Source organism: Larus michahellis, chromosome 1 (assembly GCF_964199755.1).
Source record: "Larus michahellis chromosome 1, bLarMic1.1, whole genome shotgun sequence".
NCBI lineage: Eukaryota > Metazoa > Chordata > Aves > Charadriiformes > Laridae > Larus > Larus michahellis.
In genome coordinates, this window is record NC_133896.1 from 217,356,063 (window position 1) to 218,509,495 (window position 1,153,433).

General features: G+C 44.2%; 12 protein-coding genes and 2 long non-coding RNA genes across 36 annotated transcripts; 4 read left to right on the forward strand and 10 right to left on the reverse strand.

Moving 5' to 3' along the window:
- Positions 1-3,444: 3,444 nt before the first annotated feature.
- INTS4 (integrator complex subunit 4) lies at positions 3,445-44,314 on the reverse strand. Of its 3 annotated transcripts, XR_012585206.1 has the most exons (24): positions 44,207-44,314; positions 43,016-43,210; positions 39,951-40,068; positions 37,320-37,426; positions 36,922-37,107; positions 35,203-35,253; positions 34,479-34,567; positions 34,038-34,158; positions 33,431-33,502; positions 31,706-31,880; positions 28,696-28,901; positions 26,354-26,496; positions 25,228-25,343; positions 22,681-22,814; positions 21,743-21,900; positions 16,636-16,729; positions 14,389-14,469; positions 11,864-11,994; positions 11,223-11,282; positions 9,369-9,528; positions 8,906-9,049; positions 8,068-8,188; positions 4,530-5,080; positions 3,445-3,982 (listed from the first exon to the last, which is right to left on the reverse strand). XR_012585206.1 is itself a non-coding variant. In XM_074572336.1 (23 exons), exons 1-23 carry the CDS (start codon positions 44,312-44,314, stop codon positions 4,887-4,889), a joined length of 2,964 nt encoding a protein of 987 aa, XP_074428437.1. In that variant the 3' UTR covers positions 3,445-4,886. The 3 variants fall into 3 exon arrangements, 2 of the variants coding, with proteins under 2 accessions (XP_074428437.1, XP_074428438.1); XM_074572336.1 differs by having other exon boundaries at positions 3,445-5,080; XM_074572337.1 differs by having other exon boundaries at positions 3,445-5,080; positions 43,016-43,207; positions 44,207-44,286.
- Positions 44,315-45,677: 1,363 nt separating this feature from the next.
- KCTD14 (potassium channel tetramerization domain containing 14) lies at positions 45,678-50,782 on the reverse strand. 2 transcript variants are annotated; one of them, XM_074573020.1, is made up of 2 exons: positions 50,560-50,782; positions 45,678-47,382 (listed from the first exon to the last, which is right to left on the reverse strand). In XM_074573020.1, the coding sequence occupies exons 1-2, from the start codon at positions 50,617-50,619 to the stop codon at positions 46,711-46,713; spliced, it is 732 nt and encodes a 243-aa protein (XP_074429121.1). In that variant the 5' UTR covers positions 50,620-50,782; the 3' UTR covers positions 45,678-46,710. The 2 variants fall into 2 exon arrangements, with proteins under 2 accessions (XP_074429121.1, XP_074429120.1); XM_074573019.1 differs by having other exon boundaries at positions 50,551-50,782.
- A 7,907-nt stretch (positions 50,783-58,689) lies between these two features.
- On the reverse strand, positions 58,690-60,264 carry LOC141737994 (mid1-interacting protein 1-B-like). Its single transcript, XM_074573021.1, has 2 exons — positions 59,780-60,264; positions 58,690-59,025 (listed from the first exon to the last, which is right to left on the reverse strand). Exon 1 carries the CDS (start codon positions 60,231-60,233, stop codon positions 59,802-59,804), a length of 432 nt encoding a protein of 143 aa, XP_074429122.1. The 5' UTR covers positions 60,234-60,264; the 3' UTR covers positions 58,690-59,025; positions 59,780-59,801.
- Positions 60,265-64,744: 4,480 nt separating this feature from the next.
- LOC141737995 (mid1-interacting protein 1-B-like) lies at positions 64,745-65,913 on the reverse strand. 2 transcript variants are annotated; one of them, XM_074573022.1, is made up of 2 exons: positions 65,395-65,913; positions 64,745-65,129 (listed from the first exon to the last, which is right to left on the reverse strand). In XM_074573022.1, the coding sequence occupies exon 1, from the start codon at positions 65,845-65,847 to the stop codon at positions 65,413-65,415; it is 435 nt and encodes a 144-aa protein (XP_074429123.1). In that variant the 5' UTR covers positions 65,848-65,913; the 3' UTR covers positions 64,745-65,129; positions 65,395-65,412. The 2 variants fall into 2 exon arrangements, with proteins under 2 accessions (XP_074429123.1, XP_074429124.1); XM_074573023.1 differs by having other exon boundaries at positions 64,745-65,141; positions 65,395-65,873.
- Positions 65,914-69,027: 3,114 nt separating this feature from the next.
- LOC141737996 (mid1-interacting protein 1-B-like) lies at positions 69,028-70,222 on the forward strand. The gene is made up of 2 exons (XM_074573026.1): positions 69,028-69,572; positions 69,838-70,222. The coding sequence occupies exon 1, from the start codon at positions 69,120-69,122 to the stop codon at positions 69,552-69,554; it is 435 nt and encodes a 144-aa protein (XP_074429127.1). The 5' UTR covers positions 69,028-69,119; the 3' UTR covers positions 69,555-69,572; positions 69,838-70,222.
- Positions 70,223-75,781: 5,559 nt separating this feature from the next.
- On the reverse strand, positions 75,782-79,583 carry NDUFC2 (NADH:ubiquinone oxidoreductase subunit C2). Its single transcript, XM_074572343.1, has 3 exons — positions 78,825-79,583; positions 76,919-77,062; positions 75,782-75,988 (listed from the first exon to the last, which is right to left on the reverse strand). The coding sequence occupies exons 1-3, from the start codon at positions 78,961-78,963 to the stop codon at positions 75,939-75,941; spliced, it is 333 nt and encodes a 110-aa protein (XP_074428444.1). The 5' UTR covers positions 78,964-79,583; the 3' UTR covers positions 75,782-75,938.
- Positions 79,584-80,979: 1,396 nt separating this feature from the next.
- ALG8 (ALG8 alpha-1,3-glucosyltransferase) lies at positions 80,980-93,736 on the reverse strand. 3 transcript variants are annotated; one of them, XM_074572344.1, is made up of 13 exons: positions 93,629-93,736; positions 92,892-92,970; positions 91,351-91,544; positions 89,920-90,029; positions 88,877-88,944; positions 88,205-88,331; positions 87,504-87,607; positions 87,268-87,388; positions 86,831-86,970; positions 85,870-86,009; positions 84,063-84,160; positions 82,955-83,027; positions 80,980-81,621 (listed from the first exon to the last, which is right to left on the reverse strand). In XM_074572344.1, exons 1-13 carry the CDS (start codon positions 93,706-93,708, stop codon positions 81,390-81,392), a joined length of 1,566 nt encoding a protein of 521 aa, XP_074428445.1. In that variant the 5' UTR covers positions 93,709-93,736; the 3' UTR covers positions 80,980-81,389. The 3 variants fall into 3 exon arrangements, with proteins under 3 accessions (XP_074428445.1, XP_074428447.1, XP_074428446.1); XM_074572346.1 differs by having other exon boundaries at positions 85,870-85,975; positions 86,831-86,929; positions 93,629-93,727; XM_074572345.1 differs by having other exon boundaries at positions 92,892-92,959; positions 93,629-93,717.
- A 1,323-nt stretch (positions 93,737-95,059) lies between these two features.
- LOC141737540 (uncharacterized) lies at positions 95,060-100,554 on the forward strand. Its single transcript, XR_012585207.1, has 3 exons — positions 95,060-95,169; positions 95,529-95,610; positions 100,464-100,554. It is a non-coding gene; the product is annotated as an uncharacterized LOC141737540 (long non-coding RNA).
- Positions 95,531-110,573, reverse strand: KCTD21 (potassium channel tetramerization domain containing 21). 3 transcript variants are annotated; one of them, XM_074572350.1, is made up of 3 exons: positions 110,435-110,573; positions 107,580-107,845; positions 95,531-102,321 (listed from the first exon to the last, which is right to left on the reverse strand). In XM_074572350.1, the coding sequence occupies exon 3, from the start codon at positions 102,289-102,291 to the stop codon at positions 101,509-101,511; it is 783 nt and encodes a 260-aa protein (XP_074428451.1). In that variant the 5' UTR covers positions 102,292-102,321; positions 107,580-107,845; positions 110,435-110,573; the 3' UTR covers positions 95,531-101,508. The 3 variants fall into 3 exon arrangements, with proteins under 3 accessions (XP_074428451.1, XP_074428452.1, XP_074428453.1); XM_074572351.1 differs by lacking the exon at positions 107,580-107,845 and having other exon boundaries at positions 110,435-110,568; XM_074572352.1 differs by lacking the exons at positions 107,580-107,845; positions 110,435-110,573 and adding an exon at positions 107,410-107,572.
- Positions 104,873-105,715, forward strand: LOC141737997 (uncharacterized). The gene is made up of 3 exons (XR_012585284.1): positions 104,873-105,013; positions 105,105-105,265; positions 105,385-105,715. It is a non-coding gene; the product is annotated as an uncharacterized LOC141737997 (long non-coding RNA).
- Positions 110,511-141,942, forward strand: USP35 (ubiquitin specific peptidase 35). Of its 3 annotated transcripts, none has more exons than XM_074572349.1 (12): positions 110,515-110,667; positions 121,602-121,696; positions 122,748-123,444; positions 124,579-124,714; positions 129,606-129,735; positions 131,265-131,366; positions 134,649-134,807; positions 135,243-135,436; positions 135,558-135,651; positions 137,219-137,325; positions 137,883-139,098; positions 140,357-141,942. In XM_074572349.1, exons 3-12 carry the CDS (start codon positions 122,763-122,765, stop codon positions 140,525-140,527), a joined length of 2,991 nt encoding a protein of 996 aa, XP_074428450.1. In that variant the 5' UTR covers positions 110,515-110,667; positions 121,602-121,696; positions 122,748-122,762; the 3' UTR covers positions 140,528-141,942. The 3 variants fall into 3 exon arrangements, with proteins under 3 accessions (XP_074428448.1, XP_074428450.1, XP_074428449.1); XM_074572348.1 differs by having other exon boundaries at positions 122,751-123,444; XM_074572347.1 differs by lacking the exon at positions 121,602-121,696 and having other exon boundaries at positions 110,511-110,667.
- A 7,107-nt stretch (positions 141,943-149,049) lies between these two features.
- On the reverse strand, positions 149,050-246,833 carry GAB2 (GRB2 associated binding protein 2). Its single transcript, XM_074572368.1, has 10 exons — positions 246,531-246,833; positions 189,752-190,052; positions 163,360-163,600; positions 159,184-159,770; positions 158,027-158,121; positions 157,013-157,295; positions 155,917-156,007; positions 153,978-154,080; positions 153,001-153,126; positions 149,050-151,206 (listed from the first exon to the last, which is right to left on the reverse strand). The coding sequence occupies exons 1-10, from the start codon at positions 246,600-246,602 to the stop codon at positions 151,063-151,065; spliced, it is 2,043 nt and encodes a 680-aa protein (XP_074428469.1). The 5' UTR covers positions 246,603-246,833; the 3' UTR covers positions 149,050-151,062.
- Positions 246,834-259,540: 12,707 nt separating this feature from the next.
- On the reverse strand, positions 259,541-318,242 carry NARS2 (asparaginyl-tRNA synthetase 2, mitochondrial). Of its 2 annotated transcripts, XM_074572382.1 has the most exons (14): positions 318,011-318,242; positions 314,786-314,895; positions 313,782-313,902; positions 313,009-313,149; positions 309,092-309,172; positions 299,579-299,679; positions 285,714-285,846; positions 277,545-277,643; positions 277,116-277,153; positions 274,257-274,323; positions 271,940-272,077; positions 270,706-270,803; positions 268,536-268,562; positions 259,541-260,366 (listed from the first exon to the last, which is right to left on the reverse strand). In XM_074572382.1, exons 1-14 carry the CDS (start codon positions 318,131-318,133, stop codon positions 260,222-260,224), a joined length of 1,422 nt encoding a protein of 473 aa, XP_074428483.1. In that variant the 5' UTR covers positions 318,134-318,242; the 3' UTR covers positions 259,541-260,221. The 2 variants fall into 2 exon arrangements, with proteins under 2 accessions (XP_074428483.1, XP_074428484.1); XM_074572383.1 differs by lacking the exon at positions 274,257-274,323 and having other exon boundaries at positions 277,116-277,148; positions 318,011-318,209.
- Positions 318,243-395,361: 77,119 nt separating this feature from the next.
- TENM4 (teneurin transmembrane protein 4) lies at positions 395,362-926,057 on the reverse strand. Of its 12 annotated transcripts, XM_074572369.1 has the most exons (33): positions 925,929-926,057; positions 817,579-817,676; positions 761,013-761,301; positions 753,727-753,996; positions 665,998-666,207; positions 615,925-616,177; positions 610,612-610,710; positions 608,302-608,537; positions 586,118-586,288; positions 580,985-581,199; positions 576,401-576,611; positions 557,055-557,156; positions 552,259-552,453; positions 547,809-548,009; positions 525,401-525,586; positions 519,013-519,039; positions 510,869-511,015; positions 494,053-494,269; positions 479,490-479,609; positions 471,685-471,946; positions 465,470-465,737; positions 463,180-463,323; positions 461,913-462,162; positions 459,238-459,258; positions 451,368-451,600; positions 441,880-442,034; positions 437,242-438,119; positions 426,019-426,191; positions 421,941-422,176; positions 414,291-414,587; positions 411,465-413,079; positions 406,968-407,110; positions 395,362-397,078 (listed from the first exon to the last, which is right to left on the reverse strand). In XM_074572369.1, exons 3-33 carry the CDS (start codon positions 761,233-761,235, stop codon positions 396,320-396,322), a joined length of 8,517 nt encoding a protein of 2,838 aa, XP_074428470.1. In that variant the 5' UTR covers positions 761,236-761,301; positions 817,579-817,676; positions 925,929-926,057; the 3' UTR covers positions 395,362-396,319. The 12 variants fall into 12 exon arrangements, with proteins under 12 accessions (XP_074428470.1, XP_074428478.1, XP_074428475.1 ...); XM_074572377.1 differs by lacking the exon at positions 665,998-666,207; XM_074572374.1 differs by lacking the exon at positions 610,612-610,710.
- Between the last annotated feature and the right edge of the window lie 227,376 nt (positions 926,058-1,153,433).

The following is a 1,153,433-nucleotide window of genomic DNA, read 5'->3' on the forward strand; positions in this document are numbered from 1 at the left end:
ATAAATAATTTGTTAAAATTACAGGTTTGTCGCCCAAATCATGGGAGTGCGCTTTTAGGGGGCAGGACTTCTCACATACGCCACTTTTCTGCCTCCCACCAGGAAAACGATCTCCCGGTCGGCAGTGAACTCCCACCCCGATGCTGGCATTAAAGCGGAGCCGCGGCTGGGCCGGCTGCCAGGAAGATTCCACCCAGCTGCTCCGCCGCCGAGCCGGCCCAGCCCCGGCCCTTATCGTTGTGAAGCAGCACACGCGTGAGCTGGCAGCCGGGAGAAACAGGCTGTGAAAAGACTCACAGACACGGCGAATGCAACACGACCGGCGTTGCCGAGGGACATCAGGCAGCTTTTGTGCAAAGCCTGGTATCTATGAGCCCTCAAACTTTCATTTCGAAGCCCTCCTAATATCGAATTAACAAATCGTGAACTAAAAAGCCTGCTCACACATTCCTAGTGCCTGCTACTAAGAATAAACTGGAAAACGCGAGTGAAATAAATTAAGATGAAAATGTAATTGGATTTCTGACTTGGTCAAAAGCTTTGAGAACTCAGACAAGCAAGGCAGGAATCCAGAGGAAACGCATCTTCCAAGATGATGTCATATGGTCCTGATTTTCTTTCGTCTTCCCAAGAACTTGCTCTGTACTTTTTGCAGGGACGGTACCCGCCCAGTTCGTTTTTCTGTACTTTGAAAACTCAGATACATGAAAGCCACACCAGGCTCCAGTTAATATCTCATAATCTTCAATGTCGTTCCAAATACATTTGTGCATTGTTTTGAGCGTTCTTGACTTGATAATTGCATTATTTACTTGCTAAGTTCTAAGAATTGGCCGAATGAATTTCAATGGCACTTCAGGATTCTGAATTTCCCCTTAAAAGCACTCAGAGCTAGCCTTCCCCCACAGGCAGACGCCATGTATAATTAAAGCTGGGGGGGGCAAAAAAAAAAGGGTAAACACGACAATACATTTTCAACCCACTAAACTAACATACGAGTTCAGCCTTTTCCTCTCTCTGCCAGATTCTTGACCTGCTTCCCTTAGGTCTAACTAGGAGGTAAAACGCGGAGGTGAGGGGTGTTTGAACATTGTTAGTTTTTAGCAAATTATTGGCCCTTGCTTCTAGATTGCTCGATCTCCCTGCAGCTGCAGCTCTGCCCTGGCACCGCGTTCCTACGCTGGCAAAGATCAGTGAGAACAGAATCTCCCTGTGCTTGGGTGGTTGTGATCCGAGTTCAAGGAAAAAGTCAACAGCTAGATTTAAACAACTACAACAACAAAAAAAAAAAACTCAGAATATTTACCTTTCATACAAATTTCCTTTCAGATTTTTCCCTCTGGTGGAACATGGTGTGAAAATGCATTTAAACGAGAAAGTAAGCTGAAATAGACGGGAGATCAAGGTAAGCAGTTTAAAAAAAGAACACAACACAAACACAAAGTAACAAAACAAAATCAAACATATATTCAGTAAGAAGGGAAAAGGTAGAGAATGGCCGCAAGAGAAAGCCCTATTAAAACATATTTATATAAGGGATGTTTTTCCAGGGTCTGTAGTGATAGGACAAAGGACAACAGTTTTAAACTGGAAAGCTGGGGAGGTTTAGGTGAGATCTCAGGCAGAAATTCTTGGCTGTGAGGGGGGTGAGCCCCTGGCCCAGGTTGCCCAGAGAAGCTGTGGCTGCCCCATCCCTGGAGGGGTTCAAGGCCAGGTTGGCCGGGGCTTGGAGCAGCCTGGACTGGTGGGAGGTGTCCCTGCCCAGGGCAGGGGGTTGGAACTGGATGATCTTTAAGGTCCCTTCCAACCCGAACCATTCTCCCCAGTCTGCTTACCCACATAGCAGGGAAAACAAAGGTAAATTTGAATCTTGGAAAGAGTACAGTATTAAGGAAACAGCATTTGACATTGAATTTTTAAGATCATCAGTGTTACAGAACACTTTTTTTTTTCCACGATGATGAATCAGTCATCTGCTTGAGTAGATGAAACTTAAGAAGAAAAGGAGAAGCTATGATTTCTTCTGTAATTCAAACTAAGACTCAGAGAAAAACTACAAGATGAGCTCAAGAAGAGAAGCCAACTGTGGAACACTCTCATTAGGAGATTGGAAATGTTTGTAGCAGTCTTAAATTTTCAAGTGGTTTTAGACATCTTGAAATTACAGATGAAAAACTTTTCTTCTCTGTGCCGACAGAGAAGGGTGGCATTCAGGACTGAACAGGCGTTCCCTCGGGCCCTGGTCTCTGCTCCAACTACCAAAGCAGCAGCTGTGGCCTGGAGCATATGGAAAAAAGGATGACTGAGGGGGATCTCATCAATGCTTAGAAATACTGAAAGGGCGGGTGTCAGGAGGGTGGGGCCAGGATCTTCTCAGTGGTGCCCAGTGACAGGACTGGGCACAAACGTGCAGCAACTTGAACATAGGAAGTTCCACCTCAACATGAGGAGGAACTTCTTTCCTGTGAGGGTGGCAGAGCCCTGGCACAGGCTGCCCAGAGAGTTGGGGGAGTCTCCGTCTCTGGAGACATTCCAAACCCGCCTGGACGCGTTCCTGTGCCACCTGCTCTGGGTGACCCTGCTCTGGCAGGGGGTTGGACGGGATGATCTCCAGAGGTCCCTTCCAACCCCTGCCAGTCTGTGACACCATTTAAATCAGAAGTCTTTACTGGGATGACAAACCACAGAAATACTGGTGAAGTGCAAAATGGAGGGGGGGGGAAGCATGTAACAAGCTGGCTCAACTCACCAAGGATCTGCATGGACCCAGCTTCATTAGAAGAGACTTGGAGGTTGTAGAGAAGTGGGGGGTCAGTCTCTTCTCCCAAGTAACAGGCCATGGGACAAGAGGAAACAGCCTCAAGTTGCACCAGGGGAGGTTTGGATTGGATATTAGGAAAAATTTATACACTGAAAGGGTTATTAAACATTGGAAGAGGCTGCCCAGGGCAGTGGTGGAAGTGCCATCCCTGGAGGTATTTAAAATCCGGGCAGACGTGGTGCTGAGGGACATGGGTTAGTGGTGGTTTGGGCAGTGTTGGGTTGATGGTTGGACTCGATGATCTGACAGGTCCCTTCCAACCCAGACGATTCCATGATTCTATACATCAAGCCCTGTCCACTGGGAATTGAACTGAGGGTGCCAACGAGAAATGGGCCGGTAACAACTTGGCTGTGACATGTGCAGGAGGCTGTCAAAGCAGCGCCCTAAAGCTGAGATCCCCAAAACCAGTTTGTAAGCGCAGCAGCACTAAGAAAGGATATTTAATTCAAGAACACCTCAAGCAGCTTCAGTAGTTTTATCGTTACGAGCCTTCGGACCACAACATGTCAGTGCTAAAAAATTAACTCAAAATCACAAAAAACTTACAATAATCTCTTATTAGCCCAGGACCAAGCCTGCATGAATGTTCACTCATATAATAAAGAGGGAACAGATTAGCATGAGTTTTCCAATTTTATTGTAGGAAAGCACACAAAGGGTTATTATTTACACTGATCTCTGTACAATTGGAAAGTATTTCTTCACTGCTTTTGTTTACTTGCTAAAAATGCACCTTTTTTTTTTTTTTAAAAAACAATTGATTTATGAACATAAGTAACATTTCGCAGCTGCACCATAAAGTTTCACACAGTAAGCGCTCCTACAAAATCCTACCAAAGGATCAGCTGCAAGTCACAGGAGGTTCCTCAGTCCGCTGAAGCCTCGCACACGGGAGCGATGCGCAGACGCGCATCCCACAGGAATGCCAGAAGGGCCACGTTTTTAGTGAGTTCTTGTCCCTCCTCCTCCCAGCTCACCTCCTTCGGGGAACACCGACAAGCTGCCCGCCTGCTGCTTAACTGGGAGCCTGTCTGGCTACTGCAGAAAGACTCCGGCTGCCAAAACTGCTGCTGAATGGGAAAACTGCGCGGATTTTTCTCATCTCGGTAAGAGCGGGTCAGGCCAAGATCACCACGTGGAAACAGATCCTGTAAAACTCTGTGGGATGGGGTTAGTAAATTTTCAACCCATGGTATTTAACCGCATTTTTCCTAAAGGCATACGAAGGCACAAGACACTTGGATTACAATTCAGAGATGTTTGACTCCATTTTATGTAAACAAACAAAAGTCAAGTTTTGTTGCTCTAACTCAATTAAACTCCATGTCCTGCTAATTGGAGCGCTGCTGCTTGCACCAACAGGTTCCTCCTCCCCCCTCACCGCAACCTGCGCCCTCCCCAAAACTGCACCAGCTTCAGTGCAGCTGTACGGGGTGTAAAACGGCTCGGGATTTACCCTACGGCAACTGGCAATTCCACTTTGAGGTGCAGCTCCTACACAAGAACAATAGCACTTCAGAATATATATGTATTTTTTTAAAACTAAGAATTTAGGTACCAATGCGCAAATACAAGTTTTAGACATTAAAAAAAAAAAACACAACTAAAAAAAACCCACACAAACCCCCCAAACTCCTTAACTTCATTGCAGAGTACTGTAAAAATAACATTGATTTCTGTGCCTAAGCATTTACACAGTAAATACCTTTGTAAATACAGAGCAGAAAACCTAGAGGGCTTGAAGAGAAGCTTTGGATAAGTGAAAACTGAAGATATGGCCCAATGAAACACCCCTGGAATGCCGGCTGAGAACTGTCTCGATTTTGTTGAGCCAATATAGAAACACCCGCATTTTCTTGAAACTGTCCTCAACAAGCTGAACGACTCCCGTAGTGGTTCAGCTGCTTCTCAACACAGGAGACCAATCGTTCTTCAGCAGCTTTATTTTATGGTTGACTTTTTTTTTTTTTTTTTACCCAAGTAGAAAACTGTTTTGGTTTGGTTCACTGTCGTTCCACGTAATCCAACAATCCCATAAATGTATTTATTTTAGCGACAGCCTTCACCGCCTGGCAGGTTTGGGCATTATGTACACTTTGACAGGTTTGCTGAAGGGTATGGTCCCCTCTATGCCGTTTTCAGATTGCGGGAGAGCCTCCAAGCTCTCGCTCCAGCTGGATTTAGGAATTTTAGCGGATGCCTTGCTCCTGTTGGAATTGTAGGCCAGCAGCAACCGCACTTCGATCTGACATGGCTCTGCAGAGGAAAAAAAGACGACAAGAACCCAAACATGACTCTCATCACACAGCGAACAACCGATACTGTACGAAACTTTCTCTCGCGTGTGCTGGGGAAAGTACAGAGCCCTTCTGGGCCGACCAGAATCCAGTCCGGTGTTCGAAAATACAACTTTGTTGTTATATTCAGCACAGCAGAACTAAGCACCAGTTTAGATCCATCCCCTCTCTGTAATAGCTGAAAAAAAGAATCTCACTAACAAAGAGCAACTTTCAACAGTAACCGTTAACAGTTATCCCAACACAATAATAATAAAATCATAAAAGACCACAAAAAGAGGACCTGCTACCTACATTTTTATGGCAGGATCAAGTAAATCCAGATGATTTAACCCAGGCTGGACGGGGCTCTGAGCAACCTGGGCTGCTGGGAGGTGTCCCTGCCCAGGGCAGGGGGGTGGAACCAGATGATCTTTAAAGTCCCTTCCAACCCCAACCACTCTGCGATTCTGTGATGTCTGAAAAGACTCCCAGCAGAGGAGATGACTTGAAGATTCTCTTCTGTTGGAGGTTTTTTATGCTGCACGACAGCCTGTTCCCCTCTTTTACCATCTCACCGGCTAGGCAGATATTCCTGATACTGTCCATAAGATGATTTCACTTTGTTCTTCTCCCAGGGGTCATAATGAAAAGAGGCTTTCACAGCCAGTGTGACTCGGAGCAGCATGCTGGACCACAGCCCCATCAAAATGTTCCTTTCTAAACTGAAAAACATGATCCCTTTAGCTTTTCTGTATGGGCTTGTACTGGTTTTGGCTTGAGATAAAGTTAATTTTCCTTCATAGTCGCTCGCGTGGTGCTAAGTTTCGGATTTGTGATTAAAACAGTGTTGGTAACACAGTGTTGACCAGTGCAATAGCCAGGAGTTCCCTCGCTTTTACCCTCCTGATTCTCTTCCCCGTCCCACCGGGGGGAGAGCGAGCGTGCACCAGGTGGTGTGTGGGGCTGAACTGGATCCCAGGTTCAAACCAAAACCAGGGCCACGTCACCGAAACCTAAATGAAACCTACTGAAACCCACATCATTTTAAGCTGCAATGCCCAGAACAGCAGCGGTCCCCCAGCTGGGACATCATCCCCCCCAGAGAGAACACGTGAAATAACCCTTCTCCCCACACTTAGCCCAGGGTCCCCGAGATTCACCTTTTCGCCACATTGTCACCTCTTACTTGCAGCTTGTAGTCACCGCTATCGCTTCTGCTACCCCTGCCAGTTAATCCGGGCTTTGGGCATTCTGCTTCCTAAGCACACACTTGTTACTGGCCTTCAATGATTTCACTTGTCTTGAACTCCGGCACTTTCTCCGTTTTGAATTCTGACCTCAGCCCCCGAACCCCTCCCAGCTTGGTTTCCTCGCCACATTTTATACACCCAAGTGCCAACGTCAAAGTTAATCGTTAAAATAATGGCAGGGGAGAGACCAGAACGGAATCATTTGGGGCCCTACTTAAAACGCCCTTCGAATGAGTGCTGCAGAAGCAGAAATAAGGATTTGATTCAGCTCCCTCTGGTACGGGATGAACCTTTAAATCCAGACACTCCCAGTCGTAGAAACAATACCATTTTTAACTCTCCAAAACAAAAAGAAAGATCGCAGGATGAACGAGCATACCATGGAAGCCCTGTATAAAAAGTACATGAGAGAACATGGCACTAAACAAAACTTTGTTGGTTAAGAAAAAAAAATAAGTCACCAAATCCTATTAATAACTGCTCAGAAAAACAAAAACACCCCGCGTTTCAAGAAATGTGAAGGGATTAAAAGAAAACAGGACAAAGGGAGCTGCGAACAAATGCTCTCCGCTTTTGTTGTTTGAAGTCCACAAGCCAATTACCGAAGCACTTCCATGGGGAAGCACCGATGCCGACTGCGACTGAACGTGAATGCTGGAGTCGCGTATTTCATCAGAGCTAAAGGATGTTTTTTTAGGGCATTAAAAGGGTGAAAGTTTAATCAGCAGTGAAATTATACCCTTGAGTACACACCGTTCCAAAGGTTCTCTGCCCTCCTCAAATACCTGTCAGATGTGAAACAATGAATTACAATGAGTCAGTTTACCATGACTCCTTGCCTTTAAAAAGGATGCAGACCTGACGCCTACAACCGATCTTGCTCCGCACTGAAACGGGTGAGCTCACCTTCAACATGGGCTCCCCTGTAAAGGCTCCCAGCGCCGGAAGACTGCACTCACAGCCCCCATGAATCACGGAATGGTTTGGGTTGGAAGGGACCTTAAAGATCATCCAGTTCCAACCCCCTGCCCTGGGCAGGGACACCTCCCACCAGACCAGGTTGCTCCAAGCCCCGGCCAACCTGGCCTTGAACCCCTCCAGGGATGGGGCAGCCACAGCTTCTCTGGGCAACCTGGGCCAGGGGCTCACCACCCTCACAGTCAAGAATTTCTTCCTGAGATCTCATCTCAATCTCCCCTCTTCCATTTGAGGAGTTTGAGCCATTCTGAAGCCATTTCCCCTTGTCCTATCACTACATGCCCTTGTAAAAAGTCCCTCTCCAGCTTCCCTGCAGCACCTTCAGGGACTGGAAGGGGCTCTAAGGTCTCCCCGGAGCCTTCTCTTCTCCAGGCTCAACACCCCCAACTCTCTCAGCCTGTCTTCATAGGAGATGAGTGGTTGGACTCGATGATCTTAGTGGTCCCTTCCAACCAAGACGATTCTATGCACCTTCCCTCCCATGACAGCAGCCCCTCGAGTCACCTACGGAGCAGTACTGCCCCATCCACTGGGAGATGTAACTGCTCAAAGGCTGCGAGAATCTGATCAACGCGAAGGGCAGCACCAACAACAGCTGTAGACTCCAGGATCCCCAAAGCCCCCAAGATTGTGGGGGGTACATCCAACGTGCAGGAGACTTGGATCAAGCAAGACACACTCCTATCACAGAAACGTGCGGCGACACAATCACATGAACTTGTATCATTAACGTTACCTGTCCAGGCTGTGTGCGAGAGGTAGACCTGAGTTATCAGCCTGTGCCTTCCAGGACCAGGATTTCGGAAGTCAGCTGGTTTAGGATGGATTATCTGTGCTTGTCCATCTGGATACAATACCTATAGGGGGAGAAAAAAAAAAGGAAACCACTAAATGACAGCTGGGGATTTGCAGAGCGTGCGTTATTTTGGTTTTTGCTGTTTGTGTTCAGGAAGGTGTGCTTTATCTGGGAGCCAGGAGCCCAGCTGCCCTAGATTTAACAGCCACACACTGGCCATTCAGACCCACAGCGGAGGGGGGAAAACGTACACCAACATCAGCTTCTTCCTCTGCAGTGTAAGCACAGAGGGTTTCATTTCTTTGTTATGCAGTCAATGTGCATGTTTCACTTGGCATCATACCACACCTACCTCCTCAGCCGCGTTTCAAACTAGCGATTCGGCAGCAGGAAGAAAGTTCAGCTGTAAAGAGGAAGAGCCGAGAGCCCGCACATTCCTGTACCGTTCAGAACAGCTTCTTTTCCTCCTCCTTCTCCCACTGCACAAGTTCACCAGCGCGTATTTGTGCTCACGGCCGTAACGTGCCCAGCGCACGTGAAAGCACAGAATGGCATCAGAGCGCTCAAAGCAAACTCTCAGGAACTGCAGGCAAGTCAACTCAGCGCGCTACGGACAATGCTGGACAAGCCAGTTTCAGAACATGTGTTCAAAACGCAGAAATCCAACACCGTGACTACTGAAGCGTACAATTATCTGCAGTTTAGAAGCGCTGACTTCCTTACACCAACTCCCCGTCAGACGCAATCTTGTTTGCATTTATGACAAGCCACTGCTCACCTGAACTTTAACGGTTCCTTGGGGATCCTGCACGTGTTCCAGCGTTGCGTCAACATCCAGCGCGACTACCAACCCCGACGTGAACCTCAGAGGATTGTCAGATTCACCGGTAGGTTCAATGATATTGGCAGTAGCTCTATGGAGCTAGTGGGGGCAAAGCGGTTGGCAAAAATAAGGCGGGGAGAAGAGGAAGAAAGAAAAAAAGTCCATCATTACTGTTCTTAACGGAGCAATCGTGCACGAACTTTGGATGCTTTTAGATACTGCCAGGAATTACTAAGTTCTTTGTATTTTTAACAGTAGTCCCGAGGATGCCAGGCAAGAAGAAGAAAGCCTTTGAAGGAATAACACTTGGAACTGACCAAAAACCTGAATCCTAAAAGCTTCGCGGTATATTAGGAACTAAGCAGACGCTGGGACAGCCTGCGGGGATATTGCGTTTAATTCTCTGTGTTAAACTGACCTGCTCTGGGAGAGGAAGGTGGAGGAAGGTACTTTGTCGCAGCGTTGTCTGAAGAATCTTGACCACTTCCGAAGGCTTAGATGTCACGAGTCTGGGCATTAAGTCCAGCAATTTATCTACAAAACTGCCTTGCATATGTGGGAGCTCAGAGATGAAGCACCTGTGTTAGGAATAAATGAAAAAAATCAAATGCTTTTTTCAATGTTTTCAACAGCATTGTTATTTTCCGCCGAGCTACTTAATCCTCACGTGTAGTTATAATGACAGAATTAGATACGTAGATTTCTCTTCCCATGCGTGTCTCATACATAAGATAAAGATTATTTTGGCTAGTGATGTTGGGACCATACCTTGTGCTCAAACTGACCACATCGTGGGGTAAGCAGATCTCAATTTTGATGTCCTTCATCCATACAGAGCCTAGCAGGCAAAGGAATCTGGATTCCCGAAGAAGGGAGCTGGAAATGCTGAGGTGCCCATCAACACCACGTTAATGAGAAGCGGATACTGTAGGGGTTTGTCCGCTCACATTACCCGTGCGGCTGTAATGCCATTTAGATAGTAAGAGTGCTAATTAAATGAGACTATGGGCAATTCCAGTACTCTGCACTCAATCTTGATGTCCCAACAAAGAAACAGTTGGGTGAAAGAGCCAATCCTGCTCGAGTTGCCTTGCAAACTTCCGAAATTGGTACTTCTCAGGGATGACGTGCATATGCCGAATTCTTCATGCTGTGCACCTGACTGACTAAATAGCTGACTCATCACAGGACCTAACATACCCGCGCACCCAACACGCGAGTTGTCTGACCTGCTGCTGCAGCAAAGTTTCCAGGATGGTTTTCCTCTAACGATATTTATGAGATGATTAATTATTGCACCCAGGAAGTGAAATTTTAATAGTAAACTACAATCAGTGGAGGGGGGGGGGGGGAAGAAGCGAGTTCTAGAGGTCAAGAACAAAGAATAGAATCCCTTCTATAGTTTGGGACAAAAGCCTCTCACAAGAAGAACATTTGATATTTCTTATTTTTTATACAGGAGTAAAATCAGGCTACTACTTTTGTGGAATTCCTCACTGCCTGTAGGAGTCACCTTCCTGAAAACAGTGACGAGTTTTGCTGCTCCCCAGACTTGGTGCAAGGAAAAGACACGAAGCAAAGGAAGGGCTGGATTCACTAGCTACCAAACGAGCTAAGCATTAGGGAATGGGTAGATTTGGTTCCCCCATCACTTAACCAGCCCCAACCACCAAGCACATGGACCACGAATAAATGGGACTTTAATCAGAACTAGAGACGGAATTCTGCTCAGCCAACTCTGGATACCTATGTCACTGGGCAAGCTGCCCAATTCCCTTCTGAGCATCCTTAATCTGACCTATTTTAGACATCCAGATTTGGACAAAATAAAAGAAGGACCTCTCCGGTGAGAGGAGAGCTGGGCACGTGCTTCATAAGCTGTGGTCTACAAAGCAAACGTCAACACCTGGGCGAGATCACTCCCACCTTGAGTGTGTAGACAGTTCACTCACTCTCCCATTTAAAATTTAGAAGTCGGGATGAGGAAAGGAGAAATTCCTTTTTTGTTATACTCCCCGGGAATGCTCCTCCGTTGATCCCACATTTAGAAGGGAATTTACTTCTTGCTCTATCATTATCTCATGACAGCAGGCCCCTGCGTAGGACAGCAACAGGGGAAGGGAGATGGGAAGAAGTGAAGAACAAATGGAATATTCCCTGATGAAAACAGTGGGGAGACCTTGATAGAATCATAGAATAGTTTGGACTGGAAGGGCCCTTTAAAGGTCATCTAGGCGTTCTAACAAAGGGAAGAAGCCATGGAGTTTCTCACCTCTGAAAGGAATCCACTTCTTGTAGGAACTTTTCACACATCCCAAAAAGGGGTTCCACTCTGGAATGAAGATGACATTCCTTGTTTTAGTGTTAAATAAAGAAAACTGGTTCTATGGCTATAAGCATTTAGGTGTTTTGGAATCCAGTTCAAGCTCCTAAAAACCACAAGATCTTACAATTTTGAGGCCAGAAAGGCTGAGTCGCACAAACACTAGTTGCGGTTCAGTCAAAAAGACAATTCTTTTCTGATGCTAAAACCTCAGTAACTAATACTTAATGAAACAAACACAATTAATGCATTGACACACAACTTTTCCTCGTTAAATAGGTCCCAAATCTCAACTCTAAGACACACTCTTCTGACGTTTTTAACCTATTTACATGTTCATAGCTGAGAGAACTCAACCCCCTAAACACGTCTTCCCAATAATTTTGTCATCTAATTGATTACCGTGCCACACTACAGCTACACCGAAGGCAAAAGAAGGCTCTTCACACTGAAGTAGTTTCGCAAATCATTATTGGCACGCCATGAAGTTTGATGCGTCTAATTTATCCTTGCTGGTTTTTTTAAACAAAGCCTGAGGGAACCAAGATACAGCGAACGCTAAGAAGGTCCTTTCACCAGGTCATCCTTACCCCCTAGTGGTCCGCGCAGTCACTATGAGCTGTAACGCCTTCGCCTGCAGTCTCATGTGGTGGATAATGACCACTTGTCTACTTTCCACGCCGCTGTACATGAACTCCATCTTATACGTTTCTTCCAAGATCTGTCAGACAAACACCACAGCGGTGAAAAAAACCCATCAGACTCTGCTAAAAACTCTTGCACAAGCACGATCACAGAGATTCTGGTATTTTTCCTCATACCAAGGATCACATTAATCCACGAGTCTCGTTCTTCTGGTGAAATTCTTCACAGTATAAAGTGGCACTTAATACTAAAAGGTTATCTTGGCTATATTAAAGAAACAATTCATGACACTTGGCCTGAAATCAAGCACTCCCTGCATTGCCAGTCTATCTTTTGACATTGCATTTTAAATTTCCAGGGGTAGAGCACTCGTCGACTGCCGCTGGCTACTCCGGAATACGAGACGTGAGCAGCACGACAGAGCAAGCCGAGTGGTCCTGCTCAGGTTTACATTTTGGAAGCTGATATGGGAACTATCACAAGATAAATACCGTGTATCTAAAATAACCCGGAATGGTAAAAAGCTTAGACAAGACATTGCGCAGTTTTACCCATCGTACTTTATCTGTCAAATAGACGGGCTTAAGTAGACAAGAGAAGTGCTCAAACTAACGCAGCTGAGCTCAGTGTGACTGTATAGAAGCCGAGAACTTGCAAGTTATCTAATAGGAAATATTCCCTCCCCTTGCGTTGACGGGAAGTGATCTACATGCACAATCACAACAGATAAAACTTCCCGGGGGATTCACACACTACTGAGAAGGGCAGCCGAGACAGACAGTTCAATTACAGAAGATTTAAAAAGCTGATAGGTTTTTGTTTCTACTCATCCCTGGGGACAGCTGTCAACAGCAGAGAAGGTTTCGATGCACAGCAGGACCTGCCTCTTATTACACCTTCATTAACTGAAGACTCAAAATGTCAGCGTAGTTTCCCAGCAGATCCATGAACTTGCTTTTACTCTGGATTTGTTTCTGGATTATTTAATAGCTTGCTTTCTCCTCTACCTTTGCTTAGGGCTTCGCTTCAGTTTTTCCAGGATCAGATCACTTCTACGTCACAGCATCAGAGTAACTCAGACTGGGTGGGACCTCTGGAGGTCATCTAGCCTTGTCCCATCCTCACAGCAGGTCTAATTACTTACTCAGGGCCACATCAAATTGTGAACACTTCCAAGGACGGAGACTCCCCTCACCTCTCTGGGCAACCTGTTACAGTATTTAACCACCCTTATGGTAGATTTCCCCCCACTTTGTATCTAATCAGAATTTCTCATCTTCCAATTTGTGTCCGTTGCCTCTTGCCCAGAGCAGTCTGGCTCTGCCGCATCTACATCCTATGATGAGGCAGTGGCAGACAGCAATAAATCCACCCTTCTCTTCTCCAGGCTGGACACGGCCCGTTCCCTCACCTCCTCCTTGCAGGGAATGTGCTCCAGCCTTCCACCACTTTTGGTCCTTTGCTGAACTTACCCCAGTTTGTCAGCATCTTCCTTCTACTGCGGAGCCCAAAACACAACACAGCTCTCCAGATGGGACCTCCCCAGAGGTGAATAGAGGGCAAGGATCACTTCCCCAGACCTGCTGGCTACGCTCTTGCTTTCTTAGCCCAGGATGCAGTTGGCCTTCTCTTTACTGCCTCACGTTCAACGTATTGTCCCATGCAGAACATCACAAGGCTCCTGTCACCCTAATTCCGCAGCCTGTCCACGCCAGCCTTAGCAGCCGTGCCCTCCAGCATGCCAACCGGCTCCCCAGTTTGGAGGAGCCTTATCACCCACTTACTCAGCCAGAATCACAGAACGTGTTGGGTTGGAAGGAACCTCTAAAAGGTCACCTAGTCCAACCCCCCCTGTAGTAAGCAGGGACGTCTTCAACTAGATCAGATTGCTCAGAGCCTCATCAAGCCTGGCCTTGTTTGGAATCCTGCCAGTTTGGTGAATTCCTTGTTTGGAATCCTGCCAGTTTGGTGAAAAGGAAACAATAGGAGACTGCATCAAAGGCTTTGCTAAAGCAAAAGCCCTCCCCCTCCACCGCCCTCCCCTCGTTCACAGCACCAGTCCCCTCATCATAGAGAGCAATGATATTGGTCAGGCACAATTTGCCCTCGGGAAATGCATTTTTGGCTGTTCCCATCACCTCCTTGACCTTCACTTGTTTAGAAATGGCTTTTAAAAGGAGCTGCTCCATAACCTTCCCCAGGAGCGAGGTGAGGCCAAGCACCCCACAGTTTTCTGGGTCTTCCTTCTTGCTCTTCTGGAAGTCTCTTGCCTTTTTACAGTTGTCACGAACCTCCACCACTCGCCTCCCGTCTTTTGAAGATGAGAGAGATTACTCCACTTTGGGGAACTAAGATTTACTCGGACAGACTACGGCAGTGAAAGGTCAGAAGCGTGTTATTGTTGCATGGCCAAGGGAGGGCTCGTATCCGAGGACTTGCCTCCAGGCAGACCCAGCTGCTTCCACCTCACCTGTTTTGCTGCAGCAGATGCTAACGCGTTCTGTTTCAGGTACAGAGGAGCTGCCACGTTCCACAGCTTCTCCTGCAAGGCCTACAGAAGGAAACCATGGAATCATGATAAATAACCAGTTCAGTCTAAAAGTCTAAACATTATAACCCTGCGCTAGATGGGCTTGGGAGCAGGGAAGATACCGTGCCCGTCGGCTGTACACCAACAGGCTGGCTGAAAAAACAGGCCAAAGGAGTCTTTTGTGCTTTTAAATACAACACGGGGAACCATGGCCTCCAAAAGATGTATTGTTGTATAAATGCACAGAGATACCTATACAACTATAAATATAAAATAAGACTTGAGAAAAATACTAACAAAACTATGAATTAGAGACTGAGACAAACGTTGTACTTTTGAAGGAGAACTTTATGCAGAATGCAGTCGCTTATTAGAAACACAGTAGCCCACTGTGCTATCACCTGCCTGAGGCCAAGATCAGGCCAACCTTCAACTGCAGGCAAGAAGTGGAAACAATAACAACTGTCCCCAGAAACACACCTACGCAGGCATATTTCTGAACGTTCCCGTTGATAGTCTCCTCCCCACCAAAGATTCCCCGAGTTCCTAAGGACACTGAGTGTAAAAATCACCTACTGATACTTGTATTTAAAAAAAACCAACCAAGCAAACAACACCCAAGCACACCCTGTTTGCTTTTGGACGTATGTTACAAAAAATTAAGAAAGCTTGACTAGCTGATTTATATCACCGCCTCCTTTTTGAAGCTGTCTGCCCTTAGATACAGCGACACACAGGCTGGCTGTAGCCACAGCTCGAGAACATACGGGCTATATCCTTCACGTAGGCTGGCCCAGAATCCCGGCTAACTACCCCTAAAAATCACGGGGTATGTAGAGCCTTTAAAGGTCTGGAACCTTTTGACCCCCAAGAGGCTGGGAAATGAAGATACTTTTTCCCCCCTCCAGCAGCTTCTTTCTGTTGGGGAAAGAAGCAATCGGAACGAAATCTACTGCAAAGGGCTGCTCTGACCCTTGGGTTCTCTCTGCCATATCAGAGCTTCGAATGGTGCGATATTACGAGTTACTTTTCATTTCAGCCGCACTAGTGGCTCCTCCACATCACTGATGTCCTGTCTGTTCTACAGCTCAAGCCAGGCATGGCTGGTGTCGTGTTTATCTCCTCCTTCCAAACCGAGCGCTCCTCTTTCCCAGATACACAAACCATTGTTCTCTCAGCTAACAGACACCGCTTCCTCCAGCCAAACCCCGGAGAAGGGCAACAAAGCCACCTCCACATGCTGGTCCTCTGCCTGGATAGCACATTTCACTCTGGAAACAGTTTTGGATTTAGCTAGGAACGTCCTGAACTGTAACACCGCTCACCTAAAATGCCTTCTTCGGGTGATAAATGTAATTCCAAAGATTTGAGGGTTGACAAGAGATATGCCAACTGGCAGTTCGGCAATTAGCAAAGAAGCTGAAATTCCTTCTTGGTTTTACATAACAAAGCTTCTATTAAGTCCCTTCTGGAAACTTGTTTGTTGCTTGCTTTAGTTCTTGCTTTACACGTGTATAAATTACATCCAAACACCTAAAGAACGCCAGGAGACTAACTGAAGCACCAGCTGATAGCTTGAGAAGCGAAGCAAGAAATGAGCTGCTGTCTGCAGCAAAGCAGCTGCCTTCGCAAAGGGTTGCTGCCCTGGTGTCAAAGCAACCACTTCATCCGCTAACGCCAAACAGACAGATCACTGCGGCACTGTAAAAGAAAGCGCGACTGATGTTTTGCTCAATCAAGCCTAAAGAATTCCTTTGGCACTGGTGCCCAAAGAGCTGTCTACAAAAGACTGTCTATAAAAACTCCACCTATAGCAGCAGTTTAGCAAAAAGCACTTCGGGTGGCCACTGGCAAAGAAAGGTTACTCTTGTAACCCAAAAGGCTACAGAGTAGTTGCCTCCATCCTGGTTTCGGTCAGAAAATAAACTCTGCATTGGCAAAAAGCACATGAACCAACACAAGCCGTAGGTACGACGGCAGAGATCTGCACCGCCGTACTCACCGGCAAAGCTACCGCATTAATTATTTGCGACAGAAGGGATGCAGGAATATCAGAAATCCACGGAACCCGCACTTTCATCACACGTCAGTTTTCAGCACAAACAGCAAAACGTGCAAGCGCGCCGCTAAGACGGACTGGGGCCATTTTTGAAGAGCAGCCCCAAAAAACCCCAGATGAAGTCAAACCTTGATGAGGAGCAGCTGACACTGAAGGTACGTTGCAGTGAAATCTGCCATCCCTGCCAGTTCTGACTGCAGTTCTCCAAGCCTCTGAAGGTCACTGAAGCATGTGGAAAAAAAAGGAAAAAAAAAACCCATTGAGACAGCAAGTTAATCTAAACACACTCAGAACGCAGCAACGGCAACGACGAAGCCAGCTATTTCTGCGCCTTGCTTTTTCTTATCCTCAGAAGGAACACCAGAAACAGCGGGAAAAGACGCACTACGGAAGAGTTTGTACCTTGGGACTCGGCATCTCCTTTCCTCCTGGAGGCTGACAGGAGCGGAGCAGTGGAAGCCGTAGGTCTGTCAACCCACGTTAGTCTGCAGCCCTGTGGGACCCACGCGGCGTCGCAGTCCCAGATTTAACTTAAAACACTCCGGCCTTTTCACAGCAGCTAACGACCCATTTGTGTTACACTGCTGGGACATCCAACTATTCGCGTTGGCTGGGAAAGGTTGTTGGGAACACGCCGGGCTCACACAACCAAGCGTATTTGAAATCTAGCTGCCTTTTTAAAACGAGCTGAAATCTGAGGTACTGACATTTGTCCAAGCAGCTGTTGCGCGTTGTCCGCTGTAAGTATTTCTTGTAAATTGTACAGCTATAGAAGTAGCTTTTAACTTCACATAAAAAAAAACCAAAACAAAACACCAAAACCCAAACCAGACAGTTAATGGATCCCAAAAAGGCTTTAGTTCTCTACTCTTAGACATGTTTTAAGATCAAAAGTGTCTATTAAGAAAACAAAACTCATTTTTTGTTACGGAACTGAAAATAGGTTATATGATGTGGATTCAACATGTCTCTGTTCTTCTCTGTATTTTGCTTTGATCCGAAGCGTCCTAAAATCATCACTCTACTTCCGTGTTTCCTACGGTATTATTAAAAAGAATACTTTTTCTTCAGATGACCCCTTCCTTTTGTTCATTTTAGATGTATCTTTGTATTTACAACGCAATTCTGGAACTTTGGTTTTGCCAAACCTGAGTGCTCCCACATTCCAAAAAAAAAAAAAAAAAAAAAAAAAAAGAAAAAAATCCATGAGATTATCTGTATAATTCGCAGTCAAAGAAAATCTCTCGGAAGCAGAGAGGCCGTGCCTTCCTTCAATGCCACAGCAGAGCCAGACTGAGCCCTAAATAGCGACTCCATTTCATCTTTTCCCAGAGAGAAAAGACCGGACTCCTGGATGCTTCACTCCCATGTCGTACTCAACGCATGACAACACACTAACGGGGAAGACGATCGTAGAATCATCATAGAATCATAGAATTGCTGAGGTTGGAAGGGACCTTTAAGATCATCAAGTCCCACCTTTAACCTACCCTGACAAAAGCCACTTCTAAACCATGTCCCTCAGTGCCCCATCTACCCTTTTTTTAAACACCTCCAGAGATGGTGAATCCACCACCGCCCTGGGCAGCCTATTCCAATGTTTAATAACCCTTTCAGTGAAAAAATGTTTCCTAATATCCAATCTAAACCTCCCCTGACTTAACTTGAACCCGTTTCCCCTCGTCCTATCACTTGTCACCAGGGAGAAGAGGTCAGCCCCCACCTCTCTACAACCTCCTTTCAGGTAGTTGTAGAGGGTGATAAGGTCTCCCCTCAGCCTCCTCTTCTCCAGGCTAAACAACCCCAGCTCCCTCAGTCATTCTTCATAAGGTTTGTCCTCCAGACCCCTCACCAGCTTTGTAGCCCTTCTCTGGACACGCTCCAACACCTCAATGTCCCTCTTGTAGCGAGGGGCCCAAAACTGAAGGCAGTACTCGAGGTGGGGCCTCACCAGTGCCGAGTACAGGGGGATGATCACTTCCCTAGTCCGGCTCACCACACTATTCCTGATACAGGCCAGGATGCTGTTGGCCTTCTTGGCCACCTGGGCACACTGCTGGCTCATATTCAGCCGGCTGTCCACCAACACCCCCAGGTCTTTTTCTGCCGGGCAGCTTTCCAGCCGCACTGCCCCAAGCGTGTAGCGCTGCATGGGGTTGTTGTGACCCAAGTGCAGGACCCGTCACTTGGCCTTGTTGAACCTCATACCATTGGCCTCAGCCCATCGGTCCAGCCTGTCCAGATCCCTCTGCAGAGCCAACCTACCCTCAAGCAGATCAACACGCCCGCCCAGCTTAGTGTCATCTGCGAACTTACTGAGGGTGCATTCGATCCCTTCATCCAGATCATAAAGATATTAAAGAGAACCGGCCCCAGCACCGAGCCCTGGGGGACACCACTTGTGACTGGACACCAACTGGATTGAACTCCATTTACCACCACTCTCTGGGCACGGCCATCCAGCCAGTTTTTTACCCAGCGAAGAGTACACCTGTCCAGGCCATGAGCAGCCAGTTTCTCCAGGAGAATGCTGTGGGAAACGGTGTCAAAAGCTTTGCAAAAATCCAAGTAGATAACATCCACAGCTTTTCCCTCATCCACTAAGTGGGTCACCTTATCATAGAAGGATATTAGGTTTGATAGGCATGACCTGCCCTTCACAAACCCATGCTGACTGGGCCTGATCACCCTGTTCTCCTGCATGTGCCGTGTAATGGCACTGAGGAGGATCTGTTCCATGACCTTCCCAGGCACCGAGGTCAGACTGACTGGCCTGTAGTTCCCCGGATCCTCCTTCCGGCCCTTCTTGTGGATGGGTGTCACATTTGCTAACCTCCAGTCAGCTGGGACCTCCCCGGTTGTCCAGGACTGCTCATAAATGATGCAAAGTGGCCTGGCGAGCACTTCCGCCAGCTCTTTCAATACCCTTGGGTGGATCCCATCCGGCCCCACAGATTTGTGCACCTCCAGGTGCTGAAGCAGGTCCCTCACCATTTCCCTTTGGATTACAGGGGCTTCATTCTGCTCCCCATCCCTGTCTTCTAGCTCAGGGGTCTGGGTGCTCAGGGAACAACTGGTCCTACTGCTGAAGACTGAGGCAAAGACGGCATTAAGTACCTACATAGCTTCACTACCTCTTTGTAGTCCTCTTGAGTGGCCTGCCCTTCCTTCCAGAGGCCATAGATCCTCTTTTTTTCCCCTAAATTGCAACACTAGCTCCCTGTTTAGCCAGGCCGGTCTTTTTCCCCAACGGCTTGTCTTCTGGCACATGGGGACAGCCTGCTCCTGCGCCTTTAAGACTTCCTTCTTGAAAATCATCCAGGCTTCCTGGGCTCCTTTGCCCTGGAGGACTGCCTCCCAGGGGACTTTGTCAACCAGGCTCCTGAAAAGCCCAAAGTCCGCCCTCCGGAAGTCCAAGGTAGCAGTTCTGCTGACCCCTCTCCTTGCTTCTCGCAGAATCGAAAACTCTATCATTTCATGGTCACTGTTCCCAAGTCCACGATGTCGCCCCTCAGCTAACAGCTAGGCAGATATTCCGTTTCCCAGTCTTCTACGCTTCCCAATTCCACTAATGCTATTTCCTTGCAAATCTTAACCAGATTTCAACATCCCCGCAAGACAAAAAAAAAAAAAAAAAAAAAAAAAACATGCCTGTTGGAGAGATGGAGAAACGAAACCACAAAGACCGATTTGCTAAAAAGCCCGTCTGGCAGAGTCAGCTGCAGAGCCTGGGGGAAGAGCGTCAGGCTTGAGCGTGGTTCGAAATGTACGTCCCCAGCAGACACCAGCTCCACGAGGTCTGCTCTACTTCCCCTGCGGACAGCAATGATGAAGGAGGAGGGAGTGACGTCCCACCGCAGAATCCACTGCTGTGAGCTTCTCCCATCCCTCTCCTCTCAGCAATCAAACCACTGGTGCGGGAAACTCCTGTCCTCTGCAAAATAACCTCCAACGCTTTTGTCTGTTTGTTTGATCTTAATTCCTTCCTTCTCTTAAAGTTGGAAACCAGCAGCTGGTTTGATACGGTTCCTGGGTGGCGATCCCAGCAGGGAAAAAGCCAAGCTAATAATTTCCACGATTCCTACACTCCGAATCGAAAACATTCACAGCCTGTGAGGTTTCCAGACCTTCATCGCGCTGATAAGACTCTGGATGATCTGCCAAGACATTACCTGTTTCAAGCATTTAGTGCATGAAATGCTTTGAGACTACATGATTCTAGGATTCTATGATTTTGGGCTGCACAAAGTAGCTTCAAAACAGCTGCGGACAAACCATACAGTTTTCACAGCTGGGTTTTCAGTGAGGAGCACAGTTTATTTGCCATCGCAGCGGGTGTGAAAGCGATTTACAGCTACGTATACAGCAGAGGCAGCTCTTTTGGAGGAAGGGGGAAAAAAAAAAAAAAAAGCAAAGCTTTTTGGAATTCCGTATTCCACACAAAGCATTTTAGATTGTTTTCCTAACTCTCAAAATAAGGCTCTTTTCCTCTTCCCAAGCAGAGGAATCATATTGAAAGGATTCTTTTCAAGTGTTTTGTTTGTGTAAATCAATCCAGAGATGAAATGGAAGAGGCAGCATAAAATCCACATTCAGAAGCCACGTTGTGCACCCTTATCTATACGGCAGCAGACAGCAACACGCAATAATGTCGTCTATTCCAGGAAAATCTCTCTCTGATTTTCAAACTGATGAAGAATGCCAAAGTCCTTTAGAAGTGGGACCAGCGATAACACCCAACAAAGCAGCAGAAGGCCCTCTCCTGCTGAATGAAAGGCCACAGGACCTGGAAGTTAGAAGAGCAAAGGGGACAACCTCTCTCTTCCCACAAAAGTGAAACAAACAAACAAACAAAAAAAATACCCTGAGCACATACAGCAGAAATAATACGATCAAAACGAGGGACTCGTACAGGGGCAGAGAACTAAGAACGACACACAAGGCTGTCATCCCTGATAACTGAAAGTGTATTTTACCATAAGCCAACAGTCCAAGAAGGTCTTACCATACTCTGAAAAGATGTTCCCCTAAACCACACGCTAATTATGCGGTGGGGCAGCGCCAAGGGCAGTTTTGTTTCAAACAGGCCATGAATACCTTTTTATCCCAATGCTCTCCAGAAGGCGGCTCAGACGAAGCGTCCGATGGCAAAGTACAACACTGATACTCAGAAGCAAAGCACCTGCTTCAGAGAAACTGGGAATCCTAACCCATCTTCCCACGACGCAGCCTTACCGGATGGTAAATTCCAGCAGCTCCTGTACGCCCTGCGGGTCGAGGTGCTGAAGGTTGTACACCCTCTCCAGGCTCTGATGCAAGAACTGCTGGGAAGGATCTTCATGCGGTGCGATACTGGGAGAGACAGGGGAGGACAGCAGCTTTCTACCTGGCAACTAAGCAAGAAGAAACACATGCACACGGGAAAGTCGAACACAAGTAACAACACTGCAAAATGCTGCCGCCTTATTTAACAACTACCGGTCGAGAGCTGGGATTTATTTCTCAAATTCAAAATTTCTATCAAGGATTTCAAGTCTACGTCTTTTATCTTTGCTAGTTAATAATCTCCATTTCATAATCCACTTGCAGCTAGAGATCTTCAGGTTAAACTTCAACATCCCTTTGAGGGAAACATCTTCCTCATCCACTAACCATGATACTGCGAAGTCCAAGACCACGCCAACCGCAATTCATTTTACGAGCTGTACTACGACTTACGATCGACTTCAGTCCCACCCGTACTTCCATGCAGGAACAAACACGCTTCAAAGCAGCGGAGAACATCTCACCCGTGAGTAAGTTGTTTAGGCAGGGCACAAGTCAAATGGTGGAAGATCTACAAAGGCTAATCTCCCCTTCCCCACGCAGTGAAAGCTACAGAAAGCTCCCAGGAATCCCACCCTCCCAGTGTTCTTTCCTAACCAGCAAACCATGTGCTGTTCTCACTTGAGAGCAATAAAGTTATTATTCTCCCCAAAAATATTACAAAATCCATACTGTAACAATTTAATATTTGGCTCTCCTTACTTAACGTACATTTGAATATTCATTCGCTTGGAGCTTGGGAGAAAAAAACTTTTTAGAATCCAAGTGTTACACGTGAACAGCCATGGGAGAGACCAGTGATATTTGTAACAGAGCGGCGAAGTGCAAACCAAAGCGGTTCAACTCACTCTTAACGGAGGGACCAGATGAGAGAGACTGTCCCGAAGATAGGCGTAATGTCTGAACGTGTGATCAGAGAAGAGGGCAGGCATTGTTGGGCAACTTTTCGCAGCGTTAAAAATCAGAACCAGAACAGCAATGTCTATTGAAATGGATTGTTAAAGGAAAACAGACGACAGCAAGAAGAGCTCCTCGGGGATGGCCACTTAAAACAACAACAACAGCTCAACAACCCCTTCTTTGCTGGAGACTGTTTAGGAAGTTCTTTACAGCTGGAGAATGCGGAGCAAAAACCCAAAGAGGCAGCTGTCTGAGCAGATGAAAACAAAGCAGAAAGCACAAACGTTACAGGGTGAGCCACGCTGGAGGCAGGATGTTCATGCCAACGTGGGATGGCTCAGAGGCGACACAAAGGACAGGAGCCAGGGATTATAAATGCAGAACGTGCTCATTAGGTGGAGTTTCACTCTTCCTCAAAGCTCACACTCTGCTTACCAGTTTGGCACCCAAACACCACCTAAAATTAAACATTTACCTCTGAGTTTTTGAAAATTGCTGCATTTCCTGCAACGCCCTGAAAAACATCTCTCTCACACAGACTTAAAAAAACCCAAAGAATCAGACACGGGAAGATGATTCTGCAATGGAGAAGACGTTTTCATAGTCTGAGAGCCTGAGAAATAGAGGGCAGCCAAAGGCTTAAATCAGTTAGCCCAAAGGCCGGGGCATTCTGGAGGGGTCTGGAGCACAAGTCTGGTGAGGAGCGGCTGAGGGAGCTGGGGGTGTTCAGCCTGGAGAAAAGGAGGCTGAGGGGAGACCTTCTCGCTCTCTGCAACCCCCTGAAAGGAGGGGGCAGCCAGGGGAGGTCGGTCTCTTCTCCCAAGGAACAGGCGATAGGACAAGAGGAAACGGCCTCAAGTTGCCCCAGGGGAGGTTTAGGATGGATATTAGGAAAAATTTTTTTACACTGAAAGGGTTATCAAGCATTGGAACAGGCTGCCCAGGGCAGTGGCTGAAGCACCATCCCTGGAGGGATTTAAAAGCCGGGCAGAGGTCGTGCTTAGAGATATGGTTTAGGGATGGGTTGTGTCAGTGTTAGGTTGATGGTTGGACTTGATGATCTGAAAGGTCCCTTCCAACCTGGGCGATTCTATGATTCGCCTGCACAGGGCTGACCCCAAGCGTAAGATCTCTAGCAGGAGAGGGTGAAAGGATCCCAAAGCAAAGCTTATGCTTGTCTGGGCACTCACCTGCACGGGGAAGAGGTAGGTTCAGCCACAGAAGGGACTGAATCCACATCTCCCACCTCCTGAAAAATCTTCTGCCTCTATGGGCTGCCAAGCATAAAGGTTTCCACTTGACAAACCAGTTTCTCCTCTTTACCCAAAAGCCTTTCCAAATTTTCAGCTGAAGCTATTCAGCTCGCCTGATTCAAATTTGCTAAGTGCTTTGAATCAAACAAAACAATGTTTTTAATTAACAGTTTACACTGGAAACGTACCATTGAAGCCTACCTTGTCCTTTCCGGCTCCCAGGCCTGTCTTCACATAATATATCTCCACAAAATACCTCCAAAACATTCTCTAAAATAACATTCTTTGGTTCAGGGCAGGAAGGTGCATCGAGATAAATAACAGCTTTCTCCTCACCGCAATGTTCCTTCAATTCTCAACTCATAGGGCAAGTTTACTTAAATTATTACTCAACCACCTGACCATGGATTAACCTTTCTCTCCACCCGATTCTAGACCTTTTCAATTCTCACAAGGTACATATTTAATCCGTACAGAATTTCTAGCTGATGGCCTGGGACTGGTAAGAGAAATCAAGAGTAGCTTCACAGAGGAAGAGAGCTGTTCCAGTCCAGCACGTCTCAGCATGCATCAGAAGTAACACTACATTCTGCAACCGCACAGAAGGCGAGCAAGGAGAATAAACAATGGAAAAATGGTATTTTGCATTTCCAAGGCATCTCCTATTGTTAAGGATAATGGTATTACAATAATAGTTTGTATTCTAAAGCACTAGAAGAAATAACATTAATACGAGGATTTCTGATTTGGAATTATTTCGAAGAGATGGTAAATTTATAACATTACAGGGATTCAGACACCGCTGTACTAAGAGACAGTGCTGTTCTGTACTCTGCACAACAGAGAGGATGGAAGTTTTACTTAAAAAGAAAAACAGAAAGAAACCCACTCTTCTCATTTAAAAGCTAAAGCCTCTTCAAAATTAGCACAAACTAGACAAACGTTTTCACATCAAAGCACTCATCTGCAATGCCTAAACCTTGACAAATTGCTTGATAAACAGATTATTCATCACAGTATTAAAAAAGGCTAATTATACCACATTGGTATTTACGAAGATGGTTCCAGATAACAGTTATTCCATCACTTGCTGAGCAATAAAACTAAGCAGCAAAGGGATTCGGAAATAGCTACAGGATTGTCTGCTACGGTTTGAAACGGTTTAACAAATGTGAGCATCAGGAAAATACGAATAAAATCTATTACAGTCAAAGCGATCAAGTGGCTTCATTAAAAAGATACAGGCTGGGTCATCCATGTCTGGTTCTGGCGTGTCAAAGAACGGATGTGTGCTCAGCAGCTCTGGGACTAACGGAAGCACCAAAGTGGGATGCCTGCTTCCCAAGAACTTCAAGCATCTGGAAACACACAAATTGAAATATTTCTTCATGTGACGTACATTGCAAAATACAACATTTTACAGCATTATTCCTTTATGTTGTAGCGGCGCTTGGAGCTGGTGGTCAGCATCAAAATCCTACTGTCCACGTCTACTGTCTCTTCACGGCTGAGTATTTGCATTAATGTTTGATAGGATCCAAGAAAACTGAGAAGACAGCTTGAAAAAGCAAGCGGTAATAAAAATTGTTTATTTAAACTGTCCAAGAAATAATAAACACCTGGAGCTGTGCAACCCAAGAAAATCTTTCATACTCTACGCTAACAAATGAGTGTATTTTTTTTTCCTTCGGAAATAAAGGAATGAGGAGGTAAAAACCCAATCAAATAACAAAACCCAAAACCTCCAAACTCACAGAGCAATGTAAGAGTACACTGGAACACCAAGACGACTAAAATAAGTGTTTCCAATCATACCCAAGAATTCCACCTCAGACCATGCGTGCTGGAGCATCCCTTCCTTTGTTACTTCCATTAAACAACCAGAAAAAAACCCCACACAAGCGTTCATTGGTTTTGCTCAGACAGAAAAAGCCCCTCCGACAGCACAGTGCCACGCAGCCAATCCGCTTGTCACCACTCATACAATCAACCGCTGGTAAATATTACTATTTAAAGCAGTGTCAAGTAAGCACCAAAGGACTAGTTGCGTAGAAGAGATGAGGTTTTAAACTGCAGGTTGAGTTAATCTTTTCCGGGAATGCTTTGAGTGCTTCTAAGAAGGCTCTTTCCAGGAGTTGTCCTCAGTTCTGGATTCCCAGTACAAGCGAGAACAACAGAGAGTTTCTACGTCAGTCACGAGCACCTACAATACTCGGTATATCCACTATTCCAAATATACAGAGAGTAACAGGATTGTATGCCTGCAATACCTGTTACCTCCTTAGCTGGCTCAGTATTTGCCTAACGCCTCAATTACTAAAAAGAATAGGAAAATAAGGAGACACACAAGGCCACTGAACACACTCACTTCCATATGGATTCTCTGTCCGTGGGATACTTCGTTAGGTTTTTCAGCAGCTCCACCAGTGCGAGATGGATGCCTTCTTTAGTTGAGACGTTGGTGCAACACAACAGTTCATGAAGCGCTTCCCGAATGTCCCTTGAAGAATCCTAGAAAAAACCAACCACTCAACCACCTCTGAGCACCGAGAGGGAAGACGTGCCTGCGCACACCTTTGCTCTGAAGGCAGCAGTTCCTGTTCCTTGGCTGAATTAGTACTAGAGGCGCCTGAAAAATAGCGCACTTCTCTAGTTATCACAGCTAAGCACGGATGAAGTGACAGCCCAGGCAACTGCTGGAGGGTCTCCTGCTGGTCTCATCCACCCACGTGCTTCATTTACTGGAATCAATGGGAACTACTTCACCGCTGACCTCCTCAAGCGGAGCAAAAATCACTATTTGGTTTGGGTGACGACGTACCCTTGACATGTCAACGGCTGGACAGAACAGGTTAACAATGATCATCTATAGGATCAAGGAACTTGACCTAACTACGGGTTTATAGACGGGCAATAAAAGAAAACAAACAAACACACTTAGAGATTTGGTCAGGAACTTTGTTACAATCATATGGGATCCCTAATGTACCACTTCTAAAGTCATATTGCGCCCATTTTATTTTTTAGGCCAGGGCGGGTTTGTACAGAGGAGCTTACGCAATCTCCAAGCAGTATTTTTAGAAGTGCCATGGCTGAACTCCAGCTTAATTAATTACATTCCTTCCGCCCAAAACCACCTTGCTCTTCCATATCAATGTATTATACTTCCTCGCTATCAGCATTTGTGTGGCACTGCTGGACAGAATGTGAAAATTTGACAGGATACAAGAACCGGCCACGTTTCAATGGTAGGTTTTTTTATTTTTTTAAAAATTATAATTTGCTAAGTATCAACAGCTCATTCATCACTGTCTTACACAAAAGAAAAAAGAGCAGCCCTCTTGTAAAAGCTCTTAAATGACAGCCAGCACACAGAAATGATCAAAGGAGGAAAGCACAGCAGGGCTGCTCAGCTGTTCCTGACTTGGGTGGTGGGAGGCAGACTGACCAAAGAGAAGACGTACTCTAAGGACTGGAATGAAACGACCATGGAGGTAACATGGGTGAGTTGCACGGACCACTGGAAGGGCAGTATGGAGACACGGGAGGCAGAAGAATACGAAAAGACAGAGAGAAGCACAACTCAACAGAACCGGAGACGAAGGACAACAGGAAAAGCCGAATATAAAGCCCAGTGAGAAAAGCGAGGAGTAGCCGGTAGAGTTAATCAGATAAAGTCAAAGCAGTGGGGTGAAAACAGAAGTTACCCCGTCCTCAACAGTTCCATATTTACATTCTTGGAACAAATTTAGGCACAAAATTTAATGCTGTTTTTCCAAATCCTTTATTTTGATACTGGAAGACAGATTTTACCAAAAGCAAGCAAGCCCCTTTCAGAATCAGACAAACCCATTGCAATATTAATCAGCCTCACACTTCAGCTATCCTAATACCTGATAATCACTACGATAATATAAACCATAACACAGGTATGATTTATCATACACGATAAGTCAGCGCAGAAGCGCGAGACAGAACCCCAGTCTAACTACGACGTTTTTATACCTTGATGCACAAGTCCCCGGCCTGAACAAATGCAAATGAACTACATAAAAATTTGAGGCACCTAAAACTTATTGCTGCGTCTGCAAATTCATAAGCAGTTTGGCACAACAACTGTTCAGAGAGCCAAAATCTCTTCTCCTTCCCGGATCAAACCCGTCAACCAGGAGAAGAGCAGCTGACTCGTGCTGTCCCCTGCATCCTGGCTGAGCGCTGACTGGAAGGCTGCTGGTTGGGAAGACCCAAAATTATACGTCAGATCATGCAAACAAACTCTCTGAACGCTCCAAAGAGAGATCTCAGGCCCGTGCCCTGTCTCTGCTTGGTGAGCAAAGGCGTCGCCAAAGCAGCTGAACAAAGGAACAGAAAGGAAATGAAGCTGTATTCGACACGAGGTGGCACAGAGCGCCACAGCTCAAAACAGGGCAGAAGGAAACACACGTGAGGCAACAGCACAGTGATCAAGGGATGAGTTTTTAATCTGAAATTCATCTATTTCAAAAGCATTTTGTTGTCCTGGAGATTACAAGCTAATAGGCCTTAGGAGCCTTTGGGGGTGTTCAAAGTGGAAAAAAAAAAAAAAAATAAACAGTAACAAAAAAGGTGGAGAGTTTCAGCTCAGAGGAAGGGGCTGATTAGCATTATATGATTATAATACCTCAAAGAAAGCAGGAATGCAATTTTTTTCCTCCCTCAAGAATTTCTTACCTCCAAGACAGCTAACACGGTATCCAGCTGGTCTTCCCGCAGCGTGATGTTGTTGGAAATTTTTCTCATTGTGTGTATCGACTGCAATCTCACCTCCTCAATTTCATCGTTAAACATGTCAACCAAAAAATCCAGGCACTTCTCCGCAAAAGAAGGCGAGGACTGAGCCAACATACAAAGGGCTTCAACCGCAGCGATCCGAACCTCTATTCAAAAAATAAAATGGGAGGGAATTCATCGTTAGTGCTGTTTAAAAGGACATAGTACCCAACAGCCAGGCCTCGTATTATTCAAGGACTGGGCTAAGGACAGGAGATGCTAAGGAACCCCTGACGACGATGGAAACTAAGCAGGGACCCAGGCCATTAGGGACCTTTTCCACAGGCGAGTCTTCAAATCTCAAGCTTCACCACTGATACAGCGTGCGCTGCTGCCGTAAGCGTCTGCGGAGGGACCTGCAGGTGAAAGAGAGGTCTCCTATCCCGCAACAAACGTTACCTATTTCGTAGCGCGTTTTGCAAGTGTAGCCATAACCCTGGTATCTTAAGCAAACTAATTTAGATAATTAAAGTCTGCTCGTTTTATTCTCCCTGGCGTTTTAATTGCTCGGAGTGCTCGCTGCATTTTTAACTTGCTAGGTAGCACTTTAGGGTTGCTGAAAAGCCCTAGAGTATCGGCGCTTTGGCAGTAAACAGAATGAAATTCCTCTGCTTCACGACTCTGGATTCCTCAAAAGAAAGGAAAAAGGTGCCTCATAATTATTAAAATTACTCAGAATTTAAGCAAAAAAAAGCATTAAAAGGTGTCCGGAGTGTATTCATACTGTAAAACATGGTAGGAATTTGAAGAATAGCCAAATATAACAAGCTTAAGTGGAGATGAGATTCTCTTCCCTGCAGCCATCCTCGCTAGCTTCCATAACATTTATGTGCCAGGATCGTAAAAAATAAGCATTAATCTGACGTCTTGCAAACATTATTGTTTTAAACATACTTTTATTTTTCGTTCAAATTAGCTCATCTTGAAAACATTTACTCAAACTCGCGTGTAGCTTTTAGGCCTATTGTTCTTAAAGAGCATATTCGATTCCTGATGATTCTGATTAAGCAGAAAAATGCAAACACAGCAAGAGCCCTGCTTATTCTGTAACGAAGCTTTTGTCACAACTCGGAGTCCCCGCCGTCATTAAGACCAAGGTACTAAGAGAAGAAAAAACATTTCACCGATATTGCTATCCTAAGCTGACACACTAATTCAGATTTAAGTTCCAATGTGGAATTCAAGAAATGAAGCAGCGCTGCAAGTAAGGAAGAAGAGAGCTCAACAGTGTTTAAAAACGCTGTAGTGGAGGGAGAGACCTACGTTATTTAAAGATCTATAATTTAAAGATCTTTCCATTTTACCGCCATCAGCCATTTTACCAATGGTGTACCTACGGCACAAGAAAGCGGAGAACGTGTTTCACAGGTCCATGGACTGAGCCAGTGAAAAGATTTTTACTGTTAGTCAGAAAAAGACCAAAAGTTGCATTTTCAAGCTTCGGGGAGAGTTCAGCTATTAGGAAAATGTGCTTTTATTTGCAGGAGTCGTGGAACAATAAACTGACTTTTACAACACAATCTACAGAGATATTTTTGTTATGGTGGTTTTGTACTCTCTCATTTAGCCACGTCGTTTCAGTAACACTAAAAGCAAATTGAGGACTAACGTTCAGAGCTAGGCATTTTCACGGTTCTATGCAAATACAAGCCATTCTCAACAGCCTTAAAAAAATATAAATCTTCCCTTTTCCATGGGAAAGTTGAGTTGGGAAGGGCAGCACACAGACTTCCCTGAGGCCGTCAGCATGGTCAATGCTACAGCCAAACCCCGGAGCTCACGAACGTCTGTGTTCCAGTTTGACACTCGTAATTCATCCTCTTTAAAAGAGGAGATCAGATCTAATCTGCTGGAAAGAGACTACGGCCTCCAAGTCCATCATAGGAAAACCACAAGAGACCAACACAACAGCACTATGGAACAGGTAAACGTGACCTCAGACCACAGCTATTTCCATTGAAGAAAAAGAATTATCAGTAACATCGCTAAAGAGGTAAGCAAGGCTTCACCTGAAATTTAACTACCTGAAAACACGCAGATCCAGTTACCAATTTTTGAGAATAATGCATTCTAGCTGGCCAAGAGGAAAGCTTTTAGAGCAGCAGAGACTAAAAGGAGCCCAGCCTGTTTATCCCCTTGCCACATGAAAGCTGTCTCTTAATTCATTAGGGAAGCCAAGCCCCGAGAGAAGCAAGGACTGTTTAATCTGAAACCTACCACTGGCTAAGAACAAACAGGTATAAATTGGATAAAATTGGGCGGGAAATTAGAAAACTTCTGTTTGCTGGAGCTGGCGGATTCTGAAAAATTTTGAAAAATAGGTGGGTTTGTCTCCATTAGTTCTACCCTTTGTTAGGATGGAAGCTGCTCTGTTTACAAAATGAATGATTACTGGACTCCATGGACACAGCTTCCTTGTAGTGCCATGTTTTAAACAAGTTCAGCAAATTTTGTTTTTCTTTCCTGCAGAAAAAACACCAAAGAGCAGCAACTAATGTTGCCAATTTAGAGCCACATGCAACTCTTAAATTTAAGTCAATAAAAAAAAAATAATCCCAGTAGCTTTCTGCATAATATAGTGATAATAATAATGTAACAACTTCTTAACAGGTATTTTACTAAAACTTTACCATTTCTAGGGAGCTATTTGGTTTCGGCTACTCAATGGAACGTTTCTATCAAAAACTCTGTGCAGCGCTGTAGCAGCTTTGAAACAAACACCGTACCAGAGATCACAACGGAATAAAACGCTACCACCCCGAAGTCCACAACTTATTAAAAAAAAACAACAACCCCACACAATAGCCAAGTGATCTAATTTGACACCAACCAACCAAAACCCAAACCAAACAACCAAAAGAGCCACCACACGCCTCCTCCTTCAGTCATTCCGTAGTAAGTTAACACTTACCATACATCTCATCTTCCAGGCCATGAACAAAGGCCCCGCAAGCTCCCGACTCAATCAAGTTTACAGCACCCGTATCGATTTCTTCTTTGGGAGCATCGTCTCCCCATTTTCTGCCACTTGAAAACTCCCCAGAGCTGTAGAGTTCTTTGGCTCTTTCGTGCGCAGTGCGCTTCCTCTGTCCAAACAAATTTTTCAATTAGAACCACATTACTTTAAATCACAGAATCGTAGGATGGTTTGGGTTGGAAGGGACCTTAAAGATCATCCAGTTCCAACCCCCTGCCCTGGGCAGGGACACCTCCCACCAGTCCAGGCTGCTCCAAGCCCCGTCCAGCCTGGCCTTGAACCCCTCCAGGGATGGGGCAGCCACAGCTTCTCTGGGCAACCTGGGCCAGGGGCTCACCACCCTCACAGCAAAGAATTTCTTCCCGATATCCAATCTAAATCTATCCTCCTCCAGTTTGAAACCGTTACCCCTCGTTGTATCATTACACTCCCTGATCAAGAGTCCCTCCTCATCCTTCCTGTAGGCCCCCTTTAGGTACTGGAAGGCCGCTATAAGGTCTCCCCGGAGCCTTCTCTTCTCCAGGCTGAACACCCCCAACTCTCTCAGTCTGTCCTCACAGCAGAGGGGCTCCAGCCCTCGGATCATCTTTGTGGCCTCCTCTGGACCCGCTCCAACAGGTCCATGTCCTTCTTGTGCTGAGGGCTCCAGAGCTGGATACAGTACCAGTACGACCAAACAAAATACTAAATGGTTTTCCTGGATTTGAAAGTAGATGTAGCCAGAGGCTTGGTTATTGACAGAGACAGGCAAATGCAGAGAAAAGCAAGTACTGCCTTCTCTTCTATGAATATTTCTAATTGCCAGCAACTCTTTGTACTTTTGATGTTGGGAAAGGATAACTACTACTATATTTTAATTAACATAATCTTAGACATCCATTATAAGAAAAGCCAAACTGGGTCAGAAGAAAGGCCCGTCTAGTTAAGTATCCAATAACTGATCTGCAAAAACAGATGCTATCACTTTGCAGCGCAACTTGTTAAACTGCAATTAAATACTTTAATGACTATCAATACTATACAGAGTTCAGCAGTGCTTAAAATGCGATATTCATTCGGCACGCTCGATCTCCTTTCCCTCCTCACTGCAAAGAAAGCTGTGCAGCACTTTCTGTAATAGACTTGCCAAAGCAGGCCACAAAAACTAGCAGCTCTAGCTTCATTGTTCTTTTGTAGACAGAAAAAACAAACGTAGTACCTCAAGCGAGTTGCTTAAGGAAGGAATTTCACTGAGAAGTTTTCCTCGTAGGGCTCAAGAGTCCCAGACTTTACCTACTCATGTCTCTTGAAATGTTTACGTCTACTGGTCGGATCTTGCAGGATGTTTCCATAAGTTCGCTCCCAAAACTAGGATGCGATCATTCCGTACACAATAAATAAAGCTTTTAGCCAAAAAGGCTGCCAGAATAACACAAACGTTTACCTCTCGTGTGCAAAACCTGAATAGCCTAGAGCTGTTTATTACGGGCTCAGCTAATGAAATCTAAAACTAGCAATTGCTTCATTGACTTTAATCTGAAAGAAAACCTGTCACCATCAATTAGCTCTCGGCAGCCCTGGGGCAAGGACATGGTAAACAAACACACTCGACATTAATGTACCTGTTGTGCGATTTTAGTACAATACACACAGTAAAAACAAAGCCAAACATTTACGTACCCTCAGATCTGACATGAGCTTCTTGTCAAGGGTCTGCTCTAAGAAATGGGAGCTAACTTGTTGCATAGAACCCTAAACAAAACACAAAACAAAACAAAAAACATCAAAAGTAAGAAACACAATTACTCTAAATTACACCATATAATTTCCTGATTTATCCCAACACGGCATCCGATATTATCCACTCATTCTAATGTCAAGCTTTGTTCAATGCTTGACACTACCGTATGTATGTCAGAGTCTGAAGAAGTTCACTTAAGATGGTCCAAACATCTTATTTTCCCACCGAGGCTAACATGGTCTTTCTTGAATTCAGTAGGCTGACATGTCCTGCGCTGGAGAAGCAGGGGGAGGGAATTGCACCAAGTACTTGTTGTTTTTCTGGGATACTCAACCCTCTACTCTCCAGGAAAGAGTCACTGCAGAGTTCAGCTGAGAAACTTTTGGGTTTCCTCGACCTCTCTCCCTTCTTTCTACTCAGAATTTTGGTAGCAATTTACCTCCCCAGTTTTTAATCCACCCCCCCCATTTCTTTTCAAATACATGTGAAAAGTAAAGTAACATAACATAACATAACTATTTTCAGATAGAAAAGAATACAGCTTACCAATAACTTAGCAGCTTGTACTCTAACAACCCAGGAACCATCGCTAACCATATGACAGATTTTTCCAAACGCATCATCAACCAAGCGAATTTCTTCATTGGAAGAAGGAATCGGGACGATGCTAACATAGAGAAACACGAATCAGTACGCTGATCTTACACCACGCTGGACTGCATCAAGTAAGAACTGATGAATTCCTACGGATGTGAAGCAAGCATCAGGGGGGTTGGACTAGATGTTCTCCGAAGCTCCCTTCCAACCCCAACCATTCTGTCATCAGGAACCAAAACTTCATCCGGATCAGTGCATTCTTATCAGGTATCAGCAATTTGCACACATCGGTTTTCTAACAGCTACTCCTGAGATGTACTAGCACAAAACTCTCAAGATTAGGATAATTACTATGCCCGTATTTTGAATCACTTTGCGTACGGTACATACCTTTCAGGGTAAAGCTGACTGAGGACCCAAATCAGCTGAACTGCGGCACTACGCACTTGCTCGTAATCGTCCGCCAACAGCTTGCAGGCCTGAAAGAAGATTCACGGTCCAGAATACCTGAAACATCTCCCCCTGAGCTGTCATTCGCTCCCCACAGCGCAATTAGTATCCTCACCACGAATCAGTTAGGACAGATTATAAAAATCGAGTCTTCCTTTCTACTCCCTAGTATTTCCAAGTTTGGTTAGGTAGACTAGTCCTAACAGAGTCAGTCAGGCACGCGCTGTAAAACTCCAGAACTGCCTGTACTGCGCAGGAAGCGCAAAATGTGAATCTGGAGGAGAATTAATTTGATACAGGCTTCAGTTGCGCAACCTTATTGACATAACAAACACAAGCTTCACGTGTACTCTCCAATGAACAAGGGTTTAAGACTTCAAGATTGCCAGATGACAGTAATAATTACATAGTCCCATGATTATCTCCCCCAATAAACAATACATTCCAATCAAAACATGCGCTTTAGTGCGTTTAAGCACAATAAGGTGCAAACCAGACTTTTATTGCCACTACCACAGGGCAATAAGGAATACAGACAACCTAAGTGCAAAATACTCCACTCCTGCTCAGTGCCCTCCCCCTCCCAAAGCACATTATCACAGAATCTAAAAGGCAAGATATGCAAACAAGTACAAAATAAATACAAATTAATACACGGTTTTACCTGACTGTAAATAGCCTGCTGTAATTTTAATCCTCTTTCGTGAAGCTGCAGCTACAGAAAAAACAAAAAAAAACAAAACAGAAGAAAGCATAACTATAGGTTTAAGTGACAGAGACTAAGTTTTCACTACTGTTTTTTCTGCTTTGAGTAAACCTAGTTGCTTGCATTTCTTGATTGCTGCTATAATTAAAATATTTCATTATCTTGGACGTAAGTATTTTAAATAAGAACTTTGATTTCAGTATAATTTCTTTAAACTTCACAGCTATTCATACCTTGATTGATTAGGAAAATACAATTTCTATAAGCACCGTCTGTCCGTTCTCCCAGCCTTCACACAATTGCTCAGTGTTAGCCATATTAATTACACGATTATAATAGACACAGGTAGCTTCAAAATGGTTAGTTTACTACTGTTCCTGAAACACAGATCCGAAAGTAGCATTGCCAATGAATTTTCATGCCCTGTAAACCTTTTCAATTGCCAAACCAGAGGAATAGCAAAAACCGTCCTACTAAACATTGTTTTTATCTGAAATAAAGTAGTATCACGAATCTGACTTATAGACAAAGGGATAAAATCTGGTTGAACGCGGTCGACAAGAAACAGTTGCATTTCTATATCTACTTCTTCAAAATGCAATAAGCCAGTGATAAAATTAAAGAAAAAAAACCACAGACCAGCAAGGAAAACCACGACCAAGAACCCCCGACATGGTTAGTGACCCTGAATTCATGCAGGGCGTTTGCATGCAAGAGCAGTTGTCTTTGCGCTGTAATTATAAATTCAAGGTCATAAATCTGGTTCTGGATTTGGTTGAACGCCATTGTGAAAGTCGCTCAAACGACTTTAAAAAACAATAATTGTACCAACAAAAATGCGAATGGAAAGAAAGTGATGAGTGCAGCCTCCAGCAGAGGGAGATCCCAGACAGATTCAAGTGAAATCTGATCTCCTCAAATGCATCCTGCTTCTTTCTTCGGAGTTTAATATCATTAATTCTAATTCCCTTAATTAAAATACTCTTGTTGACCATCACGTTAGCTGAGATATTGTTATAAACCTTAAGGGTAATAGAGAAACTTCTACATACCCACATACTCACAGGCTACTCGCATTAAGCAAAATTCTCAAGCGCATGGTCTTCGCTTGTGTTTCTGCAAAGCTAAAAGCTTCTGAAGGGTCCCCACGCTCCAGCCCACGTGAAAACCAGCAAGACTCATAAACAATTAGCGAGTGCTAATGAATATGCCCATGGGGCAAAACATAGAAGTTTAAAAACAAACAAACAAAATAAATTCTTTCTGGACTTATCCCACAGGTTTCCTGTCATCAGCAGCTCCCTGTTGCGTGTCAGAGTACTAGTGGCTTATTGTAATTACGGTAACCGATGCTGAATCGAGAAATACAGATTTCAGACTAAAAGTAAGAGCCTACATACACTTAAAAAAGTCTTCTACGTACACTCAAAAAAGCTTCTTCATCTATAGCTAAAACAGAAATCGTTATGAATCACTGAACTGCCCTTTGAGATCTCACATCACTCTCACATTTCAAGACCTAGCTTATTTTTCCAGGTAATTTTGATACGCTGGGTGGACTTTTGCTAAATTAATTAAATAATCTCTAATCCAAACCTCTCTGGATTAATTCGCAGCCCCCCACCAGCTTCTGTATATAACCTAAACAGTTTATTCCACTGTACCAGCAACACTTACCATGGCTTTTATAGCCGCAGTCCTAACACGAGGGTCCTGGTCATTAAAATGATCTCCTATTATCTTCTGGACATCTTTGGCAGCCTGGCTTTCAGCTTCTTTTGCAACACCTTTTTCCACTGGTCCGAGACAGCCAATTAACTGAAGACACTTATTTCTTACGCCATGGGAAGAATCTGTCAGATGCTGTGGAATGGAAGAGAAGAATAGATGTCACAGGATTCTTATCGTTCTTTCACCCCTTCGAAACAACAAATACTAAGATTCCCAGCAGTTAAAAAACCGTTAGTATCGTAACAGTTTGTTGAGAAAAAAGAAAAAAAAATTTAAGCACTGACTACATGAGTTTTTTTCTGCAGCAGGGAGAGAAGTTTCCTGCCCCAGGGAGGCTGCCTTACCTTGCAGGCCACCTCGACCAGTCTCATCCTGACAGATGGATTCTCTGGGAGTTTTGTGCCAATCACCAACAGGGTGTCCAGCAGCTGAGCAAGGACTTGGTGAGACTCTGCAAAACAAACCAGTGAAAGGCTGTGTACCTCTTTACTGAGCTCCTCACCAGCTATAAAATCACAGCCCCATCCAGATTGGAACGTCCTCCTGATGCCTTCTCCTTTCCAAGGCCAGAAACAGCCCAGTTCCCTCAGCTTCTCCTTGCATATCACGTACTCCAGCCCCCGACCACCTTGGTGACCCTCTACTGAACTCACTCAACCTTCCCAGCACTTATCTGGCACCGGGGAGCCCAAAACTGGATGCAGTATTCCAGATGTGGTCTAACCAGTGCTGAGTAAAGGGGAAAAATCTCTTCCCTCGACCTGCTGGCTACGCTCCTGTTGGTACAGCCCGGTACGCAGTGAGCCTTCACTGCTGACTCATGTTTGGCCTACCGAGACCACCACAGCATTCTTACCTTTAAACTGGACAGATATGGGTTTGATGGGTGGACTGTTCAGTGGATAAGGAATTGGCTGGATATTTGTGTCCAAAGAGTTACAGTCAATGGCTCAGTGTCCAAGGGGAAACCAGCAACGACTGGTGTCCCTCAAGGGACCATACTGGGACCAATACTATTTACTATCTTCATCAATGACATAGACAGTGGGATCAAGTGCACCCTCAGCACATTTGCAGATGAAACCAAGCTGAGTGGTGCGGTGACACGCCTGAGGGACAGGATACCATTCGGAGAGACCCGGACAGGCACAAGAAGTGAGCCCATGTGAACCTTCTGAGGTTCAACAAGGCCAAGTGCAGCGTCCTGCACGTGCATCGGGGGCAACCCCCAGTATCCATACAAGCTGGGGGATGAAGGGATGGAGAGCAGCCCTGCCGAGAAGGACTTGGGGGTGTTGGTTGATGAGAAGCTCAACATGAGTCAGCAATGTGCACTGGCAGCCCAGAAAGCCAACCATATTCTGGGCTGCATGAATAGGAGCGTGGCCAGCAGGGCAAGGGAGGGGATTCTGCCCCTCTACTCCATTCTCATGAGACACCACTTGGAGTACTGCATCTAGAATTGCGGGGTCCCCAGCACAAGAAGGACACGGACCTCTTGGAGTGGGGCCAGAGGAGGCCACAAAGATGATCTGAGGATCCGAGGGCTGGAGCCCCTCTGCTGTGAGGACAGGCTGAGAGGGGGGTGTTCAGCCTGGAGAAGAGAAGGCTCCAGGGAGACCTTATAGCGGCCTTTCAGCAATTAAAGGGACTTTATAAGAAAGTTGGAGACTTTACAAAGTCCTGTAGTGACAGGACAAGGGACAACAGTTTTAAACTGAAAGAGGGTAGGTTTAGACTTGGACCATTTAGACTGGTCCAGTTTTGGGCACCTCAATACGAGAGAGACATCGAGGTGCTGGAGCGAGTGCAGAGGAGGGCAACGAAGCCGGTGAAGGGCCTGGAGAATAAATCTTATGAGGAGCGATTGAAGGAGCTGGAACTGTTCAGTTTGAGGAAGAGGAGGCTGAGGGGAGACCTCATCACTTTCTACAACTACTTGAAAGGACATTGTAGAGAGGTTGGTGCTGGTCTCTTCTCACAGGTAATTAGCGATAGAACAAGAGGGAATGGCTTCAAGCTGCAGCAGGGTAGGTTTAGGCTGGACATTAGGACAAAATTCTTCCCAGAAAGAGTGGTCAGACACTGGAATAGGCTGCCCAGGGAGGTGGTGGAGTCACCATCCCTGGATGTGTTTAAGACTCGTTTAGATGTGGTGTTAGGGGATATGGTGTAAGGGAGAACTTTGTAGAGTGGAGTTGATGGTTGGACTCGATGATCCCAAGGGTCTCTTCCAACCTAAATGATTCTATGATTCTATAAGGAAGAAATGTTTTACGCTGAGGGTGGTAAGACACTGGCCCAGGTTGCCCAGAGAAATTGTGGACGCCCCCCATCCCTGGAAGTGTTCCAAGGCCAGGCTGGATGGGGCTTTGAGCAACCTGATCTAGGGGAAGATGTCCCTGTTCATGGCAGGGAGGTTGGACCAGATGACCTTTAATCATTCCTTCCAACCCAAACTATTCTATGACTCTATAAATGACATTAAAGCAAAATTAATCTGCATCAAGTAAAGCACGCACAAACTGTGAATGTACCATAGAACATAAAAATGGACTTAAATGAAGCCACAAACAGGATAACCCACATTTTACTGCCCATTACAAACCCAATGCTAAGAAACTAACGCCTTCTTGCATTAGCTCTGATGAGCTCCTCTTCCAACAAGATTCCACTTTAAGCAAGACTGTCCTCTAGAACAGAGCACTTCAGAAGCAACGGCTCTCACACAGAGATGCAAAAGCAAACTTTGCCCTCCCTTAAAATAAAGGTATGCAGCAGGCAGGTCTGAGGAACATTCTTCTCCTCCTCAGAGCGTGCTATTGTCTGTCATCATCCAGAAAAGCAGAAAATAAGTACTCTGAGCAACAATTCCCAATTATAAACTTCAGATGTAACTTAACACTGCCCTAAATGCTTAAAAGACAGCGTGATTCTGCCTTGATCTCAAGCACCACCTGAAAAGCGAGACTTACTCTCATTTTGAAGAGTGTTAATGGCATCATCCATAATGCAGTCTGGGGAAAATCCTGCAGTCTTCGATAACAAGCCCAGCAAGGAAGCAATCTTCAATCTTACAGAGGCATCGTTCTCCTGGAAGGAAACGACAGACACCCTCCGTCATTTTCCAGTTTGAAGAGCATAAAACATGACACGCAGGCAGGACCCATATATAATTCAGCACAAAGTTCTGAATTTTATCACGATGTAAATACAGAATGTTTACACGGCAACTTCCAGTACATTTCAAAATGATTCTTTTACTCATAAATCCTCAAAACTACCTTCATACTGTTTGAAAATCTAAAGTTTAAATAAATCAGGTTTTCGAGATGCCAGAAAATTCAGTGTTGATGTCTTTGTAAATTTCTAATGAACAAATGGGAGGGTTTTAGGAGATGAATTGAGACTGATGGTCTCTTGACTTCTGCTAAGCAGCGAGGTCTGTGGGCTACAGAAAACAACCGTTTCTCTTAGTGGTGGGGAGGAATCCTGCCAATCTGACAGCAATAAAAAAAAAAAGAGAAACCCAACACAGCAAGGTAAAAAAAATAAATAAATAGAAGCATATGTTAGCTGCATACATCTACTCATTTAAGCAACAGCAAAAGCTGGCACAGGTGATAATTACATAAATAAACTTCACAAATTAGTATTAATTTTAAAAGTTCGTGCATTTCAGAGTTATTATTTTCAGTCTTCTACAGACTTGTGCACACAAGACTTCTGGTCGTAACTAATTCATTGTATTGCCAAGGATATCCACTACAGGGTAGAAAGACAAAAGAAGCCTGGATTTCATGCTTAGATCTTATCAAGCAATTAATTGTGCGATGCTGAGGTGTGGTAATATTACAATTACAAATATTGCATCTTTCAACAGGTGCAGAAATATTACAGTTACAAATTTTATGTCTTTCAACAGTGTTTTGGAGAGATTTCAGTGTCACACACACCCCCCAAGTGACAAATGCGATACCCACGGGTGTAATCTCTTTCTCAGCTGAGCAGCATTTTCTCTTTTCAGGGTCAAAATTACGAGCTTGAACAACAGTTAGTGAATGCATGGATTTCTACAGTATTGCGGTGTTTACACATTTGGTGTTTACTCTCCATTACTCACATTCTTTTAAGAAAAGGACAACCCACTCCATGATTACAGAAGAAATCAATGAAAAGGGCACGTCTAAAGGCACTTTTAATAGTCTCATGAATAATGTCGGCAGTGTTGTTATTGCATTACAATCTTAGAATCATAGAATGGTTTGGGTTGGAAGGGACCTTTAAAGGTCATCTAGTCCAACCGCCCTGCCATGAGCGGGGACATCTTCAACTAGATTGGGTTGCTCAGAGCCCCATCCAACCTTACCTGGAACGTCTCCAGGGATGGGGCACCTCCCACCTCTCTGGGCAACCACCCTCATTGAAAAACATTTCTACAAGCAGCCTCCAACCCCAGGGAGCATCTTCTCCCTCCTTCTAATGGTTCGTGAGCAGGACATCAGAGAAAGTTAACCTTTTAACTTGCAGGTCTGATTGCCGTCTCCATGACCAAACCACCAGTAAGTGAAGGTGCCTCTAACCCCTCGTCCCAACCACCTTCAGGAATCAGGAAGGGACTTTCAGGATCACCTCAGGACGCTGTCTGAGGACACACCATCGCTGACAGCAACACCAGCTTACAGTATCCTGTCCCCCTGGCTTTCCCCCACACACTGCAACGCACCACCTGCTCAGATGTGTTAATTCAACTGTCAGCAGGGCCACGGGAACTACGGGTGGGAAAATGAATAAAAAAGGAACAGCCAGATTATTTTATTGTTCCAGTTCAGAGGCCTTCAGGACCGTCTGGGGACCATCCTATCATAATATAAAGCGATGAAGGAGCAGGAGGCTGCAGCACCACCCTAAACAAAGCAATGACACGACAAACAAATATGTTGTTACACAACTTCCACCACGGTTACAGCTTTCAGGGTTAGGTTTCTGAAAGATCAGTTCGAGTGCAAGTTTTCTGGAGATACTAAGAAATCAGTTCTTAAGAAAATAATGTCAGCCACAGGAGTGCAACGCTTTTTAAAAGCTGGTTTCTGTAACAGGCTGTGCACCAAAAATGTGACCTCCTCTATAGATCTGAGAGTCTCTCTTCTAACAGAGGCTACAAAACAAACTTCAGACACAAATAACCTGCATTATTTGATGAGGAACCACAGCTGTCTTCACAGAAGAAGGAATAGGTCAGGTTCCTTAAGCTGTACACTCTTTTGAGTGGAGGTCAGTCCACTGAGGAAAATAAGTTCCCATCAAAAAAATGTAAACCAGTCTCAACACACAAGCCAAAGCAGGCAGAGTACAGAAATAGGTAAAATGCAGCTTAGAGCTTTAGTGTAAGTTCAAAGCAAAATAGACTCAACTGGAAGACAGACAGAATAGCACAAGGACATTTATGAAAAATATTTCAGCCTCCTGTACAGCTCTGTCAGATGCAAAGAAGTTTTGCTTTATCAAGTGAAGGATCAGTATCTGGATACTACGAAGAGTATATTGCTTCTGTTATTTATTTGTTATTCTGCTGTTAAGATTTTTTTGTTGAAAAGTTTTTCAGAAGTGTGATTTTAAAAGTGCTTTGTTCGCACCATAAGCAATAGCTACAGAGTTTCTCCACTGCTAGAACAAATTAAGAGCAAGGTAAGGAAACATCAGTCAAGAAGGGTTCACATAACGTTGAACCAGCTTTGAACAGCTGGGTTCCCTAGAAAACCTCTTGTCATGTGTCATGTCCCTTGTTCAGTTAATTTAACACTAATCATACAGGCCACCTGCAGGGATAACAGTCACACCGTTGTCACAGGCTCCTGAAATCATCAAAGGGACCGAGTAACATGATCAGGAATCACTTGGGTAAGGAACTGTAGTCACTCACTCTCCACACACAGGGCTTCCAACAGCCCAGGCTTTTGGCAACCGGGTCAGGACCAGGAGGAGCCACATCCAAACCCAAGAAAACAAGACCAGCACACTTGGCTCCCAGCTTCATCACCTTGTAATAATGCTCCAGTAGGATCCTGACAACCCCTTCCACGCTCTCTACTTCCACGGGCTTCCTGGCAAACTGGAGCAGGTACTGCAAGGCATCTGCAGGTGAGGTGGCTTTGCACAGGTCGACATGGAGCGCCGCTGACTTACTGGGCTTGGTCAGCCGCAGCTTCTTAGCAGACAGGTCCTCATGCTGCTGCTGTGGGCAGAGGGACACAGTTCAGGAACACAGAGCAAATCCTGACCCACTGCTTCCCAGAGTGAACACTGGCTCAGCACCAAGCCTGAGGAAGTTCCTACACCCCGCAGCAGTCACTGGTCTCTCCCTTATCTATCTTAGGAACGAACACATCTTCAGCTCCCTGTAGCTGCTCCTATCATAGAATCATCTAGGTTGGAAGGGACCTTTTAGATCATCAAGTCCAACCATCAACCTAACTCTGAAAAAAGCCATCCCTAAACCATATCTCTAAGCACTATGTCTGCCCGCATTTTGAACGCTTCCAGGGATGGTGCCTCAACCACTTCCCTGGGCAGCCTGTTCCAATGCTTAATAACCCCTTCAGTAAAGAATGTTTTCCTAATATCCCATCTAAACCTCTCGCAGCACAACTTGAGACCACTTCCTTTTGCCCTATTGCCTGTTCCTTGGGAGAAGAGACCGACCCCACCTCTCTACAACTTGTCTTGCTCTGGCAGCCCCTATCCCCGGGAAACACTGTCTCTCTTAAATTTATGAGAAGCTGTTAAACCTACACAGCCAAATTCTGGCCCTTCCAACCCCAAACAACCAACCCAAGGCAAACGAGACTTCTCGCCTGCCCAACAGCCGGGAGCAGCCGAGACACTCGCTGCCATAAAACTCGCTGCCGTTCCTCTGCCCCCGGCAGTCATGACACTCCCCTGGCCGCCCCCTCCCCACCCTGAGGAGGGCATTCTCCCGCTCCCGCACACAACCTGAGCCAGCCCCCTTCCCTCCAGGCAGCCCCCATTTCCCTAAACCCGGGGCCAACCCCTCCCGCTCCTCACCGGCCACCCCGGCCCTGAGGCCCTCGCCCCATGGCGGCGGGCAGCGCTCCGAGGTTAGGCCCCAGGCTAGGCCGGCGGCTTCTCCCACAGCCCCGCGCCACCCGCCGCACCGCGGAGCTCGGGGCCGTTCCCCCCAACCCCGCGCAGCCCGGCGGTGGTGCGTTACCTGGACCACCTTGGTGAACTCCTCGTACACCCGCTTCTTCAGGTGCGCCGCCATGCCGCCGCCCGGCCCTCCGCGGCCGCCGTAAGCGCAACCCGGAAGAGAAACCATAGAGTCGCCAGCAGGGAGGCGGTGAAAGAAGCGTCCTCTCTTTCCAGCTGGAGGTCGCGCTCTATGGTCAAGCGGCCGGGCCCCGGACGGGGGTGGTGGTGGCGTGGCCTCCCGTTGCCATGGGAACGCGGGCTGGACATGGCGGCTGCGGCCTGGGCCGCCCCGCAACCGAACCCCGCCAGGGGGTCGGCCTTGTCAGCGCCGCGCAGTTTTACCCCAAAATACCCACCGGTTTCGTTATTATTTGAGGTTAAACCAAAACGGAATAATGGAATCACAGCTTGCTTTGGGTTGGAAGGGACCTTTAAAGGCCATCTAGTCCAACCGCCCTGCTGTAGGCAGGGACATCTTCAACTACATCAGGTTGCTCAGAGCCCTGTCCAACCTGTCCTGGGATGTTTCCAGGGATGGGGCATCTCCAACCTCCCTGGGCAACCTGGGCCAGTGTCTCACCACCCTCACAGGCAAGAATGTCTTCCTTAGATCTAGTCTAAATCTCCCCTCTTTTAGTTTGAAGCCATTTCCCCTTGTCCTATTGCTACAGGCCCTGCTAAAAAGTCCCTCTCCAGATTTCTTGTAGCCCTCCCCTTGAGGGACTGGAAGGGGCTCCAAGGTCTCCACGGAGCCTTCTCTTCTCCAGACTGAACCCCCCCAGCTCTCTCAGCCCGTCCTCCCAGCAGAGGGGCTCCAGCCCTCCCAGCATCTCCGGGGCCTCCTCTGGCCCCGCTCCAACAGCTCCGTGTCTCTCCTGTGCTGAGGCCCCAGAGCTGGAGGCAGCACTGCAGGGGGGTCTCCCCCGAGCGGAGCAGAGGGGCAGAATCCCCCCCCTCGCCCTGCTGCCCACACTGCTGGGGATGCAGCCCAGGCTGCGGGGGGGTTTCTGGGCTGCCAGCGCACATTGACGGCTCATGTTGACCTTCTCACCCACCAACACTCCCAAGTCCTTCTCCTCACGGCTGCTCTCCATCCATTCTCCACCCAGCCTGGATTTGTGCTCATGATTGCCCCCACCCAGGTGCAGGACCCTGCACTTGGCCTCGTTGAACTTCATGAGGTTCGCATGGGCCCACCTCTCAAACCTGTCCAGGTCCCTCTGGGTGACATCCCATACCTCAGGCGTGTCATCCCGTCCCCCAGGCGTCTCAACCACACCACTCAGCTTGGTGCCATTGGCAAACTTGCTGAGGTTGCACTCAATCCCACTGTCCACCTTGATTAGGAATTATTGAAATCCATTAGCATAAAGATAAAACTTCAGAACTAGAGGATTTGGGTGGGAAGATGTCAGTAAATAAAGCACTTTTGTATCATTCAAAGAGCTTTTAAAAGTTATTTATTTAATATCTGAGAGATTATTGTCCTTAACTGGAAGAAATCCATCTTATAAGAAATAAAGGAAATACGATCATAATCGAATTAGCCATTATGGTTTTCAGAGTGATTAAAACCAAGCTAACAGCCAACTCCAATATAAAAATAAACTTTCAAATACTAAGATTTTTAAAACACGATGTGGGACCCAATGCGTGTTCTTTGAAGGAGAATATGCACTGAAGTCCCAGGTTGTCGCTTCAATAGTGCTTCCTTCCCGTCAAATCCTGGTGGGTTTTCCCTATTCTTCCAGAAGCTTATATAGTTAGAAATAATATCGTAATAATAATGAATGTCATAAGAAAAAGATTAAAATAGTGCAGCCTGAGAGAGGAGTGCATGTCCTTAGGTTATAAACTCCTCTCATCAGCGCTGGTATTTTTGCCTTTTGTTGATCCAGGACCAGAGCTGAGGTTCTCTATCTTTTCTTCAGAATAAATAATAAATAACGGTAATAAATACATTGGCTAGAGAGTAGGCTGTCTTCTGGAGGAACAAAAAGAGAGCATGGGACACTGAATCCTTCTTTTTAACCTAGGTTCTAGTGTGGAAAGCAGTGAGAAGACGACTTTTTGCCTTCTCATTAAGGATCCAAATTTAAGTCGAGCATGTGTTAATGTACTGTCAGTGATTCCATTGGGAATTGCGCGTATGTGACCTGTTCCCATTTGCACTGAGAGACCGACTCCACGTGTCCACAAGACATAACTGGGATTATTAATTTCTCTTAGGTTGAGTGAGGTTGGCTTGACCCTCAGATCTCGCTCTCTGAACTTACCTAATAGTCAGCAACGCTGAAAGAGTAAAATTCCTCCTGTTTCTGATGCCTTTTAAATCGTACAGTTATCCCCGAAAGTACAAGAAAAAAGTGCTCTTTAATTTGGCAAACAACTGAAGGAGATCCTTTCATTGGGCCATGTGGTTTTTTTCCTGTCTATCAGGTAGTCCATGGCTTAGTCTCCGTGGCCCAAGTTAATTTGTTTAATAATCGCTTTCTTCCATTCCCCATCAATGGTGGCACTTAGCTACCACCAGGTGAACAGGAACTTGTAGAAGTAGTCATGCGATTTGAAGCGAAAACCTTTTTCAGCAATGTGGGGCTGAAAGGATATTTTATATCCTTTGGCTTCAACGTCCATTTGAATGCAGTCCAGCAGATCAGAAATACTTGGCGCTGCCTTCCAGGGGCCAAACTTCACCACGGATTTTTTATCCATGTCCAAGCTGTTCAAGGCATCCTGACATCTGGCCGCGTCCTCCTCAGTTTTGACCACGCACACGATGACGCCGGACCGGCGGGACGCGACCGCTTCCGCCCTGGCGATGCGGATCATCAGTTCGATGTTCTCGCTGTAGTTGGGCACACGAGCCAGAAACTGCTTCCTCGCCACGAGCTCCCCGAAGATCTGCGGGGAGTCCTCAAGCTGCTTGATTAGAGGTTCGATGTCGTAGAACAACGCTTCCTTGTAGACGTCCTGGATGCACTGGGTGGGCACTTGGTTACTGCGCAGGTACTCCAAGATGTATTTGAAATAGGTGCCGGGCCTGTCGATGAAGAACCTTCCTTCAGAGTCAGTCCGGAGTTTGGGCTGGCCGGTGAACATCTCTGCCAGCTTGGAGCCAGGGTGTTTCTTTAAGGTGCTCAGCGTTGTCGTGTACATCTCCCCACCGACGTTTAACTCCACAATTGGTGACAACTGCAAGTATCACAAGGGGACAAAAATCCATGTGCATTACCTGTCTGAGGCTGTCTATGTGGAGATGTCAAGGAAAAGAAAAAAAATGCCATCGCAGCTGGAAATTGGAATGGTGGTGTGAAGAGCGGTATGAGCCCCCACCTCTTGGGGGACAGGTGGGAACATCCAGCCCATCTGCTAAAAGCAGATGCAGGGTGTTTATACGGCCCTCATAACCAGAGCAGCAGAGACTGGGACATTTCTAAATGGCTGAGTCCTCACTACATCTTTGGGACATAGGAAAATGTTGTTTTCATAGAATCATAGAATGGTTCAGGTTGGAAGGGACCTTAAAGATCATCCAGTTCCAACCCCCTGCCCTGGGCAGGGACACCTCCCACCAGACCAGGTTGCTCCAAGCCCCGTCCAGCCTGGTCTTGAACCCCTCCAGGGATGGGGCAGCCACAGCCTCCCTGGGCAACCTGTTCCAGCGCCTCACCACCCTCACAGTAAAGAATTTCTTCCCGATATCCAATCTAAACCTACCCTCTTTCAGTTCGAAACCGTTACCTATCATTACACTTCCTTATCAAGAGTCCCTCCCCATCTTTCCTGTAGGTCCCTGTTAGGTACTGGAAGGCTGCAATAAGGTCTCCCCGGAGCCTTCTCTTCTCCAGGCTGAACAACCCCAACTCTCTCAGCCTGTCCTCATAGCAGAGGGGCTCCAGCCTCTCATCATCTTTGTGGCCTCCTCTTGACCCACTCCAAAAGGTGCATGTCCTTCTTGTGCTGCCCATTTTGCCACTAAGGAAGAGGGACAAGAAGTACCCTGCCCAGGGAAGCTGTTGGTGACTACAGGATTGGATGTCGATCTCCTAAATCCCACACAAGCATTGTCCCTGCTGGCCCCTGTCCTTCCAGTGAGGGCGATCTGAGCCCTCACCCTCCTCCCCGTGGGCAGAGGGACAAGGATAGAGCGCAAAGCTGTGCAGCTCCATTCCTCTTAACTGAGCTGGTGTTTTCTCTTCAAAGGAGGAACTAAAGCTCTTTGAAACTTTAGAAATGGGTGGAACTGGCTTCCACCCGTCTGAGGGTTTAGTTGTAAGTACTGAACCGAGACATGAAAGTCCAGCATGTCAGAGGTGGAGGACAGAAGCTGTTTAGCAAAGTGCTTTAAAAACGTATGATAGCTTTAGCTAGGAAGTAAAGGAAATACTTCATGCAACTGACGTGAATTAAAGAAGGAAGAATGTAAAGTTTGGATTTTTTTGTTTGGATCTATTTTACTTCACTGTGCATTAACACCACTGCCTGGCGTGCCTGGAAAGCTGGACCTGGTGCCTCTTCTGATGACCTTCCTGATGGTTCAGTGCTGAAGAGTTTTAAGAGTCTCCCTTTGCACTGAGTCATTTTTTATAACAGTCAACAGAGAACAAGAAGAGGGAAGAAAGGAGGCAGTTATTTCTCCTCCCGCCGTCACTGCTGTAATGCGAGTCACATGCTTGGCCAGGACCACACCTGCCATTGGGAAGGTGTGAGTCAATAAACAACCCTTTTTTCCAGGAGCTAACTTGCTCTTTCTTGGATCCGATCACACAAGGATCTGCTTCAGTGCTGCTAGTCACATGCCTCAAGCGAAGCATGGAGTTAAGTCCTTAGCTGGATCCCACAGGTGCAGGCCCACGGGATGATGTGAGCTGATCTCGCAGCTCACACCAGGAGAAGGGGGAGCTCCTGCTGCTCTCTCCCCTTTCCATCCTTGTACGTGCTTCTGTTGCTCACCTCCTGCCAGCTCTGCTTCTTCTTCATCTTGCTGAGCTGAATTGGCTCACAGAGGATTTAACAAGCACCAGAGCTGGCAAAAGGAAGGGACTAGGAACAGACAACCTGGAGCAAGGGGAGACCTTTCACTTGAAACAGCAGCAAGGGATCAGATTTAGCGGAAATTTGCTCACAGCCTAGGCAAGACAGGGAAAAAAACAGAAGATTCAGGCCAAAGACCCAGCTGGAATATTGCTTTGCCCTAGTGTGGGTGGCTTCGTCTCCAGGGCAATCATTTGCACTAGGGCCAAACAGATACAAAGAAAATTATTCTGTCTGGGACTATCTGGTGATTTCCACCCACTGAAGAACACAGCCCAAAGCCGTTTCTGTAGCGAAGGCTCTCAGATGCGTTATTTGTCCGAGTGATAACAACAGCTTTCCCTGGCAGGGATCATTTGACAGGAGGGTCTCATGTTTTTGAGCCTTTGCTCCTTTTTCAGATGGCAGGTCAGATGTTTCATGCCATTTGTCACTAATACAAATGGATAACATGTCCTTCATTAATACAGTAGCCCAACTAACCTTATGTTCCAAGATCTTTGATTAAGGGTTTTGGCCTGGGACCAAACTGGTTCCCAGCAGACTGGGAATACTGGCACCAGCTGATTCCCAGCTCTCTAATTAGCCAGTGAGGTGACGCTTAGGAAGTCATTCCACCTATTTGTGCCCCAGTTTCTTAATCTGCAAAACAGTTAACCTCCTTGGGGTAGCTGCAGTAACTTGCAATCTATACCTGAAAGGTGCAACACAAGGAGGTTGGATTTGTTAAAGACGGAGAGGTCAGGGGAAGAACAGAGAAAGCAAACTGGTTAGCGACAGACTGAGGGCAGAGAGGAAAAGGAAAACATCATCTGGTCTTGTCTCTGATTTCTGCCTGGTAGTACGCTGCTTGTCTTGAGATTGCCATTGATTTTCCTTAGACCTAGAAAAACTACTGCTCCCAGCTGATGATTCTGTATGTCTACAACACAGGGCAGCTTTTGTGTCATTAGAGACTGTAAGAAACTGTTGAACCCCCCCCCCCCCCCGCCAAAACTCACAACAGGCTTTTACTTAGGGGGTCTGATAAATTAAAGTTAACATCAAATTAATTCCACCTCTTCTCAAAGGAGAAAAAGAACCACTGTGGTTATTTGCTGTTGCCAGATCTTGCGTGCCTGCGAGGGACGTGGCCCTTTGTGTAAGCAAACTGGTGCAAACAGGTCGGAGTCAGGCACAGCTTTTTACCTAGAGTCGTCGTCTTGGTCACACATCTGGCAAGCCCCGGCGTCTTCAAAATAGCAGATGGGAGGTAAAACCCCCCTCTAACGTAGCCCAAAGGGGATTCTCTGATCCCACTGGAGGACTGTGTCCCCGAGCCCGTACCTTACTCACCGTGTGCAGGCTGCTGGTGACCTGCTTCCCAAGGGGCTTGTGCTCCGACGAAATGCTCATCTCCCCCGGGAGGTAATGGCTCGGCGTCGTGAGAAAACCTGCTGCTCTGCGCTCAGGTCCTGCCCCACACACAGGACGGCTCCTCGCCGCGCTTCAGTCCTCTTTCACTTGGGTTTTTCTTCCTTGGGTCTGTTTTTTTCCAAGCTGCCAGCCCAGACGCTGCCCCGGAGGCTCCAGTTTGCTCCAGGCACAACCCTGGAACAGGTCGCAGGTGTAGGGAGAGGGGAGGGAACAGCCTGAAAGCGGAAGTATTTGCTCATTAGTTTTCTGGCAACCAGCGAGGTGCTGGGTGGACTCGGGCTGGCTGCCAGCGCACAGCTCCTGTAATGCTATCTGCGCGGTGACTAAGAGACAAATAATCCTTTCCAAAGGAGGCCCAGTGCCCAGAGCACCTCCGAGGAATCCCGCAACGTGGGGTTCTGCCTTCTGAACCGATTGTATCGAAACCAGTAATCATTTTCACAGCCTTTTGGCCTCCATGCACTGCACGGTTTATCCCAAACCACCTCATTGATCCCATTTTTCATCGCCGTCGATGTCAGATCAGGACGTCTACAATCTGTCCGAGGTGGTGGCGTTTTCTTCCTTGCCAATACAATCTCCGGGCACTGTGTAATTTGTGCAAGGTAAATAAAACCAAACCTGAATCTCTGCTTGAGCCTGAACTCTTCTTTTCGATTGCTCATAAATATTTGATTAATATCTTTGCATGGCACTCTTTTCTAATATCCTGTATGCACCAAATATCGCAAGTGGAGAGCACCACAGATTTAGTGGTAGTGGGACTGTTTCTCGCAGCATTGAAACACTCACAAGGATGTCTGTGATCTTTACATTTTTTAAATGCAGAGGTTCATACCAGAGGGAGCCTAAATAACCTCTCCGGAACCATACCACAGGCCTGCAAAGTCTCCTTGGTTTTATTCTAGGTGTTTCTGAGTGCACTGTTGCTTTCAAATTTGTCTTCAGGCCACTCATTGTTTCCGCGTCTTTGTTCCGTTTGGCCGTGGACATGGTTGTCCAGAGGTGTAAGTCAACGTTTATGATGAGGCACAATATCTTTTATTAGATCAGCTCATAAAGGTGGATAAAAACATCTGTGCTTTAGGGCACATGAGGCTTTCTGAGGTCTGTCAGCTTCTGTTTCAGCTTGCTTGGGGGTTTTTTTTTCCCATTTTTTCCCAGTTTTCCAGTTTGTCAGTCTAATAAAAAGTGTTATCTCCTCTACCAACCTTGCCTCACTCTCTTCCATTTCAAGCTGCTTCCTGATACCAGCAATCAAAGAGAAAATCTCAGACAAATACAGCGCTTCCTAGGAATCTTCCTGGGGGAGATGTTAATGATGAAAAGTGACGGCGTGGTATATAAGGAAACCATTTGCACAAAATCTGTATTGTGCTCATAGACACCAGCTTTGCTGGTTTTGCATCCTCCGGGGGTTTTGCTGGATCTATATCTTCCCGGAATAGAGCATCAATCTGACCAGAAGCTTGAGGCACAGAGGAAAAAGTGTTATAATTTGCACTGATTCACTCACCTTGAGAATGAAGCCAGTCCTCATCCAAGGCTCCGTCAAAGCTGGACCCAGAGTCTTTTGAACACTTTGTGCATTTTGCTGCTCTGAAGCATCAGTAATAGCCTGTGTCTGAGTTACCTCTGCTGCTTTGAGTAGAAGGACTTGAATTTTCCCTTTGCCAGACCAGAAGAATTAATAGTGCTGGATGCACTAGGGACGGCTGCTTGGGAGCCCAGGGTTTGTGACTTGTCATAAATTTTTAAAAATCAATGCTTATTAGAAAACAGGGAGAGCCTGAAGATCTGCATCTTCTGCGTCTTTAATTCCTGCAAATCCCATTCTTTGGGCTGGCTTACGTAGGTGCTTCAGAAAATATCCCGGATGTAACTGACAGAGGTGGAGTTCAGACTCCTTCTACGCAGCACGTCTTCGATGCTGGAGGTGGTGACCTTTCCTTCTGCAGCTGCAGAACTGGATAGACAGGTGGACCGTCACCTCCTTGCTCCCACAAGCTTGTGACTAGGGAAGGGTGAAGAGCAGTAGAAGAGGTTCAAAAGCTCATCTGGAGGGCGTCCCTAAACCAGAATCAAGGATGGCTGATGGGGTTCGATAAGCAAAAGGACTAGTCATTAGCTGACGTCCACAAGCCTTTTCTACTGCTAGGCCAACCGCAGCTGGTCCTTCAGTCTGATGAACGTACTGGTCTGGTTCCCCCACTCTTTTGCTCCTTTTTTATGACTTGGCCACTTTTGCTAGCACATTATGGGACAAAGAATCATCCTGAAAGGCTGTGAAGTATTTTGGCTGGAAGTCACCATGTATGTGAAAAGTCTGATTGTTATTATTTGTGCTTCTTCTGGGACTTCTTAATCCCACCAACTGCATGACTTGCTTTAAGATGGCATTTTTCAGTCCTGCTCTACAAATTACTCCCAGTTGGACTTTTTTTCCCCATTTCAGTAAGGGTTTCATTTAAACTGCCAAATTCATCTGATCTCAAAAGAGACCTTAGGAAGAACTTCTCACAGCGCAAGCCACTGGCATATCGCTGCCTGCCCATGGAGATTTGGTGCCTTTTTTTCAGGTGGTCACACCAGAGGTAGCATCCTGGACCACACGTCTTTGGTGTCACAGCTTGCTGGGCGGGTGTCCGACTCTTCGTCAAAGCCCTGTGTGTCTGCACTAAGTGAAAACAGTCACTCTTGCAGTTTGTCAGTCCTCCTTTTACCCCATGGTCAAAGCCACGCTGAGGAAACCAGTGGGTGGGGGAGCAGCCCATGACAGGCAGAAGTGGGATCAGGGGTTTGGAGGGGACCGGAGGAGGCAAGGCTCTCAGCAGTCCATGCTGCTGGTAGCAGCTAGCTGAGGCTGGTTTGAATTTCATTCTTCCCTTGAGAAGGAAGTAAAAAGCCAAGACCATGAAAATCTCCATAGCCTCGGGCGACCAGGGTCCTGGGATTCCCACAACCGGCAGCTCCATTGTAGCTGCTGCTCCGCACCCCCTGGAGAGGTCTTGGCCACAGCTGTGCTGTTTCCGTGAGGTTAGTGAGGTTTCTCCCTTTGGGGAATGGGATTTGATTTGTATTAAGCTGGAATTTCCACCCAGGATCTCTGTTGGGCTTTATGTTTGTTACTAGTTGGCCTGGCTCTCCGAAATCCTTCATCCTTGGGGCCTTTTAAAGCTGCGTCTGATGCACTGGTGGTCTGTTGGGGATCCACCTGTTTGCTGTCGAGCAGAGAAAGAGAGCTTTGAGGATGTTTGTGGAGGAGATCTAGCAGGATCAGCAAGGTCCTGTCCTCAGAGGGGCGGCTGCTGAGGCCTATTGGAGAGGCCGGCTGCCCAAATGGCTCATGAGCCATGAGAAGGACATGGAAGAAGAACCACTTAGATGTTCTCCATTCCTCTCCTGGCTCCTCGAGCACAGCGATGCTTCAAGCCTCCTGCCTGTTCTGCTCGAGGTGACCATTGGCCCTGACATTTCTTTTGTAGGCAATTCAAAAGTAGATTTTCCTCTGCTCACGTGTGTTGTTTTTTTTTTAAGGAAGAGGGATATTTCCAAGATTGTAAGGTTGACAGGAAGGGACCATCCTTTCACTGTCTTTGTGGAAAGGATTAGCCTGTGCCTGGACCTTGTATGAGCAACCACAATATGAATCATAAGAATAATCATACTAATGGTGAGAACTTTGTGACTGCCAAAGAATGAATAACAATGACAGTGGCTTTGTGGGGAATAAATGTGTGGTTTTTGAAAATTGTATAAATATGTACATAACAATGAACTGGAGCATCTCTATGCTGGTGCATACATCAGCTCGGAAGATAGTATTATCTATAAAAATATTTATAACAGATTTATTTCCTTAACGCATTGAATTGACAGCTTCAGTTTAATAGAATTGGGTCAACGACATTCAGATTTGGGTTTTATGCCCTAGTACAAGTAAATACACTAAATCCAAGGGGAAAAAAAATAAGAATGACATGCTTAAAACAGGAAGGGAAATGAGCATTTTGGATGTGGGGAAGCAGCTGGGAGCAGCTCCTGTTTGCCTTTCTGCTCTTGTTCCCTCTTCTCCAGGATCTAGGTTTCTCAAAGAGATAAAACCCTTTTACTTTGGTCCGTTTTGCTGGAGCATGGAGGTGACAATCCATAGCTGATCTCCGGCCTTTGTGTTATATGCTAGCCGCTAGCGTTATGACTACTGAGAGTGATGATAGACCAATGGAAGGGGCACCTAAAGAAGGTGATTCCCAGGAGCCGTCTGCTCCAGGGCATCTTAGTGGAGGAAATTCCTGTGAAGAGCCAGGTTATTTTAAGCAGCGGTGGATGGGTTAGCAAAGAGGGGAGGCAACAGACTTGGTGCGGCTCTTCTGAACAGTAGGAATGTGGATAGTATTTGATCCAACTGGGACTTGTCAGGGCATCCCATTCTCTGTCCTGGAATTTGCCAGGGGATGCACCAAGACAAGCCAGGTCTCTCACAAAGGTCATGGGAAAACCAGATATTTTTTTTGTCTTCTGAAATACATTCACTGTCTCCTGCAAATTGCCAGGTTGCTCTGGTGACCTGCAGTCAGCCTGCACCATTTGTGAAAATTTTGCTGAAAAGCAAAACCATCAGCATTTTTCTTTAGGTCTGCTCAGGAATTGCATGGGTGCAGCCAGGCTGGTGGCTCTGCAGCCCAGGAGCCGCTCCTAAATCAAACAGCCGTGCGCTGCGCAAACACCATCGGCATTTCTACCCGCTGCCTTCCAGCCGTTTATCAGCTCCACACACCTTCGTGGACCTGGGGAATGCATGGCTGGTGGCTTGTATAGAGGTCTGAGCTGGCTTTGGACAGGCCCCACGACACCATCAGAAGCCAAGGAAGCAAAATGCCTCCTGGCCAAGCAAATGCATGCGCCATCCCCAGTGGATGAATGGGGGAAGGCATCCTCGGGATACAAACTTAACCACTCACATTGCCATCGGTTAGAACAACCCAACAGGCCCATCAGTGTTCATGTTCTCCTGATCCTCATGCCCATTGTCTTCTTTCCCGTGTTTATATCATGTTCAGCTTAGGTTGTTGGCTTTGCTGCAGTAAGGAGCCAAACTAGATACATCAGTGTTGTCTTCTCCCCGTCTTTATCTCCTCATGTGCTTTCCCTTCCTGAGCTCTCTCCCAGCCCTTGACATGCCACATGGAGGGTGTGGGGCAGAGCTGGGTGCCACTATTTCCAGGTCCCCGTCACACAGCAGTCCTACTGAACACGTTGGCATGGGTCCATTCAGCTGGTCACTCCCTCTTGAGAGACACCGGGTTGTCTGCAGTCCAAGTTCAGGCTGATGCTGTTGGTCTAGTCAGAAAAAAAAAGGTCAATCTGCAGAAAAGAGGATTATTTCAATGTAGTCTATGAAGGACGGCAGCCCAACCGGTGGGTTTACGCCTGGTCGTGTTGCTGAGGCTACAATGCGCTTCTCCCAAGCTGGCGGTAAGAGAGAAGAGGCTGGGCTAGTCATGGAAAACCAAGGCAGAGAGATAAGACTATTTGCTGCCAGCTCAATGCGCAGAAATAAGGAGGGAAAGAGACTGTAGGACAGTCGGTGCCTCCGGGGTGGTTTTGAGACTGGGCAGAGATTTAAGCATGACTGAATTCAAGATAGTGTCTACCATTGCTCAGGATGTCAGGGCAGGGGACGTGGTGGTGTTAAGGAATGGGGAATATTAGTGGTTCAGTTTAAATGAAATTAATCGCTTAGAGTTAATCACTTAGTGCTAGGCCGCGTTGGCATAGTACTTATCTAGAACTTGCTTAGCATTAGTAGCTAAGGTTGCTGAAGCCTTAGGCTGCAAGCTGAGCGCTTTCACCGAGATAAGTTGAATTCGTATTGAATTTCTACTTAGTTACATAAAGGAAGGCCCTGAGACCCATACAAACCAGGAGATAAGGAAGCTACAGCCAGCAGCAGAGGCTGCAACCCAATTAGAACAGTTAACGACCTGCCTGAAAACAGAGAAAGAATCCAATGAGGATGAAGAAGACCCCAGACCATAAATTACCATTGGACCAAGGGGCGCATGCAAGGCAGGTGAAGGACAGGTGCATAGATTGTAAGGGTGTGATTGCCCAGGAATTTCTTTGTTCTGGATGCCCCTCCAGAGGTACGCAGCTCGAGCTGTCCTAGCTGCCGTACCACCCAAATTAATTATTTCTTTTGGGATTCTTGCCTGAGACTCTGCTACTGGAAACCCAGGGCGAAGAAAACTTCTCTAACAGTGGGGGGATGCTTCAAAGCCACAGTGCGTTTTGTTATTACATTGTGAAATAAGTTTTATTTTCTGTTCTATTTATTTTCTGTTCTATTAGAGCTTCACTAAAATAAAAGCAAGAGCTGGAGTTCCTGCTTTTCTGTTTCTTTACAGTGCTGTGGACCTTCAGAGTGCTGCTGAGCAATCAGGGCCCTACTAAAGGGGTTAACGTGAGCACGAACTCATGACCAAGGCGTGGAGCTGCCTCTAGGTGATGGGAAGAAACAAGGGAACCCTCTGCAGAGCATTTGCTCATTTTAGACTGAGACTTTTAGAATGAATCTTTTTAGATGAGTCTGTGATATCAGTCTGAAGGATGTTATTTCATTCTTGCAGTGTGGCAGATTCACGCAACACGCGTGGAGCCTGCAGCCCAGGGCATGGTTGCAATCCTCCTCTCACCACAGATGCTCGGAGAGCTCCAGTTTCCTTAATCAAAAGTGCCAAGCCGATGGAGCACCAGGGTTTGTTCCGTCAAAGCAGCGCTGTTTCAACAGCTGAATTTGTTTTATAGTGGCCTGAAGAGGCAAGGGGACGCCTCCCTGTAGTGCCCAGCTCAGTAGGACTTCTGCAGGGTGGTGTGTCTGGGAGGGAAGGAGTCACCTGGAGGTGAGACCCAAATTCTGCTGACGGCTCCAACCCCCCTGTGAAGGGCTTCCAGCCCCTGCTTCCCCATCCAGCGAGGGCTTTGCTCCTGCTCTCCCCACAGCTCACAGGGATTGGAGACAAGCAAAGCCGTGTCTTATTACTCACCCCAGCTGAGCATCCCCACCTCCTCCTCTGCCCCGGCTCCGGAGGGTTCACAGCCAAGTAGGGAGGAGGCAGAATTGTTCCCTGGTGTCGCTGAGGCTGTCAGGGATTGCAGCAGATTGTCCCCAGGGCTGCGTGTGGTGGAGATCATAGAATCGTAGAATCATAGGGTTGGAAGGGACCTCTGGAGATCATCTAGTCCAACCCCCTGCCAGAGCAGGGTCACCCAGGGCAGGTTGCACAGGAACGCGTGCAGGCGGGTTTGGAATGTCTCCAGAGACGGAGACTCCACCACCTCTCTGGGCAGCCTGTGCCAGGGCTCTGCCACCCTCACAGGAAAGAAGTGCCTTCTCATGTTGAGGTGGAACTTCCTGTGTTCAAGTTTGTGCCCGTTACCTCTTGTCTCCTCACTGGGCACCACTGAGACGATCCTGGCCCCATCCTCCTGACACCCACCCTTTAAGTATTTATAAGCATTGATAAAGTCCCCCCTCAGTCTTCTTTTTTCCAGACTGAAGAGACCCAAATCCCTCAGCCTTTCTTCCTAAGAGAGGTGTTCCGGTCCCCTCGTCATCCTGGTATCCCTTTGCTGTCCCCTCTCCAGCAGTTCCCTGTCCCTCTTGAACCGGGGTGCTGGGTCTGAAGGGCTGGATGAATGTGGGCTGATGGAAGGGATGTGCAGGTACCGACTAGGTCGGGGAGCTGAGAAATTGGAAGTCCAGGAGAGGATGGGATGTTGGGGAAGCAAAAGAAGGACTTTGGGGAGCAGGTTGGGATCCCAGCACCAGATAATGTCAGGATTACACTAAGCTTTTGCAAGGTGTGAGAGCTGTAGGGCTGGGGGAACTTCCATCCTAAAACAAACCCAATTCCCACTCGCTGATGGAGAAAATCAGATCACCTCCCCGCACTGAAGTGTTGCCTCCATGGCCAATGTCCCCCCGGTCCTCATGGGCTGGGGGACAGTAGCTATACAGAAGCGACAGCTGGTAGGAAACACAGGACATGTTTGCACAATTCTTTGCATTTTATTTACATTATCAAAGAGACTGATTGGGAGGGTTTAGGCACACACAGGAAAAAAGCATCGCTTCAAAGTTACAGATACTTTTTACAAAGCAATAACACGAAACACTTACTTCTGCCCTGCAGAAATCCCCCTGGGACAGGGGTGAGACGAAGCAGCAAGGTTGCCGACAGGATCGGCCGCAGGGCGAATCGGATGGTACAGGCAGTGCCCGGCGGGCAGACGGCCAAGCTCTGCGCTCCTCACGAAGGATGTTCCTTGGTGGGACTTGGCGCAGGAGAAAAACTGCCGCTGGGCTACGGACAACAGATCACCCTGCGGGGATTACAAACACGGTTTGGCCAAGACATCCTCATTCCCGGCTGGGTTTCCTCCAAAACAAGGGTTAACATTGTAAAGTCCCTGTTAATGCTCCCTGTTGTTGCTGTCGCCTCTCTGTGCTCTCCGTGTCACTACAAGGACCTTGGCCATGAGCCCTGGAGGGGCACGGGGATTTCTCCCCAAGGTGTCTCAGGGGTGAAAGTCCAACCAGCATGGAGAATGGGCTTACTTTTCAGACTAGGGGAAGATTGAAGTGTCTGTGAGCTGTTTGCAAGTGGCATGTCAAATTTAGACATTTAGAGACCTGAAAGTGCCAAATTGCTCCCTAAAATGACTCTGTTGCATTTTCCATCAGAGAAAAAAGAGAAACAGCCAGGGCAGCAACATCTGACAGCTCCTGGAATCCAGAGCTCAGGGTCCTCCAACCACCTAGCCATTTTGTCCCTGGGATCTTTTGTGTCTGCCCAAGAGCAGTCAGGCATTGCCTGTGCTGTGAGCTGGGGTGTCTTGGGGACAATGTGGAGCTCACACAATGACCTTTGCTCAGGGGCACAGCTTGCACCAGTGGGAAACTGAGAAGGACAAACCCAGGAGCATGTATCTGTTGAGCAATGCAGACTCATAACTCCTGGGATTTGAGGGTGTGATGCAAACATTGGAAAACCACCCAGCTGATGGGGCGAGAGGACAAAGTATGTTACCCCTCAGCCAGCATCTCCCTGAGCACTGCATCTCCCCAAGCTCTTACCTCAGAGGCTGGGGGTGCAGGCTCAAGAGCTGGACTGATCTTCACTGAGGTTGATCTGCTCCAGGATCTGGCTGTACCTCCGGGTGAGGGCTTTGGTGTTTTTAGTGAGGTCTGTCAGAACCTGCTGCAAGCCATTGACGTGATGGGAGAGACGCTCTTCCAGATTGCCGTCTGTGCCCTCATCTAAGGCAGTATCAGCGTCAGTGACGGTCGCCATCGGGTCATTAACAGAGGCCAGGCCTTTCTCCACCACGGGCTTGATGGCCTTGAGGAGCTGGTAGCGCTCGTAGAGGTCCGTGTGGCCACCTGGAGCCGGGGCCGCCCCCTCCTGCTGCGGGAAGACCCCTCGGAGCAGGCTGGGGAACATCACCTCCTGCTCCATCTTCTGGGTGGCCGAGAAGTACTGCTCCATGGCCCCGCTCCCACGTCTCTGACTGTGCTGGTGTGAGCTCATCTTGGGGTGCCGCCTGCTCCCCGTCCCCACTGAGAGCTTTTTATGCAGAGCCGGGGACACGTCCCTCCTCTGCTGTCCCCTGCTGCCCTCTCCTGCCAGCCCCAGCCGGGCTGGATGGCTGTGGGGCCGGGCTTGGCTCCAGCCCAGCTGGGGCTCGGCCACGCCGTGTCCCTGGCTCTGTGCCATCTGTCCTGGCCCAGCTTCCCCATGGCCTTTGCCCGGGCTGGCGGGGGATCCTTCTGTGTCCCCATGCTGTGAGCGGGCTGGCGGAGAAGGCTGGTGGTGGGACCTCTCCCAACACATGCCATCCTGTCCCCACCATCACTGCTGCTCGTGAAGCACCAAGAGAGTGGGGGAAGTGCCTGCCCCCCAGTGCGGGCAGGCTGCAGGCAGCACCATGGGAAAGCTGCATTGACTTGGGAAGGTTTGAGGAAGGAAAGGAAGCGATGGGTTTTTCTGGAGAGGGGGAGTCCCCTGTGAGCCCTGCTCCAGCCACCTCCCTTCTTCAGGGCTGGCTCACACAGCCCACCCATGGAGAGTGGCCTTGACCCTTGCTAAACACAGAAGGTGACAACAAACAAGTCATACTTGTCTGAGGGGGGTTTGCCCCAAACTGGTTATGTTGAGGAGGAAGATGACCATCAAATGGATTCAACAGCAAAATGGGGACTTTGAAACCCGAGAAGGTGTCAGCCTGAAAGGAAGCATGAAAGCTGCCAGTGTGAGGGAGAGATCTTGAAGGGGCAGTGGCAGGGTCAAAGCCTGTTGGACACCGCCGAAAGCCAACCTGCTGGCATCCCAACTTCCACCCGGGCCTGGCCAAGAATCCTCCCAGTTGGCTGCTGTGAGCAGCGTGCAGCCATCTGCGGGCTGACAGCACTGGGGGGGACCAGGCAGGGACAGAGGCAGAGCCAGCGTTGGAGAGCCTGGAAGGCACCTCTGGGGATGGTCTAGTCCAAGGCCTGCTCAAGCAGGGTCATTGCTGGCACTGTGCCTGTTTGTGCTTTGGGTATCTGCAAGGGTGGAGACGCCACCACCTCTCTGGGCAGCCTGGGCCCGTGTTTGACCACCCTCCCTGAAAGAAACAGGAGAGGTTTCTCTTCTGCTCAGATGAAGTTTCCTGTGGTTCAGTTTGTGCCCATCGGCTCTTGTCTTGTCACTGGGGCACCACAGGGAAGAGTGTGTCTCCATCCCCTCCGCACACCCCGTTAGGTCTCTGTACCCCTGGAGAAGGTCCCCCTGAGCCTTCTCTTCTGCAGGCTGAACAGTCCCAGCTCCCTCAGCCCCTTCAGCCCCTTCAGCCCCTTCACGGCCCTTTGCTGGACTCTCTCCGGTACGTCCATGTCTCTCCGGGACTGGGGAGCCCAGGCTGGAGCCAGCGCCCAGCTGTGTCCCCCAGCGGGGAGCAGAGGGGAGGGATCCCCTGCCTCCAGCTCCTCCTGGCAGGCTGGTGGCCGTCTTTGCCCCGAGGAGGCCTTGATGGCTGGCGGCCGACGTGGCCAAGCAGGGAGCCAGACCTGGGGGTCGCGGGTGGGAATTTGTGGGGTGCTTCCCCCTGTCAGCGCAGGAGCGGGCGACAGGCAGCAGCAGGGGGTTGGGCTGAGGCCAGAGCACCCCGAAGGCAAAGGCAGGGGGTGCAGGCAGGGAACCTGCCCTGCGGGAGGGCTGCGGGTGCTGGCAGCGCCCCCGTCCTTGGGGTGGTGTGTGGTTGGGGCTTCTGGGGACTGGGGAGAGCAGGGCATTTGGAATTTCTTATTTATTTAACGTTTTGGGTCGAAACTGTACTTTATCTCTTGTCCTCCTGATACTGAGCCTGCACGCCCAGGTCACCGCTTTCTGGTTAATTAGATGTTGTTAAACAGCTATAAATAAACCTGCAATCCCGATTGGCTTCGCCAATGGGAATGGAGAAGGCTATTTCCCCGTGGCGGCTGGCAACAGCAGCGGTGCCGCGGGAGCCTTTCCAAGGTGACGTGGAGCCAGCATCCCCCTGCCATGCCGGAGAGGGCCTGATCTGCCGCGCCTGCCCTCGTCCTGCCAGGGACCGGTGCTGGGTGTTTCAAGGACAAAGACCTTTTCTGTGACCATCTCGTGTCTCTTATCGGCCCTGTCCAACAGCAGCGGCCGGCAGCAGGGCACCGTCGGGGCTTGACGCATCCGTGGGGCAGCGTGACGCAACGCCCTGCAATCAGATCAAGCAGAAGTTTCCCGTGAAACACCGGGGTCGGGGTTGACTGGCCAGACAGCAGCTCACAGAGAGGGACCTGGGGGTCCTGGGGGATTGCAAGTGGCTCATAAGTCATCAGCACGGCCTTCCAGCTGTCCCACGTCACAGACCATTTCTGGGAACATCTTGCGTCCCTCATCAGTCATGTTCCGCAGCGGTGGTGAGCGCTTCCCTGGATGTCCCACTGTAACACTTCCCTGGGGCAGCACCAGCCCCTGCAGCTGCCCAGTGCACTGCCCAAGCCAAAAGCCATTGACGCAGGCGACCACTATCGTCTCCATGTGACACAGCTCCTGTCCTTCAGCTCCAGCCAGGTAGACCACCAGAGGCACATCAGCTCCTGCATGGTCCTCACCTCACCAGGAAACGGCATCCCTCCATTCCTCATGGTTCAACGGGGGCAGAGGAGCTGCAAAGGCGGGTTGGAGACCAGAGAGGTGGTGGAAGCCCCATCCCTGGAAGTTTTTAAGGCCAGGCTGGATGGGGCTCTGAGCAACCTGGTGTAGTGGAAGATGTCCCTGGCCATGGCAGGGGGGTTGGAACTACATGATCTTTAAGGTCCCTTCCAACCCTAACAATTCTGTGATTCTGGTATTCTGTGTGAGACCTCAGTTCATCTTCCATCTCCACTTCTCTCCTAGGCTGTGCCATTGTGCCCCAACTTGAGGTGGCATTGCCATGGGGTTGGCTTAAGTGTCTCCCAGTATTCCCCTTGTGTTTCACTGTTTCTGGATAAGTCAGAAGGCTGCAGTGTTGCCAGGGCTGAGGAGCAACGTGGGGGCAGATCTGTTCTGAAGTCCTCACGCTGCCTTTGGGTAGTTGTGTTTGCCTGTGTTTTGGGGGGTCATGGTGCTCGACAGTCGCTTTCATAGATGCCGTGGTTGCCCTTCCCAGAAACTGAGAGGTTCAGGGGCTTTTGTCCTAGAGCCAGGGTGAGCACTGGGTCCTGTCTGCCCAAAGCTGGGCTGAACACCATGGGACCCCCTGACCTCCGTTGGGCAGCAGCTGGCCGTCTGCCCTTTGAGCAACATAAGCGACATTGCCCGGAGCTGTCTGGATGCAGTGCAGAGCAGGGTTGGTGCCAAGCCCCCAGGGAGGTGCAATGAGGTCCCCAAGTCTCTGTGGCTGCAGACCCAGCATTTTGGAAAGCCTACCCCCAACCCCCATCCTCGTGTGACACACATCTTCAGCTGTGGCTCAGGAGGGGGGACAATGCCACCACACCCTTTGCCCCGAGTGTCCCCATGTCATCCCTGGCACCCTCTGCTGCCAGATCCTGCCATGTCTCTGCCTCCCCTGACACCACCAGGGCTGTTCCTGTCCTTGCTCAAAGCCACCCAGAACCCTTTCAGGTGCGGGGCAGTGCTGGATCTGGTCCCCAGCTGCCCTCTCCAGAGCCCCTGTACCCCCACCTTCTGTCTACTTGGCCACAGGTGGCTGGGGTCCATGTCCCCACGGCCTGCAAACAGGGAGGACAAGCTAAAGCCAATGTGGTCTTGACTGCCAGGAGAAATGGCCTGAACAGGCGAGAGGAGATGGGAACCTCCAGCGGGACCCAAACCTGGACATGGGGATGGTGTCCCAGGTGTGGTTGCTTCCCAGAGAGGCTGAGACCTGCAGCTCCCCTGGCCCTCAGGAACGGTCCCCAGGCTCAGCCCCACTTAGGGCAGCTCGGAGGCAGAAACCCTGATGGGCAGGAGACAGGAGTGAGGGCCTTTGGGGCACAGGGCAGCACCAGCAGCGGTGGAACATCCCTGGGCAGACCTTTGAAGAGAACCCTGAACCTGGTGACTTTCCTATATGGGTTGATGTCTCCCTCCCTCCCTCCCTTCTAGGGGCACAGCATCAGCGGGGCTCAGTGTTGGTCTCACTGCTGCATGTCTGGGCTGTGCGTGGGCAGATTCACACCCTATTGTGCACGGAAAAGAGGTGACAGCTTTTGCCGGTGTTGCTGTTGACACGAGGAAGAAAGTTTTTGGATGAGGGTGGCGAGACACTGGCAAAGGTTGCGCAGTGAAGTTGTGGATACCCTGTGGTTGGATGAGGCTTTGAGCTACCTGATCCAGTGGAGGATGTCCCTGCACGCAGCAGGGGATTGGGCTAGATGGTCCCTGAGTGTCCCTTCCAACCCAGACCATCCTGTGACTCTGTGATTCTTTGTCCCTTCAAATTCGCCATCACTGCACTGGAAAGTCCCCTCAGGGCAGAACCAGGGTTCCCCTGCCCCACGCCGGGGCACTCCCCAAGGGCTCCAGCCAGGGCAAAGCACCACACCGGCAACGGCTTCTCAGGGCTCATTTTATTAGCAAAGAGTGGGGAAAACGCCCCTCAGAGTCCAGGTACCAGCTGGAAAAGGGCTCGGCAGTCGCAGGGACCGTTGGAGGTCAGAGCCACCGCGCAATGCCACCGCCTTCGTGCTGCTCTTTGAAAATAAAGAGGAGGGCGCGAGGCGTGTGGCTCTTCCGATGGACCTCCCAGCACGACCAGATGCTTCTTCCTATGAGGATAAGGCACCATCTGGTTCTCGGGTGGTTGCAGTTGTCTCTGGCGTGCGGCGCCCGTGCTGGGAGGTGAGGTGCCGCGGTGCGGGGAGGGCAAGTGGGGCTGGGGAAGAGCCCACGATGGTCAGCGATGGGGACGTCCTCTCCTTCGTGCCACCAGCACCCATCCTGCAACGGCAGCTGTCCTTAATCCCAAAGGCCATCCCAAGGAGAGACCCAGTCCACCAGCCCTGGGACCCCGGACCCTGAACCCCCGGAGTCTCTGCACGGAGGGATGGGATGAGTCCCCTCCTTCAGCATGGAGATGGAGATCTGATGGCATTTGAGGGCCGGCCCCCAAGAGCTCCTCACCCCTGCAGTCTGAGGGACCTCCCCAGGGATATCGGCCACCCCTTCCCCGCTGCCCCTGGGCTGCGTGTCCCCCAGCTCTTACCTGGTGGCCGCGGCAGGGTCACCAGCTGGGCTGCCCCTCGCTGGGGCTGACCTGCTCCAGGATCTGGCTATACCTGCGGGTGAGGGCATTGGTGTCCCTGGTGAGGTGGGTGAGGACCTGCTGCAAGCCAGACAGGTGGTGGGACAGACGCTCCTCCACCTGGGCATCCATGGTGTCGTCATCCGAGGATGTGTCAGTGTCAGCGTCGCTCTGAATCTGGTCGGTGATAGAGGCCAGGCCTTTCTCCACCACGGGCTTGATGGCCTTGAGGAGCTGGTAGCGCTCGTAGAGGTCCGTGTGGCCACCTGGAGCCGGGGCTGCCCCCTCCTGCTGCGGGAAGACCCCTCGGAGCAGGCTGGGGAACATCACCTCTTGCTCCATCTTCTGGGTGGCCGAGAAGTACTGCTCCATGGCCCCGCTCCCACGTCTCTGACTGTGCTGGTGTGAGCTCATCTTGGGGTGCCGCCTGCTCCCCGTCCCCACCGAGGGCTTTTTATGCAGAGCCGGGGACACGTCCCTCCTCTGCTGTCCCCTGCTGCCCTCTCCTGCCAGCCCCAGCCGGGCTGGATGGCTGTGGGGCCGGGCTTGGCTCCAGCCCAGCTGGGGCTTGGCCACGCCGTGTCCCCGGCTCTGTGCCATCTGTCCTGGCTCGGCCTCCTCATGGCCTTCGCCCGGGCTGGCCAGGGGTCCCGCACGTCCCCACGTGGGGAGAGGGGCAGCGAGGGGGAGAAGTGTCCAGGGCTTCTCCCAACCCATCCCATGTCCCCCGACACAATCACTTCTGGGGCACCGGGAGAGCGGTGCCAGCTCCTGCCCCCCGCTGCAGGCAGCAGTGCTGCTGGGGGGGCATCACCTCTCCCCTCTCCTTGCTGACATGCGCTCGGGACGTGAACACTCCGGGGACATTGAGCAACCCTCCTCTGCCACTGCTGGCCTGGAGGCGGTTGCAGCCGCCAGTGTGGGCAATCTCACTGGGGTTGCGCTGCCGCATGGAGTCCCATGAGGGATCCTGGGGACATGGGATGGGGCCGGCAGTGGGGCCAAACGTGGCGATGGAACACTCCCACGATCGCTGCCCAGAGCTATCTCTGCCCGTGGTGGAGCACAGACCGTGCCACCACCCCCCACCACCCCCATCCTGGGGCAGAGGCCACGGCTGGGACAACGGCCAGCACTGCCCGTGCCCACGTGTCCCTGCAGTGCCTGGCAATCAGGGAAAATTGTTCTATTTGGGGAAAGGCCACAGGGTCCCGTGTCCCTTTTGCAATCCTTGGTGGTGGCAGCTCTCCCACTCCCCCCCAACATGTCCCAGCCAGGTGCCCACACTGCTGCCCGTCCTCTGCCCCCCTGACCTGTCCCCTCTGCCTCTCTTGTCCCTTCCAGGGTGGCTTCAGCGTTTCTGGGTGTCCTGCTGTGTGGCCCAGCATTGCACTGAGGTGGGCAGGTGCTGCCAGCCCGATGCTCTTGGGGTGTCTTGGCCACCATGGAGCTTCCTAGAGGTGCACAGACGTCCTGGTGTCTCCCCAGGGTGGGCACGGTGAGCTGCATTCACCCTGAGGCTGGAGCTTCACCATGGAGTTCTTGGAGGCAATGTTGGTCTGCAGCCGCGAGTGACAGTCGTTCAAGCTCTGCTGGGAGATGTCCTTCCCTCTGGGGACATGTGGGCAGGTGTCACCCCAGCCAGCCCCTGGGAGGGGGCTCGATGCCATGACTCCCCGTGGCATGTGTTTCCTCCTCAGGCATGTCCTCAGCCCATGGGGACATCTCTGACCCAGCGTCTCCACCTCTCCCTGAGGCAGCTGGGCCAGGGCCAGCCCAGAGCAGGGCTGTGCTCAGCACCCCGGGGCTCTGGAATTTCAGTCCCCTGCCTCTTGCTGGTGCCATGGGGGGATGTGACAGCAGGAGCTGCTAGGGACAACACAGGGACACTTGTGTGGTGGCATTTTCCCCCCTCTCAGCCATGGCTGGGGACAGGCTCCCCAGGAGTTTGGTGGGTTGGGGGAGGCTTTCCCAAACACAGTGTCTTTGGCAGCACAGGCCCGAAGATCTTGTTGCACCTCCTGGTGGCCCTGATGTTGCTGAGCAGCTTCCCACGGGCCACCACCTCTGGGGCTGGACACCCTCTTTCAGCTCAGCTCAGCGCCAGCCCTCTCACCCTGATCCTGCCATCGCTGCTGGCAGTGGTGGCTCTCCCCAGCCCCTCCCCAGCCTCTCCCAGCAGGATGCGGGGGACCTGGTTTTGGCTGATGGGGTTCCTGGAGGCACAGGGAAGGGGTTTGGGGATGATTCATGCCCAAGGATGGGGAGCTGGGGAGTGACCTGGGGCTGCAGAGTACCCCTCCTGGAGTACTGTGTCCTGCTTTGGAGTCCTCAGCACAAGAAGGACATGGACGTGTTGGAGAGAGTCCAGAGGAAGCCATGATGATGATCAGAGGGCTGGAGCCCCTCTGCTGTGAGGACAGTCTGAGAGAGTTGGGGTTGTTCAGCCTGGAGAAGAGAAGGCTCCGGGGAGACTTTAGAGCCCCTTCCAGTCCCTCAAAGGCCTCCAGGAAAGCTGGGGAGGTACTCTGGATCAGGGAGGGGAGCCATAGGATGAGGGGGAATGGCTTCAAACTGGAAGAGGGGAGGTTTAGATGAGATCTCAGGAAGAAATTTTTCACTCTGAGGGTGGTGAGCCCCTGGCCCAGGTTGCCCAGAGCAGCTGTGGCTGCCCCATCCCTGGAGGGGTTCAAGGCCAGGCTGGACGGGGCTTGGAGCAACCTGGTCTGGTGGGAGGTGTCCCTGCCCAGGGCAGGGGGTTGGAACGGGGTGATCTTTAAGGTCCCTTCCAACCCAAACCATTCGGTGATTCTATGACAATGAACAGGTGGTACTTGTCTGAAGGGTGCTTTCCCCAGACCGATCTTTTTCAACCTAAATGAATTATGATTCTCTAAGAGGAGCGGTGGGGACAGGTCTGGAGAGGAGAGGGTGGGCCGGAGCGTGGCCCTGCCTGGGACATGTACGGGTGGTGGGAGAGCTGCCACCACCAAGGGTTGCAAAAGGGATGAGGGACCCCGTGCCCTTTCCCCAAATAGAACAATCTTCCCTGATTGCCACACGCCGCAGGGACACGCGGGGACAGGCAGTGCCGGCCGTTGCCCCAGCCATGGCCTCTGCCCTGGGATGGGGGAAGCGTAGAGGGGGGAACCATCCACACTCCCCCGAGGGCAGAGATGGCTCAGTGCTGTGGCCACAGGAGTTTCACATCACAGCGTCAGGTCCCCATCATCGTCCCCGTCCCCGTCCCCGTCAGGAGGGCCTGGGGGAATGGGACGTTTCTGGGGACAGCCATGGCTGGGACCAGCTGGCTCCTCTGTCCCCAGGATCCCACGTGGGATCACATGTTGCAGCGCATCCCAGTGGCGTTTTTCATACGTCTGCAGAAGGGAGTTGCTCAATGTCCCCGGATGGTTCACGTCCCGAGCGTGTGGAAGCAAGGAGAGGTGAGAGGTGACAGCCCCCAACAGCACTGCCATGGGGAGGACGGGCCAGGACAGATGGCACGGAGCCGGGGACACGGCGTGGCCGAGCCCCAGCTGGGCTGGAGCCAAGCCCAGCCCCACAGCCATCCAGCCCGGCTGGGGCTGGCAGGAGAGGGCAGCAGGGGACAGCAGAGGAGGGACGTGTCCCCGGCTCTGCATAAAAAGCCCTCGGTGGGGACGGGGAGCAGGCGGCACCCCAAGATGCGCTCACACCAGCACAGTCAGAGACGTGGGAGCGGGGCCATGGAGCAGTACTTCTCGGCCACCCAGAAGATGGAGCAGGAGGTGATGTTCCCCAGCCTGCTCCGAGGGGTCTTCCCGCAGCAGGAGGGGGCGGCCCCGGCTCCAGGTGGCCACACGGACCTCTACGAGCGCTACCAGCTCCTCAAGGCCATCAAGCCCATGGTGGAGAAAGGCCTGGCCTCTATCACCGACCAGATTCAGAGCGACGCTGACACCGACACATCCTCGGATGACGACACCATGGATGCCCAGGTGGAGGAGCGTCTGTCCCACCACCTGTCCGGCTTGCAGCAGGTCCTCACCCACCTCACCAGGGACACCAATGCCCTCACCCGCAGGTACAGCCAGATCCTGGAGCAGGTCAGCCCCAGCGAGGGGCAGCCCAGCTGGTGACCCTGCCGCGGCCACCAGGTAAGAGCTGGGGGACACGCAGCCCAGGGGCAGTGGGGAAGGGGTGGCCGATATCCCTGGGGAGGTCCCTCAGACTGCAGGGGTGAGGAGCTCTTGGGGGCCGACCCTCCAATGCCATCAGATCTCCATCTCCATGCTGAAGGAGGGGACTCATCCCATCCCTCCGTGCAGAGACTCCGGGGGTTCAGGGTCCGGGGTCCCAGGGCTGGTGGACTGGGTCTCTCCTTGGGATGGCCTTTGGGATTAAGGACAGCTGCTGTTGCAGGATGGGTGCTGGTGGCACGAAGGAGAGGACGTCCCCATCGCTGACCATCGTGGGCTCTTCCCCAGCCCCACTTGCCCTCCCCGCACCGCGGCACCTCACCTCCCAGCACGGGCGCCGCACGCCAGAGACAACTGCAACCACCCGAGAACCAGATGGTGCCTTATCCTCATAGGAAGAAGCATCTGGTCGTGCTGGGAGGTCCATCGGAAGAGCCACACGCCTCGCGCCCTCCTCTTTATTTTCAAAGAGCAGCACGAAGGCGGTGGCATTGCGCGGTGGCTCTGACCTCCAACGGTCCCTGCGACTGCCGAGCCCTTTTCCAGCTGGTACCTGGACTCTGAGGGGCGTTTTCCCCACTCTTTGCTAATAAAATGAGCCCTGAGAAGCCGTTGCCGGTGTGGTGCTTTGCCCTGGCTGGAGCCCTTGGGGAGTGCCCCGGCGTGGGGCAGGGGAACCCTGGTTCTGCCCTGAGGGGACTTTCCAGTGCAGTGATGGCGAATTTGAAGGGACAAAGAATCACAGAGTCACAGGATGGTCTGGGTTGGAAGGGACACTCAGGGACCATCTAGCCCAATCCCCTGCTGCGTGCAGGGACATCCTCCACTGGATCAGGTAGCTCAAAGCCTCATCCAACCACAGGGTATCCGCAACTTCACTGCGCAACCTGTGCCAGTGTCTCGCCACCCTCATCCAAAAACTTTCTTCCTCGTGTCAACAGCAACACCGGCAAAAGCTGTCACCTCTTTTCCGTGCACAATAGGGTGTGAATCTGCCCACGCACAGCCCAGACATGCAGCAGTGAGACCAACACTGAGCCCCGCTGATGCTGTGCCCCTAGAAGGGAGGGAGGGAGGGAGACATCAACCCATATAGGAAAGTCACCAGGTTCAGGGTTCTCTTCAAAGGTCTGCCCAGGGATGTTCCACCGCTGCTGGTGCTGCCCTGTGCCCCAAAGGCCCTCACTCCTGTCTCCTGCCCATCAGGGTTTCTGCCTCCGAGCTGCCCTAAGTGGGGCTGAGCCTGGGGACCGTTCCTGAGGGCCAGGGGAGCTGCAGGTCTCAGCCTCCCTGGGAAGCAACCACACCTGGGACACCATCCCCATGTCCAGGTTTGGGTCCCGCTGGAGGTTCCCATCTCCTCTCGCCTGTTCAGGCCATTTCTCCTGGCAGTCAAGACCACATTGGCTTTAGCTTGTCCTCCCTGTTTGCAGGCCGTGGGGACATGGACCCCAGCCACCTGTGGCCAAGTAGACAGAAGGTGGGGGTACAGGGGCTCTGGAGAGGGCAGCTGGGGACCAGATCCAGCACTGCCCCGCACCTGAAAGGGTTCTGGGTGGCTTTGAGCAAGGACAGGAACAGCCCTGGTGGTGTCAGGGGAGGCAGAGACATGGCAGGATCTGGCAGCAGAGGGTGCCAGGGATGACATGGGGACACTCGGGGCAAAGGGTGTGGTGGCATTGTCCCCCCTCCTGAGCCACAGCTGAAGATGTGCGTCACACGAGGATGGGGGTTGGGGGTAGGCTTTCCAAAATGCTGGGTCTGCAGTCACAGAGACTTGGGGACCTCATTGCACCTCCCTGGGGGCTTGGCACCAACCCTGCTCTGCACTGCATCCAGACAGCTCCGGGCAATGTCGCTTATGTTGCTCAAAGGGCAGATGGCCAGCTGCTGCCCAACGGAGGTCAGGGGGTCCCATGGTGTTCAGCCCAGCTTTGGGCAGACAGGACCCAGTGCTCACCCTGGCTCTAGGACAAAAGCCCCTGAACCTCTCAGTTTCTGGGAAGGGCAACCACGGCACCTATGAAAGCGACTGTCGAGCACCATGACCCCCTAAAACACAGGCAAACACAACTACCCAAAGGCAGCGTGAGGACTTCAGAACAGATCTGCCCCCACGTTGCTCCTCAGCCCTGGCAACACTGCAGCCTTCTGACTTATCCAGAAACAGTGAAACACAACGGGAATACTGGGAGACACTTAAGCCAAACCCATGGCAATGCCACCTCAAGTTGGGGCACAATGGCACAGCCTAGGAGAGAAGTGGAGATGGAAGATGAACTGAGGTCTCACACAGAATACCAGAATCACAGAATTGTTAGGGTTGGAAGGGACCTTAAAGATCATGTAGTTCCAACCCCCCGGCCATGGCCAGGGACATCTTCCACTACACCAGGTTGCTCAGAGCCCCAATCCAGCCTGGCCTTAAAAACTTCCAGGGATGGGGCTTCCACCACCTCTCTGGTCTCCAACCCGCCTTTGCAGCTCCTCTGTCCCCGTTGAACCATGAGGAATGGAGGGATGCTGTTTCCTGGTGAGGTGAGGACCATGCAGGAGCTGATGTGCCTCTGGTGGTCTACCTGGCTGGAGCTGAAGGACAGGAGCTGTGTCACATGGAGACGATAGTGGTCGCCTGCGTCAATGGCTTTTGGCTTGGGCAGTGCACTGGGCAGCTGCAGGGGCTGGTGCTGCCCCAGGGAAGTGTTACAGTGGGACATCCAGGGAAGCGCTCACCACCGCTGCGGAACATGACTGATGAGGGACGCAAGATGTTCCCAGAAACGGTCTGTGACGTGGGACAGCTGGAAGGCCGTGCTGATGACTTATGAGCCACTTGAAATCCCCCAGGACCCCCAGGACCCTCTCTGTGAGCTGCTGTCTGGCCAGTCAACCCCGACCCCGGTGTTTCACAGGAAACTTCTGCTTGATCTGATTGCAGGGCGTTGCGTCACGCTGCCCCACGGATGCGTCAAGCCCCGACGGTGCCCTGCTGCCGGCCGCTGCTGTTGGACAGGGCCGATAAGAGACACGAGATGGTCACAGAAAAGGTCTTTGTCCTTGAAACACCCAGCACCGGTCCCTGGCAGGACGAGGGCAGGCGCGGCAGATCAGGCCCTCTCCGGCATGGCAGGGGGATGCTGGCTCCACGTCACCTTGGAAAGGCTCCCGCGGCACCGCTGCTGTTGCCAGCCGCCACGGGGAAATAGCCTTCTCCATTCCCATTGGCGAAGCCAATCGGGATTGCAGGTTTATTTATAGCTGTTTAACAACATCTAATTAACCAGAAAGCGGCGACCTGGGCGTGCAGGCTCAGTATCAGGAGGACAAGAGATAAAGTACAGTTTCGACCCAAAACGTTAAATAAATAAGAAATTCCAAATGCCCTGCTCTCCCCAGTCCCCAGAAGCCCCAACCACACACCACCCCAAGGACGGGGGCGCTGCCAGCACCCGCAGCCCTCCCGCAGGGCAGGTTCCCTGCCTGCACCCCCTGCCTTTGCCTTCGGGGTGCTCTGGCCTCAGCCCAACCCCCTGCTGCTGCCTGTCGCCCGCTCCTGCGCTGACAGGGGGAAGCACCCCACAAATTCCCACCCGCGACCCCCAGGTCTGGCTCCCTGCTTGGCCACGTCGGCCGCCAGCCATCAAGGCGTCCTCGGGGCAAAGACGGCCACCAGCCTGCCAGGAGGAGCTGGAGGCAGGGGATCCCTCCCCTCTGCTCCCCGCTGGGGGACACAGCTGGGCGCTGGCTCCAGCCTGGGCTCCCCAGTCCCGGAGAGACATGGACGTACCGGAGAGAGTCCAGCAAAGGGCCGTGAAGGGGCTGAAGGGGCTGAGGGAGCTGGGACTGTTCAGCCTGCAGAAGAGAAGGCTCAGGGGGACCTTCTCCAGGGGTACAGAGACCTAACGGGGTGTGCGGAGGGGATGGAGACACACTCTTCCCTGTGGTGCCCCAGTGACAAGACAAGAGCCGATGGGCACAAACTGAACCACAGGAAACTTCATCTGAGCAGAAGAGAAACCTCTCCTGTTTCTTTCAGGGAGGGTGGTCAAACACGGGCCCAGGCTGCCCAGAGAGGTGGTGGAGTCTCCACCCTTGCAGATACCCAAAGCACAAACAGGCACAGTGCCAGCAATGACCCTGCTTGAGCAGGCCTTGGACTAGACCATCCCCAGAGGTGCCTTCCAGGCTCTCCAACGCTGGCTCTGGCTCTGTCCCTGCCTGGTCCCCCCCAGTGCTGTCAGCCCGCAGATGGCTGCACGCTGCTCACAGCAGCCAACTGGGAGGATTCTTGGCCAGGTCCGGGTGGAAGTTGGGATGCCAGCAGGTTGGCTTTCGGCGGTGTCCAACAGGCTTTGACCCTGCCACTGCCCCTTCAAGATCTCTCCCTCACACTGGCAGCTTTCATGCTTCCTTTCAGGCTGACACCTTCTCGGGTTTCAAAGTCCCCATGTTGCTGTTGAATCCATTTGATGGTCATCTTCCTCCTCAACATAACCAGTTTGGGGCAAACCCCCCTCAGACAAGTGTCACCTGTTCATTATCTTAGAATCATAGAATGGTCTAGGTTGGAAGGGACCTTAAAGATCATCCTGTTCCACCTCCCACTAGATCAAGTTGTTCAAAGCCCTGTCCAACCTGTCCTGGGATGTTTCCAGGGATGGGGCATCTCCCACCTCCCTGGGCAACCTGGGCCAGTGTCTCACCACCCTCACAGGCAAGAATGTCTTCCTTAGATCTAGTCTAAATCTCCCCTCTTTTAGTTTGAAGCCATTTCCCCTTGTCCTATTGCTATAGGCCCTGCTAAAAAGTCCCTCTCCAGATTTCTTGTAGCCCCCCCCTTGAGGGACTGGAAGGGGCTCCAAGGTCTCCACGGAGCCTTCTCTTCTCCAGGCTGAACCCCCCCAGCTCTCTCAGCCGTCCTCACAGCAGAGGGGCTCCAGCCCTCCCAGCATCTCCGGGGCCTCCTCTGGCCCCGCTCCAACAGCTCCGTGTCTCTCCTGTGCTGAGGCCCCAGAGCTGGAGGCAGCACTGCAGGGGGGTCTCCCCCGAGCGGAGCAGAGGGGCAGAATCCCCCCCCTCGCCCTGCTGCCCACGCTGCTGGGGATGCAGCCCAGGCTGCGGGGGGGTTTCTGGGCTGCCAGCGCACATTGACGGCTCATGTTGACCTTCTCACCCACCAGCACCCCCGAGTCCTTCTCCTCAGGGCTGCTCTCCATCCATTCTCCGCCCAGCCTGGGTTTGTGCTCATGATTGCCCCCACCCATGTGCAGGATCCTGCATTTGGCCTTGTGCAACATCACTCGGGAACAGAATCAGATCCTGGTGACAGGGCGAGGAGAGGGACCCAACTGTCCCACACCTCGGCACTGCACCGGGCACGAAGCAGAGGTCAGGGAATCATAGAATTGTCTATGTCAGGAGGGAACTTTCAGATCATCTAGTCCAAGCAGAATGGCCCCCAAAGCACAGCGAGAGGCTTCCCTGGGGAAGAGGCGCTGGAGAAAGTGCTTTGAGACACTGCACAGTGGAGGAGGTCGCACCAAGCGCACATGAGGATCACAGCAGCGCAGGAGGAAGCCCGAGGAGATGCTGAAAACCAGCGCAGGAGATAGGTAAGTTGATAAAAAAACCATTCACAACTGGAGCAGCCTCAACTGGAAGCTTCTCAAGCTCCAGAGGTGCTGAGCACCCTGCAGTGAAACTGAGAAGAGCTGCAGCTCTTCAGCACGGCTGGGAAACATTTGGGTTCGGTATGTGGAACCGGGAGCCAACAACCGAGTGAGAGAGTTGAAAGGTTGGACCCTAATCACCAGCAAAGAAAAAGCAACACGGGAATGCAAAATGGATGCGGGAATTAATTAGGGAGAGCATCTATTTTCGCTAGCAGGACAGAATTTATTTCACAGTGAGATTCTGGCTACAGCATCTGCAGGGGCTGGGCTAGAGCGTGCCCAAATGGCCAGGAGAAATGCCAATGAGAAATAAAAAGGAGGAATTTACATAACTACTTTCTGTTTTTTGAAAAAAATATATGCTGTACGAACAATCTTCCATTTTCACAATTAGAATAACTGAAAAAGTGGTGAATCAAAGTTATCCCATCACAAATCTCAGTCATGTATATATCAACACACCATAATGGAACAGAAGAACAAGTAACTAAACACTTAAATATTTAATCATAGCTTTTATTACGTGAAAGCGAGTAATGGTTCATTTTCCAAGCCATGGACGGTTGAACAGCTACAGCTGGCCCGCTGAAGTTCTCGGTGTGGAATGAGCTCAGCAGCTGCACCCTGCGACATGCCACCGCTGGCGAAATCCTCAGCGAACCGGGTAGAAATCCTCCAAAAGTTCTCCTATTTTCCTCTTTTCTGCAAGAGGAAAAGGGTGGGGGTGGGAAAACCTAATCAGCACTTGAGAGCGATTCTGAAGATTTTTAATATTAAGTCTTAAGGTTAACAAAGCCACCAAAAACCTGGTTTTTTTGCTACCAACAGCAAACTATTAGCTTGCTGCATAAATGAAACACATAACTCCTTTTCCATAGGGCTCTCCACAGACCCCCGTGAAGAGATCTCAATATTAACGGGTTTTTATTCCTACATATTCTTTCCAACACGGGATGATGTGGATCACAATCCAACAGCCAGAGTCACCTAACTGTGTTTTATTAGAAAATAAGACAATTTTCACCAAAATTTGCCATTGCATTGCTGGGCGTAGTGACTACATTCAGTAAAACACTTTCTTCACCAAGGCTCTAAGCCAGCAAGAGCCAACGGCGCTTCAGGTTTCCTGCCTTTTCTATTTATTCTTTTTTCACTTGCTGTTTATTTTCTGAATCTTCATCACACCATTTTAGAATCTACATAGACTGCAATTTTACAAGAATAAACGGTAAAGTTGTGACTTTTCAAGAATAAAACCCGTGATTTCTCATTTTCGTGACTTTGTTTCTTCTCTAGTGGCACAAATTCGATCTATTCTTTTTTTTTTTTTTGCCTCTGCCTTTTTTATATTAAGATAAGCTTTTAGGAGGAAGAGTTGGTCATCAAGGCAGCTGATAGCAACAGCTATTAGAATAGAAATAGCTAATAGAAAATATCTATTTTCATATCATAAAATCTTTAATACTGTTGCAACAGATTGTGAATAAGCAGGAACGAGTTAGCAGTCAGTACGACTTGCTAGAAAAGAACAGATTCCGCAAGCAGCCCAGCAAGATCTTTACATACATTAGCACTTACTAATCTGTACATTATGGCAGGCTGCGGACTTTTTAAAATACTAAGTTTTTATACCTGTTGCCTTAAAGTCTGCCGGGTGCTGCCTGACGTACTCAAACAACTCTCTGTCCAGTTTGGCATGGATGTACTCCGTGCGTTTAGCAAGGTAATAGCCGACAAACCATCCCACGGTAGTGAACAGGACCTGGCGGTGAACACCTGCAGCAGAAGGAGGAATGTCCCCCTGCCTCAGGCCCTCTCCCGGCCCCAGGCGGGCCCACCTGGCTTTCCCCAGGCCCCCCAGACACACGCTTCTCCCCCATGGTCAGCCCCTCCAGGTCCCTACAGCACCCTCACCTGCAGACCTCCCATGGCCCCTGCCAGCCCCCAGAGAGGCCCCCCCCTTACCTCAGGGCTCCTTCCCCATCCCGCCCCCACCATAGCCCTCAGGGAGTCACCCCAAATCCCCTCTGCCCCCATACGATGTCCCTTTCCCAGCTCCCCCACAACTACCTCCAACCTCTCACCTCAGGACTCCCTCCCCTTCGCTCCTGCCCCTACGACCCTCACAGAGTCACCCCAAATCCCATAGAGGATCCCCTTTGCCCTTCCAGCCCCTCACCTCAGGGCCCCCTCACCTTCCCCCTGCTCCTATATCCCTCAGAGTCACCCCAAATCCCACATATTCCCTTCCCCAGCTCCCCTCAATCCCCTCTAACCCTCCCGGCCTCTCACACCAGGGTCACTTCCCCTTCCCCCTGCCCCTATATCCCTCAGAGTCACCCTAAATCCCACATACCCCCTTCCCCAGCCCCTCACCTTAGGGCCCCCCCCTTCATTCCCACACCTACATCCCTCACAGTCACCACAAATCCCACGTACCCCCTTCCCCAGTCCCCCCACTCCCTTCTAACCCCCCCATCTCCTCATTTCAGGGCTGTCTCCCCTTGTACCCACTCCTATATCCCTCACAGTCACCCCAAATCCCAGATGCTCCCCTCCCCAGCCCCCTCAACCTCCTCTAGCCCCCCAGCCCCTCACCTCAGAGCCCCCTCCCCTCCTCCCCACCCCTATATCCCTCAGTCACCCCAAATCCCACATACCCCCTTCCCCAACCCCCTCTGCCTCCCCGTCCCCTCCCTGCAGGCCCCCCTCCCCTTCATTCCCGCCTCTACATCCCTCACAGTCACCTCAAATCCCACACAACCCCTTCCCCAGCCTCCCTACCCCACTCCCACCCCACAATCCCCTCTGCCTCCCCATACCCTCACCTCATGGTACCCTCCCCTTCTGCCCACCCTTATATCCCTCAGTCAGCCCAAATCCCACATACCCTCTCCTGCAGTCCCCTCTAACTCCCCATCACCTCACTTCAGGGCTGTCTCCCCTTCTCCCCACCCCTGCATCCCTCGGAGTGACCCCAAATCTCACATACCCCCTTCCCCAGCCCCCCCAATCCTCTCTGACGCCCTAGCCCCTCATTTCAGGGCTGTCTCCCCTTCTCCCCCCGTCTCTCTCACAATCAACCCAAATCTCAGATATTCCCTCCCCCAGCTCCTTCCTGCTCCTCCAGCCCCTCAGGGCCCCCTCCCCTTCTCCCTACTCCTATATCCCTCACAGTCACCCCAAATTCCACATACCCCCTTCCCCAACCCCCTCTGCCTCCCCGTCCCCTCCCTGCAGGCCCCCCTCTCCTTCATTCCCGCCTCTACATCCCTCACAGTCACCCCAAATCCCATATAACCCCTTCCCCAGCCTCCCTACCCGCCCCCCAACCTCCTCTAGCCCCCCAGCCCCTCACCTCAGGGCCCCCTCTCCTTCTTCCCACCCCTATATCCCTCAGACACCCCAAATCCCACATAACCCCTCCCGCAGCCCCCTCTAACCCCGCCATTCCCTCACCTCAGGCTCTCCCTCCCAACCCCCGGCCCCTCACCTCAACCCCCCGGCCCACCATTCCCCTCTCCCAGCCCCACCGCACCGGCTCGGATGACGGGCCGCTGGTTGAAGCCGTTGTCCAGCAGTGCCGCCAGCCAGCCGGCCAGCCCCAGCCAGGCCGAGCCCTTGTTGAGGAGGGGGGGAGGCGGCAGCGACCGCGACTCGTCCGGGAGGAACACCATGGCGGCCGCCCCGCCGAAGGTGACCGGGCGGAGCGGTGCTGCAGCCCGCCGCCTCCGCCGCGCCCGCCGCCGCGCACTCGGGTTCCGCCGCCCTTCGCCGCTTTTAGTTATTTCACCAAAAAAAAAACCCCAAAAAACAACAAACCACCAAAAAACCCAACAAAAGACCCCAGCACATAAACTCACCCCCTCACCGGATCGGGCGGCTTTAGCGGGGACCGAGTGCTGAGGGCTATGGGTGAGAGTGAAGCGGCTCGGCCCCACTGTGCGGTGCCGGGGAGGCAGGTCTGTAATTAAATTCGGGGTTTAATTAAACCCTAAAATCAAAAGACAGTTCCTTTTCAGAGCTTTTCTTGACAACAGATTAAAGGCTAACACCACAGTGCTGCTAAGGGTTTTTGTTTTTTTTTTTATTACTATAAAAATCACATTAAACCAGTTGCAACAGCACCAGGATTGACATGGAATCGTAAAATCGTCTGGGTCGGAAGGGCCCTGTCAGATCATCGAGTCCAACCATCAACCTAACACTGCCCAAACCACCGCTAAACCATGTCCCTCAGCACCACGTCTGCCCGGCTTTTAAATACCTCCAGGGATGGCGACTCCACCACTTCCCTGGGCAGCCTGTTCCAACGCTTAATAACCCTTCCCATGAAGAAATTTTTCCTCAGATCCATCCTAAACCTCCCCTGGTGCAACTTGAGGCCATTTCCTCTTGTCCTATCGTTTGTTACTTGGGAGAAGAGACTGACGCCCCCATGTCACTGCACCCTCTTCTCAGGTAGCTGTTGAGACCGAGGTCTCCCTTAACATAACCGTTAAAAAAACACAGGTCCTAAAGGTTTCCATCCTCTTTCCTAAGCATTTATTATTTAGCTTTTCTCCACAAAAGAGGAGTTCTGACTGTCACCGCTCTTTGGCAGGAGACACTGAAGTCAAGGCAGGCTCCTTGGAGGATTTGGGCTCTGTTTGTAAAGGTGCTGCTGGAGAAGAGCACGGAGGGGTTTTTTTGGGATATTACCATTCCCCTACCCAGAACAGCACCTATAGACGGATAAACACAAGCATTGCGGATGCCGTACCCTGCGCAGAGCTTTGAGGCTTAGACCAAAGGCAGAACGCAGGCGGAAGCAGCACTGAGGCACTGCCGGCAGTCACAGCACCTAAAAAGAGCATGGCAAAGTAATTCATGGAGTAAACAAAGCAGAAAAGTAATGAAAACTGGAGTGAAAAAAAGTCTGAAAATGAGCTCACTGGCCACAAAAAGTTAAAATGTGCACGCTATTTTGTTACACAAATGGCCACAGCGACTAGTCTACTGTCCACCCGCTGTCCTAACAAGACCCACACTGTATTTTAACATCCAAAATATTCAAAGAACACACAGAGCACAAACACGCCGTGGGTTATCCCTTCTGAAGGGGGCCACCTTCAACTAACACGGAAAGAAAGATAAAATCCATCCCTTCTCCCCTCCCAGTTTCATGTATCAGGGCTGGGCTCCAAACCGCACCCCCATTTCTAGAGCAAAATCTTGAGATTATTATTATTATTTTTTTTTTTAAATGAGGAAAAAGTCTGCAGAGGCAGAACACGATATACCTCATCCTCAGTTTACTAGGGGAACTATGGACACTTGGTCTTCTGTCATGGTTGCAGCGTTACATGAATTGCAAATAAATACGATTATCCAGGCACATTCTTTTATATTGTTTAATGATGTTAAAACAATAGCAAATTGAGGCATATGTCTGAAACGAGGCAACCTGGTCTACAAAAATAAGCATGATTACACGAATATTAAAACCTCTTTGCAAAGACTGTATGAAAGAAGGAGATCAAAGGGACACAGACATACAAAGCAACAAGCGTAAAGCTTCAGATTGGGGTGTTCAAGAGTTTGACAAAGCACCTCAGGACAAGTTTCCAGCTAGACACTACACCCTTACTCGTGCGGGCGTCCCTCAAAAAGTAGGGCTTAGACATGAGATAAAAAAAACCTGCAAGAAATGCTCAGACAAAAATATATAAAGTTTTTAATTTACATATTCCACAGATTGCAGTTACAACGCTCTCTTCTACACAGCAGTGATCCCTTGTAATTTGCCACAGTGATTTTTATTCAAATGCAAACAGTAACGGGAAAGCCGGGCAGGTTTTCCTCGGGACAGAAGTCTGGACCTCGTTAAGCTTCACAGTTTACCCACGGTAAGTGGCATCTCGCCGTGCCCCAGGTTATTGCGACAAGCGCTTCTGATCAGAGGTATCCTCGTTGGGCAGTACAGAAGTGTTGGAAGAAAGACTCGGCGCGTGGCGATGGTACACGTACGCTGTGTTTTATCGAGAGTTGTAAGTCCTCGTGACAACCCCTCACCGTGCCCGATAATCCCCTCAAACGTGGGACTGGTCCCAACACCGTGGCTTTACTCAGCCTTTGGTCTGACAGAAATTCTCTCAGTCAAGACGGAGATGTAGAGTTTCAGCCACGCGTACGTGACACCCAGGGCACAGTACACAGAGGTCAGCAACAGAGGGACGAAAGGGAACTGCCGTTTCCAGGGGGTCAGAGGAAATATAATTTCACAGAAGATTTCCAAAGGCACTAGTTGGATGAGGTAGATTGTTTCCAGCCAGTTAAGGAGAGGCCTCTCTCTCCTGTCAGAGGAATTGGAAAAAAAAAAAAAGTGTTAAAATACATGATGTTAACTAAAAATAACTATTGTTTTTCAGCTATCGCTGGTGACCAGTGCAAAGAATATCCCCCGGTAGTTCACAATAAGGCTTTAAATAAAGGAAAACATGTGATAACAGAGACTACAGCTAATTTCCTTATCATCTCATTTTTACACCGAGTTCCAAGATGCCCTGGACTCCAAGTAGAAACCTCAGCAGCTGCTCTGCTTCACCTCAACTGAACAGAGACCTTCACACACACGTCTGTGACACGGAAGTTGTTGTACGTCCAGAGACTGGAAATGTCACACTTATCTTAACCTCCGCCCCCTTCCCCCGCGCTTTCTGTAGTACGTACGAGCCAATCTCTCTTGCAAAGGACATTGGTGGTCAGGCTTTGACTGTGGGCAGTTTACAGGGAAATTCATGCTCTTCTGGAATTTTTGGGTTTTTTTTGGAAAGTTAGGAACAAGGAACTTGGCAAAAGCTCCATTTCTAGACAAAAAACTAATCCCCTACAGAGGTTTTTACTTAGGGCTCTTGAAACAGAATGATTGAATTCTGGAATACTAAGGGGGGAAAAAAAAATCAGACTGGTTGAAAGAGCAGCCTACAAAAAGCAGGTGACTGAAGTACTGCACAGAGGTTTATAGCATTTCCAACATCCTTCATTACAGCTTGGCTTTGCCATGAAACGTTTGGGAAACAGGAACATGGAGACTACAGGGGCTATAAGGACAAGCGCTGTCTTTGGTCAAGTTTTCAAGAGATCAATGGCCTGCAAAAATACACAGGATGATTTGGGCAATTACATGTTGTGACAACCAAGCATTTGCAGGAAATTTGTTGACAAATTACAGCTTGTAAATGCATGTTATTGTAACCTGCCCCTTCCACACATGAAAATACTAAGTACCACTCCAAAACCACACAGTAGTATTTGTTAACCATTAGCACTGACAAACAATCATCAGAAAACTCACTGTAATAAGTGTTCAAATATCAAATTAAATCCTCACAGGCTACAGCATTGCAACTTTGTGCTTTAACAGCGCATCAAGCGGGTGGGGATTTACAGCCTGCTGGGACTAACCAGGTAGTTCTCACAACTCAAACATAACAAGTACGTGCTATAATAATCCTAACTTAAGCCTTGCCTCCCGAGAAAAGAGGTAGCATCGTGTTTTGACGAGTAACACTTCAATTTGGTACTTCAGCATCATGTCGCTGCTGTTTGCCCATTACGACAACATTGTTCCCGGTGACAGAAGAAATGGTTTTGTCCTTGGCTTTGGGAACATGTTTCTTTAATTACCTGAATAGAGATTTCAACGAAGAGAAGCTATACACAGTAAACAGCAGCATAAGCAGTACTTTAATTGGAAGTTCTGAAAAACAAGGGACATAACGTACTTTTAAAATTAATTATAAAAACCTTTTGCCATATAAATTGCAGTATCTTTAAATCCTACCAGTCACACTTGCATTGTCCAATTGAATTATTTTCTCCAAACAGAACTAAATGTTTTACTGCTTAGGACACCTCAAAATAAACATAGATATATGCTAAAGCAAATGCCAAGCATTTGTAATACACTTGTTTCAATCATCCGTAAGCATACTGAACGCACTAGTTATAATTACAACATGACAGCACTGCAAATAAGATTTTCCAATTAAAAAAAATAAGTCAGGAATTACTGGGCTGGGAAGTTTAAAAAAATAAATGTGACAGCCAAAAATCAATGCTATCTAGTTCTAGGTTGTGGTAAATAAAAATTAAGTAATAGAGACGGCAGAGAGCTGCTCATTCCTCAAGGCAGCAGCTTCGCCATTGCAAATAAGCGGCATCATCAGACCAGAAGAGCGCGAGTGTCTGGATTTGACCTCTCCCAGAAGGATGACAATCAACACATAGTGTTATCGTAGCTAGGGTGGCCTAGGGTTTAAGTGAAGCAAAAGGGGAGGTGGGGGAGGAAGGAAGGAACAGCTTTTAGGTCACAAAGAAATCTGTCCCTACACATACTGATAACTGATGCTGCTGCATGATTTTTTTTTTTTTCAGTTTAAGCACGACAGCAGGAAGTAGTCACCTGGAAAACAGCCTGTCAGGTCTGTGGTTTCAAACTGCCTTTATTGCTTTTGCTTCACATGGTTGTGTTAGACAGGGGGAAGTATCGACTACGACAATTTCCCATTTCTATTTCAACTTAAAGCCTATGGCTCTTCCACTTTTTAAGCCAACGTTTCTTTTCACTAGTTGGAGTTCGGATCTATGGAAACAGGCCGACATAGAGCCTCCTGCAACTTTCAACTTATTATTACATAAAACAATCCAAAAACCATTACCTGCACATCATCTCTGGCAAAAAAACCCCAAAACAACAAAGCAGTAAAATGAAAGCACAGAAAGAACACTTTACCTGGTGATGTGAACAACAACGGAAAAAGTGAGAAGTGCCCTGTGGTTGTCAGAATCAAGTAGATGCCAGCATCCTTCGCTCTCTGAACAGACAACAAGCTAAAAGTGACAAGAATTTGTTACACTTCTGTCTTTTAGCAAAGAAACTTAACTTCAGCGAAACACTACACAATTCACAAGAGACCGAAGAACAAGTCAAACAGTTTCATAGTACCCCAGTCCCTGTGATGAAGTCTCCTGCTTCCAAACCACGTGGCCTCAGAGATAAAAATGCAGGAGAAAAATCAGCTGGGAAAGCCTTCCCCAGAACCACCACCCCCCTCCCCCAAAAACAACCATCAGAAAGGCCTGTAGTTTTCTACAAATGGTCTTTTTCCGTTGCCAGCTGGTTGCCAACATTGTCATCCCTACTTTTTCTGCTTCCTTTTGTTTTTCCAATAGTGTTAATTCCCTCCCTCCCACAATTCCCACTTCAAGGGTTTAAGCAGCGCTAAACCTCTCAACAGGAAAATACAGTTTGTAGCAATACTGGTCAGGCAGCTTACGAACTATAGCCTCACTGCTACCCACAACAGGCATCAAGTTCTTTCAGTAGAAACTGCGTACGGTTCTTGTCAAGCACAGTGCAGAAGGTCCCCTCCCTCAGCTGGCTCCTGCACAATCTACCTACTGTTTTAAATATGAACCAGAGCACTCATCGAGGCTTGAACTGCCCAGCAGCTAAAGGACTACAATATTTTTGCATTTGTCCCTGCCAGAGTAGATCTCTAAATTTAACTATTCAGAGAGAAAAAGAACTTCATTAACTACAAACGCTTGCCAAACTTGAGTATGACAGCAGTGTCAAATGCTTCCAGCCAGGCAAGCCAATTAATTTTTCTCTTCAAACTGCAAAGCCACAAGACGTGCAACAAATACACCTTGGACTTTTGGGGTGCGATGACTGTACTGCACAAATGCAGTAATAGGAGTGAGGAAAACAAAAGACCTTAAGAAAGCAGGCTGCTTTCGTCCACCATGTCACGTGAGTGAAACATTTTATCAAGCCTGCTCCTGAGCTGTCACTAAGAAAAGGAGGCTTCAAGGAGAAGCTAAATGAATTCTTTTAAGAGCACAGGTCCACACGCAGCCTAAAATCTAAACCCCATTCCTTCATAAGCACGGTTTGTTTTGACTTTGGCTTTATGGGTTTTTGGTTGTGTTTTTTTTTTCCCCATTATTCTAACAGCAATAAAGTATCTGAATTGAAGCACAGAGATTTTCTGTATACGATGCATCTTAATACAACGCAGCATTCAAAGAGACACAAAAGCGTACTGAGTGGGAAGGCCTGTGCGTCAGACTCCTAAACCAATGGCTTAATCATCCCCAAACCATACCCTTCTGTTCTTGTGATCATCTGTAAATTAGTACAAAGCTTTGCTGTGCCCCACAGAACTGATACAGCAATCAGCTACTCCCCATAAAGCTCTACTTAAAGCTTCTGTCAATGCAAACTATTGTGAAGTATAAGCCAGTGTTAATATGTCGTAAGACACTGTTTGTTTGTTTAACAGCACACCGGTTTCCTACATATGCTGTACTAGCACCAGCACATTCTATTGCCAAGGCAGCCACATTTTATTGTGCCTGAAATTAATTTACTTGAAGTGCACTTAAACTTTACAGCTTAAGGCATTCTATAAACATGCTCATTTTCTGAAATATACTGAAAACAAAGCGATCCTCTTTGAGGATTCCTTAACAAGTGGCTGCAGGTTCAGTCTGGCCAGCTACTATGTAAAAAAAAAAATAAAAAAATCACTTACCTTAAAGGCAGAATAGCAAGGAGTATTGCTTTTTCATGCACGTGCCAGCCAAACATGAAGGAGCTCAACGCACAAAGAACAAGGCACTGAAGAAAGCCTCTGGGCCCTTGAGGTTTAAACCAAAGACAGAAAACAGAGGGCTAGAAACAACAGGCAAAAACAGGACTTCAGTGAAAAGTCTGGCAATCCTGAACACAAACCATTGTCCAATGAGATTTTTTTTTTCCAGGTTAATAAACACCACGAGACCCAGTTTGTGCTTGTGCAGCACAAGCATTAGATAGCACTGGAGGAACCGTATCTATTTAGATATGTGAGTAGAGCCTTAAGGACTCCATCAATGTAACAGGAGCGGAAAAGTAGACTGAAAAACTACAGCCAACTCCCTGTTATTCGTGTTGCAACAACTGTCTTTGAATCTATGCCACTAAACTCCTTTTATCAAAGGTACTACATAAAGGTGCTGAAACAAAGGTTTCCAGCTAAAGGCTAGTTGCTCGTTATAGTGAAAAAGACTCTGTATCCAGGTAATTGCTTATTGAACCTTCAATTCTTTGCCTGTTACGTGAAGAATACTAAGCTTACCTGCAGGTAATGCTGTTAGCAACACCGTAAGCTGCCCAAACAGTTCCATCAGTATCTGTACTCACATCCTAGTTCAACTACCTTCTATCACAAAAGGTTACTTCTAGTTCAGCATGCAAAGTGTTTTTGATCCAACATTGCTTTTAACAATCTTTTAACCACTCTAGGGTTGACCGGGGCCATAATTTTAGCCATATTGTGTATCCAGAGAGATATTAATTCCACATTTATCCTAATAATTTTTTTATTTTTGTTTTTAAAGAAAAATTTTAATTACAGGGCAACAAAGAAGTTATGTGAAGTGCATGCTAATCAAATAAAATCCACGGGGGACAAAACATATCAAGTTTCCAAAAAAAATGTTATTTGTTCTTACCAGTATAGATATGAAAGTACAGATTAATGTTGCCAGTGGAGTCACAGAAGGAAGGACAGTATGCTGAAATTCTTGAACCAGCCCTCCTGTCATTGAGGCTTTAGGAATTTTTGTGGGATCAAGAAAATTACACTTTAAGCCTAAAAAGCAAAACATAAAAAAAAAGCACAAACTGATAAATGTTAACAAAGAAAGTGAAGTAGCTGAATTGAGTACACAGCCAAGTCTTTTCTTTTCAAAGGATAGCAGAGAGGAATGATTGAGTTCTGACCTACTGCTGGGAACTTATCATGTACCGGCTTATGGAGACAATCAGGTGATTTAAGGCAATCTGAAAATTTAATTTACTACCTGCATTTCAAATGGGGAAGGAAGATTAAAATCCAGAGAGGTCTATCTGCATTTAGGCACCATATAGTAAAATGAGCATACTGTACCAAAAATTGTTAGTGCTTTATCCATGGCATTGTACAAAGCCCAGAAGTTAGGGGCCCAATAAGCATGGCAGAGGCCTCGCTTGAAAGGAAAAAGCCGTGAGAGGACTTGAGGCAGCTGCCCCTACAGAAAACAAAAAAGAAAAAGATGGCCTTTTTTAGATGAGACATGGTTTATATTTTTATAACACAGTTTTCTAATGGTTCAGGGAAATAACAGGTGAAAAGGGGGTTATTACCAACACTATGAAGGGACCCAGTGAAAGAGCAGAAACAAGACAGACGATCAATCCCAGGAGGGTTACGTGAAGCAAACTGAAACTTCTCCACTTGAGGGATCCATCTACAAGAAGCACAGGGATCATGAAAACACTGTTGCAAGTAGAGAGGGAGACAAAAGGTCACACAGATGGTGAATTGCTAGCGCCTATCTAAAAGAAACATACAACCTTTTATGTCAGTACACTCAGCTGCTTCCTTCAACAGTTAGTTTGCATTTACTTTTTCCACACTGCAGCTCCTCCATTATACAAACTTCCAGTATTTTCTCTTTCAAGAGAAGCGCCTTCTCTGTTCATGTGAGGAATATCACACATGTTTTTCAGTGCTAAGAAGTGGAAAGGAACTCAAAGAAGGACTTCGAAATAGCTTCAGATGCTACCTAATCACTTCATAACAATAATTCTTATGGCATCAAACTGCCACCTGCAGGTTGTTCTTGTTGGTTTTTCTTAATAAAGATCTCCGTAGAAACATGAATTTTACATAAATGAATTTCAAAGATCTTTAAAGATCTTACTAATAATTCTGCTACCCAAGCAAAAATTTCATTTGACCCACAGACATTTCGGTCCAATGGTTTCTGCATATCTTGAATCTTCCCCAGGCCCCACTAATTAACACAATCCCCCAAAAGCAAGTGAATAAAAACCCATCTTACCTGCATTATTTGCAGTAAAACAATAGGATCGCAACAAATAAATGCCATATGCTGGGGCCACATACATGTAGATATGTTTAAAATGCAGAAGAACAGCAAATAGAAGAGCGCCCTCCAAGTATCTTTTCTAAAGGAAAAACAAAACAAAACCCAAGCTTTTTCTACCTGTTCTCATTTTGTACGAATTTCTAATGATTGTCTGTTGTACTCCCAAGGTGACAGGACGTTTGTCATAGGCATAAAAACAAATGAGTATTTACTTCAAATAACAAACTCAGTAGCATTAGGCACAACTAGTATGGAGAAGGAAACTATATTGTCACTTGGAAAACTGGGATAGGCTTCATCTCCCCGCAGCTTCAGAAGTACGTTTTCGAAGGACTAGTGACTTGGAAGAAGGTAAGATGGCAGGAAACCATGCTGCATTGCTCAGGTGTAACACAGAACTTCGCTTTCTCACAGGGAACTACAGTGCGACAGCATCAGCAAGCAATTATGGTGAGTTTCCAGTCCTCCTCTTCCCTCCAAACTCAAGAAATAGTTAGACATGCAGCTTCGTACACCTCAAACTTCCAACCGCTCCCAATGACTTCATTGGGCCGCTTATATTGAATGGAATTAATGCACCTAAAATACATATGGCAACAAAAGGAAAGAGCCACTCAAGTTTACCTGGCATAGTCGGGCAACAGAAAGAAGCATCAGCCCAAACAGAAAGCCATTGTACTGAAAGTGAATATCTGAACTTGAGTCAAGGAAGGAATAAAGCAAGCTTTCTTTACTACTATCAGTTCACCAGGGAAGACTCAAACTTATAAACAATAAATTCAAATTAAAATGGAACTTAAATCAAGAAAGTAGCCTTAAATTCACTCCACATAGACATAAAATTATTACTTAACCATACCCGTAAGCACAGACACAAAATCTAATACATTATCTTGATGAAAAGAAGCATAACAATCTGACCACATATATATCATGCAACTTAAATGATATAAACCAAAACAAATAAGAGGTTAATTCTCCACTTTTTGAGTTTTTAAATATTAGTTTCTGCCTCACATTGATTAATGGATAGAGGTGGCAGCCCTCACTTATCACCTACCACTTCAAGCAGGCAACTTCACAAAGACTGCGACAGACAAAATTACTCCTTTCTATGAAAGAATTACTGGGTTCCCCCCCGCCCCGTTCCCTCCCCAGCTCAATCAACGCATGTTGTGTCGAGACTGACGCACGATAAGTGGACTTTCCAGAGGTGTTTTTATATTCTCCTTAAAAAAACCCCTTGCTAATTCTCATGTAACATTAACCAATTGAAAACAGCCTGAACATAAAGGACTTGTAGAAGTTTTCCTTGCTACGGGACAAACCTAGAACCACACCCAGGAAAAAAGAGGCTCTCTGCTAATACTGTAGGCAGGCGCAGGAGGAGCAGCCAGCGGGAACAGACATGCTGCTGCCAGACTGGTCCTCCTGCAGTTCTGGCAAATTAGACCAAAAACTGAACAGTTTCTATTTTGCCAAATAATATTCTAATGAAAACACAAAGCTATTCAAGTAACCCCAGAAACACAAAGAATAGCGTTACTTGCCGGGATAGTAATAATAATATTCATGGGTTTGTGCCACACACTGTAACAGGTTGTTAAAAAAAGAAAAAAACAAACACCACAAAACCACAAACAACCCGCAATGGTTTGAAAGGATACGATCCACAATTAACAACCCAAAATTCCACAAGAGCAGAACGGCAAGAATGAAGGTTGGTTTTTCCAGGATATCCTTTGCAGCTCGTTTCCCATTTACACATCTGCAGCACCTGAACAAGAGCAGAAGAAACACAAGTCCTAACTGAAACAGCTAACAAAACATTGTTCCTTTCAAAAGTTGTCAACTGCACTTAACCTGAAGAAAACTATTTTACTAGGACGCAAGGCAATGATAAAATTGTTGCTAAATTCATCAAGAGAAGACAGTTTCATGAATAAATTTTCGTTAAAAAAAAAATTTTAAATTTCAATAGCTGTAGCTTTCCACATGCTAAAGCTTATGTTAAGTAAATTTAGCATCAGGTTCAAGACTCACGTTCAGTAATAACCATAACCTGCTTGCTATCAGCTTCTCCTGAATGAACAACATATTGCTACATCTGAAGACAATGTACCAAGTTGTATTTCGGGTCCTCAGTTGGACATTAAGCTCTTCCTGTCTGCCCCCTGCCCCAGCCCCCAATATTATGAGCTATTTCTGTTGGTTAAACAATATCTTATTGCTTCTCAGTGTGAAGCCGTACTGTCCATATTATTTTTGAAGGTAAGGTTAGATCAGATTAAAAAGTTGTGGATGGTTTGTGCTGAAATACTATTAGTAGAGGCACTTTAAGAAAGCCAGCTCCTGCACACATTTGAGTCAAAACAATAAAAGGAAAAAAGTCACAATGCAAAGCTAGCCTGTTTCAAATAAAGTAAATAAAGGAGCTTAGGCCGTTCTCTGTTGCATTGGAGCACTTTCTACTCATTTTTAGAGCAGACAGAATAAAATGAGGTAAGACTGTTACAGGTTAAGGCAGGCAACATAATTCTCAAAACATCTTTCCCCCTCTACTGTTTAGGTGTAAGAAACACTTCACAAAGTCAGGACACACTGAAAACATACAATCTTGTTAAATTAGACTTGACATAATCAGTTTATCATCAAGAATATCACAAAACACTGGAGTAATTTAGCATATTGGATGATACTGGCATTTTATCACAAGTTTCCATTATGCTTCTACTCTAGAAGAACAGAGTAATAAAAGTGACAGGAAGAAACAGTTGGGTGCACTCAAACTGTCCTGCAACTCCTAAAAAAGGAACCCAGTGACAGAAACAAAATACCTGTAATGTGAATCAGCAGCTAATGTCTGAATGTGCACAAATCTGACCACACGTACAGCAATAGCACCTCCAAGAACAACAAAAAGTTATCTTGTGTTTATCAGCGTGTTCCAAATTTCTCCTTGAATAGGTTACAGCAACTTCGATACTTCCATGCATTTATAAGCTTATTTGTACAAATAATTATTTGTTGTTACTGCAAAAAAAGTCCATATACTAGTGACTACCCACTGTCCTTAAAATTAGAACACTAAGACTTACTCACGAACTGCATATATGAAAAGGATATCTGTAAAGATGACAGAAAATCTTTGGAAAAAGACGGTTGCGCGACTGGTGTAATTCAGATTTTCAATAACCAACATCTTGGGGTCAAAATACTTGGCAACGTGCGAAAGTGTATATTCAAACCAAGCAAAAAACGGTGGATAATCCAGGGTCCATTCCGAAGTTGCCTAAAGACAAGATTAAATAGTTTAACACAATCCATGCTCTTTACAGTCCTTCAGGTACAACTCATCACAGCAAATCAGCTGATGTATTTCATCTCAGTAGCCTCTATTTCACAGAAACTACTTCACAATAAAATAGCCAGCTCTATGGTGCTGAACATGATTTGAGCTGTTCTTCTGCAGCACTGGTAGAGGGAAGGGATGTCTTTTGATTAGAAGAAAAAGATTGAAGGACATTTTGTGTACCTGCACCTAACCAGTATATCACTGTCTGTTCTTTATAAATCAACTTACAGTAACAGGGCAAACATTAAAAAAAAACCCTCAATACACATAAAATAGCTCACAGTGAATATCTGTCTACTTTAAAGGAATCACCAGCACAATCAGCCTTATTACAGTCTCAAAATTATTTTTACTTGTTACTAAACAAGTCTTAATTCTAGTTAGTAAGACCGTATCAAGATCAAATAGTATTATTTGATCTTTTCCCATATGGACTGTCATTATGCCCAGACCAATGATTAACTCCTTGGGTGTGGAAACAGGAGAGGAGGATGGAGGAACAGAGCAGGCTGGGATGGAGTATATTTGCCAGTGTGCATGTTCCCAAATGCTTATGTTCTGCTGCTGAAAGGCATCCTATGCTTTGGCACTGGGATCATGCTGGCGTCAGAGAAATTTGCTTTACAGCATTCGAACACCCTGTCAAAGTTCTGACTCGCACAAATCATTTACTCATGGATACACCGTTCCCAGACAAGGAGGAGTAATCCAGACTATGATATTTATTCCAGAACTCCAGGAGACACTGTAAGATAGACTCAGCCTACACAATTGTGTTTTAATCTATCATCAATTTAAAGGTGATTCATCTAGGCTAAAATCGATGCATGCTAGTAGTGCACCAGCAGAGGCTCAAAGCTTTAACACAGTGATTGATTTCATAATGTATGTATCCATTTATATACCTCATTCTTTATCATAATAATTGCATATCATTAATGACAAGAGCAAAGAGAGTCACAATTTAAGACTACCACGCAACTTGCTCCTGTGCTACGCAGCCTTTCTAATAATCCATGTGCCTTAATTGTCTTTTCCATTTTGCCTTCATAAGTACCAGCAACTTCCACAAACAATTCTCATTTTTTAACTAAAACCTACACAGGGCCAACAAATCGTGACTGGTATGTTTTTGAACCACTGCTGTACAGCTACCAACCATCAGTATGCACGGCACAAGCTTTCTGCAAATAAAAGGCTTTCTCCTCTTGCATTCACATAGGCTGACATACCCAATGAGCCTGTAATTTATAAACTGCTACAAAAACGCAAACGCATACTTACTTCATAGTACCACTGAGAGAGGGGTAAGTTGTGAGTGATGGCAAGCCAATTCCTATGTACTTCAAAATCTGTGGAATAACTACAGAAGGTTTATATTAAGGTCACATACATACACTTAAAGGACAAACATTTCAGAGCACATCACCACAGGCAGATAAAAAGAAAGCCCACATTGATCTGCCCTAGGACAAGACTTTGGTCAAGTATCTCAAACAGTAACAAAGATGCTGCCTGAACTTTGTGCCAAGAACATACACAGGTGACTACAGGACAATAATTATTTATAGCTTGGCCTTTTCTGACAATTAAAGCCAAAATACCAGGTTCTAACTGAATTTTTAATAGCAATTTGATTTTTTTTTTGAGGGGAAAAAAGCTGCAGTGTCTTTTAAAGACAAAAACCATTGTTTCAGAACATTTAAAGGCCCTCCCGAACAACAGCCCGGCAGAATGGACTGTAAGCACCTTCAGACACAAAACCAAAGCGGTTTCACACCGCTGAGAGGACGAGGAGGCAACGCCATCCAGCAGCTCCTCGCTCCCCACAAGCGCCCGAAGGAAATAAGGACCTTCAGGACACCGCGAGCACCCCCTCAGGACCCGCGGCACCAGGCCGGCCCGCGCCCCCCTCCCCGTCCCCGGCCGCCCTGAAGGGCAGTGGAAGCCAACAGCCGGCCCGGGAGGAGGGCTGAAAGGCCTGCCCGACTCCCCCCCTCAGCCCCAGAGCAGCTCCTTACTAGGCGGGGATGAGGAGGCACTTGAGAAAGGAGACGCCGAGCGCCAGAGCGCGAAACCAGCTGCGGCCGCCCGCCGCCATGACACGCCGCGCGCTGACAGACGGGACGGCGCGTGCGCGGCGGGAGCCCGCCGGCTGGGTTTAAAGCGCAGGCACCGCCCGCCGCGGCCGGTGCGCGTGCGTAGAGCTGCCCACAGACCCCCCCCCCCCCCCCCCCCCCCCCCCCCACACACACACACACACACACACACACACACACACACACCCCCGGCCGCTGTCTGGGGTGGGGGTCAGGAGCGAGGCGGGGTTGGGTGGTGTGGGGCCTGAGGGATGTGGGGTTGGGTGGTGTGGGACCAGGTATGGAGCTGGGTGGTGTTGGGCCTGAAGTTTGTGAGGTTAGGTGGTGGTGGTTCTGGGTGACATGAGGTTGGGTGTTGTGGGACCACCAGGGGGGTTGGGTGGCTGTGGGACCAGGTATGGAGCTGGCTGGTGTGGGGCCTGAGGGATGTGGGGTTGGGTGGTGTGGGACCAGGTATGGAGCTGGCTGGTGTGGGGCCTGAGGGATGTGGGGTTGGGTGGCTGTGGGACCACCAGGGGGGTTGGGTGGCTGTGGGACCAGCTATGGAGCTGGGTGGTGTTGGGCCTGAAGTTTGTGAGGTTAGGTGGTGGTGGTTCTGGGTGACATGAGGTTGGGTGTTGTGGGACCACCAGGGGGGTTGGGTGTCTGTGGGACCAGGTATGGAGCTGGGTGGTGCTGGGCCTGAGGGATGTGGGGTTGGGTGGCTGTGGGACCAGGTATGGAGCTGGGTGGTGTTGGGCCTGAGGGATGTGGGGTTGGGTGGTGTGGGACCACCAGGGGGGTTGGGTGGCTGTGGGACCAGGTATGGAGCTGGGTGGTGTTGGGCCTGAGGGATGTGGGGTTGGGTGGTGTGGGACCACCAGGGGGGTTGGGTGGCTGTGGGACCAGGTATGGAGCTGGGTGGTGCTGGGCCTGAGGGATGTGGGGTTGGGTGGCTATGGGACCAGCTATGGAGCTGGGTGGTGTTGGGCCTGAGGGATGTGGGGTTGGGCGGTGTGGGTCTCAGTGTGGAGTTGGGTGATGTGGGGCCTGGGTGATGTGTTTAGTGGTGTGGGACCACCAGCGGGGTTGGGTGGTGTGGGACCAGGTGTGGAGCTGGGTGGTGTGGGGTCTGGGTGATGTGGGGTTGTGTGGTGTGTGGCCTGGGTGATGTGGGGTCTGAGCGATGTGGGACTGGGTGGTGTGGGACCACCAGTGGGGTTGGGTGGTGTGGTGTCTGGGTGATGTGGGGTTGGGTGGTGGGGAACCACTAGTGGGATTGGTTGGCTGTAGGAGCTGGGTGGTGTTGGGCCAGGGTAAGGCGGAGTTGGGTGATGTGGGACCAGGTTTGGGGTTGGGTGGTGGTGTGTGTGGGCCAGAAGTGGGGTTGGCTAGTGTGGCACCAGGTGTAGGGTTGGGATGCTGTGCAACCAACTACAGAGTTTGGTGGTTTTGGGCCTCTCTCTCCTCTGGGCAGCTTCCAGGTATAAAGTGCTCTTTCAGAAGAAAAAGCTCAATTTTTTAATACCTGGAAGAAACTGCCAGCCGGAAGGTGGATGCATGCAAGGTTGATGCTTTTTTGTTTCTTGACAGCAAATCTTCATCTATCTAGGGATAGCATCTTGTAGGGGCTGCGTGAAATCATACAGAAAATACATAAAACATTTTTTTTTCCTGTATAGTAGCAATTTATGGTTTGTTCCAACTCAGGGACTAGAGGCAAGTTCAACAGTGATAAAGCATTAGGGTTTAGAAGGGTTTTCACTGAAGAAATGAATCCTCTGTTTAGAAATGTTTGAAACATAAATGCGCGGATGCATTTAAAATGGTTTTGATTATTTAGGAAGGCTTGTTCATCCAAGTTTTCTACAACTGCACTAGTTTTTGGGGAGCTTCCTACAGTTCTCGGCCACGGAGATGTCTAGGTAAGCATTGCGATGATGCACTTTTAAAATCCTTAGAGAGAGGAAAAGCTACAGATTCAGCAAGCATCGCTGCATGCACTTTCCTCAAGAAATGTACGTCAGGCAGAGCATCTCCTGCTTCATTCATGTTTTATTTAGTGTTTTCTAAAATACATATTAGTAACCGTTCACAAAGGGGTTACAGGCAGAGAAATGCAACCAGATTTTTAAATGTGATAGCCACATTTCTTACCACAAAAGTGGTAAGAAATAAAACCCATTTTTGACACTTTCCAAATAGTATTCATTCAAAACCATGGCTTTTAGTGGATTGGGGATCAAATTCTGATCAATGGCAAAATCCTACAGTTAGGAGTAGGAGCAAGAAAGTAAGAGGGAGGGGAATGGCAAGAGGAGGAAGAGAAAAGGAATTATTCCGTACAGCCCTCCCTTACAGCTCCTTTTTTTTTTTATGAATTCTTAGGGAAACCATCCCTTGTGTTATTCCCAAGTGAATCTGAGAGCGTGATCAGTATATTTGTGTTCGATTCAGCCATTCTCACACAGAATATCTACATGACTGCCTGTACTAAATCACATAACGATGATTTAGTACAGGGCCACATATCAGCACTGCTTGTACCCTGCATGTTTATATCCATCAGCGTGTGGATATGGCAGTCATTACAGAATGGCAGTTAAATTTCAAAATTTACTGAAATTCTGAGCAGTGACACCACATTCAAAGGGATGGGGTGAAAAAGAAACTCCCCAAAGGATCTTCTTCATAACTTCTCCGTTTAGCTGTGAAGTATCAGAAGATCCTAGCTTTATTTTCCGCGGTCCATGGCATGGACCCCACCAGCCTTTCCTAGAGTGGGAATAAATCTGATTGATTGCAGGTATTTACTGCCATTGAACTCATGCAGCAATTTATATTTAGCAACCCAGTTAAAATATGGGTAAGTACAGCAGGTGCATATGTTTGGTGATTTCAGGCACAAGCAAATTGAAGCAAAGCTGTCAACTCCTGACAAGTTACTAGCATAACTCTTGGCATGACCAATATTTAAGTTGCATAATAGGAGACTAAAACTGGAAGGGACCAGTGAGTCATTCTAATTGCAGCCTCCCTCCGTAGGAAAATCTTTGTCTCCGTTGTTGTCTTGCTGTTTTTTTTTCCTGAACACATGAAGATTTTTTATTCTCTCCCTTCTAAATCCTGGGTTTCTTGTTAACATGTGAATTCTTCCAGGTCTAACTTTTTACACCCATTTCTTTTATTTCCCAGCCATCACCTGCAGCAACAAACACTCCTCTCACTGACTCCTAATGACCTTTAACAACAGCTGCATGAACTAAAGATGTCGTAGTATTTATGTATGGTTTCAGTCCCTTCATTATAACTGGACATTGTTAGATATTTAAGAGCTATCAAGCCTAAAAACACAGAGAAATCCATGAGTGATTCTTTCTGGACTCCACTAAGATGCTTCATAATAATCTTTTAATCATATAAGAAATCCCACTGTGCTATGCACATGCTCATATCTGAAAACGCCATTAGACTACAGCTAATAACTTATTTATCATCTGCCCTAATTCTCGTATTTTTCTGCTCTAACACTATTGATCGCTCTGTTCAGCGGCTCTCTTAAGGCCATTAAAAAAAAGTGCAGGACGGCATCATTAGGGAAGTGATGGTGCCTCTGTACTCGGCACTGGTGAGGCCTCACCTCGAGTGCTGTGTTCAGTTCTGGGCCCCTCTGTACAAGAGGGACATTGAGGTGCTGGAGCGTGTCCAGAGGAGAGCTACCAGGCTGGTGAGGGGTCTGGAGACCAGGTCATATGAGGAGAGGCTGAGGGAGCTGGGCATGTTTAGCTTGGAGAAGAGGAGGCTGAGGGGAGACCTCATTGCCCTCCACAACTACCTGAAAGGAGGTTGTGGAGAAGTGGGTGTTGGCCTCTTCTCCCAGGTGAATAATGACAGGACCAGAGGAAATGGTCTGAAGCTGCAGCAGGGGAGGTTTAGATTAGATATTAGGAAGAATTACTTTACTGCAAGAGTGGTCAGGCACTGGAACAGCCTGCCCAGGGAGGGGGTTGAGTCACCGTCCCTAGAGGTATTTAAGAAACGTCTAGATGTGGCACTTCAGGGCATGCTCTAGTGGCAGAGATTGTAGGTTGTTTGGTTGGACTCGATGATCTCAAAGGTCCTTTCCAACCATGAAGATTCTGTGATTCTATGATTTTGTAGGGGAAGATATTGAGGGAGACAGGCATACGGCAGAATCAGAACAGGAGTTACGCACCCGATGTGGGTGAAAGCACCTTTCAGACTTCAAGGCAAAAAACCTCACTAGATCCTTTCCTTGTTCCCAGGACCTTACAGCAAAAAAACCCCAACAAGTTTGTTCCTAGAGCAAATATTCCACTGAACAGTGAAATAATTTTTAGATGTTACCGGCAATAAATGCCAGGTGCTTTTCATGACTAACGATGGGATTGCGCTGTACTTAATATGGCTTTGTGCATGTTCACTTTTTTCTAATTCAGGAAAACTCTTGAGAAGAAGAATCATCGGTGCTGTTGACTGGTAAACAAAAGCAAGTTACACCTCTAGGGCTCAGAAAAGGAAGGTTAAAAAAAAAGAGCCAGCTATCTAGAAAAAAAGGGAACAAATGTTCTGGAGAGAGAACATTCCTATAAACAGTCATTATAACGTAACTCTCAGACTGCAAAATTAAGGAGCAGATATAAATTTAGCTTAGTGTGTAGTTTGAAATAGCAACTGCTTTTGTATAACATATGTTTGACTGCAATCACAAGCGATTCACTTACTGCTTATTTCCCATACTCGATTAGCATGCAGAACGACTGCGGCATTCTAAATAGGACCTCACACTTAAAGATGTTTATTCTGCTTAGCAATTTAGAGGTATCTCAAGTTTTTCTCCCAATGCTTGTGTTCACTCCTGTCTTTATACTTTTTGGAAATGTTGCATCTTTTGCAACATATTTTGCATCTCTCTCCATATTAATAAATGATAGAGGTTTGTGGCCAGGCGTATCTTTGCCTGATATAGTTACCTGAGCACAGAAAAATGCATGTTCAAGTCATCCATCTTTTGCATACCAGATTGATGGGTTAAAGCACGCCAGGAGAAGCCGGGTTCAGTTGTTCCCTCAGTCTGTAGGGATTGAAACCCCTATTTCCATGTCAGCAGAATGACCCCAGTTACTGTCTAGGCCAGGTTGGGGCACTCTTCATTTCTTGTTTAGACTTTTAAGAAACTGCATAACTGCTTTTTGTGTGGGTGTTGCTTCAGTCTGAAGAAAAGAAAAGGGAGTGGAGGCAAAGGGGAACAGTAAATGCTCTAGATTAAGCTATGCATAGTGCTTTTACGGACTCTTGCTTGCCTTTCACCAGAAAATGCAGCAATGATTCAACTCTCCCAGGGAATGTTTTTACTTTGCTAAAACAGAATGGAGCAGTACCGATCCAGAGCTCTAAGATCAGGCTCCTTCCAAATGAGATTTAAGCCCACTGTTCTTACCTTCGGATAAACTCAAGCTGACAGGAAACAAATTACTACAGATAAGTATTATTTTACTCCTGACATACAAAAACCCGTGTTACAGATCATACTCTCGAGGGAGTGGGCTAAAAAGAAATACTGCCAACAGGCCTCAAAAGTTCTGTTAGCATAAATTTGGCAAAGGCATATCTGTTATAAGGCATAGATTTGATGAAAGAGGGTTCACGTATGGCATTTTACAGATCATAATCGTTATTACCTGCAGAGATTATCACTGTGAATGTCCATCTGAGTGGCAAACTCGTGTCAGAAGTAAGATTCACAAGCAGTTGCTTTGCTCTGTCAGTGGCATGGAGCAACCCCTGGAACAGATTACTCCCGCTTTATAATTCAGGACAGGGATGGGGAAAAAGAAGTTCTTCCTAATGCAACTAAAACTAGAAGAACATGGTGACTCAGGTTGGAATTTAGCCACAATATCCTGACAATCCTCAAAATTCACCAAACTTGCCAGGTTTAATGGCTTTTAGGGCTTCAAGCCCAGCCAGTGCTTCCTAACAACATGGTCCCATGTATATCATGCAGGTTTAGCACCAAGTCAGACAGGGGACGTGGTTTGCAACAGGCTGCCAATAGCTGCAGAATGTGCATTTTTACCATCAGCATGCTGATTTGCGTTGTTCATGCAATTACAGCTTGGGACAGTAGAAATATATTTATCTCGCTGTATTTTACAACAGTAACAAAACGCTTCTTTCTGCTTGTTCACAGGTCAGCTTAATGTAATGACAGACTAGTTACTTTGGGAAACTCGTTACAACGTGAGCAATACTGAGCTTTGCAGCCCTGTGCTAAGAACTTTTGGAAGCACTAGAATTCTAAACACAAAACTTGGTTATTGCATTTTCCCTTCTATCTCACTAGCGACAGTGGGAAACGTTCCAGAGGGTCTCTCATGCACACGTAGCAATCTGGTCAGGGAAAGACAGCTAAGATACTTTTAAACATAATTAGCTGAGGATGAACCACCTTCAATGTGGCACAAATGATGTTTAGAGCTAATACGCAGCTAGTGGATTATGCTCTTCATTGTAGCACAGACTGTGTGTGTAAGAAAGCGCTTGACCATTGTCATCACTTCTGGTTTCCCACTGCCTTACCTCCGACAATCTGACACTGAAGCCAAGCAAGCGGATAAAATGCTACCTTAGTGACCTGACCACTTCACGATGACGTAAAAAAAATGGCTCAATGCACTGGGATAGGAAAGGCAAGCCTCTGGTTCTGTAATGAAAAATACTAGGTGTAACCTGATGGGAAAATTTGTCTTTTCAGATGGAATCTGTCCTACCCAGAGAGCATCCCATGCACTCCAGGCACTGCTGAAGGGAGACGTGCCCAAAAGAAGGCCATACCCAGGGAGAAGAGGCTCAAACATTCAGAAGGTATTTGGGGACCTCTGCCCTCCTAATGTCTCCAGCTAAGAAAATGTTTTCAGCAGCATCCTCCAGACAAATACAACATTGTAAGAGAAAGAAAAGGACAAGTTGTCTTGGCTGCCTTTGGAATGTAAATGTTTCAGAGCATTCAAAGCAAAGTTCCGCACCAGTCACAATCTCCTCGGTTTTTACGAACACCATTCTATCTGCTATGGGTTCCTTGGTCGTTCCCCGTGCCAGTCACATCATTCAAACATGGTTTTCCTGACAGCAGAACAGAGCAAGGTCTTCCTCACAGGGTTCAGAAAATAAAGAGTCAGCTTCAGATGGTGAAAGAAAACCTTTGTTGAACCCAAACAGACAGGATCCCTTACTCATTTGTGGTTTGCACCATCCTTTACAGTTATTTTGAGCGCGTGCATGTGGGGAGGCTTCTTCTCTGTGGATCCAACCAAGCTTCTTGATGCTCTGCACAAGTGATATGGCAAGACATTGAAAAATGTGCCCCCTGGGCTGTCCTCTGTGCTGGAGCTCCATGGCATCTTTCACCGCATCTGATCTCCAGAAAGCCTTCCAAACCTTGATTACTGAACCCTCACATCACCCTTGCAATATAGGTTAAGGATCACGCCCATTTTCCAACTGGAAAATGTAAGAAGGACAGAAGTTAAGTGATTTTCCCCACAATTGTACAGCAGGTCAGAGGTGGAGGCAGAGACAGAACCAATCCTTAATTCAGGCGCTGGACAATATTCCTTCCGTCTAGAATATGGACATATTCTGAAAGGTCATATTGGTAAATACATTAAAGGAAAATCATCTCCCTGTTAGTGACTCTTAATCCAGATAAGCATGATTCTGAATTAGGCTGTAAGTGTGTTTTAAAGGGAAACACTTAACCTGTGTTATCTTCATGCTGGCACCATAATAAACAGCCATTCCTACTTGTACCGAATTAGGCGAATAATCTTATTATTCATGAAATCTGAAGTATGTGGATGAGAAGAATCTATGCAGAAACCATCACTCATGGCTATTTTTAGCACTTCTTCCACAAACACCTGGAAACTATTGATTTGCTTATTATCTGGCACCACCCAGAGTCTCTTTAAGTTCTGCCTGGTGTACTCCTCTTCTGGAAGGCCTTCCACACTTGCAACCCAATCCAAGGTCAAATGGTTGGGGTCCTGCAGGTAGCTGGATATTGAAGAGAGGTTTCCGTTGAAGCAATAGTAAAGTTTGGAACCAAGAAGCTTCAGGAACAGACATGACGTGGAGAAGATATGAGCACTGAACACTTCCATGTTGGAGGAAGACAGGCTGTAGATCTGGGGTGCTTCTCGGACAGTGAAGTGAACAGTCTGGGTCTTCTGATCGAGGGTGATGTTGAGCATGGCATTCTTCTCTGCTTTAGAAAGCTCCACCTCCTTCTCCTGCAAGGCCTCAATCAGTGGCTGAATTTGATAAAAATCTACCTCCCGTCGAAGTAAGCCCATTTCCTGAAAGTCTTCAGGGAGGTCCAAGTGAGAAGTTCGTAAGAAGTTCAGGATATAACGGAAGATTTTGCCATCTCTGTCAATAAAGCAGTTGCCTTGGCTGTCCTTCTTGGTTGGGATCTTCCCACTAAACATGGCCCCCAGCATGGAGTCTGGAAAGCTAGTCAGGGTGGACAGAGAGGTGGTATAGAGTTTTCCTCCAACATTGAGCGTGATGGGTTCTGACATGATGGAAAAGTCACGATGCTGGAACTAATTCTAAAAAAAAAAAAAAAAAAAAAAAAAAAGAATCCAACACCACACATTTAGCTGTATTTGAAAGGTTAAACTATAAAGATAGAGAGTCCTAAATCTATAAGGGTAACTACATGGCAAGAATTCGTTATAGAAATTAGAAGTGGAGAATTACTTTTCGAGGTTGTATCTTCAGAACAAGCATAATGATGTTTTTTCTCCTAACAGACCTGAACAGGACTTTGTTTAGTTCAGTTAGTGCCAGAAATCATGAGTCTTCCAAAACTTTATAGTCATGGGAGTCATGGGAGAGTGAAATCTCTCCTGCGGATGCCTACAGCAGAATGACTTCTGTCTTCAAAGCAAGAGCTGTGTCCTGGGCTCACCTGATCCCATATCCCTCATGAAAAGAGAATTTAGAGAGGAAAAAAAGGACAGGACAAGAACCAGTCACATCCCAACATCTTCCATGTCATCTGAAGATATAATTAAAGCAACAAAGCTGTTGCAGCAGAATCCCCTGACACACATTTGAGTGCAGTCAGCCTAGCAGGGAGCCAGCGAGCAGTGCTGCCGTAAGCATGTGACAGTCTGCGGTTCCATTCATTAAAAAAAAAATACTACCAGGCTTTCTCCTTCCAACGTGCTTTACCTTAGAAAACATTTCCTAATTAATTGGGGCCATATCCCAGTGGACGTAGTTGCCACGCAGCTTCTCTGCCATCAGCTGAGACGAAAGGAGGATGCGATTTTGTGGTGCAGTTAAGCATCACTGCCTCTGAAAGGGACGTAGCTCCCTCCGCCCTCCACCATACCTTGCTCCTCCCTTACGCCAGCTCTGGTACTTATTTGACCCCACAGTCAGCCAGTTTAGGGAGAAAACCCCATCATTTTCTTTTCAGGATATGTTTCTGCTACATCTTGGGAGCAGATGAATGCCAGGGCTGGAGCAAGGGAAGAGGACGGAGCTATGTAGCCCTTTCCAGTGCGGATCAGCTCAGCTGCCTTGAAAAGCTGGGCCCTCATTCCTGCTAGATGATGACCTGCAAATCAGTTTTTCCAATCAACAGTTAATTCCCAGTTTTATATTTTTCCCAGTTTTTATTAATTATATTAATTCCCAGTTATATATTCGGCAGGAAACCCATCAGTGTTTGCTTGCAGAGCTAAGAGGTAGTAGCTCTTGCTGCAGTAACTACGGTCACTCAACAAAAAGCTGCCAAACAGCTCCCTTAAAATGAAATTTAAATGCAGGCATTTTCCTAACTAATCACAGAATAATCATAGACCCTACAACACTATTATCAGCTCTGGAGTCTCAGCAAAATACAGATGGGAAGAATGTAATCTCGTGCTGGAATATCAGTTCTTTTATGGCTGCTAAAACCCAAACAGTAGTGGTAATGGCACCCTAAACCAAATAAACATCTAGATAGCCAGCACATTTTGCTATGAAAAACTTGCCCAACCTAGGGCAGCTAATGGACAGGTCAAATGAGAATCTGTATTTCATTTCTAGTTTAAGACTAACATTCTACTCTGTTCTTTAGCCCCTGGCACACGGTGTATATCTCACTGCACATTAATTAATGGAAAGAAGATCTCTAAATCCCCCGAGTGCTTTGCCTGTGTGTCCCGTAGTCCCACGTATCCAATAAAATTGGCAAATAAAAACGCAGGCGTAGAGCAACACAACACCCCCTCTACCCTCATGACCGAGATCATCCCTGTTACTAACTTCAGCCAAATATACCCTGGAAAAAAATTAATTCTTTCACTGTTAAACTCTCCTCAGTGCTGTAGTCTCAGGGTACTTCCCACTCTTGAAGACTTCTACCCAGTTTAGAGTCAAGAGCTGTTAAAACGGATCACATAAAGGCTTCCCCTGGTCTAATTTCTATAGGATGACTGACTGCCATGCATTTTTTCCCCTAAGGGCTTGCAATATGTCTGTAAAAGCATTGCTACAAGCACAACCTGACATTCACAAAACCAGCCTAAAATGGATTTATTTTTTTTTTTGGTCAAGTTTCATCAAGGAACAGAAACGTTCCCTGCAAATAACGCAGCCCTGACGATGACACCCAAAGGCCGTGTTCATGCTTTCCCTCCTCTGCTCCCACTCAGGCTGATTTAGACTAAACAACCCAATTTTTTTTCTCTTCTTTCTGCGTAGGTCATGCTTTCATTTGAGCCCAAGCCTGCTTATCTGCACCACGGGAGTAGTTTTCTCATGGTCTCCGCCAGCCTGAGCCAGACGCAGAGCGAGACGTTTCCCTCGATGTGTAGGTAACGGCCTTCACTTGGCAGAGCCCGTTGCCAAGAGTCATGACCTAAAGACCATGACACGGTCGAAATGCTCAGTGACAAGATACAGATTTTCATTCCAAATTCGAGACCCACCCTAGGTTTATTCTGATCCAGAGACTTGCTGGCTATATACGTCAAATGAGAGGCAGACATCTCAGTCCAATCTGAACAGATAACGTTAAAATATCTTGTAGCTGGTTTCTTTATCAGCAGTCTCAAAAGGGAGGCTGCCAACAAAATACCCCGACCGTTTCATTCTGCCGATGGCTACTCTGCAGTCCACAGACTCATCCAGCCTGGATTTCAGTCTCCCAGAACACCAGCCTGCTTTTATTTTGCCCCCGCACTGGGTTAGATTTCAGACATTTAATGGTGCAAACATCTGGCCCGTGGATAAGGCTGCAGGGTAACTATTGCGCAGCTGTTGTTCATAAAATGGAGTCAACATATGACAAGTTCACCATCTGCTTTTGCCTAATTCATCCCATTATTTGCAGGTTTATATCGTCACAGTGTGAAGATGAATCTGACAGCCGGGCAGCCTCGGAAGACCCAAAAACTGCAGCACAAGTGAGCGTGCAATACGTCTGCTGGATTCATCGTCAGCCTGGACTTAATGCGTTGGCCAACTGACGTTACTTCAAAGCAACTGGGGAAAGTAAGTCAGTCTGTGCTGCTTTCTTCTCGTAAACTTGTTTATGAAAAAAGCTTTTCATAAACCCGTAAAAATGAAAATTAAATGGGTTGTCAGTTTTCTCTCTTTGCTCATCCAACCAGCACTTGAAGTCCCTGCCTCGGTTCATCAGGCCTGCGTACTCCGCTAATGCAATATGAAGGTTCTCCAAGAATGCAGCGCGGAAATCACTTCTGCTTGGTGGCATTTCCGCAAAGAGGAGGTACCAAGAGGGCACCTCATGTGGGACATGGGTGGCTGTAACCTGAGGTCACCAAGGATGAGCACGACTTGGGTTACGGTTCTTGAAAGCCGAGAATTACAGGAAAGCCTTTCGTGTAGCTGCTCCCTGAGTAGCACTTAAAATGCATTCAGATTAGATCAGCTACAGATCTAATTTGAGAGTTGAAGATGCAAATTTAGCCGCAGAGCGCAGGATTTATTTTGTGCTTTTAGAGTGACTTGTATTTAAATACATCTTTCTTTTAAAACAGACGTATTTAGTATGGTGGGGAAAAATAATTGATTTAAAGCCATAGTCTTTTCAGGTGATGTAAATTGAGAGAAACAAGCGGCGGTGAACTTTTTGGAAAAGTCAAACTGCTGAGCAGAAGGTGCTGTCTGAGCATCTGAGCATTTCGACAGACCAGGGTTTGTAAATTTAAACGGATTTTATTCACATCCCCAGAGGGTACAAAGGGAACGTTTCTGTAACAACCTTCTCCCCTAGAATTTTAGCTCAGCAAATAATTGGTTCGAACCTGGGAGAGTGATGGGGGTTGTCGCAGCAGGAAGGCGTTAAAGAACGTGTGAAATGACAAAATCTACTTATTTTCACTTCATGTATTTAGAACCATCAGCTCAGTTCCTTCATTATCCGTAACACTTCCTTTGTTTACTAATTTTAAATGTAGAACAGCTTTGGATAAGCTTATTTCCCTTCTTATGTATTCATCGCATTTGAGAGTGCTTTAATTAGCTAATAAATAAAATTCTGCATACATAATTTAACTGAGTGCCTGTTTCGCCCAACTTGGCAAAAAACCACAAGCGTACAAGTAATCACCCAGAAAAAAAAAAAGCATCAGTCACGATTTGCCAACGTAAGTAAAATGTAAATAAACGGCCCAAATATTGCTACGCATTTAACCACTCTGAAAAACGGGTGCAGCGGTAGTCTACCCTTTTTAGCCAAAAAAACGCAGCTTAATGGAAAGTCTGAAGTTATAAATATGTTTATGTGGTTTTTAAAGAGACATGGATCTTTCCTTAAGGTATATATACGTATAAAGTCTGTCTGTCTGTCTGTCTGTCTGTCTGTCTATCTATCTATCAAGACAATTTTTATCAGGATTTTTCTGGTTACTTATTCAGATAAAAAGATAACTTAGATCATTCCAGTTCCATATAATCTACCCTGAAACAGCAAGTTTATGAAACACCAAAGAGCTGTGGTGTGCCTGGTTCCGTTTAACAGTCTCATCGAAGATCTGAAGAAAACTCTCTCTGCATTAACAAAATAAAGCTAACACCAATGTATCCAAAGCTATAAGTGCCAGCAGGGCAGAGACAAGGTACTAAACAAATCAGAAAACTAAAGAAGTTGTTTTTATTTGGGAAAATGTGTAGCGATGCCTTGATTTCCCTGACAAGTAAACCCTAATATGAGTATTTCTTGGGAAAATCTAGCTTGGGAAAAGCAGCAGTAATCGCTTGCAAACACAAATTTCACTTTACGAATGGCAGGGAAGGAAAATGAATTAATTCTTTGGGATTTCACAGGCAACGCCTATGATGGGGTTAACAGGCTTGATCCTAGTGTCGCTTAGAGAATCTCATTAATTAAATGAATTAAACACAGAGCAGCAGAGCAAGAGCGATGTGTATTTTGGTACAGACCAAAACTTTGGAAACCTGTATTGAAGACCATGAAATACGTGCAGCTTCGCTAAGAAACAGCTGAGGAGTAACAACAAAGTGCAAAATACACACACACCAAAAAAAAAGAAAGAAAAAAGGAGATGAATTATTTAGGCTGGCACAATGAAGGATGCTTAAGTGGCAATAAAATTAAAGCAAGCCGGGGAGCGTTTCTGCTAAGCATCAGGAAGAGCAGCCAGGCTAAAAACCTCTCTGGCTTTTTGAGCGTTGCCCAGGAGAGCTGGTGAAAGCCACGTCGGCTGGATCAATGTCAGGGGAGGCTGATCAAGGGACGCATTAGGGGAAGTCGGTCTGCATCGGGAGGGGCGGGATCGATTTCAGCTAAAAAGGAAGGATGAAAAAAGAAGTATCTGGGCACCTGTATGGCAGCCGGCGACTTTAAATGCGGTTCGGCAGGAGAAGATGGCTGTTCGCAGGATGGGGCTCCGGTCTGCTTCATTAGAGAGCGTTAACGGCAAACATAATCAGCCAAAACCACTTCTTTCTGCGTAATGCTCATTCCGCTTTGGGGTTTTGCCCCAGGTTCCTCACACTCGGCACGTATCGCTTTGCTCCATCGCCTCTTACTAAAACCCCCATTTCGGTTTGAGGTAAAAATTCCAGTTTCCACAGAACATCCGAGTCCTGAGAAAATAAAACCTGATGAAGTTGTGAGCTCCAGCCCCGGGCAACCCCAGCCCCGTGGCACTTGCTGTGACAGCACCTGCAGACAACTTTCATGCCTTGTCCCTTCTGGAGGGGACGATTTCACAGAGGGAATCCAGACCCTCAGCTCCCAGTTTGTGCCCCGCTGTGTTACGGGGACTGCAGACGAGGCAGTCTGAAGCCTGGGAGTCACGCGCCATGAAAGCAGAAAAATAACAAAAGAACAACAAAGGCAGGGCAGAAACACAATAAATAGTATTTACGGGAGAAAAAAAAAAAAAAAGATAAAAAACTCAGCTCACCACTGAGCAGCCAGCAGTAGGCAGCAGGTATCAAGGGAGAGCTGGATTTAAGGAAGATTTTGGGACAAAATCCGTCACAGGGACAGACTCACCCTCCCTCCACGTACCCCTGATGCATGTTTATTTATTTCAGCTCATCCTCAACCACAGAAGGTTAAACATTTACAATATGGTTTCTACACCCTATATGCTTATTTATAGTAATCTTCGAGAGGAAAACTCATGTTTTCCCATCGCTGCAGGACGGACCCACTTAATTTCAGATGCTCATTTAATATCATCCCCTCCAATAAACACAGTGCAGCGCTTAAAGGCTTAAAATTCAGCCAGCGAAGCAGAGCGTGGCGTGTCCGCCAGCAGCAATATATCCCGAAATGCAGCGCCGGAGGGGGGCCGGCAGCTGCTTTTTGTTTCGGGGCTGCTGTGAGCCGCTGGAAATTTCCAGCCGGTGTTTGGGGAAAAGGCCGCTCACCCCCGAGGCCGGCGCGGGGGGACACGGGTGACGAGCTCCGGGAGGGGACTCAAACTCCCAGCAGGCGTGTGGCAGGAAGCGACGGCTCACCCTTCCCTTCTCGCTCTAAGAGAGGATCGTCGTATGGATCTGCCGGCGGATGCGACACCCGGCGACAGACACGCCGACCATCCACCTTTCGGAGAGCAGCTGCTTACCCACCACTTATTTATATTTATTTATATTTAATTTTTTATATTATATTTAATTTTTTAACCGGGCTCCCTTAGACACGGTTAGAAACGCTCCTCTGCCAACGAGACGCACGAACGATGGGAAAGCGCAAAACGGCAGTTTCATAACGTCCCTGGTTTGTTGCGGGTGCGATGCTGTGGGTCCATCCCTTCCCAGACCTGCAACCTTGATGCTCTTGAGCTTCTCCTGGGCTGCTTCCTTAGGGATGCGGGTGAATGCAAAAGGCCGCAGACGCTGAATTTAAGCACTAAAGAGCTGGGGGCAGGGAGACGGGGGCAGGAAAATAGAGCTGGTGCCTGGTTAGTAAGAGGAAGGAGCAATCCAAAACAAAGGTCAGGTTCCTCTTGAGGAAGAAGAGGAGGAATGAAAGCAGCGGGGCACGGTGGGGAGGAGGAGACCAAAATGAAGGTTAACAGCTACTGAAGGAGAACAGCAGAAGCCACGATGGAGGGGGAGAGCGAGTGCAGAGCCAGAGAGATGCGGCTGCAGCGAGGTTTGGAGAATAAAAGCCAAAGTGCTGCGGTGCTCGGTGCTCTCCTGGTGTGACCTGGTGGCTCAGGGGCCACTGCATGGGCCATGCAGATTGCCAGGAGGGCATTGCCACCGGCTGCCAGGAGGGAGCCCGTCTGGGGTCTCATGGCAGCAGGAGCATCACTTTTCCTTCCAAGCAGCTGATGTAACCCTTCATACAGTCCAAAATACCAACTTAATGCCATCCCCGGCAAAGGTTTTCACTGATTTCTAATGTCCTGTGCCAGCATCCGCATTGGGTATCACTTGGCACCTCTGGAGTATCTTCCAGATACCCTTTATTTCGTTCCTGGACCACATCACCCACGCACATGGTAGCCCACCACCTGCACGCTGCTCGATGCAAGCCCAGGGTGGCTCAACCATCCAGCTTCCACCCCATCTCCCACTGACCTCCAGGGTACCCCTGCAATTAAGAAGGGCAGCTAATTGCCAGCCGGGATGCAGCTGCACGCTAGCAAAAAGCGCTCAGAAATAACACTAACAAGGTAGGGGCCATCCAAATTTAGACCCTTCGCAAGGTACATTGCCCAGCCGGCCCCACGCCACCGGCCGGGGCTGGCTGCAGTCTGGCTGGACCCAGAGCCAGCCCCGGTTGTGGGGAGCTTGGATGAGCTAAACCGCCGTAAATCCTTTAATTTTGGAGATGCTTCACTGAAAGCAGGTGAAAGGGGGGGATGCAAAGTTTGCAGAGTGGCGCTGAGCCCTACCCTGTTAAGGGCAACCTTAGGCTGGGCTCCTCCCCACGCAGCCAGGCGTTCGCGCTATGAAATGAGCTTAAAATACTAAAAAAACAAACAAACAAACAAAAAATAACCCCACGCAATAGGGGCTCACCCGCCCCTCCCCGCATCCCACAGCGTTTCCCCGCGGAGCGGCAGCCACCCAGCCACCGCTCCCCGTGCCTCAGTTTCCCCACCTCCGGGTGTGTGCCTGTGTGTGTTACGGTAGGGTGACCCCAGCCCCTTCCCACGCCCCCTCCCCCCGAGCAGATTCCCCCCCCCCTCCCATCCCCTCCGCCGTACCCACCTGCGCCCCCTCCAGCCGCCGAGCCCCGTCGCTCGCCGGGCGCCGCGGGAGGCGGAGGCGGCGGCGGCGGCGGCGGGAGGAGGAAACGGGGGGCGCGGCGTGGCTCGGCCCGGCCCGGCCGCCCTGGGATTTGTAGTTCACCGCAACCCTCGGCCCTGCCTCGGAGCTGCCCGCAGGACTGCGGCTTCGCTGCCGGCCACGCCGCAGCCTCACGGGCACGGCGGCGGCGGGAGGTAACGCGGGGCGGGTGGGGAAAGCGGGGGGGTAGGGGGGGGCTCGGAGGGGCAGTGAGGGGTTGGGGTGATGGGAGGGAGGGGTGCGGGGGGAAGGGGTGCAGGGGGGTGGGCTGGGGTCGGGGTGCGGGAGGGATGCTCGGGAAGGGATGCTGGAGGGGCGCTCGGGGGTGAGGGATGCGGGGGGGGGGCTCAGAGGAAGGGGTGCTGGAGGGATGCTGAGGGGAAGGGACGCAGGAGGAGTGCGCGGGGTGAGGGATGCAGGAGGGATGCTCGGGGGAAGGGATGCTCGGGGTGAGGGATGCAGGAGGGATAGTCGGGGGAGAGGGACGCAGGAGGTGTGGTCGGAGCGAGGGATGCAGGAGGGACACTCAGGGGAAGGGATGCAGGAGGGGTAGTCAGGGAAAAGGGGTGCAGGAGGGGTGCTTAGGGGAAGGGATGCAGAGGGGCGGCCTGGGGTCGGGATGTAGGAGGAATGCTCCGGGGAAGGGATACAGGAAGCGTAGTCAGGGGAAAGGGGTGCAGGAGGGATGCTCGGGGTGAGGGATGCAGGGGGGGGGGTACGGGAGAAGGGATGCAGGAGGAGGGGTGCTCGGGGAAAGGGATGCAGGAGGGGTAGTCGAGGAAAGGGGTGCAGCAGGAATGCTCCGGGGAAGGGATACAGGAAGTGTAGTCAGAGGAAAGGGGTGCAGGAGAGATGCTCGGGGTGAGGGGTGCAGCAGGAATGCTCCGGGGAAGGGATACAGGAAGCGTAGTCAGAGGAAAGGGGTGCAGGAGAGATGCTCGGGGTGAGGGGTGCAGGAGAGATGCTCGGGGTGAGGGATGCAGGAGGGATGCTCGGGGAAAATGATGCAGGAGGGGTAGTCGAGGAAAGGGGTGCAGGAGGAATGCTCAGGGTGAGGGATGAAGGAGGGGGGCTCGGGAGAGAGGATACAGGAGGGATGCTGAGGGGAAGGGATACCGGGGGGATGTTGGGAGGTTGGGATGCAGGGATTGCTTGGGGGTCGGTCTGCCCTTAGGGAGGGATACTCGAGGGAAAGGGTGCAGGAGGGCTACTTGGGGGTCGGGATGCAGGAGGGGTGCTCGGGGGAAGGGGTGCAGGAGATTGTTTGGGGGTTGAGCTGCTCGGAGGGAGGGATGATCGGGGATTGGGATGCAAGAGGGAAACTTGGGGGTCGGGATGCAGAAGGAATGCTCGGGGGTAGGGCTGCAGGAGGGGTGTTCAGGGGTCGGGATGCTCAGTGGGAGGGTTGCTTGGGGTCAGGATGCAAAAGGGAAGTTTTGGGGAAAGGGGTGCAGGAGGGATGTCCAAAGGGAGGGATGCTCGAGGGAAGGGGTACAGGAGGGGTATTTGGAGGTCCAGCTGCTCAGAGGGAGGGGTGCTCGGGGGGGAAGGGATGCTCAGGGGGAGCAATGCTTCAGGTAAGGATACTCGGGGATTGGGATGCAGAAGGGATCCTCGAGGTCACAATGCAGGAGGGATGTCCAGGGGTCGGGATGCAGGAAGGAGCTGGGAGTAAGGGGTGCTTGGGGGTCGGGATGCAGTTAGGGTTCTCAGGAACTGGGATGCTCAGAGGAAAGGATGCAGGGGGGGCGCGCAGGGGTTGTGATGCAGGAGGGTTAGTCAGAGGGATGCTTGGGGGTTGGGATGTAAGAGAGGGCTTGGACGAGGGCTTGGACAGGGGTTTGCAGGAAGGATGGTTGGAGTAAGGGGTGCCTGGAGGGTCAGGATGCAGGAAGGATGCTCGAGGGAGGGATGCTTGAAGGGAAGGGTTCTGGAGGGATGCTCAGGGGTCAGGATTCCCAGAGGAATGCTCAGAGGGTGATATGTTCTGTGGCTATGATGCAGGAGGGAACCCTGGAGGAGGGATGCTTGAGGATTTGGATGTTTGAGGAGGATGCTTGGAGGGAGGGATGCAGGAGCAACGTTGGCAAGTGGGGGTGTGTGCCTGCAGGGCTTTGCAAACCTGTTTGCAAGGCAGCATCGTGTTACGAGGAACTGGTCAAGATGGGTTCAGGTTTTCCCCAGGGAAGCTGACCTGGGGAGAGATACCCAGGGATGTTCCCATTCCATGGGGTTCCAAAAAGCCCTAATGGTGAGGGTCAAATTCAGAGCAGTCCGGATCCAAACCCTTTTCAGGTTAAATCTGCCCTGGCCTGGACTTTGTAGGTGTTACCCAAGGATAAAAGCAGATGTGGGAATATTTGCCACTTCTGTGGGCTTTTCAAAACGCTTTGGGAACCCAACTGTATCCTACAGTGTTTGTATCACGGAACTCATGGCAGAGAAAATTCCGCTTTCTGCCCTACCTCGGGCTGAACGGATGTAGCAAGGGGCTGAGCTTTCACCTGAGGGGGTGGATTCAGAATGCCACGGACATTTTGTGATGGGGTCCTTAAAGTTTGCCCATGGTCTCACTTCACCCTCCTGGTTTCTGGAGTGGCCGATACAAAGCCAAATGTGTTGGGGGCTGGAGGGAAACTGAGGTCTCAAATGAGTGTCATATCCCATTTTTCCTGAAGGCACCACCAAAAAATTGGAGATCTCTGTATCTCCAAGCAGTGAGGCAGCGTCCGATGAATCCCGGCCAGCGCTGGCAGTGTCGGCTCTCGGTCTGGTATTCTTTGGTGAACAGGACGTGGTTTTTTCCTTGGATTAGATCCAGGGGTTTAATTTCTATACACAGACAAAAGCAGACAGAAATCTGAAGAAAGAAGAGTGATGTTAATGCTATAAATACCTTCAAGAAAACAACCGGCTTTCCGGAGTAGATGTATTTACAGTCTCCAGGGACGATAATAGAAAGGACACTGGCCTGAAGGTCAGTGCAGGATCTGGGTGCTCCTGTTATCAAGCCTTATGGAAGTAAGGTAGCACAGCCCTGGCCGAGAGCTCTGGCTAAGGACGAAAGCAGAAGGCTTTTGGGGGAAGAAAAGGAAGATATCCTCATCTGCGGGATGTGAGGAGGAGCGACCACCCTGGGAAAAACTTACCTTGCACGGGCAGGATTAAAACCTTCGGGCATCCAATGCCAAATATATTCAGACAATGAAAAAGCAGCTGGGCTGAGTTATTTTTGTCTGTGGTTGGTGCCGGGCTTAGCCACAGAGCCAGGGGTTAGAGCGAGTCCTGCCTTGTCTGCCTTTCGCTGCTGCTGGTTTTCAAGGCAACGGGAGAGGGGAGTTTAATTCCTTGGGCCTGCATCCATACCAGGATGGCTGATCATACGCTAGCGATGGTTTGAGATGCTTTATTAGGAAAGGAGACCGGTACCTACTAGAGATGCGTGTGTGTAGCTGTTGGCTGGAGGGGAGGACCGGAGCTGGGAGGAGGAGTCTGTCCGGAGAAAGAGAGGATGAAATGTTAAGGCCTTGGGCTTTATTTGGTATTATTGCGCTGATTGCCTTGACATCCAGCCAAAGCCTGTTTTTTATTTGATAACTGAGTGCCTAAGAGCAAGAAACACAGAGCAAGAGAAGAGACTGGGGGGAGTTGTGTGCACCAAGGGGATCGAAGAAGCAGCGCTGGAGAAATAAGAGAGCAGGGAACGGAGATAGCTGGGTAGGACAGCCCGCCCAGCATTGTTGTCCATGAATTACGGCCGTGATAAGTCGCTTGGAGATGGCTGTTTGATAGAGTTGTGTGGTGTGGTTGGACGGATTGATAATGTTTTAGAGGAAAAAGGGATTGATGAAATACATGGTACCGCAGAAGAAAGGAAAAGGGTCTGCAGCGGTCTGTGAATCTAAAAACATCAACAGATTTCAGTGAAGGTAGGAACTACCATATGGTAACTTTAGGCTGATTGCAAACAGGTGTCTTTTGGTTAGTTACTTTTTAGGGACCTCTTAGAAAAGTGTGTGGCCACAGGAGAGAAACTCGCCGTTCCCAAGGTGGAGCTCCTGCTGTACAGCAAAGCCACGCCAAATGCCAACGGTCCAGTCGGGAGAGGACGCTCCAATAAATCTTTATTTTCCAGAGAGGACAGAAAGCTGCCGAGCAGGGTGGAAGGTCCTGCAGAGCGTGGGGACAACCTCCTGCTCCAAATCTGCTACTGCCTGCAGCGGAAGGGGAATCTCCACGGGTGCCGTGCTAAAGGGCGGTTCTGATTCAGAGCAACATGGGACAGGAACGCACGAGGAGCCTCGCCAGCCAGAAGTAATTAGCTCTAGCGAGTAGGAGACACTCAACACAAGTGCAATCTGTCGCTGGAAAGCAGTTTGGGACAGGAAGCGGAGAATACGTGATCTCCTTGAAAAGAGAAGGTGAATTTAGAAAGGCAGATTATAATTACGTGCAAAAAATTGGGCCAGGCTTCTTGTGCTGGTGATTTTCCCCTGTTATCACTGCAGATGGGCAGAGTCTCACTCCTCTTTCTAAAAGGGTATTTAGCTGGGTTTTTCTGCAGTTATTAGCTCTGGGTTTCTGCCCAGATCTCTTAAAAATGGACCTGATCCTCTGCTTTGCCGTGGCACTTTATTGAGCGCAGCTCTGACTGTGGCTGGAGTGAGCAAAGCAAGGTGGAGCATCGCCATTAATGTGTTTGCAGGTCTGGAGAGGTTTGGCCGCTGGGTCCACCACAACCTATTGCATCTCCTTGAGCAAATGGTTTGGTCTGGATGTGCCTCAGTATTTTATGTTGCTACAACAGCGTGATGAATGGGGGCTGACCTGCTGGAGAGCAGCTCTGTGGAAAGAGACCTGGGAGTCCTGGTGGACAACAGGATGACTGTGAGCCAGCAATGTGCCTTTGTGGCCAAGAAGGCCAATGGCATCCTGGGGTGCATCAAGAAGAGTGTGGCCAGCAGGTGGGGGGAGGTCATCCTCCCCCTCTACTCTGCCCTGCTGAGGCCGCATCTGCAGTGCTGTGTCCAGTTCTGAGCTCCTCGGTTCAAGAAGGACAAGGAACTGCTGGAGAGGGGACAGCAAAGGGCTACCAAGATGATGAGGGGACTGGAACACCTTCATGAAGAAAGGCTGAGGGATTTGGGTCTCTTCAGTCTGGAAAAAAAGACGACTGAGGGGGGATCTTATCAACACTTATAAATACTTAAAGGGTGGGTGTCAGGAGGATGGGGCCAGGCTCTTCTCAGTGGTGCCCGGGGACAGGACAAGGGACAACGGGCACAACATTGAACACAGGAAGTTCCACCTCAACATGAGGAGGAACTTCTTCATTTTGAGGGTGGCAGAGCCCTGGAACAGGCTGCCCAGAGAGGTGGTCGAGTCTCCGTCTCTGGAGACATTCCAAACCTGCCTGAACGCGTTCCTGTGCAACCTGCTCTGGGTGACCCTGCTCTGGCAGGGGATTGCACTAGATGATCTCCAGGAGTCCCTTCCGACCCCAGCCATTCTGTGATTCTGTGATACCTGCCACGTCGCTTGAGCGAGATACATATTTCCTTGTGTATATTCCTATAGATATATATAGATAGACATATAGCTAGTTTGTAGGCAAGTGGGTTATATTTCAGTTGAAGCCTCCGGGCATTATTACAGTGCAAATAATATATAAGGTAGGCTGAGGCTTTAGACAATAATGAGTTGCTGGATGCCCCGAGAAGTTGTGGATGCCCCATCCCTGGAGGTGCTCAAGGCCAGGTTGGACGGGGCTTTGGTCTAGTGGGAGGTGTCCCTGGGGTTGGAACTAGATGATCTTTAAGGCCCCTTCCAACTCGAACCGTTCTATGATTCTATGAAATAATTAAGAAAGAAGTAAAGAGAGAAGCAGCAGTTGTGTCATTGAGAGGACTCGAGGTAGAAACCACAGCATCGAGTCGCTGTGAGTGCTTGACGTATGCACAGAAGATCATTGAACTGGAATCACATCACTTATATTAATTAGGGTTATTTAGTCAGAAAAACTAGACCTCAGCTACATGAAGAGTATAACCCGATGTGTAAACTGTACTAGATCACGGGGAGGCAGAAGTAGGAGGTGCAGCAACACGGATGAGGGCCCAGCAGTGGCCTCTGTTTGATTATTTCCAACACTGTAGGGAAATTGCAATTTCTTCCTAGTTATTTAGAGGGCTTTTTAGCCTTTTAGAAAAATAGCCATAGGGAAATGATAGGAATGAGTGCCTGTGATGGTCCGATACCCGCTGCTCAAGCTGTATCTATCGGATGTGGTAGTGATGAGTTGCAGGCTGTGGTTTCTCCTCCTCGGCTGGACGAACAGGCAGGTGCTTTGGACCAAAAAAAAAACCCTTTTGCCTATATGAATCAAGGGGACATTTGTTGCCTGCAAAAAAATCAGTAGTACACAATTACTTTTCCTGTTCCTGGAAAACAGACCTAGAGAGGTGTGTGGCAACAGAGGCCGGTCCTTTTAAGAAGTTGTATTCCAAGTCATGGCAAATTTGGTAGAAATTTTTGAGAGAATACAGTATTTTCCGTGTGGTGTTTTGTGCTCTGGCAAGGCGCTGTGTGCGCTCGCTTCCAAACTGCAGCAGCTCAGCACGCTGCAGGATTGAGCCCTCATTGCCCAGCTGCCTGGAGGATGCAGTGAGAATAACAGTAATGTCTTGGCTGACATAAAGGAAACCATTTGAGCAGGAGTTAAGGACAATAAAAGGTGAGTCTCGTTTCTGTACTTCCAGACCTCCAGAGAATTCAGGGAAGCAGGTCATGATTTCTTCTTTGCAAGTAAGAAGCAACTCACTTTATTTATCAGTCTATGTTTGCACGGCGGGATTTTTTTCCTCCTTTAGTGGTATTTATCAAACTATATAGGACGCCATTGTAGGAAATGTGCTGAATTTATTACCAAGATTTCCTAAAGGTACATCTCAGATCTGTTTTTTCAGAGCTTTGTAGGATCTGGGCTGTAGGAACTGATACTGCGTTCTGCAAAAAATACGAAGGAGCGTTTACTGGAAATCTGCTGCTGGCAGGGATAGGGGAACGAATTGATTTAGAAGTAATTGGATAGACTTCAATTGAAATGAATCCTAATTAAAGAAAAAACACAGGCAGAAGGGAAATATTAGGACACCTCTGAACAGTACAGATTATGAAGATTAGACCCAAGCAAAGCCCAAGGTGACTTTTCATCCTGAGATTGGTTTTGGGTTGGGTTTTTTTTTTGCGGTTTACTCAGTTTGGCGAGTGAAGCTAAGCTGGTCAATGCTGCTCTTTCCTTATATTTCTTTTCCCTCTCTGGTTTCTAGAGCGTGGTTGGGTATCTGTCCTCGCAGGGACACATCTCATGGTAAGCAACGCCTGTTGCAAATGTTGGTGAGATACTTCATTTTATTTGTGGCTTTAGAGCACATTGCCTTGGAAACTGTGTCTGGGCACACGAAGGAGGAGGTGACTGGGAATGACCAGCATTATTTTACCGAGGGTAAAACATGCTTGACTTAAGTGATGGCCTTTAAGGATGGACTGATAGATCTGTGGAGGAGGGGAGAGCCATGGATGTTGTCTGCTTTGACTTCAATAGGGCTTTTAAGGTGACGTCCCACAGCCTCCTTGTATCAAAGACACAACAGAAACTGCAGTCTAGATGGGTGGACTGCTAACTGGGTAGAAAACTGGCTGGAACTATCCTGGGACATTTCCTTTTTAATATTTTTATTGACAGCCTGGAGAAGGAGATGAAATTCACCTCATCAGATCTGTGAGTGATGCCAAACTTGGGGGAATAGTCAATATGCGTGAGGGCAGGGCTGCCATACAGGGGGACCAGGACAGGCTGGGGCTGACACGAACCTTGTGGAATTCAGCAAGGACAAATGCCAAGTCCTGTACCTGGGATGGACTCACCTGGGATGGACTCACCTGGGAGGGGCTCACCTGGCATGGATTCACCTGGGATGGACTAACCCCTTGCACTGGTGAAGGCTGGAGACTGACTGATGGCAGCTCCCAGTGCCTACAAAGAGGTTATTCAAGAGCTGGAGCCACGTCAGGAGAATGAGAAAAAACAGACATCAATTGAAACAAGAATTTCCAAATGGAAATAAGGAAAAACTGCCCACTAGGAGCTAATCAGGCACTGGGGCGGGTTGCCCAGGATGATCTCCATCCTGAGATGTTTTCAAGACCTGAATGCACAAAGCCCTGAGCAGCTTGGTTTGATTTCCTCTTTGGGGGGGGGTTAGTCTGGAGACCTCCCAAGGTCCCTTCTCTCCTGATCCTGTGATTTTACCCACGTTGCTCCTGCCAGTCGTTCACCAGGGAAGCAGAACAGTTTTGCCATGTCATGGGATTATTTCTTTTTCACTGCAAAGCTCATTTTGTGTACTTTCTGTTTTATGTGAGCTACATAACAGATGGGAACCTCAAAGCAGCTCTTCAGATTAATAATTAACACTTTGACCTTCTACAGCATCCTCATGTGCTGCAGGAACTCGGTTCTCTTTACAAGCAGGAGTGAGCTGATCCTCCCAACTTTCTGTGAGTTATTATTGCCAGTGAGGAAGATGAAGTGCAGAAAGGTTGTTCTACTTCAGGAGCACTCATTATAGAAGCCTGATTATCTGAATGTTTAGTCTTTTTATTTCAGTATTAAACAGCGGAGTGCCAGGGACCAGATCTCCAAGGCAGCATTCGGCTGCCCAGCAATGAAACTGGCCTTCCCTCTTCTGCAGTTCCCTGGGTTATTTATGACACACTTCCAATTTCTACAACAAATGAGACAATGATCTTACAGACAACGGTCTCCTCCGCTGCAAACCCTGATTCATTCTCCAGGCAGGTCCTGGGGGGAAAAAAAATAAAGCAAGCTAACATGAGATCCTTTAAATAATATCTCTCTGAAAGCATCTGGAGCTGTGCTGGGGTTGAATTAGCCATCTTGATTCCTAACCTTTGACGTGTGAATAATCTTTTAGTATAGCATGTTCTCCTAGTGTAGTTTTAAGACTGTAATATTTATTATTACGTATTACAAAGCAACTAGAATGTTGTTTTAATATAGTTCTAAGATTGTAATATATATTACAAATGCCTCCTTTTTAGGGGCTCCCTGGCTAGCATCCTCCATCCTGACTTTGTCTGGCCCACACCCAGGGAGCAGCTTGGTGTACCCCGCTACACAACAGAAACGTGGGCTTGTTTGTCCCCTCCTGCTGACACCAGGGTAGTTGGAAAGGTGTAGGTGGGACTGTATTACCTAAAGCCCAACCTTGTACTGGAAAGTCCTTTGTTGGTGAGGAGAGCATGGACCCTCCACCACAAGGTCAACTCAGGTGGCTCTCCCTGTGTGTCTTCGAGGTCCTAATGTCAATATGAGACATTATGACATTTCCTAAAGAGGAAAATGGTTTGTCTTTACAATCCTTAGATACTCTCCAATGGGATTTGTCTGTCTGTTGACTATGGAAGGAGGTTGTTTCAGCCTTGTCCTCACCGTGCTATGTCAGATGAGACTTAGTTGCACTCCAGGCAGCAAAACTCGGGTGACCCATCCTCACGTCCCTGTCTGTGATCAGCCTGAGAAAGAACCAAGCTGTTTCAGCAGCTGCAAGTTTATCTCAAAATTCAGGTGGAAGCAGACTCTTTACATTGAAAATATGGGTGAAGCTTGGCAATGCTAAAGTAGGTAGAAGCCCAGTCATACAGGGGACAGCAGTGGGCAGCCATCACCCCCAAGAGGGACAGCGGGGCCACCCAACACCACAGCACCAGTGTGCTGTGGTCTGTGGTGATTTATGGGGTTAGATCTAAAAGGTCTGTAGTCCTTTTTTGACCATCCTGCCTGTGTGGTGCTTCCACGCTGCTCTGCCGGGCTTAACATGGATTGCTCCAGGGAAGAAACCACGTAACGGTGAGACAAAACCAGTGAGCACTGTAGATCCTCCTGTCTCCTCCTGGCCCATTATCTATCTGCCACGTGTCCAGGGTGTCAGGGCGCAGGCTGTGAAGCTGCAGAGAGGAGGGGAAGGGGATACCAGCTTGACTTCAGGTCTGTGCCAGTCTGGCCAAAGTGACTACTGAGCTACAGCTAGGACAGTCTCCATCTCTGGAGACATTTCAAACCCCCTGGACACGTTCCTGTGCAACCTGCTCTGGGTGACCCTGCTCTGGCAGGGGGTTGGACTGGATGATCTCCAGAGGTCCCTTCCAACCCCTGTCATTCTGTGATTCTGTGACAACTGTTCCTGGTCTGTCTGCAAGCCCCATCGGCTCTCCATGTTGGCTTTTAGCCTTTGCTGTCACTGTGGTACTTTAGTTTCTGTTTGAGGTGAAAATACATTACTTGGGGGCTTTTATTCTCTCCTCTCACCTTGTCCTCATTTTTACTGGTTTAATGCAGGCTGGTCCCTCAAGGGTCCTGCTTATGTCTTCTATCCTGTGAAAACAATGCGATGAGGAGCATTAGCTCTGCCATAGCTTGTTGCAGAGAAGGCAGCAGTGATGCTTGATGGGAAAAAATAAATCCAGCACATGAGCAGAGGACCGTATGAGTCAACAGACAGGAGACAGAAAGGCCAAGGTGGTGCCTGGAGAGCCATTGCAGCGTAGGCTGCTGTCTTTGCTGGATGGGAAGGTGGTCATGCATATACCATGGGTTGTTCTCATCCAGTGAGATTGTGCAGGAAGCAAAGATGAGAAGAGGTGATGTTTGGTTGAGTGGGAAGGCTTCCCAACCAAGCAGCTGTGAGCCAGAGCTTGAGGTTTGTATCTGGCATGGGTTTTCCTTCTCCAGCAGCAAGCAGCTGCCTACCAGGAGAGAAGATACTCTCTGGCTCAGATATAGGGGCTTACTCCAGGGATGGGATGGTCCGTGGATGGCATCCTCTGAGGTCCCTTCTGGATGTCATCTGTGAAAACCATACTCGGGGTACATGCCACCTGCGTGTATATCTTTCATTAATATAACACTAGCCATTTGAAAAACTTCAAATGCTTTCCAAGTGCTAACAAAGGAAGTTTCAAACAACCCCACCAGGAATTACTGCTGTGCGTTGTCCTCATTTCACAGATTAGGAAACCGAGGAACAGAAAGCTGGTGATTATTCTTCTGGTCAGACACATGTGAGCATGGATGGATCTCTCCTGGCTTGATCCCTCGTTTAGGTAACAAAGACGGTACCTTCCTTCTCCCTCCCCCATGGATCGTTTCAGGATATGGGCAGGAAGGGATGTTCTCCAAACGTGTATTTGTGCAGCACATCACACTGGGGGGACCTGCTGTGGGTGAGCCTTTACATAGTCCCTGTAATATGTTTTAAGAAATCCTGGCTGTCTAATTTTGTCACTCTGTAAGGGGGTTTCTTGTGCAGTAGTGCATCCAACACCTGGTTATAAATGTTCTGAGCTCTTCCAGGGAAATCCTTAGGGTTTTTTAAAGCAGTTTCTCCTCTAACGCTTTATTGCTGGTGAATTTGGGCTGTGAAGAATGGGAAACTTTGCCTGACTCTGCAGTTTCTCTCCCTTCTCACTTTGGTCCTGCATACAAATGCGGCAGGTCCCTGGGGAGCAGCCAAGACTGCACCACTCAGCCCGGGTGGTTGGCAGCACCGCGTAAATGTCACGTGTACACCTCTGCTATTGCACAGAGAGGCTGCAATCCCATCTCTCCTCTTCCTGGGGCTTTTCTCTCCTTCCCTGAATGTAAAGACAAGCACTGGGGGCATCTTTGCCTCTTGAGGACACGTGGATTGACACCACCAGTGGAGTGGAAGACCTTGGCTCCCCTAATTCCCCACTCAGCCCCTCTGTGGGTCTGTGGCAGGCTATCTCCAGTGGTGATTGGATTTTGTGAAACATGGGGCACCATCTTGAGTTGCTGAACCCATCGAGGAGAGGGAGCTCATCCATTCCTAGGGTCAACTGTAAGATTGCAGTCGGTTGTTTATAAGATAAAAATACTCAAATGTGTGATTAGTCTGAAGAAGTTCTGTATTTTTGTGTATTCATTCAGTTTGTGGGCTTTAGTCTCAGTCAAAGTTTGCCAGAGTGGAAACTTTTCCGAGTGCCACCACGAAAAGGGCACAAGAATTATCGTCTTCCTAGTGGTCCCACACAGATCTCAAGCTTGGCTTCTTTGACCTCCCTTGCCAACCTGGGTGTGAAAGCTCAGCAGAACCTGCTTGAACTAATCTGCTGCTCTGTTCCTCTCTTTCAGCAGCTCGGAGCAGAGATGGACAAGATACTGGAAGCTGTGGTGATGTCCTCATACCCTAACAATGTGAAGCAAGGGCTTGTGAGGCGCGTCATTGAGGCAGCGAAGCAGCCCATGGACAGCGAGCAATGTTGGTCCATGCTGGAGCTGTCTACCAAGCTTTATCTCACGGGGGACACCAAGTATAAAAGAGAGATAGGGAAAGAGGTTTTGGAGGTCTACGGCCACTACCACCCGGAGGAATTTGAGGAGTTCTTCAATGTCCGCTTCCTGCTGAGTCTCCTTCAGGAAGGCTATGGACCTCTGGGGAAGAGAAGCCATTATGTACTTGATTATATTCAGTTAGGACTGCAGTTTGTCTTGGAAAGCCCATCAGCAAACAGCATCTTCAGCTTATTGAGGATTGAGGTGCTCCGGAAAGTCTGCGAGAGGCCCAGCCCCAAGCAGTGTGCGAAGATCAGCAAACTCTTAACCCAGCATCCTCAGTGCATTCCCACGGGCAAACATCAGGTCTTGTTTTGTCAGCAGCTGATCCGGTGCATCGGGCAGTTCCAGTGCGTCTCCGAGGGGGAAGAGGACATCATGGAGTTTTTGGAGCAGGTAAACAAAGTGAGCGGTCTGCTGCAGAGGATCTGGAGGACTCAGACTTCAGCCATCCTGCCCTCATTGAAGGAGCTGTTCACTATCATTTCTTCAACAGGTAATTAAAAAAAAGGAGAAAAAAAAAAAGGCTGAGAATGTAAATGTTGGCCCTGATGAAGTCAAATTTTATTAGTTTGATGTCTTGCATGGTTCTCATCAACTCATTGTAGGTTGTTTTGTTGGACTCGATGATCTCAAAGGTCCTTTCCAACCATGAAGATTCTATGACTCTAGGATTCTAACTCCAGAAATGCAGCACAGCTGAAATATAATAAACAAATGTCCTTAAAAATTACCCAGGGCTTTAAGCTAGGAAAACAATATCCCCTGGAACCATACAGAGTCTGTACCCAGGAGTTCTTAACTGGGTTGAAATATTTGCAGCAAAAGTTTGTTTGTTCAGCACTTCCCAGCATCAGCTGGGTTTAATGGAAAGCAACTTACCTGCAGTAGGTTAGAGTGGGACTTGAAAGCTTTTAGAAATGTCGCTCTCTATGGCTGACTTGATGGGACCTCACAACCTGATTCTTACCAGAAACCTAGGGTAAAGCTAAGGAGTTATTTCTCACTGACCTAGAAGTAGGAAGCCTTACTATCTCTCTGGAGGGTGGTCGTATCTTAAGATGGGACAGAAAATGTTTATCCAACTTCTGGGGCCTTTAGATTATTACAGAAGGTCTCAGAAGATTTTTTGAGGTACTGGCGACGTGAAAGGCTGGACTCTCTGCCAGCAGGTGAGCTCCTGCTCCAGCTATTCCTAAGCCCAGAACGAGATGGGTTTTTCAGTGGCCCCTGTATGAAAGCCTCACCCTTTGGAAGACGCTCCAGGCAGGCAAACCTGCAGTTCCATCCCATTGCAATTATTTGCAGTACTTAGTATAAGAGCTCACAGAGGAAATTTGGGACTCAAGGTTGGGCCAAGAACGTTCTTGTGCTTTGGGCTGTATATGGTTTTATGCAACAGCCCAACTGCTACGATCCAACCTCGTTACGTGCTACACTCGGATTTGGGGAATTGTCCTCCTAGCACACCTAAATGTGAACTCCACATTGCTCATTTACACCAGCTGACTATCGGCTCCATTTACGTAGGCAGCAATGATCTGGCTTTTAGAGACAAGAAATGACCTCATGTGCCTGGTTTTCCTGGCAACTAACATCTTCATTGCTGGCGCTCATCCATGTCTTGCAGAGGAGCAGGAAGCACCATCCAACGCCTTGGCCAGCGTGGTCCAATTTGTCCCTCTGGAGCTCATGGATGGCGTCATAAGAAACCTAACCAACGATGACAGCATCACCGATGTGCAAATGATGACGGCCATTGGCAGGTAGGAGAAGCTACAATAGTGAACATCATTCTCAGTTTGGAAAAAAACCTGCCCCAAAGCTTCACTCGGTTCCTCTGCGTGGTTTTATCCCAACCAGTTTGTCTGGTGCTGTCTAGTGAGGAGTGTGTGGGGAAAAGGGGAATTTTTGGATCCTTCCTTCCAGCCCTAAGGGCCTAGAGAACTAGAATAAAGACTTTTTATTTATTAATTTATTATTATTTTAATTTTATTATTACTAATAAAATAATAGTAATAATAAAAATTATTACTAATATTATTTATTATTATTATTATTTGGTTGGTTTATTTTTTCTTAGAAATAAGTAGTGTTGTGGGATGCTCAACATAAAATATCTTGAAGAGTTTTGATTTTTTTCCAGAAGCTGTTGAGGGCCTTTTCTTCACAAAGATTTCCTTTACAGAATTTTATGTTGATCCCCGTCTCCCTTCAGAAGAACATCATCTTAAATCACCAGTCACAGCTAAAAATCTTGGAGAGGGAGGTACGCCCAGCTGTTTCAATGATCCCATCTTGACCTTGTCAGATGAATGGGATGCTGCTGGTCTGGATCTTGGTACTGTACAACGTTTATCCCTGCCCTCTGTGCAGGCAGAGTCAATGGAGACATCAAGGCATGATGAAGAGTAGTGGGTGAAATACTACCTGACATAGTAGACCTGGTCTTTGCAGAGCCAGTGCCCTCCTTGGCATCACCAGATCATCCTTGCACACTTGTGTCCAAGTCCTGCAGCTCTTCTGTGCTCCAGTGCCTTGCTCCAGACCTGCTTAGGAGCTTCTTCAACCCGTGCTTGCCTTAGAGCTTTCCATTTAAAAGGGTGACGTTCACATGCAGTAGCACACACACAACCCAAGAGAGCTGCTGTGACTTGATTTCACTGGAGACATCTCTTTTCCTCTTCTTATTACAGGATTTGTGTCCTGCCCCCTGATAAGGTTACATGACTGAAACACACGTTATTCCTAATGGGAACTTTATGGATGCAGAAAGAGGTTGCTTCTTTTTGACTTGCTGGAGAAGGTGATGGTTTTCCCAGAGTCCAGAGGAACCCAAGAGAAAAAATGAAGTTATCGGTTCAGTTCTTAACCCGCTTCTCCATCTTTTTCTCCTTCTGGGAACCTGCTGCTGCGAGCTCCAGGCGATAAATCCTCTAAAAGCACCAGTGTCTAAATATAGAGGTTGCAAAATCAGTTGCATCATTCTTCAAAACATTCTTTGTCACGCAGAAGGATGAGTAAATGATTACTCAGAGTTAGCCAAACATTAAGCAGAGCCTGCAAAATGTAATTAGGAGCACTTAGGAGAAATGCGGAAGTTTTGGCGGCGTGTTTATGGCAAACTGGTGCCCCAGGGAACTGCGCGGCTGTTGGCCGTTCAATGAGTGTGTGCTCCGTGCCTAGAAAATCAAAGAAAATGTACAAGTTGAACGGATCTTTCAGCTTCGGCTCCCTGACAAACCGGTCGCATAGAGAATTCTCTTCCTCCAAAGCCTGAGTTTGGGAGTTAGTAGCAGGGGATTAAACCGGGCGCGGGGTGGAGCTTCTGATCAAGCGTTTAAAGAACAAATAGTGGTAAAAAAAAGCAAGCCTGGCACCTGGTGGTGTAAATGTACACCACAATCTTTTTTAGAGAGTAAATTTCTTTTAGAGTTTGTCTCTTTTCAGATAAACTCTATTAGAGTGTATCCACGATTTCAGAAGTACTCACTGATTTGTTGTGTTAATTTTTTTTTTTTTTCCTGGGGGTGGATCTGTTTCAAAGGGCCCAGGTCCAGATGAAGAAGACATCTGCCATCGTGCAGCAGTGCAGGCACTTGCTACCTCTGGAAATCAGGATCTGAGCTTTTAAAAGTTTAGCATACCAAATCAATGGCTCCTTTGGAAAAGCAGGGCCTTGGCTTCCAAAACATTTGTGGATCTTGCAATGTGGAAAGCGCAATGTGGATTTAAAATGTAATTTCTTCCTACGTGTAGCAACACGGGCAGGCAGCAGGCAGGACTGTAACAGCAACTAATGTTGGTAAAAAATAGCTTAAAGGTTATTTTATGCCCGTGTAAATGAGGATAGGGTGATCTCTGGATCCATCTCCCTGCTTTATAGGCATTGACATTACAGACCCCTTCCATGAATGTTCAACTACACTCCTCAAAGCAGGAAAGGCTTTTGCTCCCAGTGCTCTTCTTTCATAGCTGTTCCACCGTTGGGTTGCTTTAATGGTTCGAATCTCTCTTTTAATAGTCAACCTACATATATTTCTGGCCATCTTATAGTTCATCTGCTCTTATGCCAGCGTAAATAGCTCTTTGCCTTCCCTGGTGTTTATTCCTTCAATGTATGCAGGCAGAGCAGCCCCTTTCCATTTCTGCTTCCCCGTGGCTGTGCTACACAAGCCGGCTTGTTTTAAGCTTTTCTCGCAGGAAAAGTTCTTCATTTCCCTGATCACCTTAACAGGCTTTTCCAACACCTGCTCCCACTTCAGTTCATTTGTCTTGGACATGGATGGTGAGGTTTGTGCGCCATGTTCCAGGTGCGGTTCATCATGGCCTTAGACAACAGCTTGAGAGGTCATTGTTTTGACATAGAAAACACCTTTTCTTTTGCACCACAGCATGGTGCTGGTCTTTTCCATGGCTACTGTTACACTGAGAACTCATAGTCACCCGGTGTCTGGCTGGTCGTCTTCAAGCAGATGAATTACTGTCATGTAGCATCCATTTCTTGTGCCTTACATGCATTTTGGATTGATGTATTTCCTCCCCGTTCTACATTTCAAAGCCTCAGGGCCTTCCTCGTGATACCTTGATCCTCCTCTTGTGTTGATGATGCCTCCCAGCTTTGCATCATCACAAATTTCACAGCCATGTTCAGGATGTTTGTGCTACCATCATTAGATTCCAAAGAACATTGCTTGTAACCTCCTCGCAGACAGCCAGTCAGATATGATCTGCTTCTGCCCTTTGACTAGAAATTCATATATCGTGACAAACATGACTTTGGCATCTATGGTAATCCCCTGGTGCATGCTAGAGAGGTGGGTGCTGACCTCTTCTCCCAGGTGAATAATGACAGGACCAGAGGAAATGGTCTGAAGCTGCGGCAGGGGAGGTTTAGATTATACATTAGGAAGAATTTCTTGACTGCAAGAGTGGTGAAGCACTGGAACAGCCTGCCCAGGGAGGTGGTTGAGTCACCATCCCTAGAGGTATTTAAGAAACGTCTAGATTTGGCGCTTCAGGGCATGCACTAGTGGCAGAGATTGTAGGTTGGTGGGTTTTTTTGTATATGTATGGTTGGACTCGATGATCTCAAAGGTCCTTTCCAACCATGAAGATTCTATGATCCCTTCGCCCCAGGTATCCCCTCATTGCCTGTCTCCATTATAGGAACTGTCTTCCTATTCTTCCCACGTAAATCACCATGCCAAAGTTAATAGAGTCATTAAAACTCACCAGAGTTGAATTTTACATGATGGCAATCACCACCTTCTCTTGCTCAGAGTTCACGAGCTCTTCATGTTTCAGTTTCATATCAATTGTTGTTGCTCTCGTTTCCACTCTTGAATCTTTTATCTGCCCCCTCTTTGTCACCCTGATCAATTCCTTCCTCTTGCTGAAAACAGAGGCAGAGGATGTGTTTAGTTTGGAAGTCACATCTAGAGGCCGAATCATATCTTTAATCACCATCACATCCTCTGTATACAGTGATTGCATGGCTTTCCTTATTCTCCTCTGATGCAAATGTCTGTGGAAGTTTTTTTGGTATTTACTTACTTATCCAACTTGGCTTGACTTTTGGTATTTCTCAACATCCCAACATATTCTGCCCTTCAAACTTTCTTTACTGGCTAGCCTTTTATTTGTCCAGTTCCGTGTAGACTTCACTTATTCCTGCGCTTTGCCTTGTGGTGGTTAGTTATCTGTGTTCCCTTCATATATTTTGCATAAGACACAGACTGATAAGGAAAAGGGACTGATAGTTGGACTGAGGTGGGAGACTGAAGATCCAGGATATCTTCAAATCAAAGGTACTGAAATGGTAAGCAAAGTTTGACCCTTGGAGATCCCAGGCCTTAGTTACTTCCCATTTTTGTTTAACATTAAATTTAAAATGAAAGGACCTGTCATCACGCAGTCTGAGGTTATTTTTTTTATGAGTGACTTCTGTGAAGTACTTACTACTTGCAGAAACATGACAACATTTTGGTTGAGTGGCTATAGAAGCAATTTGTTAGCTGTGACATTCGGGAATATCTGGCTTCTATTAGAGTTACCAGTTTTTGGCTGGGTTTTTTTAATGTGTTTTTGGACATGGTCCACACAGAGAATTTAAAGTTCTGAATCTGAGCGTTTTTTCCTTACCAGTAACAATGCAGAGATCATACCAGTATCAGTTGTTCTCTAACAGCGACAATGCAGAGACCTCAGTCAACACCTCATGCAGATACAGATATCCATCACTACCCCTTTAGATCGCCTTATGATTCTTTGAAAACAGAGGTTGTCCTTCTACTGTCTCCTCTGGAAGATATATTAGGAAACCCACAAAACAGAGCTATGGTATATAGAACACCATATTGGTGTTAAAAACTCCAACGCAAGTTGACTGAAATTAGTGGAAGAAACACCCGCTTTCTTCTATGGATTTGGATCAGGTCCTCTGATGAGCCACAGTGCGCTGATGACATTGGGGTAATTCAGCTTCAGGCTCTGGTGTGCTTTGAGTAACGTGTGAAATGCCTCATGTGGAGCCCACCTCTTACTTGGTCATCCCACTGACTGGACACAAATTTGGAGGAGGTTTAACCCAGAGCAGAGCTTGGGTTTCACGATATGTGCATTAAATTTACTTTAAGAGTTTGTATTTCATTTCAGGATGATCGACTGGGTGTCGTGGCCCCTGGGAAAGAACATAGACAAGTGGATCATTGCTCTGCTGAAGGGTTTGGCTGCAGTGAAAAAGTTCAGCATCTTGATTGAAGTTACTCTTTCGAAAATTGAAAAGGTCAGTGGGCTCTTTTAAAGACGAATGTGAACAGCAGACTTCTTGCACTGGAGATATCTTCTTGCCTCTCAACCGAATGAGGATGAGGTGTGAATTGAGATGTACTGAAAAGAGAAAAGGGGTTTTGATGGGACCGTTGTGCCCCCTGCACCCTCTGCAAATGCTGCATCGCTGTGCATGGGGTGGTGGGCTGATGCCATTTTGCGACTGGGAATGGTGCTCTCCAGAACAACCTGCAGTTCTTTAGGTCTTGGTTTGCAGAGGTACTGATGTCTTAAAGGTTATGAAATAAAACAGGCCGAGGATTTTCAAGCTGACCAGTTTTCTTACCAAACTATAGACTCTTGTTCAACCTGCCTTTGGGAATGTGACATGCTCTCCTTCAACTGTGCCTGGATCAGTGCTGGTTGGCATGGGCAAAATACATACCAGTGAGCATGTTAACAGTCTACACAGTCGCAGGTCAGGTTTAAAGCCGGTGCCCTGGCCATAGTTCATTTACTAGTGTAGATAAAGTCCCCTCTGCCATTGCCATCACCTGTTTCGGCAGCGAGTACTTTCTGCTCTCTGAAAACCATGTGGTGTTAGGGAATATGGTGTAGGGGAGAACTTTGTAGAGTGGGGTTGATGGTTGGACTTGATGATCCCAAGGGTCTTTTCCAATCTAAATGATTCTATGGTTCGATGATTCTATGTGGCCAAATGCTGAAGTTGGTTGCCACTTCAAAAACATTTTCCATGCTGTGATCCTGCTGTTCACTCCTTCATAAGACGGGGATAACACCTGCCTGAGCCTCCAGTGGATGTCACTGTAGAAGCTACCAATACCGTAATTATCAGTATCGGAACATTATCAATAACTGCATTTATCCCTGTGATCCCCCACAGGCATTGCGCAATGGGAGAGTAGCCAAGCATCTCTGGCTTTTCTTTATCTTACCTTTTGTTGTTAATGCATAGGAAAGGGACACAGCCCTTAAAATAACATGCGATTCTTGGAGACTCTCGGAAGTATGGTCTGAAAGGGGTAGAGGGCATTGCCAAACATGCCATTTTCTGTAAAGTAGGATAAACATCATTACTTAGCCTTTGAAAAGGGCCTTTGCTCTCTATCTCTTCTCCTGAAAGGTTGGTGATAAAGTTGCAAATGTCACACAATAAGAGGCACGTTTTGGAAAGTATAGCATCGCTCTGTGCTTGCACGGCCTCGTCCATCAGGAGGTATTGAGGCGCAGCGGTGTTACAGAGCTCTGCACCTCGCTGTGCCAGGCGTTGCACAGGCCTGAAAAAGTGAGGATCACCCACACGGTATTTTTAGGATGCCCTGAGGCCATGCTCTGGACAAGAGATGACCCTGGAGGACTGGCTGTAGGCTGCTTGCTTTGACATCTAGTGTGGAGTAGGGACAGACCAGTAGCCGTGGTAGATGCCCAGTGCCTCTCTCCTGTTGGCTTCTTCTCATGCGTGTTGTGGTGCCATCCTGACTTCTCGTTTGTTTTTTGTTTTTTTTTTTTTTTCTCCCTCACCAGGTCTTCTCCAAATTGCTGTACCCCATCGTGAGAGAGGGGGCTTTGTCCGTCCTGCAGTACATGCTGCTGAGCTTCCAGCACTCCCACGAGGCATTTCACTTGGTAAGGCTGTGCCTGGCACTTGGATGAGGGCATCACCCTGACTGTAACTATGCCATTGGGCAACATGGATGGGAGGGAGCCTAAGGTGCCGAGATATCGGGGGATATTTCCTTCATCTGCTTGATTTCACTGAGTGCTGTAAACCCAAACCTGTCCGTCCTCTTGCAGCCTGTCCTGGCAGCCCCAACAGCTTTTTGGGCACCACGGAGCTGGTGATATGGAGGCAAGTCCTGAGCCTAAAAGGAGTTGGTTGGCACAGACAGAGCAGCCATGCTATGTCAGAGAGAAGGGTGCAGAGGAGAAGGGAGGCTTTGCTTTCTCCTCTGATGGTTCCTCCCGTTTCTCTTGAGGCTTATCAGCTGGATGGCTCATCTGTGGGGATAAATCACTATAAAGTTGGGTGGGGCTTGGCCCTTCCAGATTTGAGGTGTGTGCAATGTGTGCATGCTCCGCTTTTTTTCTGCAGTGCTCTGCCAGCTGGAGGAGTCATCTCTATGGGCAAGTGCAGGGGGACATGGTCCTCTCTCAACTCCAAAGCCCTCCGGTCGAGGATGCAGTTAATGCAAATATATTGGATGTCCTGTTGAGCCACACTGAGGGTCTCATCAGCAATGGCTGTATTGCTCTTGCAGTTGTTTTAACCTGGTGTTTGCCAACGCTGCAGGTGGGAGAGGAGGTTCCCCTCTTCCCTGCTCTTGCTCTTAGACCACTTGCTTCTCCCAGCCACTCTCCCTTGTGCTGAGCCGTTTGTACGGCTATGTGCTGAACCGCGTTGTAAAAGGAGCCCGGGTGAAACCTAACCTACCAGAAAATCGTGATGGTCAGTATTGACCAGCTTGGTCTGGATCCACCAAGGGCAACAAAGCTGGTGAGGGGTCCAGAGCACAAGTCTTATGAGGAGCGGTTGAGGGAGCTGGGGTTGTGTTCAAATGTGGGTTTTTTAATGGTTATTTTAAGGGAGACCTATCGCTCTCCACAACTACCTGAAAGGAGGTTGTAGAGAGGTGGGGGTCAGTCTCTTCTTCCAAGTAACAAGTGATAGGACAAGAGGAAATGGCCTCAAGTTGTGCCAGGGGAGGTTTAGATTGGATCTCAGGAAGAATTTCTTCACCAAAAGGGTTATCAAGCACTGGAACAGGCTGCCCAGGGAAGTGCTGGAATCACCATCCCTGGAGGTATTTAAAAGCCAGGTAGACATAGTGCTTAGCGACATGGTTTAGTGATGTTTTTTGGCAGTTAGGTTGGTGGTTGGACTTGATGATCTGAAAGGTCCCTTCCAACCGTGGCGATTCTATGATTCTATGATTCAATTTCATTTGCCTGGAGAAGGAAAGGGGAGGAGGTGGAGGGGGCAGGAAGGTGAGCAGGGCTATGCTGAGCTGGGCTGGGTTTGGATGTAGTTTCAGGGTCAGGTTTAGAGGATACTGCCTACCCTTTCAGCTGAGGTGGTGTAGATATTACCACTCTGGCTTTGGGATGCGTTAGATGAAACTTTTGCGTTGAGCGTCTCGGAGGGCTCAGGCAGTGGAGGACAGGGAATATATTCTTAAACAGCCCTTGCTGTTTCCTAAGCAGGTGCCTGACTATCCCTTGGGCTCAGTCGGCCCCATCCCACTTGTGACTTCAAATTGTCGCCAATATGTGGCACCCATTACCAGTTCTTGAAGTGATGGGGCATCTTTCCAAGCACTGCACAGCATCAGCGCCATAAGACTTGAAGACTGAATCAGAACACTTCTGCTTCATGAATTCTCCACTGTTAAAGGCAAAAGACACTTTTCGCAGCATCTGAATCTCCTCTTTTCTTTTCCACAGTGATATTTTATATTTTAATTTGCTGTTGACACTAAAGCACAGCTCTGCTTCTTGTTGGTGTTGCCACTGGAATGCTGTAATTAAAAAGCAGAGTTAAAGGCAAAAGCATGCTTGCAATGATTGAACTGATGAGAGAAGCAATGGAAAATTACTCCTATTAATGTTTGATTTTATACTTTTTTCATGAAAGCCCTTACATTTGGCTTTTCACCTAAATTTCACAGAATAAACAGATAAGGCTGGAAAAAAGTAAAGCTAGCCAACATTTTCAACTGATGTTTTTTTCATTCCTCAGCTGGAGACACTGTAAACGAGCCTGAATTTCTTGAGAAACTCTTCGGTTTCTAAAAATAGAGTCGTTCCAACAGATTGTCTTCAGTTGGGCGTCCAGAATCTGAAACGCTCCAAAAGCTGTCAGTTGCTCTTGGCTTTAAGTTCCCATCTGCAGCCCAGCAAGCACAAATTTCCTCCCTGTTTTAAAAAAAACCAGGGCACAAACCTGTCTTGATTCTTATCTTTCTGTGTTTGCCCTGGCTCTTTGGAAGGGTTTTGAGAATTGTTCCCATCACAGCTTGGCAAAATATTGTTATAAAATGGTACTGTGATTCATTTGCTTCCCCAACGAAACTTTTCTGATGGAAAGGAAATAGTTAAAAGCACCAACATTTTGAGGAGAAAGAAAGAGAGAGAGAGAGAGAGAGAAAGAAGAGAGGAAGATGAAGGGAGGAAGGGAAGACCAGGAAATGGCCCGACTGGGGATCCTGAGACTTTACTCCAGGATTGTTCTGGGGCAAAAATCACGTAAAATATAAATATGAAAAAGATTGCGTAAGTGCCCAGGGTCACTCTAGCACATCTGCAGGGTTGCAAATAGGTTATTAATTCTCTGTGCAGCTGCGGGGTCAGCAGAGGGTGCCCGTGAGCAATGTATCGTTTGCGTTTGCGTTTGCATCTGCTTGTTCATTTTGCAATTTCCTAGATGAAAGCCAAATAACAAATGTGCTGTTTACGTGCCTGTTGCCACCCATCCAACCATACCAATTCCAGTTTAGTTTATACAGTATAAAATATAGCCCACCAGACAGCCCTTCTTGCAGGCAAATTCGTGTCTCTTGTAGGTTTGAAGCCCTGGAATTGGCAGTCAGCACGTAGTGCTCCTTTCCACCGTGGGTGTGTGTTTTAGTAGAGTCTGATCTGCACAAAGAATGGAAATCACAGCACGGCAGAGCCGCGGCACAAACATGCTGTGTGAAACCCGGTGAGGTCTATAGCGTTGGCACTACTGAAGTCAACGGAAGAGTTGCTGTCGAGTGCATAGGGTGAAGGATGGAGTCCAGAATGGGACTGATGTCCACTCCTGTTGACTGTCCTTTCTGCCTGGGGGTGAATTTCATTCTCCTGTATGTGTGTTAAAGCTCTGCGAGTGATTTGGAGCCATTTTTGATGTAGTCAATTTTCCTTTCCCAGCTGCTCCCTCACATCCCTAGGCTGGTGGCCTCTCTGAAGAAGGAGGACTCCAACTCTGCCGCTAGCTCCCTGGAGCAGCTAGCCGAGCTCATCCACTGCATGTTCTTCCGCTTCTCAGGATTTCCAGATCTCTACGAACCAGTCCTAGAAGCGGTTAAAGTAAGACACGCACCTCTTGGACATTTTTTTGTGTTTTCCATATGGAAATGGCATCTTAGTTTGTAGCCTAGTGCAGAGGGATTGTCCTACTGGTAAGGATGTCCTGACCTCAACACGTCAAATTGGGGTAGAAGAAAGGGTTTAAAATTCCAAGTTTGAGCCCCATCTAGGCAAGTTGAGGGAAGATGCTTCTCTTATGGTGGGCCTGCAGAAGTCCTGATCATGCCTGTGGGTTTTAGCTATAACTTTAATCTTCAATGCCTCTAAAGGACTAATTATAGCAGCTAAACACTTCCTTGCATGGATGCGTTTTCATGTGAAGAGCAGGGGAAATGAGTTGCAGGAACACCTCTAGCAGAGGAGTTTTGCAGTTGCCCGTTACTAATCTTTCACGTGGAAAGATAACGATTTGTAACACAGATCTCCTTTTCCAAGGCTCTTCCTATTCCAAACGAAGACCGGATTAAACATCTCCTGGGGCAAAATGCTTGGACCTCCCAGAAGAACGAGCTGGCCTGCTTCTACCCACGCCTGGCGTCCAAATCGGAGACGGGAAAGATTGGGTTAATTAACTTGGGAAACACCTGCTACATGAACAGCATCATACAGTCTCTTTTCATGGCTTCAGAGTGAGTTTTTGCTCCCTTGCTCCTACTCAAGACTGCTCCAGGGCTTGCTCATCGCACCGGCATTGTGTGCCCTGCCCTGATTTTCCATCCTACAGTTTGCATCTCTGCTTTTCTTTTGCAGCTTTCGGCATTCGGTGTTGAATTTAACCGAGGGCAACTCCCAGCCCCTGATGACAAAGCTCCAGTGGCTCTTTGCGTTTTTGGAGCACAGTCAGGTAATTATTTCATGTTCTAGTTATTTGTTTGGACTGTCGGGTGCGGAAAGGCTCGTCTCCAAGTTGCTTCCTGCCGACTCCAACGTGCTGATAAGGAGCTGTGGATCTTGGTGGGTTTTTATAACGGGACGAATTTTGTTTATATGGAAGAGGCTAATTTTGGGGATAGAGGAGGCAAGCTCTTATCCCCCATGAAAGCGAGCTGTGTTCACACCAGGCTGCCTGTCTTCAGCCTGTGGCCTTCCTGGGTTGGACTGATGTAATAACTAGTAGTTTTTGACAATGAAATCCATTCGCTAATAGTTTACATGTGTGGCCAGCTGAAAAGCCTGTTTGTATAAAGCAGAGGGTTTTGTTTCTTGCTGTGCAGCGAGGAAGAAGACTGGAGCAGCTCGCTTGTCGCCTTGGTTCACAGCAAAGCACAGGCCATTGACGAAAATTGATTCAAAAGTGGTTTTGTTATAAAAAACCCTGAACACAACCCCCCCCTATTTTAGATGCCAAATCCTGTGTATTTGAGGGAAAGTAACAAAAACCCACAAAACCAACCTCCACTAAATACCCTTAAACAAATTCATTATGAATGCTTTCTTGACAAACCTGAAATTTAACATGAGTGACACCTGGAGATACAGATAGGTCACATCAAGCTCCTCTCTTGAAAAAATATCTTTCTGTCCCTAGAAAGACATGATTTTGAAAGTCCAGTGAATTTTCCCTCGCTGTGAAACCAGTCATCTGCACTTCTCTGTTTTCCAAGCCTTGACTGATAGAGCTGGCTCGTTGCATTGTGGTATTATGCCATAATAGATGGCTTTGGGGGGAAAAATATAGACAACCTGTTAGATTTAATATTTGGTCATAGAGAAAGCTAGTTTTTGATGGCAGGTTAGGGTGTCTGTGGTCTCTGATGAGCAAATGTGGAAGCTTGTTGTGTAGTTTATGGTTAATAGTTTTCTGCTAATTTCCTAATAGCCTCCTAGTTATTTTTATTCTTTGGGCTGTCCTTAAAGTCACTTCTTTGCCAAAGATGAGTCTTTTTCTATGTTAATTAGACAGCAGCTTCCTAATGGCAATGATTACATTATCCAGTAATGCAGATTACCTGTCTGCAGTGATTGGAATGGTGGGTGGAAGTTTAGTGGATATCTTGTTTTGTTGTTTTTTTTTGTGAAAGGATTTGGTGAGAGAGATCCTGATCAGATTAAATAGAGCATCAAATTAAATTCAGGCTGAATTAAGTAGAAGTCTCTGGCTCAGGCCAATAAACCATTTTAAAATTGAAGGAAGAAATAAGCACATGGATATTTTATAGAAGTATATGTAAAATTATGGCTGAAATAAATCCTTACAGTCCTGGCTTTCAGCAAACCAAGAAAGTCTTCCTGTGTACTGGGATTAGCCCTTGTAGGGGAAAAAAAGGGGACCTTACCAGGCACGCAAGCACACCCTGCTCCCAGTGAAGCAGCCAGAAAGACCCTCCTCTCCCCTCTCCATCCCCCTATGTGAAGTGAGAACCAAATCCCTAGGATTAAACGCACTTCTCCTTCTTCTGTGTTGCTGCCAGCGACCTGCCATCTCACCTGAGAGTTTCCTCTCTGCCTCTTGGCCGCCCTGGTTCACCCCTGGTGCTCAGCAGGACTGCTCCGAGTATCTCAAGTACTTGCTGGACCGGTACGTGGTAAGCAGCGTGATTTCGGAGCCTGGTGACAATGGCATCCCTAGACCCAACGTAATCTTTAACGCTGACCCACATGCAAACGGGGCAAGCAGCTGAGATCTGGAGGAGTTGGGAGAGTGGACTCTTGGGGTGAAAGATGGTGAGACCAGTCCAGGGCTCCTTGATAAAACCCTGTTGGTCAGAACTTAGTTCAGCTTGAAAATTTCTGCCTTTGCTCTGAAGGCAAAGGGAATTGCACCAAGGTCAGAGATTTGCCTGACAAGCCACTCAACTTCCTCTGTAAAATTGATTTTGCCTTCCTAGAAATCCCAAATCTCTGGTGTCCCCCTAAGATGTGGGGGGTCAACGGCACACAGAGACCTCAGGTTCCCAAATCCTGCCCAAATCCATCCCACCTCGGTCCCTCAGCACCGTACATGGCACCAGACCCCTGTGCACTGGAGGGTTAATCCAGATTAACCCCTTCGAGTGAAGAACAGAAATCCTACTTTAGAAACTACCTATTGGTGTTGTATTGGTGGATAATGCAACTTCTTTTTCCCTGTCAAAGATTGCACGAAGAAGAAAAAACCGGAAAAAGGATCTACCAGAAACTCAAGGAATCCAGTTTGATGTCTCAGGCGGTGGAACATCATTACTTAAACAAGACATTGATTGAGAAGATGTTTGGGGGTAAAATGATGACAAAGATCCGCTGCTTGAAGTGTTTGAACGTCTCCTCCCGAGAAGAAGCCTTCACAGACCTGTCGCTGGCTTTCCCCCCACCAGACAGGCATGTGCGTGGGAGCACATCTGTTTTACCCGTGGAAGAAATTGGACCACAGTTTATTGAGCCTCCTGAAAACCCCAGCCAGCTAACGGGGTCTCCCTGGATCCGGAGGAAGCCCCCCATGGCTGGAGAACCTGCAGCCCCGCCGATGCTGGTGGAAACATTGGGTTTCCAGGAACCTGGAGAACAAGCAAATCCCTTAAGCAGTGATGCTGTTGGCGTGGACACAGCCAAAGACCCTCTCTCGGCTTTTGGGGAGCAGGCGCGTGCTCCCAAGGACTCCAAATCTGTTCTGGATTTAATTAACTATTTTCTATCCCCAGAGAGACTGACAGCAGAGAATAAATACCACTGTGAGAAATGCGCTTCCTTGCAGGATGCCGAGAAAGTGGCAGAGCTGACGGAGGGTCCACACTACCTCATCCTCACACTGCTGCGGTTCTCCTTTGACCCACGGACTATGAAGAGGAAGAAGATCTTGGACAACGTCTCCATCCCCGTGGTGCTCAAGCTTCCTGTCCTTGTCTCCCCGGAGGAAACTGAGGATGTTTGCCAGCGTGAGAAGGACAGGGCTGGTCCAGAAAGTGGCTTCATGTCTGTCGTGTATGACCTCTGCAGTGTGGTGGTGCATTCGGGCATCTCCTCTGAGAGCGGCCACTACTATTGCTACTCCAGGGAGTGCACCGACACTGTCCCCCATGCACAGCCCCGGGATGGGACACCAAAACCAGCCTCCGACAAGCAGCTGGACTTTGAAATCCAGTGGTACCTCTTCAATGACACCAGGGTTTCCTTCTCCTCCTTCGAATCGGTCAGCAACGTCACCTCTTTCTTCCCCAAGGACACTGCCTATGTCCTCTTCTACCAGCAGCGGCCAGGCAGGCAAAGCTGCCCACTGCATGAGGCTCTGGCCGAGGCTGGCCGCCTGCATGGCGAACCCTCCCTCCATAAGGACTTGATGGAAGCCATTTCCAAAGATAACATCCTCTACTTGCAGGTAACTCCCTCTGCCGTGCACAGCAGGGTGCAATCCCGCGGCTGCCCAGCTCATGGGCCACGTTCCCACCCATCCAGGCAGCAGCAGGGTTGCGTCCTGCGGATAAATCCCCACGTGCGGTTACCCACCCGCTCCCTGCAGCCAAATCCCTTTTCCTTTTTAGAACCCAAATGTAAACGGGTTGCAGTTTCGTGATGAAATTGGGTGTTGAGTTTCACAGAATCACAGAATCACAGAATGGTTCGGGTTGGAAGAGACCTTAAGGATCATCCAGTTCCAACCCCCTGCCCCGGACAGGGACACCTCCCACCAGATCAGGCTGCTCAAAGCCCCGTCCAACCTGTCCTTGAACACCTCCAGGGATGGGGCAGCCACAGCTTCTCTGGGCAACCTGTTCCAGGGTCTCACCACCCTCACAGGAAAGAATTTCTTCCTGATACCCAATCTAAATCTACACTCTTTCAGTTTGAAGCCGTTACCCCATGTCCTATCGTTACACTCCCTGATCCAGAGTCCCTCCCCGTCCTTCCTGTAGGCCCCCTTTAGGTACTGGAAGGGGCTCTAAGGTCTCCTCAGACCCTTCTCTTCTCCAGGCTGAACAACCCCAACTCTCTCAGCCTGTCCTCACAGCAGAGGTGCTCCAGCCCCCTGATCATCTTCGTGGCCCTCTGCTGGACCCATTCCAACAGGTCCATGTCCTTCTTGTGCTGAGGAGTCCAGAGCTGGACGCAGTGCTCCAGGTGGGGTCTCACCAGAGCAGAGCAGAGGGGCAGAATCACCTCCCTCGACCTGCTGGCCACAGTTTGGTGCAAGACACCTCGGGGTTGACTTGCTGTTGCCTGCCCCAGGCAGCTCTGCCTGAAATTTTCTCCTACGTGCCCTGGAAAGATGTGTGAGCTGGGAATACAAACCAGAGCAGATTTCATTGAACTGATGGAGGAGTTCAATGCTTTCCAAACAGCAGTGTCCTGTAGGACACGAGCAGCACCCAGGGGAATTTGAGGGGTCCCTCCTCTCCCAGAAGTGACATGGAAGGGCTGTTTTTTGATTGCTGGAGAGATGCAATGCTTTGCTGCATCCCTCCCACAGAGCTCTAGGGATGAACACATGGCCTTCACACCCCTGTTTAATTTGGAGAAGGCTCCCAGGGGCAACCAAACAGACTCCCGTCTCCTTGGGGAACGTGGGAGCATCCCCCTACCCAGGTCATTTAGCTGCAGATATCCTTGTGTTATTTCTCCCCCTTTCCTTCTCCCAGGAACAGGAAAAAGAAGCAAGGAACAGAGCCGCCTACATTTCCGCCTTGCCGAAATCCCCGCTGTGGTGGAGAGACTTTGACAGGGACAAGGACGATGACAACTCGTCGGGGGGCTGCAGCCCGGCAGCAGGCGGGGGCGGATCTGGCTCCTTTCATGGTCTCGTCTTCTAGCCAATGGCTTAAACCAGATAGTCAATGTCCACGGGGCCAACCCGAAGCCAGAGGCTCCTCTTCCTCACCCTGATGACAGTGAGCATCTTGGAGGAGGATTAGGGGAACATTTCAATGGAAAAAGACTCAGGGGTTGATTTGGAGGTGCCTGGAGGGTCCCACCGCTTCCTATGCACTTGGTCTTCACGCCTTAATGTAATTAAGCTAATGCGGAGATGAGCAGCTGCCGACAGCTCGGAGAAGTGCCCTTTTGCTTCAGCATAGCCGTGTCTTGCCTGCTGTGAGACATGCCACCAGCCTGGGAAGGGGACGGGGACAGGGATGGGGATGAAGAGGGACTCAGCAGGGCCCCAGGGATGGAGATGTCCCATGCACATCTTTGAAGCCCTTCCCAAGGCATTGAATTGGTTTTGGGGGGATATCTGCTTGGTTGTTGGGTTTTTTTAATGTGGTTTTGAGAATCCACCTTACCACACCTCTAAAAGCAGAAAAAGGCTGAAAAGGCTGAAAAATGCCAAGCAGCCACTGTGTCATCGCTGATCTGGTGGGGTGGTGAGCTTGCAAGCCTGCTTGGTCACAGCAAGCAGAGGCAGATTGACCAGAGGGTTTTAAGCAGCATTGCAAAGCACCCAAATGAGACCAAGGGGCACAAACCCCTCCAGCCAAGAGAGACTGTCCTGGTCCAGTTGGGGTTTTTTGGGCTCCAGCAAAGCCCCGTTGTGTTACTGATGACCTCTGGATGCTGCTAGTGTACACGGCAGGCACAGACACACAGCTGTTTTTCCAGACATATCTTTAGGACTTGGTTTGCCTCCTGCTGCTGCTGTCATCTCATGGCTTTCTGGGCTGGATCTGCCCTTTAAAACTTGGGCTTTCTTTTGGGATACCTTGAACTGAGCAGCAAATGACAGAGCTCCCCTAAACCCACTAGTTATTTTTTTTTTAAATGCTGATTTGCAAGGAGAGTAACCGAACCAGATATATTATATCAACCCAGTATAAATACCTACTATGTAAACCAATGTATTATATACATCAGTAATGGGACAGGGACTGATTTTGGTGGCAGGAGGTCAACCTGGGCAGCATGTCTACATGACCACGGCTCCCTCCCATGTCCCTCCCCAGCCGTTGTCCCTTCCTGCTTCTCCCTTGCGCCTGTAGTAGAGATTTCTCTAGCTCAAGTGGCAGAGATTTGTGCCTTAGGTCCTGGGTGCAGGGCCTAATCCTGACCGTGGGGTATCGGGGTGGGAATATTGTGTTGCCATGGAGGAAAATGCAAAGCACAGACATTGCTATGGATAATGTGAGCAGAAAGCCTGCTAGAGAGGACACTTGGGATCAAATCTCTGGTGTATACTATCGTATTCTTTTATTGCCTTTCCTATATATAAATAAAGGAAATTAATTAATTCAACATAGAGGCTTAGTGTCTTAATGCAATACTCATAGCTATTGGGCTGATGGGTCAAAAAAAGAGATGGGGAATCTGATGGAAAAGGAGCATCCAACCTCACAGGTGCAGGACAGCCCTGCAGAGTAATGGCTTGGAAGAGGGGAGCGGGCAGAGGTGGGATGGGGAGCTCCAGACCAGAGCTGGGTGCCCTCCGAATGCAGATCATAATCCTATTGGTGGGGTTTTGTAGATGGACAGTGGAGTGTGTTCACTGTATTTAAGTCTGCTAGATTTAAAGTGGTGCTAAGATGAAATAAATAGAGAATCACAGAGTCATTTAGGTTGGAAAAAAACCTTTAAGACCATCAAGTCCAACCATTAACCCAGCACTGCCAAGTTACCACTAACCCATGTCCCTCAGCGCCATGTCTACACATCTTTTAAACACCTCCAGGGATGGTGACTCCAACATTTCCCTGGGCAGCCTGTTCCAATGCTTGATAACCCTTTCCGTGAAGAAATTTTTCCTAATATCCAATCTAAACCTCTCCCTCCTAAATATGGATCTGAAGCTGAAGGTATAAAAAAAAAATAATCCAGTGTTTCCTGGTATAGTCTTTTATGAACGTCCTGTCCAGAGACATTGCCAAAAGCTTTCATGTTGCTGTCATGCGAGCTCCCTGCTTTGTGCTGGAGTGTCACCTGGAGGCATTTTCTGAGCCGCCTGCTGGATGGTGCTTTTGCAGGAGACTGTCTCTGCCTTGATGAGCTCCTAATCTAAACAATCAAGGCAGATAATCAACCCACCATGGAAAATGGAGAGGCTGTATCATAGCTACGCTCTTCCCTGAATATGTCTTGTTTTTTCCCCCAAGATTTTCTGAGATGAGCAGAGGCAAACTGCATGCAGTGCTCAGCACGGATGGCAGCCTGGACAGTTTCAGTGGTGTAACGAGGTGATCTGGTTTGGTCTCTGTTCGTTTCCTGGAATTCTTAGCACTGGACTTCCTTGATCATCATCTTCACTGAGCTGTTGACTGTAACTCTTTCGATGAAGCCACTCGGCCAATTCCTTATCCATTGAATGGTCCATCTATCAAACCTGTATCTCTCCAATTTAGAGGTAAGAATGTTATGGGGGACCATAGTGAAGGCCTTGCAGAAGTCTAGTATAGCATTAGTATAGTATGTTGCTATCTATGCTATACCAATTATAGTATATACTACATTAATATTCGTGTTAGTAATAACAGTAATATTTGTATATGGTATATTGGTAAAGTATATACTACAGTATATACGATAGTATGGCCCGTAGGTTCACACATGCCTCTGGCGGAGGAGAGCCCGCAGCAGAGTCCTCAGCTCCAGGTTCAGGATCCCAGATGTGCTGCAACACAAGGTGATGCTACTCTTGCTTAAAAAAGGGGGTTACAGGGGCTGTGCTGTAGGGAGGTGTCTTTCCCCAGGTGTCTTTTTTTTTTTTGAAGTAGATATAAGTGTCTTGAAGGGGGGGTGTTGAACTTTTAACTCTGGCGAAAATGATTTGTTCTTGTGATTAGGTTTCATGGGTGATTTGGTGTCCTGAGCTGGGGCTCACAGGTGCTGAGCTGCTGGTGGGCGAGGAAGGCAGCATTTGTCCTCACCCTGCACACAGCAAAGCGTATCCCTGGAGCAGATATGTGGTATGAAATTCACTTTAGCAGCTGAAAAACACAGTTTGGGTTCTGGTATCAAGAAAACACTCTACCTGCATCCTAAGGGCTCTCATTGCACAGAAAGGACACCTGAAGCTGTAGGAGATACTTGGTGACACACTGGGAAGATGCTCTGAAAGCTTTAAAGGTACTGCATAATTCAACTTGATCCAGTCATTAATCCCCTCTTTCTCTCCCCACTCCGAATCCATGCTGGGAGTTACCAGTGAGCGATGTCTTTTTATTATCATTCTTTTATTTTCCCGTTGCTTTCACGCTGCGGATACAGTACTTAAAAATGAGATCACCTTCACGTCAGGCATGTACCATGTTTATTAACAGCAAAAAAAGTATTATCTAGGCTTCACTCAAGACCGATTTACAGGATAAATAATTGTTTCCAATTACTTAAAAAAAAAAACAAACAACAAAACTCCAAAGAATAAATTAATAACTTAAGTGATTAGCTGTCCACAGTGATTTGAAAACTTAATAACCATTCAAACAGTGACACCACAAGAAGACACGTACTGTACAGTTTGCCACAGATTACTCTTGTCCTTCCTTCTACAAATGGAAAAAAAAAATTAAAAATACTCCTCTTTAAGAACAGTCATAGGCTTTGAAACACACAAAACATCCCTGCGAATTGGCTGCCGACGCAACGGCTTCAAAGCCGGGGCTCCGACCCCCCCCTCGCAGCAGGTTAAGAAACAAATGGGAGAAAACTACCCTAATTTGGCTGGGTCTGTTCCCACGCAACGATGCCCGAAGTCAATGGGGACCCGTTGACTTCACCAAGGGCTGGGTTGAGTGGGATGTAACTACTCTAAAGGTTTGGTCCTAACCCTACAGGATTCATCTGCGGGCTCCCCACGGAGCCCAGGGTCCCGCTCCCTTCCCCTCTCCGTGACGTGCTTCAGCCACCACGTCCAAAGGGCTCTCAAACAAAACGTGGTATTTTCAGGGTCAATGTGGAGCAGAATGCTGAAACTGTGCAAAAGGCTTTCTCCCCATCCCCCTCACTCAGGAGAAAATCCTGCCAAGATTTTCCCACCTCGGTAATTAAAGATGAGGGTTTTTTCATGAGTTTTGCAGAGCGGGATGTGCAGTGTCGTGTGTGATGCTGGGCATGACAACGGGGTAGCACCACATGCTGCCGGGCCGTTGCCTGCAGACTCAAACCAGCTCTTTGCATTATTCAATGTCAATTTATTACACCTCACGACACATCTGTGAGGTGGGGAAATAAGTACTAAAAATCTTCATTTCACAAGCCAGAGAGAAAGCGGGATACAGAGAGTTCAAATAAACCCCCTCGTCCCACCTGAAGATAAAGTGTGGTGTCATCCAAAAACGACAATAAAAATGATGGCTTCTTGTCTCCTGGTCTTGGGGCAAACCTCTCCCATATAGTCAACCCATTGGCCTACAAATGCACCCGTTATATGTTAGCAATGGGCTGCATTGAAAATTAAGAGCCTGCTGATTGGAAGCAAGTCCATTGAGGGGCTCTTCTAGCTCAAGAGATGGAGCCATGTGGCCCAGCTCCTGCTCCAGATGTTGCTGGCCAGTGTTGAAATTTGGACACCATCTCACCGTGGATTGGTGGGGGGAGACCTGTTTGGTGACACCTTGCTACATATCAACTTTTCTCAAGAGCAGCCACTGAAGTAGCAACCTGATTATCAGTACAACTCTAGGAGTTGCGAACAAGGAGAGAAAATTGCAACTACAAGGATGAGACACCAAGGACAAGCTGATGGAGGGATGAACTGCTCCAGGCCAAGGAGAATTCATGACTAAAAAGTGCACACCTCTATCTGCAAGAGCCTCACTAACAGTTGCAAGATCATTGTGTACACATGGGCAGGTTGGTGCTTTCTGAGCAGAGAAGACAGGCACACAGGGCCACCAGGGGCCCTAAACTGGTTTATTGTCCCTTGCGATTTGATGCTGGACTGGTCCCTCTGATTTTCTTGATGGCCATGCATGTCCTCTGGCTTAATCCCTGGCTTAGGCTGGGGTTAGGCTCTGCTCTTCACCATTCCTGTTACAAGTGGGGCTTCTCCATAGACACAGCCCCACTGCACCCATCTCATCCAGATGACATCCCTCCAATGGGACACACAGCGTGGCTGTCAACTTTTACATGGAATTGCAACGTCACCAGGTGGGAAAACAAAACCATAATGCAAGCGTGACTTGAGGAGACCATTCCCTTATTCCTCTCCCAGGCCAGGAGGATCTGACAGTACCTGAGAAGTATTTAAACATCTTCCTACTGAAGCCCATCACTGCATAAGACGTGGGCATGGCTCTACCCCTCCCAAGGAGCCATGGGTGGCTAAAAGGACACAACTCTTCCTGGTATGCTCAAGGAACTGGGACCCCAGAGTTCAGGGGCTTGCATGGGGCTCCAGAGAGCCCTGGGTGAATGTTTATTCTAACAAATTTAGAGGTTCGGGCTGTCCCCCAGTTGCTTGGACTGTGTGTCTGTGTCCTGGATGACTTGGCCTGGGCCAGCCAGCCCTCTCCTAGGAGCAAGGGATGGCCCCAGTGTGGATTAAGCCACCTTGCTGGTGGCTATGGCCTTAGGGGTTGAGCTGTGCCTTGCCACTTGGCTTTATGGCTGGAGAAGAAGTCCTGGCCCTGTTTTGGAAGCCGTAGGATTCTAGGTGCTGCCTTTAGCCCCTTCTCTCACATGGAGGAGTCTCCACTCAGCCCTGGCAGCACAGGGTCTCAGGGTAAATCAAGGGGGAGAGATGTCTCTAATCCCACCCCCTGCTCCAAGCAGGGCTCAGGGCTTGATCTAGTCTGGTCTTGATAAGCTCCAAGGATGGAGATGGCACAACTTCTTGGGACACCCTGTGAAGCCATGGCACTGCTGCCCCATGATCAACCCAAGGGAGCCCCAGAGCAAGGTGTCCCCTGGCATGGCCAGATCCCCGTCACCCTTCTGGTAGGGCTTCTCCTGCCCAGCTCAGTACTGGGCACATGGCCTGGGGCTCCCTGAAAGGCAGAGCACTGAGGCATCATGTTGTCAGGCAGGATGACCCCCTTGAGTGTGAAGCATCCTGGGTAAGTCCCAAGAGTGGTGGGAGCTCCCCTCACACCAGTACATGGCCTTTAATGAGCAAAACCCCTCTACACGACCCACAAACCTTCTCTGTAGATCTGACTCGAGACTCATGCCAAGGGAGGACATGGTGAGGACCAAGACTCAGATCTTGCTGGCAAACATTCTTTCCTTCAGTCCTCCCAATCTCATGTTGGACTAGATGACCTTTAAACATCTCTTCCAACCCGAACTATTCTATGATTCTATGTTCCCCCATATATAACCCTTGTCTGTGGCTGTTGGCCCTGGGTCCAAATCCATCCCAATTAGCCCCCAGTCAATTAGCCTTAGATACCTTTTGGTTCCTGCTCCGGATTTGGCCCTATCTACAGACACTCAGTTTTGCCCTGGCACAATCTGCACTCACAAGTATTTTCTTTCTCCAATTTGAGACTAAGCCTAAGCTTGGCATCCATTTAGAGTTGGAAATGTATTTCCCACCGAACACTCAAATGTCAGTTCAGAGCAAATCAGCTCCAAGGCAGCTGACACATCTCACCAGGCAGAGGAACCATGAACAGCAGTCGCACAGTCACAGCAAGGGATGTACGCTTTTGGAGACTGCTGCCTTTGAAACCACCAGCTCAGGGAGAGCTTTGAGCCATGGGCCTGGTACTTCATAAAACTAAATACTGAGGTCATGATGCTCGTTCTGCAGACAGCCCTTCTCCGTCAGCACACACACACATGCAAACACATCCCCTTTCTTAAGTGAGATCGTAGAGCTGAAGAGCAGGCTCTGACATAAAGACTCAAGCCATTTTAATTGCAATTGAAACGAATCATTTGCAATGTTCTCAGCTTCCTAAAATACCTATTTCTAACAAAAGAGTCAGTCATACTTGAGCATCCAAGTATAGAGTGGATGTGATAAACTCAGTGCCTTCAGGACAAAGTTCTTGGCAGTCCGTGTAATTAAACCAGCTGCTTTTCAATACGGTTTAAGACTAAATACTGCACAAACATTAATCATCAGGGACTGCTGTAATCAGCTCGGCAGCCGTCAGGAATGACTATTTCTACTGCAGCCATTGATTACTTAACGGCTTTCAGGAGGGGTTGATACCGTCATGTCTATATGGCAATGCCTGGAGTCCATACGCTGCTACTCAGTTTGAAGCGGCCATTTTGCTGCGTGGTCAGCAGAAAAGAAATTATGGAGGAATATATCTGTTTCTGGGAAGATATAGATGTCGCTGCAAAGCAAGGAGGGACCAGCAACCAGCAGCTGCAAAATAGCTACTTTTGGGCTGTCTTGGTCCTTGCTCTGGCAAATGCAAAGGGCCAGTGACTGGGGATGCTCATGAAAACGAATCATCAAAGCAGGAGGGCTGAGCCTGAGAAAAGAACTATTCCATGCCAGTGCCTGCCCCAGGAACAAATACAGACATCTGTGGGACGTGGAAAAAAAGGACGAGTTTGTCCAGTACCACAAAGGGCTTTTCCAATCTTCATTCACACTTTGGATTAAATGTGGAAGTGGGCACTGGATGCACCGAGTCCCAGAGCAGAAGCGCAGGGACTCAGCAAAACGCATCCCAACCCATTGTGTTGTCTCTCAAGCCACTGACCATCAGAAATGACCACTGCTGCTGCCTCCCAATTGCCTGCCCACTTTCAGGGTACTTTTGGGACTTGCTGAGCTCCCTATATCCCAGGTGGAGAAAAAGACTCAATCGAAGCATGGTTTTGAACTTGAATTCTCCAGGCTTTTGGTCCGGTTCAAGATTTTTTTGGCCTGGAACTGGGCTCAGTTTGATCCTGAGAATAGTTGCACTGTTTTACTGAGACAGACCCAAAGCAGCATAAAGGGCTATTCCCAAAACTGCTGAGATGGCTATTCCCAAAACCCCAGAGATGGCTGCGTCTTAGTGTGATAGGAGGAGAACAGCACAATTTTGGCAGGGAAATACATCCAGCGTGCACCATAACCCTTCTCCCGCAACCTCACGTTCCTTTGTGTCCGCCCAGCAGTTTACAGGATCAAATCGGAAAAAATCAGCTTCCCACTTGAGTCACATTTGCTTTTTGGTGGGGGTGGGGAGCTCACACCCAGCCGGGTGAACACACATTTCAGTGGGGCTCTGGATCAGGCCCAACATTTAATGTCCCCTGAGACGCAGTGATGAAAGGGGCCATAGAAATACAAAGCACTATACTCTGGTCTTCATTTCATTATCTCACCGTGCAAGCGTGCAAGCCCCCAACAAGAGGCAAAGGCCCTTACAGGGTGTAACACACTCCCCGACCTTCAGAAAGCATCTGGCTGTGCTAAATCTTCCCTTTTGTGTCTTTTTTCTTTTTTTTTCCCTCCTAGATAATCATAATTTTACCATGAGCATTAGGATATTTGCTTCATTATTCCTGTAAAAGGCCGGCACTTCAATATCTTAAAAGGTTTGTCAGGGCTTTTCCATGAATATCCTTCCCTTTCATGTCATGTGAGAAGAAAATATAAACTGGTGTTGGAAGTTCAAGACTTATTTTACCGGCACCCAGCCTTTAAGGGACTGGTATCCTGTCCCTGTGTGGGTGATGTCTGGCCCTTTCCAAACTGAGGCCAAGCTTAAACAAATGTGTTAACACTTAAGCATCACTAATCAATACAGCTTGGTGGTGTTGGTGGAATGTAGAGCCCGTGGCACTGGGAGGGGTTCAGCTTGCAGAAAGAATAGCTCCAGCTATTTAATAAATATTATTACCTAATCTTTCTAACGTCTCCTTCGTTTGGCCCTCGGTTTGTGCTTGGCCTGTTTATCCCTGTCAGCGCTCGCTGTCTGGCAATCAGGCTGCTCCATGGCAATCATTAGTCCTTCCTGTTTTCATGAGATCATGAATTATTATCTCCGCAATAAACCGCCTCTTCCTTCTCGGCTCTCTGCGCCTGGCAGCTGCCTGGGGAGCGATCCCGAAGCTTGGATGTGTCAAGGATGCTGGCAAGGGGCAACAGCAGATTCCCATCCATCATTAGAGCCTAGGGTCATTAATGTCAACAAGCCCCATTTCTGTGTTGAAGAAACATTGTTGAAGATGGGGAGAAAATACCTAGTTCAGCCCTTTGCACCCACCACAAACCAAACATAATGCTACGTTAAAGCTAATATTGAAACATCTTGCCCTGACTCTCCTGACCAGCCTCTTCTCAAGCCTAAGGCCTCACCATTAACCAACATTTCAATAACTCTACTCCTTTCCCCCAAGACACAGCCCACCGGACCTCCTCACCCGCGACCCACCTCTGCAGTACAGCATCCACCTTCTCCTGGTCCTCGCAACAGCCTCCCATTCCCTCCTCGTCACTCATCCTTGTGCCAGTCCAGATATTCAGCGTCTCCAGATCCTCCCTGTGCTCCTCATACTCAACCACAGAGCTTCTCATGACAGCCACAGATGTAGGGCTCTCACTCTACAGGCTTCTTTGGGTGCCACAAAGGGCAGATTTTGGTTCTTAGGGCCAGATTCACAGGCAATTGGTTTCGGACAGGCAATGGGTCAGGGCTTAAATTCTGCTGTCCAAAGCGAATCTCTCCATCCCATTGACTCTCAGAGATGCTGGAGAGCATCAACAGCAGAAGACACCCCAACAAACTCAGCTGTCTCGCGCACGCATGCGTGTGTGTGAGCATATGCTGGCATATATATGTGTGTGTATGATGGGGCAAGCCCTGGGCTTCCAAGTCATCTCAACAGGACAATCTGGATGCTCTTCAAGCTCCTAAAGGTTAACAACCACAACCAAAATCATGGGGGCTGTCCTGCCAGGAGGAGAATAGCCCTCAGAGGTTTTGAACATATTTACAAGAGATGGGACAACAAAAGTGATTTCAAAAGTAATGGTCCTTGCTCAGTTTTGGGATTGGGAGGAGGCAGAGAAGAGGGCAGCCATAAGGAGTGGGGAAGCTGAGCTGGGGAATGATGTCCTATGAGATGCTGCAAACCTGGGGGTACGGTATGGAAGAAGACGGGGAGAGATGATGCAGTGTTAGCACATACAAGGTGGCTTTAATAGCTGTAAGCAAAAGATGTGTAGGGTGAAACCTGGTATTGCTAAGTCAAAGTTCCTGGATAGTGCATCCAGCAGCTAAAGCACAAACCTAGCCACCGAACATAGTTGGTCTTTATCACTGGCAAACAGTATCCGCCAAGTCTTCCCCTGAAATTAAGTTTCTTTTTTGTCTTAAAAGAAAAAAAATAATGAAGACCCCCCTCCCCTTGGCAGACAAGTCTTCAAAGCCCAACCCAGTGGAGGTGGCAGCCCGGCGGGACCCCGGCTGGGGAAAACCACCGGGACATTTGCCTGTTTTGCTGCCTGCCCCAGGCGCTACGGCTTCGTGCTCTTGGCGGGCTCCGAGGACTGCCGCACATCAGTCCACTCCTGCATGGTGCTCTGCAGCGCCTGTGTCTTCTCCTTGTCCACTTGCACGTAATCGACCTTCTCATCCGAGGCGACCGACGAGGTGGAAGGCTGCAGGGAGGAGAAACACGGCCATCGCCTGGTCACTCGTCAGCTCCCTGCTCTTCCCTCTTACTCCTTCCCACAGCAGCACCATGGGTGCTGCAAGTCCACCGGCACCTCCCCTGCTTTCTTGCAGACTCCATAGCTCACCACCCTCCCTCTCACCTCCTGAAGGGTCTTGGATGAAAGATTTCAGTCTGCTCTGTGTCTTGCTTGCATGAGACTGCAGTGCAACGGGAGGAGAGAAACAGCACCTGGGTCCCTCCCTTCCCACCAACTCTGGGAAGTGAATGTTTGGTTGCAACTGTGGTATCTAGCTGTTGATATGGCAAATTCAGCGTTGCATCTTGCTCATTTTCTTGTAAAGGACTCAAGAACTCTTATAGATACACATAAAAATCCCAGCTCCATCCCTCTTAGCTGTGCTGACTCTACACACTTATGGCACTAGATTATTTTCATCCCCAAAACAACAGATGTGTTTGCAGGTTCAACCAGGAGACCTGTTGAGGAAGATGGAGATGATACTTTTTTCCATAGTTGCTTGAGTCCCGGAACAAATTCTGCCTCTACAAGCATTTCAGAGGACCCCCCAGCTGCTTGCAACTGGAGCCAGACGATGTTTTTTTAATGGTCTAAAATCACCTATCCAGGTTGGGATATAATTTAGATTGGTAATACCTGCAGAAATATCGCTGGGCAGAAAGAAACAATCAAGGGACAACTGCCAAATAATAAAAAGACTGAACCAGTGGGATGCTTTGCCTAGGAAACAAGGCGGTGTTTGAGAAAGTTGAGGCCAGCTCACCGGTGGTTCCTGCCAAGGTTTATACAATGCCTTGTCCTTCACCATCGCCTTGCTCAAGCGCTGCTTTGCTTGAGACAGTCTCTCCTTCCCCTGCCCAGTTTGCTCAGGCTGGCACCCAGCAGGACCTGCCTTTGGTCCCTCCCCAGCCCACTCTGTCACCCCTGGGTGTCTGTCCTCTTCAACTTGGTATGTGGCCTTGCTGGGGAGGTTGTGAAGTCTCCATCATATGAGGCTTTTAAGCCCTGTCTGTCACCTCAGGAGTTGGTTTCCTTTGGATGTGGGGATGCCCTGAGGTCCTCCCTTGCCCTGTTTTCCCACGATCTGCTACGTTTGCTTCCCCTCTGTATGAACCTGAAGAAAAGCCACCAATATTTGGGTCTTTAGGAGCTTCCCCTTCCACGTTTCCACATGACGCTTGGCAAAGGCATCCCATTCCTAAACCCGTCATCTTCTCCCCACAGCTCTTTCTCACCAGGCAACAGCTTGATCTGCTCAACATAATCTAGCTTTTAAACATCACCTTCACTTTCTGAAAGTGGTTTGTACTTTTCCTGCCCAAATGGCACCCTTTAAAAGCAGCTGACTGGCAGGAGACAGGTGCCCAGCATTTTCTGAATGAGCTCCTGAAAGTGTCTCAAGTGGAAAACCTAAGTCTGGTTTTGGAGGACCTGTTGCTCTGAAGGAGGTAAAAAAAAATAAATTTCTGGTACTTCTTGGGATACCTCCTGACAGCTTTTGAATATGCAATCTCCAGCTGAATTTCTGGTCTCGTCAGCATCCCTGAGCCCCTGTAGATCCATGCTTCTCGTAATCCTTCCAGCAAGGCTGCAGATACACAGCGGAGACCGAGTCTTGCAGGAAAAAGCACACCTCTGAGGTTACTGTCTCACTTACCAACCCTGCCCAGGGCTTTGGACCATGCTGTTGCCAATGTGCGTAAAAAACCCTTAAAAAATGCATCACTTTTAACCAGAAGTTTATAAAAAACCCCGTACCTTTCTGTGTGGCCCTGGTGAGCTTGGCTGGAAGTCCAGGGCCAGATAATCCACACTCCCCGAACTCTTTTTAGGCGCTGGGCTGTTGGTGCCACTAGGAACAGGAGAAGCAGAAATGGGGTTTTGCTAATGCAGGGAAGAGACAGGAGAGATAACGAGGATTAAAATGGGAAGAAAGTGAAAAAAAAAGGAATCAACACAAATCTGGCAACGAAATGCCTTGGTGGCACTTTTAAAAGCGGTCCCAGCCTGGATGTGTGCTCACCTGCCTCTGGGTGTGCGGAACCGCCGGGGGACTATAGATATTGTATATTGTGCTAGCAAATATTTCAAGCTCGTGCTCTTGATTTTATGGATCGGAGCAGTTCTGCTGCCTTTCTGATGTTTAATTCACATGCCTGACATGACACGTGGGCTTTGGCATTTCCCAGGAACCACACCTCAGCGAGGCCAGACCAGCTCTGGGATCTTCGCTAATCACAACCCCGCTACACAGAGCAGAGATTTCCTCTACCCACCCCCCTCCCCTTAGTTACACAGCCTCAAAAATATGCTTCCAGTCAGCAGCTTTGCAAAGAGAGACAAAATCCCCTCCCGGTAAGCAGTGCCGCTCCCTGCTGCTGCTCCGATAGCCCCTGCCCTCCACACAAACATGATGTCAGCAGCTCTTCGGGGGAAAAACATCAACTTAAATTAGCAAAATACACCCTGACAGTCCACAGGCGTTTTTATCCCCTCTTAATTCCTGGCCAAGTAGGTGATATATTTTTCTGCTCTCATATACAGTTAAAACCCCAATGGGACATGTCATTTTAGGAATGAAAGCCACTGTTTTGTGCATGTAGGGATGTACGTAAGGATGCACACCACACAGCGCTATGTGAGCCCTTCCATGTCATGAGCTAGGAATGTGTTTGCAGAGCTGGGGAACGTATATGTCTTGCCAGGACCGTATATCTTCACTGTGGGGCCCTTACCATCGCCACGTAGTTCTCCTCGCTGTCTCCCGAGTCAGTGCTGGTGATGCTCTGGGAGGAGACAGGGCGACAGTATTGCAAAGAGCCGGCGTTGAAGCTCTGGCTGTAAGGACAAGGGTCAATGCGTTAATGATGGCTGCAGGTGGTGCTCGTCCATTGCCAAGGAGGGGTGGGAGAGGGATGGCAGCACCTGACACCTCCAAACATCACCATGCTCAGACCTGGGGACTGGGCGTGAAGAACAGTCGGCAGCATTGAGGTTCTCTAACCTGACCTTCCCATGGGTCAGAAATCACTGGGTTTGGTTTTCTCTCATTTTTTCTTTCAAGAATACTTTAATAACAACTTGTTTGCTATGTACCCTTAACCCCCCTGCTGTCAGCTACATAGATCAGGCTCCATGATCCCCTTTATCTCACAGGAAATATTTGATTGTGGAGGACGCAGGGCCAGCCCCGGTGAAGCTTCTCACCTCCAGCCTCAGCGCAGCTCCAGGATTTGTTTACCGTGCAGGGCCCTATCCAGATTTTTTGCCGGAAAACAAAATCTCCGAGGCATCGTCTTGCTTTCCATTGGCCAAATCTTATTATACCAAATAACACAATGCAATCAGCATCTGGCATTAAAGCTCGCGTCTTAAAAAGCTATTTGTTGCCTTGCAGTAAAGGCAGGGTCATAGGATTAGCTGATAAGGGAAAAATCCATTAGCTTCTCTGAGGTCGGACGTCTTGTCAATCAAACCCCGCTCGCTGTTTCCCGGTGCGGTGATTTCAGCACACAGTGCTCATGCCCTGCAGTCAGTCTCCCCACAATCCAATTTATTAGAGGAGTCAGAGCAGCCAAGCTTTGCTTCTGCCTTTCATTGGACAACATCAGACCACGAATTAGCAGCAGAACTGGAATTGTGCGAATCCTGTTATTTTTGGCCGGCAGACTTTGCTCTGAAGTGCTTTGGTTTCATTTTGCAGACTTCCCTCAGGCTAGGCTTTGCTTTCAAGGCAATCAAAACACACCTCAGTCAGACCCTGTGAGTGTCACCCTGCATTTTGAGACTACAGAGGGGTTTTTTGGGGGGGAAAAGCTGGATGGGAAAGCGTGCCCCGTGCCCCCAGTGCGGCCGAGTCCGGGTCGCTCAGCTGGGTCATGAGTTGTGGAGGACCACAGGTCCTGCGTCAGAGCCACAGCTCTCCAGGCGGTGTCAGAACCCACAAATAGGAAATGTCTTCAAGGGATCTTAATTAGCTGCTCGGCCACATGCTGGGCTTTCCTGTGAAATCCTGACCTAAACAAATTTATCATCCTGCCACCGGCCGGGATGTGGGGACTCCGGCTCGTAGAGCTCTTGACAGAGCTCGTGAGGGGTCCAAAGGAGGATCTGCTCTACTTCAACAGCACCTGGCCCAGGTCCTAATTGTGGCCCTGATGTTACCAAGGAACGCCTTGAACCCCAAATCACCATAGCGTGGCAGGATATTTTTAGGAAAGAATTACTCTATAAATGCCCCTCTTCCCAGATAGCTCCCGCTGATCCCTGATGGGGGTAGTGTGTTGGGCAGGGTGGACTTTCAGCCCCGTGCAGACGTTTGCATGGCAAGACCCAGCTCTGCAGCTCCTGTTTCTAAAATTGACAAAGAACACAATGAGAGCTGAAGGGATCATCAAGCTTTTGGGGAAGTTTGGCTCTGCATCTAAAGCCTGGGCTCACTTCTAACTTGATTCAAGATGGTCCATGAGAAACATGCCCCTTCAACAAAAAGACATGGTGGGCCAGAAGAAACCTCTGCAGCAGAAAGGCAGCCAACATCCCCCTTACACTCAGACAGAGATGTTTAATCCATGGCGGAGGTGGCAGCGTGGCTACATGTGGACACAAGTGAGAGCGAGACCAGAGATCTGCTGTCGGAACAAAGCAAGAATTTATACCCCAACCATTACTCACCTTGGCCTGGACCAGGATTTCGTGACTGGCGATTTGAAAGGAAGCTCATCGATGACAGTGTTGTTCCTCAGGTCCAGCGGCGATGGCTTTGCTGGGGAGAGGAAAAGCCTTTTTTCAGAGGCAGCACGTTCCTACAATTCAGCGTCCATGACTGGCATGAGGTCTCCAACAAATTGTTGGCTGCTTCCTCTTCTGCTAATTAGCCCCCCAACTCTCCTTGCTGATGACAGATACCCCCAACCAAAATCCCTGCACTCATTTACACCAAGACTGGGGGAAAACAGTGAATTTCTCCCTCTGACCCGCAGCCCCAAAGTGGATGGGTGGCCCCAAAAGGGCAATGTGCCTCCCAGGGAATGGTGCTTTGCTAAACATGCCCAAAACCCAGAGCATAATAAACACTTTCATTAAGAAGCTGTGATAACCCATTAGATGGGGACAAGAACAGGCTCTGACAGCGCTGAGTTGCCTCCAGCCAGCGTGCTTCCCCATAGGCAGTGGAAAAGGACATCTGCAGGGTAACATGAAAGCTCTCCTCATCATGAGTGGTTCATTAGATGGAAGAGAAGACCGCTGCGCTCCAGCCCCAGCCCTCGCCTAGCATGCTGATGGGGCTAGGTGCTGACATCCTAATGATGGCAGCCCTCCTCCTTGGCATCTCCTTGGTGATCTGTTGGGTTTGGGGAGGGATTTGGAAGATGTAGGCAAAGCCCTGAGCGATGAGCTGTCTAGATCCAGCCAGTAGGAAACAGTAGGAGAAAGTCTGGTCATCTGAATACAACACAGGGATTTTGGGGTAGAGCATGGGGAGGGGTGCAGGGAAATGAGGGTGAGATCCTGCTTGTGACATGCATCTCCTGTAAAGGCCAGGAAGGGTTCGACAGGATCTGTTCAAGCACCACGAAAGCTGCATTTGCACCATAGTCTTCCTAAAAGAGGAAGGGGATGGGGAACATCTGAGGGTCTGACTGTGCTGGCGGTAGCAAATCACACCCCACGCAGGACTCCACTGAGTGTGCACAAGACGACAGATGTAGTCCAAAGTATTACAAGAACAGAAGGGTTCCTGGGAAGATTTGCCCACAAACATTCTTACCTTTCCGGTCGGGTTTGAGGTTGCGGTTGACTGGTGGGGGCTGGATTTCACTCAACCGTCTGTGGCACTGTGCCATGGCTCCTCCTTTATGCACGGGGAGGGTGGCCGAGGACAACCCCACCAGGTCAAAGTGATGCGGCCCAGGGCTCATGGGGATGTAGAGATTTTGGGCATTGTCGTTGGCTTTCTCAGTGTGGATCAGGGGTGAGGAACCGGGGTTCATAGGGACGTAGTTGTCCTCGGAGTCAGTGCTGTGGGAGCGGGCCACCGCTGCCTTGGCTTGCTGAGAGACAAGCAGGAGGACGTGCTGTGAGCATCAGACACTCCTCAACCCCATCACACTATAAATCCTTTCATCTCCAAACACACACCTGGGGTGAGACCTGCTCTAAAATCTCAGCACAGAAGGAAGGGATGGTCTGTTCCCTCCTTGGCCATCAGTTTGCGCTGAGAGGGTCTACCTCCACTGTTTCCAAGACATTGCGACATCCTGAGTTCAGGGAAAAGTCTTAATCGCCCAGAGTTGCGTTTCTTCTCATGCTCAGAGTAAGCTGCAGAAACATGCTTAACCTGGAAAGTAATTTTCCCCTGGGCTCTGGCCATGACTAAAATGCAATATGAAAGGCTGCTTTAATGTCATTTCCAGCTCAGGAAGTCTTAGAAAGCACACAAAAGAGGCTCTTCTGGCAACATAAAAATTCAACTCAGCAGCATCCCAGGCTTTCAGGAAGAAGCCAAACTCCTGGGTGCTTTTTTGGGGTCAAAGCTCCAGGTAGATACACTCTGTGGAAGCACCCAAAGCAAATATCTGCATGCGGTGCTGGGTTAGGTGGTTGTCCCTCCATCTCTACCCTGCAGGCCACCATGTTTTTAATTGAAATCAGTAATAAAACCCTTCTTGATTTAGCTCTGCAGGACTGGGCTGTGAGGTCCCACCTGGAACCAACTTGACTCTGAATCTACAAGGTGCAAATGGTACCTATAGTGTGGTGGCCGACACCGAAGCCAACTCACCAGGTAGGAGTTGTACCCGCCGTTCATCGACTCGACCGACTGCACAGTGCTGCCGCCCCCGTGCTGGGGGTATTCATATGTCTCGCAAGAAGAAGCTGCAACACAACCACAAACATACAATGTGTCCCAGCACAACTGCTAATAAAAGGGGCCCCTGAAAACAAAATCCAAGTACTGGGAGGGAGGTATTTATTCTTGATGATTGGACACTGGTGGGAGATGTGGTTTTTAGCCCATCACAGACTCCTTGCTATGCTCCCTCCCAATTAGCATCTCTCTGATGCGTCAACACAACTGCACGTGCTGCATGGACCTAACCTGGTTCTGTCAAAGTGCCGCAAAATCCCAGGGGTAAAGACGTCAGATAAGGTAGATCATGGTGACAAAACTGGGTTAAGGGAGAGCTCCGTTACAGCTCGCTCAGCAGACGTAAGGACTGGCAGCCTCCGTAAGGGGAGGATGGGGTGAGGATGGGGTGCTAAGCTCTCAGACTGGTCTGTCTACTGCTGAGCATGGGTCTGATCTCAGCCTAAATGTTGGTATTTAGGTAGAAGGAGATAGAAGAGGCATTTCAGGGAGCTGTGTGTATCATTTACAGTATGCTTTCCCTCCAACCACCTCTTCCAAGTTACTTTGCAACTATCTCATCCCAGGCACAAGGTTTGGAAAGGGCATGTTCATCCATGGCCCATCCATGGCCAATGGGAAGGGAGGGTCTGCTGCACTGGGGATGCTGGGTCTTGGAGATGTGCAAAATTGCAGCCCTGTCTGGTGAGCAAAACCAAGGCAGCTCGGAGCTGAAGTGCATTCCGATAAACCTGGTTATGAATTGAAGTAAAAGCAAGCTAAAAATGGCTGAAATCACCAAAATCTGGTGAAGGACTGCATGGGCAAGCAGGTTTGGGGTTTTGACTCAAAATACAACACAGCCAAGACCCAGCTAAGCAGCTCTGGTGGGCAGAGCCATGGGGATGCCTCTTCCTGCCTGTTGCACACAAAAGCCAGGGCCAGATCCTGACCAGGGAGAGCTTCTTTGTGTTCAACCCCCTGGTTGATGCCAACAGCCACCCCAGCCCTACTGCAACCCAGTGGGACTGACCAGTCCAAGGCTGCTAGATAGGACAAAGCCACCCCCAGCTCCCCATCCCCAAATTCACCTCGATGCAGCCTGCTGTTCTCCACCGCTGGCAGCGTGTTTCTCCGGGGAATGGTGGCTGCCATGGGGGCCAGCCCTAAGCTTTCACCAGGCTGGAGCCGTTGGGGTGGGCTACCCCACCGTGACTCTGTTTGCCCAGGTTTTGGGGGCCGCGGGGGTGGCGCAGCGGGTGAGTCACTGGCGGACACGGCCAGAGTGTTGTGGTTCTTGTCCAGTGTAAATGTCCTGGGAATCTGGTAGACAGAGAGTGGGGTGGCAGGGATGTCATAGGAGTCCGTGGAGAGCTCTCCAAACTCCTTGCATAGGGTGTTGTTGGGAGTCTTGTACGTGTAGACCTCCTCATTATCCGTTTCAGAGCTGGTGAGGCTCGACTTGGGGTGGGTGTAGGAACCAAAGGCGCGTGGGAGGTCGTACGCACTGTCCCTGAACTCCGAGTTGTGCCGGCTGGGTTTCGGCAGGCTGTAAAAGCCATGGAGCTGCCCGCTCACCCCATTCACGCAGTGCCCGTTGCCCTGCGAGAGCTTCTGGACCGCTGTGTCACTCCGCATGAAGAAGGCGGACCTCGTGGCTTGGGAGAAACTGGCACTCCTGCAGAGGAAGGGGAGAAAGGGGCTGAGATGGGGGGAGAGCTGGTCCTGGGGTGCACCGAGCTCTGCTTCCCCTGTTTGTCATCTTCCCAACCCACATTGCCCAACCCCAGGGCAACGGGAACATCTCAGACGCATCCAAACATGGTCACAACCCGTTCCATCCTGAAAGGCCTTCAAAAAGCCTCTGTCATGGGTGGGAGGTATGTGCACCCAGCTCCACGATAGGGCTAAGGGCACGAACGAGCCTTTTAGCCAGACATAAATTGGTCAAAAAGGACAATTTTTGCAACAGTTGACAATGACCCAAGACATGGCTGCAAAGAGGCACCCCATCAGCATCCCCATCATGCATCAATTGCTCGTCTGCAGTGCAGGATGCAGGCTTAGTCTCACCTCTGCCTTGCAAATGTGTTTGAGAGGGACTGCAAAAATTCCTGATGGGAATTACTTGAAAGCCTCCAGCCATGCCACCACCCTGCCCTCTTGCAGGGCAAGTCCTGGGGTGGTGAGAACAGTCCCCAGCTGGGATTTGGGGTTTGCAGCCTTGATACGCAGAGGAGGAGGAATGAACCTCAGGGCTGACTTCAGATTTATAAAAGCCCTCGAGTCCCCCGAGGTGAGCAGGGCACCACGGTCACTAGGTCCGTGACTTGCTAATGATTCTTCTATTTATATTGCGGTCACGCCTGGGGACACTAGCCAGGGTGGAGGGCAAGCACCAGGGAGACTTCAGTCCTCTAACGACTGCTCGTTAGCCACCGACCCTCCGCTGATTCCCTCTAAGGTGTTTCATCTCCTATTTTATCCCTCCTACTGCTTCCTCTTTTGACCCTCCAACATTGCAGAAGATGATAAGCCCCATGGGCTTGGCTTTCTGAACTCAGAACCCCGGCAGATGACATTTTCTCGAGTCAGGGGATGCCTCAGTTGGTCACTTGGGACTGTTATCTCCCCCATCCTCTACCCCTGCCACCACGAAGCAGCTCCCCGTCCCACGAGACTTGGGGAAACATGAGCATCGCTGTGGAAGTGCTGGGACATGAGGGCAAGATGTGGCAGAGCTGAGCATGGGTGACAACGACACCTTCCCTGAGCTGGCTGAAGCAGCGTGGAAGAACAAAATAAAGCAAAGCTCCTAAAAAGAGTTACCTTGCCATGAAGACCTAATGCATATGCACCAGGAGAGGATGAGAGGATGGGTGTTTTTGCTCGCAGAAGTATAACCATGCGTGGGTCAGGCTTTTGGGGACCACACGGTCACAGCCAGAAAGGGCTCCAGCCAACCCCATTTAAACATCTCCCCGTGGAAGGGAGTCCTGCCCTGTAGCAATCACTGCGGTGGGAAGAAGTGAAGTGGTTACGGGAACGGTTTCCAGTTGCGGCAAATCACTGGGGAAGTGCTAGCCCTATGGGAAAAGCTGGGAGATGCTGGTTTATGTGGCTCCGTCAGGGTTGATGCTCCGCAGGGACAACAGTCCCTCTGTTTCACGGAGCCAGCACGAGATGGCGCTCAGAAATAGGGCTTATTTGGGGAAAAAAACAAGTGATGCTGCGATATGACAAATGAATCCTTGCTCAGGAGATGTTTGTGCTCTGGCAGGGTCCTTTCGGCTGAGGACTTGAAGCATCTCATGGGTTAATTACCCAGCACTGCCCACCAATTAGCTACTATTACCCTCATTTTATGGATGAGTAAAGTAAGAGCTCTGGAGCTGAAAGGAGAGGGATTCCCAGCAGTCCTGCAGCCTGGCCCCATGCACTGGGCATCGATCAGGGCGATCATTTCTGGCCCAGTTGCAGAAGCTGCCGCTGGCCAGTTAGTCTCTACCCACCAAAGCATCAGTGCTTGCTCCCTCCTTCTCGGTGTCCCAGCTGTGGTCGGGCTCTCAGAGGGTGGCTTTTAGGTAACCTCACAGCTGGAGCGACGGAGGGCCTTTTTTTAAACACTGTTCCATTAACTCCATCTGAAGTTAATTTTTTCTGAGCCTTTTTCTGTTGTTGTTTTTCGGGTAGGGAAAGGCAGCTGCAGCAGGAAAGCCCAGTGGAGGCTGCAGCCTGGGCTCTGCTCTCACCTCACGCCAGCTGGGCTCCAACTGCCTCTCCATCCCTCCCTCCCTCCTCGCCGCTCTCGCGAGCCAGAACTCTTCATGCCAAAAAAACTCCTCGCTATTTAAGGCAACTGGCTGGGTCTGGAGGCGGGGAGCTGCCTCTCGCTCAGAAATACCACACCGTGCACCACGGGCTGCTGTGAAGCCCAGCAAGCTCTGGGCCACAGTAGGGATGAATGGTGCAAACCTTGCCCATCCTTCTGGTTGAGTTTTTTCTGCTTAAAGGTAGGAATTAGGGCCCTGTCTGCAGGATCACAGTCTCATTGAGGTTGGAAGGAACCTCTGGAGGTCATCTGGTCCAGCAATCCTGCTCAAGCAGGGCCACCTCTAGCCAGTTGCCCAGGACTGTGTCCAGATGGCTTTTGTATATCTCCAAGGATGAAAACTCCACAACCTCCCTGGGCAACCTGTGCCAGTGCTCGGTCACCCTCACATTGAGAAAGTGTTTCCTGATGTTCAGAGGGACCCTCCTGTGTTTCAGGTTGTGCCCATTGCCTCTGGTCCTGGCACTGGACACCACTGACAAAAGCCTGGCTCTGTCCGCTTTGCACCCTCCCTTGAAGTATCTGCTGAGATCCCCCAAGCCTTCTCTTCTCTAGGCTGAACAGTCCCAGATCTTTCCGCCTTTCCTCTTTGGACAGATGCTCCAGTCCCCTCAGTATCTTCATGGCCCTTTGCTGGACTCTCTCCAATATGTCCATGTGCCTCTTGTACAGGGGAGTCCAGCACTGGACCCAACAGTCCAGGCATGGCCCCACCAGCGCTGAGTAGAGGGGAGGGCCCACCTCCTTAACCTGCTGGCAATACTTTGTCTAATGCAGCCCAGGATACCATTTGCCTTCTTGTCTGCAAGGACCCATTGCTGGCTCGTGTTCAACTTGGTGTTCACCAGGACCCCCAGGTCCTTTTCTGACTAGATGCTTTCCATCTGGGTAGCCACCAGCACATATTGCTGCTTGGGCCTGTTCCTGCCCAGATGCAGGACTTCTTGCTGAACTTCATGAGGTTCCTGCTGGCCCATTTCTCCAGTGTGTTTGAGGTCCCTCTGGTGTACTGGTGACCCTCTGGTATATCAGCCATTCCTCCCAGCTTGGTGTCACCAGCAAGCTCTGTGAGGGTACACTCTGACCCATCATCCAGATCATTAACGAAGATGTTAAAGAGGACTGGACCCAGTATTGACCCCTGGGGTACAATGCTAATGACTGGCCTCCAACTAGACTTTGTGTCACTGATCACCACCTTTTGGGCCCAGCCATTCAGCCAGTTTTTAATCCAACCCAGAACGCCAGGAAAGCCGGGAGCTCGTGAGGTTGCCACTCCGGCATCCTCCTCCCTATCACGATGACATGAGACCATCACTCAGGGCTTTCTCCAGCTGAGTTTTGCACACCTCCAAGGATGGAGGTGGGTTGAGCCGCTCATGCCCAGCCCTCCCTCAGATGTCCCCAAGGTTTTCTCCCAGGTGGGCTACAATACCTTGCATTTTCTGACTTTCTGCTCATACACTGGTGGAGGAAAAGGTAGTCCTGGGGGGCGCTGGCGGACAGGGTGCTCTGGAGGTGGCTGGCGGGCGAGTCGAAGGTGAACAGGGTGGGCTGGCTGGAGTGGGATGGCGCCGAGGACTTGCGCTCTCGCAGCAGGTGGTGGCTGGCACCGCTGAGCTCTGCCGGGGAGGACCGTGGCGCATGGTTCATGGAGGCGAGGGTCCTCAGGGTATCTGTGGAAGGAAAAAACCCACACCGGTGAGCAGCTGGGTGCAGCAACCCTGCAGCCTGTGTTCCTGGGATTTTCCTTACTTAAATGCTCCAGCATTTATGTACCATTTATGTACCGTTATGGAGGATGGTGTGGCTTGCTTATGGCTCTGAATGATGCACTCAGCAGCAGGCTCCCATACTTGGAGCACATGCAACTACAGGCACCATACAGGGAAATAAATATTTCAGCGTATTTCATAATTTTATCGTATTTTATCATTTTATCATATTTTAACATTTTATCACATTTTATCAGAGGCTTAATGGCTTGCAAGGATGTCTGGGGGATGGCAGCTCAACTCCTGGGGAGCTCAGGGGGTTGTTAAAACCTAGTTAAAAAGGTAAAGGAAGAGTTTTTGCTTCTGTCTTTTCTTAGAGACCTTTTGTAAGTAGTTTTAGGGATGTGATTTAAGTCATACCCATCCTTCTGTGTACGGTCATCGCTGCCATCCTTTTACAGTGGGGTAAACTGGAATGGAAATATGGATGGACGCAGTGGCAGCAGAGAAGAAAAACATGCCCACTTTACTCAATTCTCTATTAGTTCTGTGACCTCAAAAGAGTTCCTGCTGTTTTCTGCTAGGAAAATAGGATTTTTCTATTTTCTATTTTTCTATTCAGACACAAGGTGCGACTCCCCTCCCCATTGCTCAGGGAGAAATTAACTTTAAAATATTAAATTACTTTCAATCAAGAATATCCCAGAGATTAAGAACAATCCAGCTACTCCAACCCTCTGATAAATGTGCTACAAGAATTTGAACCAGGAATGAATTTTTACAGCCAAGCTGTAAACCCCTATTAAAAAAAACCAAACTAAACACCCAGAAAACTTGCAAGCTGCAGAACATATTGGGAAAGCTGATTCATCTCTGGCTGCAGAAGACCATGTAGAAGACCATGCATGATCTCCCTGCCATGCATGCCCTCCTGGCATGTGAAAACCACTCACTGCGGTTCACTGAAGTCACCCTTTATAACAGCTGTGATTTACATTTATTTGGTACCGATTCAAAATGGAGAAAAAACCCAAACTCTAACAAAAAAGATGTCTTTCCCAGTGTGAATCCACCCATTTTTTGGCCATCACTGATTTAGGTTCCAGGTTTCCCCCAACACAATGTCCGTCTGCTCCTCAAATTGGACTTCAGACACCCATAAGGGCACCTGTTCCGACATGGTGATGAGGGGGATTTTACAGATTTCCAACATCTTTTTTCCATTCCTTCCCTCAAAGCCCAGATCCTACCAGAAATTTTGGGCCAGACCAAAATTACGCTGCAGAGAAATGAGTTCTCCGCAAAATGGTTGTCATGGCTTGGACAAGGAGATGCTCCACACGGGGTGATTTTTCACCAACTCCTGAATTGTGTCAAGATACAAAATCGATCTGTCTGCCGCTCGTTCACCGCTGCTACATTTTTTTTCCTGGCATTACTGCAAACTTCACCCGATGCAGAAAAAGTACATTAATAAAAGCCAAAGAGCGTGTCTCAACTCTGTTGTTTGGTTTGTGCTAAACACAGAAAGGATCAATATTTAACATTGACATTAATGGTGGGGGATGAGAGCTTAAAACTCTGATTCCTGTCTTCTTTGCATGGGCATTAAAGATCCCTTGGTGCTTTTCATGGGAGTAAATGGTTGTCTCGATGTCTTTGGACAAACCAGTGCCTTGACCCTCTTTCTTATTAAATATTTACCCTACAGCAGTGCAGACTGATCCCCATTGGAAAAGGAGTCGAGAGCTCTGTGAGTCCCAAATCTTAGTCCCAAATCAAGTGCTTTGAGCTCAAGCAGCATGGTAGAACCCATAACGACATTGCTATCAAAAACAGCGGGGCTGTACCCAAAATGCCTCTCAGGAACAGCCCCTTGCTGCCTCCTGAATCATGGTCAGGAATTGCCCGTGACATTGGGCTTTGGCCAAGACACTGCCAAGGATGGAGTGAGGATGGCATGTTAGTATTGTGTCCCAGCATGAAGGTCGCCTCTGGGGACAACTGGAGATCCTTTGAGTTGGGGTCCCTTTGCCCTGAGCAGTCCTCCAACACTATCCCTGCAGGCTCTGCACTTGCCACTGCACGGAAAAGCCATGGCAGGCCAAAATTACACCGATTTATTTGTACCAACACAGCCAAAGGGGAGAGCTGGGGCTGCAGGCAGGAGACAGTCCCCAGCATCACACCGGGGCACAGCAAATACAAATCAAGACACTTTGAGGAGCCCAGTGAATCCTACACCGCCAGGAGATCCTAATCTCGTCCCAAAAATCAGTCTGACTTGGGGAAACAGGAGAGCGCAGTGCAAAAGACACACTCACTGAAAGGGGGATGAATTACTCCGTGGCTACTCCAACCGCATAAAAGAAAACGGGGGACGAAGGGCAGCAGGCGGCAACGCCTGGTAAAAAGCACGCCGCTTCCCCGGGGGAAGCCGCTCTATCGACGGCCGCATTGATTTTCAAAATGAATTCCCAGCTCACTGCCCACAGCGACCCGGCCACCGAGAGCATTAGCAGGAGCCAATTCAGGACTCACGTACTCCATTAGGTCTGTGAGATGAACTCCATAATAGCAGGTGAGAGATGGATTGCTTCGCGGGGCTGGGAGGGTATTGCAAGGGCTGGGAAGATAAATCCTGCGGCTGTAGAAGGGGCCCGCCACGATTGCTCTGTATTTTTTATGTTGTGGGGGTTTTTTGCACTAGAACAAAAGGGCAGCTCGTGTGCCCAGGTTACACACTGACGATGGGTCCTGCCAGGGGGCAGAAAAGGAGGCAAGAAAGGAAAGAGAGGTGGAAAAGTAGTATTTGATGACTAGTACATGCTAAAGGGAAAAGTCAAGACATTTGTGTTCTTATGCTGGCCTGAAATGGAGAGAGGTCCCCATGAGGGTAAGGCATACAGGGTGAATGACAAGCCAGAGGTCCCAACGCCATTTCAACTTGCCACGCTGCAGTGCCCAGCTCCCAGGCCATGAGGACCGCCACTCCTTTCCCATGTCCATGCAGGGCACTTAGTGAATAACCTCCAAGGGGTCCCATCCAGACGCCTCCAAGCATCAGTCCCATCCACATCATGACCAAAGATGCTCAACTCATTCCGGCCACGAGCCAAAAAGAATGATTCATCTCCATTCCTCATAGCCATCCACCTTGGGGCCATGGATAAACCGCTGGCCCTCCTTTATTTAACAGTGTGGACGTAGCCTTCAAATCCCTTGGCTTTATGTTGAGATCTTGAGTTTATGTTGCCGGAATGTATCAAATACAGCCAAGGAGGGATAAGATCCTGTTATGGTTCCTATTGCCATTCCCAGTGGGGCAGAGTTAAGGTTATGTAGTGAGGCCATATGGGAAGTGTCATCTTAACCCCATGTTTCCTGGCTGGTTCTCATCCGAGTTCGGGGAATTGGACTCTCACGGTCTAGAAAAGGCGGCGTTGGACGCCCACAACTTAAAATTCAATGTCAGCGGCACGGCTTGCATGCATACATCTTGCTGGGCTCGTGCTACAGCTGTTGCGCTGGTCCCTGCGAGAAAGCAAGCCAGATGCTCGTTGGGAATGAGCCAGAACAGAGCTGCAAAATCCCACGGTGCCGGGCAGGCTTCAGTTGGCCGAAGGCTCGGCACTCACTAGTCCAGGTTAAGATGTGTCTTTTTGGCCACGTGTTGCAGCAAAGTGGGGGAAAAACCTCCTTGCGACTCCATCCCCGAAGCAAAAGTATGCAACTGTGAGCACAGCCGGCAACAGGACAGACTAGGCTGGGAGCCAGGAATTTTTTATGAATGTTTTCAATCCCCCAAAGTGGTATTTCCCTCCTTGCTGACAGCTCTGAATTCCCTCGCTCAGAGTGCTCGCCTGTTGCTGTGTGCACATAGCTTCGCACAATGTTCCTGGGCTTATCAGAGTGAAATAATTACTCAGCCTCCTTCGGAAATTGTTGCTCATAACGGACTTTTTCACCAGAGACGCGATGTCAGCTTTCCCCGCCTGAAGTCAGAGGCTGGGACTACAACTCCCTGTATCCCATGGACTTGAAATTCTGCCCCTGGGAAGGGGGCAATTTTTGGGTATAGCTAAATTCCTGCAGCCCTATTGATGGTCTCAGCAAAAGTGCCAGGTTTGCCTGGCATCCCCAAGAGGCGTGAAATTCCCTGTAGTGCCCACACCATGTTGGCAAGGGCAATCTGGTCCAAGGGGGCCTTGCAGATAAAAGCTCCTCAGATTTGTCCCGGCAAGTAAGGCCATAAAACGCCTCGGACCACACTGATGACTTTGTGCCAGTTAAAACTTATGGATTTTTTTTCAGGAGGGGATAGTAGAAATCTACCAGAAATAATCCCTAGGAGGGCATGGAGCAGGGTGTGCTCATGCGCTATCATCTTCCCCACTCTTTGGAGCAGCTCCATCATTTATTAGCAAAAATAGGGGGAACCTTCTCCAATGGGAATCTGCCTCAACCTCCACTTTTGCTGCCAGTTCGAGCACAAGTACAAAAAAATAATTAAAAAAATACAAACTACCCTACCAAAACAAGCCCTCCGCGTGCTTCTCCTGGCAGTGAGAGAACAAACAGCATGTCTGATGGATGAGACGCCATGTCACCGTGCTGCCAGGAGGCCCTGGGATGCCACGAGGATGAGTGTGGCACCTGAGGAAGGTTTATTTACTGAGCTTTCCCTATCGCCTCCGAGTTGGACAGCGTTTGGAAAAGCTGTCAGTCTGAGGATGCTTTGGCAGGTCGCCTTCTAAAGGTTTCCTCCAGCAGGTTAGTTGGAAAGGAAATCTGATTTGGATAATTTCCACTCTCTGGTTTCCATCAGGACGGGGAGATGCATGCAAGGACACAGGTACCTTAATATTTGGCATTGCCTGAGTTTTGAGTGCCAATTTTGAGTAGAGCTCCTCAAAAGTGATGATGGGGCAAGGTAGGACTCATCACAGCTGCATCCTCCACTGCAGAGGAGCTGAAGGGTGAGGACAAAAGTGACATCAATTGGGCTTCTGAGCTTGTCCTTTCCAGTTTCTGCCGCTTATTTCTATTTGCTTTCAGAAACTGGCCAGGGACAGACTAGCTAAGGGGAAAGAGGAACATCACTGCGTTACGGACAGGGATCTGCTGCACAGAGGGCTAAGGGCATGGTTTCTCTTAGCCAGTTTCAGCCATCTAAGTGATATTTAGCCTAAGCTCATCCCCTTAGGTTTCCTCTACCGACAATAATGAAACCCCCCAATTATTTAAGCATCCAACACAGGATGGGGAGAATTACCTGAGAAAGAGTTGATGGGAGAGACAGTGAGGCAAAGATGAGTGGCGCCAAATAGCATTGTCTCTGCCCATCAGTGTCAGCGCTCTGCTTGCATTTGTATGAAACAACTGAAAAATAGTGGTAACGTAGGAGAGTTTGCCTTGGATAAGCATGGGAACTGAGGGAAAAAGTCACAGCGCTGGAGAGTGAGTGAGTGAGAAGGGTGGGAAAGGAGCCAAGTCAGATCATCCTGACCTCCAAGCATTATATATCTCAGTTATTTTAACAGCAATCAATCCTTTGAAGGATGAAGGGGCAGAAGGGAGAGAGACTCCAAGAGAAACGATGTGATGCTTCTTCCTGGAGAACACAGGTTTGGTTCTGTGAGATGAGGCTCTGCCCAAAATCCCATCCCTGCCCTGGGCACCGTCTCCTGGGGGCAGTGACCCAGCTCTGTATCATATCAGCATGCCCCGCACATGGCGGCTACCCTTTAAAGAGCAAATCCGCCGCTTGATCGTGGAGCTCAACCTTTCATGTCAATATTTGGAGGTCTAACATTTGGCCAAACAGGGTTGTCTGGTGTGTACCTATTTATTTTTGTTATAAGGGCTTCAGTGCTGGAGATAAAAGCAGATGAACGTGGATTCTCAGAGCTCTGGCTTTTGTGTGACCTTGAGAATCCCACCTGGAACACCCTTATCTGAGAGCCCCGGAGTGGGACAACGAGCCACAGCCAGGGACGAAGGACAATCCCAGGGCAGCAGCATGGGCTGGGACAGGCTTCATTTGCTCCGCAGAGCCAACCTCGTCCCCGACCCTCTGCTTCATGAATCATCACCTCTGACATTGCAAAACCAATTTGATGAGGGACTGAATAGGGAAAAAAAAAAAAAAAGAAAAGAAAAGAAAAAAAAGGCTGTAACAGAGGTAAAGGGCAAAGATGCTGGGCTGTAACTGTACAAAACACAAAGTGGTCCCAAGGAGGGTATTTTTACATTTTTCAGGGCAGGGATAAGGTGCCAAAACCTAGGCAATGGGAACACGCAAAATTATCTGCTTTCTGTCTGTGGGCGGCACGTGCGATTCCTGCAGATGCCAGGGGCATCCTTGGCAAATCTGGCTGGAGGTATGAGACGTCTGTGGAGCCCAGCGCTGCAGGACAGGGCCGAAGCTGTTGAAAGCTAAGAGCTATGGAAAGACATGACAAATTTATATGAGAAAAGGTATTTTTCCCCTTCCAGAGGCAGCCCCAAGACAGCCCAGCATCAAACCAGCTTTCTTACTGTGTGAAATGAAGCTCTGGCATCTGTTTTGGAGGATCACATTGGTTATTATTATTGGTTGTTATTATTTACGATGACGACGATGATTAGCGGTTTTGGCATTTCCTAACTGGGCTTTCCCTTGGACTTCACACCAATGCAGCCCAGAAGCTAGTGCACCATCGATTTTGCATCCCCTAGCCAAGGAAAAGCTTGCTTTCAGGCCCTGAAAATATTCCTTCTCATTCTCCTTGTTGTTCACTGCGAGCAGTATGTGGGAGCCTTTTCTTGCTTGAGCAAACATGGGTGCACGCCTCACTTAGCAGGGATGGAGAAGGAGAAAGGATGAATCCCAGCCTAATCCCAGCCAGGGCTTCTTAACGGCTCGCTTTAAATTTTATAGCCCTTTTTATGGCGATGGGAGCACAGGTCTTTAGCGCTCCAGGAGAGCAAAGGAAAACTTTCGCTGGGAGGAAATGTGAACCCATTTTACTTATGCATGATTTAGTACCATTTTGATTCAAGGGAGCGCACGAAAGGCCCAAATATTTGCACTTTGTATTATAGAAGAACTGCCATTCCCAGCTCTTTACAGAAGTAATTTATTTCAATCTCTCCTTACCTTGGGGGAGAAACATTATAACTCCCGGTTTGCTGGGGAGTCAATAAAACAGCAGCGCGGGTAAGGGTCTGCTTTGCCACTGCTCAGCAAGGCAGCGATGGGGAAAGGCAGAGGATCCGAAAATTTCCCCTCTCAGAGCCCTCTTCTTCATGGGTGCATTTGCACCCGTGCGTGGGACCAAACTGCAGGAGTTTGGCCTCATTTTTCTCTCCTCTATCTGGGATTAATGTTTTTTTTTTGCTCCCACGGGGGTATTTTAGCCGATGGGTTAAAAGGAGAGGGAGGTGGGTAGTGCACGGCGGGTAGGGGACAAGACGGAGACAGGGGGTTGTGGTAGAGCCCCGAATTTTTCCGGTGAGCCCGGCATGCTCAGACGGGGCAGTATCAGCCGCATCAACTGCAAAACCCGAAAGAGGAGACAAAATAAGTCATTAACCCTCATGGCTGCAATACCGCGTCCCTGAACCAGCGAGCGAAGCGGCCTGGGGGTCAGTGCGAGCAAGGGTCAGTTCATCCCCAGAAAACATGCCCTTAGGGATGGAGACTCAAAAAAATAAAATAGTTTGGCTTGGGTTGTTTTCTTGCTGGAAGTTCAGCTCTCCCTTTTCCACCTCTGTATCCTTTACTCTCAAAACAAGCCCCTCTGCAAAGGTTTTCCATGCAGTTTTTCTTCATTCAGGGGTATGGGCATACCCTGTCCACATGCTGTAATCATGTAGAGAAGTCCTGAAGGCTAAACCATTGCTAAGATGTTGAGGGTAAGATGCAAGAAGAAAAATCTCTGCAGGCGATGGGAGGATTGTGCCTTCCACAGCCACTCTCCAGCTGGGCTCTGCCACACCAGCGCTCCAGCAAAAATGCAGACAGCTCAAAAAGCCATCCTGGATCTCTCTATCCATCATTAAAAACCTGAGTCCTGCCCATTAGACAGTCTATTAACAGTGCTCAGTGGAAGCAGAGAAAGAAAAGGTCCCTTCCAGGAGCTATTCTCATTGTGATGAGGTTACAAATGCCTGTGACCCCCAAAGCTTTATGCATTCAGAAATCATGAGTTCGCCCGCAGTAAAGGTCTTCAGTATTGGCTAAAACCTGGAGGTTTTTCTCTTCCTCTTCTTTTAAGATGCAGTGATGGCAAAAAGGACTTGGAATTTATTCCCTTCACATCGCCATAATCAAATAATATGCTAATGCTATTAGCATGAGACCTTGCATCGCAAATGACTTAGAATCATATTCTCTTTCAAAATACTAGAGTTTCATTTAAATTGGTCTCCACAGCAACCAGAAGCGAACAGGAATAATGTCAGATGAAAATCTTCCTGGCTGGGCATGGGGATCGAAGAATTTCACAGCGGGGACTGAGGGGAGACCCATGAAGACGGCTCAAGCCCACCATGGTTGGTGGGCTTGTGCCAGTCATCTTCTACTCAAGCAGTTATCAGCTGTGATAATGAACTCAAAGACAAAATGAACCTACGTGTCCAGGAGGACCTCAAAGCATCCTCATGGAAAAGGGGTGAGTAGATGTGAGGTTCACGTAGACATGAGGCTTTCTTGGTCCTGCTCCCCACGAATACTTTCTAAGTGGCCTCAGGGGAGATACAAATGACACTGGTTTCATGTACTGCTAAATCAGTTCTCATCTGTTAAGCTCAAACCTGGCTATTTGCAAATGGCCTGAGGGAACATAGCTCCTGATCATGGGCCAGACTCCCATACCTTGAGGTTGCATGAGCACAGACCAAGAAAAAGGTGTTTGCTGCTGACTTCACTCCATTAAAACAGGAGATGCTGCTCCTTGCTTCATCTCATCTGCTCTGCTCGCAAGCTCACCACGGTGGGCGGTCTCCCATGAGGATTCAGGATGAGAAGGACCTGCAGCATCCTCTGGCCGGTGCCCCCACCAGTTGATTGCATGGTTTTGTCCTATTGAAAACACTCCCCAAACCCATTCGAAAATGAGCTGAGCTTTGCAATGCCATGGCTGGAAAGCTGTTGGTTAGAAATCAGCTCTAATTTCCCATGAAAATGTTTTCCCAGCCGCTCCACTCTTCTTCCCTGCACTTGTTTCGCTCTGCGGTCACCGTTACGTCAGCGGGCATGGTGCGATCCTCATCCTAGTCGGGGGTTCTCAGCGTTCCCCTAATAAAACGAGTATTAGCAATGTGGCCCACAAAAATGTCTTTGAAAGCAATGTCAGAAAGTGGGAGGCGTCTCGCTTGAGAACGGCTGAGAGTTCAGGCAATGAAAAGAAAACAGCCCCGACCAGTCTCTCTCGGTTCTGTTTGTAATTATCTGGGCTCCGGTGGGTGTTAAAACATCTGTACTGGTTTGGCAGGGACTGGGGAGCGCGGCTTGTGCCAAAGGCAAGAACTGGCGTGGGTTGAAAGCAGCACAGCAATGTGTTAGCGTGGTATTCGCACTCAGAAATGCGGGGCTGGCAGCCTCTCCCGCAAGCGCTTTTGGGTTAGGGTCAGTCCCAGCACTGCCCTCATCCCCGCATCCCCCGTCCATCACGGCTTGCACCCCTAAGGGACCATCCCAAGGCAAAGCTGAAGGTGGTTAAAGGAGAGGCAGGGTTGGCTTGAGTCCTGAATCCTGCCGGGTTTAACATCCCTCTGGACTTTGGTCGCCATCGGTTCAGCTCCACATTATGCTCTTGCATTTCTTATCTCTGTGCACGACCGCTTCCACCTGGACAACCTCCACCTCCCCGTCACGTCTGATTGCAGACAAGCAAATCTCTCCCCACTGGGTATTTCTGCACTGAGCAGCGGGGTGAGCTCCCAGCATGGATGTTGCTATTTGAACCTTGTGCAGTAAAGCATGGGCTGGTTTTGTGGTTATTTTTAAGGCACAGCAGCAGCAGAGCTGGGTTTAGTGGGGCAATGGAGCATAACGTACAGCTTGGACCTCAGGAGACTCGGGCAAGACCAATTTATCACAACCTCCTTGAGGGCAATATTTCTGGATTTTGGCATTCCTCATCCCCTGACTCAGGAAGAAAACATCCTCCAGCATTCGAGGACTGGAGCAAACCCTCTCTCCTCTGATGCTCTCTCATGGGTTGGGAACCATCCCATGGGCTTATTCAGCAGTTCCTCACCCTCCTCTTCCTCACTCCAACATGGCTTACAAAGTGCAGTGAGCCCATCCTCAAAACCCAGAAGAGCCAGATTCCATTATCACCCTTGCGGCTGCACCCCTCCTCACACACACCACAGATGGTACCAGCACCCAGACCAAAATCAGCATCTTCTTGCCCGGTGCATCACCCGTGCTTCGCGCTTGGCTTAGGGCCAGCTGAAAATGTTCTGACATCCTCCAGCTGGAAAATGCCATTTAATCAAAATAGGAGCTTGCCAAGGGATTGCTTGCTGCCAGAAATTACAAGAAACCTTTAGAGGACGAAAGTGAATTTTAAGTAAAAGGAAAGAAGGTCAAGGTGTTTCAATTTATTCTCATCAGAGTGGATTGGTTTTTGGGGGTGGATCGTCCTGCTTTGACCAAAGATCATCATCGTGTGCTTTTTAGATATGAAAACGCAATTCTGAGCAGAAATCTTGATTTTTTTTTTCTTAAATTCATTCAAATTCAGAATGAAAAGGTGTGAATCAAAATTGACACTGAAAACGGATGAAAATGAATTCCGGCGAGTGCGAAAATGAACACGCTGAATTTTCACCACCTCTGAAGCAGAGTTTGTGATGGGCTCGTCATCTGCTCCGCTTGCTGGAAGGGCAGCGTTCCCCCAGTATCACCTTGCTCAGACTGCATACGTGCCACTTCTAAGAACTCTTCCTTCCTCGCAGGAATGGGATTTATTTTAGTTTTTTAAATTACCTAGATGACCTGTGTCCGAACTATTTGGCTACTGAAACAGATCTGGATGAGGTACAGGTTGCCCAGAGAAGTGGTGGAGGCCCCATCCCTGGAGACATTCAAGGCCAGGCTTGATGAGGCTCTGAGCAACCTGATCTAGTTGAAAATGTCCCTGCTCACTGCAGGGGGGTTGGGCTAGATGGCCTTTAAAGGTCCCTTCCAACCCAACACATTCTATGATTCTATGAGGTTCAACACTTGGTGCCCCTCTCATCACTATCACAGAATCATAGAATCATTTAGGTTTGAAAAGACCCTTAAGATAATCAAGTCCAACCATTAACCCAACACTGCCAAGTCCACCACTAAACACCTCACCACCACACCTACATGTCTTTTAAATACCTCCAGCGGTGGTGACTCCACCACTTCCCTGGACAGCCTGTTCCAGTGCTTGATAACCCTGGCAGTGAAGATATTTTTCCTAATATCCATACTTCCCTGGTGCAACCTGAGGCCACTTCCTCTTGTCCAATCGCCTGTTACTTGGGAGAACAGATCAACCCCCACCTCACTACAATCTCTTTCCACGTAGTTGCAGAGAGCGATAAGGTCTCGCCTCAGCCTCCTTTTCTCCAGATTAAACATCCCCAGTTCCCTCAGTCACTCGTCATAGGACTTGTTCTCCAGACCCTTCACCCGCTTCGTTGCCCTTCTCTGGATACACTCCAGCACCTCAATGTCTTTCTTGTAGTGAGGGCCCCCAAACAGAACACAGTACTTGAGGTGGGGCCTCACCAGTGCTGAATACAGTGGGACGATCACTCCCCTAGTCCAGTTGGCCACACTGTTCCTGATACAGGCCAGGATGCTGTTGGCCTTCTTGGCCACCTGGGCACACTGCTGGCTCATATTCAGCCGGCTGTCCACCAACACTCCCAAGTCCTTTTCCACCGGACAGCTTTCCAGCCACTCCTCCCCAAGCCTGTAGCACTGCATGGGATTGTTGTGACCCATGTGCAGGACCCGGCCCTTGGCCTTGTTGAACCTCATACCATTGGCCTCAGCCCATTGATCCAGCCTGTCCAGATCCCTCTGCAGAGCCTTCCTACCCTCAAGCAGATCGACACTCACATCTAACTTGGTGGTGTCTGCAAAGTTACTGAGGGTGCACTCAATGCTCTCATTCAGGTCGATAAAGATATTAAAGAGAACCAGCCCCAGTAACGAGCCCTGGGGAACACCACTTGTGACTGGCTGCCAACTGGATTTAACTCCATTCACCACCACTCTTTGGGCCTGGCCATCCAGCCGGTTTTTTACCCAATGAAGAGTACGCCCATCCAAGCCATGAACAGCCAATTTCTCCAGGAGAATGCTGTGCGAAATGGTGTCAGAGGCTTTACTAAAGTCCAGGTAAACAACATGCACAGCCTTCATACACTAAGTGGGTCACCTTGTCATAGGAGATCAGGTTAGTCAAGCAGGACCTGCCTTTCATAAATCCATGCTGACTGGGCCTGATTGCCTGGTTGTCCTGTACCTGCTGTGTGATGGCACGAAAGATGATCTGCTCGAAAATCAGGATGATCTGCTCCCTGAAGATCATGTGCTTCACCCATGGGACGAAATATGGTTTGATAACAAATACACAGTGCATTGGAGCCGTTTCTCTCCTCAGATGCCGGGAGCAATAAGCCATGATATAACGGATTTTGGCTACAACCACAGGAATGCAGGAATTACCAGGACCAGACTGGACCAGAAGCCAGCCTGCTCCAGCTTTCCATTTCCAAAGCTTTGGAGACAACTGAGAACTTCACAGGGATCACTCACGCAGCAACACACTCGTGAGGAAAACTGATTTGTGCCTCACTTCATCATTTATGAACCTTATTGAAGCAAATATTTGAACTTATCTAATACAACTGTGGGAATTCTTGCACTCATGGAAGTATTAATTTGTTAAGCCACTTTATAAAATGAATCACTCTGGTGTCATACATGTCTGTGAACATGGGGTTGGTCTTCCCTTCAGACTGCACCAGGAGACACTAGACAGCAGTGTGTTCTCATTACCAAGATATGTCAGTGGATTTTTTTTACTCGAGAAGCACTGCTTGTCCAGGGCTAGAACATCACAGACTTATCTGCATAAAAATATTAGTGGCAGGCAGAGGACAGGGTGGTCCTTCCAGCAACATGCCAAAGAAATTCAAAACATTCGCAAGCCCGTACTCTGAGTTCTTCTCAAAGGTAGCAGAAATGGTGGAAGTGAGCTTCTGGAGAACACAGAAAAACCAGCAGGATCTCAGACCTCAGAAGGAGTGACATTGATGCCAAAGAACAGAACAAAGGGCCGGAAGGAGGATCCGGGGAACTACAGGCCAGTCAGTCTGACCTCGGTGCCTGGGAAGGTCATGGAACAGATCCTCCTCAGTGCCATTACATGGCACATGCAGGAGAACAGGGTGATCAGGCCCAGTCAGCATGGGTTTGTGAAGGGCAGGTCATGCCTATCAAACCTAATATCCTTCTATGATAAGGTGACCCACTTAGTGGATGAGGGAAAAGCTGTGGATGTTATCTACTTGGATTTTTGCAAAGCTTTTGACACTGTTTCCCACAGCATTCTCCTGGAGAAACTGGCTGCTCATGGCCTGGACAGGTGTACTCTTCGCTGGGTAAAAAACTGGCTGGATGGCCGTGCCCAGAGAGTGGTGGTAAATGGAGTTAAATCCAGTTGGTGTCCAGTCACAAGTGGTGTCCCCCAGGGTTCGGTGCTGGGGCCGGTTCTCTTTAATATCTTTATCAATGATCTGGATGAAGGGATTGAATGCACCCTCAGTAAGTTCGCAGATGACACTAAACTGGGCGGGCGTGTTGATCTGCTTGAGGGTAGGTTGGCTCTGCAGAGGGATCTGGACAAGCTGGACCGATGGGCTGTGACCAATGGTATGAGGTTCAACAAGGCCAAGTGCCGGGTCCTGCACTTGGGTCACAACAACCCCATGCAGCGCTACAGGATTGGGGCAGAGTGGCTTGAAAGCAGCTCGACAGAGAAGGACTTGGGAGTGTTGGTGGACAGCCGGCTGAATATGAGCCAGCAGTGTGCCCAGGTGGCCAAGAAGGCCAACAGCATCCTGGCCTGTATCAGGAATAGTGTGGTGAGCCGGACTAGGGAAGTGATCATCCCCCTGTACTCGGCACTGGTGAGGCCCCACCTCGAGTACTGCATTCAGTTTTGGGCCCCTCGCTACAAGAGGGACATTGAGGTGTTGGAGAGTGCCCAGAGAAGGGCTACAAAGCTGGTGAGGGGCCTGGAGGACAAACCTTATGAAGAACAACTGAGGCAACTGGGGTTGTTTAGCCTGGAGAAGAGGAGGCTGAGGGGAGACCTCATCACCCTCTACAACTACCTGAAAGGAGGTTGTAGAGAGATGGGGGCTGACCTCTTCTCCCTGGTGACAAGTGATAGGACGAGGGGAAACGGGTTCAAGTTATGTCAGGGGAGGTTTAGATTAGATATTAGGAGACATTTTTTCACTGAAAGGGTTATTAAACATTGGAATAGGCTGCCCAGGGAGGTGGTGGATTCACCATCTCTGGAGGTGTTTAAAAAAAGGGTAGATGGGGCACTGAGGGACATGGTTTAGAAGTGGCTCTTGTCAGGGTAGGCTAAAGGTTGGACTCGATGATCTTAAAGGTCCCTTCCAACCTCAACAATTCTATGATTCTATGATTCTATATAATAGTATTTAAAAACTGTAATAAAGTTGCAGAAGTGTGAAATGTGCTTCAAGTGAAAATCACAAATCACACGACCCCATTCTTAGACTCATGGAATGAAGTTTGGGGATGAGGAAAAGCCATGGGAGTCAAGAAACGGGGATCGAGATACTTTAAAAAAAAGTGTAAAGACTGAAAGTGCTCTGCAGGAAAGAGAGTCTTCTGCTCTATCGGGAATTATTTTCATCCAAATCTCAAGAGAGGACGGCAGCATTTTCACCTGGAAGGTCATATGCTGACCAGGTTTTGACCCTAACACTAATCATCAAAGCAACCATCAACTAGCAAAAAAGACTCATCCTAGAATTTATGGATTTCAAGTGGGTATTTGAAAGACTTCATCATGAGTCATTTGAGAGCAATGTGAACTGTTACGGCAAGCCAGCAAAAATAATTACCATCATAAAGGCTTTATATCAAGGTTGAGCCTGTGCAAAGTATATGCAGGCTCGAGGGAACGGTTTCCACAGATAGCAATGTCAAAGAAGGTGGTGCTTGGCAGGGCAGGTGATCTGCCATGAGATAAAGGTGAGGATGGAGCCACCGGCAGTGCAATAGCCCTTCACTATGCTTTTACACGTGATGAAATATTTGCAAGTGCCCGAGTGCCCAGATGCCTGCCCGACACTTCAAAAAGAGGAGTCGTTGACGGTTATGAAAAAAAAAAAAAAAGCAAATGCAATGAGTCACTCAGCTCCAGCTTACCTTCAAAAAGCAACGGCGTACAAGAACAGGGGCAGTTTATATATTTGGCAGTAAAATGATGGAAGGCAATCATGCCAAAAATTGGCAAGGAGCAGCTGTGTTGGCCAGGATGGGGTTTGGTCACATGGAGCTGAAAGAACACATCATGAAATTTTTGAGGTGAAATGTTATTTTCCATCCTAATAAACAGATATAAAGGGTGGCAATCAATCAAAGGTGCAAACGAGTCAGACACATTCCTCAGCATGTGACAACGACCCAGTAAGGCTGAAAGGAAGCTGAGTCCCCAGCAAGGGCGGAGATGGGCCAGAGCTTCACCACCTGCCATGGAGCAGCTGGAGGACTACGAAGGACATCACACAGAGCAAAAAGGGTAAGAAAACATGAGTCTGGACTTACCCAGAGCCAAGGGGTATCAGACAATACACTGTGATATGGACTCAGATGAGGCAATGTCTCATCTCGTGCTCTGCCCTCCCACCTTCCTGGTGATGCTAACAGGGAACTACTCTAGCTTCACCTGCTGGGACTGCTGAGGTATCTCAGCTCCTCACCATACCCTGAAGCCTGGTGTTTCCCTGCAGTGTAAGTTCATAAAAATCACAGAATATTTGGGTTGGAAAGGATTTCTGGAGATAGACTTGTCCAAACCCCTGCTCAAATTAGGGGCAGCTACAGCAGCTCAGGACTGTGTCCAGTTGGGTTTTGAGTACCTCCAAGAATGGAGACTCAAGTTGAGGTGTTTTTTCATGATTAAGTATTTGCTTCATCCTCTGTAGCTTAAAGTAATCATAAGCATGGACCAACAGCTAAGCTGTTCATTGAATGACTGGTGGAAACTGTAACCCCCTCCTAGGTCTGACTCCCAGAGAGAGACGCAGCAGGCTGAGACCAAGGGGACAACAGGAGAGATAAATGACACCTCATCTTCCTGGACAGTCTCATTTTTCATCAAGTTTTTCACGAGCTGTGGCCAAATGTCCCTTTTAAGACCATTCCCAGCTTGGAGGAAGCAGATATCATCACCGAGCTACCTTTGTCAGCAAATGGCTACAGGCAGAAGAAAAGATGCACCAACATGCCATGCCTTGATGACGAGCCCCTTCAAGCAGAGCCTGCCTTTATGCTCAGTGCTTGTGCTGCGTAGCGTAGCAGAAGACTGGTTTCTTGGCTACATCTATACCCTGAAGGACCATGAGAGATGCCCTCAGCCTTCCTGGAGGGAGCCGGGATGTGGCCAGAGCACCCATGGGGCATCCCTGGATCAGGTGTAGCCCCACAATCCAAGTAATAAATCACCAACATTACAGCTCTGACATTGCACCACACTAAATAATGCAGAATATGTTTGAGAAGCAGGGAGTAATTATAACCGAAGCATAGAAACCATCTAGGGAAGAAGCGTTATCTTTACAGATAAAATCAGTAATAAATGCTACTGCATTCATAAATAAAGATCAGTCTGGAAACAAACCCTGAGTGGTGTCATGGAAAGTTCACAGCGATCGACAGCTTCATGGCTCCTTCCTGCTCCATGTGCCTTCACTCAGAGGCTTTAAAGGCTTTAGAAAGCTTTCCCTTTACTCAGGCTCAGTTTTAATTGGAAATATAAAGCAATACAAACCAGTAAACAAACAGGCACTGGGGTCCGGGAAATGAATCTAAATCTGTCCTGGCTTTTATAGGGTTTTACAAAGCACAAAGCAGTGCTCAGGGCATATAAACCGTGGCCCCTATCAAAGGTTTGGAGGGAACAACGTGAAATATATGGTGGGGAGAAAAGGGGAAATATGTTGGCTTGGGGGGAAAAAAGAGTCACGCTGTGAAAAACTGTCTGAAATTATCCACCATGAAGGTCGCTGTGATTTTCTCCCTTGCTCTCCAACTTGCTCGCACACACGTTTTGGGGTCCTGTGTCCGTTGTGTTTCCCAGCCCAGCCCCTACATGTTGGGCATCGCTTGCAGATCCGCATCCCATCCTGATGCCCGAGCAGCTTTGCAGAGATGGGGCACAGCTCCAGGAACCCCAACGCGGCACGGCTGGGGCACATGGGCTAAAAGAATCCCAGGATCCCTCTGGGAAATATAAAGGCAGGCGAATCTGACGGCGAGTTTCCTCCCAGCTGGACGACACCCAAAATGCCTCCCTCCCTCCCTCGGTTTTGCTCAGACAGTGCCGCTTCGCCGGTCGCTTCGCTCCAAGCCCATCAGCTGTTTTTGTTTCCAAAGGCTTTGCATGGTTTTGCTTTTTGATGTGCTGCTGATACCGTCTGCCGCACTCATTTTTCCACGGTCAGTAAGTCATCCAAAAAATTCCTCGGCGCCCATTAAACTAATGGGGCTGACCTGACGCACACAGGGCTCGTAGCGATAAAAGCCAATTATAAAACGAAGAATTATTTTAAATGGGTTTCTGATTCTGCGTACCTGGCCTAGGAGACAGCCCCGGTCAGGGCTGAGAGGTATGAACGCAGCTTGCCAACCTCTGCTGGGAAACCTGTGCTGGAAAGGCTGGGCAATGAGTTTTTGTTCTAAAAAAACCCACAAACCTCTTGAACTTCACATTTCTTCCTTCTCCTCCCAGCTCAAATCCCAGCCTCAGCTCAGCAAACCCAGTGGGACTTTGGCCAGGAAAGGGCAGGATTTTCCCCAAAGGCCCCAGTCCTCCAGCTCCATGTTTATCTTCAGAAGAGGCCGGTCGGATACCCTTGTGCTGGGCGCCTGCTGGGAAACAGTCAGAAGAACTGGAGTATTTGGCTGTTGGTCTTTTGGTCTTTTTTGAAAGCTGAGCGTAAATTTTCTTTTTTTTTTTTTTTTTTTTTTTTGCTTGTTGATGGTTTTATCATTTGCAGTGAGATAAGAGCCTTCTCTGCCTGTAAACCTGGTGCTCCCACAAACGGCCACATCCTCTGCCAGTTCCCATCGATGCTGGATAGGGTTAACGGGGGCTCAACTAACACGTCTCTCTTGGTGGTCTCTCTGGGATCGCACTGTTATGGGTTTGCAATCACAAAGATGACAGTTCCTCTGGATTTTTCCAGCCCCACCTGTCCAAAATGTTCACAGCCACAAAAAAAAATCTAAATAATAAAATCCTAAAAATTCCTAAATTCCCAAATTCTGAAGAACGTGTTGATCCAGCATTGCAAATCTCAGATATTCAGTTGTATCAGAGCCACTGAAGCCAGAAGCCTGGCATTCTAATCGTGTTTTTCTCTTGCTTTCTGGTTTCTAAAGCCCTCTGCATCCTTGCTTGACTCCTTTTCTTGGCACTCAGATGGGGTAGAAATCTGCTCTTGGTATTAAGGACCGTGACCATCACAGCAGCAGTGTTGACCCTGATCCTGCAATGCTTCTGGTAGCACACTGTGATGAAGAGCTGAGTACAGCAAGAAGAAGGTATGGAAGAACAGCAGGGGTTGATCCTCATCTGGTGTAAATGAAATGATGACAAATGACACCATTTGAAGATCCAAATATCTTAAAGGTCTTGACAGCAATGCTGAGATGGGTGGGATTCATCTCAGCAGAGTTTTAAGAGTCTACAAGGGGGATGTCTCCACCTGGGCTCATCAGTCCTGGTTCCCTGGAGAGGGATGGGGATGAAATGGGCGCTTTCGGTATGCAAATGATTTCCCTCATTTTCGACATCTTTTTCCACCATCTCCCCAAAAGTGGACCGATTATAACCTCCAGCAGATGTCTCACTCTCAATGACATCAGTTCCCTCTCCAAAATGCCCAGGGAATCACATCAAGGAGACCGTGACTGGTTGATAGAGACCAGCAGTGATCTCTCCCTATTTCTGCCTTCTAGGAAGCAAATTCTGGGTTGTTAGTGGCTCTCTGCTCTTCAGCAGACTCGTTGGGACCTGAACTAGCTTATCTCCAAAGGGAAAGAGGGGAAAAAAGGCAGCAGGCACTTAACTGCTCTCAAGCTGCTCCTTTGTGCCAAGACCACTCCATCTCCGGTATTGTTTACACTGAAATAAAAGCTGAACAGTGTCAGATCTTAAAATAACTTGCTGTTTGTGCAGCAGGAAAACCAGGGTCAGGGAAGTTTCGACCAAATTTAAAGAGGCAGGATGACTATGGGATGAACTGGAACTCAGACAAGAAGGTGTTCACATGCACCTGAAGTTCAACCATGAGCCTTGTGCAAAGTGAGTTGGGGTCACTGGGTCTCCCCCATCCATTCCAGCGAAGCTAGGTCAAGCCTGGGGCTAAGACATAACATCTTCATTTGTCCTCCCAGAGTGAATCTGCAGCCATGGCTGTTTCCCTTGTTAGGAAAACTCAGCACATGGTAGAGAAGGAGGGGTGGGACTGATCCAAATGCCCTTGAGATGTACAACCAGAGGGTCTAGATGTGACATACAGGGTTCTAAAAGGAGCTCCATGATGCTGAGTGAAGAAAGTATTGATGGGGCCGCTGAGGAAAAGGCTACATTTATACGTATGGTAGGACATTCTGTGAGAGGAAAGGGCTCCAAGTTCAGGGACTCAACACTGCTGTCCCAATGCAGGCCACCTCCAGGTCCCAAACAGGGCTGGGGACATTAGGTCTTCGGGTAGGTCAACAAGACATTGGAAGGTTGGATACATGGAGAGAGAACCCAACCAGGTCTGCCCCACCCACCTCATGGGTCAAGCTCAACTCAACCTTAATCTTGCTCATCACTTGTCATAGAGTGCTGTACTGTCTGCTGGGAGACAGACTGGCCTCCAGGTGAGCTGATACCCAAAGGCAACCCACACCAGAGCTGAAAGATGCCTTGCATCGACCGAATCTGAAGAGTCAAGGCCTGGTCTAGCTTGAGGGCACAAGGCTCCACAAGGGGTTGCCTGCTTGGCTGCCCTTAGGTGGCAGCGCTGCCTGCAGATACTGAAATGCAGCGTATCAGGGTTTGGGTGCTTTCAGGGACACAAGGACACCCCCACATCACCTTCCTTGCCCCCGTTTCTCAGCAACCATTCTTCAGCCCCTGTTTCTCAGCCCCTGGCAGGCTCCCCGGCACGGCACAGGGCTTGCAACTCATCCAGGGCTCGAGCAGGGAAGGAAGGAGGCGTGTGCCAGGCACAATAGCAAGGAAGTACCTGGCCTTGTGGCGGTCATTAGTGTTTCCCCTCTGCTTCGGGTCTGCCTGGCCATGGGACAGGCGACGGCAGCAGGAAAGCAGGGGCTGCCCCAGGGCTGTCACCTTGCTTGGGTTCCCCAGTGCCCCTCTCCTGCGTGTAGGGATGGTGAACACCAGTGATTCGGGGGGATTTGAGGAAGGTGGGTAGTATATGGCATGCAAACATATCTTTTTACTCTAGTCTTGCTACCTGAAGCCTCTTCACTGAACTTTTGGGCAGCTCCTGTCCTCCCAAGAAGTCTTCAGGGGTACCTTTCTGGTGTTTTTTCTCCAGCCCACCTCGAGCTCCCTTTGCTCACCAAACACCCATGCAAACCTGTCTGCAAGGAACCGACGGGGTGAGCGGCATTGCTGGTCTGATGCTGGGACTGACACTGTTTTAGGGGAGAAGCGAGGAGGCAACCATATGGGCTCATCGCACAGACTTTCAGGAAGCCCATGTGAGCAGGCAGCAGGTTGGGGAGCAACCAGCCAGTGACCCATATGGGACCCCCAGCCAAAACAAGCCAAGTGGGTGCTAAAGCAATAAATTTGCTCTTGTGGGTTGGAAGGGGGTAACCAGTGGAGGGTCTGGGAGCAGCAAAAGGCCAAGGAGACCCACAGCAGAGATCATGCACGTGGGATGTAGGAGATCTCATTAATGTGAGCGGAAAGTCACTGGTGGCTAGGGCTGATCTGGCAAACTCTGCTGGAGTGAGAGCGGCTGAGTTGAAGGAGGAAGAAGAGACACTCAGCTCTCCATTAAACTTTAATGCTCGGCCCTGACTTGCATTCAGCGAGATGGTAAAAGCCTCGAGATTGCTGGGGATCGATCCCAGCCGTGATGATAAACGCCAGCAATGAGCCTTGGAGATGGAGCAAGGAGCGAGCCGGAGCCCGGGACCGCCCTGGCGCAGCCCCCTGGCAGAAAGCAGAGAAATAAATAAAAGAAAGAAAGTCCCAGATGGAAAAGAAAAAAAAAAAAAAGGGAGACAACATGCCTGGGCTGGGTGGGAGAGGCCACCGCTGCCAGACACAAGCCATCGGGGCAGGAGCCCAGCACCATCCTTTTCCCACGCCCCGCTCACCCTCTCCGAGCGACGGGGGCCTTCTGCTCACAGCAAGGACATTAACTCACCCACAAATGTTCCCTTCCCTGCTTCCATGGCTGGGCTAAACCTCTAGCACAGGGGCATTAATGCGGTGAACAAATAAGCTCTTAAACGCCCCTGGGTGTTTGCTCAGCACCCACGAATCCAAGCCCCCGAGAAACTCTGCGCCCCATGGGGCAGGTGGAAGAAGAGCTGCCGGGTGGTGCTGGGGGTGGCACAGAAAATTGGGATGGAGTTAATAAAGGTATCGACCTCTCTGAAATAACCAGCCTGTACACAGACCCCCTGCAAGGACACACACACTGCAAAGACGCATGGTGGTTCATGAGAAATTAAATTATACGCTGATGTAGCTGCACCTCTGAGTTGTATCAGGAATGGGACACGGCAGGGTTTTGGCCAAAGGATCAGCTCCAGAAAGGGTTAACGGCACACGAGATATGTTTAGTGGGATTTGGTATCTTTGTTTTTTTTTTAAACTCCAACAAACAAAGCATATGAGAAAATCCAGTTCACAGCTGAGCCCTGGCTGTCTGCCCACTAGGGCAGGGAAAACGCAGATGGTTTGAGATACCCACACGCCTGCGTTTCTCCTTCACCCTGTGGCTCAGGGTCCCTGGCAGGTCTCTCCCTCCGTCATATTCACAGAATCACAGAATGGCAGGGGTTGGAAGGGACCTCTGGAGATCACCCAGTCCAACCCCCTGCCAGAGCAGGGTCACCCAGAGCAGGTTGCACAGGAACACGTCCAGGTGGGTTTGGAATGTCTCCAGAGACGGAGACTCCACCACCTCTCTGGGCAGCCTGTGCCAGGGCTCTGCCACCCTCCCAGGAAAGAAGTTCCTCCTCAGGTTTAGGTGGAAATTCCTATGCTCAAGTTTGTGCCCGTTACCCCTTGTCCTGTCCCCGGGCACCACTGAGAAGAGCCTGGCCCCATCCTCCTGACACCCACCCTTTCAGTATTTATAAGCATTGATGAGATCCCCCCCAGTCGTCTTTTTTCCAGACTAAAAAGACCCAAGTCCCTCAGTCTTTCTTCATAAGAGAGGTGTTCCAGTCCCCTCAACATCTTGGTAGCCCTTACCCCTTCAAGCCGGCCGAGGTGGCAGTGGTGCAAATGGCAGTGCAAAAGCAGCGCTGAGACAGGAGCAAATCTACTTCCCTCAAGCCCCACTGGCTTCCCTGGAGCCGCAGAGGAGTCGGGATCCTGCAAGGCTCCGCTTCTTCAAAAATACCAATTATCTCTCAAAGTAAATAGGTGTTAACAGAAACAAAGAGCTTTGCCGCAGTCTGGGTAAACACCTTAGAGTGAACTTAATATCCCTTCTCCCGGCAGATGCAATCGCGCTGCTCTACGATTATTTTCAGGTCGGGGCGGGGAACGAAGAAGCCACGGCGGCGGCTTTGCAGAGCGATACCCGCCACTTCACTGACATTTCGGTCCCTGAAGGCTGAAACGAGCTTCCTTTCGATGAACCAAATGTGTAATGCGGCCGGCGATCAGCGAAACCAGCAGCTAACCCCAGCACGATGTTAAACCTCCCTGAACGCCAGCCTGGTTCTTAATCCTTAGAGTCCCCCAGTCTAGACAGGACGTGAAGGACTAATGTGAAAACCAAGCAACAGAAAATTTACACTCTGCCGTCGAGCTGCAAACAGAAAGAAGCAGGAAAGGGTATAAATACCTTTGGCCTTTTAATTTTTTCGCCTTTTGGGAGCGTGGGCAGCACCCAAGCGCGATCCCACACTGGTGCAGAGGGTTTGCAGCCAGTTGGTATCACCGCGTGCAGCCGCTTTTGGGTTGCCCATTTGCTCACTGAATCATGCCAAAAAGCAAGCGAAAATCCGTCTTTTCCCTACCACTGTGGGGAGCTGGTGAAATAGGCTTTTACCCAAACTGCCCCAAAAGCTAACGAGTTTTTCCTCCATCACCGGTGGGTTGAAAGCAAACTCATTACTGGTGGCTTGGGCTCGGTGGATGCCGGGTTCCCTTCAAGCAGGAGGTAATTCAGCATGTGGTGGCAGCTGTAGTAAAAACCTTTGCCGGTGATGGAGCACTTCCCTGGCCGGGACGCAATTATAACCCAGCCAGGAACAGCCTGGCTTTGGGGCTGGACCCAGAGTGGCTTTTGGGTCAGCATAAAGCCGTCACGCACTCAGGAACAAGAACAACCAGAAAAAGGCGCACGGCGGCTTCCCAGGCAGTTTCTGATCTCGTTCCGCCACGCTGCCTGTCTGCTGGGAGAGGGAGGTTTAGTTAATTAATTGCTACAATTAGCATGGAGCTATTCCTGCCCATGATGGTTACCTTTTCCTCCCCTTTTTTTGGTGCATTCAATTACTGACTCATTCATTCTCCAAGGCAGAGGCTACGACAAGGCACAGAGAGGCTTGAGGATGAGGGGGTGAAGTCTAAGAAAGAAAAGTAAGAGGTCCCAAGCTCTATTCCTACCCAGGAACTGTCTCAATCTCATGCAAACTCCTCATCCTCTCCCTCCCATCAACCCACGGCTTCAAGGAGGCGATGAAGACGGAGCGCGGCAGTTACAGCTATTGCTGTGACCATTTTATTCCTCCCTCCAGCTGACCCATCACGAAGGATGGGTGATGGGCTCGTGTATGCCAAGATGGACAATACTCCCAACACCCATCACGCCGCAACAGTCCTGCAACCTCTCTGCCCAGCCTTGGGCCATGAGTCCTTCAAACAAACATTATCTACTTTGGGAAATCGATGATTTATTTGCCATTACTTAGCGGGGATGGTGAAGGAAAGGTGAGCGTGGGGTCACAGCTTCGGCGAGCACCAAAGCGAAGCACCAGCCCTGAATAATTCATGCTCCCTCTTTTCTGCAGCATCTGGACACATCTGCTGCATTTGCCGTCGCAGGCTTTTTCTCGGCTGACTCAGAAAATCACGCTTTGGCAGCTGGGTACTGTTTCAAGTGGGTACTTTCCCTACAGCATTAACGAGCTGTGATTTTGTTACAAATAGGGATTTTTGTTCCTCTTTTGCTGATGTCACTCCGTGATCCTGCAGGGAATAGCGCTCGGATCTCTGCAGCCTGACGAGCCCTATGTGCCCTTTGGGACAGATGTACTCGCAAGCGGGAGATTGTTTTTCCTTTTGCTGCCCAGTTTTATATTTCACTGAAGTCCAGTATCGATCCCGCTGCCGCTGGGCTGGAAGCTCATTTTACTAAATGGGAAGAAAAACAGTTCCCCCAGCTGAACGCATGTAAAATGGAAAATCCTCCAACAAAACAGCTCTTCAAAAAGGGGCCTGAATGATTTTGCTGAACCTCGAGGACTGCACTCCGACATCGGAACGGGATGTAATTTATTTAGCCTGACCTTTCCCTGCAAGATCGTGCTGGCGGCATTATCAAGGATCCTTTCTACCACTTGTACACCCATTGCCAAGGTGACGTCCCGTTTCATGCGTCAGTCGGTGAAGATCGCATCCGCGTTGCTGTGATGCTTTGTTTGCTGTCCTGCCTGACAAGCTCTTGGCAGGGTTTCAGCTCCCGCGGATGGCAGCTGCTCTGTGAGGGACCAGAACAGATTCGAGCTGAACGTCATTATGGAGAGTTTCACGTAGACAGAGCACGGGACTGGGTTCCCCTGGATAAGACTGGACCATGGATGAGATAAAGCAAAGATGCCCAGAGGTGCCATCAGGTGTAATGGGACCGGCAGGCGACTGCAGCGCTGCACCCCATGCTCACCCTCGTCCCATCTCACTTGGGATTTATGTGAGTCCTCGTGGTCCCAGGGAACCAGAGGGATCTTGCTGGTGCTCACCTGCAGAGGCTTGCCAAAGTGCAGCCGTTTTTGGATGGTGGAGCGCAACCAGTGGAACAGGTCCTGCTACTGCACAAAACCACCTCTCCCCTCCACCTTTTTCTCTCCCCTCCCAGTGCTTTCCCGGCGGGTCCCAGGAGGAGACAGAGATGCAGATGGGGAGGATGCATCAGCCCTTCACAAGAGATTGATCCTGTTGGTGGTGGGGACAGACACAGCGGGGAGGGACATGGTCGAGTAAAGCTTTTCCCACCCCACCAAGGGATTTTCCCTGCTCGTTCCCACAACTCTCAAAGGGACTTTGGTGATGGATGAGGACAATGGCTGCAGCTAAAAACATCCCCAGACCCCACCAACTTCTTATGACTCAGAAGTCTACAGTTATGGGGGGAGAAAATGAATTAGGTGGCTCACAGGGCCAAAGCCTGCTCTGCTTCAGATATCAAAAGTAGGAAAGCCGCATGGAGGTTTCCCACGTGTCCATCCATTTCCCACTCCAGCCCTCCTAGCCTTGTGGCAGGCTGCACCCCCCTCCCACAGGTCTGATCTGAAAGAGGAGCCAGGCCCCTTTGGGAGGACAGGAGAGGAGATGCTCTTGGCCACAGACATGGCTTTCATGGTACCTGTGTTCTCCTCGGACTGGTTGAAGCCACAGATCTGGCAGATGCTGCGAACCCACTTGTTCATATCGTCCTCGGTCTCGGCAACCAGGTAGAAGGTCCTGTCGCTGGTCTTGATGTCAAAGATATAGCTGTCTGCCAGCTCCTTCTTGTTGAAGGTCAGGCCCGCATCCACTTGCTCACAGAAATTGAGGTTGATCACACGCAAAGGTTTCTTGGAGTGGTCATTTTTGTAGTATTCCAGGACATCGGGGTCGCCACTCATCCGACCGCTGCGCAGGACGAACCAGCGTTTCTTCCATGCCTGCAACCAAGAAGAGAGGAAGCATGAACCCCATCACTCAAGTCATGAGGCCCAAGAAAGCCCTGCCAGGTACAGGGTGACACAGACGGACAAGACACCTCTCTGCCCCAGGACGCTCTGGGATGCTGCTCAGGACATCCCTGCAAGAGGTGCACGGACTCAGCTCAGTTCATTAGTTCAATAATCAAATCCCACCGGTTATCAGGGAAAATTAAATACTGAAATATCATAGAATCACAGAACGGTTTAAGTTGGAAGGGACCTTAAAGATCATCTAGTTCCAAACCCCCTACCATGGGCAGGGACATCTCCCACTAGACTAGCTGAAGACGACCCCAAGAAGTGCTAGTCTTGAGGCTTAGAGCAACCTTACTCCCTACAGCCCAGCCGCACTCCCAGGACCCAAATACCCTTTGCTCCTTGATGCGAGATAATCCGCAGGGCAGCAATGACCCACAATCACAGTGCCGAAATGCATTCCGGCAGCTCGGAGGAGCTCAGGCACTTCGGACGCAGTGCCTTGGGTATCCTGCCCTTCAGAGAAACCCCTGAAAGCATCACAGTGCGCATCTGCAGATACTGACCATGCCAATCCCATCTCTGTTTAAACGCCGGAATAGAAAGGCTAATAAAACCAACGGGGAACTGGTTTGTTTTTTTAAATATCAGGAATAAAGCCAGGGAGACCCGTGGAGAATCCAAGCTTTGTTTTTCAGCATCTTCTGCTCCCTGGTATGCTGGAAACTCTTTAGCAAAGGAAAAGGTTATCATTGATTCTTCCGAGCACTGCGAACAGTGGCTCCTGGCCAAACTACCTGGGGAACGGGATCAGAAGGTTACGGTGTTTGAAGCAAACTGGCAAAATAAATGTCGGCCATCAGCCCTGGCACTGGGAGCTGCTGCCCCTCTGCTCTCCCCACACCAAATGCAGTTGGGAGCCCACAGGAGGGGCAATAGCCACAATGATGATGTGCTAAATGCTACGACTTATATTACACAGAGAATCGTGCAGGTGTAACTCCCCATCCCATGGGCTGGAGGGATTTTTTTGGGGGAGTGGGCTCTGCACGAGCATCCTGGCACCTGCGGGAGGGATGCACAGGGTGAGGGACCACCATGGGCTGCTCCCCATCACAGAGCTATGCTGCCCTGCAGAGGGCTGAGCTCCCATGGCATATGGAAGGGAAGGACTATGTCTAAGAGTAGTCCTTAAAACATCTGGGTTTGTTCAGGCTCCCTTTGAAAGCAGTGAATGTTTGAGAGGTGCACAAACAATGTGGGCTGGATATGGCCCACGCGGATGAGCGGGATGATGCAGGATGTTGCCAGCGCTCCTGCACTACCTGAGGCAGACCTTGGTTTGCACCAAAGGACGCCACGGGAGGGGATGCAATTCCCACCATCCTGCTCTGGTTGCAGACTTTTCCTTGTTTTATGACCTTTACCTTAATTATTTTTTTTAAAAATCACCATTTGTTTGGGTTCATGTGATTATGAGAGGGTGGGTCATGAGGAAGCACATGATGTCCCTAAGAAGGAAGAACCAACAGCCACAAACACCTTTAGTAACCCAAGAGAGGCAGCAAGACAAGTGGTGTGCTGGGACCTCCACGAAGCTCCCTGGGAGGTGACTACAGCCCTGTGAGGCTTTACGTATTGGTGATGGGCATGTGTTAGATCTCAGCCACCCAATTGCATGAGGATCCCACAATTTTTGAGAATTTGGTGGCTGAAATAAGGGTAAGAAAGCCCTGTGATCTTTTCTCTGAACAGTCCAATTTGCACCACACTTCTAAAAGGCTTAAAAATAGCTTTTGCTGGTGTATTTGAAATTTGTATCCAAATTAGCGTTGCACTAATTCTCAAACTGGCTCCTGGTACCAGGAAAGCAACTTCAGTGCAATCTTCCAAATGCAGCGGAGCAGGAAATTGCTTAGTAAGAGGACATGCAAGGCTGGCAGATTTTGGTTTCATCCAGGAGATGCTCACCCACTTCTCATCAAAATGGACGCTTTTAGATGAAAAAAACAGCACACAGCGAAGCTGCGTCCATCAGGGAGGGAAAAAACCAATTTCACCAGGCAGCAGCAATAATTTGCTAGTCCATCTCCTCAAAACGGATCACCCAAATCATTGGAAAAAACCATCATGAACATTTTTTTTCTAGCTCTAGGTGAAAAATGTCCCATTAGCTTCTTCCTATTAACACCGAGCTATTTCTTTGCGGCCACTTGGCAGGACTAAGACATGGGCAGGACTAAGGCATGAGCTATTTCTTTTCAGCCACTTGGCAGGACTAACACATGGGCAGACATCAATGAGGGCATGTGAAAGAAGATCAAGTTGTGCAATCACATTAACGACCACCTGAATGAAGACACATCCGACACCAGCTCTTGCTACTTGGCTCGTTGCTTTCCAACCATTCGGAGTCAAGCTTTGCAGCTTCCCTTCATGGTGGAGAAGTTAAATTGAAGAAACCACAAAAATACAGAAACTAGACTCCAGAATTTAGAGCTTTCATGGAAAAAATAGGAGGAAATGCTGCAAGCAAGGCCAACGATGCTACCACGGCTTCCCTTTTTATCGCCAATGCGAGAGCCACAACTTCTCTAGTTCTATTCAGTCTGTCTGGTAGCAATGGAAAGCCCCACACAGTCAATATTTGGCAGAGAAAACAGTATAACATACAGAGTCTGGTGGTATTGAGTAAGTCCTAACATAAGCTGGTTGCAAAAGAACTGCTCTTGTCAGGGAAAAATTTCTTGGGAAGCTTCAGGAGCTGGAGTATCACTGGAGGGTGAGACCCTTGGACAGAGCAACAGCCCCACCAACTTGGGACGACCAGCCTGTCCACCTCTGCCTGGTGCCCTCATGATGATAAAGAGTCACCAGTGTTTTTCTAAAACAGATTTCTAAAACAGCTCACGGCAGCAGCTGCTGTCCTGGAGAGGTGGCTGCAGGCAGCACAGCTGGATGCATCTCCCACTGCACATCCACGCAGCAGGACCAGCCATTTCTGCCTCCTGAGATCAGCTTCTGAGCCAGAGGGATAAACACAGGCCATTAGAAGAGAATGGAAGGAAATAATAAAGAAATAGCCAGGAACGTTCCTATTTTTGTGGAGATGTTCCCCCTTTCTTTGAATTTTTGAGCACTGAGCTCAGCAAGCGTATTTTAGTTCTTCCCCATGGATTTGCTATGTCTCCATCAGGAAAAGGGCTCAGCTTGCGGTTGCCTGGCTGGGGTTGCTCTTGGAGCATCTCGTGGCACTAACGGAGCTTGCTTCAACATATAGGAATATGTGGCAAAGGATAGGCAGCCTGCAGCACATGGCCCATCCTCTTCAGACACCTGTTCATTCAAAACTACCAATATCATCCAAATCTTCCACGTTTAGGCTTCCCTAGAATATCACCTTCCTGCAAGGGGGTGACTTAAGGGTCTACCGACCACCAGCTGTGAAGCAGTAGGATGCACAGCATCCATATGTCCATGCCAAACCAGGGGAGGATGCAACTCCACATGAACCCAAAGACTTTGTTTCCAGGACCACGTTCTCCCACCGCGGGGCTGTGATGGCCAACACGTATCTCCTCCTCCACCTGAATTTTCCCTCTCTCCTAATTTCTATTTTTTCCCGGCTCCTTTGAAGCCCCTGTTGTTGTCAGCCCACTCCTGCCAAAGCACCGTGCCTCACCGACACGTGGTGTGAGCCAAGGGTTGTGTTTGTTTAACAGCTTTACAACGCAGAGAGGCCAACAGCTTAGCAGCTGTAAAATGGTGCCTTTGCGGCACAAATTTCCAGCTGTGTGGTCCTTTGCCTGCATCAGGTTGCTTCACAGTTAAATTACAGCCACTAAAGGCCCTTAATATCATTGAGAAATATTTTGACACTTGGCAAGTACTTCTTTTAAAGACTTGTTTGTTAAAAAAAAAGCCCATCATGCTGCCAGAGCAATGTAAATCCTCCCTGGCTGCTGAGAAGCGCGACTGCTATTTGATTGCTTTGCACCTCAACAGTGCTGTGGCAAGTTAAAGCTTCCAAAACTGACCCCTTCCCAGCTGGATGCTACCTGAAATTGGTTGTTTTACGGGTTGGCGAGTTGCGTTGGCAGAGATGAGGCAGTGTGGCTGGGTTCCTCGGTTGAGTGCACTTAGCAGGGATGCTCTGGGGGGCTCAGGCAGTGGTTGGGACCCTTCCTGTCCCCTCTGCTGGGTGAGGAAGCAGGAGAGCCCAACCGGAGAGGTGGCTGCTCTTGAGCAACCGCAATACTGTCATGAGAGATCTGGACGCGCCATGAATGAGGTCCCTGTGGCTGTCCTGACGGCGCAATGCTGTGACAGAGCTGGTGGCGTCACTGCAGAGGGCTCAGACTGTCCCTTGTCAGAGAATCTTGGGACTGCGTGTAACAACCCCAGTGCAATTAAGGACAGGTCAGACAGAAGCTTTATCAACTACGATGACAGTGAGAGGACAGTCGGACAGCATCTCCCCCTCTGCTCCCCTGTTCTCTGACAAGTGACTGCAGAGACCCAGCATATATATTGTTTCATAAGGAAAGAAAAGAGGAAAAGAATAATTTTGATGTTAGCAAAGACAGGTATCAATTCCCAGGGAGCTTGCTAACTGCCACAATCCTATGAAGGAATCAAACAGTAAATAATGTGTCAATATGGAGAGATGGCTCTTGGTGGGGCCCATAGGGGTGGCCCACCCAGTATTATCTTAGCTCAGAAGTGAGGAGTCGGAAACAGTCAGAGACTGTTAGCTTTTAGTTGAAAGGAATGTTCTTCCAATTAGAATAAATTTCTGAGCCAGACCTCTCAAATCTTTACAGCACATATAGGGGGAAGAGAAGAGGGAAGGGAAGGGAAGGGAAGGGAAGGGAAGGGAAGGGAAGGGAAGGGAAGGGAAGGGAAGGGAAGGGAAGGGAAGGGAAGGGAAAAGGAGAGGAGAGGAGAGGAGAGGAGAGGAGAGGAGAGGAGAGGAGAGGAGAGGAGAGGAGAGGAGAGGAGAGGAGAAGAGAAGAGAAAAGAGAAGAGAAGAGAAGAGAAGAGAAGAGAAGAGAAGAGAAGAGAAGAGAAGAGAAGAGAAGAGAAGAGGAGAGGAGAGGAGAGGAGAGGAGAGGAGAGGAGAGGAGAGGAGAGGAGAGGAGAGGAGAGGAGAGGAGAGGAGAGGAGAGGAGAGGAGAGGAGAGGAGAGGAGAGGAGAGGAGAGGAGAGGAGAGGAGAGGAGAGGAGAGGAGAGGAGAAGAGAAAAGAGAAGAGAAGAGAAGAGAAGAGAAGAGAAGAGAAGAGAAGAGAAGAGAAGAGAAGAGAAGAGAAGAGAAGAGAAGAGAAGAGAAGAGAAGAGAAGAGGAGAGGAGAGGAGAGGAGAGGAGAGGAGAAAATAAATATGTATTTCCCAGGAAATCTCTCTGCCCTGCTCCTTCTCCCCCCGCTGCCACCTTTGTCCCTGGGAGCGCAGCACACCACCAGTGTGAAATAAACCTTCCAAAATCTGATCTGACACAAACCACGGGATCTAATCCGAGCTGGCAGGCGGGATGAGTGACCTAGCCATGACATCGGGCAAATTTCTCACACCACTTCAGGGACTGAGGGACTCGAGCAGGAAACCCCACAGTGGGGCAAGTGTGTGCTTTTGTCCCAGATTTGCCCAGAGCCAGTGAAACCCTTGCTGCAGGATGGCTTGTGAGAAGGACCATGAAACCTGGAAAGGCCTCACTGTTCTTCCCAGCCACCGTGTCCCCTTGCTGTCCCCTCCCAGCTACCACCATTTTAGCCATCCTGGCAAGATCACCCCTGAGAACGGGGGATAGGGACGATGTGGGTATCCTGAGAGCGTGTTTTGGGTGGTTTGGCTTGCTCAGTGGTGTCATTGTTTTTGCCATGCTCAACAACAACTCCAATTGTAGCCATCGGACTGTGTTACCCCACACTGGGGCCGACCCTAACCCGGCCACCCCATCCCCACAGTCCTGCACAAGGGACACAGTCCCCTACTGCGGCCGGTGCTACCGGCATCGGAGAGTGAAGCCTCGTACAGGAGGATTGTAGAATAACCTATTGGTGACCTGCATAATAATGTTGTCTTCCTCTATGCCCCTAGGGGCTTTTTATCTCATCTGATGGACGTGAAGGATGCTGGTTTTATTATTCATGCAAGAACGCCTCTCCCCGCTCTGTGTTAGCGCTAACTCAAAGAAAATGCAGCTTGGAAGAAGATTTGTAAGCAGTGAGGAAGCCCCCCCCGTGTCTGCTCAGGTAACGGTTCTGCTGGCTGATTGCCGCCACAAAGCCTCGATGTTCCCAAGCCCAAGAGCACACAGGAGCTCCCTGAGCCCCCTCTTGCCCTTCCAGATCCCCCCATGGCTCTCCAAGCACCTCCTCCATGCCCACTGCCTGCTCATGGCACCTTTTGACATGATGCTGGGAACGGACAGGTCCCAGCCCCGCTCCTCTCACCCTTGAAAAGGATGGAGACTGATCACCGCTAATCATGCGTCTGCCGTGGCTGAGTTCATGGCGAGTTCGTTAGCGGCATTACTTTGGGGGAGGCTTGATTGGCAGCCGTTAATAAAGCCGCACCGCAGTGGCGAGACCCTGCAGGGCAAGGGAAACCTTGCTGGGGTACAAGGCGGCTCTTCTTCAGCTCGCTGGGGGATTGGGGGAAGTAACGACGATGCAAAAAAAAACCGCAGCTCAGTGTGTATCTCAGGCTGTCAAACTGACCTTCCCTCCTGGGATTTTTTTTTTTCCCACTGTCGGAGGTGTAATTAGGCTTCAGAGCACACGCTGAATTGCTACGTGTGAAATCCACCCCACAGCGGCGCAGACAGTGCAAGACCTCCAGCACCAAGCATCGCTCATGGATGGCTGAGATTGGGCTATATGGAGGTGAGGCTCAAGCACGGACTAAAACCTATTCACAAGATCATTTAAAAACCTGTAAATTTCAAAAACAGCTCCTGCCATCAGAGATTTGCTACCAGGGAAGGAAGGGGTTGGGATGGCTCGGAGCTAAAGGGACGCTGGTGTGAGCTGGAGGGCCCACTCCCCACCACTGTGCTCTGTGAACACGATGGGCGACGAAGCAGTGACACAATGTGGAAAACATTTCCCTCCGTATTTATTTTACGGGAGTTCTCTGGTTGGAAAGATTTCAGTAGCTCAGTGCTGCTCACGGTCAATCTTAGGAAAACAAAGATGTCTCTCTGGGACATGAGGGCGCCGACCATGTTTCTGCTGGGATGATGGAGCGTCTGATTAAGGTTGGGATGGAAAAACAAAATACCAAGTAGTGAGGTTGTACTTACACCACCAGACAAGCTGTGACTGTCTGAGAAAGGAGGACACAGGGGAAACCCCGGGATTGGCTGGGTGTGATTCTACCTGGAGGGTGTAGAGAGGATGGACCCAAACCCTACTGGGAGATGGATGGGGACAGCATGAGAGGCAATGGGAAGGTCCCATTAGATGGAAGGAAAAGGCTTCACAATGAGTGGTAGGAAAAAAAAATAAAAAAAGATGGGGTGATATCCATCCTTGGAGATATTCAAAACCTGCCTGGACAAAACCAGGAGCAATGTGATTTACTCCAGAGTTGGCCATAACTTCAAGCTGGCCCCACTTTGAGTGGGAGGTTGGTCCAGAGACCTCCAAAGGTCCCTTCTTGACCTCAGTTATCTCCAAATCTAAATTACTTTTCCATAATTAGATCCAGCTCCCAGTGAGCAGTGTTGAACTTGTCATACAGAGACGTGATGAGACTGCTCAGACGCCGAGCCCCGACATGGGACTGGCGCAGCCCTCCACCGCGCACCCGTCCTCATGAGAAAGGGCAGCATTGGCATTTTTTAACTCTCTCTCAGTAAAGCAACCTTTTCTGAATAATTCCTTCTGCTGAAAGCTGCAATGTGCCTTTGCAAGTGGGAAGATGTTGGCAAAGCATGAGGATTCAAGGAGCAAGCTGGAGCTCAGCTCCTGCCCCAGGGCTGGTTGCGAATGGTCCACGTGCGGGGCCTCCACCGCGTCCCTGCCACTGTGCCATGGATTTTGTTATCCGTAAGTATTTCCTGCTATTCAGCCCTGTTCTGTATTCCACTCTGTTATTCCTAGCCGAAATCTCTCCCCCCGCCCTGCCACAGCACACCCTTTGCGGGGGGACCAGAGCGGCACCTGAAGGAGGTGCAGCAGATGGGTGTCCCTGCATGGGGACGGACAGAGCTGGTGCCTCCCCAGGGATCTGCAGGACACTGGCAAAGGCATGAGGTGACACTGCCATCGCCTCTGTCACAAGCCCCAGTTGGCCACCCTGAGAATAACAGCAGGGCGAAAGGGACCACGTCCTACAAAAGCAACACTGCAGGCAATACCGGGGGGCCCCAAAGGGATTGCAGCGAGTCTCCAGCCAACTGTTTAGTCTGGGTCTGATCCAGAAGCCGGGGCCACTAAAGGGATTTTTCACCCTCAGCCTTGAGGTGCTTTGTTTTTTGCAGTGCTGGTTCCTGGGGTGCTTCTCAGCCCCTGCACCTGCCCTGGCCAGATCCTGACTTGATGCTGGGGCAAGCCATGGGGTGATGGCACTGCCATATCGCCTCGCGGGGCACAATCACGTGGCTCTGCCGCACGAGTGATGAACTGAGCACAAAGATGCATCGTCCCCATCCCCCACCATCACCATTCCCAACGCAGTGCCGTGGGGGCTGGCTTGCACCTCGCTCTTCTTTGGAGGCTGACATGGACAAGGGGCTGCAACAACCAAACAGGATGCCCCAGTGGCTTATTTTGTGATATTATATTTATCATATATATTATGATACTATAGTTATATATATTTTACACGACACATGTCGAGAGCGGTTCTTCTCAAGTCTGTTTCAACACCCAACAACCACCATTGACTACACTCAACCCTACGGAGATGAGCAAGAGCCAACCAACACGCCGGGGTAAGTCATCCCGCGCCACGCGAGCACACCAACAGCGAGAGTGGAGTTTACTTTGCTTTTTTCAACTTTGGGTTTCTGTAAGAAAAAGCAAACTGCTCGGAGACTTTTTTTTCTCTCCCGAGACTTTGGTATCAGGCTCTGATAAGCGCTTTCCCGGCCATTACACAAGAAGGGCTGGACATGGGAATGCGGCATGAACAAATGATTCCGAGCACAGCGTTTTGATAACTGAGTTTTTCTAGCTTTCTGGCCCCTGCAAGAGCAAAACAAATCCCACAGCACTGTCAACAATTTCCCCTTCCCTCACCCCTAGCTTTGGGCTACCCCAAATTGCTACCTCAAGAATAGGGATCTGCCCCCCAAAAGCCACACATGGTGCTGGCAGGGGCCATGGATCCTGCCCTCGACTTCCTCGGTGAACGTACGCCAGTTCCTGCCCACAAAAAACTCATTGCAGGGATGCTTCGCCCCATGAGCGCCCAGTGATGGGCTTCACGGGAAAAAACACATGGCTGCCCATCTCCTCCCCCACTTCCCCTCCCCTCCCATCTCTCTCCCACCCTGTGTCACCTCTCACCAGCCCTCTGCGACATCCAAGAAGATGCTCAGGAGAGGACAAGGTTAGCTTTCACCGGGCTTGGGCTTGGCTGTAAAGTATTTTCCAGGCAGGGCATTGCATTTTGGTTTTCTTTTGTCCCACTTCCATGAGTATCCCTGAGCCCCAGGGGGAGATGGGGAAGGGGCTGCTATAAGAAACAGGTTTCCTAACCTGTGAACTCTTTCGAAACCCTGGACGCTGCTTGTGTTTCAAAGCAAAGCTGGTTTAAAACAACACTTTTGAACCAAGAAAAGAATCTGAAAGAGCCAATTTGAGGCTTAGTTTCAATCATTTGGAGATAGGCACCCGTGTCAGCTCTGGGAGTGAATCCTGTAACTAAACTGCTCTGCCCTCAATCTCTCAGCTGAAGGCACATGGAAATACAGATGGACATAAAGGTGGACAACAGGAATGAGAGGTGTGTCAGGACGCTTCCCCCTTCCCTTGGCATGCTGCTTCCTTCGCTTAAAGGGTCTTACAAGGTGATACTGAACGTCTTCTGAGTTTAACAGGCTCCGCAAAAATCATCATCCCCTGTTTGGTTTGAGATGGTGAGCTGCAGGTATCACGGGGCTGAAGACGATAGTAAGTGTCAGGAAGTTTCTCCCGTCATCTAAAGGACTCATCTGCTGGTTTCTCTGGCTTGTAGCAGGATATTTGGGATAGGCTTGCCTTCCCAGGGATTATTTCTAATTTTAGAAAAACTCCAAAGCTTGTTAATTTTCAGCCAGTTTATTGTGCTGTCCTGTTGCCTCACCGTGTCACCATTTCCAGCTGGACCAACCTCTGCAAGAGTGAGATGATGTGACAAAACTGCACTTCTTGAGCATCGTGGTGCCCAACTACTTTTTTGAGAGAAAGACAGTTGCACCACTGGGACATCAGTTGGGAGCGGAGCAAGAGGTGCTGCTCTCCCAGTGGCCAAAACTTCCACCCAACATGCAGGAACCAGCACAGGGCCCAGTCGTACAAGCTTTTGCAGAGCTTAGGTTTGCTCTGGTGAAACGCACTTCCTCAAATCTCTCTTTTTTTACCTTCCCCAACACATTCCCACAAACTCTCTGGAAAATAACGCCAGATCCCTGGGAATACCATGGCAATTGGGCATGTTCACACCTTTACAAAATTTGCACTTTTATCTCCCCCTGCTGCCGCTTTTTTGTCAAGGAAACATTACCGTGGTAGCCCCAACATGAGACATTATCCAAAATCTGGGACGCTTTGTGCCAGATGCTGTGAGAAACATCATTAGCTCAGAGATGCCAGACTGGAAGAGAAAAGGCAGATGACAAATGAAAGAAGAGAGCTAACCCAGCCAGCACCACTCAAATCTGTGCCGGCAGTGAGGCCCTTACCTTGCCTTCTGCATGAGCTGTTTGCTCACAGCAATAATAATTTTTTTGACACAAAAAAATGTGCTCATCTCTAGGTGTTGGTTCAGGTATTTAAGTGGCTTTGGCGCACCCAGACAGATTCCCTTTTGGAGGAAACGAAGCCATTTATCCCTGTCCAAATGTTTTCTGACTCTAGTGGAGACACATACATAGGGCTACTATGGGGTTGGACCACTAGTATGTCCTCCAGTTGGTAATCAGACCCAGAAGACACTTTCTGTCCCAAAATACAGGATGCAAAAGGAGGTTCAACACCTTCAAGCTACTGATCTGCTCTTGTGGAGGCAACGTGCTCCCTCCTGACCATGATAAATGGTAGACTCTGTGTCCCCATTTAGATTATCATCAATTAAACCCAAGCTTTTTGTGAACAGGTTAGGATTATTCAAAATTGAGCAAAGTTGCTACAGCCTGAGCCAAACCCAGGCCTTTTGCAAAGGCAATGGTGACAACAGTGTGTTCCTGGGACTTGGCACAGAGCATACATCTCAGTATGGGCTTTACTAGAGATCTGGGCACCTTTTTGGGGGACTGTGGGGTGGAAGAGAGAAGGAAACGGGAATACTTTTGTCCAAAGAGCGAGCAAATATCTCATCAGTGGGTCGGGGGCAACCATACCCAGAGACCAATGTGCGCCCAACTCAGTGGCTCAGTGCTCCTCCTGTAGCCATCCCGGAGGGAAAACAACACAAACACATAAATGCACACCAGAAACATTAGAGGATCTTTTAGATGAAGGGGGAAGAGACGCAGCCCTGTTGTATCTGTAAACTATGGAGGAATTTGCCTGATTTGGCTTGCGTTGAACTCTCATTCTCCTGGACAACCATTTGCATCCCATGGTGGTTAGCTGAGCAGCATGGCGAGCATCACAGTTGCTGGCACAAAGCAAGCAACAAGGATGATCAAAGGTCTGGAACGGCTTCCCTGCAAGGAACTATTAAGTGAGACAGGTCTCCTCAGTCTGGAAAAGAGTCGGGATAGGAGAGAGGCTGAGCAACCATCAACGTCAGGGAGAAGGTGGTGGAGATGAGCTACTCGCTCTCGCCTACTACAAAAATGACGGGGCATCACAGGAAGGTAACAGGAGCCAGGCTCAGGGCACACAAAAGGACAGTTTCCTTTGGGCAACACAGAAATGACCCATGGGACTCCTTGCTGAAGGATGTTCTGGAGGCTTCATGTTCAGCTGTCCCCAAGCGAAGACTGAACAAGATCACAGAAACAAAATCCCCCAAAGGTTACTGGGTGCCGTCATGCATAGCAATGGAAGTCTGCACTGAAGACTGTTGACAACAGCAAAAATATTAGGAGGAGGAGGAAGGAGTCTTCCCTAGATGCCTGCTTGCTGACCACTGTGCAACTTTCAATGCTAGATGGACTTGGGTTTGACCCTCTGTGGATGTTCTTATGTGCTAGGCTTGGAAAGAGGAAGGGAGGCAGCATTTTCCACACCAACCCTCATCCGTTACAGCTCAACTATCATGGATTCACATGCTGCCCTTGATTTCCTTTGGGAAATGTGCGTGAGGTTGGTATTTTGGCAAGGCAGAGAGGCAGGAGGTTGTGAGACCAAACACATGAAATGTGGGCAAAAGTGAGAAATGGACTCAAAAGCCCCTACGAGAAAGACAGCTCCATGGAGACCAGCACCAATGGCACTCACACGTGGGCTGGTTTCTCATGGCTTACTTGATTTTGGGACCTGGGGTTCATTCCTGTGGCTTAAAAGGGCACCCTAACAAGTAGATTCCCTGGTGCTTCATAATGTGTAAGCTCATGCGGAAGCCTTTCCTTAGCTAAAAGAGGAGTTCTCTCCTCTTCCAGCTCACCCTTTTAGATGAAACTCATAGAGACCTAATTATCCCATCCTGCTGTCAGGCCCTTCTGAAACCTGCTGAGGGATTTACTGGTTTCCAGGGCACACTCACAAAAGGCACGTGCACATCCAGACACTCGTCGAGGCTCTCCATCAGTCATGCCAACCTCACAGCCCCGACCGCTGGTCTCCTGGCAGGCACCGTGCTCAGGCAGTTCCGCTCCTGGGCTGGAGGGCAGCGGAGGATAACTCTGGGTGTACACGGGGACCACCTCAGATCTGCAAAATGCAAGGGTCTGAATCTCACTTGTTGCGCAGCTGGGTTGAGGGTGGCCAGCTAGAATACGCAGATTTCTGGTTTCAACCTGCCACAGTGAGGTGCATCTCTCCAGACGACCCCAACAGCCGAAACATCTGTCAGTGACAGCAGTTGGCTGGGGTCTGTTTTGAGTTCTTACAACCCTGTGCCTACAGAAGGAAATTTTCTCCAGGTTCCCCCCTTACACAGAATCACAGATTCGGGCAGTCCAGGTCTCCCGAGGTCCCTTCCAACCTGATTTATCCGATGATCCTATGACTGTAAACTGATTTTTTCTATATCACGGGCTCTTAATTAAATGCACAGTTATGCCCATATGGACCCCAGTAACCCCCCATTTGCCCTTGTATTTAGCCACCATCTGCAGAAAGAAAAAGCACAGAGGGGGGGTTACTTCCAATCTGTGACTTTGCGGCTTTGGCATCTTGCAAAGGGCTCTCGTGATGCCCTTTTCCACTAGACTGGAGCACCCTTAGCGCCTTCACGGGGAGAAAATCTCATAGTCATCTGTGTACTCCAACCTCTCGGCTCTTCCAAAAAACAAACCAGCTGCCAGCCTAAGCATTTTCTGTGCTAAACACTATTACTGCAATACTTTCATGGCCCCTTTCTTCCTTTTCAGCATCGACATCAGTGGCCAGCTATTCTAACACATTTTGCCATTGCTGTATATAAGGAGAAATAAATGCACCTCCTACCCGTTCATTTAGACATCAAAGGTGGCAGTAGCTGTTTCTGCCTCAGCCTCAACTCACGTCAGGAGCTGCTTGTGCGGTTTCTGTCTACTAAACCCAGAAAACCCTGCGTTTGGTGATTCACTGCCCCTTTCTGTAGGAGCAATCTTAATTTCTTCTCCTTTGATGTACAATTTTGCATTGGGCTGTCTTCTAACTTTTTTTTTTTAAATGGGTTCTGCTTGCCAAGTGATCCAGATTGCCCCGTCTGATGAATTAGTCTTCAACATTTACTGTTTCATTACCCTTTGTGCCACTGGCAGCTTCTCCCTGCAGGAGCCATCGGACCTGCTTCACTTAGAGAAATGCTGAGAATTGTTATTAATCCCTGAAAAACAGCCAGAAGAAAAGCCACTTTCGAGGGTGAAATCTTCCTGGGATCTATCAGGTTTTAATTCACTTGCCCCGTGCTCTGGGCTGTACGGGCTGCCCTCACTACCCTATAGCTGACCTGCCATTAACAGAACATCGGTTCCACCGTTTGGCCCAGCGTCGATGCTGGGCATTGACCTTTTGCTGCCTAGGGAGTCTTTTCTGAACATTTCTTCTACCCTCTGGATTGGAAGTAACTCCCTTATTGAGAATTAACCTAATCCCTTTTTCCCGATATCTGGAGAGCTGTTGTCTTCTTTTCCCAAGCTTTTGTGGAAAGGCAAGAAGATTGCTGCTTCCAGGACCTCTACGAGCTTCCCTGCAGAAACTTTACATACTGCTCTGCTCACCTCTTCCTCAAATACCAGATTTTCAAATCTCTCCATGGTCCTTCAGTGATGGGACCCCTTCTGAAAATCAAGGGGAAGTAGCAATTGAGAGTTTTGGTTGGGGCAGATGGCTTTAGGAGAGGCAATCTTCAGAAATCATCCACACAGAATTTGGAAGAAAGCAAGGAAAGTCCTGGGCTTCCTCACAGGAAGGAAGAGACCTTCTCCAGAAGGTAAGCACCCCAAAGGCGGCTGGGGTCTGATGGATGCTGTGGTGGTGTATGACTGTGTGTTGGCAGAGTCCACCATGGCCTTCAGGAACAGCAGTCAACGTAGTTCTGAGGGACTTTATTAACCACGTCTCTGCCCTAGCCTTTGCCTTCTGCCAGCAAGCAAAGCCTGAGGAAGATATTCCTGAGCACAAATAGTCTATTTGGCTTTGGGAACTCAAGTGCATTATCAGTCACTTGAAAAACAGCCGTATCATTTAGCCAACAGAGATGAGAAGGTGAAATGGATGAGAAGATGGTCTACTCAAAGATAACCTACTCCTAATGGCAGTGCTCATTTCACTATTGTCTTCTAAAAACTAGAGCCTATAGAAGTTCTTGCAATAGTGTATTTGGGATGCTACAGGATTTCTGATCATTCCTATTTCTTGCCTGACCAAAACACAGTGAGAACAGGCTCTTGACATCAAATATTTCTCCTCTGACCCAGAGAATGCCCTCAAATCTGGCTGAACAGGGCAGAAAATCACCTGGCGTCACGGTAACACATTGCCTTGTTTAAAGGCTTCTTTAAAATCAAGGACGCCAAGGTGAATAAATCAGTTGAGGTGCTGAAAAACACTTTACAACAGCTGAGGAGCTACTGGATCAACAGGACCATTCAGTGTGACCTCTGTGGATTAGCCTTTTCTCCTTAAATTTAAATTATTCCATTAAAAATGGCCACAGCCAGACACAACTGAGGTAGTCTGCTGTTCCCCCTGACTGATCACACATCCTCATATTTTTGGTAACCCAGCTGGAAGCCCATGTGCTTCAAGCTTCAGAGGAGCGGACAGAAGGGTGGATGCTAATTCCACCCCACCACCACCCCACAGCAGCCCCTCCATCTGCCTGTTAATGTGTGTTGAAAAGCCATTAACAACACTTATATCAGTGGGTTGAAAAGGTGGTAGCTCTATTTTGGCCTGACAGCACAGATACGCTCATCGGTGAAGGGTGATACCCACCACCTCTCCCTCCACTGGAATCCCAATGGCTGCCGACCCAGCTGCTGACCCCATCAGTAGCTGAAAAGCCTTTCCAAAAGCAGTGAACCTCTCTCCTTTCATGTATTATTAAAATCCTCACTGGTTAATTTATTACGGTACTTTGCGCTGGGAAAAATGACCTCTTTGTTGACCCACTTAAACATGCTCCACTCCAACACAAAACCATCAGAAGGGCTAAGGGGAGAGCCGGGGAAGTTGTGCACAGACTGATGTCCTTTGTCCCAGCGAGACAGCTCCAGGATGGAAGTGCCGGGACTCCCTGGCACGAGAGCAAAGGGCTAGACACAAGCCTTCACAGACCAAACCACAAAGGAAACATTCAGCCCATACGCTGCATGGACACAGCCAGAGAAACAAGACTCCCCAGTCCTCCTTCCTACGCAGTGCTCATCCCTCCCCAAACCTGTGGGTTTGTGGAAGAAACCTTGAGTCCTCCCCATGTTGGCTCCTCTAAAAGTGCAAATGGAAAACATGATGATGGGTGGTGGATGAACCCATCCACGCGTGCTGGGAATCACAGTCCTCATGAGACAGCAAAGGTGCACCCTGGACATCCTTCAGCCGAAGGTGTCCAGACCTGCACTTGGACTGTGCTCTTCTCTGCTCCTGGGTTTCTCCAGCAAGGGAATCGCTAGATTTGCTCCACAGCAATCCCTGATTCAAACTAAGACGTATGGGGTGTGGAGGGCGCCGCAGGGCAAAGCTGGATAAGCCGAACTGACAGCATCAACACCACTTGGCACCAAAAGTAGCCCTGTAAGTGAAACGAGCAGGATTAGCTGTCATTAGGTCTTGTTTTTCCATTAGTGTCATAAAGATAAAGCCGCTCTCCTTCCATAAAGGCGGCCTGCAAAGTGCTCAGACTCTACAGGACTCTCAGGCTATTAGAGAGGACACAAAGGCTCCATTTGCTTCATCACGGAGAAAGCGCCTGGAAAGTGCAAGGACAACAAAAGGATGCTGCGAGGTGCCTTCAAACCTTGAGGGGTTGGGAGCTCCATCCTGTGCCCTGCACCTTGCCCTGACTATCACACCAGGTTCATGCTGGAGAGTGTTTTAAAGCCCAAATGCTTTGCTAGGGCTCATTCTCACGTGATGCTCTTTATCTCAAGAAAATGGGCTGCCAATTAACTTCGATACTAAGGGGGTATGTAAAGAAAGGTTCATGAGGACACCTAAACAGTGTGCTGCTTAGGAGAAGACCTGGAGAGAGGCATCTTGGAGACAGACACGGAACACAATAATCCCTGCTTATTCTTAGCTTCATAAAGCTCATATATCCTGGGTGTTAGATGAGATAAAATACACAGAATGGAACTAAACAGAATAACCTGCAGCAGGAAGCTGAACGCAAGACCAGGAGGTACAAATTTGTGAGATCCAATGCTGCAGCTGCCATTAATCTGTCAAAAACCCTTGGAGAAAGAGGTTTTACCCTACTGTGCTGCAGTCTTCCAAGTGTCAAATCAAGACCCAATCTCAGATGAATGTTAAAAAAAGTCACTGAGCCTCTATCTGCAGAAATACTTTGGGGGTGGAAAGTGTAGTTATATGATGGGTGGGGAGTAATTTTTCTGCCTGCAACAGTTCTGCAAACCGAGACATAGAAAACAGCGCGTGGGAACCTGAACCTGCAGCAAAGAGGGGTGGAAAGAGCAGTAACTGATGAGTTTTATTGCAGCATGTGTTAATCATCCCTCTAGAAGAGGGACTGGGGTGGGGGTGGAGGACTTGGCAGCTGGGGGAAATGAGGGTTCTGAGATGTATTTGTAATGCTAACTCACATCTGGGATCAATCCTGGAATGGGAACACACTGTCTGGTCCAGGCAAGCCAGAAGGAAACATTCTTTCTGGCCAACCTGCATATGAAGGACCTGACCCACTGAGCCAAGCGTGGCCTTTGGAGGTACCGCTCAAACGACCCAGGGTCGTGGACTACCGCAGATGCTTTCCAAAGGGAGCGGAGAGTTTCTCTGAGTGATTTTTCTTGGAGGCTGTGAGGCAAGCTGCCAGAGAAGAACAGGCCCACTCCTCAATGGGAACCTTTGTCCCCAAATCCTTTAGTGGGGCAGGCTGAGCGTGGCGGCCTGGTGGCTCAGGCAGGCGCACAGTGAAGTTGAAAGATGTTTTCCCCTCCGCTTTGGGACGCCGCAACTCCATCCCAGCATTTCCTCATTCAGATTTTCCTGCTTATCTGATCCCACCTCCATGTCTCTCCCACCAGAACAACCTCCCGTATTTCAGCGCAGCTCTCCCTGGCTCACAGCAGCGAGCGGGGGACCGCGGTGTGGGCACGAGCAGGCAGGCACGCCACGACCAGGGATTGCACCTACAGGCACTGTGATAAAAGAGTCACCGTGTTGCCACACAGGACCTCATTTGCAAACTGCTTTGGAGGCAGTTCATCTTCAGAAACCAACGTTACTAAAATATGGGACCTTTCTGGCCGTGCTGGAGGATGCATGGGGTGTGTGGCTTTCCTGCTCTGACTTGCATAGGCTGTTGGGTTTGGGGAAGATGGGGAGCCTGCACTGGGCTGAAGAACACCAGATTCCTTGGCTGGGTCTTTCCAAGGATATACCCCGTGCCCCGCAAAAGTTTGAGCGAAGCCACTCTCTATTACGTTACCTCCTGATGTGCAGGGGATCCTGCGCTTTGCTTTCGCTGTGAACTTCCTAAACCCCTCGTGCATCCCTGTGCTCCCTGTCCGGCTCTGTGGGGTCTGATGCTGCCCCACCATGCTGCTGCAGGCGGTTTGTGTTGACACAATTACTTTCTGCAGCTGAGTAAATAGGAGCTAAGCCCATTGTGGATCCCTGCCCTTGTCTACACGTGGCTTCCTCATCCTCCCACCAGCAAGGCTGAGCAACAAGGACCCTGCTGGGTTCTCCACCCTGAGCAAACACTGGCGAACAGCTCTCCTTCCCGACAAGGGTGGGCTCCGTGTGTAGCCCAGGCGCTCCTGATGACCGCTCTTAGTGTCCATGAACGCAGAAGAAAGGAAGTCCAGTGCCAAGCCAAGGGTGTCTCCTTGCTTCAGCAAGAAAGATCAAGTAATAGATTATAGCAGCAGGGGCATGGAAGAATGAAGGCTGGGGAGATGGCAGCAGGACCAGGCTGGGCTTCAAAAGCTGTATCATTATGTCTAGAGATAAGGCTTATTAGTGTGTTTTGGGTTTTTTTACAGGGGAAAGCACCTATCCACACACATAGATGAGTTGGGGGAGAAGCTCTGATGACCCCTTGGGCACTGCAGGTCTGCAGAGGGGTTTGAGCCTGGCAAAGCTCAGTTTCCATCTTCACTAAGGAGAAGACAGGCCAGGGACAGGCCATCAGACACGCACCCACGGACCTCCACAGAGAGTGGTCCTATATTAGCCTATCCCTGGGTTCAGCCAAGGGGACATGGGGCCACCTCCAGTCTGCACTTACTCAAACAAGGCAAGGAGGCATCTAGACCACCATGAAAGCCAGCACCCCATCTGGCTTCATATGCCATAGGCACCCAAATTCTCTACCCACTGCTCAGTTTTCTGCACCTCCTGTATCACCATCAGGGCCAGGTGCCACGATCCCAGAAAAATATCAGTAAACTGGAGGAAATTCAGAGAAGAACAAAGCAAAATATTATTACGGAGTCAGAGAGACTGACCTTCTGAGCTAATGTGTTTAGCTTGGCTTAACGGCAGCTTAGCAGGGGCTCAGCAACTCAACTGTCTGCAAATATTTGAAGGGTGTAAACACCAAGGACGAGAGGAAAATCACTGAGGGGGGTTTACGCACTAGAATGAGCAGGAATGAAGTGAAGGCACTAACCCACCATGACTGCTAACTGATTGCTTAGATTTCTTCATACACGATTTGCTCAAGCTCCCTCATCTTATAGCTGCTCCACAGGTCTCCATAGCCTCCGCTGTGGCACCACGGGACTCAGAGAAGCACACACAACCCTTACATCGGGTTACACCTCTGCGGATGCCAACAAGGAGAAGGTTTCTAGATGTTGGTGCGATTTAAGCTCACCAGGGCAAGGGCGAGTGGTAGCGAACATCACACAGACCTCCTCCCAGCAGGTCTTCAGGCTGCTCATAACAAGCACGTTTCCCCACCTACACCCTGTTTTTCTCTTCTATCACCACCAGCTTCAAGTCTAAAGCACAGGGATGGGCAGTGATATTTTTAGCTGAAATCTTAGGACAGACACGGCAAGAAACATTTTGCTAATCCATATCAATTCTGCAAAATTATTTACTTGGAGAGAACAGCCTTTAAACCCCCCTCCAAGCCCCCGAAACAATTAATTTTAGTGTTTCATAACTATGTCTGGATTTTTCAGTTCAAAGTAACACTTACTTTCAAATTGGAAGGGTTAAAACAATAGCTCCATATGAAAATATTTAATTTACAGTCAAGGGAAATATTTATTCATCTTTCAAGTGAAGTTCTCCTCCAGCTTTGCAGAACTTCCAGAGAAACCCCCTAAAACAAGCCATTATGTCTTATAGGGTGACTCCAAACTGCTTTGACTCCCCGTAGTGACGTTGCTAAACCCCAGACGAGAAGGCTATATCCCAGTAGGCACCAAAAAATTGCTTACGGAAGGGAAGATTCAAATTTAGAGTGGCTGCCTATCTATAAATAGTCTGCAGAACTAAAATACATTCCACTTTGGCTGGAAATGCCTTTGGCCTTGTAGTCATAAACACTCCTGCCTTTTATAGTTGAACCAAATATTTGGTTTCTATAGTTATAACTGTGAGTACCCAGTGGTCTTTATTTTTAATCTGCACGGTGTTTGCATGAAAAGCAGGGCAGCGGTTTGTGGAGACCTCGGCGGAGTCTGGACCACAGGTGCATCATTAAAAATAAACCTGCGAACAGCAGAAAAAGCTCTCCCCGAAGCATCCAAACGCACCGAGGTTTGCTTGTAAACAGCACTTGGCTTTTAGATGCTGCACTAAGTGCACCGAGAGTGAAAAAGGCCAAGGAACTGGTGATTGCTAATATAATAATGAGGCTCTGTCCCACTAATCTGATGTTCTCAAAGCACTTTGCAAGCATTAATCATCCTCCCAGCGGGGCAGGTTGGGGATGGTCGCTCTGAGCACGTAACACGGCGCAGGGCAGCTGGAGGAGAGCCATGCTCGGCCCGAAATTGAGGGTGTCCCCCATTGGGGATGTCCAAGGAAGGCGGGGGGTCTGCATTGCCTTATATATATAAAAAAAAGTCATAGTCACCTCCCAGAAATTTGCCTTCAAAGGTGCCTGTTTATCTCTCTGACAGCAATACACATGAAAGCCCTATTATTCACAGCTTAATAAATCAAACACCCATCCGCCAGCAGTATTGATGGAAGGAAAAGGAAATTAAAGGTGACCTGCTTGGCTTGGAGATCATAGGATGTTTCCCCATCCATTTACAAGAATTTAAGGTGGTTAAATCCTGCCTGGAAGAACTAAACAGGTCTCAGTTATCTTCATGTCCCACCTTAGGGAGGATCCCGGGGAGGGAGACTGGGCTTCCCAAGGGATGTCTGGAGGTGATGGACCTGACACCTCCGTCCTCCCAGGCAGTGAGCCTGCAAACCCAGCCGTGCACATGGGCCGTGCTTTCCCTGGAAAATGCCTAAATTCAGCTTCTTAGCAAAGCCACAGCTGTTTCACTCAACACGTCTGAATTTATTTTCATGCTGGACATGCCAAGAGGGTGACGGGGCAGGAAGGGTGAAAGGTAAATCACCGTGACCTTGGTTTTGGCAGAGCTGGTCTCATGCTGGTCAGCAAAAGACCCGTTCCCCTTGCTTATGCCCAGGATTGAGGGACATCCTAATGCCACATCCTATACTGCCTTCTGGCAGACGCAGCCACTCCTGCTTGCTGACGTACGCGTGGCACACTCCTGTGCCCGTTCCTGATGGGTTGATGGATGTCAAGGTGCCAGCTGGTTGCGTGAAGCTGTGTCCACCTGGGACAAACCCCCATTTCAGCTGTTCTACACAGCTAGAGAAAGCCAAGGGAAAGCCGCATCGAGCAAAAAGCACCTGGAAATCACAGGGATTTATTACGAGAGGGAGAATCTTTCAAATTGCCCCAAAGGGGCAAGTTTCTGCGTGACTCTTGCGGTCTTGACCTCTTGCTCTCTTGGGGCAAAAAGGTCTTGTGTTACCCCAGGCCAGGGCTGTCTGCACAATGCTGGATATGAAAAATGGATAATCGTGGGGGAAAAGAGCTGGTACAAGACGCAGCTTGTGGCTGGGGGGCCGAAGACACCTGAGCGCATCCACTCATGGCAGGAGAGGAGCCACCGTTCCCTCCCTTAAATTCATCCAGAAGAGAACAGGTATGTCCCAAGTGAGATTAAAACCCTTTTCTCCATCTTCTTCTTACTCACAGAGTGCTCTGGGCAGAATTCACCTGGCACTTTTTGCTCAGCAAAGGGAGTTTAGGCATCCCCGCCACCCTGTGCTCTCCCAGACCTGGCTCTTAGCTCTTGCTTCAAGGCAGAACCACTGGAAGAACCTCATTGCCCTGCTGCAGGCAGGCTGCCCGTCGGCCAGAGTGGGACATCTCCGAAGGAGATGTGACAATGGTGCATGGACCTGTTGGATGCCTGGAGCCAGGCTTTCAACTCTCAGCACTTGCTTCTGCCTTAATTTGCCAAAATTAAGGTGCCACAGAGATGACCTCCTAAAAGGCAGAGGTAGCACTGGGTTCACCAGGATGCCAGTCGTGCAGCCTGGAGCACTTGTGCTCCCTGAGTCGCTGCAGAGATGCCACCACCTCCCAAAATTACGCAGAGTTTTAAAACCCTCTGAGCACTGTGCATTTGCCTCAGGAGCTAATGAGGCTCTGACGTGTTGCTCATTAGTGTGTTGCTACCTGCAAACAGCACGTCTTTGGCTTCTGGCATCCCTCCCTCCTCTCCTCTGCGGCATTAAAATGCCTTGCGCTTGCTGCGTCACTGATTTCCAAACCTGTGGTCGCTCCGCAATATTGATATTCTCATATTTACCAGCAGCCGTCTCGCAGCTGCGTGGAACGGGCCTCCAGTAAATTGCTCCCGTGATTTAATTACCCCCTTGGATTCACGATGCTTTTGCGAGCAGCGGTGGAGAAGCTGAACATCCCTGCATCAACCCAGTGCCGCCGTTTTGAAGCCAAACTCCTCTCCCCATCCCCAGCTGCGACAACCTCATCTCACTCCGGCTGTAAAACCTGATGTGTTTTGGGGTGCTTGGGGGCATCAGATGGCTGCATGTTTGGCCCAGTGGCCACGAGAGGCTCCAGGAACCCATGTTCATGGCTTTGGGGGCAATTCTTATGTAGCGGTGGAAGGGATTTTCTCATCTGTAGGTTCACAGAGAGGCAGTGTGGCTTCTAGGATGGGACACCAATCCCCTTAGGGACTACAAAGCAAGACAAGTGCCCAGTGTTTGCTACACGCAACAAACCCCATTTCAAACCCACTTCTCGCGTGGTTCCTACAGCAGCTGGGAAGCTCCTCCAGGGAGCCCTGAGGTTTATTTGGGCAAGAATGTGAAAATACTGAGGATTACAATCATTACTTCATCATGTGTCACCACGCGGAGCATCCGGGAACCGTCCACGGTTACACCAGAAGAGCACACAAGAACCGCACCCCAGGAAGGATTTGTTTGTATTTCCTATGGACAGCCTCATAGGATGAATAAAATGTCCTTTGCTTACAACTTTGTTGATCAAGGTTGGATGAAAAGCTTGTCCAGGATGCCATACATGAGCAAGAATTGATGGCTATTCTCAGAATAAGACTCTTGTACCCAGACTATAGCTCAGGTCGGGTCCAGCAACCTACTCTCTTCATGTCCCAGTCTCTCATATGTCCAAATACTTTATGAAATTTGGAAAAATTCAAGGAAATGGGATTTTTTGCATTTTTCAAGACAGTAATCATTTAACTAGAGAAGTTTAAAGCGAAGCTAGGAGGATGTGACTGCTCTCAGAGAGCTCTGGGTCCTGGGATGGGATGAAGGATGGGTAGTGGGATGGTGATGCCCTCATGGGAGGGTCCCAGTAGCAGAAGCACCAGGGAGAAGATGTAGGTTTTACATGGAACAAGCTGTGATTTCAATAGCCAAACCTGGTCCAGCCTTGCCCAAGTCACTACTGCAGCAGGAATACACATTTAGGGCCAGATTCTCATCTCAGATGCTCAGGCTAACATCCAGACAACCTCCACTGGTTTTAAGTTCTCCTGGATTTACGTCTCCATCAAAGAGAGGTTGCAAAGATCACCATGGCCATTGAAAGCCGCAAACTCTCCGTCACTCTTCCGGGTGCTGCAACAATTTCCCTGTCACTTGCCTCAGCCCTAATACTGCTACAAGAAATCTCTCTCTCAACAGCAGAAATCTCCCATCTGCTGACTGGGTGACGCCCCCTGGTTTTCTAGGGGAAGATCTGAAAATGTGCTCGGATCTGGGAGAGGTTGGCATGGGGATGCTGAACACTCAATGCTCAGTACGTCCTCCCATGGACCACCCGTGATCCGCTAGCCTGGGTCATGGCCAGAGGTCTTCCAGCCTCTACCTTGTCCCCAAAGCACGGCCGGTACTGTACATCCCAGGGAAAGGTGGAGGAATCCCCAAAATGGTGAAATCGCCTGGTTTTGGTAAAAGCATCCTTCTAATCCATGCAGTGGAGGACATGTTCAGCACACGGGGCAAAATAGCCCCCTGACTGCAGCTGTGGCTGTGTGATCCACAGGGAAGTGGATCAGATAACAAAGCTTTTTGTCTATATCTTAACATCATTAAAAAGTGGATAATCTCCTCCTCCATAAAAGCACTGACTCCCTCCGGGAGCCTCTTTGGCTGCCGCGTTGAGGCAGAGCAATCCCAAGGCCAGCTCTGCACCGAAGCAGGAGACGTCAATGAAAAGTGGCATTTCAAAAACTCAACCCGGGGTCTGCAGGGACGGGGCTGAGCTGCAGCAATGGAGCTGTGCCCCTAAAAAGCTGTCGGTCATTTATCTAACATGCAGTCGCCCCTCCGGTGCTGGTGCCACGCGATCCCAGCTGGAAGGACTGACAATTTATTTTCTTCTCTCCTTGTTTTTCTCCTTTGTCACGAGTGTTTTGGAAACTTCACGGTGAAATTTTTATTATTATTACTATTTTTTTTTTTCCTTTTGCAAGAAATGACTGCTGCAACAGACAAAGCTGGGAATCATCCTTAGCTCTTTGCCTGGTGTTATTTTGCCTTTTGTGGGTTTTTTTCTGCCAGCTCTCTGAGGACACGAAGAGGGTGGCTATAGGAAGCGCCCTTTCAGACGAGCGTTGGGCATGGCAGGGCGAGACGGCGAGAGGAGCTCACCCCTCACCTTCTGCACCCAGACCTCACCTTGCTCCCCCTTTCCATCGACGGACAGCAGCAGGAGAAAGATGAGCAGGTAGCCAGGTGGTGCAACATACTCCCACTTGCCCATGCTAAACGTCAACACCCTCAAAATCCCAGTTATCACACGATTTCACCTGCCAGTCGCGTTCCCTGCGGCACTCCCTATTGCTCACCAACCTTCACAGCATCGACACCCACGGAGTCGCATTTTGCTCTCCGATACGCAATGCCCTCAGACTCTGCGAGACGTCCCATCTCACTCTCTTTATTTCTAACCTCTTGCCTGGCACGTGAGAGCAACCCAGGATTTCTCCCAGCCCTTTCCTTTTTGCAAACACCTCCCTCCCTCCCCGTCACCTCTGATGACAGACCTCTGGATATTTTTGGAGCTGGGGGGAAGGAGGGGAGAGGAAGAGTCAGTTCTGCTTTGGATCAATGCATCGCCATTGAATGAGGACTAGAGGGCTGCAGTGGATGTGCCTTCGGGAGCCGGCTGATCCATCCCCCGTCAAACCCGAGGGTCCCCACGGAGGAGCTGTCTGGTGAGGCCAGGCAGCTCCCGGTTATTTTTAGGAAGAGCTTCCCTCCTCTGTTGTCTCTTTCATGCAGCAGGAAATCTTTTCTTGGACATTTTATTAAAAAAAAAAAAAAAGAGCACAAAACAACCAAAAAACCACCTCATTTCCTGGAATCTTCCTCTCCACCTCGCTTCTTTCTTCCCATTTTCCCTGCCTTGGGGAATTTTTTTTAGGGCACGACATTCAGCAGCTTTCACTCTACCTGCAGCTCCAATCCTTGCATGCCAGCATGGATCTAGGGGGGCTGGAACTAGATCATCTTCAACATCCCTTCCAACTCTAACCATTCTATGATTCTATGATCTCCATTGCATTCACAGCTGCTGCATGGGAGGAATCAAATGCCCTGAGCACCCTCCGGCACACGGAGAACATCCTCAAGAAGCATCCTCATGCAGGTCCTACCCCAAATGCCACTCAACACGTGAAGCCACCCCATTGACTTTGGCCAACGGTGGAGCTGGCCCTCAGGGCACCGGCAGAGCACGCGCGGGCTCCTCTTCCACATCCATATGCTCCATCCGGAAACATCAATTCTCTTTCTATAGGAAGGTAGGTTATCCTGGGGCAGAGGAAATGTTTCCTCTTCCCGGCAGGATGTTTGGAGTGAGCCCAGAGTGAGGTATGTATAGAAACCTCCCGAGGCGGCTGTACCTCTGCGGAGATTTCAGCAAATATCTCCCAGAAAAAGACTTTAATCAGTGTTAGTGCCCTCAGAGCAGATGAGAGCCAGCCCCAGGAAAACATTGAAAGACAAATGTAAAAAATATCCTCCTACCCTTGCCAAAATTAGGCAGAAGGTCCCCTAACTAGCCACAGTGGGCAACAAAGCTGGGAGGGATCCCTATGGGGAGATCTCCACACTTGGGACACCCTGAATCCAGGGAGATGGTGCCCAAGTCTGGCCAGAAAGGAGTTTTTATTCCCCCCCTTCCACTAAATTTCCTTCTTGAGAAAGGAAAAGTAAAGCATCTCTGTAAGCTTGTTGGTTTTTTTTTTAATTTTAAATTTTTCTGACCCCAAAAAATGATTTATCAGAAAATCCTACCTTGGTCTATTAAAACAATTGAGATTTCAGCCCTTCATCTAGTTTAAAGCGTAACTCCTGATGCGCAGCTCCCTAGGGTTAAAGATAAGTCTCTCTTCTAGGCTCTGGGCAAGGTACCCGACTTCAAGGTTTGCAGACAAAACTTTTAAGAAAATCAGCCCTTTAGCAGCCAGAAACTTCCCTCGGCTGCACAAAGAGGTTTCGAGAGCTCTTTGACAAGAGCTTTGATCCCTCTTCTTGTACAACACACTGAAGGTTTATTGGAGCGCTCTGGAGCACGGTCTTTGGAATAGAGAAAATAAACCCCAAAGAAATTCAGCGCTCAGGAAGGAGTTTTTCCCATGCGACTACAATTTAGGGATTTGGGAACTTCAGCTCCAAGTGCCGCGTGGGGTCATTAAATAAAACAGAGCTTCACCCTTTTGGACATCAAATCACATCACCACCACTTGCACGAAGAGGTAAAGTAGTAGCTGAGCAATAACCTCTTTTGGATGCTGCAAAAAAAAACACCCTTTAGGTGCTCTCTCCTAATCCCTATGTGGCTGCAATTATTTTATTTGCCCCTATTTCCCTTTCAACATGAGTCCAGTCCGTGTGAGACCCAGCACGGTGCAGCTCTGCCACTCTTCCTGGCTCGTAGTTTTCAGGGATGAAAAGCAGGGAGTCAGAGGGGTGGGATGGGGAACCATGAGCTGCCCATACCCTTCAAACTGTTTTGATACTTCAGGCAAAAGGAAGTAAACTAGATATTTTAGAAGTCATCCACAACACAAATAAAAATAAACAGTTTTGGAAAATGTCTCTCTTTTTTTTTTTTTCCCCTCTTTTTTTCTTTTTTTTTTTTTTCTAAGTAAATCATTCCTACGTCCTGTTACCCTACTGCGGGATGTGCCCATAGTGGTGCATAGCTGGTTTTACCACTAATGATGGGTCAGTCTGTCGAGGTTTTATTTTAATTTTACGACCTTTACGAGAAACTCTTGTGTAGCGATGATTAAAATAGCAGCTGTCTCCTGTTTGTGCCGTGGCAAAACTGTCTGCCACCGACACAGACATGCCACCAAGCTGAAAAACATCACCCTTTCTTATTTATCACATAAACACTGTCTGCCTAAACGCTTCAACCCAAGCAGGTGTTGGACTGACCCGGTCCTCCTGGATGTCCCACCAAGCCCTGCCCATCCATGCAGGGGACCCAGCAGAGTATTTTCCCATAGGGATTTGTAGAGGGCAGGGATGGGGAGGATGTCTTCCTTCATGCCAGGTGGCCAGAAGCCTCCAAGACACAATGTGCTTATTAACCGTATCTCCGATTTCTGCTGTACCCATCCCCAGGGCCGATCCTCACACGTCCTCATCGTTGTCAGGGTGGAAACTCAGACCCACCAAACATCAGCAAAGCCATTCCTCCTGCATGAATATTGTACCAGCCCCATGTGAACACGGAGCCTGGCACACGGAAATACGAGTGAGTGGTGGGGCTGTGGGAAGGGACGGAGACTTGCTTTGCTAGCCAAAATTTTCAAAACCCTATACTAAAAACAATAATAATTTTCAGGTACTTGATGTTCAGAAAGGACCAACCGCCTCCATAAGGAAAACCAGGTACCTCCTAGCACCAGTTTGGGATGGCTCCTCCTTCCAGCCTTGGTAGCTAAAAGCTGTAGTTGCCCTACTTGCGTTTCTTTTTTTCTTTTTTGGAAACACTCACGTGAACAAAGTTCTGTTTGTGGAAAATTACATCACTTGGGCTGAGGAAGACTTCCTGCTCTTCTCCGTCTGATCATCTCATGACTGCTGTCTCTCTGCAACACACTTGCTTCGGTATTTTGGTTTTTGCTACGCCAGTGGGATCAGCAGTCAAGGGGGTGTGCAGGCACGGGACTGAGGGCATGAGGGACAATGTTGCCTTCTTGGCTAAACTTTTCCCTTCTCGTCGCTTCCCCACAACCTACTGCTTTTGCCAAAAGGCACGAAATTAAGGGGACAGGTTGATGGGGACATTTCAAAGACCTCAGCTCAGGTCCTACCCCAAAAGCCACCCAACGCAGGAAGCCACCCCATTGACTCTCAGGTCCTGGGAAATTATAGAAAAATGTGGAAAATCCACATCCTCTTAGCAAATCGAGCAACCGGCTCCACTTTCCAAAGGCTTGGGCTACAATCCCGGATTTCATGTCCTCCCAACTTCACACACACAACCATTGGCTCAGTCAGGAAGACGCGCAAGTACCTGGCCCCGAAGGCAGCTGAGCTGCTGAAGCAGAGGGCTTAAAAAGGTAATTGGGGACAGATTTCAACCTCCGAAAGGCTTCAGATACTTACGCAGAGCTAATGTTAAGATAATTCAGAAATATTTCATACCTGACAACATAACATACTAGCTCCGGCTGCAATTTAGTGCGTGTTATCAGGTTTTTCATTGCTTTTCCCTTGCTGTGATGGATTCCAAGCTTGCCGTTATTACAGCCATTACATGCTTGATTTTAATGGGGGGTACTTGCAGCTGTCACAACGGGCTGAAAATATATTCTTTATGTCAAACTGCACAGGACACATTTCCTCCTTGAGTCACTGACAGGTCACCTCCCCAAACCAATTAGCTAATTGTCTCATATCGCTCCCTGAAGAGCAAGAGAAATGAGTGACTTGCGAATGAACTCTGCCCATAGAAAACGCTTGTTCTCTCTCTCCCTCTCTAATTTTTTTTTTTTTTAACCTTAATTTAATCTGTCGGCCATTCCAACAAACGAGGCAGTGTGCCTGCCCATTCCTTGCATGCTCACTCCCTGCCAGGCTGTTCTATTTATTTATTTATTTATTTTTTAAATAAAGGGGAACAAAAATCAATAGTGTTTCTTTCCTAGGATATCTAGACAACTTGCTGCAGCAAAGGGGGGGTCATCAGCAACCATTAGCTCATGCCTGGGTCCTACTCCCAAATCTGCCATCAGGTCTTCCTGGGTTCAACCTGACCCTCGAGAGCTGGCGAGGCTCTTGCTTAATGTCAGGACACGCTCGTGCCTGCTTTGGCTTCAGTCAGCCGGGTTAGAAAGCGTTACTTTACTCGGCAGAACTGCTCCTCAGGCAAAGCCCCTCTTGGCCGTTGGCTTCACGAGCGTACCGAGCTGTCACTCTTATTTCTATTTCTCTTAGCCCTGCAAAAGCAATGCAAGGAGGGGAAAATAAAGAAAAAGAAAATAAATTGCTCCCCGCTGCACATCAACTGAGTTGCATGTTGTGTTGCATGGAGGACAGAAGGGAGATGTGGCTTCACGTACAGCCGCATGGAGAGAGGAGTCTTGTTTTCCTGGCACGGACGGGGATGTGAGTGGACCAGGAGATACGTGCTGGCCTCAGCACACTCATTATAGGTGCAGCCATAGGGGCAAATCCTGAATGATAAACTCCTGTGTGCTGCTGAGCTCCACAAAGAAGACCTGTGCCTGCCCAGGGACACCTCCCCTGCTGCTAGATGTTACTAAAGCATGAATATCATGGCTCCAACAAAACTGAAATACCTGTTGCAGCTATCACTATGTCACCTCAACCTTCTGCAATCCCCTCTGACCCCCACGCACCTCTGTAGTAAGACCACTAAATCATCCTTGACCAACCTGGTAGACCTCTACAGGGAGCTGACTGGCTTGATGAGTGCAGTGGGTGCTTCTTATCGGGATGATAGTAATGCTTTCTTTCAAAATATCTCCCATAAGGTGCTCATAGACAAACTGGTGAGGTATGGGCGAGATAACTGGACAATGAGGTTGTTCTCACTGGGACTTGGCTGGCTGGAAAGCTTCTTCATCCACCAGACTGAGGGGTCCTGGTGGAGACCAAGTTGTCAGACAGATATGGACGTGCTGGAATGTGTCCAGAGAAGGGTCACGAGGATGATCAGAGGGCTGGAGCACCTCTCCTATGAGGACAGACTGAGAGAGTTGGGGTTGTTCAGTCTGGAGAAAAGATGGCTCCGAGGAGACCTTATAGTGGCCTACCAGTATCTTAAGGGGGCCTACAAGAAAGCTAGTGAGGGACTTTTTAGGCTGTCGGGTAATGGTAGGACTAGAGGGAATGGATTAAAACTAGAGACGGGATGATTCAGACTGGACGTTAGGAAGAAGTTCTTCACCACGAGGGTGGTGAGACACTGGAACAGGTTGCCCAGAGAGGTGGTGGAAGCCCCATCCCTGGAAGTTTTTAAGGCCAGGCTGGACGGGGCTCTGAGCAACCTGATCTGGTGGGAGGTGTCCCTGCCCATGGCAGTGGGGTTGTAACTAGATGATCTTTAAGGTCCCTTCCAACCCTAACAATTCTATGATTCTATGACCATGAGCCATTAATGTGTCCTCACAGCAAATAAAGTCACCAGCCTCCTGGGCTGTGTTAGGCTGAGTGTCACCAGCAGGTCGAGGCAGGGGATCCCTCCCCTCTGCTCAGCCCTGGTGGGACACATCCAGGGGCTGGGTCCAGGTCCGGGCTCCTCTGTACAAGAGAGACATGGACACGCTGGAGTGAGTCCAGCAAAGGGCTACAAAGATGATTAAGGGACTGGAGCATCTGACATGAGGAGAGGCTGAGAGAGCTGGGACTCTTCAGCCTGGAGAAGAGAAGGCTCAGGGGGATCTTATCCATGTGTATAAATACCTGATGGGGGTGAATTAAAAAAGACCGAGCCAGATTCTTCTTGGTGGTGCTCAATGACAGGACATGAGGCAATGGGCACAAACTAAAAATACAGGAAATTCTATTTAAACATAAGAATAAACTTTTTTTAACTGCCCGGCTGATGAAACACAGGCACACGTTGCCCAAAGAGGCTATGGAGTCTCCTTCCCTGGAGATGTTCAAAATCCTAAGCAATCTACATTTGGTGACTCTGTTTTAGGAAAGGGGGTTGAAGTAGGTGATTGCCAGAGGTCCCTTCCAGCCTCACTGATTCGGGGGTCCAGTGGATGATCTCCACCACGTCATTTCCTACATCATCCTTCCAACCTGCTTCCAAGTCCCTTCCCTACAGTCACGTCTCAGAAGACACCACCTTCCCACCCTCCAACCTCAACAGAGGAGCTGAGACCCTCGATGGAGGAGGAACCGAATGAAAACAGCAGCTCAGGAGTCAGCATGTCCCATGTGAAAGCTGGGTACCCCTAATGGTACAAATTCAGCCTGATGCTTTGGCTTGGGCTTCTCCATAATAATAACCTGGGAAAATCATGATCCACCTGAAGCTTTGCCTTACAGGGATGTGAAAAGGATAAACACAATAAAGACCCTGATTTACTGAGGTACAGCTCTAATGGAGGTGGTAGGAATATATCTCAGACGGACAGAGATGGTTAGGACAGGGATGTGACCTGCCAATTCATTTTTCAGGCTAGGCATTGATGGATTTGAAATAAAACTAATAATCAGCATAGCAGAAACACCCTATAAAATTTCCTTTGTTGACTTTACTGGGTTTTTGAAAGGGTGAGGGGGGAGATGAAATAAACTGACAGCAGACGGTAAAAAGACTTAAGGTCAGGAGGAAAATGAAAGTAGTGAGAAGAAAGAAGGAAAAAGCCGGTCGTCGTGATCCTAGAAACACTCCCAGCAGCTACAGATTTTAATCCCTTTTTGAGCTCCCCCCAGATGGGCTGAACTTGGCTTCCCGCAGCACCCTGAGCCCCTTGGCAGCAACCCAGCTGGCCGACGCTCAGTGGCTGCTCGTTAAATCGGCATCCGGAGGGTTAAGCACATTAGAAGAACCTGCCTTGACACATTGCTATCCACAGTCTCTTTTTTCCTTCGGAAAATGCTAAGTCACTCTTTAGCAAGAGGCCAGGCGAGAGGTTGCTTAGGAACTAAATTACTTCTCATTCTTAGACAGTGATGCTAGCTGGCACCCAGGGCAGTGTGGAAGCATTCAGAGAGGGGCTGGAGCGCTGGGAAAGCTGCAAGCAACGGCTGCAGGGTCATCCCAAAGACCAACATCAGCCACAATTACTGCTCCCTGCTCCTCTAGACAACTGCCCCGGGCTCTTGCAGGACACCCCTTGGGCTTGCTCCAAAAAAGCAACCCTGCAACGCAAGAGAAGTCTAAATTAGAAAGGTTTTGATAATATCAGAAGAGGTGGTGCACGAGCTCGCGTACAGTGTCAGGGTTTCTGCTGGCCCTGTGTCCAACGGGAGGAAGGAAGGACATTTCAGGATGTCTGACCTTTAATCTGGGATTTCAAAACACTTTAGAGTCCCAGATGACACGCAGTACACAATGTTGTCAGCTGTATCTTCGAGTCACTCACAAGACCTGTCCTCCTTTAGCTAAGAACACTGCTGAACACCTTCTGAAAAAGATTTTCCTCTAAATGTGTTTAGAAAAAGTTAAAAACCTTTTAGAGACCAGAATCACCCCGAAGGGACCAGCTGCTCCGGCAGCTTCTCAGAGAGAAGTTGTGCCGACGAGGCTGCCCGGTCCTCATGCCGTCTGCCCAAGGGAAGCTATTTCAAGGGAATCACGTGAAGAAAGACTGATGAGTCAACGCTTCAGACCCGATGAAGCAACGAAAGCTGCAGGAAGAAGCCAAATCGTCAGATTTCCACTGTGTGCGCTCCTGGGGAAAAGACTGGTTTGACTGAGCCATGCAGGAAAACTTCGGAAGCGGCAAGGTAGGGATATGAGAAGTGAAAGTCCCTTTCTCCTTCTCTGCTGAGATAGTCCAGCAGCTCGCGTTGACAGCTCTATTCAAGATTTTACACCATTAGCACTTGATGTAAAACATTCCCAGCTTCCAGGCTTTGTAAGAACGGAAATCCCCCATTTCACCCAGCAGTTATCTGGGATATGCAGTCCCCGGAGGCTTAGGGCTGGAGGTTTATTCGAGAGATGAGCAGTTGATAAGGACCTGTTGCGGTCAGAGATAAACTGTTGTTCCTGCATGATTTTCTAGATGAACATAAGGGAGTTGGATGTCCATCTTCTGCTGGATTTCCCACCCATCTTCAGAGATACATTTGAAAAGTCAGTCCAAACCCATCATACTCCAAGATGACATGTTGCAGCCACTGACATTGGACTGGACCATGTCCTGCTGGATCTTCCTGCTAATGTCCGAGTTGGTCCCTTTTACCCCAGATCAGCTTTGTACTCTAGCAGATGGAGTTTCCCCAAAAACACTTGAACAAACAAACAAGTAAAAAAAAAGCAATCTGATCTAGTTAAAGATGTCCCTGTTTACTGCAGGGGGGTTGGTCTAGATGACCTTTAAAGGTCCCTTCCAACCCAACACGTTCTATGAGTCTATGAAAAAAAACCCTCAAGAACAAAGTTAGACAATGTTTTCTGAGAAGCACCTTCAGAGATGGTACTTCTCAGCACCTTCAAAAGTGGCAGACAGCATGAAAACATAAAGAAAATCACACTACAAAACCAAATTTTTTCAAAAGACTTGGCACCCTTGCCCGTGTATCCCTGAGCCCGGCAGACTAGCCCAGAGGTCTACCATGTGGAGAGGATAAACCTTCATTGCAGAGACCACAGTGGTGATTTACAGGGGTGCAGAGTCTATTACAAGAAGGTCAGGGCACCCAACTGGGTCCCTTCACGTGTCGATCCTGTACTGTTTTTGTCGAGCATTGTGGCTGTGTTCAGGATCCAGTGGAGTTTGGGATTAAACATGGTATGCCCTGGAGGCATCCTCTCCCGTCCTGCAGAACTCAGATGGGAGAAGCACATGCTGAAGCAAAATCATTCCCTACTGGACAAAACCACAGCTCACCGACCCGAATGAGAAAGAGACGGGGACGGTAAGCTGGTCCTCTCTCCAGTACCCCCACTGCCTCCCTCCTGAATTCCAGTGGACCATGGATTCACGTGGGACCATCGCCTTTTACCCCAGGGTAACCCAATGACCTCAGCTCGATCCCACAGCAAGCGCAAGAGAAACTGTGAAGTCCCCAGGACAGCCAACTAGGAGCAGCTAGAAACCAGCTCATGGGAGGTCCCATCCCGGGCATGGCTCGTACACATAAGGGCCACAGCTCTCCTCACAGCAGTATCATGTTCAGACCCTCCCAGATGGTGATTTGGCTTGCATGCCTGTAGCATGATCGAGTCAAGATGAGTCAGTCCCCTATTAAATCCTCATTTAGTGTCCTCATGTCAGCTCCAGGCCAGAAAACAACATAACTGTCTAGAGAAAGAGCCCAAGGAGAATTCATCTGGCTACGGCAGGTGCTTGAAACTCAGTGGAATAAGCCACATGCAAACCCTCGTCTCCGTCTTTATCTGGGTCATGGATTTTTTTGGCCAAGGCAGCACAGATGTCAAGGAGTAGCAGATGCAGCAGTGGTTCTGCATCACTACCTCTCCACCTTCCGGAGCAATACCCTCAGGCTCACTTTGCTCAGGTCCATCACACCGGCTGGAGACATAAGCTGGAGCCCTCCAGACTCCTTGGGCGGTGTGAATTTATCTTCACAAGGTGGTTCGATCAGCGAATAGTCTCCGTGTTATAGGAAAAAGGATAAAGCCAGAAGGCAGCCACCTTCTACCCTGCTAACCCACTGCCCCATGCCAGATGCATCCATAATATTCTGTTTTTCTCTCCAAAATTGCTATAATCCTGTGGTTCCCTCTTCTCCTAACACCCCTCCATCCTAGCAGCTGTCTCGCCATGCTCAGGGTTTTCAGGTAATATATTTTTACAATATTTTACAAGCCTCCACCTTGCTACCAGCCAACCTTCACCGGTCCTCCTCGGAATGCACCATCCTAGGGTAGACAAATGCGCATCCATCCCTCCTCGTCCATATCCCCGGCAGTTAGAGGCGATTTATTTCTCACCCTGTTGCCACCGTTTAAACCCAAGGAAGGGTTTAGCACAGATTCATTTTGCACATCGGCACCTGCAACCAGCTTCACCGAACGGCGCTGCGCCATCGTTTTCCCTTCGAGAACAACTCTGCCCACCCCAGCTCGTGGCAAAGGGTGGAAATCATCTGCCCAGACTTTCAAGCTGTTCCCCAAATAACCCGCTTTGGCCTGCCAAAGGCAGATGACATCTGCGGGGCCGCCATCGCTGTGCCGAGGGCCGGCGTACCCAGCCCCGCTCCCCGCAAAGGGCATGGGAAAAGGCAGCGGGGATGGCGCACAAAAATGCGCGGATGGGAACGTGGCGGGGGAAGGAGTGGGAGAGTTTGACCTGAGATTTGTTTGCTCAGCATCTCGTCTCCGGATGAAGCAATGTTTCCCTGGTGGAGGGCAGGAGAGAGGAGCTTGTGTGCAAGAATAAATTTGGGATAGAGGGAGGGGGGCAGCTCTGCTCCCCAGTTTTGAAGTCCAGAAGCCAACTTCTCTTGCTTCTTGCCCTTTTTTCCCCCCACAACGACCAGTCATAGGGCTAGAAAGGAGGGCTCAGTGTGACGTTCCAGTCCGTTTCCTCAGGCAGGGACTTCTGGGGGTCATGGGAAGAGGATGGGGACACTGTGGGGGACAACAGTAGCTTAAGGTAGGGGTTTTAGATAAGGCTTTTAAAGACTTCCTTAGACTCTGCCATCTTCGTACTCATTCATCCAAAGAAGTAGTACGAAAAAGAGAAAAAAGAGGCTGGGAGAACTTGCATCAGGCAGAAAAGATTTCCCTCCCTTGTATTTACACAGCCCAGCGTCCATCTGAAAGGCATCACCCCCACCCTCCTCACATGATTCCCAAGCTCTCAGATATGCTTAAAAAAAAAAAAAAAAAAGGAAAAAAAGAAAAAGAAAAAATAAAAAAATAAAACAACCAAAACCCCAAACCAGCACTCAGCAAGCAATATACTACAAGGACACATGTTTTTGTGCTCACTCGAGCTAAAACCTCCTCCACAATTTTTCCTTTAGCCAAATGTTTCTGAGTAGGAGCGCTGGAAAAATAAACTCCCCCGGCGCAGCGGGACGTGGCCGGGCTGAGCCCAGCACCGGGGGCTGGCGGCTGCGGTCGAACCCCCGCCAGCCCCTTCCCAGTCCCCTCCCCAGCACGGGTTGTGGGCTGGGGGACGTTTACTGGGAACAAGTGCCTATTGTCCCCTGTCAAGACTGAGAGGCAGCTCAGCAGGGTAAAAATATAATAAAATGGGACTTCAGCCTTCCTTTTTGCCCTTTTGGCTTTGCTTTTACCTCCCAAGTCGGCATAAAGCCCCAGCTTTGGTCCTTCTTGCCTGCGTTTCTTTTAAACCCCGATGAGCGGCTCTGAAATGACACCTTGAGAAAATTATTCTCATTATCATCTCCAGAACAGGACTCTCCTATTATTTTTCCCTTTTTCACCTCGCGGCACTGCTCCAGCCCATCACGGGCTGGGGCAGGGGGGGGTGTGTTTGGGTGGCGCAATGGGAAGGGAGTAAGGCACGTCGCAGGACTGAAAGCGGCACGGAAGCCGGCAGGTTTGCTGGAATAAAGACCTGGGTACCACCTGGTTTCCAGGGCACGGCTGAAGTTGTTCAAAGCAAGCGTGTGCCAACGATCGCAAGGTCCAAACTGCCTTTTAGGAAGAAATCACGGTCAGCTGCGTCGGGGCATGCCTGCCGCTGATGCCCATCTGGTTTCTTTGGTGCCTCCGATTCCCCACGAGGGATAAATACACCGATTTCTCCAAGGCAACGGCTTCTGCGATCCTCGCATGACATTTGTTACACATATGCCAATTAATACTAATAAATATGCTAGCACTATTGCCGAAAGGATACACAGAGCGATAAAAAACAAACAGCACTTAGAAAGGGCAAGGAGAATAAAAGATGGCAAAGGAAAGCAGTAGCGTGGAGTTAATGATCTGAGATCAAACTGGAGGAACTAATGGCCCCGTTTTCACGACGTAGTTAAGTCTATGAATATTGAAAACCTTGTACAGAAATCCTCCGGCAGGGAGACCCACGGCAAGTCTAACAAGTCAAGAAAAAAACCAGCAGCTGCTTCCCCTGGGGAAACAGGGACACTGTTAGAGGCTGGCTCATGAAACGGCCACGGGGATGAGAAAACCCTATTATTTTCAATATCCTGCTGCAGGATGAAAGCTGGCCCTCAGCGGGCACAAAACCCCGGCATCCCCGGGGGCAAAAGCGCCCAGAGGCCAAATTCCACTCAGGCTCAGCAGCATCCTCCCCATCCGCATCCCCCGCCAAGGGCGACGGTCAAGGGCTCTGCAGCGCGTATCCATCACGGAGCCATTTCAAGCCAGAGGAGGACCCCGAGCGCGTATCGATCTATTTTATTTCCAGCAGACAAGGCCTTCCCCAACGTTAAAAATAAACCCATAAAGGCTAATTCAGCGTATCGCAACAAGTCGGATGAATCCATCCAAGCGCACTGGTACTGCCTGGTCTTTTATCCTCGATATCCCTCGGTCCTGAATCCAGACCAGGCACGCAGTTGAGGACTGGCTGCTGCACGCAGATTGTCCCCCTGACCTCGCTCCAAAGCATCTGCACTTGCAATCAGACATTCTTACAGCTAGTTCCTTTTATTTTTACGGCGTCTGCCATTGAACAAGCCTAATTAATGCAACAGGAAGACGAGGTTCACCTCGACTTCGTTTAATGCTGGGTACCAGCAAATCTTAATCTGCACGGGAGGAGGTGAGGTCTTTGGGCGCATCCTTGGGCAGATGCTGCCCAAAGCGTGTCCCAAGCAATCCCCGGGAGCCGACACGGACTCCAGTGCATTTTGGGGAGGATATTAAAAAGCTCATTTTGCCTTAGAGCAAGTATTGCTCTGGCCTCGATACTCATCTGTTGATGATATTCCTCCAGCGCAGGAGGGAAGCGCGGCGATTTCTACACAACATGGGAAGATGCAGAGAGGTGAAGGCTGGTGTCTGGGAAAGCTGATGAAGAAACCAGATTCACCGGACAGGAACCACTAGCCTGCTGCTTGGCTGGAAGCAATCAGAGTCGCGGGGTCTCCAGAGGGATCTCTGCTTTCCCGGGAAGGCCAACGTTTAAAGACTCAAAAAGCAGACACAGCACTTCTGAGCTCCCCAGGATCTTCCGAGCTTTTTTTTGGGGTAGTTTTGGCTATGCAAATGATTTTGGTTGCAAAACCTGATGGTTACAGACCCAAATTCTGATCCTGATGGCAAAGAACAAAGATTGCCTACACGTTGAGTAAATGACCGTGATTGTGGGTTGTGTTTGTACAGGACCACGGAGTTAGGAGAGGGGTTCAGCAGCACCTTCACTTGATCAAAGGATCCTTCACAGGTCACAGCAACCAAAGATTTGGTCCCGAAGCTTTACTGAAGTACAGGCTGAACTGACCCAAAATGAATCAGCCTCATCTCTACTCCCGGCTTGTTGCTGGATTTACCCTCCCAGTTTAGGAATGAGTTGAAATTCGGTTCAGTTAAATAAACATAAGCCCGATGGAGACGCACGATGTGCCCCCGCGCCTTCCTTGCCTCCAGGTGAAGATGACTTAGAACACCTGCTCCTCATAGTGCAAGGGCCGGTGGCTCTGGTGTGGTGCGTGAGAGCCTACGCCACCATGAGCCCCGTCCTCCCGCAGCTGGATGCTCACAGGACTCTCCTACCCACTTAAAAAATGCTTTTTGGATGCAAACCCCCATGAAACACCAGCACCGTGGACTCAGATTGCAGTTTCTCACCCCATCACACGCTTTGTGGGCTGGTGCAGTACAGCTGAAAGTATTTTAAAAAAGCAACTAAGCATCTTTGAAGTCCTACAGCGGGATTTATGTCAGCCAGGAACTGAATACAGGTCTCTGAAAGGTATCGCTTGATTTATTTCAAGGAGAACAAAGGAGGTTTTAGAGAAGGACACGCAGGTTACGATGAAAAGCACACTATGGGCAGAGCTGAATCACAATCCCAATATCGCCCTGTTATTGATATTCCTCTGTTGATGGTATTTGTCCAGCACTGGAGGGAAGCGTGATGATTTCTAGGCAAAATGGAAAGACGGAGCAACGTGAAGGCTGGTCCAGCCACCTGCAGCTTGGAAGCAAACTCACACTTGCATTCAACAGGCGACACACTCAATCTGCTAAGAGAAGCAGAGACAGGCTGGGTAAACTGAAAATGCCACCAGCAAACTCAAGCCCTGAGTCCCTTCGGGATGGTCTGCTTTAAGCAAGCTAAAAAAAAAGACAACTGACTTAAAAAACTCACTTGCTTCAGCGCTCTAGGACCTGGCTTTTTATTACAAAATGGTAGAAAAGGACAGGAAAAAAATAATCAGCCTTTTTATTTAGTAAGAGCTCCCAAACCACTCCAAGGAATCGCAACTGCTGAGGTGACTGTCCTGATTTCAGAGAGGACGGGGGTGGGTGGCACCTCCCGGCACGGAGGGGACGTTTGTGTTGGCAGCCGAGGCAAAAAGCCTCCACGCAACCTAGGGAAAAGGAAAAGAAAAAAAAAAAAAAAAAAAAAGAAGAAAGAAAGAAAGAAAGAAAAAAAACCCCATCCAGCAAATAAACAAAAGCATTCCTAATAAACTGGAAATGTCATACTACATCAGGGATCACAAGATCGAGCCCAGAAAGGTCCAAGTGGCAAGAACACGCTGTTAAAAACAGATGGGAAAAACAAGCCGGGAAAGGTTGACATTGTGTTTCTGAACTTCTGTTCCCGACACGGCTTTAGAGCTGGTGCTGGTGTGGCTGGGGAGAAATACCAGCCACCAGCATCGTCCCAGTCATCCCTCCAGAAACCTTAAAGCGAGAGGACGGCGGAAAGAGTTTTACACTAAAATCCCTAATCAACCACTTTGGGAATGTAGAATTTTTCCAGCTTCCCAAGCCCAGGCTCGCCACATGTTGAGTCAAGTTAGGAACCCCACTTTTTTGTATCTTGGCCTTGGTTTTGTGGAGTCCTGCTTGGAACGGGGGGTCGCTCGTCATGGGATAGCTGTGTGTTGAGGTAGAGGTTCAGGGTGGGTTTCTGGGATGCTCTGCAGCATGGGATGGCCACGTTTAGCCCTTTCTGGGCTTATTTGCTCATCTGAAGATGGACTTGCAGAGGTGGCAAGTGCCTTAACACCAGGTCCTCAGTGAACAAAATACAAGTCGCACGCAGGGAAAAGTGGGTTCCTGCTGACAACCCCCTAAATGTCAAGAATTAGAAGAAAAGGAGAAAGGAAGACTAACATAAATTGGAAAGATGAGGGCACCAAAACATGCAGCCGCAGAGAGGAAACCACCCAGCCTGCCACCTCCGAGGCAAATGGAGATAAAGCTCCTGATGACAAATTCCTCAGATACACCAGATGGTATCAGCTATTCCTTGAGACTGTCAGAAGCCTTCCAACATAACAAAATAACAGAAGTTTGTCGTGTGTTTTTCTTCTTTTTTAATGCAATGCCTTCCCCCCACTTATGAGCACATGAAGACAGAGCTGGAGCCAACACAGCTCTGGATGCAAGGAGCTCTGTTTGGGGTCCACACTTTCCAGGAGCTCAGATGCATTCAAGCCAAGAACTATTATTTATAGAAAGAGGGTCTAGCCTGGAAGATCTCTAAAACTTTTCAGCTCCAAAACCTGGAAGATCTCAAAAATATTTGTAAATATTGGGGTTTGGCTCAGGTGCCTTTCTACACAGGAGGAGTGGGGGAGGGAACGCTTTCCGAAGCTCAAACCAAATGCTCTTCTGAAATTTAACAAGTTCAACTCATTTCCTCTATTATTTTGCATTCCTTTATGCTCTAGGTTCCAGGAGATGCCTAAGTATCCAAGCGCAAAGGCTGTCAGCACAGCTTTTCCAGCCCAGCAGGAAGTAGGAGATATCTCCAGGGAGAGCCTATTTTTGGAGAGCTATCCAATTCCAAACTAAGCCTTCAAAGTTTTTGTTGTTATTATTCGGATTAAGACAGCAGAGTAGGAGAGCCGAGGCATTCCCACAGCAGATCACATCGCTTTTCACACTGCCTGCTTCTCAGTGGTGGAAGGGAGGTCTTTGTATGGATGCAGGACATGGCTGGAAATCCATGGCTAACATCCTGGAGTTCTTTTGAGGTCCTGAGCTGATACGTGGGCACCTGGACGTTCAGATGCGGTTGTGTTTAAATTTCAAAAATCAGTTCTTAAATCTGCATAACTTATCCTGCATGCGGCCAAGATGGATGGGAAAGACTCTTTTCTCTTTTACCCAAAATATTCCAAGTGAAAAACATGTATATGACAAAGAATTGCGTTCGAATAGCGCTGCATGTCACCCAACACTGTAGTATCATCAGCCAAGAGTAGGACACCCCAGAGCCCCACTGCTGAACAACTGGATTATGCTAAATTAATTGCATCATCCACTGGTTGTTTTTTTTTCTTTTTCTTTTACAGCTCCTATTTTATATGTTAAAAAACACTTAATAGCCATCCCTCAGCTTATTCCTTAAGATTAATAAGTCAAAACAGAAACACCGGGGAGTATGCAACAACAACAACAAAAATTACCAAAAGCCCCTTGGCTGAATTTAATATCTATTAGAATCCTTAGTCACGATGGAAACATATTTATAACGACAAACCTCCACTAAATTATCTTAACAGCCTCTAGCTGTTGTGCTTGATGGCCAAAACAGCGCAGTAAATTAACGGCTCACTGTACAAAATTATACGCATCGCTATTATACCGCGTTTTAGTCCCAGCCTCTCAAAAGCAGAGCAAGATTTACCCTTATTGCCCAACCGAGTTCACCTACCAGCACACACGTGTGCCCTGCCCCATGTTTACTCCCAAAAGAGAGTAAATCCACCTATTTTTGCAATGTGGTACAAACCCACTGCCAAGCCCACAATGAACGCAGCGCCGGCAACAACCGCTCGCTTTTTCCCCCTCCTTTCCCACGTCTGATTGACTTTCCGCTCATCAGATTTTCCTGTCTGGCAGCCGCCCTGAGTTTTTAAACAGGCTGAATTCACTCCTAACCTCCTCCGATGGACAAGGCACATGCGAGATGAAGTTGGCTCAGAAAACTTGGAGTTTCTCAACATGAGACTGCAGGGACAGAGCGTGCCGGGACACAACTCGGAATTGGGTAAGATGAAGATGAGACTGAAGGACGTTGGTGTCTGGCTCCCAGCTCTGCGATGGACTTGTTGCAGGCCCTGAAAGAGGCACTTAATCCCTGTACACTTTAATTTCCTATTTATAAAGCAGGGACAGCAAAGATCCAAGAGTCCATCAAGCAATCCGGCAGCACAAGGCTTGGAAACCCATCGAGTGTCCAAGCCCTGGCACCAACTCTTTGCTCTGTTAGGATGTGCAAGGCTAAAATCATTTGTGTTTGCAACCCACCTCGGTGCTATGATGCCAAGACCCTGTAATATTCAGGGATGAGAGAGTTGAAAGTGCAAGGACCAAAGCTTGGGGGAAAGAAAATGAACCCAAGCCCAGCCCACGCCACTGGGCTTTGGCTGAAAAAGGATAAAGGTGGGAAAATGGGAGAAGCAGATACGACAATATCCAGGAACACGCACCGACAGGGAATGGATGTCTGAGACACAACTTGGAGAGCACCGCAGCTGCGTTTCTGATCGTGCTTTGGTGTCTGGTTTTCTAGCAAACTGATACGTTATTTTTTTAAAAATATATGTAATTAGTCAAAACTCTCCCATGCTCTGAAGGAAACAACTCCAAGGTTTTGACCAGGCCCTTCCAAACCCAAAAAAGAAGGTTAAGCCTTGCCTGCATTACAGCTGATTCAGCAGTAACGCACACAGCAGAGGGGAGTGTGTAAACCCCAAACACGTCGTTCTGGCTTCTCACCTTCCTCCGCAACCCGAGCTACAGTTGGTTGGTGGGAGGCATCAGGTAGAAAGAAATGCAAAGAATAGGCCTTAAAAGCTCTTCTTCTTAATTACAAATGCAAATCTTGAGGCTTCTCATCCCCAAGCGGTACTCAACAACTCGATCCTATCTGAAATTACTGGAGCGTCAGAGCAGCAGGTCCACACTTCACCCCAGCTAGCTTTAATGACAGCATTTAACGGCATCGAGTGGGCCATGGCAGACGCCTCCAAGAAGCAGGACGGACAGAGAAACATCACTAATGGAATATTTTAATCAAATGCCCTGGTTATACTAAAAACTCATACAAAAAGCCTTGGAAACATCCCATGCGTAGCACAGGATGCATTTTGATTTATGTCCCTTTTTCAGTTCCAACCCAGACCAATGCACGAGGTCCAGTTTCCATCTGCCCCCAAGACAAATATTCATTTTCAGCCCCACTATCACAACCTACTGAGCGTATTCTTTGAAGCACCATCCACAACAGCAATTTGTAAGATGCCCTCCCTTCTGCTGCATGTGAAGTGTCTTCAGTATTAAAAAACACAACCCTGAAGACAACCCTTCTTCTCTACACACGACTCCGTCTTCAAACCTCGCTCCTCAGCACACCTCCCTGTGACAGCACATGATGCATCAGCCCGTCTGCACGCCAGCTGGCTGTACTGATTTGATGCTAAAAAGAGCGTATTGATCGATTCCCAGTCGAAGCCTCAGCCAACGTGTTTTGCAAGCGTTTGAGACAACGGCCTGATCCTTTCAGGCCCTCCCTGGGGTTGACTTTGAAGGGAGTGCAGGGCAGGAGCTCAAAAGGCATCTCTGGGAGCAACTCCATGGGTATGGTGCTGGATGTAGCTAGTCTCAGACCAAAGCACACCCTGTTGCAGGTGGAAACTCTCTGAAAAGGCAGGTGGAGGGAGCCCCATCACTCGCAAAGACGTATCCTCAACTGTTTGGCTGGTTTAAACCTCAAAACACCCAACTGGTTCCTTTCCAGTGTTTTCTTCATGGTATCAACTTCTACAGTTGCAGATATTCGCATTACTCATGTCTCATCTCCTTTAAAAGGTGCAAATTCAGACTCGGTAGGAGGAGGCATGTTTCTCCCCCATCACACATCTATAGTGGAGGCAGAACTTGCTGAAGGATGAGGAAACAAACAGATCTCACAGACTTTAACATCTGTGACGAGCTCCCCTTCTATGCTGAGGGACCAGAAATTCCTTATCACCTCTCCTGAGCGCAAATCTCACCTCTCCGAGAGTGGTTTCAGATGATGGGGTGGGACACCCCCCTCTTTGCTGATGCGCCAAACACTTTGGGCCACCTCCTGGCAGAAGGACCCTGGGGTGCTCCCATAAGAAGTCCCACAAGCCAAGCAAAACTGCTGCCCCCCCTCTGCACAGAGGGGCAGCCCCGCGGGCTCATTCACTTTCTTTGGAAGGTGGCCGTCCCTCGCTGTTTCGGAGGCCTGTCGTGTAAAGCTTTCCCAGGCTCCTAATCGCTCTCGTCACCCTTCTCCAAAGGCTCTGGTGTCAGGGGTCCACCCACACACACGTTGCTGCAGGATAAAGTCCTGATCGCTGGCAGGAAAACACCCCGCTCCCTGTCTCGCCTCGCTCCATGCACGCAGAGGGCTCGGAGAGAGATCCATACGGTCAGGGCTAGGTTCAAACCTCAATCCCCGACTTCTAGCCTCCTGCAGGGACCAGCCCGCATCATTTCTCAGCATCTCCTTCCCCTTGGCACAGCCAGGAGAGCCCCATGCACTCCCTGCCATCTCCCGCATCCCATGCGCCTTTCTTCTTTTTCTTTTTTTTTTTTTTCTTCTCTTTCATTTATTTTACTTATTCCCCTCCCGCAAAGGTTTTAAGCCTTCCACAATCACGGACCGCTCACTGTCTGCACGGCTGGCGCTATGGATAACGTATGACTGGGCTGGAGGTAGCAGCAGGGCTCAGGCGCCAGCTCCGCTCCCCTCTCTCCTGCCGCCCCGGCTCTGTGCCCTGACCCCCAAAACAATGAGCCCTTCTATTCCCCAACGCCCCGCTGGAAACTCCACTCTGACGTTTCGTGCGGCGGGCAGTGGGCGAGGGAGGCAGGGGAGGCGAGAGGGAGGGAGGGAGAACACAAGCCTCAAGCCATCAATTCTTCTTGGGTCAACGAAGTTTTGGGAAAACGAAGTTTTTCCTGGGAGCTTCCTATCTGGAGGGAGTCATTTAGGAACAATGCAGAGACCCAGAATCAAAGGAGCTGTGTGTGGCGCTGATGGCCTGGAAGCAGAGCGGCTATTTTCTGCTGTCGATAAGCCAGAAGGGGCATTTATTGTGTTTGCCCCTTCCTGGGCTGGATGGCTCTCAAGCACAGCACCCGTGTGAAAGTAGCATGAGAAGGATGGAGATCTGGAGGCACCAAGGTGGCCTCTCTAGGGGTGGGGAGTGGGACTTTACAAGGGAGAGGCAACTAAGGAGTATCGAAACCCTGAGCTGAATTACACAGACAACCTTCCCTTTCCCATGGGGCACTGTGTCAAGCCAAGAGCATCCAGGGAGCAGTCAAAACCCAGGTATCTCCCCTACAAATAAACAATAAAAAAAACCCCAAAAGATGCTTAAATAAGTACGTGGATGAAGATCTGCAGAACAGATCGGTAGCAATGACTAATAACCCCATTTAGCATGATTACTGACGTTATTAGGAGATAGAAAAATGGAGACGAACATACGTATCGCCCAGTTCAACAGCAGCACGCAGTGCCAGACATACAACGTACGTATCGCACAGCTCTTTGAAGATGAAAATTTAGAAAACACCTCCAAGTCTTCTCAAAGTCACCAGAAAAAGGAAAGGAAGGTTTACAAATCAGTTTTGTAAACGAGATGTAATCCCCGTGCGGGTATTATGTTAAGTGGCCAACGAGTTTGTTTAGCAAGTCAACTTGCGTCTTTTGGCAGTCACACGACAGTCCACGGGGATGTTCAGAAGGTCAGCGAGGAACCCGCACGGGCGAGGCAGCAGCTGCGAGCATCAGCAAAACGTAATCACTGAAAATGTACAAAATTCAAAAGACCACAAATCTTTGACTCAAAATGTTATTTCCATCTTACCATATGGATGCGGGAACTGGAACTCCACCAAAGAGATGTCTAAATGCCTTCCAAAGCAAACGCCTTTGGAAAATACCAGGTTTAAACGGAATAAGATGAATAATAAGTACAGAGATGCTATCAGGACAGCATCTTAGATCCAGGAGACACGATGGAAATATTTTGGAGGTGTCCAAAAGGCACTGAGAAGCAAAAGAAATAATTAAAAAAAAAACCAAAAAAACCAACCAGAAGATATTTCTGTCAATACATTACAGGAAAAAGAGAGACCGGACAAACGGGATTTAAAAATTCAGGGGCCATGTGAAGAAGAGCCCAGAGTAGGCAGAGATGGAAATGCTTTCCAAGCAACGGAAAGGAAGAAGCAATTTGAACGCTTAATACAGAAATGTCTAAGAGCTGTTCTCAACTGGTCCTGCCTCAAAGCCAGATTTAAACTATAAATAAAAATGTCCCATTTCTGGCCCAAGAGTGAACCTCCCATCCCGAACAGGCATCATTTTGGGGTGAGAATATTCACATTTGGACGGAGAAGTTCATTTCTAGGTATTGCTGTAATGCAGACAACCAGACTGATGCAAGATTTCCCAGATTCTAACCTTCTCCAGGAAAACTGCGCAAGAGGCTCAGAAAAAATAAAAAAATAATAAAAAAAAAAAGGCAACCAAAGACGAAAAGAGAAATCCAGAGATGAAGTCGCCCCCCCAGGTTGCTGGCATCAAATTATTCCAGATTCATTGGAGAAACAGGCACCGCTGGCTATCTTACGCAGCAAGAAACATATGCTTCCAGCACTCATATTTTCCTCCCGTTCTTTAAAGGCACAGCTTACAAGCTAAAGACGACTATGAGCTCTTTCTGGACGGAGGCTGAGTTTTATTTATTTTTAATATTTTTAATTTTTTTTTTTTTTTAAATTTAAACCCAGCACAGATTTAAATTGCTGTATGGGTAGATAGGATATAGACGAATGCACGTAGGACTGCGCTGACCTTGAGGAATTCCTCTTTCTACATTGTCAAACCAATACCTTAGGTGGGAGCGTGTCTGCCGGGAGGCGCGCAGGCGGGCTGGATGGCTTCTTGAGATCTCGGCTCCGCTCTCTGCGATTGATTTCACGTGCTGAATACTCGCCTTTTCTCCGGCTAGCGGTGAATAAGAGAGGAGATGCTCTACACTGACTGCCTCCCGCCAGTTTGCTGCTGGTTTAAGCTGCGATAAGCACAAAGATGGTTTCACTTGGCAGTAAGGTGTCCAGGTGATGATCCAGTTTCTCCAGATTCAGGCTGAAAAAGCCTCAGTAGGAGCAAACTGAAGGAAGGTAGATCTACATTGGATCTAAGGCAGAAATTCTTGGCTGTGAGGGTGGTGAGGCCCTGGCCCAGGTTGCCCAGAGAAGCTGTGGCTGCCCCATCCCTGGAGGGGTTCAAGGCCAGGTTGGATGGGGCTTGGAGCAACCTGGTCTGGTGGGAGGTGTCCCTGCCCAGGGCAGGGGGTTGGAACTGGATGATCTTTAAGGTCCCTTCCAACCCGAACCATTCTGTGATTCTATGATAAACCCACCTCCCCCTCTCCGAGAGTCAGACTTGGACCATGTTGCACCAGCATCTCCAGGCCAACAGCTCTGAAAGCTTTTGCCTAAAAGCATCCAGCCATGGTGGGTTATTAAGACAGCGGTGTGCAAGGGCGTAAACAAGTCATTCCTAACACCGCTGACTTCTCAGATGGGATGAGAGACTGGAAAAGGCAAACAAAAACCCAACCCAGCCTCTCCCTGCTCAGCTCCTTTCAAGCCACAGCGCTGCGTGCTGGGGAAGGACCAGAGACAGGGCACAGAGATCATCTGATGGACAAACAAGAACGACGGTTTTCCCCTTCTCAAGCTATTTTCATTATTTGAACAGAACAACAAGAGCCACTGCTAGGCTGTGGAGACACCAACTGAAACGTTGGAGGGCAGGTCTGCTCCCAGCTTATTCATCCGCATGAGGAGCGCTGCTGTGGGTGCTGCTCAAATGACCCATAGCAGAGGTCCAGGATGCTCCAGGAGACTTTCTGGATGCTCAGCAGCCTTGGGAGCCTCTCCGTAGCCAGATGCCCCAGCGGGTGGCATGGGCCAGGCCCTCAACAGCTCAGAGCCAGGCTTCCCGCTTGCAGCTCCAGATGAGGAAATCGCATCAGCCTGTATTTATGCAACGCCTCTCAGCCAAACGATATGCCTAGGTGTGCCGCAATTCAAATTCCATAAAACTACCCGGCCAAAGGACGGTGTGGGATGATAAGAATTTGCATATTGTTGATCCTGGGCTTAACATGTTTTTGCCCAAATCCTTGGCAGGATGGGTCTGTCCCTCAGAGAAGGGCTCAGAGGTGAAGGAGAGGCCGCGCAGAACAGCGGCAGCAGCAGGTCGGAAACCTCTTTCAGCTCCATTGCTGCTCTCCACGTACCCTGAAGTAAATCAAAGTCTCTCTTCCTCATTTCCCCCATCTCCCGAGACAGGGATAAATGTCCTTTGCCACCGCTATTAGGTGCTGTAAGATCCACCTAAGCATTACGATAGGGAAGTGAGACTTTAAAGATTTGATAGGAGCACTGAAAGGAAAGGCAGTTTATATTAAAAGCAGTAATTTTCAAATCTACTGCATCAACTCATCTCAGAGAGCCCCCAGATGACCTTGACACTCTCGCCGTCTAAATCCCTGATAGAAGGACCATCTACTTCTGTGGACTTCCCTTTCCGTAGCTTCACAGATCGCCACCAGCCTGCGAGCAACTCGGAACTCCCTGGCTCAGGTAGAAACGATAAAGCCAAGTTGAGTTCCCAGGTATGGGAATGACCCACAGCCAACCCACTGACTTGCTCCGTGCCTCAGTTTCCCCATCTGACCAGACCCTTCAGGGCAGACGTGGTCTCACCAAACACCCAACGCATCGAGCCCCAGTCCCAGTTGCCTCAGCTGCTACTGTAATCCAAATAAATAATATTTTCTCTGCCTTTGAGTCACGACTATAAATTATGTGCTTTGGTCTGGTAAACACTATTACATCACCTCTTGCATCTGACACTTGCTAAAAGAAAATGAGAAAAAAAAGAAAAGGGTTTCAGTATCACTTCTGCTCTCTTCCCAAGAGAAATGAAGCCAGCTTCCTGTTACACTTTCCTTAAGTATTGTTTGTCTTTCTTAAGTTCAACCTGTGCTTTGCCACCATCAATCTTTTACATCTCCCGTGGACCTTGCCAGGACCATCGGCCAACTCTGAAGTCATGACAGACAGCTGATGATTCATTCAAGCTGTCTTCGCAAAGCCAAAGCACCAGGAAAATACACCGGTTTCACTCCCCGCACGACACGTGGACTCCTTACCTCTACGGGCATGTCCACCTCGGCCGATGCAATGCCTCAGGTTAGCCCTGACCAAACCAGTTTGAGTTTCAGCAGCTGAAGAGCTGCCCTAGATCAGCACTTCTCCCAGGTTCCTTGTGTTGGTAGAAAACAAAACAAGGACTATCCACCCGCACTGGGAGCTGGGCTAAAGCAGCTATATTGCTTCCTAGATTGGTGGCTCCACGCTGCGCTATGCCATAGAGGTATCAGAAATGTTGGGATGGAGGCATCTCGGGAGGTCTCTAGTCCAACCTTGCATTTGAAATGTGACTAGATCAGGTCAGCTGGGATTTTCTCTAGAGAAGTTCTTGAAAACCTCCCAAGACTGAGGCCCTGCAGCCTCTGCAGGAACCTCTACACCATGACCTTCCTACTGGAGGAGCTTCCCCAAGACCCAGCCTGAACCTCCAAAGTTGGGTTGTGGTTGTTGCCCCTTATTTTGTCACCTGCTCAAACTGAGAAGACTTTGATTCCATCATCCCCATAACCATCCTTCAAGAAGCTCCAAGTTATTACATCAAGAGTATCACAATGGCAATATACCACCACCCGACTGCCCCTGGACAGCAGAGAATCATAGAATGTGTTGGGTTGGAAGGGACCTTTAAAGGTCATCTAGTTCCACCCCCCTGCAGTAAGAAGGGACATCTTCAACTAGATCAGGTTGCTCAGAGCCTCATCAAGCCTGGCCTTGGATGTCTCCAGGGATGGGGCCTCCACCACCTCTCTGGGCAATGTGTTCCAGTGTCTCACCACCCTCAGTGTAAAGAACTTCTTCCTAATGTCTGATCTAAACCTGCCCTGCTCTAGTTTCAGACCATTGCCCCTCGTCCTATCGCTCCATGCCCTTGCAAACAGCCCCTCCCCAGCTTTCTTGTAGGCCCCCTTTAGGTACTGGAAGGCCGCTATAAGGTCTCCGCGGAGCCTTCTCTTCTCCAGGCTGAACAACCCCAACTCTCTCAGCCTGTCCTCACAGCAGAGGTGCTCCAGCCCTCTGGTCATCATATTAGAATGGGCAAAGGAACGCAGCCCCAAACCCAAACAAAATGACCCTGAGAGAAGGTTGTGTATTTTGACTCATCAGCAATGATGCAGCAGAGAAACAAGCTGCGGAGCGTGACCTTTGTGCAGCGTTGCGCAAGAGAGGTGGTGCTGCAGGGCTGCGTGCGGGCACTGCCCTTGCAAGCAAAACGCACCCCCTGACCTGCAAAACCTTCTCCGGTGGAGCAAGTGCTCATCCCTCCTCTGAATCATGGGGCAGGTGACAACAGCTAAAACATCTGATGGTCTTTTTGAACCAAGCCTGGCGATTACATGGGAGGAGCAGGGTGCAGCAAGGCAGCCTGACAGATGGAGTAAGATGCAAAGTCATGAAGTTCAGTGCTGTCAAAACTTCCCACAGAAAACTTGTTTGCACTGGGCCAGAGCACTTCCCTGAGTCCCATCAGCAGATCCATGTGACGCGATTTGTGCCCTAAAGCCTCTTTGCTATCCCTCCCAAGTTCAGGCTCAAAAATCCATAAATTCACCTAAACCAGCTCTGGAAGGGACTTTTGGAGAATTTGTCAAATTTATTCCACTGCCTCAAAATGGGATCAGCTCTCCTGAAGTGCAGTTTGGCCAACCTGCCCATCGAAACTTCCACCGACGGAGAATCCGAGCCCATCCTGAACCATCTGTTCCACCGCTCCACTCCTCTGGCAATCAGAGGTTAGGAAGTTTTTCCTAACACTTGTTTCCCCTGCTGCAGCTTGAGCTCAGCACTTCTTGGCCTCCCACCCCTGGCCACGGAGAACAGTTACTCCCTTCCCCTCCACAGCTACCTTTGACGCGCTCGAGGACTGTTATTTCTCCTCTCAGCCCTCTCATCCCTAGACTAAACAACCTCATTGCCTTCAGTCTTCCCACGTTTTCTAGGTTTCTGCTCAGTTTTCGGGGCTTTTCTCTGGAATCTCTGCAACCGTTTCCTACTTTTGGTAGAGGGGAGCATCCCGAATCAGGCACGGCACAGCTGAAGATGAGAGCTACCCACTAAAATTCCTTAGGGAGAAGAGAAAAAAAAGAGATCACTTTGCTTAATACCCATTTCGTTGTATTTTGCTGCAGAGTTAAAGGGATGTCCTTTCTTCTCCCCCTGCTCTAAAATTTCCTCCCGATTAGCACTGTGCCAAACCTCACCTGGTACCCCAATGTTTTGAGCAGTGCAAGACTCCTCTGCTCCGGTGGTCCTACTTCAGCCCACATCCCGCATCCTCGTTTAACAAGGATGCTGGGCTTCTTCAGGTGGGATACGAAGGACCTACTTCAGGGACCAAAAGAAGCTCTTCAGCAGGGAGTCCCCCCTAGGAATAGGGCTGCGATCGGTAAATCAGCCTCTTGACCCCCCTTAACCTCTTCTGCTCACCCCACAGGGGACAAGCGGGTCTTCCGATGACCTTGATTAAACTGCTTCTGCTTGATGTAAAAAACAACCACCGACGCGCAGAGCCAAACTCTCCCCCCAGTTGAACCAGCGAGGGGAAAAAAAAAAAAAAAGCAGGAAAGGATTGTAAAAACCAATCCAAGACGAGAAGCTTTTGTTTTAGTCAGAATTGCAGACGTACATCTCAGCCAGACAGAAAATACTCTGACTTCACGGCACATAAATGAGCAGGCAAAGCGCGCTGATGTAATGATGGGAAGCTAAGAGCTCCTCAGCCACGACAGCAATTATTTTTTACATCGCTTTTCCACCCGAGAGCCCACCCCCGAAGCCCATCGTGCCGGGCAGCGGATAGACACAAAACACCGCTCTAAACCCACGTCTAACTCGCGAGACAACAGACAGGCACGTCCAGCGGGAGAGCACCAGGAGACAGTGAGTCAGTACAGACCGGCACAACACGCGCCGGTCTCGGCTCGGCGGTCACACAACTAAAGCCAAGGGGTTTGTTTAGGGATTGGATTTTTTTTTTTTTTTAAATTTTTTTTTTTCATGGGTGTTTTAAGGAGGAGCCAGCAGGATAATTGAAGGAGAGCTCTGTGCTTTGTGGCTGCGTACAAGGAGACCCTTCCACGCATGAAAGTCAGAAGGAGAGAAAGTGGGGACCTGTTGCCTTAGGACAAGGGGGAATGGTTTTAAACTAAAAAAAGGGAGATTCAAACTAGATTTAAGGAAGACATTTTTTACGCTGAGGGTGGGGAGACACTGTCCCAGGTTGCCCAAAGAGGTGGGAGATGCCCCATCCCTGGAAACATCCCAGGCCAGGTTGGACGGGGCTCTGAGCAACCTGATCTAGTTGAAGATGTCCCTGCTCATGGCAGGGGGTTGGACTAGGTGGTCTTTGAAGGTCCCTTCCAACCCAAACTATTCTGTGATTCTATGAAGGTAAGAAAGTGCTTGTCTGGAAAAAAAATATAAAAAATAATAATCAAGCGAGCAGTCAATGGAGCTTGGTGTCCCAAACAGAACAGAGGTGGAAGGTGTCTTTTGATTTCTCTGTTACTTTTGACCTTCAACTCTTTGGTTACCTTTTATTATTAATACTACAGTAGGATCTATAGGGCTCATCTGCGATCATGGCCAAACTCTCTAAGGACTATATGAACCCCTGTCCCCAGTTACGAGGCAGAGAAGAGGCACAATTTGCCTCAACCTTGAAGCAATCATTGTTTGATCAGATGAGCGTCACCCGACAGAAAAGAAAACCTGGAGCCTGGCATTTCCCAGAGCATTGCGCAAAGAGGTCCTACACAAAATATCCCACCATCTCACATAAACACAATCCTCTAAAATGAATCTGCGCGGGTACTGCTGCAAATGCAGATTAATGCTGCGAGGATCGGGGGTGGAGAAGAGTCCCCTTCCCCAACCGCTCGGGGTGGAAGTTAGAAAGAAAATGTAGCACCTTCCCCTCTTGCCAAGGTTCTCCTTGAAAAGTAAAACCAAAACAAAGCCAGGCTTATAAAAGCACGGCATTTCAAGGACAGCATCAGCAACACACCCATGTGCAGACACGTACATTTGAAATGCACTTGTCAAAGAAAAAAAAATAAATCTATCATCTTCCCTGTGTCAATACAGCCAGAGCAGGAACTTCAAACCCGATTAGCAGCATCCTGCAGCCTGAGATTCCTCCTTTGAGGTCTCTAACCAGAATATAAACCAAAGGCACAAGGCAAGTGGTGAAGCCAGCGGCGCAGCGCCTTCCCTTTGAGTCCATGCAAAAGCCGGTGTAACAGCGCGGTGGCGGAAAACGCGCCTTTTGTGCATGAAAACCAAAGTCCAAGCGTGTGGGCTTGTTGCAGATGAAGGCAGGTTTTAGGGGAGCAAAGCCATCAGCCTCAGGCTCTACCACATCTAGCTGCTCTGCACCACTATCGAAGAGCGCAACTCGATCGACGCATCGACACCCTGGATGCACAATGCACTTACAGAAATATTATTATATTGATAATAATGCATTAAAAAAGCAAGGGGATGGGGCACCACCAAGACAGTTAAAGGTCAACATTTTCAAATCCAGCCCCCGATGCAGGAAGCCAGCGTGACTGGAAGGGAAGTCCCACTGACCACAGCGCTGGGACCGCTCCGGCACAGAGATTCCCCTCGAGTGACATCTGCCGAGCCATGGCTTCCTGCCCCGCCGGGGCTGCGTGGGACGGCCGGGCACATCTCAGCACAGCCGCGTTTCCTCTTGGGGGAACGAGGATGTTTTGAAAACATAGGTGGCTTGCAAAGCACTTTGGGATGTTATCTGGATGAAAAGCACTCTTACGCACATCGATAATTAGCGCTAACCGCCGGCGTGTCACACCCTCGTGTAGAGCATTTAGCAGATTTATTCAGCTCTCGCCGGAATGCCGGAGCACAGGCTGGATATTCAGAAGGCGATGTGAGTGCCCTTTCACGGGGCAGATGCTGGGGAGCTAACGATGTTTGATGAGTTAAGGCCACTGGTGACTCAGGATCAGCAATTAGTTGATTTCTGCGGGAGGAAGGTGCTTTGCTCCATTAAGCTAAAAGCATCCTCCACAGTTCAGCATGCACAAAGTCATTCTGTCCGTCTCCCAGAAAGCCTGCCGACATACATCAGGGGTTTCATATTTCCCATGTAAACACCCAGTTTTACCATTGTCTCAGCACATTTCGGGGGGACAGGGAGCGAAAGAACCGGATTCCCTCGCAGCTCCACCCAAGCCAACCTGATCGTCCCTCAAAGGGGACCAGGCACACAAGGAAAGGATTGCCACGAGCGACCGGGCACGCGGTCTAACGCAATGGGATGTGGCACTGCTGAGATCTGCGGGGCTGCACCCATTTCGGACAGGGCTAATAACACCGGATCACAAATGGGATATTCCTCCAGCCCTGCGCTAGCTTGTGATAGAGCACTACAGACATCCACCTCCCTCTCAAGGGTAGGCAGCGATGCTTCCATCAATCAATAGCAGGCACTGGGGAGACACCAGCTGCACTTATTCTCCCTGCCGTTCCCAAAACCCATGCCGGCAAAAGCAACTGGATTAAAGGACAATTTGGCTGGTGGCCCCCTAGGGAGAGCATCCAGCTCTCTCCCGGAGGCTGCTCCTAGCCACCCGAAGCCTGGCCGAGGTTGGTCACTGGAGTCAGGGAGCGGGACCCCGGCTTCATCCCGGGGAGCAATGTGCCGAGTCATAGGACGGCAGCTCGACGTTGCCGCGTTTCTGAGCTTTAAAGCTCGGCGAGCCCGTCAGGCGGAGGGCGCAAAGAACAGTTATGTCTTTCAATGAGTGGGGAATGTGACAGAGCCGGCATTTGGACCCTCTTTTTACAACTTCTTTGAAGTGTTTGATCTCTGCCGCTAATGACACAACAGGCTATCGAAGCGCTACTGGTGCTATCTTCAAAGGGTTTCAACGTTAAATCATTAATAGGAACCGTGCGCGGGGAGGGGGCATGCGACCGTTATGGGGGTGTTGTGGCGGGGGGGGGGGGGGGGAGGGCGGGAGTAAGATCCGAGATGTATTATCACCTTTACTCTTTGGAACAAAGGTATTCCCAACCTCCCCTAAAAAAAACCAACACGACTCCAAAGGCGGGGGTGTGACAGTCGCAGGTCCCGGCTGAGCCCGGCCACCGCGGGGCGCAGCGAGAACTGCCCCCAAACCCGCGTCCCGCTCCAGCCCGAGCTTGGGGGGGGGGGGGTGTCTCGGAGATGCTTCCACCCCCCTTTTCCCCCAGCAGCTGGGACCCACCACCAACCCCTCCCAGCCCGGGCAAGTGCCACCCCCCCTCTCCTTGCCCAGCCTCCGCGGCGCCGGGCGAGGCGGCTGCAGGTGCAGCGGGGCGGGCGGGCGGGCGGCGGCTAGGGGAGGAAAGGAGAAGGAAAGGGAAAAAAAGAAGATCCCGGGGTAGAGAGATGAGAAATGGGGAGGGTTGAGACTTACGTATCTCCTTAACTTCTTCTCCGGCGGTGACTTTCGGAGCCAGCCCGAACACACGACCTCCCCGCCGCTCATCGCGGCGGCCGGGCGCTGCCTCCCCCGGCGCTCAGCGCCGGCAGCGCCGGCCCATGGAGGGCGATGGGTGGGAGGATGGATGGATGGATGGATGGATGGGTGGGTGGATGGATGGATATGGGGGGGTGGTGGTGGGGGGGGGGGGGCGAGGAGCGCCTCCCCCCCGCCGCCGCCGCCGGGCTGCGAGCGGGGAAAGCAGGAAACTGGCTCCTTCCCCGGCTCACCACGCCTCCCGCCCCGCCAGCCCGCTTTAAAGATACAAACCCCGCGGGGAAGAGGGGCTGCCCGCCCCCCCGGAGGCTTCCCCGCCGCCCGGGAGGGGCTGCTTCTCCTTCCTGACCGCCCCCCCCCCCCCTTCCCGCCTCCCCACCACTATATAGAAACTTTACACATACCGCAGCGCTCCGTCTGCATGGCAGCGCTGCCTTCATCAAAAAGTCGCCCCCCCCCCCGCCCCTTACCCTCCACCAAACCCGGCCGCTGTGAGGTTTAATCACCCCAGGACCCTTCCCCTCTCATTGATGGAAAAGACCCTTCTCACCCCGAAAAGGAGATGCTGGCTTTCGCCCCGCTGCGCCCAGGGGCTCCTGTGCGAGAGGAAGGTGCCATAGGAAAACAAAGAGGTTGAGTAAGAAACAGCCAGACACCAGTGATAGCAAAAAAAAAAAACACCTCCTGGATGAAAAAATAAAAAATAAAAAAAAAAAAATGAGGGGAATCGATGAAAGCTTCATATTTTGTTATTGATTTTTAAATAATGGAGCTGTGCCCACTGAAAGGGGATTTGACTGCCACTGGAGTCTCATGCAGACAAGCCACGTTTCGTATTACAGCGTATTATACCCCGGCTGAGATAAACTATCATATTCCACATCTAGAAACACTGTACATTTAAATGTCTGATCCTTTCCCCAGCTCAGGTAGCGAAAAAACTTCCCTCCACAGCCCTGCGAGTGGGATTATCCTTCTGCTGCATCCTTAGAACCAGAAACCTGGGCATGGCACCCGTAAAAGCCGAGTCCTCCCAGCCCACGCCACGCTCACGGAAAATACGCTTATTAGGAAAATACAACTGGGGGTTGTTTGCTGGGGATGGATTTCTGAGACCTGTCTGTATACGGCAGCTCTGCCCCAAACCTGCTCGGGCACATTCAGTCATTCCTGCCTCAACTTCCCGGCCTGTCCAACCTCCTTGGGCAGGGACGGTCTCTCCTTTACGTGTTTGTGCCGGAGCTGGTGCAATAACAGCTCCAACGCTGGCTGGATGCTCTATGGTACGTCAAAAAAACAACAATCTTTTATAGAATGCCGCTCACGCGAGGATCTTGCATCACTTGAGAGCAGTAATTACAACTCCCGGTGCCTCTGGGAGGTAGGCACGGCACCTCTTTGCAAGATGGGGACAGCACAGTTAAGCCATATGTTGTTTATCATCTTTGTGAATACATAAGAGAGGGGAATAACCCCTTAAAGAGCGAGTATGTTATTTGTGAGGAATGTATTTTTTCAACAGCTTTGTTTTTCTTTTCCTGCCAGTGAAACGCAAAGGCTAGAAATGATTTTTCTACCTTTTCACTGCCCAAAGGAAGGGCTTGATCTGAGTCAAGCGCTGGGAAATCTCTGTGCAGACGGTGGCTATGGTCAGCTCAGCTAACCCATCTCTGCCGATGGAGTCAAGGGCAGGGGAGGATGGAGAGGCCAGTTCTGCACCGGCACCAGCCGGCATCGCCTTACTCAGTGCTCTGGAGTTCCATCCATTCACCCTGCACGAGAGCGAGAGTCTCAGCCGCAAACTCTCCCGGGTTAGAGGCCACTTTGCGCATCCACAGGGAAAACTGCCTCCTGGTGACCTGCGCTTGAGAGATCTTCCCCAAACCCAGGGCAGTTTCAGGGAGGCCAGTGACCTACTGGCGATTTATGAAGACCTAACTGAGAGCAGAGCATCGCGATTAATGCGTAGGTATCGTGCAAAGCCGTTCCATGGGGTGCGTTAATGATTCACAGGTCAGGAATTCGCTCATACTGACACCAAGGCAAAGCGGTATCAGTTTGAAAACCAGTTGCGGAGAACCCCGTCCGCATTTTTATGTTAACAACTTTCACCACGCACACTTCATTTGGGCGATGGATGTTTTAAACAAATGCTCCATAATTATTATCGTGTGAATTGGAATGGATTATTCTACATATTCCGTCGCAGCCTTTGGTTTATTACCCTGCTCCCTTGCTGTGCTCTCCTTTCTCTCCACTCATCCCCTCTTCTGGATCGCATTTACTGACTTGATTATACCACAAGATATATCTGAACGGTGTCCAAAACATGAAGCACCCCTGCAAATTCTTTTTTTCATGCCTTTGGCGATGCCTGTTGCAAAAACCTGACACATGTAGCTCAGATTGCCGGGACTTTGGGGCTGGGAAACAGGTTGCCTTTTCTGTATGCTTAAGTACGTTGCCATCTCAAATGTGAAATATGTTTAAAACAAAGACGCTCCATGTGAACATGTCTCCCTAATTCCACCGTGGCTGTACTCAGGGTGGGAACAGCGAGTTAATTCTGGCCTCGGGCTGCCAGATTACATATGATCCAATGTATGTAACGTTGCAATGCCTTATAATGCTGGCCCCGCTTAAAGCATTTGGCCAGAAATACAAATATTACTCCCAGTGCCTCTAGGAGTTAAAGACGATGGATGTCGTGAACGCGGCTCTGATTTGGCAGCGCTTGCACGTTCGTAACAGTTTTACCAACTTCAAGCTGTTCCTCCAACCGGCAGCGGAGACTGAACTCGGGCTGGCCCCAGCTGACTGCGTAAATCTCCGGAGTCTGAGCTAACAGCCAGCAGCCTTGGCGGAAAACTGTGAAAACCACATCCTCGTGTTGGAAAAACGCGATGAGGGAGTTATACGAAGCCATTGAGAATTTGTCTCTGCCAGCAGGAGCAACTGCAGAGGGAACAGCAGAATTAGCAGGCATAGCAAGGGAGAAATTAAGAGATGCCATGTAAGAAATCATATTCCTCGCACAAGGGTAGGGCAGGAAGAAAAACATTTTTCCAAGGAAAAAACCCCTTGTGCCGCGTGTTTAACGTGCTGGGGCGCACGAAAAAGATTACACTTTGTCCTGCAGAAACCTCCGGGGTTTTTAATCACAACCTTCAGTGTGCTTCCTTGCTCTTGGCTGAAACCGAAATCTGTGAAAGATCAGAACTTCTAAGAAAGAAACCACAATGCCCACCGCTTCCCCGGCCGGCTCCAAATTTATTTAAATGAGCTGTGCCATCTACCGACCGAAGGGAGGGCTGCAGGCAGAGCAATTGCCCCCCTGGCCGCGGGTCGCTGGGGCGAGCAGCGGGGATGGATGGAGACGCTGGGCATTTCCTGGGGATTAGGGACCAGCTGGCCGAAATGCTTCGGGCTACTTGCCCCAGCCAGGCACTAATCCCTTGGAAATGCCCTGTACTGAGGTTAATATAAACTGAAACATGCCGGGGCGGGGGTGGGGGGAAGCTTTAAAAATCTGCTGTGCTGCTTGGTGCTGCATGCCCGCTTGTCAATTCCGAGCGAAGGCTTGGTCTCATGAGATCCAGCTCCACAACAATAGGACCTGACTTTATCTTCACGAGACAGTTCCTGCGGCAGAGCTAGATGGAAGCAGCTTTTTTTTTTTTTTAGTTCATGAAGAATTTTCAAGGTTAAAAAAAAAAAAAAAAAATAATCACCTCTTTCAAGAACTCGAGTCTTTTCAAGCCGGCCACCCTCCGTAAAGGAGCAGAGCGAGGCCCCCAAAAAACGCCGCGAGCGAAGCCAAACCACAAGACGGTCCTTTCCTCGGGGTGACAGACAGTGGCTCCAGCAGCACTGGCTGCTTTCCATGAGCGGGAGGAATAGTAGCACAGGATGCTTTGATCAGATAATGAGACAGTTTGAAGCATCTTCACTACAGCGTTCCGGCAAAGACAGGGGCATCAGAGCTCCGATGCCTTAATGGAGACTCAAAAGAGAGAGAAGGGAAGAGATGACTCGCCGGTGTCCGAGGCGCACACGCTCCCTTGGACTTGATGGCCCAGTTGCTAGTGGTGGCGATGGGAAAACAACAGAGAAAATCTGCTTTGTCCTCCCTCTGGCAAAAAACAGCACATCCCATCGAGAATGGACGCAGGACCGCCGGGCAGCACGGGGAAGGGACCGGGATGCTGAGCCGGACGGTGCCTGTGGATGCAGACACTTCCAGTCCTTGCCCTTGAAGATAATTAAATGGGTTTTCCTATTTGGGAACAGGAGTCCAAACTGAAGCCCAGTCCTTGCTTCCCTCGGGAAACTGGACAGTTAGAAGTAATTTTGCCTGGAGCTGAGCTGGGGCAGAACGCTACTGAAATATTTCTCAATTTTGGACCCAGAGAGAGCTTCTTCGTGCCTGCTCCTTCCTTCTAGGATGGATGAGTTCCTCATGCAAACTGGATCCATGCTTGGATCCAGATACATTTTTGGCAGCTACCTTTACCCATTTTATCCCCGCCCCGCCCCCCCCCCCAATTTATGCAGTTTCCGCCATGGAAGAGAAAGAAACTGGGAGTTTTCCTATTTTTTTCTCACCTTCTCAAAACAGAAAACCATTGTAGCGTTGCTCGGTGGAAAGAGCACCAGGCAGTGCTCCAGACACGGCCCCTATTCTGATTTAAGCATAAAGGCCACTTCATCCTTGTTGTGGTGTTTTTTGGTTTTTTTTTTATTCCTGATGAGCCCAGAAGCTCTGTATGGAAAGGACTCCCTCTACGGACACTATTTGGCACAATGGGGCTTTGACTGCAGCTGGGCCCAGGGCAAGCAACCATAAAACAAATGATAATAAAAGAAGGAGGGAGAAATCTTCGCCAGGCTCCCCTGCCTGTTTACCCGACCCCGGTACACTCTCACATCCTTAGGCATGACTTCAAGAGCAGATGGTGCTCTGTGGTAGAGCAAACGAGCAATTATCCTCCTGACACCCCGCAAGGCCACCCCGCATGCGATCGCAAGAAGTTACTTCACCCCAAGCTAAGAGCTGTTGTCTGGCTTTTCAGCATAATTGGATGTAATCAAATTTAATTTGGTTGGTGCCGTAACTCTGAAGACTTTTGTAACTGGATTACTGTCAGCTCAACGGTCATGTGCCATTATATTTGCTGGTCAAAACAGAAGCCAGAATAAAAACAGATGCTTTCCTCCTACTCCTCCTTCCAGCGACACCCCTTCAGGATATGAGCTTGCACTGCACAGGCAATATAATGAACTAAAAATTCTATTAGAAGAAGGAAGTCATTGCTGTGATATGACGTTCAAGCCCATCCTAGAAAGTGTAAATTATTTAGAGTATGTATCTATGTTGGTTTACAATTGTGGACTATGCACAGCTTAGAGCTAAAACTACTGGAGCATAGACCTATGACGCTTTGAGACATATAAATCTTATTATTCTTACTGTACAAGTAGGGAAGCGGAGACCATGAGCAGGAGTGAATGGCTGACGAGGAAGGAGTCCCTCGGTTTCCACTGCACGTCACCAGCTGAGAATAAAGAACACACAAAATACTGTGTTTACAGCCGGTTTAGAGCTCTACTACAGGTAATCTATAGGTGAGAGCAGCAGCTGATAAATGTGGCGCAGCCAGCAGCACAGACCTTATTTTCAGACCCCCCAGCTCCTACCAGTACTAAGTCACGGAAGCAGCTTGTGAAAGCCTGTTCCCATCACACTTTGGGTCAAATTTTGCAAATTCAAGAGCCTGCGGTTTTTTTCTAATGCCCCCGGAATGCTGAGGGTTAAGACACACCGATATCCTCCCGACAGATGCTGAGGCCGGGCAAATGGAGACTGAAATACGGCACTATTTTAACAGCGAAAATAATCACTGGAGTAACGCGCGGAGGTGATACGCTCTTGTGGTTTCAAAGCGTTTTAGGCCGTTTGGAGGCATAGGAAGCCTATTAGATGTCTCACTGAAATGTCGATTGCATTTTAAGCAGACACCTCCTAAAAATCGGTTCAATTTTGAACTGCAGATCAACCGTAAAAAGAGTAAAAGTGCAAAGAGACTTCCCTGAGATCTGCGGCAAAGGAAGCTCTTCAGCTCCAAAAGCTACAGAGCAGCCACCCTCCCAGCTGAACGCTGTTACGCCGTAGAGGCGGGCGTACGCATCTCTGGTTCTGGCCAGATGGCTATTTTGAGTTTCTAATGATCTGGGAAATGAACACTTGATAATATTCTATCTCAGAGGGCTTAGCACAAACTTTCTTCCTTTTTTTCCGTACCAGCACTGTTACAGATGGTACCGGATCTCAACCAGGGACTGGAGTAACACGGTCCTAAAACCGCCGTGTTTTAGCATGTACTCCAAGGAGTCGGGAATGCAATCCTGCCCGGCAAGTCATCCATCAAGTTCGTTAACAAATAGGCTCATTAAATTCGTTGAATACTTGAAACCCTGTACTTTCTAAATCACCATAAATGCTAATAATTTATTAATGCCGTTAATAATAATGGAATTTGAAAGGCTGTTTGAAGGCATTGTATAACCCAGGCCCTCAGATTTGATTTGCATGGTTATTTGGGTTTTGCGGGTGGCAGCATTCAGACGCGTAGGGTGATGTGGAAAAGCACCACCCGTGAGTATTTACGGAGAGGCACCTAAAGCACTCCCTTCCCAGCACGTCAGCTGCTGGGCACAGCCCCTTCTCGGCGGCTACGATGCGGTGTACGCACTGTTGGGCAAGCCTGAACGACACACGGCCATTTCTCTATACTAAACCACTGTGGAGGTCATTTCAAGTGCTTCATGGAGATGCCATCGTGTGACTCCAACGTGCCAGAAATGAGGCCTCACCGGGTACAGCGATGCCAGAAGCTCTGCAGTAGGTAAGCACTCCCAGCTGGATCTCCTGGAGCTGCGAACTGGCCACTGCCTGAGCACGGATTTTAGAATGGCTTGGGTTGGAAGGGACCTTGAAGATCATCTGGTTCAACCCCCCTGCCCTGGGCAGGGACACCTCCCCCTAGACCAGGTTGCTCCAAGCCCCGTCCAACCTGGCCTTGAACCCCTCCAGGGATGGGGCAGCCACAGCTTCTCTGGGCAACCTGTTCCAGTGCCTCGCCACCCTCACAGTAAAGCATTTCTTCCTAATATCCAATCTAAATCTCCCCTCTTCCAGTTCGAAGCCATTACCCCTCATTCTACCACTACAAGCCCTTGTAAAAAGTCCCTCTCCAGCTTTCTTGTAGGCTCCCATTTTCTGTAACTTTCATGCAGAAATGGGAGAAACCTGTTCTCAACTCAGGCAGAGGAGCCTGGAAATCTAACCCTGATCCTAACTCCGGCTTTGCTTCCCTCCGTAGCTCCGGCAAGTCCCTTCATCTGCACTTTTCTGCGCTCACCTGGAGCACCGGGTTTCTCACAGCTGTGTGAAAAGCCCTGGCAGCACCGCCACAGAGAGCTCAGTAAGCCCTGAAGTTCTCTAGGGTGGGTGTCCCGCTGTCGCCTGCTTGGACAGGCAGCCTGTGGCCACGCATTCATCAACAGAGCGGCCGCAAAGCCGAGGGACACGCAGAAAACGGGAGACCTGTGTCTCCGAAAGATACGGATCGCAAGCCAGATTCACAAGGCTTAATCACGGTGTACTGAGCGCTTAGAGCCCACGATCTTCAAAGCGCCATGCAGACGGCACTGAATTAATGCTCAAAAATCACTCTGGAGGTAAAGACATCATAGAATTATCATTGCAAAGTCATTGTGTCCGTTAAATACAATTATTTTCCCTTGTGGCTGGAAATCTAGCAACTTTTGGAAGTCAAGGCAGATAGTACAGAATATTTCAATACGGAAACTTAGGCGTTTATCTGAATTATCAAGGCCGCCTCCCAGACCACACTAAGATTTTTTCTGGGCAAGTTGTGTACTCTTTTGCCAGCAACCCATACAATCGGCGACTTCTGAAAATTTAGACCTCCATTTTTACAGCACATAAAAGTATCGGTGCATCAACCCGCTGAAGACAGTGAGAGATACAGCTATTGGCGAAGAGCAAAAAGCGAGATCAAGCTTTGCAAAGAAAATTGAAGATGTACTCTGTTGGCTGCCTCAATTTATTCACAAAAAAAATCAGTTGTAAGAGTAATAAAAATAAACAGCAGGATTGCTATCTCTGAAGGGCCTGGGGACATACAGGGATAGATAAAAGTCACTGAAGCACAGTCTAGGATCTTAGAAATGCCAAAAATGCGTCTGAAACCGGATCAGTTGCAAACATCCTGCCTTGCTCCTGGTGTGGCAGAGAACCCAAAGGCAAACAGAGGGAAGTCTCGTGGGGAAGCGCCGAGCAAGGATTGGGGTGATTTGGGTCAGTTCCATGGTTCTGCCGCCACACGTCTTCCATAACCTTGGGCAAGCGGCTTAATTGCTCCATGCCTCAATTTCCCCGCAGTAAAACAGCGTCGGCGATAAGAGCAACAAGGATCCTGAAGTCATTTCATCCACATTTCACCCATTATCGAGCCCGCAATTTCTGATGGAGCTAGCGTATGTCTTTTAAATGGCCACACCGTCCTGTCTCTCTCCTGCCCTTTATGCGAAAGCTCTCCCTTTACAGCATCTTTGCCGAACACCTTGTGCAGCCGACACCGAGACACAGCTGTAGGACAGATAATAATACATTTCACAGCAGCAGTAAAACAACAGGAGCCATAATTTCTTTGAACTCTGGGTCAAACTTGTTGTTAGCCAAGTCTGTAAGAACTCGTATAGTAAATTACATACGTCTCTTTACCAGCAGGATCATAAAATAAAACTTTACAATCCTTCCGAAGGTCACGGCTCTGGAACGAGCAGTAAGACAAAACAATAAATTCACCCCTGAGACCGCCATTCTTGTGGCTTCGGCAGCTTTGGTTAGATCTGAGGAAATTAGGACTTTGTCAATCTTTATACAAAGTCTTTCTTCTTTCTCCTTTGGACCCATCTCCCAGTTCTCCCTAAGCGTAAGGCAGAGGCTAAACCAACAATAATAACGACTGTTATTGGTTTCAGCAGCAGCAAAGCCACATTTATCTCTATACGCACATTTAATGGAAACAATGACCAAAGTGTTTCTTGGCAAATTATTCCCCTTCTCCCCCCGAAGCAAAACACATCTATAAGCTATTTCCAAAACAATCAATATTAGTCCAGCAAGCAAAAACTGTACGTTACGTTTCCCGTCAAAGTTTTGGCATTCCCTCAAACAAGTGATGCTTTATAAATGACAACGACTGCCAAATACAGGGGAGAGAGGACCGCTGAGCTGGGCACCTTGCTGCTTATCCCTCAGGTCGACGGGCTGGAATACGAGTAATTCAGTTAAAATCCCTGCGCCGGTCTGCTGGCCTTGAAACTTTTGGCCCAGTCATGTATCTTTTCCTTTCTGCTTGTACAGGAGCTAGTACAACGGTCCAAGATCTAGACACTGCCATGGTATCACAACATAAATCATAAGGGAGAGAACAGCAATCTCTACTACAACCTTCAGAGCACGCATTTGCTCTCCTTTGGATTTAAAAGCGAAAAGGCTGAGTCATGGTGTTGCTTCCATGGGTATTATTTTTTAAATTAAAAATAGAGTACTTCAGGATACTTTGATCCCGCACATAAAAATCTTAAGTAAAGGGATTGTCTGATATTCTTCGAGTGAAAATAAAGGTTTTCCTCTAAACACTCCTCTGAGAGGCTGGCATTTGGTTATGCAAAGTTTATGGCATTGCTCTTTTATTCCCAGCGGTGTTGCTCTCCCATCACCCCGTCCTAATGCTGCAAAGCCACAGACGCAGTAATCAACGACACCGATTCTTTCTTCTGAAGCTCAAAGTGAAGACAAACCTGAAAAGAGGCAGTGCCGGCTGCTGAGGAACCGAAACTTCAAGAAATACTTACTGAAAGGACGCTAGAAGAGACCGTGCTGGTCACCTGGGCTCGAGAGCTGACCGCTCACCGCACTGCGAACACCCCAGTACTGCTGTGCACGTTCAGGCTAAGAGATGATTCCTGTGTGCAAAGAATAACAGGGTTTGGTTTTTTTTATTTGAAGAACAGTCAGAGGTTTTATCTGGCTTCAGCCATTGCCGAAGCGCAGACTCTAAGCGAAGATGTAGCAAAGAAAATGGCTTAAATCGAAGAAACTCGGAGTGCGTTTCCCTGCCTACACGTCCAAGAGGAACGACCTCCCCTGTCCTCCAGATTAACTTCCGTTTCACTCTGGGAGAGGAGATTCGAAGGAAATACATGACATTCCACATGGAAATCCCAGGGAAAACATGTCGCATTCCTCGGCAATACCAGCCGATGTTATATATACATAGCACGAGGCGAACAATGCCAGCCTGGAGGGAAAGAGCGGCCCCCACCCTTGCTGGGTACCCATAAATCAAGCTTCTCACACTAACGTCAATCCCGGTATTAACCCTAAGCGGTGCCATCATACACGCGGACCTCAGCCTCCACCTTCTTCTCTTTCCCACCACTAGGAAAGACAACGCATGTTGTTGAAGGCTGTTTCCAAGACTGGACAACCCTTTCTTCTCCCTTTTGAGCCTGAACATTCACCTGGTTAGTTTTGTTGGGAACAACCCAGCCCTCCTCCTGCTTATTCTGCCAGATTACTGATGGTAGTGTTTTGGATGAGCTTTTAGACCCAAGGGCAATGCCCCCTTAGCTCAACCCTGCCCATCGGATCTCCAACTCACTGAGTATATTTGAATGAAACAGAAATACGTGTAGAAGACTGGGGAGAACGCTCCTCTTGGATGCATAGTCAGAAACGCACCCAGAAGCACTTATGGTGCATCGTTGCTACATCTTCCTTAAACGTGGGCCTTCCTGCAATGGTTGCTACCAGAAAAAAACAAACAACAAACCAACAAACCCAACCCCAAACCAAAACAAAAATCCCAAACTTTTGACATTCTTTCATATACCTACCTATCTATAAATCAAAGGTTCAAATTTTCCTTCTGTCCTGCAACAACCTTTGATCAAGGCAAAGAATGAAGGGTGGGTCATACCAGTCCTTGGTTCTTGCAAGCTGTCACCTCATATAAGGGCCTGACAGCCACTCTGCGAGCCTGTTTGAAACAGTCCTCCTGTCCTTCCCTGTAACTTGTGACTCACGCCACATCATCCTACAACTTTTTGGCACCTTCCATTGTCTTCTTCTCTACACCTTGTTTTTCACCTGTTGTTGTTTAGCCCCACCCTGCCCATCAGGGCTGGCGTCTCCCAGGGTGATCAACCACCTCCTGCTGACACCAGCCCAGCCGATGCCAAACCCAACAGAGCCAGCCCAGAGCTGCCGTGGGGATGAGGGAGCAGAGTGGACGGGAGATGGTTTTGCCAGCCACCCACTCTCTTTTCAGCAGATGGGCTTCCAGTTCAAGCACTCTCATGTACAGCAACTGTGACAGAACCAGTGACTAAGGATCTCAATAACGACATCTGCTCATGGCGAGTTATTTAGCAACATGGTGTGGATGGGGCTGGTTGGCAGCTGTACTCTTTCCACATCTTTCTGCTGAGAGAAGTAATTCCAAAACATAAAAGCCAGCAATAAGAGTTAAAGCAATGCATTGAAAGGAATCAGAGAAACACAGAATGTGTTGGGTTGGAAGGGACCTTTAAAGGTCCTCTAGTCCAACCCCCGAGAGAGATGGTCCAAATGCAGGAAGGCACTCGGGTGTCTGATGTAGGAACTTCTCCGTGGTTTCGAAGGCAAGGCAGGTGCTTGAACCGTTTCGTGGAAGCAGACTTACCAACTCAGGCTGTACCAGGAAACGCAAACCAGCAAATGCACAGTTAACACCTGTCTAATCAAGCAGATGAAGGAGATACGAAAAAGAATCTCGACGTGCAGGGAACGTCTCAGTGCACGGAACAAACACCGCAAAGCAATGACCTTGTGGTGATGTTCGCGTGATTGTAACACGTAAGAGTCCCAGCCACGGACCAAACTGAAACGTGGCAGGTGCCACGTGACATAAATACATATTTTTAGATACTCCAGGTGCAGTATTATATGGCCCTTCCAGAGCGAACTGTGACTGCAATATTACCAGCGCAATGCTATTTGATTACTATTTTTCAATCTCTTTCATCTACTTGTAAAATAAAGTCTTCAGGGCTGTTCTGCAGCCACTTCATGTCATATGTGGCAATTTGCACGGGGTTCGTTAGCAATAAGGCCGTTACCTTGCTTTTTCTCTTTATATATATTGTTTATACTGCAGCTGTCTTGGGCTCCCGAGTAGTAAGCACTATGCAAATGACCATTTGCTGGATTGCGATAATTTGGAAGGGAAGAGGGATGCTGGAAACACTCCGTTCAAGTCCCAAATAAACCACTGGTTTCCAATTGCCTTGGGCAAGTCACTTGATCTGCCCTTACTCCCGTCTTCAGAACAGAAATGAATATTTCTTTACCTGGCAAGGAAGCTGAGGGCATAAACCCACTGACGGCTGCACGGAGTTCAGATCCTATGGTGATAAGGAGTTCAGATCCTACAGTGATAAGCAATTACTTAATACACATGCGATGCTTGGGAGCACATGTTGGTTGTTTCAAAATATAGACAGAACTGCTTGGTCCGATGAGCACATGAGAGATTTTCTCAGTAACAGCAACAAAAAAGCAAAGCAACAACAAAGAAACCACCAATAAACTGCAAGTTGGCTCCGGGGAGATGAATGAATTTCTCATCTAACTGAACATTTACTTCTGCTATGAACATGTGCTCTCTTGGAGACAGAAAACAGCTGTCTCCCACAGAAGTTGTGCAACTAATTTGGGTATACAGAAAAGGAAAGAGCTACCAAAGACACTGAAGGAAACACTGTGATGGTGAGCGCTACAGTTTTATAACAGAAGAAGAAACCATACAGAGTTACGAAACAACCCAGCGTACATCTTTATTGATGATTCACAAAATCAACATCATGCACCTAACGCGCTCCAGCAGTTCCAACGTGACATTCTTCCTTGCTAGGTTTGGCTGATTTCGCCAAGGTAAATAATATTTGCTTTTAACTCGGAGTGGGGAGAACCATGCTTTATAGTAGCTATTTCATAAGAGCAAGTGCATCACAGCCATAACAATACTTCACCGTTTTATAACACTCTGTCTTCAAAGCACTGTGCAGGCATTTAATTAAAGCCTATTAAAGCCTCACAGCAGTCCTGGCTCCCAGACCATTTTAGGTCACACCTCCTTATTAATATTTCACATAAACCCCCCCACTACCTCCCAACAACACTTATTCAGTACTTCAATGTCTCGTACTGGTCTCGCGAGAATCTTAACCCTTAAGTTAAGTGGGATTTATTAACACTCCTGAAGCGCACTGAAGACATGAACTGCCATCAAACTGACTGCAAGTGTGCTTCCGTAGTCTCAACAGAACATAATTTTCAATATTCAATTCGATTTTCAGTATTAAATTTACCAAGGGTTTCGCTGATATAAAAATTAGCTTGATTTCCTATTAAAACACACTTGTTCGTATCCTAATACGTTATATACGTATCGTCGCACCAGCAGTTTTCTCCACCTGAGTCAAGTGCCGAGCTACAGGAGACAGGAGTGAGAAAACCTGGGGAAAGGAATAACGTCTTTGATATTGTCAACTCCCAAGATGTACTGCAGGTAGCGTTCAAATCCCATTCCGAAGCCTCCATGAGGAACTGAGCCGAATTTTCGGAGGTCTAGATACCTGTAATTTAAACAGACAGTTACATTTGCAGCACGGTTATGCCGATGTAATTACAGCCAGCTTTCTATCTAGGGTTTGGCTTTCTTTCCATCTTAATTACTTCCCTTTGACCCTAACCACTCTGGATTTCTGCCAACACAGCTGGCGTTGGTCAAGGGTGTGAAGAGGTGCAGTTCCCTGACAGGCGGAATTGTTTTAGCAGAAACCCCAAGTGTAAATGCATTTTAACCAGCGTAGCTCTGCTTTGCCAATACACTAGGGCCTGTTTTCTTTAGGAGCAAGAACTCATTTGGGTAAGGAGAACAGTTTTAACATCACGCCTATGCTCACACTGAGAGCATCTTTGGAAGTTTTAGTATCTACAATATTCCTAGCAGAGGCACAAACCCAGGTTCCTACAGAATCACAGAACATTTCCACCGCCGGAGGTGGGAGTCGCCTGCTTGGGAGTGTTTAGCCTTTGCCATGCTTGCGCTGAAATCTGCCCTACAATAAATTCTTTCATTTTCTGTTTTCTTTTCAATAGTCTAAGTCATTTCACTTCCCGTAATTTCTTCAGAAGCTTAAATAGGTCTTGCCGTCTGCTGAATATTCCTTCAGATTTTTTTTTTCCTTTTAAGGTTAATTATGATGGCTTTTTATTGCTTTTTCCCCAATCAACTCTTACAGACTGATTCATCTACTTCCACGGTACGTCAGCAAAAAATCTTGGACATAACTTCTCCAAAAATGAGCTCTGGAACAAGACACTTCATTTTGGAGAACAGCACCTGTTGTGTACAGAAAACTCAGAAAATGTTTGGAAGCAGATATTCCAAATATATGAGTGTTGACAAGATATGATGGGTCTTCTTTAGAGTTCCCCATTTCCCAGCTGGACTGTAGTCGATGTGATACACCGGAACAATATTTACAGCTATAAATTGTCACCAACAGTTTTATTTTAATAGGGGGGAAAAACATCTCAGTGGTTCTATTGATTTATGGGGCCACTTCTGAGCTCGCTGAGGCCACAAAGTTATTCTTCTTTATACGAATGCACGAGGAAGGGATTGAGTGACTCCAGATGTATTACACCCCTCGAAACTTCGTGTTTGAATATTTCTTCATCCCAGTTTAAAAAAAAAAAAAAATCAAGTACATTTAAATATAAGTATATAGGTATGTTTTAACTAAGAGTGGAGGGGAAAAAAGCACTGTGAAAAAAAATTAAAATTGGATTGATTGCAATAAATGGCTTCCCAAATTTTAACTACTGTTAGTGAAACGCAAGGAAGAAGTGTATTTTATAGTCTGTGTATATATGTATTTATATATGTATATATACATATTTATATGCAAAATATACATTATATATATTTAAGTATACTTGCTTAAAAACAGATACATATATAAAGTGTACTTGCTTGGAGTTGCATGTGCTTCAGAATTTTGTTGGCTGGAGAGACTACATTTTAACAGAGTGAAGCCAAAGCAACGCCACTGCTCACCTCTACTTGCAAAATAGAAATATTCTCCAGCAAATTCTACAGCTGCAGGAGATCACCCTGGCAGACTCCGTTTGACAGTATGCTTTTTATACCATGAAATATTATTTTTCCTTGCAGTTCATTAACAGTAGTTAAAATTTGGGAAGCCGTTCATTATACTCAATCTTCAGGTGTTTTTTTCCCCGCAATGTTTTTTCTCCTCCGCTCCACTGACCAAGCACTAAAACCAGAAGCAGAACTTCACAGAATCATAGAACTTAGAATATGAATTCTTAGTACATGGAATATGAGCCAGCAGTGTGACCAGGTGGCCAAGAAGGCCAACAGCATCCTGGCCTGTATCAGGAACAGCGTGGCCAGCGGGACTAGGGAAGTGATCGTCCCACTGTACTTGGCACTGGTGAGGCCCCACCTCGAGTGCTGTGTTCAGTTTTGGGCCCCTCACTACAAGAAAAAACACTGAGGTGCTGGAGCATGTCCAGAGAAGGGCACCAGAGCTGGTGAGGGGTCTGGAGCACAAGTCTTGTGAGGAGCGGCTGAGGGAGCTGGGGGTGTTCAGCCTGGAGGAAAGGAGGCTGAGGGGAGACCTCGCTCTCTACATCTCCCTGAAAGGAGGTTGGAACCAGATGATCATAGAATCATAGAATCATTTAGGTTGGAAAAGACCCTTGGGATCATCGAGTCCAACCATCATCTCCACTCTACAAAGTTCTCCCTTACACCATATCCCCTAACACAACATCTAAACGAGTCTTAAACACATCCAGGGATGGTGACTCCACCACCTCCCTGGGCAGCCTATTCCAGGGTCTAACCACTCTTTCTGGGAAGAATTTTTTCCTAATGTCCAGCCTGAACCTACCCTGCTGCAGCTTGAACCCATTCCCTCTTGTTCTATCGCTAATTACCTGTGAGAAGAGACCAGCACCAACCTCTCTACAATGTCCTTTCAAGTAGTTGTAGAAAGTGATGAGGTCTCCCCTCAGCCTCCTCTTCCTCAAACTGAACAGTCCCAGCTCCTTCAGTCGCTCCTCATAAGATTTATTCTCCAGGCCCTTCACCAGCTTCGTTGCCCTCCCCTGCACTCGCTCCAGCACCTCGATGTCTCTCCCATATTGAGGTGCCCAAAACTGGACACAATACTCAAGGTGTGGCCTCACCAGTGCTGAGTACAGGGGGACAATCACCTCCCTCCTTCTGCTGGTCACACTATTTCTAATACAAGCCAGGATGCCATTGGCCCTCTTGGCCACCTGGGCACACTGCTGGCTCATGTTCAGGTTCATGTTCATCTTTAAGGTCCCTTCCAACCCAAACCATTCTATGATTCTATGACAAGAGGAAACGGCCTCAAGTTGCACCAGGGGAGGTTTAGATTGGACAGTTGGAAAAATTTCTTCCCTGAAAGGGTTGTTAAACATTGGAACAGGCTGCCCAGGGAAGTGGTGGAATCACCATCCCTGGAGGTATTTAAAAGCCGGGCAGACGTGGTGCTGAGGGACATGGGTTAGTGGTGGTTTTGGCAGTGTTAGGTTGATGGTTGGACTCGATGATCTGAAAGGTCCCTTCCAACCTAGATGATTCTATAATTCTATAACTTCATACCTCTTCCTACTAGCACTGACACACAAGGTGCAGTTTTGCCTACCCTGCAAGTTGAACAGCAGGCTTGAGAGTGGGACATACTTTCTCTGATCCCTGTGACCAACATGCTTTCTACCTGTGCTGCTGGGTCTTAGCTTGGCTTGCTGAGGCTCAGTTGCATCCACCCCACACCTTGTGATGAAGATTATGCTTAGGATATGAACATGAAAGCTGTGCAACAGCATGGTGGTCTTCATCTCTATCCACTCCATACAGACTGCATTAAGAAGAGCTTGAGTTTCCACGAATACACTGGGAATTGTCCCCGGGGAGCTCCACTAAGCAGCTTTTCAAGGGTTTGCAAGGAAAATGATGGGCAGATCTGATGCGGAGGGTGGTGACTTGCAAAATAGGAAAGACCTCGTAAATGTGAGGGATACGGGCGCTGCCCGTGGCAGACCAAACCGTACCAGCTCAGGAGTTCTGAGGAGAACTGGCAAACCAGAAGGTGACAACTCTATCTGCAACTAGCAATATAAATAACAGCACAAACGTTTCTGATGACATCTATAAGCATATCTCAGCCTGTGCAAAGACAGTTGAAACTAAGCCTAGCATCTTTTCTCCCCTTGTGCTGGCAACAGTTTACAATGTCATTGTAAGGAGATGAAATAACTCAGCTTCTTCCAGATGAACAATAATAATAAATTCTACCCTTGCTTATCCAGGGCTTTCATCTGGAGATCTCAAAGCACTTTGAGAAGTCATTTTGGCAAAAGGAGCGAAACAAAACCCATTAAAGTTAATGGAAAAAGTCCATTGAATTAAACGTGCTGAGGATCAAGCCTGTGAATCCTTTCTGACGACCGTGCTTAGAAGCAGCAAAGGAATTGAGAAACTTTCCATTCTTCCCAGATGAAAGAAAAAGTAACTGCCTGCAGATGAAGCGCAAATTCCCTTTAGGCTGAAAAATGCTCCCTGAGGTTTTCCTTCATTCATTAGTCTCCAGACATCGGATGCTTCTCACCTCAAAACCAGTCATGAACTCGTCTAGCTATTTCTCCCAGTAGCTCACACTTAAGAGGAGAGTTGAGCCCTCCATTAGCAACTGGGGGACTGTGCAACATTATTCCACCGGGGAAATAAATTTCTGCGACCCAAGCTAGCCCCAGAGTTCACATTCTGGACCTGGAGGCCTTCTTCAGAGATTTGAATCTTACTAAAAGTATGTGTTGCAACAACATCCCCTGGCAATACATTCCAGGAGCTTGTGATGTGCCAAGTTAGAAAAGCATTTCCTTTTATCCTTTTAAAAACCTATACCCTTTTATCATCATCATCGTGAGCTCCTGTGCTGCACAGCAAGGCCCTATGAAGATCAGTGCTCTCCCAGTGACCATTGATAAGCAGAATGTATTCTTTTCAGCCTCCTTTCAAAACAAATACAATCTTGATCTTTTGTGTAACCCTCTTGTTATACTAAAGCCTCCGCAGCCAGTCTGAAGAAAATAAGGCTGAAAGAACAAAGATATTGCAGTCTATGAAGTTGGATATTCTAATGGAAAAAAAAGGAAAAAAAAGTGAGGGTAATGAAAAACTACTAGTGAAATGACATTTGAAAGACCGTTTTGTTGAACGTTTCAGGAAATAAACACGCAAAGTATCACCAGGTTCTGATGCTGGGTAAAATGCCATCTTTGGTTTCAGACAGCTTCTGCTCTGCTACAACTTTTTGGGAATCCACAAAAAAAATGCATTCAAGGAGGTCAATCTAAAACACTCCCATTGACACGAGTGGGGTTTGGGCGTGTTTTGGCTGCCTTTAGCACCGACTTTCTGCCTGCCTCTGCATGGCCCAGCACAGCGCTCTGGTTTCTCCCCAAAGCAGGAGTAACAGGACCAGGCACCTGCCAAGGACAGTGACGGGCTACCTGTTTTCGGTGGGCTCTGAAGGATGTTAAAGGACGATACGAATGCTGTCACTGGCCATGGATTGCAAGTGGCTCACCAGCGCTGCTGTTCCTTAAGTCCAACTCTTCCTTTCTATCTTGCCACACAAGGACCCATCAGAACACTCCAGCATTCAAGCTTGAAAGAAAATTAGAAATTAAAAGAGCCCAACACGGCTCAGTCTTCTCCTGGAGCAGGAGCAAGGCCAAGGCAACGTAGTAATATCCATTCTAAGACAGCAGATAACACCTGCTCTGCCACTGCGTATTTCCACCAGTGTTACACCAGAAGATCAGAAATGTTTCTGGACTGTAAAGGGTTCAGTATGAGGCCATCTTCTCCACTGATGCACACGATGATAATCAGAGTGAGGAAATGTGTGCCTTACACGTCTAAAGACTGTCTGAAATGCTGCTTGTCCTGGTTTAACCCCAGCTGGCAACTAAACACCACGCCGCCACTCGCTCGCTCCCCCCCGGTGGGATGGGGGAGAGAATCACAAGAGTAAAACTGAGAGAACTCATGGGTTGAGATAAAGACAGTTTAATAGGGAGAGCAAAAGCCACACGCACAAGCAAAGCAAAACAAGGAATTCATTCACCGCTTCCCATCGGCAGGCAGGTGTTCAGCCATCTCCAGGAAAGCAGGGCTCCATCACGCCTAACAGTTACTTGGGAAGACAAAATGTCGTAACACCGAACATACCCCACTTCCTCCTTCTTCCCCCAGCTTTATACACTGAGCATGATGTCATATGGCATGGAATATCCCTTTGGACAGTTGGGGTCAACTGTCCCGGCTCTGTCTCCTCCCAACTTCTTGTGCCCCCCCCCCCCCAGCCTACTTGCTAGAGGGGTGGTGTGAGGAGAAGAAAAGGCCTTGACTCTGTGTAAGCACTGCTCAGCAATAACAGATCCCTGTGTTATCGACACTGCTTCCAGCACAAAAACAAAACAGAGCCCCATACTAGCTACTACGAAGGAAATTAACTCTACTCCAGCCAAAACCAGCACGTTGCGCAAGCTGATGGTAGTGGGGACATGTTGTTCATTACGAAGTACGAGTTACTGCTTGTGCTAAGGTGGCACCTGGAGGCTGCAAACAGGATCAGAATCCCCATTTACGTGACAATATACTCATTACTGCCTGGTCACAGAGAAAAAGAGTGACTTTGCAGCGTAAATTCTGATTACCCGACTTCACCACCACAGTTCCACAGACCTCTCCAAGTCTAGCCAAGATCAGCATCTACAGCACTGAGCTCTTTTCCATCTACAGTTCAAAGGAAGGAGCGTGAAAATAAATCTGCAAAATCAAGCCAAATACTTCAGCAATTCATATTCTTTATGGAAAGAAACCTGCACAACAGGAAAGATGTAGCGAACTGAAGAAGATTCAGAGGACTTTGACCACATCCCTTTATTTACCTTTTTTGAAAAGCTTTCTAAAAGGTAGGAATGGGCAAAAGCACAAGAGTATTTCAGATCACCAGTTGCCTCTTTGCCCAGCGATTCTCCCACAGACAAGCTGTCCCAGAGGTAGTGACCCCCCCCCCAGTATTCTCATGCTTAGTGGGAGAAGAAAACAGGTAGAAACAGAGATATGGCAATATATAAGGGATTTCAAAAAGGGACCACATCTCATACAGCTGCCCATTCTAAAGTCAGCAAATATTATATTTAAAAAGGAATGACTCAACTGTTCTTCAAGGAGTTTGTGAGACAGCTTTGGAGACTAAATTCAATCACTAAATTGGGGGAGATTAATTTCAGCCTCTCCTGCCACCTCCGCTGAAAAGATGGATGCTGGCAAACCACCTACCTTTTTTCTGGCAGATTCTGGACTGTAGTCCAGAAGCATCCAGGATTATTCCTATCCTGCACCTTCCTAGGACACCAGACCCTGCTATGGCAGGGGGTAACAACAGTTTTCATCTTCTCTATGAAGTTACATAGAATCACAGAATGGTTCAGGTTGGAAGGGTCCTTAAAGATCATCTAGTTCCAACCCCCCTGCCATGGGCAGGGACACCTCCCACATTATCTGTGATGGAGTGGAGGGAACAGAGGGGGAAAGAGTCTCCAAAACAAGATCACAGGAGGAAAGAATTTCCGGAATCTGATTGCTACATATCACATGAAAATGCAAAAGGAGTGATGGGCAAGGTCTTAATCTTCTCTCTTGAGGGCAGCATGAGGCAAGGCTGAGCTGGAAGGCTCTGCCGCTGAACACCAGACTTCCTCAGGCTACATCTCAGCATCTAACCACCCAACTGATCATCCTTGGTCAGGATAATCCTGCCCTCACATGAAGGGATATGGTGTATTCTGGCCCATAAAGGCAAACAATAAAGGAAGACACTTTATTCACCCTGTTTGCAGAAGGATAATGTAAAGCTCTGCCATGCACTGGGCTGTTCCTAGGCAATATCATATTGTGGGAAGAGGAGAGTGAAGAATCCTACACTACTCTGCTTTTTGTCAAGGCAGCCTCCCTAATGATGGTTCCAAATAGTGCAGAGTATTTGAATATACTCTTCTAAATTTGAAATTCTCTGCACTATCGCCCTTTTAGTAGCTATGACAAAGTACATACCAAGAAACACTTGTCACGAGGAACACTAAGATCCTTCTGTCGTTTTAATAGGCTGAACCATTAATTCAAAGGTTGTTCTGTCTCCTTAGCAGGACAGTTTTAATTGCTTCAACCGCTGTTAGGGGAGATTTTTTGACCCAATTGCCCTGTCAATTGCAAAGGGAGTTATTCACAGAGCTGTTAAAGGTCACAAATGGCTTGTGGTTCTGTAACCTGTTTATCTCATGCCACGGTGGTCAGAATCTATTCAACATGGAACACAGCTTAATGATTTAATATCAAAAATCATTGATGGGTTGTAAATTAACCCACTTCACGCAATCTTGAAAGGAATGACCTGTGCTGTGAGTTTACAAATTGGGAAGATAAACTAAGTAGCATTAGATTAAACTTTGTTTAAATGAACTGGCTGTTCCATTTAGACTGGCAGCAACGGCAGGGCAACTGGGCCAAGAAACGTTCCCTCAAGAACAGGATCAAAAAAATGAAATAGTTATTCAAAGACTCTCAATAACAGAAATAGAGCTTGCAGACCAAGACAGTGTCTTACCATTGGTAGGCATCTGCGAGTCCTAATCTGTGGAACAAAAAGAAAAACTCCTGTAAGTAAAGGAACAGAGGAGATCCGCACAAGCAGCACTTGCCTGGAAGAGAACGCTACAAGAAAAAGGAGGGTCTGATGATTAAACTCAGTCCAAAAAGGAAAGGCAGGAAATTAAGGGAAGACACAATCAGTGGCTGTCAGTTCCGGTAATCAGCAGACAATCTTGAACAGATTCCTAACATGCTTCTTAAAAGGTAAAGTTTGTTTTCTCAACATACAGGGTTGATCCCAGCTTCATGCAAAGACTTGTGCATATTCTTAATTTTAAGCATATCAGTAAGCTCTGCCTGTGAATGTTTGGAGAGTACAGGCCTGAATATTAAATTTACAATGACACGCAGCCAACCTCATTTATGAGTGGGTCAACAAATCTCTTCACGTGTGTGGCTACGTGGTTCCCCTTCTGTAGGGCATAAAACCCCTGAACTCCCATAGCTTTAATAATGTGTGTCAACTTCTGTAAAACTACTAAACAAAATACTTCTTTTTCTATTTGCCACCAGTGCATCCTCTCTCCTTTTCCTGCCCTGGCAGAACCAGAGCAAAGTTGTTGGTTTTTTCTTTCATTTCTCTGAACACGAACAGAAAACACTGTAGGGCAAAGAGAGACCACTTCTCTCATCTTCAGTGCACTGCAGCTGTCCCTGACTGGGACTTGAAGAGCTTTTGTGTGAAGCATGTCTAAGGAGACAAGAATCCCGTTCTTTATCTCTCTTAGTTATGCCGGGTGCGCAGGAAGTAGAATTTAAAAGCCTTAACAAAGTAGTTGGGCTCAGCAGATCAGATCCTGAGTACTCAAAATTGAGAAAACCACGCAAAAAGAGGTGTTATTTTTCCAGGTCATCTTCAATGCAGAGCTGTACTTCAGGGTCACTGAAGACACACCCCATTTGTAGCTTGAAATACTTCCTATGACTTTCCTGACAAACAAGAAAATCTCTTTTCAGCCTCCAAGCAGACGGCTCCTCCAGCCTCACACCTTGAGTGCTGTGGACTCTAGATCTTACTGGCAAAAATTTCAAGCGAAAAAGTGCAGCAGAGTACAAAACATTGTATTTTGTTCAGCTGAAGCATGCCTGCTGCGGGAGAGTTTGCAGGGAGAGTAACACGAAGCACAGGGAATAATATCATCCTGCCCCACAAATTGAGACCCAGCGTTCTGGTGATTTTAATTGCCCTGCGCCTTTTGGATTCATCATGCTGAAATGGATTTTCTCCACTGAGCAGATATATCTCTGTGAGCATGGGGCCGATTTAAGCAACAAATTCATTCCCAATGTGCAAATGGTGTTACTCTGGGATTAATCCTCCTCCAAAATTGCTTTCCACAAGTGTATGACTGGCCCAAATGGAGACAGCTGAGTTATGAAAGGTTCTTTTGAACAATCAGAGAGGATCCAGGGAGTAATTGCCTATGGAGAATTACCCCATCCATAATGTTAATTATTGTTAACTAAACAGCAGCTTTGATATTCTGACACCGAATTTAGCCTAAAATTGCTCAAAGTCACATGATCCAGAACCAAGCAGCAGGGAAAGAGCCCATATGACACAGTACAGGTCCCAGGCACTCCCAGTGAAGCGTCCCACAAAACTGGTAGCAAAGAACCATATTCTCTGAAATGGTGCCACTGAGGCCAGCTGCATCACAGCTCGCAAAGCTTCTGACCAAAACTGCAGTTCCTCAGTTACACAACGTGATGACAAATACATCTAAGCTCTGTCTACGCAACAACTTCCACCTTCGCAAGCCACTCTCAGCCACAAAAGTCGTGAAGAAAAGGCTCGAGGATGAAGTGCCTCATATCAGACCCTGTTCCAGATAGCCCCAGCAGAGACAAGGCATTCTGCTGCCCTGGCCTCCAAGTGTAAAATAAACTTCTTCTCTGATGAGCTAAAACAGAGGGGCAGCGTGCATACCTACAACAGAAACACAAGAACTTCTTCACCAGTTAGTGATTACCTACTCAGATAAATAGATATCTCAAAGACAAAAATAGGGTTTTTAAAAATAGTATTAGTTGCCTTTCCATTCTTCCATCTTGCCAACCACTGAGAGCCGCTGAAACACTCTCTTGGTTGGATTAGTCTCCTGGCACCTGTGGGTTTTCCGTACCTCTGTAAGCGTGATTCGAGGAAGGGCAGTCGCTCCTCTCTCAAACTGCCTCCACACAGCTCCCCTACTCCTGGTACGAGGAGGTCAACAGCTGCAACCTTAAAAGAAAGAAACCTAACATAAGTCATGCCACGTAGCCATACAGTCTACAGCAGAAGTACAGTTGACACCGGACGGCTGTTTGTAAAAAGCTACTGTAATTCTTTTATTGAGAGCAGGACACTTAGGTAAGCATTTGCAGATGCTTGAAAAGTCCCTTGTTGACAGGAAAAGGCTGGGAGGGAACTTTTACAATGATAAAAGTCAGTAGGCCTACAGAAAACCTGAACAAGTGCAGTGACGTCCCAGACTGAGGACTTCCACTGCAGGTGGTCTGAACTGAATCCCACCAGGTTACTCCGGTGACAACCCGTGCAGGTAGGCAAGCCTGTGCTGGGTATAGAGAACCCAACAGCAGCTCACAAGGAAGCAGAGACACACGGGGAAGTTTCCTGAAGCCACCATTCCCTTAGAGTTTAAGCTGCTGTGATGCGTGTATCTTGTGTTTACCCTGTACGCCCCCATTCCTTGAGCCAGCTCTAGTGGCAATGATACCAATTGATCAACGGCACTGATGTGCTGATCCAAGTGTTAGGGTTCCAGTTTTACCACCTATGCTGTTAGGTGTGGGCTGGTTTTCTTCTCTGTTTTGTTTTGTAGTTACTTCTCTTATCCCACAGCTGAACTGTGAAATGACCGTGGCACACGGTGGGGTAGTAGCTCTTTTTAGTAGAAGCAATGTTTCGGATTGTCTCAGTTCAATTGGGAATTCACACCTTCAAAGCATGAGACTTGTGGAGGAAGAGTTTACGTCTTGTGTCCATCTACTACTTGACAATTACATGGATGGTAGATTTGAACGACAAGAGAATCACGGGCTGCTTGGAGCTATGCATTTCTAGGTATTTCACCTAGTAGTACAGAAGTCTACCAGGAAAAGAAATCACCACAAATCTGTCTTAAAGGACCTAAGCAAAAACTTAACACTATCTAACTCCTGAATCCTCCTCCTCCAGGAGGATGTGGGAATTACTTCTACAACAGGAAAATGACTGAACAGGACCTGATGGTCATGTCTTATCTTGGACTTCTGGACCGGAGGCCCAGCAGAAGACTATCCTCATCTGTCTATCTCTTGTAGGCTAAGACACACACCTAGCCAAAAAAGAGGTGAAAGCATGACCTATGGACTCACCGTGTGTTGAGGTCCATCTTCATTGTCCCGCATGTAGAAAGGTTTGAGGTCATACGGGTAGTTAATCACAAACACGGGAACGTCACCACAGTGCTTCACCAGGTACTTTTCGTGTTCTGTTTGGAGGTCACAGCCCCACTGTAAAGACAAGCAAAAGGGACCTGGGATCCTGCTTCGGCGCATCCTGCCTGTGGCAAGAGACACAGCAAAATCCCTGCATAGGAGAGACGTGCAGCTTTGAATAACATGAAACCAAGCAGAGCGACCTCTCACACAGGCCACTGGGAAAATCTGCTAAGCAGCCAGAGTTTTACGGGTTTTAAGGTAGAGCAAAGCAATGAAAATAACATGGTTTAACTTCCACAGAACAGGGCTAGATCATCCCTGCATCAAGCCCAAGCATCTGGTATCAAGTCATAAAAAAAAAAAAACAAACCACCCCAAAACAAACAAAAAAAACCCCCAAACCAAAACCCACACTCTGCATAGCTTACGGGAAACAGGCACCTATCCAAAGTCAGCTTACTCAACCCAGCACGCCGGCCTTATTTCAGTATTACCTTTGGTATACAGAAAGCAGCTTTGCTAGGCTGACCGCTCTCTTCCCTGCTGTGTCCTGTTACATGCTCCATTAATTCCCACTTAGGAAAACCCAGCATCCTATTAACCAATTCTTTGTTATCAGAAGCCTTGAAAATTTGCAATGTCCTTCACTTCTCCTTTCTTCCAGTGACATTACAAATTCTGTGGCTTTTGCCTAGGGCCCTCCAGTCCATTATACGATGTGCAAAGAATATTGGGGAGTGAAAGGGGAAGAGGGGAACAGATATTCTGCAGACTCTCCTCGTGTGAAAATAACCTGAGTTTGCTGTCTCAGATCAAGGTAGTACAGATACAGGATTTGAAGATCTACACCCACTTGTACACAGAGACGAGACAGCTACCCAACTGGCTACGAAGGTGGCTTCAGCCAGAGGGTTATCTTCCTCAAAGCATCAGAATGAGATAAAGATTAATCAGTGTACACATGAGATGAGCACCACCAGGAACGTTCTCCCTACTGGTGTGTGTGTTTGAAATTGGGCAAAATACGATTTTTAGAAAACCATAATCTAACAGTGTTAGAAAGACTAGCGTGTGGCTTTTTTTCCCAGTCAACATCTATGCTTTGGAAAGACAAGGGATTCCCTTTACCTACATCTAGATGATGTGGTATTTTGACATGGTTTTGGCTATTAGTCCTTGTCAAACTTTTGATGCCATCCTAATATCATTCCTTTATTTGAGGACTATCAGAGCAGCTCTCCTTAGATGATTGCTACTGAATCCACAACACACTCAGCACTCCTTGCACATGGGAAAAAGAAGCTTCTTTGCTAAAGCCTTGGTCTTTCAGCAGCAGACTCATCACTTCCTTTCCTTCAAATGTTACGTGTTCTTCTGCTACACCTCACTCCTCACGCTGCTCCCATTTCGACCCCAAAGGGCAAAAGTTATACCTGGGTGTCCTGGTTTGAGCGACACAAGACTAATTTCTCTTCTAATGCTTGTGAAAACTGCACTTTTAGAAGACTCTAGTGTCTGACTTCGTGAAAATATTTACTTTATAGCCAGCTAGGCTATGTTGGATTCAAAGTCTCGGTGTTTTCAAGCCTTGCCAGCCTTGCCAGGTGCAGGGATGAGGAGGACCAAGGCCTGGGCACTTGACCCAGGCTGGCCAACAGGATTATTTCATACCATGAACGTCATTCAATATAAATTAGAATGTTTGCTGCGTGGTCTCTCTCCCCCTTGATGGCGGCAGTCCAGAGAACTCCTTGCCCTGGTGCCGGACCCCTGAGCCCTTTCCTTCCTCCCGAAGCCGCAGCGCTCGCAGTGTCCCACATTTGCCATCCCTGCTGGGAGTGCACAGCATCCTGCTGATGGAATTGGCTGAGTATAATCCTTGTGTATTTTCTGTTGGTATCAGGATTGATACTGGTTCTTTAGTATTAGTAATGTTAATTATTTAATCTTATCCTATTAAATCTATTCATATTTCAACCCTTCCGTTTCTTTCTTTTAACTTGATTCCCCTTCCTGGGTGGGGAGGGGTCACTGGGTGAGAGAATAATTGTCTAAACGACAATAAATTGTTATGAGTTTCTCAAACCATAACAGTGGGTCACAGCTGAGCAAGCACCCCAGGAGGCAGATGATAACCTGCGAGAAGTAACAACTCTCATGGTATCGGAAAGAGAGAAAGGAGATCAACCAAAGTTCAGGCTGGCTGCGGACATGAACGGCCACAGGGACAAGCCACTGGGCACCTACCTACCTCTGGCTTGAAAGTGAAAGTTTGAGAAGCTCGCTTCAAAGTTTCCACTGCTTCATTGTAGGAAATTCTGCAAGAGGGGAGGGGGGAAAAAAAAAAAAAAAGTCTTTAGGATAACTATGAAAGGAATAACAAGAAAGTTTACTGGCTAAGTGCCGCACTGGAAAATTAAGGAGGCATTTCCCCACCACCATGCCAATTTGTGCTGTGATGTCAGACTTCCCAGCAATGCTTCTTTGGACAGAAACCAAACCCCATTTTATATGGCAAGAACCCTGTGTCTTCCTGCGCCTCAGCAACGTGCAGTGCAGGAAGCGCGAAGCTCCCAAGACACTTCTGTATTATTGCAATGTTGCATTGCACTCAGAAGTGAGGTCTATAGAGAACTGCTTCATAGAAATGTGGATTTTTTTTAAGAAAACAACGTGCCGTCGTTGGCATACCTCCAACAACAGAGAGCTACTGTTCAGGATGGTGTGAGGTAAAAATAACAGCCCAGCGCACAAAGGGCTTGCAGCTCAAACATTTTTATTTTACTTTGCAAAAACCGAGAGATTTATTTGCAGCACTGTTTCTCTACTCCTCTGACAGATCTGAGAGCAGATTCTCCAATGACTTCCTGGAATTGGAGGCCTGTAACTAGCACTGTTCCCCAGGGGTCAGTTCTGGCTCCAGTCTTATTCAACAGAGTCATCAATGACCTGGCTGAGGGGACAGAGTGTACCCTCAGCACGTTTGCTGATGACACAAAACTGGGAGGAGGGGGTGACACACCAGAAGGCTGTGCTGTCATTCAGAGTGACCTGGACAGGCTGGAGAGTTGGTCAGAGAGGAACCTAATGAAGTTGAACCAGCGCAAGTGTAGAGTCCTGCACTGAGGGAGGAAGAACCCCATGCACCAGTCCAGGTTAGGGGCCAAACTGCTGGAAAGCAGCTCTGCAGAGAGGGACCTGGGAGTCCTGGTGGACAAGCTGACCATGAGCCAGCAATGTGCCCTTGTGGCCAAGAAGGCCAATGGTCTCCTGGGGTACATTAAAAATACCGTGGTCAACAGGTTGAGGGACGTCATCCTCCCCCTCTGCTCTGCCCTGGTGAGGCCACATCTGGAGTCCTGGATCCAGTTCTGGGCTCCCCAGTTCGAGAAGGGGAACTACTGGAGAGAGTCCAGCAGAGGCTATGAAGATGATCAGGGGATGGGAGCACCTCTCTTCTGAGGAAAGGCCGAGAGCCCTGGGGCTGTTCAGCCTGGAGAAGAGCAGACTGAGAGGGGATCTCATCAATGCTTATCAATATCTAAAGGGTGGGTGTCAGGAGAATGGGGCCAAACTCTTCTTAGTGGTGCCCAATGACAGGACAAGGGGCAATGGCCACAAACTGGAAAACAGGAAATTCCATCTCAACAGGAGGGAAAAATTCTTTACTTTGAGGGTGGCAGAGCCTTGGCACAGGCTGCCCAGAGAGCTCATGGAGTCTCCTTCTCTGGAGATATTCAAAACCCGCCTGGATGCGTTTCTGTCCAACCTGCTCTGGGTGACCCTGCTCTGGCAGGGGATTGGACTGGATGGTCTCCAGAGGTCCCTTCTAACCCCTACCATTCTGTGATTCCACCAGGACAAAAGAATGGCATCGTGGCAGAGGAAACAAGAAGTGCAGTGAAAGATGCTGCAGGTTTGATAACTGGAAATCAAGACTCAATGGAAGATACTTTTGCTGACAAGTTTTCCATACACCAAGCAAATGTTGTGGACAGAGAAAAGAAAGAATAACGTCACCATAGTAATTTAATCTCTCTGTATCATTGACTAAATCCAACTATAATCCAAATTCCCTAAAGAGCACGAGCTCTTTACACCCAGCTACGAGGTTTCACTAACACAGGGAAGGCTTCTGGAGGAAATAACTTGGGAAGGAATATATGGCTCCACGTGGTTGGGTTATGCAAGGCCAAGGTCCAAATGAGGTGTATCACTGCCACAGGTTCAACGCATGTAACTGATGTAAGCCAGGAATGCCCCCGATCTGCCAGCAGTTGAAGAAAGAGACAGAGAGGGAGAGATGGGCTGACTCGTTTTATTTTTTCCTTGGACCATGGGAGAAGCTGAGTTCAACTCTGTCCTTTCAGGAATACCAGTTAGGTCCAAAGAGAGAAGGACTGATACAGGGAGATAGTGACTTCACCGAAGGCTCCCACTGTGTCTGTGCAAGCACAAGGCCCAGAGAGGATTTATCATGAATGATCCTGTTGCCCAAGCACGGCTGTAGCTGCTTAACAGGAAAACCAGTGCTGGGCTGAGCAGCCCTACAATGTTCTGTGGGATGAGTAAAGAGCACCGCTATTTGAAGAGAGCGCCAAGACCAAAGAAGAGGAGGTATATTCTTGGGGGCCAAGGAGAAAAACGAACCCCCTTCAGCTCTTTAGCACACAAAGAACTGGGAAAAGGAGTTGCACTAGCAATGGGGAATAGAAAACCGAATAGGATTTTTAAATATCAAAAAATAGTTTCATAAAAAGAGAGCCACTGGAGTGGAAGTGTGAAGGAAGGCAGAGCACCAAAGCCAAAACCAAGCAAGACAGCGAGCAAACCACTGCACAGGTTCATGCTGGAAGGGGGATACCCTTATAGAAAGAGGATCTTGTCTAGGGAAGCAAAAGCCAAAGGCAAGGGGATTCAGGTACCAGTCTCATGCAGAGATGAAAGGGCAACGGGTGAACAGTACAAAGGGAACTGCAGTTCATGCTCTTTTGGAGACGTTATGCTAACCCAGAAGACTTTGAGCTGGGAAAGAAAAAGAACATATACAAAACAGGAACTCTTTCCCCAAAAGCCCTCTTCCAGATCATTTTGAAATAGAAGTACTTACGTCACAAATTTGTTCTTCAGCATTTGTTCCAACCTGTCCTTGGTCAAAACAAGAGAAAATAGAAATGTAAAGCTACTCTTAAGGATTCAGGAGCCCAGAGTAAACTCAGAATAGCTACCGCCCTCTAAGTTTTAATTTATAGGTCCGCATTGTGATGTAGATATGGGTCAAAATCCACTCCTGGCCGTTCAGTGCTAAAAGGGTACCCGACTATTGGAGCTGATTATTCAGAGGCTACTAGATGATGCGTGTCCTCTCCTGTTGGCCTGAACAATCACTTAAGCTCGGGCCGACTTTTAGTTCTTCACAGTTTGTTAACATAGGACAACACAGTAAAAAAAAAAAATAATAAAAAATTAAGCCTCCCTATAGCCAAGAGCCCCCAAAATGCATAACAGGATTGCAGCTCTTTCTTGTCACATTTATTACCTTCTGGGCAGGAGCTATGTGTTTATGAAAAAGCTCAACATCATGAGGACATCTGGAGAGCACGGTGCTTGTTGCCGTCTTGAAAAGATCTTCCATAACCTAAGAGAGAAAACAGGAGCGCAAGAAAAATTAACACTGCTTAGATGTCCCAGACTATAAATAAAACACGGTACACATCAGCCAAAGGGTCCAGAAGGAGCTTCTGTCCTTCTGCACGGTTAGACTGCATAAGAGGGTACCAGCTTGCTAATGCTCCTAAGTAGCAGGCTTGCTCAGTAGCTGAAGAGGCTGGGAACCTTTGTTTCTACTATGGGTTTAGGGCTTCAGTGTCCGCTGATGGCCTCAGTATCTTCAGTCAGGTATCTCCAGGGGAAAAAAAGCACAGCTAAAATATTCAAGCAACAGCCAGACACAAATACACACATTACAACCATTCGCAATGACAGGTCTCAGTTTAATTTTTAGTGAGGAGTCTGTCCTGAAATGAGCAATTCTGGTTTTCTGCTTTGTTCTTAGAAGAGGCAGAACTAAAGAAGAGGAGAAGAAACTTGCACTGTGTAGAGCCTACCCATCAAACAGATCCCAGCTAAAGAGACTTTGCACAGTAAAATGAGTAGAGAGCTACAGCAGAGGATTCATTAATGCAGGGACGTTTGCGAAACTAAAAAAAGATGTGGTTTCATTTCCCTAAACTAATGTGGATTAGCTAAATGACATTATCATCCAATTTGTATACACTTATCCAGTAAAATGGGCTTCACCCATGAAGAAAGTAAAATGCTATTTTGATTCTAAACTAAATAAATAAAAAAAAAAAACCCCACGTGGGATGCCACTACATTTTGACCAACCCGTTTTAAGAGTAATTTTCCCTTTTGGTTAAGCAAAGCTGACCATCCGAGACACTTGTTGTGCAGATTAAGAGTTCCCATGACTCCTTGTAGCCTCATGCCGGGCACAAAGCACGCAGCTGATACCTGTGTAGTACTGGTGATCCCAAATCTTCACAATCAACCTCCTCATTCTCATCTCCTTTGGAAGGAACAGAGCAATGCAGCAGGGCTGCACGTCATCTCAGCCTGGAATAGGACCAGGTTTTTCCCAACACGCACCACCTCTGGAAGTCCTGGCACATTCCTGTTTTTTTTTTTCTGTGAGCATACCAACTGCTTCATTCGTTGCAGCTAGGTGAGTAGCAGTCCCTAGACCCTGCAAAGTCCAGGGGACACTAACTGTGAAAAGAAGAACCTGATGTTCAGCCAGCAGATCTGAGGAAGAGGCAGGTCTCTGCCTTGCAAGGAACCAGATCTTACAGGGTAAGAGGAACAAAAGGCACAGAAAAGAAGAAGCTGGTCTACTGACACTGCCAAGATGAGATTTCAGGCACGTTGTTCAAATTCTCATATTTAGAATGTTCTTCATCACCTGTCCCAAACTGCTGAAACACTGCTCTGAGCTGATGAACAATCTCTGCATTCCACCAGCCCAGAGAAGCCAGTAAATCAGCCCATTTTGACTCCTCTGGAGCCAAACTCGGCCTTCAGACTCCTGCATCAATCCGGGCCCTCTGTTTAAAACGGGAAGATCCAAATAAAGGAACAGCATTATCATATGCAGATGAAGAGTTTTACCCCTCCTGGTACTCAAACTCGGAGGAAATGAAAAGCTAGCGTTCCTGCTGCTGAGTGGCAAATAACCAAACAGTCAGCTTTGAACTGCCTTCAAAGTAGCTAGAAAAAGGCTTATGCAAATGAAATTAGAAAACTTCTTGGCAATTCATCTGGTTTCACCAGGCAGAGAGAAGGGATTTTACATTAAGCTTCCTCTTTCTAGAAAATGAAAGTATCATCTGGTTTCAGAAAACCATGTTGTTTAATTAGCACTTTTTTTCCCCCCTCGCTGTGCGATAAAGTAACAATTAGGTTCCCACAGCATTCAACATAAGCAGCTTCCTCTTGTGGAAAAAAAGATGTGGGTGGTATGGGAAAAAACAATCTGAGAAATATTTCCAGGTTTGCGACTGAGGTTTTATCCTGGCAAGAGAGACAGACACGTGGGTCATGCGTTGGCTTCCTCGTTGCTCGTATTTATGCCAAATGTGTACTAGGCACGAACAGTGGAGGGAAAAAAGAAAAGGGGAGAAAAAGAAAAGAAAAAGCTCTCCAGCTGAGAAGTTATGGCTTTAAGCAGATAACATAATGAAGGACTAGAAAGTAGGCTATATGAAAAATGAGCGGAGAAGGACAACCTGCTGGTTTGAGGGAACGCGTGAGCTGGAGATATAGGCCAAGTGATTGGTCTGAATGTATTTTGTAAGAAACATGTCTGATAGGAGACTTACACAGGGAAAAAGCCATGGGAATCACAGCAAGTGGCTCTTCTCAGAGGTGGGACTCTTGGTGTCCAAAACCCCATTAATTTGGTTGCTTCATGGAACAGATCCTTCTCAGTGCCATTACACGGCACATGCAGGAGAACAGGGTGATCAGGCCCAGTCAGCATGGGTTTGTGAAGGGCAGGTCATGCCTATCAAACCTAATGTCCTTCTATGATAAGGTGACCCACTTAGTGGATGAGGGAAAAGCTGTGGATGTTATCTACTTGGATTTTTGCAAAGCTTTTGACACTGTTTCCCACAGCATTCTCCTGCAGAAACTGGCTGCTCATGGCCTGGACAGGTGTACTCTTCGCTGGGTAAAAAACTGGCTGGATGGCCGTGCCCAGAGAGTGGTGGTAAATGGAGTTCAATCCAGTTGGTGTCCGGTCACAAGTGGTGTCCCCCAGGGCTCGGTGCTGGGGCCGGTTCTCTTTAATATCTTTATCAATGATCTGGATGAAGGGATCGAATGCACCCTCAGTAAGTTCGCAGATGACACTAAGCTGGGTGGGCGTGTTGATCTGCTTGAGGGTAGGTTGGCTCTGCAGAGGGATCTGGACAGGCTGGACCGATGGGCTGAGACCAATGGTATGAGGTTCAACAAGGCCAAGTGCCGGGTCCTGCACTTGGGTCACAACAACCCCACGCAGCGCTACAGGCTTGGGGCAGAGCGGCTGGAAAGCTGCCCAGCAGAAAAGGACCTGGGGGTGTTGGTGGACAGCCGGCTGAATATGAGCCAGCAGTGTGCCCAGGTGGCCAAGAAGGCCAACGGCATCCTGGCCTGTATCAGGAATAGTGTGGTGAGCCGGACTAGGGAAGTGATCATCCCCCTGTACTGGGCACTGGTGAGGCCCCACCTCGAGTACTGCGTTCAGTTTTGGGCCCCTCGCTACAAGAGGGACATTGAGGTGTTGGAGAGTGCCCAGAGAAGGGCTACAAAGCTGGTGAGGGGTCTGGAGGACAAACCTTATGAGGAACGACTGAGGGAGCTGGGGTTGTTTAGCCTGGAGAAGAGGAGGCTGAGGGGAGACCTTATCACCCTCTACAACTACCTGAAAGGAGGTTGTAGAGAGATGGGGGCTGAGCTCTTCTCCCTGGTGACAAGTGATAGGACGAGGGGAAACAGGTTCAAGTTAAGTCAGGGTAGGTTTAGATTGGATATTAGGAGACATTTTTTCACTGAAAGGGTTATTAAATGTTGGAATAGGCTGCCCAGGGAGGTGGTGGATTCACCATCCCTGGAGGTGTTTAAAAAAAGGGTAGATGGGGCACTGAGGGACATGGTTTAGAAGTGGCTTTTGTCAGGGTAGGTTAAAGGTTGGACTTGATGATCTTAAAGGTCCCTTCCAACCTCAGCAATTCTATGATGCATAATAAAAATGTAGAAATTGCGCTGGTAGGAGGGTAGAGGTAAAAGCTCTGCCTTCTCCCTCATCCCTCCCAGCCTTTATCTCTTGATTTTCATCTCTTGAAGAAGTTCAGCAGTATCAGTCCCGGCCCTCCCCTGTGTTGCTGTGGAACCAAATGGTTAACTGATTTTGATCAGGTGCGGGTCCCAACTGTATTGTTTAATTTTAATCTGGGTATTTTCATACTGCAACTTATCCTCTTCCCAAATAAAATCATGATCAGAGTTCAAACAGAGGGAAACATCAACAAAAAAGTGGTAAATGTCAGCAGCGGCAACTGAAGGTGCAGTGCACTACAAAAAGGGTTCAAATCGTCACCTGTATCACACAAGACACTTTCAGAAAAAAAATCACAAAAAGGATTTTTGTTTATGCATTTACCTGGGACATGCATATGGATGCAGTGTAGATCACAGGGTATTTACATATGAAACATTCACGAAGTGGACCATTATTTCTCACCTTCATGCTTGCTCACACACACTGGACGTGTGCGCACATATACAGACAGACAGAGGGGAGATCCGCGTCTCGTCTTGGTCATAAAGTCTCCTCTCTCAGCTGTATAACCAACAGCTCAGGACCCGCTCTAGAGAGATGCTGTTGTTATGAAAGGAAGGAGACTCTGGTCTGTCAGATCACTGCTTCACTGACCATCAAAGCTGAACAATAAATGGTGGTGGAAGTTTGGAAACCAAGCCTCAGCTACGGCAGCTGCGTGCCACTTCAGAGAGGGAACCTATAGCCCTGTGGGTACCTGATGTCCCTAAAGAACGCTGCACAAGACACTTGGAACAAACCTTTCCCATGTGATTACCAGCATTTGTTCCCTTCAGACTGCAGGGAGATTTGCCCAACTGTCTTAGCCTTGGCACTGAAGACAGAAAGTACCTGGAGTGCAAACCATCCTGGAAATCAAACCACACCCACGTTTCAGATCTAAGGTCCCTGAAACTGGCACCCAAAATCAGTGCTACTGCTGATTTCATTTCATGCCTGAATTCCCTTCTGTAAAACGGAGCCCATGTCACTGGGCTGTAATGACAGCAAATTAATTTTCATGAAGTACATAACCAGGGGAAGACCATACTTCTGCCTCCAGGACAGAGCTCAAATAATGTATGTAAAATTGTATTCTCCATCTTAAGGAGACGTATCCTCCATCTCTTAAAGAGACAGTGGTGCTAGGATGTGATTTTGCTAAGGAAGACTAACGCTATGCATAACTCCCAGAAGTGCCCTCAAGAAAGCTTCCTTCTGGCATTTCCTAACTTTACTGCCTAAATAACGTGTGGGTTTTGGCATGGTTTTGTATGTGTGTTGATGAAATTATATAATGACTGCATCATATGGCCTTTTTGAGACCTCATTAGTGTCATGAGTGAAGCGGGATCCTTTAAATCCACTGCACTACCAAGAGAGTGGAACAAAAAATAGAAGATAATGATCTACAAATACAGCTACACACAGCACTGAAGGGAGAGGGTGGCAGCAGGTATCTCGGAGGACAGATGAGACCTCAGAGGACCTTGGACCTCCAATTCAGGGACCGGAGGTACGATGGCTCTAAGTGAGTCCAGACCCTTCCGTACAAATTGGACCCCTTCCACTGTCTTACATGACCACCTTCTAACTCCCTTTCTTTCTCATCCAGTTTGGAGGAATAGTGCCTTGGGGCAACTTGACTCAACTTCTTGAGTAGACTCTTCTGGAAAGAGGCCACAGAGGCCTCTCCTTAGATAAACTTACATACGCCCTGGACGCTAAAGCAGTAACGCTCTCACCCAGCCTCGCGGTGCGGAGTGCTGCACTGTGCACAGGGGGCTTTCCACAGAAGGCATTGTGAAACCTGTATTGCAGGAGTTTAAGCTTCTTTGTAGCACTAAAATACGTTTTGGCACAGAAAAGAAATTTAGATTGCATGATCAAGACACACGAGACTTCACAAGAACTGTGCTACTTATTTAGGAATAACTGAGCACTACTCTGTGCAATTACAGTGAAGAAAAAAGGCCATTGCTCTAAGATTTCAGGCCCTTTGTGCCCAAATACATGTAATTTTGTTATTACATCTTCTTTTTCCTTTTATTTTGTAATCAAATCCCATGTTTCTTTTGTAGCTTTGGTTGAGAGAAAGATCTCAAGCCTCATCAGTGAATGGTAAACCTGTAAATCTTTGCAGCAAGGCTCTTTAATGGTGTGTAAGCAAATACTTCAAGATGTCCCTGAAGAAGCTGAGCATTCCCAGCACACTAACTTGCTAAAGTTAGAGGTATTCAGTCCAAATGTTGAATACCAATTTTAAAAATAAATTTTAAACAATCCGGCTCTTTATGTGAGGACAAAGTTCAGATGCTAACCCTGGCCAAGAGCCCCCAAGGCTTTCAACTGGGCATTTTGCACCGAACAAAGAACTTGCAGATGACGACAAACAGACAAACTGCCCAACGGACAGATACATGAGAGAACACTGAATTTAGGTCAGTTATGCGGGGAAAAAGAAACTTAATTTAGGCTTTAGAGCAGCTGTCAGGTTTTGGTGGTTTGTTTTTTTTTTTTTTTTTTTTTTTTTTTTTTTTTTTTTTAAAAGAGAGATTGCCCAATGACTTAAAAATAAACAAAACGGGAACTCCACTTCTGCAAATGAGAACATCCCAGAAGTAAGCGTGTTGCAATGTCGACTCACTATGAGGAACGCAAAGCGATGGCTGCTAAGAGACTTTCTGTTACAGGGAAAGATGCTTGTCAAAGCCTTTGGGACAGAGGGAAGAAACGAAAGAGGAGAGCACAGGCTGAGACTTCACAAGATGTTTAGCAACAACAAAAGGCAAGCCAAGGAGGGAAGTTCCTCCTTTCCCCTACAAATAAAAGCCCTACACATTTCAGAACAGTTCTCAAATCTAATTCTCTGATTTGTCTGAACTGGCTGTCCATACTTCAAAAGCGAAGAAATGAGGGTCCTCAGCAGAAGAGTAGAGATATATATGTTCATGCTGTGTTCAAGGGCTCAAACACCACTTAACAGAAGACCCTGCTTCTTATACTAGATAAAAGCACTGACGATTTCAATCAGCTCCTGATTACCCAGAGAAACAGGGGGCTCAAGGATTAAGGCATAAACACATACATATGCCATGCTCTAAGAACACACAAAGTTGTTCTGGAGAAAAGGAAAGAGAAAAGAAAGAGCGGGATGCTATTTATGGTGGACCACAGAGATACCCAACGGGTCAGCCCGCACAGCCCAGTGTCACCCAGACGTCCAAGATGCAGAAGCAGCACGCACAAGAGCCAGAGTATGTCAGCTCTGCTGTCAGGCCACACTGACCCAACAGACTGTGTATGATCCAGGCTGAAGAAATCACCGCCTGGTTGTTGTTTCATATATATCCGTAGCCAGTGCCTCAGGTCTTTTTCTTTTTAAGGCTGTTTCTCCAGTAGCCTTCCAAGGACCTTATCTGATATATGAGAGCACATGTGGACGTTTACTCAAAAGCCCTCCCGGGCATAAGCTAGCTTATGCTGAGACTAGTAAAATGCATTAGCATCCATCACGTCGTTAAACTGCAACCGAGAGGTCAATCCTGAAAAATCAAAAGCTAGCTGACTAAGGATTTCCTTCAGTCTTCTGCTAAAGCCACAGTGAATAGAGTACCCCAGGACCTGTTGTTTCTACTTGAGATTTCAATGCAGGTTTCAAGAAGCTCTTTAGAGAGCACACCAAGCGACACGCTGCATAAATACTGCTCAGATTCACTGGAGAGATGCTGAAGGTTTTGAAGGGAAGAGTGCCACTCTCATTAGCACCAGCCAAGCACATTTACACATGGGGCCTACAGAAAAGCTGGGGAGGGACTTTTTACAGGGAGAGTAGCGATAGGACAAGGTTTTAAACTGAAAGAGGGGGGATTTAGATTAGATATTAAGAAGAAATTCTTTCCTGTGAGGGTGGTGAGGCACTGGAACAGGTTGCCCAGAGAAGCTGTGGCTGCCCCATCCCTGGAGGGGTTCAAGGCCAGGTTGGACGGGGCTTGGAGCAACCTGGTCTGGTGGGAGGTGTCCCTGCCCAGGGCAGGGGGGTTGGAACTAGATGATCCTTAAGGTCCCTTCCAACCCAAACCATCCTATGATTCCCCAGCAACGCAGGAACTGTGCAGCCTCCCACTCAAATGGGGGCTGCGTTCACACCTATAACTTCCTTTCCAAATCCCCTCTGTGGCCTTACCTCTGCTGAGCAAACCCTGATCCTTGGGAAGTCCCTGTGCAACCTCTGCCTGGCTCACACAGGGTGAAAGGAGCTGCAGCCTCAGCTGACGGGAGCATAGCTTGGGGAAGAGGGGGAAGTTCTGGCACCAGTCCTGCATGGACAGTTGGAATGCCCACCTGCATGATGTCTTGAAGGCTTTCAGTGAAGGACAGCTCAGCCTCCACCATATAGAACTCCGCCAGGTGCCGGCGACTCTGCGAGTTTTCCGCTCGGAACGTCGGGCCAAAGGTAAACACATGGGTAAAAGCCCTGCAAGGCAACAAGAAACAGGTAGGTCAGGCCCAGCACACAAGCGAGTCTGTTATACTTAAAGCCTTCACTTTCCTCAGAGGATCTAGAAACACTCATGTTTCCATTTCATCTTTGACCAGTTTAATGGCACTGCTGGGTATGCTGCTGTTACGTTCCTTCATCCAGGCATGGAGAGGGGTTATTCACACCTCTCCAGGACTCAGGGAGGTTTCACAAACCCTGTTCATCTTTCCCTGAACACCATCTGTGCTCAGGACGCTTTTTGTAGCTGTGTGGGAATAAAAAAAAATTACATTCTGCAGAACTGGATCACTGGAGAAGCAACCAGACACCGCACCAACCAGGCTTCCCTTGAAAATGTCCCTTCACATTTGTTTGGCTGCAAGGTCTGACCTTTATGGGTGCTCTGACACCCCAGAGCCCAACAGAGCAGAGAGGGTCCTGCTGCTGGAGTTGCCCGGCTGGTGTTAGCACCGAGAGCTGGCCGGCGAAGCCCGGCGGCACCGAGGCGCGAAGCCCGGCGGCACCGAGGCGCGAAGCCCGGCGGCACCGAGGCGCGAAGCCCGGCGGCACCGAGGCGCGAAGCCCGGCGGCACCGAGGCGCGAAGCCCGGCGGCACCGAGGCGCGAAGCCCGGCGGCACCGAGGCGCGGTGCACAGCTTGCAGTCCCCCTCTAGTGGCAAGACCAAAGGTTGTTGTCACAAGAGCCTTCGAGATAAAGAACTGGGCTCCTTCCACACGGCTGAAACCAGCGCAGCTAAAAGGGGTCCCTACTGCAGAGAACACATCTGGGATATCATTTTATGCCAAAGCAACCACTGCATTTCCTCTTATGAAGCAATTTCTCCAGCAACCTTTTCGGGAGCCTATTTAAATACATCCTCTCCTGTTCTGCAGTCACGTCATGCTGTGTTACACAGGATACAAAAGCCTTCTTGATTCTCCACTTCCTTCAAAAAATCCTTCCTACCAAACAGCAACACACCTTTAAAAGTTTTATTTTTACTGTGAGGAAGCTGCACTCCAAGCAACACCTTTTACACTATGGGCTATGAGCACTCGGGACATCCTCAAGCCAGGGAGAACTTCCCAAACAGCTGCCATGATATCTGTTTCCTCCCATGCTGCATGGGAAGCAAACCACGACAGGGGAGAGAGCGAGCTGCTTCAGAAAAACCACGGACTGGGCAGCTGCTATCTTTGGTACATCTTGAACTTGACATTATTTTTATCTGTAGACATCACGTCGGAGAAAAAGAACTTGATCAGTAGAGATTAAGCACAGTTTAACACTCATGAAAAGAAGCGTGCTAATTGCTGGGGTTGGCATTTGACTTGCATCTAGCACTGCAAGCTTTCAACTTCAAGAGGATGTTTGCTGAAGTTTCTGCACAGGCTAATTTTGTTAAACTGAAGTTTAAATAAACAGCGCTACAAAAAGCGGCGTTTTTCCTTTGCCCCTCTTATGGGGGCATCTGCGCTGCAAATAAAGGAACACACACATTCTGCTTCACTCATCTGTTCCCTCACGCCACATGACGGTTAAAGGTTACGATTCAGAGAAACAGCACTTTCTTTTTCCTTGAGTTGGTAGTAGTAAACACACCAGAAGAAAGTTCCAGGTCAAGACTTTGAATACGTAGCCTGCCTGTAGGTTTCTTTTCCCCACTGGCCCTGCTTTCCCTGCTCAAACAAATAAACTAACTTTCTCTACTTTGCTCCTGTAGCTGTACTCTCTCATACACGACCACAGCATCTACAATGCTAACCAGATTTTGCTGCAAACGTCTTTCCTCAAGCATCATTTTCAGCATGCCTCTTCTCCCTCTGACGCCTTTCTCGCTGGATGCGATGTTACTGCCGTCACTTCATGATCCTCCTTCAAACTGCCCTTTGCTATAGTGTCTATAAAACCTCAGCAATGTTTAGATAAGTGATGTACCAAGACTATTACTCACTGCACAGGTCAGTATTATCTCATCAGTTCCTTGTGCTCCCCCATCTGTAGCCATCTGTTGTCTTGGGTTACAGAGAAACGCATGTCCTTCCTCACAAGGCTTTTTTGTTTTGGTTTTTTTTTTTTCCCCATGTTCTTACAGCACCTGGCACAACAAGGTCTTGGATCCAAAGCTTAAGAGCCTCAACTGCTATAGCAATACAAACAACAAATATGAAACAGTGAGTCACTCGGCCAAAATTGTTCAATGTTTAAGGAAGAACTGGTCAAAAAACTTTTGCTTACCAGGCCATGGAGGTTGGCCTCTACTGGGAAACAGGAGATGCGGACTCTTGTGCCACCTGTGCCCATGTTTCAGGTTTTTGCTGAAATATTTCAATTTGGGGCTCTCCAGTTAAAGAACAAATTATTTTAGTCACAAGTTCAGACTGTGACTGGGCACAGGACAAAAATATTTTGAAAAGCTTGCAATTGCTGAAGTACCCACCCAGGCCTGCTGGGTTTGATGTGCAGGTCTCTAATTTCTCCCTGGCATGAAGTTCTCAAAAAGCGACGCTTAAAACTCAAGTGTGACACCAGCTGGCTAGCGGGAGATCCTGTCCCACAGAGCAGCAGTCTGGCTTCAGCGAGACACACTTTTCTCAGCTGCTCTCCGGGCACGGGCACTGACACGTCTCTCAGCGTAGGTTACTGTGGCAGATGACAGTCTCCAGCAACGTGGGCTGCTATGAGCACTTTGAGCTGTGCTTTTTTCCTCCTGAATAGCAGCCCAAGCATGATGACTAGATACTTACCTTCCAAGGGGCTCTCTGGCTGCAAGATACCTAAAAATAATGAATAAATTAAAAAAACCCCGTATTGCTCCAAGATGTCAACTGTGGTCAAACACTTCACAGTCACAGATCAATTCTGTGCTGCAAGAATAAAACCTCTCTGTGCCCAAGACGGAGCTTTTGGGAGGACAAGTGCAGCACAACTCCCACAGGAACCGTTTTTAGTCGTTTCTCAGCTCTAGGCATCCCGCCGGGACCAATCTTCTCTAACTTGTACACTGAGCACCACCTACATCTACAAAACCAACCACTAGCCCTACAACTTCATGGACTATCCTAAGGTGCCCAACAACAGCAGGGATAAGGGCTTTGTGATAACCTGTAGAGAACGTAACGTTGCTGGTGCAGGGCTGAATTTGCCTGCCTGCTCTTTGGCAGGATAAAAAAAAAAAAAAAAAAAAACACAACACCACCAAAACCACCCAAATCCACATCTGTGGGGAGGAATCCTTCATTTCTCAGGCTAATTGTAAAGGGAAAAGATAGATACAAGTAACTGTGAGAACTTCCCCACGACCCTGGCACCCTGGCAAAGGGAAACAAGCCAGATGTCACGCTGGCAAAGCGATCAAAGGAGCGCAGTAAATGCAAGTCATCTGGTAATGGCAATGCAGCACTGACCAGAGGCCTGGACACGCCAGAGAAACACAGCTAAAAATACGTATAGTCACTCTTATCAGCTCCAAGTGCGAACAATTATTTTTCATCCAGGCATTTATATACTGTTTATCGTGTTCTGCCATTCAAGACATCAAGCAAACGCGCGCTACACAAAACTGACCTTTATTTGTACTTCATCTGCTATTTAAAAAAAAAACAACCTGTCCGTGATTTGATACACTGCTACGTCACACTGAGCATGTATAAATATATTAGAAAAAAGAGGGATGGGAGCTGACTCCGCTCCGATTTCACGGTACTGAGGGCAAAACCAGTCATTTTGTTCTGGGTGCATTCAGCACCTAGCACAATGGAGCCTCAGTCCAGGGCTGTGACTCCTATGCTCTACGATGCAAATAATCAATCATTTAACATTCCCAGACCTCAGCGAGACTTCCAGCATTTAAAAATAACTTCAAAATTCCAGCTAAGCCTCCAGAAGTGCCTAGGTCAGTTGGGGTTGCGGGCACTCAAGAGTCTTTAAAAAAAAAAAAAAAAAAAAAAATAGTGCTAATTCCTGATCTCCAACAAAAGCACACACACAGGAGGGGGGGGAAGAAAAGGCAAAAAGCAAGTCCAATAATCTGTCGAGCCCTTTTCCTTAGCCATTACAGGCAGAGCAGTAATGTCTGTAATGCTGTCCTTGTACGTGCTACCAAAGAACACAAGAGAGGCTTTGAAACGAGTCCCTTTGCAGTCAGCTTCAGCCAGATCAGAGCTCTGGACAGCAAACCCCAGCGCATTGATGCAGTTCACAGGCTCTGCTGGGGTCAACACCAGAAGGCGGCACAGAGCTGCTTAATTAATTGCTCCCTTTCTGGGGCTGCATTTCGCTCTGCCCAGTTCTCCGGGAAAATCTGAGAGCTTAATGTGGAGGCCAAGAGAATACTCACAGTGCTCCCTCCGACACACTGAAATGCTGCAAAACCCAGGGCCCCATCCTGCAAAGCGCTCAGTTTCCTCGCCCCAGCCCAGCAAAGGGCTTCGCCACCTTCTAGGGAGAGGCTCGCATGAGTCCCTTTGGAAGCAGGCAGTAAGGCTTGGATGCGTTGCTGGAGCACAGCTGTCCTCTGCACGGACAATCGCTGAGTGGAGGCTCATTCTTACACAAGCTGCATTTGTGATTTCCACCCTATGAACACCCAAGAAAGGAGAAACAACTTCTTTTTCCCCCTTATTTTACACACTGCTAAAACCCTCTTCAGAAGTAGCTACCTCTCCCCGCTTTGAGAGCTTTATGCCACGCAGAACGAAAGCTCATTTCATTTGAGCTCGTTGACAATTCATTATTGAGACAGTGATAGAAACCAATAGAGAAGTATAAAGGATCTGTGCCCAAAGCTGCTTAAACTCATCCTTTTAATTAAACTCAGGCAACGTTTGTAGGCCTGAGCATCTCTGCCTTACTGGCAATTTTTACACTGCAATCCAAATACAATTAATTGTGCCGATGGTTCCCAAGCCAGGAATGGATTGTGCTCCTTTTCTGAGCCAGGACTCCATGCTGCTACCGGGGTAATAAAGACTTATTTGTGCTGTCGAACCAAGGGGATATAACTCTGAGCAAGGCCATTAATCAAGAAGATGCAATCCCTGCACAGTCGGCTTCCAGCCCGTGCCAAGGTCACACCACGCGGTAGTGACACAGCTGGAGGCAGAAGCTGGTTGCTGTGACTCAGGACTAAGCACCAAACCACACCAGTGCACACAGCTATTCATCTGTAAGGTGCCCTTGTTCTCACCCCAAACTACTACAGGTGTCTGCATAAACACAAATACGGTGATTGCTCTGACAATTTCTGCAGTGGAGTTAAGCTGCAAAGGTGATTTGTGCCAAATCTTATCTTTGGCCATGCTAAATAAACACAACATGTGACCCTTCAACTCCTTATGTTCCCCCCACCACGGTCCACCGACACCCTCCCGACACGTACACGCTAAAATTCAAACTGCAAGAAAATCTAGATTGCAAGAAAAATCCAGAAACAATAGCTTCTAACCCAAGGACAAACCAAACCATGATGTAAGCAGAGGAGGAAAGGAGAGCAAGGTGACTCTAAATCCCAAGAGCTTAGCTTTGTCAGCCACGTTGCCCTTTCCCTTAGGAAGCTAAGAAATTAATAAAGCGAGCCATCTAATTCAATTCCACCCTGTTCCAGCATGACCATATCCATTTTGAGCATGGAGGACCTGCCCGCTCCATCAAAATACGCCGATGACTTTGCTCGGCTGCCAGGAGACACCAGTTGGCTGCAGCGCTTGACCCAAGCACGACTGGGATTGTTCAGGGATGCTGAAATTTGTATGTTAAAAGACGTTCTGGCCCGACACAAGAAACCACGCGCACGCAGACAGCCGTTCAAACATACCGATTCAATGCCTCCAGGGTCTAGTTTTTGGAGGAGCTGGAAATCCAGGGCTTCTAACGATGCTAGTGAGGTACGGGCGCCCAGCAGTTTGGAGAAGAGGGAGAATGATTTACACCCTTGCGCTGGCCAGACTGTGTTAAAATGAAACCTCAGAGTTGGACAGAAGTACCTGTTGTTTAACCTCAATGTAAAAATACTCCCATTAGTATTGTTTGGTGGTTTGGATGTTGCACAGTGAAAACACGCATGTTACTGTTGAAAAGGCAGCGGGGCGGAATGAATTTTATCCAGAAAAAAAAAAAAAAGCAGAAGAAAAGATTTTAAAAGATTCCTCGTGGAACATACCACTTCTGTCCGCCCTCTGAGGAAGCGCAGATGAGAAAAGCTGCATCTTGACAAGGGCTTTTATCGGAGTACGTTGAGGCTTAGGCCGGGGCAGCAGAGCTGGCCTGCTGAGTGCTAAGCTTTCAATTCACGCTGCAACGAGATGGGACTGTACTTCCCTTTGTAAGCAGCCAAAAATAAATACATAACTTTAAAAAAAAAAAAACCAAACCCACACGCTGTCTAAGTTCCCAGACGGGACTGGGAAGTGCCAAACTTCCCCCCCAGCCACTCAGACTGAAGCAACGCAGCAGTTCCCCCTTGCTGCAACCTCCAAAGGGCAGTGTCCTACCATGTCCGCAGGGTGGGCTCTCCCCCCTGCCACGTCCTCTGCTCCGGCTTCAGTGGGAAGAGAAGGAAAAGATGGGCCAAGGATCCTCCCCGGGTCATCCGCCTCTGCTTGAAAACCATCCAGGCACACTTGAATAATTAACAACGTGACCCATATACGCTAATTATCTGGCAAAGCACCCCACATTTTGTTTATTAAACCTCACAGCACACCTAGACACTGTATTGTGAATTTACAGATGGCAGGAGAATAGGGAAGAAAAAAAAATAATAAAAAAAATCGAGACACAAAGGAAACAGTTACCCAGAGCCATACAACATCTTCTGCTCCAGGCTCAAAGATCTCATCAGCCTGGGTCCTCCGCCCTTTTGTGCGACACTGTGGTACTTTATTCTCAGTGGAGTCTTGTTTTGTCCTAGTTTTGATATTATTACTTGTAATTAAAGTCAATAAAACGACTGGTTAGCAATGATAATTCAAGCTGGGCTGATGAAAGCTACCAGAGTCATCAAGCATTTATTCAAATAATCATTTCCCATGTCCTAGCTAACAGAGATCGTCTACAAAGGAGCGATATAAAATGTTTTAAATAAAACAGGGAGCAAAGATCTCTTTCAAAACTTAATCTTCCCAGTGACTTTGACTCTAAACCATAAAAATACATTACCAGCGTGGGGGGAGGAAGGGGAAGCAATCTTTTTCCTTTCAGAGTGGAAAACACACATGTTCTCCACAAACTGCAATATAATAGCTTTGAGGAGGATTTTTTTTTTTTTAAAAAAATCAGTTTTTTTCAGCTGGACACTGGTTCTCCCAACTCCGCAAATAAAAATCACAGCAAGAAACTGCATCGGTGGGTGCACTGCTGCATGAAGAGAGTCATGATTCAGGCCACATTTCAGTTTGGGTGTAGCTATTTAAAATTTCCAAGGCCATAAGTTCTACAGTAACTAAAGAAAGTAAATAACTGCATTAAAAAACAATTACTAAAAGCTATATTAAACGCAACGTGTTCCAGCTGACCATGACATGTATCTATAACCATATTCTGCTTCGGTGCGAGGACAGCAAACCCTTGAAGAAATTCAGGGCCCACACTATTGGATTTGTACATCTACTTTAAGGAAAGCCGCGGGAGCAAACAGAGATGGAGCTGCCTGCCTTAGCGTCTCATACTGGAGCCAGTTCTTGGGCTACAGAGGCTCCCTGAGAAGCAGGAGCTGCAGCCTGAACACAAGGCACATTCATGCTCTCGTAAGCAATTAAGTTTGCCACGGCGTCGTAAGCCACCGACGGTCAGCTGAGCTGCAGTGGAAGACTTGCCTCACCCAAAGTAAAGCAAGTTTGCAGAAGCCACCATGAATGTGGCTACTATGGCACGGGGAACACGCGGGCAGAGGGTTATAACAGTCCCATTGTAACTCAGAAAGCCACAGTTTCTCAACCCCCTGCAGCTCTCGAGGTTTTATGTCTGGGCAGACGCATGAAGCTGAGCTGCAAGGCCCTACACAAACCTGGCTGCTGGGATCTTCTGACATGGATCCTACAGCACCTACTTCTGCTTTGAATAGGGATGACAAGACGTTCAGAGAAGGAAAAGGGACCGTGCACTGGATTCAAGAGTGAAACAGAACGGCTTAGCTTAGCTTACTTGTAAAAGGAGGACCAAGTATTTCAGCTGATGACACCTTTCACCAGATGAGCGTAAAACCTGTTCTTCTGGTGCTACCTGCACTGGATTTTTGCAGTCAGGAGATGAAATAAAAAGCACGTAGTCCAAGGCAGTGCTGGGATTGCATGCACGGATCCCAGGGATGTGGCCGATCTGCAGCTACTCTCAGCGCACTCACCATGCTTCTGGCAAGGGAATTACCTGCTTCTCCTCCCAAAAAACACGGAGAAGGAGAAAGGACCAAGACATGCAGACGGTAGAACTCCAGCCAGCCGAGCGACCCTAAGCCCACAGCTGTACCTACAAAGTTCATGCATCGAGCCTCGCAGTAACACAGCGTCATTAACGACACCGCAGCAGTCATGAACCAGACTGAAGCATGTGGTAATTGATTAAAAACAGACATGTCATGGTTGCTTTTTATAGCTCCAATTAAGTGTCAGCCTAATTAATGGAAGTTAGTGTGCTAATTATAAGAGTCTGCGTCGTGAGTCAGACTCAAACAAATGTTGTGCAAGAAAATGTCAGAGATTTTTTTTCAGGCTTCCAAGATAAATAATTACACTTATTTTTGTTAATTCTTAGCAACAGGAATGTTACACAACTGGACATCATTCCTGCAGCTGCATTCAAAAGTATTTAAAATTGTACAATGGAGAGCAAATATTTGCTTGAAGACAATGCGATCTGTTCCATCATCAGCAAGTCATTTTGGAATCCAATTTTAAGGCTGCATTTGCCAGACTGCTGAAAACGAAGCCTCTTTTATGGACTGTGGCCTCAAATACATCTCTTTTCAGCTCGGCAGCGTTTGCTTGAACACCAATCTGAAGTGACAGCTATCTCTCTCCATCTCTTCCATGCTTTGAAAAGCAGCGAAGCAGTGGCATTTTAAAAGTGAAAACCGCGTGATTTCAGCACCTTCTGAAACCAGCAGGAAATTCACTGCATTCAGCTCTCCACTAACTCAGGCAGACACAGCTAAAATGGTCTGGACGACTGAGATTTTTTTTTCAGAGCCTCTCTACAACCAGAAAAACCAGTTGCAGGACTGCAGAGAATATCTGGAATAGACTGAACAGTAGCAAAATCCACGATGGTTTAGAAATCAAGGGGATGTGCTTGAGGGGAGGGGAGTGGGATTAATTATGATGCAACTAAACCAAGTTTGATAGCTAGACATTAACAGGCAGATGTCGGGCCGAAAGGCTAAGATTTTACGTTAGGCAGAAAAATACGGGTCCTGGGGAGAGAGGCTGAACTGAAAGTGAACCAGAGAGATAATTCACCAAGATGGTTTCGTGGATGAGACTGATGCAGAGGAAAATGAGAATGAAGCCGAGAATAAACTAAGAAGGACAAAATAATTCAGGCTGGAAGGGACCTCGGGAGGTCGCTGGTCCAGTCTTCTGCTCAAAGGGCGAGCGACATGGCCAGACCAGGTTGCTCAAGGTTTTATCTAGTGGGTCTTGAAAACTTCTAAGGATGAAGAGTGCGTAGTGCCTCTCAGCAACCTTTTCCAATGCTTGATGGATCTCTTAGTGATTTCCCCCCTCACCCCATATCCTCTCAGAACTTATCTTGTTTCAACTTATTCCCATTGTCTCCTGTCCTCTAGTTGTTCACCATTGCAGAGTGGGCTTGTCTTCTTGATAACCCCCTTGCAGGATGCTATTTGGTTGCCGCTGAACCTTTTACTCATTTGCAGGGAACTTCAAGAGTATGTGAGACAAACAAGAGAGGAGAAACCTACTGAAAGCCTGATAAGAGAAAAGAAACAAAAGCTAGGGAGGGCAAGGAGTGAGGAGAGAACTTATTCTGTGATTTAAGGTGGGGATAGCCACCAGAGCTTTTAGGAAGAGCAGTTTTAGTTAAGCTCACGGTGCAAAAGGCGGCACAGACAGTGCCTGGGATGAAACGTGGCGCAAGGAAAATCAATGCAAAACAACGACGTAAACTATTAGCAAGAGCAGCGTAAAGGAGAGGAGCAGGTAGAGCTTGTTGGAAGCGCAGACGGGTGAAAGGAGAAAAAAAAAAAAAAGAGTAAATACAGCCAGTGAGCTGTACTTGGCCACAGTTGGTTTTGGCTGTCTCCAGTACGCCTCTGAATCATCTTCAGCTGTCACAGACACTCCAGCCTAGTTCAGGTCCCCAAAGGGGTCTTTATACTCACCAGAGGATCACGGGGCGAGGAAATACCACAAGGACTTCACAGCAAACCAGTGACATTTAAAACCAGTTATCGGGCGACACACAATCCTAACAAACTTCTACCACATGCATCGGTTACTGATTCAGCCAAGACCGAGAAGACTAAAGGGGAGAGCTGTATTACTGAATAAAGACTTTTCTGGAGACCTTAAAGAGCCTATAGATTTATAGCAGCTGACAATGACTCAGACACCCTGAGCAGTCAACTTAAATGCTGCCATTGCAAAGATGAAGTACAATGAAATGAGAAGTTGTGCCAACTAGGCCATTCGTGTCATGCTGAGAGACAAGATGGAACTTCTCCGACCTTGCCTTCAATAACAAGAATACACAGCCGACAGTCAATAAACACAGGAACACCTCTCTTCCCACTTTTCCTCAAAGAAAAAGGTTGAAAATTCACAAATTATAAATGGCTCGCTGTTATCGGGAATAGCACCAAGCAGCCCTGACATAAAAAGGAGTCCTGAGCTCAGGACAACACGCAGGCATAGGTATTCAGATGATACCCTCTGGGTGTCCTCTCAGCAAGGACAGCAGAAGACTTGGTTCTAGACACAACTGGTAAGTCTTCTCCATGCCTTCCCGCCCAGTCTTTTCCAACCACGGCTTGGAGGTTGCTCATGATCTTTGTAAAGCTAAAAGCTAACTCCAGACAGACATGACTGCCTAGCTGTATTTCTGTTCCCTACTACATAAACCCCATGGACAAATTCCTCCCCACCTCTCATACCTGTCCTGTTCCACCCCTGGTTTCTAATAGACTTCTGCGGGATCTGTCTCCGTGCTCCCATGGCAAGTCACAACAGGATATGGGCCAAGACTGGATGGGGAAGGATCTTCCAAGCATTTCTACCTTAGTCTCTTCCCACAAATTCTTAGGGACCAGTTGTTTCTGAAAGTCTTAAGACTGCAGCAAGTCAACATGTAATTTAAGCTAAAGGGAATTTTTAAGAATAGTTCCTTTTCTGAGCATGAAAAAAAAAAAATATCAATCTGGCTAAAACAGTTGGTTGCTTTGTTTATTGGCAAGACTAGAACATTTATGGTTTTGGGGGAGGACTCCCCCCGCTTTTTACTACTCTGAAAACATCATCGGAACACATTTGTCTGCCAAGCCGCTCTGGTTACTAATATGCATTTACGTTCTTTCATCACGTAGGAGTCCCATTCACAGAGTAAGTCCCAACTTGATAAACACAAATAAAACCTTCACAGTATCTAAAGGGTTTTGCAGTATGTAGAGGGTTAATACTGTGCTGCATCACTACGGTGCTTCTGCATCTAGAAGAGCTTGATCTATTTTTGAAGACTGAAAGGATTCAATACCACTTGAGCTGTAGGCCTCAAAAACTCAGTGTGCTTACATAAAATAAAAATAAAAGGACTAGGTTCACGGAACAGCTATGCCCCATTATGAATAAACACAGCTTATCTAAATTTAGATGGCACTGGATCAATTTAAAATGCCTGTAAAAACAACACGCTACTGTAAAATAGGACCATGAAGCGTGATGTGATGTACTCCATGCTGAAGTGCATTGATTTTTTTTACCCATCTCTAGAGAACAAGGTGCGCCTGAGTGATATCAATGGAAAAATTATTTAGCAGACAGGTCTTGCATCTGCCCAGTTTAGCCTTCTGCTCCATCCCAGAGCAGGCTGTGTACTATTTAAAGGAACAGTCTGATGTAAGAGAGTGAGATTGTATTTCGAGTTAATTACAATCCATACTTTTTCTTTGGACTTATTTGATTTGTGGAATTACGTCTTTCAATAAAGGTCAGAACGCATAACAGTCAATTAAATCTAACACGTACAAATGCACGTCATCCCTTCTTCTTTCAGGGATGCAAAACCTCCACCACCCCTACAGTTAAACAAACCTCCTCCTCATTAACTTTCCCAGCTAATGTCTGAAATGACACATCAGCCTTGGGCTGCCAAGTGACCTTTACTTCTGTCACAGCAGCCAGGGCATCATATGAGAAACATCCTGCCCATTGAGAACCTTTAGCTTGAGTATTTTGGCCGACCACAGCCGTCTAGGTGGTCTGAGAAGAGACGCTGTCTCTCAGAGATAACAAGCCAGGCAGAAAACAGCTTTCTGAAGAAATTTATACCTTTTGATTTACAGACAAAACTTGCCCTTTGAACAATTTCACTGCAGCTCTTTACCAGCAGCCTATTAAACTGTGCAACAGTGATTAAATGAAAAAAAAACAAACAACCCAACAGCTAAACATTTATTATTTGTTTCTCGACATTGCCTAGGAGGCATGGACAGCAAATACTAAGACTGTTAGAAATACTCATCAGAACCTCCAGGTGAAAAAGCAGATCTTCCAAGTTCACATTTTCTAAAGCTAGGGTTTCAGCCCTCTCACCTTCAGGAGACTTGCACTGGACAGTAACTAATCACTTTGAAAGCGATTTTAAAGTCACTGTAAGTGCCTCATGAATGCCCTTGCCAAGTGGCACCTGCCTGAGACCTGGTTTCTGCCAGGCTTTATCGGCCATTCAGTTGGCAGGCAGTGATTTGGCTCAAACATCACGCTTAAGGAGAACTCATGTTGCAAGGGCTCAGAAAACTGTGCCTTCAAATAAAGGATTGTGCTGATTTGAATCCATCTGTTTAATGTACTAATTTTGTTTATTTATTGGGAAGATTCAGCGTAGATGAGGACCAAACCCCCTAATCAAAGGGAACTGTCTCTCTGTCAGACTGACACTTTCACCCCAAACAATCTCAGTGAAATATTACAGTTAAAAGCTTAAGGACAACTTTTTTTTTTTTTTAAATGAAAGTCAGTATTAACTATTTGACTTTGATCACTGCAGTGGCTAGAATGAACAAAGTATCAAATATGAAAGCCATCAAACAGAAGTGAGAATTGGCAGAAGGAAGAAACACAACAGGAAGACTGAAGGAGCCAGAAAAAGGAAGCTCGGGATAAAAAGGAGAAAAGAGGAAAGGAATGCGATAGCTAAAATGAAAAAGATTTTTTGCTGACATACGCCAGGTGTGAACAACAAAAAGACACTTCAGGTACTACAGTTATTAGCAATAATCCCACAGCCATTCCCATAAAGATTATGTCTCCATTCAATATTCCCAATCCATGGCAAGTGGAAAGAGACTCCTAGGATTTAAAACCAGTTCATAGACCAGATTTAAAAAGCCATCTAGTTTTCCCCTGCCTCGGCTGGCTTCTCACACCATCACCCAGCCACTGCTGCTCAATTTGTTACTGGCATACACGTGGCAGATACCTAACGGACATCAACGGGGCAAAATTACCAACCGAGAAGATCCCACAGATCAAGACAAAAACTTCTCATTTTGCTCACCCCGCCATCACTTCCAAATGGAGCTGGCCAGAAACCGTCAGGAAGGCAGGAACATTGAAGAAATGAGTCTTTTGCGCAGATTCCCTTGTCTCATGTGACATCTGTAAGTAAAAAAAAAAAAAAAAAAAGGAGCAAGAAGTCAAGAGTATTTGTGTTTGAATGAAAAGCACAGCTCCTGGCTTATTTTCCCTTTTTTCTCTTAAGAAATTACATGAGATTCAACCAAAACACTGCTGAGATGGAATCCAACAACATGGTAAGTCGTAATATGACGCTCCCCATCTTTGCTCAGACTGCTAACAGGCTCTGAAACCTATTCAAGCAAAACATTTTAAGAAAAAAAAAAACCCACAAGATAAAGCATTCTTGGGGACTTCTCTTTCTAGGGGTCCGACGCAAATAATGTGCCTGCGAAGCGAAAAACCATATTTTTAAGTGGGAAACACCACAGCTCCCACTTCTACTTCCAGTGACTCATGAGGACATGGGTTGTAGGTATCACAACAACTTGCCGAACAAGTTTGTGAAGGGTGGCCCCAGTGTCACCAGCAAAGCTGGAGCCAGTCAGCGCGGAGCAAGGATATGCAGTTCTTTCATATGTTTCTCAAACTAACAGGGATTGTAAACTGGATCCCCAGTAATTAGCTGTTATCGGTTCAGTTGGGCAGGAATTAACTCATTAACATGACACAGCTTTATGGAGTTTGACTGTTTGCCCAAAACTTCGCAGGCAGCACAGAGTTCATACAAAGCTAGAAGAACTTTCAAATCTTTCAACTCTCAACTCTTGCCTCTGCTTGTGGGAATGTCAGGAGCTCTAAATTTTACTCAAAGAAAAGAACCGTGTAACTTATGTGTTTAAACATCCATGAGCTGAATTAGGAATGACGTTGTAGAAAGGAAGGAGGTAACAAAACGTAAAATAAAACATCAGGAAGGACACATTCACCACTTTGCAAGCAAGTCTGAGAACAAGAATGGTAAAAATTTTCCAGAGCAGCCTCTGATTTTTGGCACCCCAGTTAAGTAACACGTATATAGCGAAGGGCTTGTCTACCAAGGAGTTTGTGAGCGGGCAGAGAAATCACATCCCATGTTTCTGGGAAAGGCAGACATAGAAAATGAAAATCCCTCTGGAACATCCGTTGAGGAACATTTTGCCCAGCAACGCACAAAAGAAAGATGCCAGCCTATCAACCCACTCTCCAAATATCCTACCAAGATGAAGGGTGAGGGGGGGAAGGAAGAAATCTCCAGTGTTTGGAAGTTCGAAGCTTCACGCGGCACTGCCTTCAAAATTCAATTTCAAGTCTGATGAGAAAATGGAAGAGTATTTTCTGTGTCAGGTGCACTAACTTTTAGCACACTTAAACCCAGTGCTATTTGCTTTTCATGCACAAATGAATTTGTTTCCATTGCAAAAAAGACCAACAGGAATCAGTCAAAAAAAAAAAAACACCAAAAACCAAATGCAATAGCCTCTTAAGACTTGCTATTCAGTCTTCAAAAAAAAAGCAGAACTGAAACTATATGGAGTTGGAAACATCACAGCTTAGAAATTATATATGCACTGAAAAACAAACTACGTTTAATTTCAGCTTTTGCATATTTTTTTCAGGTCACCAGATATTTTAAGCACAAAAAACTACGAGTAATGGCAAATTTAGCAAGGTCAGTATTTCATTTTGAAAAACAGTCTAAAAAAGTCCCAATAAAGTGATGGTATATTTTTGTTTTTTTTTTTAATTTACAGGCACAAAAGAAAAATTAGCAGACCTCTGCGTCGAGCACTTTAGAAGTCATTTGAGCGTAAGGACTGTGCTTCACCATTTCCCTGGTCGCCACCAAGCTGACCAGAAGACAGCAAGGAGCCCTCATGGCCAAGAAAGTCACCAGCCTGCTGGGCTCCCTCCCCTCTGCACTGCGCTGGTGACTCACCAAGGTCGCTGGGTGAAGTGCTCACCTCCCCAGTAGGAGAGAGACGGACGTACTGGAGTGAGTCCAGCAAAGGGCCACAAAGATGATTAAGAGACTGGAGCATCTTTCATATGAGGAGAGGCTGAGAACACTGGGACTGTTCAGAGAAGATTAAGGGGGGATCTTCTCCATGTGCATAAATACCTGACGGAAGGGAATGAAGGACAACACTCATCTCAGCTGTGCTCACTGAGAGGACAAGAGGCAACGGGCACAGGTTTTAAAAAAGACACATGACAAATTTCATCTGAAAACAAGAATAAGCTTTTTCTTATTTACTGTAAGCATGGTCAAACACTAAAACAGGTTGCCCAGAGAGGCTGTGAAGTCTCCGTCTGGGGAAATATTCCAAACTCATCAGGACAGAGTCCTGGGCAACTTGCTCTAGCTGACCCTGTTTGAATGCAGTCAGATGGATTAGACAATCTCTAGGGGTCACAATCCTTTTGAAAAAAAAACAAAACATGAGATTTTTGTTTCAGCGTTTTCTATATTTCAACATCATCCCTAAGCTTTGGAGAAGTCAAAGGTTTAGGAGAAAGACAAAAGAAACGTTGAAGCTGATCTACATTCACTTCCAAACTTCTGACATAAGTTTGAAATACCCACTTCTCAAAGTCTAGTTCCTAGGAGTGACGCTAAGCGTTGCTAGCTCAGCTAAGCATGCCGCTGCCTGCAGCCACCCTACTCCCCAGCTTGCTTTGTCACAGGGAGGTGGTTGTTAGGCTCAGGCTTGTTTGCCAGCCTTTGATATTCTACAACCTGCCATTTTTCCTCAATGAGTCGGAAGGTGTTGCTTTTGTTCTCAAAAAGCTCTGCTGCTCATCGCAAAGATAAAACAGAGACTGCCAAAGACCTCAGATCACAAGGCAGTTTTATCTCTTCACAGCATCAAGCTAAAGAAAAGAGCAAGTTTGCCTTGCTCCACAGAGATCAATGGAAATATGACAATTTGTGGCTGTAACCCCAGGACTGCTTCCTTTGTTTCATGTTTTTTGCAGTTCTAAAAAAACCAAACAACAACACCCAAGGATGTAGAAGCAGGCCCCTATTGTTTTCTTCAAATAAACCCAGAGTATTTGCTCAAAAACAATAAGGATATTAATAAACATACAAACATCCACATACCACAGCCCCAGATTCATGGCCAGAACACTAAAGAGAAGAGCCATGTACCACTCCGGCTTCTCCAACCGCGAGCTTAGTTCAGCTACATTCCTTGTTCCACCAGTGAAAAATCCCACCTAATCCTGTAGGATGCAACTTCTAAACACTGAGAAAAGAGACAGACTGGAAGCAGGAAAAGAACAGAAGAAATCAACCATGAAATCTCAACACTTCCCCCCAAATCCACAAACAGGATACAGCTGTCTCCAGGAGCTGGGGCTTGATTTATTTATAATGACTTTGTGTCATTTTTCATTCTTCAAATCAGATGTAATCTCAGGGAGGCAACGAGAAAATAGACACAACAGTGAGTGACTGGAGGAAGAGTGTGAGAAAGTCTTAGAGCTCAACTGGACTTATAAAAACCTGCAGCCAGTTTGAGAGGCCACTGAGAGATCCCGAGATGCGCGTCTAAATCACGAGCAGCTCCTGGGTGGCTTCCAAGAGAAGGTGAAGAGTGAACATAGCAATATTTAGATAAAGTTTTACTGCCCCATTATCATCCCACCACTTCGCCTCTCCACAGTTGCCCACTTCCTCTCCCTCATTTTGAGACATAAAGCTTGACAAATGGGTTTTGTAAGCTGCAAAAAGCATAGAATCATAGAATGTGTTGGGTTGGAAGGGACCTTTAAAGGCCATCTAGTCCAACCCCCCTGCAATGAGCAGGGACATCTTCAACTAGATCAGGTTGCTCAGAGCCTCATCAAGCCTGGCCTTGGATGTCTCCAGGGATGGGGCCTCCACCGCCTCTCTGGGCAACCTGGGCCAGTGTCTCACCATCCACTTGCTACAGAGGGAAAAATGTAATGCCTCCTTTTCCTTCAGAAGGGACACCTTCAGCAAGGAGGTGTCCCATAATTAGCAACTTCACATTTCACATGTACAAATAAATATTGACTAACCCACCAGAGGTGGTTCCTCCACTTTAAACATCCAAGCACAGGATGAGGCCAATGTTTTCAAGTGCCTGTGCCCCAGATTTATGCTCAGCCTTTCAGATCAAGCTTGCTTCTTTATAACAAACAAAACCAGTCACTGGCAGAAGACAAATAATAAATAGTAGGTGATATTATCCCTTCACTGCTGACACTGGGAGAGATTGTTTTTCATGTTCATGACTAGCAGAATGAAGCGACAACACTGTGGTGCTTTTATTTCAATTAGATGGACTTTTCTCCAACTTCCCAACCCCAAAATACCTGCTTGATAAAGGATGAGGAGGGAATAATGTGTTTGCTTTCAAGTCCTCTCCATTCCCTAGTCGAAAACTGCCCCAAAAAATAGGGAAAGAGGGAGGGGGAGTCTGCATGAAGCATCTTGATGTCTCAGAGTAAATGTGCTATAAACATACTAGGATTCAACGTCAACATCAAAGGCTTTTTATTCTTATTCTAAATACGAGAACAACTGGATTTAGTACCTGTTTTGTTCTCCGTCTCCTCAAACGTCTAATGATTTAATTTAAAATGATTCCCTTTGATGTCAGCCTTGTATTAACTTCTATTTGAGGCAATTAGCTTCAGGAGAGTATAAACGGTTTGATTCCATCTTTCACTCCATGCAAGCCAAATGCATGAAGGGATCAGAGACAACTGGAATCGCTGCTGTAGCTCTAGCCCAGGCTCACAACACCGTGCTGCTGAAGCTTCATAGCACCGCATCTCTAATCTGGACCTGCCCCCTGTGATGTCCCATTATAAACATGATTGGGTTTTCCTTTTTAGACAACCACTACAACATTCATAACTTCCAAGAAGTCCTCCTTGCAATTCCAGTCCTAATTCTGATCAGCTGGACTTGCATTGGGCAACAGCAGCTGGTTCTGCTGAGACAAACATCTCATAAATATGGACTGGAATTACAGGCAGAGATGAAGCAGGTAGGAAGGAGCAGAAACTTGGAGATCCAGAAAAGGCAAGAGCAAGCCCCCCCTCAGCTCAGTTCCAGCTTACCCCCACATCCTTGCTGAGCACCTCTCTGAAGTCCCAGTCTCCCAGGGACTGGTTGCCTCCCAGACCATGATGCCTCTCTGAAGTGGAAACACCTGACAGACACTAATACTGTTGCATCTAACTGTGATTCTCCCCAGCACATCCCAGCTTTCCTTGGTGCCAACAATGCTATTTTTCAGCAGTACCAAAGAAAGGTAGGAGTAAGTTTCTGCATCTTCAGCAGCAGGCATGTATTTCTGGCTCCGCAGTAGGCACAGCCAGGTACTTGCACCCTTCAGAGACCTAGAAACTTTTCCATTCACTACTGTGAGCAGGTGGCAAAAAAACCAAACACCATACCACCTCTGATCTCTGGACACATTTTAGGTAAGAACAACATCTGGATGATTTTTCAGGTTTACAGAGATTTAGATGAGATATCAGGAAGAAATTCTTTGCTGTGAGGGTGGTGAGCCCCTGGCCCAGGTTGCCCAGAGAAGCTGTGGCTGCCCCATCCCTGGAGGGGTTCAAGGCCAGGTTGGACGGGGCTTGGAGCAACCTGGTCTGGTGGGAGGTGTCCCTGCCCAGGGCAGGGGGGTTGGAACTAGATGATCTTTAAGGTCCCTTCCAACCCGAACCATTCTGTGATTCTATGAAACAGCCTGATCCGGACCCAGAGCTCAGTCAAACACCCAGGCAATAAGGTACGTGTGTGGGGAGAGACAAGTCTGATATATAACAAGTATTACTTCTGCTGGAGCCAACAGGTAGAGCGCAGCACTCCTTACACATAGACCACCATCCCCAGGAAGGGATATGGCCACAGGCAATACAAAACACATGTGACATCTCCTTTAAAGAGCTGTGAATGCCAATACAGCTGTGTTGTGTTCTCTAACTCATTGCACGCTGAGTTCTTTTAAAAGGCTGTGGCTGGGCAGCAGGGAAAGCAGATGCCCAGGCCCTCATCATACCAGCTGGAGTGTCTTAGGCCAGAAAGACTCTTCCAGAGCACAAAGGAGCCTCCACCTTCTCCCACAGCAGCTGAGGGCAGTCAAACAAGGAGATTTGCCAGGGAGCAAAGCGAAAAAGACAGAGCATGAGACCCAGAAAGCAGGGAGCCTTCAACACTGCAGACAGGGTGGGAGGCTACTGAAAATAGCCGGGAACAGACGTGCAGTCGGGTCACAAAGACAAAAGAAAGGCAGATTTCCTAGGAAGCAGCCCCAGAAGGGGAGACTGTGTAAAGTTTCTTGCAACATACAAAGCTGCTAAGTATTTTAGACTTCAGAAGAAAAAAAGAAAAATGTGAGGAAAGAATCTGCCCTAAGGTGCCGAGAGAGACGGTACAGAGGAACTATTCTCAGATTAAATTAAAATAAAACTAAAAGGGCCATCTCAGCCTGCTGATCTGAGTTCTCCTCATTTCAAAAATTACTTCGTTCTACTTTGCATTCAACTAAAGCCCAGCTTTCAATATTAAAAGCTCTTTTGGCATTTTCAGTAAGTTTACTTTAAAGAAGGCAGCACAACGCTTCCCCCCCTCCAGGCTTCCACCAAAGGCAGACACCGTCAAAGGGGCAGAAATCCACAAGCTGGTGTTGCTGATGTTCTCCATGTGGGCTGGGGACTGCCTGGCTGTTCTCACACTTCTGGCATTTTCTTCTCAAGCTTCTCAAACCTACACTTCTCAGATATAAAAAGCCTCAAGTGCAAAAGATTTCTCTGGAGTTCCTACCATTATGTGATTTATTTATTTTTTAAAATCTCCTCTGCTTACCGCTCTTTTTGCTGTTACAGTACTTCATTTTAAAAATATTTAGCCAAACTGATTTGCTGAGCAGAAAGAGAAGCGACTCCCATCCCAAGTATGAGAACATCCCACCAAAGCTACGTACACACTAATTGGCGTGACGAAAACCAAACAAAGATAATGAGGAAGCTGAACATATAAACAATCACAAATCCTACAGGATTAAGAAGCCTAGGAATCAGAGATCATATGCCTTCAAAAAGCTTTTTCCTTCTAACTCAAGATATTTTTTTCCCCATCTTTTCAAGTCTCATGTAAAAACAGATTCCTACCCTCTTCACTTTCCACCATTTCCAAAGAATGCACGGGCCCGAGCAGCCACCAGACATTAGTCAGAGGATTAAAATTCTGCCAGTCGGGAGAAGACAGCTACTAAAAGGCGATGGTTCACAGGGGGTGCAAAAGCAGCCTCTACTTGGGTCCGAAAGGCTACTCAACCAAAATTGTCAACTTAATTCACCTGCAGCAGGACAGCTAAACTGGAGAGATTATCAGTTTTATACACCGCCCAAGGGAGCTAAAGAAAAAAAATAAAAAGGGCAGAAAACCCAACCTGCAAGCAGCAGGTGTGCTGTAACTACTACAAATTCAGGAGCAATAGGAGACCAATTTATGTTCTGGTTGCAACCGGAGGACAGGTCTTAAAACTTTAACTACAGGATTTAAATTGAAGAATCTAATTTGCAGGATGCTTTCACTGATTCCCATCACCGTAATTCTTGGCTACTGCTCAAATATAAGAGAAACGGGAATTTATTTTTTCCCTTGGCCCATGCAAGCAGTGAATTAAGGGCTAGTTTAAAGGTGAGTGAATACAGCAGATAGGGAATGCGCTGATGCTTGGTTTGATTAAAAGCAGATAGAGATTCTGGGTTTGCTGCGAATATCACACCTGTATTTTTATGTCTGACACCCTTATGTCACCCTTATTTTTATGTCTGACAGCTTCACATGCACAGCCCAAGGAAGGCTTAATCTTCCCCAGATTTCTGCTCTCAAGAAACAGTGTCACTGCTCCAGTGGAGCGAAGTGGTCACGGCAGGATAACAAGTGGTCTTGGATCTCTGCTTGCCATGACCAATTCTGAACAGAGCTTTGCAGAAACAAAACCAAGTCCTAAATTAGGCCAGACAATGAAGCAGTGCTCAAAGAAGAAACAGGAAGTCAGGGAGAACTTCCACTTCCCACCAGCAAGTGTGTTTCTGAAGCCCTTTACTTGTGGGATCTGCCTTGGCATTTACGCCACACCTTTCAAGCACAGCTGTCATTATATTTCTCCAAGACAGGTATTATTTACACTAAGCAATCACACTGGAGAGAGACCAAGAAATTTGCCTTGACCTATGCATTTAGTTAAGATCCAGTTTACACAAGCTTCAGCCTCACAGTTTAGCACCTCAATCAACATTTGCATCCGTGCTTCTGCTACTACCAGCCACCTACGCTGTAGTCCTGCATCCTTTACAGCTTTCAAGTGGATACAATTTGTACCAAAGACGCAATACACTGTACAGCTGCAAACTGTATAATGTTCTCATCATTAAGTGTCACTTGTTTTCACATCTTAATTTGCATGCAACAGCCTGGAACGAACCTTTGGTAGCATTAAGGGATCTCAATTAAACAGGAACCATTTAGTTTAGCTAATCAAACTCTATTGTCCCAGCAAGCAAAAAGCTGAGCTACGTGTACTTGTCTGGAAGGGAATCACTAGTAGTACAGGTTAGACCTCGAGATCCTGAAGAACCAGAACACGGAGGCTTTTTGTCACAAGGCCGTGCAGAGAGTGGAAGACGTATGTGATCCCGCAGCAAGCAACTGCTACCTCAACAGTTTTTCTTTTGCTTACAGATGGATTCACCAGCAAGGCTGGAGCCAGTAAGCATAAGTGGCAATGGATGTAATTGTCTGAGACAGAAGAGTGAATTTCAAATACAGAAGTATAAAAGGCAGATGGAATTTCTTATGATTCATGGATGTGGGGGTTAAGAATATTTTAGTAGTTATAGCTGCATTTAAGTTTCAGAGGAGGATTTGACCCAAGGTGTGAAGTACTTTATATAATGGTGGATTGTGTCAGTAATTTGGTGGATGGATGGACTTGGCAATATTGGGGGAGAATTCTGATGTACAACGGGAGTAGCTTGTAGGGAGGAATATGGTGAAAAGGAGTTTTAGGTATTCCTGACTTTCTTTTAAGGAGTTACCTCATGGTGAATTATATTCTTCATTTCAAAGGTAATAAATCTTTGTGTCTAGTAGGCGGTCCTGGATGTCCCATCCCATCTCTTAGGCTCTTAGTAAGCAGAAAGATGTGATGATAACATGTTCCATCTCCCTCTGTTGTTCTTTGTAAACTTTTCCACAGCACCATGGATAGACAAAACTCATCAGTATAAAAGGTGCTCATTAATGCACAAAACAGCAATAAAACAGAGTAATGCATCTGCTTAACTCTGTCTGAATTACTAGTTGAAGCAAAGGACTGCTATATTAAAAACATAATCACAGAAGTACATAAAGGAAAGGTTTTGTAAAGACAAGCATTTCCTCTAGCCTTCGGTAACTCCAGAATTGCTCCACAAGCAAAAATCAAAACAAACTTAATGAAACCCAACTTACCTCAATTTGAAAGAGTTCCCCGGCACCTTCACAGTCATTTGATGTAATTATGGGAGTATGAATATGCACGTAGCCATTATCCTGGAACAAACAGAACACCAAAAGTCAACTAGCTAAAGATATCAAATGTCAGCTTCAAGGATGACATCAACCAGCACACATTATAACACAGCTATTAGCCCCCAACCAGTACGGCATATGTACTCCTTTAGGCAACTTCTGCCTTACCGGGACAAAGACAGAGGACTAATTAAACGCTAGGATGATTTACAAATCAATATTTACTACTTGTGCTTTTTCCTCCACGTTTCATAAAGAAATAAGATTTATGCCATTGCTATGGGTGTTTGCAACTGCCCATCTTCACACCTTTGCCCTTTCTTCTCACCTCCTCCAGTATTTTTATATTTTTGGGCAGTTTCCATCAAATTCACCCTACAGCCTCAACACTTCAGTTTCTTCCAGCTTTTTGGAAGCTGGTGGTTAGGCAGAGGACACTCTCTTAGTGTTCTCCACTAAGAGAAATGATCAAGTGTGTTAGATGACAGAAATCACATACTGCATGCGAGAGAGACCTTAAAAACCACCCAATCACCATGAAAATGTCCGTCCCACCTCACATCTTCTCAGATATCAAAGTCAAACTGATTTTAAGAGATGGACTATACCCTGGCTTGGTCACCTTCTAGGTACCTGGAGAATTACCCGCTCACACAGCCAGCAGAGGCCTTGGAAAGCAGAAGGCTGCATGAAGGAGCCCCTATTCTCTGGGTTTCTCTGCAGTGCAGCCATAGGCTTTTAAACCAGCTGCAACCCAATTTTCAGTGGATGCGTACATCAAGCAGATCTCAGACAATCCCATACGGCATGTTAGAGGCAAAATCAGGAGCAGAACTCTACTAGGCGTCAGCTTCCAAATTGGTCTCACTACACAGATCACTGGTGGAGCAGAGAGATCACACCTATGCACGTCAAGGTGAACCAGAACCTGGAACTAGCTGATTTCAGCTGTGAATAAGGATTTGTTTTCTCTGGCATCACTATAATGTCTAGTACAAAGGGAGTCCCTTTAAAATCAGGGTGTGACAGTATTACGACAATATAGGCAATGATGTAGCCTAACCCATTGTCTATTTACACAAAAGACTAATAAAAAAACCCATAAAAAAGCAAATGTTTAGTTTCACAGCTTTTACCACAATAATATAAATCAACCATTCGTGACAGGTCCTGGTCCTTAATGCTAGCTAGTTAAAAGGCTAAGACAACAGGAGCAGTATTTACTGGCCATCCTGAGAATCAAACTGAAATTAGTTTGGACCAAAGAGGTCGTATGGACATGCAATGCATTTTGTGGAAGTACCATAACAGGAACAAGAGGGAGCAAAGTCCCTGTAGTCAGCTCTAGGCTACCTTGGTGCAAAGACCTTGGCTTGCTGAGCACCCAGCAGGAGCTCCTCACCGAGATCCAGTTACTACACGGAAAGAAGTTTTGGAGCCAGAACTATTTTCTTTGCCCAGGGAGGGCAGTTTTAGCCTAACAATACAAAAATGCAGGTCTCTGCCACAATCCCATGCATACTTTAGAGACGTGCTGGTCATGCGGCCTCCAAACCCTACATGAGGTTTTGGAAAGTTGTCTAAATTATAGCAACCGCTGCCACTGTATGAAGAAAGAAGCACATTTCACACAGAAGACCCCTTACATGCTTTGGAAAGGGATGTGAACCACACAGGTCTGAAAGATGAGAATCCCATAAAAACCTCTTGTGTAGATCCCCTTATAAAAGCTCCTAAAATACATCAGGTCACATTACTGGCTCTGGCAAACCTGGAAGTTAGTTAATGTGCAAAGCGGAGGTTGCCATTCACATTGCAACCATTTCACTGTGCCTAGGAACAATGTTCCTATCCCACACAGACCACAACACTCAGGAGAAGATTTAAAGATCACATTTTAGCCTTCAGCATCCAAACCAAAGGCATTTGGAATTAGACATTCACTGCTGGAAATGAATAGGCAAAAAAAAAAGTTTTTAAAGTTACAGAGAGTCTACCTAATTTTGAATGTGTATACAAAAACCCCATTTATTTTCTTTCAGCATTAAGCTCTTTACAGCTTTGCACAGTGAAAACACTCTGATTATTCTTTCTAGTTATCATTGGTTCTGACATTGTCAAGTTGGAAGTCACAATATTCTTGGGATGATGTAAGTGGCAATTTAAAAAGACTGCTTTCCTTCCATCAGAAATGGAGCAAACCACAGACATTCCTGGTACCAGTAGAGTTGTGACACAAGCATTCACAAACATCAGATCTGGGACCAAATCTTCCCTATCCCTTTAAAATTAACTTTAGTGTAGCTGCTGCTGCTAAATTAATGTTACTTTATTTTTTTTAATACTGCTCAGCTCTTGAGTATTTTAAACAGGAAGATATGTCAGAGTCTGAGCTGGAGTCCATTTGGAGAAGTAAAGCCTTTGTCAGAATAACAGGTTGGTTTGTATCTCGGCTGGCTCCCTTGCGCAGGTTTGAAATCACAAATTGTTGTGGGCAATGCCATCTAGCGGCGCGACACCAGCAAAGCCCGATCATAGAATCATAGAATTGTTAGGGTTGGAAGGGACCTTAAAGATCATCTAGTTACAACCCCACTGCCATGGGCAGGGACACCTCCCACTAGATCAGGTTGCTCCAAGCCCCGTCCAGCCTGGCCTTAAAAACTTACAGGGATGGGGCCCATGGACCCACCACCTCTCTGGGCAACCTGTTCCAGTGTCTCACCACCCTCATGGTGAAGAACTTCTTCCTAACGTCCAGTCTGAATTGTCCCATCTCTAGTTTTAATCCATTCCCTCTAGTCCTACCATTACCCAACATCCTAAAAAGTCCCTCTCCAGCTTTCTTGTAGGCCCCCTTAAGATACTGGTAGGCCACTACAAGGTCTCCTCGGAGCCTTCTTTTCTCCAGACTGAACAACCCCAACTCTCTCAGTCCGTCTGATTCCCAACAAGAGTTGAGTTCTGTCTCATGAGCTGGCAAAATACGGACACCACCAGCAGCTTTACTTGACACAGTATTTCTATTAAGCTCTTAAAAAAAAATATAACTAATCTTCTAAATACCATGCAATTCCATACAGATAACTCTTGAAGCAAGCAAGTCTTCTTTGCCCCTGCAGGCGAAAAATAGCAGCGTACTCAGGACCAGAAATTCCATCTCAACAATTCTGACCTGTTCTTTGTGTCACATTAATTACTACATATGAATTTTGTAATCAGAATGCTCTGAATATGATTCTACTCAAACTAAAGCCAGCTTATCCAAACTAAATCATGTTTATTTCAACGAAAGCTTTAAAAGAAACAACTCAGGTGTGCTAGAGGACTTGCTACCTTAAAAGAAATGACTCCGGTGTGCTAGAGGACTTGCTACCTTTCTTTACATGAAATCCCATGGTCTCAATATAGCATCTGGAATCAGAGTTAATTCACTGAAGCTCTGAGTCAGTTTGTCAGTAGCTTTCCCTGCATCACAGATTTTTCTGCGTGGGAGGAAGCTTGTGTCCAAGGACCGTAAGGTCACTGCTGAGGATGGGTTACTCAACGCCATATTATGTTGTGTTCCACAGACCACACACACTCGCAGCAATTATACTGCAACTTAGTGAAAGGGATAAAATAACTAACAGGAAATGGGTGGGAAGATGCTAACAAGACCACAGATGTGCTAATCTGATCATAAGCAACAGCCTGGCCAAGGCTTCAGTCAGGTCCAGGCCTGGAAAGAAAACCACCATGTCCAAAATCTATACCCTGCAGTCAAGACATCAGGCTCCTTCCCTCCTGACATGCTCCCGCGAAGCCAAACTGGGGGAGTGTTTTTTACACATAAGGCTCGGTACAGAAGGGACTACCTGGAAGAATGAGTGGATGGCTGCAGTGGCTTCACTGCGGATTCTCAAGAGGGAGCCAAGCGTGTTGTTTCTGCATCGCAGGTGAGGGAACTGTCGGACATACTCCAGTGGGTGCCTCTCCTTCATTTTCAGGGGGAACAGCTGAAAATAACAATGCAAGAAAAATAAGAGGATGAGAACTTGGAGTCAATACAGTTTTATTGCTATCCATGGAATACCATCTCTGCCTACTAAAACTCAATCCAGAGAAGAACTAGATGTTTTTGCATATCTAGATATTTTGCGTAACACAAGAGAAGGCAGCAGCCCTTTGAAATGCTCCATCTTTTGGATGTTGAGCCCCCTTGAACTGTTCATCTCACTGCTGCAATAGCAAGCTGCTTCCAAACGTGCCCGTGGCAGATAACGGTTCTTCCACCTGCACAATCTGGAGCGTTTTGCCAGTCCCACCGCTGCTCCAATTCGTATCCCAGCCAGACTTACCAGGTAAACCACCTGGCACAGGTAACCGCTTCAGGGTGGGACAAAGGCGCACTCTTAGCTGGCAGCATGTGTGCCAGCTTCCACACAGAAAAGCTCTACCTCCGAAGAAAGCTTTCATGGTGATCCTACGTTTCCATACCCTATAGACACCACTGACAAATCAAAGCCTGCAGGAGCACTCAGGCTTAAGAGAAAATACAGTTTGAAGCATGCTTTGCTGGATACTTGGACCTTTTGAAATTAATTCCCAAAGTGGTCCTACGAGTTGGACCCCTGGTGCAGTGACATACCCAAGTATCACAAGGTCCCACCACACGGATGGTTTCAGCTTTCAGCTCCGTGTTTTGGTTCTTATGAGGACTTTTGACCAGTTTTCCTCGCACTTCCACTGCGCTTCCAAAAGTCAGGTCTCTAAGAAGCCAAGAAAAAACAACAGCTTAACTAGGAACTGATTGAAAGTCAACTACATTCAGAAGAGATTCCTGTTAATTTACCTGGACCACTTGAGATCATAAGAGATACTGTAGCCATAAAACTTAACTGATGAAAGATTATTAAGTGCATAGGTGGAAATGTGAATGGATTCACAAAGCTGAAGATTTTAGGACAAGAAAGGAGTGTTGGGCAAGTGAGGGGAAACGGCTTTTATTAGAAGGGGCTATCGATGGGGACAAACCAGGCTTATAGAAAAAAATAATAATTAAAAAAGTTTTAAAAAATAATCAAGTTATGTGGAAAAGTTTCCTGGATCATGACGAAACTCCCAATACTAGCCCAAAGAACAATCAAGAGAAACAAACAAGATGAAGCTGTAAAACAACTGCATTATTTTATTATCTTCTTATAATAGAACAGGCACACCTATTTAGGGGGTGTGCCTAACAAGCCAGCCCTCAAGTTGTTATGGGAATAGCAACAGCGCCCTCCAAAAACCTGGGGGACAGTCATCCCTGGCTATGTTGTGTGATTTCCAAGCAAGTCCAACAGTAGCCCAGAATGCCCGTGCTGCTACAGCTGTTAACGAAAATGTGGTCCAAATTAATCTCACAGGACAAGCGTCTGAACCACAAGGCCTCAAGTAAGTGGGAACAGAGTAGACAGACACTCTCCATCCTAAAAAAACACATCCAGTGACCTCCAGACCACAGTAGCGCCTTTCCCATAGTCAGGTGCTAGGTGCTGGGGGTTCAACCAGCAGCATGGTGACTCACTGGGACAGGGAAGGAGGCCTGAGCAGACCCCTCCAAGCACTGATCAACACAGATACTTCTCCAGGTATCTCAAATTGACCAACCTATCTTCCAGGCTGGGATCAGCAACCACCTGGAGGCTTTCCAGAGAACTCCCATCGTTTATATGCAGGAACAAAACTTCCTTCTGGGATCGGACAGAGCGGACCCACCCCTAGAGGTAAAAGAAAAAGAAATTTGTTATTTCTTGGCAAAGACTCTGTGTAGTTATGCTCCTCTTCCAGCTGAGCTGGACAAGCTGCTTCAAGCCTATTTCAACTTCTTATTGAAATAAAAGGAAATATCTCTTTAGGGGCAACAAAAAGAAAATATAATTAAAAAATTGTCATCAGCGTCAGTTTTTTTATTGACTTCAAAGCAAAAAGGAACAAATCCTTAGGCAGAGATATCAACTCCCCTCCCGAGTACAGCAGGGATAACTAAAATCTACCTGTGCCTCTGGGGAGCTGAGAACATGGAAAGCAGCAAAGTGCTCTGAAGATGAAAAGCATTTTAGCAAAGTACATATTAGTAGTGATGTTCCTTCAAAACACTTCTTACTGCAACAGAAGAGACCAGTAATGCGTAGTTCTTTACGATGACACACTCAAGACTGTTTTGATGATTTTTAGTACCAATTTTTGTTGCTGTTATCACCTGTAGGAAGGTTCCAACTGAAGTTTGTTCACTAGTTGTTTACATGCCCTAAGTCATTGGACTGCTAAAACAATGATGCTGCGGCAAATAGACTCAGGTAAAAAAACTACATATTCACGCAAGACAAAAATCAAAACTAATGCCCTGACAATTTTGGATGTTTCTCCTTACACCTCAAAATCAAGACTGCTACACTGTCCCCATGGAAAAAGAAATAATAAGAAAAAAAAAAGATCTAGACGCGTTCTTGTCCAGTTTGACTAAAAGAATTAAATAGTAACACAGAAGTTCTTTGCAACAGCAAAACAGTAGAACTGACCATGTACATGTCAGGATAATGCCTTGAGCTTTTAAATATGAAATAACATTTCCGTTAAAAAGAAATTTAAATTTAAGTCAGTACCACAGCACCAAGCAAAAGCAACAGCATCCAAAAATTTAACTTCCTTAGTTGCTTCCCAGCTCACAAGAGCCGAGACAAAGCTGCCCTCAAAAGCAAAACTATCCCCTGGGGATCTTCCAGCTCATCTTATAATAATACCGTAGAGAACAACCAAGAACAATGCTGATTACACAACCAAACTGCTTTTTATCCAATCAGTTTTATCTTTTGCTTAACTGTAAGTGCCCAAGCAGCTCCAATGACTTCAGACTGCAAAAGTGCTTTATGGATTTTATACCAGACAAACCAATGTGAATTCATTTACTTCTGTTGTCTAGACTGAACAAACTGCAAGAATTTAACAGTACCAAAAGTAAAGCATTCTTAAAACTACAACATGACCATAGACAAGGCATTACACAGGCTTGTATAACAGGGGGAGAACAACTGCATACAAAAGCTATGGAGGATTTTAAAGCCATAAACCTATTGATTAAAGAAACTTCACCTTTTGCTCCAGCCTCACAATTTCAGACAGGTGCAGGGTGTTCTACCTGAGGCAAGAACTAAGAACAAGAGTTTAAAACTGAAGTCTGATCATTTGGGCATCCTCATATTCTTACGGCTACAGCAACAGGTGTTTAAAAGGTATTTCATACAATAACACACCTGAAGCTGTTGTGCCTACCCTCTGTATTCCAGTAAATCCCCAGCATGTGTCACATACACGTTATACTTGATGGATGATTTTAATGTATAATGGCAGATGTTCTTCTTTCTTTCCTCATAAGCACTCCTTAACAAAACACACAAAACCCCTGAACAAAGAAACATTCTCAAGAGCTTTTTTTCCACCTCATTAGGCTGTTCTGGGATCTGTCAAATAAGGAGATGAGTCTTGCATCCTGCAATAGGAAATATGAGCATATCCTCAGGCTTGTACTGGAGCAGCAGAGGCTGTGGCAGCATGGTTTTGACCACTTTACACCATACCAGAAGCAACATTTAGAGACAACCCCGACTCAGACCAGACTGCACATTCCAATAACATGGCCATAATAAGGCTAGATTTAAGCCAGACCAGGTCCCCAACCCACTTTACTGTAAAAAAAAAATTTTGCCAGCACAGGAGAAGAGCAACAAAGCAGCAAGGAACTGGGGCAAAAAAAGAAGGGGTATTGCCAATTTAAGCATCAGCTTATTACAGCTTGCGTTATTCATAACGCTACAGCCGAAAAGCATCTGTGCTGGATGAGCTTCTTCCTACCTTATTAGGGTTCATCTACATGTGTGCAGGAATACCAGTGTGCTACACTGATTTTTGCGCCAGCAGAATCACAGGATGGTTTGGGTTGGAAGGGACCTTCAAAGGTCCAACCCCCTGCCACGGGCAGGGTCATCTTCCATAAGACCAGGTTGATCAAAGCCCCATCCAACCTAGCTTTGAATACCTCCAGGGATGAGGCAGCCACAGCTTCTCTGGGAAACCTGTCCCAGTGTCTCAGAACCCGCATTGTAAAGAATTTCTTCCTTTTAAATCTACCTTCTTTCAGTTTAGTTTAAAACTGTTACTAAGCACCCCAGTCCTTTACAGATCCAGAAATACTAACTGCACAGTTCTAGCCAAGGGCCTTGCAATAAAACAGGGACTATGTTCTTGCAACCACTGCTCTGTCAATCAGGAACACCAAAAAACATGGCTGCTCACAACCCTGTACTGAGGAAAAAAAGGGGAAAAGCTCCATTACTAAAAAGCCAATTTATCCCACTCTACTTTGATTCAAAACAGGAGCCAGACATGAACATCAATGAGACTGTTATCACTGTCTTTACCCGACACTGCTATAAACCTAGATGTGGAACGAGACCTAAGGCAAATTTTTAAAAACAGCACAGAGGTTCACTCTGTTCACTCTCCCAAACCAAAACAGGTGATAATACCAAAACCGGACAGAGCACAGTTCAGTATAACCCACCACAGCATGTCTTTCCCTGCACATACCCCGAGTACCTCCAAAGCTTCATACCTGATATCACAAGGGCAAACTGAACACATACAGTGAGAGCTGCCTCTAGAGACTGCAAAAGAGATCAGTAAGTTTAGTAAATCACGCTGCAGAGGTTCTAGCTTTTCTCCCTAAGGCACGGGTAGCGGAACCGGCGTGGCCCACGCCGCTCCAGCTCCTCTCCCTTCGGCTGAAGCGCTGGGCCGGGTCATCACCGGGCACACCCCGACCTCCCGGCCACACACCTGCACTTTAACCTCGCCAACCGGCTGCCGGGCTCCCAACGCTTCGCGGACCCGTAGCCGCACCGCCCGAGGCAGGGAGGAGCAGTGGCGAAGGGCCTGCCACCCGCCCCGGACCCCCAGCATGGCGGAGGCCTAGCGAGCCTGCTCCCTCCGGCAGCCCAGCCTCATCCTGCCCGCTCCCGCACCGCTCCCGTGAGGCGACGCGCCCACCGCCGCCTCACGTGACGGCCTCACCCAATGGCCGCCGGGGGGACAGCCCCAGCGAGCCAATCGGAACGGGGAGAGCACGGCCTTTTCCGCCTCCCTGGAGCGCAAACGCTGCCGGGAAATGTAGTCCGCGGCGGGTGGGTCGGGGGGATGAGGCGGCGGGTGGAGGAATTCTCATGGCGGGGTGTGAAGGGATCCCCATGGCCGGGCTGAAGGGATCCTCCTGCTTTCTGGGACCTCGGCAGCGTTGTCGCTGCCTCTTCTGTCTCAGGAACCTCAGCTGGGCTCCCGCCATCTCCATTGCATGAGGCAGGCAGGGGATGGGCCAGGCCGAAGCCTCTGGGGAAGAAGAATGCAATGGCGGCTGGGGTCTCAGACAGGGCAGGCTGCAGCCCTGCTCCCCCTCGCCCCCCCTAGCCCTGGGAGCGGGCTGAATGGAGAGGCAGCCCTCCTCAGTAACAGCAGAGCCTGGGGACAGCATGCTGTGGATTTCAGGGACCATCAGCCATTCTCCTGTCCTCCTGGGGCCATCTCTGGGGGAGTAAGCCCCATGTTGGCCCATGCTTTTCCTAGTCAGGGACACAGGACTCTGTTCTACTCTGCAAGCCCCACCGGCAGACAAGACCCTTCTGTCTCCCCCTGCAGTGCTGCCTCCAGCTCTGGGGCCTCAGCACAGGAGAGACACGGAGCTGTTGGAGCGGGGCCAGAGGAGGCCCCGGAGATGCTGGGAGGGCTGGAGCCCCTCCGCTGGGAGGACGGGCTGAGAGAGTTGGGGGGGTTCAGCCTGGAGAAGAGAAGGCTCTGGGGAGACCTTACTGCAACCTTTCAATATTTAAAGGGGGCCTGTAGTGACAGGACTAGGGGCAACAGTTTTAAACTGAAAGAGGGGATATTTAGATTGGGCATAAGGAAGACGTTTTTTTATGATGAGAGTGGTAAGACGCCGGCACAGGCTGCCCAGAGAAGCTGTGGGTGCCGCCGTCCCTGGAAGTGTTCAAAGTGAGGTTGAATAGGGCTTGGAGCAACCTGGTCTAGTGGAAGATGTCCCTGCCCATGGCAGAGGTGTTGGACTGGATGATCTTTAAGGTCCCTTCCAACCCAAAACATCCTATGATTCTATGAAAAAGGGGTAAAGTCAGTGCTGCTGCTCCACACAGCCCGGATTTTGCCGCTCTAATCTGCCCTTTGCCTGAACATCTCTTTTCCGCGCAATCATGCTGCAGGAGGGCAGCGGCTGAACACGTCTGCTGTGCTTGTGGTCAGAGGTTGTCCCATTCCTGTGCATCGATCTTTGGAGTACAGTGGCTGAAACAAGAGACAGCAGCAGTGTGATGCCCCAGGGCCAGGAGGTGCTGGGAGGCAGCTTTGTCAGTGACACTGCTTGTAGGGAGACAAATCCCTGCCTCGCTGCAGAGTCTCAGAGAAGAAAAGAATTGCTGGCCAGAGACCTCATTCAAAAAGAAACAAGCAGGGCTCATGGGAAAGAGAAGAGCTTTGGTTTCAACTTTCCCCTGTGGTGCTTTTCATCTGTGCATGAAAAGCTTCTTGTCCTCAAAGTCCCCATGCTGCTTGCCAGGGCCTTCCTTCACCTCTGCCTTTGCTCCCAGTAAGCCGATGTCCCCACCTGTGGCGCTTAGTTTAGACGTGAGCTCCGACCTGCCTTGAAAGGCCATCCTGAGGAATTAGACCTGGAGAGCAGGGGCACGGGCATAACTGGGTGGATGAGAAAGACGTTCAGAGGAAAGACAGGAGACTGCAGGGAAGGGTAGGTGAGAACTGGGCTAGAAGTGCATCCTCAGCCAACGAAGACAACTTGTCCAACATCTGCCCTCTGTGTCGCTGCAAGGAATCAGGCAGGCTGCCTGGACATACGCAGGTTACTGCCTCAGTGCTGGACGGAAACACAGGGATGCCCGTGCCTTTGTGCTCCTGACTGAGCAAAGTTAGTTTTGTTTTAATGCCAGTCACCATCCCCTCCTGTAAGGGCCAGCACTGAGCTTTGCTGGGTGTTGGTACAGCGTTGTGATGTGGTTTCTTGGAGAATCACAGCGCGGATAGGAGCTGGCACTGCTGCGGTGTCAGGCAGAGATACAGGATGTAAATTGCTAGGAAATTAGGGCTCTATTGTTCAGGAAACTCCTGGCTTAATGTGACAATTAAATGAGTGTGTAATGACTGTTCAGTGCACGTTACGTGTTCTCTCTGCCCGGTCACAGATGGTGCATTTGTTACTGCTCTCAGATATAGGTTTTTCCGCTCTTATTCCGCTCGTACTGCGCAGAATATTTCTTTCCAGGGTTATTTGACTCATAAAACCCTCTCCAGGCCAGATAAACAATTAATTTAGAGAATAATTAGGGAGTAACACCAATGACAGTGTCTAAATACACCAGGAAATGGGTAACATCCTTCCCCTCAGACCCGTCTGCTCCAGGGCCACCTGTGGGTCTTTGGAGGGAAGCGGGTAACACAGGGAAGTCTGGCCTCAGGTTTCTAGGACTGGACTTGAACTTTTCCCAGCTGGCTGAATATCCTTCCTTTGAAAGACCAAATGGTATTACTTTGGTCCATCGGTACTCACAAGAAAATGAGGATGAAGCACTCGCGGAGTGCAAAGCTGATGGCCTCTCAGGTGGCTTTTCTACCCTTGGAGCTCAGCTCTACATCAGCTGCTGCTTCATACACCCTGATCTGCTCCGTACTCCCTTTCCTCACCTGGGGCTGATGCTGCCGGGATTTACTTACGTTGCTGTGAGCCCTTCCAGACTCCTGGACCACAGACAGTGGTCATGTGCTGCCAGGCACAGTCTCCAGCAAGTGTTTTTTAAGATGATGGGGACGGACAGGGGTTACTGTATTCCCAGAGCTCTCCAACAAACATCGATTTGTTCCCGACAGATCTGACCATCCTCTTTTCACTGCTGGATGCTGTCCTCACTGGCCAGCAATTTGGCAATGTCAGTACCATGAACCGTAGCCCCAGTGATGACCCCAGATGTCAGTTTCTTTCAGTACTTCCATATGGGTCCATGCAGTACTGGAGCTAACTCTGTTCCCTCTCTCAGACGCGAGCTGGGTGTTTCAGAGGCAGTTTGGGTATCTGCAAACGACACAATGGTGTCTGAATGTATATTTTGTTTCCTTCCCTGCGGAGCAGAGCTCTTCTAAAAGCTCTCCAGAGGGCACCGGTGCTGTTTGTGGATCAGATTAGTAATGAAAGTCTGGGCTGGGAGGCAGGAAACTGGTTGTCAGGGTGTTTGCAGGGAGGGAGGTTTAAGGGATGGTGAGAAATAATGATTCTCCTGTACTCCCAGCTGGGTGCAGGGACTGTGGAGAAAGCACGGAGCAGTGGTGGGAAAGGGCTTCCAAACAGGCAGTGTCAGTTTTTGGGTGGGAGCAGAGAATCAGCCTTATTCTTGTAGGGCACCACCTCCTTGGCATCATCCATGTGGCGATGTCCAGCCTTCACCTGGCAGGAGAAGTGCTCTGAAATGCCTCTTCTGTGGATGTTTCAGCCTGGGGCTTTAACTCCGGACTGTCTCTGCATGGAGCCTCCTCACCCATACCCTCTATATCTTTCTCTTCCTTCACTTTGTCTTTTTAGCAGGGGGAGGAGGAAAGGCTCCACCCAGTTCTGCCTTTGAAGTGAATCTGTCCTTGTTCCCTTCTGATTCTGAGGCTTTTACCCTCAGATCCTCCAGATCTGGCCAGGGAGTGGGACTCCTAAGAAAGGCAAGGAACAGGGTGGGAGTGGTATGAAGCAAGAAATCAAATTTTGCCTCCCCAAGATGACTGTCATCTGTCTGGTGCCTGATGAGATGAGCCTGGTTTGTCCACATAGTTCAGAAATGGAGGCGCTGTTACAGAAAAACTCTCCCCTCAGGGCTGGGCATGAGAAAATCTTTTCTGTCTCTCCTTCAGAGAGCCCTGAAGGTGTATTTATAGAATCATAGAATCACAGAATAGTTTGGGTTGGAAGGGACCTTAAAGATCATCCAGTTCCACCCCCCTGCCCTGGGCAGGGACACCTCCCACCAGCCCAGGTTGCTCCAAGCTCCGTCCAACCTGGCCTTGAACCCCTCCAGGGATGGGGCAGCCACAGCTTCTCTGGGCAACCTGTTCCAGTGCCTCACCACCCTCACAGCAAAGAATGTCTTCCTAATAGCTAATCTAAATCTCCCCTCTTTCAGTTTAAAACTGTTGCCCCTCGTCCTATCGCTCCACTCACTGACCAAGAGTCCCTCCCCAGCTTTCCTGTAGGCCCCCGTTAGGTACTGGAATTTCCCTGGTACTGATAATTTTAGGAACTGGTACATTTCCCAGCAATGGCATCTCTTTCTGATTTGGAGGGCTCTTTCAGTGAGGGCTTTTATTAGCAGTGGTGTCCACTGTTCATGGACCTCTGCTCTGAAGTCCTCAGCATCTCCAGAAAGTCCAGCATCCTTTTGACTACATTGCCAGGAGATCAACTTGTGCCTTCAACTTGAAGCTCAACATAGTGCCTTCTGGGCAGATAAAGGACTGCAGGGCACGAGTACGTCCTCCCAAAAGGAAGAAGAGTAAGGCAGATAAATCCTTGTTAACCTGCGGATAACATGCAGTTCTTCAATCTGCCAGTCTCCCCACAGTTCTGAAGTCTTCTCACTGTATCAGTGGATGCCCTTTGGTGTCCTTAAAGGTCCTAGTTTGAAACTTAGATGCACAAGATAGTCAACATCCTGCTGTGCCTACGATATAGGAATGGGAACACTGTGATTAGAAAGTGCTTTTTTTTTCAGTGATATCTTGGTAACACGAAATGAAGCACATTTCTCTTTATTCCAAAGTAAAGAATTTGTATTTCTTTGTTTCGCAGCAGTAACTTTCCAATGAAATGAGATATAATATGTAACACATTCCTTCCAATAAATAAAGTTGATTTTCCCCAAGCAAACTACTAGTTTAGATACTTCATTCTTTCTGTCTCAACTTCCAGGGTTTTTTCTGAACTCTTTGCTGAAAACAAAACCAAAGCAGATGCAAAAATTGCTTCTTACCATGCCTTGCTTTTCACCGTGACCTTCAAAATTTTCTTTAAATTTCCCAGCAGGTGAAGAAAAAGGGAGACCTTGTCCTTCTGTCAGAGGGTAACACATGACTTGGCCTGGCTGACTTTAGGTTTCTCGACAGAGCCAGCTTCGTGGTGCCAGTCTTTGCCCAGGTTAGTGGGCGAGTAAACCCCATGCTCAGAGATGCTCTAATCTTGCTCTGCTGGGGCTAGGCTGTATTCACAGTCCTCTGAGAGCACCCCTGGCTCCCGGGAAGGAGCCAGCCTAGGGGTAACACCCCAAGGCTGGGGCCCCGTGAGTTGTACAGCACTATCTGAGCTGCTTTGTTGACTGTTCTGCTCTGATAGCACTCATTTGTGGTGTCTGCTGGTGAAAGCCTTATTCTGCCTTCCTCCAGAAAAGATTCTAGTGAAAGGCGGGAATGGAATCCTTTCCTGTCTGGTTACCAGTGATGTTGCCCAATACGGGTACTGAGTGGATCCATAGACCCGCTACTGAGTGGATCCATCTGAGTGGATCTGAGGGGCTGTCCAGTCCTCTCAGTGTATGGGAACTTCTTCAAGTTTCCTTCAGTCAGAGCATTGCTGAGAAGTTCCTGTTTTGATCTGCGATGTGTTTGTTAGCAGTCTGACTCTCTCAAGCTTTTTTTTTTTTGCCTCCTCCCCCTCTCTGGCGATTCCTAAGTTCAAATCCTCCTGGTTTGTGGCTCTGATAGGATGATGGGGATAAGGAGCAACATGGCTCTTCATACAGACCCTCCAGGTGAGCAGAGATCCTGGATATTCTGGGACAAGGGATGGCAGCAGCAAGATGTCCATCCTGACCTTGTCCCATGTGTCCTACATGAATGGCACTCAACAGGTGAGGTAACTGGACAGGTTCATCTGGGACAGGCAGGAGATCTGTTCCCATGATAGTGAGGTGGGCTTCTATGGGGCCCACATAGAGCGAGGACAGGCAATTGCTGAGTACTGGAACAGGCTGCAGTGGCTTAGCTACCTGCGGGCTTCAAGGGAGAAATCCCACAGCTATAACTGGAGGAGGACTCAGATGTGATGGACAGGAGAAGTGAGTCTTTGGAGGGGAGCAGAAGAGGGGAGTGGTGTGGGGAAACTTGGCTTCCCCGGCTTGGGACCACATTTACCTGCCTCCGTCAGCTCTGTGTTTGACAGCCACTGGATTTCAAAGGAGCTTAGTGGATGGTGGGAGATAGGTCCAAGATCAGTGGGGCAGGAGGAGAGTAAGTGCCATGGACTGGAGCAGTTAGCATCTTTATTATGAGTCAAAGACTGAAGAAAATGACTTGCAGGAGCCCTGCAGAAAAGCGTGGGACAGGACTCTCGAGCCTAACAAATGCCCCTCCTCTTCTGCCTATTCCTGGAGCAATGGACCCACCTGAGATGTGGGAGAAGACATGAAATGCTCCTACTAGATGTTTCTTGTGGAAGCAGAGTTCATCGTCTGTGATGGTCCTTCACTGAGGTAAGAAAGAGGATAAAAGGTGAATGTGGCTGGAAGACGTGATGCGAGGTCATGCTGAAGGCAGTGGGTCTGGATGAAAGGATGCTTTGACAAATGTGTTTGGAGGACAAATCTGTATGATGTCCATTCGTCCTCTTCTTAGGAATGATTCCTGAGGAGGATGGGCCAGCGCTCTCCATCTCTCTCTCTTTTTCAGTTAAACACAGAGTGAAAATTTCTCCCATGCAAACGGAGCTGTGGGGCTATCCCAACCAGCTGGTTTGTTCTTCAACAAGGTTTTATCCTTCTGAAATGAAGATTAAGTGGTTCAAAAATGGGCAGGAGGAGATGGACAAAGTTGTGTTCGAGGACCTCCTCCTAAACGGAGGTTAGTCTTTCCAGATCCTGGTCACTTTGGAAGTCATGCCTAAGCAAGGGGATGTCGATGCTCACCAGGTGGAGTATGTCAGCCTGCCCATGCCCATCACCATGGCCCGGGGTAAGCGACTGGAAATGAGGAGATCAGAAAGTCTTGAGGAGAGTCGCTTCTAGCTCTATGGGGACAGCAGGAAACTAGAAAAGATATTTTTGGGAAAAGCAATGTCTAGCCTGGCCCTCTGCTTCCTGGACTGCTCTTCCAACAGAAACATACTCTGGATCTGCTGTGAGTAGTACTCATCATCTATCAGAAGAAAAAGAAAGGTGAATTATTCATGAGCTATGTAGAAACCCATTCTTAATGACGCTGCAGAGAGATGTTTTAAAGCCTATAAGGCTTCACTAGAATTTAGATTTACCATGATAATTTCCGTGGGTTCCCAGCATTCAAGTGGGTTTTATATGGTCTAATGCAATATCCGCAGAAGCCAATGATAGCTTTTAATTTCTTTTAACTGATGTTAGATTGGGCTTTCAGTGATGAGAAACCATTTTAGAACTATCACCAGCTGCTGAAAGGTCAGTCCAGTCCTCTGAGATACAGTCCTAGGCTACGGTTATGGTTTCTTATGAGTATGAAATTAGCTGCTTCATTCCCAAATGTCTCCACATTGCTTTGTTGCAGACATATTTTGTAACCTCCAGAAGCAAATACATTCATACTTATTTATAGAAGGATTAAATACCTTTCTTTTGAAACTGTGCAGGGGAAAAAAACCATTATCTTCCAGAAAGCTCTGCCTTCTTGTTCTCAAAATGTTGGTTTGCTGAGTAACAGCATCTTATCCTAGCCTTTGCTTTCTGCTTTCTAATAATTTAAGGTTATTAGAATCACAACCAAGTAGTGGGTAAAGTCATTGTTGTGTAATCTTCTTTCATAGTGCAACAAGGAATATCCCTCAGCTTAATCCTGTACTGTTATTTTTTCCTAAGCAAACTGCTGTGTAGCCCTTCGCTCCCATAAATTCTCAGCCTGTGGGTTTAGGTCACCAGCATCAGGAGGACCTGAATGCCCTGCCCACCACTACACCTGTTAATAGCTAGGGAAGAAAAGGCTTGGTGCTAAAAATGCTGAAACCTCCTTCCTTAGACCCAAACATCAGTTTCCCAGTGAACTATGGTGAGAACGGTGTATAGATTTTGGCTCTATAGGAATCAGTTTTCCAGCCTACCCAGAGCCTGGGCTTGTTGGACCTGTGTTTTTCAGGGCCCGGCATTATCCAGGTGATAAATGCTTTGAGTCGGTCTCCAAGGTCATCTCAGAAACTGGATTCCCCTGCCATAAATAAATCATCTACCGGAACAGCCTCTGGCAGGGCTGCCGTGGGCTCTCTGAAGCTCGGCTGACCCCATGGATCTTAGCAGCTCTGTGCGGTGGGTTAGCACAGGACTGCTGCGCAATTGGAGATGATGGGGAGAAGCAGCAGGCTGGTAGCTGCTCCAGGACTTCAGAGCAGAGATGCATCCACGGACTGTTAGGATGAACATGGAAACCCCAGGAAAATCATCTAGGGGGTGAACGTGGGAGAGTCTGCCAACAGGAGCCTGGAGGAGCTTGCCCTGTCCCTCAGTCTAGCTGGCACCATGACAGGCAATGCTCCAAAGCCTGTGTGAGAAGTTCCTCCACCCATTTCTGCTCTTTTTTCCTGCAGAACTGCCATGCCTGTCTGCTGCAGCCACAGAGGGAGGTGACACTGAGGTGGAGGTCGGTCTCCTCTCCCAAGTAACGGGCGATAGGACAAGAGGAAATGGCCTCAAGTTGTGCCAGGGTAGGTTTAGACTGGATATTAGGAAAAATTTTGACACTGAAAGGGTTATTAAGCATTGGAACAGGCTGCCCAGGGAAGTGGTTGAGTCACCGTCCCTGGAAGTATTTAAAAGATGGGTAGACATTGTGCTTAGAGATACGGTTTAATGATGATTTTTGTCAGTGTTAGGTTGATGGTTGGACTCGATGATGTGAACAATCTCTTCCAACCTCGGCGATTCTGTGATTCTGTGACACAGAAAGGGACACACTGCTGGGTGACTAAGTCTACATCAAACCTCTGTGAATCTGTTTCTGTCTCTCAGAGTTAAGAGGAGCTGTTGCTCCCTGCTTTTTTCCAACACTATTCCCTTTCCTCCTACTGTTGCCCACGTTAGCGGGGTACTGCCTCTTCCCCTCCCAAAAGAATGGCGAATTTGCAAATTGGCAGGCTTGCAACTTCAAGGGTAATCTCAGGGACCAATGCCCGGCCATTGAGGCGAGGATAGACTCTGCTCCTGCATGAAGCTGCAGGAGGAAAGCTAAGAGCTTCCCATCCCTGCACACACCTGGAGAGAGAAGAGGGGAATAAATAATAGCATTTCTGAGGAATGTTTTGTACTTTGAGCGATTTATCTAAGGGACTGAAAGGATTTAATAACTGAGAGCTAATTAAATGTACTAATTAACCCGGTGTTTAATCTCAGCTCTTCGCTAGCTTTCTCTGCTGCTGAAGCAGAGACGTAGTCCCATATATCATGACATCCAGCCACTTTGCTTAATTGTGATTCCTCTGCACATGGTGCAGGCGCTCAGCCGCTAAGGTGATGAGAGGAACACGAAAGCCCACGTACAGGAGAAAATTAGAGGGGTGAAGCCAGCCCTGTGTGACTAACAACCTGTGAGATTATTTCCATGAAGAGGATATTGACAGTCTAATTTGTTTCCCCTCCCCATTGTCACTGGTTTGTTCTCGTTGACGCCACTGTTTTGTTAAGGGGGATGGGAACAATCTGCTTCTGGGCACCTGATGACAAATGGCCGTATTATTCTGTGGTCCCATCCTTGTCACTGTGGCTCCAAGCAGCTCTGATACAACCAGGAGTAGGAGGCTGCTGGCTTTCTCTTCTTACCACGCTTCCCCATGGGCTTGGTTTTCTGTGAGGGTTTATACTGGTGCTACTGGTACTATTTTGGTGTACAACCCACACATCCAACTCTTAGATCTCCATGAGCTGTTTCCTCAGTGCTACAGAAGGAGGGACATCTGAAGTGACCACCCAGAACCAGCTCAATCCAGCAGTAGATCAGGAGCAATGTGACTTTTCTGCTTCCAGGGTTAAATAATTCCTCCTGGCTCTGGAGCTGTTGGGGACCCTGGAGCAGGTTGGTTGGTTGGTTGGTGGATCATGGTGAGCCCAGGGAAGGTGTTCTCCACAGGAGAAACAGAGACGGAGGACTCACAAGGTCCAAAATCCTGGCACATCATGAAGGGCATCACCCGCTCCTTGTGGGTGCAATATTTAGTGTGGGACATCTGAAATCTTGTCATTTCTTCTTCTCACAGCTGTCATGGAAACTGTTCCTGAGAAGTTACCAAGAACCACAGTCTGCCCAACCTAGGGCAGAATAATTGCCCTCAACAGCACTATTTAAGCCAGTGGCTTCAGTTTGCTCCCGGCTGTAACTCTGTCTCCACACCGTTCATTTATTACTGTTAACATAAACATGGGGTGGAGGTGAGCTTCTCTCAGGCTCATGACCTCAACTTGGGGTCATTACTCCTTCTTTAGGAGCTACTAATTCAAATATGGTTGGAAATGAGTCTGCATGAGCATGGGGTCATTAAATTAGCCAGGGAAACAGGCTGCTGTGGGGGAATGAGGTAGTCACCTTCATTGGAAATCTCCAAGGGAAAGCCAGGCACGGATATCTCCAGGATGTCTTAGGAGAATGAATCAGACCTGCCAGGATGTGGGGAGAGGGGGGAGACGACCCACCGGGGGCTTTTTTTCTGAACTGAACAAGCAAACGATTTTACAAAACCGGCAATCCCCCAGTGTCTCCTTGCGCAGCCCTATGCAGCCAGCAGAGGAAATTGGTAACTGTACCCAGCAAGCCTGTTTTTAATTAACAAATAATTATCTACAAATTGCTGTAATTATTGCCTTGGATTCCAGAGGATGGGGACGTTAGCGCGAGATGAGCACAGCTTCCTTGCGAGTGAAATATTTTCCTTGCCTTATCTCCAGCGCCCTGCTGCTGTGAGGTTTGGGGACTCGGCAGCGCTTTCCTTTTGAGAAAGTGATAAAACAGCTCAGGCTGGCTGGAAGGGGAAGCGCGGTGGAGAAGGCACCGAAGGGAGGGCAGTTTCGTACGTTTATCGGGTTGTCCGCCCTCGTGCTGGAGTGGTTTGCGGGATGCCAATTAAGACATAAACCCCGGCACCGAATGCCAGGAGGAGGATGCTTGCACATTGGTGAGCCAGTGGAGCAAAAGGAGCATAGAATCATAGAATGTGTTGGGTTGGAAGGAGCCTTTAAAGGTCATCTAGTCCAACCCCCTGCAGTCATCAGGGACATCTTTAACTAGATCAGGTTGCTCAGAGCCTCATCAAGGCTGGCCTTGAATGTCTCCGGAGATGGGGCCTCCACCACCACTCTGGGCAACCTGGGCCAGTGTCTCACCACCCTCATTGTAAAGAACTTCTTCCTAATGTCTAATATAAACCTGCCCTGCTCTAGTTTAAGACCATTGTCCCTCATCCTATCGCTACATGCCCTTGCAAATAGCCCCTCCCCAGCTTTCTTGTAGGGCCCCTTCAGGGACTGGAAGGCCACTGTAAGGTCTCCCCGGAGCCTTCTCTTCTCCAGGCTGAACAACCCCAACTCTCTCAGTCTGTCTTCATAGGAGGCGTGCTCCAGCCCTTTGATCATCTTCGTGGCCCTCCTCTGGACCCGCTCCAACAGGTCCATGTCCTTCTCGTGCTGAGGACTCCAAAGCAGGACACAGTACTCCAGGAGGGGTCTCATGAGAGCAGAGTAGAGGGGGAGAATCGCCTCTCTCGAACTGCTTTTAGTGAGGAGGGGATATAAAACCAGGTTTGGAAAATTTGGGTTCGTGTTAATTCAGATCACATGGAGCTGCTCCGAGCGTTCAGCACTGAGCGATGCTGGTCTGGAGAGGGTGCAGTGCCGGCCATGACCTCCTGGACCACATTTCGTAGGGAGAGTGGTGCACACAGAGCCCTTCCACCACTTTTCTTTCAGGCTCTGCTGCCAAGCCTCATGGTAGATACCCACAACAATGACCTTTTCTGGTTGCAAAGTGTCTCCCCCATGGTAGCCTAAGTAATAACACACAGGGAGGTTTATTGTCCCGAAGGATTTATACCCTTTCAACAGATCTAGCAGGCAAAAATCCACCCCAGTTTGCAGGGAAAGTACAGAAAAACTGTGATATGTCCCAGGCTGGATGGGCAACCTGCTGAAGAGTTCACAAGCCCAAACCTCAGCCTTGCTCGGCATGTTTAATCTCTGAATCCTGCCACCTCACAGGAAGCCATGCCCTTTTTTCTGTCACTCCTAAGCGATTCCCTTAAACGATGCTGCTCACTGCCAGGGTTTCCATGACAGCCTCTGCTTCAAGCAACCGGAGTGCTTTTTATTATTCATCCGTGGCATATTTACCTGAGGTGAGCTGCCTGTACCATGTGCTGCTGTGAAGCGTTGCCTTTGTTTACCGCGTACTACATCTTTCCACTTCCCCCTGCAGATATCGACCATTTTGGGCTGTGGGGTCCTGCAGCCCCTTTCAAGGTGATGTGGGGTGCATTGCCGACTCTTGCAGCGTCCGTTTGGCTGTAAGAAAACCATAAGAAAACCCCTTCTTGGCGAAGAGATGTTGTTTCTCCTTGCTGCAGAGGAGCATAAAGAGCAGGGCAAGCTGAGAACTTGGCCCTGCCCTCACCCTCAAGCTGCCTTTACCAGCTGGACAACATAAGAGCCCTTAATCCTGCTCAGAAATATCCCACTTGACCTGAAAATATAGACATGGCAGCTGATTTTCTGCTACTTTCTGGGGTAGAAGGAGGACTTTGTTTGGATGCATGAACCTCTGTCACTGCTGATGCTCAATGTGGTCCCCAGCATTGGCTAGTCTCGAGGAGCTTCATGCTCTTCAGACCCCTTCAGGTTTAAGCACCTGGCATGAGCTTGTCCTTTCAGAGCTCACGTCGGGACCTTGGCAGGCACAGAAAGGTGTTTCTTAATCGTTTCAGGGCTTCTTGTTGAGTTTCACTTGATGATCGTGTGAGCGAAAAATTACCCACTGTGAAATCTTAGTCTTTGCCCTTAGCATGGTATCCTAGATGCTGGGACCTTGTTGAGCATCCGTAATGTTCCTGCCTTATTCAAGGCATGGCCGTGCCTCGAATATATAACTCTAGCAGGAAAACAAAGAAAATTGGACCACGCTTTGGTGTTAGGATCAAGCAGTAGCTTTTTTTCTCTCTTTTTTTGTTTTTTTTTAAAATACCCACCCCTCTCCCACGCACTGTGGCCTTTAAGTAGATGGTTTCTAATGAATGGAAATAGTTGGACACAGACAAAGAAGCTGTCACAAGACATGATTGATTGTGCTTAATATTTTATTTTCAGGACTTAAAAGGAAATCTCTGAAATATCCTTTGTCAGGTCTGTGAACCTAATGAAGTGATTCATGGAGATACAGAAGGAACCGAGGGCCCGTTACCAGCAGAGCAGGTCAGCGTTGGTAGCGTTTCATGCCCACTTTTGCAGCACAGCTGAAGAATACTGTGGGGGAAAGGCAAACAAAGACAAAATTGAGATTCAGTTGCTTCATCCCTGCAGACAAGAAGAAAACTAAGCCTTTCTAGCCACTGTGCGCCCATAGTATTTAAAAAGTAGGGAGAGGAAACCAGCTCTTTGTTGGTAAAACACAAATTTTCTTTGAAACTGGAGTATCTGCAGGCTACTGTGCCCAGCATCACTGTGGTGTTTTAAGCCACCAAACTTTAATGCCTTTGGAGATTTCCCATGGGAAACCAGTATCCTGTTGTGCTACTGGGCTACACTGGTGAAACAACTTGTCCTAAATCACACAAAAGGTCAAGGTCATGCATGGGATTTGAACTACGACCTTCTGATGTCTCGTTCTGTGCACGCACCATCAGCTCTTGTTTTTCTCATGCCTCATTTCACTCCAGATAGCTTCTTCTGCCTTCAACCTCTCCCAGCTGCTAGTCATGCTCTTTGCTGCCTCCAGCGTGTCCCCACAGGGGACATGTCCCCATAGAGGACGTGTCCACAAAGGGCTGGAGGACATCCTTGCTCCACGTGAAGGAAGAAGCCGCCTCGTGGTCAGCTGCTCTGTGGGATAGCCAGTTTGAGTTTTCCCCCTGCAAAATCAGCAAAGGTGAGATTAAGGGATAACAAGGTTTCTGGAGACATTCTGACCTGTTCTCCAGGTGAGTGTCATCTCCCAGTAGTCATAAGGGACAGCAGCCATCTCACCTAACTCTAGAGCGCTGCCGTGCAGGTGTCTACATCTGAGCTGCTGGGCACACTCTCTTTACAGCTGATGGAGACAAATAGGCTCCTCTAAGGAGCAAGATGTCCCATCCAGAAGTTGACATCTAATATAGTGTAGGTGCATGCTCACTGGATGGCAGTCTCAGGTGGTGAAGCCTCCATGGTTGGGAGAGATGTAAGTTAGTTCGTATCTTACAGAACATCTCAAATGGCTCTGCGTGTACAGGTGAGACCTCACTGCTGCTAGTGAGCTCCAGGTGTTCAAAGTACACTGTTTTCTGCTTCCCCCATCATAATTCTAGTGGGAGGTGTTTCTGCCCATGGCAGGGGGGCTGGAACAAGATGATCTTTAAGGTCCCTTCCAAACCAAACCATTCTGTGATTCTGTGATAACGTGTGCTGACATTTCTTTCATCCGAAGATTTTCCTTTCTTTTTGGGTTACTTCTTCCTTTTTGTCACTAGATGACAGCAGAGGTCTCATAACATCACACCAAGGAGCACTCTGAACCCCGGGCTGGTACCACTTCTGTACCAGGCTGTTCATGTCTGGGACAGCCTGCTGTGTGTCCGAAATCATCCTGATGACTTTTAACAACTCTTTATCTACTTATTTATCTGGCAGATTATGTACAAATACACTATTTAAGCCAAAAATGCCACCTTTTTTGTGGAGCTACTTGAATCCATTTTCCTGCCTCATCACCTCTGTCATCCCTGTCCTATTTTTAAGAATTTCGCTCACACCTACTGGATGCATTTTGTTTTAAACTAGAATTGTGTTTTCCAAAGATGGACACTATTCACCTCATTTAACTTAAAGGAGCGCTCACAGGGCAATCAGAGCTGGAAACTGGGACACCCTCCAGCCCTGTACAGCCTGCTCCTATACAACACCTACAGACACAGAGATGAGCTCCCAAGGAATAGGTGGCTCCTGAGGCGAGGATTTCTGTGGTAATTGGGAATTGGCACCTAAATATGAGCATAAATATTTCAGATAGGATGGATGGATGGATGGATGGATGGATGGATGGATGGATGGATGGATGGATTTTAGTGCGTGCAGTAATTGTAATAAATAAATGCAATTGTAATTGTAATAAATAAAAGCACAAGTCCATAGGACCCAATAGGATACACCCATGGGTACCGAGGGAACTGGCGGATGAGGTTGCTAAACCGCTCTCTATTACATTCCAAAAGTCATATCAGTCTGGGGAAGTCCCCACTGACTGGAAAAGAGGAAACATAATCCCCATTTTCAAAAAGGGAAAGAAGGATGAACCAGGGAACTATAGGCCAGTCAGTCTCACCTCTGTGCCTGGTAAGATTATGGTGCAGATCCTCCTGGAGGCACTGCTGAGGCAGAAGAATAACAAAGAGGTGATTGGGTACAATCAACGCGGCTTCACCAAGGGCAAATCGTGCCTGAAAAACCTGGTGGCCTTCTATGAGAAGGTCACAACATCAATAGACGGGGAGAGCAACTGACGTCATTTACCTGGACCTGAGCAAAGCCTTAGACAACTGTCCCGCATGACATCCTGGTCTCCAAGCTGATAAAATATGGCTTTGATGGACTGACAACTCAGTGGATAAAGAACTGGCTTGGCGGCCGCAATCAAATAGTGGCTGTCAATGGGTCCATGTCCAAGTGGAGGCCAGTGACAAGTGGAGTCCCTCAAGGATCAGTACTGGGACCGGTCTTGTTTAACATCTTCGTCAGCGACATGGACAGTGGCATAGAGTGCACCCTCAGCAAGACGACACCAAGCTGTGTGGGGCAGCTGACACACTGGAGGGAAGGGATGCCATCCAGAGGAACCTTGACAGGCTGGAGAGGTGGGCCCATGCCAACCTCATGAAGTTCAACAAGAGCAAGTGCAAGGTCCTCCATCTGGGTCAGGGCAATCCCAAGCACTGATATAGGCTGGGCAGTGACTGGTGTTCAGCAGCCCTGAAGAAAAGGACTTGGGGGTGCTGGTGGACGAGAGGCTCAACATGAGCCGTCAGTGTGCACTAGCAGCCCAGAAAGCCTGGGCTGGCTCAGGAGAAGCGTGGCCAGCAGGTGGAGGGAGGTGATTCTCCCCCTCTACTCCACTCTTGTGAGACCCCACCTGGAGTACTGCATCCAATTCTGGAGCCCCTACTACAAAAAAGATATGGACATGCTGGAACGTGTCCAGAGAAGGACCACGAGGATGATCAGAGGGCTGGAGCACCTCTCCTATGAGGACAGACTGAGAGAGTTGGGGTTGTTCAGTCTGGAGAAAAGAAGGCTCCGAGGAGACCTTATAGTGGCCTACCAGTATCTTAAGGGGGCCTACAAGAAAGCTGGAGAGGGACTTTTTAGGATGTCGGGTAATGGTAGGACTAGAGGGAATGGATTAAAACTAGAGATGGGATAATTCAGACTGGACGTTAGGAAGAAGTTCTTCACCACGAGGGTGGTGAGACACTGGAACAGGTTGCCCAGAGAGGTGGTGGAAGCCCCATCCCTGGAAGTTTTTAAGGCCAGGCTGGACGGGGCTCTGAGCAACCTGATCTGGTGGGAGGTGTCCCTGCCCAGGGCAGGGGGGTTGTAACTAGATGATCTTTAAGGTCCCTTCCAACCCTAACAATTCTATGATTCTATGATTCTAATTACTTCTCAGTGGAATATAGACCGGATAATTGAGAGAGTTAGATAAGGGGTGGAACGGGGAATTTTAAAAAAGAATTATTTCATTCTAAATGATTTGGTTATCAGGAATGCCTTTACCAAGTGCAGATAACAAGGAACAAAAGGCTAGGGTTTTTGAAACATGAGTCAATCGAACAAGTGATGTCTATACCTGGGATACTGTGGAGGGGGCTGATTCAGGCCGTGGTCGAGCAGAGAGCTCTGCGTGAGTGCACGGACCTTGTCTGATGATTAACTGAACCATGTCTCTGATCCATATAAAGGTATTCTGTGGGGGAGGGTATGATCTATGCTCTTAGGAGAGGCCAGGACACTTTAGGAGACATTCTGTGTGATTTATCCGTAGTTTCATAGGAGATTCTGGGACAATATTTCACAAGGAGGATTTTCATTACAAAATTCTCAAACCTAAATCCCCAACAGCAATCTTCAGTGCCTGCAGCTCTTGGGCATGGTCCAGGATTTTGTCCTTGTCAAAACCAGAGCAGGGGAGATACTAAGACCGTTTGAATCTTTCAGATATTGCAAAACCAGAAAACGTATTTCAGCATTCTTGTCAGCGACTAGAAGATGCTTCCATGTTGTTTCCTGTAGAGATTGTGGTTGTTGCCTTTGTTTTCCCTGCAGTATAATTTTTACTCTCAAAACCAATCAGTCGTTGGCCCTCTGCTCCTATTGACTTGAACTGTGCAGGATCACAGCCCTAAAGAGCTCTTGTAGTGCATTATGATGGAAAACTAAAACAGCGTTTTCATTTCTGATGACTCTGTCTCCAGCCCACAGCTGGATGAAGGAGAGAGATATTGTTTCTTTGGTGTCATGCTCCGATTGTTCCTGGTGGTGGAGATGGAGGTCTCTAGGGAGTTATGCCCCTGAGTTCATTGTAGCCATCTAGATATTAGGCAGTCAAACTAAGCTCACGGTATAGGATCCCCATATGACAAAGTAGCCGGGTAGATAACTCCCCAAAATGCTTCTGCCCTTCCCAAGATGAGTGTCTAAAATAGGAGTTAGGAGGCGTCAAGAGAAGCTTGTGACTCTCAGTTGGCCATGAAGGGAAAGCTTAGATGAGTCACTTAGAATAAATCCTGATGCTCAGGTGAGATGAATCCCATCCCTGGGAAGGAGGAGCTCAGAGATCGTTTGCTGTGTGTCCTGAGCAGCCCAGTGTGTGTCCACCCGAGTCCCATGGCATAGGTCAGGGTAGGGTAGGGTAGGAGAGCAGAGGATGGTATGGGTTGGGATGGGATGGGATGAAAAGAGATAGGATGGCACAGGCAGACTGAGAAAGATATTTAAGAGCCTGCAGCTATAGGTAGGCGGAATATTCATGAACAACCACGCAGATACCTCATTCCCACTGAAGTCACTGATTATGCTTTTTCCCCAATGATGTCACATGCTTCATCCTCAGATTTAGGAGCTGCCCTATTCTGAGGACACATGGCTCAGGTGGTGGCTGATGGATCATGGGGAGAGCCTGGCTGTATTTGGGAACTGACCCATCACCAGTGGAGGACCTTGAACATCGCTTGACATGTCCCAGGGCATGAAGCAGTTCCCATGTGAACCAGCTGGGATCTGTCCATCTGTTTCACGTCCTTTTTTAGAAACTGTGGATCAAGGTAAAATCCAGCCTCGAGGTGACAAGTATCTAGGTCACCCTGGCCATGTCCACAGCTGGCAGAGTGGTGAAGAGAGGGGAGAAGGGTGACGCTCGCTGATGAATTGGAACTGAAAGAAGACCTTTAGAGAGACTGGTACAGCCTGAATGTTACAGATCAGCCACTGCTGACCTAAAACATTCACCTTGAGGTTCAATGGATGACTTCTAAGCCTTGTTACTGGAGGTTTGGGACTAAAAGTGGTCCCCAGAAGCCCCCACAGGCAGAGTCTCAGCAGAAACAGCCTGCAGTTAGGCAACTACGTGTCTGTGGTACCAATCGAGCTTTTAAATCTGGAAGCATCTGCCCCAGCAGTGATTTGATTTTATGCAATGTGTCTCATGCTACCGTATTGCTGAGCATGTCACTAAATCCTTGCACATCAAAGGAACAAAGTAAATCAAGCAAAACTGCATAAGCCACATTACAATTCAGTTTTGGCAAAAGGTGCTTAGACAACCCTGGAGGCTGCGGTCCTCTAGCTGGCAGCAAAACTCACATAAGCCCAGAAGCAGTGCAATTTTTCCTGTACCAGCAGGCAAAAGGCTTGCAGCTAAGGTTGAATTAGGAACTGGCCTGGAGTCAAGTGGTCCAGAGATCTAGTCCTGAGTCTGATCATCGTTTTCCATGTGGATTGAAGCATTATACTTAACCTTTTTGTGCTCCTATTTCCTGGTCCATAATATTTTTCCCCCGTGGGGGAAGATGAGGTTGCCCCGAGAAGCTGTGGCTGCCCCATCCCTGGAGGTGTTCAAGGCCAGGTTGGACGTGGCTTGGAGCAACCTGGGCTGGTGGGAGGTGTCTCTGCCCAGGGCAGGGGGGTTGGAACTAGATGATCTTTAAGATCCCTTCCAACCCAAAACATTCTATGATTCTACGATTAGATAAGGCTGTGTAGTGGAGACCACAAAGCTTTGCAATTGTTAAAGACTCGGGTTTGCCCTTTGCTAGGCCAGCTCACTTGCATTCCTGGGAGTCAGTATTGCAGTGCAGAGTTTGACTACAATATTACTGTTAATATTCACTATTTGTACTCCCATTCATATGAGGACTGATGCTTTTTGCTGCTTTGCGGGTGTTGGTGGGAAAAGGAAATGGTACATCAGAAGTCCAGCAGCTATCTCACTCCCGTGGGGCACGTGCCAACAGGAGAGCAGTCATTCAACAACGCACACTGAGATAGAAGTCCCTGGGACAGGTTATTCATTTGGGTCTGATGGGTGACAAGCGTGGACAGACAGCGTGAAGGCTGGGTAGAGGCCACCACAGGCCATAGTAGAGAGGATGCTGTGGTGGCTGTGGTGGGGAAGATGCAATGCAGAAATTGGTGTGACTGAACAATGGGATGAACATCTCATTGTTCCCTCCAGTGATGATGGAGGAAGCCCAGGGGGCTGGCTTAGACTAGATGTCCACTACTAGATGGTCTGTGTTAAGGCAACGGAGGTCTAAGGCTCATTGCGTTGCCTGGGTGGAAGCTCTTAGTGCAATACAGAGGTTGTGGGGTACCTGGGATATCTGAAAGGGGACTAATAGGTCAGACACAGAATCTGTGGGACACTTGTACAATTCTGGATGAGCAACTGGTGTCCAGCTAGGACACCAGAGCATCTCAAATGCCCTGAACACATGGATGCGCAGCTAAATAAAGTTCCTAGTCAATGGAAGCAGACACCTGCATCTTCATGGCTCAGTTACTCTCCTGATTCCATGAGTGCCCTGATTAGCTCTTCATGTACCTCAGCAGGAACTCATACACGTGGCTAATGTAGACATCTGCACATAGATACCTATATATGGAGCTGAAACAAACCTCTAGGTTCCTTCTAATTCAACTCCAGCAGCAATGCTGAGATCCTCCACAGAAGAAAAGAGAGATCCACTCTGGGAACTGACCGTTTTTCCCTTAGCAAAAGGAGGTAGGAGAAAGGTTCTCAAGGGATTTGTTCTTGCCCCCAGATAGATTCACGTTTGAGACTTTCCAGGTCAGGAGGATTAGGGGATGCCCAAGCCCTCCTGCCCACAGCACTCTAATTCCCTAGATTTCTTCTCTTTCTCCCTGAAGTCCTCTCCATCCCAAATCTAACAGAGAAACTCAAGGCCTGTGTTCCAGACATCCCAAGACGTCTTGTCCCGTACCAACTCTCTACTCTTCTTTTTGCCATAACACATTGATAATGACGGCTGTAGCACAATAAATAGACTGCAGTCACCAATCTCATTTAACATGGGTAGAGTCAAATGCAGTTGCAATGACTTTTGGTCACTCCTGGACTAGAACATGTTGACATTTATAGACCACCATCCCCATACAAAACACAAGAAATGCAACACGTCTCCCAGGGATATTTTTCTCTAGAGAATCCGGATGCTTTCCAGGCGCCTGGTAGCAGTACAAAATAGTCTGCCATTAAAATTCAAAAGCAAGTAAAATAGCCCTTCCCCGCAGGCATTCTTTCTATGAGGCAATTCTGATGAGAATCCAGAGTCTCTGCAGAGGCCTGGCATACGAAATCCAAATTATATAGCTAGCATCCCCCTCTTTAGAAGTGGCTGTGTGAAGCACAAAATCCCTTTGCAATTCCCTCTGGTGATGAGAGGCAGCTCCTTATGTTCAGACTGCTCCTCTCAGCGTGCCTTGGGCTGAAGGCCTGCGAGGCTTGTAGCCCAGGAGCTGCCTCTCCTTCCCATGGTCCTCCTGGCTCAGGGGAGAGCCCGTTTCCTACATCGTTCAGAGCGCCGTGGAAGGTCCACATGCAGAACCACCCTCTTGCTTTCTCCAGCTCCCTGGAAACACCCCGGGACCGCATCTGTGTCTTTCTGTCCCCATCTCTGGAGCCTTCCTGCTGACATCTGAAAGGGCACGTCTACAGCGACACATTTTGGGCTATTTTGTCATGGGGATAGGTTAAAAATGAGTCATGGTCATTTTCATGAATTACTGGCACAGCGGAGTTTTTCCACACAGTGAGCCATTATGAACCCATAGGTGGAGAAGATAATTATGACTGGTGTAAAGCTGTGCCTAATTTCCCACTCCATAAAGGGGAGACAATAACTCCCTTTCCTCATGGAGGTGTGTGACGATTTAATCACAAGGGGAGCTCTGTATTTATAGATTTTAAAGACACCACTATGATTATGTAGTCCCACCTTCTGCATAACAAAGCGCAAAGAACATCAGCCATTAACGTCTGTGTCGAGTTCAGTCATTTTTTGCTTGAGTTTGTAGCACATGTCTTAGAAAGATATCCATGTGATAAATCTGAATATATGCATGTCAAGTTATGAACCCCATTTTCTTTGTTGACTTACACACAGCATTGTAATTTCCATTTATAAATTCAGCTTGTGAGTAAAATACCCATTTTCTGTTATCTGTTGATTTTATGCTTACATCCTGCTCACTGCAAGGTCGGAGTAATGTCACCCAGTCAGTGCCCTGATCAAAGAACGACTCTGCCACATCCCTGAGAGATCATCACAGAGAAATTGTGGATATAACCGTGTATAGCCCCGGCACAGCAGAGCGATGTGGCAGAAAATGTTCTTCCTTGGGCTGTGAATGACATCAGGAACTATTACTCTTTGCAACTGGATGGGTCTATGGGTTTAGCCCATCTCATACATCATTTGCTTTATGTTCCTGTACCAAATTAAAAAGGACAAAGGTTTGACTTTGTATTGTTCCCAAGAAAGTGAAGATAATCTTAATGTGATGACCTCATGCATGAGCGTAATACTGGCCGGGATCTCTTGGTAGGAAGGTGTATGGAGGGGACAAAATCAAATTTATAGGAAAGGTACGCCCACGCCGCTGTGAGTCCAGTTCAACAGACAATAAGAATATACTTGGTGAAAGAGCTGTCTCTTGAATTAAAATGATTTGCACGCAGTGAAAGACTTGTTATTTTGAGAAATCAGTTTAACCTGCCATGTTTCAAAGGAGGGTCGGTTTTGTTGCTTGGCAGTGACAGGCAGTACCGTGCTGTCCCCCCACGTTTTTTTTATTCTATTGGATGTGAGATCACTGTCACAAATTTGAGGGCTTCTTGCTCCCCTACTCTACGTGGGAGGAAGGGATGTGCTTCCTGGCAGGGCACGTGGAGAAAATGGACCTGTGACTAGCTGTGAGAGATGTAGGGCTCTGAAAAGAAGTTTATCCCTTGTCATAATCAAGAAAGCTGATCTGAAGACACAGATGCGGGTTGACCTCTGAAATGCCAACGAGGTCTGGCCCAGGAGGACAGCATCCTTGGAAACCTTCAGTTATTTGGTGAAGGTTGTAGAACTCTAGTGCTTTCTAAAAGTGATGTGACACAGTCAAAAAAATTCCTATGCCAAATGTGTTTTTTTTTCTTTTACTTGGTGATCATTGTGTCTTCTAAAGAGTGAAACCAGGAGCAGATAGGCTGAGTGGGGTGGGAGTCAGGGGGAAGGCGTGGAGGCTAAATGCAGAGCACTATGCCTGGAGGAAAGGCTGAGATGAAAGGGCTGTTCCTGAGCATCTGCCCCAGGAACCCAGAGCCAGGTGGACCAGCTCGAATCCAGACCAAAGGTTCTCTGAAAAGACTTAAAATAATTTTTGAAGCAGCTTGTTTTTGTATCTACTTTTGGTGATCTTCCTGAAGCCACCAACACACACCAAACCATCATTTAAAGACTCCAAGTTTTGGAGAAGCAGTTGTATTCGTAGGTAGGTCATTTCCCAGGAACCCCCTAGGAAAATCACTCCCTATTTCCATCTGAACTTTTTTTCTGGCTTGACTTCAGCATCTAACCACCAGATGTCATTGCTCCATTCTCCCAGGCACGAAACCTGACTTGAACATGGTCAAACAGGGGCACTCTGCTAACTCGCATCACAAAATACAAACTCAGTAGCTGCTCGTGGTCCCCAGGTATTTTCCACCGGTTGTCAATTAGAGGACAATATTACCCACAGGACATCCCAGGACTGATAATAGCGAGGTCTACACCTGGATGAAAAAGGACATACTCCTTGGAGGACCAGTGCAGGGTAACAGGTGGAATAATAAAACCAATAAGGCCACTGAAGCAAAGAGCAAAGAGAGGTTTATGAGACAGCTGGACGTTTTTATGGAGAAAAATGGAATTAAGGGACACGGTGACAAATCAGAGAGGTGAGGCTGAGGCCCACAGAAACCAGAGAGGCAGAGGAGAGGGGAAATAGCTTTTTCTTGTTCAGTAGTTCCCTACATGCCTTTTAATGCCCAGCAGAAAATGTTCCTTGTGGGAATGTGTTTTACACAACTTCATGGAGGAACCTGAGGTGGCCACAACCTTGTCTCGTAGACTCTAGAAGTGGCTCGCTCTGCTCTCCTGTCTCTTGGCCAAGAATGTGGCACCTTTGCTGTGCCTCTGGGCTGCGGGATGCTCACTTGGCAATCAAAAAGTCATCTCTTTGCTTTCTCCTCCACTCATCAGCATCCTTACGCGACCCAGGCTTCCTCCCTCGGCTCCAGCCCCCTCCCGTACCTTAATGTCTTCTTGAAAACACATGGCACCAATTTGAAAGAAACGTTGAAAATCAAGAGTGATGCTTTTAGCTTTTCATAAGGATCTAGAACGTTTGACCTATTTTCCTCCCACTTGGTTACTTCTCTCCTTTTAATAAATCAAATAAAACTGTAGGAGCACTGCATTTCATCTTGTCTGGACTGTTATATTTAATCTCCTGAGTGGGGGAGGTAGGTATGTGTGGAGGGGAACGGCTCAGAAGCCTGAAAACATGAGAGATGACTCTCTTAAGCTCTTCTGATTTCACGGAAACTTGCCAGATAGGACTTTAATTAGGGCCTATCAAAACCAATCAGGAAAAGAAAAAGGTTTGTCAGGTCGTTAGCTGCTGCTAAGCTTTTTAGAGTTTGTAGGTTGTGGTGTTTGGTTTTGTTTTTTTTTTTGCGTTGTGCACAAATTTATTCATCCTAACGATTTTACAGCTGTGCTGCCTTGCTTACAGCGCATCTCTCTGCATGAGAAACCTCTTCTATCATCTTTGCCGCTTGCTCAATTGGTAATTTTCCAGCTGGGATGGGCAGGAGCACTCAGGCGTTGCCAGGGTGGAGATTAGATTTTTCACTTTGCACTTTTTTTCTGGTGCTAAGAGCATTTTACTCGTGTGCTGATAATGCCATGATTTCTGTTTCATCTGCAAAGTAAGTTTGGAAGTCAACAGTGCTTGGTATTCATTTAGTGGTGTAAAACACAGGCATGATAAATAATCATATTATATAGCCTGTTAGGGAAAAAAGGGGAAACCAGCACAATTTTAAAAGAAAAATTAGAACTTTTCCTTTACGAGATTTTAGTGGAAAAGGTTTTTGGTTTTTTTTCCCTCCATTTTTAATTCTACAATGTGGTTCACATTATCTGTGGAATTATCTGCTCTGTTTTTTGGGTTTTTAGAGATTTCAGTCAATAGGGAGTGATTCAAATATTGAAAGTTAGGAACATCTTGAAGTATTTTGCTGGATCAGAGCTTTCATTATCAAGATACTGGTCACACTAGCCCTCACATCCAGGAATATTTCTTATTCAAAAAACACAATTTCAAATAAAATTGTTAACTTGCGTGTCTAATACAGCAGCTGAAGGAAAATATGTGACAACTGGAGGCTGTAAAAACAGAGTAGGATCACTGAAGACATCTGGAAATACTTTAATTACTGCACGTTCAACTTTGAACTACTTGGTTCCTATGTAAACATAAGACTAGTAATTAGAGTACAAGATTTAGCTCGTGTGGATTGCCATCTTTTAACTACTGATTTGGAGAAGGGAGGGGAAAGAGAAGGGGTAATTTTACATTTGTAGATTTTAAGGCCAAAAGAACCGTTAGATGTGACTGGATGTGTAACAGACTGGTGAATTCCACCCCGTTACTCCTCTTTTGAGCCCAAAGCCTGGTGTTGACTAAAGCATATTTTCCTGAAAGACACTTAATCTTGGTAGGAGCACATCAAGTAATGGCGTTACACCTTGGAGAGTGGAGCGAATACTTACTTAATGAGTTTGAAGAAAGCATAAAAGTAATTAAAAGCTTTTCAAGTCCTTTTTTTTAAACAGTTTAAGGATGCATGACATTTTAATTTGATTTGCAATAAACCAGTTACAAAGAGCCATGGTTTTATCTGTAATTAATTATATATTTAATTTAAGATGTGTTAATAAAATAGTAATGGAGGTCTAAAGGATATACAGTCAAAAATCAGTTGGCTTGCTAAATTATTCAGAGGCATTACTTCAGATAGGTTTGAATTCACTGACTGTGCCACGAAACCTTGCGCAGTTGGCTCAAGATGACGAATGAACTGCGCTGTAAAAGTACAACTGCTTTAAATATCTTTTTGTTACATTAAGGAAGCTGCATGGAGAGATGAGTATTTCTTTTCACAGTATTAGGGAGTGACTCGTCTGCTGGCCACCATTTTGGGTCAGCAGGTCCTTTCTATCTATGGGTTGCTGGGTAGTCTGCGTGAAGGCAGCCTTAGACCTTTCTACAGCACATGCATCAGCTCTCAACAGACTACCAGTGAAACCAGTGCCAAACCACAGATGATACTGCACAGCATTGCCTATCTCGTCTTGAAATGCTGCACACTTTGGCTCTTCTGGATTTGCTTCTGCGCTCAAAGGGTATCTCCGTGCTGTGCTGCTGGAAGCTAAATGAAATGCCTTCAACTGGTTCACCAGGATACTCATGATCTAGCTTGGCAAAAGAGGGCTCTGTGGGTATTTGAGACTGGACCAATCCCTCCCTCTAAACGATTCTTCTCCAGTCACTGTGGAAGTTGCCCAAGTAGCTAATTGTGACCACCTGTCTAATTTTTTTGATGGTTAAAATTACATGAGGGAAACCATATTCCTTATGGCTGACATCATTACCTAAACAGATACACCCTACACAGCACAGCTAGTCCATCTGCGGCTAAAACCAAGGCAAACTCAAGGTGGGCAAAGCCACGTGAGCATTCTAGGCATAAAAGCAGCAAGGCTTTTATAAGTCCGAATGTCCTTGGAAAGCCAGGACTGAACAAGCCAAGGAGCCTGGATGGGTGTGCTAGTAGAGAGAGAAAAACCTGTAAAAAGACTGACTTCTGCTGTTTCTCCTCTGCCTGCCTTTTTTCCCCCTTCTGGAATCTAATGTAGAAAACTTGAAAATTTGTGGAAATGCCGGAAAAGCACTTTATGTGAAATATAACCTTCAGAATAAAACCTTGAAATTTTTAAAGTAACTATTATGATATTACTGCTACTGCACTTCTGCCTTTTACTAATAAATATTCCCAATGATGTCACTGTATATAAAAATGTATAGTATTAATAGCAATGATTTCCACAGATTTTACTTTACTACTGATATTTCACTGTGCTTTGTTATACTGAATTATACTGAATATATATAACGATGCCATTTTTCCCAAGCTTTCCTCTTAAATGATGACTTTATTCTCCATTTGCATGACAATGTAAGAGGATGTAATCTTTCATTTTTGCAAGTCAACAATATTGATGCTTTTTATTTTCAAGTTTGTTATTTCCCTACCTATTTTATCAGTATTTATATAGATAAAACCTATACAAGCACTCTAGTGTGCAGCACTGCTGTATGTGTCAGTTGTATTTGTCATTATTGGGAAGTAAAGAATTGAATTGAATAGCTCCATCAAAATTTTTATGTGATATATAATGATAAAGGATATATTGTTTATTAGAAAAGAAATTAATTAAGAACAGTTTCAATAAAGTGAATACCAATGCAGATTTATTTATTTGAAATTTCAAGGGAATATTTAAAAAATAAATGAATGGATATTTGGAATCGAAATTTTTGTTCAAATTTCCTGCTGCAATCATGGGCTAAAAAACTGCGCAGCGATTTGCCACAAGGTGATGGAAAACACCAGGAGCTAAGTGTAGGCTAAGGAAGGATTAAAAGGGGCATTAGAGAAAGGACTAAAGTACAAACAGTGAGCTGCAAAAGGAGAAAACAGGGAAAATGGGAGGATAGAAAGGGCTTGGTCCCCGTTTCTTTAGACACTTGTTGCAGAAGACACAAAACCCAAGACATATGCGGTCACGTTCCTGGGTAGATCTCCTTCTGCAGCTGCTAAGACTTTACCTTTCAGAGCATAACCTCATGCTACGGGATCTCCCAAAGTGAAAACACGGGACGGCTGAGGAATACCGGTCTCTCCCCGGGATCCCCGTGGTGGCAGACCCACCGGAACATCAGTGATACCAGGAAAGGGTTTGCATATTGCAACATCTCTTTGCATATCTCATTGCTTGGCGAGCAGAGGCGTTTTTGCAGCTCCTCTTATACTGTGTCTCATGCGTGTCTCGAGGAGGCCTCGCCGGCTTGCACGGTACGATAACGTTGCAAAAATGTGAGATTGTGAAGGGATGCACTCAGAAAAACCCATCCTAATTGTACATATACAGCGATCGGCTCTGAGCTGACCGTCACCTCTCAGGGCTGAAATGGTAATAAAAATTTCTAGAGAAAGCACCACCTCAATGCGCAAAAGCTGTCAAAAAAAAAAAAAGAAGAAAGAAAAAAAGCAAATTGAATCTTAGGAACTGTTAGGAAAACAATACAGATCAAACCAGAAGATAGCATCGTGCTGTTGTGCAAAACCCTCTGAAATGCCGTGTGCATTTCTGCTTCCCTTGTCTCAAGACTGATTTAATCGAAGTGGAAAAGGCAGGGAGAAGAGCAGCGAGGATAATGAAAGATATGGCATGGTTTTTGTATGAACAAGTGAGGAGGAGACAGGAGTCTATAAAATCACAAGTGACAAGGAGAAGCGAAATAGGGAATAGCTAATTGTGGTTTCCAGTGCAGGAATCATTACACTGGAATAATGGGAATATTTCACCATTTAAAATGAAATTACAAGGAGCCACGTTCCCAACACGTACAAGGATTTATTTCTCCCCCCAGCAAGCAGGTGAAGTGCTCAAGTGTCTGCTGCAAAACACTATCGGTGCAAAAAGTTTGGAGTTCAAAAGGGTGTGGTCCAGTTAGACCTTTGGTCTGCTCTGATACGGCATTTCTTATGCAACCATTGGGATTTGGTAAAAAATTCTTATTTATTTGGACATGCTGGACTGGAACGTCACTATGCAAGCATGTCTGGTACTGGGTCTTCAGATGAGACATTTTATTTATCAGTTCACAGGTGACAGGTTGCGGCAAAAACCTGACTTTGGATACCATAAATCCATAGCATCGAAAGGACTGACTGATAGAACTCTGCCATAATGCAGCGTTTGTGGTTCCAATGTCAGTTGTAGGGTTTGAAGTAGAGAATAAACCAAGAAAACAACTATTGATAGTAGATATACTCCTGAGAGTATTTGATCAGGCTGTACTTGAAACTGACATGGGGAACAGTGTCATACATGCACGTTTGATCAAAAAGAATTATCCAGTTTCAAAACCAACGTGGAATAATTTTACAGAAGGTGCAGCAGAGGGTAAGGCATCTTCCTTACCATCTTCCCTAAGGGAAGGGAAGGGAGGAGAGGAGGACAAGACTATTTCAGTTGGAATGGAACAACAATGACCACCTAGTCCAACTGCCTGACCACTTCAGGGCTGACCAAAAGCTAAAGCATGTTATTAAGGGCATTGTCCAAATGCCTCTTAAACACTGCCAGGCTTGGGGCATCGACCACCTCTCTAGGAAGCCTGTTCCAGTGTTTGACCACCCTCTGGGAAAAGAAATCCTTCTCATTTCCAGTTTGAACCTCCCCTGGTGCAGCTTTGAGCCATTCCCACACGTCCTATCACTGGATCCAAGGGAGAAGAGCTCAGCATCTCCCTCTCCACGTCCCCTCCTCAGGGGGCTGTAGGGAGCAATGAGGTCACCCCTCAGTCTCAGTTCTCCAAACTAGAAGAGCCCTCAGCCGCTCCTCAGAGGGCCTGCCTTCCAGCCCTGTCACCAGCTGTGTTGCCCTCCTCTGGACGCATTCAAGGACCTTCTTCAATGGTGGGGCCCAGCACCGCACACAGTGCTTGAGATGAGGCTGCACCAACGCTGAATGCAGCAGGACAATCTCCTCTCTTGACTGGCTGTGCTGTGTTTGATGCACCCCGGGATGGGGTTTGCCCTCTCGGCTGCCAGGGCTCACTGCTGGCTCCCGTTGAGCTGCTGCCCACCAGCACCCCAGACCCCTTTCTGCCGGGCTGCTCTCCAGCCGCTCCTCTCCCCGTTTATATTTGTGCCTGGCGTTACTCCATCCTAGGTGCAGAATCCGGCATTTGGACTTGTTAAATTTCATCCCATTAATCGTAGCCCAATGCTCCAATCTATCTAGATCCCTCCGCAAGGCCTCTTGTCCCTCAAGAGAATCTAAAATGAACTATTCAGGCCCAAAAATGCAAAGCGGATGTAGAGAAAATTGTGAAATCTGCTGAAAACTGCAGTGCAGACAAGAATGTGTGCTGATAAATCAGGAGTTGTTGAAGCCACGGTCCACGTGTGCATGATACTACAGTGACTATTGCTTGGTTTTGGCTTATTCACTCTGTCCTAGGATTGCTTTAGTGAAAAATATAACACTAAAACTATCATCACTCATGTTAGTCTGACATTCGCCAGACATTGGATTGCAGCAATAATTGCAAGCAATAACAACCTGCTGGTTCAGTGGACAAGACTTCAAACAGTTTGCAATTGCTCATGGTTTTGAGTTCTTCTCTGTCCAAAACCATGCAGAAATCCTGGCGGAGGAGATCTGCAAAGGTAGATGTCTGCACTATGGACCCCAAAATCAGGCGAGAAGAACCCAGGGGTTCCAGTCCCTGCAGTTGGCCTACACGTTGGTACTGCAGAGGCTCAGATGGTTGCAGAGGATTCGGGAGATACAAACTCCTGAGGAAGATTTGTGGAAGAATCAGAGCGCACTTGCAAGCTATCCCGAGTAAGAGGAATAGGGTTATGAAACCTGCAGAAATAGCCCTAAAAGTAAAGGAAAAAATTAGAACGTTGCAGAGCTGTAAAGGAATAAGCAGAGGGACAGAGATGGATGGGCCTCTTAGAAGAGCAGCCAGAACACACAGTGCTTCTGGGAGCTCCTGAGAGACTTACTGAGTGCTGTTAAAACAGTTAAAGTGGAGCTGAATGTGTTTTTTTTCTAAGTGCTGTAATACAAATTACAATGTGAGCTAATTTGCTGCTGAAAAACGGGGAGTTGTGTTATGAGGATATTGACTATTTCCAGTACAAGAAACAAGGTGATCCTGGCCAGAGATGCCCAGAAAGCAGCTGGGAGGCTTCTGGCATCAGGTAAATGTTTTAACTATAACTTGACTGTTCTACAGCAAGTTCAGCATCAGGCTGCCTTCCTGATGGGACCCGTACTTGGTGGTGCCTTGGTTCTTTCTCCATCAAAATCACTGCCCAAAACGTTCCCTTTGAGCATCCCAGGCTGGTGACAGAGCAGGACATGGCCTCTGGCTTCCTGTCTTCTGTCTGCCAGTCATGTAACCCAACTTTTGATGTCTAGAGTGGAAGTGTTACTGGTTGTTTTAGCTTACCTCTACAATCAGAGGACAGAAATATGCCGCTCTGGTGGTGTCCCCTTGCACATTTTTCTGCCATGGCTTGATGCTGAGCTGAATGGCAACAAGAAGATTTCCCAAGGATTTGTGCCGGAGCCAGACGTAACGTGGGGGAACGAGCACTGGTATGATCAAGATCAGACCCACAAGACACAGATTATGAATTCTTGAAATCGGGTAATATCTTGTTAAGTGGGCGAAGTCCTCTTCAGCCCAGCTGAGTGAGCTCAGCCTGTCTGAGATCCACCATCTGTGGATCTTCACTTATCTACAGGCTTAGGTGGTAGGATGCTCAGATGTTTTTCACCTCATCGTTATTCACCTCTTGGCAAAGTGCTCTTCAACTGCAAAAACACACGCATCACTCAAGGAAGGAGCCCAGGTATCCTCATCTATGCACCTTCCCACCCCAAGTTACTGCCTGGCTGTTTACCACACTCCACGCACCATTAGACGAGCATTGATTATCTGGCTTTAGCACCGTCAATATTCAGTCCATCAATGTGCAAATGGTACGCTGGGAAATAAATATCCGTAACTCATTTTGCTAAAACTCCCAATCAAAATAAGGGCAGATGATGCTACGAAGTGAACTGTACAACTGATTGGAAGTAAGAGCTTCTGAAATAGCTTCTTGATTGAGAATATATGTCTCATTTATCTTTTAAACAGAACGGCGTAAGCTGAGCATGAAAAGATAATGGAGCCCCCAGCAGCACCCTTGGCCCTGCCCTTAGGACAAGGGCTGGCAGCACTTGGGCCTGATTAAACAAATCATTTAAGTGGAGACTTCATTTTCTGGAGGCTCTTGAAATACCACAGGCTGTGTTTACTGAAGGGTGTAACTGCCCTGCAGGCAACGGGATGCAAAATTGAGATCCTCCTACTGTCCTGTGTGGTAGCTTCTCTTTCTCCAGGTAGCCATGTTCTTCACAGATGTATTTTTTACTAATTAACCTCCCTTAACACCCCAAATTTGTTCCTGGTCTAAAGATCCCCAGTATTGGGAGCAGTGAGTGTGAGCTGAGGTTGAGAAATGATGTGGACCTTGACTATTTGGCTTGTGCTGTTTTGCTCCACACTGAGCAGAGCTGGAGGAGTGGGTGATCCCTACCTCCACCGTGTGGTGGTTGGGGCACCCCTCCAGAGGGAGACACACATTTGGTTCCTCTTCCAGAGGGCTTTGCATTTGGATTCATGGCTGTCATCGTCCATTTTTCCAGGGTTAGTGCTCTCAGCGCCTCTCACTGATATTGTCCCATGACATGTGGGGGCATCATGTCATCTGGCCTGAGCAAAAATGGGGGTCAGTTTGTAGCCCTGCACCGAGGGAGCTGCCGGGGGCAGAAGGAGCCCAGAGCGTGGGCTCTGCTTCAGCACACGTTTCTCTTTTGTGTATCATTGTCTTCACAGAAGAGACCATAACTGGGTCATCCATCTCAAGGTGATTCTGGATTCTTGCTAACTTCTGGCTTTCTGTGTTTCAGCTGATGTAGTCTAGTCATTCTTCACCAGGTGAAATTGGGAGAAGTGAGATTAGTTCCACTACAAAACATCCAAAACCGAGGTGTCTAGAAAAGCCATTGAGGTGCCCAGATTCGGACAGAGGCAAATCAGAAGCTGGGTTACCCACAGCTTGGATGAACACCCCCACTGCTGTGTCACGGCTGTAAGAGGGACACGGCATCCTCCCAGACTGTAAACACAAACAGAGCTTGGGGGCTGTCCTGGGAATGTTTAATTCCTTGGTATAGGCAAAGCCTTAGAGATGTTTGGTGTTTCCATGCTCCCTTCTCATCCTATTATGAGGCCAGGAGCATTTCTGAACCACTTGATCATCTCGTGAATACATAGCACTCTCCTTTGGCTGTAACCTCCAGTGAAGACACTGCCAATAGCTCACAGGAGTCTTGGCAAACCGGTAGACATGCCTTTCATTCCCATTTACACCAGTGAGTCATATTATCTTTGGCTGGTTGGATCACTTTGATGTTTCTCCATTTCCTCAGGTCCTTGAACTCAATAGCCCAAATGTGGTATATACATTAAATTATTAACTGCCGTGGTTGCTTGTCCTTAACATGAATTCAGACATAAACACTTTACAAATTAGTACAGAACAAACAAAGCCGGATTAAAAGAACAGCTGAAGCTTTTCCTCTCTCCTTTTTTTGAAGTGTGGTTTAGCAAAATCAATTCTAATCTCTTTTTAAAACATCATGCCGATAGCAAAGTCCTTCTGAACTTTAACGAGTATTTCCCAAATATTGCTGGGAGACTCCTGCTATTTTCACTTGAACAACGAGTTTGGCAGAAGTTTTTTTTGTGAAAATAGATGAAATATCCTGATCATAAACAGCACGGGATAAAATAAGGATCTTCTAAAGCAGACTGAAAACTGACTGCTCTGCAGTGCAGCCAAGAGGCTAATGTTTGATGAAGGTTGCCTGCAGTGAAAGTCTGTTGGGCTATCATTTCTTAAATCATAGTGGTTTGCTCGATTTTCTTTTGAGGGAAGAGAAGGGGATGCGTAAAATTAATGTCAGCAGACCCCTCGTCTCTACCAGCAGAATGGGCTGTAAAGTGCATCTTTGCTGTTCTCCATCTTCCCTCTGGAAATGGAGGATATTCTTCTCCCTTTATTGGGTTGCTGGAAAGCCAGTTTATTTTGCAATTCATCACGAGATTTTTTTTTTCTCCTTTTCCTTTTATTTTTATCGTCCTGTGATGGCACGCTGCAAAACCATAACATTGTCTCTTTGAGTCACTGTGGGGAGAATCTAAGCGACCCATGGGTATTTGTACGTAGAGACATGTTTGCTATTCTGCAGGGCTCTGCTTGTTACCACCATAAAGCATTTGACCCAACACCATTTCTTTCTTAAAATGGCCTCTTGCAGTATTTCAGTCTCAAACGTGGCTCTGAATTTGCTGATGACATCAATTACAGTTACAGATGGGGCCACACTTCCAGTTCATTGTCCCTTTGTGAGCCCTTAAAGAACCCAATAGCGACTGGACAGTGCGATGTGCCAGGTAGATAAATCTAAGTGTGATGGAGGACCTGTGGTCAGTAACACTGCGGCACAGGGCGATGAGCTTGAATGGAAAGGAGGAGAGCAGAGACCAGACAGAAATGCTGGATCGCATTGTGCAGGTGATGACGATTTACATCCACAGAAGATTTACAGCTGTTGTGTGCCCAGCTCAATGCAGGCAGAGGAGTCCTTGTTCTCCATCAGAGCCAAGACGTCACCTGGGGTCTTTGGGGGTTTCTGCACTGATTTCAGTGGATTTTAGATCATCATGGGATTAAAGTTGCATCCTCTCCACTTCTGATGGAGCTCACCTGTAGCCTCCTAACGTGCTTCTCAGAGGAGATATCTTCCCTCCCCTTTCATTTCCATTCCTGCCCTTTCTGCCCTACTCCTCTTCCCTAAGGCTGGGGAAAGGGAGCTCAGGGCGCTTCATCTGCCATAGAGTTGGCTGAAACTTGCCAGATTCAGAAAGAATGTTTATGGACATTCTGACTCAAGCCACAAGCAGTGAAACAATAAAAAAACCCCAACCCTGCAGATGTCTAATGATTTACCATTTTCTCCCCAGTTGTGAAGCCACTTACAGTTTGGGAATACTCATCAGAAATTCCAAATGCTATGAAAAAAGGCAAATAAAAAAAAAAGGGCCTGTGACTTTTAGGGAATGTTCTCCTACCTCTGTACCTCTTGTTGTCCTGAGATCTTTGTTTCCCTCCCTGCATCGAGGGGAGATCTCAGCCGCAACTCAATGACATGGGAGAGACCCTGACGCTGGAGGAAAGCCAGACTCAGGAAAGGGTCATAAAGGCAAAGAGAGGGACTGCAAGTTGGTCTTCTCACAGCTCATCCCCTCCCTTGTAAAAGCCTCGTTTCTACTGATGTCATTACTTTTTAAATCTTGTGGTTTGTTGGGTGTGCAGGCATTGCAGGAGAGGGTGCGATGAGGACCTGCAGACTCCATCTGACGTTGTCCTTGACCTTCTGCGAGACCTCCTGCTGCACACCCCGTCCTCCTCCTCCTTGCCCAAGCCAGTTAGACAGTAATACCCAGCACAATAGGTTTTGAAAGGCCACTGTAATAACAGGAACAACGTAATTGCCTTTGTTTATCATAAATTTTCTTTTAGCTAGTTTTATTAACGCTCTTGGGCTTAGGTGCTGATAAATTAACATAAATTGCCATCTTATTAATGGCTCCCGCTCTAATCTTCCTTGTGATGAGAAAGATTGGGGTGAAAATTCTCAGCAGAAGTTGCATTTTCTGTCAGGTTGTTTTATTACTATTATTGTGCGGTTGTTTTGGGTGGGGTTTTTTTTGCTTCTGTCTAATTGTAATGAACTAACAGTTGAGAAAGTCAGCCTTGCTGTGTCACCTGCAATTGCTAGGGTCCGAGCTGCAGCTGTAATTTAGAGGGCTGGAATAATCACGTAATTACTCTGCAGTGATTGTGGGAGACTTGCATGGTCAGTGGATAAGAGAGATTAAATGGCAGTGGGAAAAAAGATGCAGACTTATGTTGCTAGTTAAGTTAACCGCTTTATATTAATCCTGGCCCGCGAAGGGAAAGTGCCATACTTCTGCCAGAGGACTGGATGCAGAAAATCCTTGCCCAGACTGCGGGGAGCATAAAGGCCTGGTGCCCTGGTTCCAGTGAGTGGGAAGATTAGTTTTAAAAGAGGGAAATAGGAAGTAGGAAGATTAAGTCCTGGAGTCAATTTTCTTTTTCTTTGTTCTGGCATTGTTAAAGCAGCCTTGTACACATTTTCCTTGGGATGGTGATCCAAACCTAGCAGGCTGCAGCAGGAATGGAGCACACTGGTCTGGAGCAAGGTCTGGTGCAGTGTTTGGCCCAAGAGGGCTTTGAAGAGCCCCTAGGAGACAAGTAGTCCAATGACCAAATCATGTTGCTTCTTCTTTGTTGTAACAAGATATTTTAAACTGTTTCTGAATGCTTGACAAGGCAGGTTGGAGGGGCTTGAGTCAGGTGGGGTTTTCCCAAGTTGTTTCCCATGCAAAGGCAGAAACATGTTTTTATGGTTGTTACTGATTCTTCGTTAAAAGAACGCCTGAAAAATGTGATTGCTTTTGTTAATGGAAGAGGGAGAATAGTGGGAATGTAAGGAGATGCTGAAGCCCTCCTTTTCATATGAGAAACTGTTAGGGGCATGTTTGTTCCCACCCCAGCTGGGCAAATGGGACCAGCAAAGCAAGGGTCAGCGTGGAGTCACCGTTCCCCTTTACTTGCCCCGGGGTTCACCCACAGGTCTGATCCTGCACAGAAACATGTGTCTGAGCTGAATGCCTGTGTGGCAGGTTGAGGTTCAAGGTGGCCTTGGGCTTCAGAAGGTCTTTGTGGGCACAACGCTGTAGCTGTACTCCCCAGGCACCCTTGGGATAGAATAGAATAGAATAGAATAGAAATTTCTGTTGGAAGAGACGTACAATGATCATCTAGTCCCACTGCCTGACCACTTCAGGGCTGATCTGTTAAACTTTAAGCGTGTTATTAAGGGCATTGCCCAAATGCCTCTTAAACACTGAAACACTGCCAGGCTTGGGGCATCTCTCTAGGAAGCCTGAACACATGAGCATCCTTCCCTGCTCCCGGCCTTCTCCTGGCTCCTCTGTTCATGAAACCTTTTTCAGGAGGGTAAATCCACTCATGGAAGTGTCCATCCAGAGCTGCTGTCAGGGTTGACCCGGGAAAGCTGATGAGGGTGACCACCATGCATGAGGACAAGACTTGGCCGCGAGCAGGACGTTCCAGCTGCTGCACAGAGGTGACCGCTGGAGATGTTGGCAAAGACTGTGTTTCCCAAGGGGGTGGCTTACTTTATTTCCCTAAAAGTTTAAGGCAAAAAAACTGCAAATGAGATAGAAAAACTGCTTTAAAACATTGTTGGATGGGCTCCCTCTGTGGGGAACAGGGGCTGTCTGAAATCTGCTTCCCAAACACCACTATATTATCAGTTGCACAGGTACAGTGTACACGAGGTTAATGAAGACAGGATAGGAGGGGATTAGTAGCGCATTGCAAACAAGTTTGTGCTAAGTGGCTTAGGGTTCATCCTGTCCCACTTCTAAATACTGATTTCTGCTGTTTTCACCTTCCAAAGCACATAAACTGTTGATTTTGATTAGTAAATGAATTTATACAGATAAGCTTTAGCCATCTGCTAACAAGCAAGACGTGCCCCACCACCTCGTCCTTTGACATTCAGAACTGAACTTCAGTGGTTTTGGTGCACGGTGTCCACACTGATGTGTATCTTAACGGCCAAACACAGCCCCATCCCTGGGCACCCCATCCATTGTATGAGAGTGTGTAGCACATTTCCCTGCTCCAAAAATCTGTCCCAAGTCATACAACTCATTCTCATAAGCCTTCACAACCAAAGTAGGACTACTCCGCAGAAAAGGACGGAGAGAACTGAACAGCTCCATAGTTCCCATGGCCTTGTCTCTCTTTCTGGAGATCCTCTGCAACCGTTTAGGTCTGGAGTGACTAATAATAGAAGAATAACTATACATAACTATTCTAGAAGAATAGAAGAAGTAACTAATAACAGAAGTCAATTAACGCTGCGCTGGCACAGTTCATATGGAGGGAAACAGCATTTCTTCAGGCTGAGTCTGGTTCTTGGCTTTGCCTTTCAGTGAATTTCTTACTACTGTTTTCAATGAGAAAGGACAGTTGCATCACATCTAATATTCAATGGGAAGCTTGAAAATATTCTTAAACTCCATATCACCCTTCTGCATGCCCTGGGCCCTGCTTGATTTGATTATCCAAATCCACCAAAACTCTCAGCCACAGAGTGGATTCAGAAGCAATTTAAGAGCTCATTACCTCTAATTTGTTTTTAATTCTTCTCTCTGAAACCCAGAGAGCTGCTAACAGTCTCAGAGTGATTATAGGGGTCTGCTCCCGGTAAGTAAAACTCCTTGGAAGGAGGCAGAAGCTTATTTGCAGGATATGGGGGGCATTTCATGCTACCACTTCCAAGTTGACCCCTTGCAGCATCCCATTCAGGTTGTGCCTGTGCAAGAGAGTTTGGCAGCAGCCAACAGTCTTCAAGTGAGCAAGTCAGACTTTTCCCCACTTTATTAGGACATTTGGGGCCTATGAGCTTTTCTGTCCTTTGCAGCAAGGGATCTGGTGGCTTTTGACCTCCTAACACAGGCTTTCAGCACCTTCATCTAGCCCGTCCTCCCTCTGTAGCACATTGTAGGGCTAAATGCTTTGCTCTAATTAAAGTCATCCAATTTAATATAGGCAACATGTGGGAAGGCGATGAGCCTGTGACATATGGGAGAGGGGCCTAGTTGACCAAATATGCTTTTTCTGGTCTTGAACTTGGGTATTCTCCACTACCAAGGCGAAGGGAAGATCTTCACCCTTTAATATTTGTCCATGTGCTCCTGTGCTGAACCAATGCCCCTATGCTCCTAAAACAGATGAGCATCCAGGCTGTCCCCTGGCAAGGGTAGCGCCACCATCCCCACACCCAAAGCTTGCCCATTGCGCAAGACCATGGCAAGAGGCTCCAGAATGGTCCCATCCCTGTGAGCAATGGCTGCAGCCAACCTCCTCCTACCTCACAGAGATGTTCTGACCCATGTAGATGGAGCCAAGGCGCCCAGAGGACACCACAAGCTACGTAGTCATGGCAGGTAATGGGGCATCGCCTGTCATCTCTTCCCTCCCATAGACCATTGCTCACCCAGTAAAATCTGCCATACGCTCAATATCCACCTCTGCAGTGCCCTCTGTAGACTCTGGTGGAAGGGACAAAGCAGACGTCACTGAAAATGGTCTGGTGGAGCCATAATGGCAGGAAATGCCATCGCAATAAAAGAGCAGCATCTGCAATACATGGGGAAACGTGTAGCTTTCCTGATGAAATGCAGCGTACCCTGGTTCCCCCACATCACTCCTCCAAGTGCTAATGGTCACGTCCACCCTCTCTGCTTTCCACCTGCACGTTTAAACTCCAAACCCACTTCTTAGAAAACCTCTCCAGTCTCCGTAAAAGCTGGAGATGGAGCCATCAATTCACCTTCCCCGCGAGATGATTATTTCTGGGGTTAAAATATCAAACCCAAGCCGATCTCTGGTGGATGCCCTGGCATCGGGGCTGCCCACCCCGGGAGGTGGCAGCCTTGCACAGCGCAGGGCTCTCGGGTGCTCAGCTGATCCCACCCAGCTATTTGGAAGGAGCGTAAAATATTTATCTGCAGATATATTTGGATCTGATTTTTTTTTTTTCTTCCCCCACCACCTCTTTGTATCTGAACGATCTCTTTCTAGCCTTGCCGGCACAGCGGTTTTTCAGAAAAATGAGACCTTGCAATTTTGTCTACTTTCTCACTTAAAGCCTGCAGGGTTGTGGGGTTTTTTGTTGTTTCACAGTCGGGGGGAAAAAAAAAAAAAGAGAAAATAAATTACTGTTAAATGCTTTAAAGCTAATCTGAGGTACCCATTAAATAGAAATCATTAAAATCCAGCATGTTTTACAACAGAAAAGGTGAAGTGAACTTGCAGAGTGCGTATTTTCCCTTCCCCGTGCTCATATTAAGGCTTTCTCATAATATTGAATGAGCCTTTTGGCCAGAGACGTGCCGAGCCTTGCCCCTGTTGATCAACAGGGATTAAAAAAGACGCCTGGGACTGCTCACGCCAAGGTAATGAAACAGGAATCCGAGGGCTCTGGAGAGCAATTTGGGAACTTTCCTTTCTTATTGCTAAGGCCGGGGCAGGCTTTTCCCCAAATTTAGTATTCTGTCTGAGAGAATATAAAATAATGAGACTCCTGCTGCTTCCCAGGGGAGACTCTTGAATTGCCTTAGAGATATCACTGTCAGCCTGAGGTTTTTTCCTGTCTAAAGCTGACCTGAAAAAGGGGCGAAGAAAAAAGCAGAGGGAACCTGTGCCTGTTTTGATGCCTTCTGGCCGGCAAAAAAGACTTTTATTGTTTATTTTTTTTTTGGGGGGGGGGGGGGGGGGCGGGCAGGAGTTGTTTGTTGGTTCACTTTGTGTAAGAAACACCACGATTATGGAGTTCACTATCGAAAGCCTTTCTCTTTGGAAAATGAGAGAAGAGAAGCAGGGGATTGCTCACAGCCCGCTCTGAGGGCCTCTGAAATCGGTGGGGAAGGGATGCTACGAGGCTGGAAAAGCGCAGGATGTTTCACAGTTGTGCATTGAAGGGAACAAAAGCTGGAATGATAAAGAAAAAGAGAGCAGCTGCTGGAGCGTTTGCAGGAGGAGAGGCTGGCTGTGAGGTGCTGGGGCTTGCAACAGGGCGGCTTTAGGGCATGAGGAATGCAAATGCCCAGGAGGTGCTAGAAAAAGTCCCACCGACATATTCCTTGTGAGTCAGGAGGAGGAAAACCAAAGTGCCCCGTGCAGACGGCTGGAAAAAGCTGCTAAGAAGGAAAGCAGGTGCTGGCAGGGTCTGGCTGGGGTTTTCCAGGATAAGTTATTGCTGCTAGCCGGGGAGAGGAGAGAACTGAGCATGAAGAGCAGAAGTCAATAAGGAGACACCCAACACTGCATTGGCTTGCTTGGCTCTAAAGCTGCCCCGGTGCTGAACGCGGACCTGTTGTGCCTCTGGTGTTGCACCTTGGGCTTGCGCTGTTGGCTGCGATCACCAACGGTACCCCAGGAAAGCCCTTATTTCACACATTTATGGCACATCAGGGGCTGCTCGGTGGAGCAGAGCTCTGCCTGGCTGCAGCTGGGCTTGCAGACAAGGTGAGATGGCAGGTGTGCCTCCACAGTGGCCTTTTAATGGGGCCCTGGGTGCAATTTAATCCTACCACACAGCCACCGACCCCCCCCAACCATGCAGAAGAAACGTGAGAGGTTTGGCACCATCTCTGTTGACAAGTGAAATGGGGAGCTGGGCAAATCACAGAATCATAGAATGGTTTGGGTTGGAAGGGACCTTTAAAGGCCATCTAGTCCAGTGCCCCTGCAATGAGCAGGGACATCTTCAACTACATCAGGTTGCTCTAAGCCCCGTCCAGCCTGGCCTTGAACGTTTCCAGGGATGGGGCATTTATCACCTCTCTGGGCAACCTGTGACAGTGTCTCACCACCCTCAGTGTAAAAAATTTCTTCCTTAAAATAATAGCCTGACTTATTGCATGAATTGCTGCTGGCTGTTTGGATGGTGGTGCCTGGAGGTTGCTCATCTTTCAGTTCGGATGGACCTGGAGTTTCAGGCACTTGCAGCTGCAGCTGTAGGAAATGCCACCCAAACCTGGCTGCTTTTGGCAAGCTGGTTCCTGAGATTTGGGGTGGGAGAAAGTGTGCTGGGGGCACTGGTCAGCTGTGGGACACCAGAAATAAGCAGTGGCTTCAAAGTGGTTTAGAAGGTTGGATCACGTCTACCCCAGAGGATGGGAAAAGTTAAGAACAGAATTTGAAAACAGTGTTGGGGACTCAGGGAAGGAAAATCCAAGGATAAATCCCCAGTGAGAGCTACTTCCCAGTCTCTGTGTCCCTCTGGATACAGGAGAACCTAGTCCACGTGCATCCCATTGGGATGCTCTTAGGAGCAAAACCTGCTGTGCAGCTTGTGGATGATGTGCCGGCTTTCTGCTGGGTATCCATCTTTGTACGGGCTGGTACGGAGCTGGCACGTCTCTCTCATCACCCTGGACCCTTTCTGAGCTGCTCTTTTGTTCGCTGGAGCAAAAAAAAAGAGGTCTCATGTGAGGGGCAGGGCAGCTGTGGCCACCATCTGAAAATAAAGGGCCCCAGGGATAAAGGAGAGCTCGCGCAGCGCTGTTTCACACAAAGGGGAATAAACATATGGAATAGGTTAACAAGTGAGGTGGCTGAAGCCGCGCTATAAATAAGACTATAAATAAGTTCAAGAGGCATGTTGACAGGCTGCTGGGGGAAAAAAACAGCCGGTGGGGAGGAAGGGATTGAGGATATTAGATGGGGGTGGAGGGACCCAAAAGGCAAGCTTATGATAAAGGGAAAATAAGATGGAGAAGCAGTCTGGTGTCTCCTTGTTCCAGCTGTGCTGTGAGTCGGAGGAGAGAGCCGTTTCTGACCGATGCGTTTGAACCAGCAGTGATCGGTCCGTTCAGCAGGAGGCAGGTTTTGCCCGTAAAATTGGAGGGTGTTGCAGAGAATCAGCAGCATGGTGTAAGAAATTGGGTGTTACGTGCCTCTGGTTTTGGAGCTGCTCTAAGGTGTGGATGTGTGGGAGTGGATGTGTGGGTTTGGAGGCTTGTATGAAATCCATCTGCAAGGTGGGGATGTCTCCTGCACGGCATCCTGCTGAGAGGGGAGGGGATAAGGGCACACAGGGAAGGACCTCGGCTCTGGGGAGCACCTTGGGGAGGAGCAGTGGCAAACGAAGCGTGAAGAAGTCATGTTGTGATGGAGCGAGGTCTCATGTTGGGAGAGGAGCGTCACTGCAGTGGTGCCTGAGGACTGGTAGAAACATGGAGGTGCAACACTTGCGTAAGACAGATCAGAGCTGACTCCTCCCTCAGCCCCCAATAACGTTAATTTCTCTCTGTTTAGAGGGATACGTGGTCAACAGGCTTGGGGAGAAGGGAGAGATGAATTCAAGTAAACCGCTTGGTGTAGCAGATGTTGTTTGGTTGCCTTGGCCAACCAGCTCTTAAGGAACTAAAGTGTGGCCAAAGTCCACCAAAGCCACCAGTCTCCAGGATTTTAAGTAATCTTTTTTTGCTGCCTAACAGACCTCTTGAATAACTCCGCACTGGAAAATCCCAGCACTTAAATCCAGCAGGAGATGCGTCCTGAGCTTTGCAAAGGAAGATGTTTCTAAAATCCTCACGTGGACAAGCATCCCCTGGCCAAATGGAGAAAACAGCCTATGCTGTGATACTTACAGATCCGGTCAAACTGATTTTATCGGCTATAGCAGCCACCATTTTGTCTGCCGTGGTGGGAAACGAGCTGGGAATCTCCAGAGTGAGAAGCCAAGGTTTACTAAACCAGGATGTTAAGTCATGTTAGTGGTGGGTTGCACTTACAGGGAATGCAGCTGATGGGCTTTAGGGGATTTCTGATGCTTGTCCTGACAACAGACTCTCAGTGTCCGCTCTGACTGCCTGGAGCCTGGCATCATTCACAACAGAACGGAGACATTAGATCCCCTGCATTGCTTTCTTTGAAAATGAAGCTCACTTGCTACCCAAGAGAACACTATGGAGATCCGTCTATCTTGCAAAGCCAATAGTGCCTCTTTTCATCATCTGGGTTGGGACTTCTCTCCCCACCTTGGCCATACCAGGCCTTTCTGAGTTTTTAGGCAAAAGAAAGCCCCGTTTTGGGATGCTATTGCAAATACTATTACCTACAATCTGAACAGTGTGACCTAAGGAGCAACATGTCTCTGGGGAAACTTGCTGGTGAAAATTGGGGCATTGAAGGAACATTTACGGCAATGACTCTGGTACCTGTGAATGCTGAGATGCCTGGGCAAGTAGGTCTGGGTTTTGTTAGCCACCATATTTTAGAATCATAGAATTGTTAGAGTTAGAAGAGACCTTAAAGACCATCTAGTTCCAATGCCCTGCCCTGGGCAGGGACACCTCCCACCAGACCAGGTTGCTCCAAGCCCCGTCCAACCTGGCCTTGAACACTTCCAGGGATGGGGCAGCCACAGCTTCTCTGGGCAACCTGGGCCAGGGTCTCACCACCCTCACAGCAAAGAATTTCTTCCTGATATCCAGTCTAAATCTCCCCTCTTTCAGTTTAAAACCATTACCCCTCGTCCTATCAATACCCTCCCTGATAAGGAGTCCCTTCCCATTTTTCCTGTAGACCCCCTTTAAGTACTGGAAGGGGCTCTAAGGTCTCCCTGGAGCCTTCTCGTCTCCAGGCTGAACTCTCAGCCTGTCCTCACTGCAGAGGTGGTCCAACCCTCTGGTCACAGAATCGTAGAATCATAGAATGTGTTGGGTTGGAAGGGGCCTTTAAAGGTCATCTAGTCCAACCCTCTGGTCACAGAATCGTAGAATCATAGAATGTGTTGGGTTGGAAGGGGCCTTTAAAGGTCATCTAGTCCAACCCCCTGCAGTAAGCAGGGACACCTTTAACAGATCAGGTTGCTCAGAGCGTCATCAAGCCTGGCCTTGAATGTCTCCAGAGATGGGGCATCCACAACGTCTCTGGGCAAACTGTTCCAATGTCTCACCACCCTCACAGTAAAGAATGTCTTCCCAGTCATCTTCGTGGCCTCCTCTGGACCCACTCCAAGAGGTCTATGTCCTTCTTATGCTGGGGGCTCCAGAGCTGGATGCAGCACTGCAGGTGGGGTCACATGAGAACTCTCAAAAACCTTATGAGATTTTGGGACTTCTGAAATTCCAGCTCAACTGAAATGCAGGCATGTAAGTCCCTTCGCAGATTTGTCCCTTGCCTTGGCACAAATGTTTCAGTTCAAAGTTTTCCGTATACATGTCCAGAAAGTAACCTCATGTGATGTTAGCCTGTAGATACCATAGCCCAATGAAAGCATCATCAGATGGTTCCTCAGAGTTAATTCATCCATTCATTATTAATGTGTGCCTGGAATTTCAATTTACTCTCATTAAAATGTGATTGATGGTAAAGATACAGCAGATTACAGTCACACCGCACCGTCTCTTTCCTTGCACTCAGCAGAACAAGCCAAGCGCTGCTTCGTGGACAAAATCAGGCCTTTTGCTTTGCTTTCTGTGCAAAAGTGGGGCTTTGCTGGTCTTTCTGCAGTAACTGCTTTTCCTTTGCCTCTTTCAAAACAAAAATTGCTGCTGCTTCATTGCCATGCTGTAAATTGACAGGAATGGAGAGAAATGCAGAGAAAACATATGAAATGTCACTACTGGGCTTGCAGTTTTAATGGAGGCACAGTAAAGAGATGCTCAAGGGGGTGACAGTGACGCCCCGATGCCTGAAGCTGGCGATGAGGACTTCTCCGCTGTTAAACGGAGCAGTCTCACTGTGCCACGCGGCCACTACCACCCTCCTCCTCCTCCTCCTCCTCCTCCTCCTCCTCACTCGGGCGGTGATTTCCCACGTAGCCTGGCCAGGCTCCAAGCTGTGCTCTGAGCCAAACCCTGGCCTGTAGTTATACAGGAGTTAAGGCCTCATTAGTTTCTTATTCCCATGTCAGCAGGCTGTTAGCAGGCTCTGAATTGGCCAACCAGTTTCTGGAGGCGAGCCAGCCGTCAGCCGCGCGGGGCACGGTCCCCCGCAGCAGGCGCTGGTGCTGTTGGAGAGATGCATTTCACATGCGTCCCATGACATTGGTCCCAGCTCTTCGTCTCCTCAGGGATCCCGCTTGAGTGGAGTTGCAAACTGGAGGGTCCCAGGAGCTCCATGCCAGACTCCACTGTTGATGCAGGCTCACGGGGAGGTGTTTCTCCACCAGCTACTTTTCTTCTCGTCTGTCCTCTGCTCTCCAAATTCCCACGTGTCTTGATGCAGAATAAGCTCTTCTTGGCTGCTTGGTCCCCCGGAGAGCTGTCTGTAATCCTGTGTGTTGTGTTGGATGGTGCTCTCCTTTGTGAAGCAAACATCTAAAGGGCTGTCTACCCTTTCATCTCTGGAGCCAAATTTTCAATGCTAAGTCAGAGTCAGCGGGGTCTAACCTGGTCTTCAGATCTTCTTCTGGGCAGCTCCAGCCTCAGCCTGTAAAGAGACACTCTTTTCATCTGGCACAAAATGCAAAACCCACTGGCAAGAGTTTTTCTTCCTTTACGTGCGGGTGGGGGGAGCACCGTTGCAAATCATGCTTAAAATTCAAGCTGGCAGGAAAGCTCTGAAATGCCTTTGAAAGGCTGAGCAAAACATTTATGTAAGGCTGTGTGGCCCGCCCCTGGAGAAAGGAGAACTACTGGTGTCCCAACATGGTGGGGTTTTTTCACCTGTTCCCTCTTGATCTTGTTCATGCCTTTATTTTTTCTTTTTTTTTCCCTTTCTTTTTTCTGTGCTTAGATCTCCTCGGTAATATGGTCCATATGTTTATTATCCTTCCAGTGAAAGCGACACCAGTGATCCCATCACACATTTCTACCTTGCAGTGTTTTCCCGGCATGCAGCGGTTTGCCAGGAGGAATTTCAAGCCTTTTCATAATTTCCAAAGGTGGCAATTAGATCACTGCCTCCCAACTGCCTCTTGCAGTGAAAATAAACTCCCATTTCCTTTACTCTCCCTCATACCAATACCCAGGAATTTCTGAATGCTTTGAACGCTTTGGGTCATTCTCCAAAGCTCTGTCCTTCCAGGGTAATTGCAGAGTATCTGGGACAAGGTCATGAATCACGTATGCAGTTCTCTAGGTGAGATGTAGACATTCCTTTGCAAAGCAAAACCTCTCCTTGCCCCTGATTTACACACTCTTCCCGTTGCAGCTCGACGCCACCTTGGCTGCTTTCTTTTCTGCAGCGTTACAGATGGGGAAGGTTTTTTGCCCTGGGGAATGAACTGGTTTAGATGCCACACGAAGAACATGGGTATTTGGGTCCTTTGTGTCCCTCTTTCTCTGTTGACTTTCATCCATTCCTCTGGTCAAGCAGGAGATGATACAGTTACTAAGCTCCATCTGGTCCTCTGCGTGCTTCTCACGTGAGGAGGTGGTGGATTTGTTAGGGATGTACAATTACAGATCTAGAAGTGGAGGAGGACTTTCCAGGCTGACTTTGGTGTCATCGATGACCATTTACTGAATCACACAAAGTCCCTCATTCAGGCAAAATTCCAGCTCAGGACGGCAAGCTTTTACAGACTTAACTTTTACTGTGTCTCACTTATTTTTAAGAGATGGACTCTGCAATGGTGTGAGCTTACAAGGGTGTTTCTGGGTGTCTCAAGACATTCAGTGTCACTTTCTGAAAAGCTATGAAAGCTCAGCAGAGATTATATCAAATTTATCTGCAGGTAAATCAAAAATACAAAGACTGTAGGAGCTAAGCAGCTAAACAGGAGGAGAGAATCCAAAGAGGCTGTTTATGAAAAAGTTTAGTAAATCCCAGTTAGAAAAACCCAGCAATATTTTGGGGTAAGTGAAACAGAGATTTAGTAGGAAGAAAATATCCCACGTACTGTGGAGGAGCTCTTCCTACCCAGAAGTCTTGAGCAAAGGGGATCAAGTACAGCATTTCTTTCAGAGTCAGAAGAAATTGCTGCTGAAGGCAAAGATATCAACAGTGTGTCTGAGTAGCCCTACAGATTGCTGTTCATTCGTGCTAATAACTTCGAACAAAGAGAACGCAACAGAAATTTCACCAGCAAGTGGCACTCCTTCCAGACCTGTGCTGTCGGGCAGGAAGCTCAATACAGATTTGAGATGTTTGGGTCTGAAACTTGAGTAATACAGAAGACCTAATGGCCTTCCTGTCAGATTCTCTAAATTACAAAATTCAAATCTTCTCGCCACTGGCTGTGGCTTCAGATATGCCAAAATTTCATTAACTGTTTCTTTAGATTCCTTTTCCTGAGTTATCAGTGTGAGATGGGAGCATTATCACAATGCCTTCATTTTGAAGAGCTGACACTTCTTTCTTTACCAAAAGAAGGGGGTGCAAAGTTGGGAACGCGATAAGCCCTGTGGTTACCCACAGGTTACCCTGTGGAAATTTCTGTCCTGGTTCAGGAAGGGTTTGATGGTTGCCTTGTGCACTTGAGTTTTTTACAGGTGGACAGTAAATGCACAACCTCTGAGATCATGATGAACTGTTTTTGACTTCCTGATAAGTTGCTTTCTTTTATAATGAACTTTTGCCTCATACAAAGGGAAGCCACATGACCAAAAATGGGTGATGGATTTCCTTCTCAACTGATGACAGCCAATGAACCAACTTTCTGATGGGTATAGCACAGCACTGAAAAACAACATGAAGTAGCATTGACTGGTTTGCTATTTCAATAGCAGTTCTGGTTTAGGCCCTTAGAAGGTGTCCTCTTTTTCTCTCATGTCCACACTGTCTGTCCAACAGTAACGTATGTGTACCACATCCATGGTTAAGGTAGAGCCAAACTCTGTGGGCATCAAGAGTGAGGAATCAGGCTTAGCGTTTATTTCACACTGGTACCATTCTTGAGCATTTAAGCCACCATGCAAAAGGAAACTTTAACTTGAAGAAAGTGTCGAGAAAGAGACTAATTTTCATGTTTCAGGTGGATTCTGAACTTGATCAAAAAATATTAGCTGATCTCAAGAAAATGGAGCTCTTGCATTGCAATGACTCTATAAGCCGAGCAGCAGAGGAAGCGGGGAGATGTGGCTTGCACTGTCATGAAGGACTCACAGCACAGCCACCAGCTTCAGCTTAAGCCTGTGGACTACCCACTTATTGGAAGTGATGTCCCAAAGAGCCGGCTCTTCTCTGAATTACACAAATAGATATGTCATGGCTTGCATGGAATAAAAAAAAAAAAGCCTTCACTTCCCAAAGGACTCTGGAAAGATCCCATTTTCCAAAGGTGCTGATGGAAGCTCTGATGCTCAGCCCTGTACCTGATCTTATGCTCAAGGAATATTTTATACTCCTCGTGGACATTTTATATTCATGGAGTGTGAGTTTTCTGTGATGCGGCTCTAGAAGAATATTGATTTCGTAGTGCTCTCTGGAAAGTTGCATTCCTCCTGCACTTTGGAAGGGAAAAGTGCCGAGTTAAAGTGGCTACAAAACCTTCATCTGTGCCACTCATGAATATGGACTTCTATGGATTGTGACCATGCTTTATCCCCTGGATTAAAGCCTTCTTCCTTGGCGTGTGAGGTGGCTGCAAAGGAGACATGCAGAAGCATGTGTGAATGCACACTCACAGTCAGCTTGTTTTGTTGCTCTCCCACCATAGTTCATTCTTCACGCACAAGGCTGTGTCTGTCTGTAAAAAATATCGGCTGGCAAGGGAAGGAAAACCTAACCCGACATAAAGACTTAAAAGCTTCCTTGGAGCATGCCAGCTCCAAGCAAGCTGGCAAGGCTGCCTTCTAATTTTGAACTTTGGCATGCAAAGAGACATCTCAGTCCCAGCAAGCGGAGAAGCTCTCCTTAGGTCTAGGTGTTAGTGTCATGGGAATGAATACATTGGATTTCTGTTTCCATTTGCCTGGGGACGTGGATGAAAATCTGAAACAACAACCTTCTGACTGTCAAATCTGAATGAACGTCCCGTGGGTGGAAAAAAAGTGGAGGAGAAGAAATCTACTGCTACATTTGCCCATATTTTACCTTTGGCACTCATCTATTTGGTAAAATCATCGGCTCTCTGGGAGTCTGCCTATTGCTTAGCAGCAGAACAGCTCTCCTGATGCTCTGGAGGACTCTATCTAGGGACACCTCAGAGGAAAAGATTTGGCCATTATTGCTCTCAAACGGCAGGCTTCTTTTTTTCTTTATCCATGAATTATAACAGCGAGAAATTTCCAGAGAAAATACCTTGTTCCTCAGTAATTCAGTTTCAGGATGTATAGAAAGAGTAAGTACTGTGTTGTCTTATTTAGAGTACTGTGTTATTCCCAAAATTTATCTGGGTCTTCTTGCTGCCAATGCTATCATGGGCAAGTGTTTGCACATTGAACAAGACATGTGTATCGTTCTGGTTTGTTGATAGCCTCATGGATCAATAGCTGTCAGTGGCTTATAGATAATCCGTGCCTTGCATTATTGCTTGTGGGGGAAGGGTGTGTGTGTTTTCAGAAATTCAGATAACACGATAAATAAGTGGGCGTGTGGGCATTTGCTTTGTTCTGCATTGACATCCGGCTAAGCCACGGGTACCACTTTATGGTTTTCCAGCCGCGAGGATGGCACAGAAGAAACAGTACAGGGGTACGTACTGGCTCTCAGCACAGAGATCCAAAGTCACTTACACCATTGTCCTCTTCCTGAGCACCCCAGAACAGACATGTGCACTTAACTAATTGTAAATCCCTTTCTGTCTCTTCATAGTCCTGATCGGCCAAGCCCCATTTTGGAAGGTATACAAGCTTTCACCCAGCACAGCTGGGTGCAGCAGCTGAAGTAGCTGATGCTTGAGCAGATAATGAACTAATCAGTTCAGAGAAAACAGATGGACACATGGGACTGGACTGGAACAGAAATCCAGCCTCCACGCAGGTGGCCAAGTCCTTACAAGCAGCACTAAAATCACATCGTGTGTACTCTATGCTTTTCTACCACCTCCTCTTGGAAAACTTCATCCAACTTCATCCAGGTGTTCAGTCCAGTGCAGGCACTGCACCTTCTGCAGACTGCTCTTAAGGCATGCAAATTCCTGTTGGCTGATCTCAACGTCAGACATGCTCTTCCATAAGGTCCTGTGCCTGGTGGCTGGATGTGCAGAGTGCCACCACGGTTCTTAGCACACCACCCCTGACTCCTCTCGGGGCTGAGCACCACACTGGACGATGGTGTCTTCTTGCAGCTCAGCTTCCTCCTGCTGCAGTTCGGTGCCAGAAGAATTAGAAAATCCCATGACTTCCCAACGGGCCTTCAACCCTGTAGCACAGCTTAGATGGGGAGGTTGTCAACCTTATTTACCCTGGGTACCAAAGGTTGCAGAGAGTCCTGGCTCTGGCCCAGCCCCTCCTTTGCATTGCAGCCCCATTGCAAGCAGCCAAAATCTGCCTCTCTGGTTCCCTGCTGTCTCCCGTGCCTGTTTCCTATCTATCTCTGCATGTGATGTTCCTCATTTGGAGCAGACCTTCACCTACTGCCTCCCTGCCATCCCATCATTAATCCAGGAGCCAGTGCCAGCCCTGTTCACCAACTCGCATCAGTTCCAAAGTACCTCCTGTTGCTTTTCCTCGGAAGAAGAGCCCACGGCCTTCTTTCTCCCACTTGAGTTTTTGAATGTGTGCCCCAAACTCGTAATTTTTTTTTGTTTGTTTCTGATGGCCAGCACACACCTTCCTGTTGGCCTTGGTGCAGCAGAGCAGACGGTACATGGATTGACACCTGGCACGCAGCAAACAGGGTGGACGGACATCAGCTTTCTTACCCAGTTACTCTGGGATGTGTTGGCATCTGTTCAAGCAATTTCTTGCTCAACCTGGAAATTCCAATATACTGCTGTAAAGGCAATGGGTAATGTTATGCAGCATTGAGGATAAATTCAAGGCCCAAATGATTCCGTGTCGTAAAGAGGTATTTTGGACTTCTGGCGTTAGATTTAACTGATGGCACCCGTTTGAATCGAGCATGTCGCTCAACACCAAAGCTCACCTCTTCCAGCTGGCACGGGGAGATCTGGCTGTGTTGAGTCTGCTTTGCACCTCATCAGCGGCGAGGATGATGCTGGAACCAATTTAGGTGGTGATGTGGTAGACAGCGCGTGAGGCAGAGCAGGATGTTGGGAGTGGCTCCGCATCTGTCTCCCATCACGGGGTCTGGCTGGGATTTTTTGGCTGTCTGTGAGAAGAGCAAGCTCAGAAATCCAGGAGCACATTGCACCCGCAATGCACAGTGGCGCCTGGGATTGCAGCTGGGGAGGGAGCGGCGTTTAACGAGTGAGGTTATGGCATGGGGTTGGGTGTCACAAGAGCTGAGCTCTTCCACTGTGTCTGTGTCGCTCACTTGTGTGATTTGGGTTTGTTGCTTCAGCCCAACAGAGCCTTAAGTTCTTCCTCTGGTTCTTAAAGTGCACAAAATGATACCGACGGGGTGTGGTGCAGCTTAGCATTTGGAAAGAAATGTAAGGCTGGTTTATTGGTGAAAGGAGCCTTCGGAAAGGCAAAGCATTATTATAACCCTAATTCGTAGAGTAATTGAGGTGGAAAGGGACCTCTGGATGTCATCTGTCCAGCCCCTGACACTCAAAGCAGGGTAATGCTTGCTTGTTGTACTGCTAGCTTGCAGCATATTCTTTACTGGTTGTGCGCAGTTAAGTGAATTCTGAATTTTTGGATATTGTTTCCTTGCAAAATTCTTTCCGTTGCTTGTCTGGTCTGCCTATCTCCTGAGTTTGAAAGAGCTGCTTGGGCTAAATTGTGCCAAACTGCAGAGTGGAGCCTTTCCTCTGCACTCCCTCTGCTCCATGGACAAATGCCTGGAAAATAGCCTGATTCAGAGCAGATTTCGAGCCTGTGGGTCCTCAAAGAGGGACATGGTTTATATCTGAGGGCTCTGGTGCGTGAGGGAAGATGGCACTGCATGCATAGAGATGGCTGAGCCACGCGAGGGCCAGCTCCTAAACTGGAGCAGATGCCACCCGTTTGGCTTTGCTGTGAAAACCTGTGCTATCAACAGCCCTTGGTTGGGCAGATGGACCCCCGGCGGCTCTGCCGTCCTGTCAGGCAGGCAGAAGTGAGCAGCTGGAGGAGGTAACTCCAACAGTCATAAATCTGCCCACGACATCCAGGTCTTCAACGCAACTCAGGCCTTATCTCACAATGAGACCTGTTGAGGTGTGCCCTTGATTTGAGAGGGACCTCTTGGACAGCCTAGGCTGAGAGGGTTGGGGCAGGTCTTTGTCCTCTTCTTCAGATCTGTGTTTCCTGGGCTTTTGAAACTTTCCTTCAACCCATACCCCTCTTAGAAGCCCTCAGCCATTCCTTAGCCCTCAGTTTAAATAATAATGCGACCTTTTTGGTAGTTATCTGCCTCCTACTCAGCACCTCGTCAACGGGGCACAGAGCTTATGTCTGCTTCACGTGGCCAGGCACCCTTTTTTTTTTTTGCAATCTATGAAAGGCTAACAGAAGAAAGCTGGTTGCTATCTGTGCTGTTGCTTAATCCTCAGTCTCCAATTCCCGTTATCAGCACTATCAGCAAGACTTTTCTCTCTGCCACCATGTTGCAGAACGGCAGATAACATAATCCTAAATCCGAGGTACGATTTTGACCCTTCCGCCGTACTGAGCTTATTTTTGAAAGCAAAGTCTCTTGCATCAGATGAATCACAGCTGGTAATATTCTCCTTCAGCCTATATTTCCTTAGTATCAAACCAAGCCCCATGTGCTTTCTGCTGCCTTATTTTCTGAAACTATTTTCAGTTTTTATTTGAAAACCTCTTTTAATGTGGCCATGCATGTAAGACTTTCTGGTAAGAGGAATCAAAAAAATTCCATGATGCATCTTTCCCTCCTAAAGAGCTTTAATTTACGACTAAGAAGAATTATTCTTGCTGCCCATAAAGTAATATTTCCAGCATGTTGGTTACACACAGGGTAAGATTAGTTCCAAATCCAGATAGCTGTGGATTTATCAAGCCATCTAAAATGCACATACACATACACATGCACATATGTTTAAAAAAGATTTGGTGGGGCAATTTTTTCTGTTACATACAGTAAATTCAATCAAATTCATTAAGTTGCCTTGGCTTGCTACCAGCGGAGTTGAGTCTGGGATTTGGCCCAGGGGCTGCATCTGTGTAGGTATTACCATGATCACCTGCACTTCTCTTAGAACCGGACTTTTTCACTGTGTGCCAACTACAAAACAATAGTAATATTATATGATTTATTTTATCATAGAATCATAGAATTTTCTAGCTTGGAAGGGACCTTTCAGATCATCTAGTCCAACCATCAACCTAACTGTGACCAAAACCATCACTAAACCATATTGCTAAGTACTACATCTACCCATCTTTTAAATACCTCCAGGGATGGTGCCTCAACCACTTCCCTGGGCAGCCTGTTCCAATGCTTGAAAAATGCCTTATATTAACATATATGGTTTATTTTATATTAACATGCTCTCGCAACCATAACGTCTGCTTTATTTACAAACTATAAAGTCTTATAGGAACATACTTCCATCCTTAACTGCATCACAGTGAAGGCACAAGATTCATGATGGTATTTTTTTGGAAAAGCCCGAGTGGTTTGGGTTTAAGCTGTATGGAAAGTTATTATGAGTCAACCTCCAAAATCCCGTGGGTGCTCATGACAACTGTTCAGGGAAAGAATGTGGCTGAACTTCATGGGATAATGAATTAAGTAGAAAGGGTACGAGGAGGCCTTTTTCCAGGGAAGGAGTAGATGCAGCGCTGGGTTTTCATGGAAGCAATTGTGACCCTGCCGTCTCCAGTCATGTAGGTTGGCTTGGAAATCACAAACATTATTGGCTTGTGTGTGTATGTGGGTCTAAAATCTTGTCCCAACATCCTTAGAGCGTGTTTAATTCTCCCACAAGGTTAGGAAATTCTTCCCCCCACCCCCCCAACATCTCCAAGTTGTGATGCCCGCTTGACAGTGTGACTCCAGAAGCAGGAGCTGGAGAAAAATCCCCACACATCACAGGTTTGGGATTAAGGATCCGGTACCCATGTTGTTACCTCTGAACCATCCCGGTCCCAGGCTGCTGCTCCTTAAACAGTTAGTTCATGCCACTGGCACATGGAGGGCTGCAAGGAGCTCGGCAGGTTCTGGCTGCCACGGTTAATCCTGGAAGTGCCAATGGCACCTCCAGTTCAGGATTTGACCTATGTAGTATCTGTTGTAAAAAAAAAAAAAAAGGAAAAACCTCCTGAGCAACCCAGTCCTGTCCTAAATTATCTCGGATTGCTGTGCAGAAGGGTTTGACCTGTAAATTAGGCAGTAATTTAGATAAAAACTTGATGTTTTACTCCTTAATGTGGTCACATGCTGCTAATGGGTTGTTGTGTCCCATGCACGCTGCAGTGCCTGATGGCACCTCCTGCTCTTGCAGCTGCCCACCATCAGCGGCTGCTGGAAACCCTTTCTGAGCCCTAAGCTAGTGCCATAAAATGGGAATAAAAGTTGGCTGCTTTAGAAAAGCCACCCAAAGTGGCTTCTGCATCCCTGGTATCTCTCCTTCTCAGCACAAAATGAAGAAATCTGAGCAACCTGATCTAGTTGAAGATGTCCCCACTCATTGCAGGGGAGGTTGGACTAGATGGCCTTTCTGATGGAAGGACCCTTCCAACCCAAACCATTCTATGATTCTATGAAATGATTGCTTAAGTAGTTTGAAGGCATATTTTGAGTCAAGTCAAATAAAGCACCAAATCTAACTGGAGCCGGGATTTTCCAAACTTGTTTGGGGTATTTCTAGTTTTGGGTACCTGACTTGTGATCTCCTCGTGGACCAAAAGCCTGTGCTGTGGTCCCATTGGCGTGTGTCAGGTTGCTCACACAAAGACCTCTACAGTTTTCCAGTGACTGGAAGATCTTGCTGCGTGCTTCTCTTTGTAAATGCATAATACAGGATTATAGAACGCCCACCTTCTGTTTCAGGTATTTCAGGGTGGAATTAAACCAAGACACACACCACAGTGTCTTTTTGGCACTTCATACTTAAACATTATTATTTTCACCCTTGGAAGCAGAAGAGGACAAGGCAGTGATAACTGATGGCAGAGGAATTCGAGCAGATGGAAAAGGGTAAAATCCAAGAAAACAGTGAAGCTCTGGTAGATTTTCTCTCCACCCTGGAGTCTGAATAGTTTTTCCATCCCACAAAAACAGTCATGGAAGGGAGGTGCTTTTCTCTGCTCCCTGTTTGACTGTAACAAGGAGCATGCTGTGAATAAAAGGTGCTTCCAAGAGCATCTGGAAATATTTCCCACCCCAAGCAGAGACTGGTGGCTCCTGCTGCGAATGCTTTACAGCATCCAAAAAGCCGAGAAAAAATGTGAGGGGAAGAAACTCAGCTAGGACATTTTCATGGATGGGATGGCAGCAGGTGGAAGAAACAAGGGCTGGATGTCGGGGACCAGCGGGCGCCCCGTGGTGATGCCGGTATATTCTGCTGTGAATGCCATGCCACTGAACCTGAGCATCTCTGATGGATCACACAGGGTTTGTTTCCAGCTGTCCTGGCGCCTTTTGCAATGGGGACAACCTGGTGAAGAGCTAAACTTGGGCTGCTGAACCTCTAGTGATGGGGGATGATTCCCACTTGGGTGGCAGGTTGGCAGTGGAGGGAACCCCCCAGGTTTTCACTTGCGAATTTCATCCATTCATTGGGCTGCCATTTCTGTGATGTTCAGCTGTTGGTGATACCTGACCATGGCCAGTTTGCAAAGGGGACAACAACCTGCTGAACTGATGGTAAGGATCACTTTGGTGTGTCTGATAGATGGATTCACCCCCTTGTATATCCAAATCTCTGCCATGGGCAAGTGGCCCTTAAAACTGGAGATGCAGTGAGATCCTGGGACTGTGCTGCCTCTCCCAGGCTGTTCAGGAGGAGGTCGATCTCTCACCTGACCCCCTCTTATTTTTAGGGGTGGAAGTTTTTGTAGTCAGTGTGTGAAATTGCAAGAACTTGGTGTTCCGTTGCCATGCTCTGACACAGATTTTCTTGGTCCAGTTACTTGATCTCAGTGTTTCATTTTCCTATGGGAATATTAAGGCTTCCCTTACCTTAAGGACACGATCCTTATTGTCTGTGAGGGCCTAGGAGATCATGGGGGAGATGGATGCAACATGACTTGGCTATAAACAGCTCTCAGCAAGATGCTTCTCCCTTTTCTTTCTCCAAGCACGTACCTCGCTAGCGAACTTGCTGTTCAGCCCGGCTTGGTTGCAATATTTTTTTTAAGAGCGGGTAGATATGGCCATCTAATGATGCCACTTTTAGAGAACAAGATTACCTTCGGAAGATGCATAGCCTGGCCATGGGCTCATCAGTGGGTCACAAATCTTGTCCACAAGGGCACGGTTAATTTACCCCAGCTGCTAGAGGTGCTCCAATATCGCCTTGTGCTCCAATCCTTGCTGCCCCTCTAACCAGGGCGTGTTGGGTCTATTACTCTTTCCTGGACAATGTCAGCTGAAGATCAGAGGTGGGTTTTTTTTATGACTTGCTTCATGAAAGCCTGAGATTTTCTGAGCCGAAGACCAAATAGCTTCTGTAACCTAACAGAGGCTGTTCGGCACAGGCTGTTCACTTTTGCTGGCTTCCCAGTGGCAAACTCCCAGCAAGGGCCTCTGAGAGTGATATGTGGAGAATAGATAAAAGACATAATACGGCAGAGAAGAAAATCTGAAAGTTTTCTCATGCGTGTGTCTGTCTGTTGAGATGTATTTATTATCAGTTTCATATAATTTTATATTTTCCAATGTATTTCAGATATATGGTATGATATAAAAATATGGACTCTCACGACAGTGTTATAAATGATTGGAAATTACCAGCTGGGAAGTTTGTCATCTGCAATATATAACACAATGGAAGCCTGTTGTATTAAAAAAATCTATATTTCAAAAATAAAATAATAAAAAAAGAAACCCTTGTCAGAAGCAATCTGTTTTCCAGGAATATTCGGGATGTAAAGTGGAGATTTATAAACCCTGCAGTGTGTGCACAGAAAATGGATGAAAACACGAGCTGCTGGTTGGTGTTAAGCTGCGGTGGCATTCCTGCAGCTCTCCGCGTCCAAGCCATGTGTACAGCATGGACCGCTTCCAGCCGGGGATCCAGCAGTGCTGCCTTCCTCCTTTCCAAAACTTCGGAAGACTGCACTTCCCTGGCGGGGTTTGCGTGGGTACGGGACAGATGTTTGCTAGTCAGCAATTGGCCTCCCTGAGCTTCGGACATGATTCTGGACTTTTTTTTTTTTCCTCTTTCTTTTTTTTTTCTCCCCGAGTCTGGGAAATGAATGGACTTAATTCAGATGAGGCTGTGACGAGCTGCTGTTCATCACGAAAGAAGGAGACATTTGCATTTATGTGAAGGTAACTAGATTTTTGACGAACATATATTTCAACACAATTGTGCATCCATGGGAATACAATTCACGTTTTTCTGCCAAATATCCAGACATCTGTCAATTGAAATAAAACTGAGTGCGTTTGACACAATAAAGAGCAGGCTGTTGTTGCTAGGACTTGCCACCCAGAGAAGCTGTGCTATGCATTTGGCTATTGATAACTATTGGTGTATGTGACAATAGCAATAACCAAACTGGCTCATGGAAAAATGAAAAAATCCCCAGACTTTCATCCCAGGTTTGGAAACAGGTGGTATCTACCATTCTCACATTAGCCAACACACAGAGGGATGCGGAATGAGCGCATAAAGGGCCAGAAGTGATGAAAAACATACTTCTTATTGCATTTCTGTGAAAAATCACCTGCGAGAGTGTGGTGGTGGGAGAAATGGGCCCACTGACCTGACCAGTAAAGACCCACATGAGTGGCAGCCAGGGGCTTGACTGGGGCAGGGATATAAACCTGCTTGTCTTGGCCTGAACAGATCGATGCTGGTGAATGCCATTCACCAAGAAAAGGAATACCTAATATTTTAATTCAATGGATAGCCTGATGTAGCCTGTTCCATTTTATGGCATCCTCAAAATATCCATTTTTCCCAGTCTCTTAACCATCTGCTAGTCATTAATATCCCTTTAGAAAGCCAGGAATTTCTTTTCCCCCCAAAGACGCATAAGTTTCCATGCTGCTTTGACTCTTCACAGACCCTCCAAGAAAATCTCTCCCAGCTACTTGCTAAAAACTATTTTTAGGGAATAGATTTACTGCTGAAGAATAATTCAGGTTTTTCCTTCCATGCACTCATCTTCTGCAAGGCCAGGCACCAGTCTGTTCACTTGGGTGGGATAAGAGCACATGGCCAAGGTTCATCTCCAGGAGCTGTCGGTGAGGGTGAGACTCATGGCAGCCAACAGCAACCACCATCTGAGCTCAGCTTCACCTCCCTTTATAGCCAGTGAAGAGAAATAGTCACTTCCAGAGTGTGAGGCATCTGCCCTGAAGTAGCCATCTGTCTTAGAATGAGATGGATCACGGCCCAATTTCTCTTGACTGACGGTAACGAGAGAGTAGGGCAATGAGTTGAATGAATGGTGATACTTCAGAAGCCTAATGGTGGACAGGATGGACACCTCCTTTGATCACTTCCATTGGAGAAGGAGCTATAACTACTGTATGTAACAGGTCTGAAAAGGATCAGTGAGAGCTTTGTGTTCAAGTGTGCATGAAACTTTATCTATGCTCCTGGATGGCTGGTGGCACAGTGACCTCAAGGCTGGAACAAAATCCCGATGCAAAATAAATACCTGAAAATGGACAGGGAGGTACTTATGGGGCTGAGAGTGGATTCATTCAGTCCTTTTCGAATATGCTAAAAATAAGCACAAACACTAATGGTCTCTTCAATGCTTGGAAAGATATTATCGTTAATGGACTTCTGTGCTCACTGTCCACTCTCCACCTAAGATTTTGTTGGCGTCATTGGCCAAAGTCAGACAATATTGCCTAGGCTAATTCTGTCGGAGTGAATTAATGGGCAACATGGGCACTCCTCTAGAGATTTCAGGTGGCAGAGCTGTACAATATTTCGTGAGATAAGGACTGATACTGTTTCAAAATAGTCCAGAGCAACACATCAAAACCAATTTTTGAAATGCCAGAACTATGTCCCCTGCATATTGGTGTATTGGTGTATTTTCTGCCCCCTTTTTTTTTTCCTACAGAAATAGCCCTAGAGATAAAAAAAAAAAAGGGAAGAAAGAAAGAGAGAAAAAAAGAGAGATAGAAAGAGAGAAAGAGAGAAAGAGAGAGAAAGAAAGAGAGAAAGAAAGAAAGAGAGAAAGAAAGAAAGAAAGAGAGAGAGAAAGAGAGAGAGAAAGAAAGAAAGAAAAAGTGAAAGAAAAAGAAAGAAAGAAAGAAAGAAAGAAGGAAAAGAAAGAAAGAAAGGAAGAAAGAAAGAAAGAAAGAAAGAAAGAAAGAAAGAAAGAAAGAAAGAAAGAAAGAAAGAAAGAAAGAAAGAAAGAAAGAAAGAAAGAAAGAAAGAAAGAAAAGAACGAACCTCTAAAGCCTCTAAAGCCAAAAGCAGGAGGATTTGATGGATCTATGTAAACCCTGCATTTATTTTATTCCAGCTCCCCCTTTTTCTTTCTGGAGGCGGAAAATTTTGTCCTTGCAATTTATAATCTTGCAATATTACCTTTGCACAAAACTGGGGAAGGTGGGGGAATGCATTTCTGGTAATATCTAGCTGCTTTTATTAGATCATAGGCTAATTCCCAATCTTTGTATTACGTGGCCTTATTTACACTACATTATCATTTCATTTATGGGCCCTTTGGAGCTCTCAATCACTTTGGGGAGCTCTCTAAATTTGCCTTTCATCACGTATTAATGAAGTGTTAATAGCTCACCCATGCCATTTTTGAGCAAATACCACGTGATGCGTTTGTTTTGTGCAAACAACCCGTGTGCTTTGCTAATATATGACCGGTGGGGACATGGCATACGCCACCTTACTGCTAATTTCTTCTTCCATTGCTTGCTTTGCTTGCAAACAACATCCCAGCCCTTTAGGGGTCAATGTGGACCTCTCTGCAGCAAACGAGAATCCTGAAGCTCTGAGCACCACGGCTGGTGGTAGAGGCCAGGAGAATGAGGCAAAGTTGTTGAAAATTGGGCAGTTTCTGGAGGCTGGTCCAAAGCAAGAGATCTACTAAATTTGCACACATCTGGCAGATGGCTTGCCATCTACCATGGGGTAGAGCATTGCCTGGAGGAGCGAGGGTGGTGGATTTGAAGATGATGAGGGGACTGGAACACCTCTCTTATGAAGAAAGGCTGAGGGATTTGGGTCTCTTCAGTCCGGAAAAAAGACGACTGAGGGGGATCTTATCAATGCTTAGAAATACTTAAAGGGTGGGTGTCAGGAGGATGGGGCCAGGATCTTTTCAGTGGTGCCCAGTGACAGGACAAGGGACAACGGGCACAAACTGGAAAACAGGAAATTCCATCTCAACATGAGGAGGAACTTCTTTCCTGTGAGGGTGGCAGAGCCCTGGCACAGGCTGCCCAGAGAGGTGGTGGAGTCTCCGTCTCTGGAGACATTCCAAACCCGCCTGGATGCGTTCCTGTGCCACCTGCTCTGGGTGACCCTACTCTGGCAGGGATGGATCTGGGTTAGATGGACTAGATGATCTCCAGAGGTCCCTTCCAACCCCTGTGATTCCCTCTTGCTGCCCAAATTGGTGGGGCTGGAGGTCTGAGTCTGTGTTGCGCTCTTCAGCGTGTTCAGGGATTTGGGGATTTTGACTCGCCTGTTACCGCCTGTCCTCTGGCAGTTAATTCTGTCAGTGTGTTTGCTTCTGGTTATTGATTTCTGGTGTGTTTGTCCATCCAGACTGAGAGCAAAGTTTCCTGTTGTTTTGTTTGTTTGTTTCTTTGTTGCTTTTTGTTTGTTTGATTGTTTTTGTTTTGGTTTTAAAATGACCTCAGTGAATTAATTGAACTGGATAAAAAAGGAAAATTTGCATTTAAGGGCAACTTCATTCTTTCTTTTTTTTTTGGCAAAATGGGCAAGTTCCAAATGCAGGGGGAGAAATCCACCCCTTTTTTGACAATTCTAACTATGAGTGAGCGTTTCATCACCTTTTTTTTCCCCAGTAGTCGTGAAAAATCTATTTTCCAACTTCCCTTCCACATTGCCTCTTGTGAGGTCTCCAGTTCAGGTGGGTTTGCTGAAAAGGAGCAAGAGGGTGAGAAGGGAATAAGAAACTACATAAAATGTGTTACATTTTCTTACCTTCCCTTGTTTTTGTCTTCGGCTGCTGGCTGGCACCTTCTGCCCTGACCTGGCAGTGCTTTGGGTTAGTTCTCCTGAAATACAGAGAAGAATAAAATCTGAAACTCCAGAGGAATCTGCTCCTGGGCATCACGCTAACCAAGTTGCTGCAGGATCAGGCTGTTGCACTCACGCAAGCGATGGGAAAAGGTGCGGTGATGTATTTTAAAAACTTTCAGGAAGAGCTTATTGACAGGTCGTTAATAAATGCTCCAAGCACATTTCAGTGCCCTGTGAGAGAGAGGGTGATAAGGCTTCTGCAGGAGGTTTTATTGTTTATTTTATTTTATTTTATTTTATTTTATTTTATTTTATTTTATTTTATTTTATTTTATTTTATTTTATTTTTATTGTTTATTTTATTTTTTTATTGTTTATTTTTTATTGTTTATTTTATTCTTGGCTGTGAGGGTGGTGAGCCCCTGGCCCAGGTTGCTCAGAGAAGCTGTGGTTGCCCCATCCCTGGAGGGGTTCAAGGCCAGGTTGGACGGGGCTTTGAGCAACCTGGTCTGGTGGGAGGTGTCCCTGCCCAGGGCAGGCGCTTGGAACTAGATGATCTTTAAGGTCCCTTCTAACGCAAACAATTCTATGATTGTCCCTAAAACAACCTCCCTGAGCAGTCCCCAGCATCCCCTTGCTGCCAAGGCAGTAGGACAGGGCAGCAGGGAGCAGTGGTGGGGATAGCGGAGACCCTTGTTCTGTGTAATGAACCTGATCGCTTTTGAGGGACTTGGAGACACGCCTTCCTAATGAGCGGACCTCGTTACTAATTCACCGTTCCTGTTAGCAAGAAATGACATTTGCAGCCCCCTCCAAAGGACAGGGATGTGTTTCTCCCAGCCTTTGCAGCCCTGCCTGGGCCACGCTGCGTTGCAATCCACCGTGGAGCTCAGCTGAAGGGATGTTGTAGTGTTTAAATACATTCAAAAAGCACGGTGCCTCCTTTTTTAATGCACCTCCCATGAATTCTCTAGGATATGTGACAGGATGCGACCCTCTTACAGCTGACCTTTTAATAACAATGAAATCACTCAGCGGTGCACTTTATTTTGATTTATCATTGCACAACATAAAGGGATTATATATCAAAGGAGGCACTAAAATGATAAGACTAATAAGAAGAGACCAAAGGAAGATGGGGAATAGTACTGGAAGAAGTTTCATTGGTATTTTCAGTCAAAAGAGATAGGAAAACACGGCTTATCTTGAATGGCCCTGGGAAGGATTTTTTTCCTCCTTCCCGGCAGCTGAAAATGCAGAGATCATGTCAAAATAAACTCATATTCAAAAAAAATGAAGAGGCTATGTAGAAACTATCTCCAATAATTGGACTACTGGACATTTTCTACAGGCTTCAGCTATGATATTTTTTGCATTTAAATTATTTTCAAAAAGGAGATTTATCCAGAGCCTTCGTACATTTTTGATTTTATTTCCTTTTTATTATCCGGGCACTTTGATCCATTGGCATAGCAAATATATAAAAAGTTAAACTGACAAACACTGAAAGATTTTAAGAGAAGAAGTTATGAATGGAGTGATTATTGCTCAATAACTGCTATTTTATGCCCCTTCCAAACTTTGGGAATAAATACTGGGGAGAGGTTCGTGTCCCCACAGGTGATTTGTATGGAGTTTGTTGCTGGGGAGACATTCCCAGCTGAGGTTGAGCAATTCCCCTTGTCCTTGGTATTGAAGCAGGGCCTGAGGACCCAGGTTGTGGCTAGATGCTGCACAGTGGTACAAGGTCTCTCTGTCGGATCTTGCCATGAAGCACAGCCCATCTGTGCTGGTGTGGGTGGTTGTCCGTCTCTTAGCACCAGCGCATCCACTGTTGAGTCTTTGGGCATGGTGTGGAGCACCCACAGAGAGCCAAGGAAATTATATTAGAAGAAAATGGAAAGTGGCTGCCCCATCCCTGGAGGGGTTCAAGGCCAGGTTGGATGGGGCTTGGAGCAACCTGGTGTGGTGGGAGGTGTCCCTGCCCAGGGCAGGGGGTTGGAACTAGGTGATCTTTAACGTCCTTTCCAACCCAAACCATTCTGTGATTCTATAAAACATGAAGGTAATCTGTTAGGTTTGAAGTAGAGCCCACTGGGGTTCAACATTTGTTTTGTGCATGTGTCATTGAGTATAGAGAGCGCAGACGTCGCGCCAGACTCGGCAATCAGAGATACCCCAGCAAGTTCCCCAGCTTCACTGCACGAGGTGGTGAACCAAGGCCAGGAGAAGAGCTGGTCCCGAAGGTGGACCCGCAAGAGCCAGGGCGCTCTGCCAGCTTTGCAGGTAAGAGGCTGAAGCAGAGAGATAGCAACCACAGTGTTTGGACCAAGAACGTGCTTGTCAAAGTGACATGCATGGCAACCAAAATGACTTGTGAATGTGAGTTATGTTTGATTTGTTTCAGTAAAAGATGCCAGGAAACCTTTGGAAATGTCAAAACATTACTTTTTTTTTTCCTTTATGGATTGCTGAAAGTGAGTATTTTGCATTTTAAAGTGATATTTAAAGAAATCCTCAGTCCATAACAGCCTTTTGGTTACAAAGATTGACTTATGGTAAAAGATGATATTTTTTTAGAACATGGTCCAGTCATTCCGTACAAAACTAAAGGTTTGGAGTGAGTTTTTTGTCATCGTTCCCCAAGAACCAGTCCAAATCTCCCTTCCAGTTCTACCTGACCTCCTTCCTCCTCCACTTTTTTCAGCAGGGCAAGAACTGCGCCAGAAAAGCTCTGCTACCACGAGGCTAAAATTCAGCTCATCAACATAGACATGGGAGGTCACCTCGTCCAGCCTCTTTCTTCTACTGTAAGCCTTAGAAATTACCAAGCATTAACGTTTCATCAGTTAAGGGATTTGGATGGCAGCTCGCAGAGTAGCCGTCTAAAAGCAATACTGGCTGCGCTGCAAGTCGGCTTTTCCGAGGGTATTTTGAGTGCGGCTGCTGTGGTTAATTCAGGTGCCGGTTGTGTCTGTAAGACCATGGAGCCTGACCAGTCCACTAATGTCACAGCTGGACTGCGGTCCGCTGCGTGCCTAGAAAGATGTAAATCCACTGGAGGCTGTGAAAAGGAGCAAAACAAACAAGAATGAGGTGTGAAAACACAAGGAGGAAGGTCTTGTAAGGAAAGAAAATAAGTATTTCTAAACAAGGTGATGTGTCGTGGTTTAACCCCGGCTGCAGCTTGGACCACGCGTCCACTCGCTCATTTTCCCCTGGTGGGATGGGGGAGAGAATCAGAAGACTAAAAGTGAGAAAACTCATGGATTGAGATAAAGACAGTTTAATAGGGAGAGCAAAAGCCACACGCACAAGCAAAGCAAAACAAGGAATTCATTCACCTCTTCCCATCGTCAGGCAGGTGTTCAGCCATCTCCAGGAAAGTAGGGCTCCATCATGCCTAACAGTTACTTGGGAAGACAAAATGCCGTAACTCTGAGTGTCCCCCCCTGCTGCCTTCTTCCCCCAGCTTAAATGCTGAGAATGGATTCATATGGTATGGAATATCCATTTGGACAGTTGGGGTCAGCTGTCCTGGTTGTGTCTCCTCCCAACTTCTTGTGTGCTCCCAGCCCGCTCGCTGGTGGGGTGGTGTGAGGAGCGGAAAGGGCCTTGAGAAAAGGCAACAACCAAAACCACCAGTGCGCTACCAACACTATTCCCACCCCAAATCCAAAACAGCACTACACCAGCACTAGCAAAGAAGTTAACTCCATCCCAGCTGAAACCATGACAGGGTGGCATGCTATTTCATGGGCACCCGTCTTTGAGAAATCCACAGACAGGTGTGAAATGAGTGTTAATGGGGCACTGGAAGCTCACTGACACTGGGATGATGAGGAGGAGGTAGACAGCAGCCAGAGATGGAGAAAAGATCCAGGTAAGAGTAAGTGAGATAAAAGCATCTGAGCGAGTACTGGTGGGACTCTGATGCTCATTGCAGCCCCAGCTGAAATGGATGCTTCAGCCCATTCTTGAATGAGGACGTTCACGAAAGATGTTTTTGGCTTTGCAATTTTATCCCGTTGGTAGTTTAGGAGCTGAGTTCCTCACTGAGTGTTTCTTGCTATGAGACTGAGGAGCATTTAACTTCTTATTCCAAGAAGGGATAATAAAAGATAAAGATGAAATGTCTGAGTTCAAAAGGTTGGGTTGGGTTTTCTCCATCAAGTTCAGCTGACTTCGTTTTACTGTAGAGCTGGTTCATCTACTTATCTGAGGTGCCTGCCTGAAGAGAATGGTCCCATGGGCAGACAGATGGCCAGAAGACACAACCAGCCACCTAAGACCTCAATCACTTGTTCTCTGTTGGTTGTAGAGGAGTGTGTGGCAGTGAGCTCTTCCTCTGCGCACTTCAGCTGGAAGTAAAAATTGAGGAGGATGAGTTTGGCCATCTCTAAGTAGTTTTATGTTGCAAAATGTAAAAAACAGGACTGCTTTTTATGCCTTCCCAAGGGTTTTCATGGTGGAGTCTGCTTTTCCCTACTTGATCATAGAAAACATCCTTGGACCTGGATCACTCTCTTGCACAGGTTCACGGCCAGAGACAGAGCTTGTGCCAGCACAGATGGTGTTGTTAGACATGTGAGGGGAATAAATTAAAGAAAGAAAAAAAAAAGACAAGAAGAAAAGTGCATTTCAAGAGTCGTCAGCCTCCAACTTTGAAGTGGCAGGGCATGTTTGCTGCAGTCATTTCTCAAGGTCCCCACAGAATTGCTGAGAGGAAGAAAGCCGTGTTTAGAAAAGCTGCCAGATGACGAGACCTGGGGATGTAGGGCACCGAGCAATCACACGGTGCGTTGCTTGCTCAAAGCACACCTGCAGGGAGGAGAGGAGGGATGGGGGAGCGGGTATGTGTCTTTGTGGGTGTGGGGGGAGAGCAGGAAGGGGTGGAAGATTCTCCTAAACGCTTACAAATACCCGAAAATCCATCTTGTGGCTGCTCCTCTTAGACATAGACATATATTTATATATGTACATATATTTCTATGTGAATATAGAACTCTCTCAGTTGTGGGCTGTGAGCAGCCCACTGAGCTGTGTGCCGTCTAGGTGTGAAGCCCTGAGTTTCCCGAAGCTGTGGGCATGCAGGTGAGCATCCTTGGTGCTGTCTCACCTGGAGACAGCAGGACACCTGCTGGAGGTGGCTTTTTCTGGTGTGACATCCAGAGGCATGTGGAGACTTGGGGGGGCAGCGTGAGGGTGTGGAGGAGAGGCAGAGTGATGCTGATGTGCAGTATCCTATTGCTCCAAGTATTTGCCCCAAAGCAGAGCTGGCACAAGCAACAGAACGGGACAAGCTGTGAACAGAAGAGGACCCTAGTGCAGAACATGTCCAGAATGACAGAAAAGTCACTCTCAAAGGGTCTAACTTCTTACAGCTGCTATTTTAGGCGCCTAGACCTAAACCCAGTCATCACTGAGATCCACCAGCTAGCATCGAACGCTAGGGGTTGTATTTACACCGGTGAAAAAAATTCTTCTGTGTCTTGGTGCCACCCACCCGCTAGCCCCTGAAGGTCTCAGTGGCAAGTTGGTGAGATCCTCAGGGTAGGTAGACCCATGGGCCACACCTGGGACGTGCTCCTTGACTGTTGTCAAGGTTTGGTGTTTTTTTCTTCCTGCCCCAGGAATGCTTATCCTCGGCAGCATAAATAGAGAAGCTTTTTAGTTATAGAAACAGGTAAGTCCTGACTGCCCCTTACTCATGGCTTTACTCCAGTGCCTCCTGCCATGAGCTGGTTCATGTCTACATGCTGACTGTGACTGCCATGTGCTGGGTTTGGACATCTAATAAGGAAGTTGTTCAAGCATCTTCTGAATTTGGAAAATCAGGAACTCCAGATTGTTGCTGTTGATGAATATTTTTCTCCCATTTATAGACAAGCTCCATTCCACAGTGAAGATTACACACAGGAAACCAAAAGCAGCCAGTTCTTCTCTAACAACTGGAGGCTGAAATGCAGCAAACCCTGGGTTTCAGTCCCATCCTGGTGCGAAGAGGACCCTGCTCACCTCCAGCGATGGGAGACCTGCCCAGCCCAACGGCGGGCAGCAGGGCTGTGCTCTTTAATCCTTGCAGTCTGAAATCAGCCCCTTTCAAATGCTACTTTATTACGGGGGTGTGGGGGTAGCTCTAATTAAAAATGCCATGACTCAGATAGCAAAGTAATGAGATACGATGGGAAGAAAACTCAGCCCAGAAGAAGTCACGCCAGTGAGCGAATGGCACAGGGCCGCTGAGTCATGGCCTTTTCATTATTTATCCCCCAACTGTGTGATCTCAGGCCAAACATTTAACCTCAGTGCCCTATTTGTCCCACTTGTAAAATGGAGGTAATATTTTCTGTAACTGGAAGGAGATTTCTGACGGGAAACACAGCACAGGTACGAAATGCAGCTATTGCAAATGGCTGCAAAGCCCTTATTTCTTTATATGCTTCATTTAAAAATCAGTTTTAGTCCATTTTTTCATGAAAATCTACGACCACACGGAGGAAGATTTGTTGAAGCGATTTCATGAATGTCTTTCTGGCTGCATCACAGAGGGTATTCGTACAACCTTCCACCAGCCTGTGACCCGCTGTGGCTTATTAACCCGCTGCCTTGATTATCTCCGTACCGCTGATGAACAGTCCTGCTTGTTACGGATGCTTTTCTGCCAGGCTTGTCACACTCCGGCTTCAAATTTAAGCCTTGAGGGTTTTGGAGCTCAGACTGATGGTGGATGATGAGGTCTGGTTATGCAAAACTCCCGGAGGACACGAGTATCTCCCGGATGGAAAATAACAGCGTAACGATGGGCTAACGGAGCCCTCTCATCTCCTGCTCTTGGAGGCAGAAATCAAAGCCGTCGCGTGGTCCCGCTGGCTCGCAGCATCTCACTTGCGGGACCGGCTTTGCTGAACAAGCTCGCTGTAATGATCTGGCCACCGACTTCCCCTTCGCCTTCTTTCTTCCCCGAGAAACCCCTGGGGTAAGAAAACATTTTCCGAACTTGTGGTTAAAAAAGTCTGCCCTGTGACGCAAGAGGTGGACTCAGAGCCGCTCGACCAACCTGAGCAACACAGCTTTTTCTTTAGCTCTGATTCTGTTTTATTTAATTCAGAGAGTGGGACATGAGCTGGTTTTAAGCCCAAGCATGCTGGGTCATTAAACGCAAGGACACAGTGCTTGCCCTGTTCCTGTATTCCTCCCCATCCTTTGCCGAGTAAATCCTGACAAGGATGTGCTGGCAGGGCTTAGGAAGGCTCATGTTTTTACAGACAGTATGCTGGAGGAGAAGGAGGTGCTTAGGCTTGTGGTTTATGAAGTGGGCTGATGGTCGGAGCAGTTTTCCAGGCAGAACCCAAGAAATACAGCTTTTAAAATATCCAAAATCACCATAATTCACACTATTTCCTTGCCCGGGCTGCTGCCGTTTCAGCAGGCTGCACTCAAGGGAACTCCTCTCACCCTGGAAATTTCTCTACCAATGATCGCCGTGTGACAATGACTGTTCCAGACCAGAACTTTCATGTTTTGACAAAGACTGAGCTCAGTTGCCTCAAAGGACGAACTAACAACCAGGTTATTTTTTAAACCAGGTCACTCTTTGCAAAAGAGTCTCCATCCCTGCTCTCAGCAGCGGCTCAACGTTTCTGTGTCTTGAACCTGCATCTTTCCGTCGGGGAGCTGAAGGCATTGGGAGCATTAGGTTGCAACCCTGGACTTTCCCCCAGCCTCCAGTTGCAGCATTTTCCTGTCCTCGTTGTGTGGTGGAGGGATGGGAGGCTGCTGCAGCTGGTAACTACCTGCCTGGGCTGTTGCGTTGCATCGCTCCATGGGTGCATAACCCATCACGCAAGCTAAAAAGTCCTGGAGGGACCAGTATTTCACCCGGGTTACGTGAAGCACTGTGCCAGGCAGCGGCCCTGGTTTTGGCCCTGCAAAGAGCCACCAGTTTCACCAGCTCCAGGCTGGAGCATTTGCACCTACAGGGATGACCCACCTGAAGGCACATCACTTGTGTTCTCCATGTGCCCATTTCTCCCATCTGGATATAACCACCATTCTTTTTTTTCAGCGCTTTTCAAATATGTATGAGATGTGGTTTGTGGTTCAGGCTTTAGTTGTTTTCTATGAGGAATGTAGAAAAGGACAAATTTTTCTTTGCTCTGAGCTTAAGCACAAGGAGAGTCTCCTAGCAGTCTCCTGAAAGATAAGCCAGAGGCCTCTGGCTATGGCCCCTATTAAAGACACGATGTGATAAGTCTACTCTGGCCTATTGAACTGGCATGGCAGGGCGGCTCTCCCGAAAGCACTCGATTTACTACCCATAATATTTTGATTAAAACATTGGTCTTATCTGGCACGACCGCAAGAGACAGAGCCAAACCTGGTTCACCGGCAACTTAAAACGTTGCTGTTTCCTTTGCTGCCCTCGGGGATTAGTCCTTGGTCCAATGCACTTCAATATAGTTATCAATGATTTAAAGCAGGGTCTTTTGCGATGATAAACCGCAGGTGGCATGACGAGTGATGGACGTCGGGTACCGGGGAGGGCAGGTCACTGTCTCAGGGTGATCTGAATCCCCTGGCTAAGCACAGCCCGAGAAAATGCCCGTGAATAACAGGCCGGTGCAAACCAATGCATCTGCCTCAGAGCAAAGGCTGCAAATCAGACCCAGGGGAAACCAGAGGCTCCGGGGATGACGTCAAGGTCGCCATACAATTGTCTCAATAGGCACTTTCTATGGCAAGAAGGAAGGGACTAACCCCTTCCTTGAAGGTAAAAGTCTCTCACAAGCGCAGGAGCAAGACCCTGTCTTCGTGCGCAAGGTAAGTGCAACCCCCACGCTGAAGGAAAGGTGGCCAAACACGCCAGAGGGTGGAAAAATTAAAAATATCCCACATCTGGAAAGGGAAAGTAGACTTCGTGCCGTGAGGATGAAGGAGTTTATCCTGCGCGGGACAGCAAAGAGGGGACTTGGTTGGTGTCAGGGGGACATTTGCTTTGCGGGATGGCTGGAGAAGCTGCACCAGGTTTGGTGGCTGGAAGCTGAAGGCTGAGAAACTTGGCCCTGAGACAAAGCATACATTGGTGGTGGAGAGGATAACATCCCACCAGGAATGGCCAAAAATGGGTAGAAACCTAAGGGAAACCTCCTGCGTGCTAATATCCACCAGCAGTTGGATAATTTAACTCTCACTTAACTTAAGACACCCACAGGGAGAGGTCTGAACTGGCCCTTCTGGCTCTGTTTGGCCCCAAAGGAGAAAGAGAGATGCCATTTATTAGCCCTACCACAGTCACCTACATTCAAGGAGGGAAATTACACCCAGCAATTTGCTTGACTTGACTTTTCATCCTAAAAGACCCAATTTCACCTGGTTTTGGAAAGCAGAGCCATGCCAAAGCAATAAATCTGCATGACCATGGAGGGACTCCCCCTCCTCCTCCAGTGACTGCCACCCAGCCCGGTGCTTCACTTTCCCATTAGGTCATCCCCAAGGACCACGTAGGAATATTTTCCTCAATACGCATCTAGCCATGTTTTCTGAAGTTATCCTTAATATTTTCCTGCAGCATCAGAAGAAGCCACCGGCTGGGCTGGACCAGGAGGTATTAAGGATCACACAAGGGTTTTCCTGGATCACTGTGGCAAGTGCTGCAGTGGCTTTTCTTCTCCCTCTGGATGAACGAGGGTCAGATGCACGTCTCTACTGGAGGTATCATAAAATCTAATGATATCTTGATTTTTTTACTCTTTTTTTTTTTTTTTTTTAATTTTTGGAAGGGGGGTGATAACTTGATTTTGCTTGTGCGCAATAGAGTTTCCCCAGTTTGCTTACCTTTGTGCTAGGATGGGGGCTTCCCCGGTGCCCCAGGGATGCTCCGAATCCCTGGCATTACCTCCCGGATGGGCAAATTACCTCCTGGATGGACCCTGCACCCCCCGTAGAGGTGGGGAATTCTCCCGAAAGTGCAAATTGAAGAAGTGGGGGGACATTTTGGTCAACTCCTGCGCCAGGTCCATCTCCCATGAAAGGACCAAACAGCTGAGGTGAAGAAATTCAGCATTATCACAGGAATAAAATAAAATAAAAAAAAAGCAGCGTTATTTAAACACAAAATATTCTTTTATTTGTCACCGAAGGCTACACACGGTCACTTCTGTCTGTTCGCTTTTCTTTTTTCTAGAAGGTATCTACATCTGCACTTATTTACAGCCTGGTTGTATTTACACAGTCAAGAATACAGTATTAGAAACACAAAGTGTTGAGAAAAAAAATTTCTCAAAAAATTAGTTCCAGACTTCAGGAAAATTATTACGCAGGGTAATGACAAGAGTCTCCAGTGCTGGGCTTACAGGCGCAGCTCTGATACAAAGTCCTCTTCTCGGCTGGAGCTGCATGGGAAGTCCTCACACAAAATAAACTTTTTTTTTTTTTTTTAATATAAAAGTGTGATTCTTTGATTGGTTGTTTCAACAACATCCGCAAACGGTCCAAAGGTTTTAGTTCTCTTTTTGGAAAGTTCTATTGTTTGCTTGAACAGTTTCCAGCTCTGAGGAAAAAAAGATTTTTTTTATATATATATATATATATATGTATATATATATTTAGTTAATTTTCACTTGTGGTTTTCTACGCTGCCCTGCCCAGAAAGCTTTGACCTCTGGGATGGGAGTTAACAGTTGAGCCATGTAACATTTTGTCAGGAACACAAGGTTTTGTGGTAATTAAAGGAAAGCAGGCAAGAGACACAAAAGGTTTCCCGTGGGCAGGCCGGGTTGTTTCCAGTGCGGGTAGCAGGGGGTGGAAAAACGCCGCCGGGAACGGCCCCCCGGGACACGCGATGTCCCTTCATCCAGGAGCGACATGGGCGTCCCTGCGGTCTCTGTGTAAAGTTTGCTCTACAGCCGCGAGTAATTTTATTTAAATGTACCCTAGAGATGGAAAAAAAAAAAAAAAACAACCACAAAAAAGCTGTTTGGGTTTTTTTTGGTTTTTTTTTTTTTTTTTTACAAAACTCATGAAAATTCATCTGCATAACGAGGGGATTCAAATATCTAACTATTTAGTAATCGTAATAAAAAAAGAGTGATTATATTAAAAAGAGATGCTGAAAAACTTGCTGTCCTGTGGAGGACTGTAACAACAGGAGCAAAAACGCCCCGGGGCCGCGCTTGCTATGGGATGGAGGACGCCGCCGGCCAAATGGGAGCTCGATTTTATCCCACCGAACCCCAGCCCCGGCACGGCAGCTGTATTTCCTAGGTTCGTCAGCGCCGTCGGAGCGAGGAGATAAACGGAATAAGATTTAACAAGCACAGCAATTTTTTTAGCTCCATTATTAATGTGATGGGCGCTTATTTCTCCTCCCCGTTTAAAAAGCGGCCGTAGGACTAACCGAGATCCCTGGCCCTGGTTTCAATTACGCAGAGATTGAATCAAAACAGACTGCTGTGCCGTAAATACGAGGGGGGCCCTCGCTGTAAGTCGTAAAATTGAATTCTAAAATTTCATGTTAAGAGCCTTGTCTTTGCATAATGGATTGCACTGCCATCTATCACGGTGACACTTACAAGTCGCAGCTGAAAAAGTACTTTATTAGATTCTTTCTTTTTTTTTTTTTTTAAACAATTTTGATTTATTCTGGTTACGCTGTCTGTATAATAGACTGAGCAGAATCTCATGCCGATCCCTGCGCTCAATAAAGCATCTACAGATATATTACAGAAATCCCTCACTGTTTCTCAGTTATGGCCAAATGGTGTCTCAGGGACTGCTCCCAATCGTCTGTGTCTTTGAAACCCGAATCAAGCGTAGGGGCTCTTAACGACCTTCGTCTCATCGGCTCTCGCCTGGCATTGTTTAGAGCTGTTGGCCCATTTTCATCGCGGCTCTGATCAATAGCTGTGATGACAAAGATATGATGAGCTGCATGATTCCCTCCGGTCACCGCTGCTTAATGATTTTTCCAAGCTCCAATCTTCAGTGGAAAGGGGGGGAAAAAAAAAAAAAGAGCTCGGAGGGAACAAACATTGCAGCATTTCTCGCGATGCCAAAATTAGTCTTGCTCCTCTCCCCTCGGGCTGAGCACGCAGGATGTTTCTCAGCTGCAGAGCCCTCATGGCACGGACTCATGCCTGGATGCCACAGCAAGTTGGTCCCATCACCGTTGTTCCTTCAAACAGAGGATGTTTCGGTACCAGCACCAGCTACTGAGGGCTTGAGCCATTGGTCCTTACCCACCGCTCACCCCTGGAGCCACAGCCCCTGCTCCAGACTGTTGGACTTTCTCCTTCAAGCTGTGAGATTTGACCATGATCCTTCCCACCACCCTTCGGACTGGAGACAAGCTCAGGAGTTCAAAGTGACTCAAGCTACGCCTTTGCATTTTGAAGGGGAACTCCTTTTGTCGGAGGAGCGTGTCCCTCTTTTTGGGCATCAAGAAAATAGCGACTTCTCAAAGTCAAGCCATAAAAGCACATGAATTCACGGTGACATTTTCCCTTGGAGATGGTCTGGCTTGCAACCAGCCTTTGAAAGAGCATCTAGAGAAAAGGGACACTGGGGTTAGCGACATGGGGTTCGCACCCAGGACCTCCCAGTCTTACAGACGCGAGGATCTGCTACCCCGCTGCCTATGAGCAAAGCAAGAAGGGTCAGGCAGCCACGGCCCGGCGCTGTGGCGTGGCAAATCGGGCAAGGCAAGGGCTGGGAAGGGGCTGTGGGGCCACCAGTTGAGTGGAAATGCTTGTGGATAGCAGAGTGCGGTCCCTCGGGGAGGGCACGGCTCTTGGTGTTCACAGCCCTTTCCTGCAGCTTCCATGGGGACACACTTGAGATCCTGCAGAAAAAACATTTTTCAATAACGAAAGGGAAAATTTAGAGCTTCAGGACTGAAAATGCTTGTTTCTGGTTTTGCTATCTAGGTAAAGTGGAAAGGGTGAAGATTTCACAAAGGCTGAGGATTCACAAACTGTCTTTGGACAGGTTCGTCCCCAGCACTAGACAGCCATCCCTTTTAATTTTTTTTTGGTTAAAGGCTTTTGATAAAGAGAAGAGCAACACATACATATATATACTTTTACATATATATTTTTCCCCCCTCTTTTTTTGACACAATGTCCGTAGTTCTCATGCCAGGAGAAGACCCCCCTGGCCCTGGTGGGCAGCCAGGCACAGTCACATCCCACCGCGGCTGGAGGACGCTGAGAAATGCAACCCGGGCTGTCTTTGCCATGGCGCAGAGCGGGATGGCTCCCGGGTCTAGCCATGCCGTACGTGTGCGGCGGGACCATAAGACTCTTGAAAAACGGGTGAACTCCTCAAAGTCATTAGCTCGTGTAATAACCTGAAGAGTCTGTGTAAGGCTGTCGAGGTGCCATCTCGGGCTGGCAGGGTTCCAGTAGGAACATTTCACACTCGGATCCCTTTCCTTGGCTGCGTGGAAAGGTGGCCCATGTACTCTTGCACTACTCCTCTTAGCATTGTAACACATGGACGGGGATGGATATAGAAGCACCACTTCTCTTCGGAGCTGCTCGGGTGGGAGCAGTGTAAATGGGATACACGTTGAGCTCTCCCCGCACCGCAGGTCTTCACCGGGGTTTATGCCTTTCGACCCAGTGTCCTAGGGCTCTGTTTTGCTCCGTGCATGCTGTTTTAGACACTGAAAGCCATCACAAAGTTGAGGTTCTGGAGGGATTTTTCCCTGGTGTGACTCAGGAAGGGGGAAGCAGGGAGCTGGGGAGCCCTGGGAAGAGGGTGCTGCCCCCTTCAAGTAGGTGGCAAACGTTGGTTTGGCTAATGCTGCCCCTAATCCCCACCAGCGCGTCCTCAGGGCAACCAAGTCTTGCCAACAGTTTGATACCGGCAACGCAGGCGGTGATGCCACGGCCTTTTAACCATCCCTGGCAGGCAGCTGCCCAATGCAACCGCTCCCTCGCCAAAGCCTAGAGCTGGCCTGGCCAACGCGTCTCCTCCCAGCCAGCTCTGCCGGAGCTGGATACCCTTCCTAGCCCAGCTGCCTGCGATTCACTCCTGCCAAAGTAATAAAGGTTGCGTGCTGCAAGGGGAGGTTCAAAGTACGGGACCTGGGCTACAGCACCAGCAATGTCACCCTTGCTGCAAGCAGGTGGGACCACCAGAAAATCAGGACCGTACCAGCAGGTGACCCCAACGTGGGTCAGCCCTGGGGCTCTACAGCTGCCAAAAGTCTGGCCAAAGGTATTAAGGATTGGGAACTGGAGGAGGAAGAGTCTGTTGGGGGATTTTCCATCCCATCACCTTCCTCCTGGCAAGCACTTGGGAACAGACAGGCGAGGCAGCCGGAGCTGGCAGCCGGCATGTACGGGGAAACCGCCGTAGCCTGGGGGCTGCCAACGTTTTTCTGCTGGAGGGGTGCGTGCCCAACGCACGCCCCTGCTTTATCCTGGGGGCTGGAGCCTGCAGAGCGGGATCAGGCTGTGTTGGAGGATGTCAGTGGTGGTAGCGGGAGCGCAGAAGAGCTGTCTCTGGGGACACGGGTGCATTGCGGGGCTCCGAGTAAGGAAACAGCCTTGGCACGGATTTGCACGTCTCGGGTTATCTCTCTGCAGAACCAGGAAGCAAAAATCAAAGCGGATGGGATAAAAAAAAAAAAAAAAAAAAATCAAGACAGAGATTGTTCCCAGAGAGACACGGTGAGGGCTCTTAGAGTCAGGATACGTGCAGGTGTCAGTGTGATAGAGACGTCTGTTTGGGAGCAGGGTTGGCCATCTCCAGCCGGAGCTCCAGAGGTGGGGTAACACCTCTGCCCGCGGGAAAGGCCCTTGCTACCCCCGGACTGTTTCAGGCAGGGAAGCGGATGCTAAGCTCATCCCCGTGTTCCCTTGACTTTCAAGGACTCTTGCAAATACCAGAGCACAGAGGTTATGTGAATACAAATTACATTAGCATGCCGAGCAACTTTGTCAGCAGTTTCTTGTTAAAGCACCTGGTCCCCTCCGCAGTGGGCATTTCCATTCAGCCTCCCCCTTCTTCACTGCTAACAGTCAACTGGGCTCTCCCGTTAACTCGAGCTCGTGTAAGAAACAGTGAGAGGGTTGATTCCAACATTCCCCTTCTTGTCCCACCATGCACAAGCTGTTGCTACTTATTAAACATTTTAAAATCCCTGCTGCCAAAGTCCCCGGGAGACATTTATCTGCCATAGTCATAAACGACTTGCCAGCGTGCTACTCAAAACTGCGTTTCCCAGCCAACAAATACAAGCTCCAGAATCAGGAAAAGCAGGGTTTGGCTTGCTCTAATTTTCAGTGGTATGTCACTGGGATACTATAACTACTTTTAAATTCAAATCAGCTTCCTAAAAATTAACTGGTTTTATCAGATACAGCACAGTGGACTGTTAAACACGTAGCCTCGTGTACTGAAACACTATACATTTAATGAAGTTATGCCATTAGCAAATGTACAACATGGGTGCATTAAATCCACCTATAGAACAGCTCTACGTATGAGAGAGAGGATTTATTTTAGCTTTTCTCAATAGAGCAGGAGTCCCTTTCTTGGCTTTTGCTAGGTTTTTTAACTAAACCCAGGATTTGCGCATTCACAAAAAAACCCCCAAAGTATCTACTCTCATAATGAAAAAAGACTGATTTTTTTTCTTTTTTTATTCCAGTTCAGGAAGGAAGAGAATCATCTTGCAAGTTAATATAATCAGCTCCTTTGCCTCTATAATCTACTTCTGCTCAGCAGGAGCCCCCCAAAAAACACTTTATGTCCCAAGTGAAACGAGAAAACTACTTGTAAGGTCTCTTTTGAGGCACATGGTTCGGATGGTCACTTTTGGAGTATCGGAATCAGCGTCATCTTCCATCTCCTTTCTTCTCGGGAAGAGCTCTCCGGCATGCCGCACGCTTCCCGTCTTTCGGGTGGAAGGCTATCTGTCCCTGCCCCAAATCAGAAAGGGTTAGGATGACACAAGTTAGCACAGACACCCATTTCGCACTTCACACCTAAGGACGTACGTTGACGACTCCCCACTTCAAATTCCTCACAAAGGGTGGGGGGGGGAAAAATCAACCCAAAATCAAAAAAGGACAAGAGACAGTAAATTTCACTGTGATCACACTACGGCAAAACATACCTTCTGTTCATTGCAAAAAACGCGTGAAGGCCAAATTAAAGAGGAAAAAAAAACCAAAAACAGTATGTTGCATGAGTTACAGTGCAACCGTATAATTCCTTCTCTTTCTATTTTCCTCCCCCCCCTGCCTTGTTCAGTTTAGAAAAAGGATTGAGTACAACACAGTCAGGTAAGTGGCCACAAAAGAGTAGCTGTCTTTGGCAAGAAGTCACCGCATCGACCCTCTCTGTCACCTTCTGCCCATTTCGCTCTGTCTCATGAAGTGGATGTTGTTGGCGCTGTCTGAGAGTTCGGGATACTGCTCCACTGAGATCACAAAATAGCCGTCGTAGCCCTGTACCCGGCCCGTGTTTAGCACTTGCTGCTTCTCCCCTTCTGTCCACGAACGAATCCCCTCCTCCCCATCCCGCAGTCTCTGCTGTTCCCGGGACCAAGCTTGGGCGACAGCGCGCTGTCGGGCCAGCTCCAGGACGCGGGCCTTCTCCTCGTCCAAGGTGGTCCCGTAGCGAGTGTTTAGACACAGTGCACCGTACTGGAGCTGGATGTCCGTGTAACGTCTAGTCCTTCCACTTAGCACTGTGTTGATCTGGGACACCGTCACATTCACGCCGTTCTCCAGGGTCCTCCGCCCACCGCTGAGGCCCAAGATGGAGAGGTCACCCTCCGATGGCCCTTGCTTAATGAAATAGTGCGTGTCCACCCCGTCGATGGTGAAGTGCAAGTTCTCCAGGTAATGGGCGTTGTTCAGGATGGCTGCGATCCTCCGCCCATCCTCGTTGGCCACACTGATGATGTCAGTGGCCACACGCCCATCCTTCATGGCAAACTTCACGCCTTTGCCAAAGATAGAGCCTCCAGAGGCAAAGTTCTTGTTCTTCCTGACCTGCCGGCACCCGGCGATGCTGGAGCTGTAGATCCGTTCGAAGCGCTCGAGAGTGACAAAGGCCTTCAGCTGCTTCTGCACTTCACATTGGACCCCCAAAATTGACTGAGCACGGAGAGAAAGAAGAGAAAGATGTGTTAGAAAGAGAAGTCTGATCCAAAGGCATTATTAGCATGTCGGAGGCCAGCAGAACATCTTGGAAACATCTAATGAGGAGATCTTATCAACTTTTATCAACTTTTTTCAGATTTTTAATTCTTTTTAGTAGAAGAGGCGTGTTCATAAGTTATTCCCCCTAATGCTCGTCGTTTCAATAAACTGAACTGTATTTAATCTCACAGACTAAAGGATGTAGAGGTAGAAAAGGATTTTGTGCCTCAGTGGTGTGAGGGTCTAGTTTGGACATGCAATTATTTTGTGCTTCAGTGTTCTTCATCTGCACATAAGAAATCACTCACCTTGTGGCCGTGATGCTTTATAAAATGCTTTCAGATTTTCTGTGAAAAAGTGTGGAAGTATTTGTAAAAGTTCCCTCCATTATAACTTCACGTTGTAACTCCTTGTGCTGTCTTCAAAAGCCCTGCATCACAGGTACGACCCTCAAAGAGGCCATAGCCTGTCTATAGCCCATTTCAACCTGGCCAAAGCAGGTTGTTCAAAACTCAAAGCAGGCCCTAAATCCAACTCCAGTTTCCTGCAAACCTTCTACAATGGTTCATGCTCCCTGAGCTAAGGCCAGCCCCACCTGATGGTTGAGTTTTTGCTTATACTGAAGCAAAAGTGCTGAGAGACAACAGCCTGGATCATTTGCAGGCAGGTACAATACAAAGTCACTTTTGCTGTTAGCGTATAATGGAGCAAGCACACAGCAAGTCAGCAGCTCATCATTACTGCAAAATGTCTTTGGAAACGCTCTCATCAATTCATGGCAACGCAGCCTTCTTACAGACCCCTGTTCACGAACAATTATTTGCTCAAATTTCACAAAAGCAAGAGGACACTACGACAAAACTCTCCTGGCACTGCCAACGGCTCAGTTCAATAATGTAATGACATCCAGGATTAAAAATAGGCTACAAAGAAAAGTTTGCTTCACTCCAATTATTTCGAGGAAATTTAACATCCATGAAGGATATTGCCTTAAACCCATCCACAAGCTAAAGGCTCACATCCTTCCCTGGGTGCCAGAACACAATTCAGATGATGCAGGCATTTCAGCGCGGACCTCTCAACTAAGACTTGTAACATGGCGAGGGAAGGGAAATAAACCCTCATTCCCATAGCGGCCCTTTCCAGGGAAGGGTCTCAAGGCATTAAAGAAATAAAATAAAGGATTTAGCATTGCAACTTGCTGAGAGGTTATGAGCAGCTTTGCTCTATAAAGGAGAAAAAAATAAAGGAACAGAGGTACACAAGTTCAAGAGCATGTTTTGGGTTGCAAAGCACTGAAATGCCCAGGACTGACTTTTATTCGAAGTGCCAAGCAGGCTGGCGTAGCTCCGCCTTTCCCCCTTTTGATTAACAGCATAGTAGTTGGAGCAGGAACCAGTAACCTATGGAAGAGGAGCTCTTTCTGGTTCTCCCCATACTGCCTGTGGGGGATCTCGCACACAGCCTAGAGAACGATATAATTAACAAACCAATAGGGAGCCAAACCCAGCTCCCCCGCCAACTGCACAAGTGCTCTAATTATGCAAAAACTGGACATAATTAATGTAGATGTCACTGATGATGGACATGAAGCAATTAGGTTTCTAAGCTCTGTGAAACACTGTTCTAAATAAGTGTATCCTGCACAGGCTTGGTTAGATATTCCCTCTTCAGAGAGGTTTAAATGGGCAGGTATTCTTCACAGGTGCATCTCATGTGGATTGACTCTAGGTGGTCCCCCCCCACCATCCAACACGCCGCATTCCTCAGATAGGAAAGGGCATTTCTCATTATTCATGTTGAATCACCGTTGGGTGCGAGCTCCTTCATTCAACGATGTAAATCAGGTCTTCTGCACTACATTGGTATGTCCTGTGCTCATTTATATATCTCCATCTATGTATACATCACCACGTTTACCAACAGGTGAGTGATAAGGGGTCCCTGGAATTAACCGCACCATCTGCCGATTGTCACCTTGGGGAAGGGAGCTCTGGGAGGTCAGACAGCACTGGGCATGGGAGAATTAGTCCTATCAGAAATCTCCCCCATTCCCCTTCTATTTTGTCTTCATCGCCTTATTCTTGATGAGCTGCGGGAACTCTTATCGCCTTTTCATTTCTGAGCAAATTATTAGGTACAGCTCCCCTGTGAGTACCTCCAAATTAGGTTGTCCCAACAAACCAGTAGGACTGGACACCACTCCCTTGTGTTTTCTTCCGATCCCAAATGAACAGTGAGTTTGCAACAAGCTCTGAAAACCTGCTGATGCTGAAAGACACCATGATATGACAATCTACTGTGCTTTGGAAAAGTGGGACATATGGTTTGTAACCACATGTTTATACTGCTAAATATAAAATAAATATTTTATAAATAATATAATTTTATAAAATTTTAAAAGCAAATACTGCCAAAGAGAGTGAGATGTTGTATTTGCACCTCTTATCATTCACACTGGGTAATTTTTACTTTAACTCCTGGTTTGGTTTTGGACTCCAACTGCTTTCTCCAAGACATGTTTCCTAACTCTACAGGTCACTTCTACCTAGCCTCAGGGCCAGAGATTGGTCTTGGACTTCTTTTAGTTAGCTGTAGAGGCATACTCTAAAATGGGGTTAGGGAGCCTTGTGAGGACAACAAGTTTCAAGCGTGGATGGTGTCCTTGGGTTTGCCATTAATTCAGTAAGGATTGTAACCTAGTTGGCACAAGCTGTGATACAACAGGTATCACAGCCAACAGCTGTGCCATGATCTACCATCCTCAAGGTCCATAGCTCAGTACCTGGGACATTCTGGCCTGAGGTAATTTTCAATTTTCCATTTTATGGTCAAATTCTCCATAGCTTTCCATTTCAGATCAGTAATTGCCCGATATAAAAGGAAAACCTGATTTTTAAAGTTTGGTTTTTTGTTTTTTGTTTGTTTTTTTTTTTTACTATTTATGACCCAATAATAGAACACTGGACCTTTCCTTGATCTAGTTACATACTGCCTTCATGATATTATATGAAGTCATACAATTTCCACAGCTCCACTGTTCATCTGGATGCCATTTAGAAAGAAAATAAGCAGCACCCACCCTGCTACTGGCAGGACTTGGAAATTTAAGGGATTACACATGATGTAACAGCAATGTCACTGTCATTTCCTGCCTAAGGACACCTAGGGCACCAGGCCAACTGCCTTGTTGTTGTCCTCTTGGTCTGCATCCAGGACAGCTCCTCCTCTATAATGGGAAAGCATTTCTCATGTTGCATGTGCAACTGCAGGACTGTCACTGGCACCGTTCCTGGTGGCTGAAACACAGATAAAATGTCTGACTCAAGCCACAGAATTAGGAATCTCTTGACACCGAGTTGTGTGCCCGCTTAGAGACACTGTAGGTGGGAGGTTTGTGAAGTTAGGGGCTTGAACCACCTTCGTTGGCAAAGAAAATGAGACCTGTTAATCTGTGTCTCTCCCAGCCTTCCGTGCTGCTTCTCATGCACAGCGTAGTCAGTGTTGACTGCAGGACCGTTTCAATTGCCCATACATGGATGCCCAGTGTGGTCTGAGATGCCCCAGAATGCCTTCAGCATCCCCACAGGGCAGTCAGAAACCAAAGAAGATCTGGGAGATGTTTGCCTTCCTGGAGACCACTTTCCTTACCTGGTCCCTCTATGGGCAACTGAATCAAACCCCTACTTTAGGGTCAATGGATCCTACACAGTCAATGGATCCTACAGCGTGTTCAGCTTGGTCTAAAATTAATGCCTAGCAGGTGGACAGCCCTTTAAGTGAGCTCCACTGCCTCTATGAACTAGACATTGACAGACTACAGTGGGTGCACATTTCTAGCACTCATGGAGACACCTAGTCATGGAGACACCTTAGTCTTGAATTCAGTCCTAGCTCCTAGCATCTGATCATCTGAACTGTCCTTTGGCCTCCACTGACAAATCACCCAAATGGGTGGTGTTGAACATCATTTTTGACGCTACAGGGAGCCCTGCTGGGCCACCAGGTGTTGCTCTAGAAGGGTGCAGGTAATCCATGCTGTGGACATGCTTCCATGAGGAAGTTCAGGAAACACTAGGGTATCTCAAATGGCACCAGCGAGTGAGTTCATTGTAGGTCTCTGCTGGCTATTATGGAAGCTTGGATACCAAATTCACAGACAGGGACCTACATTTAGGTGTCTTACTCAAGAACAAATTCACATCCAAAGGGTTTTTCACTGGGGACTGCTTACAAGGCCTTCTGGGCTCTCCCCATCTTTTGTCACATAGGGAAGTGGGAGACCAGACATGTGCAAAGCTGTAATACTGAACATCGTCATCACTAAACTATTACAACAACTAAACACATCTCTGTTACCTTGAAAATGAGCCCAAGATGGCTTTGAAATGACTTTTTGAGTGCATTTCTTTGATAGAAGAGTGTATTTGGGAACAGCACTTTTTTAAAGGAAAAGAAAACGCATCCAACGGAAGAAAAAACAAAACCCAACAAATTCAGGCAAACCAGAGTACAGTTAGCTCGTATGTGCTGCTGGGAATATAAAGGGGGTGGAGGCAAACAGATTATATGCAGTTCAAAGAGGCAGTGTATCCCTGACTTTGAAATTACCATTTCTGTTTCATCTTAGAACTCATTTTAATGAACTGGCAAGGAAGAGAAACAGAAAATTTCCATCCAAGGCTGCAGTGGCATGTGGTATTCTCTAAAAAATGCTGCTGCTTTTAGCAACTGTAAACCAAGGTATCCATAACACCAGTTTTACGGAAGAAAGAAGGGAATTCATAACTTATTTTATTTCAATATTTGTTGCTAGATGCCAGTGACAAATATGCTGGGTTTGTTTTTCCTCACAGTCTTTTTTAATCAGATGTCCTTAGGTGACATTTCACTTTATCTAGCAACAACCCATCGGAGAGAAGAGAACGACCTTCATCATTTGTTCGCTGCTGCACAGAGCTCCAGAGAATGGCACATTACAGAGATCTCTGAATAGCCTCTTGCATTTTGCCGGCCCCTCTTGAGGATTCGAAATACCATAGCCAGATACTATCATCTGTTGTTTTTAAATACTGCCTTCCAGTGTGAGACTGAAAGCTTTAATTTCCCATCACAGATCCAAGATGTGAAATACGTGAACATGTTTCCAAATTTCTCTATATCCTTGTGCCATTATACACAGATAGGTGTTTCTCTTACCACCATATGGCTTACAACACAGAAAGCTACTTCTTCTGAAAGGCTTGGAAGTTATGACTTTGAAATGTTCTTCATCATTAACTCCTTCTTATTTACCCCCTAGCTCTCTGTTAACAAAACCACTCTTTAGAAATCAGCTTCTTCCCTCCATTCCACCTGGCCATCGCCTGAAGATAAGTCCCCATTCGGATGTTCCCCACCAACTCGCAACTGGCGGAGGAGCAGGAAGAGACCTTCAACCACCACAGCTTATCAAGCCCCTACCCATCAGCATGGTTACACTGCACACGGGTTGGCTGGGAGGCAATGTGCCTGCTTAGTGACCTGCCAACCATGAATTCAAGTGGGATGACGGAGCTGAGCGAGTTTGGGGTTGTTCAGCCTAGAGAAGAGAAGGCTCCGGGGAGACCTTATAGTCCCTTCCAGTACCTAAAGGGGGCCTACAGGAAAGATGGGGAGGGATTCTTTGTCAGGGAGTGCAGTGGTACAACGAGGGTAACTGTTCTAAACTAGAAGAGGGGAGATTTAGATGAGATATCAGGAAGAAATTCTTTACTCTGAAGGTGGTGAGCCCCTGGCCCAGGTTGCCCAGAGAAGCTGTGGCTGCTCCATCCCTGGAGGTGTTCAAGGCCAGGTTGGATGGGGCTTGGAGCAACCGGGTCTAGTGGGAGGTGTCCCTGCCTAGGGCAGGGGGGTGGAACTGAATGGTTTTAATGTCCCTTCTAACCCAAACCATTCTATGATTCTATGATTAATGTCTTTGAGGCTTCAGCTCCCTTCCCCAAATCAGATCCAGTGAAAATTTGCCACTACTTTTGCAAAACATAACTAGGGGCTGATGGACAGGCATACAGACAGCATGATGGCCCGAGCCCAGGACAAAGCACCCGCAATGTGAGGATGTCCTCCCTGAATGATGAACACTGGCAGAGCCATTCCCTCCAACAGATTGTCCTTGGGAGAAGCTCTGCCAGAAAGCACAGCCCTCCACTCACTCCCTGGCTGAGCACCCCAGAGCAGCCCATGCCTCCAAAACGCTGCTCCATAAGGGATGCCAAAAGCTGCTCCTCCAGCCCAGCATGCAATGGGCACTGCAGAAAAAGGACCCTTCTGGAGGCACCGTGCTCACGGGATGGAGAGAATGGTATTTAGAAATATGATGTAGTTAAGGATATAAGCACTGACTCCAAAACACCCCTCCCTGCAAATAGAGTTGTTCTGGCTCCAGCAATTACCTGACAGTTCAACAAGACAAAAGAGAAGAAAAAAAAAACAAACACAAAAACCAACCCAAAAAGAGAAATTGGATTCAGATGCAGCAGCTCCACAATATGCCAGAGGTCACCCAGAGTCCCCTGGTGGCCAATAACACTGAACTTGTTCAACAAACAATTTACTGACAGCCCCACGGTCGTAGGGAGGAGGGTGGTGGTGGGGGAAAGTGCTGCACGACAGAGTATTGGATTTTAAATGTCACTCCAGAGCTGCAGGGGGTTAGCGCAAGGTTTATGACATGCTGGCTGTTTCTAAGCTGGTGGATGCTCAAAATCAGAATTATCTTTCCCATCTCCCAGCCCTGCGAGGCAAGTACCAACAATGTTTTGGAAGGAGATGCTAGAGCCCTGTGGTTATGCACTCTGAAGAGATACGAAGCAGCCATTTATGGGGAGTAAGCTGCTTTGCTGATGTGCTCCTGTTGTTCATTCCTCTCTGATAAAAGAACTGACTCAATCTGCTGGGCCACAGCTTTGATCAGCGAAGTCAGTGGAGTAACTCAAATTTACTTGGGTCTATCGCAAGGAGATATGGGACCCAGAGAAACCAGGGATAGGATGACAGAGAGATAAGAAAGCTGTGGTTCATCACTCAGAGAATATCCCTGGATTTCCAGCAGGATAGGCACTGTCCAGTGCCTTGTCCAGGCTACTTTTCAATGACAAAAGATCTGGAGCTTCCTCTATATGCTCTGGAAGATCACTTCCCAGTTTGATCTGAAAATATTGTCTGAAAAAATGTTTCATTGTCTGAAAATATTTCCTGTGCTTTCATTTAACTTTGTTTAATTCTGTCATTTGCTATGTGAAATTTTCAAGAGTTTATATTTTCTTCCGCATGCTTCATCAATAAATACAGAGACAAGCAGTAGGAAGGAGGGCTGGATCGTGTCTGGGAGCGCGTATGTGTGCCTGGAAGGTTTGGGAGCGAACAGAACTACATGTGAAACATCAGTGTTGAATGCACGGACAGGCTTAGGAGAAAATGTGTTCAGGTACCATATGGGACTGAATTTATTTTATGCAAATATATGCCTATAATATGCTGGATGTGACAGAAAGGAAGGGAATCCTGCTCTACAGCACTTGAGAGCCACTTGCTATCACAGCATGATCCTGCAACTGCAGACTGAAATAAAAATGCTCCTGTTTTGTTGCTGTCATAACACAGGGGAAGAATATGAAACAACCTGCAACGGTTAAATTCCACTTTCAACACGTGAGTGTAAAGTGACTCATCTGGAAGCGCAGTGGCTGCATAAAGCCCTCTTTTACCAAGCAGGTCCCTGCACAGTCCTCACTGCAGCTCCTTGCTTTAAAAACCTGAAAGGGATATGGAGATTTTCATTCCTTCTTATTGCTCATTCAGGCAGATTCACCTAAAGTGGGTGGACGGAAGGGAGGGCTGGTTGGTTTTATTTTCAGCTCAGCTGCCTGTATGAGCCAGTGTCAGTCTTCATCTCAAGCTGTCACTCAAGCTACTTGGCTATTCAATAAGCCTAATAATAATAATGAACAAATGATAAAATAATGATATAATAACACCACCACCACCAATAATAATAATTCCTGTTGCAGTTCTGCAAGAGTTATTATCTACAGCACAAAACAATTTAGAGACAATCTTTTGTGCAGTCTCTGAACGAGCCTTCCCTGTTTGCCTTCTCCTGTACGGCTTTGTCTGGGGAGACTGTGTCACATCAGAGAGGAGGAAAAATCCTGAGGCTATTTCTCATCAGAGAAATCGTCTCTATTAGCATCTTATTGTTCAATCCAAGGCAGAGAGAAACAAAAAAGGAGCCTTTGAGCTCCAAAACACAACCGAGTGACTGCGGTGTAATGGTTTTCAAGAGTCAACTCAGCCATGGTAGCAAAACGCATAGTTCGTTTGGTCCCCCTCTATTATGAAGTGATATGTCTTAATAGAAATCTCTCGTTGAAGTTGAAGCTGGTACATTTTAGCTTGTGTTCACCATAGCTATGAGGCTGAGTATCAAGGGTGGGCTGACATATGACTCTTTTATTAACCCACAGTACCTTGTTCGTACTTCTGAGTGATAACTTTTGTGGCTGGGGAGATGCGGCATTGTATTTTACCTCCTGGTTTAATACGTGTACAGGACCTCAAGATTTCAGTGAGCTCGTAGATAAAGAGGCTAGGAGGGCAGCTGGGATCAATTCCACTTCCTACCATTATCATTTCATTAGCAGAAATGTTAAGAGCATACCCTGATCTCCCCAGACAAATGGTGCCGCACTGCTCTCGCGATGTTCGAATACACAGCAATAGCAAGTGGGAATTCAGACTAAAGAGGATTCAGACTAAACAGATGAAAGCAACCCCAGGATAAAATCAGGCTAGGCGATAAAAGAGTATCCTGAGAGGCAAATGACTTTTTCAAGGTCATATAACCAATAAGCAGTAGGGCTGGGAGTAACCCAGGGCTCTCAGATCCTGGCCGTGTGCTGACCTTTAACAGCGCTGCCTGCATCTTTCAGCTGAATAATTCCCAACAGGAAGAGAGGGGGAAACGATTGGGCTGTAAAAGCTTTTTTCTTGCCAATTTCCTCATTGACTTTTGTGCCAGCACTTACCAAAATGGCTTGTGATGCAGGCCTGTTTTTAAAAGCAGGACACAGTGACTTGGAATTAAACTCAGGGAAAAATGAAAGTTAACTATCAGCTAAAACTTCTTTCTGGTGACACCCACTGCAATGCGGAACAGTTTCCTAGGGAAGTACTGGGACTTGTTGTTTAAGACATTTTAAACCAGACTGACTAAGTTTCTAGAAAAAAAACCCAACTCTGTAGAAAATGCTCCTGTATCAAGATTTGCTTTTTTTCACTCCCAAGAATTTTTGGTGCAAAGGCCGTGAACTTAGCCTACAATATGTGATAACTTGGCCTCTTGCGGGAGAAAGAAACAGTAACACACCATTTCATTGCGCAACCAGCAGAAAACATCATAGAGAAAAGCACCATAGAATCATAGAATGTGTTGTGTTGGAAGGGACCTTTAAAGTCCATCTAGTCCCACCCCCCTGCAGTGAGCAGGGACATCTTCAACTAGATCACGTTGCTCAGAGCCTCATCAAGCCTGGCCTTGGATGTCTCCAGGGATGGGGCCTCCACCACCTCTCTGGGAAACCTGTTCCAGTGTCTCACCACGCTCAGTGTAAAGAACTTCTTCCACCATGACAGTAAGGATCTTAAGATGTGATTATTCAGGCAGATTTCACTGGGGACTGATTGTCTTAATCTCCCAGCGTATCTGGGAGAACATGCTAAGAGAGGTTTTTTTTAATAAAGATTTCAACTGGATAGTTTGCTGCTAAGTGTGTGAGATACAGTATGGAGTTGCATGGATCACCTTGCTATTGTCCCATTCTTGGGTTTTCATCTGTGTGTGGATTAGCTCATAGGACGGCTCCATTGCATCCATGTCTGGCTTGGGGTAGCCGGGGATGACGTTGTGCAGCTGGAACCCAAAAGTAAGCAGCCAACTGTTGACATCTGGAAGGGAAGAGAAGCATAAATCAAGTTATCTGATCTCCCAAGCAGGGTTGCCCAAGAGAACGGCACAGAGGAGGACCCTATGGTGCCCGATACTGTAGCAGTCTGGCCAAAATGATGAGGTTCTGCTTTGTGTGAAGAGCACAAAGCTTAATGGTCCTTGAAAGAACCATGTGCCAAAGCTGGGCTTTCCACCTCCAACCACAGTCCAGTTCTGCAGTTTCCCAGTTCTGAAATAGAAGCATTGGCAGTGACCACATGGCCCAAATCAAAGCCAACTCCACATCTGCCCTTTGTCAAGCAGGAACCGGGCGCTGCTCTAAGGTGATGCAGGAGAAGCACAGGAACAACACCACATTAATGGAAGCTAAGATGCTCCAGCCAAATGGGAAGTGTTGTCCAGTCCTATAGTCGGCCCTGGACATCTCAGCCTCACTACTTCTCTTCCTGAGGCGTCTCAAAGGGACTGCAGGCTGAAGACTAAATTTAGAGCTACGTGAGCCAGAATACCAGGATATCCAGGAAAAACAGCATGGTCATTCAGCAGGTGCTCATGGAAGAGGCTCTGGATGTATCCTCTGCTTGTTCCATGGCATTTCCACCTCAGTCCTGAGTTTCTTGGCATTTTTCATAAGAAGGTGTAATTTGAGTATTAAACCAGTGAAAAGTCACATGTCATCTTTTACAGCGCCATTTAAATCAGCCTCCACACTGCCTGCAAGGTATATTATAGTGCCAATAAGCGTAATGATACAAGACTACTTTGCTTGGGTACTTTTCACAAACCCCTTAGAAAAAAATCCACGGATGGTGAGAAAACTGCTGGCTTCAAGCGATTAACTATTGTCCTATGCAAAAGGGGGACCACTGGCACTGAAGGGAAACCCAGCCATTTGGGACATCATTCCTGCATTCACTTGACGGTACAGACTGCGAAGTCTTCCCTGATTTTTGATCGCACAGCTATTAGGAATAGCAGCTGAAGGTTAATCCGCTGGAGGAAATAATGAGCCTGGCTAACTCCTAGATCTGCTCAGAATCAGCATCCCTTGATGATCTCACCTTGTTTGCCTTCACTGAACTCTAGAGAAGGACACACCTGCTACAGTCCTCAAGCAATATGGTGCGCATTTGGGACACAATTGCAAGAAAAAGAAAAGTATGAAGGTAAAGTTTAACTAATATCAGCTCCCAACGGTCTAAAGTGTTTTGGATGTTACTGGGATTGTGTTGGTGATTGCTCTGCTTCAAGCCAGACGTAAAAGGGGCTTGATTTTCATTTTGCTAAACTCAATAAAAGCTGCTGAAACAATCTGAAAAAGGGACCAATTTAAATAATCAAATATGCATCTTTGAATATTTTTTCTCCATTCCCCATGAGACCTAAATGAGTGTTTTGAAGAGCTGGTCGGAAAAGAAATTATGGATGCAAGCGGCAAATAAGGCACTTCCAGATGACTGGAGAACCAGGAGCCAAACAAACACACTATCTGTTGCTTGTTTTCTTGCAGGCCAAAATGTTGAGATTGGGCAGATGGCCAAAAAGCCCTTACGACAATCCATGTGGAAGGGGGAGGATTTCTGTAATAAAAACACTTCTGTTCACTCAATGTACAGATTGTTTTTGGAGTGTCTTTGAAACAGAGAGGCTGGGGGGTGGGAAAGAAATTAAAAGGCTCGTTTGATTATTTTTTTTTGCCTAGCGCTAAGCCAGCCTGCTTCCCAATCCTTCTCACGTGAAATGAAGACCTTTGATGTACATATTGTGGACCAGGTGGTCAGGAGAACAAAGTAAAACGGTGAAGGTCGGCATTGGTGCGGGACGCATTTTCCAAGCACTTCACAAATGCTAAAAAGGATACAGAACAGGGATGCTGAACAGCCGAAAACTGTGTAACGTGTCTGGAAAGACTCAAGAGAGGCTTTTTTTTGCTACTTCTCAGAAAATCGACTTTCAAAACATTTGCAAACAGGAGTTTGTTCTTTTTGGGAAGAGGTGTTGGAATACCCAGAACAAAAAAAAAAACAAACCCAAAAAACATGGGAGGAAGGTGTGGAGCTGAGAAAACAGAGGGGAAAATACTCATTTGCCAAGAGGCAGTGACAACTTTTTTGACAGAAAAGTACATTTCACATCACAGAGGTTTTTTTCAGCTACAGTAACCCTGCCAACACATTTCGCAGTAAATTCATTTGAGGGCAAAGAAAAAGAGTGCTTAATGCAGACACATGTAATGGAAATGTCAGTTCAATCCATCAGGATAGCTGAAGCTGGCAGCAGAGCTCTGCGCCATGAAGTGTACAATCGCTAAAATATTCATGTTTGACAATGGGCCTCTCAAAACGTAAATACCTGCTTCTGCTCTCCCCTCCGCACGCCTCCAATTTGTACCCACGAGCTCAGAAACCTCATCGGTGGAGACCGACGCGTGCGTCGTTTGCCTGTGTCCTGGGTGCTGAGCTCTTTTGAGGACAACACGTCCCGGGGCAGGGAGGGAGGGAGGGAAGGAGGGACAGAGAGAGGTTCCCTCTGCCCGAATCTGGGCTGATTTGGTTATGATGACAAGGACACGCTCATCGCAGGTCCCGTCCATGGTGTGCCTGAAAGCTTCAGCAGAAAGAAATGCCCGAGCAGCAGCCTTGCGCGACGGCACTCATCCCGCTACGTGACCTGTTTCTTCCATGCACTGGGAGAGGAGGAACTTAAAAAAATGTATTTGGGCTCTGTATTCTTAAAAGACTAAAACCAGAACTTTTAAGACAGTGGAAACAGTTATTCGGTGCATAAAAAAAATTAAAGTATCAGATTTGGACATCTTGATGTAATCATCAGAGCTGGGTGGGAAACTGTTCACCTGTTCCAAGCCAGGATGGGAATTTTTGTCCTGTCTTAACTTGAGCGTGAAAATAAAAATCCGTTAATATGTCATGAAGCCACTCTTCAAAAACTAGATCAGTTCAAGACAACGATTTCGAATTAAGATCTTCCATTTTGATTTTGACTCCTTAATTTTTCTTTTCCAGTTTTCAAGCATTAGTTTACACTGAACTTGAAAAGGTTGAAAACCAAAAAAAGGAATTTTTCTTTTAGGCTGTTTTGGAATTTGTCATTTAGACAATTTTGAGAGCTGTTTACAGCATTTCTGCAGAGAAATCTCTCAAGCTCAACCTTCTCCCATAAACAAATTCAGTTTTGACAAATGAGCATTTTCTGATAGGAAAAGTTATCTCAAAGAATTCCCTGCCAGCCTTAATTATCAGAGTGAGGCCAACACACAGAATTTTAGTCCACGTCTTTTGGCATAGTTTACTTCCCTCATGGCATCATCTTCTCAGCTCTGGAGAAAACAGCTTTTCATTAAAAAAAAATACAATCTAATCGTTAGGATTATTGCAGAAGAAAAACAAGCGGAATAGAACAACCCAGGATTTTTATTTTGTAACATTTTTTTTTTGCTATTAAGCCAATCTCCTAACTTAGGGGAATGCAAATATTGTTGAATATGAGAAAGGTGTGATAGATGCAGCAGGGGCATTTAAAAATTAATTATATCGCCTTAAGAAGTACGTACGTTTAATTTGTGATTGTTTCACCTGGTTTTCCAATGGGAAGAATATAGAAAAGAGCCTCACCAAAAGAGTCCTCTCAAACATCACTACCAACGTTGCACAAAGTATGAATACAGGAAGGACATTTAACCTACAGAATGATTTGCTGTATAAAAAACAATACATAGGGCTCATGTTATTGCCACTTTACAAAGTCCCAGGGGAAGCAGTTCAGAGGTGACGCCGAGCTGTGGGGTAGGTATGCCCTAAAATCTGGCCTTTGAGTCTAACGCACCTGCTTTTATTGACTTTTAGTGGAAACTGTTAATTCTGTGGGGCGGATTAACTTTGAACTACATGGTTAGTGTAGTGTGCTCGGAAACGGCTGACTGTAATTAAAGGTTTAAGGTGCTGTTGCCATTCTGCTAAAACAAATCTGCATGTCATTTGTTTAGTTGCAAATAAATCTCGAGGCAAAGCTGTGTAAACAGCTGCCCCTCTACAAAGAGAAAGGTTATCAGGACATTAATTCGTAGCTAAACTTGGGATAGCGGCGGGAACGAAAAACTAGAAGTAAAATAAAGAGAACAAACACCAAGGAAGAGAAAAGGAAAGAGCTTTGGGAATTACAATCTCCATCTACGCTAATGAATTAAACATACCCTGGACATAGGGGTCAACTGGCAAAAAAGGCTTGTGTCCATTATATTAAACACTGGGAAAACTCGTGGTGACCAGGATACTGAGAAAGAAGTGGTCATTGGTGGCAAGCTTGTGAATATGTTAATTAATTTAAATGTCTTACCTGTCATGTAACATTTGATATCCTGAGAGTTGCTAATGGGGTTGTTGTTTTTGAACATATACAGGTTGAAAGGCATTATGTTATTGCTACTCAGATGCTTCCACATATCGTGGTCTGGACTTGTCCACCGGCCCGCTAGCACGTCATAGTCTCTCCGTCCCATGTGGATAAGCTTTGTGAGGGGATCATACAGTCCTCCGTGGTAGCCGATGATGATCTGGAAGTTGGGATTGGTGTCCATATAGATCTCCCCATATGCCGTGTACAGTATCTGCTTAATCATTAAGCCAGTCCCACTGAAGACAGCCAAAGGAGTGCCAATGTTATCGCAGGCTATGTAGAATTCATCACCGCTGCTGAGCTCCATCGCAAAGAGGTGGCCTTGGAGGTCATAGTAGAGGGAGGTGATCTCAGAGCTTGAGTGGTTGTATAAATGGGTGACCTTGGTTGGGTTGGTCAGGTCTGCGTAGAAGAACTGCAAGTGATGGCCATGGCTGGTTTTGCTAGAGACTCTCCTTCCTAGGCCATCATAGCGGTATTTGACACTCCACCCACTAGCTTTATTGTAGGCTTTGATGAGCAGGCCAGCTGAATTGTACTCAAAAATATCATTGCCCCTTTGCTTCAAGAAGCCGTCTTCATCCATTTTGTACTGCACATCCCCCAGTCTAGTAATCCTATCCCTGAGGTCGTACCTGAGGGGTGTAAGGCGGGCACTATTCCCTGGACTCAACAAATGGAGGTTTCCGTTTAGGTCATAGCTGTAACGCCAGAGTGGTTTGTCATTGATAGACACTGTCTGCAACTGGCCATCAGCATCATACTCATATGAATACCTAGTTGTGTTCGCATAAGGGCCAACCTTCAGCTCTTTCTTAACCACTCTCCCCATGTTGTCATACTGCACAGTCATCCAGTACATCAGCGACCGGAATATCTCGTACTGGACCTCCTTCATCCTACCATAGGCATCAAAATGTTTAGTATGAGTCATGACAGCAGTGGTGATAATCTGGTTGATATCGTAGTAAATGACTCCGAATTTACCAAATTGCTCAGTTTTGCCTGACACATCATCGTACCTGTAGAGGTCAATGGGTAAAGGCGTCTCATTGATGACTGCTTGCATGCTGGTGACCCGAAAGCTGTTGTCATAATTATAGTCAAAGCGTGCATTCACCATGCCTTCCTCAGTGAAGCGGAAAATCTGTCGATCAATGAGGGGTCCTATCTGCCTGTATCTGATTGTACATGTGAACCCTTCGTTCTGCAAGTTTATTGTCTTCAGCATGCCAGCAGTTTCGTCATAGGTGAAACTGATCTTTGTGGTGTCGTAGAGCATCTCGGCTAACTTGGACAACTTTCCATACTTGTAGATGACACGTCTCCCTGTCCCCAAGTACAAAGTGTGGAGGAGCTGCTCATCTTCTGTGAAATCCTGAATTACCGAGGCGTTGCCTTCCGGTGGCCGGTAGATGTTCCTGTAGTAACCAATGGAACGAATGGTTTCTAAAGTCTGACGGGCAACATTGGGCATGGTCACCGATGACAACCGGTCGTTCTTATCAAACTCAAAGATGTACTGTCTCTGGCTGTGAAGGAGCAGCACCATGGACTGGATGGGAAGGAGAAAAGTATAGATTATATTCCTGGTTTTCAGGCAAAATTATACTCTACTCTCGTAAACCCCGCACGATTCTCCAATCCAAAGAGCAGGGCAAGTGAAATAAATCTCTGCACTCATCGGATTAAATGGTGAGAGGCATGCAGCTGCACAGCATATCGAGTATCTCCAAGCAGGAGTGGGTCAGAGGAAGAAGCAGTTAATGCAGTGAGGAAGGTCTAAGTTCAGAATGCTCAGTTGTTCGAATCGATACCCTGTAGCTAGCTGTCTCTACACAAATTCCCTGTGCCAATAGCTTTTACAGACTAAATAAATAAAATTGGTAGAGCTACTTAAACAACGCTTGAAAAAGTACCCCCTGACACCTTCCAATGCCTAATTAATTCACTGTGTCTGCGTATCTTCCGTTCCTCCCTTCCTGCAATTTTCTGCCTGCATGCTTATTTGTTCTGGGATTTTTTTTTGCATGTAACAAACAATTCACACATATTGTATAATATGAGGGGCAAGTCAATACTTTTTGCTTTTTAAAAGCTATATTACTGTAGTTTCCTTAAACTGCTGTAGGGATAGTCTCTGTGCAAAAGTCAGAAACAGAAAATTCCAGCCCCAGGTATGCAGTATATGGATCTACAGGACACGGGGCAGTGGAATGATGGATGTTAATACCCAGAAGAATTTAAGTCCCATGCCAATCTACAGAGTGTAGGCTATGGAAAACACTGCAAAGTGTGCTACAACAGTCTGGCTGGATTCATGCCTTGCATTTTTTAATTACATTTATTTCCTACAAAGCAGGAATGTGCCACTCGAAGAAGGCAAGCTGCATGGGTTGTTTTCACACAGAAAATCCTACTGGAAATTCCTACTTTTCACTCCCCTGACTTTACCTGAAGATATTTTCTATTACAGCTAGCTCAGCAGAGGAATGTTGTACTTAAAAAAGTCAAATGCCAAAGTTTCTCAGCGTTAAGACATGCTCTCAGTGTGACTAGGAAGAAACTTCTCAGGCTATTTTCAGCTGCTTTATTGTGGTCTGGCATTAAAGTTACTATGTGCACCTCAGTGTAGGCAGGAGAGGAGTATTGGACCACAAGGACCATCAGTCAGCTGATGTGAAGAAGTGCAGCTGTACTGAAGTCAAAGGAGTAAAGCCCATTTGCACCAAATGCACCATCTCTGGGCAATTAGGGGATTCTTACCTTCTCCAAGTAAGTGTAGCTCCATGATTTGCCATCAGCAAAGATCCTGGATGTAATTCTGCCAGACTGATCATACTCCATCCTTTCTGACATTGTGCCCCTCTGAATCCCTGCAATGTGTCCTCCTGGAGAGTAGGTGACATTGACCCCATTCAATCTGCTGCTGGGCGACCAGAGACTGGGCCTCCCTGCCTGGTCGTAGAGGATGCGGAGCGTGAATTTGCGGTGGTCATCATAGATTTTCTCTGTCCTTGTTACACGATCAAAGTCGAGGGACAGCAGGTTTCTGTTGTGAACCTACAGGAAAGAGACAAAGAATTAGGAAACTTGGAAACAGTTTAAGTTACAAAGACTAGCCTTGTTTCACCAAACACCTCTTTAGACCACACTGGAGAGTATCCAGCTGTTCATTGTGTCTGGATAAGAGCAATTTTCAAAGCAAGGAGTTGTCCTAACGTTGCATCTGTTGACTTCTCTGAGGAGAGAAGCAGAAAAACAGAGGGTACTTTTGAAACATCAGCGTGGTGAAGGAAAACCTAGTAAAAGCCAAGTCTAGCCTTAGGACTGCTACAGGAGATGTTATTATAGCCTTCAGAAGATGTTGTGGGAAATATTTGTGAGGTACTCTGCTTATCAAACCTGGAGTATCACAGAATCATAGGTTACCAGGGCGGAAGGAATCTCAAGGATCACCTGGTCCAACCTTTCTTGGCAAAAGCACGGTCTAGACAAGATGGCCCAGCACCCTGTTCAGCTAAATCTTAAAAGTGTCCAATGTTGGGGAACCCACCACTTCCCTGGGCAGATTATTCCAAAGGCTGATTGTTCCCGTTGTGAAAAACTTCCCTCGTGTCCAATGGGAATCTCCCAGGAGTAACTTGTACCCATTACCCCTTGTCTTTTCCATGTGGCTCCTTGTAAAAGGGGAGTCTCCATTTTCTTTGTAGCCACCCTTTAAATACTGGAACGTGGTGATAAGGTCTCCCCTAAGCCTTCTTTTTTTAAGGCTGACCAAACCCAATTCTCTCAGCCTTCCCTCATGTGTCAGGCTTCCCAGTCCTTGGATCATCTTGGTGGCCCTTCTCTGGACCCTCTCCCACTTGTCCACATAATTTTTGTATAGTAGAGACCAAAACTGAACACCGTATTCCAGGTGTGGCCTGACCAGCACTGCATAGGGTGGGATAACGACTTCTTTATCTCTGCCGGTGATGCTCTTGTTGATGCAACCTAGCATCCTGCTGGCTTTCTTTGCTGTAGTAGCACACTGCTCACTCATATTGACCTTGTTGTCCATCTCTCTTTCCGCAGAGCTGCTCCCCAGTCAGGTAGATCCCAGTCTGTGCTGCACTCTTGGATTATGTTTTCCCAGGTGTGAGACCTTACACTTGTCCTTGTAGAACTTCATAAGGTTCTTGTTAGCCCACTCTTCCAGGCGTTCCAGATCTTCCTGCAGGGTGTCTCTCCCTTCTAAAGTGTCCACCTCCCCACTCATTTTTGTGTCATCAGCAAAATTCATCGGGGTACACTTGGTCCCATCATCCAAATCACTTATGAAGATATTAAACAGCATTGGGCCCAGTATCGATCCCTGGGAGACCCCACCTGTGACAGGTTGCCAATTTGAAAAGGAGCTGTTGACCACCACCCTCTGGTTGTGACCCATCAGCCAGTTCCCCACCCACCACACAGACCACTTGCCTAGACCGTAACCCATCGGTTTCTCTAGCAGGAGGCTGTGGGTAATTGTGTTGAAAGCCTTCAAGAAATCCAGGATATATAGTCTTTTGCTTTCATGCACATCAAAAAATAACACTTGTAGAAAAAAAGATGGATGTTGTGTCAACATAGTGGAAATCAGAGCTTTTCTCTGAGTTTACTGAATATGCTGCATGCACTGGAGATTAAGCCTTTCCCCTGAGATGAAATATGGAAGCCTTGACCACTGTAGATGTTACACAGAGCAGGAACTTTTCTGTGAGAGATGGAGTTTTAGCTCCATTGTCCTGGGGTTATTCGGTGTTGCATAATTACACTCCTGTTACCTCCACTGCCTCTGCGTTTCCAAAGATCAAAGGTATCTACTTCAAAGGTGAGCAGGAATACATTTTGATTCAGGGACTGTAGCGTGCAGCAATACAAAAAGGAGCTGATTGATAATACAACTGATGTTTAGCCGCATGTGCAAGGAGCCTTACAAAGCCACATCACCACAGCAGCGAAGTACTGCGCAAGGACCAAAAACTCACAATCCCAGTATGTGGGCCAGTGAGGACAGCTCTTTCTTCATCCCACCACTTTCAAACCTCTTTCAGCTGGCGAACCCCTCTTTTGTAGAATGGTGAAGATTCTTATCGGATGAAATTCAAACTCCAAATGGCTGACTTGGTTTTCAGTTCCCTTTGCAGCCCTTCGGCTGCAGTCAATAAACTTCTGTTTGCTGCAAGGTCTTTAGATCAAGTTAAAAACAATGCCTTATCCTGCTCTGAGTAAAGCCAACACTCCTGATCTGAGTATTGTTCTCAGCCCTGGTCCAGCTTTGATCTTGGCCATTACTTTTGAGTGTATGACTGAATTCCCACTATGTTTTGAGGGACGTGGGAGTATCTGAGAGCTAAACAGTGAGAGAAAGGATGGGGTGGAACCAAGGGAGAAGGGGTTCCTCAGCCCTGGCGGAACAGGAGAGGGAAAGGCAGGACTGCTGCATGGGAAGATGTCTGTGCTGAAACCTGGAGAACGGGGACACCGAGAAATCAGAATTCAAAAGGCGGCATGTCAGGAACTGGGGTTGGAAGAGGCAAAAGCACAGCTGAGAAAATGTGGAAGCGAGCTGAGGGTGCGCGTGGCCAGAAGAGAGAGAAGGAATCGGTGCCATGGTGTAAGTGTGAAGATGATGTAAGAGGAGGCAACGGCAACAATGATTTTCAATTTATGAATAACAATTGTAGAAGGCGGGTATGACTTGAGGAAAGGAACATTGTGGAAAAGAAGATAATGGCCCAATTAAGTATGTGTAAAATAGAATGTAAATGGGCGATGGGAGAAAGAGCAAATCAGCCAGAAGCCCACTGTAACAGGCAAGCTGGGAAATAATTAAAAAGGTATCAATTAAAAAGGTATCAAAACTCTAAGTACAGATGCACATATGTAACTAACAGAGCAATTTGATCTCTCGTAGGTGCTTGCTGCTATAAATGGAGAAACAGAAGTGGCAAATGCTTGCCAAAAAAAAAAAATAAAAAAAAATAGCAAAGCAGGAAGGAATAGCATCTCTGCCTTCCGCCTATGCACAGAGCAGCTCCAGCCCGGCAGCTGCAGCTGCTCCTGCTCCTGGTCTCTGCCAAGAGAGCTGGAAAGAGCTCTTCCAGGGCTGAAAGTGGCCTCCCTGATCCGTACGCCAGCAGCGGTGCCATTCACCGTGCTGGAAGGACCAAATAACAGGTCCCAGGATAGCTCTTAAACTCAGTCCAAATCTCTGCATCCCATTACTGGTGTCCTAAGTCATTCCACCCTCCCCATGCTCTGGCAAGCAATTTCTGCAGGTCTAGTTGGAACCAGTCTCCCTTTTCATGATTTTTTTTTTTCCTAATGATTTGTTTTCTCCTGCCCTCTCCATGCAATCTCTGTTTTCCCCGAGAAGTGCTGCAGTGCCAACAACTGCCCCTCAAGGTGACGGGCAAAGTGAACCCTACCCTGCCAGACAGCCTCTGAACAGGGGCTAAATCTTTTTCATCCTTGTTCAAGGGCATGCCTTGAATAGAAGTGAATTTTCTGCAGCAGCACTGACAGGGCTGCAGGCTTCAGTCCAATAACTGTGTTTTATGGTGTGCAGCTAAATAAGGTGCCATCCTACATCCCGGAGTCCTTATCCTGGAACAGGGTCTGAAAAACTCCTGCAAAAAGCTTTTGCCTCTCAGAGTGTTTGACAAGCACAGGACTGAGACAGGTTAAAATTAAATCCATAGTTCATAGTGTAATTGACCTCTCCTCTGTAATGTGTGAGAAACAAAATTTAGCCCCAAACTCAAATTCCACAGAACTCTGTTCAATCCCTTAGCTCGCTTTGTAAAAGCAAGAGGATAAACATGCCACCATCTCTGATTTCTCCAATGCTTCTTATGGAGCTCTTAAATTATAATTAAACAACATACATTGATCTCCCTGGGAGCACAAGAGCACAAAAAAGGAAGATTTCTCATGAAAACACTCTGGCAACCTTCAGCAGAGGAGGGCAAACAATACATCTGCAATGAGAACTCCAGGAGCCAACAACATCCCTGTGATAAACGGCCGCCTACAAAGCAATTTCCCCAGTGAATTGCTGAAACCGTCGGGGTGGCCATATCCAGACCTCGACACCTTGCAGAAATCGTGAAGGTGATGCTGGACTGTCCCCGTTAGTCAACACACCAGGAATGGTCAGCAGAATATCCCAGGAGACCTCGCCGGTCACGCTGGTTCTGGGGTTGTCTGGGACACCAGGTCTTGATGCCACCATTAACCTGCTGCCACGGTCTTGGGAAAAACAAAGTGAATTACAACAGGAGTTTCCATGGTTAAATAAATAAAAGAGCTGAGCCAGCAGCTCTGTCTCTTTTGGCTGTCCTATTTGTTCTACTGTCAGAGATAATTTTACATCCTTTATTGAAAAACTCAAGTTTGTTTTAAAAAAAAAAAAAGGAGAGAGCTCAGTTCCTTGGAGCAGAGTTTACCGAACGCTCTCACTGCAGATGGAGACTGTGTTGCCGTTGGCCAGCGATGGGTTCATTGGTAGCCAGCCAATTTGCAGAGATATCTCACTGCTGGGTGGCTGGATCAGAGCATCGCAACTTTCCGTGGGGTGTTTGGGATATGAGAAGGAAAAGGGGCTGCTTTAATATATTTGTGTTGCTTTACTGTTGCCTGGCCGAGTGCAGAGCCAGGTCAGCATTGATGAGACGGGGAAAAAGGCATTAGGGTTGGCTCCTTCCCCTTCATCCATGCAGAAGTCCCTGCCCTGTGCCTTATCCCTGCAATAAAGGAACACGTGCATTGTACTATTTCTTCTGGAGGGTCAAGGAAGCAGCTGTGAAACTGGCCTCATCATGCTGGGAGCTGGTCGAGCTCATGGCATCAGGTCACCAGTCCCCAAGGACACCCTGCAATCATGGGAGGAAGGGCCACAACTCATAAAATGTGGATTCATGTAATGGCAGCAGAAAGGATGTTGGTTTCGGGGCAACTCCCTCTTTTACAGTGGTCAGATCCTGTTCTCCTCATCTTAAAGGCTTCACGGAGCGATGCAGCAGCCTCTTTGGGCATGGTCTTTCCCCACGGAGCACCGTGTCTTTACTGCTGCCTCACGGGAGCAGTGGGGTGAGGGGAGAGGGAAAGTGGTGATCTACTCACATATGGCAGAAAATGGTAACATTTCCCAAAATGAACAAAACTGTGTTGAACTTAACTTCCCTAAGCAGCAATTACCAGTACGAGGGAAGAGGAGAACATGACACACAGAATATGTTAAATGTCGGGCAATCCCCAGGGAGGCAATTAGCACCTTGCAGGTTTATGTCTCCGGGGTGCAGATGCTGCCATGCAGGTACGAACCGGCAGCTTAAAACTTCTCGTACAGCTACTTTGAACCCCTGAAGAGAGCCATAACTGAGTCCTTCAAGCATGTAAGACGCTCTTCTGCTACACTACAAGGGCCCTGATAGGCTCAAAATGTGAATAAACAGTGGCAGATTTATAGGCACAAGTATACACAGATATAGACACAAGTAACCAGCCTAAAAACTCATTTTGCAAGTGTTTTTCCAACTGCAGTACAATCTAAAACAAAGACGCATTGCGTGTTTGAATCTACTGTGAAAATTTTGGAAGATAAAACTGACACGGGCAGCTGAGCTGCAGCTAAATGAGTGGAAACCGCTTTGAACACCAAATAGCTGTGACACAGCTGCAGATTTCAGGAGGCTCTCTCCTTTCAGAAGAAGGCCTGTCTGGTAATTTCATTAGTTATTAAAATAAAATAAAATAAAATACCCAAGACAAACCAAACAAGAAGGCTGATGGCAACTGATCTGCAGATGTACAGCAGTTCCCACTGAGGAAGCAGCTTCAGCTTTCACTACTGTTTGCGGTTTTTCTCCTGGTAACAAAATATGAGGTTATTAATGTAAAGGGAAAAGAGCAGAGGCTGGGCTGGAGAGGGTGAAGAGCAATACTTGACAAGTGTGAGCGAGGAGAGACGGAAGAAATCACACCGTGGTGGCAGGGGTCACACCGCGGGGAATAGGGAGAGGTGAGGAGCAAGGACTGGGAAACACATATTCCAAAACCAGAGCATTAATATTTCCTGCAAAGCTTAAGTGCGAATAAATAGCTGCAGACCTTTTGCTGTGGTGGCATTAGACAGCACTAAGCGTTTTTTCTCAGAGGGTCTGAATTTGCCAGGTGCTGAGCAGCTTCCCAGGAACCGCTCATCAGCCCGTGACTCTGAGGCTAGCAAGGTACAAGGTGACGGTGCAGGACTTGCTATTACAAGACACCAGCCTTGCCAGCAGTTAGCAGAGGAATTACAGGCTTATCGGGCAAGAACTTTAAACAGCCCTGATAAGTCTGCGGTGCGCTGTGCGGAACAATGTTTTCAAATCACATCAGTCTCAAGCACAGAAAGGACCCTGCGCTCCTGGAGGAGAAAGTACCATCAGGCTGGAGCCGTTTATAACACTTTTGGGGAAAAACGGCAATTTTGATGCTGTGTCCTGTGAGTCCAGCTCTACAACAGGCTCAACAGATTGGCGAGTTTCAGGAACGTAGAGATTTTTCTGAGTCTGCCTAGTGAACAGTAGTCATAAATTTTAGAATGGTTAGAGTTGGAAGAGACCTTAAGGATCACCCAGTTCCAACCCCCCTGCCCTGGGCAGGGACACCTCCACTAGACCAAGTTGCTCCAAGCCCCGTCCAACCTGGCCTTGAACCCCTCCAGGGATGGGGCAGCCACAGCTTCTCTGGGCAACCTGGGCCAGGGGCTCACCACCCTCAGAGTAAAGAATGTCTTCCTAATTTCTAATCTAAATCTCCCCTTTTTCAGTTTAAAACCATTCCCCCTCATCCTATGGCTCCCCTCCCTGATCCAAAGTCCCTCCCCATGTCTCCTGGAGCCCCTTTAAGGGCTGGAAGGAGCTCTAAGGTCTCCCTGGAGCCTTCTCTTCTCCAGGCTGAACACCCCCAGCTCTCTCAGCCTGTCCTTATATGCTAACAAAACTTTTGATGCTCAGGCCTATTACTGTCAGCAGCACAGGTAGAAAATACCTACACTAATTGGTGCAGTATGTTATAGTTATGATCATTCCTTGCCTGCTTAAACAGCCTGACCTGATGGTTAAACCCGCGGTGTCTGACGGGAGGTCACACGTTCCCAGTGACGCAGAGGACTTGTAGGCAAATCAGCAATGCTGCCCGTGATGGGTAGGAGAATGTCAGCACATAAGGAGGCATGAGGATATAGTCAAGTCATAAAGGTTGGGTCACTGAGGATGAACACAGCTGGTTCTCCGTCCCGCAGCCTCATCCCTATTGCAGACAACACGAATCATCCTCGTCCCTTTCTGTCATGAGACTGGGGACTGATGGAGTCCCAAACTGCTCACACTGCTCACTTACCCTCAGCCGACGTCCAAAGACGGTGACCTGCCCTCTCGCTTGCTCCTTCCTCTGCCTCCACTCCACGAGGTTGAGGCCATTGTCGATGGGCAGGGTGACATTCCTCTTCCCCACCGTGGGGTTGACGGTGCCAGCCAGCAGATGCGGCTCGGTTTGCAGGGCCACCTCCATGCCGTTAGCGAGCATCAGTCTGAGAGAGCCGTCAGCACCAATGTAGTAGCTGTTTCGGACTTGGTCTGAAGAGAGAAAAGAGATCTTTTCAAATGGTTGCCCAATGATACAGCTCCAGCCTTTCGTTTGCTCCCTCACCCAAGGCTTTTTCAGCGTTTCTGATGGTTGTAACCAAACGCAGTCACTCACCCATCCCACTCACAGTGAGTAAAACATTTGTTTCACCTGTGAAAGTAAAGATGGACAACGTCTTTTTCATTCTGATGAGGTTCTGCACCTCAAATTCTTGCAGAAAAGTCTTACACAGGTTAAAAAAGGCACCAGTGGCAGAGCCGTGTAATACCCTTGCCAAGGACATGGTTCAAACCTCTTCCTCTAGGCTAAAACGCTGGGTGGTGAGATATTTGTTTTAAATCACAGTCTGGCTGAAAACCTTCCACGCTTTTATATCCTAAAGATCCCAATTTCACTACAATATATGAAAAAGCGGGGCCACCTACTTTCCCCAGCTTATTCACCATCTCACAAGTGACAGGAAATTGCACCGCGAGTTAATGCTAACCAGTTCCCCAGACAACAGCCAAACCCTCTCACTCGGGAAAGCTTTCAGGAGGCAACCCAAGTCCTCGTGTTTGGAGAGAAAGCAGAGGCACTAAGCTCCCACACAGCTCCGTACATCTGGCCTCCACCAGCTCCTGAAAGATCAGCAGGTTTTGAGGCCAGGATTTGGGAGTTCAGGAGTGGAAGAGAAGTACAATATCCCTTCCTTATCCTTCAGGAACTAGGCAGGCTGCAACCCTGTCCTTTGAACCTCCAGCTGGCATTGCTCTCTGCACAGAGGAGCTCATGAAGAATAAGAAAGCATGAGACTTGCTCAGTGCAGAATGACTTTAAAAGCACATTATACAAAGACTGCCTTATCTGAAGCTCCTCAAAAGCTGGAAAATATTACCATTTTTGTCTCCCAGGCTGCCATAAATACCTAATTGTGAATAAAAACACCCTGTTAAAAATTCATGTCAATTGTTTTTCCGTTCTAAGGCAAGTTGGGTTTTGTTCACTAGTTGCTCTGCCATAGCTCAGCAGGAAACAAGGTCACAGCGAAATTATCATCTCTCGTCTGGATGAAATAGATCAGCAAAGAGCACAGTTTGGTATAATTAGGAAAGGAAATCTGACACCAGTTGGGTCTTTTTTATTGTGAGTCTGATCCTGCTGGTGTTGGAGCCAGCTGGAGTCTTGCCACACTGATCTCAGCAGGGCCACAACTCAACCTACTGTACACAGTAGTGATGGTGTGGAACTGCTATGGCACTGGATTTTGCCACTATAAACATACAGCAGTGGTCCACAGTGTAGATCCAAGTTATTTTAGCTGTAGCACTGAGTACTTAAGTTGATGGTCTTTTGACATAGACTCCAGCAGGATCAAACCCACTCCACACCTCATTCTGCAAATGGAGAGAAGGGGGACAGTCAGCTGTTTGTCACACTTTTGTTCTTAGATGCTTGGTCTGGTGAGAAAGTGGTAGGAGATGCGCTTTAAATCACATCAGTGAAATACCTCTGCACAGCTCATATATTCCTCTCTCCTTCATCCTTCACCAGGAAGCAGGGGAAAGCTTGAGCGTCTGGACATGTGATGTTCCCTTTGTGCCACATAAGCACTGCAGAGGGTTACGGTGGATTGTCACCAGCAGCGTGGTACAGTGTGGGGAACGTAAATCCTCTACCTTCAACCTTTTCCCAAGAGAAGGCTCCTGCCGGGCTTTGGAATGCTTTTTTTGAGAGCTACGTGAAATCCAGGTGTCACTGGATGCTGTATTTTATGCTGCTTTGGCAATAGGGCACTCGTGCCCAATTTTGGCCTTGAACAAATGCTCACTTTGTCATTAGTCCAGAGGACAAAATCCCACAGAGGTGCTGAGGTGCCTGTTAGTTGTAGAGGCTCCCAAATCCACCCTACAGGAATCTGTAACCTTCTGAAAATGCCTTCTCAGATCTCACCTGTGATCACGGTGTGATCCAGGTTTCCTGAAAGGTTCGCCAAGGATTTGTGAAAGCTGGCCAGAGCTGTGAGTCCAGAAGGAAAATGCAGGAGCACCTCTCATGCAAAGGGAATCTGCAACATGCGTTTTCCCTGGAGAACAAGAGTGAGCAAGACACTCACAGACCTTGAGGACAGCTCCAGCTCCATCCACTGGAGAGGCACTTGGAAGGCAAATTACATTTCAGCTGTGCTCAATACGTCTCTGGGCAACTCCAGTGGCCAGTTTGTGCAGTGCTGCCGTGAACAAAGCGCTACCTCAGTTCGGGAATTCACAGTCCCTAAGGCCTGTGGGAAAGCCACCCTCAGCAGGTCGCAGGCCACCACTGCTGCAACGGTATCTAGGTCTTCATTTTAAGACAAGTGAGTTTCTTCAGACCCAAACAGCTTTCGTAATTTTATGCTTCCGAAGATGGTTAAGCTGTTTGTAATACTGCATGTCCCGATGGCAAGAATGCCCCTGTGCTGGAGGGCAGTACAATGAGATAATTGACCGTGGCACCATTATCTAACTGTGCCTTCAGCTCTGGGTGCATAAATCACATTGCAGTCAATTATCTCACTAACGGGCCCCCAACAGCGGGCTCTATTGCTTAATTAGGCTCTTGAGGTGAAGCCAACCTCGTGTCTGTGCGGTTGCCAGACGTTTTAATGTGAGTGGATGGGATGGGGCGGGGTAGGTTGGATCTGCTTTGCGGGCTGAAGTAAAGAATAAGAAAGTCATTGTGTACCCCTCCAGGAACAGTGAGTATGGCTTGGAGGGGCTGGCACCCTCTCAGCCACCCTCTCCAGAGGCAGGAAAGGCAGTGTTCAGGCATAGCAGGCGCTTTCTTTTAGGAAACCTTGCTGCTATTATAGGGAGGGGGAGGGAAATGTGTGTCCCAGAGATGTGGGAACAAATGTGACTCTGGGACATGTTGCTCTCACTTGGAGCACTTTGTTCCTCACAACGACGAATGATGCTTGACACCCCATCGCCGTCAGGCACAGACTACAAGTGGATAAGAGCTGGGGAGTGAAGAAAGCAAAGTCTGATGGTCCTTTTCCTTCCTCCAAGCCCCAGGGAGCAGGAGGGAAGGCTCACCCTGACCTTAAGGCTTCAGCCTTCAGAACTTGGAGATCCAGGTTGTCATGGCTTGTGCCCTACAACTTCTGCCCCTACCAGTATGTCAGCACAGTGCTCCCCTGCTATTTATTCCTCTTTTCTTTCCCACTTCATCCCCTTTTCTTCCAACTCATCAATCCTCTACATCACTGGCAGAACTGTGCTCATTTCCAAGAGCCACAAACTGGTCCCACCAGGCCTACCCTGGCTGCCCACCTCTCCATCCTCCTTTGTGCCTCTTCATACCATCCCTCTACTTAAATGCAGGCCGCCTGGGGACAGGGATCGTCGTTTTTCTGGATGTTGTCTTGTGAATGTTTGAACGGCCAGTGAACAAAGAATCAGAGAGATCTCCAGCAACCAGCTGGAAGCCTGTTCCACAAGGAGAGTAACTGTGAAGTTAGAAGCCATTAAGAGTATGAAGCAAAGGGGTCAGCTGGAAGCGCGGCTAGATTTATGCAACCCTTTTTGTTATAACAGTAATGGTAATGATGATGGAGGGCTGTACGGCATGAGGGCTGCACGGCAAGGAGACTGGTTGAGAATGAAGCAGAAAACAGCTGCAGAGCAACCACGGCGCTAGGGAATACGGCTAAGTAGGTGTGAGTGTGCATCTGCACCAGCATGTGGGGAGCTCTGGGGCGCTGAGAATGCAGGTGATTTTTGGTGCTGGGATTATCAAGATGATGCCTGTTTCCTGATGGATAATCCATAGTGTGCAGGTTGGCCGGGAGAAGGACGGTGGCCCAACTCACCTTGGAGCAGGGTGTAGAAGGCTCCTGATGCCGACAAATTGGTTGTTATCGTAACATCATCCTTGCTGGAGGTTTCCACCTGGACATGCACGGAGCTGTCGGTATCGCTGCGGAAGCTGCTCACTTGGCCAGTAGGGAAGGTCACGTTGGTCAGGCGCCCAAAGCTGTCATACCTGAAAGGGAGGATGGAGTGAAGTCAACAGCATCAACAGGGTGGCATAGAGGAATCATCCTACAAAGCACAGACCAAGTCTTGAAGTCTTCACCCAAATTATTCCCAGAGGAAAAAGTATTGTCAGGCTGTCAGGCTGTCTTGACTTTTTTGGCCTCATGAGAAGAAAATCACAGCTTTTAGCTGAAGAAAATCAAGTAAGGAACAGAAAATTACTAAATAAGTATTTTAACAACATTTTTCTGATACTTATCACCTGCACTGTGCTTCTTGTTTACAAGAGTAACTTTTTTTCCCATCCACTGTGCTCTGACTTATGGAAAAGCACAGGCCCGTGCGTCCTGTCTACCTGAACCAGGAGTTTCTGAAGGCCACCAACTGTTTTGTCTGCTTGTGTCCTGAGCTCTTCAGCAATTTTTTTCTAATATATTTTTTTTCCCTATCTTATTTTAAAAGCAAATGTTAAGGTAGAAGCAAGGACCTGTCAGATTGGTCACATCAGGTAGAGAACTGTCTATTGCGAACATGGTGTAGAGCCCTGAGCACAGCTGAGACTCCCATGCCTACCATTTACTGTTCCCAGGACCATCTGGAAAGACCGATTTAAAAGTGTAACAAAGCAGTCCAGTTTTCACCCCTACTGTGTCCTTGGCTTTTCCAATGAGGGAGTCAACATAACCACCATCTGGGAAGAATTCTCTGATGTGGACACCTGTGTACCAGGACCCAGATGAAATAAGCTACATACATGCAGGTCCCACAGCAGTTAACAATCTGGGCGGTTATTTTTCAATCAAAGGAGAAGCAGACATCTGTGTCAAGCAGCCTCCTGAGTTGACAGAGCAAACACACCGTCCTGCCTCCCATTTGCAGCGTTGCAAAAAGGGTGCCCTTGGGTCAGAGACTGAGCTAAGAGCAGAGGGTTGGCAAGGGACCTTTGTGGTGTAGACTGAAATAGGAGAGCAGCAGGAAGCTCTACTGGCTTATGTCTGGAGAGCTGTTGGACCTTCTGATGAGATGGACCTTCAGGGAAAGGATATTTAAATAGTTAGGGAGAAATAGTAGAAAAATTCCAGCAAAAGCAATCAGTGACAAATGTTTGACTTTTTTCAAGTGCTGCCCGCATATCATTTAAGAATGATTTATATGATATATAAGAAGATCATATCAAGAAAACATATCACTCGGGGATGCAAAGCGAATGGTGGGTGAGCAGAGAGGACTCGTTCTCCTGCAATAGCCAGTGGTAAGCCTTTGGTGGAGCACAGCGTCCAGTGAAACGCACCGCTCCTCAGAATGATAAGGTAATGTAAATAATACATTAAGAATAAGAAGCTTAGAAAATATGATCTAAGAGCAAAAGCCAAAAGAAATTAGTTGATTTAGAAGAGGGGAAACAAGGAAGTGGGAAGATGCCAACCTGACAATGGCTGTTCTGAAGAGGATTATAATTAATTGTTTGTCATGTCTACTGAGGATGTGACAAAAAGTAACCAGCTTGAATGGAAACAAGGAAGGTTCAGGTCAGAAGATGGAGAACATTCTCCAGGCCCACGGTTGCTCCAAGCAGCGGACCAACACTCTGGAGTGCTGGAAACCCCACTGCACGATGCTTTTCAGAATAGGTGAGAGAAATGTGTTAGAGAGGGTCTGGATACAGTTGATCAGACCTTTGAGGGAGCAGATGGTTGAGGAGCTCTTGATCCTCCTCTTCAGGATTACTCTGAGCTGGGGAATGAGACAAAAAACCCCCATCTAATAACAAAAAAAACCCCAAACCAAACAAAAAGAAAAGAAAAAAGGGAAGGGGAAGGGGAAAGGAGAGGGGAAGGGGAAGGGGAAAGGAGAGGGGAAGGGGAAGGGGAAAGGAGAGGGGAAGGGGAAAGGAAAAGGAGAGGGAAAGGGAAAGGGAAGGGGAAGGGGAAGGGAAGGTACAACCCATAAGAGACCCAGGAGTAGCCATTGTACAGGCAGAGAGAAATTCGTCTCCTCTTCCATTGTCTTTTTTCCAGATTTGTACACAGTGCTGATACCTCGCTTGTGACAATAAGCTGGCAGTGACTTAGTGTGAGGAAGGGCTGGTTGAAAAGGTAACTTTTGCCCAAGTTTAACATTTAGTGTGTAGCGACTAAGTGGGTGAACTCATTGCAAGTCTCTCCAGCCCTTGGGTTTGGAGACACCGTCATGTGAGGCTTTTCTTGCCCACTGGGCAAAGGGGGAGGCAGGAAGGTAGAAGAAAACATTTGGCCCTCCGCAGTGTCATCCCATCACTCATGGGATTATCCATGCATGGAGGACGGAGCAGCCTTGCCCTTTCCCTCCACGATCTTGGCGATCAGTCAGCCACTTGTGAAATGGAAAAGAAGAAGGAAAAAGGAAAAAAAAAAAAAAGAAAGGGATGAATTCAGGACTGCATTGCAGGAGTTTGGCAGGGACCAGTTAAAGCTTTTCCAAGCAGCTAGCAGCACACAGCTTGGATCTAAATGGAATCTTGCAGGAGCCAGGACTGAAGCGCTCTCAGCACCAAGCTCTTTGCTCCGTGGCTGTGGCTGCCCTGTTTGCACTCAGGTACGTGTTTTGGTTGTGCTTTCTGCACAATCATCTGCACGTCTCCTCCTAAACCCGTACGTGAGTCTTAAACTGAAAACATCACAGGAGATAACTTTACCTCATCTGCTCAGACAGGGCACGAGGGACACGATTTAGTCTCTCCCTTGAGCAGAGAAAATGCTGCTATTGCTAAAGGTGCATTGTGTGACACCTCAGATTCTTTCTACCACGACATCAATAGTTCTATATATAAAGCAGTCTGAACCGTAAGGGTAGACTCAGATCCCCAAAACTCCAAAATTTAAGGAAGATGGATCTGAATTTAACACCACGGTCTAGAGGAGGGCCACGAAGATGATCAGAGGGCTGGAGCACCTCTGCTATGAGGACAGGCTGAGAGAGTTGTGGGTGTTCAGCCTGGAGAAGAAAAGGCTCCAGGGACACCTTCTAGTGGCCTTCCAGTCCCTGAAGGGGGCCTACAGGAAAGCTGGGGAGGGGCTGTTTGCAAGGGCATGTAGCGATAGGACAAGGGACAATGGCTTTAAACTAGAGCAGGGCAGGTTTAGATCAGACGTTAGGATGAAGTTCTTCACAATGAGGGTGGTGAGACACTGGCACAGGTTGCCCAGAGAGGGGGTGGAGGCCCCATCCCTGGAGACATTCAAGGCCAGCCTTGATGAGGCTCTGAGCAACCTGATCTAGTTGAAGATGTCCCTGCTCACTGCAGGGGGGTTGGACTGGATGGCCTTTAAAGGTCCCTTCCAACCCAACACATTCTATGATTCTATGACTTCTGTTTTGGTGGTATTAGCAACTGTAAGGGATTTGTTTGTATTGCTCTATTTAAATTTTAAGAAATGAGCTGCTCCTGAAACAGAACCTGATTCACCTCCTAAAAATAATGGCACAACTCTAGATGTCCTGCACTGAAGTCTGCAGGGTGAGTTTGGTGTAATACCGGTGTGTGAAAGGAAGCAGGTCTGCGGATCAGGGAAAGAAGGAGAGCAAAAGCCAGGATGGAGGCAGAGAGCTTGTTCATGTGATGGACATGGCTGCTATTTCACATTTAAGTGCCGAGTCAATGTCCTCTAAGTCATATGTTTTATCCTAATTGAACAACACACAGCATCACGCTGAGAGTCACCACAAAACCTTACATGCTCCAAAGAAAGCCTAAAACCCCTGTAGATACTCAGTTTAAGGGGCCCAAGAAGCATCAGCAGACACCAAGCTCTGTAAACTCTGTTCCTGGACATCCAGCTCCCAGCACCCTCACAAATCAGTCTCCAGCTCTCCGTTGGGCAAATACGCAACATTTGCAAATATGCAAATAGGCAAATATGCCAGTAACCTCCTCCTGTGCAAAATGGGTAAAAAAGGCAAGAAAAAAGACCACGAAAGAGTGTGACGGTGCCTAGACCTTCGTGCACATATTTTTCTTTTTAAGTCAAAATGACGAAGTACATATGCATAATTTTCACGGTTACGTTTTTACAGCTGTACAAAACTCACACTACACGGGACAACTTCACCAAGGGCAAGGATTTCCATCTGGGACTTTGGGTCCTGAGAAGTCAAGGCTCTTTTTGGGCCAGAACAGTCTGGAAGGGCGTGCTGGAATTGGTTTAAGATGTTTGCAAGTGTACATTAGAATTTTGGCACCTCCTTAGTCACCCCATCAGCCTCTGTCAGAAGCAACCTGGGACCATCTGTGTTTTCTGCATTTGCAAGAGCTGCTGCGATTCTGCCCAGGAACGAGGAGGGGACCTTCCAAGCACTCGCTTTTGGGGTGACAGCTCACCTACTTGCAGCTGGAAGGAGGCCATGCCTTACAAAGGGAGAAATGCGAGAAGGTAGCACAATTAGCCTGTTCCCATTTTTATTATTATTATTTTTAATTGGTGGCAGATGAAGTGTAAAACACTCCCGTCCAGACAGAAGCTCCTTTTAGCACGGTGGTGGCAATGCACAAGGAGGTGCGGGAAGCCAGTTAGCACGGACACACAGAGCACTCTCCTCTTGGCAAGCAGTTCCTTTTCTCTTTTCTGTTTTTGCTCAGGACTGGAGCGTTTTCCCTTTTTCCCTTGATAGAAATCACGCAGCACATACCTGAGATCATCTGTCACATACCCACAGTCTCCCAGGACGCATCGGCTCGAAGGCTGCCACATGCCAAGCAGATAATGTGCTTAATGAGTTAAACGAGTCGGTTCCTTCTACCTCTGCTTTCAGCCCTATAAAGGTGCTTATAGGGCACATCCTCAGCTGGGAGAGGAAGGCCAGGCTCTCACGTAGCTGCAGGCGCGCCCTGGTATTTGCAGTAAGATAAATCTCTCCTAGTCACCTCATTTTGCAGCTAAGCTGCCTAGGCCTGTTTCCACAGCCTCGGGATTTAGGGGTGGGCCAGTTTTCATCGCAGCCTAAGACTCCTGTGTTCTCCAAAAGCTCTGAAAGCACCAGAATTAAGGCAATGCTGAAACACAGGAGCGCACACAGCAGCCACTCGGAGAAATGAATTCATCACCTGCTAACACAGCTGCTGCCTCCCATTCAAACCTGCCGCAAAGACTCCGCACTTACAATTACAGTGACAATTATTAGGCCAGCAAAGGAAGCCGTTGCCATCCATTCCCAATTGGAAACGTATTTAGCTAAGGTTCAATGCACAGAATTAAAATGGTATTTGGTGCTTATGAGGCCTAATTGTTAGCTTGTAAACATTCAGAGCTTTCATTTATCACATTACCATTGTGTAGAGACCTGGCCCTTGGGAATTACAGAGAGCATCCTAAGTACCGTCTATTCAGAAATCAATTCCTTGCCCGAGTCTCTCGGTTTCCTCATTTTAGCTTTTTCACATTTCATCAGCCTTTTAAAACTACAAGTCAAATAGATTGGAAAAAAAATCACTATAATAATATTGCATTTAGTGCCAAAGCGTCCTAATGTACTTTGCAAACTATATTTTGTGTGCGATTATACAGACATGCACCCGCCGACTCTTCACAATTTTTCAACCAACATTAAACACAACATTAAAAATAAATCTGTAAGAGAGAAACCGATACTACTCAAATATGTATGAAGGCAAGCCCGCTCCCCAATGACACCAGGCCAGGTTACAGCCAGTGCCTGCAGAATTTTCCGACCGCCCAAATGAGAAGAGGAAGATCTCTCTCTCCTCTAGCTTTTATGATACTCATAATTCCCTTGGTTCTCAACTAAACTCTGACACCAGACATTCATTTCAGGCCAGGCCAATGGCTCAAAACACAACCTCACAACTTAGCGAGAGTACTGCAGAAGTACTACTTTATGTGGCACTTACCAGAGTTTCACTGTAACTTCTTCAGAGGCACGATGAAGAGAATCTAATTATTTTATCATGAAGAAATTGTGGAGCAAAGAAATCTTGCTAAAAGAGGAGGGAGAGCAAAAGCCAAAGGTGGCTTGTGTTTCTCGTACTCTGCTGGAGCAGAAAGAGCCTCACTTGAACTACTCTAAACCAAGGACGTCGCCAAATCCCATAAAACTCAGTGTATGACCTGAGGTATCATCAGGTGATAAAGGGATGTTATTAATGCAGTAAGCTAGCTTTTCTCTGAGTCAAGAGGTGGCTGCTCCTCTAAAGCTAATAAGAGTTATTTATCTCGGTTTTTTACTCAGAGAGAAAAAATTGCAAAGCCTTTACGCCAACTACAAGGCAGACTGAGTCTGCATCTCACCGTGGGGTAGATGCTGACCATGATGCCCAGTTCTGGTACCTCAGTTGACCAGACCAGGGCATTGGCTGGGGCACCAAACACTGCTGGTGCTGGGGTTGGACCTCTGCTGAGTCCTGAGGGTCACTGGGAAGCCATCCAAGGTCCTCCTGCATGCTCAGTCCGGCTGGCTCCTACAGCATGTGAGGTTTGGCAGAGTTGGTTCTCTGTAAAACAACGTTCTACGTTATGGGTCAAAGCTCCCCTTACCGCCCAGATGAAGATCTGGCCCCTCAAGACCCTTCGCCCTCCAGGCAACCACGAGCCACTTCTTGGTCAGTCCATGAAAAGGTTTTGAATTTTTGGGCTTGGCTGCAGTGATGTGTAAGTATTTCATTCTGTATGGGAGGAGGTGACCTTCGAAACTAACTGGGCACACAAAAGACCTAAGAGAAAGAGCCTCATTTGGGCTAAATAATGCATAGAAGATTTGACTTTGTCTCAAAGGGAAATTGAGTTAACGTACAGTGATACCATCTCAATGAGCTAATCAAGATAATTGCTGTATTCTTGATTTAAACAAATATATTAATAAGAATTTCCGGATTCTGAAGTAGATAAACAGCAACTGCTAAGAAACTTTGTAGAGGCTGGTAGCAATCTTTTTAGGTCAAGTGAAAAAGCAGCAATAACAAAGAAGCAAGTAGTCACACAGCATCCTTTGTCTTTGACTCGAGGAGTTGAACAACAAGAAGCTGTTCCCCTGGCAGAGTTTCCAGATCAACTTCCTTTGCTGCTGATTATCACTGTCACAGGTTTGATGGGAAGGCAAGTCTTTAACCCAGTTACTGGACAAGCTGAGCTGCACTGAATTAATTGACAGCGAACGTCAAGCCCTCTGCAGAGGCAGAGAAGGCCTATATGATGCTAAAACCCTCAAAGAAGTCATAGACGGGCCTTTGGGGACAGGCTAATTACTGCAGGGAGCTAAGTTTCACTCTCAAAAGAAAGAGAAACTACACACCATTATACACTGAACCTTACTCAGTGCCGAACCCAACAGAGGACTGTTACAGCAGGCTTTCGTGTGGGCTGTGTGAAGGGAAGAGCTGTAAGTGCTGTGAGCAAGTCTGCCACCACCTGAAGACACCACCTGTCTCCTCCCCCTACAGAAGTGAAGGGACAATGTGTCAGCCCAGCCTGAAGCCTTGGAGGACCCAGATGTGCCCTGAAGGTAGACCCCCAGTACTGCCTCAGTGTATCCCACCTCCTTATCTGCTCTCCAGAGTCCCACCAACGTGCCCATGTGTCACGGCTCTTTGCAGCCTTATGATAAAGGCTGAGAAATGCCCGGGTGAGAGCAGCAACTGAGGGAGAACCAGAGATGCTGGACATGGACACATGTTGTGTTGCCACTCTTGCAACACCATTGCTCTTTCATGTTGGGTGTCTGGTTTATGGTCCTCTGTAGACAGTCAGGTAAAGGTAAATCTTATAAAGATGTTCTTCACGGGCCCACTGGTGCAGTGTAAACTTGCCAGCTGGATTTACGTTTACTCTTAACTTTTTAAACAGTGGTGTCCAGCCTGCCCTAGCCCATAAACAACTTTTTTGTGCTGTGAGAAACATGAAGCTTTTCCTCAGAGTCAGATTTGATGTCTTTATTTCCTTGGCCACAAGTAAAACAGAAATACGAGCTCCACCTTCCCCCTCAGCCAGGACTGAAAACTACTCACAGCACCTTCCAGCTGTTTCTCTAATCACTTAAACTTCCCCAACGTAAGCTTCCTGATGTTCTGATACACAAAGCAATAACCTGAAGGTATCGAATGCTGATTTCGTTTACACCATCTTCTTTGGCTTCTTGGATATCAGCGAACTTAGATTTCATCCTGCCATGGCCTGCCGTCATCCCTGCATTGAGTTTGACTCATGCAAATCTGGTGAGAATATATTTTATGAAAGGCATCCAGAGTCATGATCTGAGATACCAAGAAATGGAGAATATATTGCTTCTCATGGTTGGTTGCTCTACTGGTTAGGTAATCTCAGCCTTAAAAAGTCATGCCTTCCTGTCAACTTGAATGTCTCAAGCTTTGCTTTGCAGCCTCTTACCCTTCTCAAGCCTGTCTCTGCTAGATTGAGTCCCTCTGTAGGTGATAGTTTTGGGCTGACATGCTGTGATCTAGACATGTCCCAGCCTTCTTCATGTTAAGATAAAGAGATCAAGACTTAGTTCTCCAGCATAAACCACTTTCTGCCCGCGAATGCGTATCTCACCTTTATTTACTAACCTTCTAATTTTATCAGCTCAGATTTTATTTTTCCAGATGATGCATGCAAAACCTGGGTAGAATCAATCCCTGCCAATTCACCTGAAACAACCCCCTTGGACCATTCCCTATTGCTGATTACCTTTTGAGGGCTACCACAGAGCAAGTTCTTGAGCCATTTGATAAGCACGTTTCGCTGCTGAGAAGAACAGACCCATCTGCTTTCCAAGTCCCCAGTGGACGGGTTAGGACAGGATCTGATGGGATTGGATTGTATCAGATCGGGTCGCATGAAAAGTGCCAGTCTCCGATTCAAGCAAAGAAGATTTAGATTGAGCATATAAAAAGCTTTCTAACGATAACAATAAGATAGGTGAATACATTGTTATCACTAGCAATATTTATGAATAGCTTAGATGACTTTGATAGCATCCATTTTGTAGACCAAAGTGTAGACATCTGCAATGTAAACATCCGTATGTGGGCTAATCATTCTGGACTACCTTTGCGGAGAGAAACTTTAAGAATACAGCTCGTCTCATCTCACCCTAAACCTGACATAACTCACAAGAAGCTCACCTTGAAAGTGCCTGTTTCTCTCCATTGCCTATAAAGGGAGGCTGAGGTAACAAATTCAGATACAGCCTTTTACCCTGTAGTTCTATAAAGTTGCATCAGAATCTGTCAAGAACAGTTAAATAGGGATAACTGATCACAGGTTTGGATGAGCTATCTCTGAAGACACAGTCCTAATTCTATTTTCAGTGATGCTGTGCTATCACATAGTGCTGACTAGCTCAAGTCCAGATTTCCATAGTCTAACCACTGGAGAATACTGTCATCCATTTAGCTCTAAAAAGCTTTCTTATGACTCTTCTGAAGTGCATAAAAGGACCAGAATGATGACTTTCACAAATGCTCTATTTTGTTGGATAGCAAGAAATAATGGATCACTGCTATAAATATATCCACAGAGCAAGTTGGATTTTAGCTTCTGTCTCATTTTATCTCCTTTATATTTTCAGTCACACTTTTAAATAAAAGATTATGTTTGAGGTATAAATCTGACCATTATTAGCTGTAATGTTTAGTTTGCATCACTGTCCGCAGCTACATCTGTTTTGAAGCACAGGAACTATTGGGTTCTTTGCAAAAAGAAAATATCTCCTTGATTTAGCACAATGGTCCTGACAATATAGCAGGCTCCCACTCCTATAGAGAAAACCCCCCCTATCTTTCCTCCCTCAAGCCTCCCTCAAGCAAACTCAGTGTAAGAGATGGAAGGGCATTAACTTTGATTCGCGGAGGAATATTGCTATAGTAATTGCAAGCAGAACATTGACGGAATGCAAATAACCTTTCAAAAGATTCATCACAGAGTTTCCATCGGTTCTTTTTGAGGCAGGAGGAGTAACAGTGAGTATTAAAGCAAAGAAATTTGAAACTGGGCCTGGAATATTTTAAAGAAAGAAACAAAGCAACTGCATGGGTAACACACAAATATGTGGGTTTAGCCTGCTCTCCTTCCCCGAGTCTCTTTTTTTTAAAAAAAATTCTTTTTCTTTGTAATCTTGGGAACTGTCTATTCTAGCCAAACTGGACTCTTACAATGGGTCTATTATTATGGTAGCTGAACACTTCCATGTAACCATTCAAATCATACGGGAAATTATGCACTAAAAGGAGCGTTTCAAAGAGGCTAGACTTGAAAATGAAGATGAAACTAAGGAAGAGGGAGGGGAAAGGGTTCTCAACAGCAGGATGAATTTGCAGACCATCCTTCTAGATGCCCCTCATTCAGTTATCTACCTTTTTCCTATTTGATATCAGAAGTGTGCTGTCTTCATGGTACTTATGAGCAGGGGCTTGCTAACAGTCATACAAAAAAGAAGTAAAAAAACTTCCATTTCTGGGTTTTTCAATGCAACCTGTCTTCTCTCAGCTTAAAAACTCTTTGGGGCAGGGATGGTCTTGAACAGTTCTGAGGCTATTTTTAAAGCTTAGTGAGGCCAATTTCAACAGTAGAAATCGAGCAGTCCATTAATTACAGAACCGTTTTCTGAGCAAGCTGTCATTAGTCATTGCCAGTTGTCATTCTACATCAGACATTTCAAACAAGCTCAAAAAAGACACCGCAGCACAGGAAGTAGGTGAAAAGCCGCAAAAAAAGAGGCTCTGGTGGAACTTTCACACTTCCAAGGTTTTCAAAGCCAAGCAAAATTCTCTGACATGCAGCCTAAATCCCCGGTCCCAACTACAGTTAAGGAGAACCAGGTGTCCAAATTACTGAGCTGATTTAGACAAACTCAGCAGAAACTCTGTCTGACTCTTGACTTGGTAGAGGGCGCTTATTCAAACTCTAACGTGTTTGCTTCTAGTAAGAAGCGTTTGCGTGAGATCTAATATTCTCTGTTCTCTCCATTTTATTTGGACAATAATTCTGTTTGGGTTATTAAATTCTGTCAATCCTGCATGGCTCAGAGAATACCGAATGAAGTCAGCAGCACAATATTCATAATACACTTACTCGTAAAATGTTGTCCAACCATTTTCATTGCTTTTGGTGGCGAGGAGACCGGAGTTGCCGTGGTACGTCATCATGGCCACTTCATGTCCCTGTGTTGTTACGCTCTTGAGTGCGCTGTTGGTACCAATTGTCACCCAGTAGACTTGGCCATCGGGGACCACCAGCCAGAGGGGCATCCCTGTGGAATCTCTTCGGATATTGACTAAGTTGCCATTATTATCAGTGATCAGGGTTATATCTCCATCTCCGGAATAAGTAAAATTGTAAAGATAATCTCCAGTGGTAAGGCTCTGAGTATAAAGGTGCTTACCACTGGTGTCAAACAAGTAGAGTTCCTGGTCTATGGGTGAGGATAGCTCATATAGATTTTGTGTGTTGAGGAATGGCTTGTTTTTCCGAATGAAGCGGATTCGGATATTTCCAAGATCAGCAACATACAGCTCCCCATCTGCACACACCGCAAGGGAGGATGGCGCATTGAGTTTGGCATCCTTGGCATAGCCATCATCCCCCGAGAAGCAGTCACAGTTAGCATCGTTCTTGCAGTCACAGCTGCTTGGCGCACCAGCAACGAGGGAAATCTCTCCATTGGTGGTGACCTGCCTGATGCGGTTGATCTTTTTCTCATCCGTCTCGGCAATATACAAGACCCCATTATGCGAGACGGCCAGGGCAGTAGCAGACTCCAGGGTGGCATGGATTGCCACCTTGCTAAGGAGAAAGTGATCCATGCCTGGCACCTGGCAATGCATGGGCCTCCCCGCCACGATGCGTACTTGGTGGTTCTCAGATATCTGTAACACAACATTATTGTCGAGCACATAGAGTGAATTATCCATCGGATTGACTGCCAGATCCGTGGGCCATTCTAGACGAACCTTAATGGTAAAACAACACAAGGAAATTATTATAGCAAGACCTTTATTCACTGCATGATTGCTGTAAATCAATTGCAACGAGGATGTTTCAATGTAGATTAAAGGGAGAAAGGGTAAAAGAAACACAGCTAATTATTACTGATTGATATGGTGGCCATAGAGGACACAACTCTGGTGTGAGTGAGGGGGCTTAGATCCCCGTCACGTGAGGGGGGACACACACGGACACCCACGCTCTGCATTGTAGCAGTGCTGGGAGCCAAGGTGATAGGCAGAGGTAGACCCTCCTCAGCTTTTGCTCTGCTCCATGGTTCTCTCTGCTTCTCCACCTCGGTGTGAGGTGTCAGGGGCTGTGGGAAGGGGCACCAATGCCCGGGGAATGCAGCAGTAAACACGAAGACCCAAAGATTCAAGTGGGATTTGCCCTCTCCAAACCATGCTACGCTCTTTGAATCGATAGGGCCTGGGCCTGATTCCAGGGACTGGGAATTTTGTTGTGTGAAGTGCTGTGAAATCAGTCAAAGAAAACAATAATCCTTTCACTAAAGGATTTTCCAGACAAGTGGCCCAGCTCCTCTGGGTAAATTACGAGAAGGTTAGACACAAAACTGGCAGATGTGTCAGCATGTGTATATGTCTAAGTTATAACCACCTATTTTCTGCTTGAGGCTGCAAAAATGCAAAATAGGAATTCACGAGAAATTCAGGCAATTTCAGTTCATGGAATAAAATACTCGTGTCTTCACAGTGGTTTTCACGTATTTTTTTTAGTATAATGGAAGAAAGGGCTTAAATAATAGTGACACATCACAGCTCTATACTGATAATTCATACACACAAATAATCTGAAAAAGTGACTGGTAACACCGTAAGTGACTGAGCATGAGGAGGTCTCTATTTTTTTTTTTTTTGTTGTGTGTATGGTTGGACTCGATGATCTCAAAGGTCCTTTCCAACCATGAAGATTCTATGATTCTATGATTTCTAGCTCTACTTCTGCGATACATTGTCTTTTCAAGCGAGTCTACTCTTTTAGTTGCCAAACCTAAAAAACGTTTGCCAACAGAATTGAGGGTAATTTGATTTTTTTAATAAGGAACTGTAAGGTCTGCACTTTTTTGGTTATTATAGTTTACTTCATGTTTATATAGGAAAAAAAAAAGTCAACGTTGTGCTGATGGGAACCAACCAATGCTTAAATGTTTTCCTAATGGTGTATCTTCCCCATAGTAGAGGTGTGAAGGGTGACTGGAAATGAACAGCTGTGAAGAATGCTCTTGGTCGCCTCCAGCCAGGCTTTTAAATAAATTTTAAACTACTTGGAAAGAATAGCTATTCTGGTTGGATATTCCCTTTCAGTCAGCCAGGCAACTCTAAGCTAGAGCAGATGGACTTGATATCTAGCAGTTAGATGAGAAACTCTGTGCCACTCTCCCTGCACCCGTGTGGTTTTTTATTCTGTACCCAAATGCATGATGTGCTGTGACTGAGAGCTCTGGGATTTGGGCACACTCAAGGCTGTGCAATTCCAGGATCTCCCTGTTTCTTTGTTTCAAACCGTCCTCTCCCACCATCCATCGTCTCAGTTGCTGCTGCTTCTCATCTGCTAAGTTTGGTGGCTAAGTTTGGTGGGGTATTTTGCATCTATAAGGTGGCAACCCTATTGGGAGGAGGAGGCTCAAGTCCAGCAAACCATCTCTCACTTTAGTTTTATTTAAAACCAAGAAGAGACCAGGAAAGCTCTAGAGGCACACAGGAGATTCCTGTTTTTAAAGCCTGTAGTTGAACACCTCTGTCACAGCCATGCTTCACTTTTGATGCTTCTATTCATATTTAAATCCCTTTTTGACTTTTTTTTTTTAAAGAACCAGATACAAGGTATTTAGTTTATTGTGCCTTCTAATGGCTGGGCTTGTGAAACTGAATTTTCATGGCTAAGCAGTATGCTGAGCTCTGCCTAGTCCTGTTCTCTGCAAAATTTCATTCCTTTTCTCAGCTCCTGGCCTATTTTAACCCTTCCTGTAGTAAAACATTATAGTCTGTGGTTTTCTCTTTAATAATGCATGCTTCCATCCCTTCCAGTGGTCTTTAAGCTCTGCAGCCTTGAGTTAGCATCAAGAGCAGAGTTTATTCTGAACTGACAAGGGAATTTTCAATTTCTTAAAAACCATTCCTCGTCAACATCGGTAGCTAAATATTTCATGTCCTCATGTCCCAGGGAGCCTCAGGGACCTGACAGAAAAGGCCCTTCTAGCCACTGTAAATGATGAAAAGCTACTTCCAAGGCTGGTGTTTGGATTTTTTGCTTGTTTTGGATTGTTTTGCCTTTTTCTTTTTTTAAATTAAACTTGTCTTCAGTACGTTTGTCCAGAACAGTAGTGGTTAATCTGCCCATCACAGTACAGGTACAGGTTAATCTAAAAATGGCTCCTGTCATTTTATGAAGGGAAAGAGTCTTCAGCTGATACACTTTAGCTCATCTCAGAAGTGTTTAAACATGACATTGGTACGCATATAACCCACATAACCTGCAAGAAAATAATTTTTAAAGCCTGAATCCACAATGGTCTTGTTGTAATTGCCCCTGCAATTCAGATAAAGAAAGAACTATGCCTGTAAGATGAGAAACATACTACAAGACGGCCTTTAACCAGCAAAATTTGCTTCTATAGAAGGCAGGAGAGCTTTTAAACTCATAATTTCAGCTTTTTCACAAATTGAGGACAGTGGGAACCAGTTGCAAAGAAGGAAGAATAATCTTTTCAAATCAGAGGGAAAAACAAGAAGAACAGATTCCATATGGGAGCACGGAAATTATCTAGGTAGTTACAAAAAGGAAACCCCATTGACATCTATTGTGGCTGAATAACAGTACTTAGCCCTCCAGCTATGAACTATATTTTCACAGGGGAAGGGCAACATTCTTGCAGCCAGGCAAACAACAAGTGGCACAAAGGTTTCAAAGGACACTATCTCTAAACTGGCACAATTTGACAGGTTGGCCAGTGCCCCACAAAATTGAGTGCTGGACTGCAACAGATTTCTCTTCTGCGCCATCCAGAAGCAAAGCAATCATCAGATTGAGATTTCTTTTTCTCTTTTTTTTTTTTCTTTTCTTTTTCCCTCTCTCCACCTTTAAGCAGCAGGACTTAAAAGCCCAGCATGACGGTAGCTGCAACCAATTTGCAATCTGATGCAATTCAAGATTCGTGTTTTCCTGCTGTTGCTAATTTTGGCACCACAGCCTCCAATCAGTATTTCCTAGATGTTAATTTGATTCAGGTCTAAAACTGTGTTGGGCCAAATTAGGATGGGGGGAAGCAAAGGAAAAAAATACACTTTTATCTAAGCTGTTATAACAGGGCATGCCATATAGCCCTACTAAAAAGAGTACTGCTGTCTGGTCTTTTTCGTTTAAAACAACTGATTTTTTGAGAAATGAGCCTAACAAAACCTGCCTTCCCAGGAATCTGTGTCTCCCAGCTGATCGGGAGCTCTGAAAGAAGTCTCTTCTGTGGCTGGGACACCTTGAACATCTCTCTCCCCAGAGGTCTCCAAGTTAGGTCAGTTTTGTCTTTCCTTCAGTCTTTATAGGATCTTTCTTTTTGACCCAGTCATTTTCATACCACAAAGTATGTAGAGATTTAATTCTCCTTGAGGCCTTACCTCTTTATCAAACCTGGGGAGGCACACAGACATGCAGATAGGGTGCAGGCATAGGCTTCCATTCTGTAGAAACCCAACCAAAACATTGTCTTACCTGAGAAATGTCCATGACAGAGTCACAGCTGAGAGGCCGAGCAGACGTCAAATCATTGGAACCCAACACAGTTGAGATGATCCCATTCTGATCAATCCGCCTGATCATAGTGCCATCCACAAAGTAAATCAGCCCAAACTTGTCCACGGTGATGCCTGGGGAGGGAAAAAGCAAGACAGTCAGAAAGGAACAGCAACCTGACAATTTTGAGATGAATGGAAGATGATGTCTGGTTTGACGCTCAGAGTAAGACTGCTGGTTTGGTTGGGAGCAATATATTTCACGTCATTCAAAAGGGATGAGATGAGACTGGACATGTGGGAGTCCTGGTTATCAGGAGCTTTGAATTGGCACCATTCCATGGAAGGCACTTCCAACCGGCATACAAAAATCCCTGCTCGCTTCTGGAAAAGGGCACGGCATTCGGTGAACCACTGAAAGGAAAAGATTTTCTAATAACTACGTGTCTGGCATGTTCGGAAACATGGTGTTACTGTTCATGGTATGAATATTAAGCCATGCCCATGAAAATGTGACACTGTGAATCTTTCATAAATGGCAATGATAAAGGCTGCGTAAGATCCATCAGGTCAACCAAAGTCCAGATGGATAAAAGTGGAAGGGTTTTTCCTAGGATCATCCTACTAATCTAGAGTATTTCACCTGTTTCTGAACTCTGCTAGGTGATTCCTTTCATTGTCCAAACGTCCTTTGTAGGCATACTCCTGTCGGTGGGTTTGAGGTCTGATGACAACAGTTAGAGAGTGCCGATTCCCGTTTCCTCACCTGCAGACATGTGCCATTTCACTTCCCCCTAAGCATCGTTTCTCAAGTATTTGTTATGTTAGCATAACCTCCTTTAATCCTCTTTATCCCAGCCTAGCTATACTCTGCATCTTCCATCAGAGGATTTCATAGCGCTTTACACTTACTAATTAGACCTCACAGCAGTCTGTGAGTGTGATCATCCTAATTTTACATATCAGGAAAATAACAGATAAAGCAATTTTCACAAGGTCACGGAGAAAGTCCATGACTAAGGCAGGAATAAGACGTTAAGGGCCCCATTCACCTCTCTTTTATGCTAGTATAAATTAAAAATAACTCCACAGATACTAATAGAGTCATCCATCTCTTCTGCCCTACAGTGGCAGAATGCCTCTCGGCATAATATTTAAGTGTCTTAAAGACACTAAAACAATGTAAAGGAACAGCAAAAGAATGTAGTAGCCTGTAACACCATTTTCTATGCAAAATTCTACTTGGAATATATGAATATCAGGATCTTCCTGTTTGGTTTCTTTCACTAGCAGGGTAGCAATCACTTGGCAAAAAGCAGATATCTGCATTGTGCATCCAAGCAAGTATCTGGAGCTTTTCCAAACAGAGGAGAGAAATACCTTCTCCTAGGGTGCAGTTCATATCACCCTAAAGCAGATATTCATAAGAGATTACACGAGTCCTTCAAGAAACACCTTTTCCTCCCCATTGGCTATAAAAAGGGACTAGAGCAAGTATCTCCAAAGCAAACATTTATACTGTAGACATGAAGTTAGTGAGATGAATCCTCACTACAATGTTTTTTTGGCTGTCATCATGGTGACAGAAATGATGGAAAATCTGTTTCGGATAGAAAGCTTTGTGAATGTTTCCGAGAAGTGATCAGATCTTGTGTTTCGCTGTTTTACAGCCAGATCCCCTCATTTGAAACATTTACCTTCAGTCTTCATCCACTGTGAGCTATGCTGTGAAGCACAGATGCAGCAGTTCACAGATCAGAAATTTTAGGTTTTCACGTAGCAGGGACTAATCCCCTGACTGCTTTGGCAATTAAAATCATGGCCTCTGGCCAGCACTGTAACTATTGCATGGGCTGGAAGCCACGGAGGTGGATGATATGTGGAAAAACATATGATATTTGGTCGTACAGAAATCCACAGAAGACAATCTGGCCTGCAAGTAACGGCAGCAAAACCTCAGGACTAAGTCATTGTTTGAGAGAAAGAACAAATTTCTCCGTTGAGCTGAGGTAAAGGAAGGGATTCAGGCAGGGCTGCAAACTGTTGATTCAAAGTTGATTAGGAGTCAGGGAACTGGTGTTTCAGCTCACTGAGTTGAATGGGAGCGGTGTATTTTTGCTAGGAGGTAAAACCAGCATTTTCCTCAGTCCTTCGCAGCATCTCCCTGTCTGAAGGGCATCATTTTGACCTGGATTGGGTATTCGACCATCGGAGCAGCGAGGTTTCAGAACAGCCTCTAGGGCAGCGAGGAAAAAAATTACTTGCTGCTTTTAAGATGAAGTTCATTAATTTTGGAGGGGATTATATGACAGGATTGCTGAGATAATGGATGACAGAACTAAATGACCCAAAAGATTGCTTCTAGTCCTACATTCCAGTACCTGTGTTTAATTCATGCCAAGACAGGACTGATCTTTGCGGGACCATGAAACAAGGACCTTGAAGAGGAGCGGTGGGTACCTGTTGCATATCTGAATGCTATGGGAGAAGACACAGCAGTGGTGGCCGTTTACTCTCGCTATACAATATAAACACATCAGTCGTATCTTAGCACTTTGTCAAAAGCTTGCGGAGGGATCGGGCGGCATAAGCATCAATCTCTCACTGGCACCCACGGCTTTCAGGAAGTTGTCTTTACCTGCCGTGAGATCTTGTCAGCATTTTGCCCCAGTTGGTGGCACAACGTTCAATGAGTCATCCAGGATACTGGCACATGTCACCTGTCACTGGCATCTGCTGTTGAAGGTTACTGCTCCTCTAATTATTTTGCCCACCAAATGGCAAGTTCTTTAGTGTTTGTTGGTGTTTGCTTGACAGCCGGGGACACAATTGAGCTCTTTAAGCAATGTGGTTGGTAGACGTGCTTTTTCGGAAGAGGCACAATAGAAGGTTTAGTTGATTTTAATTGGCTTTTGTCAAACACAAGGGGCTCTTACCCATTCCTAGGTTCACAATGAGTATTTTTCAGGGCGCCTGTCCATTAGTCTGTGTGACAGGCCGAAAGCCAGTGAAGGGTGGCAGGCTGGATAATGTGATTTTAAATGAGGCAGAATGTTCTCTCTTAGCTAGTTCCATATGTATTGGATTGGATTTATCAGCAGTGTGTGGTGACAGTCGCTCACGGTGCTCCGTGCCGAGGTCTGATGTCTGGTCTGATTAACCAGTTACAGTAATAAGAACCTGTAGGTACTTTGGCTCTCGAGCCAGCTCTGATGAGTTGATAGAGCACAACTTTATTTTGCATTCCAGCTTAGACAAAGAGCTCGCACACCCGAATAAGTTGAAGCAGGATAGCAAAGTTACCACTTATCATCCTGCTCCAGGGCAATGGCATGTGCATGTGTTCTTATCACAGAGCACTTTGCTTATCCCTCTTTCGCAGAGGCTAAGCAATCTCAATTGCCTGGCATTTCCTAGGATGTTCTGCAGGGGAACACAGTTTTCAGTCTGTCAAAGCCATAAATTCCCATTTGCACATGCCCCTCACAGAGCAACTGCTCCAATCCCTTCCTGCCTTTAGCCGATTGTCTTGGAATCAAACCTAATTACGAAAAGGAGCCCTGGTCTCCCACAAAGTGTCTTTGGATGGATGACTTCTGCGGAGAGGGAAAGAAGCATCTCACGGTTTCTTTGCAGCAGATCGCAGAGGTTAGATTGGACTTTGCTGTGTTTGCTTTCTGATGATGGCACAGTTCCAGTGCTGGGAGCTGGCTCCTGCAAATGGGCACAGAAATGGGTAATTCGCATGTTACGCATGTAAAGCCAAAGGCCTTGGCTTGCTTTGGCAGGAGGCTCCTCTCATGTTTCCATAGGAACATAAGGGAATTAAAGATTTTCCGCATACAGCTCGAAGTTCAATCTCACAGTTACTGAGAGAAAACATCTGCTGCCGCTACCCAGGTAGTGTTGCAGATCCAAGCTTTAAGCTCTGAGATATGAAATACATACGTTATGAAATCACGCTGGCACCTCTTGGATGGTCGGAGATCCCATAAGAAACAAGAACTTGCAGCACCACGTGCATCGCACCAGTGAGCTGTGCCGACAGAGAGCTGTGCCGCGATGACATTTGCTCGGAATGTCAGGACCTCGTAATGTGAGGAGGTGACGGCACAACATTACGCTGCAAATAGCTACTGGGACACGGTGGGTTTATTCTAGAAGATGAACCACTAAAAGTGATTGCATTGCACACGTAGCTCTACTGAGGAAAAAAAAAGGGGGGGAGGAAACTCTTTTAAGTTTCCTTCCAAGTCATCTGAGGAGAGGCTGAGGGAGCTGGGCATGTTTAGCTTGGAGAAGAGGAGGCTGAGGGGAGACCTCATTGCCCTCTACAACTCCCTGAAAGGAGGTTGGAGAGAGGTGGGGGTTGGCCTCTTCTCCCAGGTGAATAATGACAGGACCAAAGGAAATGGTCTGAAGTTGCGGCAGGGGAGGTTTAGATTAGATATTATGAAGAATTACTTCACTGCAAGAGTGGTCAGGCACTGGAACAGCCTGCCCAGGGAGGGGGTTGAGTCACCATCCCTAGAGGTGTTTAAGAAACGTCTAGATGTGGCACTTCAGGGCATGCTCTAGTGGCAGAGATTGTAGGTTGTTTGTTTGTGGGTTTTGGGGTTTGTTTTTTTTTTTTTTTTGGTGTGTATGGTTGGACTCGATGATCTCAAAGGTCCTTTCCAACCATGAAGATTCCATGATTCTATGATTCTAAGTGAAAAAAATAGGGGCTAAAGGAATCCAAATTTGGAGCTTTCTTGTCTGGCTGGATGCTGAATGAGTGAGTGATTCAAATGGCAGATGAAAATCAAAGTCAATAAGTACAGAGGAATTCACAGGAGAAGGTGTGAGTCTAACTACCCATATGCAATGACAAGCTGTAAAATAGCTCGCAGGAGAAAGATTTCGGAATTCCTGTGAAAAGTTTTCTGCAAAGATCAGCTTTGTCCTCAGCAGTGGTCAAGGAGGGAGGCAGAGACAGGAATGGATTAGGAAAGGCACAGAGAAAACAGAAAACAACTATCTGGCCTCAAAAAGACCACACTTCTGCAGCCCGTAGCTAAAAAATGTAGAAATTATGAGTTTATTAAGTGTTCAGGGAGGTTTCTGGATAAATTGATGGTGGCATCTAAGCACAGGTCCAGGTGCAACCTCTTCAGAAAGTGCCCTGAATGTCTATGACTAGAATTTGGTGTGTTAGCAGGGAAAGGCCATTCTGTCATTGCCCCTTTCCCTATGTGTCTTCTCTGGCCACAATAAGAGACATGTTATTTTGCTTGGTCAGCCTCTGGTCTTCCCTGAAATGGCCTTTACATTATTATTTGACAATAAAAATGTTAACAGATTGTGGAAGGGTGAGTTTCTTCTTTTAATTCTCTCAGACTCATGAATACTTATTGAACAACTGAGATTTTGTTTACACATTCAGCCGGCCAGAGTGAAGGAAGCAATCTGTCCCCAAATTAATGACTTCATTTTGCATTGTTTTTGTGGTGCTAAAGGAATGAGATGCCCCCTCCCCTCCATGTCCCTTCTTCCTATTGTGTCAGACTTGTCACTGCAGTCTCTCTTAATTGCAGGCTCCTTGGTAATTTCTGTGCCACAACATTTTCCCGAGGAGAACCACTGGTGAGTACTCAGATGAAAACAAATGGTCTGACAAGCTGGAGTTTTAATTTTTCTTTAGATTGCTTGTAGAAGGGGATCATTATTAGCAGATGATAATTAGAAAGTGGTAACACTTTAATTTGCAAGGATATATTGAAATTCATTAGCATCTGAAAGCTTTGCTGTGCTCTGTGGCAAATGAATTGGAAGAATCAGACTGGTTCCTAATAGCTATGATAAATACCCTGACCAACCAACTGCCACCACTGTTGCATCTGTTGATCCACCTGTCCTGTATTTTTTTAGCCTACCTTTATCAGAGAAGCCAAATACAGGGCAAGGGTGAAATTCCTGGGGTAGGTTTTATCCTCCTAATATCTTGTCTAAGCTGATCCTCTAAAGGGAGTTCTCTCTCCTTCAATGGAGAGAGACAAGAACTTATATCCAGAAGGTATTTCAGATAAATTTATTGATAGGACAAGGACTAACGCTTTTGAACTGCAAGAAGGTAGATTTAGACTGGTTATGAGGAAGAATTCTTTTGTGACAAGGGTGGTGAGACCCTGTCCCAGGTTGCCCAGAGAAGCTGTGGCTGCCCCATCCCTGGAGGTGTTCAAGGCCAGGTTGGATGGGTCTTTGAGCAACCTGATCTAGTGAAAGATGTCCCTGCCCATGGCAGAGAGGTTGGACTAGATGATCTTTAAGGTCCCTTAAACAATCACATCTTTAAGGTCCCTTAAACAAACACAAACCATCCCATGGCTCTATGATTCTATGAAATTATCCATTCTGAACTCATGGGAGGTGAGCTGGGACCTGGCAGAAATGATCAAAAACCGTGGAGAAAAGGCTGCTGCTCAAAAAGTGGAGAACCATTCTGAATGGTGTTAGCTGGGGCAGGGACCTCATCCTTCTGGCTATTGTCTCCAGGAGGAGATCAGCACTCCCAGAACATGGTTCAACCCACCCTGGACACATGCATAGAATGAACCACCTTCAAGGTACCAGTTTCTTGCAACTGAGAAGAGAGCCAAAAAATCTACTTAGACCAGATGCTTGACTGATCCAAGAGGCTAAAGGTAGATGCAAAAATACACCTCGTGACTGATTCTCCAGCCTTTAAGAATTACTGTTTTTCATCTAGCAGGAGTGTATTGACTCAGTATTTTCCAGCAAGTTGCAATTATCAGCTAATTAAAACATCCTGAAAATGGAGGCGACAGCTTTTTTCCTTATAATTTTCAAACAAGTGTGAAGATGTCCTTAAAATACAGAAATCCTACTTTGCATGAAGTAATTATCCTCGGTCAAAAAAAAATATCTTTATCCTTAAAAAGTAGAGTCCTGTGAAGAGTGGTGATTCTTGAAGAACTGAACTTTCCCAGTCCTTCCCTGGCCAGCTGACATCTCTATAGTCACAGAATCGTTTTCCAATTTCCTCTGACCATTCACTTATGAGTCTTTATTCCCCTGCCAAGATAGGGAAGCAGAGGGTAACCTGAGGACTTCTGGTTACTTGTACCATAAATCATTTTTATTTTGAGCTATTATGAAATACAGTCTCATGAAGGAAGAGCATTTGCTGGATTTTTCTGCTAGGATGAACTGCCGTGAAGGTATAAACAATGCTGACATTACATTGTCAGTGAGACTTTTCACTGTTCATCATTTATTGAGGTGAATGGGAAGTGAGTCACACCTGCCAAAGCTTTTGTCTCAACAGATTTTGCAAACTCAGGCTAGAACGAGATCAGGGAACACTGTTTACGAACTTTCCATTGGCAGTGTGGGCTTTCTGGATTATTATTTTCTTGTTGCCATTTTGCTCCGTGTCATTTCCTCTTTCACCCTCAATTTACTTCTGTTTTGTGAAATTTCGGAGCTGTGAGGAATGAATGCATGCATTTTGCCGTTATATGATTGAGGTGGAAGAACGGCCTCATGAGAGCTTGAATTGCCAGCAAGAAGGATTTCAGTGCTGAAAGCTTTGAACTCCAGAGCTCTGTTTCCCATAGCAAGGCAGAAACATAAGTCATCTAAACCTTGCAACATCCACCCATGTAGGGAAATGAATAATATTCCTCTTATCTTGTACAAGGGAGAACAGAGGTCCAATAAAAGTTGTAGGCTTTTTTTTTTTTTTTTTTTTTTGCATTGGTTGAACATCAAAGTGGTGCAGAAAATTGGATTACAGATTTCTGGATTCCCTGATCTCATGACTCATCGGCTGGACTGCCTGAATCTCTCTGCCCAAGTCACTTAATTTTCTTTTCACTCAGCCCTCTCGTTTCGGTGAGACAATTTCTACACCGCAACCTGACCACTGGTAGCTGTTCCCTTTCTATATCTATGCCTTTGGCAATACTTTATCCCAATATAATGGTCACCGCATGGGAGTCTGGAGTGCTTGGAAACAACGCTGAGCCCCTTGAACGTTATGAGGGTAGCGGTTTGGCTTTTGGAGCTTTTTGCCAAAAAGCAAGTCTCCCAAGGTATATTTTTCTGCATCCTGCCAGGAAACAACTAGACCACACGTAACAAAAAAAAAAAATCACAACTAGAGCTGACACAAAAGGTCGCTAAATCAGTTTGGGTTTCTTGGAATCAGTAACAGTAATGTCATCTCTGTGTCAAGAAAAATAACTTCCTGAGAAGTCTAGCCAAGAAGAGAAACAGCAGCTCAGCTGTCTTCATCTTGCCTGCAGTTTGTGAAATAACTCGTGAAAGGATCCCCAGGTTTTGCTGAGGGGTTGCTTTACAAAGAGCTGGGATAGGCTTGGAAATTGCTGTGGTGAGGAAGGAGGGACCCACCACTCCCAGATGGAAGGAAAAAGGAAACCGGCAGCACATTGATGCTGAAGCCAAGAACTTATAAATAACTCCTTGCAATCCTAACAACTGGGCAAGACGACATACAACAGGCAAAAATGCCACATTTCTAAAAGCATTCCTGCATGAGTGTCCTTCTTGCCCTTCTTCACAAACACTGCAGAAGGCGCGTACACCGGCAGTATCTTCCACTTCATCTCTACCCCCTCCGTGTGTTTTTTTTTTTCCTGAGGAGCTGTGGACAGCTGGGAGGAGCGACATCCTCCATATGCAGAGCTTGTTACCTTGAGACTGCCAGACTGAAGTCTTGGCTGCACACAGGACTGCATATGTTTGGCTAAACCTGTTTCGAACAATTTAGTTCACAGTCATGAAGGCTGTGTGGTGCTTTTATTCTCATTTGACTGCGCTTTTATCACATTAAGTAAGCTAATCAGGAGCCAGGTGAAGTCGTGCTGAATTAGGCCATTCCTGTATTGAATTAGTATCCATCCCCCTATAGGATTTAAGCTGGATGCCATGATGTATAATGTCAGTGTATAAACCTCAATTTACTTATCTCTGAGCTGTATGCTGGTTTTGTTGCTATTTTATATATATAGCAATGCTTACACAGCTTTTTGATCTTTTTAATGCCAAGAAAGCCTCAGTGCACTGAATGTTAAGTGAATCCAGTCCAGATTGGGAAGGACCAAACACAGTTAGTGGCTACGGAGGAGTAGTGCCTAAGTGGGTATAAAATTGATGGGTGGTTTTATTCTACTGCCCTTCGGTGTGCCCATAACTACAGCCCTCTGGTCTGGCGCTCCTCCCAGCCACCTCAATAAGAAGAACCAGGACTGGATGAGGGTGAGACAGACCCACTTATCTCCAGAGGCAAGCCTTCAGGATGTGTTTGTGGGCTGACTGGGGAGGGCTTGCAAAATCCGAAGGCATTTTGTGAATTGGAGAGGAGATCAGTCTCCAGCATGCCTAAACAAGCCCCTTTGAAAAAAGACCCCTTTAAAAAAGCCTGTGGAGAAGAAGCAGTCTCACCCCTGGGATTTGTAAGGGTAGCATCAGTGCCTTTGCCTCCATCGCCGCAGCGGGTATCATCGAACGGGAGGCACTGATCCCCGGTTCCAGCCAAGACCTCTGAATTCTTCACAATGTCCTTCACTGATGTGGTTGACTTGATTTTATAGATGCGTCGGCTGTTGGTGTCGGAGAGGTAGATGGAGCCGGTGATTGGATCTGTGGTCAAGTAATACTTATGAGCTGGGCTGTGGCTGAAAAACAAGGGTATGAAGTTATTATTTTTTTGGATGGTTTGTTTCCTTAAGTCAAGAGGCAATGCAAACACTTTAGAGGATAAAAATGCACAGGGCAGACAAACTGGGAAAGTGAAGCAGTGCTGTATTGGACAATGTTAGTACACGGTGTGTTACAGCACAGGATCCGGAGCTATATCTGTTCCCAGTCGCTGTGCCTGGGGTGCTCTATGGCATGAAGAGCAGTTACCAAGGGAAAAGGCTCGCTGGCCTGAGCCCAAATCACACCAGGAACTACGACAGTTTGAGTCCCGCTGCCTGAGTTCGCCTAATTTACTTAATAAAGACATTATCCTGAAACTGGTGTTAGTGCCGTGCCAGAAAGTGAAGGGAAAGCATTGTACACCCAAAAACAGACTCCTGAGTGTAAAGCACTTGAAGATACGCTCTTGAAGATCATGGGTTGTCTGGTGCTCTTGCTGATTCCAGCAAAGACCCTAGAGTCCTGTCCTGCCCTCACGGAGACTAGGGGAAGTCCTGCCACTGAATTCAGACGGGTCTCAATGAAGAGAGAAACAAAACGGTCCTTGGAGTGTCACATTTTGCCCCAAGTAAAACATGAACTAGGAGGAGGGCTGAGGATCCCGAATGTCAGTCCCCTGCTAAACCCCACTCACTCACTGCTTCCTTGAAAACCAGGAAGGGTGGCTGAGAAAATGGGGTGAGCAGACAGAAAGATAATGTTTTTAGCTCCATGACTACAACATTAAATGAGCCCAAGCCTGAAGAAATGAATAAACTAGCATCCACTTCACGGACAGCTTTCGATGGTACTGGCCAGAAAAAACAATCAATCAGATGAGTTTAGACACAATTTAAAAAATTGTCTTTCAAGGATTCTATCTATAGATATTAAACTTGTTAACTTCTTTATTAAGATTAAGTGTTTACTACTAGTGTGTATTGAGCTGCATCTCTTCTAAGCCTGAAACCAAGGGATTTAACTTGTAACACCTGCTGCCTTAGCACAGGTCTCCTTCCTCCTAAGAAAGGCTAAGTAGTAATTAGGCCAAGTAGGAAAAAGCCTCTACTTTTCTCCAGAACACCTTCAAGCTGTCCAAACTCATCAGGTCCCAAGAATTCATAATAAACGTATAGGCCATAGTTCACGATTTTGCACTTAGTGGAATTGTTCCAGGAGAAGCTGGTTAGAAACTTGAGTGTCGATCACAGTTGACTCTATCCCTCATAATAAGAAATTTCCTCTCTCTTTAAATCTTTATGTTAGGAAAATTAACCCCTCTTCAGACACATAAAAACTCCTGAATTGTTCTCTGCTTAAAAAAGCTCTAAGTTGGTTCTTCATTCAAATTACTTAATACTTTTTTGGGAAAAAAAAAAGCCTTTCTGATTTATTCTGGAATATCCCTTGTGATTTATCCTATTAAAGTCTGAACAGATTTCATCTCCACAAATGACACTGATTCTTGCTAAATAAAATGCTCTGACCTTCAAGACAGCTCCAGCCTGACAGTTCAGTCTCCATCTGTATTCCTTTCCAATGACAGCAGGCTGGGAGGGCATTATTTCATTTACCTGCACGTCACTCACACTAAGCAAGTGGCTTCAACCCTGGTGGAAGAGGTTCCCTGTGGGAATCCATCATCCATTTTGATCAGGGCCTTGCATTTTCTGCTGACTGTCCAAACAAAGCCCAGCTGAATGTCAGTCAGCTTTTGAGCTGTTCATAATCTCTATTTTACATGGGAGGTGGACAAGAGGAGGACTTTTTTAATGGCACTTTGCAATTCTTTAACATCTTTGCCTGGAAAGCACTGATAGCTTTCAGAGTCTTACAGCAGGCCGTTTGCAGATGGGCAAAGGCAAATGACTTTCCCAAAGATGGAGAAAAATGGTGCCAGAACCGGAGGTTCCTGCTCCCCTTTCCCAGCACTATCATTGTGATTTATTTTCTGGATTTTGTAGCCTCACTCTGATGGATTTTATTTTTGATTACAACCTTCTGTGGAAGAGAGTGGTCTTAAAACTATATTCTAATCCCACCTCCTGTGTAGACTGGACACTGAAACCAATGCTGGTCTCTTTTAACCGCAGACCAGAGAACCAGGTAAAAGCAAAACATTCACCCACCAGAAAAGCTGAATGGTACTTCCACCTAAATTTACTAAGTAAAAAAACCTGTCATACTAAGGTAACACTTTGAGTAGCTGCTGGTAACCCGAGTTTAGTTTTATTAATGATGTCCTAAATATAGATGCCGCAAAAAAGTAGGCAGGAGTTCAAAGTGCAAAATCATTAAAAAATTAGCTCTGACTGGTTAAATTTTTAATCTTTTGCATAGCCTGATGCCACAGAGGCACATGTACCTTTACCACCAAACGTGCTTTGGAAGAGGTAGAGGTAGAAATTTATGTTGGTTAAACTTATGTTGGGGTTGGACTAGATGATCTCCGGAGGTCCCTTCCAACCCCTATCATTCTGTGATTCTGCGAATCTACCCGTGGTATGGTAATAATCTTGGGTCACTTAAAACCTGTTCTGGATTTCACCTGCTGAGATGATTGCAAAAGTCTCCTAAGACATCCAATTACTTTTCTAAACGTAATGTTATTAATGGTATCGTCAACCCCAACACAAACTCCATCTTTTCTGCTGCATGGCTCTGTGTGAGTGATAGGAAGTGCTGGTTCGTTTTTATCGGTTAGACTTTTTATTTTTATCAACATGGCTTATCGTGGTCTCTTACACACCGTGCCATGCAGAGGGCTTTTGTGGGCGGAAGGGCCCCTGGGGTGGCTTAGGCGATGGAGTATTTAACCTGGACCGCTTTGGAGCAAGGATGGTAAAACACAAACTGCAAAAAAGCTTAAATTCGTTGGCCTCTGCCGACAGTTTTCACCAGGAAGGTGTCACGCTCTGCCCTTGCACGAATCACGTAGCGTTATACACTGGAGCTTTTGTTTAACACTTTGAGATACTTCAGGAGGAGAGTTGCTAAATAAACATACATTAGTAATGTAAAAGTTCCCAAACTGCTTCCCTTCATCTGCGATAATGCATGAGCACTGGAGCCAGGAACACTGAGGCTTTGCTTTTTATTTAAAGCCACAATCAATAGGCAAATCCAAGTGGCAAATTGGACTGAACTGAACAGCAACTGAAATAAATCTGCCTGGGGCGAAGCAGAGAAGATTTTTTTTTTTCCCTTTCATCCTGTCTCATTGCTCAGTTAGATAATGGACCAAAACAAAAGACGGGACTTTTTACTATTCAGAGGACTTAATCAGTTACAGTATTTGTAGTCTTAGAATATTTATCCCCCATATTGACCTGCCACCACCAGAAAAGGGCTGCGGGTGAAAAGCTGACTTCCCATTCCGTGTGTTCCTTTTGCTATTAAGGATTTTTAGAAGAAACCCTGAGCGCTGCACTGATACTTAATTCCCTGAAGCAACCAACCAAAGTTGCAGGGATGGGGTGGGCTGGTCCCTAGCCAGGAACAGACACTTAAGTGGGTTTTAGTGGGCATGATGGTGTAGTCAATGGGGATAAGGACAGCTTCATAAGCATAAGTTCTGCAGGCCAAAGTGAAATGGAGGTGAGATGGCTTCCTTGTACACTTGTGATACAGTGACGCGCTGGGAAAGCACAGGGAAACCTTCAAAGTCCACAGCGACCCCAGATGTTTGAGGTAGCATATAGGCTCTCCCATACATCTGCCCTGTCCCTTTCCTTTCTTCGTTCTCATTATTTGGACAGGATAGCACCAGCGCCTTCCGGAGAGCTCGGCAGATATGTTAAGAGATTCAAACTCCATTTTAAAGTGCTTATGCTTTACGTGACTCCTTACACACAGGCATGAGGAAGGAAAGTGATAAGAAGCTGGGCGAATAGGCAGATAAGTGGTGCTCACGTGGATTGCTTCAGACATTGAGGTGCTAGAGGTGTCCAGAGAAGGACAATGGAGATGGTGAGGGGTGTGGAGCACAAGTCTGGTGAGGAGCGGCTGAGGGAGCTGGGGGTGTTGAGCCTGGAGAAAAGGGGCTGAGGGAAGACCTTCTCGCTCTCTGCAACTCCCTGAAAGGAGGGGGTAGCCAGGGGGGGTCGGTCTCCCAAATAACAAGTGATAGGACAAGAGGAAACAGCTTCAGGTTGCGCCATGGGAGGTTTAGGACAGATATTAGGAAAAATTTTTTTACACTGAAAGGGTTATTAAGCATTGGAACAGGCTGCCCAGGGAAGTGGTGGAATCGCCATCCCTGGAGGTATTTAAAAGCCAGGCAGACGTGGTGCTGAAGGACGTGGGTTAGTGGTGGTTTTGGCAGTGTTAGGTTAATGGTTGGACTCGATGATCTTAAAGGTCGCTTCCAACTTTGATGATTCTATGATTCTATGTAGTACTATAATAGATGAACGAGCTTTAAGCAAAGGTTGATATTATCCTCTTGGGCCCAGAGTCCATGTTTTGTAGGAGTCTGAGGAAGGAACCTCCTACTCCAGAGTGGGAAGCCAGACCCTAAGGAATAAAGATAAGAAAAGGGAGATGGTCCCTGGTTTCAGCGGGTTCCCTACAATGCGTCAGTATGGCAGACTGCACCTTGTCATCGGATTCTGTTCAAAGCCAGGGGACTCATCTCACCAAGCTTCAGATGGTTGCAAGGTGGATCCTTACATCTGAACTGGCCGCCTTAACTCCCTTCATAGGCAGTGGAGAGAAACAGCATCTTTGGGGGTATGATTTGTCTGACTTATTTTCAACTTTTATCTTATAAGATGAACTGCATCTTAGTTTCTCAAACGCAAGGGCATCTACCATCTCCTCTAAAGGACAACTCCTGTTAATGGTAACAGCGTGGCTCTGGCTCCCACGGTGGTCAACAGACAGGAGCAGTCACAGCACCAAAGTTAGTTACCCATAACAGCCGATCTGAATAAATCCCTGGGGCTTCTTTGGATCTGATGTCTCTGTTTAAGGACATGAAACCACCTCCGTAAAACTTTCTGTGCTGGCTGCCCTCTTCCCCTCTTCCCCTTGCTGGCCACATGCTTTTGCTGGTGACTAAAGAACAACCGAATTCTTGCAGCCAAGCGTTTTTTGTTCGTCGGGTCTGTGTTTCCATGGCTCCATGCTAAGCACCCTGCAGCTCACAAACAGAGGATTTTATTATAGCTTGTGTGAGGTACTGGTCTTTTTTTTTCCCTGGGTGACATTCAATAGATTAATACATAAGGAGGCCACACAGCGCAGTGAGCTGAATTTACACTTGGCCTTTTAGTGTTTTCAGTTTGTGTGCGATGCCCAAAGCTCTTCTAGTGTCACAGGCTGGATAATAAAACTTCACAGCAATGCCATAAGCCAACCCAGGGACTGCAAAGGACTTTTCATCTGGCAGTTTTCTAAGACACCTCTCTTTCCCACTACTTATAGATTTGTCTCTCTAAGGTATGAATGGAAAAAAGAAAGGAAGAATATATTCAAGTTTGGCCACTTTTTGCATATTTGCAAGAAAGAAATGCCTCACTGCTGTCCATGCTGTCCTCTGTTCTTGCAGAGAAAAGATCATTAACTGCAAATTATTATTTCCGTGCCTGGAAAAAAGTCATTAGCTTCTATAAGCCCATCAAGACAAGGCCATACACAGACATACTGGAGTAAGCTCCTATTAATCTATTACCGAATGACAGATGGGTCTAAAATTGGGAGGGTCTAAAATCGGTGATGCTTTTTGGCTTAGCTGACATCCCCCATGTTGACACACAGCCATTTTGGCTGTTGCAGAGTTAGACCTTGGCTACCTACACTGTACTGTAGAGCCAAGCCTCTTAGTTGGTAGCTCCAGAACCTCTGCTCACCACAGGCTACGTAGTAGGGAGGAATCTTTTCCCCTGAAGAGAGGAAGCTTCTGCATATGGATTGCAGCTTTTCCAAACCACTAAGATTCAGTCCTTTGCAACTGTTGCCTGCCAACGGTGTCAAGCTTAGGACCTTCTGGAACTCGAAGCACTGGGGATTTAGCTAAGACTACACCCACTCATTTCCCTGTGGCTCAGGAACGAAGAGGCTTCCTAACAAGAAGAATTATGGCAAATGCCACAGAACAGCTGCTAGCTCACATGGATGACTCCCTTAATGTAGTCACAGATGGGAGTAGTTGATCTGGAGCTCCTCACCTCCTTCCTCCCTCACTCGTCCCCTTTGGACTGCACTGCAGCAGGCATGTCTTGGCTTGCTTTCATTTCATTCCTTAGATTTTAGGAATCGCCTAAAGGCTGAAGCCCTGCCAACTCTGTAAGGCTCTGGTGGCATCTGCAGCATTCGTGGCCAGTCCATATATCTTCACTCAGTTATTGCCTTCATATATAAAAGCTCTTCTTGTAACAGGTATTCAGCTGCTGCCCTTCACTGTCAAAGCAGGTGCACTTTAGTGGCTGTGTATTTCTCGGGCATTAACGATACAACCTGGCTGTTCTAAAGAGAAATGAGTTTTTCTATTGCCTTAAAATGATGTGAAAGAGGAGCTGGGGGGCTGGAACTCGGCCTGATGAAGACAGTCAGTGCAGAGGTCTCGTATACCAACCTCCCAGCCCTGCTAATAGATGCTTTGGGCCAGTCCATTATGCCGTTGAAGCTCAGCCCTTCATTAATGTTCTGGCAATAAGACAAAAAAACAGTTTCTACTCTACTGCATTTCCAGGCATGCGGATAAAATGAACATTTCTGGTTTCGCACAGCCTCTATGAAGTCAAAGAAACAGTAAATAAAAAGCATGTAGCAGAAAAATCACCAATCCCAAATGCAAAAAAAATACCCAAACAAAAAAACCTATCCCAATTCCACAGTCTAAGCTTCTAATTTGGCGAGCAACTGGGGAGAAGGATGGGGAACTTGTCAAAGCCAGAGAAGTCCTTGCAAACACAGACAGTGACAGGAGGTTGACATCTTCCTGAATGCAACTGATTGGATCAAACCCACTGAAACTCCAGTCAACCCAAATGACAAATATTCTTAGTGACAAAGCTCCAATTTAGGAGTCTCTCTTTCATCTTGTTTTCTTGTCACTACTCTTTCTCTTTTTTATTGCATTTCCTGGCTAACGTTCTGAGTCACGCTGCCTCCTACCTGAGCCTGACATACTTTCACATAATGCGAAGGCTCTCTGTGAAGAGCTCAGCCTGAGTTAGAAAAACTTACCTCCCTACATGGGCGATGCTGGGGTACGTCTGGCCCTTCGTTATGCCTCTTATGCTCCCCAAACTCAACAAGAAGACATTTCACCACATGAGAATTATTTTTCCATCATAGCTATTCCAGTGACCTGTATCCTGACGTTGTCCCCAGTTTACTTTTTTTGGTAATTCCCACCCGTTTTTCCGTCCACCCTCCTCCTCTTGTTACCCTCCTTCTCGTGTCTATACTTCCCCTGTCTACAGCTATAACAGCTCACGCGGAAGTCTCTGCGACTCTGCTCCATGATTAATGGCTCCCAGTTCTGATGACTGATTGCCTCCGCCAGTTTTAATCACGCCGGCTTCATTTGCTATTGAATCATCTGGAAATGGCACTTGTGGCTCACTGTGTAACAACATGCAACAAGACAGGGAGCGGCATAAGAATTCTCCACTGGTTGGCTTACCTATGTCTGAAATCTTTATTTCTGACAGAAGACAGGAAAGCAGGGAATAGAAGAAAGAATGAGGTGTTAGCAGCTCAGTTCGATGCATTATTAGCAGATTGAAAACTTGACAGTAACTGTATCATACAATGCAATAATAAATAAAGACTTAGCTGGAATGACACTGATATATTTTATATTAGATATTACTTGGCAGTGAGCTCACTTATGTACCGCTGCATATCACAAAGGAAGTGTGATCTCACCTGCTTGGAGTTATTCTCTTATGCAGGAGATAGGACCAGGCAGACTTTATCATTCAGAGCAGTACTGAGCTAAATATATGTAGATGCAAATATCTTTACAGTCTTTTTCCGCTCTCAGGGAAAGCAATACCTTGTGATTTACAAAGGTAACTTAACAGTTGCACAGTTATGGGTGGCAGTTCATTGCCACAACCTCTTGAACTCCAGCCCAGAGGACTGAAATTATGCCGAGCCGGACATTTTTCATGGGTCTAGTTACATACTCAGCTGCAGTTATCTGCGACCCACAATGCATTTGCTTTTCTCTCTGCAACAGAACACTACGCTCAACCCCCTCCTCCCCAAAACAAAACCCCAAAAGCCAAATAGCAAGGGTGTTAATCTCCAAGGAGATGCTGATTTGAGAAGACACAAGCAAACTCCATTTAGTCCAAAAGCAACGGCTTTCCTCCATAGCTTTTAGTCAGCCGGCATCTGAACCCATTTACTTTATAGCACACCAGAGTGAAGAAATGTTTATTAGATCCAGTAACCTAAGTGTTTGCACAGATGAAGCAGCAATCGTTCCAGCAGATTTAACTCTGGCGTAAATTTAACCCTGTGGCTCTACACAAAAGCCAGCAAGGCTACTCTGTCAAGGCTTCCAATTTTCCCTTTTCCAATCAGGAAATACTCTGCAAAACCTCCGTTGGGTCTGGTATTTACACTGACAATGAAACAGGGATCGGGTTTTCAAAATTGTACTTCTGGGAATGAGATATTAATCCCACTCAGTTGCAGTGGGATTTGGGCCCCAAATCACCTAGGCTCTTCTGGAAATCTCACCTTTGGTCGTTAAAATAACTTTCTGGCACTGGAAGAACATTACATTCTTTAACGTGGACCAGGTCTCAAGATTTATCCCAGCTTCCCACCTTACAAATGTGAGAGACGTTATCTCATGTAATAGAACAGCAAGAATCAGGTTCTTGCTTATTTACTCAAAAGGTCCCCCAGCCCTCTGAGATGTGACTGTAAATATCTCACCGTGGGCTTCCAAATTCAATGATTCCTCCTGATTTCCTTGTTGCCCTCTGAGCATGCCAAGATAGTTATTCTGTAAGTGCCAGCCTTGTTGTGGCTTTCTGGGTTACTTTTCTCATACACCATGATCTACAACAATGGTTCGTTGTGCTAAATAGGACCTTCAGCAAGGTCTAATGACTGTGGTGTGTTTGTAACAAGGGACTAACGGGATCTTGCACCAATTTTGCTGTAGATCAGCTCATTCATTTTTACCTGTGGCCTTGTGGGGCAAATGGGAATAGAAAGCAATGCTACAGGGGACCCTGCTCCTCTAGTAAGCTGTCTAGTAACCTTCCACATGGAGTCCTTGCAGAAATGGAGCCTTACTTTTGTCCTCAGGAGCCAGGACACTAAATCTGAGCAGAATAGGGAGGTTCTTTCCGGAAGATTCTCACTTTCAAGTCCAGATCCTGAGAGGTAAATGGGAATGTGAACCTTCCTACCATGCTAACCTCATATTGACCTCTCAGGACTTTAGGTCAGGTCCTTCAAGCAGAGAAGCCTCATTCACAAACACTGCTTTAACTCTATTGACTTTCCTGGAGTGAGTCTCGTCTGGTCGCAGACTTCAGAATTGGGCCCTGGTGCTTTGAAATGGGTAATTGTATTTGTTGTGGAAATTTTAGGTAGGAAAAATATCCCCAGTGAGGTCAATTCGAAATTTTGATTCAGTCACAATCTATGTCTTTTCCCCAGAACTTGTGACAAATCTATACTTTTCCCTCCCCTTCTTTGTTTTTAATGGATGTTCCTTCACAATCCTCCCTATTTCTCCTAATATATTTTTTTCCTTTGTTATTTGGGGTTACAGAAACACTTCACTTACTTTCAGATGATCCATCTACAAGTTCACCCTGACGCTGCTGTTCATTTGGGAACTGAGAGGGGTCGATAGGTTTGTCTCTAAAAAAACAACTACAAAAACCCAGTTTGTGACTCCCTAGGTGATCACCCTGTCTTAATTATGAATGATCATCTGTCCTGATTAACCTCTACATATCATCATCAGTGCTGTGTCCTTCCAAGTTTAGGTTATCTCAGAGGCTCATTATTAATTTTAAGAATTCCCACTGGTGCCTATCTACACCAAAAGGCAGACCTCAACACAGTTTGATTTAGCAGCACAGAAATGTGTCAATATATTTTGTGTGTGATTCAATTCTGGAAGAACTTGTTAGGCCTGTGTTTCTCTGGTGTAAATCAAAGTCAGCAGAGTTGCAGAGGAGGCAAATCTGGACGGCTTTTTTTTTTTTTTCTGTTTTGCTGTGGGTTTTTTTTAAGAGTTGCTCATTTTCCTTTTGGGTACATAGGATTTCTGCAGAATTTAAGGGCATAATTATAATGGCCACACTCAGCACAGTGTACCTCAGCTCCAGGATGTTGGTGACATTGCCAGAGGGAAAGATCCTTCGGATGTAGTTGAAATCTCCAACATAAAGACTTCCATCAGACCCACATGTTAGGGCAACCGGAGCCAGGAGTTTGTTCCCATCTGCAAGACCATTGCAGCTTGGACAGGAAATGCTACGCCTGCGGCCGTTGCCCATAATGCTTCCAATTACAGGCGGCTGCTGGGAAATAAACTGGTTTTCCCCATTTCCTTTATGCAAGATGCCTAGAGAGAGAAAACAGTAATAAGGAAATTAAAGAGAGATAGGGAAACTGAGACCAAAGGGAGCCCAAGCTGGCAATGCTGGATGCCAGCTGGGGAATTTGTCAGGTAGCAAAGAGGTTTATCACCTTTCATAATATTTTTTTGTGATGGGCTCAAATGAGGAGCCTGTTATCTGAAGTAATTATTCTCTATAGACCCATTACATTTCCTGCAGAATAAAAGTATGTAGGGAGAACAAGGCTTTTTTTACCTTTGAATGAAATACACTTTTCAGCATCTCATGAATTTTTACCTGCCCTTTCTGTCCCTCCTTGCCCTGTAATTTGCAGCATACCAGGCAAAAAAAGAAATGAAATAGCTCATGGAAAGGTAAGGGACAGAAAGACCACGGTGCATTCTCTGGAGAAACGTTTCATCTGCAAAGCTTTAGAGGAGCTCCTCTTCTGTTCCCTGTAAGTGCAGTGTTTTCAGCAGTGCTGTGGCCTGAATTAGACGTTTGCTCCCATACCCCTGCTATCATCCAGAGGGACACAGTGCTTCCATCTTTTGAACGTGTTCTGATCGGCTTTCAGGCCTCCCTGCTGCAGTCTTGAGCAGCCTTCAAGGACTCCGGCACCTTCCATTTTCCCTTATGACCCATGAGGACTCTCGTTCCCGCAGTACACTTCACATTAGAGGATGTGTCTGGGTGGATTTATGCTCAGTAGGTCCAACCTGAATAGGCTCCCCCTTGTTGTTTTAGGAATATTTTCCTTGTTAATACCCTTCTTTTAAGACACTACAAAGTTAGACACGCCAACATTCAACTGCTTCATGATGGCCAGCTTCTTTTGCATTTACACACACCAAACTGCTTCTAAATGTAGATTACTAGAAATAACTAGTTAGTAAAATACATGAGAGAATATATGTGTTGATCGGGTTTCTTTCCTTTCGTTTTCTTGAATTCTTAGCGAAAAGAAGCAACTGTGGCTTGCAACACCGCATTCTTCCTGTCATGTGTTACAGAAAACCTACCACTTTGAATGTTGAGGGCATGGTGTTTGTCCAGGGACCATCCTCCAAGTTTAGAAGCATCTATTTCATAACCCTGAAGCACAGCTGTCCTCTTCTCCCACAGGATCAAGTCAGGACAGGATTCATACTCATAACCTACTGAAACTATGAACAAGAGAGAAACAAAAGACCCCCCCAAGATTAGTAACCCAGAAACGCACAGTCAGCACACACAGAGTTTCAACTGAGCAGGGGTAAGAGCATTTCTACAGGCAACTGCCAATGTCATTTAAAATGCCATCATTGTAATGCAGGGTCCTAATATTTTTCTCTTTAAAGGCCACCCTGCATTTAAAAAGGTCAACACAGTTGTAGATGTTGGGCAAATGTGCTAAATATTTAAAAGGCACTGTTATAAAGACATATCTTAAAACAATGGGTATTCAAGAGCGTAAGCCACTGCTGGACTCCTAAATGGGAGCATTTTACTCCTATCTACTATTTTTGATCAAAGACTGCACGTCAGGAACTTGCTAAAAATCATGGCCTTTCCTGGAAGTTAAAGACTTATTCAAATGAGGCATGGGGCAGCAATTCCCTCGGAGGCAGCCATCCTGGACCAGTTTGACTTGTGGTCATTGTTAATCTCAAAAGGGTTTGCTTGCCATGATGTCTAATCAGCGCCCTTCAAGAGTAACTCTGCGGAACACATTGGAGTAGCTTAAGAGTAAAATGATGTCCGTAGAAGGAAAATCGTCTTTTTGACAGCATAATGTGTCCTTTATGATTTTCTCAGAAGAAGCAGGACCAGTTTCATTGGGCTGCTTTTCTTCTGCATTACCTGATCTTTTCAGTGCTAACAGCTGAAGCAGAGCAGAACTGCAAGTTCTACACAAATGAAAAGCAATTACATAGCTCTCTTTTTTTTTTCCCACTAGATAAAAATAAAGGTCTGATCTTACAAGTTTCCCAGCCTCCTTGAAAAGTGCTGAGCACTGAGCGAACTCAGGATCCCCCATCAAATATAGCCTTTTGCAGAAACAGACAGTATCAGAGGAAGATGTAATTTAGGAAATGAAGGCTTGATATTTCCCACTGTTCTAGAGGTGGGGAATATTGAAAACCTGAATGCTGATGTCCTCAGAGCTGCTACTCTGGGGCTGCAGAGCTGCACCATGGAGCACTCTGGGACCCCACCGCTAATCTAGCATCTTAAAGAGCATGTAAACGTAGTCTTTCAGGACGCACTACCCGGACACGTTCCTCAGTATGGTCTCCAAACTGGGTAAGGCTCAGCAGGTTCTATCATCCAGTCTACTCGAGGCAGCTGAGCCTGAGTGAGAGGAAGGCACCCATTCTTCCTCTTAGAAAACAAGGCACCCTACAGCTCCTCTAGAGAGACTTATCTTCAGCTGGGCTACGAGGCATCAGCGAACCACCCTTCTGTCAACAAGAGCTCCATTTCCTTGGCAGCCTGAGGGGTCTAGTCTAGATTCTATTGAACACCTGTAACTACTGTCCTCTGGTTGTTGATCGGATGGGAAGCAATCACCGCAGAGCTGCACCACCTCTGCTCAGTATACACTCAAAGTTCCCCCTTCCCTCTGGCACCATCACACAGGGCTCACTGGGTGAGGCCTGAGATGGCAGCAGGAAGAGGAATGAAGTGTCTCTTTGCGCACATCCACAGCACATCCTGCCCCACCACGGGCTTCAGCTTCTGCCCCTGTAGAGTGGGTGGCATGGGCCATAATGCTTGGTGCTGGGGACGTGGCACGTTGAGTACGCAGACCCTTCCCTTTCTCTGCCTTGCAGCTTCTAAGTCTTTTGCAGATGTAAATGAACGTACAAAGTAGGAGAAGACCATCATGCCCCAGTTTGGGATGGCTTTCTTGAATGGGTAACGAAGGGGAAACTAAGACTAGAGCAATCCTGAAGGTCAGGCAGAATGAGGAGCAGAGATCAGGGCTCAGTTCTAGGGATTTCTTTCAAAGCAGTGCTGACAGCTTTTGGCTATGGGTGAGAGGCGGCCAAACACCTCTAGTCCCAGTTCATTCCTTCTCTATGAATATGATGGTAGCAGCTCAGGGTGTATGTGCTGGGCCATGAGCCAGAGAACAGATAAATATTCATCTGTTGGGGAAATGTGTGCGGTCTGAACAGCTGGGCCCAATCCTCTCCAAGGAAACAGCAGGGAACCATCAGGGACCATTTTATGCGTTAGCAGTTGGACCATACCGATCCAGGACAAGGTCTGTGGGTTGCCTCTTAGCTGCTTCTAAAAAGAGACACAAGCCCCGGGGTCACTTACCAAAAGCTTCCGAGAGCCCATACACCTTCTGGCTGTAGACATCTGTCTTATCCCAGATGAAATAATAGGACAGGTCTGGAGCAGCTGCAAACCACTTTCTGAAGAGGCGTCCCTCGACGGCCACCATGAGGTGGACTTTCATGAGGTTGAAGGGGATGGTGGGGTGGGTCATGCTGATCCTCAGGACTGATTTGTAGCCAGCTGTGCGACTGCTCAGGTAACTTACTTTTATTTTACTACCGGAAACGTTGATCTCCTCCTGTAGAGCCTGTGGAAAAGCAATCCAGGAGGTGTTAAATCAGCAGCGAGCAGACAGGAAAAGGCAGCGAAGCTGTAATTTATCAAACACACCTTTATAAAAGCTCTGGGAGACACGTCTAAAAAAGCACACCTACTAGGCATCAAGTATGAAATCATATATGTAATTTATAGGGTTAGTTGTGGAAGCCAAGGAATGCCCCCCTCTCTCCATCTCCGTTACATGGGAGAACGGGAGACTGAAGTATCACATTAAAGTCAGTGTTTACAGTGGGACTCACTGTTAAAAGGAGTCCCAGGAGTCAGTGTTTACAGTGGGACTCACAGGACCCATGGTGAAAGGAGCCTGGGGTCTGAGATTATTCCATCCCATCAGTTTAGCTTCCGTTTTCTGTCTTCTATTTGGTTGGTTTCGATGGCTGCTAATTTTTGTACCCTGGCTTCTTTTTCCCAGTAAAATATCAAGCCCTACTTGGCCTGTATCCTTATGGACGTTCCCTGGCCCTGATCAAAACCTGCCATTCTCTCCAAGTCATTAGTGAATCCTGCTTCCACCCTCCCTCGATGATGACTTACCTATCTCTCCTCCTTTGAAACTGCTCCTCTCCTACCTCAGCTCTGACCCTCTTTGTCTGATCCACCTCTATCTCACGGGTCTCCATTCCAGTACGAAATTTCACAAAAGACTGGAGAAAGAGCAGGGAAAGTTTTGCCTGCCCCTGTTCTGCTTTGAGAATAGAGAAGTCTCAGTAAAGACGATATTTGCAGCTAATTTACCTGCTAAATTATAACCAGATCTTGAAATGTCTTTGTTTTTAGTTGGAGAAATGCAGGGAAATTTTCTGTAAAGTTCTACAAAGTGTGTCCCCGACACCATGCTGGTTCTCCCATGCAAAATACTGCTACAAAAGGGCATTTCTTTCTTAAATCTTAGGAGAAAAATAAGAAGAGTTGTTACTTTCCAGAAAATTTCACTCTTAGGTAAGGACTCAACATGGACATTTTCAGCACAAGCCGGCAGCCTTTGGCAAAGTTTGAAAGACGAAGGTAGAAGCTTAGCAGTGAGCTGGAAAAATTGGCCTGATAATGGGATGTGTCAGAAGGTCACAGCTGGCACCGTTCTCTCCTGCACCACTTCTGACACCACTTTGGTGTGCTGGACCCTAAATGAGCTGTGAAAACACTTCCCCAGCAATAATCGGCTTTTGTAATACTAAAGGCACGGAGGCTCGAAGGCAGGTGGGTCAAGAGATCCACCCCTCAGGAAGGGATCACAGCCACCCTGGTGTCCTCCAGGCCTCCTGGCTCCTTTACTCAACTCCTCCTCTGCGGGAGCAGCAAAATTTCCCTGGCATGACACGTTGCTCATCTCTTACAAGTTTTCCAGCTAGCGTTATAAATAACGACAAATCTTGTAATCTGCCCCCTGAAAAGACCTCTTCTAAGCTATTATCCGAGGCCCACCGCTTCTTCAAGTGATAACTTACAGCCTCTGAGCGTTGCAGCGCTTGACAAACGGACACATCCAGAAGTTAAAGCACCGTTCCACCGTGCTCATAAATATTTACTTTCTCTAACGCAGCCTTTTCAATTTACATATCTCAGTGCTTAGGAGGCTGAAAAATGACAGAACTGGGAAAACCCATGATTTTTAGAATATATTTTATGAGCTCAGCAACAAGCTGGGCTGGGACCAGGCTCAACCAGAGACCAGTTGGAGTAAAGGTGGTCCCTTGTATCAGATCTGTCTTCAGATGGAACCCCCTCTAGGAAAAAGCCAGGCAGAAATAATTGTCACGGAGGTACTATTTGCAATGTCTGGTTCAAATCCCCGTCAGAAATAATTATTTCCCTCTGTCATGATCTGTCTCTGCTGTCTGCCATTCCGGAGAAAGGGTCAGCACAGCAGTACCGAGGCGCTGAGCAGCACGAGGGGCCGTGTTTAAAGGCGCCTGCTGGAAGAGCAGGTTCAAATGGTAATTCAGATTATCCGAAATGCATCTGGAGTTTGTCAGTAGTGCCGAACTGGCAACACGGCAGGGCATTGATGGGAGGAATATAATCCAGTAGGACACTGGTGGGAGAAGAGGGAAAAAATAAGCTTTAAAATACTCTGAATGCACCAAAAGTAATGACAGCTGAATTGTGCCTTTATTTCTACTTGATAATTGCCGTTTGGACTGAATAAATTCATATGCTGTGTCTGGGGCCCTTGTGAAGGTCTAGTGCTCTTAAGAGTTTATCACAGCCTATCCAATATAATCTGCTCTTTGAAAGTGGTCCAGCCACCAGGCTGGTCGGGCTGAAGATCTGGTCCTTCAGTCTTACTAGGGATTTGCACAATTTAGCAATTTTCACTGCCGTGTTCCATTCGGTCCTGGGTGTTGATCTACGCTTGTGTTAGTAGCAATTCTTCCACTCTTTGCATGAGACAATGAGGAAAATCTTGTTTCTGTGTGCTGGGTAACGCATTTCTCTTACAGCTACTCTTCACTCTGCCAGCAGAGAAGGCAAGGAAGAACAATCAATCTTTTTTTTTTTTTTTTTTTTTTAATCTGATGGTCAGAAGGAATATTGAGAAAGAAAGGCATTTAGGGCCTGAATCAGGGGCCTTAACATAGGCACCTAGTGCTTTTGAGATGTTCGATGGTATCCAAAACCTCTGCAAAGGGATGGCAGATCTGATGTGGACCTTCTTGAGATCTCTGCCTTTCTGAAGCTACAGACGGAGGCCTGAAGGGACACTTCGGGGCATCTTAAATGGCACCAAATTTGTCTTTAGGCACCTGAATCAAACACTTAAAATGTATTATTTGCTCTTTGGAATTAATCCAGTTAGAGGACACTGCATTTATTTGTTGAAGCTCATGTGGTTCCTATCTGCCCACTTGTTAAAATCCCTTTCCCAGCCCTGCCATCCACTTGTCACCTCCTCCTGGCTATGTGCTCACACCTTTTATATTTAGCATTTCTCTACTGAAAACTGCGCATTATAAAATGCAGCCGCAGAAACTGACAGTCAGGTTATTTTTTATTGTATATATATCCAGTATAGGAATGAAAAGTAGTCCATTTATGTACTGAAGTACAGTCAAGACTCTGCCATAAAATCAGATTCTCTTGTATATTCCTGTACCACAAACTTCATTAATCTTCAACTGTCAATATTTGAGCTGGAATACTGTTTTACAGGTTTTAGCTCCATCATTTGGCACGTGGGAAAAGTACTGCTCACGATGTACAGGATTCATCTTATCTAAACTTAGGAACCTAAAAATTAGGAGTCTCCTCTGAACTACTCCTCTAGGTGTCTTCATGGCCAATGGGCAGAGACAGGCTCTTTAGAAGGTTGGTGTTGCCACGTAAACTTAAGAGTGGGATTCAATTCCAGTTTAAGGCATCTAAATCCAAAGGTCGACATGTAAGTGTGTGCATGTGAGGTAGACACATAAGCATCAATCGTAGTCAGTGGAGATCTAACTGATACTGTCAGTGGGAACTAGATACCTTCAAGATGGCCAGCTTAATTGGTCTGTAGGCTCCGCTGATGATATTGATTAGGTTTCTGCCAGATTTAATGGGAGCTCAGACATCTAGCACACATCCAGATGACTCCGTGCGAACAGCTTATTTAGGTGCCATAATCTTAAAATGATTCCCACTTAGATCTCAATTAGATTCCATAACTACAGGTGTCTAGTGTGATTTGGGATGTTCAAGTTACCTGTGACATTCACAAAGGGCTGGCAGGTATAATGCAGGACACTGACAGGGGGATCATTGGCAGTTGAAGGCCAAACACGATATCTGCAGGATATTTCAAATGGCACTAAACATCTACGCTGAGGGTGGTGAGACACTGGAACAGATTGCCCAGAGAGATGGTAGATGCCCCATCCCTGGAGACATTCAAGGTCAGGTTGGACAGGGCTCTGAGCAACCTGACCTAGTTGAAGATGTCCCTCCCCATGGCAGGGGGGTTGGACTAGACGATCTTTAAGGTCCCTTCCAACCCAAACCATTCTATGATTCTATGATCTGTCATCAAGAAACTCTATCAAACTATTGCTGATGATCTACATCCCTGTCTGCTTTCACAGTCGACAGACAGACACGCCCTCTCGTTGAAGAGGAGTTTTAGAATGTTTTAGTTCAAATAAATATAATTAACACAATCTAACGAGTATCTTACACAACAATGAGTGAGGTTATGATTATAGTTTCACTGTATCAGATATTTGCTTTTTTCCTAGGCAGCGCTGAACATTACCTTTCATGGTGGTTGTTGGTTTAGGAAACAAGAGATGTGAAAACTGAACCAAGAACTTTCAATCTGATGGGCATTACAAGAGATGGGACTTCATTAGTAATTATGCTGGGACAAACATGGTGACTGTAATTGGAAATTAGCGTGAAAAAGGATCACAGGCTTTAGTCCAGAGGGAAAGGTAAAGACGCTACTAGCTTTATTTGTTTCTGGGTTCAGTACCTGGTGTATCAAAATTAGAAGATAGAAAGTGCCTTCGTTCCTCATTCATGCTACTGCAACTCCAATGGAGTCAAGTAGGAAGCAGATAATTTCTTGCTACGCTTGTTGTTATTTCTGCCTTGGCAGACTATTATTTGTCACTAATAATGCCAAATGCTGGCATGTAAAACCCAGAAGGAACGGAAAGCTTGAATGCTGCTACATCCATGTATTTTAACACAGTGAGTATTTTTAAGGAAGATGGACAATTCAGTTGCTTGGACAATTCAGTTTAAAACCCATCTTTCCTTTTGGCAAAATACTTCCAATCCACAGCAGGTTGTTAAACTACTTTATCCGACTCGATCTTCCATAAAAAAAAAAGGAAAACGGGGATGAGAAATTCAGTGTAACCCTCTCGCTTTCCTCACCTACCCCAAATGTCATGAAATGCAACAAACCCCAGCTGCTCAGCAGCCTGGCCACTTGCCAGCTGTCTGCTGGCTGACTGCACATCTCAGCAGCTTTGTAGAGAGAGGTGTATGCCTTCAAACCCTGAGAAACTTCACACCTGATGCTCCACCACCCAGGTCCATCTCGCCTGGTGGGTGAAATTTGCTCGTGAACAGGAGAAAGGCATCAGAGCGTTAAGAGGTCCATTGGCTTCGCGCTGGGCATGTTGAATGCCAAAGGGCTGCCCGAAGGCTTGTTGTGGGCCAGATGGGGGTCCCAGCCCACCTCCTGCGGATGGGAAGTGAAAGCAAAGCAGAGCCAACGTAGGTTTTTGCTGTCGGCCATGAGCGCTTTGCCTCCATCTCTCAGGCATAAGGGAAAAGAAACCTTCTGGCTGCGTGCTTGTGAGACAGAGCTCCTGGCAAACGGCTGAAAAATGGTGCAACAAGCACAGAATCATTCATTTAAGGGCTACCAAGATGATGAGGGCACTGGAACATCTCTCTTAGGAAGAAAGGCCAAGGGATTTGGGTCTCTTCAGTCTGGAAAAAAGACGGCTGAGGGGGGATCTTATCAACACTTATAAATACCTAAAGGGTGGGTGTCAGGAGGATGGGGCCAGGCTCTTCTCAGTGGTTCCCAGTGACAGAATAAGAGGTAACAGGCACAAACTTGAGCATAGGAAGTACCATCTCAGCATGAGGAGGAACTTCTTTACCCTGAGGGTGACAGAGCACTGGAATGGGCTGCCCAGAGAGGTGGTGGAGTCTCCGTCTCTGGAGACATTCCAAACCCGCCTGGACGCGTTCCTGTGCCACCTGCTCTGGGTGACCCTGCTCTGGCAGGGGGTTGGACTGGGTGATCTCCAGAGGTCCCTTCCAACCCCTACCATTCTGTGATTCTGTGATTCTGTGATTTTAGCAAAGCAGGGGAATAGGGAAAGACACAGAACAATTGCATTCACGTGTCTCAAAGCAGGCAAAAGAAGCACAGAAAGGAGATGGATTATTTTCTCCTCGGCTCAGATGATTCATACCTGGATTTCAGGAACGATAGGACCTTTCTCTGAGCAGGAACTTGCAAAAGCTGTCAGCGGGGATGGAGAGACCACGGGGTTGGGCCGGGCAAAGTTACTGAGGTCACAGCTCGGGATCTCGTTCTCCTCGTGCCTCATGACTATGGTTTCCATCACGAAGAAGCGGTCCCACGGCAGCCACAGTGTATGCTCCTGGGTGATGAAGGGAGCCCGCTCAAAGTGCAGGATAATGGAGATCCCACCAATGGTTACGAGATCGAAGCTGTTTTAAGAGATGGGATACAAAGTTAGTGCAAGCACCACCCCGCCTGTTTGTAACAACTCCCTAGCAAGGACCCCCAGAAAAATAACTGCAAGAAATATCATCAGCCACATTTTACGAGTGTAAAACCTACGGCCCAAAGAGGCTTTGTTTGGGTAAGAGCAAGTGGCAGAGGCAGGAGCACAAACTCAGCTTCTTTACATGTTGTCCTCATTTATATTAAAAACACACCCATCCCTTTTTTTGAGACAAAAGTTTATCTTTGTTAGTGATTTTCTAGTGTTATTTGACCATACATACTCACTTTTTTTTTTAAAAAAAAAGTGTTTATCACCCAAACGCAGTCACAGATTGGATCAATTCACACGATGAAATAAACGATTTGGAAAGTGGTTTCTCCGACACACCACCATATAAATCGCCTTGGCATCGCTGCTAACCCGACTAATACCTAATGCAGCCCAGGGAAGACGTGGAGCCCAGTCATGGATGCACCATGCTAGGCAGGTGGGAAGAAATGGACACCACGCAGGCAGCGTCTCTACCACAGCACCCCGCACATAGTCTTTTTCGACTCTTAGTCCTCCAGAGCAGGGCAGATAGATAACTTACTGCCTATGGTCTGCAACTTTGTCCTACGCTACCTCCAGCCAAGTGGCTTTTCTGCCTGCGTTAATGTTGGATAATATTATGTCGGGCTAACAGACAGCCCTCCAGAGCTGTATGAAAGGACGTTGCCTCCATAAGGAAAATATTCCTCCTCTTAACATAAAGATGTTGGAATAGGGTTTGGTGTTACTCTTAGATTTGCACTTACATTTCACATCTTGTCAGAGATGGAGAGTTTATGAAGTACCACAGGATGTATCTACTATGTATAGACTCAAAAAAGAGGTGTTAACTGTGAAAGGAAGAGATTTCAGCACAATTTGAAGACCTCTCGTTTTTACTTCTTTGTTGTTTTTTTTTCCTCAGTATCTATTCAGTTGTGTTGACAAATGTGTGTTTCAGAGGAAGACAGTTTTCTCATCCCTGCTTCTCGCTTTCAGTGCTTGGCACTAGTGTATGACATGGATTTTAAGCATGAGAATAAGCTCGCTGGCTTCAGGGGAGCTGCTCATGTGCTTAAGAGCCACGTGCTTAAGTACTTCCCTGTGCATGAGAAACAGCACTCTGACAGCCCACAGCCAGACTTGATGCACCTTGTAGTCACAAGGTAAGAAAGAAGCTGAAAAAAGTATTTAAAATTATTTTTAAAATTAATTATGAGGGCTTTCAGATTGGCTGAAAAAATCCCCAAGGAGCAAAACCGGGTAAGAACTATTTCTAAAAAAAAAATAATAATTCTTTGGCAAGCAATCGTTCAGGAGAACCTTTTTTTTTTTTTTTTTTATGGCTGATAGCTTGAGGTGCCATTTAGTAAATATAGTTATGAAAAGAAAGTTATTCAGGAAACAATGTTAAATTGAGTCCACGGGAGGGAGTGGAAAGCATTTTAAAAAGCTAAAGACATGTTTGTTCTACCACTCAAGTCGGGGCATCAGCTTCCCAGACCTACGGAGCTTGGCTCCCAACAGCCTGACGAGTAACTTGCTGGTCCTTGCCAGCAACGCTACGCAGCGTTTGCGCTTTGATGTGAGAACATTTTTAACAGTCAATTAGCATTTGGCAAAGTCCTTCAGCTGGGAGGGAGAAGCTTGCCCTGCATGAATCCAGGCGCTGAAAGGGGCAACGGGAGGAAAGAAACAAACATTGCAGATGACGCTCAACAAGTTTTTAGGCAAGTGGGAAAGAGATTTTATTTGGAAACGCCTCCGTTTCACTCCTCTGCGAACAATCCTTGGTTTCATTGAGCCTGGGTCAGGGATGGTAACCTGCTGAGGGGAAGCATCCTTGCCTCTCCTGCATCCCCAAAACAGGACGCGGGAGGGAAAGCATCCCCTCCACGTCAGGCTCCAGCAGCTGTGAAAACAGGGACAGGCAGCATCTTTTTAGCAGGCGCTGCTGCTCACGAGCTGTTTTTGCCAGAGTCACAGGGTGCAGCTTTGAAGTCACCTTGATGAACCGAACAAAAGCTAAAACCAAAACCCAACAGAAAAACCCAAACTGAAAACACCTTCCTCCCAGCTTCCCTTAGTGAAATTAGATTTAGCAAGAGCAAAAACGTCTTGGGATTGAAGGAATGAGATAATTTTATTTCTGGTTTTGCTGCTGATCTCTGATGTCTTTTTTATCACTCTAAAAAATCATACTTGTTGTACAGTCTTATTCTTCTGTTTGTCTCAAAAGACTCTGGAGAGACAGGCCGAAGAAGGAAATTCTCTATTTATCCACAAAACAAGCTTAAAAAAAAAAACCCAAAAACCAAGAAAAGTGTAACGCTTTCTCATCTCTTCGCTCTGGAAGTCCATATATTTGGTCTTTCTGAGAGAGCCATGTCAAAGTTGCTAAATGTGATGGCAGGTACACAATACTGAAAGTCTGGAGACTTTCCCGCTGTTTTATTAACACTATGCTTACAACAACGGAATACTGAGGACTTGCAGCCTTTATAAACTACCAGTTTAATCAAATTTAATTCTGTATTTTAAAATGTGGTTTGCACCAATACTTTGATCCATCTATGAACTTTGCTTTACAGAGAAACCATACGTGCAAGAGAGTGGTTTTAGATCTGTCATTTTCTCTCCATGCCTTGTTACCTGAAAAAAGTTTGTGTCCCAATAATTAGGCTAAAAGCACACGCAAGCCTTGAAGTTATCAAAGTTTTGCTCAACGTAGGATCAGGATTTCACCATTAGAGGCTGTATCTGAGTACTGTAATAGGAGTGAAACCTACTTGCAGAGACTTGTGAACCCACTTACAGGGGTGGAATATTCAGTGTACTGCCATTCTGAAACTGAAATTTTACTTACAATACTCATTTTGAAACTTGGTCACGCCAAAAAACCCCACAAAACCCAAACCTGAAGCAACAAAATCAGCTTAGGAACCAATCTAGCTAAACTGATGCAATTCTGTCTTTAATCTCCCTTACTTTAAAAACACAGTTATTGCCCTGCTATCAATAAACTGATTTGCTAAATCAGTTTAAGGCAACTCAGTGCACCTTTTCAAGAACAGATATTCCTATGGTGAATATGCCAAATAATAAAGGCAGTGAGTTTTATGCCGTTATCTCATAACCCTTGGAACAAGGTAATTCTTGCATGCGCGTTCCCATTTTTCATCCAAACCAGAGTGACACCAAAGATGGTCCAGTGACCCAATACGACTGCGCCCTGCCACGGACCGGGAATGCGTGCAGTCTGCTACTGCAGTTCAGGAGGAGTCACTTCTTGCTTAAGAGCATCAACATCTTAAAACAAAGTGCCTCAATCACATGAAAACTGCACTGTGAAAAAGCTGATGAGAGTCACGGTCTCTTCAGAAAATTACCGAGAACCATCAAAACACAGAATAGAAATTATAATAGCGATAATTCCTTATGTGATTTTGAAAGTGCTTTACACATAGTATTTAATAAATGCTATAACAATCAGTAAAGAAGGCAGGTAAATGTTATCTCCCTTTCACAGGCTGGTTGGCTGGCCCAGGAAGGTTAAGAGATGCATCTAATGCTACATGATAAATCAGCAGCCAGACTAGGATTAGAAATAAGGGGAAGTGTTTTATGCCCTGACAATTAAAGTTTGAATGCTCTTAAAGACTCCAAGGTAATTTTTAGAAGACCTCACCCCTGAGGAAGTCGCTGGATTCCAATACTCTTTAAGAGACGGGCTTTCACTTGTCCATTTGTTACCTCCAGAGCACACAGACGCACTGCTGTGCCCATTCATTTGAGAAAATATCTGCATGTGTGGCTCGGGCAATTTCGGAAGGTATTTTTATGACTCAAGAGACTCAGAAGTGCAACTGGACAATTTACTGAATGTCAGTCGTGCGCCAGACCTGCACAAGGTTTCAGCAGATTGATTTGAGGGGAAGGCGAAGACAGAGAAATCAGAAGAGCTGACACCAGGCAGTCTGGGCTTAGAGTGACCACCAGCAGCTGCCGACAGAAATCCCAGCTTCCAGATGAATCCCACTCGGTCACACATTCCCGCGTCCGAGACAGCGGATCTCTCTCATTTTTTATCCCTTGGAGCTGAGGATCTGTCAGGGGCTGAGTCAGCAAACCGCAGCACTGAGCTCCTTGAAACTAATTTGAGTTCTGAAGGCTGGCAGCCGGCCACGAGGAACCAGCGGCCCTCTGCAGACTGGTGGAGCATACTGATGCTCCAGCCGCATTGCTTTCGGCCCTGGGTCCCCTGCTTGGCTGGAAGTTGGGGAGGACGTGATGTGGAAGGAACATCCCTGGCTTCAGATGCCAATAGAAGTTGGTTTACATCAAGGGGGGGATTTGCCTTTCACCACCCAGGAACTGGAAAGAAAAAGTTATTCAAATATTACAGAGGTCTGGAGCTTGGATAGCAGTGCTCACCTCTGTGATGTGGTCCTGTTTCAGCAAGAGCTGGACAGGCTGGAAAGAGAAACCTTATGAAATTCAATAAGGGCAAGTGTAGGGTGCCGCACCTGGGGAGGAATAACCCCATGCACCAGTACAGGTTGGGGGGTGACCTGCTGGAGAGCAGCTCTGCAGAGAGAGACCTGCGAGTCCCGGTGGGCAACAGGATGACCATGAGCCAGCCATGTGCCCTTGTGACCAGGAAGGCCAATGGCATCCTGGGGTGCATCAAGAAGAGCGTGGCAAGCAGGTCGAGGGAGGTCATCCTCCCCCTCTACTCTGCCCTGCTGAGGCCGCACCTGGAGTGCTGTGTCCAGTTCTGGGCTCCCGGGTTCAAGAAGGACAGGGAACTGCTGGAGAGGGGACAGCAAAGGGATACCAAGATGATGAGGGGACTGGAACATCTCTCTTAGGAAGAAAGGCTGAAGGATTTGGTCTCTTCAGTCTGGAAAAAAGAAGACTGAGGGGGGATCTTATCAATGCTTAGAAATACTTAAATGGTGGGTGTCAGGAGGATGGGACCAGGCTCTTCTCAGTGGTGCCCAGTGACAGGACAAGAGGTAACAGGCACAAACTTGAACATAGGAAGTTCCACCTCAACATGAGAAGGCACTTCTTTCCTTTGAGGGTGGCAGAGCCCTGGCACAGGCTGCCCAGAGAGGTGGTGGAGTCTCCGTCTCTGGAGACATTCCAAACCCGCCTGGACGCGTTCCTGTGCCACCTGCTCTGGGTGACCCTGCTCTGGCAGGGGGTTGGACTAGATGATCTCCAGAGGTCCCTTCCAACCCCTGCCATTCTGTGATTCTGTGATTCTGTTTAGCTTACTGGTATGTTTGCTGCCTAGAGGTGAAGTTTAAGATAAAGCCCCTCTGTTCTAGGTACAGCACAATTACAAAACAAAGAGATGGTCCCTTCCTCAAAGTACTTGTAATCTAAATGAAAGATTACACACCGTAGTTGGGTGTTGTATATATGACAAGGGAAGAGATGAAAAAAACTTTATAGCAGTCATTATTGTCCAGGAATTTTGCAGGCAAATTTATGTGTTCTAACAGACAGAGATTTTGTGCTGGTCTACACACAGCAATGTGATCTTGAGAGTGCAGTTTGGATCTCACTTTGACGCAAAGTAGATTCGAAAAGGTTGACAGAGATACTCAAGAGCATAAATGTGCAAGACTTTCTCCTTTTTCCAGTAACACCGAAGCTACTGGCAATACAAAGGCACCAGCTTCAGAGGCATCCTTTTCCAAAGGAGATCACTACTTTTCCAGGAATGCCTCTTTATTACTTGTATTTTAATGTCATATCATCCAAGAGGTGGAGCATCACTCTGAAAGCCTCCTAGTCACCACCAGCGTTACAGAAGGTGCAATGAACCCCCGAGCATGAACAAGGCAGCACTAAGCACACGTTGCCAGCACGTTACTCTCTTTCATTATAATTCTATCAGCCTCTCTGGCCAAGTCAAACCTTTAATGAAAGTTGTGGATTGGAGAGGTGCTAAAATCTATAAATCCTCTCCCAAGTGCTAGTGGTTAGTAGTCAATACATAGAGCATGTGCAGCTGGAACCCCTTATGTTTCATTTTTTTGTTCTTACAAGAAAGGGAGCCAATTAGCACTGACAGACAAAAGATAAGATGAAAGACATTCCCAATTTGCAATGCTTTTGTTTTGGTTGAGCGTGATTGCTCAGATTTTAAGCACTTGTCTCTAACACAACCATAATCTTAATGACTTCTTCATAATCATTTCAACATGAATTAGCAAGAACAGAGCTGTTGGGAGCAGGAGACATCTTTTCTTTACGTGCGTGGGCACTGCATTGCACAATTGTTGGCTAAAGATTATAGGTGATATTGCGATGTTAATAACAATTAATAAAAATAAGACTAGACTGACTAGACTAGACTAGACTATTTCAGCTGGAAGGGACCTACAATGACCATCTAATCCAGCTGCCTGACCACTTCAGGGCTGACCAAAAGCTAAAGCATGTTATTAAGGGCATTGTCCAAATGCCTCTTAAACACTGCCAGGCTTGGGGCATCGACCACCTCTCTAGGAAGCCTGTTCCAGTGTTTGACCACCCTCTGGGAAAAGAAATCCTTCTCATTTCCAGTTTGAACCTCCCCTGGTGCAGCTTTGAGCCATTCCCACACGTCCTATCACTGGATCCAAGGGAGAAGAGCTCAGCACCTCCCTCTCTATGTCCCCTCTTCAGGGGGCTGTAGGGAGCAATGAGGTCACCCCTCAGTCTCAGTTCTCCAAACTAGAAGAGCCCTCAGCTGCTCCTCAGAGGACCTGCCTTCCAGCCCTGTCACCAGCTGTGTTGCCCTCCTCTGGACGCATTCAAGGACCTTCTTCAATGGTGGGGCCCAGCACTGCACACAGTGCTCGAGATGAGGCCGCACCAATGCTGAATGCAGCAGGACAATCTCCTCTCTTGACCGGCCGTGCTGTGTTTGATGCACCCCGGGATGGGGTTTGCCCTCTCAGCTGCCAGGGCTCACTGCTGGCTCCCGTTGAGCTGCTGCCCACCAGCACCCCAGACCCCTTTCTGCCGGGCTGCTCTCCAGCCGCTCCTCTCCCCGTTTATACTTGTGCCTGGCGTTACTCCATCCTAGATGTAGAATCCGGCATTTGGACTTGTTAAATTTCATCCCACTAATCATAGCCCAATGTTCCAGTCTATCTAGATCCCTCTGCAAGGCCTCTTGTCCCCCAAGAGAGTCAACAGCACCTCCCAGTTTGGTATCATCAGCAAACTTGCTAATGGTGCATTCAACTCCTGCATCCAGACCACTGATAAATATACTGAACAGGACTGGCCCTAAGACTGAACCCTGAGGAGCACCTCTGATCACTGGTCACCAGCCAAATGCATCCCCATAACAATTAACAGTAATGCATCAACACCTTCAAAATGCATCAACAATAAATATGCTCTTGGAAGGAGTTTCTCTTTAGTGTTGATGGTAATAATGCCGTAAGTGCTGCTTGAACACTGTAAATCCTATAAAGACACCCTACCTGCCGTCTTGTCGGCTGATTGTGTATCCAAAAAGAGGATTGTTGACAAAGCTGATGTTCACTCCAACTAGAGGGGTCCCATCTGCTGTCATCACCTGGCCTCGAATCACACATGCGTGCCTGCAAGGAGAAAAATGGTAAGACATAGTAAATCTGTTGACAAATTCAGGTTTTTCCTCTACTTCTGTGGCTGGGAATCCTATGGATTAGAAAGCCCAGGCCCTTATGTTCTGGAAAGCTGGGGGCCATGTTGTGTGTCTTGATGGTGGGATGCTGCTCTTGAAGACTTTCTCAGGAGTTGTGTAAGAAGATTCAATACCTAGAATAAGGTTTACTTTTATCCTACTCTTGAAAAGCAACTGCTGCAGCATATACTTCATTAACTGTGGACTTCTCTAGTGTTCGCCACATCACTTTGGAATTTGCTATAACCGAGTCTCACAGTGTCTTGACAATATCGCCCTAATTAAGGGCAAAGCAAATTTTAGAATCAAATGGAACACAAACCTACCAAGCACCGCATGGACATGCTTAAGGCAGAAAAGCCACAGAAACACCCTGACCAAGGCTTGACGGCTCATTTCTTCCACGCTTGGGAAAACCACGACAGATAATTTGCTAGGTTCAGATAGCTTCCCTACAAAGTGCTCGGGGAACTGAGCATGCTAACAGGACAGGCTTTTTCTTCCCGTCTTCTTTCCGAGTTTGGTAGATTGCACTATTTTATAGGCTACATCTATTCCAATTACTCTATGCTCTGTAATGTGCTCTTTTATCTAAGGATTTCAAGGATCTTTACAAACATTGATTAATACTGCAAGATAGGTATTTTACAGAGAGAGGAAATAAAGCACAGAGTGATTCTCAGTTGTCCAAGGTCAGTCAGAAAATCTGCAGTAAAGCCAAAGACAGATTTTCTAGGTTCTTATTCCAAAGTCTGTTTCCAGACCTCTAAGTCATTACTACATTGCTACCTTAGGAGCTTCCTATAAAGACAAAGCATCACACGTCTCTAAGAGTGTCTGAACCCAATTTTTGGCTGAAGGTAACTATTTTTCTGAGCTGCAAGAGCAAATTGTGGTGTCAGCGTGCTAACGTGACCCAGTGAGTGATTTTCCTAACTGCTGTCCTGCTGCAGAGCAGAGATTGAAAGGCAACGTTTCTACAGGTGCAGGACCAGATCTCAGCTAGACTAAATCATCCCAGCTGCACTCGCTACCTACCCACTTCAAGTGAGAAATGTCGCTTTACTGGTTCACTGAGGCAAAGGATGAGATCTGCAGTGTTTTGTGAAGATGATTTCATAAACATGGATCATCAGGGAAAGATGAAGTTATTTTCTTACAGTCCACCTAAAAATCTGATATTGTATAATGCAACGAGATAAAGTAGAACTTCATGTTCTATGGTATGAGGTTCAACAAGGCCAAATGCCGGGTCCTGCACTTGGGACACAACAACCCCATGCAGCGCTACAGGATTGGGGCAGAGTGGCTTGAAAGCAGCCCGGCAGAAAAGGACCTGGGGGTGTTGGTTGACAGCCGGCTGAATATGAGCCAGCAGTGTGCCCAGGTGGCCAAGAAGGCCAACAGCATCCTAGCCTGTATCAGGAATAGTGTGGTGAGCCGGACTAGGGAAGTGATCATCCCCCTGTACTCGCCACTGGTGAGGCCCCACCTCGAGTACTGCGTTCAGTTTTGGGCCCCTCGCTACAAGAGGGACATTGAGGTGTTGGAGCGTGTCCAGAGAAGGGCTACAAAGCTGGTGAGGGGCCTGGAGGACAAACCTTATGAGGAACGACTGAGGGAGCTGGGGTTGTTTAGCCTGGAGAAGAGGAGGCTGAGGGGAGACCTTATCACCCTCTACAACTACCTGAAAGGAGGTTGTAGTGAGATGGGGGCTGACCTCTTCTCCCTGGTGACAAGTGATAGGACGAGGGGAAACGGGTTCAAGTTACGTCAGGGGAGGTTTAGATTAGATATTAGGAGACATTTTTTCACTGAAAGGGTTATTAAACATTGGAATAGGTTGCCCAGGGAGGTGGTGGATTCACCATCCCTGGAGGTGTTTAAAAAAAGGGTAGATGGGGCACTGAGGGACATGGTTTAGAAGTGGCTCTTGTCAGGGTAGGCTAAAGGTTGGACTCGATGATCTTAAAGGTCCCTTCCAACCTCAACAATTCTATGATTCTATGATTCTATTTAAAAAGGGCTGCACTATTTGTATATTCCACAGTACAGAAAACAGACCATTTGTCGGGGAGTCTTAAATAAAACTCCTACTGATCTAAATGGAGAGCTCCAATATTAACAAAAATTGCCGAAGCGTTACCAGAATGTGTCGGCAATCTAAAATGTGACTGCATTCATATACAATTTTAGAATGGGCCACAAGAAAAGGAGATAATGGAAATTATTTTTCTGTCACTGAGTATCCTCTGATATATCATCACTGACTTGTTAGAAGTCATGTTGGAAAAGACTTGAGCCCAGCTCTGGAGCTAATAATGCTCTTCATACTTTTATTGCTTCTTCCATTGAAGGCTCTAATTCAGCTTTCCATACGCTACAAATTTAAGATAATATTCTGGTACGGCATTATGCACATCACACTCTAACAGGCAGGCAAAGCATAACTCAAAGGGTGATGATGCCATGGAAGATGCTTGGCAAGATGTCAATGCTTGGAATAACCCCATTGAAGTCAACAGGTCACCAACTGGAGTGAAATTTTGCACAAGGTGAGTGTGTCTAACCATGTGTCTGAGCTAAGAGCAGAAGCAAGGCCGTCTCTTCCCAGATTTTTCCATGATCCCCTCCACCTGCCCCATCTCCTTTTCCATCCTTTAGAGAGAACTGACAAAGGGTTTGAAACTGTTTTCCCTCAGCTTCTCACCGAATGGCTGCACATTTTGTGAAAGGCGAGGAATCACCACAGACTGCTGCAGGAAGACTAAGACCTGAGTGTGAGGGACCCGGTATTCTGAATTACTGATAACATACTGAAGCCAACACTGGGACTAGGAATGTTTTAAAATTCTTGAGAGATAAGATCATACATTTTTGTGAACTAAAAAGAATACTTCCGCCTGTTGCTTCTTCTTTCCAAGAGTTAAAAGCAACCAAAGGACAAAACACAACATGTTGCAGATGTCTCTCCCGCTGTCCTACATAAAACACATGTCCAAGCAGTTGCAAACTTCTAAGTAATATTGCAAGCACTTTGGCCTCAATCCTCAGCTCATCTTAATGGGGGGATGTGCTTTATATCAGCAAGCATCTGGTCCATTACATATCACTGACAAGTATTTTTTCAATAACAAGCACCAGCACAACATGGACCAAGAAAGAGCTTCCTCTCGCCTTGGCAGCTGTAACAAATGCATTTGAACTCCCACCTTCCAGGAAGAGACTCGGTTCCCATTCTAGACGATGCTTTGCAGCACTGCACTCCATCTACGTGCTGACTAACTCGGATCACGCCAGCACCTCGTCTCAGAGAAGCAGCTCGTCAGCAAGGCCAGCTGCATCCACCATCCTCCCGAGGACTATAACAATAGCTTTATTCGCATGCTATAAGGAAAGATGTTCCCACAAAGGGGACATCTTTCCCAAACCACAGCGATAAAAAGAAGCTGGAGCAACACACAGAAACCTGAATTCGGTTAAAACCAGGGGGGATGGACACTGGAGGAAAACCAAAGCCCAGACTCTGCCTGATTAGAGTCTCAAATCTTCTCCTTCCCTGGGTGACAAAATTTGCTCCGCTTGGGAAAAACGGTTAATACAGTGCGTTGGAAGCAGCTGGCTTCTCTAGTGTCAAGATGTCCTTTCTGGAGGCAAGATCGACTACCCACAACACATCGAGCCCCCCAGGAACCTGGTTAATGCTAATTTAGTCAGCCATTTCCTTCAGAAGACCTTGGTCTAAATGCAATTACACTGCAAACAAGTTAAGTGGTACTGCTAAGACGCTCAGCTCCGCTAGAAGGTCTCCCAATATAGTTACATAAAATTATCTCTCATGTTAATAGAAGAGATTTATTCCATCAGTCTAGGCCTGCCAGTTCAGAGTGTTTTCCGCAGTTGAACACAATTGAATTTCTCATAGCCAGAGCCTCATCTTCCCATTGAATTATTAAAAGATTCCACCTATTGCCTCTGTTTTCTGGCTTATTTTTGTTAGGTTTGTTTCCTTCACTACTTTTACATGAGGCTGCATGGATTCTTGTTTTACAGTGAAAAGCAGTCTGCTCTTTTCTTCTTCAATTAGACTTTTCCTTTCTTTTCTTCCTCTTTTAAAAAAAAAAAAAAATTGTCCATAAAAGCTTCCCTGAAAGACCAAATCATTGTAAAAATGCTATCTAGAATGCCAGATAGCATATCAGACAATTTTAGACCACCGCTTTCTGAAGTCATTCTTTATTTCCTAAGAAATTAAATTAAGCCTTCCTGGTAAGATCTGGGCCACAGTGGCAAAACAGACAGGGATGCACCGATGGCTTCACTTTCCCATTGCTCAGATATAAAGAAAGTTTGACAAAAAATTCAAGCAGACAAAACCAGCTTTAAAACAGAAGCCAGAAAAGGAAATTCCCAAGAAGCCATTTCACTTTATGGGAGTACATTAAAGATTTTTCTTTAATACTGATTCTTATCCAATGGCTCATAACTTCGACATTGGCCCTTCCAATACTTATTCATAGATGTTTTCTGCTGATGCTGCACTTGGCACCGGGAAATAGACAAAAATACTGCTTCTGCTAAACATTTTCATTGGGAAAAGAAAATTCCATGCATCCTAACCTCGCTTTTGCCACAAGAAATGTATATTCTTTCCTTGACTGAGGATAGGCGTCATGGGAAACCTCACTCCAATGAATTTCTGCAGCTCCTCAAAATATTTCCACCGTAAGTCATTGTGCCTTTTCCTCTGAAGGTTTCAGATGTGTGGAGGTGGTTATCATGACTGCTTAGCCTTCCTCAGTCAAATTATTATTAATAAGTATTTTAATTTGACACTATAAATCTCTTCATCTCTTTGGACATACCACTTCCATATTTTATTGGTATATGTGTACTTACACAACACATATGTGTATATGTATGTCTGTGTGTATATAGATAAATATATATCTATATATATATATATATACGGGATTTATCCTTCTTCTCTGGGCAAAACTTCAACAGAGCCTCATAGACTGAAAATCCAGAAAGTTATTACTCATTGGGAAGAGCGTTATTAACGAAATTAGGTGATCTCAGTTCCGTTTCTTCCTCTGCTACAGACTGGTGTGTGACACTGGTCATGGCTAGTCTGGGTCTTTGTACTCCACCTGCAAAATAACACTTGAGGCACATCCCCTCCTTACAGAGACATTAGAAAGATAATAGTAGTAATCTGCTAATCCTTTGCATAGGGATTTTTAATTCTCATGGCACTTCATCTGTGATATGCTCAGACCTTGCTCGTAAGTGCCTATAAATACAGTCATTTGTTACAAACACAATCTCAACGGCTTTAGCTGCTGTGACCTTTTTTCTTGATAATAACACAGGATGAAGCAAAATGTACCTCGTCCATTCTGGGTTGAATGCACCTGTCTCATGTTAGACACCCCCAGGGCAGTCAAGTACTAGGATAGATAGAAAAATTGGTAGAATGCCAGGTAAAAGCTAAGGGCATCGTGATCAAACACATGGACACAGAGAAAATGCCTGAGTTGACAGATGAAGGACAAAAGAAGAAGAGGAAACAGCAGAAAATACAGACCTTCAAGTACATTGCTCGTGGCAGTATTTCCCTCAAAGGCTGTCTGTAAGAAAAAAGACCTGCCCACTTGCCTCTTAACTGCACAGAAAAAAGTCCTAATATTCTTTTCTTGATCTGAGTCAGTCCCTGCCTGGCTTCTTTCGTTCAGTTTAGCTGTAGGAAAAGCTTAAACTTGAAACCTACCTACTGATCTTAGCTGCCATCTGAATTAAGGAATTAAAGTTAGGAAAAAGAATGGAAAAGATCCTGCTGAAGAGTTCCTTGTTAAACAAGAAAGGCACACAAATGAAAAAAATGGAAATTAAAGAGTAGTCATCCAGGAAGATCCCCCACACCACCACGGATAGCACAAGTGAGTTTCTGAAAGGGTTTGGCACATGTTGGGCAGCTGGGATACCAATCGTTAATTAGTCTGAGCAGAGAAGCTCTCCAATAAGGGGAGCACCAGAATGCCAGGGTCAATCTGACAAAAGGACTAAATGCGCTGACATTCGACCAAGTCCCAAACGGGGACTTGCTAAACTAGCGCTGGCAGATGTGGTTTGCCACAGATCCTGCCACTCAACCTTCTGAGCAGCTGATGGAGTGGGAGACCCAGGAGAAAAAGAGTGGATGATGAAGTGCAAAGTTTATAGAAGCTCTGACCGGGTTCAATAAGAGAAAGTCAATTCTAAGTTGTCTGCAGCAAGAAACAGTATCTGCTCTGTTTGTTTAACCTACTCAGTGAAGCTGTTTGTAAGGTCTCATCACTGAAGGGTCAGGAGATGCTGATGATTCTTCCTGTGGGTATGGCCCTTAACTGTTAACCTTTTGCAGGAAACCTTCTACAGTCTTTTAGATATTCTTCAAAACACACAGTAAAGCCAATGGAATGAAATGCTCCAGTGAAAACCCATTACTTAAATTGTCCTAAGAAGGATGTGACTAATGAAGTTGGTATTTGAAGTACAGAGGAAAGAGCTTATTAATCAAGATTTACAATAATACTTCTAGATGCAGATTTTTATTCCTGTTGTCTCCTCAGAGACTAACCTCACAGTATCAAAACAGTGGGTCTTCTTCACCTGATATTTTTAGTATTCATCGGCAAGATTGGTTTTCTGACCAGCTGCCGTCCAGTTTCTTGAGCTCCCCCCTGCATGCATCTGCCTGAACTCTTCTCCATGAAGACTTACAAACTGATAGTTCAGAAGCCTCCTTTGGCATCATCTTTGATAGTGATATTAGTGACTGCTAGTTGTAGCTCCTCAAAAGGGAAAAGAAGGCATTTTTATTGTGTGACAGTTCAGTAAAAACATGCAGCATCATTTTAGCATGACCTACCACTTCTAGAAACCCCACGATCGAATGATCATTGGTCTCAAAACACTTCCCTGCTGGCTCCATTCCTGAAAGACTCAGGCCCTTATTGCTTTGAAAACTTCTCCCAAGATCTGAACCTCATTCGCCTACTTGATATATGTCTTTTTTCCTCCTTATGAAAGCACAATCTTCCTCTCTGCTCTGCCAAGCAATCTGGCCACTGTTGGAAAGAGATGCCACTTCTGCCGTCCAAAACATCTTGGGTCTCTATGCCTCATTGACTCACGGTTTTTGCATCCCAAGATTTCTCAGTTGAGCTATAACAGGAAGGTGGGAGGATAAGGGAAGGCTGCTTAGCAAATAGGAAATAAAGAGGAAAACCCGCTGATGCTGCTCTGTGAAGACTGGCTCCAACTATAATATTTAAGTGAAAGTATGTTAGAACAGAGTTTTATAGCAACTGCAATGCATAATAGAGTTGTGCTGCGCTGTACTGCAAATTTTCAGCAAAAAATTCTTTTATTCACAATGTGGTTCACTAAGTCGTGCTTTAAAAGTTGATGACTCCTTCCTTTACTCCAGTACAACCAAAGAAACACTCTCTTGCTTTGCGCGAGTTCTCAAAGAAACAGAATCACACTCCTGGTTTTTCAGGTCTGTAAAATCCAAGCCAAGCGTTCAGTAGCTCGTAAGGCACAAGACAATTTTTCCACCTAATACTGAATTATGCTCATTTCATAATTTTTCGGAAGTGATCCTATAACCATTATTTCTATGAGAGGTACGGACTTTATGATGTAATAACTTTCAGAGATGAATAATGTATTCTTGTCAAGTCTTCACAAAAAATGTCTGCAGAATGTACCAGTTCTGTATTATCCCAGTATTTTACGTCTGGTATTTATTTTGTAAGCTGTGGCCAGGTAGTCAGCTCTGCAGAAGACCCAAAATAAAAGCAATTCCTACCAATGAATTTGAGGCACCAAAATTGAGCAGAACAGAAGGAAAAATACATTATTTCCAGGTTAATTATAAAAGGAGCTCTCTTTTTGATGATCATAGGGAAAGTTCTTTAACTACATATAAGCTGTCTGATAGCTTTGTAACGATCTGAAGGAATTAGGCAAAAAAAATGGTTCAATAAAATACATAAGATTTTATGATTGGGATTTTGAAATTGCTTTTTTATGTGGGAGGTTTCGACCAATTTAGCAAGTAAATGTCACATTCAAAGGACAGACGCTTCCTGATATATTGCAAAGGGTTGAAAACCCTACGTGGACTCAGCTGTTGGCATCCGACGGCTGGAGGCGAGTGCCCCAAAGCTGATCTGGCAAGGCAGAACCTCACCCCACCAGTGCCAAGCCAAGAGGATGAGCCCACACCAGTTTCCCCTGCAGGTTTCAGTGGGAAAGGAGATTTTGCACTGAGGTGGACAAGGGGTGCTCAAGCTCTCCACTCTGGTCTGGGGTCAGTAAATCTCCTCAGAGGCGAGGCAGCAAAGAGCTTGGGGCAGAAAGCTCCAGCTTTTTGGAGAATGAACATGCTAGAGTCTCACGTGAGAATCATTACAGCAGTGAGCCGGTGTTTAATTTGAAGAAGCCTTATGCAGTAATGCAATAATGAAATCTCTCTACTAAATGGGATGTGCTGTTTCCAGCGACGTTATTATACTGAATGAGGCTACTGACTCAGCTCAGAGTTATCACACCAGACGCGACCATCAACGAGTAATGTAAAACAACGGGCACGTGGGCTGCTCCTTCTTTCAGAGGAATGTACCTTGGATATTGAATAAATGTTAATGAAATATCTATGTGCCAGATCCAAGAGAATACATCAGCATCTATACCGTAGTTTAGACCCCTAAAACCAAATGTGCACGTCAGCACCTGCGTAACCCGGGAGGTACTTAACTCGTTGGTTTTGTTTTTCTGCTTGGGAGTTTCCAAGGCTTGAGTTTTGCTTTCTGCACCCTCCAAGAGCTCCTGGGTATGCAGGTATCCCCCGAGACCTTTTACTCCCAGGTACAGGATGGTGCAGCATTTATATCAGCTGCCGCGCCTGATCCTGGAAGCAAGCCCAAATCACACTAGGAAGATCCTACTCAAGGGTTTGTGCTGGGTAATAAATATCCAACGTTTTTTTTAATATTTGCTAAAACCTGCAACCCCAGTTTCTCTAATGACTGCACACAGGACTTCCTTCTACTGCCACGTGTGAAAGGGGAATTTAATTACGTTACGATTACACTATCTATGTTATGGAAAGAAACAGGAAAACGGGTAAGAGCTTTGCTTTCATAGACTCCTGTGGGTACAAACTCCACAAAGTGGATGTAAGTAGCTGCATATATTGTGCTAGTTCATTATACGGAAATAAAGCCATACTCAACTCAAAAAATCACTTGAAGCTGAAATAATGCTACAGCATATAATTTAAAATCAAAAGAAAAGGGCAAACATTGAAAAGGCATATATTTATATATGTCCTGTACACTGAAAAGGTAAGTTTTAAAAGTATGCTTTCTTGTGTTTAAAAGAAATAATTACCAAAATAAAAAATGCTACGTCTTTGAAAATTCCTCATTATTCTTCTATATTTCAAATAGCTCTGATTTGTAGCTAATAAGTAGTTCATTGAAGAAGAAAGCAACAAAAGCAGAACTATGCGTTTGGAAGACAGTAACTCTGGGAAGGAGAGAGTTTGAAGAGGTGCTATGTTATCTTGGTTTAAAATATGGAAAAATATGACCTTGTTCTCATCGAGGTAGGTACTGTGCTGTGCCAGGAGTGCTCACTCGCAGGAATGCCGGATGGTGTCTAATATCTATGCCACAGTCTTAAACAGATGCAGCATTTATCTTCCAAAGCTGTCCTAACCTGCGGAGCTGCTGTGCTCCAGGAGCTCCTGCATCACCTCCGGGGTAACCTGCACTTCAGTAGGTGCATCCAACCCAACGGAGCCGTATCCTGCTGGAGCTGGGCCAGAGCCATGGGCTGGACCAGCCAACTCGGGAGAAATCATCAGCAGAAAGCCACACCTGGCGAGTTTGCGTTTTTTGACTTCTAGCTTTGTCTTCAGCTAGAGAAGAAGCGTTTCTTAATTCGCTGTACCCAAATGACACCAGGAGTCTTGAGGGAAAAGTACAGAAACGACAGAGCACTTTGGTTTCTCTGTGAAGGAAGCTCAGGAAGATCTGCGGGGGTGAACCTGCAGCCCTCCAGATGTGGGAAGAAATGAGTGAAAGGAAAAGAGAATGTGCTTTGAATGTCTTCCTTCAATGATACTAAGATATCATCATAATATTCTTCAAAATCACTCAGAATTGAGCCAAATAGACTACCAAAGCATTTTGAAAGGCAATTTGATCCTCCCCTATTCTCTTACTTGTTCTTTGGCCATGGTCAATACTCACAATTTTGGTTTTGATGGGGCCTGGGATCGATGCAGTTTAACTGTGACAATAAAAACCATCCCTTTATTTATTTATAGTAAAATGGATTTATAGCAAAACGGATTTATAGCATACCTGTCTATCTTAGCATCTAACAGTGCTTGTGTAACCCCCCCAGCTGGATCAGTAAGGTACGTTGTACAGCCCGGCACACAAAGAGATGGAGCGACTTGTTTACAGATACCTTGTCACTCAGTGGTGGAAAAAGAAACGTGCAAATTTAATTCTGATCATAATTTTAAACCATGAAAACTTACTACTGTTTGTACTTAGACTACTGACCTGGGGGCAATAAGGGACTAGTCTTGCAGCTGATAGTCTTGCTGCTCTCTGATGTGTCTTTATAACTCAGCTGGTTATTTCTAGCTGCCCATGTAATTGGGATGGGTTAATATTGCTGGCAGCAAGTAAATATATGCAACCTGTCCCAAAAAAGAAGGGGTATAAAACACACCTACTTAAAAATCGCCTGATTTCTTTTTGAATATTCCTGACAAAAATGCCAATTCTGCACATGGTTTTCTGAGGTACTTTAATCCTATGCCAAGATTTAACATGAAAGACCCCGTGCATCAGGACTTTTCCTGTTCTTGCAATTTTCTGACACTGTCCCTCAAGAAAGAACAAATATATCAGGTGTCCTACTTGAAAGTCAACAACTTGACACCACTGCATCTTGTGCTGCTCCTTACAGTGATGGACAACTAGGAATGGCTTAAAAATACAAAGCAAACAGCAAGAGTAAGTGGTTTCAAAATCAATACAAGAACGATCGAGTAGCAGAAGAGTACTTGTTATCTGTTCATCAAAATGATGTGAAAAGACATTCTGTGCATTCAGAATTTAATTTAGCTACTTGCTTTATCATCATAAACACTCATTTCAATATGGACAATGATTATTTTTTCTTCCCAAACATGAATAATATATAATTGCTGGTATTTTGGAGGAGACAAGGTCTTTACCTTTATCCATCAGGGTAATTTATCATTGTCTTTCTTTTTCTTCTGCAGTGGTGAGAGAGCTTGTCAGCTCAGCTTGTTCTTAAAAAGCTGGAGCGTAATTCAATAATAAATTCACTCAAAGGCTAGCTGTCATGAGGCATTCACTTATTTGTATCCATTAGGTGATCTGCACTGCTGTTCTCTCTAAAGGGTAGCTAGGCTGCGTTTCTGAAGCCCAGGAAATATATTGCACAGATATTCAGTCATCTCCTTCACACTGCTGCCACTTCTGCAGAGGTCGCGCAGGAACGCAACTCGGCTGTGGCACCCCCAGGGGTGATAATCAGCCAGCCACGACCTGGTAAAGTTCCGCGGAGTACGTTGTGGTTCCAGAAATCCCTGGCCTGAATGATGAGTGTGCCTGTGCCACAGGTGTCTCTGCAGGACAACAGATGCGCAGGACACAGAGGTCCACGTCACCTCTGTGTTGCCTGCTTATGGGGGACTGCCCACAGCAAGTGGCATGGATCTAACCCCAATCCTACCCCACGAGGATGATGACGCTGGGACAGAAAGATGTAGGACGTCCCGTGGCCAGCAATCTACAGTCCTGATCTACATTGAGAAGGAGGCGGCTTCATGAATCACAGCAGCAGCAACGGAAGGGAGAGGGCTGTCCTAAGGCAGGATGTTGGAGCCCTCCATCAGAACAAAAAGATCACAGAATCACTGAACGGTTCAGGTTGGAAGGGACCCTAAAGATCATCTAGTTCCAACCCCCTGCCACAGGCAGGGACATCTCACACTAGACCAGGCTGCTCAAAGCCCCGTCCAACCTGGCCTTGAAGATCTCCTGCCCTCTCCTGTTGGACAAGCTATTAAGCCAGCAGCTGGAAGGAGAGATGAAAACGGCTCATCTTGCCCCCAGCTGCTGCTCTGATCTTCATGGAGACACCGAGCAGTTCCTTGGATAAGAGGGATATTATCACCTGTCTGTTGTAAAAGCAACCGGAGGAGACTGACCAGTGAGCACACTACTGAGGACACGGCATATCCACACGTGCAAATACAGTCAGTCTCATTTGCCCAGACTAATTGGGTCCCAGATGGTCCCAGTCCATGCTCCTCCATGGAGCTGTCGCTGTCTGACCACTGCTGAAGCGCTGCCATTTCCAGGGTGACAAAAGAGCTGTTTTTAAAGGTTCAGCTTCCAAGGTGGTGGAAACAGACAATTGAAACTACAAAGAGAAGCCAAGTAAGCAGAAAACACTTGCAATGGTGATTTTATCCAGATCTATAGGATCTTTAAGAGCTAACGGGAACGTGTGATGTCTTTTAACATCCCAAAAGAGTAATGGCATTTTTAGCAACCTAACAGACCGATGAGCCGGGACTGCGTGCTGTGATGCTGTCTCAGGGGAAAACATACCTTCTGCTGAGGTCCTTCACTGTTATTTGTAACCGCTCTTGTGATGAGTCAAGATATTTACCTTGAGAGATGCCATACAATCACAGCTTGAGGTGACGTATCTGTAGACCACACTTAGTGATACACACCCTCTGGCAACCTCATAAATCATCCCTATCTCTGTATAATTCTTTGTGTTAACTTAAATGGAACAAGGAGCCCCATTTATTAATTCCACTGCAGTTAATGAAGAGCAATCATTAAAACCCTTCCTATTGATTTGAGTCTTCACATTCCCCTCACTCTAGTAATCTATATGCCAGATAAACATTTCTGCTAGCAGGTGCTCCTTTTGAATCACGAATCTTCCTTCAGCAGGACATCTACAGATGGTTAGTGACTCCTTCCTACATAGAGATATACCATCAGACCTGTGAAACACGTGTAACTCCTGTAGGAGTTTATCTGGCCCTAAATGACACAGGCTTTCGCTGGTCCTCTGCTGGCACTCCCAGAAACAAATTCACTGTATAAATTAGAATTTCCCATTATTTTCCCCCACCTCTGTGTGCTGCTGAATGCAAGCAACCTTTAAAGAGAAGTTGCAATTTTTTTTTTCATCATACATGTGTGAAGACTCTTATAGTTCTTCAGTTATATGGAAAAGTTCACTAAACACGGACTTGCGTCTACCAAAACTCTCTACCTGTCAGAACAGACACACATGGATCTGACAGCAGAGTCCTCTGTGGAAAGCTGAGGAATTGCAACCCTAAATGTATCAGAAAAACGAAACTGTGAGTGTAATCTATTTTATATTTTGAGGCCTGATTTTACATCTACAAATCACAACTACTGACAGCAGAGAATTCACTGTGCTAACACTTAGTCCAGAGCCTGGATTGTTCAGTATCCAGAACCTGCAATCTTCAGAATGCTGACGAAGTACAAGAGTTTGCGACATAATGAGCGTGTCGTGGTTTAACTCCAGCCGGCAACTAGGACCATGCAGTTGCTCACTCACTTCCCTCCCCCTGAGTGGGGCAGGGAGAAGAGGGAGAAACAGAAAAAAAAACAACCAACTTGTGGATTGAGATAAAGACAGTTTAACAGAACAGTAATGGAAAAGAAAAAAAAAATGGTAAAAGAATATATAAAATTGTGACACAATGCAATTGCGCACCACCCAGTGACCAATTGCCCAGCCCGTCCTGAGCAGCAGTCGCAGATTCCTGCCCCCTGGACAACCCCCATTAATATCTTCAGCTCTTTTGAGACCTGTAACAGTCATACTATAGATTGTAAATATCATTCTAGTTTCCCTCCCTTTTGGCTCTGTCAATGGAAGAAGTTCTGCCATTGGTGTTTACTAGATACTTCTGGAAATGACAATCACTTGAACTGGAAGAGCCCTGATGAACGGATGGCTTTCACTCCTTGAAATAAGAGAAGGCAATTGCCCATGCGCATTGGGAGGGAAGCATCTTGTCTTACTGGCTGGTAGGACGTTGCAGATGAAGAGACAGTCAGTAGAATTACATCAGCCACAAAATTCTTCAGATACCCACTTCCCTTAGACAGTTTCCATGTTCTGCATCTTGCTGCCATTCCACATCTTGCCATGGCCAAGTGGCTCCTGCTTCACCTCTTACTGAATGAGAACCAAAATTCACTTACCCTCCTTCAAAGGGATTGTCTCCTGGGATGACGTGAGTGCTGTCCTTGCCAATCAGGAACTTGATCCTGTCGTAGAACGAATGCAAGCTCTGCTGGATGACAGGGGCTTGTGTCTCCTGGATGATATCCAGGGGGTCTGGGGAGCCCAGGCACAGCGCGTTGACGTGGCACAGTGGCTGCAAGCAGCAGTCTGGGTCCATGCAATCCACCAGGCCATCTGCAGAAGGGTAAGGAAGATTTAGAGCTATGGTAACACAGAGTGTTGCAGACTTCAGAGTGAAAGAACTTCTTCCAACGGAGAAATGCACATAGAATAAGGCATGTTTCCTTAAAGCCCCAATAAAGAACCTCAAATATGCATTAATATGTGTATATATAAAACCATACGCAAACACATGAGATTAGAAGCTAAAAAAAACATGTTTGAGGTTGGTTCTGGGATAAGCCATTTCACATCTCAATCTCTCAGACAACTCCAGAGCCCCAGATGGTGGGTTTTTTTCTGTGCATATACTAATGGCTTTTGTACATCCATCATGTTTCCTCTACAAACCACAGGCACATTGCATCATATCAAATCTATTAGGGTCACTTTTAGCAGGACTAAATAGTAAAGAAAGCCACGGTTTCAGAGAGATCCATGCATGCGACCCACTGAAGATTCTGGCTAGACAGATGAGAAGGGAGATTTTGCTGGGAAGGTTTGGTCTCTTTCGGCTTTTGTCACCTTTATTCCACGCAGACACAGAGTAACAGATGACCTCCAACTCTCAGGATACAAATCTTATACTTTCAGCACCACTAAATTAATAATAACAAGAAGAAGAATAGCGGCGGACGTGCATGAGAAAAGCTTGCCGAGTGTACTCTAGTAAAATGAGTATTTGCTTATCTGTCAAGTCACCAAACACAAAGCCAGTCCCGATTTCCCCTCCCACAGCCTCAGCAGCGTTCCTCAGTTCATTCTGAGATGCCACTGCTCATTGCAAACAGCTTAGTAAAAAGCGGTGACGGGAAAGGAAATCCAAAAAAAAGCTCAGAAGAGTTTTGATGAAGCATCACATTTAGAAATCAAAGTTGGTAGCATGTAGGAGAGATGGATTTTTGAATCAGATAAGGGAACTGGATGTTTTTGTTCCGGGGTAATGGGATATGGAGCCCTTCACTTCCAACTCATCAGTTTAAGCACGACGCTTTGATAGGGAATGAAAATTGTTACCATGTGAGGGCTGTTCAAAGACCTACGTGAAATGAGCAGCTGGTCTCAGTGTAGTTGCTGGGAGCTCTACACATCAGAGAAGCCACCACCTTTACAGTCAGCATCCTTCTGACGGTTTCAGCATAAAGGCAAGAAATGAATGTGCGTGGAGAGCAAAACTGTCCTGAGAGGTGGGTCTCTCCTGAAGCGGGATGAGATTTGGAGTTGTCAGGATAATGTATTTTTTATTTCAAAGAAACGGTAAATTAAAACAAGCCCATTTGTTATTATTACAGATCATGAGCTTCAGTTTCATCCCACTTATACTAGTATGAATTAGAAGTCCGTTCACTAATGTTGTTCCCATCACTTTGAATTTACTGTAATATAAATAGGATGAGAATCTGATCTGTTATTATTGCTGTAGCACTTAACGACGGCTTACGTGTCATCGTCCAGGATTCTGTTGAGATATACCTGTGCCCTTCTTGGAAGATTTTAGTGCCATAAAACATCACTGGCAACATCATTTCAAGTGGTTTCCTATACACGGAAAACTGAACAAAAAGCCTGTCCAGCGTTCCCAGAGCTTCCAGTCTACGTGTGGGTCGAAGTGCAATGAATATCTGCCCCACGTAGATGCACACACTCACACTGAGTCATTTTCACAAGTGCCCTGCACCTGCCATTAACGATAATGGCAGCAGTGTTAGATTAGCAAAAGGGCTTTAGAAAAATCCCATCCATTATCCTTACCTCTGTCTGTTCTGATATCTCTACATCTTTATAACTCCTTGCAAAATCGCCACAAAAATTTATCAGCTCGGGCACAAAACCTACCCATCTGCCTTTTCTCTTGATGACTAGTGATAATGAAAAAGAACTAATTACATTTTATTTGCCTATTAAAAAAATGACTTGCTGCAGACGATTAGGCCAGTAGGATTCTGGAAGGTCAAATCTCAGATGGAGTTTGAGAGATCGTTCACAGAATAAAGACCTGCACAGATGTGATACGCTTATCCATAGCTACCTGATAGAAAACAAAAGAGACGGAAAAGAAACAACAAACCAGCCCTGTTACTATATCGACTCTAGTTTCAAGCAAGATAAAATGTTGTCATTTTCTCCCACACATTAATAATGTTTTCTAAGGCTACAGACACTCTGCTGAGAGGACGGAAAACCAGCTGGACCATACCTCTTCATTACCCTGCCTTTATTCCAGGCATCAGAAACGCTTTTTGGGACCTGAAGCTGCAAGACAGCAAGGAAATGTTGCCTTTGCAGGAAACAGTAGATAAATGTTTGAAAAACAGATGCACAGGACAATGTTTTGTACAGGTGGGAATGCCAAGGACTCATCTGCAGATAAGCCTTTCAACTAATGTGTTTCAGGCCTGTATGGAATAAGTTGGGGGTAATTACACCAGAGAGGTTTGTCACTGACATCCTAAAGCCATTAAGGTCCTCAAGAGCTGGAATGGGGTTTAGCTACTCAACTCCCTCTAATATCAACAGCAATTTCAGGGCAAAGCACGTCTTCAGCTTAGAAAATGTAAAGGCCATTTTTATCTGAGACGTGGAGAACAGCAAGAGTTAAGTTAAAAAACAGATCATAAATAGTGATGTCACCATCTGAATATTGTTTTCTTGTCTTTTTTTTTATTGTGTGGTCCACAAGCGATCCAAGTGGCGCCCTACAGCAAATTTTAAGGAAATATAATGAAATTGTACACATCTATGCCCTGAGATCTCTCACTGGATCCATCAGAAGAGTAAGGATAAAGTGACATTGTCAAGAAGCTCCCTACCCATGAAGAGCGAGGCGTTCAGGGACCTGCATGGATTAATAGAAAATAAAACCAGAGCAAAATAAAACTCACGCTTTAATGGTCCAAAGAGACAAAACTAAATGTGGGAAGCCAGCCCCAGCAGCTAAGGAAACTACAACAAGGTATGACCCCACAGAACAACATGAAGTCATAATACAAAACACCTTTGAAATTTATAAAGCATCAAGGTGAATCCTCCTCAGAACACATCGCAAAATTTTCGGAGAGAGGTAACAGAAGGAGGTGAACACGGGATCAGTGGATTCTGCACCCCAAGTTTTGCAGCAGCAAAGCCACAGAGAACCATGATCTGTGTGTGGATTCCCAACTCCAGTAGGTCCCAGCGCGCAGATAAGCAGCACAGTAATTTCTCAGTTATGGCCATGTTTATACAGCTCTCGGTTTTAAAAAGTGGCTGTTCCCTTATTCTACATATAGCCATAATATGACCATGGCACTTCAGACCAGAGGACAAGTGTGTTGCTGAATTATCTCCGTGCAAGGTTGAAAGTCCTGTGTAGATGGATTACGGTACTTAATATGCTTTAAGGTCAAAGATGCTACTACGATCAGCTTGTCTGACCTCTCATATACAAAGGATGTTCATTTTTTTCCCCCAGAACTGGATTAAAGCCTGTCGTTTAGAAAGATATCTCTTATATCAAAGACAGCTGGTTACAGTGAGTCCACCACTTCCTCTGGTAAGCTACTGAAATGCTTAATTACTTCTAGGAAACTGCATCTAATTTCAAGGTTGAATTTGTCTAACTTCAATATCCCACCACTGGAAATTGTTTTGCCTTTGTCTGAAAGGTTACCAGTGCTTCCTTCTGCCCTCAGATGTCTTGTCCAAGTGCAAGTCCCTCCACACAGAGCAACAATCCATTCCAAACCTATTCTCTGAACAGCCGAGGAAGATTAAACTTCCCATCGTAAGGTTCGTTTTCCGGATGCTGGATTTTTTTTGGTGTGTGGCATCCTTTGATCTCTTTCCATTAATTTCACATCTTTTGTTATGTGTGGGCACCAACACTGGACACGGAACTGTGGCAGCAATACTAGGTACAGAAGAGAGACCACTTCCCAACTTTTGGGGTTTTTTTTATACTTCTAGGGTTCACAGTAGCCTTTTAACAGCAGCCTTGCACTGAGAACTCATGTTGAGACAATTATCTCCAGTGACCTCTAAATCCTGTTCTGAGTCATTGCTTTTCAAGCGTCTCCCACCCCGTACGTATAACATGCTTTCTTTGTTCCCAGGGGTATTATCTTGCATTTTGCTGCATTAAGACACATTTTGTTTGATTGTGACCTTGTGGCAACGTGAGTCAGACCACTCGGTATCAGAATGATCTGGGTACGTTATTTACCACCATACCAAGCTTTAGGTGCCCTGAAGATTTTACCAGGAGAGATTTAAACTACATTCTAAGACAATGATGAAAATGCTGAATAGGGTTGGATACAGCAACCAGTTCCAAGGGATCCTTTCAGAAACAGCTTCAGTCATGGTTGCCTTTCAATTAACAAATTAATTTGGAGATCTGACACTGAGCCAGATTTTAAGCCATCTCTTGTTTTCCTTATTATTTCCATGTAATAAGACTTTTAACATCTTTGAGACACTTTATGCCTTCTGTATAGACACACATGTCCTTAACACCCAGGCTGGCATTACTGCCAAAAATAAAACTCTTTTCTACGACTTCTTTGTGTAAAACCATGAAATAAGGTCCCTGCTGACTGGAAGCTAGCCAATGTTATTCCAACCTACATAAAGGCCATGAGGGAAGACCCAGGGAACTACAGACCAGTTAGTCTAACCTCAGTTCCTGGAAAAATTACAGAGAAGATTATACTAAGAACTACTGGAAGGCATTTAAAGAATAATGGAATCATCGGGGACAGTCAACATGGGTGCACACAGGGAAAGTCCTGTTCAACTAATTTGATATCCTTCTACGGTATGGTCACCTGCTCAGCAGATGAAGGGGAGAAAGTAGATGTAGTTTTTCTGGATTTTAGTGAGGCTTTTGATACTGTCCCTCACAGCATCTTTCTGGACAAGTTGTCCAGCTGCGGGATGGGTGGGTTTATGGTGAGTTGGGTGAAGAACTGGCTGAAGGGCAGAGCTCAAAGGGTTGTAGTGAATGGGACTACACCTGGCTGGTGACCAGTCACCACTGGCATCCTTTGGGTCCAATACTAGGGCCACTCCTGTTCAATATATTTATCAGCGATCTGTATGTGGGAGTTGAATGCACCATTAGCAAGATTGCTGATAATACCAAACATCTGGTAAATAATACGATCAATGGGCAGCATCTTTAACTACCAATCATGTAATCATAGAATAAGTAAGACTGGATGGGACCACTAAGGTCATCTTGTGAGGCCTGTCTCCTTCCCTTCAGAGAGGGACAGACATGAAGGAGAATGAATGGGATCAGCAGAAAATGTTCCTTTTCTGCCATATAGGATTAAGCAGCTCCAATTTATTCAGTTAACATTATTTTTTAGGGGACCAAGTCTACTTTGATCACATAATCTGCCCTCTGTACATCACCAGACAGCCAGTTTTACTTTGGGATCACTGCATCTAGCTCATTTCTTGTAGGTGGAGTTGGAATACTGTTTTTAGAAAGATGTTCTATCTCATATTAAAGATTGCAAATCCACCGATCTCTTTAGTGAGCTCTTCCAAACACTACCTTAAACTCTAAACTCTTTGGGAGCAGAGACTGCCTTTTTATTTTCTGTTCACAAAACACCTGTTCCAGTCCCACGGGGCTCTGATGTGCCAGCACAGCCCAATGAAATAACCACAATTCTCATTAAAGATCTGTATCTGTAGAGTATCTTCAGCCTGTTCTCCATGCAAGTATTGCTTCAGGCAAGCGACTAGACTCTGAAGCTAAGAAGCCTAACAAGCATGACACTTGCTTAATACCAGCTGTAAATCAGCTGGTATTAAATGACTTTAAAAACTCTCACTGTAGAAACTCAACTACCTTAGACAGTGACAATAGATCTGAATGCTGACCTTATTCAGAAGGAGTTTCACAAAATAGTCAATGTCATAATGGCCTTCGATAGTCACTTGGATGCTGTACTTAAGATGACCTAAAATTACTTGGCTTTCAAACCCTGCTTGTGACCCATCACTTTCTGCAGATCGTGCCCCTTTTGATGTTTAAACAGCATGCAAAAAAATACAGCCACCCAAACCAACCAGAAATTTTGAAAAGCTGGAGCTACTGGGGTCAGTGTGGAGGTCTCAGGGCTGTGTCTTGCTTACTCTGCCCACCAGAGCTTCAGTATTTACCACACAAAGATTTGCAGGATCCAAGCCAAAAGTGGAATCATAGTATCATAGAATGTGTTGGGTTGGAAGGAGCCTTTAAAGGTCATCTAGTCCAACCCCCCTGCAGTGAGCAGGGACATCTTCAATTAGATCAGGTTGCTCAGAGCCTCATCAAGGCTGGCCTTGAATGTTTCCAGGGACGAGACCTCCGCCACCTCTCTGGGCAACCTGGGCCAGTGTCTCACCACCCTCATTGTGAAGAACTTCTTCCTAATGTCTAATCTAAACCTGCCCTGCTCTAGTTTAAAACCGTTGCCCCTCGTCCTATCGCTACATGCCCTTGTGAACAGCCCCTCCCCAGCTTTCTTGTAGGCCCCCTTCAGGTACTGGAAGGCTGCTATAAAGTCTCTCCTGAGCCTTCTCTTCTCCAGGCTGAACAACCCCAAATCTCTCAGACTGTCCTCACAGCAGAGGTGCTCCGGCCCTCTGATCACCTTCATAGCCCTCCTCCACAAGAAGCACACGTCCTTCTTGTGCTGAGGGCTCCAGAGCTGGATGCAGTACTCCAGGTGGGGTCTCATGAGAGCAGAGTAGAGGGGCAGAATCACCTCTCTCGATCTGCTGGCCACGCTTAATTTTCTTCTCAAAAGAATTTTCTTCTCAAAAGAACCAACAAATAAACTGAACCTGTTCCAGGAGTTTATGACAGAAACAAGACCACCACATCTGCCAAGTGGTCGGTTAAATGAGACATGCTCCTTCCCACCCAAGCATGCAAGATGGGGCAGGTGCTGAGTAACTAAAGGGGTTTTGTGACTGTCCTCCTTGTCTGTAAACCTTCATGTCCAGACTCCCTGGCTTCTCTGAAAGCCTCCTTTGCTAGGAATGGATTTAGATCTTAAGGCACAAAACCAGCCACGAACTGATAGGAAAAACATTGTGCCTATTGAACACCACTGCTTATTAGGAGAGGCAGATCTTTTGCCTTACTACTAAACTATGATGAGATGAGCATGACATATTCCCTCCCCAGAACAAAATCTAATTGTCACGTTGACAGCCACCACTATCCTGCAAAATAATTACTATCCAGCAGCAATGGGGCTACTGTCCCTGCATTCCTGCAGTTGCTGCTGCACTCGCTGGCTGCAAAGTGCTCACAAATCCCAAGCAGTCTCGTTCCTCTCATTCCTCTTTCAAGTCCCATGCGGTCTAGCTTCCAAGTCACTCGCCCACCACCACGCAGCACCAACAAGGTGTCACAGATCAGAGATTCGTACAGAAGCAAAGGGCTGGTTTTGAGAGACTGCTTCTGCAGTAAACAAGATCAGCCGAGAGCTAATAAAATTTCAAATTAGCTGTGACTTTTCATGGCCCCACAATTGTGTTGGCTGATTTAATGGGCAGCGTCTTAGCTCGCTGAGATTGAATAATTGAACATTTCTACAGAGTTATGGATGCTGCAACAAAAATCCGTCACGCTAACGTCAACAACGGAATGCAAATACCCTTCAGCCAGAGGCGTTATTATGTGTTTAAGCAGACTCTGACAGGTGCTGCATGTCAAGTGTCGGGCTGGAACAGGCAGGCCACAGGTAGGGACAGACCTGTTTGTACACAGAGAGCATCCCGTGGACCGTGACATGCACTGGGAACCCCGGACACACAGGCAGGCAGGAGGAGGTAAGCCTAAGCAGCCTTATTAGGGTAAATCTGGGAGATAGTACATGACAAACCTAAGGATTGCTCCTGCTGAAGATGATGAGAATTTTTGCAACTGACTGCAGCAGGAAGAGCCTCTGTGAGCTCTAGGCAAAGCAAAACTAAGAAGAAAAATAACAATAAAACCCGTGGAACAGGCTGCCCAGAGAGCTCGTGGAATCTCCGTCTCTGGAGATATTCAAAACCCACCTGGACGTGTTCCTGTCCAGCCTGCTCCGTGTGACCCTGCTCTGGCAGGGAGTTGGACTAGATGATCTCCAGAGCTTCACTCCCCCCATTCTGTGATTCTGTGATTGTCTTTCAGGAGTATTTTCATTGCCAATGAAAGCATAAAATGCCCCGATGACACAAATAATTGTGTGTCTCTCCTCATCCAGTTCTTACCTTTCACTTTTCTTCCTGTGCCATTCACCGGGCAACATTATCACTTTTTGTGGGGACACTGTCTGTCTTGTATGGCTGGGAGAGTTTGGATGGGGAGGGCTTAAAATACAGATGCTCAAGGGCAAAGCTAACAAAGTGTTAGTCTCACCCTTGAGCAAATCAGATTTTCCCCTTCCAGCTCCAGTCTCAACTCTGGTGAAGGAAGACTTTAAAGGAATGGCTCAGTACTTTTGCACAAAACACAAATCATTGTTCCTGTGAAGGCTTGTGATGAAGAAGGTTTACAGGAGAAATGATGTTCCGCCCTGAGCTGAGGACCAACGCTCAATTTACTTCAACTGAATTTGGGAAACAAGTAGGTTTTACTCCTGCGTTTTGCAGAGAACAATTTTACCTATTCAACAAAAGAGTCGTAGCTTTTTGGCCCCACCGTCAGGAATCAAAGGAAAAAAACCCACAAAAGTAAGGGACAATAGCAATGTGACTGTCAATGCCCTGTGATGATGTTACCTATTAATCTTTTCTGTCCCACCTGCTCTGTTTTGATTTTGCCTGAATAAGGTTCTCACTGGTTGTATCCTGGCTCAATTAGATTGCTGGCTGCCTGGGAAAAGGTTCGTCCTCACATCTTTCTCCAAGTGCTCAGTGCATGTTTGCAAGTTCAAAATTATACAGCCATAAGGACTAGTAATCACATATTTGAATTGCAGGCCTCCTTGGGCGCCAGCGCGAAGCAGAGCTCTGCAGTGCTAGTCACTACAAACACACTTTGTGAAAAAGTCCATCCTAATCCAGACCTACACCCTTGTTTCACAAAACATCTGAAAACAAAAAGATGGGAAGAAGAAGGAGGAAATGGCAGAAAACACATGATAATCACCACTTGCTGGGCATGAACCAGAGCTATAATAATTTGTTTAGAGTCTACAAGTTCACAGCATCCCCCAACTCACCATTGCTTTGGAGGATACAGTTGATGCAGCTGCACGGGATTCCTCCTTTCTCCAGGCAGGCTTTTAACAAAGGGATTTATGCATTGCACGACCAGCAAACAGCGCAGAAACCAGGCAATCTATGTTTGGAGTGAAATTCATGAAGCTGAGCAAGGCACGTGAGGGCCCTTCTCCGCAGAGGAGGGACTGGCATTTAGGCAGGGCAGTAAGTCCAGGTTGCTTAACTTGACCATGGTCATGCAACATCGTACCTGAAACTCCCTCCTTCAGGAGCCAAAGCACCTCTCAAAAGCGATTCTTCTGAGATAAAAGGTCTCAGAGCTTAGAATTTTTTTGTGGGAGCAACAGGTTCACACCCTCAGCAGCTGAGATATCCTCGTCACCAAGGTCTCTCGCTTTCCTGGCAAGTGTTGTAAGTGTTAAGCTGCTGCTGCAAAGTTCACCTCAACATATTCTGTTGACTGAATCCAAGGCAATTCGACCAATCATCTGAGCACAGCTTGGAAAGCGGTCTCAGATAACTCAGACATAGGCATGTTTCTCAAAGCCTGGTCAAGAGGAAAGTGGCCGTGCACTCTATGCACCCTGAGCACACCCAGGCGCAAAACTTAAGGTTTCTAAGGGGACCGTCTGCCCGAAAGGGGAGGCAAGAGTTTGCCTCAGGTGGTAAAGCAAGTCTGGCAGAGCTTTCCTGAATTTAGCATTGGTGCCCAAACTCTCTTTAAGCATCTTTTCTGGTGCAGAAATGCTTTGTGAAATGCGTGTCCAAGCCTGTCTTTTCTGAAGATGGTTCGTGTCACCTTTTCTAACATCTTATACAGCAGCAGTGCCTCCTTCCTTCCCATCAGTAACTTCCCTCATCTCAGCAGACAATGGTATGTTTCTTGCGACACAGAGGACAACTTTAATGGTTTCTTTCTGAATCTATTAATCAAAGGCATTTCATTAAGGACTAGTCAAAAGTACCAGGGACTCTCCTAAGCTGCCACGACAACCCACAATCTCTGCTAGACCCTCGGTTCACAATGCATCATCCTCAGTAATGGCACAACCAACACCTGCCTCTGGGTGCTGTAATACATCCACCGGGTTCACATCGCCCTCCTGACAGCCCCGGTGCTAACAGCCGGCCGCGGGTGATACCCAAGTGTTACCGTCCAACACAGAATCAGCAAAGAGCTGAAACCTGGAAACGTGAACTACTCATTTTGTTCTCTTACTTGACGAAAGGTGGATTATCCTATAAACAGAGGAAGCGAAGCTGGGTGATTTATAACAAATCATACCAGCTAGCCAATCTTTTCAGCTACAGCCGACTTTCTCATCTTTTTAGCAGTGCTTTGTGGTTCCTCCAAGATGGCCCTGTTGTTTGACTGGATCTGTCTGTGATGGTAAATGCTAATTTATGACGGCTGTTCTCCCAGGTGCGTTCAGATCTCAACACTTCTCTTCCTAAATGTAGCAAGCACATTAATGCATCATTTTTTATGGTTTCGAGGAAGCAGACAGCTCCCATACCATGCCCAGGAGACAATCTTCTCGTGCTATAAAAGCCTTGCAGGCATGAAGTAAAGGTTCATAACAGTGTGCAAAACCAAAAAGAAAACATCTGAAAGCACCTCACCACCTGGTCTGCAGCTCGAGCATTTGCAAAGACTAAGGTTTGCATTCTGGGGTTCTCCTGGATTCTTTACAATTCCCTTTACAGCCCTGATGCTACCTTCAGGTGTAACCCTACGTACTGGCAGAGAGCAGTGCGGACTCCTGCCAGCTCTCTAACGCGTTCTTTGGCATGTGGCGGACAGATGGTGGACACATGGGTGTTAAGAAGGCCATTGTGCAGAGCCAAAATTTCTCTTGCCAAAGAATTTGAAATGATGCTGTCCCAAAGCATTATGCAAGTCTCCACCTTCCTGCAAGCACTACCTGATCCTTGAATGGGGCAAGCAAGACACGAAGCATTACTCTGTGGAGTTGCAGCAGTGGGCTACGGTACAGTTAAACAAATAACATTGATTTCACAGAATCACAGAAAGGCAGGGGTTGGAAGGGACCTCTGGAGATCACCCAGTCCAACCCCCTGCCAGAGCAGGGTCACCCAGAGCAGGTTGCACAGGAACGCGTCCAGGTGGGTTTGGAATGTCTCCAGAGACGGAGGCTCCACCACCTCTCTGGGCAGCCTGTGCCAGGGCTCTGCCACCCTCACAGGAAAGAAGTTTTTCCTCATGTTTAGATGGAATTTCCTGTGTTCCAGTTTGTGCCCATCGCCCCTTGTCCTGTTGCTGGGCACTGAAAAGTCTGGCCCCATCCTCTTGACAACCACTCTTTAGATATTGATAAGCACTGATGAGAGCCCCTCTCAGTCTTCTCCAGCCTATACAGACCCAGCTTTCTTAGCCTTTCCTCAGAAGAGAGGTGCTCCATTCCCTCGATCATCTTGATTTGCCCCAGAGAACGCATTCCTGAATTACATGGCCTCTGACGCGCGAGTTGGTTTCCAGGGGCAGCAGTAACGAATACTCAGGGCTGCAAGGAAAGGCAAAAATCTCACGTGCAGTGCCTTGGCGGCTCTGACTTGCTCACTGCTCCAGGGTCTGAAGACTAAGGCAACTTTTAGTTATTCTGGCCCAGGAGGATAGAGGGAAGGACAGCATATGGATTGCTCCACCTGCTAGCTCTTGGGTAGTGTCTGGTGGAGCACGGATTGAACTTGCAAAGGCAAAACGGGGCCACATCTACGTTGGGACCCTGTGTTTGTGCTAGGCTAAATGCATTGCGTGTACCTGTCATGAATAAGACATAAACTGAGGGGCAGACACTTCGTCACTGCAATTCTTGCAGAAAAAGAGAACAGGATGGTTTATCTTCTTCTCTCCCGAAGGAAGGTCATTGACCAGGTGACATGTAAGAAAAAACAAGTTGCTCTACTTCTATGCAATAGTGTGCAATATATGTGAGGATAGGCCAGCATTATTTGACTGGGAAGATTATCTATCCGTCTGTCTGTCTATCCATCTATCTATCTATTTAAATTATCCTGCAGCAATCACTAGCACAAGCCCTTGGACTGTTTAAATTGGGAAGAGGCAGCAGAGAGCAGCAGACAACTGAACATTGACCTCTAATGAATGTGGAGGGTTAGATAATACTAGGAACATTTATAGTCCAGACAAATTTTTCATCTGGGAAAGACTCTTGCCTTTCGAAAGTAAAGTCGATCCACTTTGTTTGGGGAGAGTTCAGCAGATGTTTAACAAATAGAATTGTTCCAAGCAGGAAAAGGAAGATGCAGCAAGATCCGTTGCCTGGAGAACCAGCAAGCTTTGCCCTATCTGGAAAACTTGGCTACTCCGGAAAAACCCAAAACAAGGACAAAGGACCTGAAGTGAAGTTACCGTGTTGATCAGACAGAACTTTTAGACCAAAAGAGTAATTTAGTTTAATATCTGTAATTCTCCTACGGTATGAGGACAGTGGGGTGTATCCAGGCAATAATATGGTGAATTGGCCAACTCTCTGGCTCTCAATATGGAGGGAGTCATACAGTTAGATGATTTCTCTGGAGCAAAGATGGTTAACACAGCTTTGCTGCCCAATAGTATATGTGTGAGACTGTGAAGAATATCCTCTCCTCTTCCTCTCCATTTTTCCTGTACGCTCTGTTCCTAACAAATGCAACCGAGCTCATATTTAGCCTATGGAATATCAGCCTCTTCTCAAGGCTTTGTCAAATGCCATTAACTGCACTTCTAGGACTTGTCACAGAAGATAATTTCCTTGGTCTTTAAAACCTTCAAACTTCTTATTCTTCAAGCACATGACAGCGCACTCAGTGTGGGGTGAGAAAGGACTACTCTCAGGTAGTGAGTGTTTGCAGCCATGACTTCGAGAGGCTATTTTCTGCCAAAGAGAGGCAAGAACCACTTTTCTCAGCTTCTTTTAAGGAAACGCCTCCCATTTGTTGCAATACAGGTGGCCTCTTAGGTCAAACGTGCAAAATCCTAGCCTGTTACCCAGATTGTTAAAGCTCTGTCACTGCAGTGTTTCCCCTTGACTGATACTGGATGATCACCTGCTCGTAGTTACTTGCTACAACTCCTTTCAAGTTGACGGGCTTTGTGTTTAAAAGTGTAAATAAAGTGGACCACGGTGTGAAACCTAAGTGCTAGCTTTGACAAATGACACATGTAGGCGGAGAGGGCATTGCTCTCCCAGACACCTTTTTTCTAAGCTGAACCGGGATTGCATTTCACCGAGTCGCTCTCTGAGTGACTTCTTGCTTAGCTTGTTTTTGTTTATCCGAACGGCCTCCAGATGTACGAGGCAAACATGCCCTGTAATTTGGTACCCGTCTCCCTCAGGGTATGATTAGGCTGGGATCTGATGAAAAAGATTCTGACTTCAGCTCCCATTATCCCGAGGAATTTCCGGCTGCAAGGATCTTGATTAGTAGACATATGATACTACAGTGTGGGAACCGGCTTCCGATGAGCTCAGGCAGAAGGAACCACACCCCCCCCCCCGCCCCATAGTGTGAACGGCCCCAGCGTGGTGTCTCAGCCTCAAGAGATGCTGCTCTGAGCAGAAAATTACTTGAAGGGCAGTGGTCACCAACCAAAAGTAGGCACTTACGAGGCAATATCTGAAACAGCTCAGAGGGATGCTGCCCTAAACCTATTTCTCTCCACTGATGGCACCCACAGTGACTACCTCAGATACTTGACTTCTAAAGCTTTATGAAATGACTCTCATTTCCATTGTCTACTTTCCTGTGCGTATGAAGACAAATTCAGCAAGTGGCCCTGAAATCCTTCATGGTGAACAGTCAAATAAACCACCTTTTCCAGCTCTGAGAAGGCATCACTCCAGAGAGAGTGATACGACCCCAGAAGAGGGAGAAGCCATAGTGCTCATACACATACTACATGCTCTTTCAAGAGGCTGTTCAGGCCTACATCTCTCCAGTGCTCTTCAAAGCACAGCAGTTTCCCAAGGTATAATGTCTGTGGTGACAAAGTGGCTGCATCAAATATGGGCTCAATTCTGCTTCCTAAACACAGCCGCCTAGTGTTATGTGACTTGCCTTTGGATATCTGAGAAATCCAAAGGCAGCTGTCACACGTGAAACATATATATATGCTCTACTAGATGTCCAAGCTATTTTGAAGGGGAAGCTAGAAGCCAACTGGGGTACTCTAGGATGTCTCAGACAGTGCTGGAAAAAAGGCAACAGACATTAAGTTGGAATACGGAAAATTATGATTAGGTATTAGGAGAAAAACATTTACTATAAGGATGGTCATATATTGGAGCAGGTTGCCCAGAGAGGTGGAATCTCCATCCTTGGAGGTGTTCAAGAGTTGACTGGACACAGCCTTGAGCAATTTCATGTAATTAGACCTGGTTGTAATTAGACCTGGTTGAGCAGGGGGTTGAACTAGATAAACTGCTGGAGGTCCCTTCCAACCTAAATTATTCTGTGGATATTCTACAAAAATCTCCAGCTGTCTAGCTACAGAAATCAGCATAAAAACTAAGAAACAGGTCCAAAATCAGCCTTTCTTCAAGAATCCATGTAACTAAATTTGAATCCTTGTGCTAAAGAAGGAACTCGGGCTTCAAACCAGAACTGCCCCACCACTGCTGATGCCCCTACAACTCAGGGGTTGAAATTCTAGATTTGAGCCCACAAATACAAATGATCCATGAAAATGTATAAAAATGAAGTCAAGAAGGTAAAGGTATTCCACCGTTCCACTTTTCAGCTGAGGAGAGTCCTTAGCAATAACACAGCAAAATCAAAGGAATAGCATAGTGTATGACATGGATTATTTGTAAACTGTAATGCACACCACGTACACGTATTGGGTTTTTTTGTGTACCAAGAATAAAGTCAACACTCATTTGTGGGCTCTGACACATGAATAAGCCGTCACAAGGCAATATGTTACAACCTATGAGTTGCTTTGCTCTCGCTGTGTACACCACTGCTCCACACACGTTCACCAAATGCAAGTTAGCAGCTGATGTGCACCAACTTGTAAACATGTCGATGCCTTTTGTCTCCTGTCTACATCTGCTGTCCTGCAGGCTAGCAAGGTGACAAACAGCTTGTTTCAAGGTGAGGGTAACCCAGTTACAAGATTAGCACCTTGAACCAGGAGGTACGAGGAGATGGGGTTCCACCAACTCTTTTTGATGTTATACAGATGTGGTCTACATTGTACGTTAGGCTGGATTACTCCTTCTTCCCTCTCTTCCTAAAAACTTCACAGGGTTTTTGTTGGGTTATTTTTTTCCACGGAAACTGGGATTATCCTTGGCTCTATTTACCATATTTTTACACATCTGATGTGATGAACTTTATTGCTGCCCTGTGCCAGCTATAAATAGGAAAGAAGAGTATAGTGATATTGTTTCACGTGAGGCAAAAAGCGACCTTTGTTTTATAGTGTGTACTCTTTGTATGGTTCTCCAATTTTTTCCATCTTTTCTACAGGGATAATTTGGTCCATTTGCCATGCCAGATGTGCAGAAGTATTTTAAATATTCAATCAGAATCCCAGTTGCTGTGAAGCAGATAATCACAGTCTTGGCTTGGCTATTTTTTTTTTTTTAAATGTACTGTTCTTGTGAATATGATAAAACAGAGGCTTGCAAAATGCAGTCTCCACTTCACAGTTTGGGTCCTGGCCCAGACTTGTGGTTTACAAAGCCTTTCGCTGAGTGACAACAAAACAAATTATGCAGTCTCCCTTATGCCTTAAATTTAATATCTCATCTCCTGCCCTCTAATTCAAACCTTCACACTGCACCAGGGTTTCCTTTGTAATGAGATAACTCTGAATATTAAGCTTGCATTATGCAGAGCTATTATTCACATGCCTGACATCATTACATATGGAACCATAATCAATAAAACATGGTTCGAGAGAGATTGGATGGCTTGTGGGCATGAGGATCAGTCACCGAAGCCTCTAAGTTTCTGCAAAACATCCATCCCAAGTCAGCAGTGACCTACCAGAGAGCCTTGATGAAAACCACAGGCGGTGAGGCCAGAGTTCGAACAGTCAGGGACATTTGCTGTCTGAGGTGGTCCCATCGTGTCACTGCTGAGCCACCCGGCCAGGGTGGAACGACAGGACGAGAGCATCGCCTCTGCCTGCTCTCTGGTACATGGACTTGATTTGAGGATAAACAAAAACCTCCCTCTTCAGCCCTGGCAGCCCAAGTCCAAATCCATTTCATTTGAATTCAAATCCACTCTGGCTGAGTCAGCCTGGCAGATTTCGCTGTCTGTTCTCCACCAGCTGTCAAAAAACAATCATCTGCCCTGCAGAATCAAGCCCAGCTGACTGTTCACTGTGCAAGGTTTACAGGCTCTGCGAAGCCTGACATCTCGCATGTGCTCATGTCCTACCTCCGTCGTTGTCTTTCCCATCGCCGCATGCCGTCTCCATGGAAGTATCGCAGCCTGCTCCCCTCCAGCCCAGCTGGCAGACGCAGTGCCAGCCGTTCATGTCCAGAGTGCATCTGCCGTTGCCGTTACACAAGCCAGGGCATCCCTCTGCAAGGCAAACAGCCACACATTCAAATGCGCTGGAAAGACAAAGCAACGCAGCCTTGAAAGAGGCCAGTTAGACAGCTTTTTCCCTTTGCCTTCAGCTTATTTCTCCACTCTCGCTTGCTGGCTTCCCACCTGAAGCGAACTGTCCCAGTTTGGTGTTGGAATGGTGGTGACCACTCAATGGGCTGCTGTCTCCCAGGAGGTCATCACAGCACAGCCTCACTAATTGGATCGAGGGAACGGTGAGCTTCAGGGAGGCAATTAGATCTTCCTGCCCTCTGAGTCTCTCAAAGCATTTGCTTTGTAAGACGAGGATTTGGGGTTACCTAAATTACTTGGGGTGTTAAAGTTCCCAATGCCCATCAGGATAAAGCAGCTGGCTTTCAGCAATACTGAGACTGGTAAGCAGTCAAAGCTGGCTAGAAGAGGAAGGCACTTCCTACGTTAGAAAATATTTGGAGAACGCCCAATTTCTCTACTGTTGTCATTTTGGGTGGGATTCATCTCATTTGGTTCCAATTCACCCATAATGGAGATACCTTCAACCCTCTCTGTAGTCAGCAGAGGAAAAGACTGTCCCATGGCATAAATCCCCTGGTTAGATGTTAGACGCCCGTAGTGATGAGCAGAAGCCCGCTCTGGAAACACTCATTTCTCCCCACTGACTAGGGAGAGAGCCCAGCCCAGAGGCAGGCATTTCTTTTTTCAGCAATAAGACTTAGGGAGGATGAAGACCAAGCTCCCAGTCTGCTCACTAGGGTTTGATTCTCTCATCTGATGACCTCTCGTCGAGCTTTCAGCCCTTTTTTATCCCTCCCCAAGAAAACAGCAGAGTGATTTCCACAGTAAGCAGTGGTGTCAGGGAGGCTGCTCAGCTTATACAGTTCTGGGGGCTTTTTACCTGCAGAGCTCAAAACATCTTTACCGAGAAGCAGTCAGAAACGTAAGCCACATTTTACTGCTTAGGAAACTGAAGTGCAAGGAGCTGAAGCGACTGTCAAGGTCATTCAGCAGGACTGATTATACCAGGAACACAATTCAGTCTTCCTAAACCCTGTTTTAAGGCCCTCTCTATTTATATGTGTGTTGTGCAATCCCACTGCGTAGTCTGAGGTTCTCCAGGCCCTCAGCTTCGCAAGACAGGTTTGTGACGCTCTGCAAACAACACAGGCTGATCCTGTCCTAAAGGGCAACAACAGGATGGTGAAGAGGACTGACAGGTATGTGTGCAACATCTGGCATGGTGCAGGAGGGTCTGCCCAAGAAGAGGTGAGACACCACGCCATCGTGTGTCCTGCGCCAGAAAGAAGTCGTTCAGAAATGCCTTTTAACTAAAGAATTCTTTCAGGGTGAAATTCACATCTTTTCTAGCATTGTTTTTCTAACAAGGGACGGGTTTACAGGGACCAAATGGGAAAAGGAATGAAAGTTTTAAGGAAAAGGATCTTCAAGAAATTTTTCACTGACAAAGATATTCGTTGTATTTCAGTCTTTTAAAATGTGTATTTTCGGAGGGGGGACATGTAAGGCGTGTGTGTATGTGTGAGCGTGCTTGTGTGTGTGTGTATTTTGGTATTTATATACCATATTAGTATTTATATACTACAGAAGAACTATTTATATGCAAGGCTACTTGAAATTCTCCATTTTAATATCCTGCCTTCAGTTACTTACAACATTGCCAAACTTTTAACCATTTAATCTGATTTTTTTTCCATGTTAGAGCTGATTTATGTGTTTGTTCCCTTTACTTACTTTCAGTACAAGCTGAAAGCATTCAGCTGTTTTGGAGAATGAAAGAGGAAGAAGTGTGTTTCTTGTTAAATAACCTGCTAAAATTACTTAGCTAGGTAGGGCAGGAAAACCCACTTTGGAGTAGATAAATTCAGTTTGGATGGGACCATCCTGATGGCAGAGATAGGACTTTTTTTTTTCCTTCTTTATAAATCTGCCTGAATTTGTCTAGCTGAAAAACCTCTGAAGAAATCTCACTTTATGTGTATTCTGCAGGGCTCCATTAGAGCTTGGCTGGTGCATCACCACTGCGCACACCTCAGGTTTTACTGCTTGGACTCTTTATAACCCATCCTAAAAAGTTCTTTTTTTATCCTGCAGTTGCAGAGGCTGAACAGGAAACTCCTTGCAAAGGTGCTGCAGCGTTGACCTGGACAGGATCACCGTGAGAACCAAAAAGAGTTGGGTGATGAGAAGTTGAAGACCCCACTGTAGAAGGATGAGAGAAGAAGGGTTGGATACCACTAGATTTTTAACCCATCAAGTAGTGGAGCAGACACTTATTTTCTGCAATGGGAAGAAGATAGGTTTTAGAAGTTTTTGCTGGGAGCTGAGAGAGCTGGGGTTGTTCAGCCTGGAGAAGAGAAGGCTCCGGAGAAACCTTATAGCAGCCTTCCAGTCCCTGAAGGGGGCCTACAAGAAAGCTGGGGAGGGGCTGTTTGCAAGGGCATGTGGCGATAGGATGAGAGGCAATGGTTTTAAACTAGAGCAGGGCAGGTTTAGATCAGACATTAGGATGAAGTTCTTCACAATGAGGGTGGTGAGACACTGGCCCAGGTTGCTCAGAGAGGTGGTGGAGGCCCCGTCCCTGGAAACATCCAAGGCCAGGCTTGATGAGGCTCTGAGCAACCTGATCTAGTTAAAGATGTCCCTGCTCACTGCAGGGGGGTTGGACTAGATGGCCTTTAAAGGTCCCTTCAACTCAACACATTCTATGATTCTATGATAAAGACAAAAAAGCCTCCTGGGTTTGGTTCCAAGCCATATAGGAACAGGGTTCGAACCTGGAAACAGTTCAAGTTAGGCTGATGAGGTTTCACGTGATGAAAATTCAGAGGGAAAAGAGGGATTTCATTTTGTTGTTTTTGTTTGGATTATATTTTGCATTTTATAATCTTTGGAACAAAGATCTCAAAAGCAAAGATCTAACATTATTAGACAGAAAAGATACCATAGTGATTGATCGCTTGGCCTGAGACTGAAAAAAAGCAAATGATCTTCAAAAGTCTCATATGAGGAGTGTCCAGCAGGTACAAGGAACCATTAATATAACGGTGAAAATTAGGAGCTCATGTGGAACTGCATGTGCTCTACTCTCCCAGGCCTAGGAAAGGGGGAATTTGGAGTGGCAGAAAATGGTGGATATAATTAGGATGGGAACACCTTCTGCACCCGAGGAAATGAGAAGACCTTGATTTCTCTACTCTAGCACAGCAAAGGCTGAAAAGACTATGATTGTTTTCCACAAATTCATGAAACAGATAAACAGTGAGAAGGGAAAACAGCTATTTAAGCTAAAGAGAATATTGCTGGCATAAGAACAAATGGACGTAAACCAAGCATGAATAAATTTTGGCTGGAAATTTGAAGGGGAAAAAAATAAAAGGCATTTGCCAGGATCAAAGGAAGAAAGTTTTGGAGTAGCCTCCCAGCAGGAGTATTAAGGAGAAGAAGCATCACTGATCTGTCCACAGAGCTTGCTAAATTTATATAAAGTTTTATACAATGTGTCTGACCTTGACAGTAGAAGACTGGACTCTAACTGAGGAGACCTCTTTCAGTCCTATCCCTTTCAATTTTGTGTGCAATTCACTGTCTTTATGAAATGTATTTGAGATCACCCAAGTGGACTTTTGTGATTTCCTTTGAATCTCATTGATCTGGACCCAGAGAAACTAAGGCAAGCATCTCAGAAGGCAGACAGACAGACAGAGGAAAAGCATCAGTCAAGAGAGGAAAGACAGAACAGAGACTCTCACGAGGTTATGCCTTCCCAAACTGTCTCTTCCTCTTCTTAACTATTAAGGGAATCCAGCGTGACCAGATGAGATACAAGTATCGAGGCTGTAGATACCTAAAGTGGGATAACTCCCAGCTGTAATGTCATACTCCACTCTCTTGGCATCTTTCAAGTCTAGAAAGCAAGTTTACCCCTTCCCACCAAGGAGAGAGTCATCTCTGGTTCCTAGTGAGATAAACCTCTTCCAAGGTGTCAGAGAGAACTGTTTCCTAATGAGATAAACTCTTCTTCACAGATCCATGAACATAAAGGTTTTCAGATATTAACCATTACGTTACAAGGTATGGTAAAATGTCAGTGCTGTGAGTATTAAATCGTACCTTTCCGGTGTCATGGGTTTGGTAGGAGAGCAGACAGCTTTCGGAAGTAATGAGAAAGGGAACCATTAATAGAAAATACCATAATTAAACAGCAGCTGTTAGCGAACTCGTACCTTCAGAAAGTTAGAAGATAACATGGACATGTAGGCCAATATATATAGGAGAATGGACCTATAAGTACTACCATTTCTGAACTGGTTCACTGCATAAAGACTGGACCATCGCTAACACTACAGAGATAGGAACACACAGTATTCCCCATTCCACAAACAGTGCACTTCAAAGCACTCGACGAAAACACGATACAAATAAACTTTATCCTCTCCTTGCCCCCACGCTGGGGAATAAAGCAAAAAAATCGTCTTGTCTCCAAAGTGCTTCTGAATATCAGCACAGCGGGATAGCTTCTTAATCCTCACAGATTTACCCCACCATAATCTTGCAGCTCTCATTTCTCATAGCTAGAGTCACTCATGATCCATTATTCCTGGCTGTGTTTGTTAACTGTATTTGGGTGACTCAGAGAATTAAATATATGAATAGGGCTTTTTGAGGCGGGGGAGGAGGGAAACCCTTTATGTGAGTTACCAACTGAAGGACATAAAAGCGCTGCTGAAAGATGATGATGCTGTGGGACATTCACAAAGGTGTCAGGTCTGCCATGCAAGAGACAGTACAGACCAGGGAAGCAATATAAAAATGGGACTAATTTTGAACTAGACAAGAAAAGAGTATTAAGAGTCAAAGGACATTGCCACCAGTGTAAGAAATTATCCTGCCATTTTAAGTCTGTTGGTAAAATAATCTGCCCTTAATGATCTCTACAGTTAAGGCCTCCTCTAATTAGTCCAATTATAAACCATGTTCAACGGGATTTTTCTTCAGGCCAAGCCTCATTGCCACTTGAAATTGGACTTACAAGATAAGGCTATTATCTTTCCTCCATTGTCAGCAGGAAAGCACTGATGGATGTTCTAGCAAGTCCCAACATACAGCGCTTGAGCTCTGAAGCGAGTAGGACACGGCTGAAGGCAACATGTGAGGATGCAAACACCCGGAGCTTGAGAGAACAATCAGTAAGGGACCTGCAGAAGTTCTGCAGGACTGAAAGGGAGGAACAAAGCATCATCTGATCCCTGCAAATTATGAGAAACCCGGTAAAGCGTCCTGAAAAACACTCAACTCAAACAACCGCCATGATGTTTTGCGATGCTGGGAATCCAGAAACACTTAATCAGATGCATTCTGTAAAATGAAGATTAAAAAAGTTACTTGCCAGAGCTCCTATTGCTCATAACTCTACAAAGGAGGGAATGAGCTGTGGTCAGACCTTGGGTTCTCGCTGCTTCTCAGGAGCAGCTCAAACCTTGCAGCCATCCTTGAATTCAAATGTTTTTCAGCATCTTTGCATTTTAGTCTAGCTGTTTGTACGCCTCACTACAGCGTCAATGTGGCTACTTTTTAAGAGTGAGAATTGATAACCAACAATAGAAATTAATAACGTGGAGGTACCGTCAGCTCCACTGGTATTCTGGATGGAGAAACGCTCTCTAAGATCAGCACCTCTTTAATAGCCGGCACCTCTTTCCATTTTAAGCATTACCAGTGTTAATTAGGCCTTGGTTTAGAAGACTCCACTCCAATTCCAGTTAGAGCTTCTTGTTTTAATCATGCAGATGTTTGCTATTGAAACTTGCCCTCCAATTTAGAAACAGTTCCGCATCTTCGCTGACTTACTGGTTTCTTGTAAAGCTGTCGGAAAGATTCAGCAGTAAATCAGGCTCACCCTTGACAACCCAGGATTACTGGGAAGAGATTTCAACCAGAAAGATGTTAATAATTAAGAAAGCCAAAAGGGCATGAGTAATTTAGTTTTGAAAAATGCACACCATGCAGTTAGCCAAGTAAAAAACATGTACTTTTAATGTTTCAGCTATTGCTAATCTTCCAAAAGAGGCCACGCATGGTAAGAGACAATCTTTTATTCTTAGCGTGTTGCTTAACCTGTTACCCACTGAAATACTCAGTAAATATAATGTGTCTTTATTCTTGGGCATAAAGGCTATCCAGAGGAAAAACGACAGCTACAGAGGACTTAGTAAAAAAAATTGGGCCACTGAATGGGCAAATCAGTACCGAAGATCCCTGGACCCAGCCTCTGCAGGTTGATTTCTCATCTTTTCTATCCCCGTGGTGCTTATCTGCTACCTTTTGGTCCAACCTTCCCCAATACCTGTGGAGATGAAAAAGGAGTCCTGGGGTTTTGCGATGTAAAACACTGGGATGTGGAAGATGAACAGGAGGTTCTGATCGCACTCCCTAGTGATGGCCCAGATCTCCCTCTAAGGATGCCAACCACTATTACTTCATAAGGGTACAACAATTGACCCTCTTTCCTTGATCTAAGAGGAATATAGTTTTTTCTCTTAATTTCAATAAAGTGAAGCATGTTTTACTGATGCTAAGCAATGAGAGAAAACTAACTGAAGTACCACTACCACTGAACAATCCACTGATCTATCAACAGGAGCCCAAGGAGAGCTACCAGTTGCTGCATTACACTGAAGATGAAAGTCTCCTTATTTAAACTGTCCATTTCCTTATCATTAATATTTGTTTGCCTGTTCAAAGTTTGTCCCTATTTGCATTTGTACCCAAACCTGCCTTTAAGCCTCCATGGGAACAAGGGAGAAACATTAGATTGTAAATTTATCCAGAGAAGGGAAGTCAGCAGGGCAACCGTGTTTCTTGTCACACCACAAGAGCCCTATATGGCAGAGACTTCATTTTAACCGGACAAATATTTTGGCATGTCTGTCCTTCTTCATCAGCCTCTCACAGCTGCTATTTCTGATTGCTCACAACCTGTAAAGGAGGGTAATGCTATGGAAGAAACTGATTTGTTCAACCTGATTTTTTGGTTTGTTTAACCAGCAAACATATGATGCTGTGTGGTGTCAGCACTGTGCTGCTGTTAGCGTCAAATCAGCCGTGTAGAAAGATATTTGCGTCCAACTCAATCATATTTATTGTCAGGTTGTTGTATTTAACTAGATGTGTGCTATTTCAATATTTTTAGAAAGCTAAGTGCATTGTGGAACTGTCTATTTCTACTCAAAAGTCCTAAATTAATGTAGATCATTGCTCTGATCAATAAATAACTGAGATTTTTTTTTAAGATAGCAGACTACCTCTATTCTGTAACTGTTCAATTCCTTTTCTTCTTTGCTGAAGAAAGACCTGGGTCCTAGACTCGCTTTAATTTTACAAATAGGAACATAGGGTTGGATTTTGTGGCAGCGTACATTAATGCAACGTCAGTGATTTCAATAGATTTTGCGGATTTATACCACCAGAGGCTTGGAAGTCATAACATTTTTGTATTAAGAAAAAAACCAATAAACCGTTACTCAAAGTTCCCATGTAAGACTTTGCAGCCATGGCTCAAAAACATGAAGACTCCACACAGAAAGTGCACTCACCTGCTTGTTACAAAACGGATCATAGACATTTAATTAAAATACATCACTGCACAGGGCTCCTGCTGTACAGACACTTCACAGACACTTTCGTTTCCTCCTGACTTGCCTTACCTGGGTAGGAGGGGTGAGGATGAGAGATGATTTGGAGGGGAGGGCAGAGACAGGGGGACGGGTAGGAACACTCACATGATGTTAACACAGGGTCACGGCACTTACGGAGGTATTTCCTACCTAAATGACTGGAAAGTTCCCCCTTCCAGACATTAGGGAGCACTTTGGTGACAATGAGGAAGAGATGCAACCTCAACACAGCATGTTCACGGTGCATTTTTTAAAAAAGAAACACAAAGACAATAGGAAAAATAGGAAGGAAGAGCATACCTTTCACTACCTTATCCAGATAGTGAGCTTGGGAGATAAAAGACAGGACATTTAAGGTAGGATTGAATAAGTGCATTGCGGCTTACTACGAGACTGTGCAGGTGCTAGAAAGGCAAAGGAGAGTTCGCTGTGATATGAAAAGAAAAACCTTGATTATGAGGAGAGAAAAAAAGGAAGAAGGGTGGAGCACAGCCCTCCTCAGTCAAAGAGCTCAAGAAGGCTGTGTGTAGGCATCCAGTCATCTTTGCTCATTAGGATCAGGAAGAGAAACAGGAAAGTTTTTTATATATATATATTTCTGTGATTTTTTATATATATAGGTATATATATGTATAAATATATATATATATGGCAGAATATTGTAATTCTCTGCTCATTTGCAACAGTCTACCTCTGTTTTACTGACTGCTTTTCTTTTCATCAGGAAAACCAGATTCATTTGAAGGTGCTCCACCTCACCTGATTGTCTTACATTTTTCCGCACAAAGAGGCACAGTTCTGTGACCTTACCAGACTGGGAGAGGCTTTTCCCTGGATCTTCTTAATGGTAATACATCGCATTTATACAGCATCCTCTAGCCCCAGATCAAATTACTTTACAAATATTAAATTAACCTCATGGCAGCTCTACCAGATAGGTCAGTATTAATATACTCATTCCAAGGAGGGCTAAAGAAAAAAAAAGAAAGTTATAGATCTAGAGGGAGCAGTCATGTGCCCAATTCCCATGGAACATTAATTTGGAAAACCACCTTCTAATTGATTTTCTGGGGTCAAACAGAAAGTTGGTGGCAAAGACACACACAGAAGGCAGGAGTCCTGCCTCAGAGAGCCCTTGTGCGTGCCAGCAGGCGGCACTCTCTGGTCTTTATGAATAAATAAGAGGTGCCGAGTCGTGCATTTCTATCTTTCATTACCTGCTTAAACATTATTTCCCTTGTTCTCTTGTCTGCTCCCTGCAATCTCTCCCTCAGTTGTGTCCTGGTACCCTTTTGAAGAGGTTTTTGTTTCAGGTTCGTTCACGCAGACCGCCCACCCAGGAGTTCACAGCTGTCGCAGGAATCATTTTTCCATGCTGTGAATCTAATGCATCCCTTGAAGCACTACTCTAAGTACGTGGAGAGGGCTGGGAAGATCAGAGCTAACCTAGTGCAGGGCAGTTATGAAGCTTGGGAATGAGATTAACTAATCACCCCGGTGCAGCAGTAGCGATGTGGGAAGCAGGGCATCGCCATCTGCTTGGACGGTGGCTAAAGCCTGGGAACGGGTCTCTTGAATCTTGACATCCGGAGCAGCCCAACCAGTAAACCTGAGCAGCAGGCACTGTGCAGATGATGGCAGTGGAGGTAGTTGCCAATGCCAACCGTATGCCAGTTCTGTGTCAACGTTTTCTTGTAATTTGAAAACTAATGGAGGCCACCTATGGGAATATTCCATGGTAGCATGAATCTTTCTTCTCTAGACCTATATAGTCTCATTCCCATGCTATACTTCTGGCATTAAAATATCATCTTATTATCTACAGATACTCCTTTGCAAGCCCTGCAGGCATGTGAGACGTGCTGAGGAACTATACAGGGCTACTTTTCTAAGGTGTCCTTTGCACGGCACTCAGCTCCATGGCACCATCCCCGTTCCTGGAAAGCCACTGTCCCTTCATACCTGCTATGGGGGGAGCTCATGTGACAATTTTTTAGTCCGAAAATCCTCTCATTTCACCAGTCTGAGCTAACTTGGTTTGCTTTGTCCAAAACACGTTGGGAAAGATCACATGAGCATTTCTCTTGGCCCATAGAGAGGAAAGAGAGAAGTAAGAGATGCTAGGAGCAGGTCTTCAGGTAGGACTTCTTCCCCAGCACACTCTCCTTCATTTTCCAAATATTCTTTTTCCTTTTATCTTCCCCATAGGGAGAAGTGGACAGAGTGAAAAGACTGGAGTTAAACTGAGATCACACAAATTTGAAGGAGAGGAGAAAGCGGCCGTTCGTTGTTGAACCAGTGACGGCACAAGTTTATGCCACAGGGGCAGGGAAAAAGACTGTCTTTGAAGTTCATCTGCGCTTAGCATTTACTGTCAAATATTCTGCCAAAGTACTTAAGGCCAGATTACCTTCAGCTTGATGCAAAAACATGTCGGAACAAAGCAGCATGCACATATTTTCCACTGACTGCTATAACCATGGCCTTGTCTTGCCCCAAGATACCCATCCCCACAGGGCAGCGTGGGTGCCAGAGGGGCAAACACAGCTCAGCTTCCGCTGCGGAGAAGGCTGAGCGTGGCAGAGAGCTGACTGTCTCCTCTGTTGGGCTGAGGGTGGTAGCAAGAACCTTCACCAGACACTGGTGGGCTTATTTCAGGTTGGGCTGCACGTGGCCCGAGCTGCTTTATGGATTTAAATGGCACAAGTGACTTGTTGGAAAGACGGGGAAAAGAGACCAGGTTCCACCTGTAACGTGCCTTGTCTGGATTCCAGCTGCTCCAGCAGAAACCGGGAGGCACTGATTACAACCCTGGCTATTCAGAACATGTGTGATTATTTATGCAAGAAGGCTGATGAAAGGCAAACTTAAAGGGGCAGATTTCCGAAAAAAAAAAAAAAAAAAATCAGAATTTTGCTAAGTAAACCAAAAACCATCCGGATGGCGCCATAAGCAGAAGCTCCTGTGGGACGGGCTGTCTGCCTGTCTGTCTGGGCACTGGTTATCGCACACATCACCAGTGCGTGCCAGGACCAGATTTCCAAAAGGAGTTAAGCACGCAGCTTTTGCAAGAGATCAATGGGAATTAGGCACAGAGGTGCTTTGAAAATCCTGCTAGGTAGATCGTTGGGTGTTTGGGGAGCTAACTGCTGGTCCCTCAGTGCTCTTGAGACCCTGTAGTATTTGGGTGCAGCAAGTGAATTTCAAGGGATGGCTTTGGTCTTGTGTCCAGGCTGTTCAAGGATGATGAACATCCCAACCCCACCACACAGGGAAGCCCTCTCTGCCATTATATTTCTAAATCATCTCAATATGAATCAAAGGATTAAGGCTCCTTGCTAGTAAAACATACAGAGAGCTTCACATATCGGGTAACAATCTCAGTGCACAGCCCACCTGCGAAGAGTGAAGTCTCCTTTTGCTTCTCTGAGGTGGGACACACAGCACCTGGGGCACCATCCAGGCCATATCACCAACTGCATCAAATTTGAGGCCAGGCTGTTACAGCCCTGGGAAATTTCTGGAGTTGTTTATTAAACCCAGGAAATTTTCAGTGGTGCCACCTGTGAAGCAATCCCATAGAGGAGCCCACCACAGAGGTGAGCTGTAATTTGGCCTTTTAGAGCCCACAGTGAGAGGCTTTATGTCACCTTTAAACTCAACGCTCCTAAAACCCACCATGATCCCTGGATGTGGTTTGGGCTAGAATAGAAGAAAGCTGAATTCTTGCAATGCCTCTAACTGGGGGCAAATTTGGAATACGCTGGAGAGCCCATCATAGGAGCATTGTGGCTGCTGTCACGTGGTTTTTCTCCTTTAAGAAATTAGAGTAAATCAGTAGAACCTTTCTGCTGGGTTTCAGGATTCCTGCGGTTATATCATCAACTTTCTGTTCTACTCCTTTGCCTGGATGCGCTAAGTTCGCTGAATTAGGATGATGAATGGTTGGGAATTATCTGGGGTTCCTCTAATGAAATCCCTGAATGTGAGCAATCAAGCTAATATATTTGGTAACACCACTCTTTGTATGAGCAAACCAAATTAACCCACTGGGATCAGAGTTCCCTCGAACACCGTAAGAAAGAGCCTCCTACGACCTACAAAACAAAAGGGTTTCTTACTCTCAAACATGCTCAACAGGAAATGGAAGAAGTGTCCTTTACTTGTACCACCCATTTCCACCATGTCACCTGCACACATGGCAAGACTGTTAAAGCATCACTGCAGCGATGGGGTTTTATGCTTGTCAGTGCTAAAGCAAACCGGGCCATGACACAGACAGATAAGGAATTACTGTCAACAGAACAAGTTGCCATGCAGGGAAATTACACAAGGACAGGGGGAATGCTTTCCACGTACTTAATGTAATTCCAAGTCAATGTCCTTTCATCTGTGCCAATATAACTAGCTTATTACTCCTTCTAAAGCCATTCAATTTTCTTGGATATTTATGACTTTGCCAAATCTCCTTTACATTCTGCACATTTATCAATGAAATATTCTGTAGGAAATACAATTTACAGCTTCAGAGGCGTGAGACCACGTACAAATTTGTTGCTAAATCACCATGCAAGAAGATCAGGTGTGTGTGGGGGGGGGTGTGGTGGAAGCGAAAAGAAACAGAATTGCTCCAGCGCTCAAAGTATTAAAGAATTATTCCTAAACCAAGGTGGCGCTGCAACAGGAAGTCAGCACCACGCGAAACGATAGCACGCACCAAGAAAATCTCGATGCTGACTGCACTGCGGTGCTGGCCTTTCCCATGATAACGTGGACTCTTTATACTTAGAGTGAGGAATACCACAAATAACGGGGTAAATTTAATTACCATGAAAGACAAAAGCTTGTTGTTCGAAAACAGTCTGGGCATATCAGCTGTGTGGAGAAATATCATATACCGAACTAGCGGCACTTTGGTTTTGCAGCAGGACGAATAAAATGGCACTGAGTATGAATCAGGCTTTTTTCGTGCATGAATGACTTTCATATAAAATTGTCCCCGGGATTTGGGGCTTTTTGCTAAACATTTTTTTTTTCTTTTAAAACCCTTTCATGAACCTGTGTTGCTTTCTAAATCAAAGTACTTGAACAAAAGGCTATAAAATAATATTGTAGAAACACAGGATTCCAATTAACAGAGGACTGCTCTCTTTTTATTTTAGAGTCATTTGAGAGAGGGTTTTTTTTTTAATCCCTTCCTCATGAAAAGAAATGAAAGCTGCTGGGGACATAGAAAAGAAAGCAGAATGCAACATCTAATGAGACAGAGGAAGTTTTAAGAGCTAGATATTTTTCATTAAGGGATGCATGTGGAGATCATAATGTGGTAGGGTGACATTAGCATACATAAATGATAAGTAGAATTGAGCCACAGACATGGTTTGTACCATTATCCTAATGCCAGAATTAAAATATTGTGATCAGGCTTCATTTCCTGCCTGTCTTTGTGTGGGCAAACTTACCTGGTGTTCAAGCAAAAAAAGTGATGTCTACAGATAACTAAGTTGATAATCCACATGGATAACTATGCCGACACTTTCCCAGGTACTGCTAGTGGTTAATTTTGATATAGTGTGATTTATATGTATCATGCCACAATGAAAGCAACATAGAGGTAAATCTTCTTATCTTTAAAAGAAGCCAATTAAAACAAAATGACTGGAGGAGAATTCTCACTCTGGAATAACCCTTCTAAAGTTGACTGATTTTTTTCAGGTCCACCCAGTCGTTATTGAGAGCAGAACTGGATTCGCTAATTTAGTTTTCCATTAGTGTATAATAAATGGTATCTGGGGAGTTTGAATGCTACTGATTTTATAACATGACTACGAAATGGAGACTAAAGTGGTTGAATGCATGACAGTCAGAAGAAAGGGAAGATCTATCAAGGAGTTAAGTGAAATGAAGGAGGAAGGAGGAAGGTAAAGCCAAGGAGTTCATTAATGATGCTGCAAATTGCTTAACCTGAGAGCTGCACCTCTTTGCATGATTTTGGCATATTAGTGGCACCTTAATAATAATAATAATAATAATATAATAATAATAATAATAATAATAATAATAATAATAATAATAATAATAATAATAATAATAATAGACTTGACACTGAGAGTTCAAGTGCCAGGAAAACAGAACCAAAGAGAGAGGGAAATGCAATGGTTAGAAGGGTAGCGGAGCGGACAAGGGATAAGCAAGACAGAGTTAAATACCAGCCAGAAATCATCTGACTGCACTTTCCTCTTTTATACTGGCAAGCACAGTGGCAGTGCAAATAATGGAGAAAATAAAAGGAAAGAAAACTTGAAATCAGATGCATATTTCTGAAAATGCTCCTGCCATGGGAGAGAGAAATCTTGGAGGCCACAGAAAGACCTTTCGAGAGAGGCGAAGTGGGATGTTTTTAAAAGCATCCACCTGACATTTGACGCCTTGTCTCTATGAGATCAAACACCACATAGGTGTACTTCATGTCAGATAATAAAATATATATATATAGCCATGTCATCAACAAATGAAAGGACATTTTGTCTTGTTCCCACATGAAAATGTATGATGTCAGAACTTGAAATCCAAGAACAAAGGTGCTCATGCTACACTAAGTCACACATATTCAATTAAGCATGCACCTTTTCTCCTCCCTGATCATCAATAATTCTGTTAAAAGTAGTCGTTTTTTCTTTCTCCCTACCAATAGTGCAGTGCTCTCCGTTCCAGCCCGGGCTGCATTCACACTTGCCATCCCGGCATGTCCCGTGCTCATTGCAGCGTGGGTGACACGCTCGCTGATCACAGGCTGTGCCCATCCATCCCTCCTCGCAGCGGCAGGTGCCTCCGACACAAATGCCGTGTCCTCCGCAGTCGGCTGCACAAATCTCTGTGGGAGAGGAGAGAAGAGAGAGGAGGGGATATGGGTGGAGAGAAGGGAGAGGGGAGGGAAAAAAAATCCAGAGTGTTATTGTTAAGAAAAGCAGCCACACTTCACTACCTCGCCTTACGGAGCAATGAAAGGAATTCCTGGAGCTCATAACACTAATCCTTCCTGACAATAAGAATCTAATAAGTATATTTCAAAAAAGAGACGGACATGGATTGCAGAGGTCTGCTGTGATTGATCCTCCTATTTGCTTTCTAATTCGCTTGCACTCCTTGAGCTTTTGTGATCACCAAATCCGAAGGGGAAGGCTCTTCCAATAAACAGAACAAAAGTCACATTTAATTAAAATCTGGTTAAGCGTGGAAACAATGTGCTGATAAACTACTGATGCTAAAGTTAAGCCCTGGTTTATGGTTTGTTGACCTACGGTTCTGGGGACAGGATTTATTAAAATACTTCTTCTCTCTTTAAAACTAATACAGAATATTTCTATTTTTACTGAGTCTGTGCATCTGTTATGTCTCTGTTCCCCTACCATCCCATTAAAAATCCCCTCTCAGGCATTCGAAGGTACCACCATGCTCTTTCTGTGAGCTACGTGAGCTGGAGTTTATAGGATGGTGCTTGTTCCCAGGTCTTATTGGAGTTAACGGAAACACGGAGTCGCAGCTGGCTATTTCGGTACTTACCTCCAAAAAAGAGAAGAGCTAAAGGACATTGGCTTTTCAGAGGTGCTGCCCTTTCCACCCTCCATGAGCCCCAGTGGGCATAAGGACACAAATATACATAATATTTTTACCCAGCACTAGACTTCTGGCTAAAACTTGGCACGGCCTTGGCATGAATTTGGGAGACTTCATGTTTCCATCTGCACTGTATTTGTCTGGAAAAATCAAGGCTTGGTGGATAACAGGTACCCAAGAGTCAGGTGTTAAAGTGCCTGTTACCGCCATTACTATGCAGGACTGATTTCAAGGAAAAAAACCAAAACCAAATACAGATGTGGTGTTACACTGCAGATGAAATGAAATGAATCTATTTCTTCTTCAGGCTCATCACCTGACTGCTCACTTTCAATCTCTCATAAACCATGACCGCGATCTCCTCATTCGGAGGAGAGGCAGTTCAGACTATATTTCAGGCTATCAGGTCTCTGACTTCTGCCTGGTGCATCTAAATTGCATCAAACTTTCACAAATGCTTTGGACTCAAGCCTTCTGCTTGACTGAGCCATTTTATAGATTTTACAGGGTAGGGACACAGTTCTTCCCTACGGAAGAAATGCTGAGTAAGGCTGGGCTGGAAGCCCACAGAGGGGTACCAGAGTACTCTGCAGAGCACATTTTCTCACTCTTCCCCCAGATATGTACCCCCAAAATTAATATCTCAGACACCAACCCATCTCCGCTGCCTCTCTCTGTGCTTCTGAGCATATTAAGAGCAAGATTCTGGCCTCGAGGCTTGTGGTGGAGGGGCGACTGGTATTATACAAGACATTTACTTCGGGTCACTGGCTGCACATAAAATATTCAAAACCACTCAGCCTGCATTAGCATCACACCTGACTGAAATTCAGCCTTAGTAACGTTGCCTTTAGTCTTTTGCTAATTAATACCGCCAGTAACAGGAAGCTTAGGCTGCTCGGGGGCTTTTGACACGCTCCTGATGTGGGGCTGGAACATCCACTTCAACTCCAGGAGGAAGGTTTTGCGTCACAGGGGAGAGCTGGAAGGTCTTCAGCCCTTTACGCTGAAATGGACTCTTCTCTCCAAGAATCAGAGAGCTCTTTAGACAGTGGCAACTATGACAGTAATAACAGTAATGCTTTGCATGTCTAGAAAACACCTCATTTTCCAAGTGCGACATCAACACAATATTTAGCTCCTGGTTACTACAACTCAAGGTGGTGAAGCAGTTTCCTGTCAAACTCCTTTTGTTGCAGTGTCTCGGATGTCTCCAAACCCTCTCACACATTTAGTCTTATCTATCTAAATTTCTAATGGAAGAACTTTGGAGTTCAAATGTTCTTAAGACACTCAGGAACTTGTCTGTCCCATTTAGAGTCAAGTTTTCAAAAGTATTTGGGCAGCTTGGGTGTTTAAACTGATGATCATAGAATCACAGAACCATAGAATTGTCCAGGTTGGAAGACACCTTTCAGATCATCGAGTCCAACAATCAACCTAACTCTGACAAAACCACCACTAAACCATGACCCTCAGCAATATGTCCACCCATATTTTAAATATCTCCAGGGATGGTGATTCCACCACTTCCCTGGGCAGCCTGTTCCAATGTTTGATAACCCTTTCAGTGAAGAAATTTTTCCTAAGACCCATCCTAAACCTCCCCTGGTACAACTTGAGGCTGTTTCCTCTTGTCCTATCACTTGGTACTTGGGAGAAGAGACTGACCCCCCTGGCTACCTCCTCCTTTCAGGCAGTTGTAGAGAGTGAGAAGGTCTCCCCTCAGCCTCCTCTTCTCCAGGCTCAACACCCCCAGCTCCCTCAGCCGCTCCTCACAAGACTTGTACTCCAGACCGCTCACCAGCCCCGTTGCCGTTCTCTGGACTCATCGCTTTTGTGGTGAGGGGCCCAAAACTGGACACAGCCCTCGAGGCGGTGCCTCACCAGTGCCAAGTACAGGGGGACGGTCATTGCCCCAGTCCTACTCACCACACAGGTGGTGAGTATGGGCAAGATGTGCACATATCTGTGGCCTAAATGTCACAGAATCTAACGTAAGCTTTATTGGAAGTCGGTAGAATTTACCTCATCACTTAAGACACGACTGAGGAAGGCCTCTTGAGCTGCTGTCAAAAGTTTTTACTTTGCATCTGGCACTGAGACACAGATTTTCACAGCTCCTAGATGTGAGGGAGGTAATACCATACTACAGTGCCCGTTATGAGCATAAGGGATGGGCAATTATCGACTTGCTGAAGGGTTGGAGCTCAGCCGTGTGTTTCCCCAACTGCCAGACAGCACTGCAATGGAGCGTGGGCCGGTCAGGATGGTATGTGAACACTTAGGACCTGCAAGTTAGCTAACGTAGCAATAAAGCTGCACTAATAAAATAAAATAAAAAAAAATTAGATCTCTCTGGCTGACCTGATGAACAAAGTCTGGGGGAGGATAAAGGAAACAGCAGATGAAAAATAAAAAGCTAGATTTATGGTACTAAAATTTCAGCAAGCTGAGAAGAAACACACTGAGAAAGTACAAAGTCTGAGAGTGCTGGTATTTAAAACCAAACTAGAAAAGTATTGTTGCAGTCCCTGGTGCTTCCCAGCAGTTTTTCACCGTAGGGCTACTCTAGCGTTGGACTGAAACAGCTCCTGTGGTTATTGGTTTACATTCTTTATTCATACGTGTTGAACTTTGCACCTCAGAATACTAAATAAAATGTAATTTTTCCTGCTCCCAGTTCACCGAGCAATCCAAAGAACACCAGCTTGGTTACTTCACGTCTTCATTATGTCCCGTTCCCCAGCTGTGACCTTCAGGGTCCCATCTCCAAATGGAGGACAGCACTGGTATCCTCAAGCCCAGTGACATGCACTGTGAATAACCTCCACTGCTGACTGTGAAGCTCTGAAATTCCAAAGTGACAAACGTCTCCAGCGATGGACAGGAAAACTGGCATCTTGAAGGACTTGGCCCCTTGTGACTCCAAAGTCCATGTGAACATCTTAAGGACCTTACTATAATTTACTTAATATTTTATCTTGGTTGGAGAATATTAATGAGTCCGGCTGAGTACCAGGGGTTATTTTTTTGATGTTAAGATGTTATTTCTGTTTTGACAGATAAAGTAAACAAGGCATAAAGAAGTAAGAACGGTCTACAGGTATATGTGAACTCTGTGACAGGCACAGGACCTCCCAGATGTCCTGATATCCAGCCTCGTGCCCTGTAGAGAAGTCAGGGAAATGTCCGTAGGTCAGACATCTATGGTTTGGTGGTGCAGGAGAAAAAAACAGGGACAAAAGGAATCTATTTTGAGTGATAGTCAGAAGCCTTCCTGGAGTTATTTAAAGGTGTGAAACTAGGATAATGGAGTGACATTCAAAAATGGTGAAGAGAGAAAAAACCCACCACTTTCTGAAAGGCAGAATCTCTGTGGAGCCATTCCTATGAAAAGGGATGGAAAACCCACTGGGACATTTACATCTTGATTGAAATATTTCCCAGACAACATGCTGCCAAGGAACAGTTTTGCACAGGCGGGCCAGGGATTGCATGATTTAAATCAAACAGATCTTAGGCTAACCCAGGACGGGAAGGCTGGGAACATTTTGGGTTCCATCTCCCACCCAGGTGAGACCCCAGCCATACCACCACCCACGCGTGCCAGAGGGTGCAGGCTCCAGGTTCGGAATGTATAATTCATATATAATGGATATACATAAGGTGGTTTGGATTCCCAGGCCCCAAGAGCTGTAACAAAGACGACCCTCAGCTGTGAAAAACACTTGTGAAGCAAACTGCTTCCGACAGTCTCCCTAAAATGTAGTTTAATTATTTCTGACAGGGAACCAGGAGCCGGGAACTCTCAAATCTAAATCTTCCATTTAGCTGCCAGTTTAAAGATAGATGGGGACCATAGAATTTAAATAGCCTTACAACACACATCCTGCTGTATGCCCTGGCCCTTTATAACATGGAGCTCTTAAACGCTCACAGGTTTCTAATGGGTGATTAAATAGTCAGAGTAGCTTTTACTTTTCTGGTGGCACTCAAAGAAATGATCAAAATGGATTTCAGATTAAGTTTCCACTTAAATACAGGTCTTTTCAGGCAGCTCAAGATGACTAAGGCTGATTTACAGAAAAGGGCAGGTGAACTGTTCCTTGATCATTCGGTCCCAGGGACAGAATTTGCCACCTCTGTTCTTATTACAAGCTGCTTTTTTTTTTTTTTTTTGGTACATTTCCCAATTCTGTTGTTAAAATTAGAGGACATGATTAGCTACCATCTGAGCTGCGTGCGCAAATGAGAAGGAAAGCTTTTAATTCTCCTATTACAGTATTCATAGACTGGCCAGCTGCACTATATCGCTCCTGCCTGTTCAAGCTTAGTTAGAACGCTGCGCTTGTGCATAAAAGACCTGCCTGTTAAATATTTTCACACCAGCTGTTTCCAAAAGGTGACTAAATATTTCCTTTCATCTTTAATCTCTTCCACTGTTTGTATGAACAGCTTAGCCATTCCTTATCCTTTCCTAGAGGTGCACTGTGCTTTACTTCATCTTGCCGTGCAGCTCTCAAAGCCGCCTGTAGTTCCTTGAAGGAAGGGGACCTTCTGAGCAAATCTGGTGCCCAGTTCTAAGAGCAAATATGAGGCTTACTGTCCTCAAAAGGTACAATCATAGAATCATAGAATGGTTTAGGTTAGAAGGGACCTTAAAGATCATCTAGTTCCAACCCCCTGCCCTGGGCAGGGACACCTCCCACCAGACCAGGTTGCTCCAAGCCCCGTCCAACCTGGCCTTGAACCCCTCCAGGGATGGGGCAGCCACAGCTTCTCTGGGCAACCTGGGCCAGGGTCTCACCACCCTCACAGTAAAGAATTTCTTCCTGAGATCTAATGTAAATCTACCCTCTTTCAGTTTAAAACCTATGCACCCCTGTGGGAAATATGTAGACTTTGAGTAATACCCTATATTTTGCTCCCCAACACTTGCACTTAACAGAGGGCACTGGTGGACATTAATTGATTCATGGGCTCAGGGTTTTATCTACAGAATCAAGTTCATTTCCATTCTACCATCTGTTTTTTTGCCATGTTACTGTCTAGGATTGGTGTCTTCCATGGCCTGGATTCCACCTCACCTGATGTCATAGAATCATAGAATCATGTCACACTCTTACGAGAAGAACTGCACTGAGTCTTAGTTGCCCTCTGTGGGTCAAGGAGGAAAGACAGGTAGCTCCAGAGGATGATTCACCTGAAAGCTCTTTCATGGAGAACTTCTGGAGCAGACTGTGCTCAAGGCACCTTTGAGTGTTGGGTGGTTCACCCAGGGGTCTCAGGTTCATTGTAAGCATTATCCTTAGAAAAGGATAATGCCATTCCAACAGGATTCTGATTCTTTTTCATGCAAATAATCAAAAAAGAAATGACTCATCTTCAGTTTCAGGACCTGCTCTGTTCCATCACTGCTCATCCCCACCGGGAACGAGTCCATGAAGCCAGCCTCCATTGCCTGATGGCTAGTTTTTAGACAAATGTCACTTTTTTTCTCATTATCCCCTTATCATTGGGTGAGGGATTTCCCTCTGGTCCGTAAAGGCTTCCAGAATTCCCCAAGGCTCTCTTAAAAATCCTAATATGCCTCGAAACCTACCCAAAATCTTGACAATGGCTACTGATGTGCCTTAACTTCTCCATATTGCGTTGACAAAAACTGTCTTGTAATTTTATTCTACCTCCCTCAGCACATCTCTGTCTGTTGTTGTTCAGTTAATGCTTAAAAATCTCAGCTATCTGAGGCCAAGATTATCCTTTTTTGTTCTGCGTTTGCGCCGTGCCAGGTGTAATGAGGTCACAGTCTATTAACAGCACTTCAGAAGTAAGAATACTAAAGCAATTACTCATACAAATAAAAACCTTGTACCTGAGTCTTTCTTTTTTTTTTTTGTGCTTTTTGCATATCCTGCTAAAAACTAACCCAAATCTGTCCCCTTAAGAATAAAAAGTCTGCTGTGTTGCCTTTGATATTTCAGAAGAAAAGTGGGAAAAGATGCCTATCACACACTAGCCACCAGTGTAATGCTTTGTTCATGGCCCTTTTTAATTGATATAACAGACACGGTTGCTTCCAACACAGGAAGTGGCATAATCCAGAATTTCGTATTATTTTCACAGTACATTAAAGAATTGGGTTGGGAAAGGGATAATGATGTCAATTTGTGCTTCATTTATGGCAAATCCATTTTTACATGTTTACCCCTATCCCCCCAAAATCCTAAAATTGGCTTGACAACAGTTTAAAGCTCTCCAGCTTAGAGAAGAGCAATGCAGATGAAAATTTTTCTTTAGCATTCATGTGATGTGAGGGAGGTTGCCCAGGGAGGTTGTGGAGTCCCCTTCTCTGGAGATTTTCAAGACCCGCCTGGATGCAGCCCTGAGGGATGTGCTTTAGGCAGTCCTGCTCTAGCAGGGGAGTGGGACTAGATGATCTCTAGAGGTCCCTTCCAACTCTGAAGATTCCGTGATTCCGTGATGCAGAATCGGAGATTTAGCTGCTTCTGACCTGCCTGCTAAATCCTTTAATAAATATGGATTTAGTGCTAAAATATACGATCAGGTGAAATTGCTCAGAGCTTCTTGAAAACTGGGGCAGTTCCACTGACCTTCAACACATTAATAGAAAATTTAATAATTAATAATCTGTCTTAACTGGGATTTTCCCGTTTCAAGTTGGCTCATCTGAAGCAATTTCCAGCTGGAGACAGATCTTTGCAGGAAAGAAGCCGAGGAGAGAGGCACTGCACAGAGCTAAAAGGCTGAGCCTGGTGAGGAGCTAAGCCTTGTTTTCGCAACCTGCATTTGCTTTAGAAGGCAAGTTACGGGCAATATCTGGGAAAAGCATCTAATATAAAGATATGGATGGAAAAACCAGAAGGTTCATGGTAGGCATGACTTAGTTAGCAGTGAAGTGCTAAATATGTCGTTCACAATGAAATGCATTTTGTGGTGTTATGAAACTCTCATTTATGTGATTTGACAACCCTGTAGTGACATATCAACTCCTCTGTTGGAACTGAAGAAGATATAAAGCTCGTTAGCTTTTAAAACTGTCCTTTTTACAAATGTTATGAGGAAAAGTTCAAACGATGGAGCAAGTCAAAACCTGAAAGGAGAGATCTAAATTTTCTGTCCTCGCCAGTACCAAATCTGCAGCATGAAATCCTCTGAAAACCATCTTGTTTCTGTAGCGACTGGGGAACGCTGTGCAACTTGTGTTAATGTCACTAATTGAAGGTCATGTGTTTTTCAGAGATCATGTCTTAAAAGCAAGTTCTGCACAATTTAATGCCTTTATATGAACAATCTGTTCACCTATTTTTAAAACATACATAAATTATGTAAGTATTACTAATGTAGAAAAAATAATTATTATTTATGTCAATAAATATAAACCCTGTTTACTTTTATGAGTATAATTAAACTTCTGGTGCTGAGATGACTGTCCACTCTGCTCAAGGATCTCAACGCTTTTTACATAGCTTGGAAAACTGAACACACATGAAAAGTAAAAGTTATTTCTTTTCTTTCCGTGGATGAGGATGAGGAAGTTTCTTTCCAGGGATGAATAAATTAAAGGATGGTCTCCAGAGACCAAAAATGAATCCATCAGCTTTGCTATCATCCCTCATCAGGAAGAACACTGACCTTCAGCAATGGTTTTGAAACGTGACTCAGGACACCAGAGTTTTCCCCTCCTGAACCTGAAGCCCTGAGGAGCGCCCTGAAGTGCCTGCACTGGGGAACGTGTATGCAGCGTTACAGGTGACCCTAACGAGGATACCCGAGATGGCCTAAATGCTGAGTCTTGCCAGGCTCTGCAGGAGGAGGACTGAGCACAGGTCTTCAATACACGTGCAGAAGGGACAACTCTGCACTTGCAGAAAAGGCCGGGTATGCACAAAGGAGGTCTAAAACATGTGCATGACAGAAGAGGAGAGAGTTTTTACGCTAAGCGGTTGAGCTGGCTTTGCTGTCTATCTCTAGGAGAAGGGTTGCTGGAAATCCCTAATAAAAGAAAGTACCCTTCTCTGGCCCTCACCTAGACACAACAGATTAACCCCACTTCAGCCTCTTCCCCTGTTTTCCTCCTGCTTTTTAGTTTTTTGCTTGCATAAGCAGCTTTGAGTTTAACTGAAAGGCTTCTGCAAATCCTCTTCTCGGTCTCATCTCTCTCTGGAGATTTAAATCAGGAATCTAGGTGGCTCCAAGCTGCCTAACTTGGAGATGAAGATTCCACAGAGTAGCTGCTCACCTGGTGCTGAGCAGATCCAGGAGATCCCATAACGGCCCTGAAACCCACCTTCCGCCTCTAAAATGAGTAATGAATGAGCTTGGCACAAGTAATAGATTTCAGCTGATGTCTGTCTGTCCTCTAAGACTGAGCCTCTTACTCTGTAAACATACAGCACCTACCACTATGGGAATCTTGGGAGTTCTTGCTAGAAATAGTAACAGGAGCAGCCAAGGTGCAAGGTCCTGCATCTGGATCACAGCAGTCCCAAGCACAAATACAGTCTGGGTGGAGAATGGCTTGAGAACAACCCTGAGGAGAAGGACTTGGGGGCGTTGGCGGATGAGAAGCTCAACACGAGCTGTCAATGTGCGCTGGCAGCCCAGAAAGCCAACCACAGCCTGGGCTGCATCCCCAGCAGCGTGGGCAGCAGGGCGACGGGGGGGATTCTGCCCCTCTGCTCCGCTCTGGTGAGGCCCCACCTGGAGTACTGCGTCCAGCTCTGGAGTCCTCAGTACAAGAAGGACAGGGACCTGTTGGAATGGGTCCAGAGGAGGCCACGAAGATGATCAGAGGGCTGGAGTCCCTCTGCTGTGAGGACAGGCTGAGAGAGTTGGGGTTGTTCAGCCTGGAGGAGAGAAGGCTCCGGGGAGATCTTAGAGCCCCTTCCAGCACTTAAAGGGGGCATATAGGAGAGATGGGGAGGGACTCTATGAGGGAGTGGAGCGATAGGATGAGGGGTAACAGTTTTAAACTAAAAGAGGGGAGATTTACATGAGCGCTTTCCACATATTTCCCACAGAGGTGCATAGGTTTTAAACTGAAAGAGGGGAGATTTACATTAGATCTCAGGAAGAAATTCTTTGCTGTGAGGGTGGTGAGACCCTGGCCCAGGTTGCCCAGAGAAGCTGTGGCTGCCCCATCCCTGGAGGGGTTCAAGGCCAGGTTGGACGGGGCTTGGAGCAACCTGGTCTGGTGGGAGGTGTCCCTGCCCAGGGCAGGGGGGTTGGAACTGGATGATCTTTGAGGTCCTTTCCAACCCAAACCATTCCACGATTCTACAATTAGCAGTCCCTGTGCTAATGGATTACAGCTCTTGCCCAACCTGTGCAGCTGTGCAACGTGCAGTGGTACCAGCTGGGATGTCTGTTAAAAAAAGTCTCACTTCTAAGTGCCATTTCAGCTTGCTTCATATTTGCATAAAGGTTTTCCAGCTCCTGTCTGAAAAGCTATAACTCTGTGAGATGAAATTCCATTAAACTGATCTGCTGCCTTTTATCAGCCCCTGGTTTCTACAATATTTATACCCTATTTTCAGTCTCGCCTCAAATGCTAGGGACTGACCATCACATTGTGTCTAAAGCATCTCCTCTATAGCTGTGATTTACTTTTGTGCTTGTGTCAATCTTCCCTTTATTTATTATTCTGAACTTTATTTTAAACTGTCTCTTGCTGTTGAATAGCAGGACATGAAATGCCAGGTATTGATGGACTTGAATCTTGGAGCTGAGATTTGTTGAATAAAAATAAATATTCCAAAGTGCAGGATTGTTTTCCTCTGATGCTTAATTGGATGTCTCTGCTTTCGGGGATGTGAGTTAAAGCTTCCCAGAAAAGAAACAATTCCTAATGTATTAAATGAAGTTTCTAACAAGGATTCTTCTCTGTACCAATTTGAATTTCCTCTCTGTGTCCATAAGGAGGAGATAATTTGACCGTAGGAAAGCCTTTTGCTCATGCTCACAGTCATTAAAAAGCACTAATTTCTTTTCTAATTCTGTAGTTTGGTTTTGTCTAAAATAAGTTCAACAGAGCATGTACAAATGTGTGTGCTGAAGTAATCACAAGCTAGATTTGCTTGGGATTCCCTTATTCAGAACTTGGCACTACTACACAGACAGTCCCAACACGGTTTCCTTTTGCTTCAGACAACGTTTCACCAAGGAATTTAGGAATTTTCATTGTTATTAATCTTGTTCAAAAGGAGACACAGAACATGTATGAAATGTGCTGGGCCGACATATCCAGAACCTAGATGTCTGTCTACCCACACAAATGGGATGCAGTGGCAGCTGCTCCAAAAGCTTTGTGTCTGCTGTGCTGTCCAGATGCCTCAACGCCGGTGCGGAAGGATCACCTTCACAGGAAAGAATCAAAGCTCTCTCCACAGCCCTTTCAAAATTTCATCTGTCAAGATTATTATAAAGGTTCTCATTAGTGCAAATTGTGATGATCGTTTTTAGAGTATGAACACCTTGCAACTTGGAAGGGGGCAGAGAGGCTATACTAAATCCAGCACATCCACTTCAGACAGCTTACAAAATCATGGGTTTTTTGGCCTTCAATAGCCACCGATCCACTGTACGACAATCACTGGTCTTACATTATTGTCCCTTGCTCATTTTTTATGTTATTCTGTTTTACTGGCTCCTAGATTATTGTCCCTATTATTTAATCTCGGCCGTTCCAAATTGGAATGAAACATGATTCGATGAAGCTGAAAGCATCCAATAAACCTTTGCGGAAACTGTGATCATGATGAGCTCCAGTTGGGTCGGAGTATAAGGCCAAAGTCACGGGAAATATCCACCAACAACAGTGTGAAATTGACTGAATGCAAGTGGAGAAGGCATGACGTGGAACCTACGGCCATCCTCACTGAGCCAAACGAGTGAGGTATGAGAGGACAGTCTTGATCCAGCCTAATCAAGGTAGATCGAAGGCAGAGCCTGACTACACACAATTATCCACCCTGCTGATATTCCAGCAGCATTCTGGTTAAAAGAGGGAAGAGTCAGAAGCAGAGGTCTAGACTCACAAAACTAAGAGGATGTCTACACAGTCTTCTGTGAGTTGGTTACAAATTAATTGGCCAACCTTATTGAACGTCATGTATCTCCAGTTCAAAAGCTGCACAACTGCCATAGGGCAATTATTCTAAGCCTCCAGAAATACACACTCATTCCTAGTTTATGAGCATGAGCTATTCCATGCAGTGACTATAATGTTTCAGATTCTCAGCTGGCTTGATCAGCTTGGTTTTATCTCCAAGAGAACTTGTAGAACCAGTTCACATCACTCTTGCAGGACAGTCATTTTGTCCTCAGTGACAGCTGGATTACACTTACAGTGTCAAAGGACTGATTTAATATTGTTTAAAAAAGCAGCAACTTCATGACAGATATTCTATTGTAGAGAAGGGGCTAAATTATGAGCAGCCCCCATGTTGGCATGATGTAAGTCCAGAAAATGTGAGGACTCTAAGGCTCTTCCTTTCAAAAGCAAAGTCAGACAATAAGCCAATATTTGTCATCTGAGACTTACAATTTTTCAGTGATACAAGCAAACATGCTAATTGCTCAGCCATCCTCAAAACACGCTATTTTAATGGTGGTCTGTTTTAACTGTGGAATTTAACAGCTTATTGTGGTGCTGTGAAACATCTATTCTTCAAATTAGCCAAGTTAACATGAACCCCACGGAGTCTGGTACATCGCTGCTGTTTTCAGTCTGAAAAGTCCGCAACACAAAGCATAATTGATACAAACAAAAAGAACTTTTGAGCTCATGGTGTGACTGCTGAGGTCACATATGGAGATGGGGAAGAATGCTGAACTAAAATTGGCATGCTGGGAATTAGACCTAATTGTTCTAGAAAACAAATAGGGAATGGAATAGTCTACCCATTGCCCTTTGAGGTGGTCTGTAAATTGGCACTGACGCTGGAACAGCTGATAGGAGATACAGAAGCTTTACTCATCGTAGTATGCCTAAGGTCAGAGAAGACCAGGGATTGCTTGTTACACCACTGGACATACACTATTCTCAGTCTGAGACATGACCTAATCGGACCAAATGTTTTGTGACCTAATGGTCAGAGCCAGACTGATGATATCATCATTTCCATTGGTATTGGCCAAGTTTGAAATGACAGCTAGAACGCAAGTTTTCAGTTCCTTTAATCTCTCCCTTGGTCATTGTATCTGACCAAGACTGCATGGACTGCTGCAAACAGAGAAGTGGCTAAAACTAAGATCCTAAACACATCCTGAAGCTGACAGAAGTTTGATGGATCTCTGTTTGACCAGGGAAATGTGCTAAGACAATTTCTCAACTATCAGATAGAAACATAGAATCATAGAATTGTCTAGATTGGAAGGGACCTTTCAGATCTTCTAGCCCAACCATCAACCTAACACTAACAAAACCCATCACTAAACCATATTGCTTAGCACTATGTCTACCTGATCTTTTAAATACCTCCAGGGATGACGATTCCACCACTTCCCTGGGCAGCCTGTTAGAATGTTTGGTAACCCTTTCAGTGAAGAAATTTTTCCTAAGATCCAATCTAAACCTCCCCTGATGCAACTTGAGGCCGTTTCCTCTTGTCCTATCGCTTGTTACTTGGGAGAAGAGATGGACTCCCACCTCGCTACAACCTCCTTTCAGGGAGTTGCAGAGAGCAAGAAGGTCTCCCCTCAGCCTCCTTTTCTCCAGGCTCAACACCCCCAGCTCCCTCAGCCGCTTCTCACAAGACCTGCGCTCCAGACCCTTCACCAGCTCCGGTGCCCTTCTCTGGACACGCTCCAACACCTCAGTGTCTTTCTTGTAGTGAGGGGCCCAAAACTGGACATGGCACTTGAGGTGGGGCCTCACCAGTGCTGAGTACAGAGGTACAATCACTTCCCTAGTCCTGCTCACTACATTATTCCTGACACAGGCCAGGATGCTGTTGGCCACCTTGGCCACCTGGGCACACTGCTGGCTCATATTCAGCGGTCAGTCAACCAACACCCCCAGGTCCTTTCCTGCCAGGCAGCTCTCCAGCCACTCCTCCCCAAGCCTATAGTGCTGCATGGGGTTGTTGTGACCCACGTGCAGGACCCGGCACTTGGCCTTGTTGAACCTCAGATTGTAAGTAGGAATCCGTATTTGAAACATAAGTTGTATTTTCTATCTTATTGAGAGTTTTCTCTCTCCCTTTAGTACGTCCTTTTCATCTGCTGACCACGATGATATTTGGACTTTTGAAGAATTGCACTCCCCACAAAAATAACTACGGCTCAACTACTACCTTTTTTTATCACCGCACCAGGGTCTCCTTATACACATTTTCAATGCGCAAAGGGAAAGGCAGTAAAAGGGCATTCAAATGAAAGCCTTCCTGAATACTTTTATTTCAAATATTTTGGCTGGTTTTAGTCTTTTATTGCATTTTTAATAAAAAGCTTAGAAGACTTTAAAGGATAAGTTCATCTTGGCAATGGGTAGGCTAAAATCTGTACTCACAATCCAATCTACATCAAAAACTTTATGTTTTGTACAGTGATAGTTCTTGTTAACACTGTTCATTCTCTGGATTCACTTATTCCTTCACAATTCACAAAGCAGATACCCGCCCGGCAGAGCCTGTGATAGCCTTGTGTAACAGCACTGGGCTGCGCATACTTTATTCCCTCAGAGAGAAAACTTCTCTCCACGCAAATAAAATGGGGAAGATCACAAGTTCACAAATCAGCATGTTATGGTTCTGCAAGGTTGAGGATGAAATCCCTGCTGGTACAAAACACTTCCTGGCCTTCGATGACTGTTAAAGACCAAGTTAAGGACTTCAGGAGTGGCTTTGCAATTTTAGTATTGGGCCAGAACAGATTTTGATGGTATGTTCTGAAGCCCAGCTTTGAGAACCCTGTACTCCCATAATTTCAATTGCCTCAGACTAATGTTTCTCACTACACTGCAGGGGTAGCGAGATGAACAAGTTACAGGCTGAAGAAGGATAATTCGAAGTGGTGTTTGATTACAAAGCTGTGCCTGATAACTTTTCCTTAACTCACTAAGATCTAAAATATACGGATGTTTATCAATTTCACCTGTTCTATCCTGAGGTTTAGTTTTCATGTTCTTCCCCACGTGTTTTAAAGCTAAGAAAAAGACAAACCAGTGATTTCTCAGGCATTAATGGGGGCCCTAGTCTGAAGTAAGGTACAAGCCTGTATCATGTGATGGCTGATGTAATACCCACCTTTTACAGAGAAATTTTTACCCCTTAATGAAGAAAATTACGACTTAAAGGAGGAACTATATGAACATTTTCCAACGATGGATTTTTAGCTTGGTAGCCTTGGGCATGACATGAATTTAACATGAGATTTTGCTTTGTAAGCTTGACACCAATAAGCCCAAGGAAATCAATTTTTATCCATGTGTTGCGTTAACCCTGTTGCTATTCGACCAATAGGATATGAAGTTGTCTGGCAAGGTGTATGAGAACTGTGTTTCTGTGTGTCTGTATGTGTGTATGTGCAATAATCTGCACAATTCACAGAATCACAGAATCACAGAATGGCCGGGGTTGGAAGGGACCTCTGGAGATCACCCAGTCCAACCCCCTGCCAGAGCAGGGTCACCCAGAGCAGGTGGCACAGGAACGTGTCCAGGTGGGTTTGGAATGTCTCCAGAGACGGAGACTCCACCACCTCTCTGGGCAGCCTGTGCCAGGGCTCTGCCACCCTCACAGGAAAGAAGTTCCTCCTCGTGTTGGGATGGAATTTCCCATGTTCAAGCTTGTGCCCATTACCTCTTGTCCTGTCACTGGGCACCACTGAAAAGAGCCTGGCCCCATCCTCCTGACACCCACCCTTTAAGTATTTCTAAGCATTGATAAGATCCCCCCTCAGTCTTCTTTTTTCCAGACTGAAAAGACCCAAGTCCCTCAGCCTTTCTTCATAAGAGAGGTGTTCCAGTCCCCTCAGCATCTTGGTAGCCCTCTGCTGCACCCTTTCCAGCAGTTCCCTGTCCCTCTTGAACTGGGGAGCCCAGAACTGGACACTGCACTTCAGATGCAGCCTCACCGGGGCAGAGTAGAGGGGGAGGATGACCTCCCCCCACCTGCTTGCCACGCTCTTCTTAATGCACCCCAGGATGCCATCAATCCCTAATGAAAAAATACAGTGGAAGGTAAAGGTGCATTTGCTCTAGCTTTTCTCTTTAAAAGTTCATTCTTCTTGGTCTCCTTATCTACTAATTGGAATACAGAAAATACGCCTGTTTCAATGAACTGTACAACCTTGTGGTGAGGAACTCTGTTGGGCGCTATCTAAAAGACTTTCTCCATTGTTAATTTATACAACTAAATTGGTATTAAAAATTTCAGTCATTACCATTGGCTGATACAGAATCTTAAACCTAATCATTGTTTGTGCATGGGCTTGAATTGACCCATACTCCTGCAAAGTAAACAGGAGCTTTTCCATTGACTTCAGTGTGCGGTACAATAATTTATAAGAATATGGCTTCCCTGCAATCAGAGACGTGGATACACACACCATGCTAGATTTATCTTAAATCCAGCTTCTCGGCCTACCAAATGCAGTAAAGCCATGGAGGACTGTTGTACAACTGGTGGGTAAATACCTGGTCTTTTGCCAGCCCTATGCATACCCACTCTATTTTCCCACTGTGCTTGGAGGATGGATTTATCTAGGCATATCTGCAAGGACCACGATCACTACATGGCAGTCTGAAGCCCCTCCTAAGCTGTTTTTAACTGATCACACAGGCTAAAAGGGCGTTTTCTACTTCTTTATGTTAAATGCACAGTCCTGTAATTGCCTCTCTCTTGAGGAATGTGTGATCGTGACGCCTGCTGAGCCTTCTACAGTTATTTGGTGGAACTGAGCATCTCTCAAAAGCTGAAACCCAGACTGCTCTAAAGTAACCAGAAGCAACCAAACAAGAAGGCAGTCAAATTGATGAGAAATCAGTTAAGCTCTCTTGCAAGGATTTCCACTTAACTAAAATCTGAACAGCCCTCTACAGAGGTTTCTCTTCTCTTCTCTGGAGGTGTCTCTAGACAGCTATCCCACTAAATGGGCCATGACATGAGCCAGCAGTGTGCCCAGGTGGCCAAGAAGGCCAACAGCCTTCTGGCTTGTATCAGCAATAGCGTGGCCAGCAGGAGCAGGGAAGTGATGGTGCCTCTGTACTCGGCACTGGTGAGGCCTCACCTCGAGTGCTGTGTTCAGTTCTGGGCCCCTCTGTACAAGAGGGACATTGAGGTGCTGGAGCGTGTCCAGAGGAGAGCTACCAGGCTGGTGAGGGGTCTGGAGACCAGGTCATATGAGGAGAGGCTGAGGGAGCTGGGCATGTTTAGCTTGGAGAAGAGGAGGCTGAGGGGAGACCTCACTGCCCTGCACAACTCCCTGAAAGGAGGTTGGAGAGAGGTGGGTGTTGGCCCCTTCTCCCAGGTGAATAATGACAGGACCAGAGGAAATGGTGTGAAGTTGCGTCAGGGGAGGTTTAGGTTAGATATTAGGAAGAATTACTTTACTGCAAGAGTGGTCAGGCACTGGAACAGCCTGCCCAGGGAGGTGGCTGAGTCACCATCCCTAGAGGTGTTTAAGAAACGTCTAGATGTGGCACTTCAGGGCATGCTCTAGTGGCAGAGATTTTATGTTGTTTGGTTGGACTCGATGATCTCAAAGGTCCTTTCCAACCATGAGGATTCTGTGATTCTGTAAATTGGTAATGTGATGGAAAGCCTAAAAGCAGGAGGGGATGGCACGGAACTGGCAGGAATCCAAACCCATTTTTTTTTACTGTCCACTAAAGACTTTTGTAACATTTCTAGCCAGATTAAGCGTGGTCAGGATGAGTGCTGCAGTGCCGGAAATCCTGCGGAGATGGACAGTCTGGAACTCTCTTCCTGTCACAAATGACAGGCACTCTGTGCTTTAGAACAGTGCCCATTTGACGTTAAGATTTAGGGCATGAATCCCCTTCCTGAAGTTTGGTATCCCTTTGGATTGGCCCAGCCAGTTCATTCTTCTTTTTGACATGGCTTCTTGTAGCATCTGCACTGACGTGGTAGGTGGGATACTGTCCCAAGAAGTGAGAGAGCATCTCCAATGATTTCTCAGCCTGAGGAGACACCTGCTGTGGGTGCCACTGCAGAAATTTAGGAACTTAAGGTAGATTTCCAGTAGAGAGCTGTAGACAGCAGGATGTCTCAGAAGCTGAGAAGAGGTTCTCTGCAAAATTCTAGTAAATGTAGATAATCTGCATTTGCTTAAGGTAAATTGTAAATGCCTAAATGTCTTTGTCATCATAGACCTTAGTAACAAACTTTGGCAACAAGTCACTGGGAAGCAGTATTTCCTCCCTGTCACAGAGTGGTAAAAAGGTAGTCACAAAGTCAAATTACATATCCTCAGGAAACACTGTTAGCAGCAGAAGTGATGGGAGAAGCTACGAATAGGATCAAACTACTTGATTTCATGAGATACGGTCATGCAAGTTTCGCCTCAGTCTCTGGCCAGGCATGCTCTCTTAGCCTTTTCAAAATGTGAAGTAAAACATCATAACTTACAATTTCTTTACTGCATCCCAGCTTCCAGTTCCCAACTCTTATCATTAAATTTACAGCCCATGATTTTCCACCTCCACTGCCAATTTAGGACCACCATATACAAAGTACTATTCCTATTACTACCCTTCTCCAGCGTACTTCTAAGGATCTCAAAGTACTGCACTGGATGTCAACCGTGCATAAAACGAGTCATTACGAACGAGTGATTGAGAAGGAATCCTCATCTCTATGCAGGTCAATGTACAACCACTGTCAACGGCCCAGGAAAAGTCAGTACGCTTATTACACAGAGAACATAATCTCTATTGCTGCTTTCCGATGATTCTGGTGAATATCATGCATGTCAAGATGTCAAATACCAAACAGAGAACAGTGTGAAAAATCAGTGATTTAAATTTAAGGAGAGTGAAGGAGACCACCAGATAACTTAAATCCTTTAAGAATGATTTTGGATCCAAGTATGACACTGTTTTGATGGGCCTGGGATTGCATCGATGTATCAGTGAGATCCCTCTGGGAAACAGTACATTCCCCAAATGCAGATAACCTGACTCACCTATTCATCGCACTGCACTCAGCAAGTATGTCTTACGGTACGTGTTTTGTTGCCTGTTCATTAGCCAGAAATACTTGGTCCAGTTCAAATAGGTCAAGAGTGAGACTCTATCACATATTGAGTTCTGTTTTATGTTGCAGCACAGGCCATTTCCTTCTTCCCGCTATACTCGGACAATAAAAGGTTAAGAGAGCTGCCCTATAATGGCTTCGTTAGTTGCCATGCTTGGAGAATGAAGTCCTTTGCTAGGGATCATTAAGAGGTGAAGGGAGATAGCACGCCAAAAGCCTGGGATACAGAGGATGTGTGATGGCAGACCCTGGAGAAAAGGTGTTAGGATGAGTGTTTCCTTAATTATCGTTCTTGTACTAAGCATTGCTTTGGACATTTTAGCTGAACTGGGTTATAAAGGACCTTTTTGTATATGCTTGTGCAACAGTACTAAGATGCAAAAGCAAAGGGATTTAATTCTCCCATGGAGAAATCAAAATGCCCCTTTTGCTGCTCAGTATGGGTTATCTCTGGACTTATCTCTGCAACTTTCACTAAAAGACTGTAGTTGGGAATCCACCAAAAAAGAAGTGCATACTGAGGGAAAGGAGATCCTAAGAAACTATCCCTTGTATGAAAGGCTGAGGCGTGTTTAAGAAGCATTTTTCCAGAGTGAAAACTCTGAGGTAGCACGGCAGCAGCCCAATCTCACAATACACTGGCAGGGGGCACACACATAAAGCAAAAACCCCCACGTCATTACATCTTCCTACAATGCAGTGCAGACAGGATTTCACAAGAAATTGAATTGCACAGCTTGCCTATGAAGACACAGGCTAAGTGGGATAAAAAAAGGTACTATAAACAGGAAGCAGGAATCTCTGTAATATTATTATCTTGTGAAAAACTAAGGGTTTATCCAGCAATCTGTGTTCCTCTAAGTTTCCCGCTAAAGGCAGGTGAAATCTACCTACGTAGCCGAAAGACTGAGTCTAAGGTTAAAACATAATCTAATCTTATTTTCTACATGACAATCCACAGACTTTCACCCAGCTGCTTCCATACTGACTGACACCTTCTAGATGAACACAGCATTCCGCATTTCAGACAGGAGTTAGTCTTGACTTCAGGGTGTTAAAGGCTGTAAAACCTACTGTGCCTCCTTGTATATTATTTTGTTTTTCCAGATGATTAGCCTGTTCTCAGGGTCGGCTTCTCAATGTGGTTTATGAAGGGGGCTGCCCTTGGCGTTAGCACACGTAGGCACAGCCCTATAGATTTCACTGGGACTGAACACAGTCCTGCCTGCTTTGCCGACCTGAGGTTGATTTAGGCAAGCGCTTAATTCTGTCACTTAATTTTTTTTTCTGTTCCGCGTGTCCTGTTTCATAGGACAATAAAAATCTGTCCCCTTTAGGCCCTTCTACAGAACCTCCACCCCACTAGGTCAGTCAGTCTGTTGTTATGTGTACTAACGTGCTTGCTCACTCTGTTTTAATCATGCAAGAGGAGTACCGCGCACCCTGTGAGTAAATCTGTCTTTCAAATCAAGCCATCAATTCAGCGGAAAGGTCCTGGTTAGAAATGGAAGTTTACAAATCACCTTAGCTGTGATTTTAGCTGTGAGGCACAATAACCCGAATGTTACAAGCAGCTCGGTGAGGAAAAAGGTCTTGGAATGATGCTCAAGTTTGTCTCAAATAACCTCACACTGCCAAAGAAAGTTTGCACTAGATGGATTTATAAAAGCAGTATAAGGAAAGCTTATAAATCATCCGCACATGACCCTGCAGGTTAACAAAGGGAAAGTGAATTCTGTTTGCGTGTAGAAATGAACGTTGTTCCAAATCCATCCCTGCAATCCTCAAGCCTCCATATAAACTCAGAATAATGAGTCAATTACGAACTATGCTGCAAAATCACTAGAAATACACCACTACCTTTCCCCTTACGGTGGTCTTATAAATGAACTCATAGAGTGTGGAATTGAAGATGTTAATATGGGGAAAGGAAAAGCTTGAGACCGAATTTATCCTCCTGTCAATGCAGGATAGCTTCCCCCCCGCATCTGCAAAAGTTTTGCTCAACCTAGTTTTAGCCCCGGGCAAGCAGGCCTCCTCTTCAGCTTATTCTTCAGCCCAGTCAATTTTACTTTATGACAAGCTCCCTAACATCTAACCTCAATGATGACTGTCGAAAAGGTTTTCTTTTTATATCCTCTGTACCAGTTTATTCAGCTTGCCCCATCCTTGGAAGTCAGTCTCTTAAAATACTTGCAAGCAGTTAACCTGGTTTTCTTTACACATAATAGTAATTCCTCAGTAAAAATGTTGTTTATGTGATTTTTCTACTATGTGCACTCTCCTAATATATTTTTTTTTTTGTCGCTTTGCCGAAAATTCATTTCATTTCATTTCATTGCCTATACTGAGCTGCCCTGGATACTTGGCCTAGTTCCACCCCAGCTGTGTACGGGAAAGAAGCCGTTAGTGCTGTGCTCTCTTGTTTGTGAGCACAATATAGCACAAAAGCCAACTAATGTTCCATAGGTTCTGCCTATTTAATGTACTATAGCATTTCTCGGTGTGGCATCTAAAAGCTAACTGCATTTGGAAGAAAAGAAAAGGCTCCTGAATAGTTCTTCTTTAGCCTTCATTTCAGATACCTGATGCAGATTTTTTGCAAGATGCCCATTCAGCTGAGGAATGAAGGAAGGTCACCAAAGTTCCACAACTCTACACAAAACTGCCCATAAAAATCTGTCTTCTTGGTAGGTGCTTGTACTATTAAAGACTTCTACTCAGTAAACTGATTTTTTACTTGATAGAGGACAGTGCTTACAGTCTTTTAATATGAACCGCATGCGACACTCATCCTCCTCTAGTTGAGCCTAGAAAATCACAGCGCCGAAACTCTGAAGGGAAACAAGACCTGCAGGATTGCCACCTCTTCCTTCTTGTTTACAGCCACCTAAAGAATATTTAGTCATCTCCTAAAAATCAAAACAGACCCTTTGGTGGCCACCGGGATTCATCAAGACCTAACACCAGAACACGCAGTTATATGTAGACCATCAATTACATTCATAGCAATATAATGAACGATAGCAAGCCTGGGTGGCTTTAATGGGGTTATTTATTATATTACTCTACGCTCAGTAATGGAAGCAAAATTATTTATGTAGTTGAGCTCTGGCATTTCTGCTTCCAGTCATGCCCAACATGTGCTTTACTGGAACGCGTTTGCAGATCTGAGTCTGAATATTTTACAAAGTTTAAAGAAAATAAAAAACAGCAATAAGTCACTGCTGACATTACCTATTGAGCAATCATGCCCGGTCCAGTTGGGATCGCAGCTGCAGAGTCCAGTGTCCGGGAGGAAGGTCCCATGACCGGAGCATTGGTCCAGACAAGTGGCTCTTGGGGTCTCACAGTTTGTTCCTCCCCAGCCGACCGAACAGTGACATTCTCCTCGCACGCACACGCCTCGTCCCGAGCAGGTAGGATCCATGCAGTCCACTAGATGCCATAAGGAAGAGGAAGTAAACAGGGAAAAGAAATGGGAATTTCAGAAAAAAAGCTGTCAGACATTGTGCCATCTACACTAACTTATTTAGATAGTATCTCCAGGCTCCAATTAGGAATCAGAGCCCCGTTGTGCACAAAACAGGTGCTTCATGCAAGAAAATAGTGTCCCAAAAGGGCAGTGAGACCGAAAACACTCACATGAAAAACAGAGAAAAATGTAACGGTGAAATCCATCCTTTTATCCAGGCCTACACTAACGAATGATCTTTCTAGTAAGAACAGGCTAATATCAATTAAGAAAGAAATAAGAATAATATTCTTTTGCACACATATTGCACCCCCATTTATTCCATTAGAATAACCTAAATTGCTATTACTAATGAATTCAAAGCTGAGCTCTGGTTTTCTGAGAGAGAATTTTGCATAAAAATTCAGCAGAAGTTGATGTCCTTATTCAGCAAAACACATGCTTAAATTGAAGAATGTGCTGAAATCTATACAGGTCTCACAGACAGATAAATTTCATGTTAAACATAGCCTTAGTCAGTCTTCTGGAGTAAGGATTAAAATAAAATCACGTATTTTTGGATATTGGGGTTTTTCTGGTTTTATTTTTGATCAGCTAATACTCTTTTTTAAATGTTTGTGGGTGTTGGTGGTTTTTTTCCCCAAAGAGGCACGTTCCTAACAAGATTGGAGACTGTTTGGTTAGGTGTATGGTATAGCAATGTGCACCAAAAGACCAAATCTGCTGCCTTATTCCTGAGTTACGTGTTTTGTAGGCAACCATCAGCTCCTTTGCCCGTGGGGGAATTTCACCCAGTGGTTGAAAAATATGAAACGCACTGGACACCTTCCCAAAAAACAGTCTGGAGGAGTCGATCACCTATTTATATATAAAAGCATACAGGACAATACAGAGAAATTCTTCCCGTCTCTTGAAACGGCGTGTGGCAGTGCCCTGGGGAGCGGTGACAAGTGTCAGCCTGGCTGAGCAGCACGAGAAAAGCTGCCCAGCTCCCGACTCTCCTACAGAAGAGCAGAACGCGGCCACCGCACACGCAGCAGGCTTGCAGTTCACTTCTTCCCCCCACCGTAAAAAGCTAATAAGAATCCCAATGACCTGTTTAAGATCCAGAAACCTTAAAAGGAAACGCAACAGCTGCTCTGATAATTCCCTGGATTCTCAAAACCATCTCAGCCTGACAAGTAATGGCTCAGCAATTACTATCCCAAGGCATGTGAGAGCATTTTCTGTTTTGTTTGATTCCTGGAGCTCTGCTCATAGCTGGAACAATCCTCGAAAATTGTAAGAGGCTGGAAAGGATGAGTCTATAAATCTCCTTTACTGCTAGCGAGCTGGGAGCTGGGGTGCCAATTTTAGCATGAGACCCTTGGAGCCCTGGCCCTGTTCTTTCTCAGCAGTAATAAGTAGGAAAAAGGACTAAGAAACGGACCAGCAGCCTCGTAGGTTCTCAGCAGATGGTTTGAACGTAGAGAACAAAGATCACAGGCTAACTGACAAGAGGCTACCTCCAGGCAATTAATCATCCCCTCTGAAGGTCAATTGGGAAAAAGGTGAGTTTTACGGGGGGCTCCATCACAGGAGGCAGACAATCTGCTATCTCAGCTCTAACACAGACGATTATAGGAGGGGAATGTGCATGTCAGAACCCCCCATTTATCATAATCCCAAGGCCATTTTTCATGTTGAAACGAGCCCTTTCAGAAAATGTCACACACAATGGCTACTTTAATCTCAGCCTCACTAGCTATATCTCTTTAGGCTTTCTGCACCATCGGAAGGGCCCTGGGACAGGATTACGGGCTTCTGCTTTCTTCTTAATCAATTGCTTAGTGGATTTGGAGCACAATGGTATATTTTTAGGGAGTTCTGCTTGAGAAATTTAGCTGCTCAGCTCTGGGAGAAGCGGAGATGGGGAGTGGGGCAGGAGGGCAGAGCTGACAAAATCTAGTGTACTTGGGAAAAGAAAAATAAAAAAAAGAGTTTTGCATATATATCTGTGTTGCTGCTTGGAAACTGTCCCAAGTGGTCTAATTCCTGGTTGGAAAATGCCCCATTTATAGTTCAGCCTTGTGCAGAACCTTTGCCAGGGAGATAAATCATGCAGCAAGCAAAGCTCGCGCCTCTTCTACACTTTTCCCCAATATGCTTCATGCTTCATTGGTCACACAAGTTATTAGGCTTATTTGGTACCCAAAGAGTAACTTCTCATTTTTCACTGCTTAAATTTGCTCCCCTCCCTTTAACGTCTCGCTGGCTTAGCCCGTGCCTTATAAAATATGGGCCAATAAACGAAGCAAGGAGAAAAGAAAAACTCATGTAAGATTGTTGGCTGATGTTTTATAAACATTGCTGAACTTCTACGGGGGGAAAAGAAAAGACAGAAGAAACCCTGGAATGAAAACCCATTTTAAACACGGACTAAACAGTGAAGCTACAAGAACTGAGAAATAATAAAAAGTAATCAATACCAGATGGTCCTTCTTAGAAGAGAAATTAAAAAGTAAAAGCAATTTAAAAAACAGTATAAATCAACTTTTTTACTAGATCTAAATATATATATGTATGTCCTGAAGATTTCCCACATGGCATATTTCTGAGTTATTTCCCCCCCTCACAACACAATACAAATTATGCCTTGAATATGAAAAACAAATGCATACTTGGAAAAATACTAAACAGTTCATAAGAAAAATCATGTTCTCTTTATTCTTCATTCTTTTTTCAAGCTTTTACCTAGTGGGACTGACACTGTCCCCCACTACATTGATAGCATAACATAACTGAGTAGTGTCTGGCTTTTCTGCTTTAAACGTGACCAGGGGAAAAAAAGGTTCCTGTTAGAAAAAGGGCAAATCTTACTGTGATTTACACACATTAAACACGTCTGGCTGCAGGCAAAATCAGGATCTTTTCATTTCTGTTTATCCAGTAAAGATATGATCTAGTAAATACGAGGTCTACGGAGATGCTTTAAAGATACTTCAGTAGTCACCATCTTTGGGTTTCAAACGCCCCACGGCTTCATTGAATTGTGCTTTCTTAAGTCCAAATGAAGCTGCCTCAAGAGATGGCTTATTGTCACAGAGCTGATACTGTCTTCAGCCCTAACATTTACTGACACTGAAGCCGTGTTGCATCAGAGATGTCCCACTCCAATACGTTTTAACGCATCAAAAGAATTGCTAGATTAGATGCCATTTGAACGTCTGAATCCAATTCAGCCTATTTTCATTGTCCGTAAAATAAAGCCATTTCAGATAAATCTTTATCCCACATACATGAAGACAACCGTAAATTAATTCAAGCCATTGTGATTCTTATTCATGTATCAAATCGATGTCTTAAACTATCAGGTTGTGCAGAGGCCTTATATGTATGTATTTGTAGAAGCATAATATAAACGTAATTATTTTTCAGGTCATCTGCATAGGATTTTGAGAATAATTTTCAGAAGTGCTGAACATTATTCTGTAAATCAGGCACTTTTTGGATGCGTTTTTATAACTGCCCAAATGATTTGTACGCTTACAAAACTGTTCACTTTTTCATTTGGCAATATGAAGCAGTCACAGACTCAGCAAGATAAAGGTTTATGGTGGCAGGTGACTTCCTACACAAAAAGATTAAAGATAAGTGCTAAAAGGCACCGTATTTCTGAGCCACAAATCTAAATGTAAATGAAAAATGTTTAGGGGCTAATGTGAGAAAAAAGCTATGGAAGAGCCATTAAAATAATATCTGATTTTGAAGCCAAATTTAATTCAAGTGCTGAGCATTTCTAAGCTTTTAAAGCTGACAAGAATCAGGGACTTTCTCTCACACGCCACCATTTTGTGTATGTAAGCAACTGAAACCGTCTGGCACAGCACGGCAGAGAAGAAAGCACTGGAAAAGTAATTATACGTTTAGATGTGTAAATGGAAGCGATGCTTTAATAAGAACATTTGAACATATGATTAGATGTTTTGGTCTTTCAACTGGATTTGTCTATCTGAAGCATTTGATGGCTTTTCATCCAATTATTGAACAAATATGATAGCTAACGACAAGTTGTTACAACTTATCATTTTTATGTTGCTTCCGTCTATTGTATCTCTAAGGTGCCCATTACTGTTCTGTTTAAGTGCCAGTCCTATTCTGAATGGCCTCCATCCACGTAATTATACAACGGCAATCAAAGCAAAAGGCTAAGTGAATGTATCTTGCAAATACCTTCTTCACAGCTCTCGCCCTTGTATCCCGGGTTGCAGATACAGGTGCCCATGATGCACGTGCCATGGTTGCTGCAGGAGACGTCGATGCACTGGTTCGTGGGGACATCGCATTCTGCTCCTTTCCAGCCGCTATGGCACAAGCACCTCCCCTTCATGTACTGCCCATTTCCACTGCACAGCACTGGGCAGGAGGCTGGGGAAAGATAATAGAAATCACATTAAAACCCAAGCGTACGCGGCTCTCGCTTCAAAAAAGAGCACAAGAGACCAGCATGGGATTTATATTCTCCATGCACAGTCTTCAGTGGGATATGTTGTTCTTTTCTTTGCCAAAACCAATTCTTTTACGTGGATGACACCCAGCTGTTAGCTGTATTCTCCTACGAGCGTTTAAAACAAACAAACAGTGCTCTTGAGTTACAATATCTCCTTGCTTTGTGTCTCTGATACTACGAATTCAGAATTTTCTTGTATTCTGACTTCTCAGTGTACCGGTGTCTTCTTTCAGCAGCGCCACTGACCTTACATTGCTTATCCCTATCCCCGACCCTCTGCCAGACTTCGTACTTTCCTTGGCACTGCCTCCGTGCTGGATCTCAGCTGGCTACAAATCACTCCCCTGTTCGTCTGTCGTGATTCTCAGCTTTACGGGTTTCAGTTGCTGTGCTCAGAGTCCAGAATGCCACGTTGAGACTATTTCCCCGATTTAGCTCATTTCATGCCATCACTTGAATCTTCAGCCCCCCCACACACTTTTTTTTTTTGGTTATCACCAGCACTGGATTCCATTCGCCATCAGACATAATGTAAAACTGGCCTTTAGTCTTTCCAAGCTCCCTGTAATAAAAGTTCTCCAAATCTAACCTCTGACCTTTGTATCAGTTTATAAAGGATTTTTTAACTATCCTTGTTTCTGGCAAAGTTGGCTGATTCTCAAGGCCAACCAGCTACAGGATTTCTCCCCTGTGACAAAGGGGAAAAGAGGAAGACGACAAGCTCAAGCTGTGGCATGATGGATCCCGGGATTAAACATTTTCTGAGCTGAATTTGGAAAATATCAGGCAGAGTGGGATGGGGTGAACTGAAGGATACAGAGCAGGGTCCCGAAGGAAGGAGAGATCATCAAGGACCAGACCACAGCCTCCATGACCAAAGCTTTTGCTGCTCTCTAAGCTTCCTTCAGCTCCTCTCCGATTACGTCTTCTCCCTTTTCCATTCTCCACACCTGCCACCTTATGCTCCTTTTGTCCTCTGTTCTGATTTTTCCAGGGAAGCTGCTGATTTCTGTTCCTCAGAAACAATAGCCTTCCCCTGTTCACTATCTCTTGAAATTTCTTCTTGCTTAAGCCCTGCTCTCTTCAATTCCATTTTGCTGAAACTGAGCTGCAAGGACACATATTCAACACAGACTTCTCTTGTTCACTGTTGCACATCATCCTCAGGTGAGAGCAGCTGGGCTTCTCATCTGCCCCTCAGAAAGGCAATTTATGAACAATTTTTCTGCAGGACAAACGTGAAAGGAATACTCCAGTCTGCTGCTTAATTCAACTGCGTTAGGTACGTGATGAATACAAGGTACCTCTTTTGCTTCATTCCTGACTCTGAGTATTCGCGGGAAGAGGTATTAACATGGTTAAGGGCAACATTCCTCCCCTTTCTCCACCTTTCCGGATAGCAATCGTGTAATGCCCATCCTGTGTTGTCTCCATGTGTCGTTATAGTCAAGTCTGTCTGAGCGTTATAGAATTTTAGCAATCTCAATACAATACAAAGCATTGCCAGCTCTGGCTGTTAAGCCAGTTTGATGTGCAGCGAACTATATTTGCCTGACCAAGATAAAAGAGGTCTAGAAAAGAAAGGAATTTGGCAACTGTTATTACTAAGGAGCCCCCTGTTCACTTTAAAGGAAGCAGACTGTAGCGGCGTGTTTCAAGTGCATCATTTGCAAGGAGATATCTACCTATACAGTACGAGACACAAATTGTTTAAGATACACTGTGTTGTGTGCATGGTTCACAGCAAACTCACTCTGTAATTTCACTTTTCAGCTAGGCTGATGGAATTTTCCGCCCCCTTGTCTCAAATTTCAAATGCTCGGTAACGGAGCCTGTCCTTTCAAGGCACTGGAAGAGGATAGTCTGCCGCTCTTTTCAACAAGAAGAAAGAATAATTGCCTTTAACCGGTGAGAGGTGGCTGAGAAAGACTTACATGTTTTCTGACAAGGCAGCTGATCACTCAGAACAAGATCAGATAAATTACCGGCCATCTGCAATGAGACTGGTACGCTACAGAGCCCTCTGTGGAGAACACCTTCAGCATAACCTGGGAAGCGCTGCTGCAAATGTCAAAGCAATGGCAAGAACAAGACCTCCTTTGTAGCATACCATAATGAATAAAGACAAAAGAGGTTTCTGGTTTTTTTCCGCTGCTACTTGTGCAACTCTTTTCCTTTATTTTTTTTGGCATCCCAATGGTCAAACAATAATTATATAGAACCTATGATTCTATGATTCTATATAATTATTGTTTGATCACTCAGATGCCAAGAAACAATATCTGAGATGCCAAAATTATAGTAATCCTTTAGTGTGGTTATGATAGCAACAACACAAAGGCACACCACTTTTCTTCTAAAGTTTAGTATCAGAGAGTAAGACCATTCGTTTGTTTACTTTATACAGGACTTTAAAACACCATCTCCCATGTTCATGGAGGCCTTCAATACACCTCTGGTGATTTGCTCTCATTTACTTGGTTTAAAATAATTGGCTAATAATACATTAATAATTAGCTATTATTAAAAACAGAAGGGCTTTCTGCTCTGCGGTTCCCACTCATTTGTACGGTGAATTACAAGGCTGAGTTGAAACAAAGGCACACCCAGGAAATCTATAACCTAGAAGTCTTCACGTGGGCAGAGACCTGCTTATTTATGGATTACTGCTCGGTACAGGGACCAATATACGGCTGCAGACAGATACTGTAGCAGCCTCACACATGGCGCGGTTGCTGCCCTCTGAGGGATTTGTAGGTCAAAAGCAGCATCTTAGATTCCCTTGAAAACCAACAGGAAGCCAACGCTGGGGCCCTTGTACCTCATGCTCATGGCAAAATGATCCATTTAACAAGCCCACTGGAAATGCATGCACAATTAGCATTTTGACACTCCAGGTATTAATGCGTCCTCCTAAAGATGGGCAGTAATCTGTGATCTAAAGCCTCTGAACCGAAAGACTGACTCGAATAGCAGGTGCTCATATCAGCCAGAGGAAGCTCCCTGGTGAAGTGGAAGATACTCACGTGGCTCAACTGAAGTGCCTGAGAAAGCTCGGTTTATAACCCACGAAGGGAGGTAAGCTCCTCTGAAAGTGGATTCAGAACAAAAGTTTAAATATTCTGACTCACAGCGAAGGAGATTCTCCTTCTCCACTGACTCTACTGGGAGCCTTGCGGGGAACAAAGCCTGAACTTCTGCCCCTACCTAAAGTTAGGAGGTGTGAGTAGGAATATGCTGTGGGAGATGGAAAGAAAACTCCTTTTGTCTCCAGCCCTTTGGATTTGAAAAGGAGCTTGGAAATGCAAACCAAGTGTAAGGAAATGCAAACCAAGTGTAACCTGAGTCAGCAAGAAGTTTGACATAACAGCTCTCGGGGATGCAGACTGCCACATCCATCTTACTGGGCTGTGAACTCTGAGACACCTCTGGGGTTTTAGCCCGGACCACACCGCCTGAGCAGCGAGCTCCCCGCCTGCGGGGTGTGCGGCCGTCCTTATCTCTTGGCTGGGCTACAGTGATGTGACCCAAGCTCAGCTGGAGGGGGAGAGGACGTGGGGTTGGAGAGAGTTGAGCTCTCTCTCTTGGGAAGGAGCCAGCCTGCTTTCCGGAGAAGCAATGAATGGGCTGGGGTGAAGGCCTGACCTGTTGCCTTAGCAAAAGCTCCTTGTGTGGGCACTAACTTTTTACGCTATCATCTCCCTCCCCAGATGTATAAATCTGCATTCAGTTTGTTGGACTGTTTGAGCCAAAAAAGGCCTCGAAAAGGTTGATGCACGGCATTCTGGCATTTCCCACATGCAACGTTTTCATTTCTCGCTCTGAAACATGTTTTTACTAAAAGTACTTCAGTTTGTTTTTTAAATGTTTAAATAACCTAAAAATTTCAGGTCAAACGAAAACCCTTCCAAAACCATTTATTAAAAATACTTTTCACCTGAGCATAAAAATGTATTATATTGTTGCTGGGGTAAGCCTCCTTCCCAGTCGTCCCAATGTTTTCATTTTTGGCCAGAGTATCCAGTTCTTCCTGCCACTACTTCACTCTCAGCCTTACTCTAACCCTGCCCTGCTCCCCACAGCCAGGCTCTCAGCCATCACTTAGAGCTCAGGCAGACTTGCAAAGCTCACAGCAATGGAAAAGGTACTTAATTTTTTTTATATCTTAAAAGACAGTATCATTATGGGGTTGCACCACACAATGACAGAGTGCTCTGCTAAACAAACAGTAACGCCATGTTTTTAAGTGATGTTTTCTAACGTCGCTCCCAGATAGAAAATTCCCAGCGTGACATTTTGTCTGTCCTTACGCAGCTCAGGGCTTGTGCTGTTGCGAAGGCCACAGCAATCATGACTAGTAGCAAACAAATCCACAGATCCCACTCGTTTCCATTCTACCGCAGCATCCCCAAGCTGGGTGAGGTGCACTTTGAAAAACGCACGGGCATGAATATAATTTTCACAAGAAAAATGTTACCGAAGGGGAGAGGGGAAAAGTTAATCAAGTATAAATTCCTACCTCTGCCACAGTCAGGGCCCAGAAAGCCAAGGAAGCAATGGCAAGTCCCAGACACGCAGTCTCCATTCCCATAGCAATTACTGGGACAATTATCCACTGATTCTGGAAGACAAAAGAGAATTCAGATACTTCTTTAGGCCAGAAAACACCTCTGAATTTGAGAGGGCTCTGGATGGCAGGACAGCTGAAACCTCACAGCAATGGCGGCACGTGGGGCTGAAAGCATCAGTCTGAGCTCCACTAAACAGCGCTCAGCCCTTTACACCAACGGGCGGCTCAACCCTAACACATCAGTGCGGAGCGACGGCAAAGCCTGTGATTAAATCGCAGCTGCTCAGCACCCGCCAGGCTTTGTCCTCACTCAGGACCTGAAAACTTCCAAATGTCTTTTCTTTCTGCTTATTTTTCCAACCGTCTTCCCTCTTTGAATTTGCTGGAGAGGAGCAACACGCACCGTTCTCGTGGCGGAACATACACCTTTGGTCCATTTTGTTGACTCATGTAAGTGAATTTGGGGGGTTTATTTGTGCCAAACAGAGCTGAGCTATAATAGAAATGATCCTCTATGAAGTTCACTGAATACAGACTCTTGGGTCACCCTCTCTGCCTCTTGAAGGATTATTTCTAACCCAATGCCTTCTGGTTTGTTCCGCAATATTATACAAATACCCCAAAGCAGCGGGGCTAATACCGTATCTTGGTGGAACAGCAATGGGACTATTCACACTTTCTTCTGTTTCTAGTTATCATCTTAAATTCCCTGACCTTGGCAAAAACACTGGATATTCATCTTTCAAAGAAAGTTAACAGGTAAGCAAAATGTTATCTAGCACTTTTATTTTGAGGATAGTGCAGAATATTGGGGCTAAAAATTCTTTCATAAAAGGAGAACACAAGATGGTAAACCTTACATATCAAAAAGAGAACGAAAATAATTTTATTTACTTGACTAAACTGTGAGTGAAGAGTGAGTAAACACGAGTAGGGCTTGGAAAGACAATGGAATACCATGGTTCATTCCACACTATTATTTCACATTTTCTCAGAGATGTGTATCAGATTAAAACTGGATTCAGTTACGCGGGAGGGGCTCTGGTGGTGCATCTGTCATGGAGTGGGGTGGAAAACTCAGCCACGTGAATAATCACTGCGTTTTCATAGACATAACTTCACGAGGCTTTATGGTGGCAAAGACATTTGTAAACTCCCTATCGGTGAAAGGGAAGAGAAGCAGCTGCAGCAGAGATTGTGCAGATTAGTTTCTAATCACAAACGAAAGGAAGCCTGTCTCTGGATGGGCGTTCTCCAAACAACAGAGGTTTCTGAAGGACATTTTAAAGGACGTGGTGTAATTTCATCATTCATAAAGGGCAACAGCAGTCGTAAATAATAAAAACAGTTTCAAATATTTATGTTTTAAGTCTCGGCATCAGGTATCTCATAATCAGATCGCTCCATGCAGCAAGGAAGGTACAAAGAAGTACTGTCAGTTTTCTGACACTTAAGGTCTCTGGTTAAGCAGATATTCACTTTACGGTGCATGGAAATACATTCACAGCATGCAGTCAACACTTTGAGCTTCAGCTGCCATCTTCATTCCCATCAAACAGCAGCCACGCTTCCTAAAATAAAGGAATAGCAACTCCGGCCTTGTGTGTTTATACTGATATTTAAGTATACAAACTCTCACTTCGTAGCAGGTATAAACACAAATCTATCCTGTAAATGAAAAGTTAATATTAGCCGGTATGTATGCAATCGTCAGAACTTTGTGATTTTTTAATTTCACCACTGAAAATAAAGAAAATAATTTTACTTTATGTATTTTTTCCTTATGCCTTTTTTTTTTACAGTCTTTATATCCTTCTTGTCTTCAAGAAATATATGCAGAAATTTAGGAAAAAAAGTTATTAACTGATGCACATGCACATATGAAGAACATAGAGAGAGTAAGTACTGTGAAACAAGATAATGAGATGGGTAAGGAGATTTAACGGCTCCTGTTGCTGAAAGGGTCAGTCCTTTTCCTCTAATCCTCTCATCCTAGGCACAAGTCTAAGCTCCCTCTTCTTGTGCAGACCCTTCAATGACTTGGTTGACCCTTCAATGAGTTGGTTGAGCTCAAAAGGTGGCAAAAATATTAATGCAGCAGAGAGAAAACACAAGTGAACCATTTTCTACTGCCTGAAAACTGGTCTTGTGAAGCCCCACCACCACACTCTCACTTGGATGGGGGTTTGCAAGCTGTACGACACTGCAGAGAGGTTACATGTGCACGGCCTTTGAAGTCAATGGGAAAGGCTGCGTCCGTGCTTGATGCAAGACAGGCTCCTAGCGTTATGGCAACACCTCTAGTATATTAAAACTTTTTTTTTTAAAAAAGCTTTTCTCAAGCTTTTGCTTCAAAGCACTAAATTAAGTCCTTGAAAAGGAGTAAAATATCCATACAACTTTCTCGGTATGCTTATGTAATATACTAAGTAATATTTCTGCAAAATAAGAAAAAAATCAAAGCAACATCAAAAAAGCAGTGTAGCATCAGGCCTGGCAGCTGTTCCAAAGTGTAACAATGCACCACATCAGCTAAAAGGTAATCTGTGTTACCGGAAATAATATTTTCCATGTATAGCATGGTTCAGCTGATGCACTTGTGATGCGTAGGACAAGACCGGCAATACTCAGTACACCAACTCGATGTCTACTGTAGGTTAAACTGAAAGACTCTCGTCCACTATACTGACTAGGTATGACGAGATCTAGAAATTCAGACTGACCACAGAAATGCAGCACACCTGTGTTTAGGTAACCAAACTTTCCAGATTCTTAGGGTGAATCCATGTAATGAACTTTACTCCAGTAGTGCTTCCTTTCCTCCTCTGACTCGTTCAGATGTAGATATTGTCATTAGATATCATGTAGATATTGTTAGGACAAGAGGAAACGGCCTCAAGTTGTGCCAGGGGAGGTTTAGACTGGATATTAGGAAAATTTTTTACACCGAAAGGGTTATCAAGCATTGGAACAGGCTGCCCAGGGAAGAGGTTGAGGCACCATCCCTGGAGGTATTTAAAAGATGGGTAGACATAGTGTTTAGAGATATGGTTTAGTGATGGTTTTTGTCAGAGTTAGGTTGATGGTTGGACTTGATGATCTGAAAGGTCCCTTCCAACCTAGGCGATTCTATGATTCTATGAATTCTATGATTAAAGACACCTATAATTGGTCAGATCCCATCCACACTGACTAACAATAAGGAATGTCAAAAAAATATTAATGTATATTTTGGGGTTCATCTACAGATCTGGCATTCTGCTTTCCAAAAATGCAGTAATATGCACAGTTATCACTTTGTTTATCACTATCTATCTCCTCAATTCTTGATTTCCCAGACTCTTCTTTGCAAGTGTGCCCTAACTGCATCATACCATACTGTGGCCAACGTAAAAGGAATAAAGAAAACAGGTGATTTAAACCCATTGTACCTTTTTCACTAAAGCACCTCAGTAACTCTTAATTGTGGCCTGGACACCCTACACTGTTAATAATAGAGTAGGCTCTTAAAAATCCCTTCATTCTACTTCATTGCTTCCTCTGATGCTCCTTATTTTTCTAATATAGCCAAAAGTAACATTTCTAAGGTGCTCTCATTTTATTCTAGCCTCATGTTGCCCTGGAATAACCCGCCTGATAGAGACAAGATGAAGTGAAAAGAAACTTCCCCCCAGTGTCTGGTGCCACTTACCATTTTTCAGCAATTAAGGATACAAACTTGTCTGGTGGGACTCTGGGCAATTAAGGTCTCTGCACACTCCCCAAAGTTCTTCACTACTGAGAACCAACTCCGAAAAGCAATGAAGACTCATGTGGTACATGCCCTAGTAAACTCCCCACCCTTCCCGTAGGCCCCTTTAGGGACTGGAAGGCTGCTATAAGGTCTCCTCGGAGTCTTCTCCTCTCCAGGCTGAACAACCCCAACTCTCTCAGCCTGTCTTCATAGGAGAGGTGCCTTTGATCATCTTCGTGGCCCTATCTAATGGTGCTTAGATAGAAGAGAGCAAACTCTAACATTCAGGGAGCCCCTAAGTTAGTGGCACAAAGTAACTGTCTGTCCTTTAAGTATGTCCACAGTCAACATTGCTACAGAGGTGACAAACTGTCAGTCAATAAATAAAAACAGGTCACTGCAGTTATGGCTAGGTTCTAGTCTCCATCTGTAAGCTGTTCGTATAATTATAAGAATATTTTACAATATATACAGAATTCCGTATGGTGTTTTATGAATAGTGCCATGGGAACTGCTTTAGAGAATCATGTCAATGTTTCGTTTTGTTTTGTTTTGTTTTATTTAATTGTCAAAGTTCACTGTGAGACCATGGACAACTGTTTTTTAGAAAGAGATATATGTTCTCTGTTTTCAGTCTGACTCCCACAGCTTTCCCTTGGCTCCCAGATCTCTGAAGTGATCTGATTGACACCAGCTGGCAAAGGCAAAGATTATTAATTGGAGGGTCAGCCAATGGATGATGCATGATGCTTTCACAGGGCTTTGCTGTCATGTCCAAAGAGACCATTGAAAATTCAGCTCCCATGCCACCTTTCGACAACCACCGGCCGCAGGAGCAAACCTCCTGAAAGCAAACAACTCACACTGGGGCCAGACCTGCAAAGCTTGAGGTGGTGTGGCTTCTGATGGGGACTGCAGAAGCTTGCGTATGGAAGTGATTGTCCTGTCAGCTTCAAAATCTAATTACCAACTGAAAAAACAAGTCGTTTCCTGAATAAATATGGTAAACATCCAGATCTCCTCTGAGAGGAGTAAATGACATCACGAGACACAGTCTTCAGACCCACGCTGTCTCCTTTTGGACAATGGTACAGCAAATGCCCTGTCTGACACAGAGGTATTCCCGACCCAAGTCCAGCCTACCTCACTCAGGAAAAGGAGGATGTACAAAAATGCTTCTATATTAATAAAAATGAGAGATGGAAAACATCTATTAAGTGTGAAAGCCTAGACTTCTCCAAGAGCAAAACTCTTCTTCTGAAGTACTCTTTAAGGTCCTTCCCGCTCAAGAGCTTTAATTATCAAAGCAGAGAAAGAAACGTATCATGGTCTGGAGACAAAACAGCTTTACTTCATGCACCATGTTGACTTGCAGCTGCTGAGGATACTTTGGGATTTTTGCCATTTGTCTCAGGGGACTTTTTTCAGTATGAGTAATCCCACAGCTGGTAGACTTTGAGGGAAATTTGGCTGAAACCTTTCTCTCATTGCTTGCTTTCCCACTGCAGTCACTCCTTATCCTGAGAGAAGCTACAAACCGGCACGATCCTGCCCATACCCATAATAAGACCTCACACTACACTATCATTTAAGGATATCATAGAATCATGGAATCACAGAATGGTTTGGGTTGGAAGGGACCTTAAAGATTACCCAGTGCCAATCCCTGCCCTGGGCAGGGACACCTCCCACCAGACCAGGTTGCTCCAAGCCCCGTCCAACCTGGCCTGGAACCCCTCCAGGGATGGGGCAGCCACAGCTTCTCTGGGGAACCTGGGCCAGGGGCTCACCACCCTCACAGCAAAGAATTTCTGCCTGAGATCTCATCTCAATCTCCCCTCTTTCAGTGTAAAACCCTTCCCCCTTGTTCTATCGGTCTACTCCCTGATCAAGAGTCCCTCCCCAGCTCTCCTGTAGCCCCCTTTAGGTACTGGAAGGGGCTCTAAGGTCTCCCTGGAGCCTTCTCTTCTCCAGGCTGAACACCCCCAACTCTCTCAGCCTGTCCTCACAGCAGAGGGGCTCCAGCACCACCTTCATGGCCTCCTCTGGACCCACTCCAACAGGTCCACATCATTCTTATGTTGGGGGTCCCAGAGCTGGAGGCAGCCCTGCAGGGGGGTCTCCCCCGAGTGGAGCAGAGGGGCAGAATCCCCCCCCTCGCCCTGCTGCCCACGCTGCTGGGGATGCAGCCCAGGCTGTGGGGGGGTTTCTGGGCTGCCAGCGCACATTGCCTGCTCATGTTGAGCTTCTCACCCACCAACACCCCAAGTCCTTCTCCTCAGGGCTGCTCTCCATCCATTCTCCACCCAGGCCGTATTTGTGCTTGGGATCACCAAGTTCAATAGGAAATTGCTAATTGTTACCATTCCCATTTTTTTAGGCGGGTAACCTGAGGCATAGACAAATACATTTCATATCATAAACTGACTCATGTGACAGTGACAAAGCTCCCAGGCTAATGGTCTGCTCAAGGGACCACTTTGCTGCTGACAAAAAGCCCTGTGAAAGCCAACTCTGCTGTGGTGAGCTCTATAAAGATCCGTCAGCCTGGCTTACAATTACCTACATGAATTACCTTTATCCAGATGAAATACAATAAACATGTTAAGGAGGCAGACAAATTGTTAGACTCTTGATGGACTTCTTTTTCATATACTCACCACGTTTGTTGGTCAGCAGTATAGCTACTTTAACAGAATTTCCGCCTTATTTATTTACTATGCAACATCCAACTTAATAGCTTGTTTCTATATCTTTGGGCCAGAGGCCAAGGCAGATGTTTGCCTGACACCAAATCCTATTAGAGGCTGCAGTAACACAATTGTGTGTTAAAGATAAATATTTTATAGCCTACACTTGCCACCAAGCATCATCATTCCCTAGGCCTTTAGAGGCAACTATCTATTGGCAAAGAAAAAATAGTTATCTCGCTGGCAATTGAAGGCAGTAGCTTTCCTGGGAGTTAATAAGTACCAGGACTGCTTTCTAAGAACTGATTAAACGCCATGCAGTGCAGTGTTGTTGTATGAATTCAAATGTAACTATTTCCTTCAATAAACTCAAAGAGTTGTTCTGGAACTGTCAGTGTTCGGTATCAGAAACGTGTGGGAACAGCACCGCAGTGGAAGAATTACGCTTTAATGAATCAATGCTGATCTCAGTTTCTGAAATGAAGGTTCAAAGAAAATGAAACTTGTTTTACCAATGAGAATATTAAATATTAGAAGTGAAATGCTAAGAAAAAAGCAGGGTTTTTCAGGTAACCTCACTGTTTGACCTCTTCAGCTAGTAGTCTACTTTGCCTCCGCACAAGAAATGGCCTCAGAATCTTTTGCTCTGGGCTGGTGAGCAGATGCATGAAGCGGTTGAGCCTGCAGTAAATTGCCACATCTTCCAATCTACCAACCCAGGGAGATACAGTATACATACTGCTGGGTGTCATAAAAGGTTTTACCCTTTTCTTATAAATGTCAACCCTCTATAGACACAGTTGCATTAATTTTAAAAAGGTAAGTGAATTAAAAAAAATACTGGAGGTTAAAAAAAAGTACTTAGAGGGGAATTGCTTACTGTGTCAAAGGAATACATACATTTAATGTCACACAGAAAGAAATTGTTCCTGACTGTCCACTGACTTATTTTCTTCCTAGTCACATTCCCCTGGGTAAAGAAGATGCTTTGGTGGGAGGGAGGGAGCACACATAGAGCGGGGCAGCAGGTAGGTAGATTCCATGGTTTATATCTAACCTTGAAATCCTCTGTGGGAGCCACATCCATGCAAAAGGAGCGCACAGCACCCCTCTCACGCTACGATGAATTACGTCCCATGGGAGAGGGATGGGACACCACATTATTTCACCTTATTCTCTGCTGCTGCACCAGAGCAACCACAGCAAGCCACATATTCTTTCTCCTAGACCTGCTGGTCCTGGATAAAGCTGTCACCTACAAGCTCATTGCAATAACGTCTCTCTTTCACAAAAAAGCTCCTGTCACTGCCCCGACTACGCTAGCAATAATTTTAATAGGAAGTCAGGCAGTATAACATGAAAGGCAAAGAAGATTCTGAAGCTCTGTGAACACATTTAATTTACTTCCCAGTTGCAGAGCTTGCAGTCTTGTTTATTTTTCAAAGAAATGATGCTACTCGATTGAATTTCACTGCAGGGCAGGTTGGATTCTAAGCCTAGAGAACTGTCACCTGCCCTTGTAATTGTGATAACAATGCCAAGGGAGACGCAGAGGTGAGAGGGGATAAAACAGGTTTCAGATTTCTCAAAATATCAGACTTGACATTATGAGCCACAAAAAAAGAAAAGGGAAAAAAAAAAAAAAAGCCCTGGAAACAAAGGAAACGTGGAAACGCTGGGTCTGGTATTCTCTTGCTCCTCCTCTTCCTTCCTCAGCTGAAGTTCGAAACCACTGATTCCTTCTTATGGTACATCCTCACCTGCTGAGATTTCAATTTTGTTGCTTCATTTGTGTTTTATAAGGCTTTTACATTTCTAGCTCAAGTAATCCACACCTGGCAGCCAGGGATGTGAAAGTCTTGACAGCATCATGGAAACTCAGTCATTATTTCTGAGTGCTCTTTCACAGCTTCCTCTTCTGTAGGGCACCTAGTGTGATGCTGATACTGCTAATGCCACTTGATGTTGTGCCAGATTTTGATTTTTTTTCTCTTTTTCTGAAGGCTGGGAGGTCTGTTTTAATTAAAGACCCATGCCTATAACCCTCTTTGCTCCCATATCCCCAGTGGAGCTCTAACCTTCACATGCAGGTATCAGGATGCTAAATTAGGAGAAGGGCAACAGGCAGGCAGTCCTTTAAACAACTGCTTAAGTCTCTCCTGATTCTGCAAAGTCAGAGTGAAGTACAGCAATCACAGTATCCAACCGCGTGTTATTCTCCCCCAACTCTTTTTCTGTAAGAGCTTTCAAAACCAAAGCCATTTGCAGTGGCAGATCCCCCACATCTCCATCAGCGGAGACTGCAAATACTTGCTCAAGCCAGCGGTGACTCTAGAGGCTGGAGGGTTTTAAAAGGTGATGGTGAAGCATACAAGGTTTGGCGTTCAGGATCACTTTGGGTTGTTTATTGAAACCATCAAGAGCTGCTGAATTTGCCAAATTTGACAGTACATCATGTGAGCACATTTTCCCTTGAGATGTCTGTACTTTTGCTTCTATGCCTGGCTTGAGATACCTCTCGAGGTACTCGGGTGGCTCTCACCGCAACAATGTCAGTCTCTCAAACTATTTCAAGCACATTCAACTCCAAGCCCAGCTGGAAACACTACAAACCCAGCTTTTTGGTGCCCTATTTTTGAACTTCTGTGCTACAGAAACAGGGACCAAGTGGGAATAGTTTGGGGAGTAAATAAGGAAGAGAACAAGCCCAACGATTTCAGAAGTTTATGCCACATTTGGTCTGAATTTGGTTTGCCCTTTGAGAGCGAGCTGTATCTCCCTGATTTATTCCTTTCTCTTACTTCATCCTTTTTAAGAAGAAATTTTTTCAGTGCAGAATGGCTTATAATCTAAAGCTATCAGATGGTTGAAAGCATAAGGTATAATGGGATTTCAAAAGCACTTGGGCACTCGTCTATGTATACCACCATTTAAGTTAATGGTAAAATCTCCTTTGACTTCACTGGGACCAGAATGAAGGCAACATTTAGAAAATCCTGCTAATGTATTTCTGCTGTTCATCGGGATATACAGGGAATGCTGTTTTCTGCCCTGAGAATGTGAGCAATGCTAAAAGCATGAAAGGGTCTATGAAATACAGTTCTTAAGGAATCGTACATTGACCATCTGAAAAACCCCTCTGTTCTAAATCACTTGAAATGTGATCACAGGTTAGAAGCTAGCTGGGAAAAAAAAATAAAATCGGTGAATGATTTTAAACAAAGAGTAGCTGTGGGCTGAAGACTTCTTCTTCCTTCAACAATGCAGCTTCTAAGCACAATAACACTTTAATCCCATGCTTGGAACATACACATGACAAGGCTGTGGAGATCTAGAAAGACACCTTGCGAACATTTCTTTTCTTCCTAGTTTTCCTTTTTTGCAGGTGGAATATTTTTAAATCTGAATTTTGCTCCAGTAAATGAACCTCTCATACCCCAAATTTGCCCAAGGGATTGCAAAGAAATTATTTTTTTTTTTTGTTCCTTCCCACTCTCATAAATTGTTACAAACTAATACAGGAAACAACAATTATTCAGCCTTCAGGGTTCAACTTGTGGAGCTGCACTAGCAAGCGGGAAGTTACTTCACATTCAGTACATGACAATTTCTGCTCTTGTAGCTCAGGGCAAGGCTAAAGCTGGCCTTGACTTTCATTTTAAATGATGTTGTAAGTTGGTGTATTCTAGGGGAAAAAAACCCAAACCATTCTTGCATACACACATGGGAAGGGCCTCAAATGTGATCTCATTTGGTCAAACAAATGCCATGAAACCTTGGTCATGTTCTAATTTTGGGTGCGTTAAAGATCAAGTTTCATTTTACATAAATTCTTTAGCAAATATATCCAGCTGGATAAATAAGGATGTACCGGCTGGAATGACTGATGTCTGAGGTGCAGTAGGTAGGTGCCTGGTGCTGGGGACATGCTCTCAAGTATGATGCCTGGTCTGCAGCCACTGCTACAGAAGGACCTGAGTCTCCTCTAGGTTTTACGTCAGATCTGCCCCCCTCTAGAGATGCCCTCAGTGCCCTGGGGCATTTCAGGTGCTCATAGATGCTTGTGCTCAGGCAACGGCATTGAGCTCTCGGTGGCCTTTGATCAGGGCCAGAGAAAAAGCAGAACTCATGGCTCCGTTTCTGCCTCTAGCAGACTCGTTGCACAAACTTGGTCAAATCAGGTTCCTTCTCAGAGCCAACAGTAAGCCCTCTAGAAATCACATTACCAGAATTCATTTAACTCTTCTTCTGAGACAGTTGTAGCACTTACTTAGATAAAGAAATCAGTCACGCATCCAATACACAGACCAGCCACTATAATTTAAAAAGACAACATACGCCAGGAGTTATTGTACAGACGATGCCCTTCTCATCCCACCCCATGCGACAGTGGGGATTGGTCCAGTAACTCTTGAGGTGCTGATGTTCTTGGCTTCTGTTCCCTTTTGTGGTCTTACATGCAAGTACATACACTTTAATGCAGCCTTAGAAAATGAAGTCTTAAAAATTCTGTTGTTCTAGTAGAGAAAGGGTTCTCCTTTTGTTTGCCAAAGTGGACGAGTAACTCCCACAACCTTATTTCTGTGCTTTAGCAGGGGAGCATTCACAGAATGAAAAGCCTGCCCAGAGCTGCTCCAGCAGCTCGGTAATACGACACGGGAATAAAACAAGCTGTGCTTACATTAGCCTGCAGTCTGGGGTGCACGGAAAAAGCTATATACAAAAGTGTAAAAACGAAAACCATATGCACTGTTTTACACATTTCTCCAGAAACCCTCCGACAGCACTATGTGCCATGTTATTAAGGCAGAATTCTGCTGTTCTGAAAAAAAAAAAAAAAAAAAGAACTGAAAAAAACAGGACAGAAATAACAGAAAGAAAGAAAAAGGCTTTAACTTCAGTATTAAATAAACCTTTTCTTGACCCTAAAACTAAAGTAATTACCCCAATCAATAAACCTTTTGTACAAGCTCTGTCAGATCAAGAGAACTTGCCTGCCTGCAACCAGCACGCTGACAGGCAAGTTCAAGGCTACCAGCCCATGCAAGTACAGATGGAGGCAAAGGTTTCCAAAAAGACAAATCTACCTTCATTTTTCTACCACTTTAAAGCACGATCGAAACCCGACAAAATCTGGATCATTAAAGACATTCAGACATCTAATTTCTACTGAGATGAATACTTGTTGGCATCCAAGCAAACTTCACAAACACGCTTACTTTCTTTTGCACAACAATATAAATGAAAATATGTATCTGCTTGTCTATTTTCCCCACCCAAATTATCACTTGTAATCGTAAGAGCTACTGAAAGAGGAGTGCACATATACAAACCAAAAAAAAAAATAAAAAATAAACAAACCAAGGAAAAGCTCAAGCGTAACATTAAACAAACTATTTCATCTCTGTTTTAAAACTAAGCTAGCTTTACACACTGTAATTTCCTACTGCTAGTTTTTACTCACGGAGCGTCAATGAAGAGACACACTCTGTATGGAAAGAGCAGCTGTGGAAGATTTTACAGCCAAGTATCCGACCTTTAGAGGCTTTTTATTATTTAATTATCTTTGAGATGTGTCCCTAATTTCCCCTTTATTAGAGATGCCTTACATCTTCAAAAGAAAAATCCTGAAATAATAATTTTGCCTGCCATTACGGCTTGGGAAGCAGGGTTTTTATGTAAGAATTGTTGCAGACGCTTGCAGAGAGAAAAAAGGTCATCACAAATAACACGTAGATTTGAAACGATTGGTCTGACTTCAGGTTTTTTGGAAGTGCTGCAGCTCCAGCAGAAGCAGGCAGAGAGCTGCAGGCAGCATTTAGGGAACGGTGAACGGTGTGCCGTAGGATCACGTACAAACATTACTGACTGCAGCTGAAGGGGATTGAAGAACCAGGAGCAACAGTTCATCTGTTAGGAGTCATCCGAAAAGGCAGACAGGGAGACACGCTCATCCCCTTGGCTCACTTCACTGGGAAATGAGACTGTTCATCAGTTTTGAGGAAAAAGGTGAAAAGATTAAGGAGGCACTGATAAAGGTATTGTTGATTCCTAGGTGCTGAAGTGTTACGGGCTGTATCACTATCTGTCTAAAAACATCATCACTGTTTCACCAAGAATAGCAAACAGAAAACCTTTGGGCGCGGGGGGTGCAAAGTAATATGAAATGTTTCACCTCTGCACAACCCTCCTTCCATTTCCAGATGAAGGCTCAGGCTATGTTTGCTTTTTATTAAGCCCTATAAAGCAACCAGATTAGATTTACACATAGGCTGGATGAAAAAGTGAAATCTCACCAAGCACACGACTACACCTGCTTGGAGAGGGGGATTCTTGCATCTCACAGAAAGCTCAGGCAGAGGGAGTTCACCCCACATTTCTGTCTCCCCAGGTGATACCCCACCTACGTGACTGGGCTGGATTTGGCTAGGATGGAGATCACTCTACTCTGCCCCGGTGAGGCCGCATCTGCAGTGCTGTGTCCAGTTCTGGGCTCCCTGGTTCAAGAAGGACAGGGAACTGCTGGAGAGGGGACAGCAAAGGGATACCAGGATGATGAGGGGACTGGAACAGCTCTCTTAGGAAGAAAGGCTGAGGGATTTGGTCTCTTCAGTCTGGAAAACAGATGACTGAGGGGGGACCTTATCAATGCTTAGAAATACTTAAAGGGCGGGTGTCAGGAGGATGGGGCCAGGCTCTTCTCAGTGGTGCCCAGGGACAGGACAAGAGGTAATGGGCACAAGCTTGAACATGGGAAATTCCATCCCAACATGAGGAGGAACTTCTTTCCTTTGAGGGTGGCAGAGCCCTGGCACAGGCTGCCCACAGAAGTGGTGGAGTCTCTGTCTCTGGAGACATTCCAAACCCACCTGGACGCGTTCCTGTGCCACCTGCTCTGGGTGACCCTGCTCTGGCAGGGGGTTGGACTGGGTGATCTCCAGAGGTCCCTTCCGACCCCAGCCATTCTGTGATTCTGTGATTCTGTGGGGTGGCAATCTCTTGTCGTCTTGCCATCATTCTGCATGGACTAATTCAATTCTCACCGAAGGACCTTAACTCCTGTGGCCAGCTGGATGTTTAGTGGAAGACACCTTGTAGTGCTGCAGCTAAACCTGGACTTTCTCTGTGGATAAGTGTAAGTTTTCAATCAAGCAGACCCATCAACCTAATGTTATCCATGAGACCAAATTCACAAGGCATAAAAAACCCCCTAACACAGTCTAGCAGGGACTCATAAATGCCCTTTTTGCCTCCAACCTGAATTGAGTGACTGTATCTTTTCTAAATACTACCTGACTGAGACCTACAACCTTTAACGCACTCAGAGAAGCTGGGTAAGAGCAGAAAACAGGAAACAGAGCATCAAAAAAAGGGAGCAGCAACAAGAGGGTAATCAAAAAAGGCACTGACCATCTGATAGAGTGTCTGTCAAGCAAGGGCTTGTAATGGGACACACAGCGCTGGAGGCAAAAAACTATTTGCAGAGCATGCAAAGCTCTGCTGTTATTTTGCAGGAGAGAGATCAATAACATCAAAAGCGGAGTTGCGATTTTCCTCCCCTGCCATGGTTCTCATATGCTGCTATATTTCTTTTTCTGTGCAGAGCAAGAAAAAAGTTGTGAGTCTGGGAAGGAAAAGGCTACTAATTAATTATCTGTAGAGCATTACCACAAGGTGGAAGTGCTCAGAAGTCCCTCTGTGAAGTAGGGGAAGGGCGAAGATGACCATATTCATACGGGAGAACTACACTTGTAATAACTGAGCACTTCCGTGGAGCAGCTGGAGTCCCATTTACAGTTAAAGGGACAGTTAAAATTTAGCAAAATACTTGTTAAACTTTCAGCCTCTTTTGCTGGATATAGCCTAAGGAGAAGTGCAGAAAAGGGTAGTTGGGACATTAAAATCCCTTTTCCTCACTCAGAGTCCTGAAGATCTAATCATACATGGGGGAGTTTTAAGTCAAGCAACTCAGGCATTAAGGAGCTAAATGAAAGTGCAAGCCAGAAAAGATGACACCCCGTGTTAGTCTGCACACTATCCTGCCTCCTCAATATTTACATGAAACCAATTTAGACTTTTCCAGACATTGGCAAAGCAAGTGTAAATAACGTGAATGGCTTCGAGACCGTAAGTGGATCACACTTATGCATCCCCCCTAAATTGGAAGTAGATAGAATTTAAGTTAGCCTACATACAAGCAGCAAAAGTAAGAGGAGCAAATCTGAGCTATTCAGGCTATTCTTTCTCCCTTTGCTAAGAACAAGCATTTCCACTCAGAGCTAAGGAAGAGTCATTCTTGTCACCTCTCACACAAGGAGTTCCCAGTCCCACACTTGCCTCTGTGACCTGTAATTTCTCCTTTTCTCTCTAAGCTCAGTCTACTGCGAAGTGCTCCTCTGTTGGTATCCTCCTTGTGCGTGAACTGCTGTCCCGGGGACTGGATGGGGGTGGGTTATATTTTAGGCTATTGCAGGAAGGGAACTTGCCTTTTGACGTATATTGCGAAGTGCTGTATGTGCCGGCGGCCCCTTGTAAATAACACCTCCAGCTCGCTTTGCGCTTTGATGGAGGAAAAGTACTTACGGTAGTTTTCTTTATGGGGAGTGGAGGGGGCAGGAGGAACAACGGTCCTTTTCTTAAACTTAAGCCTTGTGTCTTGCAGAAGATAAAAGCGAGATAAAACCTGGCATCCTACCATGGGTGTTCTACGTGTGTTCCCTGTTGCTTGTTGGGTGACATGCTGGTAAACAGAGATGCTCTCCTCTCACAGACAGCTGATTTTGCTTTTCCTTTTGATTACTCAGTGGCCCTGCGCAGCCAAGCTTGCCTGAGCTCAGCAGTAACAGCTGCTGGAAGACGCGTTCTCTCTGACTGTGGATGCTGTTTTCAGGCTTTCAGATGTATCTTCCTTCCACTGAGCAGATTTTTGGCCAACATCTCTGTCTCAGATGTGCTCATTCCAGCTGACTCCTCAGCCTACTATTTTGCTCCACTTACACAAGATTGCCCTGAATAAATCACCACTATCAAGCAGAGGTGAATCCACAAGGCACTTTTCAGAGAAGTGTTTCTATTAGAAATTGCAGAGAGTGCCACCAATGTAATTTACAAAAAGGTTAATTTATTATTGAGAGACCTTGATTGTCCATTCCTTTATAACGTCTTGCATTGTAATTCAGAGGAATGGGATATAAAGATGCTATTAAAAGATGAAAACTTTCCCAGAATAATCTTTTATTTTCCCCTCCACATGAATTGCCTGTATTATGCAGAAGTATAAGCTCTGACAGGCGTAACGATGCTGTATTTTCCCCAGGTTTACGTGCAGTGGAATGTAACAGGCACACGATTTGACACTACCTAACTCTTTAGTCAGGATGATTCCACATCCTTTTAGAAAACAGGCTAAACTGCCATCTCCTGCCCTCAAAATCAGCGCTAATATTCCTGAGTGGATTTAGTTATAGCTATATCCAGGTTCCAAAATTGTATGATGGACAGCCTTACAATTTAGGAAATTAACTGTCTGTTATCAAACCGGGAATACAGATGCTTTTTTCCCATTTTCCTCCAGTTTTCTCTAGAATAATGGAGGCTAAATCATTCCAGACAAGCGCTGCACAGTAATTGCAGCAGATATCGTCATACAGAGCCTGCAATGATTTTGTTGGCTCTGAAAAGTTCAGCCTGTTGGAACATAGCAGATATACTGGGAAAATCAGCACCCGTTCCATTCAACGTTTTTACGGCTGGAGCAAAAGCGATGGTCCTTTTCTCAGGTGAGTCCTCACTCACAGCGGGGGTTCCCCGAGGAATGACTGCATGGTTTGGCTTTATGAACTTATCGTTATGATCACCATTATCAATTTTGTGCTTTCGACTATTATCCGTGATTATTAATTAATGCTTAATGCAGTTTCCCAGCAGTTCTATCAACTTCGCAGCATCTCTGGGGAAATGTCATTCTCCTCAGTTTTCCATGGTGGGCAGCTGAAGCGTGAGCCTGGGCTGGGTTGGAATTAGCACACCAATCAGAATTCAGGAGTTCCAGGCTGCTGGTCCTCTTCTCAGATCACCGGATCCTACTTCTTCCTGCAGCTATACTTTTCAAACACACTCTCACTGTAAGCACTATGTCTGTGCAATAATAAAGGGAGATTTTTCTATATGCTCCTGCCACAAAAATCAAATTAAAATGGCAGCTTGCCTCTGACAGTCAACACAACTCCTCTGCAGGTTCCTCACCCCACACAGAAAGATCTAAGGCTCACATCACGTGTGACTTGATTTATTTGTTTGGCATTGCAATTTTACACCCTGTTTCATAAACACTGTGTCAGGTTGCTGTATCCTCTTTACTCTGGCACCGACAAAAATTATAACACTACAGTACTATAGTATTTATAGACTTAAAATCTAGCAACCATGTCTTGCCAGACCTCATGAATACACTAGAAAGGTTCTGAAGCATTACAGTACATTTACACAGAACACCTGCCTTGATTTATCTTTTTTGTTTTTTTAAATAAGCTGTTGAAATATAGGCTAAGAAAAGCACCAAGTTATTAAGGCTATTACATTTTTTTATGGTACTTATAAAAGTGCTGCACTTCTCTGGCCAAATTCTAGCCAAGAAACCACATCTTCCTATCTAAAATTTTTACTTATCTCAAGTGAGTTTCAAAGTGTACAGCTTGTACCTAAACAGTTTCCTGTACACTAGAGCTTTGTGTTGCTATACAGCTGCCAGTGGGCAACGTGATTCCCACATATATAATCACAGAATGGTTTGGGTTGGAAGGGACATTAAAGATCATCCAGCTCCAACGCCCTGCCCTGGGCAGGGACACCTCCCACCAGACCAGGTTGCTCAAAGTCCTGTCCAACCTGGCCTTGAACCCCTCCAGGGATGGAGCAGCCACAGCTTCTCTGGGCAACCTGTTCCAGTGTCTCACCACCCTCACATATAGAATCATAGAATGTGTTGGGTTGGAAGGGACCTTTAAAGGCCATCCAGTCCAACCCCCCTGCAGTGAGCAGGGACATCTTTAACTAGATCAGGTTGCTCAGAGCCTCATCCAGCCTGGCCTTGAATGTCTCCAGGGATGGGGCCTCCACCACCTCTCTGGGCAACCTGGGCCAGTCTCTCACTGCTGCGAGGGCCAAGCTCTCTCTTGTATAGCAAAAGAAAACTTCCTTGTAATGAAAGACAGAATGATTCAAGGTCAAACATGGATTGTTCTGCTTATCATATGGTCATGAAGGTACAGTGGAGTGTAAGCAAAAAAAAAAATAGGATTGTCTTAAAGACAGTCTGACGCGCTGCTCACCCACACAATTCCCCTACTGTTGAAAGGCAAATTATGAATGTTTTGTCCTTTCCTCATCACCTCATGTTAGTGCAACGAGGCCAAGAGAAAAGTCTGGCTAGAACATCACTTAGCATCACTTTGAAAACAAGAACTAGTGACTGTGCTTCCAAAGTGTTTTCTGCTGTGACAGCCTTACTGATTTTCCTGTGATGGGAAATTTTAAACTGCAGACATTCTTAGACAAGGAAAAAAAAGTCACTTTCAGAAGAATACCTCGAGGTTCTTTTGGGCAGAAGGTGGTCAGTGTAAGCAAAAACTCAAATTGCTAAGGCAAACTAAATGAAAGTAAATCTGCATTCTATAGAGCAAGACTTCAATGTCATAAGCTAACATGCAACTGTTTCTGGTGTTGCTTAACTATGAACAGGATTGAACATGTGCATTTCCAGGTTTTAAATTTAACACTGAGTGTTACAGCAGTGTTTCCACTTCTGCATTAAATAAACTTTAGTGCTAAAACGGAATATTGGGATCTTAATGACTTTGCTTTAATAAGACTTAAACTTTTAATTAACCTGCCAAGACAAATTACAGCCCATAGCTCTTAGGTAACTATTGCAGACAGCTGAGACTCAGCACCAATGCCTCTTCTGGGAGGGGGATTAATGGCAGCTTTGGAATGAGTCTGCCTTTTTCAGCAAAGAAAAAAAGTCCATTAAACAATCACTGCGGCTAGAAGAAAGCTGAGTGCTAGCTTTATGGAGCAATCCTTAAATTAGAACCGAACGAATTTGGGTATATGAAGTTTCAGCAGGTCAGTCAAATTTAAAATGAAATATTATTGCATCAGAAACAGAAGAAGAAGACCCAGTGTGCTCAGCTGTCAGGCAGCCCACAGGCAGCATCCTTTCCTCCTCGAACAGCAACACATCGGTGCCTTTGCGCTGAACTGGCAGCGCACTTCACTGCCAGGGAAACCGAGAGACCTGTTTAGTTAATTTGTTCTTCTTAAGAAATCTCAGCTTCTTTCTGTTAGCAAGGAGAAACAAAGATTCCTGTTATAGTGGCTCCTATTATCAAGCCTTGCAGTGCTCTTTATTGGAGTTTCAAAGCCAGTAATCTGCCTGAACTCCAGCTTGAGTAGTTTTGACAGCGCTCAACGGCAGGACTGTCTGTCACACAAAACTGTTGCACGGTGCTGCTGTGTGCTCTTCAATCATTCCTACACCTCTGCTCCAGAAAGAGAAAAAGCCCAACCAACCAAATAAAAAACCTAAATAAAAAGGAAGATCAAAGGAATAAAAGGAAGCAGAGAATTTCAAGCTTGTAATCCATCTTTGGCACTGGGTAGAATCTCGTTACGGATATAGTTACTAAAAAGGCCTACAAAATAATTACGAGATATTTATGGCCTAACGGTATTCAGCCTGTTGCTAAATACATCCCCTACAAGCATTCTCTCTGAAACCACACAAAGCTACCCTGCAATTTGAGTATGTGCGTTAATACCTGGCCTCAAGGCATATTTAGGCGCTTAGGAATAATACAGGAAATCCTTACCAATAGCAGTAGTAAGAAAAGAAACCACTTCCGATTCCTTGCCATCATTGTAGAAGGCTAAATGCCATATTCCTGAATCTAAATACTGGATAAAGCCTGTCTCATGGCTGGACAAGGGCACAAAAGCTCGGTGTTGCCGTTGAGGTCCTTCTAAGCTTCTCGCCTCCTGTGTCAGTAGACGTCTTCCATCAAGGAGCTCGACAAAGTCAAACTGAAACATAAAAAAGAGTGATGGTTGTATCTGTTTCAGGCTTCCTCACGCTTAGTCTCTTGGTCTGGGTCTGTCTTATGAAGGAGACAGACACACTTCACATCAACTATTAGAAACATACATCTACAGAAGCATCATAAACAGGATTTTCTCTGGTAAAACTCAAGCATGATGATGGATCTCCTGAAAGTAACCATTTTGGAAATAGCTCGTATATGAATGTATGTTTCTGTAATTATACGAATTGAAAAATGATCTTTATTTAGAATGTGACTTAGGGCATATTGACCCTACTGATGTGTTCTCACTTAGGCAGGGAAACATGAGGTCCAGGTACCATGCCTAAATTGCACTGTAAGTATGATGACAAGAAGCTTCTTTTTTAGCTTCTTTGTGTCGTGGATAATAAGGAAAATAGACAGCAAAATGTATCTAGCCTAGCCCGGGTTGTTTGCCAGAATTGCTATGGGTGTCCAAGAAAAAGAGAAGAGGTATTTGTAAGTAAATTCTGGTAGAGGTTTTCCAGAAGTATCTTGCTTAGCCAGCAAGGGTTAGCAATAGCAAAAGTGGTTTAAAGATCATAGAAGATGAAGATGGAAAAGCGATAAAGTGATATATAAAAGTCCCATTTAGGGGGTGGCTTTTGTTTTCCTAAAAAGGACATATTTATTTTTCACCAGGGTAACTTCAGCTGAACAACTACTACGGTTTTGCTACTCGTATTGCAACTACATTTAGTTCCCTATTTAAATAACTTTCCACCGACTTTCTGCAATAATTGTATTTTGTCTGGTAATATATCAATGGGACGAGTCAGATAGAAAGCTAGCAGACACCGCCGATGTTAAGTGAACCTTCTCTAGCACGACTTTTATCGTGTGTGTAGGTGAACAGGACATCCTGCGAGCAGAACCCAGCAGCTGAGGCACAGCTTAGATTTTTCTGTTCCCTGACTCCACTGGGTTTTGCTTCTTTCATCCAGTTGGTCAAATAAGCTCATACCCAGCTACGGTGAGCTGCTGCTGTTACAGTCCAATTTGGGTTATGCTTGCTTAGGATTTCCTACCAAAAGTGAAAATTTATTTTTATAAATATTTGCAGGATGCTGCTGTGGATGTTGATGACTTTGCAAAGTTACTAGTTACTAGCTGTAAATATTAATTGAACCACACATGGATTGTGCTTTATTGCATTTTAATATATTCAGAGATTTGTAATATGCAATTAGAGTTATTGCAAGCAAGGAAATTGTAGAAAAAATATCACATTAATCAATTCAAATCATACAAATGGAAAAATGCCTCCCACACGCTGTGATGGCCAATCCCTAAAATTTATGATTAACAAAATTTGGCCTAGGTTAAAAAGAGTTTAAAAAATTATTTGATCTAGGAATATTAAATCTAATAGACTATAATCAAATTGTGTAACTTTTATTATGATTTGTTGAGAAGAATGAGAAGAAATGCCTTTAGTTAACAGTAAACTATTTTAGGCTTCTGCAGGATCTATTTCTAAGACTACGGAAATTTGGAGCTCGCAATTTCTTCCTACTTATTGGGGTCCATGGTTGTTGGCAACCTTGACTAGAAGATAGATCACCACAGGCAGAGAAAGTTTCTCAACTAGAATCTGGAATAGTTTGTTGTTTTAGCATGGGTAAATATGGCTTTTAACATTTTACCAAATCCAGGAATATATACTAAGGCTCACACTACAGAAGATGGATTTTCTAAATGGAAGAAATACCTGATTAACACAGAAGAAAACCTCATTATCAGCTAGAATTTTACTACTGCCATCAACTAGATAGGTTGGGGAAAAATAATTCACCCTTTATTAAATTCATACAAGGGAGACTGTATCACTGATCTAAGTAGACATTTTGCCAAAGTCTTGTTTACGAAATTCCTTACAAAATTTGGAAATATAAAACTCATTGAGTACATTTATGGGGTGCAGGAGATACTCTGGATTATGCAAAAGAAAAGATGAGATTTGTGTAATATGTATTAACTGTGACAGACAAGTTTACAATTTCAGCACAGAAAACAGGTTACCTATTTAATGACTCCTAAGACTCCTAAGACTAATAAACTATGGTGAGATTGAACATCATATAAAAATATACAGAAGGAGAACAATGTTTTTTATTGACAGCAGGTTTATAAAATAATAAATCTACAAAAAGGGATAATTTAAAACCAAAATTAAATATTAACAAGTAATAAATCAACATTGGTTCAATATCTGCAGCTTCATTGAGTTATTTCTTCAGAGCAGGACCAGTTTTATATCCTATCAGTGTACTATGATTTTTATTGTTTGAATAAACTCTCCCTCTGGTTATTTTTGGTGATATTTTGGTCGAGAGGATGATTTTTTAATAGACTTGGCAACTCTCAATTAGTGGCTACAGAAAAAACAGCACTTACGAGGATTCTGAACAAGCGCATCGCCTCCTCCAGAATGTAATATTGACAAACAAGTGCCACATCCCACATTGAACATCTCATTCTCAACTGAGGCGTCAACTTAAACACAACCACTGATACACAACCACGCTGTTTTAAATGGGAAAGGTCCTGACTCTGACAAATCGCTCAGAATATCCCAGCAAAAATGAGGTGAAAGAAAAAAAACCAACAGCAATGGTGAAGTCGTGTGGGCTTCTTAATTGCTGATGGCATTACTATGGTTGGGTATAGTGTCCTGCTAAAAATAAAGATTTTGTTTTAAGGTCAATAGACTTGAGGTTTAGGTGTTAAATTTTACATTTGTTATTTAAACAACTGAAACTATTAATGTAATAACTCCTGATCCATAACAGAAATTAATAATGATAAAAAACAAGTAAAATCAATACCGACTTCTGATCTACAGTTAGTATTATGCAACCATGACTTGAGTTTTTATTTAAATAATACAGGAGCTTTAAGTTTTAAACATTTGAAACTCCCTGTAAAAAGAGACTGATTAAAAATGGGCAATAACAGCACTACTGTGTCACTGAATTTACGACCTGCTGATCCTATTGAAATATTTTAATTGTGCAGAAAAATAGGCAGAGGAAGTGTAGATTTATGACACCTCTTTGACATAAATAAGTTGCAGGTGTGTTAATATGTAGGAAATACCATATTACCCAGAAAGATTGTAATAAATATATTTGTTTGTTCAAAAAGAAAGAAAAAAAGGCAGGGTATTTCTATAAATCTGAAATAGTTGTGTTGGTTGCTAGGCTTTTCAGTTAATAATGGAGGCAAGGGTATGTTATGAAATTAATATAAACCTGGTAATACTTTGATAACTTGCCGATGCAAGTGGGAGTAAGATGCTTTGCATTGCCAATGAAAGTTATGCCCTAATGTATTAATCAATCTGGTTAAGAGCAGCTTAGAAATTGAAATGGAAAGTAGAGAATATAATATACAAAATCCTTATTTAAGGGATCTTCGGAGTTTTTCCCAGAAAGTCATTTCTTGACACGGTTTTTGACAAGGTGTGTCAAGAAAAGCAACTGCTTTCATTTTAGTCCTACAGAATAATAACTAAATTTTGATTTCTGCCTAAGATTTTGTTGGTTACACACCAATTACTGGGCCCTGACCAATCTCGATCTAACCTGACAGTCAACATGCATGATGTGAAGAGTTGGCTCAAGGCATTTCAGTACAGAAGACACAAGTGAATCTTGCTCCCGTGAGGGTAAGTGACTGGGGTCCTGCTGCTCTTACCGTGCAGGGGGAAAGGCAGAGGCTGAAAGAGGGAGACAGACCCGAGATCATAGAATCATAGAATGTGTTGTGTTGGAAGGGACCTTTAAAGGCCATCTAGTCCAACCCCCCTGCAGTGAGCAGGGACATCTTCAACTAGATCAGGTTGCTCAGAGCCTCATCATGGCTGGCCTTGAATGTGTCCAGGGATGGGGCCTCCACCACCTCTCTGGGCAACCTGGGCCAGTGTCTCACCACCCTCATTCTTCAAGACTGCTTAATAGATGATTCTTTTTGATGCAGTTGCAGTGTGGCTTGCTGCTGCAAGGGGCACTGGATGGAGAAGGTGGTATCTCATGCCGCTAGGAGCAACCGGCTGCTACCCCCAGTGACCAACAGCCCACAAAACCCTTTTCCTCCCCTGTCAGCTTGCTGCCTTAGGCAACCGCCTGCTCTGCCTGTGCCTACAGCCCACCAGGTTAATGTCTGTAAATTTTGCAACTGTCACTTGTTTATCTTTCTCCAGGTGGATGACCTTTAACATCTTGCAAGAAAGCAACAAATTCTTGAAAGAAATAGCAGAAATAAAACAATAAGCCATAAAAAACCCACGCAATTTAAGACAACTAGTATTTAATCGAAATGAGGTCCCATTACCTGTGTATGTGACGGTGGGAGGCCTTTTCTGCCATAGATGCCAACCAGAGCAGCCTTTCCTAAAGACACGTTGAATTTCAGATGCACTGGGTGGTCGATGAACACCTGAGATCTCCAAAAGATACCAGGAGGGATCTTCTGTGTGGCTCGTCTGCCAACATCAATTTCTCCCGAGTCTATAAAACTGTCGTCTGGAAAGAAACTACTGGGCTTTCCTGCCAAAACACAGGAACAAAAATCTTGGATTAGCCTGAGATCCTAAAAGTAATCCAATCATACTGGTATTTCTGAGAAACAGCCTATTAGTGTCCTCAGGTCTTCAGAGTACTTCGTATAGACAATCCATATGATTATGGGAGGAAAAACTGGCTAGGTTATTCCTGGCTTCAGTAACTGTTTTGTTTGAAAACATGAATGTGGGAAGAGCCACCTGGAGAGAAATGGCCTTTTGTTTAAATTGTAACATCAGAGAGTGTGTAATTACATTGTGGAGATAAGAATAAATCATCTGACATTATATCCTAAGTGAATACAGGCTCACGGATGGAGAAGTCATTACTAAATTAGCAAAGAGAAGTGTAGTAATAGTGAGGTAGACGCGTGTCACAGAATGGAATGGTAGTGTGGAGAACAGCAGCATGAACGATGCCTAAGTGGGGAAAGGAAAATGTTTCTCTATTAACTCAGTTCTTGACAGTGGTAACAGTATTTGAAATTTGTTCAACAGTCCATAAAAAGCTAAAGAAAAAAAAAGGACTGAGAGAAATGAAGTAAATCATACCCTGCACTTGAGTAATATCTGCTAAGAAACATGAGAGGTTTTAATTGGGTTTCAATACAATCCGTAAAGTGTGTTACGATTATCCATCTTCTTTCAGAAGATGAACAAATGGAGGCATCTGTTTCTTAAAGCGACCACCGGGCTGGAGAGCCGGGGTATCCGGATGGCAATCGGTACATGCCATAACGTCCAAGGGAGTCAGCAAGGAGCTCAGCATCCCTGAAAAACACGTCTGAGAAATTCCAGGTTAGAAATTCATACACTCACAGTTCTCCAAACTGGTGACCGCTTCAAAAATCAGGACCCAAAGGAAGTCCAGGGAATGAAAACTAAATGCCTTTTCAGCCTTTGCTATAAGCAGTGGCCACGGCTTTACCTGCAGTGCATAAACACCATGACAAAGGCAACTGCTTAGCAAACAGCCTTTATTTAAGGACACTTCTAGTTAAAAAGTATGCAGTAGTGTCACCTGAAATATTTTGGCTTTAGTAAGGACAGCATCATGTCACCAACAAGGACTAATTATTCATTTTAGAAATTCAAATGATTTTGTTGTCTTATCTCCCTGCCGTTACAGCAAACTACTCTCTGTTTCACAGATCAAGCGATTCTAACAAAATGAGAAGGGAACTTTCAGAAACACACAAGCTTTTGTAGAAAAATCACATTGTCAGATTTTTTTTCTTCCAGAACTGACATTTGGGAAATGGGAAACAAAAATATCTTTTCCCATCCATCATGAATTCGAGTCAAATAATCTTAGAATTTACTTGTCGTGTTGAAAAGGTGATTGGTAGAACAACCTTTCATTTTATTGTTTCAAATGATAATATTTCCTTTAATATTATGTAATATTAATGATAGTATTTCCTTAAACTTCTCTATATTTCACCCCAATATAAACTCTCCAGGAGAAACAGACACAAATTGTTTCTGTAAAATCCCTATAGAAATTATATGCATATTAACTATTAACAAAAGAAGCCCCTGAAGATGTTTCTTCATAGGATGGAGAATTTTTCTCTCTTTTTTTTCTTTTTTTTGTTTTGTTTTTACTTATGTAAAACTTTTTAGCAGAACTTTTGGTCCACGTAAGACTAAGCCCTTATTTAAAGTTAGCAACTGCTTAAGTGCACTGTGGGAGAGGGGCTTGATGGCCTGTTTCATTTCTGTGCTATCTTGTGGCAGAAGTATTACACATACCAGCACAGTCCAGAAAGCAAAGGGTGTACATGTGTTCATAGGAAAAATGCTACTGATAATTTTATAAGATCCTCACTTATCTTCCTATATCGCATTCAAATAAATACAGGGGGGAAATGTGCTGACTCTTTAACCTTTTTTAGTCAAAGTGTATATTAATAATCAGAAGCAGCTTAGGTAAACGGACATTCCTTCCAAATCATTTTGTGCTGACAGAGTTCAATTGTCCAATGAAAATCAACTAGCTTGATTCCGAAGGGGATTATTTTATCAACTGGACTGTTAATATTTATTTGGCGTACTAAAATTACTTTTCACGCTGGCAGGATTAAAGGAAAGTTCCCATGCCTTCATGCAAAGTTTGTTATTCCATTATTGTAAGATGGAAAGATTCAGGATTCTATTAAGAAAGAGCTAAAGACACCCTATGTTTTGGTTCAAATGAAGGATATATTTTTCTGATTACCACTGACATGCTTTATAGATTCTTAGAAATTCAGATGAAAACCTAAAGCATTTGATATGATTGCCCATTAATAAAGACCGTACAGCGGAGTGAATCAGGGAAGGTGAGAAGTGAATACGATAGACGTTGCTATGCAAGGGGTAGCCTGCAGAAAGTGAGCACAGCACGGATTCTGCCTGTACAGAGAGCGGCACTTGCTCCGGCGAGCAAAAATGCTTCTGCGATTGATTCAATTGCACAGAAATAATTGTTTGTACACGCAATTACAAAGTTCATGTCTCCTCTTGGTGGCCAGCTGTACGCCTGAGAAGCTGATATCCTAAGAGCTGTTATATCATGTTGCCAGCGGGTGACATTTATCCCGAAATAGAAGCCCAAAGGAAGGCTCTCTTCACCAGGCTGAATTCAGCCCCTGAAATCCATCCCTCTTTCATCAGGTTTAGCCTAGAGTAACATCAGGCCCTATGGACTGGATACTTCATAAAGAAAGTACAATAAGAAAGCCATTTCAGCTCCTAACCAGAAATTAGGTTTTAATCAGAATATCTGACTCCCTAAAATTAACTTCAGGTCTGAATTCTTAATTGGGCTGCCAATTACTTTGCTCTTTCCACACATTCACCTTGAACTTTCTAGTTGCCGTAGCAACTATTCCTAATTTATTTGGATATCAAAATGAACTATTTCATTTTGATGGATCTGCTTGTGTTTTTGACAGCAAGGTACCCTGACTCATCAAAACACTTAAGAACTGGCTTCCATTTCTCTGACTTCAATTGCAGTTAATTACATGCTTAAGTATAAGCATGTGATTAAGTGCTTTGGTAAATAGGGATGGGTTTAAACACAGGTAAACGCAGTGCTGGAGCGGAGCCACAGATGAGACTGAATGTGGAGAACTGGCAAGACATCGGCAATGATTCATTCCCATCAGCTGTACGGAAATTCTAACACGTTCCAGCTGATCTCACTGGGATCAAGGAGACTTTCAAATATATTTCAATGCATTTTTTTTTTTTATATAAATTTCAGCATTCTGCTTTAGAATAGCAGCCATGCAACACTGCTAGTCCAGAATTAGTTATATGGTCATCTGATGGGGAGAGCACTGCCTTTGAAGGCTGGACACGATACTCCTGCAAGAAAGACCTTCTCCTAATGTGTTTTTTAGTCAGGACAAGTTATTCTCCTCTAAAACCCACAGATTCCCTAAGATCTGTACAAAGTACTATCTTAAGGGGTCTTCTAATGACATAACTAGGGTATTTCCCAGATTTCTCTTTTAGCAGAGCTTTTTGGCAGCAATTGAAACTTCTACTGCTGTGACGGTAAGCGTGGCTGAAAAAGAAATCAAGTGGAGGTCTTTGACTTGGACGGCAGTTTGGGATACATCCATTTATTTTCATTTGGACTTTTAAAAGGAAATGGACAGATCAAAACTAGATGTTTCAAAAATAAAACATAAGGCAAGTTGGAGGGGAAAAAAAAAAGGATCTGTCGTGAAGTATTTTTGAATACACCAGCAGGGACATCTGCAGCTTGCTGGAGTGTCTGGTAAGGTTTGCTGAGAATATCCCACGTAGCTGATTTTTCCTTGTAGCAACTTGATGTCAGCCATCAGTTGACAGTAAATACACTGTTTTAAGGAACACACATAATTATGGCCTTTGTTTGGACTAATAAAGACAGATAAGCTCTTAAAGAAAAAAAAAAATACTACAATTAATTTAAATTAAACATGTAAACACAGGCTTTCAGCCAAAGTCTAGGGAACTCTGGAAACTTTTGAGTTCAATGAGTTGCCAGAACAGTAACACAATTCCTATCTCTTACCTACAAAACTTCCTCCCCCAAAATAACTACCAAAAATAGCCAATGACTTCGATTTTACTGGAATCTGTTAGCCTCATATAAAGAAGCGTGACATACAAACAAAAGAGCTTTCTGAAAATCTGAATTTCTCATTTCTCCAGCTAAGTCTTGGGAATGATAAAACACCTCTCCTTTGCAGAGCTTGCAGGTGGTTTTGGCAGTGCTGCCTCTATAGAAAGCCCAGTAAGATGTAAAGCTGCTGGATAATGCACTGCTGAACTGACAAACCAGAAGTTGCTGCTAATTTGAGTTAAAATTGCAAGCTGTCAACATTGTGACAGACTCCTTTTATCTGGCCACTTTTGCAAAACCATGTCCAACTCTGGAGTGACAAAACTCACAGTGTAATAGCTCTTAGTAAATATTTTGGTCCTCAAAACATTTGGTATTAGGTGGCAATGAGTAGGCAAACCCAAACACTTTTGTACTGTTGTAGAGAAAGCTTGATCCAATGCTCATGGAATCATTTAATTTTCATGACATGTTTTTTTCCCATGAAAACAGCCACCTGAGGCAGGGTTTTCATGATGGCCTTCTGTAGCCTGTGAGATATGGTGCAAACGGTTCCACCTTGAGAATGCCTTAGATGTGTGGTGAGGGTTGCACACAGTTTTATCACATTAGTTGACATCAGAAGAGTATGAAACTTAGAAACATATGGAAACACGACCGACGACTACTAGTTCTAGATGTGAAAGACTGGAAAAAGCACCTGATGATGTCAGCATTGAGGGTAATGGAACATGAGATTGGATGGCTGGAGTTCAGAGGCAGACAGAAGACTCACAACATGGACACACACCAACCATACCTTCACTGGCTCCTTTGCCTTTCCTGTCAGGTAACTCTAACCCTGTGCCCCCCGAAGGATATAAGGAGACGTCCGTTGGCACTGGCCAACTGCTGGCTGTGTCTTCCGTGATTTCATACATCTGCCCTTCCATCGGCTGCAGGTGCCAGTTTAGGCCAAACAGGTGCATGGCTGTGGTGAGTAATGAGAAAAGTCATCTTTTTCTGTTTGGGAGAGTTTCAGAACTACAGGGGCACTTTCTAAACCCCGGCTCCACTGCCTTATTAGCGGTCAATGCTTCAGGATAAGAATGGGATTAATGTAATTAGACAGCCCCTGCTGCTTTTACCATACCAACTCCCCAGGTCTCTCCACCCACTTAAACTCATTTTAGATCAGCTGTACCAATCCACTCCGCTTCTTCCAGTAGAACCACTCCTGACTCATGGCCTACGTGAGAGAATAACCAGGCACAGTGTTTCAGAAAGCTCCCAATCCTGGGGTGACAATGCAGTGAACACAGAAATACAAGGAGTATTATTTATCAACATACCAATACATCCCAGGAAACTGCACTTTGGTTTGTTTTGCTGTATTCATAGCATTATTTTTCTTCCCCACCAATTATGCACAGAAGCTCTTACAGACATCTCTGTCAGTTTTTCCTGAATAAGACCAAGTGAAAACTAAGGCAATTTAAAATCCATCTTGCACACGTGCCTTTGTGTTCAGCACCACAAAAGCGAGCGACTATGACTGAGCATTCCTTGGCACAACTATCCTATTCAGATCAAAGCTACAGCCTCAACGTTGGAAAACAAGCAGCACCATTTAGAGCTGTGTGATATCAGGGCATAGCTCTCTGTAGGTTTCTGGGCCATGCAAAGTCATCCAGCGCACATCTGGATCTATTTCAAGGCATTCAGTAAAGACAAGTGACGTTAAGGAACAAGACAGAATACTTAAAAAGCAAACACATGTATGAGGAGTATGGAAAATCATATGCTTATACAACTAATACTTGCCCCTTGAAAATATAAAGCAAAAGAACGTGGCTTCCCATATCAGTTCTTCCGTCCCCAACATAAACATTTCATACTCAATCAGCATCCAGTTTAGCTTCAGGCTCTACACAACTAAATGATCCGATATTTGCTACACTTGTAATGACTTTTCTTTTTTAAGGGAACGCCTTGATATTTTACACTATAATTTCTCCAAGAAACTCTACAATGACACTAGCATCATTGCCATTTAGCATAAACAAAAAGAGTAAAAAATAGAGCATTTCCATTGCCTGTAGTTCTCATTTTATTCACAAAGATACATCTGAGCTTGGCAAACATTGTCAGGGACAAGTGGTTAGTGTATTTAAACCTGTGCATCAGGAACAATCTTTTCAAGAGGACTGAAAGGTAATCTGAGCAGTTTTCCAAAACCAGCATGTTTAGGCAATTTAGCAAAATCAGTGATTTTTTTCCACTTCAGTCTCAATTAGGTCACCTATCATTGACTAACATGAATAAGCTTGTCTTTGCACTACTACGACATCACAAAACAGGAGAGCAACGCTCTCCTTTTACCATGTAAGAGGAGAGTCTCCCGAGGACCTGCCTAAAACTCTAACATATTTATACGCGTACACATACCAAGAAGGAATGCCACAAACACAACTGGTAATTCAACCAGGATACTTTAGGCAGGGGGGCCAGTATTTTTGTCTCAAAGGAGTATATTTACTTGGCAGAGAAACTGTGCAATGGAAGAGAGGAAATCAGGCTGGGAGCAAGGAATTTGCATCAAGTATTTGGCATTGCTCTGCTTGCATAATATCTTTGTGCTTATACAGCCCGCATCATCAGAGTGCCTGGGCACTTCGTAGCTATTAACCTCATAAAACCTCATCAGGTAGGAATCTGCTATTTCTACTTCACAGAAAGGAAAACGAGAAGTACAGCAGATTAAAGGACTGACTCAGTTCACTTGTTTGGGCATCAAAATGTGATTGTATGTTAATTCACTTAACTTACTCTACGCTCACAGGCCCACAAGCCCCAACAGGCATTTCATGCTCCCCTCCGCCAGCAGTTTTTGCGCTAAGCTCAGTACTGGATGCTGCCTGGGAATGCCATCCAGGCTGGACCTCTCCATGGACCAGAGAGTTACCCAGGTGCTGCTGAGCAGCTACAGAGCTCAGGGGCTTACGTGCTCTGAGCACGCACAAGTTCTCATGTTTAACCACAGGGACGTTTGTAGTTCCAAGCAGAACGAAAACTGTACTGTTCACTCCTCCTCTGCTGGCCCTAAGTGCTTAATCCCAACTCCACCTAACAGATGTCTTCATATTACAACTTGCGTGAGCTTATCCCAGGCATCACTGGTTCAGGCAGGAATTGAGCCAGTGTTTTTTTTTCCCACTAGATCATTTGAATTGCTCTACCCTTTGGATATCATAGTGTAAGTGCCACATACACTCTCTTAGGAACTGAGAGGCCATTGTTTCCCCGAAAGGACATTGTTTTCCCTCCTCTCCTTAGGAGGAAGTTGTTGCTTGTACATCATTATTTACTGCAAGAAAGTGAAGGTGAAGAACTCAGCATTGTTTCAGGTGTAGTGGGAAAGCTGTGAGCATTTCTTCCAGGCATGCAAAATGCATTTAAAAACACCTGAGAGGACATGTCTTATGAAGGCAACATCTTGCTTCAGTGTAACGACAGAACTGGTAGCCTGGAAGCTACAGCTTTTCTGCACATTATCCATCCCCTTGAGCAAGTGAATCAACCATTCCATGTCACCAATCATTCCTAAATGTTTGCAAAGCGTCTTACAATGTCCCAACATAGAAAATATGACAGAAATTTCTGTACCATAGGTACTGCTTTATCACACAGAGATAAAAGGCCTGCATTAATATGTTAACTTTTGTCTTTGACTAGAAGATTTTGTCTAAAGCAAAAAGCTTCTTGGGTACATTGATCCCATCATCACACAGATCATAGAATCAAAGAATCATACAATAGTTTAGGTTGGAAGGGACCTTTAAAGGTCATGTAGTCCAACTCCCCTGCCGTGGGCAGGGACATTTTGCACTAGATCAGGTTCCTCAAAGCCCATGCAACCTGACCTTGAAGACTTCCAGGGATGGGGTATCCACAACTTCTCTGGGCAATCTGTTTTAGTGTTTCACCACCTTCATAGTAAAGAATTCCTTATATCAAATCTGAAGCTCCCCTCTTTTCGTTTAAAACCATTATCCCTTGTCCTGTAACTACAGCCCCTGGAAAAAAGTTCTCTCTCCACCTTTCTCATAAGCCCCCTTTAAGTATTGAAAGGCTGTAAGAGGGTCTCCAGTGATGACCCATGAGAATGAGATCTATACACAGCATGCATACGAAAGCGCAAAAATCTGAGAAACACAGAGAATTATTTGAAGAGCATTTTGATTACTAAAAGTGGCTTAAAACTAATCCAGAAAACTGAGTGCAGAAGTTTGGAGCTAATGCACTATTTGGGGTTTCTGATTTGATGTTTCTAAGCACGAAATAAAAGCCTCTAAATATTCCCACCCATAAGGCAAACGGACATCACGCAATTTCTGCTGCAGGTAGGAAATAACCACAAAAGCCTTCCTGAAACCAGAAAAAAGAGTCTGATTTACTTTGGAAACACACTCTTGTAGCAGGTATGTTAATAGGAAATCACCTAATTAAGTGTTTTTCACTAGTATTTCTATGATTCTACGGAATACCAGTAGTGTCTGATTGGCAAGGGGGTGGAAGATTTCTTCTGCTTGCTCCTCCCAGCTGCCATAGTCATGCTAAAAAGTCAAACGGTAACAGCAGCAGATGTTTTGGGTCTCTACATCTCAGTGCGATGTGTAAAACTGTTGATGCACACAGTTGTTTAAAGGTTTTAGGAGAGGCACAAATCAACCTGGTTCTTTGCTAAATTGATGAAAAGTCCTTTCTTGTAGAAAAAAGAAAAAGAAGGCCATAAGCAGGGAAAAACCCTGGAACCATGGATAAGAGGCACAATCATGTACTTTGAAGTGTTAATGTTCCTAAAAGTAAAGTGAAGCTGTAAAAATAGTTTGAGATTCCTGATGTTCTCAGTTTCCAGGTCGATTGAACCCACTGTTGACATTTTCTCTGGCTTTTTTTGCTTTCTCCTCGGCTCAGCCAGATGTGAGATGTGGCTCACAAAGAGCAAATGCCCTCCTAAAAGCCCCCATGTCCTTCTCCCACTCCCTCCTCAACATGATTCTCAGTAGATACTCAGATATTGAAGGCTCCCCATGTATTAAAAGAGCACACTGCAATTAACGATCATTAAAGTGTACCCTTTTGTAAAATACCATGTAGCTTTCACTGCCTAGGAAGCCTCATGACACGCTCTTTGCAGAAGCTTTCATTATATTTCCCATGGCTAATAAAACTCTTTTGTCTGCCTTCTCTTGGAATGGAAACAATACTTAGGGGAAACCCTGCCTGTGTCCTCTCGCGGCTGTTTCAGCACCAACAACTTAGATGATACAAAGGCATCTGGGGCTCATGTTTGACATCAAATCTTCTGCTTGCACAACCTTTTAATGGTAGCTAAGTGCTAGCAAAAAGTGCCCTGAAACTTGCTGAGTGGGTAACAGAATTATCCTCAGTCCTAAGTCACCTCAGGCCTTCTTGTTGGTGGGGAAAAGAAGGAAGCCGAACTCCAGTCCTTTCAGGGTCTGGTTACTTCGCTGAGTTCAGCATTTCAACCACAGCAACGCGATGTGGCTATTCCTTTGCTGGACTCAGATTCACTTTAGCAAAGCAAATTTACAAATACTTTAGCATCAGTGGAGCTATTTAACCATTCAAATAAATCAAAGTTCATAGTGGTGGAACCAAGTATTCAGGATCATGATTCCTTAGGTTTTAACACATTATCTCATCCTGTACTGCGTTATTCCTACCCCATAGCTGTTTGTGGAGGCCATAAGCAACATTATCTGATGCTATTAAGCCAAATAAAGAGGAACATTGTTTCCAACTTTGTTTTGAAGATATCCAGGCTTTTTGGTATCTTTGTATTATCGCCACTTGCTTATGACACAGCAAAACACCAAAGTCAAAATAACTTACTCAGCAGAGTAGAGAACAAAGAAACTGCTACAGCATTTAGAATGAAAAAGGACAAACAAAGATAATAATTCACATGGTCAACAAAATGGACATCTCTTGGGACAGGCTGATGGAGCGAAGGAGTTAGCAGAGAGAGGCAGATGATTGTGATAGATCACAGGGAGAAGAAAAGACGAGACGTGCTTACTGAAGCATATGAGACCCCCAGAAACCACACCAGTCAGCAAAAAAATTGAAAAACACACTGCTGGCCCTTTATTAGCTTGTTGCTTTGCCCACAGCAGCAAGCTAAGTGTAATAAATAACCAAACCAATCAATTGCGATGTTTGAAATTAAGGCTACGGCTGAAGCCACCAGCTGCTTCGACAGTGTTGTTAAATCCATTCTCACAGCAGCTCACAGGCGCTGATGCTGCCTTCTGCCTCTCAGAGCTACGTCCCGCAGGTAGGGCTGCTGGCCTGGTGATCCCTCACCCGGGCGAAGCTCCTAAAGAAGCTAAGGAACGAATAAAATGACAACTGTTTTACAGTTACCAACTGATCTTGCCCCGAACGATGAATAAAGAGTTTCTCAGAATGGAAACTCAACAAAAACACCAAGTTAATCATCACCACCATGAGGCTGGTGCACAGCCTGGATTTACAGCTTGCCCAGGGAGTAAATGGCACGCAGGCAAGACAGAAAGTCTTTTGGGCTTCTCCTTTGAAAAACCAAGTCAGTCTTTTTACACTAAGAATGCTCCACATTTTGAATCCATATTTATCTAAGGATGTCAGTATATTTTGCATAAATAACACAGGGGAGTGCACAAGCTTTAGGAAAGCCAGGCTTCTCTGCACAACCACTCCACCCTCCTCAGCTCAGCTGAAATAACATTGGGCTCGACCCAGAGAAGAGTTTGGTTCTACAAGCACTGGTTTCTGCAAGCACTGGTGACAGCAAAGCCAAAGCCAACACAAGCCAAAGGACCACTCCTGGTAGGGAGAATGGTTTTCCAAAGCTCCCCCCCGGGTGCGGCATGGGGCAAAGGAGAACATGGGAAAAGACAGCTTGAGAAGAAAGAGCTGGAATGATCAAGGATAAAAATGAGAAAGGGGAAGAAGGTGAGAAATATACGGAACGAGAGAAACTGAGAAAAAGAAGGAGGTTAGGAAAGAGCAAAGGAAAGCTAAGAAAAAAAGTAAAAGGGGCTTGGAATAGGAAAAACAGCTGAAGCTCAGTCAGTGGTTGGGAAGACATTTATATGGCTTGTTTCTTTGCTCTCCCCTCTTTTTGTGGAATCAAACATAAGATACGTGGTGGCTGCATTTTCCTCTTTAACCTTCAGGTTCGACAGTCGGACTTACAATAACACACTCTCTAAAATGAGACCTGAGGTTTTGCTTTTTCTCCTAATTGAAAAAAAGCTGAATTCCACCACTGAATTACTCAGGGCTCATTTTGACTCAAGTAAATGTATTGCTTTCACTCCTGTCTCTGAAATAAACTTGACTGTAATTATCTGGATAACTGTCTCTCTCTACACTGAAATTATATGATTTCTGTAAAGTGGGAGAATTGACTGTTGCAGAATTAATCATATTTTTGTGGCATTCAATGTTATGAAAAGGAGCCTTTCAGCAGGAAATAATCACTGGTTTGTCAATCTTCAATAAATCAAGGAAGAGGCACGCAAGATTAAGGAGAATAGACAGAGTAAAACAAACAATAAAAAAAGAAATCAACCTGTTTGTTTTTCTCTTACAGCTCTGTTCCATTTCAGTGCTGGACGAGGGTCCGGTGTCCCAGGGTGGCAGGGCATACCAATGCAGCAAGGGTCAAGGACTGAAGTGGCTTTATGGCTCTACTGGTGTCAGAAGAGGGTAACAGCAGCAAGTCTGGGTGCTGTATATTGTACCCCATCTCCTTGTCTGTAAGATCAAGTTCGGGACCAGACAGACCCAAGCTAGCGTTGATCTAAGGGCATGGGACATTTTCAGTGTTGGAGTAATTTAACATCCAAGTGCCTAACAGTTTCTCAGGTCTGGAATTGAAATCTAGGATCCTGCCCAAAGATCCCAATGGCCTGTAATATTGTGAATTCACACCATTTACACATACATACCGCGTCACTGAGCCAGAGGCTGTGGGGCAAGGAGAGAGGGATTCCTGCATGGCCAGTTCTTGCCTGGACTTCTGCAGTTACCTGGTGACCGAAAACTCTGCACAGCGCTCTGTGTTTCTAGCATCTAAAATTATTTCCTATGAGTAAATACTCTCCTTCCATGGTGTGAAGCTCTTACTTGAGGAATGAAAAACCTGATTTCTGAAATCATCCTCTGCCTGAACGAACACACACACAGCACTCGGCGCAACCCAGCTGGATCGGGGCCGCTGTGCAGCTAGACATGTAAAATTAATAGGTCACAAAGGAACGGAGCCCAAAAGGCAGCTTGATTACATGTTGTTTAAGTGAAGGCTCTCAGCTTGTGGCTGGGAGGTCCCATGGCTCTGCTTCCTGGCCTGCTGATTTATTTGACACAAGACAATAGTTTAGAAATATAAAAAAAAAGGCACAGGGAGGGACATTTAGGGTAATGCTCACTATTGTAAATTCCCCAACTGGCCCCCTTCCTGACTGCTCAGTGATCCACCTTCAACGAGAAAAAAGGCTTTACAAGCCTTCTTCACAGGCTGGGGATAAAGACACTGTGCCAGGCTGGGCTGTGAGTTCTTCATGCTGAGAACTGGAGAATCTGTATCCCCCCATCCCTGAGTGAAGGGATTAGGATGAAGCATTTAGATGATAAAAGAGAGAGATACCTGCATCGTGTTTGTTTGCGGGGTTTTTGAGGACCTCAGATGTCCTACAGTAAGTGGTAGGTGCTTTCACAGCCAGCCCAGTACAGACACAAGCTATGGGATACAGCCAGATTCCTGGGATCCTGCCTGACCACTCCTTCACGTTCAGAGCTCAAACTGTGCAAGTACCCGAAGTGGTTCTTCCAGAGATAATTCAGGTTTCTTCCTTCCCTCAATCAGAATCACCATGTGCAAAGGAGAAATTCAAATGATGGAGAGCTTCCTACCTCTTAAAATTTTGCCACCAGACTGGGAACTGCCTCTAAGGAAAACCAAGCATTGTGGTAATCACCCCAAATCCCGGCTGTAAATGCTTTTACTTGCTTGGATTTGACATAACCCAGTTATTCTTTGACCTCTCCTGACTGAAGAGCTGTATCAAAGATTTCCAAGATAGAAGCAGATGGTCTACCGAATAGTATTAGTTGCTTCTTAGGAGAACACTTTACATTTTAATTTAGTTGCCAATTGCTCTTAATAGGGAAGAAAAAAAAAGCTTCCAGCAGAAGCATCACATTTCTTTGAAATCTTCAAGGAAGAGACTAGAAAGGCGTGTTATAAAACGAAGCAGTTAAACCCAATGTTTGTTCAATGCAAAGAGTCAGCGCTTCCTATTCAATGTCTTCCTAATTACCCCCAGGGATCAAACACTTTCAAGTGATTGTCCATTCACACCACTAATAAATGATCACTGGCCCCTCCAGTGCTACAGCAGCTTGTGGCAGGAAAAGGAAAATGCAGTTTTAAATGGGTATATTTAAATATTTTTATGGGTATTTTTAGGAGGATTTTTTAAAGTGTAAACCTGTAGGAAAAAAAAAAAAAAAAGATATAAAGGTGGTGTAGCTTATCCAAGGAGCCCTCTGCTTAAATACAATCTGTAATTTCCTTCACCTTCTACATCACTGTGAAAGTAGAATAGGAAGTTGGAAGATTGACCCCAGCAACGTTTTGCTGCTATAAGGCAGCTTACTGCACTGAAGAAGCTGATTTCAGCCCCCACAGCTCTACTAAATTTGGTGTTACACACGCTCAGGCCTTTCTCAGTAAAATAATATTTTCCCTTCTAGATACCCTTTCTGGCAGAGACCGTATTACTATAAATATTACTGAGATATTTCTTCAAGATCAAAGTCAATTATAAGACAGTCCCACTGTACCTCTAAATGGAGTTTTAATTTGTGTATATAATACTAGAAATAATGGTTTTCCCATTTGGGTACTCACTTCAATTAGAGAAATGAGGACAGGCAGCCCTACCAGAGGGCCTCCTACCTTGCTTTGCAATTACTAAAATTCTGGGCTAGGCTGTTGTGGACACTATAATTTTACGAATGCCATTTCATTACACACATATAAACTGTGAGACCCTAATTAAAAAGGGTGTAATTTACATAGGTAAATCAACAACCTCTCACATGCTTCCTTCCTTATTATCTCTGCCAGATATTGTCATAAAACCTGCTTTCCAAAATTAATACAAGAGGCTGCTTGAAGTCTAAAAAATACAGTTTGCTGTTTAAAAGTCACCAACGACACCTGTCATCTTCTATCACCCCAGCACAAGAGAGGTGGGATCAGAGTTTATGTCTAGTATCCCAGTTTAAGGGTTAAGATCTAAATATTGTTGTAGAATTTGATGCTTGAGCTGGTCCCCAGATAGCCGTCTGCTCATCTGTCCTTCTGAACACGGACATGATTTTATTATAAAGACAAGTACATGATTTCAGAGTGCTGCTCGTGACTTAATCCTAAAATCAGCTGAAAACTGCATTAGTGTTATTAGTCACCATGCATGTTCTAAGAGCACCAGAGCCCCAGTTGGGCTGTGCTAGTTGATGTAATAAAAATTAACAAAACGACAGTCTCTGAATCCCTTGATGTCCAAAGCACAGGTTTAACTTGAGCTTTACTTAGCCTGAGTACATCTTGCAACTTCAAGAGCGTGATGGAGGTGCTTCAAATTCAGTACGAATATACACATTTTGGAGATCAGGGCCAGAGGTCTCATCAGCATCGTCAAAACTGAGCTCTAAAGCAAAACCCTACCGGCTTGGTGACTTTTTGAAGAGATCTGAAAAAATTTAACCTGCATGTGTTCAGGAGCATCTCATTGTTTTAAATGCTTTGGATGACAAATACACGGATATGTTTAAAGCAGGCTAAGAATCTTTTCATTTATTTTCTAATTTTTCTTTACATAAACTTGTTCCAACATTTCATATGGAGAGGGATTTTTTTTTTTTTCCTGTATAAAAGCTCGGCAAATGGATACAAATGTAGAGTCTGGGAAAGCTGATAAAGTGGGTGACACACCACAATTAATGACACTAGAAATTTTTTTTCTGTCCAGAGACCACGGGCAAAATCCAGCACAGTACTTTCTGGTACTATAAATCTAAGCGAACGGTTCAGATCAGTGTGAAAAGCTCTCTCAATAACGAAACTTAGCACAACCTGATGATTTGTTCCCTTGGACTTAGAGCTAAATCCAGCACATAGATTGAGGCAAGAGCTGGCAAGTGCAACCCACAGTGTTCTCTTAAAAGGCCCACAGCCATCTTTATGTTTAATTACACCTAAAAAAAGCATTTGCTAAAGAAACTCAAAGTTCGCCAAGTCAAGCACTCAAAAGTGAGCAAAGAACAGAATTAAGATTGCTTCTGTGATTTTAGATCAGCCCCTCTATGCATATGTACTCTGTAATAGCCTTTAATTCCCTCATCACAGGCTATTTTTTTTCCACTGGCCCAACGCTGAGCAGAACAATTGCACAGAAATTGCCACTCAACCCTGGCAACTCCAGCATTGAAGCACGTTCAATTGCTTTCTAGGGATGCCATATGTGCAGCCTGGTTGGTAGCAGTAGGAGGGGGTTGGAAAGGGAAGGAATACACTCAGTGCAGACAATTTTTGCTACTGCACTCTAAATAGGTCCCTACCAAGCATGCGTGAACTCCGATTTTCTAGTTCTGTGTCAGCCAACCCTGGGTGGATCAGGGATATGATAAAGCACACACCATTGCTTGTTCTTCCTAATAGAAAAGAGGTGTCATGATTCTTCCTTACCTCCACGCTTCTGCAATATGAATAAAAAATAACAGTAGATCCAAGAGTAGCATTTTGCACAAGACCACACTGGCAGTAGTAATCCAGACCCCACCTCTCACTGGTTCCCTTGAGATCACTTAGGCCATGATCATTTTGTCTCATCGTTAAATATGGATTTATCAAAGTTCTTGCTCTGGGACATAGTACACTGCCTTGTTTCATCATCCCCAAAGACTATGTTGATAGTAGTGAATTAAACAGTGCACAGCAAAGGAACTTGACAGTCTATAACACTAATTTATTAGAAAGGAGCTGACAATGATTTTAGCCCTGGTCAGCCAACACCTTCTGAATTCCTGTGCGCAGTTCAGCTAGCACGGACGAGAGCTCACTCTCAATAGATAGTTTGGGTGTGACCATCCATAAGAGTTAGAGAAATGCACCCGTTCTGGACCACCTGGATGCCCAGAATGGTCCCACGTACATGTTTCACAACCCGGAGTAGCCCACGATCCAGCTTAACCGGAGAAGGTACACTAATACAAATGAACTCTTACTGACCAGCATTTGGAATATCATTATGCTTAGATTGTGGTATTTATTTTTTTTTTTTTCACCAAAAGCATCAGGAAGCCCTTTTCATTATAATGAAATAATATTTCATTATAATTTCTGCCATAATTAAACAAGATTCTGCTCCACTGATAGTCCAATTAGTTTCTTTCGAAATACTTAGTGTAAGCATAGCCATCATCTCTGCTAACTGCCTTGTCCTGCTTTGCTTTTTAAAGAGTCTCTTTGCATAATGAAGTGCTGCTCCAGTTGTCCAAGGCAAGCAAGGTGCAATGTTGCTGCTGTGTTATGCGCTACCATATTTGAAAACAGCTAACATATGCTGTTCTCATCATCTTTCTAGGCAAAAGCTTCTGACTGCAATAAGGGCAGGCTTGTAAGTTAAGGTACAATAAAATCAAATAAAGTGGCAGATAGGAAAAGCTGGTGATGGTGGGACAGTTTATTAGTTTTTCACTTAAACACAGAGATTCAACAACCTCTAAATACCTATTTATTGAGCATCAGATTCTGATATCTCACGGTGAACTGCACAAGTGGTTCTTTTGAAGCGTTTAAGTTTCAGCATAAACAGTGGTGGTGAAATCTTGTCACAGAGGGAAAGAGTGGATTGCACTTTTTGTTCGTTATTTTACAGGTCATCTGGTATGTTACCTAGGCAGTATACTTAACAACACCACTTCACTTAACACTATAAAGATGTATATCTACCACATAGCTCAACTTTAACTACAGGTAAAAAACCTTAGAGAATGCATCGCTGCACATATCCAATAGAAATGTATGACCCGGCTGCAAATCAGGCTTTGAAGCCATCTTCTAATTTATGCTAGAAAAGGATGGGAGAGAAACGCTGAACTATAACTGAGGAATATTGTTCGCTGCCAGTGACATCCCTAACCGAGCTTACTCTTATGACCAGTTACCCACAAAAATGTATGGTATTACAAAACACTGAAAGAAAGCCCATTACAGGAAACATTTCTTTCTGTCTCTACTTAACTGCAATTAAATTATGTTATTTCACACTCATTAGTATGAAATAAAACAACACGGACTCGAGGAGAACTCTTTCCAGTAGATATTAAGATCTATAAAATTGATTCCTTTTCAGCGTCTGTGTGCAAAGGTCAATCTAAGCCGTGAAATGAAGATTATAGCAGCACATCTGTGTCACTGTCATAAAGGCAAGGGCAGCACATTCGCTGTGAGAATGCTGTTATTTTCTTTGCTGGGGGCTTATAACAAATATAAAAACTCACTAAAAGCAACTGATAAAAGCTTATAAAGCTGAGAGCCCTTACCTTACCATTTAATAAAAACAGATAAAATTAAACTCGTTCCTCCTTGTTATTAAAGTTTCTTAAATTTAAGAAAGGATCAGGCGACTAAAGGGCTAAATTGTGATGTAATGTGACTGATGTGTGGTTTCAGGGCGCACTGATGCAAACTCCAGGATCAGCTGGAGCCCTCTGGATATACAGCCTCGACCTGCTTTCGGCCAGTGAAGGCATCAGTCGTATTGGTGGTCTGCTTCTAAATGGACGCCATTCTTCCAGAGATCTCACAATGATGAAAGAGGATAAGGCGTTGACAAAAGCAGCTCTTCATTCAGTGTCAAAATAAAACAATAAGCAGAAATAAAAAAAAATATATATATAAAACCAAAGAACAATAGGGAAACAGAGAGTAATCTATATAAATCTAAGACCATGCATAGATAAAGGAAGCTGAAGACATGAAGAAAAAAATACACAGCTTGAAAAAAACAAAGAACAATAGAACATTTTTAAAGTACATTGAAAGCTAGTAAACTGAGCAACAATACAGCTATTTACTTGATGGAGATGGGGAAATTGTTAATAATGTTATAGTAAAGTCTAAGATGTTCAGTAAGAATTTTTGTTCTGGTTTTTGGAAATAACTATTATAACGCAATTATTTCACAGGAAATAAGTTTTTTTTCCAGGCCATTAATAACCAAGAATTATATTAAACTACATCTATTCAAGGACAAATATTTTCAAATCTGCAGGCTCATTTAACGTGTACCCAGTAAATGAGACGAGCTAGCAGAAGAGGAATCTCACTCACCGATTAATACTGAACCAGCTACCAAGAGATTAGAAGAGGGTTAGTGATGTACAAATATTTAAGGAGAGAAAAAAAGAGGTTGCAAGTCACTTAGATCAGGCAGTCTGACATCTATTACAGACAAAACAATGGAAAAAATAACACAGAATTCAACTGACGACGAATAAAGAAAGTGAATGTGTGGTAACTCAGGCCAACCATTGCTTTTCTGAAAAATAGATCTTAAGAAATAAACAGTTACTCATTTTTTGACAAGATTACAGTTTAGTGAGACATATGATTTAATTTGGTATGACTTTTTTGATTAAAGAAACAAGCTCTTTCCAATGGCAAAAAGCAATGTATATGTGTGCTTAAAAATTAACTTAAAGACCTTAAAGTCATCCTCACTGGTGAATAACCATCACATGTTAAAATTCCTTGTGAAATTCAACGATTTATAGTCAGCCTGAAGTTATCCACCATTTACATCAATGTTACATAAGTAAATATAAAAACATGCGGATGACTAAACGTGCAGATGACTCAAAGACTATTCAAGTGACAAATACAATGACGAGGACGAACAGATAAATAGAAGAGCTGGACAGCTACTTAAAGTTGAATGATTCAAACAAAACGTGCTTCATTTTCAAACAAAATGCATCAAAGGCCAGACAATGGATCTCAAGTTCATGGAATCATAGAATCATAGAATGGTTCGTGTTGGAAGGGACCTTTCAAAGCCACCTAGCCCAACCCCCCTGCCATGAGCAGGGACATCTTCAACTAGACCAGGCTGCTCAGAGCCCCGGCCAACCTGGCCTGAGATGTCTCCAGGGATGGGGCATCTCCCACCTCTCTGGGCAACCTGGGCCAGTGTCTCACCACCCTCAGAGTAAAAAACTCTTCCTTCTGTCTAGTCTAAATCTCCCCTCTTTTACTTTAAAGCCATTACCCCTTGTCCTATTGCTACAGGCCCTGCTAAAAAGTCTGTCCCCATCTTTCCTGTAGGCCCCTGTTAGGTACTGGAAGACCATTATAAGGTCTCCCTGGAGCCTTCTCTTCTCCAGGCTCAACAACCCCAACTCTCTCAGCCTGTCCTCACAGCAGAGATGTCCGTGGAATGGGACACTGGCTTCTAGAAAGCAGAGACTGCAAATGACTTAAGGAGTAGGCACAAGAAGATGCCGTATAACAAAATCCTAATGTAATTTCTACGGCCAAAAAGAGCTAATGAGATCCTTACATGTGTAAGTTGGTAAAAAGTGAACTGAAATAGGTATGTAAAATGGTAGAGAAAGTAGCCGGAGTTTACGAGCCTTCAGTGTCCTAAGAGGTCAGCCTACACGATCTGACAGTGTTTACGGCTTTTAACGTTGAAAATTAAGAAAAATATTTAAATAAAAATTATGGGAACCTTTCTACTTCTTCTGGCTTCCAATAAACACCAAATTAGTTCCTAAAAGACGCAGTACTTGACCAGGCTCTTTATCAGTGTAGACTTTGAAGAAGTGTTAACCTCTTTGCCACTGAGTTTCAGAACATGTTGCTATCAAACAGAATACCTAAATTTTAATACTTCCCAGTTTACCCGCACTGGGCAACTCTAACAAAATTAGTGGGTTTATATTATCTTCTACTATCCTTTTCCAGTAATATTTTCTGTCAGTGTCTCTCTTTCAATAGTGTATACATCATCGTATATTTCTCCTATCCTAACACGTTTAATGTCAGGTTACAGATCTTATTTAGGTCGAAACAGTGAATGTTCTTTAATGGAGTTTCTACGGTGAGTTTTTTAGCACCCACCTGAATGAATTGATCTTCACAAGAATAGCTTTAAAGTGGGATCTTGTACCTTCATCACCTTTATTTTAAAGCTGCGGTTAAATCACTTGTACTTCCTTTATTCTACACTATAAAGCTAACAGGAGCTGCTATCCAAACATACAGTACAAAATCCAAATCAAAAAAGATGCGGACAATCCTCTAATAATACAAACAGCTCTTTCTGACTTTGCAGATAATGGAAAATAAGATCTGAGTTAAAATTCATACCACCATGTACCTAAAGCTGCAACTAAAGACAACAAAACTGGGGGAAATATAGGACCAAATACAGCTCGTCTTGGTTTTAATTTTGTGTCTTTCTCATCTCTCTGACAATTATTTATGTACAGGCACAGTGCTAACAACCAAATGCAATTTCTTGGTCGTGTCAGGCAAAATCTATACATAACAATCCTTAATGTAGCTATCCTGAGCTGTACTTTGGGGATCTATCTAAACACGAGGAGGAGCTTCTTTCCTGTGAGGGTGCCAGAGCACTGGCACAGGCTGCCCAGAGAGGTGGTGGAGTCTCCGTCTCTGGAGATATTCCAAACCCGCCTGGACGCGTTCCTGTGCCACCTGCTGTGGGTGACCCTGCTCTGGCAGGGGGTTGGACTGGGTGATCTCCAGAGGGCCCTTCCAACCCCTGCCATTCTGTGATTCTGTGATCTATCTGTGTTTTATACAACACTGTGTGTGCGTGCATGGGGAGAGGAGGAAGGGGGAATGTCAGTAAAGTGACTGGGGCTGAAACATTTGAACGATTCACTAACTCTTTCTGAATCTGGCCAGGGAAAGTTTCTTTTGCCAGACTCCCCCAGGCAGCTTTCCTGAGCTCAGCGCCACTCCACCAGCCTCTTGTAAACTTTACACGCAGCAGCTGCCCACACGCGTTCCTCAACAAGAGTGAAGCGTGACTGAGACTAACACAAAGCACTGCGATCTTCCCATCTCTCGGGGGGGGGGGGGGGGGGGGGGGAGATGCAAAAAGATTCCTGAAACTTGTCTGAAATCATGCACTTTTGAATGATCAGCTGGAAGCTCACGTTGATGGCATCCACAGGGCTGAGACTATTTTAATGTTTTAGCTTTCCTGAGATAATTTACAGGGGCAAAATCCGGAGCTCAACAACCAAAAAGAGAAGAAAATCATTCCAAACTGGATGGCAGGGTCAGTGTCTGTCTTGACGTATATTAGGTATTTAGTCAGGTCAATCTCCAGAATCGGGAATACATAAAAATATACGCAGACTTTTCCAGGGTTGGTCCAGCTCCAGTTGCAGACACTGGGACCAAGGCCGTCGACTCTGACCGTATTTGAACAAGCGCTAAAGTAAATGGAGTAGCTCCAGTTTAAGAGCTTGTGCGAGAGAAGAATAAAGCCCGTATTTCCCAAATGTCACTGGGTATGAAAGAAAGAGCTAGATGTCATTTAAACTGCACGAGTTAGTGAGGGAGTGGCACTAACCATGCTTGTATGCATTTGGTACAATGAGAACCAGCTTTAACAGAAAAAAAACACATATTCAAGACAGAAATGGTAGTGTTGGGTTGTGATGATGGTCTCTCTTAACCAGTACCCTGAAATGTTGTGTTTCCCAAACATATATAGTATATAAAGATATTACTGATAATACTATCGCACCTTTCAGACTGGATCTCACAGTTTTATAGATTAAGGGTAAAATGAAGTAAATGAGACCCAAAGTTACCGAGTGAACTGTGTGCAGTAATTTTGTGAAGATGTGAAAGTACCAGGAAAAGACCCGGAAGCTCCTCTTTAGGTGACAGATTGACTTCATAATGTAAAGGCTTTGCTAGAACAGATTGTTTAGCTACCATTTCTGCATTTTATCCGAGATAAGATGGAAATAGAAAACATTGAAAGATCCCTGTAAATCAAAAGAACAAACGGCAACACTAGCAAAATAGAACTTAATCTGGGATCAGAAAAGAAATATTAAAGCAGAAAATGAAAGAAACTTGTTGGCAGGGTAATAAATTGGTTTATATTTTAACTTGAACAAAACCCTTAATATCAAGGTATACATGTAGGATTAATAGATATAGCTCAAGTTTAATAATTAAGCATTATCAACTTTTCCTATTGATCTCAAGTGGCATGTAAACACCATGGTAATTGGTATGCTATACATCCACAGCTAACTAGTTAGATAGCTAAGAGCTTTGGAGAGCTGCTTTAAATTGGGTTTATAACATAGCATCAAAGACCCATGGACAAACTGAGCTAAATTTAGCTTTCAGGGTGATTTTTAGACAATAAAAAGAAAGACACTTTATAAACACATCATAGTCCTAGCACAGTTTTACTGTCAAAGCATTTTGCCTGTAGCAAGCAACACTGTTCTTTAAGTGAAGCTGCATCTGTACAGAGTTCAAATGAACACAGAGCTGAAAAGTAGAGAGAGCTCTGACTCCAATCAAACGAATGACTGTTTTGGCTGCATAATATGTTTTCCAGCCCTAACTTTAATCTAAATCAAATGCCCATCTTTCTTGCTGTTCATGCAATGCAACCGCAGCACATGCTTAAGTATAGGAAAATTGCAAGTGCCTAACTACATCAAATTGTACTTCCATCTAGTCTGGAATCTACATCAGGCAGAGGATAATACCTTCTGTTTCAGAAGAAAGAAACTATTCTCCATCACTAACTCATTTAGAAACTGTTCCACGCATTGAGCCAAGCAGCTGCTGGGCATGGAGATCTGAACAATCAAACGGGTCTTTTCTGTTTCTAAACTCACAAATCTTCCTCCCGAGCAGTACAGCAATGTCAGAGATTCTTTACAGTGCTATGCTAGCAGGCCTGGCATCTACCAGGTACAGAAAAGCTGGCAAAAGTTTTTTGGATAGCAACACACCACGTGGTGTTATCTCTGCCACAAGAATCTGGCTATAAATTAGCCCTTCAAGGCAGCACTCCATGGCATACGGACCCCTTCACATCCCAGCAAAAGTCATGAAAATTTTCCTTGTCTAGCTGTCAATTGAATGGACAGTCCTAAAATGGGAAATATAATTTTAAAGTGGTGTCTCTCCACGACCTCCTGGAACCGCAAATTCGCAGGTCAGTTACAAGCTGCTTAAAAAGGCCTTTTATTTCAGTGGTTCCAGCCGTTCCTGCCATTTTAATGTTACAGCCCCGATCTGCCACTGCTTTTCTCTTTGGTCTTCTCGCTCCACGGAGACAAGCTTCTGTGGAGCTCACGAGATTTGCATAAGCTCTGTGTGTGCAAAACTTTGATGTGCATTGTCGCCACTGCCTTAGTGTGTGTCTCGGAATATTTGAAAAGGTGGCAAAAGTCAATCAAAAGCTGGTTAATTCAAATGAAAACCAGCTTCTGGTGCTTAATACACCCTGTTATATTTTGTTTGTCATTATCTCTCCAGACCAGTGATTCAGCCCTGTAAAACCTTCCGCTTGATCACAGTGTTGACACATGATACCAGCCGTTCAGCTTCCATGGACTTCTATTTATGCCTCCTCTCCTCTTCTTTGAAAAAGCCCAGCAAGATAAATGAACCTGACTATTAAATAGCATAAAGACATTCATAAAATAATAAAAACTCTGCCTTTTACCGTTAAACAAGCTATTTTGCCAATGCTTCAGATGAATTAAAAAAAATGAAGTGGCTTCAGCAAAGACCTTCAGAAATAACCCAATGCCTTGTGGTTTCCATGCAGCTCTGCCTGCCTCACACGGCCGTCCATCACAGGTGTGTCTGAGCATCTCTCACACAAAACGCATCGCTAACAGCAGAGTCTCTCCTGGATCCCCTGATGTCTCCAGCTCCACACACTTGTACAGGTAGGTAAGGCTTGCAATGGGTAGTTTTTGATATTTAAATCATAGAATGGTTTCAGGTTGGAAGGAACCCTAAAGATGTTCTAGTTCCAACCCCCCTGCCCTGGGCAGGGACACCTCCCACTAGACCAGGTTGCTCAAAGCTCCATCCAGGCTGGCCCTGAACACTTCTAGGGCTGACTGTGACATGCCTGATGCTGTGAAGAGCATCCTGAAGCCCTGAACATTATTCTGAAGTATTTCCGTTAACCAATCAGTGTATAAAAATATAGAGTAAATGCCAAGCCACTGCTACGGGACCCCATCCAAAGTCCATTCACTTAAATGGGAGTCTGTCCAATGACCTCAGTTTGCTTTAGAGGATGAAAATGACCATTAAAAAGATAATTTCTATGGTTGTTTTAACTAACAAAAGCAGGTGGAAAGTAGCCAAGTTCCCAACGCTCGTGAGCTGTTATATATAGATTAGACCTTCTTACTCATGATTAAGTTATACCTTACCACTCAAATAGTCCCCATAGCATCGAAAAGAGCAAGACACCGCTTAAATGAGGAAAGGTATCTGTAAGAAAATGCAACTACGCAAATATTGGGGAAAAAAAAAAAACCTGGAGGAAAAACAGTAATTTGTTTTGCAAACAGACCAGGTTATTGAAAAGAATACACAAGTTCCTGTTAAGAACTGCCTAGTTTTTATGGGAACGCAAAATGTCTCAGCTTAACTTAGTGAAAATACAAACATTTTGACTCCCTGATTCCTTTTTTTTTTTCTTTTGGGCTAGGTGATACAATTCTCATCTGCAACTTGACAGGATGTAGAAAATAATTACAAATGAAAAGGTTATTCATAATTTTTAAATGAGTTAATTAGTCAACCCCGCCAGAGTCACTCATTACAGTAATTAATAATTGATTATACTTGAAATTAAACACAATTTTTCATCAAAATCTAATTAAATATCTGCCTTTTTGCTTGTTGATTAGAACACTGGGTCTGGTAGAGACAATCTTTGCTAAATATGTTTATGCTGAACTGAACCATCGAATTTGATTTTTAATAATTGATAGTTCCTTTAGAAATTAGTCATTATGACCCATAATTACAGCAGTTCAACCTGATCAGCATTTCTGGCACCTTGCCAGCCATCCGTGGAGCCTGGCAAATGCCACAGAATTCATCTGAATGTGGAAGAAAGAACAGGAGAGCACTCAGTGAACCCACCTTTTAACCACATTAACTGCGATTTTAAACAGGAGCCTCATCTTTTCAGAACTCTGAAAAAGGGGTTTGAATTGGAAAATACCGAACGGCAAACCAAAGTCTTCTTAATCTATCACACACCTCCTCCGTCAGAATTAACAGGCAGCGCTATTCTGAGTTATAACGATACTCCTCTCACACACTGAGATAATGTCCAAAGGAACGATGTTCAGGGCATAAGGAGAATACCAGACAAATGAGAAAGGCGAGTCCAAATATACGTAGTAAATGATGAAAATTGACTGCATATTTCATCAAACTGCTGCTGATTTAATGTGGGTTAATTAATCATTCCTGCTCCTCTTACAGGAGGCATAAAAGTGACCAGAGCATGATGCAAGGCAGAAGTGGAAAAGTATCAGTCATTAAAGAAGTGTACATAAAAGGAACGCAGTAAAAGCAATCCTTTGTGGTAGTGCTAATTATACTCATGTGAAATGAAAGCAAAAATCTTTCGATCCAGGCGAAGATTTGTAATTCTAACCACAACCTTTTATAGATCATTACTGTACAGGAAGTCACAGCGAAATCAAAAAGACTCATTTGTGCTATGAGAAATGGGCTTTTTTACCTATGATCACATCTGTAAGTGTCTGACAACTACAGTTTGCACCACTGACAGTTTAAAATAGCAGTCTAGGACTGGGCCTTTGTAAGACATTTGTAACACAAATATCAAACCCAACTGAAGAAAAAGTAATGGTAACACCCCAACTTTACAGGCCAAAAAAATGTAATTTTCACTTCTAACATTTTAATTACTTTTGCCACAAACACTGAGACCACTTTTTTGCAGTGAACAATGACAACCCTTATAAACCAAAGAAATTTAGATTATGCACAGCACAAGAAAAATCCACTGCTGCTCCACCCAAGTAGCAAATTTCCACAACTCCCGTACTCAGTGAAGGTTCTGTTGGACCACAATCTAAACTCAGTCCTTCCCCGTCTTCCAGATCACCCTGTGAACTTCAATATAATTGATTAAATGGCTATGATGTGCCACCAAAAGACAGAATAAAACCATATTTTTAGGTGTCAGGACCCTGCTCCTGTCAAAGTCAACGTCAGAGAATTCCCACGGACCTGGATGCGACTGTGACTGGGACATGGAGCTCACTGCCTGTTTTAATGGGTTGCTTTCAGAAAACCTGGTGGGTTTGTCCTGTGCCAGGTACACTTTCCTCTGCAGAAAGTAAACACTCCATGCCATTAAAGGGAGGGCAATGTATGACTCATAGAATCATAGAATGGTTTGGATTGGAAAGGACATTAAAGATATCTACTTCCAACCCCCTGCCCTGGGCCCGGACACCTCCCACTAGACCAGGATGCTCCAAGCCCCGTCCAACCTGGCCTTGAACACCTCCAGGGATGGGGCAGTCACAGCTTCTCTGGGCAACCTGTTCCAAGTTCATGTTTTACTAAGCTCTCCTGGCTCTAGGACATGTGTTAGGCTCCCTGCCATACCACTGCAACCTCAATTAAGTCAACAGAGGCCTTATTTCCCTGTTACTTTGTACCACAATATGGACTCTCCAGTTCCCAAATTTTAGCATTATGGGTGGGTTTGTAGAGAAACAACAGAAAAGCAGAGAAATAAAATCCAGAAATAAGCTTACCTATGAAATATGCCAGCAGGATCACCAGCGTGACCGAGATGACAATGGCACTCAGAGCAGCGCACTTCCAGTTACAGTACTTATAGGGTTTCTTCAGGTTAAAGGCAGGCCTAGAGAAGGTACTTCTGGGAAGGGGCCTAGGGGGAGGTGAGTACACAGTGCTGGACGTCAAGGGATATCCCGGCGACGTTGTACAAAAAAGGGGAGAGGTGCCTCCAGGTTTGAACAGGAAGTGCCTGAGGGAAGAAAGACCAACAGCAAGTGATTCCTCACACAGATCGAAGCCGAGGGAGACGTGGGGTAGGAGGATGGCGACTGCTGCCGGGACGAGGAAAGCAGCTCCACACAATGCTGGCTACGGACATGGACGGCATGCACGAAAGAGAAGAATAAAAATCAAAGGCAAGTCACACAGAGTAAAGGAAAACAAAACGAAAAAATCACAGTGCCAACAATGCCACAGAGAACTCCTCAAGGGCAGGAGTCCCCTCTGTGGAAGAGCTGGCGTTAGAGCGAGATGAATACCCCAAGCACAGCTACGACAGACTGGTGGCACGGGCAGCACCGGGGGCCTGCTCACGCTCCCACAGAAATGCCCTACAGAGACTGAAGAGGAGCATGGATCGGATTAAAGAGGGGAGGGCGTTTACCAATTCATTGATCACTGCATGAGAGCTTTTTTTGTATGGCGTCGGTGAATGGAGATGGGGAAATAGAGCTTGAGCCATTCCATAGCACCCAAATTGTCACAGAGGGGAATATTCACACTGTCCCCGCCCAGCAAATTTAAGTGACGGACAATGGCACTGTTAAAGCATCAAAGTCCAGAATTCAAGTCTTGCGTATCGCTAGTGGGGAGAGGCACCTGCTTCCAGAAAGCAGTCCAGAGCACCACAGTTTGATGCCTACCTTTAAAAAGTGTGAATTACTGTCAAAGGCAACAGCGTTTCCTGTCCAGTGACACATTGGGAGGCACTGCATTTTACCCGTTACTACAAACGCAGCCTGAGAGCCAGCCTATGAGGACTTTGTATGAGACTCATGAAAGTCAGCACAAAAAGAATCCACTGCAGACCATGAGCTCCTGAAATGAAATGTCCCAATGAGAGTTCTCTCCACAGGAATCCTAAATGAAAAACCTAATTTTGGTGGGACATCATGAAGTACGAGGCATTCAAATTCCGGGAATGAAATTGGGAAACAGATCTGACTCGTCTATCACCATGCTGATATCACATAAAAATGAAGCTTGTGAGGACTGAGAAACAGCCCCAGAGCAGTTTGCACCTTCTCCCATGGTTTATGGGGACAGATTTGCAGCCAGCATAAATGCCATCAGCATGGGCCCATGGGAGTCAGTCAAGCCAGTGGGTTATATCAGATGAAGACGTGACTCTCTTTTCCCCTTGAAGCCACTTGTGCAGTCACGGGGGGGAAACGACACATGCAGAAACGTCACCATGCAGAAAAGCCACTGATTCATGCAGTATAAAGTAACACATAATTCTCCAAAATAGGTGTTTGTAGTATTACAGCCATGGTTTTATTGGTACTCTAAGCATGACTGCTGAGCATTAGAGAAAGATTCATTATTTCTACTAACGCTCTACATCAAAACATTCATTTTTACAAGAGTCAGATACTTTCGTGTTTTGGAAAGTACTTATTTAGACACAGATGTATCTGTTCTGAGCAAAGAGGTACCTGCAGTGTTCACATACACCAATTAGATCTTCAGTTAATGATGGCTACCAGATTAGAAACTGCGAATGTAAGGCCAACACTACTGGCATTAAATGTCAAGTTAAAACCTGCTTATAACTTAAAATTTAAGTGATCAAAAATTAGATAAAGATGCCAGAAAGGGTGGTTAAGTCAAAATCAAAGGTTTGGCTTACATACACCACTAGTGGACACTTGTAAGATAGTGTATGTGGAAATTCAGTTTAACAATGAACTATCAGGCTGCCGGTACAATAATGGTTTAAGATTTTTGCAAAAATTAAATTAATCTTAGTTTATATGGGACTCAAAATTGCTGTAGGTACTTCTTACTAATGAAATGACTTTCAAAACAACAAGGGAAAAAAGCAAATGGCATGCTGTGGCTCACTAGCATATTAACGAGTCTGCCATTAATATGTACAGGACACAGTGCTCCAAGCTCCAGAACCTCATGTTTTTTAAAGCCATCTTGGAAGAGGCCAGCAATGGTGTTGCCCTTAAACATCATTGATGTGACCAAATGCTTTCATGCAAGGATCATAATGACTGTACAGTAAACAGGAAGACCACGTAAGTGTCACATACCCATCATTGTAAGCACCGTCATGTCGGGAGGAGGTGAGAATGTCCATCTCAATGAGGTTGTCCTGCAATGTCTCTAGGAATGTCTGCTTTGCTATGTTTCTACATACATATGGAAACATGAATGAAGCCAGTGAGTCATGCATATATGAAGTGTGATCTTATAAACCACAATGGTTACAGTGCAGTTGTGCATGGAATTAGAAGGATGGACCATATATTTATATGTATAAGATGCTACACATATACATATATAGCTTTTAAGAATGTTCACTTCTCTCTCTATACACTATATATATGCATATACACACATATAAGCACACACGCCCATGTGCATGTATAAAAAAAAGTTGATGTCTTTGTTCATTTCACACTATTTATTGCCAGTGACACGTGAAACCTTCTGAATTGCTGGATTCAAAAGACCAGAGTTCAATCCAGCACAGCTGTAACCTCGTTAGACTCCTGCGTCCGTGTTACTGTTACTCTGAAAAGGCACAGCACAGAATCTATACCCCACTGTGGCCAATACCTTGGTAGCACAGTTCCATCTAACATCCTCATGGATTTCCAGCAAAAATCTGTCACTCCTTTGCTTACGTTTCAGTTTTGCATTCGAGAACTTTTTAATTGCCAATTTGATTAATTTGTTTTCCTTTGTGGAACAATAACGTGTTATTTAGAAGTTTCAAAATGCAAATTTTACTCAAAATGAGTATTCCAAATAAAAGTTCCTCGGTGATAAGCAGATAGAAGCTGGAAAAAGTTCTGTGGTAACCCAAATTCCAATGCCAGAGAATTGGCTGTAATCTGGATAATAGAGGCAATAAGAAAGATTGTATGTGAAAAAGCCTGGTTTTGACTTTTGCACACAATAGTGGAATTCCGCAATATCTTGCCTCCCCAGCATGTACTTTGATGAGTCACATTTTGACCCATATATGCTAAACTGTTTTGTACCTTTTGAGGAGAATAGCAGGAACATAAAGAATTAAGTCAGAGGCACAGCTGGGAACAGACTGTGTCTTTCTCACCTTCAGGCTTGTTTCTCAAGACCTGGCAAAAAAATATTCTTCCCATCTTTTTTTAAAACAAAACAAAAAAAAAAACCAGTCCTGATTTGGCCCATGTCTGTTTTCAGCATTAAATTCCCTGGCCAAAACTAGCAAAAGGAACGTAACAGCATTGTGACACTCTATCACTTACACAGGATTAAGCGCTTACAGGATGTAAGGGACATGATGTGAGCTCAAAGAAGAACTCCTCTGACAAAAAAACTGGATCCAGGTAACATGCCCTACCACGAGAAACGAGCCCTCTCACATTATGGAAACCTCGATACCGTCTCTTCTAAAATGTCCTCAACCTTAATTTTCATTTCTACTTCCTCCTCTTCCTGCTGCTAATGCCAGCGCTTGTTTAGCTCAACTCCCTGCTTTTGGAGGCCTCTGGTCTGCTTCGACAGAACAGATCTACTCCTCCCTCTGAATGAAAGTAAAGTGACTCCTATTCATAGCTTTGGACTCAAGTGGGTCGACATGCATGAGCTGTGTGCCATGGCACTTGAGACATCAATCCATCCCCAAGTGTTTGCGGCTTCCTCACATTCCCTGGGAATGCAGGAAAGGTTGGATGTTGAATTCAATGCAAAAAGAAGTAACATATGTGCATGCGCTGAGCATTTAATGGGTAAGAGGCAAGGCATCTAGCAACACACCAATCAATAAAAGTTCATCAGTAGTTAAAATCCATGTCAAATTGGTTCCATGAATTTCAGTTGCGGGTTGTCAATAAAACAGAAGAGGGGAGGGTTATATAATTTTAAAATATACGTATTTGTAACAGAGAGGTCGCTGGGTCGCTGAGGTGACTAATGCATGACCGTCCTCCTCACTGAAGGCTGGCCAGAGGCTGCTCCCCTGGAGATTACCTGTGAAGAGCTGTCTCGTTACAAACCACTCTCCCTTCCCGTTATGAGTTGTGGTGGCAGAGTCTGACCTTACGTGATTACCACATGAAATTTCCTGGGAATGGAAGTCTCCTGAAAGCTGTTGGTTTGTCAACTAAATGTCCATCTAGTCGGCATTTATTTGTTCCTGCAAGGTTAAAATGTAAAGGAACAGGCCGCAGAAGAAGGAATAGTGAGGAATAAATATGGGGGGAACTGACTTACCTGTCAGAGTGACTGCTGAGCAAAGATCTTCTCGTCACACCCTTGATAATATATTGCTTTTAAAGCAACAAAAAAGAGAGCAGACAGGAAAAGAAAGAGGAAGGAGAAAGGGAGAAAAGGGAGTAAAGGGAAACTAATGGAAAGAAGGGAGAGAAGAGGAGGGGGCTCTTCCTCTTGCAACATATAAAGTTCTCAGACAAAGGACATGCTTATTGTGTTGTAGACTCGTGCTACACATCTCTGCTTGCCTTTGCAAGGATGGAAATTTCCAGGCAATGCCAAACCATCCTAAATTCCCAGTCCTGAACACTGCCTGCAGTCCACAGCAGTCAAAATCGAGCCTCTTCAGACTCTGGGGTGCTTAAAATCTATAACTGCAGGCACGTTTCACAGCCTGTGACAATCCCTGTTTAAAAGACGTAGCTTTTTCTTGGTGTTTTCTCTCTCTGTTGACTAATACGGGATTTTTAAAAATCGGATATTCAACAGAAATACAATTCCATTTTTGACATGAGATTACTATAATCTCCTATTGCTTTACTTCAAAGGCCTTAATTCTTGGATTAATGTCTCTTGGCCAGGATTTATTTTTTTACATATTGGACATGTTGTTCTCTTAGGTGGAGGTCTTTTTTTGGTTCTAAAAATCTTCGCAGTGGGGAAGGTCGACTTCCTGGAAGAGGTGGAATGGGGCATCCAACTTTGCTAAACAGCTCTGCAGCCTGGTCTTTTATGCCTACAGAATTCCCACCAAAAGAAACGGAAAAATCTCTGCACGTCGGAAGAGCAGACTGCTAGAGTGGAGATTTGTCACAGATTTACTGATCATCTGTGCAGCACGGCCTCTTTGCATTATGACACCATTATAACACGTTTTATTTTCTTGATGCTGTTTAGTGAAGCAACAAAAGCCTGTCAGTTGTGCTCTGTAAATGTGTTCATTTGTTGTTTGGCATAAAATTACACATTCTTTTCCAACATCTTCATTATCTGAAGGGACACTGGGCAAAATTACACCATTCCCACTAATGTGTCAAAAGCCAAAACATCAGTCTTGAGATGACCTGTTAATGTGCCTAATTAATAAAATGGTTAAACTAAGGATCAGTTACAAATGTGACTGATTTGTGAGGCAAGTGAAATCATCAAATGATGCAGAAGGATCTCTTCATGCAGGTAGAACTCCAATGTTCAGTCTGGTTAACAGCAATAATGTGACCAACCCAACTCGCAGCAAGAACGGTCTGCTTCAGATCTTGAAAACATTTCAGCCACAATGATTTCATGGAGAAGAAATGAGAGAGCCTTTAGGGATGTACTCATTTACAGTCCAACAGGAGCAGTCCAGGACTAGCAGGTAAGTGTTCTGTCTATGAACTCCTGCGTTTATTACCATGTGGTAGGGTTGTCCCTCTCTGATTGCCAACAGGATTGGACAAATGGGGGCAGGATGTTTTCAGTAAAGATCTTTTATCTCTGACATTCCTCAACTGATCCGGCAGCAAGGACGCTCCCTCTCAATTGGAAGGTGGTAGGTTCTGAGAGACTCCAGTCACATGTGAGGATGAGGCACTATTAGAACTGTATATCTCCAAAGAATTCACAACCTGGTTTTGGAAAAGGCACGGGGCTTCCTCCAGAATTATAGTTGATTATTCACAAAAGGGCTGCAGGAGTGGGGCCTAAGTATTTTTTAATGTAATTTCTTTTTTTTTGTTGTTGGGTTTTTTTTCAAAAGAAATAACACATAAAAGTCACTGCTTGGGTATATATGCTCAAGAATTAGAAACACAATATAATTACTGAAACTGTTGCCAAATCACACTTGCAGTACTTGCTTGTAATTTTGTCTTAATCTTTTGGATACAGCTTCTTAGTTGGGTCTTTTTAATCAAGCAGTCGCAGAGAAATTAATTATCCTTAAATGCCATCAAATGTTAGATTGAGGTCTGTTTTGGAAGTTTCAGCGGGCCAGCAGACATAGCTCATTCTCAAAAAAGATCGACAGACACGTTCATTTTTAAAAACTATTTTCTTAGCAGAAGCTGGCAAAACTGGGTACATTTTGTCCCAGGATACAGACACAGCTACCACTGATCTCAGTGAGATTCCCGCAGGCATTGACGTGACAAATTTGGCCCCTGTCTCAGTTTTAAGTTAGTATATATTTTTTGCTGTCTAAAATCTTTCTTGTTGTTTTGAAAAGGTAAGACAAACGAGGGGAAAAAAGGCAGCTAAGTGCACAGTGTTAGGCCTGGCAGACTTCTCTCCAGGCTGAAAAAGATACCATTTATGGGGGCTAATGCCTCCAGCATCTCCAGTGGTTTCTCATAAGCAAAGGAAATGGTGAAACAAAACCTCGGGAAAATGCAAAAACTGAATTTCAAGTGGGACAGCAAGAAGTAGATGCACTCACCGTTGGATGGGAGGACTGAGGCTGAGGAGTATGACAAGTGCCTTTTCCAGAACCTACATAGAACCTAAACAAAGCTACGAACTAGAGCAACTCAGTGCACCTTTGCCACATTCTTTGTGTGTTGCATAGCTGTAAATTAATTTAAATGCTAAAGGGAAGCATCATTAATTGACTGATGCCCTGCTATCCAGTGTTTCATGCTTCCTGGAGCAATGTTGTAGGACAGTAAAATGCTGCAGCTGACCTCTCCTCATTAGGTAAAACAAGATCAGCCTTTCCTCAATGATGTACTACAAAAGTATCTGCTTGATGAGGCACAGAGAGAAGGCTAAATTTTTTCAATATATTGACTGATTTCAGTTTCTTAAATAGGATATTGATTTATCCTACCACATAGGAAGAAAGACATTAAAGGAAAATAAAAGAAAGAAAACCAAGAACATTTTAATCTATGATCCCAATTCCAATTCTAAATGAGGAAAATAACCTTATGAGCAGCTGTTAAAGACAATATTTTTAGTTTACGAAAGAAGAACAATTTCCTCTTCTCCTAGTCCAAATAAAAAGACAGAAGGAATAATAAATACAACATAAAATACTTAAGCCAAACACCAGTTCGCAGACTGAATGGCTAGCTGTACAGATGTAGAAATACAGATGTTATTTTCCATAACATCCTCAGCACGCACAGTCAGAATATTTTAAAGTATTAAAGAAAATTACCTACCTAGTCTCCAGTGGGATGTTGCTGTTAAGTAACCAGTTGTCCTGAGCATGGGCTGGCTCTTGAGTGCTGGCTGGTTGTTCTCCAGAAAGAGAGTGGTCCGTAGGAGCTGGACTGGGGTTGCTGCGTGGAGTGAAGTTCCCTCTGTTTAGGGAATTGATGGAGGCCGCATGATGTTGATTTGGGGTGTGAGCATGTGATATTGGAGGTGGTGGAGTTCTAAGTCTTGAATGATTTTGAAGGTTTGGAGGATGATCTAAAACAGAAGTAAAATATTTTTAAGGTTCATGATTTGAGTTGTTCAACACATTTCTGTCGAGGCACTCCTAAAAAGTGTGAAGGCTGGGATGCTACATATCCTAAATCAAACTCAAAAGGGTAACAAAGCCTTATTCCATATGCTCTAATGACACATGCATTGATCCCCCAGCTGGTTAGAAAAGAATAGTTCAGTTTCATGCACAAAAGTTATGAAAGCTTAAAGCACTGCAAAAAAGCTGTCCTGACAGCCAAGTTAACTCCGATGAACAACTGCAGGTTGCAAACTGCAATCTGTCTGTGACGCTGAGTTGTGATAAAGCATGAAAAATACAACCACCCTGGACAGATAACACTTTAGAGCAATTTTATGATGGATATACAGCTCCCAGTGAAGTTTATTCTGCCTGTTTTGCCAGACAACTTTCAATAGTTAAGTCAACAAGAAGACTGAGAATACATTTAATCATAGACTGAGTTTAGGTAAAGCCATAAAACTGTGTGAAGGTTATACAATTTAACAAAATCCAATAGTTTGTATTGTTAGAGACGTACTCAAACTGAGTAAAAAAATGTATGAGGCATAAAAACTGAGGTGCCAGGAAAATGAAACAACATATGGTGAAGAAAGATGTAAAGATCAGAGATCTCAAACTCAAAGTATTTGTTAGCCAAGAGGTAAATTGGGGAAGGCAAACATTTAGGAAAGACCAACCTAGTGCTGATTATATCAGTATTTTAGGTTTTTTTATTAACCACCAAGGGTATTTTTTCACATGCTTTCTGTAAACAAAGAAAAACTAAAATATTTGATGGAACTGGAGGGAGACTGACAGTTCAGCACACTGGATGTGGGATACAGGAAACTTATTCCTCTCTGATTTTAGTAGGTTTATGCTTGTAAGTCATTAATGCACAACACATATCTGATGCCTTATCTAAAAAAAAGTATATGGTATCAATCTAATACTTACCAGACAGACTTCTGTACCATGAAAAACTAACACTCATGTACTAATTAGAGATCTCAGAAGTGAACAAACTGTACACAGTCCTAAATTACAATAAATGGTATCAAAAATTACCATGACATTTAATGATACTTCTGAAATCTGGATTAGGACTTGGACTCAGGAGAGGAACATTTACGATACCGCTGTAGCCTCTTGGATATTTAGACACATAAAATACAAAGATGTGTGAGCTACATCCCATCCCTTCCCTCCTCACCCGGTATTGACTCACACTACCTTGCCATTAACTATGGCTGGTTATACCAAAACCTTAGGGTGGCTGAGGGGATCTAGCCAAAAAAAGAAGGTGTTAATTACAAAGGTGCCATTAGTCTGCTTGAACCTGTATCCACCTCTGGCTTTGTGAGGTTAGACATGGAACTAGGGTGTATATTCCACGGGAGAACTGAGTGGTTTTAGGGATCCAATTCATTTTACCCTATACCCTGAAAAAGGTCAGAGGAACACCTTAAAAGTGCTGTTCTGTCTACTGTATATGAATACAATAGAGAACAAGCAGCTCAAAAAAAGAGGTCCATACTGGTCACCTACATTTGGACAGACAGATTATTCCCAGGAATCTAATGGAGTATTCATAAGTCTGACCTAGGAAAGCTCACCCAAAATTAATAATGCCATACTGGATTCGGATTTAATACTTGTTAGCCCTGAAAAATTCTGTACATCAGCCAGCAAACTAAAGGGAAGGACAGAGCAATGACCATGGAGTGTACGGACAAGGAATATCAGAACAAAATCAGTTCTGACCTCAGCTCTGCAGCACCATGTGAATCAAGGCATCCAACCATCCTTGGACTGAATATTACTGGGGACTGTCGCTTAACTGAAGCCCTGACCATGGAGGTAATAAAAACAACAGTGGAAGAATCCTACTGCTGGCTTAGCTGATTTGGTGACTCATTTCCCACTCAACATGCAGCAGCCATGACTGCTTGGCTAAGTCCTCTGCTGAGAGGCAGAGGAACATGGGAAGATAGTCAAGGAACGCACCAAAAAACTGCAGTCTCGGGAATGTGCTGGTTGCAGACAAAGGAAGACAGGAACAGTGTATTAATTCCAGTCTGAGAGAAATGAACATAAATAGAGGATTTCCAGTTTTTAGGGCTGTCAATCTATCACCGTTCACAAGAACTTAATTCATCCCAGAGAAAATGACTTGTCTAATCAGGACCAACACACCAAACGTTTCCAAGACCAGTTATTTGAGTTTTTATTACAACTGATGCCAGAGATGAATACTCTGCGCAGACAGGAAAGGGGGGCGATGGGTGAATCCTGGAATATGCAATAGGTGGTTTGTGAAGTTCTCCTGCTATCGGTTGACTTTCGCTACTGGAGATACCAATTTCAGACTGTGACTCAGAGCCTGTTTCCAAAGATCTGTTATGTAAATTCCAATTTACACCCTATTATTGCAGACACATTGCAGATGCTATTATGGATAATGCTTTTGAATCAAGTAAAAATGTGTCATTTTCATTCTCTATTTGCATACCCTCTGTGATTTCTTTGCTAAGTACAGACAGCACATCTATTTTACTCTGGTCTATGTGATTTTTCACAGGATTTTATAGCTTGTATTTCTTTTTTTTCTGACATTTAGGTAGCTTTTCCTCCCAGAATATTTTTAATTTCATTCATATACAAATTCTGAACGTTATGTCTGAGCATCACTGAATTTAATATACCTTGACTAGGATTAGCAACTATTTCCCTTGCCTTACAATCCCTTTTTTTTCTTCTTCTCAAGTTAAGGAACATTAGAAAAAAGGTGTAGATGAAAGCACAAGCTATGAAATCTTCCTACGGAAAATTACTGCAGCTGTGCAGGATTTTCTTGACGCGACAAAACTATTGAGGTTCTTACCCTCTGCAGTCACCAAAGATCTTATGGGATTTGCAAAAGATAAGGGAATCCCACAAAGTGATTTACTTCTTGATTTCCTAAAATTGCAACTGTCCCCTTATTTGAACATGTTCTTTTTAACTTGTTCCATAATGTTTGAGTGATATAAAGTGTGTGGTTATATTTCCCCACAGGAAGGAGAACCTTAATGCGGGCTGCAGTGGCTCTCTTAACATCATGTATGCGCGTGAGTCTTATACAGTGGGAAGATGCACTGATTATCCTGCTATATATTATATTTCAATGCTAAATATTTATATAAATATTTATATTTGTAGGCAGCACTGAATTTTTGCAGATCCCACCGCATCGGTAGGATACATGGGAAGTCAGATACAGCTTTCTACATCTAACAGCAAGCCTTTATTGGGGCAACAGCACCACAGGAATTCAGAATCCTTTATAGAGGAGCAGGACATCATGGCTTCTGCACAAATTGTACTAGGTTCCCCAAGATCTTCCTTAAGCAGCTATAAGATGACTAACTGTGACTATTTGGAAGTTATCTTGGCTTACTCCAAAAGAGGTATTTTTCAAAATTTTCCTCCTCGCAGATTTCCTCTTTGATTTCCAAAAAGACATGCAGTTTATCATTCCCTCTCTGCTTCTTGTCAGAATGAAAAACCCAAGAAATGCTATTCAGAAGGGCCAGCTAAGCTAACAAAGCACCGAGGAATAAAACAAACACCTTGTAAAACAACCACCCCCTCCAAATTTCCAATAGCCTCCAGCGTCGAGCCTATGGGATGATTTCTGCTTTGAAGGGACAGCAAAAGAGATCTATCACAGCAAAGGAGTCCTCTCAGCCTTGGCCACCAGGTGCCAATGAAACAGAGTTCCAGAGATAAAGTCCAACATTTCTAGAAGACAGGCTGGCACCATGGAAGTCTAAATAGCTCAGAACTTAATAAACACCCCTGTAAGCCTCATTTTCTCTAATGGGGCTCCAAAGCGTGTCAAACATGAAATATGTAAGTATTCAAATGTAATGAAACACTGGAAATCTGATTGCAAAAAACACCAATAGACATGTAGTTGCCTTTGTGTTGCTTTTTTGTTTTGCTTTTTAACATTAAAATGTCATTGACTAACATTGGCTTGGTAACCACAGATAACGCAGAGCTGAAAGATAACTCAATTAATGAAGCTTGTACTTGGCACATATTAGAGAGCCTTGACAGAATCCTGTGAATGAAGTATTGAATAAATGTGAACCATAAAATGATTACCAATGAGGAGCTAATATGACAAAATTTGAATAAAAGGTCTGAACCCCATGTTCCTTTTCTTTCCCTTAATCTTTAATGAGTAGTACTGTTTTGAAATTAGTCTATGTAACAATTACACTTTCTGATTCATTAGGTTTTGGGATTGTGTTCAGGGCAAGTGTGCTAACCTCAGCGTGAAAAATACATTCTCATCTTTTTTTTCCCAGCTTCTCCTGTTCCTCCGCACATTTGTCATTTGTATGTCTGCTCATATTCAGACAGCCTGATGCCTGACTGGTGTCTGGGTTAGGTACAGGAAATATTTCTCTTTACTCACTGCATATAGTGCCAGGTGGAATGAATCACTCATTGCTCCCTTGAACTTAAACTCCACAGTAGCCGTGATGACTAACTTGGTAGTGTGACTTTGGGCAATTGCACTTGTACCCACACACAGGGAAAAATCCTCCCTCCACCCCCTGTTGCAGAGAAAACAATCTTTTTTAAAATGATGAACTCTGCATTCAACTGACAGAGCAGCTAAGAGCTTTGCTCAGCTCCAGGACCATGTTTCAGCCTGCTGCAGATGTACACTCGCAGCACTCACACCCCCAGCCAGCTGAAATTACCTTCAGAGGCTCCCTGTCCCTTTGGGTGACATTGGTTATGGGACCTGGGGTGCCTTCCCTAATTAATCTGATGAGGCACCTAAGGTCAGGTGGACCATGAAAGACTGAACTGGGTCTTCCTCAGCACCCTTGTAGGGGGGCACAGAGAGTTTGTTGTTAAAAGTAAGACAGCTTGTCAGAAACAGGTTCCCTGTCAGACACATGGCAAGCCAATGATGGCATCTGCAAAATGAAAAGCAAGCAGAATATTTAACCTCCAAGTTGGCAGATAATGGAAAAATATGAGGATAAAGATCATAACGGGAGATGTTGTCTGCTCAGAGGGTACCTTGGTGGCTTCTGGTGACAGCCAGGATCAACTACATGGACTATATGATCTGAAAGGTTCCTTCCAACCTAGGCAATTCTATGATTCTATGATTCTATGAACTCAACTGCAGACCAAGCTTTTCTCCCATTTGCGTAGAATCCAGCTGAATATACACCATATGGACTGAGCTGAAGCCATGTGCAAAGGTGGCACCTCTTGTACTAAGCAGGTCCATCTCAGGGCTGTTACTGACATTCTGCAATCTAGAGATGAATTTCCTCCTTCAAGAAATGTCCAACAACAGGCTCTGTCTACATGGCACAGTGAGACAGCCTGATGAGGAAGCCACGCTGCAGGATGGTGACAGAGATGGAGAGAAACAGGTCACTCAATATTCAGATGATTTAGCTGCAGAGAGATTTCTGTTTTCCCTCACTAGCACTTAAAAACTGGAATTAATGATACAATTTGAGTGACTGAATCTCTCCTTAAGAAGCATATCCACTGAATTTGACTTAAGACTAGCTTCTCCTACCCTCAAGAGGAGTGTGAAATACATCTTTCAATGTAGCAACATCTTGTGCTGCTGGTTTTCAAAAAGCTAAGCCACAAAACGAGAGCAAATCGTAAAAGAAAACAGAGAACTGATATATAATCTCCATTAAGTCACAAAACAACAATATGAAAGCTACCTTGATGTTTTCTCTCTATTTTATTTTAAGTAACAGCATAATAGGGAGCTGCTGTTCCATCAAGGACTCTCACCACAGAAAAGCGTAGTCCTCACCATGCAGTTAAAATCAGCAGCATGTATGTCCTGGTTCTAGAGAGTATTCTGGTTCAAAGGGTCTTCTCAAAGTTGACCTCTTTGAATCCCAATCTTTACAGCCTTGTATCTCACTGGTACTTTGTCATGCTATATGCATAGACGCACAACTCACCATGTTTCATGGATGATTAAGGCCAAAGAAAAATCTTCCTGTGCACACCTGTATTATAAAATTTGTGCAGTCTTTTATCTAGAAAAATCTCACAAGCATTGGAGGCTATTTAATGGAAGAAAACATCTACACAGATGTAAATAGTTTTGAGTGTTTTTCTAAATCTGCAAGTTGGACACTGGATTTGACATAACCAGTGCTACAATAAGTGGATATCAAAAAAGCTGCAGAACATAAAAACCACAGTGAATTTGCATGACAACACTACCTGCAGTGTCCCTGTGAATGTCTCCAGCCACTACCCACAGCTATTTCAGACACTGTTGGTACAGCTACATATCCCAGGACCAGTGAAAAAAGGACTCTGTAACTATAAAAATCTAAACTTGAACTCCAGCAGTGTACAATGTATAAAAAATGCAATCATTCTTCCTCTTGCAAACAGACTGTTAGCAGCAGCAAGTGGAAATGGAGGACCTCAAAACCAGGCAGCAGATAAAATGGCACCTTGTTGCTGATTGACAAGTCTAGGCTTTGGAAACTATGAGGACTTCATTTTGAAACGTTTCCAGTTACACCTATACTTAAGTAACTTCACTTGTTTAGATGAATTACAGCGAAAGTCAGGCCCACCTGGATGGTATGTGTGCACATGTAAAACTAGTTGCAGCTCCTCTCCAGCTGCGCAGATTAGCACTTCATTGGTTTTACTGCTCCTAGAAATCAACAGGTGCATCGCATCAAGTCCAAACAAGCCATCTCCTCTGCATTTTTCTCATCAAATGTGTACATTACATGCAAACTTTCCCCCCAAGTGCCAAAGTGCCTTTGCAAAAGCAAAATATTGACTTTTGGGTTTTAAATCAATTTTTTGTTTGATGCTAGGCTGTCAAGCCTTGGCTGCACATAATCAAGGAGAGCTCTGGGTGGTTGTTTTTTCATCAGTGCGCATCTGATTGAATTGAACACTCTATAAGTAATGCTTTTAAAAAGGTCCTGGTCACTATCAAAGGATGATATGCAGACTTTTAACCCACGGTGTTCATTATTTAATTTAATAAAAGGGAATCACAGAGTAATAAAATTAAGGCAGAGAATTAGTATTTAGACTCTGACAGTTTATGAAGAATCATTGTCTTGGAGGAAAGTGGACAAAATCCCAGAATATCTAGCAGAGTGTAAATAAGTTACTTAAATTTAAATAACATATTTAAGTTCTTAAATGAGTAACTGGAAAAATGGGAAAATAGCCTCTACGCTGCTCTACTAAGCAAATTTTATTGCAACCCTGGAGACTGGATTTTCTGCTGGGCTTACTGAAAAGGAACACCTTTTACTACCCTGACACTATACGCTGGAGGCAACAGTCGCCTTTGAAGGCTCACACTGTTGAACTGATGGCCTTTTTGGTCTAGGCATATGAACAAACAAATAAACATATATTTCTATATATAACAATGCATCACGATAGCTCCTTCTCTTTCAGAAATGCCCCAAACACAAAAACTGACCATGAGCCTCACCACTCTGATGAGATGCTGCCGTCACCCACGTTGTGCCCTCAGCCCCTCAGGTGTGGGTTCTCATGTCTGGAAACCCATAGTTACAACTCTTTAATTTTCAGGAGGATGCTCAGATCACTTTGCTGTGCCATTTTGACAGCACTCATGGCTTCCATGAGCTCCCTTCCAGCTAAGTGACCGAGGATAACCCCTCTCCACTGCATCTTAATGAGGGACAGCATCCTAATGTGCGGTGAGAAAATCCATTGGCTTGAGTGAAAGATGGCACATCCATGCTCTGATTTTGAGTTGCTACAAATCACACTCATGGAATGTTTCTAAACACGTGTGCCTAAAACTGCAACCTACCTCCTGAAGGACTGGGAGCCTGCAGCTCTCTCTTTTCTAAGAAAGAGATGTAGCAAGTCAGTACTTCTGCAAATGTGTGCCTTTTTTGAAGTGTCAAAAGGTGTGTTCAGTTCCCCACATTTTAAACGTTGCAAAGTATGCTATATCAACCCTAAAACCCATCTGCAGTCAGCCAGGATAGCCCAGTGGCTGAGGATTAGGCAATGCCTATGCCACTTGGACAATTACCCCTCATGAGTCTCCTTTCAGTAGTGTCCAACTTGCACAGGCTCAGCACAGGCTGCTGGGTGCCACTCCTCATGCATAAAAGGCCTGGAGAAATGGAAATAACTCTCAGGGACACCTCCCACTAGATCAGGTTGCTCAGAGCCCCGTCCAGCCTGGCCTTGAACACCTCCAGGGATGGGGCTTCCACCACCTCTCTGGGCAACCTGTTCCAGTGTCTCGCCACCCTCATGGTGAGGAACTTCTTCCTAACGTCCAGTCTGAATCATCCCATCTTTAGTTTTAATCCATTCCCTCTAGTCCTACCATTACCCAACACCCTAAAAAATGCCTAAAAATGCCGACAGCCTAAAAATTTCCTACAGTAACATATGGTGACAAATATATAAACAAACAGAAAACCCCACAGTTCAGCCTTGTCCAAACCAGACATGATTAGCTGGTATAGTTACGCTGGCAAATTTCTGAATTGTTTGTGTAAAGCAGTTCCCCAAACTAAAGCACATCCACAAAAGGTGCCTTTGGCTGCTGTAATAGTGAATAAACTTAGGATTTTGCCAGCACAGCTCTGTCAAATATTATTGGCTTTTTTGTTTTTTTTTTATATCTATATTGGAAAAGCTTTGAAATATAGACCCGATCTTTGCCTGTTTCTCCCTAAAAATAAAATGAACAGTCTGTATTTTGCTTACGCCCTTCAAAAATCTTATCTAAACTGCAGCGCTGGTGTGACTTAGCTGTACACAAACAAACAGGACTGACAGATCCCCAGCTCCATCAGCAAAGTTGACTGTATACAGTAGCTGAGGAAATAGTCTGTTTTATATAATTTTTAGATCCAGAGACCATCCTTTTGCAATTATGAAGTGATACAACTTCCATGCAGTTCGACTGGGTGACAGGACCGGGTATGCACTCTTAGTGGCCAGGGTGAAAGATTATTATGCTGCAAAAACACTTAAAAAATTTACTGTATTCAGTGTTAACTTGCAAGCTTTGGGTCTTGATCCTGATCTCCAAGGGGCATGTAATTCCCAGAGCCACCAGGGAGTTGCACAGCACAGACATCTGAAGGAGGGGTTTGTCCCCTTCCTTTTTGTTTGCACTTGTCCCAGGGCTTGTGAATAATCAGTCTCTGGAAACACACAATTCCATTATTTCACAGCAAAGTGCTTATGGAATGTGACATGATGTGGTGTAGCACAATGCCAACAAGCACCAATGATTTTAGTTATTTACTCTAGAGCAAGAAATAGGGAAATTTCACATTGGCAGCAACTGAAATAAACTATTTCAAGTCTTTGCTGGCAAACGCATATTTTTTCATTACTTTGGATCAACTTCTGTACATACTGCACTAAGATGCCACCAAGCAGAGCTACTGCACAGCACAGAACTGGTTCGCCAGTTTTTCTTTTGTTACCCCTTCCTTACACCATCCTCCTTTTATTTATTTATTTTTTTTCCTGCCTTTAAAGTTTTAACAAAGACTTGTCTGTTAAATACCTCCAAAGCCCAACATAAACTGGTGACAATTCTATCTGACAGCTGTGACTGACATGACGTCTGTCACACTGATTAATACCTACGTCCCCTGCCCCATCCACTGCGTATACAAAAGCTGACTGATTTCCTTTGGTGAAAACCATGGGTGCAGTTAAGTGTAAAATCTCTCTGCACAGGTGGAAAACCTTCTTCCCTTTGGCACAGGAATCTGATTTGTGAGAGCTGGGCTCCATGACCTTTCCCTTCAGGTTCTATTTGACATTCTCGGAAGCACGATGGCAGAAGGCTGCGCTCCAAATAATTCTGAAACAGACATAAAACTTTTATATTTTTATTAACACTTGAAGAGGCCACTAAAAGAAAATCAAAACTATGAATCTGTCAAGACACCTCTCAGCAATGCTGCACTTTGTTCACAAAAGTACCATGATGGAAGGGCAATGATGTAGTTTATCCAGTGCATATGTTTGTCTGTCTATTCGTAACGCCTCCACCCCTAAATATCTCAGTACTAATTAATACAGTCCCTCTGGCAACACACTTCTGAGAGGAAATATTCACGATGAGTCTCATTTACGTTTAGTCTCATTTATCACGTTCGTTATTTTTGCTTCTACGTTTTTATCATATAAATCTCTAGCATGTAACAAATATCAACAAAACTATAAATACACATACACCTAAATATTAATAGATCATCAAGACATTTCTATATGTTCTGATGTTAATTTTTTACCCTGTGTCTCTGAATGTACCTTTGTATATCTATCTGCCTTGTTACAGACAGACAGATGTGTACAAATGTATATGGTGCTACAGAGACAGAAAAAGCATGTTGTAGTTAAAAGATTTTGATCTCTTCTTAATTCCTGCTCTTTTTTGTTCCCCTACCAGGAGCTACTGCCTTTACTGGCATCGTACATTAAAGTGATGCTTGCTGCCCATCAACTTTCGTCTGGGAAAATGGGCTAATTTAAAATGAATAAATAAAAAGGTTTCTGGTAGAACAAAAAGACTGCCTTAGCTTTTCTGAAAAAAAATTGCAAAAAAAGTTGTTTCACAATTATTCTTTATTATCCTAGTGCTTAGTGAGGTTTTCTTCCGTACAGAAGAAACTGAGAAAAACCACTGTACCAGGCTATACAGCAGTTATTGTCAAGTGCAGAAGACAGAAAAAAGTTTAAAAGAGGCCTAACTATTTCTGCAAGCCATACTTTGTAGACACAAGGCTACAAACTGTCCACGTGTGAAACTGCCACTGGATTACTGATGGCTCCAAGTATGCCAGTAGGGAGATTTTCAGATGCCCAAACAGAAGTTAGGTACCATCTCCCATTTATGCCTGTGGCACTGTGCCACTCGGTGACATCTGCGACCTTGAAAAATTCACCAAGAAAATTTTAAAATCAAGCCCTGAATTAACAATATTAGTGCAGACTCCTGAAGACTTTTGTGAGCTTGTTTAATAACGTGCTTTGGAAATAGCTAGTCCTAGCATTAACTGAAGTCCAATATTAGCTGAAGATTCCCCCAGCATGTGGCTGTTGAGGAGAGTGACAGTGCACTCAGATAACACTTTGGCATGAAGTGTGCGACTTTAAAGCTCAGTCAGATTATCGTGAAAGATGAATTTTCTAAGGTTCTTTTCATTACTTTCTGTAAGTGCTCTTGACATTCTCTGAAGCAGTTTAGGAGCTTCCTAGGAAAAATGTCAAAATAAAGTAATAATTTTCTTATAATATTGTTCAACAAAATGTGAGCACGGCGTGATTTAGCAATGAAGATCAGCAACTTATGAAGACGGTGCACACATGCACACACCTATATATTATCGAGGGCTTCAGTGTGATCAAAACAATAAACAATAATTTCATATGTGCATTGTCAAAGGACTAGAACAACTGGTCGTCGGTGTAGAAAGGGGATTTTATATGACCTTCAAGTATCCCGACAATATACATTTCAACTATATAGGAAACTTCCATTTCAAACACTGGTAGTTATTCACTGAGCAAAACAATTTATACTGGCTTCGTACTGGAAGCATTTGCTATAAAATTTATACCCCTCCTAACTCTTTTTAAACAGAACAAATCAAGTTCAGTATGGAGTCGTATTAAAATACTGCCTTGCTTTTTTAGGGACAATCATGTTAAAACTAGTTTACTATCTGCCACAGGCAACAACTGGCACAACTCTGTGAGGGTGACAACATTTTTTGGTTTAATTAAAGAGATGATCATAAAGATATATTTTACTATCTGTAACTCAAGAACTACGTGTGATAAAGGTTTGGTTTTTTTTGTCCTCTTCATAGTCGCAGAGCCTCCCCTGCCCCCTAGCTGAATGATGTATGGTCTGGAATGGACCCATCATAAACCGCAGGCTGTAAATTAAACAGTGGGATGAATAACAGGCTGGAGGGTTTCAGGAATGCTAACATAACACATGTTATTCAGTCTACTGTGAGGGAACTTCTTTCAAAAAATACACTTCTGAAGTAGAAGTACAATTACTTAATACCATAATTTAAACTAATAATGACTGGATATTTTAAGCTATATGGCTTAAATTTCACGGAATATGTTTATGCATAGAACTCTGGATTACTCACTTTTACCCTAAAGGTTCCTAAAGCACTTCACATATTTAGCAAATTGATATCCAAATTACAGGAGAGAATCATTTAACTCATCACTGGAAGGCCATCACGTCTGTTCAAGAACAAGAGAGCTGCTGCACGAAGGATGAACCCCTGGCTCCACTGAAGACAACTGCAAAACTCTGAAAGACTTCAGTAAGGTTGGAATTTTACAACTCGTTTTCTGAAAAAAAAAACCCCAATCTTAATACTTGAGGGGAACTTTAATAGTGGAAAAGAGACAGGACTTTATTCTTCAGTTCCAGTGATCAAACCATGACAGGGACAGATCTGCGTTTGCTGTTACGAAACTAGCAGCTTAGCTCCCTGTCAGTGTAACCATTTGGAAAGAAATGTGCAGAAACTCCCACAGAGATATACTGCCCTTGATCTGCAGCAAAACTCCTGTATTGTCAATACTTGCCTTGATCTGCAAGGTAACTCTTGATGTCAGCGGCAGTTTTGTGCACAGGGTGGGCAGTATAGGGCTCCCAAGGAAAGGTTTAGAAGCTGGGGATGCATTGAGATTAATCAGCATTTGATGCCTCACTGGAGAAAAACAAATGAGCGGGGTTTGTGGATACAGTCAGTGAGGAACATTCAACTGCAGCCAGAAAAAAAACCACAAACCATCACACTGAAAAATACAAATGAAGCCAGAGAAGAGGAGCAAGAGTGAGGCAGGGGAAGGTTAGCCTTGAAGAAAGGATCACTGACAGAGGAACCAGACTGTCTTAATCTCTTCCACAGTTTTTCTTCTGAAATACCAATTTGCTTCTGGAACATCCCTGATCTTCCCCCATCAGCCAAATCTGAACTCCCCAAGCCCTGCCAAACCCTCCTTAAAGCCATATCTTATAAGCTGTACAAACTAGGGGGTTGGAAGTGGATGCTCAAATTTCCCTGCACGTCCCTCCCACCCAATCCAGTCTGTTACGCCCTGGAAGATTCATAGGCAAAGCACCACACTGCTCCCTGAAGTGAACCCAGGGACCCAACTCTGATGGGATCTTCTGGGACAAGAGATGGCCTGACCTCACAGAAAAACTCTGGGCAGCAGGGAATTTACACTCCCCGTTTCTTGAAACTCACAGTAGTAAAGCCGCCAGTTACAAACCCAAAAGCTTCTGTGTAATTGCACAGTGTCTAGTGGAGGAGTAAAGTGACATTCTCTCTATTTGGGACATGATGCTTTTACAATAATCTATGTGTTATACACCGAGAGCCAGAAACATAAATAATATTTTTTACTCCATAGCAACTTTCACCCTCGATTATCCAAGTAATTTACAGCATTAATTAGTTAAGAGCATCTGATAACAGGACTCCATATTAAGATGATTATTACTATAATTAAAGGTAATGAAATGATGAAAGGACCTGTGCTCAATTTGTACATTAAAATAGTGAACTCTGAAGTAACAAAAACAAAGTCGAGCACAAAGATTGGTGACTAAATACACATGAACTTCATTTCCAGGCCGATCCTGCCTCTAGCTAGGAATATGTGTGGGAGATCCGAAAGATTTGGTAAAAGCTTTGTGGTGGTACACCAAAAGAGCAGCAAAAAACCGAGACCAGTAAGGCACGCAGGGTTCTGTGGTGGCAATTCAGATTGGATGACTGAGCTCAAATATTTCAGGCTTTCCAAAGGAACTGGTTTGGATGGCAGTAACAGGAATTCTTCAAGATCTGTTGTCCATTTTGTTTCCAGTATTGGTGGACATACATTGCATGCATTCAGGATCATTATCTTTTGGACAGATACATTTCCTGAGACCAAGGATGCATCTTGAATAAGCTTTTATTCCCATGTGTGAGGCACAATGGGCAGTGTGGACCAGCAGTTCCATGGTCCCTCTGCAGCTGCCGAATCCAAATACAACATGGTGCTGCTGTGGCAGGGTAAGAAGGCTGTCCAAGAGACAGCTTTCCACAATGGTCAAGAGTCCTTCAAATGCAGCGAGGAGAGAAAGCACAGAATTACAGAGAATACCTGTCTGAGATTATGGCTGGAACCCAACTTTCTGGAGGTATTTTCATCATGACTCTTAGAAAAAAGTTATTTCCAAACCAGCAGAAATGATAATGTGTGGCTTTCCGAATGGCTGGTTGGTAGCACACATGTTTTGGCTGACCTGCAGGATGCTGACAAAAAAAACGGGCATTGGTGTAATTCTCCTTGTCCTTTCTTCCACAGATTCCCTAATTTAGATCATGCTGCTCTAACCCAGTTTCCAATTTCTAGAAAACTTGTAGGAATTTGGTATCTTAGAGATCTCTGTTCTCCCATTAAGCAGACGAAACTGGCCAACAGCTTAAAAAAATATGTGCAGGGTGTCAGGGAGACGGGCAACACAATTATTTAGGCCTTAATTTCTTAGGAAATACATTTGAAAATTAAGGTGATTTCATCAGGAGGACAAATACAGGTTGTTAGATGATTTCTGAAACATTCCTTAACAAACCTGCCAAAATTATTGCTTTTCTTTAGTCACTACTTATGCAGACAGTGTATGGTCATCTTTGGGTAAAATGCTGCCTCCATCTTGATGAGTTCAATATTTTATGGTGAGAAAAAGAAAGTGGTGACAATCTCTTTCTGTCTTGGAGGAAGCTCCATTTTTTTTTAGGACACTTAGCTGATGTGTCCTTCACCTGAATGTTTTTCAGTGCAAAAAGAACCTTCTTTTTCTTTCTCCCTCTAAAAGACTTAGGATCTCCCTGAGATCATCCACAGAAGATAGCATAGACTTTATGATGAGGGACTTCAGTCAAATGGCCTCCTCATAATGATGAAAGGTGCCAAAATTGTGAATGAAACACTGAGATTCATAGAAACATAGGGAGGGGGTGTATTCTCTATATGCATACTACAGCCACCAAAGTTTGTAGTAATTCTAAACTTCCCTCTGCAGTCCAGTGGGAATCAACGGATTCTGAGAATTTACATTAATTAAAAGTTTGTATCACCCCACAGATGTCTGATAATTAGCCATTTAGAATTGAAGGCTGGCAGATGAATAACACTTGTATCCAAATAAATCAAGAAACTTTGATTCATCCTCTCCCGAAGCTGTCTCTGGCTGTCACTACAGGCATCCTTTACTAGAGACCACTATCTCTAGCAAATCAAGCAAGGATCCATGCACAAGTATCAATAGTATTTCTGTCTCTCAGCTGGCTTGGATTTACTGATAAACATTCTTGTGACTCCAAAAGGGTTTCTACCTACAAAGCATGCCGAATGAACAGGTACAGAAGCAAAAGGAAAGCTCTGGTTGACATGGAACAGCGTTGTGGGTCAAACAGCTTATCTGCAGATGAAGGCAACTTAGCCGTTGGAGCTGTAGGAGCTGTGGAAGGCTATCCAGAAACTCAGCGTCTGGCAAAACGAAGAGAACAGAGTGGTTTTCTGAGGGAAAATTAGCAAAGACTCCAGTTCACTAGTGATGTGAACAACTTTTCATAAGCTTTCATATGCTGTAAGTGTCTGATACAGACATACAGTGCTCTGGGACGTGGTGTGCAAGTGTAGAGCCTGCCCCATCTGCCTGATGCTTAATGCACTCACCTGGGGAAAAGAGATTGCTACCGAAGGAGTGAGGGCTGCAGCAGTTGGCATAGAAGTGTTTGATGATGGGGTATGATACCAGGCTGGTATCTACCCCTCAGATCTCAGTACCAGAAGCAATTGGGTTTTAGCTCTGAGACAGTGTCAGAATTACGCCAGCGTGATTCCTCCCAACTCTAGTAAAACATAGCTTGAGCCACAGGGACCTTTGATCAGCAGCAGGAAGGAGAATTGTGCCTCTTTATATGGAAAAATCCCAGGGGGGGCACTTGCCTTTTTTTTTTTCCTTGTAGCTGCAAAGGCTACTCTATAGATCTGCATACCTTATTCTTATGCTTTTCCTTAAGCATTTGGTCCTTGGGCATTTCTGAAGACCTGTTTAGATACTGCTGTGACACGATTTATAGAGGTAATACCCAAGGCTAGACAAGTTAAGATAAGACTGGAAAGAGGACTCCAGCAAGATGCGAAGGCGGAGGAAAAGGAAGTGGGTGGAGTACTCCAGAACTGTCAGGCATCCAGAGCAAAGTATTCTGAACTCATACAAACACGTGAAATCATCAGACAAAATCTGTGCAAAATTGTGTTAAGATACTATTGGTCAAACACCTGCTTCTACATCAACATCGAGCAAAGATGCAGCTTAGGAGAATTCCAAAAAGAATTGTGGGGTTTAGTGATTTTTTTTTCATTTCAGATGCTGATTTATGCTACACCTACTCCCACCAGCTCCAGTTTATGAAACAAATAAGCTGACTGGTGGAGCAACTGAAACACATGGAGCAGTCATGTTCTCATCTTTTGGCTACTACTATTTCCTTTTTCTAATTTATGTTACTAAGTTGTCAAGAAAAGAGTACTCTCTTGGCAAATACGAATGAATGCAAAGGAGCAATCGACAACATCTATAGCACACAAATCTTTGCACCTAGCCTCCCAGGGACTGGAAGCAAGTTCAGATTTAGACAGAATATCCCCAGGGATTTACACCTATAAATATATGTAATAAACTTGGTAAAAACATGAAGTGTGAAGTAAGCACTTCATCAAAGGCTTATTTTGGTTTTCAACAAATAGGAAAATTAAAACTCCTGCTGCCCACATGAGTCTGTGTGTCTGTATCTTTCTTGATAGATAAAATTGTTCATGGTATATTAGAGCCTGTCAGTATGTTTAACCAGAAAAAAAGATGTATCATTCCTCAAGGAGATCTAAACAACTTCATTATAAAACCTGTGAGGGAGTCACAATACATTAGGAAGAACAAATGTAGTCTGCAGTGGTTTCTCAGTTCTTTCTACATCATTGACTTACCACAGGAAAGTACTACTAATTACACCTACTTGCATTGATTTTTTTTTTTCTTCAGGATGGATTACCTTGTCCTCCCCCGAATCTAATGATTTAAATTAGAATGAAACTGCAATCTGATGGAGGAGGAATCTGATGAAGGTTGGAAGTTACCCTTGAAAGAAAGACATCAAACATGACATTAAAAAAAATGCTTTTTTCCTATTAACTGCCCTTCCAAAACAGGCTGAGTAAGTTTCAAGTGATGAGATTTAGCAAATACTACAGCGACATAATATACCACACATTACAGGAAATGCCAGATATATTTCTCGTGGCTAGATAAGGTTCAGTGATCCAGATCTGGATCAGATATGGTCCTGTTTACACCAATGTAAATCCAAAATAAATTGCACTGAAGCCAAGGTATTACTTAGATCAGCATCTAGTTCATTAAATTGTAAATGATTACATTCTTAGGCATACTCTTCTTATCTGTCTCCTCCTTTTCCCCTTACAGACTCCCCAGTTTAGCTGCCAGGACCATGAGGATCATCTAAATGAAACTCATATGCTGTGGGTCATAGAATACCTCCCAATCATTTCTACATCAAACCCAGTCATTTGCAGTTGTGATAGAAAAGATCAAACATTTCTGCTGATTTTTCATTTGTTTTTCATTTGTACTATCCCTGTGAGAACTCACTAATTAAGAGACAATTGCCATGGTAACATATTACGCCCAAACTTGATCATAATCAAATCAGTGGCAAAATTTCTATCGGGTTCTTCTTAACAGTCTCCCTGTACTCATCCAAGATTGTATCTTTCCTGCCAGTCTGCGACTTTTGTCTGACCCCGCTGTTGTGAGGTCAAGCTGAGAGATGGATCTTGAAAGAAAATTTCCTGACTATTATGTTCTTCATCACTTACAGGCTATTATAGCAATTACAACTTTCGTTTTCCATCCCCCTCCTCCTCATACCCTCTCCCTAGGTATTCACAGATCATTCTGTGCCACCTTTGCCATTTTGTAATCAATGACAAAATACTTCTTATTTCCTGGCTCTATATTCTTTGCTCAGACAGTTATAGTGCATACTTTCCCATGTAATAGCTACTATTAATCCATTAAAATGTGAAAACATTACAGCTGCTCATTCATTTATAGTGTTGGTGCAGACGCAATCAAAAATCCCATGAAAAACAAGGACACTACAACAAATAGTCCAATATGCATTTAACGCCACTGATTCAGTTGGGCCTTATATTGTAACCTGACACAAAACGGGCAGTCTCAGAGGTGTCAGCAGCGTATTGAAGGATTTGGGGGGACAAGGGGATGGAAGACACTACAAAAGCTTATCTGGATATTGCATAGAACATATACGAAATGACAAGTAAGAGATCTGATAGTCAATACATAGCACAGGAATCAATATATACCAAAGGAGGAACAACAAGGAAACAAACAACTGTTAACTCTGAAATGCCAAAGAGTGCTGAATCCCACATGTAGTTAGACAAGCGCACACATTAACCTCAGGCTGGTGTGGAGCTAATGTCATTGCCTGGATAAACGCACATTCAAGTGCTTTTTTTTTCCGTGTCATCATAGTATCATAGAATGTATTTTTAGATTTTTTTTTTCTTTTTTTTTTCCCTTTATCCTGCTCTGTTAAATTGGCAATAAATTAAATTCATTTCCCCAAGCTGAGTCTATTTTGCCTGTGGTGGTAATGGCTGAGTGACATCCCTGTCCTTATCTCGACCCACGAGCTTTTCATCGTATTTTCTCCCCCTGTCCTGTTAAGGAAGGGGAGTGACAGTGTGGCTTAGTGGGCACCTGGTGGCCAGCCAAGGTCAGCCCACCACACCATCAAACCCACATCTCTCCAATTTGGCGACAAGGATGTTGTGTGGGATCATGTCAAAGGACATACAGAAGTCAAAATAGATGACAAGTTTTGGGCCCCTCACTACAAGAAAAAACACTGAGGTGCTGGAGTGTGTCCAGAGAAGGGCAGCGGAGCTGGTGAGGGGTCTGGGCACAAGTCTTACGAGGAGCAGCTGAGGGAGCTGGGGGTGTTCAGCCTGGAGAAAAGGAGGCTGAGGGGAGACCTTCTCGCTCTCTACAACCTCCTTTCAGGTTGTACTACCTGAAAGGAGGTTGTGGAGAGCTGGGCGTCAGTCTCTTCTCACAAGTAACAGGCGATAGGACAAGAGGAAATGGCCTCAAGTTGCATCAGGGGAGGTTTAGACTGGATATTAGGAAAAATTTTTACACTGACAGGGTTATTAAACATTGGAACAGGCTGCCCAGAGAAGTGCTGGAATCACCATCCCTGGAGGTATTTAAAAGACAGGTAGACATAGCGCTTAGAGATATAGTTTAGATTAGTGATGGTTTTTGTCAGAATTAGGTTGATGGTTGGACTCAGTGATCTGAAAGGTCCCTTCCAACCTAGGCAATTCTATGATTGTATGATTTGCTCTTCTCTTATCCACCAACGCAGACACTCCACCATAGAAGGCCACCAGATTAGTCAGGCACGATTTGTGAACCCATGCTGGCTGCCTCTAATCACCTCCCTGTCATCTATATGCCTTGACATAGCTTCCAGGAGGATCTGTTCCATGATCTTACCGGGCACATAACTATCTGACTGGTCAACAGTTCCCCGGGTCCTCCTTTTTACCCTTTTTAAAAATGGGTGTGATGTTTCCCTTTTTCTAGTCACTGGGGACTTTGCCTGACTGCCATGACGTTTCCAATATGATGGAGAGAGGCTCAGTGACTACATCTGCCAGTTCCCTGTTATCTGTAAGTCATTATCATATGAATAATAATGCTCAATATTGCCCTATGGGATGAAAGAAAACATGAGAAAGTCCAGGCACTGAAAATCAGGGACAGCCTTGACCTTATAACAAAGTTCTATTTGCCTTGACTGACCTCATGCATACTTTTTGCTTTCTTTTTCATATATTTCTATTTTCTGCAGCCCCCACTAGCTTAAGCATTATATAATCAGTGCTTTGAAAGCTGGCAGAATTACAGGCTTCTGAAATCTCTTTCCCTGTAGATTATTTTCTTCATCTGGGTGATCTTAGTGACATGTGTAAAACTCATGCCCTAGATTTTAATGATGGTGACCTTTGGGAGTTACAGTTGAGTCAATGCCACTTTAAACATGAGTCTGCTACTGTATTATAACTTTGCAGCTGTAGCCAAGTGAGAGGGTGAAAAGTGTAATTACCAGCTCTTTCTGTGAAGACTCCTCGTCTGAGAAAATGCAAGAACTTTTACAGAATGAGTGCATGGATGTGCCACGACTTTATATCACTAGCACAAGTGGAAGTATTTTATTTTTCACCAGTTTCAAGGTCAGATGCATTTGGTGTAGAAAACAGAAGTATACAATACATAGTCAAGAAAGTTAAAATGTATGGCATTATACACTATTACATACATTTGTGTTCTCTTGGAATTAGAAATGCTTTCATAGAATTGCTTTAAATTGGTATTTTGGAATACTTGCAACAGCATTCAGGTAGAAAATAACACTGTTTATAGTTTCACATCAAGCATGCCCAGTTTACAAGTTTAACTTTACAAACCACCTGACATAACCTGGACAGCAAGAGCTAAACTGACTTGTTTGAACATACCATCACCAATAGAACATCTGAAGCCAAACTGATGTAAAGACGATTTATTGATTTTACTGGGTCTACTCAAGTGTATGTGATTGGAATGTGGTTAATTATTCTACCAAGGCAGCCCAAGACAGAATAGAGTCTGCAGAAGCCTCCAGATGCTATTCCTTCCCTCCTGATCTTCTCTTTCACATTTTCTTCCACCAGCCGGTGGTGGCCCTGAGGCACCTACATCACAGCATTGAAGCTGCTGTCAGAATGTCAAAATCCTACTGCTGCCTCTGTGGGAGGTACCTGTTTGCAGTGAAATAAGTGAGAAGAAAATTTAGATTTCCATCTAAACTAAGACAAAGTGTTTGAGAATGTATCAATGTTTGAAAAGTTTCAATAATGAGGACTTCTACATTTATCAGCAATTTTAGAACATAGAAAATTATCTCTATGGTGCTAAATATTTTAATCAAGTTTTGATCCAGCACTCCATGTCTCTAACGACAATGACAGAAGTATTTTTAGCATCCACAGAAAGACATTTTTAAAGGTAGGCCCTTGAGCAACAGTATTTCTTAAAAACTAGTACAACATGCACGCGCAGGGGAAACTACAGCTGAAAAGGAATTTGACAAGTGCTGCTGCAAGGTATTTCTCAGAGATGTTAAATGTCTCCGTTCCTGCAGAGTTTGGGTTTTGTTTCAACATCCTTTTGCTATTCAGTGTCAATGCACAGACTAATTGTACTTTACTGTAGCAATTTTCACTGTGGAGCTATTTCACATACTGCATCATATTTTATAGTAACTTGCATAGTTATTACTGGGTCTGACCAGAGGAGAGCTTGATGGTATAATGAATTCTGTGTGAGAGAGAATCTGATCTGTGGCACACTTAACGTTAGTCTAGAATAAATCTGTTAACTTCAGCAGACTGGCGCTGGTATAATTCAGACGCAAGTTAGATCCACACTGGGTATTCATAAAACCGCTATCTGCTGGAGGGAATCAGACCTGCTCATTACGTGTCGCAGAGCCTACACCGGTACCAGTCCTATTGCCAGCACTGTCCTGTCCCAGACAGCGAGTGGGAAGATAAACACGTTCATGTGAAGTGCGTAGATACTACTTTGCTGACAGAGACCGCAGAACTACCCAGTAGCAAGCAAGAGGCTCAGCCATACTGGTGACACTGGGCTTTACTCGCCCAGTATCTCAAGCACATAGTGGTTACAGTCAATCGCAGTCGCTCAGTCCCTAAAGACCGTGTCCCTCGGGTTGATGTGATGCTCTTTCGTTTCCCCTTGCTCCAGTTTCCCCTTGCTTGCAAAGCGCTGAGAAAGTTCGCAGGCTGGACTTCCTCAAGGGCTACTGCAAGTCACAGAAAAATCATAGCTGAGGTCCTACAGAACTTCTAGTTAAATTTTAAGTAAAAGTTAGGATTGCTAATCGAAAATCCAAGGAACAGCACTGGTGAGAATTATACAGTCCCATTTATATAGGACAAGAGGAAACGACCTCAAGTTGCGCCAGAGGAGGCTTAGACTGGATATTAGGAAAAAAATCTACACTGAAAGGGTTATTAAGCATTGGAACAGGCTGCCCAGGGAAGAGGTTGAGGCACCATCCCTGGAGGTAGTTAAAAGATGGGCAGATGTGGTGCTTAGAGATATGGTTTAGTGATGGTTTTTGTCAGAGTTAGGTTGATGGTTGGACTTGATGATCTGAAAGGTCCCTTCCAACCTAGGCGATTCTATGATACTATGACAGTCAAATGATTATGTTGGTGTTAGCCACTTACAGACTAGCCCTCTACTCTCAGCCAGTTCTCTAGGCTTCTACAGGTGACGGAAAGACCCAAACATTATCAGATGCTTTTATAAAATGGCATGAACCACCTTAACTTGTGGTTTTTGACTACATAAAGGACTTGCAACCCATAAACTTGGCGTTTATGTGATTTTACTTGGACAAGAGGATAAATTAGCTTCTTGTGGACAGATGGCTGAAATGTTTTTTCAGCAAGGATGTGAAGGAGGCGGGTTAGTAAACATGGCTAACCTGGGCAGATATCCTGAAGCCATCAGAAGGACAGGAGCGCCTGCAGAAGAAGGTGGCACTGCAGCTGGCATTACTGGCAGACTGGAAGGCTTACAGGTCAAGGATAAGGGTCTGAACAATACTCTGGGGCTTGAAAAGCAAGTAATGGAAAGCCATTGGAAGAAGCTAACGAAGAACCGGCGATAAACAGTATTAGCCACAAAGCTCTGAGTAGGCAGAAGGGAATCCTCTGTGGGTTGAGGAGCCCCCCCAAAAAGAGAAGGCTAGAAGAAAACAGAAAAGGAATAAAGAAATGTGAGTAAAGCAAAGCAGCATAGACAGGAAAGCCCAGATACTGCATTTGGTCACAGGCATTGAAGAGTTCATGAAAGCTGTGCACTGGTAACCGCAGGCAACCATCAGCTCTGACATCTGCATTGCCATATTCCTACACTTTTGGAAGATAAATAACTTACTTTGAAGGGAACACTTCAAATAATAGTATAGATATTGCTGTAAATCACGGTCTTATTCCTCAGCTGTATTTCATCAACTTTACCTTATGTATCATCTTTCTATCATATGCCAGACACAATGTTCCTCTATCCTATTACCTGCTAACAAACACTCCTAAATTCAGTATTTCATAGTCCTCTAATTCTGCTGTCTTTGAACCCATCTATAAATGTCCAGTTCTATAGGTGAGTGGTAATATTTCTATAATTGTCCCCAGCAGCTCTCAATGCCAACGCAAGGATGAATAGAGTGAAAAAGCCTCGCTGTACAGGGCATTCTGAGCAGGCTTTCAATGCTTTGTAGCCATCAACCTAAATCACCATTCTTATTTCATATTTTTGATGTATGTAACTCTCTTAATGCTTCAAGAATAACTAGAACGAGAAGAGTGCCATCAAAAGATTTTTTGTGTGTGCCTGTATAGTTTGCTTTTGAGTGAAGGAAATATTTATTATACTTATTAAAGTTCAGCAGCATAAGATCACAAATTCATGTACCACCCAAGTTTAATTACATGACTGAGCCTCTTGCAGATTGGGTCTCCTACAACGAAACACAGGACAAGTCAGGTCCTTTTGAGATTTTTGAGAAATGGGGGTGTTGATCAACTCTGAAAATCAGGCTTTCTGTGTCAAAAAATCTTGATGGGACATGATTTGCGTCCAAGTACAAAACAGAAAAAAGACATAAAGCATGCTTATGAGGCATTTTTAATAGCATTTCTTGACCTAAAATGTTGTTTTCATACTCCTCGTTCACTGCTTACTCAGTATCTGCATAGTAAATACAGATAAGCAATCCTGAAATGTATTCTAGCTGGTCTTAAATGTAGCCTTCCTTTTTCCATGCTGATTTCAAAACTGCAAGACTGGCATCATCTCTGCTTGAATTTTAAAAACTTTGGTCCTTGAGCAATCACCCTTCTTACCATGTAAATCCATTATAGTATTTCGCCTAATCCTTTTGTCAAAAGGATTCCTGGGAATACCAAGAGGCAGCTACTTTTACTATGTTCTTATTCTAGGCAGTGCCTGAAAACTGGATGTGGGGCTATTAAGAAAGTAAAATTCACTCAGAGAGAGCTCCAAATAAAGAATAATCTCCCACATCATCATTTCTGCAAGTCTGCAGGAGTAGGTCTAAGGTTCAGTAGGTGTCCTAGAGCTTACAACCATGCCTCTTTGTTTCCCTTGCTTGAATAAACATTTGAGAAAGGAAAGATGAAGAGAAATGTTAATCCTGAATTTGTATCTCAAGACATGCAAGGGTGAAAGGGAGAGAGACAGAGAACTGGCCAGATTTTCTTACAAGGTTATAAGAAAAATAAATCCAAAGATACTAATCAGAGGAATTATCTCTCCTCTTATCTAAACAGCTACTTTAATGCAAAGTCAAGAAATAACTGGCCTTCCAGGAAGACTTACGTTTGCATAAAAAGGGAGATATACAGGCCTACTCAGCTGAAAAAAAAAAACCCAACAACAGCGAAGAATGGGGACAGCTTCAGAAACGTATAGAGTTTGGGGACAAATCATGGAAGAGGCTGAATGGCCCCAGAGATTCCTCCAGCAAATTACTAGTTGAAAAAGGTCTAAACATAAACCAGGGCAGCATGAGTCCTTCTCTCACCATTGACTGTGACTATCCTTGTAGTCCAAGGCAAGCTATTTAACCCATATAAATCTTTCCATCTGTGCAATAGGTTAATAATATTTACCTATGCACGTCTTTGGGATTAAAACACTATTATTTTTAAAGTACTTCAAAGATGAATCATGCTATGTGATTGCTAAATATTATTATTACTAAAAATGTGACATATTGTTTGAGTTAAAGAAAAACGTATATCTTTATCTTAAGAACCTTGTCAGTGCATAATGAACTGAAATTGTGATTGCTTAATATAGTTACTGCAATTTCTAGTCTGAATGTTCTGTATTTATTGTTTGCATTGCATTGACGTATATTAAATTAACAAGATTATACTGTATGATTGCTCTCCCCTTGAGACCCTTAGGAAATGAGGCTGTCCTGGGGAGCACAATTTTTAAATAAATATTATTTTATGTATTAGTTTATAAGCATGGACTGTTGTTTTTCTGCATCTTCAGATGTGTTTTTAATGTTATCTAATTCCACATTATGTTTAAAGGAAACTTCATTGCTTTGAACATTAAAAACAAAAGAGTACAAAATATATAGAAATGGAACTGCAGGAAATAATGCTGCAACGGGAGCTGAAGGGACTGATTGTTCTATTTCATTTTTTCTTTTGTGAATTTCTATTCTCTGCTGTACCATTCCTACCTTACATACAATTAATACACAGTGGAGAAAACAACGTTCTCGCTCACTTACGCATTCACAAAAGCATTTCCTATTCTTTTGATATCACTGAAAGAAGCACATGTTAGAAACCCATCACCCTGACGTCTGACTGCACACCCACTGGCACACCGCTTCTGTTAGTGGGGCGGACGATATCACCAGCATTTTCTGCTATAGTTTTGGCCACAGATGATTCAAGAGATATCACAGTCCAGGAGCAATGCCTAATGGCCTGTGCACACCGTTTTCTAGGCTAGCAGATTTACTTGCATGGATGCAGGTAGTTCCTCGACACCTGGCCTCAGTGCCCAGGAAATTTTCAGTTCCGAGTACAGACATAATCAGACTGGAACCTCTGGAGAGGGCTGCACGAACAGACCGATGGCAGCTGTGGCTCTCAGAACACAGACACCGCTATTTAGGCATGGCCAGAACTAAGTTAAATACAGTTGGAGTCAAATGCTCAGTTTCCTGGCTTAAACAACACTGTTACCATATCCCTGCATTTGTCAGAGTGTGTGGAATCATTATTCAAAGTGTCGGTGGTTTCCATACACTTTCTGCGGCATATTCCACAACTTTTTATTCTCGTTGAATAGCATTTACTTCCCATATACCCCCAAACGTTCTACTCAAAGCAAAGGTTAGAGGAGCTGGTCCTCAGTATGTAAATACAGAAGCCTTGCATTCCACTCTTCTGTGAACTTAGAACTATGTTTTGCTCTTGTTTTAGAAGCTTTTAAGGCTGCAAATAAATCTAGACCACCCCGACATGGCTCCCACTGCATAAGCCATTCATCTAGAATAAACTCAGCTGTCATTTAAAGTTGAACTAGATCGGACAAAGAAGCCGCAATCAAGCCATTTCCATGTGAGGCAGGTAATTACAGAATCTGTTAAATTATAGTGATTAGACGCTGCTAAGAACAAGCTTCAAGAAATCTCAAGCAACTTTTGAAGCGGGGCCGGGGCGGGGGGGGGGGAAGTTTAATTAAACAGCTGCAGGGCTCTTGCAATTGATTTGATTTTTCCTTCCCCCCCACCCCTACAAAAAGCAAGCAGGTTAACAAGAGACAAAAGGCAGATAAGGGAGTGTAAGTGGATCAAGGGGAGCCTTGGGAAATCCTCAAACAATAGGTCTGAATGTGGCATTAAATGGTTCATTTGGTGGTAAGTGATTAAATGGGAGAGGACTTTCTTTATCATGGAAATTGGTCCTCTATCCTGTTGGACCTATGCTAATGATCTGAAAGGAGAGAAAAGGATGACTGTGTTATAATCGTGTATAATACACTACTTCGTGTTGGACTAGGAGGAACGTTTGCATGAATACAGTCATGCAAGGAATCTAACAGCAAAAGATTTTTGTTTGGCAGGAATTATTCTCAGTGGTGTCAAAAGTTCACAACCTAGAAAACGCTGGCTGGCTATACATCACCTTAGAGCAAAATGTGCCATTTTTAGTCACAACACTGAGAACACAAAGGCCCTTCATGGGATCCTATTTTACTGAGAAGTCTCCATTTCCAAGCCTAATTAAAATTAGCCTGGTGATGGGAAAAATTATGCTGCAATCATTGGGGGAATCGCAAACCTGTATTTAAACCATTTAAAGCCTTTAGAGCCCTAATTTATATTTTACAAGGTAAGCTATGTCAACAGTGATATTCCTTCAAAGAAGGAAGGCCTCCTTGCTCAGCACATCAGCTAAGAGTTTCAGAGCTATCGGAGCTCCTATTTCCAAATTCATTTGCTAATTCCCTTGCCACTATGAGTGACTTGAATTTAAGCTCTCACCATATTACTTCAAATGACTTCATATATTCATGCAAAATCTGGGAAGGAGGGCTGAAACACCTTTAATGTCTCACTGATGCAATACCAAAAATACTTCAAACTTTCAAGTGAGGAAAAGGCTCTTTCATGTAGTTGTATGACCAGACCTTGGATGGAATCAAAAATAGTAACACATTCAAACCCTTAAAAAGCCGGAAAGCATCATTAAAAGGTCATCCCTTTCTGCTTCGGCTTCCTAGACGCCAGTGGAAGAATAACAAATGGTTATGGTTTCATTTTACAGTGTAGCAAGGAGGATTTGAGAATCCGCAGGGCCTCATCTGCTGTTTCTTAAGCAAACATCTAATGTAATTTTAAATTTCACTTCATCATTGTGATAGCTTCAAGCAAGCCTCTCCTGTGGGCTAACCTTCCCTCTCAATGGCATACAGTCAGTGTTACAGAACTGACAGAAACAGCTCCCTCTAAATTAGCAGCAGCTCCCCTATGGCTGTGATTTGTGACACAAGGTACACTTGTAGGGACACAGCTCCTCATTCTTTTTCATTTGCTTTTAAGCAGCACTTGGTAGTTTGTGTGTACAAAGTGCTGAAGCTAGTTATTGTCACGGTGGTAAATTATCAGGTTTAATGGGGTGCAGGGCTGGGTTTACAAAGATATTTAGGCATGTGAAAGTGCAAGAGATAAATGATGAGGTTAATACTTCTATAGCATTGGAGATGTATTTTCTTGAAAGCTTTAGGCCCAAGATAGGCTTCATTTTTAAAAGTAGTCCATGCATTTCAGAGTCTAAGTGTTCCCAAAAGTTACTGTGACTTAGGCTCGTACATCACTTTGGCACTTCTGAAAAGCATACCTTTAGTAAAATGTATAAAAGTGTCTGTACCAGCAAGATACCTCTCTTTAAGTGTCAGGAGAGCGAGGCTACTTGCCTGCTAGGCCCTTTTTATAAACCCCCTGGGAATCTTTCTGCATTTTATGTGTGTAAATAAATCTCACCTAGTCCTCTAGTGTCCTTTAAAGCAACAGGACAACTCATCTGAGGCCACTGTGTGAGTATCGATAAATCCCTGATAATCAAATCTCCTAGTGATTACTGATATGGACTTGCTGCTAAGGCTGGAGCAATGCCAGCTCCAACGCAGCCTCCCAGCCTCAGCAGCCCGATTCGACCTACAAGTGTTAAAGCACAGGACACAGACATCTAGAAGGTGATCTGCAAAGATGAGAAGAGTTCTGCTAACAGGCGCATCTGGCCAGCCTGATGGCTCTCGCCATTGCAATGACCATATTCCTCTTGATGTTCAATGAATGCACAGTGAATAAGGGCACAAGCACTAATTGTTGCTCTTGGTGCCTAAGGAGGTCTGACGATGTACTTTCCTGGGCTCTGAGCTGGAGAAGTAAAGGCACCATGAGGACAGCATTTCTCTGGTACTGGCATCCCCACCATGACAGAACCCCTGTGCCACTCGGTCTTCCTGAGATTTCCATTCCTTTACAGTCACAATGAACTGGACAGAAACCTCCTTCCTCTTTAAATCAGATTGTGACGGCCGCTGTTTGAACACAAGACTTTTGCCTCTACACTAAATCTTCCTAAAGACAATGGAATAAAGTTCTGAACACTGAAAATGAAATGTTAAGATTCAACAGCTCAGGAAAATTCTTTGCTTACCACTTGCCAACTACATACCAGCAGGCCACGCTTGCTATTTCTTCAGCAAATGAAGATTTACAGTCTCTGCATAGTCTAGAGAGAACGGAGTAGATAAAGGAGGGGGGAAAAACCGCAAACATGCCCCATCAGTTCTCCCTTAAAAGAAAAAGTACCCAGCTAAAGCCTTGTTGGCCCCTGTGTCTTTTTCTGGGTTATCTGACACTAAGTATGTGGCTTCAAGCAGCAAATGTGAAAGTAAAAAAAACTCCCCTGAGATGAGTTGCAGTCTAAAATTGCAGCCTGATGTTTGCTCAAAACTGACAAGCAAAGTCCCAACCTCCTCTGTTTCCCTGGTACTCATTAAACAAACAGCATAAGTGAGTGTGCGGGGCAAAGCCAGAGTTGGCTGTGCCCGGGAAGCGCCATTCAGTCATCACAAGCTCCCCTTTACTTACACAGACATAGTAGGGCGCAAGAAAGAGAGAATTACAAGGGCAGAAAAATGATTATTGAAAATAATCATCGTGGGTTTTTATGGAATAGCTGGTGGTGGCTCGAGTTCTAAGGGTGGAGGGGAAAGGATCTCTAAATTAAATTCACGTGATCCACTCTTGTTCATTCACATGGTTATGTAAGCTGCCCACTGGCACAAAGCAGAGTGTTTGTAAATTCAAAGGAGAAAATCATGCCATCTTAGTAAAAATAAATTTTGCTGATGAAGACTATGTATGGTAAAGTCGATGACATGGTGGGGCAGGACTTCAACTAAACCCTTGTGGACTTTAATCTCTAGTTCCATTGGAGCTTCCAGTTTAACAACATAGCTGGGGCATATTGTCCTGCACAAAGGAGAATGAAAACAGAATGCAATGAGTAATTTCTTAATTACATGGTCTATCAGACGCAATGTCCATTGACTTTTACAAGGTATAGTTGGACAGAGACAAAATTATGGCAATAACTCTGCCCTAACTCACAGAGGGAAATGCCTTTCTTCTCTGAATACCCAAACTTTGAGCCTTCTCCATTCTTAACAAAGACAATAGGAATTCTGCTTTTGATGTAAACTTGAGTAGACCAGACCCTCCAGAACAGCAAGCACAGGACAAATTTTGATATAGTTATATACAGACGTCAGACAACATCAGGTCTCATGGGTGGGCATCCTGGGCTAAGTGCAGCCTTAGCAGTACTACCCAAATCCTCACAATTTCATAGCAACAAGGTTCAAACCCTTCATGCCTCAAAAGCTATGAAATAAAGCAAAAAAAAATAAAATCACAAAATAGGAGCTAAGTCTAAATGCTGAATGCTGTTTTCCACCTAATATTGATATGCTATAGGTTACCCTGTTAACTGTGAGAGGAAGCATTTGGGACATAGCACATATAAACACAAATACCCCAAATACAGGCAGTGTGATAATAAGTGGGAGCCTATTATAGAGAATTTGTGATTCACTAACTCAGGCTCCATATGACCGCTGCAGGATACGCACTACAATCTGATCTCAGTGTTTGTCACTTGTCAAAAAATTGAGAACAAAGAGCCAATTAGCTGTGGTTTGTTTTCTTTTATTTTGCTGGAAATAAAAGCTGAGCTATGATACAAAAAGAATTCCTGGTGTGTGTATGAGGCAGGGAGAGGGGAAAAAAAAACAATAAACAAACATTTTTACAAAAACTCAAATCATTGGACTTGCAAAACAAGGACAGCTGGGATGCATAATCAAGAGCATTAGAAAGATTTTATTTTATACAACAGAAACTTTCCTATTCTGGCATTTGCTCTCTCAATATACAGTACAACCACTAACTCCTACCAAAAATCTGCATAGATTTTAAAGGCAGCCTAGCTGGAGTGAGAAAGGTTTTCGGGGATGTGTGAAAGGCAATTATGGGAATATAGTGGCCAGGTACTTTTGAACCATTAAGATAACACTACTTTGCATTTGGTTAGAGACAGTATCTTATACTGTTTTGTGACAATTTAATTTACTGCCCTTCCCCACCCTGTTCTGTAGCAGGTAGAGACACTGGAGACACATCACTAGCATTTGAGTGCGTTTGCAGTGAAACACATTGCAGCTGCAGAAGACCGTGAAACGGCACTGCATAGATTTGTTGGTCTAAAGATAAAAAGAACCACCTGATTTTCTAGTCTTATCTCCTGGGTAACCCAGTCCACTATGTTTCCCTCCACTGAACAGTAAACCAAAAGTTTCGAATACAAATCGGAAAAAAAAAACCAAAAACAAAAACCCCAAAACCCCTACTTCCACCAATTGCAAAGAGAGGGAAAATCTGGAGGGGTGGAATAGAATTACTGAAATTAGAATGTAACTAGGACAGACGAGTCGATACCTATGTATTACAAAGATGACAAGAGATCTTTAAGCAACCACAAAAAAGTGGTCAAGATTTTGGTTTCATGTCTCAGTTAAAGAGAACACCTGATACTGGCCCGGAGTATTGGCTCAGCGCTGACTGGTAATGAAAACTGATCGTTCAGGAAGTACCAGCAACAATTCAAGCAAGATCGGCAAGCATTCCTGAGAGGTTTCCCATTCAAAGATGGATCCAGTCCAACATCTGATAGCTTCAAAGAAGATAATACATGACCAGTTTATTAGGACAACCTGATCTAACTCAAAAAATATGTAACCGGTGCTGCGTAAGGTGAAGGAGGTAGCATGTAATTTGCTAAGCACTCTACACACAGAAAAACAATTAGCAAATTAATTTACAACCCAATCTGGAATCTAGAAATGATAAGAAATATACTTCAGTATTGATATCTTGTTTTATTTTGTCTAAGGCATTGGCCAGTTACGATATGACTCTTCCCATTCCTACTGATACTGATGGGACGATTTTATGACTGACAAGCGCAGTGAGTCTTTTCATGCTTTTTTTAGGCTTTATATTGAATGAGGAAAACCTGCTGCTTTTCCGACTATCACAACTCTTTGTCGCTCAGTGTGCTGTTCATGAACTACTGAAGCTTATTACGTTTAAATAATAAAATAATGCAAAGCAAGGGAGTGATTCTGTACAAACACAGATTAAAGTTCTTTACCTAGAGCCGTGCGTAGGTCACTCCTAAGGGAGGCTGAAGGGAACAGCCTGGGTGCATAGGGGAAAACATACTTCGTGGTTAAGGACAACTGCCTTTCACACTGCTGCCTTTTAAGCAGCAATGGGAATCAAGCAATGCTGATTTCTAAGAAAAAAAAAAAAAATCCAAATTTGCTTTCGAGCACAAACAGAGATAATTAAAGTACTTGCTCTAACAGGAAGCTCCATTAGAAAACAACTTTGCACTTTTGAGGATGGCACACTGTGTTTCTTGTTACGCCAATTTATTTTAATTAATCAGAAAAACATTTGTTTGAGGTATTAGCAATGCTAGTGCTTTTCCTGTCATTTTGCCTCCCCGCTAAATGCCCAGAATGGTAATTCAAAAGCAGAGCACATCTGGCACAAGGAGGAATCCCTTCTTCTGGCACATCAATAAAAAGGAGCATTATAAATTCAACGGGCCAAATCTTTGTCCTTCCACTCATCTGGAGTAGAGCTGAGCTATGCTTCATAGTGTTATGGAGTTCATCACTGCAGAAATATATGATTTAGTGGAGTGCAAAGTGTGGCACTGCAGGAGCAAGTTCGTGCTTTCCAGGGAGGAAGAGTATGCAGCTGACAAACAAACCACCTCCCAACAGACAACCTGTAACTTGGATTTAACCTTGGAATGTCACATACGGTGATAGATGGCCCAAAGCCCCACTGGGAGACAGAAGGAAAGCTGACAGTATGGGATGGCTGTAAGGACCAGGCAAGTTTAGACTGCACCCAGGTGGTAGTCCTGGAATACAGAGGGAAGATAAAGATCTTCCAAGGTATTTAAAGACAAAAAAGGAATGAGAAGATGACTTACTCTCCTTTCTTGCTTCCCTACTCCATCTCTCATTTCTGAAATCACCACTAAGTATTATAATATCTGCACAAGCAGCTGTTTCTCTCCAGAAGCATCTGGAAAATGGAAATGAAAGATAGCATCTTCCATGTTCTTTTTTGCAGGTTTCATTCAAATAATCAGAGTAACTGCCCTGCCCTTACCAGCTCTTGTCCCTTACCTTATCTACCCAACCCAAAAGAGTTGAGTAAACCTTCTCCAAAAGAGGTGGGCCCCCAAAAAACATGTGATTGACATGAATTCTTAAAAATTCATATTTCTGAAGTTTAAAAATGTAATTATAGTTGTTAATATTTCAATGTTTTTCATTATTTAAGTTACTATTAAGATATATTTTAATAACCGATTTTGGATGTTGTTTATTCCTTTTCCGTTTCGATGTCTGTAGCTGAGTCCCATGTTTAAACCTGTTTTCCACAATGAAGAGCACTAGAAACTTCATTTTACTCTTCCTTTAGTTGGACTGAAGCTATTGTGTTATTGGAAAATTCCAGGGGCTGGCATACCAAAATAAGCACCAAACATCTCTAGAGCTAGCAAAATCAAATGCAGGATTTGCCCTGAGACATGCAGAAAAAAATGCTACTAATATCGTCAGTAATATCGCCTAACTGGAACTATGTGTCTTACCAGAAACACTAACAAGCTGGGGGAAAAAAAGCAGTTTTGACAGTTGCATAGCAACCAGAAAAAGGCAAGGTGGACATTCCCAGAGGATGAGTGCGGCACAAACAGGGGGCAGACAGTAACTTGGCTCCAGCTGAGGTTTTTTGGGTGGTGCCAACCTGACCTTAGACCAGCTACAATCCAGCAGGCAGCGACTCCCTGCCAGCTCTCTGCCACTGCCTCTTGCATGCGACGGGGCCAGCTATTAGCATCCAAATGGGATGAAAACTCTCAGAATAAATAAGCAAGAAGACCAAGTCAAACAGTACGTGTGAAATGGCAGCGTCAAGCAAGAAGTTCTCCAGCTGAGGCAGTTTTATCACTGGAACAGCTCTGCGGTACGGCATGTAAGGAGCTGCTGGATGCTACAGACTGAGAGCAAGAAGTAATCCATCCCAGACTCACAATGTGACTGCCCACAAAATCATCAGAAGGAAAGCTAGCCTTTCCAGGAGTTACTTAAAAAAAGAGCTGAAAATGCCGGAGTTTGCGTATTTTGCTCACCTTAAACTCTTGCTAAAGTCATTGAGATCCAGCCCTAAGTCACATTCAAGTGCTGATTTACTCTGTGAAGTATTCTCCTGTTAACACATAAAAACCTATGACTTGTAACCTCCACAACTATCACATGCTGCTGTGACATTGCCTACGCTGCCTAGTATGTTTGGTACATTATAACCATTACCAGTAACCATTACTAAATTATCATGTTGAAAAATTTACCATTTACCATTCATTTAGCAGAAGAAGGAAAAAACCCTGTATGTTAAAACTAATGAAGAGCTGGCTTTTCTTTTAATTACAAACCAGTGAAGACCAAGCAACCAGAGAAGTGTAACCAAGGAGAAAAATTTGCCCCTAACCTTTCATTCTCTTTCACAATAATCTTATTTTTTTCTCTTCGATTTTTAACCTTCTCTGTCACCAACAGCACTAAAAGCTGCTTTTTTCCCCCCTTTTGCTGGAAGAACAAACAAACAGTTGCCATTTCAGCCAAAGCAATGTTATTCTTTGGCTGGCTGGCACTGGTTTCAGCTCACAGGGCGGTCAGTTCCTTTGGCTCCCGTCCAGCAAGCTGAATAAACCATTCTGGCAGTAAGTGCAAACTCTGTTTGGGCTCAGAAATCACTGCTTCAGACCTGTTTCCAACCTGAGCGCTTCCAATTTACAGCACTCCAACACCACAGGAAGTACAGCAGGCCAATCTGAAACTCAAATATATTTGAAACAAAGCTTTCTTCAGTGCTCTTAGGTCTTTCTCTACCCTCTTCTTCCTCCCCTCTTTAATGTTTGCAGGTTGGAATTTAATGCTCTTTTTTCTGCCAGAAGTTTGGCTTTTGCAATAAGGACTTCATCCAGGTGAGCCATTTCCTCCAAAATGCACAGCGGTGGCAGAAATCACAGACAGATCCATATCCTTTTCCCTTTTTCTCACTTGCCACCTTTTATATGGAGCACTCTGAAAGTCAAGAAGAATCTTCCTGAAATTACAAAACTCATGTTTTTATAGACATGCAGTCACTCAGGGCCAGAGTTTGGATTCTCAAAGTGCAAAATGGAAAACACAAGGGAACTTACAATATAAGAGAAACTACGGTTCAGTAAGTGCAAAGGCTAGCTGGACGGATTAAAACTGCTGGACTAGGCACTTAAGACTCCCCTTATGCTCTGCTCTCTGGCAGAATAACTCTAACAGCAGAATTATACTTTACTGGGATAAGGAACAGGGCAAAGAGCTGCCTGTGAAAAGGGCAGCAAATGTGAATGCAAAGTTTGAGAAATTGTACGGAGCATTGTGTTTCAGTGCTCGGTTTCTTATTTTCTCTTTCCTCCCCTCATTTTTCACGCCATTAAAATTCCACCTCAGACACCAGACTCAAAATGAACAAACAAACATGCATTGTTCGGTATCAAAATCCACCGGCGCTCCCGCGGCTGCTGCTGAAGCTGCAGTGACACTTGAGCTGGGCCAGCAGAAACCACTCAGGCAGTTCACGGAGGGAATGCCAGAGTGACAGACAAAGTACAAAACTAATCCACACGTTGTGTTTCTACTGCACAGGTGCGTTCGGGGATTATCTTTCTGCCACGCAAGTCACTTATGCCAATCTCTTTCCTTTCTCTTTCCTTCAGTTCCTCAGTCTATCTGACATAAGCTTTCCATGCCTACTCTGCTGAAAAACTTGAAGGAAACTAGTTCTGTAAAACTTCAAATGTCATCATTGCTTCTTGTACACAATAACTTATCAATCATTGTAGCATGCAAACATCCATCTCCCTGAGCAGATGAAAATAATCCACACTTTTTAAAGGGACCTTAAATATTACCCCCTCCCACTGCCCTGCAAAGAACAATTTGGAAAAAAAAAAATAAAAATGAAAGCTTTAAGACCACCTCTAAATCCTGCACATAAATATTACGCTAAGCAAAGATGAAGACAAATAATGAAAAAGATGCAAGAGCCCTGAGATGTGTTTGAAGTTGTCAGATAAAAGTTAGCACATACAAACTCCCATTTAGAAGCAGAAGTAATTTGAAGAGGTTCAACTTAATGGACGGCACAGCGAATATGGGTTCTGGTTTCCAACAAAAAGTGACATGCAGTAAAATATTTAGGTGATCTTTTGAGGACTACGTAGCATTTCATAAATTAAGGGGCTTTAGCCAGCTTTCCATGTGACAGCAACCAACCCGCAGCTCAGTTAGAGGAGAACTGTTTGTGATTTATCCCAAGATGGATTGGAGGAACTTCTGGCATGGGCTGACACTGATATAAACCGCTCAAGAGTTTTTACTGAGAAGAAATGGAAAACAAAGCAAACTGTTTTAAATAGAAGCTACCATAACATTCAGCTAAAGCCTAAATTCCCTGTTCAGAAGTTCATGTGACTAAAAACTAAGACACAGTTCTCAAATAGGTAGTTAAGGTGCCTTTGCAAATTTCACAACTATGTTTAAAAATAATTTCTTTCTCATTCCTTTAGCAAACAGGATATTTCATGCAGATCTCTAGATGTAGTACTTGGATGTCTGTCCATATTTGTGCATTTTATATGAGTTCCATGCACGAACATTGTGGTTGTCTGTAAACGGGGGAAAACTCCTGATCACACTAAGCCATTTTCAGCAGGTGAAATCAGGTCTGGGAAGTGGCTCGCAGACTGTTAGAAATCAATTGAACCGAAGCGCTCAATTGTGTTAAGTGTCTCTGTGTAGCTTTTGGGAGAGAACATAGTGTAGTGGTTGTTACAGAAACGGGAGAATAAGGGGAGATGAATCCTGCCGTGATGGTATCGCAGAATGCCTGGGTGACCTCGGGCTAGTCACTTGTGACCTCTGTAAAATGGAGATAATCACACTTATCTGATTCAAGGAGGTACCAGGAGACCTACTGTTACCTAATTGCTTAGAGATATACACAGGATAGGCACAGTATAACTACTTCTGCTATTAAAAACAGTTACATGGGTTAGGTTTCTGGAAATATCTACTGGTGACACAATAGATTTTACCCATCTGTGTAAAAGCATCGAGCACTGCTATTATTTTGACCTCATTGATAAAGAAAGGATGGGTGGTCTGGTAGACTGAAGGACATTTTGGCTGGAAGCTATTACCCTTTGAGACGACCTCTTGTTTCAAGTTTCATTGGTGTATCAGAAAAGTTACAGGCAGCAACAGTAAGAATTCCTGTAACTCATTCTACAAAAACACTAAAATCTGCTTTGTCTCCTCTGACTTGCTACGCCTCCGTACTAACCCTAATGATATTTTTCCTAATCAAACATATGTTAATGGCAGGAAGCAATATCACTCCCTTCTGTTTTTACCTGACCTTTCTTTCTTTGGGTATTCATTGCATATGTGAAGCTATACCAACCTCAGTTGTCCCACACTATTAGAGAGCTGTAGAAAAACTGACAAGGGGAGCAAAAATTATGGTAATTTAAGAGAGGGAATGAATTTAAAAACAAGATCCCTGGATGAGGAACTATATGGCTTGAGGTAGATCCTTGTGATGGTCTCATGTAGCCATTCAGTTTTAGGGACAGAAGTTGTTTAAGGTGCTTTGGGCAGGAGTTATGTGAACTGAGTAGCAAGGAAAAGAGATGATTTACATTGAAACATAGCACAAACAACTATCAAGTGGTAGTAGTTTTACTGTTGAAACGAGACTCCGGAGGATTTTTACAAAATCTCCACATTTGGCCAGGCAGGGTAAGGCAAGTAAGGGGTCAATGCATAAGCATTAGTTTTAACCTGCAGTAATCCATGCTGATTTTCGTTTCACCACAACAATTTTATACCAGAAATACCTATACAGAATTGAAATATCGTCACCTCTGTGTAAAGCGCTCATTTACTACAAAGTATCCTTGTTTTACCAGCTCAGTGTGTTTGCCAGGATGAACCACTCTGTCATTTATATCAGTAATGCAACCCCCACCCACGTGCTTCAACACCGGGCTTGACTAATGCATGAATCTTTATGCCGTGCTCCTTATGAAATGCTGTGTCCTATCACGTTGCCACGATACTGCCACTAGATTTATAGCTATAACTAAATCATCTGATCATACCACTTCTGTGCTGTGCTTCTTCCATTACCACCTAATGTATCAAAAGCATCGATTTTACACTTGTGAGCTTTCCTACTGAAGCACTCCAAGGTCTTGCAGCACTTTATTATATCCCAAGCCCACTCCCATAGCTGTCATGCTAATGAGGCATGTGTCGCTACTTTAATTTTTCTGAAGCGGGTCACAAAGCTCAATTCTCCCCTCATGTGGGAGAGCCTGGAGTCCAATTCCTGAGCTGTCATGGCTGGCTGATTTTGAATAGTGCATATGATGACACAGACTCTCCTATTACTGGCCTGGCCACCACAACACCCCTTCCCCCCAAATGCTGAAAAGAAATACGGCCACTTATGGTTTCGGAATGCTTTTGCCTATTTGCAGCATGTTGTACTTATTGAACGCCTATTATCCTGAGGTGTTCAAAATGCTGAAATTATAACCTGCCTAACCTCAATAATTCTGAGAGGCAGATTTCGGTCTCGACAATACAGGTCTCATTTAGATAGGAAAGAAAATGAAACGCAGCAAGATTAAGAGACTAAATTGGCAGGACATCTAGAAATACCCTGAAAACCTACAGAAATTTAACATAAAGGAAAAAGGCCCAGATCATCTAGAAAGGTGCAATATATTTTAAGACAACAGGTAAAAATTGCCGGTAATTTAATGCCCTGCCAGAGCATCTTGAGTTAGGACAGGTAAGAAAGACAAGAAGTGACAATAGTAATTTTTTTGGCTACTCTGAAAGGCATCCCAAATGCCCTTGCTATATTTTGTGGGGTTAATTTTTGAGTAAAGCTGCTGTCCTAAGAAGTGAAAAGTTAGGAATAATTAGGAGGCGATTAATGAGGGTGAGTCTGGCCTTCTTATTTTGAACACTCTCACCAATAAGACTACTTGCTCATTGAGACAGCTGATGAGTAAAGGGGGCAGATGAGGGCTCCGGTAGTTCAAGTAACGTGGAGTCACTGGTTTTTTGCCCCACCATTGCTGCCCTTAGTGAATGGTTGTATATTTCCATGCTATTTTCACATGTCAACATCAGATGACGTCCTGTAAGCAGAAATGTGATATACCATATGTCTGAATTTTATCAGCTTCTGTCTTACACTCTTATGATTTGAACCACTTCGTCTTTTTGCTACACGTCTGCTTTATATGGAAAAGGCTTTAATTAAGTAGGCTTCCCTTAATAGGCCTAATTATTACACAGAAAGAGAAAAAAGATCTATTAAATCTTCCCTGTCAAAAGACATGTCACAAAAAGGGTGCCTAAACTTTGCGGCATCACCATCCCTTACCTATGGAGATGTGAGCACATGTTAAAAGCTGGCAATAAAGCCCTGCAGTGTTGTGGATATATCAGCAGAATGGAGTGGGAGCACAACAACAGTACTTTTCATTTTCACTCAAGAATGTCAAAATTTCCAAAGCCTGCAAGCATTGAACAATCATCGTTATCCCCCACTTTATTAATGGAAGAATCAGGCAGCAGCACTGAGGTCACTTGACCAAGGTCACAAACTGCCACCAGTTTTCTGACTCCCATTTCCAAGTATTACTTACTACAAAATATTGACCTTGTAGTCGTAGACTTTGAGCTAATGCCAATCATGCATTCAAAACATTATACCACTATTCCCTCTTTATTTGGGGCTTTTGTCTCAATTCACATGGCAGGAACTAAAAACAAACAGAACTTTTAACCCTTCAAATTCTGGTGTTTTCCTAACTGCCAGCAAAACTAATTCTTATGTGGGATGCATATACTAGGGCTTGTAGTCCTCAAAGGCTTAACCCAATTGACTCTTAAGGAACTGTGACAGTCTTTCATATAAATCCCTCCAAGATCAAAGGCTTCTCCTGTGCCATAACTGTCTATCACATCAGCTTTACTACCAAGCATGGGCACTAAGGGCCTGGTCCTGCTGTTAGACACACGGTTAAGGATTGCCCTCTCTTGAACAAAACAACCCTACTGCTTTGCACCCAGGTACACATGGGAAGTAACTTCAAAGGATACACCGTGGTTCATACACACACAGCAAGAAGCTGCACTATCCCCTCATGTCATGTTCCAAATATCATTTTTCAGAAAAACTTGCACTGTATCCACAGAAGGCACTTTCTTCTCTGAGTTACTGCCTCAACCATTTTAACCCTATCCTTTCCCTTCTACTCAGAACCTCAAAGCTTCCCCCCAGAATACCTAAAGCTATCACTGCTTTAGTTGAAGAATTTGTTGGGGTCATATAATGGTTTGAAAGCTGTGGTTGTGATTAATAGCGTGTTACAATAAACACAGTGAATAATGCAAAGCACAGAAACGATGGAGGAGGAAGGGGGGTAGACATCTTCTGAGGCTGTGCAGTTATTGGATGTTTAGTTTGAACGAACACACAGGTCAGAGCGAGAGTTCTGGCATCTTCTCCCTTACAAATTAATCACTGGTTCACAGTGGCCAGCAAATTTCAGCTTATAAATAAAGTTCAAAGCCCCCAGGTCCTCATTTTAGAATGGAGACATATGGCTTGAAAACAGCTAATGGAACAAGCCTTCCCAAAGTTTGAGCTCATTCCCAACTGAGAGATCCATTTCACAGTAATAACACAACTCAGCCATGAGCACACGAACATCAGACTTCCTTCCTGTATTTTATAATACTTTGCACTTCCACACTGGCTTTTATCTGGTGAATGGATAAAGTTCTGATGAACCTCAGCTATGACTTTTCAAGTCTAGAAGACAGAACCCTGCAGGAACTGAGAGCACACACTGCCTCCACAAGATCCTTAGCCATACAGGCATCGGCTCAGAGGGGATACATACCCAGAAATTACATGTTCTATGCTGTGCACCCAGAAATCTGAAAAGATTTAGAAAAAAAATTAGCTTATTCTCTGAAACCTGATGTCTGCGAGTATGGAGCCATGGCTCCCTTTCTGTCTACTCGTTCACTGTAGTGTAAACCACGGCTAGCTGCAGTAATATCATACAGATGAGGAAATAGTTTGGAAGGATACTGAAGCCAACGGCTTGCTATATCCTCCATTTACAATGGAGAACACTGAGGTTAAGTTTTGTTGCTGAGAAGCTTGTGGCAGAAACCGAAATGCTGAATTCATAGTACTCTTTCCAATCTCTGGACAACTCTGTCTTCAATGTTTTGTTCTTCTAAAGCTGACCAGAAGCATTTTTTCCACACAGAATCTGCTCCTTTGGGGGTTTTGTTTCATGTTAGTCACAAATCTCTCAGTATAACATGAAGTAGACCAAAACACTGGCAGTCCTGCAGTGAAAAAGCATCTAATGGGCCATAAATTAATGTTTCATTTCCTTTAATAGTGTAATGATTAATTCCTTCTTCAGAGCAAGATTTTGTTGCACATTTGATAGTCACGCTATAAAGAAAGAAATGGGGTTTTTTAACATCGAAAAGGATCAAAGCCAAAATGCTCCTATTTTTGTTTGTGCTCTTGTAGCTTGACTCTTCAAACAGATTTTTCTCCCCAATTTTGTAAAGAAAAAGGTAAAAAACATCCATCTCAGATGAGACCTTACACAGCTTGTCAAGTTTCAACCCACAGTGAATTTTTACTGCAGATATAAACCTCTGAAAGTAGGGGTTTCTAATGGAAATGCTGACATAACCTTAACTATACCAATGCTGCTGTAATGCTCAGGTTACCAGGAATATTTCTGCTGCCAATTCAGTTTAACAAGTCTGAATGCATATAATTTGTTCCAGTTGTCTTTCCTCAGAGTGGGGCTCCTTTGTGCACACTTTCCAATGTGGCTTGCATTAAAAGAAAGAAAAAAAAACCCTACTCCTATGTAAATTCATATACACACTGATACGGTTTTATCACAGCTAAAAAGCTATAAATCTGCTTTAACTGATTCAGTGTGTTCCCTACTGGCCTGGAAAGGTGACTCATTTCATTGCTGCCCTTCACTGAATGTGACAATCATAACTTTGCTTTGTTCTCTTTGGGATATTTATTCTTTGCAAAAAAAACCCAAAAACCTCAGCCCTGACTTGTGTGTATTCATATTATCCACTCCTGAACAAACCTCCGCCTGCTTGAGCCAAAAGGATTTTAGCTGGGTCAGGATTTGACCCTCGTTATGCTAGGAATCTAATCCAAATGCCTCCCACTGATATCAGCGATAAGAATCTAGTCCTATGGCAAATGATTTGCTTCTCACCTTTGGCTCATCCTGAAGCCAAACAACTGCCAGGTTAAACAAACACTCTCAGGATGCAAAGTGAATTCACGGGGCAGGAGCTTAAGTGGTCACTTCTAGAGCTTCATGTCCTCCAAAAGATCTGCAGCTTGCACACTGAAAATCTTTCTGATCTTTCCTCCTGGTAGGAAGAATGAAACTGGAAGAATGAGAACTCAACAGGACGGCTCCACCGCTCAGTGAGTAGGAGCAGGAATAATTCGTGATCTCATCTTCCTGACCACATCTGCCAGTTTACAATTTCTTACTTTGTCTTCCCACGTCTAAGAGACAATGGTTGATGCTTGGGAATTCAAAACTTGAATCTTATTGTCATGTTTACAACAGAATAAATTTGGAGGAATGATTTAAGGACAAATTTAAAATATGCCAGTCAATTTCTGGATAGTTTCAGTGATTTCAAGTAGATGACAACTGTGCAAATCAAGCCAAAATGACCAGATTGAGGCTCCCAACTAACTTCTCATGCTCCTATGGACTCATAGTCAGCCACAGCTCTTTCCACAATGAGTGGAAAAAGGGGAATCTCCTCAGGATGATTCAGACCCTGATAGCCTGAAATGCTTCAAACTAAATTGAAAGCTTATGATTAATATGTCTCTTGTTTAGTATTCTGAGTAAAATTAAAAGGGAGGAATTTACGTCACGGTGTCCCAGGCTGAACTCTGAAGATGTTCCCAAATTAGAGGATAAATTCAGTGAAAAATTGCGTAAAGCTGCTTTTCAAAAGACTTTCAAAAGACCTCTCCAACCACCTTTTTTTTTTAATTGCCACTGTTAAAAAAAATGTTCCTTTATTAAAGAATATTTTAAAACTATTGCTAAACTAGACATCTTTTTAAGCCTTTCCTCTCCTTAAGATGTTTTTTCCCCCGAACTTCTGAAATGTTGGGGGGAGGTGGTAGTGTTAAAAAAGTTTTAATAGGGAAAACGATAATCCAAAGAACATTTTTCATTTTTTAAAAGCCACCTGGAAAATGATTGGCTATATTCCTCTGTTTCCCTTCTGTAATTATGAATTACCATTATGAGTAACACTGACTGCTAATGGACTCTGCAAATCTCTGATAAAGGATGCAGAGATTAATTGTTATTCTTACTTAACACGCTTACTCGAGTAGTAAAGAAAGAAGCAACAGAAAGCACTGTGCAAGGACGAAACACAGAGAGAGAACAGACCTTCCATCCACAAGTCTTTTTGGAAAAGAGAAAAAAAAAGCCTTACATAAAAGAAAATTGAATTTAATTGGGATTTATTATTAATTATTACATGAGCAAAATATCAATTATTAAGATTACATTATCAAAGGTTCTTTTGCTCTCCTCAGTCAGATCCCTGAAAATTCTCCACTTCTAAGAGGCGTTACATGGTACCATTCTTTCTTTGAAATGCTTTAACATTCTGTATCTTTTGGGCTCCCTGCTGCAGTTTGATTTCTGTGTGACTGTCTCTTCCATCCCAGTGCTGTAAACACCTAATCCTGTGCTTGAGCAGGACTCCTACAGGACAACTCATGTGTCTGAAGTTGGAACTGAAGATCAGAGGAGTGATGCCTGATGCAAAGCAGGCTGATGAGAAGTTCAGCCTTTCAGTTAGTCACACGAGGCTGCAGAATGAGTCTGAAAACAGCAGTGTCTGTGTAGCAGAGTATACAGCACCAAACACAGCAAGGATACTAAAGATACTAAAGAAATAAACGCTGAGCACACACATAAATTAAAAACTTTCAGTAGGAAATCCCCTGTATTTCTGGAAGATGACTTCCTTCTAGATACTGAAGGAATCCAGCCACAGCGGCAGTAGCGGCAGATGATCTGGTCGGTTACTCGCTGCAAACTACCAGCAATCCACAATTTATATCAAATTAAATTATTTGACAAAACACAAATAAGGCTGTAGTAGTCCTCCTCAGCCTTTTTGTGAAGGATTTATCTGCATAAATCTGGGTCAAACCATTTAATAAAAAGGTGGAAAGTTCTTTCCGAAGAATAGGAAAGGAAGATTAGAAATGGTGATTATCTTCAACAGCTCAAGGCTGATCATTAAAGATAAAAACTTAGGTTTTTAACCCTAACTTTCTGTTTCCTAAACAGAAAACAGGACACATCCTTTAGTTTACAAACCAGGAGGTCCAGGCTGGTACAGTTCAGTTAGAAATGAGAAAGAAGATCTTAGGGAAACCTACTGCTTCAAATTGTCCAGCACTCTAAACAAAGAAAAAGTGGCAAAGGCAAGTATACAAGTCTGCATTAACTCCCTGACTGCTGATTTTCTTTGTCCAAGTTCATGCAGATCTCACTAAGGGGAAGCAGCACATTGTGGGTTTTTTGACTTCTGGGGTCAAACTGGTCCTGTTTTGGCCAATTTTCCACTGAAATCAAGGATCCTATGGAAGTCACACTCATCTCCTAGGATCTGACCCTGGATATTTATGTACGTACTCAACACGATTTTCCCTCCTCCCATCCACTGACAAGGCAATCTGTGCCTGAGGTGAGGGCTGCATTGTCCATGCTTCACACAACACTGAACACTCCTCCTGGAATTCAAAGTCTAATAACACAGGGAATCATGCCTGCCTCCCATCTCTCTCTCTCTCTCTCTCCAGCTGCAATGTCACTTTGGGTGACTGGCAGAGTGACCTTCCACTGCTGCTTTTTTTGTGTATAAACGCCCTTAGTGGTAGCAAAGGAACAGGATTGGTTCAATCAGTGGGGAGCAATGGAAGTTGTTGGAATAGGGATGTACTTGAGGGAGAATCTAAAGAAATTGGGGTACACATATTCAGAAGTGGGTGATAAGACTCCAAACTGTATTAGTTCCTTCCTCCAGAGACTTTAGTAAATGTTACCTCCAGTGTCACCTAAGTAAAGTAATTTCTAGGACTGAAGAGTCAGTTTTAGATATTCTTACAACTTTCTCATATCTCCTTCTGATAGAATGAAATAAAATCCACGTCCTAGTCTCTGAAATTGGTTTGAGAGTATTAAAATGCCCAAAACGAGAGGTGATTTTGGATTTTGTGGCTCTCATCCGCAGAGCTTGTTTCAAATGTCTACATCCAGCCTTCCCGTCTGCCTGATACGAGCAATTCAGAGAAACACACCAGACCCCACAAAATGACAAAAGCACACTTCATGTTGAATGCCTGTTCGCTGATGAAAGAGCTGGAAGAAGTCATGCACTTCGGCTTTGACTACAAGGCAACACGGTCAGCGTTCTCAAAGGAATTTAGATGTCAGCTTTCCACAGATTTCATATATTTTTCAAAATCTGTTCTTTGTCACTCTGCACATCAACTCCTCAGGGGATAACAGCCACTTCCCTACCTCACAGCTGTGCTAAGCAGAGATGTACCTGCTAACGTCCCCAGTGTTACAGCTGCGGATGATGAGGGAAGTGGACAGCAATGGTCAGGCTGATGTGCTCTTCCTAAACACCATTCCCTAAAGCAGTTTGATTTTTTATTTTTTAATTTATTTTTCATGTTATTTACTGGTTCAAATGGAAGAGAGCTGCTGCCTCCAAGCCAATCACTAATCTCCCCATCCCTCTCCTTGACTGGTGCCTCAACCTTTCTCAGCCAGTCGGCATCCTCCCTACAACACCACTGGTGCATGCTTCTCCTCCCATACCACTGTCAGAGACTTACATGGACTGATGTTATGATCCAACACAGCATTTGTTAGTTTCTTAAAACAATCAGATTAAAGATTGAATGCTTTCAGGCCCTTCTGGCTTCTCATCATATACATACATACCTACACACCAGTAGATACATATACTGATTGATGAGAAACCTGAAGAACTAATTAGTGTTTCTGAATGCCCACCAAGATACTCCCAAGGCAGCCTACTTTTCAAATAATGCTGAAATCCTCAAATCAGGAAATTTTAAGATTTCTGAAAGGAAACATCCTAACATGTTTGAGAGAGTTGGGGTTATTTAGCCTGGAGAAGGGAAGGCTCGTGCACCCTTTAAATACTTTAAAGAGGCTTATAAGGAAGATGGAGAGAAACTTTTTACCAGGACTTGTAGTGATAGCACAAGGGTTAACAGTTTTAAACTCAAAGGGTATAGATTTAGATTTGTTACACGGAAGAAATTATTTACTATGAGAGCGGTGAGACACTGCAACAGGTTGCTCAGAGAAGCTGTGGATGCCCCATCCCTGGAAACATTAAAAGTCTGGTTTGACAGGACTTTGAGCAACCTGATCTGGTGGAAGATATCCCTGCCCACAGCAGGGGCTTGGAGTAGATGATGTTTAAAGGTTCCTTCCAACCCGAACCATTCCGTCATTCTATGAAATGGAGACATTCATGTTCTAGTTACTTTGGGTAAATATAGGTAAAATAAAAAGTCTTCTGGTGTTGACATATATAAAAATAAAAGCACAAAGGTCCAAGCCTGAAAAGTCTTTTTTTTCCTTCAAATTAAGTACCTACTGATAGTATAGGTACAATAAAAATTGGGGATTCTTGATGTTCTAAATTAATTTTACAAGTAAAAAAACCCAAACAATGCCTTATAATATATCCAATACAAAATTAAAAGACGTAACAGATGCCTGCATATTTATATACTTATTAGTTTGTTTCAGCCTTCATTTGAAAGTTTAGTTGGACATTTTCCTGGAAGTGTAGAAATAATATTATGGGCATTATTACCTTTCTGGAATGAAAGGAACTTAGATAAAGAATAGCCTACTGTATCTTCAAAAAGTAGCATGTTTCTTAAGTTCCATGTGCATTATATTTGCAATTTACATGGGGATTTGTAACAGCGGTGCTGCTCCCTGGGTGTTACTTACTTTGGATGGACTTCTCTAAGGCTGAGTTTACACAGCTGTGGAAAGAAAACCTAGCCACAATCAATTAAAAAGTGCAACACAAATCCTTTGGACAGCATTCTCAGGCTGTCCTGCTGTTGAGACAGCTACTATTCTCCAAGAATGAGTGCTCTAACTGTATTAAACTTAGTCCTAACCAAAATAAGCTTTTACTAATTTTCACCATTTAAGGAACATAAAGACCTGCCTTTGTCATTTAAAGTTTAAGCTGACTAAGCCTCATAGAAACGGAACAGTTAAGGAACTAAAGCAATTAAATCCATTTACAGAGGTCAGAAGAGTCTCTGGGTTTTCGAGTGATGGATTTGTATGGCCTGTGCTTCTTATTCATGTGAACTCTCAGATTATGGGTTGATAGGTGGCATAATAAGTCACCTTTGTTTTCCTCCTGATAGCAGAGTGATGCTGAGCGGATCCTAACAGGTCACCAGTGTGCTGGCATTACCTGCACTTCTGATTACTGAACAACTAGAATAAGCACGCAAATGAGACCCCAGATGCCCTGTCTTTGTGTGGGACATATTTATTACCAACCTGCTGAATCCTACACACAAAGAAGGCCTCAGGGAATGCAGTATGTCTACAAGCCGATGCAAAAAGCACTGAGAAAAAAGAGGATAAATAACAAGGCAGCTGAAAAGCCTAGAGTCTAACTCACTCACTAGTACATCAATAATACAATAATGTCATCAGCCCACTGTGGACTCTGAACAATGCTTTTTCTGTTGTTCAGCTAATTAGTAAAAGAAGAGATTAAGGTCTTTCATCTCACTTGTTTTCTCTTTCTTCCCTCTTTTTACCTGGAGGGCGTGCATATATATTCCCTAAATGAACAAAGAGAAAGTACATACATTATGATGTTGAAAACCTAAGGTGGAGTGTGAGTTTGGCTTTATTTCCAACAAGAGGGTCATCTACATGATTTCAGATTTCAATGTACTGCAACTGCAAGGAGTCAGATGGATGTGTGTGTGTGTGTGTGTGTGTGTGTGTGTGTGTTACAGGGTGGGAGGGGAGGGGGGAAGCTGAACAGAGGATATGAATTTTAAACAGTTTTCTGAATGAATACGACACTGTATTTCCCCCTACTCTCCTTAGGATGACAATTCAGAGGAGATAACCTTCTCCTTTGAAAAACCCTGAAGGAAAAGTTTGTTTTTACCATAACAAATGCAACAAAAGAAAAGAAGAGGGAAGCTGGGAAAGGGGTGGTGGTGGAAGGGGGGACAAATTAAATGTCAAACTTTCTCTCCTTACTTGTAGATAACAGCATACTAGGAAACCTTCTTAGAAGCTTAACATAAATGGAGTTAAGCTGTTGCCAGCTGCAGTAAACCTCTCTCTCACCTTTCTTTCTCTCTTTCAAGATATCTTTGAATGCCTTCTCCTTCATCATAAATCAGACCTGTGAGCAATTATCACTCAAGCCGGATGGCAGCAGCCTGAGTGGCCACTGCTATTCCACTGCTGTAATCTGCACTTCGTCAGGTTACACTACCCTTGATGAAATTTCACGTTTCTTTGCCAATGAGCGTTACCTCTCCGTTTACAACTCATTGTCTTTGCAGCAGAGTACTGTGAATCTCATTCCTCCTCTTGAAATTTGTTTAAGCAGCATGGTCTGGAGCACCCTCACCTCCCGATCCGGGAGCCTCAGAGCATCCCAGAAGCCCAGGGTTGTGCTGCTGCCTCAAATACTTACCCCTGAGGGCATCGCTCAGCCCCTCTGAGGGAGATTCAGACGCAAACACCCTCCTTTGGCCTCTGAGGCTGAGCACACGGCGCTGATGCCACTGTCACAACTCACAAGGAAACTCTTGGGTTTCGGCACTCCCTTTTCCATCCATGTTCCCCTTCAGTGACAGGTTTCTGACAGCGGCGGGAGCCTCCAGGCCGCTCTCAGCCCACCTGGCCACCCTCCCCTCAGCCCTGCGCCCCGCCAGCCCCTCACAGAGAAAGGGCGTTCTTGAGTGAGTTTTTCAGCCAGAGGGAAAAAAACAAAGCCCCAAACAAACACAAAATCCCTCTCCCCTAAAAAAAAAAAAAGAAGGGAGGGGGCTCCAGCCTTCAACTCAGGTGAAGTTTTTGAGCTCATCTCTTACCACAGCAATGCACCCAGCGGCCAGCACGAACCTTCCCATTGCTGCATTTTTACAACTTTTATGAGGTATTTTTCAACCTTTATGAGGTGATTCCCCACCTCCCCCCCCCCGCTTTTATCCCCCTTCCCCAATTTATTTATTTTTGTTATTTTTAAACAAAATAATACCCCCAAATCAACCCAAGGGGCACATCGCCAGCCAACCTCCACCCCCGCTGTCAGACCGAGGAAGTAAAGTAGGTAGAGAGAGAGAGAGGAGTCACTCACCGTTGGCGGCGACACAGAGGTTTCCAGAGCCACTTTTAACTAAGAATGAATTAGGGACAAACTCTTCCTCAGAGTCAGAGTCGGCGGCCGGCTGGGCCGCGCCGTTGCCCAGCAACCGCCCCGGGCCCTCATTGGCCGGCGGCGAGGGGGGGGGGGAGGGGGACTGCTCGGGGGGGGTGGAGGAGGCGGACGAACAGCGCAGGGGGGGACCTGCGGGCCACAAGCACACACGGACGGACACAGAGAGAGAAAAGGGGCGGGGGGGGGGAACAAACAACAAAACAACACAAAAAATAAATAAAATGAACAAAAAGCGACAAAACACAGACAGAGAGACAAAAAAAAGTTGAGCCGGGGTACTAGGGAAGGCCGCCCCCCGCCATCAACCCCCCCCCGCCCCCCCCCAAAATGCGTGAGGGGCGGCCGGCTGCACGTATCTGCCCGCCGGCTGCTCTGAGGGTAACAGTCCCCTAAAACTCATATCCATCGTTTTGGTTTTTTGTTTGGTTTTTTTTTTTAAGTTTTTGGCATGGGAGGGAGCCCCGATAATGTTTCGTGCCACACCGTGGGCACACCCGGTCAGCGACGCCAAGCGCCGATGCCGGGCTGCGTTGTACTAACGGAGAAGTTTTGCCCAGCGTGTTGTGAGGTAAATTATTTCAGATTTCACGTGGAAAGGGTAAAGGTCTTGTGGAGATTGGGTTTAATCATGCCGTTATCGGGTTTATGAGGCAAACAGCCTGAATCCTGCCGCAGGCGGGCGGGAGGTGGAGGAGAGGGCCAGTCATCGCTGTGTGGTGTTGAAGGATGTCGGCGAGCTGATACAGGGCAGAAGCAAAGATCAGGGCAGACAGCGTCATTTAGTTGCTCAGATCTTGAGAAATGCCGCAGATGAGTTTCTTACATAAAGCTGCGCCTGATCAAGGAGGAGCTTCTACTGACTGCGAGGAAATTGGATCAAGTACGTGGAGGTTAAGTAGATCCAATTCAAAAAGCATACCGTAAATAATTAATGGTTATCGGGGCCTTATTCCAATCAGATTTTTAAACAAAACTAGGAAATCAGAAACCCCAAACTGGTGAAAAAACTATCAGGCAAACGTGGAGGTCAGATATGTGCAGTACATCAATAAAAACAGGGGGAATATGAACGCAGACATGTAATAGGCTAAAATACAGGACAATGCATTTAAACATGAGCTTTTCCCCTTGATACGTTTGATCTGAAAGTCATAATGATTAATCTCCCGCATTTTCCCAAGTACTGAAATGTTACCATGCAAAATCCATCAAAATAATAACAGTCAGCACAAGAAAACTAGCAAACTTAAAAAACGATCAGTTTCTAAAAAAACACATTTTAAACATAACATAGCACAGGACGTAGCTGTACAATATTTCTTAGTAAACACAACATGAACACTTGAGAAAAAGACACAAACCCAAAATAATAAAGCGGGTTCAACATTTAAATCCCCCAAAGCTTGTTCTGCTAAGTTTCTTTCCACCTTGGTCATCAGTTGTTTTTTTTTCTTGTGATAAGCCCTTGGATGTCACCTCCCTGGCGTATGCAGATCTTATAAATTGCTGATTATAGTCAAAGGTAGAAATTGCGGCATTGGAGGCAAAGCCTGGGAACCGGGGACAGTACAGGGCTGTACCTGTGCTCAGAGGCACTCAATTGACCGCGGCCACCCAAAGGAGAAGACAGCCTTGGTGGAGAGCCTACGCTTTCTGGCATGAGCTGCAGTCGTTAAAGCATGTGAGCTGTAAAGATGTGAGCCCTCTGTGTTTTCTTATGATCAGCACTGGAGTTGTCTGGGTCTCGCTCCTTCTGACAACCCTCCAGACAGAGAAGTTCCTCCTTTAGGAATGCAGCTTTTAAGGAATCTGCAGCCTGCTTCACAGTCCCTGACCCTTTTTATGGTGCCAAGGCTGTAACCTTCCCATTGTGTTAACTACCCGTAGGAGCTGGAGAGAGACAGCAAAAAAAAAAAAACAAAAAAAAACGGGGGAGCATGTGCAAGTGGATGAAAACTGCTTTCCCTGACGCAGACCCTGACACGCAAATGGAGGTTCAGCTCTGACTCTGATGTGCTGCTGTAGGAGGAGGACAGTCTACTCTGCGTCATCCTCATTGCAATGGAGATTTGATGAGCCCTAACATGTAGTAAAGTTTAAATCATAACTTTGATTTGCTCTGTGTTTGTCACAGAACAGGATGACATGTATTTCTAATACTGTGTAGTCAGAGCCTGAATTCCAGCGTGACAATGAGTGAAATGGAAAGAAAGTGTTAAACCTATGTCTTCCTATAGACCCATACAGTTTTCCAGTGTACTTTGTAACTTGAAGACACATTTTTCCAGCCATTGAGGGATTAAACTAGATTTAAAAAATTATTTCAAGCCTCTGACTTGTTTACCCAAAAAAACATAAAAAGGAGGTTGATGGTGTGACTACCCCTGACAAAAAAAAACTTGTGTGGTAAATGATAGTAGGCCTTCAGTGCTCTCCCTGTGTTTTGGTCAGACAGCATGCTTGGCATGAGCACTGTAGTCTGGACATAAAGACCAAAAGCAGAACGAGCTGAATTTAGATTGGTAAACCTAAAAGCAAAGTGTCAGTGCTTCTGTCAGCCCGCATCAGAAACTTCCCGCCATTTCCATATGGCTGCAGGTCAAGATTTTTGCTATAGCCTTTCCCCATCTCCCGGTATTGCAATTTTGGAAAAAAGAAAATTAATGAGAAAAAACCCTAAAACCTCTTCAATGAAAACTTTGGGTTTTAATCAATTGCACCCTTGCAGAGTGCATGTGAGAAGTTCCCGTGGACTTTCACGGTCATTACACACACTTCCAGTGCTGCAGGAGCTGACCTTTACAAGGGAGGGTTCCCTAGGAATCGCTCACACTAACCACGTTCCTGAGGGCTGTAGTGCTGTGGAGGGCACTGGCACATACCACCGTGTTTCCTGGAAAATTCCCTTTTGGGCACGCGATATTGGGGTGGACGCAACAGGAGATTTTACAAGCTGCTGGATGGAAAGTGTGCTCTGGTCAGCTGTGCTGACAACAACCAGTTAAATTACATGGGGAGCAAAGCGATACCTTCCTTTTTAACCTGTCAGCAACTCTGTAAGACAAGGGTGTCTTAAGTTGCGGATCCTTTAAGAGAATTGCCTCTTTTTCTCTGCTTGGACAGAAAAGCAAAAATTGGATCTGAGCTTTTCACAAAAAAATAAGCCAAGAGAGAGATGAAAGATACAAGTCCATATCCTTCTCAGACAAGTATCTCATTGAATTTACTGCGACTGCAGGTCCAAGTAAAACAAGGAGGATTCGGCCCATAAGCTTTCATTCCAGCTGCCAGAGCAAAATTTCTAATTGATTAGTACAAAATGAATTCGCAGCAATACCGGGTTGCTATGGAACCTGGGCAAGTAGGCCAAGTCACTTTGTGGTATGTGCTGTTTCTCCTTCAAAAACACAAAACAGAAGGACTAGATAACACATTCATTATGCACACTCTTGCAATTTGGAAGCTAACTCAAAGAAAAATAAAGCGCATTCCAAGTATGGGCCCCTTGGCATCAATTTGTAACAATCTTACGTATCCGCTTGCAGTGAACAGTCAAAATTATGTTCTTTGGACTTGAGGCAGGAATAATACAAGTTGAATGTCTCTGTATGAATGATACGTTACTTGCACATATTCAGAGGAAAACAGAACCTAAACTTCTATTTTATCTATGTGGCAGTATTTCAGATTAAGATTAAAAAAAAAAAATCAGGGGAAGATATGTTACCGTCTCTGGTAGATTTATGAAAGTACTTAGGAAACACAAACTTTGGAAATAGGTTAACACAAAGAATCTGTTTCCCAGCTTAACTAAGGAACTCTGCAAAATTCAGGCAACCACTTCAAATTTAGGGAAGAGACAGACCAGAGCAGACTCGAAATAGGGGAAAGAAGGACAAACAATAAACATGCCTTTGTTTTATGCTACACATTTGGCTGTAATATCTCAGAATACTGTGTTTCTAGAATTACTGTGTCTCTTGCAGGATTTGGTGGCCTTCACAGATCAAGAGCTGATTTAAAACGGGTATATTCATGCTAGTGTGAATAGAAGGGCTGCCAGGAATACAGAACACTCAAGGAGATACTTTTAGATGAAGGACAGTAAATTGTTTCATAGACTATATTTAGCGGATTATACTCATATGTTTACAATTTGTCTCAAAAGAGGTGAAAAAGAGTAGATATACTAATGCTGACTTTTCACAGAACCAATACCACCAGGCAATGGGATTTAATAGTGTTCAATATACCCAGAATGCTATTATCTGCAATCAATGAATCATTAATATCAGCTTTTATCCCATCGTACTTTCTTCTGTCAAGCTTCAGCCAAGAATCTTTAGGAGCTTTACAAGCATTGAGTGTGTAAGCTTTGAAATACTGTTGTGGGATCTGTTGGGATCTTTTATCAGATTGGCTGATAAGTTGTCTGGGGAGCACACTTACAGATCTGACAGCTAAGGAAAATGAGGCACAGAGAAGAGAAATAATTTGCTTCAAAATGCTAATGTTTCCTGTATCTGCATACTGTATCTTTAGCCACCGAAAGAGTCTAAAATGCTATTTGGCACACTCAAAATATTTTGAATTAGCAGAATTCCCACCATGGAAGAAGGACAGGGGAAGGCGAGCAGAAGTACTGTCATCACGATGACCTCAGTCCAGCAACTACAGCAGTTCTCACGTAAGAACTTTAGCATTAAGTCATGCCGCTGAAAAATGCTTGGCCTTTATACAACCTTAAAATATGAAAGTTTGTAACAGCGGTATCGGTGCACCAGTGATGGCAGGCACTGCTACGCACAAAGTACATCACAACACAGCTCTGGCCTTTAAAATGTAGGGCACCAGTGTGCACTGTGGGTTCAGTGATAGCAGAGTGTACTCTAGTGTGCTGGCTGGGTGTATTATCCTGTCAAAAGACAGAGAGTGTAAACAGATGCACTTCTGTTTTTGTCTACCCCTCACTTTGCACAGTGGTTTTGAGTGATTTTTATTGACATCGAAACTAAATCTTATTGATCTATATTAAAACTGTAGCTAGTCCTGGTGCTGGAGAAAACCATGACCTGCTTATACAACGGAAACACTTAGCTACCTCTGTCTGATAAAAGAAATTAATTAATACATAAATCTAAAACTCAAGCAATTTCATCCCGCACCACATCTGAGTGATGAAGACGCCACAAGCATGAAACAGCGCTGCAGGCCTGAGATCTTCTTATGCGAGAGGGCCATATTTGAAAGGTGACAGACAGAGTGGGCATGGGGACATCCCCAAGCAGCGCCTCTGAGATGGATTGCTGACAACGTACGGGATGAGGTGGGAAGGGCAGTGCCCTGCCTGCTTGGCAGTGTTCCATTTCCCGCAGAATATAAAACGCATTGATTTGCTCCACTAGTATTTCAGGGCGTCACAGTCCTGCTGGGTCGAGGAGGGGAGTGGGAGAATATCTGGCATTTTGCTTTTCAACGTGAAGGGGAACATATTATTTGAAGACGAGCCCTGATTATCACGTGGTAAAAGACTGCTTTCTTAGCACCCAAGAGCCTCACTCCCTCAGAGGTGAAAGGAGAAAGAAGGAATTTTCCTAAGGGACAAACAGCATTCACGCCTCTCATGGCAGCATATCATGCCTTTCCTGTGGACAGCGTAAAACACCTCTGCAAAAAGAGCAAGCTCAACTAGCTCTCTGGCAAAACATGTCAGTGAATCATAGGAGTAAGGAATTGTTGCACAGATTTATTGCTGTTCTTTAACAATAGGTGGTCACAACATTCTTAGTTTAACAGGGAATATATATCTTGTGTTTAGAATTGATTAAAAAAGCAGCCTTGGAAAAATACTCTTAGTTATTTATATTTCCTGAATTTCCACCTGCACTTATGTTTATTTTATTTAATTTAATTTTGTGTATTTGATTTATAGCTATGGAGCCAGAGGGGAAAATAAATGAAATAAAGGGGGCAAATGAATATCATCTTAACAAGAAAAACCTGGGCAGCTGCCATGTCACCAAAATTAAGAAATGAGTAGTTGGGCCTCGAAAATGAGAAATAATCACATGCCCTGTCTCAAGACTGGCATATTGGGGGAAAAGGGCCGTGCAAGGTTAAGAAGGAATGAATAAATTCACTTGGACTGAAGTGGAGTATGAAGAACATATGTTATGTGGACTTCACCTGCCTTGTGGGTGATTTGTCTTACTCTTCCAAATTGTGTTTTTCCCTCCCCTATGCTACGCAGATATGCAATGATTTTCTTTATCCGTTTGCCAGGATGGTGTATTTTCTTATCAAGGAAGTCACAAAGTCACTTTCAGCAGGAACTCGGGAACATTCTTGTTCGTGCAGGACACACTGCAGGAAGATCTTCCTTTGGGTGGAAAACGTCTAGAGGGGTGGTGTCTCTGTGAGGGACGGTGTGATGCTGGGATATATAAAAGCAACACAACTGTATGTCTCTTATCTGCCTCTGTCCCAGCACAGACCATGGACTGAGCGTTTGGGCCTTCTGCAGTTATTCCCCAAATGAAGCAGAAGGAAGAAAGGGACAAGAAATAACCCAGACCTCAGATCTCCTTTCCCCCCAGCTCCTGAAGTTACTGACCTGACCCAAACCAGCAGAAAACAATTATCGATTGAGCAAGATGGAGAGGAGCAGGGAGGAAATCGTTCCCCTCTGAAACACAGTTCCTCCGGGGCTTGGGGTGCTCCGGGAGCAGCACTTAGAATTTTTTGCCAACACAAGAAAATAATTCGGCAGATTTTCAGAAAATTACGTGGGCAATTGCCTGAACCAGAAAGTCAGCTTGCTCATTTTTAGGCACAACAGTGGAAACATTGTGTAAGTTAGCTACACAATTTTCTAAAACAGCAGTCTCCAAGGCTGAGATTGTGCTGTTATTCAAAAGCACAAACAGGTAATGTAATTTCCAACTATATGGGAGATTGCTTGTATCTCTTTCAAAATCAAAGAACCAAGGATCAAGAAAGACATACTCTCTTCCTATAGAGACGGTATAAACAATCCTAATCACCACAGAATATTTATATCATTCCTTGTGAAATATTTACGCAAGTAATTCACATCATCTAAAGTTTTAAGGGAAACGTGAGCCCCTAATTAGGGATCAGCATTACAAAAGCTTGTGCAGCTTTACTCAGACCCAACTTGTAAAAGAATAATGTAATCAGGAGGAAGGCTGATGAGCTGCCCGTGAAATGGCCTCTCTCAATCTGACACTAATGCTCTACCTGATCCAAAACACCCAATAGAAAGTATGAAGTTCTGTGTGAATGATTACATGCAAATCTCCTAAAAGGTCCGTTTTCCTTTATTTGAACACCAAACTGTAGGCTTTGTAGAAATTGCTTTCGCTAAGCTTAATGCTAATAAAAAGGTTTACACTAGCCTTGCAAAACTTTCCTGATATGCTTGGGGAAGGCAAAGCACCCTCTCATATTCCTGTTGCCCTAGCAAGGAAGTGTAATTATACATGGGCCACTGCAAGACTTTTTCACCTGCCCCAGCAAATAACATTTACACAAATATCTTCTGCGGTGATTTGCCCTGATTTTTTAAAATTAACTTCTGAAGTAATGCCAGAGGAGTCGAAACGGTGAAATGCTAGAAACCAACCAAAATTGCATGACATTAGATCCTATAGGGAGCAAAACTAAATCATCCTATAGCCAAAGCACCAAAAAATCCACAAGTTCAGCTCATGATCAGTGGTAGACTTTGGGACCTTACTGGCCAGTGGGGATGGGGTTTACATACATTGTATGTAAAATAATGAAGCAAACTGTGCTGTTAAGGAATAAAATCTGTATTTCCCCCTGTTAACTAGACAATCACAAAGGAGCATCTCTAGAAAGGAATGAAAGTTGCAGTTGTTAAGAGAAATCCAGGACTTGTTTGGGGAAACAAAAGGATAATGTGCCATCGTGCAGCATAGTCACTGTAGGGTATCAGGGAAGTGCAGCCGTATCTCTCAGAGGCCACTTATCCACAGTTTGCATTGGAGTGTCTTATTTCTCTTCATTGATTACGCAGGGAGCCTTGGGTGATCCTAACTCAGGTGCCTAAGTGAAAGTGGCATGAACCCTGGGCTTCATGTCTAGAACCTGCCTGAAGATAAGGCAATCTCACTGGCACATTTTTGGCAGTGATATTTCAGTTTGCTTCATAATACCTAAAGCCCCATCACACGTGCAGACTTAACGCTTCCCTTCCACGCTCACAGACAAAGGTGCTCTATAGTAGCGATGGAAGTGGAAACTAAATGCATAGGCAGCTGGACATAAAAGTTGCAGTGAAGGAGAACTTCGAAGCAATGATATTTTATGCTTCTCTTGGGAAGAAACATGGTCTGCCTGAGTAAGTACAGTCCAAGGAAAACATTCGGCTGCAGATCTCTGGAGCGTGACAAAGGGGTATCGAAGTTATACTGCAGTGAGAATCCAACCCGTCTATCCGTAAACTCTCTGGGGAGGAAATTTGGGGTGAGAGGGATGTTGCCTGAATAAAGAGATTGTATCTGTTCCTATTTTTGTTAAAATTACTGTTGGCTTTGGATTTCTCTGCTGCATAAAGCTAATGAACGTACTCGGTTAGCCTCTTACACTTACTGGGACAATTTCCTCCTGATCCCCCTCTTTATCCCCATTAGGGTTGGATGCTTGCATCCCTAAAATTGTATGGAAGTCATTTTCCGGTGACTGTTATTTCTTACATTCTAGACAATCTCCCTTAATTTTGGGAAGACCTTTTTTTCCAGTGCATGGTTTCAAACAAAGCAAACAGCCTCCCTTCAACATCTAAGAGTCACGGTTCAGAAGATCATTCTCTTTCTTCAGCTGAGAAAAAAGATCAAGGCAATCTAGTGCTAAAAGACTCTTCTTCGATGGGCTTCTAAAGGGATCTGATTAAGAAGAAAGGTTATTTTCCATAGCAGCTTCTTTCTGTGAGCTCGCCCTGGGTCTCTGGACTTGAAAACAGTAGAAAGTGTGAGTCTCCAGCAGAACGGGAAGCAGCAGGGCTGCGCCAGAACAATGCTGAGCCTGAATTAATGTGCTCTAGACACAAGCAGCAGGGCATGGTGCCGTGCTAACGGGGCTGCACCTTTGCACAGCGCTCTGCTGTGGACGGGCCAGCCTGCAGGACCCCTCCGTCTGTCTCTCTGCGCCCAGGTTGATGGTGGGTGTAATTCCTTTCCCTTCAACTCTGAGAGAGACCTACTGTGTAACCCGGGGAAGAACTCTTCAGACCTGTCTCGTCTGATCCTTATGCATTGGACTCTCATTTGACTTCCACCTTATGCTCCCCCAGGAACCCATTTGAGTCTTGCACATACCCTGTGCCTGGCACAGCTCATTAAAAAATCAGACCTATCCTGCATATTACAGTAATTTCGATCTTTTTTGTCTATTTATTCTGCAAGCTTTTCAAGACATGGGCTGCTTGTCCTCTTGTGCATGTGAAGCTAGAGAAACAGCAGGACCTTGATCTTGTGTTTGGCCATTAGGTGTTCTTGCAACGCAAGCTGTAAGAGTAGGGAGGTTGTTTGTGCTCGAGTAGCTGTAATTATTGTGGAGGAGAGCTGTTCACAATGTTCTGCAGGCAGTGAGAGGCTGAGAGTGTCCCTTTGCTACAAGCTGAAGGCTACGCTTCCAGGGAGGTTGAAGTGAAGACCACACGCTTACTGAAAAACCTGCAAAGATGCACAACCCTCATTGCTCTAATCTAAAATTGTCCCTTATAAACCTGCACTTCAGCTTTGTTTTCCCAGAAAACTTCCTGAATTCTTGCTAAGGCGAAGAGCCAGAATATCGCTATGCTTCTGTAGGGGATGCTGTGCTCTCCTAGGAAGGATTGCCAGTCAGTGGTATTGCCCGAGAAGGTAATGGAGGAATATGACAATATTATCCTAGAAAAAAACTGATATTGCACCAAAAATTGTGATTTGCTTTATATTTTTTTCAGGCTTATAACAACATTAGCAAGTAAAGAGCAACAGTCACCTGCAAGCAAAAAGTAATTTGGTAGAGACAAAGTTTCAGGGTATTGAATGGTATTTCCAGTCCTAAAATGGGAACAATTATTTTTCCTCCAAAGTGACTGTATGTCTTTCAACAGACAACAAACCAACTTGCAAATGCAATAGCAAAACTTCAGAAACTTTCAGAGACATCATTGATGTTATTGTTTTTTTCTCCAAAGCCTTGATTAAGATCTTTAAAGCTGCAATTTGAATACCTTAATCATTGCTTTACTGACTTCTGCCTCATAAGAAAAAAATCTTTACCTTGACTTTTGTTCAGTTCCCTGCTCAGTGAAAAATGTGAAATTTTTCAAGTCACTATGCAAAGAAAGGTCTCAAGTAAAAGCGATTTTCTGGATAGAGGGAAGGTAATGGTAATTCAAAACACATAAAAGGCACATGAAAATTATTTGTAAGAAAAAATAAATCCCAGTCGTTCGGACAAAGATTCACAGCAACGTGGGCTATAATCAGTAGAGCTAAATACAGGGGAAAGTATACCCATGGTCTGATTCACTCAACAGTCTCTCATTCTCCCAGCCTCTGTCTGTTTTTCTGAGGGATAGTTAAAGGAATTGGTTATCTTGAAGAAAAAGCCATTTTAGAAAGATGAGGGCAGTGTTAAAAAAGAATTCAGTGCTTGGAAATACAGCACCTGAACCCATGTGAAAATGTGCTACAGGTTTTGCCAGAACACAACAAACTTCCAGTCCACCTGATCTACCAACCTTTCCCCATCACTGGATAATTCCAGCCCTGCAGTGCTCCCATAAGGCAATTAATTACACCCTATGGTAGAGGGAGAAATCTCTTTCTGATGCTACATAGTAATCAAAGTTATGTGAGAAAGCGAGATGACTGACAGTCCTTATTTTTTTTCCTGAGTGCTGAAACAGTATGTGCTATGTGTATTCCAACTCATAGGTAATTATTTTTCTCAGCCTAAGGTGTTTACCCCCAAATTAACATGTAACTAGTGATGAAATATTTCCTGCTTTCTTTTTTTTTTTAAATGTAACGGGTTTTTTTGTGATATAATGCTAACGGGAGCAGAGAATCTTTATGTTTTGTGTGACAAACAGCCCTTGTTGGTTTTCTTGAGGTAGTTATTCACTACAGCATAGAAGTCCTTTCTGTAACAAGTCTAATTTTAAATTCCTGATCAATTAGGCTGGGCAACCTGTTCCAGGGTTTCAAGAGGTCTAACACCACCCACTCTCAGATGTGCTTATGTTATCCTGCACTGAACACTCTTCGGTAGGCTGGGGAGCAGACTAAGTAACATAGTGGTCTCTTTTATCTCTAATTTTGATGATTACCTGCCTGACCTCTTTGACAGGTTTGACCTTCTGTACACTATTCAATATTTTATCCAGCTATTTTCTTTCTTAAAATTCTTTTCAAACTGAAGGCCCCGATCTGCAAGCACCGTGCAGACCCAGCTGCCTTTCATCAGGTTGCTCTGCAGTCCACATGTGTGTCGGCCAAATGACTGGAGTGGAGAAGCTCTTACTAAACAGCCCTCGAGGCATTTCTGCAGACGTTACAGCGGTTCCACCACACTTTAATGAGCAACTCTGGCTTCAGCTTTGCCCTAATTTTTACCTTTTGGCTATCTCTGCACACATTCTTATGAGCTGTTTTCCCCATGCTCTTTTAAAGTTTGATTGTGCGGCACCGGCACGCACAGAGGAGAGGCTCTTTTTCTCTCCTGGACAATTTTTTGAGTGATGTATTTCCTTTAAAAAAAACACCAAAACAACACCCCCCCCCAAAAAAAAACCCAAACCCAAGCAAACCCAAAAAACAGGTAAAACAGGTCAATCTAGAGCCCAGTTTTCCACAAGGCTATTATAATTCTCATGGGAGAATTGCATGCAATCTTGTATTAAAGTGTTTTCTGGTCCTACATACAGAAAAATCCAGTAGCCATGTTATTTCTCTGAGCTGTTTCTTCCTGATGTCACATCCGGTACAGTGATCCTATTAGTGAAGACAGTATTATAAACTTAGCCCCTACTTGAACTCCTAAAGTGTCCCTTTGTCACATCCTTATGAAAACGCTTGGAAAATACATTTACCAGCCAGTTCTGAAGCATTTCACTGAATTACCTGGAAAAATTCAAAGGCTGTCTGGAAAGAAATGCTAAGAATTATTTGGAGAAATTTAAACAAGCATAGCAGCTACTGCTTATCAGCAAGAAGAAGGATGAAATAAGCAAGGATTTTTGTGTTAGGATAATTATCCAGACCTTTAATTTCCTTACTTGGTATATTTATTTAGGCACTGCAATCAAGCCATTTAATTGCTCAGTATCCTCTAAGAACTGACCTTGATGTGTAAAGTAAAAGGATATTAGAACAAGATAGGAAAGAATAACTAAAACGAACTTGAAAAGTCTAGAAGTGGAAAAAGCTTTTCAAAATGTATGACTTTTTTGCTCTATGTATAGAATCATAGAATCTTCATGGTTGGAAAGGACCTTTGAGATCATTGAGTCCAACCATACACACCAAAAAAAAAAAAACAAACCCCTACAATCTCTGCCACTAGAGCATGCCCTGAAGTGCCAAATCTAGACATTTCTTAAATGCCTCTACGGATGGTGACTCAACCCCCTCCCTGGGCAGGCTGTTCCAGTGCCTGACCACTCTTGCAGTAAAGGAATTCTTCCGAATATCTAATCTAAACCTCCCCTGCCGCAGCTTCAGACCATTTCCTCTGGTCCTGTCATTATTCACCTGGGAGAAGAGGCCAACACCCACCTCTCTCCAACCTCCTTTCAGGGAGTTGTGGAGGGCAATGAGGTCTCCCCTCAGCCTCCTCTTCTCCAAGCTAAACATGCCCAGCTCCCTCAGCCTCTCCTCAGATGACCTGGTCTCCAGACCCCTCACCAGCCTGGTAGCTCTCCTCTGGACACGCTCCAGCCCTTCAGTGTCCCTCTTGTACAGAGGGGCCCAGAACTGAACACAGCACTCGAGGTGAGGCCTCACCAGTGCCGAGTACAGAGGCACCATCACTTCCCTGCTCCTGCTGGCCACGCTGTTCCTGATACAAGCCAGAATGCTGTTGGCCCTCTTGGCCACCTGGGCATGCTGCTGGCTCATGTTAAGCTGGCCGTCCACCAGCACCCCCACGTCCTTTTCTGCTGGGCAGCTTTCCAGCCACTCTGCCCCAAGCCTGTAGCGTTGCTTGGGGTTGTTGTGACCGAAATGCAGGACCCAGCACTTGGCCTTATTAAACCTCATACAATTGGCCTTGGCCCATCGATCCAGCCTGTCCAGGTCCCTGTGTAGAGCCTTCCTACCCTCAAGCAGATCAACCTAGTTTGGTGTCATCTGCAAACTTACTGAGGGTGCACTCAGTCCCCTCATCCAGATCACTGATAAAGATATTAAACCAAACTGGCCCCAAAACTGAGCCCTGAGGGACACCACTGGTGACCGGCCGCCAAGAGGATTTCACCCCATTAATCACAACTCTCTGGGTATGGCTGTCCAGCTGGTTTTTAACCCAGCCAAGAGTACACTTGTCTATGCCATGATTCGCCAGCTTCTCCGGTATGATCAATTGTCTTTTGTTTGTAAAGTGTTAAAAGTCACAGGAGACAGCAAAATGAATGTAAGTGGTGCTGGGGAGATTCCTGAAGTTCCAGATGGTCAGCAAACTTGATCACTTCCAGGGACTACCCAGTTGTGTAGGTTTCTGTGCTCATTAAGTGTCTTGCTACTTAACCTGCTGCTTCCCTTATTTTTTAACATTAAAATAAGTACTATAAGAGAGAGAAACCTGTCTCTTGTGCAACCTTGCTGGAGTGCACACTGAGATGAAGACCCCTCTTAAATCCTCAAAAGGCCTAAAAGTAGCTGATCCCACCCAAACTGAATGGAGCCTAGAATCAAGTTTTCCCATTTCTTGGGGAAAGGCTCCAATTCCGAAATTATTTCAGAAGGGATGGGTGGTGTTGTCACACACCCATTCTCAGAAGATGGCTATAAAAACTGACATTCAAAGGCTTCCTACTAGTTTCACTGGAAGACTTAGGATATTCATGTGGGAAAACACATAGGAGACACCCAAGTTTCCTGTGCCATCAAGATGGGAAGGGATTCCATATGGTGGGTTGACTGGAATTCCCTCTGCTTATCTTCAGGGCCATCTGCCTCCTTCAAATTCCGCTATAGAGGAAGCATAAAAAGCAAAATTTAAATGGCTTTCCCATGTAGACTGGACTGGTCCTAATCTGTTTGGGACCGAATATCCCAAATTTCACCAGGTTTCTTAGGCTTCTAAGTTATGTGTGATGGAGTGTGTGTAAAAGTCCTGGTTTGCAGAGCTTGGTCCTTAGACCAGAGAACCAAAATTCACCTTTCTTTACTTAAATGGAAATGCTGAAGTCACTGAGTGTTGAGGCCCTGACAGCAAGCAGATCGGGATTTTTTGGTTATGTTGGAACTTGATTTTTTTGTAGGTGCAGAGAACCCAGAGCTCATGGTGAAGACAGTAAGAGGATTTTGGTGTGTGGCCGTTTATATAATCAATCAAACAAACAAAATTATGCTTAAGAGCCAATGCTTGAAATTATTAACACACATAATGATAAACGTGGGTTATTTCCAAATGTGTCTTAAATGGTCAAGAGTCACCTGCACACAGACTTTGTACAGAAAGAATGAGTTGTATTTTTAGTGCCATTGGCTGAGAAAAGCTGCTGTCTGTCCCTGTGCCTTTGGGCATAAACTACCCCACCACACGCCCGTGGGAAAACAACACGCATTTGGAGATGTTTTAAGGAAGACAAACGCTCATTGCTCCCTGTCATAGGCTCAGCGTATGCAGAAGCTACAGTAAAACTCGTTTACGCTTGGGATTCTAGCAATGGGCAGGTAAAGGCGCTGTTGACAAACTCTTTTGCATCTGAAGCTTTCCAGAGTTGCTTGTCTAAGGCTATTTCAAAGTCAGCTCTGGTTGGACCTGTCTGCTCTTGCACAATAACTGTGCTATCTTCTGTTTTTTCTTTTTTTTTTCTTTTCATTTTCTTTTATGCTGAAGCTGATGCAAAGATAGATGTGAAAAGGCATGACATTTCCTTTTTGTTACACGCTTGTGATGTTTATTATGCATGTCCCTGAGGTAGCTAAACCAGCACCTGGCACTGTTTGAGTATTCTGGTCTTCCAGTCAAAGAAAGCGGAGGCTCTGGAGTCTGGCAGCAGTAGAGCTACTTCATAATCAAAGTGGTCATTCTGGTGTGAACAGTAAAAGTCCTGACACACGCACAAAAAAGGGTTCTGGTAGCCATTATTCCATGCCATTTACCCTGCAAAAATATATACACTTGTACAAGCTCTCTTATAAACTCTAAGCAATTTCTCTAAGCTTGCACTTAGCTGTGAAGTCTGCTGCTTCTGTTTCAGGTTTGAAGAAAGCTTGTCTACATTTTCTGAGTATATCACTTGTAATAAAAGATACTACCTGTGCCTATAAGTGTTTTCTTGACTAACTCCTCAGATTATCACACCTACAAAGATATTCCAATAGGCTGATATTTCAAGGTCTCAAATGGCATACAGATGTTAGCTCATTTTAAGAAATAGTTTTCTGCTACAATATCAGGTTTATAACTGTATTGGTAAGAGTTACAATCATTTAAAGCTCTTCAGGTAGTAAAGCACCAAACAGATTTCTCTACATCCACCCATTTTTGATTGGGGGAACACGCACATCGAGTAATAAAAGGATGTGAAAATCTGACGTGAATGACATGAAATAACCCTATTATTTAAAATATAAGAAAATCTACCACAGATCTCAAACAGCACAGATCAAAAGCGAAGGTCAGCAACCTGAATGTGTCCATTTATGGAACGATCTATACTTTGTACACAGATTTCATTTCCGACCTTTGTTGTACTGTATCACTGATGCCATCTACGTCACCGCGTAAACATAGGCAGCAGAAGCAAAGGCCATTTGGACTACTTTGAACAAATGGAGAGCTGAAAGATGAAAACACAACAAGCACAGTGGCTCTAGAGGCTAAATCTACAGCAAACAGAGCAGGAGAGACCACCAGGAGCTGCTAGAGAAAGCTCACAGGCTACGGGGAAGAGACAAAAAGATGGGAGAGTTTTTTATGCATTGCAAAATATGATGTACAGGAGGGGAACTGGTGAAACAATGGTGATGAACTGGGCCATCAGACTCACAAGATGGGAAGGTGTAGCATCTGCAAATGATTTTCTCTCTGGTTTTCTTCGTGAAACATATGCGTGTTCAGAAAACGCGTCATGGGGAAAAAACCTTCAGCTGCTGTAACCTGTGAGCTAAGTCAGGTAGAAGAATACAGGTTGGTCTGTGTCTGAAAATCTCCACAGCAACAGGCGTATCTGCTGCTTTTTTAAATTCTAGTTGGAAAATGGAAGGGGCAACATTTTGTTTAGAGAACGCAGTTGTGTCTGGTTATACAGTAATACTAGTTTAAAACTCAAACAGGCATGGATTTTCCCTGACTGTGAAAACAACTCTTTAAGTCATTAACTTATGTGGTTCCTCAAGAAATAGGTATATTTAAAATAATTTCAAACCTACATGGCCAGCCATTGTTAAAACTATTGCTGATTTTAGTAAAATAAAAATAATTCAAGGACTGCGTTTGCTGTGGGCAAAGGGCAGTTGGAGGAACAGGAAAGGTTTTGCGATGTATTCCATTCTCCTTTCTTACTTGCTGTTGCTGTGATGCTGTGGAGTCAGCCAAGAGATGGATCATGAATATCTTCTTTGCGCTTCCCATTTTATCCTTCTCAACGGAACAAGGTGGCTGTTAAACCGTGTAATGGAAAAGTGGACTGGAAGAGTGATTTCTGGCTGATCACTGATGGAACTGGAATTATAGTTCTTGGAGCATGCTTCTCAAACCATTACATTTTCCCAATCTCATTTGTTCATTAATTCAGTAGTCTCTTTCACCAGGGCAGTACTAAAATCCATACAGAAGTGATCCATCTAGCAAATTGCAGATTGCTGTACAGGCAGGAATTACTCCCTTCAGATCCCTGGCAGGTGATAAGCACATGCCCTTGAGCGTGAGTTTTTTTGCAAATCCCTGTTGCATTATGCAAATCTGTAGAACTGATTCGAACATTTTCTGAATAACATCATCTTCTTCTGCCACCTGTTCACCAAGGCCTTAGGAGTCAATGGAAAAAACTCAAAATTCCAAACTCAAATTCCAAAGCTGTCCCAGCAGAACAATGCTTAGTGTTTACACGTCACATTTTATCTGACAAACTGTTCAACAGAAGGAAGTTTGCTGCTTAGAGGAGAAAACGGATGGGCAGTAAAGCTACCAGGCCAAAATCTTCCAGTGGATCAGATAAGAGCACAACACATCCCTCGATTCCCACCACAGGGCTTTATCCACTTGATCATCCCATTTGCTTAAGAAACCTTAGTATTATTAGAAAGAGTGGCATCGAGACTGAAAAGAAAGCAAATGAAATCAACCTACCCCTCACACCTTGACGTGTAATGGGAAGCTGTAATGAATAGATGTGGTTTGTGAAAGGTCTGTTCTAATAAAACCTGCCTTCGTCTCAAAAGGGACTAGAACTTGAGTGAAATGAGCACTAATAATACCAGCTTATCGACTATTCTGTAAAGTCCTATTTATAAGCCTATGGATGCTAATTAACTGTCTCACAATGTCAAGCAGAAATGTGCATTATTCCCAAATGAAAGAGCATGGAAAGTGTTAAAGAAGACACCACTGATTAATGTCTAAGCCAGGCGTTTTGTATATCCAGACTCTTCCTGTCTGACAACTTTTTTCCCATTATTTTGCCTTTTTATGTAAGGCTCCTGTGAACTTTCTCAATAGCCATTTTTGTCCTTTCCTAAAAGACCACAACTTGGCAATAGCACAGTGAGCCTCTGAGATTGTCCCAGAGCCTGAACTTGCCAGAAATCAAGTAGAAGCCGCTATGAATAATAAAGTGGAATGAGTGCATTTATGATCGACCTTTGAAAAAAGATATTATCTGGTAACAGCGGTAAAAAAGATTCTGGCCTTTCTGAAAAGACTTGCAGGTAGAAACGTTCACTACAAGAAATGCATATGTCTTTATAAGCACCATGACAGAAATGTGTAGCTACAATGTAAGATTGACCGAGTAGGCTTAGAAATGGTCTGCGAGACACTCAGAAGAAGATGGAGACGCACACAGCTGGCTTCAGACAGGTCAGCTCTGGAAATGAAAAAGCCACATGGATAAAAACAGGATGCTACCTCGTAGCTACCTTCCCATGGTGTGTCCCTGAGCTAAAAAGCGAAGCCTTGGCTCTGTAGGATTGCCAAGGACTAACGGGACTCAGCGGCACAGACTTAGTGCCATCACAAAAACCCGATGCACTGTTGAGTGACAGATATAAACCCTCGGGCTTTTCAGGTCTCTAGAGAAGTACAGACCAGGCTGAGATTGAGATCTTTCAAGGTGTGCCTACATACTTTGCTGGATAAGGGCTTGGGAAGGAGGTGGATTTGTGAAATTCTCGGTTTGAGGTCCACCACTGACAAGTTTGAGCATCTGAGCTTTGCTTCTCTTCTGCAAAATGTGTATCATGCCTCGACAGAGCTGGTTACCTAGGGTCATTTTCCACATGGACCAATCTTATTGATTTTAATTGAATTACTAATAGCATAAGGCACTATTTAATGAGACCCAGGGAAAAAGAGGGTTGGAAATCACTGTGTCCCAGATCATGTTGGCTGTGTTCATGCAGAGGTGCGTTTATTCTGTGAAAAACCCCACTGAAATCAATGTGCATCCCTGTAGAATAACATTTTGCCCAGTCTGATTGAGAGAAAAAAAAGAAAAAGTCTTCTTCAGATGAGAAAAGTTGCAAAGAAGTACAGCCTTATTTTTATACTTTCTTATTAATATATTAAACCCCCCATCATTCTTCTGGAGAGACGAAGCACACCGGTGCTCGACACAACTATAGGTTACAATCACCCATGTCATTCTGTCAGATAAATGGCTTTTCCATGGTGTATCCTAGACGGCCAAAATATCAGGAGGATAATTTGTCTCTAAATTATGGCTGTTAGTAATTAATCCTCTTTTGCTCCGGACTTGAATGACCTTTATAAAGAAGCAGTTTAAATTAAAAAAAAAAAAAAAAGAAGAGGGGAAGAAGTGAACCATCCCTCCAAAAGCAAATATGCTTTTGTCTTAAACTTGCAGTAAGAACTACAAAAAGACTCCAAAAAAAATAATAATACAACAGACTCAAAATATAACCCAGAAGATGTACGCTAACCCAGTTCTGCTGTATTTGAGGATAAAAAACTTTCCCGTAATGGCAGTGGGAAGCCTGTGACCTATCCAAGGCTTGCCAAAGCCAGGTCATCTCTGTGATAAACTGCTCAGTCCTGCATTTCCATCTTGAAAAGTTTCCTGATGAAGTGAGAAAGAAAATGTCCGGCCTCTGTAGATAGGGTGTTTCTTAAAACCTTGATCAAAATCAAATGTCTCCCTCCCTTTATTAGGAACGCTAAACAGAAGCAGCTGTGCTGGGGACATGGACGCTGTCAGTGTGACCTTCAGAACTGGTACCTGCTCACTGGTAATTACATAGCGATAGCTGTTGATCATATAGAAAGTGAATCCAACACCTTGTAGGAAATGCCTTTGAGGAAACACAGTCATGATGAAATGCTGCCCTGCTTTATTTTTGTGAGTGAATGCTAGCATTCATAAAAATAAACGACTACCATGACAGATAAGAAACAGACATCGTTTTTGTGCAGATTTTGTGCAGACTATTTCAGGTGAGACATCTCTGCCTGTTTGTGTGATTGTCTTACTTGCAGATTTTTGGCTTGGACCGTTCCTTTTGTTAAAAAGGAAGGGAGAGACCGTTCTGAAACTGTCACAAATGTGTGGAGAAGGGCAACCTGTTAACATAGTTTTTTTAAAAAGACATAGCAGAATAAACAAAATGATTTCTGGTAAAACCATCCCTGTGTCTGAGCTGCCTTGTTTTTTTGGTGGTAGGCAATTTGGGCAAGTAAACAAGGCAAAGAACAGGGGCCTGGTGAGTCTGGCTGGGAAAGTTAAGTAGGGAAAACCCTTTTTTGCAATATTTATTTTTTCTCATCTGAAAATCTAGGAGCTTATCTAAAGAACAACGGCGACTTCTTTTTCAGATACAGCAATCTCTTCCGTCTCAGATTCGTTATATGTGATTTTAAGCTCTGTCTAATTGAGACTGCCTTATCTATGTTATTCTTAGACACCAGAAGTTAATCCATAAGAGCTACGAGTTTATCTTTCTCCTTTCTAGCCACATCTCAACTCGAAGAAGCCCATGCCATCACCGTGCTCTGCCTCATTTATCAAAATAATATGGCAGCTAATCCTTCTGGAAGAACATAGTGTGAGATATGCAGGGCAGGACACCCATGTTCCCAGGGCTCTTTTTGGGAGCGGGGTTCTGGGTGCCCATGCTACATCCCTGGGGTGCCTAGGAGGTTTTCTGGGCTGGTTGGGACAACCAAATGCTAACGTAGCATGATGGGAGAGAAAGCAGCCTGGTAGGACCTGAACCCCCTCCAGATCCCCATCTGAAAGCCTGTGCTTAGGGAAGATGACCAGAAATGATCACCTCTCCATGGGGACTCAGAAGACAAAGATGTTCTCCCCTAGTCCATCACTACCTCATCATACCCTGTCCTGTTTTGCGAATGAATGCAAATCATCAGTTTTCAGGGTTGTCAGCTCAGCACTGGTTGCCTGCATTTACTGCACAGAGAAAGCCCGTCCTGCTTCTCTCCCAACATCCAGCGTATTCAAACCCGAGTCAAATGTCCACATGGTAAATATTAGGTGTAAAGGTTCCCTTGGAGAACTGAGACCTGTGTTTATTTGCAGAACAGGTGAGGTCTGCTATTCGGGTTAAATGGGGGAATGGGATGTTTGAAGCAAAATGTTTAAATAGTTTGGTTCAGTGAGTGCAGATTCCTCGTAAGCACTGTAACAGAGGTGGATAAAGGATGCTGGAAAATTAATTGCTTGGCCGGGTTTAGGTGCAGCTTTAACCCCTTTTAACAATTGCTTTCTCAAGCAATTGTTCGGTTTTCTGAGTATAAGTATGGAGTGAAGCAAGTTTCCTACTTTCTTAAGAGTGTGGTCACTTCTGAATTTTCTCATACAGACTTCTTGTTTGTTTTGGTCATGATGAAGCAACAAAACCAAACAGCTCCCAGGGATGTGAGTGTGCACATCTAATGCATCCAAAGCTTGGGTCAGGTCTCCAAATATGAAAGGACCAATTCAAATACGTCAAACCAGTTTATTCCCAGCACTCAGGGTTTTCCGATTCAATTATGTCACAGAATGTGATATTTTAGTCCTCATCCAAAGCTACCAAAATACACAGTGGTGGCCCATTGAAGGAGTGGGGTTGTCTAGAGAAATGGTTAAAAAGCATGTGTCAGGGAAACTGCACTATTGGCATGGTGGGGAATATGTGAACTTCAGCATAAGCCAAGTCCTGAAGCACAAAAAGTGCTTTAAGATCAGTGAGTTGGACAATGTTGTTGATCCCTGGAGCAAAGAGGAAAGGTTTGAAAGAGCAACAACTATATGAATGGCCCAAACATGAGTACTTAGTTGATGGTTCACAGAATCAGAGGCATGAGGAATGGGAAAGACCTACAGGGTGAACTGTGATTATTCTGCTTCAGTGCTCTGTCCTGTGCTTCAAACTGGACACGGACTTCTGTGACCCAAATGTAGATTTTAATATCTGTCTCGTACAATCACTTTGATTTAGGGTCCTGAGTCAATCTTTTGTAGAGGCAATATTAAACTGCAAAGCATGAACAGGGGGGTTTGGTCTGGGTTTTTTTTGTTTGTTTCCCGGTGCCTTGCCTTACCTACCCTTTCCTCTTTTATTTTTTTTCTTTTTAATAGGTTTTGAACACCAGCATGCATTAATCTATCTGCAAGGCCAAACAAATACTCTCTTCTGGAAGGGAAACATTTTCTTTCCATGGTGTTTGAAACAGGTATGTACAATGCAGTGATTCACACCAAACAAAAAGCTGCTAAACTAGTTGTTTCACCAGCTGAATGCAGAGTGCAGATCCTTTACCCCGGGACATGATCTTTAGTGGTAGAAATAGCGAGGTATGTAAAAAAAAAGGTGAGATTTTACAAGAACAAGAAATTGCTCCAAGTCATCCTTTTGGAATCAGGGACAGAGGGGAGGAAGGAAGTGCAGGAGCATGCGAAGAACATTTCTGAGAAATTTCAGCTAGTGGCCATGTGTGGCACTGATAAGCTCAATATGTGGCTATATCATATGCGCTGATTTACACAACCTGCAGGAGAACTTATGTCTGAAACAGAGTAGGAGAACAATACCTATCCCAACATTTTCTTGTATGACATTTCAAGGCAACCAACTTGCAAAATTAGAGGGAAATTTCAAGAGAAGTCATAAGAGCCATCGCTATACGTGAAACAGTGCTAGCCTTTTATTCTCAAGAGGTCCAGTGTTTTATTGCCTTTCAGAAACCCCATGAAGCGAGCTATCATTTTGATTCTGGAGACCGACCTCTGATCAAAGTTTAACCTCAGCTTTTCTCCTTTTTGACAAACACCCTGTCTTCACGTGCTGGGCTTCAGCCTTTCTTCCAAGTCTGTTACTTTATGTAAAAGTTTGCAGACAGCAGGACGAAGGCAAGCTGCAGCCCTCTTGTCTGGCAGCAGTTCGAGACTGTAGAAAATGAAGGCACAAGATAGGAGCACAAGTACAATGCCGGTTAGTCTGCCTAAATTAATAGCTGTCCTAGCTGCACCCTTGAAGTAGAAAGAAATGAAATAAAATCTGAAAACAGAACACAGAAATTTTTTACACTGAGGGTGGTGAAACACTGGCACAGGCTTCCCAGAGAGGTGGTGGATGTCCCATGCTGAGAAACATTCAAGGTCAGGTTGGACCATGCTCTGGGCAACCTGATCTAGTTGAAGATGTCCCTCCTTATGGCAGGGGGAGTTGGACTAGGTGGCCTTTAAAGGTCCCTTCCAACCCAAACTATTCCATGATTCTATGATTTCCACATTTCTCAAGACCCTGACTGTGTTACGGTAGTTGCATTCTTCCTGACGAGTGTGCTCTCTTTCCTTCTTAGCCTGGCTTAAACCTGAATTGCTTCCAAAGCAGATTGATTTGTCTAGTGAATCCTAAGGCTGAGTAATCTCCTTGTTCTTCTTGTGGCAAAGGCCAATGGTCTGCTAGGGTGCATTAAAAAGAGCGTGGCCAGCAGGTCGAGGGAGGTCATCCTCCCCCTCTGCTCTGCCCTGGTAAGGCCACATCTGGAGTACTGGGTCTAGTTCTGGGCTCCCCAGTTCAAGGACAGGGAACTGCTGGAGAGAATCCAGTGGAGGCTACAAAGATGATCAAGGGACTGGAGCACCTCTCTTATGAGGAAAGGCTGAGGGACCTGGGTCTGTTTAGCCTGGAGAAGAGAAGACTGAGAGGGGATCTCACCAATGCTGATCAATATCTAAAGGGTGGGTGTCAGGAGGATGGGGCCAGGCTCTCTTCAGTGGTGCCCAGTGTCAGGACAAGGGGCAATGGGCACAAGCTGGAACACAGGAAATTCCATTTCAACATGAGGAAAACCTCTTTCTTTTGAGGGTGGCAGAGCCCTGGCACAGGCTGCCCAGAGAGCTCATGGAGTCTCCTTCTCTGGAGATATTCAAAACCCACCTGGACGCGTTCCTGTGCAACCTGCTCTGGGTGACCCTGCTCTGGCAGGGGGTTGGACTGGATGATCTCCAGAGGTCCCTTCCAATCCCTGCCAGTCTGTGATTCTGTGATTCTCAGAGTCTCAGGCTAAATATGTCAATACCTATTTTGACATAGTCTTTGCAATAAGACCTGGGCTTGGTCTGCCCATGCACCAAACCCACCAGAAGCAGTTTATTCATGGACGTCTCTTTTACCGTGATTTAACTGGTTGGCCTCAGCACTGTGGTACATGGCTGCATGGCTTTAAGGTTTACAAAAGACGTGCATGAGGCTGGCAAAGAGCTGGGGTTGCACGAGGTTACGCAACAAGCCACTGTAATGTGTTTACTATCTCTGAACCTGTTTAGAGTTTCTTTGGATGGGAGGCCTTTGAGTGGGAGAGAGCCTTGGAAGAGATACTAAAGAGAAACTTGCCAAACAACCTAACAGATGACAAATGTCTCCAGCATTGAAAACTAGAGGTGAAAAAGACCATTTGCATCTTGTTTACCTCTTCCTACCTGAGATCGGCTGTGACTCTATCCTCATATATTTTCATGTGCTTTACTGTGATAGGCTTTAAATTACTCAAGTGATAAGGTCTATACACCGTGCAATATGCTGTACGGTAATTACAGTATTTTTTGAATGAACATTTATATTCTAGATAGCCTGATAATAAGACTGTTAGCGATGTAGCTGAGGGGGTAGAACACTGCTCACTTTTTATCAGGCTGGCCTTTAGTCGGATGGAACTGTAATTGTCATTAACAAAAGCAACAGAATGCTGTACACAAGGTACTTAAATACTGCCACAAAAGAAAGCATCTATCCAAATGCTCCTGAAATGTATCCCAAAAGATGTTTCTGTCACCACGGTTTATTTCTAGCAAAGGCTGGACTGATTGCTGAAGAAGTTCACCTCGCCTTGAAAATCATCTGCACAAAAAGTCAACCTTCAGGGGAGCAGCAGAAGAGATTGCATCAAAAGTATTAAAAAAATAGGAATATGGTCTATCCAACTATTCTCTTCTATGTGCTAAAGATATTTCAATAGTAGTCACATTTCAGCCGTACTGGCCATCCAGCAGAGATTTTTGCAGACGGTTGCTGTTCTTTGATACTCTGATGAGAATCGTAAAAGTGACTTTAAGATAATTCAGGCTTCAAACCTTTTCTGAGAACGTGCTCTAATTCTGGTGACCAACTGCTGCAGGCTAATGCCTTCCATGAAGCAGGCATTTATATCTGAAGGGGAATCAACCCAAAAAAAGAAATCCAAGTTACCCTGTGTCTTCAGGCAAACTGCATAATATTCAATCCATAGCATTGGAAGTGCTCTTCCAACTTTCTGATTTCAGGTATTTGACACTCTGCCTGAACTCGTGCCAGTGATTATTTGCATCGCTTTCCAACCTGCAGCACTCTGTGACTGCTACCTGAGTTACCGTCACTACCTCTGTGAAGAGCACCGAGACCCATATGGCCGGATTTACTGCTTGACAGAATTAAATAAGCAGCACAACATCCACAAAAATCGGTGCTTTTCAGAAAGGTCCTAATGATTCTCATGTGATTCCTATCCAGTCCGACTGATCCAGACTTCCCTCCCCGCCGACTGATCCAGACTTCCCTCCCCGCTAAGCAGTTTTCCCGTTACTGAATATATCCTGCACGTACCGAGCCTTTTTCCGTGGCAGATCTCTGAGCTGATCCCCGTGCAGCCTAACCCCTAGAATATGTCCTATGTGCTTGCTGAATTTTTCATGAATACCACATTAAATCTGCAGGCTTTGAGGTGCACTGGGGAGCTGACATATTTACCCTTCCAGATCAGCACCGCCGTTATCTTTCCTCAGGAAGCACAGGAGCACCTTTGTTTTCCAAAATACGAGTGGGCAAGGGAAAGACTGTGGTCCTCACCGGTCACTCAGCTGCCACATCATCATTCTCCCCAAGTGCATTCCTTATGCCATTTATTAGCATTGCTAATACCAAGCACCTCATTTTTATGCCGCTAGCAGTGATTGTGAAAGCCATACTGAACTTTCTAATCCATTTATCTATTAATTTATTATCTAATTAAGGCTCACAATGACAGTGCTATTTGTTTAAAAATGCCCTCAAACTAAACCAATACAAAACACACATGCATTCAAATCAATTAAAATGGTACTTGCTAATGTTTTCCTTAATCAGTTGGTAACTGTTCCACTGCCGTTTAAAGGAAGGCAAAATTCATTTTAACTTCATCATAATCGTGTGACCTACTTGCACAGTGCCAAACTGATACAAATGGATGTTACTGTCATGTCATAAGGGCATGGAATAGTACCAGCCATGAATTTTGCAAGAGCCACCCTAGGAATGAGGCTTTTTTGCATAAAAGGGCCCTAGAACATTCGTTTAAATGCAGTCACTGAAAGGCAGGCAGGCAAAATGGAGATTTCTGAAGAGTTTATTAAAGTTTACATCACACCTCGTGCTGCATCTTTGTGATTATATTTTTCTCCCAAGAGTTGTGTCTTTTGCACAATAGTGGCAGAGTCTGGTGCCATGTGCTTAATGCTTCATGTTCATTACAGCGAAGAAAAATATATACTGGTCTTCCTATGTTGCTTAAACAAAACCTGACCTCATTCTTTAGCCACTGAGCTATGTCAGAGAGACTTTCCACCATGGCATCCACATGGAGAAATCCTGCATAATGCCTTAATGCCATTTGTTTTGGCCACTGACTTCAAAAGCAGTTGCCCCTCTTGTTTGGATGCAAAACGTGCAGGCACCGCACATCCAAACCGGGTGCAGACGTTACACCGTGATCTACCTTCCTGAGACTGCGAAAAATCAAACCTGTTGTTAATTGCTTACCATTGCAGAGGATTTCTGGGGCACAGCTGGAAGAGAGCTCTGCTCCTTCACCTCTGTCCCTGCCCCCAGACCTTGTGGAAGTAACAGCACAGATTATCACGCTGGAGAGAGTTGCTCCATTTCGTTATTTAGAAATATTTTAAGAGCATCTTTCAAAGCCCGCAGTAATGCACATTGACACCGCGGTCTGAAACGCAAATCCCTGTGGACTCAGTCTGTCCTGTTGAGCCTGGAAATGCATGGAGGGACATTCATTCAGTCTCGAGATTTGTGTTTGAACATGATTAAGGACAACCACTGCTGTTTTTCCCCTCCCGCATGAAGCATCGCTTTCCCTTCTGCTAGTTATTTATAGTATGGCATAAGATATTTTTAAGATAAGGAGAGGCAGAAGAAGCCAGATTGAAGATACATGTAGCTATAATTTCTTTAAGAATGACTAAATAATGTTTCTCAAGCAATTTACATCTTGAAAGTTTTCTTTTTTAATACTACAGGTAGCCAAAAGCAAATGGAACGTAATAAACAGGGTATTTTGTACTCACTACAAGTCAACGCTTGTATTAGCAGAGTTTTAAAACTCCAGCTCCACAGTGACTGAAATGACACAGCCGTTCCTGTGATGGAAATCACTCACTTTGCCTGAATTTTACGCAACCCTTTAAAAAGTGAAGAAATAAATCTAAAGAGACTTCTTTTCCTTTGCAAGGGAAAAGAAGGGAGTGGGAGAGAGCTCTCAGGACCTGACCTTGCTCCTTCTGAAGTCCAGAGGGGACTGTATCTCTGAGCTTCAAACCCTCGCTGCCTTCCAGCACAAGTGTCAGCCCACGGGCTTGCAAGCTGGGTTTCAAGCGACAGCTAAGCCACCTGAAGAGTTGCTCTGCTTTATCAGTTCAGTGGGGATTTGTTTGATCAGGTTTACTGGAGGATGTCTGCCTGAGTGACAGCCGTGGGTCTGAGTAGCAGATGTGTGTTCAATAAAGCACGTTCCTCTCCCAGAGCTTATTTCTTTCCTTTTGTGCCTTATTTACCTTGGCTGACATTATGACACTCAATTAGTCTTAATATTGGAAATGTTTTCTGGATTAGAGATTTCTGTTTAATAAAGCCTGGGAGGAAGTGCTAGGTCTGATTAGTGATGCCTGACTCAAAGGAAAATAAACTCCCTCAACAGCCTACTGACAGCTAAGCTCCAATCCTGAATAATGCTGAATGGGGGCGGGCTGGGAGAGGAAACCAGCACCACAAAGGATCGGGACTTATCACCGTCCAACCCTCGGAACAGGGACCATGTAGGAAACCTCTTACTCATGGGATGACTGATGGCTCACATGAGCAGCCTGGAGGTTTTCACTGAAAAGGTTGTCAAGCATTGGAACAGGCTGCCCAGGGAAATGGTGGAGTCACCATCCCTGAGGGTATTTAAAAGACGTGCAGACGTGGTGCTGAGGGACATGGTTTAGTGGCAGACTTGGCAGTGTTAGGTTAATGGTTGGACTTCATGATCTTAAAGGTCTTTTCCAACCTAAACAATTCTATGATTTATAAGGTGAAGCTGCACAGTACGGTTCCGGTAGCAGAAGAGGCTGTGCCAAGCTGTGGCCGAGCTCTCCCTGGGTCCTGTTTCTGTGTCACGGTTCACTGTCTCTGTTAGCTGCAATGGGGATGCTCTCTGTGGGACGGTGCTGCTCACTGCATTCCTGAAATAGGTCAGCTCAAAATCAGGCAAAAAATAACAATTTAACTATTATTCTGTCCCTTAGGATCTTTTCTACTGAAGGGAACTGAGCAGCAGCATTGCCGCCCTCAGCAGAGAGATCTCTGCTAAAGCCCATGAGCAGAGGAAGAGGAGGAATTGCTGCTGGCCTGGTAGGCAGGGCCTGGCAACACCTCCACGAACAGAAAGGGCAGGACAAAGTGCAAGGACAGTAGTTCATGAAGAGGGCAGTGGCTGGAACCTTGTCTGAAGGGATGGCTGGAGAAGAGCCTGGGGTAAATGATGACGGAGAATGCATGCTAGAAAGAGAAGGGTCTCCCCATGAAACGAAGGGTCTTCTAAAGGCTGAAAGAGCTGGGACTATTTAGCCTGGAGAAGAGAAGGTTGAGGGGGGACCTGATTAATGTTTACAAGTATCTAAAGGGTGGGTTTAAGGAGGACAGAGCCAGGCTCTTTTCACTGGTTCCCAGTGACAGGACAAGGGGCAATGGGCACAAGTTAGAACATAGGAAGTTCCGTTCAAATACACGGAAAAACTTCTTTACGGTGAGGGTGACAGAGCACTGGAACAGGCTGCCCAGGGAGGTTGTGGAGTCCCCTTCTCTGGAGATTTTCAAGACCCGCCTGGATGCAGCCCTGAGGGATGTGCTTTAGGTAATCCTGCTCTAGCAGGGGAGTTGGACTAGATGATCTCTAGAGGTCCCTTCCAACTCTGAATATTCTGTGTGATTCTGTGATTCAGGAGGCCAGACAACAGGACCTGACCTTTTTGGGGAACTGGGCTGCCTGCAGTCCAGGGTCCACTTAGAAGTGGACCTTATGGGTGCTGTTACAACTCAGTCATGCAGTGGTACAGTCAATGGCGTTGGCCTTGTCTCTCTGGCTATCACAGCTAACACACAGCAGAAGGCAGGTGGGTGCAGACAGAAGGTCTCTCCTGTGCGCAGCCGCACCGTTCCCTTGGATCATGCTGTTCTGATCCCGTGAGTACGCTCTGCAGGGAGGTTCTTCACGTGGACCAAACTCAAACGTGTATGTCTATACTGCAACTTAACCACTGGTGAACGAAAGGCAGAGGACATGCCAGCATCCTGCAAACCCAAAAGGTTGACCATGGCCAGGCTCATGGCTGTGCTCGCAGGTTTGTGCCGGGTGCAGCACGTAGGATTACTCTTGAGAGCAGCCTCAGGGTTCAGAGGTATTTCATTTCCAGCTCTGAATATATTTTTGCAGAAACTTAGCAGTAGCAGAATGCAAACTTACTTGGGAAACAGGAATATGGAGGGTCATGTTCTGCTTCTCCAAAATAGTAAAGTAAAACAAGTCTACATCAGGGGAGGTCATTCTCCCCCTCTACTCTGCACTGGTGAGGCCACAACTGGAGTACTGTGTCCAGTTTTGGGCTCCCCAGTTCAAGAGGGACAGGGAACTACTGGAGTGAGTCCAGCGAAGGGCAACCAAGATGATTATGGGACTGGAGCACCTCCCTTATGAGGAAAGGCTGAAAGAGCTGGGACTCTTTAGCCTGGAGAAGAGAAGGTTGAGGGGGGACCTGATTAATGTTTACAAGTATCTAAAGGGTGGGTTTAAGGAGGACGGAGCCAGGCTCTTTTCAATGGTTCCCAGTGACAGGACGAGGGGCAATGGGCACAAGCTAGAACATAGGAAGTTCCGTTCAAATACGCGGAAAAACTTCTTTACGGTGAGGGTGACAGAGCACTGGAACAGGCTGCCCAGGGAGGTTGTGGAGTCCCCTACTCTGGAGATTTTCAAGACCTGCCTGGATGCAGCCCTGAGGGATGTGCTTTAGGCAGTCCTGCTCTAGCAGGGGAGTTGGACTAGATGATCTCTAGAGGTCCCTTCCAACTCTGAAGATTCCGTGATTCCATGATTCCGTGATCAGCGTTTAAATGTAATAATAATAACATATTAATACTTTAATTAAGTCAATAATAAGCTGTGGAAAGGATTGGTTGAAGATTTGAAAATAAATAATTGCAGTGGCACCCCCTGCCTATATTAAGATCATTCTGAAAAATTATCGATACACAATAACACATCTGTCGATACACAGTTGCGACATCTATATCAATATCTTCCTATATCAATATATTGGGTGAGGGAATTGTGGGAGAATCCTTTTCGAATATTGCTGGGGGGTAATTGCTGACAAAGAAATCACTGACATTTAAATGGAGTTTCTGTACTGCAGATAATTCCAGGAATGTGCTATAAGAAAAGTAAAAATCTCCTGTTGTTCAGTTTTCGATTTTCAATTAATTTTATACTGCAAGTGATGCTGTGCTCTAGAGAAGCCGACATAAAAACAGGTTATTATGGAAAATTCCTACAAAATGTTCAGCTAGTAGTGTTAATTCTGTTTTAAAACAACTATCTCCCTATGCAATTATATTTCAATAAGCAAAAGGTTATCTCTGTTGTAAAGACACATAACGGAGAAAACACTCAAACTGTTGCGCTGTTATCGCTGGAATTTATCCTCCAGCGTGACTATGTTCTCAATTACAGCAGAACAAATGTATTAAATATCATTCAGATAGGAACATCATCCGGTAGCTGTCTATTTCTGAGAAGTTTTTAGATCCCAAGGAAAGAAGACTTTTTTCACCTACTTTATGCTCAGTTTAGGAAAATAAAATAGAAACCAAATGGAAACAGCTGTGAAAGAATGGGAAGAATCTCCACGCTATGACCCAGAAGGGGAACCCAGGATTTCTATTTACTAGAATTATTATTGGTATTGTTACAGTATCATCCACAGTGCTCCAAAACCCTTTTAGCGTGAACTTGTGCAAGTCACCAGTCGCCTATGATTCACTTGCCTCGTCTATAAAGTGGAAATAAATGTCCTTCCCACAGCTGGGTCTTGTAAAGACACATTTGCAGGATTGGAACGCCAGTATAAACCGGTTTCTTATTCAGGGCTTTATAAACTGTAATGAAAAAAGGCTGAGTAATCACCAACAACGTTGATGTCTTATCTGAGATTCCCCCCGAGATCCTCCTAGTCACGGGAAAGTGACAAATTATTTTTCTTGTGTTTCTAATAGAGTCAAAATGAGCATGGCTCTTTGTAATAGTCAGTTCCTTAACAAGCCCTTAAACTTTCATTATGTCTTGCTCAGCCGAAATATTTTTGCTGCAGACCCAGACATCAAAGATATAATATAGCTCTGGACACCGAGGCTACTTCACCAACTGCTGCTCTTAGGTTATCTGTAAGAGAGCAACATATTGTTTTGGTTTTATGAGATCCTGTAAAAGGAAAGCTGGTACTTAGAAAAAAATGAAATGCTGCAAGCAATATATTGGCTGGATTAAGTTCACCTCCAATACTTATAATTTCAAGGAATCTATACCAAGTTTCAGTATAAGCACATTGTGGCTGTGCTCACACGGAAAGTACAAGAGGGTGCAAGCTCCAATTCACGTGAAGTAAAAATACTTGTTGGTTCTGACCCATCTCATTGAAATAACACCTGCAGATAGACAACATTTTTCCGAAAGTTGGTAGCCAGTATCTTGTTAACAAAAGGCAACTCTGCACCATCCCTAAAGCAATTTTCACAAAACTGCTTGATTGTGCCGGGGAACAGAGTACGGTACTCGGTTTTGCTTAGTTTAGAATCAGAGGAAAAATTAAAACCTGCCAGTTATTACCTCTTGTAGGGATGCATTCAGAAATGCTGTTCTGACAAACAAGTGTCTCCTTGAGATGGAAGGAAAAATGGATTGATATGTATTTCATCTCACACCCCACTAACGCTACAGATGGGCACTGACCAGCAGGGCAAGAGGGGTACTTGGAAGTGACAGAGACATGCGTTTCCTTGGAGCAGAGAATCAATAATGGCTGGAAAACAAGGCAGCAAAGGAAATAAGAAAGAAAAAGAAAGAAAAAGAAAAGAAAACCACAGTTGATGTAATTCAGCTTCTGGGAGGATAGGCTGATTTGAAAAGTTATGTGAAATTAATCAGAAGTAGGTCTGTACTTTGATAATTAATCTCAGTTATTAAGTTTTGGTCCATGCACCCAGTATTTAATTTTTGTTTTGGTACGTTTTGAGAGAGTGGAGGGAGGGAGAAGATTACGGGATCTTCAACGCAGAACGAGACAAAGTGTTAATGGGAAAGATTACCGCCGTATAATCCTTAGCAAATGGCATAAAAGCATTAGATACCTGCACTGCCACTACGCCTGCCTGCAGAGATATGGCATTGCCAGAAATTTAGTTGCTCTTTCTATGCCCTCTGTAGCAGTAAGAAAAATTCAAACTAAAGCTGTTATTCTGTAAGGTCTCCTTGCAAATCCATTGGATTTTGCTCACAGGACCATAAAAATTGCCATGCTGGGTCAGATCAATGGTCCATATAATCCAGTATTCTTTCTCTGACAGTGACTAATACTATATGTTTTGGTACATCACAGGAAAATGTAAGAAACCTTTCATGACCAATTATGGAACAACCTTCCCATAGAAGAAGGCTCATCCTAACCTCTGGCAGAAAATAAAGCTTTTTTGCTTAAAGCCGGAAGGATTTCTATTAGCTCCTGTCTAACCTGACCTTGATTATATTCACTGTTCATATAAATACCTCTTCCTCTTTCAAATCTGATTAAGTTTTAGCTAAAGATATTGTGTTGCAGTGAATTTTACAGGTTAAATTGTCTTTAGAAGTATGCCCTTTATCACTTCTAAACTTACTGCCCTTCGGTTGCACTGGATGATTCTTGTTTTGATTTTATGAGTGGGAGTAAATAAGGCTGCCAATTTGCCTTCTCTGTAGTACTCAGGATGTAATATACTCCCATGAAACACCTTTTTAATCACCTTTTCTTTCAACTGACTGCTCCTGCTCTTCTCTCTCTCTCTCGCCTTTGCATTCTTCCTAACACTTTCTGGGCTGTGGGAGGCTTCTTCCACCCTGAAATCCTATTTCTTTAAACATAAAATAAGTTATTTATTTAGATCTGGTTTATTCTTCTCTATTTTATTTAGAAACTGTAATGTCTTTGGTGCTGAAATGATTTCTGAAGGTCTAATTCAAAATGCTTTGTGCCAGTCACTGTATTCCTACCAAGGACCTGCCCCCACAGCCAGGTGTGCTATCTGGCCATTTGTGGTGTTATTCTTAAATACAGTTTTAATATTCTAACAACGTATTTGCTTTCATAAACGCAGTTCTGCACTGAGTGCAGGATTTCCCTACTTCATGGGGACCAATTGATTCTCCCCTAAAATCCGCCAGAATCGAGCAATGTGCTTGACCCTCCAACCTGTGTATTTTCATCTCTGAGATTTTCCCAACTGCGTTTCCTCGGACGATGGGATGGTTGTTCCCTTGCGCTGGGAGATGGCTCTGGATTTCCTCCTCAACCTCCTCTAGCCCCTCTCTAATTCTGACTTCTGTGCCTTCTGCCAGTGTTGCCCCTTCCCCCTTCGCTGCTCTTCCACGTCAGTAAAGGGCATATTAAATAGTGTCCATTCATACTCCTTTTCCTCAGTATCTTCTGTCAAAGGCTTTTTTTTAGTAGTTCATGTTAAATATAATCAACTGTCTTTTTATCCATTTTTTTGTTATGTTCAAAATAAGAGTGGAAAAGACGAGCGGAGCCCAGGTTTACATCTGTTCCATCGTGTACATATGACTTGTTTGTAATCTTTTATAACACTGTTATAACACCATTTACTGTTCTAGAAAACTGAATAAGGTTCATTAGTCCATCCTTCAGAGTTATGAGTTTCTTTTTTAAAGAAGCAAGAAGAAGATGTTCATCCCTCCAGTCCCCTAAGCTCAAGGAAGAAGCTTCCCTTTCCGTGACCGACATCGGCCCCATTTCCAGTATCAGTCAGAGGGTGAGCACCTCTCTGTTAGGAGAGACATCCAGTGCACTTGATTTTAGCTGTCTAGCCACACCAGCAAGGCACTGTCTGTAACAATAAGAACAGAAATACTGTAGCACCTTTGGAGTGTGAGTTGTTCCCCGAGGCACTTGTTTGGGTGACAGAAATCACCCTCTGGAGATACTGATCTCTTTCTGTTGAATACCAGGACTGCCTAGAGGACCAGCTTGGATCTAATGACTCAGTTCTGCCTGAATAAAGCTGCCTGAGATGGTTCCTGCTCTAAGTGACTTGAGAATTTTTAACGTAATGCCTTTTTTACAGTCTTTTCTGGCATTCAAATTCAACTCTGATGTTATTATTAAATGCGTGAGGAATTGCAGGGCTCAGAAGACTGACAATAGGCTGTGGAAGCTGTTAAGAAAGGAAACACATTTTTACTGGGAGATTGACCAAGTGCTGGAACAGATTGCCCAGAAAGTTTGTGGAGATATTCGAAAGCCATCTGGTCACCATCCTGGGCAACTGGCTCTGGGTAGCCCTGCTTGGGTTGGGGAGTTGGACTGGGTGATCTGCAGAGGTCCCTTCCAACCTCAACCATTCTGTGATTCTGTGATTTTGAATTAAACTCTGTTTGGGATGGCCTGAGCACATTAAATTGGTTGGTTGCCTAGTTTGTAAATCTCTCAGTAAAAAGAAAGGACTTGACTTAAGAACCTGCCAGCATAGCTCCATATCTCAGAACCTTGTTGGCAACGGTTGTTAGAGTCCTGAGAGCTGCAAACCATCCTCCCAGAAATGCTGCCCGACTTGTAATGGAAGGACAAAGGTTTTAAAAGTACCGTGCTCTACTGTACACAATATATAGTCAGTCACAGAACTTCACTCCAGGAGTCTCTGCTGGATGCTTTTCAGGAGAACATTTAGGATGCATTTACTTTAAAGAATAACAATTGGCTAATGGTGTTTTTTATATTTATATATATAATTATGTGTGCGTGTGTGTGTAAATAAAAAACTTAGGAGAGTGTTTCATTGACTGTGAATATTAAGTCCCAGTAGTTAGACACATAGCAAGGAAGTAGTTAGACACATAGCAAGGAAATTGTGTTATGTGATGGGATGAGAAAAAACCCTAAGCTGTATGTCTCAGGAGAAATCAATGCACTGTGTCTTTTAATGTCATAAAAAATACCTCCCAACAAGATGTATTCAGAGTGGTATTAGCAGAAAAGTGAGCTTCTAATGGCCTTATTGATTAAGGCAGAAACAGCAGACAATTCAGAGGATGCTGCTGTTGTAGGAAACAATTGGAAGTACCATCGCCTTACTGTACTCAAGTAGATTTAGTGAGGATGCCCCAAACTCATATCCGCAGAACTGCCACCGGAGTAACCGCAGCCCTTTGCTTCAGTGAGAAGGTGATTTGTTGAGCTTGAAAGAAGCTTCCCTGTCACCTTTTCTGAGATGCTCCTCTTTTCACCCCCCCCCCCCCCCAATTTTGCTTTTTTCTTCAGTGCAAACCCTCCTTTGTCCTTCTCAAAGACTTCCTTAACCATCCTGTTCCCCTCCTTAGCATCCCTCAGAAGTTTGCACGGGGGAATGAGGACAAGAGTCCCCTTGAGGGACAGCAGCCCTAATGACTTGTGCCATCCATCAAGAAAAGATGACTGCTTTGGGGAACAAATCCGCAGTGACTGTGGGACTGTCTCTAGGAAAGGACACACAGTCAAATGCAGCTGAGTTATGGAGGCCTAATAGCACGTCATCGGTTGTAACTCAAAAGGGTGGGTGCAGGTCCTGTGTGTCTGGAGGGGACAATGTTGGATGATGCAGAAGTGCATTGCACATTGGCTGATGCTGAGAGGGACAGAAATGCACTCGTGATATCTGCCTGCTCGGTAAATCTGCTCCCGTCTGGAGGCACGCTCCTAGTTGTGAGATGGAACATGTTGCTTTGCAATTCTTTCCTTATGCGAAATTCCTCTGTTTTACAGGGAGTGAGCTAATATAACGCTGCCCCAGCTGCACGGTGGCAACGTGTCAAGCTATAGCGATTCAGGGAGCTTTGACTCTGTGACTGTGTCCTCCAAAAAAAACCCCTCATGATCGGCACAGACCGTGTCGGCGGCCTCTTGACTCGCCGCTCTGCTGCATTATTGAGATGAGAGCTGCTGAGAGCCATGGCCAACGGCATTAAGGGCCCTGCAGCGCGTCTGAACGCCGGCCACACAATGCTGTAAATGGGCCAGGACGGATGTTTTGGCCAGGGGCCAGATCACCGTAAAATCCAGCCAAGGAAACCGGTTTGCGACTAGCCCCTCGGTGAACGCACATTTATTCGGTGCAAGATTAATATACCTAAGGTAAACAGAGAGACAAACAGACAGACTCTGGAGCAGTGTGAAGAGGTGACAATAAATAGGGATGATAAAGAGCATTAAAAAAAAATATAATCTGCAGCCAGCTGTAAAAATTCCCACTCCCCAATGGCTACTTTACGGAGAGCTGTTTTTCTCTTGCAAACAATAAATAATGAAGGCAGGTTTTGTAGCGGGGTAGAAGGGCACTGAAGCAGCGTCGGGGGCTGATCAGGAGGAGAAAGGTGCTAAGCATTGCACGGGGTACGCAGACTGGAAGCGGAGAGCATCGCTGCTCTTCCTGCTGCTCAAAACACTGGAATCCCCCCAAGCGATTGAGCCCTTGCCAAGTAATTCACCGCTGTGTGGACAGACTCTGCTTCTTGTTCGTGTTTGCTGATCTGATGCAATTCCTAGTGCTTAGTGGTTTAACAGAACTCTTCGGGAGACACTCGATTTATCACTGATAAATCACTGATGAAATCTAAAGTTCAGTTATGAAGTGAGGGCTCAGCCACAGCTGTATAAAAGGCTTTCCCCTGGCTTAGAAATACACTGGAGAAGATACTTAATATGATAACCCTGCACAACCTCTGCACCGTTCAGTCCTTGTTTCAGGCTTTTGTTCTTAAGGCATAATTATTGTTTCTGGCTAATGATAGAAAAGATCTGCACAGTCATACCATGCACGACCAGCCTCACCCTGTCCTTCACCAGCTCTCCGCTCCTTTGTGCACACCACAAGGCAGTTAAACTCAGCAGCTAAACCTTGGTTTTAATGGAAGCATTTTGCGTTTTCAATACCGCTGGTGCCATTGCCGCCTTTCCATGAAATAGATCAGTGGCTGGATGATGCAGAGGTTACTGTCTTCTGATATTTCAGGGGTCCTTTCCATTTGTAGTTCAAACGATGACCCAAAAGCAGTGAATTTTCACCCTTTCCAATGCAAAACCTTGGCAAGTCCCCTCATCTCACTCACTCTACATTATGCTTCAGATATGGAGATGGTGGTGGCTTCCTTTTCTTGGAGGTGTGGGCTGAGGATAAAGCCCATGAAACATTTTAAAGCATTCAAAAGAATTCTGGACCTGCGTTTGAACTACATTCTCCACCCATTTGCTTTTCAGATGCTCAAATAACAGCCGATGGCACAAACAACTCTGCAAACTCTCTTTTGAGCTGCACTGGGTGTGCAACTGGAACCTGGAAACATCACAGAATAGGGAAAAGGACCACACTGCAAATATTTTTTTTTCCCCACGCCTGCAGCAGCCATCATACAGGCTCTTGAAACCTGCTGTAGACATCTCGCTGCACATCAGACCCACATCTCTAACCCAGCACATTTACCTGGACACCACTTGAAAAGCAGGTTTTGCCCTTTGCTCTTTCATCCAAATGCACACGGAAACCAGTAAGAGATCTGCAGGGCAAAGCCCAGCCTGGTTACTCCTTTCTGTGTACCTGTTATTTCCCAATAATGTGCTGCTGCTCTGGATCCTGACCTCCATTATACCGATACACTGCAGCAGCTCTCCCGACTTCCTCATTTGTGTTGTCCAGAAAGGTGCTGCGGTACGAAACGCGGCCCTGCTATGCATTCCTCTTTCATTTCTATGCATTCCCTGGCTGATACCGGAGTGGAAATAACACCAGCACAGTTCAGCCTTCACCTCTTCTTGGGATGATTTATGTGCCTCATACAGCAGCTCTAGGAGAGATTATTCTTATTTATACTATGCTCCAGCACGGTTTCTCCTCAAACTAACTCGGATACCTCGAAATAGAAGCAACACCAGAGCAGAGAAATGAAACGAGAGTTGAAACAGTGGGAAACGAAGTGCCCGGCACCACTGCATTAAAAGAAAATCCCACACTAAGACCGTTTCTGCTGTGGTGTCTGTTAAGGGTGCAAACACTCTGCCTGTGGGATCGCATTGCGACCTATACCTGGTTTTTGATAAAAAAATGGAAATGGATGGGTGATGTTTACAGCTTGTATAATGATGCTGGGAATCTGGTGGGGCTGAAGGTTGGTTTGAAATGGGACGTAAACCTGAACCTAGCCTTATTAGTCAGCTACGTGCTAGCAATTGAAGAGATGTGCCAGTCTGTCTTCCTTCCAAGCTCCTTTTTAACACTGGCTAGGCTGCCTGTTGTTAGAGGAAAGGGTATTTTAATTGCAAGTAGTAGTTTAGGGGTGTTTTAATTGCAAAGTAGTGGGGAGCACTACGTCAGGAATAGAGTTTCATCAGTGTGATGTTACTTGAATGTCAAGCCACGACGGGTGTCTTATTCTGATTTAGGTAAATTTTCTCCTAAACAAATGAAGTTAAATGACAATACAGCACTTGTAAACAAACAAACCAACAAAAAACCCAAGGAAAAGAACTACCTGTTAAGCTAACTTGCTTTGCCCAATATAGGAAAACGAAGGCTGAGAGGAACATGCAATATTTCAAGTGGGTAAACACTGGCAAGAGAGAAAAACGACTGAGCTAAAAGAGATTTTTGGCACCAGAGTAAATTAGTATAAAATGGTATGAATAATGTGAGGCTCAAAATGAGATGAATGTTTTTGTGCATCCAAAGAATGAATCAACTGTTTCCAGTGAAAGCGATGGGAGTGAGGCATTGATTCAGCTCCAAGACAAAGAGTTTATTCCTGTCTACAGTGTGAGTCTGGGTTTGGTGAAACAGTCGGTGTCTTTGGGTGTCAGGAATGACAGGGCACAGTTCGCAAAGGTTTGGCCAATTTCCCTTCTGCAGTGTCATCATCAAGATAATTTTCAAAGAGGGAAAAAAAAAAGAAGGGAAGGAGGAAGGAGAGGAAAGAGAAGGAGAGAGTGTGAGACAGAGAAGGGAGAGAGGGAGGGAGGGGGGATGGAAGGAAGAAAAGAAAAAAGAAAAAAGAAAAGAAAAGAAAAAAGAAAAGAAAAGAAAAGAAAAGAAAAGAGAAGAGAAAAGAAAAGAAAAGAAAAGAAAAGAAAAGAAAAGAAAAGAAAAGAAAAGAAAAGAAAAGAAAAGAAAAGAAAAGAAAAGAAAAGAAAAGAAAAGAAAAGAAAGAAAAAAGAAAGAAAGAAGAAAGAAGGAAAGAAAGATAGAAAGAAAGAGGAAGAAAGAAAGGAAGGAAGGGAGAATAGGAACGAAAGAGTAAAAAAAGAAAGAAAAAGAAGTAAAATGAAAATAAAAATTAAAATGAAAGAATTAGAGGAAAGGGGAAGGAAGGAAGGAAGAAAAGGAAAGAAAGAGTAAAAAAGAAAAAGAAGTAAAAGAAAAACGAAAATTAAAATGAAAGAATGAGAGGAAAGAAAGAAGAAAGAAGGAAAGAGGGAAAGCAAAAAGAAAAAAAGAATGAAGGAAGGAAGCAAGCAGGGAAGGGAAAGGAAAGAAAGAAAAAGAAAGAAAGAAAGAAAGAAAGAAAGAAAGAAAGAAAGAAAGAAAGAAAGAAAGAAAGAAAGAAAGAAAGAAAAAGAAAGAAAGAGAGAAAAAGAAAGAAAAAGAAAGAAAGAAAGAAAGAAAGAAAGAAAGAAAAAGAAAGAAAAGAAAAAGAAAAGTGTAATAACCTTTTAAACCAAAACCAGCTACACCTAAAGCCCAGATGACTTCAGAGAAGCTGATTTACTAAAGCTTTCTAACGTTTCACATAATCAATTGCATCTCACCATTGCTTGACTATTGTTTAACATACAAGAGCAATATAGTTCCAGACCTTGCTTGGGGCAGGTAATGATGGTGTGTTTGTGTGGGATGGAGTAGTAATTCATTTCAGACACGGAGGTAATTCATTGCAGACACTCTTTAAGAGACTTGGGGGAGAAAATAAAATGACAGATGATTTTACAATAGTTCAGGATTATTTTTTTTTAACTGCTGACCCTGGAACTGGTAATAGCAGGAAATGGAAAGATTAGCATAAAGAATGGTCATTGATACTTGAGGCCTGATGGCCATTTTTGCTCAGCCTCTATACTTATTTTGAAAGGAATGAAGCATTAAAAACAGCCAGCGTTTTCTTTCTTGCACATATAGAGTATTACAGCTCTTATGGAAAGTGTAAAATGAGTGAACAGGAATTATGCCAAAGGGTTTCAAAGGAATAACTCTGAACTCACATAAAACATGACAGAGAATTAGATCTTTTTTTTAGTTCTAAATTCAGTCAGACTTCTCAGAAACCTGTAGAGAAGGTGTTATTTTCTATTACATTCTTTATTTTTCTATATGAGAAGAAAGGATAGATTTTGTTTACTGTCTACTTAGTAGTAGAAAGTTGTTCTGCACAGCAAATGAGAAGAGTGGATATTCATATCCAGACAAATAGTCTAAATATTAAGAATATAGAAAAGAGATTATTCTAGGGAAATCAGAGATGGGTTTGTGGGAGCGTACAGGGAATCCACCTTAAACATGGTAAGAATCAAGATGACCCTTTAAGATGTGCCCTCAGAACTTGTTTACTTTATGGACAAGTGACCATTAAAGGATGGTGTAGGGATCATGATTTATTGTTGGGTTCTGCAGTGCAAAGATGTCTGTCCAACAGAAACTCAACCAGAATTACTCTGTATTAAAGATGAACAGAAGTGGATTAGACTCATTCACACCTGATCTGCTCAATTCAGCCAGCAGATTTACCTCCCACCTCAAACAAGACACTCCTGCAGCTTAACCTCGAGTCGGAACATCTAGCTGTGCCTTTTCCCTATCACCATTCTGAATTTACTGGGCAATTTTAGTGGTGCAACAGGTAATCCACCTCCCCTTTCCATAGCTTTGCAGGTTAAATATACAAAATGGGTGATGTGACTTGAAAGACGTCCTAAATAACCTTGTATTCATTTGCTTTTTCTGACCACAGGAGCCTGGTGTGAAAAGTACTCATGGAAGGATGAGTCTAATTTGGGGGAAATATCATCAATGGGTGACACGAGCTAAAGAAGTGCTAACAGTTGCACTGAACCAAGCAGTTAACAAAATTGATGTGATTAATAACAACAATAGAAAACTGCTTGTGTGACTTTGGATCTTGAGCTCTCTGAGTTCCCACAGGAGCCAAGGTGAGGAGACGCTGGATAAGGAAATGGGAACTCCTGAAAATGGCTGTTTTTCTTTTCCTGATACCAAGTCTAGGAAAACCCTGCAGCATTCTCACCATAATGTGAAGAATAAAGCGGTCAGATGTCATACTGCTGTCTTAATTGTGGTAATCATGCTTTTTTTTTTTTTTTTCCAGGCAAAAGAAGAAGGATGCTGCTGCTTCTACATTAAAGGGAGAGTGAGTTTTATGAGTCATAAAAGAGGAGGAAACACAGTAATGGTAGCTCAAGGGCTGTAAAAAAAAAAAGGATGTGAAGACTTTTAGGGCTTATCCTGAATGACGTGGAAGCTGAAGGTGTTCAGCAGTTCTCTGGATCAGGCATTTTGTCACGGGGAGTAGCGGTGATGACAAAACACTTTGAGTTGAGGATTTGTCCCGGCATCCCTAGATGTGAGCAACAGAGGAGTTACTGCAGCAGGGCTAACTAGGACACCACTTAGGAAGGGACTGTACGTCTGCAGCCGCTGAGGCGCAGCACATCACCCAAGAAATGTACAAAAACATGTGTGCCCAGGAAATTTCTTCCTTTCCTCGTACGCTGTTCACTTTAAAGCCCGTTTCTACGAACACTTGCTGCTTGACTTGCTTCCTGACACCACGAGGAGTCCCATTTAATTAACCTGGCAGCCTAGAGTGGTGAAAATAGATTGGGGCTTGTAAGCGTGGAGATTGACAGTCTCCGCAAGCTGCCCTGGTTTGCTTAGCTACAGAAGTTATTGTTTCTCTGTTATTTTGATCTCATGATTCCAGGTTGTACAGCCAGTGGCTGGCTGCAGCTGGAACAGGAGTTGAGGAGAGGGAGGGAGGGGGAATGGGACTGTTTGACAGGGAGCATCAGCCCTTCACTCTCCCATGCCTGTATTACATTGGGTATTGAATTGCCTCTGGCTAATCACAAGCCTTCTTAACATTTTCCTCTGAGAAAACAGATGATCAAATGCAAGAAAGCCTACTCATTAAAACAAGTACTGGGAGGGTTTTGTTCTTTTCAGACCCATCCCTGTGTTTGAGTACCTAGAGAACCAAGCACTATTAGCTGAATAGCATCTGTTTACCATCAGCTTTGTCTGAAACTTTTCTTTTTTTTTCAAGTTAATAAAAACGGAGTTTGAAAACTGGTTCTGATTAGGCAGGTCAAATAGTGAAAATACTCTCTAAGGCCAGAATATTCCTGAGGATCCCATCGCAGAGCAAAACAGCACACAGAAATCACCAGAGGAGTTGCAGATCAAGGCAGACAGATGCGGTCTACTGGGCGCTAGTGGGTTTGGAGCTGCCGCCATGGTGCTGCAAATGGAGGTGCAACAATTGTTGGTAAGATTCAGCCATCTGAATTTCTGCATTAGGTGCCAAGGCAGTAGCACTAGGGCCTGGGGAGGGCAAACAGAGAGGAAGATAAAAAAGATACTCCCTTTTGGTTTTTTTTTAAGGAAATATTGTGAAGTTCACAAGAGTCATGGCAGCCCCAGCAAAAGTTTATTTTCTGCATTGCTTTCTGCCTCTGTCTCTTGTTGGGGCTGCACCACGCTCCTGTCTCCTCAAATGAATGCGACATTGCTGTTTTAAATGATGCTTACAGCAATCAAATCCTTTTGCTAACCTTATCAACAGCTGAGACAGAGCGATGGGGACACACTCAATTGCTGTACACCACTTCCACTACAGTATTTTCTTTCACACTGTTATTAAGAGAAATTGCCTATTACCAAAGTAGCTCTAAGGAAGAGAAAAAAAAAAAAAAAAAGGAAAAGTGTATTTTCCATCACAGTGCAGTTCGATGATGTTGTAATTGTCAGCACAGTGGGTATGTCACTCCCACCAGGTCCCTTGCCCTGCTGATCGAGTCTGTTCTTTGCGCGAGATGCTGCTATTTGTGTTGGTTCATGTGACTTTCTCTTTTAGCCGGGCTGTCTTTCCTTTCGTTGTAGGAGATGGACAGCCAGGGGGAGGAAAGGCAGTTGTCGTCTCCATTTACTGAAGCTAGTACCGCTGCAGTAAACGTGATTCCTTCTTAGATGTTTGTGCAGTTTTGTGGGTGCTGCAGGGTGAAACTGTAAATTCTAGTTATAAAAATAAAACATGATGCACAGGCAAAGCAGGTGAGACAGAGCGAGCTGTTGAATGCTGGTATTTGGATGCTTGGGTGGGTGCCCATGTTACAGAAGCTTGTCAGAGACGTGGACAGCTTCCAGCTCCTACTCTGGGGGACAGGACCAGCATCCAGAATTTCTGATGTCTGGACTCCTGAGCAAAACCATATCTGTTTCAGACGACACCCCACAGTGACTGGCTTGTCTCTGTGTTACGCTCCAGGGAAGGACACCTGCATCCTGCTGCCTACTGATGTGGACTGGCCCATATCTTTGCTCCTCGTGCCCAGCTGGGACAGACAGCTTGGCCACCCCAGAGAGGACCTGAAGCCATGCATGGAGTCTACCCACACCTTTGCACCTCCTTGCCATGCCTGCCAAATCTCATCATGATTTTGTCTCACTCTTACTGCTCTTAACATCTTAAAAAGGACAGGCAGCACTGCTAGGGAGTGTTTGAATCCCTCACGTAGGTGGCCAGGAGTGTGAATTCCTCCCTTCTCCATACATCTGGGATAGCTCAAGGTACATTGCTACAAGGGTCCACGTTTCCTCCTAGCTCCTTGTGGTTTTTCCTTGGGCCTTGGACAGTTGAACAGGTTTGTTCAAGTCATTAAAGAATGAATATCTCTTTATAGCATGCCCAAGAAGGCTGCCCCATAGCCAGCGTATCATTGATGATGAATATATGAACCGTCCTATCGATATTCCTACTGGACCTGTCCTTGAACCAGTCTAGCCGTCAAAAGTCTTTGGATGCTTTACTCCAAACGTTCTCCTGTGTGCTGTCTGTGCAGACCCTGCGGTGAAACAATCCTCAATCCAACACCATAGACCCACCCCATGAGGCATTTTCAGAGACAAGAAGAGTACTTGGCTCTCCTGGCTCCCAAATTCACATGAAATCCACAGGCTGCGCCTTTTACGTTAAGTAGCCTGGAAAAGCTTCTCTCTCCAGCAGGCAGAAAGTTGCTTTCAAAGAAATATTTGAAATAAAAGCTCCTTTCTCAGTATCTAATATAGTGCAGATTTCTTCACCGAGTTTGTCTGCGAGGAGCCCGGGGTCCCAGAATCTTTTATCCACATCCGACCAGAGCCAGGATTTGGAAATGCCGTGACTAGACTAAAACATGGTTTTGAGAAATCATAAGATGTCTGTGCCAAGTTTTACAGAGAAATCTAATTCTCAGATTTAAGTATAAAAACTAGGTTTAATCCATTACTGGCATAGACTTAAAAACAGCGTTACACTTTCTGTATTGTCATACCTCCAACACATGCACACAGATTATTCCACTTTGTAAGTGCGGTGTATTTGAGACTTACTGGAAGCTACAGAAAAATGCAGAGGTTTATCTACCACAAAAATGCAATCAGCATCTCCACGCATCTTTTGGGATTTAAAAGGAACTTCTTCTTAAAATTAGTGTTGCTACTTAGGAGCTAGTTTTCATTTGCATCCATAGAGAAATTCGGAGTCACCAGGAAGGATTACCGTATTGTAACACGCAAGGCAAGATGTACAGTGGCTGTGAGGCTGGATTTGCAATTTTTATTTTGTAGTGTAAATGCTAGCATAAAACAGGAATACATATGGGCAAATTGAGTCCAATATGAAGTGTATAATAGCACCAGACACTCGTGCAATGTAAGGACTTTCTTTAACAATAATAATGTTAACAGTTCATTAAGTAAACAGAAGCAAATGGAGTGTTTGATGTAATATATAAAATAGGATTGGAAAGAAATCTCATCAGGTGGATTAAAATAAGCACAAGCTAAGGGCAAGGATAGTTCAGTGTACTAGATGCACAGATTTTTCTTCAGAGATCTCTTGCTTGCGTCCAACACAAAGTAGGTTAAAAAAAAAAAATAACTCTTATTGCAAAGAGTCATTTCTATATGCAGAGGCATAGAAGCTGGTGGCATTGCTCTGATCTATGTCTATATTCATGTCTAGGTGATCAGGTGTATGTATGTCCTTCATTGTAACTCAGAAATAGGATTTTTTTTTTTTTTTAAATTAAACCTGCCACTCACCAGAGTAAAAAGACAAAATCCTAAGGGAAAAAGAACAATCTTTGTAACATGTCACAATAGAGGAAAATACACTTGTTTTCATTCAGAGATGTCATGAGCCCACAGAAAAATTAAAGGGCTAAATTCAAGACCTGTAGAAGTCCATGGAAGAAAATGAGCCTTCACGGCATATATGGGTATATGCACTGGGTATAAAATCTCACAGGGCCACAAACAATACAAACTTTCTTTTCTCCCTGCTCCAACCACTTCAAATCTATTTAATGTATTTTTCTAACATACTAACAAAACTAATAAGCTTATCTCACGTGGAAAAAAATAAAAGGCATAAACACTGCTATATCTGTGGTAAAAATGCTCTTGCAATCTGCTGTGGTCAATTGCCAGCCCCTGCACCCCATGCTGGCAAGAAAACAGCTACGGGAGAGAAACCCCATATGCACTAAGGGAGAGTGAGCTGAAGGGTCTCCAGCTCCCTCTCCGCAAAGTGAAAATCGTCGTAGGAGGCTCTAATTATCCTGCAGCAAATTAAATGGCAAAAGCAGCGTGAGCCTCTAAGACTCTGTTGTCGAGCGGAGTTTCTGGTGGGGTTTTTGTTGTTTTGTTTTCACGTTCTAGTTTAATGCACAGGTCATCGTTACCAGGCACTTGGGTTTCGCCTGTACGTTGCAGTCCGGGTCAGGAATCACGTGGGTGTGATCAATATATTTCACCTTGAAAGCGTGGGAAAAGCAGTGTGTTTTCCTGGGCAAAACAAACAAGTAATGGAGAGGAAAGTTCCTGAAAACTATCAGAATTAAGCTGAATTATTCTCTCAGCATCTTTGGTTTGAGATTGGCTCAAGGAGCAAAATGCCGTGCAGCAAACAGGTGGACCACAGTGACAGAACTGGGAGTTTACCAAACCATCTAGCACACACTTGTAGTTTCCTTCTCTTCTTGTTCGCGAAATCCATACAAAGTCACAATCAAATATAAAAGCGAGTTATCTGATGAGGGGAAACCAAACATCAGCAGTCTGGCTCTGTGCTTGGCAGTTGGGTTGTCTTCTCTTCAAGGCTTCGCAGTGCCTTCGGTGTATGAGCTACCTGCGTTGCCTGAACTGCTAAGGCAAACTATCAAGGACTGAGTAAATACCTTGTCTGAGAGACTTAACTTTTTGTAATAATAGAACATGATACAAACGGCAAGCTTCAAAACTAACAGAAACAGAGAGGTTTTCATGTATGTGTCAAGGTGCAATTTTATATCTATCTTTAGCTGTAAACATACACACAGTGTGGTGTCCTGGCAGCATGAGCTGCAGAGCAGAAGCACAGCAGCCCCATGCAGGGTCCCGCTCTGAGCCTCCTGGCATCAGTAGGTTTCGTCTTATAGAAAGCAGGATTGGGCCCCGGTATGTAAGAACAAGATAATGGTGCTGCTCAGTTTGGCCTCACTAATCATAGAATCACAGAATCGTCGAGGTTGGAAGGGACCTTTGAGATCATCGAGTCCAACCATTAACCTAACACTGCCAAGTCCACCACTAACGCATGTCCCTCAGCACCACATCTACCCAGATTTTAAATACCTCCAGGGATGGCGATTCCACCACTTCCCTGGGCAGCCTGTTCCAATGCTTGACAAACCTTTCAGTGAAGAAATTTTTCCTAATATCCATCCTAAACCTCCCCTGGTGCAACTTGAGGCCATTTCCTCTTGTCCTATTTCTTGGTACTTGAGAGAAGAGACTGACCCCCACCTCGCTACACCCTCCTTTCAGGGAGTTGTAGAGAGCGAGAAGGTCTCCCCTCAGCCTCGTTTTCTCCAGGCTCAACACCCCCAGCTCCCTCAGCCGCTCCTCACAAGGCTTGTGCTCCAGACACCTCACTGTCTTCGTTGCCCTTTTGTGGACCCTCTCCAGCACCTCAATGTCTTTTTTGTGGTGAGGGGCCCAAAACTGGACACAGCCCTCGAGGTGGGGCCTCACCAGTGCCGAGTACAGGGGGGACAATCACTTCCCTAGTCCTGCTGGCCACTGAGAAACTGGTAATAACAAATATGAAATATCATCAAAAAGAGCAATTGGGATTCAGAGGGCCTGACGTGGAGGAGAGTTGGGCGCGTGGAACCTCAGCCACTGAGCCAAACCTACACCTGATGTAAATCAATATATACCTTTTCCAATCAGACACTTTAAAAAAAGTGTGTGCTTGCATGTGTACACACAAACACATGTTTTTACCTACTAAGGGAATTTGAGCTTTTTAACCTTATTTGCTATTTCGTATAAAACACTGGCTTTAGCTCATGCTTTTAAGGTAGGCAGGTTAACTTTCTCCCTTCCTCTCCCATCAGTTTCCTAATGGACGAGTATTAAAAAGATTCATTTCTCTGCTTTGCTGGGTACCTTATAACTAGCACCGTGTCAATATTTGCTAGCTGGAACACAAAAGAGTCATTTCTGGCAGTTAAAGCATCTCTCTTATATGTCCCTGTCCCTCTCCTCCTGCTCCAGGCCAGCTCCCTGTGCATGAGATAAGACAGTGCTGTAAACTTCACAGTTGTGCTGAAAATCTTGGTCTAGGCAACAATTTCTTAAAACTTTGGCACTTCCCTCAGTCGCCGGACTTTGTAGGGCTTTTTTGTTGGTTTACAGGAGAAAGCCAGAAAATACATGCTTGGCAAGCTCAAAAATCAGAAGGTAAAGAGAAAGAGGCAACCTGTATTCTCATTATGTTAAAGTCTCATGATTGTATAGTGAATTTCATGACTTTTTAAAGCAGATTTGGGGTCTTTGAATGCTGGTCTTTGGCAATGAAGACAGCAGTCATTTTAACCACTTGTTTGTGAAATGAAAGCAAGTTTCCCACCAGAATTTTCAACCTGTGGGTTGCAAAATTTCCTCTGTTTGAGGAGTTATGAGCTTTTAAGTTACTTCCAATCTATACAATAGGCAATAATGTAAATCCAATAACGCCTACTGCTGTCTTCAGTGCTCTGATCCTTTTCCCTTGCAGCGCATAATTTAACATAAAGCTCCATCTCCTATAGGATGTAATCTGGCATGCCAGGAAAGTGCACTGTTGGATGGCAGTTATATCATATTGTGAAGGCTGAAAGAAGTATATTTTTTTTCCCTTGCCAGGTTCATGACACTGTTTTTATTTATTTTTCTGCGATGCTACAACAAGTTTTCTTCCGAGGCATGAAGCTGCAGTTTTTCTTCCCTAAGAGCCAAGGGCTGTGCTCCCAAAGATGCTATATGCGCTGTCTGGGATGGAGGGAGAAAAATGACCCCGGCAGTTCTCCTCACCTACCTCTGGTCAGCTGGCAGTGACTTTTGGGAACAAAGCACGGATCAGAAATGATGCAATGTGCCTTTTCCTTGGGGTAGCCAATTTGTTTTCCAATGGCACAAACTGCTGTTGGGTCACTGGAAGTGGAGCCACAGAGACCAGCATCAGGTGAGGACATGGTCCTACTGTCTTTGATATTGGTTAGGTCTCACCTTCCTCCCCTTTTCATCCTTAAATGAGAATTTCACCAAAATTTCTTTATCTTGAGTTAAACTTCCCTGCTACATAGTGACTCCTCAGAGTAATTGCTCACGAGATTTGGGAACTGCCACCCCTAACAAGGGGTTCAGCTGCAGGATGGGTTGGTGGGTCAGGACAGAGCTATTAAATGCCCAGTGTCTAAGTGATGATTTCTGGCTTTTCAACCACGTTTCTCCTTTGTGGTGTTGCAACAATTAAGACTGAATGACCAAAATCCATGTAAAACCTGATTTTGATGTTGACAGAGCAGATTTCCATTTGAAAAGGAAACCAGAATGGAAACATCCTCTTGATCTGGAATCCATAGAAACAAAGAAACGCAGACAAGCGCTTGATCCTTGTTAAGTGCACAGGTGGAGTCAGGCAATGATGAACTCTGAATTTTGGCTGCTGAGGATGCAAAGGCCTCTAGGATGGGAGGGAGGAGGCGGGAAAACACAATGAGAAACCTTCCACGAGAAGGTGGCTCAAAATCCCAGGACAGGATGGAAACTAAGGGGAAAATCTCCTTGTTGGGAGGTCTAACGACCTGGTCTAAAGAGGAGGTGGATGTGTTTTATGTCACCATGTGTTACCGTTGTGTGTGTTACCATCACTGTGTGTTACCGTTCTGTGTTTGTCTGCTTCCCCCCCCTCCGACTTACTGCAACCTTTTAACAGTGAGATATTCTCAACCATACATATATATATGTATGTATACATATATATGTATGAGCATTGATCTACAGATTCTGAGGTAATTTGGGAAGTGCAATAAATATTCCGAGGTGGAATATAAATTAATTCTTCTGACTCAGAAAAGTTAGCAACATATGGTTTGAAAGAGACTGCACGCCTTTAAGAAAAGCAAGTTCTCTGCACCAAACCTCCCACGTGTCTTGAATGGACAAACAGGGAAGGAGACGTGGTGACCCAAAGACCCTAAACTGGTCCCTCTGAGGTCAATGACAAAACTTCTCTTAATGTTCATACGGAACTCAAATATAGTATAGTTTAATGTATGTTTAAACCAAGACCTACTTTTTATTTCTTTCTGCGCTTGTTGGCATCACCAGGATGCCTGGGCTCAGCTCGTCTGATGTTGGCACCTATTAAAATACACACTTTAAAGAAAGGTGGCTGAATAGAATAAAACTTGGGCTGGCATCATTGAAATATGATATGCGAAGAAGAAAAGTACACAAAGCCCCAGAGTAGGTAGGATCAAATCACAGACAGCATATTGTCTCTGTTTTCAAGTGTTTTGAAAGGGGCAAACCAACCAGGATGCCGGGATAAGACTTTGATCCTCTCTTTGTAACAATGCCATGCTTTTAAGTCTTTTTTTTTTTTTTTTTGAGCAGCAAACCACTCATGAATTAAGAAAGTACCACAGTGCAGTCCAGCATGAAAAAAAACCAAACCCCCCACACCCCACACCAAGGTATAAATAATTTACTGCTGCAGAGAAAGGCTGTGGCGTTACGGGGGAAAGTTGATTAGAGAATTCAGTGATAGCCTTGGTAAATGTGGGCATGAAGGTTTTATACGATAGTAACAGTGGTGCTAACAAGAGGGAGTGCCTCTGTGTGTGTTTCACGAGGCTAGAAAAGACTGTAAAAGGCTCTGCAGAGACCCCGCATGTTTTATTTAGAAATCCCAGAATACAGCCCAGGAAATCTGGCCTCTTGGAATAAAGACGCGTTAGATGAGAAGAGCTCCTGAGCCGCACACGAGACAAAGGGGAACACATTCCAGCGGCGTTTTTTCAAGGTATAACAAGGACCCTGAAAGGCTGATGAGTAAACAAAGAAAATATGGTGAAGGCCAGTGGTGGCTCTTTCGCCTTTATGTTAGACTTGACTGAAAGAGAAGAAAAAGCTCTAACGCTGGAGGATCTCTAAGAACTCATCCCCGCAGCGTCTGATGTGTTTTGTCTGTGTAATTGTGCTTGCGTAGCATCTACTGCAGCTGGCAAGAGCCTGCACACTGACCTTAAAACCCGATAGGAAACCCAGGCACAATGCCACTAAAAGTCTTCAGCAAGGGATAGCCATGAAGGTAATGGCAGAACCATGAACCAGTTGTCTGGGGTTTTGATCGCAAGACCTTATTTTCTTTCCTCTTGCACAGACAAGGGGAGATACTACATTTTTACAAGGCATTTAATCACATCAATGGCTAAAGATAAAAAAAAAAAAAACAAAAAAACAACCCACCCCAAAACCAGCAGTGAAGCTAGGGTGAGCCTCATGGATCTTAAACTTTTATGGCCCAGATTGATCTTCCCCACTCCCAGAAATGCTGTGAGCTGGAGCAACAGTTAAGGGCAGCATCCTCATTTGCCACAACATTTTTAATGATATGGGCATTTTTGGAAACTTACCTTTGTGGCGCAAGACATTGAGCACTTCTCTGTTGGCCCAGCAACATCCTGAATGCAACTCTGGTAATCAGAAGTAGTAGACCATGGCTAACTGACTTGATAAACAGGAATAAAAGAATCTTGCTATTTTTCTGTTTGATGATACGTTCTCTGAAGGCTGGATTTTGCAACTAGACGGCAAAGTGTCTGGGCTATGGGTTGCCCTTTCTAACGGAGTGTATCACACTCTGCACAGCAGGATCCTGATAATTGCTTGAGGGCTTGAGGTGCTACTGAAGGAAAAGCCATCACTAAAGTGCCAAGCACAACAATTAACATTTGAATCATTTACAGACTACAGGTGGGCTATCCATATATGTCCGTCCATACGCTTATAATCTCCTTGGTATTAAATTCTTAAATATAGCTTTTTGGAAGTTGAAACGCCGCATCCGTGGAATAGGTTCCCATGTGAGCCGAAATGGGGATTCAAATTAGAAATGCACTTAATACTCAAGGAAATTAGGGCTTGGCATTTAGGGTCACATCACCACCGTTAAGGCAGGAAATGATACAGCCTCTCCCTGCAATGAGAGCAGAGACAATCCCTCTATCCCACGGGCTGAAAGCCTTGATCCAGCGTCTCTGTGCCCAGCCTCCGATTTCTGAGCAAAAAGACAAAACTGCAAGCACAAGAGCCAAGGCAGGCACAGAAGGAAAGTCCAACAAATTTGTAATCGAAGTGGTGTGTTGCTGTTTTTAAAATCCTAACAAACAAAATGTAGTGCGGCAAAAAAAAAAAAAAAAAAAAAATAATTGCGGTGCAGGGTAATTGTGCAGTGAAAAGCATTCAGCTGTTTACATTTCAAGGGCTGTTAATCCGAGGGAGCGGCACAAGTGGTATTTTCACCCTAATTGATAGTCTAGCGATATTGCAATCTTTTGAGTATTAAAAGTATAGAGGGAAGAAGGGTCTCCATGTCTGTATCCATCCATCACATCCACACACATCCATCACCCATCTGTGGTCTGATCAGGACCAATCACCATAGTAACCCCAGAAATCCCCTACCACTCCCTTGAAACTATCCAGATCTCAAAAAAAAACCCCAAAGAGCACAACCATCCCTTCCCAGCTCAGCTCATAGAGCCCTGCATCATTAGCCATCAGGTAATGACCAAGCCGTAACTGCTTCCCCCCCTTCAGTATATGAAGGTTGTTTCAAACAGCTAAATACAGTGCTTGGAAAGAGCAACCCCACTGAAATGGCCTGTTAATGAATGATTTATTAGAGTGGCGGCAGCAGCTTTCGCTGGGATCGTTTCTTAATTAACAACCACTAACTAGTTGATGTCTGTGTAAAAAAAAGAAAAAGAGATCTAAATGTATTGCTTTTTTGTTTGGTTTGGTTTTGCTTTTTTTCCCCCTAAGGTTTCAGAACTCTGTTGATGTTCCATGCGGGAGCCATCCTGACCCAAATGTGCCTGAACAACTTGAGCAGAGATCCGTCTTGCTTTTCCCGTCCCCGTTTTGTTCATCCCCATCCCTGACCAGCCATGGGGCAGGAAATCACAGCTGGATTTCTGGTAAAGAGGCAGAACCCAGGCTTTAACCAGCAGGTTTTGCCCGTGTAAGCAGCACTGGCACTTAAGTTGCCACTGACTAAAAACGAGAGAGAAGGGTAGTGGGAAAGATGCCCCACTGCCTCAGGTTCAAGGCCTGGATCACCACAGCAAGAGCTGGAAAGGCAAACAAGGTTGCAGAAGGGGTTGAATTATCCCTGCAGAGATGAATCCAGCTTCAAAGCAGAATATCTTGTTAAGGATGGGGCTCTATATTAAGGTATCTGATTCAGCACTTAGATCCCTTATGGGATAATTGTCCTGACAGGCTTGGATGCTTAATATAAAGTTCCAAAATTTGAATATGCAGCAATAATAATCCCTGTCTGGAGCTGCTGAGAAAGGCTTTGAAGTACAGGAAAGTTAGTCCTGGGTAAGGAGTTAGTACGTGTCAGCTGCTCCCCAGGAATCCTCTGAAATGTATGCAGCCCATTTTAAAACCCTAAAGTCGTCAGAAACCTTATGTGGCCAGTTGTGAAACAAGAATAAACAACCTTGCATTTACCGGGAGATGGGAAGGGGTGCATGAATCAAATGGCTGCTTTGCCAGACTTCCATGAGAACGTTGTTGGCACAAGAAAGCTGTTCCACCAAGCATCTCCTACCGGCTTGCCGTCTGGCCACGTTGTCGCTGTCAAAAATGCAACCATAGGTATTTCTGATCTGCGTGGTGTATGTTTATTTGTTTCTGATGGTGCCTGCGGTGTACCAGACCCACCAAGCCGAGAGGGGAAAGAGGGGGAGGTCTTTGCATTGCCAAGGTAGAACCTCCTTTTTCACAGCTCCCATTCTTCCAGAGGTCCTTCATCTGACACAGAATCTGTTGGACCCACCCACTTCATTCCTAGAGGAGACCGTGGGCTGATCCATCATTCCATAGGGCATGAACCTTTGCGGAAGTCTCCAGTGGGAGCTCTGGGAGGCCTCTTTCTAGGGTTGCATCTAATTGATGGGGTTGGAGCCCCAGCAAACGCAGCCTAATTTGCAGGGAGAGGGGATGCTGCTCTCTGGAGGGTGCTGTAAGAGGGAGCAGAGCTTCCCTGTGCATTTGCAGAAAGCCAGGGGTGCCCTGTTTGATATACCGTTGACCAGCAGACTTCATTAAGAGCATAAAAAGACCAGAAGTTTGCATGATGTCTGCTTACGCATATATCTGCTTATCTATCCCTACCAATTCTCACTTACTCTCTTCACCCACTCCTCCTCCCCACTGTAAATCCCATTTAGGATAACTGAAGACAAGAGGAGGTCATGGATAGTGCACAGACAGAGATTTAAGGCTGGAAAGGCTCTCACAAATAAATGCGAGGAAATATAAAGGAAGCCCATAGACGACAATGGTTTGTCCGCCGCGCTTTTATGAGAACTGTGTGCGTGGAAGCAGGTTCAGACCCAATATTCTGTATTGGCCACGCATTACAAATGTGTTTATGGGAATAATACAATCAATGGATTGATTTTTATAATGTTTCCTTGCCTTTTAGTCAACTCTCCAGTCAAGAGCAATCAGCATTCCCCTATTGCCAATCGCGGGCTGCCAAATTACCTCAAAGGCTTTTGAGTATTTGCATCCCAAATGAAGCTGGTTTGATGCTGGTACGCAAGCAGGGTCTCATGTAATGCTCCCATCTGCTTCTGTATTCGGAGAGCCTTTCTCTGCCCAAGTTACCTTCTCCTGCCCTAACCAAAACTGCCCTAAAGCCTCAACTACTGGTTTGCGACACAACAACAAAAAGTACCTCGGGATGGGAGAGAAAGGAGAAACTCTGCAAGTTTGGAAGAGAAGAGCAGCAACTGAAATGTGAACACAATCTGCTCTCAGTGGGACCGGCGAGAAAACCTGATTGCCTCCCAGCTGTACAAATGAACTCCCGGTAGGATGAAATGGGAAAGCAAAATGATGGGAAATGGAGCCCTTCTGTGGTTGCTGGGACAGCCGGGAGTTTGCCTCTAAGGCGTGGTAATTGCCATTAACTCTGTGCCTTGGGTTGTGTGGTTGGAGGTGGACAAAGCGCCAAAGCCTGCGTTCAGGTGCTCCATCGTCTGCCTGCAATCCCAGTTTGCTAAGAGGACCTGCCTTGCATGGCCATCACCCAGACGCCTGCCTCAGCTTGCCTGGGCGCAGGGAAAAGCAATTTATTTATTTCCCCTCCTCTGAATTGCATTTTGACCTTTTTTTCCTTTTTTCCCTCCAAAAATCATAGCTCAAAGGAGCCAGAGCAGAGAAATATTCCTATAAAAGGGCCACTAGCAACCACATCAATTTGCATGGCTGAGCATATCTCAAAGCACTTTGTGGCGTCTTGTACCAAGCCTGGAGAGATGCGCAGGGAGAGACTTGCTGCGAAAGGAGAAATTTAAGGGTTGCTTTTGCTTCGCTCCTCTCCTTTTCCTATTGCCGCACGGGTCATGTCAGGTAGGAGCAGCTCTACCGCCCCTCACCCACACTCTGTGCAGCTTTAGTGCATTCAAATGGGGATGCAAATGATTTTTCCAGGGTCATGCTGCGACGCAGGGGCAAAGCAAGGAAATTCCTGATAGGGATTTCATGACCTAGCTAGAAATAAATCCCTTCACTGCCTGGGAAAGGGCAAAGCGGAGCTAAGTTCCTCTTTATACCTAGGGAGAAGGAGAAGATAACGCACAATGAGACAGGGTTGTTGAACGATGGGCTAATGAGAAAGAAGGGGGGTAAAACCAGTAGCACCAGTGCAGTCCTCTGTACGCAGTAAGGAGGGGAAAGGGTATTGGAGGTGGGAGGCCAATGTGGGATTTCCCTACCTGAAGGGTGGCAAGGTTTAATGTAGGAACCTGGAAGCTGGAGATGGAGCAAAATGGGTCTCGTAGCGGTGAGGGAGGTTTGTCTGTGCGCGAGCGTGGGTTTTCAGAGGTGACTCAGCGCTGCAGCATCAGCAGAGGGCTGGGACCGGCGCGTGTCTCCGCTCTCCTTCAGAGGCAGCTCAAATCCGCTCAGCAGAAAACATCAATCTTGCTGTCACTGTGACATTTTTTGACTTAAAATAAGGCTTCGTTTTATTTTGTCTTGGGGCGTGAAACTAACTTCTTTCCTTGTCTGGACCTAGCTCCGGCGCAACTGAAAAATGCCTTGCAAACTTATCGGTTTACATATGCTAATAAGATGAATTCTCAACATGGTCGAGATGAGGCGAGTTTTGTAATACAAAAAAAAATAAATTAATCCATTTTCAATGACATGGTAAAATCACTTTCCTTGTAATAATGAAAAAAGGCCATAAATAAATTCTACTTCACTCTTCTTATCGGTCATGTTGCATAGAGTTATGCAAATGCCAGGACATTTGAAGCACAGCGTTTACTAACTGTGAGAAACCAGCACAGACCTGAAGCTAATTTTTTCTCTGTATTTCTTCGCCATCCTGACAATAGCTTTTGGATGTGGGGTTTTCTTGGCCATGTCAAATAACTTAGAAAATGGAATTCTTAATAGTTTTGGAAGTGCCTTCAGCTTTTCAAAGCCCTGGATGTTAGACAACTTCATAGTGAGTGCTTTCAACAAGCCTCAACTTACTCTGGCAGTGATGGGATAATGAACAATTTAAACAAAATGAATGAGAAAATTAAAATTAACAGTCCAGAAAACTCTAAATGATGAGGGAAGAGCCTCTGATGAGTTAGAAATATTCACGCTTTTTGAAGGATTTTGAGTATTTGTCTGTGAGTGTGTGTGTGTATAAAAATTCATAACCTTGTTCATAATAACCATTATTACTTGATAATCTTGAGAGCATACAGACTCTATTCCACATATTGTCAATAACCTCTCTTCTGTTTATGGTTGCACACTGGAAATTACATTCACGCAGACACAGGAAAATTATTTATATTAACTGAATGAATCCAACAATCTTTTATGTCTTTTGCAGAAGTAATTTTTTTTAATTTCTTGTCAAAGACCGACTCATGTTTGAGCCTGGGCAGGTGTAAGACAGGGTCATTAAATCCCTTCGCATGTGATTGAATGCTCTGAAAGAACCTCTTTAAAGAGACATAAGAGCGTCTAAGAGACAAATCGTTATCTATCAAAATGCAGCTACTTCTGGAGTTGGGCAGAGTGTCTAGAACAAACAGTGCTTGAGATTAGGATAAAAAGTCAAGAGCAATATATGCTCAGTGGAAAAGAAATGCAGAAACACTGAAACAACGCAGGGAAATGTCATCTACATTCTCATTAACTTATTCCATCTATTGTCGTCTGGACTTTACTGGAGAAAACGAGAAATATCCAGCATTTTTGTTCCCAAGTTGTATCTAGGAATGTCAGATGCAGAGGATCACAGAATGTAGATATAATAAGCCTAGTTTACAGCTCCCCTATCAACTTAATAACAGTATGAACCGGGACGATGTCCAAGACTCAAATGCTCCTTGCAATTAAGCAATGAGAGTTACCAGCTCCTATAGAGGATGGCATGGCTTGAATGTTATTGTTCTGGCACTTTTAAAATAGATTTCTGACTCTAAAAGCCGCACACAAACTAAAAAAAAAAAAAAAAGGAAGAAAAAGGAAAAAAGGTGATTATCAGGCAGCCCTAGCAGATGTTTGTGAAAACGTTTAGTTGCAAACCCAGCACTCAGATGGGGTTTGCCAACAATTGCTCAGAGGTTTAAGAATGCAGACTGAATCTGGACTAAGTCACAGTATCTATGACTGTGGAGGCAAATAATTCAAACGTGGTGTTTTCGTCTTGTTTCAACTAAAGGTAGTTTAACCTCCTGGAAGCTGAATGGCTGCAAATCTGCTACACGCCATCCCGTGTCTGCAAAATGAGACTGGATTTATGAATCCTTCCTTTCCTCCCCTGTAATCTGCACTCCTCGGGCCAGATCCTCAGCTAATTTGGCAGAGCACAAGGTATCCTGAGAGCCGTTGACTTAAAAATAAAAAAGGTTCAGACGTGATTCTCTGGTTCTTTGCAAATGAGAAATCATTTATATTGGTGCAAAGCGAGTTAAAATTGAACTAAAACGCTCCTGTATCAAACTGAACTTTTAATACCGACTCTGAACCTGAATTTTACTAATATACAGCTAGTTAAAGTACAAGGCAATGAAAAGTCTGCTTCTATATGGGTTTTTTAGGTTCCAGCTGGTAGCACCAGAAGAATCCTTCGGAAGCTAGGCTGCTTCCCATTCAATATTAACTTTACACATGGGAAGCCTGATCATGTGCTATTAAAGTCAATAGGATTTTTATCATTGACTGTAATGAGCACACCATCAAACTATATGCCTTCTTCTCTCCCCTCCACTCTGCTTCTAAGTTTCCTGTAATCCTTCTTCAAATGCCTTTTCCCTGATTTTCGGGACTTCCTTTCCCTTCAAGATTTCTGCCGTCAATGCCCCACATGCAAAACCAGCAGTTGAATAGGAACCGTCGCGATTCTGTGCTTTAAAATTGCAGCTGAAATATTTTTCCACGTTTCCAGACAGAACTGGGCAGGTTGTGGAGCTCTCAGCAGAGCGCCTTTGGAGGCTTGGTTTTCGTTCAAATCAAATTGAAACGGGGTATGAACATGAGTGAACTAAGAGCAATCAAAACCAATATAACACAGCTGGAGAGGCCAGCTTGGCAAAATGCTGAATATCCTACGCTCCTGATGATTAAATGAACCATAAAGGTTTTTGGCATCTTGCAGCATTATGCTTTGAGGTCCTGATCTTGCAGAGGACTTCAGCTATGCCTAATTTTAAGCTCTTGCTTATATCCCAAGGAGATCAACAGGCTTTTGCTCCAGATTCGTGCCATCTGACTACAGGCACTTAACTGAAGCAGAGAAGACAGGAGCAGTGGTCCTTGGCTTCACTGGAGAAGGACAGGCAGCTCCAGGATGTTTTCTGTGTTTCGCATTAAAACTGTTGGAAGCGCTTTACGCGGTGTGAATACTTATGAAAAACGATGACACTAAAAGGGCAAACCCAGATGATCTCAAACAACATCTCAGGGACCTTGAACAGAACTTTCCTCCCTCTACTGTTGTACATGCATTAGATCCCAAAGCGTGTGCAGACACTGTTATGCCAAGTACTCAGAAAGCTGGATCACAGAATAAAACACTGCTATATCAATATGCAACATACAAAGAGATGGTATAATTCTGGCATAAACCTGGTCAAAATTCTTTATAATTAAGGAGAAGAAATGTTTTGGCACAGAAACAGAAAAACTAGAAAACCAAGCATGCATGCAATCTCATTTTCTTGCAGGCTGTTTGTATCAGTGGAAGGAAATGATCTAATTAGTTTATGGACAGTGTTTGTCCCTGAAGATCACAGCCTGGACTTGGGGGAAAAAAAGTTCATCTGAAGCAGCTCATGTTTTTCATATGCTAAGTGAGTTCTGGTATCTGTGAAGTGAGTTATGCAAAGTAAAAATAATGCTTACAAAATCTGATATCCACCCAAAACCTGGCTACGGTGGAGGAAATGAGGGCAATCAGTTCAAAAGACTCTAAAAATAGTTTTGTTTCCAGGTTTGCATAGGGACTTGTATGGACAGAAAAGTAACTAGTCCCCTACAGCCCTTTTTTTGGTATACAGCAAATGATAAGACAAACCTCTTTTTGGATGTGTATTCTTGGGGGGACCCAGCAACTCAGTTCTGTGCTTTTAAATGGCCTCCATGTGCTCAAAAAGGGCAGCCAGAGGCCACATTTTTCTAGTTGTGTTGGAAGAAGCAGACTTGAAGTTTGACAAGAACATGAGAACCCAACATAAAGGGTGGACTCGTCTCTGGCTGCTTCTGCGTCTCGCTCTCTTTCATATTTCTCAATAGATTCATCTTTATCACTCAATTAATGCATCTAAATCCTCATTTCCTTATTTGTGCTACTCAGTGCTTCCAAAACATTTCTAGGAATGGAGATGACAAATGGGGTAACAACCACTGTGTCGCATCCTCCCTTAACCTTGATGGATAAGGCAACAGAATAATTTTCAAAGGTATGTAAAAACACCAGGTTTTTTGTTTGTTTGTTTGGGTTTTTTCTTTTTTTTTTTTTTTTTTTTCCCCCCCCTTTCTGATGGTTTTTGTTCTGGTTGTTTTAACTGGGACTTGAGAATTGTTGTGGTGCAATTCCTGGGCCATCAGGGATCATTGGTGGTTCTTGTTCTCATTTCGGCTTTCTAGGATGCTTTGCAAGGATACTCTGTCTTAGGAACTTGTGCATATCCCTCTTTTGTGCTTTCTGCACTCTTGATCTGCCTGTACCCTGAGAGCTCATGTTAGCAAAGGAGAAATTGGAATTTGTAGGGCGCGGAGGGCATGGGATTGCCTTAAACAGGTTCAGGTTGTAAGGCCAAAGCTGGCATTGTGGAAACCACTGGAAGTGAGATGAGGCTTCACTAAATTCTGCAAGAACTGAAATTAAAGATGTTTGTGTTTCCCCTGATAAAATTAAGCAGCTGATCTCTGCCCTGTAGATGACAGGAGCTTGCCTAGTCCATTATCACTTGAGCTGGCATTTTACATAGTCAGACTTCAGCAAAATATCTTCCATACTTTTCAGCCACTTACACTTTGTATTTATAATGACTTCTTTCTTCCTAACTTTCAAAGCCTTAACAAACACTTGCATATTTAGTTTCACATCAGTTCTTTGGGTATTATTAGACCCAATTTAACACTGAATAAAATGAAAAGTTCAACCCCAGAGCACCTAGTAAGTCAGCTTCACAGCTTGGATGAGACGGTGGGAGTCCTGACTACTAGGCTGTTATTTTAACCACTAAACCACATTCCTTTCTTTTGCCTTATGTCTTCTGGGAATCATCCATCAAATAACTTCCCTGCATTTCCTTTTATTGCTTCCCAGGTAATGTTTATTGCTTTGAAAGTAACTAATCGTTGGTTGGGCTGTGTTCAGATGCAATTAAAAGAATATTCCACCCCCACTCTTAAAATGCAGAGCATCTCTGAGATTCCTAATCATCTGAGTTTTATAACTCTGTTTTATTACTTTCCAAATATACAATGCTCATAAAAAAGGTAATTGGGTCTTTAGAATAATGCCATTTCCTAATGTTCACCAATGAGGGAAAATTATCATCATGTAGCAGAATATTATGTTTTAATTGTTTTGCTCTCTTATCCTGTGTCAAAAGTTTTGAGGGCAAATGCTAGGTATAAATACTAAGCCATCACTACTGAAGAAAATGGTCGTCGGGGGTGATGATAATTCTGTTAAGCGGGGAGCATCAGTGATGAAGGGCGGAAGATAAAAATATGGAGACTGGATAGCTTGAAATAGTAGAGAAAAAATACGAAATAGTAAGCGTTCAGATTAAAGTCTTATTAGATGGGAAAACTGAGCACCACGTTTTTGCCTTAGTTCTTAAACTACATAGTGCATGGCCAGGCAGCTCTGCCTAATGGAGGCATGTTGAAATCCTTTGGTTTGCTCTGTCCTGGGGTGGGTGGGAAGTGGCTTAGATGGCCACCAAACAGGAGGAGAAACACACTGCAGCCGGGGTGGTAGGTTGGGTCCGGGAGTCAAAAGGTTTAAGAAGCAGAACAGCAACACGTTTACTGAAAAAAAAAAAAAGCTACCATTTTTTGGTGTCAGGCTTTATACTCAATTGCTCGTATTTTCGGAGAAGCTGAAAGTAAGATTGAGCCTGTAAGGGCCCAAGTTGAGGCCATTTTTAGAAATATAAAGCCCTAATGAAACCCTGTTGCAGTTCCCCACGTGTGAGGTGGGGACAATAACCTCTTTCTCTGGCAAGCTTTGTAATTCCTTTAGGACGAGGATTGTTCCTTATCATGAAATGAGCAGCGCTTCGCCCAGCAGGGCTCTGGCTTTTCATTGAATGCCTCGAATTTGCAACGACGCGAAAACACATAAACTGAAAGGGAAGCAGTACTTGGGTAGATGAATTTCAAGCTACTCTCGAATTTCCCTTGTTCTTGTATATCTGTGCTGAATGCAGAGACATCCTTTCTGTCTGGGATAGTTTGCAATTAAAAAAAAGCTCTCCGGTCTCCTACACAGGAAGAAAGCCTTCAAATACGGGTCGTCTTTGATCCATACCCACCGCGGTGGCTCTCAGCCCTGTGAACTGGCAGTGTATTAAAACAGGGGCTGCAGGATGAAGAAGTGACCTGTGTGACACAGCTCTCCCTGGCATGTTATACAGGACACCGCAGGCGTTGGATGACACAGAAATGAAAGAGAAATGTGGGATTAAGAGGGATGTTCAAGGTCACCAACTCTATCCCTCAAATATAAGAGGCAGCGTCCCATATAAGCCTGCTCACACCTGTCTTAAAACTAAGTTATTTCCTTGTCTAATCTGACTGGGAAAGAATTCCAGAATTAATTCTCTAAACAGTTAGAAATTTTCTAGTTTCCTGTCTAAATTTATTTTTGGCCTATTTATAGTCGGCTGTTCGTGTGCCAACATCATCTTTCAGCTTAAAGACCTCTGCTCCCTCCCTGGTGTTTACCTGGCTGATGTATTTAGAGTCTGCAGTCGTACCCCTTCCCTGCCTTCCTCCTCCAGCCCTGGCTGTGAGAGATGAAACCCAGACAGGCTTTGTAGTAACCCCAGGTTCCCCGGTGCCATAGCCATCAAAATTGCCATTTTTTTGGCAATGGTTTCAGTTTTAATTCCTCTTTCTTGAACATGCTTGTCTGTAGATGGGTGGCGGGAAGAAAAAAGGGTTAGAGTCAGTATTGCCTTGAAGGAAATGAAAGTCCAGAGAGAAAAAGAGATTTGTGCACGGTGGCACAAGAAGTGGCTGAAGCAAGAGGAGAATTTGATTCCCCTGATGCCAAGCCCACTACCTTTAAACACTTTTATTCGTGGCGTACCTCCGTCATAGCAAAAGGTTATTAAGGTGTGAGACACTTGGATGTCAAAACCAGCATTTCACCCTGTGATCTTCCAAGTCTCATCCAATTTGCTCATGAAATGAAAATCTAGCAGGAAGTGTTTGATGGCTGTGCATATTAATACGCGCTAAAACAAGAGCTTTCATTATCGTCTTCAATGCTTGCTTTTCCCTTTTGCCACTGGTGTAGTGTGAAGGTTACGGTTAAGGTCAACCGCAGTCCATGTTTATTGGTTTATTCCCAGATTTTGAGTTATTGATATTGAGCTTGTCCAGGAAATCAGTGCAGCGCAACGTAAGGGTAATCAATAGCTTGCTGCTCTTTTTGCATATTAAAAAGATAACCTTATAGAGTAAAATAAATTTTTAAAAGAGAGCTTCAATGTCTTTCCACTACCAAGTCAAAGCTTTACAAACTCTTGGGCAGCTGTTTTCATTTATTTCTATGCTGTCTTTTCCCTAAAGCTATCTTTAATGGTCAAAGCAGGTTTCGTTCTTTCCTTTTTTTTTTTTTTTTTCCTTTTCTCCTGAATATGAAACAAATGCCCACTGTACAGATACTCAGATAGTATTCAGATAGCTCTCCCACTTGGATTTGTTCCATGCATATTTCTAGAGTGTCTTCCAGCTCGCTGGGTCCCAAGTATGGAAACAGCATCATGGTATCAGCAGGGCTGTGACCTCTGGCTGAGGGCTGCCTCCCCCGACCATCTCCCTGGTGGTCTCTGTTACTTGTCCTTTACTTAAGATTCACCTCAGCCTGATACATCACAGCCCCTGTTTTTCGGAAAACCCATAAATTCACCGAGACTTTGCTTTCTATGCTCCTACCTGCCCGCATTGCCTCCTGCCTGTGTGTTTGGTTGATGTGCAGCTCCCCTCCTTTTCCTGTCCTAATGTTGTTATAGGATATTGCTGTTTGCTAAGGAATGAAAGATGATATTTAAAAGGATGCTCGTACTAGCTTGACTGCTGTTGAATTTCAGAGTCGCTGGTACAAATGCTGAATTGTATTACTTTCACGGTAACGGTCTCCCCAAAGGATTCTCCTCTTGCCTCAGATGCTCAGTCCCCGGTCAGTTCAGATCTGATTGCTCATCTGTTAGATGTAATAATAGTATCGTGCTGTAGCTCTACGGTGCCTTTCATCTGATGTGTTTTACAGAATCTGGGCAGCTGTTGTAGAGAAGCAGGTGGGAAGCCGAGTGCTGAGGCTCTTTCTAAAGTAATTTCAGTTGACATATATTTAGTGAACCCATCCTGCTGATAAAGAGGTACAGTGTGTATTATATATGTGTATATATACACACAGCTAATTAAAATGACAGCGCTGGCACCAGTGGCCAGCTGGGGCAGATCTCTTTCCACGCCACCTTTCTTCATCAGCCCCCGATCCCCCAGCTGGTCACCAGTCCCTGAGGTGCACCCGCCATCGCTGACGTTTCAGGATGTGATTTTTGCAGTCTTGTGAACACTGAGGGCATCTGTCCACACACAACTTGGGAATTTTGCTGTGTTTCATGAAGTTGCCATTTCTCCATTCGCTTTGATGTACTGTCAGTGAACCAAGACCAGCCCATGGGAAGAATGATTCTGTTTGCCCAGAAAAAAGTCATAAATTCATGAATGCAATAGCCATGTTACTGGAAACCTAAGAGAAGTTGGTAACTGGAGCAAAGAGGGGTGATCACATTTATCTGCAAATGACTGTGCTTTTGGAGGGTAGAAAATTGTCTCAGAGAAGTGTCCAGAGACTCTCTGGACGTATCTGCTTTGCTCAGCACAGCTGAACTTGGGACACCCCTGACTACCGGGCCAACACACATATAAATGATGTAGCACAGTGTCCTCCCAAGGTATTATCTGAGCTTTTCAAAGCAAAACTAACTGGTCTGGGCAATAGTTGTGACTTACTCTGCTGAACGGCTCTGGTCGCACCAGAGTCATCTCATGGGTGCGGGATGCTGCAGCTCTCACTAGCCCAGGGCCAAAGCCCCCAGAAGTATTTTCGTACCCAAAATGCAAGTTGTTGTGCTGGAAGACAGATCCTGAAGCCTGATGAGCCAGAATGAGAGTTCAGGTGAAACTGTGACAACTGTGACCAACTACACTAGGAAGGAGGTCGGCTTTTTTCAAGTGCTGAAACTGTACCAGTACAGACCCTGGTATGGACACAACGGTCTCCATGGACTGTGATTTCCCCTTCCCGTACAGGAATGGGCTATATTTCACTGCTTTTGATCCATTAGTAGGAACTGATTCTTGGAGAGCTGTTGCCTGTTATGATTTTGCAGTGATTCAGGTGTGAGTGGCTGAGACGTGCAGGCCAGGGGGAAAGAGCAAGAGAAAGTGAGAACGGTGGTGACCTTGTCACATGCTGAATGGCAAATTCGTGTTTTCTAAAAATAGTATCTTGTCTTTCCCATGACACTAACTTGCGCTGCAGCTTCGGGTTTGCTTGTAAATCTCCTCTCGGTCACACACGAAACCACTTGATTCAAACGTGGCAATGCAATAAATTTGAAGTGAGCTGCCCAGAAGTATATATAAGATGAAAGAGAGCAGCATGACACATCAACTGCTAACACTGACCGTTGTCTAGCGTGCCTCTCCAGTAATGCCTGTCCTCCAATACCTTCCCACAATTCCCTCCACATCCCCAGAAAATACAAACAAATTCTTTTACCATTTCTTTAAGAATTTAGGGTGAAGCTCAGTGCTAAAAACCAAAAGACTTGCCCCCAGTAGTCCTAAAGCCATGCACGTAAGTTGACCGTGGCAGCATGGGCACCGGGATTCAGGAGTTATTTTACGGTAGTGCTGCTCTTCCTCCAGCCTGGCTACTCGCAGTTGAAATGCAGTTTTTCAGCAAAGACAGATGCTAAGAGCGAAAGACCCTTCTGTTGTGCATGTGGGGGTGACCAGCGTGACTATACATTCATGGAAACAGATGGAACAGTTTATACTACGGTACTCATGCATATTTGGTTTGTATTTGAACGCGGACTAACAGATGCAATGTGCTATTTTATTTTTTAGGAAATATATGATTAGATATGGTTAATTTGCAGAGGGTAATGAGCTACATGCCCTTATTAAAAAGTCATATATTTATGTACATTACTAGCAGAAACATCTTTCTCTTGAAAAAGGAAGCTCTCTGTTAAAAACAGAAAAGTTGACCTCCTTGGATTTGTCTGCTGTATACCTGCTCCTTCTTTTCAGCCGTTGCTCTCTGGTGTTTATTAAGAAGTCCAGAAAGGGAGATACTAAAGACTGAATTGTGATCCTTTGGAAATTTGCTCTCTGCAGTTGGTTAGCTGGTTTTGGTTTTGGTTTTTTTTTTTTTTTTTTCATATAGCTTTATCAAAATAATTTTATTTGTTCTTGAGAACATCTGCAGGAAAATTTCATTTCATTCTCACTATGCTGACAAAATCTTCAGCATCTTAAAGCTGGCTGATCTTGATATTTCAATCATCATGTAATAAAACATTAAGTGAAATATTATTTGGTGGACACGTTCTTCAAGGCTGTCACTTACTTGGGCCTTAAGCAACTAACATGGTACTTCTATTTTCATTAACAGCTACTTTGGAGTATGTTTTCTCTTCCTGTCAGTAAAAAAGACAGCTGATATACAGGTGCTTTTCCCCTGAATTTAATAAATCAGATTCACCATCTACCAGAAGCAGAAACCTTTTTTTCAGTCTCATAAATTCAGTGGACTGACCGTGTTAGGCGTGTACACCGTCATTTCTTGAGTGTTTCAGAGGGTTGGAGTCAGTAGCGCGGGATCAATTCCTGTTCACTGAGGATCTCAGTAGCGCTTTGGGTAGATTCAGGGGACTGGGTGTCAGATCCCTGGACTCTAGTTCCAGTCTTACCAATGACAGAACGTGCAACATCAGGCAGATAGAATTAACAGGCTGAGAGGTTTGGGTTGTTCAGCCTGGAGAAGAGAAGGCTCCGGGGAGACCTTAGAGCGGCCTTCCAGTAATTAAAGAACCACTACAAGAAAGCTGGAGAGGGACTTTTTACAGGGGCACATAGTGATAGAACGAGGGGTGATGGCTTCAAACTGGAAGAGGGGAGATTTAGATTGGATATCAGGAAGAAATTTTTCACTGTGAGGGTGATGAGCCCCTGGCCCAGGTTGCCCAGTGTCCTGGTTCCGGTGGGGATAGGGTTAACTTTTCCTGGTATTCCATGCCATGTGAGCCACGCCCACCCTGAGCTGCCGGGGGAGGGGGCAGGAACTTGCTGCTTAAAAGCGGGCTGGGGCGTCCCGGGTCCGGCCGGTCGGCGAGCGGCGGGGAGCGGCGGAGCGGCGGTCCCGTAATCGCGTTTGTATATTCCCCTGTCCGTGTTGTTGTTGTTTGCCTGTTCCCTTTGCTGTTCTGTTAAACTGCTTTTGTCCCAACCCAAGAGTCTTGCCTTTTCTTACGATCCTTCCTGTGTTAGGAAGGCACGTGCGAGCGGCACGTGGTTCTTTGTTGCCATCTGAGGCTAAACCACGACACCCAGAGAAGCTGTGGCTGCCCCATCCCTGGAGGGGTTCAAGGCCAGGTTGGACAGGGCTTTTGAGCAGCCTGGTCTAGTGGGAGGTGTCCCTGCCCAGGGCAGGGGGTTGGAACTGGGTGATCTTTAAGGTCCCTTCCAACCCGAACCATTCTATGAGTAGGGCTGGAAGTGCGTCCCAGCAAAGCACCTCAGCTTGCAGCTGCCCATGCACGTGCACACTGAAGGCTTGCACATCCTCACTTTGCAGTCTTGCACATTGCCTCTTTGCAACAGTTTCTTGAGATTTACTTCTCTTAACTTTTAGCAACAGGCAGTTTTGACTACTCTAGGATGTGGATGCCTGCAGTGTGGAGGACGGGATCCAGTTGGTTCAGTGCTAACTACACGCTGCTGCTGAGAAAGACACCTTAGGACAAAACACCTGGGTCAGCCTTCCCATTAAAGCACTGTGAGATTTTTTAACATCCATGCAGAGCAGATGAAATCAAAGTCTCCTTCAAAGCAGCGACTGACAGTGCCACGTAACTGTGTTTTCCTGTCCTGGTGGGATGAAAAGCCGAGCAGACTCCGCTGACGAGTTCAGTCCAGTGGAAGTGTGAGTCCCTCCGACGTCTGGCCCAGGCTTCACCGATTCTGCTCCGCTGTGGGAACAGCCCTCCCTCCAATTCATTGAGCGGAAGCGACCTGGCCTTTTTTGGGGTGTGTATTGTCAGATCAAACCTATCTTAAATAAATCACACCGGCCCACGGTGTCGCCTCCTTCAACCCGCTTTTTGGGTGAAACTTCCATCAGCCAAGCTTACATGCACTGAATTTGCACAATGGGTAGTTTGCCAGGGAAAAAACCAGCACAAGACTTGGCCTTTATGTGAGAGATAGCTTCCTTTGTCGGATTGGGAAAGGAGGAAGGATTGTGATAAACATCATTACTAGCAAGTAATTTTTCCCTTTCTGATGCAGCTCTGCAGTGAGTTTGTTATCTGCCTGCATGAAAGATCTTTTCAAGATGTTTCCAGTCCCCGAGGAAGTGAGAGACTAACAGATTCCTCCCAATAATAATACAGGGGGGGATATCAGGGGGGAGAAGATGTCTCTCTTGTTCCTCTAACACTTGACAAAGCACTTTCCTCCCCCTTCCCAGCACTACTCTCCTAAGCAGTTCGGAAGGCGAATGAGTTTGCTTGCAGATATTTTTGTTCTCTAGCTAGAGAAACAAACGCGTTCACTGAATATAGCTCTGCCAAGAAAATAAGAACATGGGCAGGACTTTGAATGGAGTCACTGATGGGAATGAAGGAGAGGAACAGTTTGCTGTCTGTCTGAATTGCTCATCAGGAAGAAATAAAGGTGAAGAAAGGGAGGGAGGAAATAGAGTTGTTTGAGTAAGGATACTGAACGCAAAATCTGAGTTGAAGAAACAGTAAATGCTAAGGAGAAGCTGGATGAGTCTGAGGCATGCAAATTATTTGTTTTTCTGAGCTGTGTAAAACAGACGTTGCAACAACCCACCTTGGAAACCTTTCATGCAACGGCTATAGGAAAAATGACCCGGGGGCAAGGTCATGCCTTTTTTTGCAGGGCCTGGCATAAGGGCTAGTGTGGAAGAATAGGTGATGCCATTTTCGTGGGGGCAACGGAAATCTCTCCACCAACAACTACCCTTCAGTAACAGATGGATAAAGCCAGGCTCTTCTGCTCTTCTCTCTCTTGGCCAAGTGGGTTGTGATCTCAATGTGTTCGAGTGACATCTCGCAGGTTTTATGGCATGTCATGACGATAATTACTGACTTCTTCCTAAACTCCCTGCAGGCTGCATAGGACCTCGACAAATCCTAACTCCTGGTCTTCCCATACTAGCTTTCCTGACACAGGGATATTTTCGAAATACTCCCTGCTGCTGACCTTCTGAATTCCCTGTAATTCCTAACACTCTTACTTCACAGTATTAGAAAACAGAGTCACTAACCAGTTTTCAGACAGTATTTTTGCAAGTGGAAGGTATGTCTGCATACTTCAGAAAACATGCAAGTAAAGAATCTGTTAATTTTTAATATATTTTTTCATCCTATTCTGGAATCCTATTCATAGGCTTATCTAGACTTGGAAATGTACCAATATAATTATTCCTGGAAAATTATTTGGAAATACTCATTTTGAAGTAACTCTCTACATGGAATCAGAATGATCAGACAGATACTTGTGCCAAAAGAAACGATGCTGAAATAATTTCATAACAGCCATATCAGTAAATTTCCAATTGGAGAGGATCTCGTGTACACAGGAAGGAAGCAAACCCGATTGTCTCCCTCTTTCCTTCCAGCCCTTGTTTTACAGCCGAATAAGCAATAATGAGGCTGTAGATCTATGTCTTCTTCTTAGAATCCAAAAGGCTTTACAGAGTCTGTTGGATGAATTTCAACACCCTGTTCAAGTCCAAGGAGGAAATAAGCTCTTCCAGAAATTCACCAGTCTTCCTTTTTCTTCTTTGAGTCTGGCTGTAGCTCAAAGGAACCTTATGGACCATCTGTCCCTCCTATCCTCTCAACCCCACATGCCACCATTGATAAGACATCAATCTGTGAAGCAGCTCTGGGAGAGATTTTTTTAGTAGTTTCTCCAGGAAAGCATCCGAGTGATTCCTGTGCAGAATCTATCTGCTCTTTGTGTCTGCTGGGGAAAAGGGCTATTGACATCTTCCAGTCTCTACCATGGTCTGGACATTCTTCTCTTGAAGGACGCAAATGTATTTGCAAGAACTTTAGACAAAGCCAAGAATGAATTAACCAAATCCAATTCAGGGAGGACAGTGATAAACAGGGCATGGCTTATGAGAACATTAAAGGTTTGGAAAACTTTACTTGCAGTGAGACACTTCAGAAGAAAAGAACTAGCAGAAGGTTAAGGACTCAGTTCGTCACTGTCTATGGGGACATGAATCTATTGGGGTACTGCTCAGGGGCAATAATAGATGCTAGAGTGTCTAGGATGTCTTTGACAACACTTCCTGAATATCTTCTCTTACCTTTTGTGCTCATGTGGGACCAACCATAATCTGATGCTGAGAATGCAAACCTCCGGTGCCACTGAACTGAGATAAAAAAGATTGGGGGCTGCGTTTCCTTCAGAGTCCAGACTGCGGCTCTTCCTAAAAGTTTCCCAAAAAAACTTCTGTTCTTAGGTGGTAAAATACCTCCCTAGGAAAAAGCACTAATCCCCGCTCAAATATACCTTTGGAAAATGATCTTTTCAGTAGCCAGGTGGCTTACAGAGAGAATTACTCTGAACTCTTCTGTATCACAGCTGCTTTCACCCAGTTGTCCTGTTCATTTTCTTTGCCTTCCAGGAAGACATCCAGGCTTGAGTTGAAAGACACCAAGAGCATCGCAGAGAGATGCTGCTGGGAGGCTGCTTACTCTGACCCCATGACGCTCTACAGAGCCAAGACCTCCGGGCTGTGACCCTGCTGCACACAATAGCTTTCCACTCCAGTACAGCTGTAGGTCATTGCATCTGCCTGCATTGTACTGTGCCTGTTTCGGCCTTGTCCTTATAGTTTTTTATTTGTATTGTTTTACTACTCTGTCTAGTTTTAATGTCCACGCACATTATCAGCTATGGGTTTAAGTTTTTCACTAGATAATCACTAAAATGTTGAAAAGTGTCATACTGAGCTCCAATACCTATGGCCCCAATACCTCCCCTTTTGGCCCCAGAAACTCTCTATCCAGTACCTACCCTTTTGGCCCCAGAAACTCTCTATCCAACAATTAATGTATCAATCTCTCTTTTTTTTTTTTTTTTTTTTTTTTTGTCAAAACAGTACTAGTCTTTGACCAAATAAGGACTTGGTTCATCCATTTACACTAAAGGGGTAGGACTGTCCACTGATGTTTCACCAGGGCTCTGCTTCAATTCACACAAATGCCAAGGTCTAACAGGAGCAGGAAGAGGGTTAATAATCAAAAATCCATATGGAATCCAGCCTACTCGCTACCAGCTCACATGAAAGAAGATAACCCTCCACAAACAGGCATGACCCCCATCAAAGGGAGTTATGAAAATAACCCGTTCAGCCTTAATAGGAGCCATGGAGTTTTTGGGAGTTGATGTCTGCTTTCTGCTTTCTCCATTGACAGCTTCAGCAGAAGGAAAATGACCAAAGAAAGCAAATTTGTCATGATTTGGGAGCGGACAGCATACCAGTGGAAGGGGTCCAGTGCAGACAGAATGTCAAGGACTCTCCTCAGGGGGAACCACACTTGATGGACAGTCAACAGCCAAAAATATTCAGGTGTGGCCGAGGGACACTGAGACTTGGGAAGGGACAAGGAGAGCACACTTCTCCTTCTGCTGTGTATCACAAGAAGTCTGGTTTAGGAATATAATTTACAAATATATACATCTATACTCTCTTTGCATAAATGTCTAGGTCAACCTTTAGCTAGATGCCTGAGCCAATGCCATGCAGAACTCAACACTTAGCAAACATGTAAGTACCCCTCTCTTTATCAACCAAACTTATGTTTAAAGACTGAAGCCTGATTTGCCTGAAAAGATTTGTTTTCTCTATAACTCCATCAGATGGCATTCCTCTTAAACCCTTTCCCTATTCGTTAGTTTGTAGACTGATCCCATGCCAAGTTTTCTACTCTCCTGATGCCAGGGTAAGCGTTCACAATGCCCAAGGTCATCAGCTTCTTTTTCCTGAGAAGCGGCCCAAGATTAACGCTCCTTCCGACTTCTTACAAACATAGCGCTCATTTCATGCCAGTCCCCAGACATACGATGGGTCAAATCATCAGTCTGGGAAACAGGCTTTTTTAAGGAAAGCTGAAGAATGCATCCAGCAAACGGCGCGTGTGCTGCATTTACCTGCCACCTCTCCCAGAGGGAACATTGTGTATTAAATGCCAAGGAGGAGTAGAACCAGCTACATGAAAAGTTTGCTTTGTTGAGCATTAATAAAAATAATGGGGTATGTTTATGTAGCACCTTTCATTCCAAATGATCAAGTGCCTTGCTAGCCTTAATCATTTCACCCATCACTGAACTGCAGACACCTCTGGGGTGGAACATTAACAGCTGCTCGGTAGAGCACAGCAGCAAAACAGAGCAATTTAATGGAGGAGAAACACCCCATCCAACTGCAGGTGTAGAGGGAATTTTGTTAAGTGGAATGTAATTATCCAAAGCAGTAGTACCTAGGAGAGAGGGAGATGTTTCCCTTAATACTCTAATATTGGGCTATGGCTGCTTTTCCAGCATGTTACTGGGGAATCGGCATCGCAGCCTGGCTCCGGGGTTGCGGTTGAATCTCTATTTAATTTCCACCCCAAAAGAAAAGCTTCCAGAAGAAAAAGCATCTCGGAGATTTTTTTGTGGGTTTCCAGATTCCCGCTCTTTCAGCCGAGGATTGCCGTTTGCCTTTTCCAAACACCCAAATCAAACTAGAACCAAACGAAGAAGGAGATGGAGGCTCAGTACATCCACGTTCCTTACAAGCAGCACGAGGCTCCGCCGCCTGTAAAACCCGCACATTTTATAAGAGGGAGAAATCATTGTCCTTAAACTATTCGTGGCAGGGTGGCTTGATTTAAATTGTAATCATGGTTTAAACGAGCAAACAGAGAATCTTGATTTAAATAATCAGTTTTAATCTTGTTTTGCATGTGTGCTTTTCAGTTATTTTCTTTTAAAACTGGTTGATTCTCACTGATTGGTATAATTTGCTGCTCCTTTATGCTAAATCAAAGAATATCCTATATCTATACATATTTATTTCAGCAATTATATAGTTTAGCATGCATTTATTCAGATTCCTACTTTTTACATTTTTTATGAAGGGAAAATGGTGAACAACAGATTTCTTATTCAGTAGATGATTGCTGGATTTTTTTTTTTTTGTTGTTTTTCATTTATTTGGAATTCACGTCAAGCTGCATTTAAATGGAAACAGGAATTCAGTCATAATTTCACTCCCCTCCTCCCAAACCGAGTGTAATAAAAGTACTTGAACCTGCTGGAGATACGAGAAGAAAAATAAGTCTTGCACAGAAAATGAGTTGGCATTAACAAAGACAGCGCTAGCTGTCGCTGGGGAACTGGAGCAGAGGTGTATTTCCAAGAGAGGTCAGCAATGCGTCTTCCTGGCTGGCAATTCTGGCTTAAATAGCTCCCAGGTGTTTTCGCTACCCCACCCTGAGCCGCTGGCCTTTATTTGACCCAAATTGGGAAAGTTTTCTGTTGGGTGGGATTTCTGCTGCTCTACCCTGGGGTTGAACTGATGTGGGATGGTGGTGGTCCCACAGGAGTTGTGAAATCATAGCTCTGTGCGCTGACACCCTGTCCTTGAGGAAAGGCTTTAAATCACTCTTTTTGAGGGGTAAATCAGAGTTGGACTGCATGAGCAGTTGGAGCAGCATGACCACGGGGATGAAGAGCCCCTGCAAGAGCATGGGAACGGGTACATGGGGTGGCAACCTCTTAAACCAGTTGTCTCCCCAGTTTTAATGTGTCCTGGAAGTTCCTATAATACATCTCATCTCTAGTTTTATTTGTGCAGATCTTCCCCTCCCCTCCTTGTCAACTGCTGGTGGATTTCTCATTTCTGTACACGCTCATTGATTTACTTCATAGAGTCATAGAATGGCTAGAGTTGGAAAGGATCTTAAAGACCATCTGGTTCCAACCCCCTGCCCTGGGCAGGGACACCTCCCACCAGACCAGGTTGCTCCAAGCCCCGTCCAACCTGGCCTTGAACCCCTCCAGGGATGGGGCAGCCACAGCTTCTCTGGGCAACCTGGGCCAGGGGCTCACCACCCTCATAGTGAAAAATTTCTTCCTGATATCCAATCTAAATCTCCCCTCTTTCAGTTTAAAACCATTCCCGCTCATCCTATGGCTCCCCTGCCTGCTCCAGAGTCCCTCTCCAGCTTTCCTGGAGCCCCTTGAGGGACTGGAAGGGGCTCTAAGGTCTCCCTGGAGCCTTCTCCTCTCCAGGCTGAACACCGCCACCTCTCTCAGCTTCAGTCACGCTTATAGGACTCGATGTGAAAAAAATCTGCTTTTCTACCTGCAGAAGAAGCAGCTGCTGTCAGGAGCTGATCCGGCACCTCCATGGCCCAGCTCTAGGTGCTCGCCCAGCGACTGCAGACAATTCACTGTTTGGACTTTCCTTAAAACTTTGGCAGTTAAGACATAGCGGCTTGGAAATGATCTGAAAATTATTTACAAGTCTTTAACAGATTATTCTGAATTTAAGCTTTAGTTGAGGCTGCCATAATTTCCCATTTTTTTAAACAGTTTAACTATTAAAAGAAGAAATATGCATTTAACTTAAGTTTAAAAAAGCCCCACATTTCTATCTCCCCCACTACAAAGCGACCAAACCGGGGCAGAAATCAAAGTGTGTGTTTCTGAATACGGCAGAAAGCTGTCGTTATGATGAAGCAGTTCATTTCTGACTTTGCCACCTCTGAAGCTGGTTCTGGAAGCCCTGTAGTGCTTTGGGGAGGGTCATTAAATACAGCAGGGAGAAGAGGGCTGCTCTGGCTGCCAGTTTGCGCTGCTTGGCGTGAAAAGGTCTCGCCTACGGAGAGAAAACAAGGGGAGAAAACAGCCACCGCCTGGGTGCTGCGGTGAGGGAGAGATGGCACATTTCAGAGCCTTTTGTGCTGTTTTCAGTGAGGGCCCTGGGCGCCTGTGGCCATTAGAGGACCCGGGAAGCTCTTGTGATCTCCAGGAGAGCTTTTTGTATAATGGCTTGTGATGCACGGTTTGTATGACACTCTTCATCTCACAGTCACTCAACCCACGGCTTGTAAATAAATGCAGCAATAGTAACAACAAAAAGCAGATTGTTTTTGTTTTTTTGTTTTTTTTCACGCCCCAAAGATATTCTGTGTGTGTTTGAAGGGCTGCCTAAGCCAGTATTTTAAACATTTCAGCGCTGAAAACTCACTTAATGCCTTACCAGATAGGACTGGAGTACATTTGCTTTATTTGCTGCTATTCATATCCATTTCTTTGATGAGCTAATATTGGGATTCACAATTTAAAAGGGGGTGGGGAAAAAAAAAAAGAAAGAACATCCTTATTTTCTAACATGGAACTGAGATAAAGAAAGAAAGAGAAATTAAACGATACAGTCAAGGTTAAGTACTGGCTGTAGCAAAGCCACGTATTAAATCTCTTGAACTGGAGTCTAGTGCCCGTCCAAAAGCGGCCCTTCTCTGAGTCCCATAAAGTGTCTGCTCCCCAAATGTCTCTGTATAATTTAGACATGTGGCAAAGACTCATTTTTGATTGAGCCATAACAAAGTTACAATTGTAAAATGTTTACTCTACATGAATACCAGATAGGAATTATTATTTTCATACGTGTTTCGAAATGGTCTGTGCTGCGATGGACAAAACAAAACAACAACCTGCCTTAGAGCGTATAATTAGGGTTTTTAGGGGCAGTTCAAAGGAACACTGAAAACTCTGCAGAATTAGGGCAGTGCTGCATTTTTAATCACTGCCCTGGATAGAATAAAATGGCATTTTTGCCTAAAAGTTAATCAAAAGCCTCTGAGAAATAAAGCAATGAGATTTTAATGAACGAATTCTCACGGCAGAAGCTGTGCATTTCTTTATTTGGAGCTCAGTGCACACCTCTGGGCATGGGTAAAACAAAAATAACATTCTCTTTCCTCTCCCTTTGTTCTGCTTATGGGTGGAGACGCATCTTCACTGGAGAAAGCGAAGCCAGATACCTCGAGGGGCACTGGAGGGGAATGGACCAGATGTGGACTAAGTCTCAGTGGGCTGGATCTGGAAGCAGATGCAGTGGTCCACGTGGGAATTCAGAAATACAGACATGAGCATAGAATCATAGAATCGCCTAGGTTGGAAGGGACCTTTCAGATCATCGAGTCCAACCATCAACTTAACTCTGACGAAAACCATCACTAAACCATATCTCCAAGCACTATGTCTGCCCGGCTTTTAAATACCTCCAGGGGTGGTGCATATTTTTCCTGTGCACAAAATAGTCCTGTACCTCTTTGATAGATGGGATGGGATAGGTGGGATGGTGTATTGACATGTCCTGCCTGTTGCAGCTTGGTGTGACCCCTCCACGGGCAGGATGAAGCAGAAAAAGAGGGAAAGGCAAAGGGAAAACAAGCTTTGGTTCCCTGGTCCATGCTTAACCTGCAGGCTTAACTCTGCAGGGCAGAGTTCCTTCCACTGCAAAGATAGATATCAGACCATTTTGAGCCTTCATCCATCACCTCTTCCTCGTTTGGATTTATTGTTCTCTATAATCCTTTGCTTTTCTCCACATTGCTTCTCTGTCATCCATCCCAGGAGGGCTCCATCCTTTTCTTAGGGTGGAGCTCATGTCTGGCCCTAAAAGCAAAATCCCTCTCCAAAGGCCCATCGAGCTGCAGGCCCATCATGACCCAAGTGCTGATGTCCACGCCAGCTCTGATGGCCCTCTGTGCCCTGACCATAACCCTCACTCCATGGCATTAGCCATTCCTCATTGGCATTGCACACAAATCCCACCCTAAAAGCAGGCTGGAATCAAAATATTGGTGTTAAAAGAGCAATAGGTCTTTTGTCCCGGAACCCAGTTGTGTTCCCCCTTGGAGGTTTCACACCGAAAGAAGCTATTTATGGCACTCGGAAATAGTGTAAAAAATGCACAGATTTACTTCCAGAATACTTGGCAGCTTGCCTGTAATATTACTAAACACAATTATTTTCCTCCAAAAAAAAAAATCTTCATGACAAGGCAATTTAAAGTGGCAAAGGAAAGGACAAAAATTAACAGCATAATTGAAAAGAACAGTAAATTCTTACCTGTTAATGTTGTTTCTACATGCCCTCTCTCCCAGTATCCAGGCTATTAATGAGTTTCTAGAGTTTGGGCCTTTTTTTCCTGCATAATGGCTTCACCATCATCATCATCATCATAATAACGTGAAACCTACACACTAACCTATATTGAACTGCAGTTCATTACAGCAGAATAACATTGTGAAGGGTTTTAATGTCAGCATCCTTTCAGACGCAGATTACAGTAATACAGAAAATACATTCTCTATGGGACATACCGTATGGGAATAAAAATAATAAAAAAGGACAATGGAAAGACTTCTTTTCCTCTAGAGGCAAACACGCCAGTGATGAGATAGATCAGCCCTGGAAATCAGTGGGAATTCTTTCACTGTGGAACAAAATCAAGGTACTGATCACTAATGCAGCAACTGAATTATTAAATTGAGATTAATCCTGTGTACCTTCACCTCCTAAATTGGGAGCGGGAATGCTGCTGGCTCCCTCTGTAGTCCCTGGGGTGAGCTAGGTGATACCAAGGGGACAATCAGCCCTTGGGTGGGTTGAATCCTGCCTGAGAGACAGTGGCATCCACTGGATTCCTCATTTGAAAGGCTGTTTGACACCCAGAGGACAGGGGATCGGTTGAATGTGGAGGGAGATTAAGGGTCTGTTGCCCTAAACTCCATCAATTTATTGCCCCATCAGGGTAAAACTTTCCCTGAGACTGTTATGAAGAAGTGAGGTGGTGCCTCAACTTCTCGCTTCCAAGAACCTTCTCAGGGCTAATGTCTAAAAAGCACAAAAAAGGCAAGAGGACAGAAAATAGAAGGAATCCATCATCAAGAATGTCAGTGGTTAGAAAGTTGGATCACAAGTAAGGAAGATGTAACAGCCTTCAAGGGAGCCATTTTTCAGTGGAGAATGTAGCGTTTGGGATGGTCATGTAGCTAAAGTCTCCCTTTTAGGACTAATATTCTTCATAGGAATATTAGTATCTTTACGGTTGGAGAGCCTGAAGGCGCATTCCTTTCCCTGACCTTCACATTTCAAGTGATCCCCAAGTCTCTGAATATCTCCATAAGGCAGCTTCAGTGGGCTGCAATATCCAAGCAATTTCCATGTACTGTTAAAATGGGGAATTTCTTGCAAATCCTACCTGGGAAGGAGCAGGGTAAGGATTTTGAGGAGCTGAAACAGGGAAAGGGATTAGTGAAAATTCCCTTCTGGATCTGCTACTTGTTTTTGTAGTTCTTCACTAACTTCTGCAATTGATGATGGATCTTTAGTGGTAAGGGTTCTGGCTAATTTTCATTTCAAGTTTAAACATCTTGTTAATATTAAGGTTACAACTGATAGGAGGCAAGTGAAAGATGACAGACAGCAGATGCCTGATCTTGACCGGGTAATTCTAATTTATTCTTGTCTTCCCCTGCTCAAAAGGCATAAGGGAAGCTTAATAAAGTATAGCTCATAGCACATTCCTTTTTCATTTTTTTATTTATTTATTTATTGTAAAAAATGGTGGGTTTTTTTAAGATCCCTTTTATGAATTCTCCAGAGTCTGAGTATCACATTTTTACCTACATGGTTTGCAGAAGCCGCCTGTCTGAAGTACACACTCATTACTGGAAGTACTTTATAATGCACTATTTAATTCAAAGGAGAAAAAAAAGAAAAAAAAAAAATATGATGTTGTTGCAACCACGGTAACAATATTAACAGTAGTGTGTATGAGCCTGAAAGGAAATTACTCAGCAAAACATGGTAATAAAAAGAAAAGTCACCATGGATTATCAACTGGGGTATTAACAAATAATTTGTAATGCTGAGATTACACAGTAATTCTGGCACTGCTAATTGCACTGATATATTGAATTGTATTTTGGGCCAGTGATTTGGGTCAACACAATTTGGCAAACAGGAAGGTGAAAGAAGACTGAGTAAAAATCCTTCCTCTGCAGAAGTTCAGAGCTATTTAGGAGAACCTTGCACGGCCTCTGGTAGCAAGTATAGACAATATTAGGAGATGAGCTCTCGACAACCAAAGTGAACAAGAAAAGCACACAGAAATAATTACTGTTTGCCTAGAGCTCCCCCAGCTATTGTAAAACAGCTCCGAAGACAAAATATTTGGAAAAAGCTGATGAAATTCTGGACCATGTGGCTTGATCATTGGGATGGCTTTCTGATTTAATAAGAAGACGAAATAAGAACAAGAAAGCTAGCGGTGAACAGCATGTTGCGGTGTATTTAACCAAGAGCACTGGGATTTATACCACTCTGGCACGCTGACTATTTTGCAACAACAGCTAGTTACCACTATATAGCAAGGACATGTTCTAACACTGCCAACGGCAACGGGAGTATTCAAAGGCTTCAGTGAGGTCTGTAGCAGACACCACTGAAAGCCTTAGTTAGATTTCTTAACTACCCAGGAGATAGAAAATTATATCATTTCTTTGGTGTTCCTTGTTTGAAAGACTTGTCTTTAATTATTTCCCGCTGTAATGTACCTCTGTGCTTCTACATGTCTTCTATAAGCATTCAATTCTATCGAGCCCTAATTTCCTATGCAGTTTCTCAAGCACTCCTTCCAGCAGCAGTAATGGCTTAAGCAGTGTAGAATCATAGAATCATAGAATCTTCATGGTTGGAAAGGACCTTTGAGATCATCGAGTCCAACCAAACAACCTACAATCTCTGCCACTAGAGCATGCCCTGAAGTGCCACATCTAGACGTTTCTTAAACACCTCTAGGGATGGTGACTCAACCCCCTCCCTGGGCAGGCTGTTCCAGTGCCTGACCACTCTTGCAGTAAAGGAATTCTTCCTAATATCTAATCTGAACCTCCCCTGCCGCAACTTCACACCATTTCCTCTGGTCCTGTCATTATTCACCTGGGAGAAGAGGCCAACACCCACCTCGCTCCAACCTCCTTTCAGGGAGTTGTGGAGGGCAATGAGGTCTCCCCTCAGCCTCCTCTCCTCCAAGCTAAACATGCCCAGCTCCCTCAGCCTCTCCTCACATGACCTGGTCTCCAGACCCCTCACCAGCCTGGTCGCTCTCCTCTGGACACGCTCCAGCACCTCAATGTCCCTCTTGTACAGAGGGGCCCAGAACTGAACACAGCACTCGAGGTGAGGCCTCACCAGTGCCCAGTACAGAGGCACCATCACTTCCCTGCTCCTGCTGGCCACACTGTTCCTGATACAAGCCAGAAGGCTGCTGGCCTTCTTGGCCACCTGGGCACACTGCTGGCTCATGTCAAGCTGGCCGTCCACCAGCATCCCCAGGTCCTTTTCTGTTGGGCAGCTTTCCAGCCACTCTTCCCCAAGCCTGTAGCGTTGCTTGGGGTTGTTGTGACCGAAATGCAGGACCCGGCACTTGGCCTTATTAAACCTCATACGGTTGGCCTTGGCCCATTGATCCAGCCTGTCCAGGTCCCTCTGTAGAGCCTTCCTACCCTCAAGCAGTGGGTAGGAAATGCAGGACCCGGGGGAAGCAGAAAGTGTGGCAGTTACTGCAAGAAATGCTCTTTAAATCATGTATTATATCAATTGAAATGGCTAAGAATTGGGTCTGTGTTGGTAAAGCAGGCAGAGCCATCGTGTGAGCTTCCCAGCTCCTGATATGCTTCAGTTTTACAAAGGACTATGAGAAAGGCAATTTATTTGATGCGAAAGCAAAAGTTAACCGTAACATACCCACTACCTTTCTGGTCAAGTTGGTAAGGCTTGGAGAGCAGGAATAACCCCATGCACCAGTCCAGGTTGGGGGTGACCTGCTGGAGAGCAGCTCTGTGGAAAGAGACCTGGGAGTCCTGGTGGACAACAGGATGACCGTGAGCCAGCAATGTGCCTTTGTGGCCAAGAAGGCCAATGCCATCCTGGGGTGCATCAAGAAGAGTGTGGCCAGCAGGTGGGGAGAGGTCATCCTCCCCCTCTACTCTGCCTTGGTGAGGCCGCACCTGGAACACTGTGTCCAGTTCTGCAGTCCCCGGTTCAAGAAGGAGAGGGAACTGCTGGAGAGGGTGCATCAGAGAGCTAGCAAGATGATGAGGGGACTGGAACACCTCTCTTATGAAGAAAAGGCTGAGGGACTTGGGTCTTTTCAGTCTGGAAAAAGGAAGACTGAGGGGGGATCTTATCAACACTTATAAATACTTAAACGGGGGTGTCAGGAGGATGAGGCCAGGCTCTTCTCAGTGGTGCCCAGCAACAGGACAAGAGGTAACGGGCACAAACTTGAGCATAGGAAGTTCCACCTCAACATAAGGAGGAACTTCTTTCCTGTGAGGGTGGCAGAGCCCTGGCACAGGCTGCCCAGAGAGGTGGTGGAGTCTCCGTCTCTGGAGACATTCCAAACCCACCTGGATGCGTTCCTGTGCCACCTGCTCTGGGTGACCCTGCTCTGGCAGGGGGTTGGACTGGATGATCTCCAGAGGTCCCTTCCAACCCCTACCATTCTGTGATTCTGTGATTCTGTGATTTGGGTATTGGGCTGGCTGTTTGCTTGGCAGTTTTAAAGCTCATTTAAATGCATCCCAGAACAGTAGTGACTAAAAGAAAAAGTCCTCCTCTCTGTAGGATGTGGGTCCAGCAATGAAAAATGAATTGGTGCTCTTAATCTTGTCACCAGTGACTAAGTGTCTGTATTGCTGTAGTCACCATACCACTTTTGGCACTGACTGGTGATTTCAGAGGTGAAGCCCAAGACAAATGAACCTTGTGATTAAACTGCTCTTCCTGAGCAGAGGTGACCAAGAGATGCATGGTGGAAGTGATGGGGCTCATCGTACCTGTGTCCAGTTCATTGTTCAGTGGGAGATTCGAGTCTGGCAGTGCCGTTCTCATCCCTTCTGCATGCAGAATTGTTTGCAGGATGACATTTCCTGCGTATTTTTGAAATTGTGAAGATGGAAAGAAGCAGCACAGCGCAATTTAACAGCAATGGTCCTGCAGCCTGAATTTTGGCTTCCAGGTGGTTAGATCTGAAATTTTACTTCACGTCTACTAATCTCTCGGTCCACTAGATAAGAAAATGCTGCACTTCAGCAGCACTTCTGCTGCAAGAATTTCTTTACACAATATATCACAATTGAGCATCTCCAGCATGGTTGAACTGTCTCGAGCCATCTGATGTTACTCATCCTGCCTGTGAGATCCTTCTGGCCTCTTGATACTGCCCACATTCTTCCCAAGAGGAGATGACGACAGGGAGAAACATCAGCTCCACTCTCCACATGTACACAGCATTAATCACTGCTGACTTGTCCTGCTAACGCAGAAAACCGCTCCCCCTCGCTCCTGCTCCTTCTCACATTTAACCAACTACATGCCTTGGTGGATCTTAACGCTGACCCCAGATTTAAACCAAGGTGAATCCTTAGGTTGCCTCAACTTCTTTGGAACAGGTGAAAGTTAAACTGTACTTGGTTTTTTTTGTTGTTTTTTTTGTTGTTGTTGTTGTTGTTGTTGCTGTTTTGGGTTTTTTTTGTTTTTTGTTTTTTTTTGGTTTTGTTTTTGTTTGTTTGTTTGTTTTTTTCTTTTTAGAAAAGGGCTTCAACTACAGTTTCACAAAGATAAATTTTTAAAAATGGAGTTGACCCAGGTCTAAAGTAATCCTGCAGCGATTCCACTGAATAAAGCTGTAAGCTCTTCATCACATTGAAGGCAGAGAAAAACGTGTTGTGGTTTGGTTTGGTTTGGTTTGGTTTGGTTTGGTTTGGTTTGGTTTGTTGGGTGCTTACACACAAACACTGTCCATCCCTACATCTGATAGGAGCGCGCTGGGCAGTACAAAAGCCTGAGGTGCTCAAAGCTCAGTCTGAACAGTTCTGCATGGCCCTGAAGTCAAAGAAATCTCAGCAATGCTACAAACTATTGAAACTGGAGAAAGAGGGATGCTCAAGAGGCCAGCATGTACAGCCAGTCTGACTGAGGCAGCATCCAATATAGACCGTTCTCAGCAGCTATTTGTGTCATTTACACTTAAAAACTTTTTGGCACTGGAGTTCCCCACACTCCTCTGACCATCTCTCCCAGTGCCTAAATACCTACAAAGCGTTTACAAGGAGAGGAGGATCTGGGTGGCTTTGTTCAACTGAGAGAAGAGATGGCTAAAGGGAGATCTAGCTGCTGTCTTTTAACTATTTTATAGTGGTGATATATAGAAGATGGAGTCAGACTGTTCCTGGAGATGCTCGGTGAGTGGATGGGCAATATACACGTGTTGTGGCAGTGGAAATTTTAACTGGCTCTTAGGAGAAGAGTCGTTCACAACAAGCATGGTCAGCAGCAGAACCGGGACATAGAGGTTGTGGTCTCTCCATCCTGCGAGATACTCAAAGTGTAACTAAGCAACCTGATCTGACCTCAAAGTTATCCCTTCTTTAAGCAGGAGACTGGACCAGAGACCTTCAGTGATGGCTTCCAACATAAATTATTCCGTGGTACTGTATTTTTATGATGACATCTTTATGATTAGAAGTATTTTGCTTTTAGTATGTGACTGACTTGCTGCAAAATAAGTCAATTTCTGGAAGACTGTTACTTTGCTCTCCTTCATTGTGCTCTTCTCTATATTAAACAATTGCTGGCTCAGTGGAAAGCCCATGCCGGGTTATCTGAGGTAACGCCCGTTAACTCCAGGCTCTGCTCCAAATGACCATTTCAGGAATTTTTGCCTGAATCGGTCTCGCTGAGAAACAGTGCGAACTAGTGTAGGAAAGAGCTTCTCCTAACTTCATTGCTAGACTTCCAGGAGCCAAACTCCTCCCACTGCACGGATCTGAACTGTTAATGGGAGCTCACAATTTCAGCTTAGATTAGATGGTCACGCTGTGGAATAACCGTACGTGAAGTGCCTGCTATGTTAGCGGCAGAGAGTGATTGCGTTATCCCTGGATGAGGTGTCCCCTCTGCCCCCATACTCTGCAAAGTGACTGTCCTGTGCCCAATGGAGGGGAACCCACTGGGGCTGTTTGGGTGTGGAGGATCAGAGCTCAGGGCAATGCTGGAATTATAACTCAAGCTAACTCTTCAGTGAAAACAAACTCTTAACCTAGTAAAAGTATTCAGCCTCCTGGACAGCCTGGGAACAGTTTAGATAAAACAATGCACGGCTTTTCATGCCAGCTGCCTGTGCAAGTGATTTATGGACTGTAATATGCCATGGAACCAGACCACTTCATCGGTTTCCTTAAAGACAGAGGGGTGGGTTGCGGCTGCACTTACAGAGCAGTGTATCTGTTCCTTCAAGGCATCACCACACCTCAAATAAACGCAAACCTCCTTTTCGAGAGAGCCAGACCTCTCATTTTCTAAGAACACAATAAATGTCTTGGTAGAATTGTGCTTCGACAGCTTTGGATTTACAAACATGAGAAGCAAATTTTGATTATTTATTTTGGATAAATAATGAACAGCATAAAAATCGCTGACGTTAACCTTCGTTGGAAAAGTTGGTTTAATGGGTCCCATAAAATCTTCTATTGATGGCAGGTTCATAAAGCTCCATATTGACTTCAGCTAAAGGCTATAACTTCTATCAATACTGTCAACAATTAATATTGACTAATAAAGGTATCCTGTAAACTGAGTCATAGCATTATGTTACTTTATGCTGCCATTAGCAAAATTTCATGTCTTCTTGAAAACATTTCTCCTATAAATCTGTGATTTCTCAAAATAGCCTGTGTGACAGCTAGCAGTGGAGGGCCCTGAGTAACGCTGCTTCTGTGCAGAGGGAGAAAACACAGAGCAATACACAAAGAGGATCTCGGGCTTCATTTTCTCCAACAGCAGGTTTCAGGTTGCAAGGGGTTTGTGTGCAAAAGTTTCTTACACATTTATGGGTGCCGTGCAATTACAAAGTGAACGTTTTTTGTACAGTTAAGGCTTGTCCTTAGTCCTTCATCTCTTCTTCCCCTGCAACCTTTGTTTGGATACGTTTATACCATCAATTCAACTGCAGTCCCTACACTGAAATGATATTGTCTTTCAGCTGTGGACCAGTTTTCCTGACCTGAACCTGCCTGATGTCTCTCCCGTCTTCCCAGGGAAGTCTAAGCAGCAGATGAAGCTCCCTAACAGCACAGTTTGGATCGTAACATTTTCCTTCAAGTTCCACCACTTCTTTTTTGTCAATATGAACAATACAATGACATACTAGCCAGCACCGCTCTCTAAATTTTATTTATGCTACACAGACTTTGTATTTTTGAGTATGATACAGCCTTTCTCATTCAAAACACTCAACATTTAAGACTGCAAATACCTAGGGTCCTAAGAAACTCCTTTTGCATTTGTACAGCACTTAAAAAACCCCGCAGGTATGTTCTCTACCTTTCTGTCTTCCCTTTTCTAATTGCAATGAAATGGTGGTTCAACAAATGGTTAGTGTGTCATTAAATTTAAGGGAAGAGGAATTAGAGGTTGTCTCAGTCCTGACATGAGCACTACTGCCTCTGTTATTACTTTCAGTAAAGCCTTTCAAGGCATGTGCTGTTGCTAATGTGTTGTTGCTAATATAATTTCATTTGTAAGTGATCTGTAGGTACAAAGTTGCATTTGCACACATAGAGATAGCATTACGGAAACTGGTGAAAAAGAATCCAGCAGCTAATGCAATTCTTTTCTCTTAAGAAAAAAAAAAAAATAAATAAACAGACTAAAATTCGGGACTTTGCTTTTCTTAGTAGGTGTGGAAAGAAAAATGTATGGGATAGGGTCACAGCTGCCCAGACACCATCATGGAAAGCACAAGAGAGCGCTTCGGATACGGGAGAATGGGATGGAAGTGCGAGGTGTTTGCTTTCGGTTGTTTTCTGACAATTTCTTGGGAATGTTCAAAACTCCAATTGGCCCCGATGACCCCTCTGTTTTTTGATCAAAACACAAGACTTGGAAGGAAAACAGTATAACCTGGCACTGCGTGTCTGCCTGTCCTGGCGGGCGCAACCTGGTAAGATACTACGCTAAGAAACTGAAAAAAATGTTGTAAAGATAATTTCAAAAGATTCTTCTGTACATCCTTTAAACACAAGGCCGTTTATCTTTGAGCTTTGCCTAATATATCATTATCTCTGAGCAGAAACTTAATAAGCTTCGGCTGTAATTTTGTTGGAGTTAAACATGAAATCATGTGGGTGGTGTATGTCTCACCGTGTCATGGCTTCCCAAGGAAAAGTTATCATCATTTGTCACTATAATACGGTGGCAAAAAGCATAAAGAGAACAAGCAATACAGTCATTTCACATCAGCTTTCTGTGCTGAGCTCGAGCTCCCGATGACTTGTACGCAGTGGCTATATTAAGAAGCAGGCTGTGCCATAATTGAATTAAAGGTGCAAAGGCATATAGGGCTGTGTGAACCCCCCGGGTCAAGCTGCAATTGAATCAAAATCCTCTCTCCTTCCTACACTGCTTGGCAGAACTGCTGACCAAAAGGTTCGCAGACCTACAAAACGCACGCAGGAGTCCCCCCGCAGCTGGGGACGCACAGTTACGGAGATAAAAATCCTGTGACCTTCAGCTTCTATTTCACATGAAGAAAAAGGCTTCTAAAAATATTTCACCACCGTTTGCCTTCAGAGAGCAGCCAGCCGATTTACATAAATGAAACGGCTCCTGTCAAGGAACCGGTGAGGAAAAGAAGAAAATTATCTATCTGCCCCGAAAATCTGTAGCAAAGATAAGAGCAGCATCAGCCAGGGGAGGGGAGATTTAAATGCTTTCTTGTCTGAAAGGTCGCTACAAAAAGCAGAGAGAGTATTACAGCCACTTAATGATCTCTGTCGCTGTGATAAATAAGTAGGAGCCTCTCCAGCAGTTTATTAACAAACACTCCGTAGGACAGTACAAAAGGCCACGACATGGGGCTATTAGAAGAGTGTTTTCACTGGGTCTGATAAAAAAAATAACCAAAACCAACACAAAACCTACGGAAGATTAAGGTGGAGTGGTAAGAAAAGGCATTCCTGGTAGAGCTGACATTGCATGCGCGGTCACCACTTACCGGTTTCGGTGTTCTCGTGCTCCGTGTCGGTGAGGGTGAGGTTGGAGTTGGCCCGGCTCGACAAGCAGGAGCTGCGTCCGGACTTGGTGTTGCGTCCCCAGAGCCTCACGGGGTGCTCGGGCGACATGACCACGTCTGCCTCCGTGTCGGCATCCGAGCCGGCGCTGATGGAGTAGCCACAGTGGGGCAGTCCGATATCAGTCCGGTACAAAGTCCCGTGTGTGGGCGTCACGTCTTCAAGACCCAGCTCTCGCAAAGAGAAGTTGGCTCCTGGGAGAAAACACAGCAGCCTGGTTACTCTTTAATAGGGGATGCTTTCATCTAGCACAAATCAGTGGCAGAACCATTCGTCCTGTGGGGGACAGCAGCTCTCAAGTCCTGATGTCATACCAAAAATTCCCCTGTTTTATGGCCTTAGTTAGTGGGAGGCCAAGTGACCACGCCAAGACCAAAAAGCAGCTGGATTCCTACTTATGGAAACTGACAAAAACTCAACGTGTTCAATGAAATCATCAAATTTTAAAGCAAAGACAGATGGAGAAACGGTGGAATTCTTTAGGAGAGGCAAAAAGTAATCTTCTTGGGAGGAAAGCAAAATGAGGCATGCAATGATTAAAAGTCCTACCGTACACCTGGCAACTCTACTACAATAGGAAATTTGAGTGAGTTCTGCTCGTTGAAATCCCTGAAATTACATACTGGGGATTTAAATTTCCTTTGGCGATCTCACTTTCCCCTTGCTGACCACTCACACCTTGACTCAGTTTAGCTATTCATTCTGATACAGTCACAGCAGAGGTTATTTGGCTGCAAATAGATGCAATTGTTTAGCTGGCTAAAAATATAACCTGAAAAATTACTTTTGAGTTCATGTCTAGTTACCTGCAGAGCTTCAAAATGAGACCAAATCGATAGGAATGTGTATTCAAATATTAGCACACTTTGTTCGGAAAGTTGCACGGGAAAGCTGGGGAGAGCAATTAGTGGCTCCATTTTAATCCACATGTATTTATGAATGCGTGCTTTTCTTTTTCAGCCCTGAATGTCTTTAAAAGATTTTTGGCCAGCCATGAATGCCTTTAGCTGCACTGTGCATTTACACGGCACAGTGCACCCCTGCTCCTGTTACGCTACGCCTTGATGGGGCAGATTAAGGAACTTTATCTACAACCGGTAGGAGGCATCAGGCCCTGGATGGTGTCCAAATACCAACACCGGTGATCAAATTCAGTCTAGCTGGCTTTTTCCCGTTATTTCAATAAGTAAATCCCCTGCAATAAAAAGAGAGGTGGAACCTGCCAAGTCTATGCACAGGCCGCAGACTCAGTTTTAGAGCAGTGTTTGCAGCTCAGGCATGTTTCGACAAGATAAATCTGAATGCGTGATCTCCAGGAAAGTTCAGGCCCAAACCTACCTTTGAACAGTGAAGTTCATACCTACTCACTAACATCAGGTCTGGACCTCAAGGTTGTACCCAAAACTCAGTTGTGATTCTCTCCCAGCTCAAAACCCCAAAAGTGTGTGGCTCTCTTCATGTTTACATTTCTTGATGTTAAATATGTCATGGTGCAAAATGTGCCTCCAACAGGAACCGTCAGATTTCTACTTTTCCAAAGTCTGGTTTCACGCTTGGGGAAACACCCTGGCTTGTCCCTGAGCCCTGCTGCACAGGGAAGGTCTCGTGTCATAGCACACATGCATCGAATGGTCAGCTGGCCCCAAGGAGATGCTGTTTTACTACACCTTTTCATTCAGTTGACTTTGCAGCTCATAGTGAACAGAGAGAAGATGTTTGAATGCAAGGTGAATAATGGGAGTGGACAACATTTCCATGTAAAGCTCAGAGAAGGAACTGTTTAACTGTTTAAAGGAAATAAGCATGGCTCAGCTGGTTATGGATCTACAGCTCAAACTACATAAAGCATATAAAGCACTCATGAACTTCACACCTTTTTAATTGACAGAACAAGACTAAAGCTTTCAGACAGAGTGGACAGATAAGGTTGCTTGGGGCTCACACCTCTGTCAAATCCTAGCGCCTTGCTCGGGGAGCAGCATGCAAGCTTGTGGCAAATTAATCCATTTAACTTGATCGCGAAGCGGTCTGAGAGAGCGTCCTCTACTACTCCATGGCGTGAGGCAGCAAATGAACTTGACCTAAGTTATAAACACCAGGAAGCAGTATCTCCCCAGAGACCTTGCTCTTCTCTTCCAGTTTTGACTTTTGTGCAAGGCCAGGATAATTTTTAAACCATCCTCCATGGAGTACTGGAAAATGCCATCTTTTGGTTTTGCTCGTGCACTGGTGGCAAGTTCCACCTTCCCCTGAAACAAGCCACACTCAACATCGTCAGACACATCAATGTGCAGCACGACTGATGCTCTCCAGTAACAGCAGCTCATAAATTATGAAAAATGACTACTACAATTAACTGAAAATCAAATTTATTTGCAATAAACAGCAGGAGATGCATCGATTTTCATATTCTATGCTCACTGTTGCCTTTTAAGCTGGAAGAACTCAAGTCAATAGAAGGAAGATAATAAATATCTGAGACTTTTTAATTCAGATCTGGTCTATTTTTTCCTGTGCTGACTTGCACGTTTGCTGGCACTCTTACTCTAGCTAAAACCATTTAAATGCTGACTTGTTTATTTACTGAATTTATTTGGTCATTTCGAAATGTTTCCCTCCTCTGCCTTCCAAACCAATGCAGGAGAGAAATCCACTTTGCTGTGTTGATGTTGAGCAGGCTAATAAGGCTTGGTCTCAGTTGGCATGAGGCCAAGCAGCACCACAAAGCGAGGTCCATTCATGGCTTTCTGCCAGTGGAAAATGTGGCACAGAAAGTCTGGGGTTATTGTTAACACTCTTCAGGCCATTTTTGGGGCTCTCAGGATAAACTTGGAGAAAATTATAAATTGAAAAATCTGCGGGTGATATAGCAGAAGTAGAACTGGCACCCTGGCACGGTTAATCTTAGCTTCTTCTCAATTAATTTCAGCTACTTAGACCAGTGGTTGTTACTATTTCTCAGTATAACCTAAAAAATTTTGCTAGGGAAGTATGAACTGGTGCATAAGAAATTCATACTCCCTGTCAATAGACTGTCTTTTCTTATTTATCTTTTGTGGGCTTCTTAGGAGAAGGCCGTGGACCTGCATGGCCTCATAGACCCTCAGGTTGAGAACCGCTGACCTGTACTAATTCACGTCTATCCTGCATGGTGAATATATTGTCTGAAGTGAGCAAACTCAATGACCTAAAAGGTTCTCTTCTCTTTATAACTTCGTAGATTCCTTAGAGAAGATGAAGTACTTCAGAGTTGCTAAGAAGGAAACTCCTTTTATGATTGCAAAGTATTACTTACAACACCTACTGGCCCTTTTGTTAATTATTGCCTGTTGCGGTTATCCTGAAATACAAACACCAAAGCTACTTCTGCGAGTCATTTTGCTTGTGCATGCCTTAAAGATGAGTCTTGCACCAAAACCACAAGTGCAGGGTGTTTGAAGAGCGAAATTAAGCAGCCCCCAAGTTAAATGAGTGCATTAAATGCATCCCCTTTGAGGAATCAGCTTCTCCAGACTGCAGAGGGTGTGCTTGGAGCAGCCTGGGTCAGCTATTTTATGTTCATAGTCTGGAATGCTGCCTACTCCATTTGACTTGCTTTGCCATTTTATGCCTTTCTTGATGGACTTCTAAAAATAATTTATGTGAAGCCCTGCTTGATTTCTGAACTAAGACACTTGTGTCTCTACAGAAAAATGAAGATGAGACTGTAGCAGGGGCCAGAAATCTACCTCACGTAGACAGCAGCAGCAGTGAAAATGTAACTACCCTGACTTCAGGCTAGCAATAAAAGGGAGAAGATCTGGAATCTCTATTAGGACTCTGGAGCCCGTGCTAACCCTAAAATCCCAACATGTTCACAACTACGGTCACCCATATTCACCAAATCAACTCCTGTAAATTCTGAAAGTGGTTCTTTGCCTAACCTCTCATATCCATCTCAGCCCTACAGCCTGCAGGCCACGTACAATGCCAAGGGTGGTTTATCCCATCTGCAGCTCAATTGCTTCCCTCCTTCCAGGCTTCTTGGGTTTTGCCGTAGCCCAGATGGATAGTGCAAAGAGTGTCACTGTCCCCTCATTGTCTTCTGCCTCGGCATCCCTGTTGACTTCCTTCATCACGGAGCAGGCACATGACATAGTGTCATGGTTTAACCCCAGCCGGCAGCTAGAACCATGCAGCCTCTCACTCACTCCCACCAGTTGTGATGGGGGAGGGAATCAGAAGAGTAAAGGTGAGAAAACTTGTGGGTTGAGATAAAGGCAGTTAATTAGGTAAAGCAAAAGCTGTGCATGCACCAAAGCAAAATAAAGAATTCATTCACTGCTTCCCATTGGCAGGCAGGCCTTCAGCCATCTCCAGGAAAGCAGGGCTCCATCATGCAGAAACTGCTTGGAGAGATCCCATGGGCTGGGGCTCTGGAAGGCAAAGGGGCTCAAGAAAGCTGGTTGGTATTCAAAGACCACTTCCTCCAAGCTCAGGATCGGTGCATCCCTAAGAGAAAGAAATTGGCTAAGGGATGCAGGAGACCTGCATGGTTGAGCAGGGAGCTTCTGAAAAAGCTCAAGTGGAAGAAGGAAGTCTACAATAAGTGGAAGAAGGGACTGACCCCTTGGGAGGATTACAAGAATGCTGCCAGAGCGTGCAGGGATGAAATAAGGAAAGCCAAGGCTGCCTTGGAATTAAACCTGGCCAGGGATGTCAAGCTCAGCAGGAAGGGCTTCTACAAGAATATTGGAAGCAAAAGGAAGATCAAAGAAGTTGCGGGCCCACTGTTGAATGAGACAGGAGCCATGGTGACGGAGGATGCGGAGAAGGCGGAGTTACTGAATGCCTTCTTTGCTTCGGTCTTTACTGCTCGGCCCAGCCCTCAGGAGTCCCAGGCATTGGGGGAAGTAACGGGGAAAGAAGACAACTTCCCTTGGGTTGAGGAGGATTGAGTGAGGGATCAATTAGATCAATTAGATATTCACAAGTCCATGGGCCCCGATGGGATGCACCTGAGAGTGCTGAGGGAGCTGGCAGAAGTCACTGCTGGGCCGCTCTCCATCATCTTTGAAAGGTCCTGGAGAACAGGCGAGGTGCCTGAGGACTGGAGGAAAGCCAATGTCACTCCAGTCTTCAAAAAAGGCAAGAAGGAGGAGCCGGGGAACTACAGGCCGGTCAGCCTCACCTCCATCCCTGGAAAGATGATGGAACAGCTCGTTCTGGGCGTCATCTCAAGGCATGTGGAGGAAAAGAAAGCTATTAGAAGTACTCAACATGGATTCACCAAGGGCAAATCATGTCTGACTAATCTGATAGCCTTCTATGATGGCATGACTGAATGGATAGATGAGGGGAGGGTGGTAGATGTGGTCTGCCTTGACTTAAGCAAGGCGTTCGACATGGTCTCCCACAGCATTCTCATAGGGAAGCTTAGGAAGAGTGGGCTTGATGAATGGGCAGTAACGTGGATAGATAACTGCTTGAAAGACAGAGCTCAGAGGGTCGTGATTAGGGGCACAGAGTCTAGTTGGAGGTCGGTGACGAGTGGTGTTCCCCAGGGGTCAGTACTGTCCAGTCCTCTTCAATATATTCATCAATGACCTGGACGAGGGGATAGAGTGCACCCTCAGCAGGTTTGCTGATGACACAAAGCTGGGGGGAGTGGCTGACACACCGGAAGGCTGTGCTGCCATACAGAGAGACCTGGACAGGTTGGAGATTTGGGCAAAAAGGAACCTTATGAAATTCAATAAGGGCAAATGTAGGGTGCTGCACCTGGGGAGGAATAACCCCCTGCACCAGTACAGGTTGGGGGTGGCCTGCTGGAGAGCAGCTCTGCAGAGAGAGACCTGGGAGTCCTGGGGGACAACAGAATGACCATGAGCCAGCAATGTGCCCTCATGGCCAAGAAGGCCAATGGCATCCTGGGGTGCATCAAGAAGAGTGTGGCCAGCAGGTCGAGGGACATCATCCTCCCCCTCTACTCTGCCCTGCTGAGGCTGCACCTGGAGTGCTGTGTCCAGTTCTGGGCTCCCCGGTTCAAGAAGGAGAGGGAACTGATGGAGAGGGGACAGCAAAAGGCTACCAAGATGGAGGGGACTGGAACACCTCTCTTATAAAGAAAGGCTGAGGGACTTGGGTCTCTTCAGTCTGGAAAAAAGAAGACTGAGGGGGGATCTTATCAATGCTTAGAAATACTTAAAGGCTGGGTGTCAGGAGGATGGGGCCAGGATCTTCTCAGTGGTGCCCAGTGACAGGACAAGAGGTAACGGGCACAACATTTAACATAGGAAGTTCCATCTCAACATGAGGAGGAACTTCTTTCCTGTGAGGGTGGCAGAGCCCTGGCACAGGCTACCCAGAGAGGTGGTGGAGTCTCCGTCTCTGGAGACATTCCAAACCCCCCTGGATGTGTTCCTGTGTAACCTGCTGTGGGTGACCCTGCTCTGGCAGGGGGTTGGACTAGATGATCTCCAGAGGTCCCTTCCAACCCTATGATTCTATGATTCTATGATTCTATGTGTAATGGTTACTTGGGAAGACAAACAAATGCCATAACGCCAAATGTCCCCCCCTTCCTTCTTCCCCAAGCTTTTATTGCTGAGGATGACATCACATGGCACGGAATATCCCTTTGGTCAGGTGGGGTCAGCTGCCCCGGCTGTGTCTACTCCCAACTTCTTGTGCCCCTCCAGCCTGCTCACTGGCGGGGCAGTGTGAGCAGCAAAAAAGGCCTTGAGTGCTTAGGAAAAAATAAAAACATGAGTGTTTTACCAAAACTGTGTTCATCCCAAATCCAAAACATAGCAATATATCAGCTGCTAGTAAGAAAGTCAGCTCTGTCCCATCTGAAACCATGACACATAGTGAAAAGGTCTCCTGAGCAGGCAGGGACTTCCCACGCCATGTCAGTACCGTGTAGCGTGTGCACAAGGGGGTCTAGTCTCATGGTGGGAAGTGGCAAAGGGCTGTTGGAAACAGAAAGACTAAGACACAGAAAATGTGTCTACGTAGATGCTAACGAACACAGGCTAGTGGTATCCCACTTAAGGGCATTGGTTTGCACGCATCCCACATCTGTGCATCTCATCTGTTCCTTCCTGCTCTTTTTCCACATATCTTTCTTTTGGCCTCAGAGTCTTTCAAAGGTAGCCTCCCACCCAGCCCCAACTCTCAGCTGATTGACGCTTGCTGCTTACCACAGCATCTGCTGAAATGTGCTCACCTGCTCGGCAGAATTCATCGGCCTCCTGGTGCACCATGTCTTTAACCCGATTGCTGTAGGTCAGCCTGGAGTCTTGATCATAAGCCTTCAGGGTCTCGCTGGAGCTGTAGGACTTCTGGGGTACCTTGCTGTCCTCACTCTCGGCGGAAGAGCTGGTGTAGCGGCGCTCAGTGTCACGGCGCCGAGTCAGAGATCGATACGGTTTCCTTTCTTTTACATCCATGGCACCCTTGTCTGAGTATTCAACATTAAAATAATGACGTCCCTGTGGTGATCAGATTGGAATAACCTGAAAGAGAGAAGAAAAGAAATAGCATCTAGGTTCATGCCTTTGGGCACCTGAAGGTTAATTTGCCTTCTTTATGCATTCTTGCACCGAACAAAAGAGAGGTTACTTAATGGACTGCAGGAAAACCCTCTTAGAACAATTACTGATGGAAAGCAAGTCTCAATTATGTGTGAGTCATTTAATAATTGCCACAGCTAGCGGGACACATACAGGCAGCGGCCTGCATCTGTCTGAACTGGGCATGCACTTGGGGATTTCAAACTGATTGTGATTTTCTGTGTCTTCTTTCCACGGGAAGTGATTCAGACACCTCCAGGAGGCACGTATTTGGTACATCAGTCACCTAATCTCTGGGAAATCAGGCCATGCTGAAATGTCTCAGCCGGAGGACTTTGGAAAAATGCTGTCCTATAGTTTTCAAAGTGTTTTGATAGATTGTGGGTTTAGAAGCAATGAACAAAAGAATAAGAGACAATGTAAGAGGAAAGTGGGAAGGGAGAGGGAGGAAAGAAGAATAAAAGGGTGGCATATGGATGGAAATTGTATAAAAAATATCTTCCTATTCAGAGGGTTTGTCTTTACTCAGATGGAAATGTATTAGAACTTAGCAGAGTTGAGAAAGTGTAAATAAATGATAGTGCTCTGCTTCACGTAACAGCGTGGCCTGGGATTTATGCCTGTGGGAAAAACAATGTATATACGCACTGGTGTACAAGCATATATACCTGCACACAGAGAAAATTGATATCAGAAGTAAAACACGTATTAAAAGTGTTTTTGTCAAAATAATTAATAAATTGTATTTTCACTTTAAGTTTATTAAATGCAACAGAAGGCACAGGGGAAAAAAAGTCAATGACTTGCAGCAAGATGATAAAATATGTTTTTGAATACCTAAACTGGCTTATGAGGAAAAATACTGATAGAACCCACAAACCAAACACTGAAATCTGTAATTACAGGCTGAGTTTCTCAGGAATTGAGTCTTCCTGACCGCTAAAGAACAGACGCTGAGCCTCTAAATGCCATACCAAAATAGTGTTGTTTACTAACAGTACTTCAGAAAGGAAGAGAATCAGAAAACACCCATCAGTTCTTCGTCTTTTTCATAGCAAATCTCTATAGAGATGCATTGGCAAGGACTGAATCACATGCTGTTGGCATTTCTCTCTTGAAAGGCTAAATCCTGAACATCCTGATGAAATCTTACTCCTCCGTGACTCTGAGACCCCAGCCTGGCTGCAGACACTGTGCCCTGGGTTTGTGGAGCAGCACAACGCGGCTACGGCGCAATAGCGGAGGATGGATGCGCTGTGAGCTTTGCAGGTCACCTTAAAGGGATGTGGCGGAACGTAGCGTTTGTGGCTCTCAAAACTATGAGCCTGTGAGGGATGGAAGACCCGAAGCACAGGCCCTGGTAGCCCACAAATCGTAATACTAATGCAGAAGCTTGAAGACAACATTTTATTATGAATTCCTCACTCGCTGAGCTATCTGGCACAAGCATAGCTAAGCGAATTCTTGAACTGAAGGGAGGCTGCAGGAGGGAGCAAGGCTGTGAGAAACACCTGCAGCTGGGCAAAGAAAGAGAGAGTCCCACTCCTATTTCTGCAATTCTGACTTTGCTAAGACTGGTCTCAGGGTTTTGTCCCTTTAACCTCCAAAATGAGCTTTGCAATGACAGAACCTGATTCCGAGGGCTCGTACGGTTTCTGTGGCAGTCTTCCCGGAAATTAAGACACTACTTAAAAAAAAAAAAAAAAAAAAATCCACTTAATTCTCTCCCAATCTATTCCAGTGATGGCAGCAGACCAAGTTCACCCTTCTTATTTGTCAGCAAAACGCATAGAAACTATTGAACACAAATGGGAAGATGGGAGGGAAGAGGAGAGTGTCTTATAATCGAGCTTTACTTAAGTCATCCGCAGAGATTCGAGCACCACTTTGATTTCAAACATGTGTTTAAACCCTCGGAACTCACTGACTTAAATTCATTCATGAACTATGTAAGTACAATACGGTGAATGCAAATGGGATTACTCACCAGCCAAAATTTACACACGTTAAATGTTTTGCAGAATAAGGGTCTGGAAGGTGCAAAAACTAAGGCCTGAATGTAGAGGCAATAGGGAAGGAAATGGTGTCATGCTAAAGGGCCAATTTAACATAGTAATAGTGTGTAAGAGATCTACCAAATATTGGTAGATAATTTGCTGTGTTGAATCAAACATGTTGGTACTTTCACACTGGAGAGTAGTATCAGGAACTGAACATCTGATTGCTTTTCAGTGCGCTTTCTTCCTCCCTTAAAAAAAAAAAAAAACAAACCAAAGCTTTTTTTGGCTTGAAAAATTGTGACTTTTTTTGGCAAATGTTATTGAATTGCTTTCTCTCCTTTATACCTTCTCTGTTTGTGTGAAATCCTCAAAAGGAGCAGGTTTGTTATACCTTTTAATAAAACACCTTAAAACAGGTTCCTTCGCAACGGCGCTGTAGTAAGAGCTGTTATAATGAACACTGAAATTGAGGTTTATTGTCATGGGGGACAGAGATAGCAAAATGTGGGTGAGAAGCGGTTACTATACTCTATAAGAAAGAGAAGAGGGAAGGTGGCTTCTCTCTGCTCATGAGTATTGCAGCAATTCCTACCAAGGCCAGTCATTTAAAAACCCTCTAGCGGGAGAGGCACACGTGCCAAGAAAACCCTTCTGCACAGTTAGAGCCACGAGGTACAAACAGGGTCTGTAATTACCATTAGTAACCTTGCAACTTAGGAAATGGCCAAAAAAACATCAGGAAATTGACTGAATTCCCACCAGATGAAGGTTTTTCTTTTCGCAAAGAAAGGTGCTGAAAAACTGAAATTCCTCCTACAGTTCATCAAAAATAGCCCTGTAAATTTGCACCATTCACATGCGCATTCCTCTATAACAGTGCTTCAATTCCCAATTCATTCATGTCTTTATAAATTTAGCTCTCCTCAGCCCTTTCTTTCTCTCTCTCTTGCCGCTTATAAGGAGAAACTTTTCAACTAGAAAGGTCACCCCCAAAACACATAATGAAGATTTTTTTTTAATTTTTATTAGTTTTAAAGAAGGAACTGTTGCATTTAACTGACTGAAGTAAATTTCCAGCACCTCTCCATGGACATGCAGTTCTTGTCGTCTCATTTTTATGGCCCAGTTCCCAGATGGTTTAGATACCTTGCCTTCAATGGAGTTGTGTCGTCAGGGGATTTGCTTCATAGTGTTTCTGTGATAGATTATTAGTTTTTATCTGCTACTCCTTGTAGCAGACACTCCTTGTGTCTTGATTTCACCTCTGTTACAATTTCACCGTTGCCATCAACACCTCACATTTTTCCTGACTTCTCTGGCACACGGTGAATACAAAGAATCACGCTCGTCTCAGTTACATACTCAGCCACCAGTTTCTTTCTGCCTCTAGCTCATGTTTGCTCCTCATAATTTTAAAAGCTTCCATAAACTTGCTGGACCTGATATTAAAAAACAAGGCTTCTAAATATTTTCCTTTCCATCCCCTCATTCCTTCTCCCTCCATAAAAGCACAAAAGCCTTCTGCTCTGCACCATTTCTATTTGAAAAGGACTTTCTTGTCCTATAATGCAGTGTTTCTGGCTTGCTTTGATTCTTTCATCATATTGCTGTCTGCGTAACATATCAAATTTCACTTTTTTCAATTTTTTTTCCAGGCCACTTAATGGCAATAGCCATTCTCACTTTTGTGAGTGTACAATCCCAGCTGGACCACAAGCTGCTTTGGAGCACGATTCACAACAGAAGCGTCCTTCAGGCTTTACTTATTCAACTCAGAAAAATCCCACTGACCCCAGAAAGGGTTACTCACCATGCTAAAGCCTGTAAAACCAGACTCCTTGACATAGCCATATTTTTCAGAGGTGTGGGACTCTTCTCGCATGCTTGCATATATGTGAAGAAGCGGAACAAAAAAGCAGCTTTCTAGTGCTGGTGCAGTAGTGCAGTAAACGCAATGCTTATTTGCAGCTCTTTTTATTTTGCTTTTGCTTTGGTTGGCTTCCAAATAATCCTTTTTATTATGTTTTATCCTTTATATCTATCCCTCTCATTCTCGGTTCTGTTGCTTTTTGTTGCTCTTTGGAGCTTTGATTAACCACACCGGCTTTGTGCTGCAGAATTGCACTCAATGAATGGCAAGGGGAATGATTTATTTTCTGAGTCACCGCTCAAAAGACAAACTTCCATCAATCAAAACCCAGACAAGAGAGTGTGACACCACAAAGCGATATGCTAGGAGGCGCTTACAGCAAAAGGGACAGGTGGTCTTTGATAGCTGACTTACATTGCAGGTCACTAATCACAGAGATTAGCAGCAAGGTGATAGACAACGCCTGTTCTGGAAGGCAGCATGTCATATCATCCAATTTTCTGTCAAAACGTGAGGGTTTAAATGGTGGAGATAGCTTTATGTGTTTCCTATATAGTTATGGCAACAGGGGGATTGAGAAAGCTGGAAGAGTGAAGTACCTTGTCTCCATGAAAGCGTGAGCATGAATCCTGGTGGGTTGAATCCGTCCACCTTTGTGCTGGGGGAAGCAAAGCTATTTCCCGTAGTCGTTTGTTTTCCTCTGCAAAACTGCCTATGCAAAAATGGCGTCGTCTTACTTGGCAGGGCCTGCTTTTTGTCTTCTTAAAGCAGATCTTCTCATTCCGCTGCTCAGGGCAATTTTTTCCTCTATTTTTTATTGCTGCTGCCCTTTATAGAATGAGCACAGCCACAGAATACCGAGCAGCAAGCTGGATTTTATTTGCAGTCCTTTGGGCTCCACAAATCGAATCGTTAACTAAGACCTAATGCTGGTAAGTAGTGAGCAAGTATCCTTTTCTTCACTTTCTAGAGGGAGAGATGAGGCACGGGAAGTCAAAGTGACTTGCTTAAGGTGGTACAAGAAGAAAGCAACACAACTGAGAGCAGACTCTTGATCTCCAGGGCAGAGTCTGGTACTGAGCCCTGGATTTTTTGAGGATCAAGTCACCTAAGCACAGCAGAATACTTAATTTAAAAAATCTTGGCCAACGCATGTTTGAAGTCTTTGTGTGAGAAGAGTAGTATGAACCTCAGGTATTATTAACAAGATGCTCTTTCATGTTTTGACAGTGCCCTTCAGTCAGAAAGACTGTGGAGCACGTACAATTGCAGTTGTGTCTGACCAGTGAAATCCCATGGTGAATGATGAAGACTCCACTCAGAGTCAAAAGAGAGGCAGTTTTATGCCACATTGTACGTTAGTCTTCTCCAAAACACCAACAGATATTGGGGTCAGGCCAGCAATGTTGTTTGGGAAGTTAGCTTCAACTCAGGATCCTAAGTTGCAACCAAAGATGTTGTGAGTTCAGATGCTTAAATGACTTTGTGGCTGCGGTTATTAATATCCTACACCAAGTTAAATCATCACTCGACATTTAACATTTTATTTGAAACAACGCAGTGCACCGTGACAGTCCCACCACACTTCCATGATGATGCGAATGCCTGGTTTGAGGTTCCATATTCTGGTTTCATTACACAAAATGTTGAACCTGGGAAATCTTATTTGGCCATTTCCATTTGTCCAGAAAATCTGTGATACACACCTAGTCTAAAGCACAAAGCCAGCGTAAATGTAGTATTGAATGTTCTGATGTATTCAACAGATATTTAGGCATGTACTTAGGGGTGATTCAAATCAAATTTGTATTGCCAGGTGATCAGAGGCTGCAACTATCTTATCTTAGCAAATATACAACCATGGCTTAAAGAGTGTGATGCTATTTACCAGGTTTCTGGGAGATTCTTCTATAACATAAAAGACCCCTGTGTTTTTTATTAAATTTTAAGCTTCAGATTTATAACAGAGGTTCAAATCCCAGGAGGTCTTTGTAGGAAATAAATTAAGCTGTAGGTATAACATCCTCTCAGGATTTTGGCAAGGGCTTTGGAAAGAAGCAGGCACAAGAGAGAAGAATGAAGAGTCGAGTTAACACTGCTTGGCTTCAACCCAGTGCTCGAAGAAAGTAACAAAAACTCCCTTTTCTGGTCTCAACCACTAAGCATTTCTTCTACTGGTAAGAGACTTGCAAGGCAATTGGTAACGTCCTGTCCAAAAGATGTGGTTTGTGACCTTTTCGTAAATAAATCTAAAACTGCAATGAGCTGGAGGCCCAGAGAAGCTGGAAACAGTAGTTGAGATTTGAAGCACGCTGGGAAAGCATGAAGGGGGCTGGCATGCAATTATCTCAATTATTTCTGGTTTGCAAACCCCTAAGTCTTCCCTCATGGGCTGCAGCCTTTAGCCTCTGCTAGGGGAAGATTTTGGGGCCAGAAGTTAAAAAAGCTTTCAAATAGTTTTTGACTAGTATAAGCAGGTTGCAGCTGCAGTCATCAGAACCCTGCTCTGGCTTCCCGTAGAATGGAAATTTCTTTGGAAACAATCTTAGTTTTATATTGAAATACTCTTTATTAGTCTATTTAGTCATTCTTGGAGGAAGTGAGGTTTTTTTCAGAACCTCAATTTAATAGATAATGCATAAAAGGTATTTAAACAATAAATGCCAGAAAAAACAGCCTGACAACGTAGACTTATTTAGGTTCAGCCTGCAAATTTTTCCTGTCTCGTTATGTCAGACTCAAGGTTTGGGTGTGTGATGTGCCAGAGAGCCACAAACTGTGTGAAACCAGCCTGTGTATCAGCAAGTCCCGGAGTGAGAAAGAGCTGATGGCATCAAATGCAGGTAGTCACTGAATGAATCCCACAAAAATATCCCCATTCTTCCTCCATCACCCACCGTCCGCTGATTTGGCCTCTTACCTGGCATACAGGAGAATAAGATTTAAGTCTTTAATCTGAACCAGACTGGATGAAGTCTTGAATATCATAGAATCATAGAATCTTCATGGTTGGAAAGGACCTTTGAGATCATCGAGTCCAACCATACACACACAAAAAACGCCCCTACAATCTCTGCCACTAGAGCATGCCCTGAAGTGCCACATCTAGACGTTTCTTAAACACCTCTAGGGATGGTGACTCCACCACCTCCCTGGGCAGGCTGTTCCAGTGCCTGACCACTCTTGCAGTAAAGTAATTCTTCCTAATATCTAATCTAAACCTCCCCTGCCACAGCTTCAGACCATTTCCTCTGGTCCTGTCATTATTCACCTGGGAGAAGAGGCCAACACCCACCTCTCTCCAACCTCCTTTCAGGGAGTTGTGGAGGGCAACGAGGTCTCCCCTCAGCCTCCTCTTCTCCAAGCTAAACATGCCCAGCTCCCTCAGCCTCTCCTCAGATGACCTGGTCTCCAGACCCCTCACCAGCCTGGTAGCTCTCCTCTGGACACGCTCCAGCCCTTCAGTGTCCCTCTTGTACAGAGGGGCCCAGAACTGAACACAGCACTCGAGGTGAGGCCTCACCAGTGCCGAGTACAGAGGCACCATCACTTCCCTGCTCCTGCTGGCCACGCTATTCCTCATACAAGCCAGAATGCTGTTGGCCTTCTTGGCCACCTGGGCACACTGCTGGCTCATGTTAAGCTGGCCGTCCACCAGCACCCCCAGGTCCTTTTCTGCCGGGCAGCTTTCCAGCCACTCTGTCCCAAGCCTGTAGCGTTGCTTGGGGTTGTTGTGACCGAAATGCAGGACCTGGCACTTGGCCTTATTAAACCTCATACGGTTGGCCTTGGCCCATCCATCCAGCCTGTCCAGGTCCCTCTGGAGAGCCTTCCTACCCTCAAGCAGATCAACACTCCCACACAGTTTGGTGTCATCTGCAAACTTACTGAGGGTGCACTCAATCCCCTCATCCAGATCATTGATAAAGATATTAAACAAAACTGAGATAGATATTAAACAAAACATTAAAAGACAGATAGATATTAAACAATTAGATAGATAGATAGATAGATAGATAGATAGATAGATAGATAGATAGATAGATATTAAACAAAACATGAAAAATATGTCTCAAACATCCTAGGTAAAAGCCCTAGGCATAGGTTTCCTCAATCTGCTTGGGGGAGTCTTTCCTTTTTCCTCCAGAAAAGAAAAAGAGAACCTGTTTTTTCTTCTGAAAAACAACAAAATGTATTTGATAATCTCTAGTCATCCCCTAGACAATAAGAAAAGACTGTTACGAATCACTGTACTGGGTCAAAAGCAAGGACCATCAGGCCCTGTATCCTCTCTCCCAGTGGTGGGTGCTTGGAAAGAGCAGAAGGGGAAAGTGGTTGGGAACAGTGGTTTAAGGAATCAGGTTTGTCCTTCCCCTCGATACATTTCCAGAAAAGTGGGGTTCAGTAAATATTTTAGCTGGACCACTGTGTTTGATAGTCCTTCGTGGACCTGTGTTCTGAGAGTTTGTTTAATAAGATTTAAAATTTAAATATTTTTGGCCTTTGCAACGTCTTGTGGGTGGTCCTAGAATGTGATTTTGTGTTGTGTGAAAAAGCACTTGCCTCCTTTAAACTCGCTGCCTGCCGTGTACAGGTCTTGTCTCTTCCATGGGGATCTTGATGAACTCACAGCCCTTTCCATAAGAACAAAGCTTTAAACTCATACCCACTCTCAGATGTACCTTGTTTATCACTATTGTGCATTATTCCTGCTGTCACAGAAGAGAACTGAATGAAGGCTGGGACTCTTTTGGGAAAGAAGGCATGTCTGCCTTTCCTCCCTGCAGTCCCCACTGCAGGATCTAATCCTGCCTCTAAAAACATTGGCACTATCAGGAGTGGTTGGGTTTGCTGCAGGAAAACTTAGAAAGATAAAACCATTGGTAGGTAAAGTTTAAAGCATAAACCTCGTCACATGTCTGTATCCTTTCGTAAAAGTATCACGACAGTGTGCACCTCGTGAAACAGCTCAGAGCCCGTCTCCTGTTCTACATCCTTTGGATGCAGCCCGGTGTCTGAGCTGCTCACAGGGTGGCAGCTTGAACTGAAGGAAAGGTCTAATGTAAAACTTACAATATCATAATTTTTTTTATTTTTTTTTTTTTGGCTTGGCTGTGAAAATAATAGAATAGTGGTTTATGCGTGCATTAGCTTTCACTCCTGCTATTGAATGACCGGGGATGTCATAGGCTGAGCTGGATTTGGAGGAATATGCTCAAAAATCATAGCTAGGAACAGATTCATTTTATACCTGCCTATTTATTAACACTGTTTGTATAGACACTCTGCAGACCTCTTTGACCGAGAACTTCCTGCGGCAGGGGGAAGCTCTCACCTAAACAGGCAGGACAAACAGCACAGGGAAAAGAGTATTACCATCCCTCTTTTGCAGGTAAAAACAAGTATCTTGCCCAGGTCCCAGGCTTCAAGTAACTAACACCCAAAACTCCTGCAGGATTAGTTACAAGGCCAACCTGTCCTTGTCTTACTACGGTATCGTGTGTAAAATTGTCCCTGCTCGTGTCGCAGATGCTGTGGTACCGGCTAGTCTGTCCTTGCTTTCCTTCAGCAGGGAAAGAAACAAGCCTGTTTTCTTGTTCTGATAAAATCCCCCAAAGAGTCCGACTTCAAACTAAGTTTATTAAAATATGAATTATCTGCAAAAGGACTGCAAAGGCCCATGAATTGATTCCTGATTTTCTATGGACTTATTTTAGGACTTCTCTGTGAGATAATCAGAGCGCATTGAGAGATGTTAGAGATTGATTAATCAGTATAACTCCCACTGTGTCTAAAGCTTCACTTTCAATTACGCATCAAGCTTATACAGTAGGCAGTATATTTTTCTTAGGTAAAATGCCTATGGGGGGAAAATGGAGAGATAGAAATAGTAAATTAGAAATAGAAAATAATTGCTATTTGTTTTTTTCCCAAACAAAGGGCTCCCTCATTGGAATAACAAGGAAAGGTATCACCCCTAACAAAGGATTTTAAGCAGATGCAATCCCTCATACAAAGCGAGAACTCCATCCGACATCTCCACAAATTGCTGTCTGCTTGACACAGACTATGCTCTGGCAAGGGGACTGACACCTGATTGCTGGGTGGCAGCTCAGCACATACATGTACTGCCAGCGAACCGCCAAAAATGACCTCGCTGCACTCTTCCAGATGTACAAATGCTGCAGGACTCCAAGATGTGTTACGGAGGGCACTTAATAAGGTAATCATAAGGGATACTGTAGCTCAGGTGAAAAGATAAAACATTGCATTTGTATTGTCCTTGCAAAATTCTGCCTTTCTACTTGCCCAAAGATATCGGAATAACAGCAGGGTTTATTTTTATTTACTTTTTTTCTTTTTTTTTTTTTACCACCATGGTAAAAACTCAGAAGGTAAAATTTAGAATCTGATTTTATGCTTCAATTGTAAATCTACATGGTGGGGTGAACAGGCTGCCCATAAAAGTAGAATTTGTCTTGCTTTTATATCATTTAACAAAATGAGTGGATAGGCTCCCTGGTCTGCTGAACGAGAGCTTTGCTACCATGCTTGGGAAGCCAGTTTGAGGAATAGTCAGCAAAAAGACATTGTGGGAAGAAATGGCAAAAACGAATGAGAGGAGAAGGCAATTGAAGATGTAAACGGCTCTTCTTAGCCATACTTTTAATGACTAGTTAGACCAAAGATTAGAAGTAATTGAACTAGCTCTCAGTCAACAAAAGATGCAAATAGATTGTAAAGCAGAGTAGGATTACATTAATTTACACTAAACCAAGAGTAATTAGTTAGTGTTTGTGCAGTGCTTAGAAAGCAGAAAGTGCTTTATAAATGTTAATTATTACTATTTGTTTCAAATAGATGCAACACACACAATCTTCTATACGTTTTAGGAGGTAGAAGACAAAAAAGCAAAACTCAGTTACAGGCTCCACCATTTCACTGAGACCTATCAGAGCATTTTCGGGAAAAAACACAGAATCTTTTTCAGTGGATATCTCTGAATTGTGAGCATTTCATTGGAAGTCATAAGGTGACTTTCTGTCTCTGGAAAACCTGTCTTCTCAAAAATAAAAAAAAACAAAACGCACCCAAAACACCAAGGCTAGATGCTTAACGTGAGGCCACTATCTCTGCCGCGGACTGTGTGCATTTCTGACCTTGCACAAGGTCAAAAGGCAAGAGAATGTAACCCATGTAAACATGGGTTTAAGCAGCGAGTAAACCATCTTCATTTTGGACCATGCAATCGTTCCTGAGATGAAGAGATAGTCATGTCTACTGCTGAGAAGCAAGTCTGGGAAACAGCACCAGCTTCTCTTACGCCTAGCTGTACCACTAATTTATTGTGTGATCCTGGACAAGGCATTTAACCTTTTGGGCCCATTTTATGAAAAACAGATATAACCATTCTTAGCTGTTTCACAGCCAAGCAAAGGGTCTTGTTTGATGCTTTTAAGCATGCCATTTCAATAAATAATCTATGAGACATGTATCACTATTAAGAAGATGACCGAGAGAGTCTAGGAGTCTAACAAGAAACTTATTAGGTGAGATCATACAGTTTCAGGATGGATTCTGGGCCATGACATGCTAATGATTTGCAAAGATTATTAGGCTTGTCGGAATCATGGACATAAAAGAACCCTAAAGTAAAATGCTTATCTGCTTTTTTGCAATAAATTGTTGACCCAATTTCCTTCCTACCTTGGCGAACCCTTGCAGAGAAGAATGATAAATAGCAGAGGTCCAACCGCTTTGTATGTTTTTAAAATCACAAAGGATAATTCAATTTAAAAAGTAATTTGTATGGAAGAAATATTTTGCCAGAATATGAGCTAATAAAAACCTATATTTAGTGCTCACGGTTTTCGAAGCGCTATACAAATGTTAATTTATTAGCTAACCATTATATCTGTAAAGAAGATATCTGTAAAGAAGGAAGTGGTACAGATGGAGACAGAGGAGACAGCAACATCCTCAGTCATAAGCTCCTGAAGCCAAATGTCTCATTGTACATATCATCGCCCAAGTGGAGCTGGATCAATGCTTACATCTGTTGGATGCAGAAATCTGCAGGAAATCCAATTGCCAAGAACCCTTTAAACCTAAGTTTGTTTTTACCAAAGTTCAGGCTCCTGGGTTTGAAAATGTCAACTGCAGTGAAGGAACGGTTCCACGTTTCAATGTTTCGGATGACAAACGCGGCTTGAGATGTTCCCTCCTGCTAGGGCTCAGCCACCCTGCTGCTTGCTGCCTCCCTGGGGATGCGGATGCAGCTGTTTGTAAAACCACACCATACGCAGATCAGGGAAACGGTCTGGAAATAAAAAGAAAAAAAAAAGCCCTTATCTGCCAAACCCTTACCTTTTTATTTTTTTTACCCTACCCCAACTTTAATTTGGCTAGATTAAAAACAATCTGGTTTTATAGTGGGGTTTCACATGTATTTGCACTGGCTCAGGCAAGAGGGCAATACCCTGTGAGGGGGAGGAAAACAGATTGGGAAACTATTTTCTACCATCTAAACTGGAAAACGGACCCATATCTATTTCAGGTCATGGCATGCAGTATCTCACCTGATCTAAAACCTGTATTTCTAACCAGTTTTCAAGCAGTAGAACAGGGGGTTTCAAACAGCCCTCCTAATACGTCTTTTCCAGCTCTAGCCCCTACCACCCGTGATCAGATGTACATTTTGTAACTCTGAGCGATAATATCGCTCCATTTCTGCCAAGAGAGCTGCTGCTGCTTCGTGGAACCTGCCTTGCTGAAACCTCTCTGCTTCATGTCCACACTTCATCCGTTTCTGCTTGCTTACACACCAAAGTTTCTCTGTCTTTAATAGAAATTTCGGTTGATACTTTATTCTCTCTGCAATGTCTTTACCACACTGTTTCCCAGAAAAGCTGAAAACTGTTGAAAGCAAAACAGTCAGATGCAGTCAGCATTTTCCTCCTCTTTTTCTTCCCTTTAATTTCAATAGCAATTATTGGTATCCCATATAGGAGAAATTAAAGTAAAAAGAAAAAAAAAAAAAGATTAGACCTTCCCTGCTTCCTTGGAGCTTTTTGTTTTGTAAATCACGCTGCGTGTAAGCTATATTTTAAGAAAAAACAAAGCATTATTTTTTCACTGTATTTCTGACCAATAAGGAGGGAATTTGTTGGGTCATCTCCTGACGGGCATTGGATTTTACACCAGCAATAGCTTTTGTGAACTGTGCATCTGATCCAAAGCCCATTAAATTGCATGGAAGTATTTGCCATTCATTTTGCTTGGGGAGTAAAATGGGGCTTTATAAGCTCAGCTCCCCGTACAAAACCTTTTAACGTTTGCATTTATGGTATGGGCTGCACTGCATCATATTTCAGCCTTCAAAAATGTCAGCGCTGAGGATGAAAAGGAATAAAATTAAGAAATTGGAGTCTTTCGGAAATCTCCTTCCCAGAGCGAGCCAAAATGAGCCTATGAAGAAACACATAAGAGAGCACATTGGCAATTTTTTCAGCTTGTGACCTTGGGAGACGCCGATTTTCAAGGATCCCCCCAGGGACCTTCAAAGGAGCCTGGGTTTGATGGAGCAGGTATTTCTCCAAAATTAGGCTCCTTTCTGGCATTATAAGCATAATGCCTACTACAATTAAGGCATTTTTGAAAATTTCATTCCATAATTATATGTAGCTGGGGTCTGGGGCAACCTCGCGTTCAAGCTGTCACTAAACACGTTCAATGCCGCGTTGGGTCATTAGGCTTATAAACAGGTTGAACCTCAACCCTGGGGCCTGTGCATTTAAGCTGATTTCTTGGGTAGGTAAAAGAGATATTTATATTTTCATGTAGCTTGAGTGATACCAGCACCTGCCACTCGCTCTAAACAGAGCAGTTAACCCATAACTCCCTCTGTCAACTCCTGTTGACGGAAAGCAAAGCAGATAAATTAATGGTTCCCCTGAGAGGAGCGAACGGAGAAGACTCGTGTAAACAAATACCTCACAAAATACAACTGTATTAATGTGAATGGAAATGAAAGAGAAAACGCCTCTCCCCAACCTCGATAGGCACAGCAGGCTGGAGGCAAACACCCGCAATGATGCTAAAGGTGGGGAACATACAGCAGACACTTCGCAGCTGCCGCAATGGCAATTAATGCATCCCCAAAGCCGGGGAAATTGTTTCAGCCCTGCCAAGGCCAATGGTCGGGATGTGTTTGCATCTTTCTTGAAGCGTGTGGATGTGTAAATACGACCCTTGCCCCTCTGCGCGGGCATGCACACCAAGTCCTGCTGCTGGCAGATGCGCCAACGGTGATGAAAAGCAAAAGGAGGGGGAATATGCTATTAAAAATCTGTTTTGCTCTTGAGTAAGCACAGAGGCTGACCCGTGCTCCTTGGCTTCTTCCCTCATCTGAGGATGGGTTCAGGATCTTCAGCCGCTCGGTCCCAGGCGTACTGGGGACGTGGTGCTGTGACACAAACTGCAGAGCATGCAATTATTTCCTCTGCCAAGGGACAATAGTGAGACATCTAGCGATCCTAGTGATGGCAATCTTATAAAAAGCCAAATCAGTAGGTCATTTGATTGGGCCCTAGTCTGAGGATTAATCTAATTAAGTAACAGACTTCCACCACCCCCTCCCCCCATCTCTATGATGTTCCTTCTCAAATCTTCTTCTCCTATTTTCCCTGTGATAGGAAACTCCAAATTTTACTTTCTTTTCCTGTGATTGCTGATTTAAGCTTCTGAGTGGCCCTGGGTACCGTAGAGTTTGTGCACCTCACAGCCTTCCAAGATACAGAAGTATTTGCATAGACAAAATGTTAAAGCGAAGACCCTTCCCTGTCTCACCCTGACTAGTCATTTTTGCCTATGCTTGTCTCCTTCCTTGAGATAACACAAGCATCTGTGTCACTCTCATCTGATGTAAAATGATTGCAGAAATGAAAATAAATGCATTTTTGCAGACCAGGCATCCAATTTGTTTCACCTCTGCACAGTGGGACAGGGCGTAGGGCAGCCAGGATCTGCTGTTGGCCAAAGCTATGGGCTGAGGGAGGATTTATGAGAGACAATAATGCTGCGTTTAGGGTAAAGACAGGCCCCACGTCCCATCACCCTGCTGTGCTGGTCAGGATGGCACCGTAACTCCAGTCTGCTTTACATCCCCAAATGTTGCAACATCTGGATGGAGAGGGTGTGAAGATTTTAGCCAGACTGGAGGATCTTAAGCGTCTTTTTGCCTCCCTCGCACCTCAGCTTGTCCAGGAATGCGGAGGAGAAGCCCGTAGCTGAGCTGAGCTTGTGTTAGGCTACAAATTGTAATTCAGGGAAAGATGTGTGTAAGGGGGGATGAGTACAGCATCAAAGCGAGGAGCTGTAAATGGAAATCTTATTCACATGTGTTTTACCTCCTACCCTGGCATTGTTTAGTGTCTGTGCGTTGGCTTGGACTGAAGCCAATGAGTCAAACAACATTCTCCGTGTAATTATATGCTTAATGGAAACAAGCAGAGGTCTCCATGGCCTAGCTTTGGAGAGGATTGTTTCTTAAGTAGTTGCCTCTGAGGAAGAGGGGAGGGGGGAACATGCAGAAGCCAAGGGCATAAAGTGACTTTGGAAAGGCACCAGTCGCGGTGCGAGCACATGGTCTAGGGGCTCTGCTCTGCTCCCCAGCCTGCACTAACAGCAGCCAGTGGATGCTACGGCACCTCCTCAGATGGTAAATGAAGAGCAAGAAGTTGCACCAAGTCGTCATCTTGCCCTGCTGAGGGCCTGCCAGCTGCAGCTCTGAAAGCACCCGGTGGCATCGATGCCAAAAGCAGAGACCAGGGTGGTGACAGAGGTGATCTGGACAGTCTTGCAGTAACATGGAGAATTTCCCTCCCAGTCCGGTTTCCCGCATCGCCCTTTCTTCTACAGGTTAATGGTCCTATAAGGGCAGCAGCAATAAATACATTTGCCTACCCCAGAGGCTCATTAGTGTAAAGCCCAGCACTATAATTCAATTTATTTACCCTGCATAAGCCAGGTTGACATGAGGATGGCAGGCATGGGCCTCCTTCGACCTTCCCTTCCATCATCTCTGCTGCGGCAATGGCAGGAGAGCGGGCAGAGAGCTGGGCTTGGTAATATTTTGAGCCTCTAATTTTATGCTGCTGTGCAAAGCTGCCCTCGACAGGAGGGTTCTGCATAACTGTGCAGGGAAGGGGGTGTTAGGATCACAGACAGACACCGTCGAGACCCTGGCCTAAGGCAAACACGCCTGTGGCTCTCTTGCTTCATGCTTTTCAGCTCAGATTAGCTGATCCGTATCGGAGTGGGCAGCTGTTTCATGGGGGAAGGAGGAGAGAAGGTGTAGACCATGTATCTGACTCCAGGATTTTGGAAGCAAGGTAAATGTGATGGGGAAGGGGCAGAGGCAGCGGTTGGGATCCCAGCGCTGGGCTCAGGGTCTGTCCAGCCCTTTCTCCTATAGGACCGCAGAGGGAGAAACACTCCGGGAGTGTGCTTAAGCAGTGTGTTAATTATGTCAATATTAGTAGCTAGCCTCTCTGTGTCCCTTTCTTAGCTGACACCTCACAACCCTTTTCTGTCCTGTGTTTGCATTTTATAACCTGGTATGAGAACTACAGCAGCTTTCCAGTTGGCCCAGGGTTTTATATAGGCTAAGGCTGAAATTAAAGCATTTCACTAAGACATAAGAAATGGCCTCAGTAATTTGTAAGTTTGGAAACAAATGGATTTAAAGTTGTTTTGTGGTTTTTTTTTAAACAAGCAAACAAACAAACAAGCAAGCAAACAGCAACAAAAGCTCTAAATGTCTTTGATGGTTACATTTATTGCTAAAGAGAAATACTGGTCCTCAACCAGATTTTTCACCAATCTAATCTGGGAACAGCTGTACTGAAATCGGAGACACAAAGGAGGTATCTACACTAGTAAATGAAATATTTTATTACAGTAAATAACAGTCTGGGACTGTTCCCTGCTACTGAGGCCAACTGGCATGGAGAAGCCTTCATCTATGTAATAAACCCTCCTAGTATCCAAAATATGGTGGTTATAGTCTTCTGCCTTTTGGGACTGGTCCCTGGCCTATGCTGATGCCTGAACCATGATCAGAAATTGTTTGGCCCAGGTCAAAACATTGCCAGGAACCTCTATTAATTGTTTTTTTAGCTGTTATTTAACAATATTAACAATAACTCCCTGGTACTGCTTAATTTACTAACACAGCCAGAGCCAAATCTGCAGGTGGCCAAACTGTAAGGAAATAGGTACGTCCATATTTACAGTACTCTTTGGATTCTTTTGTAAAAGAAAATGTGCTCCTTGTTGTGATTATAAATTAATGATGCAAGTCATTAAATCAGTGTGATATCCTGCTCTTTAACCCATGCTAGCATCACCTTACATGCATTGCAGAGACCTTGGAAGAGCCAGGTAGTGGTGGTCTCACAGCTGACAGGCTCGAATTTAACAATAATTAGGACCTTGGATTTCTGTTTTTAGAAATTTCTGCTTCTTCCCTTTCATCCCAAGATTGTTAAGCAGTGTAATTTTTCTCAGTATTCAATTTAATTTTCTTTTCTTTCTTTCTTTCTTTCTTTCTTTCTTTCTTTCTTTCTTTCTTTCTTTCTTTCTTTCTTTCTTTCTTTCTTTCTTTCTTTCTTTCTTTCTTTCTTTCTTTCTTTCTTTCTTTCTTTCTTTCTTTCTTTCTTTCTTTCTTTCTTTCTTTTTTTTTTTTTTTTAAAGAGTAAAAAGAGCAAATGTAATGGAACTGATCTTTCATTAGAAGTCCATCGATGGAGCAGATATCATTTAGAGCAGGTTGTCTAGAAGCGAAGGCAATACCAGCCAGAGGAGGAAATGTTGCCAGTTTGCCCTCCCGACTCTAATCTCTGATTTCAAGCTATTACATGAAACCCTGCAAATCAACAAACAATGCGAACAATAATGAAGGGGTGTTTAAGAAAGAAAGATGCCATTTGGGGGGATTACTGGATGTGAATGCTATCTCTCCCGGCTCTTGGCAAAGAGCGAATTGGAATTGCATTGCTGTCAAATCAAATATTCCTAAAGCACTCCTAGGGATTGTTTTGCAATTTTGTTAATATTTTAAAAGCATCCCTTGATCTCACCCATGTCCGTGTGCAGCTATGATTTCATTATGCGCTGAAAACAGATGTCTTTCTCTCTCTCCCTCCTTTCCCTCTCTACCTTCAACTTCAAGTTTTCACCTTAATAAGGTGCATTATAGACAATTGATTTTGAAGCATGTGGAATCCACCAGGAGACAGAGCACTTTAATCCTGCCATGTTTGCAGAATTGGCCTTTTCGTTAACGCTGGCCAGCCACGAGTATAAGAAACTTCTCAGAGGAAAAAACAAACAAAAACCAAACAGAAACCAAAAAATGCCTTTCCCTCAGAGCCATAAGACAGAAATGCAGAGCCACAATTGTTCAGAGCAGCTTGGCGACCTGATTCTGAAAGCCTGTCTCCAAGCCGAATTCCCGACATCATCTTAAATTACCTATACATTACCCATAACTCTCTTTTTTGAATGAAAGCCAAATAAGCAAGTATTGGAGGGGCATAACAATGAATGAATGAAAGCCTGGGTTCTTTGTACATTTTTCGATGAACAAACACTTAGCAGAGCCCTAACAGGATCAAGGCTATCTACCTCAGCAGTATTTATGCTGCTGTTTATCTTCGGGATGGTTGACATAGAGGTGGGCTCTCCCTGAAGGCCAGGGTTTTGACTTTGCTTGACATCCGTAAAGTGCCATCCATCAAGTGAATTAATTGTGAATCACAAGATGATAGAAAGTGTGGGCAAGGAAGGTCAAATGCTCTGGCCCTGGCCAAAGAGCAGGTAGCAAAGCAGTGCTATTCCTAGCAACGACCCATGCTCCTGCCTATCCATCAACATGAAAAGGACTGGCTTGTTTTCTGTCCAAGCCCTTTCTATGTATGAGGTTCTGTTTGTTTTTATCAATTTTGTGGTTCTTGGCTATGGATATCACACCAAGGTAAACAGAAAGGTAGAATAATTAAAGGACTGTGCACTCAGTATTAGTAGAAGTTTCCTTGTCTGTATTAGAAATAAAAATGTGTTCTCAGTAAAGAAGTCTGTGACCACAGATGGTGTGTTGGGATGCAGAGCTCCAGGTACAGCTGGGGAAGCAGAGGCAAAGAGGAAGAAAATTTTGACAGGACAAGAGGTAACAGGCACAAAATTGAACATAGGAAGTTCCACCTCAACGTGAGGAGGAACTTCTTTCATTTGAGGGTGGCAGAGCCCTGGCACAGGCTGCCCAGAGAGGTGGTGGAGTCTCCGTCTCTGGAGACATTCCAAACCCGCATGGACGTGTTTCTGTGCAACCTGCTCTGGGTGACCCTGCTCTGGCAGGGGGTTGGACTAGATGATCTCCAGAGGTCCCTTCCAACCCCTGCCAGTCTGTGATTCTGTGGAAATTGAGGGACAATCCCATGTGGTGAATCACTCAATGCCTCCGCTGGCAGCAGAACCAGGAACTGAATGGGGATTTTCTGATTCCCCATCCAGATCTAGTCTAAGTCTTGCAGTTAGACTAGTCTCAACTTTGAGATGTTTATGCTTTTCTGTCACTATGGGGGAAGCGTTATCCACTGGAGAGCACATTTTCATCCCAGTCTTATAGGCTTAACAGCTAAAATCCCTTCCTCCCTCCCCTTGCCACATGTCTTGGCTTTTTTCCTTCCTAGTTAAGTGTATTAAAATATGCAGATGCTTCAATGAACTCAAGAGTGGATATTTCAGTGGTGACTTCACACGTTCCTTCTGAATTTGACTATTAAGCCATTTTCTTTCTTTAACTGTCTTTTAAATAAAACAGAGCTGGATTGTTGGACATTTCTTTTTATCTCTATTGCTTTTAAGGCCTCATTTAATATGTAGACTCCAGACAGCAATTTTCAGACATATGTTTTACCTCTCTAGAAAGACACCAATTTGACAGCAGGGGACTGTGCAACTTCGTAGGTTGGAAGCAGCCTGATTTACACAGTAAAATAACTGCTGCTATTTCAGATCAGATTAGCTCTAAAGACCATCCAAAGACAAATCTTGTCTCTGGCAGGCACCTGCACATGGTGCCTTGGTTGTAGGGATCCTCCGTAGAATCATAGAATCATTTAGGTTGGAAAAGACCCTTGGGATCATCGAGTCCAACCATCAGCTCCACTCTACAAAGTTCTCCCCTACACCATATCCCCTAACACCACACCTAAACGAGTCTTAAACACATCCAGGGATGGTGACTCCACCACCTCCCTGGGCAGCCTATTCCAGTGCCTAACCACTCTTTCTGGGAAGAATTTTTTCCTCATGTCCAGCCTAAACCTACCCTGCTGCAACTTGAACCCATTCCCTCTTGTTCTATCACTAATTACCTGTGAGAAGAGACCAGCACCAACCTCTCTACAATGTCCTTTCAAGTAGTTGTAGAGAGTGATAAGGTCTCCCCTCAGCCTCCTCTTCCTCAAACTAAACAGTCCCAGCTCCTTCAGTCACTCCTCACAAGATTTATTCTCCAGGCCCTTCACCAGCTTCGTTGCCCTCCTCTGCACTCGCTCCAGCACCTCGATGTCTCTCTCGTATTGAGGTGTGTCCTGGTTCCGGTGGGGATAGGGTTAACTTTTCCTGGTATTCCATGCCATGTGAGCCACGCCCACCCTGAGCTGCCGGGGGAGGGGGCAGGAACTTGCTGCTTAAAAGCGGGCTGGGGCGTCCCGGGTCCGGCCGGTCGGCGAGCGGCGGGGAGCGGCGGAGCGGCGGTCCCGTAATCGCGTTTGTATATTCCCCTGTCCGTGTTGTTGTTGTTTGCCTGTTCCCTTTGCTGTTCTGTTAAACTGCCTTTGTCCCAACCCAAGAGTCTTGCCTTTTCTTACGATCCTTCCTGTGTTAGGAAGGCACGTGCGAGCGGCACGTGGTTCTTTGTTGCCATCTGAGGCTAAACCACGACAAGGTGCCCAAAACTGGACACAATACTCAAGGTGTGGCCTCACTAGTGCTGAGTACAGGGGGACAATCACCTCCCTACTTCTGCTGGTCACACTATTTCTAATACAAGCCAGGATGCCATTGGCTTTCTTGGCCACCTGGGCACACTGCTGGCTCATGTTCAGCCGCTTGTCAATTAGAGCCCCCAGGTCCTTTTCTGCCAGGCAGCTCTCCAGCCACACTTCCCCAAACCTGTAGCGATGCATGGGGTTGTTGTGGCCCAAGTGCAGGACCTGGCACTTGGCCTTGTTGAAGATCATTCCATTAGTGTTGGCCCATCAATCCAATCTATCCAAGTCTCTCTGTAGAGCCTCCCTATCCCCATGTAGATCAACACTCCCGCTTAGCTTCGTGTCATTTGCAAACTTGCTGATGATACACTCTATGTCCTTATCAAGATCATCAATAAAGACGTTAAACAGAAATCGTCCCAACACTGAGCCTGAGGAACACCACTTGTGACCGGCCGCCAGCTGGATTTAACTCCATTGACCACCACTCTTTGGGACCGCCCATCCAGCCAGTGCTTGATCCAGCAGATCGTATGCTCATCCAGGCCATGAGCTGCCAGTTTTTCCATGAGAATTCTATGGGGAACAGTGTCAAATGGTTTTCAAAAGTCTAGGTAGACAATATCCACAGCCTTTCCCTCATCCAATAATTGGGTCATCTTGTCATAGAAGGAGATCATGTTCATCAGGCAGGACCTGCCTTTCATAAACCCATGCTGACTAGGCCTGATCCCCTGCTTGTCCATTATATGACTTGTAATGGCACTCAAGATGATCTGCTACATGACCTTCCCTGGTACCAAGGGTGTGGTCATGTTCCACAGTTTCTCTTGAGGAGGACATTGTGATCCTAGGACAACATCTGAAGGTCCCGCCTGCAGGACTCAAATCTTAGCAGAAAACATTTTCATATCATCTAATGAGAGAAGTTTATGCAGAGGCTGAAGGACTTTGCTCATTTGGCAGGCACAGAGATATAATAAGACACACACTAACGAGGGGAAGCTAAGGAGAAACCTTCAATGCGTGTGGACTCTTTATAGCGACCATGGAGTTTACCTTTCCAAATCAAGAGAATCAGCCTCCAGAACACTGAAAGGAGCAAACAGAACTTGAAGGTGCATAGGAGTTTATAAAAAATTGAGTGCGCTCCAGGATCTGAAATGTAAGCGGGAGAAAAATTTGATGTTGGAGCTGTAAGAGGGAGTTAAGGTTGCTCAAATGAAGGAAGAGACTGGCATGGTGGAAGAGCTACCCAGCAGAATTGTGAGATGTGTATCAGGAGCATTTGTTTCTTTAAGGCTTAAGCAGCTTGAGGCTGGCAAGCCCTGATAACCACTTGCGAGCTGGCTGATAAATGGGTCAGATGCGTTCTGTCATGCTTGGCTGGGGATGCTGGCCATGAAACAGAGAGGGGGGTTTACGTGGAGTAGAAGGTCCATGTAGCCCATGCTGTTTGTGTCACTGCTTTGTGAGTCATTGCTGAAGATAAGAAATAGGACCTTGAAGAAGAGCCTGGAAAAGACTCTGCAGTGGAAATAATCCATCAATGCCGGCTGCTATGTGATGTTCTTCAAACTTCCCTTACTTTATGACCTCAGCCACTGAAATGCATGTCAAAGAGCGATAGCAGGGTACTAATGTAATGATATTATCTTCTCAATTATAACAGAAATATTATAGGTGCTTTCCTATTACCTTAAAACAACAGCAGCAGCAACAAAACTAGTCTCTATCTGTTAGCTTAAGGTGGGGAGAAGGGTGCACATATTGCAGAATTTGTTTTGGGAATAGAAGAAACAGGTGGAGGAAACTGTGACGTTGTCATGGCACATTAGAAGCTCTGAGGTCTGGGGAAGTTGACTTAATCCATCCAGAAAGGTTTGTTACCTTGTCCCAGATCATAAACATTGACCTAATCCAGTTCAATTGAGTTCCAGTGATTCCAGTGCAGGGCATGTAAATCCAGGCCCTATTACGAATGAATACAATTAAAATGGTTTTATTATCTTTGTGTAGCCCAATAACTGCAAAGGCCTGCCTGAAATTCTGCTTTTATCTTCCACACCTGTAAAAAAGGAGGTAATCTTAAAAGCAGACCAGAACCAAGGACTGCTCATTCCTCTATATGTGCTCCACAGTGCAGAGCACAGGTTGTGGTTATTCTTTTTCTCTTTCTCTATTAATCATTCCCTGTCTTTGTCTCTCCCAGAGACAATCCCACCCCTAGATTTCCTGCACTGTTGCTTGTTGATGGGTATGATTTCTGTTACGGGAAATGTGAGTTTTAAACCCTTCAGGCTGAAAGGGAGTGTACACCAAGGTCTCCTGCTTCTCAGCACATGTCCCAGCTGCTCCGCTGCTCTCCAGCATTTGGAAAACAAATGGGGATGGCACAGTGAGAGGGGTTCACTCCCTGTATTACACTCCCGCATCACAGTCAGGCTACAGGACGTGAGGAATTGTAACAGGGGTGGTGTTGCTTCCTACATTTGATGTAAGGTGTTCATGGAAGGGCAGATGGGGAAGGCAGAGTGTCCTCCTCTATTCAAGTCACAGACCTGGTGGCATCACAAATTCTTTACAGTTTCATTAATACCTCCTACAGCAGGGATGTGTGTGTCTCTCTCTACATGATTCTACTACGAGCAGGCTTGGAGTGTGTCATATATCCCTAGGTGGTTACCAAAAATATATCAATATGCTGAAGAGAGTGTGTGTGGAGGAAAGCATAAAGGGAATGGGTAAGAACTGATCTATTAAACATCTGCAATAAATGCACGCCGATTGGCAAGCAGTAGAGACAAAGGAGTTATAAAAATCCACAGAAATCTGAAGGATTCAAGCATCAAGCAAAAAAAGAAATGGATATCACTGCTACTGTTTAATTCAGAAGAAGAAGATTTGATTAAGAAATAGGAAATCATAGAATAGAATAGAATAGAATCATAGAATAGAATCTTCATGGTTGGAAAGGACCTTTGAGATCATCGAGTCCAACCAAACAACCTACAATCTCTGCCACTAGAGCATGCCCTGAAGTGCCACATCTAGATGTTTCTTAAACACCTCTAGGGACGGTGACTCAACCCCCTCCCTGGGCAGGCTGTTCCGGTGCCTGACCACTCTTGCAGTAAAGTAATTCTTCCTAATATCTAATCTGAACCTCCCCTGACGCAACTTCAGACCATTTCCTCTGGTCCTGTCATTATTCACCTGGGAGAAGAGGCCAACACCCACCTCGCTCCAACCTCCTTTCAGGGAGTTGTGGAGGGCAATGAGGTCTCCCCTCAGCCTCCTCTTCTCCAAGCTAAACATGCCCAGCTCCCTCAGCCTCTCCTCATATGACCTGGTCTCCAGACCCCTCACCAGCCTGGTAGCTCTCCTCTGGACACGCTCCAGCACCTCAATGTCCCTCTTGTACAGAGGGGCCCAGAACTGAACACAGCACTCGAGGTGAGGCCTCACCAGTGCCGAGTACAGAGGCACCATCACTTCCCTGCTCCTGCTGGCTCTCTCGCCAGCTCCCTGAGTACTTGGGTGAATCCCATCTGGCCCCATAGACTTATGTGCGTCTAGGTGCAGAAGCAGATCATTGACTACTTCCTCCTGGATTATGGGTGGGTTGTTCTGCTCTCCGTCCTCATCTCCCAGCTCAGGAGGCTGAGCACCCTGGGGATAGCTGGTGTGACTATTGAAGACGGAGGCAAAGAAGGCATTAAGTATCTCAGCCTTCTCCTCGTCATTGGTTGCAACTTTCCCCCCAGCATCCAGTAAGGGATGGAGATTCTCCCTGGCTTTCTTTTTGTTGATGTATTTATAAAACCTTTTTTTGTTGTCTTTAATGTTAGTGGCCAAGTTGAGCTCCAGCTGGGATTTTGCCTTCCTAATTTTCTCTCTGTATAACATAATGAGATCTCTGTACTCCTCCTGAGTTGCCTGGCCCTTCTTCCAAAGGCAGTAAACCCTCCTTTTATTCCTAAGTCCCATCAGAATTTCCTTGTTCATCCAGACTGGCCATTTTCCCTGCCCTTTAGACTTGCGACACCTGGGGACAGCCTGCTCCTGGGCCGTTAAGATTTCCTTCTTGAAGATTTATGATTCTATGATTCTAAGAGCATCCAGCCTTCCTGGACCCCTTTGCCCTTCAGTACTATCTCCCAAGGGACTCTCTCAACCAGTGTCCTGAGCAAGCCAAAGTCCACCCTCCGGAAGTCCAAGGTGGAGGTTTTGCTAACCCCCCTCCTTGCATCGCTACATATTGAAAACTTGACCATTTCATGATCACTAAACCCAAGACAGCTTCTGACCACCACATCTCCCACTAGTCCTTCTCTGTTTGTGAGCAGTAGGTCTAGCAAGACACCTCCCCTGGTAGGCTGCCCTACCAGTTGTGTCAGGAAGTTATCTTCCATGCACTCGAGGAACCTCCTAGCCTGCCTGCTCTCTGCTGTGTTATATTTCCAGCAGATACCCGGCAGGCTGAAGTCCCCAACCAGAACAAGGGCTGGCGATTGCGAAACTTCAGCCAGCCGCTTACAGAATACTTCATCTGTCTCCTCATCCTGGTCGGGTGGTCTGTAGCATATACTCCCACCACAACATCTCCCTTATTTCCCTTCCCCTTCAACCTTACCCATAAACACTTGACTTTATCATCACTGGAATCTAGCTCTATACAATCAAAACACTCCCTAATGTACAGAGCCACACCTCCGCCTCTCCTTCCTTGCCTATCCCTTCTGAAGAGCCATTCATCGCAGCATTCCAGTCATGACAGTCATCCCACCACGTCTCCGTGATGTATCCTGCTGCACAAATGTCTGATTAATCTTACGAAATATTTTCCTAATGATCAGATCCCTTAGGGAAGTGGAATTATTAAAAAGTAAAAATCAAACATCTGAAACTGGACTTCCCAAAGCGCTATAGAAACACATATGTAAATGAGCAGCCTTATATTGGATTGGGGATGGAATAGCCTGGTAGATTCTCTTTCACGTCTTAGGCTTTCTATACTGGTTAATTCACAGTGGAGGAAGATAAATCTGTACCAATGATTGCAAAAGCCTGTTTCTGTTTCTCAGTACGCAAACTGGGCAGATGTGGGCCAAGCTCCTAACCACTTTGCCACCACCCAGTATTGTAAGGGAAAAAGAAAGCAAGCTGTTTCCATTCAATGGAGACCCATACGCATATCACAATGCTTTGGTACCCTCCACACAACCAGAATGCAATTCATTGACCCAAAGCTAGCCTGAATTCATAGCCTTGGCATTAGAAGGATTGATCCTCTGTAAGGAAAACCTCTGGAGCTGCAGAATTGCTGTACAAGCCTCCTCCCCCGGCTTCAAACATCTGCTTGTTATTTGTCTGGAGCGTGGGCTAGATTCTTTACTCTGTGGCAATCCCCAGCAGTTTGTAATGGGCCCTAAATAATCCTTAACTTATCGCAGCAGCTGTTGGAAGGTGTCCCAGGAGGGCGGTTGAGATGATAGCTCGACTGAAGGCAGGAGATGCTTCTCATAGCAGCTTTGACGGCGAGGAGAATCAGAGCCACCAAGTAACATCACTAAGCTTCGAAATATCCCAGTGTTCTTGCGTTTGTGAGGCATATTTGTCAGAGATCTGGAAATTGTCAGCTTGTTCCAGCTCTGTAGTACCCTCAGGGAGGAAGCAAATACTCTGCTGACTATGAAGATGTGCAGCTATAACTGCAGTAATTCGATGGTAACAGTGAGTCAGGGCGAGCAGACCTACCACTACAGAGAGGACAACAGAACGGAGAGACTTTTAATTGGCAGATGTGCACTGCTTAACTTTAGTGAAGACAATGAAATTTCACATTCGTGAGCATTAATGCAGACTTTATCTGATCTTCAGTATGTCTGTGCCTTAAATTTCCTCTAGAACACAGCTGGGTGTAAATCCCCTTTTCATGTTATACCCCTCTCTGGCAATGAATACACTTGTCAATTAAAATATGTTCTTTGAAGTTATTTCAAGCTTTCCAGAGTAAAGAACTGTGAATTCTCACTATGACCCAGGATTAATTAAGAAGGGCCAAATTTGATCTCATTTATGGGAGTGTAAATGTGTTGAAACTCTATTCCCAGCTTAGCAAGAGAAGACATTTGCTCATGGTTGTTAATTTTTTTTAACAATCTTTGGCCAGGAAAAGAGGAGACGGCTTTATCCTGCAGCTGGTACTCAGTGGACTCCATCTTCCGATGGATTTCAGTGTTGCACAGCTACAAATACTTGCTTTTAAATAAACCCACCTCTGAGACAAGTTATTCAGATGACCACAACATGCAATCTGCTGAAATATTTACAATAAAATGAAAGTTTATCTTGTTTAATCACTATCTTTTGAAGTGTTTCATCTCTAGGCATCTCTGCACTGCATCTGAACTAAAAATCTTTCCACTGATTGGTGTGAGTGAGGTCAACACAGAGTTGACAATCACATCCTCATATTCCAATTTGTGCTTTTATTACATATGCCATGCCAAAATGGGATGCAATCAATTGTTCATATCAGGTAACTATGTGATTTATGATGAGATGTTGTTTAAAATGACCATGACTATACGTTGTGTCTCAAGGAGAAGAATGCAGAAGCGAATATTCAAAGTGGTTCTGTACGGGCGTGAAAACTCTCACGGTGGACTACAGACAGTCATAGAGACGCCCAGTTCAGCATCAGATGTACTGGCCTCTGCCACACGAGTTGAAGACACAATTCCTCAGATGCGAGCCAGCCGCCGAAAAGATTCACGATCATTTCCAGTGAAGTAGTGATGGCAACCAGATCCTCCACACTTGGCTAAAGTCGGGGTTTGCATGTGGAAAACATGCTGCATAGGCAAAATCTCAATGTGGCATGGAAATTTTGCATGTGCAGATTTGCGGGAGCTATTAAAGACAGCCCTTGACAAGCTCGCTAGTGTGCTACTGGGAAGATCTGGAGAGCATTTGAAGAAAAGAAGGATGTAACAGAGATTGCCCTCTAAACTGGTAAAAAGAGAGGACAATGAAGGCCAGTCCTGATGATCAAACTAGTTTCATTACATATTTGAGATGTCTCCAGTCATTGGAAAGGGCCGGGAAGGATCTGTCCAGGAGCAGGGGAGAGCAGGGAGGAGAGCAAAGCCATGCTGCTGGTGACGGCAAAAGCAAATGGAAAGCTGTTGCCTACCATTCCCATCTGATAGATTTTTTATATAATTTTACAAAAGTAAATAAGCACAGAAAAGGGAAAGTGGCGAAAAAGGGTCGATAGTATTTTACAGTAGAAGTTCAATAGTACAGCACTGCTCTTTCAACAATATAGAAAGAAAACCACTGAAAAAAGAAATCACCAGCTGAGTGTTTGGACATATTCCTTGACTATTTCATTAATCCACTCTCGTTTATTTTTAGCTTGATAGTGTGATCCACAGCAGTTGATTAAACTGTAGAGAGTGGTAATTTGTTCAGCTAATGTGAAGTAAATGAAAGATAAGCAGACATGTTACATGAGTCTTGCAAAATTTAATATAATAATCTCTAACTCTGTGTGCCTTCTTCAAAACATTAACGAAGTATCATTAGACTTCTGTATTGAACTACCACCAGGTATTAATGCCAAGACATGGAAATGAACAGAAGGATTAGAGGATCGGTGATTTCCCCAGGAATATATCTGAAAAACAAAGTATACCAAACACCCTCATTCACCTTTGTGTTAGTCCTGTGTTTATGCAATTAAATGTCGGTGCTTTAGGAAGGGTGGGAATGTTAATAATTTCATTTGGTATTTATGTTGCTTTCATCACGGTATTTTACTGCAATGAAACAGTAATTTAAAAAAATCCAAACATGTACAATAGAAAATAAAAACAATAAACTTTTTTGTGATCTAGTTCTCTGAGTGACACTTTTGAATATTATCCATCCCTGGAAGTTTTTAAGGCCAGGCTGGATGGGGCTCTGAACAACCTGATCTAGTGGGAGGTGTCCCTGCCCATGGCAGGGGGGTGGGAACTAGATGGTCTTTAAGGTCCCTTCCAACCCTAACAATTCTATAATTCTATGATTCTGTGAATATTTTAATGCTATTTACTGATAGACTTATGTGGCATTCATTCCACCAGTGTAAATGGAAACAGCATCTAGCTCCCTGTTTTAGGATGTTTGTGTATATTATTTTTTAAGTGGAAGCTGGTGGAAGAAAAATCAGTCCACTGGGTTACTTCAGATTTATTTCCAATGGGTTTCAGCACTTTAAAGTGCTTCTAAAATTATATTAACTGAAACTCAAGTAGAACCCTGTTGAGTACACTCATGGTGCGGCAGCTACAATCGCGAGGCTGAGAGAGCTGTGTTTCACAGACATACACAGCCTTGATGTCTCTAGTGCCCATATAATGTTCTCCCTTTTTCTCTCCGCATGGTTTCTCTCATGGTTTCTTCTCATCACTAATTTTTCTTATTGTATTTTATTTTATTACAAGGGAGAGGGGAGGGAAAACACAGAACTTGACTCTCGCAGAGCTGCAACGTGGCAAGACAAATCTCAGAGGTGGTCAAGGCTCAAAGGCAGTACTGCGCTTGCTGGGAAGCCTGTGTCTTTTAGCTTACTGGTCTCTATTATTTCTTGATGAGCACTCTTCAGTATTGCCTTTGGGAATAGAAAAGAAGAAGGAAGCTGTACATTGGGCTGGCTCGCTCTACGGTATCTTAAATAGCAAGTCCCGTCGTAGCGGAAATGCAATAACTTCTTGGTGGTACTTCTTTACACAAAGAAGCAATTCACTATAGTCACCAGTCGTTTGCAAACTACCCCTCTTCTGAAAACCAAGATCTGCTTCTTGGTCCTTCTCAAGGCCTGTCTCTATTCTTTTCCTACAGCAGGTGTCTGTCATCAGTTCTTCCTAAAGAAGGTCCTATTCAAATCCTTTCCCTGACCCTACACTCACTGTGTGCTTTTATGAATTCTTTTGTTACCTGACTTAGCTTGTCAGCCAGAGCTTTGAGGAAGGGTTTCAAAGACATGGGCTCCCAGGTAGGTGACCTATTGCACTCTACCACTACCCTTGGGCAAGTCAATAGCAAATGGGTACCACTAAAAATCTGTATTTGCCAGTATTTAATAGTGCATGTTATTTTAAATGTCACTACAACTTCTGCTCACTGTCACGGCAATAGTCTGTTTAAACTATATCCAAGCAGTAATAATAGAGTGGACAAGAACTTTCCAAAGTTTGAAGAATAGCACAAAAAGAAAGGGAAAAAGAAAAAAAAAAAAGCGGGGGGGGGGAGAGGCAATCGGGAAACAATCGAGACAGGAATCAATCTCAAAAAGTTGCAACAGAAGTTAAATGGTTCAATTTTAATGAAGGACAACCTCCAAAAGTTTGGGAAAGAGTAACTCAAGCCAGAAGTTTTTATTTGGAAATAGGATAACTGAGAGACTTCAACTGTCAAACTACCATGCCGAGTACTAAAACACAGCCAACAAAGTGAAGAGCTAGAATACACTGTGCTCAGGAAATGTGTCATATTTTTTTTAGTGTAGCAAACTCCCGAGATGTGAGACTGCAAAATATCTTCTTAGCAGCTGGATCCCCACTGAGGGTTCTCTAAAGTTGACCATGAGACATCAAGCTTTGTGAGATGCTGAGGCCCTCTCCAGTTCCCATCCATCTGAGATACTGTTTCCCTGGCTGCAGAATGTGATCTGAGAATTGGCCTTAGTGGAACTCAGATTCCCAAAGCAAAAAGCAGGGGAAATGGTGAAATATAAAGGAGTTGGAAAATAAATTTACTTATAAACTCCAGGCACAGATTTGATCACTCACAGAATCATGGGCTCCTTTGGAGAAAAAGGACAGCATCCTGGCAAAACAAACTCTGCAGGGTTTGCAAAGCTTTTGTTCTGTTACATACAACTTAATTGTTGGGTTCTTCTCTAACTTGCCTTTCTGAGTCACTTGTTTTTAATTAAGTCTCTAATTGCCACATTTTCTTGGATCTTGCTATTGTGTCACTGAAAACACCATCTATGTTCAGAGTTTACTTCCTACTGTTCTTATCCTGAAGAAAAAAGCCATGTTGTGGATGTATCCGACTCTACCTCTTTCTGCTTTGATTAGGGGAACTGACTGTTGAGTGTGAACTGAGCACAACCCATTTTGTCTCCTTTTGTCATTATATATCACTTTCTAAAGGTCTCACACATATTTAAAGGTATCTCTTGGCCAGATCCCAGCCTCCTAGGGTTCAATATACCGTCATCACAGACATTTATAGCAATCTTGGTTCACAGAAAGATATGGAAAAACAGAGGTTTTATTTGACAAAGGAGCCAGGTGCACTGGAGCTAATTCCCTACAAGTACACTACCATATTTCATGGTTTCTGCCAAAGATAGGCAGTTTTCATTCCCCTTGGGAGCTAAGTGGAAGCTTCACCACCAAATGCTGGAAAAACAACACACTGAACCCAGCAAAGATGTGCACTTCGGGAGCAATCCTGCCTCCTTTTTTACTACCCTGCAGCTGCTCACAGCTGCACGTCCTCCCCCGGAGAACGCCTGCCCATTGCTACCACCCTGTGCAACCTTATCGCAACATCCCAGCCCTTAACATTGCAGACCTTCCTGATCCAAACACAGCCTTGGGTTGCTGTCTAACAGGACAAAGAGCAGCTCTGGAAGGGAATAACAAACATTAAAAAAGCACACTGTAAAAAAAAAGAGAATTTGTGATTGGGTCTCTCCTGTGTATAGATGTAGGCTGGTTTGGATTTACAGACTGGCAAAACCAGCAGCAACGCATAGGTGAGGGGAGCAAACGTGATATAAGGGAACACAGAAATAGTTGGGGTTTTTTTGTTTTCCTCTGGTAGCACTTTGCACTAGATCACTGTAGAGTGCGTGATCCCGTGGAGTAGAGAGCAGTAGAGATTTGGGTCCCTGGAGCCCAGGGCTGGGAAAGGACCTTTGTCTGGTCTATAGATAGATGGATGGAACACAGAATGGAAGAATATAAAATACAGCAAAACACACAAAGAAACTTAGCTGTGCTTAGACAAAGGACTTGTGGTTACTTCTTTCTCACCTTCTCACTCATGACTGCATAGAAAATAAAAACAGTCGTGGCTATAAATAGAGCCACCGAGGAAGGAGGACAAACCCTGCATCATTCATGAACATGAGTCTCAGACGTTCTGCCAGAGCATAACTTAAACATTTGCTTACATCAAAGTGGAGCACGATCAAAAACTGCAGGCTTCCCTCAAGGCTTTCATTCAAAGGAGAAATAGTGAAAGAAATGCACTCTACCTCTGTTAGTAGATGCATTGTATAAATGAAAATTAGTGTAAACAGTCTGGAGATAACTAAATATTAAATGCGCACAGTTTATATAGCTTGAAGGAAAACAGTAATTGGTTAAACTCATGAGAGAGCTGAAACTCCACACTTTATTGTTTTATTCTTTAGCAAACGCAGAAATAATTGGGTAAAAAAAAAGAGCTGCAGCACCATTCATAAGTCATCATTATCACCCTGAGTACCAGGAGGGACTGCCTTCATGTTTAGGCCCCTACAATCACAGGCAATTATGTCAAAGGCTAAGACCCACCTAAATTAAGGTGCTCTGTTGATGCATCCGTCTTTCCCCCAGGGATCAGCGTAGCCCACATCAGACGCAGCGAGCCCACCCCGACGATGCCTCATTTGGGGGCAGGAAGGCTCCAAATGCAAACACCGAGTTATTCAGCAACAACGCTGAGCCCTTGCCCACACAACATCCACTCGCACACACCAAACACAAGTCGTAAATCACTCCTCTGGGCAGTATAACAATAGTAAAACCTTCAGTATCTATAACCACAAGAGGTAAAATCTACACTGGGCTACAGATAAAAAGCAGGGCAGACTACAGGCACGGCCAGTGTTGTCAATCCCCCGTAAGGGTGAGGAATAAGGGGCCATCATGAAAATGCCTCAATGGACCACCCCCCTTTTCAGAAAAGCTTTGTAATCCCTGCTAATATCACCCAGGGAAAATTCTCTCCCAGCCCCGAGTCTGGGTGACTCTCAGTGTCCCAGGCACATCAGCCTGCTCTGCCAAAGATGCAGTCTCCAGTCAATCAGTTAATCCAGTTAATGAATGATTACTTAAGTATCACTGCAAACTTAAGGATAGGATCTTCCAGAGAGCTCAGAGGACTTGCTTTTCTCCCTGGGCTGCTACTGTCTATAGCTTTGCACAGCCTTTGTGTCTGAATCCAAACATTTTCCTATTTATCTTACATATTCTTCGAGGCCAAATATGTATCTTACGCTAAGTTTGTACAGTGCTGAGCACGACCAGGCTTTGGTGCAACTGTAATGCATATTTGCTAGGTTTTTAGTAAAAATTCCCACTGACTTGAGCAGACAACCGTGCCACAGAATTGCTCTTTAGGACCTCCTGGTTCGTACTAAAATCTGAAGGAGGAAGAAAGGGAACACCTCAGATCCCGCAGCAGGTCACCAAATACTAATAAGAATATTTCTAAAGTGTAATACCCATCATGGATGGGTAATTAGAGGAGCTGAACTTTTGGGTATGATGGGTGAAGATACTGGCAGATCTCCGTTTCCTGAGACAGCCCTCCATCTTTCTGATACCAACTCAGTTGCCTGCAGCTCCTTGGATGTGTGTTTTTGTTCTTTTCCAGATGAGGATTGAAGTGTCACTAAATTTGTCTGGGTTTTGCGAACTTTAAAGAACCATAAGAATTCTTCTGTTAAAAATAATTTTTCCAATGTTTGGTAAAAATTCCTGTCTCTAATCATTTCTTTTTTACTTGTAAACCTGCTCACCCCCAAACAGTGGTAGGTCAACGACACGTGAGCAGTTCATATGAAAAATCTCTAAAGTTCTTTTTAAATAGAAGCCAGTCTAGTAAATAACAATCCTTAAGGCTGTAGGTCTAGCCAACAATATCAGCTTCTTCAAAGCAACAGGATTCCGCCTTATCGTTAATCATTCCTGCTGATGATCAGTCTATTGATGTTTGCGTTGTGCTACCAGGTCACCGTGCAATCAAACACTCCTCGCTATTTGCAAATCCCTGGTGGACTTTGCCACTGTTCCCCAGTTAGCTGGCTCAGGCTAGCAAGTTATAACCACTGGAATATGCCGTGATGGCACAGATGGAAAGCAATACAATTTATAAGCTAGTATAGTACAAGTATGTATAAGTAAGGCCAGAAAATAACAAGTACTGTAATGATCTCTGCATCATGTATGAAACCCAGAGAAATGAATTAGGTTGCCTGTCAAGTAAGGAGTAACACTTATTACTTCCAATACTTTTCTCCACTGGATTTTCCCCCTTTTAATCTGTATATTTTATACCCACCTATACATAAATATTATTTTTAATATTAAATCAACTAGACAGTAACCTCCACCTAGTCCTAACCTCCAGCTAGTCCTACTCAACAATTTAAAACTAAAACATAACATAAATTCCTTGCATGTGTTAAATTGAAATATATCTGATTTATATTCTGGTGTTGTTACCTAGGAAAGTATAATATGATAGTCTAGTTCCCCAGTTTAAGAATATTGAGGTTTCTCTTGCCTTTTAGAAATTTTATTAATGTCTCCTCATGAACCTATAGCTCCATATAAAGCTACATAAGTAGTGGGGAAGGAAAGAAGGGTGTGCCCAATGGAAGTGGACATCTAAATTCAGCGTAACTCAGTACTACAATGAAAGTTGGGCAATTGGAAGGACAGGAATTGCACAGGGAAAGAGAAAGGAAAGGAATAAATTTTGAAGTACAAGGAAGCTGCAAAGTTGTACAGAGTTTTGAAGGTGAAGACAACAGGGCTGAATTTAATTGTGAGGGGGACTTCCCTATCTACTGATAAGAAGCAATTAAAAAAACCCAAACCAGCTAGCATTTATGTGAAGGCCTTTCTGCAAAGGCAGGAGAGATGAAATTAAATAACAGGAGTGATAAAGAAATCCAAAAGCCAGTCTAGTCAAGATGCCAAGGATTATCCAAATAAGATCTATTTATCACTGATAGCTGAAGTATCAGCTGAACATGATTATGGTGACACTGGCTTCTTCCCTTCCCTGTCTCCCACCCTACTGATAGTTACACATCGCTCTGGTCCAGCCAATACAACTCATACTATAATCAATGAGGTTTGGTACCGTGTATAATTTTACAACTCCTGCTCATTTCAACAGTTCTCCATTGTAAGTGGGAACAACATCTTTGCACCTCTGGGATACAATAGATGAAACAATGCAGGTCCCAGGATGGTGCTAACCAACACTGATGAGCGTGCAAGGAAGTTTCAATTCAATTTAATGAAACTCTTTCTCTTATTTCCAAACGTAAAATAAAATAAAATAAAAAAATCACACTGCAATTTTCAGATTTCTGTAAGTGACAATAAGGCAACCACAAAAGGACTTGTTCATTCTTATTCATTGAAATCCCGCGGAGAGAGGGATTTCCCAGGACGCCTGCTTTAGATGCCAACTCTGCATGCAGACTGTGAAGCATTCAAGGCAGTTCTGCATCCGTCTTTGGGTGAGGTCCTGTGAGACCTGTTCTTCAGCTGCAATAACTGCCCAGTTTCCTGTTCTGTGCCCTGAAATCAGATTTAGGAGTCCTGACCTATGGACCTATGGAAACCAAACCCATTTGGGGTTGATTTCTTGGCCAATGTTGTAAAGATTCAGAACACAGAAGAGTGTTCAGAACACAGAACAGAGAATGTGACCTCAGATAAGTCCTGTAGTATGATTACTTTTCATTTTTCATTAGCCTAATTCAGAAGCAAAAGTGCATCAAGGCAAGAAAGATGCTCATTTAAAGCACATTTGAAGTCATCATATGTCATTTCATGGAAGAGGAGGTAGATTGCACCGAAGTCAACCTCACTAACCAAACAACTTCCGACATTTGAAGAATTGTGGTCTTGTCTCCTCTAATGATTCTCTGCCTGAAGTTTAATCATGCCCTATCTCAATTACTCATTCTGTATCAGTAACAGTCAAGGAGTCAGAACATGTTTGTCCAAACCTATAGCTCTATTTATTTTTTCTTATCTCATCTGGCTCAAAAAAACATTGAACTCGACACAAAGTGAGCCAATTCCATATTTTCTGTATCATATAATTATTATTCTGCATTCAATTTTTCATCCTTATTACAGATGTATTTTACAATGTGTGTAATTATCTACAAATAACAATCCAATTGGATCAATACCAGAAACATATTTTCCAGTTAACCATACCAATAATTCTCCTTTGATTTATCTACCTATGTCAGTGAATACCTGAAAAAACTATTAATGCAATGTCGCTGTGGAACTAAAGAAGTAAATTGACTTCCAAAGCCGGGGAATTTTTGGTGAAAATAAGATTTTAGGAACTACTAAATAAATTAGCCGTTGTTATTTAAAAGTTAAGCTTACTTATGTGAAGCTTGACAAAGCCCTGTCAATAACCTCTCCTAATAACTACCTACTTCTATGAGAATATCATGATCATAGAAAGGTGGTGATAAATAATAGCCTGTTTTATTTTCCACCGCAATGCCGTTACTCACCCATATTTATAACATGCCATTTACTGAAGTGTGCATGTTTATAGGCTCTCTGGAAAAGTCTGATAAGGGCGGTGATTGGTGGTGGGCTACGCTCCAAACGGCTGGTGCTCAAACTTCCTTTCCCCGCCAACGCCGGCTTTCAGCGAGGCCGGAGCGGAGTGCTCTGCATCCTTCAGCGGTTCGTTTTCCGCGCTCTCCTTCAGCGACGCGGCAGCGGGCGCGAAAGGAATGCAAAGTCACGCTCTTGTGCGCTGCTCTTCGGCTTCGTTATTTACTTTACACTCTTCTACCTGAATGCATCAGAAAAGGCTCTTTTTAAGACTTTTCCCTCCCTGCCTGCTTTTAGCAGGAGCCTGCTGCGTGGCAGTGTTACTCTAATTTAAGCTGGCGGGAGGGCACACTTGATGGTTTCACCAGGTGCTGGGATGGAGGGGTCTCCTCATTGCCATGGTCTGAAAAACTTCATTATTTTTTCCCCTTTTTCCAATGCCCACCCCCCCTCCCCCACCTTCGGCATGGCGATTCTTTAATTGCAGCTCAGGCTTAACTCAAATTCTTCCTGAAAGCATTTTTAGCCAGTTCCAGAGCTGCTTTTCAGTTACGAGGGCTGAATGGTAGCTTCAGCGGCATACGTATATCCAGCTTAGCAAAATGGGTGCATAAAGGAGGTAAGAAAGGTCTTTGTTGTGCTTTCAAAGCTTCGCTATAAAACTTCAGCTTCTGCCAGTGCCACAGGAATTTTTCCAGAGCAAGAAATAGCCTAAATAGCTGCTCCACTGATGGCTAATACAGAGAACAAGAAATAATTATGAGGAACGAAAGCATTATAACTTCAGCATGAGGATATTGTGCAGGGTCTACTGAAAGTGAACAGCAGAGAACCGGCCCGAAACTTATGTCAGAGCTGCCAAACTTTGGAAAGCTGGACCGAGAGCTGAAACAAAAGCCATGCTGGTATTACGCTCTGCTGATAATGTCCTTCCATCAGTTGTGTGGCCCTGAAACAACCTCATCAGACGGTCGTTTGTCAAAAACAAATTTAAAGCAATCTACCATATGTAATTTACAGCCGTGGCTTGACAACATACTGCAGTTATCCCCAGCAGACACAACTGTTTACATTTTATACACATAATTGGGTCTGGTTCAGTAACATTTTTCGTTGGTGTGTCTGCCAAAATTATTAAGCTATTAGTACATGCTGAATCGGTGCCAAGCAAAATATTTGCCGATAAAAATGGCCTTATCTGTATAAATGCCAAAAAGGTTTGTGTTTTTTGGTGTGCGTGTGTATTTTTAAGACTCTACTCCATATAGATATATGTATATGTAAATGTTTAACAAAGCTATGACTTGACATTGATGTAATGTATTAGATCAAGATAGCCCAGCGTTTGGATGTGGCCCATGGGATCGTGTCTCGTCTGCCACATTTTCTGCTGTCGCCACAGAGGAGTCATACAGTGTCCAGTAGTAAAGCCCATGGAGGAATCTTCGTCCTAAACCATTTGATAGCAAGGTGTGCAGGACTAGCCATCATATCCATACTGGGCTTGTGGGGCAGAGGCGTCCTCAAGCTGGCATTCAGCCCCCAGCATGCAACGCTCAGCCCATCCTTTAAACACAAACACGCAACACCATGCGGTTCAGATCATCACATCCACTCTGGCATCCATCATAGAATCATAGGATCGTTTGAGTTGGAAGGGACTTTAAAGATAGAACCATAGAATCATAGAATGGTTCGGGTTGGAAGGGACTTTAAAGATCATCTAGTTCCAACCCCCTGCCCTGGGCAGGAGCACCTCCCACCAGACCAGGTTGCTCCAAGCCCCATCCAACCTGGCCTTGAACACCTCCAGGGATGGGGCAGCCACAGCTTCTCTCGGCAACCTGTTCCAGTGTCTCACCACCCTCACCATCCTTCTGTCTAACTCCTCAAAATGGGTATTTAAATTCACATCCAATCTTCACTACCCACAAGGAATTACAGAAGCTCAGCTAGTTGCATTTATCTTTTTTTTAACACAGAGTTTTGGAAATCTTAATGTGCGTTGGTTTTGTGACTGGTCACAGGAATCAACAGAAAAAGAGCAATTTTGTTGTTGGGGGTTAGACTTTTTTTTCAGTACTATCTGCAGCTTCAACACTGATTCAGGAAAATGCTTTCTCAAAACCACTTACCCACACTGCGTCTCAGCTTCCCAACTGAAGAGGAGGTGTGCTATGTTATTTAAAAATGCCTCTTTTTAAATCTTGTGGAGAGGAAAATGGTTTGTAAGTGGCAACTTTTCAGGAAAATTTTCTCCCACCTCCTCAGGAAATAGGCAGTTTGCCATCATATTCTCAGCTCTTCTTATTCAGACCATCAGAATATGTCCCTTAAACTCTCCAACTCCTCAAGCCCTTTCCTTCCCCATAGCCTACCCATGGGAAGCAAAGATTAACCTGAAATTTAAATAGGAGTCATTGTGGCTTAAATTTATGGGGAACAGGGGTGATTATTAGTATTAAGCCTCCTGTGAGGTTAAAGAGCAATGCTGAGATAAAGAGCAAAGGCACAGGCTTTACTCTTCAATGTAGTTGGATATCAAAGATTAACACTTTTATTTATTTTGGTTAAAAGATACGTAAGCAACATAAGAAAGGTAGACTACAGAGCCCAGAAAAACAGGGGACACAATGATAACATCAGACCTCAGTTCAAATAATGAAAAGGGTGCAAATTTTCCACCCACATTAAAATGTCTGTCGTACAGCTATCTACATGTGAGCACATGGGTTTTACAGGTGCAATTAATCTTATCCTAATGTACACATATAAAATACACCAGCTAAAGAGCTCTGCTGAAATGTCTTTCCCTTCATTGACTGTAGATGAAGTCCAGGGTAACAAGGCAAAATGCAGATGTTTGCACTGCAGAGAGCTAAAAAATAAGGCAAGGCAAATTCTACCTCTATGAATTGCTAAGTGCTTTTTGAAATTTGCTAAATTCCTCCCGTCCCAAAAGTTTGATTGGTCTTGTAAGCATTCAACAAGCCCACAGGAGTTATTCAAAGTCTGGGAAGATCCATGTGCCAGTATTCTATTATTTGATTAAACTGAAAAAAAACATATTCAGTTTAACACCTCCAGATCATGTGTTTCCCTGGGATGAGGATACAAATGTCAAGACTTTAAAACCAAGTTTAATTCCTCTGTGATTTTAAAGGTTTTCGTATCATCACATTCCAGTATTTTTACTGCTTTTTGTTTGTTTGCAGTCTCCTTTTTAAGATAATCTATGCTGAGTTGTGCCAATTCTCTGCTCTTTGGATAACATTCCCTTAAAGTCATCAGTATGAAAGGACAACAAGTCAGCTTTGATCTCACCTTCTCTATATTTGAAATAGGGCCTTTATCTTAATATTCTCAAGTTGTGTGTCCTACTATGATTAATACACCCGTTAGCCCTTGCTTACTTGTAGTTTTTTTCAGTCAATCAATGTGCAACACTCATCAAGAAGCCTTGAGGTTAATTTTAAAAGATTTTTCCATATGGTAACCAAGAGACGGCGTTCCTGAAGTGAAGTCTGTGTGGCTGCACACTGTGAGGTGGACTTTGTCTTGGGGAAGGCAAAGAAAATGCTACGGCGTTGTTCACACCTGCATTGCCTTTGGCCAATAGAGGGTTCGGCTTTATCTCACCCAACCTAGCTGATGAGTCTAGGTAGGAAGATAGTTTGAGATTGTTTGGCCTGGATTTTCCTCCATTAACCAGTGCAGACAGAATGGAAGCTCCTGAGGGTGGTTTCCTCATTAAGACCTGTGAATCTCCTCTGGAGGTGTCTATATATGGAGGAAGCCCAAGGGACGTAGGAAATGGGATTCATCTCATGAGACATCTGCCCCTTGCTAGTTTTCTAGACTCTACTTATGTATAGAAAATAGCCAGAAAGTTACACTTTTGTGCTCAATTTAGCCTGTTTTATATGTTCACTGAAGGTAAGAGGAACTGGCCATTTAAAATGCCTTTTTCTTTCTGAAGCTTATATGAGACACTTAAATTTTTTTAGGTGAGATGAATACTACCTCAAATAGGATTAAGCAGGGTGATTCCAGGCTGTAAGTCTTCTATTCATTATTTTACTGCATTGTGAAAATGGAAATTCATTGTTTCTTCTAATCAGAAAAGGGTTATTAAAATCCTATGGAAAAAAGTGTTATAAAATTTCTATGAATAAAAGAAACACGGGACAGTTTTGCTGGAAGGGAGGACTGCTCTGATTTTACTCTCCTATGCACTACATCCCTTCTCCAGGACATGTCCCTCTCCTCTTGTTCAGTTTCCAAGGGTTTTGCAGCTGCTCTAAGAAAGAAGACACCACCCTCCATGCAAGGGATGACAATCCCTTAGCACTCCCATCTCTCCACCCTGACAACTGCTGACCATGAAGGGTGCAACACTCAGAAAAGAATTGCATTTATTATTGTATTTTTTTTTTTTAACATCATCAAAGAATAAAACCCTCCACCTGCTATTGTGCAGCTGAGTGTCTAATCTCTGGTGCCAGCTGGGAGCCAACCCTGAAGCAAGAGAAAGCAGGGTCAGGCACGTATGGGGCAGGACGGCCGTGCTGATGTGATGCAACACATGCACATGTCTACAGCACCAGTAGAGATAGCCCCAGTTGTTAATCACAGAATCATAGAATGGTTCGGGTTAGAAGGGACCTTAAAGATCATCCAGTTCCAACCCCCTGCCCTGGGCAGGGACACCTCCCACCAGACCAGGTTGCTCAAAGCCCCATCCAGCCCGGCCTTGAAAACCTCCAGGGATCCACAGCTTCATTAATTGGTGGGCAAAATTCATCAGTTCTCCCATGGGCAGCATGTCTGGACTGCTTTCAGCATGCTTGGTTATAGAAACTTGAGTGAAAATTATTTCACTTGATTTTTCTATGGAAATACGTGGTCGGGGATTTTTATTTTATTTTTTTTTATCATCAGCCATAAGGAGGTGGCAACTAATCCCAAGGGATAACTCCACATGTCAGTGTTGGCTCCAGCTATTGGTGGGACTGATAAAGGAAACAGAATATGATCCTGCCCGGCAGGCAGTGGAGCCAGTGATAATCTGATAATGAGTGCTAATTATTAGGTGCTTTTCCATGTGTTTTCTTTGATTTAGATTTCAGGCCCTAAATACCAATTTGTTCACATTATCAGCAAAACAGTTTGCAAGTCCTTTCGGAGACCAAGCAAGCAAATGCTTCCAGAGCCCCCTGCAATTCTTATTTTTCTGGCCAGAGCTCATTTGTCCGCAGCACATTTGGGTGACAAGCCTGAGAAAAGTCACCTTCAGCTTACGCACAAAGCCAGGCATTAAATGGACTCAGAAGGTGCTGCACATCCACTGTGTTTGATGGTTACTAGGGGCCTCTGCTCTCCAGACAATTAAGCCTGAAATATTGTGACAGCTGCCACTGGGGACTGAGCTAAACATTTGAGTATCAAAAGTGAAGGTAAAGAACTGGCACTGTGGGGCCATCAGTGGCTAGATCGTTTTACTCCTGAAAGCGGTGAGAAAGGTGCTGAACTTCATGCATTGGATGGAAAATGACCTCAGTTTTCTTATCTGTAAAATAGGTCTAATTCTATTTGTCTTCCTCCAGGGGAGCACAATGCATTTAGTTTACTAATGGTTTTGGGTGCGTCAGCCTCCTTAGGAAGTATGAAATACTCAAGCAGTGACAGAAGCGCTGGGAGCACAGGCGCGCCCTGCAGTATACACTATGCATCCAATCCATATCAGATGCTAATGCCAGTTCAGAGAGGAAAAGTAAGTCCTGAACAGATTTTTTTTTCTGAATTAGGAAGGACTATGAGGGTGTAGTGGAGTTTGAAAGAATTTCAAATGAGGCATCAAACCGAATTTTATTTGGTTTGGTCATTAAATTCCCAAGGAATATTTCATGAGAGTGAAAGTGTTGAGGCTATCCCTTGACTTTATTATAAATGTGTTCATTATTTATGTGATATTCTCACCTGCTCAAAGCTTTCGTTTGGACATGGTTCTTCACTTAAAAAGGTGATTTTCTTCACTCCCAGCGCAGGTCTGTTTTAATAATGGGTGCAGCCACACATGTTGAGATATTGGGATGGACTCAGAAGATCACCTAACACATCTGTTTGCAAAGCACTCTCAGGCTTTTTAAATGGTTATGGATGAGGGCAGGTGTTCCTGACTCTCGGATATGACCCATGAAGTCAACTCAACCTCAGAAAAATAAAACGAGCCAGAGAAGGGTGTACTGATTTTGTCTGGGAAAGAGCTAAATTTCTCCATAGTGGCTGGTATGGTGCTATGCTTGTCTTCCCAAGTAACCATTATGTGTGACGAAGCCCTGCTTTCTGAAGACGGCTAAACATCTGCCTGCCAATGAGAAGTAGTGAATGAATTGCTAATTTCACTTTCCTTGCACACGTGGTTTTTGCTTTGCCTGTTAAACTGTCTTGAGCTCAAGTCATGAGTTTTTGCAGTTGTACCCTTCCAGTTCTCTCCTCCATCCCACTGGAGGGGAGTGAGCGAGCACTTGTATAAGGGTTAGCTGCCTACTGGGGTTAAACCACCACAATGTGTTGACCTGGAAAATACCACGGTTGAAATTAACAGTGATTTCAATCTTGAAAGCCCATAAGGGCACAGAATTTTGTCTTATGGTCAGGCACATAGTCACTGGGCAAGTGAAGGAATTTTAGCTCTTTTCTCTACTTAGCATAACTCAGGACACTTGTCCTCTGATGGGCTTACCAGCATCTATCTACAAACCTGTTCCTATCATTGCTTACTAACTTATGCCTTCCTTTCTGTTTCCATTATATATATACATGCACATACATATCTTCTGAGAGGAAGGGAAACTTCCAAAATTCAAGAGTATCGCAGAGTAATTTAGGTTGGAGGGAATCTTTGGAGGCCGTCTAGTACAACCTCCCGCTCACAGCAGGGCCAAATTTGAAATTGTATCTAATTGGGGAATTAGGTCAGGTGACTCAGGGACCAGTTTTAAATATCTCCACGGATGGAGTTTCTTCCTGTGCCAGTGTTTGACTAAACTCACTGTGAAAATTATTTTCCTAATCTCTAAACAAAATTTCCCTGGACCAGAACGAAACCTGGGAGGCTTCAATTTATTTCCTTAAAAGGCTCCCTCTATGACACTGCGAGAGTCACAGATCTCCCTCAGACCACATTCCCCACTTGCAAAACAGAAATAACATTCCTTAACAGATGCACTTTTCTGTCCATTTCCTCTATATAGAACAAAAGTATTTGGGGATGGGAAGTCCAGCATTTAGTGCAAAGGGTCTCTGATATAGCTCACACTACCAGATAATTCTATACTGAAAATGCTAAGTGGTCATGGCGATGAGAAATATACGAGAGAAACATCTCTATGTGCTTCTGTTTCCAAGAGATGTGGCTGTTGGAAACCTCCAGAAATTTAAAAGTACATTCAAATCTGCAAGAACAATACTCATTTTGAGTTTTGAGAGGTTTTGGGTACAATTTTAGTAAAACGTATTTTCCTTATCAGATAAAAGCCCCTCAGAAATCACTCTTGTCTCCACGCTGATATAACTTCAAAATGCCACACACGAAGCACTCCAGCATCATTAACTGGTGTGCAATGTTGATTTTCACACTGTAAATTTGATTGAAAACAGGAGTTTATCAGTGTAATGCTGAAATAGCCTTGAATATGGGGAAGTGAATGAGTCTAATTGCTGATGGGTTCTTTTTATTATCAAGGAGTCTTGATTATAGCTTCATAGACTTAAATTATGGCAAATCTAGGACAAGATCAATTTAGGATCTAAGCAAATATTTATATGACGCTGGAGATTGGCATATATCGATCCGTTTATAAGGAGCATAATTCTGTCTGCAAAATGCATTGGCATTGAGCAGCGCTCTTTCCACTATGCGCTTCCTCAACAGCAAGGAGCTGCAAGTCATGAAGAAAAAACAAAACACAATTTGGGAAGTCAGAGGGCTCATCCCAGTCAAATGGAGCTGCGAACTCAAGCCAGTGGCTAAGGACCACCCTTTAGACGGAGACTGATTAATGCTGGGGTATGTATTGTAGATAAATTGATAACCAGCTCATGTAGCAAGTCAGAAATCCTGCTTGAAGGAAAATAAAGCATTCAGAGTATCTACCAGAGCCTAATTTGTCAAGCTGGCAATTGTCCATGGGTAACATCACCCAGGGCAGAGCTTCAGTGGCAACATCCCGAGCCTCCCAGCTTTCATGAGAGGTCGCCTTGATATAAAGTAGAAAGCATTTCTAACTTGTGGGACGAGGGATCCTTGTGAAATGATGACCCTCCCCAACAAAGGCTCCTTTTGTTGCAGGAAAAGGCGGGTGTGGGGGCAGGGAAGAGAAGAGGCCGGATTACCTTTTGTTGCATTTGACAGTTGAAAAGGCCCTGGTGAATAATTACCCTTAAAACTAACAAACAGGGAGAAAGAAAAAAAAAAAGCGAAAATGAGAAGAAAAAAAACCCCTTGACCCCGCCCTGTACACAATACCTCCCTTTGAAATAAAAACAAAATAAAAATGACTTGTAGGGGAAAAAAATAACTTAATTTGACTTTCCCTTCTGCCTTTGGCAAATGTCCACACACACATACAGACACATATACAATCAGAAGGCTCCCACTGTCGCACTCATCTTAAACTTTTCTAGGCTCGGTCCTTTCGGCAGCAAATCTTACGCAAAATGCCATAAAAAATCAAGGGAAAATACAGCAGCAAAAAGCGCACCCTGGGTTGAAGGCCCCATTGTTTTAGTCACAAAAGAATGATTCCTGGTGAGCAGCAGTTGTCATCTGTTTTGCATACTCTTTATTTTGCTCTTAATTGCCATTATGTGGAAACTTATCTAGAAGGCCATGGGAACCAAAAGGCATCCCTTGCCCCTCCTTCTTTGAGCAAGCAGAACCCAATTAAAGCACAATTACCTCTCTTTTGCTATTAGAAGCCTCATCTAACAGATAGACATGGAGAGGAGAAACGTTATTAGTCCAAGAGCAGCTACCTTTTCTTATCAAAATTCTTGTAAAGATCATAAAGAAAATAAAGGAGGCACAAGCTGTCCAGGCTCGGTGAGCTGAAGTGCAGTGTTTTTTTAAAATATTTGATCTGCATCTCTGGATGATTTTCTAAATACATTTCTTTTCACTGGGGAGTAACTGACCTAAGACTCAAATTGCATTTGTGGAGTTTGGATGCAAGCCTGGAAAAATAAAGGAGATGGCCAAAGAAGAAGAGGAAAAAAGGACACAGGTGTCTTCCCAGAAAGCCCAAGCTGTCTCAGAAAGCCACAAACTTGACAACTCCACTATGGTTCCTGTGGCATGACAATGGAAAAATATCTCAGGGGAAGCAAAAAGACCCCTTTTCAAATTGGGGCCCAGAATCGACTCTCAAACCCATATCCTGCTGCTGAATATTACTAAGCTACAGCAAACACATCAGTTCCTGCAACCCCTACACCCGCCTGGACCTTCAGCACTCCAAGATGGCCATGACGTGGAGAGGCTTCCAATGACATCGCCCTTTGGCTTGTCTTCCTGCTTTTTTTTTTTTTGATGCAATCTTTGAGGTGTCCTTGGAGAATGAACACCCACTGCTGATCCCAGTTACATACGTGCCTGGCTATTCCAGACTTCAAAGATAGCTCTGCATACCTTCCGTATCAGAAGCCATCCCCAAGTTAGCAAACATTTGCACTACCACTCATCCTGTCTCATCAGCAGCTACTAAGAATATGCATGTGTCAGGAAACGTCATGCATTTTATCGCTTCAGCAAGTCATGCCATCACGAAGCAGTGCGTGCCCCAGTTGTATCCCTCAATTTTCACCCTGGATGTAGCTACAGGCTTTACAAAACTGAGCAAGGAAACAAACTAATAAACTCCCTATTTTTTATTTTTATTTTTTTTTTCACTCCCTAGGATATTCCAATGCCTTGTTTTCACACGTGGCAGGTCCAGCTAACATGCTTTGGTGAAGAGGAATCCAGTGTGCCAGTGCAGAGAGCAGGATACACCTCTTGGAGGTGCCGTAGAAGTTCCTGTCTGCTGACCCAAGGTGAATCAGCAAATCTCAATGTTAATATTTTTGAGATGTTCAGTTTTACACTCATGGCATGGGATTGCTAATTGAGCTTATTTCCAAAACAAGTTAACAAAATAAAGCCTGGTAGGATTGGTTTTGGGATGCCATCAGCTCTTTGACCTCACACAGCAGATCTCCTGCCTGCTTCCTTCCCCGCAGAGCTCGATGCTGCAGCTATGCAATTTTCCTGCCGAAACAGAAAACAATGTCACTGCATATGTGCTTTTTGCTTTTGTCATTGCACACACGCTTTTTTGCTTTTGCCACAGCTGGCCAGTGCATTGGGAGGGAGAAGGGCAATATCCTCTCTCCAAGAGCCACCTGGAACAGAGGTGGCTGCCACAGACTGACTAAATAGGCAGGGCAATTGCAAACAGGGGAAACAGTCCCACTTGTACACTCGTCAGTTGATTTATTCTCAATTTTTTTGGAGCTTCTGATAGTGGGGTAAGCGTGCTAACAGGTCACCAAGGACCTGGTAAGGAATTGGTTAAAGAGGTCAGAGAGGATCAAACGAGGGGGAGCGACGTGGAAATTGTGCCACTGCATTTAACTACAAAAATACAAAATTTCCTCTGCGCCCTCCCATCATGTAACAGCCAGGGGCTGCTCCAAGAGCAATGGAGTAGGATGAGCAAATCCCTGTCTCCCAGCACAAAGATGAAACCTGCAGGGAGACAGCTGCGGTGGAAAAGATTGAAATTAATGTCAAGCAATAGATGAGATTTTGGTTGAGATTTTGATGAGATTTACTGCTGCAAATGTTTTCCCTGGCAAATGTCACACCATTAAAATGCAAAAAAAAAAAAAAAAAGCCCCAATAGAATTAAGAAAATAAAGCGAAACTCAGAAACACCGTCCAAATAAATGACAGCTTGAAACTCAGACTCTCAGGGTCATGGATGGCCTCCTTTGTAAGCAAGTGTTCAGCAGAAGTGCTAAACAGTCCTTTCGCCTCATCACGGCCACCACCTACGACTGCAGAACACGCGCTTTACGGAGAGCAAGGACCTTTCGCCAGCATCCTTCGCAGTGTGGCTGACTCTAACTGGGAACGTCACTTGGAGCAAATTCTGCAGTTGAGCACTGCCCAACACAGCTGCAGTTTTTCACACGTGGTCTAATATGGGTGAATTAAGATCCTGCAAAAATAAGCAGAATATGTTGCGTTTGCCTGTTGACTAAGTTTCTTAGGGAGCCTCTCTTGTTCTGTCCTTGATGGGACTGCCAGAAGAGCGACTACTTGTGCCTGGTAATTACATTTAAAAGCGCCAGATCCCCAGCCCCGAGGGTGAGAATTAAGGACTGCAGGTGGGTTGTCTGCTTGCCTTGAACAGGGCAGCAGCTCTGCACGAGGCTGGCCAACCTAATTTTTATTTTCCCAAAAAGGACCAAACGCTTGGTAGATCTGAGTGCGTGCCTTAGGCGTGCAACCGCCTTCCCCTCCCCACAAGCACCTTACATTTGGCAGTCCTTGGGGAAAACAAATAATTTCTTTCCATCATGCCGGGATGAACAAACCTGGTGGCCAAAAAGGCCAATGGCATCCTGGGGTACATCAAGAAGAGTGTGGCCAGCAGTTCGAGGGAGGTCATCCTCCCCCTCTACTCTGCCTTGGTGAGGCCGCATCTGCAGTACTGGGTCCAGTTCTGGGCTCCCCGGTTCAAGAGGGACAGGGAACTGCTGGAAAGGGGACAGCAAAGGGCTACCAAGATGCTGAGGGGACTGGAACACCTCTCATGAAGAAAGGCTGAGGGATTTGGGTCTCTTCAGTCTGGAAAAAAGATGGCTGAGGGGTGACCTTATCAACCCTTATAAATACTTAAAGGGTGGGTGTCAGGAGGATGGGGCCAGGCTCTTCTCAGTGGTGCCCAGCTCAGGACAAGAGATAACGGGCACAAACTTGAACATAGGAAGTTCCACCTCAACATGAGGAGGAACTTCTTTCCTGTGAGGGTGGCAGAGCCCTGGCACAGGCTGCCCAGAGAGGTGGTGGAGTCTCCGTCTCTGGAGACATTCCAAACCCACCTGGACGCATTCCTGTGCCACCTGCTCTGGGTGACCCTGCTCTGGCAGGGGGTTGGACTAGATGATCTCCAGAGGTCCCTGCCAACCCTATGATTCTATGATTCTATGAAACCTCCTTGAGCCAGATGTCCAGCTCAGAAAAACATTTCTCCAGCCTTTGGATTCTCTGTGCCTGGGATGCTGTTCTCACAGGCACTAGTACTTCTTGTTTCGGCTAGATTTGGAAGATCCTTGCGAAGGCTGCCAGGTGCTGTTACTTGTCTTTTCTGAGCTGAGCTGTAATTCAGAGGTGCTGATCTCTGTATTAAAGTCTAATACACTTATCTTTCCCAACAAGGCCACATTAGGTTAATATACTGCTAATAGTATGTGTTCAGGATAGTACTTTCAGCTGAGTCAGACTGTCCATTCCTGCTATCAGGTTAAATGTGTTAAAATAAAGAACTTGCTGCTTTGCCTAGACCAGATAAGAGTCATGTCTGCTTGGCATCCATTGCAGAAAAATAAACTAGACTTAATCTAGCAATGCAGCAAAAAAGGTGATTGCTCCACTTCAAAGGCACATAAACCTTACCAAATTTATGAGTATCCATTATTATCACTGGTAATACTATGCTGTTATTATAAAATGGAGTCAGGGGAAGGATCTCACCTGTTGAAGAACATTTTAAATTGCCTTCCTTATTTAAGCCTGTCCTTCATGTTAGGACTTAATAGGGCTCCTCGCAGGAGCTGAACACGTGCTGAACAGTTTTGTGGCAACAGTACTCAAGGGTGCTTTCTTGTACCAGGTGCAGACAGATCTTATAACTCACTTTCATTTATTTTTCCATACTTCTGTGTTTTGGGTTATCCTGTTCCATGAGAGATGAATGCCTCTTACTCACCTTCCTGTTGGTTTTGCCTTATGATGCGCAGTGGCTTCTTAACCCCAGTGAGAAAGCATGCAAAACCCAAACTTCCCCAGCAGCGAAGTCGAGGATAGAGTCACACACAGTTGAAAAATTAGCATTAAAATTGGATGAAAAAGCTGCTTTTTCATACAGAAACATTTTGTGCTCTCCTGCAGAATGGAAGCGGATTCTTATGCGCCCCAAAGCAAATTTCGCTCCCTCTTCCCACCATCCTTTCCACCCTATCAGTCAACGTCTAATTAGAATCTGTAAATTAAAACAAGTCTAGCCTGGGACAACCAGAGCGTTTGAAAGCTTTACCATGAACAAAATTAGTTTACCTTAGCCAACATGGATGTGGAAAACGCAAACTAGGATGAAAATCCCTGGATGCGTAGTTCCCACTGGAGCCCGCAGTGAAGTCGTCTGTCTGTATCACGGGTGTGGGTACAAGCCAGGGCTTGCACAGAGTCTCCAGGGGTGGCACCATGGGCCACGCTGCTCAATCAGAGGTGCAAAGTGAGGAGTGTTGAAGAGCTTTGGCCACGTTACAGTGGCGTTCAGGCTTGTCTGGGACAGTGCTCATAGGAGCTACACAACTGCTGCAAGGGGGAAAGGTAATCAGCGATGGAGAGGGAACAGAGGATGCTGCAGTGGCATCTGAACTGTCCGGTGTCACAGGCCATGACTGTAGCACTTTCGATGGGGCCAGGCTCTTCTCAGTGGTGCCCAGCGACAGGACAAGAGGTAACGGGCACAAACTTGAACATAGGAAGTTCCATCTCAACATGAGGAGGAACTTCTTCATTTTCAGGGTGGCAGAGCCCTGGCACAGGCTGCCCAGAGAGGTGGTGGAGTCTCCGTCTCTGGAGACATTCCAAACCCGCCTGGACGTGTTCCTGTGCCACCTGCTCTGGGTGACCCTGCTCTGGCAGGATGTTGGACTGGGTGATCTCCAGAGGTCCCTTCCAACCCTGACCATTCTGTGATGTACGGGCTGTGTCAGCCTCATGCGTGGCACTGTTAAATCTGTCTATAATGCACACTGCGAGATTATGCAGAGGTTCATACGGAAACACTGAAAGAAACTCAGTAGGATCCTGAAAGCAGCAAAAATGTGCTGGAGCGTCTAGACAAGTCATCCTGTTCGTGGAGGTGAGTGGTATGTGTCTGTGTGGACACGGTGTTGCATTTTGCAGGCTGTGGGTTAAGCCTATGTCATTCACGCTCTCCAAATAGCATAGGTTTTCAGAAGGAAGATGCTACAATATTCTGGTGTATTATTAAGCTACAAGGCGATGAGCAATAAGTATCCCCAGGGCAAGATTTCTCCGAGATACTCCATATCCACAGCTAAAGGTGGTTCCACTGCTATGAAGTTACCTCTTTTTCCAAACCATGTAATGATGGGGTCTTTGTTATGGCATTGCTGTTCTTTGGAGGGTGTGAGATCACATCTCCTGCATGTCACAACAGGAGGAACAAAACCTAGGCTGAAAATAGCTCTCTGCAGCAAAGCAAAAGAAAAATGAAATCCGATGTGTCCAAGAAACACATCTGCAATTCACTCGCAAAACTGAACAGGGAGAAAATGATTGACTGACAACATACAAACAGTTCTCGTATTAAACTTCTGATTTCGTACCGGTTTCCCCGCCGTGAACCCCACAGCCAAGTTGCTAATTACATCCTTCCTATTGTTTTGCCAATTCCTCCTCTGACAAATAATGGGAGGGGAGAGGATTATGGAGAATGATGCACTTGACAGCAAAAATAAATAAGCAAATGAATACATAAATAAATAAATAATGCCTCTAGTAGTCGCAAAGACAAGCCTGTTTCATCCTTCCTCCAGTATCTTGAGCCAAACTTCAAGGGTTATTCAAGAAAAATGATGATCTGGTGCCTCAGAGAAATAAATACCAATTAATGCTTAATTAACATTGCATGACAGATTGATTTGACTAAACAGAACCTTTTAAATGAATGTCTCTCTATATTGTGGGTTGAAACAAGATGCCTTCTGGGGGAATGAGCAGCCTACTGTTATTATATACCATCTTTATAACTGTAGCACCTGGAGGCTTTAAGTGCATCCCTAGCCCAACGTGTTAGATGCTGTATAAATATACAGTTGGTAAAGATGCTTATCTTGGATTTGTAGTGTAAACAAGAAGATATGCCGTGTAGATCCTGTGACAGGTAGATCAAGGCTAAGAAAACAGCGGACTTAAGGAAATTTGAAAGGATGTACACATTATCTAGCAGTTTCTCATTAGCCAGACAAAGGGGATTTTTTACAAAAACTTATCCCCAAAAGCTTATTCATATAAAGTGTTTGTAAACATCCCAAAATACATAGGAGATGCCTTATGTGGTTTAACAGGAAAATAGACAGGAAAAGAGTGCACAGGTTGCAGCAGAATGGCATGAAAGCCAACAACCGCCAGCATTTTCAAGCTGGGGAACCTAATGCCAGCCAGCTAATGCTATCTTTCCTCACCTGAGTAAAAATAGTCTGATCAGCAATGAACCACAGTTTCCACTGAGGGTTGCAAGTGAGCAGCAGCTCTGAAAATCAGCCCGTTTCCAGATCAGTGGTGGCGGCTCCAAAGCAAAGATGTTGGCTGAAAAGCACCCTGAGAAGTACCCTAGGTACCCTCAGGCATTTTGTTCCTTTTAACAAGACAGTAAAATAACAGCCTCTATTCTTTGTACTGTTCATAGCCATTTTCCGTGCATGTTGCCTTTTGCCAGCTCCATTCGCCAGACAGCACTGGACCAGCATGGCGTACCTGGGAGCTGGCTGTGGACCAGCCTCTTGAAGTGGAGATGCGATTGCCACACAGCTGGCATCGCTGACTACACTGACCAGATGGATATAACTGGGGAAAAATGCCATGATTCCACAGAAAATAACTTATTTGGGGTCTATTATTAACCCTCTGAGCTTTTGTCGCTAATCAGATCACCTGGCAGCAAAAAGGTTATTAAATGCATCAAAGTTAAGAAGAACTGAGTAGCAACATATTTTTTAAAAAAAAATCTTCAGATTATGTTGACAAATAAGAATTCACCTTCAGTAAAAAGCCATCTAGATATCTCTTGTGAACTAACCCATCTCTTAGTAAACAAAGCTTGTCATGTTCAGTAACTCCCAGCAATTTGGGGAGTTTTATTTTAGAGATTTCCTCTCCTTTTCCTCACTCCTCTCAGACTGCTGTAGGCTGTCACCTCATTATACTGTTACCACTTACCATGAAACCCTGACTTTCAAAACACTTATTTTTCTGACAATTTTTCTCTTTTTTTTTTTTCCTTCTTTTTTTTTTTTCTTTTTCTTTGATGCATAGTCTTTATCTGAAGCGAGATCTTTCTCAGGGCTCAACTTTTTGAATCCTGGCTGCAGACACAACATTTCAGCTCACACCAGCCCTAATACTTCCAAGCTACCCGAACCCCAACACACTGTTTATTTCATTTGAGTAGGCTAGATATGCATATATCCATGTCACATATATATATATATGTGTATATATATATACGTATGTATGTATGTATGTATATGAGACAGGGTCAATTCCCAATGAATTCGTGGTGATCAATTTAATTCCATAAAGCAGGAAGCTTTTCCTCCCCAAAGATTAAAGAACAAACTCCTGGACATAACCTACAGGCAGAGTTATCATGCTTTGGAAACTGCCTCCTATTATTTATGCCAGTATCTGTACAGCATTGTCGATTAAAGCACTGGTGTTCACTAGCCACTTCCATTGTATCTTGCAAGTCAACATAATTCTGCATCAATTTCATTTAAATATCACTTTATATTCAGGGCTATGAGTTTTAGGACTCCCCCTACCATACTTGTAGGTTTTTTTCACTAAAAGCCATTTCATTCTCTCCATTCATCGGTAATGTCAAGACTTTCAATGTTGAGATGAACATTTCCTGCTTCTTTACACCGCAGGAGCCTGTAGGTGCCCTAGCTTTCGTTTGTAGTGCTAAGTGCTGTATGCACACCTTCCAGGTGAAAAGCTTTTAAAATCTGAATAGAGAAGATAAATATCAAAGGGGGACTTTGACCCCATGTCACAGATGAGAAATAAGGGCTTAAGGGACATTAATTCCTGCATTCATCCCATCTAGCTTTGGGCAATGGCCATGCATAACTCAGGTGTCTAGTTGCCCTAGAGAGTAGTCTGCAAGGCAAGAGAGAGGAAGAGAGAGACAGACTTCTCCACAAGCAGTTCATGTGCTGTATGGACTAAATATTTTAGAGAGATACAACATTCTCCCACTGCCTGAACAGAAAGACCAGATTACTCAGCTCTTAATTTAGGTCTCAGTATCCATTTTCAAAATATCTGCACAACCAGCTATTTCTCTCACCTGTTGAAGTACCTCTGGGGGGAAATCTGATCAGATCATCTTTCCCAACTGCTAAATCATTCTCTTCAGTTCTGCCTATTACCCACTTAAAATCTACCTTAGCTTTCTAGCCTAAATGCAAACTTCTGAAAACTGTACCATTTTGAGTCTGTCTGTGGGGCCTCCCATTCTGGCTGTCTCCACCTCTCTCTACATACAAGATCTTACCAGTTTCCTTCATGAGAAAACTGCCTAATATAACAATACTTCCATTATGTATCACTTTCCAATCCTTTCCTCTGATTGCCTCATCTTTACTATTTCATCTGAGATCCAGCACCTTCTTCTTGCTCCCTTCTTGGACCTTCCATTTGCCCCATTTTGTCCCATCCCTTCCAAAACTTCTCATTCTCCACTTGTCCTTTCAAAATAGAAAACCACCAGACTTTCCAGCTAAAGACAGCAATTCCAAAAACATTGGTTAACAAACTTCCTCTCCTCTCCTCTCCTCTCCTCTCCTCTCCTCTCCTCTCCTCTCCTCTCCTCTCCTCTCCTCTCCTCTCCTCTCCTCTCCTCTCCTCTCCTCTCCTCTCCTCTCCTCTCCTCTCCTCTCCTCTCCTCTCCTCTCCTCTCCTCTCCTCTCCTCTCCTCTCCTCTCCTCTCCTCTCCTTCATGTCTAACTAAAACCAACACATTCTTTACAGCTACTGAAGACTTCAACATCCAGCTCCATTTTTGACCTTCTCCATTTGCCTTCCATACCTCACATCTCACTGAATCCACTCTCCAATATCTCTAACGAGTGAGTGTCCTTTGCCAGATCTTAAGAACTTGCTTTTCATACATTTCCTCCCTATTTTATCAGCTGCCCGAAATAGCCAATTATTCAGTCTCTCATTTTTGATGTTTTGCCCTCCTTTGGCTACCTCAGTTCTTCTCCAGGTTATCTTGTTTGCCATTTTCTCCTCTGATAAATCTGCCTTATTCCTCCTTCCAGCTCTGAATGCTTTGGTTCCTTTCTCTTCTCTCACTACTGGGTAAAAAACTACACTACTCCTCAATGGGTAAAAATCTGGCTGGATGGCTGGGCCCGAAGTGTTGTGGTGGATGGAGTTAAATCCAGTTGGTGGCCGATCACAAGTGGTGTTCCTCAGGGCTCAATATTGTGGCCAGTTCTGTTTAATATCTTTACCAATGACATGGACGAGGTAATCGAGTGCACTGTCAGTAAGTTCACAGATGACACTAAGTTGGGTGGGAGTATTGATCTGCTTGAAGGTAGGAAGGTTCTACAGAAGGATCAAGACTGGCTGGATTGATGGGCCAAGGCCAATGGTGTGAGGTTCAACAAGGCCAATTGCCGGATCCTGCACATGGGTCACAATAACCCCATGCAGCGCTACAGGTTTGGGGCAGAGCGGCTGGAGAGCTGACTGGCAGAAAAGGACCTGGGGGTGTTGGTCGACAGCTGGCTGAATATGAGCCAGCAGTGTGCCCAGGTGGCCAAGAAGGCCAACAGCATCCTGGATGATATCAGAAATACTGTGGCCAGCAGGACTAGGGAAGTGATCGTCCCCCAGTACTCAGCAGCTGTCCCTATAGTCCAGCAGATATAGTGCTGATTTCCTTCTCCATTTACATCAAAGCTAGGCTGTCTGCATCCAATCAACCCACACAACCATTTTTCCAAAGTCCACGTGCTGGATTTTCAAATGAGTGCTTTTGTATTTTCTTTCATGCTGCTCCCCATAAATATCTATAAAATAACCTTGTTATTCTCTTCCTTTCTCTGCTGTAATATCTAGAAAGCACCGAGCGGCATTAGGCTGCAGATGCTCTATTAGCATTGCCTGTCATACTGACCAGCACTTTCTTATTACATCCACGGGTCTCCATCTGTCTGTCACTATCCATGGCTTCTTGATTTGTACTTAGATGTAAGTCATGTCATGCAGAGAATGTTTATGTTTCTAGAGTGCCTGGCACAGTAAAAAAGAGTCCTTGACTGGGACTTTAATGCAAAGTATTATTGTCAGATAGTAAAAATAAACACAAATCAGTAGCAGACACGTTGTAAAGAAATTAGTGGAATTCCTCACAACTCCAATTAGAGAAATCTGCACAAGAAACATTGCAGCCATTAGAATTTGATTTTAAACAACAAAACGTAACTAAAACATCCAAGGCACTGGAATTAGTACTCACTTTTTGTATTCACCTTCTTAGAAATATCTAGGAATAATCCATCAAATACGTCTTGTAGGATACAGTTTTAACCTGGACATGTGCTGTTCTCAGTCTACCTGTAAAAAGACACAGACAAAAAAAATAGTGTTTTGTTTAGTGATTTTTAACTTACTTGTTATTCTAAATGAATTAAAAACAACGGCTAACAGTTAGATAGGGCACATGAAACAGTCATCAATGCACACGTGGTTCCTAGTGTAATGTCACATCAGCACTGTACTAAGGTATGCTCATTCATCCCATGGCAATAAATGTATCTGTTAAATACAAACTAAGGTTTTCTGTACAGCACTTAAAATTAAATACCCGTCCTTGGCTAACCATGCAAACATCCGTCCTTTTGCCGAAAGACTAATTTAGCAATTCCTCTATTGTAGTTTCAAGGGTTTCTGAGTAACATGGTAGTTGTTCCTTTCCTGTTGTGTGATTTTACCATCCTCAAAAGGTGAAATAATTTTTTCCTATTTATGTGGTTGTCCCAAATATTTCCTTTCTTAAATCTTAGACCTTTGCTAGAGAGAAATGTCTAAGGTCTTACACAGATGCTTCTCATATTTTCCACTCACATCAGTAAATTCTGTCTTACCCGAGTTGCTTTTGGTATCAAAGAGCCTCAGTTTAAAAGTAACGATGCTTGTGTGACAAACCTTCCATGACACAAGCAGGAGGTTCGAAAAGGTGTAGCACTCTTCGCTTCTGCCTCTCGTTAGCTGATTAGCCTCAAGCCCCCTCTCTTAGCTCCTTTCCTTGTCTTGGGGAGACAAAGTCCCGTAGAGACTGTGGAGGTTCAGAAGCAACCGTAGCAACTGGGTGTGCATGGTTTCATTGAAAGCCTCACTTGCCAGGGCCAGCAACTCTCCCAGGCTACCCGTTTTGCTTGATATGCATCTATTTTACATACAGTCTGGTGCACAAGGTCTTGCAGAATTGGAAAAAAAAAATCAGTAAGTCTGAATGATGTGGTAGCAGGCTATTATAGAGGTGGGCTTCCACGTCTTTCCTTGGCAACCTGTTTCTGCATATGTGGTCCGAAACTACATTGACCTTTTAATCTTGCCAATTGTAAATTAATTTTGAATCCAAGCTGTCCACTGAAAAGGTACAAAGGTCACTTTTAAATAGCTGCACTGCTACATTGCCCTTTACTCCATGGTCCACATCCCTTGGCTTCCTCCCATTAATTCTGCTTCTTGAACAGCCCTCTTTCCTGCTGATTGTGTCCTCGTACAGATTATTTCTCCCTCACATGCGTCTTTCAAAGCCGCATCTCGTTTTGTCATTTCCTGCTTAAGGTTTCTAATCTCTCTATCTTCACTGATTTATGCAGTGCCTCCCAATTTGGATCATCTGTGATTTTAATTAACATGTATTCTTTTCCTGTCTTTTGGCTAATGAATGAAGATGTTTAAAGACTGGACTCAAGACTGCTGCTTGATGTTCCCCCACTAGAAAACTCATGCGATTGGACGCATTTTCATTTATTATCTCACTTTGCTAATGGCCCTGTGGATGGTTTTTAATCAAGATCACAGGGTCCTTATCTAAGCCAATCTGAATTAATTTTGTGAGTCTCTTCTCTCGCTGGTGTTCACTTCAATGAGAGGAAAAACAAAAGCAGAAGAGGCTATCGCTCATCAGAATGCTTTTCTGGGAGTTCTGGAAACGAGGAGGAGGTGAGAAGAAATTGTTCATTCTCCTCTCTCAGGACTTTGATACTCCTATGGTCCCCCACCGCCATAATATCTATACTTCACCTAATTTTTAATATATGTATTTTTAAACTACTTGTCAAGGTTGGGAAGTGCTATTATTCCTATTTTTGTGAACAGGCTCCAGCACAGAGAGAATAAGGAGGTGGTCAGCTCTGCTTCTTTAGCAGTCATGTTTAAAGCTTGAGAGATTATGGTTGCTTTTGCATTTATACCTCTCTCCTGGAAGTTACTGTGCCATGCCTGTCTGTGTATCTCTGAGATGACCTGTCAAATCATAGAATCATAGAATCACCTAGGTTTGAAGGGACCTTTCAGATCATCAAGTCCAATCATCAAGCTAATACTGCCAAAACCACCATTAAACCATGTCCCTCAGCACCATGTCTACACATCTTTTAAATACCTCCAGGGACGGCAATTCTACCACTTCCCTGGGCAGCCTGTTCCAATGTTTGATAACCCGTTCAGTGAAGAAATTTTTCCTAAGATCCAATCTAAACCTCCCCTGGTGTAACTTGAGGCCGTTTCCTCTTGTCTTATTGCTAAAATAAATTTAAAAAAATCTATGTTTATATGTCAGTACATACATATCTATATCATAATCTAAATGCCATTTTGAAAGACTGAGCCCAACTAGATGTAAAGTGATGCCAGAAAAAGTGAGCATCAGGTACCCAGAGCATGTAACTGCTTAATCCAATACCACAGGATATAGAACAAGACATACAGCGATATCTGTTGGATCTGGCCTGGAAACTTACTTGGGCACCTCCTCCTCACTCAGCTGGATGTTCAGATATTTCTGAAGACCTGGACCAAAGTTCTTTCCTTGATGTTATAGAGAAAGTTTGGACTGGATTTGAACCCAGTTCTACAAAGTTTAAAATGCCCACCTAAGGACATCTCTCCTTTCCTATGAAGATGACAATAATGTCATGTGATGGACATTTAAGCTCCAGTCACATCTCTGTGACTTCACTTTCCTGTTACCCAAGAAGTAGGGTCTCACCCTGTCCACATGCACAACTTCCTCCACTGTGACCTCCCGACAAACAGTTTTCATGCGACCGTTACCTTCCTTTTATATGAAAATCAAAAGCACCATTTTACTACAGAAAAAAAAGGTTAGGAAAAGCATTTGTAGTATGGACTTACTTTACGTGTGTTATGTATTTTCTGAAATATTAATTGATGTTTCTGAATCAGCTCTGAAATATTCTAAGAAACTTCAAGTTTATGTGTTTTTTAATAAAAGCCAGCAGGATTTAAAAAAATTACGATTATCTTCTCTTCTCTCCCACCCCCCTCACCAATCAAAACTCATGGGGGAAAAATGAAAAAGAAAAGAAAAAGAAGGATAAAGGAAAATTACCAAATATTTCCAGGACCGTCCTCAGTCATAAAGAAACTAATAATGAGCTAAGAAACGATCTAAAGAAGCGCAGAGGAAGGTAAAAACATGAAGAAGACAATTTAGAAAACATTTACAGGAGCAAAATTTATAAATATTCATTTTATTTTTTAAACAGATGTCAAAATTAATATGTGTTCTTGATTTTGCCTTTCTCATTAATATATCTAGTGCCAAAAGACATGCAGGACAAAATGTTTGCAACCAATATTCTCCTTATATTAGGAAATAATTACACCTTTTTTTTCACTCCAAACTTTTAAATGTGGCCTAGCTGGAAATGAATTGCCTTTGACTTGCTAAAAATAAGTATAAGAAACTTAGACTCAAAGTCCATTGCCAGTGCAATTTATACTATACACAACTTCAGTGAGGTGTAATTAGCAGCGCATTGCAATAATTTATTATTGGTTTAAAAAGCCTGAACAATCAGGACCTTACAGCAAAATGGGAAAATGGGAAGCTATGTGCCAGAGACATATTATTCTGGTTTATATTAATTCAGTTATTTTACCTTTGGTGCACATTCATCTATCCATACAATGCGAATGGTCCGTTGAAAAGGATGCTGAATATTGGACCTTTGGCTCAATATGAAATACGAACTCTGAGGCAGAGCTGCAATAATACTTCTATTTGCATTATTATGATTAACATTTCTCAGAATAGGAAGCATCCAGCAATATTAATTGCAGAAATAGTGAGATTCCTATTGTCATAAATCACTGTGCAGTGTAAAGCAAGCTCTCCGAAAACCTTATAGAAAACCTCTTTTTTTTGTGTGTGTTTTTTGGAGTTAATTTCAACCTCATTTTCACCAGGCTTTCCCATTTGTGTCTGTTGACAAGACAGTAATTATGCTTTTTCTCTTGATTAACACATTCTTTTCAGTAAGGTCCCAAACAGCTTTCACATGAAAGGCTGAATTCAACAGAGCATGGTTTTCTCATTAAAGACTTAGCATTCACCCATAGTTAATTTATCACACAGATACTTCCTGTCTCATAGGAAGAAGGGTGGCCTTGAAGCTAATGCTCTTGATTTGATCAGAAGTTTTCTCCACAGCAGTTGAAATGAATGCCTTTTCAAATATGATGATTCTTGAATTCATTTAATAAGTGAAAATAGGGGGAAAAATGGTATACAGTTTCTCTACTACACCACAGATCCAACTGACTTTGTACTAAAAAAAAGTCTTATTTTTTCCTTTAGCACATGAGGATCTACCTCACAACAGATATACCAGGGAAATTTCTCCTAACTCGAAGCAGTAGAATCTCTAAATCTATACCAACTTATTGAATCTTCATCTATATATTTTTATCTTTGTATCAAGTCAATGTTTCCCCATTCACTACCATTTCTTTCCTCAACACTGCTAGCAAAATTGGCAATATTCATCGATTCATCCAAATGAGCAACCTTGACATTTGGTGCATCAGCTTTCATTCGTAACAAGAGTACAATACAATGACCTATTTTGATGTAAAGAACATCCAAAAATACAAATGCTTTCATTATCAGTGTTGTGAAAACAAGGCATCAGCATCAGGGACCACACACAAGGAGAGAACAATTTCTTGCCACCTGTGCTCTTTAATCCAGACTTTTGATGGTTGGATTGTTTTGGGGTTTGCTTTCTTGTGAGCTTTTCGGATGTGTTATTTCCAAATGCATCATATAATCAAAAAGCAACTGAAGGGGTCTAAGCAGTGTTCAGCCCTAGAAATAGCAGAGGTTTTCCTGACTAGTGGGCTGCTTTGGTCCATCCTTGATTAACTCACAGTAGGTGAGATGTCCCCAAATTACTACGGTTCCAACTGAATTCCTAATGACAGCGTCCGCTCTGCAAGAAAACACCCCCCTGAGATGGCAGCAACTAGTGCCATCCTCAACAGCACAAGAAATGGTCGTAGATGGCCTGGTTGCTGCTGGGAGGCTGAGGGAAGGAGGTAGATCATGGATATGCCCTCACCAAGGACATTAAGACTAACTATGAACTTCTGGCCAGGAATACTTTAGTCCCCATCTCTGGGCCTGATCTGAGGATCCTGCAAAGCAGTTGGACATGTTAGTCCTCTCCATTCCCAAATCATGCTGTTAGCAGGCGTTTACTATTAAGCACAAGTTTAAGTCTTGCTGCAGTCAGCAGAGCTTCAACATGTGCCTGAAGTCAAGCGTTCCCTCAGAGCACAGTGACTGAGCGGGGACAGCCTGATGAGTTGGAGACACTTACAACCAGGACAACTTCTCATTATTTTGTTCCCCCAAGGAGAACAGAAAGGCACGGCTGATGTATTCAGAGATCATAGGCATGTTCCAAAAGTCAGCAAATAAAAGCAGAAGTGAGTCTTGCTGGGTTCAGCAGAGTCAAAGGACATCTTTCTTTAAGGCAGTGTATTCCTTTGGTGACTGAAGCCCACCACCACCATAACCTTATCTCTCTCTACGACTACCTGGGAGGAGGTTGTAGGGAGGTGGGTGCCGGTCTCTTCTCCTAAGTAAGAAGTGATAGGACAAGAGGAAATGGCCTCAAGTTGCGCCAGGGGAGATCTAGACTGGATATTAGGAAAAATTTCTTCACTGAAAGGGTTGTCAAGCATTGGAACAGGCTGCCCAGGGAAGAGGTTGAGTCACCATTGCTGGAGATACTTAAAAGACGTGTAGATGTGGTGCTGAGGGACATGGTTTAGTGGTGGACTTGGTAGTGCTAGGTTAACAGTTGGACTCGATCATCTTAAATGTCTTTTCCAGCCTAAATGATTCTATGATTCTATAATTCTATGATTCTATGAGCATGCTCCAGACCTGCACATCCTCTGTTTTCGCACCAGATCAACACGCCAGGTAGCAACATTTATTGGCTTTGGCCTAACATTTCATTGCCATACACTGACAGCTTGTAATCAGAAAAAACAAATTATTATAATCATGATCATGATCATCATCCGCACAATCATCCCTTGGCGGGAAATACATGGGGACAGCAGGGCTTAGAAATCTAGCAGGAGGTCCTTCATAATGAACCCATAACAAGTGATAAGATTTGCCCGGAGGGACCACAGAATCATTGAACGGTTAGAGTTGGAAGGAACCTTAAAGATCATCTAGTTCCAACCCCCCTGCCATGGGCAGGGACAATCATCCCCATCATCCCCCGGCACTGATTCAGCTGGGAAAGAGTTAAGCCTTTTTATCCATCCCTCTTTTTGGATGAAAAGGAAAAATGGAAAACCATTAGAAGTTGGATAGACAGTGCAGGCTGAGCCATCCTGGGGGAGGAACTGCAGAGGCAGTTAAGCCCGGAGAGCTGCTCTTTCCAGAAGCACCTCTTCTTTTTAGCCCACAGGTCAAGACAATTTTGAACCTCATCAGCCAGGATGGCTCCCGGTGGAGTGAGTGTTTTGCACATCCCAATCTGTTCCAATTATATTGTAGGGGCCATTTCACAGTGCTTTATCTCTGCTGGTTTTTTTTTTTTTGGTTTTTTTTTTTAGGAAGGGTGATGTTGGTTTTTAAGCAGTTGGAGGACTACATTTATAGAGCAGGTTGGAAAAGGCTACACAGTGGAGGCTTCTCAGAATTAAGATAATTTTCTCAGTGTGTAATAATTTGATGTGAAAAATTGGATTTCTGGGAAATGGTACCAGAAGTAAAGGATGTGGAATGTGTCCTGTTGAGCTTTGGCTGAATTACATTTTAATGTTCATCAAAGAATTACTGTCCTGTGCCCTTTGTGTACGAAGCTCTCTTCCTCACTTGTTGCAAGATCACCAGATATGCTTTGTGCAAAAAGTTGGCTTTCATGTTCTATTTTCAATTGTGCTATATCTAAGTCTCATTTGCTTGCATATGCTTTGGTCATCACAGATTTATCTATCTCAGCTAACTTTAGACATCTACATATTAGATGTTGAAGAGCTATCAAACTAGATGATGTCTAATTTTTAGTTGCATAAATTAATAGCCAATGAGTCTCACCCCAAGCTATGTTTTCTCAGTCCAAATGAGTACCTACCTCTTCAGCCAATAATTGTAATATCGGATATTGGCTTGACAAAGGGTAAGCAGCATTTCAACAAAACCACAGTTCAAAACATTACAGTTGACCACGATAATAAGCCCAGTGAAAACTTATTTTACCAAGCCAGGAAAACTTGAGGACAGAATACTCAGTTTTGTCCAACTATAACAGAGAAATTTGGCATTTTCATTAGTCTGAAGTGTAGTGACATTAATTGAGTTGCTTCTGCTGTGGGAATTTGATTCGTTGAACATAGATTTCAGGTAGGTTAAGCAATTGTACCAAATTGCAACAGCTTCCCTGTCGTAGTGAAGTTAGCCCTGTAGTTGCAGAGTTTAAAATTAACATACCTATCTGATCGAGGCTTGTAAAGCAGTTTAGAAAGCCAACTTTCATAAACATATAAAACCTTTCTTTAGAGTTTACTGCAAAATTTGCTTTGAAATGCTTATAGTCCATATCGCTAAATTCAAAGCATTAAAATCTGTCTTTTGTGTAATGGTATCTCCAAAATAAATATTTTCCTGGTCTTCTGTGGGGGGAAAAAAAAAAGTCTTCTTTGGCTTCTGGATCTTTTTTTTCAGCTACCACTTTTTCAGTGGGAAAAAAAATTTTTTCTGTCGGGTTTATTCCATAACTAAAAACATTTCCCCTGGCCTAGTTGAACTGTACATTAAAAACGTCATTGTAGAAGAAAGAATTTCTGTGTTGCCTAGAAAAGTATCACAGTATGTTTCCCAGTTCACAACAGATGTTTCTATAGTTGTTGCTCGATTGTCCTGTAACGGCTTCAGGTCTTTCAGCACAGACTTGACCAACGATAAAACATAATCTCACCATCAATACACTGTTCGTTAAAGCTGTTAAATGGAAGCAGTAATCTTTCCCTTTATCCAATGGCGATCTATAATCCCAAACCCTTCAAACGCTTTGCCAAGGAAGGGTAATTGCTGCCCCTGGTTTTTTTTTTGCCAGTGGGTAGGTAAGCTGACATTGAGAAGTTTACAGGAGCACAGCTATTGAGCTCAAGGATGGAGAACTTGACCCTAATAAAGGCTGGCAATTGTGGACTAAGCGATGCGGAGGCCATGTTTCTTCTAGACTGTAACCACTCCTGCATATCACCTTATACATGCTATCTGGTCGTTTTGTAGGTTATTTGTACATCTGAACTTTGACATAGTCTGGCTTGAAAATATTTGACTTGAGGAAAATTGCAATTTCCTTGCAATGTTTTTATCCCACTTGCCACATTCTCCACAAAAATTCCACTGAAACATCTGTGTTTGGAAATTTCTTAACAGCAGAATAAGCACAAAAAAATGCCAGACACCAGTGATTAACAAGGTGTTCAAAGCAAAAGCTCCCAGTATAACCATTATAACAAATTAATGGTACATGAAATGGATATTAAATAATCTTTTAACACATTTTTAAAAGCTGTTTTCTCAGAAATGAAAACATGTAGCTGCTGGCGTGGACCAACAAGTACATTGTGTTAGATAGTTCTGCGCTGCTTGCGGGCACGTCGTGCCTGAAATGTGTTGCTGAAACTGTTCCTTAATTTGTAGTTGATTTACTGGTGTAAATCAACTGGTTGTTGCATTACTGAGGCCAGTGCCATGTGAACAGAGGGCAAGGACACTGCTCCTGAAACTCAGTGCTCTGGGTTGGGAGGATGTGCTCCTCACCCTTGTTTCCTTGCTTCCTGGGGTGTAACACTGCTGGGGAGGGTGTTGAGAAAGGGGTGCGCTCAACGTGGACCATGGAGGGACTTCTTCACATATCATCCCCTGTGCCTGTGGCACAGCCTTTCTCCTGCAGCTCAATGTGATCATACCCCAACATATGACAGATCCAGAGAGGAACAGGTAGTGGTTCTCCTGGGACTAACCAAGGGTGCTACTGATCCTGAGAGACACCACCACTCTCCAAGGCATCTTCTGGGCTAGCAGGTCTGAAGCAGCATTTGAGAAAAACCCGCACCTTTCCAAATCAGCAAGGAGAAGCCAGGTCAGATGTCCTAGGATAACCCAAATAAATCAAACCTTTAATCCATCAGAGAATACATTCATAACTGTATTCTTTCTCTGCAGCCTGTCACATGCTACATCTACTCCATTGCTGCGTGCTTGGTAGGCTGTCCTGCTGGCCATCATGCTGAGGCAAATGTAGGCATGCTGTGATGCCCTCTCTGGAAACCATGGAAGAATTTACTTCCTGCATTTAGGTGGCGTATTGACATTTGAATGGCTTTAATGAGGGTCCCTACTGCAAAGGAGCAATCAGGGGTAGAGCTATGAAAAGGTTGTCATTTATGGTAACAGAAGAGGTCTGTGGCCTCTAAATGCCCTTCCCTCCCTCCGTTGCCTGTCCTGGAAGCCCAGAGTGAATAATTTCGATACTTCTGGAAAGTCTCAAGAATAAGGCAGCATTAAAAAAGGTCAAAGCACACACTTTACTTATGTGGCTGGACACACACACACACAAATGTAACTACATGTATATATGTGCACATGCATAGACACACATAGTCAAATTTGCTGTTATCAAAAGAACTACAAATACCAAATGAGGGCTGAACAGCTGGAGCTAGATTGGCATATTGTACTGTACTGCGATGACACGGCACAGGAGTATTTAATTTCCTCCCAGAGGCAAAATGTCTCTCCTCGACTGTAAAGGCTGGGGTGGCTGAGCTGCCTTCGCTTGTTACTAAGGTGATAATGGTACTAAGGGCTCTACTTTTGTGAGGAAGATGCTTTGGGTCAGAATTGCAGTGTTTTTCTTAATTTCCCTTAGAATAAGAAAAAAACAGGCATTCCTGTATTAGCTATACAGAAGAACTCAGACCTCTCAATATTCAAATGCCAAAATCGCATTCAGTTCCTACCTCTGCCAGAAACAACTTCTGTGCCACAGGAAAAGCCCCATCACTAACTTTTGCTTCAGACCTTCTTTCTACTTGGTCACAGAATCATAGAATCGCCTCGGTTGGAAGGGACCTTTCAGATCATCTAGTCGAACCATCAACCTAACTCTGACAAAACCCATCACTAAACCATATCTCTAAGCTCTATGTCTACCCATCTTTTAAATACCTCCAGGGATGGTGCCTCAACCACTTCCCTGGGCAGCCTGTTCCAATGCTTAATAACCCTTTCAGTGTAAAAAATTTTCCTAATATCCATCCTAAACCTCCCCTGGAGCAACTTGAGGCTGTTTCCTCTTGTTCTATTGCCTGTTCCTTGGGAGAAGCAACCAACCCCCCCTGGCTACTCCCTCCTTTCAGGGAGTTGCAGAGAGCGAGAAGGTCTCCCCTCAGCCTCCTTTTCTCCAGGCTGAACACCCCCAGCTCCCTCAGCCGTTCCTCACAAGACTTGTGCTCCAGACCCCTCACCAGCTCTGGTGCCCTTCTCTGGACACGCTCCAGCACCTCAATAATGGTCCCTTAATAAAACAGGAACACGCCTCCTGTTGCATGCTGGGACTACAAGGAGGAATCTGTCTAATGAGATGCCGTAACATCCCCTCCACCAGACTTGCCACAAGTATCTTTACAGCTGCGATTGTACCAGGAATAGTTCAGTGGATTGTTTTTTTAAAGTACAACCAGCCCCATTATTCTCCACCCTCCTGCCTAATTAATAATTTCTATAAAAATAACATTTCCATTCTTATAGAAAATTTGGAATTCTCGGACGGCAATAGCCCCCCTCCCCACTCTCCAGGCTGCCCCCCAGGGCAATATGTTGTACAAATACCATTAAGGTTCGACTTTGCGCTGCTCTTCCTCATTTCATTATTTAATGCATCTCAAGCAAGGCTTGAAGCTAATGCTGTCATCTTGAGCAAACTGATGGGATCTTTCACTGCACAATAGAAGCTGAATAAAAGCAGAGGGTCCTCATGTCCCCGCCTTTGCCCACGCTGCAGCTCTGCTCCCAGCAGCTCGGTCCCTCCTGACGGTGCTGGGTACTGTAGATCAGCATTTTACCCCTTATCAATACATCTCCATCATTCTGTGAATGAGAATGACATTCCTTCAGACCTGTTTTTGTAAAGTGAACCTATATCCATAGGAGCAATTAGTCCCCCGCTGTGAGTTTCGACACGCCAGCTATACTGCAGCTGCTCTCTGTTGCCAGCACTAAATTTCCCTCGGTAGTGGATCAACGTGTTTAAACACTTTGATCTTCTTTATCTCAGCGACGCGATTTGAAAGCCTCCTGGATGAACAAGCTTTCTTTCGGGTGCAACTCCATCTCATCCACCATTTCGGTGCTGACCTGAAACTTCTGTGCTTTATTTACTGGAGAGGCGTCGTCTTTTGAAATGGCTTCTCACATCCTCACAGAAAGACTTTATTATTTCCCCCCCCCTCCCAACACCGAGCTTAAGTAACGGTACTTCAAAGAGCAGATAAGAGGCACAAAGGGGACTCAGTCTTATACACAGCAATTCAGAATCATCTTAATCTCTGTCACGCACTTTCTGATTCTCTTTTTAATCTCCCTCAGCACAGTGCGCACCAAACACAGCTGAGAACTTGCTATTTAAGCTGCCTTATTACTGTTACGCTATGAAAGCTTAACTAATGTTTAGAATACATGAGCACAAATAAACTGAAGCGAGGGAACACGCAGCTCGGATGTGGGTACAATTATGTAGATGATGGGAGATAAGAATTAGTGTCACCATCCTCTTTCTGGCGGGTTGAAGCTGCCTCTGTTTTCTCACCTCTCCAGGAGCCAGGAGCGAACAATTAGTGATGTGAAACTGCTAAGCAGGAAAAAGCATGAGGTGGCTGTCAGCTTTATTCCTCCAAACACTGCAGAATTCCTGATTTTCCTACCCAAAACAGCTCTCTGCCCCTTTGCCCCCCAGGGGGTCGGTACAGTTGCAAACGGAGAATCCAGCTCATATCTCATTAGTAAAATTACCAATCTGAGTTTTGGACTGTAGATTGGCTTAACCCCAAACTGACCTAATTTACTCTCGTGTAAAATGTTACCTCCTGTGATAAAGGCAAGAGAGTTACACTCCTCGTAAAACAGATGGGAAGAGATGAAGGAGCCGAGAGAGTTTAATTGATATTACAACTTTCTGGATGTTAAGACTAAATTAACGGAGGGCTGCGCTCTTATCAAAATACTTGCTCGGAAATGCAGACAAGGCATTTTCCCTCTTTTGGTGCTGGCAGTGACACAGCTCTACAATAAACAGCATAATTAGAGACTTTTTTTTTTTTTTTAAATGAAGGTTTGCTCCCTAGGCATGACTTTAATACCACAGACAACCAGAGGAGCTGATGGGGAGACAGATAACTGAGTCAAAATTTAGCTGAAGACTATTTCTGCTGTGGTTTGAGTGCTCCCACCCTGCACCGGCTGGTTTTATTACGCAGGTGGATGGAATGTGCTCCGCTCCATTTCCAAGGGAGCCACGCAAGCCCGGCGTAAATCAGTCAGCAAGTACCTTGAACCGCACGTATTAGGAATGCAAGCGAGAGGAATTCCAAAACGAAGCATGTTTAGACAAAGAGGCGATTATGGCACGGAGAGAAAAGGAGCGCAAAAATTTCAGCTGGAACCAGGGAAGGAGCACAGTAGCGCAAGGAGGTGGAAAGTCTGATTCTGTATTTATAGAGCCTCATAAATGGGGTGATTTTAATCTCCTGAATGTGATAAAGCGATATTGATTGGAAGTGAATATCACAGACTAGTTCCCAAAGAGGGCTTTGGAGACTGGTCTTCTAATATCCATGCAGTCCAGAGAGCCAGATTCTGGTCTCGTTTACAAAGGGTCTGCCCAGGTGGGCTTTTATGGACGTCAGGGGAGTTACACAGTGCCACGCTGAACGGCGTCAAATGATCCCGTTGTGTCCTGTGCTTGCACTGCAGAAAAAGGAGGGGAGAGCAGAGGGGTCGGTATCACTGTGTGCTGCAAGTCTGACCATAAAAACACACTCCTAGTGGGTCAGCACCTGTTTAGATAAATGGTTTACTTGAAAAACACAATGCAGTAGAGCTCGCACATTTATCCATATGGCACTAACACGAACTGCCAGCTGTGGCCAGTCGTCCAATATGTTCTCTCTCCATCTATGACATATGAAACCATATGGAATCATCTATCCATTAGGAAGAGATCATTTTCAGACAGGAAGGTTTTCTGACACAATTATTAGCTGTGGCGTTCCTGACCAGGAACAGGCTGAAACAGGCAGGGAAGAAAAAGGGGCTTATGTTGTCTTAAAGGGTCATGTGAAGAATTTTCTGTTTTTAAATCATCTTTCAAGATGGTCCTTTTTTAAAAAAAAAACCAAAAAAACCAAACAGCACCTTTTATCTCAGCTTAATGTCATTCTGCTGCATGGGTTGCTTTTCCCCCCACCCATTTCTGTGATGAGTGATCATGGCGCACGAGGGCTACTGGTTTCCCCTGAGTTTGGGTTTGATTAGGGATAGCAGACAGGTACGTGACTTGCTAGAAACAATCTGGTTTAGGAGCAACTGCTGCAAACCCTATTCGCAAACAAGTGGTCCCAGAACTGGGGACTCAACCCTGTTTCCTTCCTCGGTGACCTTCTCTTCGCACGCGCTGTGAGCTTCGCTCTGAACCAAAGCTAAACACGGCGTATCAGCATAAAATCAAAGGAAAACAGTGACAAAACAGAGTCACTGGCTGAATTCAATAATATCTGTATTGAGACAGAAAATCCTATTAGGGCAGTTCGCCTGCTCTCAATCTGGAATAACTCAATTACTCTCAATTTGCACCAATGCAAATGAGATGAGAATCGGCCCCCAGAACACTTGCTAGCTGTGCTCGTTGACATGATCAGAAGTACAGTGTTCCCTATAATCAGCCCTGGTTTACCTCTAATGGATATAAGCAGAGGCAAGAGCCTCAGGCATGTCGGGCTCTGCAGTGAATAGCTGATCCCTGTCTGCCTGTAGAGTATGCAGATTATGTACGGAGAAGCTGAGAAGCTGATTTTGGAAATGACGCAGCCCCCAAATCAGTCTGAAATCAGGAAATATTTCTTAACAGTAGCACTCGGAGATACTGGACCTCTCCCCTCACATGCTTTGTACCTCACCTAACCCGGCAGCAAAACTTCTGAGTTAAATCAGCGTGAGATGAAAATCAGCTCTGACCTGGTATACATCATGGACTATCTAAGGAAGATAAAGATGGCATAGTTACTGCTAATATTAGAAACAAATCTGAAGTAAGAAGTCCTTTGGTCTAGCACCCTGGTACTTGATTTGGGCTTTTACGCACTTTAGTGATTCTAGAGAGACACCAGTTGGTACACATCAATTCAAAACTCAGTTGTGCCAAGTACAGACTTGATAGATGACATTAAACACAGGTGAAATTTTGTAAAGTGATCGGTTACTACCTTCAGTTTAATGCAACAGTGGCCCATCTCCAGTCCTTTTATTCCCCTTTTCTTACGGGAGATGGTCACCCCTGAAAGGGTCTGGATCTGGGTAGCAAGTTTTGTGCTGTCCTGCTGACACTTTCTTATCATGTGTTCCGGGAAAGAGCGATCAACAACTGCTTGTGGTCCCACCACAGCCCACAGCTATGGGGAGCCAGGAAAAAGGCAATATGTTTTGTTTTAAAGTAATCTTGCACAACAGTCGGTGGGTCTCTGCAAATGTCCAGCTGTTTGGGTGTGTTTCCCACAGACAAATAATGATTTTCACACAGCATTTCCCTTCTCGCCAGCTGTGCCGGTTTCTGTAGAGTCATAGACCCGAAAGCTTCCAGTGTCCACAGTGATGGTTATCAGAGCATTAGTGAGAAAACACCAACCGAGGACCTTTGCAAGCAGGCTACGAGTTACTCACGCCATAACAGGGCCATTTAATGTGTAGTAAGTGGAGGTTTCAGACAACTTTTTCCTGGCTAGATGGCCACACACAGAAGGTGACCATAACAGATGCGGTAAGTTAGAATTCATATAATACACTTCAGAAGATTTTAGGCACCTAATTACATGCAACACAAAACACCTGAAGTGGGGAACCTAAATCCTCTGCCTAGTTAATGGAGACATTTCTAGATAAAGTACGTTTAAAACTAACATTTAACTAACATTTAACTAACATTTAAAATCAGATGGCGTGAATGCACCAGTAATTATCCACTTTGCTGACAAAATCAACAAGAAGGTAATAAGACTCAGTCTTGCCTAGAGACAGAGCAGTAACTGTGAAGCAGGGTACATGGATTTGTTCCTACCTATATTGAATGACCTCCATATGTTAATCTTTCCAGGGATATTAGCCCACAGTTTTCCAGTCCTACTTTGCTGGGACTCCAGTTCAGCTAATAAAGGATGCTGTTGCCCATCTCCTAGTCACAAACAGTTGTTCCAGCACTTCTCTCTTTTCCCACCACCAGGGACACTTTTGTGATGAATCTGACGCTGAGAAGTTTCTAGATAAGTTAGACTTTCCTGAGCTACAGTACTGACCAGCACTGTCATACTGGCATCTCAGGAGGTTTCTAGTGCTTCAGCAGTCCAACCTGAAGTTTGTGATCCCAGTTTCCTTTTGCAGTCATTTGTTTATTTTTATGACATTGTGACAATCGTTCTCCCACTGATGATTTGTTTTTCTTTGTGTCCTGTAGCCACTTTTACTTCAGCAGCACGTCTTTATCATGCATACCTGACCTATTTTGAAGCACCACATGCAAGCACCTCACCACACAAGCAGTTTATCTCAATGCCATGCCATACCATGCATTTAATAGTTCAACCCCTTGCTTTCTCAGCTTCAAATCCCTAGCAGAAATTTTTTCACTTATATTTGTCACCCATTGTCAGCCACCAAGCCAGCATATCACTTTAGCTCTGACTTGTATATCTCTGCTTTAGACTACAATCTGGATCAGATAGCTCCCTAAATCTACACAGTTTATTGATTAGGACTATAGAGATCATAATCAACCAGGAACTGATAAAGCAAGCTAATCCATATGCTTCGATACATCTATATGTACAGATGCGTTGTTTAAAAACAGATCCATAACAATATTTCACATAGCCACCAAAATTTTATAGGTCTGCTTTTGCTGCTTTCATAACTGATTTTGAACAAAACATCCCAGAGACGCAGCAAGACTTAAAGGTCGCTGTTCCAACCTGGCATTTTTTTCCTGGGGACTGATAGGGTTATTTGATTTGTTCAGTCTTTCCTGATGCTTCTACACCTACTGCGAACAAGTGCTATGCCATCGGTGCCGACCTAAAAGAGAATATCCTGAGAACACGGTTGATAGTAACAGAATTTGTCTCCAGCACAAAGCTTTGTGGATATATGAAGCGCTAACAGAGCCCACACGCTGCACGGATCAGGCTACCAGTCTCGAGTCACTAATCTGTTCTACAAAAAAAGTTGCCGTCCCAGTTGCAGGATCGGCAAGCTCCAGGGCTGCCCATCAGTCAGCCTCAGAACCACTGCATTAAAATCCTTGCGAAAAAGTCAACAGAAGTTGACTGCTTTATTATTTGTCACTCCGAGCCTTGAAGAAAATTCTGCAGGAGCGTTTATTCTCACGCTTTCTTGAGCAACCTCTTGTCAGAAGTTGAAGCCAACTTGCCTGTTGGCAGAATGTGGCAGAAACTACATCAAACTCTAAGAGGAGCTGATTTCTTTCTTATTTCTGTTTTAGTTAGTGATTGGGAAGAAGATGCCCAAGACACCCCTCAAGACGGATCAGGCTATAAGTGCTCTTTCAGGCTGCCAAACTGAGGTGTCAGCCAGCTACTCTTTGAGAAGCCCCTGGCACGTTAACTCCCCAGAGGTGAAGATAACAAACCAGACCTTTAGACAAGCGGGGCCTAATTACCCCGACTTTTCATTAACTTTGGTAGAGATACATTGACTCTGACGTGGAATTAGAGCGAAGGCTAGTTTGTCTCCTCCTATAGCCGGCAAATGCCAGCCCAGATCCAGGGATGAGACATGCACCTTGTCCAGCGCCGCCGTTCCACAGGTTTATGACGCATTTATGCCTCTGATTCCTTTCCCACTTCTTTCCTACTGAGACGTGACGCCTTCTGGGGAAGGGTCCGTCTTACACGCATCTACCTGTGGACTGATGTTGCCTGAAACTATAGCAGCTTTATACTGCCGCAGCTGCATTCAAATATAAATACTCAAAATGACAGAGAAATGATTGCACCCGCATCAGATCTTTCCTGTGTGGGACGGGGAATAAGCTGCAAAAGTAGAAGGCAGGTCTGCTGTGGTGCAATACTATGGCTCGTAACAGTACAGCTATTTTAGTGGGACATTTATATTCTCAGCTGAAATACTGCTAAAAAATTCCAGTGCTGACCCAGTCTGTGCTGGAGCAGAATCTCTCACAATGCTGCTGCAATCCTGACCGGTACCTGTGGCTGTTACTGTGATGCAAATAATGACTAGTAAAAAGTAATAATTGGGCATGAACTGCATGCACTGTGCTGTCATGGGCAGGCAATATAAATTACTTGCGGAAATTTTTCCTCCTCCCCTGTATTCTGCTCTAGGTGACAGGCTCTTTGTTAACTTTTCCTTCACTGTTAGCAATGAAAATGTGCTTATGTGGCAGCTAGTAACTCAAGCTTCCCACGGGGACAGTTAATCCTCTGCTCCTTGGTCCCGCGCTTAGTTCCCTCAGTCACTTTCCCCCTACGGATCCAGTAACAGAGCAGGAGAAGACGTGCCGGAAAGAGAATGAGGAGAGCAATAATTAACCACAAGGAATGGAGAAACAGGACCGGTTTGAAAGAGCAAGAAACAATGGCACGTCAAACAGCAAAACATCACTGCTTAATGGTTTAAACAAGTAACATGAAAGCCTTGTTCTTTCTTGTCCAACGACACAGGAGTCTCCCTATCCTCAGAAATATCTCTCTGTTAAAGGATAACATTAAACAATCCAATCTTTAATAAGCCACTGGAAACCTAGAGGCACAATACAGACCCCCTTTGTTTATCAGAGACCTTATATGCCCAGAGGTCTTCAGATGAATGAGGTGCCAGACAGCAGTCTGGGAAGGCTGGGGGTGTTAACTCAACACCCTCCATCAGCTTCACAAAACCATCACTGCTCGCGCCCAGACTCCACCCTGTCTTTCCCACAGTGGCTGAGGATAATGAGGAAGTTATTCCAAAACTATTAAAAAATCTGAAACAATTCTGCTTCTATCTGAAAGTCAGGTTTTATGCCATATATTTTCTACAGGATTGACATGGAGAGAAAAAAATCTTAGTTTTGATGAGTTCAACAGTGAAATTCCAAAAGACTCAGAGACTCGCCTAGGTAGGGGCACGTGGTCCTGTTTGAGATCTCCTGGGGTATCCCACAGTTTCTTGCTCATCTCATACGCGTTGTTGGAATACCTTGTGGCAACTCATACAGAATGGCTATGTCTAGGTACCTGAATTGCTCTTCGGTCTACACTGGGCTACAACTTCACCCTAAGGCTAATTTGGGATGAGATAGCAGTGTTTGCAAAAACTTCCTTTTCTTGCCTGGATCACAAGAGCAGTCAGCCCTTGGAGAACAAAACACTGCAGAGGCAGGATGAAAATGTGTGACTAGCATAGAGCTCGTTTACCCTCTCTGGCTTGCAGCATAGGGAGCAGATTGGGCATTTCAACACAAAGCAAATGTTAGAAGAAAAAAACTTAGGTGTGGATGTCAGGTCTTTAAGATTTTTCTAATTTGTAATCTGAAGATTCAAAACTGTAACCTCTTAAATAGGGATTTGACTAATGCCTCATATAAAGCCACTGAGTTCTGCTCTAATAACGGCTCTACACCTGCATGATAGGGTGAGCTTCCACATTTGCACCACTGGGGCACCAACTCTACATTAATTTCATTGCAAGTATTAAACCTAGCTGCAGAGAGGCAGTTTCAAGACTGAGAGCTTTTGAAGATCCATCCAAATCCTTGATTAAGACATGGAAAGCCCAAGCTACCTGTTTAATGTTTTTCTTTCAACAGCAAACTAACACAAGGGGAAAAAAGTGAGCTTTCTGTGCTTTGCGTGGAGGCTGGGCTGGCAGGTTCTGCTCAGGGCTTTCTTCACATCGAGCTCCAAGCACAGCCACCTGGGAGTCACTTGACTCCCATACTTGGTCAGACTCATGGCAACTTCCCAAGGACTCATATGCTTGTTCTAAGAAAAGAGATCCACTGCTATCTTTAAAATTGAAGCAACCCAGAGCTCTGTCCCATTAGCTCCGCAGGACAGATAAGTTCAAAAGCACTCTGGCAGAGAACGCATATCTGACACCTTTCCCTTCCGTGATGCCTCTCCAAGTAGACTCCTAAGCTAAACCGCAGTCTTTGATAGGACATTTGGTAAAACAGAAGGGATTCGGGAAACTATCTGGCAAAAATCTGTCCCCGTTCCTGGAAACATTCAAGGTCAGGTTGGGCGGGGCTTTGAGCAACTTCATCTAATTGAAGATGTCCCTGCTTATTACAGGAGATTTTGGACTAGATGGTCTTTAAAGGTCCCTTCCAACCCAAACTATTCTATGATTCTATGAAAAATGGCCTGCTAAAGAACTGCTTGTTAATGCACATTTTGTCCAGAAAACTCCTGTGAGCTTACATTTCATCAAGCTAGATGATTCCTTATGTGACGGGTAATCTAAAAAGGTGGTGAAGCGCATGCAAATAGGTAAGTGAATCCCTGCACAAAGTGCAACCCCTCTCTGAAAGGCAGTATGGAGAATTAAATACATACGGGCTGGGTCAAAATTCTTCATTTGCACCAGGACAAGAGTGTTTAACAGCCTCCTTTGCTCTTCCTCACACTTGCAGAATAAAGATTCCCAAAACCTGTAAAGCTGCCAGCGTGGTGTTTACACCTTGCTGCAAGGAGCAGCGAGCAGCAGGGGTTTGATCAAGAAAACCTTCTTCGGCGAGAGAAAACAGGTTGACTGTAGCTGTGATAGAAAAAGATACTATGATTTTTCTTGAATTTATGGAGTTAATCTATGAGGATTTACAAAACTGCCAAGCCTCTAGGAAAATCCCTGGTGTAGGACGAGTTTACACATGATACGTTTGCCCTTCCTTCTATTTTCCCCTTCTGCCAGACCCCTTAGATGGATTTACCAGGCAGATGGATCTGGGTATTTTTTGGAAGGAGGCATCATGGGCAGGGAAGGGTTACAACCACAGATGCCCCACATTTGCAGTGCTTCTCTAAGCCTCCTATGCACACAAACAAGAGACGCTGCTGTGCCTCTCTCTTCATGTTAAGAAAGATAAAATCAGGTCACTTAAGACAGAGAGAAGAGAGAATGAAACAAAAGCGGAGCTCAGAAATCAAGACTACGGGAACATCCTGCACATGTAAGAGTAACGCAAAGGGAGAAGTGAAATTCCTGCCGTCGGACTCCAGTTCTTGCGCCAATTCCCTCTGTTGCCATGAGAATGTGGGTTTTTTTCTGCCTTTGTTTCCCCACCTAAAAAAAGGGGACAGTACTTACACAATCAGTTCGCAAAGTGCATAGGAGGATTAGCTATTATTTATCATATAAACAGAGCTATGAAAGTGAGAAGGAATTTTTTTAATAAATAGCTCATTACTTCATTATGTTTTTGACTTCAGTTCTTCCCAGGAAGGTCAATCAAATGTGATTTTTCTTCCACCTGCCCCAAAAAGTGCAGATCCCTTAACCATATCGTCCCTGATTGGCTGCCTTTACCTAAAACGACTTACACACAACACCTGCTTTTATACGATGTGCGTCCCTTGGTCAGCCATGTGTGTGAGTCACAGTGAACAGCACATTAAACAATAACAGATTGATTTGTATTTTAATAATCTGACCTTGCTTTAGCTGGACAGGCAATGATGTTTTACATCCCGTCGTGCTGCAGACACGACAGGTTATGGATCCTTGTTACGCTGTTGTGAATACTGAGTGACTCCGGTGAAGGCTTCAGAATTCTACCACAGAAATGGAGACCAAAATAACTTTAAATAATTTGGGGGATTTAAATAACTCGGAGGTGGCTGCAGCCTTGCTCTTCAGGCTTTAACCTACACAAGCTTGAGAGATTTTGTACCCTTTGCAACTAAGGACCAGGGCAAATTTCTTTTCCAGCGTACCCGAAGCCTGTTTTATTTGTTCTAATCAGATTGACCTGGATTCAGTTGGCTTCCTCCAAGCAAAATTCACTGTAGTGCTCAAGAAAGAAAAAAAAAAAAATGCCCTCACAATATCTGCCAGATGTAGTGACCCTCAGCTAAAAAAAAAAAAAAAGAAAAAAAAAAGAAAAAAAAAGAAAAGGTTTTCATCAGCATATTATTTTATTTCTTCAGCTGATTTGCTTTTGTCTCCTAAAAGCCTGTGGGACACAAAGACGGCACTAACTTTCCTCCCCATCACAGTGCTCAGCGATAACGTTAGCTGACCCACTTCAGTGCTGCAATGAGTTATGCTATAATGTGACTGAAGGCAAACCATCTCTCCTGTCTTTTCACAATGCAAGTCTCAATACATATGAAAAAACTTATTTCTCTATTTTTGTCATTATGAGGGCTTACCACTTACCAGCGAGTGCTTTCTAGGGAGAAGGAAGCTGCCATATGACCAGTGTAAAGACAGTGGATAGTAATTTAGTCTGTTTATTTTGCACATTACCCAAGAAAATGATTATAATAAGTCTGGATTAACAGCAGAGGGTTACTTGACACTGTTTTCCTGTCTTTGGCCAACACTCAGTGCAGAAGGACAGGTGTGATGGATGTGGCACCTGGGCTGTGCTGCAGAAGTACAAATGGCAGCTTTAGAAAGGAGCCAGAGTCTAACCCTGATCCAGGTCTTTCCATGGGCTTTTCCTAAAGGTGGCTCAACTGCTTTCACAATAGAAAGATGATAGAATAACTTCTGTTCCTATTTTCTGGTGCCACCTCCATCCCAGAACAGGGTGCAGCCTATGGCAAACTTTGCTCATACCAAAATACAGTTGTCTGCCCTCTTTGCTTCCTTAGATATTTAAGTCATTGCACCAGATGACTGGATCCACTCCTATTCCTGAAGTGTCTGAAAGCCCCGTTCACCGTTCTACCATTCCTGAGTTGAAGGCTCACTCATCCTCCTTCATCAGGCTGTGGCAGATGATCTTCTTCCTCCCTCTCTTGTGCACAAGGGATCCAGAAACAGAAATAACTGTTTGCTTTTGAACCCTTGTGAGCACATGCAGATCTCAGCAGCTGCTCACGGCTGTGTGCAGCATTGGCTCCTCCTCCACTTTCCTCTAACACTGCCCAGGTAGGAGGTGGAGTTTCCTCCTTTTCCTGTCCTGCTTGGAGGGAAGCATCGGCCTAAGCTAGACTTGTCATTAAATCTTATTGGGCTTGGAAGTAAATGGTTGCAAATGTGCTGCTTTGAGAAAACAAAGAAGCAGTTGGATAGTCCCATCTGTTCCCCCTTGAAGTCTAGAGAGATACTTGTCTGATATGAGATGAAGAGAAAAATTGGGATGAAAGGCAACTGGCTTTGGGCTCATTTTAAAGAAGCTTCCTCTTTCATAAAATATTCTTATTATTCACGGCAGGGTTGGTTCAGAGATGGATGGGTCTTTCAGGGCTAAGGAAGGGATGGTCTCCATCCACGGCTTACTTGTAACCAGAGGGCCCACTGCACGCTGGCGTTTAGTTAGGCAAAATGGAAGGAAGGGAAGGCTATCGGCTTGGTTAAATTCATTATCAATCCATTGTTAATAGGCTTAATTGATAATGATGGCTTTTTTCTCCACATCAGAAGGTAATTCATGCCAACAGAGTGTTATAATGAGAAAAGGAGAGCAACATTTCCCAGATCAAAGTAGATGGGCACATATTTTGAATACCAGTCTGGGGGAAGGGGAAGATACCTTCATGGGTTGGGAACTCTAACAAGCAGGATGGGGTTTCCAATGATTGCACTGTAAACTACATGCTGGGCATGTATTACAGTAATCTTGATCACTAGGGACTCACTAATTGGACATTTAAGAGCAGGCACATAAATAAAATACCTCCAGATTGTAGACAGATTACATGCATGTATTCAATTCTGTTATGGCTACACTCTCTTCATGATTCCTTTTACATGGCCCACTGATAGGATTTTAAAATTTAATCCCCCAGGCCAGTGAGTCCAGAAAGTACTTCCTAAATAACATATTGCCAATACTGAACTGAATTAAGACCAGCCTGTAAATGCTGTACCATGCAATTGATTTGGCTTTGCACTGATTGGGTTTTTTTCTTTTCTTTCCATTCTTCCCAGATGATATAAAACAATAAACGCATTTCAGAAAAAAAAAAAGAGAAGGAAATCATTCTTATTTTGGTACTCAATTGAGGAGCAAGAGTAATACCTCTGAGGGATTAAAAGAACACTGTTAAGCAGTTTAAGATCACAATTTTAGTTTTGTGAAAGCAATGGTAGTAACAGTTTACATAGCTGGAGTGCCTTTCGTTTCAGAATATCCTGAAGATCTTTGCAAATTGAAATTTGTGGAGAAGTGTCATACAGCAATCTGACTAACTTTGGCAACTCTGTACGAACACTTAGCAACAAGACAGTGAATTCTGTGAAAAAGATTGTTTGGAACCAGCTGATCTTTAAGGTCCTTTCCAACTCTAACCATTCTACGATCCTATAAAAAGGCCCTGTTCATGTACACTGTAAGGTGACTGAAATATACCCAGTATCTCAAAATTAATTCAATTTTTTTAATGCATGTATGATAAGTGAAACATTCTTTTGTCCAATGAAGCAATTTTCAATTCTTCAGTGGATCAGAATTGATTGTTCTTTACAATTTTTTGTAGATTTGCCAAATCTTGACAGTTTCCTCATTTCAATAGTGATCCATAACCGTGTAACTGACAATCAAATGAAAAAGCAGCAACCAAAGCTGATGGTATATGGTCACCAGCTCTATAAGTTGGTTGTTCTTATTTCTAAACAAAAAGATTTCAAACTTTCCTTGAAAATAAAGTCCTAGATTATTAATTTGCTCTAGGTTATTCACAATATTCTTTTTCAAAAGGCTTAAAAACTCTAAAAGGATGGAGGCATTTTAATTGTCCCCAAATACATGCGCTTGTTTTTTTTCACTAAGCAGTCTTTTATGTATCTGCTTTAGGTTCTGCTTGACACACTGCTTCTACCCTCTATTTTTGGAACATTAGGTGAATCCCAAACTTATACACAGCTGCACTGTTTCATTCCTTCTTGCTTGAGGCTGGGGAGAGCATGCCTGCACAGAGCCTGAGCTCTCCTTCAACACTTCTTGGTACGTACAGGTGGCACATGAAATGTTGATTATTATGTTGCTTTAGCTGTAGGAAAAGAGCCAGGCGCGGAGGAAATTGTGACTCAGAGATGAACAGTTTGTAATGCTTCTGGGCTTCTTCAGGGCTGGTGTAACCGACTCATGATGTGCAGCCCTTGCTGAGGGCTGTACACTAAATTGGGTGACGCTTTCACTCGTGGTGGATGTCAGTACAAAGCCCCTGAGTCGATGAGTCGACAGGGTGATGCTGACTTGCACCAAGGCGGAGAGTGGCCCAGGCTCTAACCCTCGTCTGCCAGATGAATGCAAGCCTTGTCCCAGGTATCGCAGGACACACCTAGAGTCTTACAGCGACAGGAGCCAGGGACTGAGCTCCAGCACTGGCTCCCTGACTGCTACCGCTGCTTGGCTGCTGGCGCTCCATAGCCATGTTTTGGACCATTCCTACTGGATGTCACCAAAACAAATCAGCTGCTGGGGTAGCAATGAGCATGGGAGCTTCTTGTCACTTGTCCTTTAGGCTATTGCTAAGTCCCTAGCCCTCTTTTTTCTTTTTTTCTTTTTTTAAACAACATAGACTACAGTAGAGATTACAGACGAGACATCTTCTTCTAGGGGAGATTTCCCCAAGCGTACATTTCTCAGCGTCTTCCTTTTTTTTGTGATCATATTTATTTTTTTCTTTACCTTTTTTAAATGCATATCCTACCGAAGCTGTACCACTGACCTACTTTTTAAAATGCATCATAGAAACCCCTGGTTCTTCGAACGTTTTAATATAGAAGTTATACTGCAAAGGTTAGTCCAAGCAGGTAACGGACCAAAGCAAACATTTACTGTAGTGTGTGTAAAATGGAAAGATAAAAAGAATATATAGATTTTGTCTGGCCCATGAATAAGGCAAACAGCGAGCGAATTGTGTCAAAACATAAACCAAGCAATTCTTTTTAGCCATGCAAATCTTTCATAGCCGGTCTGAAGTCTCAGTCGCAAAGCTTTTTCCGGGATGTTAAAGAGAAGACCTTCCTTTCACGGCAGAGTGATAAAGAGGCACTAAGCCCTGCTCTGTCGTTAGTCACAAGTCATTTTAATGTGGGTCTGTAACACTGTGAAAGATGACCTGCAAAAGGCAAGTGGCAGGCTATAATTCTGCGCCTTGGAAGGTAACACCGGGATCTACTAGCTGATAATTGACTTTCCTGTTATACACTTATCATCTGTAACACTTTTAGACCCTCAGTGGGTCCTTGCTAGCAGTGTGTGTGTTAATCCCTGCGATAGGGACAGAGCAGTAAACTGTCCCTAGCATGGAAATGACTGTCCCGTCCTGGCCAAAAGCAGCAGCAACAGCCACGTAGCTGTGAACCCAACTCCAGTTGCCAGTCACAGGCCGCTAATTATCATTCTTTTATATGATACGAGCACTATCTGGCCTCAAAATTGTGTAGGAGCACAGTGTAAGATATTGTCTCTGCCCTGAAGAATTTATAATCTGATCAGGCAAAGGGCTGGAAGGGTATTTGGGAAATGCCACGACATTTGTGCCCTGTTTTCAAACACCTCCCTGAGCGCTGACAAGTGGCTACAGTCAGAGGCAGATAGGAGGCTGGATGGACCTTTGATTTGCCTGGTCTGAGTGTTAAGAGCAGCCAGAGGAAATCCGTGCACTGAGGACTCGAGGGATTTGGCCAGAGCCAGGTCAACAACCGAAGAGGGCAGAGAGTCCAGGGGTTGCAACCTGGAGCCCAGGCTGGGAGCTGCTGCCTTGCATCCAGCCGGGTCTTCTCCTCCTCCTCCCTGTGCTCTGCAGACAGCCTAATAAGACTTGTATCCGCTTTTTTTAAGAAAGGATTTCCAGACTGAGGCAGGAGCACTGACACAGACATTTCCTGGGCTGCTTGCATCACTGCTTCTACACATTCGACGTTGTCGAGTGGCAGGAGTAGCTGCAAAAGCCAGCCTGGTTAACACGGATAACGAACCCGTCTGCGTGTACCTGCTCAGAGCAAGCAGTGATACCTTCACATATGTATTCCAGTTACATCCCGCTTGTGGAGTTTGATATTCACCTTCCGTGTGATGAGACAGCCTTGAAGGCATCGCTGCTGGAATCAGCACAGCCCGCGAACTGCTCCTCTACAGACTCCTCCAGATTTAAGCAGGGAAGGAATACCGCCAAGGCAGGCTGAGAAGACAAAATACAGCCGGGCATTTCTGTACTGCTCCCTGCGAGCCTGGAGGAAAGCATCACGGGTGTAGGAACACGAGCCAGAGGCATTACTCAGCTTCAGAATTACAAGAACAGATAAAACCTTGGCTTTCCTCTCCCTTTGCTGCCTTGATGAAGGGTGTCTCCCACCTGTGATTCCCAGTTTGCGCCGTAATCCTCACCTGGCTTAGTGTGTATATTTTGGATACAGACTTGAAAGTTTTGATGATATCTGGTTTTCAATAGAGTTTCCCCAGCCATACCTAGCAGGTAATTTGGCTCTGGTTTGTTTTGTAAATTTGATACATCATCTCTTCCTAAGGCAATTAGATGTGTTTTGTTTTGGAGAGTAGAGAAGGAAGGGGCAGAGAAAAGGGATGGGAAGATTTAGCAAAATCTACTTTTAAAAATGCTAAAATCCACTAGATGTATGGACACATTTTCCCTCGTTCGTCTTTGGTTTCTTTAACATGAATGACGAACTAACACTGATTTTTATCTGGTAACTCATTTGGGATGCTGAATTTGTGATGAATCCCAGAGCAATAGGTTTTATTATTCTAATTTGCTATTACTAAACTGAGTTTCACCAAAGCAAGCTGGTGGATGTAGAAAAATGTCTCCAGCCAGTTTCAGTTCTGAACTAGACCATGAAATTATAAATAATAGTCATGTCTTCTACAAGCCAGTGAAAATATGTCTGCAAAATAGTTCACTGTTGGGACACAGCTGAACTTGGTCATATGAATGTAGTTTAGAAGGACTGCATGTGAATGCCTGTGTGTGGAGAAAAAAATTGAAAAGTATCTAGAAGTGGGTTATGATCCTTTATTTAACTCCATCACACCTGTCTTCTCGGAATTAGGTACCCCTAAATGCCTGTGAAGAACTACAGCTTTTTGAAATCACAATGCCAAACTGAAAAACATCCTTTCACCTTGAATGCAAGAATCAGTATTGATCCCCTTTACCATGTGGTAGCAGATTGCAAGGTCAGTCTCTCACTGGCAACGTGGAGCCAGGATAGATACTGCAGTGCCAGTCATTTATTTCCATTTTTCCTCATTTATCTGGAGCAAAATATGTATGAGCTGTATCTTGGCAATTCCCTTTTTCCCAAGCAATTCATATACCACAGTCCTGAAACTCAACCGCTTTCTCCCTTGATCTCTTCCCTCTTGAAAATGTCCTGTCTCCGTTTATCTGTTTCTCTTCCCAGTATCTTCTCTTTTAAGCTCAGGATTTCCCTCACCCAAACTCACAGCCCTTAGTAACATTTCTGCCACAACTAATCAAGTTTTTGGAATTCAGGTTCAATCCACCACTGGGAAAGGTTCCTTCTTACTGCTGCAGTCCAAAATTAGGAAAATATACTTTTACCCCTGGAATCGAGAGCAGAGCCATATTTGTATTAGCCACTGTATATACCTATCTTAATCTTTTCAGTTATTGATATGTTTTAGTATGGAAAAACGGCAAACTAAGTCAAGGTTTCTGAAGAGGTTCCTCAAAAAGCCATTAAGAAGAGGAGTTGCAAAACCTAATTTGACCTGCCTTACGAAATTTAGAGCGCACTGGGAAAAAAAAAACCAAACAACAAGTTTCATGGACTTCCAGATTCTTTTTGTCCTGTTCACTGGTACTCCAAAAAAAAATTTTCACAGAAAGCTTAAATAACATATTACATCTATGCGATTCTTTAAAACAATATCTGTTTAATTTAAGTGTATTACTTGGGGGTTTGTCATGATTTTTTCATTTACTTAGAAAGAAAACCCTATTTCTTTCGACAGGATGTCACCTGTTGCAGGGAAACAGTTACAATTTGTCTGTTTTCATGTGTCCTTTTTCTTCTAGAGCTACATGGTGTGAGAAGGTCTGTTCCGTTTAGGGGAACCAAACTGTGACAATCATTTTGTTCTGGGACATAGTGCTGCTGCCTGGTGCTTTTGAAGATCTGGTGGCCTAAATTCAAGCACATTTGAAGGACTTTTCTGGATGCATGAGTGAAAAAAAGCCACTTTCTTTCTAACTGAACTTTTTTATAAAACATGGATATCGAGCAGGGAGTTGCGATGGCAAGGGAAGACGCTGAACGCTGCTCTAATGCATGTTGCCATAGATTTACATAAATATGTATTCACACATATAGAATTATATGTATATAAATAAGCTTTGTATATAAATAAGCTTTATATATAATGCTGAATGTACCACAGTTGTACACGTACAGAAATATGCACAAAATATGTATTTATATATATACAAATAGGCCATGATTTGATGTTATTAATCTATACCACCAACACCTGTTGCCATGATGTAGTTACAACACCTCAAATAGCTTTTGTCACTAGCATAAAAAAAAGCATTCAGGGAGCTAGTGCTAATGTGAATGGTCAAAATCACTTGCCAGTATAAACATATGTCTTCATAAAACAGGTTTGTAGTTACAGCTACACTAGCAAATCTGTCCTCGTGTAGACCATGCTTATGCCCTCAAAGGAAAAACAGGCCCCATGGATGTCTCTGAATTTGTGTCATGTACAAGTGTATTTTCTTTCCCTAGCAGATGAGGAACCACATGGAAAAAAAAAAATCAGTCACAATTTTTCAGAGCTACTTAAGAGGGTGTAAATACCCAATTCCCTTTCACTTTAGCGGCCATTCAGATTTTACCTCTAGCATTCTATCCTGCATTCCCAAAGCACCGTGAGATTGTGATAAAATAAATCAGTCTTATCCCTTAGGATGAATGATAAACCCGAGGAGCGGCATTTCGAGACCTTTGGAAATGTAGCAAAACAACCTGCAGGTAAAAGGCACCGCACCTGAGGGGGAACACTTCTTTCTCTTGACCAGGATGGCTTTGGTTATCAAGACGTGAAGATCACCAGGAGAATCACGTAAGACTTTTGAGCAACTCTCTCCAGCTGGCCCAGGAGAGGGCACATGTCGTTCATGGTACTTGATGTCATGTATTGCCCTTGACTACGATTCTTGGTGCTCAGAGGCAGGAGGGTTCTCCTGCAATCTGCACAGAAGAGCAAGCAAAAGTAGAGAGACAAAATACTTTGCCCAAGGTCACCCTAAATTTGAGACTCAAAATTAGAGTGCTAAACTACACGCACTGTACCCTGGAGAAGAACAGCATTCAAATTTCACTGAAGCTTCTGGCTAAGCAAGAGAACACAAGAACAGCTTAGTTTCCAGTTAAAAACTCAACCTGGCTAATGTGCAACAGTTGAGTTCAAAGATGCAGCCAAGCTCTGACCCTTTCCGACTGTATGTATGATTAACAGGTCACCAGTGAATGCTTCATCAATGTTTTCATTAATCCTGAAATTAATTTCCACTTTTATTTCATTTTCTCTTTCTTGAGGACATCCCCATTCTTGAGACCTCTAAACATATCCTTATTTCCAATGGAGCCAGAAAGAGAAAAGCTTATTATCTACTTTTTAATTTGGAACAATGAACCTCTTAAGGTTCTCAATGAAGTTTAGCGTTTCCTGATGGTTTGTTGCTGTAAGCAGAGCTCATTGCTCACAAGAAAAACAAAGTGGTAACGAAGCCATAAAGAAGTGAAAGGATTTGCCTAGGATCCCCTCTTTTCCAACAGTAGAGACAGAGAGACCACCTAAACCTCCTGATTTTCGCATCATTGGGATCTCTAACAACCCACACACCTTGCCTTCCTCTTGTAATGGGGACCATGCAGGACAAGTCGCTAGATGAACAGGGAACAAAGAGCTGTGGGTTCCTGTAAGGTCTCCTGCCCTGCTCAAGCAGTCTCAACATATCTAAGCCAACGTCCGAGGTCCCTCACTAGGCTCTGCCATCCCACTCGGGCTCCCCAGCTGACTCACCCTCTACCACAAAGCCCTTTCTGTCTTGCTCCCACCCTTTATACAACAGAATTCATTTTCCCATTTGGTATTTTATTTTGATGTTCCAGGCATAAAAAAGCAAATGGTTCCCTCAAGCCATTTCCTCTCTACGAAGCTGTGAAATAGCTTTGCAATTTTGGAGCAGTTTAAAATGCATTGTTATATTGAGAAAGAAAAGGGGAGGAGGGGGGAAGCTTCTTTTCTAACTTTGAGTACTGAATGCTATAGGAAAACCAGATTGAAATTCTTCAAATAAGGATTTCATAGCTGCAGTTATCAAGGCGGATAGCTCCCTATTTGCATACTGCCATCTATATAAAAGAAATGAGACTCAACGGTTTTATTATAATTATATAGCTTGGTTTTTAGTATTAATAAGCCTATTGTTATAACCGCTGCCTTTCGAAAAAAACCACCACGTTTCTGTCATACAGACTGAAATATTGGAATTTATTTTTAAGGCATGTACTAGAAAAGTAAATCCTTTCCAAAGACTCTCCTTGGTTTGTTGCTCAGCACTGAACTAGTTTGCCGGAGATTATCACCAAGGACTGTGTTTGATCATTGGGTTTTTCAATGCTCCCGTGCTTGCTGAGCGCTGCTCAGGATGCGCAGTGCTTTACTTAAAATTCACAGCGGAAGGGAGATGCATACTTTAGAGATGGTATCAGTGCCATTTTCTGTGGGACTTCAGGCAGTTCCTAGGTGCCTGGGTTGATGTTCTATTAAAATGGAGCATCCTTCATTGAACCACAAAAGAAGGTGACTGATAATTAAGGTGAAAATGCTGCTCTCGTGTCTACGCTGCAGAACTCTTATCAGATATGTGAACTCTTATCAGGCGCCCTCTTATCTCTCCTCCTGTGCATCCTGTGCTGGAATCCCACACTGAACTCCCATCGAGATCAACGGGAGCTCCACTCGGGGTGTGAAAGCACAATAGCTGGTGGAGTCTCCCAAGTGTGCCTCTGCAAGCACAATGAGGTCTCAGGGACATGGTACACAGACAGGAAACGTAAAAGGAAAAAATCAATGGCTTTTGAGGCTGATACAGTATATATGTTGTTCATATATATCAAGGTTGTGCATTTGGTGTCACAATCAAGAAGGAGACGCTAAGGCTCAAAGCTGAAATGCTTCAGCTTCCGATATTCACAAGGACACATTCTGATGGGGTGAAAAAAAAGTTTTTTCCCCCAGGGTAGAGAAATGTACAGAAACCTGTGGCTCAGTTTCAGAGACTTTTTGCATAGGAAAAACAGAAGCATAACTTTTTCAAGCAGATAATACAAGGGAGCTTTGTGGAGAAGGTCACAGTCATAAAAGCAGGGGTTTATCTAAGCTAAATCTCAGCATGTCAGTCACTTCAACTTCAGAAATATCAGCAGGTCCTATTTGCCATCTCCCTGGCTGATCTCAATCTGTTTCTTATGGGCACAGTGATAGAAGTGGGTCTTCAGGGAGAGGCTGGAGAAGGACAGATATTTGAGGTATTTGGGGGAGGCAGGCGGAGGCTTTGAACACCACAAGAGGTTTGAACATCAGGTGGTGTGAAAGGGAGCTGTCAAAAGAGATAAAAGGTGGATGAAGGAGAATGGGAGGGAGATGTTTGACAGCCAAACAACAGTAAAGAGAAATTTCTAGAGCAGGCAGAAAACACAGGTATATGATATGGCAGGGAAGAAGTTGCTGTAATCGAGAAAGGAGATACTGAAGCTTCATGGCAACTTTCTTAAAAGTATCAAGACCACAAAAAGCTAATTCTGAGCATATGGTTGAATGAAAATTTGGTAATACCCTTTTGTTAGGATTTTACCTCAGTTGCGTGCTTCTGGATGCTCTGAATTCTCCTTAAGCCCTGAAATTAGGCACAAGTATAAGAAATGCAGGCCCTAAACCTTTTCAGTTAATATAAACCCGTATCTTTAAACCACTGAACCACAGGTACATTTTTGAAGAGCTATAGTGTAGGAGTGACTCTTTCTTACTGTTTTTCATGGCAACCACAGGACTACAACGCTGCTCTATACTTGAAAAAATTACCACTGAGATTTAATCCTCTCCATGAAAACAGTTCTAGCTCATTCTTCACCTACCATGAAAAAGACCTCAAGTCTAGATTTATCATCTCCCTGTGCACTTGTCAGCTTGCATTATCCTCACAGAATACAAAAAACTTGAACACATACCCTCTAGTAAAGAATTCACAGACTCCCAATGTGGGAAGGATTAAGCATCATAATAGCCAAACCAAACAATTTCTTAGGGGGTTCATATAAAGTCTGTCAAACACGTTCCATAGCTCTGAGAAGAAAAACAAATGCAAATGTAAATCACCTCTAGGAAAGGCAACTTCTTCTAGGTGTTCAAATGCACTAAATCAATCTATTTGTTTTCATTTGGCAGAGTCCACAAGCTTTCACCATCTACAGAACCACGAGATGAGGGACTGTTTGGCATGTTTGTATCGAAAGTTCCCAAGGCACTTTACTAAAGTGAAGGTACTTTAATAAAAAGCAACTCAGCTGAAAGAACTTGACCATGGAAGAAAAAATAGGATTAAGGTTTTGAGCACTGCTGAAGAAACTCCATCTTCTGCATCTTCCATAACCACCTTTTGAGCATCACGTCTCTGACTTAACATGTGGACACTTGGACCCACACTGGCATCCAGCATAATATACGCTTATTAGCTACGTGCTCCAGAGGATTTAGCCAAAATGAACACCAAACACAGAAGCTTAATTACAAGTTAGTTTAGAAGAATCTGGACCTACAAAATTATTGATTCCTTCAGGAAGCAATAGGTATGGCAATCTGAATTACTGAAGAAACTGCACACGGCAGGCTAAAGAAGACCTTATTCTTTGTCATATTTGTCAGAACCACTTAAATCAACAAATTCCTTCCAGCATCAAAGAAAAGAGCTGAGCACTGGAAGGGTTCTTGGTAAGCAGTTCCTGTTTCCATGCCAACTTCAAAGGTCTGTTCCTTCATTTCAGGGTTAACTTCTATCACAAAAAAATATCCACAGTATGGAGTGAAATACATCTGCTAGCAGAGGAATTATCAAAAGAAGAGACAGCAAAATTTACTGTCTGAAAGCAGAAGCTGGATCAATTCAGCCTAAAATTATTAAACTCGTGGAACAGTGAGAATGGTTAAGAACTTGCCAAAAGTTCCAGTGGAGTAATCAATAATGCCAATTTTTTGCACTGGATGAGAAATTCTCTGCCACACGAGTACGTAGTGTGTTGTGGTTCAGAAATGAAGCTGCTCAGGGAAATGCTGTAGTCCTTGTGACAAAATAAATGCCAGTGGTGCGCTCTTCCGGGTTTTTGACTATGAGTCCTTTAGCTTGAGCATATCTACCATGCAGAGAGCTCCTGTTCACGCTCACTGTTTGTTAGACCTTGAGACAACCTTTATGTGTCTGCTCCCTTCCGTCTCTTAACCTGTCTTGGGTTGAGGATTCTTCTGGGGACACTATGTCTGTATACGCGTCTACGCCTCAGTGTGGAGCGGTGTATCTAAGCATTGCTGTAATTTCAGTAGAATCCATTCGTAACACCTCTTTTTTTTTCCCCTGTTCCTCTTCTCAGTGGTATCTCTCAGCAACTTTCCCTACGTTAGTTAATGCAGCAAATGAGATTACACTATCTGCTACTGTTGATATGCTCAGACAGCACGCTGCCCATGTTATCAATGTCACTCTCCACCACCCTCCCTCATTCTTGCTAACTTAAACCTTTCAAAACCACTAGCCAACATGGACTGATCTATTACTAATCTCTGACAAATCCTTTGTTAATCCTTCCTCACTTGTGGCCTGATCAGTTCCTACTGAAACCAACGGGAATTTGACTCAAAAAGGACCTGAACTTATGGCTGCGATGCACAGGCAGTGTTTGAATATGGAGTAAAAAAGTAAAAAAATCCTGCCAAACAGAATTTCAGAGAAATGAACAGACCAAGCTGCTTGGTAACTTCTAGAGGATTAATGAAACAATTGTGCATAGTGGCTGTGTGCTTCGTAATGTACTGCTGTGTGCGACAGTGCTGTTCTGGAGTAGCTGGATAAATTCTATCAAAAATTGTTCTATACTATCAGGTTTGTATAGCTGGTACATGGGATGTCCAGGTATAATAAAAGATTCATACACTTTGTTATAAGAACGATAAAGCTGACCCTTGGATACACCATTTTTTTTTTTGTTAGAGAGAAATAGAAATTCTATGAGAACTCATAATTTGGTAAATTTAATTTCCTTTTCTAACCTGTTTTTCTCCCTGGGCTGTTAGCAAATATTTTCTGATATGAAATTTTAAAAGTCATCTCTCACATTTTTTCAAATTCTAAGATTTAGTTGTTCTTATTTTTTATTCTCCATCTTCCAGTAGCTACCAGGAAGAGCAATCTGGAATCAAGATTTTCTTACTGTATATGCTGGACAGACAAATATTTTAAAAATAATGTTCTGCAAACAGTGTGTGCTGTCTGGAATGGAGAAGAGATTGATAAACACAGGAAGAAGGGGACGAAAATGAGGGAGTGAGATCACAAAATGAGAAAATTATCTGGCACAATGAGTTTCAATTTACTTTTCAGTGCATTAATGTGAAAAGATGTTATTAACAATCACAAAAATCTCTGCTCTGATAGTTTGTCACATTGCTTCATTCAGGAGTGCAGTTAGTACCTTCAATCTGAAAAACGAGAAACCTGAGTGAATCTCCAAGTGTAAGGACACTCCTGGTTTCATTTCCTTTGGAGTTAATATTTTTGTAATGTAAATTGCATTACTGTGCTCAAAGACTAAAATCTTTTTTTTACTATATAAGAAGAAAATGCAAAGATTAAGTGATGTAGTCAGGGTCACAGAGGGAACTTGTTGGTGAAAGCAGAATGCAAGTGCCTTACCCTCAAGCTTATTCTTTATATTATGAGATCATCTTTAAAAAATACCGGAGAAAATATACAAACAGCCCGTGGGGAATTACCCTAAACAATTAAAAGTCAGTCGTACTTATCAAAACAATTGACACACTGCATTTTGCAGAGCAGGGGGACTCTTTTAGGCCTATGTGCTCACTTGCTAACTTGCAAAATTTGTGAAATGCAAATAAAGATTCGCTGTAATCTGCTGTGTTATTTCTCACCCAGGTTTTTGCTTCAACAAAGTAAAATTTCATCTGAATCACTGGAGAAGTAATTAAATGTGACTGAGAATACATTCCTGTGGTGTAGTTAAGTGTTATCTTCGTTTTACAGATGGGGAAACTGAGGAATAGAAAAAATAACTGTTAACCCTTATTTAAGGAAAAAAATGGAGATATTCGAATCTAGAAACAAAACTCTTGAGTTTTGCACCCTAGACAATTTTAAAGTACGGTGTGTGACTGTAGTGTGTCTGACAAAAGATTCCTAAATACAAGGACCAATTATAGTATTTTGGTCGTGATTAAAAATCTAACACTCCCCTGTTGAAAGTCTACCGAAGGCTAATTTGTTTTCTACAGAAATTATGCTAACCACTATTTTAATAAAGAGAGCCTTACTACATGACTTTTAAAATGACCCTATAAGATTCCATACTCTCTATATATGCCAGAAAAGCATTTGTTCAAAACTACAAAAGTGAAAGCACAGAAAGCAAGTAACATCTTATTAAATTCAGCGTCAATTTCCTACATGTGATGGATTGCCAAAAATCTAGGAGATCGCTTTCCTAAACTCTCCCATGAGAAGGGATCTAGACATGAAACATCTCTTCCCTCTTGCATATGTTCCCAATGAATTAGCATTAAGGTTACCAAAGCCCTTTTCTGTCCTTCCCCATACTGCTGGGTTCATTTCATGGAAATGGCACCTTCTTCTTGCCTCCTTATGTTGTAATGATCAGTCTTGACAAGGGTTTTCAAGGCGGGGGGAGCAGTCATGGCTACGGGCAAAATCACAGTTTCTGAACTTCATGCTTGTCAATAGCTGTTTTAGTTTGCATTGCCGTACTAATGTGCCTTATAAATATTCCCGGGGGCTCTACACACCACCACGTTGCTGTTGTCTTATTCATCAATACAGTCAAAACAGAAGCAGATGCTGTCAGTTAAGGTCAAGGCGTGTTTCTTCCAGATCTCTGGAGTGAAAAGACCTCCATCCTCGCTTATAAAAGAAGGTAATATTCTGTATTCATTTAATAAGTGACTCGGGGCTCAGAATTCTCCCATGATGACCCCAATATTTAACCTTAACTGCTGTACAGATATTTACCCTTCATGCCGTCCTCTCCGCTCTCCCCATTTTACTTGCTCTTTTCTCCCGGAGTGTTTTTAGCGCTTGGCACCCACACCGCCTCACTGTCTGCAGGCCATGCTGCGCGAGGTGGCATCTAAAGGGATAGGAAATGACAGCCCGGCTTTCATCCCAAATGAATGAAAAATCGAATGAAAGACTGCAGTGTGAAAGGTTTGGGGATGGATGGGCCCTACTTATCTAACAGGATGGATGAGGATGGAGGTGCTGCCGGCTGGAGCTTTCCCAGCATTTCCTGCATTTAAAACTCCAGCACTAGAGACTATTCTCAGGGTTCTTATACAATTTAGCTGATCAGTTCTTAGCTTTTTTCCTTTTTTTTTTTTTTTTTTTCCCCTTTTTGAAAATTTCATCCTAAAGCAGTGACCCACTTGGGACTGGATTTCAAAACCAACTTGATTCCGCTTAAGCTTGAAAATACATGCTACTATATACCAACAAATACAGGCCAGAAATTCCCACTGCTCTTTAACTCCTTTGAAAATCTTGCTATGAGCTTCAGACTGGAAATCGGTGACTTTGAACATTATGGTCAGTGTGTTTCTATTTAGGCACTGATGTGGGATTGATTCGGAAACCAAGGGGAGCCGAACACTTCAAAATATAGCTCCAGGGAAGAGTCATTTTTCACAAAGTCCTTGGCTTTCCTGCTAAGACTAGTGACAAAGCAGACATCTGGCATGTACATGGATTTCTGTGTTACATGCACTTGCGTTTGTGCAGACCTGGTGGCCTTGCCCAGAGACTTTGTCTTCTCAGAGCTTTCCCTTGCGCATCTTCATAAGGAAGCTTGCTTTATGAGTAATCCTTCCTTGCTCTCCTTGCCTCAGCTATCGCCACTGTCGTGGTTTAACCCCATCCACTCCTTGCTTGCTTCCCCCCACCAGGTTGGGGGAGAGAATTGGAAGAGTGAAAGTGAGAAAACTTGTGGGTTGAGATAAAGACAGTTTAATAGGTAAAGCAAAAGCCACACACGCAAGAAAAGCAAAACAAGGAATTAATTCACTGCTCCCCATTGGCAGGCAGGTGTTCAGCCATCTCCAGGAAAGCAGGGCTCCATCATGCTTAACGGCTACTTGGGAAGACAAAATGCCATAACTTTGAACATTCCCCCCTTCCTTCTGCTTCCCCCAGCTTTATATACTGAGCATGATATCGCATGGCATGAAATATCCCTTTGGTCAGTCAGGGTCAGCTGTCCCGGTCATGCCTCCTCCCATATTCTTGTGCACCCCCAGACTACTCGCTGGTGGGGCGGTGTGAGGAGCAGAAATGGCCTTGACTGCTCAGCATCAACCAAAAACATCAGTGCACTATCAACACTGCTTTCATCCCGAATCCAAAACATAGACCCACACCAGCTGCTAGCAAGAAAGTTAACTCCATCCCAGCAGAAACCAAGACATTCTCCATCCCTTATTCTATACGATTTATGTCATGTTCACTCTATCCAATACATCCTCATTAACCACCCCCCACCCCCGCTTCGTATTCTTTGATATAATACACAGACATCATTCCCTTAATCTATGAACCACCCCTGTGAAATGTCTGTAAAATGTCCATAAATGTCCAAAAATGTCCATTGAGTTCACTTAGTCCATGACTTTGGGCTCCATCTGTCACAACAGTCTTTCAGGAGATGGTGTGTGGTATTGCATGGAGTTACTGGGCACCAAAGCCAGCTTAGGTCAGGTCACTGCTGCACTTGCGCTTATTCCTGGGCAAATCTAGCCGTTTAATGGAGAAATTCTACTGCAGTGGATTACTACCTGTCTTTAAATATACTACAGCCGTTGTAAATAAGCAGCTTACCAACCATTTCATATTGTATCAGTGACTCACGCGGCATTGTTCAATGGCCGCTGTCTCAAAACACAGTGAACCCTTTTATGGTCCCCTAATTGCTATGTACACATACCTAACGGAGAGGTTTGCTTTTATTTTAATCCTAGTCCTCTTCTGCAAAAGACACGGCATGTCAGAGAAGTGAGACAGCTGCCTACGCAGCCAGAGACGCTGTGATTGTCTGAGGACTTTAATAAAAGTGGCAGCAATAAGAGAGAAGTAAAATATAGTCTCTGTTTCTCATGCAAGCCTTGTTTGATAAAAATCTGTTGTCATTCAGTAAGCATACAAGTTACGAAGAAGACATGCTGAGCATGCAGAGACTGGGCAGACTTATCTGGGGAGCAAAAGGGGCTGCAGACCTCCGATAGCATTGTCTGGTTCACTTTTCATGAGGGGAGACGTGTCCTGCCCCTCTCTTTTCCTCTGCAATCGCGTAACTCTGATTTGATAAACTGTCCTCTTCAAGATACCCATTTCTGGAGGGAAGTGCTTGCTCAAAATTTTCCCTGCAAACCCTGATTTCCTTGGAGCTGTTTGTCTGGCACGACCTCACCTTGGTGGAGATTGTTGGGCCACGCGAAGTTTGGTACTCATCTGGCTGAAAGTTTTCTCATTGTGCAAAGGTAAGATACCGATCATTCTTTTTTGAGAACAAACAGTTGCTGAGTATTGATGCATGAAAAATATTAATGTCCACCCTGCTTTACGTCACGTACTAAAACACATCTTTTTATAAACCAACCTCAGCTTCCTAAAACTCTCTGGATGGCTGGCTGTCAGCCCGCTGGCCTATAGTTAACAAGAAGCATTAAGAAAAAAGAGCCACCAAAGCCACATCTGAAGCGAAGAGTGCGCACCACACTGTGAACTGCAGGAATGGCAACATCTGGAATTGTGTTACGACAAAGGACCATCCTAAAGCCAACTCATGCAGATGTGTTTGGCTTCAAGGAAGCTTACGATGCTCATCCTTAACCTAAAGAAATGCAGCATATTCCAGAAAGCAAAATGGAGTTAAAATATGGATTTGATTTAGTATGAAGTGGGGGTAGGAAGAAGAATGTGAAACTTTCCATTGGCTTATTAAATTCTCCTTTTTAAAGTTGTTTCTGTTCAAATGAGAGACTTGCCAGTTTAGCTAAGCCAATAACTTCAGAGCCAAATGTGTTCAGTTCCAGTGCCATCAAGAAGGATAGATTGTAGAGCTGCTGCTCATTTATGTGTTTGTTCTGATGAAATACAGACATTTATCTTTGTGGAACTAGTAAAACAATTGCATCATTTTCCACTGCAAATTGAATCAATGCACCCAGCGGCTGCTGAGCTAGGAGCAGAGCTGAAAGCTGTATCTTCTGCTATGCAGTCGCTCTGACGGTAGGATCCACTTTGCATTCATCTGCAGTGCCTTCACCTTCCCTGTCCATTCTCAAGCCTCTTTTAGAAAACCTTCACATACAACAAAAAAAAAAAATAAAAAATTGAGCTTGGTTTTGTCGTGTTTTTTTTTTTCTCCACAACCCCCTCACTTATGAGCCTGAGGGCCTTAATACCGGCGAACTTTTGTCCAAGTACAAATTGCCATGCCCCCATGCAAAATACAGGTCCCACCTGGAATTCCTCCTGATGCTCACAGATATTTGCCTCTGGGATTTTCGCTCAGGTCATCTCTCCTTACAGGGCATCAAACACTGCTCCATTCTCTTGTCAGACCCCCCACAGAGCAAGCCATTTGGTAAAAAATCATAGCCGTTTATTCAAACAAAGAAGACAAGGACACTTCCTTTGAGAGCTCGTGCCCCCTGGGCAAGTCTAAATGTCTGGAATCGCCTATCAAAGTGTAATCACTACCATAAACAAAAAAGACTGCTCCAGATAGCACAGCTTCATGTGGGGAAGGAAGCAAGTGCTATGATACATACGGTGGGACTGCCAAAAAGCTGTGTAGAAATACGACGAATGTTAATTATAAACAGGTTCTTACCAATATTCCCATGATACGATTATTAACTATTACTTATATCACTTGCGTTCTTGGGGTGCCTAGGTAAGACCTTCCAGGTGGATTTCAGTCACCTGGGTGTTATCCTGCTTGTTTTCCATCTGCCACCCCAGAGGGTGGTGGGTGTCTTACTGATCCTATGTCATAGCTATCATTCCAAGGTGGAAAGCTCAGATACTGCTGGACTTCCACAAAGGCAGGAGATGATACCCGTGTTTATGCACCTGAAAGCCTCCTAGTACATCTGCAAAAACAAGAGATCCCTTCCAGCGAGGAACCCTGCCACTGGCCAATTGTTGGTCAAGAGCTAAGAGATGAACACAGGCAGGCAGAGGGGTGTCCACAAGAAAATTATGAAGTTCTAGCACGGTGCTCCTATCACAGCTGGACGATGGTTGGGACTTCTTTAGCATCCATTGAAGAATGGCTTCAAAAGGTGTAAAAGGTATCTCGGGTAGGACTGTGATGCAGCTATACTTGTATTAAGGGGCAAATTCTCCCCTAAGCATCACTGTCAGCAGTGGAAGAAAGTATGGAGGTGCCTGCCGCACTGCTATGAGGGCGTTCACAGATTAGGCAGAACGCATTGCAAATGTTTTTTTTTTTTAAATGTAGGTCTTTCGACTTCTATTTCTATAACTCTGGGGCAAAGAAAATTAAAAAAAAAGTCCTGCAAAGAAACAACAGCAAAGTGTCTAACTACGAAAGTAAACAGTACTCTAAAGACGACCTTGGAAATGCACTTATTTATGCTATAATAGATGATTTTAAAAATCTCCAGCTGGATTAGATAGCTGTCCTCTTTCCCCAACTTGTCTCATTCCTGAAATGTTTTTGTTTTGTAAATCTGTAGTTCCTGATTTTATTTATGCACATTCCAGTAGTGTCTAGAGATTCTAAACAGCATTATTGGTGCCTACCATACGAACCTAGATAAATGACAGCTTTTTCCCTGAAGGCGAATAGAAACAGGGAAAAGATGCATCTGTGGTACAGAATACAGCAGAAAGGAAAAAGCTGTCATGAGGAAGGATCCAAAGGAAAGCCAAGATTTGCAAAAGTGTTTGGTTGTTTATAGGGCCTCAGGGTTCAGCTGCTCCAGCTGAGATGCTTCCAAAGGGGGTTGATAATGCAAAGCATTCATTGCCATAAAGCAGGATTCGAGCCTGCCTCAAGTTAGTCCCTTATAACACCAGGAACTGAAGATCTTTCTTACACTTCTAAAGTAACCTCAGTTTAGACTTCCACAAATTAATCTTCATCCAGTGCTAATGGTGCTCACTCCTGGCTCTTAAAACTGTACGCATAAATAGTTCACAGTCATGTTGCCATCAGGTTTTCCTAGTTATTATGAGGAAAAAAAAAAACCAAACACTGAAATAAAGTGAAAATATGCTTTGAAAGGGGCAACATTTGTGGGGAGAGATTTTATCCTTTATTAATCCAACAGATAAACTTGGAGAAAATGAATGAGCTCAGAAACATGCTCAGGCTTGACGCAGAAGCAGGAAAATTCAAGCCAAATCAAAACTGAGAATAATTGCTCCAAAGCTGTCATTCTACAATGCTTTGTCTTTGGTAAAAAAGTTGGTGTAAGACTTTGAGCTCCCAGGCACTCGGTCCTGCTGGATCCCTGCTACTCTCCGTCCACTCAGTTGGGCCAACATCATCGTCTGTGTGATTGTGATTTAAAGTGTATTAAATGATGTCGATTTAAAAGCGTTGTTTCTTTTTCTTTTAACCTGAATTATTTGAGTGACTGTATACACAACATGGCCTATAAACAGCATAACAAATCGGGGCAGTGGACTCTGCGGAAGAAACGAGAAGATGGCGATAAGAATTTCTTAAGTGGCTTTAGTGCCAAAGGCAACATGCTGGGTTATTACCCACTTGAGTTTAATTAATCCGTGTTACTCAATTAGAAAATTCGAGAGAAAAAAGATTGCTAATGTCTTTTGAGCAGAGGGAGCTGCTGGCCAAAAGGGAGATGATTTGCCTGGCTAGAAGAGAAGCAGGGATTCAATTAGCTAACCAAGGCACTAGTCTGAGGATTGCATTGCACTTCATTGAAAATATTCATATTGTTCACCTGTGTCCTGTATTGAAACATCCTTCAGAAGATAGTTCCAGGTCATTCACCAGTGCATCAGCAGGGCTTCGCTGCTCACTTCTACATATGGGCAACAGCATGAAACCCGCGCTGTCTGCCAAACAGCCCATATATCAGAATTTACCTGGCTCCGCTGCTGCTGCTTTTTCTCCCCCTGTAGAACGCCACAGGCTACAGACAGATGAAACAGGAAATATTATAGCCTTTCAAAAGACCAGTGTAACTCTTAAGGGGAAATTATCCTTTGATTGTACAACAGAGATTCCTGAACGCAGCTGATATTAGGAAACACCCATGTAACACTACCTTCAATAAAGAGCCACAACAAAACATAAGTTTTTCTCAAGTTAAAAGAATGAAACCTGGCAGCTTTGCACTGCTGCTTGGCAGGGAATATGAGTACTCTAAAGTGGCTGGTTAAACGCTAGAATTATAATGGGAACTGGAAATGGAAAAGTCTGGAAGCCTTCTAACTTTGGAGGTGGAGAGCTATTTTCTGTTTCTCCTGGCCGGTGTATAATGACACACTATGGCTGCTCTCTCTTGCTGTTATTTTGCATAAATACATGCCAGAAATAGGAGCAGACAGCTGCAGAAAAATCCATCAAGGGCTATTAAACACAGAGATACCACCTCTGGCACGAGTAGTCCCAGAACAGCAGATTGCTGGGAGCTCTGGGAGGCGGTCCAGGGGAATTGCACCGTGTGTCCATCCTGCTCCCGCATCTCCGTACGACCCAGACCGGGTACCGCGCTGGCAGCTTCTGCCTTTCCCCACTACGGCTTTTTGTATGCTCTGGCATTAAATGAGCGTTTTGTAATGTTGCATTCACTAGGCACGTTTTGAAACAGATGTTTTACGAAGATGCCTGCATGAATGATTTGGACCCATTAAAGTGGCTTTCAGAAAAAGGCACCTCCACATTCAGTGAAATCTACCCTTTGCAAGAGCTTACAGGCTGCTGTCTCCGTACCACCCTAAATCCCCATCGAACTGGTTATACAGCCTGAGGCTGGATCTCACTGAAAAAAACCAGATCCTAAAATATTGCCTTTTAAAGTGCAAAGGTATTTAGACGCCAGGAAGAGAACGCTCTTTCAGGTTTACAAGTTACCCACCTGCTTTGCTGTGAGGATTCAGGGCTCAGTTCTCATCTCAAGCCCCACACTTAACCAAGCGTTTAGCCAAGTCCCTGTAGTCTGTTCAGAAAATAAAAGAAAATAAAGCAGATCTAGCTTATTTAGACAACAGAAAACTATTTTCTTTCCTTGTTCTTCCACATGTGAGAAAAAGCCTGAGAAGAATTTGCTTTCCAGCCTGGGAGTGAAAAACTCCGCCTTAGAGCAGAGGCCAACATCAGAAAATTTCTCTTGATGCAATGATCTTTTCAGAAACTTTATCAGCAGGAAAAAGTAAAGAATTATAAAGAAGAATCATCTGTAACCTGAAATGTAACAGTGGGCCCCGACAGAAAAATATGGCTTATATATTTGCACATGCACATACACACATGTATGTAATAACGAGCCAAAGTTATTCAGAAAATAAAAAGATCAACACATAAAGATGAAAAGGACCTTTAGAATAAAATAGTGGGGGAAAAGAACCAGAAATATTTATCAAGCTATCATATAACCATCATCTTTTAAAACTTTCATCAAGTACCTTTCATTGTGGACCTGGTCAGGCCAGCGGTCCCAAAAGACAGAGTTTTGGGAAGTTCGTAACCTGACAGGATGACTATTGGTGTTAGGGACCCCAGTCCTGCTGGGTTTAGGCTGGATTTGGGATACCCGAGAGCTGTAAGCTCTTTTAATGCCCAACTGCAGGTGTCAGTGCCTAAAAGCTCTGACCATTTATTATTTTTTAGAAACTTCCGTAACCCTTTTGTCAAACTCAGTGACGCTTTCAAAGTTGAATAGAGTCAGAACAACAGACTTTTAGAGTCCATAAAGCAGCTGCCATATGGGAAAACTTAAAAAAGAAACAGGCACACATATCAGACAGCTTGAGAAATGATGGCTTTGCTTGGCCTGGGCAGTGCTTGTCCTCTCCTCGAAGGATTTCCAGCTCCCCCAGCAATCAATCCAAGCACTAAATTTGCCGCGTCTTGTCTTTGTTAAAGAAAATCTACCAATAAATCCCCATAAGAGTTTGTGTAACCCAGATCAGTCAGTTATTTCTCTCTCCCTCAGCATTCACGGCTTAACCAGCTGGCTCTCGCGCTGCCTGGGCATGGGCCGTGTTAGGCACCGGCGGCCGATGGAGACAGCCCGCAAGTTGCTTTCGTGTTGTGTTTCTAGGTGGCAGACACACTGCAAAAGCTCCCAGAATATACTTTTTGTGTAAGAACAAATAAGCAGGAAAGCCCCAAAAGTAATTTGTTTTCTTTTATGCTAAACAGGAAGATGTATGGGAAGAAGAACGCTGCTTATTAATCCCAACCAAACACTCAACTCCAGCTGAGCAAACTCTGCCATTTGGTGGACTGAATTTCTTAATCAGGAAAACATATGGGGAGGCAGTTTTCAGCAACTGAGACAGGAGCATTTGCAAATGCTTTCCAATTGGTGCAGACCAGAAAGACAGCACAGTTTGCATAAAAAACCAGGAAATCTTTTTGCTTTTTTTCCCTTGCAGGAGCAAATTAATGTTAAGGGAATTCAACAGCTTCCCTGTAGTGTCGTGAGAGCAGCAGAACTGGTAAAGATGGCTCAATTACAAAAGTAAGAAAGTTGTATACAAGCCGAAAATCAAATGAAGCAAAACTAACCCATGCTTCTGTTCTCCTCATCCACCCCCCCCTGCTCCCTCCCAGGAATGTATGTCAAGAAAACAGCTCAAAATCTGGAATCTATCACCAGGGAAAAGAGGCAAAAAACAACTCAAAGTAGCCCAAATACTGGCAAAAGCAAAGCTTTGCAAGGAAACCTGATGCATTATGCCTGCAGGTTTATCTAGCCAGTAGAATCTTTCCTCCCTACAGAATCTGAACCAAAAGTCCAAGCATAATGATTGTGGCCACCGTGCTGGTGAAGACACAATCTCTCAGAAGACTTCAAGAGCTAGTATCCTGACTATTTCTGATCATGTATGGGACCAGCAGTAAGGCCATCAACTCCTGCCTGTGATCAAAGAGGTTACGAGGGGATGGAGCGGATGCTGTGGTGCAGGTGCATTTCTAGTAGAACAATTCCTCTGTGCACTGTGTAGCTTAAAACACATCGTAAGTGCCCCAGAACTTAAAGCCAGAGAAACAGGTAAACCCTGCAGGTCAATAAACATATGGAGAACCAATCTCCCTAAGTTCGGTAGCAAGGGACAATCAACATAGTCCTGTAGTACATTAGACTGGTTCAGTATATTTAAATAAATGACATAGCTGGGATTTAAAGTAGGCAGAGGGTGAGAAATTAACTCTGAAATTTCAGTATGATTTGGTCAACAGCTTTTTTTGTTGTTACCTATCAATATCCAGCATTTCACCAAAGTGTGCATATAAAAAGGAAATCATGTGCAAAGCCTTGATTTAAAGAGAAGAGGCGCAGGTGTAAGGCTGCTTGTAAAGATATATGGAAACTGAGGGTTAGCACCCCAAGAGGTTTCTGTGGTGAAGGGACATGTGTCATTAATCTACCCACAACCAGCAAACCCTGGGGGTGAAACTGAGTGACTTACTGGAATATGTCCTTGACTGGGCAATGGTACAGGTAGGTATCTAGAATCTGCAGAGGGGCCCTGACTCTTGGGTTTATATATAATAAAACATTATATGCAGCATTAATTACAATCCAAAGTACAGATTGTAATTAATTCATAAGCTGCTCTGTAAAAGCAGCTGAATTGCTCTTTTTTCACCCCATCAAGGGAAGTTGTGTGATCCGGCCTTCCCACAACGATCTCATTCTCTTTAGCCGTATTCTTACCGGTAGAAAAACATATTATGCTGTAAGCAAGCCCCATCCTGCCTTCCTTTCACAACAGTGTAGGATCAAGAGTAACTCCCTGCCGAGAAGAAATGGCCTGACCCCACTGTGAAAGAGAGACAAACGAGGCCAGATGGATACCCAACACCACGTTGAGCACCAAGGGCTGGAGGGAGCAAGGGCACCAGAAGAAAGAGGGCTTTGCTGATCTCACCATGAAGCAACTGCAGGGAATTTTTCACCTTCTCAATGCACTGCACCAACATCTGTTTGTCACTGATATTAATACAGCAGCTTTGCAGTCATGACTGAATTAGATGGCCCCGTCAGGAGTCAGCGTGAAAGCAGCCAGAAGCAGTATCTGGCACTGCAAGGTGAGGAGGAGTGGGACAGGGAGGGTCAGAAACGTTCCTAAACACTGACAAGATAAATGATCTTGAACAAAGCAGGAGCTGTCTTCAGACAAGGGTCACAAAAACGGGACCACAGACCCTGAGAAGAGCCCTCCTGGCGAGTTCAGATGTTAGGGGGAAAAAAAGCACAATGACAAATTTGTTACCTGCCAACATGTCACTCCAGCTTGTAAAATCACAGCCCAGGTGTCATCCAGCAGCGAAGCCCTGTTTTGCTTTCATTTGCTATAGGAACTCACACCACCCTCCTTAGAGGGGCTTTTTGACGATTTTAAAGCATAGGTTTTAAAGGACATTATCCATCTCGATTTAGTCTTAATGCTCAGAAGACTACAAGTTTTGTGGGTTTGTACGAGATTCATCTCATCTATCTTTAGACATCTACAAAGTACATCTCCACGTTTGAGCTGGTCCTTTGATATTCACTTTAGAGCAAAGGAAGGTGCTTCTGGGGCACGACTCATCCCATCCCAAGGTAGACATCTGAAACAGGTCAGAGAAATCACACCTGAAAAGTATCTATTTTGCCCTCCATTGACTGCAGGAGTGTAGTTGAGGAGCCCACATGCAGAAAACTACTCTGAAACATCTGAAGCTGAAGGAGGCAAATCCCACCCTAGAATTAATCTCTCCCAAGAGCTGCCAAAGCTCTTCACTGAAACTCTTTGAGGCTGGGAATTATTTAGACTGCAAAGCTTTGGGGGGTCTCTTACAGCGGCCTTGAAAAGTTATTGACATATTGGAAACTCAGCTTCAGTGAAAGCCTTTGCACACTGTAGTGATACGACCCGCTGGGAGTTTCACATGATTCCTGCTTAAAGGAAAAAAGAACAAGACCTGTTGCTTGCCGATAAACATGGTCCCATTCTCCAATATGCAAAATCCCACAGCTAATGAGTCTGATTCTCACCTGAATTACCCTAATGCAATAAGTGGTACCACCAAGAGCTATACAGTTATATTGCTCTAAACCTGAGAGAAAGTAAGCCCAGAATCAGGCCTAATCCATTCCACATTGATTTTTAAGTTTTCCCTGTGTTCAGCTCTCAAAACGAATCAAATATTGATGGCATGCAGGGGCAAAGTCCTATAAAATGTCATCTTTGATGTTCTTTTAATTCTGCTAATTGTGACTTGGTACCCTCTGCCTCTCATTTGTACATTTAAAACGTATTCAGTTCCCCTCTAGTGAAATTCTCTTGCCAAAGATTCAATCATCGTTGCTATCTTGGGCTCACAACCTTATCTCAGGAAAAGATAAATAAAATTGTTTAGATAATGCAGAGAGAGAATTTAATAAAAACTATAGTGAATGCAAATGTTTAAAAATTTTTAATACTTCTAATAAAAATCCTTTGTCTTGCTTGATTGAAGGATTTTTGTCCTTTTAGCAGGCTTGAAATTTTAGGCCTAAGAACATAGGTCTATTAAGCATTTCAAAAGGTAAAAAATCTAAACCTGTTTATAAGAATTCCCAAACGTAATTTCTCAGAAAATTACTGTTTTGTTTTTTTTTTTTACACGTAACAGATGCATTGCCTGCAATTTGTAATCCATAACAGTGTCATCACCATTTCCTTGCTCTTCCATGATGCAAGTCAGTAAGAGCATTTCCAAGCCCTCTGGTTCTGCATTTCAGCCCTTACATCAGAGTTTCTTTGTCTATGACGGGCAATCAGAGCAGCAACCCTGAGCACAGCCTGTTCTCAGCCTTCCTGATGTGTGGCTACATCACGACAGTGAGTGGATTTCTTGTAGGAAGCTCCAAGAATCACAGAAACATAGAATCATTTTGGTTGGAAGAGACCTTTAAGATCATCGAGTCCAAATGTTAACCCAGCACTGCCAAGTTACTACTAAACCATGTCCCTCAGCACCACATCTACACACCTTCTAAATACCTCCAGGGATGGTGACTCCACCACTTCCCTGGGCAGCCCTCTCCAATGCTTAACAACCCTTTCAGTTAAGAAATTTTTTCCTAATATCCAGTCTAAACCTCCCCTGGAGCAACTTGAGGCCGTTTCCTCTTGTCCTATCACCTGTTACTTGGGAGAAGAGACTGACACCCACCTCTCTACCCCCTCCTTTCAGGGAGTTGCAGAGAGCGAGAAGGTCTCCCCTCAGCCTCCTTTTCTCCAGGCTGAACACCCCCAGCTCCCTCAGCTGCTCCTCATAAGATTTGTGCTCCAGACCCCTCACCAGCTCCGTTGCCCTTCTCTGGACACGCTTATATGTGCCCTCACACGTTGGGTAGTATGTGGGATCATTGCATCTCGACTGCTTTGGTGGAACTGGGTGGAAGGGCTGGGGCTGTGCCTGCCAAGCTGAATCTCATAAAGGCCGAGAGCCTGATCTCTTGGGTGGCTTCAGAGCAACCCCCGAAGAACAGGATCCTTTTGGGGAGAGAGGACGAGTGGAGTGTAGTGATACAGCACCTCTCCCTGATGGTCAAGCACAGGAGCTGTTTGTGGGATGATAAATCACACATGAATGAAGAATAAAACCAGCTGTGATAGCAGCTTCACCATAGCTGTCATGGCAAGGTAGAAACTGGAGCTCTGCTGTGCCCTAATATTAACATATGATACTTTCAATCCAGTTGGCATATTACCATGGTGTTACAAAAGGGAGGATGTTCGCATGCCCTGAGGGTGTCAGAGGAACAAGAATCTAAGACAGAAAATGAAGCAAACTTCTATACTTCAGAGTCACAAGCTCAACAAGGTGTGCCTGTGCCTGTGTGTGCATGTACACGTACAAAAGTGCCCAAAGAAGGTGGATGGGGGAAATGATATTTTCAAGAATATTAAAAATTACCGGCTTCTAACCCTCCAGAGCACTAAATATAGCACAGAGAAACCAAATATTTAACAACTTTGACTCAAAACTGACTGAGCTCTGGGAAAGACACCTGTTGATTTCACACTGCTCATAGATGAAGCATTATCCAAGAATGCCGTTTCTCTCATTAGAAGATGTTTACATATAATTAGGTGACTGTATTTTTTATTGTGTGTTAATTCTCCCTGTTCTCGTCATTAGGATTTTTGTTTACAATAGCGGTGAACACTTCAATAATAAAAAAAAAAGTTGAATATAAGTTTATTAGAATTCTCTTCCTTAAGCAAAACTAAACCAAAACCAACAAAGTAATTCCAAAGTCATTAATTACTCATGCTGTTGTTCGTGAGAGGCGTTTCCAAATGCAATGTCTCTAACAACTTTGTTCTACTGTTTTGACTTACGTTCACAGATTCTGTGGGGTCTAAATGAAGCAGAAGGATTAATTGCATACAGATGCTTTCCTATTTTTGCTTCCCACCAGTTTTTATTATTCTTTTGTGTTTTTTTTTTAAAAAAAACCAAAGCTAATAAACTGAATTTACATTATACTAAGAAAGTTAAATGCAACCTGTAAGAAGTAATTACAGGCACAAAACATATGGAAATGCCATCCCTTGTTTTGGTTATATTTGCACATAATGTATGCAGAGCAAGTCATGATTAGCAGACAGGAAGCACGCTTTGTGATTATGCAGGATTTGGTAATTGAATCCACCAAGGATAATGATGCTGACCTTCCCATTTGAAAATAAACTAAGCATTCAAGTTTTAAGTGGTTTGCGTTAATTCAAATTGCATAGACATGTCTGCCCAGAGCTGCTGCTGGGAGGACACGGGACAGGTAAATAATGATTACATTAGAGTGTTTTATTAATGTCAGCTAAAGTAATACTGTTTACAGCAATGGTGTTTGGACGATATAAAACTGAAATTTGAATATCTCCGAGCCATCATTTTCACTGAGGTACACACGCTCTTGCCCTATCAACCACAAGGAGAGGATACCTAACAGACTCTATGATTACAGAGTCTACCACTTGCAAACCCACACAGACGAAACTAGTAGCTAGTTAATCCACGAGAGATCTGGCTTCTTTCCCCAACTACTATCCTTCCATTTTTCGAGGAAGAAAGGGTTACAAAAGATTGGAAATGCAATGGAATTTGGATGAATAAATGCAATATTTATCCTGGACACATAGCATAGTTTGAAATATCTCCCAAACCATGGGTTATTGAGGATATTTTTTTTTCATTTGAGGTGGTTCTCATTCTCAGAGTTTTGAACTTGGTTCTACTGCTGTGGTTCAAGAACAGGGGCTATTTGTCATGCAGAAACAGACCACTGGTGTGTTAAATCTGATATCTTACCTCCACTGCAAGGTGACCCAGTCCTCTGTTAGTCCAGTGAACCCACTCTCAAGTCCGTCTGTGATGCTCTTTCCTAGACCTCGAAGGCAAAGTTGCCTCAATCCAAAGCCTGCAGCGTAATTTTACTTACTATGCCATGAAGTCTACGTTTCCCAGTCTGCAGTGTGACAAATTTTTCAGGGAGCAGAGGAGAAAAGCAAGGACCAGTGGCTTAGAGAAAGCTGTATGGCCCCTCATTCCCAGGGTCACAGGAAAAACTTGTTGCTGATTGGGAGCAAAGTAATGGCCAGAGCCTCATATCTCTTGTCTTTGCTAGGGCTACAGTCTGTCTGGAGTAATTTCTTTTTTCTACTGGGGGGAAAAAAAAAAAAAAAGAAAATATTAAGGATTTTTAATTTCTCCTAGATTTCTGATGTGTGTCAGCCCCAGTCAGATGTGGGATCCAGTCGCTTGCATCAGGTCTCGAAATTACAGATGTATGAGGAGCGGCTGAGGGAGCTGGGGGTGTTCAGCCTGGAGAAAAGGAGGCTGAGGGGAGACCTTCTCGCTCTCTGCAACTCCCTGAAAGGAGGGGGTAGAGAGGTGGGTGTTGCTCGTTTCTCCCAAGTAACAGGTGATAGAACAAGAGGAAACGGCCTCAAGTTGCTCCAGGGGAGGTTTAGACTGGATATTAGGAAAAAATTTCTTAACTGAAAGGGTTGTAAAGCATTGGAGAGGGCTGCCCAGGGAAGTGGTGGAATCACCATCCCTGGAGGTATTTAAAAGACGGGTAGACGTAGTGCTTAGAGACATAGTTTAGATTAGTGATGGTTTTTGTCAGAGTTAGGTTGATGGTTGGACTCGATGATCTGAAAGGTCCCTTCCAGCCTAGGTGATTCTATGATTTTATGATTCCATGTTACTTGAGCAGATCCGCGCAGGCATGGAAAGCAAACTTTTCCCCCTGGAAATGCCAGACTTGCACATGTTCCACAGTTTCAAGCTGCAAAAGCAGAACACCCAGCTCCTGCAGCAAACACCAGGCACACACAGGACCCGCCTGGGAAGGGGTCCAGCGTGCGCACTGCAAGTCCAACGTGTTCGGTAAGCATTAGGCTTGTTGTGTGTTTTCTTTACAGCTATGCACAGACATTCATGCTTGGACAATGGCAGGAAGAAATACTGCAGCTTAATTTCTGCTTTCCTTTACCCCCTGATCCAAATAAAACTAAATCACTGACTGATTTCCACCTGGCCCTTAAAGCTGATGACTAATGTCTGGAGCAATAGCTCAGGGACTCAAGCGCTGCAAACTCCCTGAGTTTGGCCTCGCTTAGGGTATGTGTGATCCAGATCTGCAGAAACATCTCTGGAGTGTCCAACCACCAGGGTAGACTCAATCCACCATCTCTGCTAGGACACACAGGTGGGAATGACCTTTCATCAGTGATTATAGAGCAAAAAGGTCCCCACAATAGTAACAAACACGGGTAGTTGTTCTATGGCAGACCCCTGAGCTGAAAGGGGAGTGCTTAGAATCTAAATTACTGAAAAACAGACTAGAGGAACGACTCTGAAGCTCTATAACTGCACTGGAATTAAGTTATAGACTTAAATTTTGCATGTGTAATAAATTGGCAATATAGAATGCACAGGCTTTCACCTCTGGGTCATTGGCTTACTGCTCCATTATTTTTAATGCACAAACAGGAAAACATTATGTAGTCCTCACTTAGAGTGTATTTATGTCTCAACAACACTCTGAAAGTATGTCCAAAACCATTTTTTCAGCTCATTAGAATAACTGCAGGAGGGAACCATGGTAATCTGGGGTTTGAGGCAATGTGGAGGTCAAATCCATCCCAGGATCACTATAACCAGAAGTTTTTATTATCTGCTTCCCACTCTCTGCTGGCCACAATATGGACTGATGGTCTCCACGAGTCCAAGTGGTTAGATACATCTATCATATGTCCCTCATGTGGGAAGTAGGTAAAAGAAAGCATAAAGATCATTTGTTTGTCCAGAAAAAATAACATCCTGTATCTTTGAGCACAAGAGTCAAGCCTTTAGTCCAGATGATGGCCTTTTGGCCCCCACAGACAATGGAAGAGACCTTTATTGGCTGCGTCTTTCACTCTTACCCCTTCTCCAAGCTCCTGGATACAAGCAGATTTAAGAATAACAACTCAACTCAAAGGCCAGAAGGAGCTTGTGGAAGTGTATGGACACACAATGAGCTTTTCATTGTCTGCGTAACGTTGCCTCTTCTCCCTTGCCCCTCCACACCAGGCTCTGCTTCCAAGGAAATTTAACAGCAACATGGGAGGGACAGGAGCTTGAACCCTGGGGGATAAAAGCAGTGATGAGAGCAGCGAGAGCTCAGCACCAAGGTATTGAACTGCCTTGTTTCGTGTGGTGTTGGTAAAGATAAAGAGATGTGGCAGAGGCAGTGGGACAGCTCTTCTCATCCACCATTGCAGGAAACAAGCAAGCAGGCTCTGTCAGCCCACACCACTTGCTGTCAGCCTCAGCTTCTCTTTCATGAAAAAGGTCATCGAATCTGCTGTATCATCTCTAGCAACAGGAAAGAGACACGAGGACCAGAATTAGAAATGTTCCTCTCCCTTTCCCAGACTTCCCCGTCTACAAAAGATAGGCTAAAAGGAAATTTGAGTCATGACCTTCTTGCTTAGTGAAAACCCCCTGGGATCAGCTGATAGAGGCAGTTTTGCTCTTTTCGAGGGTGACTAGCACCCAAAACAAGTGCTTGTGATAGTCAAACCAGAAATGAAGAGAAAGATCCACATGGAATCCCCTCCTGCCGCCGATGGGCAGCACGGCGCACACAGACAGCCCCGGGTCAAGCTGATAATAGCCTGCTCCTGTTCACAGACAAAGGAAAATGAGTCTCAAATTACCAGCCCTGTCCCTGGGTTTTGATACTATCGTGCACACTGCTGCTATCCGGCCTCAAAGTCATAACAGGGGCAAGCAGTGTGGCACCAAGGGGGGACGACCTGGTTCGTGAGAGCACACGCAGACAAAAAAAAAAGAAAAAAAAGCACATCCTTTCTTATATCCACCATCCAGCTTATTTAGTGTCATGATCCTTATTTTCTTATGGTATCAAATCACATGGGGCCCAAAATATGCCTCAAGTTAATAAATGGTGAAGTCAGACACAAAAGCTACAACTATTCCACTAAATTAAACAGGGACGGGGTTTGAGGTTGAGAACTTGAGCGTGACTGCCCACATTGTTTAATTTCAGCACCCTCTCTGGTTTGGGTTTGGCCCACAATAACAAGCAATCTCCTAGACAAAGCCCAGACATAAATGAACCAGGCAAATAAAGACAGTGGTAACGTAAGGAGATGACAAAATGCATAGCAGACCTACGGCGAGCTTGACTTCACTTTCTCATAATCAGCTAACTACCTTGATCCTTGTTCCTTCCAAACCTCTTTTTCTAAATGACACTATTGAAACATTAAAGGATCACAGAGCAAAGGATAGTGAACCAGAACCCACAATATTAATTATGGCTCTGACACTGGTTACAGAGGAGACCTTGGCAAATCACAACCTTTCAATGTCTGCTAAGTGAGAAGACGACTATAGCAAATCCTTGCCACATGTCAGGAAGGAGAGACTTAATTAATTAATGCTCAGAAAGTGCGTTGGAGATTAAGTGTGCAACTCTAGATGTCATGAGAGCTAAATATTGTTACTGAACTCAAATTCCTACGTAAGGGCAGGGGCTCCCAGAAAGAGAAGCATCAATGGTGGGAAGCAAAGAATGCTCTTATAGAAAAATACTCAATGTAACTCATTCTCCCAACAGCCATGTGATTGTTTTCCTCCAGGTATAGGGTTAAAAGCCTTTCTGCTAAAGCCCAGGACTGTATCAGGGTTTAGGGATATGATTTGAGCTGCAATGTTCTCCAAAACAGGTCTCATTATTAGTAGGAGTGTATGTGCAGTTAACTGATTCATTGGGTGTACGCATCACTATGCAGGGTTAGGGTGTTCTATCTCTGTATCCTCTGAAGAGCAGTCTTTGGTAGACAGCTAAAGAAACACTGTAAAATATGGCCAAATAGACAGAAGCTCTGACCACTCTTGCTTTTCTGTATGGTACAGTCAGAAGACTGGGAGTTCAGCTCAAATGCGATGGAAGCTGGGCCATAAAGGTGGGAATAAGGGAGGGTCCAAAGGGATGCTCTGCTTTTACCACAGGCTAAAATGAAGCTACATCAGTCAAAGGCAAGGCTCTTGCCCAAAGCAAAAAGCATCCAACAGTGGGTTTTTTTAGTGCTTTTTAATTCCTAGTCTTTCTGGAAAATGAGTCTACCTTCAGGAAGGTCTACCTTCATGAACAGGTCAATCTTTCCCCCAGTAGAAAAGGAGGCAGTGATGTGTTACTGTATAGGTGGCCATGGAAGAGATCTCAGTGTGAGGAGTGAGATGAGCTAATATAACAACATATATAGGAGGGCATCATATATAGGAGGGCATAGATCTTTCATCAGTGAAGCTAATTTGAATTTTGCCATAGACTGGCAAGAATACACAAAATTGCTATAAACTGGTACTCGTGGATTTTAAAGGACCTTCACAATCACCATTCTGCATTCCTGCATAACTGCTTTGAACTAGATCCTGCCTTTTAAGAAGATATCCTATCTTGATTTTAAAATCCCCAGTTATTTGCAGGATTAAATAAAACCCTTGAAAAATTGGTGCCTAATTTCAAGGATGAGGTTGTCTAGGTTCAGGCTGCATCTAGATCTTCTCAGCTTTTTTCAACAGATTGAAGAACCTTTTGCAATGTTTGTTTTCTTCAAAAGTATATGAAAGGACTTAATCAAGTCTCTTTCTACTCCTTTAACTCAAGCCATATTTATGGTGTTCTGAAATCTTCCATTATCTGCATGTTTCTTAATTGCTTAATCATTCTTGGGAATTTTGCCTGAACCATCCCCAGTTTTTTAACATCCCTGTCGATACCACATGCAATATTCTGATAGCAATGTCATCAGCACAAAACACAAAGGTGGTACAGCTAGTTTAACTCAAGATCTTCCAAAAGCTACGTTACTTATTTTTGGCACTAATTTTCAGGGAGTCATAAACCAGGACCCCTCAAACATATCTCTGAATCACTGCCTCTGAAAATAGAATCAATCTGTGGCCTTTGTTCCTACACATTTGACTTTACTTTTGTCTCATACCCTGCTATCAAGCAGTCCAGATTGTTCTGTATTAGTGATCAGTCCTATTCATGATTTATCACTCCCTCAAACTGTGAAATCTGAAAACTTTATCAGTAATGAGTACATCTTCTTCTATGTTGTTCCTAGAAATATCAAACAGCTGAGGCTCAGCAAATCATATGTGCTTGGCCCACTAGAAACAGCCCTGCTAGATGTTCCCACCTGCGAACGCATTTTAAGACCTAATATTCAGCGAGGTTTTATCCTTTTAATAAGTTCTGGTTTAAGCTTGTATCATTCTGGTTTCTTAATCAACATGTCATGCAGCACAAAGTCAAGCCTTGCAGAACTCTAAGTCTATTACATCAAAACTATTACCTTTCTCTACCAAACTAGTAATCTCATAAAAAAGACATCAGGATGATTTGACAAGATATATAGTTTTTTTCAGAAAACTACATTGATTGGCATTAATTACATTACCGTCCTGTATGTCTTTACTATTTGAGCCCTGCATCAGCCATTCCATTATTTTGCCTGGGATCAATGTCAGTCTGACAAGACTATAATTACCTGGGTTGTTCCATTTACCCTTTTAAATCATTGGTACAATGTTAGGTTTCTTTAAGCTTTGCTAAGGATTGAGGGTTTCAGGGGAGTTTTCACATCATCCCTGCCCATTTTGACATCTCAAGGCCATGGCAGAGACTGATGTCTCTATGGGCGAAGTTCCCATTACAATAATTAGTACTTCAGATCTTCCGTGCTTGCAAAGACTAAAAGGTCAACATTACTCTCCAAAACTCCAGCCTAAGTAAGTCTGTATAAGGAGAAGTGCAGGAGCACGAGGAGATATGAAATCTCATGCAGTGAGAATGATGTTGATCTGATACTACCACACACGTTCCCATCACTGTGTCCCTGCAGGCATCCATGGCTCACTGTGTGGTCCTCTCCCACACTCCCTGGCCCCAAACATTCCTGGCTGGGCCACGAGCCATGAGCTAGCTGTGTGTGAAGTCACCAGTGAAGAGAAGCCTCCAGCCCTGCATTGTCTTGCCTCTGAATAAGGCCAGTCAAACCATAACTGGTTAAGCCAAGCTTCAGCATGGGAGATGTTAGCTGGAGGGAAGCCTGGCCTGAGGTAGCACAGAGAAGGGCCAATTCAACATATTTCTCAGACCGCTCTGCTAGATGACCTTCTAAGAAGCCCTGTGAGCAACATTCAAAATTTAATTTGCAGTGAAGAATTGAGGGGTTTTTTTGTTTATCTTTTCTCTTTCTCCAAAGGGACTCAGATGCTTCTAGAAACGCAAGGCTGAGGTGCAGACGACTACGTCCCTGTTGGGAGGAACCAGCCTTGGCAGCAAAGGACAGGTTTCCCTGAAGCAGTGTTACCAAATCCAGCTGTATCAGGTTCAGTTTTAAGACTGTGGCCAAGTTCATGCTTGATGGAAACAGGCACTACTGCAACACCTCAGTTTACCCAACGCTCACGTCAGCATTTCTCCCGTTCAGCGCACTAACCTGGAGGAGGGCAGCTGCGCGGCACCTCTCTGGCACACAGCAGCTCGCTCAGTCACAGTCACATAAAGCTGTGTTCCCGAGACACAAAAGTCAAGATGCTTCCTTAAAACCTGCAGAAACAGGTCCTTTTTTGCAGCTCTTGTAGCTGGAGGTTTTGCAGCACATCAGCTGTGCTCCCTAGGAGAGCAGAGATTACGTCTGGCCTTGACATCTGCTCTGGGCTGTAACCAAGGTCTCAGCCTTCCACATCAGTTCTTTTTATTCTCCTCTCGTATTAGTGTAGACTTTGAAATATCTTCTTTGTTAATATCTGTTTTATCCACAGTGTTTATTTCAGTGGTCAATTCCAGCACTACTTATTTAAAAAAAAATACTTGATTAACCTATTAGAAACATACCAGACTCTATAAATCTACAAAAGAACTGGTCATCAGCCACAAATTCATAGACATCACATGCATCCATGTATAAAATTATTTCCTAGACCGAGGCAACAATTCAGAGCTGTATTTGGCTCATGATACGCAGTTTCAAGCAAGTATAGTCTGAAGTGAGGATTCATTCATGCTACTCACTGTGGTGCTCCCCATATCAGTGCGTTCATCCTGCAGCACGCTCAGAGAAACAAAGCGCCATGATAAATTTTATCCAACCCACCAAAATGTGGGGAAAAAACTGTATTTTCTTGTGAATAAAATGTATCTCGAAAGTACTCCATCTACTTGATGATGTAGAAAAGAAAGACAAGTAGGAATAAAAACAAGGAGAAAGCATGTCCTGCGTACAATTAAATATGGCCGTACTGCATATAATTTAATTAAGACACTTTAATGTGCTCCTGTGTTCTTGTTGCCTAGTACCTGCACTCAGGCAGTGGTTAATTAAACATGCAGCTTAGCAATGGTGACTGCATCACACATTTCACAATGCCTTGTATTAAAATTTTATTTGTGACTCCAACCGAAAAAAATTATTTGTTCAGTTTTCTCATCTCGTGTAAGTGTGAAGAACTATAATCAACCCAAGAAGGTGCAATGTTTATGATTTTTAAAACTGGATAAGACCAAGAAGAAATAAGCGTATGCAGAAAATATAAGACGGCTCTTTGGGGATCGACCGTGTAGGAAGGGAATAGACTCTGGTGCTATATCTCATTTTTGTATTTAATGTAAAATAAATAAATAAAGAAAGAATGTTGAAATATGTCTATGATAGAAATAAAACAGCCCCTTCATAATTCATAAGTTATGAATTCATAAATTATGGTAAATACTTCTTTTCTTTGTCTCCTGAGGACGTTTTAAATACTGTTTGGATTATCTGCTGTGTTTGGGGGGTTTTTTTTGGTTTTATTTTTGTTTTGTATAGGGATGGCACATGCCACCTGGAATAACTGAATACATGTAGCTGAGTTCATAATGTAAATAAGACCCATCACTTCTGGCAGATCCAGAAGCTCCCAATTTTCCCCTTTGCATCCGCCCCATGAACAAAGACATGTTCAGGCCAGGTACGTGTAAATAAGTGGACTTTAATGTTCTGTAGCTAGCTTACCCCAGTGCTGAGCTTGTCATCACACCCTGCACACCTACACCTAGCAGCATCTTCACAAGCTTGCGTGTAAAGCCCCCTAGGACACTTATCGACACAGTATCATCAAGAAGATTCTTTGGAATGCATCTCATTATAAAATATAGAAAGATTTTTGTGAAATTATTCACTTTGTCAGTACATTAAGTGGCCACATATTCAATCGCAGGCAATTAACTGCCCAACACAGTCAATTATCTAATAATAAAACTGGACCCTTCAAGTCTTCCGACTAAATTAAAGGGTCTCCTGCAGAAGAAACAGAGTGGCCATAAAACTCTCTGCGACTTAACACTGTTAGAGGAGTCTAAACATTTCCTGAGTCCATTTGGAATATAGATTTTTTATTTTCTTCCCAAATGACCACAGGAAACAGGTTATATCATTTTAATTATTGCTGATGCTGCTTAGAGGTTCTGAGGGCAAGCCAATAATTCCGAAAACAGGTCCCTTCTAACATGCAGTTCCTCCTCAGCAGACCTTCTACTCCCACACTTAAACTCTCCATCCACCTTATAAGCCGCCTTTTTTAAGGAAGCCTTCAATATTGTGCCTAAAACACTTTAATTCTCCCCCTTCTCCCCTCTCTGTTAGTCCTCCCCCCATTGTTAACTACAAAGTCCAGATTGTGAGACTCACAGGCTAATGGAATGTCTAATGCAGAGCAGCTGTACATTTTTAATGCAAAAGGGGAAAAATAAAGGCAGCATATGGTTTTATGTAATCTTCCTATGAATTTTTAACTGAGCGTCCTAATTCATGTCGGACAGAAAGAGCTTTTTTACTGGTCCTTTGTGGTTAGAGCCTGCTATCATGAAGCATGCAGTACTTTAAAGCCACAGTGAGTGCAGGTGAGATTGCTCTGCAGTAGATGCTGGTACGGATGGCACTTGGTTTATATTGATGACTTTAAACATCACAATTCAGTGGCTGGAAAAAGAAAGGGATGGATGAGCAGGATGGATGAGTCGGTCTCCTCTGGACATGCCTGTTGTTGAGGGTTCTGTGCAGTCCTGCGTAAGCATCATAAGAATAGAAAGCAGCACAACAGCATCCTGCACTTCTTTTCTTGTAAAGTGCTCACAAAGTCCAAAAAGAAAGAAAGAAAGAATGAACAAAACCCAAAACTCTCCAGGCATTTGGTTTGCTTTTTTTTTTTTCTACAAGTCCATCTTTGAGGATGATATATGTTAATTCTGCTCCCTGACCTACCATGTGTTGATATGCAGGGTGCCAGGAGGTTTAAATTCCTTCAGTCCTAAGTGACATTCATTTTCTGCCTACACGTCTAGTTCCAGTAGCCTAGATATACATTATATATTGCATGGTGAGTAACGAATGCTTGCACAGGAGAAGATCTTCCTGGGACCCTGCTGGTGGATTGAGCTCTGTGGTTGGCTCTTGGTCTCTATCCAAACAGCAGTAGGTATGAGAACCTAGGTCCAGCTAAGGAAGATGTTGATATATTCAAGACGTCCTCCTAAAAAGCTGACCCCAAAATACCATCTGACCATCTTCTGGTATATGAGTAAACTGGGTGGTAGACAAGTCTCAACATGGGAGCAGGTTTGAAAAACCCCTTGCTCAGTTTTGAGCACTTTACTTCAGAGAAGGTGTGGATCAACTGTAAAGATTCCAGAAGACTGCATTTTGAGGAAAGACTCAGAAAACTGCCAGAAGAAGTGAATGCATTGTAACTGTGGCGAAATGCATACAAACCTGCCACAAAGAGGAAAAGAGTAATTTCTCTTTTATATCCACTGAGGCCAGGAGAATAAGTAACTACTTTAAAATAAAGAAAGGAAGATTCAGATGTGACATTAAGAGGAACTTTCTAAGGGTAAGGAAAACACCGAGATAGATGGTGTAGGGAGGCTGTGAAGTCTCCATCAAAGGAAGTCTTCAAAACAAATTATGGAAACATGCGCCAGAAATGACAGAGATACAGCTGATCCTGCCTTGGGGTCTTCTGAGTCGCTTCCAGACTTATGATCCTATGATTCCTTTATTATTAACTGCCAACGTGGATGTGCCCTCTGTAGCCTCAGAGCTGATCAATACGGATTCCTCTGTTACTTAGCTACCACCCTCTAGATGTCCCCACATTAAACTGATCTCTCACATTCATCCATTTTCTTTGCTTTCAACTTCCTTTCTTCCCTAGCTTGTTGCTCGCTCATTTTTTTCTAATGCTACATTTAAGAACTCCCACCTTCCCCTTTTTTTCTCACCAAAGTGGCTGCCCTCCCTCCCTAACATGTCAGCTCCACTCTTCATGTTCAGCTTTTTCAGCAATCAGTGGAACTCAAAAGTGTTTTAGGAAGGAGGCCATTTTACAGATGAAGAAACTGAATCAGAGAGAGGGAAGTAACTTTCTAAATAGCCAGCAAAGAAGCTTGGCTGCCACGCCAGTTTGAAATCCAGCAGGCAACGCTCCTTCGTTGTTATCCATTTAGGATGACCTGCTGTAATTTTCTTCTCAGACAGAGGGACAGGAGAGCTGAGAAGAAAGGGTGAGAAAACCTAAAGAGGAGATGAAGAGACCATTTGTGGTGGTGTTGCCATCCAATAGGCTTGACACTTTCTGTAATCTCAATTATGGGCCAAACAAATGCCATCTTTTCTTACACAACACAGCCTTCCTAAATCCATACATCTTCATATGTCATTAGCAGTTTCATTAAAAAGGAAAAAAAAAAAAAACACAACCCCAAAAACGTGTGAAATTTTTCCCCGGGATCTTAACAATTTGTTCCAGAATTAGTGCATGTTTTCAAGCTAGTTTCTTGTGACTAGAAAATCTGAGAACCTTTTCCTTTTTAAATGAAGGGTGAGATTTTTGTCTAATTATCTGGCTCCAAGACTTGAAGAATCCCAAATATGGTTGGACTTGCAATAAGATTTCTAGCATTTTCAACACTGAAACCATTACTGTGAAAAAAGCATGATGTCACATTTCCACCCTCAAATGCACCTACTTCATAATTGGTCTTTGTCTTGTATCACACTCATGATGTAAATGCCTATGGAAAAAGCAATAACATTAGAGAGATTTGGTCCTAATTTTCATCCAAAGATGAGTTATCTGGAGCTCACTGAATCACATGTGGGGAGGTCTACTGAGAGATCTCCAGCACCGTACTTTGTACCCCAAGATTTTCTCCCTCATGGGGCTTTATTTGCTTTTACTATTAGGATGAATCATAATCAAATATCAAGGTCTACACGTGGGTGCTTAAATTATAAATAGATATGAGGATGCAGCCCCATGCGATTGTGCATGAAGAGAAAGATAACCATTACAGACTTGGTTTTAAGAGCCGGACTGCACTGCAGAGGTGTTGCTGCTCTTACCAATACCTTGTCATGGGACCGACTATGGACTCAGTTCTTCTTTCCTACAGTGGTGTAAGTCTGGCACTAATGGAGTAAAGTAAAATAATTCTGAAGTGATTCTGCACTTACAGGAGAAAGACATTTGCCATATAGTCACGGGTCTCATTCAGCCAGAGGGTGTCAAGAATTTACAGAGACAAGAAGCAAAAGGAAGCAATTAACAGGCAGGCTGCAGTGCTTGGAAGCAATCAGCATGGCTGTTCAGAGAAAGAAATATATAACAATCCAGTATGACTGATCCAAAGACAGTCCAAAGACTTATCCATAGGCAGACAGAAACAACCAGAACACTTTCTTTCTTGCCTTACATACTTAGCAATGCTTTCTTTATCTCTGACTTTGAGGTCCTACGAACAAGCCGTAATGAAACTCACATTTTTAAGGCTTTTATTTTAAAGAGTGTAAAGATCTGATAGATTCTGTCCTCCCTTTATAAGGAAAATGAAGACTTCTCTTTCCTGGCCAACGTAGCCACTAAGAGAAAAGAATTCAATCTCGAATATCGTGCAGACCCATGAGAGTATTCACAGCTACAAACTCAACATTTTGCCTACTGTAAATGCAGTGATATCAAAAAGCCCCACCCCAGATATTCTATGAAAAGGGGCAGAGCTTTATTTCTCCTCCCAAACCACCTTTACATGGTCCAAAACTATATTTCGGGTATTGGAGGACAAAGCTGTACGCTGAGCTCAGCTGTGCATTCTCTGCCACTCACTTACTTACTTTTCTACTTATTTTAGCGTAACATCACCTCCTTCCCCTCATACGAAATGGACTACTATTGCCTATTTATACATAAAGCACTTTGAGACCCTTTACTTAGATACGGTCCGAGTGCAAGAGATGTATGTAGCAGCATTGACCGAGTCACAGCAGTAGGTAAATAAAGCGCTTTATATTATTTTTAGGTTTGATGTAATATTATTTCTTGTGAAATGTGCTTTCACTGCTCACCTCTCCCCCTCCCCTTTTCTGCAGCATGCTTTTCTCTTGCAAATATTCTGTTTCACTCACAGCTTTCCCGGTGCTGGCCCTGCAAACAGACCACTGTGTGCCACAGAGATCTGAGAACTGCAGGATGATGGGCAGACCACAATGGAAAACTTTGCCTATTAGGCACTCACAAAAAGACTTCAGAAATAATGACAATAATAAAAAAAGATTATTTGGAAAACCCTAATCATGATGAAAGTTGCCATTATTTTTTAATTGAAATGATAAACATGTTGGGATTATCCTGAAAATGCTCCTTATCTAAGATTAAAGTGTTTTACATACTATGAGTGTGATAGTTTACTGATTGTGCATCTTGATCTTCTGGATCAGTGAATAATTGGTTCAAGCTACGGCAGGAATTCATTCATCCTTGACATCTGAATGAGTAAGAGATGAAAAACTCCGAAGATTTCCTGCAAGAAGGGAGTCTCTTCTCCCAAGACTATATTTGTTCAAAGTTTCATTGTCCGTTTTCAATCCCGCTCCGATGATCCCCTGAAGATCGTGAGGAACACAGCTTTCTGGGGCTATTGCTGCATTCATAACCACAAGTCTCATGAAGCCTAAGATATGTCAAAACAGCAGGGGTTCATTAAATGTGGTCACTGTGGTAGCACTTTATTCACAGGAATGTATAAGCAGTCACTAATGAGGAATGACTTCCGAAGGTAAATATACAGAATACGGTTAGATGATGACAAAGAAGGTGTCTAAAGAGCACACAGACTTTGGGGGATGTCAGCATCTTTGAGACGAGGGAGCTATTTAAAATGGTACAAAACACTTGGAGCATGGGGATGTATTTAAGAAATGGAAATACTAGGGTTATTAGGGGAGGAAACCATCAAAATACTGATGATAAAATGGTTTATCCAAAATATGCGCTTTGTCAGTAGATTCAGCTGCTCGGGAATTGACAGAGACTAGAAAGTTACTGTCTTTGTTAAGGAAGCTTGTCCTTCTGCCTTTAAATCATAAAGAATGTAATTCAGCTACAGCATCCAACCGGGTTAACAAAGATTTCCTTTTTTGTCCCCCCACTTTGTTTATATTTATTTGCTGTCTGTGCTGGCAGCAGCAGTGCAGAGAGCTGGATGCGCACCCACATGGCAGTAGTTAAACACTCCCTCGCTAGTGCTAACGATATGTCACAGACTCCATAAACAACATTCCTACACTTCCCACCCCGTTCGCTTTAATGGTCAGTAGGGATTTTAGAAAGATATGACCTAGCAGCCAAGCAAAGGGCATCAGACCGATTTTCAGTGCTCATCCCAGATGTTGTTTGAACCCAGGAGCCTTGACTTCCTGGTGGAACTCACTGTTGCAGGAATCCAGAAGATTTGAAACTGTTGGCAACTTTTCTCGACTCTACCTGAAACTGGTTGCTAACAAAAACACCATCATCGTCCTCAGTCCAAGCATCTAGGTCCTCAAATATCCTGAGTGGCTTAAAAATCTTTGTTGACAGTCTGGATTTTTAATCATTTCATCTGAACACAGGCCATGTTTTCATGGCCCAGTAGCATAATCTTTCTATTAGAACTGACAGTGACAATGAATTTTTGGCTGTCTAAGTCATACCAACTGACTGGTTTGGGTTTCCTTTGAAGCATCTTGTTCTTTTCACTTGTAGAGTCCAGGGTAGTTAAAGGGATTAACTTTGTAAATTGTTCCTCAATGTTCTCTAATATTTATTTTTTTTCAATTTTTCCAATTTTTTGCACATACATATATGTTGGGAAAAGGGAGAATCCAGGTAAAAGGGGATCCTTTTCCACCCATTGGTCAGTAGCTTCTATAGTGTTTATAGGACTGGGCAATATACTGTGAGCAGATATGATATTTCCCTGTCTACAGGACTCAGCTCAGCTTCAGGTCAAAAAGTGTGACTACGTTGGCAAAGTTACAACTCTGAGCTAATCTATCCCATTAATACCTATTAGTATGGGTTTGGCCCCATGCTACCTGGTGACACAGCTTCTGCTTGGCTTGGAAATGCAGATCCCAGGAGCACACGTCAACCCAGAACACACCATAACGCAGAGGGAATTACAGCCTTCTCCACCTGTGAGTAGAGCTGGCGCCAGAGTATATGGAAGCTTTAAGCTCCCCAAATGGCAGTAAAGGAGGAGTCATCTCTTCTACATGCAGAGAACACCAGGACACACACGGTAACACACAATGATTGCTACTTATCCCTTTGGAAAAGAAAATAAGAATTGTTTCCAAAATCATCAGATACCCAAGAAAAACCATTAAGAGAAGAGCAAAAGCAAAGAGGATCATGCAGTTTCACCGTCCAGGTGAATATGTCTGTTTTTATCCACTTGCTGGGGGGTTTAAATGACCTGCTACATTGCAGCACGTCCAACTGGCACGTCTCTGAGCACCGAGCACGTGTGTTGGCTGCAGGACACACAGATTTCATTGCAAGATTTTTATCCGTGCAGTTGGAAGGCTGTTTGTGTGCTTATTTCAAGTAACCCAAACTTTTTCAAACATCAGACAGTAAATCATACAGATAGCGGTTTCAAGCCTGAGGAGAAGGTTAGGGGTCATTTTTGGCTTTTTTTGGCTGCCAGGAGAGAACAAATATTACTTTCTCTGAACTGGCATACATCCCCATAATGAGTCCTAGTGCTTTTTCTTGACTAACTGGACTGTGACCCTTGGAGCCAGTACTTTGTGTTTAGAAACACACAGAAAATGGTCTGCATAATGCTGCAAAGAGTTGGGAAATTACAGATTGTTATCGATAATTAGTATGATTTTTTGCCATTTACTTAGGAAAAAAAAAAAGAGAGAAAGAGGCTGGGTCAGTGGCAGTGGTTCAGGCTTGTCACTTTTCATCAGCTTAAGTGCTGAGAGCAGATGTGAATCAGGTTACAGCTAAAAGCTTTATACACCAGTATTCACAGCCAAGAGTGCATCAGCCGTGAGCATTTGGTTAACTTTTATATGTTAAGATTCCTAAAAGGGGAAGGTTCTTGATGACTAAGAATCCATTTGAGGTAATGAGAGCTCACTCGGAGCTAACAGGCTCAACTTCGTTAAGTAGCGCATGCAAATAAACCTGGATCCTGCTGCAAGCTCTGCCGACAGCTCAATAGCATCCAATACAGATATCCACAGACTACAGCAAACTTCAACCCACGGCATCAACACAGCTCATATGAGCATTTCCATCCCCTTTTTAAGGAGATAAGTCACGTTTGTTGATATTAATATCCAATAAATGACTATCTAATATATATAACCCTCAGAAAAAAGCTGTATATACCTGGGGAAGGGGGCCTATGCTATACCATGAATAGCTCTTAAAATAGACTCCTCACTTCTCTTTCCAAGCTGGCTCTTATAAATTTCCTGTCTCCGTCTAACTGCTCAGTTAGCTGAAAACAAGCAATCATGTTACGAAGATAAAACCTTTTTGTGGCTTCTGGGATGCAATCTCCCATTTTGCTTTTGGAAGAGTTCGGAGACTGGCTGCGTGAACATCAATCTGCTTCCTTGCCAGAGCAAAAAGAGCTCAATATCCTTTATTAAAAATCTTCTGTACTATTCCCCTAAGTTTGTTGCACTGTATTGGGGTGGCAGAGAGGCACTAATCAAAATCTTCTGAGTTTTACTTAATTAGATGACCTAATTTTTGACCATGTTGTGGCATGGGGACCTATGGATACATAAATCATGAGTCCAACATGGCAATACTAAACCTTTTATCAACTAGTCAAATACCTGTCTGAAAACTGTTATCGCATTTTAAGGTGGTTCAAAACAAGTGAGGTGAATTTAGGCCTTGATCTAGGGAAGAAGTTATGGGAGTGAGCTTAGGTCAGCCCAGTAAATACTTTTTTTTTGGCTGGTATATCCTTGCCACAATAATGTAAGAAATTATCTAATCTGTGCATGGAGTTGCAGAAGGGTATGGAACAAATAGGATTTTTTTTTTCTTTGTAAAACAATATGCAGTCTGCATTAACAGCCAGGTTTTCGAAAGTTCCTGACTGCAGCTGTCAAGCAAGAAATGCAAATAACAACTCTACACTAGTTTAAAAGTAACAGCATTCTGAAATCCTGTTGTCTGTAGGGTTTCCGTGTTTCTTGTCTTTTAGTAACTCTATCTTGCCATAAGAAAAATGTCAATTGTCTTCCTGTGCAAATCTAGGATTAATGATGTAGTGAACAGATGCACTGCAAAAGCAACAGACAGGAATGTTTTTTCCTTAATATAATAAGTTGTAGGTAGGGTTTGAGACCACAAGTAAAAAGGATAGGAGAAAGAAATGGGGTTTTTAAGAAACAGCCTAATGGTTCTAAACATGATTCACAATCTATTCTCCTCACCGTGTAAAAACCTGGATAATGATGAAGACACATATATACGTGCACAAATGCACACAGAAACACAAAGAAATGAAGCAAAATAGTTGGGTCTGTTGTAAAACCGCCCCTGATAGAGCTAACAATGACAAACACCCCCAATGATCAAAGTTTGATCATGTATTTTAGCTGCTAATTGCTGGACCAGTCCCACCTGGTGCGGTAGTCCTCTTGCCCAACCTGCTAATGCTGTAGAGAAGCCTCGTACCTCTCAGGTGATCTGAATGTGAGCAAAGTCAGTAAGGAAGGGTTAACAGCGCGGAAGGCTAATTTTCAGATAAACCAGCAACTAGAACAGTGCTAAAAATCACAGATCTTCGCGATTTGGGTGGTACGCTGACCACCAGGTGGAGTGAGGAAAAACTAGTGGGGCCGTCATGAAGTATAAATCATTTTATTTTCTTCTGAAGTGTGTAGCTTTTTGTTGTTTCAGCTCTGGCAGAGCAAAGGTGGGTTAAGGTCCAGATTCAGACACCTGAAATTAGACCTCTACACGAGAGGCAGGTGTCTGTCTACACTTCAATTACAGTCAGAGGAGACCTAATCAGCACAGTCAGTGGAGTCTAGAAAGCCATTTGGCTGGTCAAATGCAGGTGTCTACCTCAGGGTCAGATAAATAGCTCTCTGGACTCCGTTGCCTACATCGAATAGATCAAGTTTAAAGGCAGCTTCACCACCTAGCTCACAATCCCATTCACAAGACACTAAAATCCATGTGGTTGAACATGCAGATGAATCCTGCCCAGCTTTTTTTTTTTTTTTTTTTAAATGTCTTTATTTATTTTGATATGGCAATTCCCAGGTCATCTGAGTGCATGTGTGTGTTAAGATGAAGCAATGAAACGGCTCAGGCACAGCACGCCTGAGACATTTCCCCAAAGCAGCATTCTCACGGTGATATTACAGGTGCCTCTGTCGATATTACAAGGCAGCCAAAAACCGCGCGCTGCCTCGATTGCTGTGCGACCGCAGGTTTTCAGGAAGATAATGAGCCGCACATTTTTCCCGAACTGAAAAACATTTCCCCCCAGTTTCTACATTCCCCTCGTTCTGACAATGCTCGCTCTCTCCTTCAAACTCATTTTCCCGCTTATCACACTTTAATGAAATTCCTCCCATGCATACTTACAAATATATAGATCTGAGATAGTAAACCAAGGCCAGTGCAATGAAAGTGGAGTACTGAAACACAAGTACCTCTCCAACGCTTGTAGCAAACATGTAACACAATCAATAAAACCCACCTTACAACAATCTAAACACTTGTTATTGTACGTTAAGGGTTATTTTATTTGGTTGCCTTTTTTTTTTTCCCCCCACAGAAATCCCTTTGTAAAAGACAAAAAGCAGCAACGGCTGCCAAACAGACGTTACTCAAAATAACCTGCACTCACAGCTTTTCATCTTTCCTCACCTTGAATCAGAAAATTTCAAGTGAGAGCGTATGATGTCCAAACAGATTGCTTGACCTCCTCTAGAACAGTACACCAGGAGGAAATGAACGGAAATTGTCTTTAGTTTTCATAAAAGCTTATGCTGTCCTTGAACAAAGTGCTAGCCAGGAAGCATTATGCTCAATGAAATGGTTTGTTTCTGTAAAGTCCAATGCATTTTGTCACTGATTGCATAGAATCAAAGGCAGCATTTTTACTGAAGACAAAAAAGGCCAAAACTTGGGCCAAAACTGGTGATCGTATTGACATTTAAAATCGCAAGGTGTCCCAAACTCTTTGCAGCTGTCAAAACTGAAGCACCGCACCATTCCGTTTCATTAAAAGCAGCTCCTACCTACTCCATCCTATCGTTACATAGACTGGGAGAAAATATAGTCATAGAGAGAGAGAGATGAAATCTCAGGAGCTCGTGTGTTCAAATCTGCATTCTAATCACTAAAAAACTTCCCCAGCCGGTCGCTTTTATGTCTTATTTCTTACAAGACACCTTCATAAAAGAGGTCAAATACACCCCTTTTGGTATGAGATGGAGCCCATTAAACCTGGCGAGTTGTAAAACAACAGCAAGGACATTGTTAGCTCTAGTAATCAACTTGCAAACCCCAACTTTCTTCATGGCATCCGTTCCAATGTTTTTAACAACCTTGTTGTTTTTCCACTGACATCAGTCCATGCCGGGGGAGGGGGGGGGAGAGCACAAGTGGGCAAAGTTGGGCCTGTTTTTCAGAACAGCACCACAGAGTATAAGATACTGCACACGTCTGTATGACTAAGTAATTTCCCACCTGTCACAGGAGAGAGTCAAACCCACTGCTTAAATCTCTGATATACCCTGAGGTTCCATCGTTTCATCCCTCCTGAAACACCAAATTGTTCATTTCTCATTAATTGTCCTTTATGCAGAGAGTTTTCAATTAAATTGGGAGTAGTGTTACACTCCTTACTTTGTGATATTAGCCCCCAAAGATTAATAGATTGCTCGTAATTTCTGAATCGCCGTCTGTGTTCTGTTACACTCTCGTCATTTGTTCTGGTTATGAAACCAAAACAGAAAGTGTCTCACGGAGAGTGGCAGTAGCCATCTGGATCCCCGTGGGAGCTGTTTTGGTAGAAAGAATGGCCAACTCAGTTTGAATGCAATGACAAACCTAAAGCTATTGTGTGGAAGCCTAGAGCTCCATGGAGGATGCCATCCGGATTTCGGTTCAATTTCCTCACTCCTGAACAATGCGATCCAGGTGTCTTTCTGCACGATCAACTTTGTCTCCTTCTGAGATAGTGAGGTTTTTTTGTGGTGTTAAAAAAAAAAGAGACTGGAAGGAAAAACAAACGACTTAGAATTTTATGAAAACCTGATTTTCAAAGCTAAGCCTTCTGAGGAGACAATAGTAAACAAATTAATTGGAATACGTTTTCTAAAAGAAAGCATATTGTGTCATTAACCTGTGATACTTACTACCCTGCTTTTATCATTCTTATTTTATATTTGCACTTGATGATAACTACCATGCAGATGTCCTAACAACTACGCTAAGATTAAGTATCTGCTCTCAAATTGTACAGGTTTTAAAAAAATAATATGTTTTTATATTCACAAACTTGGCACCAAAAAAAAAGCTTTATTTGGGATGTTAGTGAAGATAATACCTCCTTTAACAGCCTCAGGTTTGAAAATAATCCCCCCTATATAGAATGTAATCTATAATCATCTACAATAATAATGCCGGAATTTCCAAAGAAGGATTTAGTAAAGGCGCATGTCCCAAGATGTGGAACAAGATGGGTTGAGCCTGACCTAGCAATTCTGCCACTTGAAAGGGGACTGAGCAACTATGAGTATGGAAGAGGTAAATAGGGAAACACCTGAAAGCTCACCAAAGTGAAATGGGTCCTGCGCTTCACACATCAGCACTTGCTGCAACAGATACATACCTACATAGAAAGTACAAGGAGTCGTAAATTGCCTGAAAGAGAGCATTTAACATCCAGCCTTTAGCTACAGCTTTAGCTGCAGCTCAGACCAGTGGTAGCTCACTCTAAATGGACACTTACAGGCAGGTCGCACTTCTGCTAGGGTCACATCAGCTGTAACAGCCCCAACAATGTCCAGCATAGCCAGTGGTCACCTCCAAGGATCTGCAAAGCCATAGTTATCTGTCATAGTTCATGATTACCGATGTTTTTCATAGAATCTCTGTAATTTTTTTCTAACAAGACAAGCTAACAAGACTTTTCCTAACAAGACTTTTTCTAACAAGAATTTTGGGGATGTCAGCTACTTTTTGATTTTTTTGTCCTGTAAATTCTGGGGTCAAGAAAGGCATTGACCTGTTAGAGCTGGTCCACAGGAGGGTCACAGAAATTGTCAGAGGGCTGAAGCACCTCTCCTATGAAGAAAGGCTGAGAGAGTTGTGGTTGTTCAGGCTGGAGAAGAGAAGGCTCCATGGAGATCTTATTGTGGCTGTTCAGTACTTAAAGGAGGCTTATAAGAAAGACAGAAAGAGCCTTTTTACCAGGGCCTGTAGTGACAGGACAAAGGGCAAAGGTTTTAAACTGAAAGAGGATGGGTTTAGATTGGAAGAAACTTTTGACAATGAGCGTGGTGGGACACCAACACAGATTGCCCAGAGAAGTTATGGATGCCCCATCCCTGGAAGTGTTCAAGGTCAGCTTGGACGGGGCTTCAAGCAACCTGATTTATAGAATCACAGAATTGCCTAGGTTGGAAGGGACCTTTCCGATCACCGAGTCCAACCACCAACCTAACGCTGACAGAAACCATCACTAAACCATATCTCTAAGCACTACATCTACGCACCTTTTGAACATCTCCAGGGATGGTGACTCAACCACTTCCCTGGGCAGCCTGTTCCAATGCAATTTAGTGAGAGATGTGCCTACCCATGGTAGGGGGATTGGACTAGATGATCTTTGAAGGTCCCTTCCAATCCAAACCTTTCTATGATTCTATGATTCTGTATAATTAAGGGACTGATTTAATTTCTAGCTTGAATGTCTGGTAGATGAGGGAGGAAAAAACAATGTAAATTATGTATGTGACCATTTCTAAAATTTTTGGTTGGTCAGGTATTTCACGAACTCTTTTTTGAGATGTGACACTTCCAAGCAAGCAGATAAAAATACATAAGAAAACAATGCAGGATTCAGATAAGAAGAAAGAAATATCTTGATATAATGCTATATAGAATGTGGCCAGAATGTTGCTAAACTTCATCACAGTTCCAGGATGTCTGAAGTACTACTTCATAACAAACTGCATGTCCTCTGTATATCTGGAAGAAACAGGCATACAGTAAATGCTATAAAGAAATTCACACATCAGCTAGGGGAATAAGCAACGAGACGTTTTATTTCTGATATTTTAAGTTTTGGCCCATCTCAATTAAAATCGGTTAGAAGTCAATTTCACAGCTGTTGGTTTTTAAGATCTCACAAAAATGATAATTCACTGCTAGGCAATAATTTACTTCAGTGCAGCCATTCCCAGGATAAAGCTGACACATTTTAAGTCTCTTTCACTCTCTCTCGCCCTCCCTCACATCCGTCCTTCTGTAAGCTAGGGCTGGGGAAAGGACAATGATCCTTCTTTTAAAAAGTATGGGGAGAAGGAAGGAGATTACTGGTCTGTTTAACTCACCCACAGCCACGGCTCACTGACATTATTTCCTAGGCATAAGGTGAACAGGAGCTGTCCTTGCCTTGTATGCCGAGATCTGAACCCTCCTTGTGCTCCACTTTGCCTACACTCAGTATCGGCAGTAATGGCAACCCATGGGAAGACGAGCCTGAATGCAAGTCATTCCAACACTGGAGCTTGAGAGGTTTTTTGTTTTTTTTTTTAATATGAAATCTCCTTTTTCTTGGTTAAAATATTTGGACTATATTTACATTTTGAAACCTATCCTGAGCACCCTCCTGAGGGATCAGAGCAAGATCAGTCCTTCGGTGGAATTTGTTTTTCAAGCAAAGATTGAAAAAATCGTGCTGGAAACCTTAGACACGTTTTCAAGTGGATAATTAAACCAGACTGTCCCCAAAGGGGGTGGCCTTTAGTGCAAGTTGGTTGCCAGTACATGTCTATTTAATAGATTGTGTGTTATTTCTTTCAGGTTTATTTGGCTTGTATTTGAGTGCATGGAATTGAAAGTAAATTGGGTAATAGGCATTACCTAAAGTTATACGGACTTGGATTGCTCACATGGGTGAGAATGATGGGACAGTCCTGGATCCCCAAATCCAGCCAAGTGTTGCACCTGGACGTTAGGTCCAGTAGTGTGATGCAGAGGACCTCTGAAATGCAGCCAAGAGAGGGCTGCCACAGGCCTTGGTTCACTTCTGTGAGGAATGTAGGAAGTTTTGCCCACATTCATTCATCATTTTGGAGGAAATTTTGGAGCCCGGCATTGCAAAACCTGAGCGCTGGAGCTCAGCCAGTATATTACTGACTTCTGGTAAATTGTAAGCCTATCTTTCCTCTGGGACAAAATTCAGTCTATTTGTATAGCAAGTAGCAAAACGATGCCTTGAACTCAATTAGTTGCTAATGTTATATGAATGCTCATCTTTAATAACCATATTCTATGGAGGCCTGACAAAGGGTAAGGTAAAAGAGAATCTGGATTTAGTTCAATCCTGATAAAACTGTGTTTCCAATACTAGGTCTAAATATTATCCAAGTTTACCTTTCCTCTCCTAAGGACCATGCTTTCAACAGTAATGAATTAACACAGCTCCCTCAAATCCAGTGGGATTATGCATGTACAGAACTAACTGATAATATTTGAAGCACATCCATTTTCGTCAACATTATTTTCACATCTTTTCCCTGATGACTGGCTTGCACTCATTTTTACATAAGTTATTAAAGTAGATCATATGCCATCTGCCTTCAACCTTACCTTCCATTACCTATGTTTGACATGGTTAGGTTTGAAGAGGTCTACAACTGTAATTAATGTATTCCCAGTAATCTATGCAACATGGAGACAGCCTTTGTTTTATGTACAGCATTCTGTGCAGCGAAGTATGTTTTGGTGCAAATTATCAGTTACTGTATCCCAGCGTATCACTTGCAAAGTACTTTTAGATGGTGAGACATGAATGCCACTACAGAAATGTTTCTCATTTATTCCTGATGTGGATGAACATGCCTTAACTGTAGACCACTGCTAAATTAAAAAAAAAAAAAAAAAAACCATTTCAAAGAGTCAAACATCTGCCCAATTCCAAAGGGCAGCATCAGAGCACTTAAACAAAAACACAGCAGGGAATTTAATCATGAGAAAACTGAAGCGAAAGAAGATTTTGTATGGGCACAGCTAGTTTTAGTTCTTTCATGGCAAAAATAAAGGGGTCAGAGAGATCAAGAGGTCACCCATTCATGGTGTAAAAAAAAAGAACAAAAAGGACATTTCTATAGTCTACTATGCAGTGTTAGGAAATGTCCAGATCAGGGTTTCCCCACCCTGTATTCTAACCACCTTGAAGAATAAAGAAAACAAAATCCTTGGGCTTCAACCTCTCAGCCGCCTTTTATCATAATCCATATTATTCGCAAAATAGACTGGAGGTGACTTATGTGGTGACCTCTCACCACAATTCAAAACGAGTCTTAATGAACTAGGGTAATTCATTCCTCCGGCAGAGCTTATGAGATAAGGCAAGACCGCACTGGTGGGCTCAGCAGACTGAAATGTTAATCTTTTGTAGTCTGTGCTCCAGAGGACCCCCAGGTCAAATCCTGGTGTTGCCGAGAAGTAGCAGCGCCTTTGTTTGGAGCTGGAGAAGCATGGTTCTTGATTTCAGTGTTGCCATTCACTTCGCAGAATGTAGTGTGTGTGTGTGTAAGTAAAAACAGCCCATAAAGTTATTTATAACCGCACAACAGAAAGGCAGAGAACAAAGGATTTAAAAAAAAGGGAGTTTAAGGAGGCTGAAATTAAAAAAAGACAATAAGGCTGTGGTCCCAACCTGCATTTGTGGTCATGGGCCTCCTCTCTGTGTCATTAAAAATCCACTGTGCCATGGCTTCAACAGTTAGCTGGAAAGAGACCCCGAGTGAACTGGCTTTGATTATTCATTACAAAACAGGAATGCATTTCTTTTCATCCTCTAGTAGCAGCAGAAAAGTATGATTTACCTTATCAAACGTGATAGCATGTAAACATCTCTCATTTTCTCCCTCCCCTGCTCCTAGACAAGCTAGCTGCCTCTCAACTCCAGTGTATAGAGGAATCCCTGATATTCCTTGCTTCGAAGCAGCACAAAAAGGTGTTGAGAAAGAAAAGAATGTGTTTAAAGTTGCAGTGGGAAAGCATGGAGAGGGGAATTGAACTAAAGTTCCCAGATTCCAAGTTCCTGCCCTAATCCTCCTGCTTGTGCCTGCCTTACTCTTGGCTCTGGCAGCGCTTGCCAGGCAGCAAAAACAGTGAGAAGGTCCTTGGACATCTGATCAAAAAAAAAAGAGTGAAAAAGGAAAAGTCAGAAACTGTGGGCTTGGCTGTAAATAAACTAATGGAGAATAGTTAGCAAGGAACAGTTTAGGAGACTTACTGGGAGAAGGAGAGGGAACATGGAGTTAAAAAAATGTTTTAAAGCTGATTAAATGGTTTGCCATTCTCTATCTCTTTTTCAAGCAGATAGCAAGGTGGACGTAGACACAAAACAGAGCTTCCCTAATACAGTAACAGGAGACTCCCAACTGCTGGAAAATTATATTTGGGTGGGGAAAATATACCTGGGAACTGCTTATGGTCATCCTGACTTCAGCAGATGTGTCCTGAATGTGGCATGTTGGTGGCCGGCAGAGCCCAGCCTCCTGGCCAGGTCTAGGGCTGGAGTCAGAACAGCAGAGAAAAAATCTTGCTTTCCCTTAAGTCATGGAGAAAACTCTGCTTGACTTCAGTTGGGTTGGGATGTTGGGTTGTAAATTGTCCCCGGTGAGGTGGGTACGTGTGTGGGGGAGATACTTCAAACTACTGACACATTTGTGAATTTATTGGAAAATGCTGCTGGTATTGACAACTACAGCTGGACTTCTTTTGTGGTCAGGGTTGATACAGAAGGACCACTCCTGAGATCCTCTCAGTATGCATTGTCTTAAAGCCTTCCTTATATTTCTCTTTCTTCCTCTTCCTGTGTTGAACTTGTGTCTGTTTGGATGATGAGCCACACTACACACCATTAACTGCCATGGAAACTACTCAGTTTTCAGCTGAATGTGATCAACCCACTTGCACATTATTATTGTTGTTGTTGTTATTAATACTAATAATTTTTATAAGTAGACTCTGACTAATGCACCTGTATGTGTGGATGCTATGCAGAATGGAAAGACCAATTTTCCCCTTGACTTCAGTTATAATGTGACCTTTTTCCCCTCGAGTTTATTTCTGCCAAGGGGAAAGGACAAAAAAGTTGTTGTTTCCAGCCAGGAGAGGATTCTGGGATGGGGTTTGGCCAGGGTTAAGTGCCACGTCACACTAGAGAGTCCACGGGGGTCTTTCCTTTCAGTGGAAATTTCAGTGTATAACCATGATCCCTCACACAGATGCTTGGATTGGGTAACTAGGGCAGCAGATATAAGGACCATGACAGAGACCAAAGGGGACTGGCCTCCTCCCCAAGAATATCCCTCCAAATATAATGTCAGTCATCTAAAGTCAGTACATCCTGCAGACACTGTTCCCTTACACACACCCGTAAGAGCTGTATTTGCCAGTGCCAAATAGGACCAAGACTCTTTTTTATCATCTTCCTTAGTCTTTTTTCCTCCTCTTATTATTATTTCTGTTGGTACTCAGCTGCAGAGCTCACAGACTTATTCTCAAGCCTGATCCTATAACTGATCCATGAATGGAAACCCAAGCAGAACTAGAAACTATGTTTGAGTGCCCAGATTAAGAAGCTTCCTCCCTTTACTTCTGGGTAATTAAAGCTCCTCGTGGTTAGATTTTGTGCAGCAACAGAGGCATGGTTTCAACAAGTTGATGGTTATTTTCTTTTGCAGCCAAGCATTTGAAGAATATTTCCTCTGTGAAAGCAACTCGTGTCAATGCAAGCTAGTCATCTGAGTTTGAAGAGTACTGCTGCTCCAAAGGCTGCATTCCTATAAAATTATAGGGAAAGAATTTTCTTCTTCTTCATTTTTATTACCTTCCTTAAATTGGATCTGTAATGACTTTTACCAAAAAAAAAGAGAGAGGAAGAAAGAAGAATTTGTACTGTAGAGCAATATACTTGGAGAGCTCAAATAAAATATACAGCTATGTTATCTCAGAGTAATGCCCTATAATTATATCCATTCCTTTATTTCCTACAAGTTTGTATATTACAATCCACTAAACCAAAAGGCCAGATCACTCAGATACCTAGATCTCTTGCAGTCTACTTAGCCAAGGGTGAAATTAATTGAAATTCAATGGCAATATGCTGATATACAAGTGGAGGATCTTTCTCAGAGTACCATAAAAGTCTCTTTTGCTTTTGAATGGGTGAGTGGTTAGATTTAGATTAGAGAACTTATATAAACACAAAAAGATAAACAGTTCCCATAGCCTTTTCTCAGATCATAAAAAATAATCGGATGCAGGGTTAGCTTTCTAAAACGAACAATCTACAGAAGGAAAAATAAAGGAGCATCTTAAGCCGCTGTCACCGCGCTCTACAGTGCCCACACAATGGGTTCACTTCAGAGTGAAACCAGTTCTCCTTTTGGTTCATTTGCTGACATTGTCCGGTGGGCAGCTTTGCTCTTTGCAAATAACGGTTCAGAAATCCTGAGTGAAAGGTTCAGCTCTGGACGGAGAAGATGATCATTCATCCGTTCCACGATCACAAAATTTGGGCTCCTGTGTGGCTTGTGAGCAAACAGCTACGCTGAAAGCCGGGGTGTGAGACGGGCTGCTTGGTCCTAGAACAAGTGTCTGAACTTGGGCCCCCAGAATTATTTAACCAGAAATTTGCCTGGAGGGTCTTGTTGCCATTTGTCTTTTCTACTTCCCTCTGTCTCTCAAAGGGATTCTTTTTGATGAATGATCGCTATCTGCCACTGTTCCCCTTAAGAGGAACATTTATGCCCTTTCAACAGCATTGACTAAAGACCAGAAAGTAAAATAAAAGTAAGAAGATGGAAAACATCTCTGGCAGGAAGTGTTGGATGTCCAGGAGAACAAACCTGGGTCTCATTCATTGATCAGTTACTGAAAACACAGGACCATGCCCTTAAACATCCCTGAAGCATCACATTTAATCTCTGCCTAACTTACACATGGAGGCAGGTGCCAGAGTAGTTGCTGCCTTGCAGGGATGCATTTGGGAACCAAGAAGCAGCTATCTCCAGATACCAAGTCTTTGTGTGAGCAGAGACCTCACACCACATCTGAGCATCCTGGTTGCTGACCCAAAACGTAAGATGCTGTCTGTGACCCTGTGCCCACTTGGCTTCTCTCCCTTGCTCCAACACCTTGATGGGAAATGCTGCCCCTGGCAGAAGGGTAGCGTGGATGTGAGAGGGCTCAGACCACAGTGAGGCCAGGTCAAAATGTTGTTGTCAAAGATGTGATTGAAAGAAAAAAAGCTTTGAGCATTAAATCTGGTTTGTTTTTCATACCTAAGGTCCTTTCTCAGTCAAAGAAAAAAAAAAATCAATGAGGTTTCCCTTGACTGAAGGCTAATAGAGAGACAAGCAAAGTAATGAGGACTTGGCCTAATGGGTCCAGTTGGCTGACCTCACTATCAACATCAAGTTTTGTCCACTATCAGCATTGCAGGGATCAGCTAAGAATGGTGATCTAGGAGCTATATGTTTCATAAAGAGCCAGTATTATGTAAAATCATATGTTCACTACAGAACCCCTATAACAAAGAGTTGGACCTTTCTACTTGATATTCTGATCACAGATAGACTTCTTAGCATTAGCTTTTCTAATTCAGAGTCTCAAAGTACGAGCTGGAGTAACTGAAAAGCTGTTGTATCGCTGTGCTCCTTAGAGACAAGATAATCGGCACAAAATGTTCCCTTCCTCCCTCAGGTCCCCCCCACTGGATCGAGGAGCCATTCCGGTGTGTTGCCCCGCTCACTAAATTGCCACTTAGAGGAAGACACTGTTAAACATGGTCACCTCTGGTGATCCGCCTTCTGCACAGTGATGAAGTCGTCAGGGGGCCACTAGATAAGCCAGCTAAAGAGGGTCAAGAAGGCTGTCCTCTACTTGATAGCAGCATCTTAATAGCTTTCTAAAAACAGTGGGCCATCAAGTACCCAGACAATTTAATTTCACTTCTCAGCTGGAAAATAAGTACAGTACTTGCTTTCATTCAGAAAAGAGAGGAAAAAGGAGAACTCATCTGCCCATTGATTCATTTGTTCACTGGTTTCCTGTGTTTACCTTGACGTACTGCAAGCTGCAAACTTTCAGAAAACTTTCTAATCCGATACACGATGACACTTTCCTCTACCGTCAGTACTTTCCTTGACACTTTGTAAGCTCTTAGGGTGCTCGGTTATCTTGTAATGCTGTAGGAAATGTCTAGATAATATCCAGAGATAATAGGCATTGCACGACTGTGTTTCTGCTACTCTGCCTAGTAGTGATACAGTTAATAACATCGATGTACGGAGTTGGGCGCTTGTGTCTCCTCAAGCTTTTGAAGAAGTCCCACGCTGAATTAGTTTTCAGATTTTGCATACATTGCAATGAAGTGAGAGCAACTCACAGTCTTTCAGAGTTTCTTGCAGACTTGAGCTTAAAACATATTCTGTAGTGAACAGTTAAACAAAAATCTGGCAACAGTCCAGCTTTTCCCAGTTTCCTCATAAATGGTTCAGGCCAGACAGACTTTCATTTTGTTGTTAACTGAATTGAAAATATATTTCATTACCCAAACAGCAGTGTTGGGAGTTTTGTATAAGGGTTTGTTTTGGTTTTTTTTTTGGTGCAGCTTTTACAAAGTTGCCAAATGACTTAGATGAAGCGGAGATTTGCTTTCTGCTTTGCTCACTGCTCCTCACAGCGGGTCTGCAGTCCCAGCGCACAGCCACGGTAAAGATCCCAGCCACGGGGCTCCCCACAGCAAAGCCACTGCTCACTGTGAGATTAACGTGGTTTGGCACCAGAGCAACAGGCAGCCTGGCGTGGCAAGAGCAAACCTGTGATTTGTCTGCCGAATTTGGGATGTGTTTTATACAGTGACTTATAGTAGTATTTGAAACATGTTTTTCTCCAGTGATGCACTTTAGCCAGTGCTTTGGTATACCTATGGCTCTTCAGCCCTACATAGACTTCAGTCTACATAGACTTGATAAGTCCTACTAGACTTGATAAGCTGAAGACATGCCTGTAAGTCTACAGCTTCATGAAGAGAACTCCATCAGTGCTGGGATGCGTGACATTTCACCACATGAAATAATGGTTCCTACTTGCCTTGATGGAAGTGTTTTGACTAGCCATCCAATGTCTGTTTAGTAATCAAAAAACTTAAATCATATTATTAATTATTAGGGTGATCAAAATTGTCCCTTCCAGTTTTCTAATCTACAATGCATGCTTTTCTAAATCACTGAGTGTGAAAGCTTTCAGATAAGTAAAAACAGTCTGGAAATCCCTTAAAGTGCTCCCACCAATGTCGTGCTGGCAGAGTCTTTTATATTCTGTGCAACTTTGCAAGCAGAAATCTCATCAAGGTACCAAATTAAACTGTCATGCTGCTCTGTGACTCCTGAACTACTGGCACGCCCCAGCTGTAGTGCATGTTATTAATAACACCAAGTTGTCGGGAAAACAGTTTCCAGGTCATATTGTAAAGGCATCTAATTGGTAACAATGAATGACAGATTCCCTTTAAAGTCCAGGAAATAACTGGTTGTGCCACACAATGATGCAAAACATAGAGACAGCCAAGATGAAGACCTGGTTCTGGCACAGCTGTACTTCACTAGGACCCTTCCCAAAAGCCAAACCAAAGTATTTGCAGAGAATCTTAAGCATCTAAATGCTTCATTTTCCAGGCAGGAATTAGTTGCAGGCAGCGTAGCAGGAAAATGAATAAATAACGTGGGTCACAGTTGATTATTATCATTAATCTATAACAACGAGCTAACCAAACATGAAATAAAGGTTAAATTTCCAGAGGTGTTGAGATATTATCGATAGGTTCATATGACCAAATGAAGACCACCAAGCTTCTACCTTAGATTCACTCTTTAACCTTTGGAGAAACAGAGGCACTGCTAGGGCAAGATTCATCACATCTTAAAGGCGACATCTGCAATAGCTGTGACCAATCACTCCTTTAATAGTGCCACTTCCTTAGCACCAAACATAAATAGAGCCCGAGGTGCCCAGTTTAGATGAAGACATCTAAGTTTAAGCAAGATGAATCCCAGCCTTTGAGAATGAAGGCCACATAAGATGTGGCCCACCCAGGAAGGTGGGTGGAAGGATGCACTACATATGCACCAGTTGGGTCAGTTTGATAGCCAAACTGTCCCAGACTATGACTTCTCCCCCAGTGGTCGCAGCTTCATGAGCAGGGATAACCAAAACCACGTAAAGCACTGTTTGAATTGCTTCTTATTGCTCAGCTTATTAAACCAACCTGCTACCAGTTTTGCATACCAAGGTGTAACCTATAGCCATTTGGAACCTGCCTTTCAAGCAGTCTCCAGGGACAGGGCAGACACTTGGGATTTGAACAACTTCTCCTGGGATAAGTACCAAACAGGACATCTACATTCCATGAGTGCAACATCACTTCTAGTTTGAGGACAGAAAGGGATTTAAGCAGTATACGAATGTAGCTGTATCACTCTCCAGCAGGGTGGATTTCAGCCTCGGTGCCTCAGCTCATCATCTGCAAAATAATTCAGAGATGCACAAGCTCTAAGGCCAGAGGGATCTCTCACCAACCTTCTCAACACACAGACAAAACAGCTATTCCCAGGAGGTGGATTAAGCCATTTTGAAAGATAGCTAATCTTGTTTTAAAGAACCAGAAAGATGATGAGTCTGCCACCTTTCCTGATAAGGCATTGCAATGCTTAATTACCCCCACTGCTCGCACATTCCTTCAAGGTTGAATTTGTTTAACTTCGTCTTTCAGCCAATGAATCTTTTTTGTGCCTTAGTTTGCAAGACCAAAAAGACCTCCCTGGCTAAAAGTTTATCTAGGCTTTGGTGTCTGTATACTGAAGCCAAGTCCCTGTCAATCTGCATTTTGATAGTGAACTCCTTAAGCTCCACATCGCGTAGGCTGTCTCCCTGGGTCTTGTTTTTGAGCTTCCTCTCAATTCTCTGAAGCTCTCCTTCATTGCTTTCCAACTTGGTGGAGGAGAGAAAAGACAGGATGACTGCAGGGCACCCTGGGCTTGGGACGCAGGTGGGGGATCATGTGGGTCTCATAGTGTTTGACCCTCAACACGCAGAGTGGGAATTAAACTTGGTTGTTGAGTTTCACTTGCTGTCTTAACAACTCTCCTCCATCTCCATCCAAGCCTCATCAGGGCCTGCCTTTCTCTAGTTGAATCACTCATTTCTGTCTATTTTAGGGTAGATTATATGCTCTCCATATAAATCTCTGTTTTTTCACTGCCTCTTTCTCAGATTTTAACTGCATTTACTTATTTCTCCCCTCCTGAGATCCAGAGGTTAATTGTTATATTGTACGGTTTAAAAAAAAAATATCTCTTTTTCAGGCTTAAATTTACTGCCATGCACTTTCACTGGATAACTTATTTGTTTTGTTTTGTTAATATGGTTCCTGACAGATTAAATGGAAAAACCTAATTCATTTCGTCAGTACAAAACTTTTTCTACAGAAGTTTAACTAATCATACGCCTTTTCTCTCTGAATTATTGTTTCAATCTTCTTCCTCTTATGTAGAAAGTCTCTCCTCAAGTACAGCCAATTTCATCATTATTTTGCTACTTCTGTTCCATCTGTCTGAAGTTAATACGGAACACATGCAAAATTAGACCAATATTTTAAATATTATTTTTATAGCTGGCGAACATACAGTGTAATATTTTGCCTGCCTTTTGAGTGCTATTGATCTATTATGTATAAAAGTTTTCACTCTGTGCAACTGGAATCAACTTTTTTTTACTGGGGGTGCAGGTTTGTGGGCACTCAGCAATCAGGTGACATATCAGGAAAACTCAGAAAAAAACCCTGCAATCAGCTTTCTCAGATTCAAGTTGTTTAAGAGCTTTGAAGTTTAGCCTTGGTTGCAACTAAAATTATGAAATCTGGTGGCAGCAGGGCTGTAGAAATGATGCATCCCACTATGAATATTGATATGTGCTGCCCCTCTGCTCCACTCTGGTGAGACCCAACCTGGAGCACTGCGTCCAGCTCTGGAGCCCCAAACATAAGAAGGACATGGAGCTGTTGGAGCGGGTCCAGAGGAAGCCACGGAGATGCTGGGAGGGCTGGAGCCCCTCTGCTGGGAGGACGGGCTGAGAGAGCTGGGGGGGTTCAGCCTGGAGAAGAGAAGGCTCCGGGGAGACCTTATTGAGGCCTTTCAGTACCTAAAGGGGCCTACAGGAAAGATGGGGACAAACTTTTTAGCAGGGCCTGTTGCTATAGGACAAAGGGTAATGGCTTTAAACTAAAAGAGGGGAGACTAGATAGAAGGAAGAAATTTTTTATGCTGAGGGTGGTGAGACACTAGCCCAGGTTGCCCAGAGAGGTGGTCGATGCCACATCCCTGGAGACATCCCAGGCCAGGTTGGAAGGGGCTCTGAGCAACCTGATCTAGTTGAAGATGTCCCTGCTTATGGCAGGAGGGTCGGACTAGATGACATTTAAAAGTCCCTTCCAACCCAAACCATTCTATGATTCTATAATGTTTTTCGATAAGAAGGCAGGTTTTTGCATAAGAAGGGTGTGCCCATCACAATATTTTTGCCACTCACCTGAGCAAGGTTGGGAGGAAAAAAGGAAAAGAAAAATGAAATTCCTGAAGAATTATTCATCGGGTCAGGCGAGATTGCATCTGCAAAATCTGCACAGTAGCAATTCCCGGGAAGCGCTGGCAGCAAGACAAACCTGACTGGGGGCCTGCAGCTCTAATCAACTTCCCGATGCCGTGGGCAGCGCGGCGAAAGCCGTGCCTGGCAGGAGCAACGCCGCGATTGCAGTGATGGATGACTCCCCAACTGCTGCTACAGGCACTGGAAGAGGGGCTTTGGAAAGGCAGGAAAGAGATTCTGGGGAGGGGAGGGATGAAAAAGAAGACAGTGGATAAATAGATAAATAAAACCCGAGGAAGCCAGGCTGAGGGACTGAGAACCAAGTGGGGCTACAGGTTGTAACTGGCAAAAGAATGCTTCCAAGTCATGACATGAATAGACATCTGTGTACAAAATTACCCCTCTTTGTAAAAGGAAAGAGCGAAAAGACTAAGATGGCAGTGGAAATGAAAAAAAAAAAAATCAGAAATAAATACCAGGACAGCAGAAAGAGTGGTGTTTATGAAAAAAGGAGACCACTGCAGAAAGGTGATGGGTAAACAGTAAAAGTCATAAATGCAAAATCTGAATATCTAAATTTGGTAGGAATAGTCTCATTCCCATTGGACAAATAAGAAATTAAAGGCTGGTGGAAAAGGGATACTTCAGAAAAAAATCAAGGTTCTGTCTTTACTCTGGCGATGCCTCTGCCAATATGCAGCCGTGGGCAAGCTATTTTAATACTGTGAGTCTCATTTCTGTTTTGCATAAAAGATTACAGTGTCAGGCACACCAAGCAGTTCATAGAGATTACTTATGTCCACACAGTATCATTGTGAAAGTACCTTACAGTTATGGGATAACTAGGCATCCCAACAGCACTGGGAATAAACTGTATCATTGTTTTTAGAAACAGGGAAAGTAAGGCACAAGGAATGTAAGATCAGAAATTTGGCACACGTGCACATGTTAAAATCAATAGTTTAAGGCTTAATTTAGACTGAGTACCTGATTGTTTAGCAGTTCATTGCAATAGTATGGAAACAGGATTTCCCTAAAGTGGGATTCCTGCCGTACTTTAAAAAATGCAGAGAATGTCAAATAGTAGTTCTAATGCAAGTGATTGTAGTCTGACACTACATCGTTATTAGCGCCATCGATACCCATCACCTCCGGCAGAAGCTAAACCAGGTTGGATTGCAGCTGCAAGACTCTCTCCAGCACTCCCAAATCTCCCTGGCTGCAGTGACCCCAAAAGCCAGCACTTCATGTCCGCGTTTCCCAGCCAAGCCAGCACGAACTCAACCTTGCTGCGACCAGCATCCTGACCCTCCTGTGAGCAGTTCTGGGCTCTCTCATCTGCCTGGAGTCTTTTCATAGATTTTTCCTGCTGGGGTGGACTGAATATCACAAGCAGAATAGCAAAACGTACCTAAGGCAGGAGGTAAGTGCCCCTTTGCATGTGCTTCAAAGCAAGAGCACCCCTGTGGTTCTCCACCTCCCACTACTCCCCGCAACTCTAGAGCTGGTTCAGGGTCAAACCTGGCCTAAAAACCCTGTCCTCAACCTCTTTTTTGCTCATGTACGTAAAAATTGCCCACGAGGATTAGCACAGGTGAATGCAGGTCACCTAACACGGGTCAAGTGTATTTATGGCATCACCTCTCGCTGGTAATTTCCCCACCCAGATTTCCAGGTTGCTAAAATACAGTGTGTGATTGAGCTCACTCCACATGCAAATGCACGGTAGAAAGACACTGAGCAGGCTGTTAAACAAAGATCCCAATTATGAGCACCAGGATATCATCTCTAATAAGGCAGGAAGCAAATGGGCTCCCTTTGCCTTGCCACTCACTGCAGGGCGAAGTACCCGCCTCTGTGTACACACACACCGGGCACCACTCCTCTTAATGACACAGACAATGAAAACTTACGCGGCACTCAGGTAATGTGCATTAAAGGGGTTTTATCTGCCGCAAATAAATGGCATTTTACCATCTTTCTAGTATTTTAAAAAGTTCTTCCATGAAAAACATGGGGCTTGATTTACTGGCATTAAATAAAGAAAAGATCTGGAGAGGCATCTATCTATCCCTCCATCCATCTATCATTAGATGTAATTTAATACTTAATGACATTTGTGATCATCATGCCATGCTTGTAATTGAAAATGAATAATTGAAATTCCAATTACCACAGGGGTCAACGTAAGGGGAATTCATATAGTAACTTGCTAGGCAATAGCCTAAATTTGCAGTCATGTTAGGACTGCAAACAATGTGTCTCATTCTTCAATTATTTATTGGGAAATGCCATCTTAATTTCTCTTAGACATTTCTGTGAACAGTCAGGGCATTGTCCTGAAAGGCAGAAAATCTAGACTTCCTCATGCTCAGTCAGCATCTAGCTGGATAGTCCTGGATCAGCACTAGCATTGGGTTCCCCCTTGACATCTATCCTTACCAGAGCAACTGAAGGTACCACCAGCAGACCAAAGGCGTTTCAATACCGGCCATACATCTTTCAGCACGGGGGAAATGGCAAGAAAGCATAGAGCTGCACGAGACCACGAATAGATGATACCAGTGGAACTAGCCCTAAATAATCGATCCTGGGCTTCAAACAACATCCAGTGGCAAATCATCAACATAACAAAAGAGACTCATTTTCAGGCCATTAGCTGCTTGCAGTACAAGGAACTTTTCTGGCTTTCTCAGAAATTTGATCCCCTAATGACTACAGAAAGGGCATCAGGACAGAAAATAATTACAGTCTGTCAGACAGTCTGGCATTCAACCTTCCACATGGTCCAGCAGACGGTGTCAAAGATTTGACCTCAAGGGGTTTTAAAGCACATTGTCAGAAAATACTCATCTAAATGGTCTACAGAGCATCCTACAGCTGATCAATGTCTTAAGCGAGCAATACTTAGCAGCTGGAATGTGTTTGATTAGTACATCTAACCCCTGATTGATTGGTATTCTAAATAATTAATTGCCTTGTTCGTGGGGGAACAAAATAAAACTTTAATAAGTGACAAGGATCTTAGTGTCTCTGTAGCAAGCTACAAGGATGTTAGCTCTGCTTTTAACTGGTTGGCTTAAAATTCACATATGAAACCACCTGTATTTCCATCTAGTGTTGCAGAGTTTCGCTGCTTTTCTAATAAAAGACTTAAACCCAAGAATTTGGCCATTTCCCTTAAATTTGCTTCGCTTCCAGGAATTTTAGGTATTACTTTCACTTATCTTTTAATCCAGCTGATCTTTTTAGAAAGGTGCAACGGTTTCAGGCATTAAACCCTGAATACATGTCTTGAAAAAAAGGTATGATTGCAACATATATTCATGTTGTGTTTTTTTGGTAGGCTGATGATCACCCCACATTAGATATCTGAGTATAAGCTAGTCTTCCTTGGCTTTTCTTTGTAACCAGTGGAAATAGGCACCTCCAGAAGTCAATTGTTCAGATCTGTCCCAAGATGCATCTCTTTTAAGTGCCTGGGTTTGTGCAGTGACTCCTACCCAACGTGTCAGGCTCCACGTGCCCAAACGAATCACATGGTGCCTTTGACCAAGAAGCTGTGGAGTGACTCTGACAACTCACTGCAGATACAGGCTCATGGGTAGAAAAGGACATGCAGCCTATATTAACCAGCTCCAGCAAGAGGTTGATATACAGTCCTTCGTTAATAAAATCTGGATGGACCGGTTATTTCTGTAAGCATTGAAAGGTGTGAACAGCCTGGGCTGAAATGCAAACAAGGTGGACTGAAATGATTTACATCCCTTCTACAGAGGTACCAGGCTGAAGGGCGAGACAGAATCAGACCAATGTCTAGTCCTCACCCATCCTGTAATGTCCTTCTGGCTTTGTCCAACAAAAGCAAGTGCCACTTCTTTGTAGAAGGAAAGGGAAACTGGAGATTTTGAGGGAGCTAGCTGGGAAGGGCTCATCTGAGCACAGAAATCACCCTCTGTGAGGAAGGATCTCCCTCCTTCCCTTCCTCTGACAGCAGTGTTGTGTATCCCCAACACCAAACTCAGTCCATTGCACGCTCTCTCACCAAGACCTAGATTAACCTTTGCAGCAAATATATAAATAAATCCTAAATATTCCTACGTATCTTCACCCCAGGACATACATTAGTGCTTCTGCCCATATGGCACTCATTTATTCTGTCCTGGTCTGTGCCTCTTGGCAGTACTGACATCCTGGATCCGAGGCACCAAAGGGCCAGTCACTCCAGTCTTGACTTTTTTTAGATGAAGAGGAACAGGCCTCTCAAAATTCAGTCAACACCTTTGGCACGTCAATGCCACCACAGGAGACACAACATGGCCAAGGTAAGTGTTGGTGCCCCACACTGAGCCACCCCCTTCCACTGCGGGTCTGCGGCATGGAAGAGGTTCTGTGTTGCAATCTCAACCTCAAAATCTCTTGGTGTATAAGCGCTAGTGTCTTGAAATGATCTTTGTGTTGTTTGAGCCTGTGCTTTTTCGGTCAGCACTGCCACATTGCCGGGCAGGTCACAATGCTGTTATTAGCATCAGATTTATAAGGACCATCAGTGGGTGAAGTGTCCTTGGAGAGGCTTTTTAAACAAACCTGATTTCAGCTTATGGAACCAGACCATCATTATGTCTCTCACCAACCAAAGAATGTGTGTTTACACAAGAGAAGGCCACGGGTCAGAGGCAGAGAGCAGAAGCACAGACAGTGCAAATCAATATTTTTAGATAATTTACTGTTAAATAAACTGTAAGACTAGGTCCAGCTGGTTTGAATCAGCTTCACCACTCTTGGTATCAATGGAAGAAGGGCCATTTACTTGTATCGCAATTACGGATCTCAGCATAGTTATCTCGATAAACTTCTGGCTGGAATACCTCACAGCTTCTCTAATTAGTTACTCATTGAGAATATGGAAGAGGTATTGAGCTTCTTGGCTTACAAATAAAGCAATTAAATAGCAATTTAGAAATAAGGGAAAGATCAAATATATAAGTTCTCAGAGCCTTTGAATAATCAGGGACTGGTGGGTGTCAAACAGGTCACGGGATTGGAAAGACCTGCATTACAATCAAGAAAAGCAGTTCTTCCATCTCTTGACTCTCAGCCCTGGGTCCAGGCCTCTGGATGCAGCATCCCATCCCTCCTAGTCCCAGAAAAGGCAGGAAGGCAAAAAGCTTGAGAGCAGAGAAACAGAAACAGATGCCATCCCATTAGTTGGCAAATTTAGGCAACGTTGCTGCAAGGCTGGCTGTAACGGCATGGCGGGGTGGAAGAGCTGCCTTCACTCTGCTGTAGGGGGCAAAAGGAGTTTGAGTCCAGCCAGAAGAAATGTCATGCAGAATAAAGTTCCTGCCAGCCTTGGCAGCGATAGTGTCAGGGTTGCTCACCTGTTTCCTTGTGAGTCATGTCCAACTTTTGAACACACATTTCCATGCGTATCCAACACAGCCTGAGGTGGGAACTAATGAGAGGCCTGTTTTTGACATGTGTTGATATACATAGCGCAGTTGCCTAGCACAGATGCTGCTTTCCACGTAGTTCTGCGCACTGGATTTGTAAGTCAACAGGGGCCCTGGCTCAGCAATGCTCATTTGGGAACTCCCCACTCCAGGCTCTGAATTCTGCCAATACCCTGCACAACTTTCATGAATACATTAAATACCTATAGATCATCTACCTTCTGGGAAGATTACTATAAGCCTTGTCTGATAACATAGCCAAAGAATTATAAAAATTCAATTTTTTTAACCAGTGAAGCTTACAATGAGGCTTTTTTTAACCTCCGAGCTATCACGTCTTCTTCCTAGCTTTCACATACTACTTTGTAAGGTTTAACCTTTCATTTACTTTTTTCCTCATTGAAATACTCAGAATTTATTTATTTTTTATACACTCAAAGAAACAATCAAGTTACCTGAAGGCTAAATATTATAAATAGTTTTACTCTCTTTTCCCTTGAAAGCTAAAACATTTTTTTAATTGTCTTTTAAATCATAATGGTAAGTGTTGATTCAAAATCTCCACTACACATCACTCCAATGGGAATTTGAATAAATCACCTCACTTCGCAAAATTCTATCCAGTATATGTGTCTGATGGCTGCATTTTTAATTATTATTGTTAGGAGAAAATATTTATGCTATAGTAGAATACAAAATTCCTGATGGGAATTACTGTTATTACTCCTCCAACTCTACTGCAGCAAGCATTCTCAATATCTATGTGTAATAAGATATAGTCTTACACCACTTAGTTGAATTTAAGAATCAAACTTTATTCCACAGTGGACACCTTATTGACTTCTGCTCCACTGGCTTTTTGTTATTGCTGTCTTCATTGTCTTTTCATTTCCCAGTTTTCCCTATATATTTTCAGCATTCCCATACAGAGAACCTCATTCAAGCAATCACTCCAACCGGCGTAAGTTTGTGCATGAGGACAGACTTTGGCTGTAGTTTAAAATAAAGTAGGAATGTATTTTGCTGCAAAATTAAAACAAATACCAATCACTGTCATTGGTGTTTGATCTTACTTCAGCAATGCATGTTACAGCCATTGGTTTATGCTACTAAAGGAGTTTTGCAAAACCCTGGCTTTGTTTCCCTTTTTGATTCACAATCTGAATCCCAAAAAATCAAAAAGGAGCAACTATATCTTAGACTGATTTGAATGATCTTTCTTACTGTTTTTATTTTCACTAACAAAGCAGCTGCAAAACTGAACAGAAAAAGGAAAAAAAAAAAGGAGTGGGATCAACTGAAACATTTTACTTGGGCTGAAATATCATGTTTTCCTTTGTGAAGGTTGGAGTTTTCCTTCTTTCTTTTACAGTTTTATTTCTTTAGGCCAACAGGCCGGAACCAACAGTTTCTACTAAGCCACTGAAATCTGTTCTGTCAATTTTTTTCTAATTTTCATTTTTTTCTTCTCTGGGAGACACAGATGCTAAAATATGTGGATGTCACACCACACTATACAGCAAACAAACTACTCCCAAATACCCCCAATTCTATTTATATGGCCATTTAACCATAAGATCAGGACATACCATCATCAGCAGCAAGGAATTAAGACTCACACAGTCTCAGTACAAATTCATCCTGTCTATCTTTTGGCAGAGAGAGGATGAACTTACAGTAAGAGCGTCATCTCCTTACGCTTCCTCTGCAACACTCATTTTCAACCTTTACTCTTCTGCGACCTCCCATGGATTTTCCACTGCAGCAAGGACCTCTGTGTCATGTCTAAAAGTCCACTAAAAATGTATTTATATTTTTTCTTTGTTACCTTTTGAGTTCATGCACAGAATGTACAGAGTCACAGTTGTCTCCAGAAAGAGAGCGGAGGATGTCACTGAAGAGAGTATGTCACAGGCTCTGCCCACATTTGTGGCTTAAGAACTGAAATGATTTGGTTCATCTCAACTTGAGGTTCATAGGTTGGCCAGCCCTCCTCAACCTGAGTACCTATAACCTTTCAGTAACTCTCTGTTCTTCCAAGACGTGGACAATGGTGCATCGTCCTCTTCCCTACTCTTTCATGCAGTAACATATTGACCTGGACTTTCACAAAGAAATAGAAGATCTAGGTTCAAAACTTGCTTCTGCAAGCAGGGGTGAGGAAGGGTTTCAGCTAACATAGGAGCTGTTTATTGAGAGATTTCAGGACCAGTTTAAAGGCTGTGTAGAAGGGGATGCTCTTTTTCCTTCTTCTTGAAGTTTTTCACCTTTGCAGGCAAGAATGCCAGACTGCCAAGCTACCTGGAAGAATGGGACCATCGCTTTGTAGCCTAGTAGTTAGAAGACTGATCTACAGACATGATTTCTCACACAAGGAATGGTGTTTTTTCCTGCAGAGCGGAGCAATGCCAGCATAAGTGATAGCGAGAGAGCCCATGCAGATAGGAAGGAAACTCATATAATTTTAGTCATCTCCATGGTCCATCCAAACGTGTCACCCTGGGCTCCTTTTTTAATCCCCAGAACATAGCAGATGATTTTAGGGCCTATATTATGTGTTTTTACTTTAGCTGTGTCTTTTAAAATGAAAAGATTGCACCCTGCATGTGCTTATTTCTCTCCACTGACTAAAAAAACAGTCTGTGGTGACTGTCTCAGCTGTGAATATTTACATTTGATCAGATGCACCTAATCCAGGCTGTTTTTCTGTATACTTTGTCATCTTCTTTTCCAAACAAAACTTACATTTCATTAAGAAACCTCTTTCATACTATCTGAAAGCAAAACTTCTATAAAATCCAGGATTAAAAAAAAAAAAATCAAATTAAAACCTCCTGGTTTTAGACATTCATGTCCCAGAATAGACCCTGAAATCTACCCACCGCTATTTGGGCAGCCAGAGGGAGAAACAGACTATAAACAAAACTGAAACAGATTTTATTGATTTTTCCCCATGCAGGCTAAGCTGCATGCAAAATCAAAATCAAACACAGAATATCAATAACTAACAACAAGTCAAGTGCATTTTCAAATGAATTCCCTCTCCATGGTCTAAGGCATTCCTGCAATAAGTCAGATTAAGAAAGATACCTGCAAGTTATGATTTGAAGTGGATTATGTCCATTTAAGGATTCATTTCAATATGTTTTCATGCTGATGACATCAATAGAATAAAGGAAGTTATATTACTCGAAAGCCGTTAATTGGGTACAGTTCTCTATTGTCTGTGTATTGTAATGGTAAAATGTTTTCTGTCATGGAAAAAGAACTACCCTGAGGCTCTTATTCTCACTCCAACACCTAACACCTTTTCCCTGAGCTTTGTATACACATTTCCAGCTTACTGAGCTTTGGTACCCCACCACACCAGGGCTCTGACTCCAAGATTTGATTCACAATTAGCAAGTTTTGGCAAAAACTGTGGGCATGTCAGGGTAGACAAGGAGGCACTATGAACTACTCCATGCATAGGGTAAGATTCATCCCTCATTAAACTTTGGCTGTTGACGACACCTTCACGTGAGCTAGCCACCCTCAAGTCCTTTTATTGTTGATGGAAATAAACTTCTTCTATTGGCTCTCTCCAGCGGGGATGAACCCCTGCCTAGGACTGCATCTTAGGATAGAGCCAAGCTAATACAGCTCATGAGTTGCTGCAATATGACTGTCTTGTGCTCTTAATATATCCTCTCTCTGCAAGAAGATGCTTGTATTGAGGTGACTCCTTTCTCATTAATTGGCTTGCTGAAAAACTGCTAACTCTGAACAACTCAAGTTGCCATGAAGACACAGCCTATATCTGTGAATCACAGATCCCTCCAAAACTGCTTGGATGGAAAACTTCTAAAGTATATTATTACAGTCCCAGACTCTGTATACATTTCCCACTAGACTGCTTACGCATCTTGCATTTTAAATTCCCTGGAATTTTTTCATAAATAAATATCATAAAGAAAGGACAATTCAATTTACATTTGGTAGGGTTCAAAAATCACTGTAATTGAATGATAATTTGCCATGAAGCATGGATGTGAGTCCTCATGTTTGCCTCTTGACCTGAAAGGATACGGCTAGTGAAAATGTCTAGCAGGTAATTACTGCTAGGCTAACCCTGAGGCTTGGCTATTATCACAGGTCAATCTCTCTAAGATAATTCCCAGGATAATATTACTGAGGAACACACTCTCCTTGCATAATGCAACACCTGCTTCTGTCCTGAGAGCCCAGGGATGGGGAGCTTAACTTGGCCTCTTCTTCAGTCTCTTCATTAGATTTTCTTGTAGGGCAGAGGATGGAAGCAGCAAAAGGGGAGAATAAGGGAAAAGTCACCTTTTAATAGAGAACTTGGAGTGATTTTATTTTCATTGCTTATCAGGGCTATGACTTCTCGCAGAATGTGTAAAGATGAGGAACACACAAATTCTCATGTCATGTAACAGGATCAGGTGTTGCTGCTGGAGACAGGAAGGGGAATGGTTTAAATACGCAAAATATTTGCTAGCCCCAAAGCACTAACAAATCGGCCTTGTTATAGCATCTTCTTCTGTGCATAGGATTATGCACATCTTTCACCGTGAAAAGGAACACGTCTTTTAGAGTACTTACAACACTCTGAGGAGACTGGTGTGTTTCTATTTGTAGTCCACCAGTCTGAATGCCAGCAAACCATTTCTCTTTATAAATTCTACTGCAGATGACCAAGAGGAAAAATAAACCTGTCAAAATGTCTCAGAAGATCACTTAAAATCATTGTTTGGTCCTCTTTTTGTCAAGACAAATATACCTCCACGACCTAGTCAGACGTGTGCTGTACTTTAGGCAGGATCAGGATGCTCCCTGGGCTTCTACAACAGTGCAAGGCACGTGAGAATGTGCACAGGACAGACCAGGTCATAACCATGCATGGGGGTGCACCCAGCCTGCTTTACTCCCCTCGTAGAAACTTAGGGCCATGAAAGAACTCAGAGGTCATCCAGCCCATCCCCTTGCCCCGAGGCAGGCTTAACTACAGGGAGGTCATGCCTGACAGATGTTTGTTTAACTTGCCCTCATAATGATGGAAACTCCACAACCACTGCAGATAACCTGTGCCTGGTCTTTAGTGTCCTCATCGCTAGAAATCTTTCCTTCCCAGCATTATAAATCCACCTTTGCTGTTGTAAGACAAGAAACAGGGAAGAGCAACAGCAGGAAAATGTATGGGGGGAAGCGGGGGGGGGGGGAGAGAATTTAATACCCAAGTGAGAAAAAGGGGAATAAAAGAAAAGACCTACGAAGGTCCATAGGTTGATCCGCAATAGCTCAAAATTTTGCAACTCTGAAAGCAGCACTGAAGGGGAAAGTTTAGTCGTCCCGGTGCCAGCAGTAAGAATAATAATTAATAATAATTATGCATCTGGTCAAAGGTCAATGGTGTAATAAGGTTACATGATTAGTCTGGACGGCAACATAGAGAGCGGATGGGAAAAGGTATGTAAGGATCTTAATTAATGCCACTTATAATGCTATTAATAATGTATAATTAACTATTTAAATATTAATATCTTTTATTACTTTCTCTTATTTTGCCATATTGCACAGAAGGCAAAACCATCATCTCTGCCTATAATAGCTTACATGTAAAAGTTACTGGTAGATTTTCAGCAGTGTATTGGAAGACACATAGGTCTTTATGTTCTGATTTAATTTTTTATAAATCTCTTTAATTCCACTTGTGTTAATTATGTCTTTCAGCTCTTTAGCTGGAACAACTGGAAGTATCATACCTACTTACTATGCTAATTAGTGCTTTCTGTGTATCGTTTCTTGTTTTGCTTCCAATTTTTGTTGAAAATACAGTTGAATGAACTGATTTGTTCTAGAGTAGCACTGTAGTATGGAACAACTCCAAAAGATACCGGTTTAAATTGGAAACAGTTGGGAAAGGGGAAATCAGCTATCAGTCTCGAGTTACTACTACTGTAACTGGAAGCAACTTTACAAGTACATTTGGATAATTCACATTATTTTGCCAACACTTTGAAGTTACACTTTCCCCCCTCATTTCTTAAGTCAGCAAGAAATGGTTATTAAAGGCATCTCTTAAAAAAATGAAACTGTCAAGATGTGGCTTTGAAATCTTTGAAAAGACGCCTGTAACGTATAATGTGCTATAAGCACGTCTATTAAATCATGGCTCTTGTGGTTCTAACACAGAAATACCAGAAAAGAATTCTTTTCACATAGGATCAGTAGCTAGACAATAATGAGAAACACTTGGGCTGAAGGTAAAAGTTGGCTGAAGTAAGCTCCTTCCCATCTGCTTGTTATCAGCAGTTGTAGGAGCAAGGCAGGTGACCCATAAATATATTTTTTTTTAAATGACAGGCTTTTGTTTGTGACTGTGTCACAATGAAGGGTTTCATTGTAACTTTATAGAGATATTGTCCAGGAGTTCATAATTAAATCACAGCTGTTAGTAAAGAAAAGAGCGGTGCTGGGAGAAACTGAAATGGTTTTCCCATGTTAGAAAAAAGAAAAATGTTAAGAAAAAATAAAGTCCTCAGAAAATGAGAAGCAGACTGAAATCAATAGAGGAATTGATCAATTAACTTCCCCTGTCCCAGGTAAATGAAATGCAAAGAAAAGTAAAAGCACTGGGAAAGACAGTGAAGAGAAAAATTTATTTGGGTGCACAAATAAATCCAAGAGGAGGAGACAAACACCGGAGCATGTTCTATTTAGTGTTGAAAGGCACAAACCAAGGATCGAAAGGTAAAGCTAAACAAATTCACACCAGAAAAAAGGTATAGATGCTTAACAGTGAATGCACTTAACCACTTAAGCACAGTTGCGATAGGTGTGGTGGGATCTCTATCTCTGAGTGTGCTGAGTGCGCCTCTGGAAGGTAAGAGTTGTCTGCACAGAAGTTGCCAAGTTCCAACCGGGAATGAATGAAATTCCATCACCCCCATTAAATGGGAGGTCAAGGTGGAAGAGCTAATGGTTTCTCTGACCTCAAAAATCTTTGAAATTATGAAACCATTAGATTAGGTTGCTGATCTAATTGTCTGGGTTACTTGCAGTTGTGGGTATTTTTATATAGGCTTTTTAATTTAATATATTGCTCATGACTTACTATAGTTGGGATATACACAATAATTAACCTTTAGTTATTTTTCAAGACATAGCTTCTCTAAAAACAAGGAGGCTTTGTAGATCATAAGTGCTGGTTGGCATTCAGTAACTACAGTGTGAAAAAACCCCTTTGAAATCCTTTAAAGCCATTCTCTACACTGCATATTCTTTTAAATATTTTGTCATCAAGAACATTAGTGAATTGCTAAATCAATTAAATATTTGTTAATTAACAGCAATAAAGAAAAATCAACTTATGTAATTATAAGTGAATTAAAAACAATGGAATTATTATTAATACTAAAGATTGGCATTCTTCCCAGAGCTGTAAGTTTAATTTTATTTGCCTTTTTAAAGCTAAATTCCTTCTCTGCAATCCATCCAGCAAAAATCTTGCTCCTTGTTTTGTCACCAAGGGTTTTACAGACGCAGGAAAAGTGAAGTGCTCTTGCGGAGATATGCCCTGTGGCCTAACCCAGTGAATGCAATGATTCAAAATTCTTTAATGATCAGGTTCGAGGATAAATGTTTCACGACAACAAAGGAAAAAACTAAACTACAACAACTTTTTAAGAAATGTTGGACAGAATTGACATGAGATTATATTCATAGATCTACCAAAACTTTAGAGCAAATCTGATTGTACCTAAGCTTTTCCACTGAAAAACAATCCAAACCACCCTGATTTTCATGATTGTCCAGGCCAGTTCACCTTTGAGAATTGATTTGTTAGTGTGAAATGAAGGCGTGATTGAAATAATGAGATCAAGTAAAGGGTTGGCTTGGTTCTGCTCTCTGACGGAGCAGCACCTGATTTGCCAATATTCTCTTCTTGTACTGGCCTGTTGCTCATTTTAGTACACATGTAAAACAGAAAGTTGGAGAAGACCGATAAAATTGCTCTTACTTACAGAATCATAGAATCACAGAATGGCTTGTGTTGGGAAGGACCTTTAAAGGTCATCTAGTCCAACCCCCCTGCCATAAGCAGGGACATCTCCAACTAGATCAGGTTGCTCACAGCCCCATCCAACCTGGCCTGGGATGTCTCCAGGGATGGGGCATCGACCACCTCTCTGGGCAACCTGGGCCAGTGTCTCACCACCCTCAGCATAAAAGATTTCTTCCTTCTATCTAGTTTGAATTGACCCTCTTTTAGTTTAAAGCCATTACCCTTTGTCCTATAGCAACAGACCCTGCTAAAAAGTTTGTCCCCATCTTTCCTGTAGGCCCCTTTAGGTACTGAAAGCCTGCTATAAGGTCTCCCCGGAGCCTTCTCTCCTCCAGACTGAACCCCCCAACTCCCTCAGCCCGTCCTCCCAGCAGAGGGGCTCCAGCCCTCCCAGCATCTCCGGGGCCTCCTCTGGCCCCGCTCCAACAGCTCCGTGTCTCTCCTGTGCTGAGGCCCCAGAGCTGGAGGCAGCACTGCAGGGGGGTCTCCCCCGAGCGGAGCAGAGGGGCAGAATCGCCCCCTCGCCCTGCTGCCCACGCTGCTGGGGATGCAGCCCAGGCTGCGGGGGGGTTCCTGGGCTGCCAGCGCACATTGACGGCTCGTGTCCAGCTATTTGAGAATGATGAGGCAGTAATAGAAACCACCAGTGCTGCTGTACTGGTTCCACACCTTCCTAAAGGAAGGGCCGTGGGCAACCGAAGGAGCAAGATATTGGCTCCAAAGAGCAGGGATTAGGCAGTGGCTGGGAGAAAAGGTCAGCGACGTGAACTGCCAGGCTTAACACGGGTTTAACCAACGAGATCCTGTTACACAGAAGGTGGAAGTAGGTGTTCCATTGCTTTATTTTGGCATAATCCATGTGTATATTAATTAAAAAGCAGCTGTAGAATGTGGGAATAAATTCAGCTGCTCTTTTCCTTTGGCTCTTACAGCCAAGGTCTCCTGGTACCTATCTTCTCCTTACGATCTCCCTCATTTCAGCGCTGGTCTTGCTCTCCTGGCTGTTTCCTTCCTTTTTGTTGGCTCACTGCCTTCTCTTCTAGTCTTATTTTCTCTGCTGTTCCTCCTGCTCAAATGTATATTTTCATCTTTTATTTTATACATTTGGCTATCTCAGGTCTCCCTTCTTCATTTTCTGGTGGCCAGCAGTGCTGGGGATCTGGTGCCTTTCACTTTGTTCCCTGCCTTTCAGCAGCACGAACGTATGAAGCTTGACAAAATAAAAACAAACCTGCTGATAGGCCTTGCCAGGCACTGGTTTGATGCAATTAAATACTAATTCAGATTCAGATTTGTGATGGTTTACAATCAATCAAATCCCAAGGACACTTTGTCCTTTAGACAAAGTTATGTAGCGCTTTCCTTAACAACGGCAGAAAAGAAATGTGGCTATATGTATTTCCATGATGAAAGATATGTTGCCTTGCTAAAAGCATCTTAGTCTCTCGGGGGGTCTGCTAGGAGACCTCTGGAGACAATGGTATTCCACTGCAGTGCAAATATTCATCCTGAATCCTGAAAGACCTAGCACTTTTCTTGTGGTGTTTGTTTTTTTTTTTTTTCCTAAAACAATTAGACAGCTGTGGTTTTAAATTATTATAAAATGGATGCGGAGCTGAAGCTCCCTGGTGAGATGATAGGGCTGTGTACTCCCATCATTGCTTTCCTGCATCATGTAGAACCATCATTTCAGGCTTTTACAATTCAAGACCACATTTCTTTGCCTATGTACTTTGGTCCATATTGAGGGCAGTTAGTTATCCCCAGTTTTCAATTAAACCCATTTAAAATTGTCACAACACTGCACCTTACTCCGTTTGCAACAGGGGAAGAACAATAGCAGTGGCATAAGGCATATTTATGCCAGTAGATAATTATTCTGACTAGGAAGAGACATGTGTTGACAACTACGGGGTACAACAAAAGCATCACACCTTTGAAGTGCAGAGGAGCCCTCAGTCAAGATGCACTAACCTTGGTCACACCTAGAAGTTTTCCTGCTTAAACCACAAAGGAATAGTCTATTTTCCAACAAAGTCTAAAGATCAGCAGAAATTTTTAAGGCCACCATGAGCACACTCCTCTCCATTCCATGTTGGTATTGAGAAGTTGAACATGTGAGCAAGTAGAAAAAAAAGGTGTTCTAGTTTTCACTCTGAAACCAAGTATGTTTTTCTTAATATTTTGTCACAAACTTTGATTTAACAGGCTTTTTTCCTGCAGAAATTTCTACTGTCTTGACCCTCTTGAGTAAACTAGAGCCCGATGACGCCTAGTTATCCATCCCTGCTTATGCTTAAATTGATGAGTTTTTAAGCTTTTCCATGTTCCTGATTTTTGTGCGCTTGTGTGTGTCTGCGTGAGCTCTTAAAGACCTTTTAAACACCTGAAAACTTCACACTCATTCACATCTCGATTCACTAACAAACAGAAAAGAAAACATGGATCTAAGAACCTAAGAACCTGTCAGCAAGACATCTGTCCGTGCTGCGATACGCAGCTTTACATTGCAGGAGAAACATGCAGGCTTTACGTGTGCCGACCCCATCCTTCAGTCTGGCTCCCTGTACATCAATATCACAGCAAACAGCGCGCCATGTATCACTAGACAGATCCTCAAGAAAGACACCTGTTCGATATCAGTGTTCAATCTCCTGAGTTAAAAAAAAACATTCAGGGAGTTGTTATTATTATTTCATAAATACGGTTTATTAATCCGGCAGGCAGCAATGTTTGAATTTAAAATGAGTCCTTCTATCTTGCGTGACTATTGATAGAAAATGACATCATAAAAAAATACCGTTGCACAGGCTGGTAAGAAAATTGTCGTCTTGTGCATAATAATTACTCTGCTAGAGAAGATGCTCAGCAATCCTTTGGACATACACACAATTTCACCTATTGTTACAGCAGCCTGCCTGATGTACTTGATGTACCTGCTGAACCTTTATGAACTCCTGCGTAAGTTGTGTACCAACGGTTTTAAATAGGAGCTACAGCCGGGTATGGAGTAGTGTGAGGTTAGCTGAGTGTGACGAAGTATAAGAATCCCAGATAATTAAACCATAAATGCAGCACACTTGTTTACAAGAACACCAACAAATGTAAAATAGTTCAGTATTTCACCATGCGGTGAATTGGAAATGAATGTCAAAGTCAGTAGGAAATATTGCTACAGACTTTTATGCACGTTCTAAGCCTGTTTTTTTTAAAAGTAATAAGCACATAACGAAAACATTTCTACTAAGTCCTTGGAAACCACTAGTAATACCATAACTATTTAACAGAAAGGGAACATCATCAAATGCCCAAAGGTTAAATATCTGCTTATTTTGAGTTTGACTTATAGCAGAGAAAAGGCAAATTAATTGTCTGAGGATTTTAGGGTTTGCAGAATCTTGCATATATTTTGACAGCTTATTAGTGATAGGGTAAATATGATTTCAAAAAGCTTTCTCTCAATATAATCAAGGATTTTTTTTATATGCTTTTTGAAGCTTTTCTTATTCTTTTGCCCCTTGCACCTGTTAATATAGACTTTGCAATTTATTTATCTTTATCAGCAGAGAAGTTCAAGGATTGAAGGAGAACAGCTCCACAATATCCTAGTTAAGATACCAGCTTGGGATTTGTTTGTGTCCTTCCAGACAGATGCCAATTAAAAAAAAAAAAGGGGGAGAAAAAGGAAAAAAAAAAGTAACAATAACAAAAGATTGATTGACAAGTGCTATCGAACAAGACTTCCTCCAAATATTTTATGAAAAGGACACTGGATTTCATTAAATTCTGTTTTCAAAAGCCATCTCTATTGAAAGGAATGCATTCAGAGGAATGAACTGTTTCTGCCCTGCAGATCACGTACCAAATTCAGAGTTCACTTTCTTGTGGCAGGAGGCCTCTTTCCCTCTTGCCCTATCTGCAACAGGAAGATAAGAGGCACGTGGAAAGGTCTTGCATCCTTATTATATGCAAAGAGTGAAGGTATTTGTATAGGGCTGGGTGCATTTTTAAGGGACAGCTTAAAATACATAATTGCTTTATCTGCTGATATGCTGAGGATCATGCTATCTAAGCCACACAGGTGGGGAAAAAGAGTGCTCAGAAAACTGCTTAAAAATCTGTTTTGCAAGCTCCACAGTGGGCCTGTGGAAACTTAACTATTTCTAACAGCATGAAACTTCAAACCTTTCCTATCAGCTGAAGGCCACCGAAGTGCAACAGCAGTGGACACAGCAGGAGATTGTGGCTCAGACAATCCCTTTGCCACAAACACCCTTCACCCCAAGCTTGCGGGCATTTTAGTAAAATACGGTGACCTGTGACTCATGCGGCAGGCATGGATTTGGAGAGGCAGAAGAAAACTTTTCAAGGAGGATCTCACACAGCCATAATAGTTGGAGCCACCAAAAATGGCACAGATCTAGGACGACACAATGTGCAATTCTCTTCAGAGCAGTGGCCAAGAGACCAGTCTGTCTACCTAGATCCAACTTCACCAAAACCTGAGGATAAAATACAATGTATACAATGTAGGAATTCTACTGTTGTGAGGGTTAAAGAGCCTGAAATCACTATTCTGGCTCAATGCAGAGTTACCTGTGAGGACAGGACACATAGAATGGACAGTAGGGAGCCACCTTCTCAAACCTCAGCTATGATGCACACGCTGTTGATTTTCTACCTGCAATCCTGCCTTCTTGTAGTACAGAAACAAGGAGACAAGCAGAAAAATTTTCTTCCGCCCCTCATGCCACAGGTAGGAAAAGCAAGCAAGGATAAAGTAATGGGAATGAGTGGAGATGCGAAAGGTGGGAGTGGATGGTGGGAGAATCCCAATAGCTTTGTCAATGTTGTCCATATGGTCTATCTGTTGGCTGGCAGTCTGGCTTCACGTTGAAGCAAATCACAGCGAACTTTGAGCACGAAAATTGAAAAATGGGACAAGCCACTTGGCCCATATCTTCACCCCTCAGGCAGTCTGGATTTGGCTATGGTGTCCATCATATTGCTGTTATGAGCAACCTGAGCCGAGGACCCAGAAGGATTAACCTCCTCCTTAGCCAGGATATTCTGAAGTGGCTGATAACAGTTCACTTTACTGTTCACATATAGCAACTGCAATTGCATTACATATGAAGGGAACTTACAAGGATGGAAAAGCCTCTAGCCTGGAATCCCATCCCACTTCTTTGCATGGGATATCTAGTGCAGAATAGGCAGTGCTAAATCCTCACTATAAAAGTGATGACATGGAGAAAGGAAACTTCAGCTAACGTTTAGCTGAAGTTAAATGTGGGTGTCAGCAAATCCAGCCAACCTCTCCTCACACCGTTTCCAAGAGCTGTCAGAGAAGGTGGACTTGTCCTTCCCTCTGAGAAGCAGATAAACAGAAAAACTCCTTGTCCCATGAAGACATCTGTAGCTATAGAGATGCCTTTGGATAATGACAAAGATGCGCTTTCCAGATTTTTCTTTGAACTTTCTTCTTTGATGGTCTCCTTTGCTAGAATCACAAACTAATTCAAGTTTGACAAGGACATCTGGAGATCTGTAGTCAAACCTCCGTCTCAAAAGCATGTCCAGTTAGATTAGGTGGTTCAAGAACTTGTCCCACTATTTGAAAGTCACCAAGGATGGAGATTACTCAACTTCCCTGGACAATCTGCTCAAACACCTAATCACCTTCATATGGAAAAAGTTAAAAAATAATTTCTTTGGCAGTTTTCATTTTTTAACCACTTCGCATCTATTATGCAATTTATTCTTTCATAGACTGGCAATGATAATGACTTCGAACCTGAAGTTACCACAGTGGCAATCTTGTTAATTCCATTATAAATACTCAATTTCTAAAGATATCTTTGGTTTCTAGGAGAGCTCTATGCCTCACTCCACATAATGTAGTTATCCTGACAGGTTTATATCTGAGGAAAAGAGTTACCGTGCACATTAGAAAATATGTTTTTCATTGTCCCACCTCTAAAAACAGAATTGGCTTTATTTGCCAGTTTTGTGGCATTCTATGCCTTTCCCAAATCCTTGTGATAAATTATCACACAGCAATGCCAAGCATGCACTAGAGAAATGATCCGTGTCTAATGAAACAGGTAGTGTACTTTAATATTTTCAACTAAAGGACAGGGTGCTGGAAATCAATTTATATAGTGGAGGCTGCAAGGGTCTGAATATATCACCTATTCACATCCTGGGCCCATTTTCAGGAAAGAGTGTACCATTAAGGAAAAAAAAAAAAAAAAGACAATGAAAACCTTGCAACTACTAAGGAGTATTTTTATTCTATTTATCTCAGTGTCCCTTATGAATATCAGTCAATCTCATTAATTTAATTGTATAAATGGGCAAGATAGACTGGTACAATCTATCAAACCCTTGTGAATCCAGAGTAGATGTAAGATCCACATCTCAGCCTTGTAGTCTCCACATTAGGTCATGCCACCATCCTGAATTTTCTGATGCAGACCGGGATCCAAAACTGAAATGTGATCATAGAGAGAACGAACCATGTGGGATACAATGTGTGAGCTAAGGGCACAGTCGGATGATCATTTCTGATCATCTCCTGTGTCCCTTTTCCATAACAATAGGGGTGAACCCTGACACAGAGCAGCAAATGGCTCTATTTTCTGATGCATTAGTTTTGCAGTCTGGGTACCTTGAAGCACTGCCTACAGAAGAAGAAAAAGTAGTTACTAATAAAAAAATGTGCTAACTAGTGCTCATTTGACCACTTCTTAGCAAAAGGAACCACAACACTTCCAATGAACAGCGCTTGTACTGCCTTGGTGAAAATATTCCTATCTAGACATATTCTGTTTCCTCAGCTACGTCAAGAGTTCCAACAGCTTGAGAAACACCGTTAATAAAAATTATCATTTACTGCTGCTGTCTCCATCAGCCCCCTACTTGTAGTGAGCAAAACAGATTTCACTTTTACAGAAGGTCTTTCAACCTCGGGGTCTTTGAGGACATAGCACCAGCAAAACAATAGCCTTGATTCAGTTGATGCCTTACAGGGGTTCCCTGTGTGTTTATTATGGAAGCTCAACATGACCAGTGTGCAACCAAAGATTATTTTTCTTCCAAAGGCCAGGCTTCTGTGGAATTCTGTTAATTAAATGCACTGTAGAAAAGTCAGCCTTTACCCCTCTCTCTATATAGTATTCTTTTTCCTTCACATAATGATTTTAAAGTGTTCTGCAGACATCATTTGATAGAATAATATGATATTATTATTGAATCTTTATGTCTCCTACTGTCCCAGAAGCATTGACCTTGCTTCCCCAATACAGAGGTCTGTCTACCAGGCTAAGCGCACTGACATCTGAGTACCTCAGAGGAGATTCTTATATGGTAACATTTCTGCAGGAACTCAAAACCGGCCAGACGTACTGATAAGATCCCTTTATGACTCTTGTGCATTTCCACAAGGTTATAAACCAATTCTTATTTCAAATGCAAATCCCCATCCTGGTGACACGTGGGGAGATGCACAGTTCAGATAACTCAAATTCCCCCCAGTTCTCAGGGTTCCCCATACAAGTAGTGGTGGATGCGATTTACTATCAGATAATAACCACGGGGAACTAAGATGAATGGATCCTCCATTCACCCTTTTCCAGCAGATATGCAGTACTGATTAACGTCTTTGAACTGCTGAATCACTATGGGAATAACCCTTCATTTATGTCCTTCGTTTTCATTGGCTAGGTCAATGTATTAACACTGTATGTTTTAGCCATGGACAACCAGATATTAGCACACCTTCTCATAATTTTTTTTTTCTTTTTTCTTGACTGGATCTGTTGTATAGACATATCCATAAATATCCATGCACACTGCAGTATATGCAATACATCTGGCAGGGAATGGTTATCCCCAGCATAACACCAATTTTTAATATAATCTTGGCTTGTTTCCATAGCTGTCAAAAAAGCCTAGGTTAGGTTGATAGGTCTCTTAAAACGTACATTTTGTGGCAATTGAGTTTTTGTTCCTCTTTTTAAGGAAGTCCTGATACTTATGAGGGCTTTTCCTTCCAGGAATAACATATTTTAATAGCTGATGAACAAATTATGATATAAAAGTTCCTATCTGGAGATATGCAGATATTTTGTGGCATCATCAATGTCCTTTGCATATCTGCATGTCTAAGAAAACGTCCATCGGCTTCGCTTTACCACTCAGAAGCTTTTTATTTGTTTTCTTTTCTGAAAGGAAATCCAAGTGCTCCACTATTGCCTCACCACATTTTTCATTTGTCCTGAAAAACCTTGTTTTCTCCCTCTAACACAGTGGAGATGTCTAGCCTACAGCTTCTTTTATTGAAATATCTCTGGGAATCCCCAAAATAAAAAGAAAAGAGGCTTGATATAATGACATTATTGCTATACCAATCTCTACCAAATCAGTCAGCTAGAGTCAGAAATCTAAACATTCCTTAAAACACATTTATTTTAATAAAGACATATCACAAACAATCTGCCTGTCACTGTTACAATGTGTATTTTCAAGAACTTGCCCAAAGCTGCAAGAATTCAGGCTAGTCTTATTACTATATAAACACTATAATCTGAAATACATAATTATAACCTGCACCGAGGGAAGAAAACAAGCATATGCTTATTGTTTAAAACCAAAGGAGAATCAGTACATCCTTGAAATACAAAGCTATATTTTGAACCCTATCTGTTAAAGACATTGTCCTGTGCTGGATTTCAAACCAAGAAATATCGTAGGACTGAGTCTCACCCTTACAAGTCAGGCCATTACAGCTCTTGTTGATTTGTTTCTGTACTTTGAAGTATAGAATTCCTGACTTGAAGTTGTGGAAATTAACTTAATTGTGTTTCTAAGTCTTTATCTATGGCTAGTTAAAGCCTAGGTATATGTAGCACTTTAAGAACATTTCAAATTTCTTTTGATTTTCTTTTGTCCTTTTTGAAATATTTTGGGATGTGCACTCATTTGGAAAACTGAGATACAGTATTCTGTGGCTGACAAGTTCTATTTATTATTTGTTAAACACAAATAATGCTTTATGGGGGATGAAACGGTTCTAAAAGGCATCTTATGCAACATCATTAGATGAGTCAGAAGCAGTAGATCCACATAATATTGTAAAATCAGTGGTCGTTACACTCATTCAGCAAACAGGTTGGTAGAAGGCAAGATAAAATTGTCAATTCGGAAATCAATGTCCAGTTTATATTTGTTGGGGAAAAATAAGTGTTATCTTCGCTTGTACTGGGAGTGTGGAAGAGTAAAAAGGTGAGTGTTGGTGAGTATTTGTTGAGTTGGAAATGTTGGTGAAACACAGAGAACGGAAGCTCTGTAGTCAAGAATAAATTATGCTAAGTAGTATACAAGCTGTCATGAAATTATATTTAGGTTCTTTCTTATACTTCAAATGAACTTCCAGAACAGCATATTAGCATTGACAATGTCATTTGTTCAAGCTTCAGGAACCCGGGATCATTTCTCATCTTGATTCAATCACTTTGGCTAAATCTCTTGTTAACAATACAGAAAAAATGGATTTTCCAAGTGATCACTATTTATTAGACAATAAATTTAAAATGACACTCTAAATATAATTTCATGGGTTTTGCTCTTTTCATTTCTTTAAAGAAAAAGAAGGATGGAATCAAGAGACAAATAATGATGCTCTAAAATATCACAAGAAATAGCTTGATTTATCAACTCCACTTAAGTACAAACACAGATCGAAAGAAAATGATAGATTAAGAGTTTTATTTCTTTCTCTCTTTTTTACAAATAAATCTAAAAAAAACCAATGAGAGTGTACTTACATATTTCAGATCCTCATTTGTCTAAGAATAGAAAGCACTCGTGTCAGAATAACTCGGGTGGTCTCTTCTCAATCCCCTTTTTGTGTTCACCATCCACAAAAATCAGTGCGCCACTGCAATGGTCCAGCCATTCTCACTACAGAAAAGGAGCCAGGTGTTTGGTGTCAGAAAAGACTGGCATGGATTTGTAAAGGTTGTTTGCACAGCAGCGGTCAAGATTGTCCATGTAGCATCCTTCACAAGTTCAAAGACCCAGATTCCCCCTATCTGTGAGCACTTAACTAAAGTACCTACATCAGAAGCATGTTCTCCCCAGGCTACCATCTCATCAGATAGCAACTGGTATCTGTCTTTATGTCTGTATTGATATGGAGAAACGGATATCTTCCTTCATGTCTACAAGGGACAGTCATGCCCAAGCTGCCTTCCCATGCTTTGATTTCCACAGGAAGAAAACTTGGGCAGCCAGAAAAGAGTGATGACATCTTCCAGCCTTCTTCCTACCCAAGGTGAAAAGGGTGTGCCACCGCCCATGGGTGGTTTCACAGTTTAGATGTGGTCTCAAAGGTTGAGTAGTGAGCAGTGAGCAACTGTACTGCAAATGTGAGGTTCTTCAAGCAGAGTCGAATGAAATTGGACTTAAGTTATTATGCACGCATATTTAAATCTGGAGAAAGAGAAAATATGCTTTCTATGGTACAAACCTTCTAACAACAATTGTTTTTCTTTTCTTCCTTAACTTCATACTTCATGCTGGTAATAAGGCTTATTTGCTTATTTTAAGATATCACTAAAACATTGGTTGTTTTTAAGAAATTAGAGGAGAGAAAAGTCTGTCAGAAACCTGGATAAGTCCAATTATTTCAACATACATCAAAAAACGACTGTCTCAGTCCATATTGTTCAGATACTTTAAATTTTATTTGGTTATGTCCTGAGCATATTTTTATCAGCTCAATATTTAATGGAGACTTTAACACAAGTTTGATTTTGTAGGCACTTAAATCTATATGTAAGTTTACTGTGAAGGATGTTTGGGTAATGTCACTCAGTTTAGTGACAACACTCACAGGTGTAATATGTGGCACAGCAGTGAAAATCAGCCAGTATATGATCTTGCTAAAGGCCAACAGCTTCTGATAGGTCACGATTATCATACCCCCTAGTCTTATCAAAAATAACTTGAAAAATTGGGACTGCAGATGTAAGACAGAGCCCAGCTCAGCTGTCCACGCAAAACTGCCCTGTGACACTAGAGATGCCCTAGTTATTCTGATTGCCCTTCAGCTGCCATCCAGGAAGACGTGGGTTTCCTGCAGATCCTGCATCTTCTCTGCCAGTCTCTTAAATCAGTTTGGGCATCTCAAATGGCTCTGGGCACCTCAAATGTCTCTAAGTTTATTATAAAACTAAATCAGGCACTAAATCACAAGTTATGCATTACTGACAAGAGGACTCTCAGTTCCCCTCACCTCACTAGTTGCTGCTCCCCATATATAACAACAACACACCACCCCTTTCCACAAGTACTGCTTCAGGGAATGGGTTGCATACCAGGATGACAACACTTTCATGTTATATGCTATTCATGCACACGCATGAATGCTGTATCAGGGCTCTTTTTTTTTTTTTTTTTTTTTTTCCCCAATTAATGTTCTTGCTTTTTTTGGTAAAAAATTAAAGCAATAGCAACTCGAAAAAGCCATTATGTTCTGATTGTTAGGCGCTGACATAAATGGACTCCAGTAGAGATAATGCTGTAAATGTTGATCACGTTACAAGTTGGCCCACCTACTGTCACTTCAGGAAGCAGAGGTTTAAATATAAATCTCCTATTTTTAACTGGGTTAATATTAGAACTGAGGGAGGAGATGTTCAGCTGGGGTAAATAGTAGCTTTGCTGATGTAAGTGGCGCTATGCTGATTTACAGCAGCGAAGGAACTGAAACAGTATATCTTCCCTCCACCACCAGTTAATGTATATATAATATTAATTCAATAAGGAAAAGAAAAATCACAATACAAAGGAAAGCTGAGATTATTCAAAGGGATCTGGTGATTCCCGACAAAATTCTATGAGCAAATGAGTGGAAATATGGAGTCTCTCAGCCCAGTAGCCTGCTTCAAATCCTTGAGCTAAAATCTGCATGTTAAATAACTATATGTTTTGTTTACAAGGAGCAGTATGTTCCAGACATACTTAAAATAAAGAAAATTGATATTGGGTATCTCTTGATGATAAAAAAAAAAATAATATTAAAGGTATTAAATGGCATTAAATGTAAGTATTTTTATACACTCCAAACATTCATCTATGTTCTCTTCTTGAAGCTATAGCTCCTGCAGTAGTGTGAGTAAGATTATTATCAAAAATAAGACCAGAACTGTCAGATCTTGTTATTAAATTAGAAATAGGAGCTCCCTATTTGGAAGAAAAATAAAAAGAACAAAAATGTTCTAATATTTAAAACTCACAACTCTAAATATCTTAATTTATCTTGAGTTATTAAATATTCTAGAGTTGGATATTAATTTTGGGTGTCTACTCCATAGTGCTTGGACTTTTTAATACTATATAAACAAAATTACAAAAATCTAATAAATTCAACCCAAGAGGAACCTTACTTCTTCTCCAAAAATCCAACTAAATGAGCCAAAGTTGTGTTTTCTTTTTGAATTACTTTCTCTATCTTTAGCTTAGGTGTTTAAAGACTCCATAATGAAGCATAGCACGGAGTAAAGCATAGGAAAGTTGAGACTATGGGCTTTAGGGAGATTAAGGGCTGCAGAGCTGCTCACTTTTTGTTACATTAACCTGCCCAGGAAAGCAATTCCCTCCACGGCCCCCATGCCCAATCCCCCTAAGTGGAGACATATGGCAGTTCTGTCACACAGAGAGCACACTGTGGTAACTTTATTGATACTGGGACTGCTCTTTAGCCAGTACAAGTCTTCTCTGCTCAGCTATCAATTGATCCCATTGACTCTTGGCAAAGGGAGAATAGTCATAAAGGTTAATGCTGCCCTTGCAGTCAGATTCCTGCTCCAAATTGCCCTCCAGAGGTGCCTCTTTCCACTGACTCCAGCGAGATTTGCCCATTAAATTTAGGCTAGAGCTAACTTTTGTGCCTCTGCCGATTCGGTGGGATTGATTTGTAATGGTGTGCTTTGCTCTTTGTGAACAGCTGGTCCATAATTCCCAGATAGGAGTGTATTGATAAAAAAAAAACCATCAGAAGTAACAACGAGAGTGGTGCAAGCTGGGCATGGCCATCACTGTCCTCTCATCTGATGCAACATCAAGCAGAGCAGAACCACCCACCACCTCTGCCTACCCCTCTCTTCTGCCTGCCCGTTTTCTGAGGATGGTAACCATTAAAACAATTCAAAACCCAGATCCCAGAGTTTCCATGTTGAATTAACATGAAATTGCTATTTAACATGAACTACCCTGAATCGGAGAGCTGCTATGCATCTTTCAAGGACCTTGCAAAACAGATTTTCAGCTCAGATTCCCAGCTAAAGGACAAAAGGCGTTGTCTATGTGGCACAACATTGCATGCACACAGACACACAGAGATCACTTCATATTTTCTGCTTGCCTTCTCAGATTTCTCCCCTCCAGCCACCATCTTCTCTGCTAACCTTGAAACTGCGGAGAATTTCATTCTGTGGCTTGTGTTTCCTCCAAAACAGAACTGCAGGACCTCAGTTCCTCCCTAGAAATTATGTCTCCTTGAGTCATTATTCCCACTTGGCCGCAGACCACTTCCTGCAATCTCAGAACCACCAAAAACATCAGTTTCAAATGAGCTGTTAACCCATGAAGGCTGAACCAGCCTGGATCCACCAGTTTTCCTTAGATGCATTTTTCTTTTCTCCTCTCCCTGAACTTCAGTTGAAATAGAACCAAAAAAGATTCTTCCTCAGACAGGTTTTGGCCTGTTTTACACAGCTCGTCATCACCTGAATACTTTTTTTTTTTCCTTCACCTCTAGTTTTCTTCTACAGACTGCTATTTACCAAAAACCATGTTCCTTGAAAAATTCTGATGACCTGTAAAAGCTGAAATGTTAGCTATCAAAACCCTTGGGTATATCTACAAACGATTATGTAAGGCTAGAGGCACGATGCCAGATGAAATGATGACAGACCCATTTATCATTAGTAGAACAGGCACATTAATTGGCTACGATATCAGTACCGTCCTCCAGCATTAACAAAACTCTTCTTGATCCTGAATGTACCACCAGAACATCCTTTATTAAATAAGATGAATAATACTGAGGCCAAGGGTCACCCTGCTTCAGCTGAAAAAGCTCAATTATTTATGGATACTTCACTCATTAAGGCACCAACAGGTTGCCAAGCCTTGTAAAGAGAGATTTTGGTCTACTGAATAAAGGTTATTATTCTACACAGACACACATTCTGTATCAGGGAATCAACAACCGACAAATGAAAACATTTGAGTCCTGTAAAGCTGCGGGAGTGAGGGAGGGTGGTTGAACATTGGAACAGGCTGCCCAGAGAGGTTGTGGAGTCTCCACCTCGAAGATACTCAAAACCTGACTGGACAGAACCCTGAGCTGTTGTAGCTGACCCTGCTTTGAGCTGTGTGGGTTGGATTTTAAACTGAAAGAGGGTAGATTTAGATTGGATATCAGGAAGAAATTCTTTACTGTGAGGGTGGTGAGACCCTGGCCCAGGTTGCCCAGAGAAGCTGTGGCTGCCCCATCCCTGGAGGTGTTCAAGACCAGGCTGGTCGGGGCTTGGAGCAACCTGGTCTAGTGGAAGGTGTCCCTGCCCCTGGCAGGGGGTTGGAGCTAGATGATCTTTAAAGTCTTTTGCAACCCAAACCATTCTATGATTCTATAACTAGATGATCTCCAACGTCCCTTCTTGCCTCTTTGATATTTTGTGGTTCTGAGTCCATAAGATGAAGCCACACAAGCAGATTCCCTGCTTTCTGTCCCTGGCTCTTCCATGTACTCACACAAAAGCCAAAATACTCGTAGTTGGCCACTGTTGCCAGCTGCCTCACCATGGTAAGAGGAATCTCATGGTGAGACGTTTTTATACCAATTTTCTTGCGTATTCACCCCCTAGGCATGTCAAAAAGGAAAAACTGGCTATTGCTTAATAGTTTAGCTACAGATTTCCCAGAAGTTAAGTGAAGTTGTCTGTAAAATGGAAACTACCCAACCCTGTCAGGCACAGCTTCTATATAAACACCAGTTATTATTCCAGGCACACTAGAGTAATGGTTTTGTGTGTCATCTTTGTCACCTTGGTTAGTCCAGGTGCAGCGATACAATCTGATAGCTCTGTATCAGGATGGCAAAAGCAAAACACTGATAATTTTACTGAGGTATTGACTACACATTCCAAGTAGTAGAAATAAACTGTTTCTTTCAAATGTGGCTTTCACCTACTTTTACTTCAGTTAAAAATAAATGGTTGTGACCCATTTCATTAGAAGAAGAGCTCGAAAGTAATACTCTAATATTTCCTGGGACTCTGAAAGGACCAGCTGGGGCAAGTCCATTTTGCCAATGCCAATGAAGATTTCCACTGTCACACAATTTCTACCTGGTGGCCATGTGTTGCTACCATGGCTGCACTAGATACATGTAGGTTTTGATGTTATCAACCCCGCTTCATATAGCTTGTTGATTAATTCTGTGTTGATCTTATAATAAATTACATTTTATCCCTCCCTTTATCATCTGATCTTTCGGTATTGGCAAGAAAGAGAATTACTGTTTTTTTCTCTCTCCCCAGGAGGCTTGGGGACTTTTTTCTCACAATGTTAGAAAATTTCCTCCATACTTGGAAGGAAGCATTTTATTTGCACACAACACACACTACTGGGGAATTTTCAGTGCTGACACTATGTCAGGCTGGCACGCGTGCTTTATACCTGCGCAGCCAAAGGAACTGGCAGATGGTTGGTGACAAAAGGAGCATCCCATGGAGCTGCAGGAGAACTGTCTCAACAGATCCAGGATTTCAGAGCCTGAAAGACACTGTGCAACAGCTCAACTGTAGCACTGCTCAGCAGCATTCAGCCAGAAGCAAGGCAGGTGCTTGAAACGTTTGCCAGGATTCGCTGACTCAAAAGGGCTTACTCTCCAAGCCAGAAGTAAATCCAGCAAATAAGTGTGGGATGCTCTTACAAAGAGATCTAAGGGCAGCCGCCTGGTGTAGGACAGGATTTACACCCTTGGCTCTGTTACTTTTTGAGAGCAAGAGGACAGACCTCTCCAGCATTGTCCCTTCCAGGACTCAAAGCAGGACAGCCTGTGAGAACAAGGGGAAGCAATGAGAATGCACAACGCCAAATGAAGTGACAGCTCAAAGAGGAGATGTGCTACCCAGCAGGTCTCCTTTGAGCACAGGTCCCCAGGACCACAGCATCTGCCACGCCACTGCATTTGGTGCCAGGGACCATTTTTTTGTGGTGCAATGCTGCATAAACACATGAGACGTAACACTTGCTGATGGGGTTGGGGAAGAGGGAGTCAAGATTGTTGAGCTCAGTACGTTAGACTTGTCAGATCTGGATCAGTCCTGCTCCATGCTTGACAGCTTCACATTTCATGTCATCCTACCTGCAGAAGGCAAGTGACATCCTTGGAGTTCTGCCTGTCATCTGAAGTTGTTAAAGAAAAATGTTTTCTGCATCTTGCCTTCTTCAAGTTGGTGGAAGACAGAAGAGGAAGGACACAGGCCTTTGTGCCACACTGTTAATTTATTTTCTTAAATCCTCTTTCCCTGGATCTTTTCCAGTAACTGCCCCTGCTCCTGTTTAAAATTTCCCCATGCTGCAATGGCAACATACTGACATGATTCACATTTCTTGTTAAGCAATGGTGAACCTGTCCAGAATATGTTGAGCCTCCTCCTTCTACAGAAGAAATGAACTGTAGCAAAGATCACTGCAGCTAATCTGTCTTCAGACTCAGGAAGATTCTTCTGCACCTCTGCATTTCAGAAGATGACCTTTATCAGATGTAAAGCCTACAAATATGTTTTGACTGTGTAGGGCAGACTACAGATACAGGATTTGATGTACAAATGTAACTGCTCTTCTCCTATCATACATCAGCCAGTACAGCACAGATGCAATGTCACAGTAAGAAAAGCATAAAGTAAAGAGAACAAATATAAAACCTAGCTTATAACTTGGAAATGGGGAAGAGAAGCCCAAGTAAAACAATTTATACTGAAGGTCCAATGGAGTACTGTGGAGTTAGTCTCCCTAGAGGAGGCAAGGGAAGCCAGGGACAATATTATCTCTCTAAACACAAACACTATTTGAGAGAGACAGTGCTTCTGTGATCAGGCCAGCAAGAACAAGAGAGCTCTTTGCTGAGTAAGTGACTGGTCTTGCTGGTGTAGGAAGCACTGTGCACACCAATGCCCTAGGGCATCGATTTCACGATCAGGAGACCCTGAGACCTGCTTCAGCTTTCCCCTAATGAGTGGATTGAGTGCATTCATCAAACCTGAGATTTTAGGGCTCAAAGTTCAAAAAGCTACTGGAGGTGAAATCGTTCCCCTCCTTCCTCCTTTTCTTGTCCCTTCCAAAAACAATCCCACTATATTTTTTTTTTTCTTCATATTTCACTGAAATCACTGGGGGGTCAATTATCTTTCTGGGATGGAAACCATATGCCATTTCACGTTCTTGCATAAGGTTAAGCTGCATATGATGAAACCGATCAATTAAATCTTGTGGGAAGAGAAGGGAGGGTGAAGCCTGGCCAGGAGTTAACGTTCTCATTTATTGACAACCTAATCCAAGGTATCAGACACATACAGAAATTTGCTTGACCACAAGGAACACAGGAAAGAAAGTGCTGGCTGTGTCATTATAAAATGAAGCAGGGGAACATTAAAGTGTGGAACGCTAATGTAAACAAGATGGGTACATGCACTGCCTAAGACTGGTAAGATTTGCAGTATGGAAATGTTGAATTATTTAAAAAAAAAAAATCCGTGTGTGGTTTCTTTTTTTTTTGTTTGTTCTGTTTTGTTTTGTTTGCAGCTTGTGGACTGCTTTGAACAGAGCAGATACCCTGCTGACGTATGTTCAGAAAATCCAGCGTGCTATGTGGGTTGATGCTTGTCACTTCACTTTAGTCCAGGAAGAGCCACCTAAAATGCTGCTCTGAGTCTCCAACCTATCTGTCGTGTGAGGTTGGTTCTTATCACTGTGGATGGTTTTCCTTCAAGCTAGAATATGGATTTTTTTTTGTGCTGGTCTGGTACGGATAAAAGAGAAAAGGGGAAAACAAACACGGAAGCACGACATTGAGTCTCACATTGGTAAAATTCCATGCACACAAAACATGCAAGCGGAAATAAGAACTACAGCCACACGCAAGCGACTGTAGGGAAACAGTGCAACTCAAGCTAAGACCTGTTAACAAATAAATCCTTGGTAACCCATAAGTTTGTTGCCTATATCACTTAATTTCCTTGTCAAAGTGCAACTTTCTCTTTGCCAGTGGAAAAGAATAATTCTGAGAACCACTCAACCCCACAGCTCTGAAGAGCTTAGCTTGTACCTAGGGTAACATTTCCGTGCAGTTACACTTCCCCAGCATCTAGCATTTAGAAAGTGTGTTACTGAAAAGAAATAGGCACAAACACACACAGATGTCTACTGTTCTGGCTTCTAATAACCCTTGTGGAGAAAGAAGGGGGTATATATATGGGTGTGCACGTGTGTGGGCATGCATGGGAAAGCAAAGCAAGCTTTATTTTTACTCTGAATCCCACCTAAACAAAGATCCTAATGTTATCCCCTGGAATGAGGTAAGAAACATGATCATTTGGTTCCAAGACCTGCCTGAAATTATGGTTTTTGTAGCCCTGAATAAGCGGCAGCCAGAGTAAGAGAGATCAGATGAACTGCATTTAGAAGTGATGCAGTGAACTGGTACAAGGGGAAAGTGCTTTTAGTGATCAATATGAAAACAGGGGGCTTTCATCTAACCACAGTGAGGATGGCAAAGAGGAATTTGGGCAATATAATACAGGATAAAAGGGTAGATAGCCTCTTATTTCAATCTAAAGACTTAATGATGCTTATTAAAAGGTTGTTACTTGGTTTCATGGAAGAATTATGGCCCTCTGCCTCTTTCCTTAGAATGAATGGCCTGACGGGGAAAGGCAAGTTTTTTTAAGTCCTTGGTCCTTGTTAAGGAGGGTGCTCTTCTTATTTCTCTGTAACTTTGCCAACAGATCAGTTCATGCAAACAAGCAATTCACACTCATGCGTTTTATTTGAAGGCCGCTGCCTCTTGCCATACACAATGCAATTCATCAGCCAACACATTCATACAAGAGCACTTGGGTCACAAGGTATTACGATTTGATTCACGTAACAATTGTTAAGATTTGGGTCAACTTTACCAATGAGCGAGAGCTCTGAAATAGCAAACTGGCCTCATGCTTAAGAAAATACATTGGGCCAAAGTCAACTCTGGAGGAGACACACTGAAGTCAACGAACCTCCAGCAGGTGAGCTGGGCTGCACGTTTCTACTGGGGAAATCTTTCCGCCACTGCTGCACTTCATTATAACCGTCATTTTCTCTATGAATTATTGCGTTCTTGTCAGATTTACCTCCCCTTCCACTTGAAAACAGTCATCCGGGGAATAGGCCAGCAACAAAACAAAACCTCCTGGAGGTTCATCTAGTAACAACAACAACAAAAAGGAGCTGGTCTACCTCTTAAACAAGGGGGATGAACCACATGGTACTTGTTCAGCTGCAAGAATCCAATCTGTCTGTATCTGAATATAACAGGTGACACCGCTTTTCTGTCACTGGGTATCAACAAAGTGGTTTGAACTCACCGTTACTAGATTTTTTTAGACTATCAAGTGTGCGTCAAAGCCTTATAGTTCTTCAGCAATGACTAGCAAAGACAATTGGGATGAATTAATGTATCATAAAAAAAAAAATCTATCAATTAGCTTTTCAATTAACATTAGGATATCCCATATGACATTTGAATATAAGTGCACAAGGTGCTGGCATTCCTACAGTTCTACAGTAAAGAGACATGAGGGAGAGGTTTGCCCTGGGAGACAGGCGTCCAGAGCACCAAACTGCCCTTCTTATTATTAGATGGATTCCTTCTATCAGCATAAACTGGTCTTTTTTGGGTTAAAGAACTATTCTCCCACTTATGGTAGACCATACTATGGGAGATTGGTTTTGATATAGTTATCCAAAATTAGATAAACTGGGCCAAACTTATGAAAAACCATGTTGCTCCTGTATTCCACTTGAAGGTGTTTGTCTTACATGTGAAAGGTAGCTTCTGAGCTAAACTTAACTAGAATCCAGAGGGAGCCTAGCAAACCAAGGTGTAGATTCAAACACCTTTCAAACAGTAAAACTGGGGAAACGTTTTTAAGGTAAATAATTTCAGACATGTAGAATGTGTGAGAACATTCCTCCAGAAATTAATATGGCATGGAATAAAGTGATGATCAAATGAATGAAATTAAAGAGCTTTTCCACTGTTGCCTTCCTTGAATAGTCATTTATGAACCAGAAAGTAAATACATAAAGAATCTTAAATCACAACCAATCACCCCAGCAAAATTTTTATACTCACTTCACACTACTAAATGGTTCAAAAGCCAGAACAACTGCAACCGGAGATCAAGTCCAACTTCACTGGAACAAATTGTGCTTTGAATTATGTTGATGCAGTGCCACGGAAGTCAGTGGGATAAGACTTTCGCAACTAATGAAAGAGGTCCGCTAAATTTGTCCTAGTCAGCTTGACTGCAGAGCCACTTTGCACGTTCTACACACAACCCATGTTCCCTCTCTTAGGATAAGTAAAAAGTTTTCACTTAAAATATAAGCTAATGAATGTGAGAGACATCCTTTTACAGCAAATCTTTTTGGTAATAAGGACTGGAAAAGTCCTTTCCTACATTGGAAAGTGTAGACTAGATTTACATGAAAACTGACACAACTTGATGAACTTGACTCAAAGTCCTTTCACTGTGAGATCTCTTTGTAAAAGAGCAGATTTACTATGAGGTGTAAGAGGTGGGCAAGCATTTCTGAGAATTGTCCAGTGCAGCCCTAGTTCTTGCTTGTGTGACTGCAGAGCAGCCGTGGAGCAGGTCCTCATCCTTGTCCTTCTTCCCATCCAGATGATATCTGATCCCAGCCCTGCATATGAGAGTAGGGTAAAGAAATTCCTGAGATGCTCCCACACAAAATTTATGGTGTGGCAGATATTCACCTGACAATTCTGTCAAACACACATTTGGGAACGGCCTACAGAAATGAGTTTGTTTATTCTTCAAGAAACAGATTCTGTTAACAAGGGGAAGGAGGGAGAAGGGGGGAAGCAGTGAAAATAATGAGAAATTAATACAACGATCATTACCCATAAATATTAAAGCAGATTAACAGATTATGAGATAAAAAAGCAAATGGAGCTTCCATAGTTTAAGGTTCTAATAGCATTAAGGTTCTATTTCCTGTCAACTCATTATAAGTTAATTGCCATTAATTTTTCATAGCTAAATAGTGGAAGAAATGAGATCCCTGTATTATCGGCCATAAACTCTAGCTGTGAAGGAAGTCCAATGTAAACTGATGAAAAAGTCTCATCACAAAATAATCGAAATTACCCCTGGAAAAGGTTTATTAATCCATACCCTTGCCACCTGCAAATTCTTCTCTGCTATGGAGTATCTGATGAAGTACCCCACTTAAACAAGGATTAAAAGTGACATGGTGATTTAGAATTTTTTACTGTTAATTGACTAAATTATTTTTTTACTGAAACCTTTCAGTAAGTAGTCTATAAGTACTGTATGCTACATACACATACATAGTTAGAAATATATTATGTATTAGAAAGACATTTGAGGTCAGTGCAAGTGACAGAGCTTATCCTTTCTTTTCAATACAAACAGATCACTGCTTCCTTCCCGTTTTTAGCGTAGATGCTCTTTTATTCAGTGAATACTGAGGAGCTTGTTCAAACCACCTTCTTTAGATATCTGGCTTAGGCATCTTGAATACTTTTCTCCATTGACTATTTATGGAGTTTTGGGGTCTGATAGACCTGTACAGGAAGGAATCTAAATCAGTCATTTCTACCCTGATCTTGATGTCACAAGAAATGAGTTCTGGTATTCACAAAGTGCTTTGCATATCTAAAGCTCTTTTCGGAAGCTATATCACAACTATGTCATCAACAAAATAACAATGATGCTGGGCTTCCAACAGTGTGGGTGCCAATGAAAAAGACTATGCAGTGGCAGGATAAATAACCTATTCCACTGAATAGAAAAGCATATACGTGTAGTGCATCAGCTAAAAGGCTGTAGTCAATTCATAAACATCTGCCTTGATCCACCAGTAGAAGGCGGCAGAAAATCACAAGGGGTTAATATTAATGTTTATTCCCCAATGTAATTCAGAAAAATAACTTCATGTAAGGTCATCATGTTATGTGTAATACAACTAGGAATAAACCAGTGACGCTTGCAGGATAGCACACGTCATCAAATGCACAATCTGAAAACATGGGTTACCGAATCTCATTTAATTTTCATAACGACTAAAGTTACTTGTAACAAATGCCAGAACAAATTAAGTTCTGATTAACTTTTTCATGCCGACATCCCCTTTTAATTACGTAAATGTCTTCCACCATATACTTCAGAAAATTCTTTAAATCACACTGCAGCAGGAATTTCTTCCTGCTTTGCAGCTCAGATTTTCTTTTGTTTAACATAATCCCATCATGCCTGTCTTTGCCACCTTGGGACAACAAAAACAATCTTTTCCCTTTATCCTCTAAGTGCATGACTTTCTTTTTCCTACCAAGTCAGGTTGTTCAGCCCCTTAATGATTTTTGCTGCTGTTCTCGGAATTCCCTTCAATTTGTCAACATCCATCACTAGATTCAAGGTGCAATCTCATCACTGCCGTATAGCAAGAAAATCACCTCCCTGTGGACAAAGGAATGAAGACTCCGCATGTACAGACCCAAATCACACCATCCCTTTTTGTCATCTTCTAGCATTCCAGCATGCATATATATTATTTGCTGTCTACTAAAACCCCAAGGTCTCCTTTGACATTTCTGCTTTCCAGGTATCTTTGTCTGACTTAATAACTGTGCTTCAGATTATTTCCCTCTCAGATTTATTAGCCTACATTTTTCTAGGTCAAATCTCATTTTGTTACTTGAAGCACGTATTTCTGACATCTCCCTTTCTCCTTGCACTATTTGCTGGTAATTAGATGTAGCTTATTATCTTGAGGCAGAAGTTGGAAGGCCTTCAGTGTACTTCAGTCCTTTTATCCTTTTAGGTCTTGCCCTGATGCTACTGAGTGCTACACCCTTGTTCGTTGCTAGGACACTCATTTTTTTATCACTACGTCTGACTGTACAGATGACAAAAGGCAGCCCTAGAACTTTCTCTTCTCTTTGCATACTGGCCAGAAAGAAAAATGAAACCATCCTACCTAACTTTTGGTATCTACAGTGGAGACAATCCACATCTGAACCAGTCTAAACTCTCGTATAGTTAATGGAATGAAAAAATGGATATGTTCAGGCTACAACTAGTTTCATCCTGAAACAAGCATCAAAACTAAGTTTAACAAGCTACACCCTGGAAGTGTTTGTTTCTTTTTAATGGCCATGGAGAGAGCCCTGTAGACCTAGATGTAGATACAGCTATAGAAAACTGACCATTGTAGACATCTTCTTTGACTGGATTCATGATTTACACTTCAATTTTTTTCTAACTACTAAAATGTAAAAGCCTAACAGCTTTAGATTCAGTTCTCTTTTTTCCAAGTCATAAAGGTTTTCCTTTGTGTACCTTAGGAATGTTTTTGATGACCTGTGTTTAACAGTGGGTTTTACCCAGCAGATGTCTAGGCAGTTAAAGTACTAGACGAATACTATATCCTTTTTCCAGCTTTTGAATAACTGGTCTAAGGAATTTATATTTTCTTTCATTTCAAGGACTGCAACAGATGCCTATTGATGTCTTTCATCCTTTGTAATTTAATCCAAAGTATTCCACTATTCTGCTATTTGTTATCAAATTGTATCTCAATGGCATTGCAAACACATAAAACTATTCATGATTTCACTGAACAGTGGTATGAAAAAAAAAAAAAAGAAGAAACACAAATAAATAAACCAGCCTTCTCATACATTTACTGCCTTAAAAAGTCTGTTATGAAGGACATATTTCTCTCTATGGTATACACAATGGTCTCCAAGTGTTTCCTGCGTTACTTCATCAAGAAAAGTTCAAATAGGTTACCACAACTATAACTGCAGCATCCAACAGCTCCACAAATTTTTGAACTTCATTAATCTACTACAGACTTAAGAGTTGAAGGTGAAATTCTGATTACAAGCTGGCTTCTCAAACACTGCCATGGCATAATCCCTGAACCCCATTAAACCTGCCAAATATGAAGATACCTGCCCACCATATGATACTGTACATTAATTTTATTTCAACAAGAGAAGTCTCTTTAAGTGTTATTATAGGAATAACTATGAATTTTATTGTTTGTTTAACAACATGGAACATTCTATAAAAATCAGAAAATTTAATTACATTTCTCTACCTAATCCTCCAGGGAATTCATTGGAATGGCATTTTAAACCTTTTTTTTTTCTGGTTCTAGACGTGGCTCTTCTGTTATCCATTAACATTTTCCACCCGTGCTTTTTAGAAGGAATCAAATCCAATGTACTGGATTGCTCTACAAGGAGCTCTACAAGCCAGTGGGAAACCGTTTTCTCACTGATCTCAAAAATCTATGTTTACTAGGTAAGCTGCAAATTTTTTTAATATCTGAAATGATTTGGAGAAGTTGTGGTGACAGCAACAAATAACTTATTAATATGTGGTGCTAAAATGAACAATGACTATGCAGAAACAATGTCTTATTCAGCAGGTTTCTTCCCTCCTCTTCCACCGTGTTCCTGTCGATTTCAGTGATAATCTTTATTGTATAGCTGTCTTTGCAGTTCCAACATGGATGCAAACGAGACTCCATTCCTGTGCATGCCTCTTCAAAGTAACTGTTAATTATGCTCTGAATAATTGTACTGATATAATCCAGTCTGCAGTGCAGGGGGTTGAATATCTATCAATGAGTACATCATTTCAAGAGGAAGTATTTACCCAGGGATAATCAGTGAAAAATTATCCTTTTAAACCATGTCTCATTCAGCAAGGTTGGAAGAATCCTGTTTGATTCTTAGACACCCAGAGGGCTGGAGCACCTCTGCTATGAGGACAGGCCGAGTGGGTTGGGGTTCTTCAGCCTGGAGAAGAGAAGGCTCCGGGGAAACCTTATAGAGGTCTTCCAGTACCTAAAGGGAAGTACCTACAGTACTACAGTACTACTCCAGTACCCACAGGAAAGATGGGGAGGGGCTCTTGATCAGGGAGTGGAGCAATAGGACACGGGGAAACAGTTTCAAACTGAAAAAGGGCAGATTTAGATTGGATATCAGGAAGAAATCCTTTCCTGTGAGGGTGGTGAGCCCCTGGCCCAGGTTGCCCAGAGAAGCTGTGGCTGCCCCATCCCTGGAGGTGTTCAAGGCCAGGCTAGACGAGGCTTTAAGCAGCCTGGTCTAGTGGAAGGTGTCCCTGCCCATCACAGGGGGTTTGGAACTAAGTGATCTTTAAGGTCCCTTCCAACCCAAACTATTCTGTGATTCTATGATTCTATGTTTGAAAAAAATCCCTGATATGGACCAGTATGAGTCTGTACTAGACTGACCTTCAAAATGAAAGGTATAGAACCAAGTGGAGGCAGTGATGTCCATTTTGTATATTTAATTGTACCTGCAAAGCAATATTAATGACAGAGCAAGGTATCCGAAGTTGGGTCAGAACATCTTCTTGAATTAATTAACAGTTGAATTACTGATAGTATCTTAGAAACAATGATTTTATTACTGGAATTGACCCCTCTGTAGGAAACTACTTTAATAGTTCAAAATGTTCTGTGTGAGAACGAATCCCAGAACCTCTCCATTAACAGTGTACTTTGTGTGGTGTGGGCAGCCAGTCAGCCTTATGAGAATTATATTAAAGGGACAAGTTTTTCCAGACTTTGACTCTTTCTCAAGGAGTGAACATCACTGGAGACCAGAAAAGAGGCTGTAATGTCCACTGGGACTAAGTCATTGGCTGGATCGATGGAAAGGATACAAGTCGGGGAGCATGTTTATAACCTGGCCTTGTGTGACTGAAACACCCAACAACATCACTGTGATACATGAGATATTATCCCACAGAAAAATACCATTTGGATTAAATTTCTGATACAAGAGGCCAAGTTTTCCAGCGAGTGTTTCAGAAGAAAGCATAAAAGACAGGGATGTTTCAGTGCTTTTAAAATTAGAATATTTAAACCAACTAATGTATTTTTTTATAGGACAGCAGGATGTCCTCACTATTTGTAGACTCTGGTTAAAAAAATGCATATATCTGTAGACTCTATTTTCTCTCAGTTACACAATATAAATGTAGTTGATCTTGAATATTCAAGGTTACAGAAAATTCTTGAATACTGAAGCCATGACTGTACAGTCCTTAATTTGGATGAGTTTGGATCGTAACTACCATTGTTGCTTTGTATACGAAGAAACTTCCTTTTCCAAGAAATGTTTTCTCAGGTTTTAGATGATGAGTTGACAAAAATTATTTATTTTCTTAGAAGAAAATGGCAAAGTGGCAAAACATAGGTGGTTCTTGTTGAAGCACAGCATGTGGTGAGGAGTACATAATGGTATGGGACAATAAATAAAGAATACTATGCCCAATTGAAAGTTGGTATGGAAACATAAGGGTAGTTTTTGCTTACGTTTGAATGTTTCCACCTCGCAGGTTGAAAATAGAATTGGATTAAAACTGCTTTCTGTTTTCCAAATATATTTTATAAAACTGAATAATTTTTCAATATTTATTGCAACTTTTCTATGGCTTTTTTCAAGCAAACCAAAAAAAGAAAGAATTAAAAAAAAAAACAAACGAGAAACTAACCCAGCAACACAGATTTTTGGACCTCCTGCAGCTAACTGCAAAAAAATTAAATAAATTGGGATGCCAAACAATAAAGCCAATAATGTCAGTAATTATTTTAACAGACATGATGAAGCAGACTTGCAAGTGGGTGTCTGTTGCCATTTCAAAACCACAAAAAAAGTAGGCTGCCAATACTGCTAACTGAGAGGAAACAAATACACATGCAACTTCTCGGCACTGAATAGTAACTGGTATTTATTGCATTTAGGCTCATTTTATCTGACTTTTCATTTAATTTTACTTTGCTCCTCATAGAGTGCATTATATTAAATATTTACTATCTTGGTTATGATGTCAAGGCACACTTTACTGTCTTATTAGATTACTGAACAGTAGTTCATGTAGGAATTATTTAGGGCTGCTTGAGGGTGGAGAATTAACTGTGATGGGGCGAAATTAGAAAAGGAAGAAGTATAGACAGCTAATCCAATCACATACAGAAAACTGTAAACCATTTCCCAGGGAAGAACTAGATCTTTCCTTCCTTCAGATTTTTTCAAATAGACTGAGTGGACTGACAACAGCTGCTCAATAAACCATGGTCTTTTTTGACACAGTATCACAACGTTCTCCTGCCGTGAGCAGTGGCCTGGGAGTCAGAAGACTTTTTCCCAGCCCTGCCACCAACTGCCTCTGTAACCTTGATTGGCTCACCTCAGCAATTGCACTTTCTCTTCAATCTTTTGCAGTGTCTTAAGTCTCTCAAAGCAAGGTTTAACTCTAACTGGGAATTGTCATTGCTCCAATGCAACATAATTTTTATCTTCTGCAATGCAAATGATAAACAAATGGTACATTTTATAGCAGTGATCACACTCTACATCTTGTACCACCTTCTATTTCTTTCTTTCTTTTTTTTTCCCCATTGAAGTGTGGCAGGGTCTAAAGGAATGCAATCACTTCCCAGAGTTTAACACCCCTAGAAAACTCTTGTTGTCAAAAGGAGTTTACAATCTACAAGCAAAAGGATCACAAGTCTCAGAAACTCATCCCTCATGTCTTCTGCCCTAGCCCCTCCCTCAGCTACCAGCATCCAACATCTGAAGAGATCCACCACTTATCAGCTCTTTTTTATGACACATGGCCAGTAACAGACATAACTTTCTCAGAGATAGGTGTTCCTGCTCCGTTAGTCATAGGCTTCTTCTATAACTGAGGCTTGAGAATGACCTCCAGAAAATGATTATCAGACAGGAGGCCCAAGTGATTCTCCTGGGAATGGCTGCACTGGGTTGGACCAGTGAGTCATCAAGTCAAGTAACCAACATGGACTTCTAGAAACAGGCAAGCATACCAAGAGTTAAGTCTGCCAGGACCCCAATAAATTGTGACTCAGGCGCCCCTTCAGTCAGGGAAAGAGATGCTGTGTTTAATAGCTTTCAAAGGATGCTTCTCCATGAAGTTGCTTAAAACATCCACAAGCAGCTAGATAACTAATTTTTAGATAGCTAAAGTTAGCAAGAAGCAGCTCACTCCGTGACCCCTGTATTTTGTCGCTGTTCTACAGTAATTTTGTTTTTTTACTCCTAGTGGCATTGGATTGTCCCCTCTTTTTTTGCAGGAGAAGAAAGCCATGATGCCACAAGAACCATCAGCCTGAATACTATTCAATGCCCTCTGGGAGGCAGAAGGATGGGATATCTCCCTGGGAGAGACTGGATCAAGTGGTCAGATGACTTGCTGGTAGAGCAGAGTAACTGAAGATTAAAGGCTGGAGGAAGAACTGAAGGATCGGGGAGAGTGAAAAAAAGATGTATTTCCTTTCTACCCAGCAAACAACCTTACTTTCCAGGTGTGGCTTGGAGCCAGGACTCTGTTCCAAGTGCACCTCTGAACTTGGTCCACCACACTTCTCAGGAGGTTAATATCATTAAACTACTCCCAATATTTTATTGAAAATTGATAGCTTGTTCTGCTGATCTATAAACTCCTACTCCACGCAGTAGCTGTCTTTTAAATCATGGGTTGGAGGCTTTCCCAATTTTCAACTTCTAAAATCTACTCGGTTGTCATATACCTACTATTTTCTCCCACACTTGCTTACAATAGGCCTGTTTTACGCTTGTTTATTTTGCTGCTGTGGATTTATTTTGATCCCAATGGATCACTGTCACGGCATGAATAATATCTCCAAAACCGCGACCACAATCCCATCTATCATCACAAAAACTCTCGGAAAACAGTAGTACAGCTCTCCTGTTCCTCTGTGAACTACTGGACCGATTCTCATTGTATTTTCTCCCAAATTCAGCATCACTTTGGATTTTTAATGACAATAAGCACTCAAAATTTCATAATGAAGACCACAACTGTGTAACCAGCCCATGCACTTCCTACAGTTATTCTGGAGGAGAGAGATGGAACGGAATTTTCTTTAAGAAACTTTATTTTCCTTTACTATTTCACATCAAGTTCAATATAAATTAACAGAAAATATGTCCTGCTTATAACAGAAGATGAGATCTCCACTGTACACACTTCACCAAATTGCTTGATCAGCTATCAGTTTTCTCATTTGTAAATATCTGCAAGGGGATAGCCAATGTCATGCTCTGGGGTGGACCAACCCCTGCAGTCATAGAATCATAAACTCACAGAATGGTTAGAGTTGGAAGGGACATCAAAGACCATCTAGTTCCAATCCCCTGCCATGGGCAGGGGCACCTCCCACTAGACCAGGTTGCTCAAAGCCCCGTCCAACTTGGTGTTGAACACCTCCAGGGATGGGGCATCTCCCACCTCTCTGGGCAACCTCTGCCAGCATCTCATCACACTCATACTGAAAAATTTCTTCCTAATATCTAATCTGAATTTCTAGTCTTTCAGTTTAAAACTGTTACCCCTCATCCTATCACTCTTTATCCCTGATAAAGACTCCCTCTCCACCTTTTCTGTAGGCCCCCTTTAAGTACTGAACATCCACAATAAGGTCTCCCCAGAGCCTTCTCTTCTCCAGGCTGAACACCCCCAACTCTCTCAGCCTGTCCTCATAGCAGAGGTGCTCCAGCCCTTGGATCATCTCCATGGCCTCCTCTGTCCCCGCTCCAACAGGTCCATGTCCTTCTTATGTTGGGGACTCTCCAGCTGGACGCAGTCCTTGCACAAAAGACATCTAGAAGGACCTTGTGTTGAAACACCAGTTGATGACGATCTTGTTGCATAGATTTATGATCCCTTTGAGCGAATACCTACTTGGTGGGATGAGTTTTGAGCAGGGCGTGGTCTTAGTGCTAAAGACCAAGAATATCTGCTACTGCATACTTCTTGGGGAAGCTGGCGATGGGGTCAAGGACAAGGCATATGCTGTGGGGACCAAAAGCAATGGATGGGAATAATGAGGGGAAAAAAGTGAGACGCCAAAGGCAAGAAAAAGAAAGAAACGCAATAGTTTTAAACTGCCAAAATGCTCAATCAGCTGTAGTTTGCGGCTGTCAGATACTTTAAATCCACTTCCTAGTGTCAAAGCTGAAGTGGAATCTTCTCAGTGCTCAGCATTACTTTTCATTAAAGAAAGTGGCTGCTGGGAGTACAAGTTGCAAGCAGGCTTTGGAGGAGAAGATGAGCGGGGAGAGGATCAAGGAAATCTCAGAGAGAGGGAGAGAGAGGACTAGAAAAAACAGGCCTGATTTTCCTCTCACTTAAAGCAGTTTTACTTGTTAAAACTCAGCTGATTTCAGAAGAGCTGCCCCACATTTACAACAGTATGAACAATGAGACAAAATGTGTTCCATGAGAATATATTTTATAATATGTACCATCCTTATATTATTTCTTATGGCTTTTTTGTTAGCCCTTTTCACAGTTGCCAGAAAAAAATACAATGAGTAAAGTAAACAGTAAACATGTTGCTTTATAAAAAGATAGAAAAATAAAACAAATGACATTTCCCCAGAGTTCACATTCACAGATCACTTACAGTGGTACCATACAGCCTTCTGAATTTGGACCAGTGTTATATATAAGCATATTGCAACATGTATGTCTATTAACAGTTTCCCCCCACCAAAACCACTAATTCTCACCACAACGTACAGAGGGTGACTGTCGAATTTCTCATTTTGCCTTATCTAACAAGAAATCTATCTGTATTTGCCGTAGAGGCCCAGGGAATATCACAAATTTTGAGGTAAATGTTATAAGGTCAGATAACCCAGCTGAACCAGTTTTGAGGGCAAAGATTTTCTATGATGCTCGCTTATTGAGTAGCCAAGTGCTCTGCAGTCTTACAGGAGGTTCTGTTTACATGTGAAAGCATGAAAATGACTACCAGGAAAAAAAATAAACATTGTGTTGCCTGGCCCTTGACAGTTGAGGCTATGGACAATATATTACACACGGATGTACATTTTGTAATGCTTTCATTTAAAAGGTTTAAGCTGTTTCCAAGGGGACTGCTCCAGCTCCCAGACAAACGGTCGCTTGACAGCTCTCCTAGTGCTCAAAGCTCTCATGCAATTTTGTTCAATACACAAAGTGCCAGACTGAAGGAAATTGCTGTTCCTCATCTGATGTTAAGTGATTGGCTTTCTATCTTCATTAAATGTGTGCTACTCGATGCCTCAAAGACATTTTACCTTGTCCTAGAACGTGAACTTTAGCAGCTTTGTGAAATACCCAGAAGGGCTCCATGGAAATAAGAAGAAAAATCCTAAGTCCTGCCTGCCTACGCCTTTGCCCCTATTAAATCGATTAGAGGTTGGACAGATCAGATGTTGTCTCACTAGATGTACTGAGTTGCTTTTAAAAGTTGGTTTCTGAATTCAAATGAGATTTTATTCCCAAAGACCCCGATCTCATCTGCAAAGGTGAATTAGGAATGGAGGAAAAGAAAAGGGTGGAAAGGAAAGAAATATTGGGAGGGGACCGATTACAAAATTAAGGTAGTACCAGGGAAGCATTGCTGGTGTTTGTGACTGTTATCTTCTCTGTGCTAGCTAACGTGCCAGGTGTCCTCCCTCTTCATTAATTCTGATGAGAATCCTGGTACTTATTTTCATGAAAAATGGGGTTCAGCCCGAATATCTGAAACCACTCACCCATATCCCGGAGCATGGTGGGATATGAGGCATCTTTTTGGATCAGTCTTTGGCCAGGCATGACAAAGAAAGGGAGATTCGTCTCTCAACAGCCGTTAAAGAGATAAGCATCCTTTTTTTTTTTTTCTCCCCATTTCGGTAATAATGAAGAGCTGCTGCTGCACCTCTCAAAGCTTGAAAACACAACTGCGCTGTTGAAAGCCACTATAATGAGATCTCTGTTTGAGAGTCAGGTCTGATCAAATAATAGACCTTCCCTGTTTGTATTTAAGGGTGGGTAAACAACCTCAAAGTGAATCCTATCCAGAAGAAATTGCATGAGCTTCTCACATTTGTGCAGCTGGTTTGTTCCAGTGCTATTCAAAGCTTTACTGGTCTGCGGCTGGACTGATGTCTGATACAAAGCCACTACTTATTTATGAAGAAAGGTGAATATTTACCCTGCTGACAATTCAGCACACCAGAGAAAAACTGAAAAAGGCAAGAGCATTATGCCTTGTGGAGAATATAATCACCTTTGTAAGACCGGAGAGATGGTGGCGTTATGAGTTTTTATCCACTCCTTCCCGTACTCCCCAAACTGCAAATGCCTGTGTGTAAAAGGGATGTAACAGTGAAAGCATCATTACTGGGAAAACTGGTACTTTGGGCAGAGTGGGGAATAGCCTATTCTGCTCAAGTATGAAGGGACAAATTTGCATTGACAAATCCCAGGAACAAAGTGGTGCCAGCATCACAGTGGAAACAACAGAGCAGCTTCCAGGTGGGAATAGTCCCCATAATGCTTTATGACCCACTAGAAAAAAGAAGATTGATGTATGTGATGGTACACAAACATTCTCTTCCGTCCCCTGAAAATGTTCCAGCCTCACCGTCTACATGAGCTGAGCTCAAAATAAACTCAAATGCTGTGGAACTCTTCCAGCCCAAGGATGAGGTTAACATTCTCCTGAGGCTTTCTGCACGTTTGAAGACCTTTCCAGGTGGTTCCACATGATTTACCAAAATGAATAGCTCAGCATCCAGCTAGAGCTTGGCATCTGAGGATTTTGGGGGACAGATTCCTCTCACCCTGACCTTAAACAGTTAAACTGAGCTGCTAAATTAAAAGCGTAATCCTTTCGGGGAGTGGAAATAACCCATTGCCAGATGAAGGTGCTTCTGTCCACTGGCTGAAAAGGCACTCCTGAACAACTAAACTTTTAACATAATTGCCACAGTTAGAAGCTGAAAATTAGACAGGATTCTTCCCCTTGCAAGACAAGATTTCCTCTAAGATATCAACCACTGTACTCCTAAAACCTTCTCTTATAAACAATTAGTACCCTCACCTGGTCTCCCTCATGCTATAATCATGAAATCAGAAAAACAGACACAAAATATCCTACTTTTTTAAAAATGAAAATACTCATGAGTAAAAATGAACCGAATGTTCAAATTAATCATTTCCCAGTTCAGCAGAAGCCATATGATCTAGGGGAGCAGATATCAGTGCCAATGAAATTTTCTCAATGGGGGCCCAAGAGTTATTTGGGAAGGAGACAACTGATTTTTCACTCTTCCTTTTTATTAAGAAATGATAAATCAAATAAAGAGTTGACAGCTTTTTATTTAAATTTCAGATCTCTGTTAAAATCACTATGAAAAATGAGATTTAGCAGTCCAAGAGGTTTTTTTTGTGTTAGGTCCTGCACGAGGGTGGGCTACAGGAGAACCTCCAGGCAAAAGAATTATGTTTTCCCAACGTGTGCTGCACAAGAATGGGGAAAAACAACCAATCTGCTTGGAAACACAATTCCAGCAGCAGTTGTTTGCAGTTATGAACGCACAATCCTATCTTTATATTCCACATGTGGATATAAATTGCCAGCCTTGCTCTGCGCTTACCAATATGTCATACCTGTGAAATATTTTATTATATAAACAAAACAATGTTTCACTTTATATGGGCCGGTATTTCTATGTAGATCTGACACCAAAAGGGGTGCTATGCTACACCGTTATTATATCGTCTATCAAGAAGCTCAACCAGTGTCCTTCAGCATGCACAACTGGGAGATAGCTCCTTCCCCTCTAATCTTGAGACAAAGAGCAAGGCATATATTCTCTTTGCCCATTTCCCTGCTATAAAAATGAGGAAAACAGCTGTTTCTTCCACAGGGTGGCAAATGTTTGTAAAGTTTTCAAGAGAGTACATGAAATTATTCATGAAGAACATAAATATTAACGGCTTGATTCAATGTAGCGATAATCTGTCTTTCTTTAAGGCATTATACTGTTCTCCATCATCACAGCATCTGAACGGAAAAAAAAAAAAAAAAAAAATCCCACATAGTATGTCATGAACAACCAAGAATGATAGAAAAGTTCTGGGACTTCATGGTGCTGCTATGGCTTCTCTCCGGTAATAATTCTTAGGTTTTAGAAAGGAGAATTTTCCATTTTTGCTCCTGCTTTGATTTGTGGTTTTGATGGTTGATTGATTTTACTGCGTAACTGATTTTATTTTGCCATTATTTGATTTACTGAAGTCACAGTTGTGAGGGGTAGAGGGCACGTCCATGTTCTGAACAAACTTCTTGTTATGTTGGAAGGAGTTTTTTCCTGAGTGAGCGCTAGACATTTATAACACTCATGCAACTGTAGTTTTCCATGAGTCAAGACTTTGCATCGGTACGATGGGGAAGCTCTTACAGTTATCAATAGCAGAGCAAAACCCAAAGATGGAGACATTATTTATCAAACAAATTAGATGGAACAGATTACAAAGAATTCTACTGGAAACAATGCTTTAAATCAGGCGTAAAATAGCCGAATCTAACCCCTATTTGGTCACTCACTCAGTACTACTCTATGCTATGAGGTTGGGAAGATACGCCCAAGGTTTTGCCCTGTCTGTGCTGAGGGAGAAGGGTGACATCTGAACTCTGCTTATCACAGTTGTGAAGACTGGCCCCAAGGATGCTGTTCTAAATCAAGCTACGCCTACAAAGGTAATTTAAATATAGAAAAATCGTTCATGAACACTGAGGCCAACTGGCATGGAGCAGTAGGTGGCTAGTTAGTAAGTCTAGTAACCTCTCTTAGCCTCCAAAACAGGAGAGATGCGTAAAAAGAGCCTGGTGGGAACGATCTCTGTGGGTTTTTTTTCTAGTTCCTGATCCAGAGCCGGGAATTATTTGGGAGAGCATTATTTGATGCAGGCAGACACCATGTCTAACAGTGCAGCAGAGAGATGATTGTATTCTAGTGCCTGGGACTGTTCCCAGACACTGTTTAATTTACTTGTTGGAGGTAGTCTTAATGTTCCCATCAGTGAGATGAGCTTTAACATCTACTGTAGAGCAAAAAATTATTCAATACATGCCCTGACTATGTCAGTGCAGGATGGCCTGGGAATATTAAATTAAAGTAGTTGCCAACCAGTAATGCACCATTTTTAATTATTCAGAGCAACTCTGCCATTGTCACAGATGAAAGACAAGGGCTTGGCAGAGAAAATCGAGATTAAAAACCCACCACCAGCACCATCAGCGGAACCAACAGGGAATTTGGAATCACCAGGTGTTTCTTTCCAGATGTTGTCTCTGATGATGCTGTCGAGTGGATTTAACTCTTGAGCCAGAGGACAAATGTGAAAACTACTGTCCTGTAGCTGCACCTTTATAGTGCAAACAGCACAATACAGGTAGAGGAGGTTAATGATTTCCCACACAATGTAATCTAGTTTATAGATCTGTATAAAGGTTTTATGGCAATATTTGATTATGTGATGTCCCAAATGATTTATCAAAGAAGCTGATGTAAAAGCCCAGCAAGAAATGCTGGGGAATTAACTACCTAATTCTTTCTGGGAAATAAACAAACACTCAGAGCCCTCAGGAAACTCGAAACCCGTCTGGTGCGGAAAACAACTTGTAATTTGTTTGCCTTTGATGACTCTCCTTAGTCGCAGGTAATAGTGATAAATTCACAACTTGTGACAAGCAAAAAGAGGAGCGGGAAAAGCTCAGCGCACATTAAAGTCATTTAATCGCCTACAGAATACGGTGTCTACCAAGCAGGTTTCCCTCACAGTGCTTTACTGCTCAAACTGGGGAGAAAAAAAGAAAAAGCAGGCTGCACAATAGACTTTGAAATGCTGAAATAGCAAAATAGTGGGAACAGATTGGCAAATAAAAAATGAAGATTAGTTGAGAGAAGCGTATCATCCAACTGTCATTTTTCTTATGCCATCACAAAAGGCTGTTAATCATGACTGTCCCCACAACACAGGTTACCAAAACACAAACTGCATCTGTACTGCTCCCTCGCTGTGTGACCAACATATAATGCTGTGGCTGCGTGAGGAGCTCTGCTCCTGGCCAAAGAACTTCTAAGGACGAAGCCACCCGGCAAAGATGGTCCGGGGTTTGGGATGCTGCTCTTTTAAGCACTCCAGCAACCCAGTGATGACCCTCTGATCTGCTTATTTCCCACATGCCTGGACGAGACAGGTAGTCACAGATTCACCCTGAATTCTGAGCACCTCCATGAAGTGTCTGAAAGAGAAGTGCAGAAGTCCAGGTATCTCCAGAGACAAACACAGCTGATGTGGTGATGATAGCTCAGTTAACTACTTTTTTTTTGCCTCTGGTGTTCATGAATCTATTTTTTAAGGTCTTATTCTCTGTAAAAACAGGGGTAATCATACATTTCTTTTTAGAAAAATGAGCTGCAAATACCTAGAATAACAAGTGAAACAGTTTATAATTGTTCTTTCGGAAATTTTCTATCCTGACAGTGCACGTACTGGCCACATCCTTTTACTGGGCCAAGAGAGCCACTATTAGAAAGGCGGTGGTATATTCTTCCCCGGCTAATTCCATACTTCCTATGTATACTACTGGGAATATCTACCATTGAAGAAGCAAATAAATGAGGACAAAAGCAACAGAGTAAGGTCTAGGATCTGACCTTTCATGTCAAACATTTTTATAAGTGACCATTTGGAAAGTGATGCAATATTCCTGCAAGAATCAGAAATGCTTTTTGGCGAAGGATTTGCAAACAGGGCTGAAAGTCTGACTTCTGGGTGATGTAGCTGAGCTAGAAGACCCATCAGTTTATTACTCGGAGCCATTGCAAGAAGAAAATCTATTTCTGACTTAAAAGGCCAAAGGTGGCGTATATATTGGCATGCAGTCACTGAACGCAGTTCTGGCGCAAAGGGTACTCACTGAACCCAGAAGGTTTTCTCTAAGTCAGCAAAACTCTATTGAGATAGTAGCTTCATAGATTTGGTCATCAGAAGCTACAGCTTCTCCGGTTAAATTAAAGAGTGCCAAAAGTACGAGCATTAAGCTGTGATTCTCCCCACTGTAAAATTGCTGATATGGCCCCTGGCAGAGTTTTGGTCCAGCACGTACAACTAATTTTGGGGAATATTTCAGGGTTGTATGGGCAAGGGAACATTCTTAAGAGGGATTGTGTCCACGTTCAATTCTATCTGAAGGAAAGAGAATTTAGAAATAAATTCCTAAATACTACAAGTTAGCTGAAGTATCGCTTTTGAGTGTATCCTTTGATTTAGTCAACACAAGAGAAAAATAAAAAACCAAATCAGACTCCAAGAGGAAGTGCAGTGCCTTGGTCATTATTAATGCCTGAGAGATTAAGAAAAGGACATTCACTGGAATGTGGCCAACTTCATAAATCGTAGGACAAGAACAGAACATGAGTAAAAGACAGCATAATCAACAATAACTCGCAAAGTTAAACTTTTAAATGCCCACCATTAGAGGAAATGAAAACAACCTAAGCTGTTACTTGTATGAAGAAAGGAACCAATGCTTGACATCAACCTCTACTGCCTCTTAGCTTTCAGCAAGCAGTTTATGTGGACAAAAAAATAAAAAAGTCCCAGAGGCTGAGGTCTGTGGGACTTCAGAGAAAGAGATCTTCCTGGCAGAACTGCAAAAAGGTGATCTAAGACTGTTCAGCCCACCCTGGTAGGACAACGCGTGCGTTGGCAATATCACATTGCTTATTAAAAGCATGGTAGCAAGAAGAGAAAGACGCTTTGCTTCTGCCTTCACATGAAAGCAACACATTCCTGTATTATAGCATGGGCTACTGTAAAAACTGCGCAGAATTGTGACAAAGCTACCATAATCATAGAATCATAGAATGGCTTGGGTTGTGAGTGACCTTTAAAGGCCATCTAGTCCAGCCCCCTGCAATGAGCAGGGACATCTTCAACTAGACCAGGTTGCTCAAAGTCCTGTCCAACCTGGCCTTGAACCCCTCCAGGGATGGGGCAGCCACAGCTCTCTGGGCAACCTGGGCCAGGGGCTCACCACCCTCACAGTAAAGAATTTCTTCCTAATATCTAATATAAATCTCCCCTCTTTCGGTTTAAAACCATTATCCCTCGTCCTATGGCTCTACTCCCTGCTCCAGAGCCCCTCCCCAGCTTTCCTGGAGCTCCTTTAGGGACTGGAAGGGGCTCTAAGGTTTCCCCAGAGCCTTCTCTTCTCCAGGCTGAAGAACCCCAACCCTCTCAGCCTGTCCTCACAGCATCTCTGTGACCCTCCTCTAGACCCACCCCAACAGGTCCATGTCTTTCTTAAATGAATGTCATTTCTGCATGATGTCCACAGCTGATGCAACATTATATTTTTGGCTGTGAACTGTGATCTCACAGCTCTTGTTCTAGAAGATGTATGAGGTGCTGTGGATCTGTAAGAGGACTGAAAAGAATGAAAGAGGTGAGAAAAAATGTTCCGTGTTAATCCTTAACAAGAAAATACTTGATCAAAAGCTACTTAAAGAAATGCACTTTAAAAACTGTTAAACAGTTTGTTGGAGATCACAGCTCAAATTGTATATCTTCAAAACACCATCTCCAAAAAACACTTAGAATTTATGTGCTTATGTATGTGTTTATGTATATATACATACATATATATACTTGTATGTTGGATATAAATAAACAGTAGGAAATGTCTGCCTCACTTAATATGATGAATGATACTTAATGTTTACAAAAGACAAGAATTTGTGGCTCAAACTTGGAATAAAGCCATAGTGGTTCAGTGTAAATTAGTAGTTGCAAGCCAAGAGATAGCTGGTCTGCTAAGATGTTTGCAGTGTTTTATTGCCTGGATTAATTAATGATAATGGTTAAGAGAATGATAATCTATTGGCTTCCAGGAGGGAATCGGGCAGTCTTCCCTGCTCAATGGAGTGTTAAAAGATTTGAAATATTTGAGGCACCAGAGGCTACTAGGAAGATTTATACAAGTCAATGCTCAAGCTGCCCAGTCCTGGAAATTTGTTATTAGAAGGTTTCCTGGAGCTTAAGTAGATGTTATTGCTTCATAATTTTATTCTTTATTGCTTGTTATTATTATTCATTATTTTTATTATTATTTATTATTCTGGTATTGCTTCATAATTTTATTCTTCTGTAACTTCTGGAAGTTTAAGGTTCTTCAAAAAAAAAAGCAACTGATTTTTTTTTTCTTTTATCTTTCACTTTTGAATGCATTATATATATGTGAGGTTTAGTTGTCATCTTCTGTTTTGATTTCTTATCTACAGAACCAGTCATTTAAAGTGCTTGTCTAAAGTATCCATATATAACAACCATTTGCATTCTCTAAACATAATTAACTTTTTTATCAAACTGATGATCTTTAATTTCAAAACAGTGCTGGGTATATTCTATGAAAGAGCAAATCAATTTTTTTTCTGCTTGTATGACAGTTAACCCACCACTTAGGTTTCTGGTTCTTGGAAACATACCTGCTTATCATACATAATCTGAAGAAAGCAACCATTCATGAACTCAAGTATTTAAAGTCTTTGAGCCACAGAAAAAAACAAGTATATTATAAAACAGGATTCAAAAATTTTGGAATGAGGTATTAAAGACTCTTGCCATTATGTTCTTATGGCTTCTGTATATCAACAGATACTTCTTCTACAAAATAGAATTTTCACAGTTATTATTTAAATAAATATTAGAGATAATGTTGCTAACCCACTTTTTAAAAGAGGACTACAGGCACCCTAACGATAAAGAAATAGTCAGTATAAAGATTGGAAAATTGGCGAATAACTGAAGTAGAAACTGAAGATATGTGATATTGATATATAAATGTTCCTCAAGGATTATTTTTTTACAGAAAAGCTAGAGAAAATGTTCTTTGTTAAATAGATGTAATCATTAAAGCTGTACATATGCATATGTCTAATAAGAAAAAAGGAAGTATTTACATTTCTCATATTTTTGAAACAGCGCTGCTATTTCTATTGTGTAACAATGCTAACTTATCAGGAAAATAACATTCCTTTAAATATTTCGTAGAGGGAAAGTTTTGTGCTCTTGAGGTTTGATCCTTTGCATGACAACAACTGAACACAGCTCTGCATCTTTAATCTGAGAAGCATGAGACAGGTGTAGAGACTATTTCTTGGCATGGAATTTCATGTTGATAGGCTCCCTCTATTTTTAATTTATTTCCTCCTAGCAGCTGATGCAGTAGATTTGTGAACCTTTCCTGCAACTTTCTTGGATGAAAATTTTATACCCCTTCAAGGAGATCCACAAGTCATGTGTTGACTTGACAGGGGATAGCTGTCAGCTTCTTGACGGTATTTTCAGTCCCTTTAGTTTTATCCTCTGAGAAACAGTCTTTGTTATCCAAGAGTGGCTGTTCAGTGTATGTTTTGACTGGCACTGATTCAGGCACTGCTCTTCTTTTCACTGACGCTAGCTGGTTTAGATATCTGCCTACCCTTTCAGAAGCAGGGTCTGAAAACACAGTCTAAAAATTACTGTGGTAATCACATAATATAAATATATATACACATAATATAAAGCCAGAAGAGATTGCTAGATCATTTTGTCTGAGTGCACGTATGTCACGAGCCATTACATTTAAACATTACACCATATTAATTTCAGAAATTCAGTCTGGCTAATCCATGTAGATATGGATTCATTGTGATTCATTGTCAAGCATTAGAACAGGCTGCCCAGGGAAGTGGTGGAATCGCCATCCCTGGAGGGATTTACAAGCCGGGCAGACGTAGTGCTGAGGGACATGGGTTAGTGGTGGTTTTGGCAGTGTTAGGTTGATGGTTGGACTTGATGATCTGAAAGGTCCCATCCAACTTAGACTATTCTATGATTCTATATAACATAAGGCACTCAATCAAATGCCCATCTTTGACCCTTTGTGGACTAGAGGCTATGGAAAGAAATAACCCCTCAGGATGGCAAATGAGGCCAGGATATGAGCTATCCTGTGAAGAAATCCTCTTCGCATACACAAGGATGGCCTTAGACTTGTGAAAAAGGCATGGGAGTTTTAATGACCACGTCTATGACTCTGGGGCTACTCACAAGGCAAAAACAAAAGAACATCAGAGAAATTAGGAAACAAATATAAAACAAAAAAGAAAAGTATTATTATGTCATTGAATAAACTCACAATGTGTCTAATCCTCATAGATAAAATGCAGATTGACAAACAGCAGAATTTTCTATGCCAAATAGAAAAAATAGAAATTATAAGATGGTCAAAGGTATAGTTATACTTGCACATTAGGAACAACTAAATATACTGAGGTTCTTCAGCTTGCCACAGACAGCTGAGAGGGACTATGGTTGAGACACATTCTGAATGTTTTCGTGGTCCCTTTCAATACTGGAGTTAGTAAACAGCAAATGAAGCCAGGTGGCAGGTTGAAACCAGAGGGAGGGGATTTGTGTGCACAGAGCTATGCTGCACAGCATGCAGTTATGGCGTGGAACTCTGAAGTCTATTAAAATAAAATAAGGAGCATTTATTATCTAAGGCTTCAGTCCTCCAGAAGTTTTTTAAACAAATCTCATCATTTAACTACTGTGCTTCCTAAATAGGAAACCATTTGGTTATTTGGATTGTGCAGGAAGTATAAATGACAAAAAGTGAGAGAAAAAAAATCATTGACTTGCAGCTTCTGCAGCTCCAGGAACAGACGCTGTGTACACACAAAATAGCAGCTCAGGAGCGACGATGCCTGGTGTTGGGCAAAGCAACATCTGTCTGAGAGAAAACATCTGGACCGCCACAGCATGCAGTAGGAAGCAAAATTTATCTTGAAGGTTTTCCCCGGGGACTGGCAAAAAAATGATCTTTTTACACTGAGTTGTTTTTTAGCAGCCCAGTGTAACTGTACCGGAAATTTTAGGGATACTCCAAAGTGTCTATAACAGATGCCCTTTTAGGGAGATCTGCCATTAGCATCGCATTCATGATATTTAAAAGTCTTCCAAAAGCCATTTGAGAGCCAGACGACACCGCATATTGGAGATCAATACAGAGAGACCCTCCCACTTTCTCAGTATCCGAAGGTTTGGACTCAGAGATTCAGACATTCTCTGTTCCACTTGGGACACATTAAAATACAAAAGAAGGATGTGAGCCCAGCCTCCCAGGTGTTCATCAGCAACCTGGTTGAGCTAGGTGATAAATTCAGAGCGGGGGGTGGCTGGAAAAAGCTGTCTTCAGCTGGCAGATCTGAATGTCAGGATGAATGGACATATGTTATAGAAGAACACAGGCTGTTCTAACCTCTGCCTGCAACTGGAGCCAGGAGAAAAATTGCCTCTCTGCTTTTAAAGAACTATTTGTGTGATGAAACACGTATCCCAGAATTATAGCAGTTGTAACCGATTTAATATAAGCAAATCCTGCCTCATTTAAAAGAATACAATTGCTCCACAGTTGTGAAACACAACCTTTGTAAATTCAATCAACACGTTTTTAAACATTTAGTGACATTAAAAAGCAAGCGACTGCCTTTAGGGTAGATGAAGCATTGCAACCCCATAAAGTTTAAGCACAGGCAGGGAAGAAGAATAATAGCTAAAGTGAACTGATCAGCAGCTGGCTTATTTGTGTTCATCAGCTAGTGGTGATGGGCGTGATCCTTCCCTGCATCCTTGCAGCTGGAAGAAGAGGGATGGTCTATAAGATGAAGGGTGCCGGAACCACAACATTATCAGAACTGGCATCCCGATGTGTGCTGCAATGTTTTCATCACGACGTTGCATCAGTAGTGAAAGATGCTGGATCACAGCGAGATGTCTTTCTGCAATGACTCTGTAGCTCTCGGCAACTTCACTTGGTGATTGAGCAGCTCCCCTGCTTTTGATCATCAAATGACGAGTGCCGCTTGCCTAAGCAGGGAGACCATGTTTTTCAGATCGACCGTGTATCTGCTGAGATCAAACAGCAGAGTCACCTTTCAGATCTAACATCATGTATCCAGCATCCCTCTTGGTGTGACAAAAACAACTTGTGTCTCTAGTGATGAGGGATTTGAAGACACCTTCACACTATGTACCAAAATCTCTGTTATCCAGCCCGTAGGGAGCCCAGCACTATTCCACACTCCACAAATGCCCACAAAGACACAAGCTGTACACTGATGAGCCTATAGCCTCCAGTAGAGAGAAGGAAAGTTTCATGAGGCCAAAGTACACACAGCAACTACTCTAAATATGTCTATTCCATATTGTAACTACTACGATGCCTTAGTGGTAAGCAATTCAGATCATCACTACTCAAGGCATCCAGAACATAACCCATCCTATCCACTGAGAGAAGAAAAGAAATCGTGACACCCAGATAAAACATGGATAGTAAGCTGTCTGATCTGATACAAATAAGTAAGGTTTACATGATTTAAAATGGCTTACTGATTTGTGAGCAAGAATTAGCATATTCTTGTTTAAGCTATAAAAGAAAAAAGCAAAAACAACCAACAAATACCTAACCACGTAGCTTTGTTAAAAGTTTCATATGGGTCACCTTTAACTCCAAAAATTGAGACCATTTAGAATGATACATTAGACTCAAATATATAGTAGACTCAAGTGGTTAACCTAGGGACACACAGCAAATCAGTTACAGAGCAATATCTCAGACACGGGGACAATCTTCCCACCTACCTACAAACAGTAATTAAGATGCCCAGACACGTGAAGAAATGTTTTTTCTTAATTCTATTAAAATTCACCCATTACTAGGAGCGCACTCTGTTAAATGCATGGTTTGCTCTAAGTGTTCTGCTATTGCATTTTACCGGGAATACTTAATTGTTTCCGAAGAATAGCAAATGGTTAACAGCTCTCTGAACAGGGGCTGTGGAGCTAGCTCCTGTAAATCACTGCAGTTCCACTCACTGCATTTATACTGACTGAAGATCTGGCTTTCCAAACAACAACAACAACAACAAAAAAAAAAAAAAACAAAAAAAAGGAAAAAAAAAGAAAAGAAAAAATATGTGCACAGGGGAAGCAGATAAGCTTTACACATCCTAAACGGCAAATGTGGAACCAGTGTGTGGAGTGGCTACTGAGCTACAAAGAAGAAGCTGTCTGCTGCAAGAGACAGTGCAAAGTAACTCGGAGGTGTCAAAATATGCAGGTATAGCGATACAGCTTACTCAGGTTAATGGTCTGATAATATCACTGCTGAGGCCTGGAAAGCCATTGCCTTGACATCCTTTGCTGGCGATGTTGATACAAACTCCACAGGGCTGGGGCTAGGGGCAAAGTCTGGGGCTTCACATGCCAGGCTGATGAAAGGAGGGAAATCTATTTCAGTGCTTAAAGGACGGAGTGGCTTTTGGTGCAGAAGGTCAGACAGATAGACGGGTAAGTTGCTGTATGGGAGAAGACTCAAAAAGGACTACTGAAATGAAAACCAGATAAGGCCCTGGAACAAGATCCTACAGTCTATCAATGCCCTGGGATAGTGTAAGAGAGACACATGGGAACTCAGACATAAGGTAAGCAGGGTTTTCTTGCAGTGTTGACAATAAATATGTTTGTTCTACAGTGGGGAAAAAAAAAAACCCTTGCAACAAAAAGCCCTTGCAGGCTCATATGGGAAGAAAAGCCTGTTTGTGGTGAATACAATGGAGAATTTGTTCACGCTGATGCAAACCCATCACTTGAAAGCTGAAGTCGGGTTTTTTTGACGCTGTTCGCTCCACGTTATCGAGTCAGCCCAACTGGCTTTTAATCCCCCCAGAGCTGGGGAAAACCATCTCTATGCCTCTCGTGAAAAAAGTAAAACTGACTTTTGTAAGTATCTTCCAGAAGACTTAGGCCTGGCAGGTGCTGGGTGTGTACAGCATCCCGCCGATGCGTGGCCGATGGCTGGCTGCATGTTGCAAGCCTTGCTGCCACCCCACACGAGAAAACTGCTCCATACCTGGTCCTCCACTGGTGTTTTATTCCATTCAAACTAAATCCCAAGCTAGGAACAGAATTTATAAGCTCCTCTTGAACATATTTTAGGATGTGCTCATTTCTATAGACCTTTCTAGCCCAAAAAGCCTTTCAGGCCGTAGGACACAGTGGAGCACCAGGACCTAGAAGCAACATTAATCAAAAAATTACAATCTGGAGAAAGAAGAACAGTGACCAGTCTACTCTGTGTTTCAGTAAATACTCTGCTTCCATGCAAATCTCAGGTGAAGATTCAGGGAAGAGGAAGAGGAAAAGTATGTGTTTTTATTCTGGTCAGACCCCAAGTCAGCACAGGGATCAACAGCAACCTGTCTTCAAGCATGAGAGAAATCTGGCTGAAATCACTACCTGGGCTGGCAATTACACACAGGCTGTAGTTTGCTGCTGGAGGTGGGCTTTTTGGGGTTGCAAGGACAGGAAAGATGGTCTTTGGATTGAGACAATGTTCTTAAGACAGGTATCCAAGATCCTTTTCCCAATTTACTACCAGCTTAATGCCTACCCTCTTTGCTATCATTTGAGAATCCTCAATTCTCCATCTCTGAGGGGGTTATTGCCTACTTTTCAGGAAATGAGTTGGGGCTTGAATAATTCTCTGGGTTAAATAATTTAGGTTTCTAGAAGGAAGGCTCAGTGCCGAAGTGTTATTTTAAAATTAATAAAACTGTGTATGTATTGGAGGAGAGGCGGAAGAAATAACCCTATTCAGAGGCCTTACGTTTTTGAACTGGTGTATCAAAAGAATTCACAGATTTCAAAGCTGGAAAGGACTTGATCTCCCAGATAACAGACTCTGAGTAAAAACTGTCACGTAGCTTTAGACAGCACTTACAAGCACATTTTTAAAACTTGACTTGTGCCTGCAAGTCTCCCTGACTCCAAGTAATTATAAAAATAGGTGGGTTTGTAATCACATTAGTTTTGGGTTTGTAATTTATGCCTGAACAAGTAGGGCTTTGGCTGGAAGCTAACTGTGTGTGTTTCTTATGTACATACGTTCATGATGACACTCAGATGTACGCATGAGGCTGGAAAGCATTAAATAGCATAAATAAAATTAATGCTAAATAAATAGAAGAGACATTCAACAAACAGTTATATAGGATTTCCAAAGACTTCCCACTAATGCCTGAACTAACACCCACGAGTGAATACGAACCTGCTTAAGCAGAGCTGAAATGAGAAATTTGCTTTTATTCTAAACTCTATTTGCTGTGCGATGATTTATCTGTTTCTCCATTTCATCCACTGGTTGCACTCTATCCAGGTCAGAGATTGTGAGCAAACTAGGGGAAAAAAACGACTCACTTTTTTAGCCCCTCTAGCCCAGTGTATCTTTGCTGAGAGTCCTTCACGCTACAACAGAAAGGCACAGAAGCCAAGCTGCTTTGGGGAGTTTCTGACCAAGGAGTCACAAAACACTCATTGGGGTAGACAACGACAAGCAAAGTCACAATTATGACCCTACCCAGATGACAGGAGCCTTTTTTTCTCTCCAAATTACAGAGCACAGGGAGCAAGCACTGTTATTTGGGCATAGCAGCCAAGCAAGACGCTCTCTGTAGCAGAGTTGAAACCCCGAGTGAGGGCCCCTGTCTGGGTTGGGTTTCCTCAGACTTTCTGTCACCCACCCCCAGCGTAGGTGTCTGCATTCACGATAGTCACCCAGCTCTTTTTATAGTCACTGCAGAGAAAAGGAAGCTTCTGGGGCACCAGTGATCCCACCCAAGCGTAGGCATTTCCGGTAAGCGAGACGGATGGTGCCCTACTTTCATGGGATCTGGTGAGCCTGCACTGTGCTGCACTATATGTTGGATGGTCTCAGCTCAGCCTTCTACTTTGGTGATTACATTGTGTCTTCCATCCAGCCCTACGTGACTTGCCAATATCCAAAAGCAGTTGCCAAAGATTTGCACCCAGTTCTCATTAAACACAGCCTTAGTCTGTTCCACCATCCCTGTTCGCCAGTCCCCAGGTTGGCACCGAAGCACAAGGGTGGGGAGCAAAGGGAAGTGGTGTTAATCACCTTGTACCTGCTTGGTGCACAAAGGACTCCAGTCACAGCAGCTTTCTAACTAATATCTTTCATCATCAGTAAATTCACCCAATTTCCCTATTATCATTTCTAAGAATGTTGACTGGCGGGTGGCAGGTAATCCTAGATGTGGCACGGCTGTGACTGCAGCTGAAATCACACGGAGATGAAAGCTTCAAAGCCAGGTTTAAGCATTAGAGAACGTTATTTAAGGATTAATCATCTGTTGTGGGAGGTAGCATTTTGAAGGAAAATACAAACACCTTCTCCTGCACAGTCAAAATGGCAGCAGGGTCTGAGCGAGCCCGAAGAAGTAGGAAATGATTCACCAGGAAAATTAATGAGATTTTCTTCACCTCCTTTTTCTCCTAAGACTCACCCTCTCCTCACCCGCCTTGTTTTTAAAAGCAATCCTCTGCCTTTCCTTTTGGTCACGGCAACGGAGGATATGAGGCAAACATACTCAGGGGTTTCTGCAAAGCACTTGACTTCCCTGGCAGCATGATAATACAATTACACACTGTAATGGTCTACCACAGCATACCTCCGACGGCAGTGCGAATACAGCTGTTCCTGCCTCCTTTTCCTCTGCCACAGCTACAATTATAACATCAAGGTGCGGTCTGTTGGGTTGCTGAATTCTCCCCTTCCCCTAATTTTTGCTTGGTGAGTTCTGGATCTGGTTTTTTTGTGTGTTTATTGCTGGATAAAGTAGTAACAGTGGAGGGTTTGTTCGCAAAGGTGTCGCATCAAGCTTTACTACAATATTTTCAGTTGTAAAATCATGCATTTTTTGAAGAAAGATACGTTTTCTTGCTATTCCTCCTTTGCCCTGTCCTGTCCCCACCAGCATTTAACAACACCACCAAATAAATAGAATGTGTAGCTACAGCCACCACCTGATTTCCAAGTGTTGTGCATGCCACCAGCGATGGTATCATCATTTACAGGTGGGAAATACAAGTTCAGAGAAAACAATTGGGGTGCCCAAAAACCCGAACAGGGAATACAGCTGAAGTACCCTCAGTACAAGTTTGTGTTTTTTCCACAGGAACACAATGGTTAAAAGTACTATTAATTTCAGCAGGTTGGGTTGCAGACAGTCTTTCAGACTAGTAAGGAATTGCCTTGTTAGCTAAAATGTGTCCCAATATTGATCGGAAGTCCACTTTACTACAACAAGAAATAATCTGAATTTCTTGGTATTTTCTATTACGTCTGATGTATTTATCTTTTTTTTTCTAGAGCTGAAAGTAAGAGATTTAGTGCCAGTAATGCTAATTTTGAGTGAGATGGAGAAAAAAAAAAAAGCACAACACAAAGTGTGACATAAGATGAGCAATCCCCAGAATACTGCAGATCTTTGCTACCAAACACTTTCCCTTTTTTGTCCAAAGTTTCAAAGCCTTCTTTGCTTGTTTTCTGATGAGGGAAGCGTCACCGTATTACAAATAAAGAAAATAATTTTGCCAAAATACTTCAGAATTGGAGGTCCTACCGTGGTATCCAGCAGACCTAGTTCCAAATCTGATAGTACTGCACGCCAAAGAGCTTTACACGTTGCACCCAGTCCACATGGGTGCTCTACAGCACTGTTTCTCAACGGGCAGCCCAGAGGCCGTATCCAGCCCCCATGAGATAATGTGGTGGCCAAACAGTTCTCCCAGTCTGGTCTGTACAAAGCCTCCCCTTTAATATTAAGGTGTTGAGTATTGCATCAAATATTCCTGGGAGGGCAGACCTGCCAGAACCTGGCTGCACTGTGGGAGCCCTCTACCTTGAATGATGTTAGGAGAACACTGTAATGAGTCAGTCAGGGATAACTCCACTAAGGTTTTATTATCTTATGTTCATACTCCCTAACGAGCCATCCAGAAGAAGATGGGTGTCAGAGACAGGCTGAGAAATAAGTGATATTGGTTTCAGAGATCAGAAGCCCAAGTCAGAGAGGGAGTTTTGGGCAAACAGGAGTTCAGGACATCAGTGTATGGCTTCAAGGGTACATGGGTGAATGGGTGGCGAGTTTGGAATAGAGAATTAAGGAGGCAACATGGTTGTGGAAGATCAGAGACCTGGAAGAGGAAATTTTCAGAGGAAGGCTGAAGGGAGGGCAGGTGATCTCAAAGGATGGACTAATGAGGATTAATACAGGAGCATCTGAGGGATAAAAAGTCCTCCTGAACTGACACGGTGGGAAAACAAGAGACAGATGTAGGGGTAGAAATAGGAGTGAGGAGGAGAGAGGAAGAAAACAGAGGCCCTGAAGAAGGAAAGGTGTGGGAATTAATTTTAAGCCAATGTGCAAATAGTAATGGATAATAATAGTACTAAGATCTTATGTGAGATCTTGTGTTTTCGCTGAGGGAATCAGAAACTTTAGGCTCAGTAGAAGAAGATGGGCTGGTTTATGACAAGAAAATCTTTGTGCAAAGTAACAGCAGGCTTTTTTTTTTTTGCACAGGTGAGGTTTACATCCTACACAAAGATGTATCTCAAAATAATGCCTATCTAAGACTACCAAACCATCATGCACTTTAGGTTTTGACAAACTCTGGAAGAAACAAGCCCAGGAACAAGGGCAGCTCCTGCTTACATCAGCACTGCCACTCTTCTCACAGGTCCTGGGGAAGGACCAGAGCTCCAAAGAAGCTGCCTAACGTGGAGTACATCAAGCACACGGCATTATCCCTTCTTGTCTGTTTGCCCAGAACCACGCTCATCTTTCATAATCAGCAAGACAGCAGCAAAAATGTCTGGCGTAGCACCACGTTTTCATTTTTCTTCATTTAATTGTGCTCCGTCCCACGGCATGGATCAACAAGCAAACAACAACAAGCAGAAAAGAAACCAAGAGCTAGTCAGCAGGCCTGGCTGGGGAGATTTGCTTCTTGAGAGTTGGAGCAGAGCCAGATCCACCTGATGGTGGGACTTGCTAAGGGAGGTGGGGGAGGTGCTGTTTTTTTCCTAAATAAGCCCGAGAGAAGAAGCCAGAAAACTGAAATCTGAAAGAAATAATATTTCAATTTCACATAGCGGGACATAAAAGTCCACGTGGAGAAATTGATTCAACTCTGAGCCGGCACTGCAAAACACTCCATCCTCCATCATGCCCTCCGCAGCCAGAGATTTACAAGAGCAGAGCAAGACCAAGTTTCATATTTTTCCATTCTGGCAAAGGAATTCCATAGTCTAACTGAAATGGGTTTTCTGACATGTCATTTCTTAATTCTTGCTTGTTCCTGCCCTCCATCCCTCCCACCATCTCTCCTCCAACCCCCCCGAATCAGACTGTTTCAATGAACAGCTTGCACATATCAATGCAATCTTAATTTTATTTCCCAAAAGGTGTGGAGTCTCCTTTTCCCTCTCTCCCTGGCATGTGTGCACTCTACAGCAGCGATGACAGTGAACCTGATGCCTGCTCAGTTGTTTTCCAACGAGGCACTCACTTCTCACATATCAGAGAGGTGCAAGGAAGAAAACATTGTGCCCTGTGGTTAAACTCACGGTGTGGGCAAGGCAGCAGGAAGGAGAGAGAAAGATGTGCTCTTGTCATAGTTTTCTCCAAAAGCTCTGGTAACCCTCCAGCAAAACCCTGTGACAACAGAGACAACTCTGCTGTCCCCAAGAAGATGCCACAGGCCAAACCCCAGTGACGACCATGCATACCTCATTTACAACAGGGAACGGAGGTAAACAGGACCTATATCATGCTTTATCCATACAGCATCCTGAGATAAGCAGCCATAAATAACATCCAGCTTGCCTATTGCACTTGTCCTCCATGAACGTCAGGAAACTTAAAAAGGCTTTTAAGTATGTCTATCCCCACATAACACATTGACCAGCTGATGTATGCTGAAGTGAAGTGGGTTCATCATGCAGCAATAGCAAAACTGGGAATGGCCAGCAGCTTTGAGAAATACCTCCTACTCAGAAGCCATAAAGTCGCCTTGTTGACATCAACAACTGGATGTTTACGTAATGCTGTTGTTCACAACATAGCTGTGACACAGACAGGATATTTTGAGGTGCCTTTGCTCTCTCCAATATGCATAGAGAGTTATTTAAAGATATGGGATGTGGTGCAGTGAAACACCATTGCTTATTTCGCTAGACCTGGATGGAGCAATTATTCCTTAGGCTGAGAACAGAGAATGGGGAGAGGGGAGGAGATGCCCCACTGACTGAGGAATCATAGAATCATAGAATGGTTTAGGTTGGAAGGGACCTTAAAGATCATCTAAGATCATCTAAGAAGCTCAAGTAAGAAGAAAGCAAACTGGAGGATCTGTAAGAGCACAGACACATAGCTGTTCTCCAGTTTTACTGAATGACCAACCAGCTCTACTATATGTGTGTTGGTGGTGCTATTCCTTCCATGAAGAAGATTTTTATCTTTTTTGGCCTTCAGACTAGATTTCTGCATTGCACTCCATTTTGGTCTAAACCCAAAGTTTGCCAAGAAACTTCATCTGATCTTGAAGTCTAACGGTCACCTTCCTTAGCAGTATTTTATGTATCTATCAAGATAAACCACTGCTCCATGGACAGGTTTCGATGCATTTTTTCGTGCTGCTTAGAGTTATGGTTTGTGCTCTGGTGACAGACAAGATCACTTGCCTACTTTTATTATTGCTCAAAAAGTTATGCTCTGTTGATAACTTCTAGATTTATGTATTATAAGGCATGGCATTTTCAGACAAGCAAGTCTTGACTTTAGCAAAAAATTCTCTTTTCCATGCAATAAGTCCTTATTACCCATCAGGGTATACTTGAGGATCTGCCAGCGTATTTAGACATACTCTGTTGTTTGGCACGGTAGGGGATGAAAACACTATTTCAGGATTGTTGACACTTTGTCAATGTAACTGGTTTCAGTAGGAGGCTTTGTTCTATTTTTTTTGATAGATTCAAGATACTATTTTTTTAAAAAATGAAGAGCAAGAGACATTTGGCGAACAGAGAGTTGATACTGCGAAAAGAGCAGCATCAGGAAGGAACTGGGTTCCCATCTTTCTAGTGACTCTGTGTCTTCTGCTATGAAATCTGGCTTCTTGCCTCTTCCGTCGAACTTCTTCATGTAGATCATGATAAGCTTGTGCTACTACCCCCTGACACAAGGGGAAAGATAGCAGCTCTGCCCAGATGACGTGGTAGTGCTGCAGTAAACGATTCTCTGGTGCTTTTGTGCAGGAGTAGCCTAGCAGAAAGCTTTCGTCTGACTTTCCCTGCTAGAAAAACACAGCAAGTGATACCTCCATCCGTTTTGCAACTTTATCTTTGCAAGCTGTGATTCTGTGAATTTCCCCAAGAAAACAATGGTTGGTTTAACAAAGGATTTGTTTAAGAGGAACGGAGATGCTGCGAGTAATACACAAGAGTCAATCCCTTGGTTCACACCGGGTGAGCAAGGAACAGAAGGGGAAGGAAGAAACTGAAGATCTGTCCTCTGTCATTTCTGGTTCCTTCTGATGGAGACAACTTCATACTGTAAACAAGCGCCTTTTAAAAGAAAAGAGAGCGGGAAACTAGTTTTGTCTCCTTCATTCTTTTGCTGTGTGTAATGATATTCATTTAGTTGTCTGGGTCCCATGTTACATTGGGCGATTACAGCTGACCTAGGTAAGTTCTCCCTGTATTGTCGCTTGGCAGAAGAATTTCTCATTCTGTCTCCAAATTCCTCACGTAATGAGGCAGGATGCTGTCAAGTCGGTTGCTGAGTTTCACCCATAAGGTGACTGCACTACAGAGCGTGGCACATTATACATTCATAGCCGGCGACGTCTGCACAAGACGACAGGTTCCAGACGGGGTTGTGCAGATGCAAGATCACAGTCATCATAACCAGGGTAAGATCATTCGGTTCCCCATCCCGCGTAGCATTTGCCAGCTGATGGCTCCACGGGTTGTCATTTTAAAAACAAGTGAAGGACCCTCATCAAACTATTCCTCCACTCCCTTCCACCCAAGGGCACAAACATGTCTAGAAAAATCCACTGATCTGCAGAGAGCAATTTAGGCCTGATGCTCTGGTATTAAACTAGCAGCTCTGTATTACAAGCAGTCATTTAGTTTGAGGAGGTGAATGTGTGGTCAAGTAAGGTTGAATAATGCCTGCTTGATTTATGTCAAAAAGTTATTCTGTTAATTTTTCTGTTTGATCCTGACTCTTTCCCTGCAAATGACAACACTATTATTAATGGTAATTATTCTAGGCTAAGTAATATGATCATCATGGAAGGAACAGCTTTGATGTATGCAAGTGACATCTAATATGTGGTGCAAAATTGCTCTGTTACTACTCAATAAAATTATATTTCTGATGATTAAATACAGGAACTGGAGCCTCAGACCCATTAAGTTAATGGCAAAACTCCCAGCAACTACAACGGGATGAGTATTGTTCACTTTTATAAAAATATACTAATTTCACCATTTTTTACATTTGAGTAAGCAAAAGGAAATGAGGTAGTGCCACTGCCAAACAGTTTATTTCCCCTTTTCTCTAATTCCTGTCTTCTCTGACCTCAATTTTAAAAATCAGATCTCTGTCTTTTTCACCCCATCTTACCATCATCAGCCCATGGTGCTGCCCACAACATACATGCGCCACGTTACTTAAATGACACAAACTCTGCTTCAGGTTCTTACGCTGGGTCAGAAATTGTTCCTGCTTCTTTAACTTTATACTGTTCTTAAATATCATAAATAAATTAAGCCAACACTGCCCCAGACAATGATGCACACATCCTTTTTACATCAGTTTGAATCAATCTGTTTACCTTAACCTCAAAAATTTGCCACACATGCCTTCTTTTTCTAATCAGGATTGAATTTTTAATAGATATAGTTTGCAGACTTCTTCACTTTGGGTCAATACTGTGACTGGAAAAAGAGGTCTGACTAGAAAAAAAAGGTTGGATAAAATCACCTCCACAGGTCCCTTTCAACCCAAGACAGCCTATGTCTATAAAATATCTGGAAATCTAAACTGAATGTCTTCTGCACAAGTGCAGGTCAACTCTTTGGTGGATGCACAAAGAATCTAACTCAACTGGGATGCTCCTGTGGTTGTTTATGTATCTTGGATAACATATGCATGTGTAAACGGTAAGTCTATACAGGAGATAGCAGACTTGCTGCACATATCTACGCATCGGTGGTACAGCACGAGTGTGGTAGATCTTGGCATTCCAGATACTTCAGTCCCATGACATACGGACTTCCCATGTCCACCAGGTAAGACCAGTAAGTGTATGAAACGAGTGGGATAGATTGGGTCTCCACGTCGTGGGCAGTCTAGAAATACCCCAGAACACACTAACCAGCACAGCTCTAAATACACTTTTGCTCTGTCTATAAAGCTTGCCTGACACTTGTGTTGCATAGTGGATAAATAATGTTGTGCTTCTATTCCCTGTCCGCATTGATCCACGCTGGCCTTTACAACTTCATCTTGGATGACCCTGCAGATGAAGGTAAGACCTGTCTGCAGATGAGCCAAGGACCCAGAGCATAAAGCAATGTTTACTGTGTTGTGACTGTCACCATAACCTGCCTGGGCGCTTTCAGTGAGTTATTCACAGCTCAGGTAGGGTTTTCTTACCTGAGAGGTCACAACTGAACAGGAATCTCTTCATGCAGAGGTCTCTTAATCTTCCTTCCTACATCAGTTCCTCCAAATCCTTTATATTCTTCGAAAGGAGATTATTGTCTTGCAAAAAAACATAGGGCACTTCATCTAGTATATCTTAATTACCATAACATTTAAAGAAGACACACGATTCCCTTAATCCAAAAGGCTAATGAATCATTTTTAATCATACAAAAATGCCATGTCATATAGTGGTAAGCAGCCTAAAGAAAACAGTAGGAGTTGGTAGGCATATGCTGGCTTGCTCTTTCCATAGCATGAAAAAAATGTATCAGCCTGCTGCTGGCTCCCGACTGCACGTGCCTTTCTTAACTTCGGAGAAGTAATCACTTTCTCCTCGACTCGTTCTTCTCTCTTTGTCCTTTGATTGCAGATTCCAGATGGGTTCGGTAGCCAGTAATTACTTTTATAACTAGAACTCACTTGCAATGCATCAGGTTAATGTTAATGGCATTCTGCACAGGCACTCATAATCTTCTCTCTGTTTCCTAACTTCTCTCCCATCCCAATGTAATTGTATTTCCTTAATACTAACCAAACAGTGATCTCTTATCTTCTTTTCTTTTTTTCATGGTGGGTACGCAGGGAGGAACACTTTACATTTTTCCAGGCTCTCTCCCCCTCCTTCGCTATGTTTATTAAATCTGTATCTGTTATTTTTATGTCTTAATGCCAATGGATTTTCCTTTTAATTACAGCAATCTGATTTCAGTTTATTTAAATGCTGATTTATGTTTATGCTATCCCCTGGTATCAATTTCATTCCAACTAGATCCCAGTGTAACTTAATTACTTGTAGTCTTGTCATTCCAAGCTAATGCTAATTAAAACAGTTTTATTACTGCAAGGCATTAAAGATTAACCCCTCCACTGGTCTATGGGAAATAAAGTAGTAAAGTCAAGGTGAGGAAATAGAAGGTTTACAAAACCAGAGAAAAGAACGCACAGGAATGACCACTTCGTCTGTTTCTTCCCATCACACAATTTGCTGTAATTGCCTGAGGGTCACAATCTGGTTGTATTGCTTGGTCTGGAGATATCTACCTGTGTACCTCTAGGTTGCCCAGAGAGGTGGTGGAGGCCCCATCCCTGGAGACATTCAAGGCCAGCCTTGATGAGGCTCTGAGCAACCTGATCTAGTTGAAGATGTCCCTGCTCACTGCAGGGGGGTTGGACTAGATGACCTTTAAAGGTCCCTTCCAACCCAACACATTCTATGATTCTATGATTCATCCCACATTGGACCCATTTCCTCTTTTTTAACCCTGTCTGTGGGCAAAAATTGCAAAAGCTGAAGTTGTGGACCTACTAGTGGGCAGCCTCTCCTCTCATCATGTCTCGCCATACCTGCTCTCCGCTGTCTCTCACCTGCACTGCATCCTCCTCTTCATCACACATCCCACTCTGCCATTCCCTCAAACCACACACTCACCCACTTTCAAGAAAACCAGTGTTTTAATCCAATCCTCTTCCTTCTACATCGCATGGAGATCTTTGTCCATACCTTGCCCACTCCTGTCATCTCTTGTTTCCAGGAGAAGATGGAGCTGAAGGGCTGACCAGCCTCAGCTTTTCATAGCAAATGCTTTGCAACCAGAGAGAGAGATCAATCCGAGGCCATATGTACTGAGCAATAACAGAATATATTGCTACGAGTCTTCAAGCAAACTAGAGAAGTTAGTAGGACTGTAAAACACCAGCTGAGTGCAATTATCTCCTGCGCAATGCTTGTAAACTTTACCTGTCACTTCAACGCTCCCCGTAAATCCCTCCGACTGCAGTACACCACCGCAGCTGCCACGCACACCCCGTGGCTTCCCGAAACCCCCCCCCATCTCACACACAGCTTTATTTTCCCCTGCCTTACTACTAAGTTCACATTTGCAGAAATGGTAATGAACCAACTCGGTTATTTTAAGAAATTCCCCAAGTCCTTATTCTTTAACACTAAAATAACTCCACATATATCTCTTCAGGCATATATATGCACATATATGCAAATGGGTATGGTATTGTACTCAGGTGTTTGGCTTTCCAGCAGAGTTTTTTTCGGTTGGTTGCCAGGTAACTGGAACACTTTTGATACACATGTGCAGAAGACATACTTAATTGTTTTTCACGTGCACCCAAATTAGGAGACAGCGAAGGCTAGTGTTTTTTCTGCTGATGAGTAAGTGACATCTGTGGGAACACAGAAAGCTACAGAGTGTGTCTGTCTGGGGCTAATTGATTTATAAAACTTCCCGACAGACAGATGTGAACAAACACTCCCGACAAACAACGTGATTATAAATTAGCTTCTTCTTTTTTATAGGAGGTAGGCTAAAAACACGCAGCAAGGATAAGTAATGGGTGCGGGAGACAAGTTATTTATTTGCTGCATCCAGTGAAGCACAGCAATCGCACTCGTGTTCCGTGGGCTGGTTTTCCGTCGGAGTCTGGGAGTAAGGGAAAAGAAGCTGAAGAATGAGGATGATTTCTACAAAACGGAAAGCAAATTGCAGTATCCCAGGAAAAGCAAGCTGCCAGGCAAGATGTAAATATGACCTCTCTGAGCTCTCTGTCTGAATCTGTGTTTTTTAGCTGAAGGAAGAGGATAGGTCCTACTGTTATTGAGGAATTTCTGTGCCGTCTTGTCTAATGAAATTCACTCCTACACAGCCCGAGCAACTCAATTTCAGAATTTGTGCTTTAGAAGAGAAGGGAGTGTGAACTTCATCACATTTCTTTGATAACTGAATGAAGTTGTGCAATTCTTCTGAATTGCCTTTTAAGTCAACGGGCACGACTGGTTTCCCCAGGAGAAGAAGGGAGGGTGTGAAGAGGAGTGAGCCCATGAGATAACTGAAGTCCTCCATGTGGTTATGTGGATGCTGAGACCACTCTCCAAATGAACTAAGTGCTTTCCTCAGTGCCCAAGAAAAAGCTAATGGGGAAAAAAAATAAAAAAGAAAAAAGAAAGAAAAAAAAGAAAAAAAAAGAAAAAAAGAAAAAAAAAGGCAAAAAATTAAAAAGCTCCTGACTCTCCAGACCTATGTTATTTCTGAAAATTGCCTTCACATACTATTCTCTAGATGAGAATCTCACTTTATTTTCCCATATATAAGCAGGAGGCAATAAGAAGTAGAATTGAAATTAACTGAGCTAAAAGCTATGGTCAAAACTGGATGAAATGAAAAAAAAAATTAAATATGATAAAAAAATCACGGAAATTCAAGACTCATGTTGTCTAAAGTCATTGGTAAAACAAGTGGAGAAATTTAAAATAAAGGTAAGTAAGACTCTTCTCACCGTCCCTGAGATTCTCAACATCCCCATCTGCACCCCGTCTGCGTATTGCTGGTCCCATAGATGAGCACATGGCAGCAGTAATGGGGCATGGTAGAGAGGAGTATGCTGTGCATGCATGTATTTTATGTAGAGGGAGGGCTCACTGTCCATCATCACAGCTCCAGAGGGAGAGGCAATCCTAAATCTTTCCTCTACGATGCTTTCCACGAGAAATCTCAGAGAGAGAGAGAGAGAGAGAGAGAAAGAAAGGGTGCTAAGTGCAGCAGCACAAACATAGAAATGGAAAAAAAAAAATACCATGACTTGTCAGTCCTTACGATTTACAGCCTTCAGGGTCTGCAGCGAGGGTGGGAGCTGAGCACAGGCAGTAGCAGATGTTGCTGGTTCTCAGCTAAGGCACGACCCTCGCTGTCTGCCCAGCCCTGGGTGGTCAGATGATGGGAAGAAGGCCAGGGAAAGATCCTGCTACTCATTTCTTGGGGTGCTGCCCAAGCAGCACTTGGCCCCGGAGATCGGCTGAGCAATGCCAGCAGCAATTTTGGTGGTCAGGGAGAGATTGCAATCAAGAAGAGCTGGCTGAAGCATTCCCTGGAGCTGTGGTTTCTGGGAGCAGATGGTGGTGGACATAAAGGCAGACCCTTGCATGCAGAAGGTTGTGGGATAGTGGTTGATGGGGTTTACCCTGCTGAGGGTCAGGGGTGCAATGAGGTTGAGCACTGGGGGTCCTGCCACCCTCGGTGGCATCCAGCAGAAGCTGGTATCAGGAGAAGCAAGTTCAAGCAAGCTCCTCCTTGAGGTCCTGAAGTTCATGCAGATGCTCGAATCTAGGCTGAAGTCCTGGCAGACACGACATGTCGGCGGGACACAGGACACCAGGTAGTCCTGGGAAGATGATGCTAATTATTCTTGTCATTAAGAGCAGCAGGAGATACGTCTTAGGAGCCGCTTGTCTCACACACACATATGCATGCATGCACTCACGCACAAGCCAGGGCAGGCTTTAGGAGATGAGGCTGTTGTTCAGTGTAAAAGAAACTAAGTCAATATTATCTTTTAATAACAAATCCAAAAGGAGGCAAGCTGTCCCAAAGAATGGGCCAACAGAAAACACGATTCACAGGAATATGACAGATCAAGAGGCCTCAGCTGAACAAATTAGCACGTGCAAATATTTGGGCTGATCAGCTTGATGGAGATTTAAATTGTAGAGACCATATTACCAAGTGACATCCCAAACTTGAGTTCCATAAAAAAGAACCTCCCCGCAACCCAGGAATTGTTTCCACTGCCTTGTTTTCTTTCACTTAGTAGAAAACAATTTTTCCTTCACGCTGTGAGAAACAACCTTTTTTTTTTTTTTTTTTTTTTTTGTCATCCACATGCTTGCTCTCTCTTTTCCGATGCCTGCTCTGAGTTTAATAAGCTGCTGTCAGACATGTGCGGTTAAAGCTCGGGGTTGTGTTTTTGTTTTCCCTTGTACTTGCACAGCACAATTCCAGCGGTGTCACTTTTACGAGGCATGATGCAACCCTTCACAGGAACAAGGCAAGACAAAAGCAAGGTGTTTATGGAGCACTGAAGCGTCCCTCCCCTGCTGTGGGACATATGTGCAAGGAGAAAGGAGAAAAAAGATCTCTTGTAGTCCCTCTGCATCTTAAACTCATCTGGGTTTTTCCAAAGCGCTCCCTGAATGAACAGGATAGGAAGGACTACGTTGTATATGCATGGAAAATCCACGATTTACCTGCCTTTTTTTTTTTTTCATGAAATATGTTTTAATTTTCCGTGCTTTTACTTGTTTCACAGAATAAATGCTGGGATCATTTAAGTGGAAGCCAAATTTTGCACCTGAGAAGGAAATGGGAGACAGTGAGAGAAATTAATTGTCTGCTTCTGTTCTGCTTTGATTTGGTTCTTGATCCCAAGGAGGAAGAAGATGAAGCCACAAACCAAGTTCTTGGTTGCCTGCCTTGATTTTTTTTTTCCCTTTTCTGCCACCAAAGCCAGGAATGGAAGAAAGTAACGCCAGTAATTCCTGTGCTCCAATGTAGGGTTAACGCATAACTTTCTGAACCGAAAATCATGTCATTAGCCTGCTAAACGTGAATTAGAGAAAGGCACTTGCTTTTGTATTTATTATGCTTATCTCAATTGCTATTCACAGTCTTAAGCCTTACCCCGGCTGCCATTTTGTGCCGATCACTGTGCTAGACAGAAGAAAAGCTTATGAGCATATGGTAGCATTTGGCTGCTCACCCATTCTCGGGATTTCACCCAGTTCTCATTGACTTTCAGTGGCATCTGGACAACTAATTGCCACAGGCATCATTCGAAGCCTCAGCTACAGTACCCCCAAGCACGCAGGCTACTTTACAGTCCTACCACACAAAACAACAGGTTCCTTGCCTCTGGGTGCTTGCACCTACTGTTAGACGTATATCCTTAAGAACAGCAAAGAGAAGTCAAGCAAGGCAGAGTGGTTATGGCAAGTCTCAGGCCACAGGTGGAAGGGCTGGGCTCGTCCCATGAGCTCTATCATCCCCCTTGCAGTGACCATCACCAGGTGTAGCAGGAAAGGTGCTGAGCAGCCCACGCTTTGAGACGCAGGGTTTGCTTCATGCTCTGCCACTGATATCAAATAGAACCTCTGCCATGTCACTTCATCTCTGGGCCATTTTTCTCTCCCAGCTCACAAAGTGTTGGGGACAGCAAACGGCTCCCTTCACCCTTGCGCAAAGGAGCTCGTGTTGGAGGCTCTGGCATTGACTGGAATCTGAACTGGATTAAATCTATGAGAAATAACAGCAGCAAAGTATTTCTGTGTCCTTGGAAGAAGCGTGTGGGCTCATCTGTGCCCTGTGAGCTGATGGTATACACTTAACTGACCTGTGAAAGCGGCTGGCCTTGCTTTTGGCAAGCATGTTTCCTTCGCAGCCCCACGGTTTCTGCAGGGCAGAGGAAATGCTTTCGAACAAGATGAGCCAGAACAGAGGAAAGCAGCATGTCGCATAAACAACTTTCTGAAACGGAAAAAGAGAAACCTCCTCTATCCTAAACAACGGCGAGACCACTGCAGAGGTCAGAATAGCCAGGGCTGTAAAAAGCTTCTAAAAATGTACGTGCCGCTGTTGAATTGCTTTGCCCTTGTCTCCTGAGCTTCCCAGGGAATTGTATTCAATCTTGAGTTTTATGAAGACGAGCCCAATGAAGCTTTGGTCTGCAGCATTTCTGGCTGTAGTTTGAAATGCTTCTCAGGATGTCTTTAAAGATTTAAAAGGAATTTAGCTTCAGCCTTGTTTGTGTGTGATTTTTTTTTTTCTTCCCAAGCCACAGAATTGCTGAGAGGTTTTATACCTTTTCTATTTTCTCCCTTCAAAGCTTACGGATAGACTCATCACCTAATTATTTTGTTTCCATCTTGTAAACAAGATCTGGAGAATAAGATAGCAAAGAACGTATCTCTTCTTGCATCTTATAACATGCCTACACTGAAAAAAATTATACATAACAAAATTTCATTTCAATTTCCTGTAATAGGGCACCCTGTGAAAAGGGGAAAGAGAAAAGAGGAGACACTGTTAAACACAGTCTGCACTGTACAGTGCTGTGAAGGTCTGCTAAATGGAAACTTTCAGTTTCAATAAACTTTCATTGACATATTTAGTAATATTAATAAATTTTTCAAATATAAAAAGAACAAAAGTCCCCATTAAAATATCCACAGAAGTTATTTAAGCAGTCTTTCCCTGTAATATAGGAAAGCCAGACTTCTCAATTCTAAAAATTTGAAAAATAAGTTGACTATGAAACACAAATAAAAGGTTCTTTGGTTGCCTTTGTTTACTTATTACATCTTTCTTTTCCAAGTTCAATCAAAATCAGAGAAAGTAAACACGTAAACTGGCATTTTTTAATTTAAGTTTTAATAACCCTCATGGTTACTTTTAAAGAAAGTTGAGAAAAATACTTGCTTACAGCATAATTTTAGTTGGCTGTGCTCCTTCAAAAGCAGCTGGAATAATGGCCTATATGCATTTGTGTTCAAAAAGTAACCTTCTGCAAACCTGCTGAAATATTTTTTTCCCCATCTTTTCATAGCCTGGAAGCCATGTCCTCAGCTTGTGAGAACCTCTGTGGCGCTCATGGGTTTAAGGTAGACATTTATTTTTGAGATAAATATTGTACCTTTTAGATACATGGTTCCTGGACTGTCTAAGGAGATCAGTGATAGCACCCTGTGGTTGGTAGCAGAATCATAGAATCATGGAATTGTTTAGGTTAGAAAAGACCTTTAAGATCACCAGGTCCAATCATTAACCCAGCACTGCCAAGTTCACCACTAACCCATGTCCCTCAGCACCACGTCTAAACATCTTTTAATACCTCCAGGGATGGTGACTCCACCACTTCCCTGGGCAGCCTGTTCCAATGCTTGACAACCCATTCAGTGAAGCGATTTCTCCTAATATCCAGTCTAAACCTCCCCTGGCGCAACTTGAGGCCATGTCCTCTCATCCTCTCACCTGTTACTTGGGAGAATAGACCAACCCCCACCTTGCTACAACCTCCTTTCAGGTAGTTGCAGAGAGAGATAAGAAATATCCTAAATGGAACAAAATGCTTCCCATATTCAAATGTTAAATAAGGAAATTACCATATCCAAACTTATATTTTCTATTACAGCATGTTGCCTATATAGATAAAAATAGGAGTGTGTGGAATCATCCTCATTAGGGCTGCAGCCTGAAGACCAGAGTGGAGTAAGCACCACCCTGTCATCCCTGAGGTCTGCAAAACCAGAAAATGCATGAGGGACCCAAATCACAAAGTCTACTTAATATTTTGGGTTTCCCTAGTAAATATTCTCCCTTAAATGTCTGGCTTTTAACAGGAAGGTGCAAATAGCCAAGTTTGACCTTGCGGCTTTAGACTTGCATACAAGAAAGAATCTGAGTCCTGATTCAGGAAGATGTAAGCAGTCATACCGATTTCAAAGGAAATCTCTCAGTGTTAAGGTATTTTTTAGAGATTTCAGTGGGATCTCAGCACGTATTTAAAGTTAATCATGTGCTTACACATCCTTTCTAAAGTGGGCCCAACAGCCCAATTATGTCTTTCAGAACGTCTTCAATTCTTGCAGACCTCAGGATGTGCTTTCCCATTTTATTCTTTCCTCCCTGTCTTTGCCTGAGATTTAGGCAGAGATGTGTGTGTTATTACCAAATTAGAGTAGGAACCACTTTGGAAACCTCATAAATTCACGATCCTCAGCTGTGTTGGGAGATGAGGCTCGTGAGCAACGGGGCTCATGGGGAACAACCCCTCTGAAGCCCTCCATGGGCATCTCCACCTGCATGGACCTCAAATCCATGCATTAGCCAACAACCTTTGCCTTTTCTTTACATACGGTCTGTAGAACGACAACGATTTCTGAATCAATGGTGTTCCTGTAGCTTTTCCTCCAACTATTTTTTTTGCTCGTGAATTTCAAGTTGAAATTCAATTTAATTAAATGCACAGGTGAACTGTTGGACTGTAATGAGGCCTGAGCGTGGAAATATCTTTCCATGCTTTTACTGGCCATTTCACCTATAGGTGACGTCTTTCAAGGCTGAAAGAAATTCATCAAAGGAAAAGGTGATGGGGGAAGCCAGCCTCTTCCCATTGCTTGCCGCCAGCCCAGTGAGAAGCGAAATGAGCCGGCAGAGCTCAAAGGGAGCGCGAGAGAGACACACACAGCTCCGCGTTAGAGTTCCCAGTGCGCCTTCTTCGCTGAGCCTCAGGAGGGCATTCTGATGGTGAAATATGTGGCACTAATCAGAAAGACAAACTCTCTGGCACTCTGAACACACCGCCAAAAGGCAAAGCTTTTCTTTTACTGCCAAAAGACTATGTAAGCAGCGTTCATGCAATGGCAAATCTTACAAGACCTCAGCTGTGCACAAGGGAACCAACCCCCCCCCCCCCCCCCCCCCCCGATCTTTCTCACTGGTGCTGGGTAATCTCCTGTCCCACGGCAGGACCCGAGTGCATCACGGCACCTTCATGGACAATACCGCCAGCTGCAGGTTTAATTAATAATGAAGTACTCGCCACAAAAGCTACCAACTTATGCCCACCCAGATCCCAAGGCTGCAATTAATATTGTCCTTGCTGCTCTGGGGACTCCCTCCTTGGCTTAGAAGACAGATCCAGTGCTCCTCAAGGCAAGCTTCCTTGCTTGCTTAACATCCCTTGTTCACCAGCGAAGGGCTTCGGTGCTAAAATAAAATTAATAATGCAAGCATTAACAGTAACTCTGATCATCCACAAACGCACTAAAGGAGTGTTTTAGAGTAAGGTGCACTTCACTCGCAAAGAAGCAAGGAAGCATGTATTTATGCTTTAAAATCAAGGGAAATAAGGATAGGAGGTTAAAATGAAAAATAACGTCGTAAGGCTAAAAGGGATGATTTATTTTCTTTTTCCCCAGGAAATCACTACTTGAAAATTTTCACGGACAACACAGCCACTTGAATAATGAATAAAGTAGACTGGTTTAAATGCAGTGAAATTGCCCTCTCCTCAGCTTTCTTTTAATCTTTTGTGGCCCTACAAGAGGCCTTAGAAGAGGAGGCCCTGTGACATGCTAATCCAGCAGTCCTCCAGCAGCTAGGCTTAATCAGTCAGTAAGAGCTGAAGCCACTATGCAGATTTTCAAGCAGGAACCTCAAATTCCCTTTTTGATGGCTAAACACTTGTTGTTTTTACATCTGCTGAATTAACCATAGGAAAAAAACCCAACCAAACAGTAACCGCAAACAACTTAAATGACTAAATCCGCATTGCTAATAATTCCCTAATTGCTAACCTGAAAGTCCATAACAGTCCTGATTGCCGACTGTCACTCAGGTTATTTTATAAATGCATGTTGATTTTGAAATTGTAATGATGCTGAATTAGTAAATGGATGGGGCAGAATGGTTTTCTGAGTCAGGGGCTCTACATTATGAATGAAAACGTTTCCCATCTGTGTAGCTCCTGGGATCTCAAAACATTTAAATAAAAATTAATTCACCATTGCTCAGAACACCCTGGGAAGTAATCAGACCATTGTGTTTTGCAGAAGTTAAAACCACAGCATTAACCCAAACCTGATGGCTTTTACCTTGCCACCGGGTCCACTGCAGCACGAGGCAGGTTTGAGGCCAGAAAAGCTGATTTCAGTAGAAACTGATAGAAACACATTTTTCTATGGAGCTGTGTCTTGCGATTAATTACCCGTGTGTCTAGAAAGGTGCAAACTCCAGCTGGAGTCACTGTTTCAGGTCTCTCTTGAGATTACACTCTGCTGTCTTGCAAGTGGTGAGTTCCTCCTGAGACCCCCTGGCTTAGGTTGTCCAGAGGGTCACCTTTGTTGCAGGACCTGAACAACCTTTGGGATTATTTGACTGAGAAGTGGTAGCAGGGCCACAGACAAAAAGAGAAATAGAACCCGTATGAGAAGAGCTGTGGGATCACGTAAACCTCATTTCTTAAGACATGAAGCTAAAACCAGAATTTTTGCTTTCTATTCCTGCATTTCACAAACTTTGGCATTTTTTCTTTTTCTATTTTCTCCTCGTGCAACCAGATAGACTGCAAGACTAGAGTGTGGTCCTTGCCAATGGACTCTTGTGATTGGGAAAGTCTGTGGCTGGTTAGACTTCACTGTGGCAACAGAGCTTTAATGTATTTCTCCCTTGCTGTACAGAGCTTTCAAAAGAACTGAAGAAAGCTTTAAACACTTCCTTTATTTTTTTATAATCCAATGGTACTAAAGAAATCAGGACAAAGTGTGCACAGTCGGAAATTAATTTTCCCTTAAAGAATAAAAAAATAAACGGGTTGAGAGTGCGCCTTCAAGGAACCAGCTTGACATTGCCTAAAAATATACTGCAGAGAGTAGGACCAAATTCTGGCTTTAGTTTGGTTATCTACGTGTTGACCATTTGCTCATCTTCTTCACACCTTATAGACGTGAAGGAACTCCAGTGGGACAAAACCAACTATAATCACTAGAAATGCATCCAAGCAGTCAAGTTATTATTTAACCATCCATTTTTAGAGAACATTGTCCCACCATCCAGGTGTGCTTTTGGCCAGCCTGTTATAGATGGATTTCCATATGTGAAGGGTTGACCTGAAGCTCCTCAGGAGAAGATATATATGGGGTTAAAAGTCTTGTTCTGGGGAAAAGCTAACAGGTGATGAATATATCAGCTCAACTCAACTCCCTTCCCCTCCTGACTATGCAAAGAGGAGCTGCATCAGTGTGCCCAAGACGAGAATCAATTACCCCTCGTTCCCGTGCTGCTAAATATTCAGATCCCGTTGGTGCATCTCCTACTGTTTGGCTCCAGCTCTCTTGCAGGTTAGCAAGGAAATCAGATGCAAATCACATAGGTGATTCCTCTGCGGGAGGACAGAGCTGTGGCTGCCAAGGAGGAGGCAGGCTGCCTTTGTGTTTTTCAGAATCGCATGGCACTTAGCCACACGGTTCCCATTGACTTTCAAATGGGAAATATGTAGATGTGAGTCAGAGTTATGGAAATGTAGCCTTTCACTGTATCATTAGTTTTTTGTTTCCACATGACAGAAGCTCATGATTTATTTTGAATATTTAAACTGTGGCAGATTTTTTTTTTTTTTGGGGGGGGGGAGGGGAGGAGGGTGTTTTGGCGATTGTGAAATAAGGTATCCCTACAGTATTGGCAGAGCAGCACTGAGAAGCTAACATAGCTGAAGAATGTTGTAAAGGGGCCTGTTTTGCATATCGTCTAATCTAATTGGAATATATGTAGTGTCCATATATTTATAGGACGGAAATACGGTCACCTGGGTTGTGCTCCTCCCTGCTGGAAAAATCAATTAGTCTATGTGCTGCATCTGTAAAGTAGAAATAATGCCTTGATCACACGGAAGTTTTAAGCCTTTATTGAGGCTTGAGTAGTGCTTGGATATTTTTGAGTTCAGTACAACATACTATCTAGGCCGTATACAGACAGCAGTATACATTCTTAGACTATTATAGTTCCTTTGCTCACACCATCCCACTGAGCATCTTTTATTGGTATCTTGGCTGCCACTTATGTCTGGTTTAAGACTGGGCTACGTGGGACACAGTCAGCAGGATTTTCTGTCCTCTTGTTAACACTACAGAAAACTAGAAATTAACTCCACTGAAAACAAGGCTACAGCCAGTTTCAAACTGAGCTGCAGAGATGCAGAGATGGAGGCTGCTGCTACATCTTTTTCTTTTTTATCTCCTCAAAGTCTTATGTAATCTTGAACATTTAGATTTAGCAGAATCCCTCACCTGATGGTTTGATTTATCTTGCTCGAGCCTACAAAGCAGTTGAGCTACTTAGCAATTCAGCTGAGATTACGGCTGAAAAGCACATGCTGGTGTGTCTCGCTGAATCATGTCCTTATTACAAGAACTTCAGGGGCCACCAGATGATCTGGTCAATGCGCTAAGAGGGACCATATCTCTTAGCTAAGCTTTTCTCAGAGGGGAATGGATATTTGCATATTTTATCAGTAGTATTAGGTTTTGAATAGTTACAAGGAAGGCATAACGGTATCTGCCTATAAATTATCTACCCACAAGTACCTATCTATACGTTATTTTACTATTCAGGGCACTTTATTGGAGTCTTTGCTTTGTACAGAACAGGGAGAAATTACTGTCCCCATCTTTATCTCAATTAAATAGCATAAATCATGAACAGTTTCACGGAAACTGGTGAAATTTCAGTGATGTAAAACTGATGGGGAAAGAAGAGGGCCCTTGAATTTCATCGCTCTGTCTTTAATATGTTCAGTCCAGGGATCTTCAGCATACAGCCCCTCTCTACTTGCAGCCCGACTGGAGTCTGATGCAGAGTATTTACAAAGAATGGAGATAAACTAGGTTGTCTCCACAGAGCAGAGCAAAATACTAATAAATGCAGCACATAACACACTGTTCTCAATATACATCTATTAAGCAGAGGCCACAGGACGATTGGCTGCTTCATGACTAGGACAGCTTGAAAACAGAGAAGTTTGCCCAGTAATTTACACATGCTACCCAAGTTTACAGAAGAACTTGGGTTGGGATCAATTTTTTGGCACTAAGTCGGTTGGGCTAAAACTTCGGAAAAACAGCTGGGTGAAATAGTTTGCAAAGAAAACAGGCTTTTTTAAAAAAAGAAATCTGAACTATTATCTAATCTGTCTGGTCAGAAAGCTTGGGACAGACTATAAAAAGAGGGTGAGGTTACAGAAGAGGGATGAAATTAATACAGTTTGCTTGTAATGAAGATCTCTCTTGCTCCCTGAAGCCTTTGCAAAACCAACAATTTGTGATGACATTGAGCTGCCTTTTGGGGGGATCTTGTATTTCTTAGCTTCACAGGTTCCCAGGTGCTTTTGTGTAGCATTAATATGTGTAATGATTGAATCCCTTTACTAATAATAAGACATAATGGAGGTGGAAAAGAATTTCTACTGCTGTTGCAAAAACCAAGCACTATGCTCAGATCCTGGAAATTCAGCTCTCTCTTATCCTCCTGCAGCAATAGGGGAAAATTGGATATGTGTATGCGGGAGGTTGAACAGGTGAAGAGGAGCAAGGTCTGGAAGAAATGAATGCACAGCTCCTGTTCCCACATGTGCCTAAGCCTCAAGGTGTTTACTGCCCTTACTATCACTAAAAGGCTTTTCAAAACTTTTTTTTCCAGAACGTGTCTTCACCAAATTTTTTCCCTTCTCTTTCTTCATTTTTTTTGTAATCTCTGCCAAGCTCCTCTCCTAAGAATACAAAAGGGAAGTTCCTCATAGGTATTTTTTTTTTTTTTTTGGAAATAAGTAAAACGCAGGACTGTTGGCAGCAATTTCGTTCACTGCGAACCAGAGGTGCTGAAACAGCAGGAGGGAAAGGGAAGACCCAGTTTTCAGGCTAGGCAAGGCTAGAAACTTAATCAAAGGGTTTGCAGACACCTGACTCCATCTGTGTGTATGTGTTTTGTTATCCTAAACTGGAGAGGAAGATGAAACCAGTGTTTACAATCTGGTCTTGCAGGTGCAGTCTGAAAGTTTCATCTCTGTGACCGCCAATTGCTTTTCATCCTTCCTTTCAGTCTTTATCCTCCCTTTCCCTGGTGATGACAAATGGGGGCACAAAGAAATAGGGAAGAACAGAGTGAAGTGCTTCTCTCCAGCAGTCACTCGAACTTCGAATAGGATACTGAAAGGACCGGTATGAAAGAAGGGAGGCTTTTTTTTTTTTTCCCCACTTGCTCCTTGTTAAGCTTCACAGCTCAACAAGTGTCCTACTTTGAAAAAGGAACAAAAATATCCACTCACTTCTCCAACTCCCTAATTAACCTTTTTTTTCTTTCCCTCTCTACATTTCCCTTTAGTGCTCTCTTTCCCAATTCTGTCTTTTGTGAGATGAAATGGTGGAAGATGAGACAAAATGGCAGAGGGATAAACTACCAGTAACTGGGAATTTTTTCAAGAAAAGCATACTCAGAGCGTATGCAAAGGTGCTGCCTCTCTTCTTAGATCATTCCCTTGGCAGCAGGGCAGGACAGGCAAAAATCAAACCAATATTCAGAGATTTTCAGCTGCAGATCTCGAGGTTTGGCAAGCTTCTTCATTGTTGTTTTCTAAATGGGAAAGCAAAGGGACAGGGAATTTGAGAACATACGGTGGCAGAATAATAAACTGGTAAACAGAATCCTTCCAGGCTGTGTCCTTCACTGAACTCAAAAGGCAACTAACAATAGTAGATTTGATATGATAATAATAGACATGGGACTTGATTTCAGAGAACCAGAAGGTAGCCACTGAAAGTGTCTTCAGCCTCCCTCTGTCAGAGCTGAATTGATGTACAACAGCAAAGTTCACTTAAAAAACAGAAACCAAAACTCAGCACTGAGTGGCTGCTTGATGTGTTCCCACTGACTCCTGTTGAGCTAAGCTTCTGGAGATCAAACAAATCATGGAAAAGACAGGTCAAAATTCAATTTTACCACCAAAATACAGCTCGTATCTGCAGATGTTTCTTTCACTAAGATGATGCATTTTTAAAAATTTATCTATAAAGATGATAACAAATACAAGAATCTCCTTGTCTACTGAGATATTCTTCTGACCCCGAGGCCGTTACCACAATCATGCTCATCTAAACTTTGGAAATATATTTTGTGTTTAATTTAGCTAAGAACAAAATAACGAGCACTATCCCAGCAAGTATTTGGTTACCTCCTCATCTGTATACCATGAGGGGACACATGGAAGAAGATCTGTTACTGAACAAGTTACTTTCTTTCATTACACTGGATGCCAGCACCCCTGAAGTTCAGAAAAATTAAAAAATGGAAAAAGTAATTAAAGCATGCTAGGCCTAATTAGTTTCCTGCCTGCTTCGGCAGTGTTTTGGGGGAGAGAAATCATAGTACTTCAAACCCCCATGTTTGCTTAGGAACTGCAATCCCCAAGCCTTCTGCTGAGTAGAAAGCTGGAATTCTCTGTTCTCAACTGGACAGCCTCCTGCTTTCATCAAAAAACTTGACATTTTCCGTAGCCAGCTCCACAAGGAACTCCTTCCGCAAGATACCATTGAGACCCAGGGATTTGAAGAGGAAAATACAAATGGGTATTTATATTCTCAACATATTGAGAATGTTGTGAATTGGATGCTGGTTGTTGACGGATGCTGAGAATATTTAAACTTAGAGGGTAAATACTCAGAAATAAAGAATATTATTGGAAGGCAGAGTACATTTCATGCTTTAACAGCTCCTGTAACTACTCTGAAGATAGCTATTTTAGAGGTACAAAGGTTGATACAGAAATGCCCTGGAAACATAGCAAAAAACCAGAAGAAAATATCTGACAAACAGTGAAGAAAACAAGGGAAAATCCAAAAGGGTAGAGAAATAATGGCAAGAGAATTCAGAGAAAATGAATGGAAAATGTGAATAAGGTAACTAACAGCAAATATGCAAAGTAGGAGAAATGCCTACTAGATGTTTTTTGTTTTTTTTTTTTTTCTTAAAAAAAGAGATTTGAAGCCAGGAATAAAAAAGTGATTGGAATAAGAGAACACTAATATTTCAGGAGAAGTACTTTTTTTCCATTACTTGGCGCTTATCCGGCCACATCTGGAATACTGCATCCAGATGAGCCCCCAACAAAGGAAGATTGTTGACAAACTTCGGGGAGTCCAGCATAGGCCACCGAGGTGGTCAGGAGGTTGGAGCACGTGATATACAAGGAAAGGCTGAGAGACCTGGGTTTGTTCAGCCTGGATACTCGGCAGGGACTTTGTAGCAGCCTTACAGCACCTCTGAGCAAGTTATTAAGAAGGTGGAGCCAAGCTGAGGTGCATGACAGGGAAGGATCCATCCGGATAAAAGTAAAAAAAAAAAAAAAGTCCAGTATGAGATATTCAAGCCTGGATAAATTGCAGGGCCTCTATCCTTTGAGTTTTTGAAGGCCCAGCTGGAAAAAGCCCTGAACAATCTGGTCTGAATTCAGTGCTGACCCAGCTGGGAGCTGGAGGTTGAGCTAGAGACCTCCTGAGATCCCTTCCAACCTACATGGAACAAACCCTCTGATTCTACGATAACTTCAGCAGAGACTTTTTGGAAGATGGAAGGGCTAAAAGGTGGAGAGAAAAGCAGTAGTTACTGAAATACAGGACAACCTGAGCACAGGCCAAAATATTTCAGCAGTTAAGATGGATTTTTGGAAAACAAACAAAAAGATTTTGAAGACTGTGAAGGATGGAAAAGGATGTCAGACTAGTCAGAATTATAATCTGTGAATCTGTTCTTTGTAGCGTAAAGAATAAAGTATTAGGTGAAAAGTGGGCAAGGTCATACCCATATTTTCCCTTTGCTTCCACCTTCTGAATAGCCATGGAGGGATAGATTCTCCAGAATGTAATTCAGTGCTTTCTTGTGCCGCCCTTTCTATCCTAAACCAATAATTTGGGTTTATATTTGGTTTTGAAACAAATTAGCACACTTTGCACATAGACTTTGGGAATATCTTTGCACATAGATAGGGGAATAGCTTATGCAGGTGAAATCTTTTTTTGATGTTATCCTTCTTACAGTCAAGAACACATACACTACACTGATGCATGATAGGCTCTTGTGTCTTCAGGTCTGTTGTTAGTCTTCATTCTATGTGAAATAGGTAATAAGAGAAGCTTCAAGATGTACAAGAATTTGAAATCGATATGTTTGTATGGGTTAGAACCAAAGTTTGGACAATACCTATTCAGCCAGGCCAGAGTTCCTTGAGGTGTTGCCACAGTTCTGTAAACATTTGCTTGATAACAGGCAACAATTATTGTCCGTTTTGCATTGAGACCATGTTGTGACTCCTTTATTGATGTTTGAACTTGACTCCTGATCAAGTCTTGCTGCTCCGTGGGGAAAAATATGTAAATCAAGGTTCTGGATAAATAAAGTCTTGTCATTCCTGAGGGCAAAGGGATCTTTGATCTGACTTTCCACTTAGGCCAGGATTTTAACAAGTTGTAGCATGTTCAACATTTCAGGGAGAAGGTATAGCTCACACATATCGCCAAATGGTAGCAGCTCTACAAAACAAAATTGCTACGATACTTTGTTTTGCAGTGCCTACCATGTATGTTCAGTGGGTTAGTGACATCCTGGAGTTTCATTCCTTGGAACGGAAACGCAATCATTGAATTTGATGCCAAGGCTGTTTTGTAAGACTTCTCGTTACAGTTGCTTTGCTACACAACTATGAAGTGCTATCAGGAACAAAGGATGGTACTTCCCACTCTTTGCTGCCACCTCCTCAGACCACACCATGCATCCTGCTTCATCTTAGCCCTTCTTTCATTTGCCATCGATTTGTTACAAAGAACGCATTCGAAAGATTGTGTTCACACAGAGAGATTGTGAACCTTTAAGGGGACCCATTGACTGGCTTGAATAAAACATCCATAAGTTCAGATGCCTGAGTTCTATGCAGTTGATTTGATCCTTCCAAGATCCACAATGCCCTGATAATGATGTTGAGGTGTATTCTTGGATGAAGAATCACAGTGTTATAGTTGTCAACTTAGTATGTAATAATAGATTGTAATTCTAATGATAAAGAAATTATCACCTTCCCCAATACTTCTAAATTCTGTGTGGTCTTACAGGAGCTCAAATATTCTTCTCAAGAAAATACTACTTGGACAGGAGATGTCCTAAGAAGATCTTGCCACACTAAGACATAGATCCACCATGTTTTTGATACCTTTTGATTCAAGATCTCTCCACAAGGTAGGACCTAGAGGCCATACGCATTTTTGGAGATTCCCCCATGTCAGTCATTTCTAAGGTTGCAAGTAACCTGGAAAGGAACATAAAGCCTTCACTGCAGTGGAGAAAACCTTTTCCTGGGACTGCCTCCGCTTACACTTTATAGTAGCTGGTTATTATAGAGTTTTAGCTATTCTACAGACTCTGAATTTTACCCGAATGTGGACGGTGCTGACATTTTGCCAGAAGCCAGATAGTGACAGAAAAAGCAGGACAGAGTATTCTGTGCTTCTGAAACATACAGGGGTGATTTGCTGGAGACACTGCATTTCAGTACCCCCATCTGACAGCCACCTTCATCTTTAACTTGTGAAGTTGAATAGAGTGGAAATGTTGCCTCCTGAGGTACATAGTCTACATGATTTTCTCAAACAGCACCGAAAGCTCCAGGGCCCAGCATTTCTTGTGATGGGCTGGACAATAAACGCAGCCACAACTGCCATTCTGATCCACACCTTACATCAAGAAACATTTGCTGTTAGAGAATCAAAACCAGCCACAGTTAAGATGTCTGAGAAGACCAAAAGAAAAATCTCACAAGAAAAGGACAGGGGGAATTAAAATCAATCAGCTGCTTCACTTGGAATGTGATATTCCAAGGGATCAAGAGGAATTACATGAGAAAAATGCACAGAAGTCATACCGTGGATTGCCGTTCATTATCAAATTAGCACCTTTTATATCATGTTTCAATCTCCTCTCAGGCTTTGCCTTGTAATACATGTGATTAGAGGTGAATTAATAATAGCAATAATGTACTGGAGAGTCCATTTTTTTTTGTGACTACTTTAAAACAAAAATGAAAAAGGCACCTCTATGGTATTTTTTAAGAATACTTCATTAAGTGGAGGGAGGTATACTAGAGACATGAAACTCCATGCCCATGAAAACACAGTGCAAGCACACAATTTCCAAGCCTCTGCCATTAACTGCATCTGAAAGACATTGCTGCCCAAACAAAAGAAGCCGTGGGATGAGTGTTTTACGTTTCATTGTGTCTATATCAACTTCCACCACTCAATATGAAAGAGGCACCCAAGTCAGTGGAGCCAAAGATCTGCCTGTTTCTTACTCGTCTGGCTGCTAAGGTATTCTTTTTCCCAACTAATTTCAGCCATTCATGAATATTCCCCTGCCTCACAATATGACATTCATGTGGTGCTTTTTCTCTGGTGACCTCAAATTCTTTAAGAAAACCATTTATTTCACATCATTGTGCTGCAGAGAACACGCTCTGCAGAAGCCATAGAGTCAGACTAGGGGGTTGCTCCAATTCTGAATTCAATAGCTGAGCCAGTAACATTTTATTTTATTTTATTTTATTTTATTTTATTTTATTTTATTTTATTTTATTTTATTTTATTTTATTTTATTTTATTTTTTCATTTTATTTTATTTTTTAAGGAGTGGAGGGCATAACTCTGTGAATTTTATTTCTACTCTTTTTTTGTGCGGAAACACAAGATAAGTGCTTGGTACAACATTTGAAAAAACTATCCTCATCCCTAAAAAACGGCATTCTGGGTTGTTTTGTTGTTTTAACAAAATTAGTTAGACAAAAAGCCTTATAGAAGATAGGCTAGCAAACCAAGGGAAAGCAATGCCTATCGTCTTAGTGCTGTTTGAAAAGTATTGGGGACTACAGGGAATAGTTCTTCTTCCTATAAATGAGAAGACAGAAGGTACCAGACAGAACAAAGTTATGTGTCAATGAGTTTAAGCACAGTTTGTGTGATTTGATTTCCACCATGGCTTCAACTGAACGAATATAGTCATTTTCCTCTTCTTTTCAAGTTCTTTCCTCAGCCCTCATTTTTTAGCATGCAAAGAGAGAGAAAGAAGAGAAATAAGCTTATGGTGCCCTCCCCACACAAGTGTGGGTACAGGGCTTGGAAAGGAAGGTGAGAAAAGGAGCTGCAGTGATACCCTTAAACATAGGTAAGCATTTGAGAGAAAGGCTGGTGGATCTCTGGGTTTAGCAGAGCTCAGTGATGAAGGGAAGCATTAGGATTTATGATAAACATGAAGTGCACACAAAACAATCACAGTTAAATCCCATCTGTCCCCTACAGACACACATATGATAGAATTTTCTTTCAAGCAGGCTGGCGACACTGCCCAGTATTGCCCTCCCTGCCCCGGTCCCTCCCCTTTGGCTTTCAGCATCATTCCTCGTGGGAAATCTGTGGAGAGAGCTAATCAGGAGCAACAGACAGGGACCTCAGATATGCTGTGGGTGGCAAGCACCAATAAGGATTACCTTCCTTCCTTTGTTTCGCAGAAATAAAACATTATCACTCTTACTGAGTAAGCCAACAGATAGACCCATCTTTTTTGCTTTGGGTTTATTTGCTTTCTGGTTAAAATCCACCCAGCACTTCTAGGATATCTCTGTGGGGCATAAATACATGACATTGCTAGTATTATCCCTTGGCTTTCTAGGAAAGTTCAATCAAAAAAAAAGAGGTGCCTGGGCAGGCAAATTGGACCTTCGAAGCATCTAATTAAGGCTACGTTTGCATACTGATTTCAAGGTTGACTACCTTTGCCCATTCACTCAGTGTGGACCATATGTAAGCAGCAGCAGGATATTAATCACAATGAAAGAGCCCGTTCTCCCCCTGCTTTGACTTGCTGTACTTGTTCTTTTTCCTAAATGTTTTATATTCAGAGAGTTGAGGCATTATGATCAGAAACTCTTAGAAGAGAAACAATACCTTTCAATTGCTCTTTTGCAGTAGGAAGGCAACATGCATTTGCTCCATCTTGGAATGGATGGTTTTGTGCTGGCTTTTCTCCCTGCTTAGCAATGCCCTCACTGTCTTTTAGATCAGCATCTCTTGTCTCCATGATCCTCAGAAACAAACTGAAGGTGCTTTTAATTTGTTTTTTCTCACCTTCCAGGCTTCTCATTGCTTCAACTAACGTTCTCTTCCCTAGTCCTTGTGCCATCTCATGGAAAAACTCTGAGAAACATTCTGGTTCGAAAAAAAATCCTTCTCTCCCCATTGCTTTGGACATTAGCAGACAAAAAAAAAAAATCTTTTTTCCTTTGTGTTTGCTTTCCAGGCTTCACTGCTTATTCTTTAATCACGCATACAGTGAACATGATCGTCAATTCCAGACTATGAGATGTCAGACTATAGAGAACGGCTTAAAGCAGAATATTTCTACATGATAATGTTTTCGTTTCCTGAAGTCTCCTCAGTGCAAATCTATTGAATTTACCATTTTAAGCACTATTCTTCATATGTGCAAATAGAAAAGGAAAGTACACACAGAACTATCCATACTAAATGCGCAAATGCAAACCAGATGATTGCTACCATAAGCATAGCACATATATAACTCAAATAAAACTGCGCCTTGAAAAAACATTTAAAAATAAAACAAAAAATATGCATTTCAATTTGAAAGGGAACAAAGGCAAGAGGAATAAGGAAACAAAGATATTGCACTGAAACCTGCTCTCATACTGCTCTGAATCCAAAATACTTTACGATGCTTTATGGAATCATCCCCACATATAGCAATGAAAGAGAAAAAATTCTCTTCACTTGTTCATTCTCATTCCTAAGCCTCTTCCTCGGAGCTGTGAAAAAGAGAGGCAGTATGTAAAAAAATACAGTTCTGCTTTCCACATGCATGCCTTGTGAGAGTGTGGTGCTGGGTCCATAAACAATTCTGTATTTAAGCACTTAACTAACAAAACCGCAGCAGTGGGTGGTGAAGCCTCGTGGCACTGCAGGCTTTCACGTGCTGGCAATGGAAGAGGAGGCTGTCGCAGGGCCACAGCCACAGTGCCACCACGCCACTGGCACCCAAGCTGGCATCATTCCCACTGAAAACTTGCTTTGCTTTCTAGGGAAAGAAAGGCCAAAGGTTTTGGCTCCTTCCCAGTAGAAGATCATCTCCAAGATGCGTCCTGGAGTTCCTTCATTCTTGCTTAGGTCTCCAGACCTGAGGAGCAAATAAAAGTTTGCCAAAGGGGGACCAAGAAACAGAGCACGATGGAGCGAAACTTCAGTGTGTCCCAAATCACTGTGTTTTTTTCCTTCAGAAAAGAAATGGAAGAAAAAGATAAAGATTTTCTTTTCCTGGTATTTCAGACACAGATGGCAGCTTGAACCTACCAGTCCATTTCTCATTGACTATGCCCTCAGCAGCTCTGGCCCACACATGTAGGGTCTGGTGATTCTTCCTTGTCTTTTATGTACAAATTCTATTTTATAAAGGCAATGACATTCCCCAGGCAGCTCATTTCAGGGAATTATTGCATTTTTTTCAAGCAGTTAGTCAGCTGGCCTTCTAACATTGTGCCTTGTGACACACCATGTACAGGGTCTCAGTAAAAGCTGGAAATAGTGCCACCTCCTAGCACTTGCATGATGGGGAATTGAAACTTTGAGGCTCCTCTGCCCACCAGCTTTCTTAGAACTGCAATTTTCAGTCCCTCCCCACTAGTTTTGGGTGCCTATCATTCTTCTCAGATGTCTTTCTGTCACCTTCTCTGGGTGCTGACTGTTTTCCTTGCTGCCCTCAGGAACCTTCCTCTTCTCCTCCTCCTCTTTCACTCGCCATCTTCTTACCTCTTCTCCCCTAGCTTCTGCTGCTAATTAAGGAAACAATCTTCTCATCCTGGAAATCTCCTAATTTGTTCCCCACTTATGGAAGCATCTCTCCTACCCTCTTTTACTTGATCCTGTTGCCTACTTTTCTATATCATCTCTCTTTTCCCCAATAATTCTGTAGTAATTACCCCCTCTTCTCTTCTTCCCACCTACATCCCCCTTTCAAAACCCTTCCAGAATTCATGCTGGGAATTTGAGAGGTAATTATTTATTGCCAAGCCTGCAGACAAAGTGGAAGTGGCCTGAATGAGCAGCCATTGGGTAAGTCCTGACGGCAAACCGTTGAGATAACTGCCCGACTCATTTAGGAAAATCACAGGAGATGCTTTCTAACGAGATGAGCTCCTCCATTGGTATAAAATAGTATCATTGCTTTCAGAAGATAGTCAAGGATCTGCCACTCCAGGATCTGTCCCTGAGATAGAAATGCTGAATATAACTGAAAAAGTCAACATCATCCCACGTATTTTCAAAATGCCCTGGTTTGCATTTTACATCTTTAATTTAGATATAAAGAGCACTAAATTCTGAATACTTCAGTACCAGGGAACTAAAAACTCAGTTTAGAGTTTTAACTTTTTTTTTTCTTCCCCCCTCCCCCCAAAAAAAAGATTATATGCAGCACTTAAACCGTCAGACTTTTTTGGTATTATTATTATTATTATTATTTATGTTTAACTCGTATCTGAAATTAGGAAGCAAACAGGAGCTGCTCTGCTGGCTCAGCAAGCTGAGGGGCTGCCGTATAGATTGTTTTGCACTCGAGGGACTGAAGTCTGATCTTCTTCCCACATAACCTATTTGGGTAGAAAAATCACAACCACTATAATAAGTAGTATCTTTATCTCTGTGTGTCAGCTCAGAGGGTGCTCTTCTGGGAGAAAATTAAATGTGACCTTCCACTGTTGATGTGACATACACGCATGCATATATTGCACAAGCTTCTGGATCAATGGCTGCTGCTTGCAGCTCTCTGATGCGCACTGCTCCTTAAGAAGGATAGGAGCCCCAGCACCTTTCTTTGTAGATCCAACATTGTATTCAACATGTTTTGGAAGTGAGCTGAATAAGACAAATGTTTGGGGATATACTCTTCTTGGCACAAACTGGGTGAAACCCTGCTAACGTCAGTGTCGCCTCTGGGCTTAAAATGTTATCAAGCATTGGAACAGGCTGCCCAGGGAAGTGGTTGAGGCACCATCCTTGGAGGTATTTGCAAGATGGGCAGACAGTGCTTAGAGATATGGTTTAGCGATTGTTTTTGTCAGAGTTAGGTTGATGGTTGGATTAGGTGATCGGAAAGGTTGCTTGCAACCTAGGCGATTCTATGATTCTATGTCACAATAGCGGAATTCAGTTCCCATTTTCTAAGGTAATGAAGTGGTTTTGTGACTTTACAACAGCGTGTGCTGCAGGACTGTGCTGCTCTGCTCTTGAACTACCATATAATGGAAGTTCACAGGTGTCCTCACAAGCACACTATTCAAGATAACAACAATCAGCTGGACATAAATCTGATAACTGTTATAAAGTCAATGAAAGTTTGCAGAAGCATGGAAGAGGTTATGGTCCAAAGTACTTGAGAACCAGGTTTTAGGACAGCCCCCAATCTCTTCCTCCTTTCTTTTCTCTTCTCATTTCATCTCTGGGTTTGTGTACTGGTTTTGGCTGGGATAGCGTCAATTTTCTTCATAGTAGTTTGTTTGAGATTGGTGACCAAAACAGTGTTGATAACACTGCTGATAAAGAGTGTTTAGTTATTGCTGAGCACTGCTTATACACCGACAAGGCCTTTTCTGCTTTCACTCTGCCCCACCAGCGAGTAGGCTGGGCGTTGTGCTTTGAAATAAAAGCTGGGGGAAGAAGGAGGAAAGGAGGACATTCAGAGTTATGGCATTTGTCTTCCCGAGTAACCACTACACATGATGGAGCCCTGCTTTCCTAGAGATGTCTGAACACTTGCCTGCTGATGGAAGATGAACAAATTCCTTGTTTTGCTTTGCTTGTGTGCGCAGCTTTTGCTTTACCTATTAAACTGTCCTTATCTCAACCCACGAATTTTTGCACTTCTACCCTTCCGATTCTCTCCCTCATCCCACCAGGGTGGGTGAGAAAGCTGCTGTGTGTGGGCTAGTTGCCTACTGGGCTAGCCTACACAACAGCTTGATAGATAAAATTATTTTTCCTGTGTAAGAAGGTCCTACAGACCTACCACACATTACAAAACATTTCTGTCTAACCTTAACCCTTATGGTCATTATAGAACAAATATTGAGCTAATCTAAGGAGTCCCTTTAACCAAATGTCAATACCAGTCCACGAAATGGTCTTCTGTTTTCATGGGGCAGAGCCACTCTGCAAAGAAATTGTGGCACATTTGTGTTTCTCACAGATCTGCCCACAGAGACACTGCAGCGAACAGTGATGGTCAGTAATTTGATAACATGTGCTCAATGAAACTCTCTTTTTGATCATCCTTGAGAAATGAAAAGAGAGCCTAAGAATCCGAAGCCTGTTTCTCATTTGCTATAGCAGACTCATATGTGACTGCATGAGAGACTGTATTGCATTGTTTAACATGGAAGGGTCTGTGTGGATCAAAACTAAATTTCCAGGGTATAGGAATTCGCCACTCGATAATACCACTGATAGTTACCATATAATTCCAGCGATGCCAGTGGAGTCACACTAGCCTATAACTGGACTAATGGGAATGAAAACCTATCCCATGGGTAAAGATAAAAAGATATATAGTATTAAATAAAAATAGACAGTCAGAATAACTACCTCAGCCTTGGGTAATATGTTGGGTAATAGCCTTTACTATTAGCTTTACTCATGGGAAATTTTACACAGGGAGGAGAGGCTAAATTTCATGTGGAAGAATCAATTCTTGGGACAAAGGAAAATGACAAAGATAAAAGCAATGACAAATATGGCTGAAGGTATCATAGAGAAACAATTGCTTTTCAGATTAACCATCCCCCTTTTAAATTGCCAGAGGCACTCTGTTATAAAAAATAGGGTGTTTCTAAAATCAATATATTAGGCATTTTGGGTCCCAATTTATAAGAGTCCCTTAGAAAGGCAAGAAACTTTTGTATCATTCTTCATTAATTCTCCACTTCCTTAAATGCTTTGGGAGTTATCTGTTAAAGCAGGAATGCAGTGAAGAAAAACTAAAAGAATGTGCGTAAGCTCATAATGTTGGCCCCATGTCAGCAAGGCCCGGAGTGTGATAAGAAAAGCTTTGTGCAAGGAGTACGTATTTTACGATGCCACAATTATTGGTTCAATAATTGATAGTCAGGGGTTTCAAGCTGCAATGAAAGTTATCGCTTGCCAAACCAAACACTAAATAAAGAAAAAGGAATAAGGTCTTGAACACTGCTGCACTTGTGAGTTACCATTACCTGTAGTCATGCTCACGAACCAATGGTCTGCTAAATTTTGCAGACCCCAACAATTTTCTGGAAGTGAAATAATGTGGTCACATAACACCGAGTTTGCCCTTGCCAACTCCGTTCCCAACAAACCCATCCATTCCCATAAAGACAAAGCCGTTGTCCCACTTTCTCCCCTCCTCTGACAGAAGACAAAACATTGCTGATCTCTGCCCTAATCGGGAGGACTGAAATGAGAACACTATATTCTAGCCTATTAGGGTTTGCTCTACTTCTTGTTTGACCTTAAAGTATGAAAAGCCATGGGCCAAAATCATCAAGGCACAGACGGATGCCACAATCCACAACTATCTTCTAATTTGGTTTGCTCTTCATAAAGCTATTAAACCTTATGTAGAAAAAGGAGGCTGACTCCATATAGTTCAGAGCCTTATGAAGTGATCTTGACCAAGTATTCTCTCCTATGATTTATTTTGCACTGGTGTAACTGGCTGCAAAAGGCAAGACCAATGAAGAACAAGGATCTCCTCCATCCAGAGGCCACACTAATCAGGTTTGCATCTGTTTAAAACAATCTGAGTTAATGAAACCCTTTGGTGGACCAAGACATTTCAGTTTGATGTTGTCTTATTTTGGCTGATGGTTTGAGGGAATGAATAAATGAGCAAATCCAATCAAGGCACAGTAGTTTTAAGAAGCCAGCACCCATCTCTGCCTCCAGACCTGTCCACATGTTTGCTCACAGCCATTCCCAAGCGCTTATGTCTCAGTGATCCTTGTTTTAACTTTGCTGTAATCATAAAGAGTTACACTAAGAGATAAATAGATGGTATGGACTGATGCTAGGAGCAGATCAGAGGCTCAGCTTCCATTTCAGTAGCATTAAAGAAAGGAGAGAACACAGTTTTCCCTTTTCCTTACTTCCTCCTTTGCTTGGTAATAAGATCAATGTATTTGTTGTCTTGTTCTTCTTAAAACAAAATACATTTCTGTTATGATGTGAAGGAAGTGTTGCAGGCTGGGCCCAGACAGAAAACTAAGAGGGGACTTGAGGCTGCAAAAAACAAATCTGGTGCACAATGGGACCCAACTGGTTGTACTGAGATTTCTCTGGATTAGCAACAGATAACAAATTTCAAATTAAATGAATGCTGTGTGTTCATATTCATATTTTTTTCCATTCCATAACCCTCAAAACCAGAAAAGAACCTTTTTTTCATTTCCAGAATTGACTATTTTTAGAAAATTTATTTCACTTTTCTATCTATTAATAAATTCCAATTCAATCTAGACCCAGTAGCAGACACTTGAATCTCTGTTGCTTTGCATTCTCTATCTCTTGTCACATATGGGGTATATAGGGATGCAAAGTGCTATCAAATTATAAGTTATTTACATTCATTTTGTAGAGATGCAGATTAGCACAAAAGGTGAAGAATGGCAAACGATTCAGATGATTATAAGCAAACCTGCTTTCTTACATGTTCAGTTTCATTATATTCAGATTTAGAACACGTGAGTGTCTCTGATCAAGCTCTTGATATGCAGAAAAAACCAACAAAAAAAAAAACCCAACTGGATGGTTTTGGAAATCAAAGGAAATGCAGTTGTCACTATTTGTAAAACACGTACAGGGCAAAGAAGACCACTGCTATCCACATGGGAGATTGTAAGGACGAGGTGCTGAATGTCAAAATATATGTCTATTGTGTAATCAGAAGTTATACAGATAAGAGGGAGCCAGACCCTTCATGTAACACAGGGTGGAGGGTGTAGCTGAGTTAATTCCAGCTTGAACACAAGTATATACTAAAAACACCAACAAAACAAAACATATTCCATGTCTAGAGAATCATCTCCTCAAGTTGTTCCCTTGATAGTGAATAGTCCATGGCTCGCTTCAGGTCTCTCTGCCTAGCTTCAGCTTCCTGACGTTTCTTACCGCGGCATCTTTGTCTCATGCATTCAGAAGAGCCCTCTGCCAGGGAATTTCTGTTGCCTCTGTAAGCAGTCAAAATGATTGCATCGGTCCGTAACTTTGGGGAGCTAAGCAATTGGAGTCTTTTTTCCTGTTGTTCACTGTTGATCTCTTATCAAGCATTTAATCATTCTCATATCTGTTTTCTAAAGTTTCTCTAGTAGTTTATCAACATCCTTTCTCTACCTTGGGTACCAAACTAAAGAAGTATTTCAACAGCATTTAATCCATGCCAAATACTGAGGTGATTTCTCTGTGCTTCCATGAGAGTCTGCTGTTGATGCACACAAGTAAAGGTTCACATTAGCCCTTTGGCCACAGGGTTAAACTGAAAGCTCCTTTTTTACCTAATTATCCATCATGCCGGGGAAGTGTTTTGCAGTCTCGGAGTGCTTGGATAGAGTGTCCCCAATGCCAAGTATGCCTTGCATTTTCTTTTCTTTGATGTATGAGTTTATGTTTCACTATATTAAAGAAGAGATTGCTTGTCTGTACGTAGCTTACCAATCTACTTAGATCTCCATTGGCATGTCCTACTCTTTCGTTTCTAACTCCCCCAACTTCTAGATCACCTGCAAACTATTGGCAATGGCCATATTTTTTATACCAGGTCATTGACAAACACGGTCATCAACGGAAGTCTAGGAGATAGTGATTCATAATCTTGTAAAAAGTTAGTTGGAAAGACACATAAGAAATTAAAAATATCAGTAATAACTTATGGAGAGAGACTTGCACACTGTACTGGAATAATTGCCTTTATGAATAAAACTTTAGTCATAAATAGCCCTTCTAACACAGATAGGGATTAGTTAATCTCTGTTGCTATATCCAGTATACTTTATGAAGGATAAGAAACATTTTGAATTAATGTGTTGGGGTTATTAAGAGTCATCTGACACCTGCAGATAACTAAAGACAAGTAACAGCAATACTGAAACCATTACACACTTACTCATCTCACAGAGGGGTCTTTAACCTCCTAGTTTTATTCTTACATAGTTTGATTACTAAAGCAGTTTTCCTGTCATCATAAGTCCTTGGCAATACTGGATACTGTGGAAACTCTAAAAACTACACCCTTTACCGTAAAACATTTTTGTGGACTTTTTTTTTCTTTTTCTTTTTTTAGTTGAAATATACTCGATGTCCTCCTGCAAAATATTATTTGGCAGTATCTATCTCTGACTTTCAGTCACTGTTTCTCAAGTGGGAAATAATATGCCTTGAAGTTATTAATAATCATATGGAAATTTTTCAAAGAGTAGTTGGGGTGTGAAGAATATAAACCAAGGACATCCATGTCATTCTGATACCTTCCTACCTAGCTATTAGCTATCTTATCAGTCATAAAGTATTTCTAATTAGGGCTATCAAGATATAGAGCCAATAACAAGAAATGACAGGGAGCTCCTTGTATTCCAGTTTTGCCGCAAAGGGACTTTGAAAACCTAGAATTTGACATGGGTTTCCTTGCAAACTATGACTGCCTTATTTTGCAAAGAAAGAAAAAAGCTACAACATGTGGTCCCACCTGCCTGTCCTACATTAATGTCAAGAATATAAACTGACCTGAATTGCTGGTAAGAACCTAATTAGCATGGCTACAGGGTGAGCAGTCCCTCCAACTAATAATTTATTAGCTAGAAATCCCTGGGCCTCGGCCAATGCAAGCTCCCTGCCAAGGAGATCTGAAGAAGAAAGGAACCTAACCCACAGGATTTTCTGACTCTTAGCACGGTGAGTTTTAACAAGGAACCTTCCCTCACCACATTCACCTTAAACTAAATAGGAGGAGGAGAAAGGGGATTTGATACCCATTGGGCTGCGGCGGTTACTTTAATTTCTATTAGTAAGCAGCTCCTTGGTGACCACAAGGCAACAGTCCCCATCAACAGCTGCTGTGATGTCCTTTATCAAAGAGAAAAACTGCATCTGCTTTGGATAGGCTCACTAAATAGATGCTTTAACTGAACAGATACGGAAAAATATTTCGGCATATTTGCCTCAGGGGGGTTTCGTAATCTCTCTTCATCATATCTCCCGGTGCAGCTTGTAAGAAAAGATGGAAGTTTCTTGTTTTAACCTTTTTAAAAAATGTTTTCCTACTCTTTTCCTCTTCCCTGGATGACTCCCTAAAAGGAGGCCTGAACTAACAGTAATCGCTATGAGCAAGGTTTGAAAATATTTAGGCTTTATCAGCTTATTTTGGGATCCTCCCTTCCCTATGCTTCCCTCTGTTTCAGTTTGAAGAGCTGATCTTCTTTCCGTATGAATGAATCTATGTCATCCTGCATGGCCCTTTTATATGTTACTTGATTTGTGTGGCTTTAGTGAGTCAGTCGCTAGAACCAATATGAAGTTAAAGAAAACTTCTATTTGGCGAGTCTACCTCCACCTCCAGTCGCATACTTCTCCCAACACCTTCATTCAGAAAGACAGAAAGCAGCCTGGGCATGAATGGTACTTGACCAAACAGTTAACATAACTGTTATGTTTTGATTTTGTCCTTCACATGGTCCTTTTGTCAAACAATGAGGATAAATTAAAGCAATAAAGGGACTTGCTTTCATCTGGAAATGCAGATCTTTTCTCTATTTGCGCTCCAACTAGTCTGCTTCATTTGGCATTTTCTGTCTCCACCTCTGTTTTTATACGTAGAAAACACTGAGTCATTGCTGATAAAAGAAGCTGGAAAGTTAGCTGGAAAGTTAACTATATTGTTACCAACTATCAACATCATAAAATCATAATCATAAAGTCTCCGCCTTTCCTCATAGGAGAGGTGCTCCATCCCCCCGATCATTTCTGTGGCCCTCCTCTGGACCCCCTCCAACAGGTCCATGTCTTTCCTACATCTTACATGAGGACACTATATCTAAACTGACTTAATGGGGTAGACTCCTAACACTCTGCTAATGTTGGGTCTGGGATAGTTTTGAAACATCATTCCTCTTTTAAGACTATACTTCTTAAGAAAGTTGAAAATTCAAGAGCCAAGGGCAGTAGCACGGGGTGATTTTGCACCCAAGTCCACTTTACTTTTGTTGAACACCTCTCCTATAAGGAACGCCTGAGTGTTGGTGTTGTTCAGCCTGGAGAAGAGATGGCTATGGGGGGAAATTTCAGTACTTAAAGGGGGCTTATAAGAAAGATTGGGACAGAGTCTGCAAGCGGTAACAGTTTTAAACTAAAAGAGCATAGATTCAGACTAGATATAAGGAAGAAATTTTTTGCAATGAGGGTGGTGAAATCCTGGCCCACGTTGCCCGGAGAGGTGGTAGATGCCCCTCCATGGAAACATTCCAGGTCAGGTTGGACGGGGCTCTGAGCAACCTGATCTAGTTGAAGATGTCCCTGCCCATGGCAGTGGGGTTGGACTAGATGACCTTTAAAGGTCCCTTACAACCCAACCCATTCTATGATTCTATGATTCTAATCCTTTTTTCCCTTTCCTAGAAGACATGACACTCCAACCAGGAAAGGACCTGCCCACAGTATATTGTAGTATAGGTCAAGTGAATGTTCTGAAATTAGCAGTCCCTAATGAATACGGGATCTGCAGAAAGTAAATATCCATGTATTGTCAGAATGTCGCAGGGCTCAGCTCTTTTGGTGGAGCATAGAATTCAGCTCATTTCTAAATCTGACATTTGAGACGATGTAGATTTAGGAATGCATCTATACTAAACACAACGCGTTATAGACAGTGCTGGATCCTGAGAGCTCCTGACAGCTAAATGGCTAATCTTTACCAAGTGGAAGTAACAATGCCCTGTCTCATACCAAACAATGGATTTGTAATTCATAGAATCATAGAATCATAGAATTGTTGAGGTTGGGAAGGGACCTTTAAGATCATCGAGTCCAACCTTTAGCCTACCCTGACAAGAGCCACTTCTAAACCATGTCCCTAAGTGCCCCATCTACCCTTTTTTTAAACACCTCCAGGGATGGTGAATCCACCACCTCCCTGGGCAGCCTATTCCAATGTTTAATAACCCTTTCAGTGAAAAAATGTCTCCTAATATCTAATCTAAACCTCCCCTGATGTAACTTGAACCCGTTTCCCCTCGTCCTATCACTTGTCACCAGGGAGAAGAGCTCAGCCCCCATCTCTCTACAACCTCCTTTCAGGTAGTTGTAGAGGGTGATAAGGTCTCCCCTCAGCCTCCTCTTCTCCAGGCTAAACAACCCCAGCTCCCTCAGTCGTTCTTCATAAGGTTTGTCCTTCAGACCCCTCACCAGCTTTGTAGCCCTTCTCTAGACACGTTCCAACACCTCAAATTGAGATGATCTGACAAATTTAGAAAGGATTTTGTGCACGTGTCTGAAGAAACTGACATTTTTACAATCTGGCACGGAATCGTCTTCTAGGATAGCATTGAAGGAATCAGAGTAAACACATGTAGGAATGTAATAAAACCAAATGCCCCAAAAGACAGGTCAACTAGCTTTCCACTTCCCAGCTTGACTGCAAATGTGATTCCCATTCAATAATTTTGTATGAAGAATGACGGACTGAATTTCTGTAGCCTGAAACGAGTGCTGCCAGGACACTGCAGTGATATATTAAAGGAAGGGAGAATGAGACACAGTGCTGCCAGGACACCAAAATGATTTGGCAAAGAGGAAATAACTAGGAAGTTATTAGAAAACCTTTTCTGTGGACAGATAAGTTAAGAGACAAAAATGCAAGTGACTTCTCCTGGGTCACAAAACAGAGCTGCAAACAGATCAGAAGTCCCCGTGTCCCTTCCTTTAACCTACTTATTAAGGTCAAACTGTCTCCTTAATGACTTGTCAGTGTAACTACAACTGCATTATATTTATATTTCAAATTCAAGGTCCACCCAGCACTAAAGCACAAGGAATTGGAAAAGGAAAACTGGGGATTCTGTCCTTTAATGAAGCAGCAGGGAAGAGATGTCTATACAACGGCCAAGAAACAGTGACAGAAAAGGGATCAGCTAACTTGCCCTGTGGGACACGATCTGTAAGCTAGGGGTTGTTCAGCTCCCGCCCAAGCTGTCTAGCACATATGCTGTAAAAACAAGTGTTAGCTAATGGAGCGTGCCCTCATGCTCAAGGAGAGAGCAAAGCGCATCGTGCTGCGTGTCCCGGTGGAATTGGGGTCTGGACAGCCGCGGACAGGTTGTGCTGAGAGCGTCCACCAGGTGTTAACTTTCGTTCCCCCTCGTTTTCCCTTAAAGGTGGTCCTTCTGGTTAAAGTTTGTCATTCCAAAATGATACTTTCTTGGGTATTCTCACTTTTTAGAGAAAAGGATAATGTCTACTCTCCTTTTGAGTAATATCACAGCTGCAACAGTTGACCATGATCAAATTTTTTGCTTATATTGTAGACAGAAGAATGGTAACCTTGGATGGAACGAATTAGCTTAACAACAGATATTTTAAAAAGCCTTCCCCCAAGAAATTAGCCTGAAATCTACACCTAGGGTTAAAACCAGAGATGAACGACATTAAACGTTGCTTGTTTGTCATTCCAGCTGCAGAAATCTCGCAGTGAGTTACCCAGTGAGACAGGAATTACTGGAGCTGGCCCAACTCCACCATGCAAAGAAGTCTAACAAGCAAAAGCATTCTTTGTGGCAATTTTCCTGAAGTTCCAGGATGACCCCCATGAAACCTTGAAGGTGAAATGATCTAACAGAAATGGGGAACTGTTTTGAAAAAGAGAAACGCTATGTGTCATACTAAGCGTGGCTAGAAAATAGGACCCAAAACGCCTTGTCTCCTCCTGCTCTGACAGAGAAGTGGTTAATTGCCATATTTGGTGAAAAATGTATTTAAAAGCATAAAATTGGAGGATTAATTATATTTGGTATGTGTTACTGGCAGAGCTTCATGAAATGATCAACAATTATCTTTCTCATCCATCAAGTGCTCAGGGATCACACAAGGACAGGGAATAGGAATATGAAATACGCTATGCCAAAAACATGAAACGTGTTGTTTCTCTTGTAGCTGTCTTCATTTTTTTTCCCACATTTTCCATGCACATCATTCAAATTAAAGGGTTTTTTTTCAGCATAGCTACTTTCCCACTTATCTGGAAGCAATCAACCCCACAAAACCTTTTCAACATCAAACTCACTACAGGAAGGCGCAAGTTTTTCAGGACACAGTGGAGTTTCATTTTAAACCAAGAACAAATTAACGCATTCTGATTTAACTTCAGCACTTGATTAACCCAAAATGAATCAAAAAATGCTGTTCATTGGCATGCAAAACCATCTCTATTATATTGCTACTCATAAAACTTCATATGCAATGGCACAACTGTGCCAAAACATTCAGACAACAAAAACCAGCTTAATTTCAGAGATTTACACATGTTCCTGAAAGACTGAGATATTTCATGCCTACAACCAAACTTTAATTAGAGCTAAAATTACAATACAATGCATCCCATCAAAGTAGGCATGCTATTTATAGCCGCACATTTAACTCTTCAGCAGTCAGGTGCTCTGTACATTGGGATCACTAACACCCTATTTCGCTAAGAAATTCATCACTCAGTGCTTAAAACGCAGACGGAGGGAGATGCACAATATGCCATGCTGTAAATGCCACTGGAAAGATGCGTAGCTCATAAACGGTGGTTTCAGGAATACAACTCGCTCGCTTATCTATTTACTTTCTGATTATTTCTCTTTGAGATACTCTGCCTACTTGTGACGGACAAGCAGTAGAAAGCCTGATGCTGCAAACAGATGTGGAGGCACTTAATGGGGAAATCCATCACTTCAAGGAAGGGCCAAGATTTCTGTGGAACTCTACACAAGACTAAGCATTTGGCACTAATATAAAAGGCTCAGCAGGGCTGTTATTTGTTGTTTATTATGGGGGGAAATTTGGAGCGTTAGCTTGAGGTCTGAGAGTGCTCTAAATTCATCACGTAACATGCACAATTTTAGTTAACAGCAGGGGATCTCAGCTTGAACACTTACATTTGATGGTACGGTCTGACCATTATAACTGAAGTACAACTCTTCCTCCCATCACCATCCAAAACTGGACTTCTGAGAAGAGGAGCAACGTAATAGAAATGTTCCCTACCACTACACAGTGCGTAGTCTCAACAAGCACAGAGAGAAAGACAGTACTTGCCAGACACTCAGGATTTAGTCTTTGTCCAGATTTTATTGAAGACCCTTCTCTGACAGAGGGAGCCGGTGACATGGATGAAGGAATAAGGAGCTCCTGTAATTTCTGTGCTTGAAGTCTGGAGGTACAACTCTTTGCCACCAATTACCCTCTCTCAAAGCAACTCACTCAGGTGCTTATGGGGATGAATCAGGGCTTGAATACGTAGCGACACACCAAAATATGTTGCACTCAATGGAGAGGTGACACAGAGCACTTTCCTTACCATATAATGACAGATCTATAGCAGATATTTTGATCTGAGGGTTCTGAGGAGTCATCTTCCACTAGCCATGTCAGATATGTTATTAGCATTGTTTAGGTTTAAGGATCTCAAGATTACCCCAGTTTGTACTGGTCAGATAATAATGATAGGATGCTTTTAAAACTAAACTTTATCTTCTGTTTTTAAGGACAGAATAATCCGATGGCAATTCCACAAAGTAAAAATTAGATGCTTCGACTGCCCAAAAGAAAAGTTTTCAAAGGTCACATACATTGTTAATGGAATAACGGCAATGAGAAAACTGTAAAATATCCACTATCCTAGATAGAAAAACAAATATTAGGTTATAGACAACCGAAGCATGAGGCACGATCCCAATCTATAGAAGGTTTCCTTTCTAAGCTGGATGCCTACTTGCAGATATCCAGTAAAAGCCCACACATTAATTACAAAGGAAAAGAGATAAGAGTTCAATTCATTTAGTTCTTTTGTTCCAGGCATTTCATGGCTGTCAGTCTGAAATTTTGGAAGAGGCCCACATCGAAGATAACCCTATAAACAGGATAACTTGGGACTTTAAAAAAAAAGGTAAAAAAAAAAAAACCAGTACACTTCTCCCACATATGGTTCTAACAGATGTGGTTTTAAATTACCGTTGGGACATAATAATGTATTTTGAATGGACTGAATGTTAAATAGTTGGCTCCTCCTATGTGACAGACATTAGCGCTCAGTGGTTTAAGCAGAAAACTCCCCATTTGTGTCTTTAGCTGGCATGTACTTCATTTTCAGCCCACGCTGGTCAGTATGATTTAATACCTTCGCCTGATGTCCCTCTCGCCAGCAAGGGAAAGGATAAAATAGGATTAAAGAAATGAAACAAAACAAAACCCAGGCAACATCCCCCCCCAGCAGACAAAGCCAGGCTGCTGCATTGTTCCTTACACAACTCCTGCAGCCCCGCAATGGAAACTCACTGGAGAGGACAGCTGAGGAAGAAAAACGTTAAATAATTCAAAGCCCCTAACATCAAGTCTGATGTAGGTATAAAAATAGTTACAAAACACCACTCTACATGTTTTCATTATAGGAACTTTGACTTACTTGGAAACATCAAGAAAACCCCAAACCTATCACCCTCCCAGCCTCGTACGCTCAATTAGTCCGGCAGTCGAAACAACATACATTTCCAAACCAACCTTCAATTTTCATGGCCATTTCTTATTTCTGCACTGGGGGAGCCAGCACAGTTCCACAGCAGGAGTGAAAAAGTCTGATCCAGAGCCCATTAAAACCAACGGGAGCCTTTGAATTAACAGTAATGATCCTTGGATCTGGCCCTGGTTTAGGTTAACGGGTTGCGGTGCTCTGGGGATTCAAGCAAGATTAGATGTGAGTGGCTTTTGTTATCTCAAAAAATCTCTGTCGCTGGGAATGTCCACTTCCAAACACTCAGTCTGCGAGAGCAGTGCGTGTTTTAAAAAAAGGCCTTCATGAAATATTCAAGGAAACATGATGCAAGGTGAGCGACCATATAGTCTGTGTAAAGTTAACTCAAGGTATTTTCATTTGAGCAGAGGGAAGGAGAGAGAAACAAACAGGAGTATTCACAGATGAAGAGTATGTGCCCACACACACACGTTTGATCAGCAGCTTTGCTGGGGTTGGGTGCGGGGATATGAGATAGTAACTGACAAGTAAAAAGTATCCTGATTTTTTTATTATTTATTTCACGCATAGCAGAGATATTACAGCACTTTTAGTCTACGATGCTCTGAAAAGAAGTTAAAAAAAACCCAAAAGAATAAAAAAAGAAAGTCAAAGCATCCTCAGTGCACAGAGCACAGCAGAGCACTGACTGCAGCAATCCAGTTCTAGCACCGAAAGAGCTGCCACAGGTCCCCCTGTCCCTGGTATTCCCACTTTTCCTCACCCCCAACGCCGCCTCCCAAAAAGACCCCGTTTTCATTCCTAGTATCAGCTTCTAACATCCCCTTCTTTCCTGTTACCGTCTTCTCAACTAGACACTTGCCGTCTGATAATCTCAGGAGAAGACATAAAAAGCCAAAATAAATAAATACATAAAATTCAACAAAACATTAATTATGCAGAAGGTATAAAAGAATGCAAAACTAAGTGATGCAGGTGTACAATAATGTGGCTCCCCGGAGCCCATGATCAGCAGTGTTTGGCACGGAGAACCACAAACAGATGACGTTTTAAAGCAGAGGGGGGGTATGCAGGGATGTAAGTAATGGTTTGTAGGTTCTATACGAGTCATTTGTGCATCCCCCCAATCCCAAGTAATATTGTGAACAGCACCAGCAATAATAAGCTATAAAACCCAAGCCCTAAAGCAAGCACTGTTCAGGTAGACACAAATGCCCATCAAACAAACAGAGCTCTCAGTGACAGACAGGTGGCTTTGTCTGCTCACACTTTCTTGCGAGATAAAAGCATAAACAGGCAAGTATCGAATGCTTCCAAATCCTGGGCGTCCTTGCAGGGCATCACGAACACAAGGCAGATTTTAGGATAGGAAGGAGAGAAACTGAGGAGATGGAGAGGCAGGGGAAACATGTCAGGCTGTGAGAAGATGGTCATTAAGTTGTCCCGTGGTTCAGGACTCAGGTGCTCCACTGTGGATGAAGCGAGGGGCGTAATTTGCTGTTTGAGGGAAGAGCAAATGCTTGCTAGAAAGAAGCCTAAGAAAAAAGACTCAGTTAAAGGCTGTCAATGAGAAGCAAAAACATTTGAGCCACAGACAACTTCACAGTCAGATGTCACAAGACAGGCAGGCTGGTTGTTTTTACTTGATATTAAGTGTATTTTGTTGGTTATATTTTTGTTCAGATTACCCCCAGGACAAGAATAAAAGTCAAAACGAGAGCCTTTTTCATTGCTGGGCGTTCTGATTCTCTCCCAAAGCCTCCGATCATTACACCACAACCTGCTCTCACAGCACTGAGTAACTAGCTGGGTGATAAAAACATCAGATGAAATTCAGTATCAATAAAAGCAAAGCAATGCATAAAGGGAAAACCAATTCTAACAATACATACACAATGTGGGCTCTAAATTAACGGTTACCACACAGGAAGGTGGCTGGGGAATCACCGTGGGATGCCCTCTACAAATACTGTCTCTCTGCTCGTGCCAGTCAAACATGCTGGAAAAATCTTGGGATATGTTAGGAAAAAAATATACAACAAGAGGAGAAAAATATAACAGGATGATGCAGTACAAGCTAATGATGCATTCCTATCTGAATGCCACATTCTTTTGTGGTCAATCCATCTCTAAAATATATAGTAGAATCAACATAGACAGAGAAAAGGGCTGCAAAGATTATCAGGAATATAAAAAGACTTTTGCAGGAGAGATGGAGTAGGGATTTTCAACTTGGAAAAGAGCAACAAAAAGTGGGAGTAACAGACCTCTATTAAATCAGGATGCCTATAACCCACAAAGTAGGAGTCACCTAATGAAATTACCAAATTGTGAGTCTGAAGCAGAACAAAAGGAAGACTTTTTCACTCATCACAGGATGCCAACTGCATCCTGGGCTGCATCAAAAGAAGCGTGGCTGGCAGGTCGAGGGAGGGGATTCTGCCCCTCTGCTCTACTCCGGTGAGACCCCGCCTGGAGCACTGCGTCCAGCTCTGGAGCCCTCAGCACACGGACCTGTTGGAACGGGTCCAGAGGAGGCCACGAAGGTGATCAGAGGGCTGGAGCACCTCTGCTGTGAGGACAGGCTGAGAGAGTTGGGGTTGTTCAGCCTGGAGGAGAGAAGGCTCCGGGGAGACCTTAGAGCCCCTTCCAGTACCTAAAGGGGGCCTACAGGAAGGATGGGGAGGGACTCTTTATCAGGGAGTGTAATGACAGGACGAGGGGTAACGACTTCAAACTGAAAGAGGGTAGATTTACATTGGGTATCAGGCAGAAATTCTTTGCTGTGAGGGTGGTGAGCCCCTGGCCCAGGTTGCCCAGAGAAGCTGTGGCTGCCCCATCCCTGGAGGGGTTCAAGGCCAGGTTGGACGGGGCTTGGAGCAACCTGGTCTGGTGGGAGGTGTCCCTGTCCAGGGCAGGGCGTTGGAACTAGATGATCTTTAAAGTCCCTTCCAACCCAAACCATTCTGTGATTTTAAATTTTGAAACTTTGTTGTGGCCATCACAACTATACAATGGGTTCAAAAAGAATACAGCAAATTGTTAGCGGACAAATGCTTCAGTGCCAGCTGAACAGGATGATACAAAAGACTGCCCTGAAGATAGAAGAGTATAATGAAAAAGTGCAGTCTGTATTTTAATATGAATAAAATTAGGCTTCATAACAGCACGATACAACAGCTGTAAACAGTTGGCAACCCAGGAATAATCTTCTGGGTCATGAGACTAACATAAAAACTCATCATCTCCAAAAAGCTCTTTGTACCCTCTTCTTTCTCCCTTCTCCTCACCATGTGATCCCACCACATTGACTCAGTGTAAGTCACTAACTCAGCAGAAAAAAAAAACAAAACCAAAAACAAATCTCGAGCAAAAGACAGGGGTAGTTTTCTCCTGGGTTGATGAATTAAATCATCAGATATATTCAGAAGGAGTGGAAGGACAGGAGATGGAGAGAGAGGACACTGGGAGGGGAGGAGAAAAGGAGAGCAGGAGCCCTCTCCTTCCATAGCAATGGGTCCTGAAGTTGGCTCTGATGTGAAACTACAGCCTCAGCAGTCACCCGTGATGATGATGAAAAAAGAAAAAAGCTGATCACACAAAAAATACAACTATCTGCTCTTTCAGTTTTGAGGGTTTCCTCCCTTTCTTCCCCCCCACCCCCCACCCCCTTGTTTTTTGGCTGTGATTTGCAGCAACGGTTAGTGTTACGAGAGAATGTTGTTCTATTAAATCAGAATTCATCTGACAGAAGGACCGTGAACCCGAAGGTGGGATACAGGGGAATTTGTGTGCTTGCTCTGTCGATGCAACATCTCCTGAGATTTCTTTGGTTTTAATCCCATTCTACAAATCCTGCAATGTTGTATCGCTTTGATGCGGCTTTGTGGGATTCTCATTAATTGTATTCACTTTTGTTTCCAGGAAGCTTGAGATTGCATCATCTGCTAACATATGCTGAAATGCATGTGTCAGTTTTATAATAAATTTCCAATATATAAAAATATCTATAGAACACAGAAACACAAAATTAGTTTGTAACAGAATCTCGAGTTATCTGTTTATTAGGGAAAGGCAAAGTTGGTAGTGCTGTCAATTATGGGAAGAGTGAGGCAGCTTTAATAATAAAACAGCATTCGCAGTTTCTCATAACTATACTAAGCAAATTGTTTGGGCTGAAAATTTCCATGCCAGCTGTCTGCCTCGGGCTGAAGTTTTTTGGAAAATTTCAGTCAAAACAGTTCAGCAGATTCTGAGAACAAGGCTGGGGGAAAATATGTTGTTTTACCCATGTTAAAAAAAAATGCCTTTAGCTTTCTCTCTATAACTTCCTCTGGGATCTCCAGGACTTTAGAGGAAGGACTTGAAATTTGCCTGTTTTTCTTTAAGTGAATTTTGTGTGAATCTGTGTGAATTTAGCCAAGTTTAGACATCTTTGATAAAAACACTGTTGCTACATGCTTCTGGGTGCATTTGTACACATTTGCCAGCTTCCATCACTTACATTTCTACCTGTGTGGGACTAAACAAGATGCTTTGTGCTGTGGGACGTGCCAGGTCAGCATCCAAGTATCAGAACTGAAATGGGTGACGCTCTCCAGTGCTCGGCACGATTCCCAGCCAGAAGGAGCTGAATGAGGCTGGGGCAGCGCAGGGATTAGAGGGGCGAAAATGAGATCGTAGGAGAGAGAAGGAAAAGGCAGAAGATGAGGTGAGGACCAGACTGAGAGGGATGGGCTGGGAGGGATCTCTTTAGGGAAGCAGAGTACTCTGTGAAACCGAGAAATGATTAGCCAACTTAATTTAAGCCATTGACACATAAAAATATCAAAATGATGCAACGTGACAAAGCTACTAGTTTTTGCAAGATTTAAAAAAAAAAAGTAAATTCTAACAAAACCAGACTAGCAGATCAATAATAAGATTTAAAAGTATATATTGGAGACCCAGAATTTAAGAAAAAACACGATGAACTTTGCCTTAAATGCCCTGTCTGCCTTCATTACGGTGCAGTCACTATTTACAAGGCCGTGTTTTATCCAAGCCAGCCTGGAGATGAAGTAGTGAGAATGGGGAGGAGAAGATGAGGTTTACAATCCCTGTCTCGCCCGTTGCAGAGCTGGAAGGTTTGTAGTGACTAAGCAGAGGATGGAGGAATGAGGATGAATGTGTTTCAGCTTAAGGCAGCCTAACGATGCCCCGAGACTGTGGGCAATGCCGGGCAAGTCATCTCAACCCAACATTTCATAACTGTGTCGAAGCTAGGTGTGTTGCAACCTCTGGATGATCCTCTGGATAGCTCAGAGTCTGATCTGCTTACGTGTCGAACGCGCACAACAGCAATTAAAGGCCGCGTGAACTTTGCTTTGCTTTAGCACCGTAAGTAACCCCCGATCACAGCTCTGTCTGCAGCAACGCATCGTGAGATCGGCTCTTGAGATTGTTCTTTGCTTTCTAGCACAAAAATCTGTGCCAATGCCAAAAATCTGATCACACCTTAAACCCAGCTGCACAAAGGGCAATTTTCTAGAAATAGCAGCATTTTCTTGCTCCCGGCTGACGGGATCTGTGCTGCACCAAGCCCAACCAGCCAATACCATGTGTATCAACAAGCAGAAAGCAAATTCTGGCCTCTCTCATGCTCCATCAGTTTTTCCAGACACTTCTGGCAGTTCCTTCTAAAGGCTTTTTGACTAACCAAAGTCTCCCTTCCTATTCTTCATTACGTTACGTAGGTGAGGACGAAATGGTTTTCAGCATCCAAAGACACAGAGGCAGTTCAAAAGGAACTGGCAGAATACTGAAGAATTTCCATTATCTAATTTAGAAGTTCAATTCATTTATAAGATTGGGCGATTTAAGTCCAGGGGACCCAGTGGATGAGATGATTTAGGACTTGGTGGCCTCTGAGACTGTGCTTTCCAGTGGACAGATTATACTTGAAGACCATCCTGCTCAGGGACTGAATTCTGGTTCTTCTTTCTCTCCGTACAGCTTGGTATAGAAGACAAAGACTGCGTGGAACCAATATTCCCCAGAAGGCACAGCCCTAGACTGAAAGTTTTAAGTGGCCTTAAGATTTTCAGTGGACTTATTGGAATTTGAGGGGGAGAAGGCAAAGCCTGTGAGCCCTAATTGTGTACATAACACAGGGCTGAATTAAAAAGAGTAACATAAGATTTAATCCTTCTGTTTTCTAACTTCTGATTGTTTAACCGATCAACCTCCAGAATACTTTGAAGACTCAGTGTGTGCAAACACATGAGCAGGCAAGCGATACAGCTTCTACTCTGTGTTTAAAGAGAAAACTGCACTGAATAATCACCTAAAACCTAAACCAATGGGCAGCGAGACATCTCCTGCTTTCACATTTGCTAACGCTGCCTGGGTAGCACATCTGCCATCGGTGCCTTAGTGGTCGTTACGGTGGCAAAGCAGGATTCAGGACTGCAGTGGTTTTCCTAGACTGTAGCAAACACTACCTCACTAAAGCCTGAGGAGATATCAGTGAAATCTAATTGAATCATCCCCATTTAAATGTACTGATAAATGTGATTCAGCAAGCTCCTCCACCTAAATCAACCTTCAGCAACTCCTCTCTTTCTCTTTACTCCCTCTTTAAAAACAATAAGGATGTGTCGCATCCTAGAAAGCAAGTCTTACTTGGAATAGGAAACTTAACTGCCAGCCCTACTCCATTCCATAGTGCATTTTTCTCCTGCTGGCTGCCAACACGCTGGAAGAACACAGATTTCCGTGCCTGCTGCTTTCATGGACATCTTTACATTCAGAAGATCACCTCTGCAGATACCCAGCAGGACAATATGCGATGAAGTTTGAATTCCCCCTACAGCACAAACAGCTCCGTTCCCAGCAATTTGGTACAAAGGCATAAGGTTTTTCGTGAGTAAGGCTCAAACTTCCCAAGAAATTTGAACTTTCTCTAAGAAGTGTTTGTCACTCCACGTAGCCAAGCAAAATCTTATTTAGATTTTGCCTCTGACTTTAAAGATTCTCCAGAAAGAGTGATTCAGGACAACTGGCCAAAAAAAAAAATATATATATATATATTTCTAGGAAAATTATTTGGCTATCAGCACTGCGATGGTGAAATGGCACAGAAGAATGGAAGTTATATATTTCTAAGTAGAAATATGTCCTATAGCCACACTACAGCACCACTCCTCAAGCGATACTGATATAGTTAAGATATAAAATTCCTCCATTATTCTTTTTCCTTTTAATCTACAGAAAAGAGGAGATATATATATATATATTTCAAAATATTTCATTACAAGACTTTTCCTCGGAAACATAACGGTCAGGGATCCACGAATACTCAATTCACTGGCAAGTGGTATGTGTTACACTGTCAAAGTGCCTGGCAATGCCAATCTGTCAGTTCAAAGCAGAAACAGAATATTTTAGCTTTTAGTTACAATAAGCTATGCTGATAGACCTTGTAACAGGGCAGGTAACAGCCAGTCTTTAAATCTGAATTGACATTGATTTACAGAGTTTCATCTCTTTGAATTAAATCTGAGAGAGAGAGAGAGAGAGTTTCAAGCTGCTTCACTTTTTGATATTACAATTACACGTTTCTTAAACACAGAGGAGTTTGCTTGAAAAAGCAAAAATAAAGCCTCAAGTGTCTACAGAGATGAAATGAAAAGAGAAAGTGATGTTTAAGAAGATATCAGATGAGTAAGTTTTTGTTTATTCATCTTTTTTAGTTCTTCTTTTTCCCTGCATGAATTTTTAAAGCCGCCTGGATTTGAAATCCTAATAAGAAGTCACGTATGTCATGCAACATTCATCCTGCCAAATCTCTCTCCTCGTGCTATTACTGCAATATTTGTAACTTTTGATCTGGAAACATCAAGTTACGTAAGATCATCGTTCTGCTCCTTGCAAGGATGTGATTCTGTCAGAAAATGAACCAGTCAAGCGGGAACTTGAACAGAACTGGAAATGACTTTCCCAGGGAAAAGGTAGTTTTGCTTAAGCATCTCAGCTATTTTAAAGTGCAAGGACTCAACATTTTACTCTCCTGAGCGGAGAAATGGTAAACTACCAGGTTAAAAAATAATCAGAGCGAGCTCTTAATTGGAATAGTGTACATGTTGTAGAGGGAATGAAATAACATTTTAGTTATTAGGCACTCCAGGAAACCAATCAAATGAAATAAAAGCAAAAAAAATTCCTCACTTTGTAAAACAAAAGAGAACAACATTTTCTCTTGCCAGCGTACTATCTGCTCACCAAAACAAAAGGAAAGCATCTAATTTAAATGAGTCAAGGAAAATAATTAAGCAACAAGGACTTCAAAAACCCACAGACTTCTCCGTGCAAATCTCGCTCCTTCCCCAGACCCACCAAAACCAGAGCAATGTCTCCCTTTTTCCATCCATGTAGTAAAATAAATCATCGGGGGGGGGGGGGGGAGGGGGGGGAATCTCCCCTCCCTCCCCAGCCAAAACCAAACGAACAGTTTTACTCTCTTCTCTCAATGATTTTTCCCTATCCTTTAAAATCAGAGAAAGCAAATTCTCCCCAGAAAAGCCTTTCCAAACCAGGAGACCATGCTAATAAAAAAGGAAACTGTGAAGTTTACTCGTGCACCTCTTTTTGCCTTTTCCCCCTTCCCCTGACAAAGACCAGCCTGAGAACCTCTTTCCACACCAAAGACCCTCTTTCTCCACTAAAACATGATGTTTTTTTTCTCTGGATCATGCAAGTAAATGACAGGTAAATTGAAAATCTCCCCTTGTAAAGATACGGACCCACGTATGTATGGGAAGGGTGAGGCGCAGAGGCAGGAGTCCCTGCAGGAATACAGTACATCTCAGTGCAGTGGCAGCAATTCCCAATTCTGGTGACTTTTTTTTTCTTTTTTGGGGGGAAAGGGGGATAAACTGAAACAGGTTGTCTGCAAAGGCACCTCCTCTCTTTTCCCTGCCCCAGCTGTGGGTGCCGACCCCTTTCCCAGGGTGGTCCGGTGCGGAGCGGTGATCCCTAACATTTTCCCGTGCCTGGGAAATGCCTGGCCACACACCGCGACCTCCCGCTCCCCTCCCCATCCCTAAACCTGCTGGAAACCAGCACAGACCCTAATTTTCCTTGCCCATACGCTGGCTTGGGAGCCGCGTGCCTAAGGGATCATGGCAGCGAGGTATCCTCGTGGCCACGAACCAGCCCACAAACCAGCAAGGAGTGATCCCAGCAGCGTGGCATGGGCTGGGAGCTGGGAATTTAACAGGGAAGGGCAGCTCGCAATGGCCACAAACAGCAAATTCCTACAGCCTCGTAGAGCAGGCAGAGCCAAGCGAGCTGCTGCTTTGAAGGCTCGTCTCACTGCAAAACAGTGCAACGGAGATGCATCTTCCTACCTTTATTACCTCCCCATCACACACACGCTGTACTAAATACATACATATATATATACACACTCCTTGTTTTTTCCACCCAAGCGTATAAAAGTACTACAGGCTGAGACACAAAGTGGGAGGCGCCTGTCTCTGAAGAGGCCAATGAAATAAATTAAATATAAATCACTGGCTCAGCCTCAGCCTCCCCCAGCGAAGCGGGGAGACGGTGGGGTTTCCGATGGCCGATACCCTGCCCTTGCCAGACCCGGCGTGCGGCTGGCACATGGCAGGGTACCGGTGTGATATAGGCGTAAATGGTAAATCGTGGGTATTGCAGGCACATATGGTGCGCATGTTGGGAGCAGAGCACTTTCCATAGGAGGGGAGGGGCCACCCTACCAGTAAGCGATTTTATTAGGGTGAGGGAAGGAGAAAGAAATCGGGTTGGGATAGGCTGGGAGCTGCCAAGTTCCCCTGCCCAACTCCTGCGCCCCCAGAGCAGGGAGCAGCACACTAACAACTCTCCAGGCTCCAGCAGAAGTTTACCTATTAAAAAAAACCGAAAAACAACAACAACAAAAAAAACCCCACACAGACAACTTCCAACTTCAAAGCTTTTGCTCTCATTTTATGTCCCTCCCTTCACATGGGACTTTTCTCCGAGAAAAAAAATAATACAGACAATAACACAGCTATACCTTCAAGACGAAACTTCACTGCAAAAAGTTGAGAAGGAAGACGGGGTGGAGGTGGAGAGATTATTTTATAGTTTGATTCAGGGTTTTGGTGTTTTGCTTGTTGTTTTGTTTTTTTTTTAATCATACAGAATTGAACTTTCCTGGAAGAGCCATAAGCAAATGCATTCAAGACGCAGAAAGGTCTTGTCTATCTAGTCAATAAGTGTTTAGCCAGCTCTGTTTTGATTGTATAAAAAATGTATTTCAGAGTGTGTATCCCATAAGACAAGGAAGACTGTGGCATGAATATGTATTTTATTTATATTTTTTTTCAAATCATGTGCTTACATGGTTGTAACCACTGCAAGTGTCTAAGCATGGTCATGGTAAGAAAGAGTAAATACTTTAAGTATTTTTTATTATTATTATTTTTTAAAGATTTGGCATACCTTATCTACCACTTCTTTCAAAGTCAAATATCCTAGATATATTAGACCAAGAAAATACATCTATTTTTAAGCAAAACAATTACCAAGAAAAAAATGCCCTTTGGTAGCAGCCTGGTTTTCTGTTCAACAGCCAAAATTTGTATTTCAAAATGCAAATTGCTGAGAATGTGGGCACGAGTCTGAACCACTGCATTTCTCCCAGGCACTCTAGCATCTTTTCTCAAATGCCCCACTATTTGAGGGGAGCTTTTAATATCGGCCGGGCACGGCTGGAAGCAGGGCTTTAACATTTAATGCCTAAGAAACCGAATTGTCACTCAAGTTGCAGTCGAGCGCGTTTTTTTTTTTATTTTATTTTTCTTATTTTTCTGTTGGAGGCGAACCCACCCTCCCGTGGAAAATGGGAGACCCCTTCCCCATCCCTGACTCTAGCACAGATCCGAATGTAAACATACACACACAGACACACACAGACACACGCACTCCCACCACGCACCACCCTGCAGCAGGACATGGGGTTCAGGCAGAGCCAAAGGAGCTTTGTGCAGCTCAGAAATACCAAGCCACTTTATTCCCCCCCCACCTCCCCTTTTCTTCTTTCTCCCCCCCGCTTTCCCTATTACATAAATAACACCGATTGAGCTTAAAGCTGCATCCTTGCTCCAGTGCCTCCAAATCTGCACTGCTGCCTTCCCCCCCACCCCCCCAAGCACAGCCGCACCGCTCGGGGCGCAGAGGGAAGGGTTTTGCGCGGGGGGGGGGGGGGGGGGGGGGGGGGGTTAGGGGGTGTTGGGTGGGAAAAGCCACCCCAAAGACACCCTGGAGCAAGGTCTCGCCAGGCTGAGGGTGCCTGGTCCCCACCGCCCCAGCCGGGAGCCTCCGGCAGCATCTTCGCCTCCTGCTGAATTGCTGCAAACTGTCCGCGCAGGGAGCAGCAAGGGCTGGGATGCGAGAAGGCGGGGGGGGGGGGGTAGGCGGGAGGGGGCAGAAAAAAAGCAAGCTGGGCAGAAGGAGGGATGGTGGGGAGGAAAAAAAAAACCCAGGGATTCAGGGAGCTTCTCCCCAGCCCCAACCCGTGTGCCTGCCTGCTCGGTGGGAAGAGGAAAGGGGGAAGGGAAAACTGGAGGGAGGCGATCGCACAAATGCACTTTTCAGAGCAAAAAGCAAAGCTTACCATGTCTGCAGGCTTCCCCCCCCAACCGAAATGCCACTTATGTGTCCAGCGATCCCAAAGTGGGCAACTACAGCCAGGCACCGGCGCTCATCTCAGCAGGCAGCTCGGCAATACACCACCGCCACCCCCAAAAAAAATCAAAATCAAAATAAATAATTAAAAAAAAAAAAAAAAAAAAAAAAGGACCGGTCCAAGCTTCTTTCCTGGCAGGAATCGTCCCTGGTAGGACTGCCCAAAATAAGCAGCTGCAATCCAAAGGCTTTATTTAAAGCTTCCCCCCTCCTCCTCCTCCTCTCCTTGCCTCGCTCTCTCTCTCCCTCTCGCTGTTACACACAGAGAGAAAGAGAGACACACACAGGTTACATGAATGGGAGGCAGGAGCCGGCGCTCCCGGGCTGGGAATGACAGGCACACATGCGGCCGGGGGCTGCGCACCGCCGGGAGGGGATGGGGGGTGCTCCTGCACGGGCATGGGGATGGCAAGGATATAGGCTTTGGGTGGGAAGGGGCATGGGGTGGCGTGGGCGTGGAGGGGAGATGGTCATCAGTATGAGATGGGAATGGGCATGGGCACCGGTATGGTATGGTTATGGTATAGGCATGGGGCAGGGAGGGACATAGGCATGGGCATGGACACGGGTATGGCATGGACACGGGGAAGAGCTAGGTATGGGCATGGGCATGGCATGGGCATGGACATGGGTATGGCATGGACATGGGGAAGAGCTAGTTATGGGCATGGCATGGGCATGGACATGAGTATGGCATGGACATGGGGAAGAGCTAGGTATGGGCATGGGCATGGCATGGGCGTGGACATGGGTATGGCATGGACATGGGGAAAAGCTAGGTATGGGCATGGGCATGGACATGGGGAAGAGCTAGGTATGGGCACGGGCATGGACATGGGCATTGGCATGGCATGGACATGGGGAAGAGCTAGGTATGGGCATGGGCATGGACATGGGGAAGAGCTAGGTATGGGCACGGGCATGGACATGGGCATTGGCATGGCATGGACATGGGGAAGAGCTAGGTATGCTTATGGGCATGGCATAGGCAAAGACGTGGGGCAGGGGGGACATAGACATGGTCATGGACATGGGGTGGACATGGGCATGGCATGAGCATGGCAAAGGTATGGGAGGGGGGAACGGACACATAGGCATGGGCTGCCATAGTCATGGCAGAGGCATAGGGCAGCTGTGGACATAGGCCAGGGCATGGCATGGACATGGGCAGGAGGTGGGCATGGTCATGGACATGGGCATGACACAGGCATGGACATGGGCATGACTCAGTCATGGCATAGGCATGGAGCAGGGGAGAACATAGACATGGGCATGGCATGGACACGGGGAGGAGCTGGTTACGGGGGCAGGGGAGAACGTAGGCATGGGCATGAGCATGCCATAGGCATGGGCAGGGGTAGATATAGACATGGGTGTGGCATGGGGGGGTGGATATGGGCATGGGGCATGGGCTTGGCATGGCATGGCATGGCATGGCATAGGCATGGGACAGAGAAGGACTGAGGCATGGGCATGGCATGGCATGAGGCGGAGCTGGGCAGGCACATGGGTATGGACCTGGGCATAGCATGGGCATGGGGAGAGGATGGGCTTAGGGAATGCGTGGTTATAACATGGGCATGGGGAATGGAGGGTCATAAGGAAGGCATGGCTATAACATGGGCCTGGGGAAGGGCTGGGCATGGCCTAGGCATGGGGAGGGGATGGACATAGGCATGGTCATGGGCATGGCATGGAGAGGAGGTGAATGTGTATGTGGGGTGGGGTGGGGATGGACATGGCTTGTAGAGGGGATGGACAGGGGCATGGGAAGGGGACAGACATGGGCATGGGCATGGATATGGGTGTGGTGATGAGATGGGCTGGGTGTGAACATAAGCATTAGAAGGTAATAGTGAGGGGAGTGGCTGTGCTTGGGCATGTGATAGGCGTAGGTTGGGCTTGGGTATGAGTTGAGCGTAGGCATGGAATAGGCTCGGGGATGAGATGGGATGGGCATTGGTGAATGAGAGGGACATCAGGACAAGGATGGGATGGAGAGCTGCCTCCGGTGGTGCCTTCATGTCCTGGCCCTGGTGAGCCTCAATCGCTCTTCCTGGGGTCAGGTGGGCTCCAACTTCAGCACATGTGATGAGGAGGGCGAAACTTCTGTTCCTTCCCTGACGTTAGTTAGGCAACTTGCATGATGTCTTGCTTTTGGGGTAAGGGAGCACCATCCACAGTGGTGTCAGGAGATTTCATCATTATCACTATGACATAATTTTGTTTAATAATTAAAATGAAATTCTCAGGAAGAAGGCCTGAAGAATTTCAGTTGCATAATTTAAGGCTACTTCTTTGTGAGGAATATAAATTTCTGCCTTTAAATATTTGTGGGGGTTGGGTTTGTTTTTTTTGTTTTGTTTTGTTTTGTTTTGTTTGTAAACTGTAGCGACAGGAAATTAGGGCTATTTAAAGACGCTATTCAACACGGTCTGAAGGGAGAAAGGGTTGTGGTGGTGTTAAGTGGCAGGTCCTGCTTCACTGCCTGATCTTGGGCAAGTCCCAGGTAACGTGTCCCTGCCAGGATTCATCACCTGTTGCCATTTACACTCAGCCCGTCATTTTCTCATTCACCAAATAATCACACTTCTCTGTTTCAAGTCCCCCCTCAAAATTTACTCCTGCAAATCTTTTCAGCAACAGTCTCTACAGGGCTTATGTTGGCATCAGAAATCTTGGAGCAATACTGGATTAGGCCCTAAAGCCGCATTGTAAGAAGAGTGCTGACCATAATGGACTGCAGTACTTCAAGCAGTGCTTTGAGCTACGTGGGAATTGTCCTTCTCATGGCAGCCCTTTAAATCAGCCTTTCTTTTTTTTTCCCTTGTCCTCAAATTTCCAGCTTTTGTGGAAAGCAAGAGGTAAAACTGTGTTTTAATCCAAACCCAGAAATCAGGGTAAAAAGGTGCGCAGCAAATCAGAACGTAATCTTAAGCAGCAGAGTTGACATAAAGGTCTGCTTTGCACAATAGCTGCTGCTCTTCACTGTTGTTTTTTTTTCAGATATACGTATTAAAAATAAAAATACATTTGCATTGGCCTTATTGCCTCTGGAATATATTCCACATCAGGAATCTAGACTTTAGATAAAGGTAATTTAGGTCTCTGGAAGGGCAAAGTTTAATTGAGAAATATATATATTGTTAGGAATAGACCACATCCAAATTCAATGGTAATTGTATAAGCCTTTCAAAAATCATACAGTATGCAAGCTTCCAAAATTTCTGAACAAGAAACATTTCCATTTAAATGCCAAGAGGCAATTTTCCCTCTCTTGTTCAATACTAAATCAGTCACATGAGCAGTTTGCATTTGATTTTAGAAAGGAAATGGAACATCTTCCCTCCCAATCGCATATAACTTTTGCTTTTTCTTGTTCTTAGTGTTCTTACTTGTTTGTGGTACTTTTCTGCAGTTTTGAAATTCTTCCATTTGAGCAGCCTGTTCACTCCAGCCATTTATTCATTTTTTAAACTCCAACAACTTTGTTAAACGAAAACCAGTAAACCCAAGTGTGGAGTAGAATGGTGTTTGTTTGAATTCTGGTTGGTAAATCCGAGTGTAACAGATCAGCACTGTTTGTGTAATTGGCCTTTCCCTGTTAACTGAACTAGACAATGATGCTCTTGGAACAAGAAAAAAAAGAAAACAACCCACAATAGTAATTTAATGGGAAAAAACAACTTTGCTTAGGAAAATCCCCCTGTTTCAATTCACAGGGAATTACTGTGGTTGCAGAAGTGTGCTGCATACCAATTTGGAACGTATTTTAGGAAGATATAAATTTCCAAATGTCAATGTTCACCGGCCTGCCATAGTGTCCTGCACCACAGTAGCTTTGCACAGCGGAAAGGCTCCTTGAGAGCAGAGCCTATTAGAGTCAAACTCCCTTCCAAATAGTGTTTTTGCCGAATTTGTAAAGAAGCTACATCCGCGGAACAAGGTGATTGAAAAGACTAATGCATGAGCCTATTAGACCTTGTGTGCTAGGACACAAGGAGAGCAAGTCCTGGAGCTGCCGCTCAAATTAGCACTTAATAGTCCTGATGTCGGGTTGTGTTTCCATATTGACATTTGCTCCAACAAGGCAATGAAAACACCTATCGTCAAGTCACCATTCATCAAGCCAAAAAGTAGCAACATCTGCTGTGGTCAAAGGTTTCTTGCTGAAGAAGTTCAGCAGCAGAAGTGTCATTGGTTGGTCAGGCGAGCCCTTGACCAAGAGATGCTGCACCAGTTGACAGCCACTGCTAAAGATTGTTTTGTGGGGGTTTTTTCACACTTCCAGGAGGGTAATCCAGAGGGAAAACCTCACATATTTTAATCAATGGAAGTGAAACCATTTGCCTTTCAGAGACTATAAAATAATACACACCCCGGGGTTCAATGCTCTTTTCTACTCCTCCAGCACATTCTTAAGGGGAAATCACTCTTTTCTTGATGAATGTGCAATTCAAATGTGGAAATATGCCATTCTTCATGCTTTCTCCATAGGGAGCAAAATGATTTCTGTAATTAAACCCTTTTTGCCAACATTTCCTGATGAGAATTGCCTTTTTTTTTTTTTTTTTTTTGTAGGCAAGGGGAAAAGCCATGTACAAAAGGGTTTGCAAAACCAGGTCCGGAGGGTTTGACCTTTAAGGCTGTATTTGAATTAGTCATTTTTGGTTTAAAGGCGGATGAGGATGAGGCACATGAGTAAGGGCTGCAGCTTAAGTTTCCAATCAGGCGCTGCTGAAAAGATATGGCTGCAGGACAAAGGAAGATACGGGTGCCACTACTAACATTAATCTAGCTATTAGGGATGACATTAGCAGTGAAAACACACAGCCCAGTCTTCAGCACACTTTAGCAGCCCCAGGTGTGTAGCCATGGTCCCTGTTGGGCTTGTGCTGAAGTCTGTACTACGGCATCATTGGTGCACTGGTTCCCATGGTAGCTAGATTGAAGAAATCCAGCTTCTCCAAAATATATCAGGCTGTCATGGGCAGCGTAGACAAAACTGGTGTTAAACAAGAAGTTAAGCATGCGTGAGCTTTTGTAGGACTTGGACCTGAAGTCCACAACACGTTCCTTGTCACTGCAGAATGGGCCATGTAATACAGAGATCAGGATATGGGACAGAGCTTTTAGCCACCTGCACAGTTGAGGGTTGAAACCTCATTGCTGTGTGATGGATGGCAGGGTTGAACCAGAACTAGATGCAGAGATGAATCTTGAAGTTTCCACTACGAGTTATGTTATGTCTCTCTGCCAAAGCTCTTGAGCAGGGTGGTGGAGCAGAAATCACAGGGGGTCTTTATAAAAAGCAGGATTTCCCTCCTCTTCCTCCTCAGTCCGAGGATATATGCAGCTTAACTCAGTCTGCGTTGACTCAGAGAGATGTCTCCACTGCTGGTACCATGAGGTGGACTCTAGTGGGGACAGAGAAGCGTTCTCACTTACAGGGCCTTTCCTTTTACTAGCTGATTTCTAGCAGGATGCTAAAGGCTGGAGAGGGTCATTCTATCCTGACTGTGCCTTTTGTAACATCTCAGTGGATCTCAGGGCTTCAGGAAGACAGAACTGAGCATCTACCTGCGGTACCGGGTCTTATGCCTTTCCTTTCCCTGTTTGCAAAGTACCAGTGTCTGTTGTCATACCTGGGAAATCAGGGGAGGCATACGATGGCGTTGAGAGTCTGCTCCTACTGCTTACTCAGGGAAAGTTCCCATCAAGTGAATTGGACATTTGCCTGAGCGAGTGTTGCAGGATTCGGCCCATATGCTTCTCAGCTCTTATATTTGCATAGTGCAGAATATGCTTACAGTACAGTGCCAATAAAACAAAACTATATACAGTAAGCACAGAAAAATCAAGAGCACAGTTAAGACCATTTACAAACAGCAGCTGAGCTCTGCAGCTGACATCCAGGCTTATCACACTGTCAGGGACCATGCTTTGTTGTGGGTAATATGTACAAGACAATTATTTATAGGCAATTAGATGGAAGGTCCTGTAAGTGTATAGGTCTCTATTGTCCCTTTCCTAAGCCTATTATTTTCTTTTTCCCTATGAATTATTTATATTTCAACTCTGTCAGTGTGTCCTTTCCTTTTTTTTCAAAAAAAAAACCAAAACAACAAACTATGGAAAGCATTTCAGGAGGCCACTTCATTGGAAGACGCTTGTTCTTCAAGTAAGTGCTCTGGTATTGTGTAAACACGCTGCATATACCATATGTGGCCAACTTCAAACGAGAGACTAGTTAATTCATTCTGATGAAGTAGAATGAAGACTCTTTTGTCTCCGGAAATTCCACTGATGTCTTATGAAAGAGGAAGAAGAGCTTCATCAAGACAGTGCAGATCATATCAAGAAGAGTATAAATTGCCCAGAGGATCAAATTACGCCTTTTCATAGACATATTTTCCTCTCGAAAAATTTAAAGTATGTTTTTTTTAAATCCATGGGATAGGTTAGAATATTTCTTAATCCACAGTACATGATAAAATGGCCATGAACAACTGTAATACAATACATCTTCAATACAACTGGCCATAAGTGTATTAGAAGAACTTCCAAACAATAATTACCCTATTACTGCACTGTGACTTCACATCCAATTTTGCCCACCTCACCGTACCAAATGGATGGAGTAGATGACTTTTATATTTTTAATAATAATGAAATGTTCAGGATTTGATATAGAAACCTGGCTACCAAGGTAATAGGTACATATAAGAACCTATTTAGAATAGCTATGTGAATGGGAATTGCTGTTAAATTGCAATGAAATACTATAGCATATCAAACAATATTTGAAATCAAATAAAACTTGGAAGGCACTCATATTCAAGCCATAATCTCATTGTGAAGGAGACTTTTTCTGATGAAATCTGCTGTTTTAGACAACTATGTAATATCTCCTTATTCTCCAATAAGGCCACCTATCTTGACTAACTTTAAATGACTCGCTCCAGATCTATGCGTGTGCAATAGCAAAATTCATATGAATTTGTCCCATTCAAATGCTAGATGCTCTCAGGAAATGAAAAGCCAGTTATTTCACTCTTAGACAGCCCTGGTCTTACTAAAAGAACAGTCTGAACTGGAGACACCTCCTTCCCCCTTTAAAGAATGACCCTTGAGACAGCAGAATAGACCCCCCACTTCCCCAACACCTTCACTTCAGGCATCTCCTTTCCACGCATTGAACCAATCGTTGACCTCTGAGATGGCAAAGTAAGTACATTATTGTATGATTACAAAGAAAAGGTGAGCTTGTAATGGCACAACAGATCTGAGTACTATTACTGGCTCTGATACACATTTTCATCACTTGTTAATCTCGTAGGGCTCAAGCAAGAGCCTGTCTCAGTGAATCCTCACCAGACAAGTAAATAGCATCAATGTTTCCTCTGTCCCCTGCCTGGACCGCCTCCATCAGCAGACACGCCACCGCACACGAACAGGGAGCAATCGGGCTCTCCTCCCGCTTTCTGCTCTGTCCTCCAGATAAATTGTGTTAGTTTACTGGCAAAATCTAGTTTGTACTATTGTTTACACTTCAGAGTCAATATGGATATGGAAGAATAAGCTGAAATATATGCCTTGTGCATCATTAATAATAGCATAGCCTCTCCGTAGCTACGTGACAATTCCCAAACACTTAATTTAACGGTAAGCAATTTATCATGTCTGCTGTATCACGACCAAATAGTTCAGTATCCCCAGTTTACAAGAAGTGCTATTCTCTGTGCCTATTTGTACTGCTTACATCAAGACAGACCAACAGTTTGAGTTCTAGCTTTCACCTCAGAAAATCCAGGTTCAGTTCCCCAGTGTAGCAGAAAATTATCTAGGCTTAAGTTTCCCCTATATAATATACAGATAAAAGTACTTCCTCACGTTATCAGATGTCGTGAGGATAAATGCACTAAAGACTGTAAGCCCCACCAGTACTACAATAGCCATAATTATCTCAGATAGATACATGTAGTGCAAGTACAACGATATTTAATACATACCCGATGTAAAACCATGAGTCAGGGCTGATAACGAACACAAACTCTGCTAAGGAGTTAAAAATGGTGCTTACTTGCATGCTTTTCCCTGGCTTACACTCCATTAAAGTTTATGTATCACAGACGGTCTTCGGCTCTCAGTCACGATGGAGCACGTCTGGTAGAGTCAGTGGTTTTATCCCAGTCGTACACTCGTGTAGGCAGGAGCCCATTGTCTGGGCTGAGACACTCAATCTGGAAGAGAGAGAATAAAAGGGCTCCAGTGTGTAAAGTCATTCATTACAATTTGGAATGAACAGGGAAATCAGTGGGGTTGCTGGAGGTTAAGCAAGGGCAGAAATTGGTCTTTTATCATTCAAATGCCATGGGGAAAAAAAAAAAATATAAGAAGCAACGGATCTAATCCTGCACATCTCTACTCACGTCGCTTGCCTTTATTCATTGCAAGGGGTCACAAAGAAACAATCATGTACATTTGCAGGACCAGATGCAAAATTCATTTATAACAGAATTTCATAAGCAAGCAACTTCTTTTCCCCAGGATGGAGCTCCAATGAAATTTTGATATGACCTTTATATACTTTCAGATAAAATAAGATTATTTGGATTGCCGTCCTACATAAGTAAATTTTCTACACTAACTTCAAACTCAGAGACATGAGAACATCCCTCAGAAGTCAGTGAATATTTTTGAAGATTGGACCTGATGTTTTTTAGAGAGGAACTTTTTCAGTGGAAGAAAAGAAAGAAGAATGATTACAAAGCTTTCGATATCGAAGGCGCATCAGATTACTGGAAAATGTGGAGTGAAAGTTGTTCTGAAATGCTCCAGTGGCATCTGTGCTTATTTTATTGTACTGGATACCCTTAGATGTGATGACTTTATGCACAGCATCAAGAGCATGAGATGTTTTCATAGCTATCCTGCAAATTGGAATAAAATTGTAAGTAATGCAGCGAGTGACATTACTTTCTGAAACTTTTTACTCTTTCCATGTCAGGGCTGCCCCACACTGCGGTCAACGTCTACAAGCAAGCATCCAGACTTCAGATAAACACAGCAGGGAGGACAACTCAAAGCATCCTTGCTGATCAACAGTTCTTCAAGCATGAAATCGGGTTCAACCAAGGGTTCCCCCCGCTTTCCTGGGGGGAAGCTGATAAACACCGGAGCTTGATTTTGCTCTCACATCAACTCTGCATGTGACAATCTGCCCAACTATGGCATTTCACCTTTCGCTTCCTTTACACTCCCCACCTCACATCCCCACCTCCCCTCTCATAAGGGGCCAGAGGATGGTACAGAGGAGGGATGCTACCAAATTTACCATCTGTATCTAAGAGGCTAAATGAAATAAGGAGTTGATCCTATAGATTGGTACTCAATCATGAGTCTAACAAGAACCAAACAGTCCAAAACCTGAACTTCTACTGTACACCACTACTGCTAAACCCCAGAGGTTGAATTTTTGCTGTTACATTTTCACATTTAGAGACTGCAGCGTTAGAGAGTGATGCTTAAGTTGAGGGTTTAGGATTCAGTAGACAGTAGATTTTAAAACGGTCTTTTTTCTTGTTTGAAATCCCCAGATACAGGCTATGTTGCCTGTTAGGCTTGATCATGTCTGATCCAGCCATTTTCGGAGTGCAACTGGGTCAGAGCATGGGTTCAGTCATTTGCAGGATGAGAGACTACAGTCTTAATATGCTATTTAATTTATCCTATTGAGCTGGGTAAAGAAAACCATCAGAAATGGTTTCATGAGCCTATTGGGTCGGATTAAGAAAAGCCACATGAATGCCTTTAAATGACAATACACAAAGGAGTAATGGAGCAAGTGACAAATCTCCCTTCCTTTTCCTTTCCCTTTTGAAGGAGTAGCTACCCCAGTTTGCTGTGAATCTACTGAAGACAGAATGGGACTTAAACTCACACCTGCAAAACAAAATAAGGTACTTCACTTACTTTTCCTGTACATCTCTCTGCAGAAGTGCCTGACACATGACATCTGTTAATGAGGGTCATAATCCCCCCATCCTATAACCCCATACTAGTAGTGCTTAGATCCGACGGCCTCTTTTCCTAAGGAAATAAGGCTTTTATGGGAGTGCTGTCTGTCCATCTGGCTCCCCATCTGTCAATCCTGCACCCAGCAATATATTCTGAACCTGGTGGCTAATTTCACCCTGTTCTCTGGAGGGGCAAAAGCTTAAAAGATATAAATATCCCACATGTTTTATGAAAATCAGTGGTGCGGGAGAGAACGACAAAGCACAGCTCGTTTGAGTGAAAGGCGGCAGTATAAGCTCGTTAGCTAATTGCTGGGCTCAGGCTGCCAGCTGGCCAGTCAGCACGTGCAAACTGGCCAGCCCAGCTACCTGCTAGTGACTTCTTGGGTCTTCACACAACTCATCTGGCCAGACAGCAAAGGAGGAGAGGAGCCCCTTGTAGAGGGAATATGTGTGTACAAGGGTAGACAAAAAATGGAAATGAAGATGCGTCGAGGGCTGAGGTCAAAGAGAAAACCATGTTATTGAAGTGGGGAAGCAAAGAGCAAAGAAAGGATGGAGGGTATGATGTTGTGGAGGAGGGACTTGTGATTGAAATTGCTAACAGAGCAACTTTGTTCCTCCTGTGTTGGAGGACATGGATGGACTTAGCTCCAACATAAGAAGGACATGGACCTGTTGGAACGGGTCCAGAGGAGGACCACAAAAATCATCAGAGGGCTGGAGCCCCTCTGCTGTGAGGACAGGCCGAGAGAGTTGGGGGCGTTCCGCCTGGAGAAGAGAAGTCTCCGGGGACACATTATAGCCCCTTCCAGTACCTAAAGGGGGCCGACAGGAAAGACAGGGAGGGACTCTTTATCAGGGAGTGCAGTGGTAGGCGAGGGGTAACAGTTTTAAACTGAAGGAGGGGAAATTTAGATTAGATATTAGGAAGAAATTCTTTGCTGTGAGGGTGGTGAGCCCCTGGCCCAGGTTGCCCAGGGAAGCTGTGGCTGCCCCATCCCTGGAGGTGTTCAAGGCCAGGCTGGATGGGGCTTTGAGCAGCCTGGTCTAGTGGGACGTGTCCCTGACCAGGGCAGGGGGTTTGGAACTAGATGATTTTTAAGGTCCGTTCCAACCCAAACCATTCTGTGGTTCTCCAGTGAGGACTTTCCTTCTCCTTTATCTTCAGAGACTAAGAACAACCACTCAAGTTAAAAGGAAAGTCCCCATAATACCTTGTTTCAGATGGTTATCAATAGAGAATCATTAAGGAAAGAGCAGAAAAAACAGATACAAGCAGAGAACAACCTGTGGAAGGAGCCCTATTATTCCCTCTCCACAGCCAACAAACAGAGGCAGCAGAAGACAAATTGGATTACATTTCAAAAGTTCAATTTAAAAGGCATGCAGTAAATTTGCCACAGTGTCAAAGTCAGAGCATCCAGTCTCCAAATCTCTGGTGCGGGAATTTCCCTGCTGTAAGTGGCAGCGGAGCTGCTCTGCTCACCTCCGCATCCAGCTGGCAGGCGCCGTGCTCGGGAGTGAATTATTACCCTTGGTCCGACAGCAGAGAATGAAAACCTACTTCTGGCTCGGTCCTACTATCAGTTAAGCAAATCCCACTGCCATTCCTCTTTCAAATACATTTTGTCACTATTTAGTACCATTCCACTCCCAGAACACTTTGTTTTCCCCTTCCCCCAACTCCCTTATCCCTTACGTTCCCTTCTGTGTTTAACGCATATTCACCCATAGCATAAAACATACAGGGCAAACATTGAGGACAGACAGACACCTAAAAAATCAGCCGAATTGAGGATTTCCAGCGTCAGATGATAAGGCACCCAAGATAACCTACTGATAAAATATGTGGTAAGCAAACCCTGTGATCTACACAGATAGCTTAAGCTTCTGCAGTGCTAATTGCTATTACAACCTTAAGCTAATATTTGAGCCTTTCTTTTGAGCAAGGATGTGTAACAATTAGATTACAGGATTTGGGGCATTACAAAGAGAGATAAAAGCAGAAGTTTCGTCATGGTATGCGGTATTTTGTTTACATAGAGATAATAGCAGTGATGATAATATTAATAATAACTATTCTATTTAAGTCCAAATTCTGATTTCAGGTGCATCAGACCAGATCTGGAATAAACCTCTTGTCTGCAACAGAACTATCCTGAATTTACTCGGGGTGGAGCATGCAGATCTCTAGTCAGGGATCATTTTGCAGTTGCTGGAGAGCCCAGCGTGGTGTACGATGAGCTCTACATACCCACAGTAGTCAATAGTGACCAAACAGTTCTGAAGCAGGGCCTGAGCTGGGATATTTCTCTTTACTTCTGTCCCGAGCATCGCTGAGAGCTCTGATGGCATCTATTGCACCCTGTTCCCCATGAACGTGTGGCAACTCCAGCAACGAAAGGGACCTCTGTTTTTTTGCTCTCTACCATCCTTATGCTTTCCTCTCGCCCCCCCCCCCCCCAAAATGTGTGTGCGTATGTAAAAACACAGTGATAATGCATACCATGGGGAAAAAAACAAACATTAAACTACAGATAAAGAACAGTTCACTATAGTAGCGTGCCGGATCTAATACGTGTTGATTTAATGTGCTTGGGTCAACATCTTTAAAACTTTCTACAGCGTATTAAAAAGAAAAGACATCTTCCTGCACATATTTTTAGGGAATATTTTTCTATTGTGCAATGAGTTTTTGTATTTCTTCTCCTAGGCACACATGGGGAAAAAATAAATCACCCCATATCCATAACAACAGCCAGCTTTTCTGATGAACCATAGGTTTCTTTGCGTGAAAGAAAAGTCAGCTCACACAGATGAGCATTTGGCCTCTGAAATTTTGCTGCTGCTGAGATCCTGGAAAATAAAGGACAAACAGCCCCCCCTCGCCAAAACCAGATACGGAGATTTTCCTCTGCTTTAGATACTAAAATCAAACTTCCTAAATATATGAATTTTTCAAGTATTTGCCACCAATGTCCTAGAAGAGGGAATCAGTCACACAAAGCAAAGCAAATGTGTGTACCCACTCAGGAATATTAGAAGTTCTATTACAGCATTAAAAAAAAAAACATATCTGCTAGCAGTGGATTTAAAGTATCTCCCAGCAGCTGAAAATCATAGTCACGCGCAGCAAACAAGCAAAGCAACTTAACAGAAAAAGACAAGTTTCCTTGTTTTAGCAAGCCCTCATTCCACTTTTAGAGTGTCATAAATATATAGGAAATCTAAAAGCAGGCAAGGTAGCCAGATAGGATGACGTTCTTTCTTACCCATAGGCAACACGGTCCTTTAAGAGAACTGCATCCTGCAGACTGTCGATATTTGGTTGAAAACTTGAAAAACAGGTTTTAAGCAAAAACTCTTTTGAGAATTAGATCCAGACTCAAGAGGCTAAAAGCATCACTTGAAACAGCCGGTTTAATTTATTCAAATAAAAGCCACATAGCTCAAGGACAGGTAAGTAGGTAAATAAGCCGTCACCAGCCCCTTCTTGGCAAAGAAAGGTACCGTGAAAAGCCTGCATTAAAGTAGATCTCTGCGTAGGAAATGAAGGAGCCTCAGGTACAGACATTTGATTTATTTTTTTCTGAGTGTGGCACAGGGGAGCGTGCACTGGCTCAACCTGTTGTAATCGAACATGTGGGTTGCTAGTTGTTGCGATGATATTGCAGCAGCCTCTTCATTAAAGAGGCTGTGTCTTTAGCAGCAAAGATTAATTCCCTACATATGAAATCAAGACGTTGCCAGTGCTGCTACTGCTCTCTGTTGCTCTTTTCTCCCTCGTCACCTCTTTTTTTCCCCCTTCTTTCTTTCTTGTAGTGAGCAGGAAGGAATGCGGTGAAGGAAGGATAGGTACTATATGTTTCTGATTTGCTGAGCTGACAATCCTTTTGCTACTTGATTTCACCTTAATAGGATCTTCTTGTTACCCACCTACTGTAGCTCAGCGTGGAAAATCCGTGCATCAAAAGGTTGAAAGCTTGAGGCAAAACTTGCCTCCCTGCAGCTCTAGATCGGGTGAGGGAGAGACAAAGTCATCTGGCTGCCTTGCAAACAGTATTAAGGCAGTTCAGGGAAGTGTAGGTTAAGGACATTATCTTCCCCATAAATTAATCTCCAGCAGGCTTCCACTCTTTCTAAAGGCAGAGAAGCTAAGGGGAGAGTCAAATGTATTTTAAAAGTGTATAACTGCCAAGGAGAAGTGGTCAAGGGATTTCTTCCATGTGAGACGTGAGTGCGTTTTTGTTCAGTTTGTGTAGGGGTGTGTGTGTGTGTGTGTACACCCAAAAGGGACCCTGTGACAGTGAGATGTGAGTGTGTGTGACAAGCAAAAGGAGAGGGAAACCCCCCCACAACTATGTGTCTGGGCAGCCTTCAGCTCACAGAATCACAGAACCACAGAAAGGTTTGCGTTGGAAGGGACTTTAAAGATCATCTAGTCCACCCCCTGCCCTGGGCAGAGACACCGACCACCAGCCCAGGTTGCTCCAAGCCTCATCCAACCAGGCCTTGAACACCTCCAGGGATGGGGCATTGACAACTTCCCTGGGCAACCTGTTCCAACCTGTTCCTGTGTGTTGGTGTGCGGGAATATGAGTGTGCATCCTCACACGGACTCACTTGTAGGTGGCGCTGGGACCACCTCTACGAGCCCAAGACCTTTCAAGTGTGTCCCTCCATCATCCCAGCTGATGAGTTTCAGAGAAGAGACAACCCGGTGTAAAGCAGCCTCCGGAATACAATATTAAAACCTTACATTAAAAGCAAAACTGTGTTTGGGACTTAAAACCCACTCTCTACCTAAGCCTTATTGCAGAGGGGTGTACGTGAGAGTCAGCTGGGAGACACCTCACTTCTTGGTCTGAGGGAAAGGGAGGGTAGGACCATTGTGGCGAGGAACCAAAAGGGATTAAATTAGGCGTTCGTGTTGGCGGGGCGGGGGGGGAAATTTCAGCTCTGCAAACACAAGACGTGACATTTTTCCCGGCTGCTCTGCACAGCGGCAGGACGGAGCACGCTGGGAAGTGCGTGTGTACCACTTCCCTCTGCTGGAGGCAGCCCAGACTGTTACCTGCCTCCCTCCATCCAAAGAGATTTCTATAAGTACCAAAAATGCTCCAACCCCTATCATCCGGCACAGCAGCGATAATGAAGTGGTCACGAATCATTTCAGTAACTTCCATTTATATAAAAATCTCGGTGCTGACTGTGGGGTGGAACAGAACAGCTCTTACGGCACGCAGGAAAAATAGGACTGGAGGAAAGGGATGTGTGCCGCAGGGATTGTTTAAGCTGACAGGTTTTGAAAGGAGCCGGAGTACCACAGCCTGGACATGTAACACTTCTTAAAAGAAGAGTGAACTGTCTGATTGCTCTCAGCTTTGCACAGCCACGCACATCCCCCCCTGCCACCAACATTCTCTGCACCACCAGTCAGGGAGTGCTTTGGGGTTTTTTTGTGTGCTGACATCCATAAAACCACGCACTGATCAGGCTTGTTCTGGGGTTTGTGCAGGATCACAGGTCAAGGGCATGTGGGGGACAGAGTAAATCAGTGGAGAGAAGAATCATCTGTCTGCAAGCCACCTTCCCTGCTCCCCTCTTGCATCATCTTCAGGCATTAAAATACCGAGTGTGATATTGTATAACTGATAACTTTCCCCACCTACCCCTTACTTGTAGATTGTAAACATCAGTGGGTTTATGACCAAGGCCAGCTATTGGCTGTAGAAATGCATAGCCCAGGTGGAAATTGATTATTTTTTTTTCTCTTTCAGATGTGCAGAACGTCTCCTAATATTTAATGTGCTATATTTCCCCTTAGATAAATACTCATGACTTTCTCCATTAGCCCTGTGGGACCAGACCCGACTGGACCATCACGCTTGCCAGCCCACTGACCGCCACAGGTTTTAAGAGTACAGCTAGTGGGAAAGTCCTGAACACCCAGGGCTGGGCAGCAGCCTCTGCATCTCCCATGGGTGGCCTCCTGGTAACTCTGCCATTTTGCTGATATCATCCTTGTCATTGCACTCTCATGAGTGTTCTTGTAAGAGGAGCCGTAAGCTGGTAGCACTTTACCATCAATTCACTAAACCCTATAAAGATTTTTATTTTTTAAGAGCCAGAGAGCCATTGCAGGGAGGCACAAGCAGGTTTCACAACAGGATGCACAGTTGGAGAGGAAAGCTCTACATTTATTACAAACATATTATCCATTAGAAAATGCAAAAAAAAAAAAACAAAAACAAAACAAAACAGAAAAAGTCAAGCTTCTGTTTTGTTCACAAGCCTTTCTTGTTTACCTACATGTTTCTTCAAATAACCTGATTCTGTAAAGGATGTGTATTCTCCCTAGTTTTCCTGCAATCTCAGTGGCTGTAGACCAGCCGACCGTGCTCCTCCTGTCACGTTTACCCACACCTCTGTGAAACAAGGCCTGTTCTGTGCTTCAATTGTAAACCCAGCTTCAGTAAAACATCACCAAATGTCCCTTTTGTATGAAAAATGGGGAGTGAAGATATATGTGGAGAGATTCCATCATGTCACTACATATTTAGTTATTCTTGGGGGGAGGCGGGAAGGGTGGCATTTGCCTCACAAACTGAATTATGACACTGATCTAAACCAGCAGAGATGCTTGTTGCAAACAGGAGGAATAAAATTGGCCAGTTTCTTTGTTAAATAAGCAGCTGGAAATAAAAAGGAAACGCATTTTCTGTTCCTCACATATTTGCACCTACATCGACATTTTACTTTGCATCAGGAGGGTGCTATTGAGGCAAATTGTTGATGGACCCCACTCGCTGTTAATGGGTTTGCATCTCAGAGTTGCCTTGAAGCAACCTGGATCCCTTTCAGATAGAAGTGAAGGAGGAGATGGTCTTCAGAAGTTCACTTAACATGTTCCAGCCACTAATTAGCATTTATTCCATGGGACTAGAGTAGACCTAGCTTGAAGCAACACACCAGAAAGATTATAACAGGGATGTCAGGTCTTCAGAATAAACTCCTTCAGTGTATGAATCTGCTCCTGCTATGCTGTACTATGTTGCTCATGTAGCCGTAGCTCAGTTGGAACTAAATGATCTTTAAGGTCCCTGCCAACCCGAACCAGTTTAATTCTCTGATATGATAAGTCAAAGTGCTCTTCTTCACCCAAGTGCAAGTAGGAAGAAAGCCATGTGATAAAAACCCAAATGACAGCCTGAGGGACATATGAAAGGCGATCCAGCCAAGGTCAGCCCAAGGCATCCCAGGCTATGTCCACGCTGGCATTTCTACAGAGATTAGAGGGATAAACTAGTAGGATACGTCTTGTTATGCTGATGGAAGAAGACAGCTGAAAGAGACTAAAACCGCGATATATCAATATATTCCTAGATATTAAGGCAGAATTCCTACTGATGATCTATGCAACAGACAGAAGTTGTTGTAGAAAAGCTATTGAATCAAAGTGGAAAATTTAGGGTAAGAAGATGATGATCTATCTAAGCACCGTCCCCCCCAGCCAAATGCTTTGCACCTGAATTTCAAGAAATCGCACAATGGGAGTTGTACAAAACAGAAAATATGGGTTATTAGCTCACGTTTGAAAATAATGACTAAATTTTTCTAATGTACAACTGCGCTAAAGCCAAACAAATTACAGAAATGAGGTTAGTCTGCAGTGGCCATTCATGCCTTTGAGATTTAAATCCCATTGGAAGTGTGGAAAATTAGGCTTCCACTTATTGTGTCAAATTGATGACAACCTCCATAGGCACTTCTTTATTCATATTAAAAAAGAAAAGAAAAAATGAAATAAAGAAGAAGGCAAAAAAGAAGAAAAAGGAGAAAAAAAGGAAAAGGAAAAGGAAAAAAGGAAAAGGAAAAGGAAAAAAGGAAAAAAGGAAAAGGAAAAAAGGAAAAGGAAAAAAGGAAAAGGAAAAAAGGAAAAGGAAAAGGAAAGAAAAAATTAAAAAAGAGAAAAAAAAAAAGATTAAAAGTTAGCCAGAATGTTTTATGATGTATATTAAAAGGAATGGCCTCTGAATGAATAGTAAACAACAGATTGTCTTCTTTCTTCCTTCTTCCTGATAAAGAAATTCTGATTTTCTTACTTCCAGCAAGGAAAGCTAACTAAATGATAGAGCACACTGATCACAGCACAGACACTTTATTTGCAATAGCATTTGGTCCATGCCTGATAACCCTGTATGCGTTAATCTCGCAATGAATGTGCCTGCAGTTAGGGAACTGTACTGGAAAGAACACTAACAGTTAAATCTCTCTAAATAACTTTTAAAATGGTTTCCATCCTATTTTCCAAGCATTCTCTGTCATTACTACTCTCCCTTAACCAGGAAAAATAAGAGGGATATAAATAAAATCATCAAGGGAATACAGTTCAATGGTGACTTCCCTTGCAGAGGGAATGAAAAAGAAAATATTCTTCATCTCATTAGAGTGACTGCCTGCAACACAGTGAGCCTGAGCAGGGACAGTGATGGAGGGAGAGACCTGAGGCAAAGCAAGAACTGGACCAGGAGCTCCCCAGGGACTGTCACATTTGGCTGAGGACAGAGAAGTTTGGCAGGGCTACAACCAGTCCATCATCCTGCTGGAGAAAGAACGAGGCCGACAGACTGATTAGGGAGGAAACATTGACCTTAATTTTGTTTACAAAGATGCTATTCCATCCTTAAGTTGATTTAAAAAAAAAAAAAAAAAAAAAGAAAATTAAAAAAACCCCAAAAGATGCAATGTTTTTTGTAGAAGTGAAATACAAAATAATATAATAATGTTCATCCACAAGAGGAAACTGTTTTGGTCTGTATACGTTAATGCAGAGCAGGGGTGCAAATAGAGAAGTACTGTAGCATCCATGGCCCCAAGAGGAGTCACGATGCTCACAGAGGTTTGAACAGGGGATAGATACCACCGTGAAGTTTCAGTCCTTAGACAAGGCATTTCAAAGCCTCGGTTTCTCTTGGCCTATTAAATACTATGTATTTTCTGAATCTTTCACAGATCTTTGATATGGTCTGCTAGAAAGAAGGCTAATTCTGCTAAAATATTTTATAGCAAATGTTTTCCCATCCACAGGAGAAGAGAGTTTTCAGAAGAGCTGCAGCGTTTGACGATCACCTTTGTAGAGCTCTATCAGACCTGAGAACTGCAAGAAATATTATAGAGCTAAATATCACTTCTCTTTTCTTGTGGATTTACACAGTAAGATGCGTAAGAGTCTCTCCAGAGGTGTCCTTGCTTAGGACTGGGCTTTTCCTGCAGCTTTTTTCTGTTCTTCTGTCTTGTGCTTTGCTCTGTACAACTGTTTGTGACAATTCATAAGCAATGTATGCAGAGGTAGGCCCAGCTGAGAATTATTATACTCAGACAGCTTTATGCATTGATGGAAGATAAAATACACCCGTCTCCTTAATACTATGTATACGCTTTCTCTATATTTAGTATTGAAGTTTTCTTACTGACATGCTAACCAGTAGCTTGCTTTTGTATTTATATGTTTGGTTTTTTTCTTTAGACCTACCACAGTAGCGTTCATACCGAATCAAGATACCTTTGTTTAGTTTTATTCCAGACTATATAGTTTCTAACATCTCAGGGACACTGTGGTTCAGAGCATAACTCTTCAGACCGGGAGCCTGGACAACTGCTACTCAACAACTGAACAACTGTGCACTCAAGTCTTCTTCACTTCTTTGTGAGGTGAGGAGAGCAGTGATTTGTAAAACTGCCTTGAGATCTGTGTCAGGTAGATGCCAAGTGGGACTCTAAATATAATTTGGGCAGCTAAAGGGGCTGGAGCCAAGTTCTTTCAGAAGCATATTTTTAAACCAAGGATGCTGAAAATCTCAGGCTCTCTATCTAAGGTAGAATGCTTTCAGAGCTTGCCAGATCATCCGCATTGAATTCAGCAAAACAATTCAAGAAGGAAAGGAGTACTGTCAAGAAGGCAGGTGGCCTTGGGCAAGCTCTCTTTGGCCACTAAAATCAGCAGGATCGATATTAAGTATTATATTAAAGTTAAGATTGCTAGAAGACTACATTCTTCATCTAGCAGAGATCCAGAACTTGAACAAGGATTTTGGGCCGCTAATAAAATTAACAGTAAATATGTGTTCCTACACAGAAAAACAGCCCAGCAATTTTTCATTCTTTCCATCACCACTGATTTCTGGTTAAAAAGTCCATAATGCACGGTAGCTGCTGAAGCACTGCTAAGATTTCTAAAGCAAAGTCACTGCAGCCCATTGCGAAATCTATTCCCCATTCTTAAGGTTCAACGACCGGTGGGTCAGAGCTGTTAATATGAATTTCTACGCTGATGCAGCCATAGTGTTAAATGACAAGGATGACAGTATTGCTAATTTATGCAGGCACTGAAAAGAGAGCTAACCCATAATTTTGTTATGTTTTCAGGGCTTGACTTTTGTTCTAAATGTCAACAGGGTGTGCAAATGCCATGCAAGTCTCCCTTAGGACTTGGCTCAAGTTCATATACAGATACTTCTGAGGATGCCTTGGATTCACGAACTTAAAAAACTCAGCTTAACTACAGAAAGCAAAAACCAGCCTTGATGGATAATGTAAAAATAGTGTATAAGCTCCTGAGGATTCTTATGTATTTGTACTTATATATGCATTCATCCATACACACACACATATACACACTTGCACCTTATGCACACAGGATTTCAAGTTAAACTCACTGGCCAATTTTAAACACTCCTAAAGAATAAAGTCTGTTTTTCCAATTTGCCTCATTGGATTATATTTCTAACTGAGTTGCCTGGTTTTCCCAACTTCCCTTTTAATTAAAATTTAAAATAAAAGTAGATGTTGAAAACTTCTTAGAATGATAGTCCTGGAAGCTGTCTCTTCAAAAGAAATAGTATATAAGCACTGGGAGAGGAAACTCCTCCGGACTACTCCAACAGTATACCTCAGCCTTTTTCTGCAGGGTAATGCTTATAGATGTGAAAGACCTGATGACACAAAAGTTCCTATGTAGATCCCTCTGGGGCATGGCAGCGCTGAATTGCTTGGCAGGGATGAATGGAAAAATCTGTGCAAAAAGCTGCTCTTGCATTTGTTCATGCAAATAGAGGGCTTGTGTAGAACTTCACTGTGCGAAGATCTGGAAGGCAGAGCCTGTTCTTGACCAAGACATAGGTATTTTAGATGTTATTGCTCCCTGAATGTGTGGAGAGCGTAGAAAGGTTTGAAGAGGAGAGATTCTTGAAAGAGGACCTCTCTGTTCTTTTGGTAGCATTTTCAGATAAATTTTCTTTAGTAGGGAGAGCCTGGGAAAAATTGAGTGAAAGGGTAAAAGAAGTTGAGAAATAGTCTAAGAATTGGGCAAACATAAGGATGAAGAACCTTAAAGATATGGGAAGGTCTGTGAACTTCATAGGAAGAGGCATCTGGAGCACTAGAAGCATTGTGTCTCTTATAAAACCACAGGGTATTTGGTAGGCTACCAAAAAAAAACCAAAACCAAAACCAAAAATCCAGCCTGAACAGTTTTAGTGGAAGGCTAAAGGCCCCAGTATAAGAAAGACATGGACCTGTTAGAGAAGGGACACGAAAATGTTCAGAGGGCTGGAGCCCCTCTGCTGTGAGGACAGGCTGAGAGAGTTGCGGGTTGTTCAGCCTGGAGAAGAGAAGGCTCTGGGGAGACCTTAGAGCCCCTGCCAGTACCTGAAGGGGGCCTACGAGAAAGCTGGGGCCGGTAGTGATGGGACAATGGATAACATTTTTAAACTAGAAGAGGGTAAATTTAGATTGGATTTAAGGAGGAGCTTTTTTACAGTGAGGGTGGTGAGACACTGAAACAGTTTGCCCAGAGAGGTGGTGGATGCACCATCCCTGGAAGTGTTCAAAGTCAGGTTGGACGGGGCTCTGAGCAACCTGATCTAGTTAAAGATGACCCTGCTTATTGCAGGGGGGGTTGGACTTGATGATCTTTAAAGATCCCTTCCAACCCAACACATTCTATGAATCTATAAAAGATTTCAGACACAAAATGAGTAGTAGCAATTCTTCTTTTGGAACAGAACACAGTACTTCTCTTACAGGCTAAATTCTGGTTTCCCTTCATGTCCATTAAACCAAAACTTTGCAAGTAGCTCAGGTCTCCAAAATATCAGAACATTCAAAACATAAAAATATTCCACCTATTCCTGTTGAGTTTGAATCGTAAAACTTTCCTTTTCCCCCATGCATCAGTAGTAGACTCGTTTTTTCTCTGCTGCTTCTATAACTTGACTCTTGTCATTGGAAATGGTATGGATAGGACACCTTGATTCATAGAAAACAAACAGGTTACCAGTATTTAGGAATCTGCTAGTCTGCTGATTTGGCAGCGTAAAATAAGTTACAACTATGCCCATCTCTCCACATAGGTAATGAGTTGGTTGATTTACTTCATTCAGGAAAAAAAAAAAAGTAAATATGTTTTGGCCAAACACCAATTCCTAATACTAGGAGTTGCCTTTGTCCCAGAAATAAACATTTATGTGCTGCATGAGTAGTAGTCAATGACATGACATTAAGCTAAACACGCACAAAGTGCATATTTTGGAGGACAGTTTCCTCACATTCTCAAAGTGAAACCAAAGATGGACAAATAGCATTTGTACAACTTTCTCCCTCCCTTTTCTCTTTACTTAGGGGCGTACAAAAGATAAGGTTAGCTTGGATTTACACCTGAATAGAGATGTGTCTGAACAAATCATAGAAGACACAGTTTTTCACAGACCTTGAGATTATTCAAATTCAGTCTGTGACACCTGACCCTCATAGCAAACTTCCTAGTAGCTCAGTTGGTTTGCCAGTTTTGACTTGTCATCACCTCTTTGCCAGAGTTGGTATATGACTATTATACACATTTAGAAATCAGTTAGACATTCTTGTAATAATATTTTTTTTTATAAATAATGAGACCACACACACACACACAAATCCTTTTCCAATTGTGATCCTGGACATAAAACATCATTTATGTTCATAAAAACTAAGCCTTACCGATCCAACCGCCATCACCATCAAGCTTCACCTCTTCTACTGTTCAGCTTTCATGCCAAACGCTTCTTATCCCCTTATCATAAAGTAGTGAGCATGTAGACTTCTTTGAAGCCAACATCAATGCTGATCTTTTTTAGCACCATATAGAGGGAGGTACAGAGTTATAAAGCTGCTGGCAATTACCTTTCCTTACTGACTGAACATCACTTGAACATGTGATATGCATTGCAGCAAGCTGAATGTTTGACATCCCAAATCTTTCCTTGTCAAAGCAGGAGCAGTACCTGATCCCACGGCTACAATGGCTTCATTCCTTGAAAAACTCCTAGCAGCTATTGTGTTTTTCAAATTTATTCTATAACAGGGTTTCAAAGTTGTCTGTTGAATGTCAGTATCAAAGATGAAGCTGATTTTATTCCTATATTTTGGGCTTTTGAGTTAAATATACATTTTTGAAATGTGTTTCTGAGGCTTCCCTTACTAATGAGTGTTTTCAGAAATAAATATTGGGTGTCACAAAAAAAGTGTTTTGCATTTCTGTTCCACTTCCTGTCACTTTGTAAACTCTTTTGAAATCAGACAGTCAAAATAGTAAACAGATGTTCTGATAATAATTAACAAGTATTTCTGCAAGTAGGGGAAGTAACAGTGCCTGCAACCCTATGGGTTTCTGTTCTTCTCTATCTACAATCCCCCTCCACCACAACAGCCCCATTTTTTTCCCTTCCTTTCTGACTTCCCTATGATCTCAGCCTCCACTTCCAAAGCCTGCAGATATCCTGTAGATAATAATTTCCCCTCGGTACCCTCCATGCCTCCAGGCTCTCTTCTAAGTCTAGCAATTACCAGCTAGCGAAAGGTACCACATGCTGTGGCTGGTTCCAAAATATACATGTGCTAACTGGCTGGTCACTACATACAGGCTGATTGGGCAGTGTCACACCAGCTGAGGTTTGCTCCCAGACTCAGAGGGTATTAATTTTAGTCTTTTCCTCCTACTCTCCCATTAATTTTCATGAAACTTATCAGTAGCTCATTATATTTTCTTGGAGACTTCTAGCCCTTGTCCAACACGATTAATTCAACAATGATTTCAGTTTTTAGTAAGGGTACTGATAAACAAATGGGCAGACAGAACAACTGCATAAGGCTTCAGGAACCCAGAGTAAAAATCTGTCATGAACCTTGTACTCTAAGGAGCTCAGGAGACTTGGTATCTATTCACAAGTCCAGCAGAGCGCCACAAGGATGATCAGAGGGCTGGAGCACCTCTCTTATGAAGACAGGCTGAGAGAGCCGGGGTTGTTCAGCCTGGAGAAGAGAAGGCTCCGGGGATGCATTATATCCCCTTTCAGTCCCTAAAGGGGGCCTACAGGGAAGATGGGGAGGGACTCTTTATCAGGGAGTGTAGTGATAGGATGAGGGGGAACGGTTTTAAACTGAAAGAGGGGAGATTTAGACTAGGTATTAGGAAAAAATTCTTTACTGTGACAGTGGTGAGACACTGGAACAGGTTGCCCAGAGAAGCTGTGGCTGCCCCATCCCTGGAGGGGTTCAAGGCCAGGTTGGACGGGGCTTTGAGCAGCCTGGTCTGGTGGGAGGTGTCCCTGCCCAGGGCAGGGGGTTGGAACTAGATGATCTTTAAGGTCCCTTCCAACCCAAACCAGTCTATGATTCCATCAATTCTACCTATTCTATGAATTGTACTTCATGACGTCATCTCATCAGAGAGAAAAATATTATTGTTCTTAATTTATAAATGGGTCAACAGAGGCATGAAGAGGTTAAGAGACTTCTCAAGGTCCTAGACCAAGTTTGTGGCAGGGATAGGTATATTTTCTTGACTGGCCTGTACTGTAGCATCAAAGCCGCTGTACTTAATTGGGTCCTTAGTAGAGGTGTGGCTTTGCCATGAAGTAGGACTAGGAATAAAGCTGCAAACCACAGAGAACATTTTGGTATGGCTGACATGTCCTGAATTACTGGATCCTTGACCCATCCTTCTTACAAGCAGTGGATCCTGTTACCTGAGCCATACTCCCTGTGTGGGAAGAGGGACAGAAAGGGATAAGGGACAGAGATGACACTTGCAGACTCGCTAGATTTCTGTAGGTAAAATTTTCTATCCCTGATGCCCATCTTGTGAGCCCTTGGCTCTTCACATTTGCCCTGTGTGTTCTCAGCAGCTCATCATCAGATCCTGCCGTGTGTCCAAGGCTCAGATCCTTTCTTCTTTCCTTGGGGCTTCTCTTGCATTAATACTGACCTTGCCCAACTTTCTTCTATGACTAGGGTTGCTACTGAGACTGTCTTTGCACTGCCTCCTCTCAAGTTCAGATGCTCTCCATCAAGCCCTCTCTGTTAGCCCTTTCCTCTCCTTAAAGCAGATGACAGTCCCCGCTGAAGGATACCCTCCAAGGCACACGTGAATTGGCTGAAAAGGCAATAAACCTCAGGAGCCCTAGTATGAAATTCTGCATCTCAGCGAAGTGAACCACAAAAACTTTATTCCTCAGCTCTTTCTCCCATAATCCCATGATTCTTGTTGACTGGAGTTTCACCACTTGTTCTTAAAGGCTTTGGTCTCATCTGAGTTTCCCTGTATTTATTGTGTATTTTTTTCACAACAGCCATCTTACAATTCTCTAAACTCCTTGGGTATGACCCTATCCCCCGGTCTCTATCTCCTGATTTGGTTTGGTGACCTCCTCACATACCTCATAAAGAGAGGTTGGTTCGAGACATTTACCAGGGAAATCTCTGTCCTTCAGACTCAGCTTTGTTTTCCCAGACTGAATGGCTCTTAAAACACTGGGAGTTTGTATGATTAAGGACTCAGTGAATCCCATGAAAGACTCTGTGATTTGCACAGCTATTGGTGTTTTAAACCACAGTGCTTAGATCTTCCTACACCTCATGATATGAAACATGTTTACGCTTATGAGTCTAATTATCTTTAATCAAATTAAAGTGGCTGCTAGGTTTTCCTTATTATCATGTCCTGAGAAAAAGATAGCCTTGGGACCATCTCAGATCATTTTAATAAGCCACAAATATTTTGAACGTGTATTTTCTTTATTCCTCAAATGTAGGTTTGCCTACTAGAAAAAAAAAGAAGTGAGAAAATGTGACATTGTTTTCAAAGACAGTTCAAAGGGAAGATGGAAGGGAAGATGGAAGGGAAGGGAAGGGAAGGGAAGGGAAGGGAAGGGAAGGGAAGGGAAGGGAAGGGAAGGGAAGGGAAGGGAAGGGAAGGGAAGGGAAGGGAAGGGAAGGGAAGGGAAGGGAAGGGAAGGGAAGGGAAGGGAAGGGAAGGGAAGGGGAAGGGGAAGGGAAGGGTAATTTAATCTCTGCTTTTCTATCAAATTGTTTCGCTGCTCATCAATGAATCAGAGATGAAAAAAATAATAATCTCACAGATTAGCTACAGGTACCTGGATTCAGTTCCTCTGTGTCATAGTGACTTTTTCTGTCACCTTGGACTAGCCATTTCCTCATCTTAAAAAGTAGTATCAAAACATCTTCTTGCATTTTTGGCTGAAATCAATCATTAGCTGATCAGACAAGCCTTGCCTGTCACTATAGCCGTGTATGCACATACGGTCCTGATCTCAACTGACGTCTCTAGGTGCTAATGCAATGCCAAGACTCTGCAATCAGAAGTTTGCAGTCAACGGTGCTGTCAATCATTTTGTGCAAAACAAAAGCTTTGAGAATCCCATGACAAGTAAGTAAATAGATAAATAATGAGCAACCCGCCACATTTCAGATCATGTTGTTTTGGACAGGGAGAAGAATTTAGTAATGGTGTGAATAGCAGCCCTCAGTCCTCCTTTCTAAAATCTCCCCTTTAAATTGCTGCCTTCCTGCACTTTGCATTTTATTACTAGAGCACAGCAACAATGTACTAAAAATAAAATGTATTTTCACCCGACCATCTTGCCACTTGAGGATTCTAGCCATTTATGAGATGTGATAATCTCCTAACTAATTTTCTCAATTAAAGGGCAAGCGCTCTACTCCACTGTAAACCGAATTTAGCTCACAGAGCTGGCTCAGGCTGAACAAGGAGCTTGCCACATCCAACCCACTTTTTCTAGAAACCAGGTTTTCCTAGAACAGCAAGTCTCAAATGCCGCAGAGCGACTTTATTTGGCTATTGGGAGCTTTGTGTATGTCCATTTTACTTCCACATAATCCACGTTATAGCACTTCGATAATCCAAGCCATGGTCGCCATGGATTTGCATGGGACCTGCTGCTGAACACAGCTGCTGGCCTGCAATTTTTGATAAAATCTCCTTTTCTTTCCTTCATGTAAAAATATTAATTTGTTAAAACTGGCGCCAGTCACAAACAGCACATCAGCTTCAGCCTAAACTTTTTGTCAGAAAAAAAGCTTTCTGGCTGCAGATATGTAGCTGTGAAGCAGAAAGTCACTCACCCCAAAAGACCTGGCTGCTTGGTGACCAGTGAGGTCTTCTTGCAGCTGTATAAATAATGAAATATTCATTTGGCCAGAAAAGAGACAAGCTCTTTAGTCCCATGGTTAAAAACTAATTTGGGACGTGAGAAATCCGCACACCAAAGTCCTTGCTTCAATAAACACGTATTTATTCACATAAAGAGCTTGGGCACTGGAGGCTGAGAGAGAGGGACTTGCCTCAGGGACCCACAGGAGGATCTTGGTGTCCGAAGTGGCTTTTCTGAAAATCAAATCATTACTAATGGCAAAACGTGTGCATGCTCTTTTCCATCCCCTTCTTAGGAGGGCTTGGTTTGACTTCAGTATGATTTTTTTTTTAAATCCTGAAGAGTTTTGTGGGGACAGGAAAACCATTTCCTACCCAACTCTACATGGCATCCATCACCACAGAAGCAGACACTCAAATACTAATGGTGCCTGTAAAGCACAAATTGAACTTTGCTAAGCAAAATTAAACCAATTAATCATAGGCCAAAAACTTCGGGAAAAAAAACTGGAGTCTTACAGTGTGCCGTGAAGGCTGCCAGCCTCTGGGATTTGCAGGAGTCTCACAGGACCAGCGTGTTACTCTGCTTCTGCAACAGCTACGTCAAAATCAGAGTTTTAAACAGGGCCAATAGTGTTACCATTTAGAGGGTCATACCTGTCTCAAATACATGCAAATTAACTGAGACTCAGGCTTTGTTTTGCCTTTGGTAAAGCAGGGGTAGAAATTCCCTGGGGGTGGATTGTTTTACAGTTTGCCAGGTCTTTCTGTCCCTAGTCTTCTATTGAAGATGTCTTCTCACACATCTCCGCTTGCTGCTCCTCTTTTCCTCATGATGAAAGCTATCACGCGTGCACACACAAATACACAAAGATATGGCAGGTATACGCTTGGGGAAATTCTCATCTTTTCCCAACTCTAGTTGCCTTTAAACGAATCTCTCCTGACTTTCAACAGTTTATCTTTTCCCACGGCCCCTACCGAGACTCTCAGTGGTTATCCTTGCAGGTATAAATATTCTCCTTGAAAAAGTCTTGGCTTTTTCAGACGGGACAGATGGGCTGTATATGGACCCAGAGAGGAAAGGCCCTTTCAGCAGTGCCATTTGTCTAGGTGGTGGCAAACCAGTTTGGCTTGAGGAAGGTGGAGTTCACAGTGTCGCTCTGGTGATAGGTAGCCCTGAGGATGCCTGCCCGTTAACCTGCTGAGAACGGCTGCATATGTGCTTGCTGGCAACAAGGGTCTCCATGCCATAATGCATTTGCCAGGGGAGTCCCTTGCTTCCTAGCTCAAATGATTCTGGGTTTCAACCTAGATTTGCTGTTGTGCAACGCAGAGGTTGCATTCACCTTTACAGTCCCTCCCTCCCCTCCCTCCGCAGGAAAAACATCCTGTCCTGCTACTAAGAGACATAGGCAGACTTTATCATCAAAAACCAGATCAAGTGATTTGGCTCAAATCAGCAGAGTACACCATGTTGTTAAAAAGAAAAAAAAAGGAAAAAAAAAAACAATCTTCATTTATGAGATTTTTTTGGCTTCTTCTCAGGTTTAGGACCATGATTGCCAAATATCTCGTGAAGGATGGTTTGGACTTTATTCAGGGATCCTCCTGAAAGCAGCATGTACCAGAAAACACATTCCACATCCTAGTCAGTTTTGCAGACTCAGGATGTATTAGATGAGCCTTTCCACTCTGAGATAAATCCAACAAGCAATTATTCTGAGATATATTTTATCCTGGCAGATGCAGTGGTGGCTTTAAGTAACTGAGGATTCAAGGGACTTGCATTTTGGTCCAGACTTTAATCCTGTTTTCCTTGTTTGAGAGGGTACAGCTTCTCTGTTCTGCCCATACCCAGCAACACTTTTCTCTTAGGGACATGGTTTAGTGGTGGACTTGTCAGTGCTAGGTTTACAGTTAGACTTGATGATCTTAAAGTTCTTTGCCAACTTAAATGATTCTGTGATTCTTTTGCAAAGGGCTTGGAGATGAACAGGCGAAAAATACAGTGTAGTATGCAACCTTTCATCGTTCTTTTGAACTACATGTATTGGGTTGAACCCTTTTTCTAAACTCAGAAGGTATCATAGAGGACTGAAGTGGCAGGGACCCTAAGATGCCACCTAATCCATCCCTTGCCTAAGCCATGCCTATATTATTCCACCCAGATATTTACTTAGCCTGTTCTTGGAAGTGCACTTTACCTCTAGGAAAATTATGCAGCGTTTATCTACATTTAGCTGTAGAAAGTTTTCTTAAACTAAATCGTTTCATCTGGATATTTTTTTTCTTGTATTGTCTGTGGTGATCATGTACAGTATGTGTTCACGTCCTTTTTTGCAGCATTATTTTCGTACCCTAAACCTTAAGACTGTCCCTCAGCCCTCACTTCTCTTGGCTGAACAAGTCCCACTTCTTCAATTTTCCTTTTGTGGACACATTTTTGAGATCTTTGATAATTTTCAGCTCCTTTCATTGGAAATTTTTGTTGCTTACACAAAAGTGTGGTGTGCCAAATTGGCCATGGTACTCCTGCTAAATTATTAATCAGGAGTAATGAATGCTTCTGATATGCACATCCATCTGGTTACATGTCCTGGTATGATATTTTTTTCCCTGCAGTATATTGTTGCAAGTTTAGGCCCAAACTTCAACTTAGGCCCAAAGTTCTGCCCATCTTCAGACACAGATGGGCAGAATTGCTCCCTGTAATAGTGCAGCTGATCGCTCCTCAGTGGGCTCTTCATACTTGCCTTCCTTATTTCAGAGTATCTACAAAAATCAGTTTGAATTCTATGTATCTATAATTTTTTTCTACATGTTTGCAGGCTCTCCTTGCTTGGTGTGATCTGCAATACTAGGAAATGGGGTTTATTTCATCCTCCCAGTCATTGACGAAATACTGAACAGAATCAGACCAAGATGTGACCACTGCCAATTCTCGTGTGGAACCTCTTTTCACTAAAAAAAAATATCCTTCTAGCACATCCACTTCTAATGGCTTCATCTAAGCCTAGCTTTGGTAAAAAGGCTGATGTTTCAGAGCCTTTCAAAAAACTTACTGAAGTTAAGGAATAGGTTTTACACTGGGAATTTATCATGGTGCCAGAATTATCAAAGGTAACTATTAACAGAGCACTTCTGCTGATTTCCTAAATAGTCTGCGAGGAACTACATCAGACTCAGAATATTGAAATAGATTGAAAACATCTAACTAGTCCAAACAATTTCTTACCATACCTTCCTTATTTTGCTGATGGTTCTCGCTCCTTCAACCCTGGTATTAATTTTGTTAATCACCCAGTCGCAGCTAATCTTTCTAGGGAAGACTACAGCAAAAAGGCATTAAATGCTTCGGCCCCCATCATCAGTTATTTTCTTTCTTTGTCCATTGAGTAATGGTCCTGCACTTATGTTTCTTTTAGTGACAGAACTGGTTTTGGCAGCTCCCAGCCCCTCCTCCTTCTTTCCCTTTGCCATCCCTCTTTCCCTTGCATTACCGCTCGTTGGTGCCAGTACGACAGTTTGCAGGACCGCATGGTGAACAAATTAACTAATTCATGTTAAAAATAAACATGTTTTGCTGGGTTATTTCTTCATGCTCTTTCCTTCCTCTTCTTATTATTACTAATGCACCTACCCAATATGCTTTTATATCGCTGTAAGTCCTTTGCATAACATTTTGTCCTTTCTGATCTTGTCCCTATGTGCTCGTGCTTATATCATTTCCCACTGATTTGACCTATCTTCCACTTTCTCTGTATTTTCTTTCCTAAATTTCATAGAAAGGAGATGACCATGCATCAGAGAAGCTCTTATTAACCTTCCTGCACCTTCCACATGATAATTCGAGCCCCAGAGTTGTCTCAGTCAGCTTTTTGGAACTCTTTCCCCCTAGATATCCTTCCCATGAAATCTCCTCTACCAATTAGCTGAATTTATTGACTTCTCCTTTCTTAAAGCCTCTTTTCTTTTTTCTTTCTGGTTCTCTCTCATCTCACCCTCTTCTCAGCATCTTTCTATTTTATTTTCTCAACCAATTCCTATCTATGGGTCAGAAGAGAAGCTCTTGTAGCTTTTCTCACTTCAACCATCCCAATTTTGGGGGATAAAAAGCGTCTTCCAAAGCAACCTGGGAAATCTACTATTCCTGCTGTGTTTCTATCCTGGTTGATGTTTGGTGTCAATGTCCCTTACTGACAACAGTCCCTGGGGTCTGAAATAGTCTGGTATCTATTCAAGACATTCGTCTCACTTGCCTGCTTTGATGGTCACCACCAACCCATCCCACCGCTCTGATGGCTGCCATCCTATTTCAGCAAGACAGTTTCAGCAAGTCCATCTCATGCTGAATTCTGGCTCTCAGAGCCAATGATATGTCCTTGATCTATAAACCACATCTTCTCTCTTTTGCACTGTCCTCTCTGAACAAGCCGTAACTTTTTACATCAATATTCCAGTCATGTGAACTAGCCTAGCAAACCTCTGCTAAGCCAATTAAGACATAATTCTAATTATGTATTAAGATTCCCAGTTCCTCTGGCTTATTCCCCCTACATCTTACATTAGTGTACAACCATTTAAAATGTTCAGAAGATCGACCCAGTGGTTTTCTTTTCATCTCCCCTTTGCCCCTTAATGTTTATACTCTCCTGTTTCTGACAAATTTAAGTTCATCTGTATGATCCACATTTATAACTAGTAAGCAAAATACCAGGGTCAGACGTATCGGTATTGAGGTAAATAATAGTACTCAAATATTGCACTATTAAAATATTAAAACATTCTTAAGCACTTGAATTTTGCAACGGAAGATATTTTCTGTGAAATAGCAGCACAGCTACTGGGTGTGTTAATAATGCTAAAGAAGAATGAGTGAGACGGATAGGTATTAGTCAGTGGTAAAAAGTTAATCCACAAATAAAAATCAGACAGACTAGGAATGAGTCATATAGAAGATTTCTCATTAATAGAGAATTTTTCCAAATCATGTTAGACCATCCCCACACTTATCCCTACCCCAGGCTATCACAACACTAGGTATTATTTTTTTCAGGAATAGGGTTTTTTTTTGGTGTGTCTTGGAGAATATGTTTATAAATTGTCTTGAATAGCCAAATTCCAAAGGACTTCAGACTGCTGACAAAGCAACCTCTCCCTATATTTCCAACATGAAATATAAAAGAGTTCCATTGCTTTCTTTCATGCAAATCAGCACCTGTACTTATGCGTGTACGTACGCAGGCACAGGGCTACACAGCCAGCACATCACCTATGGCTTCCTGAAAGTTACAATGAGACAAAAGAAGAAAAAAGATGACATGTTCAGCTATAAAAAATGGCCACATTACACTGCAGCTGTAATAACAAATGATAATATTTTACTTAGCATTTCCATAGCACTTTCCATCCATCATGGACTTGTATTTTGGCGGCAGCTTTCTGTGCATCAATGTTTCTTCTTGCTGGTATTTTCCAATGCAGGACACCACTATGCCTTTAATCCCAAATGCCTTAAGTGTTCTTTGGTCTCCTGGAGCGTGCGGTATCGGTCATTATTAAATAAGGTATTACTTTTATCCTACAGATCTGCTGCTAATGTGAATCAGGCTATAAAATCTGGGTTAGAACAAATGCATCAGTAATGCAGGCTTCAGTTCCTCTGTGATGCACATCTCCACTGAATTAAATAGAATGTCATTATACCCATTTTACGTATGCAAAACACAGAGGAAATCCTAAAGAAATAAAATCCCAGTCACCTCAGTTTGTCAGCATTCAGTTTGTGAAACTTTGAGGCTGATGACCCTTGCATTTAATGAAAGACGCTTAGTAATCTGACATCATGCAGTCAAAGAATGAAGCATTGAAGACTGGAATTGCACAAAATCGTGTAGTTGTAAGGAAGAGACTAACCATGAGTGTAAAGGCTTTTTTTTTGTCAGTCAACGTAGACAGGCAGCTCCAACGGGAGACTGAGATCTTACGAATCCATCAACGACAGAAGAGCCCTGAGACTCTAAAATCAGGCTGCTTGGTGAAACACCTGGAGTTAGGCAAGGGTGGATCCAGCCTTACATGACTCACGCAGACACGGTAGCAAAGCCAGGACTAGAAACAGCCTCTCGGCTCCCTGCCCGCTGTTGTCATGATCATACCGTGTCTCCTGCAGAGCAAAGCCTGCATGAGGGACCCACACGCCAGGTACTTGCAGCACTTCCCAAACGACTGCCAAGCCCGGACACCTGATTTACTACGCACTAGCCCTACCAATTAGCATCCCCCTTAGTCGCAAATGTCATTTAAAAATGGTTTCAAATATACAATAGAGAAATAACTAGCCTCAGGGGGTGGGAACCCTTAAATCATGGTCACCACCATGTGAAAGTGGATGGCTCATCTCCCATACAACAACTGAAGTACCGCAGTACTAATAAAATAGGGCCTGCTCACAGCAGACGCGGGCATATCTTTCAGCCCACTCTCTGTGATAATAGATGTAGTAACGTTTTGACTACCGCCTCGTGTTTACTGTGGGTGTTAGCCGAGACATTTCCATGTAAATAAAACATTTATCAAGCTCACAAAAACGTCTGCAGAGCAATTATTGCACAGGAATGGTGAGCAGTGGAGAAGCGGGCTCATTCATTCATTCCATATACCTGCTTAGGCTTGTTGCAAAGGAGGATGCCGCTTTCACGGATGTTGGAATTAGGTCAGGTCTCCTGTGTAGAAGCTGTGTGGGCCAAGGAATAAGGCTTGGCATCAGGAGACCTGGTTTCTATTTGCATAGCTTCTGCTGAGTTACTATATGGCCTTGAGCAACTCACTTTGCTGCTCCATGATGCTGTTTCCCACCCATCTGTAAAATGGGGTTAATGGTACTTATCAGCCTTCGTAAAGTACTTTTGTGGTGTGGGGATGAAAATTATGGTGACTGCTAATTGTTTTCACCCTCTCCATGGAGAGAAGCTTCTTCCCTTCCAGGAATGCAAACCCGTGCACATTTTCCTGCTGGTTGCAGTGTTTAAATTTTCATTCGCATTGATGGTGGCACCCTTTCCTCTAATTTTTCATAAAGATGATGTGCAACATCTGAGATTGAGACTCTCGGGGTCTGGGTATTATCTAGCCTCAGAAAGCATAGCAAAGCTTACAGTACAGAGATGTCTTAGCAGGGTACTGGAAAACAAGTGCTATTCACAGGAGCTGAGGACAAGAAGAGGTTGAGTTGCCTCAATAAGGTCAGAAGGATGTGTTTAAGAAGCTGCGATGAAGCCCATATCTCCTGGCCTCCAGGTTAGTGAATTAGCCACAAGAACTTCCCTCCTGTCTGCCTTAATGTCCTTCTGGATTCATAATAGACATTGCCAGGAAACTTTTCTTTGTGGCTTAGTTTTCATTTTCAGAGTATTCACGCTCCCCAAATAACTGTTTTTTCCTGCAGAATGATCGCTGACAACATGCAGTAGTAGGGTAAGTATCTGAAATTTCTTAGTTGCTGGAAAAGAAGGGCTTCAGAAACCTTACCTTATTAGCACATTAATTGCAGCTGTCACAGACAGCAATTATTTGTTCAATTTTCCTCAAATTCATCATTTTCTTAAAAAACAAAACCAAACCCAAAACCGCAGTAATGAATATTCAGAGTATCCTGGCACTTGAAATCCTGCTCTCATTTGGTAGCTGGCTGTGGCTTCCTCCTATCTGAACACCTCGCACACCTTTCAGGCACGTATGATAGACAGCTGTCCTGCATGCATAGCAAAACAAAGTTTAATCTCCCATACCACAGCAAAATTTACTTTGATAGCTTCAGTGCTGAGCAGCACACCATGCCATCTGCCCAGAACAGGAACCCTCTAGAGCAAACACCAACTTATCTCAACTCCAGTGGACATTTCAGGTTCATCTGCAGCCACCTGGGCGATGAAAACCACCTATAGCTATTGGTCTTGAGCAGTGGAGGAGTGCGTTATAGTGCAAGTAATTCCTGTGGTTATGCTTCTCCTTTAGCTGAATCAACTAAAAAAGCTCAGGAAACCATGTTCTTCACCCTTACTGTTTCACTGACTCGGGCTCTCTAAGCTATTTGTCTTCATATACTCCATCAAGAGTGGAGAGTGCAGTCCAGGAGAATTACAGCATCTCTGGGAAATAGGCAATTCCTCCAGACCAGAGGGACCTCAGCACTGAAAACCATTCTCAGGAGCCTAAAGGAGGTTCTTAACAAACTCCATAAGGCACCCTTGATGTATGTATGTGTGTGTGTGTGTGTTTGTGTGTAGATATATATGTGTGAATGAGCAATATTACAGCCTTTACACAGAGAAATGGAAAGTTCAGGAGAAGATGGATTAGACTGTAAACAGTCTGTAGGAAGGGATGAATGTAGGGTCTGCAGGGAGGGATGAATACATGCCCAGTGTTGGGGTGCCGAGGAAGCCGTGTACTTTGTCCGCTTGCATCAGGTCGTAAAAGTGCAGGCAATTTTAACTGAGTAACACTGAGCTAGTTCAGTATATGCAAAATCAATTTGTTATGATCGAATATTTAGTATCATTATTTAGATTAGTGCATTTTATCACTAGACGGGGCTTTTATGACCATCTAATGTAACCTTCTACATATCGCCTAGCAATTTATGCAGCTTCATAACTAATGGCTAAGCTACAGCGTATCTTTTAGAGAGACATCACATCTTGATTTAGAGCCTTCAACTCATGGAAAATCTAACACCTCCATTGTAAATTGTTCCCAAGGTTCATTACTCTTGCTGCTAAAATTTGCACCTTATCTTGAGTTTGGATCTGTCTGGCTTTGACTTCCAGTCACTGGATCTTGTTATACCTTTGTCTGAGAGATGAAAGAGCCCTATCCTATTGAAAACTGTCTTCCTGTGTAGGTACTTACACAGTGTCAGCAAGTCTCCTCTTAACCTTCTTTCCAAAAAGCTAAATACACTCAGTGTCAAAATTATTCTTTCTTGGGGTGGGAAGATTGATGGTAGCAAATTCAGGCGACTACCTGTGCCTACTTGCCTGAGCATCCCTCTGTAATCTGTGGAGGCTCCTCCAGAAGGCAGTTTAACTAACCTCAAACATGAATATCCCCTGAAGGTGTCTGTCTCTCTCCGGTAACTATTTAACTCTCCTATGGCAACTATGACCTTCACTTGGATGCCTCATTTAATTGAATCTTGGTGATATCTCCAGCCTTTAAATCATCTTTTATCTCTTTCTGAAATCCTTTCTATTTTCTCAACAACTTTTTGGAATGGTAGGCGTGAGAAATGGAGACACACGTCAGCCCCAGCTTCCCCCAGTATCCTAACATGTGGTTAGCGATGCCTCCATCACCCTGTTCAACTTGTCTGCATGTGACCAAGAGCGAAATTAGCCTTGTCTCTCAGCCATTAGCTCCACATTCACAGTTCATATTCAGTACATTTTCTGCAATGACCTTTCAGTATTTTTTCAGAGCTTCTGCTTTCCTGAATATAGTCCCACATCCCCTAAGGCTCAGAGATACAGAATTTTCAATTTGGGGTTATATTAAAATAGATTTGTAGTGTAGTTGGAGCTGCCAATCAGGATCAGGGCCTCACCACACAAACACACAGTGAGAGACAGTCCCTGCCCTGAAGAATTTACACTCTAAATTAGACAAGACAGACAGTAGTAGTGTGTGGGGGCTGTTAAATGGAGACACTGAAAAGTGAAGGCCACAAAGAGATTTGAGGTTTCCCAGAAATTCCCACCCCCACTAGCTTATCAAAGTGACGTATGAGACTAGATTTGCTGATACCCACTGCACGACTCCATCTCAGCATCCTTCTTGCTGCGACCCCACATGGCTGCAGGTGCCGGGCTGCTGACACGTGACCAGCTCTGTCTGACCCGTATCCAACAGGAGCTTAAACATATTTCAGCAGAAGCATGCGTTGGATGGGTTCCATGCTGCAGGAGGCACCAGGGGCAAGAGCACGGCTGAGATGAAGCTTCCTGCCAAAGATTCTCCCAGGCACAGACATAGTTCATGGTTGTGGCCCAGACCAAACCATGGTTCAGCAACCCCCAGTAACAATGTCCAGCTCTCCAGTGGTTGGGTTTCTCTGCTGTTAGTGTTCAACAGCAGTAGAAACCAGGCAAGGGTAAAATTATCTCTGAGGACCAAAATATGAAGTTCTGCATGTCTCCTTGCCAGCGCTAGAGCTGGTCCACTTTTCCTCTCACACTCTCCAGGGTGGCCACCCACGTTTTCTTAAGACTCCTTCACTCCAACTCCTTCCAACAGGAGGAAGGATTTGAAATGTATTTTAGACATATAATTGAACTCTAACCATTTTTGAGTATATTTAAGCTATCTCTGACAGCACTGACTTTCTTGCTGAATAGTTTTCAGCCCTACAGCAAGAGGTGCAGACACAGGACAACTGCTGGGAATGGGGCGATAGAGTGTGGATCACTGGCTTTCATGAGTTTTCAAGCCATCCTCTTCTTTGGGCAGCTGTGCATCTTGTGGATATATGAACAAGCTGGAGGTAGGGTTCACATGGTATAGTTTTCTATAGATTCATTCTGCTTTGGTTAAAGTCCATGTAATTTTTTTTGGCCTTACCAGGAAAGGGAAGATTTGACCCTTGTTTTAATCTTACTTTTTCTGTAACAGACTAGTTTTTACTCCTCTGTAGGTTGAGCTGCTAAGAAAACAAAATGAAACAAAACCAACCAAAACTGGTTTGGCAATCAATTCCAGCCACTGAATGAGCAGCAAGTATTTTCTTGGGAAGAAAATAATTTAATAGAGGTGTTTAAACACACTGTAAAATCATTTCTAGAAAACAACATACAGCATTTCAAAATGGATTCTCTATGGCGAGAGCCTGCAAGATGCTGAGCAAATTCACTTCTCACGCATGTCGGTGGGAGCTGAAGACAATCAAAGCTTAATCCTGCATTAACTGAAGTCAAGAGCAGTAACCCAAGGCATTCAGCAACTTCTAGAAGGTATTCAGCTCCAGTGCTGCTGGTGTCTGCATATCGCTCTGGTTTATAACAAACCACGTCCTGCTCGAAAAAATCCACCTCTGCTAAACATGTCCTTTCCTTTCACAGCTCTGAGCGCCGATTAGGTTTTCAACACACCATTGGGGTAAAATGGCCAAGTATTTTCAAAACAGGTCTAGAGGGTAAAGCCAGACTTTCTGTTGTGATGGTTATTCTCAGTTGCCCCAGGTTGGGGTCAGGAACTATGTTGATCTTGATCCCATTCCACCATGAAAGCCGTAAGGCTGAAATGCAGATTGGGAAAAAAAAAACCAAACCGGAAAGAAGTGAAGCAGAAAATGGTAACAGGGATCTGATGGGGCTGGGAGTGGTGGTGGGGAGAGCAAACAGGGACTGGCAGAGGTAGACAGGGTGAATATGGGCCATGCTATATGGCATTATGCTTTGAGACACCAGGCGCTGGAAGGGAAAATGGGAGCTAACACTTTACCCTTACCTTATAGAAAAATATAAATATCAGTTAATTATCTTTCCTCAAGGACAAGGGGACAAAAGTGCTGGACACCTCGGAAAATAACATAGGCAAATGAATTTCTTTGTTTCTAGTCAATAAGCCACAAAAAGGTGAAAATTATATATGTGTGTATGATATGTTTATTATAATTATTTATACATATAAAAAAAAACCCCAAATCATAAAGAAAAACATCTAAGCACTCTCCACCTCTGGTACTGCAGGAAATAAGGAGTCAAAAAAATAAATCCCCTACCAACAAAACATGTGAATTTAATTAATAGTAAATAAAAGAGGCAATAAACGTCTCACAGGCAACCTTCATTTTGGATTTTCTATGTTTTTCAGTGTTTGACTTTGAAGCATTAACAACATTCTATGAGGCTGGCTTGGGATGTATTCTGGGTTTTGGTAGCAATGTCATCTTTCTAAGTAAAGTGCCTCTTTGCCCTGTGCTATTCTTGGGGAGAAAAAGAGACAAGAGAGATAAAACCAGAGGTGCTGGGTACTAATCTGATTGTTTAACGTGTTTTTTTGGAAGATGCTCTGATACCGTGATGATTCAAGCTAAATGAGAACTTGCAGATAAGTGGAACTGAGCCCCAGGTTGTCAGTAATGAACTTCAACTAACTCACACTGGGCCTGCGCCCAACAGCACTGGGCACTTTTACCTACCGCAGAAGGCAATGATAAGACACAAGTATGCTCATCTCCCTGCGGATCCAAGATATGATACCACTCGCAGGCAAAATTACATTAGCTGCTTACTGTGCTGCAAATTTTAATGGTTTACAAGCAACGAGAAATTGCCACATTGTAAATTTGGGATAGATGACATAGAAATGAGACAGGCTTACAGGGGATATTCCCTTCACTCTCAGCTGAGTTACACTTTATTAATATCCTGCTTTCTCTTTGTTTACAGCACCAACTGGTTTTATGAGTGGGTAAAGTGCATTTTGCTCATTTGTTTTGGTTTAGCATAGGGAAACAAAAAAAAAAGAGAATCACTCCCTGCTGCTTTCCTCTTCTTCCCAGACCTCATGCCCACATCAGGGGAAGAGTTATATTAATGACAGTGTAAGTGTCACTAAACATAGTTGCTGCTAGAAAGGTCCTAACATTGTTTCCTTGACGACGTGCCTAGGTACCATGGTGATCAGTGTGGTAGTGTCCTGAATGGGGACATCTACCCTTTGCTTTTTGCTTTGGATTTCCTCTTGCTGCTGCCACCAGTTCTCCTCCCATAGCAGGGATGTATCTGTCCTCACCATACACACATGCTCTTAGGCAAAAAATTCCCTGTTAGCGGGGCACCGCACATCCCGCCCTCGCTCCATCACCTCTTTGCAGTGGGTCTACCAGTTAAGAGTGAATCTGTGCACACTACAATAGCGTGTGGATCCTTCTCTGGTGCCCTGCAGATGATGAAAAGACACCAGAAACTCCATGATATGAGCATCCCTTTATAAAATCATAGAACTGTCTAGGTTGGAAGGGACCTTTCAGATCATCAAGTTCAACCACCAACCTAACACTGCCAAAACCACCACTAAACCGTGTCCCTCAGCACCACATCTGCCCAGCTTTGAAATTCCTCCAGGGATGGTGAGTCAACAACTTTCCTGGGCAGCCTGGTCCAATGCTTGATAACCCTTTCAGTGTAGAAATTTTTTCTAATATCCAATCTACACCTCCCTTGGTGCAACTTGAGGCCATTTCCTCTTGTCCCATCGCTTGCTGCTGCTGTTACCACGCATTGTTCACTGGAGAGGTAAGTTGCACGTATAAAGTCTTGGGGAAATTACTTCAGTGACTTGGGTGAGCAGTCAGTAAGTCTGATGAGTGTGGTTCAGCCTTGGGGTGCATATTTACCATTCAGCGTTTAACATGGTAAAAGAGGATTTGAGACTTTCCTGTGAGTCCTGGGAACTCACACTCCCACCACCCCCACTAACATACGTAGCCAGAAGCGCGGGCAAAAAGTGAGGACGCTTACGCACAAGACTGATTCTCAAGTACATGCCCCTCTGAATGAACGGGGTGAAAGTGTGATGAATTACACCCCGAGCAATACATTCCCCTCTGTCTTACCGCTGCGCTCCGTGCTCAGAGACACAGTAATATTATATGCACGGCTTACGAGATGCGCACACTGACATTACAGCTGCCACTTAGAAGGGTAGTGAGGAGGGAGTAACAAATGCTGCATTGTCAGTCTGCAACAATAAAGAATCATTTTCATTCCTTGTGCACAAGAGCTCCAATTATAATCTAATTCAATTCAGATTAACTATGCTTTGATGGCATTTCCATTACATAAAAAATAAATTTATTAGCCAAGTATAATGTGTTTTGACTATAGTTCTAATGCTAATAAGGAGGCTGTTTAACTGCTTTAATGCTGCATTTTAAGCACAGTTATAAGCTATTTCCTCAAAATTTATAATCAGGGTGTGCAAATATTACACTGGAAACTCGCAGAAAGGAAAATTATCAGGATTTACAGGTGAGCTGTTAATAAAGGCTTATAATCCATTGGTTTTAAATCCCACCCATTAAGAATTTTCAAAAGACGCCTTCATTAAAGTCTCTTTCCAGGTGTTTTGTCCCGGGCTAATCTCACGGTCTGGTGAAAGGTGGCAGACGTGATGGGATCACATTAATGTTGCTTTATCTAAGGATTGTTAATGACTCATTTCAGATATATCTAAACCACAGACACCTAATCTAATTATAGCACCAGAGCTGTGTCTTTATGTGCTGTGGATGATCTCGGTACCTTTTGTACCACTGGCCTCTCCAGCAGTCCTCATCCTCTCCCTGAGTTCATGATGGGTTTGTCTTCTGCTCATTGTTCATATTTTAACGTCTGTTGTGGGTTCTTTAGGACAGGGTGTTTACCATAGCCCCCTTTGCCCAATGCACAAATGAAAGGAGGCTCGGAACTAATTAACCATTCTGATTAGTGGAGCACATATTTATGTTTCCGCTCAGGGCTTTAGGGTATGTGTTTGAGCTGTTACAAACGAGAACCCAAAGCAATCTTCCCTGCTGCCCAAAGGAATCATGAAGTTGGAGCAGCTCTCCATCGCTTTCCTGGTCTTCAAGCCATCATTTGCCTTTTGGCAGATGGTGCACAGGATGCTGGCATGGAGTTCGGAGGCTGATATCTCTGCTGCTTGCCAAAATACTAGGGGCTCTATAGAGCCAGAACAAGCTATGAAACTGTATACCATAAGTAAACACACTCAGCACACACTCACCCCATTTATTGCAGAAAAGGCCTACCTTGATCATCCATCTCCAGGTAAGTGATAATTTTTGTGCAGCTTGCAATTGAAGTGAAATGGCCACTGCTTGGGCAGCTTGCTTTAGTCGAGAAACAGTTGCCTTGGAAGAAGCTAGATCCCCCAGACCTGGAACCACTCACAAATGGATGCAGTAACAGATGGAAAATTCTGATTACTCCAAATTTATATCTATGAAAGCTCCATTTTAATTACATTCCATGGTGACAGAAAACCAGACCCCTGCTGTATTATGAATTACTTTCTATTCAAATTTACTTCTCATTGATGCCATTAGTTTACGTGAACAGGAATTAACATTTGATTTCTTTTTCTCTTTCACAATTTCTTTTCAGAACAAAACCACTTTTATTGGGAAGTCATCACTGAATCAAATTATATCTGGGGGAAAATAAAAAAAAAAAAACAAAGCACCAAACAACAGCCCTCCTAAGTTTTGAGGTAGTATCTTCCAAGAGGAGGGGGAAAACAGAAATGCCAAAGGAAATTTGGGCCATTAGTCAGCCTTCTCCAATTATTTATGATGAGCAATTTATCCACTCTTTTTAATACTCTTATGGGGAAAATGTATTTTCCACAAACAGATCAACAATTTAATATTTATTTTTTCCTCAGTTTAAATCTTCTTTTTATTGCTTAACACACATCTGTAGACAATATATCTAAGCCCCCGAGTTTGTCATTTTCTTTGCAAGTGCAATTGCTTACATGGGTAAAAGATTTATTATAGCAATCTAAAAGATCAAGAAACAACAAGATCTAATGACTGGACTCCGAGGCTGGATTAATTGACTCTGGATATACTGCATAATTTTTTCCTTTCTCTTTTTTTTTTTTTTTTTGGTACAGTTAGGGCAATTAGTCATTGGGAGATAAGGCAGACTGCCTATCATTGCAAATCTCTGAGAAAAGACTTTCTAAAATACATATTTCAGCTAAGCCAGAAGATGGGAGCTACCTGTCAAACTCTGTGGCCTTTTGCTTGTAGAATGTCAGATTAGATGAGCATGTTCCCTTCTGGCCTTAAAATTTCTGAAGTATTTGTTTCAGAGTTGATCTGTACTAGTCACCTAGGTCAAATAATAGGTCAAGCGTTTGTGAAAAACCAGACAAGCAGATACAAGCATCACCATGGGGCAGAAATGGGCAATCTTCACCCTGTTAAGTGCTTCAGCCAGATCCTCAAAATGATGACCAGAAAGCTGAGGGCAACCTGCAGTTCTAAAACAGCAGGTCAAGTGACAATTTGAAGGGAAACAATCAACACTGGAATGAAATATCATCACCTCAGATGGCAGGTTACAGCTGCTGAAAATGTGCTCAAGTCATTTGCTCATTTCTAACCTGTAAATTAGACATAAATTTGCAACTGATACATAACGGGGGGGGGGGGGGGGGGGAGATCAAACAGAACCCAATCCCCCCAAAAAACTATTAAAACTTTATTCCAGAGTGCATAAACAGAGTTGCCACCATGTTTCTGTGTAAGGTGGTAACAGCCTCTCCTTTGTGCCCAGTGCCAGTTACACATCTGGAAAGGTGTTCAGCTCAAACACCTCATTATCAGAAAGAGCTGGAGGCACTTCAGAGGTAACGACTCAAACAATTAAAGAGGTAGGAGGACTGATCTGGGAGGAAACAGCCTCTGAATAACTTAGGAAAGTGACGACTAAGGCACTGTGTTGGCTCTTTGTGACTTTTATGGGAGGTTTTGCAGAGATTTCAATGGGATCTTGATGAAGGACAAAGATATGCTAATCGATGGCAAATGTACAAAATGTGTGAAAAAGAGGAGGAAAAGGAAAATTTAGCCACGGCACAGAGTAGAAATGAGGTGGAATTAGAAGGGAAAAAATAGAAGCAAACTTTCCTAAAAAGTCAGAATTCATAAAAGGCAAATGATGAACAGAAAATAACGAAGAGATGAGAGAATGGATGGAACGATCCCATGGAACAGAATATGCTGTCTGATGATTTTAAACTAACTTCGCTCATGGAAAAACTATTAGGAGTATGGACGTGACATAGCCTGGAAATTGAGATTTCCAGTTCCTGGGAGATGAGCCTGGATAAGGCTCTGAGAAATTTTCAGTTGATTGTGGGGGTCCAAGTCCAGATTCCAGTTTGTTATCTCTTTTACAAGTCAAAGCCTTCTGACCTGAGTATATCCAAAACAAGAGGTCTTCAGAAACAAACGGACTTCTTTCCCAATCTTTCCCTATCAAATTTTCAGAGCAAATGGTGAAAGGCAAAAATGCTTTCACCTCAAAAACATGTAGCTAGGGGCCACTCTGCTACCGCATTCAGAAGAAAAGGGGGATTACTTTTTGATAAGATCCCTCAATATAGAAAGAAATAAATATATATAGTTGCAGATCAGCTTTTAGAGGCTTGTGTCTTACTGGCCATTATGGGAAAATCTGTCTTTTACGTGTGGAGATGAATTCGGCATCTGATGAACAGTGAGCTGCACATTACCTGAACTTCTGACCTGTTCAGTGAAAAAGTGCCATGCCAGTTCTCATCTTTTGCCTCCTTATTATCCACGGTTTATATATTCCTACCCAAAACACTCTAAATATTTAAATTATGAATAACGAGGAGTCAGAGGAAGGAAATTTAATCCATTATTTCTTTCAATTGAGATTAATTATCCTTATTTTTCTCAGAGGTTTTTTTTTTGGTTGTTTTTTGGGTTTGTTTTCGGTGGGTGGGGCGGGGACAGGGTTGGCGGTTGGTTGTTTTGTTTCTTTTTGTCTGGAGGGTCAGCACTACAAGAAAAATGACCAACTCTAAGAGGAGGCAGTTGTTATCAGTTTAATGATCAGTGAGTAACTGGATCCTTCAAGGACCCAAGGCCTCTCGGTTCAACAAGAGTCAATGATTACCGAAGATACACAGCCTTTCTCAGCACTGATCCTTATTATGCAATTCAGAAAAACCCTGAGAGCGGGAGAAGCCATGTTGACGGCAATAAGGCATTTATGGCCTTGAGAAGCTGCTGTTCCCTGGAGGCCTGTAAGTAAAGCCTCAAGTTTTCTTCTGACCCTGCAGCTGCTGCAAAGATACAGAATGTCAGTGTTGGATACAGAAATATTTTAATAGCTTTAATTATAATATATAAATACATTGAGCTCCTTTTGTATGCATCCTCCCTCTTTTAGCACTTAGCCTTCCTTTTGTTCTTTGTGGAGGTGCTGGATAATGCATGTAGCGTATTAAAGCTGTTCTTTCCAAAGACAGACATGAAGCAGAATGCATGAGGAAGGAAAGAGAAAAATGGTGAGGCACGGAAAACTGGCAAGTGAGAACTGAAAAATAAATTGCAAGAGTCTTCTAAAAATATTTTATAGGAGAAAAAAAATGTAGTCATCTCCACACTGATATCAAAGCAGTCCATCTGTTTGGGTTGCATGGAAGCGGCCCCTAAACAAGGAGTGATGATTAAGCAATTAAAGTCTGGTAAGGTAACAGCCCCTATGCCAAGTTAGCAGAGCTGCTGTAGACCTCTCTGTTTCACCTCAGCCAAACAGTAAAGACTTGTTGGCACCTTTACACCAGTGATGCACCAGCCTCTCTACTCTAAGCCTGTGGTGGTCTTCTCTAGCATTCTCTAAAACGAGCAAGCCCTTAACCCTACTGTGCACTTCCTAGATGTCCTACTAGATCCATAACAGCATCTACACTCTCTCCAAGCACCTCCCAGAAAAAAATCCTGAACGTGCTGGTGAAATCTTCTGCCACACAATTAGTAAGGGAAGACTCTGTAAGTGATGACCAGCCATGGTGTCTATGTGTTGGACTAAATGAACAACACCAGGACAGACATCGTGGCTGCTCATCACTTACCCTCACTTATTTCCCTTCTGGAAACTCTTGTGCATCATCCTAAGCACTTTGCTTTGTGCCTTAGGGCAAGGAACGTGAGCAAAGATGGGATTTTATTCTGGAAATGCTAATCTTGCAGAAACTGAATGAGCTGAGGAGAAAAAAGGAAGACCTACATCCTTCTAGACTCAGGTGCCAGCATGAGCAGTCACTTCATAGAGCGTGAAAGCACTGAGCACATGGCCTGTGGCAGGCTTTATATTGCCTGAAATGGGAGCTCACGCAGCAGAGAAACAGCATGAGAAATGGGCTGCGGAGAGACCAGAAGGAAGAACGGACTGGAGCGTGCTGAACAAACAAAGAGGAAATCACATAATCAGGGAGAAAAGGTATGGCCCTTGGCAAGGCCTCTGGCAGTAAAATCTATGTTAACAATATCACCTTGTAAATTTGTTGAATGCATGTAACTCTGCTTCCCCTGGATAATATTTTTATTACCAAAAAAAGCCTCCCTCAAAAGATAAATATGTTTCAAAGGAAGCTTGAGTGGAGTTTTAGCAGATCTCACTCACACTTTCATAAAAAGAAAAGTAATGCAACATTCAAACATTGCTTGGGGTACAAGCGAGAAATTTGTGGCCAGCTGCAAGTCTTTTTGTTTTCTTTTCCAAATTAGCAATGAGGAGGCCAGCTCGGTTTGCTTTCCTGATATTGTAGCCAGGGAACATTTCTTTTCATGCAGGTTGGCTGTGGCTTGGGGGGATATTAAACCATTTGCATTAATAATAATCAAGGACTATCTACCATCAAAACAAGTCGTAGACTCGACAGTCTGATTACATCATTTGAGGGAGAGGAAATGAAGTTTAGCGCTTGTTTAAACATAGTGAAATGAATTTAAGAAGTTACTAAAAAAACCATTAAACCTCGTCTCCCACTCGTTCAGTTTCATTATGGATAAAAATCAGCAGACTGGGAGAGAAGGACGGTCTTAGATACCCTGACCCTTGTGAGGAGCGACACATTTAATAAAAAGTGCATTTCAATTCAGACAAATGCAATGCATCTAGGAATGAGGAGTACAGGCCATACTTAAAAGGCAGGGATATGCTACGCTGAAACAAGATCTAAGGCTTCTTCTTGGATAACCAACTGAAAAAAAAGAAGAAAGTAAAAAACATGTCACGCTGTAACAAAAAACCTTGTGAGGTTTTTCCTTGCCTGTTTCCAGCAATCACACTTCCAAAAATATATTAATTGAGAAAGATTTTGGAAATTATCTTAAAAGGATAATCTAGGATAGGGAAATATGCTTTTAAGGGGAAATCATAGTTTCCCAATCTATTTAGTACACTTGTAGATGACCGAGACTTGACCTGGTCATGGGTTATGTGCACTTAGAGAAGGAAGAGCTTTCTGACTGTAAACTGATCTTTAATTTAGAAGAAGTAAAAACAAACAAAGTGTACCAGCCAATGTTTGGAAGATGAAACTAGATAAATTCAGGCTAAACCATTAGCGTGACTAGCTCCTCAAAGTATGTATCTACATTTCATGTTAGCTCTTCATCAGTTAAACTGTTTAATTTAAGACTGAGCTACAGCATACCCATATGAAAAACAAAAGACGCACAGGCAGAGGCTGTAGAATTGGCACAGAAATTACTAAGTGCTATGCTATGGGATAGCACAAAACTAGAGGAGATCTACCAGAGTGTCAGGTCCCCTGCGGACAACTACATCACTGAAGTTGTGGCAGGGAGGAAATGAGGGTGTCCCTACTGTTGTTGAAGCTCTGGCAGCCCATCCATTCCCCCAACACAAGACTGTGGACTCCCTCCAAGTGTTTGACCCGGAGCTCCAGACTCAGCTAATCATCCCAGAAAATAGCTAGCCCCAACCCGTGGGTTCCTGCAGCAGGTGAGAGCCTCTGCACTTTAGAAAGCCAAGGGACTTGTGCCTCTTTGCAACCCCCCCTCTGCTGTCTGAGTGTGTGCAGTGGCAGTTGCCTGTCCCAACGCCTTGCCTGGGGTCCTGCCGTGTCACACAAGGCTCGGGGAGGAGATGCTCAGCTCTCCCACCACCCACACGGTGGATGATTGTCCCTTGCCTTCACATTCCCTTGTTGGAAAGTCACAGCAGAGGATCATACTGATTCTCATTCACAACTATTTTGCATGTTTAAAAATTACAGTTCAGTTCCTTTTTCTTTTACTTAGATACTGAGTGGTTTGTACTTAATGATTCAGCCCAGAGTAGAAAAACACATCTATTCAGAAAACTACCCTGATGTGTTGATGCTCACTTTTTTTCCTCATCATCCTTTTAGCATTGACAAGGATTAGTAAATCTTGAAAATGTATTGTTCACCCATAGCAGATAACACATTTTCAAATAATACAATTTTCACCTTTAGTCAGTAAAAAGTGGTGATTAGAAATACATTAATTACCTGCTACACACAGCTTGATTTTGTAGACTAGAAGAAAGCCCATCTCAGGCTACATTTACAGAATGAACTTTAGAGCATAGAGATTATATCAGATTTTACATCACCATTATTCTTATAGGCTGAGGCATCCAAAACAAGTCCAACTGTAGCTAAAATTTTATTTGAAGAACATAGCTACACTCAACAATTTTGGATGTTTGTAGTTATGGAGTTTTCAGTATTATCACAAATATTTCAAATGTAAACATTTTTGTCTACACTATTTGTTTGGAAGACAAAAAGGAAAAAAGATTTATCTGATGTGTGTATACATGTGTGTGTATATGTGTGTATGAATATATATGTGTACACTTTTATAATTTCATTTTTTACTTCTTATAAGTCCTAAAATGATCTCTCTCCTACACAGTTCTTTTTTCAAGCCTGCAACTGACTATTAGTAATGTTAAAATAATCCATTACTCTATTCATTCATCCGTTGTGACAAAAACAAGTTTTACTGAGTAGTAATGTGTGATCCTTTTTTATTGTTGGATAGAAGGAAAATGCTCAGACAAAACCTTATACAACTCTTTAAGTATGAATAAATTATTTTGGTATGGCATGATAGGTATATTATGCAACTAGAAGTGATTATGATTATGAACCCGCAAAAAGGTCCTTATCCACTTTAGTTAATCCTCAGTAATCCATTTGATTAGATTTGTGTTTTCTTATTTTGATGTGTTAAAACCAGATTCAACCACGATGGGTATGTTTTAAAAGCAGAATAGCAAAAAAGAGCTGACGTTGTATATATAGAACCTGCTATAGTACTTTCAAATACCGCAAACAAGCTTTGAGTAGTTTCGTTGGAAACACTTTTAAGAATGAACAAAGACGTTAACGCTTTTTGTTTCAGACATAAGCCACCACATTAAAATGAAATACTGTATTTTTTTACAAGAAGAAAATAGCACAAAAGATTTTGACCTTCCAGGGGACACGCAGAATCACCCTGGGATGTCCAGCTCAGCTGCAACTGGACTCCCTCTGAGAGACTGACGATGATACAATCTTTATCTTTATAACTTTTATCTACATCTGCACTTCAAAAAAAATGCTGATCTATCAGCTTTCTGCTCAGTCACATAAACTGAATGGGGTTTGCCTTCTTTTACGGTTGGCTCTGAATGGAAAAGATGTTCTTCTGCTCCTATACCTGCCATATATTTTACAAGTAATTACCCTCTTTTTACCTTTTTGTAGTGCATGTGCGTACAGACATCCTAGGGGACTGTGAGTAGATGTGTACATATGTGCACCATCACAGTCATGTATTTTGTAGGTATCCAAAGGATTCTTCTGCTGACTCCCTGAAAGGACACGGTGTAGTTCTAAGAAGTCTGGAGGATGGTGAAGGATCCCAGGCTGTAAACCACCCAGTGTTCTTCACCAAGGACATAAAACTTGATAGACTCAAGTGGAAAACTTCACTCTGACCATCATCTTGCATAAAGGAAGAATTGTATCAATAGAGGGGAATCTAAGATGAAAGCCTTTGGCCAGTCTGAAGACATCTGATGTCCTGGCTTTACAGAATAGCTACCGCTGCTGTGTCCAAGCCCAAGGGCAGGGCCTGATGGGACTCCAAATGATAAAAATTGGGGTCTTTGCTACTACTTGGTTCTCTTGTTGATTCCACTCACCACTTTTTCCTTAATTTCATACACTGACACCGCTGGTTCCATAAATTATCACATTTTATGGTTTTATTGCTAACAAAATAAACTTTGGTGACATATTTAAAAGATGTCAAGGCTATGAAAATGAGTTTGTATTTGCAGAATACTTTTAAGTTGTAGTATTTTCAATATATTACAGACAAGGGACAGGGGGTGGGGAAGTGTTTAAATAAAAGTGACACAGTGAAGGTTATTCTGGCCACATATACCCACAGACACATGCAAAAATGACCTTGAAATTTGTCCCATCTGTCAGGTCTCTCCATCTGACTGAAGCAGGGAGTTGCTTTGCAGCCAGACCATGCTAAATAGAATGAATTCAACACAAAATGTGGCAGGCAGCTTCTTGTCAGTCTAACTAATTAAAAAAAAGCAAACAGATGGACAAGCAGTGACTCTTATTCAACAGGAATTTGGGCGCTCTAAGTGAGAAGACACTGTCATAATTTTCTTAGGATGTAAAAAGGAGTGTCCGTATAGATCCATTTCCAGGTTCTAGATCTTAGGGCTTGGTGTTGTGTTTCTGATTGTCCCCCTGCAACACATACGCACACATACATACACACCCCTGTTGCTCCCGTACTGAATTTTGCCTCGCAATGCAAGAGTAAGGGTCTGAGTGGTTCTTGGAGAAATGGGAGAGGAGAGAGTCAGAGAAACAAGAGATCACAGGTTTGATTTAATTACGTCGCTCTCCTTAATCTTTTATAATCCTCAATTTTTATATTCAGCTTTTGCACTAGTGAATTATTACCACATCAAGAGTGACTGAGGGAGGATCGCTAAGAGGGAGGGTGATCACTTCTCAGGAGCAGCGAGCCTGAAAGGAGGCAAATGAAAGAGGAGAGGGGGATGCAATGCTTGGAGCTTGCTCTGAGATGAGAGTGAAACTAGGTGCAAGAGGCAGCGCACATGAAATGGCACGAGCTGGAAAGAGATGCTGACAGGGTGGGCTACGCGGGCTCCTGAACAATGTGCTTCAAATTGATGCAAAGCAACCGCATCCTGCAGATGGTTTTAAAGATGAAAAGAAAAGGGAGAAGAAAGGGGACAGTCCGTCCCAGGAAGCAATGACGATTGCTTTATTTGCAGCAGCTCAAACAGAGTTCAGGGAGGGTGTGTGCTAAAAGTGAAATGGAAGTTACAAGAGTTGAACTGGAAAGGTGGTAGTTGAGTCCTAACCACACAGACAATGAAACTTCGTTATTACTTTTTCAAAGGAGTATCAGCCCTTATTGCACCACATTGAAATGTCAAGAATCAGATGGAACCACGAATAGAAAAAACCTACATAAAAAATAACAACTGAAATAATGGAAACATATGCTTTACAATGCTTTTTTTTTTTTAATATTCCATCCATATAAACATATAAATAAATGATTTCATTTGAACTTTTGGCATCTGTGTTAAAGACATCAGTTTTGCAAAGACTCACAGACATGTTTAAGTCTATACATGGCATGGTGTTTGTAGGGCTTTGTTCAGCAGGTAGCAGTAAGCATGTGTTTAAGCCTTTCTAGGGCAGGAGGACTGCCCCGAAACTCCAGTGCAATCACAGGAACTCCAGAACTGATGAAATGAACTGTCAAAGTCATGAGATTTGGTCTGAAAGTTATTAAAATTTTCTGTGTGAGCCTCCAGAATTTTGATTTTTGAACAGCCTCTTCTGACTTTGAGCATACGAGCCAACTCGTTTCTAGCGAGCAAGGCCAGCTTTCTAGTCTCTTTGGGAGCCCTCACTAGAAGAACCAGCTGGGACTGAATCACAAAGAAGCTGCCAGATGGTGTAGACACCTTTCCCCCTCCAACCAAAATACCCAGTGAGAAATAATTATGTGCTTCTCTAACCTACTATCTGCCAGACCCTTAATATTGCAGCAGCTCGCAATATATCCCTCTTCCCTCCGCAATTCCAGTTTGAGTCTTCATAGAATCATAGAATGGTTTGGGTTGGAAAGGATCTTTAAAGGTCATCTAGTCCAACCCCCCTGCCGTGGGCAGGGATGTCTTCAACTACATCTGGTTGCTCGGAGTCCTGTCCAACCCGACCTGGAATGTTTCCAGGGATGGGACACCTTCCACCTCCCCCCATTCTCATCATAAAATATTTCTTCCTTCTATCTAGTCTGAATCTCCCCTCTTTTAGTTTAAACCCATTACCCCTTGTCCTATTGCAACAAGCCCTACTAAAAAGTTTGTCCCCATCTTTCTTATAAACCCCCCTTCAGGTACTGGAAGGCTGCTATAGGGTCTCCTTGGAGCCTTCTCTTCTCCAGGCTGAACACCCCCAACTCTCTCAGCCTGTCCTCACAGCAGAGGGGCTACAGGCCTCTGAGCATTTTTAATTCACTATGTTAATTAATTTTCCATCCTTCCTCTTAACACATTCCCAGTTTCAAGCCCCATATCAGTAATAATGAGGAGTTAACTCATGTACCCTGGAAGGAGTTTGAGGATCAGAACCATAGGATAAGCTCCAGGCTCCTGGATGCTTCCAACTCACGCCTTTTTTTCTGTGACAATACCATCAACTATACTTTCTGCCTTACTTCTGGTAGTCCTGGAAGGGAGAGGGGAAGCTGATTCATTCTTCTTATAACTGCTCTGAATACCTGCAGTATGGTTAACCCTGAATATTCTAAAATCATTAATTACTGTCCTGAAAATATCAGCAAGTTATCAAAAGCCTGCACTGGGGTCATATTTCCAAATTTTCCTTTTATACTTAGCTGAAAGCTCACGTCTTCACACGAAGCCATCATTTCTGAAGGTGCAAATTACAAAAAAAGAAAGATCAAAAAAAGCAAAATTTTCAATAAAGTCATGACGGTTACAGTGAATCTCTTGCCTGTGAAATCTCTATACAAGTCTTAATTTAGACAGATCAATGATTTTCAACACCACAATGGGATTTGTAGACAAGTTCTAACATATCTGCAAAAGAAAACTGAGAGAAAGCAAGTGAAATGTAAATAGGTGACATCTCTTAGAGAGGAATATCTCCAAGTGAAGACGTTAATGATTCTGAAAAAAAAAAAAAAGATTAAAAAATCACTGGAATGGATTATTTTCTCTTTTACAGTCTGACTGAATATATTTTGTTCTCTTTAAAAAACAACACAAATCCCAGCAACCACATTTCAGGGAAAATCTGAAACACAGATATCCTGGTCGTGCTTCCAGTTATCTGAGTGTTAAAGGGAGAAATAACTTCATGAATGCCAATGCAGTTCAAATCAGCATCAGCACTATCATCTGTGGAGAAGAGAGTATAACAGAATCAATATCTACAGTCCTTGGAGTTTTATCAGTGTTATCATTAGCAAGACCAAATTGTGAAATCCTCAGTCTGTTTCTGCTGCAGCAAAACTCTTCCTGACTTGTGTGGGACTTAGGAGCTGAGTTTGAACCTCAAGATTTGACCCGGACTTGGAGTCTCCCCAGAGTCCTTATACAACCCGACCGATGGGATTTTCAGGTTTGTAACACTTCTGTGATTCAATCTGTGGATATCACCCTCCCACTGAGTCCTGGATCAGACTCAAAATCTGCCTTTTTCTCTGAAAGTTCTCAGAGAAACCTTCTGCCTTTAGGAACTGGTGAGTGTGTGAGAGGTCAACAAACCTCTGCAGGACTATTGTAGACCTTATCATCTCTATTTCAAATCTGACTCTGCTGCACTCCCCAACATAAAGAGAGAGCTGCCTGTGCATTTAAAAAAAAAAAAAAAAAAAAAAAAAAAGGCACACAAAACCCCCTCCCACCCTCCCAAAACCTTCCAAAATGAAGCTGTCTCTTGCACATCAAATTCTCCCACTTTTCAAGGGGAGTGGTGGTGATGAAAAAAGTGACAGGGAGAACAGGTCTTGATGTGACAGATGTTAGTCATACTGCTTAATGCGCTACGGGAAAGCACTCAGATCGTGCGGTGATAAAGGCTGGGTATGAAGCAGAGCAGAACCTAATTCTTTCTTTTTCCATCCTCTTTTGGAGTCTACATCCTTTGCTCTCTCTCGAGCATGATGATCAGCTTTCTCTCTCATTAGGTCCAAATGTAATTTGATAAACATTCACACTTATTGATTTCATTCATTCGCTCAGCTGAATACACAGGACTAGGGAAATCATCCTGGGTGGCCCAAATCAAACATTTGCGCTTTAGTTTGCATATGCGAAAACCCTAAAAGCTCACAATTCCTGTGAGGCTATAGCTGCGACTGAATAACAAACCAATCTCACCTCTACTTTCTGCACTCTTTCTGCTCTCTGTCATGTTTCAGATGCTCGCTGTTCTTAGTTATTTTAGTATTTATTCAGCACAGTCAAGGTACTCAGTTTAACAAGACACAAATATAATAACAATCCCTAATCCCTAAAGAGCTTTTGTTGGTAAAAACAAGGATTACACATTGCTCTAGCTCTCCTTCTGACTTACGACAGTTCCCTGTTTTTCTGTCTCTTGCCATGTCCTGAATAATTAGTGGAGCCAAGGTGCCACTTGCAACATTAATTGCATCATTAAATGGTTTAACGAAAACTTTTTTAGCCGATGGTGTACAATTTACAGGGCTGGCCATACTATCCCTGCGAGAAAAAAAACCAACACTCTCAGTCAGACATAACTGTTTTTGATAAGGTTGAATTTTCAACTCAGTGATTTAAATTTCTTCTACGCTGCATTTACTTACTGAAGGACTTGTTGTAAGTCAATCAATGGCAGTATTTTTTGTTCGTCTCTGAATTTCTTTGAATTTAAATCCTATGCTCTGTTCCTACTACCCCTTTTTTGTCATTGCTTTTCATCTCTAAATCTCCAAGTACTTCACAAAAAAAAAAGATCTGAGTCATTAGAGATGTTTTATGGATGGGGAAGATGAGGCAAAAGGTTTGAACCATGTAAAACCTAGGATCATTACACGACATGCTCTTTCAGAAAAATTAGCTATGGAAATACCTCAGGTAATAATAAATACCATTATGCTATGATTACATTTGAATAAACTAAGGTATCAGCTAATTCTCAACTTTTCCATTGCTTGACAATGAAAGTAATGTTTCTACTCAATGTTAGCGTCACTAAAAGGAAGAAAATCTTTTTTTATTACCAGGCTTTATGTATAAATGTGTGTGATGTGGCAAAAATAAAGAGGCATTCATTTCAGTGTCGCTAATGGGATATGGTGATTTGAGATGGAAGAGAAGGGTGGTAACTCCTGCTCCAAGTGATGTGTAGTAATAGTAGGTTGCTCTGGATTTTTTTTTACTTTACTTTATTTTTTTTATTTTATTTTATTTTATTTTATTTTATTTTATTTTATTTTATTTTATTTTATTTTATTTTATTTTATTTTATTTTATTTATGTCATTTTAATCTGGTTTAGGGGTTTTGTTTTGCTTTGTTTCTTTTTTTTTTTCCCTTTTTTTTTTTTTTTTTGGTGTGTGTTATTGTATTTAAACCACTTCAGATGCACAGGCTTTTATTTAGCAAAAGTAACATTGACATAGTCATACCACAGGACCATCTTGCAGATGAAATGGAGTAATAAACTGAAGCCCAGTTCCCCTTTTCCATTAACCATCATGAATTTCTGTCTTAAAATAACTCCATGGATTTCAGCCTTCCCTCCAAAGCCTGAATCAGCCGCGAGCACACAGTAGAATATACCCACCAACAGCAGAATATACCCACCAACAGACAAAAGAAAGTCAGATTCAACAAAGACTGAGCAAAAATGAGAGGTACCAGCGTTGTAAATCCAACATGACATTTGTAAACATTCCTCTTTCTGCTCATTTCTGCAGGAATTCCTCCTGCCTCTTTTGCCTTTTATTTATTCAGCCTGCAAAGATGGGTTTTTTTCAGGTCAAGGACTGTGTTTTATTCTTGTTGCCTGACATAAGAGGGACCCAATTCAGGGCATTTTTCTAACATAAAGGAAACGATAAACACTGATGATATTAAAAGAAGCTTATTTTCAGGAGGAAGCTCTGGCAGTTAGTAGATCTGCTCTGTTATCAGTACTTTTGATTAAACTATCAGCAACTCTTTCTGCAGGCGCACGTGTGTGCAAACATGCTACTTGAGAAACAACATAGGAGTGAAATTACGAAGCCCAAGCAGTGGTTCCTGGGAAAGGGTGACTATATTTTGGCACAAGAGACAAATCTCTAGATAAACCCAACCAAATTCCCAAGTCTATGTCTCCTGTTAGCCAGCATGGACCAGCCCAAGACGAGCCAGCGCCAGCCTGGGGACACCGAATGCCGTTAACACCATTATCTCGCCGCCGCATCGCGGTTGACAAACCTCCCAGTGTCACATAACCGCATCGGCCCGTCTGGGTCTGCCGCACGAGCAGCGACATTAAGACACATCCTGCAGCCTTATTGCCTCGCAGTTAAATTAAGAGGGCAAAGTCCAAGGTGGAGACCAGAAAATGAGACAACGCGGACTGTTCGGCAGCAAAAAGGGCTGATGTAGACATCACCTGCAGCACGCGATGCTGAAAGCAAGAGCCGCCGCCGAAGGTTGAACTACACAAAGAAACAAGGACAAGCGACATTTGGGATTGGTCCAGAAATTGTGATTAAAAGCAGTGTGAGGGCAAACAGAAAGGAAGAGGCAAGTTGGTCCCACTGTCCTGGGTTAAAAAAAGCTGCAAAGGAAAGGAGAAGGAGTTTGGGAACAGAGGGAAAAGATACGTGAGCAAATAGCAGATAGGATAACTTTGTGTATATGAAGGGTTAAACTAAACTGGTTTTTGCTTTAGTGACTGAGTTTAGTGGGGGGAGGGAATTCCTAAGCCTTTGTTTTGTTGTTCCTTCCACAGTGAAAAAAAAAAAGAGAAAATAAGAGAGAAAGTGAGAGAGACTTCTTGCTCAGGATTAATTATTGAGTGTTCCAGAGCTTTATAATATATTTATATAGTCCCTAGAGCTTGGCACTCACTCTCTCTCCCTCTTTCAGTTTTACTGTGTCATCTCCATCCCAGCACTTTTCACTCAAATACCTCACGAGATCCTACGTGGTGTGGAAGGAGATGGAGGTGCTGGGGGAAATGCTGGCACACCGCAGAGCTCCCGCTAGCGTTGCTCCAGCCAAGGGCGCCCTGAGCACCTTCGATGAGCTTTGTTCTCAGGAGTTTGGAAACATAACTGCAGAGGCATATACTCATTCCGAAGACTAATATTTAAACACATAGTTCATCTAGAAATACGTTTTATTATCATAATTCATAGAATCATAGAAGAGTTTGGGTTGGAAGGGACCTTTAAAGGCCATCCAGTCCAACCCCCCTGCAGTAAGCAGGGACACCTTCAACTAGATCAGGTTGCTCAGAGCCACGTCCAACCTGAACTTGAACGTTTCCAGGGATTATTGTCCACTGACACAGAATTTGATTTGCTTGTGCCCCTTTTCTGCACCGTTTTTTTCTTTGATCTTTTCCCTCCCTCCCATCACAGCATAAGAAGCAAAAAACAGATTAAAATGTATTTGAAGTTTGAAATGAGGTTGACAGGAGGATTTTGATTAATATCTACCACAGGAAAATTAATATTGTTAGATGGAAGTGCTGCTGCTGGACAACCCGGATGACCCGGAGGATGGTGCAGAGATTACAGTTGATGGACGAACAGTGAGAGCAGCTTTGCTTCCCGTGGCGAGGAGTGGGGACACAAACTCTGATGTTTGCCACTGCTAATGAGCACTTTGGTGGTGCATCGCCTCTCCAAAGCCCTAAGCAAACACTAATTAACACATTCATTAATAGTCTTCCAATGTCAGAGACAGGGAAAGAGGGGAAGAAGGTGAAGTCTTGGTCCCATTGACCTCAGTAATGGTTAGATCACTTTTGTGAAGCCAGAACTTCACCCCAAAGTGGTTTTCTACAGACTACACTGAAAGCAGCTCATCTAAAAAGCATTCCTGTGGTTTCCTGACATTGTTATGCTGGCTGTAGTGAGCGCCATGGACACTTTGTCAAGCAGAACATTTAGAGAACATTTATAAATGTTCTAGATATAGAATCATAGAATCATAGAATCTTCATGGTTGGAAAGGACCTTTAAGATCATCCAGTCCAACCAAACAACCTACAATCTCTGCCACTAGAGCATGCCCTGAAGTGCCACATCTAGACGTTTCTTAAACACCTCTAGGGATGGTGACTCAACCATCCCAACCATATTTGGTACAGCAAAAGGAAAAATTAGGAAAAATAGTTTTGAATGAAGATGTAATCAACTCTATTTCCTTGTTCTACACTTGGTGCCACGTACAAGGAAAACCGTAACTCTTCTTCCTTCATATTGACATGAAAACAGTGAAGAAATATCTGAGACACGTGCTCCAGGTGTTTGTTAGGAATATTTCTCATTTTTTAAAAAATGCCTCATTTAAGTCATATTTTACAAAGTGGTGACATACAGAATTCACATTGTTTGTATGTTAAATTGGATCTGGGCCTATATGTTGGGTATGGTGTGCTTACATACACTTCAATATAGACTCGGGTTGTAATGACAGTACAAGGGTATGTTACAATCTATTGAACAAATGGCATGAATTTAAAAATTACATGATAAAGCACAGAAATGCACAAGGGATAACAGCTTTATTGATCTACCAAAACAAGCACAGTTTACAAGTTATTTAAGTTTTGCATTTAAAGCTAAGGAAGCTATTGTAGTGTGTTATCTGAAGAACATAGATGTGGTTACGGAGGAGGAATATTTACCCAAACACAAATTTCTGCAATGTGTAGATGTCTTCATCTGAGTTAGACAACCTGGGCTTCCTTTCTGCTTCTCTGACTTCATGCAGAGAAAATACACCTCCAGAAGCCAAATCACTTCATCTTAAAACAAACTTCTGAAATAAGTTAGATGAATCTTATCTTGTTTTTCTGGACTCACTCTGGCGGGAGTCCAGTCAACCAGCTTACGTCCAGTCACCTACACCGTAGATATCTAAAGTTAGGGGAGGCGAATCTTATGTCTGGTAGTTTATGATACTTCCCCAGCAGCATCTCAAAGCAGCAGACCCAAAGTCTTTGAAAATACTTATCAGAGAAATAATCTAATCCAAACTGGCCAATGGAGAGAGGTAGCTACATACAGACAACTACTCAGTCCAGCCTGAGATACCATCCTGTGGAGTTACATTTCTCTCTCTATCTCCTCTGACTAGATAAAATACTTAAATTTCATGTGGCTGCAGACGGGGAAAAAAAAACAAACCCAAGGCTGAATGTCTTCCTACGGTTCAGTGAACCAACAACTGATTTCAGTTTAATTCTATCCCACAATGTTTTGAGGAGTGTGGAACAGTTTAGCTTTATCCTTGCTACACCCTGCCTCTCTTACAAAGGATGCATCTCAACGAGTGATAAAAAAGTGGGACTTTAAACGTAGGACTGCATTACTTGAGGTTATATTTTCAAAACATTGGTGAACTTGGATGGCTCAATTTTCAGGGGTCAGGCTTAGACACCTGAAGAGGGTGATTTTCAGAAAGCCTTTTTGGCCCTGTAATAATATAGTGGCATTAGGAAGTATTTTGGTCTGAGCACTCAAAATAACTAGTTGCTTTGGAAATGCAGTCCCTAGTATCAGTAACAATAAAACGCACAAGCCCATGTAAACATTTTAACACTTCCGTTATATCTGTTGCATGTCAATATCTTAAAATCGTTCAATTTTCAGACTGATGTCTGTATCCTGACTTCATTAAAGACACACTTCTTTCTAAGTATGTTTAACTTCTATAAAAATATTCTCAGAACAGGCAGGAGAGGGAAATATTTTCAGTTATCATAAAATCAGCATAAGAAATCTGGTATTCCACATGGGACAAAACCCATGTGAACGTGTGAGGGCAAATGGGGTAAAATAGGACCACGCTCCAAAAAATGCTCCTGAGAGGCCATCACTAGCTGTCATAAGCTTTAATCCTTATATTAATTTTGCAGACAGTGATTCAAAAGATTCCCTACTGCCCTTACACGTCCTTCTCAGCCTGCTTTCACCTCTGCCAGATGGATCTTGATGCAAGAAAGAATTTAGACCTTTGGTCTCTTAGTTGTGTTGTCCTCAGATACTTCTCTTGTGAACATAAATCCATCGCAAGCCAAGCAAATGAAGCTGCATTTGTCTTGCTACAGGTAAGCAATGAAAGCATTCTGCAATGAACAGGCAGTGATTGGTGCCCACTCCAATTTTAATGTGTCTGTTAAACAGCTGAGATCAGATTCAGACTCTACAGAGTCATGCAGTGGAGATGATCAGTGAATGACCCTAAGTCAGCTGTTATAACACAACAGATTAGTGCCACTCACTCCAATCCAGCTCAGAGCAAATCTTTGCCATGTGTTCCTTTATATACCATGCTCTTTTAAAGGCAGTATCATGAAGACTCTTTACTCATTCAAGTAATAACAGGCCTGCTGCCATTTCAGTTTAACTTCCAGGAGTCTGCACATTTTTGTTAGAGGACAAGACGGTATTCAGCTACAGGTCACAACGGTAATCCCTTTTAATACTTTTGATATATGAGGAACACATCTCCTATCTCCCTTTCTGATCCAGCTTTCAAGAGCAAGGTAATGTCAGTATTTCATTCCCGATAATCGTTTCCTTAATCACTGGATTTTTCTAAGATGACCTCCTGGAGCTTTGCTTTGTTTTTGTGTTTGCTCAGTCTCCATACAACACAGCTTGACACATAACCGTATTTAGTCAGGCACTTCTCTAGCTCCATTGTCAGTAGGCTTAATGGAAGTGACCCATTCTGCTTCCAATGGTAAATCTGGAGTGCATCCAACATGTGGAAAGACCAACCTCTGACTCCCTTTTTTCCCCTGTTTAATATACTCTTTTTTCCACCAGAATTTGTTTTGTGTTTCATTCGGTACTTCATCTCAGTGACTACTGGGACTGAAGTAAAAATAATACTCCACATAAGAAGAAGCATTAAAACCCAAGTACCACTAATAAGTTTCTAAGAATTAACAACTAACCGTGCTATTTTTTGTCTGTTCGCTTTTCAGAGCTTCTACCTATCTTAAAAATCTTACTGAAAAAAAAAAAAAAACGTCAAACAATGCCAGGCAGAGTTCAGCCCGTGATAACACAATTCACAACTTTGAGCCACAAGAGGCTCAAAATCTCTTTCTTTTAGCATGAGGCTGAAAGAAAGACTGATGGAAGGTTTCAAATCCTGCCTCTTAGGCATGTCACTGCTGGCCTGAGCCACTATGAGACTAAGATTTGGTGCCAAAACTGTCTCCAACACTTTAACAACTCCGCCATTTCTTTTGCTGTAGACAAGTGGATGAGCAAGGGTGATGTCCAACTTAGGGCTGGTTCAGCAAGTGAGAAACTTGGGTTAAATGACCTTCTCAGCTCATGGGAGATACAATTCATAGGTCTGCAGAGTGCCCTGAGTACACACAGGGCTGTTGAAGGTGTGCTACATCTCCCTGCTGAAGGTAGACCAACAGGTAGGAAGAAAGCAAGTTTTGGGTGGCCAAGATAAAGCAAGAAGGGTTTGATCATCACTCAGTGACATAAGCACCTTGTGGGAGAGATGAGCCCTCAGTACCAGTTTCTGCTCTGGTTTTATGAGCCACATGGATGCATTTCTGTCTGTGTTATGTGTGTAAAACAGAGTTATTACTGTGGGTGTGGCACAGTGCTGACACAGCTAGAGAAATCTCGGATTTGGTGCCGTTTCTCAAGTCAGGCTTCCCCGTGTCACTCTCCTTTGTGTGGCGTAGACAGCTTGTCATTTGATTTGATTTCTGGATGGCTCAAAGGGATGTCAGCACTAAAATTCAGTGTAAGGTAGGTATTAGGTGCCTGAATCTTTTCTGGATGTAATCCTCCAGGCTTCACCTCTGATCATCCAATGTATTATAACATACTGAAAGAGAGAGTGAGTGAATTTCCCAGTGCCTAACAAGGAGGCTGCTGGAGGAAGAGATTTAGGCGTTGCTGTCTGTCATTTCCATGAATAAAGTACTGAGCTCTACCTCTTCATGAAGTTGAAAATGACAGGATAGCCACCTAGGTGGTACGCAAAAAGGGCAAATGGAAAATTTGGAAAGCAAAAAATGCTAATTTTTGTTTCAAAACAAAAATTATAATAAAAGTATGCCTACTGTGCTACAAAATATGAATGCTTTGAGTTTTTCTCTTGCATATGTAAATATGGAGAAAAGATTAACAAGATATCGTAAATGTAAGGAATAGATTAATATATTCAGATGCATTGCCCTGGTTTGTGGGTACTTCAGATCTCAACCTAGGCTGATGGCTTTTTTATCATTCCAAAATATTCACAGTGGAGATTTTTTTCCTATTCATAGCATTCAAAATGTTATCTTAATCAGGAATGCTTGAATCCATTCTTCCAAAGTGGAAACAGCAGTGGAATTCGATACATTTCATTGACTCAGGGAACTTACTATTCTTTGTCAGCAATTTCAAAATGATTGCTAGCGAAGGCTGAATAATATTTCTGTACTGGGGTTGTGTGAACCAGGGTGCCTTAGCATTAACACTAACCATGATGGCACTGAGGGTCAGTCATCCCCTGTTGCCAATGAAAGGCTTATGTAAAGACCAAAATAAAACATTATCCAAATAAATAAGAACTGTATCCTACCAACTATCCCCATTTTCAAAGGCATTTTCACCTTCACAATCACAGCTTTTATATTCTTCATCTTTCTTTTGATACCTTCTCTTCATTCAACTCTCTCCTATTTTTGTCCTTTCACATTTCTCTATTATAGCAACTCCCAGTTTTCCATCTTGGGGTTTACCTTTGTCTCATAAAATGACCAATAATTTCATCATGAATGATTGCATGAGAAAGTCTTAGACTCTAGCACAGCTTCCCAAATAAAACAGAGGTGAGAAATATGCACATCCCAAAGACATGGGTTTTGGCTGTTGATTCAATAAAATAAACACTGAGTCAGTGGCTCCGTACATTTGGGAAGCTTTTCTTCCCAACTAAAGAATATACTTCAGATATGTTAAAAACCCCCCATCCCTTAGATTCTGCCAAATCTGAATGTGCCATAAACATACGAAGCAGAATGGATTCAGCCCTCAGGAAGGATGTTTAACACCTCTGTTCTTCATATCATCTTGTCTCTCCTCGATTCAGGCAAACTGCAAAAAGCTCTCTGCCAACCTTACAGGACTGTTATGCATCTGCGTTTAACCAAGCATTTTGCAGAAATGATCTTCACAACAGCTGGGTGCTGTAGGCACACAAGTGCTCCTTGTTTTACAACTGGGAAACTGAGTCATGGTGAAACTAAATGGCTTGGCCAGAAGTCACTCAGAGAAAACAGTGGCAGAGCCAAGTGTAAACCTGATGGTCTCAACTCTGTCTCAATCATGAATCAATTGATTATATTTTCTCTCTCTCTGTCATTCTACAAGGACACTCTAAACATGTTGAATTATGTTTTGACACTTTTGAAACATGACTTTTTTTACTAAGTTCTTATATATTCCATTTGTACCATCTGCAGAAATTCTCAAAGCTGCAGTTTAACTTGGCTTTTGTTGTATTGCACTGAAATAGAGAAGATTTAATGAAACTCATATTCCATCCCATTCATAGTGAAGAATGAATCTTACTTTACAGTACAACAATTAATATCGATTATATTACTTGAAAATGTAAGAAACCGCACATATATATTTTCCGTGAATCAGTGTTCTAGCAAGGACCTCTATTTATTATAGCTGCTGAATACGATGAAAGAAGTGACTCTTTAAAGTAAATAGTACAAAGTATGAAATTAAATATTGAGATTCATTCTTCCTAGAGGAACAGCACTCCTATCTGTACGGCAGAGCAGAGGGAAAATCTTTGGTAAGAATAGCTCACAGTTAAGGGGACAGTTTGGAACATGGCGTAGAAGATTTAATTCTTTGCTAATTGTGTAAGTCTGGCCAAATTACAGTCTTTCTGCTTCTCAGTTAGACAAATGCAAGTAGTGTCTCACAATACATCTTTACTTCAGAGGGAGGCGGTGACAATTTACTGAATGAATTTGAGCTAAAGGTATAGACTTGACCATTCTCACATTGGGGAGGACCAGGCAACATAGCAGGAAAAGGAAGGGAATAAAACCCATTGTGAGGGATCCACCGGAACAAGACTAATGAGGTAGCTTGGATGGGGACAAGACTGAATTTTCAGGAAGATACACAGTGCACAAGAGGGAGTGGAGGGTCTTATGGGTGCCAGAAGCTGATGAGTTGTCAGTCTTGTATCATTTTCCATTTCAGCATCTATGTTGAAAGACACCAGCTCAGTTCATTTGGTGCTGCCACAAATTTTCTGTACTACGTTTCCTCTCCCTCAAGTTTCTGTGCTACTTTTTCTCCCCTCCCTATCACTCCATCTCCTTGACCCTATAATCCTAACGTACATATTGTGAACTGCACATTTCCAGAAAGCAGAACCAGCCTTGGGGCTGGAATCCGGAGCATGATCCCTTGAAAGAAATTCTGAGTCCCTCAGAAGTCAGTGAAGCTCCACCAAGTTGCTACCTGAAGGGATTTTGTGGCATAGCTGCACATAAGATGAGGTTGGTTGTTTTCATTTTCTTTTTTTTTTTTTACTAACTACCTAAATTGACTGTATTTTCGTTCTGTCAATAATCCACGCCCAATTCATAACAGCATAATGACTGAATCTCAGAATGCCAGTGGTGTTTGAGATTCTGTGATTCAATTTCACAGTGCTTTCATATCATACGTTTAGAAAATATAGACCAGCAAACAATTTTGATTTTGCTGCAAGGAAGCCATGCCGGATGGTGTACTAATCTACAAAAGATTAAATAGTAAAACCTCATAGTCTATCAACATCTTTTTTCCACCCTTTTTTTCTAGTTAGAAAAAGAACAATCTTGATGAAATTAGTAAAGTACTCATGGAACATGGTCCTTCTAAACATCTGAGTGTCCTTTAACAGTAAAGAAGCAAGTCACTGACTGCATGAAAGCATATTGAGATTGGTGTAATCCAGGACAGGACTTCTATCCTCTTTTGGGAAGACTCTGCATTTGGAAGAGCCAAGCTGATGGTGGTGACTACCAAACACAGTTGTTTGAATACCATCCATGGAGATCAGCAGGGAAAAGACACCTGTGGATCAAGAGAATCACCCTTCTGCTGACAGTGGCGGACAGCATTTGCCAAGGGCCAAATCCAGACTGCTGAAACTCCGGCACAATGACTTCGGCATGAAACCACCCCGTTTCTCTGTAAATCGTGTAGGAGAGGGTTAGGAGACAGGTTGAAAAGAACGGGGGGAGGGCATTCCTCCCAACAACTCAGATTTCATAGATCACAGGCAAAAAAGAAGCAGGATGTTTCTGGCTATGCTGCATTTAGATCAAAGGCTCTGTTATAGCTTATATGATTAATGAAAGATGAACAGCATTCCAAAGATTAACAAATTTAATTCCTGAGAGTGTAGCAGTTATCTGTGTGGGCAGACTGACCCCTAATCTCTGACTTGGTGCTGGACCGTGCCACTCTCATGTTTCCTCTCCCCCTCCCCTCCACCGCCACCTTCACGCCGCCAACTGCAAGATGACATTGAGTAGATGGGTTCAGCACAGGAAGATAAAAACAATGTGAAAGGATGGAGATTGGGAGCTTATCAGCCAAACAGGACACAGGATATAAAAAGTAATCAACTTAAAGCTCTTATCAAAATGTCTCCTGGGAACAGTTTTTCTTTAAAAAAAGTATCTGTCATTGCTCAGGAAAAATTACAGGATTATTTTAAAGCAATTTCATCTGATATACTCTGTGTGGGGGGTGTGCATGTGTTTCCTGAAGAATGCACGTGCTTTGTAATTTGAGGTGTTTTAAGCCAAGGGAATCGAGTTATCATGTACAAAAGGAGTACATTTAAAAGAGGAACCCAGACATGACATTTTCTGTCTTATTTAAGAAGTGAATGGGAAAGCACTGAAAAGGAACGCACACACTGCAATATGTTAAGAACTTAAACAATTAACAAAATATTTAGACAAATTACATGTAATTATGTGCTAAAACAAAATAGCTGCCTGTAAGATCCTCCCTACCAGCATTCTATAGAGCTTCATTTGCAGAAGTGCTTCTTTGAAAGGTTTTGAAATCTTACAGAGAATCCTGTAATCTGATTATAGCAAACAACTCTCTAAAGTGGAATATTTTTGGATTTATGTTGTTGCTGGATTCAGCTTTCAGGATTAATCATTTTCAGTTTACATGCCCACTCTAGTGCGCATCCAGCCTCTTCTCCACCACTAAGAACCTACATTTCCTAATCTGTAGAATATTAGCCCACTCATTTAAAGAGTCTCCTGCCCGTCAGGGGAAAAAAAAGTTAGGTGATATCATTTCATGTATTTTTTCCAACTACACAAGGGAAATAAAGCTTTTTGCATTTTTTTTTTTTTAATGAAAAAGCTATTGGGCATGTGAGTGCTGGTTTTACAATGAAGGCAAAACACTTTCTAAGCAGATAGATAATATGAGAGCACTAAAAGAGTGATAATAAGAAAACATAGTAGAGAAATATTATTACATGGAAAATGTTGCAATAAAGTCAGAGAGATCCTTTCAACAGTGAGACCTTGATTACATCCTTATTTCTTCAAGGCGTTTGGCATAGCTTGCTTGGGGACAGGTTGAAGGCAAATTAGGCTTTATGCCGTATTCGTACTCCAGCAATTCATTTCGTTGCCAGCATAAATTAGAGCGGCCTTAGGGCTGCTCCAGTTTATACTTAGCTTCCTATGCCCAGATTCCAGACTATGTTGTGGTTTAGGTTCTGTCCTGGCCAAAAGACTCCTGTGCATCAGAAATCCATCAACGACGTAGCAAAGTGTGTAATGGTTTCATTAGTATTTAAATTAACTCTTTAGGTCAGAGAGGCCTCTTAACTGGATCCCACAAGAGAATCTTGTTAGGTAAAGTCTGTTTCTTTTAGTCACAAAAGGGATTTGTACAACATATACCACAGATCTGCCTGGTGCTCATGCCTCGGCTTTCACAGGCACACAATGAGAGGTTCGGTCAGGCTTGAATTCTGCAGTAGGTGTGTCCTTAATATTCAATTGCTTATGAATATTTAAAAGCAATAAATGTCAAATTAAATGTTTAACGATCTTGTTTACACTTAAAAGACCTTGAGAAGGATCAGGAAGAAGCCAAGCTACCTAAATTGACCAGTTGTTGAGCTCAGAGGAACATCTCCCACAACTTCTGTTGCTCTGGAGCAGGTACCCTGTGACAGCAATGGTGGATGAATGAAAAGAGATGGGCACAGTGATGTAGGGTGTGCCTACGCTTAGAGGCAACACAAATATCTGTGCTTTGGGCCATCCCGAGAGGCCTAGTCTAGATGGACAACAAAATAATGATGCAGCAACTGGCTAACACCTTCTGTGGTTTCTTTTTTGTCATAGCTACAGGCTTTCCTTATGACTCCTTGACACATTGAGGTATGCGCAGTAGATTTTAAGTAATTTTAAATAAATTGACCTGCTTGAACTACCCATTTCTATGATGCTTCATCATAGAATCATAGAATCAGTTAGGTTGGAAAAGACCCTTGGGATCATCGAGTCCAACCATCAGCTCCACTCTACAAAGTTCTCCCCTACACCATATCCCCTAACACCACACCTAAACGAGTCTTAAACACATTCAGGGATGGTGACTCCACCACCTCCCTGGGCAGCCTATTCCAGTGTCTGACCACTCTTTCTGCGAAGAATTTTTTCCTCATGTCCAGCCTAAACCTACCCTGCTGCAGCTTCAACCCATTCCCTCTTGTTCTATCACTAATTACCTGTGAGAAGAGACCAGCACCAACCTCTCTACAATGGCCTTTCAAGTAGTTGTAGAGAGTGATGAGGTCTCCCCTCAGCCTCCTCTTCCTCAAACTAAACAGTCCCAGCTCCTTCAATCGCTCCTCATAAGATTTATTCTCCAGGCCCTTCACCAGCTTCGTTGCCCTCCTCTGCACTCGCTCCAGCACCTCGATATCTCTCTCGTATTTAGGTGCCCAAAACTGGACACAATACTCAAGGTGTGGCCTCACCAGTGCTGAGTACAGGGGGTCAATCACCTCCCTCCTTCTGCTGGTCACACTATTTCTAATACAAGCCAGGATGCCATTGGCCCTCTTGGCCACCTGGGCACACTGCTGGCTCATGTTCAGCCGCTTGTCAATTAGAGCCCCCAGGTCCTTTTCTGCCAGGCAGCTCTCCAGCCACACTTCCCAAACCTGTAGCGATGCATGGGGTTGTTGTGGCCCAAGTGCAGGACCTGGCACTTGGCCTTGTTGAAGCTCATACCATTAGTGTTGGCCCATCAATCCAATCTATCCAAGTCTCTCTGTAGAGCCTCCCTATCCCCATGTAGATCAGCACTCCCGCTTAGCTTCGTGTCACCTGCAAACTTGCTGATGATACACTCTATGTCCTTATCAAGGTCATCAATAAAGATGTTAAACAGAAATGGTCCCAACACCGAGCCCTGAGGGACACCACTTGTGACCGGCCGCCAGCTGGATTTAACTCCATTGACCACCACTCTTTGGGACCGCCCATCCAGCCAGTGCTTGATCCAGCAGATCGTATGCTCATCCAGGCCATGAGCTGCCAGTTTTTCCATGAGAATTCTATGGGGGACAGTGTCAAATGCTTTTTGAAAGTCTAGGTAGACAATGTCCACAGCCTTTCCCTCATCGAATAATTGGGTCATCTTGTCATAGAAGGAGATCAGGTTCGTCAGGCAGGACCTGCCTTTCCTAAACCCATGCTGACTAGGCCTGATCCCCTGCTTGTCCATTATATGAGTTGTAATGGCACTCAAGATGATCTGCTACATGACCTTCCCTGCTACCAAGGTCAGACTGACAGGCCTATAGTTTCCCGGATCCTCCTTTCTGCCTTTTTTGTAGATGGGTGCTACATTTGCTACCCTCCAGTCCATTGGGACCTCCCCAGTTAGCCATGACTTCAGGTAGATAATGGAAAGTGGCTTGGCGAGCACGTCTGCCAACTCTTTCAGCACTCTTGGATGTAACCCACCCGGTCCCATAGACTTGTGCGCATCCAAGTGGCTTAGCAGGTCACTGATCACTTCTTCTTTAATTGTGATGACAACATCATGATCAACTTGGGTCTGCAAAGCATAGCCATGGAGAAGAAATCCTCCCACCTCCACTGCAAGGTGGAATTTTCTGCCAAGACACAGACATCTAGAAGAAAGTGGGCTTTTTTTACAAACCATTGAGCAGCTGCCTTATTATACTCTATTTTTTTTTAAGAAAGTGTGAGTTCAGGGCTCATTACTGCAAACTGTGGAAACAATATCCATAATCTCAACTATTAAGGAACAGGAAAAAAAAGTTAATTATGTACAATTACAGTTACCTTCACCTTGGTGTGCTTTAATGAACTACAAGAGTTTAATTCTGTACACATGACTTTTACAGAGGTGAACAGACTTGAGACAAACTTAAGAGTGACCTGTGAGTCTGCAGAGTGAGAGGTCGTGCAGGGGAGAGCAAAGGTGGCAGATGAAATCCTGTTGAGGGAGCACATTTTTTCTCAGCCTTTTCACATTTGGTCCCTTCTCCGCTCAGCTCTGTATTGGCTTAAATTATTGTTTTCTTGCATTCATTTGAAAAGAGGCCAAGCTTTTTAAATCTTGCCAGAGAAATATTCTTTTCATTTTTTTGCTCTTTCTTATGGCTTTGGAGTTTTAGGTTTGAATGAAGCCAAGAAAATACGAACAAGCATTCAACTCAAAGCCACTCATCCTATTCACACACCCCAGTGTGGCATTTGCCTCTGGACTAATCGAGTTAGTCCTGCTTTGCCAATCGAAGCTGAAGGCAAACAAAAGTCTCACTTCATTTAATTGAGCCCCACTTACGCTGTCCAACAAGAATGCAGACACTTGATTTGTTATCATATTTTTCCTATATTGCAATTACTGAAAAGTTCATATGCAGGTTGCAGATCCAGAATCCTAGGCATTTCCCAAACACAAAATAAAAGGATAGTTTCTGTCTTCAAGAGCTTATTTTACAAGTGAGATCTCTGGAGGACAGCAATGCTGATCTTTCTGGATTTGTCTCTGTTGAGACTTTGCTGGCGGAACAGTCTGTAACTACTTTTTTTTTTTTTTTGCTTGTTTTTCTTTATCTAAAGTAAGTGCAAGTTTTTCTTTGTGCCTGTAGGAAAGCTTTCATTGACCCATTTCCTGAACCAAGCAAACAGTCATCAGCTTATAATTGGGTGAATTAGCCACAGGAGAGAAAGCAAACTTTAAAATAATTGCTCCTTTTCCTCCTTTATATCAACATTTTTTCTGCAACAAGCCACCTGGCTCCAAATATTTGTTTTCAAATCACCCAAATACAAAACCCACCAGACAGCAGACCCTGAAAGGTCCTATAGTGAAAATCTGCTAAAATCACATCATCAGTTTTCAAAACCCATTCAAAAGAAAAAGATCGGCAAAGCATACCCCCATACTGTGCATCCTTTGGCTGGGAAAGTGAGCCCCCCTGCAGCTCAGAGCTAAGGAAGCAGGAATTTTACTCTTTAAATCACATGAAGTATACAGAGGGAGGGAGGGAGAGAGCGCGGGGAAACTAGCGCTGATCAGAGGAACGACTAATGGAACAGAAGAGTTTGAAGATGTCTGATCTCTTCTCTGCCTTGACTGCAGACAAACTCTCAGATGAATTATGAAACACACAGCCCCATCATACCCCCCTGAAAGTTCAAGGAATAGCACAGTTGTGTACTCTTCACTGGGTACTCTGCCAATCTGTTACTTATTCTGCACCTACTTTACAGAAAGAGATATTTTATATATTTTCTTTAGACAATACGCACTTATTTTTACCAATTTTCCTCCAATGTGCTCAGGGCAAAGAGGGCTATAAAATAATCCTTGACATTTTGCTCTTGTGTAGGGAGGCCATTGGCAATTGCTATACTGCAAGTTCTGCTCTGTTTTAAACATTTCAGGTCCCAAGAAGGTTTACCTCCACCCTGCTGGCTGGCCACCTGCAGCTCTAGCAGTCATCTCACCTCACTTCACTTCATCTGCAGGGTAGATATCTGCATGCAAGCTAGTTTTCACTTTCTCCTCCTTACAGTCGCTGGAAAGAAGTAAGTCTTCCTAGGGAATGATTCATTTGACTGATTTCAAATAGCTACCTTATGGTGAGATAATTAGGCTTTAGAAAAGCCTAATTATTTCTGTTGACTATAAAGGGAGCCTTGAAGATTGCTAGACATACAGAAACTGCCTCTGGCTTAGGTATTTCCTGAGCTGCAGATCATTGGTAGCTGGAGGAAAGACGGCTCCATGCTTGCTTTGTCCTTTTGCTTCTCCCTCAGCACCCGGCATCTACTGCTGGTTATGGGCCAAACGGTCTTTCAGTGAAATTCAGGTTTCATCAAATTCTGCAAAACTTCTGGAGCACTCTCAGCCTTGCCTCTATCCATGACACCAGCTACAGGGGAGGAACTGCAAAAAGGTTTTCAAACGTGTTCAGATTCTTCTTCTTTGGGTAGCTCTGGAAGTCCAGGTAAGGCAGTAAGCAATAACCCTTGCAGGGCAGGAGGGAGGGTTGAGAGCCTGCTCTTAGGACATAGTCTTGATGTGTAGCAGTGCAGACATCTCCTGTGATCACTTTGTGTATGTGGGAAGCAGGGACTGAATGAGCACGCAGTCCTGTCTTCATGAAGGTTCTCTTCAGAGGGGCAGGAAGGCTGGGGCTTCCTACCTGCCTGGCTTTGCCTATGGGCTAACTTAAATAAACGATTTACCCTTCAGATTGTTTCTTCTCTGGGGACCAGGATGAAGCCTCTGGGAACCAAAAGGCAAGATTTTTAGACTTCGTGTGGTGGGATGACCTGGGTTTGCCACCAGGTGGCCACCAAGCTGCTCTCCCTCACTCCCCCTCCTCAGCAAGACAGGGGGAGAAAATACAATGAAAAGGTCATAGGTCAAGATAAAGACAGGGAGATCACTCACCATTTACTCACTAAAAAAAACTCAGCTTGGGGAAATTAATTTAATTTATTGCTAATTAATTGCAGACTAGGATAGTGACAAATAAGAACAAATTTAAAAACACCTTCCTCCCACTCATCCTTTCTTCCCAGGCTCAACTTCACTCATGACTCTTCCACTTCCTCACCTGTGAAAAGTGCAGTGGGATGAGAGTTGTGGTCAGTCCATAACACTTCATCTCTGCTGTTCCTTCTTCCTCATACTGTACCCCTGCTCCAGTTTGAGGTCCCTCCCATGGGATATGGTTCTCCATGAACTTTTCCAATGTAGATACTTCCCATGGGCTGCAGAAGTGATCTAGCACGGGTCCTTTCCATGGGGTACAGTTCTTCAGGAATGCATGGCTCCTGCATGGGTCTCCCACGGGCCACAGGTCCTGCCAGAAAACTTGCTCCTGCTGGGCTGCTCTTCATAGGTTGCAGTTCCTTCCAGGAAACTGTTTTCCACAGGCTTTCCTGTGGGCTTTCCACAGGCTGCAGTGTGGATATCTGCTCCAGCGTGGTCCTCCATGGGCTGCAGGAGGACAACTTACTTCACCGTGATATTCTGCATGGGATGGAAGGGAATCTCTGCTCCAGTACCTGGAGTACCTCCTCCTCTTCCTTCTTCACTGACTTTGGTGTCTGCAGAGTTCTTTCTCTCACATTCTTCTCACTCCTCTCTTTCACAGCCACTGAACAGCATTTTTTACCCTTTCTTCCATATGTTATCACAGAGACGCTGCCAGTATTGATCAGTTGCTCGCTGATCCTGGTGTCTTCCCACAGAAGCCACCCCTGCAGCCCCCACCGCTAACAAAACTTTGCCATTTAAACCCAATGCACTTAATTAGGGCCAGAATTTCCATCCATGTCTTCCCCTGGATTTGGCATTCAGGAGGTGTATTTCTCGATCTATCTATCTATCCCCTATTTTCTGCAGTCCAGATTCTCCTCTTGGGCATATTTTTCCTTATTCCATGTAACCTCAATTTAGGGCTATAATAATTAGCCACAGGTGCAAAGAGAGCAGCTTCATACTTCCTACTGCAAATAAGAAAGTGATAAATTCAGTTTGCAGGTCTCTCTGCAACATGCTTTTTAAGCTCCTTATCAGGGTAATACTTCATCAGTGCTGGTCCCCTTGCTACTGTCAGTTATTTCAGGAATGCTATGAAATTAATGAGGCTAATGGTTTTTGTTTCTTTGATTTTTTTCCTGGTTTTTTTTTTTTTTAAAGGTCTAATTTGTTTAGAGGTGCTTTATAGCCCTCATAACTCCCATTACACAACTCCCATTATATACTCTGACTGCCCATGGCCTTCTTATGAAAAAGAATAATTTGGGAAGGAGATATATGCTATCAACTCCCCCTCTGAGGAAGCTAAATGGAAAATCTAAATGATGCTGTTGTGGAAGCACTACCACAGAGAAACCTTAAAATGTGAATTAACAAGGTAGGTTAACATGCATTTCAGGGTGGCTATAAGAAAGTCACAGATGTAACTTAGTGTTTTTAACTCTATTCCTGTCATTCTTGATGGATCATGGAATAATTTTGCAGCTTTAACTGTGCTGTGGAATTAGGCCTTTCATACCTCCATCATGATGCATATATATGCATCAAACTTCTTTGCATATACATATAAAATAATGTATGTATATATATAAATTAATAGAACCTTGAAAACATGAATGCCACTAACCAACATAATCCCAAGAAGAAAAAAACACGTGATGTTACTGCTGACTTATTAACTTTTCTTTCTCCATATCGCCTTCTATGCTGTTAACAATTTCATCCATGCTATAATTTTCAGTAGATAAAACTGTATGGATTATGGAGAGCATGGACTACCTGTTCTATTGTGGATTACTGGAGCTAAGGGAACAGCGTGCGGAAGTCAGGATTTTCCTTGTCCATACACCTAGCCTTAGGATTAGTGACATGTTTCATTTTGAAAGGCTGCTATCTTGACATCTTTTTATAGTGTTGCAGTTGTCGTCTGTGTCATAGGATCTCCAAGAAAAACTTGCCTAGAAGCCACGAAAACTGCTTTTCCAGCAGAAAGAAGGAAGCTTTTTTTGGAGCTGGAAGAAGGAAACTTTCATTTGCATATTCACAGCTTGCAATAGGGACTTTGCTCTCCACCCAGGGGTATTTGGGATGCACTGAAGTCTGTATGAGGCACAGACTCCACAAAAATATTTATTAATATGAATACTACTAACTGATGTGGTCATGAAGCTTTTCTCACTGGTAGGAAAGCTCCTGTGAAAGCTACCTTCATTCTGTAAGGAAGCCAGGAGTGAGGAAACTGCACAAGGGCAGGCTCAGTAATTCCAGGATAACAGGAAAGAGATAAAACTTTCTGGATAGCTGATGGGATTCCAGCCTCATGGGAGAGCTCAGAAATGGGTAATTATAGAACAACACATTCCCTGTTTGTCTTTCAGGCAGTATACCAATGGAGCCAACTGCCTAGAGACAATGGCAATTTTTAATTTTTGCTTCTTCTTAAACACAAAATCAGAGAAGAACATATTCTAGGAGACTTCTGCTAAATCGATCATGATCGCTCCTGCATACAATTATGGACACACATATGGACACCTGCTAAGTTTTCCAGAGAAGTGAGCTAATTCTTTGTATCAGATCCCTAGTCTGGCTCTCTCAGCCTGTATTTTCTTTTTCTTTGTATAGGAAAGTGTCGGTTGTTCTTGTAGAAGGTAGCACTCTGCTATGGAGGCCCATTACATGAGTACATTTGCTATGAAGACAGGCTGAGAGAGTGGAGGTTGTTCAGCCTGAAGAAGAGAAGGCTCTGGCGAGACCTTAGAGCAGCCTTCCAGTCCCTAAAGGGGGCTACAGGAAAGATGGGGAGGGACTTTTTATCAGGGAGGACAAGGAGTAATGGTTTTAAACTGAAAGAGGGGAAATTTAGATTAGCTATCAGGAAGAAATTTTTCACTCTGAGGGCGGTGAGGCACTGTCCCAGGTTGCCCAGCGAATTTTTGGATGCCCCATCCCTGCAGGGGTTCAAGGCCAGGTTGGACAGGACTTTGAGCAACCTGGTCTAGTTTAAGATGTCCCTGCCCATGTCAGGGGGTTGGAACTAGGTGATCTTCAAGGTCCCTTGCAATTCTAACCATTCAATGACTCTATGATTAAAACAACACTAATCTAAATGAAGAATTCTTCCTTGCACTTCAATACACAATGAAATACTTTCTACTAAACACACACACACAAATAAACCTATAGTACCTCATAAAAATCGAATACAGTCTTAAAGGAAGTAATGAGGAAGCTGGGGAACATTCCCACCAACAGTGGGCAGTGAGGGACAGGCTCTTGCATCATCGTGTAGGGACTATGTAGTTACAGAGACATCTTATTTATTTTTGAGCTACTTTTGCTGCTGGAGAAGACGATCAAGCCATGTCCCAAAGTCAGTGCCTGCTCCTCCAAGAAGACCTTCCATGAGAAGGTCGTTCTGCTTATAGACAGAGGACTCTCCAGAATATGCACTTTGGCTGATGTACCAGTAAAGCACACAGTAAACGCTCATCTGACCAAGCACCGAGACTCCATAGAGCTCATTTGATATTTTCCAAACTACCATTTTATTCAAGCTTCCTGTTGTAACCTTCCTAGGTGCAAGATACCATTACAGTTGTAAGAGTAGGATTATTGTGCAGACACATCAACACTTTAACCATTGGACTGTGTAGACCTGCTCTGAGTAGATGAGACACCAACTCTCCCACCAAAGCAAACTTGCTGTGGTGGCTAAGAACAGAGCTGCACCAAGGATAACCTAAAAGAAAATGATGGCAGCCCAGGCATGTAGGTGCATGTAAATGCACTATCACAGTAGCAAAAGACATTTCCTAGTTTGTTGCTGTGGATTTTAAATAAGCGATAACAGAAGATGAAGCTTTAAGAACAGAAAAAAGGCAAGCAGGACATCAAGAAATCCTGACAAAGACAGTTTTGAGATTCTGAGATATTCAGAGGAATGCAAAAAATACTATGAGAGGCTGTTTTCTGCGAGTCTTCCAGACCAAGATATTTTTATTTATCTTCACCATTTTGAGCTGTCTGCTAATCTGGGATGCAGCCAGAATTTTATTTTCCTTCTCTTGTGCCTAGTAAACACTTGCTTATTTAGTTAAAATGCAAATATTGTTAAGAACATTTTACCAGATGCTTCCCTGGGTTCAAAACACAATTGCCTTTGGAGATTGCATTTGGGCTTTTTATTCTGCTTCTGGTAATTTAGACAACCTATGTGATAGTAGGTAAATGCTCAAAACTTCAGTTCCAAGTGGTATGCTCTAGGTCAAGTGTATCCTAAGAGATCGTGCCCAGGAAATCAAGACTATAAATATAAATACTGTAATCTAAAATAATATAGAGAGAACCTTAATGAGAACACAGTGTAAATGCCAACCTGAAACAATATACAAAATTCATTCTTGTGTTATTTGTACTTTTACACCCATAAAAAACAGTGAAAGGAGATGTCTGTACAGATTTCTGGGTATGCAGGTCCAATCCAAAAACTATTCCAAATTTCTTAACAAATGTAAGGAACTCTGACTAGAACTGGTGTTTCTGTGCCACTCTTATCAGCCTGTTCCACTACACTGATCCCCAAACAGAAAGCATTGCTCTGGAGAATATTCATGCCAAAGGGTGACTACTTGCAATTCTAATGAAACGTCTTCATACTTCATCAAGGGAGAAGGGAACCACCGAAATGTCACTGTCAAGAATTATCTTTCTCTTTGCATGATATCTCTATGCTGAATTTTTAAGGGTCAGGGGGAGGACCGCCAGCTCAGTTGCTGACTTACTGAGATCTGATGTGTCTATCAATGTGCTTTCATGTCAGCTGGGGACCAACAAGACAATAAGATGGCTTATCCTTTACTAGAAAGTGAACAACTTCGCCAGTGAAGCAGGTTGAGGCAACATCTCCTCTTAAAGTTCAGAGCCTTAATCTGTCCGTTCTGCAGGAGAAGTGAGTTTTGAGGTGAAAAATGCTTACATGACCAGTCTGAATCACCTTATGCATTATCAAGATAACCGAGAAATTGTCCATGACCTGTTGATAGCCTATGAACAAACCTCCAAGGTAAGGAAGCATTGGTATTTCCCTTCTACAAATAGGAGAGCTATGTGGCAAAGAAACCCAGTGATCAGCTAAAAACCACACAAGCATGATTAGGAAGAGTAGAACTGGACCTGTGTTTCCAGGAAGAGTAGAACTGGGCCTGTATTTCCTATGGCACTAGACGGATGTTTTTCTCAATCTCTGCATGTGCAAGTCAGTTATTCTAAGGGAATCCAGTGAGAGTTTAATTGTTCTAATTCCTTTAAGAATTGTGGCCCACCACCAGGTAAGAAGCAGACCAGATCCCTGTTCTTGAAATTAAGGCAAGTGATGGTAGTTACTAGTCTTTATTTTCAGAAATGTATCTAATGGAAATTTGGAGAACAGTAATGACCGTCCCCTCCACCTCCTCCTCTGGCATGCACATTTCACACTTCCATATCTCAACCTGGAAAATTATCACATGTATTTCTGTAGTACCCAGACGATCGAGCCTGCTTGTAGGATCTGCACAGCTTAAGTATTAAAGTTTTCTTTTGTGGCTATCTTTCTTTAAGGAACTGGTCTGTCAACATAAATCTGTTTTATACTATTTAACGAAATATCCCTAAATTGGCATTACTTGACCTATAACAATGTCTTAAAGATGAAGACTCTGTGCCCTGCACTTTGAATTCAACATAGGCTTTTCCTTTACTTCAAGTAATGAGCAAAACCAATTTGCAGTTCCTTTTACTGTTTTTACCCAGGAATGAAGGGATTAAAAAAACCCCACTGTAATGCTTAGAAGCAAGGCAGCAACAAAGCTGATCATGACCCCCTAAAGCTGGAGGCCTCGTTATTAGTGATCTACAGCTGTGCTCCCAGTGGACGCTTCCACCCTGGTCCAGCAAGATCCCAAAGGGCATGTCTGCACTTCAGCTGCTGAGGCACCATTAGATTTATTGTCATAACCAGAAGCAGGTGCTCTGCAATGAATAAACATCGCTGTGGCTCTGTCACTTTCTGATTGCACCAGTTAACAGATGGACATACAAATTTGGGTTGGCACCCGCTACTGCACCATTTCCCCCCTGGTTTTCCCAAAGACAACAGAGTTTTACTTGATCTACAGCAGTGGGTGTGTAAGAGTAGAATCAGACCCCCAAAACTCTTAAGGCAGGAAACACAAGTGCATGCAAAGATAATGGTTTGCACAGCCCTGGAAAATATCAACTGAGATTGTTTTAAATACAAATAAACTCGAGCAAGCTCAAGCAATTAGCTTGGCACAACTCTGAAATGTGTTTAATGGCTGAGTGATCAAAAGGTTTTCCATCAACTTTAGCTGAATCAAACTGGCAAGTAAATCTTTCCTTACACATAATTTTCCGAAGTTTGAAGTGACAAATTGGACTGAACTCAATTAAAGCAGCAGGTTCTATGCATTTAATTGCAAGCAGTGTCTACGACTATGGAGGAATCCAATTCAGAATGAAAACACAGATGTGGCTGTGGCATAGCTTTGTAAAACACAAAGAGGCAAAACGAAGTTCAATCAGGAAAAAGTTACAGGCAATGTAAAATCATGTATTCTGCCATACTTCTGCAGCACTAGCTGGAGGCAAGTATTGAAATATAAAATTGGGAAATGTTCATATAGCTACATCACGGTAGTCCAAAAATGCTATGAGAAAAAGTAAGCAAATATTTGTAAAGCAGTTTCACTGTGGAAAGTGCATGAAAACACTAATGGTATTTCCAATTACTATGCAATGACACTTACTTCAGAGAATTAATTGTATCATCAGTTAGAATATATTAAAAGAAAAAGTTTGTGCAAAAAAAGGTAATTAAAAAATGACTTTGTAATAGGACACTCAGTCATTATGGGGGAAGTGCTTAGGGGGTAAATTTAGTATTTAGTCGTTCAGTGCACACACATGGCTCCCATTGATATTAATGGGAGCCATCCACACTTTCAAGGGCAGGTTTCAACCTACACCAGGAAAGCTAAACTAAAAAGGAAGCAAATATAGCAGATCAAGTTATTCTTAAAATTGACCCAGGCGAACACGACATGTGCTAGCATTTTAAGCCCTGCACTCAGTGAAAATTAAAGTTGTTAAATAAGCAATGGAATCAATTTTAAGCAATTGCTGTGTGTATTTATAGAAACAGCACCTCCATCAAATATATAAACAACTAAAAAGGGAACCTATTACTGTTTAATTTTGGTCCTTGGAAGAAGATGATTTCCATAGTAAGGCAAGTGTGAGAATCATTTTAAAAGCTCAGCAGGGAATTTCTGTGCAGCCTATGAGTTCTGTTTGAAATTGGGGGCTATTTATATGTATCTGTGTCAGACTGCAGACACTATTTTGGATGTGGAATTTTTTGTCCTTTCACATCGTGGCTGGGGGTGAATTGTAGAGACTGTTGTGAAAGGGCTAACCCATCAAAAAGACTATAAAGATAAGAAAAAGAAAAAAAAAAGAAAAAGAAAAAGAAAAAGAAAAAGAAAAAGAAAAAGAAAAAGAAAAAAAGAAAAAAAAGACCAAACCCCCAAAGCTGATATGGTTAAACAAGCAAGGCGAAAAAACCTATTTGAACGGAAAAGATATCCCTCAGAAAGCTGATGAAACCTTCCAAAAAAGGGAAACAGAAGAGAACTAGTTAAATATAAAAGGATAACACAGCAGGACAAAAGGGAAAAAAAAAAGAATCATTTTGAAGAACATATTGCTAAAACCATAAAAATGAAAACTTTTTTCCCCAGTCCCAGAAGAAGGAAATCTGCCAGACAGTTTGTAGGATTGAGAGATGATCAAGAAGGAAAAAGATCATACAGAGAAGACAGGGCTATAGAAAAAAGGAAATTTTCTCCATGATCAATGTTGATGTGTTTAGGGAGACGCTTACACCAGAAATTTTCCTTAAAAAGAGGTGAATTTGAAGGTCTGTTTCAAATTAGAGTATCAGTCGAAAAGTTTTAAGAGTGAATCAATGAAATTAACAGTATCGCATCACCAGGACCAGATGGTGTTCACCCAAGAGTTCCAGAATAACTCAGGTATGAAATTGCTATTAATTATGCTGAGTAATCTTTTGCTTAAAACAGAGTGACCGCTACAAGAATGGGACACCAATGTGAAAAAAAACCAAAAACTAAAAAAAAAAACACACCAGAAAGGAAAAGAAAAGAAAAGAAAAAAGAAAAAAGAAAAGAAAAGAAAAAAGAAAAGAAAAGAAAAGAAAAGAAAAGAAAAGAAAAGAAAAGAAAAGAAAAGAAAAGAAAAGAAAAGAAAAGAAAAGAAAAGAAAAGAAAAGAAAAGAAAAGAAAAGAAAAGAAAAGAAAAGAAAAGAAAAAAGAAAAAGCAAAGGAGGTGTTGGAAACCACAGATCAATACAATCATGCTGGTCATTTCGATAGAAACACAAGACAGATGGACAAATGGGAGACAATGGAAAAGGACAATTTTTTTTTTTTCAGGGGAAGTTGTGCCTCCCAAATCTGTTAGAGCTCTTGTTGTTTTCTAAGGGTTTTTAAAACACATTTTTAATTATATTTTGTCTCCTGCTAACTATCTTAATAAAGGTAGAGGACAATGAGAGAAGAGTAATCTTCTGAAGAGGATATACATCTGCAGGAAAGAGGACATTGGAGACTTTCCAGGGTAGGAAGAAGCAGGCAGTGACAGAGTGAGGTTTTGTTATTGTCCACACTTGTAGGTAGCTGTGTGATCTCCAAGAAGACCTTCATAACTTGCCTGAGAGATGCAAAGGTAGCGGACTTTATGAGGTATCTAGACAGGTTATGTGCTGGTACAGGCGAGGAGCCAGCAATCTTTTCTTTCTTGTACGACTATGTACTCTATGGGCATATAATTACACTTACTGCTTTTAATACTCTGATTACAATTTTTTAAAAGGTCTTTGATGAGGAAACTTGATGAGTGCAGGTGATTCTGAATAAAGAGAGCACACAAGCTTGGCCAGCCATGGCAGTTCATTTCCCCTATGCTTACCAAGCGCCTGCAATCGCTGAACTACGGAAGTTGGAAGCTCTACTTGTTCCCATTAATATCTGTTCATGGACTTTGTGTCAATTTTTCCAGCCCCTCTTTGATCCTGATGTTGCTATCTGCCTCTACAACATCTCATGAAGAAAGCTGCAGTTGCCTGGGGGGCTCAAAAAGCGCTTTTATCTGTGCTAACCCCATCTTCTGAATGCCCTGGTTAAGTGTCCCCACGTTCCTGTGTTACTAGATCACAGCACTTCTAAATTCACTTTACCCACTGTCTTCATGACTTCAAGAAGTCCCTTGGTTCCCGTGATCATTTTAGCTGCCCTTTTCTATTTCCAGCCCACATCCACTGTACTCTTCTTGAAGTGGGGAAATGAGACCTGCACGTAGTATTCACAATGTGGGTACGCATCTGCTTTATAAAGCAGCTAAGTAATGCCCTCTGTCTTCTCTCCTTGATGACACAAAAAATTTTATTGACTTTTTTGGGTGTCACAACATGTTGAAAATATTGTTTTGGGGAAACATTAATAGTGACTCCAAGATCTCCTTCTTGCAACTGTCTTTTCTGAGTTCAGCATCATGCCTCTGTGTTTCAGACTATTTTCTCTAGATTCATTCATTACCTTGTATTTTTCTACATAGGAGCTCATCTGCCAACTTTTGGCGCCTTTACTCGGTTTTGTTAGGTTCTTCTATGTTTCCTCATTAAAGCTGCTGTATTTGGCTACCTGATAGAGCTTAATATCATTTCAAAGTGAAAGATTTCACTGTTCTTTGCTTTCTCAAGCATTGATGACAACGTCAAATAATACTGTTGCTTACGCCAGTCCTGGGAGCGTCTCGGTGCTGGGTCTTCTCCATCCTGAAAAGCAACTAATAACCCTTTCCTTCCTATCCTTTACTTAGCTTTCAGAAATTCTTTCCTCCATTCCCATAGCAACTTACTTTCTTTAATAATGTTTGTCTCAAAGACTTACCAGAGGGTTTGTTTTTTTTTTTTTTCCAAATATGAATACATTATGACTACTCTATGCTTTTTACTGAGGTGCTTACAAATTCATGGTAAAACTCCAGCAGGTAGTAAGACAGAATTTCCCTTCCGTGCTAATTCTTTCACAACAGGTGATGCTTATCTGTATGCTCACTGATTTTATTCTTTATTATATATTAGCATCTTACTAGGGACAGTGGTCAGGCTTATCAGCCCATAGTTTCCAGGATCACCTCTAAAGCTGTTTGTATAGATGGGTGCTATGCTTCCAACTTGGCAGTCAGCTCTCACAGTAGTCACTTGTAAAGGGAGGTGGTGTACTTTGGTCATCAGCTGGAAGATGGATGTGGGAAGAGAGGCCATTGAGATGAAAGAATGGTGTAGAAGTCTGTAAATTATGGAGTATTGTGGAGAAAGTAGGAAAATATGGAATGCTTAATACTTCAAGATATACAGGACATCATACAAAATGTGTTGTTAAACTGCAGTCTCTCCCCAACCAGCCAGTCCCAGGAGTGCACTCAAGAGATCTGCTACTCCATGAAGAGCTACTGGTAGAAGATGCCTCCCTTTTCCTCATTGATTTAATGCATGTGTTTGTTTCTTTATGTGGGTGACAGGGGGAACACTCTCAGTGGGACAGAGATATATGGAATAGGGGAAAGAGAGAAAAAAAAAAAAAAGAAAGATAGAATAAAGGTGAAAAGCTGCTGTTTCCCTCCCTTTTCCCAGAGAATCATTGAGAGCTGCTGTACTAGGCAGGAAATCTGCACCGTAAAACATCCCTGGGAGTCCAACCCAGGGACAACGCTGGGGCTCCAGGCTAAAAGTTTATGGTTACCAGCAAATGTGCAATCTAGAGAGCGTTCAAAACAAAGTACACAAGAAGGTTCACCTCCGGAATTTATGACATAAGGAAAACAACAGAATTGGTGATAAACTAGTCAGCCTGCTAGACTATGATATGAAAGAAATAACAGTTGGACTGAAGTAATGGTGGTATTATTATTTGCTTATTGTAGTTTTGGATCTTTTAGTAATTCAGATGGAAAAATCCAAACTTGCTACTAAAAATCAATTGATTTCGGATCTATTAGACACAAACCATCACTCTGCTATTTCAATCCATTTCAGATTAAAAGTATGGCTGTTAATGAGTCATAAAACATGACCTTTATTTTATCTCCCTTGGAGTAGCTGAAAACTCCTTGATTGGATAAAGGCTGAGATGTTTTTTATGACTTTATGACAACCAAACCAGTCCTAAATCTGAAGTAGTTTGTTTATCACTTATTTGGTGCACCTGTGAAATTTCCTTGTCAACAGTTCTGCTTTAAAAGATGATACTAGATCTTAGTTGTGAATTTAGATATAGCTCATCCCGGAGGAAGATTATATTCAGAACTGAGGACACTTTACATCTGAATAAGAGTTTCCACATGGGGTTTTAAGATACTTGAACTGCGATGCTCTAAGTTCACACCTCCAATTAATTTGAATTAATTTTCCTAAGTGTGTAGATGTCAGCTGGCTCCAGAACTCTAGATATAAACAACTTCACACTCTGGTAAAGCCTAGATGTAAACTTGACAGCTTGGATGCATTTCTATTGACTTGAAGCCAGGACTTGAAGCAGACAGAACAAATTAATGTGTGAAATACCCTTAACCAGTATTTCAGAATTCTGAGAAACAAGTTTTACCAAAAACTGCTTGAGAAAGTCTGAACCTTATTTCAACAGTTATCATGTTTTAATAAGGTTTATCTAAGCTCAACCTCTGGAAACTTTGGAGTTCTCTGTCTCTTGATAAAACTTGTTTCATTCCGTATCTACACTTTCTGTGCTTAAATGGGCTTGGCACACTTCACATCAGCTAATGCTGCATTAAAGAGCTGTATATGGCACAAAAATGTCAAAGGCAGCTCTAAAATGTAATGAAAATGCTCTGAATGGAGACATGGAAAAAGATTCTTTTGCTGTTACATATTGGTACATGTATTACTGCACCAAGAGATATCAGAGCTTTGATCTTACACGCACCTAAAAATATCCGACTTCAATAGAGCGCTCAAACAATTCTTCTCCCTCACAATGAACCCATATGTTCTTTCAACACAAAAGAAAATTAGCTTTTACTGCTCAAAATTAAACGCTGGAGAACAAGCCAAATATAGGTCATTCCTAGCAGGGTTGTGATCCTGTTAGATAACATACAGCTAAGGCGGCTCAGGTCCGGGCAGCATATGCATGGAAGACAGCCAGAGGGTTGAAGAAAGCTGTAATTTGGTAAAGAGACTGAAAATGAATCAAACAATGTAACCCAGTATTGAATGGGGCCTTCCAGTGGTGAAAGGCAACTTCTCAGAAGAGAGGCAGGAGAGACTGTCGTGGTCATTAATGATGGCACAGCACTTGTCGGAGAAGAGTTTTATTAGTCCTGGTGTCCCAGATAAGTTCCAATTTCAGTAATGATATTCCACTGACCTACATTTCCCTTGCAGTGTGAGCTGAATGAGGCTTTTCTTTCCGTTTGTGTCTCTGTGACCGTTCATTATTGCTGTGTGTTGACAAACAGATGTTATGCTTTACCCGGGAGATGAATGTGCAGCACGCATACCGTACAATAGCTGTGATGGCTGTACAATAAACCCCGGAACAATGGGGGTTGAATGTGTGACTCTGCACCTTTCTCAGCCACCATGTCTTTTGTTATGTTTGTACAGCATGATGTGGCCAAAATCCACGTAAGCATCTCCAGGTCCTGCTGGGACACTGCGTTATGGGGACAATCCTATTACTGACACATTTAAAATTACAGTGGGAAGAGCCTGTATCGTTTTCTATAATTTATTTTGTATAACAATTCCTGCACTTATCCGAAAAAAAAAAAAAACAAAACACCTCAGGGTGACCATTTTGTTTGCAAAAGGAGTAATTTCACCCATATTTTCTACACAGGTAAACAAAGGCACAAACATCTTGCAACATCAGCTCACTGTTACACTTTGCTACCCTTCAAGCCAGCCCAGCAGCTCGGGTTTGACGTGACAGACCATAACCCCCAGTGGTCATTGCCTGGGAAAGTGGTTTGAAATGGGCAACAAACTGATTGCCAAGACAAAGGTGAAGCGAGGTACTTGTAGTGGCTTGAGAGCGATGAAGCATTACCAGGTAGGAATAAGCGAGAATATAAAAGAGAGCGGGGAAGGCAGGAGACAAGAAAGATGAAAAAGAGGGCAAGAGGGTCTGATGAAAACTTAATGGGCTTGTGCTGGTGAGTGGTGTTTCTCTGTCACAGCAATCCTCGGTGTGAAGCAGCAAGACTTTTCTCGCTGTGCGTAATCGCGCCAGGGAGAGCGTATAATAAATAGGAAGAGACAGGGTTGTATGCCTTCACAATAAAGGCTCATTATTTAATTTCCCCTTTGTGGAAAATACCAACTCGGAAGCTAATCTAAACTTTTGGTAGGGCTGAGTTCAAATGCCAGGCGCGCCCCCTGGCAACGTGGAGCGCGGAGCCACGGGGCTTGGATGGCTCAGCAACAGGATCCAGGAACATTTACCTTTCTGTCAAGAGTTAAATGTCTCTTCTACGCTGGTTGAGGCGGTCCCAGGTGATTACCATTAACGGGCTGTTTGGAGTCTGACATGAAATTAATTTGTCATCTAAACCAACAGCAGGTCAATTGAATATCTCCCTCCCATGGTGAATGATGCAAGACATTAGAGAAAGAAAAAATAAAAGGAATATGGAGCACCTGTCTCCACTGCAGAAATGATGTCTCTTGTGGGACGTTTTCAGTGCCAAATGACTACATTTTCCATACGCACATACTTGGAAAGAGGCTTCAGTTTACAGTCCTGCCACAGCCGAGTAACTTCTAAAGGTGTGGGGAAAGAAGGGAGGAAGGAATAACATAGGCTGAAAAATAAACGTGGCGGTAACTCAGGAGTACGCAGCAAACTCGGGCTAGTTTTCTATCACCAGTCCCTCGGTTTAGTTGAGGTATGTTTTCACTTGGTCTGCACTCCAGAGTATGACCTGCCTGCTCCTATTACATTGGTTTCTTCTAGGGAAATGAAATATTAGCCTATTTTCTTAACTTCTGTATTAAGAAGACAAGTTAATTTTTCACCCCTCTGGTGAATTATTGTATGATCGGTTTATATGAGAGATGTCCCAGGAGTGAGAAAATGAGTCATAACTCATGGGAGGTGAAGCTACAAGTGAGTAATGAAGAATATGAAGATCATTCTTTCCCCTCAGTGCCTGCACAGGCTTGTTCGGCAATTAGAAGGGCAGGGGAATAGGTAAATACAGAGCCGAGCCACGAGTCATCTCCGTATGCTGTGATCTTTGGGAAAAAGTCTTACGAAGTTTATTTTTGTTGGAAATGAGCATGTGCAGCAATGAAATGCGTTAAAAGCCCTTCACTTCCTACCTAAGAGCTTTGTTAAAGTGCCAGGCAGTGGAGCAGCTCTTACAGGAGAGTTTCCTGGGGACATGACAGTGACTCGGCCCAGAGCCCTGCTCCTCCCTGTTGCTGCATGCCCACCACTTCTTCCTTGCAAGGTTCAGAAAGAGTTTACTCTGCAAAACCAGCTTACAAGAGGCGAGCCAAAAAAGGGGCTCTAAGTCCTCACTGTTACGGGTGTGATCTGTGTGATACATGGGGAAACTGCAGACTGAATGGAAAGACGTTTTTAAACGCCCCAACCTGCCTTAGCTTTCCATCACCTGCCCACAGGCTGCCAATTTTCACGGCCTCGAATACCTTCCTTACAAATCTAGCTGCTCGCAGCGCGTAGCAGTCAGGATCTGACCAGGTTTAATTCCACAAGATGCAAAGAGCCCTTTTCAAGGTCCCCACGCTTGTGACGCTTATCCCAGCACAGCTGCTAGTTGCAAGGCCGTAAAGAAGAACCTTTGTCTTCTTCTCTGCATGACTGTTTTTTTTTTTTCTTTTAGCATGGATAGAGGTATGCCGGTTTATGCACCAAACTTGGTCTCTCTTGGAAAGAGAGTGTAAGTCTCATGAACCTGTTTTTAGTGGAAAGTGCATCTAAACTGAATTTTGGCAGCTGGCAATGGAGCTGCTGTGTGGATAGTACCTTGTGCTGCTGAGCAGAAAATAGTAGAAACCCTCAAAGGCTCAGGAACTACAGATATAAGATGTATTCCCCATGGTCACCAGGCACCTGCAAGATTGGCTTTTTAATGTAGCAAAAATGATGGTTTTAGCAGTTATGTTGTCTTCTGGTGAAATTATCTTCTGACCAGGCCAAGGTAACCTTAAAGGCATCTAGTTTTCTTGCTGTTACAGTGTTTGGGATGAAAAATCTGTGCTCTCTGAAATTCAAATGTCCCTGAACCCTTGGAGAAATGTGCCTCCAGTTATCTTCAATTTCCACGTCACTGAAGCAGTGTTTCTTCACAGACTTCTTGCTACCTGCATTGCTGTACTGGCTATAAAGTTTACCATAAATATCAAGGAAAGACGCAGATGTAAACGGACACTGAAAATAGTGACCTGCAGACTTAGACCATCTTCAAAACTTAGTCCAGTTCACTGAAAATTCAGTACAAACCCATTTGCTCAGCCGTTTGATGACCTTTTATGTACCATGCCATAGTATGACTATTGGGTCAGGAGGAGGAAAAGGAGCAGTAATAAAACCTTCTGAAAGACAAGGCCCAGATTGGCAGCAAATCTCAAGAAAGCTAGAAACCTCATATCTGCTAACATCACCATTGAGATACACAGTCCCTCATGCTGTGAAAGCCAGCAGCAGCTGCCCCCCCCGGTGTGAATACGGAATGAAACAATTTATTACAAACGGGACCTCTCTAAATCAATGTAAAAATTGCTACCAGAGGCCTGGAAGCAGATGTGACATGCAAAACTCGACACCATCAAGTGTATAAGGGTTTGTTCATTCTAATGATGCCTGGCGGATTCTTCCTCTGCTTTTGAAGAGGTGCTCAAATGCGCTTTAAATGGCAATATTTCAAAATCACCAATTCCACAAGGCAGTTTCCTTCCCCTCCTTTAATAGATCGGACACTTGGTACATTTTGGAGACACAAGCAAGTAATACATGAAAGTTTTTCTTTTCCCTTACTCCACAGACTTGGATTAAATCTGTGCTAATACATCTATGCGTGCACTTGGATCTTTTATCTTCTACCCACTCACACAGAGGATGTCTGAAGGTCATATAAGGACCCTCTCATTTCTCAGATACATACTGTTTGCTAACCACATTTTTCCTATTGTATGCTACTGAGTTCACTTGTATTCCACAACAATTGCCCCTTGAGGTTAACATATACAATAAGAATCACCTACTTAAAGTAACTTGAATTTTGAAGGCTCCTAGCAGCAGTTTCCACCTGACCTTATGCTCCTCTCTGTACGATCACGTCTTCTTAAAGCCGTGCTTTTCCCTTACAAACAGCCATATTTTAACCCTGCATCTGAAAATAATGCAAACAAAAAGGTAAGGAACAAGCAACCCCTCAGCTCTTCTTCAGTAGGGTCATGACACCCATCTCGGAGGTCACGTGCAACATTTGTACTTCTAGTTCGTGCTGGGGGGATGGTTGTATTAAAATATTAAACAATACAAATAAGAATGTTCCAATTATTAAAAATAAAAGATGGAATACAGAATTCCAATGTATCAGTCTTTTCCAAATTAATACATGCATGAAGAAATGTATGTGTATTTCATTGAGGGAGAAATTAAAGTTCCTCTAAGAATATTACCTATACAGATTTTTTTAAGATACAATCCAGCCAAAACCTGTAATGCCTACTCATGTTTTGTGGAGTACCCTGTAATTGTGGAGGCTGTTTTTTTTTAATTGGGGGATGTTTCCAGTATCTGTGATGAATGACAAATTCATTGCCGGGCAGCACCCTGCAACTGGAGCTTTGCAAAGTCAGAGAAAACCAGGGCACTCTGACAGAGGAGCAACCCATCCAGCTTTAGCAGCCAGGCACAGGCAGGGCTGTGATGCAGCAGGGCTGTAGCTCAGGTTAGAGAGCATCACTGGTAACAAAAATCTTAGCCGGAAAAATCTGAAAATTCTGTTGGACATCATGCATCAAGACTACACTCCTGGTGATGCAGACATTTCAAACTTTTTACACTGTCATGCACAATATGGTCAAAGTGTTGATGCTGTTGATGCTACTGGGACAACTAAGTCAGGTCAGGGAGAGCCAGCAAACCACACCAAGACACAACTTGACACCAGCCATCACATTAGCTATTAAACAGCCTAAATGGGAGAAAGACATTGTGGAGGTCTGACTACCACAAAAGTTTCACTCATATTTTTGTGCCTCCTCAGGCATGAGATAAGATTCCGTAGATTCATTGAGAAGTAATAAGATGCAAATTCTGCTAAGTCTTTCCCTATCAGGTCATTTGTAACATATTCTCCCAAGTGGATTTTCTAGTTTCTAATATGGGCTTGACCGAAAAGCACAGCCTTCCTCTCAGCAGGGGAACTTTTAGGGCATCACTCCATTATATAGCTGTTTATTTGCATGAATCTTATAAAAAAAAAATAGACAGTTTATCCTTTATCTCTGTGCCAAACTTGTCTCAGTTAAGCCAGTCTGTTCAGAGGCTACAAGAAAGCAGATTGAAGGATGGAGCTCACACGCAGTGGGACTACAGCAAGGCTCTTTCCTGAAAAGCCAGACTAAAACTCCCCCCTAACTTGCAGACACTGTCTGGTTTACATCACGATGCTCTGAATTAGCTCATTAGTGTGTGGGATGCAATGACACTGAGATGGTGCTTCCTGCCCCAGAGAGATTACTGGGGGCCCAGTACAAGAGCAACTAGTTGAAATTTTATGGCTTATATTATAAAGGAGACAAGACTTATGACTTCAGCACATGAAGGAGCTATGGGAGCCTAATAGGTTACTGTCTCTTAGATGGGGTGTATTTTTGGATGGTAACGGCCCATGTGCATGCTTCTAATGTGTCCCAAATGCGAAGTAATGTGACTTAGCTTAAAGCTCCTTCAATGAAGTTTAAGCTTCAGTGCATTACATCACTTCTAGGGTGGGCCAAGAGCATGCCCCACAACTGTTCCTGTGGCTCCCTGTCGGTGAATAATTTGTTAAATTTGTTAGACCATGGTAATGCAGCTGTGGAGCCACGAGTCCGCAGCCTGGGATCTAACAGTTCCTTCCAGCAGCAAAGCCTCTAAACAGACAATGTAAAGGGAAAGGGACAGTAGAACAACAGGGTGAACAGCAATGGTTTGCCAATGCCACAGCTCTACCCTTTTATTTTTATTTTTTTTTATGGATGATTGAGGTATTTTGTGCAGCAGGAACCGGTTTTTAAAGCATTCTTGCATAGGCAGCACGAGCTCCTAATGTAGATGCACTTCAGCTGATTTAACTGCCATTAGCATCTGGTTTTGCTCTGTTGAGGTTTTTGCATACCTTTGCAAAGCAATTCAAGCAAGGGTTAAAATGTACCTAAATGCATCGGGTCCACACTATCAGGCTAATTCAGTTGCAAATTGATTCAGTTAAATTGAAGCAAGTTTTCTGAGCTTCACAAGCTCTTAACTAATTGAATATACATGTTACTGAGACTGTACAGTCTTACTTCCACCCAACCTTTTTTACAGATTAAAGTCACACTTTCTATAGCCAAAGGACTCTATATAGTGTAAGATGATCTTTAGCGCTTTCTTTTTTTTTCTGTTTTTCTAAATGGAAAGTCACCTTGGAACATGAAGGAGGCAAATATACTCTGAACGCGAATAGACCCTAATTCACTCCCTTCACCATTCATTTTTTTAAGCTCTCAAAGCGTCTATGCTGGATTCAGAGGGTTGCAGACACAGCTAAAATCTTCATGGGAGGATAGTCATTGTCTAGGTGGACTGTTGAGAGATTCAGTTTCGGTATGGGAATAGTTTAGATTTGCTCAGATGGATTGTTCTCAGAGTGAATCTTCCCACATACCTTTCCCCCTCCTTACCCCTTTTTATTAAATGACCAGTTTATTTCATAACCATTCAACTGATGTTTTACTGGCTAAAAAGAGGCGTGCCTAATCCATATAGACCAGATACAGTCAAATTTTTTGAAGTTTGCAGTGTTTTATTAAAAAAAAAAATAAAATCCAGATGTGTGGAAGAATTTACTGAGGACACTGCAAAGACATTTCACTGTAAAACATAATGAACAGAACACGATCATCAAAACTTATATATTCATATATAACTCATATATTCATTATATAACTTGTATATTCAAAACTTAGCATCTAAATATGCGCATTGAAAGATAAAGTAACTGTCTTCTACCTAATTATACTAACTATATCTATAGAAAAAATAGAAAGAAAGAAAAAAAGAACCCCTGTTACTAGACATTTCCAAATCAATGAAGACAAAGTTAATCAGGATTCATTAATGCTGCAGTTCTGCGCCTCACTCCTGCGATGGATAGGAAAAAGACAATGTATCTGACTGACGATCCAAATTTGGATGTGAGCGACTGTGCAGAGAGGAAAAGAATGGGAAGTGCTTGGTGAACCTTACTAATGTGGGGCGGTTTTGGAGAACAATATGAAATTAAAGGAAGAGATAGAATCTGGAAAGTGGCATCCTACTGAGCAACATTTCGTCAGAAGAAAATTTGCGCAACGAGCAGCTAACTGTCTATACAGCTCATTCTGCCATGAAAAAAGAGTCCCATAAAATTTAATAGGGCTAGAACGAATAGAAATCTCTAGAAGAGATTAAGGCAAAATTAAGACAGAAGACTTTAAGACAAAAAGATGGAATAATCTCCTTAGCATGAAATACTTAATGAGTGAGATCCTCTCTGTGCAATTTTAAGTTGGGCAAAGGAATTTAATAAAGATTACATACTTCAAGAAAGATTTCTGTAAGGAAGCTTAATTTTCTATAAGAAAGTTAACATTCTCTTGTTATAGTCCATGCTGCATTTCCAGAGGGGTTAAGAGAACACAATTGTTAAAATCACTGAAATGTAATTGTTTGGCTTTGCAAAGTGATTAGATGTAGCTCACATATACAACGGAGTTACATGGTGTAAGCAAAGCCTTGCATATACAGCATTGACAGAACACACAGAGAGAAACCAAAATTGCATTCTATGCCTTTAGCACCCTACCAGGCAAACACAGATAACTACAGTAAACAGAAAAAAGTCAAAGTCTTGGCTGGTGAGGAAATTAGACAGGGAAGGTTGTAAGCTTAAATGGGATGCATATTGTTGCAGTCACCTATTTCATTAAACAGGATAAATAAGCTCCGCTGCATCTCTCCTGCATCTCATTGGCTGGCTATTTGGTAATCTTTTTTTTTTTTTTTTTTTCATCATGTGTGTTGGCTTTCCAAAATTTTTGTCCAACTGCAGGAAGGAAGGATGGGGAAAAAAAGCCCAACATTTTTATGATAATAAAAAAATATTCTTAGGGAAACTGTTTGTATTCTCTCCTTTGTTCCAATCATTCTTAAAGTGTAGAATTATTGAATTAGGAAATCAAAATAATTCAGGAGACACCAAGTCTCTTTCCTTACATTGTAGTTAGTATCTTTATTTCCCTGGATGTAATATGAGTAGCTTCTCTGTTTCAGAGGATGTCACATTTGCTTTTTTTTAGGTTCATCCATTTTCTACAAGTTGAATAACCCATAATGAGCATTTAAATCATTAAATGTCTTCTGCTTGAAATTCTTTGAATCTGAAAGGGAATTTGTTCAGCTGTAGGAATACTGCTTATTGCTAACTAGAGCCACCCATAAGGAGAAAAAGCAGCAAAACAAAACAAGTGGATACCAACAATTTACAGACTTTGTAATTGTAATTCGTACCAAAAATAGTAGGAGTTTGAAAACACTGATAGGAAAAAGAAATATTAGCAGAAGTAGCCATCGCCATGGCAATGTGGCTTTTTTCTGAATGGACTTCATACCAACTCGTGGCAATCGGACTTCTCAGCTGTCTAAGTCAAAATATCTCCGATATTAGTCTCCAGCTGAGAAGACAGAAGAGACAGGTGCAAAATTAGTAAGGCCTGATAACACGCGTAGTGCCAGAAATGAATGACAGTCTGCATACTTTGTGTGATTTGCCCAGCTAATTATACTGGCATTCAATAGCACTATCTAGTTAAGGACCTGTCAACATTTCTTCCAGAAAAAAACTTATTTGCAGGATTTTATAACACAGCTGTAAGGAAATCAATTCTAGCCTGAATCTTGACACACTGGGCTAAGTACTTAAGAGGTGTTGGATTCTATCAAGCAACAGACAAATTGCACTCAGCATTTAAAGAGTCAACACTGGCCAACGCAGCAAGATTAGAATAACGGAGCATTTCTTTCTATTTACAGCAGGAGATAACTACATTAACTCAGCTATCCTATTGTGATTTTTAATGGAGGAAAGCATCAGGTAAAGAAAATAGGTTTTATAAGCCATTTTTCATTTATATGGTAAGTAAATATCTTTTATATGTCGGTGGTTTGTTGTGTTTGTTTTTTTTTTTTTTAATTTTCCTGGATGCAGGTAAATGAATTAATCTAGATCATTCTTCATTCTCCTGCCCTTTCCCTTCTCCCCGTCTCCTCCCTTATCATGGCTTTAATTTTTCAAATGTAATAACAAAACACACTGCGTAAAGTGCTGGTTCGTGCACTGGCAACGTGGTACTGAAGTTAGTCTCACAAAGTTAAATTTCGAAACTCATTCCTGCTGATAAAAAAGCCTTAGCCTGGAAGAAAACACCAAGTGCAGACCGTATCATCCTCTCGTTGCTACCAATCTGTTCAAATCTACATCTATAAGCACTTAAGGCAAATGCCAAGCATAGGCAAAAGCAAGTGAAAACAGCAATGTTTCAAACACGTGATAATGAAGAGCTATGGAAGAAAATGTTAGCTAGTTTAGTAACAGGTGCTGTCCCTGTGCTGCTTTACATTTCCAAAGCTTAACTCTTAATTTGTCTCTCACTGGTACTTATGTTATTTATTGAACAAATTCATATTTCTGCACACTTAGGAAATATATTAGTTGCATTATTCATGGCAAGCAGAGACTTGTTACTCTGGTGTTCAGTATCAACCACCAGAAGAGAAAAGATAACATTTTTCTACATGATTTTGAAATGACAGTCAGTGATGTCTGCTTATCTATATTCATGCTTGTTCCTAACAATGTATTTTTCAGTGATTTCTATTATTTACTTGCATGATTTTTTTTTTTGAGTTTACGTGCATTCCTTTTTAATTTTCCATGGCAGTAATTTCCAGTGGCATGAATTTATTCACTTCACTAGGAAATGAATTTAAGATATCATGCTTGGAACTCTTGCTTTGGAGAGACAGCAAGGCCCCTTTCCATCTGGACTACTCCTTGCAGTGTGTGGAACGCATTCTTTTTGTGGCAAAGGCAGAGAGTGTTAATTTTTACATACTGTTTCATGCAATGGCAGAAAGGGAAACACTCCCCAGGTATTAATTCTCAGAACAGCATTTGCAAGTTACTTTTCTCAGCAGATAGTAATTGCTGGAGCTGGATGAAAGTATTGCATGTTTTTGACAAATCACATTTGAAATATTGCTTTTTCATGGACTCACTGACTTCTTAATGACGGGAAATCCAAAATAGACTTCACTTTTCAAAGCTGAAAAAGTATTTCCTTGTTTATCTCTTCTTTCCCTTGCTTATTCTCTTATAAAGGAAGTACGTGGAAGGATTCACAGACACAACCAAGGAGTCAAAGCTTTGACCTTGAATAGTGTCGCCTTTAAGAAAGCAACGCTACCAGCTTAAATTAATAAAGCGTTCATTCCAGGATCTGAATGTAACCTTTTCTCTAAGTTCCTAAAAATGGAACCAACAGCATAAATGCCTCATTCTTGCAAATTTCCTTAAGGTTTTTGAACAATTTTATCTCTTCAGGAAGCATTTCTCAGATGTTCCATCAGTTTTACCTCCTGGCTCCCTGGAGATTGAAGAGCTAATTGTTATTTGCACTTTCAGCCAGGCTTGTACTGTTCTCCTGGAATCATAGTCATGAAGTTTTATTACAATTCTTGTTCTTCTTTTCTCTGATACTATCCCAATGGTCCCCAATGGGCGGGTAATGAATGATAATGCACTCGAGTTGCAGCCAGCCTGTGCATGTATATATACATATTTAGAAGATACTTGCAGTACAGAAGATTTAATAATGTTCACATTGCTCTGGCTTCTTCTTTGACCCATGACCTTGAGAAGAAGTTACCTTCAAAATTGTATTCCTAACTCTTCCCGTCTCTGTTCTTCGGCAACTTCTGCTCTAACATGCAGAAACACAAGGCGTTCAAAGTCAAGGTTGACGAAAAATGTTAGAGACGTTTCAATCAAAGAAGCTGTTATGTCTCAAAGAATGATACCATTCCCACCTATGAAGGTCTTTAACACTTTTTCAGGGAGCAAAGCACATTTGCATAAAAAATTGAAGGAATTTTGGCTAGGGTTTCTGCAGAATAGGTATGATTTAGTGTCTAGGCTCTGTGTAGCTGAAGAGAAAGTCATGTGGATGCCTTTAATTTTCATAATCCCTGATATTCATAAACAACATATTTTTAGAAATAAGAAAATAATCTGGAATAAATAGTAGCAATAGTAGGCAATTTACACGACTGTTTTCTTCATGTTACGTAAGTCCAAAATTGCCAAATAGCTAAAGCTGTGATAGAGAGATTGGTGGTTTTGCCCCTTCTTTCTGCATGGTCCTGTTTCCACCTGTAAACTGTGTTTTACCATTCCCACAGCTCTGCTTAAAGGACTGCTAGGGGAAATGAACACTATTTTTGCCTGCGCCAGAGGTTCCTGAGCTGTTGCCTACTCTGTCTTGCCAGAGACAGGATACAGGGACAAGTGGTTTGATCCTATATGTTGATTCTTATAATGATATAACTTGGCTGAAAACTTATTCAGTAAACCATTCTGGGTAAAGGAGGCTTACTTTTAACTTGGGTCATGTGAAGGATGTGGTTTGTAGTGCTCCCCTGATGAAGCTGTATCCTCGGAAGCAGCAGGGTGGGAGGTGGATAAGCAGTGACAAAGGGAAGAGGAGGAAGCTGTTAGGGTGTGAGGCTACAGAAAGGTTCTAACCTTTTTGTGGTCCTGGTGACAATATCTCATGTACCTTCAACATTAAGCCATGGCTTCATCATACAAAATTCTTCATGGCCAAAAAATTGTAGCCTACGTCCATCGAAGCACTTCTCTCCCATACATCACCAGCTGTGATGGTAACTGGGATGTGTAATAAATGAAACTTTAGTTTCAGCTTTTAGAAAACAAACCAATGAAAACCATTTTTTCCTGGGCTTTTTTTTCTTTTTTCATGCTAAATGGAAAGTATGGTTGGGTTCCCACTTCGAGCAGCCCCACAGTGGTTTTGGCACAGCTGAGGGGACGACATGCTTCACTGAGTACATGGGGAACATTTTGAGCCCATACTGAGACAAAATCCTTTCCATGGCGAAATCATGGCTCCTGCCATGTACATCCACCCTCGAACAACCCCATTTACTTCTGCAACCAAAACCACATTCACCAGCTGCTTTACAAGTTGTCAGAAGATTTCCAATTCATGGAAGAGGCCCAAGAATTTCTGTTTCAGTTGAGTAGGAGTCATGTCTATCTCTATAAAAGATAATGGAAAATCATATGTGTCTGATTACTAAAAAGGCTAGATAAATTTTACTTGATAACTGCCTTGTCCCTCCAACTTCTGACTTCATAGAGACTAGCTCTTTGCATTCAGGCATCAGCCTGTGATCACCACAGTTAACTGAAGAGCAAAAAGTAAAGGAGCATCTGGCATCTTTCAGTTATTCTGTGACGGTACGCTGATAACATCTGTTAGCAGAGCTACAATGTTTTGGCTTGTATGTACTCCGTTTGAGTTCAGACCTTACCTACAAGCACAGCTTTGGAAAGAAAGCAGGGAATTCACCTCATCCAACTTTAGGACTAGAATTCAATAGCAGAGTGGAACACTTGACTAAGTTTTTACTGTTGTACTGGGTGTTTAAGGTCACTGTACTCAGTGAAGACATAGAGTTGAATTAGGTTGCTCAAGATTTCTTGTGCCACTTCACATGTCCTAGGGCATCCAAAGTGTTCACAGAGGACTGGTGGACGCAACAGAGACCTTGTGGAAGAGTTGTGTCTGCTGGAATAGCTGGAAGCCCCATGAGAGTCCCAAGGATATAGGATGTCACAGACAGTGTGAGAGTTGTACACAGGGAGCTGAATGACGCCTCTAATGTACACATAGATACCTACAAGCAGAGATACAAGTATATTTGTTTTAAGCTGGAGCTGAGTCACATCCGAGATGTCTGCAAGGGAAATATCTATGTATGAAATAGAGCATGCACTGAGATTTGTCTAGGTCCTAACTTCAAAACACAGAGAGAACATGCCAGTAGACTTCACCAAGGTGAAGCTCCAGGCTGAAAACTAGGTCATACTCAAAGTACAGACACATTCTATTTCATACGTGATATTGAATTTATCTCAGAATTTTTCTAAGTTTGGTAAACTTGTGACTATTTTTATATTTTTATGTGGTGTCAGAAGCAGATCAAAACCCTTCCTCTGCAAGAAGGGTGAAAGCTATTTCCTATGCACAGAGCCAGAAAAAGGCCTGTGCACTACTATCTCATCCCACTGAAAACTTTGAATCAGGGATTTCAAATGTGACTTAATATTGTTTGTGACTTAATGTTTTTCTAGCTCTTGTATGGAGTTAAGCAGTCAAATCAGAAGGAGGAAAGCTCCATCAGTGAAGAGCTGCTTCTTAAGCACTAAGATTCTTTGCTGTTCCTAGACAATAAGAACTGACTTAAAATCCTTATAAAGGATGTCTTTTTTGTTCACTGCTCCCGAAAAAATATACCTCCTTAAAAGCAGTCCACAGCCATTCTCTTTCACACAGTCATATTCCATTCCACTAAGATCAATGACAAATTTCTGCAGCTTTTAAAAGTGGAATTAGCACAATCTAAAGATATCTTCTCTCATTTCTGTCTGGCCCAGCAACACAAATCTATTATGAAGCTTTTTTCAAAACATTTTTCGTTCTGGTCTAAATACTTTAGCCATGATATCACAGTTTTTAAAACAGAACAGGCTCAACATTACTCCCTCCTCACACATAAAAGCTCTAGTATAATCATCATTGCACTTGAGTCATTTCTTAGTACCTATTATTTAAACATTCTGTTCTTTGGCCACTCTATTCTTCATGCAATCAGGAAACCTTTTGCTAGCACAATATCCATGGTTTTATATAACCAAGCCCTATTCAGACAAGCCAACATATTAGACCTCTTTTACTGCAGCTGCAGTAAACTGGATACAGAATGTAAACCACTGGCCAAAACACTGAGGAAAAAAAGGCTATTTTGAGTGTCCAACTTGACACACTTAAAAGGATCCACAATTGAGAGGATGGGTGGATGCTCTATTGTGTTTGGAAAGAAGGACAGTCTTTAAGATATATCCCAGGCTGAATGTCAGATGCGAACTGTCAGATCTGTTTTGCATTTCATGATAGCTATCATGCTCTGTAAACTCCAAAGCATTTGGTTAATATCTGAACACCTCAAATACTCAAGTGTATTTCAATTGATAAAGCATTTTGCAAAAGCACACTGGGCGCTTCGTTTAGTAAGACATGGCCTTACTAAAGCTGAGTCTAATTTCAGACATTGCACAAAATGAAGAGCTCGTATACAAGAAGTTGGGGCTGAGCAGTGGTTGGAGAAGGAAGGGGATGGATCATATAGAAAGGATCCACCAGTAATAATGCTTCTGGTTGTGCAAGAGTTAACCAACTGCTTCTTTTCTCTGAATTCTGTTTTGACCCAGTTACCCGCCCTAACCACAGACCTCTTCTTGTGTGTGTGCAAATGGGGACAGGAATGGATTCAGGCACAGTGGGAGACATCTAGGTTTCTGATAGCAAAAGTTGGCATTTTTTTCTGTTTTATTTATGCATTTTGTATATGATTCTTCCTTTTCCTACATGGATGGGGAGGACTTCCATTATAATAAGTGGAAGAAGGGACTGACCCCTTGGGAGGATTACAAGAATGCCACCAGAGCGTGCAGGGATGAAACAAGGAAAGCCAAGGCCGCCTTGGAATTAGTCCTGGCTAGGGACATCAAGCACAACAAAAAGAGCTTCTACAAGTATATTGGAAGCAAAAGGAAGACCAGAGAAGTTGTAGGCCCACTGCTGAATGAGGCAGGAGTCATGGTGACGGAGGATGTGGAGAAGGCAGAGTTACTGAATGCCTTCTTTGCTTCGGTCTTTTCTGCTCGGCCCAGCCCTCAGGAGTCCCAGGCATTGAATAAAGTAACAGGGAAAGAAGACGACTTCCCTTGGGTTGAGGAGGAGCGAGTGAGGGACCAATTAGATCATCTAGATATTCACAAGTCCATGGGCCCTGATGGGATGCACCTGAGAGTGCTGAGGGAGCTGGCAGAAGTCACTGCTGGGCCGCTCTCCATCATCTTTGAAAAGTCCTGGAGAACAGGCGAGGTGCCTGGGGACTGGAGGAAAGCCAATGTCACTCCAGTCTTCAAGAAGGGCAAGAAGGAGGAGCCGGGGAACTACAGGCCGGTCAGCCTCACCTCCATCCCTGGAAAGATGATGGAACAGCTCGTTCTGGGTGTCATCTCAAGGCACGTGGAGGAAAGGAAAGCTATCAGAAGTACTCAGCATGGATTCACCAAGGGGAAATCATGTCTGACTAATCTGATAGCCTTCTACGATGGCATGACTAGATGGATAGATGAGGGGAGGGCGGTAGATGTGGTCTACCTTGACTTAAGCAAGGCATTTGACACGGTCTCCCACAGCATCCTCATAGGGAAGCTTAGGAAGTGTGGGTTAGATGAATGGACAGTGGGGTGGATAGAAAACTGGTTGAAAGATAGAGCTCAGAGGGTTGTGATTAGGGGCACAGAGTCTAGCTGGAGACCAGTGACGAGTGGTGTTCCCCAGGGGTCAGTACTGGGTCCAGTCCTCTTCAACATATTCATCAATGACCTGGATGAGGGGATAGAGTGCGCCCTCAGCAAGTTTGCTGATGACACCAAGCTGGGTGGGGTGGCTGACACACCGGAAGGCTGTGCCGCCATACAGAGAGACCTGGACAGGTTGGAGATCTGGGCAGAGAGAAACCTTATGAAGTTCAACAAGGGCAAGTGTAGGGTGCTGCACCTGGGAAGGAACAACCCCATGCACCAGTACAGGTTGGGTGCTGACCTGCTGGAGAGCAGCTCTGTGGAAAGAGACCTGGGAGTCCTGGTGGACAACAGGATGACCATGAGTCAGCAATGTGCCCTTGTGGCCAAGAAGGCCAATGGCATCCTGGGATGCATCAAGAAGAGTGTGGCCAGCAGGTCGAGGGAGGTCATCCTCCCCCTCTACTCTGCCTTGGTGAGGCCGCACCTGGAGTACTGTGTCCAGTTCTGGGCTCCCCGGTTCAAGAGGGACAGGGAACTGCTGGAAAGGGTGCAGCAGAGGGCTACAAAGATGATTGGGGGACTGGAACACCTCTCTTATGAGGAAAGGCTGAGGGATTTGGGTCTCTTCAGTCTGGAAAAAAGACGGCTGAGGGGTGACCTTATCAACGCTTATAAATACTTAAAGGGTGGGTGTCAGGAGGATGGGGCCAGGCTCTTTTCAGTGGTGCCCGGGGACAGGACAAGAGGCAATGGGCACAAACTTGAACATAGGAAGTTCCACCTAAACATGAGGAGGAACTTCTTTACCCTGAGGGTGACAGAGCACTGGAACAGGCTGCCCAGAGAGGTGGTGGAGTCTCCAACTCTGGAGACATTCAAAACCCGCCTGGACATGTTCCTGTGTAACCTGCTTTAGGTGACCCTGCTCTGGCAGGGGGGTTGGACTAGATGATCTCCAGAGGTCCCTTCCAACCCTATGATTCTATGATTCTATGATTCTATGACTTGTAGTGGATGAACAAACTCCTAACATGAGCACTTGAAGGATTACATACGGTGACATTGAGAAACGTAGTTTACAGTTTCCCTACTATCTTTGTAATATTTTTAGCAAAATCCCAGTAAAATGGTTGCTCCAGGAGCAATATCGAAGCACCAATCCTCAAATTACTGTTTTGGATCAAGGGTATGCATCAGATTCCTTGTGGTTTATGAGTTTGATTTACTGTCTTGAGGATTGCGGTCTAGAGATTTTTTATACCTTACTGGTTCAAACAGTATTTTTTCCTAGTCACGCAATCCTCAAAAAACTAGATGGCTAGTTTACTCCTAAGATAAGAGTAGCTGAATAAGCTTAGTTTTCCATTGCATCCAAAATATGTCTCATCTGCTTATGGCAGTGAATGCAGCTAATTAAAACAGCAATAGACCGTGCATAACAAAGCTGACTAAAAGCCAGGATATTAGGCTGGAAAATGAATCAGAGAATTAGGGAAAGACAATCTTTATGACCTAGGAAGAAAAGATGATCTTCTTTTGCGCAGCGCAAGCAGTGTGTGGCCACAAGTTGTACCGTATCTGACTGTTCCTACCTTGATGCAATGTTGGAAGATCTGCCGTGCAGATGAGATGAGATGTTGTACACAAAGACTCAACTCCTGCCTCAAAAAGCAGTTAAATAAAGAATGAACAAGGGGTACAAGAAGTGAGCACCACAGGCAGATTTTGCTGCCCTTTTCCCTGATCCATGTTTCTTTCCTGCTTTAGGAGCCCAGAATCGCCTGTTTGGATAGTTTCTGCACTAATAGCTGTCTTTACATGTCACATGAGAAATCGAAGGTGTCAGGTCATGAGTTTGCCTGGGCTGTCTGCCCCAGAGTTCGAAGCCCATCTCTGAAGAGAATGTGAGAGGCCACCATGCTTTCTCACAGACCGTCAAGATGCCAGGAGATGACACTTTCTTCCTGGCCACAACATGTCCACCCAGCTGCTCTCCTCCGGTAGAAAGCTGACTACATGAGACAGAGGAATTGGGAGCTGTATTCAGGAACTGCTCTGCGACTAGCTCTCAGTGACTCAACTGGACTCATTCTTTTGGTGTTTTAGTTAGAAAGCAATAAAATATGGATTCCACCAGTCTCCCTCCTTCAGCTTCTCACCAAAGAAGCTGTCTGTTCAAAACAGAGTTTCCAGATCTTAACTCCATTTTTATCTCAATGCACAGTGAAAGGCATTAGTGCGGATCTCCAGCAGCTTCTAACCCACTGCAGTACTGACATGCTGAGAGGAAGAAGCAGTGACACAACTGCTCCAACGTAGCGTGATCTACAGCTCACGCTGCACCAGGCAATGCCCACTAACTTGTGTCTGGCTGGTACTTTGTGACGTACGTCACATCTAGCAGGACTAGACTTCAGTCTTGTGCTTTGCTGTGGGATCTTCTGGGTTCAATGGTCTTGGGACAGTTAGTACAGAATAACGTTTTTTTCTTCTGCTGCAAATTCAGGCAATTTTTTCTCCCAATTACCACTTTCTCCTGCTCTGTCAGGGTCTTTTCCATAACACAGCCTGTGTTTCCAGCCTATTCAGCAAGCCTTGAGAGCATCTTTACTCTCATGACATAAGGCCCAAGACTCCTTTGTTATTTGTTGGCATTGACACACAGGCTTTGTGACTTCCTGTAATGAAGAAAACATGCTAATGACTGCATCTTGAGAAGATTATCTTTGGAGGTATTCATAGACGGCTTAGTTTGGTATCACGTCAATACCTCATGGCTGGTGTATCTTTAATTTTGGGCTTTTGTCAAAATCTAAGATGGTATCCAGTGCAATGAATAGATATACACACTAGTCTGTTGACCAAAAGTTTTCAGATTAGCTGTGAATTTCTATTATAATGTTCACTACTTCAAGGAATACATGTGTTTTCTTTTTGTCTGTAGGGCTGACATAGAAGTGGTGGCCACAAATGTACGAAGTTACGTGGCTTATCCTTTCTGTTCATGTGTCTGACTCGTGCCAAAGCACCTTGGAGCCCTTGTTGATAAAGTACAACATTTCAGAAGATCAAACTTCATGACGACAAATGCCTTGAGTACCTCAGAAAACCCAGATGCATTTTGGGGAAAGCATGTGTCCCATAGAAAGTGTTGAATTTACACAGTCTCTTTCTAAGAGCACCTGCCAAGAGTCTTACTAAACATAATGTGTCAAAACCAGGAACAATACTTTTAATATTTAATTCTTTTAGTGAGGTGCAGGTTTTCCTCCCTCTACAATAACAGGTGCACTTTTCCTTTTCAGCTTTGCCCTGCCGTTCTTAGTGCAAACAAGCCTGTGTATCTCCTCTTCTACCTTTCACTTTTTATATAAGGACAACTCTCCACACAGCACAAAGATTAGGCTTCTTTATCTACATTTATCACGTTAAGAGCCTACCTATTCCCAGGAATACACCTTTTAAAACTCTTTTCAACTCTCCTCTTCAACAAAGGTAGTTTTATTGAGAACATCAATAAGACGCACTTTCAACCCAGAAAGATTTTCCTCTATGCTAGTACTATTACAGATTGCATCTTTTCTGTTTTTTATTTACACATACAGCTAAGACACATATGCCCTTAAGCAATACAAGCTTTCACTCACATTTTACTTCTTTACCCTTCTAATATCTGTAGCTCTTCTATTAAAGTTTGCAGAATGCATCTGTCAACAGAATGGCTTATACAGTAACATCCATCCTAAAAGTTTAAATATCCCGTTTAATTTCTGTTAGTTGACTTAACTTTTGTCACAACTCTATCTACCTCCTTACAGGGCACTACCTTAGCATTGTGCTATCCACAGCCAAATGCAATGATGGTGCTTGAAACTTCTGAAAAATTGCAAAATCTATTGTAGCTTATTCCATTTTCCCAATACACCTGACATTGTCTTAGCTTGTGCTGGTCCTCGGCATTTGCTCCATGTGCTGTTCTTGTTTGTCTCTAAATTTCCCAAGATTTTCCAGCTCTCAGCAATACGGATTCTCATCCACGTTTATGCTACTATTGTCAATAACCTCCATATGCTTCCTTCAGAACTGAGTCACTTCTTTTTCTTGGAAAATTAACTCAGACTCTATAACAGTTTCTGAGTGTTTTTGTTCCAGCCAACATCCAATCTCTTATCAGAGACCAATCAAAAAACTGCAAGACAGGCTCTTCAGCTTCATCTTTAACAGGTTTATTTAAGTAAACTCACATTCCTATTTAAATCCTTTGAAAATATTTCATGCTTACATAGACTATGATGCATCCTTTTTATTTCTGAAGCACATTTTCATAATAGTTGAGTAAGAAGAATGACAGAAAACTCAATTTGGAAAAACAAAACCTTTTGAATTGCTTTTACTGTAGCCAGTGATTGCTTGCAGCCAATGTTTGCAGACTAAAAATTTCACGTATTTTCATAAGTTTCCATATTTCTAGACAGTTTCAGTTCAGATTTGTGCAATTATAAAAGACTTTGAAGTTAGGTCAGTTTGCTCAGATCTTACTGAGCCTTAAATATCTCAAAGGTTGGAGATTCCACAATCTCCAAATTAGGATCTTTTCCAATATTTCACTATCTTCATGGTGCGAATTTTTTTCCTTATATCTAATCATAATTTCTCATGCGGCAACTTGCTTCCATGGGCTTTGATCCTATTGCTACACATGTCTGAGAGAGTCTCTTTCTCTGTCTCCTGTACGCTTTCCTAATAAAAACTTTTAGATATCCCTATTTCCTCTTTTTAAGGCTGAACAAACTCAGTTGTCTCAAGATCTTCTTGTATTTCATGTCCTCCTGCCCTCTAAACATCTATGTGGCCTTCACTGGAATCACTTCAGCATGTCTATGTCTTTCTTGTACTGCAGAGCCCAAATTGGACACACAACTCCAAAAGCAGTCCTATGAGTGTTGAATAGAAGGAACCTCCCTCAGCCTGCTGACAACACTATTGCTAACACAGCTCAATATGCTATAGATTTTCTTCACTACAAGATCACACCATTGACTCACACTCCATGGGTTGTCTACCAGTACCCCCAAGTCCTTTTCTGCAAAATTGTTTTCTATCCAGTGAGCCCCCAGTGTCTCCTGGTCCCCTCTGAAATTCAGGCCAATCTGCCATGGCATCCTGTTAACTAGTTCCTCAACAAGGTCAAATATATTGTCTTGAAGTCCAGACCTGTAATTCTACCATTTGCATTTGTCTTGTTCACTTATCTGAAAGTGATTGTTTCAGCAAAAGCTGATATCAGCTTTCATATCCTGCATGAATTCTTTATTTTTGGTGAAAAGCATGCCCAGCAGAGTGTAGCCCCTAGTCAGGTCACTGCTCTTCCATGTCAAAAAGGTGTCCTTGATGCTCTCTGAAAACCTCTTACATTGCAAATGGCCTCAGGTTATCCTTCTAGGCAATGTCAGGATGGTTGGCTAGGACTAGTGGTGCTTCTTCCATCTTTCTAAGTAAAGCCGTATCTACTCCCTCTTCTTCATCATGTGATCTGGAGCAGGTCCAGGTAATATCCTCCATATTACTATTGTTGGTCTCCCCTCTGATCCTTATACATAAACTCCTAATTATCTTGTTATAAATTTTAAGGCAAAACCCCATGTATTCAAGCTGCTTTTCACGTTGAGGGGGGATGTGACACCTTTTTCTTGCCTTTCTTTTAGAAAGGCATTACTCACCCATTTCATTTGTGCAGCCATAAGACCTGTCTGTCCATGTTTGTGAGATCATAGCCCTGTAGCCTGCAGCCTAGTAACTCCTGTTATTTCCCATGCTGCATGTGTTCATGTACAGACATTTAAGGTAGATCCATCATGTGTCTATTTCAAGTGAAATGCGAGACCCATGACCCCTGCCATCACGCTGGCCTTTGAGCTTCCCTATACCTCTACTTGTCATGAGTCTCTGTCATCGTCCCTCATAGATTTCTCTTGAAACCCTCCTCACTGGGTCAGCAAGCTGACTTGCAAAGATGCTTTTGCTTGACTTCGTCAGATGGATCCCATCTCTCCCCAGAAGTCCTTTATCCTCTGGGAGGATACCACAGTAATTAGAGCTAAGGTCATGCCTGAAACACCATCTGTGCAACCAGGTATTGTTCTGAAAGATAACATCCACTCCTACCTAAGTCTTTTCTCTTGACTGATGTGACTAAAAAGAACAACCCTGGGCCTCTCCTAGAGGCTTGTAGCTACTCTTTATGCATGCAAGGTCATTTGATGCTTAGAAGTATAAGCTCAAGAGGATGACAGCAACAGGTAATCGTCTAAAGTATGGATAGATTTCAGCAAGCCTCAGCAGGTGATGAACCTCCTGAGATAAGAAGTCTGGTTGGCAGATGAGCATTTCTGTCTTCTGCAGACACCTGTAGCCATGACCATCCGCTCTTTCCTCTGAATGCCAACACGTGGATCAGTGTTTGCTGGCCCAGACGCCTCCCCTGAGGAAATTTGATCCTCTTCACTTGTTACAAGCATACCTGTAAGTGCACATCTGACATCTGCAGGCAAAAAGAAAGCCTTCTTTCCATTACTAAAAGCCACAAACTTCCATCCTTCAATCTGTCAGTATCAGTCCTCCTCTTATTTAGACATAGCCTCTAACTATCCCTCTTTCCAAGCAATATGTGATTTGGATTCTGCTTCTCCAAGGACTTTGTAAACAATCTGTTATTCTTTTTTTTTTGTCCTCCTTGATACTGCACAGCACGCTCCGCTCACCTCCTCCAACAGCCCTTTTACCTGGCATCTCAGTGCCTCAACCAGAGCCCATCTCCCACCTACAAGACTGAGATCCTGCAAGGTGCTCTGGCAGTTGGACCATTCCCTGTGACATGTCACCACCTCTGGCAATTCAGCACACACTACTTGGCCCTCTTCCACGACTTTGTCAACATAAACTACCAGCTCATTTCCATACCTAAATCTACATCTATTTAGCAGTTTAAGAGTTTGTGGTACAATGAGACACCTCCTCAGCAGCTGTATTAGCTTCTCTAATAGAAAGGAGTCTCTTTTGATTTTTTCTATTTAGTGATATCCAGGAAACCACAACACCTCTACCGGGATATGGACATTTTTCACATTTTATGACTTGTTAGCAATAGTCCAGAAGCAAGTGATGTCATCTGTCTGGGGGTAACTCTCAGAAACATCAAAATAGAATCATAGAATCATAGAAGGTGTTGGGTTGGAAGGGACCTTTAAAGGTCATCTAGTCCAACCCCCCTGCAGTAAGCAGGGACATCTTGAACTAGATCAGGTTGCTCAGAGCCTCAATAGTGCAGAGTACATCATATCACCTCTTGCAATTACTTGGTAACAGTGTGCCACGCTCTGTTCTGATCATAAACACAAAATGGTCTGGGCTCCAACCAGGATAGGTTCCCCTACCCCCACTGTGTCTTGGGAGAGCTTTTAAGATCTTCTCTTTTGCTTTTCCTTTGATGACTAAAATTTCACTCAACAATAGGAGTAGATGAAAATTCCCACAGCCCACAATTGTCCATATTTGCAAGACTTTAAGCACAATGCAGAGCATACATGATGAATTGCCTGATACCGACAGTGTTAGTATCTTATATTTTGGATTACGAGCTGATGAGCTATGACTCATCAGCTTATCTCACTGATTATAATTTCACTACTACCTTCTGCTTCCCCAGCTGTTGTGGTCACTGGTAGCTGCTCATCTTAGACTGTAAGCTCTTTGGGGCATGAAGTACCTTTCAGGTACTGCTGTATAATGTGGAACCAATCTGTGTTACAAGTTGTACTCTCTGTTAATGTAGCAGAATGATCATATCAGCACCTATCATTGCATGTTAGTTGTCCTCAAAATCTAAATGTACTTTTACTAATTACCAAAGGACTTTTCTCCTGAAAGCATGTTTTAAAATCAGCTTGGATCTTGCAGAGAGCAAGACGCCGATCTTACAAAGTCCCTCAGAAGCTCCAGAGCACAAGTGTAACAGGTTGAAGTGGAATGGCCCAAGAGCCCAACACAGCTCCCAACAAGTTTAAAGAAGGGAGGAGCGCAAGGAATTCAGAGAATCCCAAACCAATTCTTTCTAATGAGGTGCAACACTGCATAACGCATAAAATCTCAAGTGCATTCACATGTAGACCACTTTCAAAAGTGAAGATTTAAAAACATGACAAGAATTTCTATGACATATCTTTGAGTGCACTTTTCTAAATACTCAGCTTGCGTTTCCATTTTCCTTTCATTCTTGGACTATGAACTTCTTTCCCTTCCTCTTCCTTTCCATTACACACACATACTTAAAGTCCCTTAAAATTTTCTGGGCATTATTTTGGACCCCTACTTCGAAAACTTTACATGTCATTTTCCTAAAATTGTCTTTTTCTCTTTCTGATTTAGAGCTCCTTTGCTACTCTCATCTCTTGTAAGAGTCCATAATGCACAATAACTTTCTATGCCTCAAGGCTTTTAAGACTTCTATTTAAATAACTTTCTGGTGAGGGACTTCGTTACTGGAAGTTCTGGAATTAAAAAGATGCACTTTCCTGTCAGAGCAGCAAGGTTGGGTACAACTAACTGAAGCTCTTAGTGCTCTAAGACTGGTCTCACTAATTGATGCTCTAATATACCATCAGATTTTCCAGAGCATGTTTCCATTTGAATTTCAGACACAGTCAAAGTTCATTTTAGTTTTATCAAGTTGAAGTATGCCGTACTAGGATCAAATTCTGCACGCAAGGAAATTGCTTACTGAAGTTCTCATCAGACCATGTTGCACATATCTACAGGGTCATCAGTAATATAAATAAAGATTATATGGAATATGCTCGATGGCTGCAAACATTCATATTCAAGTGAACTTTACTGTTTATGAAAATTTTCACAGTTACGTTAGAGAGCTTTAACCTAGACAAGGGATATACGCTAAATGTAAGTCAACAGCTAATTGGTGGGATTAAATTTGTTTAGTAGTTTATTCCATGATTGCAGATTATAGGTTGTTGATATATTTAATGTCTAATATTGGCTATGAAAACAGCTGACACTAGCCATTGCTGCAGAAAAAAAATAAATGCCGGGTTAAACAGATTAATGATCTGATCCAGTGTATTTAACCTTACATCCTTATATCTTCTGACATAAATTGTGGCAGCCTTCTGAGTCGTGTTAGAAGGGATGGGGTTGCTAAGTCTTATAATGGTAGACTTATAGTGATATATTTTATAATAGACAAAATCTTGTTGCTATCTAACATTTTACAGAACATTATGAAAGAGTAAAAGTATTGCAGGAATTATTGGGTGCTTTTTTTTTGGTTTTTGGTTTTTTTTTTTTTGGTTAAAATTGTAACACTGGCTTGGAATGACAATCTGCCTTCCTAAATTCCATCTGGAGTTTCCTCTGAATAAATATTCCTTTCTTCTCAAATTTGTGAACTAAATTATTCAATGATACTGCTTTGTGATGTTAAACAGCTGTTGTGTTTCACCCCTAAAAGATCATTTCATTGATGGGTGAAGCAATTCTTTCATTTAAGTTTTATTTAAAAAATGTCTTGGGTACCTTGAATTAAATGTAATATATGCATACAAGAAAATACTATATATTTTATCACTGTAATGAAAGTAAGGTCTTTGTAGAAGACAGATATTATTAATCCCATAGATGCCACCGAAAAGGTTTTTAATATAACAGTGTTCCGGAAAAGATTAAACCCAAAATGACTATACTAGGATCCTAGAGATATAAATAAAGTTGTTTTTCTGGGAAAGCACCTGCTTTTATATATTGATGAGAAATTTCACAGGGGCATATTTTGCCCTCAGACACTCATGCATAAATCAAATTGATTTCAATAGAAACTGTGAGTGCATATTTGGTTGCTTTTACGGGAGCAGCAGTATTGCAGAGGCTTCTTTAGAGATTCCACAGCTAGATTTGCCTTTAACCTTAAAATCCCCATTTTACGCTTGAATTGGCAATTTTAGCTTCCAGATCTGACAAAGTTATCCAGAGGGAAATAAAATCCCCCGTGAAGAGCTGGAGCCTGGCAGAGTGTCCTAGAAAGAGAATCAGCTTGCGCTGTTCCTACACCCTTCCCCAGGCATCTGCTCCAGGCCACTTTCAGAGCCAGGATACTGGGATAGAGGGACCTTCGTTCTAACGCGATACAGCCATTCTTATTCTAGCATGTGATGAAGGTTTTTTTTGAATGAGTATATTCTTTTAAAATTTTATGGAAAAAACATGTCACTCCTTCCTTTTGTAAACTTTGAATTGTCACTCTCAATTTCTTATTTTCTGGACTGGAAGCCACCACAATCTGTAGGTACGTCTTTTCACAGGTAAAACGCAGATCTTCGTATCATTGCCAGACCTTGCCCAGTGCGGTTTTTCTGCTGTCCTTTCCCTAACTTGCCTCAATCTGACCTCTCAACTACTGAAGTATCATTTTAGACAGTAAAGACAATTTAAAGACTATAATCACCTCTTTATTGTGTGCACCTGTGTGTAACCTGCTCTAGGTGACCCTGCTCTGGCAGGTTGGACTACATGATCTCCAAAGGTCCCTTCCAACCCTATGAGTCTATGATTTTGCTCCAAAAACTGTCCGTACAAGACCATTTTTTCTATCAGCCACTGGACAGCCATATCTTAGCTCACTCTGTAGTTGGACTTGATTGTCTTAAAGGTCTTTTCCAACATAAATGATTCTATGATTCTATCCATTCACCTTCCTAAATTTAAGCAATTATTGGTTGACATTCAAACTAGGTTACATTTCAAGCTCTGTCATGCTTTGTACACTCCCTTCTGGTAATGACGGTGGATGGAATCTGTCAGTCAGTTCGTACATGGTCTGCTCGACCTATTTGACTTCCATAACAGCATCATCAGACAAGCTGGAACTTTATTGCCAAAGGACAAGTGTCTTGTTACAGTCAGCTGTTCTATCTTGGTTTTCATGGGCTACTTTAAAGGAATTTGTACAGAAAAAGGACTAGCCTGAAATATATCCATGGTCAGAATGAATTACTGAGATTTACTGTAATTGCCCTTAGCTTCAGGATCAGTGTGGGTCAGAGAACACTGAAGGAAGCCATCACAGTTTTCTCATTTTGCTTATATTTATTATTCCTCATGAGATACTGACACCGTAAAGTCTTAGTATTAGATCTGGCTCCTCCTAAATACAATAACTTCAGTGATGAGAAGGACAAGGTCAGTGTTAAGATCTGTCCATATAAAACTTTCAGTCAAGGATCATACCAGATGATTTGGCCTCCAAGTGGTTCATTAATGAGATGCTCGATGGCTTCAGGTTAGGAAAAATAAGCTAGATGTGCAGCATGACTACTGTATTCTCCTATTCACTGTGAGCTATTGTTTTGTTTGAATTGCTTCTGCTTTAAGAAAGGAGATTAAACTGTGCTCTTTCTTGTATTTTTCTTCAGTGTTCTGGCACTGTTCCAGTGGCAGTAATTACCTTTTAGCGAAAACCATATTCTCTTGGACTTACAATATCCTTTCCTATTTCTCCTTAACTTTTATGGCAGCATCACTGCAGGCCTGTACCTTGCTGCCATCTTTGGAGCCGAGCACCACCGTTGTGAGCAGGATCCCCAGAATTATTCAAGACAGGAAATGAGACTCCCTGTTATGTCGAAATGGGAAGGGAAGGAAATGAAATGGTCTACAGTTTTGCGTCTAGGCAACATTACTTTACATTCAAGAAGTTTCACACAGTGAATGTAATGTACTATCTAGCAGGTGAGGAACAGGAATGGAAATCAGATTTATGGTGTTCTCCGCTGTTTCCAGTAGCCACTGATGTTGAAGGTATTGATGGGGACTTTGTTAAGACACTCTCTGCCCTGGTCTATCCATTTGTATAATAGTACTAGTATTTGCAAATATCTCTGAAAACTTCCTATGCAAGCCCCGGGACTGTAACCTGGGGACCGTTATTAACAGCAGCTGTTGCTTAGACACGTCGCTGTGGTCCCCGAGCAACTCCAAGCTGAATGCCCCTTCATATCCTAGTTGAGTCTTTCTTTTCGACTTCCAACGACTCTGAAAGAGTCATGCATAATAAATACATGATTCACAGACAGCTACTTAGCCTGCTGTCTAACAAATCTCTAATTTGTTATCTAGTAAATATAGTAACACTTAAAATACAGAGTCTCAATCAATGAATCTCTCTCCCTGTCTCACATATCTGGAATACATAAAATGCAATACACTGCTGCTATCAGTGGGCCAACCACCTCTGATTACAGTATATATACATGAACCATCATTAAAAAACATGTACAAAGAGCACTAAAATGCTGGAGCAAACAGACATTTAAACATATTATTAGTTTTCCTCTTTCTGCCTCCTCTCCTGTGATGTCTCCTGTGACAGTCATTGTGGGTTACAAGGTAAAAATGGGAAGCTACAAAACTAATAATCACAAATGGGGATATTTGAATATTACCTAGTCTGTGTATGGAATTTAACAGAAAACTCCTTTCTATATTCCCAAAAGATTATTAGAAAACCCAAAATATGACTCATTTCGGGGACTGGACAAAACATCCTCCAGTGGTCCCTTTCAACCACAGCCATTCTGTGATTTGTGTGGTAGCATCTTCCTCGAGTTTTCAGTGACAGGCTAAAGCTCTGTTGGTCTACAGTAATTTTTTTATATAATTGGGATACAAAAATCAAGAAATCTGAATCCTGCAGGTGCTGACAAGCCCTACCAATGAGTTTCTTCATTAGGAACTGTGCTGTTCTCTGCTTGTGGCAAAGAAGACACTGTACAGTACCTGATAAAACACATTAAAGTTAGAACATGCTGCCTTAAGAGCACAGTAAAGATGTTCTCAGGGTTGATAGTTTTATTTCTCTATTTGGTTTCACTACATTGATTCAATCATCTCCAGGGGGTTGGTTTTAGACAGCTCAGAAATTTCTGGTTTCAGGAGTACATGTGAATATTTTGCAGGGTTTTAATCTGCATGGGTCCGTGATCCTTTCCCTCTGTTTTGTTTGAGTTTTGGAACTGAAAATAAGAAAGCTTGTCAAAGCCTTTGTTTTGCCTGGCTTCATGTCAAACCCATGTAGAATTCTGCATTCAGCATATATTTTCATAAGATGACCTGGGTTTCATGAAATTAAAAAGATTTGTCAGCTTTTAGAGGATGTGCAGCTGAGATACCAGTTTGTAATTATATCTGAAACGTGGTAGTCAGTTGAGCTCGTGTTTCATGGAAAACATTATTCTCAGCATTGTGTCTTTAAAACGGTGTGTTTTGCCAAAGAATGCTGCAAATGGTCTGTTTGAGATTAAAAAAGCAAATCAAAACAAATTAAATGAAAAATCCAACACAGCTATCTAGCCCAATCAAATTCTTTTCTCAGTGCTGTTTTTGCCATGGCTCTCAAAATATTCAACAGCTTTCTGCAATGACACCAGTCACCTCTTCAGCAGTCAGTTCTTCACCATTGTCTTTCAAATCACTGGAAAAGGCTAATCACTGGAAGGAAAAATGTAATTGAGAATAATAGTTAAAAAAACCCTCAAGCCAGGCATGCCTTTTTGGTGCTTGGTTGTTGGGTATTGGGATAAAGAATAATTATAGACTGTGTAGACAATTAAGAAACACCATGATCACTTGCTCTGAACTCTCAGACAGGAGATTTCTTTTTTCAAAAGGACATAAATCCTACTGACAGTGAATCAAGTTTAGTTCCAAAATCCTTTAGGTGTGGGTTTTCTTTTTAATTTATTTTTGCTTACTTGTTTTAAGATCTTCAGAAAAGCTAGAAAGAGAAATGTTCTCTGATGATTTTGCTATAAATAAATGATCAAATAATAGAGGCACGATTTCATAGAAATATTTAAGATAGCAATGAGGTACAGAGAGTGGATGGAGGCTAAAATATTTCTGAAGATCTGAAGTGAGACCTGAAAGTTTTGAGCCAGTGAGGAGAAGGTTTGTGTTTATTGTATGCTACCAAAGAGCAAAGGGCTGTTCGCAACAGTTTTTCCAGGGTTTATGTCAGTGTCTTTGTGTCAAATCCAGGTCCACCTATAAGTGATATAACCCAGAATTTCCACATTTGGAGAAGTTCATTAGTTATCTTTGAAAGGAAGCAAAGCTTAATGGTATTGTTGATTACATGGACACTAAGGATTTTGCCTGAAGCAGAGCACAGCTATAAACAATGAAGGGTTTTAATCCTGATGTGGTAAGATTAGAGACCTGTTAGTGAAATCCCCATTTTACAGTACTTTGTGCATGAATTCTGTGTGGTGGGAATCTGCATACCCCAGAGAAAACTAGTTAGCATAGAGTTAAATACAGACATATATTTTTATATACAAACACACAGACACACGCACACACAAATACATATATATATATATGTATATCAGTTTTCTGATAGACAAAAGGAAGCCAAACTAGAATGCAAATGTAACTTTTGGCACACAGACCACTTTAACCCAAACAGACTAAAATTAGTTGATGATTTTCCAAGTACAAATTTACATATAAAAAGAACAAAGCAGTTCAATTCTTCATTTACTGACTGGAGACCAGTTTACCCCAGAGGGAAGAGAAATTCTTGAGTATGGCTGTTGTCCAAATCATTATGATTAGGAGAAACTAAATGAGATTTTACTTTCGTCATGCAAAAGGAGCTATTTTTCTCTTTGGCTTCTACCTGATGAGTAGGTTGCAAATTCTGCACCCAGCCAATTTAAAATAGTAAGGATCCATTAACAAGATTTGAAGTAACAAAGCAATGCTGTTTCTTATCAGGAAACTTATTTGGGGTTGCTTTAAGTTCTGTTTTAGCCATTAAGTTTATGCTGGCTAGCAACTGTGATAAAGAGAGTTGTGTTTGACATCTTATCACGCAGTTCTGTGTTCTCAGTAAAGAGACCTTTCTTCATCAATGGGTTTGTGATACAACCCTGAATGCTGTATGCTTTGGTCAGGTATGTAGCAAGGTATAGTGTTTTCAGTGTTTAGCTTTTTTTTTTTCTTTTTGTGGAAAACAGTTTACGCAAAAATAAAACCACAACCCACCCCCCCCAAATTACTTCTCCTCGAAGAGACAAAAGCAAAATAAAGAGTGAGAGAAAGGGTCATATTCATTTTTCTTTGAAATAATTTAATGTGGTTTCAGGCATGTCCTTCCAACTGTAGAAATGGATCAAGAGATTCTAAGTTAGGAGTGTCTTTTAAGGGTCAGCCTGCTTTCTTCAGCACCCTTGAATAAAAAGATGAAAAAAACAAAGGACTTGCAATGAGAAGGACTGATTGTGGATGTGCATGTTCCACTTTATCCACACTAGACATTAATTGTAAATCCTCTCTTTGATAGCAAGCGCCTGATCATGCATTGACTGATGTCTATGAAAGAGCTACCATTGACTTCAGAAGTTATTAAACGAACATATAGTTGCAGCACACGGCAAGGAAAGAGTATACTTCAGGTACCATTTTTTTTTTATTTAACCTTGGGCAGATAATTAGCCTTCTCACTCCCATACCTGAATTGACAAAAAAACCAAAGGATTTGAATCATTCTTCCTGTGTTAGAAATGACATTTCTTCTATTCCTAATTACAGTTAGGAGTGGAATCATGCTCTCCTGTTCCCAGCCTTTGTCGCTGATTTACTACATTTTCTCGTGAAAGTATTTCAGTGTGTTTCACCTTGGTTTATTTGTTATTTAAGAAATGAGGCACCATACTCTTACACACCTTATGTGGAAGTGTCATGAAATCTGTTGCTGCAAATCCTGCTTAAATATAAAACAAGAAAACAAGCCTCCTTGGAATCGTCCCAGCAATATGTCAAAAGCAGAGGACAGCTGAGGAGAAGGGTGTTGTGTATGTGAAGGAGAAACTACAGTTTGCTTTTTTTTCCTTTGTATTGCTTATGCACACAAAACCACACACGCACAAGCACAGACTTGGGAGGGCATCACAGAGGAAGCGGAAGAATTTACGTTTCATACGAGTATTTCAGCAAAATCTGACGTCGATAGGCCAATTCATAGTAATTCAAAATGACAAAAGAAAAAAAATATTAATCCACAACATAGTCAATAACCACTTTGGTAGGTCCATCCTAGAACACAGGTAAAATCAAGTCAAGGGAAAAATTGTTAGGCAGTAAACCCCTGAGTGCAAACTGGCTGATACTGAGTTACTTACACAGAGCTTTTAAAGTATTTCCTTTTTCTCCTTAATATAAATTTCACTCAGAAGCACTGTACATATAGAGAATTCTTCCTGACCTCAGTGTTATGAATAAAACAAATTATTTTACTGCAGACAGTAATTAGACAGAGAATCATTAGTAAAATCCTGCTATAAACTGTATGCTTGCTGGAGGAACACTCAAAGAGTCTCTACAGTGCTTTGCGGAATTGTTATTTCCTGTCCCTTTTGAATACCCATTTTCTTCATCCATCTATCAAAAAGATTCCCATGCACATACTGAGTGGATGTTTACTGTAGTCTGTCAAACCTCAGAGCTCAGCTCATGGGAAGTGCACATCTGCTTGCTGAATATGAGGATGCTCAAGACGATGATGGGGTCCTTGACACAGGGATATAAAGTAGTGATCTGCTTTGTCAAAGCATCCCATAAATATCTTGCTACAAGCAAGTGAGCACTGCTTTAATAAGAGAATTAAGAAATGACCCTACACAAATTTTCCCTGGTTCCAGACTCGGAGAGCAAGTATGTAATTTCGGCTGTATCACAAAATAAAAATACATTGATTTATGCAAACTTTTACTTCCCAAACCCCAAAGCACTTTATGAGCTCTGCAACATATACAGGAGCCGTTTCACTTATGACTAAATGCAGCAATCTCTGCAGTGGAGCTCTGCATCTGTTAATTAAGGTACATGTGTAGCCCAAATTCCTTTTTACAATACCCTTGTGTGCCATCTCCATATCTCAGGCTGGGAACTAAGGCAGTGAGGTTGCCATTAATCTCCCCAGGCTCAGGATTTCTCCCAGGGAGATTATGAAACTAGATTAAATCTATATAGAGACCTCATGGCAGCGCCAACAGCCGACACAGGTCAAAGTCCACTATGAAGAAGATTCCCCTTCCCTATCAGGGCACCAAAAATGGTGCTGGTGAGTGGTATTAAACTTCCAACCTGCAATGGCGATTTTCTTCATTCTGCTAAGAGATAAGAGTGGCATTTGGCCTCTGAAAATGTTCGTTGAGTACTGGGGAGGTAGGGCTTTTCAAGCACCGTAATTGATAGATTTGTAATTAACAAGCTATGCAGCAGGAAGAAAATCATTGCATGATGACTAGATTACAAACCCCGTCCTTTCATTCTGCCGCTTGTGATTTTGCAATGGCTCTGATTGTAGCTTCTCTGCCATTTGCATATCTTCCTAAACATTTGAGGTGCATGCTGATTTCATGTTTTATCTCATTTTGATGTGTTGCAGGTGCTTGTCAGTGACTACCAGAGTTTCTATTACAGTCAGCTTTTATTTTATTGAAATATTTGTGCAGAATAATATAATGCCAAAGCATGACATGATTCCATCTTAATCCTACGATGTGGAAAGACTCACAGAAGGCACTACAGAAGTGAGGAATTTTGGTCTGATGGTTACAGGTAGAAGGGTGGGGAAATTTTCTGACTGCAGCCAGCGTATGGGAGAGAATTTAAGAGTGTTTTGCATCCATTTGTATTCAGCAGGCTCTCTACGCATATGATTAATGTTGCCTCCCCTTCTCCCTCGGTTTCTGCCTTTGCCTCGTGATTAACACCAATCTAGTATCTTGTCACCACTGAGGCATCAGTGGGACTTCAGTATGACAGATGCCCTCACGGCAAACACACTCAAGACTGACTGGAGCTAAAAGCCCAGCCTGCAACGTTGGGAAGTGTTGACAGCTGTGGAAAGGTATCGTAGGGTACCATGCGCTATTAGGTTATTTGACCCTGTTCTTCAAGGTAAGATTTTGGACTGGTGACTTAGGATTATTACTCCAAGTCATTATTTGTCAGGTTTCTTCACTTTCTGGAACCTGGGTTTCTTCACCGACACTGATGATAAGATCAAAATATCCAACCATTTGATGTATGAAGTTTTATTAATTCAGGTGTTTGTAGAAATTTAGGATCATTCCATGACGATACTTGTAGAAAATGACTAGCAGGTGTGCAAGAGTATTTTCACATAGCTGTAAGTACAGCAAGCATCACATACTGTTTTTTAATGGTCCTTTCAGCTTGTATTCCATTCACTCTTTTCTATTTGTTATTTTAGGACTCAGTTCTGCAAAGACATAAAGACAGGAAAATCACCCAGACAAAAAAACCTTACAGAATGACCTATTTAGATCTCCTTTTGGGACAGGAGAACTTGGTACAGAGTGACGATAAGCAGACATTGATGTAGTACAAAAGAATCTGTGTGAAATAAATGCTACGCTATGACTGAAAAAAAAGATTAAGAAAAGTGTGCTCAAGAATTTAGCTGCCCAGTTTATATTGTGTTAATAAAAAAAGTTGCTAGCATAATCTTCAGTTTAGAAGATTCATGAAAGCACTCAAATTCACTTTTTTTCTACCATTTTGACTAATAACATGGAACAAAATGTGAATTATCAACCCTTAGCTCTACATTTTGTAGTTTTACTCGGTCCTAGAAAGGTCTTTGAATAGCAACAGGGCTGTGACTTCAAGAAGGAATGAAGATTAAAGTCACCCTCAGCCAGTGCAATCTGTAGTGTGTGATTGGTGCATATGGGGGGATCACAGTAATTAATTACACATTGATTATGCAACTGTATGCACTAGCCAATGATACGCTACCACTATTTTTTAACTTTTTCACTATTTTTTGGTGCTGGGAAAGGGTTGTAATTATTTTTCTGTATGCAATGGCTAGCTGCAAAGCCACTGGTTTTACACACAGATATAGTCAGAAATTTGATGGGATTTTTTTCTTAAAACTAATATCAATTCAGTTTGGTTACCCAAATGAGGACCCTTGCTTTACAAAGACTGGCATTATCTGATTGGTTTTTTTTAGTTAAAAAAAGGTCTTTCGGGATTTTAAATTTTTTTTTCTTGCGCATCAATAACAAGTTACATTCAAATCAGCAGTTCAAATCAGTAATGACTTTTAGGAATATTAGTCTTTTATTATTTTTTCTCTTTTATTGTGTTTCTTGGCCACAATGAAGAGCAAATTTAGTTATAATTATGTCAGTTTTATTATTAACCAAGTAGAAGTTACTGAATATTCATATTTCAAATGTAAAACCAACCTCCGGAAATTATAGATAATGCTTAAATCTTTTTTATTTCAGTAATGAAATGATAACAAATATATTAGAAATATGGCTTCTTTGTAAGAAATGGCTAAATTTGAAAGCACAGGATTATATGTTTTTCCTGAAGAAACTCTCTGTGATAGAAAAATAAACCCTTGCTTTTTTATGCTCTGCATTAATAACTGCACCTAGAAATAATACAGACAGCTGTGGTAGAGTATACATCATACAAACTCATTTATAAACAAATCTAACTTTATGTATGGGAATTAAGACAAAAGGGAGGTCTTTCGCGAGATAACTCATTTTTATAGAGGAAATGGCTCAGATGCACTTGGCAGTTTTTTGAAAACAACAGAATCGGACTTTGTCCACCAGCTCAACAGGGATTTTTGGCAAGCCTGGTTTTATAATTTGCCGGGGCCAGCTTCTCCCCCTGCCACATGCACTGCACAAGTAGCAGTAAATGAGTTGGGGAGGGGTTTTATTTGCAAGGAGCAGTGACAGTGCCAGGACCACTGAATTTTTAAAAAGAAGAAGAAGAAGGAAAAAGAAAAGAAAAAGCGTGCTTTCTTTGCCCCTGCTCTAACGTGCTGACGTGCCAGAGTTACTTTAACAGATTAACAAAATACTGTTCGCAGATATTGAACCTGCCTTTTACATGCTCAGCGATACATTTTCAACCACCCACTCCTAGCGTTCCCCTTCATTTCCCTGCAGAATTTAATCTCACACACATACAGTAAATTTGATGGACAACTTATGCTGGATTCTCTCCCTAACAGGGTATTGCATCAGCCAGCGAGATTCAGAGTATTACAATTTGTTACCCTGCATCTCACAAGGAATTGCTGTACCCACAGAGATGCTTTCACAGGCTGTGTTACACATAATGTCTTGGAGCAACTTTTCTGTCCGTCCTTCTCATTTGACTGACCCATACTCACAATTTCCTTGCTGTTTTCCTTCTGAAATTTTCCATTTCTTTTTGTTTCCCTGTAGGTACTTTCCTCGGGAGCTAATATTCCTTTGAAAACCTTGCTGCCTTTACATTTTGAGTCTAAAATGGTGTGTATGAGGGTGTTCACTGCTACCTTCAAGTGTTCATTCACAGACTGCCTTATTGTTAATAACCACAATACATCATTTCTCCCCTTCTTATTGTTCTCACTATTCAGCTGTATTTTCCAGGAGGCTGATCCTTATTAGGTACTCAAAATAGTTTCTATTGCTAATAGGGCTTCAGTTAGAGATTGGCATTCATCTCAGTGTTTTGGGCTCAATCCTCCAAGGCAGAAAAGCATCGTAGTACCAGTGAATGATGAACTCAGGGCACCGAGTTTGAATGTCTTGTTGAATGCCACAGAAATGATCCCTGCAAAAACATGGTTAATATTCAGAGGTGTGTGACCTCTGGTTTTGCAGTCAGAAAAAGCCTGACTTCTTTTTTTTTTTCCTGTCTAAGATTACAAAGGTAAGGAAATAAGAAGATGAGGTAAATTGCATATTTATGTTCATTTCCATCTCCCACAAGGAATCTGAGAGGTACTTAAAATGCAATTATTTGGTTCAGATATTCTGTCCAGGAAAATGTTTCCACAAGCGTTTTACAGACTTACTGTAAATAATACAATCACACGCTTCAATCATGAATAAGGAATAGGGGAGAGAGAACTGAGGCATAAGCAGAGATTTGAAGCCTGCTGCTGAATCAGACAGGAGAAGGCAGAGTGGTAGCTCCTGGTGACAGAGGAGAAACCAGGTCTACCAGAGATGACAAGTCTGGGTGAAAGAGGGAGTGGAGAAGCTGGAAGTGTGAGACAAAGCCTGTGCAGGAGCCTCTGGCAGCTCTATGATGTGTTTTGTTTACTTTTGAATTATTTTTTTGACTTTTGGTGGTGGTGGTGGTGAATTTTGCAGGTTATATCCTACCTCTTAGTGACATTTTAAAGAAGAAAAGAAGAATAAGGGATTTTTTTTTTTTGTCAATGACTGTACGGTGAAGTGAAGCTGGGTCATTTCATAGCAAAAAAAAAAAAAAATATTTTGAGTACACGCTAGTGCCATGAATCTTGTTATACAGAAAGAAAACAAGGATCATCAGACCACAGCTGTAGAAACAGTGACAAATGTGTATGTTCATGACTTTTTTAGAGTCAGAGGATCCTGAATGGTCATCTCTAGTGAGCTGCTTCTTATTGTGGTCCTTATGATGGAGATGGAGAATCTCTGGAGAACAAGATGGACAAAAGGGGTGGCTGGTCTAGAGTGAGACCTAAGGAAAGCACAAAGACTTGTTTAGGGAGAGAATAGGTGTACATTAGTGTGCAACAGTGACTCCTGTGAAACTGAGTACTTGTACCGATTCAAGCCTAATGGTCATTGCCAAAAAAAAAAAAGGCTGTGGAGATACATGCACTGCCACAGATGGACATCAGGACTCATCTAGATTTGCCCAAAACTGATCCTTGATTTGGAAGCCAACTGGAACATAAGAGCTCATGTTTGTGTTGTTAGGTTTTCTCAGTCTCCAGAAAAGAATAGCTGTATGCAAACTGCCTGTGGTCTCAGATGTGTAATAAATCTGAACCATGCCCATAAACAGTTTGGGGGGACAATAGTGTGCTTAGATCCCAATCTAACTGTTGTACAATAGAACAGCTGAATTCCAGTCCCCAGGAATGTTTCTCCTTTACAGTTTATTGGTATACATGTGGCTATCACTATCTGCCCTAGTGCAAGGCAACTCTTGATCATTAGACAACTTTTGAAAGCGTGTATTGTATTGGCTCCAAACCAACCATCTACATGGTTTTCCATATCCTTATAGGATTTTCTATGTCATATTTGAGCAAGGTATTACCTACTGATCTCAGATCAAGACATGGAGAATTACAGACTTGAATCCTCTGTGTGACACCAATACTTTAGCTTTACCAATACTTTCACCAATACTGTGTGACTCTAACCTCTGACAAGTCTCAGACTCAGTTTCTCTCTTTATGGGTGTTTGTAAAGATTAAGTCCTTACAACAAAGCTCTTTGAAGATAAGGATCCTTTGTAAGGGTTATGTACAATTATCTTTTGTTATTTTAAGTAGGGTCGATGACACCCTGTCTATAACTTTGCTAAGTGAACCTGGTTACAGCAAGGAATGTCTTGGCCCAATGTCACACTTTGGCCTAACTGTAAAATATATGCCAAACTGAATTCTGGTGACTACTACCTGTAATGATTTTGAGACTTCAGTCATATTTAAGCCTTCATAAAAATGGGAAAATATTAAGATCTTGGTTTGGTATTTGATTGAACTATTGAAAAGGCTCCAGATAATATATTCTGAAAATTTTGTGAAAGTATCTCATAGGCTTCTGGCCACAGATGGCTTATATAGGCAATCACTTTTCCTTAGATGACACACATTTCTATATCTTCTTTGACTTACTCTTCTATCCTTCAGTTTCCCATTTATCTGCCTGTCTCAGCTCTGTCATCTCTTGGCTACACCATAACTTTTTCCTACTGAATCCTTCAAAGCCTGAAGGCATAATATGGATCAAGAGTTATTGCTGTCCGATGTCTCTAGCTCTGTGATTGTCATCCTTCGCTTTGCTTTCAGGGATGAAAATTCCAAGATTTGCCCTTGACTCGGAGGTTATTTTTTCCTCTCACAGCTTTTCATCCCGCTTCCATGCATAGAGCTTTCTCTGGAGTGTTGCCAGAAGTTATCTTTATCCCATCACCCTCCTGTAGTTGCCAAAACCCTTACTCATATGCCAATTGCAATTCAATCATTTATAATCCCCCTTAATTTCTTCTACATGCATTTTATAGGGTGATGCGAAGCTACTGTCAAAGAATATCCATTTCCAATCCATAAGCGCCATCAGTGTGATCCCCATGATCTTATAGCCACCCTCTTGCTGTCATACAATAACCAGACTGTCCACTGACTGGAATGCAGGAACCAGACACAAGTGTTAAACAGAGGAAATGGAAGGAACTTTTTGATCAAATACTAAACTAGTGGACTTTAAGACTTCAGAGTCCATGACTACTTCGTAACTATAAGTTTCTATCTTATCCACAAGTCAATTGTCTTGGAGATCACCGGCTCTTAACCAGTATGGGTCCCTTCATCCTGCTAAAAGCCATTTTCAGTTCGAATGTATATACCACAGTTTAAAACCACAACAAAAGTCTTCTGCAAGTTGAAAATATGAGAGTTAAAAATAACAATGCCTGATGCCTTCTCAGTGTCTGATACTTCCTGCCACCTGGTGGAAAGGTTTCTCAGTTGCACTTTTCTCTTGGTCGAGTTCATTGAAGTGAGGATTTCTGGGAGAATTCAAAGCTTTTTAATATACAGTGCACCTTAGAAAGGCTAGATATACCCAACTAACTAGCTGAGTTTCCTTCCAGGCTATAGCAATGGGACTTCAGTACAGCACAGACTGGGAAATCCAGCCAAGGTCCAGAGACTGTGATGGTTACTCACAGTAGGCTTCACGATGCCATTGCTACCCTGAAGCCTGGATTGTCTTAAAACTGGCTTGAGCCCGTTTCCATGAGTCAGTCACTGAATTTTAGACTTACTATAATATCTGTCATGTACTAATTTAAAACAGATTGTCCTGTGGCTGTTTAAATAGAGACAACAGTGGGTGTTATGTCCTTATTGATTTTAGCACTGTTGTTGGCCCTGTTTGTGCTCTATTCCATAAAATGGGCAGGATGGCAATGCGAGTGAAGGTCCTTTCCAGTATACACTATATATTCCCTTCTGTACTTGCTCCACAGTGAATATCATGGCGAAGAATTGCCACTGCTATGTAAAGATGCTACGTAAAGATGAAAGTCTATAGAGAATGAAGGTCATGCTCCATCTTGAAAAGTTGACTTCAGGCCTTCAGGCAGATGAGGGGCTTAGAGATTTCAGGCTCTAGTTACTATGTCCCATTATGTCTAAAAAAAGGTTTTATAGCTGATTGTGAGCCATACAGATATGAGAGAGATACAGCTTGAGGCAAGGGCATTTTTAGTTTCTGGATTGTGGTAAGGACATTTTTAGCAGCACGCTAAATATACAAATTCTGCGTTTTGTCCAGTGACTCCTGAAGGTAAAACATAGAAGCTATTCCAAGAGCAGACACCAAAACTCAAGACTGACATTTCCCAGGCAAGTATTTCCTGTCTTTGGGGTGCAAAACTATGCTTCATCTTGTCTTCTCTTATTTGACCTGTCGCATTCCTGATTGCCCTGTGGTACAGATTAAACGTCACAGATAGATAGAAGACGTTCCTCACCTCAGTCCCAAGCTCAGTTTTATCTCTAACCTAAAATTAATGCCCCCTCTTGGACGGTAAGGACCTGAGATTTATTTTGGAAAGGAACTAGCTGAACCACGATAAAAAAGATGAGAAACGCCTCCTCTTCTTGTTCTCACCCTACTGCCACTACTGACACCAATGACAGTGACACTAATGACTACTACTACTAAAAATTTTTTGTTCATTTGTCTAAATTACTAGAAAACCTGGTGTTATCAATTTGGAGTGGCTGAAGAAAGCTGTTATACCATCTAAACTTCATATATTTACACATATCTGTGGTCCTAGGACTCCTTACAGTGTAACTCTAGATAGCTACTAAATTTCATTGGAATTCCAGATTTTCACTTCAAAAGGCATCATGGGCACTTCAAATCAACTTGCTGGAGCCAGTAGCCAAGCTTGTAGTCATTAAACAATTGATAGACCTAGGAATCTTCAAAAAATCTGTTTCCACTGGACCTATGAATACAAATGAAAATTATGCACCTAAATCCCATGGAGGATCTGAGTTGAATGTGGTGGGAATGTTGTGCTGAAGAGCAGAATTAGATCTTGGCCCGAGTTTCAGGCCAGAGACATAACAAGATACCTCCCTTCCCACATACTTTCTGAGGTGAAGACATCCAAAGTCTGTCACAACACTGCAACCCATAAGTTAAAAGCAAGGCTTTTTTTATGTTGCACCCACTCAAACGTCAATCAGGAAGCCTCTTGTGAAAGCCTCTATCATCCTACACTGAAAAGAGGTGTCATGCAGCAGTGCCTTGCTATAAAGGTTTGTTCATTTTTTCAGCAAGTTTTCTTGATTGTGAACAAACAAAAAAACCTTTTTTAACTGCCTGATTTGTTGCAACTGTACCTACAGCTGAAATAAAAAATTTCCCCTTCAGCTATTGAATGCTGAAATATTTCTGAGAATATTCATGCTGGAAAGTGAAACTCTACAGCCTTGAAATAAACTTTAATGTTCCTCTGATGAGGTATATGCCATCTCTGCTTCCTTTGTAGTTTAATTTTGTAAAAAGAAGTGAGAAAAAAATGTATATTTGAAAAGAAAAAAAAAAACAAAAAAGAAAAAAGAATCCATAGATAATTTACAGCATTACCTAGAACTGCCTCTTCCTGGCTAACATTATAAATAAATATCTTTCAGCCAAACAGAACTATTTTTATATCAGCACAAAGGGATAAACTTCTATATGAGTAATCAGTTTAACCATGAAAAGTAAAATTTTCTCCCCAATGTCTGATGGGTTCACTTAGTCTAAAGTGTCCCTACAATTTAAATTATAATTTTTATTGATGTTTAAGATTCTTAGCTGAAAATAATTGAAACGAAAGCAGGAACACTCACATAAATTCATCCTGATTCAAGTTCCATGAAACTTTTTTTATTGGTGAATCTGACCCTGTGTTTGTTTGCCTCTTTACTTAACCTTACTTAGGAGATGGCCTAAATTACTCCTCTTACTTAGAAGATGGATTAAATTTATCAGTTATGTGCTACATTTAATATTTTTTGTTGTTTCAATGGACTGAGAAGTTTTAGGGAAAGGGAATAGGAAACCCTGCATACCTGAAAATGTTTTGTGAATTGCAAGATCTACAGATCAATAACTGCAGATAACTCGAATTGTGTTCAACTGGACTTCTTAGTCATCGACATCAAGAAAGTGCCCTGCCTCCTTGTATTTTCTCGAAATAAGATTTTTAAAAAGCTGGAGCAATTTAGTGTTTGTTTTCCATGTTTATTATATATTGAGGAAAGCACCTGATAGTGCAGCTGGACATTCCTCTGCCATGGATGAAAACTGAGGTCTTGGGAGTGCACGTTCCCATCTTTGTTCCTTCTGGATGAACAGTTTCCCCATAAAAAGAGCAGTGCACACCATCACTGTAAAATATCAAAAGCTTCAGATAAACACAGACAGATTTTCCCTTACCTTTATCGTGTTCTACAGGTACCAATTTACAGCAAGGTTTTCACAGCAGTGTCCCTTCAGTGTACACAAATGGAAAACTCTCCAGAAAATTAAATGAGGGAGATAGAATCATAGAATCATTTAGGTTGGAAAAGACCCTTGGGATCATCTAGTCCAACCATCAGCTCCACTCTACAAAGTTCTCCCCTACACCATATCCCTTAACACCACATCTAAACGAGTCTTAAACACATCCAGGGATGGTGACTCCACCACCTCCCTGGGCAGCCTATTCCAGGGTCTAACCACTCTTTCTGGGAAGAATTTTTTCCTCATGTCCAGCCTAAACCTACCCTGCTGCAGCTTCAACCCATTCCCTCTTGTTCTATCGCTAATTACCTGTGAGAAGAGACCAGCACCAACCTCTCTACAATGTCCTTTCAAGTAGTTGTAGAGAGTGATGAGGTCTCCCCTCAGCCTCCTCTTCCTCAAACTAAACAGTCCCAGCTCCTTCAGTCGCTCCTCATAAGATTTAATCTCCAGGCCCTTCACCAGCTTCGTTGCCCTCCTCTGCACTCGCTCCAGCACCTCGATATCTCTCTCATACTGAGGTGCCCAGAACTGGACACAATACTCAAGGTGTGGCCTCACCAGTGCTGAGTACAGGTGGACAATCACCTCCCTCCTTCTGCTGGTCACACTATTTCTAATACAAGCCAGGATGCCATTGGCCCTCTTGGCCACCTGGGCACACTGCTGGCTCATGTTCAGCCGCTTGTCAATTAGAGCCCCCAGGTCCTTTTCTGCCAGGCAGCTCTCCAGCCACACTTCCCCAAGCCTGTAGCGATGCATGGGGTTGTTGTGGCCCAAGTGCAGGACCTGGCACTTGGCCTTGTTGAAGCACATAATGCTTCAGATGCCCAGTGCAAATGGAAGATTTCAGAAGTATGTATTAGTTTCCGTTGACTTTGCAGAGTAGTTAACCCCTGCAGAAAGACTCAATTGCTGCTTAATTTGCGTAGGAGTTATCTAAAGTTCTGCTAAAGCTGTGAATCTTTACTTGATAAGTGAAAAGAGTAGAAGAGGAGAGATGCAAGAAGCAGGAACATAGAGAATGTGTCTTGCAACTACCTTAAGCAGGAAAGATGAGTAAATAAATTTTAAAATTGCTTGGCAGGTCGTTGCTCTACTTAACCGGGAAGTCAATAGCTGTAGAACCAGGTTGGTTATTAAGCTGTATCTAAGACTGTTCAGCTAAAGTCAAAGCAAAGCTCAGTGTGACTTAGATCTTTCTGTATGGGATGACAGAAATCAAGAAGCAAAAGATCAGAGAAGAAACAAGTGCTTGATCTTCAGCAGTGCTGAATAACAACAAAACAGACACGTGGACTTATGCATTTAAGTCAACAGGACTACTTGCACCTTGAAAAATTAAGCCAAGTAAGAGAGTAGCTCTGGAGGAAATCTGCAGATGTTGACCTCCTAAAGAAGGAGAAAACAGAAGGGATGAAGAACAGACAAAATGAAAACAGAGGAGAACGCAGAAGTGAAGACAAGATCCAGGTTAATTTTATTAAAACTGCCTTTGCATTCCATTTCACCTTAAGCACTTATTAGACATTAGGCTCAAGCAAAGCGTTTTATGTCACCCTACCATTGGTTAAATCTAAAGTTCTTCGATAACTATATTAGCTTGAATATAAATTTTGTAATCTGCTCTCGCTTTTCTCCACCCCCCGGTATCTTGGATGAGAATGGTCTAAATGTATTTCTGTGCCATCTCTCAAACACATGGACAACTCTGTCATCTCAGACTTGGGCCACAAAGCGCAGCTTGGTATAATATTGGCAGTGTCCAACAACTGTCTTACCTCTTGCCTGTTGCCCTTCAAGAAAGCCCTCTGCCACTGTGCATCTGTTATGGCCAGCCTCCCACTGCCCACTACCTACCAAAGAGATGTCCGAAACTGGGAGCATTGTCAAATACAACTGCACTGAAACAGACTTGCATTTTCTTCTCCCTCTATTTATGATCACTATTGGGGTAAATAAAATCTCTCAGAAGTAGTAAAGCTTTGGATATACCTGTATTGGAAAATACATTATCTGTCTTTCAATGATGAGCATCAGACTCTTTTTCACATCTCGATCTTACTGAAGTCCAAATTTATGTCTCTGGCTGATGTGTTTTTACATGCTGTGTGCTGAATCGGACCCCTGTTAGAGTCAGCAAGATGATGTCCTCTGACCTTGGGAAGATTGACTTAAATTGTCTTTGTTTGTACACCCATGGACATATAGAAAAGGGGGAGAAAAGACTTCTTTGTATTATGTAAAAACAGGCAAAGTAAGGTTTTGGTTCTGCCTGAATACTCACCAAACACAATGTTTACTCAGTAAAAGCAGCATTATTCTTAAGACCTGAGTATTTTGAACAAGTATTCTCTCCTGAGCGTTCCTTCAGTGAGCATGAAGACCAATAACTTGTACAACCCATAATACTGATGTTTCTGAGATTGTGCTCTTCCTGCCCTTGTCTTACACGGACAATTTGAAGTGGTAGTGAAATACACTCAAATCATGGTTGTAGCAAGTCAATTCCATTTTCTGTTGTTCCCAGCTACTAAACAACATACAGTCCAAACAATGAAGAATCACATCTATTTTCTTTATGGAAACCCAAACAGCTTAAAGCCCAGGAGCAACTGTAATGCACGTTGACCATGTTTGCTAGCGCTAAGCTGAGTTTCACACACTGTCATGAAGCCACTCCTCTGTTGGGGGAAAACTGGGGAAAACACTGTATGTATATTGTATTGTACAGGGTCTAACTCAGAAAGGTAACAATGAAGGCTACTAAAGTCTGCTGTAATATAGATAATGAGTGCTAATGAACTTGTATTTCTTAAGGGCACCATATGATTCTCTTTTTACTAATCAAGACAGCCTAGTGTCAAAGGCTAATATTCCACTCTTAATTTTGTTCCATTCCTCACATCACCTGGACCTATGAAAGTGATCCAGAGTGACTGAAACACAAGAATCCTTCTCCTTACAACCATTCATTTTATTTCACTATAAGTTGTTTTTGATTCACTGCAAGACTATGCTCCTACCCCATGGAGATCTATTCTCTTCGAGAGTTCCTTATGAAGAAATACAAAAATAAGTTATGTCCATTGAGTCACCTTTATGTACTGTTTTATTAACTTTTTCAAGGAATCTGAACAGGTCAGAGGTGCACTATTTTCCTTTGAAGAGCTTATGACCTTATTCTCCAAGTATTGTACTGCTCTCTCCTTAATGAAGCCCCTACCATTTCCTTGTCCTTTTTATTTCCATTTTGCACCTTAGCTGAGGTAGTTTATGTTCCAATATATTCACTGGTAAGTCTTTAAAACAAGCTTTGTGGTTTGCTTTCCATTCCTTACCCAAAAATATAACATAATTTATATGCATTAACAATGGCAAAGATCTAATTTCACAGCAGGAAAAGTCCAGTTTAAAAGGAATTATTGGCTTGGCTAATTTTTCTACTGAGGTTTACTGTATTCACTGGAGAAACATGACTTCAATAGATTCACGAAAAGAGCATCTGGAGGAGACTTCTGGAGTTCTCTGGTTTGCTTTCCTGCTTGAAGCTGTGCCAGTGTCCCCATCACCAGCTGTGGCCCACCCCTTAACTTCATCTAGGGGTCTTGAAACTCTCCAAGGGTGGAGACTCCACAGCCACTGTGGGTAACCTGTTCCAGTGCTGTACTACCTTCCCAGTGATTTTTTTTTTAAAACTAACAACCGATCCAAACCTCTTAAGCCACTGTGCCTGGCCATGATTCTCTGTTTCACCATCTTTTACTTCCAAGATTCTTGAGTTTGGTTTGATCTTCTCTGAAAATCCCCTCCACATAGTTTCTGCCTGGTACTAGATCTGTCTGTTTGTCTCTGCTTGCTAGACTAAACAAGCCCAGATATTGAAAACTTGTTGAAAGTACCCTTGATTGTGTCTAGGCCTTTGATGAAGATATTGAACAGTATGGGTCCCAGCACTGGACTTTGGGATACTCTACGCAATACTGTCAGCCAGCTCGATGGTGAGCCATTAATTACCATTCTTTGAATTTGGTGATCCAGCCACTTTTTTTCCACCTTACCGTCTGTTCATCCACCCTTATATTATCTTAGTTTCCAAATGAAAATGCAATGAGAAACACCACAGAAAGCTTTCAGTTTGCATATCTGAAATAAAGCCGAGTTCAGAATGAGGTACAGTTCCCCTGCATCACTTCCCATAAACCCCAGTAGCTGACATTGCTTTTTGTTATGCTTTCTCAGAAGATTATTAACTATTTTTCTCAGTTTAGTATTCTGAAGACTACTAAAATAAATCTCTGTCTCTTTTTGTTGAGAATCAGATCCTAGCCACAAGAATTCTTGTGCTCTTCTCGTGCTAACTCCTGTGTGATGATTTACACGGTTGGTCCATGGACAATGGGGGTAATGAAGCTTGTATTCCTAAAAACATGTGTCCAGTAACTCTCAATATGCCAACTCCTCAGCTGCCTTCCCTATATTTCCAGAGAAGTATTGCGGGATGTAGAGTTTCAGTTCCCTTGCAGAGTCCTTGGTATCTTCTCATCATGATCAAAGCTCCCTCCCCCTTCCATGGCTGATGGGGCAGGAAGCAGGGGCTGTGGCTAGTTCAGATATGTGTATGGATGGGTGTCCCCACTGGCCATGTAACAGACATTCACTGAAGTGATCCCAGAGCCTTTCTTTGATAAGGACCTTTTTAAAGTTTCCTTTCTATACCCAGCCACCAGTTTTCACTAAAATTTAGGACTTGGCATCTATTTCTCCTTCTCTGTAGATCCTGTTTAGATTGATCCCTATGCTTGGAATTAGCCTGGGGAGGTTGGGTGTGATGGGAGATACAAGTAGGGGAACACAGTAAAAAGTATTCCTCTAAGTAACCACGCTGAAATGCTTTTAAGCTCTATCATCTGCCCTAGAAAAAAAAAATAATTAAAAAAAATCAACAGTTGTTAATTTGATAAATTGTTAATTGATAAAATAAAATAAAAAATGTTTCCGTTTTGTTGTTTGTTTTTTTTTTCTCCTAACACGAGCCACTTAAACTTCTACTTAAACATAGAAGCCATATCCATTGATCTAGACAAAAAAATATTTGTGTCATGCTTTGCTTGCTCTCTCTGTCATATCTCTTACCTTGAAACTGTAAGCTCTTCATGGGAGGCAGGCAGACACCGTTTCTGATTTTCTGCGATACTGGACAAAGTACTACTTATGCTGAACACTGAATCCTCCCTTCAAATGTTAGGCCACATTGCTCCTAAATGGTATGAGAATTCCTGGAAAGGATGCCTCAGTCCTAACCATTGTGTTATCCCTGTTTCAGGAGACTGTGCAGTTTTCTGAAGGTGAAGGCAATTTTACAGGAAAGAAATACCAAGACCAAATATCTGAGACCAAACCAGAATTTTCTAGGAACTTTTATCCAAGTGCAAATGTCGGTAGATGTCACACCCATTTCAATAAAGTGCCTGACACATAACAGCTGACAAACTAAGGGCTTCACTCATTCTCCACCAAACTGCAAGCATGATTATATGGTCCTGGTACAACGTAATCTTTTTGCCTTTTTCTGACTGTGTTGGTAAAGGGAAGAAAAAGCATGTAAAGGAAAAAAGACTCTTGCATCCCTACCTACTTGAATAAGAATTTTGGAGGAAGAAAATCTTGCTCCTGGTATATACGCCCATCAAAGCCTAGTGTTCAAAGCTTGTTTCAGTTCCTACACATACATTTTCTTACGTTGCTCCACTATTTGTGCACACAGATCCACAGAATCCCAGTCCAGCCCGGTGCTAGTGTTATCTCTGTGAGCTGGAGCACAGCTTAGTGTTGCAGTATTTGCAAGTGAAAAGTAGTGAGTGTAGTTAGTAGGAACAATAAGCAAATGCCCCACACATTCCTAATCCTATGCCAACACCAAGATGACTGACTCCCCGCAGCAACTCTGATGACTTTAGTATACTTAGAATGGATTTA

What these genes read in the sequence shown, in the direction of transcription:
- INTS4 (XM_074572336.1), bottom strand. Translation starts at nt 44,314, where the DNA reads ATGGTTTCTCTTCCGGGTTGCGCTTACGGCGGCCGCGGAGGGCCGGGC. An exon ending in CATCTGCTGCAGCAAAACAG is followed by an intron (nt 11,995 to 14,388) that starts GTGAGGTGGAAG and finishes TTTGTCTGACAG; the next exon opens with ATCTTGGAAGAAACGTATAA. An exon ending in GAAGTGGATTCCTTTCAGAG is followed by an intron (nt 9,529 to 11,222) that starts GTGAGAAACTCC and finishes TTCCTAACACAG; the next exon opens with GTGCTTCATCTCTGAGCTCC.
- KCTD14 (XM_074573019.1), bottom strand. Translation starts at nt 50,619, where the DNA reads ATGAGCATTTCGTCGGAGCACAAGCCCCTTGGGAAGCAGGTCACCAGC. An exon ending in GCCTGCACACGGTGAGTAAG is followed by an intron (nt 47,383 to 50,550) that starts GTACGGGCTCGG and finishes TGATACTTGCAG; the next exon opens with TTGTCACCAATTGTGGAGTT.
- LOC141737994 (XM_074573021.1), bottom strand. Translation starts at nt 60,233, where the DNA reads ATGAGCTCACACCAGCACAGTCAGAGACGTGGGAGCGGGGCCATGGAG.
- LOC141737995 (XM_074573022.1), bottom strand. Translation starts at nt 65,847, where the DNA reads ATGAGCTCACACCAGCACAGTCAGAGACGTGGGAGCGGGGCCATGGAG.
- LOC141737996 (XM_074573026.1), top strand. Translation starts at nt 69,120, where the DNA reads ATGCGCTCACACCAGCACAGTCAGAGACGTGGGAGCGGGGCCATGGAG.
- NDUFC2 (XM_074572343.1), bottom strand. Translation starts at nt 78,963, where the DNA reads ATGGTGTTCCTCCCGGACGAGTCGCGGTCGCTGCCGCCTCCCCCCCTC. An exon ending in GCGGCCCGTCATCCGAGCCG is followed by an intron (nt 77,063 to 78,824) that starts GTGCGGTGGGGC and finishes CTTCTGCTGCAG; the next exon opens with GTGTTCACCGCCAGGTCCTG. An exon ending in GGCAGACTTTAAGGCAACAG is followed by an intron (nt 75,989 to 76,918) that starts GTATAAAAACTT and finishes TTCCTCTTGCAG; the next exon opens with AAAAGAGGAAAATAGGAGAA.
- ALG8 (XM_074572344.1), bottom strand. Translation starts at nt 93,708, where the DNA reads ATGGCGGCGGGCGGCCGCAGCTGGTTTCGCGCTCTGGCGCTCGGCGTC. An exon ending in TCTCTCAGTGGTACTATGAA is followed by an intron (nt 91,545 to 92,891) that starts GTAAGTATGCGT and finishes TCTTGTCTTTAG; the next exon opens with GCAACTTCGGAATGGACCCT. An exon ending in GTTGTTGTTCACATCACCAG is followed by an intron (nt 83,028 to 84,062) that starts GTAAAGTGTTCT and finishes CTTGTTTTTCAG; the next exon opens with AACTTCCAATTAAAGTACTG.
- KCTD21 (XM_074572350.1), bottom strand. Translation starts at nt 102,291, where the DNA reads ATGTCAGAACCCATCACGCTCAATGTTGGAGGAAAACTCTATACCACC.
- USP35 (XM_074572347.1), top strand. Translation starts at nt 122,763, where the DNA reads ATGGACAAGATACTGGAAGCTGTGGTGATGTCCTCATACCCTAACAAT. An exon ending in CAGTCCTAGAAGCGGTTAAA is followed by an intron (nt 134,808 to 135,242) that starts GTAAGACACGCA and finishes TCCTTTTCCAAG; the next exon opens with GCTCTTCCTATTCCAAACGA. An exon ending in TCTCTTTTCATGGCTTCAGA is followed by an intron (nt 135,437 to 135,557) that starts GTGAGTTTTTGC and finishes TTTCTTTTGCAG; the next exon opens with CTTTCGGCATTCGGTGTTGA.
- GAB2 (XM_074572368.1), bottom strand. Translation starts at nt 246,602, where the DNA reads ATGAGCGGCGGGGAGGTCGTGTGTTCGGGCTGGCTCCGAAAGTCACCG. An exon ending in CCAGTCCGAGGAGAACACAG is followed by an intron (nt 163,601 to 189,751) that starts GTACCATGAAAG and finishes TTCCTTCCACAG; the next exon opens with ATACCCTGAGGACCCTCGCC. An exon ending in GAACAGCAGGCTGCATCGAG is followed by an intron (nt 158,122 to 159,183) that starts GTGAATTTGGGG and finishes GTTGTGTTGCAG; the next exon opens with CTTCTTCTTGCGAGACATAT.
- NARS2 (XM_074572382.1), bottom strand. Translation starts at nt 318,133, where the DNA reads ATGCTGGGGGTCCGGGGCGGGTGGCAGGCCCTTCGCCACTGCTCCTCC. An exon ending in TTGGCGAGGTTAAAGTGCAG is followed by an intron (nt 314,896 to 318,010) that starts GTGTGTGGCCGG and finishes TTTTACCTCTAG; the next exon opens with GGGTGGGTCCGCTCTGTCCG. An exon ending in GATCCCAGCCTGGAAGATAG is followed by an intron (nt 313,903 to 314,785) that starts GTTGGTCAATTT and finishes TTGGCTTCTTAG; the next exon opens with AGACCTGACTTTTGGAAGCG.
- TENM4 (XM_074572369.1), bottom strand. Translation starts at nt 761,235, where the DNA reads ATGGATGTAAAAGAAAGGAAACCGTATCGATCTCTGACTCGGCGCCGT. An exon ending in TGCCCTCAACATTCAAAGTG is followed by an intron (nt 462,163 to 463,179) that starts GTAGGTTTTCTG and finishes TTCTCTCTCTAG; the next exon opens with GCATCTTGCATAAAGGAAAT. An exon ending in TACCCTTACAAATCCCAGGG is followed by an intron (nt 442,035 to 451,367) that starts GTGAGACTGCTT and finishes TTCCCTCCCCAG; the next exon opens with GCATCACCGTGGACAAGTTT.